The sequence below is a fragment of the Chrysemys picta genome, chromosome 16 (genome assembly GCF_011386835.1).
Source record: "Chrysemys picta bellii isolate R12L10 chromosome 16, ASM1138683v2, whole genome shotgun sequence".
Taxonomy (NCBI): domain Eukaryota; kingdom Metazoa; phylum Chordata; order Testudines; family Emydidae; genus Chrysemys; species Chrysemys picta.
In genome coordinates, this window is record NC_088806.1 from 30,008,789 (window position 1) to 30,960,465 (window position 951,677).

General features: G+C 49.0%; 16 protein-coding genes and 4 long non-coding RNA genes across 80 annotated transcripts; 9 read left to right on the forward strand and 11 right to left on the reverse strand.

The window, feature by feature from the left end:
* Window positions 1-22,386: 22,386 nt before the first annotated feature.
* LOC122173890 (uncharacterized) lies at window positions 22,387-54,280 on the forward strand. The gene is made up of 4 exons (XR_006174890.2): window positions 22,387-22,507; window positions 44,433-44,519; window positions 49,326-49,396; window positions 49,496-54,280. It is a non-coding gene; the product is annotated as an uncharacterized LOC122173890 (long non-coding RNA).
* A 5,085-nt stretch (window positions 54,281-59,365) lies between these two features.
* LOC101932444 (uncharacterized) lies at window positions 59,366-110,697 on the forward strand. 3 transcript variants are annotated; one of them, XR_010592992.1, is made up of 7 exons: window positions 59,479-66,625; window positions 67,566-69,522; window positions 90,916-91,048; window positions 107,002-107,217; window positions 108,275-108,488; window positions 108,590-108,674; window positions 110,036-110,697. It is a non-coding gene; the product is annotated as an uncharacterized LOC101932444 (long non-coding RNA). The 3 variants fall into 3 exon arrangements; XR_010592994.1 differs by lacking the exons at window positions 59,479-66,625; window positions 107,002-107,217; window positions 108,275-108,488; window positions 108,590-108,674 and adding an exon at window positions 59,366-59,461 and having other exon boundaries at window positions 69,381-69,522; XR_010592993.1 differs by lacking the exons at window positions 107,002-107,217; window positions 108,275-108,488; window positions 108,590-108,674.
* Window positions 74,387-76,571, reverse strand: LOC135975900 (uncharacterized). Of its 2 annotated transcripts, XR_010592997.1 has the most exons (3): window positions 76,436-76,571; window positions 74,912-75,023; window positions 74,387-74,562 (listed from the first exon to the last, which is right to left on the reverse strand). It is a non-coding gene; the product is annotated as an uncharacterized LOC135975900 (long non-coding RNA). The 2 variants fall into 2 exon arrangements; XR_010592998.1 differs by lacking the exon at window positions 74,912-75,023 and having other exon boundaries at window positions 76,436-76,563.
* A 12,802-nt stretch (window positions 110,698-123,499) lies between the features above and the next one.
* LOC103305908 (uncharacterized) lies at window positions 123,500-459,259 on the reverse strand. Of its 2 annotated transcripts, XR_010592996.1 has the most exons (7): window positions 458,877-459,259; window positions 435,814-435,939; window positions 375,713-375,860; window positions 300,518-300,660; window positions 258,374-258,656; window positions 153,964-154,043; window positions 123,500-125,278 (listed from the first exon to the last, which is right to left on the reverse strand). It is a non-coding gene; the product is annotated as an uncharacterized LOC103305908 (long non-coding RNA). The 2 variants fall into 2 exon arrangements; XR_010592995.1 differs by lacking the exon at window positions 375,713-375,860 and having other exon boundaries at window positions 123,502-125,278.
* LOC101932618 (stabilizer of axonemal microtubules 1-like) lies at window positions 456,034-465,884 on the forward strand. 2 transcript variants are annotated; one of them, XM_042851845.2, is made up of 10 exons: window positions 456,034-456,228; window positions 457,018-457,124; window positions 457,219-457,355; window positions 457,744-457,960; window positions 458,254-458,376; window positions 460,736-460,961; window positions 461,499-461,646; window positions 462,596-462,781; window positions 463,970-464,112; window positions 464,244-465,884. In XM_042851845.2, exons 1-10 carry the CDS (start codon window positions 456,182-456,184, stop codon window positions 464,341-464,343), a joined length of 1,434 nt encoding a protein of 477 aa, XP_042707779.2. In that variant the 5' UTR covers window positions 456,034-456,181; the 3' UTR covers window positions 464,344-465,884. The 2 variants fall into 2 exon arrangements, with proteins under 2 accessions (XP_042707779.2, XP_008163769.2); XM_008165547.4 differs by lacking the exon at window positions 456,034-456,228 and having other exon boundaries at window positions 456,271-457,124.
* A 642-nt stretch (window positions 465,885-466,526) lies between these two features.
* Window positions 466,527-480,044, reverse strand: BUD13 (BUD13 homolog). 6 transcript variants are annotated; one of them, XM_065569068.1, is made up of 11 exons: window positions 479,810-480,043; window positions 478,101-478,194; window positions 476,227-476,311; window positions 474,784-474,841; window positions 473,306-474,147; window positions 472,169-472,524; window positions 471,767-471,875; window positions 470,166-470,304; window positions 469,577-469,761; window positions 469,081-469,162; window positions 466,527-468,120 (listed from the first exon to the last, which is right to left on the reverse strand). In XM_065569068.1, exons 1-11 carry the CDS (start codon window positions 479,935-479,937, stop codon window positions 468,027-468,029), a joined length of 2,172 nt encoding a protein of 723 aa, XP_065425140.1. In that variant the 5' UTR covers window positions 479,938-480,043; the 3' UTR covers window positions 466,527-468,026. The 6 variants fall into 6 exon arrangements, with proteins under 6 accessions (XP_065425140.1, XP_065425139.1, XP_065425142.1 ...); XM_065569067.1 differs by having other exon boundaries at window positions 476,227-476,307; window positions 478,097-478,194; window positions 479,810-480,042; XM_065569070.1 differs by lacking the exon at window positions 479,810-480,043 and adding an exon at window positions 479,354-479,642.
* Window positions 480,045-481,885: 1,841 nt separating this feature from the next.
* ZPR1 (ZPR1 zinc finger) lies at window positions 481,886-491,443 on the reverse strand. Of its 2 annotated transcripts, XM_005299742.5 has the most exons (14): window positions 491,057-491,443; window positions 489,860-490,021; window positions 488,558-488,648; window positions 487,811-487,881; window positions 487,514-487,600; window positions 487,289-487,411; window positions 486,932-486,985; window positions 486,575-486,641; window positions 486,041-486,111; window positions 485,473-485,562; window positions 485,117-485,227; window positions 484,117-484,203; window positions 482,799-482,864; window positions 481,886-482,263 (listed from the first exon to the last, which is right to left on the reverse strand). In XM_005299742.5, the coding sequence occupies exons 1-14, from the start codon at window positions 491,177-491,179 to the stop codon at window positions 482,129-482,131; spliced, it is 1,338 nt and encodes a 445-aa protein (XP_005299799.1). In that variant the 5' UTR covers window positions 491,180-491,443; the 3' UTR covers window positions 481,886-482,128. The 2 variants fall into 2 exon arrangements, with proteins under 2 accessions (XP_005299799.1, XP_008163773.1); XM_008165551.4 differs by lacking the exon at window positions 485,473-485,562.
* Window positions 491,444-492,630: 1,187 nt separating this feature from the next.
* On the reverse strand, window positions 492,631-499,879 carry APOA5 (apolipoprotein A5). 2 transcript variants are annotated; one of them, XM_005299824.4, is made up of 6 exons: window positions 499,625-499,879; window positions 498,327-498,544; window positions 497,914-498,029; window positions 496,610-496,685; window positions 495,787-495,898; window positions 492,631-494,897 (listed from the first exon to the last, which is right to left on the reverse strand). In XM_005299824.4, the coding sequence occupies exons 4-6, from the start codon at window positions 496,656-496,658 to the stop codon at window positions 493,961-493,963; spliced, it is 1,098 nt and encodes a 365-aa protein (XP_005299881.2). In that variant the 5' UTR covers window positions 496,659-496,685; window positions 497,914-498,029; window positions 498,327-498,544; window positions 499,625-499,879; the 3' UTR covers window positions 492,631-493,960. The 2 variants fall into 2 exon arrangements, with proteins under 2 accessions (XP_005299881.2, XP_065425147.1); XM_065569075.1 differs by lacking the exon at window positions 499,625-499,879 and having other exon boundaries at window positions 496,610-496,878; window positions 498,327-498,467.
* Window positions 499,880-503,718: 3,839 nt separating this feature from the next.
* Window positions 503,719-508,201, reverse strand: APOA4 (apolipoprotein A4). Of its 2 annotated transcripts, none has more exons than XM_065569076.1 (4): window positions 508,017-508,201; window positions 505,977-506,071; window positions 505,541-505,667; window positions 503,719-504,963 (listed from the first exon to the last, which is right to left on the reverse strand). In XM_065569076.1, exons 2-4 carry the CDS (start codon window positions 506,023-506,025, stop codon window positions 504,036-504,038), a joined length of 1,104 nt encoding a protein of 367 aa, XP_065425148.1. In that variant the 5' UTR covers window positions 506,026-506,071; window positions 508,017-508,201; the 3' UTR covers window positions 503,719-504,035. The 2 variants fall into 2 exon arrangements, with proteins under 2 accessions (XP_065425148.1, XP_005299800.2); XM_005299743.5 differs by lacking the exon at window positions 508,017-508,201 and adding an exon at window positions 506,528-506,722.
* Window positions 508,202-511,079: 2,878 nt separating this feature from the next.
* Window positions 511,080-515,054, forward strand: APOC3 (apolipoprotein C3). Its single transcript, XM_008165552.4, has 4 exons — window positions 511,080-511,413; window positions 512,508-512,573; window positions 513,409-513,535; window positions 514,626-515,054. Exons 2-4 carry the CDS (start codon window positions 512,516-512,518, stop codon window positions 514,723-514,725), a joined length of 285 nt encoding a protein of 94 aa, XP_008163774.1. The 5' UTR covers window positions 511,080-511,413; window positions 512,508-512,515; the 3' UTR covers window positions 514,726-515,054.
* Window positions 515,055-516,870: 1,816 nt separating this feature from the next.
* On the reverse strand, window positions 516,871-520,436 carry APOA1 (apolipoprotein A1). The gene is made up of 4 exons (XM_005299744.4): window positions 519,988-520,436; window positions 519,334-519,393; window positions 518,553-518,706; window positions 516,871-517,863 (listed from the first exon to the last, which is right to left on the reverse strand). Exons 2-4 carry the CDS (start codon window positions 519,371-519,373, stop codon window positions 517,269-517,271), a joined length of 789 nt encoding a protein of 262 aa, XP_005299801.1. The 5' UTR covers window positions 519,374-519,393; window positions 519,988-520,436; the 3' UTR covers window positions 516,871-517,268.
* A 1,511-nt stretch (window positions 520,437-521,947) lies between these two features.
* On the reverse strand, window positions 521,948-669,960 carry SIK3 (SIK family kinase 3). 17 transcript variants are annotated; one of them, XM_024103067.3, is made up of 25 exons: window positions 669,715-669,960; window positions 590,157-590,273; window positions 585,796-585,859; window positions 571,146-571,307; window positions 561,152-561,276; window positions 560,032-560,155; window positions 550,450-550,568; window positions 549,781-549,891; window positions 549,453-549,596; window positions 548,454-548,531; window positions 548,240-548,349; window positions 547,215-547,368; window positions 546,493-546,648; window positions 545,146-545,216; window positions 541,489-541,632; window positions 537,416-537,566; window positions 536,262-536,387; window positions 535,875-535,960; window positions 535,053-535,162; window positions 534,183-534,540; window positions 532,094-532,974; window positions 526,778-526,941; window positions 525,907-526,078; window positions 524,901-525,070; window positions 521,948-524,107 (listed from the first exon to the last, which is right to left on the reverse strand). In XM_024103067.3, the coding sequence occupies exons 1-24, from the start codon at window positions 669,907-669,909 to the stop codon at window positions 524,913-524,915; spliced, it is 4,080 nt and encodes a 1,359-aa protein (XP_023958835.3). In that variant the 5' UTR covers window positions 669,910-669,960; the 3' UTR covers window positions 521,948-524,107; window positions 524,901-524,912. The 17 variants fall into 17 exon arrangements, 16 of the variants coding, with proteins under 16 accessions (XP_023958835.3, XP_023958836.3, XP_065425155.1 ...); XM_024103068.3 differs by having other exon boundaries at window positions 525,946-526,078; window positions 669,715-669,959; XM_065569083.1 differs by lacking the exon at window positions 669,715-669,960 and adding an exon at window positions 667,615-667,638.
* Window positions 669,961-681,591: 11,631 nt separating this feature from the next.
* Window positions 681,592-694,422, forward strand: PAFAH1B2 (platelet activating factor acetylhydrolase 1b catalytic subunit 2). 11 transcript variants are annotated; one of them, XM_065569098.1, is made up of 10 exons: window positions 681,655-681,761; window positions 684,865-684,919; window positions 686,394-686,503; window positions 686,715-686,802; window positions 687,588-687,677; window positions 688,855-688,971; window positions 690,049-690,171; window positions 690,843-690,896; window positions 692,690-692,729; window positions 694,112-694,422. In XM_065569098.1, the coding sequence occupies exons 4-10, from the start codon at window positions 686,722-686,724 to the stop codon at window positions 694,273-694,275; spliced, it is 669 nt and encodes a 222-aa protein (XP_065425170.1). In that variant the 5' UTR covers window positions 681,655-681,761; window positions 684,865-684,919; window positions 686,394-686,503; window positions 686,715-686,721; the 3' UTR covers window positions 694,276-694,422. The 11 variants fall into 11 exon arrangements, with proteins under 11 accessions (XP_065425163.1, XP_065425161.1, XP_065425160.1 ...); XM_065569097.1 differs by lacking the exon at window positions 686,394-686,503 and adding an exon at window positions 684,532-684,728 and having other exon boundaries at window positions 681,673-681,761; XM_065569091.1 differs by having other exon boundaries at window positions 681,592-681,761; window positions 690,843-692,729.
* Window positions 694,423-702,630: 8,208 nt separating this feature from the next.
* SIDT2 (SID1 transmembrane family member 2) lies at window positions 702,631-728,717 on the forward strand. 4 transcript variants are annotated; one of them, XM_008165556.4, is made up of 27 exons: window positions 702,652-703,366; window positions 705,211-705,332; window positions 705,959-706,123; window positions 706,510-706,555; window positions 706,991-707,092; window positions 707,220-707,303; window positions 707,762-707,861; window positions 708,307-708,372; window positions 708,995-709,088; window positions 709,865-709,923; window positions 711,088-711,159; window positions 711,491-711,565; window positions 712,086-712,148; window positions 715,007-715,125; window positions 716,472-716,545; window positions 716,866-716,932; window positions 717,547-717,620; window positions 717,920-718,043; window positions 718,309-718,426; window positions 718,984-719,120; window positions 719,501-719,609; window positions 720,245-720,321; window positions 721,284-721,330; window positions 721,913-722,018; window positions 724,962-725,072; window positions 725,557-725,670; window positions 726,520-728,717. In XM_008165556.4, the coding sequence occupies exons 1-27, from the start codon at window positions 703,178-703,180 to the stop codon at window positions 726,580-726,582; spliced, it is 2,577 nt and encodes an 858-aa protein (XP_008163778.2). In that variant the 5' UTR covers window positions 702,652-703,177; the 3' UTR covers window positions 726,583-728,717. The 4 variants fall into 4 exon arrangements, with proteins under 4 accessions (XP_042707753.2, XP_008163780.2, XP_042707755.2 ...); XM_042851819.2 differs by lacking the exon at window positions 711,088-711,159 and having other exon boundaries at window positions 702,631-703,366; XM_008165558.4 differs by lacking the exon at window positions 712,086-712,148 and having other exon boundaries at window positions 702,641-703,366.
* Window positions 728,130-733,036, reverse strand: LOC135975904 (palmitoyl-protein thioesterase ABHD10, mitochondrial-like). 3 transcript variants are annotated; one of them, XM_065569120.1, is made up of 5 exons: window positions 732,906-733,036; window positions 732,203-732,397; window positions 731,493-731,604; window positions 731,085-731,222; window positions 730,043-730,516 (listed from the first exon to the last, which is right to left on the reverse strand). In XM_065569120.1, exons 2-5 carry the CDS (start codon window positions 732,373-732,375, stop codon window positions 730,187-730,189), a joined length of 753 nt encoding a protein of 250 aa, XP_065425192.1. In that variant the 5' UTR covers window positions 732,376-732,397; window positions 732,906-733,036; the 3' UTR covers window positions 730,043-730,186. The 3 variants fall into 3 exon arrangements, with proteins under 3 accessions (XP_065425193.1, XP_065425192.1, XP_065425191.1); XM_065569119.1 differs by having other exon boundaries at window positions 732,867-733,007; XM_065569121.1 differs by lacking the exon at window positions 731,085-731,222 and having other exon boundaries at window positions 728,130-730,516; window positions 732,867-733,007.
* A 6,989-nt stretch (window positions 733,037-740,025) lies between these two features.
* On the forward strand, window positions 740,026-752,162 carry TAGLN (transgelin). 3 transcript variants are annotated; one of them, XM_005299751.4, is made up of 5 exons: window positions 740,026-740,205; window positions 749,495-749,694; window positions 749,799-749,976; window positions 750,688-750,790; window positions 751,414-752,162. In XM_005299751.4, exons 2-5 carry the CDS (start codon window positions 749,515-749,517, stop codon window positions 751,556-751,558), a joined length of 606 nt encoding a protein of 201 aa, XP_005299808.1. In that variant the 5' UTR covers window positions 740,026-740,205; window positions 749,495-749,514; the 3' UTR covers window positions 751,559-752,162. The 3 variants fall into 3 exon arrangements, with proteins under 3 accessions (XP_005299808.1, XP_065425196.1, XP_065425195.1); XM_065569124.1 differs by lacking the exon at window positions 740,026-740,205 and adding an exon at window positions 740,911-741,012; XM_065569123.1 differs by lacking the exon at window positions 740,026-740,205 and adding an exon at window positions 741,680-741,817.
* Window positions 752,163-753,435: 1,273 nt separating this feature from the next.
* PCSK7 (proprotein convertase subtilisin/kexin type 7) lies at window positions 753,436-805,949 on the reverse strand. The gene is made up of 16 exons (XM_065569114.1): window positions 805,820-805,949; window positions 800,152-800,664; window positions 799,173-799,307; window positions 797,834-797,999; window positions 794,380-794,470; window positions 792,552-792,606; window positions 789,399-789,537; window positions 785,912-786,012; window positions 774,085-774,252; window positions 772,495-772,602; window positions 768,190-768,292; window positions 761,593-761,749; window positions 760,529-760,623; window positions 759,490-759,583; window positions 757,997-758,114; window positions 753,436-756,815 (listed from the first exon to the last, which is right to left on the reverse strand). The coding sequence occupies exons 2-16, from the start codon at window positions 800,650-800,652 to the stop codon at window positions 756,396-756,398; spliced, it is 2,451 nt and encodes an 816-aa protein (XP_065425186.1). The 5' UTR covers window positions 800,653-800,664; window positions 805,820-805,949; the 3' UTR covers window positions 753,436-756,395.
* Window positions 805,950-806,975: 1,026 nt separating this feature from the next.
* On the forward strand, window positions 806,976-824,200 carry RNF214 (ring finger protein 214). 3 transcript variants are annotated; one of them, XM_065569116.1, is made up of 17 exons: window positions 807,051-807,110; window positions 808,653-808,775; window positions 809,387-809,787; window positions 810,841-810,900; window positions 812,373-812,513; window positions 813,357-813,496; window positions 814,590-814,658; window positions 816,394-816,490; window positions 817,019-817,107; window positions 817,637-817,727; window positions 819,839-819,895; window positions 819,951-819,992; window positions 820,469-820,845; window positions 821,877-822,009; window positions 822,384-822,491; window positions 823,100-823,195; window positions 823,948-824,200. In XM_065569116.1, exons 3-17 carry the CDS (start codon window positions 809,632-809,634, stop codon window positions 824,011-824,013), a joined length of 1,722 nt encoding a protein of 573 aa, XP_065425188.1. In that variant the 5' UTR covers window positions 807,051-807,110; window positions 808,653-808,775; window positions 809,387-809,631; the 3' UTR covers window positions 824,014-824,200. The 3 variants fall into 3 exon arrangements, with proteins under 3 accessions (XP_065425189.1, XP_065425188.1, XP_065425187.1); XM_065569115.1 differs by lacking the exon at window positions 807,051-807,110 and adding an exon at window positions 807,751-807,871 and having other exon boundaries at window positions 809,387-809,963; XM_065569117.1 differs by lacking the exons at window positions 814,590-814,658; window positions 819,951-819,992 and having other exon boundaries at window positions 806,976-807,110; window positions 809,387-809,963; window positions 819,839-819,931.
* Window positions 824,201-825,952: 1,752 nt separating this feature from the next.
* On the reverse strand, window positions 825,953-850,481 carry BACE1 (beta-secretase 1). Its single transcript, XM_065569118.1, is given in 13 exon segments — window positions 825,953-828,048; window positions 828,835-831,570; window positions 832,132-832,164; window positions 832,167-832,302; window positions 832,834-832,983; window positions 833,503-833,604; window positions 834,442-834,576; window positions 834,991-835,029; window positions 835,032-835,127; window positions 836,761-836,807; window positions 836,810-836,976; window positions 839,323-839,411; window positions 850,078-850,481. Coding segments are annotated over 12 exon segments (1,497 nt in total). The 5' UTR covers window positions 850,339-850,481; the 3' UTR covers window positions 825,953-828,048; window positions 828,835-831,328.
* CEP164 (centrosomal protein 164) lies at window positions 844,868-927,746 on the forward strand. Of its 13 annotated transcripts, none has more exons than XM_065569100.1 (32): window positions 844,868-845,004; window positions 858,471-858,583; window positions 859,406-859,517; window positions 860,108-860,321; window positions 861,594-863,345; window positions 867,213-867,371; window positions 868,924-869,052; window positions 870,131-870,208; window positions 877,991-878,431; window positions 881,026-881,100; window positions 882,690-882,773; window positions 887,099-887,184; window positions 888,973-889,131; window positions 895,515-895,739; window positions 900,839-900,970; window positions 902,066-902,282; window positions 904,407-904,484; window positions 904,709-904,840; window positions 905,192-905,314; window positions 906,013-906,156; window positions 906,359-906,442; window positions 907,438-907,506; window positions 909,121-909,299; window positions 910,100-910,226; window positions 911,407-911,474; window positions 911,940-912,147; window positions 913,353-913,460; window positions 914,643-914,757; window positions 916,086-916,451; window positions 920,965-921,031; window positions 922,566-922,688; window positions 923,761-926,725. In XM_065569100.1, exons 2-32 carry the CDS (start codon window positions 858,496-858,498, stop codon window positions 923,858-923,860), a joined length of 6,042 nt encoding a protein of 2,013 aa, XP_065425172.1. In that variant the 5' UTR covers window positions 844,868-845,004; window positions 858,471-858,495; the 3' UTR covers window positions 923,861-926,725. The 13 variants fall into 13 exon arrangements, with proteins under 13 accessions (XP_065425172.1, XP_065425175.1, XP_065425176.1 ...); XM_065569103.1 differs by having other exon boundaries at window positions 877,994-878,431; XM_065569104.1 differs by having other exon boundaries at window positions 861,603-863,345.
* The last annotated feature ends 23,931 nt before the right edge of the window (window positions 927,747-951,677 follow it).

Sequence of the window (951,677 nt, forward strand, 5' to 3'; positions counted from 1 at the left end):
CCTCGTTGCCTCGGGGAGCTGCCTGCTTTGTCACTTGCTGGCCTTTGGTTCTTGTGTGCTAGGGTTTTGGATTTTAAGAAATAAGTTAATGTTACGTTCCAGCCTTCTAGCAAGAGTATTTGATGTTTTTATTGAACTTCTCTGTGTGTGTTGTGAACATAAGAGAGGGTAAGGCAGTTTTTGGCTACAAGTGAGCTGAAGGAAAAATCTGTGTGAATTGAACAAAGATATGAAAGGAAATGGGAAGCAGGGTTAGTCAAGAGAGTAGTTTGTTTAGCCACCAGCTGCCAGAGATTATTGTGATAGTGCCCAAGGGCCCCCTTTGGGATCAGGTCCCCATTGTGTTAAGTGCTGTACATCTACATAGGAAGAGGTAGTTACTGCACTGAAGAGCTTAGGTCCAAATGTGAGAAGTGAAGTAGGGTGAAGGTACCAGTGATGGACGCACACGGCTGCATAGGTGAACTATATGCATGAGCTGCAAGTCAACTCTTTCCCCCACCCCCAGTATAAATAACACAGCAATATCCAGAATCCCTGCCTGCCCCTTGCCTAGCCATTGTCTGCAACGGATTGAAGCTTCCAGGTTCTGATCGGTAGCATGCCACCAACATCCCTCCAGCACTTCCAGACTCTCTAGCAGATGCCATTGACTCCACGGAAAGGTCCAGCACAAGGCCTGGGTGCCACTTACATCCTCAAAAAGGGCTTAGTTGGGAGCGAAATGGTACGAGGCTTTGTGGCTGCTTTCCACCCAGGCTGACCGTCACCTTAGAGAGTAGTTCTGCTGTTCCTTCTCCCCACTTCTTATTTAAGCCTCTCTCTCTATTCATCTTAGTTATTTCTAAGGAGCCTATCACTTGAGGTCTAAGGTCCAGCATCGGAGCCCTGGTCTGTGGTACATGCATGGGTTTAACTAAAGGGGCATTTTATTTCAATCTGGCCAAACCAGTGTAAATCTTAAAGATTTAAGACTGTCCACACAGGGTCTGCACTGGTTTAGCTAATCCAATTAAACTGGTGCAACTAGCTAGTTAAACTGGCGCAACTTTCAATATAGGCAAGGCCAAGGTGCTCTTGTCTAAGTGGTGGTGTCTAAGGTTATGTCTACATAGCATACTACACCTGGGCTTTGTCGCAGGTTTAACCCCAACCTCTCCTTCCTTCCACACACAAATCAGTTTGACTTGGGTCAGCAAACACTCAGGACCTGAGTCCTAGGAGTCTTCTGAGAGTTGGGCCTAAGCCCTGTCATTTTGCAGTGTGGATGCAGGTCAGGCAGCAGTCCCGAGTCAGAAGGCCTGTGTAGTCCAGTACAGATGTGTGAGCACGGCTTGCGACCCAGGGCCAGCAATTGTAAACCCAGGCTTACAATGCAGTGTGGCCGCTCAAGCACAGTGCTGTAAAAACCAAGTCCACAAGCCTGTTCCCACAGACCTGGGCTTACTGTGCCATATAGACATACCTAAGGATGCATCCACTCCTTGCTTTTAAAGGGGCCTCTCCCTCTAGTGGCTGGAAACCTGCACAAAAGCTTTAAAGCCCCAGTAATTTTGCTGGCTTTTGCAGTCTCCTTTCCCACAGCTGTAGGGATGCCGCTGCTTTGAGCACTGATTGTTCCCATGTCTAAGTGCCTGCAGGGAGAGGTTCCTCTCTAGACTTGATGAGGAAAATGTCTTTTTGACCTCTCCAGAGGCAGTTTCCCTTTCACCTTGGACAAAACCAGCTGCACAACTGCCTGGGTAGGAGAATGGGCTTTTGTCAAGTACTTTGCAGCTCTGATGAAGAGCTGGGTTTTTTTCTCCTTGAAGAAGACTTCAGTCTCTGAGAGCAAGGACTAAGTAATATTTAACATCACTAGAGGGACACCCCCCTTTCTCCCTGGAAGAGACCTTTCCAAAAATTTGGAGGCAGCAGCTGATCTGCCTCCAAAAGGAGGATAACAAAGTTAAATCCCCTTTAAACATCATAGCAGGCATCTCAAGGCAATGGGCTTTTTCCAAGTGGAACATTTTTTCCCTCGCCCTTGTAAACCCGGTGGTTGTAGTTCTGCCAGCTAGTGTATTAAGCATATCAGAACAAGAGTCATTGACTTCCACAATTTCCTCCCTCCTTTCACACCCAACAGCTCTGATCAACTTAGTGATGGTCTGTAGTGCTGAGCTAGCCTGCAAAGGTCAGGCTGAGATGAAATTCATTTTTACATCCTCTGTTTTGGAAGGGAAAAAAATGACCTGGTGCCAGGGGAGAGCTGTTGCTTAGATTTAAACCATGCATTCCAAGAGCCCCCGTCTAAACAACCAGCATGTAATACAGAGTAGTTCATATCAGTTGTTTAACCTCTTCCTTGTCAAGGGGATTTACAACTCCCTGTGCTCCAGGAACTGCATGGCTAAAATACTGTTAAAGCAGGAATAAGTGCACATGATCTTTTAGATTCTTTCAATGCTTCTGGCTTCCAAGATGCCTGTTGTATGACACTCACCACAGCCCTGAAAACAAAATCTGGCCTCATGATCACACAACCAGTTCAGTAGAGAGTGTAAAAGCCTATTGCTATTGTGCTGGCCTAATTACCAGAGTGAGTGGTCCAAGGCCCCGACCAAGCCAGCTCCTCTGTGGGGGTGCAGAGCCTGGCACCTGAGGGCAGCCCCCATGTCCTCAAATGCAGAACATTTTGCAGGATCGGGGCCTAAAAGTAGAATCAAAATTGCTCAGCCACTAATGCCAATACAAGGGCCCACCTTACCGCCTGTGACTGGGTGACATGCAAACACCCTGAATTTCCAGTCCATATCTGCAAACATTCCTGGGATGGGGATGAATTCCAGAGACCTGGACTAGCCCAGGTGTAGCATTGACAGAGAGATGCTATTCTGGGAATTCTTCCTGAGCATTTGTTTTCTTGCCTGCAGCAGCAATAGCCAGCTATGCATTATTTTAAAGAGACAGAATATTATTCTATCGGTTCCAGGAGCTATAGGTTGAAACCACAGAGAGAATCAGTCTCAACTTCCATATGATCAATCCTGTCAAAACATGATAATTTAATCCCTTATAAAAGCAAGGAAGGCATGTTTAAAATGTCATCCTTTGGGTTTATGAGCAGGATTCCTATAAATCAATCATCTCAGGTAAACTGTATTATTTAGGAGCTTTCTGACAGCAGACAATCTGAAAACATTTTAAAACTATGCACACAACATTCACAGTATCTCAGACATGTAAATGATGCTGATATTGTGTTGTGTTTCAGGTTTACCCTACAGATTAATCACAATGGAGTGATTGTACCCAGAGACACATAAAAGAGGAAGGTGGCTCTGCAGAGGTTAACAAGGGCACACATGACCCATGCCTGAGATAATGTGCCACTGAAACTGCACACTAGTAATCTATGAAATTGACAAGGAAATCTGAGTGGGTAAAAAATTGCAGTCAATGATTCAATGGAACTCTTGTCTCCTAAAGACTTGGGTGATTTAAAAATGGGACTTTGGCGCCGAAGTCACTTAGGGTATGTCTACATCGCAATGAAATACTTTTGGCTGGCCCATGTCAGTTGACTTGGGCTTGCAGGCCTTGGGCTGCAGGACTATCCAATTGCAATGTAGACATGTGGGCTGGAGCCCGGGTTCTGGGACCCTCCTACCTCTTGAATGCAGAAAACATAATCTTGCAAACTGATACATAAGAGACATGCAGATGCACTCATTTAGTGTAAGAGATCAGCGATACGGATATATATATCTATATATATAGATATATATATATTTAAATGAAAATATAAACTATGCCATGTGGCTTCACTCACTCTGATACCTGACTACAAAGGTGGAGTCGTGGAGCAGGTGACTAGAAGTCAGGACCTCTTGGTTCTGTTCATGAATCTGCCATCAACTTTCTGTGAGGCCTTGGGTGAACTACCTCAACTCTCTGAGACTTGGTTAACACACGGATCTAGTCATGTTCACCTCCATCGCAGAGATGCTGGGAGGCTTAGAATGATTTGAGATGTTTGCCTTAAACAAGTACAAAGTAGTATGGTTAAAGCACCAGCATGGGACAAGGTAGCAACCTTAACTCTGACTTTCCCATCTTGATAATGCTGTGTGCTAAGCTTAATGCTAGCTGACCCCCTGGGTATGAGCTAAAGCCAGTTGAAGACAATTATGATATCCTCATTGAGTTTAATGGGCTTCGATTCAGAGTCTCAGATAGCAAAATCAGATACCCAGGGACACTCATGATATCGCCAGTGACAAAGATTCTCAGAATAGATGTCCTGAGAATGTCAGACCTCAGAAGGACGTCCTTCTAGGAGAAAAGCCTGGTGCAAAGAGGGGATTTTTTTTTAAATACCCACACCCCCATTTAAAAGAAAAGACATTTGACAGATATGACAATAGGCATGGATCAGTTGGGTTCTTTATTGGTTCTGAAGGTGCTTATATTTAAAACAATTTGTTACGGTCTCTGTGATTTACTGCTGCACTGGAAAATGGGGCTGAGTATTGATTCTTTGCCTTTTCTATTGCAAATGGGTGTCATGTTTTATGGTATGTCAGAATAATAGCAGCGGGCACTTTATCAATGTCAAATGTTAAAAATGATCAGCTATTGTGATGTAGGAGATTAAATATGAAAGCTTGATGGGTATATAAAAGCGAAATGGCAATAATAAAGGGATTTTTATGTTCAACTCGTTGCTCTCTTGAATCTACCTGGGGAGCTATTAGAACCAATTGTGCTGATCAGTGACATATCGCCATGGGTTAAAGGACTGGAAAGTGCTGGGTTTTATTCCCCAGGTGGTTTTATTTGTTGCTGAGCTGATGTGGGGGCTGAGAGTTCCAACTTGCCCTTCTCAGGGAAGACTGGATGATGGTGCTTTTGATGGCTGAGAATGAGCCACACAGTGCTGACGTCTGGTGCTTCTGCAAAATGCAAGTCCACCAGGGCATTGAGCGCACAGGATGCAAGGCTCGTGAATCTGCCAACAGGTGGGCCAGGCACTGGAGCGGACTTTCCCAATGGGAATATTCACCCATCCAGCAAATAGTTTCACCCTATGCACTTGTACATTATTACAGCCAAGGAGTTTCCTGGTGCACTGCTCTCACTGCTGAGTAGAGAAAGCCAGTAGGAGCCATGCTGAGCTAACTGCATGTGCAACTCACTTATTTCATACTAGGGCATCTGGCTGAATGGAAACAGACCCAGACAATCCCAAGGGGAGAGGTGTTTGAAATCCAAACCAGCTTCTGAATTTTGCTGATGGATGCTATTTTCATAACAGGTTGAACCAGAACCCCAGATCCAAACCAAACCAAGCCTAAAATGGGAGTGTTTGAAATCTGGATCTGCATGTTACAGCATGAGCACCTCTCTCTTTAAGATAAACAAATATGTTCTTGAAGCAGTTAATAAGTTGATTAGAAAGTCTGTGCTTTAATAGTCAGTAGGGAACCCAGCATATCACGGAAAAATGGAAAACAGCAGTAGCAGCACCAAAGATGCTGTCTGCCCAGCCACTTGGAAATGAAGCTGAGATTTCACGTTTCAGCCACTGAGCTGGTTGAAATTTTTTCATTGAAAAACTTTTTGAGAAAATGTGGCATTGTGCTGAAGACAAACATTTTTGTAGAAAATGTTCATTTTAGTCAAAATTTTCTTGTTTCTCAGCAAAAAATCTGAAAACAAGGTGGGTTTTTTTCCAATTAAAACCAATTAGTTTTTAATTAAAATTTTGAAATTCAGGTTTTTTGTTAAAAGAGGTGGGGTTTTTTAAATAAAAATGGTTTTCAAAGATGAGAGTTTTATTTATGGTTGAAAAGCTAAACAAATTTCATGGGAAATTTAAAAACTACAAATATTTTTCATGGGAAATTAAAAAAAAATTTAAAAAAAATTCATGGGAAATTTAAAAAGTACAAACCAAATAGTTTTCAAATTTCCTCTGAGATGTAATTAACTTTTTTCAGTCACATGTGATCACCAACCCCTAAGGAACCTCTTACAAACTGAACTGCTTCTGACGAGCTGCTTGGAGCTGGAAAAGTAGCTAACCTCCACATAAGGGAGTAAACGCTTTTATGGGAAAGCTTTATCTTTAAGTGTAAAGAATGTGCCGCTGCCCCTTTAAAGACAAAATACAAATACAGCAGAGCTTCCTGCAATCAACATGCAAAGCAGAGGCCTGGAGCATGGCTCATTGCAGCCAAGCTCCCAGGAAGAACATTCACAACCATGTTGTCCACTCTGTTCACGCTGCCTGTGTGTTATATTCCTTTCCCCTAGCTTGTGTCTGTCTTGTCTATTTTAGATGGTCCACTCTTCAGGGCACGGGCAACCTGAGACTCTCTGTTTGCACAGGATCTAGCACAATGGGGGCCCACTCTTGGGTCTTAACTATTACCATAATATACCTGTTTAATAATAATGTTTTCATAGAATCATAGAATCATAGAATATCAGGGTTGGAAGGGACCTCAGGAGGTATCTAGTCCAACCCCCTGCTCAAAGCAGGACCAGTTCCCAACTAAATCATCCCAGCCAGGGCTTTGTCAAGCCAGGCCTTAAAAACCTCCAAGGAAGGAGACTCCACCACCTCCCTAGGTAACGCATTCCAGGGCTTCACCACCCTCCTAGTGAAATAGTGTTTCCTAATATCCAACCTAGACCTCCCCCACTGCAACTTGAGACCATTGCTCCTTGTTCTGTCATCTGCCATCACTGACAACAGCCGAGCTCCATCCTCTTTGGAACCCCCCCTCAGGTAGTTGAAGGCTGCTATCAAATCCCCCCTCATTCTTCTCTTCTGGAGACTAAACAATCCCAGTTCCCTCAGCCTCTCCTCATAAGTCATGTGCTCCAGACCCCTAATCATTTTTGTTGCCCTCCGCTGGACTCTTTCCAATTTTTCCACATCCTTCTTGTAGTGTGGGGCCCAAAACTGGACACAGTACTCCAGATGAGGCCTCACCAATGTCGAATAAAGGGGAACGATCACGTCCCTCGATCTGCTGGCAATGCCCCTACTTATACAGCCCAAAATGCCATTAGCCTTCTTGGCAACAAGAGCACACTGTTGACTCATATCCAGCTTCTCGTCCACTGTGACCCCTAGGTCCTTTTCTGCAGAACTGCTACCTAGCCATTCGGTCCCTAGTCTGTAGCAGTGCATGGGATTCTTCCGTCCTAAGTGCAGGACTCTGCACTTGTCCTTGTTGAACCTCATCAGATTTTTTTTGGCCCAATCCTCTAATTTGTCTAGGTCCCTCTGTATCCGATCCCTACCCTCTAGTGTATCTACCACGCCTCCTAGTTTAGTGTCATCTGCAAACTTGCTGAGAGTGCAGTCCACACCATCTTCCAGATCATTAATAAAGATATTAAACAAAACCGGCCCCAAGACCGACCCTTGGGGCTCTCCGCTTGAAACGGGCTACCAACTAGACATGGAGCCATTGATCACTACCCGTTGAGCCTGACGATCTAGCCAGCTTTCTATCCACCTTACAATCTGTGGAAGCAGAGAGTTATTCTCCGACAAGTCCATTCATCCAGCCCATACTTCTTTAACTTGCTGGCAAGAATACAGTGGGAGACCGTATCAAAAGCTTTGCTAAAGTCAAGGAATAACACATCCACTGCTTTCCCCTCATCCACAGAAGGCAATTAGGTTAGTCAGGCACAACTTCCCCTTGGTGAATCCATGCTGACTGTTCCTGATCACTTTCGTCTCCTCTAAGTGTTTCATAATTGATTCCTTGAAGACCTGCTCCATGATTTTTCCAGGGACTGAGGTGAGGCTGACTGGCCTGTAGTTTCCCGGATCCTCCTTCTTCCCTTTTTTAAAGATGGGCACTACATTAGCTTTTTTCCAGTCATCCAGGACCTCCTCTGATCAACATGAGTTTTCAAAAATAATGGCCAATGGCTCTGCAATCTCATCTGCCAACTCCTTTAGCACCCTCGGATGCAGCACATCTGGCCCCATGGACTTGTGGACATCCAGTTTTTCTAAATAGTCCCGAACCACTTCTTTCTCCACAGAGGGCTGGTCACCTTCTCCCCATATTGTGCTGCCCAGTGCAGCATTCTGGGAGCTGACCTTGTTCGTGAAGACAGAGGCAAAAAAATCATTGAGTACGTTAGCTTTTTCCACATCCTCGGTCACTAGGTTGCCTCCCTCATTCAGTAAGGGGCCCACACTTTCCTTGACTTTCTTCTTGTTGCTAACATACCTGAAGAAACCCTTCTTGTTACTCTTAACATCTCTTGCTAGCTGCAACTCCAAGTGTGATTTGGCCTTCCTGATTTCACTCCTGCATGCCTGAGCAATATTTTTATACTCCTCCCTGGTCATTTGTCCAATCTTCCACTTCTTGTAAGCTTCTTTTTTGCGTTTAAGATCAGCAAGGATTTCACTGTTTAGCCAAGCTGGTCGCCTGCCATATTTACTATTCTTTCTACACATCGGGATGGTTTGTTCCTGCAACCGCAATAAGGATTCTTTAAAATACAGCCAGCTCTCCTGGACCCCTTTGCCCTTCATGTTATTCTCCCAGGGGATCCTGCCCATCTGTTCCCTGAGGGAGTCAAAGTCTGCTTTTATGAAGTCCAGGGTCCGTATTCTGCTGCTCTCCTTTCTTCCTTGTGTCAGGATCCTGAACTCGACCATCTCATGGTCACTGCCTCCCAGGTTCCCGTCCACTTTTGCTTCCCCTACTAATTCTTCCCTGTTTGTGAGCAGCAGGTCAAGAAAAGCTCTGCCCCTAGTTGGTTCCTCCAGCACTTGCAACAGGAAATTGTCCCCTACACTTTCCAAAAACTTCCTGGATTGTCTGTGCACCGCTGTATTGCTCTCCCAGCAGATATCAGGGTGATTAAAGTCTCCCATGAGAACCAGGGCCTGCGATCTAGCAACTTCTGCTAGTTGCCAGAAGAATGCCTCGTCCACCTCATCCCCCTGGTCTGGTGGTCTATAGCAGACTCCAACCACGACATCACCCTTGTTGCTCACACTTCTCAACTTTATCCAGAGACTCTCAGGTTTTTCTGCAGTTTCATACTGGAGCTCTGAGCAGTCATACTCCTCTCTTACATACAACACAACTCCCCCACCTTTTCTGCCCTGCCTGTCCTTCCTGAACAGTTTATATCCATCCATGACAGTACTCCAGTCATGTGAGTTATCCCACCAAGTCTGTTATTCCAATCGCGTCATAGTTCCCTGACTGTGCCAGGACAGGAATTTCCTCTCAATTCCATCCCTCTTCCTAAAGAACTTCTCACTGCTCAGTTCAGCCCCCAGCCCTACCCAGCACCATGCCACCTACAATGAGATGGAGGACTTAATTCCCAACAGGCGGTCTTGCAAATCCTTGCATTCAGGGCAATCAGGGCTGCTTCCTCTAGCCAAAGGCATGGCTAACCCTGTCCCAGCCAACCATTGGGCAGGATTTGTCTCTATAACCCCTCCCAGTACTAGTGGTCCTCTAACTCCATCCCTCCCTTTAGAATGTCTTCCAGTTCACCTGATTAACTTGGATACAATGAAACAGCCGCTGAATTAGAAGAGGTGGGGAATTGGGTGTTTGGGAGTTATTACTCCCTGGACTGGGGAAAGTGCAGAATTTCACCCAATGGAGAAATCAGACTCTGAAACTGATTGGTTTGGGGTCTGGCACTGGTTTATGGACATAGGCATCCATCTAAACCTAACCTAAGAACAAGTGCAGTGTGGATACTGCAGTATATACCACAGATCAGCAACCACGCACATCAGCTGTCAAAGGGAATGTTGGGGGGTAGATTTTAAACGCCGATTTCTGGCTGAGTGACAGGTCTCTGAGCTGGAAGTGAAGTGTGACTCTTGCCTTCTCAGCCCTGGAGTAGGATAAGAAAGGAACGTCATTGGCACCAGCATGTCTGCTGTAGACAGGAGATGCTCCCAAAGGGCATCACTCACAGCACCCAAGAGGGAATAAACTGCTTCTGCTGCTATTTGATCTACCCCTGGAGACTGAGGAACTCAACCTGCCACCAGTTCTCCCTGTGCTGAAAAGAAAAAAGAAACTTTTTAACCTGATCAGTAAAATGTTATTTCAGTTAGTAATTATTAATAATTACACAAGTACTTTATTACGGAGTAACTAAAAAAAGCATAATAGTTCTTGAAGTCTAGACTCTAAGTATTTTTTTAAATTGTTGTAAACAAGAAAAAAATATGCAGGCGGGACAAATGTTCTCTTAATTACCCAAGGACTTCATTAGCTGGCTCTAATTAAAGCATTTTTTGGAGTCTGACGAATGTTTAGAAATACGCCGTTTAGAAGTCAGCTTCGACTCTGGTAATTTATTTTAAAACTAGAACATACTAGAAAAAAACAAACCCTCAACTAATTTTATTTATTAAAGTTGATTATAATAATTAGTTATTTGTTACTAAGAGGAAGGCTCTGTTGAGGGTAATTTGTAAGAGAGGGATGGATTGGCTTAGGTCCAATACTAACTGGTTTGAACTTTGCTAACCCATTCCAGAACGATTGCCCCAAACTCAGTCCCACTCAATGTGAATCTTTTGTTGATCTTCAGAAAAGTCTGTCAGACCCTTCTGTTCATTATTAATTCAGTTGCATCCTAACTCTTCTCTTCCATACTCCAGCCAGGAACAGAAGGATATGCACTATGAGACAGGCTGTGCCGTGTCATTACAGCTGGGAGCGATATCTTCCTTTTTTCTCATGGAACTTTGCAGCCTCTGGAAATTTTTCTTTTTTTAAAAGAAACAAACTACCATCTTTTGGGTGCTGCTGGGACTTAAACTTCTGAAACCCTCAAGATTTGTCCATCACCAAAAGAGGAAACCTTGTAAAAATACTACGGTACAATAATGGTGAAAATGCAGTGGGCCAGTCTCAGCCCTGTGCCATCACATAAACAGGGTTAGAGTGGAGAATTTGCATCTCTCCTAATCAGGGACTGTGTGGGTCATCCCAGCCATGGCCCTTCCTAGCCCATCCACCTCACCTCATCTCTGCTCCAGTGCAGGCCACCGACAGTCCCCTTTGCATCTGGGTAGTGCAGAACTGGCAGAACCAGTCCTGTGCCTGAATGTAACAGATCCCTTCTCCGGGTGTATTACACTTGCCTCATGGCCTTGTGTAAAGGGCAATGAAGGATAGGGTCCAATAGCATCACGGCAGTTTTGGTCCATGCTTACTGGCATTGCAGGATTTTTTTGATAGGTGAACAGGTGTATTTGATTTCAGTAAAATTAACATCTCACTTTAAAAAAATCTAATTGTCGAAGCAAACAGTACAGTCATAACGGGAGTGACTCAGTTTCTTAGTAAATGAGGTTGAAATTCAGTAATTATAGATGTGGATGTCCTTATAGCTCTTACATTGCTAAAAGTGTTTTGTGCTCCACAGTCCCACGCAGCAAAGTCATTGCCCAATTAGTAACAAGTTACTCACTCAGAGGAGAAATATTTTGCACAGAAAAACAACACATTTATTTTGTTCCAGAGAATGGTTGTTCCCTTAAAGGGACACTGTCAAGAATTTTAGGCCTGACATTAAGGCTTTCCTGCACACAAGGAAACATGTGGGAGGGAATCAGCCATTGTTGCCACCTCTCGTGAGTTTATCAGAAGTCTTGAAATATTTGTGTTCTGTAAAGCCCCAGCTGTGGGAATCAACTGATTGCATGAGGACCTCAGCTTTCATTCAAAAAAGAAATAAGTTTATAACCAGTGTAGCTGCAGAGAAAAGCTTGAGAACATGAAGCAAGTACTCCCTTCTGAAATCAGAAGGCAAAGAAAAGAATCCACAATATATTCTTTTAAAAAGCTCATGACTTTTAAGCCCATCTCCTGATTTTTGGGGCCTGATTCATGATTGTTGGATGCCGGAGGTTAGTGATGCCAGTTTGTATTTCATTTCTCCTGTACGCTCACCCTTAGAAAATGTTGCAGAGACAAATGTGATCCAGGGACAGAATAAAAGAATAATACAGACAAGAGAGAAATTCAGAGGTGGGAAAGAGACAAGCTGAGATGAAGAGTCGGGGAAATGGCAAATGCAATTTGTTAGTGTTAAAAGGATGGAGATGAGGTTGATATTTACGGGGCAGACAGAGAGGGTTAAAGGAGTCTATGCCAGAGCCAGAAATTGAACCCGCAGCTTCCAACTCCCAAAGCGCAGCCTTAACCACAAAATCATCCTTCCTCTCTAGCTCCTGAGCCCAGAGAGGGCTTAAAAGACTAATAAAAGAAAGCAATTTTGCCCTGGGTGTTGAAAGATCATGAGCCAGATTCAGCTTTGTTACGCCAGTGCAATCCCACTGTGTTAAAAGGTTACAGAAGTGTAAACCAGATCAGAATTTGACCCGGTAAAATATTCTGAGCTTTTTGTGGAGATATCTCTTTTCTCTCTTTATCTCTCTCTTTAAAAAAAAAAAAATAGAGGAATGTGCTGTGGGCTGAGAAAGGCACTTTAAACCTCACTTGCTACAGAGTTAACTGGAAAGCCTTGACAGCTATGCTAATACTCTGCTATTTAGTCTGTTGAAAATGACATTGAAGGGTCTTGGTTAAAGATATGGCTCATTGTTTGAGCAATTTAATGAGATGTTACACATATACCGACCCTGTAGGAAGTATCATGGCTTTCTGAATGTTGCTGGTTGTGTTGGCCATTTGGTCTGACATCTGGGCTTAACACTCAGTAATGTCTTTGAGGGGCCAGTCACATCTCAAGCAAGCATAAGAACATAAGAAAGGCCTTACTGGGTCAGACCAAAGGTCCATCTAGCCCATTATCCTGTCTTCCGACAGTGGCCAATGCCAGGTTTCCCAGAGGGAATGAACAGAACAGGTAATCATCAAGTGATCCACCCACTGATGGACCTATCCTCCATGAACTTTATCTAGTTCTTTTTTGAACCCTGTTATAGTCTTGGCCTTCACAACATTCTCTGGCAAGGTGTTCCACAGGTTGATTGTGCATTGTTTTAAACCTGCTGCCTATTAATTTAATTTGGTGACCCCTAGTTCTTGTGTTATGAGAAGGAGTAAATAACACTTCCTTATTTACTTTCTCCAAAACAGTCATGATTTCATAGACCTCTTTCATATCACCACCCCCTTAGTTGTCTGTTGTCTGAGCTGAAAAGTCCAGTCTTATTAATCTCTCCTTTTATGGAAGCCGTTCCATACCCCTAATCATTTTTGTTGCCCTTTTCTGAACCTTTTCCAAGTCCAATATATCTTTTTTGAGATGGGGTGACCACATCTGCACGCCATATTCAAGATCTGGGCGTACCATGGATTTATGTAGAGGCAATATGATATTTTCTGTCTTATTATCTATCCCTTTCTTAATGATTCCCAACATTCTGTTTGCTTTTTTGACTGCCACTGCACATTGAATGGATGTTTTCAGAGAACTATCCGCAATTACTCCAAGATCTCTTTCTTGAGTGGTAACAGCTAATTTAGACCAAATCATTTTATATATATAGTTGGGATTATGTTTTAGAATGTACATTACTTTGCATTTATCAACCTTGAATTTCATCTGCCATTTTGTTGCCCAGTCACCCAGTTTTGTAAGGTCCTTTTGTGGCTCTTTGCAATCTGCTTGGGACTTAACTATCTTGAGTAGTTTTGTACCATTTGCAAATTTTGCTACCTCACTGTTTACCTGTTTTTCCAGATCATGTATGAATATGTTGAATAGGACTGGTCTCAGAACAGATCCCTGGGGGACACCACTATTTACCTCTCTCCATAGGTGCTGCTGTGATTAAAATGTGCATGGTCACAAGGGAGGCATGGGAAAAAATGGCACCTTTTTACACTCAGTAGAATTGGCAGGGATGTGTTTTTCTCATTCCACAAGAATTTTTGAGATTTAAAAAAAAATTCCCATCCCAAATTGGGACAAAAAGTGGAAATCTTGAAAAAACAAAAATCTGGAAAAAAAAATCAGATTGGGTCCATCAAAACATTTTGTTTTGATCATTTCAGAAGGTTTCAATATCTACCTTTTATTTATTTATTTTTTTGAGTAAAAAAATCTTACATTTCAAAACAAAAGACATTTCAACCCAAACAATGATTTTTTTTTAATTTCAGAAAAGTCAAAATGGGACATTTCAACAATTTCAAAACTTTTCCCCCCATTTTCATTGTAACAGAAGATTTGTTCAAACCAAGCCTTTCTCACCAACAGTTTTGGTTTCAACAAATTGGCATTTTCTGACAAGAAAAGGGTTGTTGAAGAATTCCTAATCAGCTCTACGACTTGACACGTCTGCTCCCTGGGCGTCTTTGAGTCATAGCTCCTCGCTTTGCTGACAGATAATACGGTACTCCTGCTGATCTAGCACCGCCATGGAAGAGTGAGCTGGATTCTGCTCCGGCTTGCTCCAATGGCTGTGAAACTGCCAGTTAAGTTCTGATGGCAAAATCTTGATTGTTTGAGAGGCAGAAAGAACCCTGCTTAACTTTTACATTCCAGGTGGAATTTGCAAGACAGGTAGGAAAACCATCTTTGGATTGTAAATTAGGCACAAATTTGGATCTGGAATCTCAGAGAGAGAATAATTATGCAGTTCTACATCGTCATTTTTACAATCACTTATGACTAGCAGCCTGACTCCCTGCCCTAGACCTTGTGCCTTCATTCACACCTCTGCAAAGCAATTGTAAAGCACGACCAAATCAGAACTCCCCACTTCCCCCTGTGATAGTGTTTCACGCTTTCTTTGCACTGGTCTCAATGATAACAAAGTGAAAGGCAGTGAGGAGGTAGGGCTGTCACTGCACTGTGATATGCTATATTAGATTGTGGAAAGCATTTTAGTGGTTTGCCCCAGTGGGATGTCTAAACTGGGCTGCTAGTGTTTATTGGGTGGTGCCAGGGAGTATGACTTATTGTCTTAAAGGGAAGGGAGACAGGATAATTTTTCCTGAAGGAAAGTCCCGCAGTGCCACTCCCAGCCTGTGCAGGAGATGCTGAGCTCACACACTGTCCTGAGGCGGTCTCCCCTGTCATGAAGGACTCTGGAATGGATGATAGAGGGAAGGCAGTAAAAGAGGTCTAAAAAGGGTCAGGTGCTGAGAACCAAAGGAAAATGTGGCCCCAGAACAAATCACGCTTGGGAGATGCCGCATCCATATTAAGGAAAGTAAGTTTGACCATCTCTAGTGTAAGGTCAGATATTTCAGAAGTGCTGAACTCTGTCATTGAAGCTAATGGGAGCTGAGAATGCTGATAAAAATAGTGCGGACTGAGCAGAGAGAGATTTCACTTCCTCCATATCTTTGGTCCATGCACTCCTCAGAAAGGAGCTCACACAATGTCTGATTGCCAGTCATTCTTCTTCCTCCTTTTATTCCCATTCCAGTGGAAACAGATTCGAGTGCCAGACTTTAGTGACAGGCACTTGAGACTCAAATTGCTTTGGACAAACAGATGTACTACCAGCTCCGCATTTAATATTTTAAAGTCAGAGGGAATGGCACAGCATGTAGCATTTTGTTCAACTCGAACAACCTGTAATTTACAGGTTGCCGGGTTCTCAGCCTTGGAGCCTGTATTTCTCTCTCCCTGTCTCGAGGCTACTTGAGGGAGGCACTCCGGCCTTGGTGGCAATGAGTAACGGAGCACAGGGAGGATTTTGACAGCTGAGAGCAAAAGTCCTGGTCAGAAATAAGGGCAAGGTTATTTTCTGAGCTGTCTCTGGGGTATTGGGATCCACTTCCCATCTCCCAGGGGTGCTGAGAACTCCATCCCTAACTCCAGTGTAGTGCAAGGAATGGTCAATCAAGTTTTAAGTCAGGATTGGATTTTTTTTTTTTAAAGATCTGCTCTAGTTCAAACACACATTATTTTGAAGACGTTCTCTGGCCTGCATTACACAGGAAGTCGCCTAGATAATCGCAATGGTCCCTTCTGGGTTGGGAATCTATGAATCTGTGACTCTCTGGAGAGCTAAAGATAAGGCTAGGATTTTTGAAGAGTGCTTAGAGAATTAGGCACCCAAACTAAAGGATTTAGGCCCTTTGAAAATCGTAGCCTTTGAAAACCTCTGGGGCCAGATTTTGACTTACCATGCATAACCCTATTAAATTCTATGGGATTGGTCTAGGTATGCATAGGGCCGAAATGGGCCCTTCGCACCCCACAAACAACAGATTTGACTCTCTGCCTTTTACAGGAAGATAACAAAGGATGGGAGAATTTCAAAGGAGTTCTTCAAATCCTTCCTGTCCGTGCACCGGGCAGTTTGTAATCAGGCAGCAGGACAGCAGTCTAGGAGGACTATAAGCTACCCATGTAAGGGGGCTCCTGGGCTGGGGCAGAACTGCAGGAGTGAATGGCTCAGTGGCAGCCTCCTCCCAGCCACTAGTGTAGGGACGTGGCTGGAGGTGTGAGGAGGGAGGAATGGCAGAACTACACAAAACCCCTCTGTGTAAATTAGAGGAGCTTTGCTCTAATTGATGTCAGATGCTTCAGGGGCCCTCAGATGACCTGAAAAGACAGGTTTTAAACCACCTTTACCCCCTGTGATGCTGCACCCCATATTCTTCCTAGTGATATTATAATATGATTATAGCATAATTATGATGCATTTTGTGCAAGACGGGTCATGTGAGGTGTCAGTGGAAAAGTTATGATTTGCTGAATATAATTATCCTATTTGTGTGCATGTATCATTTTTGTATCTAAAGTTATGAATATTGATTATATATCTGTATTTCAAATGTAGTTACACCTGGGTGACGTGCACTAGGCAAGATGCTTTCAGTCTAGATAGCTGGTGGGGAAAGGCCTGTTTAGGGCAATGAGCCATTAGGGAAAACAATAGACCTTAGGAGAAGCTTTCCCCCCACCTGGTGACCCTTCCTGAGAACGCTCCAGACAGCCTGTAAGTCAGTGGTCCCCAACCTTTTTCGTCTGGCAGGCGCCAGACGACAAGCCACGGAGGACCGTAGCGGCGGACGAGCATCCGCCGAAATGCCGCCAACAAGCGACAACGTTAATAGGCGTCGCTGCCGAAATGCCGCCGACAAGCGGCATCATCCAGAAAATTGGTGGCATTTCGGCAGTGACGCCTCTGGATGATGCTGCTTGTCGGCAGCATTTTGGCGATGCTCGTCCGCCGGCCAGTATGCGGGCGCACTTAGACGCCCCGGCAGGCGCCATGGCGCCCGTGGGCACTGCGTTGGGGACCCTTGCTATAAGTAATGCCTGCTATGACTCTACAAGGGCATGTGACCAGGCCACATGACTCTGGACTCCATATTGGGGCATCTGTATTTTTCCACAAACTGGTCTGGGAACTGGTTTTGGAACAAAGGGTTCCCACCATATGCTAAATCTATATAAGGCAGGGAGTGACCTCATCTCTTGTTCTTCACTCCCCACACAAGAAAACTCCTGGAAACACCTGAAGAACAAAGACTGAACTGGGGGAAGTGCTGGACCCAGGCTAAAGGGATTTCTAGCCTGTGTATTAAAAATCTGGGGATTACAAGCTGCAAAGCAAGTGCAGCATAGGCCCTGAGAATCTGCCAGCCTGCTTGTATGATCAGCCAGGGTAAGAATTTGCTGATTCATATCCAATCTATCTAGTATTTTAGGCTTAGTTTGCATTTTTGTTTATTTACTAGGTAATCTGCTTTGATCTGTTTGCTATCCCTTATATCACTTAATATCTATCTTTTTGTAATTAATAAACTTATTTTATGTTTTAATTTAAACCAGTAGGTTTGGAGTGAAGTTCTTGGAAATGTTAGCTCAAGGGGCAGGGGTGTTGCATTTCCTCTCCACATTGAGGGGGAGGCAAACTGGATAATAAATTCATACTAGTCAGGGTTTGGACCAGGGCAGGATGGTACAGCTCTGGGGTCCTAGGCTGGGAAGCTGACAGTTATTTTGGCTGTAGCCTCCCCACTGTTGGTTCATGTAGTGGCTGGTGAGAGCCTGCATGTAACTGCAGCTGGGTGTGTCCCTACCTGTGTGAATGCTGGTGGAAGTGTAGGACTGGGAGCGGGTCTGCAGCTTCTCACAGCAGCACAATGTGAGAGGGAGCCCAGGCCGGTGGGTCAGAGGGCTCAGTGGTACGCCAATTCCAGGTGGCATCCCGGGGGGACTCGTCACATACCCATTCCCTTTCTTTACTCAACCTGCTGCTGGACCCGAGCTGCAGGGCTGATATATCGACAAGAACTCACACAGCTGTTATTTCTCTCATTAGTCCTGGGATCCTTAGACGCTATGGACCAAACTCTCTGGACGAAACTCCACTTAAGGCAATAGAGCTACAGTCATTTACATCAGCTGGTATTTTGGCTCTATCACAGTTATCATTGATGAGGTTGAAGTGCAGAGAGGGGGAAGTAAACAAATGGCTAGCAACCCTAGCAAAACACAGGAGATGCACACTGCCTGGTGGAACATGGTTAAATGGAAGAACAGAAAATCAGAAGGGGAAAAAACATTTTATCTTGAAGCTTCTAAGGGCGCATTGAAAAGAATGGAGAGGGGGTTTTGCTTTTTATTATTATTATTAAAAAGCTTTTAAATAAATAGCTGACAATGTCTCTTATTTGAGTAATTCTTTGCTAGCAATAAATGTGTCACTCTAAAGTGCTTTATTTAGAAGTAAAAAATGTATATTTTTGTAGAATTCTCTGCTTTACATCAAGTCACCGGCTGGAAGCAAAACTCCTTCCTCTCTTCTCACCGCTCCCTGCTTGAGACAGTCATATATTCTTCTATAACCTGATCTTAGTTATAAAAATATATATATAAAAGAATAGAGAGACAGCTGGCTCTCCCACACATTTGACATTTCTCTTTCTGCCTGGTTTAACTTTTTTATGACTGCCTGGGTTCGCTTCATTGGAGAATTTCTCCCTTTAAATGAGTTTCATGTTTTATGTTAGAAATTTTCCTTTGGACAAACCTGGTAATTTTTCAAGTTAAAATGTGTACATTTTAAGCACTTAGGAAGTTTAAGGATCCCACTGATGGGCCCATAAATCTGAGTTTTTATTCATGCTGGAGTCTCTGCGTCTAACTACTTCCTTTAAATAAAAAAAAAGGAGAGAGAGAAAGAGACAGAACGAGAGCAAAGAAAGAGGCTGGCATATTTTTAATTTGTTTTAAAGTAGGAAAAAAACCCACCTGTCAATTCTCTAAGTAATTTATTAGTATCTGCTCATTCTTCCAGTTCTTTATGTACTAATGTCAGTGTAACACTATACTTGCGGTTCTTCAACCATGTACTCGTTTAATAGAAAATGAAGCTGAGGCTGATTTGGTTTCATTGTTATTTACTACATAAAATCAGGCTCTGCTAAGGGAGTGAAATAAATGTTGCATGCCTGCACTCGGTTATGCATCCAAAACCCTCCCATTCGAAGTAGGTGGTTCTTCTGGAAATGACATCATCCCAGCACCAGCCAATGGGGGCTTTCAGATACGGTTACATCCTTTCCTGGAGGGATGTTTCTGTGTAGACGTAGACTTGGGCTTGAGCCATCAAGTTTGGCACTGGATATGAATTCAAGTATTCTCCAAGCTCATGGGGTTTCCTCAGATTCTGCATCATGGTTTGGGCTTCACCCTGGAGATGGACATTTTAGAATTAAATGCTGATCGGAATCCAAAGGTTCCTAAAGTTTAGAAGAGGTCGGATATACGTTTTTGTGGAACCGCAAAGCTGGGATTTTTCAGCATCTTCCACCTTTACAGCTTGCCTATTTTCTAGCCCATGAAGCAGTAGCATCTCCAGCCCCATACCTCTTTCTGCTTCCCACCCCCACCATGGTCTTCTCTGTCTGTTGAATGGGTTATAACTCAAGATCACATAATGAATCAAAGCAGGACAGGTCCTATTGTTTGGAAAGAAGAAGAAAAAATAAAAAAGCCCAGGACTTAAAAGACCAGAATTATTTTTCAAATAGAATGGAAAAAAATCTAACATGGCTTATCACAAGGAGAACAAGCACTGTGCAAATGTGTGGGTCTCTGAGTGGCGTGCGGGTTGTTTTGAATAGACATATGACATTGTCAAAGAACCTGCCATTGTGTTCCTGAAAGGCACTCGCAACATTGCATAGAAATCAGTCGTTCATGTCACCCTGAGACTAGGAAAAGATGGCATAGATTATTTATTTATTTTAAAAGGAAATGTCCCCAGAATAAGACCTTCAAAGCCAGATAAAGCTTATTTCTGAAAGGCATCAGAAACAAAGCAAAACTTTCGGGCAAAGAAACATTTCTTATGTCTTTATTTTTATATATATATACACATGACAGAGAGAGAACAATTTCATCTTGCCCTTGTATTTGTTTGAATGGTCTTTGGTCTCCAATCGCGGGAGTTAGCCCAGGTTCATTGATTGGCATGCTTTGGGAATCCGAGCCAAACACCGCTCTCAGTGAGTGCTGCTGCTCTAGCTGAAAAGAAGAGCAGATGCTCAGTTAGGGAGTTAGAAAGAGGACCCTACTCCTCCCAAAGGTGGGTGAAATCCAATGCATTCTCAGGGTTTAAACCATGGAAACCCGGAGCAGAGCCCTTTGCAGGAGTTGGCAGCAGGTGGTTAGGATAGGGCCAACACTCAGTGGGGGCAGTGCATGGATTTTGGATCTGGCTTTGATGCAGGACAATCTCTTTCACTGCCACTGCAAGGTTTTAGAAAGAGAACATCTAAAGAAGAATTCAATTACAGCAGCGTGTAATTTTCTGTTTGCAATGCCCTTATTGTACGTGTAATTGAATCAGAGTAAAAAGATCCAGCCAATTGCTGCAGGGCAGGGATAAAGCTGTGGAGACAAACTGATGGAGCCTGACTTGAAAAGGCAGAGGAGGTGAGGCCAGGAGTTAGTGTAAAACCAATATCTGTCTCTGTCAAAGCCTAATGGTTAGAGCAGGGCTCTGGGAGCAAAAGTTCTAGATTTTCCACCTGGCTCTAGGAGGTATTCTGTGATTAGAGCAAGTGCCGGGGATTCTGGACTCTTGAGTTCCAGCCCTAGCTTGGGGAGCAAGTTTGTGTTGTGGTTAGAGCAGCAGCTTAGGCGCTAAGTGTCAGCCTGGGTTCTATTCCCAGGCTTTCCCACTGGATTCAAGTGACCTTTGGCAGGTCCCTTCTGTAATACAGCTGTGACAATGCTTGTCTATCTCACAGGGGTGCTACAAGCAGAAGAGAGACTGGTAAGGTGCTTTGACATCCTCTGTAAGTGCACTTTTTGTTTGGCTCCTTGCTTGGCTTACTGTAGGTAAGTGCATTGGCTTTCGACTCAGGAATTCAAATGAATCACTGAGCCATGTAGCCAGGGGCAGCCAAGAGTTAGAAGATTCACCATGTGCCTCTACTCAAATCTCTCCTACTATTTAAAGCAGTGAGGGGGGATCCCAGGACTCCTGGGTTCTATTCCTAGCTCTGTCAATGCCTCGATGGGTGATCTTGTGCTGGTCAGTTCACCCCTCTATGCCTCACTTTGTCCATTTGTAAATGAGGTCTAAGCAGTGCCTACCATATAGTGATCTTAAAGCTTAATTAACCCAGGAAGCTCATCAAGTTTTTTGGGAGCCTTGGCTAGTGGTGGCGGAGAGGAGAGAAAAGCATTGTTATCAACTTACATGACTTTGCCATTAGGGACACAGGAGGAGAGAGAGAAGGTTGACTGGGGCTCAGATCAGCCATATCAGAAGCCTTGTATCCACTTGGAAAATATCATCGGTCTCTGCCTTCATACAACCAGGGCTGGTTAGTTCCCCAAAGTGTCTGCTAGTGACTAGGTCTTGTTGGGTATCCCTAGACCCAGATACTGCTGGCCAATGGTACAATGACCTCGGTGTCCCCTGGCTCACTGTAGAAGATGTGTCCATATGCACCCAGATCTGCCTTCCTATCCCATCCCACTGCACCTTATTCCAAGCCCTGTTCCGACTAAGTCTCCACCCAGATTATTTCAAGGCTTTGGTGGGCAATTCATCCCTGCACTGGCACAGAGCCTGGCACAGCGACTAGGTTTTGCACCTCCCCTCTGCTAGGGATCATGGGGGCTGGATCAACCACTGGACAAAGTTATAGCAACCTGAAAGCTGCCCTAACCAAATCCTACTCATATAGCCTGTAATAGGGTAGACTAGGCCCAGAGGCCCTCTGCTGTAAGACTCAGGGTCCTGCCACACCCATCCTAGGAAAGAAGCAATGGAGCTAAGTCCTCCAAACAGCCTAGAGAGACTGTGCAGGAAAGCGGCTAATCAGGGGGAGGCTGCAAAGGGCTAGCCAATCAGTGGGTTCAGGCTAGTATAAAAGGAGCTGCAGTGCTGGTGCTAGAAGAGTACAACTGGTGTGCCTGACTGGCCAAGGGAACTGTAGCCCCATAGGCAGTTTAGTGCTAGCAGGGGGTAGGGGGGGAATGAGAGCTCCTGGCTGGCTGCTGGGCCTGAACACAGAAGAGCCCTGAGGTAAGGGTGAAATATTGGTGAAGTCTGAGGCTGCAGCACATGGCTGCTAGTCTTAGGGTCCCTGGGCTGGGCCTGGAGTAGTGGGTGGGCCTGGGTCTCTCCTCCGCCCCCCCCCCCCCATAGGCTGCTGCAGAAGTAGCCTACAATTGGACCGTTATAAACCACCAGGAGGGGATCTGGTCTGTTAAGAGGCTCAGCTGGGGCCAGAACAGACCAGAATGGGTGGAGAGTCTCTGGGGAGAAAGCCCTGGGGGCACAACCCAGGGCCAGAGGTACTTAAAGACTTTGTTGGATTAATTCCCAAGAAGGGGTCTGTTTGAGTTGTGTTTTGCACAGGCTGTATCTGACTTGGCCAGAGGGCTGGGTCACTAGATGCTACCAGGGAAACTGCCAGAAGAGTTGCGATAAACTGAGAAGTGCTGACACACCTGACTAGAAGAGGGCAGTTGTGGGAAGTGGGTCCTGTTGGGATCCAGGTAGTTACATGGCCCTGTGCAAATTTGTGCAGCAGGAAATCATTGGGGTGAAGAGATACCTTTACTCTTGGCCCCCACCCAGAACACCCCCAACATGGCTGCATGGCGGGGGCACCAATGGGTGCTGTGGGCATCCTTTACCCCCTTGCCATGGTGTAGGAACAGCAGAATATACTGTCTTGGAAGGAGAAGGGCCGCTCTGGGAGACTGAATTCCAGCAACGGGCTCAGTTTTGGTTACATTCCAAGTGTCTAATGAAATTTTTGGAGAGTAAACTGCATAGGGTCCAATGTAAATAGCTGAAGAAGCATGCCCCCCCCCCAAAAGAGAGCAAATAAACAGAGTGGGGGGCAGGACAAAACAAGGATGCAGCAGCCTTGGACTCCCAAGCCCTCGTTAATAGCTGGAGAGCAGGGGAAAGGAAGTGTCTCATTGTCTCAGACTGTCATCCTTCACTCTGATGAGCACTTAGAATGTCAGGACCCCTTTCAGCAGCTCCATACAAGCAATCAGCCCCTCATGTCAGTCACTGCTGTTTGCTTGCCACCTCTCCAGCTCATTATAGGGATGCATTTAAAGAAGGCTATTCTATAACATGGAAACAGCAGGGTGGGTGGAATGCTTCTGTCCAGGCCATTTAGGGAGTGTCAGCGTTGTCCTAACACTGCTTTTCTGAGAAGCCCACCACACGGGCCCGCAGGATCTGAGCCATGGTGTTTGCGGGGGCTGAGCTCGCACTAGCTCTTGCTAAGGTTGGCACAGGAGGGAGTATGGTCTAGGGGACGGGGCACCGGATTAGTATCCTGGGGTCTATTCCTGACTCTGCCGCTGACTGGCAGTGCGAGTCCCTTCTCTTCACACTGACTAAGCTTCAGCCTCTTTATATGGGGCCTTATCTATTCCTTGCTCCTAGAGTGATTGTCTTGGAAGCCAAAACCCTGCTGGGGCTGCTCTGGGATTTGCCTTCTTAGCTCTGGGCTCTAGTATTTCCCACCCCCACCCCGATCTGTGGGTGGATCTCTCCCTGCTCATGGGGCCTGGGGTGTATTTTGAGATCTGCAGGGTTTGAGGGACAGATGGACGACTGTAGCGGGGTGGTCACCTGCTCCTGTCCTGAGGGGTTTAAAAGTGCCCAGGAGAGGGCTGTGGCTGGGAGCAAGCAGTTCCCAGGCTGAGTGGGGAAGTCGGCTCAGCTGTGGCCATGCCCCAATCAGGGCTCAGCTGGCCCTTATAAAAGCTCTGTGAGCCAGAGGCAAAGGGAGAGTCCCTCTCTCTCTGCCTGTAGAGAGGGAAGAGCCTGGTTGCTTAGGAGCTCACAGGGTACCTAGAGTGGAGCAGGGCTGGGGGAAGGCCAGAGGAGCTGGGGAGCTCTGTCCTGGAAACCTCCCCAGGTTGCAGGTTTTGTTAAAGGCCCAGAAGGGTACTGGGGGTTGCAGAGGGCATCCCAGGGGTAGGCCAAGGCAGCAGGTCCAAACCCTGCTTGCCTGTGGTGAGTGGTTTGTACACTGCAGTATGCCCCAGGGAATGGGGGCTAGATGGTGACTGGCAGTAGCTTGATACTGAGGCAAGGTGGGGATAGTGGGTGGGGGTTCCCCTGGGAGGGGAGACCCAGAAGCTGTGGGGTACTGCCAGGTAAAGGGGCATGGGGGCTAGCGGCAGGTGAGACACTGGCAGGCAGAGGGTGCTCCAGAGGCTGGCAAGCTAATTCCCAGGATGGTCAGCAGGCACCACTGCAGCGGTGAGTCATGCCCCATTACAATGGCTTTCTAAAGGGGTGCAGGGCCTGCTCCTGGCAGCATCAAGAAAACTCTCCAAAGGGGAGCCATGCTAAGGTTTTTCTCCCATAGCTCCCTCCTGTGGGATTCCTTGAATGAGGGAGTGTTCCGGGCCTCTGTGTGTTCACTGGCAAGCCACCTACAGCAGTAGATGCTTAGTGGGGGAAAAAGTTTTGGAAGATGTGGAGAGAGGCTGAGGCAATTTGGTTTCCTGTGCAATAGGCATATTAGGGACTTCAGAAATTGTCAGAGCCTTCTAACTTCCCGCTGTGTCTCTGGATTGTGTTTCTGGAGGGGTTACATACAGTGCATTTCTATGAGAGTCTGAATGAAATCAGAACATCAATGCGGTTACATTTCTTCTCACCCTTGTAGCTCCCCAGTTTCCAAGATCCAAGTTTTGGGGTGTAGAGTAGTGAAGGTGAGGATGGGGAGAGTTGCTAATTCTAGCCCCTTGATCAGGTGAATACAAATCACCTTTTTAAATTTAAATACACTTTTCTTTTAAAATAAACCCATTTAAAACCAATTTTGAAATTGTAACTAATAAGGCCTAAATTTACTATAATCTATTACCCTCTTTTAAATTAAATTAAAAAAGGTAAGCAACACATGTTTTGCTGCTGAAGTTCTAAACAGAACCAGACCACTGAATTGGTGGAAGTCCTTGTCTAAGCACCTGGAATCAATTTGTTGAACTACTAAACCAGCTTTTGATAGTAGTAGCTGCTTCTGCAGGCTGAGAGAATATTTTTCATTTCAGTTTATTCAGCTAGTTCAATGTAATTAGTTAAGCAGCCAATTGGGAGTTGAAGCAGGAAAGCTTGCTTTCCTCTTCCCATCTATGAATAAAAATGAAGTATGGAAGGATGAGCTCTACTAATTCTAAAATTTTGAAGCACATGGAGACCAGTAAAAATCAGTTCAATCTACTAACTACAGATAATACAGTTGTTTAACTCAGTTTTAAATGTAAAATGGTCTCTAAAACATTGTTCTTATTTACCCAGCACACTTAAGGTAGTTCTATTTAACTCATTAAAATAATACAAATGCTGAGTTATGCATCTTTCATTGAATTTCAGTTTTCATTTAGAAAGGGATATAAATCACAAATAAAAATTGTCTAGTAAATAAGCAATTCATCATTCACCATTTTCTAGCATGATACAAATATAAAAAAATGAATAAATGCATAGTAAGCTATATAATTGCTTACATTAATGTATAGAGACATTGTAATCTCTTGATTAGCAAAAAGTCCCAAATTTAATAGGCTATATTTAGTTGCAAATTTACATATTTTAATGAGAATCCACTTTTCTTTTAGGAAAAGAACTAGAAAATACAATGCAAAACAAGATTAAAATAGATTATTTAAATCAAGCTTTCCTGCTTGTTTTAAATCATGGTTAAAATTGGAGATAAGAACTTTGGTTTAAACCAATCTTGCTCTTCATTCAATACCCCAAAGACTCTGGGCTATCCCCAAGCCTGGCTTACTTTTTGGAGGGAGCGGAGGCAGAGCATGGGGCTAAGAGTTTTTTTTTACACATGCTGATGTGGTGCACTCAGCTGTCTCTGGGACTCATAGCTGTCAGCAAATGTGAGACAATTATTTGAATTTGATTTAGTGGAAAAAAATATTGTCGTCTGATCAGAAAGAGCCTGGGAGCAGGCAGAATGGAGTTTAAGAGGCCAACAGATGGAGGACCGTGGAAATGACTGAGATGGGGGGGGGGGGGAATGAATGAGCAGTAAAACATGAGAATTTGCAAACTTATGTGGTTTTGGAGTTTCGTGGACTGAAGACTTCAGCTGAGCCTGCTTCCCAGCATCACAGCTTCATTAGCTCTGCTTATGCTTTATCATCATTTAAGGCATGTTAAGTACTAGTGAAAGATCCTGGATTGACAGCCCCAGAGAGTGAGGCTTTCAACATGCTGCCTTACCAGCACTGTTGTTACTGTGTATTATTGATTAAAGCCACAACCCCTGAGATACAGGGATAGCATCGAAGAGAAGGGGGTTTGGTCTTCATGACATGTCCTATCCAAGCTGGGTGACTAAAGTGCTTTCAAAAAAAAAATGAAGATACTTTTGTGGTGACATTTTAAGATCACAAAAATCATTCAAAAGACTTATTTGTTTTGTCTTTTTGAGTCAACAGTGAACATATTTCTTCGAGTGGAGAATATTTTTCAGTTGCTTAAATTTGTCTACATGAGACAGTTGCAGTTGAATCAGTTTTGTACTGGTTTAACTAGATCAGTTTTAAAAGTGTGGCAGGAGGCTCTGGCTTGCATACGAGTGGTTTATATTTTGGTTTAGTTAATTGTGTTCCTAATCAAAGTAAGCTAAAATAATCCACTTTGTGGCCTTTTGCACCAATGTAACTATTAGTTTACATTCCCACCTTAAGTTATACCAGTGCCATGTTCTTATGTAGACAAGGCCCAGGTGCGTAAATGAGCTCATCGCAGAACACTAATCAAGTGTTGCCATTGTTCACTCTGAGCAAAGTAACTGCTCTGATAGTGTTGACTCTCTTTTTTTTCGCTCCAAACACTGTTCATTACAGTGGACTCTCATTCCACTGGTCTGTTTGCTCCTGATAAACAAAGCAAATTCTGCTCAGTGCCACTAAGCATCTTGAAGTAACATTTTGTAGTTTAAATAACACACATACCTTAGTGAAATGGGACAGTCAGATGTCCTGAAAGAAGATCCCAGGGCAGCAAGACTGTCCTGGTAAAGCTACCTTGTGTATGGCCAACAATGGGGCCAACTGTGCTAATGGTGTTTGATTGTTCAGTGGCCTGGCTTTTGGTCACTACTGAGTCTGACTAGCCCTGCATTTGAACGGCTGCCAGGCAGGTAGACAGCTCTGGGTTGTCAATTTGCCCCATGATGGTTGATGATGATTCAAACTCCCCAATAGCAACATACATGGGCTGGCTGGAGGTGGTTTGAAATGATTGTGTTAGTGGCTATGAAATAAAGGGGGCAGGGGAAGAGTAAAGACAAACAAATGAGAATCCCACACTGCCTTAAATTCCTTTTCCTTCTGTTACTTGGAGCCTTTCCAGATGTGGCAGTGAGCTGCTAGGCTCTGAATCCGTTACCCTGCTGGTGAGGTGGGTACACAACTGTCCTTCCAGGTCCTGAGAAAAAGGACAAATACCAGAGGACTGTGGGGCTGTACTTACCATGCAGGGCCCTTGGGATTATGTGGCTGAGAAGATAATCAGATCGCTTCAGTGAAACGATTAACATTCAGCAATATCTGGCTGGACTTCCATGGGCCTGACTTCTGCTGTTCTTTAAGGGTGTGTGAATGTGGGAGAAGGTACAGAGACGGCAAGAATCCTGACCTTAGATTGGCAGGTAGAAGGGTGGGATGGTGGAGGTGAAGGGGGATTGCTGGCATGGGTGGGAACATGGATGCATCGTAGCTGGAAGTCCAAGGCTAACCCTGGGGGAACATGTGCAGTACTTCCAACAGGTAGCTGAAGATGCTGCTTCACACCCCTGTGGAAGGCCTACCTAGATCAGCAACTTGCAAGCAGAATGTCTCTGGAGACTGCGGCTCAGATGCCAGGCCTCGTGTGCTGCACCCTCCACTCTAGATCTGGTTCAAGTTCTTTGGGCCCCCTTTGATCCACGGAGAGGCAGGAGAGCTTGTCACCCAGGGATCCTGGGGCTGCATCCGCTGGATGCACATGTGCGGGAGCCATCTTTCACCACATCCCATGTAGCTGAGCCAAAAGGCCACAGGGTTGGTGTGAACCAACAGGCAGTTTGTGAATATGGGAAGCTCTTAACTGGACCCGATGGCTCAAAGGAGAGGGAGACCGTGTTATCGGTCCCCTTCCTGTAGCCCCAGACCCTCTGGGCAGGGCAGTGCCTGCTCCTTCAGGCACAGTCCCACCAATTTAACAAGGGGGGGGACAAACATTTGAATTGTATGTGCCTCCACTCGACAGCTTCTTATTGGAAAGCCCTGGGATGACATGGTGCTGGAACTTCCCTCTCCTGCCTAAGGTTTGACCTGCTCTTTCTAGTCTCTCCTCCGTAATGACGAACAGCTCTTCTTTCCTGTACAGCCTCTGCCTTTCCTCCTCCTCCTCCTCTTCCGCCTCACTGCCTTTCAGCGGCTCATGAGTTGTCATTCTGTGCTGCACAGCCTGCCACCCACTTGCCTCACTGAGCTTAAAAAAGCAATTCTGAGTACACGCTGCTGAGCAGCCCGGGGATCACAGGCTGGGGAATCCAGCTCTAAGAGCCTCCCCTGGGACAAGAAATTCCTAGCCCTGGATTAAAGCCCAAAGAACTAAAGCAGAGAGAGGTAGCATGGTCTAGTGGAGCTTCCACTAGATTGGGACTCGGGATACTTGGATTCTATTCCTGCCTCTGCTCTGACCTCCAGCAAGTCACTTTGCCTCTTTATCCTCCTACCACTTGTCTCTGTAGACTCTAAAGTTCTTCAGAGCAGGGACTGCCTCTCGCTGTGTGTCCATGTAGCACCCAGCACAGTGGGGTCCTGATTTCTAGGCACTATCATAATGTTACTAATTTTCAAAAGGGCCCCCTGATTGCAGGTGTCTCTGTTTTTAGGGGCCCAGCTGGAGACCCCTTGGACCTGTTTTTTCCAGGGATTCTGCAGCCCTGGTGACTTCATTTGGAATGGGGGGGTCCAGAGTCTGTTCTCTACATCCCCAGTCTGTTCATTAGGGCAATGTGGAGTGATGTCCCAGGAATCTCAGGCATGTGCCAGGTTTATTATTGTGATTGCTGAGAGCTGAGTGTGCTGCCCTTGTCTCCCTTGCTGAAAGAAGCTACTGCATTCTCCTTAAATGGCACTGAAATTGTTTCATTTAATTCATGAGGAATCTGTTGCTATGGGTTGGGTTTTTTTTTAACTTAGCAGATATTGAATCTTTGTTCCCCCTTTTCTGTCTGTAAAGGGATACAAGTTACACTTTAAGTTCAATTTATTCGTTGCTATGTATTCATTAGATCCTGGTTAGTTACTGCATTATTTAATGGGATTGATGATGTAATTAAGCCATAGGCAGACATTAAACAACCAGAACAGTCAGGGAGGTTTAGGATCTTTTACTACTATGTTCCTAGCATTATACAGCTTCTAATTTTATAACAATTACTCTAACGGGTTGGTTAAATCCACACACTTCAAGCATACTGAAAACACAAACCGTAATGCTAGAGAAGTGCAGGGATAGGGATGCAGCTGAGGAGGGCATCATCACCCATGACTTCCACTCCTTCGCTCTACTATAAAATAGTCTATGACCTCTTGCTATAGACTAGGACTCTCTCTTTTCTTTTGCTTTGCTTCATGTTCTAGGTCGGCCTTGTTCAGATTCTAAACTCTCAGGGGCTCACTTTTTAATACTAATTTTAAAAAAATCCTTGAAATACTGTGCAGCAGTCACATCACTCTCTGCATTTTATTAATAATGGCCGAGCCCCACAAAGCGTTGGAGTGAGATGTCCTTGGGAGCCTTGGGTGAAAAATAATGTACCTAACACATTCATAATTGTTAATGAATGGGGCATCACTGTTTCCCCTTCAATAGACAGGGAAACTGAGGCAGAGACTTGCCTTAAGGCAACACAGCAAGTCCCTGTCAAAGCCAGGAATAGAACTCAGGAATCCTGAGTGCTAGCAGTCCACTGCACTAACCACTAGTCATCACTCACAGTCCAGGGTTAAAGCCAGTCCTACCTCTCTAGTGAAGTCAATGGCATCCTTCCCACAGCCATCCATGGATGTCAGATCAGGGCCTTGATTAAGTTGCTTTGTACCCAGTTTCCTGGGTGAGTGATTCCACACAGGAAGTGGTCCCAACCTCCCTAAGGCCCTATCCTCCCTTTGGGCACTCTGGCAGCTTACAGGGGCCTGGGAATGGGAATAATGCCTATGCAGAAGGTCCCCCTATCAGGTTTAGGCTGCCACAAGGGCTCTGGACTCCCTGCTCCAAGCCCCACAAAGGCGACAACAATAAAAGTTAGAGCATATATGGGAACTGCCAAGGTGGCTTAAAGCAACCGCAGTCCCCCACTGTCCTGCGCCTCACCTAGCACACTTACAGTGTGGAGTAGGGGCTGTGTGACACGCTGCAGGGAGAGTCAGGCTGCGTCCATGTACACATGCAGCAGAGGGGAGACAGCAGGATGCTACCCTGCTAAAAGCAGTGGAGAGCTGTGTAGGATACGTACCCTGGGGTTCTGGCGTGGCTATACGCTACTTGCCTAAGCAGCACCTCACTGTCTAGGTGGTTATTTACACCCATGCTGGCGGGGCATGCAGTGTCAGTAGGCTTCACACTGCCATAATGTCTACACTAGAGCTTACAGCTGTGCCACTGTAAGGTGTCTTGCTCTAGGCCTATTGGGGGGAGAGCACTCCTGTAGACACCCTTCATCCACCCCAATGAGCAGTGGTAGCTATGTCAGTGGGAGAAGCTCTTATGATGTTCAGGGGGTGGAATATTCACACCCTTGAGCAAAGTACATTTTGCCAACATAAGTGGTAGTGTATACATAAGCCATTGCTAGAGTTAGATATAATACGAATCATCCTGATTCACTTTTAAATTCCCAAAGATCATGGCACGTACCCAAGCAGACCAGCAAACAAGCCCGCTCAGACCTGCTCATCGCTGATCAGGACACTGCAGAGGATAAGCCAGGCATGAGTTGGAAGCTCCAGATTTCATGGGCCCATGCAGTGGTCTGCAGTGAAGGATGGGAATGGAGCTATCCAATGCAGGACAATCATTGGTGTGCCCAAGGATCTTGCATTGTCTGGAAGTAGGCAGCCAGGGCACAACTGGGGTTCTTTCATCCAGTTTGCCTAGTTACTATGGGCACTGTGCTGGAGGCTTAGGGAATGTGGTGAAGCTCTAATGACCTCAGTGGGAAGTTGTGTTGAGAGAGCGCTTCCTGGTGCCTTATCTGCCCAGGGATATCAGCAGCAAGGATTGTATCAAATTGTAATTACCAGGCCTATATTTGCACTAATTGGCTCTCTGGAGTAAAGTTACTTCCAATTTGTATATTATGGGTGCACAGCAGGAAGTGATTTGGAGCTGAGCAGGTTGTGTGAGATGATCTGTCAAGGATCAGCTGTAACTACAAAGCAGGGGATGGGGTGAGTGGGTGAAACAAATGTCAGAGTAGCAGCCGTGTTAGTCTGTATCCGCAAAAAGAACAGGAGTACTTGTGGCACCTTAGACTAACAAATTTGTAAGGTGCCACAAGTACTATTCTTCTTGAAACAAATGTGTGCAATATGCCCCCTGGACAGAGCTAGAGGGTGAATTCTCTGACCCTACCCCTTGCCTAAGGGCATCTGCCATGGACTCCTTGCACCTGATGGAAATACTTCAGTCAGCTGCAAATGTAGTAACATGGCCTGTATTTCTGCTTTTGGGACTGTAGTAGATTGGGACACCAGGAGCAGTAGCATTACTGTGCACTCAGGAAGGGCCATGGCTTAGGAAAGCAAAACGGGCAATAATTTTGACATATGTCTGCAGGTCTGTGCTCAGAATTCACCCCAGCTCAGCACAGACATCCAGCTGTATTCTCCTCCACCCAGAGTGTGCAGCCTGGGTCCCTTGTTCATGGGCACCAAACTGTAATTCAACTTCTGCCTTCAGTGGAGGAACAGACTGAGCTGTTCCTCCCAGGCCATGAATCTTATGCGTCTATACAAAAGCATGCCCATTTTATTGGCTTATGCTCTTCACCTCTAAAAGCCCCCTGTGCATTGTAGGCAGGATTGTTTTATATCCCATCATGATAAAAAGTGCACAGCAATTAGGAAAAGTCCAGAGGAAAATACTGTCTCTGAATACTTACTAAGGTTTCACAACTGAGATGCCATGCTCTGATGCTGGAATGTACATTTGGACTACACTTTACTCTGTAATTAGCTCATATTTGTCTCTGACTTCAACTAATATTTAGCAGTTTGAAGCTTGGGACCTGCATTACTTCAGCAAAGCAATAAAAAAAAAATAGGTATGTAATTGAAATGCTGCTGGGCTCCTGTGGGACCCTAGTATGTTGCTTCATTCTGCTGAATGATAAAGATATGTTGCCCTGATCAGAGGCAGATAAGTAGGCTGGCTGAGGCTGAATCCCACAGGCAAGCCCTAATCGAGCAGTCTGTTTGTTAACTATCCGTCTTTTTGTGATATTTGGTTTGCATAATGTGATAATAGAATAATGTGATCATTCTTTAAGGGGGAAATGAATCCAAATTAGGGGTAGTGGGGCAGAGGGTGGAGAAGCAATGCAGTCTAATCTTTCTCCATGGCAGACTTTTATCATACGCTAAATGAGCCAATTCTCAAGGCTTCGTTTTGGACCAATTTACTGCCCGTTTTGGAATCCACTTAACTACCGCAGTGTGAAGCAATAATCAGCTTGTGGTAAAACTCTGTGCCATACACAAACGTGTGTGTGTGTATCCTTCATTGTTAGTTAATGCTGATATTACAATGGAAGCCCAAAGAGTCTCACTGGGATTGTGTTAGGTGCTGCACATAGAACAGAAACAGCCCATGTCTCAGAGACTCTACAAGACACAGACAGACAAAGGGTAGAAGATGTCTATGTATGTGGACAGGTACATACAGTAGCAGTCGGATCCCCAACAGGTACAAATGGTGCAGCTCTGTAGAAGTTAATGGAGTTACACTGCCAATGCAGTATATGAACTTAAGCCTTAGCCCCCATGTATGGAACAGAAACATACTTTCCCTGAATTCAGAACACCACAACAGAACTTCATCAATGAAATTCTATCTGGGGTCATTATGTGCTTCCCACCTCAATGACCCCTGCAGTTTCAAATAGCGATGGCATAATAAATGATATGACAATATAATGCAATGTTGTGAGCTTCTAACAAGTTGCCACCCTCACCCAAGAGTGGGTGAGATCATTTCTGTGTATTTTGATTGGAAAGCACTTTGGGGCACTTTAGCATGGAAAGCACTGCATAAATACAGGCTATTGCTATTCTATTCTAGTCACATCAATAAGTAACACATTATCCTGGGGGGGACAAAACTGAAAATAATGCAAAGAAGGTAGGTAAGAAATAGGGTGTGGTTTTTTAAATCTAGTCTCTGTACTGATATCAGAGCTCTGAAAAAAATCAGACAATCCTAGTCCAGATTCTCACTAATCTCCTATCCCTGGGACATCCTCATCAAATTTTGGCTTGATGGGTTCTTCACTCTGGTCAGTGGGGGCATGTTGCATTAATTGGCTAGTTGTTACCTTTGCAAAGGGGCTTTAGTTTTCTTTTCACATTTCTTACTCAGGCAAAACTCCCTTTTGAAATCAATGGGTGAGAGTTTAGTCTGAGAGTGTTAAGGAACCAATCATGCCAACACTTCGTTGGCTACTGTGTATGATCTCACTGACATCGGTGGGACAGATTGGCAATAGTAGGTAGGGGGCTATGCCTTGTATGCATTACTTTTTTACTTTAGCGAAGGACTTCACAATTTGATCTATTGTTACTTACTTGGAACACTTAATTTCAAGGGTTGAGTAGAGATGAGCCCTGAAATGAAATCCAGCATCCAGACAAGTCCTTAAACTTCAGCAAAGTTTAAATTTACATCCACATCTTGAGCACCATCTCAGGCCAGTCTCTGGTCTGCTAAGCCATCTAGTTCTTATTCTTCTGAAAGTAACTCCAGATGCTACTCTTATTATGCACAGTCCTTTCTTGATTCTTACTAAACTAATTTCCAGAATACTATCCTGCACCAGTGAGTTTCACAGGTTAATTATTTATTATAATAAAAGTGTTTCCTTTTATTCATTTTAAATGTATTGCCTTCTAATTCTATCCAGTGCTCACTTGTCCTTGCATTATGGAAAAGGTTAAATATTATTGCTGTTAATGGGAACAAATTGAATTAAGCAGAGAAAATATGCCTGGAGGGAGAAATTCAGAAATTGGTCTGGAGTCCTTTGGCAGAAGGAACAGCTAAGTGGTAGCTTTCCCCACACACTGTATCCTGCCCACGTGACTCAACCCTGACTTAGAAGGGTGACAGGGGAGGTTGGCCTCCATTAAAACCAAATTCTTCATCTCTGCTAAGATTAGTGGCAAGGAGGACAATCAGTGCCACTTGGGATACTAGCTTTTATGACATATGCCTGTGCATTAGGCCAGTGTGTATTGAAGTCTGGGCTGTCCCCGCTCTCTCTGGGAGGGGTGCTGGACAACTACCTCGGAGTCACAGAATGGCTTCAAATGATAGCCAGAGTTTTGTTGGTCATTTTTTAAAAAAAGTGTCTACCTGTTATTGGTGTTTTTAAAAAAAAAACAAAAAAAAACCCTTCATAATATAAAGCAAATGTAACTGATGCAGCAGTGTCTGCCTGGGTTTGCAGAAAGCCTGAAACAGTATCTGAGATGTGAATTGTCCCATTCATTTCAGATGCTAATGATACTTTAAATGTCAACATTGTTAACTGCACCACTGTTCACCAACGCATGTAAGAAAGGAGGATCATATTCTGAAGCTCTACACCAGTGGTGAGATGTATGAGCCAATAACAATACATGGTGAGGTTGTAGGAGTGCGATGGAAGGGAAAAATGTGTTTTTCCTGAAGTGTGGGCTCAGCTTTTGAAAGCTAGGGAAATTTTGCATTATGCCGTGGACTAAAACTCACTAACTCATCTCAGGCAAGCCACTGGACAGCCGTTAGAGGAATGACTTTTGAATGTTATCAGCCTAGGTTGGCTGGGCTAGATTTGAAAGTAGGAAAAAGGACAGAGCCCAAGCACCAGTCTCCTGAGCCACTCAATCCCTTGGTCTACTAAGCAGTCAATAGGCCCGCTCCTCAGCTGGTGTAAAATTGCACAGCTGTACAGCCTTCAGGGGAGTGATGCCATTTTACTCCAGTTGAGACTCTGGCCCAATACATCTCATTCCACTACAGTATGTTTCAAGTGGGATATTAATGCTTCCTGGTAAGTTTGGCTCAGAACAACAGTGCTAGTTTAAAAGCAATCCTTAATTTCAACTCGTCTGGATGGTCTATTGGGGATCCCCTCCCTCATTCTGACACGTTTTCTATCCCACACGTGATGGCTCAATATTTCTCTTTTGCCCACCTCCTTCTCCTCCCCCCCCCTCCCCTTCCCAGACTCCAGCAGCCCTTGGAAACTGACCTCTCTGTAACTGAACTAAAGCATGAGGTCACTGGGGGAAGGTTCCATGGTGCCAAAGGGCCAGCCCTCTTCCAGACTCCTCACCAGCCTCACACCAGCAGGGAACGGAGACCGAACGTGCCTTCCCCACTTGTGGGAAACTCTGCATCCTTTTTGTGTGGCTGAGCGTGGAGGGGTTTCTTCTGATGGGCTCTCATCTCACTCGAGCAGAGCTCTCCAGAATGACTGACGGTTGTGGGGGGAACTTACCCCATCGTGTGAATCTTGGACAAAGCAGCAGTAACGCATTCCTGATCTGCTTTGGAGAGGGCTTCATTACACGGTTCCCTGCCCAGAGCACCTTTCCCTATCAGCCTCGCTCAGGGTTTTTCATAGCTATCTCTCTCTATCTTGTACCTCTGGGTGAATGTGGGACTCTTTGATCATCTGGGATTACATTGGGCATTATGAGCTTTCAAACAGTGCATGCTTCTGATTCAAAAGTGGGTCATGTACAGTAGTGTGCTGGAGACGCTTTGATGTGTAAAGAAAGGGAAGGAGGGCTGGGGGAAGGAGGATTGCGGAACTCTCCGCTTGCTGGTACTAGTCAAATGACAGTGAGCACCCGTCCAAATGAACTGCTTTTACTAGTGCAGTGCTGGGAGTTTGACCTGGCGCAGTAGCTGCTCTGTACTGATTCCCTGACTTCTTTCCCTGTTACAGCAATTACTGGTGGCTGCACCACTGCACAACTCGTGACAGAGGAATGACAGGCACAGCTGTGGAGAACAGGAAAAGGGCCCAGAGTCAATGCAGAGTGGCTGTAGCAGAACCGTGTAGTCCAATGTGGTGTTCCCAGCTCAGTCACTCTCTTTTCTCTGGGCCCTTCTTTCCCTGTATCACCCAAGCTGTGCCTGCCTTTCCTGTTTAGGATACTTAAATAATAGGCGCTTCACACACATGCAAGCTGTAGCAGTGTAGATAATGGCAAAAAGAGAAGCTGCCACAGGAGAACTGACCCCAGGCCTGCTTCTCCATTGCCCTGCATCTTGTGTTGTCATTGACACCTGTACAAAATAGGTGTCTCATTACCATTTGGGTAGTAATGTTTTGTGCCATGAATTACATCAAAAGCTGCAAGGCTGTGGAGAATCAGATCCAGTATTTTCCCCTTCACATAGTCTATTAGACAGTCTGCTCTGTGCATCAGATGAAATAACGCAACAGCTGTTCTACAAGTCCGCTCTAATGACCCCAAAATGCAGGATTCTACCCGCATTCCCCACCTTACTGGTGAGTGTAACAAACTCATCGAGGAAAAAAAGCCTATTAATAATTACCCCCCCAAAAAACTTTCATTTTTAATGAGCTTTAGAAAAAATAAGTTCCTTAATTAAAAAGCTTTTTACTTCGGAGATGGCAACAACACTTCAGAGAACTCCAGACGGTTCCGGCCATGAGTGAAGATGAAATGAACTAACTTGTCGGAGAGCTCCTTATAAGGGCATGAAAGAAAAACCTGAAGGTCAGAGGTCAAATGAAAGATCACTTAGATTTGAGGAACTATCAACAAGGCACTAATTGGACTGAAAGGAGGAGACAGATGTAAAGAAACAAAGCAGGAAAACCGCTTTGGAAGAAGCATCATTAAAAACACAAGTTTGGGGAAGAAAAAGGACCGAGCATTGGTGCAGGAGATAAACAGATGATGACCCCATTCATAACTTGCAGGGTGGAAGGTTTTGGAATTTATGGGTGGACCAAGTCACACATCAGCCCCTCTCTGCACATCTGATTCCTTGTGGAAATTGGTTCTGGGGATGGGTTCTCCATAGAAACTACTGAATAGGAGAAGGCCAGAGAGCAACACGCATTCATATACACCTGTGCAAAGCAGGTATAAAGTTCTACCAAACCACAATGGTTGTATTCCACACTCCCTTCACATGAGGGCAGTTAACACCACAGTGGTGAATCTGGCCCAGGACATTCAGGACTCATTGTGACAAATACAACAATTTCCTGCAACATCCTTGAAAAACAGTGTGAATTAAGTTTCTTTGGAATCCATTAAATGCAAAGGTTATGTATTATTGTGGGTCGCGATGTGACTACTCTAGGAGGCAGAGGGGATGTGAATCCTGAACTTCAAAGGACTGTACTGAATGATATGCCAGACAAGAATAGACTTTTGGGACAGTGTCAGGTGGCTTGCCTCTGGAGGTAAAAGCAAATTTCTGACCTAGGCTTATGCAAAAACCCAGCCTTTTGCAGCTAAGCCCGGGGGAGAGTACCATTGTTTGCTATTTCCCAGATAGTGCTACTCTCCATAAACTTGCACCGGACTCTGTGGGGTTTCCGGAGTCTCAAGATCAAAGGCTCCAAGCTGTATAAAGGAAAGACTGAGCTAATCATGGCTCTTCTGGTTCTGAATCTGACAGTTATGAACCTGTAACCAAGGGGAAAACTTAGAGCCCGAGATTTGGAGTTGGGAGTGACCTCTGGCAAGCTTTGTAGCATGCATGTAGGTTCTAATATTGCTTTTAATGTGTTTTCTCTAATGCTTTTACCTTAAGAATAAATGTACTTGCTTATACAGAGCTCTGTGGTAACCTACAACTGCAGGCAATTACAGATGTTCATAGACTTCAGAGAAAGCAAAGCACAGATGCTGGCTTGTTTGGGCAGTCAGGCGTGCTGGGCATATCAGTGTAGGCAAGGAATTCTGATGGCTGAGGAGCCTAGAGTGTGGGCCCTTGGTGAACCACAGAGGGGGGAAATACAGGTAAAGTTGCCCTGAACTGTGACAATTATTCTGGCTGGTTTTGCTACTGGAGAGACCTCCACTTCTTGGACAAGGATGTTTAACAAGTAATCAGCCCTAGGACCATACCAGGCCTGAGGCAAGTCTCCTTTCAAGGAGAACCTCAGAGGCTCATGTGAGGTCAGACTAAATAAAAAATGGGGGGGACTGTCCTCAAATGTGTAAAGCACCCCTTCGTGGTTGGTTGGTGGCAGGATTTGCCTATGGAGAAAGAGCTGAGGCTTGCATGGCTTCATTTCCATACCCTCTTCTTGCAGGGTCTTAATGCAGAGGCTGCTGCACTACAATGCAAAGCAAATCATATTTGGTTTTTTTTCTCTCCTATGGCAGTGACTTGAGCCAACATGGCTGGTTGCAAAGTGCCTTTGTGATAAATGACCTGTAAAGTTTAGCTCACTCACAGTAACTGTAAAGACCGGCATGGCATGGCCGAGACTGCAGCCCGGGGGGAAGAGAAGGTGTAAGACCAACCCAGCCCTAGGAAGGGATCGAAGAGGGAGCTAACGAGCTATGGAGAGGGGAGACAGGTGCCCTGTGGCTGCCCTCTGCTTTGTGCAGCCCATGGGGATTATTGGTGCCAGAGCTGGTCTCCCTTTTGTGCAGCCCGCCACTGAGCCCCATGTTATTACTCGGGGCAGCCCTTGCAGTGAGGCAGGTGCAGACAGCCACCAGGGACAGCTGAAGGCATGGCTGAGTGAGGCACAATCCAAGGGGCTAAGCCCCAGCCAGCCAAGTGCATTGAAGCCACTTTTAACTTGCCAGCAGGAAGACATGAGTTGATCCATTAGGGGCTGGTCGAATATTTCCATTGACTTCAATGGGCCATGGAGCGGGCTCATAGCTAGGGGTGTGTTTGGGGGAGTTAAGTTAGACCCTTGCTCTAAAACAAGGCTTTTAAAAATAAGCTATGAGCATGGAGCGTATTGCACTAGAGCGTTTCCTATTTCCAGTCCATAACCATTAACTTAAAGCTTTATCAGCAAGTAAGACAGAGCTTATGGTTTGAGAATCTATCACTCCTATTGCTTTTCTGAATGGGCCATTGGAAATTATAGGCTGCAGCAGCAGGCAAAATAACCTTTGTAAGTTATGATGATTGGTTCTCTCCCCCCCACTCATCCCTGTACAGGGGTGGGTTTTCTTTGTGCTTTTGCTACCATCTGGCAAAAGCCCAGCCCAAAACAGAAATCGTTTACATTGAGGCCAGTCAACCTAGCTTCACATTTGGCTACTCATCTGCTAGATTAATGAAATCCAGACTGTGACAATGCTCTGTTGGGTATATTTACACCCTCCCTCCCTCCACATCTTCTCACCTTTCCCTCTGGGGAAGCCAAGAGCAAGGCTGCATTCAAGTGGTGGTCAATAGTTAGCCTTCTCCCAGCGCTATTTCTCTTATTTATAATCCCTGCCCTCCTTTCCCACCTCCAGGAACACTTTTTATTATGAGCCATGGAGAAGTGCAAAGCACTCCTTGAACTCCTTAGGTCAGTGCTCGTCTTCCTGAGATGAACAATGTGAACAACAGAGTGACAAGTAGCCAGTGGCTGTTGCACACCATGGCCTGAGCTCCATCTGGTCTGTGGGTACTTCATTGTAAATCACAGGGCCATGCAGGGAACTAGTTTAGCCAGGCCTCTTATTTATTATTTTATTGCATGGTGCCATAAATTGGCATCCTCTTTCATCAGGTGTTGGGTTTGAAACACACCTCTTCCAGACAGGGCCGGCTCCAGGTTTTTTGCCGCCCCAAGCAAAAAAAATGTTGGCTGCCCCAGCCCTGGGCTCTCAACCCCCCACCAGTGCCTGCTCCCACCTGCACCCCCTGTCACCCCAGCCCTGGGCTCCCCCCACCAGTGCTGACTCCGCCCACTCCCCCCTCACCTGTCCAGCTCTGGCAGGGTCAGGGTAAGCAGCAGGGCTCCCCAGCCACGCCTCAGCCCAGGGTCCCTCCAGCCAGGGCTCCCGCCTCCAGGACCTGCTGGGACCCGGGAGGGCAGAGACTGGGGACTGCCCCGGCAGGGAGCTGAGGAGCTGGGGCAGGGTAGCTCCAGAGGGAGCAGAGCTACAGAGAGTGGGCCGCAGGCCCCGCATGGCAGCATCCCGCCCTCTATGGCCCTGCTGCTTCTGGCTGCCCTGACGCAACCCCTGGAGGCTTGGGCCGCTTTGCCCAACCCTGGTTGCGGTGCTGGGGGGCAGCCGCCCCTGCGGCACCTGCAGGCAGCTCCGTGCAGAAAGGAAGATGGATGGTGGGAATGCCACCCCTGAAAATGTGCCGCCCCAAGCACGTGCTTGGTTTGCTGGTGCCTAGAGCCGGCCCTGCTTCCAGATCAGTAGAAAATCTAATTCCCAGCCTTGTTTCATGTACACTCTGGGAATCAAGGAAAGAAGGCATAAGATGGTCTGGCCCTTTAATGCAGGAAGGAACTTTCTACTTTCAGAGAAGTCCCCCAGACAGAATGTAGAAAAGAGCCAGACACAGACTAACAAAGCTCACCCTTTGCGTAACTCCCAGGGGAGTCAGTGGAGGGATGAGCTAGCCCCAGGATATGACATGTTGAAAATCCCTGTGTTTTAATGTGTGCATTTTCTCCCCTCTGATAGGAGCTTGCCAGACAGCTGAGACCCAAAGTCACATTTGTGACTAGGACTATTTGCTTAGCTAGTCATAGCATATCAGAGCAGGGCACGTGCCAGATGATTGGGTGGTGGAAGCTGCTAATAACTGGAGTTGGCCAGAAAATGCTAGAGTGTTTCAAAATTTTGAAGGAAAAAAATACAAAAAAAAAGGTGGAAAATATTCCCCACAAAATCATTGCATTTTTTTTTCCAACTAGGCCTGATAACCCATGTTTAGAAGCCAGATCAACTGGTAAAATTTGGCATATCTGAGTCAACAGACCTATTTCAGCTGAGAATCTGGCCTGAAAACTTGACCTCTGTATTCATTTAATAAGCTAAAAGTAATAACTAGGGTTGGAGACCATAGATTCTGGCCAAGAAGTGGACTCCCCCAGGGCACAGAAGGAGCTAATCTTCCTCATGAGAGCCATGGGTCCTCCATGATCATGGGTAGTGAAGACAGGCTAGCAGGTGTGAGCATACATGGAATCTGCATCAGCACCCCATCTGTTTCTGCTCAGGTGCAGACTTGGTTCCTTCAACAAGTACTTGTGTCGGGCCAACTGCTGCAGCCCACGCTCCCAGGTGGCCAAGCAAGAAATAGACGCCCATGTATAGAAGATGATTTTGACGAAGGACTACAGAAGACAAGGAAGAGGATATGGATGAGATGACAGTTCCAAAGACAACAGCAAGCTCCATGGATGAGTTTTGTTCACTCTCAACCTTGCACCATCCCAGTCAGGTACTCCCTGCCAGGAAACACCTTTAGCCTCTGGGGCCGTGGCTTCTTTAATCCCCACGCATGGCAGGGACCCCTCAGTGACAACCCCAAGCAGAATTGGGCTACTACAATCCTGCCCATAAACCTTGCCTACTTTAAGGAGCCCTGGCGCAGTGGATTAAAGGACATGTGGTGGCTTTGGTTGCTCCCCAGAAAGATCAAGGACTGGTACAGGTCTTGGCACATGTATAAGCATGTTAAGACTAAGTTCTACGTCTGGCCTAACACCTTTGAGGTTGCATCATCGGGATGTCTTGCCTTCTGGGAAATAGATGACCCCCTGATCTCACTTGTTATGAGGAATACTTTGGGGCTGTCCTAGCACTTTCCTGTCTTCCTGACTAGCAGTGGGGAAGACTTATGAGGCGCCAAGCTTGGCATAGCACAAACATCCAGTGGCTACAGCAGTATAGCCTGCTTGTAGGGAGTGAGGAGGAGTATATGTGGCTGCTGGAGACTTCCCATCCCCATCAAGTCCTCTCTGAATTCTGCCCCAGTCCTAGCCAATTTGAGACAAACCACAAACACAATGACTTGATGTTTTCCTTCACCCCTCCCCCCCGACTCCTCCTGTTTCTCAAATGAACTCCTTCAAGAAATCGTCCCTTTGTGTGACAGCAAACACATACATTTCACAGGCACTCCCATGGGACGGTGCTCGGCAACATGCACATGCACCGCTTTCATGTTTCCAAGTGTATGTAATGTGCGGGGCCCTTTGCCGCTCAAGGACGACATTTCAAGTTCTTCAAAAAGACTGAAGCAAAGTTTTGATTGCTGAAAGAAACAGATTCTTAAGACTTGATTGATAAAACATCACACTTGGGCCGATTAAAGCAGGCAGCTCAGAAGTTTTTGCGAAGAAAGGAACAATTGATTTTTTTTTTTTGGTGCCGTACTTCCATTAGATCCCCAGAATAAGACGGCTGAAGCTTTAAATATTTATGAAGGTGAAAACTGGTTGGGAGCTCCAGAGGCGTCAGTGCAAAGTCTTGGGACCTGCAGACAGGGGTGGTGTTGGCTGCTGGTTAGAAATGAGGTCCGGGGTGCTGCTTTACTGGGCAGAGAAAGAAACGGAGCACGTCTTTAGCACAGAGTTGTGTGATGTTTGGTTAACAAGGGCATGGTAGGGGTAAATAGGGTGTTCATTTCCCCATCTCCTTGTAAGTTATCTTGGATGCAGTTAGTTTGCCGAGGAATATTATGCTGGGAATTTGTGGGACAGTTGGCTATTTACCAGATAGTGATACTCTCCATAAATCCGCACTGGCATCTGGGAGTTTTATGCCACAGGCCCAGCATGGAGAAGTCCACATCTTCCTCCTTGGCACATCATGGAGGTCCCTGTAGAGAAGCAACCTGCACCTGCTGACAGAATCTGTAATACAAACACCTACATCTGCCCTTGATCCTTAATTAAGCCTCACCATGTCCCTATAAGGGCTTGATCCTCTGAGCTCCCACTGGGAATGGCCATTGGGAGTTGCTAGGTCCTTGTGGCACTCCTCTACAGTCCTTCCTCAGCATGGGGAACTCCTTGCCATAGGATGTCATTTCAGTTCCTTCCAAGAGCACCTCAGTGGATCAATTTGCTAGACAGATGTAATGAGGCTTAATTAACTATGGCCAAATTGCAAACTCCTTACTCAAATTACTGAACAGTTATTCCAATGTGTTGGCTATTTGCAGAGTAAAGTACTATTCAGTGTGAGTAAGAGCATCAGATTTTGGCATTCTATACAAGTGTTAAGTATTTCCTGGGACTAATAAAAGGCAGGTTGAAAGTCCCTGTTTCATTGGTGGGGGTGTGTGTGTGTGTGTGTGTGCTCAAATATGTTCTTGTCAGGCACTACAGCTTAGCGCACACACATTGTACAATACCTTAAAGCAGCTATGCAAATTGGATCGTAATAGCATTCAGATAAATGGTTTAAGGAAGAAAAGGGATACAATAGTGTCAGAGTTAATGTTATAGGCTCTACCTCCCAAATTGGCTCACAGAAATTAGCAAGAAGGAAGGATCAGATGAAATAATAAACCTGCTTACCTGCTCATTAATTTAATCTTTTCTTTCTCTCTCCCTTTCTCATAGCGTTTGTGGTTTCTATAACTGGAATAACTACAGAATTGCAAAGTCCTAGATGAAAGGGAGACTAGGTCTGGAAGCACAAAGATTAAAGAAGAGTTTTTAGGATTTGTCTTGGATTATTTTTTTTTCTTTCAGGTCTGAGATGGCTATTCCCTGCTCGTCTCACAGCTATTCGTCGGGGTATACTTATAGAGCACAGAAGCGGAGCATAGAGGCTCTTGGGTAGGTTCCCTACATTTTTCTGAGGACACTATTGAAAATACTGATTCTCAATGGAGCAGGCTGCAGGAACCTTCTATACCTCCAAAAATGAACTTTCTTCTAGCTGTATTTGTAACAGAGATGGGTCCAGACATGCCCCCTCCCCCAGATCCAAACACTCAAACCTTGAAATAGTTCAGATTCAAATCCAAACTTTGTCGTTTGGGCTTCTCTCCTTTCTATACAGCTGAAAGGAGGATTACATAACCACAGCTGGGTAGTTTCTTTGAATAGGATGTTTTTCTGTGGTCTGCTGCTTGTTGAAAAATGGTTACCCTAGTCCTGGACGTGTGACCCAAAGGAGTATTCCAAAGCATATACTCATGTCAAGTTAGTTTTCCCTTGTTGAAGCCAGGGACGGGAGCTGGTGAGGTTGATTCTCCCTGTTTGCTCAGCAGTTTTTGTGGCTATGCACATTTACCCATTATGTGGGCAGAACATTTTCTTTAGACTAGCATGGGCATCTCTGAGCTGTAGTTGGGTACATTTCTGGAAATTGGAGATGTAGTAAATAGGCATTTTGCAGAGTGTCAGACAAGCAGGAGGTGAAAAAGGGAAAAGCATTTTCTAAATCACTCTGGGTCAAATTCTACCACCTCACTCATGTTGCTGTCTACCTTCCTCAGTGATCTACCCACTGAGTTCACTGGGGCTATTGGCAGAGTGAAGGTATGGCTCCATGTAAGAGTGGAAGAAACTGGGGCTAGCTGTGTGGACAAAAATAAAGATAAAAGGAAGCCCTTATCAATGGTGTATTCTTTCCCTGGCAGATCATCTATATCTAGCTGGAACCATAGAGCTATGCTTTCGGTAAGGTGAGGAATAGCTCAAGAACCACTTTCCCATTGGATTTGGCTCTCCCAGTCCTGTCTGGAAGCAAAACCAGAAAGGCTTGGCTCAGATTTGGGGAAGAGGGAAGGAAAGGGAGAATTCCCCTTTGCTCTGCACATCCAGGCACAATCCTACCAAAGTAGAATTGTAGCCTTTAACACCCACATTGCACAGGGTCATGACGACAAGGTGCAGGGCAATGGGGAATCAAACCCAGGAATTGTTTGTGTTGACTTTTCACAAAACCAGCAGGGAGAAGAGTCCCCAGAGAGCTCCTCATGAGATTTGTGCATGTGCAGCCCCCTGATCCCCAGTGAACTGGGGAGGGCACAGACAGCCCATCTGCGATCTAGATCTCCTTGACATGATCATCAGGCACTTCCTTGTTGGCTGGCTGCTCTTTCATGCAGAGGAGACCTGAAGCATCAAATCAATGAAGCTTTCAGATGGAGAGAAAGCTGAGCCGGGCTCGGAATATGATTTATGATTTCAGAGCATCTGAAGCGTTGTGGTTGGGTTTCGTATTGTAATTGCCTTTCAGCAAGTAGTATCCAATTAGGTGACCTCCTGGGTCCTTCTATTGATTTTTCTTTTTTTGAGGGGAAGGGGGTGTAGATTTTTCCATTACTTTCAGTAGCAGTGCTGTCTAGGCTGGGATGAGGGACCCCTTGTGAGAGCAGTGACCTCACAAGGTGTCACGGGGACCACTTAGGAGGCTTCAGGATCTGGGGGGGTGCGGGGGAATAATTTGTCTGGTAGAGGCAGCTGCAGTAAGTGAAGCCAGAAGGAAAAACGTCAGATACTACAGCACACAGCTGTTACATTCCCAGTGGCCGGGTTTGCAGCCTACTTCTCCAGTCCATGACCAGCAAGGCAGCTCGATTCAATGGGGATAGGAGAGAGAGAAATCAGACCCAGCAGGAACTACAGCCATGCTCCTTTGAACCAGAAAACACATAGGAACATATTAGGTGAGCCATGAGATGCCAGCAGGGAAGGGGTTAATATAACTACTATTCCAATATTACAGTAACGCTTGGTGCCCCAACTGAGCCCCATTGCACTAAGGGCTGGACACACACCTAGTGAGAGCTAGTCCCCGCCCCAAAGAACTTGCACTCCACCTCAGCCTTGTCTTACTCCAAGATACTTGCCCAAGGTCCCCCCCAGGTGGCTCTGTAATGCCAGCAACAGGTCAAACTTGCTGCTGTGTGCTCCTGCCCTCCAGGTAAGGATGCAATGAAATGGGCAGTGAGCCTTGCCAAACAGCACCCTGCAGAGATGACTGGGAAGCACCATGGCTAGAAGCAACCAGGAGCATGTAGTATCTTGTATAAGGTGAAGTCTCAGCTATCTGGCATGCCCCAGCTGTTGGGCCAGAAGACCGGTCTTCCTTCAAGTGTACCTACTCTTCCCCTCCTCTTCTTCCCCCCCCCCCCCCACACACAATATACTGTCTGCATAAAACCAATGGATGGTCTAAGTTAGTAAACTTTATTGAGCACTTGGGATAATTTTTCTCTCTAAGTTTCAGCACAACTTCCCCACTCTTACAGTGCACCATGAACTGTATATTTCACTCATTGGCCATAATGGTGTAGAATGGTTAACTGACCAAAACTGCAGGCTTCACTCACCCCTCCTGCCAGGTTCCCCCATAATTGGCCTGTGAAATTCCACAGCTGGTCTGTGACTGGAGCAATGCTGCAGTTTCATCTCTTCCTTGCATGACCCCTCTTTTGAAATGAGCCCACTAGTAAAAGGTTCATTTCTCAAGTGCTGCTACCTCCCGTTAAACAAAGCAGGTGGGGGGGACCCAAGATGATAGACCACTGTGCTGATTAATTGAAGAACTCTAACTAATGCCCTTTGTTTTGCATAATATAAAGCTTTATTCAGAGACAACAGCCTCCTACATCAAAGATTCCCACCTCATTCTCAACTTTTGAGCCCTTCTCCATACAATTAATACAGAAAGATCTAAATAAAGTTACACCGAGCAGCCTGCCGATAATATCTTGAACTGTGAAGCAGGGCTCGCTCTGCTCTGCAGGCAGAATCACAAAAGCTGCTTTGCTTGATATTCCTTGCCTGCAGGGTCCCATTCCACAATTGTTAGATTGTGTGTATGTGTAAAAGGAGAAATTGCTCGAGCTGCCACAGTGACTGGAGGTTGCAATGCTCTTTATCCCACAGAGCTGGCGTAGCTGGCATAGAAGGGAGTTCTGAAGGAAGTAATGTAATTGATTCTGGAATATCAAAGCCATGCCGGGAAAGCTTGCATCAGGCACTGCACAAATACTTTGGGACAGACTCTGATGCCCTTCCTCACGCCAAGCAGCATCTTGCTCAGTGAACCCTCCTGTGGAAACCCGTGGGACTAATTGCAGAGTAGTGTGCACTGCCATGTGATTAAGGGCAGTTGAATGTAAACCTTTGTTATGAGTTAACTGGCTTTGCCATGAGCCCAATCTATGGGGCAGTGAGTTGCTCTGCTGCCCCAGGAGCAGAGCAGGGAGCAAATCTCCTGCTTCAAGAGTGATGTGCCCTGTGTCCTTCCTACGCTTGGCACAGAATACATCCCCTGTGCGCCAGCGCCCTGGTGTGTTGGAGAGGAGCCACGGTTCCACCCACTCCTGGGTCCTGCGTGCCCACTCTTCTCCACCTGCAGGGGATGGGGAGTCTTTCCACTCCCTTCTAGGGGCTCAGGTCAGGTCCCGTATCCCAGGCCCCATCCAAGCCCCCTTGTGTTCTCCATCAGAGCTGGTCTTTTTGCAGAAGCCTGAAAATATTTTTTCCTCTAGTTTCCACTTGGCAACTAGATGATGATTTGCCTCCACCCCTTGTTTTCCAATGGAGCACAAACCAGCATGAGCTAGTTAAAGAGGGGAGCCCATCTGGGATGGCACTCTCTAGGAGAGACAATGGGGTGTAAGAGGGTGCTGTCAACAAGTCAGGGAACTTGCAGGCTTAGTGATTGCAGCCTATGCTAGCCCCAGCTGCGACCTGTGCGTCCTGGTATAGTAGAGAGCAGCTGTAAGCCGAAAAGCAGGAGAAATGGTCTGATGTTCTGAGGACTGATTCTACTGCAATGCAGAGGGGGTCTGAACCAGAACACCGGGTCTGAGCATTGCTAAATGCTTGGCAAGGCCAAACACGGTTGGGGTGCGTTTGGATTTGGATACAAAGCTTTGTCGTGGAGAGATCGTGCTCTCTTTCTTTTCTCCCCCCTCCCCCCCCCCCCCGGAGATGTTAAATCTGGCTTCTAAAACCAGGACTCTGCCACCCACTCACTGTTTGAGCCTGGGAAAGCCACCTCCGCTAACCCACCTGAGGACATGAGAAAGAGGAGCAGCTGCTGCATCAAAGCAGAACTATGCTGAGGAAGCTAGCTCTGATTAAGAACGCCCTCCTTCTCCTTTTCTCCTTTATAGTCCATACATGTCTTAGTTTCAGAGAGGCCAGTTAGCCTTCGCTGCACGTCAGATTGTGGCTTTGATGAATAAGGAAGCAGTAAAATTCAGTCTGCTGTACAGGTCTTTGCACCCCATGTATGGTATGTACTACCTAGCGCCTGAGGGGTTCCATTCCCTCCTACTGTACAGAGCTTGTATTCCATACCTTACTGCAGGATAAGCTGTACCATTTCTGTTCTTAGATCTCTGCAAAATGCTAATTGTGTGCCTGACCCCCCACAAGATGACAAGGGAAAACCTCTCCTCATTAGCTCTGCATCTGTGGGTGAAGGAAATCAAATGTTTGTTGTAGAATGAATGCACCTACTGTAAATTCCAACATGTGCTGTGGGAAAATGCCAGCTAAATAAGACTTCGTAAGCACGGGATGTTTAAATAATAATGAATACCCACTGCTGTTTATTAGAGTAGCAAGGTAATGAAAGACAAAGCTGCAGTTGCCTTTCATCTTTCCTTACAGGACACATTGCATCAGGCCTGCAGTTAAGAAGCTGAAAGAAAAGATCTGAGTGACATGGGAACATGATAGCAGTAAGTTTGAGAATTTTATAGAACACTTCATGAATGTTAATTCATTCAGCTTCCCAGCATCCCTGTGAGTTGGATAACTATTTTCCTCATTTCACTAAGGAGGAAACTGAGGCACAGAGACAGGAGGAGACTTTTCCAAGGTCACCCATCAGGTCAGTGGGAGATCGTGCATTGGAGCGCAGGAGTTCAGGAGTCTGTATTACACCATGACTACAGTCAAGCTCTGAGAGGATCCCAGGAGGAGACAAGCCAAGGCATTTGCAGGTTAAGCTCCCAGTCCATGGGCAGAGTTGTGTGAGGCAACACACTGAAAAAAGGAGGACTTGCTGTGGGTTAAATTTGAGGCACATTTGCAGAGCTGTGTCAGATTGCAGGACTGGAATAGCAGGGATGTGGAATAGCTGGGATGGCTGTCAGAAAATTATTCCGCAAGTCAGAAGTAGGATTCACTGTCAGCATTTGCATGAGTATTCTCCACTCGCAGCTCTCTGCACTTTGCCAGCTTTAGATAGAAGCATATGGACCAAACTGATGCCTCATGTAATGCCCTTCACTTCAGTGGAATGCAATAGAAATGAATTTGGCTTTAACTGTGTTCCTGACATGGAGGCTAAAATTTCCCTGATTTTTGTACCTCTCTTGAGGCAAATATCCATCCACTCACATGTAGCATGCAATATAATCATTGGACTTTGATCAGGTTGTTGAAGGTAGCAGAACCCTTTAAAGAAACGGGGATGATTTAGTTGGGCATTAGTCCTGCTTTGAGCAGGGGGTTGGACTAGATGACCTCCTGAGGTCCCTTCCAACCCTGAGATTCTATTCAAGGAGTTGCATTTTGGGGAGACTTATCTGCTTCAGCAGGTTTCTACAGCCTTTTCCTCCCCATATAATTCAAGATACTTTTCTCCTCGGACTGAATGCTGCATGGACCATGCTAGTGTAACCCCCACACCACCTCCGGTGTGGTGTTCTGTCCCATCTAGTGGAACCAAGACCACTTAGAGAGGAAAAGGAGTCTGATCTGCAGTCTTGGCTGACAGCCTGTTGGCTTTTAGCTCCTGCACTAGAGGCTCATGAGCTAAACTCAAGAGGTTCCCGGTTCAATCCCTCCCACCGATGAGCGGAGTCAGTTGGCGTTACACTAGCCCGTGTACCTTCCTAGGGACGCAGTTCTTTGCAGGTGTAAATACCGGACTGTGGTGCACATTGAGTATGAATTTTAATTTGATTTTTCTTGTAATGTGTTGTGGAAGCTGAAGCCGCTGCCTGCCTCTCTCCAGCAGCTGGAGTATGGCACAGTGGCAACCTCGTCCAAGATTTACAGCCAGCTAGGAGAGGTGCTCCAAGACTTCTGGGTCTCCAATGGTCACCTGTGGTAGTCCCAATGATCTGAAATATTTATTCGGTCCTAATTAGGACTAATTACCACTTAACCCAGAGAAGGGACATACCCAGAATGCCCAGCAGTTCAATATCTTTACTAGTGAATAGCCTCCACTAGAGCTAATTAAAAGGCAAGAGCTATGGGCTGTGCCGGCCTCTCTGCAAACCTGCGCTGAGTTTGTGTTAGAAGGAAGGACCTTGTGTAATGGAGCAAGCAAAGTGCTGACACTCACAGCCTGAGGTCCATGCCATTCCACTCAAAGCCTCCCTCACGGATGCCGTCCTAAAGGAAAGTCTGCTTCGCGTGTAATTTTATTTTGATTATTTTTTCCTCCCTTCTGGTTCAGCTTCATCTCCAAATGTCATTCTCGCGCTTTCATTTTTCACCTTTGAAGAGACCTTTTCCTTTCCCTCCGCTCCCTTGAGCGGTCTCTTTCCGCCAATGTTTTTTCTGCATATAACACTGACCTTTCCCTCATCTCCATAGGACAAAGGCAGCTTGGCACTTTCCTAATGGGAATTGGCTCAAAAAGTTCCAGTAATTGCTCTATCCTGAGTGTTTAACTGCAGAGTCTCATTCAGCTTCCACGGGTGCCGATGCCCTTTCCCCTCTCTTTGCCATTCTCCTACGACTTAGACAGGCTGAAAACAGATTGTGAATAAGAGCCCCAATTAACCGTCCTTTGATCAGAACCTCTTTCTTACTGGGCCCGTTCAGTTTAGTATTGTTTCCACCCTATTGCTTGGGAATCCTTCAGCCTGAAAAACCCTCTGGTGCAGCAACCTTGCCTTGCTATGCCTGTTCCTATGCTGAGATGCCCACTGCATGCTAAAAATGATGTGGGGTTGAGACACTCCCCACACCATCTTCTTTACTCTCCCCATGGTGCTTTGCATTCACCCTGTCTACTTCCCACCCTGATCCAACTTTGGGGCAGGAATTGTATAGTGTGCTTGAATGCCCCACATGCCTACAACCTTGGCACTTATGTGGCCCCTTCGCTGTAGTATTTAAGCACTTCACAATTATGAATGGGTTCATCCTCCCCCTAGCCCTGTGAAGGGGATCTGATTAGCAATCCCCTTTTACAAATGGGGAACTGAAGCACCCCAAGGTTAAGTGAGGTGCTAACAGTCATGGGAGAAGTCCATGGCAATAGTGGGATTTGAACCTGCACCTCCTATGCCAGTGCCTTAGCCACACACTTTTTGTGTGTGTGTGTCTTCCTGGGTGTTCCACTGATGCCCTGCCAATGCAGGAGAATGGAGAAATTCACCAGAACTGACCCTTTCTCACAAATAGTTTTGGTTTTGACTAATTGGCATTTTGCAATTGGAAAAATACTGCATCAAAAATGCTGAAAACAGTCTCTTCCCCCAGCCCCAGACACACAAAACTAGGGACAGTCAACTCAAATTGCTCATTGGCGCTCATCTGCCAGGCTAGAATGTAAGGAGAGGTGTATTCTGAAATGAGTAGCACCCCGCAGGCCCTTACAGATCCCAGACATGACCTAGGAGCTAGTGACACACAAAGCTTACAAGGGCTCTGAGAGATGCCCCATTAATTATGTGGGGAGCTGCAATCTGCGTCTACCAGTTTCTGGGTGGTCTTTGATTGTCACTCACATCTTGCAATAATCTGAGCTAGAGGGATAAATACACCAAGGTGCCATAGCCAGGAAGAATGGCTGCAAATTCTTGGCCAAGCTTAGATAGCTTCTCTACCTCCTTCCCTCTCCTTCCCTCATCTCTCCCCCACTCAAGCAGCATTACCCACATTATCTGTACTGAGCTTCACCCTTGTGCTAGACTGACTGTAGCAGTCCCAGCGGAGTGTCCCTATTTATTTTCTCTCGACGAGAGAAAGAAAGTGTTGGGCGCCTAACCAGGTTTAAAGGATTTAAACATGTTTGGACAGAGCTGTGTGAATAATATTCATTTGGACTGGCATGTGCACACACTGACTCAGGGAAAATAACATTTTCTCACTGCTACAATGAGGTTAAAGCAGCCTGTGGAGACACAGGCTGCCTAGCTTTGAGAAACAAATATTGTTTCTTTGCACATGGAGCTTACTGTGGGGGCAGCCGCATCCTTTGCCTCCTATGACTGCTTGTACAGCGAACGGTCAATGCCCATCGCTTCTCCCCTCTCCAGAGCTGTGGGGCCCAGTTGCTCTGTATCTAGCATTTGACAGAGCTGTGCAAGAGGTCTGGGTTGCTTTCTTGCTCTCTGGGTAGATGAACATACACAAACCATGCACAACTCCGGCTCCCAAGACCCTAGCAGAAACTCAAGCCCTGTCTATACTGGGGTTTTTTTTGCACTGAGTTAACTACAGCAATGCAAACTCCCACTGTAGATATGGTGCACAGTGTTAGATGGCACTTGGATGGGTGTGACTTACTCCTGTACATTAGGGTGAGTTGCACCACTTCAAACCCATTTTGCCCTGGTGCCGCATGTCTACATGCGAAGTTTGCACAGGTGTAGTGACATTCATGTGGACACACCAATGCAAATGCACCATGTCTAGACAAGCCCTTGCATCCACTTATTCAAGAATCGGCAGCTGCTGCTAACCTGCAAATATGTTTATAACATAGCTGGACCTAACCAACAGCTGTTCTTTCCAGCTCCAGGCCATCAATCACTGCCGACTGTCTGACCTCCTTGGTCTGTAATATGGGCTTCACCTTAATTTCTGAGAAGGGCTTTCTTGCCTGTTGGAAGCTGAAAAATACCACTCTGCAAGCACGGGTTGGGCTAATGATAGATGGCAGCCTTGCAAATATGCCAGAGACTTTGACCTAATTGTCACTGAGATACTTCCTGATTAACTAACGGAGAAAACCCAATTAAAAGTTCTGCTCTTTTTAAAGTCTCCTCTGTCTTTACTTTTTCCTCCCCCTCCTGCCTGTTTTAAATTGGCTCCAAATTAAACACACCTGGTTAGGTGATGCAGTTTTCCTTTGGACCCACCAATCCCCTTGGAAATCAAGTGAGTCCTCTAAAGAACAAAGGTCCATGTTACTCCCATTGCTGAGTCCAGCTCTGGATTTCTGAGCCTAGCTGGAATGGCTCTCAGATCAGGTCCTGGGAGAAGAACTGAAATTAGATTTCTCTGTCCACCTGGAATGGACCCTCAGGCATTTCCAAGGGGGCCAGTGGAATCTGAACTGGATTTCTCAGCCCATCTGGAATGGATTCTAGGTAAAGCCAATGGAAGGAAGAAATCTGAACTGGAGTTCTGCAGCAGCCTGGAATGAACACTTAGTTCCCCAGACTTTTTATTTCTTTGCTAAACCTGAATAAAACGACAGCCCAGCAGAAGTCTCCTTCGCACATTTACTTTGATGTGCAATAACGTAATTACCATAATAGGTTCATCCCTTTACTCCCCTCTCCCAGTGTTGAATCACGTAGACCATTCATACAAATTGATATAGAGCCTCTACGATTAATTCAATTTACCTTTTAACAGACCTAGGAATAGTAGTATTGCTTCAGGTTCAGAAAGAGGCTTTTCTAGCCCCATTTAACAGGTTTATTCACTTTTTTCAGATATTCATTTCAACTCTGATGACATGGCAGGGCCTGAAAGAGGCGTCTGTGGAAAGTAGCTTCTTTAAGCCTTGGCCCTGCAATCCCTTGCAGGTGCACAGTAGGGAGTTCCAGCTTGTTGCACTTCAGTGCAACGGTGAGTGAAGGCTACACACGGGTGAAATCAGGGTAAGTGCTAGGCATGACTGCACTGAATGCTGCGGTCTCAGGAAGGGTTAGTCTGATCTTGCATGCACCAGTTTCAATCTGGACTAGGCCTACAGACATCATTAGCCTTATCTAGTAGGTCTGAATCTGGACTAGCATTAAATCAGGCTGCCCTGTGCTCCTTTTCCTGCTCATCTCTGTTTGTGTTAAGCTTTTATGCTCAGCCCTCCAGACTAACGCTATGCAGGATCAGATCCTTAACGCACAGAAACACATTATGTGAAAAGAAAGTTCCTGGATGCCACCATCGTGCTCTGAAACCCCCCGCAGTAAGCAGCATTCCTCTTCAACTACCAATCACTGAATACATCTGCAGCAATTGGTGTCTCTTGAAGGTGCAGGCTTCCATCTCCCTGAGAAGGGGAACTCCTAGCTACGAACCTGGCACATTTCACATGCAAACGCCTTTAGAGCTTACCCAGGAATGACCCTTTTATTGGATGTTTTTCTGTGAGAAGTATTAGACTGACATCTTTGGAAACTGGACTCGTATTTAGCTACAGAGCAGGCTCAGCATAGGGAATGGCAGAGAAAACATCCCCCTCCCTCCTAATCAGCCCCATTCCTGACCTTGTGAGATCACCTTTAGTGACAAGGGAGGACTCGCTACCCAAGACCTATAAGATCTTCACCCTTCTGCTTGGACTGCCATTAAGGGCACAGCTTTCTCGGGGGGGGGGGGGGTCGTACAGTCTCATCTCACTGGTCTGAAAGCCAATCCCCATTTTCAGCAGAATGGCCATTACTGGCAGTGGGCAGCTAGGAACCATAGCGATTGCCCAATAAGGGGTTAATCCAAAATGCATCGGAGCCAATGGGAGGCTTCCCGTTCTCTTCAGAGGACTTTGCGTTAGGCTCTAACAGCGCTTTCTCAAATCTTTCCCCATTCAGGGCGGGAGAGACTCATTGCCATGCTGAGAAGGTTGTGCTGAGCAAAATGGGGGCAGTCCACTGCCCTCGAGTGCTAATCTGCTCTCTCCCAGCCAGCTGGTGAGCTGCTTATATTTGTAACCATACATGTGAGTGCGATGGGAGCTTGGGGAATCACCGATGTTTGACAAGGTGACACACGTGCCCAGAAAATCTTTACACGTGCTCTCTTGCCCCCCACCCCGCTTCTCTTTTCTTAAAGTAATCTCTAGCTAATGAAGTCAGTCCCGCTGGGCCAATTTACACAGCTCCAGGAGCTTTTCCGTTGACTTGGTCCTGCTGAGACCCAGTCTCTTAGCATGGATTAACTCTGTAGCTCTGACGGCGCAGCTATGGGAATTGGTGAAGATTTGAGCAATGCATGCTACCGTCCAGGGTGGTTTCAGCTGGGGCTCCAGGAGACAGTAACAAGGAAGGTAGGTGGAGGATGTTTAGCATTGGACCCCTCTGAAAATGAGCAAGCTGAGGATTGAATGAGTAGTGAAGAAACAAGCTAAACACTTCTGGTGCAAAATGTGCAGGGTTATCTGAGGTTGCCTGAACTTCTCTCTTCTTCCAGTTCCTAGTACAAAGAGCCCACATTACCAGAATTACCACCATAGTAAGGGGCACTGATACTAGCAGGACGATAGGAAATTGGAAGGAAGATGTAGGGTAGGCAAGGCCTGTATCTCGTCTGTGGCAGCTGCATTTCAGCTCTGTTCAAACTGATGCCCCTGCCCCAATGACCTGTCTTGATAGTGGTACAGGTGTGGAGAGTTAGTGCCTCCCCCATTTGTACTCTCCTAGCACTTGCTGAAAAGAGCTAATGTGAGGCTGCTCCTTCTCCCTTCACTGGCTGGGAGAGGGTTTGCTGCACCTGCCCTGTTTAGGGACTCTGTTCAGGACCAGCTCTGCAGAAGGGGCCATCCAGTCTGTTTGCTGCTTTACCCAGGCTATCGTAATGCTGTGTCTCAGCAGGGGACTGTAAATGACTTTATAGTTATTGTTCCTGAAATTGGACACCCCGTTGGAGCTTAGATAATAGGAGATGAAACAGCCTGCAGGAGGTTGCACTCAAGTGGAACTATGATGGAGGTTTTTTTCCCCCCTTCCCCAGAAGAAACACTCCATATATTTACTCCTCCTCTACATGTCCCCTTCTCTCAGTTTCTAGCAGAGCCATACCTGGCCATGCCAAGGGTGAATTTAGGCATAATCACCAAGCAAATTGAGCTGCCTGAACCCTGTACGGATGAATGAATTTTGCATGCTAGAATTTGGAAATACAGATTTGACAGCAAGCCCTAAAGAGGAATGGGAAAGGAGTGTGTGTGTTTCGGTTTCTCTCTCTATTTCCTACTCAAGCAGGGTTTACAAGGAAATGTCATTACCAGCAAAGTAGAAATATCATTTCATGTCATTTGGCTTCACGGAGCTCATATAACCATGAGTGCTGAGAGGGAGAAGTGTCTGGAAGAGGGCGTGGGTGTGGCTTGTGATTGGAGATGCTGAAAGTACAGGAAAGAAAGCAAAATAGCCAGGAGTGGGGGGAAGGAAAAAGATGGTTTCAGGGCTTGAGGTTCTAAGCTGGAAGCCTAGACAGGGAGGAGGGAGCTCAGAAGTGGAGGACTGGAGGAAAGACAGCATTCTAGAGAGGAGACGCCTTCCGCAAAGAGTTGTACGTGTGTGGCGGGGAGGTGAGGCTGGAGTAGAGAAAGGGAAATGAAGTAGAGAGACTGCTTTAGAGCTTGGAGGATAGTGATCCAGAGGTGGTATAAGCCAGTTGGAGAGGAGAAATAGTTGAGAAATGGAGTTTCTAAGGAGTCAGGAAGCCAAGTGTCTGTGAAAGCCCTGGTGTATTGGAGCATTCTGAGCTATTTAGAGCCACCGACTGACTCATTGATTGACTTTTTAGTTTACCCAAAATCTCCAAGTCGTTTAAGGAAAAAAAAAATCTCTTTAGAGTTTAAAAGTTTTACCTGGGTTAGAGAAAACCTCTGACTTTGCAGAGACCTTCCTAAAACCTCCAGTGACTGCACTGAGGAAGCAAATGCACAGGAGGCAAAAGATCGTGCCCACAACCCCGGTCCCCAATCACTAAGCGCACACCTTAAAAACAGTGGTGAAGAAAAATTATAGTAATTACTGGCCTAGTAATAGTAGTGCACCTTCTTTGTGAAAGCTAGTGCCAAAGCCTCTTCCTGGGATGTGTTTCAGGACCTTGGATAGCAGGAAGTCCAGGAATGGTGCAAGAGGAAGCCGAATAATTGCTACAAAGCCTTATCTGCAGGAAGTTTGGGACAGTTTGTGAGCTCTTTGGGACAGGGACGGTCTTTGTTCTGTTTTGTATAGTACCTACACCTAGCACCATGGGGTGCTGGTCCAGGGCTTAGGGGCCTGGGTACTATTACCACAACACACACACACACACACATAATAAAAATAAAGGGTGAAATTTTGGCTCCATTGAGGTCAATGACAAAACTCCTATTGATGTCAATGGGCCAGGATTTCAGTCTGCATGTGGTGTGTATATTTGCTGACACACTAATCTGTGCACACATACAGGAGGGGCAGCTTTTATTCTATTTCTTCCAACCCATCAGAAAGGCGCATATTAACTGTAACACAGCTAAGACATTTCACAGCATCGTTTCCAATTCCAGACAACTCACAGGAAGCTGAGCAGAGGGAAAGCTGAATTGCATGTGATCACAGTCATTCTGTTTGCCTTTTTCCATAGCAGATCTGATGATTTAAATTAGGTCTCTATTCGTGTTTAAATTATAGTTTACTGTTCTGCGCCCCGCTCAGAAGTGAATTACCTTAAGCAGAAGTATTAATAACACGGTTATAATTAAGCTTCATTACTGTAGGCAGTTTGCTGAAACAAATTGCTTCTTCATTATTATTATGGCACCTTTGGTAAAAAGACATTTCCCCAGAATGCGACCTTGATGCTTTATATAGCAAAAGCCAGGATATGATAGAGATGTAAGGATGAATTAGCATCTTTTGCCTTCTATATCAAGCTCATTAAAAGGAAAGCAACTCAAGTCAAAACCAAGCAGCTCTGATGGAAATTTTAATCTGTGCAAAATGGATAATGAATAGGTTTGAACTTTCCCTGCCATTTTTATAATGGTGCTTTATTTATATTATGTTCTTAAGAATACAAATAAATAAATAACAGAAGTGGGGAGGGGGATGGAATATTTACAAGAATCCAGCTGGCTCAAGATCCCAAATTGGTTTCAGGGTTGCATTGTAGCTGGGGTTGGGTATGATGAGCTGTTGCTCAGAGCTCTAGACTATCAGGGATGGGGAAGTGGGAGAAGTGGGGCAGAGGAAAGGGGCATTTTCTGACTACAAAGTATCTTACAGTTGATTAAATAAATCACTTGGCTTGAGTTTGCGTGAGAGTCCTACATGAAGCTGGGAGACAGGGTCCCCCGAACCAGGCTTCAAACAGCCCGGTTTGTTTTAGGGTTGGAAAAGGACCATGAGTTTCCCAATCCAAAACCCTTACAGAAGTGCTGGGGTTCTTCCTCCCAGCTTCTCTGTGCATTAAATACAGCCTTCTCAGGAAATATCTCTAGGGATGGGGCCTCCTTGACTTCCAGCAGGAGGCTGCCCCTTGCCTGACTGGCATCGTTGCCAGGAATTGTTTCCTGTTTAGTTTAGCATAGTTATACTATTATGCATCCCTTTCATCAAAGGCTCACAACCATTAGGCTTCATAACCCAGATATCCTTTCTCCCTACCCAGTTTCATAGAGTTTAAGGCCAGGTCATCTAGTCTGACCACCTGACCTATAGCACAGGTCATTCAGTTCCACCCAGATACCCCTTTGTGATGCCCAGTGACTTTAGTAAGACCAAAGCATTTCATTTTTCAGGATGCTAAATCGCTGTGTGCTACAGGCAGAGAACAGGAGAGACTGAGATGCTACCACTGCACAAGACCCCCTTCAGCTGCACAGGACTGATTAGGTAAGATCCCAGCAGGTGATCCATGCCCCATGCTGTGGAGGAAGGTTAAAAAAATAAATAAACCCAACGTCCCTGCCAATCCAACTTGGGGGAAATTCCTTTCCATCTCCAGATCTGGCCATCAGCTTGACCCTGAGCGTGTGGGCAAGACACGCCAACCAGGCATCTAAGAAAGAGGAATGTCTGTACTACCTCAGAGCACTGGTCCACCCCATCCCGTGTCCCATCACAAGTTGTGGCCAATCTCTGATGCTTCAAAGGAAGGCAAATCTGGCCAATTATGCAAAAGGGGGGGGGAAATCCTTCCCGACCCCTACAGGCAACTGGCTAATGCCTGGAACCATGAGATTTTTAGTCATTGTCTTCTCTAATCATTAGACCACACTCCCTCTTCCCGGCTGCGTTCCCAAACACAGCTGAACCAGTTCTTCCTTTCCTTATTTTGAGGCCTCTCTGCTGAATGTGCTAGCTTAGATGGCCGGCCTGAGCAGTAGGACTGAGCCTGTGCCCAGGAAAGGATAGTCATGACATCGATCATAAGTTCTCTGAAGACCGAATACTTCTGTCATTTCATGCGTGGGCAGCCCTAGCACCATGAAGTCCCAAATCCCCGATGGAGGCCCCTAGGTGCTACTGCTATAGAAATAATAACATGACATATCTGCTCACACACTCTTTTAAATTAAGCCATTAAAATCAGCGAGTGTTTAATTTCTGCTCTGTAAATACTCAGCAACTGAAAGGAAAAAGCTGAAAATAAATAGCTATGTAGAGGCCAGGAGGATAAAACCAGACGAGTTTTAAAATAAGCCAAATTAAAGGGGCGGGGAAAGAGGACTGGGAGTGGAAGACTATTGGTTGGTGGGAATGTAACAGGCCTCAGAAGCTGATGCTTTGTAGAACCCACTTACTAGCATGGTGGTCGCAAACCTGGAGGGTTTCCCTCAGCTCAGTCCCCTTGAGGAAAAAGCCCCGAGAGAACCGAACTGAAAGTGGTTTTCCACAAACAGTTCACAGTCCTCATTTACTTGACTCACCCTGGCCTTCCCCAAGAGGTCACATCACTAAATAAGGGGGGGAAAGAACCTTTCAAGAAAACAGTCTCTCTACAGTAAGTACAGAGCTTCACACACACCCCCTTTAGGAGGAACAACCCTTCTTGCTACTCTAACCTCTCCTTCTGTATGGCTTACGGTAGCTGGTGGTCTATTGCCAGCGAGATGTAATTAGCCTTCAGTTATCACCACTAACATTTTCACCTGTGCCCCTTGCTAATCCCTTGTCCACTTCACATGCTCTCAACTCAGCCCATCACAGGGCAGTGTTTAACCTTTCACCTGCCAGCCTTTACAACTGGTGTCCCATCCTGATGCTAGGCTGCCCTATGGCAGCAGGTGCTATGCCGAGCCGTTAGAGCATGCACAGAGTGGGAGTCGGGATTCTTGAGTTATGCATGGGCATCTTCCAGTAACCCTCAGGGTGGCCTTGCCCACGTCACTTCCTCCCTCTGTACTGCAGCTTCCCGTACCCCACGCCCCATAAAATGGAGATAACAGCCACCCATCTCCCAGGGTGGCTCTGAGGATTCCAAAGGGCTTAGAGACCCTGGGGTGGAAGATGCTCTGGCAACACCAACCCTTAGCATTAGTGTAAAGTCTTTAGCATAATTAAATCCCCGGAGAGATTGTCTGAATGCAACACTGTTATTTAATTATCTAAGGCAGCGGGCTTCCGGCATGGGCTATTGGGATCAATGAAGCAATGGCTACACGTTCTTTCCTGCCTTTGAACATCTCTCCCCAACTCATAAATAATGCATCTGAATGATAGCTGTACCACTGGAAGAATTGGTTATGACCATTACATTCACGCCCTGGGTTAAAGTAGGGATGATGGCAGGTGTGAGGAGAGTGAAGGTGACCCCTTTCATACAGTTATGGCAGTATTTCTTGTTTGGACCAGACCTTTGGGGTATTCTTACTCCACCCTTACCCCTATTGTGACTCTCCCAGCTGGGGCAGGTGATGAAATCTAGGTAGATGGACCAGGTATTGAGGACAGCTGCAGCCAATCATTATCTTTTTATACAATACCTGGTGGATGTTTGGCTTCTGGTTGGTGAGGTCTCTGGTTGAGAGCTTTGATCTTATTTTTCTTTCTCATAGCTTGGTTCTGCAACCAGTCACACAAACACACATCATATATGTGACATGCATATGATACACCCCTTCTGCATTCTACAGAGTCTCACACATTATGTCGAACGACTGCAACACTGAAAAGAAAAGCTCCCTTGTCTCTGGGCTTGTAGAATTCTTCTAAGCAAGCGTCTTCTCCCCTCACAACCCATCCCACAATTGTTAAAGGTCTGCTGCTGCCACATTAACCCCCTGTTAAGATGCACACACGTGTATCTGTTTTAACCCAGGACTGTAGCCATTAGCCATAGATACTACAGCCTGGCACATACCGGAGCACCATACAATCATACCTGCATGAGCAGATTTTCAACCCTACAGCTGCTGAGTACATGCCGGCTTCAGGCACCCAGGCAATGCTCCAGGTAAAACCCCACAAAGCCAAGGTTCAAATTTTAACAACCCTTCAAATGCTTGTCATTTCCCTTCCGTGTGACTCCTAGCAGCTCTTTGTGAATGTCTGTTAGCATGCAATTAAACTAGCTTCTCAGAAGGTTACTGATAAAAATGTTTCTCTGTTAAAGTGGGCATTTATCGGGTCTCTTGCTAACCTTTAGCATGGCGGAGCTTAACACTTTGTGCCCAAAGCGGCTGAGCATATTTTTGTATGTGCGCGCATGCCAAAAACGAGGCAACTTTATATGACAAACTATAAAAAATGGCCCATTGTGCTGTCCACATAGCAGGAGCATGAACATTGTCTGTGCCACACAGATCACCGGTGTTCTGTGCCACATAGTACTTCCATGTAAAATATCCAATTGCAAGTAGCTACATATAGAATACTTTTCGGTTGAAGATGGGATTCCCTCCTGACCCTTGTTGGGCTGCATTTCATGCTGCAGCATGACAATTGATGTGCCTGGTAACATTGTTACTCCAGTTCCCAGCAGGTGTAGCTGTGAGATTCATTGATGCAAATAGCCAATCCTTCTTAGGAATTGAATTGCACTTTTAGCCCTACTGATTTCCTGGGGCATTAAGTTCCACAAGTTGACAGTATGCTGTTATATAAGTATTTGCCCTTCTACATACACATTATAAATCATGTGCGTGTTCGTGTGCTCTCTCTCTCTCTCACATTGAAAAATCCTAGATGTAAATTCATTGAGAGCTTATTCTGATAACTATATTTATCATTTAGCATATCTGGATCCAGCTCAAGTTTAAAATCTATTTAGGTAAAAACTATGATCTTTGATAACTGTGTTTTACTTGTAATGTAATAAATAAAGGTAAGCTGAAAAATAATTTTTCCTTTAAGTATCTCTGCCCCTGTCACACTGATCTTGGATAAGTCACTCCCCTTCTCTTTGCCTGAGTTTCCCCATATCTACAATGGGAACAATAATACTAAGTATCTCCCACAGATGTGAGGAGTCGTCGTCTTTGTCTTCTGCTTTATGGTGAAGCAGACTCGCCATATAACCACCAGCTACCATATTACTTATACATTCAAGCTGTTACACTCTTATCCTACTCTATAGCCTTTAAAAAATGTAGGAAAGCTTTTTTAGCATTACCCCCCTGTTCCCAGCACTCTCACTAAATCCCTCATAGTACAGTCTGTCACCGTAAAGTGTCTAAGTTCATCAGAAAGAGCCTGTCTTTCCTGGATCGCTCCCTGTATTCCCATAGGTTTCAGAGTCGCAGCTGTGTTAGTCTGTATCCGCAAAAAGAACAGGAGTACTTGTGGCACCTTAGAGACTAACAAATTTATTTGAGCATAAGCTTTCCTGGGCTACAGCCTACTTCAGCTGATTGGCTGTTTCTTTAACCTGATGTGTTACATAACCCAGCTCTGTCTGTTCAATACATACCAATTATTATTTAAACCACAGTACCCAGTTAACAGTTTAAATATGAGCACTTCACTGATCTTTTCAGAACTTTGCAATGGCCCATTACCCTCTATTTTGGGGCACACTTTATAGAATCTCTTTTCTCCTTGGTCCACAATTCTTGCCATTCCTTTATTAACAAAACTTCATAATTCCTGTTTACTCAAAAGAATCTTTATAACAATTTCTCCATTTTTAGACCATTTTTCACTTCTTTCTCTGCCATTTCATTGCCTGCGATCTCAGCAGGTGCTGGAATCCATGCTAGTACTATATTTAACCCAGGCGCACTAACTCTGTCAAAAACAATATTTCATTTTTTAGATCATCCATGCTTTCTGAGGTATTCTTTTGAATTGCCAGTATACCTGATAATGAATCCGAAAAGAGAACAGCTGCGGTAGGCTGTACGTGCCTTATCCTGTTTAATGCTAACATTATTCCCACCAATTCAGCTGTCATAATGACTACAAAATTAAATATTCTCTTAAATTTCTTGACTCTAATCTCAGGGATGCAAAAACCTTCTCCAACTCTACTATTGTTTTTATCTTTAGATCCATCACTATACATTCGGCAATGGCAACCCCATTTACCATCTATAACTCAAACTTAATCTGTCATACACAATGATTCTTTCCCCCTTTATTTTATTACATTTTGAAATCCAAATCTGGAGAGATGATTTTCCAGGTATAATTTACAACCCCATAACTATGGATCTTACTTTCTTCTTGTCCTTCCTTTTTGCTTACCTCTTTTACCCACACTTTAACCCCAAGAGCATGAGCGAGATTGTGTTGGGCTTTGTATCATCTGCTTAATTCCCAACATGACTCATATTTGTCCACTATTCTTCTCTGCTCTGCTCTGTTTCCCTTGACTTTAGTCCAAAACGTCAGATCTAACATTTTCGTTCTTAAACTGATAGGCATTAATCCAGTAGCGACCTGCATTACACACACTGGTGTTGTAGGGAATGCACCACAAGCAATTCGTAGTGCTTGAGTTTGAACTGACTAAATTTTTAAGCTCTGATCTGGATGGAGCACTTAAGACTTGATTCTCATCATCTATGACTGATCTTATTAATGCTCTACGTGGCATCTTGAGCACTTTCTTATCTGCTCCCCAATTCATTCCAACAATACTTACAAGTAGTTCAATTCTACCCTTACATTTGTTTGTACTATTGTCTATATGGCTCTTCCAAGCACATTTATTATCAGAGTATACCTAGAAATGTAAAACTATGTGCACCTGTTCTCCATAGAGATAAATTACATTCAGCTTCTAGTGAAGAAAGATTTATTCCTTTGTTTTAACAATAGAATGGGAAGCTGCTTATAGGATGACCAGATGTCCCAATTTTATAGGGACAGTCCCGATATTTGGGGCTTTATCTTATATAGGCTCCAATTACCCTCCCCCCCCCCATCTCCTGTCCTGATTTTTCAGACTTGCTAGTTGGTCACCCTAGCTGCTTATAGATTTAAATTTCAGAGACCTCCCTGAGTGCTTCAGTGAGTGTCTCTCTAGTCACTTTCATTCTCCTGGGTTTAACCCATACAACCCTTATGTGAGGAGTATTCATAGAATCATAGGACTGGAAGGGACCTCGAGAGGTTGTCTAGTCCAGTCCCCTGCACTCATGGCAGGACTAAGTATTATCTAGACCATCCCTGACAGGTGTTTGTCCAACCTGCTCTTAAAAACCTCCAATGATGGAGATTCTACCACCTCCCTAGGCAATTTATTCCAGTGCTTAACCACCCTGACAGTTACAAAGTGTTTTTCCTAATGTCCAACCTAAACCTCCCTTGCTGCAATTTAAGCCCATTGCTTCTTGTCCTATCCTCGGAAGTTAAAAATAATTTTTCTCTGTCCTCCTTGTAACAACCTTTTATGTACTTGAAAACTGTTTTCATGTCCCCTGTCTACTCTTCTCCAGACTAAGCAAACCCAATTTTTCAATATTCCCTCATCATAGGTCATGTTTTCTAAAAGTTTAAATCATTTTTGTTGCTCTTCTCTGGATTTTCTCCAGTTTGTCTACATCTTTTCTGAAATGTGGCGCCCAGTACTGGACACAATATTCCAGTTGAGGCCTAAAGAGCGTAGAGTAGAGCCAAAGAATTACTTCTTAATTTCAGATCCCTGGATGGAAGGTGCTAACTTTCATTATGCATTAATTATTTTAGCTAATCAGTCGTACTTGGACTTTTGCAATGCCATAAATAACATAACATAAAATAAAAGAGATGCATTGCTAGCAATAGAAGGAGTTGCTCCCAAACGTTTGCAGGTAATGGTCTCACTGTAAAGTGCAGACAGAGTGCTCTCAGTGCCTGCTCCCCGATTTGCATAAGTAATTGACAGCTCATTAACTGCTCATTAGAAACATAGGGATCCTTATGACAAAAACAAACCCTAGTGACTGAGAAGGGGGCAAAGATCCTGCTTGGGAATTACTGAGGAAACTCTCAAACAGATTCATGACAGGCCAGAAAGCAGCCTGCCTGCCCAGGAAATAGACACCCTGAGCTCTCCAGAAGTCCCTGAAGGCTGTAAATACCTGCGATGGAGAAAGGAATTGTTCTGTATGTTTGGAGAGAGGCTAACACAGAACCTGTCCATTCTCCACTTGCCTGGCCCATGTTTGCTGGCCACAGGGGCGTCGCATAGGAGCTGCTAGCTGTGGTGGCTCTGTGCAACTTCCAGAGTCCCCTACACAGGTGAAATCCTCCCTCCAGGCTTCAGCCAGTGCTCTCGGGGGATGACGGTGTGTAGTGAGGCTGAGTGGTCTCCCTCTGGACACAAAAGCGAGGGACTGTTACCCTCCCCCTGGTGGGCGGAGCCAAACCTGCTCAGCCTCCTTTGCCCGAAGTAGTGGGGCAGGACAGGAAGTATAAAAGGAGGACCCTGTAGCTCAGTTGGGGCTGGACCAGGGAAGGAAGCAGACATCTCTTCTAGGAAGCCGGGATCCTGGGCTAGTGGCCAAGCAGACTAGCGTCCTGCTGCCTGAGGAGGCTGAAGGCTCTGAGAAGTTACTGGAGAGGATGCCACCCGACTGCCAAGCGGCAAGATGGATCCTGGTGTTGACAGAGCAACGACGGCAGAATTGGGTAGGAAGTAGCCACGGGGAACCAGACTTTAGAGTGGTTACACTGCTGGCAAGTGAGATAGCATGTATGTTTCCCTGCTAACCGAGGGACGGGACCACCTGCCACTAACTGGGACCGGTGGAGTACGGTGGGCCTGGGCCCCCCTACCCTCTGCTGCCACCCCACTGCAGGGATATGGAGGTGGAACTGGCAGTAACCCTGCTACTACATGTAGTAAAAGAGGGGATGTGGAGGAGGGCATGAAGATGATGGTGAGAGAGGCCAAGGGGAAGATTTTTAGCTAGCCCCCCTCACCTTTTTCCTAGAACAGTCAGAATGGCCGGGCTGAGTTTAAGGGAACCCCTTCCCCCAGTCAGATATGGGGAATGAATTCTTGAGTCATAACACATTCTAGAAGCTGGATACAAAATAAGTACAGACCAGAAACTGGTTGTTTGGGAAAATAAGACTTACCTCTCACACAGCAATGTATGCCTTTGAAGCCCTAGACAAATATTCATATTCTCAGAACACTGCACAAGGCAGTTATTATTTATCAGCCTTGCAGAGGGGGGAACTGATGCGCAGAGAGGTTCTGGCCCAAACTGTTTGGAGAAGGGTGCCTACAATTAGGCACCTAAATGCATAATTAAGCATTTACTTAGTGGCCTGATTTTCAGAGGTGCTGCGCACCTGCAGCTCCCAGTGATTTCAAGATCTAGAGGATGGAACGCTGGCCCGACTGAACTCTGTGGTGAAATTCCTGTTGACTTCCATGGATTTAGGATTTCACAGGGCCGGGAGGGCTATCTTTATGGCTTGCAGTTTTGCACATTTTAGTTGATGTGACTAGCGCTCTTGGATGCCCTCCCCTTACGAGCGCTCTAAAAACCATGAGGATGGCCACTGCTCATCCTGAGGGACAATTCAGTTCCATTTCTTGTCCCTTTCCCCATCACAGGTGACCAGGAGTGTCTTCTTGCCTGATTACATGAGTGAAGAAATTGGTGGTGACGTTCACAGAGGGAATCCCAGACTGAGATCCTGCAGCCTACCCATGGATTCCACTCCTAGGGTCAAGGGCTTCTAGCCCCAGTCCTGAGAACAAGGAATGTTTTGCCCACCCCTGCTCTGGTTGTCCAAGCTCAGGCTGATAGGCAGTCAGCACCACGGCCCTGTCATGAAGTCCAAGAGACAGAAATAGAGGGAGACGGGGAGGAGGAAAGGACTAGAATGGCCTTTTTCTGCCTAGCTGCCAGCCCCATCTCTGCCCGCACCACTGAATAGCAAAGAACAATTTCAGTTTCTTTGACTCCCTTATCAGTGTGAGCAGCCAATGTGCCATGGTAACTACAATCTTGAAAGTCAGGTGTGACAGGAGGGGGCTATCCAGCTGTGGGGAATGAATTGCTGGCGTACTCAATGAGCCAGTCCAAGTAGGTCCGCCTGCTACAACAAGATAAGGTGGCTGGTCGCTCAGGCCTCCGTGCAAAGCTGGTGTCACTGTGGCATCTTGCTGGGTGGGAGAACAATCTCCAACCACGATAAAAGGATTGTGATGGCAGAAGTAGACCATGCCAAATGTTACCCCTCTAATTCAGTGCTGGGGCTGAATCTTAGTGCTCATGAAAACAAAGGTGCAAAAGCCTTTGGGTTGTGCCAGGGTAGGGTTCTTGTGCTCCCATCAATCTCAAGAGGAAAGTAATACTTTCTGTGCCATCCAGCCCTGCCACTCGAATTCAGTCCTGATGGGCAAACCCCTTCTTCAATGGTCTAGTCCTAGATCCCCCTATAGCTCTGCTGCAGCACTTCAGTCCTAAGTACAAACACGTCTCCAACTAAGTGACATTTTGTGGTCAGTAAAGTCAAGCTGAAGTGCAAAGCCAGCGCTCCCAGAGTGACCAGTATTACCCTCCTCCATCCTAAATTCCCTCAGCGGAGAATTCCCCCGGTCATTCTATCTTCACAACTTCCCCCATGGCTCCAAATCCAGTGGTGACAGCAAGTGCTTGGCAACCTCAAATACCTGCCAGTGCTCTCATGTGAGACCTGGGGAGTGTCTGGCCAAGTTCCCCATTCCGATGGGAATGAGCAGGATAAACCGAGACTTTCACCTAACAGTGGATTGTCCTAAACACCTGTGTGGTGTTGCTGTTTGTGTATTTGATGGTGAGGATCTTAGTTATACAGCACCTTTCATCCCAAATCATTCAACAGACTTAAACTAACCAGAGGGGTCACTTCACCCGCCACTGAAATGCAGCCATCTCTGGGATGAAACATAGCCGCTGTTTACCAGCACCAAGCAGCACTGCACAACAGTCGAAGGAAGGAAGGGAAGGGGACTACTTAACATAAAACATTGGCTCCATAGTTAATAATAAAAGTATTTCTTCGTGCCATTACAGAGCATGGTCTTGGCCTCAAAGGCGATAGCAGTGTCGTTCTCCTCACGGTGCAGACTGAGGTACAGAGAAGTGAATGCCTCAGATCGCAGTCAGTTAGCGGTAGAACCCAGGCATCCTGCCGCTAAAGTCCCATCCTCTGCCCCTGCTTTATCCCTTCCTGCATGAGTCCAGTGGCCAAGTCCTGCAGACTTCAATGGGAGTTAGGTGGCTCAGTACCTTGGATGATCTGTGCCTCTGGGCCTGTTTCCCCATTGGCCCATGGGGAGAATAATCCTTCCTTTCTCTCCTGTGCCCCCATTTTCTCTTTTGTTTATGTAGCCTGTAAACTCTTAAGGGCAGAGTCATTCTCTCACTATGTGTTTGTGCAGCTCCTAGCACCACAAGGCCCTGGTCTCAGCTAACGCCACTGGACACTACTATAATGCAAATCAATAATGCCATTTCAGCAGTGGATGCACCGATTTCTATCTGCCGTTCGTGAAAAGCACTAGGACCCCCTTAGGATGAAAGGTAAGCTATTCTTGTTGTTTTGTTTAAGGCTCCTATTTGCTGCCCTTAAACTCCATCTTGTAGTGGTGTCCACACTTGCTCTTCACGTAGTGGACAAATAATTTGCATAACTTAATTAAATTTAAGTAATCTTCCCTGAAGCCTGCCTGTAAATGATGCTGTGTACATGGTCTTAAAGCAAATCTGTGCAAAATGATGAAAGAGCCTATTTCAGTTAAGCAAATTATGAGGAGGCGGGTGACGTCCTCAGTATAATAATTCCCTGTGAATTATTTATATGGAATCTGCAATTACATTGAGCAAAACAGTGTTGTGTGCATAATGCACACTTAATTAGCCAACCACCTGTTATGAATTCAGGCACAGCCAATGGTGGGATCCCTTATAAATTATCCTGCTGCTGTAGTAGTTGCTTATTGACATGCTGAGGGAAAGGGGGAGATGGGGCAGGAATAACTGAGGGACACACCACGTGGGTAAAACGGAGCACTGGAAAGGAATTGCCCAACCTCCGTGGCCACTCAGCTGAAACCAGCAATTTCAGAGGCAAGTTTGGCCAAGCTCCGTGCTAGCTCCACTGACAACATGCTCTCATCTTTCTTCACCCTACCCCTTTATCCCCCTCACTCCATCCATACGAGGCTTCAAGCCAACCCCTGTGTCTGTCTCTTGCACTCTGATTTCTGGGCCCTTTTCTATGTAGCTGCAGCCACGAAGAATCTGTCCGTTTATCATCCCTCTGAATTCTTATGTTGACACCCATCATGGTAGCATCCAAATCCCATCTCTGACTTAGTCTATCATGCCTCAGCAGTCTTCTCCTTCCAGTCCCACTTGATGTGCACCTTTTCTAAAAGGCCTGTTGATCCCAGTCCCTCCCTACAGAGAAGTGATAAAGCTAGAGAGTGGAAATCCAACCACATACCCAGCATAGTTCCAAACAGCACTAACAGACTTAACAAGAAGTGAGCAAGCCTGTGCCAGCCATTACACTGTTAGTTACGTCCCTGGCCTTCATGCTTCCATTCATACATCATGTACCTGGGCTGCAAGCACCTCAAGTTGGGATTCCTGTTGTCCTACCTATCCATAGGTTAACACCGCTGTGGGAGATGTCCATGAGAAATCAGCCCCAAGGCATGGAGATAGCTGCCATTTCAGCTCATCTTCCTCCTGTGCTACAATGAAGTTTAGACCCTACACTAAAAACAGCCTAGATGGAGCTGTGTTATGAGGCTGCAGGAAAGGAAAGGGGATTGGGTCATGAGGGGCTTGTAGGGCCAGACCTGCCTGCTAACACGTTTCTCTGCCATGCAAACAATAGTGGGACCAGAGCTCCCCTTGCAGAGCAGCTCTGCAACCCCCACTCCTACACCGCTCCTGGGCTCCTCCTATCTTACCCAACTGTGTCACACCATGTAGGGCTTTTATATGTTGCAGAAATATCCGGTTTGACCTCAGTGGAGAACTTTCACTCATTTTACCCGTGCCCTAATGTTGGATTCCAGCCCCCTCTTCAGGAAAGGGAAAATCCCTCCCCTTCAAGTTCATTAGCCCAAAGTGGGGCTAAAAGCAAAAGTTAGTTGTTGAGTGAGTGGCCGACAGGAGCATGTGCTCTTTCCCCATCAGATATTGGACTATTCTTGAATGGTTAATAGGAACGAAATGAGGGTTTTTCTCCTTTAAAGATTTACCATGTACAAATGTATGAGAATATTAAAGGCAACAATTAACTTTATTGGAAACCTTATATTCTCCAGCCTCATTAGAACTGCCAACAAGATCTATTATTAGTATTACTATGCAGATAATGTAATAAAAAGGGTATTTAAAGTAGATAGTTTTGCATTGAAATAAAATAGTTTTTCTTTCCCTTTCTCTCACTCACTCTCTTTTTAAAAAGAAAGTTATAGCACACCCCAGGCATTAAGCAAGTGTCTGATTGCCCCAACGTGCAGAGGGGAGAGGGTCTGCACCCTTTCCTTTGAAAATGTTTTCTGCCAGGAATAGACCTTAATCAGCATCAGGATAACAAATACACACTGCACTCATGGAGCATCTCATCTGCCTCAGAGAAGCTCAGAGCACTCTGCAGCCATTAACGAATGAATCCTCCCAGCCCCCGGTGTCCCTATTAACCTCGACTTCACCAAATGGGGGGGAAACTGAAGTCAGAGATGTGAGTGCCACAAGGCCACATGGTGCATCAGTGGCAGAGCAAGGGAGAGAACCCAGGAGTCCTGATTCCTATAACGTCTCCCATTTTAAAACAGGGACCTGCTGGGGCATGCTTCTATCTGCAGCGCTCCCTGTACCAGCTCTCAGCTCTACCAGCCATCCCACACGTGCACTGATTGCACGCACCACTAACCCGAGCAAGGGGGCTAACCGGCACGTTGTGTCTGTGCTCTCCACACAGCTCTAAGGGTGTGAGAAAACCACAGTTGGGTTCCAAATGAGTGTTTTCCCCTAGCAATACACCAGCTCACAAGGTCATCTCCATCTGTGCACTGCTGTTCTCAGGTTCTGGTGTCTTGTGCACTAGAAGGCAGTCAGGCGAGGCCCTTAGGGCTCCCAAACTATTTAAAGGAATAATACCCAATTCATTTACAGTGCACAGTGATTTTACATTGCGGGGTTTACACGCCACTCCTGGTAGATGGAGAACTGAGCTGTGAGGATAAGCCCAGGGGATTGGGTAGGAGCTGGGTCCATCAATCAATCCCTCTCTTTTTTCGGTGATCCACACCATGAAGCTGTTGGATTCCCATCTTAAAACTTCAGTTCAGTTTCCCTTTCCCTCACTGGGACGCCTGAGGGCACAGCATTTCTGTGAGGGAGAGGGGACATGGAGGGGGGGAGGGGGCTATGCTGGGAAAAGCTGCTGAAAATGCACAGACAAAAAGGAAAAAAGATTGGGGTGCAGTTTTTTGAAAACCCTCACAAGAAGCTGAGCATGGCAGGTTCTCACACTTCAGCTGGCTCTCAGAATCGTTGGTCCAGCTGTGACTAGGTACCATCCAGGGTCCTCCTCTGTGATGATTGGCTAACACAATAGAGAAATTCCTCACAATGGGAAGCCCAGGGCATGAGTCTCCAGTACCATGCGTTACCACGGTTATCGGAACACAGACAGCAGGGTGACCCACTCCACCCTGCATGCACACCCAGCAGCTCTTCCTGCAGGGTCAGAGAAATCAAGAGTTGCACACCCAGTGCTCAGATCCCTTGGTATGGGCACCTGGGAAATACCTGAGACAGCTGGTCCGATAGACAGTAACAGGTGCTCACCCACACGGACACACTCTGCCCGTAAACACATGCCACATAGACACACCATTCAGAATGCCATGGCAAGGGCTGTTTCTGTAATTCACCACTGCTCCTGTTCATGGGTCATTTTGCTCACGCTGCGATTGTTGCCCAATGCCAAACCCTGCAGCCCTGAGAGGTTTGGGAGCAGGCCATGCCAGGCTGGTAACCTGCTCTGCCATATCTGTTTGGTGCATTTGCTCGGGCCCCACAGAGATGGCTGCCCCTGCCTGACTCATGGGAACTGGGTCTTCCTGCTCAGTCATTCCTAGGCCCCCTTCCTCCCCCCCAATGGAGGGTGCTGCTCGGAGGGTCGGCACCAACTCGCCACTGCCGTACAGAGCTAGGGCAAGTGGATGGAGAGGGCTGGCAGCAGGAGGGTGAGAGCATAAGCCACACGAAGATGACGCAGCCTCATGCGATGGCACCAGGACCCACAGGTAGTTGAGGACAGCAGGAGGGGCAATGGCATTATCAAAGCAGAAAGCATCAAGAGTGTGTTATGTCCTGGAGATAGTACACACTAGCTGACTCCCCTCATCGCAGTGACTCTGACTGGAGCATATGTGTGTTGCGTGTGTATGTTTGCACGCGGATGTAAACACAGACTGCTGCCAGCCATCTTCTTATAGCACATAAGTGGGGAAACAATTTGCATAACTTAATTAAAATTTTACAGTAATCTTCAACTAGTCAGGTTCTAACAAACAAACATAAAATCCTCTGCCTTAAACCCCGAAGGTTAATTAGCCTCTCATAGGTGTCTGCCACCTCAAGGAAAGCAAATTGCAGAAGAGCAACAGTTGATTTGCCTTGTTTTTTGACTGGCTGATTAAATAGGGCCCTGAAAACCAAACTAGGCCTAGGAATCTAGCTTGGAATCGACACTATCTCCAGCCCCCAATTGCCAGGCCAGAGATTTGCTCCTGCTCTTTGTACTAATCACTGTTCCCTCATGTTGAATATGCCACCAGCCATACTGCAAAACGTGCCAAGTGTAGACAGGCTAGAGAGCATCATAGGAATTGCCATCCTGTATAAGACCATTGTCTATAATCCAGTGTCCTGTCACCAACAGCACCAGCACCAGCTGCTTCAGAGAAAGGTGCAACAAACCCTGCAGTTATGGGATAACCTGCCTTGAGGGAAAACTTCTTCCTGGACCTCAAAAGCGAATGCCTGGATGAATCCCTGAAGCCTAAAAATAGATACTAGAACTGGTCAGAAAATGGATTTCCCTCTGGCCCCCCACTGAAAATTTTGACTCTTCATCAAAAAAACCAAAACCAGAACATTCTTGGCCAAAAATGCTGAAAATTTTTGCCAAGAAGGTTTTTGGGTGTTTGGCTTTCTGGAGCAAAATGAAAAGCTTTTGAGGAAAGCAGACACATTCCTCCAAAATAGTTGTTTAATCAATCGTATTTTCCATAGAAAAAAAATTCCAATGAAATTTTCCCACCATCCCCAGTAAATGACCTCGCACTAACAGTGCAACTCTGCTTTGTATTGGGAAAGACAAATCTTTCTTTGCATCATCAAATTGTACACTGTCTGATACCTATTTTTTTCTGTTTTATTTTATGTGAGACACTTCCATTTCTTGTTCTAGTCATTTACTCTTGTCCATAGTTAGACGCATGGGTGAGAATCTCTATCCTTTCATGCTCCAGCTTCCATTTAACCACATTACATCCCTGCAGTAGGTGGGCGTGGGAGAGGAACAAGCACCTAAGGAGTAAGTAAAAAAAAAAAAAAATAGGTTACATTTGGTGATACAAAAAATCCTGTGTAAAAATATCAGGGCTCGTTTTCCTCCCACCTCCTCTCCTGAGTTTTGCTGTGAATCACAGCTTTAAATATGAATCTACAAACACAAAGTGGAACTCGACTGCAACATTAAGTCAGTGGAGTTACCCCCTTGTAAAACTGGCATAAATGAGAAGAGAGTCAGGCCCTCTCCCTCCTCCAAGGCCATGCAGAACACTGTCCAGTGGGAGTAGCGAGTGCCACGGCCTAGCAACTTGGGCACAGAAAGGGGATTTGAGAGGCTATGTGGGCTGGTTGGGAATGAACAGACCTGCTCTTGAAATCCATAAGCCGTTTGTGAACAGTGGTTTTTCAGCCAGCGTTGGGCTTCTCGGCATAGCTGCGCAGAGCGAAGGGGTGTTCAGGGACTCGGAACATGGACTCTTATCATCATAAAAAAGAATTGTTTAATTTGTGGGTTTAAATTTTAAATAACTCTGCCAGAGGAGAGCAGCTCCTGGGCCGCTCTCAGCTCTCGACCTTGCACTCAGCCGCTCCATTCAAATTCCATTTCGGTAAGAGCCCCCAGTGGGGATTCAAATACCATTTAAATGAGCTCGTTTCTCTCATTCCTCTGAATGTCTCTCTGCTGCAGAACACAGGGCAGGACAGCTCAGCCAAGATCCCTGTCTTTCCATACGGGCCGTGTGTGACGCCCTCTGTTCTGTTCTAGTCTCTAGAGGTTTTTATACCACGCTCATCACTGTAATATCTCAGCACCTGTTGGGCATAGGACTCCGCATAGAATCACAGAAATGGGCTAGAAGGGACCTCGAGAGGTCATCTAGTCCATCCCCCTGTGCTGAGACAGGCCCAAGAAAACCGAGACCATTCCTGGCATGTGTTTGTCTAGCCCAGGGGTCGGCAACCTTTCAGAAGTGGTGTGTCGAGTCTTCATTTATTCACTCTAATGTAAGGTTTCGCGTGCCAGTCATACATTTTAACGTTTTTAGAAGGTCTCTTTCTATAAGTCTATAATGTATAACTAAATTATTGTTGTATGTAAAGTAAATAAGGTTTTTAAAATGTTTAAGCAGCTTCATATAAAATTCAATTAAAATGCAGAGCCCCCCTGACTGGGGGCCAGGACCTGGGCAGTGTGAGTGCCACTGAAAATCAGCTTGCGTGCTGCCTTCAGCATGCATGCCATAGGTTGCCTACCCCTGGTCTAGCCTGTTTTATAAGGAGCAATGTAAAAACCTCCCCATCCCTGGAAGTTGTAGAGATGTGAATATTGGCACAAAAGTATCACTTTGTACATTTGGGCTGACATTTTCAAAGCCTCTTACCAGATTTCAAGATAACCAACCCCCAAGCGTTCAAAATCACATCAGACCCCCAAAACTTTGAGATTTTTTAGAAATAAGGAGATTTTCAGAATTTATCATTTTTTTTTAATTTCCTGCCTGGTTTTGAGTGTCCAGTGTGCACATTTTCCAAAATTTCTCCACCATCTTAAGGCTGGAAACTTTTAAATGACAATTGTGTGGGTGAGATATGTGAATGCAGTGGACTCAACTTTCTCAGCAACTGACCCACAATTGCTGAACTCTCTTCCACCAGGGATTCAAGTGGCCATGAACCTTACTACCTCATCTCTTTTTTTTAATATGATGTCTGATTTGTAAAACACTCAGATACCAAGGAGAAGAACAAGGTAGAACTACACAAAGAGATGCATTCTATTTTCCCATTTCCTGAGTGATGCTAAAGCAGCTGTATTGCAGAGCAGATTTGGATAAATCTTGGTGGGCTAAATGGCAACTTAGGGCCCAATTCTTCCAGCCTTTCTTACCTTTCATCTTAATTTGTGGAGTAAAAGGGTGTCAGTACCAGAAACTCAGAAAATGGAATACTTCCAGTTGACTAGTTCAGGTCAGATCTCCAGTTGGACTCTAAGGCACCAGCGAATAGAATTTTGTCTCCATTGTTATTTCTTTTCTTCCCCTTGAGTTTGTTTAAGGGGAACTGCTCCACACACTGGCCCTGCAAGAGCTGAACTGGGCCAGGTGGGCCCAATCAACTAATTAGGCTGCAAACAGGGGAGCTTTAGGCTGGAGGCAGCTAATTAGAGAGAGGCTCACCTGTGCAGGAATAGGTAGCAGGCTACAGACAAGCTGCTGGGAAAGGCTGCCGGATTGCATGTAGCAGTTACTTCCTGGGAAGAGGGAGGAGTGTTTGCAGTGACTCCTTGGGGGGGAGGATTTTTGCAACTGGCACACCCAGAGAGAGAAGGGGAATCACAGCCTAGGAAGCAGTCCAGGGAAGGAGCAGAGAGAGGAAGCCCAGAACTGTGGCACTGAAGGTCCCTGGACTGGAGACTGGAGAAGAGGGCAGGCCTGGGTTCCCCTACCAGCCACCATGGAATGGAGGCAGCGAATGGGAGGATTGCCTAGGACTGCTAATGGACTGTACTGCCTGGAGTGGAGTACCTCGGAGGGTTAAGTCACAAAGGAGATGCCGAGGGTCCTGGAGTGAGCAAGGAGGTGCAGACCAGAGAGAGAGTAACGGTGTGCAAACTGCGGAAGGGGTATCTACCTCAAGAGCTCATCCCCAGAGCGACCAAGAGGAGGCGCCAGACAAGCGGTGAGTGGAGCACCCTGTGAGAGTTTGCCACTAGAGCCCCTTGTACAAAGGGCTGTTCCACCATATTTGTTACACCTTGCAGGCTAAGGCTATGTCTGCACTACAGCCTATGTCAGCGAAACTCATGTCACTCAGGGGTGTGAATATTCCACACCCCCAGCGCCATAAATTACACCGACGTACACGTTCGTGTGCACAGCGCTCTGTCGACGGGAGCACTTCTCCTGCACACGTAGCTTACACCGCTCTCTCCCATCACCATAGAGCGTCTTCACCACATGCTCTGCAGCGGCACAGCTGTACTGGTACCAATGTGCTGCTTCGGGGCTGGCCTAAGAGAGATGTGTCCAAGGACCTGAAAGCAATGCTAGTAATGAATACCCACTCGGCTCCCATTGGGTGACAGTGATCAGAGAGTTAATATTCCACCAGGAGTAATGGGGTAATGGCCCAGGCTGGGTGAAAGGGAAGAAGGGGTGTTTTTCAGTATGATCCATTGAGGGCTGTCTGGAGAACCGGTAGTCATAGCTGGGGTCTGCCTGCCCCTCCTCTTATTCTTACGTTCCTGCTCTTAAAACTTGAGGGGTTTCTGTGCAGGGCCAGCTCCAGGTTTTCTGCCACCCCAAACAGCCAAAAAAAAAAAAAAAAATCGGCGGCACTTCGGCAGCCGCTTAATCACGCCGCTCCATTCTTCGGCAGTAGTTCGGCGGTGGGGGTCCATCACTCCCTCTCTTCCTCTTTGGTGGCAGCTCAAAGAAAAAGAGAGGGACTGAGGGACTCACTGCCGAATTCCCGCCGCAGACAGGACGCCCCAATAGCGGATGGAGCCGCCCCTTTGTACTGGCCTCCCCAAGCACCCGCTTCCTTAGCTGGTGCCTGGAGCCAGCCCTGCCTCTGTGCAATTTGAAGAGCCCCTTGTTCTCTGTTTGGCCTGGCGAGGCTCTGAAGAGGGGGTGTTTCAATGCCAGGACTTCATTTCCAAGGCAGTGGCAGAAATGCTGTGACAATCAATAGCCCTTGTATAGAAAGTGTGGCTACTCGAGATGAATTCTGATGGCTCAGGCTATACTAGATTGTAAAGTCTTTGAGTCAGGGACGGTCTTTCCACTATATCTGTGCGTGTTGCATTGTGCCATGGGGTCCTGATTCCATTTAGGGCAGGGGTTCTCAAACTGGAGGTTGGGACCCCTCAGGGGGTCACTAGGTTATTACATGGGGGGGCACAAGCTGTCAGCCTCCACCCCAAACCCCGCTTTGCCTCCAGCACTTATAATGGTGTTAAATATATAAAAAAGTGTTTTTAATTTATAAGGGGGGGGGTCACACTCAGAGGCTTGCTGTGTGAAAGGGGTCACCAGTACAAAATTTTGAGAGCCACTGATTTAGCGCTCCTAGATGCTACTATATTACAAATGAAAAAAGAAAAACGTAGGCACAGAAGGATTGCCTTGCTGGAAAGTCCAGTGGTCCATCCAGTCTTGCCTCTTGTTACATAGTGAGTGAAGCTGTGAGATCAGAGACCCTGAACCCACTGGGCGTCTGTAAGGCTCAGAGGGTCTGATCGGACACTGAGCTCAGATCTTTGCAATTATCTGTGGCGAGCTTGGCTTTGCTGATAACTTGTTAGCTCCGCACATATCCTTACTAATTATAAATCTCAACCCAGATTTGCATTTTTATGAAATGCTTGTGCTGGAAATCTTTATTAAAAGAAACATCCGTACATATTAATTCAATCTAATCTTGGTCATTTCAGGTTCCATAAGAAAGTGCTTTTTGCAAAGCTACAAACCTAACATCTATAACTCCCCAGTTACACAGCAATCCTCTGCATTAAGGTTTGCGTTCATCTGTGAAGATGGTATATCATCCCTTTTATAATAGAATCTAATGAAGTTAGAGTCCTCCACTATCCCAGCATCTTCAGCCTGGATGCTTACCTAGTCTGAATGCCGTGGGTCAAATTCATCCTTGAAGTAACTTCATTGCAGGAGGATGGACTTGATCTACAGCTTTGCAGGGAGACAAATCGATGGAGTTACACTGGAGGTGAATTTGATCCAATGATTATTAGTTATTTAGATTGTATAGCTGGGTGTTTTCCAAAGGCGGAGAGTATCACAATCCCTGCCCCAAACAGCTGGCAGTGTACAGATGCTTTTCCACCATGTTGCACTAGATTTATGCAGGTGCAGTTCCACTGACTCCAAATGGGTTGCAGTGACACACAGCAGAGAAGAATCAGGCCCTAGAGAGCCTATTATTTTCTTTTCTTTTTCTTTGAAACATTTTTTTGAGTCTATTAATGATGCACTGGAGGTGATCAGGAGCAGAGCCAGGCAAGGGACAGGGATTTTATGCAAACCTATGGGGAAAAATCAATTCAGATCCCAGTTAGGGGCTTGTGCAAACATCTGGCGATCAAACTTTGGGGGGGTTCAGTTCAAACCTTTGTGCATCTGTCCATAGGGATGTCAGTTAGCAGGGGTTTCCCTCAGACCTTTGGGGGGTGGGCCCTGTGGGCATACGTTGGCAGCAGGCTCTTTTGACCCACGGGGTCAGTGTGTGGGGATACGAGGTGTCGGGGCATTCACACAAACCATGTTTCCAGTGTTGGTTTGCAGCCCCGGAGATTTACTGTGCATCACTGGTTTAATATTAATTTAAAAAACCCAAATGGAAACCCAGCTGAAACCAAGGACAAGCTTGGGATCGACACCACTGAGCAGAACCATCAATCTGCCCAGGTTTACATGAGGCAGATTCATGGAAAGATGCACGAACTGCTACACAGTCAGCCTGAGAACTGGGTTTATGAAGAAACGCGGGAGCTGTCATAGCATTTACACTATGCAACTAATCCAAGATCACTGCAGTTCCCCCTTATGCTTCCCTTGTATTGGCCGTGGAAGCTCCCGAAGGAAAGCTGAATGTGCAGAACGGATTGGGCTACTTGAAACCTTCTGTTCCAGTGGCTGAATGGCTCTCCTGGTTTGAACAGGGTTAATGCGTGACAGTAGCACCTAGAGGCCCCAAACAAGATCAGGGCCTTATTGTGCTGGGTCCTGTACAAACACGTACTAAGACAGGCCCTGCCCCATAAAAAAACCAAGCAGGTCTATTGTCCACATTGTACCAATGGGGAATTGAGGCACTGAGAGCTAAAATGACTTACCCCCATATCACTCAGGGAATCCGAGAAAAAGGCGCAGTGTGGTCTAGTGGATAGGACACTCAATCAGATTCAGAAGACCTAGATACCACTTCTGGGTCAGCGACTGGCCTGCTGTGTAGGGTGACCAGACAGCAAATGTGAAAAATCGGGATGGGGGTGTGGGGTAATAGAAACCTATATAAGAAAGACCCAAAAATCGGGACTGTCCCTATAAAATCGGGACATCTTGTCACCCTACTGCTGTGTAATGATGCACAATTCCCCTCCTGTCACTGTGCGCCCCCCCCCCTTGCACACTGTCTGTCTAGATTGCAAGCTTTTTGGGGTGGAGACTGTCTCCAACTATGTGTTCATACAGCACCTAGCCCAATGGGTCACCAATCTCTGTTATTACTGTAATGAAAATAAATAGATTAATAATAAATGAGCAGAGCAGGGAACTGAACCCAGATATCCAGAGTCCCAGTTCAGGGTCTTCACCCTACTCCCCAAAAACATTCTCTTTTAGCCTTGTGTTGAGGATGAGAATCAGACAAGTTAGATGGGACAGACTGGGGACCACCAGGCCCGTTTCTTAGCTTAAGACAAATATAGTCCCCTCGCAAAGGGGGGAGAGTTTCTTTCTCGACAGCGCTCAGTAAGAGTCACAAAAAATGTCTTTCTTCCCTTTAACAGGGACTCTTCTTTAATTGGGCTCTTCCTAGATGAGGCTCAAAGCCAATAATTTAATCAGCAATTTGTATCTCATTTGAAATGCCTTTGTCTGGAGTCAGGGGGAAAAAAGATTAGCGTTTCCTCCCTGAAATATGGCTGCCGGATGCAAGGGAATAGAGAACGCAAATAAGCAAAGCAAAGTTAAGCTTTCTGTATAGAGCTGGAGGCTTAGCGGTGCAGATTACAACAGCAGGTGATGAGCAACTTTAGCCTCCACTGTGTAGGCTGTGAAAAATCCTGTTACACTCCAAAAGCATTTTAGCTGCAGCTCCGAGTTTCAGAAATGATTGATCTGAAATCTAAAGGCCTGTCGACAACTGGAGACCAAAAGTTATTTAGCTCTAGGCCAGGAGGAGACTCGGTAGGGCCAAAGAGCTGTCTGATTCCAGGAGCGAGCTGGAGTTTGGAGCCTGCCTTCTTTCTCTCCGTCACCTGGGGGAACTTCTGATCTGCCTTGGATCTTGGCAGATAAGTTGTTTGCAGCTGTATTGCAGATCCCACATAGCTCAGCATTAGGTTGATCACCAGTGTTGACCATAGATGCCTGTGAAGTTTCTGTTCATTAGCAACTAATAACTAATTAGCTAATATTAAATTTTAGGCCAGATCCTGTTGACTTAAATGGAGCTGTGCTGATTTTAACTTTCTGAAGACCTTGGATGAAATCCTGGCCTGATTGAAGTAAAGGGCAAAAGTCCCATTGAATTCAATGGAGCCAGAATGTCGCTCCTTGGTTTTAAGAGCTGGTCTGCATGCAAAACCAGCACCAGGTTAACTGAAATCAGGTATTGGACCAATTTAGTGAAGCGAATGCAAGCCTATATGTAGGAACACTTAATCATTTTGCAAGAGGATTATGTGGATTTCGCTTCATTTGGTGAATTACCAGTGTAGACGTTAGGAAAAAATACCCAAAAAGGGTTACTGAATCAAAAAAAGTGTTGTGTTGTAAAACAGCTGTAGATGAGGAAGGACACCACTGTCCAACCTTGAGAACTTCAGCACCCACCTCGGTCTGTAATTTTGACAGACACCTGGGCCAACCAGGAAAGAGTGACCAGAAAGGCCAGAATCTGGTAGCTGCTGAGCTCAGCACTGGATTAATCCCACACTCTCTTACTATGTGTTTGGACAGCACCTACCACCATCAGGCCCTGATCCCTATGGGAGCTCTGCACGCTATCATAACATTACGTAATATTCTACTGGGAAAGAATCTCTGGAGTCTGTGTCCACTTAGTTCCTGGCTAGGAGTGAAATAACTCACTCCAAGGCTCCAAACTTTTTTATCTGCTCAGGAGCTGGGAAAGTATCCTGTAGTTGTATGGGCAGCTTGTCATTTAGGGAAAAGTACCACAATTGTTCTACTTTAATATCCTCTCGGGAGGCATGTAGCGGCCTTAAACACCTGATGCTAGTTCACCAGGGGGGAACAGTTATTCCTTCATGGAATTCCAAGTCTCTTGATACAACATGAAAGGAGAAGTGTTCTCAGGCTGTCTCACATCCCTAGAGCTTGTCCCAGTCAGCAGTTAAACCTGCAGGCCCCATTTGTGCAGACATGATGGGAATTTACTCTTTCTTGAAGAAAAACCAAACAGAAATGGCGAATCCCCTGGTTTGCTTTCTTAGCAGTCTCCACTAAACTCAGACCTAGCAATGTTGTCAAACTCCGAGGCAGGCATCCTGTCTCTGAAGCTTGGCCACATCGGTTCTGCAGGGTCAGTGGGGTGTTTTCACTGCAAGAGGCATCCTAGAGAGCAGTGTCCCGAAGAGGCTGTGAGAGACTTCAAGGATATCTGGCAGGAGCTGGCCCAGGTTTGGAGCATCACGAGTGCTGGCTCCTTACTTCAAAGCTTCATTAACAACAAATCAGCCATCGGAGTTCTGAAGCTGCTGGCTAATGAAGCCCAGCTGTGTCAGTTCCGAACCCTGCAAAACTCTGAGGCACAAAGGACAGGTTAGAAACTTTCCGGCTCTGGGAAGTGCCCTTTCTGCTGTAGTATCCTGTGGGGGGGAGAGTGCACGGGAATATACTTCGGTTCTAGAGATCTGCAGCATAATGCCCAGGGAGAGCCTATTGCCATGCAGGTGTCACTAACATAACGTGGTGCAACCTGCTGCAAGTGCACGCTGCACTCTGATGGAGATAAAACGGAAATGCACCGGCATAGTGCAAGGAGATGCAGCTAATACTAATGTGCAGTAGCACAGTGCAGGGAGACGGAGCATCAGGATTCAGGTCAATATTGATGTGCAGCAGTGCAACGCAATGGGGCAAGGCAAGCTAGGTTAATGCAGAGGGTTCAGGTATTGGTTTTAGGATGTTCAGGGCAGTCCGTAAGTGTGAAATAAATGCTTAGACAGATGAAAGAGCCAAGGATACCTGGTACTGTACTTTTGGCAATTCAGCAGCAATACAGACCTACCTGAAATATTCAGAGGCACACGTAGGTGCAGTCTACCTGGACGGACAGTACCTGGGATGGGCGGGCAGGAGCGTCTCTTTAAAGACCCAAGTGGTGTCTCCAGTGGAAAGCTGCGTCTAATCCCGCAAGAGAGGCCTATCTGTTCCTACCGCACTCTAATAGCGTTTCTCTTTCTATGTTAAAACCCTTTCCGAATGCTTAAAATGCTAATCCTGCCCCCTCCCTCCCCCCACCGCACCCCCCCCCCCATCTGAAGGAGACAGGAGGGAATGAGAGTTGTTAAGGAGAAGGGCTCTGGATCCATTCTCTTTTACTCCCCTGGCATCACATTTAATTTTGGGTTTATTATCATTATTGCGGGCTTATTTTTATTAACTTTATGGTAATGATGCTGGCGCTGTGTGGTCCCAGAGCCTTTGGCTTTGGCTGAAGGAGGAGTTGACATTTCCAGGCACCAGACGGCGCAGAGACTAGATGCAAGCGGACGAGCACGGTGGGAGCAGCTGCTCCCTCTAGCTCAGCTGAGGCAGGAGCCCAGTGTACATCCACTTGCAGGGAGGAATAAGCTGCTTCATTAAATGTAGGGACATTTCTAATAAAAAGGAATCGACAGTGCAGAAAAAGGCCTTCTCGTAGGAGACAAGAAAACGGAGATGGATATAATACACTGCTGGGGCTATATAAATATGTAGTGTGTCCAAAAACCTTCCCCCATCTTAAAAGAGCATTCCGATCTCAAAGTCAAGCACTCAAAAGTCAGGAAATGCCAGAATTAAGGTTGCCAGGGCCTAATTTGCCCCCATTGTGTGTATGCATCACGATACAATCTTTAAATACCTGATCACACGTGCCAGAGACCGAGAGGGAAGCCTTACACAGGTAACTGTTGGCTCCGGGGCTATACCTGCAGCTCAAAGGGGTCTGAAGACACCATAGCAATTCTTTGCATTGCCCCCAACGCCCCCTCCAGCGGATGCTTTGCAGCAGAAGCCCATAGCACGTTACGTAGCAGGATTGGCAGCGGCAGTCACACCTAGTGTCTCTCTTGAGTGAATTTTGGTTGAATTTGTCGCACTACAGACCCCCTGTTTCAGATTTTCATGTGTAATTCATGATTAGGGTTACCCCAAAAGGGGGGGGTCAATTCTCCACTTCCCAGGTACAGCCAGGGAGCTATTCCCATCTCTGAGGACATGCATTGGAGCCTTGCTAATTCACACATCACTGATCCACAAGCCCAGTAATGCTTTCACTAGGAGGGTGGTGAAACACTGGAATGCGTTACCTAGGGAGGTGGTGGAGTCTCCTTCCTTGGAGGTTTTTAAGGCCCGGCTTGACAAAGCCGTGGCTGGGATGATTTAGCTGGGAATTGGTCCTGCTTTGAGCAGAGGGTTGGATTAGATGACCTCTTGAGGTCCCTTCCAACTCTGATATTCTATGATTCCCCAAAGACACCTGTCCCTGCTCTCCGCCCTCTTCTCAGCTCTGATTTCATAGTCGGGACTGTGCTGAGCTTTCAATTACATACAAGCTCTTCCATAGAACGCTCACTAGTGTATAATATAAAGTATCATTATCACTTACAAGTCAACTGCTCTTGCCTAAATTAATGAAAAATATTAGAGGAAGCAGCAATGTTGAGTTTTATCATTACACTTGCTCGCCAATTCACAAATGACTTGAGCCAGAAACCCATTAAAGACAATGGAAAGTGTCCCACTGACTTTGGTGGGCTTTGAATCAGGCCCCAATTTGCAATGGCTCTCCTAGCAGGTAGTGTAAATTCATGGTGGTTCTATGCTTATTTATATTATATACTAGGAAGGGGCCAAAACGTCTACCTTACCCTTTTGTATCTCAGCACATGTGACGGGAGATGGATCTGAATTCCCAGAGCAAAATCCACCCGAACAGAGTTTATTCCATGGTGGATTAAAAATCAGAAAAGGCCTAACTGGGAATTTGTTCTCACAGAATTTCAGGCCAAAGTGGTGGAAGTCTCATGAGAAGAGCTCGCCTTTTGAGAGTTCCACAATTCAGGATGGTGGAGACGTGTGTTTGGCTGTGAGAGATTGCTGCAGTTTGGTGTTGACAAACGCAAGAGAGAAATTGAGTTCAGATTTTCACTTTGAACCTGAATCCTAAACTGGATCTGAGCATTGGAGCCCAGAGATGCTAATTAGAGCTGGTTGGGAGTGTTTTGCCAAAACCTTTTATTGTAAAATATCGATACCTCGAAATGAGAACTTTTTGTAGGAAAGGGTCGGTTTTGACAAATATTTGACAAAAAATGTTCAATTTTTTTTAAATTGTTAAAACATTTTGTTTCAACATAATCAAAACAAAATTCTGATTTTTCCAGTTCAATTTGTTTTCTAAAATTAAGCTATGATTGCCAACAAAACTGTTAAAGAATAAAGAACAGTTGAAATGAAATGCATTGACTGACCCAAACAGATTTTTTTTTTCAGATTTTTGAAAATTTGAAATTTTGACTTTTTGTCCCGATCAAAAATTTCTCATTTTTAATATCTCAAATATTTTCATGGGAGGGGAAACCATTTCCCACCCAGCTCTGAAGCTAATGCCTACTGTTGAGTCATGCCCTGGGAGAGTGTGAAAAGGATTCTCTTGTATAGAAGATGCTTAGTGTCTGACGGCTGGTCCTCACTAGAAAGTGAGCTCGACCTAGCCACATCACCATGGGGTGTGAAAAATTCACACCCCCGAGAGACTAAGCCCATTGAAGACAGGGCTAGGTTGGTGGAAAAGTTATTCTGTCGACCTAGGTACAGCCTCTCAAAGAAGTGGATTTACTACAGCGGTGGAAGAACGTGCGAACACATGCACCAAGTCCCCACGCAGCTGAAGGGCTGAGGACGAAGAGGATTTATTCTGAAACAAAGCGTAGAAGATTCTGACAAAAACATCTCTCTCCTCCTCTTGAGCTGCCCTTTGAAATGGATTTCCCTCGTGGTGGCATTTCTCATTTTGACTGTTTGTCTCCCAGGAGCGTCCGGAATTAATATTCTGTGTTCCTGGTGCCTGCTGCTGTCTGGCTACCTTTTAATTGAGGGGCGCGTCTGACGAAGCCTTGAATCACTGCTGATAGAGTGAACAATGGAACTTGAAACATCCGTATCTCATCCTGGGAGCTGGCGGCTTGTTTCATTGCAGGTGTCTAGGGCAGAGGGGGGAGGAAACGGGTGAGCTATGCATTCAGCTACTGGCATCCAGATTCAATTTGAGCCCCCCCAGCAGAGCGACCTGTTCCTTCCATCTTGTGCCAGGCTTGGCAGTGGTTCCCTTGTAGATCACAGAGGATGCTGAACATGTCGGATGAGACACCTGTTATTTTAAGTGAATTTTATGCTGGTAAAAGGTGCCAGGATAACAACCCAGAGGATTGGTGTCTTGTATCCATAGAACAGGTACCACATGGGAGGACGAACCGTGTCGGCTTCCCACACACCCTGCTGCCTGCTGGTGGGTCCAGCTGCTCTCTTGGAAGCATCTCCTCTACTAATTCATTCTCAGTGGTCCACTGAATTCTTGGCCTCCCTGCTGAGAACAGCCAACAAGACTGCCAACAGTGTGGACACTTGGAATGAGGCTTGCCAAACTCGTGTCACTTGGGCCACCAAATATCCGTCCCTGTGTTGTACTGGAAAGAAAGAGTTCAAGCACTAATATTTTCCCATTGTCCCTCAGTCTGGAGGAGGCCGAACAGGCCTAGAAGGGAGAAGCAGGGTCAGGGCTGGTTGTTTTGGGAGGAGGGATAAAGGCGGAAGAGAATGAAAAGAAGCCCAGCCAAGGTGTAAAGGTCCTTGGCAGCAGAGCAGCGCCAGGACTCGGTTGCAATCAATACAACGAGGATTCCTCTGCGAGGCTGTTGGACAGAGACAGACCCTGCAGTTCTGTCTGGCTCTGGAGCGCCCAGGCTGAGTAATGCAGCCTGCGCTGCCCAGTGTCACCACACAGGGTCTCTAAGTGCTGGCGTACGACGAGCAGCCAGGAACCAGACTGCTGCCTACCTCGCCTAAGCATTCAGATAAGCTTTTTTGGGGCGGGGGGGAAGCTAAACTTCTGCGGGCTTAGCCATAGTGAAGTTTGTCCCTGTGAGGTTTGTCCTTCACTAGAAATTAGTGACAACGTTCCAAAGCTTTTCCTCCATCTTCCCTGGCTTTAGTTGAAATGCAGCACTTTGCTCCAGCAATCAGCTGGTAATCTGGTCGGTATTACGTAGCGGAGCTGCGCTGTCCTGCCCATCTGATGCACTCTGCAACAGAGGCAGAATTGTGATTTCCCCTTGGAAGGGGAGGAGGAGGGAACTGAGGTTGACTTGGAGATGACTGAGCCACAGGAGTTTAAAATAAGCATCAGCTAATTCCAGCAAAAACAAACCTGCACTGAGATCAGATATTTTCCCGGACCACATGCCCGCTTTAAAGGGCCTTGGAATTCTAAATGTGCCTCTGAGAACATAGACTCCTTTCAGTCTCTCTCACTTGCTTTGCTGTTTCCTAGCAAGCAAATGAGGTCTGAAGTTTGAAACAATGTTTTCTTATCAATACTCAAGCCAATACTAATAAAGGCTCTGCATACTGATCAGACTCCTGGCACCCAGAGCACTGTCCTCCTTGTCGTGGGGCTGCGGGGACCTTGGTAGCTCAGAAGGGGCAAGGTTAGGCATATCAGGGTAGGCTTTGACTGATGCCCCAGGTGTTTTTTCTGCAGCCAGGTGCGGGGGTGTGTGTGAAGTACGGAGGTGAGGGGATTTTCTGTGGGTACAAAAAGGGGTGATTTTTCTTCCCTGAAACATCCTGACGCAAAGGAGACCAGCCTGGCTGTCCCTGATGTGATCCAAGATTTGTACCCCAGCAATCAGAGCTGCCCCTTTGTCCTCCGAACTGGTATTGTTAAGTATTGGAAATCCATCGTCCAGTGCCAGTATTGCCAATCCCACACATATAAAAGTCATGAGATTGGCTTAAAAAACATGAGATTTATTTTTTTAAATAATACAATGTGGGGTTTCTGATTTGTCTTTTGGTTCCTGAGCTTTTTGTTTAAGAGCTTTTTCCCCACAACCAGAAGGGTTAGAACAGGGGTCACCAACACAGTGCCCACGGGTGCCATGGCACCCGCTGGGGCATCTAAGTGCGCCCGCATACTGGCTGGCGGACGAGCATCCACCAAAATGCTGCCGAGAAGCAGCAGCATCCAGAGGCGTCGCCGCTGAAATACCGCCGATTTTCGGCGACATTTCAGTGGTGACACCTCTGGATGCTGCTGCTTCTCGGCGGCATTTCAGCGGCGACGCCTATTGACGTTGCCGCTTGTTGGCGGCATTTCAGGGGATGCTCATCGGCCACCACGGTCCTCCGTGGTTCGTTGTCTGGCGCCCACCAGACGAAAAAGGTTGGGGACCACTGGGCTAGAAACACTTTTTACTTGAAAAGACAGCTGAAATTCTGACATGACTGCATGATGCCTGGAGCTGGACTTTAATAAAAGCCACAGATTCTGTGAGACTTGTGAAAATCACAAGAGTCGGCAATGCTGACTAATTATTTCATGCCACCTACAGCCTTTCCCCACCAGATCTTGCCACTCTACCGGCTGTGAGTCCAGGACTGTGGGTTCTAGGCTCAGCTGTGCCACTGACCTGGTGTGTGACCTTGAGCAAATCACTTCCCGTCTTTGGGCTCCAATTAGGGTTGACCAAGGTGCCCATCTTAGTAAAGTGCTTTGAGATTTACCGCTGAGAAAGCCGTGCCAAAGCAGAGTCTGCTCTTAGGCCTTGTTTATACTTTGCAGTTAGTCCACAGCTGTTGGCACAAGCTGTGATGGTGCAAACCTCGCCTTTCTTTCACTGTGTACGGCACAATGAACATGGCGGCTCTTGGTCCCTCTGCAGTGGCTGGCACCTGTAATGAGGCTCATGAATTTGGAGCTGCCTCTGCGCTAAGGTCCCAGTCCATTGGGTTAAGAGGCGTCGGGTTTGTTCTCTGTACAAGTGTCATTACATTTGCCTGCACTCGTGGCTGAAAATCGGGGGCTTTGGGCCATTGGCCTCCTTTGGTTAGGATCACAGTGTATTCTCTCAGGCCAACTGACCCATCTTCCCTTTTCTCCCAGGTCGGGGGACCTGACAGATTCTGCTAATTAAAAGGAGAGAGAACCCTCTCCTCACCCCCCCCTCACCCCCGCCACCACAGCCAGCTCCCAGTAACATAAGCAGTCTGCTACAGCATGGGAATCCCCTTCAGACAGATCTCCTTCGCCCACAACACCCTCCCTCTCTCTCCTTCCTTTGCATGCCACACAGAGGTAGACATTGATAATTGATAAATCTTGCAGAGGGGAATAGAATAGCTTGTCAAATGTTAAGGCATCAGCGGCACTGGTCAAATTGATCACGGTGGGAGCTGAACAGCCAGTGCTAATTAATGTATTGTTCTCCAGACACTGCTCTCCTGCAGCATGGGGGACAAGGCTCACGAACCTGAGTGTTCAGGTTCTGATCTATAACTTTGTAAGCCCGCCCCAGGGGCCAAGCTACCTTGGCCTCTGGGCCGTGACAGGAGAGAGACCCTTGGGCGGTGCTGTCTCAGAGTTCAGCTGGAGGGCAGCACTTTCCCATGCTAGATGCAATTTGAGGGAGAAAGTAAATGAAGTTTTGATGGGCTTGAAATGGTCTCAGGAAATGGCCAGGCCCATCCTTGCCCCAGGAAAGAACTTCATATACTCAGACAACTTGTGCCACTCCAGTCACACAGCTATTGCTTCCTATGGGGGAGTGAGGGATCAGGGTGTGAAGCCTGACTGAATATAGAGCTGAAATGCCCTGAATTTACTGTAGGGCCATCTCGGCCTACTGAGAGATTGGCCTTGGATGGCCAACAGGGAAACAAATACTGGCCTTGCTCAGCTCAGCCCCCAAATGGCTAACTCAGAGCACCTGCCCATAGAAACCCAGGAGATTTATTCCTGCCCCAAAACGGAGAAGAACCCCATCTCCATCCCCAACGCCTTAGTGTATTACAGCACCATTGCTAGCAAACTCCTGGCTTTAAAAGAGAAGGGCATTCCCAGGGAAATACCCTGCCAGTCAGCTTAACCAATACAGGGTTTACAGTTTCCCAGTCCTACTCAGTGATGTCACATCACCTCAGTTGTGATACGTTTGGTGCCATGACCTCCAGCCAAGGATCTCAGAACACTTCATCATGCATTCTATTATTCTCATTCTTTGCATTACCATAGTGCCTAGATGTCCTAGTCATGGGCCAGGCGCACACTGAGTTAAATAATTAAAACCCACACAGTCCTTTGCCATGTAGGTGAGTGTCATTTTCTCTATTTTAGAAAAGATACAGCTGAGACACCATATGTGGAAGCAACTTGCCCAAAGCAACGCAGCTGAGTGAGGAAAGAACCAAGAATTGAACCCAGGAGTCCTGCTCTGACTAAGACAACCCTGACACCGAAGGTGCTGCAGGTAATTTCACAAAAATGTGCGTTCTCTTGTTTCCGCATTTCACAGAATACTCGAGCTGGTTGACACGTTTCCATTGAAAACATTTCCACCCCAAAAATGGAGTTTTATCAAAAACTTTTTTTCCCCAGGGAAACCATTGGGGGAGCATTACAATATTAGATATGTATATGTATTTTATCTTTCAACAGGAAATTCCAAAATGAAATGGAAAATTTCAGTTTTTGAATCAAATCAAAACAAAACCAACATTTCCTGTTTTGAATGGACACGAAACAAAAAAGTTTGTTTCACTTAACTTAGAAATCTCTCACAAAAAATCCAGACATTTAAATAAGAAGCTTCAAATGAACAAAATGTTCCAAATTCTGTGCGGGGGAGGAAAAATAGGGTGTTTTTTATCAGCTTTACAAAATACACCTCTACCCCGATATAACGCTGTCCTCGGGAGCCAAAAAAATCGTACTGCGTTATAGGTGAAACCGCGATTATATCAAACTTGCTTTGATCTGCCGGAGTGTGCAGCCCCCCCTGCTTTACTGCGTTATATCTGAATTCGTGTTATATCGGGGTAGAGGTGTACAGCTCGCTCTTCCCAGCTCTGTCTCCTATGTATAGAGCAGGTTAATGTGTATTTGCAGTAGAGAACCTCTGAGCCTCATAAAACAACTGTATTCCTAGGCTCAGATGAGCTGCAGAGTCAGGCCAAGCGTCCATCCAGGCAGTTTATCAACTCACACAGCTAATAAGCAGCAGGGAGGCAGAACCCAGGATCTTTGGTTCTAATATTCCGGCTGCCAAACAGCTGCCCAAGGTCTGTCCCCTGCAGAGCGGAGATGCCGTTGATGTTACCATGCAGATGTGTAAAATAATTGAGTCATCTGGAAGCAATTTAAAGCTGGGAGTAGGAGTGAAATATGCCCCTACCCCAATGGGGAGGGGAATCTCCAGATGGATTTTGGATGCATTTAAACATCAGAGGAAAGCAAGAGCAGAGGCCTCTTTTTGGAACTCTCTTTTGTGCCTAGATAGTACAATCAATGACCGGGGCTTTATAAATAGCACAGACACAAAGACAGGCATGGGAACCTTCCTCTTGTTGCAGTCGAGTTGTTGTTGTTTTCTTTTGCTCCAGATTATGAATTGTTTGATATGGAATTTCAAATGATCACTTAAGGATCTAATTAGCCCATAACTGCTCCAACTAAGCAACCTGGGTGTAGTGTGGGTTTAAGTGGTTAGTGCCTTTTTCTCTCTCTCCCTTTTAAATTGGCGTTTAATTAAGAGAATAAATAAAAAGAAAAGCCGCTTTGTCTGGGCCAAAATATTAAACAGCATGGTTCTTCTTGGGACAGGAGTGGCCTAGGTTTGGGGTCCTCTAGGGAGAAACTAAAAAGTCTCCCTGATCACTCTTACCCATATAGAAATGTTTCCTCCCCCTGCAGCAGTACTAGGGGTGTGTGTAGGGGGAGAACTGAGTGTGCACATGTGAGTGAATAGATGCGTGCGTGTGTGTACGATCTGCCAGCAATGGGCTTTTCTGCTCTTCATACTGTGCACTGCAGAAACTCCGCCTTGCACCTAGCGGCACATCCTTCGCCTGTCTTGAAGCTCAGTGAGGCGCAGATGTTGTTTGAACCAGGGAAAATGTCAGCTCCCAGGAGGAGCACAGGGTTAACTTACAGTGAGCCCATTGCGTCTGGCATGTATTTACATATGCTCTTTCAGACAGCCTTCAACAGTCTCCCACCTGCTTCCCTTTCCCTCTCCTCCACTTCGAGTCCAGTTCCCCCTCTTCTTCATGACCCTGTCCCTCTCCCCTTTTACCCTGGATATGTTTTGCGCACACACCCCGTGTGCAGAGAGCAGACACTTGCTCAGTGGCTTTTGATTTACATGAAGTAAAACAATACAAAGAGAACAAGAGTAATAGCTCACTGGGCTCAATGCTGGGTGGAATTCTCTGGCCTTAAACCCCTCTGATGATTAACCTGGGCGGCACGGGTCTGCCTCCCGAAATGGCAGCTGCCCTGCGCATAGGGAGAGACCTTGCAAAATGCAATGGCGCCGAAACTAAACCTGTTGGATTACAATCAACACCCAAACCCCACTGCTTTGTACTCTGGTCCCTTCTCCCCCAGTCTCTGTACCAGCCCTGCAAGGAAATCTATGACAGCAGCTGCATCTCTGTGGGATGCCCATTATTGCCAGAACAAATCTTCAAAAATACTGAGGTTTAAAAAAAACAAAACAAAACTTTAAACTCTGGATTATTTTTCTTTGCCTTCTGGTTTCTGAGCTTCAGGGTCACAATTTCAGGCTTTTCTCTGCAAGCATGAGGACTAGTATTCTTATTCCTTGTATTTCTATAGTGCATAGGTGCCTGAGTCATGGATCAGGACCCCATTGAGCTAGGTGCTGTATAAACATAGACCACAGAGCTGAGGAACGTCCTGTTTTGTTAAACTACAGCTGGGCTTCTTATGTAATCCCTTGTGGGCGCAAGCTGGGGTGTTGTGGAAATCACCACATGTGGTGAGAGCTGGCAATGCTGGCTGTCTCCAGAAACACTGAAAGAAAAGTGGCCTTGTCTTTGGAGTAGATCTATGTTTGCAGTTTATTTATCTTCCGTGGCTGGGGCAATCAGCCTGAGGTACACACAATGCAGCTCATCTGCCTGTCTCCTAATTATGGGTATGTATCTCCAAACTTCATGAGTATCATCCAGTACCATAAGCATTGGGACATCCTGCAGCAAACAGCTAGCTAGGTTGACTAGCCTTGCTCCCCTTCAGATGGTGACAGGCGCTCTTGCTCACTTTGCACCATCCTTCAATGGGTATGTTTTCCAGTGGAGACCATAATGTGGCAAAGCTCTCCTTTGTTTTTCCCCTTCATAGAATCTCAGGGTTGGAAGGGACCTCAGGAGGTATCTAGTCCAACCCCCTGCTCAAAGCAGGACTAATACCAACTAAATCATCCCAACTAGGGCTTTGTCAAGCCTGACCTTAAAACCTCTAAGGAAGGGGATTCCACCACCTCCCTAGGGAACCCATTCCAGTGCTTGAGGGGGCAGTCTTTGTGCCTGCAACGTGGCCTGAGCGGGGATGCAGTGAGTGGGAAGGGGGACTCCATTAGCAAAGTATTTGATCATTCCTGCGCTCCGATTTATTATACTCACTGATGTCTGAAAATTGTCTAGTGTTCTTGCTTCCTTGGTCTCTTGGCAAAGGGTGGCAGGGCTGCCAGACTATTACAGCCGTGCCCCTGCTCAGGCATCCAACCGTAACTGCAGACCAGGCAGTCCTGAGCAGCTTTTGAACCAGCGGTGGTTTTCAAAGTCATTTTCTCCACAAGTGTAATTACAATAGAGGAAGGAGGAGGAATGTCTTCTCTTCCTACCTTTCTAATACCCCCATTTGAGGTCATCCCATTTGGAGATTGTTTGAGGGCTATTCTCACGCCCTCAGCATCTCCCTTATGACTTGGGAAAAATATAGCCCTGATTGTCCTGGAAAAAACAGACTGCACCTCCTGGAAGCACCTGAGCACAAGGGGGGCGGGGGGAGAAAAACTCCCTTTGTAGGCTACAGCATATTGCAAATAATTGAACTCTACCAGAGCGGTCTCAGTGAGGGATTCCATCTATATTCCTCGCTCTTAGTTCTGTGGAAATGAACATGACAAACATTCCGGAACAACTCCTGTAGCTAGAAATCTTAAGTAGTAATTCAACATTTCTGCACCATGCCACAGTTCCCATCAGGGGAGGAGGTAGGATATTTAAATCCAGAGCACTAGCGATGGTGGTTCTGAGCGTGGGTCTCTGCACCCTCCCCTTTTCCAACCCGGTGGTGGTTAAATATAAATAAATGAATACACCCGGAAAAGTTAATGGCCACAAGTTTAACTTTCCCCTGCCTCATTAGAATTTGGGGAGACTTGACGCACAACATACAAAATGTGCATGCCTATGAATACCAAGCATGTTACTAGGTTAAAGTAAATCTAAAATAACATTTGAAAGCTGAAAGATGAAAGCAGATCACAGGCCAAAGATCAAACACTCTAGAACCACTTCTAAGCCTTTTACTGCTGGAGATTATTAGCATTTGAAAGTGAAGAGCATTAGTGAGGGGGGTGGGGAGAAGGAAAAGTTGGAAGGAATTTCTGTTGCAGAGATAAAAATCTGAAAGGAATGACAGTGGACAAGGAGGAATAAAAAGCATCTGGCTTATTAAGCAACACACAAAAAGGGGTGTGTGTTCAGCACTGGGGGGGCCACCAATTTATTTTTAGATCCCAGATCAATATTTTAGTGGATTGAACTCCTGGGTTTATTTTGTGTTCTCAACAAAATTGTTAAGGTGGTTTAGTCCAGCAGGTGGTTTGTGGTCTGTTTCCTGAAGCATCAGGGTAAAGACTCAGTCTCACTCCGGTTTCTCCCTGCTGCTCTAATAAGTGTGCAGGAGGGATGGTGCCTCCCATAGGACCCAACCGCCCCAGGCACTTCCTTCTCCCTTCCCCCCCCCCCCCCCCCCCATCTTGCTGAAGGACAGGCTGGTTGGCACTTCTGTCCCAAGGGGTGAATGTGAGATGAAGTGATGGGAGAGAAGGGCGTTGGATAAGGTGACCCCCTGCTGCCCTGTCAATTCAAACACCCCCCGCTGGTCTCTGTATCCTGTCTCTCTAGAAGTGGTGGGCTGGACTTGTCAGGATGGAAAGGAGACCAGCAAAATGTCCGGGGTGTGGGCAGGATACCATCAAGGATCTCAAGCAGCAGGGAAATCATTTGAACTGACTAAACAAGAGAAGGACGTTAGTGGGGGAGCACTCTCAACGCGGTGTGCTGTGAACTGTCGTGCTTTTGTGTTCTGTCTGTTTCCTGCTGCCTCCTCCTCGGTCTGAACTGTTTTCCTTCAGTGTGGCAAATCTTAACAGACCAGTTTGTAAACCCGCGGTGTTAGTGTGGTTGGTACATAATCACAACAAGCAGCATAGCTGCAAAGCTCACGTGTGGAACAGAAAAAAACCTGAGTTGGGGCAGACATGGTCTCCCTGGATTCTGGGCTACTGATCTTTCTGTGAGACCTGGCCCTCAGGGGAGTCTGCTGCAGGCAGACTGGAGCGTCTCTGCCTTTGTTTGCAGGAGTATGGTTTGCAGACACACTTGTGTGCCCTCAGAATTAGCTGCAGGGGCAAATCTATGAATGTGTGCCACGGGTGATTTGATTTACACCTACAGTCCAGTAGCAGGAAGAGATACAGAGGCTCAGCTCTGCTCTCACAAATCACAAACGTTCAGTATCCTGAGTGCAATGAGCAGTTCCTCAGAAACGAATGCTTACATCACATCTAGAAAAGCACTATCACAATTTGCAGCTTTGGCAGGCTCAGAAGAGGCACCAAGGATTAAATGGACCATAGAACCCAAATTCTCCTTTTTTTGTATAAGGTGGGTCCCTCTGGATTAATGGTGATGTATTTTGGGGAAGTTTGTCCAAAAGAGGCAGTGTGGCCTAGTGCCTAGACTCTGGACTGGGATTCAGAAAACCTAGAGACTAGTGGTGGTTCTGCTCTGTATACAGTGTACTGCTATGTATACTTGCACTAGCTGGGTGAGCGCTAACGTGGGGATGTGCACCCATGTTGGAATCACACCCCAGCTCAGTGGGTAGAGGTAGTTTAAGATCACACATTTGTTAAGTGTGTCCAAGTCATCCCTGCTGATGCGTGCATTTGTGCACAGTCATTGGCTAGTTACCGTTCCTTCATAAGAATCCCCTTTGCGTTCTGTAGCTGCAGAGATTGAATCTGAGCTGTGTGGTTCAGGCCTAACAACCTCAATTTTTGGGCATCTGTTTGGGCACCTATCTGTGTTACACCTTACACCCCCCCCCCCCCCCCCCCCGTTTATTCCATCCATCTGTAGGATGGAAGATAGCCCTGCACAGCACTGACCTTCCTCCAGGCTGAGGGTGTGACTGGCCAGCTGCCATATGAGCGCACTAATACACATGCCCTACCTCTTTTCTCCCCATAAGCTGTGTCTGCCAAGCTCCCAGCACTTGGGCTCACAGAGATGAAGTTATTTTAAACCTCTTAGGAGGAATCTTCCCCTTCTGTTTGCATGCAGAGCTATTTTGTTGCTATAAAGAGGAGGGTGATAAACAGTTTTCCTTATTTACTAGGGCCAGGACAAGGACTCAGGGGCTGGAATTGCACTAAGGGAGGTGTTAGGGAGTTTTTCCTAATGTCCAACCTAACTCTCAGAGCAGTTTAAGCACAGCAACAAATCACCTAGGGCAGTTGGGGAATCTCCATCACTGGAGGTTTTTGGAACAGGTTTGATAAACACCTGTTGGGGATGGTCTAGACAATACTTAATTCTGCCCTAGCAGAGGGTGGGCAGACTGGACTAGATGACCCATCGAGGTCCCTTCCAGTCCTATATTTCTATGGTTCTACTTTCATTTAGTACATAAATGAAAAAGTGGCAGAAAAAAGCCCTTCCGTGTAGCTTCACATGACTTTTGCCTTGACTGAGGGAGAGGGGAATGCACACAGTGGAGCCAGGAGGAAAACAAATGGCCAGAAGGCAGCAGTCGTGCCAATAAAACATTGATGTTTTCTAATAAAGATGTTTGATATCAAAATACTTATTTATAGCCTTTCCTCTGTAGCTGGAACATCTTCAGCTGGCCACTTAATGTCCTTGGGGTTCTAGCCAGTATGCAAATATGACGTGCATGAGGATGAACGGAGAGAGACAGACTGAGAGATGCAATTTGGTCCATGGTTTCAAGAGTGGCTGCTGACAGAGACAGACCAAGTGGTTCAAAAGTAACCAGTCATTTTGGGTGACTGTTTTAGGGTGCAACCTACGTTACATTGGTCTGACTTTCAGAGGTGCTATGCTCCAACCACTTCTGCTCAAGTCCAGGGGAGCTGCAAGTGCTTGGCAAATTTTAAAATGGGGTCCAGATAATGTCACAAGAAGTTGTGCAAATAAAAACAGACTCCAAATCACTGGGCCTTTTTGGAAACCTCTCTCCCACTCTATTCCCATCTGTGTATGTGCTCTGGCCACGTGGCCCCTGTGGGTGAAGAGGAAAGGCTCTCTGTACTTGGTTTACAGAGGATTCAGTCAGCGTTGAGCCTCCCATAAAATACATACTCTCCTAATAGTCTCACAGGGACAGTTTGTCCTCTGCTTGCTGTAGCTTCATTCTGTCCCTCCCTCCCACTGTGTCTGACACCTTGTTTGAGTCTGATTTCATCCCACCCTTAAATCTGCTCTGCAAGCTGCCATCCTGGCATGATGGGTTTGAGCTTCAATTTTTTTTTTTATGAGGCTGTGAATTACTGCCCAGGCACACGAGGAGTGGATCATGGTACAGCCCCCTCCTAAATCAGCACCAAGCAGCCTGTCACTGCACCACCAGCAGAGCCTGGGGCCGGCAGAGCGGGGCTGCTCCATCCCAGAACCTCTGACCTTCCCAGGCTTTCCCCTGCCGAGCAGTGATGGTGACATTTACATTAGCTCTCCCTGAACTGCCCATTCATCCTCAAACACACATGCTCCCTCCCTCCCTTCCTCTCTGTCCCATGATATTTCAGCAGCAAACCCCTCCACTTCCCTCAGCTCGATCCCAGCTCTGTTTTTAACCTGGGAGCTTGCTTCACTTCAAGCCAGCCTGTTTGGCATGCTGGTTGCTAAATCTCTCTCCCCTTTCTATCGCTTCCAACCCAACACCAGACCACTACATTACTGTCATTCACTGCTTGGGAGGTTGAGGGAGGGAACAACACACAAGGTGACTTGGTCTAGTTCCTGGCAGGATTTATAAGTTGAGTTGCTTGCTGTGACTTCTGAGAGGTAACTTGTATATTGGCCTCAGCTAGGGGGAGGTGGAACCAGCTCAGTACTAGGTTCTGACTGCCTCTTAATTGAGTTGTCATCTGTTTCCACTGCGCATGGAGTCTCAGGCTACCTGGCCCATGGATACAGACCCTAGGGTAATTTTCCCATCTAGAGGGGGCAGGACTCCCACGTTCTGATTCTGGCTGGCCTCATGACTTTCTATAGTCCTGGTTGAAGCATAGTTATGGTCCAGAGACATGAGTGTGAAAACTTAACCTTGTTACTTAACAGTGCTGCTTCCTGTGGTCTTGAAATCAGAGCTGCTGACTTCATTCTTATTTAACTCTGATACTGTGCTAGTGTCTAGAGGTTTCAACCAGGTTGGCATCCCACCATGGCAGGTGCTGTACAAACGTCAAGTAAATAAGTCTCTACACACAGGTTGTTACTACTTTCATTATTTTTATTATCATAATGGCCAGAGGCCTTGGTCACAATTGGGAGCCCATTATGCTAGATGTTGGGCAAATGTAATCAAGACACTGTCCCTCATCTGAAGAGAATTGCTATCTAAAAATAAAAGCAATATACAAAGGCTGGTGGGATACAGTCTGTATTTCATTGTAGTAGGCAGAGACATTTGCAACTTTTCTCAAAATTATTATAAGTAAAACAAGTGCCAACATGCTCATATGCCCCTCTTCCTAATCTTCCTTCCACTGGTAAGTGAGCTAGATTCTATTCCGGCTCACACAGCAGTGTCAGACTGGTGCACTGATTTTCAGTACAGGGTCTTTATTACTAGTGATGATGCCCAAAAGAGCCTAGTCCAACTCTCCTTTTCCAGGGCACTGGCTATTAGAAGAGAAAATGTCTTTATTTGCAAACTGAGCACACGATCCATAATCAGTAAAAAGGCATTATTTCAGGCTTGCTTTTCACAGCACAATTACCTTTTAATCTTTAATCTTCTAAATGTGGTCAGTCTAAGGAGTCTAATAAGCCTAGAGGGAGTCTAAATTTGTTTGGCTTACACCATATCCCACCACTTTAGACTGTGTGGTGACTCTCACTCACCTACCACCATGCAGCTTATACCCCATAGTGTGGTTCTCACCTGCTCTGTGAGAAGTGCATGAAAATGGGTGTAAAATGCTACAGAATCAGGATTCTCCACTCACCTGCACTAGTGCAGCCCGTGTGCTGTTTATTAAATAAGAAGAATGCAGAAATGCAAGAGACCTATAGGCCTAGACCTGTAAGAAGTAGCTTAAGCAGTTAGCCTAAGAATGAGGCCTAACAGCCTGAGAAGGACTAAGTTGCTGAACTGGGTTGGCACAAGTAAGTAAACTAAAAAAATAAGATGGTTTTGCTTGTTTTGTAATGATCACAAGTGTTGAAATTGAGCATCAAGTGCTGACAGGTAACCACAAGGGAGTTTGTATCAGGTTTAGGGTGTTTTTGGAGGACAACATCAGCAGATGTTTAACTGCAGGTAGTTATAACTAATTGACATATGCTAATGAGTTAATATACCAAACAATAGGCTAAGGACACCCAGTTGAGCAGTAATTTGGGTAACACTGGGGCCTGATTAGGGACAAGAACCTACCAAATTTGAGTGTTAATTGGGAATGCTAAATAATCAAAGTAATTAATACTTAACCAATAGATCAGACAACACGAATCTCTCATATCCACACTGCTCAGCTGCAAAGGACATGGGGAGTCAGACCAGCTCTTATGCATCCCTTAGGAAACAGACCTACAGAGGTTAAGTGAAGGAAGTGAATCCAGACATTGTGTCAGAAGAGAAGAGTATAGCAAGAAAAGCAAGTACAGGAGGGTTCAGAATGTGCATGCTAACGTAAGCTGCACCCTATTTTAACTTACACCTTGGTGGCATGTAACCTACATCATCTTAGTCTCCTTTCCACTGACAGCAGTAAGTGAATGTAATCAGGTCTAACTGGGTGAATGGGGGGGTCTAACCTACATTACCTCTGAACTTGGCCCTCTCTCTATTAACATATCTGTATAAGTGTTGTGGGACTTTGTTTAATGTATGTGGTAAAAGCTCAGATCCCCAGATGCAAAATGTTTCCTCTACATGTATTTGTTACCTGGATACCAGGATGAGAGCTATCAAGGTGAAGATAAGAGATGACCCCAAAATAAAAAGTAGGCTCCAAGGTTTCGTTTGCACCAAGAGAAAAAAGGAAACACGACAACCTGCCCTTTTGGAAATTGCATCTCTAAGCAGAAACATCAGAAGCGGGGAACCTTGGTACACAAGAGAGGGCTCACGACTAGTATCAAGAGGATTAACAAACACAACTGTTTGTGTCTGTGCAGCCATGTGGAAGGCAGCAGTCTAACCCAGGGATGCTGTGTGGCAGGGGGAACAAGACTTTGAAAAGCAGAAACTATTTTCCTTTCAACCAGCAATTGAAAAAGCCCTTGGTGCCTATTGGAGCTGGATGCAGTGCATTTCTAGAGCAGGGGAAAAACCTCACAAAACCAAAATGTAAGAAAAACAAGCAAAGAAACCCCAGTGAAATGTCTGGTGAGAAGTCTGGGAAGTTGCCTATTGCTGCCTGTCACTGCACATGAGTATGGGCAACATCACAATGATTCCAGGCACTCCAGTCAACAGAAAACAGGCACTTTGTGCCTAGTGGGCATAGTAAAGCTGGCTGATGATTTAGCCCATACATTATATCTGCCCAGACCTGGGATAATCCACTTGCCAGATTCATTGCTGGTGGCGCTGGTTTGAGGACTGGGATAGCAGGAAGAGCTGCAGGTCAGGAGTCAGGTACATTGGCAGAGCTGTGCATGGCGAGCTCCAAGACTGGAGTAACAGGGAAGCTGATTGAAGTGCATTGGATGAGCAGTTTATGGGATCACAACTCGATGCTGCAAGACAGGAGAGAAGAGTATTGCCAGGGATATGTAACAGCCCTGGCTGGAATAGCAGGAAGTGTGGAGGGTCAGGGCTGAGGTAAAATAGAGCAAATCCCACACTTCATCCAGTACATGAAGTCCTGCACTAAGCAAACAACCCTGCAAACAAGTCATGCTTTATTCCCTTCACCCCCAACTTGCATGGTCTGCCATCACCACTAGCAGCGCTAGCTCAGCTGACAGTCTATGGGGCTGCAATTTCAAGCAGCAGATTAAAAAAGAAAAGGAGAAGAAAGTGAATGCCATATCTGTTAAATGCAGCCTTGGCTGTAATAAACACTGAAGTTGACTATTCCCGGAGGGACTTGCTAATGTAGGAGATTGATTCACTGCAGTGTAACCCCCCAAGGCCTTTACACAGAGCTCTGACTAAACTTCCTATAAAATCAATCCAGCCTTTTCACCACTTTTGACAGGGCCTTCTAATATTAATCCACTCTCCTTGTCAGTCAGCTCCACTAACAAAGGCTTTAATGAGCTTTAACCAGGCATAATAAACATTGGGTGGAGGATTCCTGGACCCTTTGGAAAATCCCATCCTGGCCACAGGTAAAAGGCAGGCATCGCTGATTTAGTAAAAGACATGCCAACAGCTGCCAAGGCTGGAGGAGGTGGGGTGGGGGGGCTGAGCGGCAAATTGAGTTCCCTCTGAGAAATGTGTCTGTAAAGGAGGTAGGTTCTTTCCCTGGCTAAAAATGACTCAGATTTAATGGCCCAGGGGGCTGCTGCTTGCTGGAGCCACTGAAGTGAAAGGCAAAGGCTAGCAGGCGTCAGCCTGAGGAGCACAGGTACCATGATCCAGGCTTCAGGCAGCCTCGGCCTCTGAGGAAAGGGTGTTTTGCAGTGTGAAAAATGTCAGGCAGGTGAACCCTGCGATTAGGCCAGGCACAAAATATTACACTGCACGCCCTTTCTCCTGCCTCGTTTCTGCAGCTTGGCCTCTGACTCACTGCTCACTCTGCCCCACTGCAGCTGGAAAAGGAACTGTCCACCTGGGTTTGTTCACGCTGTAATTAGAAAAGCCCTGAGCTCCCTGCATGCAGGTCAGGCAGGCTCAGAACACAGCTCTACAATTCCTTTCCAGAGCCACAGGGCCCTTGAGTTCCTGTCAGGGAATCTGAAAAACAAAGGGAGAAAGGGAAGAGATGAAGGGAGCTGGACTCAGTCAGTTTCAGGCAGTAAGGTGAGCTGGCAGAGCTGTGGAAGTGGGGGCCTCAGATCTGTAATAGCAGTGGGTGCTGGAGGTCAGAACTGATTTGCATTGTGTAGGGGACAGAGGCCCAGGATGATAACAAGGGGTGTCTTCAGACAGGCTGAGGAACACTGACACAGCTGGGGGAGGGAAGTTTGCTCACCTTCCACCTGACTTGAGCCAAGTGCATTTACATAGAGCTGCTCTCCAGCCCATTTTCATGCATCCCAGGTAGCCTGGGTTCCCTATGGCATTCATACAGGCACCAAGCTACTGAAGGAGGCTTTTGTTTTATTTGAGAGCAAGGATCGCACTGGTCTGCCCCATCACAAACATCCCTGCCCCTTCCCCAGATGTTCTCACTGCAATCTCTGGTGACCAGGGCCTTGCTCCTTGCCCAGTTCTTCCTCTGAGAAGCAGGGGCGGCTCTAGGCACCAGCACTCCAAGTGCATGCCTGGGGTGGCCTGCTGGTCACTAAGGGCGGCAGTCAGGCTGCCTTCAGCGGCACGCCTGCAAGAGGTCTGCTGGTCCTGCGGCTTTGGTGGCAATTTGGCAGCAGGTACACTGAAGGCACGGGACCGGCAGACCTCCTGCAGGCATGCTGCCGAAGGCTGCCTGACTGCTGTGCTTGGGGCAGCAAAATACATAGAGCTGCCCCTGCTGAGAAGGGTGCAAACAGACCACAGCAGCTAGTGGGGCAGAGACTTTGCTCTTGATTCACTTAAGAAACAGGCCATGCCAAGACTGGGTGGGTTAGAGGCTGCTGGTGGGAGAGAAGGGGTGCTAAGACCAGGCAAAATCAGCCCTATTTTCCTGTGTTTGCATCCGGGGCTCATGTGGGGAACATATCTAGGCCTGTGTGCACACCAGAACAGAGACTGTGGCACTGCCTTGGCAGAGTCCAGTCAGCTGGCACCACACTAACAACTGGGGTGTTACTGCCCTCCTCACATTGGTGCTCAGATTACTGCTGCAGAAGGAGCTAATTAAACCTTATCTTCCTGCTCAGCCCAGGAGAGAAGTCTGGCTAGATGGCAGCTAGGGTCAGCCACCATGCCTGACTATTTGACAGAGGGGAGGGAAGGACAATGGTCCTACTGCACCTCCCCAGTTTCATTACCTACACCACTCAGAGCCCCTCTGCTGCCTCACACTTGGTTGTGTTAATTGCACTGAGCTCACCCACCCACAGCCAGCACAAGTCTCACTACCCTCCCTGCTGGTCACACTACTCAGGATTGCCCTCCTGACATGTGCTCCACCCTGTTTGCTGTATCCACTGATAGCTTCTCAGTGTACTGCTATTGTAAGCAGTGTGGGGTCTGGACTGTGTTAAGTGTGTGTATAAACACACACAGCACCTAGCACCCGGGGGTGTTACTGCTAAAAATACATCATAATTTAAGATCCAACTGTTGAAGTCCTTACCTCAGGCATTACTTAGATCAATGGGAATTTTGCTGAGTAGAAACCCGAGAGGCCCCTCTGTATCTAGCCTTGATGGTGCATCTCCAAATTTACCTACATTTACTTCTGCACAAGCTTCACACACGATGTTCCAATAACCATCACTTTCTAAACTGAAAACCATTGTCCCACCCACTCCTCCCATAACCCAGCACAGGTGCTATCCCTCATTGGGTAATTTCCCTGAGCCTAATTTCAAGGTGTTGGAATGCAGCTGTTTGTTGCCGGATGTGTCTCAAAAAGACTAAATTGTGGTTGGACTCTTTCAATGCCAGGAGAGGCTATTTTGATTTCCTCTCATGCTACAAACTCAAGAAATAGCTGGCAGGACTTTGTTCACATTTCACACACACTCTCACACACTCCTCTAACAGCAACAATTTCCCTCCCTCCTGTCCCCCCTCAAAAAACATCTCTGGGCCAAGAGCAAAGCCTGGATCGTTTCATTCCAAGAGGTAATTTTTTATTTTTAAAGAAGCCTGTGAAAATAGGGGGTTGCAGTGGAAATGCCTTTACGATGTTAACCACAGCAGGGCCACGCTAGCAGCATGCACATATACATATGTTATAGACATAGTATAATTTTGATGCTGCACATATAATCTATCAGTAAAATGTGGCTGTAGCAGGTCCGTTCCCTATATTTTCCCTTGAATACCCTTTCAAAGGTTGTCATTTCTCCTGACAGGCTGGTAAGTGGCTTTCTTTGAGAGACGCTCCATGTCCCCCAGTAGCTTAAGTGCCACGTGCAGCCGTGACATGTTGAAGCTGCAGTAACTATGCATTTTTTATTGAGTAAGCGAGTTAATGGGCATGTAAAACACACACAACTTGTCAGCACCGTTAGCTGCCACTGCTGCTGCCTGGGGCTGAAGTAAATTACACAGCCTCTTGTGCACTCATTCTGGGTATTCCCCCCCCCCCCCCCCAGCTTTCCTAGTTTATTATTTTCAGAAATGGGTTGTGGAGGAGACTTCAGCTGCAGGGTGTCTGGCTCTGCTGAATCAGCCGTTTTCCTTGGTGCACTTACACTTGTTGCATTAGCAGGGAATGGGGAGATGAGGAATCACCATATGGAGTGCTGCAGCTCCTTATAGCTAAGACGCTCATTAGCCTCCCCTGGCTTGCAGAATGGCATTACCCTGTATCCCTCTCCCGTGCGTCAAACTTTGCAGTGCTCGCTCTACCCTCTGGGAATGGAATCCCAGAGAGCACCCTCTGTGGTAAAGAGGAACAATCCATCCTCACAGCTGTACTGAGGTTTTTTTTTAAATGGGGAAGTTGGTCTCTTCCGTTTGGGCTAGGTGCATTATACAGTAGTACCACCCAGGAGTGCTCCGTCCAGACCAGGACTTAGGGAGACCCTGTGTGGTGACAGTAAACAGCATGGGCTGTGGTTAGTTAATGCAGAAGCTAGAGGGACAAAGAATCAAAGGGCCTGCGTGACAAGCAGCCTGAGTCTTGCAGCTATGCTCATTGTAACTAGAGCAAGTAAAAAAATTACCTTCTTTTGCAGAAAAAAGAAGAATTTCCCAAGTAACTAATTAAAATCAAGTCCTGACTCATCCCCCTTCTCCCAGGAACATGACAGCCTGTTAGCCCCACTGCTTCCCTCCCAGTTAGGTTAGCCCTGCAGTAGAGATGCCCATCATCTTCTACAATGGAGGGTGCAGATGAATGGAAACCCAGGGAGATCTAGGGTGCAGCCTGCAGTTTGCATCCTCTATTACAGAGTTGGGACATGCCAAGTGTACAGGCCCCAGGGTATGATGTTCCATCTTGAGCCAGGCAACCAAGAAACAGAATCTAGGTATGTCTGCAAAGCACAACGTATGTGTATCATGGGTGAGATTTTGCAATGCCCACAGATGGAAAGGAAGATCAAAATGTATATTAATTAATTGCCCCATCTTTCTCTGCAAACTTAAAGCAGGGATTTTCTGAAACATTCAGCACATTCTACCATTGAGTTCAACAGGGGTTTTATCATTCACTTGCCACATTAACAGGAGCAGACTATGGCCAATGCTGAGTGCTTTGGAAAACCCCACTCTCCCCCGCCAGGCTGCACCTCTATTTTGAAGACAAGCATGGAAGCAGTCAGGATTTATGGAGCTGTAGTGAGGCCCCGATGAGATTGACCTGACTGGATTGGCACTAGAAGAGGTGCAAAATTGGCTAGAAAGAGAAGGCTGGACGCAGAGGAGTTAGTTCTAAAAATCTCATGAAAAGACAGACGATGGGGACATGTAAGTTTGTTGAGAAGGCCGTTCCAGCCCAAATCGGAGGCAGCACTGGAGTGTGTTGAGCATTTCAGATACCGGGTAGCATGACTACAAGAGATGTTCCACACCAGTTAGATAGACCTGGACTTGTGACTGCTGGTCTAGCAACACTAGCCACATTTGGAGGAGTAAAGGTATAACTGAATGTAAAATTCAATTCCTGCAATCTCTTGTCTTCAGCATCTTGCTACATGCACGAGAGACATGGACATTAAGGAAACAGGATATTCAGCGGCTTCTGCCTTTGAAGTGAAATGTTACAGGTGGTTGCAACACATGAGCTATATCTACCACACAACTAACGAGGACGTGATCAGCCTGATTTACCACCTAACCAGAGTGATACCCGATAGCGTCAAGATGATCAGACTAAGAAAACTTGAGTTTGTGCAAAATGTGAGTCAATGAGCAGAATGAAGATTGCTGAGGCAAGTCTTGCAGGGACTGATGCCAGGTACCAGGGGTAGAGGGCACCTGCAGCACAAGTGGTTCAGGTGGCAGTGTGATGCACTTCTTAAGGTGGTGTAAAGACAGAAATGGGGAAGATAGCAGGCCAAGGACTCCTGTGTGCTGTGTTTACAGTTCATTGTGATGAAGCTTGCCTTGCACTAGGAGAATAATAAATAAAATAGTAAGGGCGCTTGGGTTCCTGGTAATTTGCTTGCCCAGCCCGTAGTTGGGCAAAGTTGGAGTATCACCCTGCCTTTATGTAGTGAATATTCAGTGTTCAACAGATGTTTGTTTACCCATGAAAAACAGGTGAACACATTCTAGTGAGAAGAGAAACACTACCTCCTTTGTTCTTGAGTTGGCATGTCCCTAACCCTGGAAGAAGGTGAAGTCACCTCACGATGCCAGTCTGTCAGTCAAAGAAACCCTCTTCCGAAGTTTTCCTTCCTCATCTTTTTGTGAGGGGGATACTACTCCAGTCAAAATGGGACTTCTGCGAGCAGGCTCCTTCCCTCAGTTACGCTGATAAAGCACTGGACTTGCTCCGCATACATATCAGGGTAACTGACTACAGAATTTGGCTCTGCACCTTGAAGTCCTATGATTCATGTTATTACCTGGACAGATTCGGGTCCAGATTCTCAGCTAGTGGAGATTGGCAAAGCACCTTTAAATTATGCAGAGCTGAGGAGATGGCCCTTTTTTAGTATACAGCAGAACAGAATTTTAAAAAGTAGACTGGAAATCAGAGGAGGGGACACAGGGATCATCATCTGAATTGGTCTAAACCTGCAGGATCCATTCTTTGTGCTGAATTATATGGGAACTGGCACTGCAAATATTTACTCAAAATTAATATCATGTAGTCATCAACAGGAAGTCCCTGGGCCATTTCTTAAGGATCACCTTAATATTGTCTGCCTGAAAGAAGGTCCTGAGTGGGCATTACAGTAGCTGTAATGTTGTAAACAAATCTAATGGTTTGCTTTACTTCTCCTCTCAGCAGAACTCTTAATTATGCATCTTGCAAATGTGCTTTGAAAATGGATTAGATGCACCAGCTGTTTACTACCATGGCAGAGCCTTTTCCGAAGCATTTGTAGCGGCTCCCAAGTATTCTCCACGTTCCCTGCTCTGGCAGTGCAAGCATGTGATCGGGAAGGACCAGCTTTGGGTCAATGTGAAAATTAGCTTGGGTTTTGTAGACCAGACTAAAGGTATTTTGCTTGAATCAGTCACAGCTGTCTCTGCTCATAAGTAAGGAATTGGGACAATTTATGCAAGGTTGGTTTACTTTGTTGGGTATGTTGTTTTGCAGGAGGATGGTGGGAGAGAATACAGGAGAATTTAACAAACCAACCAACCAACACATTTAGAGAAATTTATCTCAAGCAATAGCGGACGTGAGTTGTGGCAGGGCAAGGGAGAGCAACCAGGCTGGGGATTTTGCAACGTGCATAGACGGGAAGGAAGAAGAGTCAAAAATCAAAGCATTGGCGTAACAGCAGAACACAGCATGCTTCCCCTCTTTCCCAATGCACAGAGGGCACTATAATAATTATAACTATAACTAATGCACCTTTCCTCCTTACTGTAACTGTGATTGTTGGATCACAGAAACCCCCTTGGGAGGTGCCAACCAATGTGACAAGACTACCCTTGTTCCTATTTTCCCTGCCAGCTCAGGACTCCAGCACCCTGTCTTGCTGAGCCAGACACTCCTGTCTGCTCCAGCAAAGACCCAGGGTCAGAATTACTTGCCCCAAAGCTGCAGGTTTACCTGAAAGCAGCTACCGAAGTGTTCCTGTTTAACACTCAGGTGCCCAACTCCCAATGGGGTCTAAACCCAAATAAATCCATTTTACCCTGGATAAAGCTTATGCAGGGTAAACTCAAATTGTTCCCTCTTTATAACAGATATGCACAGTTGTTTGCTCCCCCAGTATTAACATACTCTGAGTTAATTAATAAGTAAAAAGTGATTTTATTAAGTACAGAAAGTAGGATTTAAGTGATTCCAAGTAGTAACAAACAGAACAAAGTAAGTCACCAGGCAAAATAAAATAAAATGCACAAATCTATGTCTAATCAAACTAAATATAGATAATCTCACCCTTAGAGATGCTTCAGTACATTTTTTCCTCAGACTGGACACCTTCCAGGCCTAGGCACAATTCTTTCCCCTGGTACAGCTCTTGTTCCAGCTTAGGTGGTAGCTAGGGGATTCTTCATGATGGCTCCTCTCTCCCCCTTTGTTCTGTTTCCACCCCTTTATATATCTTTTGCATAAGGCAGGAACCCTTTGTCCTTCTGGGTTTCCACCCCCCCCCCCCCCCCACTGGAAAAGCACCAGGTTAAAGATGGATTCCAGTTCAGGTGACATGATCACATGTCACTGCAAGACTTCATTACCCACTTGCCAGCACACACACCTACAGGAAGACTCACGGGTAAATACAGCCATCTGCAGACAATGGTCCTGGTTAATGGGAGTCATCAAGATTCCAAACCACTATTAATGGCCCACACTTTACACAATTACAATAGGCCCTCAGAGTTATATTTAATATTTCTAGTTTTGGATACAAGAGTGGTACATTTATCCAAATGGATGATCCCACTCAGTAGATAAGCTTTGTAATGATACCTTACAAGAGACCTTTTGCATGAAGCATATCCCAGTTATAAAAATATAAGTGAATATAATGTAAAACCATAGACTGCACAATGTCACTAACCTAGTCTGGTTTCCCACCCCCCACAGTTACAAGACCCTGCAGAAGACTGGAGCACCTTCAGTATCCAAATGGGAGAGAGCCTGCTCATCTGAACCTCATGCAGCTACAATTGACTGTACAAGGGATGGTTTTCTTTATTCAACTAAAGTTTCCTGGGAAGTGGCAATAATCCAAGCTCCTACTGTAGATCAGGGTGGGGTGGATTTTCAAAGGCACAAACTGGAGTAGGATGCCTAATTGCCCTTTGTGCCTCAGGAAAACATGTAGCTGTTATGGGCTGCTCCAGGAGCACTAGCTTTTATTTTTTGTAATTTCAAAACATTTACCTTGGTCTGTGTGGTGGTGTGTGCACACCCCATCTCCTGGCAGGGGGGATAGTGGGTGTGCATACACCACAGTTACAGTCTACCAGGCTGTCTTGGGCATCACCACAATGAGGGCCAATGGCTAGAGTCCCTACCACAGCCCTCAGGTGCAGAGCAGCATGGCCTAGCAGCTAGATCCAGGGGCCAATACCAGATGAGGTGGCAGCCAGGGTAGGGGGACCCAGGCCCACCTGACTCCACTGGGTCCCAACCCAGTGCCCTAACAATGGCCATGTGTCCACCACTGGGTCAGTAGGGAATCCAACCTCAACCTGCTAATCTTAGATGGGTGGGAGACACCCTCCCTGGGTCACCTCCTACCAGGCTCCTGAAGCTGCAGTCCATAGATCTCCAGACCAGATTGCAGAATCTCCACTACAGCCTCCACCACATGTCCTTCCTCCTTGGCAGCCGGACCAGATTGAGCTGAGCTGCTCTCCTTTTATACTAGCACAGCATTTGGAGCATGCCCAGCACGGTCTGAGGGGCGGGGCTTCCTCGGCCTATAGTGGGGGATTAACCCTTTCCTGCCTAGTGCAGGGTATGCACACCCCGTCACAGCCTGTAACCTGCAAAGATCAAAATCCAGCCAACAATCAGAGGCCTGGGATGCAGTGAGATGGGACAGCAATATTTCACTTTCATAATCCAGACAGTACAAATAGCTGTTGAAATCAGAGCGAGTATTAAAGATATGATTCCTCCATTACAGCAGCTGGTGCTTTAAATGCACCTAGCTTTAGGTAACTATTAGTATGGAGACAGATGGGAAGACTTTGAGGTGGGGGGGCTATGGTGCAATTCTCTAATCAAAAGCTCTGAGGGAGGGCTGAAGTGCTTGGTACTAATGGATAACTGAGTATTGAGGAATTGGGTGGATGCTGTATTTTATGGGAATTGAACAGACATGAGCTAACTGGAGGGTCTGGATGGTGGTCTGCAAAGGGAGACTGGTGAGGTGATATTCCTCTTTTTGAGTGATGTGTAAAGGCAGTCTGATAGGCTTTTCTAAAAAAATTGTGTATGGTGTTTTCTAATCTGCTATACAGATCTCCTATCCTGTAAGAATCTCTACATTGAGCAGAGGGCTCAAGTAACCCAGCCCAAGTGAAATTGACTGGAAACAGACAGGCACAATGGGATAATGGCATCATAAGCAGCAAGGAAGTGAAATCCAAAGAACAGACAAATGAAGGGATTTTTGTAATAGGTACTGAATAGAAATGCTACTTGAACAGTGGGGGGAAAAGGTCTCTAAATAGTCCCCCAGGCTGCAGTTTGCTGCTCCTCCAAGGAGAGTGCCACCAAAACCAGACTTTATTTTTAAGTTGAAACACTGAAAAGGGGTTTTCTGAGGGCACGAGGGGAACTTTCAGGCCCTCCAGCTCTGTCATCAAGAAGCAAAAGAATCTCTTTTCTTGCAAGTCACTTTGGAAAAGGAGGTGAGAGGGAAAGAAGGGGGGTGGAACTGCTAAATCGATAACATTTTGCTTCAAGGAAAACCCCCCTTTCAACTGATTGCCTCCTTGTTTTGGTCAAAACATGAGGTGGGGGTAGAGGTTAGATATAAAGAATAGCATGTTAAACAAGCAGATCTGTAGCCTGCACAGCTGGACCAATGACAGGGATCTGGGCCTTCTTACTTATTGTCATTCCCAGCTACCCAGAAGCACACACTGTTTTAAGGAGGGATGAGTAAATGCACTAAATAGAACTACACTCAACAAGGGGCCGTAAGCTGTGATTTATCTAACATTGTGCCACTGTCCTTCCTGACGGGCCTCAGAAAGCCTGGCTTGGCATCTGATGAGCTGAGTTACACTGCGTTACAAGCAACCTGTAAAGACATGCCAGCTCCAACCTTGCCCTACCGCTGCCCCCATTTTGGCTGGGTACTGAAGACAGGTTCTAAAAACCCCTGCCCATTAGTCTAAGGTAACACATCAGCTAGAAAAAATTCATCGCTAAACACATGTTAAGCACCTATCTGGTGGTCATCACTAGGGTGTTTGCAGATGTAGGAAGTGGGGCAGTTAGTCTGTATCATGTAATGTTCAAATGTTAGCGGGCATCCAATCTGGAAAAATCATAAAATCACTAAAAGGGCCATAACTCGAAGAAACAGTCTAATTTTCACCACAATCAGCAGAAATTTTCTAAATACAATTGATAATGCAACTATGTAATCAAAATAGTGCTGTTCTGGAAAGTGTGGGAAATATTTAGCTTCGGGTGATATGTTTTGTGCATTTTCCCGTCCTTGTTTGTCTTCAGCTAAAACAGAAGTCTGTAGTCACAGGACAGTATAAGTTTGTTTGAACCATGTAATGCATCAAAATATCTGTCATTATTTGTAGAATGGACTTATTGGAGAAGTTTTTCTGTCTGCAATTTTATATTTTATGAATATTGGCTGGTGCGCAATGATTCCTGCACCGGCAACTGATGTTAATACAGCATACACCAGGATGAAATATTTTCAAGATATGTTCCACGCTCTGGGCCACGACTGAACTTATGTCATGTATGATGAAACAATTTATTGCAAAGCACAGTATGTGGGAGGTGGATGGTTCCCATCCCACTTCTTCTTGCTGAGAAGAGAGTTTAGCACTCAGCTCTCAACTAAATGGCCTAAGTGCCTGGCTAGGAAGTAGTGCGATGTGAGGTCTCCCTCAGTCCTTTCTGTTGAAGATAGGACACATTCAGTAAGTATTACATGAGAATTGGGCCAAGGGCTGTGTGTGAGTCCTGCTGTAGTCCTGTGGCCTGGCTACTTACCCAAGAAACAAAGAGGTGCTGGTTCAAATCCCTTCCCTGACACAGCATGGGTGTCTCAATTTCTTACCGCTCAAGCGTTCCACTTTAACTATATATTAACCGGAGCAAGGTAAGCTCTCAAGTCCCTCTATGGTACGGGGGTTAGGGTACTTGCTTGGATTGTGAGTGACCCTGGTTCAACTCCCTGCTCTGGGGGACAGGAGGGCCTCTGGGGTGTGAGAGGAGACCCCTCCTAGCTGAGCAAGAGGCCTGTCACAGGGCCTCTTGCTCTTTTAATTAAAGGGGCTTTGCTGCTGAGCAGTAAAACCCCCTCTCTCTCTTGTCCACCATGATCAGGATACACGCCCAGGTTGTGGCAGACCCCAGGGCACTCCCCTGCTCTTTTGAGGGGTGTGAACTGGGGGCCGCCACCTCCTGGGGAGAGTCACTGGTGAGCGATCCCTGTCCGAATCCCCTCTCCGGCCCAAGAAGACAATGGCCTCTTGAGAAAGAGAGGGGGTTCGGACAAGGATGGCCCACCCTAAAGGACGGTCGCCGAGGAGGCAGGAAATCCCTGTGCAAATCCCTGCCGAACAAGCAGCTGGGGGATTTGAACCAGGATCTCCCACAACCCAGGCGAGTATCCTAACCACTGGACAAGAGAGTGAGGGTTGCCACAAGGCCGGCCCAGAGCACATTTAACTAAAGTGGAACAGCTTCAACAGGCAAGAAGGAAGCAGACAAGCCCTTCACTATCACAGAAAAGTCAGGAACACACACCGTGTGAGATTCAAACCCACATCTCCCACACTCCAGGCACATAGCATGACCATCAGCCCACAGAGGGCACAGTGTAAGAGTGAGACCCAAATACCATTTAATTAAAGCAGAGCAGGTTTGAAAGGCAAGAAGGAAGGCACCCCCAACACTAGCACAGAAAGATAGGAGCACATGCACTAGAGGAGATTTGAACTCACATCTCCCCTACCTCAAGGGTCCAGTCTAACCATCAGGCCACAGAGGGAATCTCGTCAATCAGAGGCCCAACAACCATTTAATGAAAGTGGAACAGTTTCCAGAGGCAAGAGAGAGACTGCGCCCACAGTGCAGAACTCGAAAAGTAGGGAAGGTGCACCAGGTTTGATCTCAAGTCTTTCTTAGCATCAGCAGAGGGAGGGCAGGGGAATTGAACCCACAGCACCCACATCCCACACCTAGGCACAACCACTGGACCACGGAAGGAGTGATAGCTTTGGCTTTGCTCAAACAATAGTTAATTCATGTGGAACACCTTTTATGGGCAAAAAGCAAGGGACCTGCCCACCACAGAACTGCTGGGGATATCTTTTCAGAAGCCCTTGCAACAGACAAAGAGAAGATTTGAACCCACATTAGCCACAAGCCAGCCCGTTAGCCCAATCACTGGCCTACACAGGAAGAACCTGGGTTGTTTGACCCAAATAATACTTCATTAAAGTTGAACAGCTTCACAGGCAAGAGGACGGGCTCGCGAGACCCCCATCGCTAGAGTCGCGGAACCACAGAGCATAGACAGGCTGCAGGAGAGCCCCCTTCAAACCTCCCCCAACCTGCCCACCAGGCAGAAGGGGGCTTTGAACATGACAGCCCCAAAGTCCCTCTGTGAAGCCTAACCAGGGGATCAAAGAGGGAGCCACGGCCTTTAACTGGGCCCAGTCACCTTCAATTAAAGTGTAACAGCTTCAACTGAGGGTACTCCCATCACCCAATGATTAGGGCACTCACCCGGGCAGTAGGTGAGCCCTTTGCAAATCCCTTGCGCTCATCAGGCGGAGGGGAGAGTTAAAAATGGGAATGGGCAGATTGCATCAGACAAATGGCCCAGCTAGCCCACCGTCCTGTCTTCCCACAGCGGCCAACGTCTGCTGCTTCAAAGGCAATGAACAGAAGACGCCAATTAGCAAGCGATCCGTCCATTGTAGCCGGCAGTCAGCGGGCTAAAGACGCCCGGAGCACGGGGCAGGGTCCCTGACCCTCTTGGCTAACGGCCACTGATGGACCCATTCACCACACACTTTCCCATGCTTTTTTTGAACCCACTGTCAGTTTTGCCCCCCCCCATCAATTGGCAACGAGTTCCACAGGCTGACGGTGCCTTGCGGGGCGAAGTACTGCCTTTGATTTGGGTTAAACCTGCCGCCTACGAATTCCAGCGGGTGACCCCCGGTTCTTGCGTTGCATGAAGGGGTAAATAACACGTCCTGAGTCATGTTCTCCACCCCAGGCGTGATTGTCTAGCTCAGTGGGCTCCAAACTTTTTTAATCGCGCACCCCTAGGTGTAAAAAATTTTTAAGTGCGCAACCCCTGCCACGCCGAAGCAAAAAAAAAAAAAGGCGCTCGGACTCCCACCTGATGAAACAAAACAAAAAAAAGCGCTCGAAGCAGCCGCCTCCCAATCTGCCATTCACCTAAACACTAGGTGAAAAGTTATCTGGGAGGCCTCTGCCTCTTTCCTGCTGGGTTGTTTTGCGAGGCGTTCGGCAGGTCCCTAGCCACCTCACACGAAATGGATTAGGCCCCAAAGTCACCTGAGGGGTTCCTGGCCACGGCTGGCAAGCAGAGGTGGGGCGGGGAAGACGCTGGGTCAATTTCCTTCTCCCTGCCTGATGAGCAGGGAGTTGAAGAGGGCTCTGCAATCTCTCAAGCATGAGCCTGATATTGAAGTAAAGGACGGCCTGAGGAGGCTCGCTCGTTGTAGCGTGTCGAGCCTGTGCCACGTTCATTCAGTAGTAACTGGCCAGGTGTGCTCTATGAATCCCTCTGTAGTCCAGTGGCTTGGGTACTTTCCCAGCATGTGGATGATGCAGGTTCAACTCCTTCCTCAGGTTGCTGAGAAGGGACTTGAAGAGCCATCTCCTGCCTCCAAGGTGAATGAACATGCAGTTGCTGGACTAAGAGGGATTCTCGTTGGGGCCTGACAGTGGTAGCATCCAATTTTTCTGCTGCACTTGTTTCACTTTCATTACATATTCATTGGATGGCAAACCTAACAAGCAGCCCAGTATGGTCTAGTGGTTTGTGGTTGTGGCTGGCCTGAGGGAAGCTAGGGTTCAAATCCCCTTTATGCTGGCTGAGATGGGATTTGAACCTTCATCTCTTACCTGGCAAGTGAATGCTCTAAGTGCTGGGCTAGGCAATATTCTGCCCCTGGGGCTCCCTTGCTCTTGTCTGCTGAAGCTGCTGCACTTTCATTACATATTCTGTGGGCCAAGCCACAAACAAGCAGCCCAGTGTGGCCTAGTGGTTGGGGTGTGTGCCCAGCCTGGAGGAGGTTGGGTTTCAAATCCCCTTTATGCTGTCTGAGACGGTATTTGAACCTTCATCCCTTACCTGGCAAGTGAATGCTCTAAGTGCTGGGCTAGGAGGTATTCCAATGTGCTGGCTCCCTCAGTGTTTCCTATTGAAGGTGGGCCAATGTCATTAGGTAATTAAACAGTCACTGGGCCTCCCTTACATTGTGAGTCCATCTGTGGTACAGTGGTTTGGATGCTTTCCCCTAGAAGGGTACAGGTGCCGGTTCAAATCCCCTTTATGCTCCCTGAGAAGGGATTTGCAGGTTGATGGCCTACCTCTCAACCGAATGGCCTAAGTGCCTGCCTAGGAGGTAGTGGGCTGTGGGGTCTCGCTCAGTCCTTTCTGTTGAAGGTAGGACACCTTCAGTAAGTATTACATGAGAATTGGGCCAGCTGCTATGCATGATTCCCACTGTAGTGCTGTGGTCTGGCTATTTACCCAAGAAACAAAGAGGTGCCGGTTCAAATCCCTTCCCTGAGATGGGCTGGGCTTCTCAATCTCTTACCGCTCAAGCGTTCCACTTTAACTATATATTAACCGGAGCAAGGTAAGCTCTCAAGTCCCTCTATGGTACAGGGGTTAGGGTACTCGCTTGGATTGTGAGTGACCCTGGTTCAACTCCCCGCTCTGGGGGACAGGAGGGCCTCTGAGGTGTGAGAGGAGACCCCTCCTAGCTGAGCAAGAGGCCTGTCACAGGGCCTCTTGCTCTTTTAATTAAAGGGGCTTTGCTGCTGAGCAGTAAAACCCCCTCTCTCTCTTGTCCACCATGATCAGGATACACGCCCAGGTTGTGGCAGACCCCAGGGCACTCCCCTGCTCTTTTGAGGGGTGTGAACTGGGGGCCGCCACCTCCTGGGGAGAGTCACTGGTGAGCGATCCCTGTCCGAATCCCCTCTCCGGCCCAAGAAGACAATGGCCTCTTGAGAAAGAGAGGGGGTTCGGACAAGGATGGCCCACCCTAAAGGACGGTCGCCGAGGAGGCAGGAAATCCCTGTGCAAATCCCTGCCGAACAAGCAGCTGGGGGATTTGAACCAGGATCTCCCACAACCCAGGCGAGTATCCTAACCACTGGACAAGAGAGTGAGGGTTGCTGTGAGGCTGGCCCAGAGCACATTTAACTAAAGTGGAACAGCTTCAACAGGCAAGAAGGAAGCCGACAAGCCCTTCGCTATTACAGAAAGGTCAGGAACACACACCGTGTGAGATTCAAACCCACATCTCCCACACTCCAGGCACGTAGCGTGACCATCAGCCCACAGAGGGTACTGTGTAAGAGTGAGACCCAAATACCATTTAATTAAAGCAGAGCAGGTTTGAAAGGCAAGAAGGAAGGCACCCCCAACACTAGCACAGAAAGATAGGAGAACATGCACTAGAGGAGATTTGAACTCACATCTCCCCTACCTCAAGGGTAGGGTCTAACCATCAGGCCATAGAGGGAATCCTGACAACATGAGGCCCAACAACCATTTAATGAAAGTGGAACAGTTTCCAGAGGCAAGAGAGAGACTGCGCCCACAGTGCAGAACTCGAAAAGTAGGGAAGGTGCACCAGGCTTGATCTCAAGTCTTTCTTAGCATCAGCAGAGGGAGGGCAGGGGAATTGAACCCACAGCACCCACATCCCACACCTAGGCACAACCACTGGACCACGGAAGGAGTGATAGCTTTGGTTTTGCTCAAACAATAGTTAATTCATGTGGAACACCTTTTATGGGCAAAAAGCAAGGGACCTGCCCACCACAGAACTGCTGGGGATATCTTTTCAGAAGCCCTTGCAATAGACAAAGAGAAGATTTGAACCCACATTAGCCACAAGCCAGCCCGTTAGCCCAATCACTGGCCTACACAGGAAGAACCTGGGTTGTTTGACCCAAATAATACTTCATTAAAGTTGAACAGCTTCACAGGCAAGAGGACGGGCTCGCGAGACCCCCATCGCTAGAGTCGCGGAACCACAGAGCATAGACAGGCTGCAGGAGAGCCCTCTTCAAACCTCCCCCAACCTGCCCACCAGGCAGAAGGGGGTTTTGAACATGACAGCCCCAAAGTCCCTCTGTGAAGCCTAACCAGGGGATCAAAGAGGGAGCCACGGCCTTTAACTGGGCCCAGTCACCTTCAATTAAAGTGTAACAGCTTCAACTGAGGGTACTCCCATCACCCAATGATTAGGGCACTCACCCGGGCAGTAGGTGAGCCCTTTGCAAATCCCTTGCGCTCATCAGGCGGAGGGGAGAGTTAAGAATGGGAATGGGCAGATTGCATCAGACAAATGGCCCAGCTAGCCCACCGTCCTGTCTTCCCACAGCGGCCAATGTCTGCTGCTTCAAAGGCAATGAACAGAAGACGCCAATTAGCAAGCGATCCGTCCATTGTAGCCGGCAGTCAGCGGGCTAAAGACGCCTGGAGCATGGGGCAGGGTCCCTGACCCTCTTGGCTAACGGCCACTGATGGACCCATTCACCACACACTTTCTCATGCTTTTTTTGAACCCACTGTCAGTTTTGCTCCCCCGCCATCAATTGGCAACGAGTTCCACAGGCTGACGGTGCCTTGCGAGGCGAAGTACTGCCTTTGATTTGGGTTAAACCTGCCGCCTACGAATTCCAGCGGGTGACCCCCGGTTCTTGCGTTGCATGAAGGGGTAAATAACACGTCCTGAGTCATGTTCTCCACCCCAGGCGTGATTGTCTAGCTCAGTGGACTCCAAACTTTTTTAATCGCGCACCCCTAGGTGTAAAAAATTTTTAAGCGCGCAACCCCTGCTACGCCGAAGCGGGAAAAAAAAAAAAAAAGGCGCTCGGACTCCCACCTGATGAAACAAAACAAAAAAAAGCGCTCGAAGCAGCCGCCTCCCAATCTGCCATTCACCTAAACACTAGGTGAAAAGTTATCTGGGAGGCCTCTGCCTCTTTCCTGCTGGGTTGTTTTGCGAGGCGTTCGGCAGGTCCCTAGCCACCTCACACGAAATGGGTTAGGCCCCAAAGTCACCTGAGTGGTTCCTGGCCACGGCTGGCAAGCAGAGGTGGGGAGGGGAAGACGCTGGGTCAATTTCCTTCTCCCTGCCTGATGAGCAGGGAGTTGAAGAGGGCTCTGCAATCTCTCAAGCATGAGCCTGATATTGAAGTAAAGGACGGCCTGAGGAGGCTTGCTCATTGTAGCGTGTCGAGCCTGTGCCACGTTCATTCAGTAGTAACTGGCCAGGTTTGCTCCACGAATCCCTCTGTAGTCCAGTCGCTTGGGTACTTTCCCAGCATGTGGATGATGCAGGTTCAACTCCTTCCTCAGGATGCTGAGAAGGGACTTGAAGAGCCATTTCCTGCCTCCAAGGTGAATGAACATGCAGCTGCTGGACTAAGAGGGGTGCTAGTTGGGATCTGGTGGTGATGGCGTCTAATTTTTCTGCTGCAGTTGTTCCACTTTCATTACATATTCATTGGGAAGCAGGTCTAGCAACTAGCCCTGTGTGGCCTAGTGGTTTGGGGCTGTGGTCAGTTTGTGGGAGCTTAGGGTTCAAATCCCCTTTATGCTGGCTGAGACGGGATTTGAACTTCGATCTCTTACCTGGCAAGTGAATGCTCTAAGTGCTGGACTAGGCAATATTCTGCCCCTGGGGCTCCCTTGCTCTTGTCTGCTGAAGCTGCTGCACTTTCATTACATATTCTGTGGGCCAAGCCACAAGTAAGCAGCCCAGTGTGGCCTAGTGGTTGGGGTGTGTGTCTGGGGTGTGTGCCCAGCCTGGGGGAGGTTGGGTTTCAAATCCCCTTTATGCTGTCTGAGATGGGATTTGAACCTTCATCCCTTACCTGGCAAGTGAATGCTCTAAGTGCTGGGCTAGGAGGTATTCCAATGGGCTGGCTCCCTCAGTGTTTCCTATTGAAGGTGGGCCAATGTCATTAGGTAATTAAACAGTCACTGGGCCACAGACCCACTGTGAGTCCCTCTGTGGTCCAGTGCGTTAGATGCCTTCCCCTAGAAGAGTACAGGTGCTGGTTCAAATCCCCTTTATGCTCCCTGAGAAGGGATTTGCAGGTTGATGGCCTACCTCTCAACTGAATGGCCTAAGTGCCTGGCTAGGAGGTAGTGGGCTGAGGAGTCTCGCTCAGTCTTTTCTGTTGAAGGTAGGACACCTTCAGTAAGTATTACATGAGAATTGGGCCATGCCCTCTGCGTGATTCCCACTGTAGTCCTGTGGTCTGGTTACTCCTCTAAGAACCAAAGAGGTGCTGGTTCAAATCCCTTCCCTGACACAGTATGGGTGTCTCAATTTCTTACCGCTCAAGCCTTCCACTTTGACTATATATTAACCGGAGCAAGGTAAGTTTTCATGTCCCTCTATGGTATGGGGGTTAGGGTACTTGCTTGGATTGTGAGTGACCCTGGTTCAACTCCCCACTCTGGGAGACAGGAGGGCCTGTGGGGTGTAAGAGGAGACCCCTCCTAGCTGAGCAAGAGGCCTGTCACAGGGCCTCTTGCTCTTTTAATTAAAGGGGCTTTGCTGCTGAGCAGTAAAACCCCCTCTCTCTCTTGTCCACCATGATCAGGATACACGCCCAGGTTGTGGCAGACCCCAGGGCACTCCCCTGCTCTTTTGAGGGGTGTGAACTGGGGGCCGCCACCTCCTGGGGAGAGTCACTGGTGAGCGATCCCTGTCCGAATCCCCTCTCCGGCCCAAGAAGACAATGGCCTCTTGAGAAAGAGAGGGGGTTCGGACAAGGATGGCCCACCCTAAAGGACGGTCGCCGAGGAGGCAGGAAATCCCTGTGCAAATCCCTGCCGAACAAGCAGCTGGGGGATTTGAACCAGGATCTCCCACAACCCAGGTGAGTATCCTAACCACTGGACAAGAGAGTGAGGGTTGCTGTGAGGCTGGCCCAGAGCACATTTAACTAAAGTGGAACAGCTTCAACAGGCAAGAAGGAAGCAGACAAGTCCTTTGCTATTACAGAAAGGGACACACACCCTGTGAGATTTGAACCCACATCTTCTGCACCCTAGGCATATAGCATGACCATCAGCCTACAGAGGGTACTGTGTAAAAGTGAGGCCCAAATACCATTTAATTAAAGCGGAGCAGGTTTGAAAGGCAAGAAGGAAGGCACCTCCAACACTAACCCAGAACACTGGGAGGACATGCACCAGGGGAGATTTGAACTCACATCTCTCACACTCAAAGGGCACAGTTTAACCATTAGGCCACAGAGGTAACCTTATTAATTTGTGGCCCAACAACCATTTAATGAAAGTGGAACAGCTTCCACAGGCAAGAAAGAGGCTACACCCACAGTGGAGAACCCAAAGAGCAGGGAACACGCACCAGGCCTGCATTAGAACCTGATCTCAAGTCTTAGCATCAGCAGAGGGAGGACAGGGGAATTGAACCCACAGCACCCACATCCCACACCTACAGCTTAACCACTGGACTAGGGAAGGAGTGACAGCAGCCCCATTGCCCAAACACTAATTAATTAATGTAGAACACCTTCTACGGGCAAAAAGCAAGGGACCTGCCCATGATTAGGGCACTCACCCGGGCGGTTGATGAGCCCTTTGCAAATTCCTTGTGCTGGGCACGCACTCCAGCCACTGGACCATCCAATTTTGCACAGTCAAAGTCATTGCTCCTTGAGCTAAAAGTTCCATTATAGCTTAAGCAGCAATGACTTTGACTGTGCAAAACTGCACTCTGTTCTAGCCAAATTCACGGGTAATGCTTGCATTAGTGTAAAATCCTCCATCAACCCAGGGAGGCTGTCATTAAAAACACTCAAGGCCAAAAAACACAGGGGGTGAGGAAGGAAGAACCCTGCACAGTTAACAGTCGGAGACGATGATGTTCCAATGACTTGCTCCTCGCATCATCCTTTGCACCTGGGCAAAGTGCGTGCAACCCACTGCCCACTTTGCCCAGGAGTAAAAGACAACACCCGAGGGGGAAGGCAGTGGGGAATCTGGCCCAAATGCATCAAGCTGGAGAACTGAATGTCAGATCCCTGTTACTATAGCCCCTGCACAGGGCTCCACATTGCTCTGGAAATTCCTCAGCTCCCGGCAGACCTCTGGAATTCCCACTGGCCTTTGTTTAACACCGGGCAGCACAGAGTCCAGCACGACCTCTTTCTCTCCGGTCACACAGCCGTGCTCAGCTCTCTTGCAGACTTCCCCTCTTCTTGCTGTGTAGGCAGGAGGCGAGCAAGCTGCATACATTAACATTTCTTTAATTCTCTCAGTGCTTCTGAAATACACTGAGTCACAACTCAATGGGTTTCAAACCAGGTGAACGGTCAGGCTTATTCAGAAATGCCATTTCTACTTGTTTCCTTAACAGGACGAGTGTCTGGGCCATTCTGGGTGTCAGCAGTGGCTGCGGCTCACTCCATTTTCTGGAACCACTGCAGATCTGCTCCATGCACTTTTTCTGTGCCCAGCACTCACACCGACTAATGAGAATTTCTCTGGACATGCAAATAGGCTTCATCATAATAGACTGGCAGACTAGCCTTTCTAGCTAATATTAACTCTACCTGGTCCCCAGCTAATTGGTGCAGCATTCAAACTATCTGCTACCTCCAGGGTGCATTTTCAGTGGCCACTGCCCTACAGGGCGAATGGACATTGGCTAAAGACCAGGGCTGGGAGTCAGGAGTTCTGGCATTGCCACAGACTCATGGCGAGAAGTTGGATAAAGTTATATGATCCCTCTGTGGTGGAGGGTAGCTTTTTTCCTAAGCTGTTCACTGTGCTAAGCTCCGTGGTATCTCCATGCTCATCTTCCCCATCTGCAGAATAGATACGATACCTAAGAGGGCTATATGAGGCTGCAATAATGGTTGTTAGAGCACTAGAGGATCTCCAAATGGATGAGAAGAACAAAGTGCCATCGAGACAGTCCTGGAGTCTTCACTTTCCAGCTGCCCTGCAGGGAAGAATTTGATCCAATGGATGCTAAGGCTCCAGGATTGCTTTATTAACAAAGCAAAACAGAAACGTTACTGGGTCGCAATCCAAAATAAACATCACTCATTGGGCAAACAGCACCCCACCACCTCCCCAAGATAGCACTGTGATGTTTTCATGGCACCTAAGGTCATTTGGAAGGATGATGTTACAAACAGATGTTAGTAGCATGGGCCCAGTGCCTATTGCAGCTAGTGGAAAGACTCCTATTGATTTCAATGGGCTCTGGATGTGGGCTTGAGTAGGATGTCTAGAGTTGGTGTGGTGTCAACTGCTCACTGGAGGCTGTATTACCCTGCTCTGGGAGCTCATTCAAGACCAGCCACTGAACCGTGCCCCGCAGGCTAAGCAGTTATTATGATTTATCTGTTATAGTCTTGTAACACCTAGGAGCCCCAGTCCTGGAGCAGGACCCCCTGGTGCTAGGCACTGGACAAACACAGAAGAAAAAGCTGGTCCTTGCCCAAAAGTCTATCTTGGGGCATGGGGAGGGAGGCAGGGTTGTCAGCCTGTACCCTCATGAGAAGATCCTAACTGGCTCTTTCCACAGCAACTGAGCAAGGAACACCAGCTGCAGAAACCTAATTGTGAAATTAAAATAGGAAAATCAGGGGATGGGTATTTTTTGTGCCTGGGTGTTAATGATCACATTTTGTTATGCCAGCTCTTTCATGGCTAAAAGCTTCTCTCTTTCTCTTCCACAGGGGGAATTGAGATCCTGGTTGCATTTTCCCTAACACACAAATTCTGTCGGTGCTGGAATGCTGTCTTAGTTACAGGGCTTTTTGGTTTTTTATTTTAATTCAGGCAGATCAGTATGGGGGAGTTGTCTATTAATAGGTGTTCCAGGAAGCTTAAGCAACTGAAGCAGAAGAAAAACTAGAAGAAACTAAAGAGGTTCTGATGGAAGAATGTGCTGAAATCAAATGGGGCTTAATTAGGAGAACATGACTTTCCTATTAATGCTCCCCATCCATGTGACACAGGGAAAGAGAGAGGAAAAAAACTGCCAAAGAGCTTATTTGTTTTGCAATTACGGATGAAATAAAAAATTACTTGGTCTAATTAGACCTCTTTTAGTAAGAGAACCATGCAAAATAAACTCCATTTCATTATCAATTCGAACACAATTCTCTCTTGCGCTTTATATGTTTAAGTGAAAATGTGGAGGGTCAATTTGCTATGTAAATTTCCACAAATTTGGCTAAACTAAAACAATTAACCTAATGTGTATGCAAATTATCTTAATTGATGACTTCTCTTGGTAACTTTAAAGAGAGGGAGGGGGTTGTGGAAATTATTCCAATTGTGACAATTCTCTAAAGCATTTCTTTGTGCAATAAAGAAATTATATCTTGACAAATTAAAGAGAATATAATGAAATCAGATTAATTAATGCCAAGACCAATTAGCACATGCAAAGAGAGAGAGATTTAGGGAATCAAGATTTGCTATTAGATGATTCCAAGAACTCATCAGCCTTCACAAAGTTAGCTATATATATATATATTTCCATTATGCAAACAATTAGCAAACTCCATGCTTACGTTTCATTTGCTTTGGGAATGCACAAAAAGGCCAAATGCTGGAACATGGAGCAAATCTGGAATGAAAAGTAATTTTCCCCATGGAAATGTGGATGGAATCCTCATCCTTCAATTGCTGAGACAGCTGCCTGTCTGAGGCACCGCTATTGCGAGGGAATCCGAGGGTGAGAGTAGTAGACGCCGTCTGCTGCTTCCCTGCATATGTGCATGTTCGGTCCAGTGGATCCAGAAGATAGATGGATTCATTAGCCCGCCTACATTTGCCGATAGCCCATGGTGAACCGTAGCTCTGCTGCCTTTGCCCCCCTGTATAGATTACACAAATTTGAAAACTATTGTTGTGCTTTATAAGCCCCCACAAAATGTGGTCCACAAACAATTGCTCTGCCACTGATCCATCCAGCCCAGCTTCCCATCTGTGGCAATACTCACTACCTGATGTGGAGGAAGATGAAAAGAAAAACACATTGAGTCTGCCCAGCTATTTGATATTATACTATGGTGCGGTGGAGATGTCTTCCTGCCCCCTAACAGTTTATATTTTTAAGCATGCGGATCTATGACCCTTGCCATTTTTATCACAGCTCAGGTCATTATTCTTATGCATATGGGTTTCTAGCCCTTTATGGGAACTTGCTAAGATATTTGCCTAATAACATCCTGCTGCAGCTAGTTCCACAAGTTAATTATTCAAAGCATACACAAACATTTATCCCAATAAACTTTCCTAAGAAATGCAATTGAAAGTTGTATTTCTATCACCTGTTTCTGGTGATAACAGAAGCATTACAACACAATGAGAGACTGAATTGGAGGGGAGCTGTTAGTTTAAACATAGATATACTAGTAAAGGAACCAAAGGACCCAAGTCTTTGTTGCCTTGCACCTTGTGAAATTATATACACCAGTGCAAAGTGCCCTGCTCAGGTACATGGCAATGGTGAATGAGGTGCAAGGCTTGATTCTGTATAAATCAGGAGAAAATGCACTGAAGCCAGTAGATTTGCATTGCTGTAAAACCGGGGTGAGTGAGATTATAATCAGATGCCAGAAGTAAGCATCAGGAATGTATATCCAGCACGATCCCCATTCCTTCCTGGCCCCCTTAATGCACTTCTCTTTGTCTGAATTGATCTCCATTAGTTCTTCCTCTGTTCTTCTGATAGCACGTTAAATGAGGGGCCCCGTATGGGCATGTTTTGCTGCAGCCTCAGAAGCGGAGATTCGTTTTCAATATGGTAGAGTTCCAAGCTGAGCTTTATCTCCATAGCCATGGATTGAATTGTTACAGCCTGCAATGTGCTCTTACATTTCATGACATGTCAATCCCGGGCTCGCGCTCTCCCGGGGGGACGTGGTACTGTGCAGCCTCCCGGCGGCTGATTGAAGAGCAGCTTTGATGGACTCTGAAGTGAGTTGTGTTTGGTCTGCTCCACATGGAAGAAGGGCGGTAGCAGTTGCAGGGTCTAGCTGGGGGTGGAGCGGCTGGTGTGGCGAAAAAACTGGGGCAAGATGCAAAGGCCTTTGCCCAACAAGGGGGGGGGCAACAAAAAGATCAAATAAACATCCCTTCTCTAACTTGCAACACAGCCGCCCTTGAAATAGCATCAGCCAGAGGGTGGGGAAGACAAAAATCTGTCCCCGAGCAACAGTGTTACTGTGTGCGGTGTTGGGAGCACTTTGTGTTGGCAGACAAGACGACATACTGACTGATGTCCGTGGCAAGGTACAGAGGGGTAAAGCATGGCTGAATTTATGGAGAAAAAGCATTTTCACACAGTAGAAATAAAGGCCCTGGTCCAGCAAAGCATTACGCATGTATTTAAGTATGTGAATGATTCCATTACAGTCCTCAGGACTGCTCCTGTGTCTAAAGATGAACACGAGCTTCAGAGCTTTGCTGGACTGGGGCCAAACTGGACAAACCGCCTTGACCCTGTGCTCCGGGGGTCTGACTTTCACGGTCTCTCTGCAACTACTGCGTACCCCAGGTCTCTCTTGGAGAACATTAATTACTTTCACACTGACAGCGATGACTAAAATTTCTCTCGACCACCACTATAAAATGCACATGATGCAATGAAAATACGGTAATTACCAGCAACACTGCATGTAATATCCTTCTTGTGTCGTTTCTCTCTTGTTGGTAATAAAGCTACATAACGAATTAACTGTAAGGGAGGGCCCGTTTATTTACCTTGTAATTAGACTGTGCTGGGAAATGCTTAATATAAAATGTCACAGGGAAGGGCATAAATTACTAATTGTCGAATATAACACGGTCTCAGCACAGCACGCCGGCTCCTTCCAGCAATACGTTCTGATTCTTTTGGAGGTGGGCTATAGCATTCAGCTTTCCAGGGGGGAATGGGAGTTTGGTGACTCCCCTTTAACAGCCAGCAGGGTCATGATGCCTGGTCTATCCATGTTCGTTTCTTATCGGGTCTCCATTATGGTAGTGCCTGAGCCCCTCATAATCTAGACTGTATTTAGCCTCACAGCCCCCTGGGGAGGCAGGGAGCGGCTATTATTCCCATTGCACAGACTGCAAACTGAGGCTCAGAGATACAAAGTGACTTGATCTAGGTCTTGCTGGGAGTCTGTGACAGAGCAGCAAATTGAAACCAGGCCTCCTGAGTCCCAAGCTATTACGCTAACCCCTGGGCCTTCCTTCCTCTCTACTTCTGTTGGACAGGAAGGAAGAGGCCTCCAGCAGACAGTCACACAATATGAGGCTTAGCCTCCAGTCACCCAGTGGCTCATAGTTGCTCCTTCACAGCTCCCCGCCCCTTCCTGTGTGAGTAAGGGATGGTGACAACAACCAGCTACCGCCATCTCCTTCCACACCCTCAACAGGCTGGTCTGCTGTTGCAAGGTATAACGCTGTTGCATCAGCTGCAGGCCTGAGGTGTGTTGCAGCCCTGGGCAGAATGCCAGGAAGCAGGAGGGGTGTGAGGTCCCAATGGAAGACACATTAGACTTGAATGAATTGCCAACACAGTAGCTTTTACAACTGTACTTGAGCAAAAACATAAGATGCATGAGTATTGTTCTTGGGTTTAATCTGTGGAACTGGCAGCCACTGGATATTGTTGAAGCAAATAGCCTGGAAGGATTCTAAAGGACCAGAAGCTTTTATACCTATGAGAGCAGCATTAGGTGACGTTAAAAACACAACCCTTCGATCCCCTCTTTACACTCTTTGCACCTGTAACACAACATCACATGAGTGGGTCTCAGTCCTGCAACATCTTGCGGGGGGTGGTTTTGGGGGGTTCTGTTTTGGTTTGTTTACTCTCAGAGCTGTGTGACAGTCCTCGCTTGGCATTTGCTTGGGAAGTGTGGCCTAGTGGTGGGTTTTTGGTAGGGGAGCCTGGGTCCTCTCACTCCACCGGGCTCTGGTCCAGGGCCCTTTCAGCTACCAGTGGTCTGGCAACCGAGGCTAAGGCTGCCCGTCCTGGGACACTTCCTCTCATCCCTCCCCACGCTGGGATCAGTCTTTCCCCTACTGGGGGAGTCCAAATCAAGACAATAAGAGGGGATTACCAATGTCCAGGGTCCACAGGCAGGGGAGGGGGGATACTTCCCTCTCTGATTGTTTCTGGGGTGGGTCCTCCTTCCCTCAGGAAGGGCCCTTTGGGGCAGTTGTGTCAGAGACTTCACCCTTCCCTCTGTGCTGCACTGCTGGATCTGTGGGTTGCAGGTCTGTTCTCTTCCAGATCTGTCCCCAAATGAGCTGTCTCCCCTGTCTGTTAATTCCTCCACCAGATGGAGCATTTGCTGCAGGTGTGGTGGCGCGGGGCTGGCTCGGCTCAAAATAATCCCTTAACCCCCTTGTTGCCCAGTGTACACCCCCCCACAAGCTGCTATACTGTGTCAAAGCATGGTCCATGTTGCCCAGTATCTGGTCTTCAGCAGTGGGCCATACCAGAGCTTCTGGGGGAGTGTACACAATAGGGCAATTATGGAATGACCCACCCATCTTCCACAGATCCTAGTACGGATCCTTGGAGGACCCTGCTATTTACTTTTCTCCACTGTGAAAACTGACATTTATTTCTATGCTTTGTTTCCTGTCTTTCAACCACTTACTGATCTGCACTGTAGATGGTGCAGTTTCTTAGTATATTCCTCAGTGGGATCTGAGGAAAGTGGCTTATAGAATTTGGTATTGGAGAGTTGTCTGGCAGCCTCCTTCTGGTAGTCAGACCTGTTCCTGATGACAACAGCACCTCCTTTATCAGCCTCTTTGATTATAAAGTCAGGGTTGTTTCTGAGGCTGTGGATGGCATTGCGTTCTGCATGGCTTAGGTTATAAGGCAAGCGATGTTGTTTTTCTACAATTTCTGCCTGTGCATGTCGGCGGAAGCATTCTATGTACAGGTCCAGACTGTCATTTCGACCCTCAGGAGGAGTCCATGTGGAGTTCTTCTTGTGTTGTTGGTGGGAGGGTATCTGTGTATCAGTGCACATGCGTCTGACGAAATGGACATTCACCCATGAAAGCTTATGCTCCAACACATCTATTAGTCTTTAAGGTGCCACAGGACTCTTCGTTGCTTTTTACAGATCCAGACTAACATGGCTACCCCTCTGATATATTGACTGGATCACCCTTGTGCACATGCTTGTTGACTCCCTCAAAGAATTCTAACAGATCGGTGAGGCATGATTTCCCTTCATAAATTCCATGTTGACACTTCCCCAACAACTCATGTTTGTGTGTCTTATAGCTCTGTCCTTTACTATAGTTTCTATGAATTTGCCTAGTACTGAAGTTAGGCTCACTGGCTGATAATTGCCAGGATCTCCTCTGGAGCCCTTTTTAAAAATCAGTGTTACATTTAGCTACCTTCCAGTCCTCTGGTACAGAGTTGCCTCTTCTCTTAGGAACCTGCAAGTTTGGTCAGGTAAATTCCAGACACCATTAGCTGCTCGTTACTGTGGGCAACAAAGAAGGGAGAAGAGAAGACAGGTTTTATGGTGACCTTTATTGTGCATGGTGACCAGATACCACAGTAATGGGTGCAAGATCAGCTTAAATTCAATTGCATGGAAAAGGCATTCCTTTGAGGCATGAGGTTGCAGGCTTCAGGATACCAGACTGGCTGAACTTATGGTCTGCTCAAGCCTGAAAAGTCCAAACTTCCAAATAATTGAGTCTCTTTAGAGGACTGACAAGTAGGTCAGTACTGTATGATGAAGTGCACTCAGAGACGGGAATTTTCTGAAGGCATTATCTGAGCTGTTAAGATATTTGAACCATTGAATGAGCGTTATTGTAGGCATTATGTTACCATTCTGCTAAAGTTCACGTCTCCGATGCATTACCTCACTCTCGCCATTCAGAGGGGGGAGAAAAAAAGGTCACTTATAAAAAAAGAAAGAACGAAAGAAAGAAAAAGAAAAAAAAAGACTGTGGGTCCAGACAGCACTATAACCTGCCTGCTGCCGGATGGGAAATGCTCTTTCTGAAGTGGCAAGTAACCTTCAATCAGAGGGTGCAGGCAGGCCGATCCCTCTGCACCCAGCTGCAGAGAATTCAGACTCTGAGCAGGAAATAAAGCAGGGAGCTTTATAAAGGTTTACGGCTTTGGAGCAGAAGATGGAGAGCAGGAGTCCGAATGAGCCAGGCAGCATTCTCCCTGCTGACTCTGGGGTCTTGCTTTTCTCGTTCTCTGGTTGCCGCAAGTACCGATAAACAATTGGAAAAGGCTTCCTGATACTGGACTCACAGAGACTGACGGGTCCTTCTCCCCTTCTCTTAGCATCTCTGAATGGAGTTGGAGAATTGGTTGTTTGTGAAACTAAGAAGCTGAGCTCCGTCAATGGTGCAAAGCAGCACATTGCCTGCCTCCTACCTCCAGCTCTCCCAGTGTCCCTCAAGTACTGCTATACCAGTCCGATCTCTCTGCACCCAGAGTTTGGGTCCTGGGTTTGCCCTGCCCAGCTCTGCCAACTGGGAGCAGGTATTGGGTATCTGATGCTTCTGGAAAGGGTACACGCCAGGCCCTGACATTGCCTCATCAGACTATGCTCACAGGCTGATGCAGCAAAGTCACGCCCAAGAAGAACCAGTTTCAAAGTGGTGCCTCCAGAAGCCAGACAGGGACAATGGAGGCCTCGAGTGGCGGATGTGACTGATGGCAACAGAACAGCACCTTCTGGTGATTCCCTGACTCCTGCCCTCATGTGCCTTCCAAAGGGGCGTTCGCTCGCCCATGGCCACAGCCCAGTCCCATGCAGACCCTGCTCCTCACTTCCCTGCCAATATGTGGCTGGATAGTTCCTGGCCTGAGTGGCCCAGAGCACATCTCATGCCTTATGGAGAAGGAGTGGAATGATTCATAAAGAAGCTCCAGGAAGGATGTAGAAAGCAGAGGACATGTGAGGAGTCAAGCACCGCACACACGCACACACACACACATGTACACACACACATATGTATATGGACTTGCCTGGCTCTGGTGGCTTTCAAGGAGAGGTTTGCCTTCCTCCCTCTCTTCCCCCAAAACATAGCAGAGCCTGCAGGGTTGCAAAATGAAACCTTTTGCTCCATTTATTTCACTGTGATTGACTCCATACTGTGTATCCCAGTTTACTGGTACCTTGATAGCAAAGCAGGTTCTTTCCATCTCATTGGCATTATGCATGAGCTAAGATACAAAATGAGCAAACATGCTGGTTGGATAAACACCCTGAAGAGGTTCTTTCTTTCTTTCTATCTTTCTTTCTTTCTTTCTTTCATTTTTCTCCTCTTCATTTTTTGGCACAGTTCATCATCCACCTAAACAGCAGCATCAAAGAAGTGCTTTGTCTTCCAATCACCAGGATAATTCATTCTCTCTCTCCTCCCCCGGTTTGCAGCACTATTTGTTAAACTGTAAAACATTAAAGAAGGGGGGGAAATGATGTGCTTTTTCAACTTTGCCTCTCTAATGCCTTCGTTAATTGAACTCATCAGCTAAAATCATTTGTGGAGGGGATGTTGGGGAGGGGGAGAAAAAAATAGAAGGAACCGATCATATGCAGGGGAAATAACTCAGATGTGAAAATACTTCAGACTAGGAGATTGCACTATTTATTCACACAACTGTCCTGCTGTGCTTCTGAAATACAGTGATTTAATGAGATGCTGCAAAGGTATTTGTTATTAAGAAATTCTGTCTCTGGTTATTCTCTTCTATATGATTACGACGGAGCCCAGCAGAAGTTCTGACTCGGCGCATTATTAAAGATTTAGAGGTTTGCTTCCCCCCTTTCTTGTTCCTGTCTCAGAAGATTTTTTTTTGAAACTTTTTGAAACAAAAATGAAATATTGTACAAGCTGAAGGGGGGCTTGTTTAACGCAGATGCTGAGCAAGCATTAAGAAGAAATGAGAAAGGCATTCGTGTTAACAGATGTTCCTCTTCTCTGCCTTCGATCTGTGATGAGCGGGGTTGGGTAGCTCCAGTCCGCCTAGAGCCAAGAAGGAGGAGACAAACATTCAGTTCTTGCCACCACCAAAGCACTAACCTCTGGTCATCCACTGGGCGGTGGCAACAGCAAAGCCATCCACCTGAGCTGTCCTGGCTAAGCCCCTCTCCCCGGTCTGTGCCACTGTGCAGTCACTTGGCAAGCCACTGGGGATTTCAGAGCTCTAAATCCCAGCTCTCTTCTTCCCCTAATTCCATCTGTGTGACCACCTTACAAGTGCTGTGTCATTATTATTATAATACAGCAGCATCCAGAGACCCCAACCAGGGCCTCATGTGCCAGTCGCCGCACAAACACACAGTGAGAGACAGCCCCCTTGCACTCTAGATGGACAAGCGAGACAAAAGGTAGGAGGCAAAACAGAGGTGCAGAGCGGGGAAGTGATTTGCACAAGGTCATATAACAGGTCCATGGAAGAGCTGGTTCCTACACCTATGCTCTATCCATTGGACCAGACTCCAGTTTGTTTACATTTGCATGGCCGCCCACAGCTCCCAGTGGCCGTGGTTCGCCGTTCCCAGCCAATGGGAGCTGCAGGAAGCGGGGCGGGCCGCAGGTTGCCCACCACTGCATTAAATACTACAACCCCTGGCAGGCAGGGAGCTATGAACCTCTTTGTATAGATAGGTGAGCGAGGACACACAATGGGTAAATAACTTGACCAAGGTCACAGAAGAAGTCAGTGGCAGAGTCAGGGTTGGTGCGCAAGGGTTTCTGGCTCTGAATCCCATGCACAGACCTGTAACATGATGCTCCTATGCAAATACTTTTAGCTCGCGGTTACCTTGAATTTGCCCACCCTGCATAAACCAAAGAGCCAGCCAGAAGAGGGAGTTCTCGTCCGCTAAGACACACTGCCCTGTTCCCAAAATCACTCTGAGATTGCCAAATGCGAGAGTGTAAAGAACGGCACAAACATCCCCAGTGAAAGCAAAGTCATTATCGGTACCACATCGAAAACATTGTTCTCTTCCTCCTTCATCTGGCTGAGATATGATCAATTAGCTCCCAGTAATTGAGTGTCAAGTCTGCCCTCAGGCCTGATCTCCCACGCGAGTCATTCAGACCTGGCACCAGCTCACATTGTCTTGTAGCCGCTGGGAGAAACTCGTGGGCGACTTGGAATTTCAGCAGCAGTGTGAGTCTCCCGCCATCTGGCAGGGACTCTGCAAACCTGGCCCCATCTCCGGTGTGCCAGATGCACTACAGAGAAGGAGAATGGGCAGGCTAGTCCATTCATACTATGGGAGGGGACAAGGCAATGTGGGAGGTATTTTTACTATTGGCTCAGACACATGCACATACATGTACACACACGTTCACTACATACATGCACACCCTTCTTGGTTCCCATTGCTCTCCCCAGGCCTCAGCCCTGGCTTTCAGGGGGCAAGTCAGACTCTCACTGATACGTGAACATAGGTAAATCAGCAGAATTTGGTTCTCACCTTGACTGCAAAGAGGCTGTCAGCACAAAGTCATCATTTGGATCCAGCGGGATCTGTGTTGCTGCAGAAATCGCCTTGTGTAAGAAGACAGAGAGGGACTGCACTATCCCAGACTTCAGAGTGACAGGTATTGTTAAACACGGACCTTTCCATAGTGATTACTGGCGTTTATTAAGATCTTATGATATAAGTAGAATTTTCCAAGCCCTGAGCTCATCCTGGTGGGGTGCCCTGTGGGGGTTTTATCACAGCAGACTCCCCACGTCTGAAAGTCATGACAGATCCCCATTGGACTGTTAATCCGCAAGGCCATCTCTGATTCTCCCATTCAGTTCCTCATCGTGGACTAGAGATGGTCAGAAAAGTTGTGTAGAAAAAAAAATTTCCACCAGAAAACGCTGTTTTGGCTAAACCAATTTATTTTGCAAAATTGTATCAATGTTCACAATATTTAGTTTTAAAAAACTGGAAAAAATGCATTTAAAAATATCAAAATGTCCTGATTTGACACTGTTGAAATGAAAGGCTTTGATTCTGACATTTCAAAGCAACTTTTCATTTTGAAATTTACTTTATTTTCTTTAAAAAAAATTAAATTAAAAAGGGTCAAAATCACCACAAAGCATATCAAAATTATTGAAACTAAATGTTTTGATTGACCCGAAACAAATGTTGTTGTTGTTGTTGTTTTTCATCATTTTCTTTCACAAAATGTTTTGAAATTTTGGCTATTTTTCCAATTTACAATGGAAAAAAATTCAAAATCTTAAAATGTTGAACAGGATGGAAAATCCATGTATTGACCAATGAGATCGTGGAATCCTCTCAGTATCATGCCACTGGGTGAAGGCAGCTCCTGGGATGCGCTGTGTCATGAAGCATTGAAGGACTGGGTTGTCTGGGTTTAGGATTTTATTCTCAGAGCCAGGACTCACCTCAGATGTACTGGTGAGAGGTGCCAATAACTAGAAGAGTAAGCTTGGGGAAGCCAGCCAGGAACACCTGAGTTCTCTGCCAGTGACTCACGCCATGACCTTGGATGCAAATATATTTTAATGATCTAAGGCCGTGATTCCAGCTCTGCAACATGTACCCTGCAACTCACTCCATACCAAATGGAAGGAATGAGTCCAATACCTTCCTTCCTAGATAAGCAATGGAGGCGTCCCTCCAAAATATGATGGCTGCCCTCTAACAATCGGACCTCCCCAGCCTGCTGTACCATGGAAACTACAAGCGGCTGCCTCTGCATCTGCCCCACAATGGAAGGGAAGGATAGCCTTGTCATTGGGACTTGAGATGGAGCTACAGGAGATCTGCATTCTGTTTCCAGCTCGGCCACTGACTTCTCGTGCAACCTTGGGCAAGTCACTTAATCTCTCTGTGTCTCAGTTCCCCCATCTGCACAAAGAGAAGAATACTTATTTTCTCCCACCCTTTTTCTATCTTGCCTAGTTAGATTAGGGCAGACACTGTCTCTTCCCATGTGTATGCCCAGTGCCTAGCACAACAAAGCCCTGATCTCAGGGGTATCCTCTGGGTGCTGCTGCAAAACAAATAAATCACAATAATGAAGAGCTTCTGCTGAGCACCGTCTCCCTGACAAATTCAAAGACACTCCATGCAGCAGGTCTGCTCTGGTTTCTCGGCCGGAGCAGAGTGTTTCCCCTTTCAAGTTGCTTGAGCACTGCCGTTTCTCCGAGGCTAAGCAGTGCTAATGGAGAAAGCATTCCAAGTTTCATTTTCCTCTGTAATGGAAAATGCAAGAGCGAGATTTCAGTCTGTGAGCACTTGTATGAAAAAAACAAATATCTTTATTGGTACTGGACAGCCTGCCAATCAGCTACGAAATTGCTGGCTTCTCTCTCTCCCCTGAAGGAATGCCTCTGCATACAAAGCCATGGAAAAACTTCAGGGCCTGGAGGATAAAAGGCCCCTTCTCTGCCTGTCGTTGACTGATTTGCAATGCATTGCTTCAGCATAATTTCCCATCTCTACTGCTCACAAAGGAAGCTCTGTTGCTATCTGTGAGTTTAATAATTTCTATTCCCTACACCTTGCATTCATAATGCATCTTTCGTCACTCCAGCTCATGCTATCCACCTGCTCTGTGACTCTGCCTGAGCTCTACCTTTTAGTTAGGGCTAAAAGAGGAACAAAAATAGAGTCTTAACATTCAAAAGACGTCTCGCAGCAGGGAGTAGGGGATGATGCTCATTCTGGAACAAGAGAGAAGGTGCAGCCACTCAGCGATGTGTCCCTTCCTCCCTAGCCCCTGAAGTGTGGGGCCCCACATTTTGCCCAGAAGATAGTGTCATCTGAGAGCCACACCTAATTTCCATACAATTGAGCAGACTGCAGCACCGCCCTCTTTAACGCACCAATGTTAATACAGTTCCCAGTGGGAACATGCGCCATCTTGATCCAGGCAGAGGCTGGAGAATCATATGCTGGTCTCCGTGGAGTGCAGACCGTTCTATTTAAAATGAGGATGGGCAAGGTGTTGTATTATAGTGCACTGTGGGTTTCCTGTTTGCCAGCCTTGCTCAAACAATCAGTAGCAGGTAGGAACCAGAAAGGAGGGAAGAGGAAGTAGTGGTTCAAGCTAGTTAATTAATTAAGATCAAGAGGTAATTTGATTAGTGTGTAAGTACCTTCACAGGGAGAAAATACCAGGTACTAACGGGCTCTTTAATGTAGCAGAGAAAGGCATAACAAGAACCAATGGCAGGAAGTTAAAGCCAGATAAATTCAAATTAGAAATAAGGGACAATTTTTTAACAGTGAGGGTGACTAACCACTGGAACAAACTAACAAGGGAAGTGGTGGATTCTCCATCTTGTGATGTCTTCAGATCAAGAGTGCAGCCTTTCTAGGAGAGACTCTTTAGTCAAATACAAGTGACCGAGCTCAGGACAGGGATAACGGGGTGAAATTCTCCAGCCTGTGCTATACAGGAAGTCAGACTAGTCTAGTAGTTCCTCCTGGCCTTAGCATCTATGAATTGTCTACGGTGTCCGTTCACCTTTGGTGTCTTGTGTCTCACGGGTTAGGATTTGCTTGGACCAGTCTTTGTTCTGATTTTTATAGATTGATATTTCTTGCACTTCTATCTCTCGTCATGATTTTTCAAAGTGCTTTCTTCTGTCCATGTTGTATAAATTTGTGTTTCTATTAAACATCCGCCATATTTTCCTCCCAAGTCCTTTGGAATTCCATTCAGGTTCTTGTCCCTCTCTCGTCACCCCAGGATCTGAGCACCTCCTGTTTGTGCACAAGCCAGGTGACTAACATCTGTCACGTGTGATTCTCTCTTTCTCCCCTTTCCTCTCCAAGGAGAAAATGATGTGATTTTCTTTTCATTTAAGATAGCATTTATTTATTGAATGTCCACGGTCCTGTGTGGGTGTGTTATTGAAGGCAAGTTCAAACACGTGCACATGGACTAGACAGTGATTTGAAGCAGTTCTTAATTTCTCCAGAAGTCAGTCCCATAGCTTTGTACCAGTCCCAGAGAAAGCTGTCTCCTAAACAAACAAGCTGTAACTTTGCTGGGGACAGTTCCATGGCACCCGGGGAGTGGATTTCTCAACCATGGCCTTCATCCTGCAGCTTAAGGCAATACTGGGCCTGGAATTTAACTTGCTCTTCTATGGGAAGACAGCTGAAAGGTGCTATATATGTATACGATTCATTAAATATTAGCTATTAAATTGGCATGTCTCAGATCGAGTAGTTGGTTTCTGCACAAAATTAATGGTGGCATTTAGAATCTCTGAATAATCTCTGTTGAGCAGAGGAAAACATATTGTCTAAAGACTGTTTAGTTCCAAACATAGCCTGAGTCGATGTAACTGGACTCAACCCTTTCCAACGTGTTACAGTGAAACAAACACACACACAATTAAAGTGAAAGAAGCCCTTGTTAGAGGGTACAGTCACTTGGCAGCAAAGGTTTTTAATTGGACACATCACTTTACATCTGAGCCCTTCCCTGTCTGTTCTGCCCACTCATTACAAATGGAAACTAGCAAAACAGAAACACAGAGACTTAAGTGATTTAAATAAATGGGAATATTTGCCTGTGTTCCATGCATTATGCATCTGCATGGTGTCAGTTTCCCCCTCCTCTCTTGTTCTTTCATACACACAAATCCTGGAGAGAGATTGGGAATAAAAACCTTCTTTGCCAACATCCCTGGCTCTGAGACAGTGACATTTCATTCATGGCAAAGAGAAATTTGCCATCCAAGAGGTTTGGCTGTGAACCACTCAGTCAAAGAAGAGAATTGCAGAAATGGCCGCTTAAGTGATATCCAGCTCCCTCAGCCAGTGCAGAATTATTCCTTAAAGTGTATTTGATAGTGGTATCTATCTAACATACATACCCATCTAGCTATCTGTCTGTCTAATCTAGCTTGGGTTTTTCTCAGGAATGGTTTGGAGAGAGAGTAGCCCAGCCGGTTCCCACTTTGATTATTTCTTCATCATCAGAAGGCTTAAAAGGAGATCACCACATCTTTTTCCAGCCTGAAGAATAGAATTCCGCACAGTTGTTTGATTTCTAAATGGCTTTCAGGATCTTCCTCCAACAGAACAGAATACTCATACAAAATGAAAATAAAATAGAGCCGTCCTAGAGTCCGGCAAAGGTGAACTAAGGAGACATTCATTCAAACTTAAAAACAATTGCTCTTCAGCAAGTGTAACCGGAGAGACCATTGTGTTTGCTGCATTAAATAAACCTCTCTTGGCTTAGTGCTCTCTGACATCTGACCCTGTTCTCAAAAACGTGTCAGAAGGCTTCTCCTCCATCAGACAGAAGCTCTTTTATAAATGAGAGAAAAAGAAATTTATTTCAGTATTTATTAGGATAAATCCACAAGAAGTATTGTCAGACCTAGAGTCTGGGTTGAATCAGTCATAAAGGAGCAGGGGTGTCGCTGAGAACTTGCCTTGAGGCCTGGAAGATGGATGGTGATTTTCTTGCAGTGTCTGTAAAGAGAACTAGAGCAAACCCTTTCTATTTTCATGAAACATACAAGTTTGCCATGCAGCAGCCTCACAGGGAAACAGCACATGGATTCAGATTAACTGGGAGATTTTAGCAAGGTGAATGGCTGACTAATGGAGGGGATTTTGTGAACACCTACAAATATCTGGCAGGGCAGAAGCAGAAAAGAGGGAGATGGATTGTTTGGGGGCATCCTAAGGATTTGATTAGGAGTACATGGAGTTTCCAATGTCAGATCTGACTTATGGTCTGTTGAGTCCATTGTCCTCCCCACCCTGGCAGCGGCCAAGAGAGGATGGCTCAATGGAAGGTGAAACCCCCTAGGTAATAAGCTCATCCATCTATGCAGTGCTGTATAAGGGGAAGGGGAGCAGATCAACGTGGATGATGTTATCTGAGGCAGGGACTGCCTTTGTGTTCTGTTTGTACAGCTCCTAGCGCAATGATTAAGGCTTTGAGGGGCTATGCTAATACAAATAAATGGGCATGTACCAGAAAATACTATGCAGCGTAAAATGCCTACCTCTCAGAGGGTTTGAAATCTACCTGCTGTCTGTATAAGAGCTGGTACCAGGCTTCACAACTTGGCATCTGAATGCTAGGATACTCCGAGATCTGTCGGTGGTGCTGAGTATTTAATTCATTACATTGCATCAGTAATGTGCTCGCTGTCTCGTTGAGGAGAGGCCTTTGCTGCCGGAGAGCGCATACTGGCATCACTCTGCTGCCTGTTTTGTAATTCTCGCACTAGCAAGTGGGAATCACAGAATTCCCTGGGCAGAGTTCATGGCTTCGGTTCCATGTCAGAAGCTGGAGAGAAGCTGCAGTGTTTTTTCACTCCCAGGTATGCTCCAGGCCTGTGTAAATCTTTCATCACTGAGAGCTTCTCACCAGCCAAACGAGCAAGATCATGCAGACTGCTCCTCCTGCCCCATCAACTGGGGACTTTGGTTTATTCTCCTCAGACTGGGGTCAGTGGCTGCAGATCCCCTGAGGTTTCTGCACTTTCAGAGTGATGTGCTTTTCACAGTGGAGTTAGATGCAACTGTGAAAAGCACATCATTGCTTCTTCCTCAGCTTTGAGTGACAGGCTGGAGGGCTCCCAGACCCTGAATGCTAAGGCATAACCTGGATACCAGTTTGCTAAGCCTACTTTGGGTCCCAAGGCCTAGCTGGTAACTCCATTAATGAGAGGCATGTGTTTATTTCATCTGCTGTCTTTGTCCAGCTCCATTGCTTGTGAGTACATTGTATATACCAGCACAGAACTGGGTTTCATATAGCACTGCTTACATTCAAAAGGCACCTCTAAAGCACATTACAAAGCAATTGAGTTAGATCCTGGCAGTGCAGTGACTGTGCAGATAAATACAGCAGCTACAAGGCACCCAGAGAGAGCTCTCACATGGTCTTTGAAAGGTGCATATAACCAGCACAGCTGTCTGGAAGAGCACGGTTCTCTGCCAGTGCTCCTGGTGTTACACCAAGCTCTATCCTCACTCAGCTTGACTGAGATTCAGAGACTGTGCATATTACCCTCTAAGTCCTTCTCTGTACAGGCCTGCCTATTCCTATGGACAAATAGAATTTTGCAATACTTAGCCTTTATACAGGGCCTGATCCAAAGCCTGCTGGAGTCATTGGGAGTCTTTCCATTAACTTCAAATGTGTTTTGCAACAGATCCATAGAGAAAAAATGCTGTACGGTGTTAACTCATTAGTCTTCAGCTTAATCCACTCCTCTCTGCACTCCATGTGAGCAAGCATTGGTATCCCCATTTTACAGATGGGGAAGCTGAGGTACAGAGAGAGCGAAGTGACTTGCCTGTGGGTACAGGAGGAGGCAGGATTATAAATCAGGAATTCTTGATTCCCAATTCCCTCTTCTAATCAGCAGACAGCATTCCCTCCCCATCTCAAACCTAGACTGAGAGACCCAGCTACACGCATGTGTGACCCAGAGCCAAAATTTAAAACTCGTTCCTTATCTGAAGCCAACTGCAATGGTCTTGTGTTGGTGTAGTTTGGTGTGTAGCACAACCTCACACAAATAAATAATTCAGGCCACCAAAGATTGCTGCACAGGCGACTTTCCTGGGGATTTAATGCTCGCATCCTTCACAGTTCTGCCACAGCAAAAAAGAAAAATTACAAATTGATCCATAGAACCGGATTCCCCTCTCCGACTCCTTTGCTCCTTCTTTATAAATAACGGCTAAGCCTTTGACAGGTTGGATTTATTTGGGGGGGGGTTGTGGGGAGAGGAAAAGCAGAGTTGAGGTTCAGTTCTTTGAAAACTTTGGTGCTGGGATGAATAATGCATGAGGCTGCGGAATCGATATAGATGCATCAGAGATGTAAGCCAGTCAACAGGTATGGGGCTCGAGTGAGTGAATACAGCAAAGACTGATTTGCTTCAGCGGCGTAAGCAACTCACTTGGCCTTTGTCAGTGCCCCTTTGCCTTTCTTTCTGCTAGTATTCCGGTGAGTGGGTTTCCCAGGAGGCACATTAGCACCTGCAATCAGAGGATCTCAATGCACTTTAGAATCACCAGTGAGCAGAGCTATTGGAAATATTTTTTCCACCAGAAAATGGCCCTTCCCCCCCAAAAAAAAATTATAATTGTTGTTTCATTCCAAAAGCTGGATTTAGCTAAAAGCCAATGGGGCCAAATTTGCTGCTGGAGTAAATTGATGCCGCTCCATCGGCATCCACAGGCCAATTTACACCAGCAGAGAGTTTGGCCCTACATCTGAAAAGATGCTACTTAATCAGGCCAGAAAAAGATGAGCTTCTAGTGCCGTTTACAGACCCAGAAAAATCCCATTCTGTGGCTTTTGTGTCTCCTCCATTGCCCCTCTTCTCAGGACCACCCCCTCTGCTGTCCATGGCACAGACGGGGTTATCAGACAGCAGCAAAGCCTGTTACACTTGGCATTCTCCCTCACCCCATTGGTCCATCTTCTGCAGTCCTTGAAATTTTCCATCTCGAGGGTCAAGTCCCTGGTGCAGCCTCACAGAGTAATTGTGAAATGATTATGGTTGGTGATTTTAATTTAAATTGGATGGAGAAATGTTGTACTGCGGCTGACTCATTTGCTATGGATTTTCACTTAACCAAATTGATTAGTCAACCAACTAGACTTAACTTGAAAGTTGTAATCATTCATTATTAGATCTAATTTTCATGTCGCTCCCAGACTACGTTCAGAAATTACACTGCAAAGAAGACTTTAACAACATTAGGTCCGGGGTCCTGACAGAAATTCAGGCCTGAGGCTGAAATCTCCATCCTGAACCCACCCTTCAGCACCCAGGAAGAGACAATCACCCGAGATGTTGCTGGGTTCCTTTTTCTGGAGCTCCACAGAAGAGTGAAGGAGTGAGAAAATGGTATGTCAAGTTTCTGTGGAATTTTTTTTTCTGGGGGTGGAAGAAACAGGTCTCCCTAGGTCTATGATGGGGAACATTCCTTAACAGCTTGGCTTCTGCACGTCCCTCCCCACGAGGACATACCAGGCTGTCCTGAGCCCCATTAGTGACTAGGTATTCTCCTTCTCATCACTGACAAAGGGGTACCACTGCTTCTTATCTGTCACTAGTCCACTGCCCAAATCCAAGGTTCCTATGCAGCCTGAAAACCTTTAGTTTATAAATAGTGTGTTCTTGGGATTAGTGCAGGTTGAATAGAAGTCAGGACTCCAGATTCTAGGATAGTGTGGCTGGCAGTCATGGATTCTAATCCTAAACCTGCCACAGGCTCTCTGGGTTTCCTCTGGGAACCCACTTCAGGTCTCCTCTGCCTCCATTTGACTCTCTACACCACAGAGGCTAACACCACCTACTTCTCAGGGAAGTGACAGCGCTTAGCTAATGCTGGTAAAGCTCTTTGTGATCCTTGGATAAAGTCACTGAATAGTTATTTGACCCTTTGGAGGCGGTGAAGTATGAAAGCCTGGTTTTCATTAACACCGAGCTCCCACAACTCCAGATGGAGTCAGTGGGAGATGTGGGCTGTCAACCCTACTGGAAATCAAACCTATGCATTCCTACTTGCCCCGGGCTGGAGCTCCGGATCTTAGGGGCCACATGTGCAGGTGTTTGCTGGGGAGGGGGACGGGCTATGAAAGAGATTGGTGCCTCAAACATTATGGGACATCACAGGGCTCTCAAGTATGGAGCACAAATAAAACTAACCATACGGCTAAGGCTCAGAGTCGGCTCCCAGCACAGAGATGTCCTGGGCCAATGATCAGTGATCTCCTTTTTCTCTGACTACGCCAGTGATTTCAGAAAAACCTCACTGCCTCTCTAATTGCTACCATGCACTTCAGAGGCCAGCGCATCAGCTCCTTCTTTAGAAGTAAGCAGGCTGCGTGCCAATTAATACCTTTAATTAACAGTGAGGACTCACTGGAGGGACTAGAACTTGTTCTCCCAGATGGTCTCCCTGTCTGTTGATCTAAACGGAGCAGCTCTGTCCTACTGAGTTACCTGCCATTCTCTGCCAATTAAAATAACCGCAAGGGAAAAGATCCCACCTGTGGGACAGGCGGGTGGGCAGTGGGAGAGCTGGAGGAATCCAGCAACCTGCACAGCACGTCTTTGGTGGAACGTTCTTAGGGCGTCTTGTAAAGGCCTTTCCAAGGGAAATGGCTGTAAACGGACATGGCTCATTGTCTAGCTGAGCAGGCCAGTCTTACGGCATGTGAGTGCATAAATGAGGAGAGCTGGGACAGGGTCTTCTGCGGCGGGATGGTGAGAAAGGGTCATTTTGTCTCTGTCATTTTCTCTCACTTCCAAGCCCTCCCACTACTGCATTAGAGAGGAGGAGGATGCTGAATAAGAATAACAACAACATGAACCTTCGTGCTTCAAGACATGAGCTAACCACCAGCAGGCAGGTTACTTCGTATTGATGGGCTCCTTACATCAACATACAAGACCAAACTAGATTAGCTCTTGCATTGATCTGGGATGCCAGTTCCTCTGCTCCCCTCCACAGCGAGGTGCCTAGTCTCTAACCAGCTTGGCCACCATTTTAAGGTTGGCCACAGCCAATCACACACTTTGTCCTTCCGGTGCAGAGAATCCAAAGTGATGCACCTTTTGGGCATTCATGTACACACCACATGTATCGAGTGTCCGCAGGAAGAGGCAGCCTCAGGCCATTGTGTACGGCTGCAAGCATGCTGGAGTGACTTTGGGAGAGCTCAATACTCAAGGAAAAGACTTCCCATCGCCCTACGCTGAAAGGCTACTGGGAACCACAGCAGGAGGGCTGCTAACAAAACCCCTTTATCAACAGCTTATTGCCACTAGCTACATGAGAGAAAACTCCCCCTCACTTCTATGGACAGAGGGATCAGTCTTGACAGGCTGTAGTAGTTTTCAATACATCACTCAGAGAGCCAAATCCATAGGCCCCTCACAGAGCAGAGCGCAGATAGACACTAACCTTCTCCGGACATGTAGCCCTCAAATAGCTGATCGGTGCGTTACTACTGCTCTGGAAAAATTAAAAGAAATGCAACCAATGTTATTTAAATAAAGTAACTCTATCAAGAATAACTGGGTGAAACCCTATGGCCTGTGTTATAAAAGAGGTCAGACGAGATGATCTAACGGTCCCTTCTAGGCTTAAAAATCTATATATCTATGAATCTATATCCATTTAATCTATGCCAGTGGTTCTCAAACCTTTTTTTTAGGACCCCTTGAAAATTGCTGAGGGTGTCGGTGGACCACTAAATGATCTTTCCAAATGTTGTTTGTACCATTAGCTAACTTTTGTAAAGCACTTTGGATAAAAGTGCTATATATAAAACAACAATAATAATTAATGTTTTTTGTTATACAAATGAAAGCACACAACTCATATTTTCATAGCAGTAGTTTTGCCTTACTAATGCGATGGATGTGCCCTCTCTCCCCCGCTGTGGCAGCCCCCGAGCTGGGGCTGGGAAGGAGAGGGGGGTCTCTCCCCCACCACAGAGCTGAGGCTGGAAAGGAGGGGGGTGTCTCCCCCACCACAGAGCTGAGGCTGGGAAGGAGGGGGGGTGTCTCCCCCACCACAGAGCTGGGGCTGGGAAGGAGGGGGGGGTGTCTCCCCCACCACAGAGCTGGGGCTGGGAAGGAGGGGGGGTGTCTCCCCCACCACAGATCTGGGGCTGGGAAGGAGGGGGGGTGTCTCCCCCACCACAGAGCTGAGGCTGGGAAGGAGGGCCATCTCTCCCCAGCAACCGCAGCCCTGAAGCTGGAAAAAGTTGCCTCTTTCTCTGGCTGCCGCAGCCCTGCATATCCCAAATCCCCCCCACCCCTTCTCTTCTCACCCCACTGCCCCCTCCCACCTACTCCCTATTCCCCCCAAGACCACCACCTCATCTTACATGTGCATCTTCTTCAGGGTCCAGGCACCTAATTAATGGAGCCATGCCTGCACGGCTCCACTAATTAGGTGGGTGGCCCTTCATTCTTTCATGTGCGGCCGCCCAGGCGTGCACCTTAGAGGGAACTATCCGTGGATCACCTGAATGGAGCTCGCAGACCACTGGTGGTCCACAGACCACAGTTTGAGAACATCTGAGCTATGCTATTTCTGAAACATCTGTCTCTGTGGCATTTAAACAGCATGACACAACATTGATGCCTGTGCAGAAAATGTTTTGCATTTTAGCCCCAAACCTCCCTATTCAAACAATTTCAGTTGTAGTAGGTGTGGGAGGAGAGGGCCGGAGAGAGATCCTTATTCAAAGCAATGTATGTTAACGGCTCCAAAAGCTTTTAACGGAGGCCATTATTCCCATTCTGAGAATCAATGCATTTTATTTTCCTCTGAGGTATTTGTTTGGCTTTGCTTTGTATTTCAAACACACAAGGCATGTTTAACAAAACAAGGCAGCCCTGCGATGGAGACAGCGCATTGTATTTTCCCTGAAATTACTGGAAGTTCATTTTCAAAGTAGAGTAGTTTTCTTGGAATCAATACATATCAACTAAAATCAATAGCTACTCTACGCAGATGGGCCGAGACACCTAACTGATAGCACTCTATTGCATTTGTATCCAAATCTGTACATTTTCAACAAGTCGATGCATTTAAGCATCTGCCACTGTCTTTTCACTTAAAAATAATCTGTTTGCAGATAACACTGTACCTTTCCATGGAGTCCAGTAATATATTCTGTGTATTGACTGCAGCCAATGTATATTTACCCATATCAAAACATTTCCACTTAATATCCAATCTAGTTCATTCCAGCTTCAGCTAGCCACTTATACACCATTCTGAACCAACTGATTTCAGACATAACCCTGCATTTCCCCTCACAACCGCTAGACTTACAGCTTTCCCAGAACAGGGCCTTCTGGACATAAGAATGCAATTGTACACAAGCCCCTTGAAAATATATATATGTGTATATATATCACATCGCAGACACCTATTTACCTTCCGTAGATCTTTCAGAGAATACGTCACCATAGTATCTAGGTACTCTGGCAAGAAAGACAATATATAAATGTCATTTTTACAGGACAGAGGGACACAGCTTGGTTGAAAGACTCTTTTGAGAGCGGTTCCTTTAAGAAGAGAAGAATTGCAAGTCCCACTTGTCCCAGATACTATTAGAAAACTCTAAGCAGGGAAGTTGGCCAGGGTGAGTTTTTTCAATCAAATGCTTCTCTGATGTTCAGAGGGAGGCATTTTTCTTGGGTTCGCTCTGTTCCTTGTGCTGTATGCAAATCACAGCTCTCTGTAAGTTATTAGATAACAAAGGACTGTTTTCTCTGCAGAGACTTGCTTGCGTCTGAACCTGGTGAGAAGGATAATTAAGGAATGCCGTAGGAAACTGCACTGATGATCATTTGCATCCCTTCCCCAACATAATCTCTAGATGGAAAGCACAACAGGGTCCCTCCCACCTGAAATGAGATATCAGCGTGGCTTGGAAGGGAGAGAGAAGGTGGGAACCTAACATAGTGGATATGAGCATCTTTAGGCCAACTAAGAATGCTCACACATACACGCGTCTGCGCACACACACTCCCCATTTCATCATATGAATGGCCCCCTGCTTGGTTTCCATGGTGGACATAGTCCTGCAATGCAGGTTTGTGCTGCGCTGGCACCTAGGAGTCCCTGCCATGGCCCAGGACCCCACTGCACAAGGTGCTGTACATACACAGAACAGAAAGACGGTCCTTAATCCAAAGAGCTCACAATATGTTGAGGCAGAAATCCCCCTTGGCGTAGGCCTGGAACTTGTGGGGCCAGGGAGTCAGAACATTCCAAAAGCAGAATCTTAGACTTAGACCCTAAGTTGGGGAATGCTGATGCAAACCCAGACCCCAAGCCTTCCCTCACTAGGTGCTGTCCCTGCCAGCCCCCGTACTCTGCCCAGGAATTGCAGGCAGCGCGCGACCCGGCTGGAGCAGGAATTCAAACCCTCCCTTTAAGGGTAATTTTTTCCCTTGTGCTGGGAAAAAAATAAACAAACCCAAGCGCCCGGGTATTCAGCAGCTCCGAGGATATTTGGTAAGCTGGTCCCCTCACAATGTACTGCAGGCATCAACTCACTCCCTACCTCTCCAGGCCTCTGCAGATGCCTCACCCACAGCCCAAAGAAAATGTGACGAGATAAATAAACACCATTTAAGAATTCCCATTAAAGAATTCCTTCAAGGTGCATTTTAGATTCCTTCCCCTAGCTCTGTGCCAGCCCCATCTCCTCCTGCCCGTGGATTTTTCCCTTCCTGTAGGAATCTTGGCAGGCCCTTGCCAGGCTTGGTGCCTGTGAACCATACTGTGTTGCCATGGTGAAGATTATTATGACACCAGTAACACAAAAGAAATTTCACGATCCCGAGCTCGCCTGGGATGCAGAGTTAATGAGGAGGAGGAGGAGGAGGAGAATGGGAAAGGGGATTTTTCCCCCTTTCTTTCAGAAATGACAAAACAAAACAAAAACAATTAAAAAAAATCAAATCTGGGTTGGCGGGACCCAGCCTCCCGGCTCGGCAAACGGAGGAAACATTTGCAATGAAAGAGCGTTTGTTCTTGTCTATTAGAGCGATCAGCAGGCAAAGCCCCCAAAGGACATGTCACCAGCTGCCAACATCAGACCAACAGGTGAGAAGAGAAACAGTGGCCCCGGGTCCCTGCTTTTACACTGAAAGCTCTGCCCAGCCCCTTTGCACAGAGCACGCCACAGGCGCCGTGCGGATGGGCAGAGGGGGGGACCAGAACTTAGCTGCTAAACCTGCAAGTTGGGGCAAGTGGATGCATACCTAGGGCAGGAACCTGTGCCCACTGAAGCCAGTGTGTGTGTTTTGCAGGCCTGCGTCCTACAGACGTTTAGCTGGCAGAACCCAGCGGTTTCACCCCTCAGCTCCCATGCCACGTGTCCCACTGCTGAGTCGCTCAGGTGGTTCCCCATAGTCAGTGAAGGGCACACGTCAGCCCATTGCAGAGGGGCCTACGCCATAAGTAATGCCTCAAAATACAGCTTCAGTGATGCCCAGGCCTTTGTGCTGGGCCTCTGCACAGAAGCCTCTGCTTCCTGGGTCCTGGCAGAGGCCCCGTGAGATCAACGCTCAGCGGCTGGGGGGCAGGCCCGAGGGAGATGCAAGTGGTGAGTGCCAAATCATTGCCCAGCCAATGCATCCATCATGGTGGCTGGGCTCCAGAGATGTCAGGTAGGAGGATGTCCACAGCGAACTCAGCAGCTACATCCAGAGTAAACCAATGGGGCAACAACGTGAGCAACTGGGCTAATGAGAGAGGGGATTGGATGATAATGCACAGACTAAGCAAAGGCTGTATTTAAAGGGCCCTGGCTGGAGGTGGGGGGCGGTTGTTATTATTAGATGTCACTTTAACTTCTGGAGGCTGAAAAGACACCTTCCCTTGCCACTAGTTTGGTCTAGTCTGTAATATGCCCAACCCAAGGCCTCACTCCAGTTCCTGCTGAGCAGAAATCTGCATCATCTCTCCACCCTGAGTATCCCACCTCCTGCCTTGTGAGTGGGGTGCCAGCTGGCGGGATGGGGGTAGGCACCTTGCACTGCTGCCATCCTTATGCTAACAGTTCAGGGATAAGGTGTCCGCCTGCAGTGTTGTTAACCAGGCACCTGCTGCCAGCCCTACATAGAATGTGGAAACACAAAAATGGGCTTATTTCCACCACCTTCCTTTGTAGGCATCTGCCTTGCTGAAATGCTTTAGGACGGACTATGGAGCTGACTGGGTTTTGGTGAAGACGGAGCAATTATCTTTGACCCACCCCACTGTCCTGAGCGTCAGCGCAACTCTGAGCTCTCAAGCTTCTCCCCAGCGGCAGGGTGGGGCTAGCTCAGTGGCTGGGGCATTCTAAGCGCAGGAAAATAGAAGATATGATTCTGAATTCAAAGGTAGGGTGGGGAGAACCATCCTCCCAGAAGAAGGCAAGACTATTCACACATCTATTGTATTCTGCTCCTGTGGAGGGGAAGAATGTGAGGGACGGAGAAAGGAAAGGGGACAGCTTTTGAGAGGTGAGAAGACAAACAGCTCCAGACCTGTTCGGCAACACAAGCTTCTCTGTCAGGTACCGTCGACTATCATGAACGTAGGGGGAGAGACAAAGCCAGGAGTCTGTAATGTAGGCTAAGTAACCTAAGGCATCCTGAGCTGTGTGTGTAGGGAGAACGTGACCTCAACCCCTGCCCTGCCCCACACAGGAGGGACATGGCTATCTGACTCTAATGCACTCCTAAAGTACGTTATTACTCAACAGATGTTTTTTCTGATGCCTGCAAAGAATGACTGATGAATTACAAGTGCAAACCCTGGGACTCATTTTGGGATGCCCAGGGTGGAAGTGGGAGGAATTCCAGTGCATCTCAAAATTGGCTTGTCTGGTGGTTAGAGCAGGGCACTGAAAGTTGATATGCCTGGGTTCCATTCTTGACTCTTCTCCATGGCCCCAGGCAATGGAATCCATCCCACACCTACACATGGCAGATACTGGTCCTGATCTGCAGCTGAATGGTGCAGCCAAGGACAGGGAGTGCACCAGGTCAGCCTGGGGCCACTTTTTGCACTTCCCTGATTCTGGGGCTGTTTTGTGCAGGGCTGGTCCCCAGCTGGGGATTTCCAAGGCGCAGGGACATTCAGACCTCAGCCCCATTCCCTGCATCACACTGGCGAGGGAGAGGGGAATAGTGAGGCATTGGCATACACGGAGGCAATCACCCCTTCGGTGGGCATGCTGGATTTATGGATACTTTGCTCCGGCAGTGCAGTGCAGTGCAGCCCCATTGCAGTTGAGGATAGCACCAGCCTGATTTGGTTTATTAGGCAGTACCACAGCCTTAGTGATCGGAATGGGTGTACAACCGTATCGTTAACAATTAGCATAATTAGAGCTGCATTGTGGTCTAGTGGATAAGTCAGGAGACCTGGATTCTATTCCTGGTTCTGCCACTGACCTGTTGGGTCACATTGGGCCAGTCACTTCCTCTCCCTCCCTTTCTCTGACTTGGCTATTTAGAACATGAGCTCTCTGGGGCAGGGGCTGTCTCTTAATATGTGTTTGTACAGCACCTAGCACAGTGGGGCCCTGATCTCAGCTGGGGCCTACTGCCATGTAGCTCGTAATAATGATATGTGGGTAACTTGTATACCTCCCTGCTGAGCCAGCCAGCCCAGGGCCATAAATTCCCATTTACGCTATAAAGTTTGATTTTTTTAGCATCTCCCAGACATTCCCTCGCTTTTCTAGAATTGATGGGATCATGTGTAATTTGTAAATGATATTAAGCACAGTAATAACACTCTGGAAACCAAGTGAAAATCATAAATTATTAAAAATGACTGAGCTGAAATGTGGCTTCTTTGCTTTGATGCTGACTGATGGGTCACACGCTGCCTTCTATACCCTCAAGGCTCTCAGATCAGCTCCCCTCCATATGTTACAGATGCATGGAAACCCATGGGTGCACAAGGGAAGAGCTATAGCAATGGCTTAGACCAGGGGTTTTCAACCTTTTTCTTTCTGAGCTCCTTTCCCCCGCCCCCCACCATGCTATAAAAACTCCACAGCCCACTTGTGCCACAACATCTGGTTTTCTGCATATAAAAGCCAGGGCCGGCGTTAGGGGGTAGAAAACAGGGCAATTGCCTGGGGCCCCATGAAACTACTTTGCTCAGGCTTCAGCTTCAGCCCTGGAGGTGGGGCTCAGGGCCCCGGGCTTCAGCCCCATGCTGTGGGGCTTCGTCTTCCTGCCTTGGATCCTAGTGAGTCTAACACTGGCCCTCCTTGGCGGACCCCCTGAAACCTGCTCATGGCCCCAGGCCCCTGGTTGAGAACCACTGGCTTAGACAGCAATTTTCAGACGCCTTGGTTTGAATTGTGAGCAAAGGCAATTGGAGACTGTCCGCTCCCTTTTGAAAATGCTCACAGGAGATACTGCAGCAATGCTACCTCTGTCACATCTATGCAGACCTGCATTCAGGAGATACCACCATTTTAAACATCCCACTTTCAGGGGAAGCCCTGACCTACTGTGGTAATGGAAGATACTATGGCACTTGAAAGTGCATGATGATAGCTAAAGCTGTCACATCCTTCTCTATTGACTGAGCAGTATAGAAGATAACAGCCTGCTACTGCTGCCATGTGATGATTTTACTCCTTTAGCTCAAGTGGGAGATGCCTGGGTATTGGCACTGAAGATTCCAGGTTTTGTTCCCCATGACGGGGATCCGTATACAAGGACAGGAGCCAATTAGCCAAATTATACGTAATTATATTGTCTTCCCAAAGCTACTCCTAGTATTCTTCTTCCTCTTCTTGTTCCAAGATGTTAGCTAGCATTGTTCTTCAAAGCTTCCATGTTCCAGCCCAGAGTCAGCTGCATTCTTGTGATCAGGGCCGGCTCTAACTTTTTTGCTGCCCCAAGCAGCAAAAAAAAAGCGCCACCCCGCCGAGCCCCCCCCCACCGAGCGCCGCGCTGCGCCACCGGAACCCCCCGCTGAGCGCCGCGCCCCGCCCCACGCCGCCCCCCCCCACGCGCCGTGGGGCCGAGCGCTGCACCCCGCCCCGCCCCCCCCGCGCCGCCGGAGCCCAACCCCCCCGCCAAGCGCCGCGCCACTGGACCCCCCCTGCCGAGCGCTGCGCCACGCTGCCGGAGCGCCCCTCCCACCCCCCGCTGAGCGCCACACCGCCGGAACCCCCCCCGAGCGCCGCCCCCCGCACCGCCCCCCCGCCGAGCGCCGTGCCGCCAGAGCGGCCCCCCCCATGGAATGCCATGCCGCGCTGCGCTGCCCCCCCACCACCCCAAGATTGGCTGCCCCTTACCAGGTGCTGCCCCAAGCATGTGCTTGGTTGCCTGGTGCCTGGAGCCGGCCCTGCTTGTGATGAGAGAAATAGCTTAGGGTGCCTTGGGGAGAAAGTTGCTCTCTAAAATTGAAGCTATGTGTTATTAACCGGGCTCAGAATTCCTGAAATGAAGGGTCTGATATGCTTTTTTTCTTGATAAAATTATGAAATTAAAACAGAAAAACAATGTTGGTATCATACAATTATCTATATAGCAGCACAGTACGATACTAGTGATCTATCTATCATCATACATAACCCAATGTCTATCTATCACCATAAAAACCACAGTATCAAAATATCTATCTAGCATCACATAAGCTTTTTCTCTCTTTCTCTCCTTATCTACTGCCATATATTCTTTCCCTGTCTATTACAATATGAGCTCTCTATACTATGCTCATCAGCACGGTCTGATTGCCTGTGCACCTGACCTCCTAATAAGAGCTTGTTTACATCCCCATCAAAGGAGATCTCGTCTCTTTGCAGTCCCTAGGTTGTTCCCAGAGACCTCTTTGCACCCTGGATATAATGTAATTGTGTTCTGTTGAGCTAGCTGCTCCCCACCCTGCCCCCCAAGTCAGGGATATCACGGCTACCCAGACTGCAGTCATTGCTCAGTTCCGGCTCCGTTTTGTTGAAACCGCTGCTTCAGACGCTGCTTGACAAGGGCGCAAACTCATGCATTTTTCAAGCCGATCAATGCGGCCAGGCACCCTGTAGTCATAATGACTGCATTGGCCTGGCTGCGAGACAGACTGGGTGAGTCTCTCCAAGTCTGGCGTAATAGGCAGAGCCCTACAAAGCTGGGCATTATTTATAATTTAACTTATAATTTGCTGTTCAAACCCAGTGGTTTAAAGTCGTTGGATGTCAGTGTGCTTTTGGAGAAAGGAGTGGGGCGGGGGGGAAGGAAGAGGAGACAGAAGGATCATAGCACTTCACAGCTTCAAAAAGCAGAGTATATGAAAAGCTCTCCACTAAGGTTCTGACCTACTTTGCATGGCAATAAGCAATCTCCATCATAAAAAAATATTAAAAATAGCAAAATACAACCCAGCAGGTTATAAAAATGCAGCCCCAGCAGCTCCAGCGTGGCAATCAGAGGCAATTTGGGAACAATGCCTGGGACAATTATCAAAGATTTCAGCTGCAATTCCCCCCCCCCCAAATGGAAATGGAATGCCAGTGTCAGAGGGCAATGGGGGGGAAATGACAGCTTCTCACTTCATGTGCATGTTCTGGGAGGTGCTACCATGTACTCACCCGTCTGCCTGTCTGCAAAACCATCCTTGCAAAAATTTTATAATCAAAATCAGATGGTGTGATGGACATTTTGGCTGGAGATGAGCAAAACACACTGATGAAAGGAGAACGGGGGCATTTCATCAATGGCCACAGCAGTGGGGTTGCTCAAACATTTCAGCTGAAACTTTTTTTTGATGGAAAATTGCATTTTCAAGGAAAGAAAAATGTTGTTGGGAAGGGTCTGCTTGCCTTGAAATATTTGCAGACTTTTTTTATATATAAATATTCAGCCAATTTTGTTATTTTATTGGTACTTTAGGGCCAACATTTTCCATATTTTGATAGATTTTAGCTGAATTGTTTTGGGGATCAACAAAAAAAAATCATAAGTTTAAATGAAATATAAAGCATGTTCTGACCAATTCTAGAAAGAGGGACATACCTAAGAATGGCCATACCGGATCAGACCAATGGTCCATCTAGCCCAGAATCCTGTCTTCTGACAATGGCCACTGCCACACGCTTCAGAGAGAAAGAACAAAACAGGGCAATTATAATGTGAACCAGCCCCTTTTCTCCAGTCACAACTTTTATCAGTCAGAAGTTTAGGGACACTCGGGGCACGGGAGCAGCGACAGCCAGGAAAGTAGCATTTATAGGTAGAGCCAGACAATTGTTTGTAGTGAATAGTGAATAATCTATATAACGACTCTAACCCTTTCTTGCTTTCAATAGTCAAACCTGGTTTCTACAGATTCACCCCCTGAACTCAATGGGCCCCCTGAACTCAATGGGCAACGTTCACGGGTGTTCGGCCAGTTTATGCAAACAAGTTTCAGCCTATTCACTACTTATTATTCCTGATATGTCATTGGTCGTTTAAGTCACATGGCCTTATATCTGCATCTTGATTGAAAGACTGCGGCTCCTTTCACCCCCCCAGATGAGAATTAAGAACAAGGAAAGCTGAAGAGCAGATTACGAATAGCAAATGCTGCCCTGTTAATTCACAAGTTGCCTTGTTGGGGTGCAAATAAGAGTCATGCCATGAAGAACAGCCAGTCCCCAAACATCTGGGCAGTACAAGACCTGGGCCACACTTAAGCCCTATGTTTAGGGTTTCAGCAGGCCTTGAGGGGTATGTAAACCTGTTCTGGCTCTTGTGCATAGGACTGAATTTCACCCTTAGTGCATCGTAAGTGTTGTGTGGATGGGTGTTTTATGTGTGTGAGACTGAGAAAAAGGAGTAACAATTGCACAGCATGGTGCCCTCAATGCCCTGAGAAAGTTCCAGTGCTGGGAAGACAATGGCTTGTCTGCAGAATACACTCCACAGGCTGCAGCTATCCAGCAGGTGAGAGGTCAGGCAGGCTGCCCAGGAGACAGGTAGGTAGGATTTGCATGTCCATACCAAGAAGAGAGGTCACAGCCGGGAAAATGAAAGGATCATCCCCCTCAGGTCAGCTAAAAACTGCAGCCAGCAGAGAAGATAATGGTCAAGGAGTGAAACTGAGGGAAGGGACTGCAGCTAAAGGAAACAACACGGGAAGGGATAAAAATAGACTTTTCATACAAACACACTGAGCTTCCTTTTCAATAAGGAAAAAATAGAAGTTGTGCTTTTCTCTGGTGTTTGTGGGAAACAGATTCCCATGCTGCAGAGAGGCAAAGCAAGGAACATCCCCAGAGTGATTCAGGAACATCCTTGTGCCTTTCTGCAGAGAAGCCAGGGCAACACAGGTGTGATCAGTGCTGGCATGAGTGTGCGTTCACTTTCCTCAGGGCTCCCTCCAGATTCCCAGCCACCCCACACCTGGAAGTGCTTCAGGGCAAGGATATTTGTTTATTGTGCAGCACCTAGCACTTTGGGACCTGATCTGGCCTCCAGATGCTCCACTAAGATAAATAATAGTAATCATAACAATGTGTGCTTGATGCAGTGGAAAACAGTGAGCCTGTGGGGTTTGGGAGATCTTGAGTGGATCAAAATATGCTAGACATTTTCCACAAAACATGTAAAACAAAATGCACAATTTTTTTTCATTTTTATGCAATTGTTCAGTTTTCTGATTGAATAAAAATTGGGAAAAATTCCTTTTCACCTTTCTCTACCTTTATTCCTTTCCCCTTCCCCTTCCCCTTCCTTGCTCCTTTCCCCTGGAATAGGGAGGGAGAGAGGAGAAAAATTTGACATATTTTGGTTTTTATAGTAAAAAGACTGAAAAATTTGGACCAAAATAAACGTCTGTTTTGGTCCAAAAGCCATTTTTGTTCCCCTACCTCCCCAAAAAAGTTTCAATGACAAAATGTTAACCAGCTCTCGAGGGATCCAAAGAAAAAAAAAGGTGTGGCATATTTAGAGATCAAATTGTTTCTGTAACTCAGAAGTAGTGGTGTACCCTGTATGAAAAAAAATACAAAGATCCCTGCGGGCAACAGGCATTGTTAGCAGCTTCTGCGTAGGACGGTTTGCATTGGCCTGAGTGTCTCTGATAGGACAGCAAGAGAGCCTGGCACACGCTGGCTGATGCTCAGAGCCTTGTTTACCCAGAATGTTTGAACAGGCAGATATGCACTACCAGACTGTGAGAAACCTGAACGGACCTAAACAAGCAACAAGGCCAGAGAGCCAGGATGCTTCTTGGGGATTAATTATCTTCACAATCAGCTGGCCTGGGGAGGGGCCTGAGGCTAATTATTGTTCTTGGGATTAATAGAGGAAATGAATTAAAATAAATGTGATGGCTCCCCCCTTTCTCACTCCACTCCCTGCCCAGGGAGCACCAAGGACCCAAAGACAGCTGTGGAGCCCAATATGGCTAAGGGATTCAGGCCCAGCCTCTCAACCCATCGAAGCATTGGGTTTATTCTAAAAGTCAGTGGCACCATCAGCAGCTTGAACACTGCAAACAGGCCCCCGGCTATCAGAGCCACTGCTCTGCCCTCCCCTCCCCCCCCCCGCCCCCAACAACAAACTGCTGCTCCAGTTAAAACCCAGGCGAGGGCCCTCAGTCACGGTTCACAGGCAGCTGCTCTCACGGGCTAAGCTAGCAGGAGCCAAACTAATCTCAACTCCACTGGAAATCACCCTGTGCCGATCGTATATTGTATTATATTGATTTCCTCTGCACCTCATGCGGAGTTGGAATGTGTGTGTGTGTGTCTGGGTTCTGGTTTGACTAGAGAGTGTGTGCACATGCATGCATGTACACACACACACACACACACAACTGGTGCTAGGGTTAGTTTTCACTGCATGCCTAAAAGACACTGCAAAACTCAGTTCCTGCACCCGGACCCCTATAGATTCGTTAGTGCCTGCTATTTCTGCTGTATCTCCAGGGCTTTCCAAGTGTGCTGTTTGCATGGAGGGGAAGGTGCTGGGCCTGTCCTCTCCATTTCTTTGACATGTGCAGATCCTGCCCAGCACTGAACTAGCGCAGCTGTCCTTCAGGAGGTCCCTGTGCTGGACAGCTCCCCAGGGACGAACAGCATCAGCACAAGCACTAGGAACCTACAGCCCTTGTCACTCAGTGGCGCCCTTTGCAGAGCTGGATCCAGTTCCTGCTTTTGAATGTTTCCCTTTTTTCTTTTTTTACTCTGAGATGGAAGCATTTGGGGCTGGAGGGGGAGGAAGAGGGAGAGAAGATGAAGTCTCTCTCTCTCTCAGACACAAACACACATGAAAGAACAAAGGTGTGAAAAACGGAGGTGATGAGATTGTTCTGGTCGCCTGAGATGTTGTGAAATGAAATCCTTACATGTCCAAGCAGCACGAGGTGTTCCGGGACACCAGCGCTGACATGACTGCTCTCACTGTGGGGGAAATCAACAACAACAAACATCCTATAGCACCGGGCCCTGCTTTCCCTGGGAGGAAAAGCTCACACATCACCTACATGCAGCATAACAGAGCCCTGGACCATCTGATGGTGGTGGGTGAGTGAGGAGTGGGTAGTAACTATCTGTATTCCTGGCCCATGGATTTTGGACATCTTTATATTGGGACCTACTGTCTCCGTAAGGCCTAACTCTTTGCTGTCAGTTGCCAGCCAGGAGGAAGAGGAGGGTTTTAGGTTAACCCAATGTTTTGATGCATAGGTATTCCTCCCACCATCCTACGGGATCTTTCTCCTCCATCCATGGTGGATGGAATTCACTCCAGTGCAGAGAGCCAGCACAAGGGCTATGTCACAATTCCATCCCCACAACGAGGTTTAAGGGGGGAACTGACCTTATGCTGGTCTTCTGAACAGGGCTGTATTTCAGCCCATCTGTCTACTATAAAAGACGGGAGTGATTTTCAAAGGGGCCCCAGCCTGGACTCTTTTTGCATGTGCCAGTGCCTGGGTGTGGCGTTTGGAAGCATTAGCACCTGTGCACACAGGTGTTTCGTTTGAATATGTGGCTTTGATCACCTCTTATTATTAATTATTTGCATCACAGCTGTGCCTGGATGATCCAGTGGAGATCAATGCCTGGTTGTCTTCAGGGCTGCACAGACACATGGGTCGAGCTGCCCCAGAGAGCTCATAATCTAAGCAGATAAAACATGGTGGGAGGGGAAGAAGCAAGGAAGTGACTTGCCCCAGGGCACAAAGGCTAAACCTTCACTGCATTCCACTGATAGCTATCCCTGTGTAAAACCTTTGTCAAGACAAGACATTGTCATTTTTATTCCAATGTACAGAGCTGAGCTCAACCCTATGCTCCTCCTCCAACCTGGGGCTTAAACTAGCTGCACTGAGGTTAAAAACAACCTGTGTCTTGTCTCCACTAAGACTGTACATCAAGTTTGCTTGTCCTTTTTTGCAGGGAAGACAAAGCCATGGCAAATTAGTAACACCGCTGGGACTCATGTCTCCTAAGCCCCAGGCCAGTTCTCTATCCATGAGGCTACTGCCTTTCTCTCTCTCACCTATACAGGCAGGTGTTAATGCATGAAAGGAGAAACTGCACATTTTCAAAAACAAAGGCTGGTCTCTTCTGTCTACACCTCACTCATTACCCCAGAATCTGCGTCTTTCTCAAAGTCAGGCCTTTGCTTCCTTCCACTTAGCATCTTCTTCCTCCCCCCAGGCTGAAATCAAGTACAATGAGCGTGTGTCATGGTCTTTTGTTTACCAGTCCTGGCATCTCATTAAAATTAGCTGATACTCTTCTGGGTGGGTTTGCATCCTGCCTATTTTAAGCCCTTGCTGTTGGATCAGTGAGGCAGCTCGTAAGCCGTCAAATCAAATTTTCAAAAGCAAATTGCTTTTATAATTAATTTAATTATTATTACTGTGCCAAGTTGGTGTGTTGCTTAATGAACACAATCAGGTTTCACCCTCTGTTCCCCTGCCCCCCCTTCCCAGGCCCCACCTCCAGTTTGGCAAAGGAGGGGGCGCCAGACTCAAGCTGAGTAATTAAAGTTTCGATTGTTGTCACTTGTTAAATGGTACATGTTTTAATTATCCTTTGAGTCTGCCCATGCATTCGAGCCACCTAGGCTCATTGAGGAGGAAAACAGCCACCACAGCCCGCCACTAGCTTGCGCAGAAACAGAGACTCCTGAACACAAGGCCTTTTTTCCCCCCAAACAAAGCGAGTAATTTTGAGTTGCCATGGCGACTGCAATAGATGTGACAGTTTAAGATTTTGTTGTTGTTGTCAAAAATGCTTGAAACTTAATTATCTTGGCAGCTCCCTCCCCCACCCCATCGCGCACACACCTTGGTCCTGCGAGGCCCCATTAGCAAGGGTTGCAGCATTAAATTAGCGCCCGCAACTGAGATCAGGGCTGCGCTGTGCTAGGCACTGTACAGACACCCAGTAATAAACAGCCCCTGCACCCAAAGAGCTTCCAATCTAAGCAGGAAAAGGAGGAGAGAAAAATAACATCATCCCTTTTGCACAGCCTGGGAACAGAGGCACCGAAGGAATGAATGATTTGCCCAGAATCTGCAGCAGATCTAGGATTTTAACCCTGAGCCCTGCTCCAAGCGCCTTAATCACAAGACCATCTTTCCAGCTCTGCAAGGCTTTTCGCTGCGTCCCGCTCCCGTGCAGTTCTGAGCAGAGGCAATTCCGGGATGCCAATCAGACTGGGTGCCCAGTGCCGCCCTTTGCATCCAAACGAACACTGGGATGAGCCAGCTAATGAGTCACGAACTGAAGAAGGGCTTGACCTGCGGCAGCACTGAGCCGCAGTGCTCACTCTAGAAGAATATCCTCAGGAAGCTAAGGAGGTGCTCAGAGATGTTGGTAAACAAGAAGGTGAGGAGAGATTCTAGGCAGCAGGGACTTTCAGGATAGCATCCCTCTGCCAGTCTGTGGTCTGCTGGCTTTTTTCCCCTTCGCCTCTGCTCTCCTTTTGTAGATAGATTTCAGTGTATTGATTTCCTACCTCCCCAGACTTTAGTCTTTTATGGATCAGAGGTGAAGAGAAAATGAAAGCCAAGGTTTAAGGCCCCTGAATTAGATGGTTTGGGAGATTATTTTGATGAAATACCTCTAAACATGCTCTCATCCTGGAGGAGGGGCAGACAGCAGGCCACTGAGGCTTGAAAGATCCAATTAAAATTAACCCTGCACCCACCACTCTGCAATAAAAAAATAATCCAGCTACTAACATTGGCTCTGTAGCGGCATCGCAGCAGTTCTGGAGAAAAGCTGGCTATTCAGAGGTTACTGCTAAAACTCTCAGCACCTCCTTGGCATCGCTGGCCTGGCCTGTTCTTCGCAGTAAAAGACAGGGATTGGGGGGATTGACATCGTTTTCTTGCTGCTTTTTCTGCTTCTCCTACAAAGGGAACGGTCTCCGAGCCTGTGCTGCTTTTCTAGAAATATTGGCCTACGTCCCCTCAGCACCAAGATGTGCTTGGCACAAGAGACGTCTGAGGGATGTCAGGGAGCCCGTGAGTCTCTGGGCTGATCTGCTCCAGCATTGGCATAGGCTAGAGCAGCCTATGGGCTGCTCTAATTTATACCTACTGGCAACAGTTCCCAAGGAACTGGCAGTCAGTTGGGGATTGTGGGAGAGCAGTGGGCTCTGACCACACAACCTCCCCACTCTCTATGCTGAGACAGATTGGAGTTGGCATCTTGGCTGTCTATAACCAGCCATGCATCAGCTGAGAACTCCCCCATGCGGAAAGAGTTCTCAGGTGACCAGGTCCAGCTGTCTTCTAGCCTCTTTTTGCTGCCACAGTGGAACAGTGGAGCTAGACTCCAGGAGAGAATCTGGCTCTTAATTTATAGACATTTTACATTAATGGTCAAAGATATCCTGGGAAAGAGCTGGAATTGACATTAGAAGTGAGTGAGAAAAGGAATAAACAGCAGCAAGCAGAAGGGAGTGACCAGGAGCTCCTGTGTGTGTAGGAAGGAGGAGGCAGGGTACACCAGGGCAGAGGGCCTCCAACAGACACCAAATGTCTAACGTACCCATCACAATCACATTAGCACTTCTAGCCACAGCATCACACTGGGAGCTCATGTTCAGGCCACTCCCCCATTCTTTTTCAGAGTCACTGCTTCCCAGGATAGAGTTCCCCATCCTATAAGTATGGCCTGCAGTCTTGGTTCCTAGATGTTTAACATTTGGCCCTATTAAAACGCGTATTGTTTGCTTGTTCCCAGCTTAACAAGCGATCCAGATGGGTCTATATCAGTGACTGTCCTCTTCATTATTTACCACTCTCCCACAATCTTTGTGTCATCTCTAATTGTTAGCAGGGATGATTTTATATTTTCTTCCAAGTCATTGATAAAAATGTTAAAAGGTGTAGGACTAAGAACCGATCCCTGAGGGACCTCTCTAGAAAAACACACACTAGATGATGATTCCTCATTTACAATTATATTTTGAGACCCATCCGTTAGCTAGTTTTTAATCTATTTAAGGGGTGACACGGTGAATTTGTATTGCCGTAGGTTTTTTGACCAAAATGTTGAGTGGTATCAAGTCAATTGCCTTACAAAAGTATATTATGTCAACACCGTTACCTTTATCAACCAAACCCATAATCTCATCCAAAAGAAATCACATTCGTTTGACAGAATCTATATTCCATAAAGCCAGGTTGATTGGCATTAATTTTACTACCATCCTTTAATAATTTCTGAATCGAAGCCCATATCGGCCATTCCATTATTTTTGCCCAGGATCACCATCCGGGTGACAGGCTTACACCCTACTGGGTTGTCCTGTTCACTCTTTTTAAATGTTGGCAGAAGATGAGCAGGCTCCCACTCTTCTGAAACCTCCCAGGCGTACCAAGACTTAGGGCACGTCTGCACTGCACTCACAGGGTGTGATCACAGCTCAGACACACAAACCTGAGCTGGAAGCTCGCTCCTGTCCCGGAGCAGTGAAGCCACAGCACAAAGGATTAACCAGAGCGCTGGGTGGGTTTGTACACACGCTGCTGCAGCTTCACTGCTCCGCTGCACAATTTAGCTAGATTAAAGCAAGCTATGTATGTCTGAAAGCGGCAACCAGACCTGTGGTTGCAGTATAGATATCTTTAGACATTGCAGTAGGGAATAGGCTCATCCCCGCATCGCTGCTCTCTTGGCACCTGCGTTAGCCCCAATGGGAAGTGTTAAGGCAGAAAGACTAGTATGTCCCTGCTCCCCATCTCCCCCATCTCCCTCACCCAAATGCAGCTTGCAGGGCTCTATGGCCCGCTGTCTTATTAATTCCTAATTTCCAATTTGCAGGAGGAGAGAACCTTCGCCCTCCATCATGCCAGCCCAGCAATCACAGCAATGAGCCAAGTATCTCTAGACAGTCTTTAATTTATTTCCCGGCGCACATGGGCACTGCTGAGAGACTCGATGGCACCAGCTTAAACATAATAAATTACTCAAGTACCAGAGATTAGTTAATAAAGTGTCAAGCGCCCGTAAAGTGCTGCTTTGTCAAAGATACAAAATATTCTTCTGTTTTTCCAAAGATAAATAGTTCCTGCGAAAGGCTGGAACGCCCTGTCTTGTGCAGCACTGCAATCAGGTACCTCTGTGCACAAAATACTTCGAGATGCTGCCAAACTGCAGGATCAGGCTGGCCAGAAATTCTGAACATAAAGCTAATGCTTTATAAGTCAATGGCCCTTGGATCATTCCAAGTTGCCTCTCTGACTGACTGCAAAAAATATAATGAAACCAAACTTTCTTTGGTAGTATTTTACCAGGTAGCTTTCTGTAGGGAGAAATGCAATATTGTGCAGAAAAGGAAATCTGCATCAGGCTTTTCCCCGGGGAAATCTGCATCAGGCTTTTGTTGCTTTACTCCTACACAGAAGGGACTAGATCAGTGGGACATTACTGACTGGCCATTGGGTGACCCAGCTGAGACCAAGGCTGAAAGGGTTGGCTTGTTTGTTTTATTTAAAAGTAAACTAAAATTCAGAGCACAAAGGGCTCACTCGGGGAACTAATTGGCAGGTCAATCTAGAACAAATCTAGAATACCCCTAAATACTTTGCTGCAGGATTTGCAATGGGCCTGTGGAATTTTGCCTCTGCAGGAGGTCAGAAAATGAAATGCCTCTGGATTTAAAGAGGGCAGCATACCGTCATGACCAATAGCATAGAACATTCCTAGTTAAGAGTTACACACCCTGCACACTAAGATGGGACAATCCGGTCACAAGCTTCTACGCATAAGGGGGCATTCGACACATTACATCGTTGGCCAAGTGCATTGTGGGAGCATCCATCCAATATTAATAACTGCTAGAGGCAGGCTGCCAGACTTGCAGAAGGAGGGTCTTGTGGTTAAAGCACCGGGCGAGGATTCAGGAGATTGCAGTTAAGTTCACAGCTGCGTCATGGACTTCCTGTGTGACCCTGGGCGACTCATGTAAGCTGCCCGTGCCTTGGCTCCCCCATGGCAAAATGGCAGTACTAGCACTGCGCTGCAGCCCAGGGGGGTTGCCAGGACAAATCAAATTGTGTTTGTGGGGCTCTGTCTAATGAAGTTCAGCAATCGCTGGCCTCTGGGGAAAGTCCAGATTACAGCTAAGCAATAAGAATAGACCCTGCCGCCCTTGATCAACCAACCAAGTGCTTCAGCAGAATCAAAGAGTAAGTCCTCACCCCACTGCTGAAAAGCTGTGAAGTCGGCTCTTACTGATAAACCAGCTACCTAATGGCACGGACCTGCTGACTAACAGGGCTGGGTATGTCTGTCCCGAGGGTAACCGTGTCCCTGCCTCAGAGCTCGCTATGCAAGGAACGGGGTTGCAGCAGAATTTGTTGAGTCAAAGAAAAAGCAACAAGGAAACGGGGAGGTTTTGACATAAAACTTTTGACCAGCTCTAAATAAATATCAAATAAAACGATAACTACTTCACCCACTGGCCGTTGTGAGTGACAGATGGCAACTGTCTGCTGCTGGGAACCAGGCTAAGATTCCCTCAAAACCACCCTGCAATGTTATCTGCAGATTTACAGCAAGGAAAGCAAGCTGATTGCTTAAACACTTTGGAACCAAAAGGAGGGCTGCAGTGAAGGGGGTGGGGAGGAAGAATCAAGATATGAAAAGCTGGGCGGGAATACCAGGGCAGAGGACGGAGAAGGGAAGGCTTCCCAGTTGAACAGATCGTGACTCAATCCAATCAATGCAAGCAGGCTGCTAACGAGGTACAATCACGATGTGGGTGATTACAGATCTCCTTCAGGAAGGGCAGTTGGACAGTTGCTTGGAAGTCGCTGAGACACTTGCATCTCCAGCAGAGAGGAAAGAGGACCATGAGGGTAGGAGGTGCAGAGCTCAGGGGAGAACCAGTCACATTACCACCCAAACTCCCGCATTGCAATTCAGGGAAAGATTCATTCCCACTTTTGACCCTCGTGTCTTTGGAGAGGAGTCAGTGAATCTGACAAATGGACAGGGCCGGCGCAACCCATTAGGCGACCTAGGCGGTTGCCTAGGGTGCTACAATTTGGGGGGCGGCGACCGCGGCAGTATTTTGGCGGCGGGACCTTCTGCCGCCTCTGTGGGGGGCGGCATTTCGGGGCGGGACCTTCCGCCGCCTAGGGCGGCAGAAAAGCTGGCGGCGCTCCTGTAAATGGATGGGAACCACACGGAATACAGGGCACTTTCACTCTAGTTAGCATGGCAGAGCCAGACCAGCTCTGAAAGAAGGAGCTGGGTTCTCTCCTACCTTGTGCATCGTTAAAGGAATTGTTAAATAAAACACCAATGACAGCATCTCCATTACAGAGGAACCCAGCTTGACTTTCAGATCACAGGGAGAGCCAATGGCTCTGGCAGTTAGAAACTCCATTGCCTTAATTGGAAACTGAGCACATTTGCTCTGGAAGCCACCCAGAGACCGGGTGTCTTTCTAGAAGATCTCCTTTCTTTAGTTCAGCTGTCTTCTGGACTCTCGATGATGTTCTCTTTTGTAGCACACAAGGCAGATTAATGTCCAGAATGGTGGGAATTGCTGAGTGAAACTCTATGGCTTGTGCACTGCTGGAGGCCATAAAGTGGCCTCTTATGACTTTAAATCTATGAGTCTGTGACAATATGAGATAATAAACACACAACTACTCTCTCAAAGGAGAACTGCACATTATTAATAAAGAACCATGTGTACCCAAAACAGCAGCTTCAGTGCCAGACTCAGCAATTCCTGCATTCCACTCCTGTGCTCAGACCACTAGTCCCTCCTGCCATATACAGACAGCATGGAGGCATTTCATCAACTTGACGGCCTTCTCCTATACAGACATCTGGGAGTCCCCTGGCAGGAGCTGAAATGACTGAGGCATGAAGGGACTTCAGGGCTCTGTATGGCTTCTGCTGCATTCCCTGCATGGATGGAAGTGTTAATACCTTGGAGCATTTCACTCACTGATTTGGGCCTTGTGTACACCAGGGATTTCATCCACCATTAGCACCACTGGTGCAAACCCCAACGTATAAAGGCAAAGTGGCTATTTGCACTGGTGTAGATCAGCCTTGCTTGAAACTGTGGCAAGCCATGCTGCTGAAATGATGCTCCACAGAGGTTTCCCTGCCTGCACTTGGAGGTTGCACTGGTGGCTTTACCCTGGGTTAATTTACAATGAGCGTGAGCACGTCTCCCACTAGTGACTGGGCCTCATTGAAGAGAACACCCTACTATGTATTCCCTCCCAGCAGGGTGATAGCACTCTGTCTGGCAGGATTGGGGTTTATGGTTTTGGTGCTTCGCACCCCATTGCTGGCTGTGGTGTGCGTCTGTCTCCAGTCCTGGACTGTTGCATTTACTCTAGCAGGGGAGCAGACGCTCTCTCGACTTGTGACACAATCACTTTCCAAATTGCTCAAGTCCCGGGCTTTGCAGGGAGCCTTCTGGTACTGCGAGAATGGAGCCAAATCACCACTCAGGCTGAAAATTCTCTCTGACTTGATGGAAGTTTGGAGGACATCCCAGGCAAACGCAGCGTAACCTTTGCCAGTGGGCCAAACAGCTTCGAGAGAATCCCGCTAAGAGCTGCCAGGTTCTGCACAGTCACCTGCCAAGCTCCTAAGCAGAGGTAGCTATTGCAGGTTCTTTCTCCCACACAATACAATGCATTAGGCTACTTGGTGCTGCAAACCTAGAGGAGTTGCACAGACCCATTGCTATTGTCCCTTGTCCATCACTGGCAGTGATTAATGGTGAGATCAACAGAGAACGTGCACACAGACACACTGCATCTCGCCTGAGTTTTGGTTTCATATTTGGATGCTCTCGTTAACAGCAGAGCCAGTGCAAGGTGGGATAGTCAACAGGAAGCAGCAGTTGGGCAGAGTGGCTGCTGGATGGATCATTCAATTCACCACTTCTTGTGCATGTGGGCATTGACCCATCCAAATATTGTTTCCTCACCTGGACTTGTTCGCCTCTGCATGGGCATATTCTGAAAGGACCTGCAGCACCTGCAGTGGCTCCTGGTCAGCTAGTAATGATAAGTTCTACAGGCTTGGAAGTTAGGTTTGGACGAGCACTCAAAAGCACAGGAGTTTCTCCAAACTATCTAAACCTTCTGAGTTAGCAAGACTGGGTTGGAAATTTCAGCCAAGAAGGCCCTCCCATTTAGTCTGAAGTTCTACAAGAGTTGCTGTCACTGTATCACTCATCTCCCTATCTTTTATACTTCAGTCATCACAATGATCCTTAAGCTTTGACAACAGCCGTCCCTGAGATATTTCAGCATTTGCACTCTTAGTCCCATTTGGACCTGCGCAAATTGAAAAAAGTTATCAAAGCTTCTTTGAAGTCCCAAAGAGTCCTGGTTTTGTCTGAGATTTTGAAGATGGGTCAGGAAGAATTGAGTTTTCATTTTTCATCCAAATTGGTTCCTTGATCCTATTTTAGAGGCAAATCCTCAGCTAGTATAAACTCACATAGCTTTGTTAAAGTCAACAGAGCTGCACCAATTTGCACTAGATGAGTTGTTCCCAACTGTCTACATTCTACCCAGTGATCAGACTTCACTTACACCTTCCCAGAGGATAAAACTCCATTCTGAATTACATACTTTGTGACAGACATCTGGCGCAACTGGGAGACAGAAAAACAGGGGAGGGGGGACCGAGGGTGGGAAGGAATGTGAGATCAGAAACCAGAGCGATTAAACAAACTGCTTGCAATAAATTCAGAACCATGTTTGAAATTGTGCACTTTGTTTTCATGCAAAGTGATTGGCAGCTCCTGGGTGTTGATAGAATTCCAGATCGGATCTCACTAGGTGTTCTTGCCCTTATGCTGCTTGATTTAATTACCAAACCATGGATAGTGCATGTAGAGACAAGTAATTACAGAGAGAGGTAGGATTATTTTGGGGTGCGTATTTAAAATATGCTGCAGGGAGCGACAGGAAGCCAATTCTGCTGCTGGTTATTACATGCAGCCCCTTTTGAGGCATGTTGTTTATCGAGGCTCAGGCATGCTCCCTGATGGTGAGTCTGTATTATATCCCTCCAGGTGCATAGAAGGCTTTCAGTGCACAGCTCAGGTGTTAAGCAGAGCTACTCCTCTCGCTCTTTGCTCCTTTTAACAGGTATGCTCCTTGTCGCAAGGACATTTGCTTCTCCGATACCTGCACGGAGGCTACATTAACTGGTGTAATGCGGCCGAGCATGCTGTTAAATAGACAGATTTATTCAACATGAGCGGTAATGATGGCTGTGTATGTCACAGGTTAGTGCAGTGTGTGTTAATTAGCAGACCTGCCCTTTTCCCAGCAAAGTGTTCTAAAGAGGGTTAGTCCATCATATTAAGTTGATTGACACAAACACACCAGCTAACTATGGGGATGGGTGCTGCAGAAATGCATGTAACAATGAAAACAATCCTCGCCAGCACATATCTACCGACCATTGATGGAGGCAGCTTGTGTGTGCATGGGTGGAAAAGAGCACATCCTCTAGGGTTATTTCCTTGCAGGGATGCCATTCCCACACACAGCCAGAGCTGGGCTGGAGGTGGGCTATGAGAACAGCTGCTTAGCAGACATTACTTGGCCATTTCCCTTTGGTCTTGTCCTCCCTCCTTTCCCCTGACATCCTTTCTTTGTTCCATCCCCTGGCTTTATCTTGTCCCAGACCAAGACTAGACCCTTTGGGGCAGGGACTTTCTTTGCATGATCATTGCTCAGTTGCATGCTGGTAGCATCTAGAAGTCCTAACCAATACCAAGGCCCCGTAGTGGTAGCTGCTGTATGTGCACGTGGTATAAGATAGCCGCGGCCCCAAAGAGATTGCAATCCAAATAGAGAAACCAAAGGCAGGATCATTATCCCCAGTGTACAGATGGGGAACTGAGATGCAGATTAAGTGAGTGGCTCAAGGTCACACAGGCAGTCTGTGGCAGTGCTGGGAAGTGAACCCGTCTCATAAACCCCATTCCACTCCGTAAGACGTAACCTGTCTTGATGTTAAGGCACTAGGGCTTTCTCTGTTCCTTTCCCACTAACGAGCCTGAGCTGATCCTAGAGCACAGTTTATTGCTCATCCGCCATTCTTTTGGATTGTCGCTGGGGTTTTTTTGGTTGGTTGGTTGGTTGCGTCCCCCCTCACCCACCAATCCTTCAGAAAATCCTGCAAACTGGGCTCTTTCATGCAGATTTCCTTCCCTAACCTTAGAAGTTCTAATGCTCTTGCTTGTTTTTCTCCACAGTGCTGGCGGTACAAGGAGGAGATAATGTATTCAAAGAGGCTTTCAGATCTCCTGTGCTATTGACCAAGTGACTGCAGGTTATAGTTTGACTTTTTTTTTTTTACAGAGGAGCCATGTATTTAATCAGAATATAAGAGTGATTTCTTACTGTGTGAAATGTGAATCTGCATCCATCCATCCCGCTTCTCTCTCTCTCATTCATTCATAGGCACACAAATCACACACTCTTTCTGTCCATGATACACACACAGAGACATTTCTCTCAGATCTTTTTTTTGAAAGCGACAATACTGAATTTCTCTTGTCAAAGCAGTTGTATTTATCCCATTGGTACATATCTGAATCTTGTTGTCTGACTCACATGCCAAGAGATTCATTCTATTCCTATAAAGTAACAAATAAAACGTATGGCTCTAGGAAAGTTTCCTTGCTGGCCTAGGCTGGACTTTTGAAATTATATTTATGCAGTGCTCATACTTATTCTTCTTGTTTATTATTGGTATTGGGGGAGTGTCTAGAAGCTGCCATCATGGACCGGACCCCCATCGTGCTAGGGGCTGTACAAACCCAGAACTCAGAGACAGCCTTTGCTCCAAAGATCTTATGGTACATTCTAAGTAAAAGGGTTTTTTTGTTTGTTTCTGGTTTGAAAGAGAGACCAGTATCCCCCACTTAAAATCTAGATTAAGAACTGGGAGTCTCTCTCAAACTAGGAGAGACATTTTAAGTGTGAAAACTGTATTTGAAGATGTATACACATATAAACAAGGGAGGAGGGAGGAAATCTAGGCACTCTTGCTCTTTCTACGCCCTCTTTTCCCATAGCAGCTGAACCACAGTCCAGGTCTTCAGTCTCCTGGTCTCATTACAGGTACCCAAAGGTAAACATTGAATGTTGTGCCAGGGGACCAGCCCTGGAGAATGGAGTCCTTCATTAACCCGCATGTGGCAAGGGCAGGGACTACACAAGCTTCCCCTGCACTGCCCTTCCACCAGTGTGCCCCATCAACCTTGACCTCTTGGGACGAGAGGAGTGTCCAAGGCTCTACGGGCTGTTCAAATCTCCTGATTTCTGACTGCAAAAGAAAGGCCAGTCCATGTCCCTGGCAGCATGTTGTGCATGTGTGGGGAAGGCGTCCAGACAGAGGAAACAATTGGAAGGATGGACAGACAAACAGACAGAGCAAGCATATCTTGTCCAAGCAGATAAAGTCTGAAGATGACTACACGTGGGGCAGTTGGTTTGTCTGTATCTGGCTGCTTACCCTTCAGTGTCACTAAGTAATCAGAACACACCTTGTATGCAGTTCGGATGCATGTAAATCCCATTCAGATGCAGCATGTCTAATAGTCCCAGCCTGTATTTTGCATGCTGTCCCTCCTCATCTTGCCTCATGCCCACCCCCTTTCGCAGGAGCAAACGTGCTGCACCACAGCGAGGGATGCCACCTCTTGTTGCAGGCAAATCACTCAGCTTTGCTTACAACAAGCCAGTTTAAATATCGTCTGGTTCTTCAATCCAGGTTAGCTCCCGCTGTATGAAAGCTTTTGCTTCTGCGCGTCAAGACTGATTGCCTTCTGAGTTTTAAACTCTCTCAGTGTGGATCAATTAAAATATTGATACGGACATGCTGTAGATCAAAACCGTCAGCCCTGTTTACACGGTGTATGGCTCCCAGTCAATAATCCCTGTTTGAAAGGTCTGGTGTATTTGCTCAATACAATCTTTTGGGGCTGGGAAAACAACCGGGGTTTCAGAAATACTGTTTAACTAGTATTTCCTTATTTCAGTCTTTACACAATGGAGGAGCCATTACTGCTGGTATTTCTGCTCTTGTACTGGAGGGTGGAGAGCTCTCCTGCCCACAAAAAAACTATTCCTAGACATTGTAGCTACCACTCTGATGAAGCAGCATTTTACTCCCATTATGCACAAGCTGCCAAGAAACAGAGAATCAGGCCCAGAGAGTCTGGCAAGGAGACAGAAATCCCGAGTTCTAATCCTAGCTCCCTCACTTCTTGTTTTTGTTAGCCTTGGGCAAGTCACTTGTCCTCCACACCTCAGTTTCCCCCTCTGCATAATAGACATAAGATGTGCTACCTCAGACTTTCTGCTGCATTGCAGAGTCATTGCCGGGCAAATACTAGCAACAGAAGCAAGCAGAGAGAATTAAGATTTGGTTGCATTTTGGCGCAGGCGTAAATGAATGTGCAAGATGCAAGGCACTGGAAGTTCAGGGCTCTCGGCTGATTTAACAAGGGTTCTAAGAGGAGTAGCTTGCTGGGCACTGGAAAGACAAGCGCTGCTGAGAATCGTTACAGCTGTTAATCCTAGAACAGTTCTGACAAGCCCTGGCAATGCCAAACCCCACCCTGAATGTAGCCCTCGCTGTGGAGGTAACAACGGAGGGCGAAGAACAGGGGAGAGCTGGTATAACCCTTAGGCTTTAGCTTCTAGTGAGAACCACAGCATGAATTCAGGCGAAAGGCACTTTGGTGTAGGGTAATCAGATCTGGTGTCATGCAGAATCATTGGTGAGGGAATGAACACCCTGCACTAAGCTAACACCCAGGTTTACCAGGAGGCAGGAAACAGCAGGGCTGGGAGGAATAGTTAGTTGTTTGTTTGTTTTTCTTTTCCTCCCCTAATTTCCTTTTCAAATCCAGGGAGAGAGGCACTCTGGAAAAGACCTCAGCCCCTGCACTTACCAACCCTTTTCACCTTTCTGTCTCTTGTGCCCCCTTCACCTATCTAAATTAAAATCTCTGTCTCTTCCCTGCTTCTCTCTCTCTCTCTCCCCTTCAATCTCCTCCTTCTGAAGAGCTTGGAGTTACACCCTTTATCTTGCAGTGAGCTCTGTGGTATTCATAGGGGGGCTCAGGGTAGAACTGAAGCCTTGAGGAGGAATTCTATGTATCCCTAGATGCTGAAGGCATCTCCACTGCCGCTAGCTCTATGTTGAGCTGAAAGAATTCAAAATGGAGGGTGAGTTTTTATAGAGTAACACCCCCTCCCAATAAACAGGGAGGGTTATGCTAAGTAAGGGGCAGGGCTGGGCTCCTGCCACCAATGAGGGTGGGAGCTATAGGAAGAATGGAGAGATGGATTCATCAGAGTAAAACATAGGACAACTTTGTGGATTGACACTGTGGGCTAGACTTTCAGAAGTGCTCGGGGTCAGATTTTTCAAGTGTTCGGTACTCACAGTGGCAGCCAGATTATCCTAAAATCTCAACACCCAAAATGCATGCAGTAATGCTGTGCTGTTTGGAAAATCTGCCCACTTATTTATTCTGTCCAAAGGGAGGTGAGCAGTTTGGAAAATCTGCCCCTTCATGTGCAGCAAAAAACATTGTCTTGACCAAAGCTGGGTGAATGCAGCAGAAAAAGGTTCCCTAATTATTTTGTTTGATTTTTTTAAATTAATTTGCTGTAGCCACTTTCATGGCCCTTGGGAGTTTGCTTTCTATGAATATCTGAGTCTCTGGGCTTTACCAGCACAAGTATATACATAAAGCAAATCTCAAAGTTACACATCTGTGACTATTACCACTCACAAGTACGCCAGAGAGGGATTTTTTTCACAAGCGTCCAAATGACTTGGGAACACAAAATTGTACCGTGTGCTCATCCAATCAGAGAACAGAAATGAAGCCATGTGACTTATGTATCCAGTGCCAACCAAGGAATCTAGCTTGTGTGTTGGATGCACCCAGATAATTGTTTGGGATCAATCCATATGTTTAAAAATAAATGAGAATTATAGTAGAAAAATTTTGAACAAATAAATTTGAAGATTTCAGGATCCATCTGCAGATATCCTGTGAGCAGGATAAATTCATCTAAGAAATGATCAGTTACAAATTCTTAGCAATGTAACAATCCGTATCTTGTCCTGACTAGGTTACAAAAACTCCAAAGCCAACACATAGACTAATACGAAACCCCTAGAATTTCAATCAGATTTCTGAATAAGCTCCAAAACAGTTGTGCAAGCAGCTGTTACTTCCTCGTATACATCTTTGCATGCTTCAGTAGAGTTTGTGGAGTCTATTTACCACATCTAAGACCAATTTCCTTCCCTTCAGTTGCTTTGAAGATAATTGAAGATACTTGCATTGTCTGCCTTCAAATGTAAAAAGCTGGCTAATGCTGAAATCAATGCTTCCTAGTTAATGCTGCTTCTCCACTGGCATTGAACATTGTGTAACAAAGCCTTGAATGACTGGATCAGCAAATCTTCACTGGCCGGCTACTTTGTTAATCAGAAAAGGCTGTGAGCAAGCCCTGGCCCCTGTGATAATGCCAGATGGATTGAGCTGTTAAGACTGAATTAAATATTTAATACCAAACTTTGCAAAATCGTACTGCGGTGGCAATTTCCCCCAATTAAGCAGGCGAGGCAGCAGAATGAATGGCAGGGATTTTGCAGGCCCTAGCTTGTTTATGTCAGTGGTAGGCCGGTTCCCAGGTTACAGACAGGAACAGATGAGATTCAGCATGAGGTGTGAGATTGCATGTCCAGGAACAAGGCACTCTCTGGGTTTTCAACAATGAAAAGGAGACGGGATGCAGCTTTCCAGATCCAGCTGTGGGTGCCTCTCTCTCTCTCTCTAGAAGTTTTTGTTGCTCTGTCAGGCTGCATCGGCTATTACGGCCCAGTACATCAGGGCATGCTAAGCCTGAACAGCATGAGGAAGAAGCTGGAGAACAGGATTCCTCCGTGGGATAGTACAGAGAATAGAATGTGGAAGAGAAAAAAGGGGCGGAAACAACAATGCAGAGGATGAAGACAGCTCTTTTGCTAATTCTGAGGGCCTCTCATGATAGTTGTATTTCAGCTACTGCTTATTTTCTTCTTTACCTTATAATTCTCCTTCTTTCCTCTAGCTCAGATTCCCTCACTGGGATGATCAATGGACAGTACTTCTCTTGCATTTTCATAACTAACATCACCATATGCAGCCATCTATTCTGTCTCTTTCCCTCTCATCTACTGTTTCCATCCAGAACTCATCTGAAAACATCTCTTTTCTCTCGTGCCTCTTTCTAACCCTCCTACTCCCTCAGCCATTCTTTATTATTTAACTGCAAGCACGTTGTTTATTTAACACTGTGAAATATTTGGTGAGACGCTTTGTATGAAATATGCTCTACAAAACGGATCAGTGTTGTGCTACATTGTAAGTGGTTTGTCCACTGAAAAATGGAGAGATCCTAAGAAATAAGATGTTATAGATTTTTTCCAAGTCCGAGCAGAATTTTAGTTGAAATATTCTTTTTTAAAATCAAAGTCACAGACTTTCCAGGTTCCCAGATGATGGAAATGTGTGACAAACTTGTTTATTGTTGTTGTTATTATTATTATTATTATCAATGTCTAAGGGCACCAACAAAATCAGTACAGGGCATTGTACAGAGATCTAGTTGGAAACCATGCATGCCCTGAAGAGTTCACAATCTAAATGACAATTTACACAAAAAGAGTTATGGGGAAACTGAGGCACGGAGTTTGTTGGGGTTTCTTAATCACACAGGAAGATTATGGTAAAGACAGCATTTGAATCCAGTGTGTCTGGGTCCCAGTCTAGTTCTTTACCCACATGATCATTGTTCTGGGTTCAGAGAGTCACCACATGTATCAATGGTACCTCTGTGGCTCGCATTACAGTCACATCCAAGCATATCACACACTTTGTGGAGAGAAAGTATTTCCCTATTATATGGGGAGGGAGGGCAAAAGAGGGGGACTACAGAGAGGCTAAGGGCTAGTCTACACATAGAGTTATTCCAGACCAGTTGCTGTGTTTTATATTCACACCCTACCCTTAATCTGAATTAACTGTCGAGTGTAGACAAGCCCTAAGTGACTTGCAAGCAGTCACACAGGTAGTCGGTGGCAGAGCAGGGATTTGAACAGACCGCTCGCAAGTCCCAGGCTAGAGCCCAGCCACTGGCCCATCCTTTCTCTCTCTAGAGACCTGCCTAATTCAAATGATGACAAGAAAACTACATTCACATTTAAAATACATTGTTTCCCAGTTTGCCCCTCATTCCAGCTGGTGGCCTTTGAAATCTTCCAGCTTCTTCCTTTGGTGACAATACCCCGGTTTCTATGGAATTCTGCAGCGGTGGAGAAAATCACCCCAGGGTGCCGGGCAGCCTTCCTACTCGTCTGACTTCCCTGCCTGAGGCCTATAGGCCTGCTCTAGTTCTGGTAGCTGGGGTTGTCTTTCCCCTGCACTGATCAGTGCTTAGGCACAATGTGGTCCACAGTCAGGGAGTGGAGAAGGGTCCTAGAGGTCACCAGACACATACGCTTTTAGTACAAAGCAGTCCAAAGAATCACCTCATTCCCCCTTCACCAACCAACCAGGGGCACAGGGAGGCAATCACTGGGCACTGTACTGTTACTTTGTGGGTGATGCCCATAGATACTGATATTTGGTTTGATTTGGTGTGGGGGGGGGGAGGGGGGGCGTGGACAGGATGTTCAGATATAGGGCCAGAGGAGATTGTTTGTGCCTAGCAAAAGGAAACAGCCTTGCACCGCTAGCCAATGGAGTGCCATCTCCAGCACCCAGCTCGGCCTTGTGGCAAGGAATTACATTTGAACCCAGTCCCTTAAGTGTACAGTTCCCGAGGTGTTCCCTGCGGGAGGCAGGCCAACCCCTGCAGCTGGCAGAAGGGAGGTGGGCTGAGGTGGAGCATTGTCTGGAGAGTGAGTCTGGCCCTGGAAGATAGTATGAGTGCCAGAGAAGCAGCCCACGTGTGAGACAGGGAAGAGCTTAGATCTAGAGAGAACATAAATTCTCTTGAGGCTTTGAATTGGAGCAGAGAAACCTCTGGGGACCTGAGCTGCTTATAAAGAAAAGCTTTGAGGGAAGGAAGGACCAGAAATGTCAGTCTGGAAATGGACTGGATTGTGACACAATGAATAAAACAAGTGACCCTTGTGAGAGGCTATAATGGGGCTGGTGCTTTTGGTATTTAATTCATAGACTATCTATTTAGCTATCCATTTCCATTCAAACCCTTCTATCCATGCATCCATCTCTCTATCACCATATACACCCCTCTTACGCTGCACCCATCATTTCCCTTATTCAATACAAAGTTACTCAAGAACTATTGTCCCTGTGGTTATTATTTATTTGCTAAGTGCTGATAATGGCTCCCTCCTCCTCTTTTGTTACACTGCTCTCAGTGCCGGATCATTTCTATGTGTAGTTTCATTTTTTATAACTTCCATAAACTTCAGTGCATGGCAATAAAAACTCATTCTTTCACCTGAGCATAGAGGATCATAATCATGCACAGACCATGTTTACGAGGCTCCTCAGATTGCTGGTCAGATCTTTAATGAGTGACCCTGGTAGCTTTATGGAGAATGGCTCCTTTTTATGGAGTTACAGACAATAAGGATACAGAGGTAGCCTCTGCAAGGGGCATCGGTGCTTTAACAAATTGCTGGCATCTTCTTTTCAAATCAGCTGACCTCTTTCCCATCTCTTCACAAATCAAGAAATAGGGTCTAAAAGGCCAGGAATTATTCCTCATTTTAAAAATATTGATGAAAATAACCTCTCAGGGTGTGTCTACACAGCAAAGAAAAACCTGCGGCTGGCCTGTGCCAGCCAACTCGGGCTGCAGGGCTGTTTCGCGGCTGTGTAGATGTTGGGGTTCGGATGGAGCCTGAGCTCTGGGACCCTCCTACCCTACAGGATCCTAGAACCCAGACACCAGCCCGAGTCCAGAAGTCTACACAGCCATGAAACAGCCCCATAGTCTGAGCCCCGCGCTGTGTAGACATACCCTCAGAATCTTGAGACCAACATCTGTTTCCTTATTGCAGCTTTCCCTCGTGCAAGTGGATCCAGGTTTGTTATGGTAGGGTTGCGCATGAGAGCGGGGCATATAGGTAAAGCAAGCTGAAATTTTTCCATTAAAATATTTTTGACCAAAAAAGGTTTTTTCATGAAAAAAATTCAAATTTTTGTCATTTTTTTCAGGTTTTTGTCCAGAAATCAAACCCCCCCAAAATTTCAAAGACCATTTTCAATGAAAATTATTTTGTTTTCATCCTACATGTTTGTAGTGGGGGCAGGGGACTGTTTCCCAAACCACTCTACATATTGGTTTGTTATTGCTGGGAGGCGCCTGCCAACGGGGCTGGGTACATCACTTTGTTATATTTGGGCTGGCGAAGGATGTGGGGTTAGGTAGTGTGCTGTGCAGGGTTCCTAGCAGTGATCTGGAAGGTAGTGTAGTCTCTATCGGTTAGTCTACACTAGACTGGTTTACCTCTAATTCATTAATTGCCAATTAACTCAAGTACTTAACACCTTCATATAGGCTAGTGCCGATACCTTTGTGCTCTACCCTAGGCTAAAGCATGAAAGTCTATAGCCCAGAACAATCACATAAACCGCTCCCCTCCTCCCCCCACGCTTGGAGGCTGCATTTCCAATTAAACAAAGAAAAATGGGGGGACCAGGCAGTGCAGGGAAGTGAACGGAAAGGAGCTGTTCTGCATGAGTTATGAAGAAAAGCCCTCAGCACACAGGACATACAAGTTTAATTACAATGGAGTCTGACCTAAATCCTTTTGAATTTGTACATACCTGTTCCTGACAGTTACATACTTGTCCTTGTATGACTAAATTAAAAGGTTTAGAAAGTACAAAAGCAGCGTGGAAGCTAATTGTATTCCTAAAAGACAGCGAGAATAAGACGAGGAGTTCAGCACTGATTTTAATTATGCAGAGAAACCCATTGGAGCTGTTGAAAAATCTCTAGAAGCCTTTAATGTTTTAACAGTGACCATGTGTGAGGGTAGACGGTGGAGAACAGAACAGGAATTCCTGTCCAGCCCTCTCAGAAAGGCGGGAGGAAGGCAATCGGTCCTTGCTCTGTTGTATGTCAATGAATTAGGTGCCAGTGAGTGATGCCAGTTTGATGGTTCTCTGTTCACCCCAGTCCAGATGCAGTAAAGGCAGTGGCAGGGTGAGTTTCCACATACATTATCCCACCAATCCTGCATAAACACTGAGATGGGAGTTTAAAATCCACTGACCATTCTCTCTTTGGCCTGCCTGCAACAAGACCCACAACAAGGCTCAGTGGCTTTTGTGCAACCCTGTGTGGGCTGAGATTTCACATGGGTCATCGAACAGCCCTCTGAATGGACGCTTTGTCCCCGGACTGGAGGCCATGTTCTTTTCACTAAAAGCCTCCTCCTGCCCTCACTGAAGTCAATGGGAGCATTGGCATGGACCTCACGGAGCACAGGGCCGGGTCCTAAATGAGCCTCCGCTGTTACTCCTGCCCATTCAGCTTGAACATAACGCAGCCTCCCTGGGCCATCTCGAGTCTCTTTCTGTAAATGCGTCTCTCTCGGTGCTTCGGGCTTCCATTAAACGCATCAGTGCATCCTACAGAACAGCAGCCTCTCCCCAGGCCCTCAGCCTGTTCCGTCTGGGAGGACTGTGCTTTTCTGGACATTTCAATCCTTTTGGTTTGCTAAACGCATTCTTTAAAAAACAAAGATCAGCAGGGGAGCGTGCCCCCAATCCCCAGCACAAACACGGCTCAGGGCAAAACAGGCCCATGATACCCTGTCAGCCAGGCATGCAGTTGATCACAGAACATGGTCTAGTCTGATGTACATTTCAGAAATGTTCCTTGTCCAAATGTTCCGGGTGCCAGCTGTAAATGCCTTTGCATGCAGGATACAGCTTTTTACACCTGGACCGCTCACTATCAGAACTGGGTCTGAATCAGAGCACTGGAGTCCTCATTCGGAAACCAGCCTTGGTGGTTCAGGCACATATAACGGGTCAAACCAAAACACTTTAGGAAAGTCCAGATTCAGAGTCAGAAAATTGTGCCTCAGGCCCAGCTCTACTCTTAACCAGTTGTCCTCTTTTGATTCCCCCGAGAAACACTGCCACAGTTTGCCCAGTGCTTTATACAAGGTGCCAAAGGAACGGGGGCCATGCTCAGTGTGGCCTTCCTGGCTTCTGAGTAGGAGTCAGATACAACTCACTGAATAAATACAGTTCAGCAGAAGTGTGGGGTTAGGTGATGGAGTGGAGAAATGACCTTCTCTCCCACACGAGCTGCTTGGGAGTCCACAAGCACTATTGGGGATAATTTGTGTTTCTCTAGAGCCTTCCCCTGGAGAATCTCAACGCGATTTACAAATATTCACGAGTGAAGCCTGAGGACTCCTTGGCAAGGTAGGTGAGCATACTTGTGTCCATTTCACACACTGGGACACTGAGGGATGGAGAGGGGAAGTGACTTGCCCAAGGTCCCATGGGAAGCCTGTAACATTAAGGGCCAAGCCCAAGCATTCATACAGATGTGCAGCAGTTTTCCAAAAAGGTCCATTGTTTTGGAGTTTAATGTACCCATCCTACACACACCCACATCATATATCATTTCAGAGCATATTTTATGCACATGTAAAGCAAGGGCAGGTCTTCACTACGGGGGGGTGGGGTTGATTTAAGATACGCAAATTCGCGTAGCTGAATTCGACCTATCGGAGCCGACTTACCCCGCTGTGAGGACGGCGGCAAAATCGACCTCCGCGGCTCCCCGTCAATGGCGCTTACTCCCACCTCCGCTGGTGGAGTAAGAGCGTTGATTCGGGGCTCGATTGTCGCGTCCCGACGAGACGTGATAATTCAATCCCCGAGAGATCGATTTCTACCCGCCGATTCAGGCGGGTAGTGTAGACCTAGCCTAAGTCTGATGTGGAGCTGTCAATTGGTGCCATAAGCCTGAAGAGGAGGTGAAACAATGGTACCCAAAATGAGAATGTTCCATTTCTGGCACCGTTCCAAAAACATTGCAACATGACTATTCCGACAGTTTGTACTGTTTCAGCTAACTTCAACTCCTTAATGTGGGGTTTATTGGTCAAAGCTACCAAACAACAATGTATTAAAACAACTGTATTGGTTCTGCATGAGCATGTATGTTTTTCTCACAAATAATGAAGCTGTTTAGCATGTGGTAAAAATGGCGAATATCAATATTTTGTATTGAAGAAACACAATGTTTTCATATCTCATAGTCTTAATTGTCAAAGTATCTCACAAGTAACTATAATTGTTTTCTATATTTACAATTAATGTAGATTGCATGCCCATATAGTTTGTACTACATAATGGGTGGATATAAATGTACATGAATTCCTACTGTAATGCTTCTCCATTTGTACATACAATGTAGCATCTAGTCTGCTGGGTAAAAGGTTTTGATTTTTAATTGCCAGCCATGCAGTACTAGCCTTTGAAATATTCTAGAAACTAGCCTTTTAATTCAGTGACGCTTATGCATAGGTCATTCTTAGTGTTAGAGATGACAATAAACAGCTTCATACTGGGTTGCAATCAAAGTGCTCACTAAACAAAAATGGCCGTTTGATACTAACATATAGCTCCAATTTATATCTAATTTAGCACAAGTCTGTATATGTCTACAAAATGAAAAATGGTGGTACTGGTGGTAGTAATGCTAACAACATACATTGGAAATTTTACCTCTACAGGGAACCGCATAGGTTCTGGAACTAAGGGTGCTGGGGGTGCGGCAGCATCCTCTGGCTTGAAGTGGTTTCCATCATATGCAGGGTTTACAGTTTGGCTCAATGGCTCTCAGCACCCCCACTATACACATTGTTCCAGCCCCCCTGCAGGGAAGTTGCAGTACATGAAGACATGGAGGATGCAAGCCCCTTGAGGCTTACATCAAAGAGAAAAGGATTCTCCACAAACTTTGAAAAATGCTTTATTTGTCAAGAAAAATCAAAAGAATGCCAAACTGTCAAAAGCCACCAGTGCTGGACAGAAGTCTGTAATGCTGGCAGCAGAAGCTCGGAGAGATGAATTGTATTGGTAGCTACTGAGTGAGTTTTCTCAGGGGTTGCTTTCAGAAATACACAAGTAAGTCGAATTTGGCACATGTCAGAGTTGTATTGAACCCGGGAAAAAAAGAGATGGAATCTGATCAGAGCATCACGTCCATCTGCCTCTCTAGCCACCAGAGCAAGGCTGTCCTCCAGCGACTGGCTCTGTTGCATTGTTGGATTAAGAAAAACATGCAAGAAAGACAAGAAATTCATAAAAGAGAAACATTTGAGAGTTCAACCAATCTAAGGGAGGCAGCCCATCAAAGAGGAGATGATGACATGTTGCATAGAGTATCTGTGGAAAACGTGATTGCTAAGGATGCAGTTTATCGCTCAACATGCCTTTCTTCCTACTTGGTCAAATGAATCTTAAAGCAAAACCATCTCGTTATACTGCAGCAACAACAGTCATCTTATGACATTGCATTTTATCAGCTGATTGAAGAGACAGACACTGATCCTATACATACAACAAGCAGGCTCTTCTCCTGTCCAAGCCGCTACAAAGACATAAAGCCCTACGTCCCTCAGATGGAGAAACGGCAAGCTAGTCCAGTAGCAAATTACAGGCAACATTAGAAAAACACTACGGTTCTACCATTTCATTCCATGCACAGCATGGACAAGGCAAGTCTACCATTGTCCTATGCAGCTCAATAACATTAGCTGATGCTATCCAAGCTGCTAGTCAGCTGAAGCTGGAACTTAAGTCATCCAAATGTTTTGTGGATGGTCTTCTGGTGAGTGAGCCCGATGAACAGTTTTCAAACGAACAAGTAGTTTGGTATAAGGCCACTTCAATCCTTCAGTCTGAAATAGCCAACACGAAAGCCTCACAATATTCTCCAAAGCAAGGCGATTGTAGTTTATAGAGGCTGGCTATTTTTGTGCCCCAATTGGTGCAGGAATTTGTCCTTTGGTTGACAGATAAAGAGGCACATCATTTAGTCAGCAGTGAGTATCGTCCTTCCGAAGACATTCAAAGAAGGTGCCCCTCAATTGTGGAGATCCTAGTATTTAACACTTCCAAAATGATCATACCACTGCACACAAGCCTTGCTCTACAACTATACCATGAATCTGGGTCTCGCAAATTAATTGGCATACTACACCTTCATGGCTTCTGCATCAATTATGATGAACTGAGACAGTTCATCACTAGTTCTGTCAAAACGGAAGTAGAAAGACTCCAGGGGTGTGTGTTCATTCCAAATGGAATTGTACCACTTGATGCTTGTAGAATTCTCCTCCACGAAGGAGATCATAATATAGACATCAACGCAGAGACCACGGATGGAAAGAATACCTTCCATTCAATGACCAGAGTGGTATTTTAAGAACAGTCTGAAGATATTTCTTGTGATGCTGGACAACCACTGAAGCATGGGGGGGGGGGGGAGTCATTTACTCTCCCCAGGTCAATCAGAGTCACTGATGCAGCGTGCAGTATTTGAAAAACCTAGAACACATCCAGAACTGACTCACCCCCATGAAAAAGGACTTGAGAAAAATCAACTGTGTCTGTAGTCAGACTAATCTTTGTGGCACTGAACTATGTGCCTGCCAAGGCAATGAAGCCTGTGGTAACCCATGCACTCTCAGAGACCATAATGATGAACACGCTGATGATAATGATGTTGACTCGAAATGTCACCAGCACTATTATATTTCAATGATGCCTGTACAAAGTTATTATTAGCTTTTATTTCACCCTGTAGATTGTTGTTGTGATGCTTTGAGGTCACGATGAAATCCAGGGTTATGTCTTGAAATAATACAGAGAGTAATTAAACTAACAGAAACAAATGCAAATATTTCAGAGTGGTCATTTTAATGTGTTGCTGCTATCATTGTTTATCCCCCTTTCTTTGGTAATGGCACTATTTGACAGCTCCACATCATACCTCCTCTTAAAGTAGACATAATAAGCTTTCAAATGATGTATGATGTGAGTGTATGTAGCAAGGGTACATTAAGTCGACAAATCGGTGGTGTCTGCTACTCGCCTAATGTAGCATAGTAAGTGTAGCAGACAGACAGACAGACAAATGGATAAATGACTGAAGGCTTTCAGCTACTTCGTGGGGAAAATATTCTTCATTGTCTGCTGGTAAAACGGTGTTGCTGTCTGTGTTTCCCTCGTGACATCACTAATTCCTGGAGTGCATTGTCTGTAAATCGGCTGCTTCCCTGTGCCATGTCAGCACAAGAGCGTCTTTTCGTTCACAACAAGAACTCATTAATGCAGCAGGAACCCGCAGCAGACTGTGGCGTAGCAGCGTGTGTTCTCTGTTGTGCCTGCTCTTCACAAGGGTGAGCATGGGGAGACCCAGCACAGAGCTTTGATGCTCTGGGTTGATGCCTCAATTCCTGGCTGTGAACATAACTCTGCCAGGTTCCTCAGAAGCACCTGGTGGGGTTTTGTAACATGTGTTTCACTTTGTTTTAACACCTAAACTCTGCTCTCTACCTTGCTCCACCTTTTGCCTGTAAGCAGCTGGGAGCAGTGACTAACTCCTCCCTCACAGAAATGTTTGTTTGTTTATTTTTCCACCATCCCCAGTGAATCTCCATGACCACGTGACAGGGAGAAGCATATGCCATGCGGTTCTCCCCAGGAGTGGGCTGGAGGTACCAGAAGAATCGCAGCTCTGCTCTAATCTTGGAGATGGCTTCCCGTTCCCCTCTGTAGGAAATTAGTTAAAAAGGCAACATCCCATCAGGGATTTGGATTTCATTGCCCTTTCCTCATGCAGCGGATAAACATTTCAGGCAGGGTTCGGGAAAGATCTCTCCGAAGAGAGGTGATTAAAGCATAACCTTTTCCAGGGCACCCGTTAACTCCTCGCATCCTAGAGGCTGGCTTTTTAAAGTGCAGAGGGTAGGTTTAGAGGCGTGGGAAGGGATCGACAGGACAGGCTCTTTTCACTCTCACTGCCTTGGGCCAAATCCAGCAAAGCGGAAGGAACTCTGGGGAGCATTGCTCATCTTTGCTATTTATAAAACCAGGACACACAGTGTGTCAATATTTCATCATCCAATATTTATGAAGTACTGGCTTGCGCCTGCCATGAAATGTGACAGTGAGTGTCCTAAGTGCACCACGGCAAAGGAATACACACCTCTGCTCATGATATTCCTCCGCAGCTGCATGGCATGGCCCCTCCCAGTCCAGAAAGCACTTTTGCAAAGCTCTCAGAGCACTTGACATTCATTCTCACAGCACCCCGGGGAGGCAGGTTGGTGTCATTATCCATATTCTGCAAATGGAGAATCTCAGGACAGGTAAGGGAAAGGACTTGCCTGAGGCCACAGAGCAAGTCAGAGACAGAGCCTAGGAATCCTGGCTCCCAGTCCACTGATCTAACCTCTAGACTATGCTCCCCTCCCAAAAATCAATGGTAATCAGCAGAGTACTAGGGATTATCAGACTCTGGATGGTTTGTAGCACAGACTCAGCTCCCTGAACTTTGCAGGAATGCAGACAATGGCTGTCCCACCAACCTACCCTTGGTACTAACAGGGTTATGTGCAAGCTCACACAACCGTGAGGTGGTTGGGGGAACACGTCTGAGCTTTAAAAACACATCAGACACTCATTGGTCACGAGGCAATGAGAGATATTCTAAGGACACACACACCAGGCAAATTGCACACTACTCTGAGCCCTGGGATCACACCGCAGAGGCAGAGAGAACTAAAGAGCTAATCCATCGCATTAACTCTAAATGTTATTACTGCAATTTTCCCTGTGCATTTCAAACACCTCTCTGCCCGTGTCTCTCCCCAGAGTGGGCATAGCTTGCTGTGCACCAGGAAGCAGCAAACGGAAAAGTTCACATGGAGGAAAACAAAATGGTAATGACAACAACAACAAAGCAAAACACAAAGAAGATGCCCCTTTGCTGCTCTGTCCTCTTCAGAGCTAATTGCAGTGGTGCTTTGATGTATGCTGGTCGCTCGGGGAGCCTCAAGAGGTGGCTCAGCGTGTGACAAAGGAGGAAGGCGGGTGTGGAAGTGAAGGAAGAAGGAAAAGAGGAGCCTTCAGGAGGTTGATGGCTGATGGGGAGGTGCAGGCTAGGAGTTTAATTCGAGCTACCAGGGAAAAACTTGGGTGTGTCCCGTACACTGGAGACAACCAGTTAACTACAGTCCTTGCCCAGCTGCCTCTCCGCAGTGTCGCATGCGCCGCTTGTTCTGCTGGCAGCATGCTCCTTTCCACTGCATTGCAGCCATGCGTGGCTCCCTCATGCTGGGCAGAGTGCTATGAAGCAGCCAGTGGCAGTGGGAAGAATTACACAGAGGAGGCAGCGTCTGCTCCCCAACAGCTACTATGAATTCAAATGGCCGCTGCCGGCACCTACCCACACTTCCTTGCTCTAGTGAGAAGTTGTGGGTGACTCTCACCAGGGCCACCTGGAGTCACAGAAGACAACATGATCTATAACTAGAGCGACCAGCCGTCCCTCCACCTCCTGCCGTCACTCCTGCAGCCGGCCTCACACTGAGATGGCAAATGTAATCTGAATTAAGACTAAATTCTGTCCTTGGACACTTGCGGATTTGACTTTGAACTGCAAACCTAACACTGAACTTGTTAATTACCCTGGCGCTTAGTCCGGCTCAGGTGCGGATGACTGGTCACCTCTCCCGCTTGCCTCTCCCTTGTCCTGTCTTGTCTGTAGTGGCCCATGAGAACCACAGCCTCATGACCCTAAATCTAGGGGTCTGGAGCATGTCCCCTCTAGGACATGGGTTCAAATCCAGTGCAGGGTGGAAGCGGCCCAAAGCAGTTATCACCAGATGGCTATTCGCTGATCCTTACTTGATGTGTGCTTGGGAAGTGTCAGCTCCAGTCCCACAAGACGTGGTTTCTGAGTGGACTCAGCAGGGAGGCGACAGCATGAAGAGGCCAGAGACTGACCTCCCCTCTCAGCTCTAGGCCTTCTCCTGACAAGGGACATCCACACCAGTGCAGATCTCTAGTGTAGACATGTAGCACCAATCCAAGCCCCGTCTAAACTCCACGCAGTGCGTCTACACTGGAGATGTTCAGTGGTGTAGCTACACTGCAAAACACCCCCCCCCAGCATATCTGCGTAGTCCCTCTAGGGTGGCTTTGGGGCACACCGGCAGGAGATGGCGTTTGTGGGGAGCCTGCATACCCCAACGCAGGCAGATATAGTCGCCATTCAGTGTGACGGAAGGGAGATGCTTGTACTGCAGCAGCTGAAATTCCAGCCTAGTCTCTCCCAGGCACCATATTGTGTGCTCCGTGGCCCTGATATGATACCTCTGCTGGAGGTGCATGCAACTGGTGCCCCTCTGCTGACCATGAGTATTGTTTACTTTCCACTTGGCACAGGGACAATGCCACCAGCATTCATGTGCAACAAAGAGGAGTTTAAAGCAAAATGGGTAACACTTCAACAGGGCTTATTACCCCAACCTTATTTCACAGTGAGATAAGTAGGGCTCCCCAATGGGAGGAGATAATGTGTGTGTGTGGGGGGGGGGGGGGCTATTAAGGATTTTTAACCGACATCTCCCCTTCTTCGGCCTTTGAACAGCTGCTAAACAAAATGGATCTGCACAGAGCAATCATTTCACTGCCTTACGTAATACAGCTCCTGGCTAAAGATATAATTGACTCCGTTAACTAATCCATCTTCCCATAAGCATGCGGGGCAGTTGGTTTTGTTTTTTGGTTGGTTGGGTTTTTGGGACCAATTTACAAATGAACAAATAAAAATGGCAAGCGACATAGCTGTGGTGCTGGGGGAGGAATGGACCCGAGCCAGGTCAGAGAGAGATGAGTCATTGCTGTCTACAGTGCAGGGGAAGGAGAGGACTGCCAGACTGGCAATGTGGGGTTTGTGCCCTGTTTCCTCACAGACTGCCCCGAGGTTGGTACCCAGGCACTTGAGACACTGCAGGACAGAGCGACAGCTGAAATGCAAGGATCCAAGACGGGATGGAGATCGTCCTTTCAGAGAGCCCAGCCAATATCCTGGCTCCCACAGCCCTGAGCCCCAGATCCAGGCATGAAGTTTTCCTCTCTGCCCAGTTAGAATCTAAGACCAGGCACCCCAGCCCCAGCTTAGACACCACTGCCCTGGCATGAAACCCTGGCAGCTTCTCGGTGACTCAAAACCCTTGCTGATACGACCCTGCTGAAGAGCAGCGAGTGGGGCGAGAGGAGGTGGCAAGGCAGAGGGCTGACCCTTCTTCCCAGCATGCCGCAGAGCAGCTCCCTCCGGTCACAGGAGCCAGCACCGCTCCTTCCCAGCAAGGTGCCAGGCTTCAAATGGCAAAGCGGGCGGCTCACAATACCTGTGTCTCCGCAAAGGTCACCCTTCCCAGAGCACCTTCCTCAGAAGCCCACGCCCCAGTGCTGCTAGGGTCTCCCTGAGGCCAGGCTGACGCTGAGTCACTCCGGCTCCAGTGTCCTTCCTGGGAATCCAGCCTCCTGGAAGAATGACTTCAGAGAAGGTTCTAGAACGGCATGAGGCGCAGCAGCTTGCTTCTGTGGCCTTCGTTCACTGGGCACCCTTTGGAGCGGCGCATCGACGGCTGCTAACCAGTGAAAACACATTCCCTGGCTGGAAAAAATAAAAGCTGCCTGATGGGGAGTATGAAGCAAGCCGCTATCACTGGTGGCCAGTCAGCACAGCAAACATGGCCACGTGGGGGCCCCCCAGCCAGGAAACGCTGCAGATTCCCATCGCCAAGGCTCAAACCACAGGTAATAAGGGGCAGCTAAAAGGTGATTTTTCCTGGCGAGACTGAAAATGGCAGCGGGGGCTGGGCTGATGTGGTATTACCTGGATAACCGCTTCTTCCTCTTATGGCCTGGTCTTACCTGAGAGTCTTCTCTCTCCCCCTGGCTAAGTAGGTGGGACACAGCTCCCAGCTCAAGCCACTTCCCCCAGCTATGCTGCTCTGACTTGCACTGAGATGGTCTCATGTGCCGGTCACCACACTATACTGAGCCACACAGCAGTCATCTCCTCTCCCAGCGCCCCCCCAGGAAGCAGCCAAGGTCTCTAGGAGCTGAACCTGCAATTGGACAAGCTACTAGTCTGCAGCCAGCCTGTTCCTCTCTGTGTATTCGGCTTCCAATGTTACATTTTTATCCCCTTCTCCTGCTGCTCAGACAAAGAGCAAAGGACACCAAGGAGAGGCAGTGTTGGCTCTGACCTCCTAGATGGCCTAAAATTAGAGCCCATTTTCTGGGTACTGCTGAGTGAGCCTGTCAAATAAACAGACCAAATGCATTTGTTAGCAAAAGCCTGGCTAGAGCTGTCGTTAAAAGGTTTCAAAAATACCCCCCCCCCCCCAAGCAGCTCTGACTCAAGCGGTCTAATTCAGGCTGAGAATTGATCCTCCTCCGACTGTTGTTTCATGGCGTTAAAAGCAAGATTGATTGTAAATTTATGTTGTAAAAGTGCATCATTATTTGGGCACATTAATGCAGCGCTTTTCTGTGCAAATTGATGTTATTTTTATGATGTTGTTTATGGGTCTGAATAATCAGATTGATTCTTAATTTCTAAGGCTTTGTAGCTGAGCATGGGAGGAGACTCACAAGCTAGGCTGAGTTTCAATATCTCCAAGCACCCTGCAGAGCTTAGGGGGGTGCGTGGAGATAGTGGAGGGCAATGGGCCTGACCAAGAATCCCCCGATCCAAGCTCCACAGGCCAAACCAACTCTCCACATCCAAACACGACTGAATTCAGGGCCACAGAAATCCATGTCAGGTAACGAACTTTCCCACATACTGGGGTGTTTGGATTTCATCCATTATAGAACTAGGGAAGATCTAAACATGGATCCAGCGGTCATGCTTGAGGGCATGAGCAAACTTCTAACTAATGGGGAATGGGAAGTAATTTCCCTGGGGCTGGAATATTCCGTGACTGCCTACTACAGGGTTCCTTGCACCTTCATTCAATGCAGCGGATAGTGATCAACAAGGACAAGTGCGGAGTCCTGCACTTAGGACGGAAGAATCCCATGCACTGCTACAGACTAGGGACCGAGTGACTAGGCAGGAGTTCTGCAGAAAAGGACCTAGGGGTTACAGTGGACGAGGAGCTGGATACGAGTCAATAGTGTGCCCTTGTTGCCAAGAAGGCTGATGGCATTTTGGGCTGTATAAGTAGGGGCATTGCCAGCAGATCGAGGGACGTGATCATTCCCCTCTGTTCGACATTGGTGAGGCCTCATCTGGAGTACTGTGTCCAGTTTTGGGCCCCACACTGCAAAAAGGATGTGGACAAATTGAAAAGAGTCCAGCGGAGGGCAACAAAAATGATTAGGGGGCTGGAGCACATGACTTATGAGGAGAGGCTGAGGGAACTGGGATTGTTTAGTCTGCAGAAGAGAAGAATGAGGGGGGATTTGATAGCTGCTTTCATACCCGAAAGGGGGTTCCAAAAAGGATGGATCTAGACTGTTCTCTGTGGTAGCAGATGACAGAACAAGGAGAAATGGTCTCAAGTTGCAATGGGGGAGGTTTAGGTTGGATATTAGGAAACACTATTTCACTAGGAGGGGGTGAAGCACTGGAATGGGTTACCTAGGGAGGTGGTGGAATCTCCTTCCTTAGAGGTTTTTAAGGTCAGGCTTGACAAAGCCCTGGCTGGGATGATTTAGTTGGGATTGGTCCTGCTTTGAGCAGGGGGTTGGACTAGATGACCTCCTGAGGTCCCTTCCAACCCTGATATTCTATGATTCTATGACCATTGTCATTGGGGACAGACTGCTGGACCAGATGGGCCCTGCCGCCCCTCTGGCAATTCCTCTTTTCTTATTAGATTTGGATGTGAGGTTTGATTTAAGCCCATTTCTGGGGCAGGGCTAAGTAAATGCGCCTTGAATAATGGACCAGACCTGGACTTTACCCCCAAATTAAACCCAAATTCTGAATCTTTAACAAAATCAGGTCTGGGCAATGTTTGTATTTGCTTGTAACATGTTAGTGCTGTCTAGGGATTGAGACACAGTGGCCCTAGGTGTGAATCACCCCTGGTGTAAGTTTTGCCAAGTAAAACCCCAGCAGACTGGGCTGTGAATCCCAGTCCAACATCCCTGTGCTATCTGGGGTTGCTTCAGGGCGAACGGGCGTGCAGGGCAGGATGAGCGACATGGCAATAGCCTAGCAGAGCTCTTTGCAGAACAGCTTCAGCTCCTTTTGTGCGCATGTTGCGAAATGCAGCTGTCCGAGGCCTGCGTTTAACGATGCACCAGCACGGCCTGTCAGAGTGAGTCAGAGCAATGGCAGGGAGTGGACTGCCTCAGCTATCGGGATAACAGAAGCGGTTGCCATGGCAAACCTGTTCCTCAGGGCCAAAATACAGATGTTCAGAGCGCGCTAGTTGCCAAGTGAGCGGTTGGCAAGTGCTGTTTGCAAGGATGATTGTCTCCTCCTCCCCCTGCTGGTGCAGGGTTTCGGGCTGCATCTGCAAGGAGCTCAGGAATCAATCAGGAGTCCAGTTCTGAGCACTTCCCTAAACGAAGTAGAGGAAGAGAGAACCCAGCACGAGGAGGAGAATCGCCCTCCTCCCCAGGAGGTGCCTGGAGTCTGGAGTTATTCAGGGCCAGATTCTGATTTCAGTGGGGCTGCTCACAGGGCAAGCCAGCTCTCAGCATGCGGACTGGTATCAGAATCTAGCCCTTGAAGTCGGGGGCGGGGAGAGCATCTGCTTCTCCTCTTCCTCTTCCTCCCTTCTGCTGCTCAGTGTCTATTACTGCCATGAGCAGGCCAAGCTAAGGAAGTGGAATCGGCCTGGGTCAGGAAGGCAGTGAGGCCTCTCCCTGCTGGAGGTTCCACAGTTCTGGCTCCAGAGAAATCTCCATCCCCTGCTTTCACAAGCTGTCACAAGCATGGCCCTCGAGGATGCCCAATCCACGAGTACAGCAAGGATGGTGCAGGGCTTAGGAACTTGGAAGGCCTGGAGTCAAATCCCTGCTCTGCCACCGCCCTCCTGTGTGACCGTGGGCAAATCACTGAGCCTCTCTGTGCCTCGGCTCCCCGTGCAGTGGGGATAACAGCGCTGCCACCACTCACAAGGGTGCGAGGATGATAAAGACATTACAGCTTGTGAGGCGCTCAGTTAATAAGGGGATGGGGCCCATGTAGGTAGCTCGTAATGATACCAAAGGCCTTAACGATGATTTTGAAATTAACCTCTGGTTCCACAAGGAGCCAATGGAGGGAGCAGGGCACTGGAGTGATGGGCTCTTGGTGGACAGGATCACTCAGCCATTGGACCAGCTGAATCCTTGTCTGTACCCTCATTCCCACCTTGCGTGCTGTGAGCAGCAGTAATCCAGCCTGCAAGGCCTGGATCACTGACTGGTTACCCTTCAGTTGCACCCTGCAGTTGGTATGTGAGACTTAGCCACAGGCGTGCGTGAGCAGGGACAGCGGGGGAAGATGCTGGGTCTAGAGCGGTGAATGAAAGTTCATGGAAACAAGGTGTTTATCCGTATTGTAATGATCTTGCATTTACAGAACACAGTCCATCCTAGTTGTGTATGTGCACGCTAGGGTGACCAGACAGCAAATGTGAAAAATCAGAGTGGGGGGGTAATAGGAGTCTATATAAGAAAAAGACCCAAAAATCGGGACTGTCCCTATAAAATCGGTCATCCTAGCGCACGCACATGTGTGTTAGAGATCAAAAAGACGACTATCCCAACTGGTACATTCTGCTAGAGACACATAGTGGACTAAAACCTCCACTGATTAAAACAGGCCTCACTCCCGTGAAGTGACTGGAGTTACACTGATTGACACCAGCTGCGGATCTGGCCCACTGCTTCCAAAGTCACAACCTGTAAATATTCTCCATTGTTCACATCGGCCCCAGCATTTCTATGAATGTTCTTGCCAGTGGACTCCTTAGAACAGTGGCAAGAAGTGAACTCAAAAGGGGAAGGGACGCAGGCCAAGCAAATTTTGTTGTTTGAATGAATATTCCAGGAAAACATTTGCCTGCAGTTGCCCTGTTTTACTTGACCCTGCTCTGAGACCTTGAGATGAAAGGTCAGAGAGGTGCACTAACAGCAGAATATTGCCACACACATGCTTTACTTTAATTGATTGTTAGTCGTAGAACCAGAGAATCCTGCAGAATTGACTGCCATGAATAATTAATTGCCATCCAATCTGATCCCAGATCTCCTCACTGAGGGTCTGTTCCCCTTCAGTTCCCATTTCTTTCTTTCCCCACTCATCCTTCTTGCAAAGTTATGACGGAGGCTGAGAAGTGCTTCCTTATCTAAAGAACTTTTACCAGGCCATTTAAATCATTCTAATTACTCAAGAAACACACCATTAACTTTTCCAATGAGGTCTGCAGAGGGGAAAGGGAAATCTATGTATTATATATATCTACTGTATTTTATGCGGCCTACAGGAATAATATGGAGGAATAAGACAAGGGCAGAGAGAAAATAAACAGGCAACGTAATGTCCTGACATTAGGAATTCAGAATTCATTAGAAAAGCATTGATTGCCGTGGACTGATTTAGCACACAGTTTGATTGTCAGGCATACAGCAGAGCCAGCAAAAATGCACTGCAATTCAGAATTATTTTAAAATTGTGGTCGAAGTACTACAAGGACATATTCCAAATGTTTGACTCACCAGCGCAGGTGCAGGACATTGCATGCTCTCACAGCAGCGAGCAAGAGTTTATTACCGAGGACCAGCCAGTTTCTAGGCTTCATCCAGGCCTTCCTTTTTTGTTTTGTTTTAAACCTTCTGCTAGATCTCTTTAATTGCACCTGGGGCCTGCGTTTCAGCGGTGCTGAGCGCTTGCAACTCACATTGACTTCAGCTGAGGCCAATGGAAAGCCCCCCCAATGAGCCTACTGGGCCCACGCTGGAGGTGCAGACTTGAGGCAGCTGGAAATTTCCCAATGGAACATTTTTCCATCCAAAAACACTGATTCATCGAAAGCGAAATGTTTCACGGGAAATGTGACGATTTCAACAAAGTTTCCTTTTGAAAGAAAAATTGAAAGAAGTATTTCAGTGTCTGAATGGAATGTTGCAAAACAACTTTTCCTTTCAGTTTTTGTTATATAATATCACAGAATAGTAGAAGAGTTGCCCGACCCCTTTTCACGCCGGGTTTTCTCTGTCCTGGCTCCCCCTCTTGGACCTGCTCTGTAGCTTTCCCTGCCTTCTTTTATGAAGAAGCCCCAACACCAAACCTGACCCACCCTCCAGATGCAGCTAGGCGAGCTACCTGGGCTCTCAAATGCCTGTTAACGCTTTGTTCACCCGTGTGAGGTAGACACCCCCTTGCTAGAACATAATTAGAATTAATAATTAATGTAACATCGGCAAAATCAGAACAAAACTTTGAGATTAAGCAGAAACTTTTTTTTCTTGCATTTCGTTTCATGGAAAATTTTGAATTTTTTTGTTCTCATTCTGTTTCAGAATGATTTTTTTTTTTTAAATCACAGATTTTCCTGTGAAACGGAAAACCGGGTTTTTAGTCTTTCCTCAGCAAAACCTCCCATTGACTCCAGTAGGAACTGTGACGAAGTGAACCATTCACAACTGGGCCGTGGGACTTCTACTTTGGGAGATCAACGGATCACCTAGCACGTCAGCTTCTGTTCACCCCATCTCAGAAACCAGAACGAGGGGCCAGTCAATGAAACTGAAAGACAGCTCTCTGGAAGCTGGGAAAAGAAAAGAAGAGTTACTTCTGCACGGCAGCTCAGTTAGCTCAGGGAACTCAGCATTGGGACCGAGAGGTTAGCAGCATTCAGAAAAAGAAACCGTTTTAGGGGGATGAAGAGAGGATCCAGCATTACAAGAGAAAGAGTTAAAAACTATCCAGGAAGGGTTGTACCCCCTCCTGCAGCAGGGAAACGTCTTACTAACGGGGGTTAGGAAAAGACTGTCCTTGAGGCACTTTATTCTATAACTGCCCAGCATTGAAGTATCTGGTGCTGGCCACTGTCAGACGCAGAGTACTGGGCTAGATGGTACTTTGGTCTGATCCGGCCTGGCAGTATTATTATTATTATTATGTGTTACCGTAGCGTATATCCGTGAGCTGCAGTCCTGGATCAGGGCCCCATTGTGCTAGGTGTTGTATAAACAGAACAAAAAGCTGGTCCCTGCCCTGAAGCGCCAACAATTTGGATCCAGGGTGGGGAAAGGGGGAGGGCGCGCAAGCAGAGTGAGCAATGTGATGGCCACAAACATCATGCTAGGCCATGTCTACACTACCACTTATGTTGACAAAACTTACAGTAGGACCTCAGAGTTACGAACGCCTCAGGAATGGGGTTGTTCGTAACTCTGAAATGTTTGTAACCCTGAACAAAACGGTATGGTGGCTCTTTCAAAAGTTTACAACTGAACATGGACTTAATACAGCTTCAAAACTTTACTATACAGAAGAAAAATGCTTCTTTGTTATTTTTTAGTGGTTTACATTTAACACAGCATTGTACTGTATTCGCTTTTTTTGCGAGGGCGTGTCAGCTGCTGCCTGATTGCGTACTTCCGTTCCAAACGAGGTGCATGGTTGACTGATCAGTTCACAACTCTGGTGTTCGTAACTCTGAGGTTCTACTGTATGTTGCTCAGGGCTCTGTGTGTGTGCAAGTGGAACAATATTTAAAGAGCAGAGCATTGCAATTCACTAGATTTCATCTAGCAACTGCCGCGTATCTGCCACAGGAAATGTAAAGCCCCTGGAGAGATGGCTAAGAAGCAAACTGCCCCTCTGTGGATTATGATGTCTCTTGAATGTCCCCCTAACTCCTGGAGGAGCCTTCAGGCTGCCTCCATAGCACGGTGGACCAGGACAATAGCAGGAGGAGACTATCAGCACTGAGAACATTCTGGGGGGGGGGGGGGGGGGGAACACACACGCTTTGAAAATTGTTCTTACAAACATAATTTATTCAATTATGAAATGATAATCTGCAGCTCTTTATGGGCTTTTCCAAAGGTTTAGGCTTAAGTCACCCAATTAGCCTATCAAAATCTCTGCCAGAGCATCAGTTGGCAAAGCTTGCTGTGGGGATGACAGGAACCCTTTGGAGAGTGGGGGGGTGGGCTTTTGAACACACTGTGCTAACTTTAATAGTGGTGCACAAGACGATCCCTCTCTACTCCTTCTCTCCTTGGTTCAGCTCCTTGGGATGGGGGCGCAAAAGTGTTCAGGGCCAGATTTGCAAGTGCTCAGCACCCAATATGCACCCAAGACATCGAGCTCCTTTGAAAACCTGGCCCCCGTTTTGGTTGCTGAGCAGTTTTGAAAAATCTGGCCTACTGCTTCTCTGAAGCTAGCTCCAGGGCCAGTGCAGGCAGACTCCCCACACACCCTCGCCAATGCACCCGCCCAGCCCTAAATATCATGATTCTCTATTCCTTCTAGTGTGGTACCCCCGATCAGAGATCCAGACCCCACTGTGCTGGGCGCTGTACAAGCAAATGCTAAGAAAGTCCTCGCCCCAGGGCACTCAGGATGCTGCATCTAGAGACAACAGGTGAATAAACTGACATGGAAGAGGGGGAGTGAAGACACAAGTAGAGACAGTGACGTTCGCATACATTCGCCATCACAGTGAGGTCACTCGTCACAGCTGCTTGCCTAACCTGCACCATCCCTTGCTATTCCAGCTCGGAAACACCACCTTAGTTCTGGCCAAAGCACCCTGGCCGTTGTTTCCTTCCCAAGTATCCGCCTGCCTCACAAACATCTGTCCTGTGCAATGCCCGTCCTGCATCGCCTCGGATCTGTGCTGTTTCTCGCCGCCTCAGTCCTGATCTGCCAAACACACGCAATGCACCTCCCGCTCCTTATAGAAACCGCATTGTTATGGCAGGACACAAAGCTTCTTCTCATCTGCCCTAGAGGGACTGGAAATTGCAGTGAGTCTCGTGGACTGAGCTCTCCTTTAAACTCTCCTTAAAGCTTCAGCGTTAGCCTATGAGATATGGAAGGCAGCAATACTTACACTGTGTGTACTGTCAATGCTGCCAATATCTTTAGTTAACGGTAAAAAGTTGACGGTGTGAGCTACCCAATGCATCAATTCACGATGCGCAGAGAGGCCTGAGACTGCTCATTCTATCCAATTTCACTGGCACGCCAGTTCAGAGCTCATTTATCCACGCTTGCAGAGGCTCTGGCCAACCTCACTGTCCCCTTGCTCTTCTAGCTAAAGATCTCAGGCTACGTCCCTAGCTCATGTAGACTGACCTGGCTCCACTGTCTCTGAGGAAGTTATACTGATTTACACCAGCTGTGGATCTGGCCTCTCATTTCCCAGCTCCGAGTTGGGTTTCCTCTAGGCTCTGTGTGAGACTATCTCTCCAGCTCTGTGGGGAGCTGACAGCTCTGTGAAAGTGTGATGGTTCCTCACTCCTATGGAGCATTCTCATTAAAATCTCATTTCCAAATCAGATTGTATGAGGGTTGTATGATCTCTTCCTCTCCATAGGGGTGCGAAGGCATCTGCGGCTGGATTTACCTCCTCTCTTCCTCCTCTAGTGCATTCTTGCTTTAATTTCCTCTGAACGAGGGACTGAACTCAGATACAGGCCACTGGCAGATGGGAAGAACCATTTCTACCATCTGATCTGGATTTGAACCAGCGGCCCAAATGCTGACTATGTCTCTCGATGACCAACACTGCTCAGGAATTTTGACACCCACTTACTAAGTTAACTGCCCTTCAGGAGTCAATATTTTCCCCTTGGTCACATATGATTCCATCTCCCGGGGTGATATTGCTTTGTGGGTAAAGCTGGTGGACGGCAAAACTTTCCTCCCTTCTTCGCATCCAATGTTAATATGAGCAGGCTGGGATATGCTAACAAGCATATTTTTTTACATACATCCCAATCAGCTAATTACTCCTCTCCTGCGCTCTGCCTCCCATTGTTAATTAACACGCTTTTTATATTAGTGCATCGCCACAGCTTCAAAAGTGTTTTTCAATCCTCAACTGCAAACCTAAGAGGCATGTCCTGCCTTTTTTCACTTCTGGAACGGAGGCTCAGTCAGCGCAGATAATGAATCTGCGCCAGCCATCACAGTCGAGAGAATTTTAGAGGGGGCTGTCATGTGACCCAGCCAGTGGAAATGTGAAATAAACCTTTACGGAATAATTAAAGGATTTTTTTTTTAAAGTTTAAAATGCGCAAACATGAACAGAATGTTAGCAAGGGGCCCAAAACAAAGCCACTGAGCTATCTGGAGGCCACCCCCAACCTTGGTGGTTCAGGCCCAATTCTAGTCTAAGGCTCGCGGGGTAGATTCTGGTCTGAGTTACCCTGGTGTGAATCTGGAGTGACTCTGCATATGGCAGTGGCGTTATCCTGGTGCAATTCTTGAGTGTGACCCGAGTCAGGCCCAGAGTTGGAACAAAACTCAGAACCATTTATACAAATCCCTTTTGATGCGAGGTATTCTAGATAAACTGAGGCTTGGATCAGAAACACCACTATTTGGGTTTTAAAAACACAAAACTTCTCCGTCCCTAGTAGAAATATTCACATTACATTAGCATCTAGTGGACCCAACCAAGATCAGAGCCCCAGTGTACTGGGTGCTGTACAGACACATGGAGACGGTCAAGAGAATCACAGGGTTAGAAGGGACCGCACGGGTAGGGTTTGTTGTGTCTAAACCATCGAAGGCAGATGGGTCCAGCTTCCTTTTGAAAACCACCCAGTGAAGGAGCTTCCACGACCCCCCGAGGCATCTGTTCCATTGTCCTTCTGTTCTTACAGGTAGGAAGTTTTTCCTGAGATTTAATCTAAATCTACTGTGCTGTAGTTTGAACCCTCAGTGGCAAAAGAGAACAACTTTTCTCCATTTTTTTTAGTCCTTGCTCTGAAGAGTTTACAACCTAAATAGACAAGTGAAATGGTGGGAGAAAGGAAGTGTCACCTCCATTTTACAGCTGAGGAACTCAGGCGCAGACTGTTTAAATGACAGGTTTCAGAGTAACAGCCGTGTTAGTCTGTATCCGCAAAAAGAAGAACAGGAGTACTTGTGGCACCTTAGAGACTAACAAATTTATTAGAGCATAAGCCTGTCTTGTAGGAGGTGACTTCTGAGTACCCAGAAGTCACCTCCTACAAGACAGGCCCAACAAAGAAAATAACAGAACACCACTAGCTGTCACCTTCAGCCCCCAACTAAAACCTCTCCAGCGCATCATCAGAGATCTACAACCTATCCTGAAAGATGATCCTTTACTCTCACAGATCTTGGGAGACAGACCTGTCCTCGCTTACAGACAACCCCCCAACCTAAAGCAAATACTCACCAGCAACCACACATCACTGAACAAAACCACTAACCCAGGAACCTATCCTTGTAACAAACCCCGATGCCAACTCTGCCCACGTATCTATTCAAGTGACATCATCATAGGACCTAATCACATCAGCCATACCATCAGGGGCTCGTTCACCTGCACATCTACCAATGTGATATATGCCATCATGTGCCAGCAATGCCCCTCTGCCATGTACATTGGCCAAACCGGACAGTCTCTACGCAAAAGAATTAATGGACACAAATCTGACATCAGGAATCAAAATACTCAAAAACCAGTGGGAGAACACTTTAACCTGTCTGGTCATTCAGTGACAGACCTGCGGGTGGCTATATTACAACAGAAAAACTTCAAAAACAGACTCCAAAGAGAGACTGGTGAGCTAGAATTGATATGCAAACTAGACACAATCAACTCCGGTTTGAATAAGGACTGGGAATGGCTGAGCCATTACAAACATTGACTCTATCTCCCCTTGTAAGTACTCTCACACTTATTATCAAACTGTCTGTACTCGGCTAGCTTGATTATCACTTCAAAAGTTTTTTTTCTCTTAATTAATTGGCCTCTCAGAGTTGGTAAGACAACTCCCACCTGTTTATGCTCTCTGTATGTGTGTATATATATCTCCTCAATATATGTTCCATTCTATATGCATCCGAAGAAGTGGGCTGTAGTCCACGAAAGCTTATGCTCTAATAAATTTGTTAGTCTCTAAGGTGCCACAAGTACTACTGTTTAAATGATTTTCCCCAGGTCATGTGGGAGGTCTGTGGTGGAGCTGAGAACTGAGCCCAGCTGCCTAGGGTCCCATCCTATTGCCCCACGAACAACTTTGTTCTCTGAAACACTTCTGATTCAATAAATTCAAATCCTGAATTCAGAATTCTGTTTCCCTGTTTTCACTAGTAGTCAAAAGGCTAAATGTGATCCTCAGAAACAACATCAGAGGACCCCAGAGTATATCTGTTGGTGTTGGGAGAGCTTGACTTGCTAATGAACATAGCAAAATTACAGATAATAAATTATAATGAGAGCAAGTCTAATGACTAAAAAGTTAATACTCTGGGAGTAGAAAAGCACGAAAGATCTCAGATTCTAAGATGGCCTGTTGGTTTGCTTGACCTCCGTAATCAGGAAAAAGAAAGATCCTTCCAAATGAAGAAAGAAGGTTTTAGTTCTTTATGGCCAGAGGTTTTGGAAATAAATAATGATGGTGTTTAGTGATATAATGCAAGTAGCTAGGCAGTTTATGAGTGCTCAATTTAGAACACTGATGGAGAGGTTTGTGTGTGTTTAGCATGCCTATTATTATGTGGTATTATGGGTTCTTCTCGATATATAATCATTGTTTGAAGTGGGGATTACTGGAGTAGTCTATTTTTATAATTGTATTTTTAAATGCATCAAGAAATACCTCGTGCAAAAAATAGATAGTCCTTGTTATTGAATTAGAGTGAAAATCCACATAAATCAATGAAATATATATATACACTCACATGTGCATTTAGACATACACTTACCCAGTAAAAAGGAGCCCCCATCCCTTGCATTAAGAGATCATCATCCACCATAAAAGAGACCACTCCAATTAGTCCCCATTCCTTTTGACCATTAGTAAACAGGTTTATTCATTTATGTCATTTTTTCTACTTCGTAATGACAAGTGCCCATCACATGCTCTGGACAACCTTTTAAAAAATATATCAGGAAACAGACCCCCTCAGCTATCCCAAGATCAAGTCAAATAACCCTACAGAGGCAAATCTGTAAGACCAGATAACTTGCATCCAAGAGTATTAAAAGAACTGGCCAAAGAACTCTCTGAACCAGAAATGTTGCTTTTTAACAAATCTTACACAAGAACATAAGAACGGCCAGACTGGGTCAGCCCAATGGTTCATCTAGCCCAGGATCCTGTCTTCCAACAGTGGCCCATGCCAGATGCTCCAGAGGGAATGAACAGTACAGGGCAGTTATCAAGTGATCCATCTCCTGTCATCCAGTCCCAGCTTCTTGGAACAATGGGGACTGGAAAAAAGCTAGTGTTATGTCAATATTTTAAAAGGACAAATCTGATGACCTGGGAAACGACAGGCCAGTTAACCTGAGTAAATGTATGACTCTATGAGGCAAATTAATTAGCCTCCCACAAAATCCTCCCCCAGGCTTCCCCCACCCAGCCACACTCACCATCCATGTTCTTGCAGGTGAAGAAGAAGAGATGGTTGTTGCAACTAAAGAGGGTGCTAGGATGGCCTGCGGAGGGACGGAGTTCCAAAGTCTCCAGGCCCCCTTGGAGAATGCCCTGCCAGTTGCCTTCTCTTTTTCTTCTACCAAAATCCACAACCACCAGCAAGAGCTTATCAATAAGAAACACATTTAACATCTTCAAGATCTCTCACCAAAGGCCATCCCTACCCTTCACAGCTCTGGAAAATGCACCAAGTCCTTGAGGCTAATAAACCAGGGCCATTGTGAATCCAAATGGGAGCTGAGTTTACAGAGACACCCTGCCAGCTGCCCCCTCTCTTTATCTGAAGGACGTCCAGCTTGGGCACTGTTACTGATCACAGCTGGGGCAGTGTGGCCACGGGAGAGAGAGAGGGCCTTTCAGCTAAATATGGCCCACGTCAGTTAGGGCTTTATAGGTCATAGACAACACCTTTAAGATACATACATGAATATGTGTGTATAGATTGACAGACAGACTCCTTAAAGGTGTTGTTTTTGACCTATAAAGCTCTAAGTGGTCTAGGAGCGATATAGATATAGTAGTTTGTGTGCGTATGTATTTCTCCTACCCTGAAAAAAAGAAACCAAAAAGCAAGACTGAAAGACAATACATTTCACTTCTTCCTCTTGGTTTCTCTCCACCCCACTCACGCCATGAAGGAGTCAGAGCCTTTTCCAGGTCAAAACGTCAACTTCCCAGTTGGAGAAACCCTACCGGCAAGCAATTATGTAATTAGTATGTGTCACTTCTACAATTAATTATTTCACTTTAATTTTGTAAAATAAACTAGATTTTTAGAGTGGCATAAAAATGTACTTAGAATATTTTTTTCAATTCCATTTAATTGTTTAAAAAAACAAGTGGGAGAAATGACTGTTCTACGCAGTGTGGGGCTGGTGGCACCGGCTGCTGCAAGATACACGCTGTAGCTTCACTGAGCAGAACTCTGTCAATGCTTCTCAGTCCTGATTGACAGGCCACCACAGAACTTGCACTGGGACTCCTTCACCCCACAGGTCTGCCCATGGACCCTGCTGTCCCAGACCTAGCCTTCCTAACCAGCTCTGCCAATGCACCACAGTCTTGACCTGCAGCACCCACTGCCACTCCAGTCCTGTCTCTTCACAGCACCACACTGACATACTGTCTTTCTGCAGTGCCTTCTGCTAGTCCAGCGCTGGGCCTTTCTTGTGCAGAGTTGATCACCTGAACCAGGCTGTACCTTAGTTCTTGGGAGATTTTATGATGTGGGCAAATATCCATTAAGCGACGAGAGTCACAACAATATCCTTTTGCTCCAAGGGGCAAAGCAAGTTTAATATTCTATTGTGTCAGCTACCTGGGTTTCAAACCTTCACTCCCAGGTATTATACTGCATTTCACTTGAACCCCGTGTGTTTGCCTTGATCTAATAATGCCAGGAGTCACTGGTAATATTGACTCTGAGATTCAATATATAAGGCCATTGTAAATCATTTATTTCATTTCCTTGGAAAGGTCTTCATCTATGGTGTCTAAGAGAGGAAGTGGGTGACATTCAAAAGCAATAATGATGGCCAGAGCAATTATTACAAAGGGTGAAATGACCTTTGCGACATGTTCTCTTTGTGGGTTAATACAAGACTGGTAGTGGCCTCCTTCCAACAATCCTTCGCACACAGAGTCATGAATAACCACCCATTCCCTGCTCTTCCACCTTTTACACATTGTCTGTAACTTTAAAACACTCTAATGAACTGGATAATACCTGAGACGTGACTGCCCTCTACAGGATAGAATCAGAGCTGCTCAACTGTGGGCCAAAGGCCCCCTATTGCTAACAGAGGTTCCTCTTTGGCTCAAGTGATAAGGACCAGTGGTTTCGGGAGCAGAAGGCTCCGAGTTCTGGCCCTGTGAAGTTCCGAGACCGCACTAAGCAGCATAATATAACTGTCAAATCCTAGAGGCAACCATGGATTAGTTTAAATTCTTATAGTGATTTAAAGGATTAGTAGCAATGGATAAACTGACCAAAGATTTTGAGTTTGGCTTTGGTTCAGCTCATCATACAAGTTTGGACAAGAAGTGCTAGCCAAAGACAGAGCTACTCTCAGCAACCCACAACCTCTGGCTTGGCAAAACAGGGTTGGACATCTTACAAGGAGAGGAATTTTGTGGGATTCCTGGTTTAAATTGTTTTCTAGCTGGCGTTTTTTTGCAATGGCCAGGAGCCAAATAAATGCCTAGGGTTTTTAAAGAAAAAAAACAAAAAATGGAACCAGTCACCATGTTTCACATGTAAAGTGGCCTTTTTTCAAAAACAAAACTTTTCACTAAAATTGACATCGGATTTTTCTGTTTTCACTAAATTTCTCACTGTGTTTTACCAACATGTTTATCAGAATTATGACACACATTTTTTTGTTTCCCAAAACTACATCTTACTAAAAACTAGGTTTTCGTCAAATAAAAAAAATTGAAAACACTTGGAAAGATTTTGGTAAAAGAAAAAAACACCAAAGGCAATTTCACACAAGTTGGAAAATGGCTCCATGTCAAATCCCACAACTTTGACATTTCTAACTGTCTCATTACATTGCTTTCCTGATTTTTGACCCACTGGAACAGAAAATTTTGACTTCGCTTTTCCAAAACTCAAGAAAAGGTTTTTTCAGCCTGAACTGAGTTTTGGACAAAACTTAAGCTCATTCAAACCAGTTTACCCGAGTCACCCCCACCTAAACTAGCGCAGCGGATTCCCTTGCCCTCTCTGCTCTGTGTCTTAGGGCCTGTCAGCACTACCAAAGCAACTGAGTCAAGGGACCCATTAAAACATGGTTAAAATCTGTAATGTGGATTGAACCTGCCTGTGCTGTAAAGGATTGGATAATGTGGCCAAATCCAAAAGGTGTAGGCCAACAATTTCAAACTCAGTTGTCTAAAGTTAGGCACATGAGGCTATGACTACAGTCACAGTGGCAAGCAGAGTATATACACTGCATGCCCCTCCCACTCCAGCATAGTATAATAACACTATAGGTGAGGCACTGCTTAGACAAGGAGGGTAAAGACACACCAGAACCTAGGGTATGTACCCTACATGGCTCTCCACTCGCCGAATCAGTGCCTCCCCAGCTACACTGCTAGAAATAGCAGTGTAGTGTCCCGTTGTCTCCCTGCTGCTGAAGCCTTTCCCCACCACAGGGAAGGATTCCAGCAGGGAAAGGCTCTGGCCATGGGGAGCTTCCAGGGCCTTTCACTGGTGCATGTAGTTACACTGCAGTGCGGACGCAGCCTACTTTTCACTGCAGCTACATGTACCTGGCATGCGGCCATCAGTGTAGACAAGACCTAAATAACTGGCCTGATTTTCAGAGATGCTGAACTCCCCCCACCGCGCCCCCAGCTCCTATTGACTTTTACTTGGGTGCCCAACTTTAGGCACCCACGTCTGAAAATGTTGGCCCTAAGTGGCTTTGCTCCCGGTCACGCAGCAAGCGGCTGGTGGAGCTGGGTACAGAAGGCACATCTCTGAGCTCCCCAGGAGTTTGCCTTTCTCCTTGGGGACAGGCAGAGTGATGAGAACGTGAATGAACAGGGGAAGCAAAATCGCCAGCGCTCCCCGGGTATGAATGTGCAATTAAAGCACCGAGGCGGTGACCCTGTCAGGCAGAGCGGGGGATTTACGGTGCCAGGAGAGACAGAGTAGGTCCAAAGACATGCAATGAGTCTCACCCGAGTCCAGGTCATCCTTCCCACATGAATTAGAGTGCCCAGAGATCAGATTCATCATGGCGAGCCAGGCTGGAGATAGGAAATGTGGCCACGCTCTAACAAGGGGAGGAGGTGAGCGGTACGTGGTAAATCAGAGGGAGGGAAAGGCCCGGGGATGCTGAAACTCTGAAGCCCAGGACTTCAAATGAGGTGAGCAAAGACGTCTTCCATGAGCACAGAGGATCTGGTGAATCATCGAGGGGAGCAGCTAGGTCGCCACCCCTGTCAAGTTAAACACGGCTTGAGAATGAATGAGCTGTGGGGGGAGAGGAACAGACATGGGGTGGTGCTGAGCGACCCCTCTTAAGGATATTAGCATCAGCGAGGAAGACAGATTCAGGCAGTGCTCTGGGAAGTGTGGTCCAGTGGGGAGAGCAGAGGCCAGCAGTCAGGACTCGTGGAGTTCTAACTTGTCACTAACTCTGGGCAAACTGCATATGGGCAGGTTTTCCGAGCTGCTGGGTGCCCACTGAAAGCAATCAGGGCAGCAAGGCTCAACACCTGTGACAAATATGCCCTTAAACCTCTCTATGCCTCAGCTTCCCCAGCTGCAAAATGGAGATGTGATCGCCTTGGGAAGGGCAGGAGGAGGGGACGTGAAGCTCAATTAATTACTGTACATAGGTGATAGCTATATTGCAGATCTATTTATATCATCTGTGGGAAGGGAAAGAGAGAGAGAGAGCAGCACGTCTTGGAAACTCACAGCTACAGCTGACTTCATTCCCAGTACTGGAGCTCACAGAAGGGCCTGTATCACGCTTGCCCTGAGCTGCTATTGCCAGAGAAAGAACCGCCCAAGGTGCCGCGGCGGACAGTAAATGAATCCAGGCCAACAACTGCCAGCAGAAACCGCCAGACTAAATCTGCCCATAACGGATAAAGAGTTTTGTGATGCCAGTGGCAGCAGAGTCCTTACCTGGGTGACAACCCCACGAGGCTAGCCTTCAAAATCCAACTCTTTGAGCAAGCACAGAGGGCTTCAGTCCCAGGGCCGTCTCTGATGGGGGAGCGGAGTGTGGTGCAGAGCACAAATTGAGGACTAGCACTAGCACTGGCAGCAGGATCAATAGCTGTCTCTGACCTCAGAGGTCTCAGCTAGCGCCGCAACCATAAAGCAAAGAGCTGTTCACCTTGGGTGATTATAAAATGTGTCTTCTGTAACTTGTCAGCCCATTCACCCAGTACTCGACTGCAGGCACTCCCTGTCCCCTCTGATGTGCCTTGAATTTAGCTAGACACAGACTGGGTTAGTGGACGTTGGAGTGGGAGTAGCCAGCCTCCTGCAGCAGTTCCCATTGCAATCAATCATGTTTCTCTCTGTGTGTCTCTCTCTCAGATTGCTGCTCACTCTCTCCGCACACGGTAACAGTTATTCTAATACTTTGCACTTCTCCCATGCCTTGCACACAGCCCCCACCAAGGACTTTGCAAATCTTTAGCACCTTTTGGCCTTGTCTACCCTAAAGAAAATTATGCCAAAATTCCCCCCCGGTTGCTAACATGGATTGAGCTCCATCAGAGGTACCAGCACTAGCCGGGAGCCCTAGGGGTGACAGGCTGCCAGTCAGGTTGCCAGACCACTGCGGGTCTAAGCACCAATTCATCTAACACTGCTCAGAACAAATCTTAACAACATGGTGCTTAAAACACCAGCAGCAACCAGCAACCTATGTACACTCAGGCTCCTAACTTGACTCCCACCACAGGAGCTGAACAAGGGTGAGGAACATAGATATAGACACTAAGGGTACGTCTACACTGCAAAAAAAAACCACCCTGCAGCAGTGGGTCTCAGAGTCTGGGTCACGTGACTTGCTTTGCAGCTCTCACACTATGGGGCTAAAGAGGGCAGCACAGATGTTCCCACTTGGGCAGGGCCCGAGCTCTGAAACCCGGCCAGGGGGTGGGTCTCGAAGCCCAAGCGCCAGCCTGAATGGGAATGTTTACACTGCTACTGACCCGGGCTCGGAGACTTGCAGCTTTGGAGGGAGGTTTGCAGTGTAGATGTATGCAAAGACTCACCCTCCTGGGGGTCAGTAAGTATCAGCAGATGAAGCAGCTGACACATTTTGAGGCAAAATGCCTTGCCTAGCAGCACCCAATGACTCCATAGTAGAGCTGTGAGTAACAGCGCTGGCCTCCTGACCTGTTCTCTAACCACTGGTCACAGTCTTCCCCACAGCTGGAACTAGAACCCAGCTCCAACTTTCAAAACATGCATTGGACCAACTCTGCCCTGATGCCGCTGCCTTGGCTTTGGTGGAGCGACCCCAGGGACAGGTCTGGCCCTGGGTCTGCTTCAGATTCCAATTGGGTGGGGTCCTGATGATACTGTTCTCAAGGCAGCACAGCACTGCACGTTTGCTGAGGAAGCAATCTCCAGGGACAGAGAAGGAGACCCCAATTAGAGCCATGGAACTCTCACAACGAGCAGCGTTGAGTAATAAGCCCCTGAGAACCTGCTTGCCCAGTGCCAAGCTTTTGTTACATTTTTAATGTCCTTAAAGGCTCTTTGATGGTCTCCATGCTGTGCACAGAGGAAAAGACGGCCCTAGACTGAGGGTTTAGCCACATTCCCTTCAGAGAAAAGCTTCCACGCTGGTGGAAATACTGAGTATGGGAAGGATGGAATTAAGGGGGGGGGCTCTGGACTCAATTAGCCTAATTACTGCTTGAGTTCTGTGGCCTGGAAAGTTCAGCTCAGACACAGGCATAAGAAACAGTGAAGAAAGTGATAGAGAAGAAATCAAACTAGGAGATAAAGATAGTTTGTGTTGGACAAAGGCTCCATCTTCACTGGTGCCAGCCTTTCTCCTGAGCACTCGGCATACGCTCCCCCTCTTGCCAGAGAATCAGGGTGTAGAAGGACTCCTGCTTTCGAATGTGAGGTTTACATGGCAGGAAGAAGTGAGGCCAGGCTGGACTCTTCCAAAGTGATGTGTGATTTTGGGTGCCCGGTTTCAGACACCTTAAGGAGGCCGGCTTTTCCAGCAGCACTAAGCACCTACCTAAATCACCCCCATTTATGACACCTCAAGCAGCTGACTGGAATAACGGCTCACTTTGGAAAGGAGTTTACTAGCCGTTTGGGAGCGTCTCCTGAACCCACACTCTGTCAGGTTTGCTGTCCCCATAGAGAGCCCGTAGACAAAAAGCTGCTTCTCACAGTTCCCCTTTTCTCCTGAACCTCATCTCACCCTTCCCTTTCTGGAGCATGGAACTTCTAAATCAGCAAGACAGAGTCTTGGGGACACACATTGGGTCTGATTCTCCTCTCTCTCATGCTGGCTTTACACTGATGTAACTCCATTGAAGCCAATGGAGTTACTTCTGGTTTACTCCGGTGTGCATGAGAGAAGCAGCAGACCCATAGTTGGCTCCTCAGGCTGAGAAACACTTGGTGCAGCTGAGGAGATGGCGAGGCAAAGGTAGCTCCAAACCACCTTCATTTCTCCCCACCCCAAGGGAATGCGATCATGCTGTCTGTTCTCGCTCAGGCGCTTCCTCTAGCTGGGAAATAAACTCACCTGCTCCCACAGTTCCAATTACAGTTGCCCATCTAAGGCAAAAACATCTCAGTGTTTTGCAGGTATAGAGCCATCCCTGTGGGGTAAGTAAGGAGTTCTACAGGTGGGGAAACAGACACAGCAGTCTCTGCCCACCCATGATTACATAGCAAGCAAGAGCAGAACTAGGAAGAGAACGCAGTAGTCCTGTCTCCTGCCCGAAGAATTACATCAAAGTCCCCTACGAACTCCCCAGAGTCCTTACTTCATTACCAAGTCCTACTCCCTTGGTACAAAACCCACAGGATGCTCTCACCAGAACATTTTCTTCTCCCTGCTCCACAACCTCCCACTCACCTGTCTGCTTTACGAGATCTGATCAGCAGGTTTTTAATCAGTCTTTTACTAACTGGAGAACGGGCGATCTTGGATGTGAAGAGACACTTATTTATCCCTTACCAGACGGTCTAATGAATAATTTCATGTTTGCAAAAGCTCATTTTGAAATTTGAAGACAAGAGATATATTGCCGAGACGGCTGGAAGACTACGACATTAATTTTGTGCTGAAAGATTTACTTAAAAATTAGATTTTACAATTTTAATGCCTCCATTCTTTTCTTTAAATAAGCTGTGAAATACAGTTAATTAGACTTAAAACCTAGAAGCTTAGACATTTGGGCTTCAGTGTAAGCTACAAAAGAAAGCAATCTTTTTCACTTGCAAATTAAATCTAAATTCATTTTATGACTAACCCCGCATTTAAACATATACAAGCCCAAAAATTGCTATATTATATGTGGTGGGTGTTGTGGGGACATGGTAAAAATGGACAGGGTATTTCTCTCCTTCAGCCATGTTAAGACTGAGTAACATTTTCAAAAGCACTAAATGACTTAGGAGCCTGATTCCCATTTTCAAAAGTATATCGAAAATAGGACAAACTCCTACAATCCTTAGGTGCTTTTGAAAATTGTCCACCTTGTCTCAGTGTTCTGGTAACAAAATGAGATATTGGAACCTAGAGAGACTGGGATTGGGGGAAATGAGTCTTCCCGGCCAGCACTGTTGTGTAGTGGTCCTGACTGCTATTACGCTGCTGCTGTGTTCCACCCCAAAGCTGGCTGCATTTTGGTGGGGAACGAAGATAGCCTTTCCCTAACTCACAGAGGTGTTATGAAGCCTGGCTGGTTAATGTTGGTGAAATGCTTTGGATCTTTGCCTCGGTCTATGCCAGCCCACGCTACTCTAAAATTCCTCACCATTGCTAATTCCAATGCAACTCTACGAGTGAGCGCAACAGCTGAAGCACAAGCGTAGGCAAGTTGCCAGAATTGTGCTGTCTAACCCTGATCAGGGCAAGGGCATGCAAAATGATGCTTTAACAGCAGCCGCTGCAGGCCCCATGTCCGCACGAGCACTCCTATCATTGGTGGGTAAAAATCTGTCTGGGGATTGGTCCTGCTTTGAGCAGGGGGTTGGACTAGATGACCTCCTGAGGTCCCTTCCAACCCTGAGATTCTATGATTCTATCCCAAGTTCTGGGTCTCCTTCCACCAACCAGTTATTGTGACAGTCTCTGTATGAGGGCTCCCGTTACCAGCCACAGACCATCCTGCATGAGTTGCACTGAGTGCATTTAATTACCCCACACCTGCAGAATCAGATGTGTGCAGGGAAGGGGGGAAAAATGGAGAGAGAAAGAGAAGGCCTTTGACTCATTAGCTGCATATTAAATTCTGGCGTTCGAAGCTGATGGGATTTATAATAATGAATTAATCCCACAGAAGGAGACAGGTTTTTAGCTACTTGGTTATTAGCTGCCTGGGGAGGAAAGGAGATCCTGCTGTGCAGATGTGTGGCATTAAACTATTCCTCTTACACCTGGTGCATGCTGTGTGTTCCTTGTTTAGACAAAGAGCAGTGTTGTAAGAAATATCCCCATGCGTTCCCCCTGACAGGACTCCATTCCTCGGGACACCGTCCTGGCACAACTGTTGGTCTGCAGTTTAAAGTAATGTTCTAAGTCTGGGGGTTCCTGGTTGTGTGACCACGAATTCTATAGTAGGGTGAGACAAAAGGAGAGTTGAGGTGTGGTATCACGGGGCCTCCATTCTTATCTCTTCCTTGTTCTAACTTTCTTGGATCTCTTATTCCATTGTCTCTTGAAAGCAACCCTACTGATTATGAAAATGGCATCTCTACTAGGAATGGGTGAACCTCCTAAGTTTCAGATAAATGTCTAGAAGTTTGGATGCTTCGCTGAACATTCTGAACCATTTGAGTCTGCAAAACTCAGCTGGAAATCTTGTGAAAAGAGATTTTCTGGTGCTTCCAGCTTCAGGTCAGACTGGGAAAACCGCCAGAGCAGTTTACGCCTGTGGTTCCTATCATTGCAAGAATGGTCTATGGGTGTATATATTTAAATAGTTGATAGATTCTGGGATAATAGCTAATAGATGGTGCTAAAGATAGGTAGCAGAGTTCTTGGGTTTTGTAAGACCAATCAAACTTGTTACTGAGTGCACTGCAAATGGTTTCCTCTGTGCAACTCTTGACACGTACCACTATAGGAAATCTGCGTTAGAGCCAGGAACTGAACCTAGATTGCGAGTACCAGACTAATGCTTTAACCACAATCCTTCATCAGCCCACCATTTAAATGCTCCTTCAACCAGACCATCCCTTTTTCATTGTTGCTGTGTCATGTCTGCCTACTTTCATCTGCCTTTTTCTTTTAGTCAATAAGGCTAGACTTACAGTTACCTCTGATCCATTCCTCTTGGCTTATGCTGAATGAACTCAGATGATCTTGTGTAGGATCAATATTTAAAGTGCCTTGCTCTGGTTCTCTGTAAAAAAAAGTGTGAGAGAAGCATTGCTTGCACTATAATGGATTTCAGAACTGGGCACAGATTGATGGATGGGCCAGCCTGAATTAATTAATGAATTAATTCAGCCAGTGCAGAGTCTGATGAAAAGGCAATTCCAGTTTGCAGGGCTTAATTTAAAAGATTTCCCACCCTTCTCTCTATGACTACCTGCTGGAAGAAGGGGAGAATGCAAAAGGGAGATAGATTTTCTGAACGCAAAGCTGCAGAATATAGGAACAGATATTGGGGGAGAACTTTAAATCAGAGATGGGCCCAAGGCAGACTGGTCAGATCCAGTCAGATCTCAATTTTCTCACACATCAGCGCTTGTGAGGTCAAGGGTTCTGATTGAGTCATTACAGAGACAAGGGCTGGACACAAAGCTAGGTGTCCTGATCTGAACTTTCCCAAATTTCTGAGGTGTTTGGACATGGCATTTTGGTGTGGGGCTGTTTCCACGTTAAATTGAAATAATTAATTAAAAGCACAACCAGTGGGCCAGATCCCTTTATGCTACCCCAGTGACACAGGGGCTGGAAAGCTAACCCTAAACTGGCAGCTGTGGATTCCCCTGACACTGGGGACAGGGATGGCATAGATTTAGCCAAAGAATTGGGGAGCCCAGAGATGCTGTTTGTGGCCACGCCCAGAATTCAACCAAGTAACGCTTCCCCAAATAATGTATAATCCCAAATATTAAAACTACTTTCACTGAGCTGCTAACTAGACCAGCCATTTAGAGCCTGATCACCCCCATGAGCCACATAAGTTACATCGACATACGCGCCGGTGTGGACAGCGCTATATTGGTGGGAGAACTTCTGCCGCTCGGGGCTGGAGTAGTTAAGCCGACAGAAGAGCTCTCTCCCATCGGCTCAGAGTGGCTACATTAGAGAGCTTACAACGGCGCAGCTGCATCGGCACCGCTGCAAATGCTCCAGTGTAGGTGTGCCCCTCCAAGTAGACGATTCACATTTTGGAAATAGCAGGAGTATTTATGATGACCATGCTTGGAGCTCCATTGTGTTTGGCTCTGCACAGCCACAGAGTAAAACACAGCTCCAGCCTCCAAAAAAGTTCATAGTCTAAGTAGACACTGCAAAGAAGTCTCCTTCTCCCTATTGTAAAGATGGAGAAGGGAGATGCAGCGATTACGTGATTTGCCCAAGGGCTGGGTCCTATGTTCCATTCTATGCATCTGAAGAAGTGGGCTGTAGCCCACGAAAGCTTATGCTCAAATAAATTTGTTAGTCTCTAAGGTGCCACAAGTACTCCTGTTCTTATCACCATAACCGTCCTGCTTCTCAGCCATCTTTCCTCCTTTCCTCACACACCTGCAGCTCATGCATTAGCTATACCTTGCTCCAGGGAGTACATGGCAGGAACCCACAGGCTGGCTATTCTGTATGTATGGACATATCCCCACTGCCCATCATCCACACCCTCATTGAGATGCCTCCTCAAGTGACAGCGAAAGCCATGCTCAGAGCTAGCTCACCTGATTGCGGAGCCCATGAAGTTTGGGAATCAAAGCAGCTCCCCCAGTAAGGGAGCCCTTCACAACTGACGGATTAATTGACTGAAAACTTCTAATGCCAGCTGTGTGGCGTAGGCATTTTAATAATTCCTGAGGTGAAATTAATCACTGGCTCCTGCTCTTTCATGCTGTCTCTGAGGCACTTTTAAATTCCACAGAGAGTTCCTGGGTGGTCTATTTTCCATGGGTAACTTTACCTTTCGACCCCAATTAAATCTGATTCCCACCTATTTTGTGGGAGGCACCTGTTGAAATATCATCTCTGCTTGGCCATACCTCAAAACAAAAGTCAGTCCTCCAGAAGCTGGGTTACCTAGACACAGTACAGGTCTGTGATTACATATGGCTCTGGGATGTTATAGCACACCTTGGGGTGAAGAGGGGAGATGCTAAAGGCAGAGTGACTGAAAGATGTAGTAATCTCCTGAAATATAATGCCTGGGGTGGTGTCTTATGGCTTCATTAATGTACTCACCTGAGATATGTCAAATAATTAAAAGAGAAGGGGGAAAACAAGCCTATGGATCTAGTCTAGTGCTTTTATCTTCTCTAGCATCTTCTACCCAGGAAGCCGAATGTATTTTATTGGCACTGATTAATTAATCCTCACTAATCCCCTTGTGAGGTAGGCAAGTGGTATTATCCCCATTATGCAGAGAGGGAAACTGAGGCCCAGAGCAATGTAACACAACAAGTCTGGGTCAGACCCCAGCACACACTCAGACACACAAAGAGCATACATGCACTACATCTCTGGCATTAAGATCATTATTATTAGATGACGTGAACACACTGGAACAAACTCTCCTGGAACGTCTCGCCTCATTCTTCCAAGCCCAGGGGCTATGCTCCTTCCCTGGGTGTGGATGGGAGCGAAGCTCCACGGATATTATTTTTTCCATAAACAGCCCCCATCAATGAGGAATCAATATGGTCTCCTTGCTTTACGGAATGTTTCAGTAATCCTAATTGGTCACTATGGCAACCCCAGCAGTCTGAGCGTCCCATGGTCTCAATGAAGAGACAGTGAGAGGAGAGTGAGCAAGATAGAGGTTAAGCCTATTTATTGTATAATGCTCTGCCTTTGATATCACCTAGATCCACATGCTAAGTACCTGGAAGGAAACAAAATCCTGTGTAAATTAGAATGATACCGTCCAATCCTCTCCTCATTCCCTGACGAGCTGGAGATGATAAGACTATTGTCTGGAGGCTCGGGGTCTCAGCAGCTGCCTGACCTCTCTTCGTCTTCACGGCTAATAGAGTTTCCTCAACTCCCTAACTTTGCTGGGATTTGAAAAGTGAAAGTCCTAGTGACTCGCACGGACACTGGCATTTGTCATGCTGGGACTTCGGGACTGCGTCTTGGCTTCTGTCTTGTACAGGGTTGAGTGCATCGTTGGAGCTTTAAAAAGGCAAATAAATAATCACCTATCTCTGCCTCCAATCCCTCCTGCCTGGGATTAGCAAGACATGTGGCCAGTTGAGGCTTCGCTTTTTCAGCTAAACTCCATTTGTTTCATTATTACTGTATCCTCCCCCCCATCCTCCTCTGTCTCATCCACCCGCTGCATTTCCCCCACTCCTTGGGCTTCGTTCTCACTTACGCCGGGCCTGAGTCTGCTGCCCTGAGCCTTGGTTCTGAGTTCACACCAGAGCAACGCTACCCAGTCGGAAGGCAGCGTTTTGAAGGCACTTTGCACTGACATTGAACTAGTGGAAATGGCTGCACAAGGTGCAGGGAAACGGAGTACCTGGCTGTAAGGATGAGGCCTTCGTCTGCAGCCATATTGTAAGGCCTAAAGCCGAAGGCCTTCGCCTGCAGCCAGATTAAAAGAGCAGCCAAGCAGCAGTCATGAGCGGAGAAGCAGGAAGTCACATCCTCACATTCCATCTACATTACATTAAAACACTGTCAGATCGGCTGTGAAGAAGGAGACCCCGTCCTAATGGCCCCACTATCACCAGATAAAGAAACAGATCTTAAGAGGGTTAAAGAAAACTTAGTTCGACAGCATTCTGCCTGGCAAGAAATCACTTCTCAATAGTTGTGATTGTGAAATCCTCATTTCTTGATTGTTTTGTCATTATCGTCCTCGCTTGCCTATTGTTGGTCTGTATGATCTCTGTCTGGTTCGTTGATTGTTTCTGTCGGTTACATAATTAGTTTTGCTAGGTGTCAATTAATTAAGGTGGTGGGGTAGGACTGGTTAGAGAATTTTGTTACACTATGTTAGGATTGGTGAGTAAAATTTTAGTATAATGATTGGTTAAGGTTCACCCCAGGACTCAAGTTTCATTATATAAACTGGGGTCCAAAAGGAAGTTCTTTGGGAACCAACTCCAGGACACAGAGATGCCAAGATCAGAGATACCAGAGCTGCCTCAACACTCTGCTAATGACACTGCGGGAAAACTGGAGTCCCCCAGATGGACCTGATCCTGATCCTGACTGGCCATCAAGAAAAGTTCATCCAGAGGCGTAGCAAGCGCCCGCCGTACCCTCCAACCGGAGGGGGCCCCGCAAGGAAGGGGGCCCCTAAAAGTGGCAAAATAAATACCGCATTCCAGTTTCTGCATTGTAAGGGGCCCCGCACGGACATATGTTCGGAGGGGACCACGTTCGGAGGGGGCCACGTTCTTTGTTGCTACGGCCCTGAGTTCATCTGTCTTATTGGGAGCGGTGAGCACTGTCTGTGTAGCGTGTGCCGTCTGCTTTGGGTGATTTTTATTAAATAGAGGATAAGGCTATTACTGGGTAAGGCTCTTTCACTGGTAAAAGCTCCTGCAAACCCACAGGGATACACCTTGAGCCCTAGGAATTGGGTAAAGGTGGGTGCCCTAGAGTGTGGGAGTAACAGGGAATTTTGTGTGGGTAACATGGCGTCTACACTGGGTTGTCAGTACAGGGACTGTCTTCTTCGCTACTTGCCTGAACACGGCTAGCACACTGTGGCCCTCGTCTTTGGCTGGAGTTCTTAAGCATAATTAATACATTAAGTGGGGAGGAAGGTCTGACCCCAAAGTGGCAGAGACTACAGAAGGCAGGCGAGAAGGAAGGTTACATTAAGGGGCAAGACAAAGCATGCAGACCATTCCTCCTATGTGAGGGCTGATACAGAGCAGGCTGTTTCTGTCTAGGTAACCTGGCAGCCCCCAGGGGAAACTACCTACTCAGGTGCTTTGACATCCAGCGCTCAGCTGGGTCCCTTCTGAAGAAAGCAACTCACCAGCTGTTCTGTGCATGCAAATAGATTCCTTTCTTCTGTTAGTAAATAAGGCAACAAACTTTCATTTTCCAAAGAAGAGAGCGAGGGACCATTAGGGACCTGGAGTCACCAGAAGTTTATTTGAGTTGAAAGAGAAGAGAGAAGCATTGGCATTTATTTAAAAAAATACCCACCTTCCCCAGAGAAGAACTGGGAAGATAAGCTGGGGTATGTGGATTGAGAAAGCTCAGAAGGAAAAGGGGAATCCAAGGGGGAATTTGAATACAAGAAGAGAAAGAAAATTCTTCATATTTAAATCCAAAAGGACACTGAGGGATTCAGCAGCCAGAGACAAAGAGGCACTTTGCGAAGTTCCTCAAAAGAGAAGAAAGGCTATGTAGCCACTGCCTTGTGATAAATTATACATCATGCAGGATGGTCTCTTTGCAGAGGGCCCAGATGGGAGGCACAAGTGAATTCGCACCAGCTCTGGAATTTTTTGTCACAAACAAGTTAGTCTTGCATGTGTTTTACCAGGAGCCAGTTCTTAAAAGGCACAGCGGGTAACTGGGACTAGCCTAAACTAAAAAGGCGAATCAGAGTCCTAAGGGGAAATCTCTTAAAACACATAATTATGAATGGTGTTAAACTGTGGAAGACAAAATGATGTCTCTGTTTAGATGCTGGATTTACAGTAAATACCAAGTTCTCCCTGTGGCTGCTGTTGTATTTATTAACATTATTTGAGCACATCAGAGGGCCTGCATTCAAACAGCTTCAAACAACAGCAACAAATCGTTGCTAGATGCCTCTGAGACTATCCTGAGGCCTGTCCGCTGCCCCAGGGACAGACATTAACACCAGTCCAAAGTGCGCACACTTCAGATGTGATGGCGTATTACCCGCACTGTGCGCTTGCATTGCCCCGGTGTCAAAGACAACAAAGTGCAGAGACGCTATGAAATGGGCCTGCCGTCTAGTGGGATTTGGCAGTGATTGGGACGGCGCTTTGCTCAGTCCTCTCCCTGCGAGCACCTCGCTCTTCCGTTGCCTCGTCCCCTGACAGACGTCTATCCCAGGGGCTTTTCTTCCATCGCAGCAAAGCGCAGATGAAGCCATGTTATCTGATGGATGGTCCCCCCGCGGAGGAGTGAGTGGCTTAGAGAATGCACGGTAATCTTGGCAATAAACCGAGCTGGGATGGGAGGCATCCAGTTCCATGGATAATCAGGTTCATTCAATGGACATGAGACCATTACATGAACTTATTGTGCTAAGCCAAAGAGACATAACAGTGGCTATTTATAGACTAGCTGGTGGTTCCTTGGGCCAGGATCAGGGACCTCCTGTAAGAGCCAAGGGCAGCCATTGGTCTGGATCCTTACCCAAGCCCCCTGACCTCCCCTCCACACATGCCAGCTGCCAAGTGGAGCCTGCCTTGCCTGTTCCGGCTTGGTTTTTTATAGCAGTGGTTGGAGGTCATATGACCTCCAGTCATCCAATGGGCCAGGCCATCTGACACTGCAAAAGTGTGCACTCTGCTTCATAAATGTGCTGCACTCACAGCCACCACATCACCCACAAACATCCCAAATACATGTATCTCTCAAAAGGATGATGAAGAAATGCAACCAAACTCTGAACCCCTTCCTGTGCCAGATCCTCAGATCCAATGCACAGAAAGAAGGAACCACCACCACCAAACCCCATCCCTGGCTGAAATGGGAGAACCCAAAACTCCTTTAGCCTGTCTGAGCTACCCATTCTACAACCATGAACACAGCGGGCAGGGGAGGAGAATTTGGCTTGCAAGCGCACGAAGGAGATATAATTCCTCTGAGCAATTGAACAGAGGAACACGTAAACTGCAGCGCATTTAAACAACCAACCCATAGTAGTGAGACCTATTCAACTCTGCAACAGTCCCCAAAGTAAAGTAAAACTGGCCTGGACAGAGCCCTGCAGAATAGACTGTAGGAAGTGTCTCACGCTGGCTCTAGGGATGGGGCAAACGCACTATCCCATCCCGAGGTCTTGCACTCTTTGAAATATGATATGTTTGCCACCTTTCAGTTTCACTGAATGTCCCTTGCTTTTCTGTCCGAGATAGCTGAGGAGCTCCTTTCCGCCTCTCTCACGCACCGCTTCTGACTTTCCTCAGAATTTCCTCTCCTCTTGCATTCTCCAGCCCCAGGAGGCTTTGTTTTCCTAAAAAGAAAGCCTCATTGTATTTCCCCTCCTGAGAAACTGATCTATCAGCTTCCTTTGCTTTCTGACCTCTCTTGATGGCATTCAGCAATGTGAAGATGCCCGGCGCTCGAACCCTTTTAGCAAAACCCTCTGGCCTCAGAAGGGAGGGCAGGCAGCCAAGACATCCAAATGAAGATCTGATCTCTCGCACTCCTGAGCCGCATGAGGGAAAGGAGCAGTTCTCTCCAATGGGGGCTGTTAGTCATCTTCCATTCCCAGGACAGACGGAGAGCTGCATCTCAGGCCCCGTCTGGGACCCTCGTTGGTAAGGTCTAGTATTCCTTAGGGTGGTATCTCTCCTGCACTCTCTGTCAGGGCACCGGCCTGTTAATCTTGTCATATTATCCCCACGTAATAATCGTTTCTTCCCCCCTGTTTCATTGTGTTGCCAGAGATGACAAAATACATATTTTAATAAGCACGTTGCTCTGAGGGCCCGGGCCATGTGTCAGCATCAGTTTGCAATATCGCTGGCAGAGGGATCTCAAGATAATAGGAGCCTCTTCATCTACAATGGAGCTGGATTGGAGCAATTGAATGTCTGAGGAAGATTACAAGCAGTTATGGATATTGCTTGTCATGCTGCCATCAGCAGACGCCTTTTTCAATTGACTAGTCGCATGTATTTCCGGAATAGGTAATGCCAGATATATTTACTGTAGCGAAATTAGGCTGTGATGGTCCTTGGGAATGATTTGCAGATGTCATTTGTCAATAGAGCCTACAAAGCTTTAACCCTTCATTGCTTGTTTAGTGGTAATCACTGAAGAATCACCCTTGGGATAATTAAGCAACTCTTACCAAGCAAGTCAGGTTTTTTTCCTATGAAACAGCTATAGGCCAATGAAACTGTTCTGGAAAAGCTCTGTAGTATGCAACAGGGATGAGACCAACAGAGTCATCGAGAAATGCAAATTGGCCAGCGCTTCAGCCAGCACTAAGCAGCACAGCTCCACTGACTTCGTTGGAGATGCACCGATTAATACCTGATCAGCTGAGGCGCTGACCCATAGAATTGAATAGAATGGTTCCATGCATGCCCTGCTCCCACTGATTGCCATGGGATCAGTGTTAGGTCCAGTTGCCTGCAATGAGAGTTCAGGTAGCGCAACACCTCGCTATACCAAGGGCTTATTTTGGACTGAAATGTAAACATCTCTAAGCAGGTCCTGGGGCAAAGAACACTGGGTATGTGGCATGTAGGGCACAGGTAATGACATGAAGATGGAAGGTTTAGGGCACTCTATTACAGTTCTGATTTGCCTCTGGGACGCTGGGTTCCTTACAGGTAAGAAGCCCATGAATTAGGAATGTGTGTGGTACATCTGATAGGCCTGGACAGATATCAGAGGCTGCTCCTGAATGGGAAATGATGGCAAGTCAAGGGAATAAGTTCTTCTAATGGATTTACATGCCCTGAAGTTGACTTTGCCAGACCCAGAGCTATCACCTGCCAAGCCGCCGTGCTGATGACTGGCTCCACCTACTGCAGGCGGCGAAATCCTGCCATATCATCTGTGAAATTGTTACTGTCATCCCCTTCCCATCTCCCAGCACAGCCACTTGGCCATCACTGTTCAGACCAACATGGAACAGGGCGTGGTGATGTGACAGCTGTACAGTGTCCCCTGTTGCTACGGCATGAATCTCTCAGCAGCCCTGTTCTTATGCCTCTCTCTCAATTCTCTCTCGCATGCAGGGGTGGGTAGAAATTCCATCCACACTGGGCCTTTTAGCTCAAACTTTATACCCCATCTTAGACAGAACCAGGCCTGGACTGGAAATCACCTGCCACATCCTCCAGAGACAAGTGAAACCTCACCCTCTGCTATGCACAGGCCTTAGGAGAAAATCCCATCCCAATGCAAAATGTTCTCATCAAATCACAGCAGGATGAGAGGGAAGCGGACGGGGCAGACCTCTATCCTTCCAACCTCAGCAATTGCAGGATTATTCCAGAGCGGTCCATTGCCATTGGCCAGCAGAACAGGGCTCGCTCACGCCTGCTACCTGGAACTGCGGGAGATGCCATCACTGGGGTCAAGGGCACAGGCAGAGGCAGCGGCTGCACAAACGTCCTCTTTTCCCTTATGAGGATTTTGATTTTTGCTCTCTCTTCCTGGAGTCGGTTTTAGATATAGATATAGATATATTAGCCAGCTAAATACTGACATGCCAGAGGGGCCCTCCACCGAGAGCCGCACCATACTTAAGCATGATAGATGGCAACAGCAGCAGTCATGTGGTCAGGAGGCAAATCCAGAACACCCCGAGGAACCGGAGATTTGTGATCAGATCCTACATGGGCAACAATCTCATTCATCACTCAGGAACAAGGGAGAGGGAGGGGTAAGGTAGCCTGGGCCCCAAGGGCAGCACTTTTCAGGCAGCTTGTTTAACACTTTTGAAGGCTCAGGCAGAGTGTTTTTCATTCCACGGACTGAGGCCCTTTGAGCACCACCCTGGCTAAGAGGAGTCTGTGGGCTCTTTTCCTGCTGTTGGAGCTGAGCGTTGCCTAGCCTGGGAGCTCTCTCCATCCACCCCATTCATTTCCCTCTCTCTTTCCTTCTCGCACTCGCTGTCGAATCCAGCCACCTTGAAAACGCACACTGCCCTTTCTAAAAGCATGGTCAGCCGTGTCCCGGCAGCCTCTTTAGCAGAAGCTCTCACTTGCTGCCCACTGATCACAGCAGACATGCCAATGCCCAAATCCTCATGTGAGTCAGGAGATGCCCTGTTATTTGTCCCAGCTGCCAAGGTACCTTCTCCGCTCCAATTTTCCTCCCAGCGACACTCAGAGATATTAAAACACACATTCCCTGCCTCACCCCCACCATCAGAAATGTTCTGTTCTCTCACAGCTAAGCCCGGAGTTGTCATAAACAGACCATAGCCACCTGCCTTGATCAGACTTTGATTTCTCATTTGACAGCGTTTTTCATATGAAAGCGCAGACCTTGGCTTGAAAATGCTCGGTGTGGGTTGCCTCCCCACGCTGCACAGGGAGTGGGGAATCAGCAGGGCGATTTGCATGTTTGCTCTCCTGCAAGGCAGCACTTGAAAATCTCCAAGCCTGACTCCACTGCTAAAAGAACTGGCAGCAGCAGTGGCAGAGTTAAGGGTGAAGGGCTTGTTTATGAGGCTCCATGCTGTGAGCTGCAAAGGTCAGTGCTCATCTACCGCCTAGCGTGTGCCAGAACGCTGGCAGCCCATGTGGCTCACAATTCAGAGAGGCTCTGCTGAGACAGATGGATTATTGATGGCAAGGAACGTCCGCCACGCTGAGGATAAAAGTAGATGCACAATGGTATAAGGGGCATGGCAGAGAGGAAGGAATCGGAGAGAAGGGAGTGCAGTGTGACAGACACCTAGACATCGAGCTGTGGCGTCTGCATACAAGAGAAATCATGACAGGCACTCCCCCGGAAGGAAAACTTTACGGTATTTGCAGTATGTGCTGAAGAGGAGGGGAAGGAAGGAAAAACAGATAAATACACTGGGCCTACCATGAAACCTGAACGTGAAACCACCCCTATTAACTGCTCGAAAGAGCCCCCAAATGTCCAGAGATGAGTTCTGTTCCACTTTCACTCAGTCACCTGCATTGGGCAGCTGAGCTCCGACACCCCCTAGATGTGTCGTTTCAGATCGGTCTGGCTGTATGTGCATGGGAAAGAACTAGTGATGGAGGAATGCAGGAGCCCTTCTCGCTGCGAACCTCAGGGTGGAACAAGATGAGAAGAAACTAGGGTCTTCTGTCAGGTCTGAGGTGATGAATCCAGTGTAAAGAAGCTACAATCAAACCTTCTGCAACCTCTGACACACACAGCTTCACTGAAGAACTCTAGGCAGATGTGCATAGGCCGGGTCTTCAGGAGTGTCAGTGGGTATAACTGAGGGTCTGCCTGCACTGCTCAGAGAAGTAGGTGCTGCTGTGTGATAAACCTCACAGCCTCCACACAACCTGAGCACCCATCTGGGGGAATCCATCAGTAACAGGGGCGAGGGTAATGAGTCCCAGTGCACCTCGTACTGCCATGGGCCCTTGAAAACTGGGAGCAGCAGTGGCCAGGAGCCAGCAGGTGACCTACAAGAAGTCTTCATGCCTCTTAGGTAAGGGCAGCAGATAGGAGAGACACGGGGTCAGGGTAACCCTAGGGTTGGTCTCCCCAGGGTAGGTGGGAAGGGAGCGTCTCCCTCCATCCCAGCTGGCAGGAGCTGGGAGAGCCTCAGGAATTAGTCCCCAGTAGTTTGTTTATTCACTGGAGTTTGAAAATATAGCCGCCCAGGGAAGAGGGGCTTGGACTGAGCAGTTGTTGGGAGCTTTGCTACAACTGCCCTGGCTGGGGAGTTTGCCCACCAGCTTACACCGTCTCTTGCAGGCTGCAGCGTGGTAGTGCAGCCTCCTCCACGGGAAAATAGCCCGTAAACCTATGTAGTCACTGGTTCACCGGTCACACCCTCATCACCCCACTTTGCTCTTGGGTGCCGGGAGTCCAGACGCAGCTCTACTCCAAGGCATACAGACACCACGGCAGGATCCCCAAAGTTGCCTCTCCATATGTCCTCCCCCAGCATGGCAGAACCACGCAGGCACTGCTGCGTCTCTGGGGTGCCCTGTACCTGGGACGAGGGTGGAGGGAGAACAGAGGTAAGATCTGTCCCTAGTTCTGTTTTTCAGTGTCTTTCCAGCTCCAGCAGCCCTGTATGGGTGTAACGAGGGACAGGACGATCCTGCCTCTTCTAGCAGTTACTCTGAGAGGCAGCATGGTCTAATGAGAGCTGAGTTCTAGTCCTGGTGCTGTGCCTGGCCAGCTGTGAGACTCTGGCAAGTCACTGTCCCGCTCTGTGACTCCATTTCCAGTCCGACCCTGGGTCCGTCCTCTCAACTTCGGCTGAAAGCTCTTGGAGGAAGGGGCTGGTTCTTTCTATGTGTTTGTGCAGCGCCCTGCACAGTGGGGCCCCACAACCTCAGCTGGAGCATCTCTGTTCTACTGTAACACAAATAATAAAAATAGATAACACTATTCCTTGAGCCCATCTGAAAAACTGATTCAGCCACCAAGTGATACATTTGTCAAAATAGGATCATTCAATTCCTGAGTAAAAGCAAAAGGCCGACGTGATTTAAAATGTCATCCTCTGGGTGTATGTTCAGGAGCCCTATAAATCATTCAGCACTACTGAGCAACTGCCATGTTACTTAACTGCAGACCAGCTGGACGAATGTTTATTTCAATAATGGGGGGCAGGGAGGGACAAACTATTTTGAATAGACATGTTGCTTTCTGTTCCTTACTGTCTTTATCATGTTTGCAGCAGCCCCCAGTTGCAACAGCAACTCTCCAAAAGTACGAGAAGGAATGGGCCTTGTCCCAAGGATGGACGGGCAGACACACAGACTGAAGTGAGATTTTAAGGCTGTAGACTGGGATGGGGAGGTGCTTTGCAGAGGAGTTCAGGGAGGCTGAGCTAGGTGGAGGGGGCACTTGGAAGAAGGAACAGAAGTAGAGTGGACCAAAGTAGAGTCATGATTTTTTCTAAATGAAAAATGGCTTTTTGGACAAAACAGAAAAATGTCCTGAACAAACAACATCTGTTTTCGTAGACAATGTTCACCTTGGCATCGGACAAAGCCTTCTGACAAAAAAGAAAACAATGGTGGGGTTTATCAAAATTTTTAGCAGTGAGAAAAAACATGTCCAGAGAAGCTTTACCCAGACATGAAAGAGGGCATGCAGGGCCTGAGAAGAGGCGGGATCTACTGATTAGGGCAGGAGGCCGAGACCCAAGACTCCAGGGTTCTATTTCCACTTCTGGTACCGACCTACCATGTGACCTTGAGCAAATCCCATCATCACCCCCCTACCTCACTCTCTCCGTGAGTGAAATGGGGCTATGGGTGCTCAGAAAGGTCCCAGGAGGGCTGAATGAAATCCTGCCTGTGAAGCGCTGAGAGATCCTTAGATGGAGGGCTACCCTTGGTGTTCAGCACTAACTAGGCAGGGTCCCTCGGACGCCCATATGATGCACAGCGAGTGCTGTGACGATTAACATGCATGGGCTGAGCTTCGAGCCAGAGATGTTCCAATCTGCCTGCAAGGTTAGTCTGAATGCTCTGCTTCCATCTGCCAGGCCACGTCTGAATCATATGCTCCCTCTCCAAACTGACACTGGGTAGCAGACCTGACATAATTTCTTTCCTGGAGGTCCTCATGATGTACACTGGGTCACAGCCACAGAGACTGGTATTGCAGAGACTGTGCTGGGTGAGGAGCAGAAGAGAAGGAAAATCCCAGCGCATCCAGTTTGTCAGCAGCCGAGAGCTGGCCGGGGATTTGACGAGAAGAGGAACAGAAGGGTGAAGGGAGTGAGAAGTTCACTGTTCAATATTTGACCCATTCAACCCCTGGCCTCTCTGTGAGATGGACAGCAAGGGGGCAGTGTTAGCCAGCTGCGGGGGGGGACTTGGTGATGAAGACTCAGGCCTACAGGAACTGGCCTCAGACAGGCAATTACATCACCGGGTCTGGATTCTGATGCTCTGACCCAGGCTGAACAGCACTTTACTGTGCAAGCGACGCTGCTGAGATCATTGAGGCCCTTCTAGATGAAAATGAATCCAGGTAGCAGAATCTGGCCCTACAATTAGCTTCAGTGGAACAACTCCTGGAATACGGTGTTATCAGTGTGGGAAAGGACTTCAGCATTCGAGCTCTTGTATCCTGCAGAAGTACATTATGGAGTTTTCAATATCCCTGAAAAAGTTGTCTTCTTAAATAGTTTCCATTGGCCTTACAGAGGTTAGGTATGGCTTAAGAGTGGGTATTGTCGCTTAAATTCTCATGGTGATTCAAATCTTTGTTTTTTCCTGAACCCGAAAGTAGGGAGGTGGTGTAGAAAAAGAGTGTGAGAGAGAGAGAGAGAGAGAGAGAGAGAGAGAGAGAGTGTGTGTGTGTGTGTGTGTGTGTGTGTGTGTGTGTGTGTGTGTGTGTGTGTGTGTACACACCTGCACACTGGTTATGAGGTTATCAAGCAGGAAATTCCTCTCTGGGGAACAGAAAGGATTTCCCAAGACTGAGTAAACAGCAGGAATTTGTCCTGAAATAAATAAGACAAGCACTTTTTATAATGTGGGGAATTCTATTTACATTTCCCGAGAGCATTAGCACATCCAGGATTGTGTCATGTTTCTCATTAATGAGCCTTTCCATCAAATTCATCTTATAGTAAAAGGGACCTCTGTTCCATGGTCAGTGTTGAATGAAAATCAGGTCTCTGGAGAGAGGCCAGCCACTGCATGAGTCCACTCCAGCAAATCTTCAAGACATTGGGGAGAAAAAAAAATCAGAATCAATATGTTGCCCTGGTGTGAACATAAATGTGTCTGTGAGAGCCTGTACTTTCTGTGGCTGTCCGTCCCCATGTGCTCAATCACTGAGTGTAGCTTAATCATTCTGCGTACATGTCTTCTCTGCCTGTTGCCATGTGTATCTTTATCAGTTTGCCTCTATTTCTATGTGTGTGACTCTCTTAGTCTTTGTACACAAGTATCTCTGTCTGTATTTATGTCAGTCTGAGCATGCTTCCTTTTTACCCATATCTCTCCGTACATCATACGTCTGTGTGCGCATGCATCTCCACATGGCACCCGGCTCCCAGGGACCGGCTCCACGCTGTGCTGGGAGAAGATCGACTTTTCCATATTTTTACGTTAATGAACAGGTGTGTGTCTCTCCGGCAGTCTGACCTTCACTGGCCAAGACAGCTCTCAGCAACTGCTGAAGCTCTTGTCAGCACAGATGCGAGGTGTTTAATAAGGTGTCTAAGTGCTTATAACAGGAACTTCTAAGGTCTGTAGCTTCTTTTCTTTTAAACAATGTAGGACCAGATTATCGCTGATGAGCATTCTCCCTCCACTCGCAGACAGCTCAATTCCCGGCTGACAGAGCCGACGGTGGTGGGTTTACCCTCCTCTGATGACTTACCGAGGAATAAAGCTCCTCGGCCATTCACTTAGAAGCAGGAGCCAGGCTGCTGCACTGACTTTTTTTGGAACCATCTTTTATTAAGCGTCTCTGGATCGAGATCAACTTTCTCCTCACTCTGCATTCATCGCGGGTACACCTGCCTTGGAAAGGAACTGCCCGCAGGAGTGAAAGCTTTGTTTAATTGCTACTGCCAGCAGTTCCTCTGCTGAAATACCTGAACCCACACACTTCACTGACCCTCTGCACATCCCCCCGCTCCCCGATGCCCCCTGCCACAGTTCTGGAGAGCCCTGAGCCATACAACAGGAAAGGCTTGGTCAAGGCAGGGCAGAACCATCGTCCCCATTTGCAGAGCAGGTTAAGGTGACACATGGAGCGTGGAGGTGATTGCCCAGACACAGTGTCAATCTGTGACAGAGCTCGGAAGAGAACCCCGGGGTCCCAGTTCACCCGCTCCTGCCGTATTCATTTCACTCGACCTGAGCACCCTCAGAAAGGCCATGGTCCACCTGAGATTAGCCCCTTCTACTCTGGTTACTCAGACAGGCGTCCTCACACAGCCGCTGTGTCATCTGCCCTTTGGAGATGGAAGGTGATTTGGCTCTTGCTATATCCAGGGCTGGCTCTAACTTTTTTGCCGCCCCAAGCAGCAAAAAAAAGCGCTGCCCCGCCGTAATACACACACACCCCCACGCCGCCCCGCCCCACCGAAACACCCTCCTTCAAGTGCCGCGCCGCCAAACCCCCCACTGAGCGCTGCACTGCTGAACCCCCCGCGTGGAGCGCCGCCGAACACCCCCGCCCCCTGCGGAGTGCCACGCCGCTAAAACCCTCGCCGAGCGCCGTGCTGCCGAACACCCCCGCCCCCCGCAGAGTGCCGCTGAAATCCCCCCCACGCGGAACGCCGCCGAACACCCCCTGCCAAGCGCTACGCTGCCGAATCCCTCCCCGCGGAGCACCACGCCGCCAAACACCCCCCGCCAAGCGCCGCGCTGCCTCCCGTCACCCCAAGATTGGCCGCCCCTTACCAGGTGCTGCCCCAAGCACGTGCTTGGTTGGCTGGTGCCTGGAGCCGGCCCTGGCTATATCAGAAGGAGCTCTTTTCTGGGCAAGGGATGTCCAGCTCAGAACAAACGGCCCTTCCCCCAATTACTGTGACTCGTACCAATTCTCACTCCTCTCAAGGGGAGAACTTTCCCATTGGCTGCAGAGGAGTGAGGCTTCCTCCTGTGCTCTGCGGTAGCCCTTCTCGGTCACAGTCACACTGATCAGGCTTCAGGCTCACCCTACCCCACCTGTCCCAGGCCAAGCAGTCCTCCTTCCCCACCCTCCAGGTTTAGATCCTCACCAGGATAACAACCCAGCCCACCCCGGGACATGGCTCCCAACATGTCCCTTATCCCTGGGCTCCTTCCACAGCCTTCTGATGCAGATAGAGCCACAAATAACTCCCGATCCACCTCCTAGGTGCAGACTTTCAAGCCCAGTCACTGCCTGGGGACATGTCTCTTCCCAAGCCCTTTAACCCTCTATGCATCCGACCCACCACTTCTGCTCCCACTAGTCTGGGTGGCAAGAAATCCTTTTATCATCCTGCTGTCAGATAACCCTCAGTCACCTGACCCCTGTAGGGCCTACAACTCCCCGCTCCTCTCTTTAAAGGGCCAGACTCACAACAGCGATGGGCTCCGGTGCAGGGCAACCCACCCTGTGACAGATACCAAGGGGTCAGGCAGACTGAACATTACTGGGGCTTTATGGTGCAGGGACTGAGGAGCACAAATATTCTGTAGGACCACTTGCCACATGCATGGTGACTGTTAACTAATTAATGACTTGGTTAATTAGTGCACTGTTGCTATTGTAATGGTACGAGGTAAACACAAGGTTATGGCATCTGTCTTCAAAACCCAAATGGTTAACAGGAAATATTCATTTTGTTCCTATTAAGTGTAATTACCCACGAATCTGTGGGAGCCTGCTATTCCCATCCAATTACAGGGTATTTAACAAATAAAGCAGCGGGAGGGTGGAATCCACAGGGGGGTCGGAGTAAGTCCTGTGCTGCTTAGGTTGATACTGCTGTGAGAGCCTCAAAAGGGGGCAGGTGGTCCCAGATCACATCAGGGCCAGGAGAGTCCTGCCCTCAGTCTGCGGGGCGGTCTCAGGGTGAGTGTGGCTGAGAGAAGCAGAGAAAGTTCAGTTGTGCAACTTGTAGAACAGCACTTGCTTTTCAAGAGCAGGCGTCCCCAGCCTGCCCCTCCCCACACCCAGCTCCTCTCCCATCCCCATAACAAGGGAGAGCGAAAAGCGATTTCAATCCTAGTTTTCTATTCATTAATTGCATTTATTTCTATCTACGGTGCTGGCTTCGAAAGGCTCCCGTTAGCAATCCGGATGTGCTGTAAGCACTGTGCACACTCTTGTTTTTTAAAACGAGGTAGTCCTTGCCCACCGAGAGCTTATACTCCCAGTAACAACTGAGCACTGAAGGTGGATGAAACACACAAGCAGGCGGAGCTGGAGAAAGGAGTAACAGTAAGACTTGTGTATCTTAGCAGCACAAGGTCATTCTAAATAAAGTCTCGGAGGACTCTAGAGAAAGCAATTGTAACAGGCTTTGGAAAAATACCTTTTGTGTTGGGCAATCACCCTGGAAGAGTGACCCACTCTGAGATCATCAATTACAAGCGAAGTGGTATTACAATAACACTATGAATAAGGTACCAGATACCACGGTGATGGGTGCAGTATGAGAATCTGAATAGAATATAGTAGAACAAATTCCTGATGGTCCTCTAGTGTCTATCTTACAAACGGGGATGCTGAGTTTGATTTGCCTTACACCAAGACCTGGTATAAGGGAGCGCAGTCCAGTGACTTCCCTGGAATAACACAGCTCCCTGGAATAACACCAGCTCTGAATCTGACCCATAATTTCCAAGCTAGCAGATACTGGCTGCTTTCTTTGCAGCACACGCATGCTTTGCACGACTCAGCAAAACAAAAACCCTCCTGAAGCACAGGTCCACTGGCAAGTGGTTATCTGCAATTCCTCCCACTCGGCCTGCCCATGTGATCACTAGTAGTTGAGCAGAGACACTCAAAACCTATACTCCTTTCACTTGCGACATGGCAAGACCCCAGATCCTAATGATCTCAGACACAGGACTTTAGATTGGATAGAACACCGAGTCCCAGCGATTGCACATTTATCCTCCAAACCACCCAGTCAACCCTGACGGGACCTCATTTCATTCATGCCAGCACATTGCTTGGAGCACTCAGCATGCCAATCCACGCCAGCGGAACAGGGCATAAATCAGAGCGAGCACATTCTATAACCTGATTGTTTGATTGTGTCAGGTTTGATCAAGTTGGGCCTGAGCGCTTGATTGTTTAGAGGGTTGATTTAGAGAATCCAGCAAGAAGAACAGAGGCAGTTTGCGGCTGTGTGGGAGGGAGCTCAAAGGAGAAGGCAGCAATCACGTACCAGGATGATGGGCACCGTATTAAACCATAGATGGGTAGGTATGGGGATGGATAAATACATAAGAGGATGAATAGAGAGATAGACCCGTAAGGGGATTGATTGACAGACAGATAGTAGTGCATACAGATAATACAATAACAATTTAGAATCTTGACTTTATTTTTTATCAAAGAGATGTAATAAAGAGGGGAAGGAGATGAGAGCGTGTCTGTGCATGAAAGGTCCAGGAGCACTTGACAGACTCTAAAGCTGGGATATGCCTGTGGGCTTATCAATATCACGCCTCTCTGCCATGGTCTCTGGGGTGGGAACGACGCCAAAGGTAAACAAACCTGAACAGCGCCGTAGGCATGGCTCCCGCACTCTCACGAGCCAAAGTTCAATGTCCTGGAGCTTTATGAAGCTACCACAGTCAACCCACTGCCAACTAGATGGAGACGTTACCCTGTGTGCCATGTCCTCAAGGCCAGACGAGGCCTCTGGCAGACCACAAGAGGGGGTGAATCCCAGAGCTGAGAGCACTCCTCCCTCAGGGAAGTCCTAGTTTCTAACCCAGGTGGTCATCCTTGATGACAGCCAAAGCAGCGTACCGGCTGAGCACGCTGACAGGCCGAGGCATGGGTGTGAGGCAGTCACTGAGCAAACTGGGCCCCAAGCATTTACCATTATTATTATTTACCTTAGGCCAGTGATTACTGTCCCCAGCTGAGGTCAGGGACCTGTTTTGCTAAGTGCTGTGAGAGACAGTCCCTGCCCAAATGAGCTTACAATCGAAGAAGACAGAGACGGACACAGAGTGGGAGAAAGGATGTGTCATTATGTCCATCGTACAGGCAGCTGTGAGTAGGACATGGTTGGTGCCCAGGCCCCCCGTGCATGAGTGAATTACACCCATATTAAGCTGTGAGCTAATCTTTGTTTGAGAGCAATTTCCTTCCTGTTGGAATGGGTCTTAAACTATTCTCCCTGTCCCTACCCCCCCTCACCCCTTGATCCAGAGCAAACCACACAGGCCTCCAAACGAGCCTACTCTGCAAAGCCATTTGCTTCCCCTAAGACGCGCCTGTGAATATTCATGAAGCTGTGTTTCTGGGATCACACGTTCATCTTTGCCTGATTTACAGCCCCCATTTCCCCCTCGAGGAGCTGGGATATTTATTTATCGTCTCTCTCTTGCATTATCTCCCAGCCGCTGTTCTTCCAATAGGGTCCGCCTCCCTGTAATTCTTCACTTGTTATGGAGATCGGTTCTGAAGGAGTCAGGCTAGGAATCCTGGCAGGACGGGGGTCGGGGGGTGAGATGCCAGCCCTTCCTTCCTATCCTGTGTAAACAGCCTGCGGCCACAGCAGTGCTTCAGCCACCTGTAGTTTGGGGTGACCACGCGTTTTAACATGATTGAGGGGAAGGAAATCAATATCTCTCTGTTTTGCCCAGTTGTTACCAGTTCTTAATGTCAGGCGTTTCTCGTCAATGTGCTGTGGTCCCAGGTCTCACAGCTGGTTCTGATTAATGGTCTGAACACTGCTACCCAGGATCATCTCTGGGTCACAGCCACTCCAAAACAGTGCATTCAAATGGCAGTGTTGTTATCTATAGGGCAACTGTGGTTTTTATTGTGGGCTTCTTCTCCCCTCAACATGCTATAGCATTTCCGAATTTGGACAAACAGATCAGTACTTGGGTCCCCAAATGCCTGTATGTTAGCAGCATTCCTGGCACCTTCCTTCAGCCATACCCTTCCTAGGACAGTCTGTAGCTTTTTATTTTAAAAAAATGTTACATTTCTCCATGCACAAAGAGCAGCAGCGATCTGCAGTGTGAATGAGCTTTCTTTTAAACTGAGAACACCACACGAAGAAGGACTCATAAAATATCCAGGAAAGAGCACTTTGTGTGTGTCTCCATCTATCTGCTATGGATCAAACACAAAATGGCTGCCTCTCTGCAGACAGCAGAATCCTAAGAGATTTAAAGACTCAATACAGGAAAAATAAAGGCATAACAGTTCCTAAACATGCCACAAATTTTCGCAACGAAAACGCAGCCTGTGTCGCATGTCGCTGTATTTCCATGAGAGCCAGCCTGTGCATCCTTCAGGAAAGCCCATGTTAGGTGCATTTCTCTGTACTGCAGCAGCAGTTCAGTCCAAATTAGCAGCCAGGTTATCAGGGGTTACTCTCCTATTGCGGCTAATGAGTTGTTCAGACTTTTCAGTGTTTACCTGGGTTGTTGTTGCTGACTCACAGCTCCGAGGTTGTGGTTTGTCACAAAGGCTAGCCTGACCTAACTTGACCTGCTTCAACCATCCATCCATACACAGTACTCATGTCCATGGGTTGCGTTTCCATGCTCTCTCCCTTTTAGCAGAGGGATTCTAGCACCAGAGTCTACATGAGTTTCACGCCCCTGGTGGCCCTTTGCATTTCTTCCGATGGTGCTGTCACCATCAAGTGATCTGTAGGCATCAAGACAGAGGTGAGTTTTAAGGAGATATTTGCTCTCTCACAAGCAACTAGTTCAATGGACTCCAGTGGTTTCATGTACTATTTTATTCATCCTATAGGTTAAGACTGATTTAGGAAACTAAGTTTTACAGGTCTCTTATTTGGTGGCATATGGCATCATTTTCTGCACCCAACCACATTCCTCATAGGACTGGATAAGGGTCATGTCCTTATCCAAATTATTGCGTGATCATTTTCAGATCCCCTGCTCAGATGCATACCTAGCTCACTGGGCGTTTGACTGGCTTTCTCATCCAATCACCCTGAGGGATTCCCATCTTTCACTCAAAGTAGGGTGACCAGATGTCCTGATTTCATAGGGACAGTCCCGATTTTGGGGTCTTTTTCTTATATACGCTCCTATTACCCCCCACCCCCGTCCTGATTTTTCACACTTGCTATCTGGTCATCCTATTTCACTGTGTCCCACGTGTCATGTAGCCGCTGGAACTCTTGCTACACATCACGTTCTAGAGACAGCCTTGCAGAATGCACAATCAAAAAATCTTTGATTCGCTTTACTGAAAGAAAGGGGACACAGTTCTTGCTACTAATAATCTCATACTAGATCAAAACCCTGCTCTCAATTAAACCAGTGTCATTTTGGAGTAACCCTGATTACTCCAGTAATTACACCAGTTTAATTTAGAGCAGCATCTGTCCCATTTCTTTTATCATGTCACATGGTGATTATTTAAAGATAAAAGTAACTGAAGCACCATTAGCAAATGTGTGTTTTAAGGGGGAAATATCAAAGGAATAATTGCTTGATTTAAAGTGATCTATTCCATTAAGTAACTCTTTGCCATCGGCTCTTTTTAGACTTTCAAGTGTATTTTTCATTCGTTCTTCATAATAAAATAATTGTAGATTTGGTAAGGAATGCATTGTCTGTTATATGAAATGATATTTAAGAAAGGCAGAAATATTTACCACCTTTTGTATTTGCTATGTTGTAATAAACTGAAGGCCAAACACGGGGGCTGAAGAACCCACAAGTAAGACTAGATGTTGATGCCTTCATTTACACTGAGTAGTACTTTACTCCCCTAGTCACCCCCTCGATTTAAACTGGGGAAATAAGGTTTCTCTCAGTGAGAGTAATGCTGGGAGAATCTGTCCCTTAATGACCAGCTCTCCCGCCATCTTCATTTCAGGCTGCCAGGATTTTTGTCATGCTCCATCATAGCTCAGTTTAAAACGAGGAGAGAATCTCTGCCTCCTTCATGTACTAGGTACCCAACGTTTATTTGTTTTTATTAAGTGCTGGTGAAAGTTGCCAGACTGATTACCTTTCCCTATGGACATGTCCTATGGAATTTAACAGGCATGAAATCAATCGTGTTCCATAGTTATTTAATGGGGCTCTACTGAAGTTACTCTATAACCCTACAGAATAGAGAATGATGCCCTTTCTGTAGGTTTCTTTGCTAAGCATCCTAGGTCAGAAACAGAATTCTCCATTAACTAAAAGGTGTTTCCACCAAGCAGGCTCAGGTGTGCAAGCTTCTGTTTAACCATTCTTCCACGGTGCCCGACTCCTGACCTGGAGGGACCATGCTCCAGGGATGAGAAGGGTGTCCAGGATCGATCACCAGGTTCATCACTAGCCTCCCTTCTGAGACTGGCACGACTGTTTCATCTCAGGAATGATCTGTTTCCACCACTACTATGTAAGAGGTGGTTAGATCACTATGACAAGAGCGGGCTAATTCATGAGGGCTCGTTGTGGTGGTGCCTGACTCCGCTTTGATGTCAGGAGTGATGTACCAAGGAACAGCCTAGAAACAAACAATTCAGTTTGCAACGGAAATGTCAATATATTCAGAGAGCACCAAGACAAGAAATTATCCAGTTAGGATAGAAGAACTTCACCCTGCCAAAGAATGAGGGAGGTGAAAGGAGGAAGGGAAGATATGGGGGGGAGGGGGCAAGAACCAGACATACATGCATACATGCAGTGAGACACATGCACAGAATGACAGACACCCATCCAGAGAGACACAGAAATGAGACATATGTACATACAGCTACATATACCAGGCATACACACTCCGGTATGCACACATGAAATAAGATACACAACACACACACATTCAGAGAGTTAGAAAAGGTAGACAAGACAGTACATGTGCCCAACCCGTGATATGCACACAAAGAGATGTTTAGGCAAATAGGGAGCGAAGCCAGCAGGCACACACGCACAAAGAGACAAATAGAGATATACACACTCATACAAATACACTCAGAGAGGGAGAATAAGGGGCATGCAGCCAGATCCACGTGAGCAGGCATGAGCACCCACGCACCCAGCACCAAATTCCTTTACCAGTAGCAGGGGTTTAGGAGCAGAATTTGAACTGTCTCACTGTCATTCTCATATGGTGGGGAGAAGTCTCCCAGAGTCAACATGTCTAGGATTTTCTTGGTTTGTCTCAGTTCTACATCTACCTCTTTCATCACCAGTAGACTAAAAAAACAAAACTCCAGCGACTGGTTTTGCAGACCCTACAAAAATGCAATGGTTTGAGCTCCCTCTAATGGCTCTATCGCAGCAGTACCTAGGGGGGAAAAAACCCAACAACAAACCCCTTGGAAGATTTTGATGCACAAAAGGCCTGATCAGCTGCAGTGGAGCGATGCCGATTTGCACCAGCTGAAGATCTGATCCAAAGCTGATAGAATTCCACAATGCTTCTGTCAGACAGGAAAGAACCTTGACAAACTCAGGGCTGGGAAGTGACAGTTTGCCATGTGGACAAGGCCTAAGGCAGCAGGGGAACAAAATCAAGTTCATCAACGCACGTTCAGACTGGAAATAAAGCAAAGAAATTTAACGGTGAGGGCAATTAACAACTGGAACAATTTCCCAAGGACTGTGGTGGATCTCCATCACTGAAGCGGACGGGGCATGGGAGTTTTGTTGTGAAGGGGGAGGTTGCTCGCAGAATGTGTTGGGGGGGGATTTAATCCCCTGTGATCCTGAGAGAGAGCATCCCACATTCATTACCAATGTCCTCCACGAAGGGGATGGGTGCCATCTTCCCAAACCGCTCACACCATGGGCTGCCATCAGAACATCACAAGTGTCCTCAGCAGATTGAGAGGGGTCCAGGGAAGGGCACTTCCTGGGCCGGCTCTGCGGTGCTCGGCCATAGAGTGGGAACGTGCGATAGAAAAATATCCTGGTGAAGGAGACAGCCCCATCATCTCTAAGGCCATGTCTTCAGTGCAAAGAAGGGGTTTGTTTGGGAGTAAGTGTGTCGGGTGGGGGGCAGGAGGGGTTACAGACAGATAACTAATGTGCATTAGCCATCCCACTCCAAAATCCTAGCAGAGACAAGATAGCTCTAGATTTTACCACGACGGAGCTAGCCGAGGTCAGCGCTATAGCCTGCCAGGGGCTGACCTTGCCTCTTCAACCTATACTCAGACTCCAGGGCCCGGGCCCCACTGGGCTTCCCAGGAAGAGAGCGAACGCGCTAGGGTTATCCCTTGGTAAAACACACTTGGCTTTTTCTTTTTTTGCAGTGATGACAAAGCCTCAGAGCAGATAGGTGGAGGCAGCCTCTCCAGAGCTGTTCACGCATGCATTGAATTTAATAGAGCTGTTTGTTTTCCAAGTACAGCCTGCGCCAGAGTCAGACAGCATTTGAGGGACTGGTATTGAGTTTGACCCAACAAATCTATTCTTTATTGTCAGCTCTGTATTTGTTTCCATGAACTAATTAGGAGAAACGAGAGATTCCATCAGAAGGGCAGACAGGGAGGCGGGGAGTGACGGGGAATAGAATCCTGCAAAAGCTGAGGAAGTAGCAACCCGACATGATTGGCGTCTGCTCCAGCAAACAGACCAGAGAAAGGCAACCCTTAGATTATCATGGCTGCTGGGTGCAGAGCAAATGAAGAGCATTGCAATGAGGGGAAATCGTGACCCCACTCAATACATTATCCCCAGCATAACGGGTACTATGGGTAAGCAGTATTTACATTCTGGTAGTATCCAAAAGCTCCAATTGCAATCAGGGCCCCATTGTGCAGGGCGCTGTACAAACCCAGAGTAAGAGAAGTCTCTGCCCTGATGGATTTACAGTCTCCTACAGGATCATTTTCAAAAAGAAACCACATTAGATTGATTGACCAGGTTCAGGGGGATCCATGAGACAAAGGGAAAACTCTATACACAAGCAACTTCTTAGAGATTGGTATGGGGATTATAGGCTTTCAGCTTCCAGGCACAGCTTCAAATTTAGCGCAGGGCAGGGCAGTGAATAGGTTCAGGGAATCAGGGGATGGGATGCAGAATGGGTCACTCATTCAAACCTGCCCCAAAGGGTTTGCGATGGGATTAGAAATGGGCAACATTTTTCAACTGAAACTTTTTTCAGAGAACAATGCCGATGTGGGCCCACTGAAACCTTTCACAAATGTGCCGCGAACACACCAAATTGTTTTGGATGAAAAAAACAAAAGTTGGGGGAGGAGGGAGAATCTAAATGTTCAGTGTCCGTGTTGTTTAAATGAACTAGTTTATTTTTCAATTCAAAATGACTTTTTGTTTGAAAACTTCCTTCGAGTTCATTTGTAAAAGTTCCAAAACATTTTTAAAAGCTTCAAATCAAAAGGAAACATTTTGTTTCAGGTTAAACAAAACATTTAGTTGGCCCCAAAACCAATGTTTATTTTTCGGAACAGTCAGTGAGCTGAAAAATCAGTTATTCCCACAGCTCCAAATGGGAAATGAGCCCTTCGCCTCTGCACCACTGGTGCCTTGCATGCCCAGAGCAGACGGCATTGGGATACAGAGACTGACATTAGGTCATTTCTTCATATCCAGCTAAAACTAGCGCCTGGAAGTGGCTGTCTCGTGGCTGTTCGTGGCTTGTGTGAAATGAGCTGATGGTGGCAACCCAGATCGCCAACATCACTAACCCTCCATCTCTATTGACACAAAGACCCTGTTTTTCTCAACTCTTTGCCACCTTTGTGTGCATTGGCTGACCAGCTTTGCATATGCAATATTACCCCGGCTGCATGCACAACGTTGCACAAGGACCCTGAGTTTCTCTCTGTACCTGGCTCTCTCAACAAGCTGGTCCAGGTGGAGATGTGCCAGATGGGAGAGATGTGAGAGCTGCTGATAATAGCTGGAGTGAAGACCGGGGATTATTTCTCCAAGGAGACAGTGAGTCACAGCAGGCCAGGGAGGGAGCTGAAAACATTTGGTTAGTTGCTAATCTCCCTGGATAATAGGGATTGAAGAGCTAGGAGGAAAGAAAAAGCAAATCTCTGGCAGCATCCCTGGGTGCCTAGGAAATGGCTTCATCTCTATGTTAGCTACGCTGTTGGCTCTCCCACTCTCAGGCTTGGCCTGCGTGGCCATGGCTCACCTTAACACGGCTAGAAAGCCTCAGTGAATGCACTGTGAGCACCAGCTTCGTGACCCATCTCTGTCCCTATGCTGCCCAGACCCATGGTTCAGAGGGCAGGATGCCTTTGTGGGCTGCCATCTGTCTTCCCTGCCCCCTGGCGCTGCCTTGGGGGGCCCTAGAGGAGCCCTTCCATGAGTCACGGCTCAGTAGTGCTTTGCTGTTTTGAGACCGTGAGTTAGAAGACAGGAGTGAGTGACTATAGAAACAAAGCCAGTCTGTCCCTTGGGGCCTTCCCAAGACACCTGTGCAAAGTGGTTGGACGATGCTAATCCAGGTGTCAGCAAGTAGAAAAGTCTAGCCTGGTGGCTTTTCACCCGATTTTGCATTATGCAAGGCAAAGGAGATCCCAGCCTGAGAAGTTAAGTGACTTGACAAAAGTGACAATGCTTAATATGGAAGCCCTGGGTTCTACTACCAGCCCTACGCTCTAGTGATTAAAATGGGGGGCTGGGAGACAGGACCCCTGTCCTGACTCACTGAGTCTCAAGACAGCAAAGCAATACCGAGCAGTGACGCTTGCATAGGCTGTTCCAGAGTCTGGGGGTCCCGACTCTCTAACCAAGAGAGTGCAGGGCTGGGCGGGGAACGCCGGTCCCTTGCACTAACCACATGCCGTTTTGTTGGCTGACCTGTACTGACCAGTACGAGATGTAGCAAGAGCCCTGCTCTTCTCCCTGGTTCTGCCCTTCCCACTGCCAACAGGAGACACATCACACTCGCCACTGTGTGTCCAGTGCCCCAGCTGATCTCCTCTCTGGGCATCAGCTGCCTCTTCCGCGGGAAGCCAGGCACACGGAAAATAAAGTTTTCCTCAGTGCTATTAAGAGTGAAGCCAAGATTTTTGTTGGAGTCTCAAGAAAGGAGCAACCTCTCTGCATCCTCCTCACCTCCCTCATTCATCACTGTCACATCTGGAGAGGTTTTTTATTTAACAACCAATTTATTTCCAATTTAACTAATCTCAGGCTGGAGCATCTCGCACAAACACACCAAAGACACCGGAGCTGTAAATAGACTTACAAACTACACCAGTTAATATAAACTCCCATCAAAGCACATCAGGCAAAAGAGATACTAGAGGGAGATTGCAGGACACTAAAATATGCAAGCGGCCGCAGTAAACAATCCCTTCCCATCCTCCCCACTGTTTCTTCTGGTGACTTTAAACTGCTGAGATTTATATATTTGCCTTCCGGACTGCCCTGTCTCACCTTGAAAAGGCAACAAAAGCTTTCATCAACAATTTATGGGGAGATAATATAGAAAGACTTGGTGGGGAGGGTGTGGGGAGATGGAGGCAAACAATCAGAAAAAGGAAAATGTATTTCTCTGGGACCCGCCACACTGTATAACTCTCAGCACCCTATTATTCTACCCTTGCCTGTAAGGTCATGTTGCAGCCGTAGATGTACTTTGGAACAACAATTGCTGTAGATAAGGAAAATCTAACTGGATAAAAAGGACAGCTAATCAGACTACAAGTCCCCGAATTGCTCAAGGAATCCATATTGATCTGAACAAGATATCAAATATAAAATAAAGGATTTGCTAACTCCACAGACTCCATTTCAGTTTCTGCACCTGGCACTGTTTTTCCAAGAACAGGAGCCGGCCTGCTTCCTTTTTCTGTTTCTCCTCCTATAAGATAAAGTCTCTGCTGCCCATTCAAAGGCAGCAGCTGCTTTTAAAACATTTATTTATTAAAAGCACCCTCCTGATTCCAATCTTTCCACAAGCCCAGGAATGCTAGAGATAAACAATCCCTTGAAAAGGCAACTTATCCACTCCGGGTTCTCTTTTTCTAAAGCGAACTCAGCCCAGGAGTGGTCTAGGTGTCGCTTGGGCAGGTCGCCACCGATGCAATGACCCAGGGCTGTCGTTCCTCAGCATTACTCCAACTTAAGCGCTGCCGGAGTCTCTCAACACCACCCGCTGATTGCTTCAAACTAGTGCGGTGTCAGCCTTTTCTCTGGCACCCTTTCATCGCTTCAGAACGGGCCGTACCTAGAACAGACCAAGGGCCCATCTGACCCAGCCGTCTGTCTCCAACAGTGGTCAGGGGCCACAGCTTCACAGGGAGGTATAACCCCTCTATAATGGTCTTTGTGCAATACCATCCCCTGGCATACGTTTCTGTCTAGGACCCATGCTAGCAATTAGCTTATGTCCTGGAATGGGAGGACTGATGGACGCTTGTCATAGGTGGGGGGAACAATCTAAGAAATTATCCACTCCCTCTCTCTGAAAGTTCAGGATCATAGAATCCTAGAATATTAGGGTTGGAAGACACCTCAGGAGGTCATCTAGTCCAACCCCCTGCTCAAAGCAGGACCAATCCCCAACTAAATCAAGGATGGTACCAGGAGCAGGAGAGCCTCTACAGCAGCCCTCCTAACTACCGGGGATCACTTTATTTATGCATTTCTAACAGCTGGTCAAAAACAATTGACTGAACATTTTTGCCATTGGAAAACGTGGCTTTGTCAAAATTTTCCATGGGAAAATGTTGATTTGGTGAAAACATGTGGATTTTCCAAGTGGGAGAACCAGAACAAAAGATGGGTTTAGTTTTGTAATGTCAATGTGAAACGAAACATTCCTTTTTGACACATCAGATCATTTCATTTTGATCCAAAATGTTGACAATTTCCATTCTGACATTTCCAATTCAAAACATTGCAGAATTTTTTGTCCTGCAAAAATTTTCAATATTTCAACTTTTTGTTCCAGTTCACAATGGAAAATACTTTCAAAATAGTTGACATGTCCCACAAAAGAAAAAATCGCTCTGAAATCAAATCATTTTTAAACCTGTCCGAGCGATGTCATTCCAAGCCTAAAGCAGCTAGTTCCGCAGGTGAACAGTATGCTGTGCTGAAATACGCTGCCAGTCCTCCCCTTCCCTCCCCTCCCCTCTCCTCCTCTCCCACTGCTGAACAACACTGATGTTTTTCCCCAGAACTCCTTATTTATTTAAAACATTTTGGCTGCTGATCAGCTGTGTGCTCATTTAATGCTCTCTGCCTCGAACTGGGAGCTGCAAGCACTTTGATAAATGGATTGAAAGGTTTGTCTGGTATCAACGAATCTACACAGCAGCCACTGCTGAAATGAGGTGATGTAATTTCTTGCAGCAGCCTTCATCCGCAAGTCACAACAGATACCCTTCTTCTAGCACCAGCATGTGTCCCAGCAAGCTGGAAGCCTGGAATACATATAGATGCAAAAGCCTGATTCGCCTCTCACTCACACCTGGGTAACTCCATTGACAGCAATGAAGTAATACCAACATCAGCGAGAGGAGACTCAGAGCCTAATAGGCAGCATTAATGTATTGTCAGAAACTATCAGCTTCTTTTGAGCACAGCCAGCCTGGCCGGACACCTATAGTGCAGCATGGACTGAGGGCTCAATCCTGGCTGGTTCAGAGGATCTCCTGCAAGGAGTTGCAACCACTGGAGTCAATGGGGATGACAAGTACTCGGTGCCTTGCAGGATTAAGCCCCAAAGTTCTCTCCCAGGATGGAGGCGGGACCTAAGCATAACTTTAAAATTAAATACTCCCAAGACCCACAGGTTGAAATTCCCACCCAGGTTAACCCACCCTATTCTTTTTTGGAGGGTGGAGCCTTCCCTTCATTTCTTAACAGCTGGTGTTCATGCTCTGCTTGGGTATTGAAGACCCCACAGAACTGTATGCGACACAAGGTGTTTGCTCTGAAAATCCCAGCCAAACTTCCCACTCTTCCCCCCTGTTGTGCTGTGGGCTGGCTGCCACACTCTCCCCCAGAGGTGGCTGCATTTCAGCAGGGTGTGTTTCAAGTTCTTTCAGGATTCGTTGGGATAAAAGATTCCTTGGACTCAGTTGTCCCTGATAGGCACAGCGGTGCATAAGGGGCCTGGTGGGAACTCCAGGAGGCGTAATCCATCTTGGATCTCCCCAGCATGCACAGAGAGCCTCCTGCTAATGCATTACTTGTGCCGGGTGCATTCCCTCCATGACCAGTACAAAGAGGACAGGGACCCACCTCCCATGTGGATCCCAGGCCCAACCCAGCCCTGTATCAGTTACTACGTAATGCTGCGTCAGGGCAGTTGCCATTTCACCTGAACCTAAAACCCGCAGCCCAGGCAGCTGAGGCCAGCATCGCCTTGGAGGGCAGAAACATAAAGAGATTTTGCAGATGCTGGGGGAGATTCACGTCTTCTCCAGCCCTGGTGAGAAATGTTGCCAGCCAGCCTTTAAATGATGCCTTTGAACTGTGCTTAACCCTATTTCCACTTTGATTTAGTTGGGGAGTTGGTTTATGCTAAACAAACATTGCTTGATTATTAAAAACATATTTAGCAGCTTCAGTAATAGCGACTTGGCTGAGTCCAGCGTGCTCCTTACAGACAGCGCGACACGCGCCAGTCCGATGGCTTGGCTGGGCAAACATTCCAAAACCTGGCTTTGGAAAAGAGACGTCAACTGCCGTGAGAGGAGCCACAGTCATTACTGGCAGCTACGGGGCGTCCCCTTGTTTTCAAAACATAATTAAAACATTTAGTTAATAAAACCGATCTGATCATAGAAGCGTGGGTGTTTGCAAATTATCATGAAGTGACAGCTCATCGCACCGCAGGATGCTGGGCTCATCACACCGACGTAGCTGGTACTAAGGCTTATGCATGCGGGCGAGCCTTGTGCTCTCACAGACCCTGCTAACCTCAATGGGGCTTGAAGTCAACAGGCATCTTTCCATTGGCTCTGGTAGTCTTCGGAGCATACCCAATGGGACGGATGTCTTGGGACCAGGACATGTGGAAAGAGCAGAGTGCAATGTAATCCAAGCCTAAAAGAGTGGTGAGTGTTCTTAGGTGGGAAGGCACAGGTATGGAGCAGACAAAAGGGAAGTGATGAAGGCTGCATGTGACAATGCAGCTGTCATGTTATGGAGAAGCAGGAGCATCCACGGGGCACTATAGAGCAGGCGTTCTCAAACTGCGGGTCGGGACCCCTTAGGGGGTCGTGAGGTTGTTACATGGGGGGTCGTGAGCTGTCAACCTCCACCCCAAAGCCCGCTTTGCCTCCAGCATTTATAATGGTGTTAAATACATAAAAAGTGTTTTTAATTTATAAGGGGGTCACACTCGAGACTTGTTATGTGAAAGGGGTCACCAGTATAAAAGTTTGAGAGCCACTGCTGTAGAGTTATGCCATGGACTCTGCACCCAGGCCTTATTTCTCCTCGTAAGCTCCTACAGAAACCACTGCCACATTCTGCCTGAAATTCTGCCTCATTTATTAAGCCAACCAAATAATAAAAAAGTCCTGACTCGTCATTTGACGCAGAGGCATTTATTCTCTGGAAAGGGAACAAAGAAAGGCTACAAGTTGGACTGTTGGCAGGTTTGGGTTTTTTGTTCTTCAGACACTAAAGCTGGTAGCTCAGCCCATGGGCTGATGATCTGAAATTTTCAAAGGCTCGGAACCTTGACACACAAAAAAGAGGAGAACTTTGTACATGATTTCGGAAACAGTACTTTTTCCAGAAAGTTGTGAGGTGTTGAGCAATTCCCAGTGCAGCCCAAGCCCCGCCAGCCCAAGTCAGCTGACATGGGCCAGCCGCAATGTTTTATTGCAACTCAGACATACCCTTACACACCACTGGCAAATGATAATTGCTGCGTGAAGCACGTGGCTATGACACTGCGAGACCGTTGCCTACAGCCAGGGCTTAGGTGAGAGCAGCTCCTCCTGTTCCCGCATTTACTCCACCCAGTGACAAGGGAGTTTCTTGGTGGTAGCAGGACAAGTCCACTCGGAAGGCAGCACTAGAATGCAGGAGTGGAATAATCAATTGCACAAATGCAGAATGGGAAATCACTGCCCAGGAAGGAGAACTGCAGAAAAGGATCTGGGGGTTATAGTGGATCACAAACTAAATATGAGTCAACAGTGTAACATTGTTGCAAAAAAAAAAAAAAAAAAAAAAGCAGCAGCAGAAACATCATTCTGGGATGTATTAGCAGGAGTGTTGTAAGCAAGACACGAGAAGTAATTGTTCCACTCTACTCAGCACTGATAAGGCCTCAACTGGAGTATTGTGTCCAGTTCCAGACACTACGCTTCAGGATAGATGTGAATAAACTGAAAAAAGCTCAGAGGAGAGCAACAAAAATGACTAAGGGTCTAGAAAACATGAGCTATGAGGAAAGACTGAAAAAAACTGGGCTTGTTTTGTCTGAAAAAGAGAAGACTGAGGTGGGACATGGTAACAGTCTCTAGGAAATACTTAGTCCTGCCTCAGTGCAGGGGACTGGACTAGATGACCCATCAAGGTCCCTTCCAGTTCTACATTTCTCTGGTTAATGAGAAATGCAACATGGGAGCAGCCTTCCTCCTGAATCGTCATGCTGTGAAGCGTGGTGACCCAAAGCGGCAGCTGGTACAATTCAGCAGAATTCCACTGAAGTCCTGGACTTGTCCTGAACTGTCCTGTGGCAGATGTGGTTGCAGAACTATTCGTATTTTATTTTGGTTTGTACTGAAAGATGAGCCCAGAGAGCTGGGAAAGCAGGGTCAGGGACGAGGAGCTGCTGCAACATGCCTGGCCAGTGGGGACTCAATGTCCCCGCCAGAGCAAGAAATATTTTATCTTTTACTTGTTTTGATCCCTGTCCCTGGTAACAAGGAGATGTTACCATGGCGATTGCTGAGTGATAAATCTACATTATTATTGCCCAGCGCATTAGGCTGGGAGCAGAAACGACCCTTTTAGAACCGCAGCACTGCCTGCTTTGTTTCTCCTCTTTCTTCCTTTCTTTTTTAAGGCATAACCTTCCCTTGGTGTAGCACACAGCAAAACCCCACTGGAAAGGAACACATCCATAGATACACCAGCAGCCTCCGGGAACAGAAACTCCAGCAAGTCAAACCTGCAAGACGTCATTCACCCAAAGCCCTGTCCGATGGCAAAATACAAATATTTTTTTCTAAGCACGCCTTCACCCAACCCTTTGGGAACATGCATTGGACCATATTATTATTGCTGTTTGTTTCTCAGTAGCACATAGAGACCTCAGGCTGAGATCAGGACCCTGTCGTGCTGGGCACTGCAGAGACACAAGGGAAGAAACAGTCCCTGCTCCAAAGAGCTTACAATTGAACTAGACACAACACACAAGGGGAGGGAGAAAGGAAGTATCTCCTCCCCTTTTTAGAGATGGAGAATTGTGATACAGAAAGCTCAGGTGTGTGAGTGCCAGCATTCTAACCCAGCTCTCCTGAATCTTAGAACCTTCACCATAAGACGTGGAACTACTTCTTCCTGGGGGAGTATCTCTGAAATACTCTAGACAGAAGTTGTCAAAGGCATTTGGGATAATATAGATAAGTACCTGAGTCCAGCTCCCATTTTGTTGTCCGGATGAACAGAGATGAGCAGGGCTGGATTAAGGTACAGGCATACAGACCCATGTCTATGACCCTAGCTTTGTGGAGTCTCATGATGAGCCCAGAATCTCAGCTGTCATTTATTTTTAATTATGTCTCCAGATCTCACGGATGCAAAGAAAAACGTGAAAACATGAACGGAGCCTGAATGTGCAGATAGCTCTCCGAGGGGTGAATGACCCCATTCATCTTAACTCCGGAACCTGCTGCCACTCCAGGCAGAGGGGGAGTCGTGGCTTGAGGTATGGCCCACCATGGCATGATGGTGGGGGCCATGCAGGGTATGCCTAGGATCTTAGGTAGCTTAAATTCAGCCTTGGAGATATGCAAATAATCAGGACCCTATTTATTTCACAAACACTGCACCTATGATGTCTCTACCAGCTCTAGCTCTGAGCATGGGCAAATCCCACATCACTTTCAGAGTCAAATGAATATTCCCAAATAACTTGCTGTGCTCTTTGTCCACTTCTAACTGGCAGCTTCTTGAATAAAAGCACTGAGTGGACCTCAGGGGTGTGGGGGAATTTGTCTGGTACCACAGGGAACCTATAGGTGCATGTAGCCCATCGCATTTAGGAATTCACACCTCCATCCGGGAAAGTGACATCAAAAATCAACCCTCAGGGAGACACAGACAAAACACCTTCCTTATTTCTGAGCAGGTTCTCATTGCCCCTCCTGGACAGATGTCATTTGCAATGCATAGTCCGGGCTGGGCTTTCATCTCAATCCCTTTTGCATTTTGCCAGAATATTTCTGTGTGTAATTTCCCCCAGGGGGAAATACACATTTGAAATTCTGCTTTTAAAATTCCCTTTCCTTTGCCTCCCCAGCTCTCTCCCATGCTGGCTTTCCCCTCTCTGCAGGCACAGCCCCAACTGGCTGTAAATCTATAAACCAGCTCCTTTCTCCTTTGAAGTACAACCAGTGTTGTTTGGAATCCCTGACTTTTTGCTCCTTTTATCATTCCCCATATTTCACTTATTCAGATCCACAGATTACATTTGTCTTTCAAAATTGCTCTCTCAGTCTCTACCTCCTTCCCCAGCCTGTTCTTCTGGTGTGTTTGTTCAGCCGGTTCCCACTCCGATAGATTAGCACATATTATTTGTATTTTAGTAGCACCAACATGCCTCAGCTGCAACTGGGCCCCATTGTATAATATAGTGAGAGAGTCCCAGCTCCAAAGATCTTAGGAACGCTACCATTGCCAGACAGGATCAGACCCAAGGTCCTAGCCCAGCATTTTGTCCACCTCTGTCTCTGGCAGTGACCAGCTTCACAGGAAGGGGGAAGAACCCTGCAGTAGCAGATGTGGGATAATCTGCTTTCCACTTGCCGGCAAGTTAAAGAAGTATGGTCTGGATGAATGGACTATAAGGTGGATAGAAAGCTGGCTAGATCGTCAGGATCAACGGGTAGTGATCAATGGCTCCATGTCTAGTTGGCAGCCGGTTTCAAGTGGAGTGACCCAAGCGTCGGTCCTGGGGCCGGTTTTGTTCAATATCTTCATTAACGATCCGGAGGATGGCGTGGACTGCACACTTAGCAAGTTTGCAGATGACACTAAACTGGGAGGAATGGTAAATATGCTGGAGGGTGGGGATAGGATACAGAGGGACCTAGACAAATTAGAGTATTGGGCCAAAAGAAATTTGATGAGGTTCAACAAGGACAAGTGCAGAGTCCTGCACTTAGGACGGAAGAATCCCATGCACCGCTACAGACTAAGGACCGAATGGCCAGGCAGCAGTTCTGCAGAAAAGGACCTAGAGGTTACAGTGGACAAGAAGCTGGATATGAGTCAACAGTGTGCCCTTGTTGCCAAGAAGGCTAATGGCATTTTGGGCCGTATAAGTAGGGGCATTGCCAGCAGATCGAGGGACGTGATCATTCCCCTCTATTCAGCATTGGTGAGGCCTCATCTGGAGTACTGTGTCCAGTTTTGGACCCCACACTACAAGAAGGATGTGGAAAAATTGAAGAGTCCAGCAAAGGGCAACAAAAATGGTTAGGGGGCTGGAGCACATGACTTACGAGGAGAGGCTGAGGGAACTGGGCTTTAGTCTGCAGAAGAGAAGAATGAGGCGGGATTTGATAGCTGCTTTCAACTACCTGAAAGAGGGTTCCAAAGAGGATGGATCTTAACTGTTCTCTGTGGTGCCAGATGACAGAACAAGAAGTAATGGTCTCAAGTTGCAGTGGGGGACATTTAGTTTGGATTATGTGGCAAACCCGGGACAAACAGCTACAAAGGGAGGGGGGGGTAGTAATCAGTCCCAGGGGGGTAAAAAGGCCTCTCCCAAGCCACTGAAGAGAGAGAACCCTGGGGAAATAACGTTCAACTGGGCAAGGGGTTACTAGGGAACTAATTAGGTTCAGCTGGCTCCAACTGCTTGGGACCTTTTTAAACCCTCCCCGGCGTGGAAGGGGGGGGAGAGAAAGTGAGGGAACCAGGAAAGCTGCCAGTAAGTTAGGAGCAGCAAGGCTCTGAGCCCTTCCAGCAAGGAAGGCCGCACTCTGTCCCCAGAAGGGAAGACAAACAAGCACAAGGGACTGACTGAGGGAAGGAATAGCCAGCCCCTGTGCTACCTACAGGGTTTTGCTTTGCCTAAGCCTGGGTCTCCAAGGCTAAAAAGGACGGAGCCTGCTGAAGAGAAGGCGGTACTTTGCCACAATACTAGGAAATACGATTTCACTAGGAGGGTGGTGAAGCACTGGAATGGGTTCCCTACGGAGGTGGTGGAATCTCCTTCCTTAGAGGTTTTTAAGGTCCAGCTTGACAAAGCCCTGGCTGGGATGATTTAGTTGGGAACTGGTCCTCTTTTGAGCAGGGGGTTGGACTAGATGACCTCCTGAGGTCCCTTCCAGCCCTGATATTCTATGATTCTATGATTAGGTCTCATCCTAATCTCTGACAGAGATCGATTTACGCCCTGAAGCAGGAGATTTAACATCCTTTCCTCAATGCTTGTTGTCATTCATTAGGAGAACGCTGGATACACTTGATATCTATAGAACGATCCCACTCTAACCAGACAAGGCAGAATTATCACCCATTTTACTGATGGGGAGCAATGGCATGACTTGGCCAAGGCCCCACAAGGAGTTTGTGGCGGAGCTCAGAAGTGACCCCCCACACACACACATCTCGTGAGTCCCAGTCCGGAGCCGTGACCACAAGACCATTTTTCCTCTGGGATCATGCAACCAGCTCATCCGCCGAGTATCCCTGCTACAGAGCGCTGCTTTCCCTTTCTACAGGATTTCACTGGCCAACTCGTGCAGGAGCCATCAGGGGTCTCTCAGCATCTCCATTACTGGTTTGGGGGAAATGACAAAGAAGGTTTTTGGGCAAAGAGTGAAGGATTCCCTGCCACCACCCAGCCCACCGTCAGCGATTCGTGGAAAGGTTGATGAGCCATTGCACCAGGTCTGAGCTGGGAAGGGACACAACTGGGTTGATTATAAACTCTCCTACTATGATTTCACAGATCATGCATCTCTAGTTCTTAGACACAGGGACAGAGCATGCTCCAGTAGTTCAGGCAGGACTCTAGAGCCCAGGACTCCTGGGTTCTATTAACGGCTACATCCTCAGTGCTGTCCTCTCAGACACCATCAGGATAAGGCTGAGAGAGCCACTCACAGGGACCGATCTGAACCTCCCAGCCTTTGATACCCTTTTCCCCATCAGCAGAGCAACACCGCGCTCCGCGGGATGGGGAGTCAGGGGAGACAGATTGGTCTCTGTGCCACTCGCCGTCCCCTTGTCTTTCATCGGGAGTCTGTCAGAACGGCCTGGGCGCTAACCAGGAGATCAAGCTGATGAAACCTGGATGGATCCAGCCTTGGCCACCAACATCAAAGGGAGATAATCAGAGCTCTGTGATGCTTCCAGGGAAGCAGATGCTGCTGCGGATGCTTTCTGCGACTGGCGCTGGCTCCATTCCCCTCCCCACCACTAACTCCTTTTATCTGCAAAATCATTAATTGAATTAACTCAAGTGGAGGAGCTGTAACAGACTCAGGGAGGCCCATCCACCCTGAGCCTCCTTCCCCTGGAACGGAAGAGTTTGACAGTATCCGATGGACACAGCACCAGGGCAGCCCGTAGGGCTCTGGATGGGGAGTAGGAGACCAAAAATAAGAAAGAAAGAAAGAAAGAAAGAAAGAAAGAAAGCTCTCAGCTTTCTGGTGGTTTTCTATCACTCATCAGGGGCCAACATGCTGCCACCATGAGAGAGGCAGGGTCCTGCTGAATATCCGCATCAGGCATAGACACCAAACTTCGCAGTGTCTCTAGACTCATAAGTACCAGTCAGACCCTGGAGAGGCCGAAGCGCATGGCGATACGGACGATGGTAGAGCGATGTTCATGGTGATAGATGGGCTGCTCTTCCCTGCTGGAGACTTGAATTCGGCTGCTTCCAGTGATGGCCAGAAAAGCAGTCAGCAGGGGGGAAGGGCGGGACTGAGACTTGTGAAGCACTAATACTGGTTGGTGGCTGTTTCATGTTATGTGTCTGTGCAGGTCCCAACCCCTTCCCCTGCGAGAATTACTAGCCAGACGCTGCTTTTCCACTTCCCCAGCCATGGACCTAAGCCTGGAAATGTTTCACCTGTCCACAGCTCCCATATCAGTGTGATTTTGGAGGTGGGTGTGGGGCTGGTGAGAGGGACTGAACTGACGCCCCTGCCGACTGAGGCCCTCTGCTTATATCACTCGGTGGTGGCAGAACGAGCTTCCCACACCAGCAACACGCCCGCAGGCAGGGAGATTGGCTGGAGTTCAGCCTGCATAGAGCGTCGATGCCTTGGGGAGAGGGACAGCAACACAGACAATACTCCAGGAAGGGCTGGACTCAGACCAGCAGCTTATTCCCATGTAGGCCACAGAACAGCTCTCCTGAGCCAAAGACCATCCATCCAAGTGCACATCCCCTGCCCCGTCTCTGCAGTATTTCTCAATCATCCCTTCCCGCTGCCCTAGGGGTGGCCTCTTGGGTCAGAGCTGGTCTGATCAGCCATAGGCCAAGGGGATACTGCCAGGGTGCTGCCTGGAGCTCACATGAAACAGACCTCAGGAACATCCAGATCCACCTTCCCAGGATGTGCTCGGAGCCAGGGGGATCTGAACAGCAAAGCGGCCTTGCCGCCGCGGCTGATACAGACAGAGACGGCTCCCCTGTGTTGGTTTGCTGGAAAGAGGGATGTGTCATTGGGAGAGAGAACAGATACGCCATGTCATCCAGCCTGCGCTGCACCATCATTATGAGCTCGCAAGGCAGGCTGTCGGGGCCATGCCTCTGCACAGGGATAGGGCACAGTCTCGACCCCCAGGTATGTACCTCAGAGTACTTTGCAGCTTTAGCCACAGACTAAGGCAGCACGGTCCAGTGCTTAGAACCAGATCTGGGACCTGTTTCCACCTCTGAGGCTGCCCTTGGACAAGTCAATTCTGCTCCCTTCTCACATCCTCAGTTCTGTCTATTCAGACTGAGTTCTTTGGGGCAGGGACTTCTCTCATTATGTGCCTCACACAAGGTGACTCTGGTTAATTATCCGCATTTTACAGATGAGGAAAGCGAAGCACAGGGAAGCAAAGAGACTTGCCCATGGCCACCCAGTGAGACAGTGACAGAGTCAGGAATGTATTTCTGTCTCCCAGTATCTGTGTTACATAGTGGAAACTGAGCACTGTGTAATGCCCCCCAAATAGCTCTGTTTTGTCTATATATTATTAAACATGCCTGGGGCGGGGGTGTCGAACCATGACAAACCTGGCAGTTTATTTCTTTGCTGGATTCCAGCTCCCAAGGTCACTGTCAGGTTTAGAATTCCTTCTACCGGATGATCTCACTCTGCTTCCAAACAATATTCTCCCAGCAGACCTCCCCGGGTCTCTGTCACTTTAGAAATAAAACAAAACTATCAATTCCTTAATTGTTTCCCTTCCTCTCTAGGGCATCATAAACCACAGATGTCATTCAACAGCTAATATACTGCTCCTTCCCTCGCTCTAGCCATCCGGGGTCTTTCTCTCAGCTAGAGTGATAGCGAACTACCTGCAGGCTGCTTTTGTTGGCGGCCAGCACAGAAGGCTAGAACGGGAACCAGGGGACACGGGGAGGCAGAGCAGCTCCTTTCTGGAGGACTTCCAAACACAAGGCAGGAGTCTGTCTCGTTTGCTTTTCTCTGCTTTCCATTCATTGGTGGTATAGGTTTGTTTCCAAGAAAGTGAGGAATTAAGATCATTAGCACTAAAGTACTGTTGCCGGGTACTAAGTTTTTCAACCACAGCTCTGCTCACTCCTGACCTGCAGCCTCCCTCCCCCTAGTTCCCCTGCTGTTCCAGTCCTGAGCTCCGATACAGCTCTACTGATGCACCTCAGCCCTGTCCTGCAGCATCTCCACACACACCCCGCCGCCACTATTCCAGTCTTAGGCTTGCAACACAGTTCTGACAATGCCCTTCAACCTTGTCTTACAGCATCCCTGCTGTTCCAGCCCTTGGCTCCCCGTGCAGTTCTGCCAACGAACCCCAGCCCTGCCTGATGCATCCCCCTACTAGCCCATTCTTGGGCTCCTCACTCAGTGAAGCCAGCACCCCTGTGTCTTGTCCGGCAGCACCTCTTGCTGTTTCAGTCCTGGGCTCCCCGCACAGTACTGCCCTGCTAGCCAATTCTTGCCACCCCCGCACCTCTCTTCCCTCGAATCTGGTCCCGAGGCTCCCCTTACGTCAGGAACTGCTCGCTGCACAGGTCTCTGTAAGCAGTTACACGATACAGTCTCAGGAGAGAACAAGGAAGCTACAAGGAAACTAGCCAAACCTTTCGATCCATTTATCAAAGCGCCTGCAGTTCCCATTTCAGGGCGAGTGAAACAATAAAACACATTGAGCATAGAAAGCTGCATCCAGAGCATTTTATTAAATGTAGGGAAAAAAATAAATAAGTGCAGACCTGTTGGCTCATGCCAACGCTTGTTCTACATCAAACGCCTCTGGTCCCAGACTAATGGTGTTATGTAGGCTGCTATATTGGTTCCCTGCTTTATGATACTGCCCCTTATGCTTGCGATTTATTCTCTCGAGTTCAGCAATTATTTGCCATATTCCCCTCAAATGTGACTTATTGAATCATTGCTATAATGTCTGTAACAAGCCCCATTACATGTTGTCTGCAGGCTGTGAACTACAGATCTTCAGCACAGACATTGAGCAAAAGGGGATAATTCCATTAGCTGGCCTCGGTAATAGACTGTTGGCCAATAGTTATGGAGAGAGGCAGCGCTGCCTAGTAAACAGAGCCCTGGAGAGGGACCCAGAAGACTTGAGTTCTGTTTCCAGATCCTCCACTGATTGCTGAGTGAATATGGGCAAGTCACTTTGCCTCCCTCTGTGCCTCAGTTTCCCCATGTGAAAAGCCAGGATAATATTATTCCTTTGTAACGTTCTTTGAGATCTATGAATGAAAACACTATGCAGGAGCTAGGTCTTGTCTCTTATTACGTGCACCAGCCACGATAGCAAGCAGAACAAACATCTCACATGCTCACCTTACTTGTGAGCTTGCTAGCCCTGGCCTGTGGTACAGAAAGGCAGGGCAATAATGGTAAAGCCATGGAGGGTCGGGTCACCATAGTTTAGGCCAACCCATGCTGGCTTTAGAGCAGGCTCTAAGCCACATTAAGTGTGCCTGAGTACAAAAAGTGAAGATGTTGTATTTAAAATTGGGTGGAAAAAGAATTTGGGGCTAAGACCCCACTGAAAATCTAGCCCCAAAGTCTTGGGGTTTAGCTTCTGAGAGGTGGACAAAGATCTGGGACAGTTATTACAATCAAATCCCATTTATCTCCTCCTGACTGCTTGGGATACACTAGAGCACGGAGAGAGGCTCACTTTGAAAGTTGGGTTTTATCATCTGCAGGATTATTAGCAGGTGTGACGGGGATTTTTTTTCTGCAGAAGAATAAATCAGTTCCTTCTTCTTCCGACTTGTCTGAACACCTCATTTAAACATTTATCATAGGGCACGGCATGCGATCTTCTTTACAAATTGAGGTGTTACACAGCCTTGAATGAGCTGACACGCTGCAGATAGCATTGTGAGTATTTTGTCACCCTGATATTTTGCAGTGTAGTTGTGTATCACTTTTGACTGCTGCTTGTTCACGAGATGTAATGATCCTTTTTAAACAGTGCCACTATAATTAAAGTTTTATACAAATCTTCAAAAGAGGAGTGGGGGGAGGAAGAGCCTTCTTCAAAACAGACTTACAAAGAGATGTCACAGAGGGAGAAAGCGAAACTCTGACATGTGTAGCAATCACTTTGCGACTCCAAATCCCTCAGAAATGTTTAACCGACGCTCAGGATTCAAGTACTAATATATATAAAACCAGCAGCACCTACATAGCATTTCTGGATTCTACTGATTGATTAAGGACTGCCTGCCGCTGGAAGACTAGACTCAGAAGACTTGATTCACCACATTACTTCAGTCTGATGCTGGTGTAACTCCAACAGTTCTGGTGTCACACTGGAGTAATGCCTGCAGAGAATCAGGCCCTGAGAAGCAAAGAGGCTTGTAGAACTAATTGGCTCTCAGTTTCTCTATTTCAATGCACAGAAAATAGTATACTACTACCTAGGGTTCTAGCTATCTACCAACACTTCCTGGACAAGATTACTTGGGTTTATTATCAAATAACATTCAATCAGTGCACACCAAGCGTAATTAGTTATGTTTATGATGCTGATTTTTCTGAACATCCTCAAAAAATTGTTCTTAAAATGCTCATTTTACTAAATCTGGAAATATCGGTGGTGAGGAGATGAAACTGCAAACAGGCAGCCCAATTCTGGCTGGTGCCTGGGGCAAAATGTCTGGATGAGTCACTGAATTATCTGAAGCTCTTGAAACTGTAGATCTTGATCTGAAAGCCACATCTCTCTTTCTCCCTCCATGTTTCAGTGCTTTTCACTTCTTCAGAGGAGAACAGGACTCCAAGAGGAAGCATGTGCTGCACTAGGAGTCAGGAGACCTGCAGTCTAAGTTCTCCACTGGCCTTCTCTGTGACCAGGGGCAAGCCTCTTCACCCCTGTTTTCCATCTGCTTTGTCTGTTTAGGTTGTGATCTCTTCAGGGTAAACAGTTTCTCTTTCTGTGTTCATACAGCAGCTAGAGCAACGGGGCCCTGATTGCAATATAAGCTAGCAAACAAAACCTATGTTCAGGGGCAGCTAAAACTGTTTGAAGGCACCCCGTCCATCCCCATGGAAATAAGAAGTGAAGAGGAAACACTAGTGCACTCCTTTCCATCTTTGTATTGCCTGCAACACTGTCCATAACAAACGTCTATCCAAAAGCTATACATACTCCAGCTCCATCCAGCTGGGGGTCAAAATGCAAAACCTTAATAGGGACCTCATGTGTTATATCAGCAGATTTAGCACTGTCCCAAATTCTGTGCACTGGGGATGTTTTTGTACCTTAACACTGCTGAGGTCACTGCTAAAGGTCTCAGTGCGGAGGTAAGCAGTGATAACAGGCCAGGCCAAAGACTGAGCCATTGCTCTGAGGGCTGGGCATGGATAAATTTCTGTGGGTGCTTTGGGGAGCAGATATGGGTCAGGGAGATAGATTACCCAAGGCTCTGGATAACGTAGCATGGTGCTGGGGTTGTCATGACGACCCCATGTCATTCACGACAAACACCCTACCACAAATGAGACAAGAGCTGCAGATGGAAGACCCTGCAGCCAGCCCCGTCTGCGAAGGTGATCCAAATTCAGTGTACGAGCAGCATCAGCACTTGGCGTGTCACCAGACGGGCTGCTGCCACCTCCAGGGTTGTTTCCCGGGACCTGCTGTCTGCCACATGTTTACACAACTCTGCTGCAGGGGAGGCAGTCTCTCTCTCACCATCCTGCTGAGCATCCCGAGGGGAAGTCTTTATTCCTGTGAGTGCTCCAGGACTGCACAGTAGGCGTGGACAGTTTGTTTTACAGTGTGTTCCCGGCCAGGAGAGCATTACTAAAGACCCCTCCAAAGCCAAACGCTGTGATGTAAAGAGCCCCCTGTTTTTTCAACACTCGAAATGCAGTTGAGCAGTTGTGGGGGGACTTGAGCTGATTGTTCCAGTCATGGCTTTGGTGTCATAATGAGCCATCTCAAAGGAGAATGATGATAATACTTTGGAGTTACACCATGGTTTCATCTGAGCATCCCAAAGCACTTTAACAAACATCCCCTAACTCAAAATCTAGTCGGTTTAAGAATGAAAAAAAATTAGACGTAGTTTAAGGTGCCACCTCTGCACCTGAATCCCCTTCTGGTTCAATCACACTCTCCTCTTTGATAAAAATATCTTTTCCCCTTCTCTGCTGCTGCAGGAAAGACCCACACAACCAGGAAGTAACTAGAGAGTGGAAGCTCTTAAACAGACTCTACGTGCAATGCTGGTAAAGTGCACAAAGCAAGCAGACTGAAAAGAAGAGAGAAACCTTTGCCACTCCTGCAATCTCTTGCTGTCACAATGCCTCAGCAGGAGTGGAATCGGCATGGTGCTATGAACACTGATGGAGCAATGCCGATTTCTACCTGCTGGGGATCTGGCCACAGGGATATGGTGACAAAGACAAGTAACACATTTTCAGACGTGTGATCTCTAAGTTGGACACATGCCTTGAAGCTCCTCCAGCCATTCTTGGGAATTATTAGTATTATTATTTGTATTACTGTAATGCTTCAGAGCCCGTCATGGACAGGACCCCATTGTGCTAGGCACTGTACGTGGCAGATGTTATTATCCGCCTTTAACCTATGGGGAAATAGCGAAGGGAAGTGATTTTCCCTCGGCTGTACAGTGAGTCAGTGGCATAGCTGGAGATAGAACCAGGTGAGTTCTGACTCCCAGCCCCAGATCTAATCACTGGACAACAATATTTCACCTCTTTCATCAGCTCCTTCCCTCTCAATTCCCCTCCCTTCTCTTCTCCCAGGGGTTCGTATTGACTATTGACAAACAGCACCATTATGATGTGCACTAAAGCTTGTGGTGGAACAAAAATTACAGGCTTTTAAACTGCGAAGCAGCAATTTCTGATGCAATGCTATCAGTGCTTGGCACAACTATCCCAAAGCACATCACTTGGGCGGCAAAGCTTGAGAGGTTTATGGGAGCTGGGAGGGTGAAGGATATAATCCCTAATGGTATTGCACTAACTCTTCTCAGCTAGGAAGGGCTGCATCAGTGTGATGGACTCCCGGATAAGCAGATTATCTCATCCACCCTCACAAAAGAAGCCTGACCCCTAATTTGTTAAGTCCAAAGATTAATGCTGAGTTAACCTCTAACAAACAGTTTAGAGACAGAGGTGGCAATGGGGCTCAGCACAGAGGAATTTCTCAGTGTCCTGTGGCACCAAATAGGAATCACACCAGGGTGATTCAGGTCCTCGGGCACAGGCTATTGTCTCTCTCGGTGGATTGTTTTGGGGAGGGTTATAATTTTTCACCACCGGACAGAGGTACTGTGGATTGGAAGTCAGTTGATTAGTTTTCTCTCCAGTGGGCAGCGTGCATTTAGGGGAGCTGTGCAGAAACACCGGCTGGGTCTTCCTTTCTCTGGCATCAGGGGCTTTCAATACAAGCGTTAGTTCTTTTTACTTTCTAGGTAGGGATACCGACCCGAGGGACTGGTAGGTTACAAACGTTACACTGTTGGGCCTCTGAGGCTGTAGAGCCAAATCTGAGTCTCAAATGCAAACCCAGGAGAAACTTTTCAACTCCTTTGGGCCCAAGTCACCATTTCCCTGCAATGAGGGTGCATTCCCTCATTCATGCATTCCCCAGTGCAAAGAGGGTGAAAATCATCGTCCCCGTGAGTCAGCAGCATTGTGCACTAATGGTCACACTCCACCACTCCAGATACAATGATTTTTTGCCCCAGGACTTCAGGGCATTAGAACCTATAATCTGTATAAGGCACAAAAGCAAAACCCATTGACTTCCTGAGCTGTCCATCTCCCACCAGCAGCTCCTATCTGTCTCCTAAGATATCTGGCTCACCACAGGATTCTCTTTGCTTTAATGGTTACACTTCTATGTCTGCAAAAGAAAACTTGAGAAAAGCCCCATGAACTGTTGGAGGGTGACTTTGGTTTATATATATATATATTTTAAGTGTGTGACAATCTCATTCGGTCTTATCTGACCAAACCTTGGAAAGACATCCCAGAGAGCAGGGGCATCTCAGCACTGCATCTGGAAATGCTCGCAGAGCTGATGCTGCGCTCAGAGACAAGAAATCACCTTGGAGTCCAAAGACTTGGAAAGGAGATAGTCACCTTGGAAACGAGGAGTGATGGCCGTGCACGGAACTCTGGCCTCCACTTCCTCAGCCCATTGGGAAAGGGAACCACAGCCCGGTTGGGGAGGGAAGGATGTGAAGGATGACCCAGTGAATGAGGACTGGGTCAGAGGTAGCTGGTGCACACATGGAAAAAAGCTGAGTTCCAGCCTTACTTAACAGAAGTCCCGAATGCTTCACTTGAACAAGACAAACACTTCTAATTGTGTGTGTGTGTGTTTAATATTAAAGTGCGGTTCCACTCCAAAATGTGGCTATGAAGCCCAGTTTTCTGACTACACTTTGATTTTTATTAATTGAATCATTATTCACAATTGTTGGGTGACGAGTTTATCCAGTTTGCAGCCTATGGGGTGGGCCTCACACTCTTCATTCATGGCATGTCACTGGTCTCTTAAGTCACCTAGTATTGTTTCCGTTCCTGATTGGGTGACTGAAACTTTTTAAACTGGGTAACACGCAGCAAGCATTGAATATGTTTGTTCACACACAAGCCCCACATGGACCGAAGATTCCCCATACCTCTGTATGAACACACCTCATTCATGCAGTGACTAAATACAGTAATAATATAGATACTACTTTGTCTTTGTACAGGGGGCAAACGTGCCTCTTGTGACCAGTTGTTTGGGAGGCCAAGGAGTGTTTGCAAGCATCATTTAGCAGCCTTCATCTAGCTATTGTAATGGGGCTATTGGCATTCAACTCAGAGGGCCAAGTTCATCCCTGACATGACTCCACTGCAGCTAATTGTAATTACAGAGGCATTAATTGGAGAGGCCCTCAGTTGATGTCAATCAGCAAAGCTCCATTGAAGTCGTTGGAGCTATACCAATTTACATGATCTGTCCAATGGATTTACACCAAGGATAACTTTGACCCATCACATTAAAGTTCACTTGCTGTCCTGCAGGGAACACACAATTGGAACCACTGACCGGACCAGCAAACCTAGCCTTTGGTGTATTGGTAAGCCATCGGTGGTTGGAACGTAATAATATGTCCCTTTAAACCTGATAACCCTGGCAGTCCTCAACCTGTTACATACAATAAAACCTGTTCCTGGATCAGTAAAACACTCTCGCATGGGGCGAGTTTGCACCACAAGCCAATACAATACTTCGTGAGCTCTTTCCCAAGGAAATCTGGAGTGCACTGGCAACAGTACCAAATGTCTGGAGCTGTCAGAGAGATTTCATCACCCAGGAACTTGACATTTCCGTAACAGGAGATCCAGAGATAAAAGTTGTCACTTCAAGTTTGTTGCCCCCCCCCCCCCCCCCGCAACCCCCAGTGATACGATTGGGATCATCTGGTAGTACAGAGGCTGAATTCTCTTACTGCTGCTGCTTTTTTATAACAAAAAAATGACTTAGAATTGATGATTCCTGGTATGAAGCAGTTTGTCACCTGTGCTTTTATGATTACAGCAACTAAGGGGAAAAAGATGTCCTTTCAGATAAGCATTTGAAAGGGGGAAAAATAGAAGCTTTCAAAGGGTCTTTGTTCTCTTGAAGTGCTCTCGCTCCAGAAGCCTGGCAGATTTCTCTGGAGGAGGGGAAGGAGGTGGAATTTAAAAACAAAATGCGTTCTCGTTTTCAAACTGTTTCATATTAGCAGTCATCAATTATGGAATTTGCCTTGACTAATGTTTCAGGCCATTATATCACCCTCGATGTTTATAATTGGATCCTAAATTAGGATTAATTCTCAAGGAAAAGGTTCCATGCTAAACAGGTTGTTTCGCTCTCTGTGGAACTCCCGGTGACATTCTCGTTACTAAAATAATCATTTGCTTTTTAACATTTATATGGAGAGATAAAAAAACGGCTAACCTTTTTCAAACGCTCTACAATCCCGGCTTAGGTCACTGTGGGGAATGAGGCTGGTGGCTCATGTCATCTTAGTTGTTCGTAGTGACAGGTGCCAACTGCAGCATCACAGCACTTGGGTTTGGAGTTGGTTCTGTTTTAGAAGGAGGTGCAGGCTACAAGTTTGGGTCAGGAAGAAAAGATTGATACCAATCATCCCAAGACAGAATAGTCCATGGAGATGGGGTCACACTCCACGTGGATCCTAGTGAAATGTGCTGGCTGGGGTTGCCCAGAATGCCGCTGCCTGGAAGACAAATCACACGGATCAGGGCTGTCAATGTGGCCTTTCTCACAGGCATCATGTTCACTTTTCAGTTACATTTTTTGCAGCTGCTAAACATGAAACAGGGAGGTGACAAAGGGCAGGAAGAAAAGTCATCCTTGTGGCCTTAATGAATGTGAGTGTCACTATCATTGGAGCTCAGAAGGAGCGCCTTCCCCGAATACTTATCCTTCCTCGTTGATATGCATCCCACCAGCCAGGGCCAGTCCCTCTGCCAGGGTTGATGGCTTGTGTTTGCAGAGTTGGGGCACATCTAAATAAAAGCCTAGGCCCTACAGTCTGATCTGTTTGTCTCACGGAGATAACAGATGAGCCTTTGCCACTCTGACAGCGCGAGGCCGCACACAAAGGGTGACCTTTAGTGTGCCATTAATTTACAGACCAACCCAATTTCCAGTCTCACTCGAGGGCATAATCACATCAATTAAAGCCTTTCATTTTGAAATTCTCCCTATGAGCCTGATATAAGAGGCAAACCGCAGTGAGTGTGTGTGTGTGTGTGTGAGAGAGAGAGAGAGAGAGAGAGAGAATGGGGGGACCAGAGAGACAGTTAGAAGCTGCTTCGTTGCTATTTGACAGGGTTTAGGCAGATAAGCGTAACATCGGGAGGAAATGGGGGAAACCCCAGCGTGGATTAAATGAGAACCAACTCAGTGAACCCAAACGCAACCTTTGGTGACAAGAGTGGTGCTTTGGCGAATTGCAGGAGGCTGTGAAAGAAACCGGTAACACAAGAGTCCCAGGACACGTGCCTAGAGCTTAGAGAACTGGCTCATGGTTAGAGGGGACAGGAGTTGTGAGACAAGTGTTGGAACCAGGATTGTCCTTGGCTGAGCTGAATGTTATAATAATTGATGGGGGGATGACAAACAATTGACTAGTTGTTACTAGATGAAAGTTCAGAGGAAGGAGAAGGTGCTGGTGACCATGTAAGAAAAGTGTTTTCCTTTCCAAAGGCCTTTCATAGAACCCTTGACAATGCTAACTCGGAAACCGAAAGAGAGAGTGCTCCTTTGGAAACACACTGCCTGATTCACCCCTCCATTGCGAGCCTGAAACTGTAGCATTCAGCGATGCTTCCCTGGAGAGGCCTGTCCTGATTTACCACAATAGAGATTGGAATTTCCCAACCTGCTGGGAAAAGTTTTGCCTCCTACCAGAGGTCTGCTCTGAGATGAGATGGGGTGTTGGTCCTTCAAAGTGTTCTAATGCTGGGACAGATGTGCCCTATTGTTTCCCTGTAGCAGCAATTAAGAGTGAATGAGTACTAGTCATGTGACTAAGATCCCTAGTTTCCCATGCTACTGGCCTACTTCTCTATATCAGAGACACGGGTACCCAAAGTTGGCCTCTGAGCTGCCGTGATGTCACCATGCTGCTCTTCAGATATAAACCGGGGCTGGGAAGCCAAGGCAGGGAGAGGCCATGTTCAGAGACCCAAAACCTCCCTACTGAGGCTGGGAAGGCAGAGCTGGAGCGAGCCCTGCTCTAAGCTCTACAACATGTGCCTAAGGAACAGACATAGGCCCCAGGAGATCTGGGCTCTACGCCTGGCTTTGGCAGTGACTGACTGTCTGAATTGGGCAGTCTCTTACCCTTTCAGTGTCCCAGTTTTACCATCTTTAAAATGGAAACAATGAGATGTCACTACCTCACAGAGAGGTTGTGAGGCCAAAATTAGTCCAGGTGAATTTCTGATTCCTTTTCCGACACTGGGTAGCACCTTGCTTGGTGAATTGTCCCATTGATTTCATCTGGTCTGATAGAAGAGTCCTCAATAAGCCAGAGTCTCCTCTTTCTCATCCCTATTTTACATCAGTATCACTCCACCCACTCCAACGGCGTTACCCCTGATTTACAACAGTATAAGGGAGAGAAGAACCAGGCCCATTGTGGGTCGGGGTAGAACAATCAGTCCCTGATCATCAAACAGCTTGTACTAGCATAAAAGCCGTGACCGATTTTTACATCTAGTTAGTTAAACCAGTGGAGTTATACGTCTGGACATGCACGTCTCGGTTAAGTCTAGCTCCACTGCAAGTTAAACCAATATAACCCAGATTTAAAATGATAAAAGAAAATCTACATGGGGTTTTCATCAGTTTAACCAAAGAATCTTTAAAACTGATTTGGGAACATAGGACTTCAGACTGGACAGCATCTCCTGGGTCAACAAGTCCGTTCCCTGCTATTGCAGGGAAACCCTGTTTGTCTGTATGTAGACAAGGCCTGGGTGCAAGTCACTAGAGGGGGCAAAGTGGTGTTAGCAATGTTGACTCCATCTTCCACCCAGTGCTATCACCATGATAGCGTTTGTAATGCAGTTTACAGCCCTTCCGAATGACTTTACAGTGAGGCATTGTTATTATTTACTAAACAGGTTGTGTATTCCTTAACAGAAATTTCATTAGGAGCATTAGGTAGAGATAGTCACCAGCCCAGAACCTACACGTAATTATGTGTAATTATTATGCCTGTATGTTTGGAATAATGATCGCTCCTGAGCTCTGAGGCCAAGAAGCAGAGTCAATTGGAACGGGAGCTATTTATTTTTTCTTTAACCGTTTTCTTCCACTCTTAATTTGTTTTCACATCTCTTAACGAGCGGTAAGTGATTGCAAGTGATGCCTAGCAGCGTCTGACCCCCCATTTCTCCTTTATTTGTAAAGCCGGAGAATTACTAAAACCGTGGGTGAGAGAAAGGGGAGGGGCTTTGCCTGAACACATCTCAAACCCGCAGGGGCTGCACAGTGACAACAGAATAAGTGGGAGGAGAGCGTGTGGCTATGTGCCTCCATGACTGTCTGCTCCTGCTGTTACAGCGAATATGAAGAAGAAAACACATCAGGAAGTGGAATGGCCCCAGGAGGTGGAATGGCCTACTGGATCGGTATATTTATTTAAAAAAAAAAAAAACTACCAAAACAAGATGCTCCACTGCACACACTTCTGGACAAATTTGTGACAGATGTGCAGTCATGTTGCTTAATGCACTATTGGAAGGTGCTCAGATACCATGGTGATGGGCATGGTAAGAAAAACTATCTAGACTAGACTGGAACAGGCAGGGCCTTGGAATCTGAGTCAGGAAACCTAGGTTTGTTCCCAACTCTGCTGTGTCCCAGGCAAATCATTTCCTCTCTTTGTGCCTCTGTTTCCACTCCCATCCTTTGTCTGTCTACTCTGATTGGCAGCTCTTTGGGGTGGGAGGGTCCCTGGGGGTGGGGTGTACAGCGCAAGCAGAGCTGGGGTTTTAGGTGGTACTGTAATAATATTCATAACAACATGGTTCTTGTATAGATGATAAGCTGCACGGTGACCAGCGGGAGTTTTCAGAGGGGAGACTTCACTGAGTAAATATATTTGTTTTGCTCTTAGCCAAGGAAGCTCCTGCACACCCATTCCTTGGAGAAATGATCTGTCTGCATTGATTCTATTCGCTCGGTGCTGTCTAGTGGGTAGAGCAGAAGACCGGCAGTCAGGACTTCTAGCTTCTAGTTACAGACTTGAACTGACTTGTTGGATCACCTCAAACAGGTCACTTACCTGGAACCAGTCTGTGCCTCAGCTGATCCAGCAATAAAATAATTATAATATTAACATACCTCACGGTGAGGAGATTGCAAAACTGACAAAAAGCTATCCCTGCCTTCTCACTGAGACCTAACTGGTAAGACTATTGTGAACTCTTTCCTCTTGGGAAACCCAATAACAATTATTAGAGAATTATACAAGCCAACTATAGAATTCACTAGGTTAGGTTAAAAAAAATTGCAGACACAATATTATTTAGATTAATCAAGACTAGAGATGACTGAGGGACCTAACCCAACAAAGGGAATGGCCAACCAAGTCGCAAATAATTCCCATTGCTGACAAGGTATTGCATACTGGAAGGAATAGTTTGATCCGCTCACACACTTTGCTGGGTTCTGAACCAGCTCTAACCACTCAAGTAAAAGACTTGGGCATCAGTGTGGACAGTTCAGTGGAAACAACTGCCAGTGCAGCATTGGTCGATCAAATCCACCAGAATGTTAGAATACATCACGAACAGGATGGAAAACAATAATGGAAATATTACTGGGCCATGATGTCAATAAATCAATGGCTTGCCCGCCCCTGGAACGCTGCATTCAGTACTGTTCGCCCTATCTCTACAGAGAGCTAGCAGAAGTAGAAAGGTTCAGACACAGGTGAGGGAAATGATTAAAGGCATGGAGAGGCTTGTGTAGGAAAAGGGGTTGAAAAGTTTGGAACTGTTTGGTTCAGAGAGGAAACATATAAGAGAGGACATCACATAACAATAAGGCCGGGAGGCTCTAACTCAGAGCTTTGATCAGCTCCACCGTTTGAAGTCTCTGAGTGGTTAATTGCTCCCCGGTGATGAGGGGCGGAGCTAAGCTGAGCTAAGCAGGGATACTTGGTATAAAAAGTATGATTTCAATAATTTCCATCCCACCATCAACCTCAGCCTAGATCAATCCACACAAGCGGTCCATTTCCTGGACACTACTGTGCTAATAAGCGATGGTCACATAAATACCACCCTATACCGGAAACCTACTGACCGCTACACTTACCTACATGCCTCCAGCTTCCATCCAGGACACACCACACGATCCATTGTCTACAGCCAAGCTCTAAGATATAACCGCATTTGCTCCAATCCCTCGGATAGAGACAAGCACCTACAAGATCTCTATCAAGCATTCTTAAAACTACAATACCCACCTGCTGAAGTGAAAAAACAGATTGACAGAGCCAGACGAGTACCCAGAAGTCACCTCCTACAAGACAGGCCCAACAAAGAAAATAACAGAACACCACTAGCTGTCACCTTCAGCCCCCAACTAAAACCTCTCCAGCGCATCATCAGAGATCTACAACCTATCCTGAAAGATGATCCTTTACTCTCACAGATCTTGGGAGACAGACCTGTCCTCGCTTACAGACAACCCCCCAACCTAAAGCAAATACTCACCAGCAACCACACATCACTGAACAAAACCACTAACCCAGGAACCTATCCTTGTAACAAACCCCGATGTCAACTCTGCCCACATATCTATTCCAGTGACATCATCATAGGACCTAATCACATCAGCCATACCATCAGGGGCTCGTTCACCTGCACATCTACCAATGTGATATATGCCATCATGTGCCAGCAATGCCCCTCTGCCATGTACATTGGCCAAACCGGACAGTCTCTACGCAAAAGAATTAATGGACACAAATCTGACATCAGGAATCAAAATACTCAAAAACCAGTGGGAGAACACTTTAACCTGTCTGGTCATTCAGTGACAGACCTGCGGGTGGCTATATTACAACAGAAAAACTTCAAAAACAGACTCCAAGGAGAAACTGCTGAGCTAGAATTGATATGCAAACTAGACACAATCAACTCCGGTTTGAATAAGGACTGGGAATGGCCGAGCCATTACAAACATTGAATCTATCTCCCCTTGTAAGTATTCTCACACTTGTTATCTAACTGTCTGTCTGTACTGGGCTAGCTTGATTATCACTTCAAAAGTTTTTTTTTCTCTTAATTAATTGGCCTCTCAGAGGTGGTAAGACAACTCCCACCTGTTTATGCTCTCTGTATGTGTGTATATATATCTCCTCAATATATGTTCCATTCTATATGCATCCGAAGAAGTGGGCTGTAGTCCACGAAAGCTTATGCTCTAATAAATTTGTTAGTCTCTAAGGTGCCACAAGTCCTCCTGTTCTTCTTTTTGCGGATACAGACTAACACGGCTGCTACTCTGAAACCTTGGTATAAAAAGTCACTTACTAACAGGAGATGCAAACACAGAAAGCTACCAGGAGAGTTCTGGAGGGAGCGGCTTTCCTTCCAGGTTCAGCGCTATGTGTGATATCCAGAGGGCCAGAGATGGAACAGTGGTGGTGACCTGCAATGAATGGGCCACGTTTTCTTTCCTGCCTGAACCCAGAAGGGACAAAGTGCCAGTTGGTGGCTGTGCTGCGGAGAAGATTCCGGGATTCGAGGGGCAAGTAAAAAGAACAGGAGTACTTGTGGCACCTTAGAGACTAACAGATTTATTTGGGCATAAGCTTTCATGGGCTAAAACCCACTTCATCGGATGCATGCAGTGGATAATACAGTAGGAAGATATATGTACACAGAGAACATGAAAAAATGGGTGTTGCCATACCAACTCTAACAAGACTAGTCAATTAAGGTGGGCTATTATCAGCAGGAGAAAAAAAACGTTTGTAGTGGTAATCAGGATGGCCCATTTCAAACAGTGGACAAGAAGGTGTGAGTAACAGCAGGGGAAAATTAGCATGGGGAAATAGTTTTTACTTTGTGTAATGACCCATCCACTCCCAGTCTTTATTCAAGCCTAATTTAATGGTGTCCAGTTTGCCAATGGTGTTGCTAGAGAGCGAGGCTTGGAAAACACCAGTCCCCCAGGTCTAAGGAAGAAAGCAGCTGGCCACCATGGAGTCAGAGAAAGAGGAAGTCAGAGAGGAGGCTGGGTAGTTCATAACAGCTAGAGGCCGTATGTCATAGCGGCATTCTGCACAGCTGGAGATAGGCTCTGGCCATCAGATAGAAGAGGATGGGGAGGGATTCCACACAGCTGGAAGTTTCCAGTTGATTCCAGATCCTCAATGTGGAAACTGTGGAAGAGACCTCTCAAAAGCCAACTGGTCCAAAGGAATGGAGAGATGTACGGGACACACCTGTGGATGGCAGGTCTGCCCAACCTGTAAGAAAATCATGCTTGTCCACAAGAAGTTCTCCAACCATCCAAGAAAGACAGACAAGCCTTGTTGGGAATTCAATACTCAGGAGAATTAAAAGAACATTCTGCAAGGGATAGGCAGGCAACAGGACAGTGTGCTGTCTTCCCAGAGCCAAGACACAAGACATTACTGTATCATTGGATAAGCTTTGAAAGTCGACAGAAAAAGAATCCATTGTTGATGGCTCCTAACGGCACTAATGGCGCTGTGTGGTGAGATGTCATGCAGATAGCAGATGACATCAGGGAACTTGGAAGCAAACTGAAGAAGAAGAATGTCCAACCAATCTTCTCAGAGAGACTTCCTGTCCCAAGAGCAAGGGAAGGCAGAAGAATTAAAGGAGTGTAATGTAATTACTGCCAATCAACACGGGTTTATGGAAAACAGATCCTGTCAAACTAACTTGGCCCTACACTAGTTAACATTTTTATTAATGACCTGGAAGAAAAACATAACTCCTCACTTATAACATTTGCAGGTGACACACAAAATGGGGAGAGGTAAATAAGGAAGGGGACAGGTCATGGATATAAAGTGATCTAGATGCTTGGTGTGCTAGGCATAAGCAAACAACCTGCATTTTAAATGATGCAGTGAAGGTAAACCAGACTTTCCTACTTACCATTTCTCACATTACAAGAACAAGGATGAGTCAATGACATTGAAAGCCAACATACTTAAAACGGAAACAAAATTTTGAAATATTTTTGCACAATACATAATTAGCCCACAAGATTGCAATTAGGCCAAGAGCCTCGGCAGACTCAAAAAAAGCATTAAGCATTTGTCTGGGTGGTGAGAACACCCACAATTACATCCCATAGGATTAACTTGTATTTTTTTCTTTTAGGAGGAACCTAAACCCTCATGCTTCAGGGCATAAATCAACGTCCAAGTGACAGGGGTTAGGAAGAAACTTCCCCTCTGGGTAGGCTGTGCCACAACGGTCCATTAAGCAGCTTCTTCCATCTTCCTCTGAAGCAGCTGGTACTGGCCACCTTTGCAGATAGGATACTGGATTAGATGGCACCCTGGTGGGATCTGTTATGGGTCCTAGGCTCCTCTGATAGAAACGGTTTGGAGAGGAAGTGGCTGGAGCTGCAGGCACGGGGAGTCCATTCAGTGAGAGCCAGGGAGAACGCAGAGAAGAGATGTGCACTCTTCCTACATGTTCCGCTCATCCCAAATTACTCCACCCTGCCCCATAACCCCCTCTGCAATGCCTTCTGCCACCTGTCAGCAGAGGCTGCCAACACACCACGCAGACAGTGGCCATCCTCTGCTTATTCATTATGAATGAAGGCATCCATCATTAATGACAGGCCCTTTTATCTAATTAAGGGAGCTGCTAGGTGGGACTCATCATGCCGGGTACCTGACTGGGACTGTGTGGAACTTACTAAGTGCGGAGTTGCTCTCCGTGCCTGGGAGTCTTCAGCTGGCATGTGCCAATCATGCCTGACTCCCCTCATCGTGTTCTCTCCTGGGTATTCCTAAATTGCAGCAGCCAGAAGCCTGGAGGAATCAAAGTGTTTGCGAAGGAAAACAGAGCTACACAGAGACAATGTTGAATGTAAATACCAGTTAAATATGCATTACCATATGCCCGCGCCGTCACTGTCTGTTAGGAGGCAACACAAGCCAGTCAGAAGATGTAGAAGCGAAGAGCTGGAAGCTCAGAAGGACGCATGCCAGCCTGGCACCCCACCAGCCCACGCTGGAACCATTGCTCATGTAAATAAACATCTGTGGATCTGCTCTGGGTCTCCTCCCAAATGAGCATAGCCTGCTGCAGGCCTGTCTCTGTGGGCTCTGGACCTCTGCCAATGGCACCTCTTCCACCCACGGATCTTGTGACTACTCGGGCAGATACAGAGAGGAGGCTGGAGTCTGCCTCCTTCCATATTAATCCCATGGGGAAAAGCGGCTATGAACTGGCTCCCAAGTAAAACACAAATACTGATGAACCGCCTCTGAGGGCCAAATCCATGCTAGTCATGCCCAAATGACAGGGAGGCAGGACGGTCAGTTAAGGTGCTGGTCAGGGACTCAGCAGACCTGAGTTCAAATCCTGCCACTGGTACAGATTCCCTGTGCGACGTTGGGCAAACAACAGAATCTCTCAGTTCCATGTTTGTACAATGGTGATAATTGATCCTTCCTTTATCTGGCCAAAATATCACACAAACACAGGCACCCACCGCAGCAGCCTGCCCTCTGCAAATCATTCTTTCAGGAAACCGCTTTCGGGAGGAAGATCAGTCAGGTTTTCTCATCCACACTCTGCAGACGGCCGTGATGCAGATCTGACATTTGCAAGGCAGGCTGCCCCAGCCAGCCCTTCTCCTTTCAATGCCCCTGACTGGGCCTGCAATTTTAATGGACATGCTGAGCCCAGATGGTAACTGTGGCTAATTATGCGGGCCTATGATATTAGCCCCAAATGTTTGATTCTCTCTGGAGTTTCCGAGGAGATCATAGCAAGTCTACTCGGGGTAGAAGGATTACACGAAGGACATTAATTGTTACCAGGTGGTACTGCGCATTTCAGTCATTTGCTTTGCATCAGTCCTGCTGCATAGGCACATGCCCCTGCTCCTCACACCTCCTTGCATTCACTCCCAGCCCCCATGGGACAGATTGACTCTGCTTTGTATCTTGCCACGGGGATTTCTTTCCTGGGAGGAAGGAAGGGTTTTGGTTGTTCATTTGGGGAGAAGGGGGTTGACTCTTAGGTGGGAAGATCATCCTGTCCCTTCAAAATTAGGAAGCCTGATGGAAATCAATGCTGTCTATCATCTACATACTCATCTCATCTCTGTGGTACCCCGGGGCCTCTTTAGGGGACCCCAGTTCCAAGGGAGTCGTGTGTGGGATTCTTACAGTTTGCATTCCCACCCCTTTCCTTTTCAGTGACAAAAAGGAAAAAGGAGAAGGGGGGGGGGAACTGAAAAACGAAACAATGGACATTTTTCTAACCTCAAGATTTCTGAACCTCCACATTCCTGTGAAAAATTGAAATAAATGGAAAATCATTCCTTTCCCAAATCCAAGGAGCAAAATCATCTGAAATTTTTCATGCAAACGTTACCATTCTTCAACCAGTTCAGGTCCTGACACTGAGCAATAACACCACTATTCCTGCCAAGGTTTTTGCAATTGAAGGCCCCTCTCCATTAAGCCTGCCTAGCGATGATTCATAGCAAGGTGATGAACAAGCTGCTCTGTTGGAATCATCCAGCGTCACCAGATCTGTACTTGAAACTGACTACGCCACTAGTTCAGCAAAGCACTTCAGCACATGCTCAAATGTCAGCACATGCTTAAATGCTTTGCTGAGGAGGGATGGAATTAAGCATGTGCTTAAAGTTCAGCAAGTATGTATTTGTGTATTTTGCTGAATCAAGGCCTAAAACTCAGTCCTCCATCATGTTCTTGTATAAAACGTGGGCTGAGTCTTTAAGTAGCTGCCTTGACTTCAAGTTTTCCAAAGGCCGAGTCAGAAACATGTTTCCCAAGTGGCTGAAGAAGCTGCAAAGAAACCTCATTCATTCTCACCGTGGTCATGACTGTCCCTCCGAGTCAACTGACGTGCACCCCAGCTGCTGGGTACCGTTGGAATACAGAGGATTGTTTTCATACAAGCCTGGCCAAATTTCAGACAAACCTGGCTCTTCCTAATAGATTTTGTAATGTCTGATTTTTCGCCCAAGTGCCACGCAGTCAGAGACGTGGTGAAGTGCTGCTCTCTGTACAATGCACATGCTCTGGTACAGATTAGCCTCTCTCTGCTCTGCCCTCCGCTGACCCAGACAGATCCAGATCGGCTGCTTAGTTCCTTCCACCTCTCTCTAAGGGAATTGTGTAAACAGGTGTCGCTCAGACACACACATCATGTGCCACATATGGCCTCTCTGTCTTGGTAGGAATTTAGCATCAGCTGTTCAGCCGGCACCAGCCCCATTATAGGTCTGTGGCTGGAGCACAGATCAGCTGTTTGCAAGCCCTAAAAAATGCAAACCCAGCTGCATTCCCTACATGAGGCATTACAGGGGTCAGTGGAGATTAGGGAGCTCAGGCAGAGCAGAAAACTAAAGATCAGAGATGGCGCTGCTCAAACTGAAGGGCCTTTTCTTCTAGACAAGCATCATGTCCATCAATCTCGGGTAATGACTCTTGGCTGACATCCGATGGCTGGCTCAGGTGTTCACAGGTGTCATTTCCTGAGCAGTAAGATTCTATGGTTGGTTTATTACCCCATCAGCGAGGCCATGTGAGCAAAGGAATAATGAACAGTAATTTTGACTTTATTTTGCTATCACCGCACTGTCATTATATTTAATGGATGTTTTACAGGTGTCTTGATGCACCAAACCAGCAGACTTCACTGGAGTAGCATTCCGCAGGGTACAGGAGGTCACCTCCATTACATTTACTCGCACCAGCCACGTCGGTAATGAAGTTGCTCGTACCATGTTTTTGTAATTATTTGCATGTTTTCTTTAGAGTTTTTCCCCCCATGCTTATTCTGTTTAAATCTGCTGCTTGACAAGTGAGAGCAAAAGAACAGCCAGTAAACAGGGAGACATATATGTCTTAATAGTTACATCATCGCCTTGTGCTGCAAACGATGTCAGAATTTAAACTCCCTCGGCTAGTTCTGTTCTTCGATGGAACGTGTACCCGCTGCAGGGAGTGTTGTTGGAGACTGAATCAGTCTTGACCTGATCCCAGGGGCGGTGCTGAGAACGCTGCAGTATTGCCACACCCAAGGGTTCAACAGCCATAGAAGTTTTGCTGAAAAAAACGCAGGACATTGGCCCAAAAATCATGAGGGGTTTTTTTAAACCGTACTTTTGGGGTTCTTTTTCACTTGCCTTTAGCTCACACTCAGGTCACATTTTCAAACTTTTCTCTGTAACCGTGAGGGCTAGAAACTGACTTTTTGAAAAAACGAAAATGGAGATTCTCTCCAGTCACCTGAGTCCAGGTGCTGGGGCTTTAGAAACCCACTAAATATTGTGAGACTCACAATAAAATTGAGAGATGTGGCAACACTGGTGCTGTGCTGCTGGAAGTGGCATCTTTCAGATGAGACACAAAATTAAGGTTCAAAAAAGAACTAAATTCATGGAGGATAGGTCCATCAATGGCTATTAGCCAGGATAGACAGGGATGGTGTCCCTAGCCTCTGTTTGCCAGAAGCTAGGAATGGGCGACAGAAGATGGATCACTTGATAATTACCTGTTAGTTCGTTCCCTCTGGGGCACCTGGCATTCGCCAGTGTTAGAAGACAGGATATTGGGCTAGATGGACCTTTGGTCTGACCCAGTATGGATGTTCTTATGTTCTTAAGGTCCTCGCTACAGATAGGCAAAGTCTTCAAAACATTTTCTGCAAACTTTCATTCAAATCATTAAACAAATCCATTTCTTCTGAGTTTGGCGCCTGCGCAGAAATATTCCAGCAAACAAGATCACTGGCAGGGATGTTCGTCAAAGCAGGGAAATGTAATGAATGTTCACAAGCAGCAAATTTCAATTCAGAATCATGAGTGTTCACACTGAAAAAGGAAGCTAAGAGTTACCTTGAACAGGGACAATCTGGATGTGGCCGGCATGTCCAGTCAAAACTACTGCTATGTTGAATATTGAACACTTGCAAAGAATTGCTCGCAAACAAGCTACAGACGACGAATCTCTAGCAGGACTATTCAGCAAATGATTTCAAATAACAAATGAATGTGGCACAATCGCAATCACTTCATGGACAGCGAGAGCATTGATGAAACATGGCAAAGAAAAGACTCATTATGAATAATTCACTCGGTTCTAATCCTGGGCACTTAGGGTCTTTCATACCCTACTGTGCTTTTTCTAAGAGTAGTAATATTAACCCCAGCGTCCTGGTCAAATCCCACCTTGGGTGATGAGAACATTCTAATTGGATCCATATTGTCCCTAACATTCCTTCCGCAGTTAACAAATGGATAAGGAATTCTTCTTCATTTCCTTTTTTATAACATTGCATTGGTTGTTGTATGCAGCATTTCCCCTTGAAGTGACTGTATTTCAGAGGTGGATCCCCTTTACATGACATTTTATCACTCCTCTCCAAAGAGTCAATACAGTTTTTTCCCCATGTATGTTATTAAATGTCTCTCTATTATTTGGTAGTCTACACAGTATCCTTTTGTCAACCTGCTGCATAGAAGCAGATACGCTCTAGGCAGGAGAGGAAAAATTCTTCCAGTTGTGCAGTATCATTTCTTTTGCCTTTATCCAAGTTACACATAAACTCATTAAACATAGCAGATTGTCTCACAGGAAGAGATGTTTGATATGGCTAATATGTCGTTCAGGATGCATAAGAGCAAAGTAACTTGTGTTTTGAGGCCTCGGTGTTGTGTCCCAGGTTACAAAGAGATTCTTGAACCAATGACACTCAATACTGAGATACATAACTTATCATCTGCTTTATTGATCGCATCTGCACGGCAGGAATACCACACAACGCTAGCGACGCTCCCAAAGTTCTGGCCCTGACTGCACCGGGATCATTGCAAAACTTTTAAAGTCCTTCTTCTCTTATGCATTGTTCCTCCTGTGATAAACAAACACTTTGGCTTGAAGAAAGCTGTCTGGTCTCTCTATGCACCACTGGTCACACACTCCTGACATGAAGGACCACAGGTGCCGAACCCAGTTGGACCTTCTGGGTAAGTACGGTGGATGCCCAGGGTTCTGTAGCTGAGAGCTTGGTCTCAGAGTGGGAGAACTGTGGAATTCTACCCCAAGAGAGGTAAAGGCCCAAGGCTGGACACCTGAAGAAATGCACCCAGGAGACCAGGAAGGGGACAGGTGCAACTAGCCCTGTAACCGTGACAGCAGGTATCCCTTACTTTGGGCTTCTATGATTTCTTATAGTTTGCTTCCTGAATGGTCCGAAACAGTCTAATTTCAGGGTTTCTAGGTCTGAGATGGCTCACGATGGCCTGGAACATGAAATCCCTGTTCCTAACCCAGATGGAGCCTGACAGCCCTTTCCCTTATCATAGTGACAGCCCAATTCCCACTCAGCCATTGACAGGACTTGACAAATTTCTTTGATCAATATGTTTTTCGAGAGGAGCGGTGAAGCTCTATCTACCAGTCAGGCGGAATCATTTGTTTTCTCTTGAACTATGAGAGATGTGTTTTCAAGGCCCTGTTGAGATCAATGTGGAGGCTACTGAACTGTGGCAAAGGCTAGTTCCAAGTTGCAGGGAGGGGAGGGGGGAAAAGAAAGACAATTTATACAAGATCGGATTGGCGGATGCACAGGTTCAGAGGGAATTACCCAGCTTGTTTGGCCATTAAATACAGGGGCAGCAGGGAACAGCTGAACTGCTATTGTCCAAATTCCTTTTGGTGCTTTTTCCCCCTCCAGACGGCAATGGGCTTAGGGAAGCTGAGAATACATGCAGGTTTAACAGTCGCTGCAGGAAACGTGATGCAAACCAGACCCCTTATAATTACTTTGGAGTTGTGTAACTGGGAGGCCAAAGGCCCCCACTGTGCTAGTCAGGCAGAGTCCCTGGCCTGGAGGGCTTAGAGTCTAATTCTGGGAACAGGCAGGTTCACACCAGGGGAAGAATTGCAGAATTGCTGATCTGGAGAAAGTGTATGTGGTGCTAAGCGATAGACCAGAGATAACACTGCCATGATCTGGATAGAGATGAAGTATCTGACCTTTCTTTCCTCTGTTATCTGTTTGCAAAATCCAGGCAATGTTCAGCATGTGTCCAGTTTCACAATTTGTTTTTTGATGCTCTTAAAAAACTTAGAATGAGAAAAGCCCATCATAGGAGCAACTCTCTAATACCGAACCAGCAGGCCCATCTCCAAGTGATCAGGAGCAACCCTACAATAACAAACCAATGTACACACCCCAGGCTGCTCAGGGTTGTTACTGTAGGGTTTTTCCTGGGAACCCTGGGGTAGACATGCTGCTTTGTTACTGTAGGGTTGCTCATGAGTCTACAATAACAAATCAGGGTGCTCATTCCAGGACTCATGAGAAACGTTACGATAACAGATCTGAGCATCTGGGGATGGGCACATTGGTTTGTTATTGTGAGGATGCTCATATGTTGGGTCGTTCTCATTCTATTATTTTTTTTTTATTTATTTCTCATTCTGCTCCGGGTGCAGCCCCTTCTCATGAGAAATCCTTCTGCATCCGCCCCAAGGTGCCAAATAGGCCTGTACAGAAATAGTCTCTTCCAGCCACAAACACCTACCCATTCAACTCTGTTTTAACAACTTCCTGCAGTGGGAAAAGCGAAGAGAAGCCAGCCCGCCATGGCAGCCTGCCCAAATTGAGAGAGGCGCCTGCCCCACCCTAACTCATTCTCCTCTAAAATCTTTTGGCAGGGACACAGTCAACTCTAATTGCAATTTCCATTCTGGTGACTGTGCTCTGCAGGCAAAATAGGTCCCTTCTCGATAATGAGTCACTCCAGAATATCAATCTCTCCAGGATAAAGTGGAGACAATAGCTGCTTACATGCATAGTGAGTTAATTATGAGCATCTGCTATTAATCTTGCTATCAGACTGCTAATTGCTCCTTCTCCTCCTGTTGGAGGTGAAACAGCTCAGCCGCCCTTCCCAAGCCTGACAGGAAGGTCTCAGCTCCTCGGAACGGAGTGACAGGGACAATCCGAGTAGGAGGATGAGAAAACTGAGATGGAGGCATTTCCAGGCTGTTTTTGCTGAGGAGGGTGGGTCCGTGTGTGCGCTCTAGAGCGTGCTCGGATGAGCCCACAGTCTGTCTTGGCTAATAGAGGAGACGTGGGCCTTGTAGGGCAAAAGGGCAGAGTGCCTGTCACCTTTGGAGACCTGGGATCAAACGCTGGCTAGTCTCGCCAGCTGAAAAGGAGCTTGGGTCTCAGTCTAGTGTCTGTGTGTGAGCACATCAGGAGATCACTGCTTGGCAGGCCTGCCAGGGTGAGTGCACAGGAGAAGAACACAGAACTGGGCTATCAGGAAGGCTACGGGCATATCTATGGGGCACCGGCAGAGCTGAGTGTGGAATGCTCAGGTCTGGAACATTGTAGGGCTACAGATGGGCATTGGCTAAGTAACAGGACCAGGACCAGAATACTGGAGAGCTGCAGGTCAGGATAGAGGGGTACTGGCAGAGCTGGGGGTGGGGGTAATCCAGAACTGGAATATCAGCGGAGGCTACCGGTCAGGATTGAGAGGCACTTGCAAAGGTGGAGAGCTGAGGAGTTTGTGTGGCACCCAGCCAGTACTACCTGCCTGATCACTTTCATGAGAGCTAAACTAACTCCCACCTTTAAACAATGTTACAAACCAAGAGATGAAAGGTTAGCCCGGGCCCTTGAGCACTGAGCAAGCCAACCTGCATGGGGTTAGGAAAGGAGATGAAACTCAGGTTCAGTTGTGGGTGAGTGTGGCTGGGCCGCAGAGCTGCTGCAGTTTATCCCAGGCTGGTAATGCTGAGATAGGACACTGTCAGTAGGGCAGGAAGCCGGAGGTAGACCCAGGAATCTGTGCAAGGCCAGGAGTAAAGCATCTCCGCACCAGATGCGTGCTGTATGCACGATGCCATGGCCCTGTCGCTAGGCTGCTTGTGTTGGGAGACTGAATTCCTGGGGAGGGGGGTTGCATTCAGATATGGAGCTGGACTCTCACAGGTGAGAAGTTGACATATCGCATGTAACAAGGAAAGAAAGTGCATCAGGAGCATTTGAGGAAATGACAACAGGATCAGAAATGCCTCCTTCTTCCACAGACTGATTCTGCCAACCAGTTTTGTCAACCACTCACTCAGAAAAGCAGGAGAAGAAAAAAAGCTTTGGAGCGTTCAACTGCAAATCCTTTGGCATTCCAGAAAGGCTGGGGCCCTTCGATGCAGGGTGTGCTCAGTGCTCATTACGTAACAGAAGACACGTACACACAGCTCTGCCAATACACTTCCATCCTGACCTACAGCACCCCATTCACATCCCTAGCCCCCTAGTCAAGTGCTGAACTCCCCATTCACATCCCTCCCAATGCCCCTCAGTCCCGACCTGCAGCACACGCTGCTGCTGTTCCATTCCTGGTTCCCTCATAACAAGGAGATGGGTGGAATGATCCCAGACAGGGCCCGGGTGGCAGCATGAGGGACACCCAGGCAGACGAGGACAGGAGCCATTTTTCCTTAACATTTTTAATTTAAGGGGGAGAAGGAAGTTTGCTTAAAGGTTTCACATAAGAGAACCAAAAGACCCCACCTGGATGTGAAGGAAGAGAGACTAAATGTAAGCCGTGGATGTTCAGGGACTGATCTAGAAAACATTTGCTGCTGTCCACTGAAAAGAAAATAAAGAGAAGTTTTCTTGTCTTCTTTTTTTCATTAATTTTCTTGGTTTGTCGTTGCTTTTTACCTCCCTCTTGCATTTCCCCTTCCAGAGTAGAGTGGTCTGTCATATGCACAAAATGAGGGAACGTGAAACCATAGTACTATATACTACACTGCACTGTATTATTTTACTACACGTGTTCTTATCCTACCTTCATCTTAGTATCTGAACACCTGCCGGGGGCACATTAAGCGATGTGACTAACATCTGCCACATGTAGAGTTGGGCAAAGAACAGACCTTTCAGTTTGCTGGTAATTCCAAAAAATCATTCACAAAAATCATTTCTGGCAGAGCCAAAAATGAAAGGTTTTGACATTTCTGACAAATTGAAAAGTAGAAAAAAATCATTTCAGGTCAAGCTAAAATGTTTCTTTTTGATTTTGAACATTTTTAATACATTTTAAACATTTTTTAAAATACAATTAAAGGAAATGTTGAGACAAAAAGTTGTTTTGAATAAAAAAATTGAAACATTTCATTTGATAATCTCAAAATGAAATGTTTGGGGAGGTTTTCTGAATCTTTAAGGTTTATTTCAACTGAAACAATACAAGGAAATCAATCTGAATTCACAGAATGTTTTGGTGTCACCGACTCCGCATTTTTTGCCAGAAAAAGCTTGATCAATAAATTTTGTCCTGCTCTAGGCACATGTGGCTTGGTCTCTCTCTGGTCCTCTTCCCCTTAAGAGAATTGTGTGTGCAGCACCGTGTTTTACTTTGGTAGGGTTGTGTTTTTAATGTCTGCTCTGCTTTGTGTCCATGTTAGAAAAGGCAGGTCAGAGCAGTGCACCTAACACTTGGAATAGAAAGTGGTGAGGTTTGTGCTGGGGAACTGTTACTATTCAGGTCCTGGGAGCACTGAACATTCACATGACTGATACCATTTGCACAGTGGTCATGCCCACTGGGATGTGGATAATCGGATTTCATGCTTCAGACTGCGAAATAATCCCCATAAAGATCAGGAAGAAATTGCCCACCCTCCATCCCCATATGCAACAACCATCCAGGTGCATTTTCAAGAGGCTCATTTTCCTCTGAAGCATCACATACTAGCCACTGCTGGAGACAGGATAATGGACTCTAGGCTGAGCCAGTCTAAGCCTGTCCTCCTCAATATGAAACTCTAGTGCCAATTTCCATTTTTAAAGCCAAACCCCTTTATCTGCAGCTGTCAAAATTCATGTAAAAGGTACATACAACCTACAACATGGTCATACTCGTTTATTTCTCTTTTACTCGGCTCCTTTGCGTCCATCTGCCTAAGGTCTAAGCTTTACAGTAGTGTTTATGGTAGCCTGCTGAAAGGCCCGGGGTCTTTCCCTCAATGCACAGGTGTGTGCCAGTTGGGGATTTCCTGTCACCGTTCCAGTATCTCCAGGTTCCCTTTTATTATGTATTTGTAAAGCAGCGACAGCATGAGTTGAGCGGTGCAAGCTTCCACAGAAGTCCCTGCCCTGAGGCACGTACAGCTCCAACAACCGATACAGACAGACAAAGCCTAACTGAAAGAACTAGAGGAACCTGAGGCGGAGAGTTTCAGAGGTGACCAGTGATCCTTGGGGCCTTAATTTTTGGGTGCCTGACAAAGGAGCCGATTTTTAACGCATGGGCCCTCACTCTCAGAAGTCTGTCACATCCACGAATGGATTGCTGTCCACATCGTGAGACCTGCCGTTTTATCAATTGTTCCCAGTAAGAGCTTCAGTGTGGTGAGGGGTCTTGAGACACAGCTGCTGAACGCCTGGGGTCTCAAAGCACTACAGTGAGGCCTATTGTTATTTAAATGAGTTAACTTAACAGTGAAACAAAACAGAACTTACAACAGCTTCGGAACTCTCCTGCCTTTCTCGTGCATGCAAATATCGATTGGCACGTCCAGTGTCTCAATCTCATCAGACTCCCAAGATGGCCATTTCCTCTTCCTGCCTGGTAGTTATGTTTTGCTTTACACAGATAGGGCCAAATCCTTCTCTCACTTATTCCAATGAAACTCCACTGAAGCTAAGAGGCTGTGCCAGCCAAAGGGAGAGGAGAATTTGTAATATTTAAGACACTCTTAAAATCTTTTGTATTGATTTGCCCTTCTCTGTAATTAGATGTAGTGATTAGAATCTCCTTTCTATTACACTGCAGCATTGGTTTAAGCACAGGCTGCACGGGGAGATTAGACTGCACTTTACAATGGAGACGCTAACATAGCCTAATCCACATGCAGAGCAAACAGCCCAGCTGTATGACCAGAAAAAATTTCCTGTGAATCTGGCATCAGGATATGATATACATAATATATAACGAGCATGTTTATCAAATGATAACACATCGCAACTGCTGTTAAACTAGCACATGAGCCTTGAACTGCACAGAAACGTCATGTATTATTTAAAATACTTTCCCATGAATACTGTCAAATCAAAAGCAGCTACTGCACCCCAGAGGATAGTGGTCCAGGTACTGCAGTAATGTCTCTCAATGATAATGTCTACCGTGCTCCTGCTGGAGAACAATACACCGTGTGCAATACACCGAACCCTATCATCTGTTTCTATTTCAATGGACGCTGGACAGCTCTGTAATAGTTATTATGCATTCCATGTCTCTCACACCACTATACCGATTTTAAATACAAGTGCAAGGCATTTTATGGAAGACAAATGCAGTCTGTAGAATACTCCCCCATTGAAAGGAATGTAATACCAGCCTAAAACCCTGAAGATCCAGGAACATGAGACGCTGCAGGAGGGAAATGCATTTCTTACAGTAAAGTTGACTTGTTTCATTTCTTTTAAGATTTTTTTTTTAATCAACATCCTTTCAAGGAAGAGCGTTCACCAGGGATAACACCCCACTTTATTTCCCACTGAAGTCATTGCGTAAGTCCATCCCTTTTCAGCAAAGACTTAAGCACATGCTTAATAGGGGTTATGGAAGGGTACCCATTCCAAGCCCATTGAAGTTAATAGAAATCTTTCCATGGAACTGAATGGGGTTTGGTTTACACGTGGTGATAGCAGCAGTTAACTTGCCACGAGCTATTTTAATTATCCTGGCAATTGTCTAATTTCAAAGTATATTAAACACTGCTTTAAATTGCTAATAATATGATGTTTCAAATGTGTGCAATACATTGTATCTAGTATTCTATAGAGCTAAGCTCTTGAAAACTGTAACTTTGTTCCATCTTTTGTTTGTGTCAGGCATGGGGAACAGGGAAAATAACACTTCCCATTTTGATGCTGAATTTTGAATTTTCCAGCTGAGGTCACCAAGAGTTCACCAGTGTTTCTTATCAGACTTCAGCTCTTCAAATCTCCTTGTAAACTAGCCTGCTGAAATTTGGCTCACATCACTCATTCATTATGAACTGCTAATTACAAGGTGTTGGGGCAAGGGGGATGAAATCTGACATTTTTGCCACAGGTCACCAAAAAGCCATCAGTCAAACCATTTACAACAACAGAATTCCTTCCGTCTAGAATAGTGGCTCTCAAACTTTTGTACTGCTGACCCCTTTCACATAGCAAGTCTCTGAGTGCGACCCCCCTCCCTTATAAATTAAAAACACTTTTTTATATATTTAACTCCATTATAAATGCTGGAGGCAAAGCAGGGTTTGAGGTGGAGGCTGACAGCTTGTAACCCCCTATGTAATAACCTTGCAACCCCCTAAAGGGTCCCGACCCGCAGTTTGAGAACCTCTGGTCTAGAAGTTGGATTTGTTGGTGTCCAGTCCAGTGGAATAAAAGGAATCTCAGGCAGATTCGGTCAAAAAAAGGCGGAACATTTGTCACAAAACAATTCTTGACATTTTTCATGAAAATTTTTCAAGTTCGAAGTTTTGAAAATTGCTGACCACATACAGCTCACGGGGCTGGTAAAAACAGCAAATACTTTGGCAGCAAAAAATTGCTGTCAAATGTTTTCAACCTGCTTCAGTCTCAAATCAACAATGCCACATGTTAGATTTGAACCCAATGAGAGCCCCACAAATACTGATGATGCTGGCTGCAAAACACACTGGAAGGGTGGACTTCTGCCAACTACACTGCCCCAATTACCCAGTACAGCCTCACTGACTTCATCTCAATTGTAATTAGCCCAGCTATGATGAGCTCACAGGACTGCCCTGGCCATGGGGCTCTGTATCCCATCCCCTCTGCTGTTTGGCTCCCCAGTGGGCATAGTCATTCCCATTGTCAAAGTCTGCATGCAGAGTTGATGAGGAGAGACAGAGTGGGCAGCGACATGAGGCCCTGATGAGCATCAGCCTCTAACTTTCATCTCACCCGTGCTCAGAGGGGGTGTGGCAGTGGTGGGATGGACTCCGTGCTCCTTGGAGCAGGGACTGTGTGTCCGTACAGCACCCACTACGCCGAGGCCACGATCCTGAGTTGGTGCCCCAGGTACTAGGGCAACACAAATAAAGAACAATGGCCAGAAATGGGCACAAATGGGCAGGGCGTGTGTGTTATAAACTCAGAGAAGGGGTTGGTTCAGAGGCTGGGCCCATTGTACCCTTGGGTGCAGGGACTGGTGTCTCCTAGTGACTAGGCACCAGGCTGAGATTCAGGAGAGCCGGCGTCTAGTCCTGGCTCTGCCACTGCCCAGCGGGGTGATCTTGGGGAAGGCACAGCATGTCTCTGTGCCTCAGTTTCCCCATCTGTAAGATGAGTATAATGAGACTGGCCTCCTTTATAAAGTGCTTTGAGATCTGCAGATGGAAAGCACTAGATAAGAACCAGCTGTAATGACATTAACGCAGAGCTTTCATCCTGCAGCAGCCAAAGGGCTTTACAAACACTGTACATACCAGGCCAGACCCTGATTCCAGCTACCGATGGTGTAAATTCATCCTTAGGCCTCCTTGTTGCTTCTCCTTGCCTTACCCTGCCAAACTAACACCTAACTCCCAACCCCGGGCAGATTGCATGGTGGCAGGATTGGTCAAGCAATTGAGGATTTTGCATTGGTTTCTCCAAAGTAGCTGCAGCAGGCACGGTGCGATATTGATTCATTCTAATGCGAGCAGCCAGTGTAACCTTGTTTGCTCAGAGACGGTATAATTTGGAGATTATGCTTTAATGAACAGATGATGTATGTTTCAATATACAGAACAAGAAAAGTAATGGAAATTTCAGACAGGTAAATAGAAAGCATAATTCTTGACTGATGTTAACTAATCCCAACTCCCCCAGCAGAACGCCGGGCGGCCGTGGTAATAAAACTCTTGCGTTAGAAATCATCCTCTAAGAAGGAAGAAAGGCAAGGCGCCCCCATCAGCCGCATGGTTCTTGCGTGATGGACTTTCAAACGCCTCTGGTCCCTCTGGGCTGCCCGTTTTAGGTCTCTCAAGCTGTCCGTTGCTGTACGGGGAAGGTATACTACAGTGATGCTCCGCTAGCAGGGCAAAGTGGGCGTGGGGGTCAGGAAGATAGATGACATGTTTCATCTCTTAGCACCCTCTAGCGGTGTAAGGGCTGGGATGTAAGCCAGGAGAGTGGCAGTGGGGGGGGTTGTATGCCTTCAAAAGCAACAGAAAGGGTCTGTAGCAAAGAGAACTGCAGGACCCTGACACGGATTAGCTATGGAAGCCGGCTTGTGCTGGCTGTTGCCTTGACGCTGGAAATCTGGAGAGATTCTGCGGCTCTGGGCTTGCTCCTCTACAACAGCTGGTCCTGGCTTTTCATTAATAAAGGAAAATGGCACAGGGATGGGAGTACACAGTGACGGCTTCCCTGCCCCTCGCAGGCAGCTGATGCTATCCGAGACCCCGTCACTATGGATACTGTAAGTGCCTGCCTGTCCCTGGCCAGAAGAACTGCTCAAGTGTCAGCGCTTGGTGGGACTGCCCAGGGCTGAGCCATGGGCCAGCTTCAGAAACACCCCAGCTTCTGCAAGCGCTATGGGATTAGAGACACCCGCGTAGCAAGGGTCCCCTATGGTTCCAGGTTGGCTGCCTGCCGAGATGGGCCAGAACCTCCTCCTAACATCCTTCACCCTCTAGAGCCTTTGGGGAAATGGGACCCACATTCCCTCACCCAGCTTCAGACCCAAATGGTGTCAGCTCTGCAGACCCTCACATTCCCTACTCAGCTCTCGGGTAGCCCCACCCCTTCCTTTTAAGGCCCCCCCATTACTCTCAGCTGCACCCAATTACCTCAGCTCAGTGAGGCCTTTCAACTGGGACTCCGCCCTGACCTCCCCAAACCCAATGGCACAGTCTGGCTCACTGGGGCCTCTCTATATATGGCGGGGGGTCTTGCTGGCAGGATTCCTCTGGGGGCAGGTGGGCACCAAAAGACCTGTGTATCCCATCCCAGCAGCAAAGCACAGGTGCCTGTACTGGGACACTACAATACAGCCACCTCTAGGGTGGGATGCAGCAGCCCTGCTTCATTCCAGTTGAACTGCAGAGGGGGATGTATATAAACAGAATGGGACAGATTCTTCTCTCAGGTAACTCCCACAATCTGTGGCATGACACCAGGCATGAATTGGCCAGGCTTGGACTGGAATCTGGCCATGCCACTATGACTAATACGATCCTACTGACTCGCCCACACGGCTCCCTGCAGCACACCACCCTGGGGTACTGGGGCAGGACGAAGAGAGAGGTGAAAACACCCTTTAAAGGGTTCCCCTCCCTGCAGGCGGGCATTAATTCTGTGCTGATTCAGCAGGGAGGGCAGCCCTACAGAATAACCAGCACCATTTCCTGCAGCACCTTTTTCTCTGAATGAGGCGCTGGGAGATGGGTCAAGGGAAAGTGCTTCTCCAGTCCCATGCTACTGAGCAGCCCTTTCCCCTAGGACATGCCCTCCCAGTGCTGTGTTTCTTTCGAGGTTTTGGGCTGATGCAGCCACGTATGCGTGAGCTCAGCAGGGGAGCAAAAGATAAATGGTTTAATATGTGCAAAATCCAGACTCCAGCTTCAACACTTATTTTTTCCTCTCTTTCTTCTTAATATTTCATATGGCTCCAGATAAGAACTAATGCAAGCACTGTTATTAAAATCTCCCTATATATTATACATACAGGTCGGTGTGAGGTGCCCTGTCATCTGCATTTTTAAAAGTATTTCAGAAACTGGTTTTCTTTTCACAGTGAAAAATTAAATAAACCTGAAAGCTGAGTAGGAATAAAAATGGCTCCTGTATTAGAAAAAAAGGTTAGGGAAAGGGACTGAGGAGAAGGAATTCCATTGCCTGCTTGCCAGAGACGCCCTGGGTGACATTGGACAAATCTCTTTCTCTGTGCCTCAGTTTCTGCATCTGTAAAATGGGGATAATGAAACATACACACTTTCCCGGGGAACTCTAAGGCTTAATTCATTAATGTTTGTGAATTATTGTTATTTGTATTACAATAGAATCAAGAGGTCCCAATTTGATTTGAGATCCTATTTTGCAAGGCTCTGTACATACACTCAGGACATGTCTACACTATAGTGGCACAGCTGTGGTGCTGAAGCACCCTAGTACAGATGCTTCCTACATCAAGAGAAGGAGTTTTTCCATCAATGTAGTTAATCCAGCTCTCTGAGAGGCAGCAGTTAAGTCGATAGAAAATTTCTTCCATCAACGTACCCATGTTTACCCCGGGAGTTAGTTCGACCTAACTACGTCGATCGAGGAGCAGAAATTGTACACAGCCCTGAGCCACACAGCTAGATCAATCTAATTTTTAAGTGTAGACCAGGCCCTAGTAAGAGGCCGTCCCTGCCCTGGAAAGCTTACACTCCAAGTGGACAAGACAGACTATGGAAGAGTTGTTTACTTCATTTTACAGGTAGGGATGAGAGGCATAAAGAGACGGAGAGGCATGATCTACACTTAAAATCCACATCCCAACTGCTGCAGCTATGCCAACCTCAGCCCCAGCGTAGACGCAGCTAAGTCAAAGGAAAAACGTTTCCATCAACCTAATTACTGCCACGCGGGGAAGTGGTGTTGCAACAGTGACAGAAAAGCTCCTTCTGTTGCTGCAGGCTGGGATTACCGTGGCCGGGCTACAGCACCATTGCTATGTCAGGAACCGTATCCCAATCTCAGGTCTAGTGTATTACCCACACGCCCATACTTCCCTCCCAGAGCACTAGGAATCGAAGCCATAAGGGAAGCACTAAATGTCATCTTCTATCTTCCTCCCCAGGACTGTGCCTCTCCCCCGACTCCAAGCACGGGCCAGACACAAGGAAGTGGCTTTGCACTTCCATGCAGAAGTCCTGCTGGCTGACTGCACCCAACCTGATCCAAACCTCTCCGGTCCCAAATCGGCCTGGACATGTCTCGAGAAATATCAAGCTGAGTTCTGCTTCCAGCGTCTCTCTTTATTTATTTATTTCCCATTAAATCTGCCTCAGAAAGCCTGGGAGAAGCTGCTGAGGGACTTTTCTGTTTGGGAAAAGAAAAACTGCCATAAATTTATTTACTTAAAAGATTTCTCACCAGAAAGCAGCCCCTTGAGACTCCTCTTCTCCAAGAGTGAATTTCTCACCTAATCACAAAGTGCTGTTTTTTACTGTATCTGCTATCAAAGCAGGCAGTCTCTGTCCCGCCTTTCCTAAAGTCTATTTACCAAAGCCATTTGCAAGTCTAAAATTTAATCAGCTAGGTTTCATCTTACAGGCATTAACATTCAAACGGGACTCACTCCCAGAGATGGAGCCAGAGTAAACTAACGATTCAAGGGGTGTTTGTGCATTAATAATGGGTGTTTGCGAGCCGGGCTTGTCTCTCACTGCTGATTTAGATATTCATTGAGTTATTCACAGGTTAAATATAAAATCAAATGAGGTAGAGGAGGCTGGTGTTGTGAGGAGCTTCTGTGCTAGGCCCTGGCACTCCCGGCATTCAGAGGAAGACCGTAGCTATTCAAGAGGTTTCTTGTAGTCTTGAGGAGAAGGACACAACACCCTGAAGGACAATTGCTGGTGACCTGAGCACAGAACTGGGGGCAAAGGACCTCAGAATCCCCATCTGGCTCTGACCCTGACCCTGGCACCAGAGATCTGTAGCTTCCCTCTCTAGGCCTCAGTGGACCTACGCATAAAATGGTGCTAATACAGTACCTTAGGGCTGGTCGCAAATTCTCTATCAAAATGTTTCTTCTGTGGCAAATGCCTTTTTTACTGACATGGAAATTTCCCTGGGAAATGCCAATTTTCAGGGGGAAAAAATCTGTGTTTTCATTGACCGCCCCCCTCCCCTCCCCCAAAGTGTGGTTTTCAATGAAAACCCCTCAAAACATTGAAGAATATTTTTTTCATGAGGGAAAAAAGTTCCCCACCAGCTCTGTTTATAACATTTGTCTCATGAGAGGGATTAACAAGCTCATGCTCATACAGCATTGTTTATAGCCTGCTCCTTCTCTCATTGAAGCCAATGGGAGTCTTGCAATCAACTTCAATAGGAGCAGGGGAGTTCCCTAGTGATGGGAGCCCAAGGATAGATCAGAATTAACAATCCCTTAGGCTACCAGATTTTCCATAGGATAGTCAGGAGCCCATTTATTCTGAGCAAAATATGGTTACGAAAAAGCAGAAATCAGCCCTGCATCATCATGCCTCTAAAATCACGGCCGGTGGAATTCAGTAAAACACAGCTGACAGACAGGCCTCACTTATGGCCTGCACACAGCCTCCACTGCGCCAGTGCTGGCTCCACACACCGCTCTGCGCAGCAGCCCACCCAGCTACGCCAGCCCTCAGCTCCCCGTCAGATCTGTCGAGCCGCCCTCCTACCCCGCCATGCCCGGCCACTCCAGTTTGGAACTCCCCTACGGTCCTGCTAATGCCACTTAGTCCTGCCTCACTGTTCCAGATCTGGGACTCTCTTTGATTGCCAGTCACGCCAAACTGCATGGTAGTTTTATGATACAGGAATTGCTTTTTCATGGTTACAGGGACAAACAACTGGCTCTCATACAGGCTAAAGCTTTTCCTTTGTTTAACCAGAAATGTCCCTATCAGTTCAGCAATCCCCACTCTTTCCAAGTCAGGCTGGCTTTAGCCCTGTTATTCTTATATGACACAGGAAAACAGAGCTCAGTTAACATGTCCCCTTATACTCCCATGGACTAGGGATTACACCATTTTAATGAAGTGCCTGTATTGGCCTGACAGAGCTAAGGTGACAGGTATTCTCTGGTCTGCTTTCATTGCTTTCACCTTTCACGCTCTGTGACATTGACAGATCTATGTTATTTGCACCATCCTCCTGTGTATTTAATTACACCTGCTTTCAATCATTTAATAATAATTTCAGTAGAAGTAACCAATGCTCAGAACCTTTCAGGATTAGGCCAAGTGAGAGAATCAAGCCTTCAGTCTGGGGTCCTTGTGAGCATTAACTTGGTGTTACTGATAGAGAGTCGGAGTTCTCGGACATATACATGAGTGTGGGTTGGACACTTGCTAAGAAGGGAGCGTGATATGGAGGTTTGAGAAACAGGCAGCCCTGCCTCTGCCACGAAGGTTTTGTGCGGCCATTGGCAAGTCACTTCACTTTTCTGACACCAGTAAAATGAGGCTAAAAATATTTACCCACCTATTTTCCCCAGATGTTGTGAGGATTAATTAGTTAATGCCTGCCTGTAGGGTGCTTTGCACGAGGGAATACAAAAAATGCTCATTATTAATATATCCGATGCCCTGCTGAGGTCTGAACTCCCGTGGATGCAGGAGTCATGATGGAACCCCTCAGAGGATGGCTTGGAATTTCAGTGTAGCTTTGCTCAAAACAGACAGTGAAAACTGGGGAGAAAAAAGTTATCCAAAGTTTTAAAGATCTTAAAAATGTGAGGGTTTGGGGCATAAGCAAGGTTCCGGTGAGCTGCTTCTGATTTCTTGCCAGCCCCAACCTCCCATGCCTTGATGGAACCAGTTAATTACAAGCAAATTGCCAAAAGGAGACAACTCTGTTTTAAATAAATGCATAAGCACCAACCAGAGAGAGAGACAGACTGAGTGTGTGTCCAGATCTTTAAAGCAGAAACTCTTAATCCTGCACTGCTGGGTACAGCCCCGATAACAGTATCTCTCCTTGTGAAAATAACCTTTGCTGTGATTTATTATAAGCCAGAGAGAGAGAGAGACATTGAGTGTCTCAGTGATAGCATGCGACGTCTTCAACTCCAATAAATAAATAAAGGAAGAAATATTCCCCCGAGTCCCTCTGACATATCTAATTGATATCACTAGGGATCTTCCATGAACCAAATAGGAATCTAATCTATTGCCTCATACAGCCAAATGGAAACAGTGGGGTGTCTGCCACCGAGCCTCCAGCTTCTGACGGAGACACATATAATGAAAATGGAAACAGATTACAGCCAGTCTGATATCCAAATAACAAATACGGCTCCTGGAGAGAAATTTGTCTTATTGATGTGGGAAAGAAGTTCCACTGATTTTCCCCATCCACTTCCCCTTACCTTTTTAATTGAGCAAGGTGCTAGTTCAAACCCTCCCTCAGGTAGAAAAGCACTTGGCAGTTCATAGACATGCACAGAAATCACACACAGATGTGCGCTCAAGCACACAAGGGAATTCACTCTATAGGCCTGATTCTCCTTTCACTTGCACTGGTGGAAATCTGGAATAACTCCACTGAACTCAGTGTAGACAAGAAGAAAATGGATACCGGTTATGGCTCTACTGCTCTGTCCTGGGACAGGACATGTTGAATATCTTTGGCTGCCTTGATCCTTATTATTATTTGTGTTTGTGATGGGTTGTACCCCCCTTTCTGAGATGCCACCTGATGTACTGGGATTTCACTGAGCCTCCCCTGCTCAAACAGCATGGGTTCCCTCTCCCTGCTTTGCTGAATTAGGTTCTCCGGCCTCTTGCAGCGCACACACACAGGTATGGCCACACCCCGCTACAGACACAGACTGAAGTCAGCTCTGTGTGAAAGGACTCCCCCAGCACTCACGTGCGCACCCCTTTTTGGGAGATAAACCCAGACTAATACTGTCTTGCACTGTATAGAAAAATCTGTCCAGCACAAGCTCATAAAAATCCATCCTCTTCCTCGATGTGAAGAGAGATGTGCATGACTTCTTGCTCCCCCCCCAGTTAGAAATTAGATAAACTGGGTTTAATAATAAACAAAAAATAAGTTTATTAACTACAAAAGGTAGATTTTAAGTGGTTAAAGGGATAGCAAACAGAACAAAGCAGATTACTTTAGTAAATAAACAAAAGTCTCAAACTGAGCTTAACACACTAGATAGGTAGGATACAAATTAGCAAATTTTCAGCCTTAGCGATAAACTGACTGGCAGATTCTTAAGACACAAATTGCCTTGGCTTTCCCAGGTTTTCTTACACAGGCTAAAAATCCTTCCAGGCTGGGACCATCACTTCCCACAGTTCAGTCTTTATTCCTCAGGTGATTTCTGGTGTTTTGTTGTAGGGAGAGTGAGGTCCCCTCCTGTTGTCATTGTCCCTCTTTTATATCTTCCCCTCACTTGCTGGAAAGCTTTTTTGCTGTGACCCGTGTCAAACAGTTCCCATTGTGTCGAGCTATCTGACCTGGGTCAAACAGTTCCCATTGTGTCGCGCTATCTCTAAGAGGTTTCTATTGCACACAGTTCCTGGGGTGATCCTTGTGCTTGTGTGCATTTCTTCAATAAGCCACTAACATTGTTTGGCATCATCCAACATAGCCCATTTGAAATATGGAGACCTGGTCAATATTCCCAGCTTCAGAGAAAGAAATGACACAAGCATTTCTTGGGGGGAGGGATAGCTCAGTGATTTGAGCATTGGCCTGCTAAACCCAGGGTTGTGAGTTCAATCCTTGAGGGGGCCACTTAGGGATCTGGGGCAAAAACAGTACTTGATCCTGCTAGTGAAGGCAGGTGGCTGGACTCAATGACCTTTCAAGGTCCCTTCCAGTTCTAGGAGATAGGATATCTCAATTTAAAAAAAAAAAAAAAAAAAGCATACAAATTGGATAAACACATTTAGTAAATCAGAACCTTACCAATGATACCTCACATGAGCCATCTGGCATAAAGTATATCTTAGTTATACCATATTCATATCAGACCCATATTTCCATGAAGAATGTGGGGTGTAACGTCAGAGTGTTATCATAGTGCCTAGGACCCATTGTCATGGACCAGGTCCCCATTGTGCTTGGCGGTTCCAGTCCGGAGCCCACACACAGCATTGCCAATGCACCTCATTCATGACCCAGAAAACCCCCTGCTGTGCCAGTCTTGAGCTCCTTCTGAGCTGGGATTGTGTAGTTATGCGGCAATTTGTGTGTTGCGGTCTAATGTCTGCTGTAGATGAGTCTGAGACCTACCAAAACTCCTTTCTTCTTCTGCCATACTGATATGGCCCCCAACACTGCAGAACCTGAACGCCCCACAATTATTTAATGAATCTATCCTCATAACACACTCTTGAGAGAGGGCAGGGCTATTCTCCCCATGTTACAGATGGGGAACTAAGGCACAGAGAGGCTAAGTGACTTGCCTGAGGTCCCAGAGGAAGTCTGTGGCAGGGCAGGGAACTGAAATGGGATCCCCAAGTGCTTGACTAGTGCTCTAACCACTGGGCCATGCTTCCTCACTTATGATTTCCTGTCCTCTAAACGTTTTGAAACTCAAATGTAACCCCCGATCCTTTTCCTTACTAAACTGGGTTAACGTCCCCCCCATAACCTCCCTCCACCCTCATCCGAACCCCTTTTTGCCCTGCCTCTGCACTTGGTAGTTTGTGCTGGGGTGTAAGTGTGGATAGACTGTCCTTCCTAGTATTCTGGCCTGAGCCAAAGCAGGAAATGCTAGAAACCGTATGAGAAATCCTTCTGGAGAAACTACAGAGATGCATTCAAATGTCTGAGCCCCTCCGGACATCTCTAGCGATAACATGACTAGTCAAGGTTTGCCGATGCCTCCCTTTGCTGTGCCCAAAGAGCAAATCCTGAACTGGAACTTGACTTCATGAGTGAGCTCAGTCTCTGCAGAAATGCCTGAGACCCCATCAGCTGCCACCTCCCACCTTTCTTGTTTAATTAACTCTCTCCTGATCTCAGTAATGGAGCTTTGGAGTTTTTAAACAAAGATTTAATTAACCTGATCTCTGCACTTGCAGCAACCATCCCCTTTGTTGGATTGGTGTGAAATCCCAGGCATATTGAGCCCATGACAACACTGTTAATAGCTCCTAACATCCTGATGTCCCTGGATGGTCCAGCACGGAGTCTTTAGACTCTCTTCTGCTAGCATCAAAGAGTCGCCTGGGTCATTGATTTTTTAGCATCATGCAAATTGAGTCAGCAGGGAACTAGCAGCTCTAGTGCATTATTATTGAGGATGGATAAACTCTTACCCCTGGTTCTCAGCCTCTCACCGAGACCAGGGGAGAGCATTTGACTTATGATTGTTTTTAATCCTGCGGTGGAACGACAGTACCAAGTGAAGGGCAGCAGGAGAGGGAAAAATCACTTCCTCGTCGGAGATACCTGCCAGAGAAGGACACCACACAGCAGGGCACAGAGGGGCAGGGCCATCACCTCTCTCCTCTCCAACCCTGCAACCTATGCTAGTTCTCTGAAGTGCTACTGAAACCTTACCAAGACTAAACTCAGCCTTTCCCACGCTGCCCCTTTGGCGAGAAAGGCTGGTCTTAGTGTTAAGATCTAGGAATGGGACTCAGGAGATTTGGCTTGTGTTCCTGGTTCTGCCACAAACTTACTGATGTGACCTTACCCCAGTCACTTCCCCTCTCTGTGTCTCAGTTTTCCCACCTGTAAAATAGGAGACAAAGTCTTTGGCTTACTTCCCAAAGGTAATTCATTCGTCTTTGTGGGAGCTCAATTTCAACAGTGCTGAATACCTTGGGAATGCCCCAGAAAGCGCTGTAGCACCAAACCAAAGCAGTGAGCATCCTGAGGCATCTTCCCCAGCTTGCCCTCTGCTTCCGTATCGAACCGAGCTGTTCGAAAGCTCAGTGCTGCTAAGGCATGTTGGGTAGATGCCAGTGGGCGAGGCTGAGTCTGGAGATGGAAGACAGGAGAAGGGGATTCTGTGATACCATAAACTTTTGTTGCTGTTGGGCTTGGATTTGGGGGGTTTATTTTGTTTTTAAGCTCCCTAATAAACAATTTACCAGTGCACTAAATGACCAACGGAATTGCTACAACAGCATCACAGAACATTCCTCACCCGCCGTTTATGGGGATATCGATCCAGACACAGGAACACTGGTCTCTCTAGTATTGCTTGTAATGGGTAATTTGACTAATTTCCCTGCGTTCCACTTGCACAGCTAGGAAACCTGGCACAGGTGGGTGCGGTTATACCCAATCCTAAACTCCTCTACAAGGGAACAGGGCCAAGCCCCCAGCATTTCTGGCAAGTTGCTGCTGTAACCTAGGCTGGCTGTGTTCTCAGTCTTTGCAACTGCCTCAGGTCTCTGCATCAGCGTCTGTGAACCAGCAAGTCCTGTGGCTGTACACATACTAACTCTATATAGCCCAGATAGCGTCTGGCACAGTGGCCCAATACATTATAACCATGCATGGACTATCCAAAGTCCACCAGGAACCCTTAATGGATTTCCTTTGGTGACAGGGACGCAATGAATGAGCCAATGATCTATTGACAGAACACTGACATCAAAAGAAAACTCCAGCTTTCTCAGCACCCCCTGCCTCCTTCTCCCCCCAGCAGCGACTCCTTCCCTACCAGAAGCCAATTGCAAATAGACTGACTCCTGGTAAACTGCAGTAACTTTGCAGAATGCCATTTTAATAAGTGCATCTCCCAGGCAGGGGTGAGAAGCAGCAGCTGCGGTGCTGGCGTGGATGTCAAACCACAAATGAGACATCCAACTGCTTCATTTATTAGAGCGAATCAATTCTACTTTTCATATTCACACGGAGTTTCATGCAGGAAGAGCCCTGTCAACAACATGCACTAAACCCACCGTGCACCAGCAGCAATACAACAACAGGGGAGGACAAATCTCCCTCACCTCGGAGCATCAGACACCGGAGCTGTTTTCCAAACCCAGGAAGTAACAGGCTCAGAACAGCATATTGGACACACAGTGCCGGAGCCTCTCATTTTCACCAGTTTTACCCCTGTGTAACTCCACTGATTTCACTAGCATTACTCCTGATTTACACCGGTATAGGTGAGAGGGTAGCTGGCTCAGCACCTCCAGACAGTGGGTGCAGAGTCGGGGGGGTCAGGGCATGGAAGTTCTTAGTGAAAAGGCCTCCATGCCACAGGCACCTGGTTCCCTTGGCAGAAGAAGATGGGAAATGAACTCTGGCCCCAGGAGCGGCGCCAGGGTTTTTGGGGCCCTAAGCGGGGGTCCTTCTGCGCTCCCGGTCTTCAGGGCACTTCAGCGGCGGGTCCCGGAGCGAGTGAAGGACCCGCTGCAGAATTGCCGCCAAAGACCCGGAGCGCGGAAGGACCCCCCACCACTGAATTGCCGCAAAGGGCGGCAAAATGCCGCCCCCCCCAAATCCTGGCACCCTAGGCGACTGCCTAGGTCACCTAAATGGAAGCACTGGCCCTGTCTGACCCATCCCCGGTGATGGTGTCGTGAGGATACAGCTGCAGCACACTGGCCCAAGAAGGGAGCACCTTCGCCAATGAAGGAGTCCATGCTAGCCTCATGCTGCGCTTGCAGAGGGGATTGCTTGTCCCAGGGCAACGCCTTTTGCCAGCGGAACACTAAACTCATGTGAACAGAACGACCGGAGTCTTTTTAAACGAATTCTGCAATAATCTGCTGAGAACAAAATCGAATCTGCCCAGGAAGGGCTGAGCAAGGGGCTTTCGCACAGCACAGCACAAGAGTGAGACTCCCGGGTCAGGCTCGGCAGCCCTGGAACACCATGAAGAGCTACAGATTGAAGGGACCGTGGAGATTGGATGAAGTGGTTCTGTGTTTAAAAAAAATAAATAAATAAAGAGGGATCTTGATGTTTTTCATGTAAAAAATAGGCCCAAATATTTAAAGTCATAGAAATGTGCATTGTTACACACGTTCTGAATGCCTTCAACAGCAACCTCTTCAGAGCATTTCACGGCAGCCCAAGAATTCATCACATGCAACTGAAACTCACATTCTAAAGAGTCTGACCTCGGGAGTTAGCTATCATTTACATGATGTACCGGTATGTGTGTGAGCCAGGCCAGTAAGCATATGTACAAACAGAATTGTATATATTCACCTGTGCCCTTCTCCCCAACCTGCATATGTCACATGTCTGCTTAGCCCCATGCTGCAATTAGCTCAATGCAGAGTACATTTTCAAATAAATAAAATAAAGGGGATTGGTGTTTGGATGAAGGTCTGCAGGACCCTGGGTCTTTGAGCAGTTAGAGGCAGGGACTGTGTTTTCCTAATTGTTTGTACATCTCCTAGCACAAAGGAACCCCTGTCCTGGTTGGAGTATCTGGGTACTATTGCAATAACAATATTAAACAATAAAAAAAAATACGATTATAATAAAATAATAAGAAAAAGTATGCCTGATAGCTGATGGGCCAACTAGCGAGCGGAGAATTGTATATGGAATCTGATTGGATAGCAAAGTTCTGACTTGTCACATGACTGCTTTCAACCAGTCATGAACCAGAATTGTTTCATTTGTTTATCTATCTTTGCAAGTATGTATCTTTTGTATAATCAGCTCCTCTTTAAACTCGTCCCAGTGCTCCAGGGAATGGTAGGTACTGGATTCATGGGCCCAGCAAGATTAGTTAGGAAGAGTTGAATTAGTTTCCTTTGCATTAGGGAGCATCAGTCATGCCCTTAAGGATAAAATTAACAGGTGTTTCTGTGTGTGGTGCGGTAGGGAGGGCTTAACACCTCCAAGGTTTGCAATTGTTACTGTACAAAAATATTACAGGTCACTAGAAGCAATTTAATGATAATAAAAATAACAAAACCCACAGAAAATGAAGAGGCTGCTGTACTTAATTTTCAGGCTTCTTTATCGTGTAAAAACCTTCTGCTCATTTTCCAGCAGACGATTAATGTATCTGCAATTGCAACGGAAAATTCTCCTCTTCTTCTTTCCTGACCCTTCCCCCCTCCCCGCCCCCCCATGTGTCTACTCAGGCTCATGAAGAAAATGAATTCTTCTTCACCACAATGAATAGGCACACCCCTGTCAAACAGCTCCGAGCCCTGACCCCTTCTCCAACGAGCATGGCACCGCAGCAAGACTTTAGGTCCACTCTGGTTAAGTGAGGATCTGAAGCCAGCCAAACAACAGAGAAAAGGATTCCCACCACCGCCACTTTTCATGTCTCTAAAATTTCTGATGTGTTTTCCATTATTAGTATTCTTTGTATTGCACTAGAGCCCAGGAACCCCAGTTACAGACCAGGACCCCATGGGGCTAGGCCAGGACAGTTGCCTGGAGATGACCCCTGCAGATTCGAGTGCTGTTCATGTAAAAGCTAAAACAACCACCACCACCACAAATCCCTGCTGGTTTGAAATATTTAGTTATCAGCCCCTAAAAAGCGACAACCTGGCTAGGTCCCCCCCACCGCCCCGCTGAAAGCGGTACAAATAAATAATAAATGACAGCCACTGCCCCAAATTGCTTACAGTCTAAAAGACAAGATGTAACAGGTGGAAGAGACAAAGAATCAGCCTGGCCAGGAGACAGGATAACAAATCAATAGAATAGGAGGTGCACAATTCTGAGCTAGTCAGCAGCTGGTCTACCTGCCTAGGCATTATTTGGTTCCAGTCTGTGAAAGCAAGAGGTTCACGGCATTCATTACAAAAGCCAAACACTGCCTCAGCTCGGAATCAGAATCCCAGCTCCGCAGAGAGGCTAGGGCTGGGTGCTTCCTTGGAGATACACTTTTGACACAACATCCTGGAAATATACTTTCCAGGCCAGGCCAGGCCAGGAGTCAGTGAGAACCAAGGAAGATGGAGTGCCTTAAAAAAATCTCTAGCAGATTTTACAAGTAGGCTAGGGATATCAGATCTCATGCTTCAGGGCATAATCTGATTCTCCCAAAGGGTTAGGAACGTTCCGTTCCCCCCCCCCCCGCCCCAACACATTTGCACAATTGGCCAGAGGCATTGTGCCCAAAAGTGAATTGCCCTGAATTGACCAGGAATAGGAGGATGTTTGCCTTGCTCTGAAGCACCTTGCTGGAGAAGGATATTAGATATAATGAACCCATAATCTCATCTGGGCAGAGAATCCACTTTTATTTGTTCTGAAAAACACCAGGCACATGAACAGCACAATATATCTAATAGATATAATACCGAGGGCAGGCTCTGATTGGTGCATTCCAGCCCCTCAGTTCTGCACCATCTGGAACGTTGCTATGGTTGCCACTTACCCCAGGGCAACCCAGCAGAATTTAGGTCTGTCTCCGCCTGGGTGTCTCAGGACCTGCAAATCAGAGAGGGCAGGAAGGGAGCAGCACTGCCCAGACAGTGGCGTGGCACCAAGGGCTCCTCTGTGATTGTGTTCCAGGGAGCTTTGTGAAAAGGTCATGCTATTACCGCACATCATTGTACTTCACAGAACACGTTCGCCATTAGAATTCTGTCAGATCCTTTTTGAGACACTTGTAATGAGAAAGGGGAAGAGAGAGAGGGGAGGGGGGGGGGAACACACAGCACTAAATTAATTCTGATGACAAAGATAATAACAAGATCAGGAAATGGTGCAAAATGAATCCATTATAATTAGAGTGTCAGCACTGTCAGACCCAAGGTCCTCTCCTCGGAGGTGTCTTGTAGATAAGCAGAAGAATGGGGCCTCTTAAGGAGTTAGCGGAAGGCCACTGGATACAGAGGTAGCGTGGTAGAAGGTCCCCTCCTCAGCCGTGCAGGGACAGTGATTGTTAGGAATCGCGAACGCTTTGCACTTCCCTGGCTACTTGCATCTGCAGATCTCAAAACAATTTATACTTTGCTATTTCATTTATATCATGGCTACTGCCATGATACCTGGCCTCGTTACAAAGCATGGGGTAGGAACAGCACAGGTTGGGAATCAGGAGACCCGGGTTCTACTCCTGATTCTGCCACCTGACCTGCTGCGTGACCTTAACTTCAAGAACCTCGGTTTCCCTGCCTAGGAAAGGATGGTAGGGTTCTTGTGGGGCTTAATTTGTTCAGATATCAGGATAAAAAATTGATGACAGCTAAATAAGTGGATAGAGATCCTCAGCCAAAGGGTGCTTGATAAAGGTGTTTTTACAACTTTCTCATACGAGCTTGATTCTTATATCCTTTTTACAGACTGAAAAAGTGCAGTTCAGGGAGGTGAAGAGATTTGTCTAATGGTCACAGAGAGTAAGGTGGCAGAGCAGGATATCACCTAGGAATCCTGCCTCCCGGTCTCTGTGCTCAGCAAAGGGTTAGCCCCACAGTTCCCTGATTCCAGATATTCCTGGCTGATGAATATTCCATGACCCTCCGTAACACCTCCAGCTGTCTGAGTCCCTTTGTCATAGGTGCTCTCTAACGAATGTGACACTTATGCTCTGAAAAGTTTCAGAGTAGCATTTGATATGCATCCGAAGAAGTGGGCTGTAGCCCACGAAAGCTTATGCTCTAATAAATTTGTTAGTCTCTAAGGTGCCACAAGTACTCCTGTTCTTCTTTTTGCTCTGAAAAGTGGCATCTGGACTGTCCCGGGCCAAGCATTTCCAGGTCCGAATTGTTCAGTCAAAGTCAGATTTTCTCTGAACTGGCCCAGTGGCACTACTTCCAGCTATTGTCTGAATGGCAAGCTGTGCTTTTTCTGTTCAATCCCATACAACATCAGTAGCAACAAGGTGCCTGGGGGGAGGATTCGGTGGGGGGTGTTTCTTATGCGGTACAGAGCACGCAACGCAGAACACACTGCAGTCTCATGGCAGATTTTTTTTCTTGAAAATGAAAGGTGGTTTCTGCAACTGCACATATAACAACGTGCTTAACTTTAAGCCTATGTTTAAGTCCCGTTGAATTAAATGGAATTTAAGTGCATGCTTAAGTGCTTTTGCTACAATGTAGCCACAATGTACAAATCCTTCCTGCAAGTATTACTTCTCAAACGACTCTAATTGATAACAACATTTGGCAATCTTTCAACTCTTTTCATCTCTGCAAACATTAACTAATTAATCCTCACAACCAGAGCTGGCTGACTCTTTGTCACAAATGATTTAGCTGATGAATTTAGCCCTTTATTCTGTTTAGCTCGCTGCAAACACATGGATTTTAGTGAACTTGCTTTTCAAAATTGTTCAATGAACCTTCTGTGTGAACTTATTTCAGCCTATGGCTTGTTGTAAACGGTTTGCTTCACTTGTGTCTTTGACTGTTTGCTATGCCTTATTTATGGTATTTGTATTATATGGGTCCTTAAGTCACACGCTGTCATTTCTGCTTGCTGATTGGATGAGTGAAACTTGGCCAATGCTCAAAGCAATTTAAAGATGATTGGTTGAGTAGTCCCAGCACAAAACTTCATGTGAACACATATTTGCACCAGTATAAAAAAAAGACTTTAGCTTTCCACTAACACCCTTGAGAATAGCAAAAATAAAAAATAATAAAAATTCTAGATATGAACACAAAGAGCTGCAAGCACCATTAGTGAGCCACGTGCTCCCTGTTCGAGCTGACATTGGCAAGCACTGTAAATATCTGCCTAGCTGTATTTCCAGCATACCTGCCAGGCAGGGAAGGAGTGTTATCCCCATTTTACTGATGGAGTGACTGTGGCAGAATAAGTGGCCGTGCCCAAGGCCACAAGGAGGGTCGTTACCAGAGTTATGAGTTCCTGCAGGCCGATCACACTGCACTCCCTGGACGCCTGTGATAAGCGAAAAGGGAATGGTGGCAGGCGGTAGGGAAAGCAAACATCCCAGTAAAAGCCAGCAGCACTATTGTCTTGTGGATGTCTCAGCTCACTCTGGTTTGGTCCAGTAGTTAGGGAAAGGCACTGGCAATCGGGACTCCTGCGTCCCACTCCCAGCTTTGCCACTGATTCGCAGAGCAACTTTCAGCAAGAGTGTCTATGTGCCTCAGTTTCCCCTCTGTAAAATGGAAACACTAACTTCACTGGGATGTTGTTGGTGCTTAGTTCATTCAGTACATTTGGGAGGCCTTTGGAAATCCTCAGATGAAAGGTGACTATTTATGCAAAGGGCGAGTATTTATCATCATTTTGTTGGCATATAGAGCTCATTGTCCCTTCTGCTCATGAGCAGCCCAGGCAATTTTTTATCATGGTCCATTAAGGCGGGGGGGCGGAGCGGGGCTACAAGTCTCCCCTGCTCCAAAGCTCCATGTCTCAGGGTGCCTGGCAGGAATGGTTCATGCCTATCTCAGTCACCAGTTTCCATTTACCAGGCTGCTCACTTAGCTTCTTGGCAGCTCGCTGCTTCCCTTTGATTTTCCCATCCAGAACCACAAAGGAGAGCGGGGTCTCAGCGAGCCCTTTCTCCTCTTGCTACGCAGGCACTTGTCAGGGCTGGGCAATGGCGACAGAGTTATTATACATGGCCTCAAAGCCCATTCAAGGCACTGGAAGATGAATTATGTTTCATTTATATCAAAGAAGCAATCTCAGAGCCCATTTGTGATCAAATTTGCTGTCAGAGAAACTTTGCTTTATCTCATTACATCTGATATCTCTTGGCTTCTTGTCCTTGAGACTATTAAAGTTTAATGTCAAATTCAAGATGAAATGGAATCTTTGCTGTATCATCTCATCAGGGCCCGAGTGCGCCCCCTTCCATCCACAAAATTTTGACAACTAATTACGATGGGGAGGTGGCAGGGAGAAAGGAGACAAAGAGAAAGAGTTGCCCCTCCCCACCCTGCTCACTGAAAATATTATTGTACAGAGCAGCTGTAAATTAACATTAGCGTCACTCTCTGGAAGAGGGGATCGTAATTTGCTCATTGTCGGATCAACTTTCTTTGTCTTCCCAAGAGATTGATTCTTCCACGTCTCATTGGAGACATGGACATAAACCGGGGATGCCCAATATTTCTTACAGCAAGGCTCATACCGGTGTCTTGCATAAAGGGTTTTTTTTTGGAGGTGGTTGTTTTTTTACTCTGAAATAAGTAAACATAGAATCGTTGAGAGCTCAATCACAACTGCCTGCTAGCTGGTGTTCCCCAGCAGTGAATTGCCTTTGCTCTTAGGGCACCCACAGTCTGCCTTTTCGGATGCTGTGGGCTGCACAGTGGGGTAACCCTGTTATAAACCAAGTCTGAGAGTGTGGGGGAGACAGAACCAAGCAGGATTGGAGGCAGGAAAGGTGGGTTAATGAGACTGATCTATTTTTCACAACATATAGTTCATCCATCTCTAGTTTACACTATCCCACTCCCAACATATTGTTTATTAGTTCTATTCTATTCAGGTTCTTATGCAGAAGTGGTGTCATACTTTAAGATACATGACTAACATATGCCAGATGTGGTTCATTCTCTCTCTCATCCAGGGAGGAAACTGTGTGTGCAGTGGAGGGTTTTGTTTTGGTAGGGTTGTACACACTGCTCTGTATTTATGCTAGAGAAGCACACCTTGCAATCAGAGTGGAAAGTGGTGAGGTGTGTGATGGTTGCACAACAGTTAACCAGTGAATGAATTTCCTAACCTTATGAGCTACATTGCAGCAAAAGAATAAAAAACCTTCTGTAAAGAGCAGCATAAAACATACAGCTGTAGCCCATAAAGTGTAGCTAATACTGAAAACTTGCAGCCTTTGGGTTCTCAGAGATGCCCGCAGTGGTCACTATTGGGATTATTTCTCCATTATTTTTATTCTAGTAGCACCCAAAACGTGGGATGTGCTGACCACATGCTAAGTCCCTGTGTGTTTGTCCCTCGTTTCCCACAGCAGGCAGGTGGTTTGCAATATGTGCTATATTTGTGATCTTGTTCTGATTTGTAAGAGACCCTGGTGCAGATCGATAGATAGGCAGATACTTTGTATTGGTCGTGATTTTTTCCCCCGATGATAAATTGCAAGAATTTTGGGGCGGGGCAATATTTTCTTTTAAATTCCTCTGGGTTTGGGTTGGTTAGTTGTTTTGGGGGCTTGGTTTTGTTTTTTTAGCAATTGAAAATTCATTTGGTTTTCAGGCTTTTCAATGAAAACTTGACATTTCAATGAAAATAGCCATTTTCTATCCTATGCGCCCACAAAAAATCAACAGAAAGTCTCCAACCAGCTCTAGAGCAGAGGCTGGCTGTAGTGCCCAAAGCCTGCTGCAAAGATACATTTTAGGAAACTGAGACACAAAGACATAAAGGATCGAATTTTCAAAGCATTCTGTAGTTTTTAGGTACCTAACTTCAGACAGCTCGGCTCAAATTTTCAGGGTAATCTAAGAGATTTAGATACACAATTCATGCTTTATAGGGAAAGACACAAGTAGCTCAATCCGTTTAGATTAACTAAGGAGTGATTTGTTCAGTCTATAACTACATGCATGGGGAACAGAAAGGTAATAGACAGCTCTTCAATCTAGCAGAAAAAGATAGAGCAAGATGCAGTGGCAGCAAATTGACAAATCCAGACTAGAAATAAGATGCACATTTTTAACAGTCAGGGTAATTAACCATTGAAACAACTTACCAAGGGATGTGGTGGATTCTCTGTCATTGGCAAATAAGATTGGATGTTTTTCTAAAATATCTGGTCTTGTTCAAACAGGAAGTCATTCTGGGAAGTTCTGTGGCCGATCCCCGTGGTCTCTTACAGCTTGAATATCTGTGACCCTATGGTGGGGGGAAAAAACAGTTGAGATTAACCTTAGCTGTCTATCTAAATCTCATAGGCAAATCTGAAACTCCCAATCCTTGCTGCCTCAATTTGGACACTGAAAACTTGCAACACCTAAAACTAGAGGTTACTTTTGAAAACATGGGCCTGACTGACTTGGCTAAAGCCAAAAAAGCAAATTAATAGTCAAGTCAGGAGTCCCAGGCCCTGCTCTAGCTATCAGACCAATCTGCTTCTAGCAATGGATTGGCTGTTACATTCCAATATCTGTACGCAATGTGCAACTGAAATGACCCAATTCTCCTTGGCATGATGGGAATCCTGAGGTTAACAGCTGCACCATGGTGTAATGGCTGCCTCTCGTCTCCTTTAGCAGCTCATGGCCTTCTTTGAGTGCTCTGGGGAGATACAGACTTTGTGAAAGAAGCTACATAAAGTTGCATTATGTTGTCTTGCTTTACTAAGTCTTCGCCAGGAGCCTGTATGTATCCAGACCACTGCGCAATTAACCACCTGTAAGTAAATGAATACATACAAAGTACATCTGCCTTCTGGAGTGAAGTGTCACCATCTGAAAGTCCAAGGCAGTTTGCAGGCTTAGCCAGTATATTCTGGTCTGACTATACTTGTATTAGGAATTCACAGAAAACCAATAATTGTCTTAATCATTCTGGGGATGCAGAAAATGCATCTATCGTAGTAACAAGGTGTTACATGTAGAGCTGGGATTTTTCAGCTTGGAAAAGAGACAACTAAGGGGGGATATGATGGAGGTCTATAAAATCACGAAAGGTTATGGAGAAAGTGAATAGGGAAAGTGTTAGTTTCCCCTTCACATAACCCAAGAACCAGGGGTCACCAAACTCAATTAAAAGGCAGCAGGTTTAAAAGAAGCAAAAGGAAGTACTTCTTCACACAATGCACAGTAAACCTGTGGAACTCATTGCCAGGGGATGTTGTGAAGACCTAAATTATAACTGCATTCAAAAAAGAACTAGGTAAGTTCATGGAGGACAGGTCCATCAATGGCTACTAGCCAAGATGGTCAGCGATGCAACCGCTGTTCTGAGTGTCCCTAAACCTCTGACTGCCAGAACATGGGACAGTATCATAGGGGATGGATCACTCAATAATTACCCTGTTCTTTTCCCTCCCTCTGAAGCATCTAGCACTGGCGACTTTCAGAAAACAGGATACTGGGCTAGATGAACCATTGGTCTGACCCGGCTTCCTTATGTTCTAAACATTTTGCAGCAAAAAATACAGATTCAGGTTTGATTGAAATACTTTGTGAATATGGGTTAATCTCGGCAAATTGTTTCAGTTGAAAAAAAATTAAGAAAAAACAAAATATTTTGTTTTGACATTTTCTAAACCAAACATTTCAATTTTTCTATTCGAAATGACTTTTCATTTCCAAACCTCTTTTTGTTTCATTTTATTTTAAAAACATTTTTAAATGCTCAAATTCATTTGAACTGAAATGGTTTTTTCTACTTTTCAATTCACCAAAAATGTCATATTCAATTAGGCCCCAAATGAAATATTGTTTAGGTTTTTCGGAACTGCCACTGAACCCCAAATTCTTTGCACAGGTCTTGTTGCAGACCATGACACCACAGTGTTACTTATCATCGGGACACAACTCTGCAAGGACCCAGTCTTACAAGGGTTGAGTGCCTCACGCTGAGTATCTTCAATTCCCGTTAACTTCAGTGGTGACCCAGCAAGTCACAGATTCCAGCCCGAGCCCCAGCCGCACTGACCCCTGGCTCCTACCCCCCCTCTCATGCTCCCAAAGCTGTCTTTAGCATGACTAATCATGCTGAAGCAGCTTGGACATATTCTTCCCACGCTCAGCACTGCGATGCCAAACGTACCCCTTGAATGCAGTTTGCGTTCATGGACAAAGTGGGCTGGGATTCCTGAACTCCCAATGCCAGGTAGGTTTCTCTGCTGATCCCCAATGGGTGAGAACTTGAGACAAGCGCTCAGCAGGGGCACGGCAGGCCCCTCTTCTCTCCCTGTGCTGATCAGGAGCACAGCGTTGAGGATACATCGTGCACATGCGCCTTGCTCCTATGCTCTTCTGCCTTTCCAGTTGCTTTGACTTGTGTGTGAATTTGACACTGTTGAAAGGTGGCCCTGGCAGCCCTGGGGGCACAAGTCCCCTGTTAATCCTCCAAAAAGGGTCACCCGGATTTGATGTAAGCTACCTCCACCCTGCCCCAGCCATGTGCTGCAGCCCCGTCCTGGAGGAAACAAGGCGAGAGGAGTGTTCAGTCTCCGTGGCCCGTCCCCTCTTGGCCCTTTCTGCTGAGACAGTCCACAGTCTGGTGAGAGGGGGCATGCAGAGAGACACCAAAGACGCAAACTCCAGGAGGATACACACCAAGCAACAAGCGGCTTTTCCAGCCAAGGCCAAACCTCTGGCATCAACAGCTGCTAAACACATCATCACCCCCACTTAAAGAATAAACAGCAGTTTTCATTAGGGGACCAAGGCTGGGCCTTTTTTTTAAATAGGTTAGTTATGGCACTTCCAAAATGAATGAACTCAGAGCCTGAAAACCCCAGTTCAATTGTCAGTTATTGCTGGCAGTTTATCAGCATTAACTGATTAGACTCAGAATGATGGATTTCCCTGCCTGGCACTTGTGCTAAGGAGAGGAAAAACCTGCTTTCCCTCAGTCTTCCCTGTCACTGGATAGTAATTGCTGTCTCTAATTCTTGTCCTTCTCTCCCCCCCCCCACCCCTCGCTCCCGCCACAGCCACATCAGACAATAGCATTTGTTTTCGCGCCTGCTGCAATCACAGAAAAAATAATAATAATAAAATTAAATTAAATTCAAATGAGAAGAGAGCTCAGACCCGGCAGAATGTAAGTGATGATCATTACGCTTTGGAATCTAAACTCTTTCAATTTCATTGTGGTTCAGGGAGATGAATTATGAAATTACACTTGCCCAATTATAAGTCATGCCTTTGCCTCAAAGGTCTTTCAAGCCCTGTCTTTTCTCTAAATATCTCTGACTCCTTCCTTTGGGTTGGGCTGGGTTGTGTTGTGTTGCAAAAAGCCTGAAAATATTGTCTGCTTTTTATAATATTCATGACATCTTTTTCTGTTTAAAAGCAGCACAAAGCCAGGTGGAGCTGTGAGTTTCAGAGTTCAAAGCCCCTGCTCCTCTTGTCTTTTGGTTTCTTTTCAAGATGATTCTAGGGTTAATGATTTTGGATTTGAATTTTTTTTTCTTGAGGAGGGGGACGAAAGATGATTTTAAGGACAAAGTCACGGTTTGCTACCTAATTTGCTACCTAATTCAACCAACAGAGGTTCACGGTTGAAGAGCAACCCCAGATTAAACCTCCCCCAAAGGGGGCATCTAGATGACAGCATCTCCCACAGAGAATGGAAACCAGTGTTGGGTGGATAGTTAATCTGTGCATTTGTAACCCACACCTCCTGGGTGTGGTGCTCCGTCACCTTCTAGTGGCACCAAGACTACTGAGAGATTAATGAGTCTGCTACAGCCTTAGCGAAGAGCCACGTGGCTTTTAGCTCATGCAGTAGAGACCCATGCATTTAGCTCCAAAGGTCTACCCTGAGCTACCCTGAGTTCCTGCCCCTTTGTGCATGGCATATAAAACCCGTTGACTCCGAGTGGCATAGAAAATCTTGTGCCACGTTACAGTAGCTGGGGCAAGTATGTCAGCCCTATGATCTCACTCATTGAAGGGATTATGCTGCTCCTGAGTTCTGAGGACAGTTTCATGGACTGAATTCCCCCTCTTTTCACTTCATTTGCCATGAAGATTTTGAGGTAAATGTGGGGAACTTTGCCACTCAGGACAGTGAGAGATTGAGAGAGGTCCCAGTGCTATGCACAGGACTTGAAAGCCTCTCTCACACCACTCAGTCAATGCACCTTCATCTTGACATACTGAATCCCTATTCCAGACCTGCTTCCAGCTCCAGCTGCTTTGCCAATGCCCTTCATCTCTGACCCACAGCACCCGCTGGCCGCCTCCACAGAACTCTGCCGATGCACCACTGTTCCGGTCCTGAGCCATCTAAGCAGTTCTTCCAATTATTGTACATGACTCAGTCTTGCTCCGCAGCATCCTTTGTGTTCCAGCCCTCATTCTCTTGCGAGCAGAGATTGCCAGTCATGCTTTATTGTGCATCGCTTTGCAGTATGGACAGGCATCCACTAGGTAGCAGAGTGAGCCAGACAAACTCACTCCATACAATAGTCAAAGATATGAGCTCAGTTATCCAAAGATGAAAGATTAATGCATTAACAGCCTCCCCACCCCACACAACCAAATCCCCATGTTGCATTGCCTGTGCATAACGCTCCGAATTTATCCAGCCCAAGTCTCTGTGCTATAATTTACAATAGCTGCATTTCAAAAAGGCACGATGCAACTATAACAGCTAATTGCAAAAAAAAAAAGCAGCTAACAAACGCTGCACTGTGTCTACCACTTGAGGAGTTCAGCAGTAAATGCACCGTTAGAACAAATACAAAGTTATCACCTTTCCCCTCATGATAGATTTTATTATTGAGTTGCCTTTGGGGATTTTTGTTTGTTTGTTCGGTTTGGTTTTTTTAAAAGGCAACAATTTTTTTAAGGCTGAAAGGAAAAATAAAGCCTTTTGCAAAATGTCACTTCTGAAAATACACACACACACACACACACACACACACACCAGCAAAGCCTTGCAAAGAAACAAACAAAAAAAAAGATAAATTCTGGCTGTCTTAGGAAGACAGACCAGTATTGCTTATAAACCATGATTTGAGCAGATAGCGATTTCACAAAACAGACACTGGTCTTTTTATAATAAATGAAAGCAATAAAGCCAAAGTGCCTGCCCAGAACTATAATTAAGACTCACACAGGCTGAAAGTGAGGGAGGCTGGAGAGAGAGCTATTTCCAAGCGAGACAGGCGGTTAGCGTAGAGCTGCTCGGGGCACTCTGGGAAGGGGGTGCATTTCAGAGAAGGGGTTACTCTAAAGCCATTGATTCACCCCTGGAAAGGCAGGCCTACAGTGCAGTTATCATGCCTCTCTACAGAGAGATGAAGCTGCTCTGACACTGACCACTACGCTAGCCCCATCACCAAAAGCTGATCACATTGCTGTTTGAATTATTGCCCAAGAAAAGAAAAACCCGCTGCTCTATGCCTCCCTTAAAAACATCCCTGGATCTGCCTGTTCCTAAAGAGGTGTCTATTTAACACAATTTCCATCTCAAGAGGCTGCTTTGCATTTCCTTTTGGCTTTATTAAAACTGATTTTCTATTGGCACTATACAAACTGATCTGATTACATTTCCATTTTTCCCTGAAGAAATGGTCGCGCTCTTCTCTCTCAGGGAAGATGGATTTCAGTTGGGTTTTTTGTTTTGGTTCTTCCCCCCCCCCCTTTCCTCTCTTAATAGCTCTTCTATAGGGGTACCAGGGATCAGGAGTCTCTCACTCACAGGTTAAAGCTACAAGTTGTTCTATTCTATGGCATCCCATCATCTGTTTCCACGGGGACCAGGACAGAGAGTCAGCAGGCCTCAGGAGACACTGTATGGAGGCAGAGGCATTACATGTGGGGCGGGACGAACAGGTGAAACTGAGAGCAGAACGAAGCCATGTCCTGTAGCAAGGTCCATGTGTCACTCGCCCCACCCTGCAGCCTGCGGAGGTTCTGCTGCAGCTGCTGTAAGACTTTGCAGACGTAACTTTTTACAGCTCATTGGGTTTGACTCACAAACACTCGAAAGTCCCCACGCAGCCCGCTCATGCTAGCGGCAGGGGCGTCTCTGCAGCTTGCCTTCTCGCTGGGCTCAGAGGGGTCTGGTTACTTTTCCATGCAAACACAGCAGGCCCACGGGGTACGTAGGACCTCTGCCATCTTCCACCAGTGGGCAAAGTGCACTGCTGCATGCTCAGTTCCCCTGGCAATGCCACAGAGACTGCCTGAGTCAGTGACATCAAAGAGGGACGAGATGCCAGAAATATCCAGGGGCCCCGAGTAGGGTCCTCAGTCAAGTGTACCAGTCCCCAGAGCCAGATCACGTCTGCTTCTCTCTCGCAAGCCAGCTTTGTGCCGGAGTCTTAGAGCTCGTTACCACAATATACCACAGAATATGCCCACGCTTGGAGCTCGGGTGCGAGTCCCACCAACACAGCCCAATCCTTGCACCTCTCGCCTGACTTGCTGCGCCCTCTGTCCTCACAGTGGAGGGTTCCAGACAGCTCTGCTAATTTCCAGCCAAACCACTCCCGCAAATCTGTCGTGCGCCTGACCTTGGCTACTCCACCTTAAATACAAGTTTTGTACTCTCTCCTTTCTGGGCCCAGGATTTCACACTAATAAACAGAGAGACAAACAGCAGGTTGGCACTGGCCACAGGTAAATGTGGGTCCAGCTTCTAAAGGACGGAGGCAGAAAGAGTTGTATTCCATTCTGACAAGAGGTGACTAACCAGGCTGCATTTAAATGGTCTTCAGCACAAAAGGGAAACACACTATGGAGTAAACTGAGACCATAAAACTCATTTCACTTGTGACCTAATCCACAAGAAGCCAGATCGCAAGAGGGGAGTGGCTAATGGCCTCTGCTGCTCTTCCAACCCATCCATCAGCCAGCTAGCCTCTCTCGCATCCCAAAGCTGCCCCTTTCCTCATTGGCATTTTAAGTCTGTTTTGCTCATTCTTCAAGCTAATGGCAAGTGCTATTTAAATGCTTTTGTAAACTGTCTTCCCATTAGCAACTCAGGCTGTCACTGCAACTACAATGGGGAATGAGATTTGGCATGAAAGGGCACAAATGCCAGTAAAATATGTTTTAATTTATATGTCAGCAATTCATCAATCAGCACAGGATGCGGAGGTTCCGGAACATAGTCAAGCAGCGCTATAAATCACATGGTAGATGGAAGTAGAGGGCCAGATCCTCTGGTCCATCCAGGCTGTGCTGCACTCTGCATGAGATCCCCGGAGTGGACAGGAAAGAGAGTCCGGTGGGTAGGGCATTAGCCTTGGACTTGGAGACCCAGGTTTAATCCCCTGCTGCTCCCTGGCCCTGCTGTGTGACCTCAGCCAAGTCAGTGTCTCAGTTCCCCACCTGCAGAATGCAGGTAACAGCACTGCCCTCCCTCACACGGATAAGCACATCAGAGATTGTGAGGTGCTCAGATAAAGTGAGAATGAGGGCCAGATAAGTACCTTGGAGAGAGAGAGATGGTGGCTCTGATCCCGAAACAGCCCTCAAACAACAGAGGCAATCCAGCTCTGGCCATGCACCCTGCCCCAGGATGACCCCTTCACGGTAAGGATGGGGGAAAATTCAAAGTACTAATTTTATTAAACTTCACTATAAAAAGGCATCTTCCTAATACAACTTTTGAGAAGCCTGTGAAGACTTTGTTAGCTTGGTTTCTGCCAGCGTATGGCACTTGGGTATTCCAGTGGTGAACACAACAACGAGAGAGGAGATTCAGGAGCGTGGATCCAGACAGAGTTATGGAATAGCCGTTAGGAAAGGAGGCACCTGGCTTTTTGATGGAGGATGGGACGCTGTGGGAAACTGATAAATGCACACAGGCCAGGAGAAAACTCCTTAGCCAGCTTTTGCTGAAAGACAATACGGCAGCATTTAACACAAGCAATAACATGCTTCAGGAGGGTTAGTTGGTAAATTCAATGCCAGTCTCGGTGGTCTCCATACACAACAGGCTCATGCAAACCCTTTTCACTGTCATTATTTATATTACAGAAGTGCCCTGGGTCCTAACTGAGACCGGGACTCCCCTGTGCTGCATATTCACAGAGTGAGAGACAACCTCTACCCCAAAGACCCCGTCATCTGAACAGACAAGACAGACAAAGGGCTGGAGAGGAAACACATGTTGTCTGTCTTGCCCTATTTAGTTTGTAAGCTCTTTAGGGTATGGACTGTCTCTGACAGTGCCTGGCACAACAATGGGGCCCTGATTGCATCTGGGATCTCTAGGCACTATTGTAACATAAATAAAAATAACAATAGCCACTTTCCCTTCAGTATATCATAGCACTCTGAGATGGAAAAGGCCTATTAAACGATCCAGTCCATCTCCCTGCCAGAGCAGGATTGCTCCCAGTGGTACATTATTGTGTGCTTTACCCAGCTTAGTTTTAAACGTCTCAAGTGATTGGGCTCCCTTCACTTCCCTTGGGAGGTGATTGCTTGGCATGATAGATCTCACCATCAAGGACTTTTTTTCTCTGATCATATTCAGCCTAAATGTTCCTTTGCTCAATTTCACCCCATTACTCCATATCAAGTGTTACTAAAGCAACTCTCCCTCTTTCCTCAGAGCCCAGGAGACTGACTAGCATGCTCTTGGTGATAATCCATACAGCACAGCAAGACTGATGATGACACAGGAGCATCGCATCGTAAGGGATTGCTGGTAACTCGACTTCAAAGGGACTTTTGCTCAGTTAAGGACCACACGATTTGGCCCCTTGTTAAGGACACTGCTGGTGACTATTTAATGACACCGGTAGCCATCTTGCTGTAGTGGGGTAATTGTATGGTAAATGCTGACCAAGTAACGATAGATTAAACATGTGAGAGTTGGAAATCAACGAAAGATACAGACAGACATCTGAATGCTTCTGAAAGCAAATACCCTGGGGAAATATCAGGTGTTAAATGGAATGGATTTATAACCTGTGCTGAGACTCGTCAGAGAGTTCAAGTGCCCCTTACCATTCTACGGAAAATAAGACGGAAATATCTGGGACGTGTGTGCAGAATGAAGCCAGAGCATCTGCATGGCAGGCAGGCCATAGGGCAGGTGGATGAATGCGCAAAAGGGGCTGACCAACAGAACCACACCATAGACCCGCACTTAGCAAGGGAAACCATGGGACTTAACAACAGAGGTTATGCAAAGAGTAGCCCAGAATATACAGGGATGGCAGCGCTTAATTCATACCTGGAGCAATGTTTGATGGCCTGGGATTCAGATATTTCTGGTCTCTTATCCCAAATACATTTTACAAAGCAAATACCAACAGCCTGGTGCAGGAAAAAAAATCCTCCCATACCCAGTGCAGATATGTCCTTATTGGGAACAAAGGTTCAGACCTCTAGTGTAATTAACAAGTAATCTGTAGGGATGTTTAATTACTGTGTAGTTACCTTCTATTTACAAAAAACCGCTGTGGCTCCTACGTAAGTAAACAGAGCTCACAGGATATTTGTCCCTGTCATTTTCAATGTTGCCCTGTAGGAGTCTCAGATTAAAAAGCAATGAGAAGTTTTCATTTTGGATAAATACTTTTTAAAAAAAAAATGAGGAAACATCCATTAGTGACCCTTCACTCTACAAGGTTTCGTAATTTCTCCTCTTCCTTCCCTATCGCTCCATCCCTGACCTTGTGGGAAACCATTACTGGGAAGAAGCTTTGAAGTACCAACTTTATTAAGATTGATTCCGCCTGCGTGTAGTTTTGACAGGTCCAAAGCAAACACATGGGGCCAGGGGGAGATTTGGTAATAATTACCATCTTTAATTACTGCTAAAACATCAATTGCTCTTGTTCAATTAGTATCACAGATTCAGGCATGGCAAATTTTGCAGCACAAAATAAGCTGAAAATTGATTTCTGAACACTTAATGTAGATCTGAAATTGCTAACCTGATAAGGGGCCAGAGGAGAACAAGCGCACCGTCAGTGAGGAATTTTGTGCTGATGTAATTGCTTTAGTGCAAGATTAATAACTTGTATACTTACATCTTGTACATCAAGTAGGAGTCGCTCATTAGGGGGAGTGCAAAGAAGGGGAGAACATGTTAACAAGGACAGCGGCAATTAGGCAGCAAATCACAGCAGAAATGCTCACAGCCCATTTATTCTTGAACCTGAGCATGATTTCAGGGCCATGATCATGAGCCCACCCGGCTATTCCTTGTGTAGCTGTTGGCCATCGCCAGTGACCAAAGAACCTCAAAATCCTCCAGGAGGAAAAGTATCTATATTCTGGGTGGGAGCTGGCATTCTGAGCTAGACCAGATGCCTCTCTGTACAGTAGCAACCAAAGGCTTCCACTGGTGTATCAGAGTCCCACCATGCTAGACACAGTACAAACACACAGTAAGAGACAGTCCTCTCCTGAAGAGCTTACAATCCAAGCAGAACAGACAGATAAAGGAAGGGAGGGGAACCAGAGGCAAAGAGACTTGCCTGAGTTCACACAACAGCTCACAGGCAGACTCAGGAATAAAATTCATGCGTCCTTAGCCCCACACCGGTGCCCTGTCCACTTGGCCACGTTACTTCTAGTGTCTGACAGTGGTCTGCAACAGATGCTTCAGAGGAAGAAGCATCAAACCCTACTGAGGATATTTATGGACTGACCTGCCCAAAGGAGAAGCATCCTTGACTGCAAAATTCTGTTGGGAAACGGCCAAGAACAGAGAGTCCCCATCCTTGCTGCTTTGAACAGCGTCTCACCCAGCATTTCAGCCACTTCCTCCTCCAGTCCCCGCCAGGCCGAGGCAGTGCAGGGGTGGCACAGAAATGTATCGTGGCCTATTGCTTTCGAAACAGTTAATCCGAATCTGTTTTTAAACTCAGAAAAATGTTGAGGTTCAGTGGATGGCAAATTGCTTCCTTCCAGGGTCCCTGGTGATATCGTACTCACGTGATGTTACAATACGTCGCCCAGCAATCCAGTTGTGTTAAACAACGGCACTAATGTGTGACCTAGAATTTTGTTTTTCATTTGCACCTTTCCTACTCTAGGCATCTGAGAGAACCTGGCAAAGCAATCAGTTGGCAGCTCACTGGGACTGGGGCCCTGACACATCTGCCATCTAAAACTATAGAACTTTTACCACTGACTTCCGCGGGCCTTGTGCAAAGGCGTGGGAGAGGGGACACTGCCTCTTCCCAGAATGGACGTCTGCCCAGCCCCAAAGCCTCTCGGATCCTAGAGTTTAACCTTACACTGGAAGCACAGCTCTTCTAACTGTGCGGCACCCTCCCTGCCGCTCCCCTGCCATGACAGCGCTGGGGATCCGGAGAGATGGGGCCATGCTGCTAAGCTTGGGTTTGCTTACAGACTTCCCCGGAGTTTGCAGTTGCTTGAATTTAGGGCTCCAGTCTGCATTATGAAAAGAAGCTCAACGATGTCCAAACCTGCATCTGTATCCAGATTTGGACTCCCCCAATCTTCTGTGTGGCCAGAGGTCCAACCCAGTGTTCCCGCTGAGACGCATCTCCAGCACTAGTCCCAAGCTTTTGTGAAGGACTAGACCCCCAGCGGTGACGGCACTGACCACTCAGCCCATGCACATCATCAGTTTATCTATGGAGCTCGGCACCATATCCAAGACCTTCCACATTTGTTAAGTCCTAGGTTTAACTTCTCAGGTTGGTTTTTTAATCAACACAACCTTCTTTGATTGTGGCTTTTGGGATATCTAGTAATGTGTTATTAAATAATTCCCAATCACCATTCACATTTTTCTGATTATGTTCTTCTTCCCAGCAGATTTGGCTCAGTTGGTTTCTGCTTTGTGAAACTGGCCTTTTTAAAGCACTAAGTAGATATGTCTGGGTTGCATTTTTCTCTGTGTGCACATTATAAATGTGAACAAGTCATGATCACAGGATAAGCCAGTATAACACGGCAGAAGCAGCCAAAGGCAGTGCTAGAGGTGCAGGTCAATGCAAAGCCAACGCTGGACAAAAAGACTGAGTAGAAGCGGTTACCCCAGGGGTAGACAACCTATGGCAGGCGTGCCGAAGGCGGCACACGAGCTGATTTTCAGTGGCACTCAGACTGCCCGGGTCCTGGCCACCGGTCTGGGGGGCTCTGCATTTTAATTTAATTTTAAATGAAGCTTATTAAACATTTTTAAAACCTTATTTACTTTACATACAACAATAGTTTAGTTATATATTATAGAGTTATAGAAAGAGACCTTCTAAAAACGTTAAAAATGTATTGCTGGCACGCGAAACCTTAAATCAGAGTGAATAAATGAAGACTCGGTACAGCACTTCTGAAAGGTTGCCGACCCCTGGGTTACACTCTCCCATTGAGTTCAGTGCGATTATTTGTATGCTTAAAGTTAAACATGAAGTATCTGAGCACCTCACAGTCTGCAATGTATTTCTCCTCACCACACTCCCTGCAGCAGAGCAGTACTACTATCCTATTGACTAAAAGGTGTGGCCAACTGTGTGAGTAAACTCACGGTTCGTTCTTTAAAACGTTCAAGAGGCCAAATAACCAGTCTTAGCCAAATGTATTGTCTAAAAGACAGAGCAGTACAGTATCAGAAGGAAACACACATACCCTCCTTCTGGAAAGCAAACTCTCACAGAGTGCTCTCCGTACACAGAACGTGTACTTCAAAGATACGCATTTCAGCTAGTAGTATTTATAATACAATTTACAAGTGGCATAACTCTTAATATGTCACTTACGTTTACATTTAGCCCACTAGTTTGTGCCAGCTTTATCCTTGGTCCCTCCCCTTACGTCCCCATATCTTGTTTTGAAAACTACATTCCAAGCCGAGAAAGTACTCGGTCACATTCAGGCATCTTTGCTTTGACAAGTTTCCTATTTTCTAATGTCAAAGCTGACTTCAGCTTTGCAAAGTGTTGAGAGATGCTTGACATGAGTGAACAGAATTGTAGGAAGAACATAATACTTCCAGTTAACATAACTTCCCAGCACCTATGCATATAATATATTAATACCATGCACATAACACTTATTAATGTGGTGTATAGGTGTATACTACACCTAACGTAAGTACTAGGTAGCAACCCCCATTTTACAGATGAGAAACTGAGGAACGGAGAGGCCCAAGGTCACATGGAAAATCTGTAGCAGAGTGGAGACTTGAATAGAGGTCTCCCAAGTTCCACGTTGGCATCCTAACCACTGGATCACCCTCCTTCTCTATCAAACTCACACTACCTGGACCATAGCATGTCACCTTGAGACACACAGCTACACTGCTTTTGTTAGCTAATCTCCCCTGACATCAACAGCTTCCTTCAGCAGCCTGGAAGGAACGTTGGAGCCTGATTTTGACTTTTTTCTTTGTTTTGTTTCCCTTTTTCCCGCCCAGAAAGAGAGAGAGAGTTGGGGAATTGTTTGTGGATTGGGTTCCCCCTTGTCCCCCACCCTCCTCCACTGTTTCCAGCTGTCTAGCTAAAAACACAACGCTGTTCCCAGAGAAACAACCAAACAAACTTCTAAAGAGAGCTAATTTGTGCAGCAATGGACAGCTGCATTTACATAATGAAATGTAGAAAGGCTGTTTAGCTCATGTATTTTTTAGAAGGCTTATCTTTCATTGTATTTTGCTTAAGAAGGGCATGTCACTCAAACTCCACTGGTCATTTATACAAATATTTCAATTGGGTGTCAGCGAAGCTGTCTTTAGGCCTAAGAGGCTCCTGTGCTGGCTCCGAATACTAATGGCAGCGCCACTGACATTCGTGAGAGGAAGCCCAATGTTAAATTGCAGGCTGGAAAGTTTTCATTTCGCTATTTTGGCCCATAATTTTCTTCACAAAATCTCTACTTTTTTTGTATTGCAAGTAGTGATTTCCTTTTTTTAGATCTCAAGATGATATTTTTGTTCGTGAGGGATCAAGATTACATCACTGACTGTCAACAAGAGTCCATGAGTAGTTAGTTACTGAAAAAGAGTTTTATTTCAGGGCTGGTTTTTGCCACTCCAAGTGATCTAATCAAAGGTATGCATCTTTATTTCTAACCCATAAAAAAAAGAAGAGTAACTTACTGCAAAATACACAATAATACACTGACACAGAAGCATGTGCTCACTTCCTGCCCTCCTCCTGCAGTTAGAGATTTGTGGCGTGTCTGCACAGCCAGTGGCAGCCTGCGGCAGGGAATATCTGAGCCCAGGTCGACAGACTCAGGTTCGTGGGGCTCACGCCGCCACACTAAAAATAGCTACGTAGACTGCACTTGGAAGCTGCGGCTCAGACTGTGAAGCCCGTTTTAAGATTTCCCCATCAAGCAGCCAGCCCCCGTTGGGGCGACCCATCCCTGGGAGAGAGATGGTACAACCTTCCTCTTCAGAAAAGTACAAACTAGGGGCGTAGTCACGGGTGGGCCTGGGTGGACTGCGGCCCACCCACTTAGCATCCAGGCCCACCCAAATCAGGGCTGGAGCCCCCCGACTCCACAAGCTGGGACTCCCGACCTTGGCTCCGAGTCATGCCACGCATTGCTGCCCCTGTCTCCGGCCCCAGCGCTAGCCCCGCAAGGGGGGTGCCTCGTGGGGGCGGGTCTGGGCAGGGCTAGTGCTGGGGCCAGAGACTGGGGTAGCAGCACACAGCGCCGGCAGGAGGGGGACCCAGCCTGGCAGATGGACACTGAGCCGGGGTCGGGTGGAGCTCAAGCCCAGGTGTGGCCCGCCTCCCCCCAGGGGCGCACTCCGAAGCCTGTGTGCCCTGGGTATCCTCATCTTTGGGCACCTGCTGAGTAGTAAGGGGAAGTGGGGGGAGTGGGCCCCCATCCCTCCTGTCCCCCTCCCCAAGGCACCGGATCCCTCCTGCCTGCCCCTTCATTGCCCGCCCACCCGAAAGCTGGGGCCCACCCAGTTTTTTTGTTTTTATGAAGTTGCCCCTCACCATGGTGTCTGAGCACTTTTCTAAACACAGCCCAAGTCCAAAGCTCTTAGTCCTCCTATGCAGATCCTGTTAAGTAATACAATAGCTACAAAGGACTTACGAGGTAAACGTTCTGTAACTAGAGGGCAATAATTACACATTCATTTTGATTACCAGGGAATTGCCCTTAGCTCATAGTATCTAAGCTCTGTAGCATCTTTGCTATTCCTTTTTATAGTCTCAGGCACAATCTGAGTTTTACTAGCCGGTCTATAGGTGCTGAGCACACTTCCGAGTCCCTGGACGTCCCTGTTTAGGGGAAAGATGGCCCGTGCCCAGGAGCAAGACTCTTCTCTAGTGAGGAGTTTATTCCCCCACCTCAGAGGTGGTTCTGTAACAAAAATCTGGACTCCCCAAGCTACATGAAGGAGTTTGCTTTGAGGGCCTAGTAGGTTTCTGAAGCTGGAGTGTATCCACTTTTGTTTTCAGTGGTGGTGTGAATGGATTTCACACCGCTTTGGAAACCTCACAGACACATTTTATGACAGCCCATGTTCCCAAGCGCTTGGTTGGCATAATTATCCCTCCAGCTCTTAGAGTGGCCATCTGTCGTTAACGAAGAGAACTCTCCTCAGGTGGACATAGGCTCTCGCTCTCACCTGAGAGCCCTCACACTGCTGCTGAATTCACGAGCTAGCTTATTAGAGCTACACACACACGGCTGTTGGAGAGAGAGCTCCAAACTAATTAGCACAGGCACAGCCACTCATTACTGATATTACTATGACATTATTAAATTTCCCCACCTCTCACTGGCAGTTTTTCTATTGCTTTCTTTCAATCTGCTTTAGCATCAGGAGATGAAAATTAAACCCAGGCATTTATCCCAGAGCAACACAGCCTCCTTTTTCACTCCTTCATCCTGTCTCTTTGATTATTAGAGCCGAGACCTAACCTCATTTATGGGCCTGTTCCAAAGCGCATTGATGCCAATAGAAAGACTCCCATTGATTTCAGTAGGGTTTGAATCAGGCCCTATCTAGCACTAGCCAACCTCTGACTAATGGAGATTAGGAAGAAACTTTCCCTGTGGAGATCTTATACGTGCCTTTTGTAGGATTTCTTGCTGCTGCTGCTTCTGAAGCAGCCAGTGCAGGCCACTGTGGGAGACAGGACACGGGGTTGGATGGACTGCTGATCTGATCCTATGCTCCCATCTCAAACTGAAGCACTGGTCAGGATCACTGAGGTCTGACAAGCATATGCCAAGTTTCAGGCACAGCTGGGAGATGTTTTGAGCACACACAGGCAGAGTTCAACATCAGCGCGTTGCTAACGTTATACAGCAGGAGGCTGTTCGATATCTAACAGCAAAGTGAAATCCACACAGATACCCAGGACGGGGGAATCCTGGTGTTCTCTTTCTATTACACCATCACCTATCTCAAATGCTATGGCTAATGTAGCAGACCTGCAACCGTGGTGGGCAAGACCTTTCCCCGGTACAGATCACTTTCCCTCCGCTAATTCCCTCTGTCCCTGATCGAGTCCAGTCAAATCACAAGTTATTTATTTGGCTCCTATACATTAAGGCCTTTGTTGATTTCAAACGTAATGCCAATGTATTAACAATTACTGAATTCTAATCCGACGCAGAAGGGAAGCCGGTAACACCCATGCGTGTGCACACGCACGTCAGCAGCCAAGCAGGAGAAAGGATATTATGATTGAAACAGATTTGTTGGGAGTTATTAGATACTATCTGCAATCAATCCATTACCATAAACGTAAGCTTCCACATTCTTTCATTTTAAATGAATTTTCATATCACATTTCCAAATGAGCGCTGCCTCCAGTCAGCTCCCATTTATCTCATAACCCAATGCAAATATTTTGTTATATTTCAATGAAACGTGTCGAAAACTATTACCTAATGCAATATCTCCACGCCAGCACGAAGGGACTGGTTTCTGCCATTGGCACTCTGTCACTCACCCTGCTCGGGCCTAAGCAGGATTGACACTACCTCCCCCAGTGCCAGCTCCCCCCATCAGACCTAGGTCATCTTTGGAAGGTCATCCTGAAACAGAAATGATGGGTTTGCCACCTACTCTACCAGCCTCTTCTTCGTAAGGAAGAATGTGAGGTGAAGGCAAGGCCAGGGGTCAAAATACCTACACTGCTGATAGATCTGAACTAACCCTCTCCTGTTCAAACAGTGTCCAGTCTAGGGAATTCCATCACCCTACTCGCTCTGGTCCCCACGAGACGGTGGATCCAGTGATAACTCTCAGGTCTATGTGTTCATGGGATAGTATTGGTAACAATCCCTACACGTGTTTGAAGGGTGTTAGCACTAAGGAGGGGAAAGCACTCATTTCTGAGAGTGATCTGTCAGGTCATAAATAGAGCCAGTCAGAAAATAAGTGGTGGGCACAGGCGCAGAAGGCAAAAAAACCCTCTTTATTGGGGGGGAGGTCTAAATTTTCAGTGGATGGTTTCAAGTTTCCATTACAGAAAAAAACGGTTGACAACCAAAATATTTTTAATTTTCAGGTTTCCAGTGAAAAATGTAAAATATTTGAAGAAAGCAGATACTTCCCCCCCAAAATGTTCATTTAGTCAAAAACCCAATTTTCCGTTAAAAAAATTCAGCTAGATGTAGTTATGATTAGCTGTCAGTGTGTGTAATTTAACAAAGAACTGGATGGAAGCTGTATTAGCCATTGGAATTGTGTCTCAATTTAGGAGTAGAGGTCCCATCGCTACTGTAATTTAAAACCAGACTTGACAGAGCCCAAGAGAATAGATTCTAGGCCAGGGGTCGGCAACCTTTGAGAAGCAGTGTGCCAAGTCTTCATTAATTTAAGGTTTCCCGTGCCAGTAATATATTTTACATTTACAGGGGCCCGCAGACGGAACCCCAGACTGGCAGCGGGCTGAGTGGGGCCGGCGGCTGGGACCCCGGCTGGCAGGGGCCAGAAGACAGAACCCCAGACCGGCAACAGGCTGAGCGGGGCCAGCAGCCAGGACCCCGGCTGGCAGGGGCCGGCAGACGGAACCCCAGACTGGCAACAGGCTGAGTGGGTCTGGTGGCTGGGACCACAGCTGGCAGGGGCCGGTGGACGGAACCCCAGACCGGCAGCGGGCTGAGACGCTCAGCCCACTGCCGGTCTGGGGTTCCGTCCACCGGCCCCTGCCAGGCGGGGTCCCAGCTGCCAGCCCCACTCAGCCCGCTGCCAGCCCAGGGTTCTGTCCATCCAGACCGGCAGCGGGCTGAGTGGGGCCAGCAGCCGGGACCTCAGCTGGCAGCAGAGTGCCACTAAAAATCAGCTTGCGTGCCGCAGGTTGCCGACCCCTGTTCTAGGCAATAATACTGTGCTGGGCCTATGGGGATGGAGAAGATGAACTAGTAAGACAGAATTTCTTCATCTCTGTTTCCTACCATTTGTCTTACTCCACTCTCCCTCCTCGGGCAAGAGCTATGGAAATTAACAAATCATGGTCAATGGAACAGAACACGTCAAAGGATTAACCTCACTGACTTGTTGGCCAAGCCCCTTGCCATTTGGGTAGCAGCAGGAGACTTCTATCCTGTGACATATTGTTCTGTCCCAATTCCTTTCTGTCTTTTGTACATTACAATCTAGATTTAACCCTCTTGCCAAATGGGTGTAGATGCAGAGGAATAGCTCTTTCTCACTGAACCCTTATAGGTGTATATGTAACCACTTGTTACTTTCTGATGGTACCTCGTCCAACGGGAGCATTGCCCTGGGAAGTGAGAGATGCTACGTGTATGCAGGCTGGCATGAAGAGGCAGGCTGGCATTATCTCTGTCCTGTATTGTGCAGGATGTCAGACAATCATAACTGGGTTAAAAAAAGAGTTAGATATTGATGGACTGATCCTCTGTGAACTTGGCTATTAGCCAAGGTGACCAAGGATGCAACCCCATGCTCTGGGTCTCCTAAGCCTCTAACTGCCAGAAGTGTAGGACATGGGATCACTCAATAATTGCTCTATTCTATTCATTCCCTCTGGGGCACCTGGCATTGGCCACTGTCAGAAAACAGGATACTGGGCTAGATGGACCTTTGGTCTGACCCAGTGTGGCCATTCTTATTACCATTAACACAAAAATTGTAAGCTTACTTATAAGTTAGTTGTTCACGGGCTGGAGTTCCCCTGAACCCAGCACATGGTGCCAGGCTCAATAGTGCATGCGATCATGCCACATGAGCAGAAATGCTGTCCAACATATTAGCTCCACTGTGGAGGCTAGCTAGTGCCTCCCAGCCTCTCCATCATCCCATAGGAGATCTCTTAGCAGGGCATGACTTCAAGTACTGCCATGAAACCAGTGGTCAATGTTACCCCTACGGCATCTTTACCCTGGGAACTGGTGCCTGAACAAGTGCTGAGCAAACAAATACAGTGAAAGGTAATCTCTCAGATAACTCCTGCCTACCTCTACAAATAAAGCAGCTTCCAGATGTCGCCAAAACTTCCTCAAAGTAGAATGTCTACATCTGGACTCTGATTCAGGGAAGCATCTAAGCACATGCCTAAGTCCTACTGCCATGCAAGTTAAAGTGAAGTATGTGCTTAACTACTGTCCCAAATCAGGGAAAGAGGCCAAATGCAGATATCACTTCGGCAATACCACGTGGAAATGAAATCACCAAGAAAGTGGCCCATCGCGTAACACACCAGCACCCAGGGTTGCTACAGAGAGAAAGCAGTCCTTTTAGTCAATAACTCCAGCCGAGCTGCTGGCTTGATTTTTGTCTGTAAACTCAAACACCACAATTGCAAAGGACACCATCCCTTTTGACACCTGCTTATCCGAGCATGGCTAGCACTGCTGTACCCAAAACATCAAACACATGGTTTCCTTGGGTCGTCACCTCAAAGCCCTCTGTGGAAAACTGCACCCTGGGGTTAATGATGCAGCCCTAGGAGAGAGGGAACATTCCCTCGCCCTTCTGCTGCACCTTTGCTACAGGGATCTCAAAGTGTTTTCAAGTGTTAGCTAAGCCACCTGCCTTATGTGCAGGCCACGATTGTTACCCTCATGCAGAAACTGAGGCATAGCATCGGGATGGGAAATTATTTGTCCGAGGTCACACAGCAAGTCAGCCATGGAGCCAAAAATGGAACCCAGGAGTCCTGGCAGTCCCCTGTTGCAAAACCACCTGGATCAGCACAACGGAGAGAAGATCCGGACATGTCCAGTAGACCGTAATAAGTAAGTCAGAAGGGTTATTCAATAGGAAGTAACTTTAAAAGCCTATAGAACTTAATAGAGAATTTTAGTTTGTTCTGTTCTATTTTAAACATATGAAAAATGTCCTATTGGCTTCTCCAGAGGGGAAAGAATGCTCCATTAAATCCGTTCTATATAGGAAGTTTAACAAAAAAAGAGGGCTGGGAATTGGTGTGGCCAGACCGTCTACTTCATACAGAACCTAGCAGAGCAATGTACTAGCCAGTGGCAGGCTTGTGGTGGGGCAGTGGATTAAAGATGTGCGCACACCATGTACAGTAAAATCCAGCCTCATCCCTGGCTACAAAAGAATCACAGCAGCATCAGTGCCGTTTATCACCGGATTAGCACAAGAGATAACCGCAGCCTTGTGGACTCATTACAAAGGCAAACTAAATATTCTTGTGCAAAGAAGGACTGGCCTGTGAATTTCACACACACCGTGGTTTCGCACATTCCCTTTGGGGATGGGAGAGGACTGCCAAGGGGAGATCGCTGGGGAATTAAGGCAAAATGCACCGCACATCAGAAAAAGAAATGCATACAGACATGCATACGCTCCCTTCTAGTTAACTTGGGAAGTATTTCTCACTTAAAGAAATTATGAGCATTCCGCGTCGGCCATTCCTCACCGTGGAGCCAGGCCTAAGAATGCGATAAGAATATCAACACTAAATCAACTCGGACTCCTGCTGCTTATTTGCAACATCACTGGTGCTGTGGGCATAATTTGCAGCTCCTGTAGGAAATGAAGCTCAGATGGGCGAGGCAGCTTTTCACTTCCACCTTCAAAATCACTGCATGAAAAAGGTGCTGGTCCCCCCTCACACACAGTCACCACCACTACTGTGTGCCTCCCTGCAACACGTTACTGCCAAAGGACAAAGTGCTGTTTCCCCCCTTCTACCCCCCAAGTCACCTCCTGCTTCTCCAGTCTCAGAACTTTGCTTTGTAGATATTTGGAAGCACTTTTATATTTGTAATTGGTATTCTGCAAACTCAGGGCCTCCCCTAAGGAGCTGGGATGTTTGTCTTCAAAAAGCCTTTATTTTTATTTTTTTTAATTAAGTACACATTTTCCTGGGCATGCACGAACGAGCTGCACTGTGCTCCGGTGCAACCAGCCCACAGATGAGGCTGCTGATTTTAAAGCAAAAGTTTTAGCAAGAAAGAGGAAGTGCCTGGATTTGTAACTTTGGTACAAAGGACCCTGTGAAACTCCCTGCATCTCCCACGTAGTGGGCAGCCTCAGAGACATGTGCCCCTTTCTGACACCCGTGTGAATTGTGCTGGACTGACAGCCTGGGATCTATCCAGGCACAGATATAGCTCACCATCTCCACTGAGCGCGTTAGTAAGTGGTGCCAATTAGCATCAGTTGTGGGTGTGGGGACACTTGGGGGTTTCAGGGTTACATGGATCCCTATCCTCTAAGAACTGGATTGGAAACCCCAACTCACCGCACTTCAAGGAGAGGAGGCTGCTACCGGGTGCTGCTCTGGGAATGTGCTACACAAACTCCTGGGTGCAGCTGTGGGGTATGAGGAGCTCAGCAAAGTCCCACATATTGCATCAGGATATGTGTTTAATTTCGTGCAGCAGCCCTGACGGAGCAAGCGCCTTCCGTGAGATTGCTGGGACCTACAGGAGAACGTGTCCAAGGGGGTAACTCCACTGACCATGCTTGGCATGCCCAGGGGCACAGGACACCCCCACCCACTGTGTGTGCCTGGTACTCTCCAGTAATCACAGTAAGTGTCCACCTGTCATACGTCCTCAGCCCATTCACAGCACAGGAGGTGCCTGCTTACTACTCATATGGCATGTGCCGCTGAATTAAAGGGACTAATTAAAATGATCTCCCTGCCCCTTGTGCCAAGAGAATGGCTGATAACATGCTCCAGTGTGAGAGGTAAGGAAGTCCCCCCAGCTCAGCTTAGCTTGGTTACGTCATTATTAAGCGCCAGTTCCCACCACCATCTGGGGAGGAGATAGCAGAGGCTCCCTTTCCCCTGCCCAGACTCTCGTGCACTGGTGCCAAATTAAATAACGGAAACTCCCCTTTTATTTCCCATTTGACAGTAACGTATTGCAAATGCGTCTGGTTTTGACATCCTAATATTCAGAGTCGTATCCCCTGGGATAAACATGTCGGCTGTTATCTGAGCAGATGATTTGTACCAGGAAGAATGGAGCAGAAAAATGGAGCAGACAGGAGGCTGCCTAGCTGCAGTAGAGAGAGATACAGGCAGGCACAGCAGCCCCCTTATGCAAACAGGAATGGAAGCTTTGCCACCTCAGAGCAGAGCATCACTCCATGCAGCCCAACATCCTGCCTCCACGTGTGGCCAGGCAAAAGAAGGCAAAAGATCCTATAATGCACCAAGCATGCTGTGCAATGCTGCATCTTGTGGGCAGGAGTCCCTTCCTGGCCCCGAAAGGTGGTGATGCTCTACACCCTGCCGCATCCCGTTAGTTTGCTCTTATTCCTGCGTTGCTGAAAAAGTTCTTATGGATCCAGCTTCATTTTCCCCTGCTACGGTCCTTCTCACCGGGGCGCTTCTAGCGGTAAATGCAGAAACTGACAAACATCAAGATGTGCATCTACCAAACCTGAGTAACCATGTGATCTTATTACTGTGCCCTTTGCCCTTCGTTATCCTGGTGTCTGTTAGTCTCACTCACTGCAAGGACAGTGTGGTGCCTTTTTATTTGCTGGGTGAAGCACATTTTGGGGCCCTGTGCAAATACTGCAGCGAAAGGGTGACCTCATGCTGTGCAAAGAAGTATTTCCGGTCATTGGCTCTAAATGGACAGCTTTTTAAATTCACTGAGTTCCCCCCTTGATCCCCAGCTGCAAGACAGGGTATGCAGAAAGGACTGATAGCTTCTTGTTCAGCCCTTTGAAAGTCTGGCTAGTTCAATCATGTGCCCTCTAACGCTCCTCGCCCGCAAAAAGAGTCCTAATCTTTGCAATCTCTCCTCACAAACCTTTATTGCAAGCCCAGCCATTCTGGCCGCCTGATGGCAAGTCTTAATGAAGAAAAAGTCGGGGCTGAATGGAGATCAGAGTCTGTTGTTAGGAGCACGGTTTTGGAAGAAGCTGACAGCATCAGCAAAGCAGCTACAAGGAAGTCTAATGAGTTGTATATGCTTCCTGGCGGTACATGGCTCACTAGCCCTGCACTGACCCCCTAACAAAACCCAAGACACTTTCCTTTCCTCCTCTCACTCCTTTTGAAGCATTTGTTTCTCTTGGTGGCCTGGTGATTACGGGTGCAAGGAAATGAGCGTCTAAGCCGTGAGAGCCACAGGCAGGGCAGGAAGGGTTACCCGGGTGGTATTGGGGTTTAGTCACAGGATGCAACTGCTTGAAGATGATTGCCCCTTCTAGCTCCTGCCAGGCTCCAAGGACACATGCGCTCAAAAGCAGGCAATGAATGGCTTAGGTGTAAACGCAAATGGATAGTGCACCAGGCTGGTTGGGGGAGGGCATTAGTGTCACAGTGCATTGGGCTTTCACCACTTCCAGTCTGGCTCCAGATGTGCTTCCCAGCCATAAAGTGAGAGCAAAGCGCTTAGCCTAACACAGGGATATTCAACCTGTGGCACTTGGCCCTACTGGCGCTCCTCTCTGTGCCACACACAGAGTGGGGAGAAATCACACCAGCACCTGGGAGCCATGATCCACTCCCCGCCTGGAGGGAGGAAAGGAGCCATGGGGACCCCTCCTTCCTAGCCTGCAGGAAAGGCTGGGAAGATAGGAGAGAAACAAGACTGATTAGCATTCTGCAGCACCTTACAGCTAAGGATCCGCTCTCGGTCCTCATGGCTTTCTCCCGGACACTCTCGAGCTGGTACAGCTCAGCCTACTAGCAACACCAAGTCCCTAGCCCAGAACATCATGTTGTTAGGCAGTCCGTCTAGTCCGCTAGCTCCCCTCCATGGTGAGTGGCAGCCCATGTGGAATGAGCTGCTGATCTAACACTGGGACAGGAGGTCCTACTGCAAAAGCCTTCACCATATTTAGCATGATTGGCCCATTCACAGGCAGTCTCAACAGAGACCGAGGACTGAATGGACACCAGAGACCGAACTCTCCTCTCATGCACAGAGGTCAGGGCTGGGGTGCATTGGCAGGGGACAGAGCACATGGGAAGCTTGTGCTGCCATCATCTGTGCCCCCTCCCTGCCCTGCGGCTAAACAACAGAGGTCAGTCTCCAGAGCTGTTCATCCAGCACCTTCCACCCACACCAAATGCGAATGACACCTTGTTTCAGCCTTTACTGGTCTCGGATTTTAATTAAGCCTAATATGATTATTGTGGCCCAATGCCATCCAGCCTCTCTCCTTAATTTGTCTGGGGGATGGGGGAGAAGGCCCTAAAAGAAATAAGTCAGGGGAAGATTGAAGCAGTGGGAATATTTCTGAAGGGTTGTTGACGGCTGGTGCTGACTTTAAAACGCAGAAAGCATGGTAATCTAATAAACACGGCAACAAAGCGTTTGTCACCAAGCTAATTTTATCAGCAGAAATCTCAAATGGCTAATTTCCGTTTACTAACGACTAAATTAGTTGAATCTCTGATCTGTTTTTAAGGCACTTATACTAATAAAACACGAGCGACGTCTGAATTCATTGTGAAGTGTTGTGACACACGCTAAGGCTGAAGGAAAACCAGGGGCATCAGATGCACCGCCTATTGAGTGCCAGCACCTGTGTCAATACAGTCTGGATTCTGGACCAATGGGCTTTCCCTCCCCAGGGCAGTAATGCTGCAGCGAAGCCATGAAATCTGGGAGGAGGAGAAGGAAGTGATGAGGAGAAGGAGATAAGGAATTAGTGTTGTCATAAGAACCATTGGGCCTGCAGCAGAGAACAGAGAGGCTGGAACAGGTTCAGTGGTAAGACTATCAGTCCAGAAGGCAAGGACTTTCATCTAAGAGGCCCACTTTAGAGTTTTCACTAAACCAAGGTTCTCCTAAAGGTGATCCTTCTGATCAGTCCCCCTTGGGCTATCAGCATGTTTTGAAGCTGGAACCTACAGAGCTAAACACGTGAGCTTCACCACTTGAATTAAAGGTCTGTCTGCACTGCAGAGTTGATTCGAGTTGTCTACGCGGGAAGCAGCCTAGCTCAAATGAGCGCAGCCACATGGTGAAATAACACTCACGCTTCACTCACTTGTGCATGGCACGACGACTCCTGGGGGCACATCCCTTGGCTCTTTGCCCTGCAGTGGGCTGGGATGCTGTGAATTCTTTCCCAGGGAATTGTGGGAGAACCTGTCTGTCCTTTCTGGGGAAGTGTGGGGCAAGCGTGGGAGGACTAGCAGCACTCAGGTCGAGCTTGCCTGAAGCCACACTGCAAAGTGGAACAGGAGTACTTGTGGCACCTTAGAGACTAACAAATTTATTAGAGCATAAGCTTTCGTGCAAAGTGGGTGTGTTAGCAGCTGACTAGCCGTGCTAACTTGAGCTTTAGTCTATATTCCCTGTCATGTCAGCCAACTTGAGTTAAAAGCACCTCTGCACTCAAGTTAAGGGGTTTTGTGTGTGGACAGGACTCAAGTTGGGAGCAACGCTCAAGTTATAACTTGAGTTAACTTTGCAGTGAAGATGAGCCCTAAAATCTCTTGGCTGAGAGCTGCAACTGACTGTACTAGGACAGGACAAAGACATATAGTTTTGTACTATGGGTTATGCTTATACTAAAGAGATCATCTATAGCAAGAACTAACTTGAATCTTTGTTTCAAAGCTTGAACAGAACTTGAACTTTTTCCTGCGGGATGAAAGTGTTCGGTGAACTCTAAAAAGGACGGTTTACTTGTGCAATCAGAAGGGAAATGCCAAAGCCAACCGAGAAAGTCCTAGTTCAAACCAGCCAGATTCATACTAAGAATCTTGCAAGAAATCCTGCTCTCAGGAGATTTCCTAACAGGTGTCTAGACCAAAGGGGTTGAGATAAACTTTGAATGAATATTTCCATTTAATCTCTCAACATCTTTGAACTTCCTGCTTTGCTACTTATAATGTGAGAAAGGAAACATCCCACTGGTTCAGATGCTAGGGTGTGCGGGATGTATCTGTATGTATTGTGTGTGTGTCGATCTGCCGGCTGGACAGCATGTTCCGTGTTGCGTGGGTGAGCTCCACCTATTCATGCATTAATACGTTGAGTGCGTTGAAGCGGTGTCCGCATGATAATTAGCATGTGTGCGCGCCGTGCGTTTGTGTGCATGGCTGCGGGCGTTGATGTTGCACAGGTAACACATTGAATGGCATGCGTGGGGCAACGTGGGAATCATGGTGGGCTGTGCTGCGGTCCGTGTGTGCATGTTCATGTGTTGTGCATCGATCCTCGGTGAGAGCAACAGCCAGAAAACCTCAACGCTAGAAAGGCAGGAAACTAGGCCTCCTGTCCCACCCGATTGTTTCCTGGATCAGCTGGTGCTCAAACGTTTCAATAAATCATGAGGAAGGGGAGATGATCTTGCTCCCTTCCAAACACATCCCTGGCCATGGTGTCCTCTCCGCCCTATTTCCACTGTCTCTCGGCACAAAATTTGCTCCCTCGGGGACATGAGGCGTCTGGATGGCCTTTGAACTGCTGCAATATAAATTCGGGAGGGTCAGATACCACAGACAGGACAATTGCTCATCTAAATGAGCCTTCAGCAGAAAGGAAACCCGACCAGGAGCCAGAGGCAGCTGCCTTGGGCCAGAACACCAAACTGGTCTGTGCCAGCTCACTTCCCTTAGGGGAGTGTGGTGCACAACGGGTGCCTCGGGGCATCTCTCATTGTCTGCACAGCGGGGACCAAGTCTCACTCCATGCTTGCGAAGGGCCTGGCAGGTGCTGGGCACTACAGCAATCTAAATAACCATACCAGGACACAAGGTCCTGCTCCTATCCCTGTGTCAGTGCCTGGAGGGGAGTTAATGGCCGCTGTCCCAAAGTGCATGGCCAAAACTATTCCCTTTCCGATAAGCACTGGAGGAATGAGGACCAGCAGCCAGGCCTGCAGCAGGCAGCAAGTAACATTGCCAGCAACAATTGGCAGGGACAAGCAGAGAGGACCAATGAGGAGGAGAGGCTGGGCTGTACACAGCTCTCCGACATGGCTCCAACACCTCACACATTAATTAAAGGGGTGGAAACTGGAGAGACGCATATGCCAAGCCTCCCTGGCACATGCCAAGCCACAAGAGCGGAACACTGCACACACCAAGGAGAGCCCAGGGCACAGCATTGCAAAGGCGGAAGGAGAATTCTAATGCGTGGAGCTGAGAAATAGCTTTCAGTCAACCGTAACACTCCCCTCGGAGGTCCTTCATACTTTCCAAGTGCATATAGATTCTCTGCTAATTGGCAACGCCCTTTGCAGTAAGTAATAGAGCTGGTCCTTTCATACCATGGCTAGGGCCACTGAATAACATCAATGCCACACATACATACGTACAAGGGCTGAGCATACATATCCCACAGAATATTAATGCTCAGCATTTCTTGTCCTCCGAGTACTTCACACACACTAACAGGCTAACCCGCACACCACCTGTTTTCCAGATGGGAAAACTGAAGCACCGAAAGAGGAAATGACTCGTTCTAAGTCACATAAATTTGATGACTTGCCTCTGAAGAAGTGAGGTTCTTACCCACGAAAGCTTATGCTCCCAATACTTCTGTTAGTCTTAAAGGTGCCACAGGACCCTCTGTTGCTTTTTATAAATTTGATGGCGGAGACAGGAGCAGAAGCCAGAGGCTCCAACTCCCAGCCCCTTGCTTTACCCTCCAGAACCTCGGCCCGTGGGGGAGTCATGACAGGGCTAGGAATGGTCCCTGCCTTGTAGGCCAGATTCAGGAGTGCATTCACAGCAACATTAGCTAGGCTTAAAATAAAATAGCAGGAGCGACATAAACCCTCCTGCTGCAGGGCATAAACTAAGAATTAGCTGATGGGCTAGGGAAGGAACGTCCCCCTCTGGGCAGACCATTCCAGAATTACCCACTGCAGAGTTTCATGCACCTTCCTTTGAAGCAGCTGGTGCTGGCCACTGGCAGAGACAGGGGACTGGACTGGATGGACCTCAGGTCTGATCCTGTCTGGCTCGCACCTCTCCTACAATGCGCATGCTGTATTCTACACCACAGCTGTAAATGCATATGCTCACACAGCTGGATGTGCTGCCGGGGGGAGGGAGTCTTGTGCACTCCAAGTTGTGCTGTACACACAAACGTGGGCATTGTGCCTACATGCAGGAGGGCAGCCTGGCTAGCTACCCCTGTGATGTACAGGTGTGCTGTCTGGTGCCCTGCGTGTGTATTTCCATAAGGAATTGTCGGCGGCGTCCATTCTTGCCCCCAGGACAGCCTCCCAGCGGCACAGGCTCTGAAGAAGTCATTTCTCAGCCTCATCCATTATTCAGTCATTCCAGCCTGATCAAGGCCTAAAGGCCGGAATGCTCATGTTTATTTTCTCACTTTCATCTTAAAAGACGTGGAAGGAATAGAGAAATCCTCTCCCAGCCCAGGTGGGGAAGCCAGGAAAGCAACTGCCCTGCTCAGCAACAGTGTTGAGCTGTCAGTGGGGGAATCCTATGGGGAGGACAATGAGATATCATGCGTGATTTACATATGCTCATCATTCACAATAGAACAAGGGGGGCAGAGCTTTGTACTTTGTAACTTTCTGAGCACTTCCTGCCCCCCATAGTATCCCTTTAAGGACAATCTTTGCCGCCTATTTCCCTTTGCCAGCCTTCGGCATTCAGCTCTGGTCATTTCATTTCCTATCTGACTCTTTGACTGTCACCAGCTACCCCTGATGATCGGTGACTGTGTGTTGGAGCAGCAAATGATTATTTCTGTTTGGAGCTGGCTGAAGCTTTTCGTTTGAAAAAGCCATTTTTCATTGGAAAAATATGTTTCATCAAAACAAATATCTACATTTCGGTTTTTCGTAAAAAAAAAAAAAATGGAAACTGAGAAATTTCAGACAAAAGCCAAATCCTTTAAGGCTTTTAGCATCTCAAAATTAAAAAATAATCTGTCGAAAATCAATTAAATCACTTTGCAGCCAATTCTTTGGTTCTGTGTTTTGTTTTCAGTTGCTGAAATCTTTTTTGCCATCAAAAAATCTGAAAACTTTTGAAGACAAATCTTGATGAATTTCCCTCCCCCCCCCCCCATTTTCATCACAGTAACAAAAAATAACGTGCTGACCAACTCTATTTGTGTTAGTACATCGAGGCCCCAGCCGAGATGAGCCCTATGGGGCTCACTGCTGTATGGTCCTAAAGGAAGTGACAGCTCTTATCCCAAAGGATTTACTACCAAAATAGACAAGACATAGAAAGTGTGGGAGAGAGTGATTATCATCATCCCCACTCTACACATGGAGAACACAAGCCCAGAGAATTGGTGATCTGTCTGGTAGGTAGTCTGTGGCAGCGCTAGGAAATAAAAGTAGATCTCTAGATTCCCCATCCCATGCCTTGCCCACAAGATCATCCTTCCTATTGCAAGGAATAGTTGCTGGACCCACGGGGTAAAGCCAGGATCCTAAGACCTTCTGGTAATTACAGATTCCCTGGCAGCCCACCTCTCTCGGTGTCTCTAACAGGGAATTACACTGCAGCTCTCAGTTGGGGATGAATGATAACTGATCCTAAATCACCAGTTCTTACTGGACAGCAGAGTTTGGTCCACAGCCCCTGAGCAACAGACAGGGAGCTGCACCCTCTCCACTTTTGTCTGAAAGCTGGATCCGTTAAACCAAAAAAAGAGAGAGAGATGTAAGTGAGAATGGAGGTGCCATGTGAAATCCCAGCTGCCCAACGGGAGAACAGCTGGATACTTTAGGCTAAGTGAGCCACAGGTCGCCTTCTGATGTCACTTTCTCTCCCAGCCACACATGGCACTTTTCCCTGGAAAGTCCCAGGAACCACTGTCCCCAGGAAAAGCGGGGGATTAAATACTGAAGGCAGGAGCAGGTCACGGCAGCGGCTCCAAGAACGTGCAAGGCACCTCCTGAGGCTGTTCTTGTTCCAAAGTGGTGAGGCTGCTTGTTTTAAATTTCTGGAGGCCCTTTTGGGAATGACTCCGGAGGAAAGCTCCGCATGATTTATTTTCAGCGAAAGTCCCCCACTGGCACTGCGAGGAGGAGGAGGGACGCCGGTCACAAATTGCAGCTTGAACATGCTGTTGGTGTGAATTATTTACTAGCCAGCTCCATATGTGGTGTTATCGGACCGGCAGCCGTTAGGCTCCAAGAAACACCAGTGCAAAGCAGCCCTGAGGGCGATGTCAGAACCGGGAACGTCCGTGCAATGGAACGACATGGGCAGAGTGCAGTGGTGGTTGCTGAATATCAGCTGGGTACTCGGTTCTCAGTCCCTTCCCCTGGCAGGCAAACAGGCAGCAGAACAGCGATCGGCCCAGAAAGATTGCAGTGCCGTGCCCCCCTCTAGGGCAGAGATCACTGTGAAATAACAATAGTACAAAATACTAACACAAACCCCTGCTCCAGGGTCACTCGGCCCTGCCTCAGCAGCAGGGAGAAGGAGCCTTTCTGCTCTATCCACCCCAAGAGCTGGCTCTGTTCCATGCAGCACAGCTGTCAGCAGTAAGGTGCCACTCAGCCTCCTCCCCATGGGGGGGGGGGGGGGGTGAGGAATAATCTGCCGAACAACCCTCCAGCTCCACCTCAAGTGCTCCCCGGATAAGAGTGGCTACAGCACCTCCTATGGAAGGCTGCGTCTAAACTAGGTGCTTCCCAAACAGCAGGTCTACGCAGCAGCATTGGAATAATTTGTGTAGTGGGGGTGCTGAGAGCCATTGTATATGATGGAAACCACTTCAAGCCAGAGGGTGCTGCCGCACCCCCAGCACCCCTAGTTCCAGCACCCTTGGGTGTAGGTGCACACTCGGGGCAGCGGAGCCATCAGACACGGGAGGCTGGGAGCTTCACACCATTTTACCTTTTCCGTTTGCTTCAAGCTGCACCACGCTATGCTCAGCTGGCCCTTTGCTCCTATCTCTGAGGTAGGAGCAGAGAATGGGACAGGCAGGGGAAGAAGTGCAAACACACACACACACACACACACACACACACACACACACGCTTCCTCTTCCCTCGCCAGGCAGTGGGTTCTCCCACTGTCCCATAGCTAGTCATTTTAGCTAGACATCTGCTCTTTCTGGGCTTAGAAATGAGTGTGAGCATTAAGAAACTGTCCGTCTAGTTTTAGCCTAGGGACTGTCCAGAAACCAACAGAAATAGAACAGATCTCCCCCCATGATTTCTAAACAGATTGACTAAAGGACACCGCAGCACCAAGCCAGGGCACAGAGGGAGACCCAGGAAGTGAAACCTGACTGTAAACAAAATCTACTGCTGCCTGCCCAGACTGCCCCAGCACCCAGGCGAGAGAATTGTATCCCAGAACTGAACAAACAGCATCAGGGGTGTCAAGAACATTCCAGTCACCGTTCTTTCGCTCTCCTAACCTGGGGGGGTAGGAAATCTGGGAAGGGGCTTTTGTTTCAAAGCTTGTTTGATCGCATCCCGGTTTAAAAGCGGTTTTTCAGATTCATGCCAGGAGCTCTTTCTGAAGCAAGGCGCAAGGATGAAGTTTGCTGCAGCCTCTAAAAGTCCTTATGTTTGTTCCTATTGGCTCAGAAGAGAGACTATCACACCCTTTGCACGCTGCTCCTAGAGTGAGGTGATTCCCAGCGTGGCTGATTCCTTCTGATGCCTGATCCTGGACCTGGGATCTTTCCCTCCAAGTCAGAACTAAACGAAGGGTGACCAGCTGGGTGTGGATGACTCACTGGTGCACTATGGATAGCATTCATCTCTCCCAGGGGGTTTCACTCGATACTAGGGGAGAAAGGCATTTCTCTACTTTTCAATATTGCTGAGAAAAAATGGCCCCCATTTTGTTTTAATGAAGGTCTGGATGGTTTCCTATTGGCTTTTCATTTAGCCTCTTACTCTATGGTCAGACTTCTGCCCATCCAGAGTACAGTAAGCCGGGTCTTTCTCCTACACACACCCACGCCTCTTGTTCCACTGGAATGTATGTACAGAAGTCTACTTATTACAGCCCCTCCAATATTTAGGTTTATTTCTCAAAAGTACAGCCCTGCAGATGGCAAATTGCATCCTACACCCGTTCCCACCCAAGCATCGATATGGGAAGCATATACCGTACATGGAAAAGGGAACCAGGCTAGAAAGTTGGGATCTGAGATGACGGGGAGGACGCATGGCCACAGGGGAGAAGTATTCCAGTCCCCTGCCTTCTGGCTGGAGTTGGTTAATAGCTTTGCGCATTAGGCTGTGTAATGTTACACAGCCCTCAAGCGCTGATTGATCATTTCTCTCACAAATGCTTTAAGCTGCCCATTAAGTCTCTGATCAGTGGGATTTTTAGTTGTGGGAGGAGGGGTTATCCTTAATGCCAATTCTATCCGCTCACCATTGCTTCCTATAAAAGGTTCACACGGCTTAGACTGTATTGGAAAATCCATTGATTAGTTTACTATATGTTTAAGGAATAAAAGTGGAGCTTAAGAAAATCATTTGAGCAAGTAAGACAAAACCATGGCTCAGGGCAGAGCACGGGGAAAACGCAGGCTTTTTATTTTTTCCACCCAAGCGCTGGTCTCCAGGCCCTGCTCTGTAGAGATACTTGATTGTGGTGCCTTGCTTAATCAAATGCAGAATCCACCTCCACTTGCTGGCTTATCTTAGATACTTATCGGGCCACCATTACCATCATATCTGAGTGCCTCACAATCCTTAATGTGTTTATCCACCCAACACCCCTTTGCCACCCAGCACTGCTGCACATCGCATTTATTAAGCATCCCCGGTTGCTTTACGTTTTACATACTAATCCTGCTTCCAAACTTTAAACACCCAGCGCTTTCCCCAGCTGCAACAACAGTGGAACGATCCATTTCTGGCGGTATCATCCTTTTAAAAAAAAAAAACGCATTGGAGTGTTCCATTTACTGAGCAATCTGATAGGCTGAACCTCTTGTAAGCACTTTGCATAATACAGCCTCTGTTTCCTAATTAGAAAAACGACCTTATGAAAGTAGCCCCTTCTCACATGAGAAATCTGCTCACTGTGGCTTGTCAGGGTTGTGCCTATGAGTTATCTAACGTGATAAAAACACCTCATTGTCCTAGTGGGGGCTCACCCGGCATGTTTCCAGGTCACTCCTGTGCACTTCACTTCGCTGGAAAGAGATTTTTACTCCAGTTAGAAGCCACAAAGCCAATATCAATTCCACGACAGCAAAGCGAGCTGGATTCTAGCCTGGCTCCTGCACCTCTGACAAAGCCACCAGCCTATTGCCCCGAGCGGAATCCTTCTCAGCAACAGTGCTGATAGAAGTGGAAAGGACACAAGAAGATTTTCACATCCCAGGCTGACTGAGGAGGGGTACAAGAGGGGGGGCATCATTTATTGACTGGTACGCTGAGCCCACCTGACCTGGAACAACTGAAGAGGAATTGGAGTAGAGTCCCACATTGTTATTCTTAGCCACTTTTCTACCTATAAGCACATTTCAAGGGACTACAGCATTGGACCCTCAAACAAGTAAGCACGGAGGAATGAATCCCCCAGAGGCCCTACCAGCTGGAGACTGGGGAGGAAGAGCCCTCACCAGGTAGGACTGTCTCCCCTAGAAAAGGGGAATGCATGTCTAAGGTGTAGCCAAGAACTAGGGTCACCAGCCCCAACCTTATGTTCGACTTCCCCTTCACAATGCCATATGAGCATCACTTCCTGACCGGCGCTTAGGCAGACCGTGGTACACAGCACCCTGTAGATGCAAGAGTTGTTGACCCCTTGTTTACACTGCTCGGGTGCCCACTTCTCTGCACCCTCTGCCCTCTCAAATCACTTTGCCACCTCTTTGGGGTACACAGGGACCACAGGAGCTGTGCATGGTCGGTGCATTGGAAACGATCTCCTCTTGCCATGCAAACCAAGGGCCAGGAGTGGCTTTCCCATGCTCTCCTGCAAAGAGTCTCGCTCTGACAACATCCTCTCCTTTGGTGCATCACCTGGCCTTGCAAGTTCATATATATTTCCACTCCAATTCAACACTCCTTGAGCTTAGAAATTGCTAGGAGATATTGGGAACAATGAGGCCTGACCGTGTTAGCTCAGAACAAAATGGCTTTTTATAAAGGGGGCACTGTGCTCTGGCTGATGTACTCCCTAGGCAGTGATAGCAGGAGAGAGAGAAAGTCAGAGTCCTTCCAACGAGCCTGCAGGTCAATTTTAGTAACATCAGTTAATCCCCTGGTGCTTTCGCTCACAGCAAGGATTCCATGAGGTTCGTCAATGGCTCTATCATCTACCACAAGGCCCGGCATTCGCTGCCAGGAAGCAGAAACTAGCAACAGCTCTGGTAGGATATCACCCACTCCGTCCACCTTTGAGAACCAAACATGCTGAGTGTTGCCCAGGGGCGTGGGTGAAAGAGGAGGAATTACAATGGGGTCTGGTGTAGGCAGCTGGCTCAGAAAACCCAGACTTAAAGGACAGGGCTGAAAGCACATCACCCATTCTGTCCTTCATGGTAGAGAAGAGCTAGAGCTCTGCTGTAATGGATGTAAAGAGGATTTTTTATGGAGGCTGCTGGATGCAGATAGACCATGTGGCTCTTTCTGGCTTTCCAGCTCCCAGGCTGAATAAACACAGCCCATGCAGCCTAGGGCCGTCAGCCTATATTCTGGCCTGAACCAACCAGGCATCGAAAGGGCTGCTGACTGCAGGACACAACTTTCCCCTCTCTCTCTCAACATGAAGCCTGGGGTATTTTACTGAATTTCTTCTCATTCTTCCTTTTGCTCAGCTGTGCAGAGGGGACGGGGATGATTAATCATCTCAGATGTTCCTAAGTAACAGCTTCCTGCCAAGTGACGCTGAGCCAGTCAGCCGCGGTTCCATGCCAACACTGCTGCATTGGATGGGATATCTTGCTGGAGCTTAGCATGGGTGTGATTTGGGGAAAACCCGTCCGAACTAGTTCTTTCCAGCTCTCCTGCTCGTGCAGTTGAATTTAACTCCAATAGTGCAGGTGTTACTTTTCTAATCTGCAGGAGGTCTCTTCTAACGCAGCCACCTCCAGTCCCTACTGGAGCCCTTCCAAACCCCTAGATCTCGCCCTCTCTCAGCCGCTGTTGACAAGGTGAGCCACACCAAGATCAGGGTGTGGTAGGTGCTGCACAGACACATGGTGTGAGACAATCCCTGCCCTAGCCTTCAACAGACAAGACAGACAAAGGGTGGAAGGTGAAATAGAAGCACGGACGGGAAAAGTGACTTGGCCATGGTCACCCAGAAGGTCTGTGGCAGAACCAGGTCTCCTGATTCCCAGCCCACTGCCCTATTAGATGTCCCAAGAATCCCTGTGGGGGGTTTTGTCGAGAATGCACCTTATTTGGCAAAGCCCTCCCAGCCCAGGGAGCAGGCAGCCAATCCACTCTCAGTATCCAGGCTGGTATTGCCAGGCCATTGCATTCCTGATGCCCTTTGCTTCTGAATAGGTTGTTGGGAGAATCAAAGTAACATCCAGTTTTACATACGTGCTTCTACAGTGAACCCGTTTGAATGCATTGTGAGACAGAGCTTTTTGTCAGGGACCTCAAGGTTGAAATTATAACCTTGACGTGTAATCCAAATTGCAGATACTTCTATCTCCGATATGCCCCTGCTTTTTCTCCCCCATTATTTGCTAATTTTAGACAGGGAAGGTTGCAAGCTGTTTAGAGGTTTGTTATTAAAATCTGCGAGGTAGGAAGAAAGAGGATTGGTGCCCATGAATATTCTGTAGGAGGAGATGGATTAGCGTCTGAGAGATATCTGAAGGGATTTGCAAGGGAATTATTTATGGTGGGAACAAGTAAGTACTCATTTAGCTTATATTATACATTATACAAACAAGGCGTTGAGCGCTGGAAGTTAAGGCAGTAATGCCACTCTAAATTAAATTCATCAGTGCTTTAATTAAGATCTATATTTAGTTCTTAATTAAAGGGAGGAGAGGGGAAAAAAAGATGTTTCACGGGGAGTGATTTTGTGCCGAGATAAATATGTGAAGAAGAAATCGGTGTAGAGGGGGCCTGGAATGCTGAGCTGCCGTCACCCTGCTGGCTGGCTGCCACCAAAGAGATCTAAGGTAACATTCTTCTGCTGCTGTTCTATCCCGGAGAGAACTTGGTTTGCTTTGTCATCAAGGGGTATGAAACATCCCCGTTCCTTGTTGCCCACAGGGCATCTGCTGATTCAAGCCACGTGTTTGGCGCCACTAGATAGGACAGGGGTTTGTTTGGTTTTCAGTAGCCAGCCTTTGAAACGCTTCCCCAGAATTCAAATTACAACATCAAAATAGCCATGGAGAAGCAACGTCTTTTACCCCCCTTCTGCGCTTTGGAAGATAATTTAAAGACAAGCAGGGAAGGAAATGCAAGTGAATTACAGAGCTGCGCTGGGAATGCAGAGGAGCCTCACTTTAACTCTCTCCTGCACATCAAGATAATTTAAGCACAAAAACGAAAATCCAGTCAATGAGCCATGTTAAAGAAACCATGGCGTGCTGCATACCCATCCCTGCCAGTGTCCTAGGCTCTGGGGTAGGATCCAGGCTGGAAAGAAGCTGGCAGACTGTAAGAGGCAGAGTTGATCCTTCAGACAAACTCCTCTGTTTGAGCAGGTTATTAGAGGTTATTGACAATAATGTGAGATACAGATCCAGGGCCCAATCCTGCAGGCTATTCTGTGGAGGCAAACGCTCTGTTAGCGAATCATCTGTGAACCGGCCCTGATGTTCCACCAACTGTATTTGTTATTCTACCAATTCACAGAACTGTTTGTAGAAATGATTTTCAACCAGCTGCTCACACTGTCTGCTCCCTCTTTGGGGTTGGTCATCTGAGGCTTTGTCTTGACTGCATGCTAACCTTGTGCTCAACCCTGCTTTTTCCCTTAATGCAGGATGCATTCAAACACCATCCCATGGAGTGTTTCTGTTCCCTAACTAGAGGAGTTAAACACTGTTTGTAAATCGTGAATGCAAAGTGCGTACAGTACCTATATTGTGACAGTTATTGGTGCTGATATTACATTTCCTGGACTCAAAACCATTTTCACAACCAGCTCAGGTTTCTCCAAATCCTTGTGAGTAATGAACGCCACCATCCCATGAATCGCCGCAAATAGGACATGACACTTTTTTACTAGCAAAAATATTTACTAAGTGAGCTTTTACCCTTTGATCAGCTCTCTGAATTCTTACCATGTATATAGCACAGCTGGGAAACAGGCAACATACCCTGGGGCAGAGGCCAGGGGACTATGATCCTCATCAGCCAGACAACAGTTTTTCATTTCCTGCATTGGTGATTGGATGCAATGGTGTGATGGGTGCTTTAGAAAAGCACAGACTAGCCAGCTGGGTTGGAGTAGGCACTGACTTTAGTGTCTAAGATTCTGTACGAATTGTGTACCAGGGAGAGAGATATGGGGAGCTGTGTAGTGGGCTGTGGGGTTAAACTACAGCAGGGCATGTCCTATCTCAGAAGAAAGCAGGGAAGTGGATCTCAAATCATTGTTTTTTAGTGTCTATTCACTTTGCCCTTTGCAAGCCTGTGTCCTTCATTCTCTGCTAACTGTTCTGGGATCTGGTCACAGTTTCTTTTCATTGCTGAAAGTTTTAAGATTCCCTGGTTTTAAACTCCACCTGAGTAAACAATAAATAAGAGCAAATGTGTGCATGAGATAAAACATTTTGGGGCAAAGCTGTGTGGAAAGAGGTAGCAGAGCAAATCAAACTCCTCTCCAGACCCCTCCTCTTGGACAAAACATCCCCACCGGGAACCAGCCGGATTATCCCCTCCTGTAGCCAAGGTGGGGAGAAGAGGTAAGAAACTATCTATGTCCTCTGGGATTCTTGCTAGGGAGATTCAGTTTAAGTCATAAACACTCTATGGTGATAGGGGCTATAGAAACCTCAGAGCCAGATTTGAGAGACAGGAGACAGGGTGTGAAGGTGGAAAGGGACGTTCCAAAGAAGAAAGTTAACTTAGCAACAACTGGAATATCAAAGCGATGCAGCACACTGCTTTCTTCTTTTGCCTCCCTTGCACCCGATTAATCAGCGACTACAGCACGCGGCTTTGATCCCAGGAATCAAACCCCCAGTCTGATGGGTGACTTGATGTTATGCTAATCCGAGTTGATTGAGCTGAGATAATTACACTTCATCCAGGTTTCCTGGGAGTTTCGAATAAATATTGATGCACATCTGTCCCCTGCTCAGGTGAAGGGGGTTGCTCTTTGCTGGCAACAGTTTCGATGTGGTCTCCGGGAGCCTCGACTTGCTGATGGCTGGGAACAGCTTGCCTGGGGGCTCATCGTCCTTGCAGCGTGGTCTGAGCACTGAGAGGGTTAGCTGGAACCTGCCTCTCAGGGCTTGGCCAAGGTGGGACCCATCAGCTGAGCCTCCCTCCATGCTGATGGTGAGACCTGCGCCCAGGTGCCGCTTGCTGAAGGCATCGCTCAGGCATGTGGCCATTAGTCACCGGCGGTCGTGTCCATCACAGACTGTGTGTGTGGGCTGAGCACTCAGCTCTGGGGAGGGCAATGGACCAACTCCTCCATTTTCCTTTGGAGGGGAGTGTCCAAGTCAAAGACACCCCCGCACGTCCCAAAACTCACACCCTATCGCAGCCACCTTCCTTCCCAAAGCTTTCCTCCTGGTTTCCCAGGAGGGGAAAGATGTGCTGTGAGGTGTTTCCTGCCTCCAGCCTCTCTGAGTATGGGCCCCTCTGATACAGACCCCATCAGACCCAGACAGAGCCGAAGCATGCGAATTTGCTCACACATATTTAGTATCAGATTCCCCCCTACCTGATCAGGCCAGCTGCTCCCCATCAGAGAGGGATCTCTGTGTTTTTCTCTATCTACAGAACTTCTCTAGCCACCAGAGAACCTCACAAACGTTAAAGCATTTATCTTCACTGCACCTTGTAAGTGTAGGGCAGTGTTGTTTTCTCTGTTGGGAACAGAGACACAGAGATTGAGGGACATGCCCAAGGTCATACAGAGACTCCGTGGCTGAACAGGAAATTAAACTTGTGTCTCTTGCATCCTCAACTCAGGCCCTCGCTATGGGCCCATCCTTCCTGCCCCAAGGAATATTAGTGCTGTTGCGTGTTCTGCATTTAGCAGCTCCACTGCCCCTGGCACTACAGAGCACATGGGCTGAGAACACGGCTGACACGCGCTGGAGCCTGAGTCAGGGTGCAAGCTCCAGGGAGGCCAAGGGAGATCGGGACTGAAAGGTTTTGTGGAAGAAGCGTCTCTTGGGAAGGATCTGAAGGAGGAGAATCATCACCTTGGTTCCCAAGGCAAGTGAGCCAGCCCCAAACCTAAGGGGCAGCATGGAAGAAGGTGCAAACACCGCGTGGGAGAAGGGTGGAACATGGGCACTTAGGGGAAGACAGCTGAGTTTCCATGAGACTTTCTGCACTTCAGCAGAGGGGGACTTGGAGACATGAATCCAGACAAACCTACTCCACGGTTGCCTCTGCAACACCCCTCACAACAGACTCTGAACTGCAGCAGTCAAAATCTATCGTCTCCAAGCAAAGCTCGGTGCAGAGTCTATTCCCCAAGTGCCAGCGTCTTCCCTGCTTTCTAGCCATGGCACAATTCACCCCCGCAGCCACAGGGCTGAGGCCCTGCACCACAAAACACTACAACGCAGCCTCCTAAACTCCCTGAGTACTCGGGAACCTTAAACGTGTCACCGCATTGACAAATCAGTCCGTGTACTCACATCATGTACAAGGCTCTCTTCTCCAATAACACCTGCATTCAAACAGCTTCCCGCCACGGCTGCTGTTACTCTGAGCTCCAGCAAAGCAGCAGCAAATCGCCTAGCATTAAGAGCATTTCCTAGCAGGAGCTGAAGGGATGCTCTCAAGGAACTGGAGTCTAAAATGTAGGTATCTGTGACGAGAACAGGGGGGGAGGCCGCTGGGGAGTGGGAGGTGCAGGAGATTTCACAAATCAAACTGGGAATGAATATCGAAGCTTCAGTCATTGTTTATTGAAGTCACGGAGCCAGATTCTCAGCTGGTAGCTTGGTGATTTACACCTGCTGAGGACGTGGCTCGCTTGTTATTTAAATATTCCCTGCCAAGTTTGCAGTTTGGCTCCTACCACATTGTACTGGGGTGACAGCCTGAGAACCAAACAGCGCAAGTACCCATCCCAGATGAAACAGAGTGGGAAAGGAACCCTGAACAATCTGAATCAGGAATGAGAAGCCAGTTCAGTGTTCAGTCTGTCCAGCGTTAACAGTCTGCAGGGGGCTGTTACCAGGGGGAACAAGGGAACAGTTTCAATAACATTTAGAGCTTGACCGTGTCCTCTGACAGCCCGTTAACAGGGTATGGAAGGACAGGTCAGACTGAGGTGCATGCAACCATCCTTCCCTGCACTCCTAGGCCAAGGCAGCTCTTTAAAAGGACAAAGGACCATCCTGAGCTAATGATCCAACCAGTGGACCAAATGCGGAGATGAAGCCTGGTCACGTGCCCCCTAAGGCCGGTGTTGCGTACGCTATGAAGGGCTGCAGCAGCCCTCGCTGTTCACAGGCGGATCCCTTTGGAGATTCTTGTCCCATGGCAAGGCTGGTGACACCACAGCAAACGCGGAACAAGGAGGGTCGGGCTTAGCTGGATCGAGACTGGTTTTGGGTATAAAACGAAAAGCCATCCCAGCCCTGCCCATGCTGCTCCAGCCCCTGCACCGGGCCCCTGGTTGCTGTCTGAGTGAACGTATTCCATCTCCAGAGCCCAGCTGGAGCATAGCCCCCTTCCCCTCCACGCTGCCTGCCCTGGCGTGTGAATCCCGATGAAAATGAGGAAGATCCATCAATGTGACGCGCTCTCCTCAGGTGGGACGGGAATGCGTGGCAGGCCTATAAATCAAACCCTCTCTCCTCCCTAGCCCTGGGGGACTCCAGCAAATGGAATGCCCCCCTCCCCCCAGCTCTACACGCACCTTAAATATGACCCGACACGAGGGTTAGGACAAGGGCCAGCCAGGCCACGCCACATCACGGGGAGGTACTGGCAACTCAGACTGCTCTCCCTGAAGAGCTGCATGGACCCGTAGCTGGCTGAGACGGGCTGAGGGTTAGAGACGGGGAGAGGCACCAGCTCCTTAGGTTGCATATTCCTGGGGGCAGGGACTGTCTTTTTGTTCTGGGTCTGTTCTGCGCCTAGCGCCATGGGGTCCTGGGCCATGACGGGGCCTCTAGGCTCTCCCACAATACAAGGAGTAACACAGTCACATGGCCTGGGAACACCCTGCTTTGAGGCTCAGCAGCCTTGGCACATAGGGCTGGCCAGCAGGTGCATGGGGACTGCCCCAGGGACTTCAGCGTAGCAGCCAAATGGCAAAAACCACGCTGCCCTGGTGTGTTCCTTGCCCCCATATAAACTCCAAGCAACATGCTACACTCATGGCCATTGCCTGCCCCCCGTGGGAAGCACAGGACATACATCCGCCGTGGGCATACGGATTGGGTTAAAAGCACTGGAGTCAGCAGATCTCACCCTTCCTTCTCTGCCTTTCCAAACCACTCTGGCTCTACTATGGATGTTTTCCCAGGCCACCCGTGGGGCACGGTGGAAGCGCCACCCAAAGGCAGCAGGCGCTGTGAGGTCCTATTGGGCCCAGTTGGCCTACAGCCTGAGGAACATCCCAAGTACTAATGGCCCCGTGAGAACCCGCTGGGGCCTGTAGGTCGCCCCTCACAGATCCGCCCTGCCTCTGCCAACAAAGCAGCAGCTCGGTCGCTTTTCAGTGAGCGGGACATGGGAATTCATGGGAACCCACACCTAGGAACTGCACACACCTGCGCGGGCAAGATCTCATGCCTCTCTGCTGGAAGCCTGGTTTCCATTTCCAGCTTGCCACCTGCAACTGCACCTCAGAAACTCAGCCTAGGGCTGGCACAGCCCTCCCTCATTTAAACATCCTGTGAGCTGGCGCATAGCTCCCCCCCGCCCACTTCCTGCCTCCCCATTTGGATCAAATTGTACATGGAGATTCTTCCCAGGCCAGGCGCTCGCTCTGTAGCATGGTTTGCTCTGCCTAGGGCGGCTGTGCAAGTTGGGGAAGGACAGTGGGCAGCCAAACAGCTCATTTGACTCGCCTTGTTTCATGGTAGATTCCTTAACGAAAGAAGGGAGCATGGGAATCAATTCCAGACTCCGTCTGAACTACCAGCGGGGAGCTGCCTTCGCCGCTGCCTCCCTCGAGCTAGCAGGAAGGGTGTGACCTCCCTTCCGCACCCACACTCAGCCTTCAGGTGCCTCCCGCTACCCAGGACAGTCCTCCCGCAACCTGAGCAACTGCTGCAGGTCCCTGAAGAACCACCCAGCACAGGACCACGCACAATTCTCTCTGCCCCACCTGAGGCCTAGCCGGCTTGCTCGGAGCAGTGTGGCCTGGTGGGGAGAGCACAGAAGCATGAACCCCAGGTCTCTAATCCCAGCCCTTACATGGACACCCTCCGTGGCCATCCTCTGAGCCTCAGTTACTCCCTCTGTAAAACAGCGCTATTGCTTTCCCCACACCATGCAGAGAGCTCTTGGAAGATGGACAGGGCTAGCTGCTGTTAGGACATTAGCATAGGGCACAAGCACTATGGACCGGTGTCATTACCAGGGTAAACAATTCCTGGGCTGACTGGCAGGCTCTTTGTTTCTTATCAGAGTTTTATTAACAGTGTTTTGTAGCGCTGTCGGTGGAGCGAAAGTTTTTGCTTTCGAGCGTGAGGCTGTGCAATACACCATTAGCGCTGTGCTCAAATGGCCCAGCTGGGACCACACACAGAGCTCACGTTTTGAGCTTTGGTATCTCTGGCTAGACATCTGCTTTTTATTTTTGGACTGTGCATCATGATTTGAACACTAGCCCGGTGACAGGCACCAGTTTGTGTTCACAATGAGTCCTTGTGAACTCCTCGCAAGCACTGAGTACCTGGGTGAACATCACAGGCGATGGAGCACAGGTAAGCAGATGCCCTGGCTGGGTTCACATTTTAAAGGCTTTACTACCTGGGTACTGACAGGTAGTGTTCAGTGGATCCAAAACCACCTGAACCAAAACTGATTAATAGATCAGATGAGCCCCTGGCACCAAAACCAGCTTTACACATACCGAGCCTCAGAGCCCAGGGCAGCTGACTCGAGCTGATGGGGTTCGGGCTATAAAACTGCAGTGCAGACTTTAGGCATGGGGGGAGCCCAGGCTCCGAGACCCTGCAGAGGGGCAGGCCCTCAGAACCCGACTGCGGGACCTTGCAGAGGGGCAGGCCCTCGGAACCCGGCTCCGGGACCCTGCAGAGGGGCAGGCCCTCGGAACCCGGCTCCGGGACCCTGCAGAGGGGCAGGCCCCCACAACCCAGCTCCGGGACCCTGCAGAGGGGCAGGCCCTCAGAACCCGGCTCCGGGACCCTGCAGAGGGGCAGGCCCTCAGAACCCGGCTCCGGGACCCTGCAGAGGGGCAGGCCCTCGGAACCCGGCTCCGGGACCCTGCAGAGGGGCAGGCCCTCGGAACCCGGCTCCGGGACCCTGCAGAGGGGCAGGCCCTCGGAACCCGGCTCCGGGACCCTGCAGAGGGGCAGGCCCTCGGAACCCGGCTCCGGGACCCTGCAGAGGGGCAGGCCCTCGGAACCCGGCTCCGGGACCCTGCAGAGGGGCAGGCCCCCACAACCCAGCTCCGGGACCCTGCAGAGGGGCAGGCCCTCGGAACCCGGCTCCGATACCCTGCAGAGGGGCAGGCTCTCAGAACCCGGCTCCGGGATCCTGCAGAGGGGCAGGCCCTCGGAACCCGGCTCCAGCCCGAGCCTGAATATCTACACTGCAGTTTTATAGTCACAGTCATGCCATGGGTCTTTTATTTTTGGAGGTGCAGAGATAGCGATTTTTACATATGAGGGTATGTCTGTGAACTGGCTCCAGGTGCTAACAATACTTGTACATGCTTTGGGGCAGAGCCCATCTTTTGTTCGGTTTGTGCAGCTCCTAGCTCGCTGGGATCCTGGTCACTGACTAGAGCTCCTCAGGGCTACCACAATACAGATAATAAATCAATCATCATCAAGGGCTTTTCACCTGCAGAGCCCATGAACTTTACAGCAGAGGGGAAGCTCGGCTATCACGCTTTAGACAGGAGGAAACTGAAGCACAGAGCGAGTCACCCACCCCATGTCACACGGCAAGGCAGTGAGAGAGCTGGGACCACAGATCTCCCAACTAGCCCTGGGACCCTGCTGCCCCCTGAGATCTCAGAGAGCTGTGGGCCCTTCCTGTGCACGCTGACGAGGCTGTACAGAACGGGGGAGAGGCAGCAGTTAGGAGCCCTGCTATAAGAGGCCATCTTAACTAATCCAGAAATTAAAGTACCATGAGAAAACAGGCTAATCAAATTATACATTCCTAAGAACCATTTATAAGCCGTGTGCATTCTTTAATCTTAATTAGAAATCTTAGCAGCTCCTGCCGACTCTGTAATCAACATTTAAACGCGGCTGACCCCCACCGCGCTAACCTTGAGAGTCTGGCGCAGGTATTTGATGAGGGAGTTAGGGAAAGTGTCTGCTTTGCGGAGTTCATTGTAGCCAAGGAAGCCTGGGGGTATAGAGCCTTAGATCAGAGAACCAGCTACAGGGTAATGATGAGTATTATGTCTGCGCTCTAATTAAACAGCATTTGCTGACAATTCCACAAGCCCATAATAATCTCTCTCATTTGGCTCAATAACATTTGTATTTGTAAATAAACATTATTTCCTTACACTTCCCCGGAGGGGAGGTGCTGGGAAAAAGGAGGCGAGATACAGATGCTCAGATATCGCTCTGCTCTGGAGAGGGGCTGGGGGCCCATGCACAGCAGTCTGGAGGGCGCCTGAATGGTAGAGGGTCGGGAGAGGCGACCCGCTCTCTCACCCACCTGCAAATAACAAAATCTCCTGCCCTTGAAACCCCCAGGGACCTCCAGCAAGGCTACTGGGCATGTAGGCAGGTATGTTCAGCAAACAAGAGTTACCCCATCACTGCAGGGTTTCTTGCACCTTCTTCTCAAGCAGCTGGCACTGGACAAGGTACTGGATTCACTGGACCTCTGGTCTGAGCCAGTGTTGATCCATGTGCCCTCCAGAAGTTGAGTGTGCTAAAATCAGATTGTAAGTGTCTTGGAGCAGAGAGGGACTTGGCAGTCACCGTGAATAACCAGTTGAACATGGACTGCCCGGACGATGCTGTAGCAAAGAGGGTTAACGTGATCCTTGGATGGAGAACCAGGGAATTAGCACATAGAGGCAGGAGGTGGTGTTACCTGTCTATAGGCACTGGTAAGCCCAGTCCTGGATCCTGTGTCCAGTTCTGGTGTCTGCACTTCAACCAGGGTGTTAAAAAATTGGAAAGGGTTCAGAAAACCGCCACAAGTCTAGAGAGCCTGCCCTCTAGTGAGAGGCCTGAGAATCTCAACCTGGTCAGTTTATCCAAGAGAAGGTAAAGTGGTGATGTGATCACGGGCTGCAAATAGATACATGGGGCAGAGATTTTTGATAGCAGACAGCTCTTTAATCTAGTGGAAAAAGGCAAAAAGCAATCCAATGGCTGGAAGCTTAAACTAAACAAATTAAGACTAGCACTAAGGTGCAGAGTAATCAGCCCTGGGAAACTGCCCAAAGTCTTTGGTGGCTTCTCCATCTCTTGACGCTTGTAAATCTCGCTGGTATGTCCTTCTAACAGCTCCAAGCTGGCTCCGACGGAAGCTACGGTTTGCTGCAGTAACTGGCGGGTGGGGTTCTGCGTGCTGTGGCAAGCAGGTCAGACTCGCTGAGTCTGGGGGTCCTTTCTGACCTTAAATCAATCCAAGTCTGAAAGTACCCAGCGGTCTCTCAGCCTGATGGGATTTTATCCCCAGTGCCTTTCTTCCTTCTTTGCACTTAAAGGACTCCAACACAAGTGCTAAATGGACGTGTCCTGTTTTGATGTGTTAAATACGTAACAGATGCTATCGTTGCACACCAGTTTAGAACAGTAAATCAAGAACAGCTCTGGATTACATTAAAACTGTGTGTGGAGGGGGAATTTAGGCAATAGACCAATAGTTTAGGCTTCTTGGTCACCTTCCCTCGAGCACATGCCACGTGGAGTAAACGACACCTCACACTGCAGAGATGAAGCAGACTCAGGCCCATTTCCCAGACGGGTAAATCGAGGCTCAGAGAGGGACTTAGAAAGTACCGTTTCCAAGGTTGCAGAATGGGTCCGTGGCATAGACTCCAGTCTGCCCTGCTCTAACCCCTGGATATACACCCCTGCCCACTCCACTCGCCGTTGGATTACCAGGTGCAAGAGCTCCACCCAGGAAGCCAATTGCCACACAACTTTATTGAACTGACAGAACTATGAACAACACAACAAATGTGTTATTCTTATGTGCCATATGATCTTTTTATATATTAAGTAATATATAATTACCCATCCACCATATAGAGATACCGGTGTTGGTATACAGCTCTGGTATCAACTAGGAATATTGTGAAAAATTCCACTGGGCTTTTTAATACCTATGAGTGATCAGGACCTCAGAGTTATGTTTCACTTGAAAGGCAAAGCCAATAGTCTATGGTAGGGCAGAAGCAGGGCAGTGAAGGCTGGGATGTACTCTTTAAAGTATAGCCATGGACTGAGAGTTGTAGGTCCAGAAGCTTCTGTCTCTCCCCCTCTCATGCACAGAAATTAAATCACCTCCCGGATTTCTATGGTAGCTCATACTAGGCTCCTCAGCATCCAAAGAAATGTGCCCGAGAAGCAGCTACAGAAGGCTGACAAGTGCCACACAATTGTTCAAAGCTAGCAAACACAACCAAAAATATATACATATTAAAATACTCAGCTTTGCAAGAGAAAGCATTGCCCTCTGCCCCTCCCCACACCAAGGCCTGAAGACTCTTAGTGACTAGACAGAACGTAACCAGACAGTGGACATGAATTCTAAAGCAGAGAACGGTTCCATGGAGCTCAAGGTGGTCAGGAGGAAAGGTCAGATGCTCTCTTCCCCAAGCTCTGCTTGGAAAGTGAAACCAAGCAGACAAGTGGCGGCTCATTGAAAGAACTATACCCTGGTTCCCATTCTAAACTTTGAAAAGCCAGTGAACATGGGATCCGTGCAGGGCCGGCTCCAGGGATTTGGCCGCCCCAAGCAGCCACACTCACAAAAAATTTAAAAAAAAGCCGCGATTGCGATCTGCGGCGGCAATTCGGCGGAAGGTCCTTTGCTCCTAGCGGGAATGAGGGACCGTCCGCCGAATTGCCGCCGAATACCTGGACCTGCCGCCCCTGTCCGGAGTGGCCGCCCCAAGCACCAACTTGCCAAGCTGGTGCCTGGAGCCGGCCCTGGATCCATGGTATGTTGGCGTAGTTCAATACCCAACATAAGTTGTGTTCCTAGGTAGGCAGGGAACATGGAAATATTCCAGGCAAGAAGTCAGCAAACTTCAAGTCCTTTCAAAGTCATTCCAGTGTCTTGGCCACTCTAACAATTTTCCTATAACAGCATCTCTAGTGCCTGGAACCAACAGATTGCTGGCCGGCAGAGTTGTGATGGTTCTTCTGTGGGCAAGGAAGGGTGATTCTGGAGAGGAAAATCAAGAGATCAGGAAGCAAAAACTACCATGCTCTGGTTTTGGCTTGGCCATTGAACCCCAGTGGGATCTCAGTGGGGAAGGAGGAGGGCAGTTACCAGCACTCACAGCCTTGGGGTACTGGGGACAATGCCAGCTAGCACCTGGGGGAAGGGAAGGCTCCATTAAAGGACAATGGTAAGCCACTCAGAGGCCCTTGGATTGAAAGCATTGTAGAAATGCAAAATGTTCTTAGTCTATTGCATTTTTGGTTTGGTTTGGTTTGCGGGTGACAAGAGTCTGGCCCAGTGGTTCTATTCATATTATTGTTGCCTGGAGTGACCTTAACTTCTCTGTCTCTGTAAAGCGCATCTCTCATTTCTGTGGAAAGCCATGACATAAACTCTCTTTAGAGACACCCGAACCACAAGCTGGCACCTTGGTCCCTGCAACTGTGTGCTGGGAATGGCACTGCTAGGAGAGTCCTGCCCATGGGTGTATCAGGGGATCCCTAGAAAGGCAGCGGGCCGGGTCAATAGTGCAGTGAGTTGGTTCTTTAGTCAGAGTGGTGACATCTCTTGACTCCAGACACTAGAGAAAGTTCGTCCTTTGGACAGATTATTTCCTTATTGGGAGAAAACAAATGCAGACACAACAAAAAAGAGGCTGTGCTTATTGGGAAATCAATAGCAAGTCATGAGCTCCCAGGTAAGTATGACATGCTGTATACAGGCCTTCTGTAAACACAATCATCTTCTAAGTTATTAATGGGCAATGTTCACTGGCTCTTCATTAGTGCTGAATATAAACAGAAAATCGTTTACTTACTGCAGATTCCAGCTTGAGCTAAGCAAATTTAGACAGGGATAGTCAAACATGGAGTTTGTTGTTTGGTTAATTGCAATCACAGTGTAAAGTTTAGACACAGCAAACTTGACTGCAGTCAGCGGATGCGTAGGCATGGCTGGAGTCAGGCACAGGCCCATGGAATCCTGCAGTGGTGCTTGCAATGCAAACTACACAACGCTGCAAAGATGGGTTGTGAGGTCTCAATAGTCCAATGGTGCGTTTGGCCCCTTTGGGGCACTCATCTGGTGGGCAGGGATGTTTAAGCCTTTTACTGAGCCCATCAAAAAATGGGAAAATTATCTCAATAAATAACAGCAACAGCATTGTGACGGTCCCTTAGAATGCTAGTCATGGACCAGGAGCCCATTGTGTTAGGTGCTGTACAAACACAGAACAAAACCACAGTCCCTGCTCCAAGGAGGAAAAAAAAACATTTTGAAGCTGTTTCCATTTCCCAGGGTTTCAAACTGACCCATTTTCCACTTTTCATAAATGTGCCCACTTTGTCTTATACCGAAAACCCAGCTTTGGGGAAACGAAAACATTTAATAATTTGAAAAATGATCTGGGTCTAAACCATGGTATAAAACGGAGTGGAAAGTGTTTGCAAAAGATTTTAAATGTCAACGTTGACAAGTTTTTGCAAACAGTTTTTTATTTTTGAAAAACACTTCTCAGATGAAAAAACTTCAGCAACTAATATTTGTACCTTTCCTTTGGGGGCAAAAACCCCTCCAAAAGGAAAAGCTAACTAAGGAACTGAAGGCGGGGGCCAGTCACATGGGAGCCCCGAGGGAGGCAGTGTGGCCTTTTGGCCAGAGCACCGTCCATAGCACCAATTCTATTTCAGGCTCTACCCCTGGCCAGCTGTCTGACCTTGGGCAAGTCCCTTCCCATGTCTGTGCCTCAGTTTCTCCGGCCGTACAATGGGGAGGATACGGAGCTCCTTTTGCAAAGGGCATTGCGGTCTAGGGATGACAAGTACTAGGTGAGAGCAAAGTATAACTATGCTAAATAGCGTGGATGACCAGTCCAGGTGCTTCACAGCAGCTTCTAGGGCTGTATCCAATGCCTGCGGGAGTCAATTGTGTGCATCAAGAAAACTCGCCAGCCCAGGCATGATAGCTGCTATCATTGACAAGGATGAAGAAACCGAATGCTACTTAAATGTACCCACGCCACTCTGCCATACCCTGTATACTCATTCTGGGTAACTGGAAATTTTGCAAGGCTCATCTATATGCCAACGCTGGGAAGGTCCCCCACATCCCCTTCTTGTGCATGTTAAATATTCCTGGCCAGGATGGGTGCATTGTATGCACCAGGGCCAAGCACAAACCAACGGAGTCTAGGTCCTGTCATCTACAATAGGTTTATGCCTTCCCCTTCCTAATTCATCACCTGTTTTAGGGGCTGGCCCACTCACCAGCCCCAGGGCAACTCAATGAACATGCAAGCTGGGGCCAGAACAAGGAAACAGGAGGGGGGCCAAGGGTCCAGAGAGATTTCAGGGCTCTGCAAAGTCACAACACCACGTCCGTTATTAACATAGCCAATCAATATTTAAATATGTTGAATATTTATACAGTGCTCTCCATTAGACAATAAAACAATGCCTTAGTTTTGGTCATTGGCCACCATTTCACCCCAAGAGGCAATATTTTCCTAATATATCTAATTTCCTGTCAATATACTTACAGTCTCTGGTGTAGAAAGGCCTTGAAGTAAGGATTTTCACTGGATACTCAGGTACCTTCAGTGCTGCAAACAATGCCTTGTATATTGCAGGAATTTTTTTATTCCCTCCAGGATTTTACTCTGCCAGTCCCTCCCTGCTGAGAGCTCTAGATTTTACAGTCTGCCCTGCATGCGTTATGTATATGTAATAGGCATAGTTTATTATAAATGTCAATAAATACAGACATCTACTGTATATCGTGTACACATGGAGACAGCAATTTTCTGTTTTTCTGCTTTAACAACAGATGGGGAAGGAATGTTAATATGGGGAATATTTGAACTGGAGGCAGGATAAGGTCCATTGCCCATAAGGAACCAAGAAATGTCACTGCCTGATAGGAATAATTTTAATGTGAAATGCCACCTTCTAATGATTGGGCCTTTAAACCTCCGCCACAAAAGACAATAAGATTTTTCCCAGAAGGCAATTTCTGTTCAAACAGCTTCAATGAGCCGGTCCTTGAAGTATCCCCTCCTTATTTCACAGACTCTTTAATTCAATTGATCAGAGGGGGGGAGGGGGAGTTGTTTTAGTTAATGCCAGAGGCCGAATCTGACCTCTGATCGAGCATTTTGCAAATGCATTTAACTGATTCTGGGGTAAGGATTTGAAGAATCCTTGTTGTACACGAGATGTCCCTCCACCGTCAATGCAACAGAGAAGAGAGAGCAGGTGTGGGGGAACTAGCCCCAATGCTAGTTGTCCTCTTGGGCCACACAAAGCCAACAAAACTCCAAAATACTGGCGGGCTCCATCGTAAGTCCTGAGGTACTTAGCTCACATACAGCAGAGCTGCACAGACAGCACACACGTTAGGAAAGTCTACAGCTCAGCAGCGGAATTATATGCTCTCTCTACCACATGAATGCTGAAGCCTTGATTGGTTTCTGAATTTTTAAAATTTCTTTGAAGGCTGGGAGTAAACAAAGCAGTTGTAATAAACAAGAGACCCACCGTACCAGGCATTATTGATGTAATCTGCAGTTATTTAATAACCTCTTAGTGGTTTTAAGCACTACAGTTAACAAACCTTCCCTCTCAGGAAAAAACTACAGGGCCTTGCATCCTGGGTACTGCAATGCATAATTGCTACTAAGCAATAAAGACAGAATTTTACAATAATTAAAGTTACCAGCTGAGGACTCCTACATGCCTGGCTTTAATGATTTTAGCTGTTCTGCACAGTGCATTAAAAATTAAAGGGGTGAGGACTGCATGTGCTGAGGCCCAAACTGCAACCCCAGTCTGTCGTTACGTGGTTAGCCGCAGGACTGGTCCCTTGAACAATGAGCATTTCCCTTTGGCAAACCATATTTACGGTAACCCCAAGTGAGAGGTACCCCATCTCTTTAACCCATGGAATCCCATAAACAGCTAGGTAGACCATCCCAGTTTAGTACGCTCCTCCATTACCCGACTCTGGATATTTTCCATATCCATCGTCATCGGTTTTCAAGATACAGGTGTTAAAAGATCCTCCCATAAATCCTGCATCCCCCCTCTGCTCTTTGCTTGGTGGTAGGTGATTGTGTCACTCCCTAGTTGCCTTTTTATTTGTAGCATCTATTTCCCTTGTATTAGGTGCCTTGTAGACAACAGCACCCCACTCTTCTAGACAGCTGTAAGCTGTTCTATTGATTAGAATCTTGGTGACTAATTTAGCCACGTACTTCCACAAAACACCCCGCCCCCAATAACTAGGAAAGGGGCATCCCCCACTGGGGAAATGCAGTCATCTTTGGGACAGGACATAGACATTGTTTTCCACAGCACAGCAACTCTACACATCACTTTAGGACAGGAAGTGAAGAAGAATTCTGTAAGCGGTCAAAACTGCAGGGGAATTTAGGGTGTTACAGGATATATTTATCTGAATTGTAACTCAGTCTGGATGTTAGGAATGGTGACATGGGGTCTTTGGACAAAAGGGTCCTCTCCAAAAAAACCTCAGTACTCCCAACCTCTATGCTGAGGTACCGTGCTTTATTGATCCTTATTCATTCAGTGATGTCACAGTCCTAAATGAGTGACATCACAATGCACTTCCTGTCCCACTACTGCGGCTAAATAAGCCAGTTGGTCTTGTTTCATTTTCCATGTCACAGTTTTTCCATCTATCTCAAGCATTTGCCTGATCCAACATCATCTCTATGCAGCAAAGGCTCCACTGCTGCCCAATCACCATCTTGAGTTGATCGTCCAGAGCAGAACTGAGCTACAAACAAGTGGGCACCTTTAAAGTTCTCTCTGGTTTCAGAGATTTAACCTATACTTAAACCAGGGATCACAACCACAACACGCAGTAACTTCTTAGCTGTGCTCACTGTATGTATATTTTTTAACCAGGGAGGGAGGGGGGAGCCATTCTTCAAACCAAGAAGGCAAAAGGAGGAGCAATTTGTTAGCATCTTTGCTTCTAGTCATGCTAAAAATAAATAAATAAGAGAGAGAGAGAAATCCCTGTGAACATGAGTAATGGGCCAGGAATGAGCAGCCTGAGATAAAACTGAATAATAACATGTCAAAAACTACACGATGTGGGTTTTTATTCCCTGGCGGAGTTTCCATCGCGCTAATCCATCACTGTAGAAGATGCAAGATTACGGCTTTCAGAAAAAACTCCGGGAGATAAATGTGAGTAAATTAGGGTTTATTATATTATTTGGGATGATATAATTTCAAACATCCCCTTATTAAATTACTTACACTCTCTGGCAGCACAGCTCCGGGTGCCAGTCCCTCTCCGTTATAATCCCCACCCCCCTTAGATATTTATGTAGGTTTGTGGTTATTTAGCTGGGGGGGGGGGTTGTCCGTTATCTCTGCAGTCTCAGCCCAGCCCTGCTGCCTCAGCTGGTATCCAGTGCTGCATTGGAGGTGGGTGGTCCATTAAAATGGAGCAAGGTCTGACCTGCCGGGCTGACCACGGAGATGTCGCAGCCTGTCGAGGACGAGAGAGCCAGAGAGCCTCCCATCTGGGGAGGGTGGGTGCTGAGAGCCCCCAAACAGCGCGCTGAGAGCAGGGAGCTGGGGCTGGCAACCGGCACAGGGAGAGACCTGCAAATGAAACCCCTTTTAGACGGACACACACACGTCCATTAGCACTACCCAACACAGGAACACCAGATGTAGCTCGAGACCATCCACAGCCTTCCAGCAAGCCGGTGTCCGAGCGGTAGCATCCTTCTGCCCCGGCGCTGTGCTGGCATGGCTGCGCGGGAGCTTGTTAAAGGATGTCAGGGTTTGAAGGGCTCTTTCTCTTCCATCCCGTGAAGTCTGTGAGGTGCCAGATACAAGCCCGTGCCAAAAATACAGACAGGCTGCCCAAGGAGCAAGCGGAGCAGCTTCTGCAGGGAACGCCTCGTGGCCAGCGTGAGCCACAGACAGAGGTGCCTGCTTGGTGCTGCTAAGGCCAGCAAAGAACCCAAGTCAGGCAGGAGCAAACTGCCAGGTTTAATGGTCACCCAGGCTGCAAATGCTCCACGGAAACAAACTGCCATTTCCATCCCCCAGACAAACACCAGCTACCTCCCAATGGGGCGGGGAGGGACTAGTCCCCACTCCTGGGAGCTCTCACCCACCCATTAATTTCACACAGGGACAACCAAACCAGCATCAGGAAGTTGTAACTCAGGTGCAGGCAATGAATGTGGGTCGGTCTGGTTATTGGGATGTGCAGGGTATGAATATATTGGTTTAGCTCAACTGCGAGGCTGGGAGCAGCCACCTCTCCACCAACGGGGCAATGCCAGACCTAAGAGCTCTGATGGTTTTGCCTTTCTCCAGCCAACCTACAAAACTGGCTATGACCATTATTTGACTGTCCTTGCAATGCAAAAGCTTCCATACCAAGCATGTACACAAGAGACGTGCCCAAAAGAGCATAGGTATGTAGAAACTGTGTCACCCTTATTAGCGTATTTACAGGAGGGGGGGTCCCCAGCCAGTAAGCCAGAATGTTTGGACAGGTTCTTTGAATATTAATCTGATCCTGAAAAACGTGATAGGTAATGTACGATAGTATGCTAATGGCTTATTGTAACTTTGTCTTAATAACAATTTTCCAGAATAAAAAAAAACTGGTTTGACCAGGGAAGGGAAAGGAGCTGAACACACAAGAACAAAGGAACTCTACAAAGTTCTACAAAGGGTAGAAATGGAATCAAGAGAGGAACAAGTTGTTTGAGGAAACCAGACAGACACAGACAGGACCCAGGGCGTCTGTAAGAAACTGTGCCTGTCTAGTTACCGTCAGGGAGGGGAAGGCTTTCGGGAAGACAGACATGCACGTGGTTTGAAAATCTTTGTTTCATTAAGGCATTGTTCCTACTGCAGAATAAACTATGATTTGGTTTAAGGCCACTCCCGGGTGACTATTCACTGCTGGTCACAGCCTCCTGAAGGCAAAACCCCAGGTGCCAAACCCAGCCAGGCCTGCTGGGTAAGCTCAGTGGATACTCAAGTTCTGTAGCCCAGGGACTGGTCTCAGAGCGGGAGATGTGTGGAATTCCACCTCAGGAGAGGTGGAGGCCTGCCACCTGAGCAGTGCACCCAGAGAGACCAGGAAGGGAACAGAGGTGCAGCTACTCTGCTCTCTCCCCACCAGAGGGTTGCTCGATCGGTCATGCTCTCTCTCTAGCCCCTCTTGTCCTGTGGACAGTGCCGCTACAACCATCACAGAAAGGCCGATGTTGGATTGCAAGACCCTAGGAGTAACGTGTGACCCTAGGTACATGGTGCGCCGGGGTTAGGAGAGCAGCCCAAGTTACTTTGACCCATTCCCGAGGAGAACATCGGCTGAGCCCAGGGCATCACTGATGGTCCATGCTGCTGAAGGGAGCTGCATATTGGACACTGGTCAAGAGCCGCTCAACGGTTGGTGGTTATTCTGCTTAGTCCTTCCCCTATTCCCCCTGCTGCTGCAGTGCATGCGCCTCCCACCTCTGCGTGCCCTCCTCCGGGTGCCAGGCAATCCCAGGTCTGCAGCAGCAGCCGCCGCCTTTTCTCCTGCATGGACAAGTGTGGTGCCTCTGGCTTCCTGCAGTGCACAGGCCTGTTTATGGGGGAGCCATGGGGGATAAGGCTAAAGGCCTCCTCTACGGGGCTCAGCATGAACCTTCCCGTTTCCTGAGAGGTGTTTAATGCCCTCTTCTCCCAGTGGCTTCCGAGGGGCTGATCCCACAGAGAATGGCTTTATACCTCTCCCTCCGCCTCCCTCTCTTTTCTGAAATTCTGGCCTTGCCCATAAGGCAGAAATCAAATTATCTCTGTGGATCTGAAAGGACAGACGTGCATGGAGCCAAATGTCATGATTTTTCCCCATCTTCGATAAATTCTTTTCCTGATTTGCCGTCATTCAATTAGATGGATTAGATTGTAGCTGAAGTGCTTTACGAGGGGAAAGGAGGAGGCAGGTCCTGAGAACAGAGCCCTGACCAGCTGAGTTACAAAAAGCCTCTCTCTTTGAGTGCGTCATAATCCCACAGCATTTACATTTCTTGCATGAAAAAACGTGCTGTCCCCCTCGTTCTAGGTCTTTGCCACACACTAGGTCCCACATTTTGGGCCTTGGCAGACTAAGAGGTGGCGGGCACGGGGACATCTTGCATAGCCATCCTCTGTGCAGACAGACCTCGCTTAAATGGTGCCACCTGCAATCAGAACTGGGGTCTCTGTCCTCTGGGCCGATGATCCATCCTCTTGCCGAATCAGACAGGCCTGACACAGGAGGAGGAGCAGCATCTGAGTATCCTGCCAGCATCTCAGGGGGTTAGATTGTCCATGGGGTGACAGCAAAGGAACCAGCCAACCTCACCACCCTGGCTTCATGCACTGTGCAAACGAGCCCGTGTCCTTCTGCCTTCCCTGCCTTAGTTTATACAAGGTGTCGGGCACTTTCCTGTAAATTGCACCAAAATTACAGTCCCATCAATAATGAAAGGCTTGTCCTGAGGGGATGCTGGCAGGAAGCAGCCATCCTGCTGAAAGACAAATGTACCCTGTATTTAAATCAAGCGGCACAGATGCTCACTGGTGTATGGCCTTTCTATTAGCGAGAAAGCAAAGCTGTGTGGATAGGTCAGCGCTGTCAGAAAAAATGAAAAGAGACTAAGGCCAAGACAAGCAAAGCAGGTAGGGAAAGGTGAACTTTGTCGTGGTGGGGAACAGAGGCTGCTGACAGAAATTTACCGCGCTTAATGAGCAGTCAGGCTCCTCCGTGTCAGGCCTGACATCTCTGTTTTCAAAAGCAAGCAGCACCTGTCTGTCTGCGCTGCCTGTGCATCTCTGCATCCCCACCACAAGAGAAACGAGCCAGGGAGGTGGCTGGTGTGGCTGTCGAATGAACCTCGGCCAATAGGTTAGCCAGGTGGCATGGCCCAAGGGGACAGCATTACTCTGTTCCACCAGACACCCCCGTGGCAATCTTGGCAAGTCACTTATTGTCTCTGAAGCCACTCCCCACCTGCCCTGTGGGGATAACAGCACTTCCCAACCTGAGGAGAAACGCATTAGATTGCGAGATGATGATGCGGACAGATAAGTACCTAACCGAGAGACATGGGGACTACTCATTAGACCTTATTGCCAGCTCCATATGCAGGTTTCCCTGCCCGTCTGCTTCTTCCTCTGCGTTTTCTTCCATGCTGTCCCCTCTCTGTGGGGGGAAGCTCCTGGCCATCCTGCACATCTCTCCTTAGCGCTTACCTGCAAGATGCTGCCTTCATGGCTCAGATGACGGTGAATGCCTCCTCCTCCATCTTGTCAGATGCTTAGACCTGAAACTCGCCAAAAACCACGCCGGAGGTGTCTCCAGCAAGGGCCACTTCCAAAAATGCAGCCCCTAACTTCTCTGCTCATTCAGCTCCCGCTCTGAGAGGCAGGGACCGCGAAACCTCCCTGTGGCTGAAGGGAGCTCGCACTGCACTAAGAATTACATTATTAATTGGGCAAGAGACCCTGCTAGGAGGGTCAATATTTCTGAGAATACATGAAAGGCCAGACTGATCCTGCAATGCCTTCCTCACATACTGACATGCACAGTGGAGATGGGGGAGCAGACTGTGTGTGTCTGGGGCTGGCATGAATCGCAGAGACCTTAGGGGTTGGACACCTAGCAGATCAGCAGGCTGCGTGTATGTTGGCTACCAAGTTCTCCCGACCCCAAACACCACTTTTTTTCTATTAACAAAATAAAGTTGGATTTTTCCTTTGCCTTTGGTTTCTGAGCCTTTAGGCCACACCAGGGTCCCATCTTCCAGCTTTTCTCCACAACCAAGTGGGCAAGAACCCTTTTATTTTTAAAACAAAGGCTGAGGTTCCCACAAAAACACAGTTCCTGGAGCGGAGGCTTTAGGAAAAGGATGAGTTAGCGCGAGACTTGCAATCAAGTCACAAGAGGTGGCACCGGTGAAATCTGACCCTAACCTAGGCTAGAACACAGCCTCAAACGGGTTAGGACGACACGGTCTGTCACTAGTGTTAAGCTAACTTGACAGCGGTAGAGCACTTGACCGTGACTTGCCCAAGGTCATTGTGACACAGGGACTCCCTGGCAAAGGGTCCCCTGTTCTTTGTAAACAGCTCTCACCTCAGGCCTGATGCACGCATGACACCAAACGCGTCTTGCAGGGTATTTATCCATCAGAGATCTCAAGTGAGGGGTCTACAGAAAGCTCACAACGTGTCAAGACTCAGCATCATTGTCAGCTGTAGGTATGGGTAATATTTAAGGAACAAAGGAAGAATAGCGAAAGTTTGCTTTATGGATTTGGAGTAGAAATTAATCACCAAGTGGCAATGGGCCTCGGGGCTGTCCAGTTGAGCAAGAGGGAGCGGTCACGCCGCCCTAACCAGAAGGTAAGATAATGCAAGGCTCAGCTGACCAGCCTTGCTCCCTCCCAGAATTAACAATGGGAAACCATCAGGGGCACCTGCAAACAATCGAAACCTCCTGGAGGTGAAAAAGGAACATTCCACCTGACAGAGCTTCGCCCTGGCTGTGAACAGACACCAAAGGCTGGTTTCAGTGTCAGAAAAGACCCTCTGCGTCCATTCACTGAGGACGGGCCCGGGAAGCACAAGGGTTTGGATCCTGGTTCTTGAGAAACCAGCCAGCTCTGCTATAGACTGAACTTGGGGAGGGTGGGGGGAAATCTGCTATATTAGATGGGACAGGTAACTGCTGAGAAATGTAGACCCGATTTGTTTGTTCCAATTTTGTTTAGTGTTGTAACCAGTTGTTTCCACCACTCTCCCTTGTTTCTAGTTAAATCTCTATTGTTTCTTAAATAAACCTTCTATTTTACTGCAAGTGCACACAAGTATGCTGTGGTTTACAGGAGTGGTAATTCTAGGCAAAACTGGTAAACCGAGTTGCACTGCACCTTTGGGGGCAGAGGATCTGGGATTTCTGTGAGTAGCCAGTGTCAGGGGCTGGACATCACAGGGGAATGATTCAAAGGGACTCGAGGATTGGGGTGCACCTGTTGTTAACCAGCAAGGTGAAGGAAGGGCCTGCATAGCCAAAGGAGAGTGCTTGGGTGGTTATCAGGCTGGTGGTGTCTGGGAGCTGACCCCCAGTTAACCACAAGCACATTTTTCTCTCTCTGGAGGCAGGGGAACAAGGTGATTCACCATCCTGACCACCGTGAGAACCTCACCCTGGGAATACGTGGTGCAGCTTGGAGTCTCAGCACGGTGCCTTAAGCTCATGATCAGGCTTCCTCTCTAACCCCGTTTCCCCCCTACTTAGCACTGGACGTTACTGTAGCTGCTCATCTACTTGGCTGGCAAACACTGGCTGTGTAGAGGAGGCCGATGCCTTTATGCCGCGTGAGGGCTTTAAAAGTAAGGAGCAAATTGCATACTGCTCTCATTACACCATTACCGTTGGTTCCCCAGAAATGCTGCAGGAGTGCCTCAGTGAGCAAGGCTTTCCCTTGACCCCTCCGTCTCTTTCTGCAGAGTTAATGATGACCGAGCGTGCCCAGTCGGTGCATTCAACCAAACTAATTATAAGACGTTTATTAGTAGATCAGAAGAGAGACTCTAAAAACGGCCCCTTGCTTAGCCCTCTTTGTCCCTGCTCCCTGAGAGTCTTCTGAGTCAGAGAGGCTGAGAGAACGACGCACACACTCTTATTGTTCACAGTAAAGCTAAGCCAAGAAGGCCTGGGGCAGGGAGAGATCTGGATTCTATTTTGCCCAGCTACATTCCAACTGTGAGAACCTTTATTGCTTGTGATAAGGCACGAAGCTGGAAGAGTCCAGTCTGATTCTCGGGCACCAGGCTGGGCTGAGCGAAGCCAGCAGTCAGAGGAAAGAAAAACTCTCACCTTAGCTAGTTAATGGAGTCAATGTGATCTGCAAGTCACACCAAGACTTTAAATAAAAAAGTCCTTTTCCTCCTTGTAATCGCAGTTTTAAAATGTCAAATAGAGACATGGGGAGTGGAGAGTGGAAACGGAGACTCAAGCCAGCAAGGTGAAAACACACCTGTGGATTGGCTGGAATGGGAGTTGAGCCCACACTGAGACAGGATGGAGTAAAAGGCTCTCTCCTGGAGGAACGCCATCAGTCCAGCAGCATCAGCGATCCTGAGTGAAGCACTCAGACACATCCCTGGTCGAACATGCAATTGGCACTTAAACAACAGTAAACCCTGCAACATCTCGTGGGCCACCCTGCGCCTGGGCCATCCAGCAGCCATCAGAGCAGCCACACACGTCACTTCCCCTCCCCGTTTCTGCTCCCACCCTCTCTCTGTCTTGTCTATTTAGATCAGAAGCTCTTTGGGGCAAAGACTCTCTCTCACTGTGTGTGCACCGCACCTGACCCCCGGAGGCACCAGTCTTGGTGGGAGCGGGTGTGCACTGCTGTAACACACCTGCTGAACACCAGCCTGAGGTGCACAAACAGGAGCAGTGTGAGAGGCTGAGGAATCACACCAGATTCATTCCTTTAGCAAAGTCACCTTGTCCCATAACCTCACTCTCAGGATTTCTGATGGCAATAATTTTACAACAAGAGGCACGTGGTTCAGCACATCTGATCAGACCACTGAATCCCCACGTGCAGTATCCTGTCTTTAGCATCAGCCAGTAACTGATGCTTCCGAGGAAGGTGGGGGAACCCCAGCAATACATCTGTCCATCTGTGCATTGCCTCTGGGGAGGGAGGGCACATTCTGTCCTGACCCCGGTGGGAATCAGCTGATACCTGAAGCATAGGATTGGTTCACGGTCTATTTAGACAGCAAAACTGCAGATAATCCTACTGAGTGTAATATTAGCCAACTGTCTTTAAAATCCAGCTCCAGCATTTGACACAAGGTGTTATGTGTGGCATGGCCACTGGGCGGCATGGCTTGGAGATACATTTGCACCCATAATGAGGACAGTTGAAATGCATAACCACCAAATCTGTTAGTAACAGTCCTCTCTTAGCTCCCTTCTGACCCCACCTTTCCCACCTATATTCACCACCCTGGGTAGCAATCTAAGCAGGTAGTCGGGTTTGTATCTCAAGTCAGTTCCATCCGAGCTGTTATTGTCCACTAATAACTGCTGAAATAACATTCTGCACTTTCATTAGCACCTTTGGACCTAAGGTTCTCAAAGCTCTTTGTAAGCATTAATGAACCGAGCCTCATAAATACCTATTTTACAAAAGGGGAAACCGAGGCACAGAAATGCGATGACTTGCTCAAAGTAACACAAAAAGCCTGCGGCAGAGCCAGGGAGAGGAGTCAGATCTCCTATATTCCTGTGCTCTAAGCGCAGACCACCCAGCTCTTCCATGCAGATGGGGAAACTAAGGTGCAGAGAGGTGATGCACAGGTAACAAGATTACAAAGCATGTCAGTAGCAGAGTGGGAAATAAAACCTAGGAGTCCTGACTCACAGTCCCTACCCCAGCTGCTAGCCACACTCCCTCCTAGAGCCAGGAAAAGAACCCAGGAGTCCTGACTCCCAAGTCCCTGCTCTGCCTACTAGACCACATTCCTCCTCCTTTCCTCCCAGTTGGCTCTGCCAGCAGGACCAGGGTCCCCAGGCTACCACAGAATCATCATCTTTGCTTGTCAGCATCCTTAGCGAAGGCACAGGGACGTCACTGCAGTACCCAAGACAGCCTCCCCTCTTGTTAGCTCTCCAGAGCACTTCCATTGCCAGCTAACTAGAACAGAGCTGACAGAGGAGGATTACCGGCTCCCAGGAAGCCGGAGTGATTGTGTTTACTCTGAAACCTGGGCCTATTTAGTTGTCGGTGTGCATCATTAATCTTCTTCTACAATCCCTTCCCCATCTGCTCCCACTTTTTAATGAACTGCCACTTGCCACACTCAATAAAATCAACGCTTTGCAAGGATCGCAACAACAGGGGGAAACGCGCGAGAGAGGGAAGGAGCGGAGGAAGGGAGGAGACGATGATAAAGATATGCTCTTTGGTTTAGGAAGACGCTGTCTTATCTACACAGGCAAATGAATTACAACATCCCTCTGTGAGACACTTTGGACTGTCTTGCCCCCAAGCAAGTTACTAATAACCACATCAGGCCGAGGCGTACGCAAATCTTACAATGCAAAATGTCAGCCGAAGTTTGATCCAAGCTATACTGTTTTACACAATTATTTTCAGTGCATGAATACTGCAGGCGGCACCAAGAATGTAGTTTTCCAGCTTGCTGGAAGCTCTGGGGATGCAGCCGATATCAGGCTATTACCTTCTGATTACTTTACTTGGCAGTCAACCCATTTGGAGCTGGCAAATAAACAATAGAGAAAAGAGTGTGATGGGGAGCTTAGCTTTCAAATTACACATTTCAATCATTTGTCACACCAAAGGGTTTAATACAAAACTCAAGACTGAAGAGGTGAGGGGTGGGGGAGGGTAGGAAGTTGTTTTATTTAAGTGGAGAATGCTTAGTTTAAGGAAAGTGACGTTTTGAAAAGTTATAGAGCCCTTCATTTATTCATCTTGTGATTTACGATGGGGGGTTTCTATCACTGGTCACAACTGGCACACAGGCAGCCCTGTCGCACTCAGGCTCTCCGGTGCTTTATGAATATCATTTACTTCAGTTTCTGAAAATGGGTACACTGAGGCACGGAGAGGTTGACTTGCCTAAGTTGGCACAACAAATCAGTGGCAGAGTCGGGAATAGAACCCAAGAGACCGACGCCCAGTCACTTGAGCGAAGCATCAGAAAGCATGCCTCTCTCTGTTCTCGAAGAAAAGGACCGACCCTTTCCTCATGCACTCTTAAGGAAAACTGCCCTACAATCCTGCCATGGAAGTTACCCTCGGAAAGTTGATTTTATCCACCTGCTAAAGCCAAAGGAGTCCCCGGTGAAGCACGAATCTGTCTGAGGTTGGACAGTAACCAGCATCATTTTGACTCCCACCCATTCATTTTTCTAGCCACCAACACTTCAGTATACTGGCTCAAATCTGAAACACCTGTAACACCTGCTGGAAGGAGCTGGATTTCCCAGTCTGGAGCAGGAGAGGACTACGCCAAACACATCACCTTTGCATGCGGCGGGGCCTAAGCAAAACCGGGGTGGTCTGAATTTAAACCCCAGGATAAATGTAAACACAGAGGATGTGTGTCATTCAACACTTGAGAACGGGGTCATCCCCCATTAGCTCAGGCTGGCTCTTTGTCCCTATCTAGTGGCTGCGGCACATGGCAAGGTTTAGGAGTCTGTTACTGCCTCCAAACCAACAGGCCTGGTTATTCATTTCAAGCTCTAACAGCTCCTGCTTTTAGATACAAAGGTCCCGGCCTGGGGCGTGATACCGTTCAAACAATGCCACGCAGCATGCGACCCCCTAAGGTTGCTGTTGTGAGCAGCAGCTCTATTGGAGCACGTCTGTCTGCACGCTTTCACATGTGAGCACCTCCAGGGGAATTCTGACAAAACTCCACGTGCCCGTGATGGAGAGACGACGACTCTGGCATTCCAAAAAGGCCTACTGCCAGGATTTACCTTAACTAGGAACCTCTCCAACTCCCAAACAAGGAACATACCCCACATCCAGATCCTCCTTTCTTCACACATTTCTATTTATTTCCTCGTAAACATTTGTGAAAATTGCCTGCCCTACGGCCTGCGTCACGAGCATATGCTATCGGGACAGCATGCAGGGGTGGGAAGGGTGGTCTACAAATTAGAGCAGTAGGCTGGGACTCTGGAGATTTGAGTTGAATCCCCCGCTCCGCCACAGACTTTGAGTGACGTTGGACAAGTCACCATCTACCCTGTCAAATTCACAATTTATCTTGGTTTATCAAAGCTGCATTTCTCATCGCTTGAGCTATTCATTTAAAAAAAATTCACCCAGCCCTACCCAGGAACACTGGGTTTTGACTAATGCGCATTTTCTGACAACAAAACTTTTCATCAGAAAATTCCAAACCAGCTCTTCTTAAGATAGATGGAATGCAGCTGCTGAAGATATTTGTAGGTCATACATAAACCATGGTTATTGTTTTTAGTTTTATGTTTTAGTTTCTGTGTCCAGTTCCAGCAGTTCCCTGGCAGACAACTGTTCCTCACTCCTCGGATTCTCCAAGTATGTGTCTCCTTGTGCTCCCGTTTTCTTTATCTGACTTGGGCTGAGATGATCCCTTGTGTCCTGTGCTCAGACCCATTCTGGAGATAATTCTTTGTGGGTTTAGGTTTTTTCCTTTTTACTTGTCAATTCTCTAGTTTGATCAAAGATTTCCTGTCTCCTCCTCTCCGGAGCAGTGTGTTGCTCTACAACACAAACCTCTCTTCCTCCTGCTATCTGTAGGATTTTGACTTGAGTGATTGGCAGCCCGACAGCCTTCAAATACGTCTCACATCTCCTCAAAGGGAAGGTTTTAAACCATGGTGCATGACCTACCTGACTCTTACAAGCCGGTTTTATTAATGCACCTTAAAACAATGTCTTTCTTCACATAAAGATATCATGCACAGGAACTCGACTGAAAGGCGCCCAAGGAGGAAGAATGAGGATATTGACAAGCACCTTGGAATGTCTTAGTTCTTTTAATTTTTAATAATTTTTTTCAATTTAGTTTGTAACTTTTGTGCTCAGTGGTAGAGCCAGATTACATACAGGCAAGTTCTGGGCAAGCTTCCCACATACAGCTCTGCTAATGCAGCTAAGTCTAACTTTCCAGAGCAAAAGCTGGTCCTGTTGTCACCCTCACAGCTTCATAGAATTTCATGACAAAGGGGATCATGAGATCATCTCGTCTGACCTCCTGTATGGGCTTAAATTGCAGCAAGGGCGGGTTAAGTTGGACATTAGGAAAAACTTTCTAATTGTCAGGGTGGTTAAGCAATGGAATAAATTGCCTAGAGAGGTGTGGAATCTCCATCACTGGAGAATTTTAAGAGCAGGTTGGACAAACACCTGTCAGGGATGGTCTAGATAATACTTAGTCCTGCCTTGAGTGCAGGCAACTAGACTAGATGACCTCTCGAGGTCCCTTCCACTCCTACAATTCTATGATATTGCAGGCCATTCAGTTTCACCCAGTTAGTTGCCTGCATTGAGCCCAGTAATATGTTTGACTGAAACGTATCTTCCAGGAACGCATCCAGTCTTGACCTGAAGACATCATGAACTGGAGACTCCACTGCTTCTCTTGGGAATTTGTTCCAATGGTTAATTTCCTCACTTAATTTCTAAGGTCTGCTAATGTACTTCAGCTCTGACCTGCAGCCCCCTTGCTGTCCTGGTTCTGGGCATACACGGCTCTGTCAAACCTCCTCAATCCTGGCTTGCAGCCCTCCACCCCAGCTATCCTGGTCCTGGGCTCCCCACACAGCCTTGTTAATGCTCACATTCTCCCACATCCAGGCACATACACACAGTTGTGCAGCTACAGGACACACACAGGCTACTGGCACATATGAACACACATCTATATTATTCTTAGCGTGGCCACAACTCTCTGTAGCTTTCCATGTGCTCTCCCCTGCAGGGGGCCCTGCTCTCTCTCTCTCTCTGCCAAGCCAGCACTCCACCTGCAATGATATTATCTATGCAAAGGAAGATTTTATGTGCTTCAATTTGTTTTCCCTCTGAACTCTATTGTTTTCTAGGCTGGAGGAGACAGATGGAGGGTTTCTTTTATTGTATTCTTAACTTCTTATCTGGAGATCTTCTCTGCCTCCTCTCCCAGCACCTTTCTGTGGGCTGTGTGCAGTAAAGACAGCTCAACAAGGAATTGCAGGGAGACTCGTTAGCACTCAGTGTCCTACTCTGCCACTGCTGCTTGTCCGGAGTCTGCTCTTCCACACAGCTCTGTAGATCAATGTCACTTAGTCCTACCTTGTACCAACGTATTACACCCATTATTGGTCCAACTCTATTGCAAAAGCACAAGCAAAGTCTCCGCCACTTGGAAACTTTAAATCAAGGCTGGACGTCTTCCTAATGAACCTGCTATAGACCACAAGTTCTTGAACTCAATGCAGGAATTGTGGGTGAGGTTCTAGGGACTGTGCTAGGCAGGAGGTCACACCAGATCATAACAATCTGCTTTAAAATCTATTACATTGGTCCTATTTCATGTCATAGGTTAAAAAAATATACTGAACAGATGACTGAAAACTCCCTTTAAACCCCTCTGCATTCATTCATCCTGAACGGGTTGTTTATTTCATTTAATATCTTTGGCATTAGGAAACCTGGACAGGTCTGTGCAGCAAGAGCTATTAAAAGAAGCGGGATGAGCTAGTTCAGCAGAATTTAACACCTGTGTATTGTGTTCAGCTCATCACGGTGACTGGGGAGGGCGAGACAGAGAATTTAATGGTGGGGTGGTGCAGTGCGCACATGCACCTCCTTCCCCCCCCCAAGAAAAGTGGGAGAGGGTTGACAATTTAAGAACATAGGCACTGGTTATGTTTGTTTGAGTTTTGGGTCAAAGGAAATAAAATATGGCTGGGATGCAATTTTATAGAAAGAGAAGCCATGAAATTAGCAAAGACTAGAGAGAACTCTGACTTGCCCAGGCAGATCAAGTGCAGAGCAGCTGTGACGGGCCCCCTGCTACTCTGACGTATATGCCTGGGTATACAACTCCTGTTGCTGCTCTCATGGCGGCTGCTAAGGGCTGTGCCCGTTTGGGTACATGCAGAGGAGGAGTGGGCCACCTGTCTGATCATCACGCAGAGAAGTGCTGCGCCTTTAAGGTCAGTTGGTGATTCTCAAGCAGTCACTGTTCTTACATTATTCATGATCAAACTATTTGACGTTAGAGTGGATCTAATGTCTAAATCTATATGAGCCCCAGAGTTATTTAGTATTAATTAAATACAGCCATTCTAGAACAGATTGCTTTGTGTTTTTTACTCTGCAATTAGCAGATGAAACCTGTCTTTTACAGCTGCAGTTTCATTCTCAAGCAAAAAGTGTTCCATTGGCATGGGGCTGGAGGGAAGGGAAGACAGCTTGGACTGACAGGCGACAAGCAGCTACAGAGTTAGGAACGTTCTGGTTTTGGTTGTCTGGAGGCTGACCTGGTTTGACAGAGCCTCTAGGATGGCCTGGCTTGAGATGCCCAGAATAGGCCCAGTTCAGGAGTGGCCCTGGGAGCAAACAGTGCCCAGGGACAGTAGGCGGATCTCATTCTAAAGGAAGGTACTTGCTCACTGCAGAGTAACTGATCCTTTGCAATAGCTTGGCAAGCATTTACCATAAGCAAAAAAGGGAACTTTCACCACCAGAAACTCATTCCTGGGGAACAGGAATTGCCAAATTTCACCAAAACATTGGCAGAGTTTGGAAAGCAAGAGTAGGCCTCGCAAAACCTCATGAAAGCTAGCTAAGTCTGGCCCTGCAAACACGTCCTTCCCCAGTGACTCTAGGCCAAAAAATATTTGGGTTTCTCCAAAACTCCAAATCCCCAAGTCTTGTACTGGGTGGTGGACCATTGAGTTGGTAAGGCTGGAGCAGCTCTGGTATCCTGCCTTCCTCACAGCCTGAGCCTGGCACTTCAGTGGAAGGAGAACGCACCTCTCTGAGATACCTGGCCGCTTTGCAATGGATTTATTTGGCTTTCTAGGCATTAACATATGATGCTCCTACCCCAGGTTGTAGGAATCTTTAGCAAATAATTAAAAGTGCAACCCAACAAAGACACGAACACAAAGAGCGAACCGGCTCTCCCCACTCTCCTTAATGATGCCAAATACATGGGCTTTGCTTGCACACACCCTAAAGGCCAACAGACTGGTACTACTACAGACCAGAGAATTTCAAAGCGAAGGAGACTGCCCTGCCAGCAGCTCCCTGTCTTAGAACAGCAGACACCAGCTTCAGCACCCCTGTTGAGTTCAAGCCCAGCAATATGGCCTGGGGAAAGGTAGCCCCGCCGGACTATGGCTACCAGTCAAACACCATTTTTAAACCATAGCAGCATGTGGCTAACGTAGATCCCAGCGCGAGGCTGAATATGGAGCTGTGGGGGGAGCCCTGCACACAGCACAGGCTAGAACTTCGATGTGTCCCACTGCAAGATGGGGGAGAGTCAGTTACCACGCAGAGTAGGTGTTTGGGGTGGGGGGAACCAGACCCTGCTCCCAGCACATGCTGCCTTCATCACCCACTTAGAAACCACACGGAATGCCTGAGCCTCTGGACTCGGCCACCACTCCCCCGTCACATCCCTCTATCGGAGAGCATGAAAGGAAAGCCTCTGTTTCAACAGCGACAGAGCAATCGCTCAGAGGAGGCTACCTGAGGATCAAAGCCCCACCAGGACTGCTGTAGCAGGCACCTCCCTCGTGTGGCTAAGCCAAGCCATGGGAAACAAAAGCCCAGGGGATGGGAGGGTAAGTGGCAGTCACACGCTGGTCTGCTACGGTAGTTCAGAGAGGGACCTCTGATCAGCGGAGAGGTTAGCCAGGCACGGGGCAGTCTCAGGCCAGAGAACAGCACGTTCCTTCTTCCACAGGCTGGAATTCCCCTGAGCAGCGTGCGGGTGTGCCTGCCGGCTGGAGACATCCAGCCGGATTCTGAACATAGCCCTGGTAGAGTGAAGCCTGGCGCAGCCTGGACAACGGCCTGCCCTGCTGCTCCACCATCCCTGAATGCCAGCTCAGGGTTGGCAGGTGAATTGTGAGGCTTGATTGATTTATAATCAGTCAGGCATCCTTGTGCTAGCAGCCCTGCACTTGTCAGCCACATGCCAGTCGCACAGCTTGGCAGTGCCAAACAACAGACCGGCGTGAGAAAAACAGGTCCCGGTCAGGGCGGGAATGAAGAGAAAGTGATGTGACAAACACGCCGGATGCACATAGTTAGGGGAGGAGGAAGGGAGCACAGGGGTCATTTGGAGATACAGGATTGGGAGCAGCCCTCCGGCGGACAGTCTGCTCAGGATGCGGAGCAAAGACCGTGATTCAGGCCAGATGTAACATGAAACAGCCCCAACTGTGAACCCTGGGGCTCGACTTCTGCTCGGGGCTCTGCTGACGTCAGCCGCGCTCTCGTGCTGTGATCCCGGCCATGGGAACATAGCCGTGCCAGTGCCGGATGGTCAGGGTTCCGTCATGCTATGCACTCTACAGACGCATGTGGCAATATACATGGCCCCAGAGATCTGCTGCACTTTGGTGCTAGTCCTCGTTTAGTACTTGTCGGTGTTGTCCAATCATTAGCCTCGTCAGTTTAAATGGAATGCTCATTCCCAGCCCTGAGACCCCCTCTCCAGGTGGCTTGTCTCTTGCATTGATCACCACTTATTACTGTAAACTTAAAGGAAAGTATTTTGCAGCTGGATCTTGAAGGGGGCTCAGCTTTCTCCCTAAGTGTGTTAAGCTCGCTCTGTTTGGTTATTCAGGTTCCCGGCCCTGCTGTCCACATGTCGGAGGAGAGAGAAAAACAGAAATCACTCCTTAAAGTTCACAGCCCACCAGTCTGACTTTCACAAATACAAGCAAAAATGGCAAAGCAGTAGGGGGAAAATCCATTTCTTTCGTGATGATCTTTCCCAGGAATGCATCCTGTTGATTTGCAGCCAGGGAAAGGAAAGTGTGTTCTTCTGAGATAGGGAGAATCAGATCTGTATAAACTCTTCTTTACTCCAAATTATCTCCTTCAAAAGAGCGCGAGAGAGAGAGAGAGAGAGAGAAATCTTTCCTTTAAATCCCTGTGGTCTCTGGATGCGCCCCATTGGGAAGTAGCAATTTCTTCTCTCTCTCGTGCTGATGGGAGGGGGAACTAGCCAAGAGGACACCTCATGGCCCCTCCTCATTCTCTGCTTTAAAAACACAGACCCTCCCTTGCTGTGGGTCTGGAAATAAGCCATCCATCAATGGCTGACGTGAACTTTAGTGCTGGTGAATGGTCCCATCCCACAGCACAGGTGCAACTCAGCAAGATCCCCCCACGCTGCCTCCTGCCAATGTGCCCCAGCCTCGACTGTCGGGGGGAGAAAGCTGATCAGTCTCTGTAATATTTGCCCTGCAAGCCGAGACTGCCCATCAGGAAGTAAAATGTAGCATGGGCTGCTAGAAACTGAATCGAGCACGTCAGTCCTCTCACGCAGGCCCACTGACCAACTGTGATCAGTCAGTTCTGTCAGCCAAGGTGAGAGATTTCATATCCCTCCACCAGTCACAGCCCCACCCCACAAGCCATCCACTTCCCCTAGTATCACTTTGGAGATGTAGCACATTTACGTGTTACCTGGAAAGCCCACGATTGACCCTCCTGCCCTTTGACAGCGTAGCCAGTCTCTGAAGAGCAGGAGGGATGTTGGACACAGGTAATCAAAGCGACATTTGGTCAATGACATTCAGGACACGCTGACTGGGGGGGGGGACATTGGAGCAAGAGGTCCTGGAAGAGAGCTATCCCAGGGAAGCAGCACTTCTTGGTGCGAGGTTAGGACTCTCAAAGATAGGGAGGAGCACTGGGAATTAAGCTGAGTGACGGGGACCTTGCTAATCACATCAGATCAGTTCCTTGAACTTTGCTTTATGGACTTTCCAAAAATCATCTTTCTTCCCCTCCTCCATCCCCAGCTGTCCAAGTCTCTGGCTGGGCGCTTTGGGCTCGGTCTGCTAGAAAGTTGGCTAAAGAAACCAGTCTGTGAAAGCCCCAGCAATCAGCCGCTTAAATGCAGCCTGGCCTGATGGCTTGAGTCAGGCACCTGTCACTTAGGCACTTACACACAGAACTGTTAAAACCAACAACTGTTATTATACTTAATAACCAGTTTCCAGCTCATCAACTCATTGGATTCTGACAGCGCAGCTAGTGTCAGCTCGCATGGCCTAACAAGTTTGAGAAAAGGGAGCAGCGAATGGAAGGAGGCGAGATGCCAGCGTGTTATTCCAAGCACACGCCCGTCCATCCACTGGGAAGACTCACAAGGGCAGCCTGACTCTGCCAACTTCTGCGGCACGAGCACTAATCACCATGGTAACCTAATATCCCTGCATACCTGGGCGCTGGGTGAGGAGAATGAGATATTGGAGCTGGACCAAAACCACTGAGCAAATCAATCCCCGCGGAGCATCCCAACACACCCCAGGCCACCCTGGCCAAAGGAGGTGCTATCTGGCTCCTCAGCCGGCACCAAGGATGCATCTGGCCAAGCCATTCTCACCTGGAGACCTGGGATCAAATCCTGACTCAGGTGGCAAGTGAGGAGGAACTGGGTGAGTCTTTTGCTCATATATTGCTACCTCACAGTCCGGAATAGCTGGACTGATTGGCAGCATCTTCTTGGGTGACCCAGCTGCAGAATACGGTGCATTGGCCGAGCTGGAAATGCTGCACGTTGGGATTAAGCGGCATTGGCCGAGCTGTGCATGAAAGGGGCCCAGGACTGGGCTGAGGGGCATTGGCAGAGCTGTGTATCTGGCAGGGCAGGACTGGGAATATAAACCGGTGCTCTAGTGCAGGACTGAGGCATGTTGCATTGGGGTTGGAGGAGCTTGAATGGCACCTGCCTATGTTATACCTGGTTCTAGTCCGTACCAGGCTCCAAGTATAAAGGAAACTCCTATTACCATTTGCCCTGAAGCCACCAGCGCCGTCTGGCTCTCGCGTGCATGAGTGAAGCCACATCAATATTTTCATTTATGAAATAAAGAAAGGTGAAAAGCTCAGTGGCCGGGCAGCAATGGCTGGAAGCCAGCCCCTCTCCAGCCTGGAGATGCCCTTGAAGGAGTGGAAGAGGAGTCATTTATTTCCCAAGGGACAATCGGAGTTTGTGGGGTTGATCTTTGACTCCATCTGTTCCTGTACCTCCCACAGAGCTGACCCATGCTTGCTCGGGGTATGGGGCCCCCACGGGGCGCACAGAACCCAAACCTGTCAAACATCTGGCCATATCTACTTGTTTCCTTGTAATATCCTGGTTTTAGAGAGAGGCGTGGCCTGAGCACAGGCCTGGGAGCCAGGAATCCCTGAGTGATAAACCCTGCTCTGATGACAACTTCTCCTGCCCTTGAATAACTTCACATCTCTGACGAACAGGGAGGATACTACTTTATCTTCCTTGCAGGGGCTGCGGGTTGACAATTAGCTTGCACAAAGCTATACAGGAAGGAATATACAGGCAAAGGAGACATTTTCCAAAAGCCACTAAGCCCCATTTTTTAAAAGTGACCTAGACACTCAGGAGCCTGAATCCCACTGACTTTAAATGGAATACAGGCTAAAGTCACTCGCATGCTTTTGAAGATATGACCCCATCCCTCCCATCTGTCCAATCTAGGTAGGGCACCCATCACATCTAAGGGCCGGCTGCTGCCACGGGGAATAAAGGATTCCAGGGGTGGGTGGTTCTTTTAATCATTCTATGACTTTTCAATCCGTTCAGTGCAAACACATGAAAAACAGAAGCAAAAGGAAACAACATTTCTTCAAGTGCAAGAGATTAATAGTTGATGACTGCACCATGCTCCAGTCACGGTCCAGGCCCCTGAGAAACATGCCATCCACGCAGATGAGGCCAGCACCTAGACAATAGCCCCTAAAGCAGGCTGCATTGTGAACTACTGGAGTGCAGAAGGAAGATACTGTTCTTCCCAGCCCTGCCTCAGCCCTGGCCTGCGATCATGGCTCACTGCTTTGAAAGCTGCCTTTCAAACCCACCTTGCAGCACGCTGAGTCAGTGCAGTACTGCCATCTTTTGACCACACAATAAATTTGAGAGGCTGAGAAGACAATTGTCACAGACCCAGCCCCTCTTAGTTGGGCCTGCAACCTTAATGACTGGGTCCAAATTCCCTGCTGCAAATGCTTCTCAGCCCCGTTGATGGGTTTGGGGTTTGAAACCAGAAGACACTTAAACTCCAAGGTGCTGGTTGCCTTGGATTTGCCACCTGAATGCCTGTTTAACTCCAGGAAGGCCTGTGGAGTGATAAACTGCAGCCACAGCCTCCCACTCTGTAGCCATACAGCATCCGAGCTGGTCAGCCTTCCAGCCAGCTGCACAGAGGAATAGCAATGGAGGGTGAGCGCAGGTGAGAGGCTATTTGGGGATTAGCGGCAGAGGTGTTTGGGTGAAGGGCTGCGAGTCCATCGGAGAGAATCCTTGCTAGGACCCTGGAGCAGCGGTGAGCTCTGCGCAGACAGACCCCTGCACGCCAGGGACCCCATCAAACTGCAGGGTGCTTGGTTAGGAGGCAGGCCTAGTGCAAGACGACGGCTGTGCAAGAAGGGGAAAGTTGCTAGGTGATGTCACCCAGCATCATGAACGGGACAGCACAATTAAGTTCTCACTTTAAACAAACAGGAGGACAATAAACTCTATCCAAAAATGAACAGTGTGACCTACAAACATCCGCCCGTGGTCCCTACTCAGCGCCTTTTACAGAGAGAAGCCAGGCTCCTCAATACAGGTTGTTTTATAGTCACTTTTCAGGCTGTAATCACAACTGAAAGGCCCCAGGGAAGAGACTGAAGCATTTATCTCTACACCCTCCTGGGGTCTCAGAGCCTGGGCTCCAGCCCAAGCCCAAACATCGACACTGTAATTTTATAGCCCTGCTGTCCAAGCCCCGTCAGCCTGTCAGCCAGCACAGGCCAGCCGCAAGGGTTTCATTGCACCATGGACATAGACCTTCATAGATTCTAGGACTGGAAGGGACCTCGAGAGGTCATCGAGTCCAGTCTCCTGCCCGCATGGCAGGACCAAATATCATCTAGACCATCCCTGATAGACATTTATCTAACCTACTCTTAAATATCTCCAGAGATGGAGATTCCACAACCTCCCTCGGCAATTTATTCCAGTGTTTAACCACCCTGACAGTTAGGAACTTTTTCCTAATGTCCAACCTAAACCTCCCTTGCTGCAGTTTAAGCCTCCTTTCCCCATCTGTCACATCAGGATAACAGCACTGCCCTAGCGCACAGGGGGCTGTGAAGATGCTACACAGTACAGAGAAATAGACCACAAAAGATTGATACCACCTGTAAGCAGAGAGGCCAAGGAGTGAATGGGCCACACAGAGAGAACTCGTCTCATGCCTAGACATTTTAGACAGTACCTTGAAAATATAAAGTGTCACCTAAGTGCCAAATACTACTACTTAGTGCAAAAGGAAATGAAATTGGCCAGCTGGGAACAGACAGATGAAGTCAGGTGGACCAGTGCTGGATGTTAAAAAGGCGTTGGTTAAATGCCACTATTGCACAGGGTAGCAGAGAGGGACATAGGCAGGAGAATGGACAGGGAGACTTGTGCTGCTTCTGCTTTACAGATAAACAGACACCTTCGATCTCATTCAGAAGATGTGCAGTGCTGCCAGATCTCACAATTGTATCCGCGCCTTGCAAGATTGGAGGGTTTTAGTCAAGCCCCTGCTCCTTGGAGTCATGTGATTATGTAAGAATCTCAGCTTTCATTGGAGAAAAAGTGATTTTGTTCTAGTCCTCATGGTTGTGGGGAGAAGTTTGAAAATGGGACCTGAGTGCACCCCAGAGATTCAGAAATCAAAAGTCAAATGAGAACCTCACCTTTATAATTTAATCTCATGATTTGTAAGCCACTCTCAAGACTTTGGAGAGCCTGACTCGATTTTTGAACATCTGGGGTTGGTGATACTGAATCTGATGCCGCTTCCCAGCACTAAACTTCACTCTAAAGACAAAAGACCAAAAGGCTTTTCATGGAGTGGGCTCTGGGCACAGCCTCACTCAGTAGCAGGACCAGAACTGGATCCCTGTACCCACCAGGAATGGCATCTGGGGTCTGTCATGTTTTAGGGATTCCCAGGGCTAGCACCAGTCTGTCTTGGGTTGTCCTGCCTGCATTCACCACCTTGCCCAGTAAAATTTAACTCTGAGATGGGAGCCAGAGTTCATGTAATAAAGAAAAGTCCTTCTCACCCCTCTACCCACTCTTCTTACCTGGGTCCCGGTTGCTCCACCGATGTTCCCACAGGGGCGTTGGTGCGACATACCTGGATCCCAGGAACAGACAGATTTCTCATTTCCACTTCACTCGCACACATGCTTTGGCATCAGTAGGTTGATAATTAATATGTATTATCTGTATGACAAGAGCATGCAGGGGCTGCAGTCAGGACCCACCCACCTGGCTCGGTGCTGTGTGGACAGTGTTCTGTACTACCCATAGCGGAGACAAGATCTGCTGTGCGTGATGGGCGGCACGAGCCAGACGGCTCTCTAGAGAGTCTCTTGCCACATACCTAAGAACAGGTATCCCGGTCACACAGGTGATACCAGACTGGCCGGCTAGGGACACACACACACACACACACACACACACACCCCTACCTCGCTTCACATATCCTTCCCCTCGTTTGCTGCCCCACAGTCCTAGGTGAGGTCAATCCCAGGTGGGCGTTGTCTCTGCATGGAGGAAAATCGTCGATAAGGTGAAAATCTCCCAGTTCTCACAGCTGTCTCCTGCAGAGGCCACGTCCTGCAAATGGCAAAAGCTGCACTCAACACTGGACCGTGCATCCCAGTCTGACCCACCCGTAGGCATGTTAGGAAGTTCTAACTCTCTAGGTATGGGAGTGTCTCAAACACACCCTGACAACACACACACCAACACTGGGGGATGGCATCACCATTGTACAAATGGGGAACTGCGGCCCAGGGAAATTAAGTGACTTGCCCAAGAACACAGTCTTTGGTGGAGCCAGGAATTAAAGCTGGGTCTCTGGAGACCCAGACCAGTGCCTTAGTCATGAAGGCTCCTCTAGCTATTAGATGTTCCTAGTTGAGGATTGTCTTTGGATGTCCAGAGGCTTTCTGGGCCATTCCATCATGCCCCAGACGGGCATCCGTTTTTGTAAATCACAGAAGGTAAAGACGGAAGAGACTGATTAAGTCATCCCTTCCCTTCAGCCAGCTGGAATAGACGGTCTCCAAATAGAGGATGCATCAGGTTTTAAAACAGATACTAGCGTGGGTTTTAGCCAGAAAGGCCATGAAAGAACAGCATCAGAAATAAACAAGAATCCAAATGCAGAATAAGAGGTGGTTAGGGGGAATGTGAGCTGGGAACTCAGGAATGGCTAGGAAACTAGTTTGTGTAACCTTGGAGACAGTGAGAAAATGAGCCCAAAGTGGAAGGAGGGGGGCATGCCGCAGAAGGAACAGACATGGCAGCGAGGAACAGCACCGGAGACAATGAGGAAAATTAATTGCGGCACAGCATAGAACAGAACCCCCTTTTCTGAAAGGAGAGCTGAACCAAGGGCTCTGAAATGGGACCTAAAGAGGTTTTAAAGGGCCAAAAAATGATTCTGCAGAGCACCAATTTAGTCAAGAGAGAAGAGAAGGGTTAGGGAGATGAGATAGGGGAAGAAAAAAGAGCCAGTGAGGAGAATAAAGAGAGAGAACAAGAGAAGAGACATTGATGCAGGAGAGAAGAAAAAAAGATCAGATATGAAATACAAGAGAGCGAGGATAAAAGCAGTAAAGAGGCTGTATTGGCAACTCCAGCTGCCATGACACAGGGAAAATTGTCTGTCTTGTTAAGCACTATATCTATATTGATAAATCTTAAATATTATCTCAGACAATTTCTCCAGAACAAGCAATTTCTACTATTGCTTCAGAAGTTGGGGTTATTTTTCCTCTTTATAGCTTCACATCTATCCCATCCCGCTCACTTTTTTATTCCTTCTGCTTTGCACAAATCTCTTTGTATTTCCTTTCAGCCTTTTCTACCTGCCGTTTGTCTTTTGGATTCCTGTAAGATTTGGACTCACGTTGGGTTTTTATTGTATCTGAACCTGCTCATTCTGGCATGTAGACACCACATTGACGCCTGCGAAAGAAAGATTCCAACCCCTGATAGAAAGTGCTTCCATTCAAATCCACTTCCCATCCACACGTTCCTTTCACATCCACCCAGCAAAGAAGGGGGAGAGGCTTTGATCTCACTTGGAAGTAAGGAGGAGGGTTTAGAGCTCTGAAGCCATTGATAAGTATCACCTTAAAGTTCGTGTTTCCCCACAATTGGTCACATGGGTTGTTTGAACCTCGGAGAGCTTTCAATGCAACAGCAGCTGGACAAGTATTTCACCTGCTGGAGATCTAGGGTGACCAGATGTCCCGATATTTGGGGGTTTGTCTTATATAGGCACCTGTTACCCCCACCCCTTGTCCCGATTTTTCACACTTACTGGTCACCCTATGGAGATCCTCACAGCAGAAATATTCTAGATAGCCCCCGTTTTTTGGATCTTGCAACACAAGGGCCAAGCACTGAGTGTGCACTGGAAAATGAACTTACCCGCTGACTCTAGAACATTTGTCACAGAGGCGAGACCAGGAAGTGAGGGATATGAAGGGAGGGTCTTGTGGTTAAAGCACTGCCCTGGAAACTCATCTATTTATAGGGCGAGAAGGGCCCATTGTGATCATCTAGTCTGACTCCTGCACAACACAGGCTTCAGAACCTCACCCAGTAATTTCTGCATCAAGCCCAGAACTTATGTTTGAGCTACAGTATACCTGTTAAAAATACCTCCAGTCTTGATTTAGATGCCAAGGGATGGAGGCTCGGCCAGGTCCCTAAGTAAACTGTTTCAATGGATAATTTAGCATCACTGTTAAATGTGCACCTTATTTCTCATATGAATTTTCTAGCTTCAGCTTCCAGGCACTGGACCCTGTTCTGCCTTTTCCGGCTACATTGAACAGCCCTCTACTATCAGAAATCACACCCCCACCTACATATTTGGAGACCTTGAAAATCACCGCTTTACTTTCTCTTGGATGAATTCATCCAGTCTCTCACTAGGACTGTGTCATCGTTAGGGAAAAAAATGTGTGTTCTTAACTCAAGTTAACGAACTCAAGGTAAAATCCTAGAGAAGATAAAGGAGTTTGTAGCTAGCAGGTCGAGTTAAAAGACTACATGGGAGCCATGCTATAGTATTGCCCTGTCACTGTCCAGACATCCTATTGTGGAGGTGCAGGAAATGTTCATAGTAAACGTGCAAAATAAATTGAAATTCAATTTTTTTCACATTTTGTTACAAACTCAACAACAGACCCATTTGTGTGGAGATTCAGCTGAGCTCCCTCCAGTTTTCAAACAAAACTACACCAGGTTCTGAATGAGGACAGAGCTAGCTCTTTGGAGTGGTGATTGCTTTCAAAACAGAGGGCAAGTCAGCGACTGCAAGTTTGAGTTTTAAAAAATAACCAATTTTCTTTTTCAGAAAAAGCAAATAAAGCAAAACGGGGGTTGAAGGAGGTTGAAAAATGGCAGAAACATTCTGCGAACACCCACAAACCAAACCTTGCTAGTTTCACACAGCTAGTGTGAATAGAGACTTCTGTTTCATCTGGCACTTTCCACTGGCATCTTGGTCACTTGGGGAAAAGATACTAAGAAATAAGATAAAAAAACACCCATGATTGGGGTGTAGAAAAGCCTGGGATAAGAGCTGTGGTTTGGATTTGCCACTGTGTGAAAATCTGCCAACCCTGCCTGTTCCAACTAGCCTTTCCAACCCAGCTGGTTCCCTGCACTCAAGGAAAAGTGGGTAAAAAAAACGGACAGCTCCTCGAAGGACATCAGCACCAAGACATCAATTTAAGGCATTTATAGCGTGGTTTAGAAGGAAAGAGCAGATGTGGGTCCAACGACCTCTGACAAACAGGCCTCTTTCATCCCTGTAAAACATCTCCTCCATCTTTCTGTAGCTGCTCCAAGGAAAGGGCTTTTCCCTTGCTCAGGAGTCGGAGTAAAAGGTCTCACTCTGCAGGCCCAGCTATTCAATGCTGAGAGTACATTATCCTCACGGGGGCCTGCAAGAGGAGAGGTTTCCCAGGATCTGTCCCCCCCGGTAATGTCACAGTAGTGAGCACTTTGCCTCCCTCTAGCGCTTTGCATTTCAAGATCTCAACGCGCTTTGCAAACACTTGTTAATGAAGCCTCATGCAGAGCATAGATGTTCTTACGGCATTTTATACAGAATGAAATTGAGTCAGAGGGGAAGCAACTTCCTACAGTCACATGCTGAGTCATGGGAAGCACCAGGAAATAGAACCCAGGTGTCCCGATTCCCAGTCACTTGTCCTCTTTGCTACGCCATGGTTCCATGCAGCCTTCATCATGCTTTGTTAGAAAGATGGCTGGACAGCTCCCTTGGATCGCCACACGAAGCCCTGATGCCTCCCATTCATCCCCACCACGCCATGCTTTGCCAGGGACAACTGGGTTAATGTAAGGCACCAAACAGCCCACAATTAGCTCCTGATCTTAATTACACACATTACTGATGAGCTCATCAACTTAATCTAATTAGTCTGCAAAGCTCAATTGCCTGTCCCTTTTTCTTAAATAATGTGCTGTGTAAGCCTGTTATCCCTTTCGATAAAACCTGTTCCCTTGCAGCCATTTGTCAGGAAGGCTAACAAATGGACACCTGGCGCCGGACAGCCACTGCAGAGCCACACACACCCAGGGCCATGATCGCCCCGCCAACCCCCACCACACAAGCTCCCGGGGATGACTGTGTGGGGGGTAGGGCACACACTCATTCCCAGCCCCCGGGGAACAGCCACCATGCTTGTTTCTCTAGTGTCTGTCATTCTGCAGAATCTCGATGTGCATTCCAGAGTTGACCTGCCTATTAAAGGTATGTCCCTACTGGCCATCACTGTGGTCCTTGGGCGCTTCACGGGAGCATAGAGTCCCCTGCCAATTCCAGACAAAAGTGGCTCATTCATGGGTGCCAGAATGACAGGGGCTGTGTTTATGAAGGAAAAGGCAACTCCAGAGTAACACTACAGGAGCGGCAGCAGATGAACTGCAAGGGGGCGCTGGTCCACGGCCAGTTCTCCTAGGCACTATGGAAACACAAATAGTGCCAAAGGCTTCTCCCTGCATTTTGCTGCACCTAGGGTTCCTTCCCCAGCAGGCCCTAGCACTGCCCCAGGGTGCTCCCCTCTTCCCTGCCCTACATTCCTTAGTATTGGTTGTAATCATGGTAGCACTTACAGGTTTCAGCTGAGGCCAAGGTGCCCCACTGTGCTAGGTACTGTACAGACACACAAAGATGGCCTCTGCCCTGAACAGTATCCCATGTAAATAGATAAGACTGGCACAGGTGAGAGGAGAAACTGAGACAGAGAGGGAGGGTGAAGTGACTGAACCAAGGTCACTCAGCAGGTCAGTGGCAGAGCTGGGAATTGAATCCACATCCCCGGACTCCCAGTTCAGTGCCCTATGCACTAGACCATGCCCTAGCACTGAAGGATTCAAGGTGGGATCTAATGAAGCGTGCACACACACCCACAGTCAGCAGGAACTAACCAGTCTCTCCCTGAAGGGCACTAACAGGGTGGAATTCTGCCCCTCCGGCGTATTAACCAGAGAAAACATCAAAATGTCCATCTTTGGACTGAGATGTTAGTGCAAGGTGCTGCACGATGCGCCTAACAGAGGGTTCCCAAGGGCTGTCCCTCACTTGCCCCATGTCATACAATGTAACGCCAGATACACTATATAAACAGTGCAAGTGTGGCCAGACAAGTGACCAGAATGCTTCGTGCAGAACGCTCTCCTGAGAGCCGTTCGCCATCCTTGCCCCATGTCTCTTCCTCTCTACACTCACTTACATGGTCTGTCTAAATTATGTCCTGAGCCTGCCAACCTCACTCATGTGAGAAATCCCACTACCAAGCAAAGGGACTCCTCACAGGTCAAAGACTGGGCCAGCAAAGAGGCAGCGCCTCCATTGCTGTGAACTGTTGTTGCTCCGCTGCTATCAATGGAGCTCTGCCAATTTACACCAGCTGAAGATCGCTGGGGCAGGGACCCCATGTCATACACGTCTGCCAAGCTGCCCCTCTGGCACTATATAAATAGCAGGACTGTGTAATGCTGGGATCAATTACTTTTTTCCTTCTGTATTGACATGTGACAAATTTGTTTCTAACGAGAGCACTGATGTCCATTAGTGATTTACCGTCTTTGTTTTAGGCTTGACTGCATTCTGCTGCTTTTCCTTCGATCAAAGCAATAATCCCAAATGAAAACTCTTGTGGCTGTTGAAAATGAAAGCCCCAGATAGCGCAGGTAGCTCTGTGATCTTTGTTCTGGTTGATCAGTCAGGAACCGCTTGGCACGCCAAGGGGGAAAAAAATCAGGCCCTGTTTAAACCAGTTCCCTTTCTTTCCTGGCATGGTTAAGTTTGAATGCATTCACTATCAAAGCTAAGTCCACAGATTGAAAACCTCTGGAGAGGTCTTTTGAGCCATACAATAGCAGAGTGGATCCTTTGAAAAGGGGGCAGTGCTATCCAGCTGTGCCTGTTCCAGATGTGTGTTGTGGTGCGATTGCATGTGTGCTGAGGGAGACAAGTCTTTCTTCTCCGCCGAAGAACACTCTTCAGCTCAGCTAGTCTCTGCATACAAAGCCTCCTATTCCACTGGAGAGAGTCATACACACAACTCCCACTTATGGAATGGGGGATTGGAACTGGGCCTTTTCTATTTTCCCCTTGCAGTTCCGCGTATTGTTCAGATAACAGCCAGCAGCCTGAATGAGAAGAACAAACTTATAAAAGAGAAATTGGTCCTTGTTATTTCTGCAGCGATTCCATTCTGCTTTTGAAAGTCGCTCGTCCTAACAATCACATGTGCGTAGCACAAGGAATACTAATGAAGTGAAAGTGTCTCTCACACACAGCTTTCAACAGACCAAAGGTTGCTCTATTAGGTAATGAGGCCTCTTTGCAGAGCAGGGCTGGGCTCCACATTGTGACCTGCCTTAGAAAAAGTAGCTTTTTCTTTAAAGTGATCTTTCAAGCCAGTAGACATCATACACATATCAAAACTGGCTCTGTTATTGTAGGTCCTACTATAAACAAAGCTATGTACATGACTATAAGAGTGCCCTTCAGGCTACCACACACCAGTTGCACCTTGACTGACAGGCAGTGATTTTGAATAACTTTAAAAAAACTAAACCTCTAAAAATTCCAGTTTCCCCTCTACCACCATCCTGCAGCCTGGCTCTTGTCCCCTAAATCAGGTGAAACGTATTCAGCTGGGTCAGGCCCATGGCCATGCCCCTATAAAATGTGGGATATAAAGAGGGTCCAAAAAAAATTTATTTAGCCCCATGAGCCACTGACCTGCTGCAGATGAAGACTCCTGGCTGAAAACGCTGCCCCTTCCCACTGGCTTTGCCTTCTGCTTCTGTCTCTATTAATTTTCAGAAATAAAGAGAAGCAGGCACCTGTGGATCCAGCTGTGTTACCCTGCAGCAGGGTCACGGGGTTAAGAAGCTCCCTGAAAAGCAGATGTTGCATGGGTCATTGATTTCCTAGGGGTGAGCGTGTGCCTTAATGCAAGCTGAACCAGCGCCTCTGAGTATGAGAGAACTGATCTCCCCCCAGTCTCGTGAGACAGAAAATAATTCCGCCATATCTTGTGGGCTCCATTTCGCCGGCACCAATTCAGAACCTGTCTGCTCGCCGCAACAGCGTCCCCACAGCGACGAGCATGAAGGGGACCTCAGCAGAGGTGGTGCATCCCCGGGAGCATTCTCCTGGGATGTGTTAAAGCTTTCACAAGCCCTTATACCATTACCAGCACCCTGGCCTCCTCATCCCATGGGACTAGTACCTCTTGAGCATCGCTGTCTGACCCTTTACAACCTGGTACTTGGCACAGCAACAGAACTGTGCTGCGAGACATTGCATTAACCACGAGAGCTCTACGATCAGACACCACAGCCTCACCTCTGACCCCGTCCCTGGCACAGAACTTCCTGCGCCAGCTAGTTCAGCGTGATCGGATGCATCTTCTCAAAGTTGAGCTCCTGGGTTGTGGCATTGGGTTGGCAGAGGAGGAATCCAGTATTCATTTACTCCTCTTGTTTTTTTTCTAAGGCACCCATCACTCCAGGATCTAGGAGGGAGTTTTGGCCATGATATGTATCTGACTAGCGTGCTACCGCAAATCAACGCTCTGTGCACTCATGCTACTCCCCTAAGGGATCCAGCTGTGGAGAGCCTCAGGAGGCAGCCATGGCTTGTTATAGGTGCAATAGTGCCCCCAAAGTGTCCTCAAATACTGCTGCTGCTGCCACTGCCACCTCTTGACCCAGCCTTCAACCTCAGGCACAGCATCTGCATTTCCAGGAACCCGGCCGCTCTCTGTGTGCCGGAATCAATGCAATCCCCTAAAAGCTCCTAAGTCGGAGGTAATTATAAGAAGCATCAATTACCTAGCCATGTGGATTTCATGAATTCAATTAATTTGCATAGTGATCGATTCAGGCGGGTCCTCTCCAGGTCTCTGGAGAAAGTTAGGACATTGTTCTGCACGTTATTGATTTAACAATGTAAAACCAAACCTCTCTCTCCTTGTATTCAGAGCTGTTCATTCAGCCATATTAACTTTCAGATCATTTATTTTTGTACATCTTTCAACTCTGTTTGTTGCTATCACACAAATGCAGAGTATTACATTGTAGAGAATAATTGAATCAATACAATCATGGTATTTTGGGCCTCCCAGGCTCTCAGGAGCGAGAGCTGGCAAGAGCCAGCACAGAGACTGGGAGGTGGGGTTTTCTTCACCTTTCCAGTTATTAAAATGCTTGTCTAGCTCCATATTAACTTTCTGCGCTGTGAGTTTGCTATTGTTTCCTCTGCCTCGGAGTGGGAGATGCAGGCAGTTGGATGAATTACATGCAGAGGTTCCCTAAGTGGCTTTATATCCTCCATTGAGATGCTATTGTGTAACATCCTACACCGGGCTCTTCAGGGGATTACAAGTCTATCCCTACGCATCCAGCCCCGGGGGACAGGGGAGCTCTATGGCAGGATCTCATTCAGCCAACCGGCTTGGGCCACCCCAGAATTGTTTGGATAAATGGAAGTCAATAGAGGGGTATGGGGCAAGCAGTTTGTTAGGAAGATGCAGGTACTGGGGGTTTGGATAGCCAAGTTCATGGTGTATTTTCCTCTTCCAAACCCTGCCCCAACATACAAGGCTGTGTAACCCCAGCGCACTGCCCCTTTCCCAGTGCAGTAATAATGCCGTACAGTACCCATGACATGCCCCGCCCTTTCTAGCCAGCTCCCAGCCACACCCCGAACCCTGCAAACACACTTTGTGTCATCCAAGTTGTGCTGACTATCAAAGCGCTGCTGCCCTCTGCGGGTCTCTCACCCACGAAGCTCTTTGCAGATGTTAATTAAAGAAGGCAGGGAAGGCTGAGCAGATGCTGACGAGTTTGACTCTGCTGGGCCAACAGCCACATCCGTTTCGCAGGTGGAGAAAGTGAGGCCCAGGGAGGGTAAGGGACTTGCTCAAGGCCACCCAGAGTGACTCAGTGGCAAAGGCAGGAGTAGAGTCCTGACTCCCACCCCAGACAGTCCGACCCCAGAGGACCCGCCTGCTAATGCCTGTGACTTAGTGCAGTTGTAAGACCGACAGAAGGGATGAGGGGGAGCCTGGAACCACCTTGGAGCTAGACCAGACTGTGGGCCTGGGAAAAACGAACATGTAACTTTCTCCCCCCGATGGCCCAGAGCTTACCTGTGCTACCTCCTGGCCTGCCCAACAACTAGACAGGGGAGGACCCAGGACTCAGCACCCCGTCTGTGCAAGGCAGAGTGGCTATTTCTTGTCCTTTTGGAGAAGACCAATTGCAGTGTTATACTCCGTGGTACGTCCTCAGCCGGAGTGGGTAGGAGCAGGACCCTGGCCTGCCCGGGGGACAGACTCAATTCTCTACATGCTTGTCTATACGGGGAAAGTGCCATCAGCAATGGGTAACATGAACGTGGCCTGTGGATAGCGAGGCTCACGGCTATGCCAGTCCAGCAACCTTTGCTGACCAAGCCCTCAGAGGTCTCTTCAATCCCGAACTGCCGATGTCCATTTCCCACCCTCCATCCCTGGCCACACAGCAGATCCCTGGCACAGCATGGGAGGGAAAGAGTCCAGCCCTTCCTGTAGTTCATCACTGCTCAATAGCTCCCATTCCAGGGCCCCAATGGCGGGCGACACAAGGGAATAGAGCCTGGAGCTAATGTTAAGGTTTCCCATGTCCCAGCCAAGCCCACCTTTTGTGCTCAGTGCTACTGAGCTGCAAATGGCCACACACAAATGTGAGGAGGAAAAACCTTCGACTGAAAAGCCACCCAGTAACAAAGACTCCTCCTGCAGATTCCAAAGGGGGTGAAAGGAGAGGCAGTTTTTAAACTTTGTGGCCCCTCCCATCAGGATATTAGGCAGCTAAATAGCAGCGTGGCTGCTGGCTTCAGATAACCGGTTCCCAGTGAGCACCCTAATTGTCCCCGGAATCGCTCTGCCACTGTAGAGAGTAGGTCATTTACTGAGCGGTACACGCAACTAAATCAAAATCCATTTTCCAAGGGAAAATTCTATTCTTATCAGAGTTCTGCAAGAGGGCTGCAAGCGGCCCGTGTTAATTGAAGCTTTGATGTTTGTTGGAGGAGGCCTCTAATCAGCTCAACAAAGGAGCCGATACATGGTACCTTGCTCGCCCCTAGCAGCATAAGAGAGTTCAGGGCTGAGCAGGCATTGCGGGTCCTTGGTTTGCAGGCGAGTGTGTCAAAGGAAAATACAGCAGACTGGCCTTCAAGACGAGGGGCTGAAGGGTGAGAGGGCTGAGACACAGTCACCAGATAGCAACAAGCACTGACCCCTCCCACATAAGCGGACTTCTCCAGCAATGGGAGCCGTCCTCTCTCCAGTCCATCAGACGCCTGGGTACTACAGAACACCTGAAACGGCTAGCTTCAGAGCTGCACAAAGCCGTACAGCGCCAATGAAAGGCAAGTGCTGCAGGGCCAGAAGGAGAAACCTGGTTAAAAAAAAAATCAGCATCTTTCCTGGAGCCAAACAGGAGCTTCAGTCTGAAATGAGCATGTCTGCTCCAGGGGCTGGCAGAGTCCACGATGGGGCAGGGAGGAGATGGCAGGTGGGGTGGGACAAAAAGCACAAGTGGTCCCAGGCACTAGTTGTTGCAGCCCAAACCCTGCTACACAAACCACCAGTGTGTTAACTTTTGTATGCTGCATCTTCACCTTAAATATCCTGCAGTCTAGAACATGCCTGCTGTCTAAGAACAAGAATGAAGAGACCTCTGTACATCTCAGTTCCCTCATCTGTATAACTGGGATAACGGTGCATATAGTGACCAACCTCCTGGTGGGTTGGAAAGATCAAGTAATGTTCCTACAGTGGTTTGATCATCTGACGCTAATGTAACCTCCTAAGCATTAGCACTGGTTTTCGTTACAAGCAAATAATCCATTTTAGTGCATCATAGTCCCAAACCATGTACAGACATTCCAGCACTACACAGACTCGCACGCAGCACAAGATGTGCAAGGAGAGCATTACACGCTGCATCATCGTCAGTCACAATGTTTATATGTCACAGCACACACAGACACTCACAGCACAGCACACATAGGGTCACCCAGAGAATTAGATGCAACAGTGTTCACATACACCCAGCAATGCACACTAATTCAAAGGAGAAAGCGTTTTTAACCACTTTGGCATGTCTTCTGCAATATCCTCCAGCAAATCAACCATCCTCTTCTTGGGATGTTTTCAATCTGGTTTATGTTGATTTTAATTAAAGAAGTTGAAACTGAACAAACAGTTCGTAGCAGGTGGCCATACAAGTGTGAAATAAGCAAACTGTTTTATCTGCCACAACGCTGCTAGTAAATTTCTTCAAATTAATCCCAGCCTTAGAAAGTCTGTTGATTCCAACTGAAATGCTGAGCAATTTGACTTCTTTATTCTCTAAATATTTGCCGTCATAACAATGTTAAGAGCAGGTCTAGGTGTATATATTTTTTTGATATCGTCGTACTACCGGGTCTGCTTTTCAACTTCCATTGGTTTGAGCCATCTCCCCACTCTTTGGCGATACAAGAAGGTTAATGACCCACAACAACAGAAAATGGATTTTGAGAATTTTTTAAAATGCCAAAATTTATGAATGATTCTAATGCTCAGACACTGAATGGTCCATAGCACTCATTCTGCCATACAGCTCTGCCAGCACACTTCAAATCTAACCTGCCGCACTCCCCATCCAAAGAGACGACCCAGCTGCAAAGCTCTGACATTCCTAGGAGCACCTTTGGGTTTCTACCAGTGAGGATTTTCAACTCATTGATTTTCCTCAGTGCTAATTCACTGCTCTCAGTGATCAATATTATAAGCACAGTGAGACAGAGCCAACCTATTGTGGGTCTGATTCACTTCACTAAGAGCCCATCCTCATCAGCACAAATGATGGGTAATTAGTGAGGGGCAAATCTCTGAAGGGACAAAATTCAATGCTGAATAAAAACCCCAAAAGTTGAGTGTTTTTAGGTACACGCTGAACCGAGCCTGCAGAACTGTGCTGGTGGGAAGCTTACGACAGTCTTTCCATGTGCTACTTAGGTGCTCCCCATTTTCAGTCACAGCCCGGATCCAAAGCAAAGCAGTGGGGGGAAAAGGACTAGCCTAACTTAGGGCTTGTCCACACATGTGGGGCATTCTGGAGTAAGGTAAGGTGTGACCTTAAAGCAGAATAGCTATTTTGGAAAAGCTCCATGTGTACTATTAATTATTATTACCCATAGGGAAGGTGGCCGTGACTCCGCCATCCCTGGAACCAACAGCCAACTGCGACCAGATATCATCATCACCAATGAGGACCAGAAGAAGATCATGATGGTGGATGTCACAGTGTCCTTCGAGAACAGGACCCCAGCCTTCTACAACGCCCGAGCTCAAACTGTGGAGAAATACGCCCCTCTGGCTGACACCTTAAGAGCTAGGGGTTACCAGGTTCAGACAGACACATGCAATGATCGTTGGTGTCCATGGAGCACTTGGGACCCCAGTAACGAGCGAGTGTTGTGGGAAAGCAGAATCGGTCAACGCTATGCTCTGCTGATGCGGCAACTCATCGATCACCATCAGGTGGTCGAGGGACATCTACCTAGAACACATCACCAGACATCAGCAATACCAGGAGAGATGAGCTGGAGTGCCAATGAGAAGCCAAGTCGGAAAGTAACTGAAATACTTCTCTGGTGGATTATATCTACTCAGGGACAATCCATCCTAAATGCTCAATTACTGAGGGACAATCTACACTCATTTCTATATTTGCTTTTTACAACCAACTCTCTGTATAACTTTTCATGAGTGATGTACCCGAGTATTCGGATTCTTATATCTAAACTGTATCATTAAATGTATCTAAATTTGGGTTATTGCAGATTGTGCATGATATTGTATGAGTTTTTAAACAAACTTTGTATTTGTGGATAATCTGAGCAGTATACCCAGATGTACAGACACTCTTTTCTCAACCTATGTATTATATAATTTTAACATTAGCTTTAATAAAATATTTTAATTAATTATTCTTATTATTATTTCTTAGCGGCACTGCAGTAGCATGCAGCATCCCCAGTCGTGGGCCAGAATCCCCTGGTGTTAGGAGCCATTGCAGAACAAAGAGATGGACCCTGCCCCCCGGAGCTGACAATCTAAGTAGACAAGCCCTGATTCAAACCTCAAGCAATGACCACTGCAGGGCTAGCCTGAACTTGGGAGATGCTCTGTGGAGGTTTGTTTTATCCAGACCAGTTCAGCTGGCACTGAACGGCAACTGAGAGCAAATATCTGGGTATTGCTTCAGAAAAGCTCTAAAAAGGCCAGGCAGCCGAGGGCCCGGACATGGGCAGTGGGATATGGAACTTTTCCCCAGTTCCTATGCTCTGTATGGTTTGGGATGCCATTGTACCAGAAGCTGCACAGACGCATAGTAAGAGACGTTCCCTGCTCCAGAGAGCTGACAGTTTAACTAGAGAATACAGGAAAGCGAGAGGGAAGATGATGCATTATCCCCACCAGTGCAACAGGGAACTGAGCCACAGAGACACGACTCGAGCATGGATGCGCAACAGGGGACAGGCCCCCCAAGGTCCCGTTTTGGAACCACTGCAATGCCCAAAACTCCCGCTGAACCCTGCGGGGGCCTCAACTCACTCGGCACCTATCGTTTTTGCAATCGAGGTTCCCTCAGCACCTGCGTTTCTGTCTCTGAGCCTGGAGGCCCTAAGCCAGAGTGATGCAGGACCTGGGGGGAAGAGAGGCATACCCTCCCCCTAAGTCGTGGGGGGACCCAATTCTGTAGGTTTGCTCAGAGGGTGCCCACTGAACAGTCACACAGAGGAGGAAGACTTCCTTCAGAACTATTTGCCCACCACCACCACCACCACACAGAGGAGGGGGAGATGGAGGTGATCAGGGATCTGCCAACTCTCAGGTGAGTGCTCGGACCGCTGGGCTAGGGGATATTCTGTGGTGCCCTCAATTTCTCCTGTCGAAGCAGCTCCATACATGTTTTAGGGGAAGAGTCATGGGGAGCAGGGGGACTGGACCCTGGGTCTCCTATTGCCCAGGTGAGTGCTCTAACCACCAGGCTACAGAGCCACTCGCTCTCTCACTCGCTCTGACTCAAAGGGAGAGAGAGAGGGAGAACAAAGCCTTCTAAAGCATATAAAAAAAAAACAAATAAAGTGAAAGCGCCAGGCAACCAATCCCCTGGAGCTTCTATGGAGCTCATCCAGATTCTTCAGCTGAGATTTGCATTTAAGGTGCCACCTGATGAGACGTGGGTAGCTTGCAAGAGGAAAACCTGGCTGAGCTTCCCCTTGGCTTGGCCACAGACAAGCGGCTGCACCTTAACAATGTGGCTTTTCTTTGCAAAATGGAACTTTTGTGGTAACCTTGAAGACACAAAGACATTAAAGACCCTTTATCGAGGCAACAGGCACCGCATATTGATAAGCCCCTGGGGAAGGGGAATATAAAGCACAGATGCCCACAAGCTTTTCTTCTTGCAAGGCTGTGCTGGAGATAGCTGCCAGAAAACACACACACACACACACACACCTCGCATGTTCCTCTTCATTTCTCATGCCTTTCTCTTTCAAAAATCTTATCAGCATCTTTAAAAGATCAAGTTTTCCTATCCAGAAATATTATTTTACTGATAGAATCTGAAGGCAGAGCTGGCAAAATGAAGCCTCTAGAGTAGTGAATAGCCTCTGATTTCCAGGGTACAGAAAACAGGGACAACCCTCCCTGTCCCAAACTCCATCCCGCCAATGCCCTTCGTCTGACCAACCAACAGAACAATGGAATCATGTTTGTCTTGGAGATGGACTGATTTCCCACAATGTTCTGTAATGTTAGCTTAGCAAAGAATGGCTGGTTGTTGTTATCCAGTGCTTTGAGCACAGATGCCTGCATTATACCTCACATACACACAGAAATGCATACGCACACTCCTACCATCTGTATTTGCAATGTGTGCACACAGATGTACACAGAGATATGTGCACGGAAACACCACACCTGTGCAGACACAAAAACAAGAAAGGAAAGACCCCATGCCCATGGCGGAAGAATGAACTGATCATAGCGCCGAGAGTCGCCATCTGAGGTCAGAGAGAGAGGACTGGCTGAAAAAGAAGACTTCCATGTAATGAAAAAACTTCAAGATTTTGAAATTTGTTGTTGTTGTTCTGTATCAACATGAAAAATGGAACTTTTGAAAATGTCTTTTTTTTTTTTTTGGCAAAAAACGAAAGGGAAACCAGCCCCAGAATTGCCAATAATCACCAGTCTGTTCCTGGTGTAGGTGGGGGTCTCTCTCTTTGCTCAGCGTGTTACATAAAGAGAAATTCCCAATGAAAATTTCACCAAAACCAATGCATTTCTACGCAGTTTGTTTTGGCAAATTGGTATTTCCTCACAAAATTCCCACCTGGCTCTAACGAGCGGCTCGTTGAGCTAGCCCGTGTGAACACACCATAATAGATAATCCTGGATCCAACACTCTCACCAGAGGAAGTAGCGGGGAGAGAAGGTTTATCTTTTTTACAGATGGGGAACGGAGGCACAGAGACTAAGTGACTTGCCCAAGTTCACACAGGAAGTCAGTGGCACAGCCAGGAACTGAATCCAGGGCTCGTGAGTCCCAGCCCAGAGTCTTATCAACAAGGCCATTGATGGAGATACATACAGGCACGTTCCACACCAGCACAATTCTTGCCCATCAGAACTTGCAGGCCTAAGACTGAATGAGCAGCAGGGCAGTATTTTCCAGCTGTGGCACAGTCAGGAAAAGAGCCCTTCTGCTACAGGTATTTCTGCCTCCTCCATTAGTTCCTCCACTCCATATCTGATGGAAATATGCTAATATCTGCAAGCATCACCAGCTGGCTGGCAAACCCAACAAAAGAAAACAAACATTTGCCAAGATCGTGTCTCTCTCCCCCATGCTCCAATCTCAGTTTTGTTTTTGTTAATTATTCCATTTATCCAAGAGAAGGTCCCATCCTAGGCTTCCTTTGCCCAGTTGATCTTTGCTGGGATGGGTCCCAAGGGAGGAGTTTGGGATGGTAGCTGGTCTAACTGGGGCACTCAAAGGTATTTCACCTCTTGCTCTCCCTATGATCACTGGTCCCATGGCTGCTGCACAAAGGCAGCATGTTGGGGCAGCTGGGGAAGACTGCACAAAGCAGGCACTAAGCAGCACTAGTGAGCAGGGCAGGAAGCAGGTCATGTGATTAAAGCACCAGAGTGGGATTCAGGAAACCTTAGCTCATTTCCGAGCTCTGCCGCCGACTCACTGTGTGACCTTGGACACATCATTTAATCTCGGTCTCCATTCCCCTCTCTGTAAAATGGGACTAATAAGGGTTAGAGGCCACATGAGGAGGGACGTGGGGACAGAAGAGAAGAGGAGCATTTCCCCCTGAAATGATTACAGACTCATTCTCCTTCCCCTCACGCTCTTTACACATCCATAGACTTAAGTCTGCTTCCAAAGCTGGTGGGTTTTCTCATCCTTGCTTACATCACGCACTAGGCTGTGATCAAACACACGGAGCAGCTGTGAAATCCAGCATCTGGACTCAGAATTGACTCTGTTCCCAGGCACGCTTGCCAATGGAGATTCACAAAGGGCTGTTTCCGACGGGTCCTGTACGACGGAGGATCTGAACAAACGCTGAGCATGCCAGATGGTTGGCAGGGATTGGAATGTGCCCACATGTGTTGCATGTCTGTGCCAGGGCAGATGCTTTTGTTCACACCACACTTTGAATTGGGGAGCGACATTTTAAGTAGGAACAGAAAGCGGGTGGAGGGAGACCCATCCCTTATGGAAGTTGCTAGCTCCTTTCTAAGCTAGTTCTTTCTGTTTGTCTTGCAGATTTGCCAAAAGCATTTCCTATGCACCAGGGAAAATCTACACGTGAAAGAGAACAAGCCACTGGAAGGGGTCAAATATTAAAGATTTGGGAGTCAAGTCTTTGCCCGATAGGCCCCTTTCTCCAGCTTTGGTGATATAAAGAGAGGCTCTCCAGCACTGGAGAACGCCCCGAGTGCAGGGGTTTTCCCAGGTGGCCTAGCACTGGCTGTGCCAGACCAACCCCACCCCACTGGGACTGTGCCTCCGGAGGGTGGTTCATAGCGCCTTTAGAGCATCTTACCAAGGGATGTGGTAAATTCTCCATCACTTGAAGTCTTTACATCAAGACTGGGTGTCTTCCTAAACAACACACTTTAATTCAGACACAGGTTTATTGCTCTTCATGAAGGAATCACTGAGTGAAATTCTCTGGCCTGTACTATGCAGGACTTCAGACCAGGGGACAGTAATGTTCCCCTCTGGCCTTTAAAAATCTATGAAATGTCCTAATATTTTATATACATATATATTAACCTTCCAATCACTACATTAATCTCCATCTCACTAAAAGCACATTCAGAGTCGTTTAGTAAATCATGTCATAGCTGCTTGGCCACTTTTGTTGCAGAAGTCCTTTTAGAACATGTTTCAAGCTATTGTAGATAGATCAGCTATTATCTTAATAAGTTAAACATTTAAGCAAATATAGCTCAGAGACAGAGAAAGATCGCTGCTGTAATGAATCACACACACACACACACACACACACACACACACACACACACCCAGAAGGCTCTGCCTGTCCTTATGGTTGTTATTCCTAGTTCAATTTTCCTAATTTCTTGTCTTGCAATTAGGTAGCATAGTCTAGTGGACAGAGCATCAGATGGGGACCCTGGAGATCTGGTTTAAATTTTGGCTCTGCCACAGCCTTCCAGTGTAACCTTGGGCAAGTCCCTTTATCTGCCATGTGCCTAGATTCCCTCTCTGTAACATGGGGCTCAGAACACCTCCCAACCTGACGGAGTTGTTGAGGATGAGTCAGAGTTGCTCAGGTTATAAACAATGAGGATATCAGTGCTTAAAGCCATTAACAAGATCTTTATCATCCTCTGGGTTAGCTTCAGGGGTACATTTTGCTTGGCAAAAATGTTGTGACCATGATGCATACGGAACAAGTATTAATGGAAACTGTGTGAAAACTCGGGCTAATCCCAACCAACAACCCTAACCCTGTGTGGACAGAACCATTTCTTCCTGGGCTGAGGAACAGTTCAACGCTGTTAGTGCAGTTGTGTGAAATGCAGCAGTTTGGGTCCTGAGAACCTTGTGTGACTTTGTGCATTCCCTGAGCTAGGCTTTGGCTGGAACCCAGAAATCTCAAAGTGAAACTCAACCAACAATGACAACTGTTGCCCAGTTTGGGATCAAAGCTACCTACTTTCTCTTGGTTTCCACCTAGAACAGACTTGACGAAAGTTTTGTGACCTTCAGCACACCTAGCCTGAGGTTCTGGTTGGTAGCAAAACCTGAAGCCAGGGCAGGTGTTTTTCCCCTCAACCCATTCTGCCCTGGTCTCCTCCTGAGCAGAACCTGCCAATTAATCCACAAAAACTGTGGGCAGGGCTTAGTGACAACCAACTCCTGTCCACTGGCTTGGACTTGCCTGGGATCCTAATCTGGACGTGGATCTTGATCCAAGAGGTAAAATAATGTCACAGCATGAATGCTGCAGAACGCTTTCATCCCAGGATCTCACAGCACTTTACAAGTATTAATGAGTAGTCTTCATAACGCACGCATGCACACACACAGGTGAATACCCACACATTACAGATGGGGACACTAAAGCACAGAGAAAGTCGGCTGACTTTCCCAAGGTTTCATACAGCAAGTCAGTGGCCGACCCAGAGCTAAAGTCCAGGAGTCTTGCTGGCCAGTTCTCTGCTTTGACCACTGGGCAACGCTCCCTCTGTATGGGCTAAACCAAAGAAATAAAATAAAGCTTCCTGGGAATAAAGCTAACCCCAAGTCAAAGAGCCATGACTAGAACGGCTTCATGAAGTGCTCAGAAAGGGGTGTGTCTGTCTATCCCAGTCATTCCTGGTCAGGGATCTTCCACAAACGAATTTACAGCTGCAACAGAAAGGTTAAATATGTATTCTACGGACTGCTATTTTTCTCCTTTCTGGGGGAAATAAATGCTAATGTCCCTGAGTCATTAGCCAGCTCCGAGCATCCCACGGGGCAGCAGGGGTGTAAATAGGTCTGCACGCTCTAAAATCCCTGGGCCGAGCAGTCTATCAGAGACACTGCCAGCTGATCCGACCCGCTCCGCCACAGCCTGTCTTGGTAATTGTTATCATGATTACCCTTGACGTGTACGAGTAGCAGCGCCTTTGTCTTCTTGGCTGACATTTCTCAGCAACGCGCCCCTGATGCCTCCTCTTCGTTCAGTGGCAGGAGGCGCCAGACAATTCAGTCTTCTGGAGGTAGCCGATGTTCGAATGACAAATGAGTGATTTCCCAGCAGCAGGGAAGACAGCTCCTGGATTGCCCTGGGGCGCTGAGCCAAGCCAGCCTCCAGAATCGTGAATAATGGAGCTCTCCCAGAGAGGGAACTGAAATACCCCTGGAGATGTCCCTTACAGATTTCCCTTTAGGGCCCCCGTGGGGAGCTGCAGCACTGTATTGGACGCCTGCTCCAATCTCCTGAAAACACAGGCCAGCCTGAGAAAATGGCTGCTGGGCCTTCACCACCTGTCTGCTTCCAAACAAACTGGCTTCCCCGCCGGCAGGCAGCCCCTCCGTGCGCACTGCATGCCTGTCAGGCCATAGTACCTTTGCAAAGTCCACCGGGGAGGAGGAGACAGTAATCAGAAGCCAGGATTCAGACCCTTGCATAGAGAAGCTCCAGTTTAGCACCAGATCTCAATTTCATAAGCAATCTTTGCAATGGACCCATAGCGGAATATCCAATACAAGGCACCTGGGACTCCGACCCCAGCTTCCTGGCTCAGACTCGGTCTCCGTCAAATGCCCAGCAACAGAGAATGGGAAGCTTTAAAGCAACATTTCCCCTCTTGACTGGCGGTTCCAGAAGTTTCTGTGGTATCGTCAGGGCAAAGAGAAGAGGCTGGGGAGTGAAGCTTCCAGCTGGAGCCACCCGAGCAGATTTCCTCGCTGCAATTACCAACTCCACTCCTTCCCAAAGAGCTTCCCGGGATAAATATGGAGGCACATCTGTCCTGCTAGGGTACAACAAACAAGCAGGGCACGCACAGCCTCCTTTCCCCACCACACTGCTCATCACAGCTCAGTCATCGGAGCAGGAAAAGCATTACCTCCTGTCAGTTACACTTAGCATGGACCAATGAGCAATGTTAATGGGAGAATTGGGTGACTATTTCAAGAGGGTAGCTTTGGGCTTGCCTCCCACAGCCCAGACCTTCGTGATGCCTTTCAAAGAGCCTGCCTGGTGCATTTTTTTATTTGGTTGCTTTATTATTTTAATTTCCATTTGTTCTGCTCAACCCCATGGCTCAGGGGCTCTCTTGCAGCAGCTGTTGGCAGAACTGCTCGGAACCATTCCTCAGAGAGAGGGGCAGGGTGGCGGTCTGCTGCTCGGGACCGACTGGACAAGGGGTGGGGGGGCACTGATCAAACCAAATGGCGGGGGTAGCTTTTAAACAAAGAGCATCACGGTCCTCAGTATAACCGATAACTTTTTCTGCCTCCACTGTGCTGTGTTCCCTTATCCTAACTGACCAAATCTTGGCACACAATGCCCCAGGGTGTCTCAGCGGCACAGGGTGGGCTACGTGACGCTGATCTCTGAAAGTTGCTCCCCTTTGCTGGGAACTAACGAAATGAAAGTTAAGGGTCTGTTTTAAAACTTTCCAAGACCAGAAACTGAATTAAGGCGGCCAGCCTGCCCTGAGGACATAGAAATAACATGGCCTGGAAAGAGACGAGCAAGCAGCTCCCACCCACCTACTTACACGTGGGTAGAATACTGACAGCATACTGACTCTACTCACCCGCCGCATCTCAATAGCACATGAGCGCTCCAAACTCCGGGAGCCCCTCCATGCCTCCTGCACTGCAACAGGCTTGTCCTTGGTACCGGGATAGCGATGCTGATGTTGGTCGGAAGACGCCTTTGACAAGTGGAAGCAGCATGCGCTAGCACTGAGCGTCAGGACTTTCCGTTCTATCCCTGGCTCTGCTGTTTTAACCCCGTACCCAAACTGTGCCTCAGTTTACCCAGAGAGCTAACACCAAGACTCTGAAGTAGGCATTAAGATCTAGAATGTTCTCCAAGATGCTCAGACACAACATGCTACAGAATGGGGACCGCTTAGGTTCTTAAAGAAATAGCCGCCTAGCCCAAGAGAAAGTGCAGGGCATCCTTCCCCCCACAAAACAAACAGCACCACAGCCGTGCCTCTTTCACTCAGATTCTGTTTTCAAAAGAGCCAATATTCAGTGTCCCAGGGAAAAGTCACCCAGCTGCGGGTGCCCACACTGCCCGGGCTTACACGGGCATCGGAGCCTGCCCGGCATTCCTGCTCTGCAGGCAAATGGAGGATTTGGGCTTCTGGCCTGCAGGAGCAGACCATCCCTGACTCACCCTTGGACAGCAGAAAGCTACGCATGGGATCCAGGGGAGAAACATGAACAGCTGCATGAACCTGTGCAGCGTCTCTGCCTGCTAAGGGAGAGGAGCCCCCTTATTGTGTGAGAGAGTTAATGTGCATAGAGATCAGCTCTTCCTATCCCGACTCAGGGTCTCTCTAAGCGGGCCTCCAAATCTGGCACAGCTGGCTGGCTGGGCTTGCGGGTGGCCCTGGGCTGGACCAGTGGCCAGGAGGGAGAAGCACTGGCAGAGCTGGAGGTGGTGCGGGGCTGTGACAGAACCGTGCACATGGGGAAGCCAGGACTGGAACAACAGAGGGGCTGAAAGTCTAGGATTGAGAGACATCAGCCAAGTTCAGCGGGGAGCCCAGGAGGGGCTGCACGTCAGGACAAAGGCATGTTAGCAGAGCTGGGTGTGCAGAGGGGAAGCTTACACAGAGCCTGCCCGCACTCTCCCTGAATTCCTAACTGCAACGCTAGGCAGAGCCACGCCATCTCTTCTGAAGTCCAGGCAGAATCGCCCTCCTGCTGGGCTTCATTTCAGAATCCAGGGTTATCATTACAGGGGTAAAAAATAGCTGTTTGCTCACTCATCTGTGTGCCAATTTTCCTCAAAACCTCCCAATCCTTTTCTCCGGGTGCTGCCCCTGAGGCCTATTAGACTCCACAGACCTTTGTCTCCCTGCATAGATAGGCCCTGCGTGCGTCTGTTTGATACAGAAACGTACAAGCCCTTATTATGGCCGTCCCTCTGAGTGGCTCAAGGACACTCTGGAAGCATGCAAGATCTTATCCTTACAGATACTCCATCTCGGGCAAGGAGTGCTACCCGGGATGCCCTTTGGCCCCCGTCCCTCCTGTTCCTAGCTCAGACCTGAGAACACTCCCTGGAACAACACTGCACAGTGCTTGAATGCGCTATCGACACAGCGCCATCCTCCCGGGTGTCTGACACGGCGGCACCGAGCGATGATGCGTGTGCCAGCACAGCCCCGGCAGGTAGGGCACATTCTTCTGACTCGGGTACCTTGGATGGTGCTTTTCCTGGGGGATCCAGGACTCTGGGTTGCAGGCAGAGCTGTGGATAGCATTGAGGTGCATCGGCAGAGCTTGGAGGGTCCCAGGACTGGAACACAAAGGGGTCTGACAGGCCAGGAGTGAGCTAGATCTGTGCAGGCTTGGAGGGGAGGAAAGCCCATACACAGCTTGCCCTAGGCCAGTTCCGCCCTTCAGAGGCTCAGAGATGGGACTGAGATGCTGCAGGTTGCCAATGACACCGTGCACCTGCCCATCTCCTGCCTGCAGAAATACCACCTCTCTGCCTCAGCATGACCACCGGAGCACAGCGCCATCCGCTGGTGGGGCAGGAAGGGGGCATGTGCCACAGCCACCCCACTGGCACCTCTTGGGTCACAGGCCTGAAGAGAAGAGGAAGCCGTATTGCTACAGATGGGGCGCAGCTGTTGCAGACTCTGACCTTTCCTGTCACCAGTCCTCCAGGGAACAGGCAGCCTTCCCCGTGCCGCCGTCTGTCTCACATCACTTACACACCACGAGCTAATTGGCCTCGAACTGCTACTAATGGAAGCGGAACCTGGAGCTGTGTCAGGCACTGAGTGTTTCTGCTGTCACCGCCTGCATGTGTCCTTAACTCCTTCGGCGTCACGCCTGACCCAGGCAACGGGGAAGCCACAGTTCCATGCACATGCTACATAGGCAGAAGAGCCCCGGTACAGTCAGGGAGCCCCTGCCCCCCACAGAGCGGATGGCATGGGGAGAGCGATTTACAAAGTAGCCCTTACGAAGGGCAGGGCACATGCACCATCATCCTGGTTGGAGCGGCCCAGCATGAGAGCGAGGGAGGGGCAGGCCTGTCCTCTCCCTGCCCCCTGAGCAGAAAAAACAACATGAGCAGGATCCCCTAGGAGGCCAGTGATGGGTGAGGTTCCGGGGATACAAGCTAATCCAGGCCTTGGGTACTGCAAAGCCAGGGGCGGTAGGAACAGCCTGGCTGGATGAGTTCTAGAGAGGCCCGATAGAATATCAGCTGCAGGGAAATTGAGTGTGCAGCTGCTAGGAGCTGTGCGCGCAAACCGTACTGGAGCAATAGTACGGCTCTCTGCCACGGGAGCATTTCCACCAGCCAGCATCCTTCCCCCACAGCCATCTCAGGCACTGATGCCTCCGGCTCAGGGCATGAAATTTGATAGGTGAGGATCAGCTGGAGGCGAGGCAGGCTCAGAATTAACTTGACGTGTTAATTTCATGTCCTTCCGGGTCTTTGCCCTGCAGAAGGGATTTCCTGGGGGAGGGATATTAGCAGGGGAACACCATTTTGAAGCCTGGCCCCTGGGGAAAACACAGCAACACCACTGGAAACACGGCAAACCGGGATCCTTCTGGCCAGACGCAGAGCGCTAACATTAACTCACCTCTCATTTATCATCTGCCTTTGTAAGGGAGACAGGGAGCAGCATCAGACAGGGAGGGAGGGCTACCCGAGGCATCTCCCTTTCCCCCGGCACAGCCTTGCTTCCGATGTTTGGCTGTCTTGGTGAACCACCTGCCACGGCAGCAGTGACTGAGGCCCCAGTTGCCTTCATAACGGATACATCCTACACATCATGAGAAAAGTTGACTCCTCAGGCGGCCCCTGTGAAGCCAGAGAAACTGCCCAAATGGACCACTCCAGGCATCCATCTAGTCCAGTGTCCTGTCTCAGTCAGTGCCCAGAGGAAGGTGAGGTCATCTCCTTCCCATAACTAGGGCTCATGCTGATCTTAATGGTTATTAATTGGCTTAAGCCCTGAAGCATGAATCCAAAATCTGTGTTAGCGTTACATCAAAGCAAGGGTTAACCTCAACATTCACCCCCCAATCTGTTCTGCACTTCCTTCCCCTTTTGGGTCCGAGAGCTCTGGCTGCGGTTCTTCTTCCGCACCCTACCCAGCATTCCAGTTACTCCTCAGTTACTCTGGAATATGCCAGCGCTGGCAGACAGAATCCTGATTTCCTTGAAGTTATTTCAGGACTTGTCAGACCTGTGCCTGGGGAAGCAGGAGTTTTAAGAATCTGCCGCGTTTCCCTTGTCTTGTTACAAAAGCTAGGCAAAGGGTGAGTTATGGCGGGGCTGGATGTGCACATATTCTGATAAGGGAGAATAATAACTTGTCAAAGATATATATGTTATGTGTTTTCTTTCCAGACAGAATATATATTGGGATAATTCATCAACTTGCCTGGCACTGGCCAGGAGAGGGGGGGGGAAATAGAATCATAATCAAAAGAAGCCAATGTAGAAAAACCCTTTTGCATTTAGTGCTGTTTTGCCCCATATAGTTCTGCTCTGAATTGTGTTTATTAGGGTCTCTTCAGACTGTTCCCGTGGAGTTAGCAGGAAAGTAGCCAGATTGGCAGCCCCATTGACTGAAGTCTGTTAGCTATCGGCAGAAGAGGGACAGCTGGGAAGAGCCCGTAAAAACCTCCCCCACAGCTCTGCTGATGTGCCTGACTCCTAACCAATCTGCGTGCCCCTCGTTATTCCACGCTACACTGCTCTGCCAATGCGCCCCACTCCTGACCTGCAGGCCTCCTGCTATTCCAGTCCCCTGCTTGTGAGAGGCCGAGATTGCCATTGGGATGGTCCATACTGAGATGTGGTCAAATGTTCATTAAGGGACATGCCCGAGGCCCCCAAACACATTTTGTATCCAGTTCCAAGCCTGGCCTCCAGAAGAGAAGCGTCAGAAAATGCAGCCTGTGAAATAAAAGAACTCCCTCTGAATTAAATAAATAAAAAAGGCAGCTTTCTGGTCCCGCTGCCAGCTTCACCCAAAGCATGCACCAGCACAGCAATGATCTGGTCTTTCACAATGAAAGGCTCCACTTTTCACTGATGCCAGAAATCAAACTCGTTTCAATTTTCTTCCTACTGATTTTTGTTGTTTTGCAAAAGAAAAAGCCAATCCTGGAGAGCAGGGACTGGGCATTTCCCATCAACACTCCAGTCACAGCATTGCTGGTAGTGAGTTATGACAGGGCTGGGTAATAGCGACTCTGACCATGATCAAATGACCCACACTCGGGATGACAATGGACTAAGGGCCCTGACCCTAGCGATCTCAGTACCTTTTAACATTATTGGGTGGCACTAGAGGGTTCTATTTCAGACACTCTTACAAGTTCTGTTTAACGGAATGTAAAAACAGGTCACAGAGAAATGCTCATTGTTAGCTGTGGTACAGCCATCTCTTTGTAAGTTCAGCCAAATAGAAGTGTGTGCACTCATTGTCTCTCTGACTTGGTTCATTCCTTGGGTACAGAGGTGCTGCCTAAAGGATATACACACATAAGCAAACAAAAGCATTTCACACACACACTTCCTTCATTCCCAACTCATTTTGCAACATCATGAGGACAACCCTGGGAATTTCACTTCCCTACATAACTACTCTTCATTTTTTCCAATGTCTATCTTGGTTTTTACTTTATTTGTTGCATTTCTGCCACACAGAAAGCAGAATTATCCGCATAAGGAGTTTTTGTATTTTTTAAGAGTTACACTAGTCTACTAGTAAAACATCAGATTTCAACACTGAGCTAAATGAAAACTGATGACACAGTGTGTGTTCAAATATCTTTGTTCCAGAAACTCTACTGGGGCTCACTCCATCCAAGATAGAAAGGCAGCCACCTCTGGTGCATAATATGGCAGCTGTTTAATAGAACAGGAGCGCATTATACGCTGGGTTAGGCGAACTATCCCATATCTAATGGAACACGGTCTGGGGGGCAGGGTTAGGTTCACAACCTACAATTAGCCAAGTTAGAATTTGGCCAGGATTCCAGAGCTATAAACCCTCACTCCTGTGAAAAACGTAAGGTACTCTACAGTGACCTCTCTTTTGTGTCATCTGATGGACAATAACTGCTGCTGAGCAGTTTCCTTCGTACCAGACTCAAAAGGAAGAGCACCCCGACTGAACCACCCCCACTACTTACTCCAGCACTTAAGTGTTCCTTGACTGTCTACCCTCCAACCACTGGCCGGGCCCAACACACCTTAATTCTTGGCAGAAACCTGCCCCTGGGCATAATACCCTGATGGAGATGTAACCAGAAGGAATGGGGCTTGCCAGAGCAATTAATTTTGCTTTAAAAAGAGAGAGACACAAGGCTGCGTCAGCATTGTGGAGGAAAGCGAAAACGATGTTTCCTATTAAACAGCCTGCTACAAACCCCAAATAAGAATAAGGTCAGAAGGAGACAAGCTGCAGGGGCTGCTTCGGCCCTTTCAGATGAATGATTACATGTAGCTGGGGTGGTGAGGCGTTCTTTGGTTTTTTTTGTTTACCCCCATTAGTTTCTTGTGTCTCCAAATGCTTCCTCATCCATCTCCTTCCACTATAATTAAAGAAGGAAAACAGTAATGAAGAATCAAGGGCAGAGCAGTCCGTCAGTTTGAGAATCTCTGCTTTGGCGCATACTAATGCCATCTGCCTCTCCCTTGTCCCATCCACAGCCATGGAGAAGACACCAGTCCACGCTTCGGAAGCTTGGCTATCATAGTACTATGGGCTAATTGGTCCAGCATGGTACAGATATGATCCTTGCTCCAGGAAGACTCAACTTCTCCCATGCACTGAAAGGTGGTTCAGGCTCGGAGTGCTGCAGGCGTCTGGGAGTCTGTGAAAGGGCGTTAAGAAGGAAGGGTGGGAAGGTCTCTGACACATGAGAACAGGAACTCCGGAGCCAAGCATCTGGCCCCAATTCAGCAAAGCACTTTAAGCACATTCTTAAGTTCCATCCATTAAGAAGCTGGATAGTGCCAGGTTCATTTAGGGTCCCACAGGTACTGTGTGAGGTGAACAGCAGGGTCCCCCAGGGATCTGTCCTGGGACCTGTGCTGTTCAAGATATTCATTAATGATCTGGAGAAGGGGGTGAACAGTGAAGTGGCAAAGCTTGCAGATAATATAAAAATATTAAATCAAGGCAGATTGTGAGGCGTTACAAGGGGATCTCACAAAACTGGGTGACTCGGCAACAAAATGGCAGATGAAATTTAACATTGGTAAGTGTGAAGTAATGCACATTGGAAAACATAATCCCAGCTACACACATATGATGGGATCTAAATTAGCTGTTACGATTCAAAAAAGATCTTGGAATCACTGTGGATAAGTTCTCTGAAAACGTCAGGTCAACAAACAGCAAGAGTCATAAAGTTCCTAAGATTCTGGTAGCCTATAAGGAAAGGGGTAGAAAATAAGACAGAAAATATCATCCTGCCACTATATAAATCCATGGTGCGCCCGCACCTTGAATACTGCATCCAGTTCTGCATGGTGCGCTCACACCTCATCTCAGAAAAGGATATAATGGAACTGGAAAAGGTTCAGAGAAAGATGATCAAGGGTACAGAACAACTTCCTTACAAGGAGAGACTAAAAAGATTAGGGCTGTTCAGACTAATGGGGGATATGATAGAGGTCTATAAAAGCATGTTTGGTGTGGAAAAAGTGAAGAGAGAAGTGTTATTTACCCTTTCCCACAATACAAAAACCAGGGATCACCCAATGGAATTAACAGGCAGCAGGTTTAACACAAACAAGAGGAAGCACTTTTACACACCACGCATAATTAACCTGTGGAACTCATTGCAATGGATGTTGTGAAGGCCAAAAGCCTAATTGGGTTCAAAAAAGAACTGGATACATTCCTGGGGGATAGGCCCAACAATGGCTACTAGCCAAGACAGTCAGGGATGGAACTTCATGCTCAGGGCGATCCTAAACCTCAGACTGCCAGAAGGGGAAGATGGGGATGGCTGTCTCCAGACATGCCCTGTTCTGTCCACTCCCCCTGAAGCTCTATCAGCGGCCCCTGTCAGGATACTTGGCTCAATAGATCATTGATCTGTTCCAGTATGGCCGTTCTTAATGTTCTTAAAGATGCTGAGGGGGAGGCTTTGGAGAAGGGGAGTTTCACTGCGGGTAGCTATAGTTCAGTGAGGAAGAAAGAGGAGACTCCTCCAAACAGAAGCTTTTGGAAGGCGAGTTCAGAGTGGGACATCCCAAGCAAATGCTGAGGTTAGTTATTGTTAAAGAACGGTGGCTCTTGGCAGTGCGGAGGTGAAAGTCACGGATATACAGGAGACTCTCAGATGCCATGGTGCTGGGCACCATATCAGGACCTAGATGTAACCACACGATCCAAGCATCTCATTGACCACTGTAGACACTCATTAACTCCGCCTTACAACCTCCCAGCATATATTCCATGCCTATCCCACAGGCTGGGCTTTCACCCAACATTGCCACCTCTGGTGCAGAACGCAGCTGTCTACCCAAGAATATGCATCCTTTTGATTAACACTAGGGGCAGGGACAGTGATTTGGGCGAGACCCTTCCCTCTCAGCCTCTCTTTCGCTTCCCACCCATTGTATGTCGTGTCTATTTAGACTGTATTCTCCACAGGACAGGGGCTGTCTCGTGCTCAGTCTCTGTACAGCTCCCAACACACTGGGGCCCTGATCTTGGGTATGGCATCTAGGTGCTACCGTGATATAATTAAGAATAACTGATGCAGGACAAGAACATAGGCACCATTTAAAAGACAAGCAGGTGACATTTTAGAGTGACCCCGGAATACCAAAGAGCATGAATTAGCTTCACTGTGATAGTCTTTCCCCATTTACTGTGGCCTGCGTTCCTTCCTGGCAGGCGGCCTACAGCTCAGCATTTGATACCCCTCTCCCCCATTCAAACAGGCCCATCGTGTCTACCTTACACCAGGAACGCAGACCCCACCGGGAGGTTGGCTGACCACTCTCTGGAGCATCCAGGGGCCCAGAAAATGAGGGAAAGGCCATAGACTGTTCTCCCACCGCCAGTGCAACACGCTTCACCAACAGGTAAAGCCCAAAGCCACTTCTCTGACAAAGGAGCCCAGCTGCAGAGCTGCCATCCCGGCTTTGTTTCCCTAGCAACTGAAGGCTGCGGGATACACACTTAGTAGCGGAAGAGGTTGATGTAAATAAAATCCCTGGTAGTCTAGTTTCATTCTGAACAGACTGAAGGCAAAAGGGCCTGCCCTCCAGAGACACGCTCGGTTTAAAAAGGAATCAAACCGCTGACCTGTGAAACAGACGGAGTAATATTTTTCCAGCGGTGTGTGCGTGTCTTTGCTTCCTGAATTTAAATCTTCCCCTGCCAAATGGAGAACTCAAATCCCCACAGCACAAACATCTGGGAATCACATTGCTGCTGGCGGATTGGTCTCTGCGTGATGGGATTCGCTCCGATGAACACGTCTGGGCGTTGGCTCAGCACCCATCCGGGTCATGTAACCAAAGGCATCTGTCCTGCAGCCATTCCAGCACAGCAGCGATTCTTCCTTCTCTGCCCAGCTAGATTGGTGCTTTACCCTTTGAGCCTTGAGCCAATGCCCCAGCCAGAGGAGAGGGGCCGCGCACACGGAGCTGCCTCCCACATGGATTGTGAGGGCTGGGGGAGAGGGTGCAGCTTTCCCCCACCCCCTAAAAGCAGAGGTCAGATCCCCCTCCTCTGCTTGGCCCCCCACAGCTCCCCTTCCTGTTACAAGCTGCTTTAGCCCGTGGTGATGCGGGTTAGCTAGAGCAAGCCAAGGCACGGCCCAGGGAGGAGTTTACCCTCGGCCCAGGGGTCTTGTTCTTGCACCCAAAGTTCTCAGGCACCGCTGGGTCCTCAGCTCCCATCAGGGGGCTACGCTCAGCTTGCAACAGTTTCTTTCAGCTGCAGAGCTTGCAACCGTCACCTTGAAATGGAATCACCGCCGTGTGCTCTACATGGTGCGACATCTCAGATCACTATCTTGCTGTGAGCACATGGCCCCCATGCTCTGGGGCCTGCACTGACTGTACAGGTGGGGCTTTGACCTTCAAAGCCCTAAACGGCCTTGGAACAAGTCTGCCTTAGACCTGTCTGCTCCCCACACTGCTATGATGCTGCCACGACCAGCAGACACCCTCAGCAGGAGCCCCAGACCTTCCCGTGTTCTCTAGCAAACAGCTTCAGGGGGAGGCAGCTGAACTTTTCAGGTCTCCTCTGGACCTTTGCATCTCATCCCTTGCTCCCTGAGCCAGTCCTGAGCAATACCTTCTGTCCCTCAACAGCCTGTGTTGCAGACACCACTTGTTACATGGGGTGCACGACCGGGACCGTAAACACAAATGCAACCATACGCAGCTAACACCCCCTCCACAGAGAAAAAGGGACAAGACAGCCCAGTCCCCTTCCTTCCAATGGACACGGCTGTCTGTTTAATTCAGAATCTTTCTGCTGTGCCAATAGTCATCTATCCATCCCCTCCAACTCCCTCCCTGTCCCCCCACAAAGGAGACTGCGGCCTTAATCTGGACAGCTGGAAAATATGCCCAAAGTTGAAAGAAGACAGACTATTTTTCTGGCCCTATGTCAGATCAGGAGAGCTGGCAATGCAGAGACAGCAACAAGGGGGTGTGAAGTGGAGAAGTGTGGGGGACGTGGGGAATTGTCAGATTCTGCTTGTATGAACAATTATCTCTGTGGGGAACTCCCTTCCCATCCCTTCGAGACCCTTCCCAAAAAATCTGATCCTAGAAGGCCCAAATACAGCCGAGGAGTGCACCTTCCTCACTCCCGGGCTGGCTTATGTTTCCTAACAGATGCATTCTTTACCAGCACCAGCAGCTGGACATGCTGTCCTGGTCCCCGTCTCCCAACCCTGACACGCTATCCTAACGATATCGTACAAGCCACCCTGGGAGGAGGCGGCCGCGGGATGCTCTTGGCTGGCTCAGCCCTGGCTCACCACAGCGTATTGTGTAACCCTTGTGTGCCTGAGACACTGTGCTGGGATGGAGCATCACGTCCAGGAGATAGGAGACGGTCAGTCTTTAGAGGCACAGCCATGGGCCGGAGAAAGTGGGAGGGGAGAGGAAAGGCAGGCCAAGCAGTGGGAGGGACGGGTTAGTCTGGTCGTCTGTAGGAAAATGAGATGAATGGGGAGGAGCAGCAGACACTAGGGTGTCCTTACTCCCCCCTCAGGCCACTCAGCTCACGCCCCAGGTGTTAATCACCAGCTTCGTGTCTAAGGCCTGCTTCACACACCCCCCATCCCCACCTAGTCTCCGCCCCATCCCATCCCCTGCTCTCCTCGCAGGGTGGGCATGCCCTGGTGAGTGGTCCCCATAGCACGATGGGCTGTCTCCCCAGAGGTGCTCGTTCCTCCCCAGCACAGATGGCCATGCCAGGGCTGCTCTCGGGCCCAGTCCTGAACCATCCTGGAAGAGCTGGGGTGGCTCCATGTGGAAGACACCCAGCAGCTCAAATGCAAACCCGGCTGCTGTGCTCATAGCACTGAGACCTGGTATTCCCAGCCTGTCGCTGAAGCTGGGAGCGGAAAGGGCAAGGTAGCCATGTGCATGAAGAACAATGGAGGAAAAGGTCCTAGCTAAGACATCTTACAGAATAGAACCCTTTACTTCCTGGACATGCAAGGGAGACCATTGCAAACCACACACTGAACACACAGACAGGCAGAGCAACACGCAGGGTGTGTGTTAAATGAAAATCAAACCACCCCCCTGGGGTGTCTTATGCCCTATGACACCCCACTCCTGCCAGAGACAGGAACTGACAGGGTAGGGCAGTTTTCTTCCCACCTCGGTGACTGGGAGTCAGATAGTAACTTGCCCTCCAGAAGGATTTCCCCAGCCCTCTTGCACTCAGAGCCACAGAGGGCAGCATCCATCTAGCCCTGCCAGGACCCCTCCTCTGCCTCTCTCTAGGCGAGAGCTGCCTCTGTCCATTGCACAGCTGCCTCACAGGGAGGCAGGGAGCTGTTTAAAGTGAAGCCTTGGAAACATTAGAGCCAGCAGAGAAGCCACCCCACCCCCATTACCTCACAGAGCATTTGCTACAAAGGCAATGCTGTTGAATAGGCAGATGTATTAGCAGAAAGTATCCCCGTTTATCCAAACTGGGCCTCCTGAGAGCGCTCTGGCTTTACCGTACCAAGCCATAAATCCAACTCAAATGTTACCCCTCCAGCAAGAGACTAAAAGGAAGCCTCTACTTAGACATTAGCACTCCCTGCTGAGATTCCCACACCAGCCTCCTCTAAAGCTCTCTCCCCTTCACACTCACCCAGCGGGGTTAACCTTTACTCTGTGAATATTTGCGGATTATTTCCTGATTGTGAACAATGCACCTCCTTCCATCGTCTGCTCGGAGGGTCTGTTCGTTCCAGGAACATATGCAGAAATATATAGATCTGTACATTGGCAATTACCTGCTCCCAAAACTGGACACCTGCTAATTATTTTCAAACTGCCAGATGGTGCAGTCATAAAACTCTAGCCCCATACACACACACACACACACACACACACACACACACACGAAAAATGGCCAGATTTGCCTCATATGTGCGAAGGGATTAGAAATCAAGCTCCTCGCCAATTAATTAGCAATTACTTTGAAAAATAAACATTCTGGTAAATAAAAGTTGCTGCATTCTGCAGCGATGTGTAACTGACATGGGGAGGAAAGCTAATGCTGTATCTCCATCTGAACAACAGCGCACAGAGAAGGTGCAGAATGCCCTGCCCGCCAGGGAAGCTATGCAAAGTGTTGGAGGTAGTGTCACCTCATGGATCTGCCACTGACCTATGTGACCTTGAGCAAGTCACCTCCCCTGTGTGTCTGTATTCCCCTCCCATGCTTTGTCTGTCTTTTCTATTTCGATTGTCATCTCTTCAAAGCAAGAACAGTCTCTTTCTATGTGCTTGTACAGTATTTAGTGCAACAGCCCTTAGCTCTCACATATATAGGTGCTACCACAAAACAATAATTATTATTATAATCATGCACAGAATTAGCCCACTGGCCACAGCACATGCTGGAGCAGGCTCTTCTGACCCTTCCACCCGAGTTGCTCCTGAAGATTTGAACTTTGGAGAAAGGTTCCAGAGAGAATACAACAGGACTTTTGGAGCCTCATAATATAAAATGGGATGTTTTTCCTCTACACATATAGAGGAGTTGCATTTACTTAGTCAGTGCAACTATTCCATCCTAGTATCGGAGGGGTAGCCGTGTTCGTCTGAATCTGTAAAAAGCAACAGAGGGTCCTGTGGCACCTTTAAGACTAACAGAAGTATTGGGAGCATAAGCTTTCGTGGGTAAGAACCTCACTTCTTCAGATGCAAGAAGAAGAAGTGAGGTTCTTACCCACGAAAGCTTACGCTCCCAATACTTCTGTTAGTCTTAAAGGTGCCACAGGACCCTCTATTCCATCCTATTTTCCCACAGCTCAGCTGAGGGTGGTGTCTGGTTGTGACTGTACCCCAGCCTAAATGGAATAATATACTGTGGACGACTGAAAACTGAACAGGCCCCAAGTTATATCTGGAAGGGCTATTATTGGGGCTTCATTACAGAGAAGACTAAAATGCGAGAGATTCAAAGAAACAGCCATTTGAGCAAAATAATAAACACAAATATCAAATAACTTGGTGCCCTGCTGTATAACGCTTCTTAGACTCTACACAAAATAAGTAGAGCTGGTGCAATTGAGAAAATTACATTTACAATGTATCTCTCTGCTGTGTTTTCCCCACTTGAGGATGTGAGTGGAATAAGCTGCAGGAAGACTGCAGGTTAGAAGTTGGCAAATTCCTTACCCTTATAAGGACCACATAAAGCTGTAGAGTAGATTTATAAAATGATTTGTCAACTGACAAGCAAAAATATATTACCAATTTAGGACTGTGATTTGCCTGCAACTTTTTAATCCTTGAGTTGTTGTTGAATAGATTAAAGTGTCTGCTTTGATCCATGCATGTAGATGGAAACATAAATATAGCCGTCACTTATTCTTTCAGCACCACGGACAGCAATGTCATTGCCCATCACAGAGGCTTCCCAACTGCAGAAGAGTAATGCATGTGAATGACCTTCTTGCCATTCAAATCCCACTGCATTTCAGCGAGGCTTTTTTTTTTTGTTTTTTTGTTTTTTTTTTTATTTGGCTGCCTCTTTCAGATGGCTCTTTGTCCACCTAATTTGACTGCTGCACACATGGAAACAGTAGCTCAGGGGCGGGAGAAAAGCTTTTCCCAGGGTTGAAAAGCATTGCCATTGAGAAACTGACAGGGCTGCTTGTTTGAATGTGGGCACTCGCCGTTGGTTGTTAAAGTCACTTATTGTGAAAATTTACAGTAAAATAAGAACAGAATCTCCATCATTCACAACAGTGCCTGCCCATCACAAAGTCCCTGGGATACTGTATTAAAGTTTCAGCAACTGAAAAGAACTTGTGCTCAGTGGCCCAGATGCAAAATGGACACTTTACAGAACAGAAGAAAAATGGGCTAAAGGAAACTAAATACAGAAGAGAAAGGATGGTGAAACCAAAGCTGATCTTACCAGAAAGGTGTGTGCCAAGCCGTGGATTCTCACCCTAAGATACCCTGCTAACTCTGAGAATGTTCCCCAAACAACTGTACAAGGATCCTGTAACTTGACAATCACACAAGTCTTCCAACACAGAGTAATAATACTTTGTACTTTGGTAACATCTTTAATCTTGGGGCGCATTTCAAAATAATTCATTAATTAAGGCTCACACAACACTTTAAGATAGGGGTAATGCTATTTCCTCATAGTGAGGAACAGATATGTTAAGTGACATGGCCAAGGTCACATAATGAGTCAGTAGTGGAGTCAAGAATAGAACCCAGGAGTCCTGACACCCAACTGCCTATTCTAACTAATAGACAGCACTTGTCTCTTGTGGTTTTGTCTCTATATGTTCCAGAATGCTTGGCTCTCCCAAGCTCAGTGTTTCAAAGGGATTAGAGAGGCAGTCACCCTCTCTAGCTGTCTCCCAGGACTCTTACTCATCTGATCAAAGCCTGATGACCCGCTACGAGGATTAAATGCTTCACCAGAAGCCAGTCGAGTTGGTGATCAGTAATGCTATGTTCCAGAGTGCAGGGGGAAGGCGCAATTCTAGGAGGCTGGAAGCAATGAGAATGAGAGGGGGGATTTGGACGGTAATCCTGTCTATTCTCAGTACATGCTTGGTTGATTATGTCATCCTTCGTCAACTGGCAGGCATCTAGGAGTGGACTTTATGCTTTTCAGCCTTCCTGTCAGAGCAAATCCTTCTCACATTAAGCCATCAAGCAGGGTTATGCCAGTGAAACTTCCCTTCACACTGATGTATTGGGTTTCATTGCCGCTCTCTCAGGATCCTTAAACTACCCACCTCAAACTACTCGCCTTCCACTGCTGCAATGAGGCCATCTTTGGTATCACCTTCTGCAGGCTCAACTGCCCCTGCCAAGGCAGCACACGACAACTCGATACAAGGTTACATCAGATGGGGGCATGTCTGCTTTGGACAGGGCAAGAGACCAGCCCACCTAATAGGCCTTTCCTTTCCACTTTCCGGATTGCGTAGGACAGCCCCAAGTCAAACACATTCAACCCCTTTCAAATATGTTCTAGGTGGAGCACAGCCATTGCAGCGGTAGAGCAGGAAGGGCTGCTTCGCCAGCCGGAGTATTTGCTCAACTGAGAAGTCATCCATTGAGAACACGGAGGGAATAAGAGTGGTTCCAATATTGAAAAGGCCCATGTCCAACAGGGGTGGCTAATCCTGATTCCCCCTCTTCCCCCCGGACACATGAACTTAAACAGGCCCAATGATCTGCGACTATTTGATCATGGGGCTTCAGTTTGCCCCACTGTAGAGAGAAAGTCCAGAACCAGCTCCCCATTCGAATGTGTCTGGGCTTTGGAGAGGTTCCCACCCAGGTCAGACCTTCCCACCCTGTCCCGCAGGCAACATGAGAACGGTTCCAGTACCTGGGCAGTTGAATACGCAGGGAAGGGCCTAATGTATTTTATTTGTCCCCCAGCAGGGGGGACATGACCCTCCTTCCTGAGAGGCGTATGTTGTAGCTAATCCAGGCCGAGTTACGGAAGGCTGGACTGCCATTTAATTTTTTTCCCCTTGACCCTTTAATTCCTACAAGCAAATAGCTTCTTTGATCACAAGGCTTTCAGCTTTCCTGTACCAACACAACCATTCTTGAGGCCAAGCCAGCGCACAATATCCCTGGATTGTGCTGCTCCTCCAGCCTCTCTTCCATCCGTATGGATACTACTCAACCCAACCCCCGTCAGCATTCTATCAGGTCCCACTCCCCTCTCACTCCCCCTGATTCCTGGGCTTACAAAAGCCACTGTGACTGCAGGGGTTCCTGGAGGAGATCAGTACTTCCCACCTACAAAGTGGCCTTTACAGTACGAGGTCTTCCCCACACCTCTGTCCTCTACAATTCACAGGGTGGCACCTCCACCTGGATACAGAGCAGCAGGCTAGTAACCCTGATCTCAGACAAAAGGCAGGCTCCAGGCCCTACTGTTATGTATGTCTTCAGCAACCAGGACCAAACAGCTGTGAACAGTGGGATAAAGGTCTGAACAGCTCCAAAGTAATAGCAAAGGCAGATAAGATTTGTAGAAAATAGCTTAGAGCAGCATGATTTGTCATGCAATTAGCACTCAAACAATAGCCACAGAAATGTCAAGGTAACAGGGTGATACATGGAATTACCCTGACATTTCATTTAGTGGAGATTTGTATGGACTTGCCAATGTTTTAATTATACCATAAAAGCCACTGGCTCTCAGCTGGAAGGCACCTGTCTTGTAGGGGGCGCTTCTGCTTGTGTCTTTTTAAAAGAAACTCTCGGCAAATTTGAGCACCTGCCCCACAGGGCTCCATGCACAAGACTTCATGTCCCAACTTATGCTGATCCCCCTACTGCTAGTCAGCAGTGAGCAGCCTTAAAATGACACAGTCACCTGGGACCATAGTAGAAGTCTTGGGGCATCTTTCACTCTGCCCACTTCATGGCCATTGCAATCCTTAATTCTCACCCTCAGCTGTCCCCGTGCCACTGGACTGTCCTACTCCACCACCCAGCCAGTCCTGAGCTGCCCACACACAGCTCCACGGATGCACTATACCGTCCTCACATGCATCTCCCCCCTGGGGGGGGAGGGTATATATTTCAAGGCTGAGTTTAGGGATAATGACATCTTCCCTATCCTGCTACCAATAGATGATGCTCATTTATTAATTGGCTGGGGGCCAGCTGTGGGCATGGCCCTTCCCAGACTAGCATGAAGATGAGGTCCCTGTCCTGAAGCACATACGATCTAGATGGTGGATGTCTCCCTAGATGTCCCTCCCCAGCCGAGTGATTATTATCCTGCAATGACAAAAATCCCAGAGTCTCCTCCCACACCAGTCAGCAGAGATCAGTGTTCAGGGTAATTTTATGCTGCAGAAATATGAAGCACAATTCCATTTGGAATGGCAACAAATGAATCTCTGCTTGCTCCCCTCACCTTCTTTTCCTCTCTCCAGCCCTCATTTGATACCACTCCATGTGGCAACATCAAATACTCTCTGAATATTTTAGCTCCTGTAAAATATTTATTTGATAAACGCAAGGAAGGAAGTTAGTGGCTTCCGGTTCATGTGAACATATGCCTTTTAACAGTGGGATTCCCAGTGCCAGTCGCAAGGCTAGGAAGGGATTGTGCCATTGTTCTACCCTTAGGTTTTCTAAACCAAACAAGTGCTCTGCGGCAGCCTACTTGTCCAGTAGAGAACAGTCCCTCAGCAAATGATGGTGGTAGGCGCAGTCTGAGAATCTGCTTCACTGACAGCTACCCAAGAGATGGAGACATTGTTCCCCAAAGCCCACAAAGAGGGGGGGGGCCCACAATTAAAAAAAAATACTTCCTTTCAATTTCACTTGAAGAACAAAACTGCTGCTTCAGTATGTAAATAAAAGCAATCAATCTTGGAGGCAGAAAGAACTGGTGCTTTGGAGTCTGATCCGGCTTGTTCTGCAGCATTTGCTCCTGTTGTCCTATTTCTCCAAGGACCCAGAGCCCTGATGCAGCAGTGTGAAAATAGCCTTCCCTGCTCTCTGGCTCAGCCCTGCCCTGCAGCATCACCAGATGGCCTCTGCTCTCCTCCCCTATCACCCACCCCCACCCCTCTCCAACTGTGCTCAGGAGTTATTGCTTCCAGGTGATTTACCTACAGCTCTTCAGCAATATGAAACCTCATCTGAGCTGGAAGGATGCTGATGTGTTAACCTCCGAGGAGTGGTATGTCAGATTGGTGCTCACTGGTAAGTGATGCTATAAGGCGAAGGTGTTTAACAGAGTCATTGGGTGCTGCATTTCAGTCCCAGCAGTTCCCCGGAGGGCAGGGTGAGTGGTTAAAGCAGGCTGGAACACCTTGGATGACATACACCGTTCCATCGAGCCCAAACCGTTTTACCAGAGACACATCGACTTCAAGGAAGTTTTCAGGGACGGGTTGTGAGGTCCAGGGAGGGCTCTGCTCCATCCCAGAGAAATGAATCCAGAGCCTGACCTTTCTGATCTGCAAACAGATGCCTCGGTCCCGTTCTGTTTCATGAAAGGTTTGGGAGAAGGGTTTGAGGGACAAATGTTCCTGCCCCTCCCCCAGGCCAGGAGTCTCCCTGGGACCCACGGTGGCTGGAAGCTGAGAGAGCACAGCTGTTCCTTCGTGCTCCCCAGCAGCCAGCCTGATCTCATGCACTGTGCTGGCCACTCCAGCCCCCCCCTCGGGGTCCCACTCTCGCCTTCACCACCCCCCATGCATGCAGAAACATACCCAAGCCCCCTCGTCTCCCTGCTTCACAAGATATTGGGTGGGCAAAAACACTGAGGGTGGAAACACACATCTTCCCCCCAATATTTCCATTGCAAGGCCCCCCTGGTTCCACCAGTCACTGCGGTACGCCAGCATCCCAGGCAAGAGGGTTCAACCTGCTCCAGAAAGGCAGGCGACTATTTGCTCAGTGCCAGAGGTGCTCCATGCCGGATATCATTCACCCCAGGGAAGGTCCAACGCGGTGATCAGGTGTGGCAGGGGTGTAGGACAGATGGCAAGAACAGACCACTGGCTCACAATTCATAGGGACAATTCGTCGGCTCCAATACAAGCAGGCGATAGGCTACTGTGCCATTCATATTGCACCAGGTGCACCACTGCTCTGATCTCGTACAACAACTTCCATTAAACTGAGCCGAACCAAATCACTGGCAGCCTGGAACTGCTGCCGTTTCCCGTCGCTTGTTGCAAAATGTATTAAGTCCATGCTGTTGCAATAGCTGCCCTCTGGGTGCCTTGCAAGAGAGGCTCCAGCGGGTCTTTATGAAATATGCTAATAATCAGCCATTTACTTTTCGACCCCACTAAACACACAGAAGTATTTCTGTGGCATATCTCCCTCCTGCAGGTATGGGAGGTGGGAAAACCCCTCAGTGACCTCCACGTTTTCCTACGTGAAGCTGGGAGATAAACTTGCCAAAACAATCCAGCTCTGTTTATCCTATTCTCTTTAATCCTTTAATCAGCGCTGCTAATTAATTATTAATCTGCTCACCACGCTAAGATCCTTCTCAAACGCTCATGTTCCTGCCTCACCAAGCTATCAGCCAGTTTCATCCTCGTGGTTTCTAGGTAGCTCTTCGGGAATTACAGCAACACTTACAGCCTTTGGCCCTCGCACCTGGCACCACTTCGCACGGGCGTCATCAGGGACTAGAAAGTTCAAACGACAGCGGGAATCTGTGAGCACTTCAAAAACTCGGGTCTGTGCCAAGCCCTTGGAGGCTTTTCAAAGAGTAGCGAGTAACAAATGCATCCTCTGGGAGGCCCAGGTCATGAGCAGCAGAGCCATTCTGTCAGAAGGTGCCAGTCCCTTGGAAGGAAACTATTGTGAGAGACGGAGAAGGCAAGTAATAGATATTAGACGTAGAGGGTGACCCCTACTCTGCCACTTTTACATGGGACATGCACGCTGTGAGGAGATGGATTAACTCTAACCCTTTCTTGGGTAGAAGGCATGGACTCCATTTCTGGGCTGCCTCTCCCCATCTTTCCTTGCCTTCTCTTAGGCCTCACACCACCTAGCCACCTGGGCAGGATGTTGTCGGCTTTAGCCAAAGCAAACTGTTTGGAGTGCCCGAACTGGCCATTGGGTGTCAGTCTTGCTCCATAGGAAAAAACATCTGCAGGGGAACTGGAAGAATCTGGGGATGGGATCATAGAGGCTTTAACCTCTAGGTCACTGGCTTGAATCCAGCCCTGGCTGGCAGAGGCTATAAGCCATTAACTGTCTAATGGCTGAAAGGAGTGTCCCCATCCCACCTCCCAGCTGGATCAATTTGGTAATAACGAATGCAGCAGCGGCTCAGGTGAAACAGACGCAGCCAGGCAGGGACTAGAGCTGGGTGAAACGTTGTACAGGAAGAAACTGTTCATCTAAAATTGGCTCCTCCCCGCCATGAGAAGATTTGTGTGGAATTTTCCCCCTGCTTTTTTGGCAAAGCTAGAAAATGAAAAATGGGTGTGTGTTTTCAGTCCATCGTTTTCCTTTCCCGCCCCGCCCCTGTTCAGTGGTCAAATGGGACAAAGGAGAGAGGGAGGGGGGGAAAGCAAAAGAGCATTGCAAGGTGGAGGAAAGCTTTGGAATAAAAGCAAGATAGTCCTGTTCTGAAGCCTGCAGCATGGCAAAGACAGAGGGTTATCTAGAGTTCTAGGTGGGATTGAGCTCTGGCCCTGAGGACTCCATGGGGGCCACAAGCCATGCACGTGGCAAGAACGTCTATGCTCGCTGCTATGTGCAGGCCTGGCCTCTGCCTCTTGGAATAGATCCCTCTGGATGTCAGCCTATAAAACATGCCTGTTCTGCATCTCTTTCCCTGGAGCCGTCTCAGCTGATGAGAACCCTGCATTCCGGTCCTGTGCCCCTACCGAGGATAGTTCACATTTCACCTCCCAAAGCCCCCAGTGCAATCTACACCCTCCTGGAAGCACTGAGCTGCAGCCATCTCTGGGGTGATGCAGGGCAAATGGCCAAGGGTACGGAGGCAAACCCCAGTGCCCACAAAGAGAGAGCCATGGGCTGCTGAACGTCCTGGCACAGCAGACATCTCATTGCTGTGAAGTGGCCCCTTTTGGGGAAGTCACTTCGCCTGTCCCTCCCCCGAGCAGAGCAGCGAGTCACCATTCGTGCATGTGTGTGAAGTGCCTAGAGATCTCTGGCCCTGCAGAAATACCAAGAGTTGTTCTAGCTGCTTAGAAACAGATTGATCTCATCACATTTACATAGTGCGGAGCCACTGGTTTGTGTCTAATGCCTGGATCCTATAAAACCAGTGATCATGTCTCAAGGCTTAGATAAACCCATTAGCAAAGCCTAGATAGAGAGGGGCCTATTCCCACCTAACCAGGTATCACCTACAGCTCCAGGACGAAAACTCTGGGCCATAACTCCACTCCTCTGGCACAAGGAGACAGAGCGTTCTCTAGGACCAGCCGGAGACTCTCGCACGTCTGCCCACTTCCATGCCAAGTGCATTTCTCCGACCTGGTCATCTCTAGCATAGATACATAGCAATGAGAATATTTCAAAAACAAAAAACCCTAAAACAAAACTCTCCACTGCACGCAGACAGAACACATGTGTGACAGGTGTGTAATCGCATTGTCTAATCCATGGCTGGAAGACACTTAGATACTACAGTGATGAGCATGACATAAGAACCTATATGGAATAGAACTCCAATTATTAGAGGGGCTGTGTGTCTCCCACAACTTAAATCATTAGGCCCTGAGCCTCCTGTTCCATAGGGATCAGTCCTCGGATGAGGACAACCCAGTACTAATTCCTAGTAGGCGATACAGCACAGCTCTACTTCACAATTAAAGCTTAATTTAGTCCTCACCTTTCCCCTCTGAGATAAGTAGGTGATGGTCAATACAGGCAGTCCTCGACTTTATGACGTTCGACTTACGATGAACGGCACTTACGACGTTTCTGAATCGACACCCTGATTCCACTTACAATTGGTTTCAACTGTACAACACTTGGTCCCGCAATGAGTGGATTGCAGTTCCGAGTGGAGACGTTTCAAGTTACGATGCCATTTTCAGGTACCAATTGTGTTGTAAGTCCGAGGACTGCCTGTATCCCCATTGTATAGAAGGGGAAGCTGGGTCAATCCCTAAGAGACTCAACGTTAGAGCCGAGATTAGAGCTCAGAAGCTCCCAGTCCTACGCTCCGGCTGCGAGGGCCTTGTCTCTTGCATGGGCCCCGAGGAAGACGCTAGCCAATCTAGTTGCATCCCATCCAGGCTGCTGTATCAGCACTCCGTTCCTGGGGAAACATGCCTGGCCTCCCGACCTTGAGTCAGTCTCCAGCCAACAGGAGATGAATTGAAGCCCGCCATTAAAATGTCACGGAGAAAATAAAGGTAAGGTAAACCACCTCACTGCATCAAAAGCAAAGGCAATCAGTCCCAGGCATGTCCCCCTAGGAAATTATGTAGAGTAATTAATCAAAAAGCTAATGAGAAATGTGTTTTCTTTCCCAGCCTAACACCACATCATATTCTTATTAGCCAAGGTTATTACAATAGTAATCATGCATGCTCTGAGTTCAAATTGGGTTTTTTGCTCCACTGCCACCAATTTAGAAACCTATTAATGGAAAAGATAAACCCTGATACACAAATCAGCCCTTTGTGTTTATTCACCTGTTATGTGATAATCGCTGCCTGTGACCTACAATCAGCTAACATATTTTGGCTGTTATCTAATTACAGGCTAACCTTCTGTCCTGGCCACTAACCTCACCCTGGAGCCACCTTCCCTTTTAAAAAACAAACTCTCCCAAGTGTAGGGCAGCTGGTGCTAGGGGAATCAGAATCATAGAACTGGAAGGGACCTTGAGAGGTCGTCTAGTCCAGTCCCCTGCACTCATGGCAGGACTAAATATTATCTAGACCACCCCTGACTGGTGTTTGTCCAACCTGCTCTTAAAAACCTCCAGTGATGGAGATTCCACCACCTCCCTAGGCAATTTATTCCAGTGCTTAACCACCCTGACAGTAGGAAGTTTTTCCTAATGTCCAACCTAAACCTCCATTGCTGCAATTTAAGCCCATTGCTTCTTGTCCCATCCTCAGAGTTTAAGAACAATTTTTCTCCCTCCTCCTTGTAACAACCTTTTACATACTTGAAAACTGTTATCATGTCCCCTCTCAGTCTTCTCTTTTCCAGACTCAACAAACCCAATTTTTTCAATCTTCCCTCCTAGGTCATGTTTTCTAGACTGTTGATCATTTTTGTTGCTCTTCTCTGGACTCTCTCCAATTTGTCCAGGTGGCAGCTTAGCAGCCCTGCAGACGAGAATGAGCCGTTCGGCCTCAGAACGGGCACAGCGTGGTTCCTTCAGGCTGCTCTGCTAACAGGCCTCAGCCCTGCCGGGAAGGGTTCGGCCTCCATTGCTCGCTCAGCCCTGGGGCTTTCTGCCTGTAAGGGAGCCAGTTGTGAGGTACACACTTGATCTCAGTGCACACGTGGTTGGGAGGGGCACCTGGGGCTCTCCCTGTGGCGCACGGTTTACTCTCCTGAGAGAGGTGCTTTGGTCTAACTAGCGCCTTTGGCTGAGTGTGGCGGTATCGGAGGAAGGCTGGTGGCTTGTAACATACGAGGGGTGGAGGGATCTGACTAGATCATCTAATGGTCCCTTATGGCCTTAAACTCGATGGGACGTCTTTGTTCAGAGAAGCACCAAGTTCACGTCACACCAGCCACTGAGGAGCTAACAGTCAGTCACTACTGGCCTGGATGTGAACCCGTTAGCTGGAGGTACAAGGGCTCCCTGGCCCCTCTCATCAGTCCCCTGAGCTGTGCAGGTGACTGAACTTTTCCCTAGCAACGTTGGCTCATGTCACGGTTAATTCCGAGAGCTTTGCAGAATGCTTGCTATTATCTCCATAGGTGCACCTGTCCTTGCAGTAAGAAGGATGCGCACGGACCATGCCACACCCGCAATGCTCCCCCCCAGCCACACCCTAGCTTTCTCTGTACACGTGCATGTGCTGAAGACAGCTTCTTGACGGGACACAGCATCCTCAGTCAGGAGATGGCGAACGAACTGCATGCAGCTAGTTTCTGGAGAGTTTTCCCCTCCCATCCAGGTTGGGTTGTTTGTGTTAGTTTGCTCTCTCCCCAGAAATCCCTTCCCAAGGGGTGGAGAAGACCTGCCACTCCTCCCTCACAACCTGCTCTGACCAACCTAGGGCTCACATAGTTCCGCTAGCAAAGCTGACTCAGTATCTCCCCCAGCTCCAGCCCCGGGGCTGTGTCGGCGAAGATGGCCTGTCACCAAGACGCTAGGACGCCTGTTGCACCCAAGAGCAGCATCTGGAACCTTTCCCTTCTAATTCTGGTTTCCTCCTTTGGCCTTTTGAAGAATTCCCGGCAGCAGCTGGGCCAATGGACCAATGCTACTAAAATACCCACTCAGCCACTCTGCCTCCAGAGAAGGGGGGACGGCCTTGGGGGAGCTCTGCTTTCACCCAGCTCCTTGTTGGCCCCATAGACAAAGCCCTTGTGTCATGTGCGATCCTTGGGACCCGGGGAAACATTTGAATGAGTCAGGCAGGCCGGTACTGTGCTCCAGTCACCCACTGCCCGAGGCACAGTGTGCACTTCCTCTCCACAGCAATACAACTGGACCACTGACCGGCCTGCATTCTGCTTCTGCTGCCCGCAACTCCCCCCGGTTAGACATTCCCAGCATTAGCCAAACAGCCAACAGCCAAGGGTTGGCATCCACCCATCATGGTCACACCTCTTACGCACTCAGGGCTGTCAGGTCTCAGCTGATTGCTCTCATGACTACTTCATTCATTCAGAGCAGTGACACAAAGAGCGGTCGTGCCCATTTCTTATAGTCCATTACATCAGCTCCCCCTCCATCCTGCAGCCTCAACCCTTCGATGGTTCATGGACTTGCTGCTTTCTGCAAAGCTGACATGATGCAAGAGAAGCAGAGGGACACACACGCTGATTAAAAGAATTCAGCCTCCTCAGGTACTTGCATTTCAGCTCTGATGTCCTGAGTTCAGCCACAAGTGAAATGAGTGTGATGGGTCTCAACCCTGTCCACAGTTCCAAGAGGCAGGCTCGGTCCTAGACTACTGGGCACAACTGAGTCGCACCAGGAGAGCTGGGTTGGAAGCCCAGTGCTAGAATTGGATGGCTGTGGGTCAGCACCGAGGTGTTCATTGGCAGAGCTATTGAGAGAGGGGAGCTCAGGCTATTGGTCAGCACTGAGGGGCACGGTCAGAGCCTCGGGGCCCCGTTCCCGCTGCAGGGGCCACTAAGGATTTTCACAAATCTCCCCTTCACTCACAAACCAGCAACAATCCCCCACAGCCAGGAGCTGGGGCTCCGTGCATGTGCGACCGGTCAGTGGCGCCGGGGTGCGGGGGCCAAATGGAGCTTGACATTAATTAGGCTGGACATCCAGAAAAATAACCCGGCTCAGTGAAAGTTGCCAGAACTCTGTGCTTCCCAAGGCCTGCGAAGGTGCCGGGACTGTGATAGCTCCTTCTGCAGGAGACTTCTCTCAATTTACAGCTGCCTGGCACTGGCTTCTCCACTCACAGCCAGTGATCTGCTCCTCAGCTCCGGCTCACCTGAGTATCGCTGCTCCGAGAGGAGCAGCCCGGCTCCCCGTGACGGGGTGCCACAACCCTGCGTGCTGCCGAAGGAGGCAGAGCCAGGGAGAGACTGTTCACCAGAGATAAGGGCTGAACCGATCAGCCTTGCGAGCGGCTATCCAAACTGCCTGCGAGTGATGCTGCAAGCATGGCTTTTGCTTCTAACCGACAGATAAAAGTTCCTTTTGCTGCATTTTCATAGGGAAGCAGCAGCCGCCGCCAGTTCCTAGCAGTCGGCTTTGCTGCTTGTGAGTGGACAAGGGGCACAGAGCCAGAGTTTGGAGCAAGCAGAGGAGGGGAGCAATGTGAAAATAGAGAACAGTGCCTGATTCGTGCCCTGAATGGGACTGAGATGTTCTGACTGGTCTGGGACAGGATTCACCTGCCCAGCCAGAACGGTCACTGTAGAAACCACACAAAATGCAATAACTACCCCCTTCACCTCGCACATGGGCACACACACACACACACACACCCCTACTTCTGCGGTTGCTGCCTGTGAATCCACTTAGGAAGCCTGTAAAATCTCTCCAGTGTTTGCAGCTGTGGCTTTGATGTGTACATTAACGAGAACTGACACTGCTTGGGAAACGCCACGAGAAGCCCAAAGGCAGGGCCCAGAGCGAGGCCTGTAGGGGCGGCACTCTCTGTGCTCTCCCTCTGATTGCACAGCGCTCAGTCTGGCCTCCCAACAGCAGGGTGGGGCTGCTAAGCCAGGGCCAGGAGCATTTGCTGTCAGAGGCGCACAGCAGGAGAGAGGGCGAGGATTAGAGGCCGTGAGTCTGCCCTGAGGCGAGGTGCTGCCAACAGAGCTGGCTTCGTAAAGCCAGCAAAGGGAAGTGGGCTCTCCTCTGGGCTGCCGGGTTGTTTAGGTGCCCGTTTGAAGGCTGGCACTTAGCCTGTCCATCCCTGCTCCAGGGGCCTCAGGCAGCCCAGCAATCACAGACCCACCATTCACAGATGAGCATCGGTGGGCCTGAGGCCCCATGCATCCTAGCTTGCAGCAAGACTGGCGGGGGAGCTCAGGAGGGCAGCTCAAATTCATGAAGGCTGGTTGGAATATTTCCCTGTTTTCCCAATGGACATTTTCACAAATTTTTTTCCTCCCTGTTTTTCGACCAGCTCTAAAATAATGCTCTGGCAGCCTGGTCTTGTGGTTAAAGGACAGGCCTGGACATCAGGGCTCCTGGGTTCTAATTCCAGTTCCGCCACTGACTTGCAGCATGACCTTGGGCAAGTCACTTTGGCTCCCCACATCTTTTCACAAGGCTTTGAGCCAAAACTGTGGGGAGAAGGAAGGAACCTTCCAGGTTTTGATCTGACCTGCAACCAAAACCACGAGAAGAGACTCATGTGCCTTAAATCGTGTTTCCTCTGGGTGTAGTCAAGGATTTATGGAAGGGATGCCTTCCAAATGAGTCCAATATCAAAAGCACATGCTCTTTACATGGCACTTACAGGGATCGGACACTGATTCAGGCACAGGAAAAGGGGTTGGATTGTTGTTAAACAAACAAACCCTTGAACATTCAAAGTGGGTTCGGCCTTTGAGGTCCCAGCCCATCTCAAGTGAGAAGAGGCTCCTACTTAGATGGCCCACATCTCATTTTCAGATGGACATCCCGCAGTGTTCAGGAGATCGGGCCTGCAGAAGCAGCCCCTGGTAGATGACAAAAACAATGAGGAGCCCGGTAGCACCTTAAAGACTAACAGATTTATTTAGGCATAAACTTTCATGGGTTAAAAAACCCACTTCTTCAGATGCATCTTAAGCTTCAGAAAGCTTATGTCCAAATAAATCTGTTAGTCTTTAAAAGGTGCCACCAGACTCCTCATTGTTTTTGTGGATACAGACTAACACGGCCACCCCTCCGACCTCTGGTAGATGATTCTTCCAATTCCCCATTGCACCGAGGCGGCTGGGGTTCCCATGTCCATGGGAACATTTTGGAGAGCAAACCTATTTCACTGGAGGAGCTGGTAGGCAAATCCTGGGCTGCCTCATAATGCCTATTTGCAAAGGATTCTGGGAAGGAGCCCTGCCTCAGGTGCACCCAGAGATAAAAACATCACCGTCAAAAGCCTCCAAAGAGAAGCTGACGGAATATAGCGATCTCCCTCCTAATCTGCCGAGTAACCTCGGGGTGCAGATTCCCCGGCAAGGACCCCTGCCAGAGGATCGTCTTTACTCATGCTGATGAGCAGACCCAGGAAGGCTGAGGCCTGAGATGCAGCAGAGTGACTCCAATCCCCCTCCCTGAAACAGGCTGACGTATGCTAAAGCTCGCTCCCCAGAGTCTCTTTGCTGCTGCTAGGAAACGTCTTCATTACAGAGCGGGATGCACACAGAGAGCAGCAACGAGGCTACCGGGCCCTCAGCCGAGCACTGGCTTGAACTGCAGGAGATCTCTCTCTCTCTGGTAGCCAGTCCAGATCTCGGCGCTCACTGGAAGCTGATTCACAGCTACTGTCCACAAGGAGGAAGAGGAAGCCCAGCTCCCCCTACATTCAAGCCCATGGGGCATGTGCTTGTTTGCTCCTTATAGAGGACAGTCGTGCATGTGCCATGCTGCTGTTAGCAATTAGGTGAAGGCAGCCTAATCCACTCCCCTCAGCCTCCATTCATCTGCCTTAACTCATGCAACAACAGAAGAGTTCCCACAGTTATCATGGCTCATCTGTGCACCTTAAGTAGCTAGCTAGGCTGAAAGCAGCATGGCACCTCTGCTGAAATGAGCCTGTGTGTTGGCATCACCCCCACGCTGGCAGGGCATTCGGTTTGAAGAACTTTAGCGCTGCTGCTTCTGCACCTTTGTTCCCAACCACCGCGTTAGCACCTTCTGCTCGCTCCCGCATGCTCTTTTCTAATTGACGACAAAGTAAAAAGGAGAATGTGTTACTTTGATAGGGGAATGAAACGGCCGGTTTGATAATAAGGCCCTGGGAATTCCAACAGGCGTGAACAGCTGCGAGTTGGCATGAGACCCTAACAGCCCGGCTTGCTGGGATGCTCTGATAAATATGGATGTGCAGCTGTCTCAGCTCCAGCACACCCATCAAGTGGTATGTTCAGGTGCAGGGCTATGAGAACCATAGCTTAGCCAGCTGATTGCAGGCACTTGACAGAGCACTGGCCAGATGTGGTGACAGGCTGCACGAGGCACTCTCCTGGAGGCTGCATTCTTCTGCACCTTTCTGGCTGCGCCCACGCAGCAGATGGGGAAGAAAGGGAGCAATCTTATGGGAGAGATACCTGCACTGGCTCGTCGGCCTGCCACGTTTAGGCACGGGGCAGGCTGAGCCGTGGTGTTTCAGAAAAACAAAGGAGCTTTTCATGTTGCTATAAAGAGAAGCAATTCAATGAGCCGAGTCCCTGGACAGTGGAAATCTTTGTACGCGCACACACAAACACAAACACATACACACTCCCCCCATCTCTTTTTCTGCAGTCCCTGCCATGCTTGCTCACTGGTACTGTATGTGGTGCCCTGAACAGGATCTAAGCTTCTGTACACGAGAGTTCCTGGGATAACTATAAATGTCCTACCTGGTGCTGCACGCCAGCGCCCCTGCACGCCAACACGCTGTCTCCCACAGGATGCCGCAGCACGCTTGGTATCACCATGGAGCAGAATCCCGTTCATACGGACGGACTCTGCTGCGGCAGCGACGTGGCTGATTAAACAGCTGCCCTCACTGAGTAAGTCTGGAAAGAGTGAGAAGGAAACCTAATCCCTAATAAACGGGATCTCCCAGCATCGCCTCTCTGGTTCTTCATCACTCGGCAACTTCCACCTTGGAGGTGCAGCGCTTCGAATCGCACCTGGTGAAACCCTGCATCGCCCACTGAATGGAACATCAGCTAGCACAGTCCTGGGTAAGCAGCAGTGATTGCTGGTCACTGCCTTTAAGTTAAATATTTCCCTTAGAGCCATCCCAGCAGCCGCTTGCTGCCTAGCACTGTACCGGCCTGTGCGTCTGCGCGCTGAGGCCAGGGGAACACAGACACCCGTGCTGCTTTGTCCTCCAGTCGTAGCTTCTTATTAAGCAGAATAAACTCTATTTAATGCAGAGTCCTCCAGACTCAGGACAGTCCCTCAGCCCCCCTTTAAGGCTGTCTACACTACAGGTGCAGGCACATCCAGGAACTTGGCTGGCCTAAGTCTGGTTAACAACATGGTTCCAGTTTGCCAGGGAGACTGGATGCTAACCAGATTTTGTACGTAAGCGAAGGCGCCACTCCCCGCTCACTGTGTGGCACTCAGTCCCAGCTACCTGTGGTTTGTGTAAACGCCTGGTTGGTTTGATGTTTTTAGGTTCTCCCGCGAGGTTCTACTTTCACAAGAACCCCAAATCCCAGAATTCAAACAGGCTGGGCTTTGCTTGGTTTCCACCCAAGTCACCTGGAAATCTGGCCTGTCGAGTCCTTGGCCTGTTGGCAGGTGGGCCAATTGGTGGTGATTGTGCTGGGGATTTGTGTGAGCTGGAGGTCAAGTCTAGCTCCCACTGGACACAGCCATCGAACTGTTTCACACAGCAGCCACAAACAGGTAACACCCCCCCATCACTGGCCCAGCGCAGGACGCTAGAGCCCAGTGGCCTGGAAGCATTGTCCCATGACAGCCCCAGCGTAAGGGCCTAGATACAGTGATGTCCTGATAGGCCCCCTACCCCATCACCAATGGCCGAGGAGAGCCAGGCCCCTGCAACAAAAACGTGCCTCCGTTTGTGTCCGCAGCCATGGCTAGCTCACCCGTTCTCTCAGTCCAGAAGCACCATTGCCCGTAGAAGCAGGGTGTAGAAGAAGGCCCAGGTGCCTATACTGGCCGCCAGCAATAAACCAAGATGGCTAAGGCTCTACATCAAGCACCTCTGACAAGAAATCTATTAGGCCGTAATTACATGCTGGCTAGAACATTACATTGGTGTTCTTGCTATAAGCCATGCCACAATTATAATGTGTCATTTCTGTTGTCTGGTGTTTACCGTTACAACAACACCTGATTTATGCCACTGCCTAAGGCGGGCCCCAGGAGCCAGGGCTGCTGAGCGGCCAAGACCCAAGCAGAGAGACTCAGACCTAGGGCAGGAGGTTTCTTTAATGCTCTCAGTCACTGCAATTCAGATCCCAACTTCTGCCAAAGCCACATTTAAATACAACAAGAGCAACCGAGTAAAACAGGCATGTGGGCAGGGGAAGGCAGGCAGGCTCCTGCTTTTAAGCGGTCTGTGGTTTATGGTAAGAAAAAAAACCCAGCGAATTGCAGAGCTGGAATACACACGTGTGCATGCGTGCCCCTGCACCGTCGGGAGAGAGGCCTGGTTGGCTGTCTATGTCCTTTTGGAATGAAATCCGGATGTAGACCCTGGGAAGAGGCCTGGGACTCAATTCCTGCTCCTGCCTGGGATGGTCTTTAGGCAAAGCTATCAAAGGAGGAAAGTTGTTTTCTGTACAGAAAACATTTCTGTAACCTCCTGGAATGCATTTCTGATCCCAGCTGTCAGGGATTCTGGATGCAGTGGTGTCCCTCTTGTAACCCAAATTTCTCAGGAAGAGAAGGATCATGCACCATCTGTCTTTGCAGAGCCTAGAACGAGAGAGAAAGCTGCCCTCCAGTGGGAAGAGACGAGTCCTGCTAATTTCCACTCCATCCTACCTGCTAGTCCTTGAATTGGAGCCCAGGATACTGGGCTGCTGAACAGGCTTGGCTTGGCTGATAAAGTTATTATTTCTAAAGTTATCCAAAATGAATATGGATGCACATCTGTCTCCACTTAGATGTAACAAATTGATAGAGATTGTGTTAAATTATCCTGAAACTGTGTCCACCGAGATCCCAAGCACCCTGGGCTCCTTTCAGCCCTGCCAGAATTTGCCAAGATACACGGCATGCCCCAAAGAGAAAACAAAAGCAACACAAAAAACCACCACACACATTGCATTTTTCCTCATTGTTGTGCAGGACAAGTTGTCCAACCGCCTCTTTCTGCTACTGACAGATGATTGGTCTTTGTAGCTCCCTTACAGTGTATGCACATGAACCCCCACAGGAGGAAAGACTCCTTCTGTGTGCAGATTTGAAACAAAGCCGAATGCTTGGCATTGTCCAAGGCCCTCTTTGTATCCAAGCTGGTGTTTTAGGAACAAAAGCGTTGCCAATCCTGTTCGCTTGACTGGTCTGTTTGCCCGAGACATGCCTCCAAGCAGTGGCCTATACTAGATACTTCAGAGCATAGCCACACATACACCTGGCTAATTGGACAATTAAAGTCCTTCCTGTCCCTGGCAGCAATCAGCTTGTCCCTGAACCACAGGTGAGATTTCATTACCCTGATCTACCAGTGTCACTACAGGTCAGAACTCACTGGACTATCCAAAAGCAAGTGAACGAAGCTGGTTCATAACAGCTGGCTGGAGCTGCAATGTGTTCTTTTAATTAGAGGGGAACATTGTGCCCACTGCAATGAGGCACAAGGACAGTTGATCCCATTACTGATGTGCCCAGTCCACGTGCCACAAGGCTAACGCTACACAGTGCTTGCTTCCTCTCCTGTATTGGGAAAGCCAAGGTGAGAGGCAGGAGGGGTAAGTTACATGAGGTTTCTAAGGGGTGCCTTTCTGAAGATTATACACAGCTGGACCCCTGAGTTAAGGTGAACTAGATCTAGGATGACCAGATGTGCTGATTTTATAAGGACAGTCCTGATATTTGGAGCTTTGTCTTGTATAGGTGCCAATTACACACACACACCCATCCCGATTTTTCACCATTGCCGGTGCATCGCTCAGGAGTGCACCAGCCCTTGGGTCATGCTATCATCACCTGTTGAGGTCCCAGGGTGAGCAGCAAGGCTCGACGCGCTGCAGATCTGAGAACACGCTCTCTCCTGGTGCTCACGTTCGATGGAGCCTGGCTGTGTAGCAGGATGTCCGTCCTGCATTTATTGAGCAAACGCCTTGCTCTTACTTGTATTGCCAGGATCACCACCCTTTGATATGGTCACTCAGCTCTTGGGAATGGGAGCAAAGGGCCCTCCATGCTGAATAGGATTCCCTGCTGAGGTTATGGATACAGGCTCCAGCCCGTTTCCCCCAGCAGCTAGGCCTCTCTCCTCAGTCCTCACTGCATGAGTTACAACATTCCTTTGTTGCATCGTTCATAACTAATATCTCTGGGGCTTCACGGTGTCATTGCTTTCGTTTGAGCTCTCAGCCCCCAGTAGAGTTTGTCCCACTGCAATATCACAGCCACTCCAGTCCCCAGCGTGCCTGACAGATATTTGAGAACCGGGGGATCCCAGGCTCTCTCAACCGCCAGGAGAAAAATCTAGTCTTAACCACAGCTGAAAGAGCCCATTGCAATAGGCTACCATGGAGCTATGCAGCTTGCAAGGGACTCACGCTCTGCAGCGTCTAAAGCTGGGGAGCAGAGGGGAACAGGTCTCTTTACACTTCATTTTTCAGTCACCAATTTCCCTTGTTTAAGATGCTCAGTTTTGAACTCCCCCCTCCCCACCCCCAAATGAGGGGCCAACTAAGAACCATCCCTCTTTGCATTGACCCACGTGCTCTGTGCGCCGTGCCCAGGAGCCAGAGGATTTTCAGCTCCATTTGACATCCAGACCCGTGGCCACCCTAGGCTGTGGTGGGTCCATTCACCTTGATGAGCTCTTCTCAGGGAAAGGCACGGGTGGTTTTCTGTCCTTTCCTTTGTCTGCAGCGTCCAGGCCCTATCAGCCCCCTCCATTGTGATGCATTGTGTCACAGGCTTTGAAGCAATTATCTGGCTGCTGGCAGAGCGAGAGGAGGCATTGTGCGTCTCAGACAGCAGCATCTCAGCCTTTCATCTTATCAGCCCGGTGTTAGGTTAATGAGTTTTATTGAATTTCATTCTGTGTGCATATGAATAGACTTTCCATTAAGAGGGAGCTGGTGGCAGGCAGGCTGAAGCAAAGGTCACGACTATGGCTGGGGGAGGGGGGGAAGAGGGCATTCGCTAGGCCCTACAATGCACAGGGGAGGGTGTTGGCATTTGAGGGCACAGCTAGAGATGGGCTTCAGCTGCAAACCTCAGCTTGAAACTTTTCTAAAGTACAGGCTGGTCAGCTCTGGGCCTGTCTGGCAGGAGAAACTGCCTTCTCTGCTGGCCGAGCAGCAGCATTCATAGCCACACATGTCAAATGCCCTAGCCAGTAGCCACCTAGCTTGCACCCTATGTCCAGCCAAGACGAAGACAGCTTCACTATACAAGCTGTCCCTCCATAAGCAACTCCGAAAGCAGAGGTGACATCCGGATGGGTCTTACACATGCTAAGGGAGGCAGGCACCGGGTCCCAGGCTGTTATCTCAGGGTCCCAAAGCAGTTAGCTGGCTCAGGGATTGCAGATTCACAGATGGTGGGCTAGTCTCCTGATTGACCCACTGTTACCTCTTCACTTCTGTAGCTACTGTGTAGTTCTCCCTCCTTCCCACTGTGTGTAAGACACTAATGGAAGCAGCGGATCGGATGCTTTCCGCCTCTGACCCCTTAACGCACAGCAGGAGTAGGTTGGTTGTATACCTGTATCCTGCGTGGTGTAGCTTCATCGCATGATCTTCTGTGTGCACAATTTTGTGCTCATAAGCAATTGTGCAAATGATAGCATGTGCCTTAAAATATGGCATTTTACCTTAAACTGGCATGTAGTGAATTGCATGCACAAGTGATTTGGCTTGCAACACTGCTTGCAGAATTATCTCCTCCCTTAGGTCTTTCTAATTAACCATTGGAACAATTTACCAAGGGCTGTGGTGGATTCTCCATCACTGAATGTTTACATCAAGATGGGATATTTTTCTAAAATCTGATCAAGGAATTATTGTGGGGCAGGTCTCTGGTCTGTGCCCTACAGGAGGACAGACTAGATGATCACAGGGGTCCCTTCAGAACTTGGACTCTATACAGCACCCAGGACTGTTTGAGTGTCTAGGCAACACTGTAGATACATGAACATTTCCAGCACAGCTACAAACCCCAAGTCTCAGCTGCTTCACACTTCGAAATCTGTCTGCAGCTTTACCCCTGCTCCTCTTTGCTGCATGCGCCCCTCCCCTTAACTTAATTTGAAAGGGGGGGGGGGGGGGGGAACATACTAAACCAAACAGTTACCACTGCAACAGCATCAGGGATTCCAGCAGCACCAGGCGCCCCAGAGGGAAGGCTGGGTTCCAGACAGCATCGACCTGACATGCGCTTGGAGCTCAAATGAGGCTCTGGTTTATCAAGTGAGAAATCCAAGGAGCTAAGGGAATAACAGCTCAACCTCCATGGCCTGAAGGAAACCAAGGTGCCCTTGGAATGCAGGAGCCTGTCACGGCTGGGCCTATGGGGCAGCTGCCGAGTTGCCAACATTCCCCAGTTCTGCTGCACCCAGGGAAGCACTAAGGGGGACCAGCACCTCCTTATTACCTGGCATGTAGCTGGGACATTCAGCAGCACTGCAGGTACATGAACATGTCTGACGTGGCCAAGCAACACTGCATGTGCATCCTCCCGGGTGTAACCCGGAATATTATAGCAGGGGGAGCTACCAGTCAGTTCAGAGGTACACTGGCACCACGGCAAGACTGGAGCAGCCATTAGGATGCTTCAGGCTAGGACCAAAGTGCATCACAACTCTGTAGGGTCGCAGGTCTAACCTGAGCAAGGTTGCCGCATCTCTCGGAACAGAGGTTTACGGGCTAGGCTGTGCCCAAGACTCCACTAGCTGTAGTGCTGCGAGGAAGACTGGAGATAGATGCATTTGGCAAGTTTTCCAGCAAGCACCTTCATGCTTCTCCCCCCATCCCATGTTGCCTCTTATGCTTGGGAAGAGCTCCCTGTAAACATCCCCAAGGCATGGGGTGCTGAACTAGGGGTCCTGCGGCACCCCCTGGCTTGAAGCAGTAATAAACACCATCAGCAGCACCCCCCACTATACAAATTGTTCCAGCACCCCTGCCCCAAGGCCACCTCGTTGTCCTCCTTCAAAGCTAAGCGTGGCATGAAGCCTGCCAAAACACACACAATGCCGAGGATGCTGAGCAGTATTGTCGCATTGTTACCTTGTTCTCCCCCATCTGTCTTTTTGCTCTGTGTTTATACAGCACCTAGCACAATAGGGTTCTGGTCCAGGCCTGGGGCCCCTACATGCTACAGCAACAAACTACAGTAAACTAAGCATCTTCTGCGGTTCCTTCTTCTGTTCAGGTCTGCCATCCTAAGGAGATTTTGTTGATGATCTATTCCCTATGTGCATGCATATATAGCCTCATAAAATACGTTTCACATCCACAGGGCAGGTTCCATACTGGCACAAATTGGACGGCTCCAGTGCAGCTGCACTGATTTGTACCAGCAGAGAATATGGCCTGCAAGGAACGTGATCATACTGCCAATTCCAATGCATTTTAAAGATTACAGAGGCACACAAAATCCATGGAAACGGACACCAGTATGATATAAATACTCTATCTTCCCCAGACACGTGTCTATGGTAACAGTACTTTGCTAGGACCTTTCATCTCAAACATTCCCAAGCTTAGCTATCATCATCCTCATTTTAGAGAGGGGGAAACTGAGGCACGGAGCAGGGAAGTGGCTCACACAGGCTCACACAGGAAATCAGAAGTAGAGCAGGAAGCAAGACCCATAAGTCGAGTTTCCCAGTGCCTTGCACTAACCACTGGATGACACAGCCTAAGGGTGTTTATTTCCATCCAGACTGCTTTTTAATTTGATTATTTATATCCCATTTAGCCTTTGACAGATCAAAGGCTCAGTGCAGGAGAAGCAAAGCCAAGCTGTGCATGAAAATGAGCCAGATACATAATTAATTAACATAAAACAGTTTCATTAGGAGATGGTGTTACACGGCTGTTTGTCTTAAAAATTTAAACTGTGTAAAGAGAACAAGGAAAAACACGTCTTTGCTTTCAGCCTGTTTGCAGAGTGCTTCCGTGATGGCTGCAGCCCGGGAGCCGTGGGGCGGGCGCACCTGCAGCACCTCTGGCTGGCGGCATTGCCGTCAGCAGCAGGTGCCCTCTGGGGGCACAGAGAAGCTGCCTCTGTGTGCCTCACTCTTAAAAGCGGCGGAAGGCCAAAGGGTAATAAATTTGCCTTCGTTCCAACTGCTGCTGCTAGGGTGGTAGAATGGCTCTCCCAAGGCAAGAGCCATGCAGCAGTGGGGGCTCTGCCCCCCCCCCCCACCCCGTATAGAGCACGTTCCAGTCTAGTCCCCCAAGGGGTAGCCTCAAAAGAACCCTTCGTAAGGCACAGACAAAGGACAAGCCTGAAGAGACCTGGGTTCCAGCCCAAGCTCTGCTGCTGACTCCATGGGTGACTTTACATAAGCCATTTTGGGTACGTCTAGACGGCATGCTAAGCCTGGGCTCTGACTCAGGTTTGAGCCCAAGCCCCACTTCCGTCCACACACAAGCCAGTTTGACTCGAGTCAGCAAGCGCTCAGGATCCCAGTCCTGGGATCCTGCTGGAGGTGGGTCCGAGCCCATCGGGGACTCGGGTCTAAGCCCTGTCACGTTGCCGTGTGGACGCTGCTCAAAGCCTCAGGCCCGAGTCAGACGGTCTGTGTCATGCAGCATGGACCTGGGAGTATGGCTGGGAGAGCCGGGTGCAGCAGCTGTCAGCCAGCATGGTTGCTCCAGCACAGGCTTGGAAACCCCAAGTGCACAGCGCAGCTCCCCCAGACTCGGGCCTAGTGTGCAGCGTAGACACACCCCTCAGTCCCATCTGTACAACAATCATCCTTCCATAGTTCACCTGGTCTGTTGAGACTGGAAGTTCCTTGGAGTGGGGCCCATCTCAGCTGGGGCCTCTAGCGGAATATAAAGAACTAGGATACCAGAGCTAAGGCAAGTGCCTGCTCTGAGTGGTGGGCCTCGAGCCACTCTCCAGACCAGACCTGAAAACGACCAAAGTCACAATACTTGGCATGAGGCCCTTGCTGTCGGGAGCTTGCTGAGACAGGCTATCTTGGGGCTGGACTAATTCCAGTGGCGCGCACAGCCTCCCCTCCACAGCCACATTCAAAACCAGAATGACAAACTGGAGTTGGCTCTTTCGTGAGAGAAGAGGAATAAAAAACTAGCAGCCATACGTTTGAGATGCTGCATCCCTGCCCCATCACCCACTCCCGCATCTATAATTGCATACAATGGCTCCGATAGTTGATTATTAATCTGTTTTTAATTCTATTAAGAGAGGTTTAGGAGAAAGAGTATCCATTTTAGATTAACAAGGTTATTAGCACTTAATTATGTGAGGTGTCTTTGTAATTGAAAAGAGGAAGCACCATAAATATCCTCAGACTCAGCTCCTGGGGGTTTGAGGTGGCTGCTTTTTTATTTTTAATTCACAAGGCTATGGAGCCATAAATATTAAGTATCTTGTAAGAAAAAATTACAAGGAAGAGAGAGGCTGCCCTGTGGATATTCCGATGCTGAATGCTCTTGAATTTACAAATATTCATTAACTGGGATCTCCTAAGTTATTTCCACCAAGACAGAAAGTGTGAGAAAGAGAGAGAGGTTATTTAAAAAAAAAAAAAAAAGAGAGAGTCTAGAGTAAATATTATCAGTAATTTTTATCTCTGCATGTCCCTAATTATTCCATAATTAGGAAAAGTGCATATCTGCATATGTAATTACTAACCTGTCAGTCTTATTGATTTTCATTCCTACCCCAGCCACCAGCTGAGAGACAGAGCTGGATTTAGACGCTTTTATTCCCCCTAATATGAATGTGCTGCAGGATATGGAAACAACTGGTGCGGAGGGATGGTATTAGCTCTGCTTTGTGAGCCAATACCCTAGTGTGTTGCTCTGGGCTCTGCCGTGCTGCTGAAGGTGCCAGTTCTCAGCTGAGATGTACAATGCGAGTGCTGACCACTTGTGGTCATGCAAGATCTCCACAGGGCTTTGCATAAGCATCCAGGTGTGAACTCCTGTATCGTAGCCAAATTCCAACGGGGGGATGCAACCTGCCTCCCAAAACTCCTAAGTACATTGCATCAGAATTGGGTTTCTCTTCACCATCTTGCCTAACCTTCTGCACAGTGTTAACAGACTTTGCTCCAAGGATAAATGCCAAAAGTGACCTGCAGACATACCTGCCAATAGATGAACAAGCTCCTACCTGCAAGGGAAGGATATTTTGTCCCTGTTGCCTCATCAAGCCCTCCAGCTTCCAAAGAAGGGTAGGGGAATGTAAGAGGAAAGGCCTTGGGAACCTATGGGGGAGAAGTGACCCCAGCAGCAGTGATGCTGGAAGTCCCAGGCCTGCCCCTTTCAGTGTGGGGGAGGTCTGCAGTGGGAAACCACATGAGTTCATGGGCGCTCAGAGTCTCACAGAAGAAAATTTGGGACCTAGCCCTGCCAGACTGATGCGGACGTGGGATCACGGCTACTGCCTTCCGAGAGGTCTGTGTTCTCAGTGACGGGCACCTCCCTGGGAAAGGCAAGAGCTGGAGGGAAGACCACACACGGAGCAGGATGGAGCATAAAGGGCAAAGGCGATAGTGCCATTTTCTGGGGCTCTTCTGTCAAGTGTCCTTTGCTGGGAGCTATCCCCACAAGAGGCAGAGAGCAAGCCCAGGTTCCCCATGTTGCTCTCCGTGCCTGGGAAGTAATGCGGTCAGATAGTGGGTAGATAAAGGCAGGGCCGGATTTAGGGGCAGGCGAGCACTTTGGGTGCCATTTTTGTTGTTAGTGACAAAAGGGAAAATAGACTGTTAGAAGGAACATGTTTCAGGTATTCCATATGTGGAGTCATCTTTCACTCACCTCTTAGAATGTTCTGGACCTTTGCAGAATCTTGGTGAACCTTCCAGACATTCTGAGAATTACATTTTCCTCAAACCTCCTACAATGTGGTCAGCCAGGCTCTTGCGGGTGTATCGGGGTGGGCGCCTGTCAGAGAGATACAAGAACGAAGTTAGAGCCCAGGTGCGATATTGTGAACCTTGTTTTAGTGAGTAATTGTGAAAGTGGACTTGTATTTTAAGACTTGAAGAGTGTAAGTAGCAACTAATAAAGGACATATTTAATGAGACACCAGAGGTCTATCGAACCCGGATATAAAAGAAACACTTACTTCTTTTGCCATGCTGAACATGTAATGTTGGATGACTTGCTACGACTATGGAACAGAGACTTTTCCCCTCCCTAATACTATCCGTTTCCCCCCACAGAAACGGGCTACAAATGCCATAAAAATGAGGTATTTAACAAACAGGGGGGGGGGGGAGGCCGAAGATGCGTCTCACTTGGGTGCCATTTGGTCTCAGGCCAGCCCTGGGTAAAGCACAGCACCACTGAAGAGCTCTTTAAGAAAGGGTGGTTGCTCTCCGAATCGTCGGAGAAGCAGCACCCTGAGCAGACCACCCGGTTGAGGATCTAACACTGCCAGCAGCTGCCACTTCCCTCTGTCTGCAGAAGAAACGCTGCCCTGCAGCCTGTGAAAATGTTATTCCAATAGCCTCACCAGGTGAGCCCACCTGGGTTGAGATCTACTGCCATCTGCTGGCTGCCGGGGGGCATCGCTCAGGACGCTGAAACCAGGGAGGAGTTGCCCTGTTGAGAGGAACAGATGGATGGCAGGATTTTGGGAGAGGTATATTCTGACCAGTGAAAAACATAGAAAGGAAAAGCCATTTCCCTTGATAAACTGCTGAGTGCGCAATAGCAACTTTCCCTCCCTTGTTTGCGCCAAAGCAGCCACCTCCTGCTCTGAGAAGACGAGAACACCCATGGCCATCTACACTAGTGTTCCCCCCCTTCCGACACGCATGGGAAATGCCACAGACACTCCCAGAGTCAGGCCCCCGTCCCAGACAGCTCAGAACTGCTGCAATCCCTGCCTCCCTTCAAAACCACCAGAGTTTGATCAGAGAGAGAATTGTGCAGGAAAACAGTCTCCAGCTGGGAGAGGAGAGAGGAACAGTATCTGAAGTCGCTGGAAGGTCCCGATCTAAGAACCATCTCTAAAACGTCTTCAGGCAGGATAAAAGGGTGGCCATGTGGTTAGTGCATGGTCCTAGACCCAGGAGGGCTGGATTCCTTTCCCAGCTCCTCGTGTCACCTGGGAAGGTCACTTACTCTGGCTAACGATGCACACTTTGGCTGTTTAGAGTGCCAGGTCTTTGGAGCAAGGGACTCTTACTATGTGCATTTACTGTGAATAGCCCAATAGGGCCTTGAGCTCATGAAACTCCCCCTTTATTGCTAACAAAAGCAACCCCACAAGCCTGTAAGCAAACCCCTAATCCTTGCTGCAGCGAGGCCTGGACGCTCTGTGTCCTTGTGTCACAGCCTCCAGGGCGGGAGCGCTGCACACACTCATTGAAGTAACTGCACAGCCTCGCATGGCTTATCACCAGCTTGGCCTAGCCAGAGCCTTTGGCACTGAAAGCTCAGGACAATTTATGGAGCCATCAGGATTTGCCAAGCACTTGTGACTTGGACCTGCTGCCCGTTCAAGAGAAGTTAAAGTGACGAAGCTCTGGTTCTTCTTAATTAAAAAGTAATAGGAGACCTCAGCAGGAAAGAGCCACTGGAATGTGTCGCTCACCCAAACACACCGTACTGGAGAGCTAGTTGTTTTGTTTTGAAAGGCTCAGGTAGCCTGGAGAGGCCACATTTACCTCCAACGACCCCTGTGGATCGATGTGTGTCTCTGGCACCCCTGAGCAGACATGCCCAGCGCTGGCTCCTTGGCACCCTTCGAGGAGGGGGAACGGTCTATTCTCTAGCTCTGTCCCTGTGCGTCAAACAGCCAGATGTGCGGGAGCCATCCTAGGGCTCGCGCGCGGCAGCAGAAGCATCTTTCAGCTGCGAACAGTCCCTGAGTGAAACGCTGCATGGGGCCAGGTGCCTGGTACAGGACCCAGGAGACTTGGGCAGACCCCAGTAAGTGAAAGCTGCCACTGGAGGATTGTTCTGCAGCCCATGAGGAACAAGCAGGAAGCAGTGGGGGGGGGGCCCCCTCACTCATTCCAATGGGATGGGCAACGACATAACAAAACCACCACCAGAGTTGGCCCCGGCTCCCCACCACGCCTGTGGGCAGCCTCAGCAGACGAGCCAAAGCCAAAGTTAACCCCAGAGGTTTCTCTGGGTAGGTCTGCACTGCAATCAGACACCTGCGCCCGCTGACTCGGGCTCACCAGCTGTTTAATTGCAGCCCAGATGTTCAGACTGGGACCACCCACACCTCACAGGGTCCTAGAGCCCATGCGGCAGCCCAAGCAGGAAGGACTATACCACAATTAAACAGCCTCTTAGCCTGAGCCCGCGTCAGGCCAGCAACAGGTTTTTAATTGCCCTTGCTGACAGAGGGTCAGTGGGTTCCCGATGGAACAAAGGTTTCCATGGGAGCGGAACCGCCTGTATCCTGAAAGCTGCCTCAAGCCCTGACCCCTCCAAACTCACTCCCTCCTGCCCTCCCCCCCCCCCCCCGCAAACAGCTGCCCCATGGGAACTACCACCCTGACCTAGATGAGATGGGAGGGATAGCTCAGTGCTTTGAGCATTGGCCTGCTAAACCCAGGGTTGCGAGCTCAATCCTTGAGGGGGCCACTTAGGGATCTGGGACAAAATCAGTACTTGGTCCTGCTAGTGAAGGCAGGGGGCTGGACTCGATGACCTATCAGGGTCCCTTCCAGTTCTAGGAGATAGGTATATCTCCATATATTATTTATTATCTCCACCCAGAGGTGACCAGTGAGGAGACATGGTGGAGTGCAGCATATGGTCGGGATAGGAGCCCCCTTCTCAGTGCTGCATGTGAATCCTACTCTACACTGGACAAAGGCCCCAACCTTATTGCTGGGGAAGGGAAGCTTTTCCCTCATGTTCCTTACAGACCGTGCTGGCTCTTTCCTGGAGAATTAGGCTGGTTATCCTTGGTATTCCCTTGGAGCTTCCAACAAATTCTAAAACTACTGAGTTCTGTTAAACAGCTGCTGAGCTCCACCTCAGAGGTGGTTGCATTGTGGTGCCGAGTCAACCCCGCACCCAGGCAGGACAATGACTGTGTTACCTCCAGACCGGCGGCCCCGTTCACATTTCTCACCAGCCTTTTTGGAGTCATGGTTTCCCTTCTTTCTGTTTAGAAGCAAACCCAGGCAGCAGGAGGAGCGGCAGTTCTCAGCCACATAAAGCCAACCTGGAAAGGAAGTGACAGACCCTGGCATGCATAATGTGCAGCCGCAACAGCCTCCAAGCCGCCACTCTGCTCCGGTGCCCTGGACTCCACACAGGTGCCAGAGGAGCCAGCCATGGGGTGACAGGCGGCTCACTCCTCCGAGAGCCCGGTTAGTGTTTAGGGGATGGTAAATTGGCCCAGAACTGGCAGCACTGCCTGACCTGCTTTCCAGGCCATCAGATAAATCCCCCAGTCACGGTGGGCGGGAGGTGCGGGGGCAGTTGGGCTTTCTGGCTCCTGCCTCTCTGCAGAGCATTGCTCTTTCCAACTGCTGACAACGTTCGTTATTAAAGTTTATAAAGGCCCTTCACTGCAGCTGTTCCTGGCCTTTGATGAGCGATGGCATTTGGTGCCATTAAATCCTCTCTCTGCAGGAGACCGAAGCCAGCCAGAAGCTTCTTACCCGGCTGAAAGCTTCCCTCACTCCTCCTGCCCTCCAGTGGTGCCCATCCGGTACGAAGTTCAGCTAAGCACACAGCAGCGCTGGCCAGGCTGGAGAGCGAGTGAGCCCTACACGCCGAGCCAGGCCAGTGGCAGGAGGGGAGCTCTCGGGGGAGCCGGGCGCAGGGGTTGCACTGTGGCATGGTGCGATGAAGCGGGACAGCGTGAGGGGGAGAGAGAGTTCTTGGCTGTGGAGTAGCAGGGCTGGATATACAGGCCGTGCTCTGTGCCGCTGGCCTAGCTCTTGGAGGAGCCTGTTAGTGCTACAGCGAGGGGCTGCCAGCTGAGAAGGTCTGACCCCAGCTCCCCACAGATGTGCCAGCTGGGGACACTCCCTTTCGAGCAGCTGGTAAAGCAGTGGTCTTCAGCCCAGGAAAGTCTTTGCGAGATTCTGCTTGCGAATGCCCAGCCCTGGGTAAGATCCGGTGCCTGGGCGGCAGGGTCAGAGGCAGCCCTTGGCGTGAGTCTGCATTTCACGTGGCAGAGGAGGGGCCTCTGCACGGTGACTGGATTGACAGAGGAGACGGGCTCCCACATGTGATGCAAAGCACTCCTGTATGAAGGAGAACAGTAAGGTGGAGTGCAGATTGCAGCGGACAGACTTCTCCAAAAGGGGACTTGGGGGGCAGGTCCTCTAGAGGATGGGAGCGATCCACCGAACATGCAGCCCTCCTCTGCCACCAGCACCCACAACAGCAGGTACAAGCAATTAAAACAATAGGGGAGGCCTTTCCTGTCTCAAGGACAAAGGACTCCTCAGTTCCATCCCTCAGCCTGGCACAATGCCCCACTGGGCTGCCCTGCCCCCCAGAATCCAAAGCAGGAGAGGCTGCACGTGAACGTGGGGCTGCTGTTGAGGGAGGGAGGGGCAGGGCACACACCGAGCGCTTGTGCGTTCCCTTCCCCATCATCCAAGCAGTTTATTTCTTCTCGGGTTGTTCATTTGATATTTTGACGACAATCCGGAGCATTTGGCAACCAATTCGACTTCCCCACTCCTCACAGCTGAGTCTAATTGCTGAGCATCTGCTCAAAGGATTCAGACAAGGAAATGACTGATAACCAAACAGCTGAAAAGCAAGCATGGACTATTGGAAAGGACGTTGATCGATACAAAAAGGACCCCAGCAGGCACAGACAGGCAGAGGGAGAATACACTGTAGCCAGGGAAATGCTTTGCCAGCCTTTATGTATACTGAGGATTTCTATTAAATCTCAATGCTCCGGAGATAAAAAAAATACAGCCTTAGAATATTACAGGGTTTGGAGGTATTTATAATTGTCAGGAACTGAGCAAACACAGCTATTCCTAAGTAAATGATAGCATTTGTAGGGAACAATTTCATCCATTTCTCAACATGAAATATTTATAGCATGTATTTGTCTTCTACAAGTGTCTCCCTATTCATCTGCGAAAACAGAAAGTCGTGAGCACTTTACTAGCTTCCTTTTAATTCGTAAAGCTGTTTGGACAATTTGTTTTCCACTGTAACACATTTGGTCTGTCTAACAGTACATTTATAGAGTTCCTTCTCCCCACCCCACAAAGGATCCCAATGCAACATGCAAACTGTACCAAGGGCTGCTTCTTCCACCACTGAAATGCAGCCACCTCTGGGGTACAACACAGTAGGTAACAGCATGCAGGAACACGGTGCTACATTTTAAGCAGGGAGTAAAGAACACTACCCAGCTGAAATTACCCAAGAGGGAATAGAACCAGAAAAGAGCTATTGTCAAGTTGTGGAGAAACTCTTTCTGGGTACTATTGCACTAAGAAAATCCCACACTGACATATCCAGTAAAAACGGAGAAGGAGAGTCCAGTGGTTAGGGAGCTAGCATGGGGCTTGGAAGAACTGGGTTTAAACTCCCCGTCCTGCCTCAGACTTGCTAACCTTGGCAAGTCACTTTCCTCTCTGTGAAATGAGGATCACTGGGGCCCAGGGCGACTAATAGCACTTCCCTACCTCCCAGGGCTGAGGGTAAATGCAGTAGACTGAGGAGCTCATGGAATACCATGCTGAGGACCCTACAAGTTCTAGGATAAATGGAGCATGAAGTTCCTGTGATTGTAACTCTGCTTTTGTTTACTTCCTTCTTTGTGCAGCAGCATTGACCTCCACCCCACCCTGGGAGCAAGGTCTGGAAAGAACCCAACCTGCCTGGCTGGCAGCTCTAGACACCCAAGTCCTCCACCTAACCGGACACCAAAGCTGCAGCTGGGCCCCCCATGTCTAGAGCCAAGTGGAGGGGTCAGTGCCCATAGCTCATTCTGCCCTGGGCCTCTCCATCACAAGGTGTTCTGAGAGAGGCATCTCCGATCGCAAGGGGCCAGCCAGCCCTCAGAGTACCAATATTTCACCATTATGCCCCTGGAGAAAATTCAAATGCTCTAGAAATAAAAGGCTCCTCCTCCTAGTCCATCCCCAGCCCCCTGAGCCCATCCAAAATACTTGCACAATACACTCGTGCCTCCCTGGCATGGCTATGACCCCGGGGTGGATGAAGGCCAGCTAAGCACCTCATGGGAGGGGGGAGGTTAATACATCACCCCACTAGGACAGAAGTCCCCTCCAAGCCAGCAAGAAACCCAATGGTAGTGGAACCGGACAAAACTTTGGCAAGCAGATTGGCGGGTGGGGTGGAGGGGGAAAGGTCACACCACGAATTAAGCTCTTAATCTCAACTAAACACATTACAGATCTGCTCATCAACAAAAATCTAATTATTATGTGTGAGGCCAATCTTAATTGCTTGTCCTTGACATGAATAATGCACCACATAAGCCTATTACCCAGTGTAAGCCTATTATTGTTATTATCGCACTCACTGTCAAAAGTATAAAAGTAAAACAGTCAAACAGGGGGCGCGGGGGGGGGGGGAAATAATGTTACGCAATTAGCAGCAAAATGCGAGACAAACAAGCTCATTAATTCTTAGAGCAAGTGAGCACCGCCAGTGACTGTTAGATGTACATTTGGGGGCTGGGCAGGGGGTGAATCCTCTTCACGAACGTCGGGATCCAATTCTCATCCACTCCCGGCATGGTTCTACAACACATTCACGCTGCTGAAGCCCGGAGCTGCTTGGGGCTGGTCTCTGACTGGCCAGCCCACGCTGTGAGCTGCCTTACTGGAGCAGAGTGGAGAAGGATGTTGTGGCTTTCCTGGCTGGGGGTGATTCAGATGCAAACCTCCCCAGCCACTAACAGGGCATGAGGGTGCTTTCTAACATTATCATTGCAGGAGGCGCAAGGGAGGAACACAGACTATCAGAGTGTAAGAAGAAGCCATTTCGCTTTCTGATGTCAGGGCAGCAGAAGGGGTGTCCCTGGTTGCATTTGTCACCTGCCTTAAAACATTCCCCCTTACGAGCCCAGTCAAGGGAGATGTTTGTAAAGTACTCACCCCTAGAACACCCCCTCAAGGCTGGGCACGGCATAGCAGGCTCTCCTTGTCTAGCACCCCAGCCAACAGTCACTGCGGTCCCGTAGTGGTCTGCCTCTTCTTGTAATTCAGCCCTCCGGAGAGGTCATGCTTTATCCCCCCTGCCAGCATGACAACGGTCAGCAAGAGAGTCCATTCCCTCTAGCCAGGCTCACACCCTCCATTCTGGGACCAATGGTCCATGCACTTTTTCCTCAGGTCTCCCAGTTGTCCCCTTCTCGGGTGCTCCTTGCCACCTACCAGCAGCTGGCAGGGAACCCAGGCCCACCTGCTACACAGGTTTCCACTCCAGAGACCCTAGGACAGGTTGTCAACGTTCAGGCCACCAGAATCCTTCCTACCAAGCCTTTTCCCCTGAGCTGTCTCCTCGCCCCACCAGAGACTTCCTGCACAGCTTCACTCCTTGCTATCAGGAGAGTAATTGCACAATTCCCCCCTGGAGCTTCTTCTGCTCCAAACGACCTCTATTTATAGCAGCCCCAGCCCCTCCCCAGCTGGACTGCATCATTAATTAGGCTTGGCTCACCCTCCAGATGCAGCCAGGTGGGTTAATTGGCCTCTCTGGCCTGCATTATCCTTTCAGCCCCTGTGTGAAAGTAAAGTGAGGCTCAGCAGGAAAGGGCTGTGGAACAGCTGGTGGGACCAGGATTTTAGGGGCACGGTCCCTGCGGCACGGTGCTTTTCCCCATCCCAGAGAGAGGTACCACAGCCATTGCATAAACCAGCCTCTTAGTCCTAAACTTCGGACAAAGGCAGGCGTTAACTAGCCCCACTGATCTCCAGGAAGTGATGCCAAAGCTGAGGATCTGGCCAGTTGCACTGGATTGGACCCATGACCTTGATGGCATAATGTGCCGTCCCCAGTGTGTGGTGGTCAGGAGAAGGCATGGACTGGCCTGGGTTTGGTTACCTCCCCGAGATAACCTGTTCTCTAACTACCTAACTTCTACAGTGTCCCATCCTCTCAGTGATTGCATTAGTCCCTTGGCTGGGGGTAGGGGCCTCCCATCAGCCCGCCCCCGTGCATTGCCTAGGGGCTCGTACACTCACTCACTCTGACTGACAGCATGGGGGAGAGAGAGAGAACTGGATAATTGCCCCATCCCTTCCCCAGGCTGATGCTGCAGTCGCCCTGGTGCGCATCGTGTGTCACTATCAATTTGAGCCTCCCGCTGACTTTGGGGAAATGAGCAAAGCCCCAAAGTGGGTAGCTCGTATCTGAGCCAGCCGGCTCCAACTCCCCCTTGTAAGGATAGTCTGTAGAGCACCAATAATGAGCAGGTGTTTCAGGATGCCGCAACTCCCTTTGACACAGGAGCTGTCAACAGCAGAAGGGCAGAATGAGACTGGCTAACCCTGGGGGGAAGCAGGGATAACGTGGAACAAAGCCACTGTCCCACCCCCGCCCCTCCTCCTCACACACTGTCAGGCTGCTGCAGTGCGAAGGCGGCTTTTCATCGGCATGACAGCAGACAAACAGCCCGGGTGCCTGAGTCTGTCACTGCTGGAGAATGCCCACGCCAAGGGATTGGACACAGCCGCTAACAAGCACATGGGCCCCAGCTCAGCTAGCCTGGCCACTAGAGTGCAGTTAAAGGCGTGGAGAAAACACTGCTAACTTTCCATCCTCCTGAAAGCAAGGGACTGGTGCTGCTTGCTAGCTCAGCGCCTGGGCACCCATAGCTCTGCCCGGGCACCCCCGCCCGGCCCAGCAGCCCCCCGTTAATCCAGTCCTGGGCACTGGTGCCTCTGCCAGGGCCGCTCAGTGTTGAGCTCTTTTGCCAGTCCAGACGTATGGCCCCTGCACAATCCTACATGCACCGCCTTGGGCGAGTCAAGTCACGGGACCCTCTTCACGGCAGCACCCCAGCGTCCCTCACCTCACACACCTCTGCTGCTGCCCTTCAGTCCTGACTACACAAGCTCTGGTAGCACAGATCTGGGCCCTGTCTCATCTCTCTGTCAGTGCCCCTCAATCCGGACCCACAGCCCCCACGGCTAGTGCAGCCTGGGGCACAGCACCTGCAGCAAGGCCAGTGCTAACACCAGTCTGTCTCCTAGCGTGGGGGCTTGGTAGGCTAAACAGCTGGGCGAGAAAGGAGACCCTGGCAGTTTGGGGCTATTGATTGCATGAGCGCCGGGCAAGCGAGTTACATGCCTCCCTTCGACACTGTCGGAGGTTGGGTTTCGGGTGTATCCCGCAAAGACCCGAGTGGTCCCTTGGGCTCACCCAGTTCCTCATGCTGCCAGAGCTGCCCCCAACTCACATACAGCATCTGCTCTGCCAGCCCCTCTCGGCAGCATTCCCCTTCCCCCTGCCACCTCCCTCTCAGCAGGACGGGGAGGAAAGAGCTGGTGCGGACACGCAGGCGAGGGCTCTGCCAGATGAGAAGCAGCCACCCGGGCTGATGCAGCAGTGGGCCAGGTAGGGGTGGTCCAATAGCTATTCGCGTCTGCTCTGCACACCAAGATCAAGGGAATCGATCACCATGACAGAGGGTAATTAGCCATCCCGCAGCTGCTGTGCAACCCAGGCAGGCCTGGCTCTGCAAGTCAAAGTCATCTTGTTAGCATCTCCCTGCTCCTGGGGAAAGCCAGCGCAAGGAAGCAGCGCCCTGAGTACAGGGGCTGCCTGGACAGTGCCAAGCCAGCCCGCTCCTCCTCCTCACCTGAGAGTTGGCCCTCTCCTCCCAGGTCGAGCCCCGGGGGCTATCGCTGGAGGGGGATCTGTGCAGTCAGTGTGCCCCGTGGTGGCCTCCTGCCCCACCTTAAAACAGCCTTGCCCTGTCCATACACAATCCCAAATGCTCCAAGGGGCTCAGGACCCTCCCCTTCAGCCCCATCGCTGGGAGGTTCCCCATAACCCACTGGTGGAGAAGAGCCAGAGAGCCCCAGGCTCCAGCTCTGTCCCTAGCACCGGGGACAAGCTTCCCTACAGCCGCCCTCCTAGTCCTGACAGGGCTGAGGTGTGTGGGGGGAAAGACCAGGGCAATCCAGGCTCCGTGGGCCTTTCTCTGCCGAGGTGGCCAATGGGGGGCCCATGTAACCTGGGACACATTCACTGGTGCATTTATCTTCTGGGCTGAACCTAGTGTCTCCCAGATCTTCCCACCTCCACCATTGGCATAAAAAAATCTCTGCATCCCATTTCCTCTGCTCCCAGCCCCTCGCCAGCGGGACAGCATCAACAAGGAACATCCGTGCCCGTAGCAGAGCATGCTGTTGCCCGGAGGGACACCTTCAATGGTTCCTCTCACTGCCCAGACACGGGGCGGCTTGTTCCAGGTCCTGTCTTTTGCAGCCTACAAAAGGCACTTCCGCAGTAGAGGGTTCTGTGCACACCACCTGGCCTGTCTCTCTGTCCATCCATCATCCATCTGCCCTCCCCTAATCTCAGCTTCTTCTGCAGGAACATAGGCAACAGAAGATCCTCTGGCCCAAATAGGCACCATGGCTGGCCATGTTGGCAGAAAGACCAGAGCCAACTTGCCTCTCTGAGCACTCCCCTTGGCACGGGGTTGAGGTGCATCAGCAAGGGGGTGGGTGGGACCCTTGCCTTGTTCATCCTCAGTCCATGCTGGCCTGGGCAATTGGTTTGTTACTGCAGAGTTACGTGGGAGCACTGGGCTTGCGGGTGGGGTATGGCAGGGCAGCTGGTGATTCCTTCTCTTCTAAAGGCACAACCCCGGCTGTGCAAGTCGTTGAAGGGGAATTCCTATCAGAGTCTCAGGGACTTTGCAAAGAGACAGGACGCAGTGAAGGCAGGGACATTTTGGGGCCAATCAACCCTGACTGAGCCCTTGAGCAGCAAAGTTACCTGAAGAGCGTTTGACTGAACGGAGGTCTCAGCTTTGAAATTCACGCTTCACGCTGGCAGCGGCAGCGTCCAGGCTGACACATCTCCCCCATCATCTGAAACCCAAACGCTGGCCCGGCCTGATCCCGGAACCGCACAACTGCTGCTTGGCTCCTACGCGTCATTTGCTAATTAAGTCCCCTAATGAGAAAATCGGGATTCAGGAGCTGGCTAAGCAACGCTCCTTCCTACACACGCGCTACATGCGGACTTATCACTAGTCACAGGATGTTTACAATAATTTTTAATTTGTGCAATTATTAATCATTTTTCTATCTGCCTAATTTGCATAATAATTAGTCTGCTCAGCGTTTGCCATGACTGTGAATGACAGTGTTTTAAATTAAATTAAGATTTTAATTTTTTTTAAGCTAATCAAAGTCGCCTTGTGACGCCAAGACCGAGGCCGCTGCCCTTCTAGAAGCAATAATAAAAGGGATCCAGTCCTGGGCGCTCTTTGCTTTATCCCAGAGGCTCCCAAGGCATTTTACAGCCTCACGGCAGCCAACAGTGCTGAAATGCAGCTACTCTGGAGTGGACGCTGGCAGCCAAGCAGTACACAAACCAAGGACCCTCTTACAAGACACCCTACAGGGATTCAATGGCCTTTTAGAGGCCTCCTGGGCATGACGCAGACATAGAAAACTTCATGGAACGTGGCAGGATTAAGGGCCAACCCCAGCCTGATGGGAACCTCTGGATGTGTTGAACATGAGGGGCTAGACGCTTAGCCAGGGTCATTGGAATGCTCTGCGGCTCTGGATTCCCAGGGCTCTAATCTTTGCCACCAGTCCAGCCTGCGCACATTCACATGTACCCACACGCCATTGGGGCACAAGCCCTATTGTCTGGGCTGGGGAGAGCCAGTGGTGAGCCAGCACCTGATGTACCATATGTTAGTATCTAGGCTTGTTTGTCGACCTGAGATAAAAGTATCCAAAAGTCAACCCCAAAATTCTCTCTCTTATATGAATATGTGTGAACAAAGGACAGAGACGTGTGTTGCTTCTGCCTGGCCAGATGGGTTTGCTAGTATAATGGGAAGTGATAAGGGATAGAACTAAAGTGTTACAGGGAATGGTGGGAGTGTAATATGAGCATACAATGACAGGCTGCCTGGCTCCTTTCTCAAGCCAAGGTCAAGCAACCAGTCAGGAGGGGTGAGGGGATATTGGCGGGGAGGCATAAGAAACACTAAAAGCTAAAGAAAAGCCTGACCTTGGCCAGACACGACCTCATTCCTTACCCTTCCCTTAGGATACAAAAGAGGAGTGGGACGAAGACCCCAGACTCACAACCCTCCAAAACGGAACAGAACCATAAGTTATAAGGGGCGTGACTAGGGGCAGGCACTGGAGGTATATTTGTGCCTGCTAAGGAGGAGGAAGTGGGAATGGGGACACAGGCAAGGCTCTGCAGCATCAGAGCTGGGAAGGGAACACTGGGAAACCAACTCTGCCAGTGTGTAGAGCTCTGGACATGGTTGCTTGGAACTAACCCCAATAAACATCGCATTGCCTGCGCTTCAGACTTTCTGTCTGTGTGACAAGAACCAGGGGAGGGGGTGAAGGGACAGTCCTCTAACACCGTACAGCTCCCAGCTCCTTGTTCTGCTTTAGGGATTTGACCCAATGCCCACTGCAGTCAATGGGAAAAACCCCATTGCCATGTGATGCACTCACACCACCACAGACCTCCTCCTCCATTGCAAACCCCTCCCAAGGAAATAGCTTACCATCCCCATCAGGGAGTAGCTTACCATCCCCATCGCCAGGATAGCTCACCCACCTCCTGTGCCTCCGGAGCGTGGAGATGGTGGACATCTGCTTGCCTGGCTGGCGGAGCAAAATGTGCACGTCCTGTCCAAGTGGGAATCCTAAATGTTACCAAGCCAGCCATTCGTTAGCACAGCGTCTCTCTTTAAGGCTCATTAGAGCCAGGTTTTTCCACAGAGCGTCCCGGCAGTCTACCTGAGTCCATCCATTTACATTCCAGCGTGAGCATGTCTCTGGCCTGCATCCGGATATCCTCCGGCAACTGCCATTCAAGGTGGTCATCCCATAAACATTTACCAGGCAACCACTTTGCAACAGCTGGTGTCGTTCATCCTACGGCTAGACGGAGCTAGGAATGCACACCGTGAAGCGTGGATATACACAGCCCCTGGGAACAACGGATGCTAGGGTGACCAGATGTCCCGATTTTATAGGGACAGTCCTGATATTTGGGGCTGTCTCTTATACAGGCATCTATTACCCCACCACCACCCATCCCAATATTTCACACTTTCTATCTGGTCACCCTAATGGATGCAGACACAGTGAAGCACACAACAGGGACACACAGGGCCGGCTTCAGGCCAATTCAACCAATTCCCCTGAATCGGGCCCCGCGCCTAAGAGGGCCCCGCGCCCAAGCCCCGGTACGGTGTACTGGCAAGAGCAGTGCGCCGTACCGGGATGGCCCAGCTTCCCCAGGGGGCAATTTATAGGGCCCAGGCCCTTTAAATTGCCACCAGACCCCCACTGCTGGAGCCCTGGGGTAGGGCTGCGGGGCTCTGGGGGCTATTTAAAAAGTCCGGGGCTCCCACTGCCTCTACTGCCTCGGTCCTTTAAATAGCCGCCGGAGCCCTGCCGCTTCCCCTGGGCTCCTGCGGCTATTTAAAGGGCTGGGGCGGTAGAAGCAGGGGAGCCCCGGGCCCTTTAAATAGCCCCCAGAGCCCTGGGAGAGCGGGGGGCTCGGGGGCGATTTAAAGGGCTGGGGCTCCAGCTGCCTCTGCTGCACCCCCTGCCCGCACCAGCCCTGAACCCCCTGCCCTGCTCGCAGCCAGTCCCTGTCTCCAGCCAGCCCTGCACCCCCTACCCGCCTCTAGCCCCGCCCCCCCTGCCCGCACCAGCCCCGCCCTCCCTGTCCTGCCCGCACCAGCCCCGCCCTCCCTGCCCTGCGTGCAGCCAGCCCTGCATCCCCTGCCCACAGCCAACCCCTGCATCCCCTGCCCACAGCCAACCCCTGCTGCACCCTCTGCCCTGTCTCCAGACAACCCCTGCCGCACCCCCCTGCAGCCCTGCCCAAAGCCAGCCAGCCCCATACAACCTCTGCCCACACCAGCCCTGCACCCCCTTTCCTGCCTGCAGCCAGTCCTGCCGCACCCCCTGCCCTGTCTCCAGCGAACGACTGCCGCACCCCCCTGCCTGAAGCCAGCCAGTCCTGCACTTCTCTGTCTCCAGCCCTGCCAACCCATGCCGCACCCCCCTGCAGCCCTGCTTGAAGCCAGCCCGCTCCACACATCCCTGTCTCCAGCCAGCCCCCCACCCCTTGCCCTGCCTGCAGCCAGACCCTACCTCCAGCCAGCCCCTGCCCTGCCTCCAGCCAGCCCCATGTCCAGTGGTGCCCTGCAGTTCCCAGGGCAGTAACCCTGCACACCTGCTTCAATGACGGGGACAGGGAGCAGCTGGGACCCACACATGTGCACAACAGGGTGACCAGACAGCAAGTGTGAAAAATTGGGACAGGGGGTGGGGGGTAATAGGATCCTATATAAGAAAAAGACCCAAAAATTGGGACTGTCCCTATAAAATCGGAACATCTGGTCACCCTAGCACACCCCCAGAGAGTGGCAGGGACCCACACATGTGAAACGGAGCTCATTAATAACCGATCAATAGCATATATGATGCAATGTACATAATATATAATTTTATTATTTATATAGTTATGGAAAGTAAATAATACATGGAAGAAATGAAAGTTTTGTTGTTTTTTTAAGTCATCCCTGCCAGGGTCCTGCCGAAAATGTTCGAATTGGGCCCCGCACTTCCTAAAGCCGGCCCTGGGGACACACACAGGCTATGCATGCCTAAAACTACTATAGCACACAGGCACTATGCACGCAGCAACACAGCTGTTTGAAGCAGGGACCCATTAGTGATCGGTTTCTGCACAATCTGATCCGACTTCCATTCTGCTCTGTAGCCCAGCACCTCTCTCTCAGATCAGGGGCTTCGGACAGCAAAATCTAGATCCAAAGCATGTGGGTAATGTAAAAACAGAACTCTGCATCTGCAAATAAAGAAACAGCAGGCCGCTCTGATTTGCATAGACCAACCCATAATGCTTTGTGGCTTTTCTGGGGGTGGGGGGGACATCACACACCTGAGGGGGAAATGTGGGGAGCAGGATTCACAAAGGATACAGCGGGTGTGCATGATGATAACACAACTGCCTCAATTCTGGATCCAAATGTCCCTGAAATCCAGAGGTGATTGGATCTAGGGGCTGGTTTGGGACCCAGCCCTGCCCTGATTCCAGCCTGACATGCAAGATCTGGACACTTTCCTAAGGACACCACATTTAAGGTACCAAAGGGCCAGCTGCTGCAAGCTCCAGTGAGGAAGATGGCAGGGTGTGCGTGTGAAATCTTCCCTCAAATGATCCCCAGGCCCCCGGCTGTATTAGCACTAATTAAGCACAAACATTAGCAGATCTGTTCGGTGCCACCTGATTAATGACACTGTCAGGCGGGAGTTTTTCACTCTCTGAAGGCAAATGACCTGTGATGTCAGCTACCTGGTAATGTGTTAGGGGAGCGAAAGTCTCCTGGGAGGGCCGTGAACCTCCACCACTCCTGCCTGGCAGCTCTCGGGCAACAGCTTCTTGCTCATGCAGGAAGGGGTCACAAGGAGAAGCCAGAGAGCTGGAAGCCCATCGCTGCCCCTCCCAGCACAGCAGGTGTATGGATACTTACAGCGATCATGCACGACTGGTCTGAGGGCTGGTGGGAAGCCTTGAGTCAGGACTCCTGAGTTCTAGCCCTGGCTTCACCACTGATTTTCTGGGTGACAAGTCACTTCCCCTCTCTGTGCTAGAACCCTGTGACCTGACCTGAACCCAGCCACAAGTGTTGAGTTGGGCGAGAAACAACCAGACCCTCTTAGGGTAGCTTTCCTCCTCCTGACCATGGGAGGATAATGGGAAGCGATAAGGGATAGAACTAAAGTGTTACAGGGATTGGTGGGAGTGTAATATGAGCATACAATGACAGGCTGCCTGGCTCCTTTCTCAAGCCAAAGTCAAGCAACCGGTCAGGAGGGGCAAGGGGAGGTTGGCGGGGAGGCATAAGAAACACTAAAAGCTAAAGCTAAACACTAAAAACCGGAAGGGCAGCACCTCTCGCTCTGGAGGGAGCAGGGTACACAGCTGCACCGATCCCAGGGGCAACTCATGACCCCCTCAGGCTCAGGTGGGCTTAGGTCCAGGTCAGGCCCAAGCAGACCACTACTCTGTGCCTCAGTTTCCCCATCTCTAAATTGGAGATAATGCCCAGGAAGTGAAAGCCTATAAAGCCCCCTCAGTCCTTCCCAGGATGGCCAAATGCTGGACACCAGGGCCCTGGAAGTCGTATTTTTAAATAACGTCATGCCAGTTGTTTGGGGAAAGGTCCATGGTGCTGTGGGGCCTGGCCGCCCTGCACAGAGGAGCTGTGTCCCCCACCCCCAAGCTGTGGCTCTGGGGCTGGTGAGACGCTCCAGGCCAGTGGGGCCAAGGGGCCAGGGCTGCAATGACAGACTCTCAGTCACCCTCCATTCCCAGCCCCTTGCAGGCCCGGGGCACGGATAGCTGGTGTCACAGTGCCCTCTGGCGGCTGCCCGCAGCACTTCGCTATTGAGGCTTTATAGCTCTGCACCACTAGCTAATGAGCGGGGAGCCCGCTCGGGCGACCCGCCTCCAGCATGGGGAGCCAAGGTCATCTGTGAGGGAAACCGCCCAATGCAATAACTGGGGCCTGGGGTACTTGGCAAGAGCTACATGGGGCCCGCGGAGACCGAGCACTGATAGGGGTCCCAGAGGGAACCGGGCTTCAAGGAGCCGCATCCCGGCTCAGAGGGAGCAGAGGCCTCAGGCGCCCCCCACACACACACACACACACACACACAGAGGAGAGAGGCATCTCCCTGCAGCAGCCGTTGTTACTACTTCTCTGGGGCAAGGAAACCAATGGGGGGGGGGCGGAAAGCAGGGTTCCTCATCCCCCAAAAGCAGCCAGGAGAGCGCTTGGCCCAGAGGAGCAATGCACGCTCCACCTGTCTTGCAGCCCCCGCCCCCCCAAGCACAGTGCACTGGGTTCGGAGGATGCGCCTGAAGTGTTTGAATGGGGATCCCTGTCCCGACGGAGGCTTTCGGAACAAGCAGGGCCCCTTGCTGTCAGCATTTTCCGCCCCCACAAAGGGATAATGCCCCCTCCTGAGCTCCTGTCTGGGGTAGGAGTTGCATGGGGCCTCCTGTGCCTTCCTTCACCCTGGGGTCAAACCCCTCTCCCCCCCCTCTCCCCCCCCCCCCATAACAGCCTGAGAAAGGTGATGGGACAGGCCTATGCACATGTTGGAAACCCCTCAGGCAGCAACTGTCCACTTCTCAGTGCAAGTTCCCTCCCTCCCCTCCCCAGCTCAGCCTGGCCTGCGGGCGGAGTGGTCCCCCTCCGGGCCCCTGATCTGCCATGAGATACAGTCACTGAGCCCTGCAGCAACCCCAGCCTTTAGCTTCAGCACCGGAATTAACAGCTAGTGAGGCCAATTCCTCAGTGCCGGGGAGAGAGCGCCATGAGGGAACTAGTCCTTGGTCACAAAGCCAGCTGGAGTCCAGAGAGATTTCAGGGGCTTCCCTGGTTTTTCTGGCTGCATCATTTAATACTTGAGTCATCTCCTGAAATGTGTCCCGTCCCTCTCGCATCACACGCTGGTTGGCTGCTGACAGGCCATGCACACCGCACAGCCACTTGTGAGGGCTGGGCTGCATGTGTGTGTGGTGGGGGTATTATTGTGGGGCTATTATGGTTATACAGCAACCCCCGTTGGTTAGTGTAGGATCCTGCCTGGCTACTGGGCAGCCAGGACTGGTTTCAGAAATGCTTAGAAAGCCAAACAAATCAGACAGAAGCTGGGAGGTGAGACTGACATTCTCCCTCAGCCCTGAGAGGGCCTGAAATTAAAGCTTCAGAGTAACAGCCGTGTTAGTCTGTATCCGCAAAAAGAAGAACAGGAGTACTTGTGGCACCTTAGAGACTAACAAATTTATTAGAGCATAAGCTTTCGGATGCATCCGAAGAAGTGGGCTGTAGTCCACGAAAGCTTATGCTCTAATAAATTTGTTAGTCTCTAAGGTGCCACAAGTACTCCTGTTCTTTTTTTGTTGAAATTAAAGCAGAGATGTGTCTCTTTGTGCAGCTGGAATTGGGTATTTCCTGCAGCAGGGAGTGGGTGGTGGTGGGGGGACTGACCCCATTACACTTTGGGCAGGATCAAGTCACAACAGCAAGTAAATTATATAGACACAGGCTCACCAAACATCATTACAGGAGAGGAGTGGGCAGCTCTGGGCGGGTCAGCAGGACTCAACTGCTCCTTCACCTTCACAGGACTCGTAAGAGACCAACTCCCAAGGCAACTTGGGGTTTTTTAATGAATTTTGCTGGGAGTTTGGTAAACTCCCAAGGGACTGGGCTCAAAAGGGTGGGGAGAAGGAGAGAGACGACCTAGTCTCCAGGGCTGGAAGGGAATGGTTTTCTGTTCTGTTTGTTCTAGGATCCAGTCCAGTTAAGTAGAACAGCAAATATTGTAAGACTCATGATAAAAATCTGAGAGTTGGCAACACTGTAAATGTATTAGTAAAAGTCCCAAGCCTGGGAGTCAGGTTATTAGCCAAGGATCTCAGTTTAAGAAAGAAAGAAAGCTAAATTCCTATTGCTCATGGGATAACCTTTGTTACCTGTAATCCAATCTCATGGGTTTTTGGACCCTGACTCATGATTTGTGAACCCTTTGGGCTGGTGATGCTGCTAATACCTGTATTTTAAAAGGGCTTTTTAGGTTTAAAAAGATGCATGTCTCTTTAATAGTAACAGTCTGTTCGGGTTTATACCATGCCCCTCACCAGGGTATCGGAGAGCCTCCCACAGCACCAGAGCTCTCTCTACAAGCAGAACTGGCTTGGTGAGATGGCTCTCTCTCACACACACAGGCAGTGGCCAGTTAATTGTCTCCTTATTAACCAGCAAGAAGCAAATTCTTCTGCATTGTTCCATTAACATCTGCCAGGACCGTTCAACTTGTTAATGAAACAGTGCTTCGAACAATTAAATGACTGATGACACTCAATTAACATGTATCAGAGGGGTAGCCGTGTTAGTCAGGATCTGTAAAAAGCAACAGAGAGTCCTGTGGCACCTTTAAGACTAACAGATGTATCGGAGCATAAGCTTTCATGGGTGAATTGCATCCGACAAAGTGGGTATTCACCCATGAAAGCTTATGCTCCAATACATCTGTTAGTCTTAAAGGTGCCACAGGACTCTCAATTAACATGCTGATTGGCCTCTCAGCTAATTGGCGCTGGCTTGGCCTGCTCCTTGTTGGTGGCGACTTCAGCCTTGAACGGTTCCTCAGCAGCTCCGGCCCCAGGGTAGCGGTTGGCCGGATCAGGCAGCTTCCTGCAGCCATGCCCAAGAGCTGGCTCTAGAGATGCCAGGCACTGTGCAGACTGCCTTGAACGGTACTGGCCAGGGGCGATCCAGAGTCCCCCAAGCCTGTGGGACGTTCTAACTAGCATTAGAGAGGCAGTGTGGAAGGTACTGGACTGGGAGTCAGCAGCCCTGGGTCTAACCCCAGCTCTGCTGGTCAAGTCACTTCTCTTTGGGCCTGTTTTCCCCTCCCACCCTTTCACTATGCAGACAGTCCCTTCCGCAGAGCTCACCGGGTGTGCACAGCACCCAGGACCTTGGGGCCCCAGCCTGCGAGTGACTGTCCCCTGCCAGAGGGCTGTGTACTTTCCCTTGGTTGTTAGCGGCCCTGCGGACAGCCTCTGCTGCTCCTAATCCTCTGTCAGTTACAAACCTAGCCTGGGAAACGCAGCACCCTCCCCTCCTCTAAGCTCCTGGTAACCTGGCATTCGTGGGGTTGCTAGAGCGCCATTCACATTCAAATCACCCCTGGGTGAAAGGCAGGAGACCAGGAACCATAGCAACCTGCAACACACACTAAACCCCTGAGCTCAGCCCAAACGGAGACTCCTTGGAGCCCAGAAGTAGCTGCTCGGAGCGCTCCTGGGTCCGTACTGCCAGCCCCGTAGCCCGTCGTCTCCCGAACCAGACACTGCCTCTCACGGGGGCGGAGGGAATCCCTCCGCCTGCCTGACCCACAAAGCCTGGGAGATGGAATCCCTGCGGTTTGCTTGTCTCTGTGAACTGTGCGACTGTGGGTAAGTGAGCGCTCGAACAGGCACAGAGACATACGCCCTTATTTATTTTTGCTGAAGGCTTCTAGAGCAAGACTGGATTCGTTTCGCCTTTCCCCCCCCTGCACACACCAGACCTGATCTTAAGCAAAAGCTGCTGGCACTGAGTTGGGCAGGCGGGCTAAAAGCCATGGGCAGCGGAGAAGGACAGCCGGCTGCTTTATTTCTCTCGCTCTAGGTCTCTTTCTCTCTGCGTTAGTATGGAGCCGTTTTAGAAAGAGCTATCATCACTTGTACTGCTGTGGAAACCTAGAGGCATGAAAAAGTCTCTGCCCCACAGATCCTCCACATGCGTGTGCATGGATATATTCTGTAGTGTTTACCCACGGCCCTGGGGACTTACAGGTTTTAACCACCTCTTTACAGAACATGACAGGGGCCTGCAGCCGTGCCCTGAGCCATGTTGCTAGCGGGAGTTGGGTAATAACAGGCGGGGGGGGGGTCATTTCACAGTATTTGGTAGCTTCCCGCTCCTAGCTCCACCACAGGAGAGATCTCTTCCTCCTACCAATTGCATCCGTCTCCCCAGAAGCTCTGAGAGACGCCGAGTAGAGGGCAGCAATTCTCAGGGGCCCATCATCCGACTGCCCAGCACCCAGCTCCAGGCGAGCAGACCCGGCCGCCTTGGCGGTCACCTCCCCTGGCTCTGATGGCTCCCCTGAGGCACGCGGGCTGGATGTGGAGAAAGTTCCCAGAGGGGAGGGGGGCCCGGTTTCGGTTTCTCTCTCTCAGCTGCTTCTCTGTCACGCTCAGTCGACACAAGCGCCACAAGAACTGCAAGAAGCGGAGCAGGCCAGCGCCTCAGGACTGCAGGAGGCCCCAGCTGTCCCATTACAAGGCAACTTACACCCAGCCACCAAGTAAGCGAGGGGAACCAAAGCAGCCTCCCTTGGGAGCGTTTTACACATGCCCCGTGCGCCTCCCGGTCACCTCCTCACTCTTCCTGCCCTCCAGACGTGCATCCTCGAAGCAGCAAGAGGCCGCTCCGCACCCCTCCACACCCCAACCCCCCGGCCATGGCCTTCAGCACCACGCAGCGGGCAGAGTTCATTCCCTGGGAGCTGGGCCAGAAGACCAAGCCGCCTGTCCAGGTAATGCCAGCACCGCAGCCGATCCAGGCTAGGCTCCTGCCATCCCCCTCTCCCGAGGGAGAAAGGAGAACCCCTCTCTCCCCACCTGCCCCCTTGGAGAAGGCCAGGGGTCTACCCCACCCACACACCTGCCATGGCAAGGCCTGCAGGCCACGGGGGCTCTGTGAATTAACCCACCCGTCCCCCCTCATGTGGGGAGGTGCCCTCTGCGTCTGGGCACTCGAACCCAGTCAGCGCCAACGGAGGCTGCGCTGCGCTGCCTGCTCTCCACTGGGGCAGGGTTAGCGCCATGGGTCGCTCCCTGGGAGCGGCGTGGGCCCAGCAGCCCCACGGGGAGGAGACAGGCTGACCTCTCTAGCCCCGGGCACGGGGCGGTCATGTTTTGCAGGAGGCGTATCAGTGCCCACAGGAGCCCTTCCAAAGCCAGAGTCTGTACCGCCTCCACTTCCCGCCCAGGGAGCCGGTCGTGACCACCCTCCGGCGGCCCCCGACTCCCAGGCAGCCTGACGGCTCCGGCTTCCCCCACGCCACCACCACCAAGGAGAGCTACAAAGGATGGCGAGCGGAACGCCCAGCCTGCTATGGAGAGCCACCAGCCCTGGCAGGTACAGCTGGGACCCGCCCCCAGGCTGAGATCAGCCAAAGGGGCTTCATTAACTTGGGGTGCCCCCATTCCACGTGCCCCATCCCTGAGTCCTGGATCCTGATAGTGCCCTGAGGGCTCACCGGCACTACGGGAGCCAGGAGGGGCTCGCCAATGCCAGACACCGGGCCCACAGTGCCTGAAGCGGGGCTGGGTTGTGCTGGGCTCTGTGCCCGGGAACATGCCCGAAGCCCGGGCTTCAGCCTGGCACGCTGGGAACACTGAGCGGCACCAGCCCCGTTCTCTCCACCCTAGGCGCTCTCCTGTCCCCTGACCGGGCAGCCGAGATGGAAAGCACCACGCAGCGAGAGTTCACTGAGAAACGCATCCCCAAACCGGAGCTGGTCAAAGGCCTCCAGGCTCAGCTCACCATTGAAGGTAACAGAGAGGATGAAAGCTTCCAACCCCACCCCGGCAGCACGCAGCCGCCCACGCTGGGTTCCATTCGCTATTGGCGTCTTAGCAATCCCCTCTCCCACCCGCGCGAGCGTTTCAAGCACCGCCCTCCTGGTTTTATTGCTTCATTCCGCTCACCCTCCCTCTGCAGCCCTCTCACCCAGTAGTTCTCAAACTTTTGTACTGGTGACCCCTTTCAAATAGCAACTCCCCCCCCCCTTAAAAAGTGTTTTTAAATTTATAACACTATTATAAATGCTGGAGGCAAAGCAGGGTTTGGGGTGGAGACTAACAGCTTGTAACCCCCCATGTAATAACCTCGCAACGCCCTGAGGGGTCCTGACCCCCAGTTTGAGAACCCCTGCACAGGCCTGTCCCCCCCTCATCAGTGCATAACAACATCCTCCTGGTCTGGGTTAGAACCCCGTCCCCAGGCCCACTAGCCCCTCCTGGGCCCACCGCTGGTTAGCGCTCGTGCCTACCTTCTTCCTGAAGGGCTGCAGGCAGCTTCACCCCAGCTACCGCCTTTCTCCAGGCCCTTCTCGCAGCGGCCTCGCCAAGCCTGTCCCAGCTCCTCTCTCCTGGGTTCCTCCCAACTGCGTTCTCCGCTCTCTGTGCAGCCAGCTCCAGTCCCCCCCACAGCTGGGACCAGTCACTGGCCTCGCCTCCACATCACCTTCAGCTGCCAGGTCACAGCCAGGCTCACCCCGCTCCCTTAAAGGGCCAGCCTGTGACCGGGCCCTTTTCCTCTAGCCCAAGCGGCTCCCAAGGTGAGACGGTCTAGGGCAGTGATGCTCAACCTGTGGCCCAATCAGCACCGAGCTGCGGCCCATGTGACAGCCTCAGGGCCATACAGGTAGTATTGGATGCGGACCACAGTGATGCTCAGCCTGTGGCCCAATCAGCACTGAGCTGCGGCCCATGTGACATCCTCAGGGCCATACAGGTAGTATTGGATGCGGCCCACAGAGATAAATAGGTTGAGAACCACTGGTCTAGAGCAGAGGTTTTCAAGGGAGGAGGGGGTGTGCTGAAGTCTTCCGGGGGTCCATCAGCTTATCTAGAGATTTGCCTGGTTTTACAACAGGCTATGTAAACAGCACTAGTGGAGTCAGTACAAACTAAAATGTCAGCCAGACAATGACTTGTTTATGCTGCTCTGTGTATATGCTGAAATGTAAGTACAATATTTATATTCCAAGTGATTTATTTTATAATTAGTGGTAAAAACAAGAAAGTTGGCCCCTGTTCAGTACTAGTGGGCTGTGACACAGGTGTATTTTGTCTGATTTTGTAAGCAAGTAGTTTTTAAGTGAGGAGAAACTTGGGGGTAGGTAAGACAAATCAGACTCTGGAAAGGGGTACTGTAGCCTGGAAAGGTTGAGAGCCACTGGTCTAGGAGTACATCTACACTGCAAGCACAGGGATGATGGGGGGGTGTGGGGGGAAAGCTGGTACAAATTACTGGGGCCTGGCGGTCTAGAAGGGGCCCTGGGGCCTGGCTTCCCCTCCTCCCCCTGTTGCCTTACCAGGGCCTGGTGGTCTGGAAGGGGGCCTGGCTTCCCTAGCTTCCCCCTCTCTGCCCCCTGTTGGCCCTGTTTAGCCAGTCCACCCTTGCTGGGGGGGCCTGAAAAAAAATTTTCACTAGGACCCAAACCCACTCTGAGTGGCCCTGTGCAAGCGGCAGCAAGTCTATGGCCTGGGGCTCGTGTTGGGTGCTAAAAACAGCTGTGGGGAATTTGCAGCTCGACCTCTGCCACTCACCCCATTCCCTGGGGTTCTGAGCCCAAGTCTGAACAGCTCCACATTATTCTTAGCACAAGCCCTGAGGACCCAGGCTCTGAGACTCCCTGCCCCTTGCAGTGTAGACCCCCCCCCCAGGAGGCTGGTCACGGCTAGGCGTTCTGATACGACGCCGGAAGTACAGGATGGGGCTGTGCCGTATGCAGGAAGCAGCACAAAGTTTCAGAGACTTGTGAGCATGGCAGAGCTGAGCACACTGGGTGGGTGGGCTCGTTTCCATGTCATCCCTCAGCTGCCAGCCCGGGGGCTGTCTGAGCGCTGAGACGACATGGAAAGCCTGGGCTGAGCTCTCCCTGGGCTACTTTCCAAACCAGAGCTGGGAAAAGCTTCCCTATTCTCTAGCCTGAGTTTGAGACCCGCTGGAAGATGTATCATTTATTAATCTGGCCTAAGACAGGGGACGCTCTTGATTTCTACAGCCCCTCTCAGTAGGGCTGGCAAACCAGCCAACCCCTGCTCCTATAGATGGGGTAGCCCCTCCAAAGACTAACCCCCACCCCCTCGGCATGGGGCAGTACATTGCTTTCTGTTCTGCTAGGTGATCGTGACATGACGACAACCCACCAGAGCACCTACCAGTCTGTGCCCTTGGAGAAGCGGGTAGCCCAGTCACGTGGTAAAGGAGTAGTGCCAGCAGGGAAACGAGCCCAGGTGGAATACATGACCAAGTACCAGAGCGATTTCCCAGCATGCAGCTTGTTACCTGCACGGATTCAGCCTGCTCAGCCTCCTCTGGACAACCTGGCAATCAACCAGGGCTTCAGGTGAGTGCAGCCATCAAGTAACCCCCTGGGCAGGGCTTGGAATGGGGGAACTCCAGGCAGGATGAGGGGGTTGTCTCAGCATTGCAACAAGGGGGCTGTGGATCCCTGGGACAGCAGAGCAGGTGAGCGGAGCCTTTAATAGAGAGTTAGCACAAGGGCCTTCCCCTCCTCACAGTCTGAGGAAGGCTGCCTCCAACCCCAGCAACAAGTTTTGGGAAGAGGAAGGAAACATGCTTTTGTTCCTATAAACAACATTGCCAAGGACTTTGAGATCCTCAGGTGAATGGTGCCTGGCAGGCAGACCTTCACTGATATTAACGCACACGCTTACCAAACGCAGTAGCTCAGTGTTGACCCCATTTTACAGATGGGGAAACTAAGGCATGGAGCAATGAAGTGACTTGCCTGAGGATGTACAGAGAGTCCTCGGCAGGGCCATGAATAAACTCCAGGAGATGCTGCAGTGATGGCTGGGGATGCAAAGCTCTAAAACACCTGATTCACCTCACCGCTGAAGTGTGTCCCTCTTCCACCCAGCACAGATTTTCAGACGGTGCAGAGGGAAAGCTACCATGGCTGGGACACCCGCAGATACCCTCGTGCCTGCCCCATCAAGCTGAAAGAGGAGCTGGCAGACTTGGGGAAAGAGAGGGATGGAAAATTCAGTGGAGACACTGTGACCAAGGTAATGGGAAGGGAAGGAGAGGAGGGTTAAATGGAGATAAAGGGACTCTGAGCACAGTTAATTTCAGTGAATGAATAAAGATTCTCACTCACACAGTGGGAATAAATCTAGTGAGTAGAGCACAAGGCCTAGGAGTCAGGGTGCCTAGGTTAATTCCCAGCTCTGCCACTGCCTTGTTTTGTGACCTTGGGCAAGTTTCTTCCCCTCCTGTCTGTAAAATGAGAACAGTAACACTCCTTTGCCCCATAGGCTGGGAGGCTTTGAAAATTAGCCAGTGTTTGTAAAGGGATAAAAGGGTGTGGGCCACGCAGTTCCCATTGATGAATTGCTTGGAGATTCTTGGACAAGCCATGGCAGAAGTTCAGGATATTATATTCTGCATTCATTCAATAAGTCAGTAATTCTAAACCAGGGTGAGGTGGGGCCAGTATCTGGGCACCTCTTGGCTTTCGTGGTGGGGGTGCAGTGGCTGCTTTGTGTAGCGTGGACAGAGAATCCCCTATTGCAGTGATCCTGACGGGGGGGGGAAGGAAGCTAAAGAAAAAATGAGACTGAGGGAACCCTGCCTGAACCCCTGCCCCTAGGTATCAGTGTCACTGTCCACGGTTTTGTCCTGTCCCTGCATGGCAGAAATGGGCTGGCTCCCTCTTCACCGGTGTCCTTGTGACCCAGTAATAAACCATTGGTGTAAAACTTGCACTTGGCCATTCCACTCCCAGCTCCACACCTGGAACAGCAAGCAGCATTTCCCACCGCCACGTTCTCTACGTACCAAGGGACAGACTTTTTTTTTTTTTTTTTAAAAGGAAGAGAACTCTGCAGTGTTCTCGATGGGAGCTACAAGGTGCAAAACTCTTTTGAAAATCTGGCCATGCCTCTCTGCAGTCTAGAGGTGAAAAGTGCTATAAAGAGCTTGTGGTTGTTCTGACCCTCTCGTGTCTCTTTCCAGCTCTCTTACCCTCCTCTGCCCTTGGACAGGCCTCCGGGGACTATCCAGTGGCCCCCCACAGTGCTGAGATCCCTCCCTGCAAAGTTTGACAATTCCACAGCCCATAAGTTCTTCTTCAGAGAGTGGAGAGTCCAGCCCCGAATCCGGCAAGGTGACCCCCATGATGGAGTCTACATCCGACCTCTGGTAATACGATGGGGGCAGGAGACCACTCCTGCTAACTGTCTGGCACCCTCACACAACACAGACGGTCCTGTGAAAGCGGAATACATCCAAGAGCCTCAGCACAGCCTTGTACACCAGACAAATTCCACAGGGTACCACAAAGACAGAGGCCACTGTCCCATGAATGATGTGCTTGAGAGAACAGCAGCCAACTCCTATTTCAGTCAGGGTCGTAGCATGACAGGTGCTGCATGGACTCCCCAGGCATGTAGTCCCTGCCCTGCAGAGTTTATTATCTGAATAGACGCATGGGGAGAGGGGGATTTGAGAGACAGGCAGCATAATGGATGCAGGTATCCCCTTTTAAAGAAGACGTGTGGCACTAACATGATGGGAGGTGAGGGAGTTGTTACCCAGGGCAGATGTGTAGGGAGAGGAAGCTGGTGGGCAGGGAGTGAGGGAGGGGAACAGGAGCTTGGAGCAAACATCCAGTGAGGAAACAATGACCAGAACAAAGACAGCCCTCTTGCTGCAATGTGTAGTGGGGTGAGGGGGGGGGGGAGAGAGAGGAGGCTGGAGCTGGGCACCCTGCTGCTGCTGCTACCAGCCAGTGTAGGGTCCTCTACTGCTCCCCCCAGGAGGGGCACAGCTGAGACAGCAACAGGTGGAGGAAAGCAGCCCTTAGACTAACGTTCACCAAGTTAAACCTGGGTATTTTGAATACTCCCCTGGCAGCACACATATGCTACCTTATGTCCCAGACCCCCTAGCAAACAGCATTCAGGGACATCCAGAAACAGACGGCAGAGTCCAAACCGGCCATGTCTGTCTGCCCCCTGTACAGCCCTATTGTATATTTACAAGTGCCTTATCTCCTCTGTTCTTTTACATTGGCAGTGACAGAGAATCTACAACTGACCGCGGCAACAACAGGGGAAAAACCCCACTTCCTTGCTCACACACTTTAATATTTCCTAAAAGCAATTTCCTATTTTTCTCCAGTTCTTTCTTTTTCAAATGTAATTACCTCTGGTCCATATGCAGAATGGAAAGGAAGCTGACAGATTGCTGCGATCTCTAGTTAGCAGTTGGCTCATGTTTAATGTAGGCATGGCTGGGGCAGGGGGCGCTTTGATAGCGTCTCCTAACACCTTGCAGTGTAAAATACCAAAAAAAGGGACTGAACTCTGTGACTGTTTGGATTTCTAGGCCAAGTTTGAAAGCCAAACTACCACACACAGCACATTCCTGCCCCAGAGAGCGGAGAAGGTGAAGAACTGCAAACCAGAGCAGAAACCCATCCGAGCACAGGGAAAGCAGGATTTCTCCACCATCCACAGGGAGTCTTACAGGTACAGCTTCTATCTCTTTCGGTGATCAAGTCCAGGCAGGCCATGGCAACATTCTGATTCCTGCAATGCAACTACGGCTCCGGTTGCACCAGTCAGACACATAACTGGGTTCTCAACACTTTCTTTTTCAGGCCTATCCCACTCCCAGTCTGTCGTTTGCAAATGTACTTGATCCAGCAACAGCAGCAGGGAAGAGAAACAATGAATTCTCTTGTGCCCGTTAAAGCCTGATATGCAGTGTGGATCCAGGTCCCTCAGCCAAATCAACTCTGTCCCCAGAATGCTAATGGGCAAACCATTACTAACTAGACAATTTGATAAACTGTTTTTTGTGCATCTTAGCAACATTAAAATGGCATCTAAAATCTCTGAAACTTGAGTGCCTACACTGCAGAGGTGTGATTGCAGCTCGCACAGAAGTACTCACACTAACTTTAATCTAGCTACCATGGCTAAAAACAAAGATGCAGCAGCACAGAATAGGAACCCAAGTACATAGCAAGGGTTCTCGGCAGGCTTGTACAGCCTGCATGTCTTCACTGCCTTTTAGCCAGGTTAGCGAGATTCAAGCTAGCGTGGGTAAGCAATCACAGTGCAGACACATCCTAGAATAGCTGCTGTTAATTTGGGTGTTGTGCATGGATGTGGTGGTTGTTTAAGTTACAGCAATACAAAATGTAATAGCTATTGAAATTATTCAATAATTTGTACCTAATTTCATTGTATTTCCTGTTTGTTTAAGGATTCTGTAGGAATGCTACCATTAATATTTTAACACTAGCTTTCAGAGTGCATTAGTCTATTATTTTGCATTTTATTTTAAAGATAATAAAAATTGCTTGTGCTTAGTGTTAGCACTTAAATGGTCCTGATTAGACGGATGTGCATTCCTCAGCAAAAGGAGTGTTCCCAACTTTCTCTCTATCTGAAGAATCCCAGACAGTAGTTTTCTGCAAGTCTGGAGTAACAGAGGAGCACTAGCAGCACGTGACTTATCAGAAAAATCAGATGACAAAAAAAAATTTACATAATGTACCTCCCATAAGGCTTTATAGAAATATGCTTAGAATGTGTTTTATGCTACATATGCCATGTAACACATTCAGTAGATCATAACCTTTATGAAGATATATTAATCCTCTTTGCATGCATGTATCATTTGAATGTTGGCTGTGCACTGGCTTGATGTCTAAATAACCTTAGTAGAGCATTTGGTCAGTTCCTGGAGAAAGGAATGTTGAAATTAAGTACTTAATGAAGAAACACTTAGACAATGGATCTTGGAATGCTCCAATCCACATAAGATGTCTACTCGAGGACATTCAGGGTAGCATATAAACAATGGATGCTACCTGTAAAAACTGAGTCATGCAGGGACATGTGACTTGCCCAGGTGGTTCCTAAACTCCATCTTGGAGCTGGACTTTGCAGAGGAGTGAGGAGGGGGGTCTCCACCCACAAGAGTCTATTTAAACCCCTGGGAGACCTCTCCATTTTTGTCTTCGGCTGGCTAAAGAAAGAGCCTCTCCACCCTTCAGGACACTTGAAAGAAACTGGAACAAAGGACAGTGTGCAAGGGGTGTGAGTGATTGCTGGACCCAGGCTAAAAGGAGTTTAGCCTGTAAAAGGGAGCATTCTGTATTCAGTTTGATTAAACATAGATTTGTGCATTTTACTTTATTTTGCTTGGTGACTGACTTTGTTCTGTCTGTTACTACTTGGAACCACTTAAATCCTACTTTCTGTATTTAATAAAATCACTTTTTACTTAACTCCGAGTATGTATTAATACCTGGGGGAGCAAACAACTGTGCATATCTCTGTTATAGAGGGCAAACAACTTGAGTTTACCCTGCATAAGCTTTATCCAGGGCAAAATGGATTTATTTGGGTTTAGACCCCATTGGGAGTTGGGCAGCTGAGTGTTAAACAGGAACACTTCTGTGAGCTGCTTTCAGGTAAACCTGCAGCTTTGGGGCAAGCAATTCAGACCCTGGGTCTGTGTCTGGAGCCAGACGGGAGTGTCTGGAGCCAGACGGGAGTGTCTGGAGCCAGACGGGAGTAGTCTTTGCACATCAGGTGGCAGCTCCCAAGGGGGGGTTCTGTGATCCAACCTGTGACACATACATCTATCTCAAGAGGGTAAAGGCCTACAACTTACATTGACTTAAAAAATCCAAGGGTTAATGTTTTTATCATCAATTCAAACAGCAGTAACCATAGTGAAAGATTGATATCTGCCCCATGCATAAGTTTATCTTACACATGTGTTTGGAGCTGGTCTTCACCAGGAACTTAAATCAGTAGAGCTACTTGTTTCAGTGCTGTGAAAAATCCACACCCCTGAGACACACTTATGCCCACTTCAACCCCACTGTATGTTTAAAGTTTAAAAAAACCACACCACACACAGAGCCAGCTAAAAAATATTATTTACAATTTTTCATCCAGGTTACAGGACTGTTAGAAATTTAACCTGTTAAATAAAAAAGGAGCATCGCCTTTTGACAGGGAGAAACCACTCCACAAATCACATTTCCTAAGAAAGCCTTTACCCTATCCCAAGACCCAGACTGCTACTAAGGCAAGGACCTTCCATGGAAACAGCTGGGGCATTCAACACTTTCTCTCTGCAAAGTAAAGAAAGAGAAAACTCCAACTGCCTGTGAGATCAGAGGTGCTTTCTCAACACATTGTCTCTACCTTAGCTGTGGCTCAGAGTCTTGGCAGAGCGGTCGTCTTTTCTGAAAGTCAGATTTCAGGTTTAAACTAACATGCAGACAGCAATGCTGTGACTATGCAACTGCCAAGCTAGCTTGGCCCTGTCAGCCCTCGTGATCGAGACCAACCCCTTGCCATCAGATGCTCAAAATAAAAATCACATTCAGGGCAGTACATTTAAACCCACTATTAACTGCATCTTTCCATGAGCAGTTAACCTAGACCAGCTGCCAGAGTTTCTAGCCAGGATGGGTTTGTTGTCAAATACAACAAAAGAGTTTCTCCTCCACACCCCTCTCTCCAAAAACCCCGTTTAGGAAGGGACCAGACAGTGATGTTCCACCATATGGAGCAAGGCATTGTAGAAAATATTCGTCTACTTAGCATAGCTCAGAACTAGGAACAGGAGGGGCTTTCACGGCCAGTCGGGGAATCCACATTGCAGGACAAAAGAGCCACTTAGCAATGACATCAGGCAGACTTGCTGGGGCACAACAGCGACAAGCCAGCTGATGGTATTAAACCTATGCTGCCACCACTGCCTACAAACCCCTGTTGAGCTCCCCACAGCTGAAATCTCAACTTCCAGTTTACAATCTTGACACACAAAAGCATAATTCTCAGAATGAGTTTTCTTTAATCCTCTCCGCACCCCAGAGAAGCACCTGAGATTTGGGACACAACTGAAAATCAGCAGATCCCAAAAACACCTCCAGGGAACCAAGAGTTTGGCTGAAAATAGGATTACAAATGTATTTACATATAATTTGTTAAAAAAATATTAATGCCAGAAACTGGTGTCTCTTCTGCATCTCACAGCAAGTCCAAGAGAGCAGAACTGCTCCTGCAGGTAGCTGGATACTGCACTTTCCGGCTGCTCGCAGTAAAGCTGTAGGAGTTCTTCTCCGTGCTCAAGGGACCCGAAGTTTTCCCGCCTTCTCCTCTCTGCCTGACTGGAGAGTGTGACCTGTTTTCATCCTCTTCCAGGAGCATCTTGAACTTTCCTTTAGAGGCAGCCTTCTCACCCCCAGGTAGTCCATTTTAACACTGAATGCTAAGTGTTAAAGAAGAGGTGTTCAAGGAAGAATGAGCCATTCCGTACAGCTCTTGCAATGTCATTAGGTTGTGCTGGGGTCTCACTTCCTCCCCAAAGGGGAGCCAGGAGCAGTCTTCCATATGGTTTTCTCTTTTGTTTACATGTCCTCAACACTCCACTTATATGCAAGCTCCTGAACTGCCTTCTTGCTGGCTAGCCTGGCAAAGCGCTTCTGTTCAAACCCATTGGACCTACAAAATAATATCAACAAGAGTGTGGGTTGGTGCACAATATACTTTACCAAGCCATTTCTGAGAAATGAAACCTTGTGGAATGACCAGATGGCTCAAGCTCCCTTCCATTTCTAGATTGCTGGCTCAGTTTCAGCCCCATCTGTAGTTAACAACAGCTGGTGCCATCTGGTGGCAGTTCAGTGGCCACTGTACAGCAAATTAGGTGGGTCTCCTTCCAGTTTTTCATGATAAATGTCCCGACTGCAAAGGCCACGTATCCCCACATTGGCAAGACAGGCAAACTATGGAGATAGGTCTCCCAGCCCATCATAGCAAGGGTCTGCAAATGTCAGCACTGAGGCATATTAGCAAGGGGGAGAGCAGGGTGTGGGAAGCACAGATGATGAGAAAAGGGCAAGTATTTTCTGTGAAAAATTAAAAACATTTCATGGAAAATTTTGATTTTTCATCAAACAAATTAAAAAACTGTTTATATTCAATACAAAAAAGAGCAGTTGGGGCCCTCCTCCCACCTCACTGGAAAAAAAGAGGGGGGGAGGCACCTGAAAAAAAACTGAAACCCAATAATTTGACATTTCAATTTGACCAACTATTTGTAAAATTGCAAACACAAACATTTCAATACCACTGAAAAGCCATGTTCACCCCCCCAAAATGCAAGCAGCTCTAACGAGAAGCCTGCAGTGCTGCTTGTCAACAGAGGACTCTGGTCTTCTGGGGTGTTGAGCCAGCACCTCACTCTGGCATGAAATTCACATCATTTAAAAAAAAGGTTTGGAAGCTCAGTAAGCCAAGAGACTGTGTGAAAACGCCTTTGTGTGCAGGCAGTACAGCATACTTCCCCCATGCCTTTGTCTGCGTTACCCTGGAGCTAAGGGTAAGCTCTTCAGGGCAGAAGACCATCTGTTACCTCTACCACCATGCTAGGTGCAATACAAACCGATGAGGAATGCCTACCTGTCCACTCCATCCCAGCGATACCCAGGCCATAAGTTAAACCTGTTCAGGGGAGGTGCTGGTCCATTGTACCTGGGCTTCTCTAGAGACACAGAAAAGCAGCAATATAATCCATTACTATTTCAGCTCAACCATGCGGTTACGTTATCATCAATCTAAAACAGCATACACACACATGCACTGACTGCTGAGCCAGCCAGCCAGATCGCTGAGCGCTGACCATTATTCATGGAGAACTTCCAAATACCACCTTTCATCTAGATGAACTCCGTTGGTTCACAAGAGCACAGCACTGTTGTTCACCTGGTCTCTAAGCCAATCAGAACACAGCTGGCCAACAACAGTACAGTGAGTCATTACCACTATTGCACTAACAGCCACCAAAAACAGACTGATCCGTTACGGTGAGTCTCGTGCTGTGCGTTTATTAACAGCCGCCTTGCTCATCAGTGCCTCACCTGAGCCCTGAACTGCCATAACCTAAGTACAAACCAACCTTTCTTATCCTTGCTCTCTTTGGCTTTCTTCTTTCTGATGAAGTTAGCCATGGGGTCCCCTTCTCTCTCCTTCTCGCGGAGCATCTGATCCAAGTCTTGGTCATCAATGTAACGAGCCAATGGCTTCTGCATCTCCTTTACGGCATCCTCCACATTCTGCTGCTGCTGCCTACCCTGGGCCAGGCTTGGAAAGAAACATACAAAGACTTATGGTAGAGCACGTCAGACCCAGGGCACATCCTACTGTTTGCTCAGTGCGCGTGGCTGATTGCAACCCTCTGCTACCAACAAGTGTACAGCACTCACAATCCACACACCAGTGCAGGACAGGAAGAGTCAAGAGATCTCTAAGATGATCGAGAACATTTGGTGTACAGGTCCAGAATCTCAGTGCCTGGTCACTGCTCCCTGGGAAAGGAGTCCAGTGGTCTCAGTCCAGTCACAAGTGGGCCTGCATCCATATCACTAAAACCACCTTCACAACGGCCATCTTTGTTGGCAACAGAGGTGTTACATCATTAGGGGGAGGGGATGTTATGCCATGGAAGAGGACTGAGCAGTTTGCTATTGAACTCCGGGGCTTCTTACCCCTTGCCCCACTTGGCATAGAGCTCATCTCTCTCAGATTTCGCCTCCGCCTTCTTCTGCTGCTCAAGTCGTTCCTGCATAAGGTCCCTCTTGCGGCCTGACTTGTCTCGAAAGACTGTTTCAGCATTTTGGGATTCATCTGAAGACATGAGAAGTTGCAGGTTAGTCATTTTAGAACATTTCCAACATCTCAAGTCAATTCAGTCCATCACTTCTACGCACTTCAACAGCCCTGTGTTTTGGTTGGCTGATGTATATTTTTTGTTTTTAAAGTATTCCAACCTCAGAAAAAGGTCACCAACCAGTAACGATAGAACCACAACCACCAGTTTCTAGCCACTGACCACAACTGTCCTTGTAGGTAGGCTTACTCAAATCTCAGTCTGACCCGGTTCTTTTAAGAATTGCTCACTGATCCTGCCTAGCACCCTGATGCAAGTCCCAAAAGCTTCAGCCCTCTCTATTATTATTTCATGGGGAGCAGTGCTCGGGGGTGGGAGGGTTCCACCATTTACATTTCATTTACTTTACAGGCCTAGGGCCCTTCATTTTCAGTTTTTATTTAATTTAATTTTTCCCAGGAATTTATCAGTGTTTATTACCGCAACAACAAAAACAGATGAAAAACAGTGCAAAAAACTATTAATAATGTGTCTGGGTAAGTATCAGGGTTTATTCTGGTGAACAGAAAGACGGGAAAAAAGTATTCAGTAGATTGATTAATGCTTTGAATTCCATTCAATGTGGTTTTCTACAAAACTAAAACAGATCTCAAAACACAATGCCACTTCTGAGTTTAAGAAAACAATATATCTCTAATCCCCAAATAAAACTTTTCATTTGAACAAGCAGTTTATTGTTGTAGGCTTAGAACTATGAGTCTATAAATATTTACATTTAATAATTGGGCCACACCGTTTGCAGTGCATAAACTCAACTTCATCCTTTTCTCCTGTTTTGGGGGTTTTCTTTAAACTTTTGAATACTTCTTTGTGTTCTGAAATGTATTCTGACAGATTTTAATTTTCTTCCCATTTTAGTGTGTCAAATCTTTAAACCGTTATCTGCTAACAGCTTGAAATGTGTACATGGCGGGCATGAGATGTATCAGTATGTTCGGATGCACACGCACTTCAGAACTTGCGGGCATGCCTGTTTCTTTATTGTGTGTATCTTCTAGACTAATACATAGCCTTACTTCAACAGGCAGTGTTGCATACACACACACAGTATTGTATTATCGGAATACATATCTCTCATGCAATGTGTTGTATTTTCCTAATAAAACAAGTTATTTTTTATATATTTGAATGATACAAAAGTAGGGTGAAAATGAGAAAAAAAATTAATACTTTTTGTAAAACTTGGGACTTTTTTGGTAAAAAAAACAATTTAAACTGAACACGAAGGGGCTTATACAGGCCCCATGACACCACCCTTGAAGGCCTTTCGGAGTGCCTAGATGCTACCCCACAGAGAAGCACTTCAGCCAGGGCCCACCACACCCCAAATCCCTACAACTAGCACAGAAAAAAGCAGTAGGAACCAGGCTGTAGGTTGAAAGCAGGTTGATGCCCATTACAGTCTCATTAACTCTTTACCTTCCAAGTGTTTGTTATTTCTATCATGTCTCCTGAGCTCCTGCTGTTCTCTCCGCAGCAGGTCGGCTGACACCAAGCCAGCTTTACCCCCAGAGAGCATCTGGCTGGCCTGCAAATCCAAAAGGGATACCACACATTACCACTAGCTGAAGGCTGTGGAGGCTCATCCATGTAAAGAGCTGGTGATCTCAGTCCAGTTCTTAGGAGAAATGTCCACATCACCAAGCCACCTCTCTCCCCGGGGCAATAACTGGCTCCCTTGTGGGCACTCTCAGCAGACACACAATGACTGAGTGGGGCAAGAGGGCAAAGCTATTCACTCATCCTTAGCAATGCTCACTGCAGGACGGGGTGAGACAAGTAGGGAGGGCAGCATAGGAAACTTATACCTTACAAGCTTACCCTCTGGTCCTCTCCTCTCTCCCCCTGGAAAGATCTTTTAGAATCTGGGCCTCGACGAGGAGGCAAGAGGCCAGGAGAGCTCTTTGAACCGTGGAGTTTCTTTCCAGCTGCCTGACTCCTTCTGGGAGGAGATAAATCAGAATCTGAAGACGTGTTCTGATTCCTCGTGGGAGGAGAGAGTTTGGAGGGGGAGTCACGGTGTAGCAGGCCTGGTCTATGACTGTTCCGCAGGGGGGAAAGGTCAGAATCAGACGAGTCCTGGGAACTCTTCCGTGCCAGTGAAGAATCAGAGTCATGTCTCTTGCGCCTTTTAGGCGACAGAGCCTGTTTAGGCTTTTTATTGGCTGGAGAAAAGCCTGCAATAATATGGAGATATGAAATTATAATCACAGAAGACATACAGTTTGGAGCCCTGTAAAAGCCTGGACATGCTAGCGTCTGAGGTGCGTCTCTGCAGAGCTAAACTAGTCAGTTTGGAAACCAGAAGAGATGTTAAACATGCCATGTGATAATAGACAGCTAAGCCCTGGGCACTCCTTTTAGACCTCTATATCAAGCACTGAGAACAGCCCCGACTGGTCCTGGAAGTTATTTTGAAAATCCCTCTTCTACACCTATAAAAATACTGGTACGTACACTTAGGTATAATCAGCATTGCTCCAATAGTTTCATTCCTGAATGAGGCTTTTTCCCATCAGCATGGGCTAGGTCAGCGGTCCCTAAGGCCACCTCTTCACGTGCGGGGAAAAAGGATATTGTTAACATTCGCTAACACGTGTTTGAAATAGTCTTCTCTTTGCGTGGGGTTCCTTTTACTCGCAATTTGCCTTTGATATAGGCACTCTGGGTTGATTTTTAACCCCTTGCTAAGTCTGTGCAGAACAGGACTGAGAGACTTAGCTTTACCATTACAAAACGTTCGTTACTGGGGATTTTTGTACTTCTTGTAAGGTAAGTCTAAGTCTTTCCATCTTTAACTTACCAAGAAACACTGATTCCAAATCCCACGGCTGGCAGCAGCGTGCAAACATGGTCACAGACGGGGGCCTGACAAATGTTTAGAAATAACACGAACTTGAGTGACTTGCTGTTCCCAAGAGCACCCGGCTAGCACTGAATGATCTCATACATACTCACCTCTTGTGCTGCTCTGTTTTTTCAGCCCACTAGGTGATCCAGTTCTCTTTCTCCAAGATGGTGATGTGGCTAGGTCAGAACTGTCTCTGTTCTTCCTGAGGGGTGAAAGATCTGGAGTTATCTGCCGCTTATGATGTGATGAGGACTTGTGTGGGAAGCCGGATCTCAGATTAGATCGCTCTCCTTGGATTCCTCCCGGTAGCGATTTGTCCATAGTTTTCTTGTTTTTTTTTCCTGACACTGAGTCGTGGTGGTCCGGCGAGTCGCGGCGCCCACGGCGGGGCGGCGACAGGTCCGGCGAGTCGCGGCGCCCACGGCGGGGCGGCGAGAGGCCCGGCGAGTCGCGGCGGCCCCGGCGGGGCGGCGACAGGTCCGGCGAGTCGCGGCGCCCACGACGGGGCGGCGACAGGTCCGGCGAGTCGCGGCGCCCCCGGCGGGGCGGCGACAGGTCCGGCGAGTCGCGGCGCCCACGGCGGGGCGGCGACAGGTCCGGCGAGTCGCGGCGCCCACGGCGGGGCGGCGACAGGTCCGGCGAGTCGCGGCGCCCACGGCGGGGCGGCGACAGGTCCGGCGAGTCGCGGCGCCCACGGCGGGGCGGCGACAGGTCCGGCGAGTCGCGGCGCCCACGGCGGGGCGGCGACAGGTCCGGCGAGTCGCGGCGCCCACGGCGGGGCGGCGACAGGTCCGGCGAGTCGCGGCGCTGATTCCTGGATAGAGACTCATCTGAAGAATCATGACGCTGCCTCCTGGGTGGAGAAATCTCAGGCGAATCATGACGACCTCTCCTGGGAGGTGATGGTTCAGATAAGTGTTTAATTTTCTTTTGTTTTGTGGTTTCTGAACTGGAAATAAAAACAAAACAAGAGGTTTGTAAAGCAGCCAGCAGGGTTTAAAGCCCTGCTGAATGAAGCGCTGGTTACCAATTCACATTTGGTTCTCAGTTTCACAGACAGACGTTCACACAGATTAATGCCTGAACTTGTCACCTCTGATCTGTCACTACCACGCCAAAAACCCCAAAAGGGTTCCTATACCTGGGCCCTCTGAGCTCCAGCCGGGTTGGCACTTAAATTCTACCGGAATCAATTTATGACCAATCCACTTAATAGTGGAAGGGGCTGAAACAGATGTTATGGGCAGTCGGAATATTTTCAGGAGTCATGTGAGAATTTAAAGATCCCAAGGCGGTTATGAAAAGGAGGGAACTCTACTGTCCTCATCACATTCCGGCTTTGCTTGCCAGCATGCAGCCACCTATATTTTCCCTACGTATTTAAATGACTATGGAATAAATCTGCTTCCTGTGTTAAAGTTCTGTGTATTATTTCTGTACACTGTATTAGACAGTTACTGCGTTCTCCCCCAGAGGTGAATGCATTTTAGCGCTGAATAAAGCAATCCTCATATATCCCTTACCTACATCATAAGGCTTAACTGTAAAGTACTGAGAGACCACAACCCCAGGCAAAGCCCCATACCTTGCTGTAGACTTGGCAGCTAGAGAAAGGTCTGAGCTTTGTGAATCTTCATTCTGATCTAAAAAAAAGAAAAGAATCATCACTTAGATTCTTATCATAGTGGACCACAAACTAAATATGAGTCAACAGTGTAACAGTGTTGCAAAAAAAGCAAACATCATTCTGGGATGTATTAGCAGGAGTGTTGTAAGCAAGACACGAAAAGTAATTCTTCTGCTCTACTCCGCACTGATTAGGCCTCAACTGGAGTATTGTGTCCAGTTCTGGGCGCCACATTTCAGGAAAGATGTGGACAAATTGGAGATAGTCCAGAGAAGAGCAACAAAAATGATTAATGGTCTAGAAAACATGGCCTGTGAGGGAAGACTGGGGCAGGACGATATGATAACAGTTTTCAAGTACATAAAAGGTTGTTACAAGGAGGAGGGAGAAAAATCGTTCTTAACCTCTGAGGACAGGACAAGAAGCAATGGGCTTAAATTGCAGCAAGGGAGGTTTAGGTTGGACATTAGGAAAAACTTCCTAACTGTCAGGGTGGTTAAGCACTGGAATAAATTGCCTAGGGAGGTCGTGGATCATTGGAGGTTTTTAAGAGCAGGTTGGACAAACACCTGTCAGGGATGGTCTAGATAATAATTAGTCCTGCCATGAGTGCAGGGGACTGAACTAGATGACCTCTCGAGGTCCCTTCCAGTCCTATGATTCCTCCATACAATGAGAGCACATCTCAGGATTTATGGGGTACATGCTTCTTCTGTTGGTGTTTCATTTTTCAGCTTGCAGAAGCAAAACACTCAGGGGAAGGGGATGGAAAGTTAGCCCAGACATGCTCCCTAGATGAAGTCAGACAGGGCTCCCTTCAAACAACTAAGAAGGCCCCTGCCCTCACATCTTCTGCAGATGATGACTACGCTCACTTTCACCCTCAGTTCCATTGATGACAACCTGACAACTGCAGGGCACCACCTTGCTGAAGTCAAGTTGAAGCTCTTGCCTTTATCTTCAAACCCATTCACAAGTCCCCCCATCCTCATCTCATCCTGTGTCCTACTGTATCCCATCAGCCCCTCTGTTCTCTGTACAATGCCAGTCCTGAATCTCTGTTCATTTCCTTCTATCACTCTCCATGTGTAATTTTCCATGCTGCCCTTTCCTGTGGAACACCCCTTCTAAGCCAAACCATCTCTCTTCGGTCAAGTCCCTCTTGAAAGCCCTTTTCTTCTGTAAGGCTCATAAGAAGATATATGTATTGAAATGTGGAATGAAAACCCTATAAAACCTAAGCCTCCTCCATCTCTGGGTTACCCAATGTTTCCTATCTTCTACATACCTATCTTTAAGCGTAAATTATTTGGAACAAGGACTTACTACATTTGTGGGGATTGAACCAAGCTGAATACTTTGCTGGGGATAAAACAACCACAGCCACCACTCCAAGCTTACCTCCTAAAAGCTTCCATTTACTATTTGTCCGGAATTCTTCCATCCGTTTCACTTCTTCTGGACGCTCATCAATAAACTCTGCTACCTGAATGCAACGTAGCAGAGTTACAACCCAGGAGATTTTCTACTCTCAAAAATAAACACACTCAGGCAACTAATGTGGTTGCCTGTAATCCTCGATTATTATGCTGCACAGACTTCGTGTACATTGATATCAAAACACACAATACTGCTAACGCCTCTGACTATGTATTAGTCTCTGGATTGTTCTCTGTAGCTCTAGAATGGAACACATCCCTTCCTACTTAAGTAGCAAAGTTTAGCTCACATCATCAATTGCACGGGCTTATTTGATTTCATTACAAGCGATTGTTTTAAAACATTTCAAAATATTTCTCTCATCTGTTGCTTTTGTTTTGCAACAGCTCTCCACTGCTTCTTTTTCATTTAAAAATCAATCTCTAAAGACCCACCATGTCAAGCAGTCTCAGCTCAAAATTTAGATTTGGCTCAAAAACAGGAATTAGCAAAAAAATTTCTATCAATTCCAATGGGAACTTTATTTGTCTGAAGGGAAGTTTTAGATCTAAACAGTATCTGTTCACCAGACACTGAAGTTGGGCTACTGCAAAAGAAGCAATAAGTGAAACTGATCAGTCTAATTAAAAAATGTTCCATATCTCAGGTGCTGTTAGTAACTCAAATAAAGGCTTTTAAAAATATGATTGTTAACTCAATAACAGCCCATTAAAAGTTGCTAGTGACAGTCTATCTACGCACAGTATGTCATTGGAACCTGAACTAGACAAAGCACAGGAGAATACGCTCTAGCACAGTAGTCCTCAACCAGGGGTCCAGGCCCCCCTTGGGGGCTGCGAGCAGGTTTCAGGGGGGCCTCCAAGCAGGGCCAGCATTAGACTCACTGGGGCCCAGGACAGAAATCCAAAGCCCCACTGCATGGGTCTGAAGCCCAGGTCCCTGAGCCCTGCCACCCGGGGCTGAAGCTGAAGCCTGGGCAATGTAGCTTTGCAGGGGCCCCTGTGGCATGGGGCCCCAGGCAATTGCCCTGCTTGCCACCCCTAACGCTAGCCCTTGGTTTTATATGCAGAAAAGCAGTTATTGCAGCACAGGGGGGCCGTGGAGTTTTTATAGCGTGTTGGGGGGGCTCAAAAAGAAAAAGGTTGAGAACCTCCTCTGCTCTAGGAAGCAATTACCCCCAGAAGAGGGACATGAGTCATAAAGCATAATAGTAACTGAAAAGCACTTAGAGACCTTCAGACACTGGGCATCCTGGATTCTCTATGGGACGTGTAGTGTAAAACAGCCCTTGTGCAGCCACATTTTTCACATATGCTCTGGAACAAATCTGACACTGATTAAGGCCAACAGAGTTGTACCCACTTATGCTACTGGTCAATTTTACGTTTGATTTCTGAACCCCCTTCACAGAACAGCAGCTCTGCAGGGTCAGCTGCTCTCTCCTTTTGCTATAATGTTGTTTTGTTAATTTTTTTAATGCAAGATAGAGACGTAGTATCAGTCCCTACCCGCAGTAGCTTACACACCAAATGCTCCCTTTGCTGATGGTTGTACAAGGCCTAGCCGAATGAGGCTCCAATCTGCTTTAAGCCTTTAGATCTACGGCAATGCATATATAAAACATTTGAATGCAAAATATCATTCTTTCTAGGATACTAATGAGATCTCTCTACTGTTAAACCAGACAAGTTATTCACTTTGTCCACTTACACAGGCAGCCATTCCCCCGGCAAGTGTTTCCCCCCATGATGACAGCAGGAAGTTTGTAGGGGTGCTGAATACAATTAGTAATTTGGTTTTTGATAGCACAAGCCTCCCGACCCTAGAGTACCCACCACAGGCAGGTCCCCTTCATCCTCTGCCTCCTCCTCTTTCTCTTGTGCAGCAGAAATGCTATTCCAGCTCACATCATCATCCACTATTCGCATCCTGAGAGGAGGGGGAGAAAGGTAGTGGCATTAGGAAATGACCATGGCTCAGGGGAGTACAAAGCAGATGAATGAAGCAATAAGAGGCATTTGTGTCCAATGTATGCAACTCAGGTGGCAGGCAAAAGAAGGACCCTCAGAGACACAGCAGTTGCTTTTTGCATCCCCATAGTCCACTGTGGTAAGAGCAACTGCCCCCAATCAGCTACCTGGGGGGGGGGGGGTGCTCTAGATCTACCTCTCCCCTGACCCAGTGAACAGTGCAGGGGGAGCAAGAAAAGAAGCTACACAAGCCCCAAATCCCCTAACACACACTGGAGATAGGGATAGGTACAGGGGTTCCGGTCTCAGAGGCAGGGGAGATACTTGGTGGGGCCCCATGGTTAAGGGGTTACTTGGGGATCCTTCAGAAGTGAAAGTGGGGGAGATCTCACAGATTCCAAGGGCAGACGGGACCATTGCGATCATCTAGGTTTTCAACCTGCGGGCAGCTTGTGGTCCAATCAGCACAGAGCAGCAGCCCATGTGACATCCTCAGAGCCATACAGATAGTATTGGATGCAGCCCACAGTGGTAAACAGGTTGAGAACCTGACCTCCTATATAGCATAGGCCAGGGAACTTTACCACAATAATTCCTAATCTTCTATAAAAACATCCAGTCTTAATTTTAAAAACGTTTGAGATAGAAAACCTTGGTAAGTTATTCTGATGGTAAATTAGCCTCACTCTTAAAAATGTACGCCTTATTTCCAGTCTGAATTTGTCTAGTTTCAACTTCCAGCCACTGGATCGAGTTCTACCTTTCTCTGCTAGATTGAAGAGCCCGTTATCACATATTTATTCCTCATTTAGGTTCTTACAAACTGTAACCAGGTCACCCCTTAACCTTCTGTTAAGCCAAGTAGTCAGAGATCCTTGAGTCTGTCACTATAAGGCAGTGGCTCTCAACCTTTCCAGACCACTCTACCACTTTCCAGAGTCTGATTGGTCTTGCGTAGGTACCCTCAAGTTTCACCTCCTGTTCTTCTCACTTAAAAAAGACTTGCTTACAAAATGAGACATAAAAATACAGACGTGGCACCGCCCACTAGTACTGAACAGCGGCTGACTTTCTTGTTTTTAGGAGATAATCAACTGAAATATAACTATTGCACTTACCTGTATTTCAGTGTATAGGAGAGAGAGCAGCACAAACAAGTCATTGTCTGACATTTTAGTTCGTACTGGCTCCACTAGTGCTATTTACGTGGCCTGTTGTAAAACTAGGCAAATCTCTAGAGGAGCTGATGGACCCCCCGGCAGACCTCAGCGCATCCCTGAGGGAGAACCGCTGCTACAGGGCACATTTTACAACCCATTCATCATTCTCATTTCCCTAAGCGCGGTGGGGGAAACCCGGGGGGGGGCGTTGCCAGGGGAACCCTTAGGGCAGCGTGGGGGGGTCCTGGGAGCAAGGGGGGGCTAAGGGCTGGGGGAGCGCAGGGGGCCGAGGAGGCCCTGGAACGGGAGGGGACCAGGGCACCCCAGAGGCAGGGGGACCCCGAGGAATCCGGGGGGGCGGGGGGAACCCGGAAGCGGGGGGAGGGGCGATCCCCCCCCGGCCCGGCCGCTCACCCCCTGCCGCTGCTCCCCGGCGGTTTCTTCCTCCGCTTGCGCCTGCCGCCCTCCGGCTCGGCCGCGGCCGCGGCCCCGCCCAGGTAGCGCCGCAGGTACTCGGCCTTGGACAGGCCCGGGGCCGCCATTGCGGAGCGGCGCAGACGGGTCGGCGGCGGGGACAAAACAGCGCGAGGCGCGCCCCGGAAACCGACTGGCCCCCGGCCGCTGCACGTGGGGCGGGGCGGGCGGGCGCGCGCTGCCGGCTGTTCACGCGCTGCGCGGGCGTGTGACGTACAGGGAGCGCTGGGAGGGGGCGGGGCGGGGCACGCGGCTCCTGCAGCGGGGAGTTCCCTTGGTCTGCCCCGCCTGAGCCGGGGGAGGGGGGAGAGGGTCAGTGACTGGGGGCGGGGGGGCGGGTAAGGGAGCTCCATAGGCTGCAGCAGGGTAAATTATTAAAACTGCCTCTCCAGCCATTAAAAACTCAGGTAAGGCAAAGGGCCCTGCTGTCTGCAGCCTTGTGGGGGCGACCCCCCAGGCTAGGTTATAAGGAAGGTTAAGATTTTGTCATGGAGAGTTTTCGTAATGGCACAGATAAGTCCCAGGCCACAAAGACAATTCACAGAAGGCCAGGACCTGGCTGACTTTTACTACTTAAAAAAAAAGTCCATGACAAACTGAAGAGCTCAGCTATGGGGTCTCCCCACTGGGCACAGGGAGTTTTGGAGGGTCCTGCTGGCTGCCATCCACAGCTCCCAAGCTGCCATAGGCTGAAATCATAGATTCCATGGCTTGCACAACCTCCATGTAACAAAAAACACACCATAGCTGTCATGAGAAGAAGCCAGCATCCTCTTTGCTCCTACAAGTGGTGCAGAAGAGGGCAGTACAGCTGCCCCATTTTATCTCAGAGGGAACATTAAACAAACCCTGGTAGTTATTGTCACATTACTCCTTTTTTATTTTGAGCAAAGCTGAGTACATTGAACTGCATCTACACTGCCAAACCCCTTCTGTGGGGGAAGCATTAGCCATAATCAGATTGTGTTGATCCCCTATTAATCATTGTTAGCTTTCCTTCCCACCCTTCAAACCCAAGCTTCTCTGTGCTTGAAGTCTTCTCAGATGTGAGCTCGAGGACATGCACAAAAAAACAAAATGACACATGAACTATGCAAAAGCAATACTTGGTTTAATACTTTACATGGGAACAGATTACAGAGACAGTGAGTAGGGTTACCATTCGTCCGGATTTACCCGGACATGTCCTCCTTTTGTGTGCTAAAAATAACGTCCGGGGGGAATTTGTAAAGCACTCACAATGTCCGGGATTTCCCCCCTCCTCCGGCAGAGCGAGCGGCTGGGAGGGCTGCAGGAAAGTCCCGGGCTGGACTCCGGAGCAGCTTCCTCCTCCCACCCCCCACCCCCCCCGCATTCTGAGCCGGCCGGCAGCTCCTCCTCCTGCAGCCCGCTCCGGCAGCCCTGTGCAGGGCCAGGGACCGGGTTTTGTGTTGTGCAGGGGAGCTCAGCCATGTGTCCGGCTGGCACAGAGCCCAACACCCTGTTCTGAGCAGCAGGGTAAGGGGGCCAGGGAGGTTCTGGAGGGGGCAGTCAAGAAATGGGGGGGGGCTTTTGGAGGGGAGTGGAGAAAGTTTTGGGCAGTCAGGGTACAGGTAGGGGGTAGGGTCCTGGGGGGCAGTTGGGGGGGGTCTTAGGAGGGGGCAGTTAGGGGACAAGGAACAGGGAGTCTTAGGTAGGGGGTGGGGTTCTGGAGGCCAGTTAGGAGCAGGGGTCCCAGGAGGGGGCAGTCAGGGGACAAGGAACGGGGGGAGGGTTGGGGGTTCTGGGGGGGCGGGAAGTGGGAGGGGCAGGGGCGGGGCTAGGGCAGGGCTCCTCCCGTCCTCTTTTTTGCTTGTTGAAATATGGTAACCCTAACAGTGAGGGTGGTTTTCATTTCAAATTAGAAGTGTACCATCAGTCTGGAGCCACTAGCTGCAGAGCCAACAGCTGCTCAAGGAGGGGCTCGACTGATCCCAGTTGATGCATTTACAGGTGTGCAGTGAGACAAAGAACACAACTGAAACCCAGGCAAACAGGTTGTTTACATTTTTCTTTATACAAGTATAAACCTCCAAAACAATTAACAGACTCAGAACTTTTGACCTTAAAGGCTGCCCACCTGCAAACTTCCAAAAAGTAAATTAAGCAGGTGTACCCTCCAGCTGTCCAACAAAAGGAAAAAGCTTGCTTCCAGTGCAAGACAGGGCAGCTCCTTAGCCCTATTGTAATTAGTAATAACTTAGTGAAAAGAGTTTGGCTTTTCTGTCCCTCCGTGTGCTGCTACCGCTCAGAGGTCAGCCCAGTTTCATAGCCCTCAGTTCGCATGTCATTGAGGCCCAGATCCTCATTCTGTGCAAACGTCCGCTCATAGTGCTCCACTTTTAGCTCTGGATCTTCTTCTGGAGCATAGACGTTCTTCGGTTCAAAGAGAAAGAGAGAACATTAGTTGTGGTTTGGTATGGGTCAGAGCCTAGCATAGCTGCATGTGCTGCACTCCTCTGGCAAGTCTCAGCCAGGGATCACTAAGCATTTTACAGATAATAGTTGAGCCTTACTCTCCCTTTTAGGAAGGCAAGGATCAGCCCCTTTAGAAGTGAGTTATGTGAGGCAGAGAGATCAAGTGACTTGCCCAAGCTCCAAAAGTCAATAGCAGACAGAAGCAGAGTGTTAGGATCCTAGCTCTCAGCCCCCTGAAGAACCATGCATCTCATTTTTTCCTACCACCAGCAATGGGATCACCTCCTGGAATGGAGGCAACCAGTTAAGGCACAGGGGCATGGAGGTGAAATTCTCTTCCCACCTCAGTCCACCTCCAAAGTGATTCCTTGGTTGTTTTCAATAGCATGGGGGGGGAGGAGAGAAGAGAAGAGAAAGAAGGTGTGCATCTGTGGATTTCTGCATTCAGAAGACCCTAAAAAGGAAGTCTCATTACAAGTGCTCAATACTCTACCTGAAGGTAGCTGTTCCCTGCAGGATCATCCAGAATGAAGTGAGCCTCCATGTGACCCTCCATAATCTGAGGAAACAAAAAGGCAGATTAACAGCTTCAGCACCTTTGCTAAAGAGTTGTCAGGACCCCACATGCTCCATTTTAGCAGTGATCAATCCTAAAATCCAAGTCTCTGCTGCATCTTGCAGGTTGTCATCACCACACTCACCTATGCAGAGGAGCTACAGAAGCCTTATACACCACTCGAAGAATGCACAGTGCTTTCTAGACAGAACATTTCCTGTGCATAACAGCATTCACTCAAGACAGGACATGCTTCAGGTGAGGAGGCTTAGAGCAGGACAGAGTTCCAGGCATAGGAAGCCGCATGATAGCAGTGCTTTGCTATCTAGTGCCTGTTCAGATCATGAACAGTTGCAACATTTGAAGGTTTGAGTAGTCTGGTGTAACGAATTAAGAGAGTGTGTGTCTCCCAGCCCCATTATCCAAGATGTTCAGGAAACATACTGCAAGCCAATGACGATCTGTAAATAGAAGTGCAGCTTCTCACAGCTGTCCACACTGGACAAGGAAGCAGTAATCTAATAGGGCTGTGCCTCCATCTCCCAGCATGCAGTGCTCCATCTTGACACACACACCCCCCGCCGCCCATCAATTGGATCGCTGCATGCTGGCAGACACAGCCAAAGCGTATTATATTACTCTTCTGAATACTGGCTACTAGAATACTAATACAGCCAGTGATTTGATCCAAGTCCATGATGCATATAGTTCTAGGTACTAGATTTGGAGATCCTATGGCATGGAGGTGCCCCAGAGCATTAGCTCAATGTACATGGGAAGTTAGCCCCCTTTGGCTTGGACTGTATTGCAGCATGGCTGGTTTGCCTCATTTCAGTGAAAGGAAGGCTCTGCCCAATCTTTAGGTGGCCCAGAGGAGGGATGCTGATCTTTAGTCAAGTTTATGTGATGGTCTGAGGTCAGGGCAAGCTTCAGGATTACTGCCTTCATTGGGTGCAAGCATGTTGTGTTAGGAGGTACTCCCTGCTTAATGATATATGGAGCAACATCAGTGGTTCTGAAGCAGGAGCCCCAAGCCCCCTCCCTGCAGAAGGCTTATAGCATGGCTACACAGGACACTGATGGAAGGTGGGAACTGCGAACAGGATGGCAGGGTAAGGAGGGGTAACCTTTACATGCCTGCAGAGATTCCCCAAAGTTACACACTTCAGACTTGCAGCAATGCTGCCAAAGAACACATCTGAGCAGGTCAGTCATTTGCCAGGTTCGGTGTGAATAGGACACCAAAGTTACTAACCTGATATACCTTTCTGCCAAACTCTTGGAGCTTCTCCACTCTGCTTGGAGTAGAGCTGTCCCCCAGAGTGAAGGGGTTTTTCACAATCTGCAACAGAAAACAGGCTCTTTCACACTGTGCCACACTGAGTTACTATTGTTGAATACTTCGTGATACCTGCACATGAACCATACCCAGCCTGGCTCAGTGCATTCAGGGGAGCCCTGGGAAGTCCCTAGTTAACAGGAATTGGCAGCCTTCTACAATAGCATGCTGCTCTAGGTAACCCATAATAGGCCTTTGAAAGCGCGTTCCTGTCTTTAGATCAGTCAAGGGAAGTCCTGCAGCTCAGCTCAGAGTGGAGAGGGGTGTCTTAAGAATCAAGATCTACAGGGCAGAGGCCCTGTACAGAGTGATCTCAGTCACACTGTGCACTGGTTACAGATCTCTTTGTTTTCAGAACCTGATGTAGGAGCTAGAGGGACACTGTCTGTTCCATCTACTATGACCTCAGCCACCCACTTCTACAGCCTGCCTTCCTGTGGGCATCAGTGTGCCAGAACAGAGTAGGCATTAAGCTATGCCACATATCAGAGCTGCCCTCAGTTGTTCAGAAGGAGGGAGCCAGGGCTGGCAGCACATCCAGAGCCTAGGGAGGGAGTGATTGATGCCGCTCTCAAGTAACCCTCTGATTCATGCACTGATTTGCTCTAGGGAGCAAGGTGTACAAGAACAGTTGGAGTGAAAAATGGAGAAGGGGAGGGAAGAATTCTGGAAGGACAACCCACCTCTCTCCAGAAGAGGATGCAAGCCACTGAGTGGCTGATGTGCTCCCCCCTCTCCAGGCAGGGTGAGTGAAGGCTGCAGCATAACATGAACAACTGCGTTCAGTGGTGCTACGCACTTGCGCAGCATATCCAAGTCTACAGGAAGCTACAGGTACTCAGCACTCATGGGGTCTATGCATCCCAAATACAGGTACAGACCTCAGCTAAACAGGAGCTTAATATAGGCCACTTACCAGATTTCGGATATCTTTCAGCAGCCCCTCCAGAGTAGTGAATTTCCCTCCCAGCGCTCCCATGCCAAGCTCGAACTCCAGCTCTGGAATTTCCACACTACACGTCTCTGACTGTAGAGAACAGAGACAGACACATGGTATGCTTAGTTCCAGGTCATCCAAAATGGTGATGTGCTAGAGAGCAGCTTCCATCTGAGAGCCAAGACCACAGAAAGTCTATGGTGAGCTGGGAATAAATCCCAGAAGCTCTAACTAGGCCCCACTCCCTTCATCAGCAGGGCCAAATTGAGAGAAGAGGTCCCAAGAAGCAGCCACACACATTTAGAGATTATCAGATATCTGAAGGAAGAGACTACCTTTAGTAGATCTCTTGTCATGTCTGAAGGGTCTGTAACACGAAGGGTGATCCTGGTACCCAGCGGTTCTATTGCTCCTCCAGATTTAACCTAGAGACAATCTGTTAGAGTTAGTTTACAAGTGACAAAAGAATTCAGAATACTTTAATCCTCTTGCCACTACAGTGTGCTTTAATAGTTGGTGTATGTCTTGCATCTAAGACCCTGCAGTGGGCCAGCCAGATCTGGGGTCAGTGCCTCAGCCTTAGGTTTAGGACAGATTTTTGGGGATAGAAGGGTTAGTCTCCAAGTCAGCCACTTAGCTGATTAACATATTGTGACAGAGCTGCAGGTATTTGTTCCCATGCTAGCCACTCAGCTGCTGTGGTCTTACCCACCTGAGTTTGCTACAAAAGACATTTAACAAACTCCATCTCTCCCAGTCTCCTCTGTCCGACATGTGATCCAGGAAGCCAGATTATGATAAGGAGTGGGGTGCAGGCAGGGGACAGACAGAAAATTCAACCCCTTTGGAGAGCACAGAAGGGTGGCATGTTCCGAAGACGACATGGTCAGGTTTGCAGCTCACCTCATTTGTCCTGTGCCCGCAGGCCTCGCAGTTTGTAGCCATGATGATCACTTCCTTGAAGTGTGGAATTTCTGGGACAGACCGTTAGGAAGTTTGCCTGAAATACCTCCAAGACAAAGAACTTCTGGCTTCCTTACAGAGAACTAAGCTACTTCCCAGCCCTGTCAGCCTTGCCACGCAAGGATGCAACTGCCTTCAAAAGAGCATTCAAAGGAGATTAGCATATCAGTGCCAATGCAGGTACTGAGCACCAATGCAGAGAGTCATGTTGACAGGCACTAGTAGATTTCCAGCCTTTTGCTCCTATTTAATGGGATCATCCATCAGGATTAAAACATGAGTTTGTTTCCAAGCTATAAGTAGCACTTAGCTGTGTCTCCGGAGTCACAGACTTTCCTATCCTGGGTCAGACCTTTAAGCCTCTCTCTGGCAGAATACAAAGCACCAGGCCTGTGCACAATACTGAACCCCACCCCCTCTGCACAGGAGGAAGAGGCCAATTTGTACGGTCACATAGTCCCATCAGAAGGATACGCACTAGCTTCATGTTAGTGTTGGCTGGGGCGTTACACTCAGGACAGTTTGTGTTGAATTGTAACACCTGCAATAGAAGAACACAATGAAGAGTCTGATCTGTTGCACTATGAGCACTTACTTGCCTAAAGACAGATACCAAAGAATATTGCAACCAGGAGCAACGCATGAATTTAGCTTCCATCTGGATACTTATGGCCCTGATCACTGTAGCTTAGAAAGAGAATTAGCCCAGCAAATGGGGCAGTTTAGGTATCCCTATCTATGTGCCCAATACCACATGCTCCTCAGAGCAATCAGGACAGAGCTACAATCCAGTTAGCCAGCTCCAAGTGGCCAACAAGGAACATTACTCACTTCATTCCTCAGATCTTCCACAGAGTCAGCTGGGTTCTCATCAGTCTCCTCCACCTGAAACAGCATAGAGGCCAGTATCAGTATGCCAACTCAGACAGTTATACGTCATACATCTTCCCATTCATGGATCTCTGAACAGACTTTGGGGCAGGGTGGAAGAGAAGAATGCCTCTGCTACTCAGCAGCATCCCCTCTAGCATATAAAGGAGGGCACAGACTAGGATTTGAAGGGCATTTTGCCCTTCTGTTATGGAAGACAGGGACTGCAAAGCAGGAATGAGGGAAGAGCTAACATACACCTGCCAGGCCTCCCCTCGCTTCTGACTTTAAGACACCTTCCCCACCCAGACGCAATACCTCAAGTCCAAGCATAGCATCCTGTTGGGCAGTCCTCCTGTAATGAGTAACCACAAGAGCGTCATCTTTCTGCGGCGCACGAGGATTCTCCACAAAGCTGTTACCTGAGGGGTCGTCTATGATCTGACAGAAGGAAGTATAAGGAAAGTCTTCAGGAATTCTCCCTGTTTTGCCCCCAAAGAGAGAGGGGCAGATGCATTCCCTCACCCTCCTGCTAATACTTACAAAGGTGAAAGAAGAATCCACTTCCTTCAGCTGCTTGAGTTTGCCAATAAACTCATCTATTTTTCCTGCCACATCTTTGTCTGCTGCCTGTGAAAGGAGAGACACTTAAGATCGGATTGGATCTTTGGTACCAGCCTAGACCTTCAGATAGGCCTGTCACAGGCACAATGGTGAGCCAAGAAGTGTTCTCAGCTCATCTAGTAGGGGATGTGTAACCGTGATAGGTGCAGAATTTGTAGTTAAGTGTAAACCATAAGCAGACATCTGTTTTGAGATTCCCTTCTTACAGCACCTTACCCTGCGGACTGGCTGATCCTGTTCCAGGCCAGCGACAGCTCTGTCAATTATTCCCTCGATAGTGGTAAGAGCTTGATAGAGGAAGAAAACAGACCTAATTAAAGCATTAAGTACACCAGAGCAATGTTGTTAATCTTCTAAATTTATCATCCCCAGCCCACCAGTCCTTCCTAGAACTATTCATTCCCCCAGATGGGAAAACAAGAACTCTTAAGAGCGCCTGTTTTTTTGCCCTGGAATGTCTAGTCTCTTCCCTACTCGGACAGCACCATCCAGCTGCAGATTCACCATGCACACGTCAGTGGACAGAAGCCCACACCTCCGATAGAAGAAGCTGCTGCTGCCCACATGAGAAGCATCCATGAAGGAAGAGACGCCTCAGGGCTAGGCTGTGACACTGTCTCCAAGACACTGCAGGATTTGGGGGAAGTGAGCTTTCAATGCTAGGCACTGACGAGCAGCAGGATAAATTGGGATCCAGAGTACAAGAACGGGAGCTATTTAAGACAGTAATACCACAGAGCCTAGCTCTACCCACCTCCATCCATTATCCATACAGCCATCTCAGTAAAGCTGGGCATAAACTGATTCACACCAGTACAAAGATCCAAACCCTTGTCTAGACTAGGTCATACTCAGATACAGAGTAGCCATCCATTCCAGTAGCCAAAAGTTGTTGTTATACCAACACCTCTGCTAAGCTACCAGCCACCCCAAGCCACATGCGAGCTCAGATTACATACCTACCTCCTTTCTGAGAAAACGCAGGAATTTCAAAGTCTAGCTCTGGGATTCTAGCCGTGGCACAATCTGTCTTCACCACTTCCCTATTCATATCCTGGACAGAACAATTTATAGGAAAGATTAAAAATAAAGCTACAACAGGCCAGGAACCCTACACACGCTGAGCAAATAAGAATGAATTCAACCCTGAGAAGCACATGAGAGGATGCTTACAACTGTGTTCCCAAATAGAAGATCATTCACACACACAGTGAAACCAGTGTTTCCATTCACTGTCTCCCTGGGCTGCTTCTCCCACCTATTATTTTCCCATACACCTAAGTTCATAAGTAGAAAGTTACACTTGGATGGTTGCCACCCCCCATCTGCTCTGCCCACCTTGTAAGTGCAGATACATTAAAGCATCAATGAACCCGACAAAAACAACAAACAACAACCTTTTCTGATCATAGCTGCCACGCATCAGGGCAAACACTGATCCACTGACTGGCTCTCCCTTCCTCAAATGCTCACAATGTCTCCACAAAATAGCCTGTTCTAGCATGTTGTGTGGACATCTTACACCAAAGTACTTCCCAGAGAGTCAGCATCCCATTAATGAGCAGCTGATAGTGTCTCATTAAATATTAGTTACTTTACAATAGTCAGAGAAGCAGATTTGCTGCTGTATTGTACTCTGAGGGCAGCTGTGACTTATACGCAAGTATTCACAGTCCTAGGGTCTTGGCTGGAGCCTGCTTACCTAAATTCCACCCCTTTCAACCCACGCTATACTTTCAGTCAGGATGCACAGGCACCAAACATGCTCTTCAGAGATGCAGACAGCCCAGGATCAGCCACTACATTTCAACAGGCATCAGAAGTGTAACCTGTGCTTATTCAGTGGGGCACTCCTTCCCCCTTCAGTGACTGGGCAATAGGTAGGTTCATGAGCCTGCTACAACATTGACTAGAAGAATTGGGTCTACTAGGTCAGGCAGTAGGTACTCAGGCTTTTATAGCACAAGGCCCCAGATTCAGTCTGCACGATCAACAATATACTCAGGGGCTTCCTATTATCTCACAAGTGCTGAACGCTTAAAGTCAGGCTATTTGTATCCCCCAAGCTGAGGCTTTTGAGAGCTTGGCTGTTTTTCCACAATTATGTTTTTATTGATCCAGACAAGGCCAGTGGCAACTAGGATACCTCAGAATTGCCAGGACATCTTCCACCCTGCGCTAAGACGCTACCTGCCATCAGGTCTGGACCTGGACCTGCCCCCGGCTCCCTCCCAGAGCAGCCGAAGCGAAGGGGCCCTGGCTCACCTGCCGCGCAGTAGCCGCGAGGGTGTAGCGCACCCCCTGCTCCTGGATCCGCCCCACCGACTGGATCTCGGTGTTGGACCACGCGCAGCTGCCGCAGGTAAAGGAGCTGACGATGATCTCTTTGAAGAAGGGGATCTTGGTGAGCAGCAGCCGAGTCACCCCCTGGAAGAACAAAGCCAAGGGAACATGGAGCAGCTGCCCCCCCCCGCGCGCGCCCCGGGCCAGGGGGAGCAGCTGCCCCCCCCCCCCCCGCGCGCCCCGGGCCAGGGGGAGCAGCTGCCACCCACCCCCCCCCGCGCGCCCGGGGCCAGGGGGAGCAGCTGCCACCCACCCCCCCCGCGCGCCCGGGGCCAGGGGGAGCAGCTGCCACCCACCCCCCCCCCGCGCCCGGGGCCAGGGGGAGCAGCTGCCACCCACCCACCCCCCCCCGCGCCCGGGGCCAGGGGGAGCAGCTGCCACCCACCCCCCCCCCCCGCGCGCGCCCGGGGCCAGGGGGAGCAGCTGCCACCCACCCCCCCCCCCCGCGCGCGCCCGGGGCCAGGGGGAGCAGCTGCCACCCACCCCCCCCCCCCCGCGCGCGCCCGGGGCCAGGGGGAGCAGCTGCCACCCACCCCCCCCCCCCCGCGCGCGCCCGGGGCCAGGGGGAGCAGCTGCCACCCACCCCCCCCCCCCGCGCGCGCCCGGGGCCAGGGGGAGCAGCTGCCACACCCCCCCCCCCGCGCGCGCCCCGGGCCAGGGGGAGCAGCTGCCACACCCCCCCCCCCCGCGCGCGCCCCGGGCCAGGGGGAGCAGCTCCCGCCCCCCCCCCCGCGCGCGCCCCGGGCCAGGGGGAGCAGCTCCCGCCCCCCCCCCCCGCGCGCGCCCCGGGCCAGGGGGAGCAGCTCCCGCCCCCCCCCCGCGCGCGCGCCCCGGGCCAGGGGGAGCAGCTCCCGCCCCCCCCCCCCGCGCGCGCCCCGGGCCAGGGGGAGCAGCTCCCGCCCCCCCCCCCCGCGCGCGCCCCGGGCCAGGGGGAGCAGCTGCCCCCCCCGTACTCCCGTACCCCCCCGCGCGCGCCCCGGTCAGGGCGAGCAGCTGCCCCCCCCGTACTCCCGTAACCCCCCGCGCGCGCCCCGGGCAGGGCGAGCAGCTGCCCCCCCCCCCGTACTCCCGTAACCCCCGCGCAGGGCGAGCCCCGGGGCGGCCCCTCCCCGGCCTCACGTTGCGGTAGCAGCTCATGCAGAGGGACTCGATCTCATCCGGCTGCTGCTCCTCGTCCTCGGCGCTGAGGGGCCGGAACAAGGGGCCGCCCCGCACGGGCTCCAGCTCCCCGATCGCCGACATGCTGCTCGCTGCTTCCGCTTCCGCCTCCCGGCCACCCTCTGACCCGGAACTTCCTTAGCGGGCCACGCCCCCTGTGTAAAGCGATTGGGCGGGGCGGAGGGGGAGCCGGAGCGCTCCGCGGGCCTCGTGGGGCGGGAGGAACGCCTCCGCTACGTCACGTGACGCAGGGCTACTCCCACACAGGCTTCAGGGTTGGGCGTAGGCCTCAGCCTGGCACAGGGGATGGCAGGAGGCTGAGGGCGCGCACACCTCACCAGCCTATTCCTAGCAATGATTTGGGAAGAGGGGTGGACAGTCAGGGGGCAAAGTTTGCAGACGCTACAAAATTATTCAAGATCGTTAAGTCCAAAGCTGACTGCAGAGAGTTACCAAGGGATCTCACCAAACTGGATGACAGGGCAACAAGATGGCAGCTGAAAATCAATGTTGCTAAATGCAAAGCAATGCACGTTGGAAAACATAATCCCAACCATACATAGAAAATTGATGGGGGTCTAAATTAGGACAACATCAGTTCAGTGTGGACCAGCCGTCAAAAAAGTTAACAGAATACTAGCAACCATTAGGAAAGGGATAGCTAGTAAGACGGAAAATATCACACTAGAACTGTATAAATAACTATATATATAACTATATAAATCCCCAGAATATCCACATTTTGAATACCGCACACACACCCCATCTCAAAAAAGTTATATTTGAATCAGAAAAAGTACAACAATAGCCAACAAAAATGTTTAGGCGTATGGAATAGCTTCCCTATAAGGAGAGATTAAAAAGACTAGGTCTGTTCATTTTACAGATGAGACAACTAAGGGAGGATATGATAGAGGTCTATAAAATCATGAATGGTGTGGAGAAAGTGAATAAGGAAGTGTTACTTTCTCATAACACTGGAACCAGGAATCACCCAATGAAATTAATAGGCAGCAGGTTTAAAACAAAGATGGGGAATTGCTTCACACAACTCACAGTAAACCTACAGAACTCATTGCCGGGAGACATTGTAAAGACCAAATGTGTAACTGGATTAAAAAAAGAATGAGATAAATTCATGGAGAATAGGTCCATCAATGGCCCATCAGGGACACAACCCCATGCTCCAGGTGTCCGTAAATCTTTGACTGCCAGAAGCCGGGACTGGACACCTGGAGATGGCTCATCAGTAAATTGCCCTGTTCTGTTCATTCCATCTGAACCATCTGGTACTGGCTACTGTCAGAATACAGGAGACTGGGCTAGATGGACCAATATGGCCATTCTTATGTTCTTGTGTTATACTGAACGCCCAGATGCTGAGCTGGGTTTTGAAACCCAGCTATATGAGCACAAAGTTGTGGAGCGAGACAAAGCAATGTGGCTCCTACATAGACTTTAAAAGTCGACACATTGTGATAATGTATTTATTGTGCAATTTCAACAGAAAAAAAAAGGAAAAACCAACTCCAAAGAAATCTAACAACATGTAACTTTATTGAAGCAGATTTGACAGTTAAATTGCAGGGGAAGAAACCATAAAACTGGTATAGCAAATGGCATATCAATACAGTTGTGGCTGTGGCTTACAACATCCAAACACCTGAATTCCCATCGACTGTTCCATAAAAAATGCTGTGATTATAGAGAGGGATATTTTATATATACACAGAATGTGCAAGGAAAGTGTTAACCCTGCAGAGTAACCTAAGTAGGGTGCAGTACACTAGCAGCATGTACTATTCACTCTAGTAACACAGAGAAGATTGTTAAAGTCCAGAAGTCCAGCTTCAAGAGTTTAAAAATAATTCAACATTTCAACTCTGTATTAATCCAAAGACATACAGTATGGACCAGATGCTGGACCTTTTACTCCCATTGACTAGTACTTACTCACCTGAGTAGTCTCACTGAAGTCAATGTGAGTAAGGTTTATAAAACTGGGCCATATATATATAGTGTATGCTATAGGTCAGAGGTTCTCAAACGGTGGGTCGGGGCCAAAGCTGGTGTTAGATTTGCTGGGGACTAGGGCCAAGCCAAAGCCAAAGCCCAAGCCCCACCACCCAGGGCTGAAGCCCAAACCCAAGCCCCAAGGGGAAGGGGGACTAAGGTTACATGCCTCCTGCCCAGGGCAGAAGTCCTTGGGCTTCAGCTTTGCTCCCCACACCCCCAGCCCGGGGTGGTGCGCTCAGGCTTCCGTCCCCCCCTCCTGGGGTTGTGTAGTAATTTTTGTTGTCAGAAGGCGGGGGGGGGGGTCATGGTGCACTGAAGTTTGAGAATCACTGCTATAGGTAATTACAGGTATGGTACTTATTCCCTCTTTCCTGCTGCTGAGATAAGCACTCTGCCCATTTGGCTTTCAAAAGACCACAGCAATGCTAGTTTGTGGAATTATTTTAGTAAAATGACATGATTCAATACGGAGTCACAAAATTGTATCCTTCTGACAGAAGGTGACTTTGTGGCTTTATCTTTCTAAGAGAGAGCAGGTTGCCGTGTTTTTTCAGCCGCAGGGGCCTGCCGGGCAGTGAGGGAGGGGCTGGCTGAACGACCGTCAGATTTGAGAACTCTGGACTAGCACTGCAGCTAGACAAAAGAGCTGTACTTATGTGGCACGAGAAGCCATGTTGATGGCATGTTATAGTTGTCCAAGTCATGGCCACAAGTGTCCTTAGCCAACAGTGCAGTAGAGTAGGACATGACCTCTTGACAGTTTTTCTTTTCCACTGGCATGGTTTAAGCATGCGCACGAGCACACACACACACTCACGCACACCCCTCTCTATACACAGGTACAGGATTTCATTGTAAATCGCTGCTTTTCTCATTTAAACTCTGGGAAATATCCTTCCACAGAGAGTCAAGCCGGACATGCAAATCCTCCAGAGGTGCTGAGCTGTCCTGAAACTCCTCTGAGTATGAGGACAGTGGAGACAGTTTGAACTTAATTTCTTCTGTCTCCCGGTCAATGGTTCTGGTGAAGTCGTCTATCTGGAGGAACGTGTCCCTTCTGAACTCCTCAATTCTCTGCTGCACTTCCTGAGCCAGCCCCTCCATGTAGGGGTCCACAGCCCAGGGAGGGTCTACAGTAGGGCCAGCAATGGGCTCCCGGAGGCCACTGGGGTAAAGGCGCAGCTGCTCCTTGAGGTGGTTCAGATTCCTCTGGATCTTCTGGTGGAGATCCCTGGCATTCTGGGTCAGCTTCTCAGAGAGCTCCTGGATGTACTGGTTGAGTTTTTCCGGGCTGACTTTGGTGTGTGGGATGACGTTTCTATGGAGCTCTTCCACGTTGCGGTGGATCTCCGTCACCAGTCTGGCAGCGTACGGATGGAAGACCTCCTTCACTTGGTCAGTATGAAAGGCTATTTTATTGGCATACTGAGACACAAACCTCTGAACCTCATCTACGCCTTCCAGAAACTGGGCCTTCACGTCTCGAGTGGGGGTGAGGTGCTGCTGGAGCTCCCTAGCTTTCAGCATGACCTGATCCAGGAGCTCTTGGGTGAATGGGGTCAGCTGGAAGCGAAGCACTTCCAGGTTCTTGCTGATTTTTTGGTGCACCTCATCCACATAAGGAGACAGTTTCACCCTCAGGCCTTCCAGCTCCTTCCTGATGAGCCTTCGCAGGCTGTCGGAGTCTTGGTAGAACCGGGGCTGAAGTCCTCTGTTGAGTGGGGCCAGTTTCTCAAGAAGATTTCCCATGTAGTTAACTCCTTCTTGGATACTTTCTTTCACTTTTCTGTAAGAAACAACAGACACATACTTCTAACTGCCTGAGCTCTGATTCCTCGTCCTAGCCCTTTTGTTACTTTACTAGCAATAGTGACTGTACAGTTGGGCGCTGCATTAAGAAAGGGGGCTCTCAAAGATGTATAAAGTACTAACTTTTCACCCCTTGACACCTGGGCCTTGGGTCTCATCTTAGAGTAGTCCCTTGTGGACGTTGCCCATAGAACAAAAACTACATGGCAGAATTCGTCATGAGTCTAAGCTCAGGAGAGGCAAGCAGGTAGTGGGATAGATTAGGAAAGAGGTGCATTGGCAGAGCTGGAATGAGGGTCATGAATGGAATAGCAGGGAGGGGATGCAGGTCAGGAATGAGGGGCATTGGCAGAGCTGAGTTGGGGTATCACAACTGCAATAGAGCCCTCAGAGAGCTGGTTGCATAGCACTTGCCTATGTTGTTGCTGGTCTAACCAATATTACCAGTTACGCCAGTCTCACTGTCCTGTCTCAGCAGAGAGCCCTGGCCTGCGGTCCTTGCTCCCAGTCTTGGCTGCTGGGCCAGAGCTCATGTTCGCCAAGCTGCAGGAATCATTTTTGGGTTTCCACTGGGCTTTTCTTTGTTGTATTTCAGTTATTATTGAGTAGGGCCAGCTGGGGGATCTCCAGCCACATAGGGGATGGATAGTATTGACTCAACAGATTTTGGAAATGCCAAGATGCCTATATATATATGAAGGTTTTAGGGGCACTATGCCTCTCTAAAAATCAATCAATAAACCAATCAGCCTGGAAGCAGTTGGAAGGCAAAGTGCAAGAACCAGATGTTCTTTGGCCTCTGACAGGGCAATGGGCTTCAGGGTACTGCCTACAAATTCTTTAACCCCAGAGAACGAGGTACTCACTTGATCTCTTGGTCCAGCTTCATGCTTTGGGTATGTGCCATACTGTCCTTGTCATGAGTGAGCTGGCTGAGGTAATCCCAGAACCCATTCCTCGCCCGTTCAGCCTGAGCAGCTGCATGGGTGGAACAAGAGCATTTAACAGAGTGACCCTGGGAGAGCCTTGGTGGCAAAGCATGAGGTTGGTAGCAGGGAGGTGGCATGGGGGAGCTCTGTGAAGGGAAGACCTGGTGTTGGGAGCTGCTCTTAAACTGATGGAGTTCACAGTCTGTAAATCCTTGAGACAGCATTTTATCCCTGGGATGCTCAGGAGGCTTCTCTACACTGACAAGTCCCAGGGGCGCCCCCTCCCCAAAGTAATAAAGGCCCTGATTTCCAGAGCTGCAGATCCCATTAACTTCAGTGGGCGTTCTGGGTGCCAGGCCCAGCATAACCCGAAGGATTCGTCAGGGGGGCTGCCTCACATGACACAACGGAAGTGGAGGCCAGTGACACATGTTGGGTCCAGATGCCTGAGACTCCCGTGACAGGGTCAGAGCTACCCGGCCTTGGGGTACAGCGATAGCATCAAAGGAGCAATACATGGGGGACCTGTCACTGGGTCATCTTACTGTGACACCTTTCTTGTCTGGGGCGAGATGGGTCAACGGACTTGTCATCTCCTGTTCCAAAATACTATCTCACTAAGCTGCATCCTCTTGTAAGCAGCCAGTGCCCCCTGCCACGCAGCTGAATCCCCAGCACTGCCCCGACCAAGGACTTTCAACTGTCATGTCTAGAGCCGGGAAATGAGTCCCTGCATGTTGTTATAGAGAAGATCACCAACCTGAGACGGTGGCCAGGAGCAAAGCCAGAAGTGCAGCTTTGTGAGACATGGTCAGTCTGGTCACTGGGCTGGGACTCTGCGGAGAGAAACCAACCAGAAAGCAGTTCGTGGAGTTCCTGCCATGACCCAGGCTTTGCCTTCACTTTATCGGCTCATGGGGTGGGGGCCAGGTTCATTTTCCAATGACTGGATCTTCTTTCTGGGTTGTTGCTTTTTGCAATGACTCTCTTTCGATTCAAACACATTTCAGGTGGGGATTTAAATTGAAGCTGGATGGCACAAAGTCCAGATGGTGAATGTAAAATACAGCCAGAGGCCAGATTCTGATAGCCTCCCATTGAGTAGCACCTTACCGCTTCATTGATTTCATTTCAGTGGGGCCACTCAAGGTGTAAGGTATTCTCAATGTGAGTAAGGGTATCAAGAACTGGCCCCCTTGGTCAGCAAGATAAACTGCCTCTGAGTGGGAGCAAACCATGGACACAACCTATGGTTCCTGGTCCATGACTAGGGCTTCCTAGGCACTATCATAATACAAATAAATAAATCATAATACAAGTTCAGTGGTCCTTGTAAGGAGAGCAGAGGTGACCTCAATTTGCACACATGCATGGTAATCACCCCTTTGTGTCAATATCACCGTTGGTTTGAAATTAGTTATTCCAAATGATCAGAGAGCTCAGCTCTGCACTGGGCACTGTTTTCAAGAAGATAACTCAGAACAACCTCAGGGGAAACCATTTTAACAGATCCGTCCACTGACGTCAAGGAAAACTCTATAGCCCTGATACAGGTTCATTTCCAAACTTCTCACGGTGCTCTAAGGTGAGACCGCCCCCACACCTCACAGCTTTATGCCCTTGTGGAAATCCATACAAGAGCACTATACCCTACTAAAGCATCTTTCATCCAAGGCTTTCAAAGAGCTTTGCAGTCTAAGTAATCCAGCATCACAGGCCACTGCAGCACACAGTAGATCAGCATTGTTATCCCATTTTATAGCTGGTGAAACTAGGGCTGATAGAGATGTGACCTAGAGTGTGTCAGTGAAAGAGTTGGGTCTAGAATTCAGGAGTCCTTCCAGTTCCCTGCTCTAACCACTAAACCATATTCCCCCCGATGCAGAAATGGAACCCAGGAAACATGACTCCCCGTGTCCCTATGCACTAGGTAACATTTCAAGAGGTGAGAATAGAACCCAGGAGTCCTGACTCACAGCTTTCTGCTCTAACTTCTACACAACATTCCCTGGAAAATGCCTTGAGCTGCTGCAGAAGTAACGAATTGTATCACCTGCACCTTACCTAGCTGCTGTTCACCTGCTGTCCTCTGTGAGTTGGACCCTGGATCACGCTGCTCACTTTATATATGGAGCAGTATTAGGCAGAAGTGCTCAGGTGACAAGAGGTCCCATACGCATCTGCATGTAAATACAACGTGGAGGTTCAAAGACATTCTCAGAGCATGACGTGAGTACCAGTCATCTGACTGGCTCTCACAGATCACTCACCACCCTCGCCCCACCCATCTACCAGTTCAGTTCCAGCTACCCCAGCCAACCACCTCTCTCCCCAGTGGCTTACAAACAAAGTTAACCCTTTGCATGCTGCAGAAATGTATGTGCCAGACATCCTCCTAAGCATCCACTGGGCTAGCAAGTTAGAAAATACCAGAGCTCCAGGGTATCCAGGAACAATAGCCAATCACAGGTCCTCACCTTTCTCTTCTTGATGGATAAGATGGTATATTACCAGTGATAAGAGAGGCCTTGCTGGTCGCGCTGCCCAGGTCTCTGGATTCGGGTGAAGCTGGATTCGGGGCTGACCTTTGTATCCCAGTCTCATACACCAAGACAAACAGCACTATCTGTTTGCCTGGCTTGATAGTTCTGCCACTGGGTTCCACAGCTGCGCAACCAAGTGTGAGCTGCCAATCCTGTGGAAAAGGCAAGAGGTTATTTGCCCTGAAGGGGGTAGAATCCAAGAGGGAAAAGCAGGGGCTGTTAACCCTTTGGAAACTGGCAACCTACAGCTGCACATCCTCTTAAGGGAGTTTGGATTACTAGTGTTTTATTATCATGGTAGCGTCTGGAGGCCCCAATTAAGATCAGTCCCTATTGTGCCGGGTGCTGTACAAACACATAGTGAGAGTCTGTCACTGCCCTGAAGAACTTACAGACGGACAAAGGGTGGGGGAAAGGAAGGGCTATTGTCCCTACTTTACAGCTGGGGAGTCTCTGACAGAAAGGAACTGAACCTAGATCTCCTGAGTCCCAGTCCAGGGCTGTAGCCACAGTACCCATCTTTCCACCGGAAGCTTTTCTTTGCAGGAACCATCTCTCTGTATCTGTCTGCACACTGCCCAGCACAAGGGACCCTGATCCCAGCTGGAGCCTGGTGAATAGAACTATGAAATATAATAATTAATAGCAAAAGGGGGAAAAGATTTGGGAAAATGGTGCCTTTTTGTCCTGAGCCATTTCATAACCCAGACAGCTCATCTTTTGCCCAGTTTCAGCAAAATGGCTATTTGTCCATCCAGAACACCCAACATGTAACTTTTTGGCATGTTTTATTCATGTATTTTAACCGGTGAAACAATTTCAAATTTTGTAAACAACATTTTAAAAAGCATATTTGTCACTGAAAAACCAGCCATGCTGAGTGAAAGTGGGGCCAGTTTAAAGTGAAAAGCCGCGTTTGAGAGCGTTTTCCAAAACCGAGCCATTTTCAAACATTCGGAACAAATTGTGGGCTCCAGGCGCCTTTGACTGGCATTTCAGATTCTCCACCCAGAGCTTCTCCTGAGGACGGCAGGCGAGGAAATGGCCAGCACCCGGAAGGGTCAGTTCATACCCGTCACACTGTTTGACAGCCCCCTGTGTCTGTGCTGATGCAGAAGCAGTGACCAGCAGCACACTGAACACAGCAGGCGAGGCAGGTAGGAGACAACACGAGACATCTCCAAGACATCTCCAGCACACAGGTGATCCATGGAGGTGTACGAGGATCCTACCTGAGCTTCGCTCATACAACCAGATGCAGAGCCCTGGGGCTCTGTGCAGCCTAGACTTTGCAGGTGCTTCGATCTCCAAGCTGACTTCTAGACCGTGCACTGCTACTAAGATCTATACGTTATCTATACGCTTCCACTGGGCTCAGGTTGCTACAGCAAACCAAAGCAACGGAACAGCTGGTGAACTCTGGTCTGGGCACACTGGTGTGTTAGTGCAGGGCTGCTCACAAGCACTGGGCTGCTGGCACTGCATTTGAAATAGGAAAACAAAGCTTGGAAATATTTGTTTTGAGGGAAATGAATCAAACTCTGTAAACAGTGACGGGAGTAAACTCCTCAGACCCTGTCTCTCCACCTCCGATTTGCTTATTCCGAGAACTGATCTGCAAACCTTTACCTCATTTAGCTTTTGTATCACATTAATACCTAAGGCCTTTCTGGGAAACAGGCAGACAGGGTACTTCATGTTTTCAGCCTCTTTCCCAGTGAGGATGTGTTATCTGCATGCAGATTAGAGGAGGTGACAATCCACGTATTTGGCAAAGTCCAGCCTGAGGCAAGGGTGAAGTTCCAGGCAGTCACTGACCCTCCTCTGACACCAAAGTTCACCTCTCTCCCCTGAGCCATGCAAACAGGAGCGGCTCACAGGGCGCAGGGCTCTGCTGCACCCCCATTTTCCTCTCCACCTGATCCCGAAGTCACTCTCCAGCCTGGACAGGTAGCTGGGGGGCTGCTCCTGCGTGATGCCTATTATAATTCCCTCTAATTGGGCACCTTCCAGCCCCTGGAGGAACTTGGCCCTAGTCCATCAATTTCTGCCATTATTATTATTCCATTTAAAACATTTTTCATGTGAATGTAGCACTGGGGCGAGGTGGCCTGGGGATCTAGGTCCTCTCCGCATCTCCGGGACAGGAGCAGCCCTGGTAAAGCTCCCCAGCGGTAACAGAGTGCCTCACACTGACCTCCTTAGGGCTGTGAGAGGCGTTCAGTCTCCAGGACCCGTTCAGCCCCTCGCCTCACTCCTGAGACTGCCCACAAGGGGGCCAATTAGTGCCGAGAATGAGGCTGGTGTTTTGGGGGACATGCAGAACCGGCCACTGGGAACTGGAACGAGGCCACCAAAGAGCCATGAGCTGGGGACAACTTTCTGCCTCTCCCTGCCGGAGCCGAAAAGCTGCTAAGAGAGGAAAGATGTGTATTGTGTATTGATGCAGGACTGAAGAACCCAGAGATCCCACCTGAGACCAGGGCCCCACAGTGCTGGGCATTGCACAGAGCTCACAGCCCAGGTCTCATGAGCCATTCCCACAGGCCTTTCCCAGCTTCTTCAGTCATGTGAGTGGGCTCGTCTCTCTCTGCCCTCGTTCCCCAGCCCTGCTGCCCTGCTCCACCCCCTCTCCGACGGCTCCACATGCACCCTGCTCCTCAGGAAATCGATTCTGATGCTGAGTTAACTTGGGTTTCTGACGGGTGAAGGTGGCTGGTGTGGGCACTAATGATCAGGGCAGCCCAGCCAGGAGCAGGACATGGAAAGTAGCAGGTATCTAAACCACATAACTGGTCTGTAGTGTTACAGTAGTGACCGAGACCCCATTCTGCCAGGCGCTGTACAAACACAGAGCAGGAGCTTGCTGGGGCCCCTGCATCACTCTTTCCCTCTGCAGCGAGGTGTCTCTTGGGGTCTCCCATGCAAATACAGAGCCAGCCTAACACTGCTTAGTTTGTGAGAGCAGCCTGGCGGCAGGTCACAACAGCAGATTCGGTGTCACTTTGGGGAGTGAGTTGTGCACGCAGCAGAAATCCAACCATTATTTCCGAGGGGACGTGGGTTACAGTGACTCGTCTTCACAACTGCCTGAGCTAGCTTGCTGCTGCCAATGCAAGCCCTCTCCTTGCCACCTTAATCCCAGTTAATCCCCTTAATCCCAGTTTGACCCTCCTCATGGAATGCTAATAGGTAGGCCCAGCTTCCTAGGGGCCGTTGGGCAATGGGAATGCCTAGTGGGAGCTAGATAACCCACTATCGCTCTAGATGCTCTTTGCCTAGCATAGCACTCGCCTGGACTTTAGCAGGGCTGTCCTTAGAGAGACGAGGGGCAGTCTGGGCTAAAGCCAGTGCAATGCCGGAAAGCTTCCCCTTGCAGGAATGTGGATGATGAAGATGATGATCAAGGCCCAAGGAAGCCCTCCACCCACAGGTGTCAGATTAGCACCCCAGACAAAATCAGTGCAGCTGTAAAATAAAACGGACCCGCTTCAGCAGCTTCCTTCCTGGGGTGTCTGAAAGAGACAAAGCCCTGCTCCTCATTCGTTGCGGACAGTGCAGCGTAAGAAGTTCAGTGCACACTCACACACGCATACGCATTCACACACACACAGAGAACAACAAAACAACAGCACTGGGCTGACCTACCCAGCGTTATGAAGGCATCTCCTCATTTGGGGACTGTTCAGAGGCTGGGAATGTGGCTATATGGTTTGGATTCAGAGCACCGCATTGAAGGGCTTCCGTTGCTACATCACCAACACACTGGAGTGTCGGCAATCCACCCCTCTAGATTACAGCTTCACAGCGAGCACGGGGTGGTAGGCACCCAAAATGGTTTTCATGCATTGGCCATTGAGAGGCCTCGTTGAAACAAAGAGGTGGGTGGGTCTCCAGCCCCTTGCTGCAGGACAGGCATCCCCATCACTCACAGCACTAACTAGCTCCTCGTTAGCAGCCTCAGCCAAGGGGATGAATGCACCGTGGAGCCTGCAGTCCCTTCTCCCCCCGGGAGAGGGAGCCCTTGGGCCAGGGCTGTGACAGTGTGGGGAAAAGCTGTCCCTGTTCCGTGGGTAGAGACCCTTGGGTGGTCAATCCAGCGTGATGTTCACTTTGAACCAGACACTAATAATTCCAGCCCTGGGGTTTTGCTCCCAGGCCAGGCTGAGCTACTGCCGGCCCCATGAAGAGCAGGGCCAAGGTGGAGTGATTGCTGTCAGAGCACACAGCTGGCAGACAGTCACAGCTGCATATCAATATGGCTCAGATGTTAACAAACACCACCGCTGTCTGTAGCTAGCAGCCCTTCATGTGTCCCCAAACCACACTCCCTCAGCTGGGGGTGTTCCATGGTCCCTCAGACCAGGTCCTCAGGTGATGCAAAGCACCATACCTGCATTGACCTCAAAGGAGCTGCACCGATTTACCCCAGTGCAGGGTTTGGCTCCTTGTCTGTAGATGAATGACACACTATTAGAATAGGAAGTGGAGCCCGGGAAAACCAGAGTGCCCTGTTCCCAGGGCAGCAAGTGTCTTAGCCTGGCAGAAGAGGACCCCTGGGAAACCCCGTCCAATCCTGGGACACAGGATCTGCTGCTCAGAGAAGTGGAGTGGGGCAGAGTGGGGGGTGCACGAGAGCTCACAGCTGGCTGGTGGCTGCCAGGGCTCAGGAGGCGATTGTAAGGGGGTCATTCTCAGGCGGGCAAGCCAGGGAATGTTAATTCCCAGGGTTGGTCTGTTTATCAATCCAAATTAAAAGTGTTTCCCCTTGGATTTAAACCTCCCTCTGCAGTGTCTGTACCCCAGACACTGCAACAAGTGTTCTCCAACTAGCTCAATGCGTGGACCACAACCTAACAGAGACACTGTCTTGTGGACACCTCCCCTCCCTGCTTCCATCACCCAGCCCCATGCCCCACACTATTCATGACCATGCAGACCACCTTGCTTGGAGCAGGTCCCTTTCCATCCCCCACTGCCCAGACCCTGCTTCCCTCCCATTGGCAATCACCCGAGTGTATCCACAGGACATCCCAGCACAGGGCTTTCAACTGGTGAGAAGAAAGAAAGAAAGAAAAACCAGACAATCTTTTTCCCTCTCCCCTCATCCAGCCTAGTTTATCCCCTGGTTTCCTGTTCAGACTCACTGGAGTGTACTGGGCTCATTAATTTAACAAATTAGGCACTTTCTCACGCCACTAGAACTGGGAAGGGACAGCACCCCCCACCCCATGCACCCAAGGAAGAACCTAGGGCCTCTGCAGAACCAGTAATAGCAGACTGCGTCTCGTATGGGTCAGGCTAAGAGAGAGACAGAGTCGCCATGTGCATTGCTGTGTTGCGGTTTTATTTCAGCAGATACAGTAGGTGCAATTTTGGAGTGAGAGCAAGTGCAGGAAAGTCGGTAGCAGCACAGACAGTCGTCCCGCATGTGCAGGTCTCCTGGCAGTCACAGCTCCGGGTCCCTTTCCCGTGCTGTGGCATGAGCTGCGGAAGACCAGCGAGCCCTTGAGCCTGTCCTGGGGCTGGTTCCAGTGCTCTTCGCCCCGAGCTCTGAGGTAGACAGCGGCTTGCCTTGTGCAGTGGAGGGGAGGGTGAGCAGGTGGTGATAGGAAGCGAAGCCGAGCCCTCTTAGGAATCCCCTTAGTTTTCGATCTGCTTGATGGTGCTGAAGAAGGAGGCGACCTTGTCCCGCACGTCCTTCTCCAGGAAGCTGAGATGATCCTCCACTTCCCCAGCGTAGGGGCCCAACTTCTGCCTCATCTCCTCCACCTTCTGCACCAGCTGCTTGTTGAAGGCCTCCCCGTAGGGGCCCACGGTTTGGCGGAACTCCTCAATCTTCTGTTCCATCTGCCCGCTCAGGCCCTCCACGTAGGGGCCCAGGGACTGGCGCAGGCCCTCGGCATCCGTGCGCAGCTTCTCCTTCAGCTCCTCGGCATAAGGGTTCAGCTTCAGGCGCAGCTCGTCCGCGCTCTCCGAAAGCTTGGCCCGCAGGTCCTCTGCACCCTTCTTCATCTGGAAGGACAGGCCCTCGAGCTGGCGATTGAGCTTGTCCTGCACGTCCTGGGCGTAGGGGGCCAGTTGCTTGCGCAGCTCCTCCACGTTCTGGTCTATCTTGACTTGGAGCGCGTCGGCCAAGGGCGCCAGCTTCTCTTTCATGTCCGCCACGTTTTTGTCAATCTGTTGCTGGAGCTGCTCAGCATAGGGGGCCAGGGATGCCTGGAGGCCGTCCACGTTCTCCTGCAGCTTGTCCCGCAGCTCTTGGGCGTAGGGGGCCAGCTGCCGGCGCAGCAAATCCGCATTCTGGTTGACCTGGCCACGCAGCTCCTCGGCATACGGGCTCAGCTTCAGCTGCAGCTCCTGGACGTTCTTGCTGATCTGCTGGTGCACTTCGTCGGCGTAAGGGGACAGCTTGACGCGCAGGTCCTCCAGCTCCTGCCGGATCTGCTCCTTCAGCTTCTCCGAGTCCTGGCTCAGCTTGGCGTGCAGCTCGGTGGCGAAGGGGATCAGCTTCTTCTGCAGGTCCCCCGCATAGGAGTTGACATTCTGGAGGTTGTCCTGGAAGAGGGTGCTGGGGGAGAAGGGGAAGGGAAGCTCAGGACCTGGAGTGTCTTTCATTGATTCACTGCCCACTCAAGCACCGTCCCCTACCCTGTACCCTTGCAACTACATCTAGCGGCATTTCCGGGTACCCATCTCTGTGCGCTCACCCTTGTCGGAGCAGCCCTTGGCTGCAGACCTGCCTGTCGGTGCCTCTAGGGAACCCCACCTCTCCCAGCTCCCCTGCTCCTGACCTGGGGGGGGGCACGTTTCCCTGCAAGCCTGTTGTCCCCACTGTTTTGCATGAGAGTGGGTCCCTCCCGCTTAGTGGGGCAGTGGGTCTGGCAGGCCATACGCCCTTGTTACATCAGGCAACCGGCTTCTCTTTCATTGCTGCTTTTGCTCTGGTGTGACTGTTTATTCTGGTTGGATCTCCTAAAACCAGTGCAGAGAAGCAGGTACCAGCGCTTTATTCTCTCCACCCGTGCCAGCCCCCGGAACCTGCTCAGGTCTCATCCCTCCCACGGGCTCCAACACACCCCTCCCTACGGATCGCGGCCTCACCCGCCCACCCATGGAGCCAGGGGCCTGCTCTCAGGTGCACTCACTTGAGCTGCTTGCTGATTTCAGATTGCTGGATCTGCTCCATCGTCTCCTTGGCATTGCCGGTCAGCTGGGTGAAGTAATTCCAGACCACATCGGCCACCTGCCGGGCACTGACATCTGCATGGGCCCCTATGGAGAAACGAGCACCAGCGCTCAGCGCCATGTGCAGCCAGCCCTATGCCTGCCCCACCCCTCTCCTATTCCCAGGGGTTTTCTTTCCATCCAGCCTCGCAGAGCATCCTACATAGCCCTGAGGCCACATCTCCAGGTGAGGCCCTCCTCACTCCCTGGAGCCGACCCCGGCAAGACAGGAGCAAAGAGTCCAGTTGGCCACGGCTCTGCGGAGCAGGATGCTGGGACGGGGACAGGAGGCAGCCCGAGAGGGCCCCCAGCCCCGAGGGCTGCACCCGCCCAGCAGGAGAGGCTGCTCTCCCTTACCTGTGATGGCGAGAAGTGCCAGAGCGAGGGTGACAGCCTTCAGAGACATCCTGCGCTGTTTGGGTTCAGGGACCAGCCAGGCAAAATGAGCCACTCTGCAGAGAGAACAAAATGCGTCAGTCTCCCCGTGCGCACTGACCCTGCTCTTCCCGCAGCGCCCCCCCCCCCATGCTGAGCCCCTCGCTGTCACAGGGCAGGCTGGGACAAACGAGGTCAGCTTGGGATTCCTCCCCCTCCTCTGTCCCCCCCGTCAAAGCACCCCATCTTCCTGCCAGGCTGAGCTCCCCGCAGGGACCCCGCAGCTCAGCCATTGACCTGGAAACGGCTGCGGTTCCCAGTGCCCATCTCACCCACCCACTGACTCCTCGGGACAGACCCGTAGCCCCTGCCCGTCTCCTGGCTGCACCCCTTGTAGGATGCCCCTGCAGCCGTTCCCCAGCGAGACACTGTGCAGTGACCACTGCCCAGCAGGGCCTGCGGTCTCAGGCTCCTGCCACAGCTCCCTGCCCCAGGGGTTAGCTGTCTGCTGCTCCCCCTTCCAGCCAGCTGACCTATGCTGCTGCCTCTCCGCGGCTGCCTGCCGGTTGTGCCCTGCTGGCCTGTATTTATACCGCAGCCAGCAGCCCCCGCCGGCTTCCACGCAGGCTGGTGACACAGTCCCCAGGGCTTGGACTTTAGTAAGGACCCAACGTGGAAGCTCCTGACGTGTGCACGGGTGTGTCGTTATCTGCTGGGACGCGATGCTGGAGATGGGGGGGGGGAGCACTGCAGGGAACCAGGTGTAACTCACGGCAGCCAACAGGCGTGGACATGGGAGAGGGAGAGCAGAGCTGGACTCAGCCCAGGCCATTTGCTGGGCTCGTGTCTGGGACTTTCCACTGAGGCGGCCCAAGGGGGATCCCGTTTCCCTCCCCCTGCTCAGCAGCTAGGGAGAGGTGTTGTTAGTCAGCCCAGCACAGCAGGTGGCTCTGCAGAGCGGGGAGGGGGCTGCCCGGGGAGGGGGCTCTGGGATAGCGATTTTTATTTCGCAGGGTCAGGCCCAAGAATGAAGCACATTTTGCCCAGCCAGGCACAGAGGCCAGGCCGAGTCCCGGGCTGCATGTCTTCCCAGCCGATACAGGAGGGGAACTCTCCGCTAGCAGGACAATCACTGGCAGCCTCTGCTGAGAATATGCTCCCAGAAAGAGCCCGCCTGCCCCCTGACCCCCCGGCCATCAGTCTCCAGCACTGCTTGCAGATGCGCCTGCAACAAATCGCTGTGAAGCTGAGACATCTGTAATCCTGCTTGCAGGGGTGGATGTGAAGCTGCTGTGGTGGTAAGAACCGGGGTGGAGGCATGCAGAACACTCAGGCTCTACCGCCACTGGCTCTGGAGCAAGGCTCATCACCCGGCTCAGTGCCTCAGTTTCCCCTTCTTGTATCATGGGCAAAGTACATTTAACGTCAGTTCCACCCTTTGGTCCTCACTGCCCCCTCCCCAGCCAGCTTCGCTGCCCGCATGGAGCCCAGCTCCCAGGTGCACCGGAGTCCCTGTCCGTACTGATGCCCTGACGGACCCACCCCACACAGGCTCCGGACGGCTTAGCAAAGGGCCCAGTTCTTATACATCCGTCCCGTGATTTTGAGAAGAAAAGTCTCTGCGCTGAGCCGCCCCCCGGCCGTCTGGGGCATCAGAGCCCAGGGGCCACGGGGCCAGAGCCGCAGCTGATGTGAAGCAGTGCAGTGACTCTACTGGATTTGCCCTGATCGCCACCCGCTGGGGATCCAACCCATTGTTTGTCATTCCAAGTCACCCCCACACACACGGTGTGTGTGTGTGTGTGGGGGGTGCGTGTGTGTGTGTGTGGGGGGGTGCATGTGTGTGAAGGGACATGCATGACGACATGTCATGCAAAAAGATGTCACTGTGACCAAGCCCCTAAACTCAGTGTGGGTCCTTCTCCCCCCACCCCATGGGCCATTTCTTCAGGCACTGCCTAGCAGGCCTGGCCGCTCCCCATGCTGCAGGTGGCCAGGTGATGGGCTGCTGCCCCAGCTCACCTGGATCAAGGGTCCCAGCTGAGGAGGGAGGAACCAGTTCCAAGAAGGCTAAAGAAACGTCAGCAGCCCAGGCCTGATTCTCCAGCTGCGCAGCAGGGCGGACGCTCGGGTCAGGTACGGGGAGCTAGGGACAGCGCGTGCGCCCAGCCAGCCCTCAAGCGCGGAACGCCTCTGCCCCTAGAGCTGCAGACAAGCACGCGGTGTGTGTACAGGGGAAGGGGCGTGTAATGGCTTTGGGAACACTGGGGCCAATGCGACTTGCTGTATATCCTGTGGGAGGAGGGAGCAAGCCCAGGGTTTCCGTATGAGGCGCTGGCATTGGACAGGCCTTGGCAGACGCAGGCCCAGCCCCACTCAAACCCCACAGCATGCTTAGTGCCAGTGTGTGAGAAGGCTGGGGGCAGGGGGCGGATCAGGGGCACAACAGGAGCCCAGCACAAAAATAAACTGATTTTGGAACCCTCCCACCCCCAGGCCCAGGCAGCCCAGGCCCCAGCTCGCACGGTGTCCAGCTGGCAGGGGCCGAGGGGCACATGGCAGAGGAAGCCGTCAGCGCCCAGTAAAGACTAATTGCCCAGGAGTCTCCCACAGGAGGGGGAAATGTGTCCCAGTCCCAGCGGACGCTGGGCTGCGTGAGGTCGGGGAGCCCTAGGAAGCGTTAGCACAGTGGCCAGCAGTGCAGGTGCTGCTTGTCGAGCATTTCCTTTAGCTTTGCCTCAGCAAGGGCCTGGCCACGAGCTGTGTCCCCAGTGCTCACTGACCTACCCGGCAGGAGCCGTGCTCAGCACACTGCAGGATGAGGCCCAAGATGCTTTGCCCCAGGCAGCAGGCACAGTGCCCTGCTCGCCACGGGTCAGTGACAGGTGCAGAGCAAATCTAGCCTGGCCCAACCCTGCAGCTGTGTCCAGGGCAGGGCGGGTTTGGTTACGGGCAAAGTGGCTATTTGGTTTTCCTGCCCAGCGCAGGGTCAGTCTCCCAGCAGGGATGGAGGGAGGCGACTGCTCCGCATGGCCATGCTCCACTGCTCTGCTGGCTTTGGGCAGGGCTGGATTGAGCAACATGGTCTGTGGGTGTTTGCTAACCAGACGCTGGTGTCAAAGTCCTGGCTTCCAGCGTGGTACTGCCAAGGCTGGACAGGAGGCAAAGTCTGAGTGCACATTGGATGCACCAAAGCTCGGCTCCGCTCCACTCCCGCCTCTCGGACTCAGTGACTTAATGAGGGCAGAGGGCCTAGGTGTGTGCTGTGTGACGGAGCCGGAGCAAGGCACAGCAGAGGTGACCTGCGCACACTGCTACCGCGTGGCCCTGCTCAGACACCAGTCCTGATTTGCAGAAAGCACCGTCTGGCCAATCGCATGGGTCCCAGACAGCTCTGCCAATGCATCTCACCCTTCACCCACAGCATTCCCAGCTCCGCCAGCCTTCCCTGGCTCGGAGCTGCTCAGCGCTGAGACATGGCTTGGAACGGGCCCTTGCCCCCACGAGGCATATCCCCCACCTGACATCATAGTCCTCGCTTGGTGACATCACAGTCGGTTCCATGGCGGCCGCTTATGATGTCACAGGGCGCGGTTCAGCCCTGAGGAGGGGAACGAGCGACAGTGGGAGGAGATGCAGCCTGAGCGTAGGACAAGCCACCTAAGCGCTGAGGGAGAAGTGGAGAGCGCCGGATGGGCACAGCTGCAGGCGTCCGCGCAAGCCTCCCCCCGAGTTTTCCTAGTTCACATTTAAATGTCTCCCCACAGCTCGTCCCCCAGCCGGAGGCAACCCAGAGCTTCCCCAGAGCTGCAGCACACTGGCTCCCGGGCCCAGGCTGCAGCTCACCTGACATGTGTTCTCACCGGTTCACAGTACAAGGTGACTGGGGCGCCGGGCTAGTGGCAGGGCTCCGCGAGGATGACGCCACCAGAGTCCAAAGAGCCCTGGCTGCTGCCCTGCCCTGGCCGCAGAAGGACCGTGTGCAGGACACCAGCTAGCTGGAGACCTCGGGGAGGAAGATGCCAGCAGCAGCAGGATGTCCCGGCTCATGCTGAGAGCAAAGCAATGCAGGGCTGGTCTGTGCGCTCATACCATCCCTCCCCTACCAAACCCAGCAAGCCTGGAGCCACAGAAAGGCTGAACTGCTTGTTACCATGCTGGTGTCCGCTACAATGCCCAGAGCTACCAATTATTCCCCTGGTGAGCAAGTCTCTCTGGGCCTCTGCTCCCCACTTGTGAAAAGGGGGAACTTCCTGGGCCAGTCTGTCTCTCTGCTGCCAGCTCCTTGGGCAGGGACTGTCTGTGCAGGGCTGGGACCTCTGTTTGCTGCTGTAATATCTCCTCTCCAAACCTCCACGCAGCTCAGCTGTGCTGGAGCCTGGCCTCCTTTCCGCTCACTGCCGCAGGGGAGCGGGACGTGCTCCAGAACTGGAAGCTAGCAGGGCTGCAGCTGGTGCTTATGGGGGTCAATGTGACTGGGGCATGACATGGCCTGGAGCCCTGGGGGCTGTCACCTGGGCCAGAGCCAAAGGGTCACCCTGCTCCTCCTCTCCCTCCCTGGGGGGAAGCAGGTTGGACCTGGGTCTCCACTCTCCATGGGGGAGTAGCTGGACAGGGCCCAGAAAACTCCTCAGTAACCAGGCAATCCAGCTTCCCACGTGGGCCCTGCTGCCCTCTCTCCGCTGCTGCGGTGCTGGCACTGCCCCTTCTGCCAGCCAGGACAACGGGGGAGCAGCCAGGCCTCACACGGCTCTTGGTGCCTTCAGGAGCCGCTGCGCTGAGCGCAGGACCAGCGTGCCCCCCGGCAGTGCAGTCCCGCCCCAGGCCCTCGAGGCAGCTAACCCAGACCCTGCCTGCCCCCAAAGCCAGAGCAAACCAGAGCTGCATCCAGTGCCCTGCCCACCGATGCAAGCTGGATGCAGGCCACTGGAGGTCACTCTTGTGCCATAGACAGAGTTGCAGCCTCCCCTGGGCCCAGCGGGTCAGGGAGCTCGGGACAGGCTGGGGTGTGGAGCATCTCTCCTGGCAGCACTCACCTGGGGCCCACCCCCGAGAAGGGGAGAGCCAGATAAGGAGGCGACTGCAGGGAGTTAGAGTCTCTGCAAAGCAGGGAAGAGATCCCTGTCACTGCTCTGCACTGACCACCGCAGGGGGGGGGTGCGTGTGTGTTACACACACAGCCTTGGCCCCGGTTTGCTGAGGGATTTCTCAACTCCCCGATGGCGCCCTGCAGCCTGACCCTGAGTATGTCTGGCAGCAAGAAAGTGAGCCATAAATGCAACCCCCCGCCTCGGTCCGGCCAAGCCACCCCGCTGACCTTTGCCCAAACGGCCCCTGGAGGCCGCTTGCTGGGGCGGGTATAAAAGCATGAAGCCGGGGCTCTAGCTGGTTAGCAAAGCCCAGGAAGCAACGCAGCCAGGTAAGCCTGGAGTTTGACATGTTAGCTCCTGGGGCAGGGGCTGGGGGGGCACGGCTGGCGCTCGCGCCCCCCTGGAGGTGAGTCAGCTGCATGTCAAGCCGCAGAGCATCACTGCAAAGGCAAAGCAGTCCTGGCTGCAACGGGGAGGAGATAACAGGGAAAAGCCAGTCCTGCCCCCGGTGACCCAGCCTCCAGGGTCCCCGTAGGACGCCCGGGGAATGCCACTGGGCAGGGGCACTCTCCACCCCCGGGAGGGGTGTGCAGCTTCATGGCACGACCCCCCCATGCAGACAGGACCATCAAACCGTCCTGCATGTGTTCTGAGCCAGCCGCAAGGCGCTGCTCTGGGGCCTGCACTCGCAGGCCAGGCTGAGGCTGGCAGCAGGGCAGGGGCGGTGGGAACAGCCCACAGCACTGGCTCCGAGGCTGGGGAGAGCAGGACAGGACCCAATCTGCCTGAAGGGACTCTGTGTTCTGCCTGCTGGGGCCGTCAGTCCTCTCTGCCTCTGCTGGGGAAGCTGCCAGACACACACACGCGGCAGCCTGTGGAGCCAGAGAGCAGGGAGCTGCTGCAGGCGGAGACCCCAGGCTGTGCGCTAGCCCCAGCCCGGCTTAGCAGAGCCGGGGTGCATGGGGGGAGGCAGTGTCCTTCCCCCAGCTTGGAGCTGGGGCATGAGTGGGGGGACAGACGGGGATGCCTGTTTATTCTGAGCCCCCTTGTTTCCAAGCCGTGGAGCTGAACCCTGCCGCCTGCTCTGCCCCCATAGCTCCACTCGCGGGGGCCGCTCGCGTCCTGGCTCCCCACATGCCAGGCTGGAGCGGGGCTGGGGCGTGAGCACTGGCCCTGACACTGTACAGCCCGCTGGGTTTGCAGCCGCTGGCTCCAGGGCCAGGCTGTGCCTACGTGTCCAGAGGGGCACAGCGAGAGGCCGGGGGGCTCGGTGCACCACACCCAGCGGGGAGCTGGCTGGCTTTGGATCCAGAGGGCGGCTGGGGTGGGGGACATGGGAGGGCGGGTGCCATTACGCCGGGTGAGGGTGCTGTCACTGGGACGGCCCCTGCAGCCCTTCACCGCTCTGCTGCTCTCTCCTCAGCCCGCACCATGAAGGCCCTGCTCCTCCTCGCGCTCCTCGGCCTGGCACTGCTCGCTGCCGTGGCACGTAAGAGCCGCCACCCCTCTGGGGGCGAGGGAAAGGGGGGCAGATTTGGGGGGGGAATGGGGGAGGAAGGAATCGGGTATAAGCAAGAGATGAGAAGGGTGGGGGGGAGCAGGTTGGGGGGTGAGGTGGGGAAGAGGGAAGGGGAATCACGCAGCCATGAAAGTGCTGTTAGTTACGATGCAGCAGGAGGCAGAGAGGGATTCACAGAAAGGTGGGGCTGGAAGGGACCTCGAGAGGCCACCCAGCCCATGCCCCTGCACTGAGGCAGGACCAGAGAACCTGGACTGTCCCTGACAGGTGTTTCTCCAACGTGTTCTTAAAAACCTCCAGTGCCGGGGACTCCACAGCCTCCCTTGGGAGCCTGGTCCAGACCTTAACTAGCCTTAGAGTTAGACATTTTTACCTATTCTCTACCCTAAATCTCTCCTGGCTGCAGATTAATCCCATTACTTCTTGTCCTGCCTTCAGTGAACATGGAGAACAACTGATCCCCGGCCTCTTTATAACAGCCCTTAACATATTTGAGGACTGGTGTCAGGTCCCTCCTCCGTCTTCTTTTCTCAAGACTAAACGTTCTGGTTGCTAACCTTGCCTCGTAGGTCAGGTTTTCTAAACCTTTGATCATTTTTGTTGCTCTTCTCTGCACTCTCTCCAGTTTGTCCACATCTCTCCTGAAGTGGGGCAGCCAGAACTGGACACAGGACTCCAGCTGAGCTCTCCCCAGTGCCGAGTAGAGCAGGACAGTTATCGCCCATGGCTTACATACAACAGTCCTGTTAATACCCCCCAGAACCTCCCACCCCCCTTCCCCACACGGCTTGGTTTGTGCTTGCAGAGGCGGAGGCCCCCGGGGAGGAGGAAACCATCGTGAAGAAGGTGCACGATTATGTCCAGCACGTGGCTCAGACGGCCAAGGACACCTTAACCAAGGTCCAGAAATCCGAGGTGGCTCAGCAGGCCAGGTGCGCCCCCCCATCCCTTCTGGCCCAGGGGTCTCCCCCACCTCTCACCACAAGCCCTTCCCCTTCCCATGCCTGCCCATGCACAGCCAGCATCCGGAGAACCCTGGCGACCAGGCTAGGGGCAGATACAGGGCTGGGCAGTGCCCAGCAGTCCGCGGGAGCTGCAGAGATCCGCCCCCGGGAGCAGCGAGCAGGAGCCCTCAGCCCCCTGCTCACCAGTGTGGAACAAGCTGGGGTACAACCCTGGGCCCAGGAAGCCGGTGACAAAGCTCCTGTGACCTTGAGCGTCCCACAGCTGCTGGTGAGGGCCATGGGCGCTGCAGGGTCAGCACCCGAGTTGCACCCGTTCTGGCTGAGGCCCCCGAGCAGGTGGTCTGCTCCCAGTGCCTCTCCCGAGAGGCAAACACCTGGCTGGCTCGTACCCAGCCGCCTTTGCCAGGAGCTGGGAGAGGGAGAGGGAGCCGGAGCCGTCACACCTAGGCAATGGGGTGCAGCAAACCCCGAGCGCTCTGACTGCCCCAGAATGCAAACTGGTTCATCCAGGGGCGTAGGCATGAGACAGAGCAGGGGGCTCAGTCCAGTCCCTCCGAGGACACAAAATACCCCATGAATCGGTCTTCTAATTGGCAGCTCAGTGAAAGGGCAGGGACTGAATGGGCCATGGACAGATGGTCCCTCTGTGACCCCAGGACAGGATGGGGGAAGCTGGCATTGCTACTACCCCTGCTGCACTTGTTCTGTGGCGAAGTGCACCAGTCCCATCAGTCCAGCCCAATCCCCAGCCCACAGGGGGATGCCCTGTGGCCCAGGGGTTTCAAAGAGTTCCAGGCTAGGCAGCGTGATTATAAAAGCCATGCCCGACCCTGCACTGCTTATTAAAGCAGCATTTTATAGCACAGGGACAGCCCCAGACCCGCAACACCCCGTATACGGTCCTTCCCTCTCTGCCCCTGCATGCGTGTAACTCACAGCTTGATTGCACTGAGTCATATTATTAAAGTGGCTATCTTAGACCTTTGCAGATAGGGTCCCCCTTTTAATATAACCTCCTCCTCTGCTCCCCCCCCGCAATGTGTGTTGAATCCTTCAGGGACTGGGTCAATCTGCGTGCTGAGGACGTACACCAGTTTTGGGATGTGCTAAAGGACAAGTTCTCTGCGCTCTGGGAGCAACAGCCGCCTGGGCAGTGAGCCCCACATCAGCAGCTCTGGTCGGGTTCTCAGCTGAGTGAGTGCAGGTGCAGGATGTGCAATGCAAATTGTAACCAAATTGACTCCCTGCTCTGGGCAGAGAGCGCAGCATCCTTCCAGCTAAGCACTGTCCCACCTGCCTGCCTGCCTGTCTGTCCAGTAATTCAATCTCCACTCAGCGTGGCGGGTTCATACGCTACTTCCACTGGGGCCCAGGAGTTTTGGTACCAGCTGGTGTGTTGGTTTGGAGGGGCTGGGTTTTTTTTCCTTATAAAACATCATAACTCAAAGTTTGTCATGTATCTTGCAATAAAATGAAGTCAACTTGAGATGCATTTGGTGGCCTTTACTGGAGCGTTGCAGGGAGAGAGTGCACACAGCTTGTATGCAGTGACCAGTGTGCCCAGGAGAAGCAGGACAGGGTTTGAGAAGCTGTTTGCATTCTCTGGGCAATACCCATCATTAGGTAAAGGCCGTGCTGGATTTTGGCAGTTCATAGCCCAGGCACCTCTGGGCTTGCTGCATCAATTATGAATGTAAACAAAATTGCTTGAGCCCCGGCACCTCTTTCATTACCACTTAGACTCATCGGAACCAACTAGGATTCCGGAACAATTGCCCAGAATGGGATTTACTGGCCAATGAATCACCATCCCCCAGGCTAGGACTCAGGTGCGTGCCCTGGCTCCCAGGCCAGCCCCAATCCTCCAGCTACGCAGGCGGACGCCCATGCTTGGCACATCCCAGCTCGCTGCATGGCAACGAATGAAGTCAGCATTAGGCCTTTCGTGCATCTCTCCCCCCACCCCTTGTGCCACCTGCTTCTTGGGTACCTAGGAACCGCAGCTGCGTTTCTAGTGGAAGGAGGACAGGGGAATGGGGTGCTGGTTACCTAGAGGAAGATGCTGCTTTAACAATGGCAGCCTAGAATATGCTTTGAAGTAGAGAACAAGGCCACTGCTGTGGTTGGGGGCTCCCCGCCCGAGACACCGGAGAGGGGGTTGGATTTTCAGAAATTGCTCAAGATCAGGCCCCTTCAAGGTGTCTGAAAATCTTGGGCCAGACCGCAGGATGGCTGTTCTCCCGGCTAGCGTCGAGATGTGGATTTGGCAAAACCTACAGCCAGCATGGCCGGGTGGGTGGTTATTGTACGCAAGCCCCAGAGCTGTGCAACATAGCTGCCCCCCCCACACACACACACACTTTGTAGACACACACTGCTGTGCGGCAGACCCCCACAGTGGGCTCATGGCCTGGCGCTGGCCCTGGCCCCAGCAGGTTGAAAGCAGGGCCCGGCCGGACGCCCCCTCTCGGTGTGATGCTGGGATGTGGGCTGGGTGTCGCACACACACTAACCACCAAGATGGCTGCAGGAGCATGAGCAGCTGAGTTTGCAGGACCCAGCTCACGCCAAGCTAACCGTCCCATCCTGCTCGGCTCTGGTGAGGCCTCACCCACTCTGTCTTAGCCAGCTCCACGAACAGCCCTCAGCTCTGACCGCTCTGCCCCACCCCTGCCACCAGCCAGGACCAGATCCTGCCCCCGAGCTGCCAGCCCCAGCCGGCTGCTGCTCCCCTCAGAAGCAGGTTTATAACAGCCCAGCTGAGCCGCTCCATGCACAAGGGACACAGCTGAACCTGAGGGGCTCATTCCCCTGGGGAGCTACAATGGCCTCACCCCATGTCTGCTGCCCAGCGCCCCCCAGCCCCACATTCGCCTCTCCCTCGGAGCTCCCAGAGCTCTCAGATTGGGCTGGGCGTTGTGCACGGCCCTCTCAGCGGCTGGGCCTGCGGGAAGGTGATTCCGATCAATGCCCCTTGGAAAGAGCCACCCTGGGGCAACCTCCCGCTCAGCTCAGGGTGCTCTGCAGGCCTGCACTGGGATTGCTAGAGCGTGGGAAAGGGGGGACCTGGGAGGGCTCCCCACAGGGTCCCCTCGCCCCGTCGCCTGCAGACCATTCCTCTTCCTGCCCCCCAACCTCCCTCCTGGTCTGCACAGCCCCTCCCTTCCCTTCAGTAACCTGCAGCCCATGGACCCCCGTGAGCCCCCATGGAGCTGTGTCTTCCCTGCCCCACAGTGCCCTCAGCCTCCCATTTGGTGCTCCCCCCCCCCCCCGGGAAATCCCCTGCAAACACAAGCTGCCAGTAACTTAAATCACTTTTATTTGACAAAACAAACAAGAACGAAAAGTTCTGTGGGGGGGCAGGGAGGAGGAGATGGGAGCCCCGAGCCTGGAACAGGCAGGAGAGCTCTGGGCAGGATGTTCCCAGCAGACTGGCCTTCGCCGTGTGCTGGTTTCCACCCCAGCCCCCGCCCCCCAGCAGAGGGACCCTCGTTCTACAGCGATCGATCAGTAAGTGACAGCCACAAAAGGCCGAGACGCTTGGCCCAGCGCTGAGGGCGCCGGGAGGAGGAGGGAGTTGAGCACACCTGGTGTCTTCACCCAGACGCGCATTAGCAGCAGTGGAACGCAGGGCAGTGGCTGATCAATTGGGGGCTCATTGTGGCTAGGGGAGGGGGTGTCAGTCCCTGGCCCGGTGCCACTAGTTGGCCTGGGCCATGTTCTTTTGGAGGTTGTCCAGCAGGGTCAGGAAGCGGGTCTTGAGGCCCTCAGCATAGGGGGTCAGGCGCTCCTTGAAATCCTGCACGAGGGGCGTGACCTTCTCTCGGAAGGCGGTGAGGTGCTGGATCACCTTGGCCTGGTACTCGGCAGCCTGGGGGATGCCCTTCTGCCGAATCTCCTGCAGCTTCTGGGTCAGCTTCTGACGCAGCTCGTCGCTGTAGGGGGTCAGGTTCTTGCGCAGCTCATCCACGTGCCCGCGCAGCCGGTCCCGGGCCTCCTCAGCCACGGGGGTCAGCTTCTGCTGCAGGGCCTCCACCTTCTGCTTGGTCATCTCCTTCAGCTCCTCGCCGATGGGGGCCAGTTTCTGGCGATAGGTCTCCAGCTCCTCTGTCCACTTCTTGTAGAACTGCTCCAGGAAGGGCTGGATCTTCTGTTTCACCTCCTCCATCTCCTTGGTCAGCTCCTGCTTCAGGGCCTCTGTGTCCTTCACCCACAGCCCCCAGGTCTCCTTGTAGTCCTCCTGCAGTTTCTGCGCCGCCACCGTCAGGGAGTCCAGGTTGTCAGACAGCTTCAGGCTGCAGGAGAAGACAAGGGGGCCGGGGTTACACACTGCTGCATGGCCTCTCTCCTGGCAAAGCCCAGGGAGGCCCTGGAGATGCAGCCTTGTTCCCAGAAGGGATGGGATGGTACAGCCGGCAGATGGGGACTAACTCCCACGCTCTAATCCCAGCTCTAACACCGCCTCCTTCTGGCCAATCACCCCACCCCCGCAGTTTCAGAAGGGTTCAAACATTTTGGGTGCCCAGGGCCTCAGAGTGGCTGACACCCCAGCTCTGGGTCAAGTCAATGGTAGATTTAACCTCTTCCAAGCCTCAGTTTCCCCAGACAACCTGGGGACGACAAGGCTCACTCAGTTTTCTGGTGGTGGAAGGAGGGAGAGTGCTAGATCCACCGCAAAGGTGAGGGGTGTCACAGCTGTCAGCTGCTGTGCAGTGTGGGCCACTGGGCACCCCACCGTGACAGCAGGGACAAAGCCCTCCTTAGCTCCAGGGGAAGGGCTTTGTGGTCACCATTAGCTCCTGGGTCCTAGGGCCTGACACACAGTTGAGCAGTTCCCATTCCAACCAGCAGAGGGCAGTGGCGCCATGTGGGGGGGTGGCTTCAGAACCGGGGGCCTCCCAGACTGCACATGTAGGGCCCAAGGCTATAGGGCCTGGTGCTTGACCTCCTAACAGCCCGCTCCTCCCCAGAGTCAGCTACTTACTCAAGCTGTTTGCCAACTGCAGAGGTCTCAAACTGGGCAATGGCTTCCTTGCCACTGGCCTTGACGGTCTCCAGGTAGACCTGGACCATGTCCTTGAGGCGATCCAAGGGGGTCTGCGGGTCGTCATGCTGCCAGAAGTAGCGGGCCTGAGTCCCTGCAAGGAAAGCACAAGAGGGCTCAGGACCATCTCCCCAAGCCCCACTCCGGAGACACTCACCACCTCCTGCCCAGATCCGCCCCTGGGCCGGAGCTGGCCGCTGCTTGTGTTACCAGCCGCAGGCTGGGTGGACGGTGCCCGGCTGTCCCAGCCCCCTAGGCAGGAAGGGTTTCCTGGGGGAGCCTGGCTGGTTTTACACAGCTCTGGTTTGGAGAGGTTACAGGCTGGGTCCTGCAACAGGGGGCAGTGGGCTTACCTGGCCCAGCCAAGATTATAGCTCCGGAGCGCCTGGCTCCCAAACCTCTGCCCGCTGGCCCACCCTGCCCCCCTCTCTGACCCAAGCGTGCCCCATGCTCTCCCTGCTGCACATAGCTCGTCTCTGCTCCCTGGCCCAGACAGGTGCTGTTTTACAGCAGGGTAGTCTCCAAACCGCTTTTAGAGTCACTCTAGGCTGGATGCCTTCTGCAGAGGTTGCTTGGGCCTGGCCCCTTGCACAGCAAGACACACGGGCCTATCCAGGGCTCTGACTTCTGGGGCATCACATGCCCTGGGCTGAACACAGCTCCTGCGCCCTCCCTGCTCAGGGGTGTCTGGTTCGAGACTCGTGCTGGTTTCTGGCCCTACCTGTGAGGAACAACAGGGCGAGGATCACAGCGGATCTCATCTTCGGCTGCGTCTCTCAACCTGGAGAAGGCAAAAGAGTTTGGGGCTCAAGTGAACAAATAGAAACTGCTTAACAGAGCGAGGAGATGCCAGTCGATGATTAATCACTGGAGGATGGTGACAATCTGGGACAAGCCTGGCTCCTTCTGCCATTATCCCCTCCCCCCCACTGTCCCCAGGGGAGAGCCACTTACCCACCTGGCATTGCCCCATTCTGCCCCTGCCCATTTAAAGCATCTCAGGGCTCTGCACCAGCCTGACTGGTGAGACCATGTAACAAAGGCCATTGGGTGCCTTTACAATGGGGCGAGCAAGCGCCCAGAGGGAGGCAATGGGCAGATTAATGGGTCTAGGAGTCATGATCTTTTTGCTTCCCAGCCATGCTGCTGCGGATTTAGTTCTCCCAGGGTGGGGTGAGGATATCGCCTCCCCTCCATTACCTCTCACAGCAGTTACACTCGAGGGCAGGTTTAACCTCCCAGGACAGAGGGAGGCTCCCAGCGCAGCAGGGCCGCACAGAGCAGCACCAATGCCCCAAAACAGGGCAGGACTCCCCAGCTCTCACCAGGAACGGTTCCCAGCAAATCACACTCCTAGAAGGACTGAGGCGCTTACCAGTTTCACTGCTTGCTGCTGCTGCTCCTCCTCGAGTGTGGCTTGTGCGTCCCCAATGCTGCTATTTATACCGGAGAGGGGATTTATCACGGAGATAAGCTCGGGAAAGCACTCCCAAGTTCTGATTATGTGGCGCTTAGAGTTCAAGGATCGAACACATCCCCGCTGCGGACGGGCGCGATCAAGGAGCAACTGCCTGGGAGGAGAGGCCAGAACAAACAGGCTCCTGCAGCGGGAGCCTCCAGACCAGCTAGGCTGTTTACACTTTGGCTGACCCAGATTTTCCACCAGCCACATTGGGACCCCTCCCTACCCCCAGTCCTTCAGAAGCCCCTGAGATTCGATGGGAGCCAGTGGGCAAGGTTTGCATCCTCAGGACACCTCAGGCCCCCGCCTGTTTCTTTTGAAACAATTAAACGTGCACTAGCCACCACTTACACCCTCCCCCCCCCCCAGCCCTAAAGTAACCACTCGCAGGTTGCCTCGTGTGCCCAGCGCAGGCCAGGCCAGCGCTCAGGCAAATGGGAACCTGCCAGGCAGATAGCGCTGAGTCCTGTGGTGCTGTGTGCCATGGGGGGCATAGGATCACTGCAATGGAGGTGGGGCTCAAAGTCTGCAATACCAAACGCTCTGGCCTCCCAGTACCCTGCCACGGCCTCTGACAAACTCCCTCAATTCCCAGGCTCAGCCCTGAGGACGACCTCCAAGGCCGAGACTATCCTAAGCCAAGCCACCTACCTAAGCAATGCCCTGAGGAACAGGGGGCTCGCCCCATAGCACTTCCCCTCTGGCCTGTATGGGGCCAGGGGAAGAGAGCTCAGGCCAGGGAATCAACTTCTTTTTCTGGCCATTTAAATGGACAGGACTCTTCACAGCCATCGCAGGAGGCAGCCCTTCGCTGCCGCCCACCCTGTGGAGTGTCTCATGGGTGGCACAACCCAGCGTTCAACTGGCTGCAGGCCGTGTGGTGTGAAGGGGGGATTAGATTGGCCCTGGGCAGCGACCTGGCAATTGGTGCAATCTGGTCCATTGCACGGGAAACGATTTGCTCTTTGCAGACATGGGCGTGAGCTGCTGGGATAATTCAGCAGCAGAGAATTCACCCCAACTGCACCCAGGGGATCCGATCATGGGGCCAGCCAGGGCTCCTGCTGAAAGACGCCACATGCTCTGGATTTACTGCACCAGTTGCTTCATTATCACACGTGGCTGGTCCAGCCGGCTCCCGTCTTTCTGGCCTGGCTCAAAGAGAGAAACGGCACCGGGATGGGGCGGATCTGGGGCACTCAGGGCAGGAGCTGCCCCAGACAGAGAATGAACAGGCACTACCAGAAGCCAGGGAGCTTCTTAAGTGAGGTCTGTGCTACCTTTAAAAACAATTGGCTGCATGTGGATGCACAATGAAGTCGATCCATTGATAGTCAGTGTATTAAAGGTCATCTAGCCTAGGGAAGTGCTTGTCCATTTGGAAAGAACGGGCAAAGACCTCAAAGACCTTCCCACCCCCTGCCACTTCCCTACACCCAGCCCCTGACCACGCACCTTCCAGCCATGTGTTAGTACAGTGGTTTCCAACCTTTTTTCATTTGCAGACCCCTAACAAATGTTGAATGGAGGTGAGGAGCCCTTTGGAAATCTCAGGCATAGTCTGTGGACCAAAGGCTGAAAACCGCTGTGTTAGTAAGTTTCATCCTGAGGCGTTCAGCTCAGGTGGCGCTCAGCAGGTCGAGGGAGTCTGTTTCCACATGTTATGCAGGAGCCCCCATTCTGTCTATTTCAGCTTTGGAAAGTCAGGAGATCACCACAAGGGAGATTTCATATGGCAGGTTGGATAACAGACAAACATGCAGCAACTGGCGAGCAGCCAACCCTGGCACACTGCAGGGACGCTATTCAGAGAATCCAAGTTGGGCTGGCTTCTCCTTTGCATCAGATATTGAGCAACACCACAAACAAGAGATCACAAGATCATAATCATGATTTTATTTGTCATGATCCCACTGTCCAACTAAGTTACTAGTTGCAAGTGACCCACAAAAAATGGACTAAAGATTTACTGAAAGTTGTTTGTTTTTAGTCCAGCATAAACGAGGAAGAAAAAAAATACTTCGGACATTTCCAAAAAACAGAAATAATAGCAAAGTATATTAATATACATTCAACATATACTGCGCGTATTGATTACTACAATACAAAGCAATGATAAAAAAGTGTGATACTGCGAAATGGCACGGTTAAGCAAGTCCCTGCTTTTCTTTTGGATGGCGACTGTCGGGCGACTGTCAACTCTCCCAGAAATACAATGTCATGTAAACAAAAGGAAAACAAATCAAAGATACAGAACAATGTCAAAAAGCCTTTCAGTGTTTCTTGGTACCTTCTCACTGAAGTCCGGCAAGCCCTGTCTGGGTCCCCCACCCCCACCCCAACACACACTGTCTATTTTACATGTTAAAGAAAATGTAACTTGACAACTACACACCAATAAAACCAGAGTGACATTAGGCTTTCTAGAAACATTGAGCTGGGAGGTATGTTTGTCAGTTGCAGATTTCTTCTCTCCCCTCCCCTCTCCTTTTCTTCTCATTGCAGGTCCATTGATGACAATTGCCAGGGGGGGCTTTGGGGAAGAGATGGTGATAGCAAATTAACCTTTGCCATGCTGGTCTCACACTTCCTTCTGTGCAAATTCAGAGGGTTGGATTGATTTTTCCTTTATTTAAAAAAAAAAATTCCAAAAAAGTGTCAATAATAGGAATTTTCAGTTGTAGCTTTTAAAGTTCCAAAGGCAATGATGACACAAAATCCTCCCTTAGCCCCAACCACTGGAGGGGGCATTGGTTTCTATCAGTCAAGGAAAGAAATTAAAACGAATGAGAAAGAAGAGATCTATGCACATCTGAATTTGTATAAAGGAGAACACCACTTCTGCCACTGGCACAAGAGAAAAAACCAGTCACAATTACAATGTCATTAAAAAGAAATAAAATACTTTGAACAAAAGGTGCAAGTCACAATTCAAATAGAACAGAATCTAGTTAAAAATTTCTCTCAAACAGAAATTCCTTTTGTCTTTTATTAATAATAATAATAATTATAATAATAATAAAAACAACAACAACATTTACCATAAAACAATTCCTACATGATCAGGAGGAAAAGCTAGAAAAACAAAGAGAAACAACCTGTCTTCTTTACTTTAAACTGAGAGGTGGGGAACAAAAAACAAAAAACAGATCGGTCGTACATGGGTTTGAAAGGAAAAGGTATTAAAAAAGGGGGGAGGGGGGAGGAAATGATCCTTTTAGCACAATGACCAAAAAAAAAAAAAAGAAAGGCAGACAAAGATGAGAGAGACAAAGTGCATTGCACCACTGCTGGGTGTTGGAAGAACCAGTGGGGTGGGGGACGTAATCGGACAGGGGTGGGTTGGACAGGCTAGCATTGTGGTAAGGGAGACTGAGTTGCTCTTGCCCCAGAGTAGCTCTGGGCCCTACCATCAGTTCAGATGCAAAGGATATGGAAATAAAACTACAGCGTGGCCTTCTTCTGCCCTTGGGGCTGGGCTTGTGGGGCGTGGTGTGCGCTGGAACCCTGGAAAAACGACTCTGGTTTTGGACTTGGTTTTCAGGAGCTCTGCTTATTGCTTGCCAAAGGACAGAGCTTCAAATTCCCTCCCTGCCCCTTGCTTCCCCTATTCAGGCAGGCTCCAGGAAGGCATGGGTCCCATGCTCTCCTACTTGTCCCCAGAAAAAGAGGATGTTGGACAGGCCTTAAGAGCGGCGTTGGATGAAGGGGAGAACACCTGAGTCTGCACCATCCGTGATTGCCTGGCCCTTCGCATTTAAAACCCCCTCCAAACCAAATGCAAAACTCAAGTTCCATCAATCCTTTCACACAGGGTGTAGGACTCAGGTTTTCTGGTTAGCTCTAGGATAGCTGAAGTTACAGGCAAATATGGCAGAAACGAAAGAAACCAAAGGAACGACACACTGAGGAACTGATTATGAGGAAAGGAGCCACGATATTTCAGTGAGAAATACTATGGCGATTTGGCGCAATGCTGCTAGATACTGTTGGTTTAAAATGGACCTTTTCATTTCAAAGCTGTACACAAAACCTGGAAGAGAGAGAGGAGATGGAGGGGTGTTAAAGGCCAGGACAAGAGACAGACATTTCTCCTTAAACATCCCTCTGCCCACCCCTTGCTCCAGCCTGACCCGGCCAGCTACATGCCCCGAGCGCTCATGCTGCCAATGCCACGAGAGGCTTGAAAGAAAAGGGAAACGTGCACAAGGAGGGGCTGCGCGCCCCATGGAGGTGTGCCCACTGCTCCATGCAGCTAACAGGATCACGGCAGATCGACACACGACCATCTGGACGTGCCGTGTCCTTCCACCAACAGCAGCAGCGGCTCCTGAAAGCTGCCCCTCCACAGAAAGGGGACGAGCTGAACAGACAGGCCTGAGTCACTGTCCAGCTGTTCAGAGCTGCCTCCTGGCAACCCCAGTGCAGAGCCCACTCTCCCCACACATCCCAGTACAGACGGAAGATATTGCTGCATGTGCTTGTTCTTGCACAAATGACCGAGGCCTTCCCTCACCAATGCCAGTGCTCCCACCCAGAGACTACACAAAGCAGAAGTGCCGAGTGGCCACTGAAGGTCACCAACAGCAAGTCTGTGAGGGTGGCACTGTCAGCAGTGCAAACGACTGACCTCTGGAAGCTCGGCAATGACATCCTCTATCTTAAACTTCATTCTCAGACCCACAGCCTGGGGGGGGGGGGGGGGGCGGAGTAGGGCAAGGAGTTGTCTAGGGATATCTAGCCCCTGGGCTGCTGGTACTGGATATCTACCCTAGAGGCAGAAAAGGGAAGATCTTAACTTACAGAAACAACAGAAAAATACTCACTCCCTCCTCCTGCTACACCCCAGCCTGCTCCATCCCAAAGGGCACCTCCGGGTGCTTGTAGCTCAGGAGGACGTCTGTAATACACGTAGATGGATAACAAGAGGTGTTTAAATGCTGGCTGACATCAGCTAGATTTGGGTGCTCTTGACCTTCCAAACTTTCCCCACAGTCTGCAAGACCAAAGAGTAACATCAGAGTTTGTAGGCGAAAGGGAGAACACTCTCACTGCTACTTGGGACGGCTACCAAGGGCCAAGGAGAGCAAAGTTGATTGGAGCTTCAGGCAGGGCCTGAGGTGTTGAGTGTGGGTCAGGGCTGGCATGCAGGGTTGTCCCTCGTTTTAACGGAAAGTCGTTGCAGTGAGCATGACACGAAGCCCTTTGCCGATGTCACATCTACCTAAGAAGCACACCGTGCTCTATGTGCTACAGCCCAGCTGTCTCCCTGCTGCTCAGGGCATATGGGAGAGGAGATGGGGACAGACCTTGAGAAGCATGTGTGGAAATTTACCTGGAAAGGACTCCAGCCAGTAGTGTGAGCTTCACAGGAATCCAAGACAAATGTCACTATACAGGGAAGCCACTATGTGCTTAAAACTGCAGCACAACCCAGAATGACAAGCGTCTGTAAGGGCTGCACCAGAAATAAGCACCAGCACACGCTCTGTGGGGAGTTTGGTAACAGTGCTTAGAGTCAATCAGTGCAAGCTTTCAACACACAAAAGGCCAATACACCTCAACTCTGACCTGCAACAACTCCTGATCTTTCAGCCTCCACAGCTTTGCCAATGCAGATCTATTATTCCAGCTCTTGGCCACGCTTAAACAGGGAATGCCAATTGTACCATACTCTAACAGTATTACAACATGCCTAGTACACTGCTGGCTCTATGCACAGGAATACCACCAAGGGAAGGGACTCTGGCGTGGACCTATATCTGATAGACGAGGATGGCACAAATCAGCGTCACTTCTGACCCAAACCAGATTGCAGCAGAATTCAGTCACCTCTGCAAGATGCCTTTTCAGCCCCAGGGAAATCCTTACCCTCGCTCTCCCTGGTATGTAGCTGCTGGCTGGCCATAAGCGATGACTGGCTGAGTACTGCATCAGACATCCGAGCAGAGCTTAGTGCTTTTCCAGCCATTAAACTCATTCCAGGCAAGTTATCCAACTGGACCTGAGGAGACGGCAGAAGGAGACAGAGTCACACCCCAGTGCTCCCCCAGGACCAAAGGAGACATTCACAAGCGCACATTTTCTTCCAGCCACTAGTAAGTTATAAGGAAAGTTACACCAGGCCTGGACTATGACAGAACTGCTTCCTAACCCCAAAGGGCTGATGTAGATGGTACTCAGCGCAGCTGTCCTTGCTCCTCTCTCTCAATGGCTGAGACCGCACTGCTAGGTTGTTCACCAATATTGCCTGGCTGGAAGTTTGGTTCTTTTGCAGATTATGAGACACTCTGGGCTGTATTCATCCCTGCTGCAACTCAAATGTTTTCAGCAGAGGCACACTAGGGTGCACTTGACCCTGCAGGAAAATCTCATATGGACTTGGGTATAGGTGGGTAAACTAGGCAATACTTGGTTAGCCACAGGTGGGAGATTTCACTTTTGGGTTGGTCTTTGCTAAAAGCACTTGAAATCCTGCCTGGTACACAACGGACATGCCGTTGAGACATTCCAAAGGCAGAGGGGGAAGCATGTTATCGCATTGCTCTGCATAGCGCTGGATTCCAAGTTAGCCCCACAGGTTTATAAGCCGGTCTGTATTTGGCTAGTGAATGGCCTATTTGCTCAGCCCTAGAATGAACACTTCATAGAAAGTTTTACACGGTCTAGAACGCCTGGCAGCCATGAACCTTCTCAAACCTACATAGGCATCATCGCTGTTCTGTATGGTGTGATGTCTCTGCAAAGTCCTGGGTCTGTGGTGTTCAATGGAAGCTGGTCTTGCAGAATAACCCAATCCATTATGATTGGGCATCTCCATAGCTTGTCCTGGAGAACTTCTGTCCATACAGTTCCCTACAATGGATTCTTGGAAGTTAGACAAAAGAGAAAGGGGGTTAGTATAAAGAAGCCAGCGGTTTCCTGAGTGGTACATAACATGGAGTAACTGCCTTAATGAAGAACTCTGGTAGGATCACAGAAGTCAGGGGGGATGAATTAACAATCCATTAGCCTGTGATGACTGTGCAAAAAGGATCAACTGGACATGTACTTCTTGTTCCTGACTGAGGAGCGCAGATTTGTTTTTCCTTGACTCCAAAGACCATGGCCGGGCTGCTCTATTGAAGAGGATCTCACGACCGGCTTGACGACCGATCCCAGTCACAGCTAGCAGTCGACCGGAATCACACGAGAACTCAGAGGGAAGAATGCACAACTTCTGTCTCAATCAGATACACAATATTTGAGGAGAAAGAAATGTTATCACAATGCCTGGAGACACCCACACAACCTCGCTCCTGTCCAGTACTAAGACGGCCTTTTGCTCCCACTTGTTTGAAGGGGTCAGACGTGCCAAAAAAGAGATGTTTATGATTTCCATATAATGAAGGTCCCAGAAGGGCCGTTCTGCATAACCTTGGAAAAGGGAGTTACCAAGACACTAAATCTGTATCAGACCACTGCTCCTTGCCCTTTGCAAACATGTTTGTAGGAAACTGAATATCTGTGCAAGTATCCTGCCTGGCAAAGTCCATCCATAACCTGCTGCAGGAGCTGCTGTGTCTGAGGGCAAGGGTTACGTTTCTATCAAGCAAAATCTAATGTTACTAAAGGTCGCATCGGACTCCGAATGAACGAGGAAACCTCTCCTCGTTCACTTCTGTCACACACTGAGCAGACTGTTCCACTAACCAGCCCTCTCTTTTTTTCCAGGCAGGCAGAACAAACCAGCAGCTCTTTACACAAGCTTTACAGCTCTAGGGGCCTGATACTTGGGAAATCATGGGATCAGTGACGTTGAAAGGGGAGCTTCCACCTGTTAGATCATCAAGAGAATCTGCTGCAAAGGCAGGATACACAATCTCTGCTGGGGACCTACCAGGCATTCAGCTGAATGCGGATCACAGCACCATGACGAGGCCCTGGTTCCGTTTTCCTGCTCTCCAGGCCACCAGATGTCGGGAATACTCAGGGACAATGTGACCGCTCACGGGTCAGAGGAAAGGACCAAGCACAACTCTGGAGCTGCACTGAATAGCTCCTCCATTTCTCCTTGGGCACAAGGACAGCTGCCTCAGGGCTTCAGAGGTCCTACCTCCTTGACTGGGAAAAAAGGAGCTGCCTGGTGCAGTGAATGCAGAGGTGCTGCACTGCTTTGGAGAGGCCCTTTCCAAAGTCAATATCAGACATTCAGGGACAAATCCAACCTGGGTGTCACTCTACTGGTGCCTATGGAGTTATTCCAGGGATAGCTGTGGTCTCTTTGCTTTGGCAAGATTTCATGCCTGGCATTTATCGTAAATGATCTATTCACTGTTTCAAGAATGACCCTGTTCCCAGTGAAACTTTTAGCAGAACATCCATTCGTTTCAGTGCCATCTGGACTGGGCCCCAAACTGTGCTGCCCCAGGAAACTAACACAATTCAGGCATGTGGGGGGGACCTGCCCCTGTCCTAAGGAAGATACCACATTTTAGCAAAAGCAACAACATGGCCGCCCCATTCCCAGTAGAGAACATCCGTCTCTCACTCTGCAGCCAAACAGCACTTCAGAGTCTGGGATTCCTGCTCAGCAAATGGGTCTAGACTCCAGGTTGCTCTGCATTAACATATCCTGGCTCGCACGGACGGGGTGTAGGTACAGAATCTGGGTTCAAATCTCCCTCTGCATGAAGAATGGGGTTTGGCAGCCTCTTGTGCCAGCACTCCCTTTGCCCACTGTCCAATCCGATCTAAGTGGCGTTATCTGTGATCAAACCAGCTTGCGACTCTACTGGCAGAGACAAGTGTTACATGTGGCTCAACTTGACCGTCTATCCGTACTATTCCTCCGCCATGCCAGTGTCCCTAGCCCCTCCAGCGTATGGCCTCCCAGCTCCCTTGCCAGCCCCAGTGTTTTGGGGGGAAAGGAGGGAGTTGAAATGCACTGATCATGCTGCTTTATAATCACAATTACATGGTACTTCACCATGCTGCGGTGTTATGGGAGCAGATTTTGCAATAATACAAGACTGGGTCTTGGCTTTGCCTCCCTCTGCACGGCCACAAGGTTAAGTTCAGTTAAGAGTCTCACTTTCCTGGAAAAACAAAAGAAAACTTGAGTTACCCTGGAAAACCAACTGTTGGAAAGAGGCTGTGAGAAAGAACTGCCACCCACCCACGCTCCAGCTGCTGTTCAAACTGGGGGAGCGGTTGTCTGAGTGGGCAGCTCACAAGAGCCTGCAGCTATCAGCAACCAGCCTCCAAGTGCTGCACAAAGAACGTCAGTACAAATCTTGAGTGAGAGAGGCGCACAGTTAGCAGCCCATGAAGCGCAGTAGCCTGCCTCCACTAGGGCAGCTCATACACCTGAGGCTCCAGGGAAGGGAGGAGTTCCCTCCTGAACCTCTTGCGCTACACAAACAGCGCACGGAGCAAGAAAACCATTAGCACTTGCAGCTGCCACTGCTGTCAGCACTTCTCATGGTCAGGCCCAGGTTACACAGAGGCTGGAAGGCTCACATTTGTATCCATGTTTCATTGCAAACCCCAATCTAAATTCTTTCCTTCCCCCACCTGCTGCCTGAGCAGGGTAACGCTCCAGGGCGGGAGTCAGTTATCCACATCTGCGTAAGACAGACAGTTTGGTTCCCACTTCCCTGCATGGCTTCAACACAACAGATGTGACACAGCAGTGATCTGACCCTCCCCCACATTAGTGAGTAACCTCCAGAGCTACTTATGGTGTTTGGGGGCTGGAAACCTGGGCTGGGCAGCGTTTTCGAAGCTGTACGGCATCTGGAGCACAACGATGCCCCGAAGCGAGTCACTGAAATCCAACCACAGCTGGTGGGAGCCTTCATCAGGATTTAGGTGACAGGCAGCAGTAAGTGGTGGCATGCCCCCCAAACTCTACGTAACGTCCCAACACACAATCACACTTCTATGGGGCAAGTACGTGGACCAAAGCACTCACCAGGCATGCCAGAGAACTGTAACCAGGACCAGCATACTCCTCAGTGTATAGACCGAAGTGCAAGTGACCGGGAAGTGGCTCCTAATCTCTCAAGCATAAATATCTGCTCTATTGTTTCCACAATACATTTTCCTCTTAAGGGAAATTATAATTTAAAAACCATTCAAACAACATTGTCAATGTAACTAGGGGAGCTCAAAGACAAGGCTGACAGTCTAACCTTTGGGGGAGAGGGGGCTGGGAGGGCAGAGAAATCATTCAAGAGAAACCATCACAGAGTGACACTTGTTTGGGTTAAATATCCCACAGCAGTACTCCCCCAGTCGCTCTTCAGTGGACATGCACAGAGCTGCTGTTAACATTTGGATTGTTTTGTATGCAACAGAGTGGAAGTGAACTCTTTAGTGCTATTTACATGGAGGTTTTATTTCACTTAATTGTACACAAGTGTTCCTGGGTCGCTTAAATGTTAGCCCAATTGGAGCGGGAAGAGTGTAGGCTAGATTCCAACTGGGTTATTAAACACAAGGAGGAAAATAAAGGTCAGGGGAGCTCCACCTTTGAGTATAATGTACTATATTAACACTCCCAACAGCCACATGCGCACTCCCGCCTCTTTCAGAACGGCTTGCACAATTCCTGGTAAATGTTGACTTCTCTTTACTCATTTACAAAGTCTTGCAGTCTAAAGTCCTGCTCTCCTGTGTATCGTGATAGTAGCAGAGCAATTAGTGGGGCACGAGCATGGCTTTTGGCTTGTTTAGTCATTCGCACCATTTTACATGCAGTTTATTTAGCTGTGTCAATAATAAAAATGACCCAGGTCAGTAAAAAACAGGAACTCAGAAAAGAGGAGTTTCCAGAGCCTGCTTGCACTAGGACAGCGCTCTCCTTGCCCAGGGCCAGGCCTGGAAATTGAAGCCCAGCAGAAAAACTGGGGTCTGACAGGGCCAGCGCGCTAGTGATCTAAATCACCCAAGGCACAGCGAACGAAGGCCACTCCTCGCCCTAGTCCTCACTCTGAAGGATCCCGTTCGCCTCACACGCACACCTGCTTGAACACACAACCTGACAAAATACCTGTGGTTATTGTCTCAACGTTAAGCAGTGGGCAAAGCACCAGTACAGCCAGGGGGTCAAGTGAAAGGTGGTGGCTTCAAATAAGATGCATCTCATTCCTACAGCAGATACAGATCTACCCTGCTCAGGCCTGCCAAGTGGTACTGCTCAGTGCCTTCGCCCCTCTTGAATGGGTGGGCAGGAGATTAATTCTAAACACACGGGATGCACAGAACTACAATGCAGGGAGAACAGTCATTTAAAGAGACCGCATGTCATGCTGCTCTGTCTCCACAGTCACAGCGGGTGGGGAGACCAGGAAAGGGGAAAGTAGTTTCCACAGGACCAAAAACAGGCCCGAGCCACTCACTAGGAGCAAGTTTAACAACCAGTTTTCCTAAATCAGATCATTCAAGCTCGTTCTGGGACTCCCAGTCAGTGCTCTCTGGTACGGTAGTGGAGGGCGCTGGCCCAGGAAAGGACACCGTGCACTACAGGGTACATTTCATTGACCCATGTAGCACTGCCTGGACTTGGGGGCTGCTGATTAGCGAAGGAGGAACCAGTCACAGTTTTGGGCTGTCGGGATAATTTAACACACACGTACTCCCTTAATTTGGGACACTAGATTTTTTTTTTAATAAAAAAAAAAAACAGATAAACCACCCAACACTTTGCAGCTCATCTCTAAAGGCAAAGCAGGAATCCAGGGTCTTTTTTCATTACCTGCAGGTTATAATCATCAAATTCCAAGTCCTAGGAGTCTGGCAGTGTCCCTTCATTATTTAACAATTCTCCTCCTCGTTGTTTGGTACAAAGTTTGTACGAGTTCACAATTTACTTACAGCCTTAATAGCCAAAAGATTCTAGAAAATTCTGCCCTAAGTTGACTGTCACCGAAACTCCTAGTTCTGTCTGATATACAGAGTCATCTCTGCTTGCACGTGGTGTGTATCTGACATTGGAAGAGGCTGTTTCATGTACACAAGTAGCACTAAGTCTTACCTCTGCTGGGCACCTTATTCCTACTGAATCCGGTAGCTGGCTGATGTCTGTAATGATGCGTCCCCAATTCCTGCCCCTGATTAACCGTTCCTAGCAGAGATTCTGGGTCCCCATGCCCTCCTGCATTTAAAAGCAGTGGGTTCTCATGGCCACCTTTGGTCAATGTATTTGAACTCTTAGTGTCCGGAAAGCTGTCCCTGGCACCCTCACATGCACAGTCCTCCTCCATGCTCTCCGAATGGATCAGAGCTGGCTGGTGTACATACCCATGTGGTGCCACTGCTGCAGATACCTGCTGGATACATTCGTGTGCCCTGATTTTTAAGAGATGTTGGGGGCTGTTGTGATGGTACGTGTCAGCATTCTGATAAGGCACGGACAACGACGGACGCTCTGAGAGGTTCTGTCCCATGCTGGTGTTCATATTCCCAGCATCTCCTTGGCTCATATGCCTGAACAACTCTTGAAATTCTTGCTGCTGCTGCTGTTGCTGCTGCTGCCGCCGCTTGATGAGCTGTGCAAATTCTGCTGGGGGCAGTCGCATGTCCGTGTGCCCCGTGAGCGAGTGCCGGGGGGAAAGCAGTCCCTGGAGGATATGCGGTACCTGCTGGTGTCGGCTGTAATCTGGCGGAGTTGGGGACAGCAGTGCCTGCTGTAGTGCCGATGCCGTGTAGTGCTGCGGCTGCTGCTGATGTGCACTTTGAGGGAAGCTAGGGAACTGGTCAAGTTGAGGGACCTTCAGGGCTTGTTGCGTTGTGGGGAATCCCACCCCTGCTGATGGGCTGTAGTTGCTGGGGGATGCACGGGCCTGATCGGAGAACAGGTGGGGATGTAAGTGCACCTGGTCATAGTTAGCAGGGGGGTACCTGTTCATGTTCAAGCTGCAAGGAAGAAACGACAGTCATTGTGTTGCAGCAACCAAGAGTAAACCCATGAATGCAGAGGAGGCCGCCACCACTCAGGCACTCTGCACAACCTCCCAATCAACTCCAACAGGCTGTACATGTTCAGGGTGGTGGCTTGAGCGCCTAGCTGGAGTGGAACAGAGGGGACCCAGGTTTGCCACTCAGCACCTCTTTCTGGGAGAGCTGAAGAGACCACACACTCCACTCAGACCCTGTAGAAGAGCACATGCCCCAGGTCATCGATGACTCTGCAGGGCCAGGTAAGAAGGAATGTTTCAAGTCTCTGGAGATAGCTGGGGGAGCGTAGATGGAGAAAAGGTGCTGTTAGAGGCAGAGCCCGCCTGTCGGAGCCAGGGCCGGCTCTAGGCACCAGCAAAACAAGCTGGTGCTTGGGGCGGCACATATTTAGGGGCGGCATGGCTGGCGCCAGAATGCCACCCCTAAAAATGTGCACCGGCCGCCCTAGCTCACCTCCGCTGCTGCCGCTTGCACGCCGCTGCTCCCCCTCCCTCCCAGGCTTGAGAGCCTGGGAGGGAGGGGGAGATCCCGAGCGGCCGCAGCACGTGAAACAGCTGATTCATGCGCCGCTGCTCGCCCTCCCTCCCAGGCTTGAGAGCCTGGGGGGAGGAGGCAGGGCTGGGGATTTGGGGAAGGGGCGGAGCTGAGGCGGGGCCGGGGGTGGGGTAAGAAAAAAACGGGTGTGTGTGTGGGGGGGTGGGGGCGGCCAAAATTGTTTCTGCTTGGGACGGCAAAAATCCTAGAGCTGGCCCTGGTCGGAGCTCTTGAAGCTAGTGTAGGCTCCAGCCAAACCAGGCACGAAAGGGAATTAGTAACGGTCTCTGTACTTCTTTATTTCTCCCCTCTTATTAAAGCACAAGACTCTACTTAAGCAGCGACCTGCATTCCTAGAGAGAAAGCTGGCTTCCTACCCCGCCTGGCTAAGGAGTTGTGCTGACTTCACACAATCCTCACCCCTTGGCTGTCTGACACCCATGCCACTAACAAAGCCCTGAAGTCGAACGCCATAACGTGACCAGCGCATGGCTGCTGCTGGCAGCGAGAGCTGTGCTCAGGAGACGGGCAGCCAGCCTTGGCACCCGGAGCCGTGGTGGCAGAACTCTGACCGGCCCTGGTTCTTTTCTCCCCCCTCCCCGGGTTAGCAGAACAGTTAGAGAACGGCTTACCTGTGCGACTCTGCACTATCAGCACTGAGCTGCTTGGACAGTGGCCTGTGCCCGTACGTGAGAGAGGCCATCAGGTTAGCGCGATGCTGCATTTGGATCTGATTAGCACTCGGGTTGATAGACGTGCCTCGCGGGTGCGGGGACATGCCCTGCCCTGCCACAGCTGCCCCTTGCAGAAGGTTGTTGCTGAGCATATCTCCGGGCTCTTGCACTTGGATGGTGACCGGCTGTGGCTGCGGTTGCTGCGCCATGCCCATGCATGTCAGTGCCACGTTCGGGGGAGGGGAACAGTTACCAGACTGCTGGAAGATCGCACTGTGGGAAGGCATCCCTTGGAACTGGGACTGAGAAGCCGCACCTACGAAGAACAATCCCTTTGAGTAACTGCACTGAGCTGCTGCAAGGCTTGAGAGCACCTTCTGTTTAACAGATACAGCGTCTGATGCTATCAGGGCCAGAGGTAAGATTTTCAGAACCAAGCTGCCTTTCAGTGGGTGATGAGGCGTGCACCTTTCCTGACTATTCAGAGCTAAAGTTTCATCCTACTACAGCCACAGCTAGAAATACTTGTAAGGTAAAAGAAACAATACCAGTATAAAGTTATTTGCATAATCAAAGAATAATATCCCTCCTCCCCGCCCCCAGAAATGATAAGCAAAGACCTCATGACAGGTAACAACATATTCCAGCTGGCAAGTACCGCGATAATACCAGCCCCTTATGCCAGATGGAGACATCGGCTATCTGCGCCAGGCACTAGAATTTGGAGAAGACATGAACTGTTTTCCCAAGCGCTCTATAAAGCTGTAAGGTTCTGACAAGCGGCCTGCACAATAGGAGGACAGATGGCTTGGTCCACTCAGTGCTTACCATGAGTCTGCAGCATGCTGCTATTCCCAGGAGGGGGGCTGCTATTTGGCTGCCTGAAGAGATGATTATTAGGGTGGTTTGGGGGTGGACTAGATGGCTGAATCCGTAACCTACACAAGAAAATAAGCATCTTCGTAAATTGCTCTTCCTGATAAAGACGCTTGTTCATGTTTTAGAACTGAACCCTAAGTGCTTTTTCAAAAAAAACAAACAATATAAAAAACTCCTTTAGAATCTTAAAGGCTTTGCAACATAATTTCTATTTTATCTTCATTAGCTAGCTGGATAAGGTAGTATGGCCCAGTGGTTAGAGCACAAGTCAGGAATCCTGAGTTCTATTCCTGACTCACCATGACCTATGGCAAGGCTCTCCCACTCTGCCTCAGCCTTCCTCATCTGTAAAATGGGATGATATTTGCTAGCCAACAGAGGGACTGGGTGGGAGGGGGAAGGGTCTAAAGAGTGTTTGTAAATGGCTTGGCATTCAAAGTGCTCATTCAAAGAGAAAGTGTTCATACTATTATTGAAGCTCATTTGTTTTCAAGTTGGCCAACAAGCAGCAGTTCCATGTCAATTTAAAACAATGTTATGCCATCAGGTTACTTTCAAGGTTCTCTTGGACAGAAATGTTAAGAGCCTGATTGCCAGAGACTTGCTCCTACAGCTCCAGCTGCAGCCTGCACGTGCTTCTAGGAATGAGGCCCAGTTCTCTAAGTTTATAAGCTCCCAGCTGGCTCTGGGACAGGCCTGAGTACATCACTGAGTGACAGCCAGTCCCCCCCACCCCCCCCGCACTTTACCAAAGCAAACCCCTTTCTTTACCTCTGCAGCTGGTGGGTGAGCAAAGCTGGCTGGTTTTCACATGGAGCTTGCAAGGGTGGAGATGGCTGAGGTGGGCGAATACAATCCTGAGCCAGGCACCAGAAAGAAGGGGAACAAAAAGTATTTGCAATTAGTCAGTTCCATCTCGACTGAGACAGTTTGGACCAATAAATTAATCAATCTGAGACAGAAGTTCTCGCTATTCTACCAGCTGTGCATGCATTGCTTTTGAAAAGCCTTCCCCCTTGTTCTTCATTACAGCAGGTCGGGCACTCTAACTTGCCACATACACAGAAGTTTTCGTCCCTAGTCCCATGTGGCCATTCAACACCTCTACTGCAGGAAAACCTGGCTAGGATTCAGGGAGCATGGTCCCGGTTCCAGTACCTGAATCTGCTGATGGAGAATTTGATGATGCTGCTCCTGCTGGTACAACATGTGCTGCTGCTGTGTCTTCTCCAGAGTTCTCTCGTCCATATGCCCACCGTACATCTTCTGTAGTTGCTCACACTCCTGTAATGAATTCAATACACCCACAACATGATCTCTTCCTGCACAGCAACCCTGCTGCGCTAAAAAGGCTTTCACTCTGCAGTCTCCAGAGCCAGGGAAAAAGAAGAAACTGCAGGACAGAAATCCTAATCCATGTAGTTAGCAGCATGTGTGCGCATAATACCAGGGTCATCGCAGCTCTCTCATACAGTGGGAAAGAAATAGATGCTCATGGAACTAAACTCATGGGCTATTTAGTCTCTTTACACTGCAATTGCAGGGAGTGCAAGTGAAAAGCATCAGACATGAAAACCCCAAGATTAAATTAGCATCTCGTGCTCCTGCTGTGCTGCACAGGGAAATTCCTCTCTTGGGGCCCAATCCAATTCCAACTGAAATCAACGACAAGACTCCCCCGGAGGTCAAAGAGAGGACTATGCAATTTATGCCACAGCAGAGCAAAATGGCCTTTCAATGACCGCTATGGCATGCGATGGGACTTCACTGCCATTAAACACTGGTGAAGGCACCAGTGGCTTTTAGCAGCCGTGGCTAAGAGGATTTTCAAGAGTGTTCTTCAGTCTGGTTACTCTGTGCAACACCATGGATTGTTATTCAAACCAATCAAACAAGCAGGCCAGGCCCAAGAACCAACCATTTCAACTTTGAAATGGGATTCTGGGGACTGGTTTCATTGCGTGCGAGTCTTGGGAAGAAACTCAATGACAGTTTCTAGGGAGCACAGGTATCAGGGCCCACGTTCCTCACTTGAGCCTGACTTCTCGGACCTTACATGTGTTTCTACAGTGATATGTCAAGTCCCCAGAAAAGGGGAAGCCCCCAAGGTCCCCAGGCTGCAGCTGAGATGAAGAGGAGGATGGCAATTCTACAAAGCACACTCAAATACCCAGAAGGAAGGAGAGGATATGCTCCCCAGCTGCAGCTCTGAAGAATGTTTAGATCCAGGAGACAAAGCAGTAGGAAAGGTTTCCTCTACCAGTAAGTCAGTGACCTAAGCTAATTCATTGCATCCCTCTTCCTTCCTTTACCTGCTGAAGCTGTTTGATGCTGCTGTTATTGCCCATTTTCTCCAGGTGGGCTTTGAACGCCTGGATGCTGGCAGCACCGTCAGAAAAGCGGCGAACCGGGGAGAAGCGCTCAGTGGGGAGGTGCAGGGTGTTTGAGTCCTTGTAAACAGAGCTGAACACATGGGGAAGTGGGTTAGTGAGGCCAGCTGAAAAACAAACTCAGCTACAGAGACATTTTATTTACATCAGCTCTGCCAAGGTCTGCCTGCCCAGAAGTTCTGTTTCTGGGTGAGAAGTAAAGTGCCATTAGTTTATTCATCACCCACATGGTACAGGGTTAGCAAGTCCATTTTATGCTAGGGTAGGTACATTTTCTCTAAGATTTTGCCAGTCTGATTTATATCCTAACTAGATTATAACAGGGGCCCCAGTCTGTAACTGGCCATACGACTCGGCCTGGCACTTGGTTCCCCCGACCTGCAGAAACCATTCAACTGCTAAGAACTGAAAGGCTTTTCTCCATCTGAGAGCCTTTTTCATTCACTATACTTTGGAGTTTACACAGTGACATTTTTGCTAAGCTGGAGCATCCCTATATTCCAGTGGGATGGGAACACTTTGTGCTATGAAAAATGGTTTCCTGTTCATCTATCTGAATTGGGGAAGTAGGAGCCAGTCAGGAGTGCTGCTGTCTTCGATGAGGTGATTCTGCTGCTGAGAACAGTTGTCTCTCTATGGCAAGGCCTGTTTGCTAAGAGGAGACCCTAACAAGCACAACCGGAGCTTGCCTGCTCAGTCTAATTCTAAAATACAGTCGGCCAGCACCGTAGGAATTCTCATTTAAACAAGCCCAGGAGCAGGACCAGCATAACAACCTCCCCCCCAGTCCTAGCCCAGATGCTTTACTTGCAGGTACACCTAGAGAGACACGTCACTGAGAGAAGAGCAATCCATGGGATTTCCAGGAAAGGAAGAAAACTGGAAAATGCTCATTTGTGCATCAAAAGGGGCACCAGGAACCCTGACTTCTGTGGGGAATGGAGGCTTCCCATTCGAATGCCAATAAAGCTTAGACCATCACCTAGCAGTACGACCTGCCCTCTCTCAGCACACACACAGGCTTCCAGGATCTTCCATTTCCTAGATGACACATGCGGGTGAACCCATCAGACTGGTTTATTCCAAGCACTAACACATATCAGGCCTTGAAGATGAGGGAGTTTTAATCTGAACACGTTCTGCCAAATGTTGCATCTCATGTGACCACAGAGGGATGGACCTGGAGCGGGGGGGGGAGGGGGGTGTCAAACAAGGAAGCTGCACTTGTAGGGGGCCCTCAAGACAAAACCAATAATGGCAAAACAAAAGTTTTAGAAACATTTCTAAGTCTCCAGTACGTGCAGATAAAAACAGCCGTGTCACAGCACCAGTGGATCGGGGTGGATAAGATTCACACCCCAAGGGTAGGAAAGACACTGCTGACTACAGAGCTATCAGGTCTATCCTGCAGCCACTCTGAGCCAGAGGAGAGGCCGGCATCCACGTTCAGAGAGGCACTAATCCCATTGTGGGGGGATGATGACGACTTTGTTTCCAGGAACAAACTTCCCTTTCAATCTGGGTTCCCACATATGAGTCAAACCCAAGCACACTCCTCCTCAAGACTACATCTTTAAGAGTATTACAAAGCACTGCTCTCTCTCCACCCACAGAGCAAACACTAACACATGAGGACCCAGTTAGTTTTCTGCCCAGATGGGTTTAGCTTTGTACCAATTCAATCCATACAGAAAACGAGTGGACAACAGTTTGGCTGCAGCAATGGTCTTTGTCTGTGAAAGGCCCTTAGGGAACAAGTCTTTAGAGCATCCCTGCGGATGGTTTGGTTGTAAAACAAACAGAAGATAATCGAGCTCCATATAGTAGTGCTTCAAACTGAATTACGTTAGACAGACAAATTGATACTTCAAATATTTGATGTATGCACAGAGTTCTCTGCTGAAGCCTGCTCTGAAAGACCAAACGGAATCTCTGCGGGAGAAGCTACCCCTAGCAGGAGGACAATTCTCATTCATGTTGCAACATTTCCAGGATGTCAGTTCCAGTTAGTTTCACATATTCAGCCCTGCTTGGTAAAATGTATTTCACTTCATTACGATTTTAGATATGTTCCAGCTAAGGTTAGAGTTGGCTGGCTGTCACGTTCCCTTTCTGCCAGTCAGCAAGCCAAATCTGTCCATCTGACCCTCCAACTCGGTAACGGGCAGCAGCAGCAAGTGAGGAACATGAGCATTGTGCATCAGGTTCCCAAGCATGCTAGGGTGATGCACGGTAACCCTAACCCCTGGCTCTCCAGACTGGCTTTCTAGACTAACAATTGTTGAGACCTTTTTAAGTACAAACCAGTTTCAAACAGACTACATTAAACACCAGAATAAAAGCGGACAGCTGTTCAATAGGCAGTACTCTGAAAAAAGAAGAACAGGAGTACTTGTGGCACATTAGAGACTAACACATTTATTAGAGCATAAGCTTTCGTGGACTACAGCCCACTTCTTCGGATGCATATAGAACCTGTATCTTGCGGATACAGACTAACACGGCTGCTACTCTGAAACCAGGCAGTACTTTGTGGCTTACTGCAGGTTTTGCCACACTACACGACACAGCCTTCCACTAGCTCTGTCTGAGGTGTACAGAGACTTCCAGGTGCTTGGTCTGGGGCCAGATGTGATTTTCAAGCTCCTCTCTTTTGATCTCTGCAGGTCTGTAGTGCCACAGGCTTACAGGCCTCTGCTGTGACATGTAAAATGCTCATCATTGTGAATCTGGAATGAGCCAATGCTCTCCTGTGCATGTGCAAACAGAGGAGCAGACACATGATGAGAGATGAGAGCCAGTGGGGGCAGGGTAGGCTCATTCTAAAGAGCCTTACAACAATCTCTCAATGGCTTCGTTTAAACCTCCATTCTGAAGTGACCCTGGAAGCAGGACATACAGTATTTTCTGTTTATTTACTTTGCAACTGTTTTTCTTCTCTTCCTATAAAGCACTCGGTGACCCAAGAAATCTTCCTCCTCCTCTCCTGCCTCCCTACAAGTGTTTCTACCCAGGAGTAACTCAGGGTTTATCTTTTGTCTTCTAGAGTTCCAGCGTGGCACCAATGCCGACTCAGTCTGCTCAGAGTTCACCTGATTACACCAGCGCCCAGCTCAGCAGGTATCTGGCTACAATAAAGAGTGCTTTCACAAGCTTGCCAGTGTGAGCTGGTTAGAGGATTTAACATGAGCACAAATCTGGTCTTCTCGGTAACTACTTTCTCAATTGTTCAGCAACTAAAATCAAAGAAATGAGCATGACAGTTTACACTTATGTTACACCCTCTGCTTTGGGGTGGGGGGGCAGTTTTTAAGCTGTGTCTGTGGCAGTAGGGTCTCCAATTTGCTGCAGCATCAAAGGACTCTGTAGAAATAATAATTCTCCAAGTCAGGAGGGCCCTTCCTCCAGAATTTTAGCTCACTTGGATCCAGTTTTGCAGCAGTTCCCTCAGTCACAAAAGTTATAATTGTTCTCCCCCAGATTAGAAACAAAAAGACAAACGGGGAGCTTTGCGCGGAGACTCTGCAGTGGAAACACACAACTCTGGTGCAGTGAGGTATCAACCTACGTATAGTTTACTCCTGGTGCAGCCTTTCATACAGCATTCCACTACTGAATATTCCATAGCAGATTTACTACTCACTACAGGGTTGAGCCTTCCAATACATTAACAAAGCTTTCCACTAAACTGGATCGTTTAATCTTAATCCCAGCCCCAGGGCAAAGGCAGCCATCCTGGCCAATCATCTCCAGCCACAGAAGTGGGACTGGAGGGGAAGAGCCAACTGATCCCTGCCCGTGAGTGCACCACGCATTTAGCAGCTGAGGAGCCAATATCTATCCAACAGGGCCAGCCAGCGTCTGCTTTGGGGGTCTGCTGCTTTCTTCTTTTAACCCCTTTATGCCAAGCTGGATTTTTCCTGCACTCCATTCAGACGACATCTGAGCGGGTTCCCTGGCACAGAGCTGCCCGAACGGCCGGTGCCATTACTCACCGGTGCTGATCGGGTACCAGGTGTGGAGCCCAAGCCCGGGATCGAAAAGACTGCTGTCCTAGCTGCCTCTGCAAGTCTGGAGGGATTTCAGCTGTAGGGTTGGTCATTGCCAGAGTGTGCCTTTTTGACCTATTTGCCAAGTATCTGCAACAAGCAGGAGCATATTTTATAAATGGAAGAGACTGACGGGAATACTCCAAAAGAAGGGAGCAGAAGCAGATAATCCAGAGTAATTAGGAAAGGAAAATGCTCGCTGCAGCGCTCAGAGCCTGCTGTGAGTTGTAGAACACCCATGAAAGAGCAAACCGTACTGCCAATGTCTGTCCGATTAAAGGGATGTTAACTGCTTAGTGGAGGACTGAAGTCATAGCCAGCTTTATTCCAATGCCAACCTTGGTAAGAAACAGAACGACCATTCACCATCTCAGGAGAAAAGCCCTACTTCATCTCATGGGGAATTCTCAAGCACATTCATTTAGATCTAGTTTCAGTGACTAGTTAGTTTCTGTAGGGATTCTTTCTCCTAAAGTGGTGCTAGTCTGAAGGGTAATAGCACTGTCTGCTTTACATCATATGCACTATGCCCATGGGACTGTTTGCGTGAGTAATGCTTACAGCTCGGCACCGTGCAGACAGACGCTGTGCACGTTCCCCTGCGTGGCTCAGCCTGTGCACTTCAGTCCTCACCTGCAAACGTGCTCAGTCTGGAGTCTGAGCAGAGATCAGCACGCTGAATGGTCCCACATCAGATGATGGCATTTACGACATCGCTACCACCGCTGGAGATTAGGCTGCCCTTTGCACTGTGTGTGTGATCTAACCTGGATCTGAACGTAGGTTCAGAGAGAGGAACAGCGTGTGTGTAAAGTGCGCCATCTAGTCCCCACTCTTGGACACTTCGAGCAGAGCCTGGGAATCAGTGTATGGAGGCTGCACCAATGATGCCTAAAGCAGAAATGGCAAGGGACAGTGAGGAGCTAATTCAGCCCATTCCCTTCCTGGAGCAGCAGCCCTCTGAGAGCTTCCACCTTCAGCTGTAGACAGGTTCAGGGCTGGTTTGGGGATTTTTAGCCCTATTGTTCCCTTTGTGTTTTTGTTGGATGCTAAGGCAGGAAGGGCCTGATTCAGTGAGATGGCAAAGGGTGCAGCTATCCTCGGATATTCTTCAATCTTGGGCAAGCACCAGGACAGCTCTCTCAGGTGCTAGCAATGGTGGAAACACTGACAAGGTTTGAGGACAGAGTGGAATCAATACCTGTACCTGGACTAACCCTCCCACTGTTGCTAACTCAGGTAAAGCTGCATTGGTGAGGAGTTATGGCTACAAAGATTCCCGGCCTCCACAAAGCCAGAGGGTAAAATGGGGGTTACAAATACTTCGATTTGATTTCTTTTTAATGTCTGTAACTAAAACCTGTACAGTAGGGGAAACAGCGGCACTTAAAACTATGGCTCTGCAAAAAGCATTATCCATGGACACAAAAAGCAGCCAGTTAACAGAATGCTGAGTACTTAGTGGTGTGGTGACTTGCCAAAATCTGAGCCATTAAATGTTTGAGATCCATTAGATGGAGACAGGGCGAGTTTCCCAAAGAGCTTCACAATTGTGGTTTGCTACAATCACTTTATTTCATGGCTCCAGGGAACAATCCAATCATGAACTGCAAGTGTTTGGCTGAAAAAAAAAAAAAAAAGTTTTGCAAGCTCCGAAGAGATGTGATTGTGCCCTGGGCACGGGGAATGGAATGCACACTATTTCAAGGTCAGGCAACCTAAAGCAAACAAGGGCAAAAGTTGCTCTACGGTCATTGCAGAGGGCATTCAAACCAGTGTTCTGAAAAGATAAATATTAGCTCCTGTCCCTGGTGTTAATCCTGTTTACTCTTCTGCTGGTGATTAGTGGCATGTCACAGCGTAAGAGGGTGGGGAGATGGAGGGTTAATGTGCACCCATTAAGCACAGTTGAAGCCTGGTCCCGTCCAGCGGCTATGGAGAATGTGGCATAAGCGCACACAAGAAGGATTTGGGGGCAATAGTTTCAAAAGTAGCTAAGCCCCATTTTCAAAGGTGACTTAGGTACCTCAGAAACTGCATCCCATGGACTTACAGTGAGACTTGGGTTCCTAAGTCCTGCACACGTTTTTGGAAGTTTTACCCTTGGTCTCAAAACCCTACCTGCCAAGCCTGACTCTTGGAACCTCGAAGGATTTGGCTGAAAGCAGAGATTTTAAAACATGGGCACTCTAAGCTTGGGCAGATGAGGACACATTGGCAATTTGCCAAGAGCCGCAGGGCTGCATCTTATTTGCCCCAAACGGAAAAGGCTGCAGCTATGTTCAGCTTTACAGTCTGGAGTGGTGGCCCATGGAGACTGCAGGTCCCAGCTTGCAACTTCTGCTCAGATCTGAGCAGCGCCGTCACTGGAGAGTTCTGACGCCAAGAGACAACGGTCAGCATCGACTGAGGGCAAGGCTTTTGTCACGACAGAGCATGGCATGCTGGGGCCTGCAGTGTCTGCGGGCCATGCCTCCATAATAAAGATGAGAATGACCATGGGTGGCACTGTATAGCTTCTTAGGCCACACTTTGGCTACCCAGAATGTGTAGACTCCTAGCCACTGGAAGCAGAAGGCATTTTTTAACGTGTACCATGTTTGGCTGTTTTCTAAGGTCAAGTAGCCAAGGGAATCTTGGCACATGGCCTGGACAAGCCACTGTTGTACCCAAGTGTCCATCGCCATTAGAACCCTTCTGTTTTACAGCACTGAGACCAGTGGAGTTTACAAGGGATCTAGGAAATTATAGGGAATTAAATGGCATTAGCAGCAACTCCCTCACTTCTATACCTGCCTGCTGCCCACCCGGCAGCTATCGGCATCGTTCTTGGAAGGACAATATCCATAAAAGTTGAAAAAGAGCCTGTTCTCGCCAAGTTCCTGCCCACCAAAACTGGGGAGAATCCATGGAACTTAATAAGGAGGATCATCTGCACCAGTTGCTTAGCAGAAAAACTAGCTAAACAAAAGCTACACTGGAGGTATTAGCAAGGACAGTGTTAGTGTTTTCAGTACATACTTTGGCTGGGGAGAGAAGTGAAGTTTCAGAGTCGATATTGGACCACCTCTCACACGTCGGAGCAGACTGTTTCAGGACCTACTGCTATGGCTAGAAGTCTAAATGACTACAGATACCCAAGTTTTTATCAAACTCACTTCAAGGCATCAGAGTTGGATGTTTACTGCAGGTCTTGGTCCAAAAGCTGCACAGATAAAAGGAGACCACTTCCCCAGTCACTCAGCAGGGATGGGGGAGGGTGCGGTGTCTTAGCACTAACTAGGCAGGTTAGTTTGCTTTGCATGCTGACGCACCCTCAGCAAAGGAGTTTAGTGCTCAGAGAGATTCTGGATACCCTATTGTTCAAATAGCCTGCAGAATTTCAGGTTGTTTTACCGAGTTATTCATTTGCCTGTTAGCGTCAGGGTAACTGCCTGGTGTAAACAGGCACCCATAAAGGAAAAGTTGAAACCTTCACCATAATCAACACCTGCAGCTTGGGATGAGGTTGATTAGTTGGGTTTTTTATAAATCAGCTTTAGGGCACCACAGGGCGAGCCTCTCCAGCAGCACAAGGGGAAAGGCCAACGGATGGGATGTTACCTCTGCACAGCTTCCTGATCCGGCTCCCCATCGGAGCTCTCCTCATCCACAGGGGTAACTGCTGGCACGGCCTGAGGAGAGAGGAAAGGGGAACCATGGGCTCCAGAAGGTGGCTTATTTAACACTATCTTGGGCTGCAGAAACCTGACTTTCTGGAAGAACATTTAAGTACCAGACATTTGGGGGCACTCAGAAACCTCCAAAACACCCTCACCATCGCACCCTTACATAGTGCAACCTATATAGGGGCAGCTTCTTGTGGTGCTAGCAGGAAATTCAGTAATACACATACCTCCAGGGGGAAGCACTGCCGACATTAACACCGGCAGATTTTCCTTTCTCTCAGCAAATAAAGCAAGAGAGTTGCAAAGCAACCTTAGCAAGAGAGAGTTACAAACATCATGCTCTTCTCAGCACTTCTGAAGAGGAGAAATATTTCAATTACTACTACTAAATGAGAAATAAAAGGCCCATTCAGCATCAGTACGTGACATTTCTCACAGCAGCAAGATGCCTGGCCTCTAGTGCTAGCAATTTTGTGCAGGTCATTAATGGAAGGAGGAAGATACTCAACTGGACAGTGAAAATAACATTCATCTTTGAAAACATACAGCTATGCCCCAGACACAGACACTTCCAATGGGAAGGAGACAATCAAATAGGGGGCTGGCTTGAGGAACACGTGTGCCCGCAACGGTCAGCACTACTCAGATAGGGGCTATAGCCAGACAGCCAGGCATGCCAATTCCAAACGCGGGGCTCTCTGGCAGCGGTGTCACGAAGGAGGAGACCAAAAGCCAGACGCTAAGCAAGCAGCAATGTCGAAGGATCTTGTGAGACAGGGAAGGGCTGCCGGGAAAGGAGAGGCGCTTGTGATGCACATGGTAACTGAAGGACCAAAGCAGTTTAAGTGCCAGGAGCACAGGCATCGTGGGAGACGGAGGCTACCAGCCCTTCTATACACTGCACCGAGGAGACAAGACCAGTCAGAGCGCGGCCAGGAACTTGCTGATACTGGCAGTGAAGCCACCGTCTGTTTTAAAAGGTTCCTTTGAATGCCGCTTCAGCTTTGCCTCTGGAGAGCAGGTAGGTAGAGAGGGCCAAGGGAAAGAGTGAGGAAACCCTCCCAAAAGGGAACATCATAGTAGGATGAATGTCCCTGAGGAAGGAAAGCAAAAGCAAATGGCAGGTGGCGAGTCCCTGCCAACGTTGGGAATCTGGCATTTCATTCCCTGTCCGCCCCCGCAGTTCTTTCGCACACGCCACTCCTCCCCCGCTGCTTTCACTGCCAGCAAGAGGACGGGTTTGTAAACACGCCACCAACTCTGTTCTTCCTTTGCTACTTACTGGCGTCATAGTGACGAGTGGGGAAGGACCTCGAGGACGCTTCAGCAGTTGTTGTGCGTGCAGCTGGATGTTGGCTCCACCGTCTGAAGCCCGCCGCCCCAGAGGGCCCATTCCATTCAACAACTGCAGAGTGGGGGGCTGCAGCAAGGACTGCTCCTAGGAAGAACACAGGGGAGTTATCACGGAATACTCCTCCTCTAGTGCCTCCCGATGGAGGATCTTAGAGCTCTGTATAAATACCAAGGAAACAGCATCACTGGCCTTGGGTGAGGGGAAGGATCTTCCACACCTTACTCCTGGGGAAACTGAGGCTCAGAGTGGTGGAATGACCTGCCTGAACTTGGTCAGTGGCAGAGCTGGGAGTAGAACCCAGATCTTCCAACTTCCAGCCCTGAGTTTCAGCCACAAGGCAGGCTGGGCCTCTGGGTTTCACACACTTGGAAGCCAAGGACCACGGCGTGATCTGTTACTAAAACCACTGATCTCCCGTCCCCATCAAACGAGTTTCTGAATTTCAAATTGTGGGGTGTTTGTTTGCACTCAGAACGACACGAGGGACAATCCCAGCAGTAAGCGACAGCCAATAGAACTAAGGTCCAGGCTCAGCGATCAAATCGATCATTAAACCTATGGAGCAGACTCGGGGTGTCTCCAAGAGCACCAGCCCGTATCTCTGCAAGGCACTGGCTGCAGTTGTGGGGAACATACATAGCAGTTGGTACCTTGTACTCCAGCTGGCCAGTCGGCTGCAGGTTCTGCATAGGCAGCATATTGTGCATGAAGTTCATGTTTGGAGTCACCTGCAGGAACGGTGCCTGGGGAGTGACACGAGGGAAGCCTGGCAGGAGCTTCTGGAGATCTTCCATCACTTCCGTGCTGTGCAATCACATTCAGAAACATGGGACTTAGAAATAACCCAAGCAAACCAACCTATATGCTTGCTACCGTCAGCTCTACTTCTCACTGGCTTTCCCGGTGGATTTCTCCAGCTCAGGAGTGGGGCCTGCACCTTAAATGTAGCAAGTTCTTCCCTTAGGTTCTCAGAATTGGGATTTTCCAGCGCTAACCATTGATGTAAAATACAATTGCACTTGGCATCATGACAGTCTCTAGACACTAAGACATTAAAAATAAAGTGGCTCATAGCTTTCCGACCTCCTTTGCCTCTCTGGCCAACACGGCCCCCATTAAAAGCTAGCCAGAAATAGCAACTGATTCATTGGGGTAAGGAGGAAATTGTGTTCCTGCCTGAGAGGCCTGCCAAACAGGTCACTGGGAAAATGGATTTTTCAAGTGAAAAGACATGGATTTCTGCTATTCAAGTGGCACCCGACTCCCTTCCCCACCCAGCCAAGATTATGCTTTCAAGCAAGAATCCCACCCTGCCATTCCATTCACCACAGAGCTAGATATGCCGGGAGCAAGAAAGCAAAGGGATTTCGCTCCTAGATATTGAAGGGTGGGGTTTTTGACGTGTGTTTTTCCCATTAAGATATGAATCCATCATTTTAGTAGATTATATAAAACCTCTGACCTTTCAACAGGAGCAACCCAAAGGTGTAAGAGCGTCTTACAACCTCCAAATCAAAGCATTGTACCATACCCAGGTGCCTCCAAGAGGCCATTAAAAGCCAGAGAAACATCATCCATGAATTCATAGAGAATGCCACGGGGGTGGAGAGGGACCCTTAAAAAGGCAGGAGTGGGTTCCTTTGCTCCCACTCAGGAGAAAGAGCCCAATACTAACCGTGGGTCTGCGACTCCAACAGTGTGCCTTCTCATTGAGAGATAGCGGACCAGGGCTTCAGGGGATGGCTCTTCCCCTTCGTCACTGTCCAAGTTCATTGTTCCATCAGTCTAGGGTGGGGAAAAATACAAGAGGTTTTGAAAGCAGGTGCCAGAAGCCCAGAGTGTCACTAAGAAAGGGTGCTCACAGGAGTCAGCAATGGAAAGCAACTTGCCTCTATGATCTGGTTCTCAGGGTTGATGAGCTGGACTTGTGGCACATTGATACTCACGGGGTTGCCTGCCTGTTCCGCCTGCAAAGCAGAAGGAATCAAAACCATGAACTGGGGGGGGGGGGGTTCTTTTCCATTTTAAAACCTGCAGCAAAGTCCTTCAGGTTGTGACTCTTCCTACTGGTCAGCCACTAACAGCCCAGGTAGCCCAGTGCTCTTGGTGGGGGGTGGGGTGGGAATCGCCTTCTTCCAAACACATTAGCCACTTGCAGACGGGATCCCAACTCCACCTTCCTCCACCTCTCCCACCCATGCTCCCTTCTCAGACTCCTGCCATTGAACCTCAGCTGCATTCCCAGATGCTGCACAGCAGAAATTGGAGCATTTTCATGAAAAGCAGAACAGGGTTAGGCTCCAGCAGCACACTGGTACAGTCGCTTGGGGCTGAAGGGGGGAGATCCAGGAGCCAGTTCTTAACTGTTCTTTTCAGCCCACCCCCAGGAGCTCCTCTTTCTACTCCCTGCATCTCGTGCGCCCCTTCTCACAGCCTGACCTCTGTTAAAGTAAGTGTCTGCTCCTCAGCAGCTCCTGCTGCCAATGGCAACAGCTTCCTCACACCAACCCCAGGTCACGGACTCTCCGCTTCTTAACCCAGAACATCCCCCCCTCCGCCCTTCGGCCATACGGACGTCTGCCACGGCATTACAAGGTAACTAGGTGCAGTGGGTTTGCATGAAAGACACTAGACCGAATAAAGTTGCCGTCTCATGGCCAGAAAGTTGCAAACCAAGAGTACAGTAACATTGACACACATGAAAACCTCCCACGCAGGCAAAGACTCTTATCTCTCCTTACCAGGGTGAGGACGTTCATGAAGGAACTCAGGTTATTTTACTTACCCAGCTAAACAAACAAGCTCTGACCAAGTTGAGCTTTGCAAAGCTGGGGGAAGTAATGACTAACCCTGCAGCGATGAAACGACCCCATCTATGTGGAACCCACCTGGATGTTAGCTGGTGTGGGGAAGGCCATGGTCCGTGGCACACTGGGAGGTGCTGTAATGCGCAGATTCTTGTGTCTCTTTAATCGGTCGCACAGCAGGCTATAGATTGCACTGTAGTGATCATAGGCATCTGTCCTTAGTGACTAGCAAGGGAAGGATAAGAAGAGATTTTTTTTTTCTAGTAATGAAAATAAATCCCCTCCCCCCCCAGACCCACTCTGCAGAAGAAAGTGTTAATTGGCAGGTGTGATCAGCCACCAACATGACATTTACCAGCTGCGGGCGACAGCCCAGTAACAGAGGCACTTGCAAGCTGGTTGGAGTTACCTGTAGCGTGCGCTCTTTGTCCAGCCCCATCTCCACCATTGCTAAGAGCACGTCTTCATTCAGTGGTTCCATCTGCCTTTCAATCTTCAGGTGCTGACATTCTGCTATTAACTACCAGGGCACAGAAAGACAGTCAGTGCTCAGCACCCCAAGGGCGGCCAATGTTCACTAGTGGAGCACGCCATAAACCACCAGTGCCACAAGCCTACAGCTGGAGCGCCCGCGACCCATGCTGCAGCTCGGCACAGTATCTAAACACTGAGGGTACAGTGGCCTGCCTGGGCAAAGCAGGAGCAGAAACAGCACCTCACTTCACACTAGCATGTGATCTTGGAGGCCAGCTATGTCCCATAGCCAATGTGACTGGAACCAGGATCCCAGTGGCCTGGAGATACCGAGACTAAGAGAAAGATGTAAGATGATGAACGATCTAGAGCCCAAGAGAGGAGAGGGCACTAAGACAAGGACGACAGCGAGTAAGCTGCATGGCCCAGTGGGGAGAAAGAAATACCAGCATACTTGCACTTGGGAATTGTGAACTCTTAACACAGGACATTCATTTGGTTTTGAGCCGCTCTAATGGTCTCCAATGTGCACACAGGGCCAGTACTCAGCCCTCCTCCCTAAAGCCCGCCTACTGGACTCCCCACACCCTTTCTGCTTGCTCACCCTGTCAAACTCTGCATCAGCTTCCCCAAGCTTCATCCACTTGTGTTTGCAGATCTGTTCCATTGACAGTCGCTTACTTGGGTCCAGCACCAGCATGTGGCGGATCAAGTGCTCACATTCTGCAAGAGAGCAACAAGAAAATGAGTAATTCAGTAGCAAAGGGCAACACCTCCCCAGGGACACAGCTTTACACTGTGTCGGGAACAAGGGTAGATTTTCAAAGTAACAGACACACACACTACTCCGTCTACAGGGTCATTGACAAACATGCCTTGGGTCAGGCCTGATTCAGTCATGGACACAAGTGTGGGATTAAATTCCAGACATTTGTTGTCGGAGTTTAGCATCTACAAGGACTAGGCACACGCTCCGCCCAAAGCAAAATTAAAACAAGATCTCCAGCTCAGCATAGTTAAAGGGACCCCATGCCGCACTGTGCAACAATAGCCCTCAGTCCTCAGCTGACCAGAAGTTAGTGACTGCAAGAGGTTTTGCAAGGCACAAGGGCAGAAAGACCCCAACGCCCAAGGGTCATCAATGGCTTCTGCCACTCAAGAGCATTGATTTTCTTTTCATTATGGTGATGTGCAAGACAATGTTGGTGCAGACCCTGGGTTAGTACAGCAAAAATCAACTTTCGAAGTCTGTGGTAACATTTTCATTGGATTTCGGTTTTGCAGAAGCTTGCTTTGAAAGCATTGATATTTGGGGCCAAATCTGTCTGTCTGTCTGTAGATCTTTAGACCTGAAGAGCTCTGTGTAAGCGCAAAAGCTTGTGTCTCTCACTAACAAATAGTTGGTCCAATTATCTCACCACCTTGTCTCTCAAATATCCTGAGACCACCCGGCTACACCACCACTGCATATATACCTTTAATTCAGTATACTTCCCCCCTATAAACCACCCAATACCAAAGTCCAGTTTTTGAATGAAAGATGAACTCACTCTCATCCAACAAGCAACCATCAGAATCAACCCTGTGATGTTTGTTACAGCCTGTAGGTGGCACACGTCTACTCTCCACCTACTTGTTTACTCTGGCAATGCAATACGGCCCATATTTCAGGGTTGAAGGGCAAACCACAATCACCATCTAACAGGCTGCCAAGGCAGGATTACCAAATGCAGGCTTAATGCAGGAAAACACATTTCCCCAACTTCCTTACAATAACAAGCACCACCACACCTGACCTAAGCTTACACCACGTAAACTGATGACAAGTTCAACCTGAAGCCAGAGAAAGTGTCTTATTTTCAAATTAAGTTTTCCATTAAAGCATGCTATAAAGTATGAGCTGGAGTCTCCCCCAGTAAAGATGGAGGCTTGTCTGTAGTTAACAACAAATTATACATTTTCATGAACATTATTTTTCCTATTTACAACACAAGGATCTCTTAAAAAAAACCGAACGAACACAGTATAAAATTAAGATGCAAATTCACAGTGCAGATGTTTTAAAAAAAAACATCAAACTGGTTCAATAAATTAAGTGGCAATTTAGATGTGAAGGAATAAAACACAAGTTGTTCCTTTCACATCAGGCCTAGCCATAAGCTGCTTAGTTTTTAAATACTGACTCTTTCTTATCTCAGCCATTAAAAATGCCCAAGCACCACACTGAATTCCCCTTGTGCAGCCACTGCCAACTGCAGCAGCTACCGCTCACACCACTTATCTAGCTCGCACATTTGCCAACTGAGCCTTCAGAGCAAGAAAAACCTCAACGTATTTCAGTGAAAGAAGATACACAGGGATCATTTTCCATGGAGACTGCAAGGCACCAGCCCTTCGACAGCAGAAGTATGAAGTTATGAATGAATCCAGGGGTGGAAGGGCGTGGTGTTACTGTGTCTCATCTCTAAGTGAGGAGCATTGTGGCTGTCCCAGAGGTTGGACAGATCTAGGAGTGCTTTAGATGCTCTACACATTTTAGTACAACATTTCTGCCTCAGTGGAAGTATTCAATTTCTTTCACTGAAGTCTCAAGGACTCAGGATGGAAGCATAGCAGTTAACAGCTAAGCCAAGTGACTGCACATCACAGGGCACATACAGGGCAAGGAGTGATCAGCACATCAGGAGATAAGGTGGGTTTTCATGTGGTTGATGCATGCCAGTTGTCCCATGGTACCCAAACCAGTTTGCCTAGGGGTCTGTTCCCAAGTCTGCTACTGACTCTGCCCGGGCAAGTCACCACAGCTGTCTGGGCCGGTCTCCTCGTGTGTAAAATGGAGAGGACATCCCCTCCTTTGTAAAGCACTTTGTGAGGAAGACTGCTATTGAAATGCTAGGAATTACTGCTATATTACCATTGTTCTAAGAATCCCTAAGGCACACAGAGCTTCTACAGCTTGTGAGCACAACGGAGGGGGACAGAAAAGGACAGGAGGAGCCTTACTTCTGCCTTTGGACAACATACAAGTGCAAGAGGACATTCAATGAAGATGAAAAACAAGCCATTTAAAACTGATAAAATAATGTTTTACAGAATCCATAATTAACCTGTGGCATTCTCTGCCTCGAGGTATCAAAGCTGAGGATCTTGGGATGATTTACAATAAAGGATTAGGCATTTATAAGGACAATGGGAACACCTGGGATAAGAGAGAACATATTTTTAAAGGGAAAGAAACCCTCATTCCTTAGGGCCTGAGCCACTGTGTAACGAAGGTTAGGAAAAAGCTGCCTCTGTGAGCAAGTTATTCCATCACTGCCCCCTTGGGAGTTTCTTGCACCATCTTTAAAATCAGCTGGTGCTAGTCACTGTTCGATACAGGATGCTAGAAGGGATGGACCTTGTCTGATCTAGTCTTGCAAGTCTAGACCCAAGTATCTTCCCATGATACACTTTTTACAGCTTTGGTGGGTTTAAAGAGAATTTGTATCTGAATGGGGCTTTGTTGGAGTTTAATAGAGACACAAACGGGCATTCCACAGACACGAAACGAATGAAACTGAAAAAGCAGCCAAGGGCAGCGCAGTCACCACTGCCATCCGCATTACAAGACCTTGCAAATACAGCCATCATGGGACTGTTCCCAGGAGAACTCCTAGGACTCCTAAAGCAAGGCACCGAGAAGAGGCAGAGGGTGAAATTAACTCTCTTTAAACCCTTCATTGTCAAACCTAATAGGAGACAGCTGGTGTGGCTGAACTGTCGCTTCAAGTGTTGCAGGCTGAGGGCAGAGAATGCCATGAATTCTTCATGGTCACATGAAGTTGCACAGTGCTTAGCAAAAGCACAAGGCACTTGTTAACCAGGAGGCTCAGAAGGGATCTGCTGGAGAGAGAGAAACCAGGGCAGTTTAAGCACCTGTAAAGCAATCCTAGCTACACACAGCTCTTCAGCCACTTCTGTTCTCCTACTCCTGGAGCTGCTCAACATGCCTTTTCAAATGGCTCAGCCCACCCCTCCAGGCATTCCCGCCCTCCCCCTTCCTGCAATGTGTCACTCATGAGCTAAGACTTCAAAGACGGCCTCAGTCTGGAGAAAGCCCAGAAGGAAGAGGAAATAAAGCCTCTATTAAATCTCTAGAACATCTGCTTCTGGCAAAGGGGTTTATTTTTCATGAAACGAAAACACTGAAACAACATTAAGGCTCTAACTTAAATCAACCAGAGCAAGGACATGTAGTTAAGGGTGCCACTCTGTCCCTTCCTCGCCCAGCTGTGCACTGCAAAGATCTCAGACCATCAGATGCTCCTACATCTGACATAAAAGTGGCTTTGCACTTTCCTTTATGTCACTCCCTATGCAAGAGCCAGGTTTCTTTCCCAAATCCACATCTTTGGTGAACCCTCCCTACAGAGGTCCCTTGACTGACTAGCTCTCCATGGCATCTTGCCTTGGCAGTGATATCCCATGCATCATTCCTGGATTAGACTAATTTCTCTGCCTTCCCTTGTTTTTGTGACATACCATGTAAGTGGGCCACAAGGAATAACTGAAGAAGTCATTGATTAGTACATACCAATGAATCAAGAGCTTGTGTGGGGTGGGGTGGGGGATATAAACGACAGTGACCTTTAGAATTCACTGGTTTATCTTTGGTTTGGTGGCAGTTAAGCTCTGGAAACTCAAAGCTTCAGGCTGGGAAGCCTCAGCTTTAGTAGGCAAGCTAAGCTGTATGGGACACAGAGACCAGACAGGCTTCTTGTGACTCTCCATCCTGCAGAGATATTGCACCAGAACAGGGAGAAGGGTCTTTTGTTTAAGAGAATTAATGAGAAAGCCATTCACATAGAGCTAAGATCAACGGCTTCCCTGCCTCCAGCCACAGGCTCTTCAGAGCACAACTCCAGTGTATTATGGCTTAAGAACCTAGCAGAAAACTTCTTTAGGAAACCAACCTAAACAAAGGAAGGTACCATAATCATCTGTGGCTGTTGGATTAACCCAGGGACTCTGACTTCCCAAAGGGGTTGCTGTGCTCCTGTTCTCTGCCACAATTACTTTGGATGTGACAGCTGCTATCTTGACATTGGAAAGTTGCAAGCCACACCACTTTGCAAAACTGGCTTGGGAGATCACAATATACTAGGAGACAGATATTAAATGCTATGCCAATTAATCCCCCTCATCATCTAGCCTGAAGCCCTGAAAGGAATTGAACTAGGCCCAGCACATCGAAGATGGGCCTTTTGACTGGCTTCTGTTTCAGTCTCTAACACACAGCTCTGTTCTTGATTAACTGAACTCAGGGCTGAGTGGTATCTCCACACATAGAATCATAGAATATCAGGGTTGGAAGGGACCTCAGGAGGTATCTAGTCCAACCCCCTGCTCAAAGCAGGACCAATTCCCAACTAAATCATCCCAGCCAGGGCTTTGTCAAGCCAGGCCTTAGCAGTTTTAGCATGCAGCTTTAGCAGTAGCCGTGCATGCTGCATTCGCCAAACACATTACAAATGAAGCTACTTGCAGCCCCAGTGATAAAATGTTTATGTTGTGTTGCTTGTAGTTCAGTCACAATGAAGTCTAATCAATAATGATTCAGCCATACTGTCCACTGGAGATCTCTATTCTCTCTGGCAGCGCAATTTTTCACTGAAAATTAATTTTCCTTTAGTTAAACATGTGCCCTTTAATGTTGCAACTACAAGGTGGGTGATCTGCTCTTAGAGGCTGAGTACAGTACCATGCTGTGCATTCGCAATCAGAGGATTTGTGTGCACACACAAGTATATCAAGACGGCTGGTCTGAGGCAGGCACAGTGCCGGCAGGAACTGGGAAAGCTTCCCCCTCCACAACTCTGCCAATCCATTTTGATCCTGCACTAAAGCAGCCCCTGCTGGGCTGATTCCTACCCACACACAGACCTGCAGTCCAGCCCAGGCTGTCCCTCCTCCGGTGCACCTTCCACCTCTCCCAGCCCTGACCTGCAGCTGCTCTGCGGTTCCTGAGGTTCTCTCCTAAATTCCGACAGTGCTCCTGAGTCTGGGTTTGCAGCACCCGCTGCTATTCCAGGCTGAAACCTCCGATATGCAGTCACTGTGCATTATGCCGAGCAAGGAGAGGTTTCGGAAAAATGGGGAACTCTGCTGAGCTCAGCAAACCTCCCTCAATTGGAATCTAAGTCAGGGTTTGGACCCAGGTCTCCAGAAGTGACAGACTACATCGTTCAGGGATTGCGTTGCTAAAATCAGCCCGACCAAAAAGCAGAAATTAAATTCCACTTTTCCTCCTGGAGAACAAAGCAATCTGAAACCACCTGCCCTAGGCCCCCTTTTTAGGCAGATCTGTTGATGGGACCTGCCTAGCACAAGTGACTATGAAAGAGCCCTTAGCCTGAGAGCAGCTAAACTCCCCAAAGTCTAAAGCGAAGGGAAACATTTGCACTGATGTGAAGGGGCTTTGGTAACATGCCTTCCCACAGCACACAGGTAAAAACGGATGCTGCTTTCCTGGAAACTGAAGCAGTTATGTAAAGCTAGTGACCTGTATAAAACCCTCCCCCATGTTCCCGAATGACAGAGGCTAGGGAATTGCATCATCATCATCATCATCATCTGAAGAGCCAGGACCACAGCGAAATTATCTATCCACCTATGCTACAATGGCAAAGAATCATGAAGCAACAGACTAGAAAAAGCAACATGCTTCTCCACCTCAGTTGTACTCCCTACAGCACCATTTCAGCATGGTCGCACAAGGACACTGAGAGCCTCACCAGCACCCGAGCATTACCTAAGGCACATGTAAGTTACAGGAGATGCTGAACACTTCACTTTACATCCCCTCCTTAAGTCAAACAGTTTTCTATGCTGCTCTTATGCCCCTAAGGCAACTGTCCTGACCTCTGCCGTGTCTAGCGCATTCTAGTGGAACTAAACGGAGAACAATTAGTGGGGTTTTTTAAGAATGTCCTCCCCCGTTCTGGCTAGCTGTGTGAGTCTAGCATTCCCTTTCCCTGCCCCTTACACTAAACCCAGGTGGCCCAAGAACTGCCCAAGATTTAACTAACTGTGATTAAGGCTGCAGCCTTCTGAAAGGGTAAGCCTGCTTCATTTCCAACCAATTTGTCAGCTCTCTCTTGTTCACAGATAGGGCTGAATGGATGTTTGTCTCTCAATGCCCATAACACAGCTCAGAACTGCAGGATTAATGTCCAAGGTAAGGTGACTCGCTTTACCTGCTTCTCTGGAGGTATGTGTCTATGGGGGGTTCATTTAGTGTTATTTTGAAGTCTCTCTCCACATTAGGGGCCAGATTCTGGCCCCGTAGTTGTGATGAGCAGCCCATGAAGTTATCACTCAAGAGCCTGTCTAGACAGGGAGGCTGCTGTGCAATAAACCAGGGTGTGAATAAGTGTCCACACAGGGAGCTTATTCCACACCAACTCCCCGTGTAGACACTCTTATACCACACTAAGAGTGCCTTTGTGTGGGTCAGCTTAATCCAGTTCCTAAATGGACTAACCTAACCTGCTCAAAGGCAGGCAGTGCAGAGTAAGGGTGGCCACATGGGAGCAGATGTAGAAAAGCTACCGAGCTTTAAATTCACACCTTCGTTTATTCAAAAATAGCTTCCCCGTGTAGACAAATCCTCAATGTAGGAGGGCAAAACGTGGCTCCCAGTGGCACAGCTACCATGCCAAGAAGGGATTACTCCTTCTTTGTTATAGGAAGGTTTGTGAGTGAAGATCACTTTGCTAGTGATACAAAAGTTTGGGAGAGTTTCCCAGCTGCAACATGGATCTGATCATTAGTTCCAAACTTCTGCTATCGATTAGTTGGGGACTCTGGTGGAAATAAAATTCAGTATCAGCCAATCTAAAATACAAGGTACAAGAAAGGAAGCATGCGCATGTGCACACGCAGTTAAGTGTCAAATTAAAAACTGGGGTCAACTTGTGAAAGGCAGAGAGATTAGAGCTGAGTATACTGTAGACAAGCATGGTACAAGCTGCCTACAATTTAGCACAAACATATCTGGCCTAATCTCCTCCACAACTCTGACTGTGCAGTCCAGGCTTCCGCGTAAGCAGCAACTGCCAATGGTGTCAAACTATACAGGGAAGATTGAGATAAGCAAATATGTACACAGGAGTAGGACAAGGCCTCTCAACTCATCTTTTGACCCCAGATTCCCCAAGATGAGAGCCTGGTGAAGTAACTCACCCACTTGGCTTTCAAAGTATTTTGTGCATACAGATAAGAGAAGGATTCAGGGTGTGCAGGAAGTATGCATGTCTTTCCCTTTGTCTCTCCCCAATGTGTATCCAAATGACTTCTCTGGTACTTGAAAAGCAACCAGTGTATTTGAGATAATTAGTCATGAATGTGAACTAGCATGCCCTGCCAAGGTGAAAACACTGATGGAAACAGCATAGCACTTCAGTATTTTTATGTCCTGTCTAGTACCGTGGGAAGATCAGGAGTGACCTCAAGATGACATGCATTAAAAACAAAATACTTAAAATGCACTCAGAGCAACTAACATTAAGAATTTACGGCAGACAGAACTGTGGTAATCTGCAAACCAGTCTCCTGAGGGCGTCTTTGAGAAGGAACATTCAACCCTAAATTAACACACTAAACGCCACAGCTTTATTAAGGAAGCACTGCTTATTAATAATGAAAGCTCATGTCTAAGTCATCTGTGTACTGTACAAGTGTCATTTACAGGACGCATGTATGCGAAAGGCTCACTTAGACACTATCTTGCAGACTTGCTAAGACAACAAGCCGCTCTGGACATATTCCAGCAGACGCACGACACTCCCCCAGCTTTCACGATGCCAGGGATATTTCAGCTCTTGAGAACCAGGTCACTAGTGGTCACTGAAATGCAGTGAGAAAGAGAACCAGATGAGGCCAGTCCTGAGACAGATGGGAGTTATGCACAAGAATGTGCTGCCCTAGCAGCAGTCCTTGAAGAAGGCTGCACAGAGCACTGTCCCTAGCTGCAAGCAGGATACTGTAGTTTCACACAGCTAATGTGTATGTGTGGAGAGAAAGGTGGGGGGGGGGGGGGGGAGGAGGAGAAGGAAAGAAAACACTTATCTGCAAACTCCTGCTCAGCGCTTCAGTCCCATCTACCTAGTGAAGAAATGGATTTTTCAAAAATCCCTGCAGCCTCCCACCGCTTGGCAAAGGAAGTGGAGATCAATTTACAGATATCTCCCGGTTCCCAATAGCTATATTGGCATGTACATAAAGTCAGCAACATATTTAAGTAGATCTAACTGACTTTTAAAGGTAAAATGTTTGAGCACAGAGAGACTGGAGCCCTTTTACACATTCACAGGTGAGGCTCTTCGAGGAATGCAATGCAGCTCAGCTTTATGGCAATGTGGCTCTGGGCTAGCCCTATACTACGTTTAACTACTAACCTACCCTAAAGGAACGAGAATAGAAAAAAATCAAGCTGATCAGTAACTAGCCATCGGGAAAGCAGGTGTGTGTCTACTCACAGAGCTGCAGACAAGGAGATCCAACGCACAGCCATTTTCAGAGAGAACTTGGTTTTATTTTAAATGGAATCAGAAATTCTCCGGAAAGATTAGCTTTTCTGTTGAGCCTAGAACACGCTCCAGTCCAGCAGCCCATGTATCGATGTCCAGTAAGAGGACATGTACCCAAGGGGGTTCTCACAGACAACGAAGACAAATTCAGGATTATTAATAGTACTTACCAGAGGACCCGCAAAATTCTCTTGCCTTAAGGAGAAATGGTAAAAGGTTCCAGATTCCTAGGGCCTGGTGTGTTTTCAGACTTTCCACCTTACAAGAGTTACTAAAAACCTGCCCTCACTAATATTTTAGTCATGTATTGACAGCAGTCTATGATATGCAAGGTTAGATATATGGGAGCTGAAATTCTCCAAAAGAAAATTGATTTAGAAGTTCTCAGGAATTCAGAAGTCAATACAGCTTACATGTTAGATATTAGTGCTCAACCCATACAGCTACTTGATGGGTAGAAATGTCCTTTATCTGAAGATAGAAACAAAATAAATGAATTCAGCCAGCTGGTATTGACGCTCAACTGTTCCAAAGACACTCAGAGCAGGAAGCCTCGGACAGTGCCTGCGAACGAACAGTTTTAGAAACCTCAGTGCAAACAAATCTGGCCTTACCTGTGGTCATAAAAAATGGAATGCGAAATTTCCCACTAAGCACCCTTGCCCGCAGATTCTGCAGAGTACTCCCATCGAAGGGCAGAGCACCACAGACCAGCACATACAGGACCACACCAAGACTCTGTGTTCAAAACAAAGATTTGACACACATTAGCAATGTCAAAGGGGACATGAGAGGCTCGGCAGCCTGGGGGGAACAGCAGCAAGTGTAGCTTTTGGAAGAATGCAAACACAATTAGGATACTGTCATCGTTTAGCAGCCCCAAACTGATCCTAGCTCAACCTCCCAAAGACATCTGTTCAAATGATAAGCCTGACACAGGCCTGCTCTTAGGCCTCAAAAACAAAGGCTGCAACAACCCTAAAATCCCAGCCCTTCATCACCACAATGGGAGACTCTGGGTAACTATCATCCCCAGTGTAAATCCACTTGGTTCAATAGAGTTACACAGTTTGTTAAATTCAGTTGTGGCTCTGTGGCAACTGTACAACCACCTAGAACACGCAGAGCTTAACTCATGCCGTGCTGCTCGTCCACCCTCTGGGCCCCTTCTTAAAGCGCACAGATGATCCGGCCAGGAAAACGGAGGGATGGCAGGAACTGCACAGCCACCCCCTGGCAACAAACCTCCTGCCCAGTTTCGAGCCAGGCCTGTAAGGCTGCAGAGCTGTTACCAAACAGCTGACGCCTGTAAGGGCGACGGTTTCCAACTACTAATTGCTGTGGGATGGGAAGGCAGCTGCTAGCATTCTTCATTGCGCCCCTTTAAATGCTCTGTTCTGAGGGATAGGATCTTTATTTGCTACAAATAACTACACCAGGTCAAACCAGGAACCAGTGAGACGTTGGCTATTCTGCTTAAGGGATTCTAACTCTTAAGAGCAAATCGAAATGTAGATATATTTCTAGACAACTCCTACAATATTAAGTCCAGTGCCTTATAACAAGAAGTATGCAATTTAATAGCTGGAATAAAAAGTTACATTTCTTTGAACAACATTATTCCCACAAATGGGGCCTTCCTACAAGAAGTGAATTCAGTGCTTTGGAAGCAAAGCCACATGTAAAGAGCAGGGATATGAGATCAAAGCAAATACAGATATGTTCACTGCATACCCAAATGTCAACCTTCGGCCCATCATATTCCTTCCCTTCAAAGAGCTCGGGGGCCGCGTAGGGGGGACTCCCACACCAGGTTTTAAGCAGCTGGCCAGGTGTGAAGATGTTACTGAACCCAAAATCTGAAAGAACAATGAGAGAATTGATTAAACGAGGAGTACATGACCCATTCCAACCACTGTAAGCATCAGATGGTGTTTGTGTAAGCAAACTGCTGAGAGATACAGTCCAGTGAAGTCATGTGCAATCCCACAATGGCTGATTGCCACTTGGACCCAAGACAGGGAAAAAGAGCTGCAGATGATCTGTGCTGAACCCAACCAGCAAATTTGCAGCTTCTAATAGGGGGTATAGGGCACAAACTAACAATAGAGGCAGAATGCTGACAATAGCATATATTTGCCACATAAAATATACACACCATCTACTTAACCTCCTTAAAAATGCCAGGAACCTAGCACCATTAGGACTGTGTCAGAATCTGCAAATACAGCCATCTCGCTTATTATATACACAGTTCTTACAAGAGGTGTTTTTCTTCCATTTATCAGACACGTATCTGCTCTTGCAGAAGAGACATGTTCTAGCAATTAGACTTAGCATTAGGATTTCAATTTACATTCAAAAGACTCTACATGAAGATTTTACATCAGTTTCTGGCCTCCATCCTTCCAGCTGTCAGTTTCAAAAATCTCACTCTCATGATCAGAGCAGGTGTTACAGCTAGAGCTGTTGAAACCACGATAAGCTGAAGATATAAAGCAAAGAAAATGGGAAAACTGGGTTTTTCATTTGCCAGAAAGTGCTTTATTCTTTTCTGGCAACCTCCATGAGGGGAATAGCTCCCAGTGCTGGTGCACTGTCTACACTGGCACTTTACAGCGCTGAAACTTGCAGCACTCGGGGGGTGGGGTTCACACCCCTGAGTGAGAAAGATGCAGCGCTGTATAGTGTCAGTGTAGACAAGACCATAGAGGACAGCTCTGCAAACTGATCCAGCCATTCAGAAACAGCGAACAGTAAACCCTGAGACTGAAGTTAAGAGAAAAGTCTTGGTAACCCAACAGCAAGATGTGGCCAGCCAGCCAATCATTCAAACAGCATTTGTGCTCTGGGGGTGATGACAGCATTCCACACGGATTGCTTTGCCACCTCCAGTGTACCGGCCAAATCCCAAAGGTGGTTTTTGCCTGTGTCTGCACATGTGTGGAGAAAGGGGTGGAATTTGGGATACAAAGGTCTGCATCTCTTACATACAACACTGTTTCAGCTCAATGGATATTAAGGGTTCCCCTCCCGCATTGCATCAGCAAAAAGAGCTTTGCCCAGAACATGGTATCATTCCCTTTTTCTCTCTCCAGTCAAGGAAAAGAAAACAAAATAGCATGATGCTGTTTACATGCCACATAAACAGCAACACCTTACAAGCGGAATTCTATCAAAGATTATTTGCAAATTGCTTTGCCTTTGGATGTTTATGCTGATAATGCCCCCGTATGAGCAAGAATGACGTTAATGCACACCGACCAGGGCCCACGTCAGTAACACACTGTTTTCATAGTATTTGCATGAGAAGCAAATCTTCATATAGGGCTTCTGAGAGAGATGGTGTAAAAGCAGGGAAGCCAGTGAGGAAATAACCTGTCTCACAAATTCGATGTGAATAAAAAAAGCAGGGCACCAAGGTGCAAGAGAGAGTACAGCTGGTAAAAATAAAAATGTCTTATGATAAATTTAGTAAGATTAACTTTGACCCCCTAACTGCAATGCATGGGGGATAACATTCACTTCTTTGGCCAAAGCACCAATGAAACACAGGCTCCAAGCTTTGTACTTCAAGCAGAATTAGTCTCAACCTTGCACTTTGCTAGGTTAAAATCTGCTCTCCAACAGTCCTGTAGAAATATGGAGAAATGAAAAAGAAACTGGCCTTTAGTATTTATGGAGGTGGCAAGGTGTATTCAAGATGCAGAGATACCAAGAGATGAGCTCAGTCCTTTACACTGTGAAGATTTTTTTCCCCTACTTTCATTTTGCAAAACTGTCACGAACATTTCCCCACCCCAGCACATAATCTACTTACCCATGCTTAAAAATCGTGATTGATAATGGAAAAAAAAAAAAAAGTTTTATTTTACTTGTTCATCAAAAAAGTTACTCCCCGGGGGCAAGCAGAATTATGCAGGTCTGGCTTGTAACACTGAAAGCGCTGGCATCTGGATAGACACACACAACTGCCGAGCGTATCAGACAAGACCTCCATATTTCAAAGAGGGAACTATGAGAAGAACCAACAATGGCAAGCAGCCATCTTAGGGATTCCCATAGCTCCTATCGCCAGAGTATCTCAACACTGCACAAGACGCCTATTTAACTTTGATGGTAACATGTTATTCCATACCCTCCAACCCAGTGCCAACCTTCCTCTCCATCCCCATCCCAATCCACATGTTTCCGCTTCTCCAGCGATCTTTGCCTTTTTCCGTGCTGACCCTTATTTGGAAAGCTCTCTCCAGGATGTGCTCCATGAGACTACCACCCTCTTCTCTTTCAAATACCTACAATGACATCTACAAAAATATTAGCCAGCTAACTGATGGGGGCTGGTCATGGTAGGGGATAGTTGACGATAGTTTAAACAAACTTAAAAAGAAAGAATACGTTCGCTTTATCCTCATCCCACCCTTCAGTAAACTGCTCGTCATCTTACAGAGAATAAAAACACCATGGCTGTATTTCCATTAACGGAGGGGGCCCGGCACATTGTGGTTGCTACTGTAGTACATCACACCACATGAACAGGACAGTTCAAGACCAAAAACTACTTCAAAAATCAGCCAACAGATTAATATAATAAACTCAAATTAATTTCAAACCCACCACTTGCCAACTCCTTGGGTTTTGCACAATGTTGGGAACCAAATAAATTACTCTGGCTTGGCAAATACAACAACATTCAGCCTAAGGGGGCTGATTCACAGAAACAGCACACAGCTTGGAGTTTCTCTAGTCCACCTCTGCAAACCTTTGAAATGTGCTCTCATGCTTACAGTGGGACGCTTGGCAAGTCACTGAATTCCAACTGCCAGGCAAGCACTAAAGCCTACAAAAGTAGGCTGCACCTTTAACAACAAACCATGTGCAATCAAGCTTAAACGCAAGTTTTTCCTCAAATGAACTGGCATGTGCTGCAACTTCGGTAGCTAGTTGACATGGTTTGGTTTTTTATCCCTAACATTCTGCAGGAAGGCAATGTGTTCCAAAGAGCTTTAGAGCATTCTTGGGAACTATTACCATTATTAATAGTGAGCTCTTTGCAGCTTGAGAATCAGGGGGAGGAGGGCAGAGAGGAGAAAGGATGATACACAGAGGAAATGAAAGAACAAGACAGGCAACAAAACCACAGCTCCTGTCTCAAAGTGTTAAAGGCAGAACTTAAACAAGCTCCTCCCACCCAATTGTTAACACGAGCAAGTCTATAATCTTCACCACAAGCTGCAGCAAACCTCAATGGCAAGTAACCAGAACTACAACCAAGTCCAAGCTGAGATTTTTTTGGGAAACCATCCTGGCTGGGATTGTCCAAATGGCCTTGGGAACTCAGCTCTGACCCCTGTGGGTCCTCTGACAATCTGAGCCTAGATGCATAACATGCACATTGCTATGTGGCACATACAGGCTATTGGCAAGTCTAAAAGACTCAGGCCATCTATGCGAGTGACAGGTGGGTGCAGAACTCAATGACGTGGAAAAGCTCAGACACAAACAATAGGTATGAACATCTCAGAGTATCAGCTGTTTCAGTACTCCACCCAGTACTGATAGCAGATTTTAAATGCCTGCACCTCTCTGCTCACAGTCCATTTTTAATACATTTTCCCCCAAAGACATCTTAAATCCGAGCATCTCATTTGACAGATGAAGCACTTGTTGAATAACTTAAGTCTGGTAGGACGTTTAGGTGGCTTTAAATAGCTTTGGTCCTAGCTGAACACCGAACCAGTTATTGTAGAAACAATGATCCTAACTGTCACTTCTACCAAGGATATAGTCCCAGGCATATATGTAACTGGGGCTAAAACAACACAAATGCCTCCTTGTTTCAACAGCATGATCAGAAAGCTCATGGTTGCTAGCCTTCGCTGCTACTCTTGAACCAAAATTATCCGTACAGCAAACAGAAGAAATGTCTCAGGACTCTGGAATCAGACATGTAGGTAAGGCAGCCAGCAGATCCTAAGAGCACTGGTGTTCATTTTGCATTGTGGCTGGGCTTCGGTGGGGAAAATAACTCACTTTGAAGAACTTCCTCTTTGCACAGCATTTCAGACTTCACAGTGATTCATGCCTTTCAGCTCTACAGGGAGCTAGAATCAGATGGCTCTCTTTGATATGAAGTCCTGCTGAACGGCTGGAAATAGTTTTCCAGAACCCACCTGTGCTTAATGAACTGAGGTCAAATGTGGGGAGGAAACAGACTTCTTAAAGCTGTGTGGCGCAAGGAGGGTATATCTGTGTGTGAGAGGATTTTAAAAGCAAAACTCTGCTTTTTAAACAAACATACTTACAGTTAGGTTGACCAGACAGCAAATGTGAAAAATCGGGATGGGGGTGGGGGGTAATAGGAGTCTATATAAGAAAAAGACCCAAAAATCGGGACTGTCCCTGTAAAATCAGGACATCTGGTCACCCTACTTACAGTCTATGAGCACTGTCACAGACTGAGGGAAAATACCGGTTTGCCTACAGATCCACCTACCAGAGCGCAACCAGGATGTTGTCCACAAACAGAAGAAATGGGAAAACCCCTACAGAGCACTCTTACCACTGGTCAGGACTGAATGTAGCCACAGCAGCTGGGAGAAGGGGTCTTAGGAAAGCCATTTTTATTATCTGAATCAGCTAGAAGTTGTTAACTAACCAAATGGATGGCACTGCAGTGGAAGCCCTGCCATAGGCTAGGAGGGGGAACTCCGAGATGGACTAGCTGTGGTATATTCTAGCTCTGTTTCCATAGAGCACTAGAACCAGAAGGGGACAGAACATCTGTACAGTAACTGGCTTTTGCCTTCAGAAGGTGGAAGAGGTTGAGGAGCATTCTTGTTAAGCGATGGTCTTACAGATGAGATCCTCTTCTGAAAGTGGCTTCCAGGATGGCCCTGGTGTTTACCGAGTGTCGCAACCCCTGGGTGAACTTTCTGACTGTAAGCAAAGAGAAGCACATTGCCAAAAACTTCTGACTCTCACCCTTTGAGCAGATACACTGGAGAAAAACCCTCCACGGGAAGAAGCAAGCTAGGCAGCAAGGCAGAAACATTTGCAGGCGTAAGAAAGTGCTTTCTGTTCACCTGCAAGTGAGAATAGCAGCACTGCCAACTTCCAGTCATTGTTACTGCATTTTACTTAAAGGCAGTTACTTAACAGTATTGCACTTACCAATATTCAACCATAAAAAGAACACAAAGCCACATACAAAAGCCCACTACAGAATCAAAGTACTGGAAGCTACCTCGAGAGGTCATCTAGTCCAGTCCCCTGCATTCATGGCAGGACTAAGTATTATCAGACTATCCCTGTCAGGTGTTTGTCTAACCTGTTCTTAAAAATCACCAAGGATGGAGATTCCACAACCTCCCTAGGCAATTTATTCCAGTGCTTAACCACCCTGACAGTTAGGAAGTTTTTCCTAATGTCCAACCTCAACCTCCCTTGCTGCAATTTAAGCCCATTGCTTCTTGTCCTATCTTCAGAAGTTAAGAACAATAATTTTTCCTCCCTCCTCCTTGTAACAACCTTTTATGTACTTGAAAACTGTTATCCTGTCCCCTCTCAGTCTTCTCTTTTCCAGACTAAACAAACCCACTTTTTTCCATCTTCCCTCATTAATCATTTTTGTTGCTCTTCTCTGGACTTTCTCCAATTTGTCCACATCTTTCCTCAAATGTGGCACCCAGAACTGGACACAATACCCCAGTTGAGCTCTAATCAGCGCTGAGTAGAGCGGAAGAATTACTTGTATTGTCTTGCTTACAACACTCCTGCTAATACATCCCAGAATGATGTTCGTTTTTTTGCAACAGTATTACACTGTTGACTCGTATTAACTTGTGGTCCACTACGATCCCCAGATCCCTTTCCGCAGTACTCCTTCCTAGGCAGTCATTTCCCATTTTGTATGCGTGCAACTGATTGTTCCTTCCTAAGTGGAGTAATTTGCATTTGTCCTTATTGAATTTCATCCTATTTACTTCAGACCATTTCTCCAGTTTGTCCAGCTCATTTTGAATTATAATCCTTATCCTCCAAAGCACTTGCAACCTCTCCCAGCTTGGTAGCGTCCATAAACTTTATAAGTGTACTCTCTATGCCATTATCTAAATCCTTGATGAAGATATTGAACAGAACTGGACCCAGAACTGATCCCCGCGGGACCCCACTCATTATGCCCTTCCAGCTTGACTGTGAACGACTGATAACTACTCTCTGGGAACGGTTTTCCAACCGGTTATGCACCCACCTTATAGTAGCTCCATTTAAGTTGCATTTCCCTAGTTTGTTTATGAGAAGGTCATGCGAGACAGTATCAAAAGCTTTACTAAAGCCAAGATATACCACATCTACCACTTCCCCCATCCACAAGGTTTGTTACCTTGTCAAAGAAAGCGATCTGGTTGGTTTGACAAGATTTGTTCTTGACAAATCCATGCTGACGGTTACTTATCACCTTATTATCTTCTAGATGTTTGCAAATTGATTGCTTAATTATTTGCTCCATTATCTTTCTGGGTATATTCTGCTTATACAGCAATAGGAGCTCACTGGGAAGTTCACACTGGCAGGAATTGGGGAGTTTCCCATTACCCTCCAATGGGTGATTTGCAAGTTCCTGTAAAACTGCAGAAGCTGGAGAGCGCTTTGCACATAATGCCAAAGATCAGACATAATGCACTTCGACAATACTAACCATCTCACAGCATGCTACTTCCCACAGAGCTACACATGCAGTGCAAAACGGAACTACACAAAACATCACCCCTTTGCTTCCTTTTTATCTTGTATACTTCGAGAGGCAGTGTAGCCTGGTACTCAGAACAGGGGACTGGGAAACAGGATTTCTAGATTCTATTTCCAGCTCTGCCAGTGATGCTGTGTCCCTGGATAGGTCACTTCACCTTTCTGTGCCTCGGTCCCACTCTGTGAAATGAATGAAGAATACCACATGGGGGCTTGTGAAGCCCTTTGAAACACTCAGTTGAGGGGAGCTATAGAAGTAATATCACCTGCCTCACAGGGAAGAGGTTTTTAATTTAGAGATTGTTAAAGGGCTTGGAAGTAAGGTTCTGCTTATCTTTCATCCTGTCTGTACAGTTCTATGTATTTCTCAAGTATTCATTCTGGGGGGTCCTGCAAGAAAAAAAAACATCAGCTGCTACCACTTTTTGTTCTTGACATAACAGAATCACCGGTGTCAAATTATAATTGATGGGATCTAGGGACAAAACTAAATACTTGGAAAATCCTGTACTGTAAATCAACTTTTCCAGGCTGTTCTTCAATCACTACCAAGTCTCCCTGCCAAGTAAAACAACACTACCACATGGGTGGGAACTATCTTCTAGAGACCATTCTGGGAGCAGAGATTGGGAAGGAGAATAGTTTCCAGCTTCCTTAGGTTTAAAAAAAAAAAAAAAAAAGTTTCCACAATTTTCAAACATTCACATAACTTGTCAGCATGTTCATATGGACATTTCTTCAGGGAATCCAGCCGCATTTCAGATTCTGCCAAAGTTATTTCTGAAGAGTTTTTGTTGTTTTTTTTTATTGTACATGCAGGAATTTTTCCCACTCATCATAAAAGAGAAAGCCTAAAATTATTTGTAAGTGTATTTGCATACGGCAGACATAAGAATATACATTAATCATAAATAAGGCTATGATTTTGTCACGCATTTTTAGTTAATTTCGTGGCAGAGGTGCAGGGGGACCCTCTAGTCATGGGAATGCCGCCACCCAGAGGAGTGTTGGAACATGAGCCCAGCCCTGCAGCAGCACCTCTGGCTCCCTGCTCCAAGCATTGTGACCTATGCAGGTTTGGGCTGTTCACCTTTCCATCTCCATCAACCTGCCACTCGCATGCCACTGTCTGCTCTAAGAATATCTTAATTCTAAATAGTGATAAGCAAAAAGACTAGGAACAACATATTTGTAAAGAAAGTTAAATTCCTCTGCCAGACTTGTGACCAAAATACTGCGATTTAAACCTAGAAAATGTACATCTCGAGATGATGGCTCACTAAAAAAGTTCCTAAACTTGGTAAATCAGGTCAGTATTAAAATTGCTCCCAGACTGAGTAGTTCTGTGCCAAGTCACAGCCCGAAGCAAGTTTCAGTCAAGTTATAAATCCTTCTAAAAGGGGTTCTATAATTAAAATGCTGACAAACCTTTCACTATTTCAGCTCTGCCAGGTACTACAATATGGATATTCACCTAACCATTGAAAAGGAAAATGCACACACACATTATAGAGGGGAAAAATAAATACACAGGGAGGCAGAGAAAGGAATCATTCACATCGGACATCAATCATATGTGCCACCACCGGAGCAGCTGTTAGCATTACACTCCAGCCACTGGGCTAGGAGAGAAAGATGAATCTGAGGCGCTCTCCATGGATGCCTATTTATCAGGACAGCATGGAGCTCTTTCCACAGCTTTGGCATTTGCTGAGATCCATGCATCAATGGAATTAAATGGATTGCTATTTGCCATCCCAAAGGGAAAACCTGTATGGTGAGGTGGCCAAATGGATACAAGACCTGCCTTTGTTTTGAGCAGACATTCACCATTCATATGTATCTAAGTGACATTAAGGACTAGCTGGTGTATTCTGATCTAAGCCCAGAGAGTTTAGATGGTAGACTGACGACAGCCTCTCTGGCAGCATAAAAAAAAAAAAAAAAAAGCAGCGATCGTGATTTGCGGCGGCAATTCAGCGGAAGGTCCTTCGATCCGAGCGGGAGGGAGGGACCATCCGCCGAATTGCCACCGAATAGCTGGACCTGCCGCCCCTCTCCGGAGTGGCCGCCTCAAACACCTGCTTGCCAGGCTGGTGCCTGGAGCCGGCCCTGTGTGGAGCTGGACAGATCAGACACATTTTCATACTGGGAAGCAACACAGACACGAAGGTCTGTGCGACAACAGTTTAGAGAGTGCCTGTAACATGGGCTTGACTAGAAGGCACGCTAGCTGAAAAATATCCAGCCATTCCACCAGGACTTACTGACGCATGCCAGAACAACAGAGGCTCCTATCATTGTGCAAAGAGCCCGTTGCTGAAAACGTGTACGTGGCCTTGTTGGATCGTCTTCAGCTTTCCGCTCCGTTCTTGATATACTGCTAAGTGAGACGCTACTGTGGTGATTTTCTCTCTTCAACACGAAGAGAACGGAATTGATCAAAATCTCTTTACTTTCTCTCAGCCTCTCTACCACTAAACTTTGTCGTCTTTATTTTTCCACACTCCCTACCTCTTGTTCACCCTGCCCCACTTCTAAGAAACCCTAAACCGAGAACAGGACTCAGCCTCGAGGTCAGCCTCTAGTTGGTGTCTCGCACATTGGAAAGCGATTGGAACACCATAGCTTTTGTAACACCAATACTGCCTGCAGAGTAAAAGCCCAGTCTTTAGCACCATGAAGGGGGATATAAATCAACACTCTATAATTTATCAGAGCAGTAGCCGTGTTTGTCTGTATGCATAAAAACAACGAGGAGTCTGGTGGAGATTAATCTGTTAGTCTTTAAGGTGCCACCGGACTCCTCATTACTCTATAATTTGTCATTTGCTGGCTTTGGGCCACACAGAAATTTTAAGTTTCCTTTAACTGAACTGTGCTTCCTTCTTTCTGAATAGCATAAACAGCGAGTGCCTCCATTTATCAACTTCTAACAGCGGTTGCCTTCCTCCCCCTCCGCTAGCTCCCAGCTCACCTGCTATTTTGATGTTAAGGTTAGCATCCAGCAGCAGATTCTCTGCCTTCAAGTCTCTGTGAACTATGTGACAACAGTGACAAAAGTGGACAGCAGCTACAATCTGCTTGAACTTTCTCCGAGCTTCTTTCTCAGCCATCCGTCCATGGGCTACCAGGTGATCTGTAGGGGACCAAGAATAGAACAAATGGTTATTGGCACAGGAAAGACAGGCAGGAAATGGGCATCTGGGGTACTGCTAACAGGAAATGTAGAGGGATAAAAAAATAAAACAAGCAGTATTTCACCATGACATAATCTCCCTCCATTAAGAAGTACAAGCTTCAGTCCAATTAATGCTTAGGTTACTGGAGAGTGCTAAAAACTCACTGAGAATAGAAGGGCATTTTTCAGTTACAAGGGGCACGTTTTCATGGGGACAGACGATACTCAGAACTAAAGACTAACTCCTGCACTTTCACACACACATTCATCAGAGGAGGAAAGGAAGAAACTACCCAGCAAGGGGTTGGGCCTACTCCGGGATCCTCCTGACTCAACGGGTGCAAAATTGGGAGTTATGTTAGGGCTAATAAATGGTGTCACTATGACAATTACTCGTGCTGTCTACAAGCCAAGAGAAGTGTCATAAGGCTGGAGGCTGGTCTGCATTTAGAGAATAACTACACTCAGCTGTACAAGTAAAGATACATTTTGGAAGTATTAAACCTTCTGTGCAAGGCTCAATCCAATCTCTATTAGAAACCAAGATACCATCTCACGTGTGTGTGGGGTAGACTGGCAAACTATCCCACATCTCCCTACAGAACCACCTGGTGCTGGCCAGCATCAGAAACAGGATCCTAAACTGCATGGCCCTTAGGAACTGCCAGAGTGGATCAGACCCATGTTCCCAGGGCTTTGGAGTGGAGCCTGGAGCTGGAGCGTGGAGCAGCTCCGGGGCAGTGGAGCTGCAGGTTTTTGCCTGGAGCTGGATCGGAGCCGGACCACAGCTCCAAAGCCCTGCATGTTCCTACAATATAAATGCTACTATTTTATCAACAGGATTCTAGTAACTAAACCCTATAACACAGAGGAAGACTAGGAGTACAACTCCCTAATGTATGCCCAGATGTATTTCATTTTTGCAACACTTCCTGAAGCGAGGAACATTTTAAAATGTACATCCAGGAATTTGCCATCCTGTGCCTTTATGCTTGCTCAAATTTCTAGGTGTTTGCTGTTTTAATAAGTGACATTCATGTTTTTATATATCTGCACAAGTGTCATGAAGTGAGACTTTCTGCATAACTAATTCATCATTGCAAAAGTCAGGTAAATACTGCTCCTGGAGAAAGTCTGGGTACTTAGATATTTTTTTGGAATATTACCTTAATTTTTAAAAAAAAGCATTTCATTTCAATGTAACATCTGCTGAAGCTGGGCTTGTTGTTAGAAATATCCTGTCCAAGTACTGACCCAATTTGACCCTACTTTGCTGATAAGATCAGAATGGGAGGTGGCATGACTGCAAACCAAGATAAATTAATACACTTTACATTTAAACACCTTTACAAGGATAAAGCTTTAAAAAGACAGGATTCATCCCAAGAGGAATTGCGTCAAACTACTTGGCTTTCAGTTTTGGAGAGAGAATTTCAACCGGCAGAAATACAAACCCAAATCCACAGGCCTAGCCAAGTACCCTGATGCGTCTCTGCAAGTGTGCACAAGGGCAGGAAAGGTGGACAACGAGATAGGGAAAGCTAGATTATTGTAGGCAACTGAGACTGTCAAGGGGAAGCATCTCTCAAGAGCCTAAGAGAGATTTCCTTGAGGCTGTGCCAAGCAAAGTAGCATTCAAAAATCTACCTCTCCTATTTTATTACAGCAGAGGTTCTCAGTCTGTGACCCATGGATCATTCAATGTCCACAGAGCATTTGGGGACAGTCTGAACAACTGACAGGTTCAACTATAGTGGCTCCACCTCCTTGCTTCTATCTTCTACTACAGGCATTCCACGCTCATCTAGATAATTGAGGAGACAGAGAGGAAACAAGAGCCAGAGACTCCATCAGAATTATTAGAAAAAACAATGCAGTTTCCTAATATTTCTTTGCTTTGTAAGGAACCACCCTAGGTGTTGCATGATTTGCAAATGGGGTAGGAGGTGTTTCCCACAAGGGGACCACACTGAAAAAGCATGAGGAATCCTGGTTGAAGGCACACTAGAGCGCACACTAACCAAATATCCCAATATTTACAAATTGTCTTGTTTCCCTTACAAATGGGAAGAGCAACTTCATACACAACCCTATCCCATTATCCTCACTTGGGCCCATTCTCTATCTACAATAGCATGCATCAGGAACAACTACACAATAGTGCATTTGTTTCATGTGTTTCAGAGAGCCTCATCCGATTTAAAAAGCTGGAAGATCGCTACTGCTTGAGATCTGAAAAAGCTACTGTAAATACAGTTCATGGCACCTACTGACTTTCTTGTTCAAAGCAATAAGAAAAAAAGTTAAGGACACACCCTTATTACCCTTCATATCCTCCAGGTTAGCTACACAGCACTTTGTGCCATAGCGGGGCTAAAAATCAAGCTATGGAACAGATTAACCAAGCACCAAACAAAACGCATAGGTACTTTTTCTTCTTACTCCTGTCTCTATATACTTCAGAGAACATATAACTGTTAACACCTAGACTCCTTGAGAAGGAGTTCAGAAAGAAAGTGTGATAGGCTACTGGAATGCTCTCCAACCCCCCACACCCATGAAGGATGCCAGAATCACACAATCTTTGAAAGCAGACAGAAATCAATGACCCCTTGTAATGATGCTTTATGAATGTACACTGCAAAGAAATGTAACAAATGAAGACTTGACGTCACATCCTCCCACGTTTTGAGAGGCCATTTATTTTAAGTGAACTGTTGATCTGACCTCAAAAGACCCCCAAATCCAAGGCCTGATTGCTTCAATATATTTTACCTCATAAACTGCATTAATTAGAGAGCTTGAAAGAGAAGTCCGTTCTGGAGAATAAATACAAACCACTTCTGAAGGTTTCCCATCAGGTGGCTGCTTTGCCAAACCACCCATTAATTAAAGTACCAGAGACATAATTGTCTTGCAATAAATACTAATTACAAAGATACATCAAAGCACTTCTACTTGCTTCTGATGAAGAGTAATTCATTTCTTTGGGGGCTGATTTCTAATGCAGTTGGATAGAGTCTGATTAATTTCCCCCCCAAAATTTGCCATTTAAGTTTAATTTATTCCTACAGCCTTGTACATAGTAAGCACATCTGCAGCGAGTCTTGGAAGGGGATATATCCCCTATTATGATGTGACCCTTCAAACATTTCCTGCCAAGTGCAATGCCTATTACCACAAGTAGTCCCAACAGAGCCCATTAAGCACTATGCTTTACCATAGGTTCTTTACTCAGGTGAGTTGTCGCATTGACAAATGGAGCATGGTTCAGTGTAAACACTCCCATAGATTTCAACAGGCTATGGAGCATGTCCCAAGCAAATCAAATCACTCTGGTGCTTCAGTCTTTGCAGGATTGGGAACATCATTTGCAAATGTAGTAAACACACCTGATAATGCAAAATTCCAGATTCTGGTCGCTCAACACTGAAAATCCACATGTGCATTTTAAAAGGATTCTTAAGTGTCAGTACTGAAGGCAAGAAATCAAACTAATTATTCAATAAGGAATATTTCTGGAAGGTTCCCATGAGCATATTATGCTCTATCCAGATTCAAATACCAATGAGGATGAAAACATGCAAGAATAGAAACTGTACTTTGGTCATTGTTAAAACCACATTTCACAACCTAGAAAGCAATTGCCATTTCAGGACTTCCGTTTGTACAGATTTCAGCTCTTCTAATCAGGTTCTAAGAAATTTAATCAATCTTAACTATGTCAACCAGATATCACCACTTACAAACAGACTGGAGGGATGACATGACTTGTAATTTAAGACCATAGTTTGTTTAACACAAACAGATTTTGGGACGGAGTTTGGGATTGCATAAGAGAATCTCCTGTCACCCCACACTCAGGTCAGCTTCTGCTATGACAACTGCCACTTTTACAATTTGTTTTTCAGCTTCCTTAGGCATCATTTCTCAGAACTCTACCCTAACATTCAGATTTACACAAACATTTTGGTTTAATAAACACTTCAGAGTTTGATTCTTAAATGAAATTCTCCCAGACCTGTCTGCACACATAGCACTGTCTCCTCTTTCAGCACGTACAGCTTCATTAGACTGCAAAAATTCCTTGAAACTTAGATGTGAAATTTCACTTCCATGAAGAAAGCCAGAGTGGAGGCCCGTCCCTGAGCTTTGCACGTAGGCACCACACTTGCAAAATGCTGACATTTCTGTACAGGCTCTAGAAGGATAAAAACAATGAAGCTACAGAATACTTCACATACCACTGAAGGCAACTGTATTCTGAAATTAACCATTACCAGCTTAGTCTGCAGAACATCTCTTGTGCAAGGCAAGTCACACTTGGCCTAAATGTTGAACTGGGGGCCTAGCCACCTTAGTCCCACATGCATCAAATCCAGAAGCACAGGCTCTTGCAGCTGAATCCTAGGCATTCAGTGTTATCCTCAAGTGTTGTCTTCTGACCAGAAAGCCGTGTGTGACTCCACTTCAGTTTCTTTTCTAAAAGGATCAGTCACTGCTCTCCATAGAGCTAATATCAAGAGACCAATCCTGCTCCTGCTGACTTAAACAGAAACAGGATCAGGCCCAAAGGGAAAAGGCATAAGGCACAGGCTGGGAATTCAGCAGATTCCATTCCTGGTTCAACAATACACTCCTTGTGCATGACCTAGGCAAGTAGCTTCCCTATCTGTAAAATGAGGATAATACTGATCTATCACACGGAAGACATGTGACACTTTAATAAAGTCTGCAGGGTACTTCGAGACCCTGTGATAAAAAGGTCTTAGAGCCTGACATTCTAGCCAACCCCCTTTCAGTGACTGGCACATCAGGAGTGTCATCTTACATTTCTATAATGGTAGCACCTAAAACTCAGGGTTCACTTGTGCTGGATGATGTACATTTAGAGAGAGAGAGAGAGAGAGAGAGAGAGAGAGTGTCTCTGCCCCAATCAATAGGCAATCTCAACAGACCAGACAGACACAGGGCAGGAGCAGAGACAGAGGCACAGAGATCAAGTGACTCACACAAGGTCACACAGCAGTTCGGTGCCAGGGCCACAAACAGAACCCAAGCCTCCTCACTCCCTGCCCAGTATCCTGCCCATTGATCATACTGCCTCAGAGTTTTCCCTTAAAAGTACAAAACACCACTACACGGACTCATCAGTGTGTCACTTTTATTTGTGGCACGTATTACTGTTACATCAGCTAAAATGCCTTTCAATTAAGATTAGGGGTGGAAATACTCTCCCTCTCCACTCCCCCCCACCACCCCTGTTTGCTTACTCTATGCATTGACAGCAATTTGCGTAGTCCGTTTCATCCTTTCTCCTGCATAGCCAGTCCATTTCCTGTTTTGTGGTTGGTCTGAGAGAGAACCTTTCTGAAGTGTGATTGCAAACATCCCAGCCCCTGGCAGGGAGACTCAGGAACAGGTGGGATCTGAGATTAACTCACCCATTCAAACCAAATTGATTCCAAGTGGATAGTATGCATTTAAACACCTGAACATCTTTATTATTATTTTGAAACATGAATGCCCTGCCCTTCCAACTTGCTCTGGCTCTCACGGACCTCTTGTTGCATTTCTAGAGCAAAAGGCTGGGAATGATTTTAACTGAGCCAGTTTAGATAGTTTTCGGAGTCTCAGCTGTGTTAGTCTGTATCTGCAAAAAGAACAGGAGTACTTATGGCACCTTAGAGACTAACACATTTATTTATTTATAGTAAGGAGATATAGATACATATAGAACATGAAAAGGTGGAAGTAGCCATATCAACTCTAAGAGGCTAATTAATTAAGAGCCACAAGTACTCTGTTCTTTTTAGTTTAGATAGTAGGTGTGTGAGACTTCATGCAACACAGGAATCCGGTAGTTCTGACCACCACGTTCTCTTACAAGAACTGCAGGTCTAGCAGCACTAAAGCACAGATTTCAGAGTAGCAGCCGTGTTAGTCTGTATCCACAAAAAGAACAGGAGTACTTGTGGCACCTTAGAGACGAACAAATTTATTAGAGCATAAGCTTTCGTGGACTACAGCCCACTTCTTCGGATGCATATAGAGTGAAACATATATTGAGGAGATATATATACACACATACAGAGAGCATGATCAGGTGGGAGTTGTCTTACCAACTCTAAGAGGCCAATTAAGTAAGAGAAAAAAACTTTTGAAGTGATAATCAAGATAGCCCAGTACAGACAGTTTGATAAGAGGTGTGAGAATACTTGCAAGGGGAGGTAGATTCAATGTTTGTAATGGCTCAGCCATTCCCAGTCCTTATTCAATCCTGAGTTGATTGTATCTAGTTTGCATATCAATTCCAGCTCCGCAGTCTCTCGTTGGAGTCTGTTTTTGAAGTTTTTCTGTTGTAAGATAGCCACCCGCAGGTCTGTCATTGAATGGCCAGACAGGTTAAAGTGTTCTCCCACTGGTTTTTGAGTATTATGATTCCTGATGTCAGATTTGTGTCCATTAATTCTTTTGCGGAGAGACTGTCCGGTTTGGCCAATGTACATGGCAGAGGGGCATTGCTGGCACATGATGGCATACATCACATTGGTAGATGTGCAGGTGAACGAGCCCCTGATGTGATTAGGTCCTATGATGATGTCACTTGAATAGATATGTGGACAGAGTTGGCATCGGGCTTTGTTACAAGGAGAGGTTCCTGGGTCAGTGTTTTTGTTCAGTGATGTGTGGTTGCTGGTGAGTATTTGCTTTACGTTGGGGGATTGTCTGTAAGCGAGGACAGGTCTGTCTCCCAAGATCTGTGAGAGTAAAGGATCATCTTTCAGGATAGGTTGTAGATCTCTGATGATGCGCTGGAGAGGTTTTAGTTGGGGGCTGAAGGTGACAGCTAGTGGTGTGCTGTTATCAAGCACAGAGATTCCCTCAGAATGGAGAGCCTTTGGCAATGTGCCACACACAGCTACGTACCACGCCTCAATAGCTCCCTTCTTCCGGACGCTCCTTCTGCACCTCGGTTCCCTTGAGTAAAAGACAGGTTCCCTTTCCTGCCCTTTTGCTTTTGAGGGCATTTCACAATCTGGCAGGAAGGGGACTGGGTTTTCTGCATTTTTACAGCCAGCACACTCACTCTAAGACCTTCTGCCTTTGTGACCGATACAAGAGACACCCTCTTGATTGTGCTACGAGAGCTGCTAACTCAGGTGTATGCAAGTTCCTTCCATTTCCCAGGACATTCCACTGACTTTCAATCAATAGGCAAGAAAATGCTGTGTTAATATTTTTAGCTTAACTGCAGCAGTGAGTATCTTGGATTATCGGCACTAAAGAGGTGAACCACGTTAGGATGATTTTCTGTACAGCAGAACACGTGCTAAGTGAATTATATTAATGTGTAAAATTATATTGTCAAGCAGTGCTTGTTAGAGTAACTGTCATCGGTTACGGTGCCCCCCAATGGGATTTTACAAGGCAGACTGAATAATTCTATATGAGTGTAATGAGTCCGATGGAGGGGCATTCTGAATCAGAGCAAAAAAGAGAAGCAGAGGCAATCTAGATGCCAAATTATGTTTTATCTGAAATCCACTGGGGTACAGTACAAATCAACGAAGTGGGGAATAGTCACCAGTAAATCAGAGTTAATTGGTTTAGCAGGAACTACTATTTAGTGGATCATAAACTACTGTAAATTATTGCTGTTATCTCCTATATACTAACTACTATCATCTTAATCCAACTCACTTTGTAGGTACAAATTTGTATTTATGAAATAACAGATTTTTGAATGAGAAGATACAATGCATTAGAATATAACCCCCCGAGTTATATGCTCCCTATTCAATTTCTCAGTTTTCAGCCTCTGTAAGCCCAGAGTTTGGAGGACAAACTCTTAGGCTGTTTAGTTATAGCTTGGGCAATCATCTGGTGCAATTTTTATTTACTGTTGAGAGTTCCAGCTTAAATAAAGACATGTATGCTTTGATACAATGTGTTCGCTTCTTGACTCCACATTTATACTTCGCTCTTTTCTGTCTTATAGTCCCCTCTCTGACAAATTTCTCTGTTCCTGTCACTTCACCTTGTATGCCTTACGACACCATCTGGGCGTTTTGTTTTACAGTCCTTACAGTTTTCTTACTTCTGCTACAGCTCACTTCCTCCTTATTTCTTCTCCGTTTCTCTTTCATTACAGTTTATCTTTTATTATAGCTTATTTCCTTCACATTTCATTCTTGCTTTATCTTTCTCACTGTTTTCGTTTTTTCTAATAATTTCTTAGATAACTGAAGAGTCTCCAAGTATTTGTTCTTCTTGTTTAACTGCACTGTTCTTCCTTTAAGTTTTCCCCTTTTCCCCTTATAGCACGGTCTTCTCTCCTTCTAGGTACTGTCCCTACTATTCCTACTATCTGTCTTTCCTGTCCCTCCTGAACTGGACTTTCTCCCTTTCAGCTCTGTTCCTGGCATTCCAGGGACACAATTCGGCCCCGCTGTCCCTATCCTCTGGCTCCCCACTTCCTGCATCCCTTCTTTTCCGATGCCAGTTGCTGCCTCACTGGCTACTGGCCTCTCCCCCCCAACTCTAGGCAGCCTTCCTCCGGACTCCACCAGCTGTTTCCACTACTGTGCTGCCTGTCTGCAGCTGCGTTGGGCTGGGGGGCAGGAAGGCACTCTCCCCCCTACTCTCTGCCATGTATTTTTTCTTTTCCCCCAAAAAACAGCCCCGGGCTCAAGCTCATCCCACTTCACTGCCCAGAAATCCTTGGAGTTGTCTAGGCCGACCTTGATCCCACCCAGAGCAGCTGTTTTGGGCTCCCTTTTTAAAAAAAAGAAAAACCAATTTGAGGCTGTTTCTGAGCAGTCAACTTGTGCTGCTCCCATTGTGTGTTTGGCCCAACAGCCTCCAGTACAGGTGGGGCACTCACTAGCACTTGTGAGCTTTTGGAAGATGCTCGGAATCCTTCTGGGACAGCCTGGGTCGCAGTTGTGTGTGCCAACGGCAGGCTCATTCCATGGAGGGAGCAGCTTGCATCACTCAACAGCTACCTCTGGATGGGTTGACAGGCACAGACAGGCTCTCACAGAATCCTAGAATATCAGGGTGGGAAGGGACCTCACGAGGTCATCTAGTCCAACCCCCTGCTCAAAGCAGGACCAATCCCCAGGCAGATTTTTTCCCCAGTTCCCTAAATGGCCCTACTCACAACCCTGGGTTTAGCAGGCCAATGCTCAAACCACTGAGCTATCCCTCCCCCCTCCCGAACAGTCAGTGGTTCACCCAGGAGAACTGTAGCATACACGTTACTGCCCTCCCCATATACAGCAGCTCTCTCCCCCAGGCTAAACGAGCGTCCTTCCCCTGGCCAGGGTATCTCTGCATTCCAGTGCTTATTAGACAATAACCCATGCTCCTTCAATTACTGCCCTAGAGTTTCCATTTTTTCACTAATTCTATATTTTTTTCCAATCTCATTCATTTCCTACATGATTTATCAACGCACAGTATCCAACTTGTCATAATGACCAATTAGAAACAAAATGTCCTCAGATAGATGTAGCTAATTCTAGCCATGTGATCACTCTGAAGGAGTGTAACAATCTGGATAAAAAAAAAAAAACCCTTTCAGGAAAACAAATCAGTTGCAAAAATGTTTTTCATAGAAAAACGTAGAAGAATAAATCAGTCACTGAGATAAATCCGCAAGCTAATAACTGGAAAATCAGATAGTCCCTAGGTATTCCGCCATATTATCCACCTATCTTACGTCAACGAATAAGATGACAATGGACAAGGGCACTGGACCCAGAGCGCTTGGGTTTTAGCCCTGGTTCTGCCAATGACATGCTGAGACACCTGGGAAAGTCACTTCTGTGTGCCTCAGTTTCTCTATTTGTAGAGTAGGGATAATGATACTTCCCCAGCTATAGAAAGTGCTGTGGAGATCTACGGATGACAACCCCTATATAAGAGCTAGGTATTAATAATAAATATTTGAAGAAAAATAATCTTGTGAGTTATTTTAAATTAATCTCTTAATTTAATTTTTGTAATTGAGGGTTGAAGAGTATTTGTTGTTGTTGTTAATATTAATGAGTAAATAACAAACAGAAACATGTGTTTAGCCTATTTTCTGTTTGACCTCTCAGATAAAGGAATGCTGTCAAGACAGGTGGAACAAAAACGTGACCTACCATTAAGAGGTACATGTATTTGTTCACACTGTCAAACTGCCAGCTTGTGTGCATACGGAACATGTACGGGGCACAGAATACAATGATGTGCTCTGCAGTGCTTTGACCCTACAGCACACCACAAGCAGCTCTCCATCATTCCCGCTCACTGTTGTGCCTGATGAACGATCACATCAATCGCAGCTGAGTCAAAGACCTCGTTTACATGTGGGCCATTTGGAGGGCTTCTGAGCACACACTGAGCCTGTCTAATGAAAGCTCAAGTAGACAAGTACAGCAGCTCTGGCTGGAGCTAGCCAGGACTACAGTTCAGAAGAGCTAACAAGGGACAAAAACAGCTAAGCTTTGAATTTTAACATTCTTGAATACTGATGCCCTTCACAGCCACACCCCTTTACAGACATTATCATCCCTTTTCCAGTTCAAGAATTGAATCCTACGCTCACTTTGTGTAAAATGTTACATTTTAAAAAACTTCTGAAAATTTATTTAAACACTTCAAAAATCACTTCAAGTCACATTACATACAGAAAAGCCTACAGACAGTATGCAGAAATGTATAATGCAATACCTCACACATGATACAACGGAAATGATCCTTATACATGAGCAATGTTTCTCTTTCTTGACATTTTCTGAACACAGAACATTATGGTTGCACTTTCCCCCCCTTATTTGGGGGTTCAGTGCAGTGGTTTCACTTTAAAACTTAGCTTGTACGGCCACACATACTCAGAGAGCATTAAACAAGCAGCCAAAACTCTCACAACACAGACATGTAGCACAGAGGGGATCTCCCTGGTGTTCCATAACAGTAGATAATGGGATTCTTGATGAGGCTGTTCCACCAATGCACCCTGTACCAAGCTGTGATTTTTGCCACGTTATGTGCACGGAAAAATATTCTACCCATACAGCTGTAGGAAGGGAAGCATAGCTCTTGAGATGATGATAGGTGCAAGCATGCAGCCTATTCCAAGCCTGCTTACCCACATATTTTGGCTGGATTACCAATGGAAATTAAAAGTCACTTTAAATACTGAATATGTTAAACGTTTCCCCTTCTCCAAAAACACCTTAGTCTTTTTACAGTAGCTGCACTGTAAACGAATAGCAGGGAGTTATCACTACAGCTGTTGTGAGAAGGAAGATTCCTCCAAAGACGTTCACAATAAATCCAGTGACTCCAAAAATGGTAGATACTTGAATGAAGGGAAACCTGGTAAGCAAATTTTACCTACAAAAAGATCTGTCGTACACCTTCTGATTTCCAACCTTAGAAGGCAGCCTGCAGTACACTTAGACTATTTCTCTTGACAAAATGAAGATGCGAGATTCTCTTCAGTGTTGTACATGCTAATGATTGCAAGGAAAGATTATTTTCCAAATGGGCTTCTGTTTGGTTCCCTCCCCACCTCCAATAAACTGCTTCCCACGTTAGAACAAAATGTCTCACTGGCTACTCAGGAAACTGTGCTGGGATTCTGGCTTCACTCTCTTAGATATAAAGTTGGGAGTTAATGGACCTTGTGTGAAGTTTGAAAACTGTCAGAACCTACTAGAGAGAGGTAGACATTGTCATTTACCTTCTAGTACATAACTGATAACTAGATGTATCTGCTCACAGCCACAACTGAAGCTATAGTATGGGGCAATGTACTGTAAATTAGCAATTCTAATTATCTGAATTTACTACAGCATAAAATATCTTAGAAAACAATTTGATTTTTGCTTTCTATTAATGTACAGGGCTATTTTTGTAGCCAACAAAACTCTTCCAAGTCTGCATATGAGCTTGCTAGTACATACACAGTTCTGATAAGAGGGAAATGCTTGGATCATATCTGCCAAATTCAACAGGAGGAAGGGGGTAAAGAGATAGTTTGCCTCTTTGCAGTGACCCACAGAAAAGCAAAGCCTCCCACTGTGTGTGCGTGAAGAACCATACAATACTGCTACTTCGTAGGAGGTGAGAATTACACCAAAGAGTAAGCTGAACTTCACAAGTCTGCAGAATTAGGGGGCATCTGACAGTACAGAATTAATGGGAACTTATGTTTCGAGCAGGGGTTCTCAACCTTTTTTTGAATCCGGTCCCACCTTTGCATTTTTTGTTTGCCACCCACCCTAATAATAGTGAGAAGGATACTGCCACCTAGCGTTGCTAATGTGTTTGTATAGCAGAGACCAGGCAGATTGCCTAAATCAAAATGTAAGTCAAGTGGTACTATAAAAGCACACCTAATCTGTCACTCCGAGTCTCAATGCCACTCGCTCAAGTTTGGCCCGGCAACCTGTCCATCATGAATTAAAAGTTGTGCTACCCCCCCCCCCCCCCCCAGTTTGAAAACTGCTGCTTTGGAGAGATAGCAGAAGGCTCAGCTGGGCAAAGTTAAGTGTAGATTATCTGAAAACCTGTTGATTATCAGTTATAACTTGTTTCCTACTTAAGTTGCCCCTTCCTTAGAGAAGCAGGAATCAAAGGAGCAGTGGAGGATAATGGGAGAAGTAATGGATGTAGTTTCTTCCATTAATAATTACTGAGTCATTAGCTATTAATTACAAAGGCATTGAGAAATGTCAGTACGTTAGACATTTTATTTTATTTATTTTGAAAGGTGCTTTTTAGGCTACTAGAACTGTTACCAGCAATTTATCTTTCAAGTCTCTGGTTATTTACCCACAGATTTTTGGTTTGCTTTCTCTAAAGGAGGTAGTATTGTCTAGACTAGCAGAGCAGGGGACCACGCACAGACCAGAGTACTGTCTCAGTCAACAGCCCATGGTCACATAGTGATTTATTCAATATCTCTGTGCCTCAGCTTCCTCATCTGTAGGCAGCAAGTAACACTTGCCTACATCCCAGGAGTCCTACAAGAGACAGAGATCCTTGAATAGCAAGTACTATAGAGGTGACAAGTATTGCTTTACTTGCGCTGAGAACTGAAACATCTGCCTTCCCTCTCCAACATGTACAAGAATAGCCAGGAAGCTGCTCAGACACCGCAGATATTGCTTACCACACATTATAACCCTTCCCCATAAGACATGAATTCCAATAGGAGCATTTTCCCGGGATCCAGGTAAAAGGAACAACATTCAGGATAAAATGTGAAGAATTTTATAGCACTTAGCAGATTTCAGCTCCCAGGAGGTGCTTTTGTGTTGGCATAACTTGGACTTAACTTTTCAGATGAAGTTTGTAATTTTGCCACAATGACTTTGCTGTGAATTGGTAAATCCCTGCTTCATTAAGAGCTTTGTCCTTTGTTACACCCTAACGTCTCCTCCAGCAAAGTCAGAGCCTTTTCTTATTTTCATGGCAAACATAAATGTTGACGTTAAAGGAGATATAATAATCTCAGAATTGACTGAACAGGAATAAGTCAGAGAAGACTAAATAAAGAGAGAACTCTTTGGCTTTAGCAGATGTGTCTCTAGATTTCGCTCCACACCGAGATCAGAACAATATTACCTAGAACTGGCTTTAAACAAAGTTATTAGTGTGATTTTCAGACCTGTTTTCCTGACCAAACTGAACAAGGATTTTTTCCCGAGACTCATGCTAGATAAACTGATACAGATCAACCTTGCAAAATACTGACTCAGTTACCTGGGGCAAAGAACTTTGACATGTGAGTAAAATAGCCTCAGATTTTTCATTAGTCATCATTGTAAAAGCAATTTTGTGATTCTAAGGCAGTTACCATAATATGCTTTTCAGACAAACAATGGTCAAGAAAACCCAACTAGAACCGTGTTAGCAAAAAATGGAGTTTTAAAATGATGCTTCTAGGCTTTAGAATGCAGGGCTAACAGGTCATAAAAAAAATATCAGAAATCTCAGAGAAATCATATGATTTGAAGTATAAAAGACTGCAGAGCTGCAAGACGGCCCGTCAGCTTAGAGGTCACTAATATCAAACACCATCGCAGCTGCAGCCAATAATCTCACATTACAGCTTGCCAGGAAGTGAAGTTTTTAGCACCTCTTTAAAAGGCAGTTCTGAAACCACTATGCAATACATTTAATCCCAAGTGTCAGCATGCGGATGAAGAAAAATGGAACTGCCTCTAAGAATGAACCTCTTCATCCCCCTGACAAAACACAGACGATGCATTTTTAAATGGAATGGTTTATTTTTCCTTTAAGTTAAATGATTTTATTCTTTATTCCTTTGTCAATGGAAGTTTCCAGGGCTGAAGGACAGGAGATATGAGGCAGCTATTTTCAGCTTACTGTAGTTGACCAAGTATAATATCTGATTAAAGAATGCAATAAGCGTACTTACCAAATATTTCCCCTCCGCTAGCATACTCTGTCACCAGATAAATCATCCTCTCCGTCTCCATAACCTGAACACACAAGGATACAAAGTGACAGCTAAAGAGACTGCCCAGTGTAAAAGGAAATGAAGCTAATTGGAATTTTCTTTTGTTACTTGTAACTTTGACACAAACCGCTTTCAGCAAATTAAAAAGAAGTGGATTGCAATGCTTTAGAGAGCAATGGTGGGGCGGGGAGGGGAAAAGAAGAATGATCATTAAAGGGGCTATTTTAAACACTACTTAAATCCTTCTGCATCCCACCCACAAAATATTCAGTTGCTAGTCTCCACTTGTTTCAAGAACCTCAGAGACTTCTCTGGGCTGCCAAGACTGAAAAGTTCACCTTCGGATTAATCATTCATCCCTCTGAAACACTCAAATAACTAGGGACACTTTTTTCTAAAGGAGGGACTACCTGCCGAATTAGTAAGTGACTTTCAAATGACTCAAGATCTATCAATCATAAAAGCGATTGACTCAAGAGCTTTGCTCTAGGGAACCTTCACATTTAAGCGAGAAAACAATGCCAATCTTTATAAAAACCTTCCAGGGCTCTCGGTGGGCCTGGAGCTCTCCAACAAATGAAGGCCAGTTACAGTATCAAGACTAGTTCTCCCGTTTTCAGCAAGCCAATTAAATGCCAAAATTAGTCTCTGGGAAAGGTCAGATAGTTCCACTACAAAGCTGACTTGCTCTAGTAGCCATAGAATAGATGACCAGGCCACAGTAAGTTTCTCTATGGACCCATCACGGTAACATCACCCCGGACGATGGGAGCTGCAGAGGTAGTTGCCCTGGTGATACCAGATTATGCCAGAACAAGCCGAGGGTGCGGAAAAGGATTCCAGTTTAATTAAAAGGCACAGCCCCAAAATAACATGTTTTAACAGGCCAATTCCTTGACCTCTTACTATCGACACTAAGAGCATTAACACTAAGAGAAGATTCCAAATCTAAACATTCTTTTAGCTTTTCATGCTCAGGGCTCAAAACACTCACCCACCTGAACGTGGAGTAGACAGAGCAGAGTGGCTGAAGCTCCATGCTCCTTCCCACGAGGGACGGGGCAAGTCTGGGAGCAGATGGGTGTGGGGGCATCGATCCTTTCAGAGGAGGGACGTGTAGAAGAAGAGAACAAAGCAGCCTGGAGCCTCTGCTGCTATTTTAGGCCAGGGGAAGGGGAAGGAAAGCCAGGGAGAAAAGTGGCTGGAGCAGTTGCGTTTTTGCTCAGGATGGAGGATGAAAGGCAGCCCAGGTGCCACTACTGGTTTAACTGGAGGGAATGGATCTTCTAGCAGCAAGCTTCAAAGCGTGCCCACGAGTGTGTATGTGTGGGTGAGTCCACATGGGTAAGCTGGTGGATGTAGGTAAAAGAGTTTGAGGGGACACATTAAAAAATTAGAGAGTAATTCTCTGTTCGGATTTCCCTCTCCTTCCTTCCACTTCCCCAAAAATCCGAGAGAATTTTAGTATTAATGCATTTGCACAAAATAGAGGGGGAAATCTCTGGGGAAGTGGAAGGAAGGAGAGGGAAATAAGGATGTGAAAGGAAAAAGGGAGCACTGCACTCAAAGCATTGTGACAAGATCCAAGGGTGGGATTTTCAAAAGCATTTGACTGATTTAGGAGTACAAATCCCATTGACATGAAACCTGTACTCCTAAGTCACGGTTGTACTTGTGAACCTCCTTCCCCCAGGACTGATAAGAAAGCATGCAGAGATGCCCAGCTGGAACACTTGGCCTAAGAAAGGTCAGGGACAGAAAGCTACCTTTCAAATGTTTATTAAATAGGAAGTTGGCTGACAATGCACAATTACACGCAATACATTGATCTTTTACTATTTTAAATTGCATAGCAGTGGCTTTGGCAACAGTAGCTTTTATGGGCACGGCAGCACAGTTTTTCCACCATGGCTTCAAGGACTAGTCCTTGGGCAAGCTGATCTCTGGGAAATTTTCCAAGCCTCAATTAGGCTATTAATTTTACGCATTGCTTGAAACTTGGACAACAAAAATTAAGGAAGTCAGTTTCATTTTCCAGTTCTCAATGCTGAAACAGTTGGACTGCAAACCCTTCAGGTGAGCTTGGTTTAACATCCATGTTTCTGCAGGATTTTTAAAATCCTGAAAACACTTTGATTACATTTAACTTTTCCAGAAAGTCTAAATAGTCAGCTACATTTGAGATGACAGTTCCTCTCATGCTGAGAGAGACACTAAGCACGTTGGCTCTTGGTAAGAGTTTGGGCTTGAAACGTGCAACCTTTAGATTAAAAAAAGGATGTCCAATCTGGACAATTGCAGTTCTTTAACCAGCAGGTTTTGTTTCTTTTCCCAGAAAAGCTAATAAATGAGTGTAGCAGAGACAAGCCCTTAGATTCAGAATGTGCTATCCAGCTTTACTCAATTGTCATGTGATGTGGTTAACAGTTGCCACTTAACAGTTACTCCACATATGTGCAAACAAAACATCTGGGTGTTTTTTACATCTTCCTGTTTCCAGGCAAACCTGGTCTCTTACATTTTTTCAGGTACTGGAGACACCTTCTCCTCTTGCATTTATTGGTTTTGAGTGTTACAAACCTAAAGAAATGTGCCATTCAGATCTTTAATGAATGGCTGGGGAAGAAAGGCTTTAATGACAAAAGGGCTTTGATTTCAGGTTTAGCAGGTGTTTTATAACAACCATGTACTATTTCAAAAATCAGAATAAAACTTCTGTGGAAAGCACCCCCTAGAACAGCCAGCTGAAAAACACCACACAGAGGATGCTGTGTTCTAACCCTGGCGGAGCGGAGACATGGCTGCCATCTCTTGGCGTATTCTCTCTGGGGCTTTATATTGTATAAAATAGGTTGACAAGAGCTTTTGGCTCAAAAAAGCGTTACAGGCACCAGCTCTTCCAGAGAGGATATTGCCTGTGCATTGTCACCCTGTACAACTCTTCAAATGGCTGTCACAGGCATCTCACACATGGCTCTTTGGCCAAGGTATCAAGTCATTAACCTTTTCCACCCGAGATTCTCAGTTTTAGTTCCTCTGAGTCTAAACAGCCACTGACGGCAGTGAGACAATAACTAGACGCAGCTTTGCCTCAAGCAGACAGCAGCTGTTTCTAGGGGAGGGCAGTCTCTACCAGTGCTCATGGTGTCCTCTCTTCTTGCCAAACATACAGAGCCCCCCATTAAATCACAGGGAAAATAAGCCCCTAAATATTGCAACCGATACACCAAATGTTCAAACTGTGTTGCCAGCCAGCAGAGACAAGTAGCTACAGACACCACAGCAGACTTTTGGTTCTAATGCATCTCTGGCAAGCCAGTCCCTTCTCAGGCTAAACTTAAGGCACGCCGAGCCTGAGAAGACAACAGCATTTTCCCTACTTCATGATCCAGCCCTCAGGAATGGCAGACAGACGAATGTGACAGTACACTCCATTGGCTCACACAGAAGCTGTCTCTGCTTTCCAATTTAATCCATTGTTTTTAAAGCAGGAAATAAAGGGATCCTACTTGTGAATTCTATTTCTGCATCTTCAGCTCAGCAGATTGTAGCTGAAAGGCAGTTCCGCTTTAGCCTGTCACCCAACAAGCAATATTGACAGGATCCAGGAAAGGGAGTCCTTTTCCAGATGGCCTGGTCAAGGAGGTCCAGGACCAGGACCTTTTACAAGACATTTAAAGTTTCACCAAGGGTTTAGTCCCCATTTAGTTCTCCATTCACTTCACTCAGGTGCCACATCACTTCTGGATCCCCTCTGTTGTCCTACTTGACCCTTTAGTGAGAGTGGCACCTCCAGAGCAGTATGTACAAACCCACACCTCTGCACAGAGCCGAGGGGCTCATCCCACACTGCATGCAGCGGGGACCTTTCCCTGGTGCTTTTTGCCAAGTAAGGAAAGCCAGAAAAGCTGGAGAAAAAACTGCAACAAAATACTGGAGTGATGCTACCACCGTTACTGTCTATGATCACCTTCCACTGAGGACAACACAGCTAGTCTAAACTGGGAAACTGAAAGGCGCACAATAGCCATAAACAAACGGAAAGAGGCTGCCCTCAAAGGACATTTGATCTTCCAGGAAAACAGAGGACTAGCGACTGAAACACTTCTTTTTTTTTTTTTGGGGGGGGGGGGGGGGGAGAGGAGGAAGAGTTGTTTTTTTAAATCAAGGTATTTTGTAACCGTGAAAATAGATTTTCCCCCCCATATTTTACTCTATTGAAAGTACAGAAACAGCCCTATATGTGATGCTACTGCACAGGGTAAGCCTGTGGCATAGCCCGCACCAGGAGGGAAAAGCCCATTACACAATGCTCATACCTGATATAATCGGATGATATGCGGGTGGCAGAGCATCTTCATAATCTGAACTTCTCTAAAAATCTTCTTGAGGTTCTCTTCATCCAACTGTGTCTTGTCAATGATCTTTATAGCAACCTGGCAAAGAAAGAAGGAAAGAAATGGGTCACTCACTTAGTGACTATTCAGAATTAAGTATTTGTATCACCATAGCGTCTAGGAGTTTCATCAAGGACCAGGGCCCCTTGGTTCTAGGCGCACACACAGAACAAACACATGGTCCCTGTCCCAAAGAGCTGACCATTGAAGAATTGTCTAGCTGATTCAGGAAAATTCTCCCACTTTAGTATAGACTACGCTCCAGCAACATGCAGGAGATGTATTTAATTTTCTGATCGTTAATGAGAAAAAAGAACGTATGCCACTGAAGTGTGCAATGCTGATCTTGGGGTTTCATGTTTTCCCCTCTTCCTATAGTATCTGAATGGTCACCCTAGCATCAGTGACTAGTTAGAAAAGAAGCTTCCTGGAATCCTGGATTGAGTCCCCAGAAATTCCCAGCTGACATTTGTTCAGTTTACAAGTCAAAAGATGATTTGCAGCTTGTCACCACCGCATCTTAATAAATATACAAGCGGCAAGACTGTCAGGTTAAGTGCTGATGAAAGATGCCCAACTCAGCCTGAACACTGAAATCCTGTTTGTCAACAGAACAGGAACCGCACAGGCAGCGACACTGCAAGACACACACTTCATCCACCAACAACTTTCAGTCACCGCAGATCTGGACTGGACTTGAACAAGGGGTGCGCATCATTACCAAATCCCTAAGCCATAATGGGGGGGAGGAAGGGGAGGAGGAAGAGAGAGAGAGAAGAAAATTTAAGGCACCTATAAAAATTGGTTTAATCTTATCTGGGACCACAAACACCTACCGTGTCTTAATCACACAGTTATGACCGGGTATCACTACAAGACAAAGTTAAGTTTGTTGGGGTACCTTAATTGTGCATTTCCATATCTTAGCATGTTTGATTTCTTTGATGTTGACCCTTAACAGTGAATTTCCTATGTTTATAATGTTTGGTGTTGGGATAATTACATCATCCCTGCAATATGTTTTACCCTAAATTACGGATATTTACTCTCATCCTTAACTCTACTTTCACATAAAATTTTGCCTGGGAATGATAATTCAGATAGGAAGGCTCAAACTACAATCTTTACACTCCCAAGAAGTAGGATTATTTTAATTCATTTTATGAATGACACCTCAGTATAGAAATTGGAGAGGCTTCAAAGGGATAGGAAGTCAGTGAGAAAACTGAGGAATCAGCAAACTTTGTCAGCTTTGATCAAAGCAAGGTTGAGAACAGATGACTGGCAGGGTCAAGCCAGCAAAACCTTTCCACCTACAGTAAAACACAGCCAAGAAGTTCAACGTGCCAGAGAAAAATCACTGGTACCTTCCAATGCCTATCATCAGAAACCATGGGAATGGGATGTAAAGTGAGGGTGGGGGAGAGAAGGCTTATTTAATTTAAAAAAGCCTCAGCAGACAATAACAAAAAAGCCTTCCTTAATCTCAGTGTTTTCCCAAAAAGATTATTAATTCATGATCAACTGAAGCATCCGTCAGAAACCCACACAGAAGGAAACTGACAGCAGTGAAATTTACTTTGTGCTCTATTTTTGCATAACAAAATGTTACCCTCTACGTGTGGACTGGTGAACATCAGCACCGACAGGATGGTTTGTAAAAATCCCACTGTAGGCAGGTGGCCAGTTAGTTATGTGTTTGGACATTTAATTGTTCAGGTAAGATATTTTTTTCATGAAGCGCAACCTACAGTTTTTGAGGTTTCTTATTTAGCAAACCTTACTACCTCCACCCAGCTGATCTTTAAAAATTCCACATCACAAAGAATTCCTTTGCTTCCACCCCAGACAGCCTCCTTCCCTCTGCTTTCCCATCACTTCTTTGCAGTGGCATTAAACTGCTCCTCTGCAGCAAGCCTCACCACCTATATGTGCCTGTATTTAAGGTATCAGTGCATCACATTCCAGAAGATGGAACTCCACATATATCACCACCTGCATAATCCAAAGCATATAGGATGGAGATGGACACATAAGCTGCCCTCTACCCTAGCCTCATTCAAACTAGTCTGAATCCCCATCTTGTTACATAAGCCGGAGTTTCATTCTCTGCATCTGTTTTCCTCCACAGCTATCTAAGCTCACATGCCAGCTCCAGACCTAAAAAAAGCGACAGTGTCCCCTGTGGCACCTTATAGACTAACAGACGTATTGGAGACGTAACCAGACCTAGACACTGTGTTATGTTTGATCGTGCTGCCCAACCGCATAGAAACTGGGTCCTCATTGTTATGAAACTGGCATCAAAGGCAATGTGAATGATCCATCAGCTTCTAAAAGATGGAGATGATTTCTGCTTAGATGGAGAACATTTAGTTTATGATGAAAATCGGTTTAATCTCATGTCTGACTTTTTAATAGGTGCTCATTAAAAAGTTAGAAGCTATTTTTAAACAATGAAAAAAAATGATTAGGTGAAAAACAAAGTCAATTTTTTGAATACCAGGGTAAAGTGTCTTCTAAAAAGTCCCATGCTTGTCTATGCATACAGAAGAAGTGTTTCTTCTCTTGAACTCCTTTCTACTTATCTGATCCAGTAGTAATATGTAGGCAGAGCACACAAGACTCAAGGTTCAGATCAGAGACAAGAGTCAGGTCTACGGTCTGAAGCCAAAGAACATACCCATCACGAAACATTTCCCCTCTAGTGCTCATGGGATTTGCCTGTGGAAACCCTACAAGGGTATAGTGCTGGCTACACAAATATGCCAGGAAACTGAAATAGGCAGGCACTTCCTGAAAAGTAACACTGCATTTTCCCAATTTTGAACTACGCTTTTAAAATATTGAGCTACACTGGAAAAATTAAAAAGCTCTGTTAAAGTGTGCCAGTAAAGAGGCTGGGCTTTGATCAGATGACAGCAACGTGTGTCCATAATACATGGAAACAGATTGTTTAAGTGAAAGCACCTGGATAAAGGACAGACGTCTGTTCTACAAACTGTTTGAGCAGCTGCACGCTGCTATAGTCTGAAGGGAGAAAAGCTAGCTCTCACCGCATCGCTATCCACAAACCATGCCAGAGTAAAAGGATAAGCAAAATGGAGTCTGCTCTCAAAGACAGAAAGGAATACACCGACACATGCTGCGGGCATCTGTAGCAATGCTGCAAAGTCAAAACCCTCTGCAGCACACATCCACACACAAAATATGCATGGTCCACTCTAACCAAAACCCCACCCTACTAAAAAATAACCAGGACACTTGGCAATGCAAGAGTGACCGCTACAGCGTGCCAACAGGTGATGAACAAAAATGAGTCCATGATTTGGGGATCCACCAGCAAATTTTCTGTTTAGAGTTGGCATTTCACACTAGAAAAGAACCACAATACAACATTCTGTGGTGGTATTTCTTTGATTTTCTATAGTGTTATTTACAAAGACAGCCAATTGCAAGGAAGGGTAGATACCATAAGCCACCAAGTCAGAGTGGCATGGACACACACATAGCAACACCCTTGTAATGATGTTCCCGAAATTTGATTAAAAACCAGACCACAGCCATACAGCAGACCAAATGCCACATTTTTTGCAATACTGAAAATTCTCTGCAGATTCCTCATTTTGGCCAGAAACTCATTCCTGGGATGATAGGGCTTCAGAAAGCCCAATGGATTCCCCCTGTCCCTTTGCTGGGAGGCTGTCAGAACAGGGAGTAGCAAGATACCAAGAGGCCCCACTTTGGATTTCATTTCAATATTTTATAAAAAATGTTAAAACCACACAGAAGTGCTTGTTCGTGGAGATGTGATTTACCTAACTACATTAAAAACAATCAAACACTGAACTGGAGAAACTGGAAATCCCAACTATAGAACAGCTTGTCTGTAGAAGACTACAACATTCGCTTAGAGGGCAAGCATTTCACATACTGGGACATGCCATGTCAACGGACAAAGAAACCGCACTGGCACGAGATCTGAAACACACATTCACTATTTGGAAGTAATCTGGGAAGCCAGAGAACAAGATCCCCATCACATTATGAGTTGCATATTCCTACCAAATGCTGCTCTCAGTTGTGGAGAGAGGGGGAGAGAGGAACGGGTTGCAGGCTCTTTCAAAATCTGCATTCCAACAGTAAGATTGTCCTGAGTCCCATGAGCACAGCTACATGAGATAGAACAACTTTATTTGTGGTTAGAGAAAGCTCACCCAGGTCCCTTCCCAAAACAGCTACAGCCCTACAAGAGATAGACCTTTTAAGTCTTAGCATTACACAACAGTTCTATAGCTGCATCCACAATACTAGTTAGCAACCAGTGGTATCACCCCTAATAGCTCTGTTTTAAATGCAAAAAGGTCCTGGGGGCAGTGGCTGCTTTTGAAAGGGGGAAAACAGAGGTAAAATGTAAAAACACAGAGAATATGTTTCATAGTTACTTAGGATCCTTGAATCAGGATAAATAACTGCTAGCTGAATAGCTACGGGATTAGTGTGCATGAAATTTCACATCCGTGTAGCACTACAGACTACATGAGTTAAGGGCTTTACTCTGGCATTCGCACCTTGAATGCAACAGACTCATATTGCATGTGGAACTGAACGTTACCATAGCAAACTGTAAACAGGCATGTAAACATAAGGCTTAAAACACTAAAGAACATGCCTAACAGAGGACATTTGCTACCTTGGAATTGAACACTTGCTCTATCATGGGAAAAGCACTTTTCAAAAGAGAAAGAACAGCCAGATGAAGAGGAGAATCCAAAATACCCCAGAGAACAGGGGTCGGACTGTAAGCTCCACTAGGCAGGAACATGTCTGTGTGTCCTGTACAGCAGCAAGCACATTGTCACTGCTCCGCTAATGAGCTATAATTAATAGTAAACAATCATAAGAACGGCCACACTGGGTCAGACCAAAGGTCCGTCTAGCCCAGTATCCTGTCTTTCGACAGTGGCCAATGCCAGGTGCCCCAAAGGGAATGAACAGAACAGGTTAACATCAAGTGATCCATCTTCTGTCGCCCATTCCCAGCTTCTGGCAAACAGAGGCTAGGGACACCATTCCTGCCCATCCTGGCTAATAGCCATTGATGGACCTATCCTCCATGAATTTATCTAGCTCCCTTTTGAACCCTGTTATAGTACTGGCCTTCACAACATCCTCTGGCAAAGAGTTCCAGAGGTTGACAGTGCGTTGCATGAAAAAAATACTTTGTGTTTGTTTTAAACCTGCTACCTATTAATTTCATTGGGTGGCCCCTTGTTCTTGTATTATGAGAAGGAGTAAATAACACTTCCTTATTTACTTTCTCTATACCACTCATGATTTTATAGACCTCTATCATATCCCCCCTTAGTCGCCTCTTTTCCAAGCTGAAAAGTCCCAGTCTTATTAATCTCTCCTCATACAAAAGCCGTTCTATACCCCTAAATCATTTTTGTTGCCCTTTTCTCAACCTTTTCCAATTCCAATACATCTTTTTTGAGATGGGGCGACCACATCCACACACAGTATTCAAGGTGTGGGTGTATCATGGATTTATATAGAGGCAATGTGATATTTTCTGTCTTATTATCTATCACTTTCTTGATGATTCCTAACATTCTGTTTGCTTTTTTGACTGCCACTGCACATTGAGTGGATGATTTCAGAGAATTATCCACAATGACTCCAAGATCTTTCTTGACTGACAAGGAGAGCGGTGGCACCTTAAAGACTAACAGATTTATTTGGGCATAAGCTTTCGTGGGTAAAAACCCACTTCTTCAGATGCATGGAATGAAAATTACAGATGCAGGCATTATATAATGACACATGAAGAGAAGGGAGTTAGCTCAGAAGTGGACAGCCAGTGTTGACCGGGCCAATTCGATCAGGGTGAATGTAGTCCACTCCCAATAATAGATGAGGAGGTGTCAATTCCAGAAGAGGAAAAGCTGCTTCTGTAACGAGCCAGCCACTCCCAGTCCCTATTCAAGCCCAAATTAATGGTGTTAAATTTGCAAATGAATTTTAGTTCTGCAGTAATTTTCACTCCATTCATCTGAAGAACTGGGTTTTTACCCACGAAAGCTTATACCCAAATACATGTGTTAGTCTTTAAGGTGCCACCACTCTCCTTGTTGTTTTTGTGGATACAGACTAACATGACTACCCCGTTTCTTGAGTGGTAACAGCTAATTTAGACCCCATCATTGTATATGTATAGTTGGGATTATGTTTCCCAATGTGCATTACTTTGCATTTATCAACATTACATTTCGTCTGCCATTTTGTTAATAATAATAAACAATAATAATTAGCAAAACATTAACTCAGCCAATCACCTGGATGTTCCTTAAGCCTTTTCTTATGAAAACTTACCCTCCACCAAAACTACTTTATGGTTCCATATACAGTAGAACCTCAGAGTTATGAACACCTTGGGAATAGAGGTTGTCTGTAACTGAAATGTTTGTAACTCTGAACAAAACATTATGGTGGTTCTTTCAAAAATTTACAACTGAAGATTGACTTAATACAGCTTTTAAACTTTACTGTGCAGAAGAAAAATGCTGCTTTCCCTTATTTTTTTTAGTAGTTTACATTTAACACAGCACTGTACTGTATTTGCTTTTGGGGGGAGGGGCAAGGGGGGAGGAGGGGGGGGGATCTCTACTGCTGCCTGATTGCGTACTTCTGGTTCCACTGAGGTGTGGGTTGACTGGTCAGTTTTCTACTGTATTTGTGGAATAGAAATTTCAAGTGTACATTTTTAAAGTTCCTCAAATAAAATATACAGATTACAGTTTTCTGCTTAAAAATATTATTGGTTAAAGCCAGTCAGTTTTGTAGTAATTGCACCCACCACACCTCCATATCCTCAAAGTCTGAACTTCCACCACACCTTCCGAAAGATCTCATCCAGTGCTGTAGTTGCAGAGTTCAGGAGTATGGGGTAGACAGTACCCGGTAGACAGCACAATGCCCTCTGCCCATCCCCTAGAATTCTACCTTCATGCTGACAAGCCCAGGAGGAGATCATCTCCCCTCAGTCTCTATGGGGACTGTTGTGGGGAGAAAGTTACCGTAGTGAGAAGTGACCAAGACTGAACAAACCTGTCCAGTTCACCAAAAGGTTCATACACCTCAAACAAGGTTTGCTTTTGTTATGAAGTTCTGTAAAGCTCCCCTCCTGACTCAAAGCACAGCCCGGAGATCTGAACTGCAGCTTGGCACTCAGGACATAGTTCTATTAAGGGTCGCTCCTGACAATCTGATAGACTCCGAAGTTTTGAAGTTACGGATTTCAAAGAATAAAAGAGTAAGTGCTTTATCTATAAGCATCACAGCACTGGGGGTGGCTCTTGACTAGGTACCAGGGTCTTTACTTCAGATTTTAAAATAGTGCGGTTGTGTACAGTAATGCCCTAGAGTCACTGAGGGTGTCTACTACAGTAAAAATGGCAGACAACCCAGGGCAAGCTGTTGGCAGATTCTGAGGTCTCAGGCTCACATGGGAATGGCAAGACTGTCACATGCAAACGAAAAATTCCAGCTCTGGTTTCAAAAGTCACTCCTGCTTGAAATGACAATATCCAGCAAACCAATCTGGTCACTGGGATTAGAAGCGGCTGCCTGAAACGGAGTTAGAGCTGAGGGACAGGGTGAAATGGCAAAAAATTAGGCCCCTTTCTCCACTTCCTAAAATTGCAGGGCACTAACAAGCTGTGATTAATGAGGTGACAAATTGCTGCTGTCATGTTCTAGGCTTGCAGCATTCTTCAGAAGAGTAACCTCCGTTGTGCAGCAAATATGTGAGCAGTGCAGATTTTCATTAGTTACACTTTTGATAAGCCTACAATATGTGGTTAAGAGGACAGCGCTGAATGGCAGACTGGAAAACTAAAGGAGTCACATGGGACTCAAAGATCTCACAATCACATTCTTTTCGCTGAGAGGATTTTCCCAGTAAGAACAAGCTTTTGTAAAGCTTAAAAAAAGGGGGAGGGGGAGAGGGACTTTCTTCAGATGGTGGCAGCGAAGATGGCCCTGAGAGCTATGAGAAGTTTAAAAGGACAGCACTGTACATGGGAATAGGTAGAGTATTCCTAAGCAGCTTTATGTTTTTTAAAGTCACATTTCCGAAGCTATAGATCTGCTTTAGGGAAATCGGACAAAGCCATATAGCACAGCCGTGTTAAGCTGGGGGACATTTCATGGCCCAATGCAGACAGATACAGATAGTATATTTTGGTCAGTGTCTCAAACCAGAATAACTGAATTATTACGCTCTCCTCTCTGACATCTGACTGATTACATTAGGATTTGGTTGGCTATGTTACACGACAGTACGTGTGAGATATGAACTCATTATCCAGCTGCACTGCTGTGGACTTAATACACTATCTTTAATAAAAATATATCAACCACAAAAACTAATTGCGGTCACAAAGGGGACATAGAAAAATACCAGCTAGAAGAGCTATGCAGTGCTGTTGTAGCCGCGTGTTCCAGGATACTAGCAAGAGAAGGGGGTGAGGTAATCTCTCTTGTCACACTTTCAAGCCAGAAGACCTATCCTTTAAATAAATGTTTGTACTCAAAGTTTAATCCAATGGAAATGCCCTTGAACAGACCAACACAGTCACTTAAACAAGAGACTTGGCACTTTCTAAATAAAGGTTCTGCACAGACAAACGCTTTGGGTACCAGAGGTACATAATATAAGAAGATCATTGTCTCTTGGGAAAAGTCTGGGGGAAGTTACCTGTGCTACAGACCCAGAAAACACAGAGCTTCCCTAGGAGCTTGCAAGAGGCAATGAGGGTTAAGTTGGTACAGGTCAATTTCCACGTTATCTCTCAGCATGGAAGCAAGAAGGGCAGAGGGGAAGTTGGGGGCTTAAACAACGACGAGTCCAGTGGCATCTTAAAGACGAACAGATTTATTTGGGCATAAGCTTTTGTGGGTTAAAAACCCACTTCTTCAGATGCATGGAGTAAAATTACAGATGCAGGCATTATATATGACACATGAAGAGAAGGGAGTTACCTCACAAGTCATCTGTCAGTATATAATGCCTGCATCTGTAATTTTCACTCCATGCATCTGAAGAAGTGGGTTTTTAACCCATGAAAGCTTATGCCCAAATAAATCTGTTCGTCTTTAAGATGCCACCGGACTCCTTGTTGTTTTTGTGGATACAGACTAACACGGATACCCCCTGATACTTGGGGGCTTAAGAGCATTTTCAAAGAGACAAATAAAGTTGTTTTCTCCATGCTGGCATTTCCCGGCAGCCTAGTCTCCTTCCTCATTATAGATGATTCAGGTTTTCACCACAGTAAAACTGGCTCTGACCACATCAGCCAAGCTAACTTCCTCCAAGGCCTAGTCACAGGGAAACAACTGAAACCAATGCTACCCTCCCTCAGAATGACAAGTCTCATCAAAAACTACCCCCCCCCTCCCAGAAAGGGGTGGGGAAGATTCTTTTCACAATGGTTGGCCAGTGAGCCCGAGCACTGACAAAAAGCACCACACCATCTCGCATGGCACCTTGAGCACACCAGAAGGTGGAAGGTAGCAACGTAGGAGGGAATTAGCTCTCCTTAGTTCAGCCACTGAAAACTCACACAGGGAGGAAGTGCTTCTCACCTCATGGAACCAGAATTATGTCTCTATTCTCAGACATTGACATGGATACTGATCCCTGCCACAAGGCAAGTTAGAAGAGGCTTGTCAGTTAATCTGAAACCTTGGCCTGAAATACAATAATGTATTGTTCCTATACCATGAGATGGTTCACATGGTAGGGACTCTCTCTACTGATCATACGAGGTGCAGCCTTCTGTTAACCTCTGGCTATGTCTACACTGAGTGGCACAGCTACAGCACTGTAGCTATGTTGCTGTAGCTCTGTAGTGTAGACACTTCCTACAGCAACACAAGGGGTTTTTCTATCGCTTAAGGACCTCCAGCTCCTTAAAGCCATGGTAGCTAGGTTGAGAGCATTCTGCCATCAACCTAGCTGCATCTATACCGGAGGTTAGGAACTTAAATTTTATTTCCCTAACGAGTGCCTGTTCATTTCATGAGCTGCATAATGAAATGTTCAAGTGGGTGATTAACTGACTTCTCCAGGATGTCTAATGGCAATTCCTCCTTACAGATTTTTGGATCATTAGCTCCCTTAGAAGGGTTGCAAGAAAAATGTCCATCAATTGCACTGTTTTACATAAGAAACCATTTCAATCCTCATTAACCTACTTTCTCCAGCTGTCCCAATATTGTTCTAATACCCTGGCGTGGCACTGAACTACATTCGTACTCTGCCTGGAGAAGAGGTAGTGGGCAAGATTTCCAAAAAGTGCTTAAGTGACCTAGCAGCCTAACAGGACTTAGGCTAAGTCACTTAAGCACTTTTTGGAAATCTTATCTGGCTGTCCTGACAGTACTCACAGGTTCAGCCTTCCTACAGATTACATAATAAGGCGGGAGGGGGAGGGGGGGGTTGTGATTCAGCCAGAGAGAGAAACGAGAGAGATTTTAAAAGTTCACAACAATAAAATAACACTCACTGATCAAATCAAGAGTCTTTGTTCTGCCTCGTTTCCTTTCACCTTCCCACAACTACTTCAACACCATAGATTTTACTCTCGGCTTTTAGTGAGCTATATTGCAAGAGCATATTAATGTTTCCATGGGATGCCTCCGGTGATTTGTAGTGGGACATGGAGGCATTACTTACGTGTATGATATTTGCACAAAGAGGTCTTAATCAGGATCAGGGCCTCATCATACAAACATGTAGTAAAGAGAAACTCCCTGTCCTAAAGCATATACTATCTTGGTTCATTAACAGATGCTACAGCTGGGAAAGGTGAAGATGGAAGATAGGATAATTCAAGCATATTTTCATATAGACTAGCTGTGTGCAAAACATAACCCACTGCCTACCGAGCCACCCATCGCTGACAAAAATGTAGTTTAAGTTCTGTAGTGACCTTCATTAGTTACTATTTCACAGCAGTTTGGAGGCTTCTGAAAGGAGTTGGCACTATCAGCCTAGTTCTCAATAAACAAGTATTCACATCTCTCTCAAACACACACACACACACACACACACACCCCCACCTCAATCAATGTTCTGTGGGCAGTCTCAGGAAACAAGGCACGGGTTGGATCCATACGAATGATAAACTACATCTCTATTCTCAGAGGACCACCTTCCAGGGCAAAGTTGAGGTGCACGGGCTAAGCAATGTGAGGAAGCTTACACTGCTGCTGCTTATGCTGTAAAGTACCGACTCTGTGGAGACAGCACATCAGTTTCCATTGCTGATAACCCAGCTTCTTCACCTGCATTGAATTCCTATTTTAGCTTCAAAGACAAAAGTCGCCCCACACTGATAATGAGCATCAGAAGAAGTGTGGGCAACTCAGGTTTCACACTGCAAAAGAAAGGAACATTCATGGTGAAGGAGCCAGAAGTAATAAGACTTCCACAATATTCCTTTACCTATCTGAAAAGAGAACTCCTCAGGAGCCCTATACAGCGTGCTGAAAGCTGGCGAGCACCCACCCTCAGACCTTCTGTTACCATGTAAAGTATGTGGGGAGTACATTAAATGAAGTGTAAATCAGACTACAATTAGAAGTGGAACAAAACCATAATCCAATTTCTTAAAAAGTGAAACACTAAAACAAAATACATCTGAACAATTAACAATTCCATTATCAAAAGCTAATGAAGCTTACAGATTATAAAAAACCATGCCAGCTCACAGCATACACGCTGCTACCAATTAATAAAGTGTTCCTTCAATTTCTAAAACATTTAAGTGTTTTCTCACTCCCTTGGATCAGACTAAAATTTAACCTAGTAATTTGAGAAACCAATTATTATATAGGAGAAAGGTTATTTAAGCTCTAGACAGTAATTTAGGTGAAGAAGATACCTCTTCAAACTGAGAATTGCACTTTGGGGTCTTGCTCTCAACAGCCAAAAACTGGGGGGTTCAGGGTGGTTTTCACTTGAGTGGTGCTCTCTATTTTTTGGATTCTAGCGCCATATCAAGAATGTGTGAATTTGCCAGGCAAAAACCATTGGAAATTTCAACTGCAAAACATTATAAAGGAAAAATAGACTGGAGGCTACCAAGGGAGAGGCACTGAAATGCTACATGGAGAAGCCCAGAAAAAATGTTCCCTTATTACGGATATTGACAATCACTCACTGCACTGAACATGAAATCATAACGGAGAAAAACTACATTTAGGACAAAAACAGCCACTCAACATTTTCAGTGCAAGTCTCATGGCAGGACAAGCAACCATGGAATGTTAACAAAGATATTAACTCTTGGGGCCACCAACCTAATGCAGCAGCAGGATTGTATTCAGAAGAGCTTCAGCTCTTGCAGTCCTCTCAGTTTGTAAGACCTAATGCAATCCAGTATGAGGAACCCTTTTACTATGGTTAAAACCAACCTCCTGGGGCCTCCCAAAGCCTTTGGGTCTTATAACTGCCTGCCTTGCATCCAAGGAATCTGTCTCTGCAGTGTTATCGCTATGGCACAATGAAGGCAAAAGCAAAATACGCTTCCAACTTCTAAAGCTCAGAATCAGCCTTGGGTTTAAAAACCAAAGACTGATCCAGCAGGACTCATTTTTAAGAGCACAGGTGACAGTCTTGGACTGCTCAATACTAAGTGCTCTGCCATTGTGCTCCCAAATAGGACAGTGCTGAGATAGTTCTCATAGCTGCTCAGACGGCTCCCAAAATATAAAGACTTAGCTACAGGCAGGAAGGCTTTAAAGCAGCCACACTCCTCAGAATAAAACAACTCTGAAAGGCTTGGCACTTAAAAAAAAAAAAAAAGGCACAGAATTTCCATTACGCATGTTTTAAGGCCTGAACACTACTCTGGTCAGACTTCATTATGGTACAAGAACAGGTACTAAGTGATCCAAGGACTGGAAATGTGGCAGCAGTGACACAAGTAGAAATACAAAACCCGCTTTCTTTAAGCGAACAGAGGCAGTAGCAGGGAGCAGAGGAGACAGCCTGATGAACCTGCATATAGAAGAAGCGACAGCTGCAAAATCAGGTGGGACAGCAGCCAGAAGGAACATGGAAAGGGGAGCACAGCACGCCAGGATAAGTAATAAGGAAGAGCAGTACCTGAATATAGCCAGAGGAAAGCAGGGGGACACTCAATAGATAACGCAGGAGAGAAACAGCTCCTCCTAGTGAAAGCTTAGACTGATTTTGAAATCGACAAAGTCACTATCTACATAGCGCTAAAGGAACAGACAACAGTGAAATAAAAAGAGATGGCGCCATTTCAAGTATTCCTGACAGACTTCAGAAGACCATAATTACGCCAGTCACTATGCAGTCAAGCATTGAAAAGTCTCTTCTTGGTATCTGTCATCCTGCCAGGAGATGGGCTCAGGGTCTGCAAATTAACTGCTAAAACACCTGATCCCATTGACTTTAATGGGACAAGGATGTGACCTTATGTGCATATTAGTGGCTGTGTAATGAAGATGAAATGGAAATATTGAGCAGAAAGTTAAATTGCATCCCAAACATTTTCCTTTTTAAAGAGCAGTCCTTGAGACTTCCGGCTTTGGCTAACTCCAGCTTTCTCCTTTCCAAGCTTCCAAAAACCACCGTCATCATTACCAAGTCAACAGCCAGAAACATTTAAATTGCTCTTTTTTGACCCATAATTTCCCAAAGTAGGTCAGGGCTGAATGTCATTATTGGGTTTTTCATTCTTTCCAACCTATTGCAGTGCAATAAGTCGGCAGGGATGTAGTAACGGAGGCAAAATGCTGCAATAAATGTCAGAAGCACATACAACTTCTACTTTTGAACTGTTGTGTTACTAAGAATGTTTGTGCTCCTACAGTGTTCAAAGGACATCTCAGAAGGCAAACAGACCAAAGATCTTACTGAGTGATTGTTTAATCATCAAAAACATAGCTGCCTGGAGAACAGAACCAATTCACTATTCCACACATACGCGCAGTCTGCTAATGCAGCTACGCTCTAATGTCAGCTCTCACTTTATACGCATGCATTAAAGACCTGTGGGATCTCTCCACTGGAAGACAAGGTTTACAACAAATTAAAACCCTCTTCCATTGTCATTCAGACACAAAACATCGAACAATATAGAGGAACAACAACAAAAGGGGTGGGGGAGGGCATTTGCTTTAAAAGCTAGTCCATATCAGATATAGGGTAGGAGAAAGGCAGGCCAGAATATGAGAGTAATGAAAATAACCCACTATGATTGCAAAGAGATGAGTTCATGAACCAGCTAATAGCAAATGCTGAGTTAGTGCTAAAACCTCTTCCAGTAAAGGAAAGCAAAGAAATGGGAAGTCAGAGGATTACATGCAACCCTATATCAGCAACTAACAGTGCAGGGCTGGGGACCTGAAAGGACATGCTGTGCTTTTTCCAACATTTATTGGAAAAGTTCCTGGGGAGGATTTTAAAATAGCAAATGTTAATTCACTACCAGTTAAAGAAATCACACATCTTCATTACTAGACTCTTGCTTTCTAGTGACAATTACAGTGATGTTCATCAAAACATGTGTACTTGCTATTTAGAAATGTGATGCCTACTTGGATGGCTGCACAGGTGCATATTTGTGCTAAGTATAGAAGTCTCATATTATGGTCATAATTATCCCACGTAAATGTGCATAATGGGCACAATACTACTTCCAAACAGAAGTGCTATTGGTGTAACTTCACCCATAGCAGGTGTGATACTACACCCCATATTCTTCATAGTGATATTATGTTATGATTATAGCATAATTATAATGCATTTTCTAGAAAACGGGTCATGTGAGAGGTCATTGGAAAAGTTATGGTTTGCTGAATACGATTATCCTATTTGCATGCATGTATCATTTTTGTATCTGAAGTTATGAATATTGACTATATCTGTATTTCAAATGTAGTTACAGTCTAGATAGCTGGTTGGGAAGGACCTATTCAGGGCAATGAGCCATTGGGGAAAACAACAGGCCTCAGGAGAAGCTTCCCCCTCCCCGCCCCAACCTGGTGAGCCTTCCTGAGAATGCTCCAGACAGCCTGTAAGTAATGCCTGCTATGACTCTACAAGGGCATGTGACCAGGCCACATGACTCTGGACTCCATATTGGGGTGTCTGTATTTTTCCACACACTGGTCTGGGAACTGGTTTTGGAACAAAGGGTTCCCATCATATGCTAAAGCTATATAAGGCAGGGAGTGACCTCATCTCTTGTTCTTCACTCCCCACACAAGAAAACTCCTGGAAACACCTAAGGAACAGAAGACTGAACCGGGGGAAGTGCTGGACCCAGGCTAAAGGGATTTCTAGCCTGTGTATTTAAAACCTGAGGATTCCAAGCTGCAAAACAAGTGCAGCTTGGGCCCTGAGAATCTGCTTGTACCATCACTCAGGGTGAGAAACTACTAATTCATATCCAATCTATCTAGTATGTTAAGCTTAGTTTGAGTTTTTTGTCTATTTGCTGGGTAATCTGCTTTGATCTGTTTCTTATCCCTTATAATCACTTAACATCTATCTTTTGTAGTTAATAAAACTTGTTTTATGTTTTAATTTAAACCCAGTGTGCCTTTAAATGAAGTTTCTGGAGGGATGGAGGGAGGAAATCTCAGCTTGGTTTAACACAGGCTTGTTGCATTTCCTCTCCACATTGAGGGAGAGGCGAACTGGCTAATCAATTCATAACTGGTTGGGGTTTGGACCAGGGCAGGACAGTACACCTCTAGGGTCCTAGGCCTGGAAGCTGGTGGTTATTTTGCTGTAGCCTCTCTATTGTTAGTTTATGAGGTGGCTGGTCAGATAGCCTGCATGTAATTGCTGCTGGGGGTGTTCCTGCCTGTGTGAATGCTGGTGGAAGTGTAGGACCAGGAGCAGATCTGCAGCGTGTCACAGCAGCACAGTGTGAGAGGGAGCCCAGGCTGGTGGGTCAGAGGGCTCAGCGGTACCCCATTTCCAGGTGGCACCCTGGGGGGAACCTGTCACAAGGTACACACACACACACACACACACACACACACAGCGCCACAGTCCCTACCCAAAGAGTTTACAATCTCAAAGGGCAAAGACAAAGTGGTACAATGTTACCAGTTGCACATTTAGTTACTATTATTCTATTTCAATTATTGTAATATCTGCTACTATGATTGTCAGGATTATTCTCATTTCAGTTGAGCTGGGTTACACAGAGCACTGGAGGCCTCACAGGACTTGACTAGATACCCAAGAGGGAAACTGAAATTCTGAGCAATATTCAATTGTGTTAAATTGATGTGTATGTTAAAGAATGTGAGGGGAACAGATGAGAAAAATCTTAGAATGAATAACTATTGGTTACCATAAAGTACACAGTACTGAACAAAGAGGAACTGTCTCTGAATTTAGGTATTTGGAGAGGAAGATTAAAATAATTTAGAGAGATTTTTCAGCCACAGAGACCTGCATCCTCCATTTAGAGTTCTCATATGCAGTTATTAGTTGGTGGTTAAAAAAAACTACTTCCCGGTAAGACACTGGAAGTTGGTGGAAAAACCACTTGAAAAAAAATCTTTGCATTTGAGCCTGAGACTACAAAAAGGAGAAGTTAGCATTCTGTCCCCTTAGGATAGACTGCCCTGTCTGTCTTCAGTGACTGAAGCTCAAATAATAATTCATTTGACACCTGAAAAGTTTAACAGTCAGGGTGGGATGCTGTTAAATACTCCCTGGGTCAGTACCATTTCTACACTCTCAGTTTGCATAGCAGCAAGCTCAAAGAAGGGAAATTTGTAACCTGAACTATCTGAGAGTTTCTCCACTTGTTGGCCTCTCTACTTTTCATCTAACATCATGCTCAATTCTACATAGTCAAACCCAGAGATTTGTGAGGCCAGAAGATTTTATTTTTTCAACTCTCTCTAGCAAAGTTCCTGATTAGCAATTGTGCACCTTCCTCAACCATATGATGGCCAACCACACAGGTGTTTGGAATTTAGCAGGATGATCGATTTAAATCAATGTAATTTATATCACCAGTGTTAATCATGATTGAAATAAGCAAACAGGAAATCTTGATTTAAATCATACATTTTTGCAGTCATCTTTTTAGTTATTTTCCTAAAGAAAGGTTGATATAATTAAAACACACTGATTTGCAACTAAATATAGCCTTGCCACTAAATTTGGTAGTTTTTGCTCACCAGCAGACTACACTATATCTATGCACATTTAAGCAACTATATAGCTCAATACACATTTGTTCAGAATTTAATTTCTTTACGTTTTATGTTAGAAAATATTGCATGATGGAATTCTTATTTGATTATTAATTTTTTAAACTAGTAATTTGTAGCAAACTACATTTGGATATAACTAGGACTTCAATTAAAAATGCACAAAAACAGTATTTTAAAATTATTTTATTAGTTAAGTTTAATCACTTTTAAATGCAAAACATGTTTTGATAAACAAAAGGAAGCATCTGTAGTTAGTGAATGTAATTGACTGTTTCTGATCACCATGTCTTTCAAGATTTTAGAACTAGTAGAGCTCATCCTCGTACATTTCATTTTTATTGATAAATTGAAAACCGAAAATGGGCCTTCTTGCTCTTTCGACTCCCAGCTGCTTTCTTAACTTTGAATGAACTTAGTCATTTAATTGAGCTAGTTGAATAAACTGAAAGAAAATATTCTCTCTGCACCTGCAGAAGAAATTACTAGTGTCATAAGTTGATTTAGCACTTCAACAATCTGATTCCAGATGTTTAGCCAGTAACTTCCATCAGTTCAGTGGCTTGACTTTAAAACTTTGGCTGCCAACATGTGCTGCTTGAATATTAGTTTTTTGTTTAATTGAAATGTTCATAGATTATAGTAAGTTCAGGGCCTAAGTCATTATTTCAAATTTAATTTTTAAAAAGAAAATTGTATTTAAATTAAAAAAAAAATCAAGATTTAAATAAAATCTATTTGATTTTTTTAAATCACTTTTTATTCAGAAAAGATAGTAGTTGGAAAGTAGCAATGTCTTTAGACAGGTGTTCAGCAGACTGCTACATGGGCCGTCTCTCCTAAGAGGATAGGGAGGGTTCCCAGGGCAAAATACCAGATCCAGAAAAAAGTTATGATATTAGAAGCAGCGCACACACGCCACAGTCAAAACGGTCTAGCTCAGATCTCAGTGAGCACAGAGCCAAAGAATTTCTGCACAAGGCTCCGCACAATTTCTTTGCAGTAACAACTACAGTATTTTGAGCTATGAATTCAGGAAGCCATTACTACTGGAAGCTCTGAACAGTAAATACTGGTTAGAGCAAGAAACTAAAGGGCATGGGTACACGGGAGTCTTTACCTCTAGGGCAAACTCAAGGCACTTAACACATTTCTGAATGTCTGAAGACTGTCCAAAGGAGCCTTTGTTCCATTTGTAGTTCATGTAGGGATCAGCGGAGGTAAACCATAAACATTTGTATCCAGGATCCAACGTCTGGGGAGCATCCAGCCTAGCCTGCTACAAGCATGTTAATCGCTATGAGTTAACTAGCAATAAGCGTTAGGTAAAAAAAAATTAAAAGCCCTAAAAGACTAATTGGTTTGTCACTATTATTAATTGTGAAGCAGACTAATTATACCTCCATTCTCCGAGGACAGCACAGTACCAACAGACCTGCTACACCTGTGATGCGATCATAAAGAGGTGGCCTGATTGTTCTATTGGTCACACAAGACTATAAGAGATAAGAGTCGGGCACTCAAGAACCATTATACCTGGAAGGTCTCCAAACAGGCTATTTCACATTTGTGGGAGAGAAGGGGGAGAGGGGGAGGTTTATGACACTGGAGGAGAGGTGTCCCAGGTAGACAGCTCTCAGGTCATTTAGGGCTTTGTAGGCCATAACCAACTACCCAAATTCCACCCAACAATCACGAGGCAGCCAGTGCAGATCTTGGAGCACTGGTGTCATGTTCCCAGCACCATGTTGGGCTTGATAAACAATTAGTTGCTGTGCTCTGCACTAGCTTCAGTCTCCGAATAGTTTTAAGGTACAGTCCCACATAGAGCACATTGCAATAGTTAATTTTTACATAACAAAGGGGTGGATAGCAACTGCAAGCCCCACATCCAAAAGGGAAGGATAACCTCTTGACCAGACGTAGATGATAGAAAACTGACTGGCGGTCAGGAGCCAGTCAGTTACAAGAATTTGGATTTTGCAATGTGCTGTTTGGGGGGTGAGTGGAAATGTCCTATAACCAAAAAGCAACTTTCACTAAGATTCTTAAAGGAGTCTGATTAGAAATTCCAAGAACTATGTGCAAAAGGGTCACTAAAGAGTTGCATATTCAAGTAATGTTTCACTTAGCCGACACCATGAGAAACTGGTCACCACCTTCCCGCTCGCTGATTTAAATCATGATTAAGATTGGCAATTTAAACCACTTTGATTTAAATCAATCCACCCTTGGTCCCAGCCACACCATATATTTGAAACAGATCAAGGACTACTGTGTTAAGTGGGTTCCCTGGTGCAACCATTTTCAGAGTGTTATGTGCCCTGTTCTCAGAAAAGTCTCAGTAAACATAGAATCTGTGTTCCCATCTAACAACCTGGAGGAAACTAACTTCATCAGAAAGGTCTCCATTTGTTGTTGCTATAGTCTCTTTTGTTGAAGGAAATCTTCGCTGATGGTACTGCAGAATTTCCTGCCATTTGCTACCTTGACAAATTCAAGTGCCAAATCATGGGCCAAGACAATCCATCACCTCAGTAGTGTGTCTGTTTGTAAATGGAAGTGAAGAAAAAGGGAGTGAACAGATCACATCATGGATTAAGCAGTTGGAGGAAGCAGTGGCCTTGTTACAGGAGATAATGCCCTCTTGGTGAGATTAGAAATTAATACAAACATCCTGTTTATCGATTTAAATTGTGGTTAATATTCATACATGCTTGCTTGAAACAAATACTGTCCCATATGCATCAAAGAAAATAAATTCATGCTAGCTCTTCAAGTCCAGACAAAGGAAGCAAGGAGAGAGGCTTAGACACCTGACCAAAAAAGCACTGGATCATACACTGCCTATATATTACTCATTCAAATAGGGAGACTACAGCCATCACATTTTTCACTAAGCAAAGCACAACTAGCAATGATCAACCCACGCATGCTGGCTGCTTAATGGAAAGATGCTGAACAGAAAGTGTTTTGTTTGACTTCTTGTGTAACGTGACCTTTCCAGCGCAGGCAACTAAAGATCACAGTGGGACTTGAAGAGGAAGCCCATGTGAAAACAGGTTTGAAAGTGTAACTATTTCGTTAGTAGCATTCATTACAGATACTCCTCTACAGTCCATCTAACCAAGCTACCAATATGCAAGCTCTCCACTATAATTAGACCCCCCCCCCAAACAAAAACCCCCCCCCACACTTGCTCAAATTGAGAAGGATGGCAGATGATGTTGCACTATTCACTACAGAGGATATTTTTGCAAAAAGCACTTGAAGATTTAAAAACCAAGCAAGTCTGCATAATTAAATCCCACATGGAGTATTTATTTCCATATACGGATCACAGCATTCTCTGCCTATTTACACAGGGAAATGACAAGAGCGTTCTAAAAAGTATTATTCATATAATATTACCTATTTCTGACATCCCTGAAGAGACAGAGTTGGAGGATATGCCAACATGGGTATATTGGTACCGCCCTCTCAGAACACAGAGGAACACTCATTTAATTTCCTGATCAATGAGAAAATGCAAGTATTATACCGATCATTCATAGTCAGGAGAGCTGAAAGTAACTTTCTTTTTAAGTTGAGGACTCACATGTGGATGCTACTGAATTAAACTGGAGCTGCTTTAAAGTGTGATCCTTTTACATTGATCTTTTTGATAGCAAGTGGATGTACTTGTACTTCTCCTCACAGCCACATCTAGTTGCCAGTAACAATTAGTAAGAAAGCTAGAATGCCTAGAGATATTTTGTGCCAGATTTAAAGTTACCAATATCACAAATTCAGACATAAGGGAGGTATTCTTAAAAGCACTCATTAGTGGCCTATTTCCATGGAAATTAATGGTAAAACTCCTATGATTTCAATGGGAGCAGAGTTAGGCCAATGTCCAGTGCTTTTGAAAATGCCACTTTAAAAGCTTTGCCAGAATTAAATACTTTATGGGACAGATTTTAACAGTTACGCATATGATCACATGCAAAAATAACTGGGGCAACCTTGCGCTCAACTTGAATGCACGACAGCTGCGCACACTAAGGAATCTGCAGGTGCAAATGGCTAATGGAGATGCCTAAGAGAATATTAAAGATGCATTTTGTAATTAATATTTCAAAAATCACATTATACACATGCATTCTATGTAAATTCAGTGCAGCAAGGAGCTCCCAACATTGGAGGAGCAAGTATACTCAGTGCGAATAAGTTACATTTAATAAATTAATGAGTTACTGTTTATCCTTCTAGGTTACTGTTTAGCCTTCTAAATTAAGACACTAGAAAAAAAAAAACTAGAAAAAAAATATTCTGGTTTACCCAAGTGTTACCTGGCTGAAACTTAACATCAACTGACACAGTCAGTTTTCATCCAAGTCTAGTCAAGTTTCAGTTTGTGAATGGGGTTCTGTAACAGAGGTTGCCTGCAATAGCAGGGGACTGGACTCAATGACCCAGAAGGTCCCTTCCAGTCCTATGTTGCCTCTCAGATGACAGTGAACCACTTTTGTCATCTTTGGAGAGGCAGCAGTGTTAATACTGACCATTCAAATTATAGATGTGATGCTAACACTGTCGTCCTTCTTTCAAAGGCCAGCACCAAGAAGTGATAAACTGTCAGAGACAGCATCAGAGTAACAGCTGATCTCAAAAAAATATTTTGGCTATGGACTGCAAGTGCATCTTCAAACAAACAGCTTTTTTGTTACCAGTAGTGAGGAAAGCTTCAAGTTAAAGCTACCCCCTGTTGTATTAATTTAGATGGAATACAGAGGCCCAAAGACATCAACATAACCCAGTCACTGTCCAACATTAAACAGTGTTGGACAAGGTCCAGGGTTTGTTATAGGGAGACCTCAGCCTGCTTAGTCCCATAGCGAACACATCATTAAACATCCTTTATTAAAGATAAAGAAAAGAAGGAAAACCAGTTAAAACATTTGAAAGTATTAAATAAGGCTTTCATTTTAACAACATTCCCTTGTTCCCTTTTCCTTTAGCTGGGGAATTTTTAGAAGACCCCCCCCCCCTTGTTTGACAGTCTCTTAGAATGTATCAAAAGTGGTAATAACTGTCCTTTGGGGGAAACAAAAAGAAATTAGTTGTGATGGGCTAGAGCTTCTTGTTGTTGCTGTTTAAGCCCAACCCCATTTCATCCAAGGTGATGTTTGGGATTCAGCTGGAGCTGACAGAAGTGGCAATGTCATCTGGGTCTCACTCTCAGGCCAGAACATCACTCAGGATCAGGATGATAAAGGCCGGGGTCCCAATGAAGTCGCTCACTCCATTAGCCTCTGTCTGTTCTTCTGCTTTTTCCCCCTAAAGAAATATTTCTTTAAGGACCCCAAAAAAGGAATGATGGGTGGCCTAGCCCATTACCTTACTATTTTGTCCACCAGCTAGGCCTAGTATACAACACACCAATTTTGGTTTGTTAATTTCCAGTTCTACATCTTCTGTTTTTCCCAAGTATGATTTTAAAGTAGTCCATGAATCATATCAGGAGGCCCTTTGTTTAGACTAATTCAGTCTCTCCCCTTTTCGTACCTTTTCCCATCATCATTTGTTGTTATAGGTGACTGACATCTCACAAACTTTCACATTTCTACAGGTGAGCTTACAATTAGAGTAACCGATAGGCCTAATTATCACAACACCGCCAAAGCTGAAAGCTCGTATTTTGTATTGCACTTGCAGGTATTTTGTATTATAGTGTTTGTTACAAGGGAAGTTTACCAGCATAACTATACTGGCCTAATCATGCCTCTAAATTTCACTGTACAGACAAGCCCCTAGGAACATCAGCTCTTTCCATTATATCAGCAACTCACCTTATTCACAACAGCAGCCACAACAGGTGGCACTAGCTAATGATCCGACTGTGTAAGAATACAATGTGTTTATTTAGGAAAAACAGAACTGTCAGAAGTATGAGTCTTCCTTTCCGCCTCAAATTCCTTATGGCAAACCTGTCAAATATGAACCAGAAGTGCTCTTGGTACAGAACATCAAGTCCACAAACATTCCTTTCTCTAAAAATCAACTAAGAGGGCATATGCCTAGTACAACAGTGTTATAACCTGTCACCACTGTAGACCTGGGGCCTAGTTACTGAATGGAGTTCAGAGAGAGAGAGAGAGGTGTCAGTATCACAAAACCACCACACACTGGGCAGTCTGAACAGAAGTAACAAGGATTGGTTAGAGCACAGTGCGCACAGCAGATGAGGACAGAGATTCGCTGGCAGAGCTGTGTGGGAAGCCAAGGACTGGAACACCAGATCATGCTGCACGTCAAGCCTGAGGTGCACTAAGCTATGTGGGGAGTCATAGCTGATGTCTTCCTGAATATCATTCAGTTAAATGGTGCAGAACCAGCAGACAGATCCTTTTAGCTGCAGCCTAATAAAGGCTACATCCAAATGCCAGCATTAAATTAGGTTACCCAGCAGTGCCATTGGCTTCAGCCACTGATGCACTCAGCCAGATCTCCCTGAGAGAACAGATATTTCTAATCAACTCCAAGACCTGAGCTTTTTCTATATTGAGATGTGCACATTATGTCTGATATGATTCCTCTCTGGTTTCCATTCCAGTAGTTCACCTAGCCAGAAGGGATCAACAATATAAGCCCTGGAGAGATAGAGGGGAGCCAGTTAACTGTATCCTTCTAGTTACTCTGACACCATGCTTCTACGTGACAGAAACCTTTGAAGAGCTCAGGAACACAGCTCATTTGGAAAAGATAACTCCCAGGGGAGTGAGGGGATCACTTCAATCAGACGATACAAGGGCTTCACTGAGTCCTCACTGGATTCCAACAGCACAAAAAACCAAATGGAAACTTAAGGAAATCAGAGAGACAGAAAATGTCTGTGACATTAACGGTGGGAGCGAGCCTGGAAGTGCTGGAGAGCTACAACATAGTTCTGATGCATGCGTTTGATGATGCTGTGCAATATTTGCACACAGTGCATTATTATGGAGACTCAGTAACAAACAGTAACTATACCTCGATGTCCCTTAACACTGACTCAGGGCTTACTCTCTCTCTATCAACCCATTCCTGCCAGAGGAATGGAGCACATCTGCTCCAACATGCCCTATCTGGCATATGTGAAGCAGGACCCATGTGATTAGCACTCTGGTCAGTTCAGATCCATGGACTCCAGAGGAGATACAGCTATCTGGTACCATATTACCCATTGCTCAGTCCTAATGACATAGCCAATGTCACCATTTATGCCCCAACACCGCAAATATGAGGGGGGTGCAGCAGTCCCGTTGCATTCTTCACTGACAGCCAACACTGATCAAGTCATTGCACAAGCAAAAGCAACAGCCTCTCCTGTTTCAGGAATTTAAGTGGGCAGTTGGGCCTGCAGGAGTGAGCTTCCACAGCAGCACAGGAGGTAGAAAAACACCTGGGGTTCGTCCACACATGGCAAGGTTTAGGTTCAACCCTTTGCGTTCGTTTTCACAGAGTTCTTCAGACATTCATAAAACAAATCTACTAGCAAAGTTTCTTCTCTTATTTGCTCTATAGTCTTAAACAAAGTCCAGATAAACAAGCAAGACAGTCATTCAAATGGCAATGCACATATTACTCACATCTGGAGCCACTTTTCATTGGCATATGCACATTAATCAATGCTGGAGACAAAGAGCTGAACTTTAGGCTTTTGTTGGTGACCTTACATAACAAATGCTGGCTTTGCAGTGTGCTGTTGTATTGCAACTCCTTGTCTTTGAGTGGTCAGTCTGATGGCACAGGTGCACATTTTTCAAGTGAGCTGTCACCATAAATCTGCCTGTGTCGATGAGGCTGCTAATAGGGTAACCTATCCACAAGTAATAGTTGTGTAATTTCAAACAAGAGAAAAGGTCCCACAAAGGGGGTATTTGCTCTTCAGTTTGACATTCTAACAAGGTAGAGAGCAGGGCACCTTTTACTGAACCAATGTAACCTCTTTTGACAGGCTTAAAGACTAAAATGGAGGAGTCTCCTCTCTAACAGGAACTGACTGGCTGGCCAGCCCTCTGTAGTCTTCTTTCCAGCAGTTCATATCGATACTGAGAATCATTTTTAATCTCATGAGAAGAATAAAATTGCCAAAGGGAAAAATCTCCATTGCATGTATGAAAATGATTGAACAGATCAGCCCAGGCCATTTTATAGCAAACTGGTGGCTTGAAAATAAATATTGCCAACACCTGAAAGATGGAAATTTGAGGACCAAACTGTTTGGTGCATTAAGAAACTGCATTTGCTCAACAATGAAGTTCTCACCTTCTCCACATCCTCTCCACGACCAACACCACCTCATGTATTTTGCAGAACACGAAGAAAATGCTGAGGGCATTTTGAGAAAGTCAGTAGCGCCAATTCCTCTAGGTCTGTTGGGACTTTCATACTCTACTTGTCTAAGTACTGTTCTCTGCTGTGACCATTCCTGGCCCACAGAGGGACCAAGCAGTTTTATCCAAATGACAAAAGCGTAACATTCAGACCTACAGTTCAATATGCCAGCTAAACACTGGAAGGAGATTGTTTTCAGATGCCTGAGCAGTAGTAGCCTATAAGCAGCCCTGGGATCTCTGCATCCCAGGTGGAGTGGCTGGTGTCTCAGAAAGTAAATACAACCAGGATAATACTTGCTCTTTATTTTCAAGTTTAATATTAAAACTATACTGCCGTTGCAGTCTTTCCTTTGCAAAAAAACAAAACAAAACAAACAAACAAACAAACCCACACGAGCAAGTCTACACACAATATTCCTGTCTGTCTTTCCATTTGTGCCGGGATCTCAGAAATCACAAGCTAAATGGAGTCCTACTTGGTCAGTATTTAGAAGTGAGATCTTGAAGGAAAAGACCTGTGCTGTGAGAAATCCATTTGGTGGCACACTTTCCTCTGAGTACTGAATATAATGCTCTCGCATTGTGCTAAAGAGATCTGTGCTGCTAGACATGGCATCCTCTGATTAAGACATCTCTTGTCCCCCCGCTCCTTCTTGCAGTCATCAGAGAACCCACAGCACTGTTTGTACGAGCCATGGGGAGATCTCAATATTACTTTTCCTCTCAAAATCCCCCTTCTGGCTTTAATTAGATGCAGGATTCTTCTTCACTTCCTGTCCTAAACTACTTAATACTGCTGTGTGCTGTTAACTACCAAGTTCCACCCCAGAACAGGGTAGGGTGCACTTCAGAGTTGGACAGAGAGGATGTAACAATTCCTGGAGGGGCTTTATGAGACATCTGAATAGAAAGAGCATGCGGACTGTAGAGGAATTATTTCCTGCTCCTTATCCCAACCCAAGTGGTCAGAGACTCCCTATAGCAATGTCATTTCTAGGCACAATGGAATGCATCAAAAGGGCCATGGCGGGCTCAGTAGAAATCCTTTGGTTTATGCATAACTATTTAAACATTAACTTCAAAATTCAAAACCAAATCCTCTCAGAGTTCTTTAGCAATGCAGTTCAGTCAGCATCCACAGTGAAGGGAGTTCAGAAACAGGTTTGACAGTCGGATGGCAATGAACTAATTTAGTCCTTTGTCTTCCTCCTACTCTATACGCCTATTCACTTTTGCAGAAACTCCAGAATTTGGGATGGTGTCCTTTGGTTGTTCAGCTACAGGGGGGATGATGCAGCAGCACTGAATGTTGCCTGCCACAGGGGGGATGTTACTGTATCAGGAATCACTGTCAGGTAGATCACAAGCTCACCAGCACAACTGGAGAGAGAGCGCAGAAGCAGCATGGGTTAAAATAATTCTGATCACCATTTGTGTGATGCACTGTTGCAGGGATGGGGAATTCTATTTTCCTTCTCCCTCAATGGAATTTATTTTATATGCATCTGAAGTCTGGAGTAAGACAGCTACCAACTTAAGGGCCTGATCCTACAAACCCTTGCTAACACCAGCAATCCTTCCTCCTGAAGTCAAGAGTAACTACTAATCTCACTACAGGTTAAGATTCTTTGTATCTGATGTGCGGCAGGCCACTTGAATCCACTTGATTATAATGAGGACTGATAGCAGTCCACTCAAGTAATGAAATGCATGTGAAAGGCTGGAAGACTTCAATCCAGATGTGTAAGTGAAAAACTGCAACTTGTGTAAGTCCAGTGTTGTAAACTCTTGCGATTTTATCATGTCACGATATTTGGTATTTTTCTTAAGGCCCCAACTCTTCAACTCTTGTTATTTTGTGAGAATCTCAACTTTAGAAAAAAAGTTAATTTCTAGCCTTGTGGTTGCAGAGAAAAGTTTGAAAACGTGTCCCAGATGTGCCCTCAAGGTTTAACGAACAAAAAGCAAATAAAAAGAACCCAATATATATATATATATTTTTAAATCTCATGATCTTTCAACACTTCGGTGGAGATAGCAATACTGGAAACCATTGATATCCTAGATGTCCAATTTCTACGTACTTGTCTAGATGGGGAAATTCAGCAGCATAATTATATCTGTATAATTATATTACTATAGCTGCATTGGTACAACTCCCGAAGCGAACAACTTTATTCCCACATAGACTTATACTAGCATAACTACTGCAGTATAATTATACTGGTAAGTTTCCCCAAGCCCTAAGAATGTGCATGTTTGTGAAAATGGAACTGAAGCTACTGAATTCCAAAGCTGAGTTTTGAAACTTTTGGCAGCAGTCAGCTTCTTAATGGAAGCAATAGACTGTCGGCAAACGGAAACATGACATTCCATGTTCTGGTAGCAATGGGGCATGAGAAAGGATGGCAGTTGAGCACAGCAAGTAGGACATCTTGGCCGTGATGTAGCACTTCCAGACCACCAGTCTCTGTGCTGAGTTCATCTAGCGAATTACCAGAAAATTTGCACTCTGTTGTACAGTAAGAGGTGAAAGTTTTCCCGAATAAAGTTGCTCTTGCAGAGTGAGTGCGAGGCGTTTCATGCAGAATGCTTCTACTGTTCTGGAGGTTGGGGGGCTGGGGAATGACAGTAACATCCTGCAGGCTTGGGTACTCAACCAACAGGTTGAAGATTTTAGGAAGTAAGAAATTAGCAGTCAAGAATATCCTACAAACAGTGAGTAAGATAAAGCCTTCTCTCCCCCAAACTGTGCCTTCATTTCAGTGGAGCTATTGTAGTCTGTATTCAATATGACCCTATTCTCTTATGCTCGCCACAATCACCCCACAGTCAGTCACCAGCACTGCTTTTCTACACAGTCCATTTCCCCAGGTCATTTAATTTCTTTAAAGAAAAATAAACGTATCTGGAGAGTTTAACGTTACCTCCAGCGGCTGCTGAAAATGCTAACGTAACACACCTATCATCACAGGTTTTGTTCACTGGGAACAGAATGATGACTGGTAAGTTCCCCAAAAGACGCAAGGGAGGTATTGCAAGAGACACACTGAAGAGGAATAAACGAGCCATTTAATCATACTGCAAATAATGCTCACTCACTTTTGTAAAGCTGATCAGAGATGATACAAGTGCCAAGTGCCATTTCAGTCTACAACAAGGACATACCGAAATGGCAATTTTCAGCTGTAAACCAAGAAGCAGGTCTACCTGCAGAGCAGGGGAGGCAGCCTAAGCAGTTTGCACAGGAGCATGACAGTCACCCTCAGGTTTGTTGACTTGATGTGTCAGGAATGCCTCCATTACACAGTATTAGCATGATTAAACATGACTGGTCAAAAGACTTAGACAGGATACTGACTAGGACGTAGCTGTCCATGTAGACTGGGTCAAATCATGTCAGCTAAGCACAATTTGACCCAGAGCTGACAACATTTACAGGCTCAAGTGAGAAAAACCAGCCCTGCCACTGCCTCAGACAGTTTTGGAAGTGTGTATAAGATTTCTTATACAGTAGAATCTCAGAGTTACACCTCAGGAATGGAGGTTGTTTGTAACTCAGAAATGTTCCTAACTCTGAACAAAACATGGTGGGGTTCTTTTAAAAGTTTACAACTGAACATTGACTTAATACAGCTTTCAAACTTCATTATGAAGAAGAAAAATGCTGCTTTCCCTTTTTTTTTTTAATAGTTTACATTTACCACAGTACTGTACTGTATTCACTTTTCTTTGTCTCTGCTGCTGCCTGATTGTGTACTTCTGGTTCAAAATGAGGTGTGTGGTTGACTGGTCAGTTTGTCACTATGAGGTTCTACTGTACCACATTCTTCACTCAGGGTGGTGTGTGAAGTCTCCTGGTCCCAACTGCTGCTACCCTTTCTTCTTTGGCATAGCAAAGGCTGCAATTTTCTGACACTAAAAGTCAATGCAAATACATAGCAAGATTTAGCGATCCAAATTCTAGATGTTCAGAACCAAAGGATTCAAGTGAAAGGTGTATCCAGCATTTCATTGCACTTTTTGCCACAAATCAACCCATTCTGTTTTCCATTTAACAAATCTGCATTGTACGTACTCTACCCCATTGCCCTTCTATTTAGTGCTCTCTGTTAGAGGGAAAGAAACAGTCAAACTCGGAGGCTGGTCAAACTTTCAGGAGTATCCTCTAATGGTTAAGAGTAGGCCTGTGCAAACGAGGACTCCCGACTCATTATAAGACTTCGGCTATCCCTTATAAAAAGATGATGATACTTCACAGGAGTTTAACTAACATCTGTGAATGCTTTTAAGGTATGTCTACACTGCAGTTAAAAACTTGCAGCAGGCCTGTGCTAGTGACTTGAGACCACAGGGCTCAGACTAAGGGGCTGTTTAATGGTGGCAAACACATTCAGGCTCAGGCTGGAGCCAGGGCTCCCTTCGACATAGACTGGCTACATAGGAGGCCTTACAGCGGTGCAGCTGCAGCAGTACCGCTTTAAGGTCTGTCGTGTAGACAGCCTTAGGCTATAGCTACACTTGCAGCGTTTTTGCGGTCAGTTTCCAGCGGTGATAGTGACAGGTTGGTGTACTCACTCACTTCACAGGCATCAGAGTGTTTACATTTGAGCATTTCCATTGCCGATGAGAGCAGCGATCCCACAGTGCAGCTCTCTCCATTTTGACGATAGGTCTTGTGGAAAGGGGGCAGGGGGGATCACGGGGCATCCTGGGTCCCTGAACAGCCTCCTCTCCCCAAACACTGATCAGCTCCAGAAGCTCAGTATTTGCTCCGTGGAACAGGCATTGTCACCTGGCCAGATAAGTGAGCACTTGCCGTGAAAACAGGAAAGAGTTTCAAAGTTCCCAGGACTTTACAGGGGGAGGGGTGGGTGTCTGTTTACCTGGCGTCAGAGCAGCAGAGCTGCTGGCCAGAGTGATCACCTAGACACTGTGGGACATCCTGTGGAGGCTAAAAGCTCTGTAAACAGGAAGAACGTGTCTTCACTTGCACATCACCGCAAAAGCGTCACTGGTAAGAGCTGTACACCTCTCATGGAGGTGGTTTTCTTTTTGCAGTCAAACTTCTGAGTTTCACCGCAAAAAGTCATTGGCAAGTGTAGACGCTCCCACAGTTATTGCACAAAAAAGGGACTTTTTCCACTTTAAATTGCAAATGTAGACATGCCCTTATTGAAAGTTACATTCAGAAATGGATAATACTGGTAAGAGTGAGTCAGTCAGTCAGTCTCTCTCATACACACACACTAACATGCTGAACACTTCGAAGTTTATTGCCACTAGTTCTATTCAAATTAAAGTCAAGAGTTATCGACTTTGCCTACACACAAGTTGCACTAGGTTGATTCACAAACTGGTTTAGGTTAATTTAGTTAAACTGGTGCAAACCCCTATGTGGACAGACACAACCTGGTTTATATAAATGTATAGTAACCAGCCTACATAAGTCAATTTTAGTTAAATTGGCATAACTCACGGGCAGACAAGGCTTAAATCCACTCTTCATTCAAAAGCAGGTTTAAGCACAGTGCCTCAGCCTAGTCCCAACCGGACATTTTCCCACCATACAATCTGGCTTGCTGGCAGTCTGATTGAGATGCAGAGACGTAAAACAAATCAAAAATGAGGTGAGGGTACGAGGGAAATCATGTTGAGGAAGTTACCCAGTACTGGCCCACATTCCATGGAGCACGGGCCAAGTGCTCTGATTACCCCCTTATTTTCATGACACTGGCTATGAAGACAATGGGACACGTCTGGAAAGGCCTAATAAATCAGACGATACAATGCAGGTTGCTCAAGTCTATCTGCTGTCTTTCCCACACATGTACAGAAGTGCACATCACACTGCATGTGGGAGTAGAGATGAAAAGCAGCTTGCATGTGTTCAGCCCTGCACCTCATCATCAGAGGAGAAAAGCGGAGCATCTGAGGGGGAGAGAAAAGAGAAGGGAGGAGAGGTGCAAGGACGTCATCAGGGGGCACAGATCCTGCGGGAGGCCAGGTTGCCTGGAAACAGAACAAGGAAGAAGAGGAGGAAAAGCCATTAGTTGGAAGAAAGCTGAAATGCTTTTTATAACGCGAGTTCAACCCGGGCCTCAGCAGGGCCATTGTGGGGAGACTAATCAGCCTGGCTCAAGATATTCAAGTGTGTGCAACTGCTGCAGAGACTGATTTTTTTAAAAGTACATTTCAAACTGTACATTAAGTACAGTGACCAATTCTATTATCACGTGAAATACGTTAGTGAACTAAAACGTGTGAGATATAAATTTGTTTGCTTCGTTTCACACCAGTTAATAGAAAGATCGGTATAAACTCTATTGTTATAGCTCATGACATCACAGTCTAGAACAAAAGGTTACAGAGTCCTGTGACAACAGCTATCTATACCTCCAAGTTCATACAAGCCAGTCTAGAGATCTATTCTGATCCCATTTAAACAACTGATATGCAGTTAATACATGGATTTTACTGTACTGATTTAAAAAAAAAAAAAAACACCCTGTGGAAGAGCAGACTATCAAGAGTTCATCTACTCTGTCAGTTGGGCCTGTTTGTGCTAACATTAGTGATACCTAGGTGTAATATTCCAGTTCATGAATGCTGAAATCTGGACATATCTGAGAAAGTTGGGAGAAGATGCTGTAATCACAAGACACTGTCTCCATCCACTGACTGGGAGGAAATCACACTCAAGCATTTGTACTGGTATAGCTGATTGAGGAGAGTTAGCCACTATCAGAATGAGAAAGGCACAGTCTGTTCCATCACTGGGGGGCTTCCAGCTGAATATTATTATGGTTAATTCCATAACAAACCAACAGCACTGTTCAACTCCTCTGTATACCACTGACCTGGACACCCCAATGAACAGGTAGGGGTGGGAGTACACAGAGGAACTCATTCATTTGTTCATTTATAAATAACAATCATCTCTTTACTTTGGGGCTTTTCTACAGCAGAATATTTTTCATTTGTACTGTTTCTACGGATTAGACTGTTAAGGTAAATACATACAGAGGAACATCTGAAAAAGGTCTCTGGAACAGGGGCTGTCTAATGGAGTGCCTCACACTCCAACAAAAGATTAATATTATACTTCACACCTGACTACCTATTTATGTGAGGTTTTTAAACTCTTTGAGATGCACTTTAGATTTAAGACACTTTCTTTAGATGCACTTCTAAAATCCTAAGTGCATTTTATTGCAAAACTGTCAAACAGCCAATACTAATAAAACTAAAAACCAACTGTCTCTAACAAGGTCAGATCAGTGAAACAACTGTGATAAAATATCATATTAAAGTGATAGGATAGCTTGTAAAAGTAAGAGTGCATCCTATTAAACTGCAACTGATTTACTGTTACTGTGACCAGAACCAATTGACAGTGGGAGCAGGACTCAGGCCAAACATTTCAGCTAACATGTCCAATTCATTCTGCCTGCCAGTGTCAAGACCAGCTTGTAAGATCACCTGTCTCTTAATGAACATGTTTCTTAGCTTACTAATGTTCTCGCTGCTGTCAGCAGAGTTGGAGGGAATAATGTCAGCCCAGCAAGCCTGTTACTCACTGACACTATATTAGAGCACTAGAACATTAGACAGAGTTGCTTAGCAGCAGTTTTGGAAACGTAGTCACATGCAAGAACAAAGTTGTCACAGCAGGCTGTGTACCAAGAATGCTGAACAGCAGCCGCCACCAGTCTCTCTGCTGAGAAACTGAACTGTAGAGAATAGCTTCCCTGCAGTGTGTATGAGGAAAGATGGAGGAAGAACCATGCTCAATCTTTTTAAAAGTATGCTTTGGGAAAGACCAACCCCCCCAATACCAGCACAGAGTCCTTACAAAGCTGTTGGGATACTGGGAATACAACAGATTCAAAAAAATGGAATACTACTGTAGCAAAGCCCGCTAAATATACAGTTCGCTCAAATTAAGACACAAACAATGAATACTTTTTGATGACAAGGAAAGAGTTTGGGGTCAGCATTAATAAAGCTGTTAAGCAAGCAATCAGATAATTATGAAGCTGGAGAGAGAAAGCTATTCTGTTCATGCTTCCTCTGATGGCCAACCTGATTGCTACTGAGCAGCATACACATAATCTGCAGAAGTTAAAGAAATGCTTTTTCAGGCCCTGTAAGATGTTCAAAGATAAAGCAACAGCCTACTCCAGATTTAGAAAATGTAATACCTGAGACAGTGTTCTGACCAAATGATTAATGTGAGAGGCACATGTGACATAAGTGCAGAATATTAAGCACGGATGGCTTTGAAAGGAGAATTTTGTCCTAAACCTGGGAGATCACAGCTCAGAATTTATTGACATGGTCATGCACTAGTAAAAACGATGACAAGTTTTTCAATACAACATTAGGGCATGACTGGAAAAAAAAAAATTTAAGAACCAGATGCTTTCATCACTGACAATTACCCAAGTGTACGTGGGGATTTTTCCATTATCCAGTGATGAAGTTCACAACTGGAAAATGACTGCAATGACACTACTAGACATTGAATAAACCTGGCAGAAAGGAGGAGGGGGAAGTGGTTTCTTTTCAGTCCAGTATTTCAACAACCAAATTGTGGGAAAAGAAAAAGCAAATGACAGCTTAAAAAAAAAAAAAATCCATAGATTCCAAAGCCAGAAGGTACCATCATGATTATCTAGTTTGACCTCCTGGCCATAGAACTTCCCCAAAGTAATTCCTGGAGTATATCTTTTAGAAAAGCATCTAAACTTGATTTTTAAATGGCCAATAATGTGGACTCTACCACCACCCTTGGTAAATTGTTCCAATGGTTAATTACTCTCACTGTTAAAAATTTGTGTCTTATTTCTAGTCTGAATTTGTCTAGCTTCAACTTCCAGCCATTAGATCATGTTCTACCTTGTCTCTCCTAGACTGACGAGCCCATTATCAAATATTTGATCCCCTTGTAGATACTTATAGACTGATCAAGTCACTCCTTAACCTTAAGAGAAACAGATGGAGTCAAGGAGGTCGATACACTATAAGGCACGATTTCTAATCCTTCAAACATTCTCGTGGCTCCTCTCTGAACCCTCTGCAATTCATCAATATCCTTCTTGAGCTGTGGACACGAGAATCAGACTCTGTATTCAGGTAACAGTGCACCAGGGCCAAACACAGAAATAAAATAAAGTCGCTACTAGAGATTCCCCTGTTTACGCATCCAAGGATTGCATTAGCCCTTCTGACCACCGCGTCACACTGGGAGCTCAAGTTCAGCTGATTTTCCAACAAGATCCCCAAATCTTTTCCAGGATAGAGTTCCCCATCCTGTAAGCATGGGCTACATTCTTTGATCCTATATGTATACATTAAGGCATAATACAACTAATTGTTTATTTGCACCCAGTTTACCAAGCATTCCAGATCCCTCTTAATCAGTCACCTGTTCTCTTCATTGTTCATAAATCCCGACTGGATTAAAAAACACACACACACACACACACACACACACACACACCCACCCCACTCAGGGAAGTTTTTAAGAAACATTCAAACAAGTTTCCAACAAGCGCCTTCTGCAGATTGCCATGATCAGACAGCAGTTTCTATGGAAACACAAGTAAGCATCAGAGCCAGTAAACCTCTTGTTAATTTCCTACAGTTGTGAGTGCCCAGGATCATGCAGGTACTGTAGTCAGCAGTGTTTTATATCTCAGGGATGAATTATCTTCATTTCCCAGACCTGGTGATTTCAGAAAAGGAGATTCAGCAAACCAGGGCCAGCCACATTCTCACAGTGATGACCAACCCATCCAACACCGCCTTTAATCACTTTTACCTATTTTATACATATACTATACATTATGGCACCGTGGGATTACACTCCTATTTTTGGAAAGGGAAAAAGACAATGCTTTGGTGTGTTCCAATCACCATAGCATCACTTTGCTTTCATTCCAAGCGAACTGTTCATGCTGGTTCTTCTTGAGTGCGTTAGGCCCCAACAAGGAATCTACACCATCTACAGCAAGATGGGTTTATGCCCGGCCAATCAGCCACAGAGCAGATTTTTACCGTTAGACAAATTACTGAATAAGCCCGAAAGTTTTGGCACAGGAAGAACGAGATGTATACAGCTTTTATTGAGGTAAAGCGGCCTCTGACTTGGTTGATCATCGCTCCCTTTCTGCCTGCAGGCTAGTGGTGCATCTGGCAAGCTCCTCAACCTTCTCATAGAAATGCACTGCCAAAAAGTGAGCTGTGTGTGCTTACATACTAGGACATCCGCTTAGTGAGAGTACAACAGCAGCGCCCATCCAGGTTGTGTGGCTGTCCCTAATCTGTTCAACACCATTATTGATCAAATGATGGAAACTGTCACTAGCCACATATTGAGAATGGTACCGCTTGACTTTTTCATAACAGAGCTGGAACGTGGATGACGCTGCTATCTTCGCATCCTCACAAACTAATCTCAGCAATTCCCTGATATATTTATGGAAGAAGCAAGTAAGCTTGGTCTTCAAGTCAACTGGAAGAAAACCAAACTGATGAAAGTGGCTGATAGACCTCTACCCCGCTACGTAATCAATGGACAAGGTGTTGAATTTGTCAACTCATTTTAGTATCTTGCTCTGTTGTCACTATGACGAGGAAAGTTGCCTTGCGGACGTACAACACTGAATCAGGAAGTGTCATGCAGGCTCTTTGGAACTGTCTGTTGCATCAAGGCCACATATCAATTCAGACTAAGATGCGTATCTTTGAAGCAGCAGTGGCTTCTGCCCTTTTGTATAGCTCTGAAACCTGGGTGTCACACATACAAATGTGCCAGTTGGACTCTTTCAACATGAAACAGCAACACCTATTGAAGGCATAGAGTATTTTCATCATTACAAACGCGGATGTCAGGCATCAAACCAACTAGCCTAAAAGGTCTTCCCAGGTGACAACGCCAACTTAGGTGGCTTGGCCCTCTGCTCCATATGCTGGCGTCCATACCAGCCCACTAGCTTTATGCATTCAATTCAACAATAGCTGGATGGGGAAGATCTCACAGACAGCGTTGTGCATGCTGGAGGGATGTCATGACTTCCAGCCTCGCCTGCCTCAGCCTTAATACAAAGCAGGCAGCAACACTGGCAGGAGACAAGGCTCTCCGGAATCAGGTGATCTGAAGTATACACTTCACGTTCCACGAGCAGAATTAATGAATGAATAATGAATATACTTTACACAAGCATACGAAAAAGGACAAATTTGTAGAGTGGCCCTGTTACAGAGCTGGGGACTCCTGAGTTCTAATTGCTGCTGCTGACCGGCTGTGTAACCTTAGAGAAATCCCCTCACTTCTGTGCCTAAAGTTTTCCCATCTGTAAGTGGGATCTACACCTCCCCCCTACACACATTGATAAGTCTTCATTAGAGACAAAAGGAGATACCATCAATGGCTAGAGAAATGGTTTTTAAATAAAAATAGTACCAACAATGCATGACCACACTGCTTGTATGTTATCTCTCTGTCCCGTCCCCCCCGTCCCCCCCGCCCCAGCACTGTTCTTCAGGGCCGGGCTGTTCTTCCCTACATCCCTGTCTACGGCTTAGCACATTTGGGGCATTGTTGTAATAAACAGTAATAGATGTCTATATAGCATTTTGAAGATGAAAAGCATTGTGAATGCTAAGCATTTCTTCAAGTATATGACAGGTCTCAGATCTCAGTAATTTGTCCTGTTTGCCCAGAAAGACATCTGAAACCTGTATTCCTAGAGCAGACAGAGCATCTGAACCAAATAAAGCAGGAAAATATGAAAAGTCAAATCTCATACACCAAATTTTAGCCCAGAGCAGATCCTCAGGATCAAGTTATCGGCTCCTAAGCAGAATCACAGTGAACATGGCAAGAGGCCTTAACTACAAGGCCAATATTGCCACTGTGATTGGTAGAGTATAGAACTCACGCATGTATACTGTTTACCAGAGCTAACATAGGCCCCAATCCTTCGGAGTACACCCCTCGTGCAGCCCTTCTGCCAACAGGGCTGGGGCCCCAAGTAATTGCAGGGGTCCACTCAGACAGAGCAGTGTGCAGAATCAGGCCTTTGTAGCTAGGAACATATATTTACAAACACACACACACTTGTTCAAGCTACTGACTCAGTCAGCCTCAAAATATTGACTATTTGAGATACTTTTTTAAAACAGCTACTGTTTACATCTCAGAGATGCATGCATTTAATTCAGTGTTTTTATGTTTCTGCCAAACCTAGTAACTTTAGTCTGCATTTGACCCTAAGAGAGAACTGAAATGGTCGAATCACTCACGTACAAAGCTGTTTAAAAGACTACAATATTACTTACAATTCCAAGAATGCGACAGAATCAAAAATATTTCCCTGCCAAACCCAAGGCCTTCAGCATGCCATCTCCACCCCCTGATTCAATTATAACTCTCCTAATTAGCTGATTTAATGACTGGTAAAAATTATTGGCAAACAAGATCCATTGCAAAATCTTGTGGTCAATCCCACCACTTTGCTTACATACATTTCGGATTCAGCAGGTAGAGGTCCCAGAGTTTAACAACGAAGTGGACAATTTCAGAAAGGGCAGCAACACTTAAATTGTAAGAGCTAAAGACTTCAAACATATTAACCCTCAAAGAAAAAAGAAAAAAAAAACAAGAGCACCAGAAAGCTGCAGCCCTGCCCAGCCGATATCACATGTGCTTCAAATCAGAAGTGCCATACTGAATTGCTCAAGTGTTTCCTGAAATCTCTATGATGCAAAGTGACTTCTCCCCACACAGATATCTATTGTTGTTACTTGCACTGGCCCAGAAGGATATTAGCTAGTCATATTAAAATAAGTTGCACTGAAACCTCCCAAGGTTACAGCAGTGTCTCTGCTGCAAAGCCAGCAGGCAACAAGGTGGTAACGAAACTCCATAACTAAGGGCAGGTCTTCACTACGGGGGGGGTTCGATTTAAGATACACAAATTCAGCTACGCGAATAGCGTAGCTGAATTCGACGTATCGCAGCCGACTTACCCCGCTGTAGGGACGGCGGCAAAATCGACCTCTGCGGCTTCCCGTCGATGGCGCTTACTCCCACCTCCGCTGGTGGAGTAAGAGCGTCAATTCGGGGATCGGTTGTCGCGTCCCAACGGGACGTGATAAATCGATCCCCGAGAGGTCGATTTCTGGCGGGTAGTGTAGACTTAGCCTAAGTATCAGGATTACAAAAAAGAAAATGAGTTCAGAACTTTTTAAACTGACAAAAGAGGCAAAAGACCATCACAACAAGTCAGGAAACTCATCAGAATCATCCAAACCATGCCTCAGTGGAATGGGTTTGACACCTGTAATCCATAGCCATGTTCATTTAACTTCCAGGTTTGGGGTTCTTCCTCATTATTTTACACCACAGTCAGTCATTGTTCCCTGCAATACCTTCTCCCCGCCTCCAAACGTTTCTGAACGTCTCTGGAGTAGGGAGGGGGCCATAAGGACAAGGTGGTAGTAGTAGTAGTAATAATGGCCAAGTCAAAGCTCACTACAGCCCATTAACCTTTTTAGGGCTGCTCTACACCCATCTTTTGGCTTAGAGAATTACAGGCTGCTTTTGCCTCCGAACTTTGACAAATGCAAGTTCAGTAAGATTTAAAGGAAAGTACCAGAATGGCAGTCACCCATTTTTCACTGCAGCTTATGTTTCATTACAAAGCTTGGTTCAAACAAAGCCAAAGAAACACACATACACTCTCTTTCTCTCTCTGTCTCTAAGAAGCAGAAATCTGGGGGGTAAAGGTACCTAACCAGAAACACATGCTCATTCAGTCCTTCCTCCACAAACCTCTCAATAAGCCACTAACAGCCGCCTGAGGCTAGAGGAGATTCTAACACTTATTTCAATTAATAGTTTGCTTGTGTTGTCAGTGCCAAGTGTCTGCTTCACTCTTTACCCTTTGCTGCTTCATTTTACTCCCCATGACAGCTTCAATTAGGGTAAATGCACATTTCTGGGGACCCATGTCAAAAATTAGTTTAAAAATTCATCTGTCTTATGACAAAGCCAGCTATGAGGGAGGCCGGGTTTAAGAGACAGCCTTCTGCTGCAATAGTTCCACATACTATCTTTTTAAAGAATTGGCTTTCATTTTGATCTACAACTAATTCATAGGAGCTGACAGTCCATTTCTGGCACAAATACCTGGATTCAGTTCAAGGAATCAGAAGTGGTTTAAGCACTCAACTAGTAGGCTACTCATCTAGAGGTGAAAAAACATGCCTAGAAAGCTAAAACTCCATAAAGGAGCAGCCTCTGGGAGAAGCATAGTTAATTTGAGTGTTACACAACACCCACAGCATTAATACTAGTTTTAGGACTATCTCACATAATAATAGGATGACCAGACAGCAAGTGTGAAAAATCAGGACAAGGGATGGAGGCTAAAAGGAGCCTATATAAGAAAGACCCAAAAATCAGGACTGTCCCTATGAAATCGGGACATCTGGTCACCATACATAATAACAGATGTTCCTCTTCATTTGTGAGCCATAAGAAAAGACGAATGAAATCCTACAGAGTCTCAATGGCAGAGTCTTTTACATTAACGGGATTGCTACAAACCTCTCACCTTTCTGAGGGATCCCGCTCAGAAAGCTGGCACTTGGTCTCACAATACACAGTACCTTCCCCCCCACAAACACATGTGTATAGAGTTTGCAAGTTCCAGAAAGGCATTCCCCTCCCCCCCCCTTTTTTTTTAAATCAAGATGGCAAGGAATCCCCCTCTCTCCTTATTTTCAATGATTGTAACCAAGTGGAGGAAAAGAGACATTCTGTAAAGAAAGGGTTGTTGATCTACTGGTCAGAGTAAGGTACTGGGAGGACATCTAAGTTTTATCATGAGTTCTGGCTGATGTTAAGCAAGTCATTTTCCCCTCTGCCTCAGTTTCATGACCCTGTACAATGGAGTTACTATATACCTACCTCATGGGGTGCAGTAAAGCTTAATTCTGGTTTAGAATGTTTGATCCTCGAATGAAAGGGACTATAGGAGAGGCAACATATTATTTGTACCCAGATACTACACAGAGCGCTACCAGATAGACAGGAGGGAGGTTAGATTATGTCAGGGATCAGCAACCTTTCAGAAGTGGCGTGCCGAGTCTTTATTTATTCACTCTAATTTAAGGTTTCGTGTGCCAGTCATACATTTTAACGTTTTTAGAAGGTCTCTTTCTATAAGTCTATAATATATAACTAAACTATTGTTGTATGTAAAGTAAATAAGGTTTTTAAAATGTTTAAGAAGCTTCATTCAAAATTAAATTAAAATGCAGAGCCCCCGGACTGGTGGCCAGGATTTGGGCAGTGAGAGTGCCACTGAAAATTAGCTCACGTGCCGCCTTCGGCACACGTGCCATAGGTTGTCTACCCCTGGACTATGTGTTTATGACTCACCATTGCAACCTGTTGGATCACAATTATGCTATATAGGAATCCTTTAAAGCATTATACTCAACACCCTACCATTTTCAAACACTTATGTAGGACCACTATGACCACAGGAAGGAATGGGCTTGGTGGGTTAACAGCCTTTGCATAACTCGCTGGGCTTGGGGTCCCCAAGGTATACAGCAGAATGGGTCCAGGTTGGAGTGTAAGAAATAAGAGGTTCTGTTCCTTGTCAATACTGAAGTACATTGTCAAAACAAGAGCGTCTCAGACTCTGAACCAAAGTGTCTCATGCCTGGTTAAAGAATAATATATGGAGATATACCTATCTCATAGAACTGGAAGGGACCCTGAAAGGTCCTCGAGTCCAGCCCCCTGCCTTCACTAGCAGGACCAAGTACTGATTTTGCCCCAGATCCCTAAGTGGCCCCCTCAAGGGTTGAACTCACAACCCTGGGTTTAGCAGGCCAATGCTCAAACCACTGAGCTATCCCTCCCAGCAGCCCCTCCATGTTCCAAATGCCTGTGCAAAATACAAAGCATGTGTTGTGTGTGTCCTGGCTTAAGGTCAGGAATGGAAGTGAATTTCGTGGCCTCATGCTTGTAGCCTCCATTCATGCACACTCTAAAGTTAAAATAATGATATATGCTATTTCTGAAGAGTTGGCTCTCGGCTGCAGCCCAGGACTCAGGTGCCTTTGGAGAGTTTCAAGGGGAAATCTGAACAGTGCCAGAGCTCTCGATGCCTGGCTCACATCAGTGCTATTATAGTTCCCAACTTGCATGAGCAATTGATACACCCACCAATTTCGTAAGATAAAAAGTGAGGGGTGTGTGCGTGCTTTCCGAGCTGGGAGACATTGCTATTTTGGAGGTGGATTTCAGAATTGTGATTTGAAAAATCTAATTTTAGCTTTTACATTTTGGTCTGCTACTGTAAATCAAACTCTGAAGAACTAGGACACCAGCCAACACATGAACATGGGCAGAATAAGACTGGGCTTCTATAGGCATTTGGTGTGAAGAATAATGTTCTTAAAAGATTTAATTTCTTGGGAATGTTTAAATACTGAAAGACAAACACTGAATCTGAGCCATGCACTAAATACAGGTAAATGCAGCAAGGGCACGTGGGCGTAAAGCCACAGTCTGGAACTCACTCAATGCCTCTCCTTGTAAACGCTACACTCAGGAGCCTGCAGAGAACAAAGCCTCTTTATCCTCACACAAACCACAGGAAAACAAAAAACAAACAAATAAATCCCACCTAAGGAAGCATTCTGGGGTCTTAAACAAAACAAATCTGCAGCACTAAACTTTATACATTTGAATTTTTGGATTGTGAATTTTTCCTATTACACGCACATGCTGCTACAGATCAGTTAACTACTAAAAACTCAGGGAATTACTAAGCAATAGCTTTATATTTGGCCTGTACATTGATGAAGCAAGCAAGCTGGTTTAATAGTTAGAGTAAAGGTCAAGAAATCAGGATTTGATTTGCTGCATGTCCTTCCTGAGGCGACCTGAGTACCTCAATTTCTCCATGTGTATAATGGTGAGAGTATTGCAGAGCTTGGCTCTATAAATGCAGTGTACTATTCCTGTCTTGTCTTCTGGGGTTTTTATCCATCGTGGGGAAAACCAGATAAACAAGTACTGATACTATGCACTTAGTGATGTTTTGTTTTAATTAGACTTGGTAAGCTGGTCAATTGAGCATTTATTATTTGACCATGGTCAAATACTGTCAAGTATTCCAGCCAGAATGCCCTGAGGTAGGCAGCAGCCTACCTGTCTGGTTGCATCATGCTGCTTCTGTCTGGTTTAGAACTTTATTTCTTTGTGCTTCACATATTTCTAAGTTAAAATAACTTAAGTAACTTGTTTTTTATAATAAAACAAATATCCAAGGCTAAACCTACTACAAACCATGAACTCTTACGCTTTTGTTACTGACCTAATGACTTAAAATATTTGACAATATTTAACTAATATTTGACCAGTCAAATGACCAATTTTTGGACTGATCAAATGTCCAACTCTAGCTTTAATAGGCTGAAGATAGTAACTTTCTCAGAAAAACCAGATACAGATACTAAATTAGTCTATCATAATAAGGAAAAAGAGTATAAACAGAAAACAAAGTAAGAACCGTGTAACCAAATTAGCCCCAGCTAATAAACAGAGAAGGTACAATGAACAACGGCTCAATAAATCCTGTAAACAAGATATATAGAATGCAAAACTGCAGATGCATGTGGCTGCTGAGTGAACTTTGTATTTCAAAAACTCCAGCCATTCACAACTGCATGTGAACAGGGCAAAAAAAAAAATTCAAACAGCACAAAAGAATCATTTCTAGATCCTACTTTGTGGCGTGTGTTCTTCTTCCACACCCGTCAAACTGTTAAGTTCTGCTGTGTCCACTCTCAGAGGATTCTACTCACCACTTTTCCCAGGAAAAGCAAGCGTGTCACCCATTAATACTAGCAGGGCCAGCTCCAGCCTTTTTGCCACCTCAAGCGGCACGAAAAAATAGAAAATTAAAAAAAAAAAAAAAAAAGCCGCGATCGGCGGCACTTCGGCGGCAGCTCTACCACCGCCACTTCATTCTTCGGCGGCAGGTCCTTCCCTCTGAGAGGGACTGAGGGACCCACCGCCGAAGAGCCGGACGTGCCGCCCCTTTCCGTTGGCCGCCCCAAGCACCTGCTTGTTGCGCTAGTGCCTGGAGCCAGCCCTGAATACTAGTGGGAGTGAAAACTTGTACAAGCCTTATCTCTATCCCCTTCAATTTAGCAATGGGAAAATGGACCTAAAATCCTCTGCTGGCTAAATACATTAAATTTAAGTTCTTGTTCACATGCTAAGTACTAATGCAGGCAAGTTTATCATATAGTTCATAGTTTTTATAGGAGCTCTGGTGTATAAATTCATTTTAACATTCCTCATCCCGTACAGCCATCGGTATTTTCTTCATGTAGCACAAGTGGGAATGACTGCAGATTATGCCAAGCACTCATTTACCAGTTTTTGCTAAACTATCCTTGCAGAAGTGCATCCAGTAAGAAGAGAGTGAGGCGTTTGACAGTAACTGAGCATCCAACGCTAACCAGAAACACTCAGGAAACTCAACCATGCAGAACAAAACCTAGAATTTAGTCATCTAATTTTGTTAGCTGGCTGCATGGGAATTTTGTAACCAAAGTCAATTTAAGATGCCTCCAATACAGAGACAACATGTTAGCACAGAATTGGGAGACCCAGAGACACAAATTGAGAAAGTTAGACAAACTCTAACTTCATATACCATATGATCAAACTTGTTAGTTCAGTCTGACGGGGCTGGCCATTTAGCTCAAGACTTCAGCCACAGTTCTGATTCCCTGCCTCTTATCACCCTTTATATAGAAATACCTCCAAATGCTGCTGCTACAGAGTAACTCTGCACAGCCAGAGTGAGAAGGGCACCTCCCCCGCTTTGCAAACTTGGCAGGTTATGTGAGAATTGGTACAACTAGGGTGGGCAAGCTGGAATCATGAGAACAGTTTGGGCTCCTAGATTAGAAGCCTGTAAAATTGGAAGCGGCACGCCATTTGTTTAAATTACCTTCTGAAGCCATGCTCCATATGTCAGAGTATACAGTTGCACTAGTACCACTGAATGCTACCAGGAGTAAATTGTTCCAAGATGCACATCTGCATTTACCAAAGATCAGACAGACAGGCTGCCAAGTCAGAATTTGACTCTCCCTATTCACTGGATTTTCTAAGGCACTTCTAACTGAAAATTTCCAAAATGGCAACCTGGAAAGGTAACAGCATTGGAGATATTTTTAGCATTTTTATTGCCTTCGTCTGTCCAATTCAAGGCAAAGGCCTCCCTAAGGTGTCATTGGGTATTAGCTTTAGGCCAACCAAGACCATAAGACTTAAAACTCCCTCTTTACCTAGATACTTGTATGACCTACATGGTTGTAGTGCCAGAGATCTTGTTATTAAATACATGGCAAGATCTCTCTTCTCTCTCCCACCACCTCCAGCCTACATGAGAAAGAGCTCAATTAATTTAAGAGGGAGCTTTCATGTCTCATGCAAAACTTTTCACAAACCAATATGGAAAATGTATTGAGGGAAAGCCAAGTCAAATAAATTGGTTTTGCATTAAGTTCTCAAAGCCGTGAAGTCCATGGTCACTTCTCTCTTAAAGGAGAGAGTTTTCCAGTTTAGGTCCAGCTCCTGCAAAAAAACCTGTCTCGTGAATTCAGCTCATCCCTGTTGCATTCAAGTCCATGGGAACCGAGCTGCCAGAGAGGCCCCAGGCACTGACATAAGACGGGTGATCTCTCAGGTAGCAGGACCAATCCCAGAGAGGCCTTTCACTGTCAGGACATAGACCTCAACCTGGACTCAGTTTAATAGGGAGCTTGTGCAGACATCGAACCATCAAAGATGGGCTCACAGTGACCCACGTTCCAAAACGCAGCAGACTGTCTGCCTCGCATCAGCTGGAGATTTCTCAGGCTGCATGGCTTTGCTCCTACGTATAAAAAGTTGCTATAAATTAGGCCTGAAAGTCACAAACATGCATCACTGGACAGTGCCACACTGGATAGGATCAGGCAAAAATCTTCTCACCAGTTGCAGATGAATATGGGTTATTTCCACCATGGCTGTTCAGATAGCTAAACTCCTACAAGTCCAAAATGAACATCAGGGTTGTCAACCAACTTAATCTCAGGGCAGACATCCTCTGCAGCCAGAAGCATTACAAAGGAGACAAATTCTTTGAAGCTCTTCCTTCTTCCTATCAGCGTTGCCTCAGTCTCGTCTCTCTGTCACTGGGAGTCCACAGTGAACATAGTGCACTCTTGTGAAAACCTATGCAGTGCCCACCCGCAGTGTCTATACTTCAGTCTCTAGCCTTTGAGCTTTGCTTCAACTTTGATTTCTGCTCCATTTTTACTGTACATATGGGTAAAAATGTTTTGTTTTGTTTTTAGTGGAGAAGGGCTCAGACTGAACAGCTATATTGGATAACATGTTGCAGTAAAACTATCTACTCGCCTTCTGAACCAGGAACATCACAAGACTGCTATGTAAATGTCAAAACCCATGTAGTTCACTGGATTGCAGTTAATCTGTTTGTTGCTTGCTGGTTAACACTGTGACAAGCAATCATGAAAGATGCATTTGTATCAGATTCCTCAATAGTGTGTCAGTACTGTATGCACTGGGACACCGACAAATCTAGAAATTCTCACCCAGCGGCTCACACAACCCAAGCCTATATGTGCTGTAAGTGTCACAAACAGCCAAAACCCATTTTTAAGGTCAGGTTTTGATATCATTTCACATAGTTCTGAGTACTCTGTTCCCAAGACACTGTTCTTTGTTTAGGTTCTGAATGGAAACCAAGAGCTAACAACAGGATACTTAATTCTTAATCACTAACTTACATCATTCTCACCAACTCAGAAAGCATTACCTCAACCACAAAAAGCATGACCCTGGTTTTAAGAAAGTGTTCTGAATTCCCAAGATTTCTATATTGGATCAACTTTTATTTACAAGCCAGTCTCTCCAAAAGCTGAGCACTGTGCCTCAACAGAGTCTCCAGTTTTTAGGATTCAGTTTATTCCACAACCTATACATTGGTCAACCCATTTCCAAAAGGAATATAATGGGTTCTGAGTGGAAGCCTGGAGCAAGAAGATTTATGACAGCCTTGCAAGATAGTCCAGGAAAAGCCACCAACCCAAGCCCAATACCTTGCTTATTCATAGTTGACACTGATATTTTATTCAGATACTAAACTCCATTACTAGGCCTTTGCTAGCTAACGCAATGTGGCAAGTCGGATTTATAGCGAGTTCAATTGTGTTCTTTTGCTTAAACTGATGGGCACTGAAAGTCCAAGAAGCTGGAAAAAAACTAACAGAATCAAGGTTTAATTTTTAAGAATTCAAGAGCTACACAGACTCCATAATCCAAGATCTTTCTATGCAGCTGCAAAGTTGTACATAAATGCTACATAGCTCTCCACTGGGCACATACTGAACCAATTATACAGGAGCCTTGTAAGACCCACACAGCCTCAGGAGCTACCACATTATAGATCAATGTCCTTATGTAAGACACAGTGACGTAAATACACTCTCCCTTAACACATGGAGAGAGCAGGATGAGTGAGCCTGAAGGAATCTCAGATCACATTTCCATCTTTCTCTACTCATTGTATCATTTGCAATGACCTTGCTCTCCAGGGACATATATTACCAGAAGTAGCTATACAGGATTTCTATTAACTTAACGTGTACCAGTAAGAGAAGAAAGCTAATATCTTGCAAGGGTGATAAGTAATCTTTCCTTCTTGTAATGGAGACTGCAAAATGCTAGTATATTTACTGGTTGTGAGGTTAGAAATGCTAGAGAACTGGAAACTAGAGAAGCAAAAAAATGTCAATATTTCAGCTACAATATGATCTCATTGGAAAGAGACAGAACCAAAATTACTTGCATTTCATTTTACTTTCTTCAGGGTACAATAGTGTGGGGAAAAACACTGACTAGGTGGGCACTACTGCCTCCCCCCCTTCTTTTGGGGAAAGGGCATGTGCAAGGGAGGGAGAAAGAATTCAGAGTGGGGGGGGGGTCCCACAATGAAGTCACATAGTCACACCAATTAGGCACTATTTAAAAAACCCATATGCTTTGAGTATTCTTTGTAATGTGCTAGATGATACTCTGTATGTAGGGTTTCATTCAAGGATCAACTTGTCTATAGGATTTTTTAAAAATTAACTCTTGAACAATATATATTCTGTATAGCATCCCTCCCAAAACTACCCTGAGTCACCCAGTCTTGTTTGAGCAAAAAAGTATTCAGCATGAAAGTGAGTGTCCTGAGCCCATTAGACTAGAGCTGGGTGAAGAAGTTTTTTCCACCAACTCCACACACACACAAAAAAAGAAGCAGCAGATTCGGGTCAGTCGAAACATTTTGCACATTTGTGTTGATTTTGCCAAATTGTTTTGGGTGGTAAAAAAAAACAGAACCTTTTGATTCAAAACAAAGTCATTTCCTGCAATTTCATTTTCACAATGTTACAAGAAGGTTCAGAATCTAAACAAAGTTTTGTTTGACTTGAAATGATTCTCTCCCTCACCCTCCGGACACACAATTTTTCAGATATGACAGTGAACCGAAAGAAGACTCTGTGTAAGCTCAAGTGCTTGCCTCTCTCACCAACAGAAGTTGGTAAAATAGTTATTACCTCACCCATGTTGTGTCTCTAATATCCTGGAACCAATACAGCTACAACACTGCATATAGTGAACCAAAAAAAGTCAGTTATTTATACGGCTCTACATTAGAGACACATCAAGTAAAATAAATGTGCCTGAGATAGCACCAAAAAACAGCCAGACAGCCAAAAACCATCCCAACTTCCTGGTAGGGCTGAAGGGAACCTTATAGGGTCATCAAGTTCAACCCCTCAGGGCAGGTGAGCCCCCACAGTAGAATGAAAGCCAGAAAGCACAGATCAAGGAGTGCTGGGAGGTGGGTGGTAGTGACAGCTAACCTGCTTTATACTGCCTCACTCCTGTGCTTGCTTCAGAGATGCAGAATCTGGTTTCTGAACCCTATGAGCACAGCGGGTGCATTGCTACCATGACCACACCATGTGCTGCAATCTTTCCAGGAAAATCTCTTTCAGAACAGGCATGTATCCTGAGTGCCTGCCTTCTGGGCAACGTTTATTTGAAACGCTGAACTGTAATGCATATGTTTGTCTGTTGGCTTTAGTATCCAGAGTACCTTCCAGTTTGACAATAAGTCAGTTCTATACATTTATTTGAGAAAAGCGCTGGGGACAGCAGCCTGATGAGGCATGTCACTTTCAGGAGCTACACACTGCAGAAAGGGTCAAGAATATGAAAACTGGCATCTACTTTCCTTACCCGAATTCCCCCATTACATTCCCCAAAGCCAGCCAAGCTCAGCAGCTGCGAGTAATTCCCAAGGAATCTTTTCCCAAGCAAAGTTAGCCAAACCCTACAGCTTCATCCAAGTAAGAAGAGTAGAGCCAGTCGCAGGGCAACCTGGCCACTCACTTCATGGAAGCTTCTGTTTCCGAGCATATAAACCGGATCTGTCAGTGTAAGCTAAACCCTCTCCATTAGTTAGCAGAAACCCCTCTGTTACTATCACTGCAGGAAAGCCACCTTCCTATAGTTCCTGCAGGCAAAAAGACAGCCTCAGATTCACACACGCAATTTACAAGTACACCGTGCCAGATTCCAATGGAATTATCCCTTAATTAATGAACCCACCTCCATTCGAACTTTGACAGGTTTGGGTGGGAGGGAGGAGAGAGAAGAGGCAAATGAAGCTAGTATGTCTAGAAAGTATTTATGTTAAGGAAGACAACTGCCCCTTGTCTGTCCCAAAGTAAGAATTTTTTCAGCCTTGTAAGGTTTGGTTTCTATTATTCAGGTATAAAATGGAAAAAGGGCTTCTATTCCAGAGGGTAATAAGCAGCTTTCAAACACAGTATCTTCCACTGGGTAAACAAGAACTTTTCATTGGTAATGGAATGCTGGGTTTAACCACTGGCAGATTTTTAGAAAATAAATAAAAGTGACATCTGAGATAACTATAATAGGCTAGAGTACAGTATGTTCATCTTTTAAAATAACCACAGCACTGCTAAAGAGTAAGTCATTCTCACCAACAAGTCTTAATAAAAATGTGTTTCTTCCACTCATTACAGGCTACAGTTTCCCATAATTATGCGTCTCATTCTGCCCATCACCCTAAAGACAAGACAGCCAGTCTCTGTAGAGAGCAAAGTATAAATCAGATTTTAAAGAGACTAACCGGGCTATCATTATATACAAATGACCTACAGAGACCTAGGGTTACAAGAAAAGAGAAGGAAAGCAGTGACTGTAGGAGGAAAAAAAATAAATCAATTTAGTACTTAATATTTACACTATACTTAACTGTTAAAACTTTGAGAATGTATTGAAAAAAGTAAGGTATCAGAAGGAATATGTATAAACAAGATGCGGTTGTTGATCATTAGTGTCTGTAACAAAAGGTATTAATGCTTGCCCTAATTGTTAATCTAACAGAGACTTGCCTGGGATGGGGGGAACCCCTGTCCCGATGTACTCTCCCCTTGCCAAGTGTCAGGAAAATAAACTCTCTCTGACTTGTTGCAACCAACCTGAGAGTGAAGACTGTTTTCTTCCACAATAGATTCACAGCATAAAAAGGAAGATAGCCCGATGACTGACTGGCAGAGTAGGAATGGTGTAGCTAAAGCACCATTCAGCTTTGATAGTTACTCCACAGGACATAGAAAGTGAAGAACATCCTGCTTAATGACCTCAAAATGGTGAAAAATCAAGCTATTCTGTCATTTTAAATACAAATATTTCCAGCCTCTCAATCTGTACCATGGAGGATAACTTATGTATATAAAATATTTTAGTATAGTATCTGTAAATCAATTTATTTGCTTGATCAGCAGTTCCTAAACTATGCTCCATGGACCACTGCTCATCCATGATCTAGTCTGAAACAGCAGATAGAAGTAAGGAGCTTCCCTTGCAAAGAAGAGTAGAAAACTAGGAGGAGCATTGGCCCACAAAGAGGAACATAAGCCTTTGCTGTAGCTACCAGAGGACGCTGCATGGTTGTGGATGGGATCCTGATTGGGAGGGGATAAGAGCTGTGCAATTGCAAATGATAGAGAAGGCAGGCCAAGAGATTCTCCCTGTAGTAAGATGTGGTCCACACTATGGGAGTTTAACAATACCTCTCCTAAAAAGTATTGCCAGTACTTAGAGAATGTGTTGGGATACCCTCATGCAGCCTCTCAGAGATACAGTAACCAGCATTATTAAATGCACTGCTACACAGGCTTCAAGAGGGATAGCTTTAACACTGAACTGTGTCTGTTACTAAAGAACATACCCCGTTTCAGGGTGGCATTTAAACAGCGGTAGCAGTGGAGCGTTCAGACAACATATGCTGAGATGCTGTCCATATAAGCAACTCGCAGGGAACAAAAAGGTCCAGCTGTCAATGCTACTTGGTCTCAAGTTTTCACAAGCAGAGTTCCCCAACACAGAGACAAACTGAGCCCCTGGGTCAAATGCAAGAACAGTCCATGTGTGTAATCCAGCCTATGAAAATGCTGCTCTTAAAACTTCTCCCAAATAAATGGATTGAATGACTGTATCTCTAGCATAACACCTTTGAGACACGACAATGAAGGAGAGTGAGCGAGATGCTGGCATAGCACCTCATTAGAACATAGTGAAATGCACTGGTTACTATAGTGACTCTCCTCTAGTGATGCTCTGATATCTCCCTCCATTCATCTTACTGTAAAATGAGAACTCTTGGTTTTGTCTGTCTAAGGGGAAGCTGGCTCTGACTGAAGGTAAACAGTGCTGCTCAGGCCCTCTAGGGGGAAATTAAGAAAAAGAAAAGACACGCAATGTCATGAAAATGGAATGTGAGAGAAAACTAAATGTATGAGGACTTTTTTTTTGGGGGGGGGGGGGGGGGGAAATGGAGGAAGAATGTAGAGGCAGGACAACATTACAAACCCAAGCCTGCACTCAAGTCACTGAAAACACAAACAGTGCCTTTAGCAATATCATCAGCTTCATGCTTAAGTTCACTTTCATTGAGGGTCTTGAGAGATACTTTGGTTTACAAGAAAAGCTATGCATGTTAATAAAGTGATTCATTTGATAGGAATGTTCAGTTATCCAGATGCAATGGAAAAATCGAGAGATTAAAATGCTCCATCTCCCATCCAGGTTTAAAGGTTATAGTAGCATATCTCAAACATATTACTAATCCTTGCTTCAGATGTATTCCGCTGCAGAGGAGATGTGAAAAAATAAAGCTGAATAGTATTAATGGTTTTCATTGATTATAGGTACCAAAACAACAAGGATATGAAGATCCGAAGAACCTGAAACAAGATCTGAAAGCACTGAAATTAGGCCCCATTTGCTCAACACCAGGAAAGAGTCACTTCCTGTTTGAACCTTGTAGGTAGCAGATACTCTAGATAGTTTTCTATTCTAATCCTCTCCTATTGTAGTATTAGAAGACACCTTCAAGTACACAGCGCTCTAAACAAAGAATTTCATTCGCCAGTCAGAAGAACATACAAAAAGTGTCTGTCTGCACTGAAATATAGTAACCATTCATTCCATGCACCATGCTAGGGCTCAAAAGATTAAGGAATAGCAACAAAGCCCCAATTTTCCCCTCACAGAACTTATCACACACGATGGGGAGAGAGCCAGGTAAAATGGCCCAAAATAATTTGTTAGAAAGTAAAGAGAAACCCTACATACTGAATCTCTTACATACTGGATATGCTTGATACAAGATTTAAGACTTCTTAATATCTATTTTTGATCTTGTTTGCCAGCCTCTGGGTTCCTCAGGTTGGGACAATCTCCAGTCTTCTTCCTGAATCCCACACAGAAAATGGTCTTAATGGTCTACTTGCAGACACATTTAAAAAGCCATTCTCAAATCCACAAGCATTCTGTACCTTTGTGAGGAGCCAAGAGGGAGATAGCTACACATCTTGCTTAGTTGTAGCACACTCACTCTGTTTTCTTACTTGTCTTTAAAGGAAAGGTCAGAAAATGTAGATCTCCAAATTGGAGTTCTTCTAACCCTTCCCTACAAAGGTTTGTAAAAGAATTTGAGTTGGCCAAGATTAAGTGGGGTATCAGTTCTGTGTCTGACACATCCTTTATCAAGGCTACCAATGATACTTGCAGGGAGATGACCTCCAAGTCTTTTCTAACTAATTTTATGATCCTGTGACTTTATGGATTCAAAATACAAATGTACAACAACCTCGCACTTCTCCACCAAGGCCAGCATGCTGCACCTTAACTTCCTGCAGGAAGTATGGGGGTGGGGGGTAGACACATGTAATGAGTTTATTTAACTACAGTAGGGCCTTCTTCAGAAGCAATAAAGATGGCCTAGTTGTCCTGTGGTCTGTTGAAAGAAAAATGTTAGAGAGACAGAGTTCAGAGATTTTTTTGGTTCACTACAGAAGTAACATTACTTCCCTTCTCAATGAAGGCTGGTATCCATGTGTTACTGTGACTAGCCTCTATCTCTAAAGGAATTCTTTTTTGCAACTAGTCTGTCAATAAAAGGATTTTCGTTACTTAAAGCTCAGCCCTTCCCTCTTTAATATGAAGTCGTTTTATGGGGGAATTGGGATATGGAGCTCGCTGCTAGGACACTGGTCTGGATGCAGCTCAAGTTGCACCTAACTGAAAGGTGGTATCATCCAATGGCCTTTCAGTGATGTAGGCAAACCTGGTGTGTTCTCAGTCTAGTTGCCAACTGGAAAGAGTCTACAATACAGCACTGGTCTCAGCCAAAAGGTCAGGAACTGAATGGGCATGGAAGTTAGCATCCCTCTCCCTCTTGATGTACTTCCAGCAGCTCAGCATTGAGTCATTATGTGGGAAAGCTTGCCTTAGCATCACACCCCTGGGAGCCTAAATGTCCACATGAGCTGTCACTGGCATTTCAGAAACATCAATTCATTTACTTTAACCCACACACAACCCCTTTCTCCCACAGCAAGTCCGGACATTGGGCCAGTACACCATTTTTCCATAATATAATCTCATGCTTTTTGGAGGATGTGTCATTCACTGTCTTTAGCATAATTTACTTCACCAATTTTAACTGACAGGTGAACAGAAAAGGTTCATTAGTTACCAAGTACTTTTAAATAACCTTAGGTTACTGACGGCTGCTCTCTCCTATGTCAAATGTTACAGGACCAGGCTTGTTTTCTGTAACAATGACCTAGTAGCCTTTTACTGTGATAGCACGCCCTGTTTGCTTGATTACAGTGGCTTAGAATGCTTAGCACACTAGTGCCTGAGAAAGTGAAAGGGGTCTGTATGCTCCAGTGTTTATTTCTTCTTTGGGGCTTCTTTGCTGGCAGGTATTTAACAGATTGTCTTTTTGATAGGAACTGTAGAAATAAATAGTTCTTTTGCCCTCAACCATGGTTTAGAGTTTTAGTCAAATGTATTTTCCCTTCCATTGTGCATGTCTTTCATAATGTATATTTTCTCTTTCACTAAAGAGGTTAGTTAACCTCAGGAAAGAGAGATGAAGTTTCTTAAGTTTCATAACGGATTTAACTAATGCTTTTCCAACCCACAAGGAGTCTCTGTTAGTTTCCCTGTCAACTGGTAAAAGTATACGAGCAGATAGCAGACCACTATATACTTAATACTCACACCAAAAGGGTGGGCCCACGATGGTAGAGACTGGATTGCCCTTGGGTACACCATACATTCTCAAAGCCCATCCTGACATGGACCTTTACGATGAGGTCTATTAAACCATTTTATTGTAGAAGCACCCAGAAGCCCCAATCAGTGTTAGGCCTCCACAGGACTAAGCACTCTAGTAACAAGGTCCTCAACTCCAAAGAATTTACAAGCTAAGAAGGCATGCGACACACAAAGGATGGTACAAACACAAACATAAGCAGTTTTTGTGTACATTTACTGTAAGTTATAAATAGTCCATTATCCCATCTGATCCTCAAACTAAACCATCACTAATTGTCCAATTTCTTATTGGCATTGGAGGCCTAAGGATAACAACTTTGCATGTACACATACCCTTCAGCTCAGGATCTCAAAGCCACTTAAAGGCGGATGAGCATTACCCCTCTCAGAAAAATGAGGCACGGGGAGGTGAAGTGACTTGCTTAACAGTCACTAATGCAGTGGCAGAGTCAGATTCCAGAGAAATTTTGGCTGGTTAGGGGAAGGAAGGGATGAGGCATAGGCCCTAGCTAGTCACCTAGACCTAGAGTCCCTTCTCCTATGGTGGAGTTGCTGAGAGTCTCCTCAGGACAGAGAGAACGAACAGGAGCCTTAGCAAGTAGCCCTTTTGGGGGGATAGAAATGTTGATCCCCAATGGGTTGGATTGGGAGGGAACCCCAGAGACGAATGATGACACCCAGAGGGGAGCGGTTAAGCCACTAGTCTTAGACTCAGGAGACCCAGGTTCAACTCCCTGCTCCTCCACAAACTCTCTGTACAACTTTGGGTAAGTCATTTAGTCTTTCTGTGCCTCAGTTACCCATCTGTAAAACAGGAACATGTCCCTACCTCACATGGGTAATGGGAGGTGCTCATAGTATGGTAATAGGGGTGATGTCAGTGCCTAAAATAGGTAGGGAAAAGATTTTGATTGGTGCTGCCCTAACTGGCTTTGAAAGTGCGGATGCTACCAGATAAAGGCAGGAGTATTGAACCACCTCTTTGGATGCACTACCAGAGGCAGACAATCTGGATATGGGTAGAAGGGGTGTAGCCAAGCCCTGGAGCCACGTGGACAAGTCGGGGCAGCCTTCCGCATCTGCAGGAAGAAAGGAACAATCACGTCTCAGGCTAGAGGAGTGGATTGGGATCCAGAATTATTATTATTTCAGTCTCAGTAAAGCTGAAGTTGAAGACACTTGGTAAAATGCCATTTAAGAAATCCTAGGGCTTAGCAGGATTCAGCAGGTTTAATCAAACTTAGGACCATGAGAGTAAACAATTCTCAACCAAAGTGTTACATTCCACGCCGCTAAAGAGGAGGCCCCAGTTCTGTTTAGGTGCTGAAAGGATAGAAGACGATAAGTAGAAGTTTTTGCTGATTATAGCAAATAAAAACCATACAGCAACCTTTGCTTGAATGGACCTGGAAAGGAAAGGGGATGGGGAAGAGAAAAGAAGGATGCAAAGAGGAAGGCAGGAAGTCCTTTAAGACAAGTTTTATCCCTCCTTCCCTCATTCACTGAGCAGGGAAGGAAAGGCTGCTTACCAATCCAGAAATAAGCAGTAGTCACAAAATATTCCTTTAACAGTGTCCTAGACCTGTCTAGTTTTAAAGACTCAAATCAAGAAGTCAGCAGCCAGGATGAAACTCCACTTTACGTTCCTTCAGGGAAACAGCTACACAATCTAACCAATTTAAAACCCGTCAGTGATCTGCATAAAATGAGTTTGTCGTGTCATTGAAATTCCTGTTGATAGATATCCACAACAACAAAATCAACCCCTATTTCTTAGGGAGCAGAGCGGCCTGGGAATGAACAAGCTATAGCATGAACTTTCCTTTCACCCAAAAAATGGTCCCTGAAAAATCAGGGTTTAGACACACTGGCAGAAGATTAGACGCCCCACCCCCAGCTTGTATTCTCTCTTCTGTCAATAGCAGAGACCTCTTGTGCAAAGGGCTGGATTTGCCATCACTCATGAAGTTATTCACATGCATCATTTCAGCCTTAAATCTATCTTGCTTATGCACATTAAGCAAACTATATTATTCTAAGGTATATACATGTAAGATTTGTTTATATAGTTATGGTCACAAACCTTGGCCTCTTCATATCCGGGAGGGACTATTATTTTTCTTTATATATTAGTTTGAGGGGACCCTGGTGAAGGTCAGATGTGCAAGAATCATCTTATTTTTATTTACTTAGTTTCTGGCCCTCTTGATTGCAGAGTAAAGTTTGAATACATGACTTAAGTACACACCTAAAAATTCAGAAGCCAGAAAGAAAAAAGGGTGCTTTTTACTTGAAGCCTCATGATTTTTAAACCAGTCTTATGGTTTTTGAGCTCTTGAGATTAGATGTATTGCTTTTGTTACCTCCAATTTTAATCCAATTTGGGGACACTGGTGAGCTCTTTCCAAAGCACAATAACCTTACTGTTCATCTTGACAGTAGAGGGGTCAGACTGTTACAACAGCAAATTTTTAAGTTCAAGTCAATTGAATCCAGAGGTGCTGCATCACCAGCAAGAGCCTCAACATCCGCTAGTCCAGATAACTTGAGTTTTCAGAAACTCTTAACAATTACTGCCTAGGGAAATGAACTAATGAAGCTGCAGCTTGACTGGCTACAGGAGATTATTTCAGTGACTGACAAAATTTGGAGCCGCTTGGGTCTCAATTAAGTGATGAGAAAGTCACTAATCTTGGAGTTAACTGTGCAATGTGTTGCCATCATATCAGCAATCAAAACTGCTTTTAGGCAAGGTCCCCAGGGCTGGTGCTTCAAGGAAATTACCTGTACAGACAGATACCTGAATCAATCATATCAGCATAAGAGGCCGGGGAGACATTTGGAGGGAGGAGAACAAAAAGACTTCAAGAGAAAGGCTTTAGAAAGTTGGGAGATGACTTGTAAACTGGGGACATTTACATCCTTCTATATTCCTCCAGCAAACATCCCTCACTCCAGTTTATTTTGGAGGGAACTGAGAAGATGGGGGAAGGCACAAGACGATAGATTACAAGGGTGGGGATTTGGGAGTTCACCACAGTGGTAGGTAATTTTCCCCACTCCAAAATGTTGAGGCTCAACTATCTAGAGAAAAATTAAGACCAAATGAATGTTTGGAGAAAAGAGTTTCTAAACTGAGACTGTAGGATGACAAGTTTCAACCTAGAGCACTTTAAAAAAAAAAAAAAAAAAGTCAACACCAGTTTATGAGACAACAGAGCCAACCTTACACAGCATTACTAGTAACAGAAAGCATAGCCATAATGTTCATATGGCACAAGAGTGGATCAACTCCTCTTGATAAATCCTGTTCTTTTATCAATGACCTAGGAAGTATTAAAACAGGCTTATGACACACAAAGTGGAGCAGTAAATTATGTCAACGTTTACTACAGAGTGAATAATATAGAGTAAGTCCCCCATCTCCAACTGAACACTCCATAATCCAGTGTTCCTCACAGGTACCATGGATCACCAATGGTTTTGAGAGTAATACAGTCCACACAAAGGTTTATCAATTCTAGTTTTAAAACATTTCCTGGTAAATTACTCCTGCTTTTTGTTCATGTTTGCATTGTCCTCTAGAAGAGAATCTTGTCTCTAAAGATTCCACCGCTGGATGGCTGGTATGAAAGGTGGGTTTCTCGTGTGAACTTGAGGCAAAAGGATTCTCAATGCAAATTCTAGTGGACACATGTCCCGTCACAGAAACTGAAAACTCCATTTTGCAGTAATTGGTTCCTTGATTGACAATTTCAACAGACACCGCAAAAACAAAATGTATCATGAAGACATGAACTAGCCGTTCTTAACGGAAGCCTTCGTAGTGCTGGTCCTTCCAGAACAGACTTGAAGCATGCTGTGGAAACTTACACAGCCATTGAGTGGGCCATACTTGGTCTCTAAGTAAACAGAAGACTGCTCCACAGCTGTTGATCCACCACCTTTTGTAACAGTAAACATTCAGTGAAGACATCGCTGTACTCAAATCGTAAGTGCAATGAGCAGCCATAGGCATAAACAGAGGCTCCCACTGTACATTTATCCAGACAGGATGAGCCAGGCACTACTAGTAAAAAGTAGCTGGTAAATATCAGCTTGACAGACACTAAATGGGCCTCCACGGCCTTCATCCATTGAAAACATTACTACGCAACATCCTCATCTAATATATAGGAAGAAATTCAGACTTCAGTCCAAACACATAAGCCTATACAGACATCCCATTATTTTACTTTTTAAAAATGTGCACACACCACGATGCAATCAAGGACCTATTAAGACAATCTCTACCTCATCTATCGCTTGCATTCTTGCTTTGGTTGTTCCCTTACTGCCTAAACTTCTTGTCTAAATAGACTGTAAGCACCTCACAGAACCTGTCTTCCCGTCTCAAGTGCCATCAGCCCTTTAGATTTGTGATGGTCCCATAAGAGCTCAGCTAAAGATGTTCCCTACTCTTGTTGATTCATCTTTTGTCATCCTTGTGCCATCACTTCTTCCTCACCCCCTTAGTCCATAAGGGAACCATCCAAGTGCGAAATTCACAAGAGAGTAGCACCAGATGTCATTGTAGGAGAGCGTAAACTAAAAATAGTTATGTTTGAGGACTAGGAATCCCTGCAACTATGAAAGAGAGCTCCCTTATGAAGCTAGAGCCTGTGACAGAATGAGCACAAGAGTAAAGCTAGCAAGATTACATCACTTTGAAACCCAAAGATGGCCTGTGAGCTGTAACTAGTGCCCGTTTTTAGGTGGGCCACAACTAAAGCTCAGCATCACCCCAGTCTGCAGCAGCACAGACACTCAACTAGACAGACTGCTAATTAGATGAAATTCCCACATTCCTATTTTACTTTCCCAAAGGCAGTTTCTATACTTCACTGACAGTCTCCGCATTCAGCTTGTTGCCAGCTATGGCAATCTTGTTGTTGTTTAGAGTCTGCCCATTTTGTTTCTTAAAGCTCCAGCTCTAGGAGTCATGTAAATACATCAGAATTTTAGCTTTCATTAAAAACAAAACAAACAAAAAACCTTTCAAGCTTTTTTCCCACTGACCAGGAGGGCTAGAAAGTGTGACCCAACTGCACCCTAACTGTTCAGAAACCAAAGAAAATGTACCCAAAATGGTTTAAAGTCTCATGATTTTCAAATAAATCTCAGTATCGGGGGGGCCTGACTCATGATTTTTTTAATATTTGGAGTTGATAATACTGACAGCCCAACACGCCCCAACACGTGGACTCAGGCTACTGTGCCTACAGAGCAAGGACCGTATCAACATTTATGCAGATCTGTCCCTAATGAGGTGCCACCCTTTCTTTTTGCCTCTTGCCAACTGAACATTCTTTCATGGAAGTTTACACAAGGTTTAGGTTTATCACCAGAGAACCTTTGATATTAGCGATCAGACCGGTTAGATCTAGTCCTGTCCTCTCTACTCCCCTGTTGGAAGAGAGGCTAAGATTTCCCAGATCTAGACACACACACACACACAAAAGAGGTCATCTATTTCCTAATCTCTAGGCATCCTCAAAGTAACTGAAATACCCATGTTCAAATAACACTGGCATAATGAACAATAATCCTGCTGCACTCTAGTTATTTCATATTTGAATCCAAGGTGAGTGGAGGTCGCAGTAGCCTTGGATTGATGCTAGCATCTTACAAGAAGCCCAACACGGTGGCTAGATTCATGCTTAGACCAGCACATGCCCTAGTGATATGCATGCACTAGGATCTCCAGGATAAACATTGTTATGCCTTGCCTTTGTTGGCTATCACACCCAAGAGCACCTGGAGGAACCCACTAAAATAAACCATCCAAAACCAGAAGTATATGGGCCCTTACATTGTACTCTACTGCTATATGATGTATTAACAAGCCTACTAATTCACATGGGCACAAAAAGCAAGAGAGGTGAAAGATTTTTATTTTAACAGCAGCCATTGTCATCTGCTAGTCAGTTCTGCTTCAACCTCGACTCAAGGTGGTGTGTTTGGGAGGGGGTATAAGAGAAGTCAGGGCGATATAATAATACTGCAAGACATTCACACAAAGAGATTATGGATGAACAGAAGCATGAGTTTCACTTAGAGTTGTAACAATCTTGTACTTCATGAGACAATATTGCCTAACTAGTCTAAATTAATTTTGCCACATGTGGATCATTGAGGGTAGTCCTACTTGTGCAACTTTAAAATCTAAAACAATGAACTTTAAGTGCCACCCAACTTACTTTGGTTTAGTGACATTAACGTGCATTTCATAATGTTTTGAGAAACTGAGTTTTACTAATCTGTTTAAATAGATATGGTTGACAGCAGCTTTTGAATTACAGGCAGTAGCTGTCCTACACTGGATGGTTTCTGAAGGTACATCATAAACTCTAGGGGCATGTCTACACTACAGCCCTAAGTTGACCTATGTTAGGTTGACTTACAGCCACTGCAGTAATTATTGCAGTGGATGATGTCCACACTATCCTCCTTCTGTCGATTGTGTGCGTCCTTAACAGGAGCGCTTCCACCAACTGAAGAGGGGCAGTCTCACCCTAACTACACCGACACAATTCCACCTCCACAAGACGTGGAGTGCTTATGTCGATGTAGTAGGGCGCTTATATCAGCAGGACAAAGCTGTAGTGTGTACACTGACATAATTAGGTCAACATAAGCTGCCTTACAATCAACTTAACTGTGTAGTGTAGACCACGCCTGAGTCTCAACCGAGGTAAGAAAATTCTGAAATATATTTTTCAAATTGATGTAATTTATGAATTACCACTCAGTTATGTCTAATTTTAATCAGCATCTCCTACTAACACAGCTTCATGAGAACATGAATAGGTCACACATGAAATCAAATGAATCCCCATTTCCCTCCCCGTCCACTTTCGTGCCTATCGTTGCTCTGCATTTTATGCACCCACAGAAAGCAATGGGAGTTTGAGGTCCCTAAGGAATACTAGATTGGAACCCTGGGTCTGTAGTTCAGGATTTTTTTCTAGTTAAATTAATCCCTAAGGCAAAAATCTCACCCACACCAACTCAGTGTTTAAATCAGCTAGCAACATCTCTGCCTTCCTACTTACTAATGGTTCTATTAATATTGGGCGTATAACTAGACCCCCAGCATTGAAATTACCCATTCTTCAATCATTCTAAAACAAAACGAAGTTTTCCTTCCTTCCAATACAAGGAGGAATGATACCATGAACAGCATGCACGTTAAGATATTCAGTATTTTTCTTTACAAGGCTCCAAAACACAGTTAGTCCAAGTAACTTCTCCCTCTGCCCCTGACACCCTTTAAATTAATCAGACAAAAAAGTTAGTTCAATTTAAAGCAAATGATCCAGCATTAACATTAGCACCAATACTTAAGCTTCTGAAATTTCAAAATCCACCCTTAGTAAAATAGAAAGCATTTTACTATATACCTTATTTCTAAGTTTTTGGGTTTTTTTCAATCAAAGTTAAGCTTTTATACATGCCAGGGTGCCTATGCACCATCTCCTGTTTAGACAAGAGTACTTGCTCCCATGACTTTTTTAATAATGACTCATTCAAACAAGCCAGGGCACCCTGCTAGACCACACCCCAAGCTGCTGACTTAGAGTTTGTGATGCAAGTCTGTTAGGAAACAGTGTTTCCCTCTTGAATGCCAAGAGGCACAGACCTGGTCATTAAAGCACGTCGAAACAGGATGCATCATTGTACCTAGACTGTTCTGGCCACAAGAAGAGTCATGCTATTTTATGTAACTCAAAATAGTTTTAAGAGAATTTTTCATGCAAGTAGATGTTTAATACAAACCATTATACACTAGTAATTTAAGTCTAGCCAGGACAATATCTGCACAGAAACATCGATGTAAGCTTTAAATGAACTACACTTAACAAGAAGCTAAAAGTTTTGAGTTTTGTTTGTTTGTTTACAAACTAAACTGGTAGCACAGAGGTCTAACAGGAAAATTCCAGTTCATTTGTCAATAGCTGCAATAGCGGCATGGAGGGTAAACTTAGAAAGAAAACAGATAGGCTAAGTTGATTATAAAATATTCCAGTTTTTATTCAATATTGCTCAAGCTGTTTTGATCTTTAATATTTGTGTTTCACAAAAGTCAAACCCTGGTTGAAATGTCTTTGTTCATCCTCCAAGGGACTTGCGATATGCCATGTGCAGCTCCATCATGCCTCTTAATTCCACCCGTTTGTAGTTATTCCTGAAACTACAACAGTATCTGTTTCAGAACGTAAGCCTGCATAAGCCTCCAGAAAGCCTTTCCAGTGGAACCATTCCAATGAATTCCACTTTTGTTCCATGAAGCATATGAGAGAGTCAAGACTCCATGACAAGTGCTAGCAATAATTGCTGTATCAGTTTCCACCTCTGCCTGGAAAGAGCAACGCCTGTAACTATCTGCAAACTATAATCCATGTAATACCCTGCTTAAATATGAAGAAAACAAGCTCTTGACTAAAAGCATCATACTAACACCAATTAGGAACCTCCTGCTCCAAGCGCTGCGGAGTATGTACGTGAGCCTGAGTGTGAGCCTCACAAATGGCAGGTGGAATTTCCTGAACGATTGAAGAATTGCTAATGAACACTTCACATTGCAAGCGCATTGACTGAGCATCCAATTACGTCTGAAGGTAACAATAGGTAGTACACGACGAGATTCTTTCACCTACTACAGTGTGATACAGGGCCGGCTCCAAGCACCAGCGAAGGAAGCAGGTGCTTAGGGCGGCCAATGGAAAGGGGCGGCACGTCCTGGTCTTCAGCGGCAATTCGGCGCAGGTCCCTCAGTCCTTCTCGGAAGGAAGGACACGCCACCGAATTGCCGCCGAAGAATGAAGTGGTGCGGTAGAGCTGCTGCCGAAAGTGCCGCCGATCACGGCTTTATCGTGTGTGTGTGTCTCTCTCTCTTCGCCGCTTGGGGCGGCAAATAAGTTGGAGCCGGTCTGGTGCGATATCAGTGTCACCATGTTCTCCTTGTAGTCAGTTGCTGATTGCAAGACCAGTAAATACTGCAATAGATTAAAGATCCAATAATCGCATTAGTACCTTAGCTCAAAGTAAAAGTTATTCACAATTTTTCAGTGAGAGTAATTTAATTATGCCCATCATTACAGAGGACTAGACAATCAAGCACCTGGCACTCTGCTGCATGAAATGTAGAACTAGTTAGGCAATATTGTCTCTCATGTGGTACAAGACTGTGTAAACAAGAGTTGATTGGCTTGTGGCATATGAAGATTGCTAAACAGTTACAACTCTAAGCAAAAACCCATGATGCTGCTCATCCATGATCTCTTTGTATGAATGTCTTGCAGTATATTTTACCAGCCTGGAAGTCGGAATGCTTAAAATTTATCTACTAGATGGAGCTAAATCACTAAGAGTGTTACTGTTGCTCATAGTCTGTTATTTAGAAACAATCAAGATGACCAGGTAGGTACTTCAAACAGGGATTTGGAGATTTTAATATTTAAATCCATTGCACCTTTAAAAAAGAATAACCCAGATATTTTACCAAGGTCAGAATTCACTTTTAATCTCCACTTGCGAAAGTGCACTGCTGTCTTATTAATCCTTTAATAGCAAGGCAGCTTTACTCGTCCAGGAAGCATTAAAGCGTTCTTGTTTGCAAGTGGGATGTTTGCAACTCATGCAAGAGTTTCAGAGGCAGACTATGTCTGCACATCTTCAAAAGGTCTCCATCCTGCCATGCACATATTTGACCTGCTTTCCTCTCATCCTGCTGTCAGGGTGTACACTTGGCTCGGAGACTCTGTTGCCATGGTGAAAGCTCTGACACATGTACTTAGTTTTCTCACAGATTTCCTGCAGTATTGTGAGCTACTGAAGTACAGCACCTCATTGTAGATCACTAGGGCATAGAGGCAGAAGAATTCTCAAGGTCAGATGTGACTTAGCCAAATGCTCTTTTCCAGCACCTTCCATTTCCACACTGCGGGAGCTGTAGTCCCAACTACACCAATTAATATCACAACTTGTCCTGTCTACATTAGGATTTTACATGCATCATCTCTCTCATTGTAAAAACACCCATTTTTCCTAGCACTGATATGACCGTGGGCTTTTGAAAATGTTACCCTACATCCTTAAGTTAAAGGCAGCTGGTTTGCAAAATAATGTATTCATTTAGGCAGTCACTGGAAGTTTGACCACCCTACAGAGCTGCTGCAAGGCCACCTTCTTCAAGCATTTGGGGGAAGGTGGGAGGCAGGCTCCAATCGTGATTAGTGTATTGAATAAAATACCTAAGAAGAGGAGAGAAGTCCATTATCGGAGTCTAATCTTTTAACGGTTTACTTTTCATGAAGTGTCCAGAGCACATGAAAGGTGCTTGAAATAAATCTCGGGTCTACGACCAATTGGCAGAGTCCCTCAAAAGGATTTACTTTCATGGTTGTGTATAAGTCAAGAAAAACCTATGCATCACTTTGCTATATGTATATTTTTGAAAAGAAAATATCTTCATTGTGCTTTTTAGCAGGAAATGAAACAAAGTTTTCCCTGCTTTGGAATGAAAATAATTTATGTCCGACCTCCTGATTTTGGGTGCAACACTAATAATTCAATTCTTGCTGCTGACCTCTCAAACCTCAGAAGCTGAGAGTCCCCTACTGTCATGCACGTTTTCATATCATTGTCCCTTCACTCAAGCGGACACAGTATGGAGACATGGATGATTCCTGACCACTGAAACAGAGCAGGATTTTTGTGAATTTTGATCCTTTGTTCACAAGTAGAGGACAGCATGTTGCCGCAGATCCACAAGTGAGCAGTAACTTTAGGCCTACCATCCTTCAGTACACTTTTAACAAAGGCACTAGCAGCTGTCTCCTATTCCTTCTTATGGAGACCCTCCCCAGTTCAGTGGGAAACTTTAGTAAATCCCTTAGTCTAACTTGGTCTATTTCAAGAGAAAGGGCTCAGCATGTTTTGACCAGCCAACTCTGTCCTGAGGAAAACCAGACAGTATTTGCAGAGGACCTTTGATTTTTTTGCCTACCCACCTTCGTCTCAAACAGTTGTGAAGACTAAGCTGGAGTTTTCCGATATCGGCAGGATAATTTATAAAATTCGTGTAGTGCATGCTCTGATTTATCCTTCACATTTTTCTGGGTGGTTTTGGTTGTTTAGAGTTGAGCATGTCGGTGGGGAGAGTGGTGTACACGTACGAGCCTTTACTGCAACCACAATAAAGTTAGGATGAACAATCAGCGTACTTCCCTGGGAAAGTTGCCATTTTGAGTACATTTCATTTGTTTTCCCAGGTCTCCTCTAAAAGCTATTTAAAGAGAGTGAGTAATTTGTTATTCATTTAATTCATTCCACACTATCACGTGGGCATCCAGAGCAGGTCTGAAAGGTTAGTGGCTATAATCTTCAGTCTTATAATATCTCCCCGAAACAGTGATGTTTTCCATTCAGCTAAACTAGGACACTTCCCAATCTCCACCTATACGGGTCACTCCACTTTAAACTCCATTGGCCCAATAAGTGAAAATGACAACCAGTTTTATCCCCTGAACCAAACTGGAATAAGCAGCACATTTACAACTAACACATTTGAAAAAGTGAGGTTACATGCAGGCCCACATGTCTGGCAAATGACTAACTGCAGAAGCAGCTGAGTGGGAAAATACCTACATTCAGACTTCACTATGCTTTTAACTATGAATTGGTATTCTTAGCTAAACTGAAAAAAATTAATATTCTGTTCTGACTGAACAAAAGTTTCCCCATACAAGTCAGCCAGTGTGGGAGAAGGTACACCCCCTGCTTCTCTGCAAGGGCCAGGATTTCTCCAGAGGACATAAAACACCCAAACAGCAAGGAATGTTATGTAGGTAACTATTACTTTAATTCCCCCCATCAATTTGGTATGATTGGAAGTAAATTACTAGCAGCTGAATTAACTGGCAGAGAATGGAAAGTCAAAGATTTATCTGAAACACCCAAAGGAGCTTTTGTGAAAACCCTTGAAGTCAAAGATTAAATCTGCACTGAGAATCAGCAATGAACTTGACTTTTCAAACCATGATCTCACTGGCAACCAATAAATCGCTGTATATTAGTGACAACTGGCTAGTTCAGACAGAATGCTTGAGATGCAACAGGCAGGCGCTGTGCACTGCTATTAATGGATTTCACTATAACCAGCGGTCATAACAGACTTGCATTTGTATGAAATTTGTTTATTAGTGCAGAGTAAAATGGCACTGTGTGTACCAACTAAACTTACAGGAAAAGATCTACCACCTCAAAGTAGCTACAGGCGGTTGTTACCAGCCTCAGGAAGCAAGAAACCAAGGTCCTATTTGAAATGTACCCCAGAAGAACACTATTCTGTTCGTGTCACCTTGTTATGACAAGATAACCCAATATAACTCAAGTGCTATTTTATCCATTCAGTTTTGATCTGGGAAAGGCCAATATGATTCTCTATCGCAGCCCTATGAGTGTCAACATGCTATTTGGCAAGTGTGAAAAAGCTTATTTGTATTCACTAATGTCTCTAGCTACTCAAGTCCAAGAGATTCCATGCATACCACCAAGGCCAATATTTATCAATAACACTCCAGTGTAGATGATAACCACTTGCAAGAGTCTAGTGCAAGGATTTCCTTCAAGTGTAATATCTTGAGAGGAAAAATGAAGTGCTGAGACCAAGACTTTTCATCTTTAGTTAGTTAACACTACTGCTTTGGACTTAATGTTGCACTAATCTAAAATGTAAGTGCACACAGAATTATGCAGTTAAAGTAACTGGCCAAAAGTAGATATTTTTCTAGAGCAAAGGCACTTAAGGACCCAAATTAAAGTTCAGTGCCTCACTATACAAAGCACCGAAATAGAGACAGTCCCTGCCCCAGAGAGCTTAACTGATCAGTCTCACGCTACATACCTGCAAGCCTTTACTTAAAGCAAAAATCTGTTCAGATACGGTGCATCCAACAGCCACAAATAAGAATCCACTGCAATTTAGCATATTATCTTATCAAACTTTTATACTTAGCCTTAATTACACATCGCTAACAAGATCTTCACTTGTAAGCTAAGTCTTCAACAGGCTTTGAAGGAATAAACTAATGTACTTAGGTTCAGGTGAAATTTGAGTTTTGGTGGTTTCAATTCAGCTGCTTTTGGCAGTCTATAGAGAAGTTTAAGACTTAAATATATTGCTATCTCGAGAGGTACCACAAACACATGGAAAACAGCTGATGAGCCAGAACAGGATTCCAGTGACCCTAGTTCCTCAAAAGCTGGTGGGAGGGAGGAGGGGGGGGGGGAGGGAAATTTGGAAGCATTTCCGTCCAGAAGACTGCCATGTTTTTTACACATCACTGAACTCTATTGACAATCCTTTGCCAGTCACACACACAATGAAAACGTTACTGTTCCGTAAATGCTGCTCGCTGTTATACCAATTGCCAACACTACATCACACAGGGTTCTCAGGGAATATGAATGAAAGACAAAACCAGACGGTTCAGTATGTAAACACCCTAACAGGACAGAATGAAGAGAAACTGTACTAAGCAATGGGGAACCTTAATGCAGGAAACCGGTTTTTACAGGAGATTTCCTACATAACTGCATAACATTTAGAAATGTTATAACGCTACTGACATGTTTAAATCGGACTCAAACGGGGGCTAAGCATGCTAGGAAAAACAGATCTCTGAAGGGGACATGAAGCGCTCAATAGTCTAGGGCTGTGTGTAAGTGTAACTATATATGTAGAAGGTAATGCTCAAGTTTCAAAACCCATATTTTAATGGAGGCACCTTGGTACCATTTTTCAACCCTACAGTCTTATTCCCATTAATATCAAGCCATGTGTTTCCCCTAATTGAGCATGGACAATTGTTGGGGCCCGGCTTTGCCAAATCACTTAAGCCCTAGCTTCAGTCTCTCAGTTGCATACTGGCATCCTATGCAAATTCTCCCACCCACCCTCACCCACATCTCCAAAATCTGATAAATACACAATAATGTACTAGAATTACATCAGGTGCTTTAAGAAACTGAAGGCAAAGCTTCCAAGTGGTAAACCATATACAAAGACAGCACAAATTGAGAGATTCAAATGTTTTGTGAAGAGACCGATTATATCAACTGTTATAGCCAAGATACTTTTGGTTGTATAATATCGAAATAAGAGACTGTCTAGAATGGCTCGAGCAGTAAGCTCAGTCATCTACAAATCAGTTGAATCATCCCCAGATTGGTTCCCATGAACTTCTTCCACTGTTTTTAAACAGTTCTACAAAAGCTAACTCTGAGATCTTGAAGCTGCCAAGATAATGCGTCACTGAAATGTTATTTCTCACCGTGTGCACGCACATGTTTATTAAATTAGGGATTCTTAGGAATTCTTGGCTCCCAGCTTTTTTGTGGGGTGGCTTTAAATCAGTGAAGCATTTGGTGCTGAAGATAAATTGCACAGATTTTTGAACCCAAAGCAGGTAAGTCACTCTGAGCCAACCACACTTAATAGTGCTTTTTATGCACTATGGTGGTGTGATACTGGTGAACAACTATATCTAGGATTTTGGTTCCAAATCTTGTTGATCAAAAATATAAAGCGAGTCACCGTATTTGCATACCTAAGATTGCCAATTAGTTACCATGGCTACCAGGAGCTTGGTTTTGAACTATCATTACACAGAAGCAGGCAGCAGCGCTACCTAACCCTGGTTTGAGTTCAGACTAGCCATTGCCTGTTTCCCCTCCTTGGGCACGCCTATGTCTTTGACATGCTTGACACATAAGCCCTTCTTGGGATCTGGGTTTATTAACAAAGTTCAAAAGGAAACAAACACTAACCCCAGACTTCCTAGCTGGCTCACAACTTTTGATGCAAGGTTCTTGTCCTGTTCCTACTGAGACTTTCCTTTCCACACTCCATTCTTACTAGTCAACTCCTAATCCCTACCAGCTGGCACCCACAGGTCCTCTGCCTGAGAGCTAAAGCAAAGACAGCACTGGCCCATCCTACTTGGTCAGAAGAATGGGGATCTTAAGGTGACGGGCATATTATCAGCATAGAAAGAGTATCTCCAGTCCTTAGTGCATGCCCTCTTCTGTGACAATAAAATGATTTTAGAGAAAAATTAGTGCCACAGTATTCACCTCAGAACTGCAAAGCCGAACACTATATCCAGAATTGCTGGATTAGGAAAAAGTTAACAGCTTTCCAATTAAATTTTAAATCAGATATTACCACAGTACCATATACTGGATTACAGCTGGCTGAGCAAGTACGTAGCTGATCTAATAATAATTCCCAGCATGAATTTTCATTACAGAATACATAAAGCTGCTGGAGGAAGTTCCAATAGTAAAAGTGAAATATGCACGCTGTATGTTAGTGTTAAAAGTTCTTCAATTCAACAGTATTTGGCTACTCTAACCTAGCACAGTTATGTCTTAATAGAGAGCCCATAGGCATATATTGGTTCTTTGGCTCATTTCAGTCAATCCAGACTGTCCCGGGATATCATGTCCATCCTCGCTGTTTGATTAGTACTGACCAGTGAAATGAAGCCATTTCTTCCCCCACTTCACCAAGATGCAGCCAACTTTGTGCTATATTTGAGCACAAACTGTGTCAATTCCATTGGGTGTGGGAGTTTGCGTGTTTGTATGATTTGATTTAGCTGAGGCCACATAATTCCCTTTGATGACCGTTCGACAGAATGAGAGGTTTCGCCTCAGCTACAGAGACATAGGAGTAAATTACCAGAAATATCCCAATGACTAACAATGAATCATAGTCCTTCAGGGGTTTCTTCACTTGAGTGCTAATGCATCATATTAATCCCCTGGACTGGCATCGAGGCCTAGTCTGTAATCCATTGCACTCGTCGTAACTAGATCATTTTAAAACTCTCTCCTGTTAAACTAGTGCATACTTCTAATGTGGATACTCAAAATCAGTTTAACCCTTGCTTATGTCAATGCATATGAAGTTGGTGCTGCTGAATTGACATAAGCAAGGGTTAAACTGATTTTGAGTATCCACATTAGAAGTTCGCACTAGTTCAGGGGTCGGCAACGTTTGGCACGCGGCTCGCCAGGGTAAGCACCCTGGTGGGCCGGGCCAGTTTATTTACCTGCTGACGCGGCAGGTTCGGCCGATCGCGGCCCCCACTGGCCGCGGTTCGCCGTCCCAGGCCCACGGGGGCGGCGAGCAGCGGCGCAGGCGAGGGATGTGCTGGCCGCAGCTTCCCGCCGCCCCCATGGGCCTGGGATGGCGAACCACCGCCAGTGGGGGCCGCTATCGGCCGAACCTGCCGCGTCAGCAGGTAAATAAACTGGCCCGGCCCACCAGGGTGCTTACCCTGGCGAGCCGCATGCCAAATGTTGCCGACCCCTGCACTAGTTTAACAGGAGAGTTTTAAAAATCATCTATTTAAACCACTGCACGTTTTCATAAAAGACAAGGCCTAAGCACATCAGTGGCAATTTTTATCTCTGATATTTATCACAAATAACTTGTGATTTTAATATCAATGATTTTGGGAGCAATGAAGTCACACCAAGCTCCACACACAGTGTTCGTTCTGAATAAACAAGCAGGCATTCTGTAAGAGCAATTAGGAAGAGAATGCTGTTTAAAATGATATCCCCACCAACATGTCAACTTGCTACAGTTCCTACAATCAAGTCAAGACACTAGTGAACAGACTTGCACTGCCTTCTGTGATTTATCTGCCCAGTGAGAATTCTAATCAAAGTTCTGACATGCTAACGTTTGAGTGGGGTGATGTGGCTTAACAAATATACTTAAGCAGTCTTGCAAAAAAATTTTTTGCTGCAGATAGTAAATTCAGTTTTTTTATGATTTTGGCAAGGATAAGAGAAGAGGGGAGTGTTTGGGCTAGCAACTTTACAGGACAGTTGTACAGGGTTGCAGTACTGTATGTGTTTTCTTGCGGTTAAAGATTTTTCCACAGATTCTCACAGTAGTCTGATCTTCCCTTAAAAAGTTGGTATTTACACAGGTACTTCCTATTGGTGCTATTTTCCTAAAGACCCAATGCCATATATCTGTGCCACTCGGGAGAGAACAAAAAACAGTGGCTTACACAGATGATATTGTCACTTAGCCCAGTACAAAGAAGGAAGACACTAGCCCATCAGGACACCAGTCATCACAGTACCTGCTTTTTTCCTTCAGGGAGGCTGTTTTTGTGCCTAGCCTACGAAATAGAACTTTGACCATCAGTTATTCTCTTTACACACACAACCTTCCTGCCTCTTGGCACACAGCTCCAAAGCCTCAACAGAATAAGCAATGAAATGCTGGGTTACTTTAGGGCAAAAAAGTTATAGGGAAATGCCTTCAATGAAAACATGATACTCTAAGAGAACCGCTCACCCCAAATCTTCTGTTCCTTTTCAACAAAGCTCATCTAACCATTAGCACCATCTTACCTCACACAGCTAGGACACAGGTGTATTATAGCTGGGAAGGGAATGCCTTAAGGGTAACAAGTAAACAAGACATAACCTTGCCTAACAAGCTGCCAGTGACAAGCTGGGAGAGCAGACTGCCTGAAAGCCATGCTTGATTAGACTATTATCCCCTCCAAAAAATGCTAAGCAAGCACTAGGTTCTTTAGACCAGGAAGGCCAATTCATCAAATTCAAAATTAGACTGTTAGAGCTCTATCAGCTGGTAGTGATACACAAATCCTGTTCTCAAGGTCTTCAGTGTAAGCTGTCACTAGGACAGAGCCTGCTACACAGGGTCTCATGCTCAGCAGTGTATATGCATTCATCTGTTGGCTACTTGTAAATTCCTTCGTACAGCTCAGAAATGTCTAGTGAAATGCTAGATGCCATTAGTCCAGCATGCAATCAGTAGGTAGGAAGTGAAGACAGTAAATATGCTGGACCAGAAGAGCCTTTCCTTCTCTTAGGAATTCACTAAGCCTGGATATTCAATGGCCGAAATATGTGGCTCTTTTGGAACATATAAGCAGCAAGATCAGCACCATGTGAGCAACATTATACTGCATGCCAGAGGAATTATTTGTGATTCACAATTAATCAGGGTTTCTTGTGTTTGAGAGAAAAAAGAAGCAGAAAAAATGTGCACTAATGGGTACTGATGAAAGGGAAAGTGACTAACAAGGTTACCATATTAGCTCCTCACATAGTTCAGTATGAAGCTAACGGCAAGAGTATGAACCTGTTTCTGTTTGACACAATACAGAGAGGTTGGTGAATCACAGCATATTGAACCCAGTATAACACCCCTCCACAATCATAACACGGAGTGCTCTTAGCAGAGGCTTTGGGGTTACCCCATGCCCACACTTCTCACAGGCTTGCTCAAGATGGGGAACAACTGGGTTGAGCAAGGAGCAGCCCTCACTCCCCACACCAGTAGCCCCTCTGAGAGCAGCTTTACTTTCCACCTTTTACGGAAAACAAGAATCCAGGCAAGAATCACTGTGTCTCCCTGAGCCGCTCATATTCAGGAGCTACAGTGCCATAGTCATAGAAACAGGCCCTTTCCATGGCAGCCCACTCCCACTACCAGCTGAGTCAGCCAGCCAGATCTCATACTGCGTTTTAAGTGCTGTGGACCCACTTCTGTCTGAATTCAATGCCAGATTCATTTCTTTGCCTCAAAGTTACTCATGTATAGGTCTAAGTCTAGAATCTAATTAAGCTATGTCTTTGATAGACTACAAAGGAAGAAAAGTGTTATTTCTATTGCAAATATTTGGGAGGCATTCCAGTTTGACAACGAGGGGCATCACAGAAGTAAATAGAAGAATGCACACATCAGTTCACCACTAGCATTTCCACTACTCTCCCAGCTTCTGTACCTGAAATAGCAGGTCTATGTCATGCCAAGGCGTTAAATTTACCCTGAAACCACCATATTTGTATCTCAGATCGAATTTTTTTTTATGGACAGCATAAAACTTCTGTACTCTAAGTAAACAATGCTTGAATGAGTGATACTTTTACCTAAAAAGAGTCAGACCTGCTCTGGGCTCTGCACGTTATCTAGTTCTATAAACCCAAGAATATACATATGTAGCTGGAAGGAACAGAGTATGGTCTAGTAGATCAAGCACTTGACTGGAAGCCAGGAACTCCTGACACTGAGTCCTTCGGTGGCCTTGGACAAGCCACTTATCCCAAGTCGGGGGGGAAACGGAGACAAAGTTTAACACCTAACTCTCATTGGTGTTTGAAAAACCCAGTAAGTGCATCACAATGGGTTGTGAACTCACGGTAACATCTCAGTTTACAGAGAGGGCTTGACATACATACTGATGTGTTCCTTGTTAAAAACAAAGAGTCAGAAACTGCTCAATAGCCTGTAGTTACATGTCCTCATAGCAGAGTTGGAGTAGATCACTGCATGCTGCAGCTGACAAAAAGGAGAAAAACAGGTGCAAAATGCTTTCAGGACTATAACATCTCTGCTGTTGTGAAGACAGATTTTAAAATAATACACTACGCTTTACTACACTATCCTGAATATGAGGGAAGGTGAAGGTAGATGAGCCACAGTATATGCAGTCAGCTCTATCAGCAAACACCATTCAACTCTTATGAAAGAACATGGCATTAAAAACAACTCCAGTGTCTGACCAGAGTTAGAATACTAATAAAGTCACTTGGATGATTTATAAATGGAAATTGTGCAGCGAACAATCCATCCAATAGGTCACTTGGAGGATTTTTAAAACAAAAAACAAAGACTGATTTTTGTGAAACACCAGAACACTGACAGAGGAAGGGAGGACAGGAGGCAGGAAACAGAAATGGAGAGATGTAGCAAGATATCCTGCAGGTGCCCAATTAATCCTAGTCAGAGAAACAACTCCAGTTCCTGTCCAGCCATCAGAATAGCTCTGTTTTACAGCATACTAGATTCCAAGTTTGCATAACAGGGCCTGAAAGTAAGTTGCTGGCTTAGTTAATACATAAGCTGTCCAGCTATGCCTTTTTATTTAGTTAATTCCTGTAGGGATAATTATGACCCCAAGCATCCTGCCCTTTAGAATGATTAATGTTTCCTTTCACAAGTGTCCCCAACATTACTGACCCATGTTTAAATTGTGAAATTCAGTTGTGTAAACTACAGTCTTGTGTCAGCAAGACATACCAGACTATTGTTGTGAAGTATATAGAATGTGGGAACATACTAGCTATGTAAATAAAAATATGTCCTAGACAGTTTCAAAATGGCTACAAATTATAATACTCAACCTAAGTCAGTGGTTCTCAACCATAGGTACGTGTACTCTGGGGCATACCGCAGATGTCTTCCAGGGGGGTACATCAACTCATCTAGCTATTTGCCTAGTTTTACAACAGGCTACATAAAAGCACTAGTGGAGTCAGTACAAACTGTCATGCAATGGCTTGTTTTTACTGATATATATACTATACACTCAAATGTAAGTACAATATTAATATTCCAATTGATTCTATAATTATATCGTACAAATGAGAAAGTAAGCCACTGTTCAGTAACAGTGTGCTGTGTCACTTTTGTGTTTTAATGTCTGATTTTATAAGCAAGTAGTTTGTAAGCGAGGTGAAATTTGTGGGTACGCAAGACAAATCGGATTCCTGAAAGGGGTACAGTAGTTTGGAAAGGTTGAGCGCCACTGATCTAAGCAATGTGTTATGAGTTTTTTGTTTATTTCTTTTTTCAGGTAGGAATGGAAGGGGGATCTACAGTATTTAAATCAAGACATACCCAGGTGTCACATCAAAGTCATCTGAACTTGCAATCAAACATCTCAGATCAACAGGTAATCTCTAAGTTCACACAATGGTAAAAAACTTTAAACTGTACCAAGCAGGTTAATCATCATCATTTAAAAGTTATCAACATTTGCTGTGATTACTTTCGGAAGGGCACAGTTCCAGTTTGAGTGTCACTGAAGAATAAACTAAGGTTCTTCCAATGAGAAGTCAGAGCATCAAATCTGTTAAGCAATTTGATTCGGCTGCTAAATTTTAACATTGCACTATCCTTCTGTGCAACTGCTAAGGGAAGATTATTGCTGGAAGGGGCTGCTGGCGGCATTGACTAACTTTACTATGCTTGAGTTTCATGATCAACAATGTTTTTAGTTACTTTACTAAACAGGATGATTTCACAAATATTCCGTTTAAGTAATTTTCCTTGAGTCAAACAATTTGTTACTATGAAGAAAACAAACCCTTCATGGGTTTCATTTTGGTGCTTTCACTGCCCTCTTAAACAACAGACTTTCCATATCCCGTTAGCCCTTTCCGATTTACTGAACACAGATTCCTCCCAACAACCCCCATCTTTCTGATGGAGCTTGAAATAGAGCTTTTTGATTCCCCCCTTGTTTGTACATCACAGTCAGCAGTGTCCAAACTACTGACCGCTCCTGAGGAGAGCAAGAACAGCATAAGAACAATATTGGGGGAGGACATAGGTCCTACATATGAAGTGATTTTCTTTCGTTTTCCCTCTCTGTTTCTCAGACAGAGGTGAGTTTTGAAGTAAACTAGACTAGAGTTTCCTGGTGCTGAAGATTTTCAGTTTCCAGTTAGAGAAGGGAAACCTGCTCCACATCTATTGGAAGAGAACTTGAAAATACATAAGCTGCCACTATAATTTCTCTCTTTGGGTTTAAGGATTGAAAGCATCCAACATCTATCACCATACCATGCAATATATACATCTCCTATATGGAAGAAGACAATTAAGTTTACCGACTTCAAAATTATAGATGCAAGTGGCACAGGCCTTAACTTAGTGCAATGGCTTTTCATTAGCGGAGATTAAGTTCAACCCATTCTTAGATCATTTGGTAGTCTCAATCCACGCACTACTAGCCACCTGGTCATAAATAGGCCCATCAACGGTTAAGTTTGTGTTCATCTTTTCACTATCTTGCAAGATCTTTAGCCATTCACCTGCAATAAACCAACTCAGTGCTTCAATATTTCACAACCTTCAGAATTAATAATGCTCCATACAAAGCCTGACTCAGCTAGGAATGCTGAAAACAGGAGCTCAGCTAATAATCGAAGGGCTGATTTCTCATCAAGAGGCTCAGTTTTCAGCATTTAAAGCAACTAAAGTGGGAGCATTCCTGCTTCTATCAGCAATGTTCAGGAAGCATAGTTTTTAATCACTGGGCAAGTAATGATCAAGCCATAAGAAACAAAAGCTGAAATACAGGCTAGACTGTAGCATTTTGCAATTAAAGGCAGAGGCATCTCTGAATGTTGTAAATACTACATATACAAATGCAGCTAATCCAGTACTAAAAGATACTGTAGGTATTAAACTACTTTAGATTAAACTTTATCAGCCCCTGGGACAAGTTCTACTCAGACAGATGGGTGTAAATCCAGAATTTAAGAAAATGGAAGAATTACTTTGTGGTTATACTAGTGTCACAGCAGGATTTGGCTCCTAAAATTGACATGGCAATTAAAAAGTGCAAAAACTCTTGATAGGCTGACTTTCCCTTGCTGTCAAATTGCTGATATAACGGACAGAAGCATAGAAGAGATGGTCTGTGGTAGTAAGGACCCACCGCCCTGCTGGACCAGCATGGCCCCTGATTAAGTTTCCATTAGGGCTTTTAGGACACTATTGCTTCTACAGAGGATCCTACAGAGGATCCCACAGAGCACTGCGCTGTTGCCACTCCCAGCATGTACTGGCATATTCAGCACTAAAATCTGGAAGACAGAGGATGGGGGTACTAAAAATGACAATATGATACTTTTATTAGTTGCTGGAATGTGACTTCTGATATGAAAATAAGTGATATACTCATCAGCTAATCTGTACCTCAAAATGACCTACCTGTATATGGCAAATGTTTGGTCAACAAGTCTTTTCTTCCTCTGTTTTATTCTTTACAGTTTATAGTATAGTCCTGGAAGAATAAAACTCTTTAAAAAAAAAAATCTGGGGAAAGATAGGTCTTTAAACTGAAACATAAGTATTGCCCTTTATTAAGTTAGCTAATAACCCCTCCTTTCCAAAAGAGTCAGCTCTTTTTTCAGGTTTATCCATGTGAAATTAATTAAATAAGAGTCAGGATCAAAGCAGTCGCATGACATTCAATAAGAAAAACTCTTCAGGACGCTATTTTCACTCGTGAGAACTGACGAAAGGTCTGTGGTGAAGAGGATGGCACCAATATCACAGAGACAAGGTGGGTGAGGTAATATCTTTTATTGGACCAACTTCTATTAGTGAGAGACACAAACTTTCAAGCTTACACAGAGCTCTTCCTCAGTTAACAGTCATTCTGACTAAACCCAACGCTATGACAATGGCAACAGAGTTCAGAATCCACCATCCAATTGAGAAAGAGCATTTTCTGCAGCTTCTTTTGTTACCTGTGGCTGTACCAACAATTCATATGCTAGACCAGGGGTTCTCAAACTGGGGACCGTGACCGCTCAGGGGGTTGCAAGGGGGTTACTTGGGGGTCGCAAGCTATCTGCTCTGTGGGGTGACAGCCCCAAGACCCCATTAAATTGAATGACTACCCCCCCATTTTTAATGTATAAGGGGGGGGTCACATTCAGAGGCTTGCTGTGTCAAAGGGGTCATCAATACAAACATTTGTATCATCAAGGCCTGGGAATGTTATATCAACAGGTGCTAGCCCTAGCCAAGTTGTTTAGAGCAACAACTTCTTCTAAAGTGGACACAGGCAGGAATGAGGAGCCAAAAATATATATGACAATCACACAAAACAGGACATTTCACTGATTGGTGTCAGTGATATAGAGGATCAGGGTCTCACAAAATCTAATACTGAGAAATGGTTTCACTGTTTGGTGTTTATTGTTTAGTTTTAAATCAACAGTTTTTGTTTTGGATCTAAACTTCCCCCTGAAAAGTTTGTAATTCAAACAGTGCAGCAAAAGAACCAGAAAGTGAAAGTGACCAATACATTTTCACTGTCCAAGATGAACAGCGCAATTAAGAAATGCAGATTGTGAACAAAGGATAGCTGGTGAATGATAGAATTTTAGAACCTTTCAGTTCAAGAATTTTGATTCTCCATCTACCTGCACAATCTGATTTTAACCCTTTAGCAAGCCTTTAAAACATAGCCAGAGACATTGTCCATCACTATGTTCTAAGCCACACTGCACAGAGAAACCTCAACACAAGTAACCAGTTGCACATGCTAATGTAGTGCAGGGCTCCTGACATATCCATGTGCAGCCGCAGTTGCATAATAATAGTGCAGCAACACCACTGACCAGGGATATTGAAACCCAGCAACTAGCAGGGTATGGCAGAGTCCTGAAGGCCCTGACCCACACTGAGACCCAGCGGGGAGGGTCACTCAATGCAGCCTTCTCACTGTGTGGGGGCAAGGGGTGGCAGTGAGGCACTAGGGCGAGGGGCTGATGTTCCAGCGGCTGGAGATGAACTTGGAGCCTGCAGAACTGAGAATTCCAGCCCAGGCACAGCCCCCTCTGGGCACAGGGGATGCCCAGCAGACCACGGGGCACGTCACAGCACCCACCCTCCCTGTGGGGCTGGGGGGGGGGGGACCAGCCCCCGGGGTACCCCATGTATAAGGCTGTGCCTGCTGCTCCCCATGGCATGCTGGGGTGACACCAGCCCTCTGCTGCGGGGTGACGGCAGGGGGAGCCCTGCTCTGACATCAGCAAGACTCCAACAAGACTGGGCCCCCTCCACCCCCGCGGTTACCCAGGTGACCAGCCCCATGCACGGCGCCCCCCAGCCCGACCTTACTCACATCACCCAGGTCACCGGCCCCCCAGCGCCGGGCCCAGCCCCCCTTTACCCAGGTCACCAGTCCAGCCCCCACCGTCCCACTACTCACGTCACCGGGCCAGGCCCCCCGCCCCTACCCAGCCCCGCTCCCGATAGCCCAGCCCCCGGGTCCAGCTCACCGGCCGCCCCCCTCACCTTGGCCCGGGTCACCAGGTGGGTCGCCAGCTTCACCACGGCGAAGTTGCCCTTGCCGATGGTTCGCTCGATCTCGTAGTATCCGATGCGGGCGGGGCCCGGGGCCCGGGGTGGCGGCGGGGCCGGGGGCAGCCGGGACCCGGGGGCTGGAGAGGGGGCCCCCGCTCCGCCGCTCGCTGCAGCCACCGCCGCCATCTTGTTGCGAGGAGCAGAAACTCCCCCCCCCTCCCGGGGCTGCGGCACCGCGTGAGCTCATCGGCACGGGGGCGGGGCCACCGCTGCCATGGCAACCACCGGGGGCGGGGCCCACTGACGCCAACAAAACGGCTACCGCTTCAACGCGTCACGCCGAGCCGAACACGGCATTGGCTAGGCCGGGGTGGGGCCCACCACGGAGACGCGACCGGGCGCGGGAGGGGGCAATCCCTGGGGGAAGCCCCCCGTCTCCGCGGCTAAGCGGGCCCTGGCGCAACGGGGCGCAGCCTCCGCTCCCCCCTCAGGAGCCCTGGGGAACGGAGACTCCCTCAGTCCCGCTCCCCTTACTCCTCCCCTCCCTTACCCCCGCACGGGGATCCCCTCAGCCCCTCCCCCAATGGGGACATTCCCCTCAGCCCCCCCCCCCCGCACGGGGACATCCCCTCCCTTACCCCCCGCACGGGGACATCCCCCTCAGCCCCCCCCGCACTGGGATCCCCTCAGCCCCCCCAAACGGGGACAGCTCCCTCAGCTCCCCCCCCCCCCCCCCGCATTGGGACTTTCCACCTCAGCGCCCCCCCCCCCCCCGCACTGGGACATCCCCCTCCCTTACCCCCCGCACTGGGACATCCCCCTCAGCCCCCCCCCCCCCTGCACTGGGACATCTGGTCCCTTACCCCCCCCCCCGCACTGGGACTCTTCACCTCAGCCCCCCCGCCCCCAACGGGGACATCCCCTCCCCTCACTGGGACATTCCCCTCACCACCACCCCACCACCCTCACTGGGACTCTCCAGCTCAGGCCCCCCCCCCCCCAAATGGGGACATACCTCTACCCCCTGCACTGGGACCACCTCAGCCCCATTGAACTAGGACACTCCCTTTCTGAACTCGGACACACCGTGACCCCTGCACCACCACCCCTAGGATTGGCATCTCCCATCTCTGTGACAAATGCTGCCACTCGGGAATCCTGGTAGGTGTGAAAGGGGTGACTGGAGGAGGATGACCCTACTGTCCAACAGCAGGACAAGGAATTAAGGGACACCTCAATCTGCAGAGCCCAGGGTGTGTAAGGGGACAGGCATTGCAGATGCAACAGGATCAGAGAAGGAGACAGCAGCTTTAGGTAACTGGGACCAGAACTGGGGAATTGCTGTAGTCCTACAGACTGTTTCTCTTTTTACCAGCAATGCATATTATTAAGGAATTCTATTCTAGTCAGATTGTACCCATCATTGTGGTATCGAGATGCCTTACTAGACATATATGTACAGTCAGGAGTGTGCATGTGCACAAGTTTCATGGTACCATTTGGTATGCAACAAGTTACTCCATAGCCAATATGAATCATTGGGTGTGACACTCAAAGTGACGGACTTCAAAATTTTATTAAACACCTCTCGGCCACAGGTAACTAACTACTAGAGACGGGACTCAACGGTGAGGTCCAGGAGCAGCACCCTTGTAAGAAATTCACGCTCTCCCCATCCCAACTGCTGGAAATAGGGAGGATGTTGAGATTCCTACAATTCATGGACCCTGCTTGGGGCTCCATTTTTCAGTCTTTATCTAGCCTCTGTATGAGAAATTAGAAAATACCAATCATCCGCCACCTGTTTGAAAGGACGTTCTCTACTACTCTACCACTTCGCCTCTATGTTTTTGAGTCTTTTCCCATAAATAGCTGTATCTTCTGCCTCTGGCATTGTCCATAGCTGATCCAACCAACAGCAGGATGAAGCTGATATCATACTTGACAGTTTCTGTGAACAGTACCTACGAAATTGACCAGCCTAGTTAGTTTCTCTGTAATTGCTATACAATCATAAGGGCTAGCTGGAAACTTACATTTCTGCTGAAGTTGTTGTCTTAGACTCTCATGCTCACCAGTTCCCACTGGTAAGCTCCCCTCTCACAAGAGAAGCCAGCATGTACTGGCATATCTCTGGAAACATCTGCTAAATGCAGCTATAGTGCCAGCAAACGGATTCAATTCCTAGGATTTAGTGTCTTTGTTTAAAATGTAAACTTTGGTACCAAGTTAAAAATATTCCAAAATTAGAGGATTTTCCCCATCAGATTATAATATGGGGACAAACCAGAACCCTGGATCCAAACACACCTGAAATTTGAGAAGTTCTCAAAAAAATCCCTAAAAATATTTTTTTTAAAAGAGGATTCAAGGCACCAAATGTGACCCAAGAGCCTCAATCAAAGTAATACTTTAACATAATTTCTGGGTGTAGGCAAAACATTCAGAGCTAAAATTGAGAACAGAACTTATACCAAGAATACTTATAATACATTTGTGGTGTGCACCCCAACACCAAAGATGTTTTACTTTTAGTTGTTTACCAGAACACAGGCACCAGAAAATGCAAGCTACCAGGAAGTCTAATTTTCCAGAGAGAGGCAAGTACACAGTGTGTTTGATACACCCTCTCCTCTTGATTAAATATGCTCTGTCAGTAAAAGTTACTGCCAGTACCACCAAATGTGCTTCCTAGCCAGCCGCTGTAGTCAGACTATTCACATACATCAGCCTATTGTTCTATGTAGCTACAGTTGTGGTTTTATTTTTGCCCTCTTAAGTTTTAAAGAAAAATTTCCCTATCTTCTAAAAAGCTTCCTGAACAAGAACTTTTGACTGTAGTGACCCCAGCTGGTAAAGCACAGCCAATTGCAACTACAGAATGCTCTGGCCAACAGGCTGTTCATTATAACATGAATATCATTTACAAGATCACATGCAATCTAGCATCCAAAGCTAATCCCTCCCCTTCACTAGTCCCCCCACCCACATGCCGGTACTGACCACAGAGGTCCAGAAAATTCTTATCTAAGCTGCAATACTAGGATTTAAGCCAGACTTTCACTCTATTCCAGAAGATTGAGACCATCAAGAAGGAAGGAAGTGGGTTTTGGTGGGATAGTTGCTCCTGCCTATCATGAAAATGCCAATCACTGAAATTGTCTCCTGTCCATGTCGGTACCGATGCACATTGGTGCTGTTTGGCAGAAGCCATCACTGAGTGATCAGTGCACTACTTCAGCATTAATACTTCAGGCTTCTCACAGCAGCTCTATTAAGATATACTAGATTATTCAGACTCTGTAGTAGCCATTAGCTTCAGATTTTTGTCCCCAAGCTTCATCCCACCACCAAGAATTCTACAAAACAAGTTTTTTAATGGACTAGGTAACTTTTTAGAGCTCTGACAATGGGAACCCTACTACAGAATCCCCACCATCTGCAATTATAACAACTGACTTTCATGGTGGGATTCTGAGTGCTGAGGGGGCAATGCTGTTTGTTTTCAGGAGTGCCCAACACCTGCAGATTCTATGGAAATCAGTGGAAAGCACAGCTGCTCAACACTGCTGAAAGCCAGGTCCATTGTGTTTATATTTATGGACTATTTGCAATGTTTTGTGTTCCACTGTTCTACTTAATTGTACAGGACTCTTCACTATGCCAAAGTCACTGCCTAGGTTGTGGGAGTTTTAATGCTTATGAAGCAGTGACTACAAGAAGTACAACTCTGCCCGTTACTCTGGACTCACAGCACTCCTGGTTATTTCTGTCCTCAGCTCCTCATGCAACTCTCACTGCATCTAATTCCCAAACTGCTCCATCTCCTTCTGTTGCACTTATCGTCCTCTTCTGGTCAGAAACTAAACTGCTCCAATTAATATCATGGCTTTATGATGTGGAAAAGCCTCACTCCACATTACTCTGTCACTAATTCTTGCAGAACAGTGTTTTGTATTGCAGGATGTTCTAATAGGTTTGATACAATATAGTGTGGGTATTTGTCTAGTATCTTTCACTAAAGGCTATGCAGCCTATTCCATTCAGTATATAGACTGAGACAAGGATGCTACTTACACTGTACTCTAGAAGCAGTTGTGCTAGAGGAAGGAAGGCCAGTTTCTTGAGGGGCTGGAGGAAGACAATAACAGATGAGACAGGGCACTAAGGCTCCAGAAGTAAGGTTGTATTAACAAGACTAGGTTTAATTGTTCAATGAATTTAGATAATACAGAGGGGAATCTGTACAGTGTGTCAAACTGAGCATGGACATAAAATCATTAGGCATTCACGTTGCATCAAGGCTGAATTCTAACACATTCTTATTGGTCTAAAAGTACAAAAAATAAGGAAAGTTGGGGATATTGAGGGTATAAAAGAAGACTCGAAGGGCAGCAACAGGACAATGAGAATCTAGGACAGAGGAAGCTACCTGGAAGATTACAAGAAACAGGGATTCAGTTAGACAGTTCGGCTCCTACTTATCTATGCCCAAGGTAAAAATACAAAGAAAAGGGCTAAAGGGAGGTTTCCAACAGAGGCTATTTATAGCCCAGCCTTAAACAACAAAGACACATAAACTCTCCAAAAAAACCCATTTAAAGATCTTTGGAGACTAGACAAGGAAGTATCAACTTCTCATTCTTCAAGGTTAGAGTAGCTATCACCGAACTAACCTTGGCCTACCCCAAGGGCAACAAAAATTATCAGTTATCAGAGGGGTACCCGTGTTAGTCTGGATCTGTAAAAAGCAGCAGAGAGTCCTGTGGTCTGACCCAGTATGGCCATTCTTATGTTCTGTCCTCCACACCTCCTGTTTTTTTTGGAGGCTCATATTATAACACTGCCAATTTGCTCTGCTGGGGGCTTTTATAAAGAAATTAATTCCCATCATGCCTAGCAGCACGGCTTAGGCCACCTTAGATGTTCCCTTTGATGGACAGGCACTCCAGCCAATCCATTGGATAGCAGAACTTACATCATTTTCTGTTAGTCCAATCTCTCTCTTCCTCTTTCTCTCTTCATTCATCCATCATTAATTCACTGCATAACAAGCTCCACTGGAACAAATTACCTGTCAGGCTTGGCCATTGGCCATAGCACTGTAGTCACTGCTGTGAAAAGGAAAAGGAAGCTGGGGCCCCAAACCAGAATCTCTCTTCCTTTACCCTCGGTCGTGAAGCCTGTACGCTGCTATGTTCGAGTCTCAGCATTCCTGGCAAGTGAGGCCAAAGTTTTACTTTTCCGGATTTTGAATGGACCAGAATGGCCCTCAGAGTCCAATAAGGCAGTGTGTGGCTGCCCTCTCCCTTTCAGCACTGACCAAGGGGAAAAGCTGAGCATTGCAGTTTATTATTGATGGCAAATTCAACCTGATGGGCCATTTCTGTTCTGCTCGCAAGGAGGAAATATTCGCGCTCCCTGCATTTTGCTTTTACTTTAAAACATTTCATTGCAAATCACTTTTTGCCCGCAGTGCTCAGAGCGTTAGTACCTTGTAAATGAAACCTATAGGTTAGGGATACAAGGAAGAGTTGATCTGTTACAGTGAAACATTAGTCTGCCTTATTCGTTATTAAAATGGGGTAACTATATCTATTTCTTTTATACACATGCATATCTATATCTGCTTATCTAGCAGGAGACTGATATCTTTGACTATAGGGAGCACAGCTCTGCCAGTGCACTACACTCAGCACTGCAACATCCCCTGTTATTCCCGTCCTGAGTTCACCCATCCAAACTTTGCCAAGGCCCCTCAGTCTTAATCTGCAGCACCTCCATCCTTTCCAGCTCTGTGAGCCTCCCCTAACCCCAAACCAACCATTGTGCAATGGGTGTGCATGCACAGGTACACAGGAGCTAGGGAAAGAGCAAGTTAAAACCACTTCATAGTAATCAGTTACCTATAAGGACTTCATTGATTTAGACACAGTCAGTGCCAAGCAAACATGTACATTGCAATTTACACTTCAAGGGCAATGAGTAATAATTACAGCCATTGTTATCTCTTCTTGTTTCCTTTTCTTAAATTTCATTTAAGTCTACAATGGTTCTCTTCCCTAGCATTAAGCTGGGCTTGTACTTATTCATCTGTAAAGATGCTTTGTTCCTTTTGCAATGCAGGCAAAATAATGCATTTTTGAGCTTTTAGAAAGGTCTACAGTTCTCCTGAGATGCTTGAAAGCTTGGGGATGGTGCAGGTGTCAGAACTGAGGTGCATTAGCAGTGCTGTTTGGGGAAGCATACACACCACTTACTGCAGCCCCGAGCACTGCAAAGCAGCACACACCCAAATGTTCATGTGTGGACACTGAACAGCACTCAGGCCAAAATGTAGCAGCCCAGTGTTGCAGTTTGCCTCTCTTTAGTCTTGTCATTGCTGCCGGTTAATTGGGTCAGACAGAGGCAGGAGAATGAAATCCAGCATAAAACAGAAACAGCCCTCCAAAAGGGTGGATGGTGGAAACTAAAATGGACACCAGGTGACCAAAGAGTAAGCAGCCTGAGGCATACTATTTATCTGCCAGAGAAAGAGGGGTAGCTCAGGACCTCCGCCCTCCGTTGTTGTATAGGCTGGGGTTCAAAGAGCTTTGTGTGCTTCCACTCTAGATGTTAACGGAATCCAGCTTTTAACTCTAGCAACTGACATCAAATTCACAGGAGATGAGAATGTGGGGCCTGATTCTCAACTACCTGGCACCTTGCATAGCCGTTTACATAGAGGCAAGATTTGGTGGCATTTTACATCCTTTTCACAGCTTGAAATGACAAGGTAATGAAGAAACAGGCCTTGAATTTTTTCAGTTTTCTACCCCAGGCTCCTCCCTGCCCCTCTCCCTGCTCACACTCACACTTCCCCCCACCTCCCCACCCAACACACCCATACACTCAGTAAAAGACTTTGGGGGGGGGGGGAAATTGTCAATAAGTGATTCACCCAGACAGTAGAATGACCATGGAAATTGCTCTTATTGTACCTAGAATTCAAGGGCTAGCTGCATCCCTGGGGACTCTGCCACTCCATTCACTTCAGGGTAAATATCCCTGAGATGAATTTGACCCTGGTATTTAGGTGGGGAGGGGAGCATCTATGGATCCCTGGCCCTATATAAATTTTGTTGAGGAGGGAGGAATTATCATATCATATTTCAGAAAGGTGGCAGGCCTGCAAAGAAAGAGGAGTGGGATTTGAAGGGAGTAAATTCAGGCACGAGATGTAGATAATGCACAATGATGCCGTTTTCAGATGAAATCTACAATAAAACCCAAGCCTTTTACTCAGAGATTATTGTCCTCACCCTCTCCTAGGTCAATAAACATAGAGCTGAGGGCTCTGACCTCATCATTAATTTTTTTCACCAATAAATCTTCATTTATCTGCATCTGTCGTTCATTAAGGACGTTCCACAGAACTTTGTTGTCAAGGTTGCCCAGGGAAACTGCTGAATTAACCTCAAGTGGTCTAGCTGTTGCCAATGGCAACACTCTAGCTGCATCTCCCCATCAAACAAGAGACAGGTGTGCTAGTTATGTATTTAAAAAAATAAATAAAAAGCAGCCAATTGCTTGTGGCCCTGACTTTATGTAATAAATATTAATCTTCAACCAGCCTGCACTGTGTGTACATGGGAAAAGCCTGTCAGATATGGTGAGAATTCATTGCTGTTGTAAATATCAAGGGAACCTCTAGCACAGAGACCGTCACCAAGGAACATTTATGCAGTGCTTTCTTTAGATTTCCTCCTGGTGGCTGCATCCTTCATATCCATCCCAGGTCCAGACAGCATAACCAAAGAATACATGAATTCTCCTTCCCCATCCTATCAAAATTGGCCAGTGTGGGAGACACCCAGATTAATGACAAGCAATGAAAAGTGCCTCGTCAGTGTCTCCTAAATACACGGGAAATTATACAATTTACTCTGATTTTCTGGAAAAAGCAAGAAATAATACATTAATTAAATAAACAGGTGATTTCTAGGAACTTCCACTGTAGGATATGCACCCCGCTCTGCTGTCACTTTTGTATCGGCAGATTGGGCACAGGGTGCAAAGTCTGACTTTGGGCACAGACCTATTTTCTGGTCTCAGGTTCCCAAGTCACTTAGGTGTGTTTAAAAAAGGAACCCAAGGTGACTTGAATCATTAAAGGAAGCCTAAGATCACCCTCGTGGCTTTCAAATATTTGTCAAATACTTCCAAATGAGGGATATTACATATGTAACAGAGGAGGCCAGGGTTTCAAATGGTATGGAGTTCATTTATTTTAAACATGTATAAAGTTTTCTCTAACCTCACTTTTAAGATTCTAGGTTTCTATTATTAAGTATCACTTACATGGCACTGCTTGAGTTTTCTCTGTATGATTTTCACCAAGTGATGGTTTGCAGATGTGGAAAATCACACTTAGCTTTGATTCCTTTAATCCCGCCCAGATTCAGCTTCAACTTTTAGATTTAGGTATCTCAGGAAATTCTCATTCTTGAGTGGTCCTCTATGCAAATTATATTTGGAGGGGTCTTCTGAGCTACCTCTATATGCATCCGAAGAAGTGGGCTGTAGTCCACGAAAGCTTATGCTCTAATAAATTTGTTAGTCTCTAAGGTGCCACAAGTCCTCCTGTTCTTCTTTCAGCTACCTCTGATGCCTAAATGCCATTTCATCCATCCAGCACAGTCAGAAATCTGGAAATTCAGCATATAGTACATGCCATTCTCGTGGCATTGTCCTGAGCATTGCATATATCTGAGACAGTAATCTCAGACCCGTTCCTAGTGGGCAGGTGTCCACATCACAAATCCACCAGGAATATAGAACCATGTGCAGTCGCTACCAGACACAGCTGGACTGAAAACAGTGGCATCAGGTGAAAGTGTCTGGATCCTCTTGATCACCAGAACCACTCTGTCTCTTGCTGACATTTTGCTAGTATGTAATTGACATTTCTCATGACTGAAATTTAATCCATTGCTCCTTGATCAGCTGTCTCAGCCCCTGTAAAAGCCTTCGCATGGTTTATTCTCTCTATTATTGGTAGACGATTCTTCTGCCTCCCCTTACATTCCTTTTCCCTTACACTGGTATCATGTTTAGTTCCCGCGTAGATTCTCTCTTCTCACCTGCAGCTGATGGGCCAAATGTAATCCGTAGCATTATAAAACACGTCCTCTCTGTAACCACAGGGAAGGACACAGATGATGAACTGGAGGACTTTATTGTTGGTGAACTCAATAACAATTAATTGTCCTTTTCATACTGGGTAGAATTTTTTAAAGCACCAAAGTGATTTAGGATTAATCTGACTGGGGCTCCTAGGTATTTTAGGTGCTTTTGAAAATGCTACTCAATATACATAATATTTGAATGGCTGTCCTGAAGCTGTACTGGGGTTCATTCTCTGCAAGAGAAGGGTAGGAGCAGTTACACTGCTCTCAGCACCTTCCTCTTGCTGATTTAAAAATGGCATCGATCGTCTCCCAAACCACTTGGTCAGAATCTTCCAATCACAACTACGACACAAGGATGGTATTTAGAAAGTGGGAATCCTCTTTAAAAGCTAACCCATGAGTTGTCAGAGTAACAAAATAAACCTCTTTAAATGGTTACAATATTCATGCAATGTGTGATTCAGCCACTGAAAAATCAGGACTTGAATCAGGACAACCTTTGTGCCACAAGTAAGCTGAGAGTCAGACTGTGCTCCTCCTTTAGGGCTGTCCGAGTGGATATTTTAGGAGAATGGTGATAGGATAGTGAGGTTTCCATCTCTCTGTACCTCATTCAAATCCAGATTAGGTAAACAGTCGTTTCCATTTGATGACTATATGGCAGCCTGCATGGAGTGAATTTGGTAGGTCTCAGTTCAGTTCCCAGTGGATAGCTGTCCGCATCACACAGCCAGAAATAGGTATAAACTGGCTCCTTTGTTATCACTGAGTCCAAGAACCGAATGACATTCTCTCTCTCCTGTGCCTAGTCTTCAGTCTCCAAAAAAACTATATTCAATTTTTTCAAATATCTTTGCCTAAAGTTAAGCATTTAAATAAGTAACTTGATTTTTCAGAGATGCTGAACACTTACAGTTCCTATGGTCTTCAATGGAAAATCATTGGATCAGTTATCTGATACCTAGATATGGATTTAGTGGTCTGATTTTCAAAAGTGCTGGGCACCCAACAGCTCCCATTGAAGTCAATAAGAGCTGTTGGGAGACTTAGCACTTTGAACAAATGGCCATTAGGTACCTGATTTTAGGCACCCAAGTTTGGAAAGTTTGGCCTATTGTTATAAACTGATGTGTGAGCACCCCCTATTGGCCAAGCAGCAGTTGAACTAGTATATCCTTTTTTATAGAACAGTGTCGATATAACCAAAGCTGCATGCGTCCAGAAAATGATGCAGATAAAATGAGCTTCTTAATTTCAGCATTGTTAGAAATACAGGGGGAAAGACCTGTGTCTGCCAAACTGACAAAACTGGCAACTAAGGAAATGTCATTATAATTCTAAGAGAGTGTTACAAAAAATGGAGATAAAAATGTACAATTTATTTTTTAAAATATGTAATAGTTTTTTATAGTTCCAGTTTTAATAAACCTTTTTCTTACATTTGTAATGTGTATATAGTTCTTTTGACAAATATTTTCTCCAAAGCAAATGACTCTGTGTTTAAAAAAAGTAAATCACTGCCAGTAGCCCAAGGCTCATGAGAAACCATACAGCAACAAGGTACTCAGCTACTACAATGTTGTGCACCAGAGAGAGAGAGCTCAAACCTTAGTGCAGAACCCAGTGTTCATGATCACACCTGAAATAACAAACCAGTGCTGATTAAAATCTCAGCTGTAACAAATCTTAAATAAAATCTTGTATTTAGATTGAAAGCTCTAAGTGCTTGTGAGCTCTTTGGGGAAGGGACTGTTTTTTGTTTGTACACTGCCTAGCACAATGGGGTCCTGGGCCATGACTAAGGTCCTAGATGCTATGATAATACACATAACAACAAATTCCAGTCCAGTGAAGCCCAGCACTGCTACATTGAATGATAACATCATCTCACTGCAATGCTATGCATTATCATAAGAATGGCCATAGTGGGTCAGAACAGTGATCCATCTAGCCCAGTATCCTGTCTTCCGCCAGTGGCCAGTGCCAGATCCCTCAGAGGGAGTGAACAGAATATGGCAATTTATCGAGTGACCCATTTCCTGTTGTCCAGGCCCAGCTTCTGGCAGTCAGAAGTTCAGAGACACCCAGAACATGGTGGTTGAAGAATCCACCCACCCCCATCCGTTGCATCTAAAGAACTCACTCAAACAACAGGTTGTCAAATTATATCAGACTATCATCGCATTGCACCACAACACTGACACACCATGGCACCAAGAAGTTGTACTGGAAAAAAGAAGTCCCCACACTGTGACAATGGATCAGCGTGATAATCAAAGTGCCATCGTTCTGTGTCACCAGCCTGGGCAAAAATGTCATCTCACAACAGCAACATGACCTCAGGCAGGGTCCAGCCGGGACCCCACACGTGCCATCATGATGCCCAGTTCGGTGACGTCATCAGGCTGAGCCACTGCCTCATCGTGGATGAGGTCATCACGTCAGCACACGCATCGTTGACATTTGGTTTGCTCATCATGATGAGCGGTGACGTCATCACACCGAGCCACTGCCGCGTCGCCAATGAAGTCACACGTCACCGGGAGGATCATCGTTCTGTGATGACACGTTGCGCGGTGACCTCATCAGGCTGTGCCATGTCCCATCACAGCACCAAGGGCCCCCCCCTCGCTGTCCCCGCCAATGGGGAGCGAGGCAGGCGCACGGGCCCCTGGGCGCCCCCTAGGGAAAGCCCGGAGACGGGCTGGGCGGGATTTCCGGCACAGCCGGCACGTGATTGGCAGGCGTGGGGGAACGGAAGCGGAAGCAGCGTAGCGCGCAGGCGCAGCGGCAGTCTGGACTCCGCGGGGGAGGGACGCGCCGCCCGCCCGAGAGAGAGATGGAGACGCGGGGGGAGCCGCAGCCGGCGTGAGTGAGAGAGACCCGGGGCCGCGCCCGCGCCGCCTCAGGCAGCCTGGGGCGCGCGGGGCCGGGCCTGCTCGCGCCCCCTCCCCACCCCCTGGCGGCGGCGGCTGCCCTTTGCCGCAGGCCCGGGGGCGGGTTCGCGTGGGCCGGGGGGCAGCGGCCTGTCCGCCCGCCCGCCCCGGAGCGGCCGTTTGTTCTCCCGCTCGGGGCCCCATCCCCGCAACGGGGCCCGTGTCCCCCGGGAGCCAGGCCTCCGCCCCCGGGGCTGCCTCTCGCCAGCAGGGACAGGGGTGGGCGAGGGGCCGGGCGGGCTCGTGCGACCGAACTCCGCTGTGTTTTGAACCTGCCCTGTTCTGGGCGAGAGCGTGTTTTAGTCTGTGTGTCTGCTTGGCCCTTGGCTAACAAATCATCATAGAGTTTATCAGAGACTAGCAGGGCTGGAAGGGACCTCAGGAGGTATCTAGTCCGGCCCCCTGCTCAAAGCAGGACCAATCCCCAACTAAATCCCCAAATCCTTAAATGGCCCCCTCAAGGATTGAATTCACAACCCTGGGCTGGTAGGCCAATGCTATGTGCTGGGAGGCAGTCACTGTAGTAACGGGGGTGGGGCATTGGGAAAGGGGACTGCTCCTGCATGAATTCACCATGAACTGCTCCACCCTGCTTCTGGGGTCTTTCCCAAAAGCACACTTGAGAAATTAAGTGTAAGCATAGTTATCACTTTGCCTGTTACCATGGAAGGTGATTAAATACAAGACACTTGAATTTAAAACCTTTCCTCTAGACACAAGAGATTTTGAAGGCAATAGTTATGCTGAGATAACTTCTGGGTTTTTATTTATTTATTTATTTATTTCAACCAACCAACTAACCAACCATGAGTTTTGCTTGTGGCCAATCTGACCAACAGCCTCTTCACCTCAAAAACACGTTAAATCTACTCTGTGCCAGACTCTACCATCAGACACAGCCATAATAATAGGATACGATTCCGGAATCTGTTCACGTCACGGGTGGAATGAGATTCTCAATCCTAATGGATTTGGGTAGCAAGGGGGAGGAATACTGTAACAGACAAGTTCTAACTTACTGGGGCAATGTTTCTTTTCTTCCTTTGGAGTCTCTTTAAAAACTATGTGAATCTTCTAGTGAAAGGTGTTGAGTTGACAACCAGGGGACTGGAGTCCTCTGTTTGTCCCCAGAACAGCCAGCTTCCTCCAAACTGCACCCGCCAATGTGTTTCAATGTAGCCTTGAAAGGAACCCTTTCAAACGATGAGCGTAGCTGAGTCTCTCATTTACTATATGGTCTTTTGGAAATAGACTGTCAGGCTACCAACAGTCTAGCTAAGGCCTCATTATTTGCTCTGCCCCCGTTGCCGTCTGGTGGTGCACATGACTTTATAAAATTATTTCTAAGGGGATGGGAGTGGGGAGAGTTATTTGAGGCAAGAGGAGAAATGTAGAATTTGTATATACTGTCTCCTGATTTCTCTTAATGGTATATAAATGTCCATGATTGAGTCTTGCTGATCCACTGAGTGTAAACATTTTGTATAACCTTAGATTTTTTTGCATAATCTTTTTATTAGTCATTTTCCCTTTTTGAACCAAGATAAAACCAAACATCAGGGATGTGCTATTAGCAAAATTATCATCATCTGACTTTACAAGGGTAAAATGGAAATGATGGATATCTGTAGCTTTGAATATGGAACTTCCAACCTTCCCAGGTTATGATGCCATATGTCTTTAAAGAGGGACTTTCACACTGGGACATTGTCTGATGCAAACAGTTTTGCCACTTTTCTCCTGCTGTAACTATCAAATATTTGTTTAAAGAGACGCTTCTTTTCCTCACAACTTGGCTGCTTCATTCCTACTTCATTGTGGTATCAAGTTCAAGAGGAGGAAGCTGAGTGGAAACTGTTGTTCTTTGTAATCATAATGGGAGGTGTACGAGTAAAGAGAAGACATTTCTGTTAAAGGATAGAGGAGAATTCTTAGACCTCATTCCACCTTGTTCCAAATTGACCTATATTACTGAAATGGAGCTCTAACTTCTTGCTCACACATCTGGAGGTGTAAAAATCCTTTGTCTAGTACAGGATCAATCCCATATGCTTGTGTACGAGAGACTATCATCTGTACTATGATCCACCCATTTTCATGTCTGTTTCCCATTACCTTGTATTTCTCAGCATTGCATAAAGTCACGTTTGGGTCTCTGATGCTGTGTGTTCTAGGCACATTAATATTATGCTAGAAGAGGGACTGGCCATTGTTGGGTGGGTGGAAACTAATAATACATGCATGGAAAAATACCTGAATGTATCAATACTGTAATGCTCTTTGCCACTGCAAGTGAAAGTCACTGGTCAGTTGATTAGGTGAGACTTTATTCCCTACATACACCTGCATACTTTGATACCACAAAACAGTTATCTCTGCCAACCAAAAGGGTTTCAACCAGAGTTCTTGCCAAAGATGTGTTGGTGGAGATACTGTGGGACTTGTAAGTGATAAGTGTATTTAGGGTTATTTAGGTTATTGAATCAAATCATGTGACTGAATTTTTAAAGGGCTGGTTAATTTCATGTCCATTAGTAATAGCTGTAGCTCAGATCTCATCTTCAAGACTCATTCCCCTCTTCCCGTACTGTGCTGTATTTAAAGATGAATTGGATGTTTATATGGATAACAAGAATATTGGCTCTAATAGACTATGCTGCCCCAAAAAAGTGTTGGAATGAATATAAAATCTCACGTTTCAGGTCTTAAGACAATCTCTGACTGTTAGGGGTTGGGATGAGACTTTCATGGAGTCTGATTATCCCACGTATGTCTGCTATGGAGTTCTTGACCTTCCTCTGAAGCATTTGGTGCTGGCCACTGCCAAGGACAGGATATTGGACTAGATGGGCTGACCACAGGTCTGAACCAGTATGGAAATTCAGATGTTCTGTGATCGGTGAATTGAGTTTTCTCCTTTCTCTGAAGCATAAGCTATTGGCAACTGCAGGCCACAAGGCCAGATGGAGCTATGTCTGATCTGGTGTGGCAAACTTTTCTTGTGTGCAGTAGACCTTTTACTTCATTCACTCTAGGGCAACATTGACCCAGAAGGCTTCAGGAAACTTGAAACTGTTTTCACCAAAATGAGTAAGTGCTGTTGTGCATCAAACCCTTTGTCTCCATAACAATACTTTTATCTATGGTTGTCAGCCATTAACATTAGCATTTCCTGTTGTGAAGAGGGCATATGTTGTGTAAGCATAGTTTTGGCAAATTCGCCTTCCAGTGCAAAGCTGTGTGTTCTGCTATTAAATGCAGGGATAAATGTTTATGTAATGCTATGTGACTTATTCCTTAGCAAGAGTCACTTGAGGCGAAAAATGTTAGAATAAATATTGGTGTCAGTCGCCTCTTGTGTCAGAAAAGGCTTGCTTTGTGGGAGCGCTGGGTTCTCCCTCCTGTTACTCGCCTTGGAGTTCTTTGGGTACCTATGTAGCGGTGAGAGTAATGCACAGAGTGTACTTGGCACCTGAACTTTATAGGCCAGCTTGTAAATGTTGTGATAGATTCAGTTTTTGTGGATAAAGCAGTTATGCGGGTTGGATTGTTACATATAAAAGAACACTCCAAAATTGTTTTCCTCTTTATGATAATACAGTAGAGCCCACTTCTATAGTCAACTTGGCTCACTAGATCACTCTGTTTCTAATGGTATAGTATGAATGCCCTATGTTTCACTGCATCGTACTGAGCAAATTGTAATTCTGCAAACAGTGAAACCTCTTTTCGACAAGAGAAAAATTACTTACTTCTAAGAATATTTCACAGTATGTGTGTGTGTGCATGTATAGAGCACAAATTGAGAGAGAATGCAAGCTTACAGAGCAAGATAACATTAACTATCAATCACTAATGATATTTTGTCTGCAAAGACTTCAAAAGAAATTACTCTCCCCTCAGCTTGTATTATTCTATATATGTTACTCAAAGGGAAGCACTAGTCTGTAGGGTTAAATATGAAAATACTTTAGAGCAAATATTTTTAAATGTAATTTTATGATTTATGATCTCTGGCACTTGGATATGGGCATTCCCTTGCCCTATTTGCATGTGCCAGAAGGGACCACCTGCTCTCTCTACATTTTGCATCTAACATAAAACTAGCTATACCAAAGTGAGGGTTCTTAAGCTTTCACCCAACTTTTTTCATGGCTGCATATTTCAGTCACATTCCTTTCTTTCCCAAGTTATATTACTCTCTATCTCCTGTGTGTTGGCTAATGGTATTCTCCACTAGACTACCACACTGGCTTCAGAATAAAGTTTTTTGGTTTATTACATAGAGCTGCAGCTAAAGATACTTCGGAGGTGCCAGCCCCGTGTGGAATGCTAATGTTTTCTGCTTAGACCCTCTTGGGCCAATGGAGCTAGTACATTGTCTTTTGAAACCAGTTAATCCATCTGAAATGGATATATGCAGTTGCAGTCTGGTATTGTACAAGTAATGGCAAATCCTCTGATAATTAGAATCTATACTGTGTTATAGTGAATAATAAACATGCGTGAGATAGGTGCTCCTGCAAAGATTGCCCTAAAATGAACTTGCTATTATTATTAAAAGGTTGTTTTCACCTGTCTGGATGTCACTGATCAGAAGTTGGTAGAGTGGTTTCAACAAGATCATGCTGCAGGGACAATTCGGGGTTCCTGCATGGAATAAAACTTGCTTAAGTGAGTCTTCCAGGCATATTCGCTTTCAGCAGAACAGATGCAAATTGTTATTAGTTACAAATGTCTGTAAATGCAGTTCTTTCAAGCTAAGCTACTGCTGGTCTTGACTCCTTGTACGAGTGTATGGCAACAGCTCTGGCCTCTTGAGAGTCAGAGCTTGATTTTGATCCTTGGTATATAGCGTAACATATATTAAATGTTCTTTCAACAGGAATAGAATGAGCCAGGGAGACTCAAACCCAGCAGCAGTTCCACATGCAGCTGAAGACATTCAAGGAGATGACAGGTGGATGTCACAGGTAAAACTGAAAACACAGCTGACGGATAGGATCCTCTTTACTAGCAGATTGTGAGGTAATCAGGTGCATGATGAGCAAAATACAGATGCTTACATTTCTGATTCTGTTCGCAGATGTTAGCAGCGTTATTGATGGCTTCCAGTAACCTGCCACAATAAAAGCGGCAAAAAGCAGCTTTGTGCCATGACCTGCAAACCACATTTTGAAATAGAGTTCCAGAAAGATATTGCAACTGGCTCATTAATTGGGAAGAATTGCCAACCAGTTTATTAAAAACTGGATAGCACTGAAGTGTGTAATATATCCTGGCAGTTACAAAGCTGAGAATAGCTGAACCCAAGTGTCTGGACTCGGAGTCTCCTGTTCGTACAACTAGATTGTTAAAGCTACTTCTAGACAGGGTGAAAATAGTCTGAGGAGACTCGTATTGTGACTAGCCAACAACCTGAATGACTATAGATTTAGAATTGCTGAACACAGTATCTGGAGCAAGCACCCCCTTTGTGTGTGGTGCATAGTGTAGCCTGAGGGGCTCTGAGTTGTAAAGGAGTGGCCATTTAAAATGTCAGAACTTGTCTATGCCAGGGAGAGAGCAGGCAGGGAGGAAGTTCCAGCAGTTAAGGAGTTAAACTAAAGATACATGCCTGAGGGGCAGACAGGATGAAAAGTCACAAAGTTTGGCAGCAGAGGAACTGGTTGGGCAACTATCACTTTCTGTGCATGGGCTACAGATACCAAAGGGGAACTGTCAGCTGGAGCTTATGTTGCTGCTTTCTTTTAAACAGCACAACAGATTTGTCTTGGACTGCAAGGACAAGGAGCCCGATGTGCTGTTTGTGGGTGATTCCATGGTGCAGTTGCTACAGCAGTATGAGGTATGGCTGGAGGGGATGAAGCTGTGGGGTTAAATGAGTGAGATGGTGCCTCCCTATCACTTCTAGTCCAATAACTGGTGAACCTATGCAATACTGACAGTGCCTCCCTGTCCTCGGGTCCTTTCTAACCTTACCTCCACTTCTACAGCTGCTTTCCAAACCTTGATCCCTTCCATTTCCCTGTGCTTGCCCTAGGCTTCTCCAGTCCAATCCCGTCAGCCGCTTTGAACCTTCACCCCACCCCTCCTTTCCCTGAGGTCATTTGCAGCCTTCTTAGTTTCACCATACACATCCCGTTTCTGTCCCTCTATCTCACTCTTGCCACTCTTTCTTACTCTCCAGTTGCTGTGTGAGCCCATGTGTAGATTTAAAATGAATTCTATCCTCTCTTCTCCCCACACCTTCTGTATTCTAGATTGTGCCCATCCAACTTCCAATGTGACTGTTTTTCACTTCGTTCTCAATAATGATGTTTCCTTATCTCGCAATGGTACAAATATTAAATTTAGTGCGTGTATCACCTTAGCCAGAGAATTTCAATTTAACCCTCTTGCATGCAGTGTCCTAGCATGCTTGTCCCTCTGCTGGCATAGAGACTGTGCTATTGACTATCCCAGTGTCCAGAGATTAGGAAAGGCAGCAACTAGGATATTCTTAAAAAAATGTGTAAAATGTTTTGAAAGCTGTCCCTTCATCCACTATTTCATCAGTAATGGCTACCAAACCGCTTTGCTCTGAAAGTGTTCCTTTCCAATGTGACTCATTTGGTTCTAGACTTCTAACTTCTTAGGCAGTAAAAGGAGTTCCTTCAAGATTTCCTTTCTCTCCTCAAAAGTCCCATGTTTAGCTGAGCTCTGGTTCTGGCCTTGATGGACTGGAGATGCCTCCCTTTCTAGGCCATCGACATCCCTCCTGGATGGTCTGAAGGGAGATTGCTCGGTATTAGCTCCCTCTTATCTCTGTGCCAGGACGGAGTTAATTAACTGCTGTGATTCCACCTCTTCTGGCCCAAAGAATGTGTAATGCTTCCACTGGCAGCACCTCTTCTCCCCTGGAGAAGATCTTCACTCACTTCGAATGTACCATTACCTGAGTTACCTCTTTATGTAAAGTGTTTTATTTTTGATGCTGAAGAATAACACTTGATCTAAAATAGTAAATTGGTTTCTGGTTACAGATATGGCGAGAGCTTTTTTCACCCCTTCATGCATTGAATTTTGGGATCGGTGGGGACACAACAGCTCATGTTCTATGGAGATTGAAGAATGGTGAATTGGAGAACATTAAACCCAAGGTATAAACACAAACAGCTGCTTTTATGTTTTTTTATTTTAGAAAAAACATTGAATATTGTCTAGTACAGAGCTGAGGGCACCAAAAGTCAGAAGAATAGTCATTCTCTAACCAATGAGCTCTTAGCTTCTTCTTTAGAACTTCTCTATAAAAGGTGTTTATTTACAAGGAATGTACAAAGTCCTGTGTCTCTGAAGACCGAAGGAATCAAATAGCAAGAAACAGCTTCTTTTGCTCATAGCACCAAAAACACTCTCTTCATCCTGCACCCCGACCCAAAAACCTCTCCCTAGGTTTTTTCAGGATTAGACACTGCATTTAGGTGTTCCTTCAGGTTGTCTAATTTTAGTTCTATTAATTGAAGGGTGCATTCGTACCTGTCCATCTCAATGAGGTTGTAAGTCAGGCCACAACAAGGTTTCACGCAACTAATAACACATTCTAAATGACATACAGTGTACCGGGGTGTTGTAGGCATTTGCGAAGCACCCTGCACCACAATACATAATGTACAACACAGGTTCAAGTTTGGTCACCATTGTCAAGCACATTCATGACCCCAACATAAGAGTTAAGGCTTAAAAGTAGAGAAATGCTATAAAAGGGTTTCATTTGAGAGCCAAGACTGTGGTTGGTGCTTTACAAACAAATAAGCTTCTTCACCTGTGATGCTTCTAGTCTGCTTCATACACATTAGTATGTTGTAAGACAGGCAAGGTGCAAGGTACTCTAGGAGTCTGAATTGGTCACTAAACACAGTGCAGAAGAAGTGTCAGATATCTGTTCCTGTGCTGATCAGGGTAGCTTCTTTTAACACTGTGACTCTGGTTCTGTACTGGGTGAGAGGGAGGAGTCTTAAGTTGACAAGAAATGATTCAAGAGTCGTCAAAGCTGACAGTCCGGGACTTTTAATATTTAAGCCTAACTCTTAATTGTTTTGTCTGATTGGTTGCAGACAGCCTAGGCCCTAGCTATTGCCCTTTCCCCAAGAGCCAGTATGGCTGCTACAGCCTCTCCTGTTTGTGTACCTTGAGTGGAGTGCTAAACTTGCTGCACAGTTCCTGTTTCCTCTTCACAGGTCATTGTCGTCTGGGTTGGAACAAATAACCATGAAAATACAGCGGAGGAAGTAGCAGGTGGAATCGAGGCCATCGTGCGGCTGATAAATACCCAACAGCCACAGGCCAAAGTTATTGTATTGGTATGCACATCAGAGGGTTGTGATAACATAGCACCATTGGAACAACCCATGTCATGTTGTTTGCACCCCTGTCCCAATGGTATTGGGTGTTACCTGTGCATTTTGGGGGGTGGGTCATAACTTATTTACAATAATAAACACTGTAGGATGGTTTCTCCTGTTCAGGGGGCTTTGCCAACATTATCTAACTTTCTCAGCCCCTTCAGAAGAGTATTATCTTCTCATTAGAGGCGTCTTTGTCCCAGACAGAGAAACAGAAGCAGTGAAATCACATGAGAGACAAGGATGATGGAGACAGAGCTGAGACTAGAACTTGAGCAATACCAGTTCTGATCCTGTGCTCAAACAGCTTAGAATGTCTCTTCTTCTGCTGTGGGAGTTGCATAACCAACCATTAAAACTGCATTGAAAGAGGGCATAAGTAGCTAATAAGAATGCTAATAAGAATTGGTGAAAAGAGAAGATTTGCCCATGGGTCAGCAGTGTTCTTCAGACTGTTTTCAGTCATGTTTCAAAGTGGGGCTGGAGGGGGTGAGGAGGATGTGCAGGGGGAGGAGTGGGATAGACCCTTTAAAGCTCAGAATGAGGGGCCAAGTCTAGAAAGAGACTATAAGTTACTATATTGTCTGAGTCACTTCAAAGCTCTCTTCTTTGCCTGCTTCCCTTATCAGAGCTTGCTACCTCGAGGTGAGAAACCAAACCCTCTGCGGCAGAAGAATGCCAAGGTGAACCAGCTGCTAAAAGCCTCGCTCCCAAAACTCGCCAGCGTCCAGCTTCTGGACGTCAGTGGGGGCTTCGTGCACTCGGATGGCGCCATCTCGTGCCATGACATGTTTGATTTTCTGCACCTGACGGGAGGGGGCTATGCAAAGATCTGCAAACCCCTCCATGAACTGATCATGCAGCTACTGGAGGAGACCCCTGAGGAGAAGCAAGCTGCTCTGGCCTGATCAGCTAATATCAGTGTTCAACATCATCCCAGCCCCATCAGATCAGTTCTGTCACTGGCACTACAGAATCCTTCTTGCTTAAAGCACTTTCCATTGTAGAATGTTACTGGATGTTCGTATCGAGTGTTTTGAAGGGGAGGGCTAACGTCAAACTGGTCTTGTACATAGAAGGGCAGGGCTAACTGGTTTTACTGCAGGAAGAAATTAGCTAAAGAAGATTTTTACTTTAAACCATTCCTCATTTAAAATGAGAACAAGACTGTCACCTCTGTGCCCCTCACATGCATTATTGCTCTATGGTGCCCCTAGATCCCTGTCAGCCTGACTCTAATAACCCATGCGCAGCTCTCGGTTTAGCTATTCCCTTCCCTAGGCACTATACTCTGTATTCGCTTGGGAACCAGAATTGCATTCGACTCACTAGAAACAAAACAGCTGCATTTTTGTCAAAAACCGTTCCCACCTTTAGAAGTTTTATTTACTAAGGTATTTTTAAAAGACACTTGTTGCTTTCTGGCTCTTTGTTTTTGAAGCAGCATGAGACTAAATGTAACTGGAATTCAGAAATGTAAAAAAACAAAGTGTTAGTTGAGCTGAACTCATTTAACACTCCCAAAACATTGTTTTGATTTACAAAGTCTGTTAGCTGTGACAAACTTCATTCCACTGTTGCTTGGACTGTGGGCAGTCTCATGTGGGTGCTGTTGAATATCATGTCTCCTATAGAACCTGTTCTTTGTTTTGGTTTGTGTACAGTATTGGCAGCTTTTAACAGTTCTTTGGTTTAGGAGCTTAGTTTTCCAGCAAACATCAAACACAAGCCAGTCAGAAACGTAGAACTGACATTTCATCCCACTATGAGGGCTGTGCTACAGGGTTCTGTGCAGTGCTGTTCATGTTCATAGTTCCAATTTTTTTAAAGTACGACTGTTACGCCTTTTTTTTAATCCATACTCAGCCCCTCTTTGCAAGGCCTGAACCAATCTAATGCTTTACGAGTTCTAAGGTGTATATTTCTTTATTGCTTCTGTTTTACTTGTACAAACATTTTATTCAAGCAAATAAGGCCTTTGACAGTAAAGAATTGAGTCAGTTTGTAGCCTTTTCCTCTCCTGGACACTGCCCCTTTCCCCTCCAGCAAAGGGAGTTAGTGTGGAGAGTGGACTGTTCACAGGGACTCTCTGTCTCGCTAGAGCTTTTTATATGAGAGCTAATTATAATCTGTGTAATGACTATATAAAATTGTCATTCGTTTAAAGGTGAACAGGAAAAAAAAAATTCTTATCAATAAGAAACTGTTTGAGACCCAATGCAGAGCCTTGCTACTTAAAAATAAAAATACTTTAACAAAGTTTATTCTTCCTTGACTTACCTACCACAATTGGAGTTCAGCGGTGGTGGTATCCCTCATAATGGTTCACACCACCGCGCGCTAAAATACAACAGCCAATGCAGGCCTCTGCACTGGTTGAAGTGTTCGTGAAGGCTGCAACCTTCAACTGTCATGCTGCTTTTTGGCAGGCAAATGAAAAAGGAACTGATTTTTCTTTTACATTTTTGTTAAACAGGAGATCTACCTAGATTGCTTTTTCCACCCCACTACAAAAAGTACGTATGTAGTGTATATAGCCTGTTTGCCCTTTTATTCTAGTAAAAGGTTCTGTTTAAGGCAGGCTTTAATCTAGCATTAAGGAATATGTTTATGTCCCCATCACGCTTTTGCTGCTGCTGTAGAATTTGTCATAGCAGGATTTCTGCCTGGATTGCATGCATAGCGTGTGTGTGTGTGTCTCCAGTATATGTGATCCACACAGAGATGTGGAGGAAAGCCGAAGAATCCCACTTCCCAGAAATAAAGGTTCAAGTCTGATAGTGCTCAGTGGGAGAGGAGTAGTCCTGGTCTTACCTCCCCAGGCCAGCGTGGGTTGGGGGAGTGCTCCCTTCCCCTCCAACAGCTTGGAACATTAACTGCAGAAACATCATTCAGCTCTGCTGAAAGAATGGAAGCCTCAGCACAGGAACTTGGGGGTGTGGAGGAGAGAGAGCAAGCAGATTTTAAAACCAAGGTTGGGAGAAGATTTGGCAGGGTGGTATGGGTCCACCTGTAGCAAGAGTGAGGGGATGAAACAGGACTTGGGTCTCTGCTAGTTTTTGAGGGTTGTAGGCTTTTGTTGAAAGGTACCATGTTTGACCCATGCACTAAATGTCTCTCCATGGTGTCACCACACTGGTAAGACAGCTACTTGCTGGCAATCTAGTTTTTTTTATATAAAGCACTAAGTCTTTGTAACAGTGCAGTGTGTTTACAGCTGAGGCTGTCTTCAGCTGTGAGCCAGAGCCCCTTGGTTAGGTGCTGATTGCAGTGGGGTGGGTCTGGCCTGTTGAATACACATCCGTTGGGCCGAGGTGGAGTAGTCAGGTGGCTCTCCATGCTCAAGGTTGTCTTGCTGAGGTGCCATGTTGCTTATGCATGGGTCAGCGTTCGCCGCCCTTCATCTCCAGCCCGCATTGTTTCTTTCCCAGCTGCATTAACCACCTCTGTGTGTAGCCATGGCAGCGGCTGCTGTGGACAGGAAGGGCGGCTTTCTTCTATCTGGGACATTGAAGCTACTGTCCTGTTGCCACCATCTAAGCAGTGACCAGGCCATATCCCAGTGTAACCACATATCCCTTGGAGAGGGCAAGGAGGGAATTTTTTTCTCATTGTACCAAAATTAGAGCCTGGTCCTGAGAAGTACTGAGCATTTGCAATTTCAACAGTAGGGTGCTTGCCACCTCTGGGGATCAGGCCCAGCAAACCCCAGTCTGGGTGCCCCTGCGTAGCCTTTATGACTTATTCCATTGTAACTGGCTGATTGTGAAAGAACTGACCCTTTCTGAACTTTTAATTTTTTAAACTAATCTAGTTACCGTTTACAGTTGTATGCTGAAGCCTGGAATCTTGTTTGTGCTGTAGTGTATGAGCATTGCCAATTTTATATTTATTGCAGTGAAGAAAATGCAAAGGAAAAGGTGTGAAAGGAAGGAGAGAATCCTTGTCTCTGAACTCGTATGTGGGTGCAAGCAAGGGGACTCCAGGTGCAGGCTGGGGGACCTCAAAGGCTGGAAGCTTGCACAGTATGTAAAATCCAATTACAGCCCTGCTTCATGGTGACCTTCCTTGGGGTGCTGCCCACTGCTGGGAGCTGACTGAACCTTCCCCAGGAAAAGCTGTGATTCTGCTTTGGCAAAATTGCATTGACTGGTAGAACTCACTATGTTTAGTGCATATTTCAATATAAATGTAAATGTTTCACCCCAATGAGGTCTGGTGTGCGTCTCTCTCTGGTTTCCCTGTGTGTGCGTCGGGGATGGGGAGGTGTCCAATGGGTTCATCAGAATGTGTTGGGTGATGCGCAGTGGCTAATGGTTGCAACCTGTCATCACCCAGGGGTGATGCAGCGGGAAGGGTGACATCTGATGGGGTGAAAACCTTTATCAGGTAAAAGTTGGCTGTATTCATCCTTGTGGTATTCAAAAGGACACTCATCTGAACCTTCACTTTTAATTTAGCCTCCTGTGTGGTGAGATGCACTCTGATTCTCTGTTGTTCTCCTCTGACTTAACAAGGACCTATTTTTTTTAAAACTAAATTTAGGTTTTGCACCCAAAACTCTGCTCTTTTGTTTTCAGATTGGGGGGCCTACACTGAACACTAATCAGTGTTCAATGATTATTCGGCGGGGGAGGGGTCAATATCTCTGAGACGGAATAGGAAATGAACTTTTGTACTGATGTAGCTTTAAAATCCGTCTAAAGGAGGCAGTGTTCTGAGTCTGAGAGTCAAACTGGGGAGAGTGGTAAATAATGAAGAGGACAAGTCGCTGATACACAGTGATCTGGATCACTTGGTAAACTGGGCACAAGCAAACAATGTGCATTTTAACAGGCCCAATGTAAAGTGATACATGTAGGACCAAAAGAAGTCATCCATCCTTACACAGTGCGGGGACTCTCATCGTGGGATGCAGTCACTGAAAAGGACATGGTGGATAATCAGCTGAACTTGAGCTCCCAGGGTGACCCTGGGGGATATAAAGGAAATATCTAGTAGAGGAGAGAGGTTATTTTACCTCTGCTGCTGGAATCCTGTGTCCAGTGCTGGTGCCCACGGTTCAAGAAGGCTGTGGATAAACAGGCGATGGTTCAGAGAGGAACTGCAAGAATAACCGAAGGATTGGAAAACATACCTGGTAGTGATAAACTCAAGAGAGCTCAATCCGGTTGGTTTAAAAGAAGGTTAAGGGGTGACTTGATCACAATCTAGAAGTACCTCCATGGGGAACAGAAATTTGACAATGGGCTCTTCAATCTAGCAGAGAGAGGTAGAACGCAATCCAAAGGCGGAAGTTGAAGCTGAACAAATTCAGACTGGAGATAAGGTGCAAATTTTTAACAATGAGACTAATTAACCATTGGTACAATTAACCAAGGGTCATGGTTATGAAAGCTTATGCTCTAATAAATTTGTTAGTCTCTAAGGTGCCACAAGTACTCCTGTTCTTTTTTTTAAGGGTCATGGAGAGTTACATGGATGGTTCTCCATCACTGGCAATCATTTAATCAAGATTGGGTGTTTTTCTAAAAGGTATTCTCTAGTTCAAACGGGACTTAATTAGGAGAAGTTCTATGGTCTGGGTTATGCAGGAGATCAGACTAGGTCATGGCGTTTAAGGTCAGAAGGGACCACCAGATCGTAACTCTCACCACCTGTATATCACAGGGCACCAACAACACTCCCACAACAAGCCCAGTAATCAGAGTTAAACCAAAGTATTACAGCCCTCAGGAGACTAGACTTGTGTGCCCCTGGCAGAGGCCAGTGGTCCCTTCTGGCCTTCGAACCAAGAAGTTTTTCATAGATTATATTGCTGTGAATCCTGTGTGACCTTGGGCAAATCACTCAGCCTCTCTGCGTTTCATCGTAAACTGCAGTAATAATACACACGGTTGTCGTGAGACTTATCAGTCAAGTGCTTTCAGATCTTCAGATGAAAGGTTGTCTAGAAATAAAATTCCCAATAGCACTGGCACCTTGTCTGCCAGGCTTCTCACATTTGTCCAGCAGCGAGTAAACAGAGGTTAATAACAGACACTGACACTTCAGATTTGGTCTAGTTGGCATCAGGCCTTGCATATGGGACTGCAGGTGCTCAATTGGGTGACTTGAGAGTAGCGCCCCACAGTACTATCTATTGGTCATAAAGCCCTTTTTACAAAAAAAGACTGTTGACAAACTCCCTGTTGGCTTCCACATGTGGCAAGCTTCCCCAACCCATCTGGCTCTGTGCAATGCTGCATGTTGTGGGGAGCTGTAGCAGGAGGCTTGCTTTTAAATAGCATGTGGCAATCTCTCCTAAACGAAGCAAAATGACAACTTTGAGTTCCTGCTGTGTGATCCATAGAGATCATTTATTTTCTCCTCCCCTTATCCTGTAGCTGTCTCTCCTGAGCAAATGTTGACTCTTCCCCCGCCCCCCAGAAATTTGCTATCCTTTGGGGGGTGGGGGGCGGTCAAGATGCCCTTTTAACGTAAACAAGGAATGTGACTGGGAATACCATGACCTCATCGGTATAAAGGGAGTTGGTATTGCCTCTGAGGCATTTCCTAATAATTCCATGTCAGAGAGGGCTGCCAAACAGTGGTGGATAAATCAATGATTTGTAGTTTTTCTGGCGCCTTGATGACTAAGGAGACTCTGTAAATATAAATTAATGGAGATTGTAGAGGTCTCCACACAGAGACCCTGAAAGACAAAGCTGAAAGGGGGCAAGGCACCTCCTATGCAGTTACTTGCTTGGGTATCCCCTCCGCTCCATGTGTGTCATTGCACTTCTATTCGGTCTGGAGAAAGGAGGGAAGAAAGGGCTTTGAAAGAGGCCAGTAGTGCCCTCTAGTGTTACTCCTTGTCACTTTCCTCTCTGTAAACCTTGCCATTTGCTCCCACGCCACCAGCCCTGTGCAGGAGTGACTGGGCGTGAGGATGGTAGGGGAGGAGGAGTTGTCATCCGTGTTCCAGTTCATGTGGGAGCTGGACGGTAAACACAGAATGTCATTCAGGAACATGGGGCAGATTTATTGCTTCTCTTTGGAAGTTGTCCCCACTAACCATCAACGTCTAACTGTGACTCTCACAGCGCCAGTTACAGTCTAGTTATTGCTTAGCCTGGCTGGGAACAGAGCTGCTGCCTCCCTTGGTAAGAGCGATTACCTTTGGCACTGCACTGTATATTATGGGCGAGACCAGAGGGGGAAGCCTGTGTCTTCCACAGGGAATGGAGCCTGTCTGAATGCCAGAAGTAAGCCAAGCATAGAATCAGAGAAGTGTAGGACTGGAAGCAACCGCAGTAGCTAGCATGTTTGATTTGAGTTTCAGGAGACTTCATTTCTTCATCAAACAGAAAAACCCCACATCTAGTGTACGTGTTGTGGAGAACGTGGGACTGGAAGCCATGAACAATCTGAATCAGTAGATTCTCTCTCCCTGCAGAGGATACAGAGGTATCTTATAGCAGGGGTTCTCAACCTCTTTCTTTCTGAACACCCGCCCCCATGCTATAAAATCTCCATGGCCCACCTGTGCCACAAAGCCAGAGCTGGTGTTAGGGGGTAGTAAGCAGCACAATTGACCAGGGCCCCACACCACAGGGGGTCCTGCGAAGCTAAGTTGCTCAGCCCCAAGTGGTGGGGCCTGGGATCCCGGTCTTCAGCCCTGCATGGGGGGGCTTTGGCTTTCTATCCTGGGCCCCAGTGAGTCTAATGCCAGCCCTGCTTGGTGGAACCCATAAAACCTACTCAAGGCCCACCAGTTGCCCCCAGGTCCCTGAGAACTGCTGTCTTACAGGGAACCAAGGAGCATCTGGTTATAAGAACTGTTTTAATAACATGAAAGTTGTAACACAAATTGCCATCAACTACAAACAGGCAGATCAGAATGGCCATACTGGGTCAGACCAAAGGTCCATCTAGCCCAGTATCCTGTCTTCCAACAGGGTCGAGTGCCAGGGGCCCCAGAGGGAATGAATAGAACAGGGCAATTCTCAAGTGATGCATCCCCTGTTGTGGAGTCACAGCTTCTGCAGGTCAGCTGGTCTGTCTGCAGCAACTGGCCATGAGGCATGATAACACGAGGCCTCCTTTAACACTGCCTGATTCCACTATTATTTTAAACTGTCTGAATTAGGTATTGGTGAGAGGGGACTGATAACCGTGCGTGTGGTGGATAATTAGCTGGACTGGGTATAGAGAGCATCCAAAGAGGTAGGTGACGGCTGCACGGGAACCATCACCCTGACTGCTTTGTTGGCTGGCACCGACCTTCCCACCCCCCAGCGTCTGGCTCCATGCAGTGAGAAGCACCCAGCAAGTCCTGGAGCGTGACAGGTGCAGTAGAAAAGCAATGACTGCTCTAGCCCAACAAAGCCTTTATCTGATTTACTTTATTGCCTTTGTTTTTCTCTTTGGTTTTCTGGATGGACTTTACCTCACTCTTGTGAGGTGGCAAAATTGTATTTACTTAGGATGGCTAATTGCCCAAGGCCCTGGAGCAGAGATGTAGTTTCACAGATCAGACACAGAGCTCACAAACTGCCTCAGGCAGTGCTTGCTACCATTACAATTTCTGCGAAGTTCCTGGTGCCCAGCGCTTCTTTGCAGCAACATTTAGTATTTGTATCTTTGGTGCTGTACGATGTGTCCCCCCAAACCCCAGCTGTTCCCTGATAAGTCAGAGAGTGCAAAAGAAAGGGCATCCTAAAATAGCCATGATCCTCGACCAGCAAGGTTGGGAACATAAGATTATAGGATAGATATTTGTGAAGTACGTGTGGATTCATGGATGTTTGCTCCTTATTTACCCAGCTCTACGAAGTGGGTGAAAAATGAACAAATATTCATTGAATAATTAATTGCAAAGTAAATATTATGTGAAGAGCAATAATATCGATCTAGCTTGGGGTTCATACTGCTGCCCACCGTAGTGTCTGAGCCCCTGCCACTTAAATCAATAGCAACTGCCCAGCCTTTAGTGGACTCCATGAAGTCCCTGGCACCTCTCCCTTTTCCAAGTACAAACTGCTTGGGACATGGATGATTTTTGGTTGGTTGATTGGGGTTTGTAGGGTGGGTATTGGGTTCGTGAGGGGGTCAGTGTTGTGATGTCATTCTTGCAATGGTGGAAAAGCTTGAAGGATGAGGGAGGCCTTGTAGCATTGCCCAGGAATGGTCAGGCTTTGGGTCTGTCCAGTCCCCTTTAGAGTTAGACAGTTTTTCCTAATATCTCACTTATAGCTCTCTTGTGTGTCTCCTATGTGGATTGTAAGGCCTGGTCTACACTCAAAACTTAGGCCTACCTAGCTACCTCATGCTAACCCAACGCCTGGTGCACATGGAGCCATTGCTCAGGAAGGTGGAACTCCTACAAGGAGTAAAAGCCCTTCTTGTCACTGTAGCTATGTCTACATTACAGGGTGACTCTGGTGCCATAGCTATGTCGTTCTAGTGCCTGCAGTGCAGACATGGCCTGACTTTACAGTAGTTCGTGTCACGGGGCCTAGAGCTTGTGCCTAGGTGGGGTGTGTGCATTTAAAGCAGAAGAAATAAAATAAATACAGTGAGAATTCCCCTAATGTTCCGTTTCCATGCTAGCAATTGCTGCAGTTGCTGGCGGGATGTTGTGTCAAGATCACAAATGGGAAGAGAGAGTCTGTCCACCAGACAGTCTGCTTCAGTGAGGTCCATGTGACGAAAATGTTTCAGAAGCCTAGATCTAAACTCTCCCATGCTGGAACCTCAAGCACAAAGCCGTGGGCTGGGGCCCCTTTGAAACTGACTAGGCTAGTTCCACGTTCCAAAAGACCAAGGGTATAACTAGTGAAAAGTCCGTGAGATTTTAAACATTTGTCCCTTGTGATTTCCAGCTCTTCTCTATTTACTTCCAAGCAGCTGCACTTTATTGATTGCTGCCTTCTCTATAGGTGCTGGGGCGAAGGCTGCAATGTCAGAACTGGCAGATATAATGATTGGATCTCCATTCTGCTTGCTGACCCCCTTTCGTTAGCATGGAGGGCAGGTAGTGATCTGGGGTTAGGAATACTCTCTTTAAAAAAAAATCAGAACAAAGCACCGCTGTTCTTTAGCAATATATGGTGCTTCGTCCCAAGCCCTCCCTCTTTTAACTCTTACCAATGTATCGCACAAGTGTACAATGTTTAGCTGTGCTCATGTAGTTACAACAGTCGAGATGGGCTGTAAAGGCATGGTAAGCATTGAGGGGGAGTTCTCTCGGAGGCCAGAGTGTTCTTTGGTGTTTCTCCTGCTCTGGGAGCAATTTGCAGCACAAGCTCTGGTCCCAGTTCAGTTCCATCCATTGTTTTCTAATGTAGGGTCCCCTGAATTGAAATATGCAAAGTGAAACAGAAACTAACGATAGCCCTTTAAGGCAAGATCTTCAAAGGACGGTACAAAGATTCATTAGCCCTGACAAGCCCATTGGGAGCAGGTCTAGTACCTATGGTGGGGAGGGAGTAAAACCAAAGCCAGAGCCCTGTTTCCCAGTACCAGACTCCAAACAGAGATGAAAACGTGACCAGAAACCCCACACGATGCTGGAATGGTCCGACTCCCGCAGCTCGCTCTGGGGCCCTGTGTGGTTCACCGATAAAACCAAACTGAGACCATAGAGATAAGACTTGGTTTCCATGTTGTTTAGCTTTGGATAAATTTCCTCATCAGGTTCTGATCCTGAAAGGGGCTGAGAACCCCCAATCCCAATGCAGAGAACCTGCCAGGCTTAGGCCCTTGTTCCTCTAAGCCTGTACTGAGAACACACTAGCTTATGAGAGTGAGTGTGGATTATGATTTACATGATCGATAGGAAGTTTATTGAAGCAGCTCTCTGCCATGTGTCAGACTGTTCTGCAAACACACTGATTGAGGGTGCGGCCGAGTTGCTGTTAGAATCTGTATTCACGTAGGTGTCTAATATTCCATGCTCCAGAGAGATGATGTGCTGTGAGGTTGGACATCCACAGCGTTACCACACTGACTAAACACTCCTGCCTCTCTCCTCTAATAGCAAACTTGCCAGGGAGGTTCACTGTGGAGAATGCAGCAACCAGAGGAGGTTTTGCTGCCTATCCCAATGTAAACCATAATGATTAGACCCTCCATGACTCCCTGCATCTGCTCAGACCAACTGCCACAGCCAACAGCCATGGAATCTTTCCATCCCTTCCTCTTATTAAAGGGACACCGCCAGCACCGAATGTTCCTGCTGTTTGAAGCCGTGTGATGGGGGCTGGGGGGTGAGCCAGTGGGGTGGCAGGAGAGGTACCCTGTAGGTGAGTGGGGAAAGGAAAGAGGCGGTGCCCTACAGGGGCTGCGGATCGAGGCGTCTACCGCCTACATCCTGGTAACAATAAAGACTTGTCAGAGTTGGCTGCAGTGTGTTCCTTGTGCAGCGTCTGGATCAGTGCATGGTTCCAGCTGGTCCGGTGGTGTCCCCAGTGGCTCATTTCCCAAACCACCGCAGGCCCAGATTGCTGCACAGCAGAATGAGAGGAGTTCTGCAGTGGCTCCCTGGGACTCACTCTATTTATTCAAACCAAACCAATTAGGGAGTGAATTTTTCACCGTTGAACAGCATCCAACTCACAGCCCTCTTCAGAGTCCTCCGTTTATCCCCAGCGCACGGACCGTGGGCTGCCATGGTGTGAGCTTACCCCACCGCTACGCAGGCTTCTTCTGGAGGGACCGTCTCCAGCGGTAAGAACCCCATGGCCTATTCATCTTGTCTCACAGATCCCTGAACACCCAGAAGGACAGGAACTGCAGGTGGTTCTAGCCAGTGTAACAGGCTGAGGCAAGACCAGAACCCAGTGCTCTGGGAAGGTGGGAAGCAGGATCTGGGCTTGATAGCCGCAAGGAAGCAGCAACACCCCCTCAGAGGAGGCTGGCTAAGGGCACAAGAAGGCAATGCAAACATGCAAAGGGCCTTTTTCACTGTATCATAGAATTGTAGACATGTCGGGTTGGAAGGGACCTCGAGAGGTCGTCCAGTCCAGTCCTCTGCACCGAGGCAGGACTCTGTATTATCCAGACCATCCCTGACAGGTGCTTGTCTAACGTGTTCTTAAAAACCTCTAGTGCTGGGGATTCCACAACCCGCCGTGGGAGCCTATTCCAGAGTTTAACTAGCCTTAGCGTTGGATGATTTTCCCTAATATCTCACCTATAGCTCCCTGGCTGCAGATTAAGCCCACGACTCCTTGTCCTGCCTTCAGCTGTCATGGAGAACAGGGCTCTAGAACAGCCCGTAATGTACTGGAAGACCTTACAGTCTTTCATCTTGTCCCCAAGCAACTCCCGGTGCTGAGTTTGGGGCCGCAGGAGGATGGAGCCGTCTGGGTCAGTTCCCCTTTAAGGATTTTCTGCAGCCTGTCCCTTTAAGAGTGTGTCAGTTCCCTGCCTGACGTCACCTGCTGCTTCAGTGTTTACAGCCTGGGCTTGTTGCATTCAGGACCGACACAAAGTCTCCAGCTGCCCGCAGCCCCTCACCTGCGAGGTGCAGTGGCCAGGCAGAGGCCTGTCTGCAGTGGGCTGGCGGAGAGGACCCAGCCCCTGGACAGACAGGGCAGGAAAGAAGCTGCTAGCCTGGCTGCTCACTGGCTCCCATTCAGGAAGCTGGGCGTGTGTGGGGCAGCTTCCACCGCCGCAGTGGGGCTGGCGGTGCCATGGGGCAGAGCGGCCCGGAGGTACCCTTGCTCTGGGAGGCCCTGTAGACGCTTCTCCTGGATGTGAGCAGCCTGCAGGCTCGCCCGGCAGAGCTGTTGATTCCCAGGTGCTCCCGCCCGCACCCTTTGGCCAGGTGCGGCGTGGAAGAGGCGGGGGGCCATGTTACCTGGGATTGCCCAACGTAGGGTCTAAAGGGTGCTGACCCCGGTGATGCTGGAAGCTCCTGCTGCTGCCGCCTTAGCCCAGCCCCGGGAGACGCGCTGCCTGCCTGTGGGATCAAGTCATGTGGGCCCTGGAGCTGCCCCTCGTCCTGCTGCTGCTGGCTCCGCCGGGGGCTGGTGCTTTCCCCGAGGCCCTGGCCGCCAAGAACATCTCCCAGAAGGAGGCCGAGTTTGACAAAAACTACATGGACTTTGTGAACAGCGAGCTACTGAACATCTACACCTTCAACCACACCGTGATGAGGAACAGGGTGAGTGAGTGTCCCCCAGGTCAGGCCCAGCACCAGCCAAGGGGGCACGGTCCCTCTGCCAGAGCCCTCGGCCTGTGAACTGCTCTGCCCACTGTTGGGCCATGCCCCAGACAACTGATGAAGTGCTGGGGGGATAATCCTTGCCTAGCCCACAAAGGGGGCCCTGCCTCGTGCTCTGCTGGAGGGTGCTACGAAGTGTATCTCTGAACAGTCCCTCGGCCTGACTCTCCATTGCCCTGCCCCCGAGCCAAGCACGTGCAGGATGCTCTGTTTGGATCAGGTTCTGTTTCGCACGGCCTGCGGAGTGCACTGTGGGCAGGGCAGTGGAGAATCCGGCCCCCTGGGCCCTAGACTGCAGGTGGAAAAACCCAAACTTCTCCCCCTGGTTGTGCTATTAGTTCTCTGTTCCCACGGGGCTTGGGCCAGTGAAGCAAGACTGCTCGCTTCCTGGCCCAGTTTCACTTCCTTCTTCCCTGTGCGTTCACCATGCTGCTCCCCTCCCCGGCTGACAACTGGGGAGTGTCCCCATCGCTTCCAGCTGAGATCACAGTTGCTTTGGCCAGTGCTTGCTGTTGGCCTTTCATCTAGCTAGTGGCTGCGATGTGTTTGGCGTGTGTGTTCATTTTGCCCTGGTAGGGTGTGTGTGTCTTGAGGGCGTCTCTGCGTTCTACTGTGCAAGCCACAAATCAGCATTTTTAAAAAGGAAGTTGCTTCGGCTGACTCTTTACTTTTTCTTTCCACAAACTCGGCTGTGCTGTTTGTTTAGAAGGGTGGGAGGCGACTGCCCGCTTTTGGGTCTGTTGTTAAGCCAGGTTCCACATTGAAGATTCACCTTTATCTCCATCCCTGAGCATTGAGTCAGGCTGCGACTGGGAAGGCTGCTCTGGCCTGGTAGTTGGAAGGGCACTGCCAGCTCACAGCTGATAAGTCCCTGTTTCTGATGCAAAGGGAAGGGATGCAAAGGCTGTTTTCCCATTCCAGGGCCACATAGCCCAGGAAATACATGCTCGGCTTCCCCAGCTGCAGAGTGGGCATTTTGCCCTGACTGGGAAGCTTTGCACCCAGATGTCTCAGAGTTCGGCGTGGCTGGATCTGGGGGTTTGGTTCAGGGCTGTCTCTAGGACTAGACCGGATCTGCGGGAGAGACATCCTGTGGGAGAGTAATCCCTTCGCAGGGTGCATGGAGTGAGCTGCTGCCCTGCCAATACCCCAGACACACACACACACCCACCCTGCTTTGGCATCTCCTGTTCTCTGAGCTGCTCATCCTCCCGTTCCCTCCGTCACTGCCCAACCCTCTGTCCTAACTGCCCCCAGAGCTGACTCCTTGCTCCCTTCTCCTGCCTCTGGAACAGCCCCTCCCCACAGTCCCCGCTTCCCAACCTCCCGCGTGAGGTCCCAGTATCCAAGCGCTGACCCATCCTGTCCCAGCACATGCAGTGTCTTGACCTTTCCTCTCTGCTGGGGGGAGTACATGCAGGAGCTGTTTGCGGACGTGGTCCAAGCTGAACTTCCTGTTCGGTCAGCAGGGTCCAGCGGTCACGAGTTCCATTCCCCATTGCACGCGGTGTCTGGCTGTAAAAGGCAGGATGGTTCTCTGCCCCAGGCAGGTCACGCTGCTCCCGCATCTCGAGAGTCACAGGGAACAAAGGGCCGAGTGTGAGCCCGCGCTGTCCTTGTGGGAGGGCTCTGTGCCCTGTGCACCAATGGCCACCACTTCCCCTGCAGTGGAGCTGAAAGAAATTCAAGTCTGGGGCTCAAACCAGAGTCCCCCAGCTGAGACCCGTGGGGGAGGGCTTGTGTCTCTTTGGCCAAGGCCAGCATGTCCCTTCTTTCCTCCCCAGACGGAGGGCGTCCGGGTGACGGTGAACGTGCTGTCTGAGCAGAAGGAGATGCCGGTTCTCTTCGTGATGAGGCAGAAGGAGGCGGTGGTGTCGTTTCAGGTGCCGCTGATCCTCAGGGGCCTGTAAGTACCACCCTTGTCAGAAACGACCTCTGAAGTGGGGCTAAAGACCCATGCCCCCCCCCTAGTTCTGGGGTCCCCCTGCTGGTGAAGGCGTGGGCACCTAGGCCAGCTCTCTGACCATGGCATGAAAATGGCCTTAACACCCGAATGTGTAGCCTCGTCTGCCCCAGAACGTCCTGCTCTGCCAGCTGGCTGGGTGCAGAGCGGCTCTGGGACAGTTGCTAGTTCATCCTCTGAGCCTTCTCCACAGTGACCTAGTCCAGCTACCAAGCGCCGCCGAGGGGGAGAGCAGCACCCTTAGCTCGGCCTGTGCACCGGCAGGAGGGGCTGCGTCCCCAAGCTCTTGGGGAAGGGAGATGTTGCATTGCCGACCCCCCATGGCACCCTCAGTGCCGCTAGGAGAGCCTGCCTAGCTCAGGTAGGGACAGCGACCCGGCCAGCCGAGGGAGCGAACCCCAGGAAGGCCACGGGCTGAGGGTCCTGGAGCTGTGCCTGATGCTTATGAGCAGTGCACCATGCCGTAGGCTGTGGGTGTGCCCCATGCTGGTGGGGGACTGGCTCCGTGCTACATGCCACCGCTGCCAGGCCCCTCTCTCATCCGGCCTGGGGGTCTCTGCCTTCGCCAGGTTCCAGAGGAAGTACCTGTACCAGAACGTGAGCCGCACGCTGTGCCAGCCCCAGACCAAGAACGAGTCAGAGACACAGTTCTTCTATGTGGATGTGTCGACGCTGTCCGTGACGAACGCCTCCTACCAGCTGCGGGTCACCCGCGTCGAGAACTTCGTGCTGAGGTGAGGGATAGAGATAGGAACCACCCCCCCAGATACACACACTGCCCTACACCTTGGGCCTCCTTCCCCCCGCCCCCCAGCACCCTCCCATGAGCCAGCTGTGCAGGACGCCTGAGGCGCTCGCGTTGCCTGAGACCCACGCAGGCCAGCCAGGTCCCGGGCTGGGGCAGGCATCGCTTGCCGGGCTCCCCCTCAGGCGTTCAGGGCTGGTTGGGGACCCATTGAACGGCTGCTCACGGCCCTGCGAGCTGCGGATTTGCGGCTCCAGCCCATAGCTGGCTCCAGCCGGGTGGGGTTTTCCTTGCCCCGGCGGGCAGGGGCAATGGGGGGTCCCTGTTTGCTCCCTCTTTGAGTCATGCTGCTGTTCTAACGCTCTCTCTGCACAGGACGAACGAGCGGTTCAGCTTCAATGCCACAGCAGCCCAGCCGCAGGTAATGCCCCTCTCTGCTTGGGGGGCTGCTATGGGGGGGGGGAGGGGGGCGTTAAAACAGCTTGACCAGACTCCCCATAATGTAAAGGCACCTTTCTGGTTGCCAGAGGGAGGGGCCCTCTCTGATCTTGCACTTCCTGATAGTGGGGGGCGAGCTAGGACTCCTGGGTTCTATTCCTGGCTCTCTCTCCTCCCCCCCCCCCCCACCCTGGTGCAATGGGACAATGGCCCTGCCCTGCCTCCCAGCGCAGGGGTTCTGGGTTGGGGTCCTCAGAGGAGAGGTGCAGGGGAGGGGCAGCCTTCTATTGGAATAACATGGCTGGTGCCGCTTCGGGGGTGGGGGCATGGGAAGGGGTGTAGGGCACTGCATGGGGAGGGGAGGGCAGTGTTACCATGGCGATAATGTGCCCTGTTTCCTCCCCCCCCCCCCCGGTAGTATTTTAAGTACGTGTTCCCGGAGGGTGTGGACTCGGTGATCGTAAAGGTGACCTCGCGCATGGCCTTCCCCTGCTCCGTCATGTCCATCCAGGACATCCTGGTACGTGGGGCATGGGGCTGGGTTCCTCTTCCCGGTGCTCCCCTCGCCCAGCATCCCTTAGGGTGACCTCTGGGCAGGTCCAGGCTCTGTGCGCCTGAGTCTTTGCTCCCCCCTCTCCTCCCCGCAGTGCCCCGTCTATGACCTGGACAACAACGTGGCCTTCATCGGGATGTACCAGACCATGACCAAGAAGGCAGCCATCACGGTGCAGGTAGGGAGCGCTGCCAGGCCAGCCCAGCCCAGCCAAACAGCAGCAGGTGCCAGGCCTCGCTGTTCTCTCTGGTGTGGCCCTAGTGACAGGCAGTGCTGGCTGGAGATGTTCTTGCCGGCATGTGCTGAGCCAGACGACACGCAGCCTTGTTCCTCGCGGCCAGATGGTGCTAGCCGGACGGCTCCGTCCAGGCAAGTCGTGGCCTCTCTGCTCGTCCCGGTGTCTCCGGTGCTGCCTCCACGCTAATAACACCCTGCGTGTAAGCAGTGCAGGCGAGCAGCTTCCTCCGCAGCCAGCTCCGGCATCTCTCTGGGTCGCTCGCGATGTGCCCGTCTCGCCAGACTCTCATCTGGGGGAGCCTGGGCATCCAGGCCTCTCCGCTCCACTGGGGCCGGGTGGGGAGAGCCGCCACTCACCCCTCCCACTGACTCTCCTCTCATTCCCGGCGGCCGTGCCAGAAGAAGGATTTCCCCAGCAACAGCTTCTACGTCGTGGTGGTGGTGAAAACGGAAGACGAGGCCTGTGGAGGGCCCCTGCCTTACTACCCCCTCGCCCAAGGTATGGGGGTAGGGTGGGGCGGTCTGGGGAGGCACAGGGCTTAGCCACTCACCAGTCCCTCTCCTCCACCCGCCCTATGGCCTTCTCCCCTCTGACATCTAGGCTCCCCTGCCCCAAGGCACCGGCGACGGGATCCAGACCATGCAAGGGGCCCTGGGGACCATAATACCCAGGTGGAAGCTGGTTCCCAGCCTGACCCGGGTGTGGTGACCCCTCTCCCTGCCTCAGTTGCTGCCACTTCTCAGCAACAAGGCGCTGTGGGTGGAAAGGGTCCAACAGCCCCAGCTGGGCATACGCTGCTCTGGGCCGGGCGACGCGCTGGACGAGACCCAGGGCGTGGGAGTTCCAGAGGGCTGGGCTCCTCCATCTGCTTTGAGCAATTTTCCTGGAGACAGGAGGCAACTGATCTAGGCTGGGCTAATCTCCAGCCTTCTGTTCCTTCCAGATGAACCAGTAGATCAAGGCAGTCGGCAGAAGGCGCTGGACGTGATGGTGTCGCCTGCTATTACCTGTGAGCTCCTCCCACAGGCAGGGCCGGCAGGTCACTCTGCGGCAGCTACGTTTGCAGCTGGGGGCGTTTCCTGCTGAACGCTGGTCATAATGCTCGTGTTCATGGGGCACCGTCCTTGCAGGGCTGTCCCAGTGCCCCCGGGACAGCCCTGGCATGGCTCGGGCACATGGGAATGGCTGGCTGGCTCTGACAAACGGCTCCACCCTGCTGGTGGTGCAGGCCCCGAGCATACGTGGCCTGGGGCAGCACCTGGGCTCTGCATCTGGAGTGGGCCTTGCTGGGCCCATGCACGGACAGACACTGCTCCTGGGTCTCCCTCGCTGTCTGGGCGTTACATGCTGGGCATGAGCCCGGAGCAGGCCCGGCTCCAACAGAGCAGCTAAGATGAGCAGTGGCCACCTCCCCCTGTACAGCCGGGGTCTATGCCCCCCAGGGAGGGGTACATAGCGTGGGCTGTGTGTCTCATGGTGGGCACGAGGGAGTCGTGGGGTCAGGGAAGGCTGTGTGCCCAGCTGACTCCCCGTGCCTGCAAGGCTGTGCCATCCGGCGAGCTGCTCTCTGGGTGGGGCACCACGGGCTGCTGCTGTCACGTAATCCCCCTTCCCGCTGCCTCTCTCCGCAGCCGAGGTCTACGTCAGCGCCATGCTCTTCTGCCTGGGGATCTTCCTCTCCTTCTACCTGCTGACGCTGCTCATCGCCTGCTGTGAGACCTGGAGGTGAGTCCCTGCGCCTCGCTTCCCACGGTGCTCCGGGACCGGACTGCCGGCTTGGCTCAGCTCACCCACCTCGTCCCTCCCCTCCCTCTCACTCACCCGCCACCGCCGGGCTTGGCTCTGCAAAACTAGAGTGGGTTTCAGCTCCCCCTCCTAGTTGGTGTAGCCACGGGGCCTGGCACAGTGACACGGAGCAGCTGGTGCAGGGTAGGAATTGAGAGCCAGGGCCTTGACGGCAGAAAAAGCAGCCAGGAATGAGACATCCCCTCCCCTCCACCCCAGGATAGGAGGTCTGTTTCCCTGTATACCAAGGGCTGGGCATCCCCACTATCTCCAGGGTCCAGCCCGGAGACGCCTCCCACCGACACGGGGAAGGTCGGAACGTGGCGCGGCCGTGTCTCCATAGAGCCATGGGGAAGGTCACCATTATTGGAGCCTCACGCAGCCTTCCTCGCCCCCCAGCCTGCATGTGCCTCTGCCATAGCCGTGGCTGCTGCGGTTCTCGGGCAGGGCTAGGTGAGCCCTTCATTTGGCTCCGGCCCTCTGTGTGAGCAGCTCCCAGGAGACGTGGTGGCCGGGGGTGGTGTGGGGCTGGTACGCCCCAGCCAGGGACAGCGCCAGGGCTGGATTTCCCTGGGCAACCCCTGACGAGAGTTAACACAAGGTCGGGAGGTGCCTGAGCTCTGCAGCCCTCGGCTGCCCAATGGGACCTGGGTCTGCGGCAGGAGGGAGCTGCCTCCCGACCCTTCTGTTTCAGGTTTTCTCTTGCGTTTTTGCAGACAACAGAAGAAGAGAAAAGGGCTCCTGGCTGCCATGGACACGCCCACCACGGACACCGGTACGGACCCGCCAGGGCCCGTAGAGTGCACTGACGCAGGAGTCTGGGGGTGGGGGGACTCTGGGAGCTGGCCCCATCACGTAGAGTCCGGGGGGCAGCGGAGATGCATATTTGCTGGTTAATGTGCTGGAGGCGGGGGGCTGACTGTGGGTGGGCCCAGTTCCCTTAGGGGGTGGAGTATGTACCAGAGCCGGCTGGGGTTTTTTTCTTTATTTTTTTCCCTGTGAAATAATGTTTTCATGGACACTTTGCTGCCGGGTTCTCTTCACAAAACAAAGGTTTGGGGTTTGGCAACCAACGGTTGGTGGAAATAGAACATTTCCCTTGAATGGAAACCCACTCTCCTTTGCCTCTGGCCAGCTCTGCGGCTTACAGCCCAAACCCCTGGTTCCCTGGTCGCTGCCCATCCACGCAGCCAGGACTCTCCTGGGGTGAAAGGAGGGTCCGGGAGAGCTGGCTCCAGCCTTGGACTCGGGCTCTGCTCGACGGCCTGGCTCAGCCCCACAGCTTCAGAGCCAGGCCCTTTCTCTGTGCACAGATCTCCCTGCGTTATGGGGAGACGGGTGGACGGGTCCTTAGTGTGTCGGGTCTAAGCTCCACGTCATCTGTGATCTGCTGCTGTCAGTGACTCTGTCTGTCTGTCCATCTGTCTCTCTCTCTCTCTGCCTGCGCATCGCTCCTGGGGAACTTCCCCTCCCAGCATCTTTACTGGGTAAGCGTCAGCCTCCGTTATTTCACAGGCTGTGAACAGATCCCTTTGGTGCCCCTGACACGCTGGCCCTAAGCCGCCCTCCAGCTGGAGGTGGGCAGGGCAGGGCAGGGTCCTGCACTGGGGTCTTGCTCCGTAGGAAGCGTCAGCCACTAAAGCGAGGGATGCAGGGTGCTGTGCAAACTCCTCTCACCCAGCTCTGCTGATGTCCCACAATCCTGGTGTGTCGCCCCCTCCCTCCCCCCAGTTCCTCCCATCCTTGGTCTCCCCTGAGCAGAAACCGTCTACAGCCCAAAGAGCTACGCTGCACTGCAGCTGTCTGGGCACAGCCTGAGCCTGCCACACTCACCCCACTGAGACACGTGCCCCCTGCTCTCCTGAGCCGCCTGCGCTCTGGGGGTGACGTGTGTGAAGGCTGCTGCCTGCCTGACGCAGGCTCCTGTGGTGTCTTGCAGGGCATCCGCGCACCACCCCGGACTCCCTCCTGGGTCACCCTCCCTACCACGGCTACGGCTACGGCTCTTTGGGTAAGCACCAGCCAGGAGCACCGCACCCGCACGCTCGCATGGGGCTCCGGGACCAGTTGGAGATGGGAGTGGGCCCTGGGGGCGGGGGAGGTCGCCAGTCCTTGGCAATGGCTGGACCCTATTCCTGAGCCTGCGACCAGAATCTCGTTTGTCTCCTCTCCCCCAGACAGTGACTTGGGATAAGCCAGGGTCTCCAGATACAATAGTGTTTTATCTCTCTCTCACACACCACCACCCCGCCCCCCGCTGTGTGAGCTCCTTGCCCTCTGCTCGTTCCTGGCTGGGCGTCTGACTGCGTCGACTCACCCCCTTGTTCTAACTCTCCTTCCAGAGAACAGTTCCACCCTGAGCACCGAGGGCATCACCGAGAGCATGGGCTCCACGGACATCTCTTCTGGGTACACAGGTGAGCCGCAAGAAACCAGCAATGACTGGCCGGCGAGATGAAACCAGCGAGCCGGAGCTGGGTCTTACACGGCAGAGTCCACATCCGAGCAATCCCAGAGCCTGGGAGCCCATCCCTGCTGCAAACGCTCCATGCACCGAGACCCTGTCTGAGGCCCGCTGTCTGGGCTCATCCCGTGTGATGCCAAGCCGGGGAGGTGCACATCTGCCCCCGCGTCCGGGGGCCTGAGTGCGAAAGGCTCTCCGGGGAGGGCTTGGTTCTGGGGAGAGGACTTTGCCCCAGGAGCTGTGGCTTCCCCAGGCTCTCGTCCTCATTCAGAACTCCGCCCCACCCTCACCAACTCTGCTCCACTTTGGAAGACCAGTGTCCTGGGCAGGCCTTTAACTGGGTTGTCCCTGTCTGGCTCGGGCAGCAGATGAGGAGTGAAACTGCCTGGCTGGCTACTTGGGACCCCCCTCGGCTCTCAGAAGAAGGCTCTGTCCCCATCCGCCCTCCCAATAACTCTCCCTTTCCTTTCAAGGGCTGGACCGCTTCAAGCGACGCGTCCCCTCCAGCCAGATGAGGCACCTGTGCATTGCTATGGGTAGATGTGGATGTTAAGCAGAAAAGGCGCTAGGAGAACTCGAATCAATCCAATGTATTGCGGTGCCCTCGGCTTCACGTTACCTGGGGACAGACCCTGCATTCGACTAGCACCTTCACTCCCATCTGTCGTCCCTTGATCCAGGGACAGCCACTGAACAGTCCCTCCAGCCACCAGCCGTCCCATAACGCTCCCGTCTTCCAACGCGTGGGCGCACTGGGAGCAGCTATCCCCCTGGGACCCTCCACTGTGCCTGTTTGTCAGCCTCTGCTCAGGGGAGCCAGGAATGGAGTGGCAGGGGTCAGGACTGAGGAGGGGCACTGGCGGTGCTGTGAGGGGGCGTCGGGGGGCCCAGGGCTGGGGTAACGGGGGCTGCAGGTCAGGACTGAGGGGCGCTGGCGGTGCTGTGAGGGGGCATCGGGGGGCCCAGGGCTGGGGTAACTGGGGCTGCAGGTCAGGACTGAGGGGCGCTGGCGGTGCTGTGAGGGGGCATCGGGGGGCCCAGGGCTGGGGTAACTGGGGCTGCAGGTCAGGACTGAGGGGCGCTGGCGGTGCTGTGTGTGAGACAGTGCCCCCCCCCCCTTTCCCAACACGCCTGGGCTCCTAGCTGGACTGTAAGGTTTGCGGAGGAGGGTGTGGGAGGGGAGACCCAGGGCCAGCACAGGGGTCAGTTGGGAGCCCTGGCTTGTCCTGCTGTCTTTTCAGAGGCAGGGGTGGAAAGTCCAGGGGAAGCGCCATCGTCCTCCTCTCCTGGTCCCTCGTCCAGGGCGGGGGGGATGGGCTGCACATGCTCAGCAGAGATGGTCGATTTCTCTCCGCCAGTTGTGGTGCAGGAGGGGAGGCGGCCAGGTGCCCTGACCAGACAGAGGTAAATCAGTCCCGTTTCAGCTGATTCAGAGCGCTGGGAGTGGCTGCCGATCCCTATGCCCCGGTGTAACCCGTCTGAGCCGAGAACGTGGCCCTGGCCCTGGCTCTGTGGGCCCCATTCAGTGGCCTGGAAAGGGAGGGATGATTTCTGGACTGTTCACTGGCTGACAACACCACCCCCCCCCCGCCCCGCAAAACATCTGCCTGGGTCTGAGATGGTAACGTGAAGCCCTGGAGGACCCCTGCCCAGGCTTGCCATGGCTGGGGGCTGCACTTTCTGAGGGGTGCTGCGGTTCTGGGTGGATTTAGAGGGGGCAGCCATGGGCCCTGTTGCAGTGGGGCAGAGGCAGCATCGCCTGCAGAATGGCCCAATTCAGGCTGTGTGGGCAGCACCGTGCCCCTGCCTGCCAAGGCCACGATAGCCAGGCCTGGAGCCCCCGGCTACGCACCGAAAGAAGCAGACGCCTTCCCCGAGTGGCCACCGCTCCCTGGCCTCATGGAGGGCTTGGCGTCCCCGTCCTCTGTCGGCTCCTCAGCGGGTGAGCTTCCCTGGCCTGCGTCACGCCGGGGGGCAGACAGGAGGGTCACAATGGCCCCGTTGGCCCTTGGCTCTCGTCAGGCCCCCAAGGCTGGCAGCTTTTGGCTAGCGGCAGGGCACTCAGCTGCTAGCAGAGTGAGCCAGGGAGCGGCAGACATGTGACTGACCAAGACAGAGCAACAACCGAACAGCCCCAGGAGCGCAGTGTCTGGTGCCAGCGAGCTGTGCGTGACTGCCTGCCCTCCCCAGACCCACATGCAGCATGGGGCTGCCCTGGAGCATTGGCCAGACCAACGACTGTGTGCTGAGATGTGCGTTAGGCAAGGGACAGACTTGTTGTACTCTGGTCTCTGCACATGGCACCCAGGCCCTACGTGGCACTGGGCAGCGTGGGACGAGTGCCAGCAGGTCTCTGTGCCAAAGGGGCCGTGCTCTGCATGTGACGTCTCACAGGATCCGGCAGAGCTTCCTGGCCAGGCCTGACCCAAACCCTGTGACTCAGGTCGCTCAGCAGCGGGTGTCGGCCCTGCATGCCGCCCCGAAACCAGCTCGGTGGCCGTGCCATGGCTGGGAGAGAAGGCTAGTTAGCAGCCCTGGAGGAGCCGGGCGGCTGCACTTCTCAGCAGGCTGAGCTGGACTAGGTCACCGCCCCTGGCTAACTCCAGAACGCCCCTGAATTCCTAGCGAAGGCCCAGCCGGAGGCTGGTCAGAGCCGCCTCCTGCTCGCTGAGGCGAGCTCACCCCCCAGCACGAGTCCTGCTCCAGGTCCTCCGGGCACTGATGCCCCAGTGGGCCCCGCTGTAGGGTGCGGGCCCTGTGTGCCAGGGTGACTCGCTGTGTGGGCCATGTGGACCTGCCTGCCCCGGCTCTGTTCTGCCGGGAGCTGCCTTTGTCCCCTCAGTCCTTTCTAATGGTGCATTTGGGGCCCCGTCTCCCTCGCCAGCCCCGACAGACACAGCCTGTCCCCTCAGAAAGAGCACCGGGGGCATCAGCATGACGAACCAATCGCACACGTCCCTGTATCATCAATACCCAGATCAGCCCAATCAGAACGGAATGACCCCGGGGTGTAATTGCCCCGACGGGCGTAGGTAGCTCAGTGCACAGGGATCTCTGTCCCAGGGGCCCGGCGGCTTGAACCCCAGCCCTGAAGAGCTGGGAACGTCTGCTAGATGCCACGGAGCCTCCTGCAGCGGTGGGGTGGGTCTCTGTTGTGGGGTTTGTGCTGCCCCGTCGATCCCTTTTCACTGAGCTGTGGACGATGAACGGGGGGGATGATCTCAGGGTGTGATTGAATGGCTCTGATTGACTCCGTGATACGAATGATTGGGGCCCGCGTCGCCCCGTGGTCTGATCCCGTCGCCAGGGCTGTGGGGAGGGGGCAGGCTAGGCCTTGCCCAGGGTGTGTGGCCTCAGCCCGGACTGACGCTGGTGCTCCCCTGTGCCCTTGCAGAGCGCTCCCTGGAGAACGTGGCCAGCCGGCCCCGCCTGGACTCCCTCAGCTCTGTGGAGGAGGACGACTACGACACGCTGGCGGACATAGACTCCGACAAGAACGTCATCCGGACCAAGGTCTGTGTCGCCTGCCCAGCCCAGGCGTCGCTCTGATGGGTGGGGGGAGCGTGACATGCAGGCCCCTGTGTCTCCTGCCCAGCCCAGGCATCGCTCTGATGGGTGGGGGGAGCGTGACATGCAGGCCCCTGTGTCTCCTGCCCAGCCCAGGCATCGCTCTGATGGGTGGGGGGAGCGTGACATGCAGGCCCCTGCATCACCTGCCCAGCCCGGGCATCGCTCTGATGGGTGGGGGGGAGCGTGACATGCAGGCCCCAGTGTCGCCTGCCCAGCCCAGGCATCGCTCTGATGGGTGGGGGGGAGCGTGACATGCAGGCCCCTGCATCACCTGCCCAGCCCAGGCATCGCTCTGATGGGTGGGGGGGAGCGTGACATGCAGGCCCCTGTGTCTCCTGCCCAGCCCAGGCATCGCTCTGATGGGTGGGGGGAGCGTGACATGCAGGCCCCTGCATCACCTGCCCAGCCCGGGCATCGCTCTGATGGGTGGGGGGAGTGTGACATGCAGGCCCCAGTGTCGCCTGCCCAGCCCAGGCATCGCTCTGATGGGTGGGGGGAGCGTGACATGCAGGCCCCTGCATCACCTGCCCAGCCCGGGCATCGCTCTGATGGGTGGGGGGAGTGTGACATGCAGGCCCCAGTGTCGCCTGCCCAGCCCAGGCATCGCTCTGATGGGTGGGGGGGAGCGTGACATGCAGGCCCCTGTGTCTCCTGCCCAGCCCAGGCGTCGCTCTGATGGGTGGGGGGGAGCGTGACATGCAGGCCCCAGTGTCGCCTGCCCAGCCCGGGCATCGCTCTGATGGGGGGCGGGGGGGGGGGGGGGGGTGGAGCGTGACATGCAGGCCTCTGCATCACCTGCCCATCCCGGGTATCGCTCTGATGGGTGGGGGGGAGCGTGACATGCAGGCCCCTGCATCTCCTGCCCGTCCCGGGTATCGCTTTGGCGGCGGGAACACACTGCACAGCCTGTATGGCTGCCCTGGCTCAGGCTTGAGCGATGCCCCGCGGGGAGATGCTGGAGCAGGGTATATGTGGGGCGGAGGGTGATGGAGCAGCGGGGAGGCCTGTGTAGCCAGGCACTGCCCCAGAACCATGTGCCAATGGGCTCGTTAACCCTGTGCTGGCCGGTCTGGTGCGTGCCCATCACTCAGCGCCAGCCTCCGTCCAGTGCTGTGACCGAGCCCGTATTCCCCCCGGAAATGCTGCCGGCTGGCAGCTAGCCAGTGCTCTGGGCAGGGGTAGCTCTGCGGCTGCAGGTGGCGCAGGCTGGGCTGGTTGCCAGGGTGCCCTCGCCCCTGTCTGCCGCATGCCCCGCCTGGCCTGTGATGGGATCCCGCCTCTGTTCCCAGCAATACCTGTACGTGGCAGACCTGGCCCGGAAGGACAAGCGTGTCCTGCGGAAGAAATACCAGATCTACTTCTGGTGAGTGAGGGCAGGCCTGGGGAGGGAGGAGAGGTGAGGGGGTAGGGAGATGGGCTGCGGGACTCTTCTGTCCGCCCCTGAGCTAAGGAGGTGCCTGGAGCCCTGCCCTGCTGCAGAGCAGTGGATAGATCGGCGTCCCGGCCCTCCATGGCGTTGGCATCACACTCGCCGTCCCGCCGAGCCCAGTGGGTGCTGCAGAGCGCGTGGAGGAGATGGGTGAGCACGGGTGCCGCTGGAGCAGTGGGGAGAGCCCCAGGGAGGGGGCGGAGCTGGAGTCCCTGGCCAGCGCCCGCCTGGCTCAGTTCCGTCCTCTCTTGCAGGAATATTGCCACCATCGCTGTGTTCTACGCCCTCCCTGTCATACAGCTGGTCATCACCTACCAGACGGTAAGGACGGCCCCTGCCTGCGTCCCCCTCCTGCCCCAGTATCCGAGCTCTCTCCCCTGGGGGCTGCTGGCTGCCCTGCTCCACCATCTCCTGAATTCGGGGAGTTCCCAGGGCTGGGCTCTGGGCTTCAAAGCAGCCACGGGCTGAGGGGCAGTTCCCTCCTGTGCCAAAGAAACCAGCGGCGTCTCCTCCCAGGCGCTCCCCCAGCCGAGCGGCCCCTTCACTCGGTCGCCCACGCGAGATGCAGGCTGAGATCCAGCCCTGCCCAGCCCGGCTGCAGCAAAGTGCCGCATTGTCTCCCTCTGCACTTAGCAGCCTCTCCAAGGGGCAGGCTTGGCCAAATGCCCTCTGTAAATGTGCACATCCCTGCCCTGGTTGTAATCAGCCCTGGGGTGGAAGCTGGAAGAACACATGAACTCTGAGTCACCCCTCGCCGTCTGCACTTGCCCAGTGCTGCTGGGTCCTCTGCCTGCCCCCTCCTCGGTGAGTGCACGTTTCTACTGGGGACACCTCCCCTCGGGCCCCCCAGTCCTGGCTGTGAGCTGTGCCAGGCCCGTTCCAGCTGGTGTCCCCTGCCCTTCCTCTTCAGGGTCTCGCTTGCTTCCCCGCTGCAGGTGGTGAACGTGACAGGGAATCAGGACATTTGCTACTATAACTTCCTGTGCGCCCACCCCCTGGGAAACCTCAGGTAAGAGCTGGCGCGGGGCTCGCAGTGACGCTCCCTGGCCTGCCCACCTGCCCCTCTGCGGTCTGGCGGGTGGGGTGGGGAGGGGAGCTGGGCCCCTGGTAGCACCCAGGAGGGGAGAACAAAGAACCGGGGAGGGGAGCCCATGTGAACCGTGGCGCTCTGGCTGGGATGCGGGTGGGGACAGAGGGTGCAGCTGCCCGGGGCGGGGGCAGTGCCCTGTTCCGTGGCACCGATCTCTGGGGAACAGGCCACACAGCCGGCCCTGTGACGGTGACCTGGACTGACCTGCTTCCTGCCAGCGCCTTCAACAACATCCTCAGCAACCTGGGCTACGTGCTGCTGGGCCTCCTCTTCCTGCTCATCATCCTGCAGCGAGAGATCAACTACAACCGGGCGCTGATGCGCAACGACACGCAGGCCCTGGTGAGCACCGCCCCTCGCGCCCGGCCCTGTGCCTGCAGCCTGGCTGATCGCCGTCCCCCGTGATGCTGGCTGGGATGGGCAGGGCTGCGCCCTTGGGGTGGGGGCGGGCAGGGCCTGGGTGCTGACGGGGAGAGTTCCTCTGGGGGGCATCCAGGGGGGGCTGCCCCTGGCCTGAGCTGGGAGCCGGGCTCGCTCAGCCCAGGTGCCTTTTGGCCAGATCTGTCTGTCTGAGGCGGGCGTGTCAATCCTCCCTTTCCCCCCCCAGGAGTGTGGCATCCCCAAGCACTTCGGCCTGTTCTACGCCATGGGCACGGCGCTCATGATGGAGGGGCTGCTCAGCGCCTGCTACCACGTCTGCCCCAACTACACCAACTTCCAGTTCGGTGAGTGCTCGGGGCTCCCTGACCCTGCAGTGACACCCGCCCTTTGCCCGGCTCCAGCGCGGAGCTGGACTAGGGGTGACTGCCAGGGGCTCTCCTCTCCGCCCAGCGCAGCCCGTTTGCTGGCTGCTTCATCCCGCTGAGCTCACCCCCTTTCCCGTCTCAGACTCCCTCTCTCCCGGCCCTACCCAGCTGCCACAGTGCTGTGGTGCTGGCAGAGATTGGGCACTGGCTCCGGTGGAGCTCTGGGAGGGTTTGCGCTGCAGCCTGCGGCATCAGACAGCCCCCAGCCACCTCCCGGTGAGCTCAGGGAGCCGCTGTGCTCCGAGCAGAGGGATGTGCAGCACCGCTCCGGCCCCACGGCTCGGCAGTCCAGCTCTGTCTCTGAGCCGTGTCTCAGACGTGGCGGTTCCTCCCACCGTGCCTGTCTGAGATGTCCCTGCCCTACTCTCCCTGCCACGGCAGCCAGGACCCAGGCTCCTGCAGCCGTGCAATGCTGAGGGGCTGCCAGCCTGCCCCTCCCCGGCCCCTCGCTCAGTCTGGCCACCGTCCCTTTGCAGACACTTCCTTCATGTACATGATCGCGGGACTCTGCATGCTGAAGCTGTATCAGAAACGGCACCCGGACATCAACGCCAGCGCGTACAGCGCCTACGCCTGCCTGGCCATCGTCATCTTCTTCTCCGTCGTCGGCGTGGTGAGTGCCAGCCCCGGAGCCGTGTCTATGGGGGAGGAGCCACTGGCTCCGAGCTCGCTGGTGCCCCCTGTGCAGACGGCTCAGTCCAGGTGGGCGCGTTACTGGCTGTCTGCAGAGGGACTAAGGACTGAGCTGTCTGAGAGCCTGTGGGTCCTTGGCCAGCAAACCCCACACCCGGAGAAGGCAGCAGTTGCCTCAGTAAAACTCAGGCTGCCTTGCCCCAGGCCGGACTCAGGCATGAATCCTGGCTTTGTGGCTCTCTCAGCTCCCTGGTGCTGACGGCTCCTTCTGTAACCACAGCTCTGATGCCTGCGTCGTGGGCCCCTGGGGACCAGCCCCAGCCCCGTCTCCCACCCGCTCACCCCGTCTTCTCCCCACAGGTCTTTGGCAAAGGGAACATGATGTTCTGGATTTTCTTCTCCATCATCCACATCATCGCCACCCTGCTGCTGAGTACGCAGCTCTACTACATGGGCCGCTGGAAACTCGGTGAGGCCCCGCCCCTGGGACAGGGATGGGGGGCAGAGCCAGACTCCCCATGGGCACCACAGGCAGCCCAGCCCAGCGCGGGTCCTTGGCTCTGCGTCGCGGCCTGAGTGGTCCATGGCGCTAGAACGCCTGCACCCAAGTGACTGCTCAGCCCTCCTCCCTGCTTAGTATAACCCACGTCCAGGGCTCTCTGTGCACCGGCAGAGCAAGTCTGGCTCCCTCCCGCCTTGGGCATTGTCGGCTCAACTCGCACAGGAGACGCCTGCGCTTACGTGGGGGCCTGTGGGGCCGAGCGTGGCCGGCCCTGCTCAGATGAGCCCGCAGCGCTGGGGACTTGGTCTGAAAGCCAAGCCAGCTTGGCAGTGGGACTCACTGCAGGGGCATGAACGGGGCATTGTTCCGCCCACCCTCCCGGCTGTGTGATGGGCTGGGGGAGCCCCCACTGCTCTGTGCGGGCAGCCTCTGCTCACGCTGGCCTCCCTCCAGCCGGACTGCTGCTCTGGGAGCGCAGGGTTCAGGCCTCTTCCCTTTCGGATGGGACTGGCTGCAATCCATGCCCCGCTGGGCTAGGATGGGCCTGGGAAGGGCCTGCTGCCCCCTCCCCCGGCTCTAGCGCTGCCTCTCTCTCTCTGCAGACTCCGGGATACCGCGCAGAATCGTGCACGTGCTGTACACAGATTGCATCCGCCAGTGCAGTGGGCCCATGTACGTGGTGAGTGAGCGGCTCACTTCAGCCCTGAGGCGCCCAAGGCCCCTGACTCTCGGTACAAGCCCGTGACTGGCTAACACTGCGCGAGGAGGACTAGCTGCAACAGCAGTGCCCCGGGGCCGGCCCAGAGCTCTCTGCTGGACGGTGGATGTTCCGGCAAGGCCTCATGCTGCAGGCACAGGGACGCATCCAGCCAGCACGGGGGCAGGATGCTTTGATGGACCACTGGCCCAAATCTGCCCTTTTGCTTCTGCATCCCAGTGCAACCGTGCAGTCCCTGGGCATGACAGCCCTGAGCCCCTGCCAGCCCCCTCTGACAGCGCATCCCCAGCGTACTCCGCTCTGGGCCTGGCTCTGTGATGGAGACAAATGGAGCTAAACCAAGAGCCTGCCCCAGAGGTGACCAGCCAGTGGCCATGTTGTCCACCCCTCGCGGGGGGCTCGGGGGCCTGCTCCTGCCTGGTCTATCTGAGCTGGGGCATCAGCTCGGGCAGTAGGGCACCACGCTTTCCGAAGCCGAGGTCCTAGATTCAATACCCACTACGGACAACTCCCCCAGGGTCCTTTCCGTGAGGCCTCCCTCCCCCTCCTCACCCAGCACGGCCCCTCTCAGCCCCCCGTCCTCAGTTAGCCCAGACCCGCGGCCCCACTGCCCCCCAGCGGGATGCAGGGAGGCTGTTTGCTTGGCTGTGGTGGAATGTGATGCTGGGCCCAGCTGAGGTGATCTGAGCTCCGCCACAGGCACAGAGCTCACGCTGTGGTCAGAGCTTCCCGATCCCTCCCTGCCCCCTCCCTGGGACCAGCATCCTCCCAGCCAGAGAAGGCTGAGCCACCATGCCCTGGGGCAGAGAGTGGGTCTGGGAGATGGCAGCTCTAACGGCTCTGAGCCATGAAAACAGGGTCCCCCCCGAACCACTAGCCCAGCATACGCCCCCTCCCCTGACCCTCCTTGTCTGTGTTTGCAGGATCGAATGGTTCTGCTGGTCATGGGCAACATCATCAACTGGTCGCTGTAAGTCTGGGGGTGTGTGTAGGGGGGACAAGTCCCAGGTTGCCCGGAGGGAGAGTGCTCTGTACAAGGAAAGGGGGTATCAGGAGAGCTCCCCTCCCACCACTGCCAACACACCTCGATCCAGGCCCTCCCCTGCTGCTATGCCAGCCCCGGCCCTGACCTGCTGGTCTCAGTTGTTCCAGGCCTATCCCTCTGCAGTGCTACCATGCAGCCGGGCAGGGAGCTGGGCTGAGAACACACAGCTCGCGTCAGCTGTGAACACCGTGGGGCAAAGCAGGGTGTAGCGCCCTGGAGAGGGAGCGCACTGTGGCTCACTAGCGGCAGCCGTGGAGAGCTGCCCCGGACAGCAGTCGGGCGAACGCCTCTCCCCTGCCTACTCTCCCACTGGGCAAGCCCCGGGATGCAGCAGGCGCCCCAGGTTATGTTCCAGGAGACCCTGCTCGTCTTGCCGGTGGTGCAGGCTGCAGCAGGGACCATAGAGAATTGCTGCCGATATCCGGCATGGGGCTGCCCCAGTCTCTGCCATGCTGCAGCTGGGGGCCCCCCTCTGCTGCCTTCCTAACCCACCTCTCCCTCCCCCAGCGCTGCCTACGGACTCATCGTCCGACCCAACGACTTCGCCTCCTACCTTCTGGCCATCGGCATCTGCAACCTGCTGCTCTACTTCGCTTTCTACATCATCATGAAGGTGCGGGGACAGGCTGGGGGCTCGGCTGGACAGACTCCCTGGCTGCACAGAGCGGGGCCTTGTCACGGAGTCCCCGGGCGATGCTCTGGAACTGCTCCCCACAAAGCCAGTCAGGACTTTGGGGAGCCTCCTCTCCCTCGGAGCAGACTGTCTTCAGGGCAAGAAGCTCACACGTCTTCACCTCCTGGGTCTCTCCTGGGAGCATTCAGCATATGCCCCTCCCTGCGCTTCCCACAGCAAGTCCGCCCAGCGGGGGTCCTGGGGAAGCCAGAGGGTCCTGCACCCCCACTTTGCAGTCAGACGTGACTCTCAGCCAGCCAGTAACACAGAGATTTATTAGATGACAGGAACATGGTCTAAAACAGAGCTTGTAGGTACGGCGGTGAACGGGACCCCTCGGCCGGGTCCATTATGGGGTTCAGAGAGCCAGACACCCATGTCCGCCCTCACTCCTCGTCCCCAGCCAGCTCCAACTCTGAAACTCCCTCCAGCCCCTCCTTCTCTGGGCTTTGTCTCTTTCCCGGGCCAGGAGGTCACCTGATCTCTTTGTTCACCTTTAGCTATTTCCTCACAGGGGGGGAAGGGGCCCTGGCCTTTTGTTGCCAGGGAGACAGTGTGTCAGTGATTTATGCGCATTGGCCTTTCCCCACCACCTAGAGACTTAAGAAATGCATAGGGGAAACTGAGGCACCCACACAGTATTCAGAGGAAACATTAAGAACAGTCCCACTTCATCACAGGCCTGTACCCCAGGAGAGCTCTGGGGCAAACGGGGAGTGACTGAGCTCTGGGGTTACCCCAGAGTCAGGCCCCAGCGGAGGAGCAGGGCCTGTAAGTCCTTTCACCAACATCCCCAGAGCCCTGGTACCTGCACCACCACCCCCAGCACCGCTGAGTCCTTCCAGCCATTATCTGTCCAGGTAGTGGGGAGAGAAGCCTCCGTCACTGGGGAACACATGGGCATGGCCTCCTGGGAGCCTGTCCCAGGCCCCACATGTGCCAAGGAAGGTGCCTAGCCCTCTGCGTGTGCCGGGCTTCACCGTTCACCTGCGCTCTGTGTGTGCCCCCTGCCCTCTGCATATGCTGGGTGTCTCCGTTCCTCTGCTTGTGCCCCCTGCCCTGTGCGTGTGTCGGGCGTCCCCCTGTTCCTCTGCGCGTGCCCCCTGCCCTCTGTGTGTGCCGGGCGTCCCTCTGTTCCTCTGCCCTCTGCGTATGCCGGGCGTCACCCTGTTCTCCTGCCCTCTGCGTGTGCCCCCTGCCCTCTGCATGCGCCCGGCATCCCCCTGTTCCTCTGCCCTCTGCATGTGCCGGGCGTCACCCTGTTCTCCTGCCCTCTGCGTGTGCCCTCTGCATGCGCCCGGCATCACCCTGTCCCTCTGCGTCTGCCGGGCGTCACCCTGTTTCCCTGCCCTCTGCGTGTGCGGGGCATCACCCTGTTCCTCTCCCTCCGCGTGTGCCCTCTGCACTCTGCGTGTGCCGGGCGTCACCCTGTTCCTCTGCCCTCTGTGTGTGCCCCCTGCCCTCTGCGTGTGCAAGACGTAACCGTTCCTTGCCCTCTGTGTGTGCTGGGCATCGCCGTTCCCCTGCCCTCTGTGTGTGCTGGGCGTCACCTCTCCCCTGCCCTCTGTGCGTGTTGGGCATCACCCTGTTCCTCTGCATGTGCTGGGTGTCGCCGTTCCCCTGCCCTCTGCGTCTGCCGGGCTTCACCCTGTTCCTCTGTTCTCTGCGTGTGCCGGGCATCGCTGTTCCCCTGCCCTCTGCTTGTGCCACCTGCCCTCTGCTTGTGCCACCTGCACTCTGCATATGCTGGGCGTCTCCGTTCCTCTGCGTGTGCCCCCTGCCCTCTGTGTGTGCTGGTTGTCCCCCTGTTCCTCTGCGTGTGCCCCCTGCCCTCTGTGTGTGCCGGGTGTCCCCCTGTTCCTCTGCGTGTGCCCTCTGCATATGCTGGGCATCTCCGTTCCTCTGCTTGTGCCCCCTGCCCTGTGCGTGTCAGGCATCCCCCTGTTCCTCTGCGTGTGCCCCCTGCCCTCTGCATGTGCCGAGTGTCGCCATTGTCTGCCCTCTGCGTGTGTCAGGTGTCGCCATTCCCCTGCCCCATGTGTGTGCCCCCTGTCCTCTGCGTGAGCCGGGCGTCGCAGTTCCCTGCCCTCTGCGTGTGCCCCCTGCCCTCTGTGTGTGCCGGGTGTCCCCCCGTTCCTCTGCGTGTGCCCCCTGCCCTCTGTGTGTGCCGGGTGTCCCCCTGTTCCTCTGCGTGTGCCCCCTGCCCTCTGTGTGTGCCGGGCGTCCCTCTGTTCCTCTGCCCTCTGCGTGTGCCGGGCGTCCCCCTGTTCCTCTGCGTGTGCCCCCTGCCCTCTGCATATGCTGGGCGTCTCCATTCCTCTGCTTGTGCCCCCTGCCCTGTGCGTGTGTCAGGCATCCCCCTGTTCCTCTGCGTGTGCCCCCTGCCCTCTGCATGCGCCCGGCATCACCCTGTTCCTCTGCCCTCTGCATCTGCCGGGCATCACCCTATTCCTCTGCCCTCTGCATGTGCCGAGCGTCGCCATTGTCTGCCCTCTGCGTGTGTCAGGTGTCGCCATTCCCCTGCCCCATGTGTGTGCCCCCTGCCCTGTGCATGAGCCGGGCGTCACCATTCCCCTGCCCCCTGCGTGTGCCCTCTACGTGTGTCTGGTGTCGCCGTTCCCTGCCCTCTGCATGTGCCCCCGTCCTCTGTGTGAGCCGGGCGTCGCTGTTCTCCTGCCCCCTGCGTGTGCCCCCTGCCCTGTGCGTGAGCCGGGCGTCGCTGTTCTCCTGCCCCCTGCGTGTGCCCCCTGCCCTGTGCGTGAGCCAGGCGTCGCTGTTCTCCTGCCCTCTGCGTGTGCCCCCTGCCCTGTGCGTGAGCCAGGCGTCGCTGTTCTCCTGCCCTCTGCGTGTCACCGTTCACCTGCTCTCTCTCCTTCTCCCCAGCTCCGAAGCGGCGAGCGCATCAAGCTCATCCCCCTGCTCTGCATCATTTTCACCTCCGTGGTGTGGGGCTTCGCCCTCTTCTTCTTCTTCCAGGGTCTGAGCACCTGGCAGGTGAGTGGTGGCCCATGCCAGCCCGGGCCTTGACTATTCAGGGTTGACGTGTCTGGTGCACACTTGGGGGGGTCTCCTGCTTGGAGGGTCCCTGTACGGGGCAGGCAGTGAGGACTGCGTTGTGCATGGCCCGAGCGCCCGGTCTGCTCGACTTGCAGCTCTTCTAGGCTGCAGCTCGGCCCTGTGCAGGAGCTGCGCGGGGAGGAGACGGGCAGCGTGCTTGGCAGGGCCGGCTCCAGGCACCAGCTCGGCAAGCAGGTGCTTGGGGCGGCCAAGGGGAAGGGGCGGCACGTCGGGCTCTTCGGCGGCGGGTCCCTCGGAGGGAAGGACCTGCTACCAAATTGCCGCCAAAGAAGAAAGCGGCACGGCAGAGCTGCCGCCGCTCGCGGCTCTTTTTTTTCCCCGCCACTTGGGGCGGCAAAAACCCCGGAGCCGGCCCTGGTGCTTGGCCGGAGATAACGCACCGGCTCTGTCCCCTCTGCAGAAAACGCCGGCCGAGTCCCGGCAGCACAACAGAGACTGCATCCTGCTCAGCTTCTTTGATGACCACGACATCTGGCACTTCCTCTCCTCCATCGCCCTGTTCGGCTCCTTCCTGGTAGGTCCTGCCAGCCCCAGCACGGCTGGGCCAGCTCACCCAGCGGGAAAGGCTCTTTCTGCCCCATCGCCCTGGTCCCCACACTACCAGCTGCTGTCGCCACCGGCCCCTAGGCTGGGAGCACATAGGAGGGTCCCCAGAAGCACTTGTCGCTCCCCGGAGACCTGTCAGCCTTGGCCGGCAGGGGCAGCCCCCACAGAGCCTGAGGCGAGAGCGCACGTCCTGCACGGCCCTCTGCCCCCTGCCCGTAGAGCCCCAGCGAGGCCAGGGCCGGCCGGCAGTGCCTCGCTCTGTCCACCTAACGCTGCAGCGTCCTCATGGCCCCCTCTGCTGGCTGGAACACAGGCTCCCGTCCGGCCCAGGCCCTGTGCTGAAAGGGGGATGGGGCTGAACAAATCATAAATTCCACCCCCACCCGCACCAGCTCTACTTATCCAAAAACACCAACGTGGGGTCAGAGAGGTTCCCAACACCCTGCCCTTCTCCTCTTCCCTGACCGCCCCCTCCCCAGCACCCTGCCCTCCCTCCCTCCCTCCCCCCGTCTCCCCCAGCACCCTGCCCTTCTCCTCTTCCCTCCCCCATCCCCCCCAGCACCTGACCCTGCCCTTCTCCTCTTCCCTACCCCCCCAGCACCCTGCCCTTCCTTCCTTCTTCTCCCCATCTCCCCCAGTACCCTAGCCTTCCTCTTCCCTCCCCACCCAGCCCCCTGCCCTGTCTCCCCCAGCACCCTGCCTTCCCTCCCCCTCCCCCCACTCAGGGGCTGTGGGGGGAACACTGTCTACTAGCAGTGGGGAAGGGTTTTGTCCTCGAGCTGAGCCCTGGCCTAACCATGGCCCTGTCCCCTTGCAGGTGTTGCTGACGCTGGATGATGACCTGGACTGCGTCCAACGGGACAAAATCTATGTCTTCTAGGCCCTTTCCCGTAACACCACCTGGCCTGTGGTTTGTTAGTTGGGGCCTCCTGCCTAGGTGCTGCCTCCAGCCCTGGTCTCCGGTGTAGCGGACGCTCGTGGTGGGGAGCTCATGAGGACATAGCAAAGCATCCCAGGCGTGGGGGCTTCTTCGGAGGTCGGACTCGTGTTCATGCCCCCCCCGCCCGCCCGCCTCCTGTGTGCCAGGGTGTCGTCCAACCCTCAGACGACGCCTTGCCAACCTGAGCGCATCACCTCCTTGTTGAGCTGCTGAAGGGGCTGCAGGGCAGGCCCGACGCACCCACCCACCCACCCACCGCCGCGCGGCTTGCAGAGAGGGGTGGGGATGGGGCCAGGCCCAGTCAGACCTGCCTTGCTGGGGTTACTGGTCCTGCAGCGTCATGGGGGGTGGCTCCAGGTTCTCACCGCACTGCCATTCTCCCATCTCTGTCCCCACCATAGTGCCATGCCGAGACGGACTGCTACGGCGACCTCTGCCTAACAGGCCTGGCTCCTCCTTGGCTGGCCACTATCCAGCTTTCCCCGGCGCTCTGGGGCCAGTGGGAGGCAGGGAACCTCTCAGAACAAACGTCAGGCAAGTTAGAAAACACTCCCTTCACCTGCAATTAGCATTGACCGAGTACTGGTCAGGGCACGGGGGGAGCAATGTTGCATCCCCTGCAAAGGGGATATTCAGCCCTCTCCCATCCCCCCAGTACCGGCACACCACCTAGTGAAATCTGCCTGGTGCATGGCCCAGGGACCAGCCCGCTCAGCTGTGGAGTTCAGTCGGGCTCCCCTCAGGCTGCTATCGAGCTGGGCAGCTCCTCTCCGGCCTGGTTGTTTAGCGAGAGCGCCGGTCCTTGGCATAAGTGTCCCTGTCTAGGCTGAGAACAGGCCCTTCCTCTCTGCAGGCTCACTGGGTCCCCCACACCTCCCATCACCCCCACCCCCACCCTGGTCCAGGGGAGGGAGCCACTGCCCCCACCAGTCTGTACGGCCTCCCCGCGGATGGAGCAGGGGACAGCTAAAGCCCTCTATGGCCCTACAGCAGGGTCTGAGCATGGCAACAGCGCAAAGGTGATTCTGAAACATTGGGCTCTCGCTATTGTTCCAGCGCTGTTCTCCCCGGCCTCACGAGCTGTGAGGTAGGCCCAGAAGGGAGTTCCCAGCCCTAGCACCCTGGGGCTGTCGCTACCATCCCTGCTGTCTTCACTGGTGTTTGCTGTTTCCTCCCCTCCGCCCGGGCTCTAACCAGTGTTACAGACCATAGGCACGTCTGCCCCACAGCCGGAAGATGGGCTGTCTGGTCTCCAAGGAACGTGACTCTTGTAAAGGTGCTGCTGCTATCATTCTTACAACTGTGGCCTTTCCCGAGGAGGAAGGGCGCCATTCACACCACTTGCCAATGTGACGCCATCCCCATGGGTGCAGCACGTCCAAACCGTCCCCCAGGCACAGGCTCCTCCGAGAGGCGGGAGAGCAGCCGGGGGCACCTGCATCTCGGTTCTAGAAGCACATGGGCGCATGACTCTCTTCAGTGCCTAATTTTTATTATTTTATTTAAATTTTTGCAGGGGGATGTAGGTCCAGTCTAACTGTGTCTAGTTCCTCCCACTGCTAAGGACTTGTGGGATCTTGGACTCCCGCTGGCTAATGTGTACTGAACGTGGGGTGTCAAAACACACATCTGTGTCAAGGTTGTCATTAAGCAACTTTCTCTGGTAGCCCACTGGCTGTTTACATTGCAAGTTTGAGCTTGTATTCTAATCTTAGAATTGTTTGGATTTAGGCTCAAATTTGGACTCCACTCTGGGACTTTGTCCTCTGTCGTTCTAGCTACATAACATATCAGAGATGGTTCTGTGGTGCACGGCCCAGGGGTGCCTTGGTTACACAACAAAAGGCTAAGAATGGTGCTTTCTCAGTCATTGCAGGGGAAGACGCCCTCTTCCCACTCCAGAAGAAGGGTCGTGTCACTTGAATGTCCATAGTTTTCCGGTTTCTTGAATGCATTGACAATATTTTGACTTTCCAGGTACACTGTTACTAAGCCAAGTTGCACCATGTTTTCTAAGAACGGTTCAGCCATCAAATGAAGAGAATGAAACAATAAAAAAGTTGATCTGCACTTTACTCACGAGTCTCCTGCCTCCTTGCTCCGTGAAGGCAGGGGCCCAGGTACCCCCGTGTTAGCCACTCAACCGCAGGTCTAGCATTGTCAGACCTGCCGCTAAGCCCTTCCCCTTCCACCTGCAATGGACCAACTTCCACGTGTGCTGATGGCTGGCCTCCATTAACACCCCTGCTAAAACCCTCACCCTGACCAGGGACACGAGACAGTAAGGCCCAGAGAGACCCAGGTCCAGCCCCCTCTCCTGACAGTGAGCCGTCACCTAGGAGTGGCTGCAGGGTATTTGAATGAAGGGGGAGTAGGGAGAGTTCTGCCCCTTGCTTGGGGGGGGGGGCCCTTTCTCCCTGCCCCACTGAAGGGAACAGGCTGGTGTGTGTGTGTGTGGGGGGGGGGTGTAGTTCAGGGGAAGGGAAGCGCCTGTATCAGCTCTCCCCAGGAGTCACAGCTAAGCTGCTGCCGCTTGTGCACGTACTAACCCCACAGGCTGTCCCGCCAGAACATGGAGCAGCGACTGGCTGCAGTCCTCGCCCATGGGCCTGGCTACACCAAAGCTGGACCAGTCTAGTTCCAGCCCCGGGTCTGGCCCCAGTTCTCGCAGGGGGTGGCTGCCGCCAACTGGCATAGCTGTTGCTGTGGGGGAGTACAGCACCATGGGAGAGGTTGTACCGGTTAAAAAAACTCCCCCAACTGTATAGCAACAGCACTACAACCGCTGTGTGTGGAAACGCCCAACCCAGGGGCGTGAAGCCGGCCTGACCCAACCCGGCGGGCTCAGAGCAAAGCCAATCCTGCCCAGAATGGCCTGTTTTGTTCCCTTTCATCCAGCCTTGATGGAGCCCAAAGTGTGGGCGCCTCCCAGGCCCCTCCTAGCCTGGCCCCCTCAGCGAGAGCGCTTCTGGCAACAGCCTGCAGTCCCCCCCCCACCCATGGGCATTGGGCCGTGGAACAGCGCTGGGAACTCCGCGGGGGACCGTTGAATGTTCAACCCTCTTCCCGGAGCCTGTTCTCCCCCAACAATGCAGCATCACTGAATTTTTTCAGGAAAGGTTAATGGTTTTTCCTCAAAAACCTGAGCCCTTTTTGGGTTTTCTCAGGTGTTTTGGTGAGGGGGGAGGGCGGGGTGTTGAGCCATTTTTCTAGTCTAGACCCAGAGACCCCACATTCAATCCCTGTAGCTGCCAATCCCCCCAGCAGCCGCTTTCCAGATTCATTGGCCGTTCGCAGACTCACAGCGCTACAAGCCAGGTGCAGTCACCTCACCCCCTGCAAAGAGCTCATTAGCAAGCCAACGCTCTGAGCACCTGCTGGTGCTAATGGGGTCAGCTTGGGCCTTCGGCGTGCCCTGGGCCCTGGGGACCCCGCACTACGCAATCTCTTCATTAATGGATTAGACGGGGCTAGGTTCAGCGTGGCCGTGATCCTGGCTTCTTGTCTGGTCACTGTCCCCACAGCTGCTTCCAGTCTCTTGCTCTCAGGCCTGGCTCTCAGCCAGGTCCCTGACCGTCCCCACGAGCACCCTCACCTCCTCCGCTCCCTTCAGGTCGTGCTGCCCGTCCTTGAACAGCGTGAGGCGGACATCCTGGCTCTCCAGCTGCTCCGCCACCTGCACGGCCGTGCCCCACGGTACGAGCTGGTCCTGCATGCCGTGCAGCAGCCGGACGGGGCAGGTGATGGGGATGGACGGGCGCCCCAGCACACTGTGCTTCTCCGCCTCCGTAAAGAACTCCCGCTTAAGTAGCGCAGACCTGGCCCCAGCCATCACGTAGTTAAAGACTCCCGTCTGCTCCACTTCGCCCTTCACCTACCCCCCAAGGGCAGAAAATGCACAGGCCAGTCGGTACCAGCTTTGGGATCAGGGAGATGCGATTGGCCCGACAAGCTACACAAAACCCTGGGCTGTCAGGGGACCCCACCCCCCTAATTCCACGAGCCCCTTTCTGGTTCTGACCAGGGTGGGAGGGGAGAGACTCCAGACAGATCAGCAGCAGCCTGGATCTTCCCCTCCCTTCCCCTGTCTGGACGGGCAATCGCTTGATCCCCCCCATGCCTGGGGGCTCACTGGGAGCAGGGGCACCAGGAGAGATTTCTTGGGCTCAGTGAGAAATACGTCCCTAGGGAGAGCACAGTCACTGGGAGGACCCACAGTCTGGGCCTGGCGTCTGTTTCCCTGCTCAGCAGGGACAGAGCTGAGACCAGGTGCATTTGCTTCCCAGCCGGTTTCTGGCAGTGCTCACATCCCAGGGGGCGACTCTAGGCATTTATTCCCAGTGGCGGGTTAATGAATACAACCCCTTCCCCCGTTTCCCCCAGCACACGGGGCCCAGGGCCTTTCCCATGCTGAACACATCATGCGCTGGACTCAGTCTTACCTCCAGAGGAATCTCTCTGTACTTGGTTATGAAGATATCAGCCCCGATTGCTGTAGCCACCAGCCCAGCCACCCTCCCTGGCCGCTCCAGGGCTGCTAAGAGCATGAGCCAGCCTCCCATGCTGACACCAACAAGGATCTAGAGCGATGGAGACAGGGAACGGTCAGAGAGAGGGGCACTGCCCAGCGGGCGGCCTTTGCCTCATCCATCCCTCTGCCCTGGGTGTGCTCTCCTACAGCCCAGCCGAGCGCTACTGTGAATCTGCTGCTCAGGGGGCACCAAGGGGTTTGAAGAGCCCTGTTGGGCAAAGCTTCCCCGCCCACGAGAACCCCTGGGGCCTGCACCCCAGCAGGCAAAGCCCTTTGCACCGACCCAGAGGCAGGAGGGGCTGCTGGCTTTGCCTCTTACCTGTGGCCCGCTGGTGAGTTCATCCAGCACCGTTAGGACATCGTTTTTCCAGTGGCCGATCAAACACTCCTCAAAACACCCGTCCGAGCTGCCGCAGCCCGTGTAGTCAAAGCTGAGAGGGCAAAGGTGCAGAGCCGTTGTTCAGGCGGGACAGTCCCCCACCTCCCCCTTGCGTGGAGATCCCTTTGCCCCCAGCAGCTCACTAGCTCTACTCCCAGGCCCTGCTTTGCCTGCCCAGAGCCCACGGCTCTGGCTGCAGGAGGGAATTCCTGCTCTACGCACCATCAGGGCAGCGTTCCCTTTGCTGGCCCTCGCTCCGCAGGTAGACACAGGCCTTGCTTTGAACACGGGGGGACGCAGAGAGAGGAATGGGCAGGGAAGCAGCGCAGGAGACAACCCGGGCTAGTGCGGGGAGGGATGTCAGAGGGGTGTTGAGCCCCGCTGGGGAAGGGAGCATGCCTGGGTGGGGCCATGCTGGAGACAAGAATGAGTGGAGGGGGAGGCCCCGCGTCCAGCTCCTGTGCAAGCAGGACACGTGCCGAGAGCCCATTCCTGGCAGGGCCGGAGGCTGCACTGACTGATGCTCAAGGACGCAAAGTCCTGTGATCTCTGGCCCAAGGGCTGGAGCTCCTAGCTGGCGGCTGCTGTTCTGAATGACTCTGGCCATTCCCCATGGGCTGCCCCATTGGCATCAACGGGCCATCACCTACCTCAGGAAAGCCCGTCCCGACTCCTGGCAGAACTGCTCCAGGGCCAGGCACTTGGGGTTCGCCCTGGTGTCCTGGAATCCCGAGAGGAAGACGATGCCGGGGCTGCTACCAGCCAGCCTGTGGTAAGCCAAGCGGGGCAGGGCTCCCCGTGACAAGAACAAAGGTGATGCCATGGTGGGGCTGGGGAGTGCGGCCCTGCCGGGGGGACAGAGACGGAGGTGTTACCCATGTGTCTAGCAGCTGCCAGCAGCAGCAGAGCCATCCCACATTGGGGGGGCACAGTCTGGCCACCCCAATGCAGAGGGTGTGGGGGTCCCGGCATGGACCTGTGGGCACCCTCCCCCACTCACAGCACTTCCATCCTGCTCATGAACCACCATGTGGGGGGTCCCAGTGCCGGCTTGGCCGGAGGCCACCAGGAGAGGGGATGGCTGGAGGCCAGGCCAGGTTTGGGTCGGGCCCTAGTAAGCGGCTGGAAAGCAGCCATCTGGCCCAGTGGGTTTTGGCAAGGGCTGCCTGCTGCTGTCACCCCCTGGGCCGGACCCCCAGCCAGAGGGACCTTTCTCAGAGCAGGGGCCAGCAGTGGGAGATAGCAGCGGTCATGCAGGGGAGGGGGAGCCTTGCTGAGACCAGCTCCTGGCCAGCACGGCAGCCCGAGACTCACGGTGGTTTTGTTCCAGTGGGGGCAGAGGCCGTGTCTCACCGCCGGCCCTACAGCCAGAACATGCAGCTTTTGCGGAGCTCGGTGAGTTCTTTTCCTCCTGTTCCTGGGCGGCTCAGTGTCTTGGCACGGCTGGAAGCACTGAGGTGCCCTGGAAGAGAGATGCACCCAGCCTGCCTGTGCGCATGCATGGCTCCAGGCCATGGCTGGCTTTCACCATGGTGGACCTTGCCCTCCAGGACTTGGGGTGGGGTGTGCAGCGGACGGTGTTGACACAGCCCCAAGCCTGCAGCAGACATTGCCTCCACATCATCGCTGCTAAAGAGGTGGGTTTCTACACCCACCTACAGCTGGGCAGGGGGCTCCAGGGTTACAGTGCACTAACAGCTACCTGGCCGTGTCCCCACGAGGCCTTTGCAGTGAGATACCGCACGGTCGTTATCCTGCTGTAATCCCCTCTCCCCCTACCCCCCAGACAGCAAAGACACGGCCTCCCTGTGGCGAAAAGGAAGGTACATTGTGCAGCCATGGCCTTGTACCCCTTGCTGGTTATTTTGGGGGTAGCTGTGTGGGGTGAATGGGATGCTAACGAGCTTAGCTACATTTGTGCATCCCACGGGTTACAGAGCAGGGGCTCCAGCCATTTCACTCCACAGGGCACTTGCTGCAAGAGCCCCTCCCCTCCCAACACTGCAGGGTTGTCAGCTTCCTTGTGCAGCCCCCTGAGGGAGAGACTGTGAGGAACCGGCCCCCAGGGGCACAGACGTGTCCCACACGTGCACGCTCTCCCTGAGAGCCTGGGCACAAGTACTGCATGGCCTGCAGAGCAGGTGCATTCCCTGCACTTAGCTCAGTGCTCCTGAGGGGATGGAGGGGACCTCCCAGCTGAAAATGGCCCAGCTCAGATGTGGGGGATCCCTATTCGCCCACCTGGCAACCATTGGCTTGAGACCAGCCGGGCCCCAGCGTGATCCAGGGCTGGCCGGCCAGTCAGCTAACCACACGGCAGCCCAGCACCTCTCTCTGTGAGCAGCCCTGAGCGAGCGACCTCAAAGGGGAGCTTTATCTCAGCAGCTGCCAGGCGCTGACCTGCCCCCCACCCCAGCCTGGTCCCCCCTCCAGGGGAACCACATTGAAGAGGTTGCTTGACCTAGGCTAGGACCTGGGGGAGTAGGAAGCAGACGAGCAGCAAATGAAGCAGACAGGGTTGGAGGCACCGCAGGCAGAAGTACCCAGGAACCGGGCTCCCCTGCTGCAGAGGGAGGGACAGCCCCGTGCTTGGTAACCCAGCCCCCACTCCTGCCTTGCAGGGCAGCGGGGCTAGCAGTGGGGGGGGTTTATACCAGATATGCTCAAGGCGGACAGCTGAGAGCAGCAGGGACTCAGGTGGCCAAAGCACCTCTGTCTCCCGCTGAGCACTGCCCAGCTCTGCACACGCACGCACTCACCCCAGGCTTTGGCTGCAAAGCCTTCAGGCAGAGAGCCTGGCAGCTCTACTTCACCCCCTTCTAACTCCAGGGCAGGCCAGCTCGCTTGTCCTGCCCAAGATGCATGGCACCAGGACAACCGGAGATGGGGCACCAGCCCCTAGGGCTCTCTGGGGAGAAAGGCTTGCAGGAGAACAAGGCTGGCCGTTCCGATGCCACGAGCAAGCCCTGATCCCAGACATGGCACTGGGCAGGTCCCAGGGCTGAGGCTTCTCCAAGGCTGCTCAAGGAAGAAAAGCTCCATGTTACTGAGAAAGACCAATTGGCAGCTCTGCTACAGCGTCATTGTCTGAGGTTAGGAATCACTTCCCCTCTCTGGGCCCCGGCTGTGAAATGGGACTGCTGGTAACGGCCCCGCTGCATAGAGTGCTTGGAGAGCTACAAGAGGTGGTTATTGATTATTACCCATGTCTATACTCAACCCAGACTCCTACTCCCCATCTTCCTTCACTAACTCTCCACACACCCCATCCATACCCAGCCCCGATCCACACACAGTCTGTGTCTACCTCCAGCCATTCCTCCACCAACCCTCTTACCCATTGGCTCCACACCTGTTCCTACTTACACACCTGCTCCCAACCACTGCATTCTATACACCACTTTCCTCTGCTCACTCACCTGCTCTCAATAAACTTCCCACCTCCACATCCCCGCCCCTTCCTCATCAGCCAACCACCATGGAGCAGTCCTTATAAAACAACTCTCCAATGCTCCTTTCTTCTATTTAAGTGGTCTTAGTGAGTGTTGTCTAGCAGTCTAGTGAAGAGTAGGCTATATACATTAATAGTATGGGAAGAAGGGATAGTCTAAGAGTTAGGGTTTGGTAAAGGAGAAACTAGAGTTAACTTTAGTTCCAGGTATAGAGCAAGGCCACATAACTATAAATAGCATCTTGTGTGTATGTGCAGCACCTGGTAGCCCAGAGCAGTTGGTGAGCTTTGCATAGCAGGGAAATGCAGTCATCTCGGGGCTGTAAAGACCTAGTAATCTAATGACACACAGCAATGCTACAGCAGTTTCAGATAGAAAGGGAGAATGTGACCATGAATCTGAAGCTTGTAGGGGGACGTAGAGAGGCAGAATGTCATTTAGCCAGGAGGCTGGGGTTAGCGTCCCCACTCGTGAAAAGTGCTAGGGGATCTCTAATGAGCACAAGATGTCACGCTTCAGTTTTGTGTGGCAGGAGAGTCTGGTGGCTCAGGAGATCTAAGGTCACTTCCCTGCTCTGCCCCAGAGCCTGGGCATGACTTGGGCAAGACACGGAGTCTCTCGGGGAGTCAGATCAACCAGAGGTGTAATCTTCCTCTGTGGGTCTTGTCTGGCTGGACTGTAAACCACACAACGCTTGTGATGAGACTAGAAAAGGTTTATTTCAGAAAAAATCAAGATCCCACTAGAAACGGGAGAGTGGTAAACGTAGTTACACTACAAAACAAAACCCTAAAATACAGACCAGGGCCGACACTGATCTCTAGCTACCTTCCCTAGCTAGTAAAGGCGGTTACCCCCAAAGGGCAGGCTGGGGCAGAGCTGACCTGCTGCCAGGAAGAGAATCCAACCCTCCATAAAACACCCCCACTCCATGAGCTGCCACACATCATCATACTGACTGCACTGGTGAGGACTTGGCTCGGCCTTTCACCCCAGGGCTTTGCTGTACGCCTGGGACGCACAGCCTGGGCTCTGTGATCCGTAGCTTTTACACTGTGCTGATTTTGCTGAACTGAGACACAAGTTGTGTTTGAAACCCCGCCCCACAGTTCTGAGCCCTACACTGTCCCTGTGACGGGTTGTGCCCCTTAGGACGCCACCTGATGTGCTGAGATACCACTGAGTCCACCTGTTCTGCCAGGTGGGCCCCCTTTAACCTGTCTTGCTGAGTCAGGCTATTAAAGTCTCCTCTACCAAACACAGGCAGGGCCACCCCCAGCTGCAGATCAGCTCTGGGAAGACCGCTGAAGGGGCTTGCTCCAGCACTCTGGTGCTCACTCCGTTTAAGGGGGGACAAACCCAAAGATTTTATGAAATTCACCCCCTCCCTCAATGTGGAGAAAGGTGTGCACACTTCTTGCCATGCCTCCCCCCATTAGAAGTTACAGACACTGGGTTTAATAATAAACAAAACCCATTTTATTAACTATAAAAGGCCGATTTTAAGTGGTAGAAGGGGTAACACAGAGAACAAAGCAGATTACTAAGCACATGAAATCAATTAATTGCCAAAATTAGGCTATCCCATCATACCATTCCCTCCATAAACGTATCAAGCTTAGTCTTGAAGCCAGGTATGTCTTTTGAACAGCCTTCCACGGGGAGTAGTGGGGGCAAAAGACATATGAAATCAAACACGCAAACTAAGCTAGTTTCACTAAAGAAATTGGTTACAAATAGTATTTCTCACCCTAGCTATTGTTGCAGGCAGGTTGCAGAATTTCGGTGGTTCAGAGTTCCAGTTCTATTCCTTTTCAGACTGGACCCGTCTCAGTCTGGACTCTCCCCTTGTCTTCCCTTCAGGTGGCTTTTGCAGTCTTTCTCCTTGGGCAGACAGGCCATGGCGAGGAGGAGTCCTGTTTGCCTTCCTCTCCACCCGTAAATAGGATTGACATGAGGCGGGAATCCTTTGTTTCCAAACTTGACCCCCACCCCCTTCCCTTACAGTGGAAAGTTCCAAGAAGTCCCAGGTAATGTTTAGGATCAGGTGACAAGACCACCTGACTCTGTAGGATCACAGCGGGTGTATGGAGCGTCCACAGGAAGGCCAAGCTTCACAGCTCATTGTCCTCGCTGATGGGCCATCCGCCCTGTCTGGCTTTTCCATTGTTCTACCTCAAGGGTTAGCAGTGGGCGTCACCCAAAGTAGCATAGCCTGAAATACAGATACATAGTCAATATTCTTAACTTCAGATACAGAAATGACACAGGCATACAAATTGGATAATCACATTCAGTAAATCACAACCTTTCCAGTGATCTCTCACATGAGCCATCTTGCATGAAGTACATCTCAGTTATGTCAGTCATATCATAAGCATGTTTTCATAAAGAACATGGGGTGACACGTCACAAGCCCCACCAGATTCATTTCATGTTTGACTGTGACCCAGCCACATTTGCCCCGGAGGGGAAGGCAAGCGCATGAGCCCAGCGTGCCCAGTTCCTAGCAGTTGATTTAAAATTGTCACCACGTCACTCCAGCTCAGAGGAGACGCCAGACGCTCTGGGACCCCTCTAGCCACAGGCTTCTGTATGCATCATGTAAAAGCAGCAGAGAGTCCTGTGGCACCTTATAGACTAACAGACTTATAGGAGCATAAGAAGCCAATACGTCTGACCAAGTGGGTATTCACCCACGAAAGCTCATGCTCCAATACGTCTGTTAGTCTAGAAGGTGCCACAGGACTCTTTGCTGCTTTTCCAGATCCAGACTAACGCGGCTACCCCTCTGATGTATGCATCATGGAGCCCCGGTGTGGGACTGGCCCAGGGTCCACCCTGCCCTGGGCTCTCCACCGTGGGAGCTCAGCTGTGAGTCTGCTGGAGCTGCGCCGGCCCCGAGGACCCAGCTGACCAGGCGATGTCACTCTCGCTCCACTACAACGCTTTGCCGCTGAAATTCTTGCTTCAAAGCTGAGCTAGAGAGCCAGCCGGGCAAAGGCTGTCCCTGCAGCCCCCACAGAGCAGCCCCCAGGCTGCAGAGGGGGTGGCTTAGACCCCAAATTCTGCATAGCCACGTGCCTTGTCCCATTAACCCCTGAGCATCCCGGCAGTGGAACCTGGTGTGTGTGTGTGTGGGGGGGGGGGGGGGGGGGTTGCATGGCTCCCCCATGTCGCGTGAACGAGACTCACAGCCTCATCTCAGAGCCCACATCAGCAATCCACAGGGCAGCAAAGGGGTTCGCAGCCTGACAACCGGTGCCCACCTGAGTCCTCCCTTCACTGGCCCAGGGACATTGTCTTCGGTCTGTGTGGGGTTTGTTCAAATCCATCGCTGGGCAGCCCATGGGCCACCCTGGGGCCTTGGCTTGGGGTGCCGCGGAGCAGGGGTGTTTCCAGGCACTTTGCTCCGGGAGACTCGGGCCCAGCTTCACTCCCCAGGGGGCTGGGCCGGGCGCCTGGTGGGAGAATGACGAGACATGCATCCCACTCCAGACAAGCCCAGCCAGAATCAGGGCACTAAAAGCCTCGGGCACCTACGGGCTCTGAGGAGAGGTCCTGGGCAGGCAGTGGGAGCTGCTGGGGTTATGTTGCTAACATCCAAGTGTAGCGTTAAAGCCAGCCCCACCCCTGGGACGGGATAAGACCCACTTCCTCTCTCCTTCCCTCAGAGTGCGGCGGGCGACGTGCCCCCAGCCTAGCTAAGTCTGTGGTGGAAACCCCGGCTTCTTTGCTGCAGCTGAGGGGACAGAGAGGCGGCTTAGCTCTGCCACCTCACGTTGGGGGGCTGTGACCGGGCTCAGGGTACGATTTCGCTCTCGTAACTGACACCAGCCATTTGCCCAAATCACATTTTTTCCCAACTTAAAATGCCCTGTTTCTCCTTGCGCTCCGAGCGGGTCAGGCCTTAGCGCCCGAGCAGGGTTGGGCTGGGTCAGTACCGGAAGGAGCCCCTTCCACTGCTTGGGTGCTGGGGAGGCAGTAGGTGGCCCCCCGTTTCTGTGAGCCAGCATTGGGCCCTGGTGCCGTGAGAGCCAATGCTGGAGGTGCCGCCCTTTGGATGATGGAACCCCAAACTCCTGACCAATTGTGGTCGTTTACCCCCGGCACATTCTGTAAGCCTGAGGTGCTGGCCTTGGCCACCCAGCCAAATGCCCCAGGTGACTTCCCTCCATGTCCCGTGGCACCCTGCATGTGCACCTGGTGATGCGGTCCTTCCCAAGCTGCTGTGGGCGCTGTCAGGCAGCGGGTCACTCCCCGCTCAGAGGGGCTGGCGTTTGCTCCCTCTGTGACACCCGGGGCTGGCGAGCGCGTGTAGCACTTGGGAAGCCTTGGCAAAGGCCGACCTTCTCAAAAGTGGCCCTGTGGCTTCTGGCACCTCTATTTTTGCATGTGCAACTTGAGACCCAGGGCTGTGCCTGGTGTGGGGGTGCTCGGCGGTTCTGAAAACAGGCCCTACGGTGTCTCATAGCAGGCACCCAGCAATGAAGGCCCCCAAAATCAGAGTCTTGGCCTCCGGAGCTCTCAGCCTGTGGAACAGCCTTGGTGTGTAGGGAAATGACCGAGGTTATTTAGGTGACCCTGCTGGTAGGAGCAGGGAAGGTTTCTCTATAAAAACCAATAATGTGATTTGCTGAAAAGCCAGCCACGCTCTCTCTCAGCCCACTGCCATCCCCAGGGCTGCTCGTCCCCTGGCCGCCCGGCAGCAGCCTGCCTCCCGCTCAGGGCCTCTGGGAAGCATTGCTCGCAAGTCTCTAGCCCTGCCGATGATGGGGAATGTGAGCACACGGGAAAACCAGCTATGAAGTCAGGGACAAAAACCTCTCTGTACATTCACCAGGAGCCCTGGTGAGCTTCTGTCTATAAAAGGACTTACTCCATCAGACCCCAGGACCCTGCTTTGTCCCGGCCCTGAAAATCATTCGCTCCCAGGCATGTGGAGAATGCTTCCCACAGACGCTTTAGTCACTGTCTTTCTGAGTCTTTCCCCAAATATGGTGCCTGGGCACAGAGTCATTGCTGTGATGAGGGGCCTGGCTTCTCAAACAGAGGGGCGGGGTGGGGCTGCTGGGGTGGGGCCCGGAGGGGGTGCTGGTGACATCATTGTCCTCCGAACTGGCCTTTTAGCACAAGGGCCAGCCTCCAGCATCTGCAGATTCCAGACTCCCAGGCAGAGCGTCCTCCGTGAGCATCTTCTTGTAAGTGCATCCTCGAACCTCCAGCTGTGAGCCTGGAGTGGGGCAGCCGGAGGGGGGGGGAGCAGGGCGAAGGAGACCGCAGGCAGAGCAGATGCTTGCTTTCCAGGCTAAACAGAGAGCCAGAAGGGTGGGAGTCTGGGGACAGTAGCCCCGCTCTGAGCTCTCTCCTTGCCAGGGGCTCGAACAGGTGACAAAATGCATGGCAGGGTTCTCAAGCTCTCGTTTGGAAAGCCTGGCAGAAGGGCCTTTGATTTCTCCGTGGGTTCCTGGGGTTTGCCGATGGGAGGCTGCTCCCTGTGAATTCTTTCCCCCTCTCCCCCATCTGCTAAAACTGGCAGATTGTTCCAGGGTCTGTTCCCTCTCTGTGCTGAGCAGGGTCCCAGCCCGAGACTGAAAGGTGGCCGAACTGTGAGGAGGGAGGGGGGATGCCTGAGGGTACGTGGCCTCTGTGCAGGACCGTCCGATGCCCACCCACCCAGCTGCTCTGCTCGATGCTTTCCAAGAGCCATGGAGCAGGCTGTGCAGGAGCGCACCGCTCTCTCTAGGAGCTCAGGCTTGCAAGAGGAAGGAAGAAGGTTTCCCGCCCCCCCCCCCTTCCTGTTTAAAAGCTAAACTTATTTCTGCATCTCCCACTGCATTCCACAGGCAGGCTGGGGATGGGGCTGCATGTGGGGAAGTTGCCATCCTAGCTGGGCGGGCCGGTCCCACGGTGTGCTAGCGGTGTGTCTGTGTTAGCCAGCGGGGAGCGGGGCAGTAGGCAGTTCCTGGGGAGTTTGCAGAAGTAATGAACTCGGACAAAGGAAACAGGTGACATGGATTTTCTGAAGCTGACTGGAAATGGTGCATGGGGCGGTGGTCAGAGATGCTCAGGGCTTATGGGGCTTGCAGGAGCTCGGCTGCATGCTGTGTCCTGTTCCCATGGCCTGGGCATAACCAGAGCATCACAGCGTCTTGCCCAGGCGCTGTGGGGTGGGGAGCTCAGCCCTGAGGTACAGACCCCAGCACCACATACGGTCTCTGAGGGGCTTTTAAAGAACAGAACATGATGCGCAAATGGCACGGGCCATGTGTAAGAGCGACCTCAGGACACGGGCCGGAGTTAGTGCTGTGTCTGCTGACCCATGCGTTAGCAAAGGGGACCCTCAGCCCCACATGGCAATGGGGTTAGCCCCTTGCCCCATTGCAGGAGTGCATGTCTGGGGGAGTATGATGGCGCCCTCTTGTGGTGAAGCCTGGTCTGTGATGAGACTGGCATCGGCTGGGACTCTCCCTGCTGGGGGCCAACAGGAAACGCCTGCCCCCGGGGCAAATACCTGGGACCCAACGAGCAGCTGGCGCCTGTAGACCTGCAGCCAGTAAATGCTTTGGAATCCTATCTGCTTAGGTAATTGGAAAGGGCTTAAAGTCCAGGGCTGGCTGTTCCACACCCACCTGGCAGCATCTCACACGGGCCAGGCCTCTGGTTCTCTGGGGCCTGTTTTACCACGAGGCCAGGATGGATCCTAGTGGTCTCTCCTGGCCTGAGGTCTGTGAATCTGTCACTCCCAGCATGACGAGATGCTGCTCACCCTGTGGGATGCATGGGGAACCAGGCGGAGGACTAGATGTTCAGGTAAACTCCTAGATGCAGAAGTGGCTGCCCACCGGAGCAGGGGCGAGTTTCCTAGGCTGGCGCCCAGACAGGATGGGCCGATGATTTGTTAATGCACCGGGCTTCTCCTTAGCAGGTGATAATTAGCTTCCTGAAGCATTGAGTGCTGGCCTTGATGGACAGGTTCTCCACTGCTTATCTAGAGGCACGCACCCCAGGCAGCGAGAGCGAGGGACTGCTGTCCCTTCGCCAGGCAGAGCTAGTGGGATCTCTGCACACTGACAGCTCAGGTGTGGGTATTTCTTAACTCTGAAGGGTTACCCCGTCTCCTCCTGGCGTGTTAGCAGATTTCTCCATTTCCCCTGGGAGCTGGAGCCCCAGCGATCACAGCGGGGCAGGGAGAGAACTGGAAAAGTTCCAAGTGCCAGTGCATGCACCCCTCCCTCTTTGCCCCACACAAATTGGGACCAGGCCAATCCAGAGGGGCACCCTCCAGGCCTGGGCAGCTGTGAAATGCGAATAGACTGCTCTGAGCGGCTGCAGTGTGGAGACGTAGGGGGCTGCGTGGCCGGGGCCTGAGCTGGTTTATTCACTGACCGTGTCAAGCTGCGGGTTGCTTGTGCCTTTTGCGGCAGGAATTCCCCGGGGAAGACAGAACCTGGCCATAATCGCGTTGCGTGAGAGCAGCAGAGGGAAGAGCAAGAAGCTGTGGGTGGGTTTTCGCGAGTGCTCAGCGCTGGCCGAACTCAGCTGCATTGCCGCCAACGGGAGTTTGACCCGTGACGTGCACGGGAGCCGAGAGAAGCCTGAGCACTTCGGAAAGTCCCGCTCTCCTGCTGCTGTACCCCTGACAGTGCCAGAGTCGGCGGGTAACCGGGGCCTGCCTGCGCTCAGCGGGGCCAGGGCAGCGGCGCTGACGCCAGGGGGGGTGCGTGGGTGGGCCCATTACTACTAGCCTCTGACTGGCCACTGATGGCAGCATCTCAGAAAAATTCCTCCTTCTCAGCTGTACCAACCTCTCCTGCTCCCCAGCCAAACCAGCCTCCAGCGCTGCGTGCTGCAGGGCCCTGTGCTGAGGCAGCCTGCGGCCTGTGACAGGCCCCAGATCCAGCCAAGTGGCGGCGGAGCAGCGTTCACAGCCGCCAGCTCTCGCCATAGCTGGTGTTTTCCCTGAGGCCCCAGCTCCTTGAGTCCTGGAGCCAGGAGAACCCAAGTCGCGCAGCATCATGGTTGCAAAGAAGGGCTTGAGCCTGTGACCTGGGAGTATCCGAATGGCTCAGAAACCAGAGAGGCAGGCCCGGCGTTTACCATTTCAACCCTCTCCTGAGGTGTAGGCCAGTCTTGTGATTCTGAGCCCTGTCTCCGGGGTTTGGAGCGTTTGGGGCTGGCCAGGGGGAGCACACACAAGCTGTGGCTAGGAACCATGCCCTAGCCATGCCCGTCAGGCTGGGACCAGCCAACTCCTAGGGGATCCGTGGCGCTGACACAGTGGGGTAGCTGGGAGGCCACAGGATGCGGCTTTTGCCTAACACCAGGCTCTAACCAGCACTCTTCCAAAGGAGCCAGCTATTGCCCCTGCGTGTGAGATCAGGGACGCTGTCTGAGCCCATTAGCCTTCTGGGCCCGTGGAAGCCCCAGTGCTTGGCCTGCTTAGACCTGGGCTGGGCAGTGCACTGTCTGGAGCAATGCTGCCTTGGCGAACGGGAGTGGACGGGGCAGGACCCACTAGGGCTTCTCATCTCTGTGTGGGAGCCAGGCACTGAGCATCCTCTGGGTGGCCGGTTCACTTCAGCCACCTCCCCGGCCGGCAGAGCTGTAGCCCTTCCCTCACACGCCCACGGGCTGCTATCTGCCATCCTGTCCTGGGGGATGCCCTTACATGGTAATCGGCACGGATCCCACTGGCGGGTTCGTGTGGCCCGACGTGAGGCATCTTGGGTTTGCAAAGCTCATGCCAGGAACTGCCCAGCCCCAGGGATCTCAGCAGGAGCTGGGGCTGCTCCCCTCCTGGGAATGGGGGCCTGGCCTGCAGAACTGCTCTGCCTTCACGGCTTCTGTTTGAGTCTTTCCAATAAAACGCAGTCAGAGCAGGGGGACCCCGCCCTTCCCGATCGCCTGCTGGGAGCAGGACACGCCTGAGCGCTGCATGTCTCTGGGTAGCTGTGCAGTCACAGAGCGCTGCCCCAGCCCCAGGGCAAAGCCGCCCCCGCTAGCTCTGGGCTGACTCTGCTAGGCCAGGGGGCTCCTAACTCAGAGTGGTGTCGCCCCGTCTGCGGCCTGGGAGCGAGTGCCTGCTGACCTGCGCAGGAGCAGTGGCTTGTGTCGCAGCCTGTCTGGGGCACAGGGACAAACATGCAGGGCTGAAGGGCAGCTCTGGAATCCAGCCAATGGCCCTCAGGACGAGGCAGCTGCATTTTCACCTGACCTCCCAGCCCCCCAGGGCTGGTAGTTAAGGGTTGTTCTTGTGGGGCCTGGGACAGCTCCAGGAAGAGCTGCTCCAGCTGGCACAGTGGTGGGAGGCACACGGACAGGTGCAATGCCGGGGGCTGCTGCAGAGCCAGGAGGGGAGGATGGAGATCCCAGCGGCTAGCGAAGCAGCCACAGCATGAGGAGACGCCTGGGTGAGAAGGGCGGGGGCCCACGGGGACGTCCTGCTGGGGTTTGGGGGCAGGCTGTGGGGTATAGGACCAGGTGCACGTTGGCAGTGAAGACCCCGGGCTGCACCAAGCAAAGTGTGCCTGGCTAGTGTTACCTGCTTGTCCCCGACCGATCGGGGGTGGTGTGGAGGCAGAGGCATGGGGAATTCATCCCCAAGCAGTGAACTGTAACTGGGTTCAAACAAGGGTGCCAACCCCCCCACCGCCTCCCCCAGGCGGAGCTCGGCATTCGTGTGCAGTGTGAGTTCTCCCAGCCTGTGTCCCTGGGAGTCAGTGTTTGGTTTACAAACAGAGGCAAGGTGATTAAGATAAGAAAAGGCTGGTAATTTAGTTAAGGAGCTGGAAGTCCGTTAGATGAACCTGTAAAACAGAAATCCCTCTGGGAGTGGGGTGCTGAAGAGTGAACACGGAACGCAGAAGAAATACAGCCAAGCCCTCGGAGCTAAGGTTGTATTCAGGAAAGAGGAAGGTGTGAGGGGCATAAGTGAAAAGAAAGGGCCAAAACCCAGGGAAGGGCTAGCAGTGACATAGACAAGTTCCCACTCTACCTGTGGTACTTACGTGGCCCCATCACTGTAGTATCTGAGCGCCGCACCTCAGAGCCCCTCGGTGTGGTCAAGCAATGCTGTTATCCCCATTGTACAGATGGGGCACTGAGGCACAAACAGCCTAAAGGCCAGGTTTTCAATGGTATTTAGGTACCTCACAGGATTTTCAAAAGAGCCTAGAAGGTTCAGTGCTTTGTAAACCCCACTACATGCCCAGCTGCATCTTTGGGTGCCCCCAAACCTTTGAAACTCTGTCCCTAAGGCACTGCCCTGAGGTCATACAGGCAGTCCATGGGTTGTGCAGCAATGCCGGCTCTGCCATTTTAGATTTTAACTGAAAACCATTTTGTTTTGTCATTTTTTGTTCTGAGTTTGAGAAAAGGAAGGAATGAGAAAGTGCCGTCTGAGTATCAAATGTGTTTGTCTCAAATTCTTAGGATTTCAGCTGTATTGAGACCAGTTCCAGAACAAAGAACAGAAACTGCATCCATGGAGTCCATAACGTCAACCATTATTGTCATGATTTGTGTTATTCACTGGGCACCATCTGTGCACTCCGCACTGTTCAGAACATGCCAGAAAATGTAGTCCCTGAGCTTATGCATATCAGATGTGTAACTCTGGCTAAGACGGCTCAGATATTTATGTCTGACGTGTTTAGTTATTGACCACACGTTATCCCAGGTTCACGGTGATGTTTCTATCTAGAGTCCCTGATGGCAGTAGACGTTTTTAAGAACTAGAAGCTTTGTCCCTCCCACTTTCTTTCAAAAGGAAGAGTTGCCCAGAGCTCCTGTGCCTGTTTATTTTCCTTTCCTGCCTGCCGTGGCCCTGAGATACCTCAGAAGTCTCCATTTCCCCCCCAAATTTAAAACATTGAATTTTCTTGGTGTTTGATTTAAAATATTCTCCTGTGAAAACGGCAACTCAGTCACTGTAGTGTTGTGTTTAAGAGCCTTCTGGGAAGTAACTAGCCTTTAAACAGAAGTGTAAGCAGTGTTCCCAACTCTCATGGTTTTGTCGTGAGTCTCATGGTAATTATTGTGTTCCTTAAAGCCCCAGCTCCTGGAGTCAAGTGTTATGTGATGATTTCATAGACTCATAGACTTTAAGGTCAGAAGGGACCAGTATGATCATCTAGTCTGACCTACCGCATGATGCAGACCACAAAAGCTGACCCACCCCCTTTCCCTTGACTCAGCTGTTGAAGTCCCCAAATCCTGTGATTTAAGGACTTCAAGTCGCAGAGAATCCTCCAGCTAGCGACCCCTGCCCCATGTTGCGAAGGAAGGCAAAAAACCTCCAGGGCCTCTGCCAATCTACCCTGGAGGAAAATTCCTTCCCGACCCCAAATATGGCGATCAGTAGAACCCCGAGCATGCAGGCAAGATTCTCCAGCCAGACCCTCATTGACCATTGATACTATTTACCCGCGATGGCACACTGTTGATTGATTGACTAAAATCACGTTATCCCATCAAACCATTCCCTCCATAAACTTATCAAGCTTAATCTTAAAGCCAGAGAGGTCTTTTGCCCCCACTGTTTCCCTCAGAAGGCTGTTCCAAAATTTCACCCCTCTGATGGTTAGAAACCTTCGTCTAATTTCAAGCCTAAACTTCCCCACCGCCACTCATTAGTGCCATTATCCCTGTATCTTACATAATTTTACTTCCCAAACATTGAACATTATTATCCTGTCCTTAGTCCTTGTGTTCCCAGTGATAGTCAAAAACAGGACAAGATTCCTTAAATTTAACTGAGCAGCAGCTCAGTCTGCACAAAGGAGTTTTAACCAGCTTTCTCCAGGAACAGGACTGCAAAGCAGCAGTGACTTAAAAACAATATATAAAGAAATACTAATTTCGATCTCGAACTATAGAGTGATTGACAATTGATACTGCACTGAAAATGAATTGAAAAAGGACCATTTCAAGTACTGTAGTAATCATCCCAGCAAGAATCACCCTGATGTAGTCAAATTGAAATTTTTTTTAACAACTTAATGATATTCTTCCAGGAAAGATGAGCCTGCAGTGATCCATTTACCCGAGTGTGGATAAAAAGAAAACTTCAGCTTTCCAGGCAGTCAAATCCAGCACCTTTGAATAGCACTAAAATTCACATTAAAGTCTGCCACAATATGACAGCCTTCCTTCTTTCAGAAAAATGAAGTTTCTAACCCTTGTGGCTGTGGAGAAAGCTTCAAAATGTGACACACACTCCCCCAATGCACCTTAAAGGCTCAAAAAGCAGAATGTAAATAAAAAAACCCCCACCAAATCTATTATTTTTTACATAATCTCGTGATTTTAAAGCCAATCTCATGATTTTTGGTGAGCCTGGTTCTTGATTTTTGAAAATTTGGGGTTGGCAATACTATGAAAGTGACTTGAATGTGTCAGTTTCACTCCTTTTTAAAGTCAATTTCTAGTCTGTTATTTGTAGTGGGGTAACACCCCGAGAGCCCCAGGCAGGTGCAGTATAAACGCACGGGGCCTGGCCCTAATAGAACGTTTCCAAAAGTTAAATGATCTAGTTCAAGCTTGATGAACTTCAAAAAAGTGATAGAAAGTCCTCTAGGTTTTTCTACATTTGTTTCCATTGTTGTATTCAAGAGTTAGTAACAAAGTAAGAACATACATTAATTTTTAAAATCTAACCAGTGTCCCTTAAGTGAATTGACACAAGATGTCAGAACAAGTATTAGAGCTGAGTGGGTCTAATATTTATTTAATTTTCTTTCTTTATATAGGAATTAGAAATTATTATCTGACAGGAGCACTGTATCTAAGTTATTAGCTGCAAAAAAAAAGAAAGTTTTCAGGTGCCCAAGTAGCCTTTAGAATCACTGTTAAAGTCCCTCCGCCCCCAAATCTAAAATGTCACCCCTGGGTTCAAAAAAGAATGAGATGAGTTCCTGGAGGACAGGTCCTGCAGGGCAGGCACTTCAGGGTGAATGCAGGGTGGGCTTCCTTTCCAACTCGTCGTCTTCCCCGTCCCGGGACAGGAGCCAGTCTGCTTTCGCCACTGGAGGCATGCAGCGGTGGAGGGAGCCTGTCACGAGCCAATAGAGAGGAGAGCGTGAAATTCTCCTCCAAGGGAGGAGGATGCTAAGGTAGAACGCCCCATTTCTGGATAAATCTAGTCCAGAAATGTGTAAGTGGCTGCACCGTGCAGCTCCTAGGCTGTTCTCGCTGTGTTTGGCTCGACAGGGGATTGAGCCCAGTAGCAAACAGAGCTGGGTCCACGTCTGGCTGGGCAACGTTGCTGTGCATGTTAAACAGCTACTGCACTCTGTGTGGGGGGAGGAGGGGTGCTGCAGCCAAGGGGGGGGTGCAGTGGTCCCTCTCTAGCGTTTGTCAGTTTGTCTGCACGGGGCCTTGGGCCCCTGGGTGTGGGAGGTTTGGTAGGAAGGTGGGATGGATTGTTTTCACACCGCCCAGCTCAGCCGTGTGGAATGGAGTCAGAGAACCTGGCTTGGTTCTGGGCCGGCAGTTACGTACAGCAGCATCACGGACTGGGAGCGGAAGTCAGGGCCCTCCTCACTGGAGCAGGCCCATGAGTTCAGCGCCTGGGGGACCTCTCCTCTGCAAAGAGTTTGGTTTTATTTGAGCACAGGGCCGTGACACACCCCAGCCCAGCCCAGCGCCTTGCTGTGTAACATTACACCACGTGGAGCTCTGCTGCTGATCACCCACGAGACCACTGGCCAAAGCAGGGGGGACGTCCATGTCAGGAGTCTGGCATCGCAACAGAGAGTGGAGCCCCTTGGTGCTGTGCGTAGCAGATCTCTTCTTGGCCTGGACCCCCCTCAGCCTCGCTAACTCGCTCCAGAGGCTGCATTCAGCACTGATGAGTGCAAATGCCACGTCTTCTCTGGCTCCCTTCCCACTCCAAAGCGCAGTGCCCAGCCGCAGCTTGTGCTAGTCGAGCGCCCCAGGAGGGTGCCGGTGGGGATCGCCCATGCGCACAGGTTCCCAAACTGAGCTCCATGGAGCCCACGCTGGCTCTGCGGAGAGCGGTCTGGTGATAGTCTGCCTCCTCCTGTGGCTAAAACCACCTCCCGGGGCTTCCCAGGGCTGCTTCCCTGCAGCAGCATTTCCCACAGCCACGTTAGACACTTGCAGCTGGTGGAGGGGAACGTTCCTGCAATGGGGCATGGGACAGCAGGTGCCCATGAGAGCCGGAGCCCCCCATGATTGCATGGTGTGCAAAGGGCAGACTCTGGCGGTGTCCCTGAGAAGCAGCTCGGGAGGTGCTGGGGAGGGCAAAGAAAACTCGGGGTCCATTGTATCTCCCAGATCCAGCTGCAGGGCCTGAAATGGGAATTGGCTAGTAAGTGTGGGCAGCAAGTGGCCTCATGACGTGTGACCCACCCCCTTGTCTCTGCTGCCGGTGAGGGTGCTCAGTGGGCAGAAGAGCGCCAAAAGGGCAGCCCAGCTCCTGTTTACCATAGCCAGGGTTCACACAACTTGTTCCCCATCCTCCAGGGCTCATTCCATCAGTGAACATGGCAAACAAGGGCCCCTCCTACGGGATGAGCAGGGATGTGCAGTCCAAGATCGAGAAGAAGTATGACGATGAACTGGAAGAGCGCCTGGTGGAGTGGATTGTGGCCCAGTGCGGGGCTGGCGTGGGACGCCCTGAACGTGGCAGACTGGGGTTCCAGGTCTGGCTGAAGAATGGCGTAGTAAGTGCGGCTTTTCTCTAGGGCCAGGTAGGGGCCAGGCCATCTCCTGGATCCCTTTGCACTGGGCCATTCAGTGTTGAGTCTGCCCTTTCCTTCGCTTGCAGGTGCTGAGCGAGCTGGTGAACAGCCTGTACCCAGAAGGCTCAAAGCCTGTGAAAATCCCCAAACCTCCTCCCACCATGGTCTTCAAACAGATGGAGCAGGTGGCCCAGTTCCTGAAGGCAGCTGAGGACTATGGTGTGGTGAAAACAGACATCTTCCAGACAGTCGACCTGTTTGAAGGTGCGGGTAGGGGGCTGGGCGCATCAGTTGGTCCTGCCCGTGTGACAGGCAGAACCAGGCAGGCATTACTATTTAATCATCTGTATTATTGTAGCCCCCAGTCACCGAGCAGGGCCCCATGGCGCTAGGCGCTGTACACATGCACAGAACAAATTGCTGGTCCCTGTGCCTGGCGTTCACAAGCCGAGTATAAACCAAGCGACATGAGATGGAGACAGACAGGGATGGGGGCGTCCAAAGAAAGAGTAAGTTGAAGTGTGGTGAACTGGGCTTCCTCCCTGAGCCCATTCTTGGGGGGTAAACCCCCCTCCCCCCAGGAACTGGGAGTGTAAATGGGGCAGGCCCTGCTGCCCCTGGTGTGTACTTACTGCACAGGACTGACAAGCCCTTGCTGAGTGGTGGCTCCCATTCGAAGGTGCCAGCAGATAACACGTTTGCCGCTTCGCAGCCGTGCTCTACAGCCTAGTCCCAAAGAACAAACACACATGCTGCAGAAGCTGATGTAAGGACATGTCAGGGGGTGCCGCCGTGGGGCGGCGGTGAGAGCAGGTTCCTGGGGGCCAGGCGCACCCCGGCACTGCGCTGCGCCTCTCTGTGCCCCTCACTGAGCTTCGTGGATGGAGGAAAGCGCGCCATGCAGGTGCTGAGTTACACGTCACATGCACACAGAGGTTTCTGGCAGTCACGTATGACGCACCCTTCCTTCCGCAGGCAAGGATATAGCGGCTGTGCAGAGAACAGTCATGGCCTTGGGCAGCCTGGCGGTCACGAAGAACGATGGACATTACCGCGGGGACCCCGCCTGGTTTATGAAGTAAGCAGCAAAGCATCCCTCCCCCCAGCCCGGCCTCAGTGCCTCCTGCCGCCGGGGGCAGGCCCTCGGGAGCAGAGGTGTAGGGGGTGGGGTCAACGCTAGCCCCTCCAAATGGGTGCCATGCCTCCTGGCTGGTAGCACAGGGTCTCTTGCCTTTCCCCTGCGTTCCAGCCAGGGGCTGCGTGCAGAGCTGGTCAAACCGTCAGTTATCCGGAGCAGGAAACTTCAGTGGCTCTCTCCTTGATTAAACTTCCCACAGCCAAAAAATCTGTTTTGTCACAAAAAAGCACCACGAAGCCGGGAAGTTGTCAGGTTTTGAACATCCATTTTCCGTACAAAGTGTCAGGCCTTTCCCCCGCTCCCGCAAATGGAATGGAAGCAGGGACCTTTCCGTGAACACGCGGATGAAAAGCCGGTTGTTTTGGCCAGCTCTAGTTTCAGGGAAGGTCTCTGCACAAGCACAGAGGTGTGCAGAGCCCCGCTGGGCTGTGGGGTGGGGGGAGGAAGGGCGCAACACCCCTCTCCCATCCCTGCTCTATCCCCTCCCGTCCATCAGCTGCGTCCCTTCGGGATGGGATGCTCAGGAGAGCAGGGGCCTGGAATGATTGTCTCTCCCTCTGCAGGAAAGCCCAGGAGTACAAACGGGATTTCTCCGACAGCCAGCTGAAGGAAGGGAAGAATGTGATTGGCTTACAGATGGGCAGCAACAAGGGGGCCTCGCAGGCTGGCATGACAGGCTACGGGCGGCCCCGGCAGATCATCAGTTAGACAGTGGCGGAGAAGAGAAAACAAACCCCACCACAGGAACTGGGTCTTTAGCTCCCTCCTGACCAGAGCCCAACTGCAGCCAATGTGAATAGAGCCAGCAGAGCGCCAAAGGCCGCCAGTTGGACCGAACACAAATCCATTGGTATTAATATAGTAACTTTTAAACAACCCCTAACCCCAGCCCACGAGGCGATGCAGGGAGTGAGGTGGGGAGACTCCCCCCAAAGTATTTCTCTGTAGGAGCAGCTTTATTTCAGCCACAAATGTTGACCGCTTGCTCCATTTCCCAGTGTCGCCTTTCCTCTCAGACCTTTGCATGTTCTCTGCTTCACTCCCCATGACTTAATCGTATTGTGAGCTAGGTTTTCTACTGTTTTATAGAAAAAGTTGTTACAAACATCCTACAATGTTACACCCGCCCCCAAGAAGGCTAAATGGGAAAGCACGTACCTGTAGCATACTTGGAATTACCCAGCCTTTCAATAAATCTCGCACAAGCAAAACCAAGTGCTTTTGTAAAGATCCTTGCAAACAGGAAGGACGTCAACTTAGCCTCTGTTTTGTACTTTTTTTTTTGGTCAAAATTAAAAGAATTCTGACTCTATTGCAGTTTGCTGAGGGTTTTTTTATTTTAAATTCTGACTAGCTCCTCCTGGATTTTCAGTCTCAAGCACTCACAAAAACTCAAGACGAAAAGCAGCAAATGGTTTGAGTGAAAGCTACAGAAAAGAGGGTAATGGCAAGTTGAATGTTTTTCTAACAGAGCTGCTTTATTTCAAACAGGAATTAACGCAGGGAAGTCCTACGGCCTGTGTGATACACAGGATTACAGTGGTCCCTGCTGGCTTTAAAATCCATGATTCAATGAAAAGCCAAGTCCTCACCCCTGCTGGGCAAACAGACGAGACTGATTTTGCAGCCATGTGATTGTCCAGCAAAAGCAAGGGCATTGATATCTTTAAAAGATACTTCAGACATTTAAAACATAGTTACCCCTCATTGTTCAAGCACTCAGAAACTGGAAACATAGAGCTTTAGGGGAATTTTGATTTTTCACCCTCTGGTTTGAATGAAGCAGCCTCGGCCAATGGCCCTTTTTGGCCTGAGTTGCTGATTTTTCTTTGTTTGGGTGATGAAGAAGCTTGGCTTGCTTACTCATCCCAACCCTTTATTTCCCAGCATCCTCTGGCATGGCTGCAGAGCCCTGGGCATGCCTAACATGCTCAAAGAGCCAGCGCAGGGAACACAAGGCTGACTTTTCATCAGTCCTACAAAACCATGGCGTAGGTCAGTCAGCAGCAGTGGAAATGCACATAAAAAACCCCAACCCCCTCCCGCCATCAGATTACAGTTCTGAAGTTAGGCCAGCGTTCGGCACTGAAAACGCTTGGGGCTATGCTTGTCAGTTGTCTGAAGGACAGCAGTTCCCCAGGGCTGTAGCAAACTGCCAGCTGTGGTAACTAGCCAGTTGTTTGCCAGCTGTTTGGTGTATGGTTCTAAATGGGAAATAGCCATGCCAATGGCAATGTTCTCTGCACGGTGAGCGATGAAAGCCTCCTGACATGGCTCTGCTAGCTCCTTGGGGTGCACTGCCTGCCATCTGCTAACCGTCAGAAAGCTGAGGGAGCCACCCATGCAGGCTAGGTTTGAGCGCCAGAGGTCCTGAACACAGTCCCAGGGACGTCCCCTGGCTCTGCGGGTGCTCAGCACCCCTGAAAATCAGGCCCTGCCACCCTGAGAAGACTAAGTCGTCAAAACTATGCTCCCCACCACCCTGCCTGCTGGCGAGTGCCTGGTTATCTTTCTCTTCTGCTGGAGCACTCAGAGCAGTTTAACGACAAGCCAACTGGCACACAGAGAGATTTCGGCTACCAGTCTGGTTTTTAAAGACTTTATTTTGGAAAGCTGCACAAAAAGGCCTTTGCTGTTTCAAAAATAAAACCCCAAATCTTTAGAAAAAGAAAAGCTCCCGATGTCTGTGATGGATTGTTGCAAAAACAACGAAAACCCCCAACCCGTCAACCCCAATGTAACGTTTAAAATGCTCACATGGAAAACCCATGCAGGATTTAAAATCTGCTCCCTCAATGTCGCTGACGGGACTACTGTGCTAAGCAGCAGAGCGGGCCATGGCTGGAGACACACGGTCACCGGCACACACTCATCCAGCCATGCAATGTATTGCTGGAGTCGGGGTCCTGTCACTCTTGGAACACTCCAATGGCTTCCCCACAAGCAGCTGGAGGGGCACAGACCTTCCTCTGGGCCCTGTCCTGGGAATCTGACACAGACACGCTATAGCAACTAGACCAGGGGAAAGGCACCTGCTCTCTGCACTTGGTGGGCCGACCAGTTGTGTTTGCTGTGAGTGCCCTGCGCCAGGCCTCAATGTGCACACCAGGCCCAAGAAAAACCAGGCCCTTTACTTTCCTCTAGCCAGACAATGGCTAGTTTGTGAGAGGATGGGGTGAGCGTGGTGGCCGGAGGGAACAGCAGGGAGAAAAAGGTGCAGTTCCAATGGTTGGAAATGGGCAAACAGATTTTTTTCGTCAACGTTTGGTCTACCTGGCTAACATGAGCCAAGTACTAAGCCATCCGGAGGTGAAACGTGCGCAGTGCGCGGAGACCACAGCTACCAGCAGGCAGAGCCCAGAAAACGGGGATAGCCGGGTAAGGCAGCTGGCTGAGGAAGGGGGAATGAAGACTCCAGTCAGCCAAGCACAGGCCACTACATTTCATGTTGGCTACCACAGTCAATCAAGTGGCTACACACTATGTAAAGGGCCTTCTTGCGATGCAGGACACCTTCACCCAGGATACCTTAATGACCAGTTAGAGTCAAAGGGGCTCCTTCCAGGGAGAACCACTGCTTTAAGCAGCAGGCTTAAACACACCCCAGGTCCCCCTGCGTGTCCCAAGCAGAGACTTTTCCAGCAGAAGCTGCGATGCTTCAGGCAGGCGAGAGGGAGGACAGCATCTTTGGAACTTAAATGACAAACACTACAAGCCAAACTGTGGCTGTTGCTGGCTGAGCAGGGCCCTGGGGGTCGGTGTGAGAGCTTCCCCCGCCCCTGCCCCATGAAAACAGGAACAAAGCCAACGGGACATGATGCAAAGACAGACAGATGGCTGGCCAGTACACCCTGGGCTCACATGGCCCCTGCTGCCGTCCCGCTAACCCAGCCACGTGCAGGGCAGGGGAAGTCACATCTGGTGCACGACACTTCTCCGGGGCAGGTGACTGCATGAAGCCTCACTCTGCGCCCCCGCTAACAGTCCAAGGGCTCCCAGGAATTTCAGAGATTGCTCAGCACACTCCAGTGCAAGTCCATGGCTGCACGGGGGGAGGAGCCCATGCACCTACCTGACTCTGCCAGTGCCCTAGCTCCCAGAGGCTCTGGAAAGGGACAGCCCAGCTCTTGCCTTCCCAGACTGCTGGTCACAGGCGGGCACAGCTGATCCGCTCCCCACGCCCTGACTCGCCCCGTGGTTTCTCAAGGCCCCCAATAGCTCAGGAGCATTGGCAGAGCCTGGGTGTCGACCCTCGGTTCGCGCTCTGGGAGGTGTGAAGTGCACTGGGTACCAAACCCACCCCGAGCGAGCTGCCCAAGCCAGCTGGCACAGCGCCCGTGCTGAGCACAAGAGACAGACGAGGCAGGCAGAGGGACAGCTCTGTGGCTGGACTCCCCTCTGGGGGAGGCATCTCAGAAAATCCAGCCCCAGACTCCGTGAAGTAACTATCCCTACAAGACCGAAGACGTCAATCTGGGGGGCAGCTAGATAGGGCAGCCTGGCAGTGCCACCCTTGTGTCCAATACAGCGTGTGGCCAGGCCATGATCCAGCTGGCTGAAGGGCTGGGCCCTTAGTCCCTGCAGGTCTGTAACGAAGGGGGTGACAGTCTCCTCCACTAATGCAGGGTGGGGCAGCCCCAGGGCTCCTGGCAAGGGGCCTGGGCAAAGTCTGGGGGCGCCTGCAGTACACGTAACCACTCCTGGGCGTAACCCCAGAACATGAGCCAGTCACCAGGTCCAGAACCCGGGCTTTCCCCGCTGCAGAATCACCCTGCATGAGCCACCCCTGGCGTCCGAGTGCCGCGGCCGCGGGGTTTGGCTGCAGCTAATCCACAGTAAGGGCCTGTCCACTCGCCCAGGGCTGTCAGCCAGGAGTGCCCCACTGAAGGCAATGGAGATGCACTGGGGAGGAGTCAGGCTGGGGCCTTCCACCATCTCCGCCTTTCCCCCAGGGCTGCGCCCTGCCTGCAGAACGCACCACAGGGAGGGCCCCAGCCACAGGGTCTGGGGGCTGCCCACATGGAAACCTTCCGGCTTCCCTCTCCAACACCTGAGAGCGCCACTCCAAAGCCAGCCCCAGGAGAGCGCCCGGACTCGCTGAGTGCCACCAGGCTGCCCTAGCAGGTGAGCCCGGGCTCCTCCACCAGCAGCCAGGCCGGCCCTGGGCGGGCATGCCGGGAGCAGAAAGGAAGCACAGTTCAGCGGATGCCGGGTGCTCACAGGCGGGGAGCAGGAGCACAGGGCCTAGGGCTGAGGAAGGAGGGAAGCCGTGAGTTTCGCCCCTGGACAGACTCCGTTATAAAATGAGTTAAGGCTTGTTTTGTTTATAAATGGCAGGGAAAGGGGCCTTTGTGATGGGGAATGTCGAGAGCAAGACGTTGGTCCCTCCTCTCAGCCGTGGGCCTGTGTCATCCGAGCCACATCCACCACCAGCACCCCCCAAGTCAGCGGTGGCTCTGTGGGGGGGTTGGAACGTCTCCCCCACCCTGCAGCCAGGGAAGGACAGTACCCAATATCAGCCAGCATCCCAAGCTCCCAGCGCCCGCTAGCATGTCTGCTGCTCCCTGTCTGCTGAGAGGAGGTTGGAGGCCAGGTCCCGGCCAAGATACCCTGAGCCCGAATGGATTGCTTCGTGAAAGCCTGCGGCTCGGCCATTGCTGTGAGGTTTGGGATCCTGGGGACTCCAGCTTCCCTCTTCCCCTACGTTTTCTGGGGCTTCCGGGCTGGGCAGTGGCTGCTCCGACTCCATCTCCACGTCTTCCATGTCCTTCCCCGCATTGAGTGGGATGGACTCCATATCCAGCCCATTCTCCATGTTCTTCTGCCGCCCAGCCCTGGGGTACCACCTGCAGGCGGGGAAGCTGCTGCACGTCAGGTTGAAGACTACATTATTTCTGGACAGGTAAACCTCCAGCATGTAGTAGATCGTCCAGAAGACAGCAAAGCATCCCAGCAACACGAGCATCTGGGGAGGGGGAGGGGAAAGGGGAAGGAGAAAACCCCATTAGAAACCAAAGCCTCCTATCGAAACCCAAGAGCTAGTCTCTTCTACCCGCTCCACCCCAGTGGAAGCTGTGTGCCAGGCTGGTGGCCATGCCATGAGAGTCCAAGGATGGGCCTCAAACATGCCCACACATGCTTCAAGGCCTTGTGTTTGCTGCGGGAGGAGTGCAGATAGCTTTGTAACCTGCATGGGGCCAGCTGGCTCCCGTCTCTCAGGGGCGCCTGCATTAGCCGATGAGCAGCCATAGCTCAGAGGAGTGGCTGGGCCCCAGGACGGGACCTGGGGAAGACGCCTCGTCTCTCTGGACACCTCAAGCCAGCGAAGGAACAGCAGGCGTGAGCTCACCAGAGAGTCGCGTTCCAAACTTGCCCAGTCGGGCGGGGGCTGCAAAGTGGGGCTCGTGTGAGTGTTAATGTCGGGGGGGAGAGAAACCTCAGACATGCAGGAAAACCCTCTCCCTGCTGCGTGGCGCCTGAAAGCAGAACTGGGCAGAGCTAGCCCTTTGGGAGGACGGTGAATGGACAGGGATTGTGGGCACGGCGAAAGCAGCTGCTGTGTGGGATCTGCTCACTAGGCCCTGGGAGGAGGCGGATGCCCAAAGGGCCGGACCAGGGCAGCGTTCACAGTGACCGTCACAGTGCGGACAGTCCCTGGCCTGCCAGCCTGGCTTTGCACCCAGCCGCTGCTGGCCAGCCAGTTCAGCACCAACAAGCAGGGTCGATGGGAACGTTCAGCGCGTTTAGTCCTGCCCCACAGGCCTTCGCGCCGTCCCCACTTAGATCGCAACATAGCGAGCACCAGCCCCAGGGACCCTCCCTCTGGGGAGAGAGGAGTTCGGGCGCCAAGGCCTAGTCAGCCCTCGGCCTTCTGCCAAGGGTGTGTTCATGGCTCTTGCCGTGTGGGTCCGTGTACGGTGGGGACTGGGCTGAGACGTGCCCTGCCCCCAACTCATTCCAGCAACCAGCAGTCAAGTATTAAGTACTCTGGCTCGCTGCTGACGTGGACGGGACAGGAACTGGCGCCCCAGAGGACACGCTCCGGATCCCACCGCTGCCCCCTCGAGCCATCCAGCCCCCCAATCCACTCCCCAGAGCGAAGATGGGCCCCTGGTGTACTCCCTGCGCAGGCCCTGCAGGCTTTACCTTGAGGGTGTTGGCTGTGATGGTGTACGGCTCCTCCTCGGAGATCTCCAGCCCTGGAGGGCAAGGCAGGGACTCGCCACTGCTCAAGTACTGACCACTCATGGCGTCCTCCAGCAGCCTGAAGCCAAGACACACATTCAATAAACTGCCGCAGACAGGCCCCCGGAGGTGAAGCAGCTGGGAAGAGGGCCGAGGAACGCAGCACTAGAGAAGGAATGGCCCCCGCAGGCCGGCTCCCCTGGGCCTGCCTGGGGAGGGGCGGTCAGAGTGGGGACAGCCCGGGCAGGGCAGGGGGTTTGTGGCTGAGGCTGAGAAGAGTTTTGATTGTATCCCCCTTGTTTCGGCTAGCGCAGGGAATGGCTGCGGGCTGCCGGCTCCAGCACTGCCATGTGCTGGCTGGAGCAGGCCCCGAGGAGCAGGACGGGATGGGGTGTCTCTCTCTCAGATCCCCTGCTCCTGTTTGCCCCATCTGGCCATGGGGCCAGTAACACATACACAACCAAGAGACAGGCAGGACTGAGGCGAGGAGAGAGGATGTATGGACACACTGGCTTTTACCAGCAAGCAGGAGACCATCCCGGAGGCCCTGACCTGTGGGTTAGGAAAGCAGGTTTCCTCTCCTCCTGGGGTTGAATTTTGCTCAGGTCTAAGCTCCTAGAAGAGACACCAGCCCTACAGGGAGGTGCGTTTGCTGGCTTCGATCTCCCAACCCTCAGGATTAAGTACAGGCCAAGGAGGGGGGAGTGGCAGGTCCCAGGGACTATCTGTGTCCCCTTCGGCAGCCAGAATGCACCGTTTGGTAACGAGTCTGACAGGCGGCATGAGAGTTAAAGGAAAAGGTGCTTTGAATTGATCAAAATACGTGATTTGTCACCTATCCACCAACCTAAAGCCCTCCACGCTGCTCCTCCACGCTGCCCCTGGCGGCCAGGCTGTCTGTGAGGGCCTTGTGCACCCCAGGACTTGCCAGGCAGAATCGGACCACATGCTGGCTCCATTCAGCAGCCACAGAGTTCCCTTGTGCAGCCAGCCACATCCCCCAGTAGATCATTCAAGGGGGCCAACTGCAGGCCCTGGCCCAGTGAGTCCTGACTCCATCTCCAGGCTGCTACAAACCCCACCAGGAATCGGTCCCAGGTCCAATTGTACGTTTCTTTACGTTCAGCCGCCCAGGCCAGCCTCCGCGGCGCTTACAGACACTGCTGCCAGCCAAAGAGCAGCAGCTCGGATTTGTGAGGTGATAAAGAAATCAGACTCCCCCTCTCTTGAGACCCGAATTTCCCTTCATCTCACAGGGCCCTGGAGCTCTCTCCCTGGGAGCTAGGCGACAGCAATCCTCCTTGGAAATGCCAAGCAGCACGCTCCCTCTGCCTCATTGGATGCTTCCTGGGCCGTGGCCATTTGACCCGTTCAAAAATCTGTTCACATACGAAAACCCGCTGCCCGGCCTCAGCCCGGCCTCAGGGCTCCTTTGTGAAAGGCGGCTCCCGTACCTTTGCCGTTCCCTCATCTCCGCCGGAGTCCATGAAGAGCCGTAAAGCGTCAGCTGCCACTGCTTCAACGTCCCTGTCTTCAGCGTCTCATCCCCTGGAAAAGCAAACGGAGACTTTCCCACTGGGGTCCAGGGGGCCCCTGCAGCGTACCAGAGAAAGCCGCATTCCTGCCTGCGGACCCAGCAATGGCGACCCTGCCTGCAGGATGGGGACGGGAACCCTTTGTGCCTCCTAGCCTGGGAAAGAATCGATGTCTTGGCATTGTTCTGGAATCCTACGGGCCGCAGCATGTGGTGGGCACGTGGCCTCAGCAGCAGCTGGGTGGCACATAAACGACTGCTCCCCTCACGACTCACGGGAAGGCCCACAGCACAGTACCCCGATGACGCATGGCTGCGCCCACATCAGACTGAAAAGTTCTGTGTGTGCCAGGCTCTAGACCCAGCGGGGAGAGACCTTGGGGGCCAACCCAGCCATCCTGCTCTGGGGGCCTGGGCTCCGGTCAGACTCAAGCCCCCACTAGTCTCAGCCTAGCCCAGATTGAGCACAGGCCCTCCCCACAGTTAGCCGCCTCTGTCTGCACTGGAGAGGCCCCGGCCTGGAGGAGCAGGAGGTGCTGCAGGGCCGGAATGAGCTGTATTGGCGGAGCTGACGGGGTGCACAGGGCTGGGACAGCAGGGAGGGTTGAGGATGAGGCTTGGGATTGAGGTGCGTCAGCAGGCTGCAGAGGGCTGAATAACGGGTGCTGTGTGGAAGCACAGAGGAGCGGGGGCAGAGCTGTAGAAGACTAGCTAATATAGCACCTGCCTGGATTACTTCCAGCCCTGGGGCCTGCACTCCCCATCTGTCCTGCAGGAAGGGAATGGGCCTTTCCCCCCAGGAACTCAGCAGCCGTCAATGGATTCCCCCTGCAGGGCAGGAGGAGACTGGAGGCTCTGGGGCTGGGCGAGGACCCGACACACACAGGAGTCAGAAATGAAAGTCGACAACAGGCCGGTGGGCCCAGGACCATTAGTTTCCTAGAGAGGGAGGGACTCACCGACATCCCTGATAATGAGTCTGTACATGCCCTGGGCTTCCTCCCCCCAGCACCTCACTGTGGAGAAGGTCCAGTCAGCAAAGCCGTTGGGATCTCTGCAAGAGGGAGGAGAAAAATACCCCATGAGGCGCGAACAAGCCACTGGGCGCTTTGTGTCTGGGCGTCAGGGCTGCAAACAGATTCTGTCCCAACGAGATGGGCAGGAGAGCAGGACCTGGCGGCCAAGGCAGCAGGGGCTGGGTGTCCTGGCCCCAGAGCAGAGCCTATCGCGTGAGCCAACAGGCACGAGCCTGGAGATTAAAAAGCAGAGGTGACGGCGACAGCAATGCTTCTATCCACAGGCCAGGGGCGGTCTGGGCGCTGCCATACGAGCTTCCCCACTCTACCCTGGATGGTGAGAGAGGGACATTGGCCTCGTCCCGGCTGAGCAGGGCCAGCCGGTGCTGCCTGTCTACGTGTGCTGCTTTCTGAGAGGCCAGCCCCGTTCACTGGGGACACAGAGCCCAGGGACAGCTCATACCGAGGGCGGCGCTGAGAACTGGCCAGGAACCCGGGAGCTGCAGCTAATTAACACCCTCCCCCTCCCCGCATTGCCCCCGAGAGATGGACAGAAACGGCTCTGTCTGGATTCACCTGCAGCGGACTTGCTGGGCTCAGGGGGGCATGGAGTGGAGCTCTCCATGGCCAGCGTTAATACAGGGCAGGAGTGGGCTAGGAGTCAGTTAGGGAGATCCTGGGAAATTCTCCTTCCCCTCCCATGGAGCAAAAGCAGCACGTAGCGGGCTTCTAAATGCTGGGGCTGGACAGGGCAGTGGGCTCACATAGGGACAGAAGCGCCTGAGCTAATACGGTGCTATCCTTGTATTACGTGTGTGGCTTTCAACTACCCCCTTTCACTCCAACAACCCACCTGGAAACGCCCTTGCTGCACGTGGTCCACCCAGCCCCCTCTTCACCTCCAGACCCCCAGACTTTATAGCACCTGGGAAGTCACCCATCACTGCCCCCCAAGCCCATCCCACCCCTTCCTGCAGCCCCTGCCGGCAGAGTTCTGCACTGCTTACGAGTCCAGGCTCCTGGTGGTCCCAATCCTGGACACCATGCCACTGGGGCAGAGGAGTTTGATTTCCAGGTTGCCACGGCGAGGGTGGGTTATGGTGACGGTCACTGCCACGTGCTCCAAGGTCCTCATGCCAGACAAGGCAAGGTCGGCCGCTGTGACTGGTAAGGAGTAAAGGTGTGCAGGTGTCAGTGGGCTGGTTAATAGGACACACACACACACAATGAGCGCTCCCCACTCCCCCCAGACCTCCCCGCGCTGCATGGGAACAACGGAGCGACACGTAGGCAGGACACATGCTAGACACCTCTCACACGGACTCTCCGCCCACTGCCCACACATGCAGCAAGGCTGCTCTCGTTTCCAATTCCGGGCGCTCTGGCACCCAGCTCCGCAATCAGCGTCTCAACTTCCCACGAACGGATCCGTTTTCATTGTTAACAGCCCCTTGCCACCCATGTCAGCCGCGGGAAAACAGCCAGGCCTGGAAAAGGGTTCTCTTGTACACCCAGCTCCGTGGCTTGCAGTCCCTCAGCGGCGACTATGCTGCCTTGCTTTTCACGCCTGGCTTGTATGGCTTGGGCTCTGGGCGCTCCACTGGGAATTTCTCATGCAGCCTGAATGCAGTGCTTGTCTTCCCACCAATGCAGGAAGTTTGTCCTAAACAGATACACAGGTGATACCTGGTCAGAGCTTCCCTCCAGCGTTAGGAGTTTTTACAAATGTGCTTTGTTCCCAAAGACACATCCTTCCTCTGCACAATTCCTCTGCAAAGCAGCATAACTGGATTTAGCAGGGTGACTCCCGCTGAACTCTGGCTATTAACAGCAAAGACAGGAAATTGAGGATTTGAAGAAAGAAGCGGGATCGGGGTTTCGCGGTGTCGGATAACTGCTGAGGAAAGTAGTGGCAGCAAGTAGTAGAAATGTTGTATAAAACAGAATGGCTGCGTCTCTGATATCCCATAACATGTCACCTGCACCTGCAAAGCCCAGGAGGTGGGAAAGCCTTAGTTGGATCTATGTTCTTCTCTCTCCGAAATAGTCTATGTGCCTGTGCTGTGAAGTTAGTAGGGCTGCGTGTGCCACTGTGATGCTAATGCCACGACAAGAAGCTTCCCTTGCAGTCAGATGGGCTGAGAGCTTGCAGTCAAAGCGAGCTCCCAGCCCTGCCCCACAGGGATTCGAATGCCCCGGCCCTAGGTACACCGTGACGCACTCTGCTCTTTGGAACAGATGGGCTGAGTTCAAGGTGACAGACAGGCCAGTTTACCACAAAAATTCCACGCCGTCCTGACTCAGGGACTGCGAATTCCAGAGCAGGAGAGGAGGGTGCTGATGTGAAGGTTCAGGGCTGCAATGAGAACCCTTCAACTTTCAGCAACTGCAATAATAATCCTTTGCCCCTCGCCAGTGCTTTTCGCCCGAGGATCTCCAAGCCCTTTGCAAATATCAGTGAACTATGCCTCACAACCTCCCTGAGAGCTAGAGGCATCTTTATTCCCGTTTAAAGCTTGGGAACCAGAAGCATTGGGAGGGTAAGTGACTTGCCTAAAGTGGCAAGGGAGTGAGCACCGAAGCTGAGAGTAGAACCCAGGAGACCGGACTCCCAGTTAGGGTGAGCAGATGTCCCGATTTTATAGGGACAGTCCAGATTTTTGGGTCTTTTTCTTATATAGGCTCCTATTAACTCAACCCCCTGTCCTGATTTTTCACACTTGCTGTCAGGTCACCCTACTCCCAGTCCACAGTTCCAACTAGGGTGACCTGACAGCAAGTGTGAAAAATCAGGACAGGAGGTGAATCATAGAATATCAGGGTTGGAAGGGACCTCAGGAGGTCATCTAGTCCAACCCCCTGCTCAAAGCAGGACCAATTCCTAACTAAATCATCCCAGCCAGGGCTTTGTCAAGCCGGACCTTAAAAACCTCCAAGGAAGGAGATTCCACCACCTCCCTAGGGAACCCATTCCAGTGCTTCACCACCCTCCTAGTGACATAGTGTTTCCTAATATCCAACCTAGACCTCCCCCACTGCAACTTGAGACCATTGCTCCTTGTTCTGTCATCTGCCACCACTGAGAACAGCCGAGCTCCATCCTCTTTGGAACCCCCCTTCAGGTAGTTGAAAGCAGCTATCAAATCCCCCCTCATTCTTCTCTTCTGGAGACTAAACAATCCCAGTTCCCTCAGCCTCTCCTCATAAGTCATGTGCTCCAGACCCCTAATCATTTTTGTTGTCCTCTGCTGGACTCTTTCCAATTTTTCCACATCCTTCTTGTAGTGTGGGGCCCAAAACTGGACACAGTATTCCAGATGAGGCCTCACCAATGTCGAATAAAGGGGAACGATCACGTTCCTTGATCTGCTGGTGGGGGGTAATAGGCACCCATATAAGACAAACCCCCAATATTGGGACTGTCCCTATAAAATCGGGTAATCTGGTCACCCTAGTTCCAACCACTAATCAATACTGCCTCCCCAAAGGTGCTACCAACGAGAAACTGTAATCAGCTAGAGAGTCTGAGAGCAGCAGATTTCAACCAGAGTTAAGGGGGCTAACAGAGCCAAACGAATAAGTGATTGATTGTTCAGTTTGGGGGCCAAACCGAAAAAATCCAAACCCAATACTGGTTCCTTTTGAAGCAAAACTGAATGTTTTGCTTTTCTCACTGAAAGGAAAACAACAACATTTCATTTTGCAACCAAAAACACCTCAGATGAAACGAAAACAAAACACCACCAAACCCTGAGAAGAAATGAATTATTTTCAGGTTTTCATTGTGTTTCCTTTTCAGGTGCTTTTCATCCTTTTTCGTTGTTTATTTTTAAATAAATATAGTTAAATTTCAAAACAAAACATCCCAATGTTTCATTTTGAAAGAGTGGAAATGAACCAGTTTGACTTTTTCGAGAGAAAGAATCCATTTTTTTCCAGCCACAACTCGACCTGAATTGATGAATTATTTCAGTGCAAATCCTCCCCCCCAATGCATTTTTTGACAAATTTACTATTTGCCAAACAATGTGGCCAGCTCTAGCTTCAACAACCCACCCAGCCAGGAAGCAGACGGGCAGCCTAGCCCATTCCCAAGCTACAGGACCAGGGGGTGCATTAAGGACTCTCCTTGGCTGCTTTCACACATGGCCTTCCTTAGCAACGGAGACGCAGGCCTCTCACGTGTGTGGTGACTAAGAGGCCAGTTCCAGTCTCCCTTCGTGCCTGCGCTGAAGGGTTAAGTCTCTGGGTGAGTCCCCAGGGCACCTGGGCGGAAAGCAGAGCAGCGTGCATTCCTTCGGACATACTTCCCCCACATCTCTCTTTTCTGGCATTTCCTAACATCTTGTTTGCTGCAGCACTTTCAACTCAGAATTCCTTTTAGGGCAACGCTCTCAGAGCTGCCAGAGCTCCCTTGTTTTTCTCTCCTAGCCATGATCTTTAAGGCTCCTACAGGCTGACAACAAACCTGACTCCATTAACAAAAAACAACCCTGTCTCCTGTTTGCCGGGATCAGGGTTAGTGTCTCTCGTGCGGTTTTACAAGGTCTCTCTAGAGGCTGCCCCGACACTCACGTTTCCCTGGACTGGGCAGCCAGGTCTCTGCACTTTACATCGGTGTGTGAATTCAGTGCTCAGAAAGGATGTGGGGCGGACACGCTCCCGTCCTCCCATCCTCTCTCCCCCTCTGCAGAGCCGGCACAAAATTCACTAGGCAAGCTCCCGCCAAGGTGCCTCAGGCCTGCCCTGGAGAGACCCCCGAGGGCTAGGGCTGGGGGCGGAGTGGGAGTTGCGACGGGGACACCTGTCTACCGGGAAATCCACTGACGCTTCAAAGTCATTTCAGGGAGCCCTCCGAATAGCCGATCACGGCCAACCCAGGCTTTCATGCTGGGCTCTGTCGAACACTGAGCAGCTGTGAAAGCCATCAGATGAGCTGTTCTGCCCTTTGCCCCGCAACCTATCCTGTGCCAAGCGGTTAGCACCCAGGACGTGGATAGGGAGATTGGAGGCCTCGGGGGTTTAATCCTTTGTGTGACCATGGGGGAAATCATTCAGTCAGCTTGTGCCTCGCCCGGGCCTGATACAGTGGGTTCAAAGCAGGGGGCTCCCTGCCCAGCAGAGGGTGCGAGTGGAAGCCAAAGGCAGCACCGGGATTCAAAGCTGTCTAGCAGGTCAGTCGCGCGGCACTGCCTGTAAGAGGGACTCCCCAGGTCCCTAATTCAGAGCGGGTGGGGAAGGTTCATTCACTGGCAACCGCGAGGTGCTTTGGGCCCCTCTGATGGCGGGCACTGGAAATGGATAAGGAGGGCTGCTCCTCTGTGCCCTGCCGCTCCCACCAGGCTTGTGAATGGGATGAATTCCCGGGACCAGTGGGTCAGTGAGCAAGCCAAGGGTTTAATCCCACGTTGCCCCCCGCTGGAGAGTCTTGTCTGGGGAGCCGCGGTGAATGCCAGTCATTTCAGGGGGTGCAGAAGGAATTTCCCATCATGCACGAGGACAAAACACAATGAAAAGGGAGAGTGGCTGGTGAGCAGGAAAGGAAGGCCAGACTAAAACACACAAGCACATCTGGCCAGTGAGCCCATGGCGAGGGGGGCTCCTGGTATGGGAAGGAAAACAAGCCCCACAACCACGGGCTGCACCACATCAGCTCAACTTTACTCCTGGGCCTCTCCTTCCCACTAGTAGCAGCTCCGGAGAAGGGCCTTGTTTATGTTGACAGAGGCCAGCCAAGTCAGGAGCTGCAACATTACCTAAAATGGTCAAAGGCAACTGAACAGGTCTGGCCGCAGCCCAGCCCCTGCCGTGCTGGGCCCTGCCGTAAGAGCTCGCTAATGCCTGTCTGCCTTTCCAAAGACATCAATTTATTAAACTACTCGCGCGTGGGGGGAAGCAGCTCAACGAACAAAAGCAGCCGCGGTCTCAAAAAGAAAAGAAAAAAAATCCGGCTTCTCGGGACGCTTAACTCTTTCATAGTCTGTCTAAAATTCCTGGGCTTGTGCGAGGCCAATCTGTCCCTGCTGCCCCCCGCATCCTGTCCCACTGGGGTCATCCCTATAGCCACGGCTGTTCCTCCTGCCCCAGACCCCCCTCCTCAGCCTTAGCTGTCTCTCCCACCACAGCGTTTCTGCTCCTGCTTGGCTGACGTCTGATCTCTGGCTGGGAGGGCACCTGGAGCTGCCGCACACAATCTGCCTTCAGCACCGTACACCGTAAGCATGCCCAAGGCGAAGCCGCTAAGGCATCATCGCCAGCCTCTCAGCACTGCATCCACGTCCCTGCACCCCTCCCACGGTGCAGCGCCCAGCCGGGGAGAACTCGGTCTGCTTTGGTTTCAATCCCACAGATGTTGCATGAGCGAACACCCAGAAGGAGATCCTGCCTCCCCCATTTCTCCAGGGTTCCCTGTTTCATCCTGCTCTTGTCTCCAATGGATGGGCAAGAAGGAGCACCCTTCAGAAACAAACAGCAGAGCCGACAATGAGGGGATCCCGGATCCTCGGTGACGTGCCACCACCGCCAGCAGATCCCAGCACTGGCTGCCTGCACAGAAGCGCCCGCTGGGACTGGCAGTTCCTAGATTGGCAGCTGCTGCCTAGGGCAGGGGCAGATCTGGCTGGAGTTCTCCGAGGGCCACGTTCTGGCCAGCGTGATGCAGACACGTTTACCTGTGCCCTCGCTTCCTTTCTTCCCGGCTCGGCTCCCCCTGCCCTGGCAACATCCCTGCAGAATTCTGCCCATTCTTACCCCGCTGGGACCCGAGATACTGGAAATGGCTGGCTGCAGCCTGGGTTTGTCCCAAGCTCCCCTGAAAGCTCCCCCTGATCAGTTCTTCCCTGGCCATGCCGGAGCCCTCGAGCGACGTGGGGCACTCTCATCCTGCCGGTGTGTATCGCTCCAGCCCCCGGGCACCCACACAGACCTTCCCTGGATGCTCGTCACGACCCCTTAACAAGGCAGCTCCCAACACCAGCCATTTCACTGTGAGAAATGCCCTGCCAAGCTATCACCGCCTGTGGGGTGAGAGGCTTATCCTGGAACAGCCTTCCTGTCTTCCCCACGGCATCATTCCCAGTGCCGCTGAAAACCGATCCCTGCTGCTCCCTCCATTTCCCCGCCATGGGCCTTCGCCCCCGAGTGCTCCGATTTCTTCACAGACGATGTTCTCTCACCACAGCTTCTCCCTGCACCTTCCTGCCCCTGGCTGCCCTTGTTACACCCTAGGAGCCCTTTGCCCAGGCAGATGCTTTGGGCGGGTTATTAGGTGAAATCAGCGCTGGTGAAAGGCAGACTGACAGTCCTGGAGACACGGCGAGCCCTGCATGGGCAGTGGCAGCGCATGCCTCCCACGCACTGCCCCACCCCTGGGCCCCACCCCTGCCATGCTGCAGTGCACCCCTGGGGGGAGCTGGGTCTCTGGGGCCCGTTCTAAGCTCACACCGGCCAGCAGGCGAGAGCGACTTTTGGTTGCCATCACCCAGCTGTTGATTTGAGCTGGTGACCTGGAGGTCTACAAGGCCTTGTACTCTTCTCCTGTAGACGCAGGCTGCCTGAGACTGAGACAAGGACGGAGCCCCACAACGGGGGTGTGCTGTGCTTACCATTCCAGGTGACTTCCAATGCCTGAGGGACCTGCGGGACGGTCCTGCCCTCCTTTAGAACAGGGCTGATGTACGACGCTAAGTATGGGACAGATTCCCAGATCTGTAGAAGGAGAGACGGGGGAAGAGTTAGCAGCCTGCAGCATCCGAACCCTCCCCAGACCCTGGCTCTCCCCAGCCATTAACACATAAACCTTTAAGTACGAGTCTCTCCACCGCTGGGCTCATCAATAATGTATCGATTGCAGGCGGTCATGGACGTGGTGTTAATTCTTTAGAGACAGCTCAGTGAGTCATTACAGCACATTAGTGTGGGAACTTAAGTCTGGGGCCTGAGATTCAGAAGCCTTTCCCGGGGATGCTGGGAGAAGCGGGGGGCGTTATGACGCTATCGAGGCATGTGATGCTAGAAAAACAGGCCTGGCTGAATGTACTAAAGAGCAGAGGGAACACTGGTTCATTTGTTAGAGCAGGGGACTGGGAGTCAGGACTCCTGGGTCCATTTTCAGCTCAGCCACCAACACGGTGAGTGACCTGGGGCATGTCACTTGACTTCTTATGTCTCAGCCAGGGTGGCTGAGAAGAGGGGAATCAGCAGGAACGGCAGAGAAAAGTAGGTGCTTTGTCTGCGACAGTGTTTCCAGGGGCAATGAAATTTGCTCTTGCTCACTCACTGAAGCAGTCTGGCCATTAACAAAGGTCCTGGATTCCCAGGGCTCCGCTCGGGCAGCAGAACAAGATTCTTAGCACCTACCCAGGGACACACACACCTCCCTGAGTGCTACAGGGACAGAGACAAGCCTGCGAATACGAACACGAGAAAACCTACTTAGTAAGGTACTCTGGGGGAGGTGTGATTCTGGCAAACCAGAGACACCTGGTGCCCCCACTAGTGAGCTCTCGTGTTTTTGTACTTGCTACTGTGCAGGTTACTGACGAGGAAACAGAGGTAAAGGGATTTGCCCAAGATCTCACAGCGAGTTAGTGCCAGAGCAGGGACTAGAACCCGGCCCCTGCTCTAAGCACTCCCCTTCCACTGCAACACACAAAACCAATCCAGGACTGCAGCACTTGGAGATCTGCAGTTGCCTTCAGAGAATGTCGGGTTCCCCTGCCATTTGGGGATGACCTGCCATGTCACAAAGCTTGGTGCCCAAAGAGCAGGTGTGACAGTCTCCCCACGCTGAGCACTGCCAACAACCCCCCGCCCCCAGAGCCATGAATCAGACCCGACGGCTTCCATAAACAAGCCTCTTGCCTGTGGCTATATATAGAGCTCTGAAAGAGGGGCAGGTTTGCACTACTTGCCTAAGGACTCATGACTTCATCCCCAAAGCAGCCGTATAGTGAGGAGGTGCAGCGGGAATCCTTGTAGTTTGACCCCCAAGTCAACGTATCACTTACCCTACAAGGAAGGCCGGAGTCTTGTCCTCTTTAAGCAACTAATCTTTGGAGTCACTGTGAGAGGCAGATTTGGCTAAGGCTCAGCAGAGCAGGCGTTTAAAGTGCAGCCCTGCTCTGATCAGCATGTCTGTGTGCAAGGGGGTCTGTGTTTACTGGTCTCCATGATCCCTACTCAAATTTCTCTGCCAATGTTTCTTTTTTTATTATTTTATTGTCTTAAACCACCAGTGCTGTTGTCTCCCCCGGGATCTGACTGTCAAGCTGGGCACTTTTCTTCTCAGGCATCACAGACGCTGCGCTGGAACTGAGTGAATAATTCCGTTGCTGAAACACGAGTCAGACTAGAATCCATCTCCCTCTCCCTGGGCTGGGCTAGTTCTGCAGGGCCAATGGGAGTAAAATACATGGAAACTCATTCCACACACCGAAATCATAGAAACGTAGGACTGGGAGGGGACCTCGATAGGTCATCTAGTCCAGCCCTCTGCACTGAGGCAGGACTAAGTATTGTCTAGACCATTCCTGACAGGTGTTTGTCAAACCTGTTCCGAAAAGCCTCCAATGACAGAGATTCCACAATCTCCCCAGGGAATTTGTTCCAGTGTTTAACTATCCTGACAGTTAGGAAGTTTTTCCTTTGCTGCAGTTTAACCCCATTACGTCTCCTGTCCTCAGTGGATGAGCACAATTTATCACCCTCCTCTTTATAACAACCTTTCACATACCTGAAGGCAGTTATTTTGTCCCCCACCTCCATCATATCTTCTCCAGACGAAACAAACCCAATTTTTTAATTTATCCTCATAGGTCATGTTTTCTAGATCATTAATCATTTTTGTTGCTCTTCTCTGGACTTTCTCCAATTTGTTCACATCTTGCCTGAGGTGTGGGGCCCAGAATAGGATACAGTCCTTCAGCTGAGGCCTAATCAATGCTGAGTAGAGCGGAAGAATTACTGCTCATGTCTTGCTTACAGCACTCCTGATAATACATCTGTGACAGGGTCTTCAGTGGCCGGGCAGCTTAGCGGCTAGATCGTTGGTTAGGGGCTGGAGGGGGGGACCTGCCCTCCTTTCCTTCAGGTCTTGGCTCAGAGTCCTGGACCGCTCACACCCCTAGCCAGGGGAGATGGAGCTTGCTCCCTATATAAGTCCTTTAGTTTGGGGCATGGCCCTGCTAGTCCAGTTTCCCCACAGTTGGGGCTTGGCGGTAGATTCCCCTTGGCAGGGGAAGACTGACTTGCTTTCAGTGGCTGCGCTGGCAGGCAGGTTGCATCTGTGCCTTCAGGCAGAGACACAGAGCTCCTGCCTCTTCGCCAGTCAGCCCCTGGCTGAGGGGGGCTCCCTTCTTTTCTCCCCCTTCCAGGCCTGACATTGCTGCAGGCATAACGGGGTGGGGTGGGCTGATCCCACAGGTGTTCTTTAACCCCTGCTGTGCCAGGCAGACGCCTCTTGGCTCCTTCACAACATCCCAGAATGATGTTTGCTTTTTTTGAAACAATATTACACTGTTGACTCATATTTCATTTGTGAGCCACTATGACCCCCAGATCCTGTCCCACAGTGCTCCTTCCTAGACAGTCATTTCCCATTTTGTGTGTGTGCAACTGAGTGTCCCTTCCTAAGAGTAGAACTTGCATTTCTTGTTACTGAATTTCATCCCATTTATTTCAGACCATTTCTCCAGTTTGCTAAGATCATTTTGAATTCTAATCCCTTCCTATAAGACACTTGCAACCCCTCCCAGCTTGGTATCGTCCACAAACTTTACAAGTATGCTCTCTATGCCATTATCCAAATCATTTAGGAAGATATTGAATAGAAACAGACCGAGGACAGATCCCTGCGGGACCCCACTCGATATGCCCTTTCAGCTTGACTGAACCACTGATATCGACTCTGGGTAGGGTTTTCCAGTCAGTTGTGCACCCACCATACAGTAGGTTTGTCTAGGCTATATTTCCCTTGTTTGTTTATGAGACCGTCATGCGAGACGGTATTAAAGGCCAAACCTGTCCATATCAAAATGGCCAGCTCTAACCCAGACTGTGCACAGGGAGCTCACCTGCTGAGGAAGCAGGGACCACTTCTACACAGGCATTTTTCGCCCCATTACTACAACTATAGGGTTTTCCATCCACAGACGGCACAAAATGGGACAGCAGGCAAAACTGAGGCACAGAGAGGGCAAGTGACTTGCCCAAGGTCAGTAGCAGAGCCAGAACTAGAACCCAGGTCTCCTGACTGCCAGTCCTGAGCCCTGTTGCACTGGACCACACCAGAGTGGCTACACAAGTCTCTGTTAAAACAACGAGGAGTCCGGTGGCACCTTAAAGACTACCAGATTTATTTGGGCATAAGCTTTCTTGGGTAAAAAGCCCACTTCTTCAGATGCCTTTGTTAGAGTCTCTATCCGAGAAGCTTTGCCCTGCAGAGGGAAACACTTCATATACACCCTCAGCAAAGGGCTTCACGGCTCCCCCCAACTGACAGGACCTTCCCGTCTCAAGAGAGCCCTGAGGTCACCCAAGCTCGCTCAGAGGGGAAGGCCGAGGAGAGCGAGATGTGGCCTGTGATGAGGTTTGGGAGGTGGGAGTCGACGTCAGGCTGTCCTCAGGCTGAGGAGCGCTGGCCCAGGCCCATGGCTGTCTCTTGTAGCCCCTGCCCTTGTCTCTTGTACACAGGATGACCTGGCCACAGCCCTGCCCAAATAAGCTTTCTGCCCGTGGGTAGCTCCCATAGTAACGGGTACTACGGAAACACCTTGGCCAGGCCACCAGGAGCCGGAGACAGGGAAGAAGCTGTTGCTACGCTGGATTTGTCCCTGCGTGCAGTGTATGTCTGGGGGGGAGCCCGTGGGGTTGCCGGTCGGATGGGCCTGACGCCAGCAGGCCTGAGTTACCTTGGCAGCGTTGACAAGCCTCCAAGCATTTAGCAAGCCGAAGCCGTGCTCGTGGCTGTGGCTGAAGCCCGCCCGGTTAGTGTCCCAGTTGGTGCGACGATCTTCATACTGCAAAGGAACCAGAGGGAACCACATCAGCTGGCGTGACTCAGCTGGGAGGGGGATACACCTGCCTCTTGCAGGGCGAGCGAACATCCAGCTACGCAAAGACAAGGGTCACGAGGACTGGGGGGAACTGGGCAAGCACCCTCCTAGCCTCGCTGCACACAGACCTATGGGCCCTACCTTGCAAACGCAGACCTAAGCCACCCTCCGGAAACTGGGGGAACCTGGCTACGTCTGCCTAACCAGCAGACTTCGCAGAAGAGACTCAGAAGTGAATTGTAACAGCAGCAAAGCCAACTCCGGCTCTGCCATGGGGCCTGATTAGAAAGGACAGTTCGCCCTCTGTTTAAACTGAGTCCCAACTGAGCCAGGATTCCTCGCTCTTCAAAAGAAAAACAAACAGCGCAAAGGACAAAAATGCCTCTGCTCTGAAATATCCCAGCTGGTCCCTTCCTCCCTCCCTGCCCAGATCGCAGCCCCTGGAAAGTCTAAAGGCCAGTTTCAAAGGAATAAATACAATCATTTAAATCAGCGCGAGTTGGGGCAGATCAGATCTGGGTCCCATTACTTACTGGGGTTTAGCGCTTTGGCAGCCGTTGTCTCCAACTGTGGAAAAAGTTACCCTGCGCCAAAGCAAGTTTTATCTCACTGTATCACGTAAACTGCAGGGGACACACACACCAAGTACAACAAAACCCTGCCTGCTGGCCAACCCCAGATGCCTCTTTCAGATTCACTATCTACTCCTTCCTTCTGCAGTCAAACTCGCCCTGAAGTCAGTGGGAGCTGTACCTGAATAAGAACCCAGCAAACAGTAACATTTACAAAAGGAGCTCTTCCCCCTCTCTGTCTCCAAGACTCAGAATTCCTTTCAGAGTAGCAGCCGTGTTAGTCTGTATCCACAAAAAGAACAGGAGGACTTGTGGCACCTTAGAGACTAACACATGCTCAAATAAATTTGTTAGTCTCTAAGGTGCCACAAGTACTCCTGTTCTTTTTACAGAATTCCTTGACTGCATCAGACAAATCAGGCCTTTCTGCTTTCACGCTGTGAAGCGCTTTAGGGGCCGTTGCAAAAACTCCAGCGGGTGTATCATCTCGACTCCGCCAACCAAGCCCTACTCCACCCCGGCTGCTGCACTATCCACACGCAGGCTCATCCTGGATACCTTTTGAAGACTTGCATCCTGGCAGATTCAGGAATGCACGGAACAAATACCCCATATATCATGGTGACAGCAGAGAATACCGTTTGCCTCAGGCACATTCCTGGTGAGAACAAGGGGCGAGGGGAAGAGCCATCCATCCTCTGGGGTCAAGGGAAAGGTGAGATTGATGGGGGTGAGCTCACTGTTCAAGCCCATCCAGACCCACCGAGCATGCACTGGAGCCTTCGCCAAGAGGGGTCAAGGAGGAAAGCCGAGGGGCTGGAGGTTCTGTGCAGCTGGAACTAGGGGACACATCGCCAAGGAGCTCTTTTCTCACCTTGGTGGCTGTGAAGACAATGATGTGCTGGACATCTCGCCAGGTGAGACACGGTCGCACTTGGAGCATCAAGGCAATCATGCCGGCTGCGAGGGGGGCAGCAGCTGAAGTCCCTGTGTGGCCCTCGGTGCATCCTGTGCCTTTCTCCAAATTCCAGTCTGTCGTCACCTTGAACAAAGAGCCAAAGAGACGTCTCTGGTCAGATGCAGCCTTCAGAGTGCTAGAGCTTTTAGGACGAGTGAGCCACCGTGCACACCGGTCTGTGCACGCAGGGGTCACCCACATGTCCCTGACTCGCTCTCCAGGTTACAGCCGCAGCCGATGGAGGCTACACCTTGCTTGTAACACATCTAGTAACAAAACCCTGGGCCCAGCGAATGCTCCTGACCGTTTGCCTAACACTCAAGCTGAACCTCAGCCAAGCAATGGGGACGACAAACCATCACTGGGGGGTTTTTCAGATGATGTTTCGTCTTAACACCCCCCTAGTCCCAGCAAGGGACTTGGCCTAACCCTGCGAGAAGGCAGATTTCCAGCCCAGGGTTTCAAAGGAGCAGACAGAGGTTTGGGTGCCTACCTGAAAGTCTACCCACTGCTCTCACAGACAAGGGCTCCCAGGGCACTTCCTGGACAGGCCTGCAGCATTGTGCTCTCCTGACTGCTTTCGCCACAGCCAAGATGGCTCCTTGCCTCCCACGGGCAAGAGGAGATAAAAGGGACCATGAGGTGCAGCTGGAAATGGGGAGGAACGGCTCAGAGGCTGGGGGAACCAACTTCAACACCACAGGGGCCTGGTCTGACAAGGAACCGTGTCACTGAGAAGCAGGGGGCACAGCCTTTCTGAGGGCTGTTCTTCCACTGGGCCTGTCTACCCACTTATGGCACTTGTCTGGCTCCCATCACCACCATATGCAAACACCTCAGTCTTTAATGTATTTATCCTCCAAGCACCCCTGGGCAGCATGGCTGGGCGACCACCCCCATGTAACAGCTGGGGTGCCAAGGGGCTAAGGGATTTGCCCAAGGTCATAGAATATCAGGGTTGGTATCAGGAGGTATCTAGTCCAACCCCCTGCTCAAAGCACAGGAAGACTGTGGCAAAGCAGAGAATGGAACCCAGAGCCCCCAAATCCTAGGTTAGTGCCTGAATCGCTGGACCAGCCTTCCTCTCTATATGGTCTGTCCGTCCACTACAGCCCCCCAAATAACTCCCCCATCCCCATGGCTGCTCGTGGGGAACTGGGTTGTCATTTGTTTGTCATAGTGCTCGTAGACTGGGATTTTCAAAGGGGCCCAAATCCCACTGACTTTCAATGGGAATGGGACTCCTAACTCCCCAAGGACTCCGAGCAACCCAGCCATGTAGTGCACGGTGCTGTACACCCAGAAAGCAAGGCCGGAGCTTGCATTTAATAGATTCTTAGATCCCAAGGCCAGAAGGTACCATTGTGATCGTCTCGTCCGACCCCCGGTATCACACAGCCCTGAGATCAGCCTCACTAGAATGCCTAGAAATTGAAAAAACCCAACCCTGATTTAAAAATGGCCAGTGATGGAGAATCCATCACCACTCTTGGGCAATTGTTCCAGTGGTAATTACTCTCAATGGTATCAATTTACGCTTTATTTCCAGTCTGAATTGTCTAGCTTCGACTTCCAGCCGTTGGATCGTGTTCTACCTTCCTCTGCTAGACTGAAGTGCCCATTATTCAGTATTTGTTCCCCACGTAGTTACTTATAGACTGTGCTCAAGTCACCCATTAACTCCTCTGGTTTGCACACTAAGGACTGCAAACTCCCATGCACCCTACAAGTCCTTCGACTGGGGCGAGACGTCTGCCCTAAAAAGGAAGGGATGAGTTAATGATTCCTGCTGATTAAACGCTACAGCGATTACCAAGCATGTTTCACGCTGCCAGTAGCATATTTCCCCCTGCCCTCTCAGGTAACCAGCCCAGCCATGCATTCCAGCCTAAACGCTCCGTTTCTTCCCCCCAGAGCGATCAGAAGCAAGAAACCGCCTGGAAAGCATGTGTGTGGGGAGAAGTGTGGAGCGGTTGTGCAAAGGAACGTCAGAGTGGGAATCAGAGCATGAAACCCCGGCCAGGATGTAACATTGGCACATGTGCCACTAACCCAACCAGCTGGGTATCTCCTCGCAGGAGCCTCGCACAGTGTCTGAACAACGCAGCGGCCCTCCTGCAGGAAGGGGGCTATTTAAAGGGAGACGGACACACACACACACACCCCTACCTTATGGCTTTTGGCAATAGAATTAATGATGATGCTTTGCACTTGTACAGCGGTTGCTTGGGAATCTCCAAGCACTTCGCCAAGAGGGGGAAATTCTGCCCTCGTTTTAAGCATGTGGAAAACGGTACAGGGAGGTGACAGGACTTAGCTATGCTGCTAGAAGCCAGGATCCCTGACTCCTGCCCCCATGCAAACACGGGTAATGACGAGAGTTAAAAAATGGCCAAAGGGCTCCATGGGCTCCCCTTCCCCTAACCAGGGCCAGCTCCAGGCACCAGCGCAGCAAGCAGGTGCTTGGGGCAGCCAATGGAAAGGGGCGGCACGTCCGGGTCTTCGGCGGCGGGTCCCTTGGTCCCTCTCAGAGGGAAGGGCCTGCCGCCGAAGAACGAAGCGGTGGCGGTAAAGCTCCCGCTGAAGTGCCATCAATCGCGGCTTTTCTTTTCCCCCCTGCCGCTTGAGGTGGGAAAAATGCTGGAGCCAGCTCTGCCCCTAACATTCCCCTCACTGCAGCTTGTGTCTCCCTCCCCAGTGCACTTGGGCCAGAATTCTCCAGTGTGTCCAGGCACTGGGGGCCCCACCTGGGACAAGTGGGTGCCCAACTGAAACGCTTAGTGACTCAGACCTTCCAATGTCTGGCCTCAAGTTTCTCAGATTGGGCACCCAAAGGAAGTGGCTACTTTTGCAAATGCAGTCCCCAGTCCCCAGGGCTGTTTGGCTCACTATTAACTCCAGGCAGGCTGGGGTGTGATCCGTTCACCACCCTGCCGTCTCCCCTGGAACGGCCACAGGAAGGCACCAGCGACCTCCTCTCCGGACGCCTGTGGAATTTGCAGCACACACGGGCTTTTTTTGTTCTTTGTGGTTGCTGAGCCCACGCCAAGCTGCAGCCAGGCAGGCCAAGCGGCCGGAAGGTTTGTCATTCTCACTCGCAGCCAGAAATGGAACAACAACAAAGGGGCAGGATTTAGTAACGGGAAAGTCTGGAAACATTTCCCTGGGAGTTCAAGCCACTGGATTAAGCAGAAAAGCAGCCACGGGCGGTCTGGACACGGCCACACTAGGTTGTTGTGCCGCACACAATGTCTCTGGGGGGTGGGGAGACGGAAGGGGCGACTGGCTCAGGAAAGGTCTGACCAGGACAGAGTATGGTCGCTGTAGGGATTAACCTTCAAGAGATCCGCTGCCAATTAGACAAGAAAACTTTGACTAGTGGGACCAGGAGCCCTTTACAAAGGTCACGGACTTAACTCGACCCTTGAGAAGCGAATGAATGGCCCAAAATGTCACAGAAGTTGTGAGCAATAGAGCTGGGAGTGGGACCCTGGCATCCTGGCTCAGGTCCAGGCCCTCTTTGCTTCGTTCCCCATGGGGCTAGGAGTCAGCGCTCCCGGGGGAAGGACTCGTGGCGTCTGAGGTAGAGCACTTATGGGGTTCAGATTAGTGAGCTTAGTGGAGGTTTCTGGCTGGGTGGCACTGGGCCTTCCCCATGTGCAGAGTGTCACACCCATACCCGGACCTGCAGGCCCCGGCAGCGGCCAGGTAGGGGCTGAAGAGCTTCTGTATTTGTGATGAATCAATTCCAAGACGGCAAGACTCCAGCGTAGCATATTCTGGGGAGACCACAGCACGGGTCTGGCACTTACCCTAGCCAAGCTTCAGCCTTGTAATTCGATGCATAGCCTGGTGCACATGCTCCGAAACACAGGCCCTTGTTGTTATTGGTGGGATTGCTTTCCACCCCATGCTGAGCTCCCTGGGGCTCTCCAGCCAGGGGAAGGCAGCTCTCACTTCTCTCTAAGTGGCCAAGGCAGGGGCTGAGCTGTAGTGACAGAGCCCTCGAGCACTTGCCCAGGAAGGTACGTAGCGCGTAGTACAGGACAGACGCAGGAGGACACCGTGCTCCTCCGATGACACCACAGGCAGCTTTGCCATGGGCGCCCGAAGCACAGTTGTTTCTGCAGCTCTAGACTGAGGGCTGGGGCGCAAGGATTGCAGGGGACCAAGTGAAGAGCGACCCCAGTGCTAAATATGAACAGGAGAGTGCAGCATTACAGCTGCTGGCCTGGCTTATGGCAGGGATGGATTCACACTGGTGGCACAAGTTCTGCTCTGGTTTTACAGCTGCCCAGCACCAGATCGCTCCATTGCTCCAAGCCACCTTCCAGCTCTCAACCCTACTTGCTGCTGCATAAGCAACACCATATTCCCCCTCCTCTCTCTGCCCTGCTCCTGCAGCTCCTCTTCCTGCTGGGGCCCACGCCGAACACCCCTCACGCCCCCAGTGAGGAGCTGCGAACGGTTTTGACTTAGCAGCTCCGTTCTCCAAACCCAGGAAGCGGAGTCTCCCCCTGGGTGCACCAGGACGGTATTTCCCCTCCCCCCGCCCCCCGGCTGCCGTATGGGATTTCCCACGGCTCCGTTGCCCCGATTGAGGAGGGCTGGCTTTTCATAGGCTTGCCAGCAGTACGAAAAACAGCTAAGCCCCCTTTGCCGCCTTCTGCTTCCTGTGAGCTCCGCAAAGCCGTGGGCTACGGCTCAGCAACACTCGTGCCATTACCATGCGGTCACCACCCAGCCAGCCTGGCGCCCTCCTGCCCGGAGTCTTCACTTGAGACACAGGGAGCTTCACCCTGTTCTTCCCGGGAAGCACTCAGTGGCCAGGTTGGCTCAGCTTCTCGGCCACCATATCCTGCAGCCACAGAACTTAAAACTGGCCGGAGTTACCTCCCTCTCCTGGAGGCTGAGTGCACACACCAGCCATCTCCTGCCCGTCTCTTGGTAAGACTATCAGACATGGATTCCTGCCAGCTGAAGCAAGGGGGATGTTCTAGCACTGCTCCACGGAGGCCCTGCACAGAAGCTTGGATAGAGTTAATGCTGCCCCTGTTAAAATTAAACGGACGCTATTTCTTTTTAAAACACAAAGTAAGAGACAGGCCCAAGCTGCAGAGATTGATGCACTGAGGGCCATTATTCCATTTGGAAGTGAATTAAGATCAACTGAATTAAGGCCACTTTAATTCTGAATAAGAACATCCACACAGGGGTTCAATGCAGTTTAACTAATCTACTTTAAATTCACACCTTTAGTTAATTTGGATTAACTTTCCTGAGTGTCCAGTGTGGACAAAACCCTAGTTACCTAACGGCAGCTATCAGTCAGGAGAGAGGTAAAGCAGTCATAGCTTGGTAGAAAATAAAACTACCAGGCCAAGTTCTGCTTTTTTGGATACAGCCGTGTAATTCTAGACTAGCTCCACTAAAGGCAACAGATTTATTCTGGCTTTACGCTGCTGAGTAACCAAGCAAAATTTGGCCTTTGTAAGAGGTATCTTAGATAAGATGCAAGTAAACAAGTGAGCCTTAGAAAAGTCACTTGAGAAGGCTCCAAATGGTGCATCATTCTGTCCTTCATCGTGCCATAAAATCAGCTAATTAAAATTGGTTATGGTCAAAGCACAGGACAAGCTGGGATAAACATTTGTCCCTCTCCACTCAGTGGGATATAACTGCATCCTCCATTGCCAAGAACTGTACTTTCTTTGTTGACTTTTATATTCAACTCCAAAGCATTTTGTCAGCTTCTAACAGCTGCAATTTGCACTGAGATACTGTATGTTCTACCAAAAAAAAAAAAAAAAAAATACAGCGAGCACCACACATGTCAGTCAGAGATGCAGTTCATGCCAGAGACCATATTAAATTCTTCCCATTAACGGAAACGGCAGAACATTTATAGTCTGAAAAATAGACAGCTGTCAAAAACATTAACTGCAATACTATTAAAGGACAACTAAAAGGCACAAAGAGGAGAGAATATTCTCTGCAGACGGCGGTGTATTTAATATGCCCTACATAACAGACACACAGGTTTATTGGAGTAGTGATCATGTTACTGTAAAAAGAGAGGAAAGATCTACATCATGTGTAATTCCTGGGCTGTGCAAGGCATCCGATTCAGACTCTTTGATGGAAGAGTAGCGCCTCTTTTATCATCATCTGAGGCCATTCTTTAAGGAGAAAGGGCATGTCAGACTTTTTAAAATTAGCTCACAGACCTCAGGTTTGGAGGACGCTGGACATAAAAATGAAAACTACAACACGCTCCAAGATGAAAAGTATAGCGGAGTCCCTAATTGACTAGCATTTCTTTTTCTCTGGCACCAGTGGTTTTCAAGCCAGCGTGAATTAATTCAAGCTATTTTTAAAAGGAAAACTTAAGCTCCATTATAGATTTTATTTCTTTTGTAGCACCCTGAGCCTAACCATTTTCTTAGATGGGGATGTGGTCTTTTCTAAGGAAACACTGATTCTTAGCACTAGCCCCTGGGGTTTTCAGAGATGAAATGAACCAAGCTTTCTGGGGCTCATTTACTGTTCAGCATACAAACTGAGTAGCTAGTTAACATCCGAAGAAGTGGGCTGTAGTCCACGAAAGCTTATGCTCTAATAAATTTGTTAGTCTCTAAGGTGCCACAAGTCCTCCTGTTCTTCTTTTAGTTAACTTGCACTCTCATCACCGTCTCTTTCATTGTTACATTCTCCTGGACCTGCCCCCCAAGTTCCCCATTTCCATTTGGAGACCCTGTCATTCCCCCAAATTGCTCCAATTAGTTATCAAAGTCTGGTTTGCAAAGCAGAGATCCGGTTACACACCCAGAGCTACAGATCTGGCCCTTTCGGCGAGTCCTCATTTGTAGAACTACTGCCAAACCTGAGCAATGGGAAATTGACAGATGTATTTAGAACTTGGTGGTTTCTTCTAAGGAGCCAAGGACAGCACATAGGCATCATGAACAGAAGCCATCTAGAGCTCTGGGGCAGAGAGAAAGGGTAACTGACATGCCCCTCTTCCACGTATGCTATCTTGGAAACACCCTGAGATTTCCCAAGGCTGCGTCTCCAAGGTAATCTCTCCCCTCCCACCTTCTTGTATTTACAAATAGCGGCAGCCCATAAAAACAAACTACCATGGCTACTGAATGTTAGTGACTTTGGAAATAACACTGCTAAGCAGGCCCAAAGGAAGTGCCAGTTGCGTTAGGAGAAGCCTGTTCTCACTGGAAGCCCAGCAAACTGTCAGCCTCCTGCCTCCATAGCCGGGTCTGTGAACTCCATCTATTTGATTCTGTTCTATAGAAAGGCGATTGCAATCCCTAGCATTGTCCAAATCGGGCCCAGCAGTGTGTGTTCCCACTAGACAAACCACTGTTTGGTTCTCTTTCTCCCTGCGGTGGAAAGGTGGCTCAGGGATAGCCCATGAAGCACAGAAGACCAACCGCAGTTAGGTTTGCACTGCCTGGTTTTTCCACACAAACAGAGAATGGGGATTTTGTTTTGCTCTGCAGCACACAGGGCTGGGCCACAACAGCATCAGGAATGCTTCAGGGGTTTTTAGAGAGCTAGCACTGTCTAGGCCAGGGGTCGGCAACCTTTCAGAAGGGCTGTGCCGAGTCTTCTTTTATTCACTCTGATTTAAGGTTCCGCGTGCCAGTCATACATTTTAACCTTTTTAGAAGGTCTCTTTCTATAAGTCTATAATATATAACTAGACTATTGTTCTATGTAAAGTAAATAAGGTTTTTAAAATATTTAAGAAGCTTCATTTAAAATTAAATTAAAATGCAGAGCCCCCGGACTGGTGGCCAGGACCCGGGCAGAGTGAGTGCCACTGAAAATCAGCTCATGTGTCGCCTTCGGCACGCGTGCCATAGGTTGCCTACCTCTGTCTAGAGGTTTAATCTTTGGCTGCACTGAAAAGTTTGGGAGGGAGTGTGGAGGACAAGCTGGGGTGAGGGACTGCCTGTGATACCCAGGCACATGGCTAGAATCTGCCACTTACACAGAAGTGCATGAGGAAGAGCCGTTACCTGCACTGCTTGACTTAACGGTGGCATCATGTCTCAGCAGACTCAGCCCTGCCACAGGAAATGTACTGAGCTGCCCTTTGTTTCCCAGGGGATGCCATGCTGGTGCCTGGGAAGCTGTACCTCCAACAGCTCACACGGCACAAAACACAGAGGGTGCGGTTTCCATGGCCCTGACGTAGCGCTGCTGGGATAGACGCGGCCGTGTGCAATGCCTGGGTGCACTTTGGGACCTGACTGCTAAGACAAAATTGTCGGGAGATACAAAACGTTCTCCATGTGCCACATTACAGCGCGATCACCCGGCCGCCCGCTAGCGGGCATAGCTAAAGCTGGTTAAAGAAGAGGGCCTCTCGCTGCCAGGATGTCCCACGCTCAGCCTCCTGGGACGAGAGGCAAGCACCGATCCCAGTGCAGTTTGACTACTGAGCACTGACACAAAATGCTGCAAGAGCTCTAGCTCTCACTGCCGCTACTGCAGTGGCTATCGCCTAGCTGAACGGGAGAGAGAAAGTAGCATTCCTGCCAGTGTGGTCAAAAGCCAGGCTTCCCCAGCTCAGAACACCAGTGACTCTGCCCGGATCTGCAAGCATGGAGGCAGATGCTTGCCTTCCTTAGGGATGCACACCGAGGACGTGCACTTGTTGCCTGGAGCTGGTTAACTTTGCACACACCTCTTTCTGCCCTGAGCTGGTAAGGGCAACAGTCTGAGACTGCAGCAGGCTGGCAAGACTAGGAACATATCGGGGCAGATCCTGAGCTGGTGGAAACTGGCACAGCTGCACTGGCACTATGCTGGGAATCTGGTGTCCCGGCTTTTGCACTGCACCGAAAGCCGGCACACCTGTTTGGCCCAGGGAAGCAGGTTCGTGTGGTGACGAGTCATTTCTGACCAAAAAGGAAAAGTCGATAAAATATTCCCCAAACCGCCAGGGGTTAAGCATGCCCAACCAGGGACGGAGAGGCAGCCAATTAGCTTAACGACCCAACCCGAGTCACAGCCGTCACCTGTTCATTCCCTGATTGGTGCAGCACAGCCATGGGGACTGGGCAGCCTGAGCCCAGCTGAGATCAACCTGTGATGTGACAGTGTCTTGCAGTGTGTTCTCCTTTGGAAGCACAGTCAGAACACAGTTTTCTAATCTAGGGTCACAGCCCATTAATGATGGTGACAGAAGCGGGTTAGAAGGTAGGATAAAGAAGCTGCTTTGGAGTGTAGCCAGAGTCCCGTTAAAGCCAACACCCAGTTGATGCTTTAGGACAAAAATTTGTGTTTAGGTTTCCCAATAAGAATCTGTTTAGATACAAAATTTGACATGGGCAAGAATGTGGAGGGGCAATGCCCACCGGACGCAATGATCCACATGAGACAGACGTGCTGGTGAGAGAGCGGTGCGTGACAGAAATAAACAGATCACCCGCTGGGCAATATTTCTGTAGGAGCTAGACCGAAACAAGAGCCCCCCTGCCCCCAGTGCTTCTCCTAATTGCTTTCTATGATGTAGCGCCACCAGTCCCAATGCCCGCTGAGATGACCCCGTGGGTGAGTGGACTCAGGCAGGGTGACTAGTCAGGTTAATGATGGTGAACCGTATTTCCTCCAGCTCTGAAGCTCTCAGTTAGTTAAGCCGTGCTGCAAGCCGGGAGGAGGAGGAACTGGGTCCAAAACTCCTGCATCCAGACTGGCTGCCCACAACAGGTGGGGAGGACTCGCCCATTTGTCTCTAGTGATGGCAGCCACCCAAGGACAACAGCCTCCTGCCCTGCTGCTGCAAGGGGAACGCGGGCTCCAACACGCCATGGTCCCGGGCAGCACCGGTACCGCACAGGCTGGTGCTCATGGGGAGTCAGCCCCACTCCGGCAGAAGCAAAGAAAGAACAAACCCCAGACAGACACGTGTTGTCATGTGAGGCTCCCTGCTCCAGGGTCCTGGAGCAAACAGCTGAGTGGGTTAAACAGAGGCTCACAGCTACCTCTGAGGCAGAACAGCATGTCGCAGTGATGCTAGCACTAGGCAGATGGAAAATTAGAAGGGCTTTCATTACTCATGCTTCACCCCCAGCTGGCGAAGCCCCCCCCCCACCCCCCAACGGTCTAGCATTGCACAACTCAATCGGGATTTTATGCCTTTCTCTGAAATATCCAGCAATGGTCAGTCTCCCAGACAGCACACCAAAGGACGTGGACCATTGCTTTGTCCTGGGATGGGAATGGTGAATTCCTGCTCTGGGCTACAGCCACAGGTCTGCTGAGCTGGCTTCAGCCCCATACCTTGGAGGAGTGGGGGGCAGGGAAAAGATGGCAAAAGGCGGCTGTACCCCTTTAACCTCCCCTGATCCCTGGGGGAGCTGGGGGCATCAGCACATCTCTGTGTTGTGCTCCCACGTGCCGGCTCTAACAGCATTCAACTGGGCAGTGATACGCATCAGGGACAGGTGGAGCGCAGCAGCACTGGTGACACCCCCCAACACCACGGCCAGGGCGTGGGATGGCCTGTGACTCCAGCTTTATGCCATCTGGGGGTTCCTGCCAGCTGGAGGGATCCCAGCAGCTAGAGCAACTTTACAGGCGTTGCTGCAGCGCCACAGAGGGACGGTAGCAGGGGCCAGAATCTGGTCTATTTATTCTGGGTGCTCACCTTGGCAGGAAACAACCAGATGGGAGATGTGCTCGTGCCCCTGTGTGACGAAGTGGGACTGTTCTTAATGTTTCCTCTGAATACTGTGTGGGTGCCTCAGTTTCCCCTATGCATTTCTTAAGTCTCTAGGGGGTGAGACTGTTGCAGAGCAAAGGGCCAGTGCGCATAAATGGCCGGCACTCTGTCTTCTGGCAACTAACGGCCCTTCCCCCCTGCAAGGTGATAGCTAAAGGTGTTGGAGAACAAAGAGATCAGGTGACCTCCTGACCCGGGGAAAGGAACAAAGCCCAGAGGAGGAGGGGCTGGAGGGAGAGTCAGTTTGGAGCTGGCTGGGGATGGAAAGTGAGGGCAGACGGGGGTGTCTGGCTCGCGGCCCCCCAGGATGGACCCAGCTGAGGGGTCTTGTTCTTTGTACTTACAAGCTCTGTTTTAGACCATGTTTCTGTCATCTAATAAACCTCTGTTTTACTGGCTGGCTGAGAGTCACGTCTGACTGCAAAGTGGGGGTGCAGGACCCCACCAGGGCAGACTCGCTGTGGGAAGCGCACGTAGGGGCAGAGGATGCTTCTTGCCCTGAAGACAGTCTGCTCACAGAGAGGAGACTTCCCCAGAGTCCTGACGGGCTTTGTAGGGAGCAGTTCCAGAGCATCGTCCGGAGACTCCGTGACACCCTGCCCACCCAGCTCCTCCAGGCTCAGCTCACTAGTGCTGAGAGCAGACCTGGGATCAGACCGCTCGGCAGCCGCTCAAAGCCAGGCTAGGACAGGGCCGCCCGGGGGGGCAAGTGGGGCAATTTGCCCCAGGCCCCGGGCCCCACAGGGGCCCCCACGAGAGTTTTTCGGGGCCCCTGGAGCGGGGTCCTTCACTCGCTCCGGGGGCCCCGGAAAACTCTTGTGTGGCCCGGGCCCCCGGAGTTTCTTCCGCTCCAGGTCTTTGGCGGCAACTCGGCGGCGGGGGGTCCTTCTGCTCCAGGACCCGCCGCCGAAGTGCCCTGAAGACCCCAGGCCCCCTGAATCCTCTGGGCAGCCCTGGGCTAGGAGGGAAGAAATTGCCTTATGCATTACTCACAATGCTCCTCCTCGTCTTATCCCCGCCGCTGAAGGTCACTGCCAGCATGGAGGCACACTCCTCGGCGTAGAACGGCCTGTTCCCCTCGTCGTCCACCGCACCTGGGGAAAAGCGACGGAGAACACATCAAGGTCCAGGGGCTGCTGCCTCTCTCACTACACAGCTCAGCTGCTCAGTCCCTAGGCAACTTCTCAGCCTTCACTCCAAAGAAGTGACAGGCTGTGGAGCGCCGCACTTCCAGTCACATATCAAACCACTAACGCTCCTGGCGTTTCAATGCACACCGGCCTGTACGGGAAAGTTTCACAGGTGAGCAGAAGGCCTGCTACAAAATGGCCGAGACTTAACTTCCACACAGAGTTATGCCCAAACAAGTCTTATCCCCTTTGTGACCCTGACAAGGAAATTGAGACAAGCTTGGTCGTTCTGCCCTTCGCCCTAGCCCTGATCAGTGGGGAGGTCCTCCTCTGTGTAACGCTCCCTCTAGGGAGGTGGCTATCAGAGTCCAAACAGCTCACAGGCACCCATTGTTCAGGCCAATTACTCCATGGCCACATCACCCCTCCGGTTTCTCCCTTCCCTCCGGGGCAGGTTGGGGACCAGGAGGATATTGGGAGTTTGCAGCTGAGCAACTGAACTCAAGGGTTAGTAGTACGCTGGCTCTCACAGTGCCCGGACCATGGATCACCAGCAATCCCCGGAAGGAAACCTGCTGGAAGCCAAGCGGGGGAACAGGACGTTGGGAAGGAGGTGGGGCCAGGAGGGATCCCTTACGATGCCGTTTGTAAGATGGACAATCCAGAGGACTTTTGAATTTTGAGCAGCACTCAGCAGTCTGAAGACAGGCTTAGCCAAAGCAAGCCTCCAATCCTTCTGGGTTTCACCAGTCACTCACTGGCATGCACCTGCACGCACGACAGTCTAGTGTGAACAACGAGCAAATTCCATCTCGGAAAGCACAGAGAAAATGTCAATTAAAGCAATTTGCTTATGAAACCAGAAATATCCCAAGATGGTCTTCGCTCAACACATCAGTCTCCATGAAAGACAGCGTGATTACAGGATCTACGGAGGGGCAGCCCGGTCTAGCTGTGACATCACAGAACCAGCACCCGGAGAACAGGATTCTAATCCCAGTTCTGCAAGGGACTTCCTGTGATTTTAGACAAGTTCCTTCCCCTCTCTGTGCCCGAGTTTCTCCAGCTGTATCGTGGGGAGAACAATACCCATAGTAACTTACTGTTCGTACGGAGCTAAGTACCGGTATGTTAGACTATACCACAGCTATCTTCTGTGCACGCTGCCCGTAGTGTCTGGTTCTGGAACACAGGCTCTGGTGCATGCTGTAATTCTGCTGCCCGGACACGTAACTACAGGCAGCGGCCTACAGGGCTGGGGCTGCCGTACATACCCTCCCACAAAGCCTTCCTGTTCCAGTGTCAGCACAGGGGCCCTGCAGCAAACACGTGCCCTGCTTGGCCTCTAGGAAGAAGTTTCCAGAGACATTTACCATATTAAGCCTCATTTTAATCAGTGAAATACCAGCAGATGACACGAAGCAGAGCTCTCCGCCTGCTATGTTTCTCAGCAAGTTTTCTATCCATAGCCACATTGGTATAGAGTCTCATAAAGAAGCATCTCCTCCCAATCCCCATCACACCCGTTCCCTCCCCAGGATACAGAAATATCTTGGATATTAAACTGAATGGAAAAACCCCTCTCATACACTGGGAGCATGGGAGGGGAAGACTTGCTGCATTTCTCTGCATTATCATCATCATCAACACAGGCAGCTACTTGGATGTCTTAATAATTAGCCCTTCACAACCATTCATCAGCCCCGACATCTATGAGAGGTAGGCAAGTTACTCCCACTTTATAGCTGGGGAAACAGCTGCAGCGAAGTGACTTGCCAGGGGCTGTACAGCAAGAAAGGGCAGGTGTTCCTAGTACCTAGCCCCACGTGCCATGCCTTCCTCCTCACTAATTCTCATGCAGGGCAAAGCTGAACTATTGCCTGAAGGGGAAAGTTTCAGTAATTCAGCAAAACTGAAAGCAGCAAAATTCTGCAATGCACGTGAGGAAGGCAAGTGGGGAAGATACTGGTGACGTCTCATTAACTGCGCATTCTGCAGCGAGAGCACAGATTTTAATATGCATTTTCTCCCTGCTGGTCCTACATTAGCCACAGTAAATGGAAGCCATCAATCACAGAGTTACATTTCATTTGCGGAGCCCACATCACCTGCATTCCACCTGGGCCCCAGAGCTTACAGAGCCATCTGTTGTCACAGGCGGCGTCTCGGGGGGGTTAGGAACTAAAACCCCACACAGCAGGGATACTGCAGCAGCGAAGGCTCATTGCAAGGGATAAAGCTACTTGTTCAAAATGAACGTGCTCTAAACTGTTTATGGTGTCCCAGGAAGCCCATAATCTTATAGCTTCTGTCATTCCCCCGTCCCCACCATCCTGGTCCCCCTCCCCCAAGCGAATGGGTATTTAAATCTGGGAAAGAAGCACTGCGGAAGAGCTGCAATCAGACAGGTGGGGATGTAATGGCTCTGGCAGATTCTCACACCCTTGAAGAAGCACTTCTCTTTCATCCAAGGATCTCAAAGTGCTTTTCCCAGCTAGCCGGGCCTCACACCTTCCCCTGCCACTCTCACTTACAGGCGTGCCCTGTCGGATGTGGAATTTCTAAGCAGCTTGGAGGGAGACCCTCGCCGGATCAGAACTTGGGAATCTGGGAATTTCCAAATGGGATGCTTAGGGCAGGAGTTACCACCTTCCTTAGGCAGTGGTACCAGTTTAGCAGGCTATGCGGCCAGTGCCCATTGTCTACTGTTCAGCTCCTCACATGCTCGTCTGTCACAGGGGCTGGGTTGCTGTTGTAGTCATGAACTTGGGCTTTGGGGCAAACCCCTGAATCAGTCATTCTGGGGTCATGGCTCAGCGATTTCTATTAGAACAGCTGCCGTTTGGTAGGTTTTTGATTGGTGCATGATGGCTTTCAGTGCAAACAACTCTGACAGAGACAGGGACATTACGTGGGTGATCCCTGGAAGGCGTGAAGGAGAAACTAGACCAAAACATATTTTGTCATGGCTGGCAGCTCTACAGGGAAGAGCTTCATTCTGCTCACTATTTCACAGATTTTACCACCTCACACTCAGCTTCTGCCCTAGAGAGGCCGGATTAGATGTTGCCTTAAAAAATAGAGTCTTAATTCTCGTTTTTAAAATCATTCTCTAGGGCATGGCACGAGGATTCCCTCCAAGCAGCAGCGAGAGCCTTTCACGCACACCTCTGTTCCAAGGCCCTAAAGTCGGTGCCTGCAGCCACGCGGACTGTGGAGAGGACTCTGATCTCAGCTCCTTGCTGGGGTCATACGGGAGAGCAGACCTGGCAACTCGCGGTGCTACTCAACAATCGTGAGTGCTCAGAAGAGTGGGGCCGGGTTACAGGCCCATGCACACGGCAGGTTACCTATAGTGATGGTGTAGATGGAGTTGGCGTAACCATCGTAGTTGCAATTGTCATTGTGCTGCCCTCCATTGCCGCTGGCCACAACGAAAATGCTTCCAAAGCCCCTGCGACCAGCCATCACCCCATGTTGCAAGGCAGCCTGGGGAAGAGAAACGCCATGTTACTGCTCAAGAGTGAGTTCCCACTGTTCCCTTATCCTGGCTTACCGGCACAATTCCAGCCAGAAACCATAAAACGCCCAGCTCTGCACCCTGCCCTGCTGAAACGAGGCGCTTTTATAAAGCATTTCCACCAGCAAAGGCTGGGTCAATTTCAGACTTGGCGTAAGAGGGTGACGCTCCATTGAAGCCAATTGAGTTGAACCTGCTTACACCAGGTCTGGACTCAGCTACCCAAGTTTACATGAAAGAGCTTTCAGACCCTGATGCCCATATTTCTCTGCTTTGACTATGTTGATCTGAATCACGTTCTGCTTTCTTACAATCTCCCTGTAGTTTTAGCTGGAGAAGGTAACCTGTCTTAAACCCGTTATTGTGTAACATTGCTGGATTCCATTAGCAGCACCCATGTTCCAACCCAGAGGTGGCAGCACTTTCAAAAGTACAGGCAATGATCCTAGTATCTAGTAAAGAGCTCATTGCATGGACCCCTCTGATGAGCACGTTATGTGCTAAGAAACTGTGTCTTGGCACTCAGAGCTGGAAACTGGGAGTCAATACCCTCTGGCTACAATTCCCAGCTCACTGTGTGACCAGAAGTCAGTCATAACCACTCTGTGCCTCAGTTTACCCAACTAGGAAGCAAAGATCATTCCTCCTGCCTCCCAGCAGTGGTATGAGGCTGCATCTGTTATACACATTCTGAGATAATTGGATGAACCGTGCTACAGAGGTGCTAAGTAGTTACTAGAGACCCAGATGCTGGTCTCAGCATTCTGGAAGGCCTATGAATGCTGGGAAAGAATAAATGAACAGACACAACTGGAATCCATTTGTAACCACAGCGTGACAGAGATATATGCTTTAACGCATCCGTATCCATGCCACCGAGCTGCAGCCCAGCTGTTGTTCTGTGGTTGCAGAGATGCAGCCACAGCGTGGCAGAACGAACTCTACAGAGAGCGAAACCCCATCCTGTGTTAGTGGAGAGCTAAACACGAGCCGTGCACTTGAATTTCTAGGCGCTCGCTCCGAAGGAGGCATCATCTAGCTAAGCCCATTACTGTAGACTCTAGGCATCAAATACAACGTACAAGGTAGTGAAGGGTGAAGGCTGTTAGGGAATTGGGACAATGTTCTTCTGTCCATCTCTGGTGAGCGTGCATTTCTATGGGCTGTTCTGCAGAAAGGGCTCTGGAAGGAACATGTTCACTGGCCACTGGGCAGCCTCCCTGTTTTCAAGGGAACGCCGGGGCAAAGAGATGAGCTATGTGTCCATCCCGGTCTCCAGAGGCAGGGAGTTCCACAGCTCCACTCACAGCCTCGGCCTCCCAAGACCTTCCCCGAGGGGTGCTGCACACCTTCCCCAGAACAGCCACAGGGCACTCTCGGGAGTTTGCAACGGGCTCTGATCCCAAAACCTCTGAAACCAATGGGAATATTTTCCCTGACTTTAACGTGCTTTGGATCAGGACCTGGGTCAGCCAGGCTCTCGCCCATCAAGTACTCTATGGATAAAAACGAGGGGGTTGATGGCTCTTACTCACATGAGTAAGTCACTGGGTGGCGGGCACAAGGATGGGGAGCTAGTGCACAGTATGGCTGTGATAAATGCTCACATTAGCAAAAGCCAAGAGCATCAGTGTCTTAATGATGCGTTAGGGCCGGAAATGGGCCAGGCCTTGATCTGCATCAGAGTCAGCAGCCTGGATTCTGCCTGCATTTTGGGGGGGCGGGGGGTGTTTCATTTGCTGCTCAGTAACAGTGCAGGCTCTCCTGCTGCAGTGCCGAGCAGTGACTAAATATAGAGAAACCCTCAGCCCACAGCCACAATAACTTACAGTTGTTTGCAAGAAGTGAAGGGGCTGTTCATAGACCTGATAGAATGTTTTAACAAGCACTGGAGCTAAATTAGAGTCTGCCAGGGGCCAGATTATCTCCACACTCCAGCAGCTGCCAGACCAGCCATTCTAGGGAGAGGGAAGGAAAGCCCAGCCAGCCCCCAGGTGGGTCAATCCAGAAATCACTCCTTCCTTCCTTCTTCTCCTTTCCAGCCACCTCTTTCTCCCAGGCAGGGGCATCTTAAACGCCTTTACATGCCCCTTCCAGACTGACTCCCCCTGCCATTTATCTCACTCATCAGGGTCTGGATACTTTGCCCGAATCCCTTATTCATTCCCAGGCCTTCCGGGGTTGCACTCCTTGGATTCTGAGCCGCTCACTGATACAAAAGCTGTTAAGTATCAAAGGGGCTGAGAGTCTATTCGGCCCCCTTGGAGCCTCTTCCTTTCCCAGTGAGATGAACTTTTCCTTAGAACTTCAAGTCACCATCCCCTACAACCCCGGCTGTCACCTTTCTGAGGCAACGACAGCTCTCCCTGGGGCACGGTGACCTGGGGCGGTGTGCGCTGCACGATGGGGTTGCACAAGAGCTTTCTGCACCACAGGGCAGTGTGACGGAGCAGGGAGCAGGGCAGATTTGACCTGGGAATGTTGCAGGGGGGTTGCAGTGGGGATGTGGGACTTCCCTTGAAGGAAGCTACCTGAGCTGTAACCTGAGCCAGGAACGGGGGTGGGGAGAATTAACACCTTCTGCCCGGGAGACTGAACAAAGGAGAGGAGGAGCTGGGGGGAGGGGGAAGAGAGGAGCTGCAGGAGGAGTTTTGGTTTGGTTTCAGTTTGGGCTGGGTGGTGCAACGCAGGGAACCCCAAGCTGGGGTCTAAGCTCCCTGAACCTCCCAGAGGGACCTAATTGAGGGGGTCTGGTCGTACCTACACGCTCTGCTTGAGACTGTGTTCCTGTCCTTAAATAAACCTTCTGCTTTACTGGCTGGTTGAGAGTCACAGTGAATCTCAGGAAAAGGGGTGCAGGGCCCTGACTCCCCCACACTCCGCGACAGGCAGTCCCTGCTGCTCTGGGCTTTAGGCAAACTGAGAATTACAAGGCATTTCCCGGCGAGGTGGTCGCCCTGGGGCTGGCTCCGTGTTTTTATACCTTTCCTAGCTGGTGAGGACCATCCACAGTTTTGCCATCATCATCCGGCCCCCAGCTGTGAAGAGAGACACCATGAAAAGACACAGTCACCTTGGGATGCTGCTTTGAATTCAAGTTTTCATGCGTGACTGTAGTGCTGGGAAAAGGGGGCCGACTGGCAGCCCTTTATCAGTCCACAGGACACATGCAGCACCGACAGGTCAAGGAGCAGCTTCCCACATGCAGCCCGACCCTGCCCAGCAAGGCCCACCTCTAGGGCAGGAAAGGAGCTCAGTCGCCATGGCCATCACCTATCCAATCTGCCAACCAGGCTAGTGCCAGTTAAGTGCAAACCTGGGCAGAGGCCCCCAAGCGCTCGTCAGACAGGACCAGCTCTCAGCCATCTGGGAGCTGAGCACACGGCACTTTCCCATCCATCCGAGGGGGCCCCGGGCTCCTGCCCTCGTGTTCAGACCATGCTCCGGCTTGGATTCCAATGCTTTGATTTGGGGGAAGGTTATTCTCCCCAGACACTCCAGCTCACAATGCACCTCCCACTCAGGGTGCCTCGGGGCTCCAGTTTCCTCTGTAAGCCTCACCTTCACACAAGGCTGGGTGCCACCGGGGGCCGTCTACACCCGTCTGGAAGCTGGCTGATTAAGGATCGGTCAAGCCGCCTTAACTGGGTTTACCCCCCAGCTCTACCTGGTTTTACAGTCAGTTTAGTTGGAGCAGTTTTAAAAGGCGCTAGAGAATCTCCCAAGGGACAGGCCCACAGACAGACTCCCATCCAGGGGCACCGAGTCCAGTGTACTTCAGCCTTCAACAGCACCGACGTGTCTCTTAGTAACAATACAATCACAGCCCCAGCCCTGAAATATGACAGGCTGCAAACCTCCACCCGGCTTAGCTGTGCAGGACTCCTGGCAAGGCAGGCTGGGGCAAGAGACGCTTGGAAAGCTTGATTCCAAAAGATATGCAGCCCAAGCCTGTGTCCCCATGGCCAGCTCCTGCCTTCCTTCCAGACAGGGCCTTGCTGAGAACGCACAGACCCCCGCACACAGCGGCTGTGTGTGTGGTGTGGATTCTTCTGCCGCCAGGAGGAAACATACCACATGGCTTAATAAAAGCTCAGCCCCTGGGACACCAGGGCCAAGGCTCCCAATGCAGCGCTAAGAGCCCCCTGGTGCTTCCCGCGGGATCCCAGGTCCGAAGCCCAAACCAGGGCTGGGAGGACAGAAGTGTGGGCTAATGCTCCGAGCAATGCACTGGAAGCCAGGGCACCAGGATTCTGCCTCTGACCTCTGCACTTCAGTTCCCATCCTCCCAGCAGGGACGGCAATGCCAACCCATCTCATGGGCCTTCACTGGGGCCTTCAAAGCCTTTTAATGAAAGCTAGAGATCTGCAAAGTCCTAGTGCATCTCTCTGGGTATCCCCATCTCCTGGACCAGACACCAGGAGAATTCCTCCCCCTGGCCCCAAACAGCTGGTGTGTCCCCAGACCGGCCGTTCCTTCCAGCAGACATTATCCCACCGAGGAAAGGGGGCAACCTCCCTTGAGCGTTTTAATCTCGTTTAAACGTGAGCACACAAAGGGGAAAGGTACTATGGGTTTTGGTGCTCACGGCCGAGCTGCTCCTTGAAGCGGAAGGGAAGGACGGGAGCTGGTGTGGAGGGAGCGGGGCAGCAGCCCCGTAACAATCAGACAACCATGGCTCTGATTTTGCCAGTACATCCCGGGAAAGGAGCCCAGCACCGGGCTCGGCACCACTCACGCTAAGGGCAGTTGTGCCATGTGTTTTGGCAGGACCTGCCCCATGCCCCTTAGCACGGTGCTCTGGGCTCACCTGCAGCTGTAGATGTCATTGATCTGATAGTGCTTGTTGAAAGCGATAGCCTCCATGCTATCTGTGAGGGGCCCATCCAGGACTCGGATGCCTGCACAACAAAGGACAATTAGCATGACTGTAATGGATCATGTTAGTTGTAAAAACAGTGTGAACCAACTCCTCGGCAGGTTCCCAGCAGGGACATCTACGGTCCCAGCATCAGGCTAAACCGGTTCGCTTGCGCCGGGAACAAGGCAGTAACCGGAGATGGATTCCCTGGACTCAGGCGAGGGCTTGTCAAGCCACCCAGAGGCTCGTTCTGGGCTAGTGAAAGGAAAGCCCAAGCCTCCCATTTACAAACTGCCAGAGCCCCTCACCCCACGGCAAGGAGAGGCAGATAAGGAGTCTGCCAGTGAAACACGAGGGGCTGCTGCCTGGAAGCAGCGTCCGGTCACTGGGTGATTTGCACGTCTCTGCTCTGAACTTGGGAGCTGGAGTAGGAGGATGGGGAAGGGTGGCAAAGGAATGAGTGAAGGGGAAAGGGTGGGTCAGAGGAGACAAAAGGCCAAAGTCTTGACCTCCTGGGGTACGTCCACACGGGCTGGGAGCATGCTGGGGAGACACTCACACAAGTGGGGCTCTAGCTGGCTAGAAATAGCAATGTGGACATTGCCGCACCAGCTCGTCACACAAGCTCAATCCCGCCCCCACCCCCCCATCAGGTGGCTAGCCCGAGCCTCCACCAGGACTGTAACAGCCACGTGGCTCTCTCTCTCGCTTGCTAGAGTGAATCCCACTGCCACGAGTCTGTCTACACGGGCTGGGAGGCTCAATCCCAGCTGCAGCACAGATGTGCCCTTGGGGTCCCCAAGATCCCCTGGTGCTTTTCACTAGGACTGAGGCATCTTGGCCATACTCCAATTCAGACAATTCTATTCTGCCTCCCCAGCCCCCCTATAGTCTCAGCTTGAGACAGTATTTTTTAAGCCACCCTGTCCTAAATTGCTGTGCTGTGCACTGTTACACAGCTGATGTGTTCCACCCCAGACACAGCTGTAATGCAGCAGTGGGCGAAACGATCCCATTATCTATAGGTTGCTAAGTATTTAGGGATCCTTTAGGCAGAAGCGGATATATGTCTGCTCAATATATTATTAATCAGAAAGGCTTCTAAGCTGCAGGACCACCAGATTTCTGTGATCAAGACACTGAGTATTTCACAGTAGAGTAACCCCGACTCCAGAGGCTAGATTAAAAACAAATGAAATCTTAAACTGGACACATGCTTTCAGGGAACCAAAGAGTCGATAGTCAAATGGTATTGCATCACAGTTTAGGTTAGCAAATAACGTTAGAAATGGAAACTATGCATACGCCCGAGTTAAAATCTGTGTCACCGAGGAAACACCCACCAGTTTCCGCTCCAGGCCGGTGCAGCACAAGTGCCTTATTTGCTGTCCCAGTGACTGGAATAGTCCCCGCCCCAGCGGCGAAGAAGTCGAATGAAAGCAGCACTGGCACTGCACCACTCCCAGCTCTCTGAAATCCAGCCCTTGCACCAAGCCATGTGTGGTCTCAGGACTGCAAGTGAATGCTTGGCAGAGGGAGACGTCCCCTGTCCCACCCCTTAGCCAGAGGCTGCTCCGCCTGGTTCCCGCCTTGCTTGAGCTGTACCCAATTCACAGACTCAGGGGCAGGTTCAGATTATGGTTTGATCACTCTTAGCAAGCACAGATTCCTGAGGAATAAACTGAGAGTGCAGCTGGCTTTCCTCGCCTCCTCTCCCTCCAACCCATGGGGTCATTTTATGGCAACACTTCATATTGTTTAATTTACTATGCCCTAGAGAACAAAATCTGGCTGCTGGCACCCGATTTAATTACTATAGTGACACTCTGCACATCTATAGCACCTTCCATCCACAGAGCTACTGCAACGCATGGGAGAGACATTCATTTACGCTCTCACCTCCTCTGCAAGGGACACAGCTTCATTTCTCCAATGGGGAAACTGAGGCATGGAGAAAAGACGTGTCTTGCCTGAGGTCACCCTGGCAGAGCTGGGATTAGATCCTCCCTACGCCCAGCCCCATGGTTTAAACCACAGTCCCATCCTTCCTGTTGCACTCTGCTAAATAAGCTCTACTTTCCAATGGCAATGACCAAAACCTCCAAGCCTGGGTGGAGCCAGGCAGGTGCACATTACAGAGGGGCCCTACAGCAGTGCACACTTACTGAGGGGCTGTGCAGAAAGAGCCATGGGCAGGGGGAACTGCTCCAAGAAACAGAACAGATTAACCGTGTAGGACTTTAGTCTCCTCTTTCGGTTCCATTTTACTTCCACAGCATATGGTCTCCCTGGTTTTACCCTGCACCTCAAGAGTGCTGGCTGGTGCTAAACTACTGGTGTTCATGGGACATTTGGATTCATTCTAAGGAGAGCAGCACCATCTGCTGGACAGAGTGAAAACACAGGACTATTAAATTCATAGGCATCCAGTGGGTATGTCTGTACTGCAATTAAACACCCGTGGCTGTCCCATAGCAGCTGACTTGGGCTCACGGCTTGGACTGCCGGGCTATAAAACTTCAGCAGAGCGTCTGAGCTCTGGGACCCTCCCCCCTTGCGGGGCTAAATTCTCTCACTGAAATCAATGGGCATCAAGGTGGTTTCAGTACCTACTAAAACCAAAGGGTAAAGTCAAGGGGAACCGTTTCCCTGGTTTTGCACAGAACAGATGTGCAGCCACGTCTGTGCACATCATGTCTGCGGAGACGAAGGGCTAGGTGACCAGCAAGGTCTGTAGGGGATGGTACACCACTTCACTTCACTGGAATCACAAGGTGTGGAAGGATTCTGGGAACCAAACTGCTTGGCACCAGCGTGCACGTTTATCCAAGACTCGTTTCAGTCGGAGCAGGAAGCTTTTGGCTCCGTTTGTGAGTGGAAAGCACCAATGGCCAGTGCAAGATTCACCAGCCAGCTTCTCGCACGTGGAGTGGGGCGTCTCGCACCGTGGAGACACTGGGGCACAACCACTTTCAGAGCTGAAAAGAAACCAGACTTTCTCCAAACCACCAGGTGTGTCAGTGGCCCTGTCTGATCATACTGGCTTCCTGGACATCTGCACGAGGCTATAAGTCCACAAGGCCATAGCGTAGTTGTTGTAGGCAGCCAGGGAACTTCCCAAACATCAACCGAATTTACACGTGTAGGGAACAGCCGCTCGAGCAACACAGAAATGGGTCCAAGCCAACCCACAACATCCAAACACCCCAAAACACTGGGGCAAATGAGAGATCACTGATATTTCCCTTGCAAAAATGCTGACTAACTCACCAACCTGACTCAAACCGCTTGGCACGGGAGCAAAGCCAACACACGCCAATCAAACCACCCCTCTAGACAAGGGGCAATACACAGCAGAGAGGATTGAAAAAGGCACCGAACTCAGCATGCAAAGGTGGCATACCTGCAATGCGGCTGCCGTAGGCAACTCCCACGGCACAGATGCCGTTGTTTGGGACAGCTGCGATTTCACCAGCGCACCGGGTCCCGTGGTGGTTCCCATTTTCGGCGTCAGGGCGGGGCATAGGGTCGGGGTCATTGGAGTTCAAGTCATAGCTGCCTTCAGGGCTCTGAAACAGACCAACAACCGTAGCTTAGAGGTCTCCTTTCTTTGGAGAAAGCAGGATTTAATACCACGTTAGCAGGCCTGGAAAGCATAGGCTGAAGGCTTAAAGAACGCAGAGGCAGGGTCCATGTGGGTTAGTGACCAAACCCCATTATGTATCACTGTGGAAGAGTATTAGCAGAACCAGCGCTGGTTTCCTGATGGGCAGTGGAATGGCAGTCACATTTAAAGACATTTTAGCACTTAGAAATTATGTCCTTCTCCCCATCCCAGCCAGTTCACAGCATGCCCAGGATTCCCGGATAGTGTCCTCTCTGGTTCTGCTTTTAAGTGAGTCTACTTCTCTCTGTGATTGCCAGCTTCTTATCTACACCGGTCAATGACCAGGTGTGCTTGAGGAACATGGTTTCCATTTCTTTCTTTGTCTGGAAGCTGGGCAACAGAGGGCAACACACAGCCGGCTGGCCTCTGCCATGGGATTTAATAGGCATCTTCCTAGCCACTGCTGGGACATTCACCCCTCCCCACGTAGCTGCTCTCTGCCCAGCCTGCCAGTAGAGACAGGGAATGTCTGCAGCACCCAAAGCCAGAGCCCCTCAGCCAACAGAAACGATTGCAAACAAAGGCAAAATGCCCTCATTTCACCCTGGAGCAGGGAGCAAACATGACCCCCACTTCTCCCTCCACAGACAAGGGAAAGCTCCTTCCCGGTGAGCAGCCCTGGCTTTGCCTCGCTGCTTACGGGAGCAGCTTGTAAGATCTCCAGGTGGGCACCTCCGATACTCATGCCCTATGGTGAGCAGCTGGCTCACCTGGCACGGCAGGCCCCAGACATCTGATACTCACTAGCCGTCTGTGCAGTGTTCACGTAGCCGCCTGCACACCAGAGACACGCCAGGCCAGTCAGCTACTACAACCAGAGTGCAGGAGCCTCCGGTGCCAACTCCCGTCTCACCCATTCCCAGTGACCGGCAGGGACTGCGGGAGAGGACTAGCATCAGTGGCACAAGAGACACCTCCAGGTGGATTAAGAAGTGCTGCTGCTAATGGGCTGTGAGTCCTGTGAACAGCCACGCGGCTGCCAGCTACAGTGGAGCTACAAGGGGAAGAGTTTCATGTCTGGGCTGTTCCTAGGCCACCACTTGCTGTGTATACCCCAGGCTGTGGGGGTACTCACGTAATTTGGCTGTATATCTTGGCTGGTGTGCTCCACGCCATCATCCACGACCACGACGGTCACGCCGCGGCCTGTCACATTCCGCTCCCACACGCCCGTCACATTGATGTCCTTTCCCGGGGTCCTCCGATTGTTCTAAGCGCCGGCAGAAAGAAGGAGGGATGAGCAACAGCAGAGCCGGGGCAGCGGCTGAGGAAGGAGGGTCAGAGCGCACCGGGATCCTGGCTCCCAGACGACAGGAGCATTTGCTCTTAGCCATTGCTTAGGGAAAGGCATGAAGCTGATGGCTGGGAGTGCAAGAAGCCTCGTGACCGAGTCCCTATGGGCCTGACTTTCAGAGACGATGAGCACCTAAAGCTCCCAATGGCCAGCTGGAGCTGTGGGAGCCCAGCACTCCCAAATCAATTAATCAATCAATCAAATCAGGCCTTAAACTGGTACCTATCCCCTGCAGCAGCAGGAGGGCTTGGGAACTTCCATACCAGTGTGAAACGCAGGCCATTTCCCCAGCACAAAGCTTTGTCTGGCCTCTGCCACCTCCCTATTCCAGTAAGAACCAGAACAGGTCTCCCAGGGCAGCTGATTTCAAGTGAGCACGCCACTGGTGAGAGGCGCTGGATCACCAGCCCTAGGAGATGGGAGTACAACCCAGAGTGAGGCAGGGCATTCCCCCGACCTGGGGGAAGCACCTCCAAGGATGGGACAGGAGCTCATTGCCCTATTTGCCAAGCGTGCCAGCCAGGGGCCCAGCCAGGGCAGTGGTCGTTGGCGACGTGATCACTTGTGTGCTGGGAACTGGGCCAAACAGTTCCTTTGTTTCTTGGAGTTTGTTAACGAAAGAAAATCCCTTCAGATCTCCAAGAGGCCGTTCCCCCCACCCCCATTTCCAGGCAAATCCCAGGGCTCACCCTGCCAGCGCTGCAGCCTGCCCAGAGCAGCAGCGAGATCCCACAACCGCTAGCACAGGAAGGACACTCACCAGATGCCACTGGTTGGGGTATTCGGGGTCATTAAAGTGCAGGCTGCGTTTGGAGCGCTTCAGAAGCTTCTGCTCAGAGTGCCACCGCACGCTGTCATGCTGTGCAAATAAAGCCTCTACCGATCTCCGTATTGCTTCAGGTCCTCGTTCTGTCTGGCCATTTGGTTGGTGGGCAAAGAGGTAATGGCCCTTTAACTCCCCAATCCGGCCCAGGTTCACCAGGCCTCCTGTCCTGGCCAGTTCATCTGCCTGTCGCTCCAGCTCCTCCTCACGGGAGGACAACCCCGCTGGCACATTTAAGTGCACGGCCCAGGTTAACTCTCCGGAGCCTTGAGCCATCTCCTGGGTTTTAGCCCCAGGCTCGAGTTCTGAACCATGTGCAAGTCCATTTGGCATGAGCAAGGGAATCCAGGCTGGACTCAGCCAAAGGCACGTGTGGATACACAGTGTAGCCTCCATGACAGCACTCCATAATGGCACCTTCCTCCTCCAAGGCGGCATCAGACAAGCAGGCTGCAGAGGGCAAAGACCAAGAGTGAGAGTCCTTCACACAACTGACTTAGAATGCGCACTGGGTTTGGGTGCTTCATCCCCGATCACATAACTGAACATCCCCTGGACCAAAAAGCCCCACATCCCTCCTAGAAGCTTGCCCTTAAAACGAAGCCATGACTGCACAACCCTTTGGTACAGCAAGGGCAGCACCAGGCTCCTAGAGAAGTGTTTGTGTGCTGACTGTCACGGAGTTAGTTGCCTTTCCAATGTTAGATTTGGAATTGAATATGCCACACCCAGCCTAGGAGAAAATATCCTGTCATCTGGCAGCCATGAACCCATTGTGGGCGAGTGAAATTACTGCCTGCCAGACAAACTGCTGATTTGTATCTTGGGATCATTGACCGATGGGCAGATTCAACCCGAGGCGCAACATGGAAAAAAGTCTCCAGCCTTGGGTTTCCTTTTGAATGCTGCTGAATGGCAGAACAAAAGGACAGTTTGCCTGATCGTCTCCTCTTCTGGCTCTGCTCAGACAGCTGTGCCCCAGACTGCACTGCAGGGAAGAGGCATGAGGCTAACAACATAAAGCTACACAGAAACAAAACATGACAACACCTCTGTAGTTACGTCAGATGGACACATTGGAGATCCAGATCCTTCTTGGAAAGTCTCCTTAAACATGCTCCTAGCCTGTCCCCAGCAGAAGGAACCTCTCTGTGATCCGACTCTCTCACCTGCTCGTAACTTGAGGCAGCATTTCAAACTCCACAACCAAGGATCTGAGTTTGGGTTTCAGTGAAATGTCACACCGAAAGCCAGTCCCACTTCACGCAGGAGTGAGAATATTCATATCACCCCCCGCCCCCGACCTCTGCATGCGCCTGGGCCAGTGCATTAATAGTCACTAGAGCTCTGTGATACATCCCCCCACCAGCAGTTTAGTTGTTAACAATTACACAAGAGCTTCCCCCCTACTCAGTTTACAAGCATGTGAAATAAGTCAGTGGGGTGCATTCCTGTCAGACACCATCAGCAATTAATGCTCATGCTGGCTAAAGGATCAGGGAACAGGGCTGGAGGGGCAATTAAAAAAATAAATCACAACTTATTGTGAAAAGGGAACATGAATGACTGTAACAGGCTTTTTGCTTTTAGCTCATTAAAAAGTGTAATGGAGATAAGAGATCTCACACAAACGAGTCGTGAAAGCTTAGTTTCAGGGGTGAACAAATCAGACAGATGAGCTGCTACATGGCAACATTTCATTGTCCACTGCATTCCCGTATCTCCATTATGAAGTGATGCACCACAAGCCAGGGTCCAGAAGCCTGTCTGCAGATTGCAGAGGAAAGGGGGGTTTCCGTAGTGGCATGTTGTTGCTGGAGGCCAAAGCCGAGCTGCTCACTGAAATATTACACTAAGCAGCTGAGTCAGAAAAGGTCACACAAGTTCACGGTTCATCTGCCTTTCCCAAGTGCTCCTTTTAAGCTCCAGGAGGCAGACTCTGCACAAGCAGACTACGGTCAAAAACAAGCAAAAAACAGCTATACTATCTAGCCCAGTATCCTGTCTTCCAGCAGCAGCCAATGCCCGGTGCTCCAGAGAGAATGAACAGAACCGGGCAATCAGGTGATTCATCCCCTGTCGTCCCTGCCCACCCTGGCTAACAGTCATTGAAGGACCCATTCTCCATGAACTTTTGGAACCCCATTATAGCTTTGGCCTTCACAACATCCCCTGGAAATGAGTTCCTGTGGTTGACGCCGTTGTGTGAAATACTACTTCCTTATATTTGTTTTAAAGCTGCTGCCTATTCATTTTATTGGGTGACCCCTGGTTCTTGTGTTACGTGTCCTGCCCTCGGTTTCCCTTTCTGTCTCTTTCGGATCAATTTCCAGTATTTCCCATTAGCACACCGAGTGACAAAAACACAATCAGGCTGCGGACACAACACCAAACCAATCAACAGTGTTAGATCGGGGGCTAGGGAAAAGAACTCCTGGGCTTCTTTCCCTGCTCTGCCATGGACACTGTTCCAACAAGGGGTTTAGTAAGGTTTGAATTTGTTCAGTAATTAAAGAGCCCTCAGAAATCAACTTGACTGGACATATCAAATAATTAGTTAATTAGACAGCACATCACAGAAAAGGTGTAGATACCACAGTCTGTGAGAACCAGTCCTACAACCGGCCACAGGCAGCCTGTGCTCTTTGCCTGTGCCAATTACCTGCATACAGCCTCGCACAGATATACCCAAGGCTGTTTAGAAGTTTTGGTTCCTATTGGTTCCTCTTTTCTTATACAAATATAGATTACTTTTAGTCCATTTCCAGACTTTTGTCATATTGCATAAATTTTCAACTGCATAATCAATAGCTGCTGCTTACTCATTTTTGAATTCTTATCTACTGCAGTTAGGACATTGCTTGCTCATTTAAACAGTACAGCTCTGTGTCAAAGGTTATTTTTCTGAACAGTTTTAGCAAATCAGGACTTCCCACTTTTTTAACGTTTCTGCAAGGCACTCTGATAGCTAGCTGTCTTGTGAGCCAAAATATCAGGCCTATGAAAAACTGGCCTATCAGTTACACTCAACCGTCCCGTCTCCTCAGTTTACCCAACTATAAAATGGGGATGATAATTATCCACCCTACAAAGATTTTTGAGGCTTAATTAACGTCTATGAAATGCTCCTTGAACGCACTTAGAAAATACAGAACATTCTTAGTAAATGGTTAACTGAGGCAATACCTATTAGCCAAACTACTGCTACATTAATTAACAGCTTCTCTTTGAAACTCACTCACTGACATCCACGTGGACAGGACATGCACAGAACTAATAACATGAATGATCCTCTAAGTTGACAGGCCTCAAGTTTTACTTATTATTTACCCTCTATTAAATGATTTGTTTGAAGTAAAGCTATAGTTATTCCAGGACAGCACTTGCATGATCTACCCTTGAGTTGTTCATACAGTATGTTTGAAAAGTCCATGCATGTAGTTCTTTATGCATACCCACCTGCAAGAATGAGTGTTAATGTTCTCTAGTGCCTTGCGTATAACTGACAATCAGAAGTACCCCCAAAAAGTCTGTATTGGCATATAAGAGGACTTCACACCATCTGGCAGCCCTAAAGACTTTACTATTAGAACTGACCATATCCACATACAGAAGTTGTACTCATTTAACTGCAGTGGTTGAATATCAGCCTTTAGTTCAATTAGTGCAACTTCCATGTGTAGGCACACCCTTAAAGTCATCATGCCGAAGGCCTAGGAAGTATCATTGCATTTCTCTCATGCTCAGGGTTAGTCATGGGCCCCGTTTACCTTGTTTCACTGTTTGTTCTGTTCTAAACTGTAAGATTTTGAGGTGCAGTTAGAAAAGAAAAAGAACTCAGGAAGACCTGGGGGTGATTAAACCGGCAACATCTGCTTGCTCAGCACCTCAAATGCCTAAACTCTGACTCCATGACACTTGAGAAAATCAAACAGGCCTAGATGTTGGGAGAGGGAAACATGCCAAGAGCTGGAGAGCGTGAGAACAAAGTGTGAACAGCTCAGAAAGTGGTAGATAGTAGTTGGAGGAAATGTATTGCAGATTGAAACTGCTAACTCAGCACACGGGATGCCTTCAGCCAGGTTTCTATCCTACTTCGCCCTGAGATCTACGTTACCTTCCTCATTCCCTACCCCAAACAGGGTATTTTTATATTACCCGGCTTGACAAAGCCCTGGCTGGGATGATTTAGCTGGGAATTGGTCCTGCTTTGAGCAGGGGGTTGGACTAGATGACCTCTTGAGGTCCCTTCCAACTCTGATATTCTATGATTCTATGATTCTATGACTGATCTCCTCTAAGGAGGAAACTGATGGCTGTAAATTTCTGAACACACCAGCTGCTAAAACCTTCAAAGTTTCCCCACTTCCGGAAGAGAGAGGGTGCTGCTGAAATAGAGAAAACAAGCAGCCAAAGAGACCACCTGACAAAACTACACAGAGGCCACTGAATAATCATAATTATGATAGATGATATTTTGATTTTTTATAAGACCTTATTCTCGGACGATCCCAAAGTATTTTACACACAGTAATCATTGGTCGCAAGTATCATCCCTGACTCATGGGGGGAAAAGGAGGCACAGGGAAGTTAAGTCACACAGCACATCAGTGGCAGGAGCAGGATAGGAACCCAGAAACTGTGACTCCCAACTGAGTGTCTAGCTATTGGACAGCTATTCTCCTGGCTCCTTCCATGCCCAAGATAGGCAGGGATCCATGACAGTGCTGCAGACGTGTCTTGGTCCAGCCCCCAGCAAATGGGACAGGATTAGCCCCTTCAGAAGAGGGTACACTTTGCGCTGTCCCAGCACCTCCTCCTAAACACAGCGGAAGAGAGAGCTATTTGGGGACTGGAGGAGGAGGGGAGTTGGATAAATCACTCCTTTAAGGGAAGAATTAAATGCTGTTGTGTGTTCTCCCAAGGGACCCCTAACTCCCAGCTCTCCCATCTGCCTAAGCCCCCTCCCTCGCTCCCCTTTCCCCTGGCTTCCGCTTGGCCCCCTGCCAGACTCTGTCCCCACACCAAGCTCTCTCTGCCCAGTTCTTTCCTTTGCTCTCCTCAGCTTATGTCCGTCCCATGCTGCCCCCTTGGCCCGGCTCCCTGAACCCTGGCCCTAGCCTCCCGCGTCACCTCATTCCTGCTTCCGACTTGGTTCCTAGTCCCTTTCCTGTGCCCCGAAACTGCCCCTGCACCCCCCTGCTCTGCCCCCAGCTGCCCCTGCACCCCACTACTCTGCCCTCCAGCTGCCCCTGCACCCCACTGCTCTGCCCCTGCACCCCACTGCTCTGCCCTCCAGCTGCCCCTGCACCCCACTGCTCTGCCCCCCAGCTGCCCCTGCACCCCACTACTCTGCCCTCCAGCTGTCCCTGCACCCCACTGCTCTGCCCCTGCACCCCACTGCTCTGCCCTCCAGCTGCCCCTGCACCCCACTGCTCTGCCCCCCAGCTGCCCCTGCACCCCACTACTCTGCCCTCCAGCTGTCCCTGCACTCCACTGCTCTGCCCCCCAGCTGCCCCTGTAGCGCACCACACACACACACACCAGCTGCCCCCCAGCTCCCCGGTGCCCCCTGCTCTGCCCCCCAGCTCCCCGCAGCCCTCACCGTGCAGGGAGCCTCATAGATCGGGGCGGCCCGGGGCCCTCTCGCTCCCTCCCGGCTCCGGCGGCTCCTCGCCCGGTGGAGCCCGCACCGGCCCCAGGATACAGTGTAGCCGATGACAGGTGCGTCACGTCCGCCCGTCCCAGGATCCCGCCCCTAGCTCCGCAGCGGGAGGCGCGGGGTGCTCGGCCGGCCGCCCCACGCCGCAGGGCCGGGAGGGGGCCAGGGGGGTCCCGCTCCCCTGCAGCGCGCCCGGGCGCCCCGGCTCTAGGGCCCACGTGGTCAGCGTTCGGGGCCCCGTATCGCCCACGGGCTTCGTTCTCGGGCAGCTGTGCGGGGCTCAGGCTGGCGGCTCTCTGGGGTCTGCGGCCACCGCACGGTCGGGGGGCCCAGCTCTGGGGAGCCTGGGGGCACGCCTGGGGCGCCCCGGTCCCCTTGCTCGCCCTCCACCCAGGCGCTCGCCACCCAGGGGTGGCGGTTTTGTCCGGCTGTATTCCTGGAGGTTGCATCACCTGACATCAGCTCTAATTAAAGTTTCATCTTGAATTCCTGGAGACTCCAGGGCAATCCCAGGGGGTTGCCCCCCTCCCTCCATCCCTGCACCCAGGTCACGGCCACTCCCAGCGCCTCCCTGGGGCACTGGCCGCTCTCCCCACAGGCCTGGCCCTAGAGCCGCCAGCCCACGGCGAGGGGGGACACCCAAGGCCCACAGGTCACCGCGGGGGAAGGGTCACTCTGGGGATGGGGTTGGGGTTGTCCCAGTGTCTTTGGACAAGACCTAATTCCCTGGTCAGACTTGAGCTGCCACTGCCCTGTGCCACCTTCCCGGGATCAGCTCCGGGTGTGCCCGCCTGAGCTCGCTGGAAATCCCATGCTTGCAACGGCGGGTCTTCTATCGGTTCCCGCCCCGGGGCGAGCTCGCTAGGCTGCCTGTAGGGTTCCCGCCCCGGGGCGAGCTCGCTAGGCTGCCTGTAGGGTTCCCGCCCCGGGGCGAGCTCGCTAGGCTGCCTGTAGGGTTCCCGCCCCGGGGCGAGCTCGCTAGGCTGCCTGTAGGGTTCCCGCCCCGGGGCGAGCTCGCTAGGGTGCCTGTAGGGTCGCTGTCAATAGCGCCCTGTGACAGGTCCCGGGCCTGCCGGAGCCGGACCCCCGGCCGCAGGGGGCGCTCTCGGGAGCGGAGCCAGCTCCGGCCGGCGGTGGCGCCGCCTCTTTGTCCCGCTCGCTCCGCCGGCTCCTCGGCGAGCGGCCCAGGAAGTGTCCGGCGAGGGCGCGCTGCTAGGCCTGGCTCCGGCCGCAGGTGGGTGCGCGGCCCCGGCCCGGCCTCCGTCCCCCCCTCCCCTCCCCCCCGCCCCGCTGTGGGGTCTCCCTCCCTTCTCCCCCCCGCCCCTCCTCCGCTTCCTCCTCCCCTCCCCGCCGCAGTGGGGGGTTCCCTCCCCTTCCCCCCGCCCCGGGGGAGCTCCCTCTCCGCCCCTCCGTGGGGGCTCCGCCCCCTTCCCTTCCCCTCCAGCCCCTTCCCTCCGGCGCTCCCCTCCCCCTTCTCCCCGCCCCGCGGGGCTCCCTTCCGGGCCCTCGCTCCTCCCACTCCCCCCCGTCGTGGGGGCTTCCCCCCCCCCCCGGCCTCCAATGGGGGGTGTCTGAGCAGGCTCCCCATCTTCTGCCCCAAGAGCCCCCTTCTCCCCCGCCCCCGACAGTGGCTGCTCCCGCCTGCCCCCCCTCCACCTCTGGGGCCCCCCCGGCCCCATCCAAGGAGCGGCTGCTCTGCACCATTCCCTGGGGGGCTGCCTGCCCCTTCTCCATGGTAGCTACGCGGGCCCAGCCATGCCCCAGCTCCCCGGGTTCCAGCCGGGGGGAGCCTGGTTCTGGTTTGGGTTTCGATGGCCCGGATCTCAGGGGCAGTGGCAGCTTCCAGCCTTGTCGAAATGGGTGGCGGGAGGGGTCGGTCAAGGTGCCTTAACTCATCTCTGCCTAATCACACCTTTTGTTCCGGATGTGGATGCATTGCAACACCTTTTACCTCTCTTGACCAGCCTCGGGTGGTACTCAACCTGCCCCGCTGAGGTAAAAGGCTTTGCTGTGCATCTACACCAAGAAGGAGGTTGTGGTTAGTTAATGCTCCCTGACCCATTTTTCTAGTGTAGACAAGCTCTTAAAGGTGTGGAACTCTGTGTCTGAATTCCATGGATTCCTCCCCATACAAATATATAAACTTGCTTGTCAAATATCCACTGAAGAATTTCAGCTGTGATTGAGTCACATTGGACAGTCCTGTATTGTGTATATTGCATGTTCGCAAGGGTGCCATGGATCAACCCCATGGGTCTGAATATTTGGTGAAAAGGATACTGGCATCCTGCTTCATCAGCAGTTGCTTGTTTCCTCTTTCATACTTTGTGTGTGCTTGTCACTGACACCCTATTGATCTCTTTAGAAGATGATACAGTTGTAATTTTAGTGATTTTATCTTTACTCATCTGTTAACTAATGTCTGGTAATAATGACCCGCAATGTCTGAAGATGCCGTATATAGATGTATTCACTTTAATGGATCCCAGGGATTCTGTTTTAAACAGGTTTGCCTTTGTTGTAATGTCCTATACTTTTAAAGTTATAAATAAATAGGAAATAGGAAATAAATCTCTTTAATGCTTCATGTTTGCATCTGTAAAATGGTGATAGCGATACGTTCTTTTTCCGACCCTTTGTCTTGTCTGTAGACTGTAAACTCTTTGCAGTGGGGATTCTTATGACGTGTTTGTGAAGCCCTTAGCACAAGGGGGCCCTCATATTGGCAGGGACCTCCATGTGCTTCTGTAATACTAATGATAATTTTTAACTGCAGTGAAAGGACTATGGCATCAGAGCAAACCAAGGATGAGGGGCCTGTTCCTGAGAAATCCACTGCAGGCCAGCTGGCCCCACGAGACTCAGACCCATACAAAGAACTCGACAATTTGCCTGTGAGGTAGGGTGTAGGGGTGTGTGTGTGTGTGGTTGCTCGCTGATGGTTTGTGTAAAGAGATGCACAAAATCAATCAAATGGTTCCTTTTAATGGCCTCTTACTTCTGCAAAAGCAGCACTGCCCTTAGTGGTAGAAGTCCAATGTGGTGTTAACTCATTGAACTAGCTTATTTTGAGACAGCATGTGAAGGGCATCGAGAGTGGGGAAAATTGAAGACCATTTCTCTATTAGTCCTCTTCTCCCTGCAGACCAGTGATGGGGATGGTGTTCTAGCTGTAGATTCTGAGTGGAAGTTTCTAAAATCCCTACCAGCAAAGAGAATGGAACTGATTAAAGAGTGTGCGATAAATAGAGCAAAGTATATCAGGGAGGGAGTGTGGCCTAATAGTAACTTGGGTCTCCTTGGTCTGAGATTTTGGCTCTGCCATTGACTTGCTGTGTGGGCTTGGACAAGTTGCTTCTCCTCTATCTGTTTCCCCAGCTGTAATATGAGAACACTGAACTACCTCACAGGGTGATTGTGGGATATACTTTTTAAAGCACTTTGAGAGACGTGGATGAAAGATGCAATCAGAATGCAAAGTATGGATTAGTATCTGTTTCTTTTGAATAGCATAAGTGACCTTTCTATACAAGAAAATGAGAGTGATCCCCTATCATTGGAAGCTGCCGATCATAGCCAACCAATAACAAGTGAGAGTACAGGAGATGCTCATTCAGGAGGAGCAGAAAGAGATCCTGGGATATTGCCGACTGATGCATCACTGCTGGCTGCAGAAAACAAAGGAGAAGAACCTATGCCCAGAGCAGTAGGACACTCTGGTGCTGTTTCCAGAGAGGCGCAGGCGTGTTCCTCAAATGAAGAGCTGTATCAATCTGATTCAGAGGGTTCAGACAGTGCGGTGGAAGAAGAGAGAGCCTTGCTGCCTGGGGAAAATCTGCCAACAGTTTCTCTGCACTTCCAGGTTGATGTCCATGCAGAACAGCAACATGCTACCAATAATTGCTCTGAAGGTGAACTGGAAGCGTCACACTTGCATCAGGCTAGAGGGGATGGGGATCTGGATCTGGATAGTAAACCCTTGGAGGTGCCACCAAATGGGGAGAATGGGATTGAAAACAGCAGAGTTGCGCAGGACTCAGATCAGGAAGCTTCATCCCAGAAGCCCTCTCAGAACATTGCAGTGCAGGTCAGGTACCAATTTCTTTATGTCCATGAAGCTTGAGTTTTCCCCAGCTTGGTTTTTTTTGATGGAGGGGATGGGGGGTGAAGAGGGGGCAGTGTTGGGGGGTGGAAGACAGAAGCACTGATTCCCAACTGAGAGCCTGCTGTGTGCACCAGGCAAGCTCTTCTGGTTTTCTGCTCGTTTTGTTTGTTTCAGGCAAGTAAATGCTTAACAGCTCCATAGGGCCTTTTAATCCACCAGTTCACAGTATGTGATGTGGCACAGAGAATCCTGCGGGAACTCTTCCTAGAGATGGGATCCCTTTTAAAGTCCAGTAATTTTCTTAGGTTTGGAACAGTCCTTGTTGTCCTTTGCCAAAATGTTCATGCAATATGTGCCTCTTGTGGCAGGAAGAACTAAAGCTTCTGTGTCTATTCTGGATGGTTTCTGGTTTCCCTGGTTTGTAGAGGTCATTTTCTAGGCTCCCTGGAAGGGCTCTTTCCTTGGTAGGATGTTACAGATGTCACCTATTTTGTAGGAGGGAAGGATGTGAGGATGGCAGATAGCATAGAAATGAGTGAGCTGGACTGCAGGCATTCCCGATACAAAGCAATACGTGCCTCTGTACCTTGTAAAATCTGTTAGTGTGTGCGTATTGTCTTTTGTAAACAAAAAAGAGGGTGGGGGAATTATGACCACCAGCTGACCTGAGCACTGAGTCTGGTCCCAGTCATGTTGCCCAATTGTCTAATGTTGCTTCAAGGCTGATGAATGAAACGGTGTCAGGGCTGGCTCAGGAGACAACTAAAAGTTCCTCTCAGAGTGGGAAGTGACTGTGCATGAAACTGTTGTTTGCACTTCCAAAGAGCTCTAACCCAAGTAACCGTTTCTACCTTTGCAGACTGACTTCAAGACTGCTGATCTGGAGGTGAACACAGATCAAGATATTGAAAAGAACTTGGTGAGTACTAAAGAACAGCCAGTCTTGTGATTAGAATAGGGGACTACGTCTCAAATTCCTGGGTTCCGATCAGAGATCTTTTACTGATTCTGTCACTGGGCAAGTTACTCAGGCCTGAGGAGCCTCCATTCTCTATTATCAGGGTTTGCGACTCAGTGAAGTCAGTGGGAACTCTGGATCCCAACAGGACCACTGAAAATGAGGCCCTAAATCTTCTCTGTTTACTTGCGGGTAAAATGACATTGGGCGTGTCTATACTGCAGTGTAGCTCAGGATTGAGGCTCAAGCCTAGCCCCCTTCTGTCTATGCCAAATCATACTAACCCAGGGTCCTGGGATCCCATGAGGTGGTGGGTCTAAGCCAGGACCCAGGGTTCAAGCCCTATTGCTTTTCAGTGTAGACACAGCCCCGCTGGACTCATCCTCTGAAAATCTGCCAAAAGTATTCCACAATCCCATGGGCTGACTTTCTTTGTCCCTCTGGACAGTCACGTTTTCCCACAATGCACCATGAACAAAGGGCTAGAACGCTAGGAAATCTGGGATATGCAGGTGATTGAAGTTGGCCCTGCATAATGCGGTATAAACACTGGAGCCTCAATTTGGGACCCAGGGTTCAACAGTTCCTCATCTGAGGTTACAAATGAGTGTCGACACTCAAGCCCTAGGTTAACAAACCCAGAGTCTGCCACTGCAGACCCATGCTATACCCATTGAGACTTCACTGACGTTGGTAAAGTGCTTTGAGACCCTGTCCAAAGCGCACACCATGAGGATGTGATCGTATTTGTATAACTGGGCAGTTTTCTGTGCCACTCGTTCTACATGTGACATACCCAACGTGTGAGGCAAGGAGGATCCTGGCAGTTTTTCTTACTGTATGATACCTTGGACCTACCTTGATTTCACTTTGGCCGCAAGGCAATTGAAATACCACTGACTTATTTCTTTCCAATCTCCCTGACCCTTGCTCCTTTTGAGCTCCTTTGCTTCCAGAGAGTTTGACAAAACCTTCGTGAATTGTCATAGCACTCGTGTTAGGTTGGGAAACATTAATATCCTATCTACAGCTGAAAAAATTGCACCCCGGAGACATTAAGTGAATTTCCAAAAGGTAGTATCTAGAACCCGTGAATCTGATTCTTAGTCCCCCTCTGCTCTAACCACTAGACTACTGCCTCATTTAAATGGCAGCTTTACCGTCCTGTAATTAGTTGATGCCTGCTCCAATGATACGGGGGTGTCTGCCTCTTCTGGTCCAAGAGGGCCTGCGCTTTTTGACTGGGAATCATACGAACCATGACTCTTCACAGCCTGCATCTTGCCTTTTCCTGAGCTGTTATACCCTACTGGGATGACTTGCTCTCCTCTGATTGCATCAGCACTTGGTACTGCCTGACAGGTCTGTCTGCATCATTCTCTTTGATGCAGTAGGAGAGAGGAAACAATTACCTACCCTTTTGTCCATTACAGGGCAAAATGATGTCTGAAAGGGCCTTGTTGAAGGAACGTTACCAGGAAGTGCTAGACAAACAGAGGCAGGTGGAGAATCAACTCCAGGTGCAGCTCAAGCAGCTCCAGCAACGAAGGGAAGAAGAGATGAAGAATCACCAGGTATCAAACGAAGCACTTTTTCTCTCCACATCCAGCCTGCCCAACACCGTTCACAATTGTACTGCTAAACTGGGGTAATCCAGTGCCATGCTGCAGGGCACAAGATGATGCTTGGAGAGGTCAGGAAGGGATTTCTCTTATGGGGAACATAGCACAACTTGCCAAGTGTGTTACGTGGGGATTCTTCTAAGCATCAAATATTGGTCACGGCAAGAGTCAGGGCAAAGGACTTGTTTAGATGTCGATTTTTTCCGAATCTTTAATCATATGGACTACATCTAAATAGCATCTCATGGACCGGTCTCTTCCTGTTCATGATCTCCTAACATCCCCATGACAATGACAACAGTAGCACTAGGGAAGTATTTCATGTATGAATCGTAGGAGCTGGGAACAAGGAGAGTTAGCACTGTGTGACCAGTCAGCTCTGGCCTGCAGCTTGAGAGCCATTGGATTAGACCAGTGGTTCTCAGACTCTTCTTCCATACTGTGACCCCTTGTCAGAACAGAAAAAAGCTTCAGCACATTCTCTTATCTAGATTTAAAGAAAGGGAGGAAGGTTATTAACCCCTGACACCTGTTTTGGACCTCCCACTCCTCCCCACATGAGAACCTGCAGCGTAGACCACTCCTCTGTCTTGTGCAGCAGCTTCTAGTTTCTTGTTCATAATCCTCAGCCCATTGCCTTGCATGACTGATGATCTAACATTTATCTTTTAAAACCCTTTTGTGGCACATGTAATTATCCACCCAATTAATTGCATCAAGTTTAAATTAAAAAAAAACAAACAATCTTGTGGTGAGCTTACGTTCTTTATTTGCTTGGTGCTGGCTATGCTCTAGGAGATCCTGAAGGCCATTCAGGATGTGACAATCAAACGAGAAGAGACCAAGAAGAAGATGGAGAAAGAGAAGAAAGAATTCTTGCAAAAGGAGCAGGATCTGAAAGCCGAAATTGAGAAGCTCTGCCAGAAAGGCAGAAGGTATTCCTGTGGGAGAGCAAGTGTTTGTTGAAGTAAAACCGTGTATGATTGAACCCTAGGGCACCTGTGGTTGGTTTGATGCACTAGGTGGAGAGTGCATCACCATGTGACCTTTTTGGACTGTCAAAAGTATCTCTAGCAGTGTGTGTGTTAATATATTAGGGGAGGTCTGTTCAGGTTTTAAGCAACTCGGTCTGTAGCTGATCTAAGTATACGGAGGCTCCCCAAAATGAATGTATTTTCAAAGAGACAATGTTGAGGTTGTTGGCTGTAAATGCTGACTGATCTTGATGCAGGAGACCTACAGCTGAAGCCCTGAGTACTTGGGGTCACTCAGTCCTTTGGTGCTTTGCCATCTTGGTGTTGTGGCCCAGTTTCAGTTTGACTGATGACTCCCTGTCTACCCAGAATTACCCCTGTGCATGGTTTGCTCAGATGCTGCATGGATGGTGCCCTATAGATAGCGAACAGTTTTGGGTGGCCGAGTTGTTCCTTGCTGCTCACCCTGAGCTGCTGTGGAGGGTTGAGTTGGGATGCACTGTAAAACAGCTGCTGTTCTTCTCTAGGGCCAGATGCTGCTTGCCTTTCTCATGCAAACTGCCTCACTGGTTCCAATGGGACTGTTACATGGATAAAGTGAGCAGAATTTGGCTCATACTTTGGGTTCCTTTTGGGAGAAGGGAGGGGATGATCTTACACTTTGGGAGAGAGTTTATCATCTACTGTCCCATGCTGTAGGTCTTATTTTGAAGAGCACAGTAATTGCATTTTTCTAAACCGTCCTTCTAAAACTACCTTAATAATAATAATAATCCAAGTACCAAATCCACTTACTGTGTGTCCCTCTGCAAATAAACTGGTGCTTGGACAATGGCTTTCTTTGCACAATTTCATGATATAGCAAAGATTATGCTCCCCTGAAAGCATCACTGGCATCCTTACAAAAATACATATGTGATTGATTTCTCAAAGTAGATCACTGTATAGAGCTCCTGACTTTGATGTGCTTTTAGTTCTGAGCCCTCTCCAGCGATAAGTGAAAGGCTCCACTCTTGCAGTAAGTGACTCGGTCTGTCCTTTCTCCCTTTTGCAGGTTACTGAAAGAACAGGAGGAGAAGGAAAATAAAATTGTTTCTCTAATCGCAGAGCAGTCTGATGAAAAGTAGGACTCTGTTTTTATAAAATGAGTTCTGTGGAATGCTCTCCTTCCATTCCCTTCCCCTTAATTCATTGGAAACATTAAATCACACACAATAGCTCCAAAGTGAGACTTGCGTCACCTCTTTCCCAGTGGTGAATGGTGATGCTCCAAGTGAGAGGCTGATAATGCGGACTAGAGGCACGTGGGATAGGGTGCATGCTTTTTGTCTCCTCCCCAGCTCTGCCAATGCCCATCAGTCCCTACCTGTGTTATGCGCAGGCATGTCATGAGCAGAGACTGCCAAGTGCTTCATTGGTGTGGATGAGAATTGGGCCACACAGAATGACTTTGTCATCTCTACCTGTAACTGAACTTGTGCTTGCAGAGGTCTGACTAGTCCATTTATCCCATTGTGCTATCATCTACTTTTGCCCTAATGCTGTTTTTAACTTTGAAGCTTGAACCTGTCTCTACTCAGAACATAAATACTCCAAAGTTCTGTTCCAGAGCCAAACTTGAGTGCTCAGATAATAGTGATGGGCAGTAATATAAGACCCTAAAAATAGAACTTCTTCAGAGTTCGGGCTGTTTGGATCAGGGGTTTTGATTCATCTGGAAGGGACCTCAAGAGGCCGTTAGTCTAGCTTCCTGCACTGAGGCAGGACCAGTAAACCTAGACCTCCCCGACAGGTGTTTGACCAGCCTGTTCTTAAAAACCTCCAATGACGGGAATTCCACAACCTCCATTGAAAGCCCCTTCCAGAGCTTAACTATCCTTATAGTTAGAAAGTTTTTCCTAATCTAACGTAAATCTCCCTTGCTGCAGATTAAGCCCATTACTACTTGTTTTACCTTCAGTGGTCATGGAGAACTGATTACAGTCCTCTTTATAACAGCCCTTAATGTGTTTGAAGACTGTTCCCAGGTCCCCCTTCAGTCGTCTTTTCTCATGGCTAAACATGCCCAGTTTTTTTTAACCTTTCCTCATTGGTCAAGTTTTCTAAGACTTTTATAATTATTGTTGCTCTCCTCTGGACTTTCTCCAGCTTATCCACTTCTTTCTTGAAGTGTGGCCCCCAGGACTGGAGACAGTTCTGCAGCTGAGGCCTCACCAGTGCTGAGTAGAGCAGGACAGTTACCGCCTATGTTTTTCATACGACAGTCCTGTTAATATCCCACGGTGATATTAGCCTTTTTCACAACTGCAGCTCGTTGCTGACTTGCATTCAATGTGTGATCCACTAGACCTCCACGTCACTTCCAGGTCTTTCTAGTTCAGACATGTCGTCTTTTCTGCCAAACTTGGACACAATCTTGGCAAGGGGTAACCTTCAGCATAGTTAGGCGCCGCGCCCCGCCCCGCCCCCCCCCCACACAGACAAAGAGAAGGAGAGCAGACCGTTCATTACTACCATCTTTGAACCCCGTCTTAGAAGGTGTAACTTTGAGGAACGAAAGTTTACAGGGATCTCCATGGCTGATTCAGTGGTGCCCATGTCGGAGTAAGATGTTCATTGTCCTGCTGTGAAATGACTGGTCACTTGTATGCACCGACCCAGTTTGGTCTTGAGCTCTACGGCCTCTATGTGTCTGATGAAGGTCATGGCTGCCATAGTCTGCAAACTGGGTGCAATCCTTGGGCTTCAGGCAACCAAGGAATGCACTGGCAGCTTACCAAATGTTTTGGCAGCTCCCAGATGGCCAGTCAACATGTCTGTTTAGGCACTAGTGTGATGTGTTCTGCTTTTGCTTCTAGGGAGGTTTGGGAGATGGAACTAGATAAGCTGAAGAACCAGCACAATGAGATCAATAGGAACATCCTGGAGGAAACAGAAAGGGCTTGGAAAGCAGAGGTTGGTATAAGCCGCCTTACTGCAGGGCATGGTTGCAAGTCACGGATTGATGCAGAACAGTGCATAGACCAGAAGTTCTCAACTAATTTACCATTGTGGGCCACATATGCAGCTCTGTGTGTGTTATGTGGGCCACATCCACACAATAGATAAACTACCTGTGTGGCCCTGAGAAGTCACATGGGCCGCAGCTGTGTGCTGACTGGGCCGCAAGTGGGCTGTGGATTGAGAACCCCTGGCCTAGAGTTAATAATCATGGCAGGCTGAGAATGGCACCGTGCATGTGTCTTCCCTGCAAAATGGGTGAAAGGAACAGTGGAGTGGCGGCTCTTTGGATGGGTCTTGCTCTTCGCAGGGAGCAAGAGAAATGACTGAACTGTGATCTGCTGATGGATGTTGGTCAGAATTGGGGCCCTGTTGTGCTAAGCACTGTGCAAAGTGACGAGCTCAACCTGGGAGGATGAACAACATGGCCTGCGGGAGATAATCAAGTACATGCGCTCGATGTCTGTGGTCTCTCTCCATTAGATATTGTCCTTGGAGAGCCGGAAGGAGCTGCTGGTTCTGAAACTAGAAGAAGCCGAAAAAGAGGCGGAGCTACACCTCACCTACCTCAAGTGAGTTCTGTGTAGGCCAATAGGGAGCGAAGTAACCCCGTTTACTCCTGTTCACCCCCTCCTAAAACCCCAACTAGTCTGTGCTTGAATGTCAGAGACTGTTACAGCCAAGTGAGGGTTTCCTGGCCTGACGTCCTCAAAGCACTGGATGGTAGAGTTCCAGTTTTCCATGTGTTTTCCTTAATCTTTAGCTACTGCATATTCTTTCCTCTCGTCTGCTGAGCATCTGTCATGCACCAAATCTATTGAGGTTTGTGTGCTGTAATTTTCTTCACCAGCATCCAGGAGATGCACATCTTGTGTCCTAACTCCCAAGCTGCACCACCTGAAGGTCTGCTCTCTTTGAGCAGAAAGTGGGTTATAGTTGCAATGGAGGGACAAGGGAAGAGGGGCAGGGTTGAGAGAAAAACGATGGGGAGTAACGTGTAAACAGGTGTCTCTGTTCTGCTTATAGCTGTTCCCATTTTGCTACCAAAAAACACGGGCTCAAACCCTCTTTTCCCTTTTAATTCTCCTTGTCTCTGAGTAGGTCAGCGCCACCCACGCTGGAGACCATACGACCCAAGCAGGAGTGGGAAATGAGGCTGAACAGGATACGAATGACCAAAGAAAGTGTCCGGGTAGGGTCTCTGCTGGGCATCAAGCAACCCCTAAAAATACTTAGGAGGGAGGAATGGGAACATGGAAACAAATTTAAGTACTTGATTGGGTTTATTTCTCCCCCCCCCCCCCCCCCCCAAGCCCCTTCACTGATTCTTCAAGTCTTATCATGTGTTCTCAAGCAAGCCCTTAAATGATCCTTTGATTAAACTGTTCGGGATTCCCACTGTCCCTGTTCTGTGTCTCCTACAGCTCCAACCACATTGCCAACACTTACTGCTTAAACAGGTGATAGGAATAACTGCGGAACTTTGTCAGTGAGCATGAAAACGGACACTCCCAAATGGCCGGGTGCTAATGACCTTGACAAGGCCGTGCCTCAGCTGTGGTCTCACACCATAGAATCATGGGGTAGAAGGGACCCCCAGGGTCATCTAGTCTAATATGCAGGATTTGTTGTGTCTAAACCATTGAAGGCAGATGGCTCCAGCCTCCTTTTGAAAACCTCCAGTCAAGGAGCTTCCAAAACCGCCCTAGGCAGTTTGTTCCGTTGTCCTACAGTTCTTACAGTTGGGAAGTTTTTCCTGAGATTCAGTCTAAATCTGTTATGCTGTAGTTCGAACGCACTGAATTAGGGGACAGCTAAACACCGAGGAAAACTTTCAGATAAATTCAGAATGCTGCTCTGACCAATAGAAACTGTGGCCTAGAGTGTATAGTCAGTTTTGGGGGTTCTTGTGGCCTTCATGGCTGGCTGTATACCCAGATCCCATCTCTGTGTTTGTCTGTGGCGTTCGGTTGCTCTATTGTAAATACATGCTTTCATGTAAATATTCTAACCAAATACAAGGAGGCTGTTCTAATACACACTTATGATCTTATTTGCAATGAAATCTCTTCCTAACATAGTATCAGAGGGGTAGCTGTGTTAGTCTGAATCTGTAAAAAGCAACAGAGGGTCCTGTGGCACCTTTGAGACTAACAGAAGTATTGGGAGCATAAGCTTTCATGGGTAAGAACCTCACTTCTTCAGGTTCTTACCCACGAAAGCTTATGCTCCCAATACTTCTGTTAGTCTCAAAGGTGCCACAGGACCCTCTGTTGCTTTTTCCTAACATAGGGCTTTTGAAGATGTTTGGTCAGCCAGGGGCTTTGTTTATGTGGGGCTGAAGGTCATTGCCTTGTGACGTTCTGAAGAAGCTTAGCTTCTCTTTGTAATGAAGTCTCAGATTTGGTCTGTGATGTTATTGTGGCAATAACTTGGCCGTTTGTTAGACTATCTGTTCCTCACATAAATAGCTGCACTACTTTCTATAGCAATGCAGTTGTACAATGATCTGGGCCCTGCCCGGCCATTCTATGGTGGACATGCAATCACTCAGTGAAATAAATGAGCATTGTAAAAGATGAACTTGATTAGATAGGAAACACTAATTATGGGCATGTCCAGATGGGTCAGGGCTTAGGAATTAAAAACAAAATGTAAGCAAGACAACTCAGGCAGACCTGAGGATCTGGCTGATATCTAACCTCAATAAAACGCCCTCTAGTACCTCATCGGCTTCTCCCCAGGAGGTTTTTAGGCTTGTTTCTCTTTTCTTCCTAAATAACGTTCTATAGTAAAGCTATTTGGTCCTGGACTTGACTCCTCTTGTGTCGTGTGTATGGGATTCACTTGAATGGATGTCTGAGATTGCATTTGAAAGTTTGTACATCACTCTTTCCTTTGGTTTGTGAGCTGTACTCCAGGGGCACGGTCCTCTACAGAAATGCAGTGACCCCAGGTTACCCCTCAGCACGGACTATGGATAGCTACGCCTCAGCTTGCCCTGTGCCAGTATCTGGAGTGCCAGTATGTGCACAGGCCCCGTATGGCAGCGGGGGATGGGGCTAGGCCTGTACGTAAGCAATAATTCCTTTGCCTCCCCCGTACGGTCCAGTCCAGCAAAACTGTAGCTCTGGTAGGGTGCGGAATCAGCCAGCTGGTGCTTGATGTTCGGGCCCTTCACCAAGGCAGCTATGGCACGCCGCATGCTGGGGGTGAGGGAGACTCTCGGACCAGTGGGGTTGATAATATCCCCCTTCCCCCCCCTTAGGTTTTTTTTTTTTTTTCCTTCATTCTTTCTCTTAGGACCAGTTCAATGGTCACATCCAGCTGGTGAGGAATGGAGCAAAGCTGAGCAGCCTGCCCCAGATCCCAACCCCCACCCTGCCCCCCACCCCCGTCCGAGGTGAGTGTCGCTCCCCAGATCCCAACCCCCACCCTGCCCCCACCCCCGTCCGAGGTGAGTGTCGCTCCCCAGATCCCAACCCCCACCCTGCCCCCACCCCTGTCAGAGGTGAGTGTCGCTCCCCAGATCCCAACCCCCACCCTGCCCCCACCCCCGTCAGAGGTGAGTGTCGCTCCCCAGATCCTGGCCCAGACGCTCCGTGTGAAGCGTTCCTGGTCACTCGTGCACGGGGCTTTTCTAAGGCTAGCAGACCCCAGCAGACAGCTGCCTCTGGGGGCAGGCTGGTCACAGACCCTGGCTTGGGTAGTGCTGTGGCATGTGCATGTGTTCATGGTATTCACCAGCTGCCTGCTCAGAAGTGACAGTGCACCCCTGGTGATAGCTTGGCAGCTGCACTCATGTGACTGGGGATCTGTGAGGTGTGGGTTCCTTCCCACCCCCACGTTTTCATGTCTGTAGTCTGGGTGGAAGGAGTTCCTGGCTGGCTTCCAACAGGCCTGTTCTAACCGGTATTCTCTTCTCTCTCTCAGACAGAGTTCATGATGCCGGCATTTCAGCCCAATCCATCCCTTACCCCCAGGCTCCCGTTCCCCATTGGGCCGGTCCCAGTTCCCATGCTCATGCCCAGTGCTGATCCTCGGGCGCTCTCCTTCCCGCTCCTGAACCCTGTCATCTCCAGGCCTAATCAGCCCTCACCCCCTCTGCCTGCTTCCCAAGGGAGGAACAGCCCTGTATTGGCATCTCTTGTCAGCACCCACGGCCCTCACATGACATCTGCTGCCTCTATCCCGCCTCCGCCAGGGCTCGGAGGAGTCAAGGGTGCTCATGAGTTTCACAGGCCACAGCCGGTCGATAAGCTGGAAAAGATCCTGGAGAAGCTCTTGGCTCGATTTCCCCAGTGTAACAAGTGAGTGTCCCTGCCTGGGGTGGGGCCCTACATGTGGGGAAGCGGCTGGACTTGAGTCTCTGAAAAGGTGTAGCCAGCAGTGGCATCGGAGAAGCCCCAGGGTGTGTCTGGAGAGTGGAGCAAGCCCTGAGTATGTGGTTCCAGGAGTAGGGCCAAGCAGTGCCCGGAGCGTTCCCAGCAAATAGCCTTGGGTCCTTTAGTAGCATCGTCAGCTCGGCAGCCGTAGCAGTACCTCACGCTCTGTGCTTCAGCTTTCCGTCTGCATAACGGAGAAGGCTCTGCCTCAGTCAGGGCTTGGGACTGACTGTGGTACCCGTTGGGAAGTGCACTGAAGCCAGTGAATGACGCGTGCTACAGGGCTTCGCGGCGTTGGCCAAGGCCCTTCTGGAAGGGGCTCAGAGACTGTGGTGGGAGGTGCCGTCTGGGCCTGGAATACAAGCGCGCAGTAGTGTTGCATTGCTGTGTTCTAACAGCAAGGCTGGCTGCTGCTGCTTGCCCTACTGCAGGGCTCTTGGGGTGGACATGGATTTTCTGGGTTCACTGGCGGCACTAGACTCGCCTCACCCTAAGGGAGCCCAGTATTTCCAGTGCAATGAGAGCATGGTCCCAAGGGAGGGCGCTCCCTGGGTGACCTTGGGCAAATCACTCTATCTCTGTGCCTCAGCTCCCCACCTGTAACATGGGGTGATAGCACTGCCCTGCCTCCCAGGCGTTCCCCAGGGATCCGTGCATGAGAGGTGGGGCAGTGCCTGGATACCACAGTACTGGAGCCATACGTAGGCCGATGGTGCCCTATTGTCCAAGTGCTGCAGCCGTCCTTTGGAGGAGAGGATGGCAGTTAACGGTACCTGTGACTGACCTCAGCGTGCGGTTGGGGAAAGGCCACGGCTGACTCCAACCTGTGGCAGCATGTCGGGTCTCTTGCTAGAAGGGGTTCTGGTTGCCGTGGTGAAACAGACCTTCCCGCTGACTGGCACCTGGGACCAGAACTTGTGCCCCAGGTGCTCCTGACCTGCTCGCTGTCTCCTCAGGGCCCAGCTGACGAACATACTGCAGCAGATCAAGACAGCGAGGAGAACCATGGCAGGGCTGACCATGGAAGAGCTCAATCAGCTAGTAGCAGCGAAGCTGGCCGAGCATCAGGGCGCAGCTGTGAGCGCTCAGGTGGGTCAGCTGCATGAGGAGTGTCGGGGTCCAAGCAGTGGGGGGAGGGGTCGTATTGAAGGAGGCAGCATTCGGCTCTTGGACAAAGCAGCCCCGCGGCAGTTGGTTGGAGTTCGTCAAAGGAGGGCTGGGCAGGAGTGAACTAGAACATGGTTCTGGTCTGTGCTACTGTACAGGGCCGTTCCCTAGGAAACAAATGGCATCCACAGAGGCAAAACCGGAGCTCCCAGCTTTCCATCCTGGGCAAGGAGGCGATAGTCAGAGTCCAACAGGTCCCCTCCCTGCTGGTCTCCATCACCCCTGTAAATACCCTGGGGTGACTTCAGCGCTCCCTCTAAAACATGCCTAATACCTTTTATCATCTTTGCTAACAGCCACTTGGCCGAATCAGGGCCCCCATGTTTCCTGCTCCTCTGCCCCAGATCAGCGCCCCTATGTTCCTGCCACCGGCTCAGGTGTCTTACCCAGGGACACCGTCACATGTAAGATGTTCTTAGTTACCTGGGAGTTCCTGCATGTTCCCCAGCACGGCCTGCAGGGGGCTGGGTGCACCTCGGCAACCTGTCCCACAGGCTGGGAAGCACCCACAGTGCAGGCTCTGGGCTCTCACCTTAGACTGAGGCGGGAGGGAAGGGCTAGGGGCACAGGCACCTCACCATCTGCTGGCCATGAGCACTCGGCAAAAAGGGAAGGAGTGAAACAGCCACCACAGCAGGGACAGGTGAGGGCCTGAGGGAACGTACTGGAGTGGGGGCTGCTGGCGTACCAGAGTGCCTGGGATAGGCAAGCATGCGACACTGACGTGGGGCGGGAGAGAGCCCAATCGCGGTATGAACAAGCTGCGCCCTGAGGGAGAAGGTCTGATCAGCGCCACATAGCGGGTACGCTTCCCTGTCCCCAGGGTTTCCCCATGTAAATATTCAGCGCTGGCAGTGCCCCCCTCCGCACCTTCTTAGTGGGGGTGGGGGCAGGAGGCACTAGTGTCTAGCGGGATGTGGACCCTGGGGGACGCAGGACGCTTAGAGCTGGGTCTGGTGACCGGGCTTCTGTGACTCTCATTTCTGTGTGCACGCTTGCTGCTGTGACCCAGGCCCCCGCTACCTGTAAGCTGTGTCTAATGTGCCAGAAACTCGTGCAGCCCAGCGAGCTCCACCCGATGGCCTGTTCTCACGTGCTCCACAAGGAGGTAAGTGTGGCCTGGGACACCGTCCTCCCGCCACGCAGCAGGGGCCAGCTGCTTGGCCAGGAAACGCTCTTACGTGGCTTGTGTGGTTCCGGGTGCTAAGCCTCTCCCTGGGCCGGGGAGCCAGAGCAAGGCACAGGAGTCCCTGGGAAATGAGGCTCCTAAAGGAAAGAACAGTTCTTCCTGGGGCAGGTGAAGTTAGTGAGCCAACCTTTCCGTGTCCTTTGCCCCGGGCCATTTAGTTGCGGTTTCTAAGAATGCACAGTCCTCTGATTCCTGCTCTAAATGCTGCTCTCTGGCCCTCTCCGTGTTCTGCTCTGGTGTAGGTCAGGGCCAATGGCTGAGCTGGCCCCCATGGAGTGTACATCGCTGTGGGAGCTGTGACTTGTTAACTGGGGGGAGGAGAGGCTGATCTTAGTGCTGGTACAGGAGTCATCTCAGCCCTGGTTCACTAGGGTGAAATGCAGGGGGACAAAGCCCAGTTGTCTGCCCTGTGTGGCTAAGGAGGAAACAGGAAGGCATATAGAGAGAGAATGGTTGCTTTTTGTGTTAGGAGAACCTAGTGATCCTGCCATGTTAAAAAGCTCCTTGCTGTGGACTTGGTCCCCCAGATGCAGAAATCTTAATGGTGCACTCTGGAGCAGACCATCCCTTGGGGATAGCGCCCCAAGCCAGCAAGATACTGGTAGAATCTCTGTATAGCACACCACCTTTGAGTTGGGCTGGTGGCTCCTTATTGACTCTCTCTTTTTCAGTGCATCAAATTCTGGGCCCAAACCAACACAAATGACACTTGCCCCTTTTGTCCAAGTCCTAAATGACAGCCACTCAAACAACGCATCTGTGTTGGAGACGTCGCTGTGAATAGGCAGGATCGGTTCTGAGATTTCTACAGTTCTATATTTATACAACCATGTATACACATGTACATTTTTATTATATAGGTAATGTGTGTATAGAAAGTCTGTATACATACGAATTCATAAATAAAAGTATGTATATTATGCATAGATTTGATATCGTTCCTCCTTTTCAGGTCATGTTTTATAGCCTAGCTGTCTTCATTGCTTTTGTGTCTGTCTGTCACAAGATGCTAGGCGGGCCGAGCCGCTCTGCAGTTGTTGGAACCTGGAAGGAGCAGTGGGAAATGCGGTTCTTTGGTACCACATTGGGCTGTCTGGGCCCATACCTTGCAGTGGAAGAGCTCTGCAAGCCAAGGCTCTTGAGATGAACAGCCCAATATTCAGTGCTGGCCTCTTGGGGGAAGGGGAAGCTTAGTCTAGTCATTGGAGTGCAGGGCTAGCACGTGGGCGACCTGGGCGCTCTACGCTGCCCTGCTGGGTGGTTTGGGACACGTTACTTCTCTGCCTGTTTCTCCACAGGGATCACACTGCCCTATGCACAGGGAGAGACTCTGTTCCTCGCGTGCTTAGCTCCTTGGATGAAAGCACTATCCTGATAGGGGCTGGGCCCCGTGAGCTCCAGACGTGATCCCATTTCTCTCCCACACCTGTCTAGGCCACAGCACTTCCTGCTCCAGTGGGAGAAGGCCTGGGCAGCTCACGAAATGGGTTTCCTACAGTCGTGTCACTCCGTAGTACCTCCTCCCTTAGGTTAAAACAGGTAAACTATCTGTAGCCCAAGGGACCACGGCCGAACAGAGGGTGAACGTTGCACACGGCGTCAAAGGGTGAATGCAGTCTGGGTGGGGGGACACGGACACAGCAGCATCCTACACAAACAGTCGCAGCCCAGCACGTGGAACTGGCCTCACTTAGTATGCTGTAGAATGGTGCTGAAGCTACCATTAAATTGGCAATTCTCAAGCCTCCCGTGAAGTGGACAGCAGCAATGCAAGCTTCCCTCCTCCATCCTGCCAGTATCTCAACCCTGCCTTTATGGTTTGTTCAGTCTTTGGCCACCGCTGAGCCCCCCACCGCTGGTCTGTTTGTACTGTAGACACCTTTCCCTGTGCTGAAACAGGTGTGTCTCTCGCAGGAGCCCCAGCCTGACTCACAGGTATTGCTGGCCTGGGCCGGATTTGAGATGAGGAGCCAGGCTTCCTATCTCGCTAGAGGAGCTGTTTGCAAAGCACGTCCTGCCAATATTCAAACCTTGGAACAAACCCACCCTAGCTGAGTCGCTCGTCTTTGCTTTCTGCAGTTATGCTACTCGGGGGATTGCTGGCAACAGCAACTTCAAATATTAGTCCCAAAATCTGAGTTAATGATCATCCAGGTGTGCATGGAAATGAACTACATTATTCTGCCTAATGCTGCTGCACTGTTAAATACCTGGCCTGAGCAGCAGCCCAGGGGTTGTTGGAGAAATTAAGCAAATAATTTCAACCTCCCACTACATCTGAGAAAAGCATGAGCTGTTAGTGGCATTTGTGTTGCAGTGTAATGGGTCAGAGGTTCTCCCTCGCCCTACCCCATTCCTGGCCCGTGAGCCATCCCCACCTGTTGAGAACGTACAAAGAGGGAAATGCTGAACTGATAACTAGAACTCCGCACCCTTGTTACCCAATGCGCTTGCTTCCACCATGACCGTTGTGTCTTCCCAGGGTACCCGGGACATCTGGGCTCACTAACAACTTCAGTGCATCTCACGGAGTTCTCCACTCAAGTCAGGCACTTCTCTTACCTGCCCTAACCCTAAAGAGCCCTCAGCAGCTCAAAGCCTTCCACAACCTTCCCCCCTGTCCTTCCTTGCACTCGGAGTTGCCCCCAGACAATGAACAGGCGGTGAACACAAGGCTTTTCTGTTTAATGTAATAATTTACTGTGTAACATTCATTATTCTTACATCGACATTAGGGTTACAGAGTATGGGCGTCTATAGTAGCCGCTAAGAGTAACTATCCCCACTCCTCGTCCCGCTCCCCAAATGGTGGGGCAGAGAGCGGGACGCACGGTGTGGTCGTCGCAGGCGCTGTTACTCTAACCCAGGGCCCATGGGACGGGAGTTCTTCAGGAGATAACGCTGGCTGCGCTGCAGCTCAGAATAACAAAGCTTTCTAGACCCAATTTGCCCCCTCTGAGCTCTTCTTCCTCCATCGGGCTGGTGTAACCAGTGATCTCTACTGATTTCAATGGGAGTTAATGGTGCCCAGCACCTCTCAGGATCTGGCCCCTGCTTTGTAGATTCTGCACAGTCCCTGCGACAAATTCAGCACTGGTGTAAGCAGCTGCAACTCCACCGAAGTCAATGGAAGTGTCACTCGCATGCAGCACGGCTGCGTTTGGCCCCCGTCAGTGAATTTCTGCACCCACACGGTCGTTTGAAAGGAGTGGTCCAAGCGGAGTGGGGTCCCGGAGGTGTTCTGGGCAGGCACTGGGGCGTGGAGGTTTCAGTTGCATAACTTCCCCCTGGGCTGGAGTCAGGCTGCTGCCTGAGTGCAGGACCAGAGCAAGTTCTGGGAACCAGATGGCACTGGTAAAAGCAAAGCCTCTGTCTCTAGTGAAGTGGGGAGACACTGGGCTGGGGAACATCTGCTACTGAACCAACTTCTGCTGCTGAGAGGACACGCGTTGGAGCCACACAGAGCTCTTCTGCAGGGCTGACCTGTCTGTAAGCTCGAAAGTGTGTCTGTCTCACCCACAGATGTTGGTGCAATAAAAGACATTACCTCACCCCCCTGTGTCTCTCTAATCCCTGGGACCAACACTGCAAACAACAGTGAAGTAGGTTGATGGTGGGGGTGGGGTGCTGCAGCTGGGCCCACAGTCAGAGTTCACTTGGCCCAGCCAGTTTGTAAGGTTTCTGGCTATGCAGTGCAGGCTTCTTAGCGAGTGATTCACTGCAGGGACTCCTTGCTGCTTTCTTTGCGGGATATTTAAGTAGAAGGGCCACCGGACTGTCCCTGCCCGTTGCTTGTCACTCTTTATGCTGTTAATTCTCTCACGCTGGCCCGGCCAGCCTGTGCTGCTGGGGAACGTTACCCAACAAGGTGATTCTTGTACCTGCCTATGTTTGCTTTTCTCCTCCACCAAGGCTCAAAGGTTGGGCCTACACTCCTTGCTCCTGCCCCTTGGAATTCCCCAGAGCTCTGTTTAGCCTTCCCTCGGGGGTCATGGCAGCAGCTCCTCTCCAATCAGCCCAGGAAAAGTAAAGTGGGGTCAGAGATTTGCTGTTGTCTGAGCCACTGACATATTGGAATCAGCTGGGGCTAGAGCTCAGGGTCAGTTACTTGTCTTCAGGGCAGAGGAGAGCCCTGCAGTCTGCCCTCCATCTTGCGCTGTCTTGCTGCCCTTGGAACTGTTCTTGCACCGTGCACGGGAAGTTTCCAGTAACACTGCTCCCACCAGCACAGCCTCTCTGGATCCCAGCTAGCAGGTGAGACGTCTCCACTGAAGAGAGGTTTTTTTCTCTACCCTCTTTAGGAGTCATGGTTCCTTCACAGTTGCAGCTGCCCCTGCACTTCCCTCGGACAATGAAGCTAGTGCAGAAGGGCAGGGTGTGGTGCTACTATTCGTGTGTGAGGTACAGCTGGGATCTGAACCCCCGCCTCCCAAGCCCCTCTGCAAAGTGACACGTTCTGCATTGCTCCCAAATGGCCCAGCTTTATCTTGTTGGGCCATTTAGTGGCACATTAAACCCCAGGTCCCCTGTAGGAACTGCATCAACAAAGCTCTGTAACAAGCACTTCCCAGGCTGGGCAAATGTTCCTACAAACAGCTAGTTTCCTCGGTTGTCTCCTTCACTGGGCTAAAAGCTCAGGTGTTTGCGGTTGGCTGAGTGCCTTCCCCTGCCCAGGCTGCTCTGTACTTTTCAATCTCGCCATGAAGGCCTACCCATCAACCTTGTGCTGTGGCTAGGAACAGCAGTGTTACCAGTTCCCCAGGAGGAGTCGCCTGCAGGATTAAGTAGGAAGAAAAACCCACGTTGAGAAGGAACAAAGTTGCTTTTTAAAGCAACAATTAGTACCAGAACTGAAGCACAATGTGCAGGGCCTTGATCACTGGGATTCGGGGGGGGGGGGGGTCTTCTGTAGTAGGAAAACCTCCCTGAACAGAAAGGGGGACCAGAAGCAAAACCAGCCTTGAGCGATACATTTTTTTGGGTTGCGAACCGCTGCTGTGTCCATGATCTAATTTCACCCCCACAACCCAGTGCCCCCATCCCCTTCACCAGATATATTAACCAGCAATACATCCATCACCACAAATGCCAGATCAACCAACGATCCATAAAGTACTTCCATCAGACAAACCACTGCTAAGCACCCCTGACTTGCAGCCTGGCTCCTTTGCCCACAACCAAAGCAGGGTGCTTAAAAACCCACAAACCCCCTCAGGCTGGGTTTGCAATGAACCAGGGGCTTTCAGCACTAGCATTAAAAATATAAAAATATGTATATATTGTACAGGCAAAGAAGCATTCAGTATTGGTACACTCACACACAGCACAGCCCTGCTACGTACACCACGCTGCCCTCTGCTCGAGCACAACATCCCCGGCCCCTTTGCCATTATAAACAAGGAACATTAAGTACAACCATGTGTTTCAAACACACTAATGATGATGATGAGGTGGCTGCTGCCCACCCCCCAAAATAACAAGCTATTTAGTGTGGTGGGCTGGGGCACTGCCTTCCCCCACTGCAGCCAGAGGCAGATATTCCAGGAGGAGCTAATCACCTTGGATGGTTAAGTCCAGCACAGGGAAGGGGTTTTCCCCTCCGGACCAGATGCAGTATGAGGCGATCCTGTCTTGTGCAGCACACCTTCCATGCAGGGGCTCCTGGAGGAGGCAACCCGCAGAGGCAGCTCTGGCTTCCCTGGGGCTTTCCCAAGCAGGCCGGGTAACAGTCTGGTTTCGTGGCTTACACACCTTCCTTGGCTGCTGGTCCTGTCCCAGGGCTGGGTGCCATCCCGCCGCAGCAGAGGCTGCTGGTTCTCCCCCTGGTGCTGCAGAGCGAGGCCCGTTGAAAGCTGCTGTGTGCAGCGCTTGGCAGGAGAGTTGGGAGCCAGAGCAGGTTAGGCTCTTTCCCATGATTTGCAGCCCAGGCAGAGACAAGGGGAATGGATGGTTTGCCCTGCCCCCACTTTTCCCCAATTCACTTCCCAGGGCCAAAGAGATTGAAAAGTGGAGGAACATTGTACCCCTCCCCCATTCCTTCCCTGACCCCAGCAGGGGCTGCCAGAGCTGCCCCCCTTAGCGGCACTTCTCTTGGGGAGCGCAGGGAAGTAGCCGTTCCCTAGGAGCTGCAGGACGGGCTGGTGACTTATCCCTAGGTCAACTGGTCTAAGCTGCAACCCCTGGAGCAGAAAACCCCCTTGTAGCCTGAGGCGCCCAGACATCACTCCACCAGCCTGCAGCGAGCGACCCGTCTCCAGCCCAGGCATGGACAGCTCCCCTGGAGAGAATGCTCCTCGGCCCACCTAGGCAGACCCCGGCACTCATACCTGGGACGGCTGTCCTGCTCCCGTACGACACCATGGGATTGTGGTGGCCGCACACAGTGCTTAATCTGTGCCGGACTTGCCGGGGGCTCGGCAGTTCAGAGCCCCGGCACCTCTGGGTTTGTCGTGTCAGTTCTGAAGGTTAAAAAAATTGCTTGAGCCTCGGCACCTCTTTCATTACCAATTAAGTACTGGCTGCACACGACAGCCTTCAACCCCCCTGTGAGGAGGGGGCTGGCCCGAGGGGGGCCCCCAGAGCCGGGTCAGTGAGGAGCAGAAGAGATGCAGGAGCCAGTTGGGGGAAGATCCGTTCTCTCTGCTCCCACTTCACCACAGCCAAGGGCCCTTGAGATGCAAGCGGGTCGAGTCCAGCTCATGCAGGCAGCCCACGGGGATGGGATGAGGGCGGGTGGGGTGGGGAGAAGGGGGCTGCAGCAAACAGGACAGCGACATGCGCGCACACAGCACTGGATGGCATGGACCCTCCTGAATGCCATTGTGTGTCTGTCGCAGCGATGCCTGGCAGGGGAAAGGGGAGCTGGGTGGTTAGGCTGACTCGCTGCTAGAGGCCAGGCTCACCGCAGGCTCCTGCGCTCTAGCTGAGAGGCCCAGTCCCTCCCGATGCCGGAGTGAAGGTGCTATTGGGTAGGTCCTTTCCAGTTCAGAGGTCTGAAAGGGGCACCTCCCAGGAGAGGAGGCCCCAAAGCTTGACCCGCCGGCATTGTACATTAGTGGCTGCCTGGGGAGGAATATCCCCTGGATTCTAAATGGCTATTTTAGAATCTACCACTGTTCACAATGTTTGAAAACCCAAACTATTGAAAATGTAATGACCATGGTTTATGTAGGCCCTACACAAAAACAATGTTTTGGGCTCCCTCTGCAGCAGCAGCGGCTAACAAGCAATGCTCAGGACCTGGGCTGATTCCTCCACGGACCTCTGGGGATGTGTCTACACTTGGTTGTAAACTCGGGTCTGGGGACCTGGGCTGTGCACTTGGTGTTTCCACACTGCGCTGTAAACCTGGGTTGACAGCTGCTGCACCCGCCTCTCCCAGCCGTGCTCCCGGGTCCTTGCCGCACGACACAGACCGTCTGGCTCGGGCCTGAGGCTCTGAGCCGTGTCCACACCGCAATGTAACGGGGCTTGGACCCGAGCCTCCGTAGGACGCGGACCCACCCCAGCAGGGTCCTGAGTGCTGGCTGACCTGAGTCAGACGGGGTTTGTGTGTGGACGGAAGTGGGACTTGGGCTCAAACGTGAGTCAGAGCCCGGGCTTAGAGTGTGGCATAGGCGTACCCTGGAGCACAAGGGCTGCGGTTTGGGCGAGGCCGTATCCCGAACAGGAGAGACCAAAGGGGTTTGATTCCCAGGCTCTCCGGGGCTGCTGCACGCAGAGGGGAGTTAAACAGCGAGCAAGCTTCAATGTACTCCATGGTGACCTTATAAACCTGCCGACAGGCCCAGCGTCCTGGCCTGCTGCTGAGTCTCACCCGTTGCTCCGGCGCCCACTCCCAGGGCAGAGCCAACGGCTCCAGGCAGTGTTGGCTGAGCCACTGGAGGGGGCAGGGGAAGAACAGACCCGGCTCTGGCCTGGGGCAATGGCTGGTGCTGTTTCCAGCCCCAGCCAAACTCTGTGGGCAGAGGAGCCTGTGCGGATGAGCTCAGCTCACGCTCTCCCTCCCTGCCTCCCCCGGCCAGCTGCTCCCTCGCGCCAGCAGAGCGGGTGTCACTTGAGCAAGGATATGTCATCGGCGAAGTCGTTGTGGTCCCGCCGCAGGCAGCGGAAGCAGCGCCACTGGAAGACCATGAGGCACAGCGGCAGCATGAAGAGGGCACAGATGGCCGCCATGACGTAGGCGATGGTCATCAGGGTGGACTCGTCCGTCTGCGGGATGTTGTAACCGCAGTCCTCCATGTTGGGGTGCACGTAGGGCCCCTCCACTGCCGCCGTCCGGAACTCGTCATGCACTGCGGACAGGACCCCAGCTCAGTGCACCAGTGATGGGTGGCTGGCGCGGGGGCCGTGGCTACGCTTTGCTCAGCAGAGGGCAGCGCTGGCGCCAGGAGGGAGACCAGGGCTACCCCGTATGCACGGCCTGACGGTTCAGAGACAGCGTCGGAGAGGCACGAGTGGGCCCCGCGAGCTCCCCAGCTCAGCCCTGGCCTGGTGGGGCCCCAGAGCTGCCGTATGAAGGATGAGGGCAGCTGCAGAGCTCCATGGGCTGCACCAACTGGGAGCAACTATCATTCTTGTCCCCTGCCCCCTCTAACCACATGGACCCACTGCTCAGCTGGGCGGGATGCGTCTGCCCCACTGGGACCAGCACTGCCCCCTTCCTTCCTGCAACCAGGAGAGGGGAAGCTGGGTGCCTAGGGGGGGCTGCCGTGTCCCCCTCTCCTGCAGCCATCCCCCTGCTTGCATGACACCAGAATGAGCCAGGACCTCAGCCCTGTGGAGACGTTACCACCCGCCCCGAATGCCCTGCCAGTCCCTGGCTCTCCCCCTGCGCCACACGCCCCGCCCCTCACCGTGGCAGGTGCTGACGGCAAAGCCGATCCGCTGCGGGCGCGGTCGAAGACCACGTAGAAGCCTTCCATGATGACGGCGCCCATGACGGTGCCTGTGGAGGACTGGGAGATGGCGAACTTGTAGCAGTCGTCCTGGGACGTGGCCACGTCCTCGACGGGGCGCAGGTATTGCTGGAAGGAGACCAGGGGATGGGTGTTATCAGAGCCCCTGGGGAGCAGGGCGCAGAGAGCTCCAACCTACAGCTGCGTTCTGAGGAGCAGTCACCTCCCTGGAACCCCAGCTCACTGGCCCGGGACTCGTGGCTTTACCACTCTGAGTCCAGGGCAGCCCCCTTCCCTCAGCAACACCCAGGCCAGCCTGGGAAGGGGCAGGAGAAGCGTGCACATGCAGGGCTGGTGTTGGAGAGGGGCCCACATGAGCTGGATTTCAAATTGCCCCCCCAAAAAATGTTTGCGGTGCTGGGCTCCCAAGTTCTGGCTCAGCCCGTTATGGAGAGAGGGGCCAGCTCTGAGTTGGGAGCCCCCCGGCCTCCCAAATAAAATCCATGGCGTTTGGTGCTGGCCCATGTCCAAGGGTGCTGCTCCTGTGGACCCCCAGGGACTGAGCTCTGTGGCTTCTTCCCGGTCACACGCTCCCCGAGTGCTGCCTGTGAGCGCCCAGCCCTGGCCTCGCTCGCCCGCCCTGCCCCGCCGGGGACCCACCTGGGGTAAGATGGTGATCCGGAAGGACTGGTTCGTCGCCTCGCCCATCAGGTAGAGCGATATGACTGGGAAGATATGCCAGGGGGTGGTGCCGACTTGCCAGCAAACCAGCTGTTCCCCCAGCCAAAAGCCATCCGGGAACTTCTCCGTCTGCCCCGGGGGGAAGGAGAGAGACCGTGAGACTGTGCTGGTGCTCAGTGACTCGGGCTAGACGGTGTATGTGCAGGGTGTCCGTGGGGGGACTCTTCCCTCCAGGGCGGAGCTGATGATGGGGTGGGGTGTTGTCATGCTAGTGACTCTTTTAGCTGAGGCACGAAAGGAAGGCCCTGCCGGTCTGTGCTCTGTGTCATGGCGCTCTCCCCAAGGCAGGGCTGCGTGCCCACAGCCTCCGAGCCGCAGGTCAGCTCACATTGTAAGTGTCCCACTTCCCAAGTTTCCTTGCAGTTTCAAACGGAAACAGCATTCTTCACTTCCTGTCCTAGCCAGCTGCCACTTTTTACCCCAGAGGGGGCTGCTTTTCAGTGGTGAGCGAAGTGACCCCTGAATATAGTCTGCTAAGCATTCTGTGAGAGCCGGGTCACAGTGGCTTGGTCTCTGGGGCCCTCAGCATTCACCAGGGACCCGGCTGGGAACGGGAGGGGCTAGGGTTTGCCAGAGAGCGATACTGACCGAAGACACCGTTTTGATGGATTTCACTGCAGCCTCAAACACCTTCTTTGGCAGCCGGAGGTTGGTGGTCCCGCTGTCCACGATGCTCTTGTCGTAATTATACTGTGGGGGCGAGACGGCGAATGAGGCACCAGCCCCTGCTTCTCTCCTTCTCCGTGGGCCCCCCGAGGCAGCACCCGCCCAGCTCCTCACTTAGCTGCGCCAGACAGGAGGCTGCCAACAGACTTAAACAACTGTTCCTGAGGGAGGCGGGGTCAAAGCCCCGGGCTTGGGCTGATGCCAGCTGAGCAGGTCGCCTCCCGCTGCCAAGGCGCCTGCTCTCCCCCAGCATCACTGACAGTCCCAGCAGAACGTCGCTGGCTGCGTGGAGCCTGCCAAAGGCAGCCGGGGAGGCAAAGTACAGAGCGTGTCTGGCTCAGCGGGCAGCTCCCCGGCAGTCCCTGGGCACAGGGGATTTGTCACATGTACTAATCCAGGGCCAGGCTTGTGTGCTGGCTGTGGGACCGGGACTGGCGCATGCACCTGGAGAAGCATTGATCTCCCTGCTCCGGACGAGGAATGGGCCTGCACACAAACAACTCGCCCCGTTCACTGTCTGCGTCGTGCTGCTCTGGGCGAGGGGCCCCTGCGCCGCCTCCAACCTCCCCCCCTCTCCTGGGCACAACGGGCCTCAGTGTGTAGGGCCAGGGGATGCCCCCATGCGCCCCACAGGTCTGCAGGGAGCCAGACCCACGTGGGTGTGCGAGCTCTAAGCCCAGCCACCCTGGCCTCCATCCCTGCTGTGCTGATACGTTGGCCCCGTCAGTGCCACGGAAGGGCTGAGAATCAGGGTGTGCCAGGGGCTGGGGGAACAGTCCCCACTATTTCTCTCTGCGCCTCCCACAGGCATGTGGCCCTTGCTCGTGCAGCCACGGACGCGTGGCCTCCCACCCCCGTCACCTCCTTGCAGTCCATCTTCAGGTCCTGCCCATTGATCTCCATCTTAACGATGATGACCTCGTAGTACCACTCCTTGCGGATGGGCGTGTACCAGATGCTGCCAACGTGGAGGGAGTGGTCCACGCCCCCGATGATCTGCAGCAGGGAGAGGGGTGTGAGCTGCCATCAGCCCCGGGAGCAGGGCACAACCGCAGGGGCTTGTGGACGGGAGCGCTGCCAGCTTTTCTGCCGTCCTAGGCGGCAGAAGGTCCCGCCCTGAAATGCCGCCCCCCACAGAGGCAGTGGAAGGTCCCGCCGCTGAAATACCGCCGCGGTCACCGCCCCCCCAAATTGTAGCGCCCTAGGCAACCGCCTAGGTCGCCTAATGGGTTGCGCCGGCCCTGCTTGTGGAAAAGGAATGGGGAACCAGCAAGAACGCTGACTCTGGAACCAGTCCCCGAGGGTGGGTGGGGCGCTCTCTGCCTCGCGACCCCCTGGCATTGCTGCAGCCAGCGCCTGGCACCGCCCCGAGCCCAGGGTCCCAGCACTGAGCTGAGCCCGCGCACTCACCATGCTGCCCCGACCGACGCCAGGGCCTCGGACTCGTTGGGAAAGAAGCCGGCCCCGCAGAGCTGCAGGGAGAAGATGTTGGGCACCCGGGTCTGCTTCACCAGCGAGTTGAAGAAGGGCTCCAGGGTGTCGTCAGGCTGATGGGGGAGACAGAACCACAGAGCTATGAGCAGCGGGAGAGACGGGGCAGCTGAGAGTGCTCCTCGGGGACCCCGCGGAGGCCTGGCTCCATTCCCCTGCACTTGCTACAGAGAGACCTGGTGTTGGGCTCCAGGTGGCCGACACGTTTCTGAAAGCCAGAGCCAGCTCCCCCAGGGACTGTGTGTGGGTGACAGCAGAGCTAAGAGGAGAGGGGATTTGCCCGCTCCAGCAAGGCATGCCACCAGCAGGGCAAGGAGCAGCCGGGAATTTAGGTCTGGCTGATGGCAGACTGGAAATATCAACCGGCTGAGATAGCCTCATCCCCAGTGTCTAGAGCAGCGTGTCCTGGGTCACTGATACAGCCAGGCCTGGGGGGCAGGACACGGGTTCTGGTCCCAGTGCTGCTACAGCCTCGGGCAAACTGCAGTCTCCCTCTGTGCCTCAGTTTCCCCTTATATAAGATGGGGGCAGCACTAGGTGGCTGCCTTGTGGGAGGGCTGGAGAAAGGCAGGGTGTTATTGCTCTCCTCTTTGCAGGGCTGGGTTTGGGGTGCATTGATAAAGCCAATAGCTGAGTGGCATGGGGCTGGGTTTGGGGGGCAGTGACGGAGCCGGTGGCCAAGGGGCTAGGTTTGGGGTGCAGTGACAGAGCTGGTAGCCGAGGGACTGGGTTTGAAGAGCATTGACAGAGCTGGTGGCCGACGGGCTGGGTTTGGGGCGTAGTGACGTAGCCGGTGGCCGAGGGGCCAGGTATGGGGACCAATGATAGAGCCGGTGGCTGAGGGGCTGGGTTTGGGGGGCAGTGACGGAGCCGGTGGCCGAGGGGCTGGGTTTGGGGGGCAGTGACGGAGCCGGCGGCCGAGGGGCTGGGTTTGGGGGGCAGTGACGGAGCCGGCGGCTGAGGGGCTGGGTTTGGGGGCCAGTGACGGAGCCGGTGGCCGAGGGGCTAGGTTTGGGGGGCAGTGACAGAGCTGGTAGCCGAGGGACTGGGTTTGAAGAGCATTGACAGAGCTGGTGGCCGAGGGGCTGGGTTTGGGGCGTAGTGACGGAGACGGTGGCTGAGGGGCCAAGGGGCTGGGTTTGGGGAGACAGAGCCGGTGGCCGAGGGGCTGAGTTTGGGGCGTAGTGACGTAGCCGGTGGCCAAGGGGCCAGGTATGGGGACCAATGATAGAGCCGGTGGCCGAGGGGCTGGGTTTGGGGTGCAGTGACCGAGCTGGTGGCCGAGGGGCTGGATATGGGTTTGGGGAGCATTAACAGAGCCGGTGGCCGAGGGGCTGGGTTTGGGGGGGCAGTGACAGAGCTGGTGGCCAAGGGGCTGGGTTTGGGGGGCAGTGACGGAGCCGGTGGCCGAGGAGCTGGGTTTGGGGGGCAGTGCCAGAGCTGGTGGCCGAGGGGCTGGATATGGGTTTGGGGAGCATTAACAGAGTCGGTGGCTGAGGGGCCGGGTTTGGGGTGCAGTGCCGGAGCTGGTGGCTGAAGGGCTGCGTATGGTTTCGGGAGCATTAACAGAGCCAGTGGCTGTGGGGCAGAGTTTGAGGTACTGGATGTGCTCCCAAACACAGCAGCTGCCTGGCCCCTCTTAGGCCTTGTGATGCTGAACCCCATCCAGGCTGGCGGTGCCGCGCTCACCCGGGCGATTTCGGCATAGGCCAGCCCCAGAATCCCTTCCCAGTTTGACCGTTGATGAAGAATTTGTCGGACTCTGTGATGGCAGCGATGTTGGCGCGGACGGTGACGTTTGGGCCGTGGGGGATGGTGACCAGGTCCGTCCCCAGTTCACCTTCCCATTTGCCCTGGGTGTATGGCACGTAGACCCCTTTCCGCAAGTCCCGGTAGGTGCTGGACCTGCAACGAACGCCAAAGACAGGAGCAAGCCGTCAGGCTAGTTCTACTGGAGCATGGGAGGAGCTGGGGAAAGGGTGGGAGTGTGGGGGGTGGGCAGGGGCCTGGGGGAGGGATGGCCATCTGGGCGGGGCCAGTGAACCCCTGGGATTGTGGAGCTGAGAATCGGTGACGGTGCAAATCTCCATGTTTATCTGCCAGTGGAGGGATTGTGAACTCACATGTATGAATGTGTGTGCGAGCAGACATACGTCTGGGCTACGCGCTGGTGAAACTGGCCGCGTGTCCGTGTGTCCCCAGCCCACCTGCACCTCCACAGTTGGACTATGACCCCCTCCCCGGGACACCAGAGGTGCCCAGGCTAGACTGAACTGCAGCATCCCCATAGGCCCCCTCTGCTACTGGCCCCACCCCAAAGGGAGCCCCCCAGCAGCTCCAAATGCTCCTTCCTGTGGTCCCCGCACCGGGACCAGATTGCAGCTGTCAGTGTGCACAGGGCACTCTGAACCCTGGGGCTGATTCTAGGGCATGGGGGGTGGGGCTCCCCCTCCTCAGACCCTTGGGCCAGGGTCATGGGAGCACAATGGGCCCAGCCAAGGGGAGGGCGACGAACAAGCCCAGACATTGTGCCCAGTGGCTCAGAGGCCGGGCAGTGTTGTAATGTGCTGGGGGGGGGCTCCTTTGCCCCCCTCAGCAGAGAAAGGGGCCATTGAGTCCCGCCCCAGCGCAGACGCTGCCATCATGGAGGCCGACCAGCATCTGGCCGTGTCGGCCCTGAGCCCGGGCCGGCGCCGTGCCTGGCACTGCCAGTCTTAGGATTCGAGGGCCAGAGCAGGGGCCCCGGCACGTACAGTGTGCAGGAAGGGGCCGCTCTGTGCCCGGCTGCCAGGGAGAGGCCTGCACAGGCCCCCTCCGGTTCCCCACCAGGCCGGCAGCTGCCTGGGGTATCCCAGCGATGGAGCACGCAGGAGCCAGCCATGCGGCCGGCCTGGGGAGCGATTCCTGGGCCCGGCAGAGGCCCCCAGACACTCTCCCAGAAGCAGTCTCAAGGGTGGCTCCCCGCGTCCAGGGCCTCTACGTCGCTCCAGACTCCCCGTCTGCAAGGTGAGGACAGACACGTCCCTTGGGCCGCCCTCTGCCTGGTCTACCTAGAGAGCTGGCTGGCTGAGCCGGGACACTCTCCCGAGGAGCCTATGCGGTGCCCAGTGCCGGGGCCCTGCTGCCAGCTGGGACCCTGAGGTTCTGCAAATAATGACACCAACGGGCTGCGGTGACGGGTGGCGCGGGAGGAGCAGCGGCAGACGAAGAAGGGGGTCTGATGACAGAGAACAGCAATAAACACTGTTCCAGGCAGGAGGCCAGATTCCGGTCAGTCAGCCGGCTGTAAATCCGGAGTGGCTCTGCTGCAGTGGATGGGCTTACTGCACGTTTATACTGGCGTCCCTGGGCATTGATGCATGCAGGCCAGTGACCCCTCAGACCGGCCTCGGAGCTGGAGCTCGCTCTGTCCGTGCTGTGTGGAGCGATGGTTCATCTCATTACTCCATGGGTGCACGCTGGGGGCCCCGGAGCGGGCCCAGTGACTAAACCTGGCCATTGCTGCCAGCACTGGCCCCAGCCTCGTGCACCGGCTCCTTTCCTGCCCGTAATTCCTCTCCCCGGAGGGGAACCGCCAGGGCTCTGCGAGTGCTCGCGGGGGGCCACGGGGCAGCCTCGCCTCATGCAGCTCTTGGGGCTGAGCACAGAACCGCCGCCCTGCCCGAGGGGGGAGCCCAGCGAACCCCCAGTGGGTTCCACGCCAGAGAGAGCCGGCCCCTCGGGAGCCTCCTGGGCCTGCCCTCTCCAAAGTGGGATAACCAGCCGACCTGAGCAGCGGGTGCAGGGAGGGAGCATTCCTGGGGGCTGTGGTCTGAGGGCGATGGCTGCTGTCAGCTCAGAGCGTGATTCTGTGAGAAGCGGCTTCCGCAGGCTACCAGGCCAGGGGCCCGGAGCGGCAGATGGGGCGCGGGGAGGGGGCACAGGTTGGGGGTGGAGAGGGGCACCGCGATCTCTGCTTGGGCTGCTGTGGCCAGGACCTCCCTTCACAGCAGCCCCCTCAGCATCTAGCTATGTCGGGGGCCCTGGGCCCAGCAGGGAGCCCCCTGGCACTGCCACAGCTGGGGATGCTGGCTCAGAGCAGGGCCCCCTCCCCAAGAGGGGAAAGAGCAAAGTGGGGGTCCCATGGGACTCGCTTTTTGGGGCCAAGGCGGTGGGTGCCCCATGGCTGAGCCACCAGGCGCGGTGACTGGGCTTCCCCAGTGCAGCACCGCGCTCTGCCCCGCCAGCCTCTAGCACTCCGGCCATACTCACAGCTGTCGCTGGTAGTACCTCCGCAGGAAGGCGTGCGGCGCTGCCCCCACGGCAAAGTTACTGCTCCCCGTGTCCACCAGAATGTTCAGCTGGGGAAGGAGAGGGGGGAGCCACGTTACTTAGGAGCAGGAAACGTCAGTGCTAGTACCACCCCACCCCTGCCTGGCTCCGTGGGGTAGCCAGCCCCTGCCATGGCCTGGCCTCTGGTGCGCTCTGGGCTGTTAATGCCTTAGCTTTGAACGTTTGCATTTATCCACAGGGTGGGGAGAGTGGCAGTGCCCAGATTTCCTCTGCCCACACCCTGTGCCCCAGGGGCCTCCCCGGTGCCCAGTCCTGAGTCCCCCAGCTCCAAAGCCAGCTGGGAACGGCCCTTGCTGTCACTATTCCCAGGGAAGCCTCAGACTTCAGCTCTCCAGCCCCACTCCCTCCGCGGCTGTCTGCGATCAGCCTCTGCAAGCGGGGGGAGGAGGGGGGTTGCTGCGGCAGGACACCCGACTCCTGCCACCTTGCAGGAACCAGCCCACTCAGCAGCATGGCTGGGCACTGCGGAGGTATCCACTTCCCTGCGGGGCAGGGCGGGAGAGCCAGGACTGCACCAAGGGCTCCGCATTACTCCGGCGGGACACCCTGGGGGGCGCCAGGCATGGTGCAGCCAAGCTCCGGGGGCTTAAACCGGAGCCCAGGGAATGGCTGGCTGCATCAGACCAGGGGTCATCCAGCTCAGGGCCTGCTCTGCCAGTGGCCGGCCCCGCAGCTGCACAAGGAATTCCCCCTCTAGGACACTTCTGGGACTCCAGGCCCCCTGGGAAGGGTCCCTCCCTGGGAATCGCCCCCAGCCACCCTCACCCTGTAACTCCTGCCCGGGCCCCCTTCGGGGCATTGGGTCCCGCGCTGATGTGGAAGGAAGAGTCCAGTCCAGTGAACCAGTGTCCCCACCTATGCCCGGCAGTGCCAAGTACGGGCTCAGCTTGACCCCCAAGGTGCCGGGCAGGGGGATAGATGGGCATTCAGAGGCACGAGGGCAAAGGTCGAGCAAATCCCTTCAGTCACCCGAGTGAGGAGGGTGTTCCCTGAATGCCCACCAGTCCCACACTCCCAGGGGAGCAATGGCAGAGCAGGGCGAGCGGAACAGAGGGAAGGAGACCAGCTCCAGGCCCTGGTGACATACCCTGCTCAGAATCCTTCCCATCAATTTGCACAAAGGGATCTGGCTACTGCCCCTAAACTCCAGGCGGACCCTTGCCCCTTTGCAGGCTCAGCCCTTGCAATGGGGCAGGGGGAGATGCTCAGTTCCACTGGGTATCGTTCTACTCCAGAGCCTCTGCCTGCTGATTTGCCAAGACTGCCTTGTCTCACAGCCCCCAGAGGGGCTTCTGCTCTTCCTCTGCAGAGCCAGAGGGCACTTGCGCTAATCAGAAATTCACGCCGGCTGCAGCGGGGAGAGTTGTCCCAATGAAGCTCTGACACCAGGGTCTCAGCACTGCACCTCCTAGAGCAGGCTTTTCCTATTGCCACTGCCTCAGCGCGCTGCTAGCTCAATGCCGTGCGACGCACCACTGCCTCAGCGCGCTGCTAGCTCAATGGCGTGCGATGCACCACTGCCTCAGCGCGCTGCTAGCTCAATGCCGTGCGACGCACCACTGCCTCAGCGCGCTGCTAGCTCAATGCCGTGCGACGCACCACCGCCTCAGCGCGCTGCTAGCTCAATACCGCGCGACGCACCACTGCCTCAGCGCGCTGCTAGCCCAATGGTGTGCGACGCACCACTGCCTCAGCGCGCTGCTAGCTCAATACCGTGCGACGCACCACTGCCTCAGCGCGCTGCTAGCTCAATGGCGTGCGATGCACCACTGCCTCAGCGCGCTGCTAGCCCAATGGTGTGCGACGCACCACTGCCTCAGCGCGCTGCTAGCTCAATGCCGTGCAACGCACCACTGCCTCAGCGCGCTGCTAGCCCAATGGTGTGCGACGCACCACTGCCTCAGCGCGCTGCTAGCCCAATGGTGTGCGACGCACCACTGCCTCAGCGCGCTGCTAGCCCAATGGTGTGCGACGCACCACTGCCTCAGCGCGCTGCTAGCTCAATACCGTGCGATGCACCACTGCCTCAGCGCGCTGCTAGCCCAATGGTGTGCGACGCACCACTGCCTCAGCGCGCTGCTAGCCCAATGCCGTGCGACGCACCACTGCCTCAGCGCGCTGCTAGCCCAATGGTGTGCGACGCACCACTGCCTCAGCGCGCTGCTAGTTCAATGCCGTGCGATGCACCACTGCCTCAGCGCGCTGCTAGCTCAATGCCGTGCGACGCACCACTGCCTCAGCGTGCTGCTAACTCAATGTTGTGCAACAAACCATTGCCTCAGCGCGCTGCTAGCTCAATGCCGTGCGACGCGCCACTGCCTCAGCGCGCTGCTAGCTCAATGCCGTGCGACGCACCACTGCCTCAGCGCGCTGCTAGCCCAATGCCGTGCGACACACCACTGCCTCAGTGCAGCACCGTGTACTGCTGTTGCAGTGCCAGGCTGTCTCAGTGCAGTGCTGTTTCACAGTTAGGTTCATTGCTTGCTTGGCTCATGGATGAATTCTTTGTGAGCTATTTGGGTGAGGAAGGGCCTCTGCTTGGAACAGTCACCGAGCAGCGAGATGTTTCTCCTTTGCCTTATGTTCCTGCATCGACCCCTCCTCCTTGCAGAAACAAATCCATTTCCATGTCAGTGGCCTCTGACACAAGCCTGCGCTCTGCTCCCTGAGGGGTCTCTGGTCACATGCTCTGTGATACCATGACAGCAGCCTCCTCGCAGCTCCCAAAACACGTCCTCAGCCTAACCTGGGAAAACACATCCGGCTCCAGCATCAGCTTTCCCCAGCCATCAGAGGCACAAAAGAACCCCCCCTCGCCCGCCCTTCTGCCCCTGAAGCCCTGGGGGACGGGGGCAGAGAGCAGCCCCCTCTGCTCAGGTGGGACCCACGGCAAGTGCCAGCCACCTACTGGGTCTTCCTGTGAGCAGCGAGGCCCACCCAGAGGGAGTCAACACCTCACTCATTTTCACTCCCTGCAAAGTACTGGGGCTTTAACATGTCATTAGCGGGAGGGGGCATCGCATGGCCTTCTTACACCAGGACTCCTCTGCCCCTCCGTCTGGCCCTTTAGACCCCTGCTAGCCAGGCCGTACGCCTCACACAGCTCTGCCCATGTCCCGCAATCCTGCTCCACCCGTCATTATCTCCTTTAGAAACTGCCCTTGTGCCACAACTGTGTCCTAGATCGGTGTTGCTCTGCGGGGTGGCTAAAAGCGGGGCGGGGGGCACTGCTCACACCACCCAGCGACGTGTTTCACAGGGTGGAGCGGTACAGCAGCCTAATGCACCCTCCGGACGAGCCCCCTTGGCTGTGTGTAAGTCAAAGGTTTAAGAGGGGAGGGATAGCTCAGTGGTTTGAGCACTGGCCTGCTAAACCCAGGGTTGTGAGTTCAATCCTTGAGGGGGCCACTTGGGGATCTGGGGCAAAATCAGTACTTGGTCCTGCTAGTGAAGGCAGGGGGCTGGACTCGATGACCTTTCAAGGTCCCTTCCAGTTCTAGGAGATGGGATATCTCCATAAGAGCACCCAGAGACACCGTCAGCAGCTGGATTGCAATTGATACAGCAACACCTGCGCTAAGAACCCCATCTTCACTAGGCAACCCAGCGTCTGCAGCCCCCGCCTCTAAGCCCCTCTGCACGGCTTCCAGTGCCTTTCTGTTTCATCCTTAATTAAAGGCCATCTGTGCTAGGCAACTGATCCCTTTTTCTGGTCCCTTGGGTGGCCACTTAAGAGAGGTCTCGCTGGACCAATACCCAGCTAAACAGGCAACATATGGCAGCAGGGAGAGAGGATCAGCCCAGCAAGGCGAACGGTTCACATCCTGGGACCTTACCCCATCCGCACAAGAGCAGTGACCGAGGGGGGGCCTGGGGAGCACACAGGTAAAAGCTGCAGGGTATCTGGGACCTGTGTCCTGGTAACAGGGTAAAGGCTTTGGACGGCCCAGGCGCTGTCAGACAGGCTGGGACCGGGCTGACACCGTCATTCACATCTGGGCCCAGTGCGCACGAAATGGCATTTCATGTGGCATAAACGACAGCACGAGGTGCAGGGCAGGAGGATCAGGCCCTGTGAACTCGGGTTTGGGGGTTTCACAGGGATAGCACCTCTCTCCCAGAGACTCCACCCAGGCATTGCTCTGGACTGGGACGTGGGAGCCAGCAGCGCCTAGCCGGGTGTGTCGGAGAGGCCTCTCCACTCCGGAATTCACCCCGGCGCCCTTGGTCCGACGGAGCCCCCGTCTACGGAACTCCCGGGTTCCCTGCAGACACATCTCTGCTCCGGAGGGCGAGAGGTTGGGGAGGGGCCCATGGGTGGCTGGGAGTGGTCACATGCTGACATTGCCACAATATGCAATGGGCTCTAAAGTCTGACTTGTTGCTGAGCCTACAGCCGGGCGGGTCCGAATGGCGGAAACGGGGACTCCCAATGGAATGAAATACATTATTGAGAGTGACTCCCTGGGGAGGTGCTGCACAGACCCATAATTACAGCACAATTGACATGGCATAAAAATCTAGTGTCCAGAGACATGAAATCTAACGAGGGAGACCGGGCCAACCAGGAAGGGATGGGGGAGGGCGGGAGGTGATGTGAAGGCAGCAGGACTTGGACATGGAAATGCCTCCAGGCTGATTCTTGGGGAGCAAGTTCCACCCCCTGGGGGCTGCCAGGGACCCCGTCAAGGCACGTGATGCCCAAGCACAATCAGATGCCAGGCTGGGCTCTAGGAGGCATTCTGGATGCAGCCAAGGCCTGAGGACAAAGCTCACCACAGGCAGCATTAGTGAGGGATATCAGTGCTTAATGGCTCTGAAAAAGCCAGGGGTCTATCATAAGCTGGGAGCAGCAGCTTTGGTAAGAAAGTGCTTAGAGCGCACCCATCGGTAACCCGGCTTGCTTATAAAATATAGTGTGCTGGTCTGCAACCCCTGGCAAACCCCCAGCATTGCTCGACGGGCTCAGCCAGTGAGTGCGTCCTGCACTCTTTGAGGTCAAGAAACGGGCTGACATGTCCCACGATGTGAGCGGGCCAAGGGGCTTGAGGCTAGCCACTAGCCAGCCCCTGTTTGGAGCTGGAGCCCCTTTAAGAACAGGAGTTGGGCCTGAGAGGGGATGATCAGACCCAGCTGGGAAGGGGGACAGGTGATCTCTATAGAGTCTGAAAGAGCCCAGCTCAAGGGGGAGGGCTACAGGAAGTTGGGAGGTAGTTGAGGAAGTTGATGTTGAACTGATTTAGTGTGTTTGGAGAAGAAGCTGGGTCTGAAGGAAGGGCCTGAGCAGACCTTGGGCTTGGTGCTCGTCCTTCCTGGGCTGGGGAAAGTCTCCAGCAGCCCTACACGGGGTGTGTGCATTCATGTGCAAAGTGGGGGCAGCCCCAGCTGCTGGTGAGTGGCCAGTGGGACCCCTAGGGTGGGCGAAGGTCAGAACCCCGGGCTCCCCTGGCTGTGCAGCAGCACTGCGCTCTGCAGGCCTTTCCGGTGGCCAGGCAGGAGCCCCACCTACGGCGGCTAGGAAGAGCGGGGCAGCAGGGAGCTGACGAGCCAGTCTGCCTGGACAGGGCTGTGCACACAAATGGGCCTGGCTACTGAGTGAAGGTGAGTTACAGATTGGTGCCGGACACAGTCCGTGTATCCCATGCCTGGAGCTGTGGCACACGGAGCCCTGGGTGGCTGGGCCCGTTAACCGGCAGATTCTTAGCCGGGCTGTACTTGGCAGTGCTGTTTGGGCTTCTGAAATTCACCAGGGCAGAAGCTGATTTGACCTTGATCCTATGTGGGGCTTAGCTCCCACTGTGGGTGTTGAGTGCTCTGAGTCTGCAGGATTGGGCCCTTCCTCTTTAAGCAGGATTTTCCTCTTTGGTTTTTTAATTTGACTTAAATTGCGCTGCTTCATTCTCCACTCACATCTGCGTGAGCAAGACCTAGTATTACTCTTAGACTAAGGAGCCCATAAGGCAGCGGTTCTCCATCAGGGATGCGCTGAGGTCTGCCAGGGGGTCCATCAGCTCCTCTAGAGATTTGCCTAGTTTTACAACAGGCCTCGTAAATAGCACTAGTGGAGTCAGTACGAACTAAAATGTCAGACAGTGACTTGTTTATGCTGCTCTATATACTAGGCCAGCGGTTCTCAAACTCTTGTACTGGTGACCCCTTTCACACAGCAAGCCTCTGAGTGTGACACCCCCCCCCCCAATACAGTAAAAACACACTTTATATACTTAACACCATTATAAGTGCTGGAGGCAAAGCGGGCTTTGGGGTGGAGGCTGACAGCTTGTGACCCCCCCCCCATGTAATAACCTAGTGACCCCCTGAGGGGTCCTGACCCCCGGTTTGAGAACCCCTGTGCTATACACTGATGTAAGCGCAATGTTTATATTCCAGTTGATTTATGTTATAATTGTAGAGTAAAAATGAGTCTGCCATTGTTCAGCACTAGTGTGGCTGTGACACTTATATTTTTATGTCTGATTTTGTAAGTGAGGTGAACCTTGGGGGTAGGCAAGACCAATCAGACTCTGGAAAGGGGTACCGTAGCCTGGAAAGGCTGAGAGCTACTGCCCTAAGGGTCTTAGGTGCACAAGACACAAGTGTATTTTACACGCTTAGGCTGTGCAGTGCTGGGGGAAAGGCGCTTGCTACTGTGCAGTGATCCATGCCAGGCTCTGCCCCACGGCCCCTTGGAAGGTGAAAATCATGAGACTGGAGTCAGGGGACGTGCCGTGGATCCATGTAAAGGATCTAGAGCGCAGTGGCTTTGCTGGTGGTAGAGCGGCAGTGCTGGGTGTGCAGGGCTCCCTTCGTGGAGCAGCAAGGGAGGCAGGGGCTGGGGGAAAATTCCAAAGCTGTCTGGAGGGACAGAGTGGTGGGGGATGGGACACATGGAGGAGGGCATGACATTTGGTAACCCTGGATTTGTAATAAATATCACTGCTGCCCTGCACCCTTCACGTGTAGTTCTGGAAGCACGTTGCACACGTTAATGCACAGCCTTACCCTCCGCCTGGGAGGCAGGGCAGTGTAATTACCCCCATTTCCTAGGTCGGGAAACTGAGGAGCAGAGAGAGTGAGGGGGAGATTTTCCAAGGGCAGTGAGTTGCTCAACTCTGGCTGAGAGTCAATGGGAACTGGGTGTCTGATTGCCTTGGAAAACCAGCCCATGAGGAACTGACTGAGGTCTCTGTCAGTCGGCGGTGGAGCCAGGAGTAGAAGCCAGATCATGTGGAGACACGTGCGTGTGGAGACACACACTTTAGTGGGTGTAAAGTCTATATAAAAATGCCTGCTGAAGGGATTTTGCTTAAACTAAAAAACATAAAATTCCAATGTGGACAGGGGCCAAACGTGAAAGGCGCTGCCCAAAGAGTGAACGTTTCAGAAATGTGTGTGTGGAAAGGGGAGGTTCTCACTGAAAATGCCTGGCAGTCTGGATATGTGGCAGATTCCAGGCAATTGCTCCAATCAGACCTGGACAACGAAATCATTTTTTAAAATTAGATTTTGAGAAATAATTTTCTCCCTCTCCTTCTTCCACTGTAGGAAGTAGTTTCCTAGAGTATGGGGGAAACTGAGGAAAGACGTGGTGTTTCCTCTGTAACTCTTTTCACCACAGTCACTCCTTCCATTTTCTCCCCTGGACATTCCCCTCCTTGCGTCCGTCCTTCCTGCCCAGAAACAGGAAGGCTTGGCAGAGCTGAGTCTGTGTCCCCCCCCCCCCCCCCCCAGTCCGTGTGTGATAGGCTGGAACAACTTGGATCCTGGTGGATCGGCACCGGGGAGGGAGGGGGGGAAGCAGTGACATGCCCTCCTCAGTGGGTTACGTTTGCTTTCTGCGTATGCCTGTGTGAGGCTCCCAAGTACGTGCTCAGATGTTTGCGCTGGTTGGGTGCTGAGCATTTCTGCCATCTGGCCCCTCTAGGCGCCTAAATGGGCGCTGAGCGCTTTGGCGAATCCGCCTCCTGCGTGGGGGGAGCGCTGGGGCAGCTGGCCCTGAGCTCTCCCTGCACTCAGGGCTGGCCATGCTGAGGAGTCTTCCAGTGAGAAGGCTACTGAGATCCGAGCATGGGGGCCTCAGCCATCACAAGAGAGGCTCACTCGGAACCTGGGCTGGGCCAGTCAGTGCCTAAAGCGGTGCTGTATTACAAGGGCTGATCCTGCATTGCGCCATGTGGCTGCAAGGTGGCGTGCACAAGGCTGTATTGTGTTTTCAGAGGGCTCCTAGGCACTATGGCAAGGCAAATAATAATATTACAGGGGTAGGAAAGGCATGCCAGATGCAGGGGTGTGGCATGCGTTTGGAGGGTGTCGCAGGGAGGGGAGCTCTTTACAGTTATAACTGGCTCCTAGCTGCTCTGTATGGGGTGGCTGGAGCTGCACAGCGAGGCCACCAGCAGGGAATTGGATGGGTGGGTAGGGCAGCCACTGGCTTGGGGAAACTTTCATTTTCCACATGTGCATCTATCCCAGGCCCAGCTCTGCCCAGCACCAGACTGCTCTACAGTATTATTGGTACAGCCCCCTCCATTGTTTGTACCCACAATGCATGTATGTGCACTATCACGTGCCACATGGGATACTGGTTTGCAGCTCCCAGTGGGCAAGTGACCACATCTTATAGCCATTCATGGCTGAGCCATTACAAACATTGAATCCATCTCCCCTTGTAAGTATTCTCACACTTCTTATCTAACTGTCTGTACTGAGCTAGCTTGATTATCACTTCAAAAGTTTGTTTTCTCTTAATTAATTGGCCTCTCAGAGGTGGTAAGACAACTCCCACCTGTTTATGCTCTCTGTATGTGTGTATATATATATCCTCAATATATGTTCCATTCTATATGCATCCGAAGAAGTGGGCTGTAGTCCACGAAAGCTTATGCTCTAATAAATTTGTTAGTCTCTAAGGTGCCACAAGTCCTCCTGTTCTTCTTTTTGCGGATACAGACTAACACGGCTGCTACTCTGAAACTTTTCAATATGAGTGTGAGCTACTCAGGAGCTCAAACCAAAACAAACCCTGGAAGGTTTGCCCAGTCAGGAATTGCATCCCCAATCCAAGCCGATAATAAACATGCTTAATGTGCTGGCATGCACACGCTGCTTGCTGTGTGCTTCCGTGGAGATATCCTCTGGAAGCTCAGACTCCAGACACCCACTCTCACATCTGTAACCACATGCATGCTATGCACACATGCATACATACTACTCTCACATGCATACAGATTACACAGTCACCTCCTCCCCATGCACTTCATTAGCACCTGATTCTGCATGACTGCAGTCAATAGGAGCTTTACTGTTGATTTCAGCGGGTGCAGAAGCAGGCTCGTATTGTGTACACAAAAGATACAATCCCACACGTATCTACATGCACACACACCTGTGCGCGCGCACACACACACACAGCCTCCCTCTATTTTTTAATCATCCTGTAGGGTGAAACTCAAGTTCCCTGAACTGCACCCCACTTTCATTTATAAATGGCTGAAAACAATGAAGAAAACGCTGGTGAAGTGCCAGGCTGGTCACTCGCACAAGGCTCTGTGTTTTCAGTAGAACAATGCTGCCATTTCTGAATCTTCCTTCTGATGGGTGTGCAGCTGTGGTGACATTTTCAAAAGAAATACTTGTCGTTTTAAAATAGATCTGTATTTCTCCAGGGGAGATTGTATCCCCATGCCCTTCCCCTTCCCTATTTCCCCCTCTTTCTCATGCATTTCTGCATTCCATAGGAATCCACAATGAAGTTGCTAAGGCATCAGAAAACAATTGCAACCCCTGAATATTGCTGTTGTGCACAAGTAATGCAAGTTCCTTACTTGCAGGCTGGGTCAACCTAAGCACAACAGTGTCAGCTAAGGACAGAGGCTGGCTCGGAGCTTTGCATTTCAGTGCTGTAGGGTTATCACTACGATACTCTAGGGCTGAAGGATCCATTTGGGGCCAAGTCTTGCAACCCTGGGCTCTGATATCCTGGGAGTCTGCCCTAAAGAGAGGCTCAATTTGTCTTTGTGCTGCACTTCCTTGGGTTTGAATATTAGTAAAACACGTACAACAACCATCATCCAGATGCCCAAAATAGCCAGCCATGAAACACAGGAATCAACAGAACTGAAGGCCTATTCTGTGACTATATAGGGAGAGTATTTACCAAAAGACACCTCATTTGTACATCACAGAACGTAATTGCCACACACAGTCCTACATTCTGGAGTGTTTCGTTTGCAAACACCTATGGAGAGCAGTTTATAAAATGCTATTTCTACACCCAGCCCTTTCCTTTTGTGTCTGAAATGGGTATCTGTAATGCCTCGTGCAGGCACACGGATAATGGCTCTGTACTCTGGCCACAAAATTCCCTTGAGTGAAGTTGTATTTCTCACTCTCCAGCAGTCGTCGCTTTCTAAAATTGCTATTTTTCCCTGCTCAAAGACTGTTTAGATTCTCTCTTGACCAGTGTGTGGTCTCTCTGGAGCACAGTCACACAGTACCTGGGAGAGAGAGAGAGAGAGAGAGAGAGACACACACACACACACACACACAAACAAAATATAGCGGTACACATACCAAAGCGCCCATGCCTCAACTTCTGTGAAGTTGGGGCTTGGTCTCAGCTTCGCAAACCTGCCCAATAACCCGCGGCCAGGGAATGTGGATAGCACGCCTTACCTTTTGTGGGGGGCTCCCTAGAGTCATCTCCACATAGTAGCCCTGTCCAGATTTTCCTCTCAAGTTATCTATCATGTTCATAAAACTGCTTCTTTGTCTGGAATCCTCCTGCTCCTCCTCAGCTGAGCGCTGCATCCTGTGGGCCTGTTGCAAGGTCCCCATCCCATTCCTCAGGGGCACCCGGATCCCCAGATGTGGCTGGCTGGCTCGCACCATGCCAGACCCCAGCCACAACAGCAACCAGGGCAACATGTGAGCCATTTGGGTGAAAGCCCTGCCCAGCTCTCCCCTGAATTTGCTGTTCCTGAAGTGATGGTGCTGTTGCTGTCGTTCTTCAAGGAAATCCGTCCCTTTGCACAGACAAAAGGTAAAAGTTTTACTCAGATAACTAAATGCTCCTTCCTAGCAAGCCAGCAGTCACCAGTAGCATCTTTGGGGCAGAGAGAATTCCAGGTTGAAAATCTATCTAGACTGGTAAATCTAAAGTAATAACCATCAAGCATCTAGGAGAGGAGAGAGGAGATTCAGTGCATATAAGAGCCTGGAAGCAGCAGTCATGCTGGGATGATTTTTTTTCCTCCTCCTTTTGGTTAGCTGAAGCATGGGAAAATCAGACAGTCTGGTCAATTTCCAGGCTCTAGAGACAGCATTTGTCAGTCCACCATAATCTCTTCACTCTGCAATCAAGATTTGGAGGCGGAAAGACTTGTGGCTGCCGCTGTCAAAGCCAAAGGTTTTTTTCCACCAAAGATCTCTGGGAAGTGTAGTTTTCCACTTTTGCTTCCTGTTCAGGTAACGGCTAAGGCCGGTTTTGATGCCCTTTGGTGAAAAGAAAAGTCTCTCTACTATCTGGACTGGATGGTCACAATTCTGGCTTTGTAGCCTATGAATTCCAAATGAAAGAGAAGAAAAACCTTCAGGAACTCTTTCCCATATAGATTTCACTTAACAGGGGCAGCTGAAGAAAGCTGCATAAGAAAATTAAGTTGCTGTTTGCTTGTTTAAAGTGTAAAGTTTATTTGTAACATGAATGTGTGTGCACCTTCAAGAGGGTTATGAGTATGCATGCTGAGGGATAGAGGAAGGTTCATAAGAGGGATAGAGGAAGGTGTCATAAGAAGCAAGGCTGATTTCAGGATCTGTAGTTTTTAGAGAGTCATCTGTCTATCTTATAGCAATATTACTAAACCCAACCATTCAAAGAGAGCACAAAACATGACCCAACAAATCATGAGAGACCTAAAAATTAATTTTTTTTTAAATACATTTGGGGTTCTTTTTATTTACTTTCTGGTTTCTGAGCCTTTGGAGAGTCGCTTTTTCTCTGCAACTACAAGAGCTAGAATTTTTTTTTAAGTGAAAACTGAGATTCTTGCATAACTCCATGTGCAGGGGCTACAGGGCAGCAAAGTGAAATGCACCAAGTCTAAACATATGGGTCCTAATTCAGAAAACATGTAGGGCTTCTCTACTCTGGAAAGTTATGTCAGTATAATTATACCAGTATAGTTGTACTTGTACAGACATAACTGCCTGTGTGGACACTTTCTTCCATAATAAAAGTGGATATTTTCAGTTAATTTTAAACCCCTTTCCAAGCAACATAACCTAACTCGAAAAGGTCCTAAACTATAAGTGTGCGTGTCTGTGTCTCTATATGTTTACACTGTTATAACTAAAGCAGTTTAAATTCACAATGTAATTTATACGGGTAAAATTTACCTGTGTAGACAAGTCCGCACTCAAGGACTTAACTATACTTGCACTAGTAGTAGCTTTTATTGATTTCAATCTGGCTACTCAGATACATAAATAACTCATGTAGGATTGGTTCTCCCCCTCCCCGCCCCCCTTTTTTTAACTTTAAAGCAAAGTTACAAAAAAAGTTAACGTATATTGTACATTACTTCTTACTTATTTGGGATCAGGTTAATATTCAAAGAACCTGGCTAAAGATTCTGGCTGGGGAGCCCTCCTCTGCTGAGTATGTTAAAAGGGGTGACCAAATTTCTAAATAAGGCTCTTAATGTTAATGGGGCTAACGTAAATACCAGGAGTTATCCAAATGGTTCCCTCTGCAGGATCAGGCCCTAAAATTAATTCCATTTTAATAATGTCAGGTAGAGGTTCTTTAACGCTCTCTTAGTGTGGATTACAACAGTGGGCTCCAAAGTGGGTGCACGGCAGGAGGCGTGCTTTTTTGGCTTCATCAGTTTGGGTGGGAGTCCGAACGGTGTGGCAGGGGGTGCGTGCTCAAAAATTTTTTTCTGATAGGGGTGTGCGATCAAAAAAGTTAGGATATAATCCAGTGATCTCCAAACAGAGAGAAGGCCTCTGAGACATCTCCACTCCCATTAGTCACAGTTACACAAGATCTTGAAATTACATCAATTGCATACATGGAAATGTAACATTAGGAAACATATCTGTATTTTTAATGGTCTCTTTATGTGATTTAGCTGGAGAAAGTGAGGAGGAGAGCTAGGAGAATATAGCAAGCCTTCTACAGACCACAGTTTGGTGCCTACTCATCTAAAATTGTACTAACCAAGAAAGGCATCCGAAGAAGTGGGCTGTAGTCCACGAAAGCTTATGCTCTAATAAATTTGTTAGTCTCTAAGGTGCCACAACTACTCCTGTTCTTTTTACCAACCAAGAAAGGATTTTTAATATGTTGTTTTACAGCTTTGTTTAAAAAAGTGACCCCTGGAATTCTCATGAAGTAACAATTCTGGGGGGACTGTGTCTCCTAGGGGCTTGGGGGGGGGGGGTCGGGCCCCTGTCTGTGTGTGTCATTACACTAGGTTTTGGGGGGCATCCCCTGAGTGGTGTCATGACGCTAGTTTTGGGGGGTGACCCCTGGGGTCATGATGCCCAGTTTTGGGGGGCATGTCCCCTGTGGGCCCCGTAGTGTCACTGGCCCCGGTTTGGGGAGGGGTTCGTTATACCCAAGGAGGCTCATTGCGGACCACAACTCCCACAAAGCCCTGGGCCAGCTAAAGGACCCACGTGACCTTGTCCGACGCCTGCACCAATCCAGTGCCGCCGGGCCTCCCCGGCGCCCAATCAGGCGGAGGCTGGGGCGGGCCCTGCCGTTGCTAGGCTTAGATCAAGCCCGGAAGTAGTTGCTGGCCGGTCCAGGGCAACCCCCAGGCGTCCATGGAAGCGGAGGGTGGGGAGCCCAGGCTGGGGGCCGTCTCCCCCCGCTGGCGCTGCCCGTAGGGACCGGGGGGGTGGCCCAGGCTGGGGAGGTGCGGGGGCCCGTGGAAGGTAAGGCCGCCCTGTCATGGGCGTCTGCTGTAGGGGGCGCGGGTGTGCAAGGGGTGGGTAAGTAAGAGGTGGGTAAGTGTGCAAGGGGGATGGCGGTGAGTAAGCGTGCAAGGGGTGGGCAAGTGTGCAAGGGGGAGTGAGGGTGGGTAAGTGTGCAAGGGACGGGTAAGTGTGCAAGGGGGAGTGGCGGTGGGGGTGAGTGTGGGCGTTGAATGTGCAAGTGGAGGGGGAAAGCTGGTGCAGGACTCGGTGTGAGTGGGTGTGCACAAGCTGTACCGTGGGAATGGGGAATGCCGTGGGGGTAAGAGTTGGGAGAGTTCCTGCTGAGAGCATGTGGGGGTGCCAGGGGAGTGTGCATACGGAAAGGATGAGAGGGAGCAAGTCTGTGTGCTGCAGGCGTGAAGCCCATCCCTCATTCTGCTTTTGGCAAGGAGATCATGAAAATCCGTTTCTATGCCAGCACTCTGCCTTGTTGTTTTTAATTTCCTCATATGTGGTGGTTAATGAAGGCATTAGCCACTAATACCAAGCTGGGAACAGCATACTCATTTCATGAGTGTGGTAGGTAGCTCATGGCTTCACAATATATGTTTGTGTGGTGATATATACTGTACACACAAGCACTTTGGTACATGTACAAATTGGGATTCAATTAACTGGAATAAGTCAGCATAGACCGGTTTCAGAGTAGCAGCAGTGTTAGTCTGTATCAGCAAAAAGAACAGGAGTACTTGTGGCACCTTAGAGATTAACACATTTATTTGAGCATAAGCTTTCTTGGGCTACAGCCCACTTCTTGCATCTGATGAAGTGGGCTGTAGCCCACAAAAGCTTATGCTCAAATAAATTTGTTACTCTAAGGTGCCACAAGTACTCCTGTTCTTTCTTCTGCTGCTAAAGACTGTGTGTGAGCGAGATGACTATAAACACTAGTAAAGAAATAAGAATGGAAGCACCTTAAGCTTAAATTGTCCATATTCAGATGTTTTAGGTCACGTATGTTCAGGAGAGAATGTGGAGTAGGATTTGTGGTGCTGCTTTGATCCTGTCGTCTTGAAAATACTGCAGTCTGGGACCTAGTAGGATTAATTGCTGGTTACGTGGCTCATTTTACATAAGAGAGTTAAAAATACAGAGCTGTCTGAGGTCATTGGAAAGGGAAAGGACAGGGAGAGCTCAATGATGGGAGCAGTGTGGTGCTAGTATTTAGAGCTGTCATTGTTAGCGTGTTGACAACATTGCCTGGTACGCTGCCTGCTCTTGATAGTGATGATTGACCGGTACAAAGGCACACAGGAAGTGAAAGACCCACTGAACATCACAGAGAAAAAGTGGATGGTGGTTTTCCGGGGCACTAATGGTTCTTTTGTCTGGCCTTTATGTGGGGTAAAACTATGAAATAATAATCACAAATAAGTGACTGTTCATGTTTAATATTGGGGATAGTCTTCTAATAACTTTATAATTGGGACACGTTATCATCGTCATGGCAAATCCAAAGGGACATAGTCTCCTTGCAGATCAAGTGCCACCTGGATCGATCTCTCCCTAGATCTTTATGGTGGTCTGGCTGGATATTCAGTTTATATCTATCTTTTGGCAATCTTACCACACCACTGAAGCTTTTGGTAACCATGGTAATTGCTAGCTGTGTAGCAGCATTACTTGGTTCACATGCTTCATAATACATTGGTCTTCCATTCTAGTAACGTGTCTGTACCAAGAAAGCCACTGAAACCGAACCAGGGCTGATGGAGGCAGTTGCTGGGTTCAACTTCTAATATTCTCATTTCTGATGCTGTCTTGCCACTTAATGTGGAGCAGCTCACAAAGACCTTGAGAATTAAAAACCTCAGTCTGGTGTTCTTCAGCACCCCCATCTCACTGCCGTACAACAGAGCTGGTATAACCATGGTTCTATGGATCTGTGGCTTTGTGGCATGTTTGATGCCACAAGGTCCCCACAGAGGCTGCTGAAGGGCCTGCAACATGACAGCAGTTGCCGCTATACCAATGTCCACATCGTTTGAGCACCCTCCAGCACTGTCTGTGATGCTTCACAAGGATATGACGGTTGCCACCTGCTTGATGTCCCATCTAGACAGATTAATACTAAACGGATTGTAATTTGGAACTGGAGGTCGCTTGATGGTGATGGCCAGGGATTAACCAGACCGCTGCTTCTTGCCCAGCTAGATCAGTGATTCACCAATCTGAGCCAACAAGGCAGTGTCATTGGCATGTCTGAAATCTCAAAACAGAAGGGTGTTTAGCTCACTGTCACCGACAGCTGGCTCCTCAAGCTTATCCATAAATGAATTGGTGCTGATATTGAGTAACGATAGCGACAGCACACAGCCTAGCCGAACTCCTGTGGAAATAGGAAACCAGGTTGTGTATCTGCCACTGACTTGAACACCGCTTTCTGTTCCTTTTATAGCGCTCTTCTATCATTGACATTATCTTCCCAGGGATTCCAAGTCATCTCATCAGATCCTGCAAACTTGCTCAATGCACTGAATCAAAGGCCTGATGGAAGTCCATAAAAAGTGCTGCACGCAGCTTATTAAATTCATCCATCTTCTCAAAAAGCCGTCTCAAGGTGAATGACCAGGTCTGAAGCCACACTGAGTATCCTGGCCTTTGCCATGAAGTGCATTGTTGATTAAAGACATTAATATGGAAGCGAAGACTCTCCCTGGGATTGACAAAAGTGTAATATCTCTGAGTTGCTACATATGGCCTTATCACCCTTTTTGAACAGAGTAAAAATAATGCCGCCTTCCAATTGTTGGCGGTTATGTTAGTGCTCCAGAGGGTCTGGAAGAGTCTATGCAGCCTTGGTATAACAATACTCTCACCTGTCTTCAGTGATGATAGTAGTGGTGTTACAAACTCCTGGTGCCTTCCCAGGCTTCAGCTTACAGACTGGAATCCGGATCTCTTCTTCGCTGAAAGAAGGTGGTTCTACCGGAACTCCTTCGCTCTCTTCAGGCAGTGTATAATTGAGGAACATCATGATGTGGTCTTGCAGACTCTGGCTGATGCTGCTATCCCGTTTCTTTACTGTACCACCCTCCACTGCAGACACTGCACAGTTGCATAGAGACTGTAGAGATTGTGCCTGGTGGCAGCCAGTCCAAAACTGGCTGCCTGAGTTGACCACCAGGATTCCTGATCTTTCTTACACAATGACTGGATGCTGTTCCAAAGTTTAACCCGTTCAGCCTCTGCTTTTGCTCATGACCAATGTACCTTTTTTCTTAGATCCAGCTGCAGTGAGCATCTCCTCACCGATCAGTGCTTGATGTTTTGAAGGGCTGTGGCCACAGCCCTGAGCTGGCAGTCATCATTCTTGGTGACTTGAAACTACTCCATTCCTTCAGTCTGTAATGTTTCAACAGCCTTGAGCAGCCCAGAACAAAAAGCCATCTGATACCTCAATTCTAAGAATAGCTTTTGGTTGAATTGGACTAATTTCAGCCCCATTAACTGGCTGTTGTAGAAGTTGGAGGTGCACATTTGTCAGCAGAAGCTGATGGTCATGTCAAGTTTAGCGCCATCGTGAACTTGTAAAAAGCAACAGACTTGCATCTGAAGAAGTGAGGTTCTTACCCACGAAAGCTTATGCTCCCAATACTTCTGTTAGTCTCAAAGGTGCCACAGGACCCTCTGTTGCTTTTTACAGATTCAGACTAACACGGCTACCCCTCTGATCGTGAACTTGTACATCCATGACCAATGACTACCAATGATTTTTAACAAAGACATGATCAATAACAATTCTAGAGAAACCATCTGGCCTATACCAGGGCTGCTTGCGATTCTTTGTGTGTCGGAGGAGCGAGTCAGCAATCACCATATCATTGGCAGCTGTCCTGGTCTGTAGAACCCACTGCGCTTCCCGCTCAGGGCCCCTGTGACCCTACGAGTGCCTCAGTGCCTACTGGCAAACTCCAGTCAGGCCTGACAAAGGCACTACACCTAACACATAGTTGTCATGGCATTTATCGATAAAGAATGTCATATAAGGTATCTAATGAAAACGTATAGTGTACTGGCCATTAATATCATTGTGCAGTGTGTGTAAGAACAATACAGGAGGAATTATGGATACTTACTAATATTATGCTTTAAGTCTGTAATCAAACACAGAGGAAAAACCGGTTTTCTTCCAGACAGGAGAGGATGTAGTTATCTCCCTGTCTCTAATGTTAATTAATCAGGATTAGCTAAAAACAATGGGGATAACATTCACATATTGAGGCAACAAAAAAAGCAAATGAACGTAAGGACAACATTGACAGCTTGGCACCTACACCTCAAAGAGCAACCAGCGGGGCAAGGAACGTTGTCTCAGGATACACTTCACAGGGTGCATTTCAAAGGTGTCCTGGCCTATAAGAAGAGGGGAAAAAGACCCGAGGTTTATCGATTTACTGAGGAAACCCTTTGTAGTGCTTAGGGGAATCATGAAAGTCTGGATCCTGGTATGTCTGAATTCCAGCAAGCACTACAGGAGAAGTTTTAGATGAGAGCCTGTTTTAGAAAAGATTAAATTGCTAGAGTTAAGTTCTAGTCTTGCAGAAACTTTTTGTTTTAACCAGATCTTTCTATTATCTTTGCTTAGTATCATCACTTGAATTTCTGTTCTTTAGTAATAAACTTATTCTTGGTTTTACTATATGTTCTCCTCAGTGTCGTAATACGAAAGTGAGGATCCTCAGTTCACCTAGCGGGCTGGTGTGCGCACTGTCTCTTTGGAGACAGAGGATTTGGTAATTTCTGTGGGTGTCCAGTGGCGGCTGGATGCGGAAGAGGCACATTCTTCCAGGGAGTTTCTGGAACTAGGGTTCGTCAAGTGTTACCTGCAAGGCACATTCAAAGCTGGCAGAGCTTTGGAGGAGGTTGTTTGGCTGGCTAACAGGCTGGGCTGACAGGGAGCTGTCACCCAGTTTAGCTCCAGCAAGTCTCTCTCTTGGTAAGAGGGTAATGAGGTCACCTATAATTCTGGGCTCCCCAAGAAAGTGTCACAGCCCCACATGCATACCTGCTAATTAATCTGTAATGAGTGAAATTCATTGATCTCTAGCTAAGGACATTGGTTGTGTTTTCACTACTAGGTGCAGTCAGTGTGTCCCCTTATGAATGGACATGGCAGGACCCGCTATACGCATTGGGGATCAGCTCATCCTAGAAGAAGATTATGATGAAACATACATACCCAGTGAGCAAGGTAACTGGCACCTGCCTTCCTCAGAGCAGAAAAATTGGGCGTTCAGATATTGCAGGAGAATGGCAAAGCAGGCAGAATGAGTGATGTTCAGTGTGTTGGAGAGTTGAAAAGGTAGCTCGTGTTAGTGACACTCCATCCTGCTGTCGGTAGTGCATCAGTAACAGCCCGTCTCTCAAAGAAATTCTGATCTGCCAGCAAATTCAAGCCGGAGGGGTTGCAAGGCAAATTTAGAGGTTCGTCCAGTCAGACTGGCAGTGCCCTCACTAAGAAGCGGTGCCGAGTTGGCTCTTGGTTCCATTCCCTTGCAGCCGTTGGGACTGTCACAGAGGAAACCAGCCACCTGGGGCTGAGCAAGAGAGCCGAGCTCCTTTAGGAAAACGAGGGAGGAGATGGTGTCGGCTAGTGGCTAGAGCGGGACACTGGGATTCAGGGTTCTTGGGACCTGATTGTCCTCTTCCTTACACTGGTTTTCACTGCAGTAACTCCTTTGACTTCCAGACAGTTAATTCCGATGTATGGCAGTGAAATAGTAGAATAAGGCTCCTGGTTTCCATTCCCATGGATATACCTCCGTTTGTGGCTGCCTCTGTCTCCCACCCCTGCAGAGTTCAGCCTTGCCTCGCCCATTGTAAGATGCTCCCTGGCACATAGGCTGCACAGAGCTATAGAAAACATCCCAATTCTAGTGTCTTCAATGAGAGGGTTTCCCAGCACCCCTGGGCTGTACTGAGCACAGGTTTGCACAGGAATGCACAACCTTGCTTGTCTGCCCCGCACTGTCTTCTACTGACTTTTGTTTCCTCTACTTCTGTTCTACTACAGAAATTCAGGAGTTTGCCAGGGAGATAGGAATTGACCCTGAGAATGAGCCGGAGTTGATGTGGCTGGCCAGAGAAGGCATTGTGGCTCCTTTACCTCCAGAGTGGAAACCATGGTGAGAACTTTAAATCAGCACTATTTCAGTAGATTGCCAATCTCTCCTTGCTAATCCCTCTCTAGGTGCTTGTCAAATAAGTAGGGGAAAGTAGCCTAGTGGTTGGAGCAGGGGACTGGATATCAGGGCTCCTGGGTTTTATTCCTATCTCTGTAACAAAACCAGTTTGTGATCCTGGGTAAGTCACTTCCCCTCCATGCCTGTACATGCCCCTGTAAAATGGGGATAATACAATACCGTACTTCACTGGGGTGTGGTGATGCTTAAAGAATGGTGGCAATGCTGCCCTTGCCCTAGGGAGAGGGAAGAAGTAGTTTGGGAAATGAGCGTGATGGAAGCAGGACTGTACTGTGGGGCAGCTGCTCCCCCATCCTGTGTATTTGGGGCTTTTCTGGGGCAGCATGCTCCGTTTCTGCTATGCACCAAAGGGAGCCTATGGCCAGCGCTTGTAAAGCCCTATATGTTCCTGAGATGACAGGTTCTGTGGCCACACACAGCAGCATTGCTGCCAGCTGTGTGTGCTGATTCGCGGGCACAGAGCTGATGCCCTGACTCTCTCCTGTCTTTGTGTTCTGTTTTCCCCACGTCAGTCAAGATATCACTGGCGACATCTATTACTTTAACTTTTCTAATGGCCAGTCCACATGGGACCACCCTTGTGATGAACATTACAGAGAACTTGTGATCCAGGAGCGGGAGAAGCTTTCGGCTCATGGCAGCATTAAAAAGAAAGACAAGAAGAAGAAAAAAGACAAGAAGGAGAAGAAAGACAAGAAGGAGAGAGAGCCAATGAAACCTGCTGCGGTGAGTACACCTGAGGTGCTTGTTAGGGAGGGCCAGGAGAGCCAGCCTGAGCGTAAGTGACCAGCTGCGAGTTGGTAATGGCTGCTACTTATTGTGGTATTAGAGGCTAGAATGAATGACTGGCATGAAGTGGCTGTGGGGGGGCTGTGCAGAGGAGCAGATGGAGGCAGGCATAGCATCACTTTTCAATTATTGTTCTTTAACTTCATTTTTTAACAACTGGGCCAAATCCCTTAGTAACCTGAGGCCAGAGGAGAAATTGGCTTGTTCAGGGAAGCAGCTACTGTCAGTTTCACCCTCAAGGTCACTAAACTCAGCACTTGGTTTTCTGTGATGCTCCCAATGACTTTATGGTCTGAGGGGCCGTGAGGTGGAAGGAAGACAGGGCTCAGTGAATGCTCCCTCCCTCCAGTCTTCCTCTGGGACTGTGGAGTTGCTATGGTTCCAGAGGGGCCCTGTGGTGGCATGAGTAGTTCAGAGCCTCCTTCCTAAATCAAGTCAAGGCTACTGCAGGGCCCAAAGTGTTTCTTGTTTTGTTTGTGCTGGCCAAGGTTTTCTAGTACATAGTTCTTCCCAATTGACTGGGCCAAGGTATCAAGATGCTCAGGTGACTTTGAGTTAGACGGGTCAGTGGCACACCCAGAATGTCTCTAGGATCCTCCTGTTTCCTAATGCTTTGCCATACCCACGTTTGATCACAGGCCCTTGCAGAACATGGGCTCAGAGCCCTGAACTCAAGCCATTCCTCTTACTTCCTGCCTTTCCAGGATGGAGTGATTGCTGTGCTTAGATGGTGGGTGGGTGGGTTGTAGAATTTTTGGAGCAGTTTTTCTCATTGGAAGGAACAACCAATGTTATTTATGAAGTAACTGTGCACCTGTTGCTATGGTATCTAGGCACCAGGCACAGCCTTAAAAGCAATAGATTCATCTGTTTTGCAGTTGGTTGGCAACAAGAGTAGTCATCCCAATGGCAAACCATTCCTCCCTTTTCAAATAGAGAGAACTTTCCCAGTTCAACCAGTAATTGGGTAAATGTCAGGCTGATAAGATGTGCCTTGCACCAGACCTTGAAAGCCAACAAACTCTCGGGGGTAGAATCTTCCAGGCAGGGACCTCCATGGAAAAGGCCCAAGCCTTCAATTTGAGGGACTTCTGATAGTGTTTCTTATTTCAAATGCTCCAAGTACATCCTGTTCCATTTCGTGCTGTAGATGAGTGTATGTATCGGATGTTGTGTATTTTAGTTATCTGCTAATATTTATTTATTTAGGAAATGCAGCCAGAGCCAGGGATTCTTCCTTCAACATCCTTTTATCGAATGTCCTCTCCCATCCTGTCCTCTGAGTGTGCAAGTCCTGATCTAGATCAGGTTAGCCAGATTAGAAACGAGGGCTTTCTTAAGAAAGGTAAAGGAAAGACCTCTGAGAGACCACCAGAAACAAGTGACTCAAACAGACAGTTTGCAGGGACTTCACCAAATAAACTGCAGCCACTTCTCACAGCAAAGTCCAGCAGAACTCACCAGATCTTAGCTGATGTGGAGAAAATTTTAGGAAGAACACCATCTTTTAGCAAATCAGATGTAGACAACCAGCAGGGCCAAGACAAGTCTCCAAAAATTGGAGACCAGCCTTGTCTTAGTTTTTCTGACTCGGAGTCTGAAGGTTTAGATGTTGTTAGGACAAAGTCCATTTCTTATGTGTCAAAGAAATCGTGTTCACAAGACATTGAGAATGGGAGAAGTGTCCTTGATTCCCCCGAGGTTCTGGAGGACACAGGTATGCTCTTTGTTGAGGAAAAGCTGTCTGACAACCGGAAGAAGGAGGAAATGACAGGAGAGAGTGTCTGTCAGCCTGATGACGGCTTATCAGTCAGAGAAAGATCAACAGGACCTGGTGGTGATAAAGAAAGAGTCCCAGGTTTATCACAAGCCGATGAAAATGAAGCTTTCTTGACCCCCAGTGCCCCTGACCATATTTTTTACAGCAGGAAATGTGAAATGATTCTCTTTGATGCCAGTCCCACAGAAGACCTGAGTTTGATGGAGGAGGTTGATGTTCACTGTCCCCAACGAGAGCTGAGGGCACACAGCAGAGCAGCTGAGAGCAGAAGGAAGAGAAAACTTCAGGATCAGGCATTGAGTCAAGCCACCAAACATTGTAAGAGCAGTGAGGCTGTTGGCAAGTGTGAGAGAGAGAGCTCAAAGCAGGCAGAGTTTGTTGAGTCTGAAGGAGCAGGCCTAGAAGCAGCCCCGAGAAAAGACCTATTCGACAGCCCCCCGGCAGTTCCTGAAGTGACTGCAGATACATTACCCTACACCAGACGGGTAGACGTTTATGCTCCAGCAGGAGCTGATATTTCTGCATCAGAGCCTGTTTCTCTCTCTGCTGTACAGCACAAAGACAAGGAGAAGGCTAACGGTTTGGGGCCTGATCCTGACAGCAGTGTTACAAGCAATTCAGCTGATCATTTTGCATCACAGATTTTGGGAGAGGTTGATAACTTCTCCTGGGATCTCCAGAGCTCTCGTGAGTCTGACAGACAGACAGACCTGGTTGCTGCTGTTGCTAAAGGGCCTCTACCCACTCACCCTTTCACAGGAACTCTCCCAACTCCCCCACAAAGCTCAGCCAATGGGAAGTCGCAGAGTGACTGTAACTCTGAGGATGAGAAGTTCTATCCGCATGTGCAGGAAAACGATCAAGTACCTAGTCAGGAACATAGCTGTGTCAGTTTTAACATGAAACTGAGTAGGTCACGTGATGCCCCTGAGAAGAACAATGAGGGCAGACAAGAAGAAACAGGAGAAGGAGAGCAAAGGACAGAGCCAGTTCCTAGAGGGCTAGAGGCAGATTTGTTCACAGAGGGTTTACAGGTTTCTCCTGGTTGGCTTTATCGGACAGCTGAGTGCCAGGAAAGCAGCAGGCTCTGTCGACAGGTGGAAGGAGAGTTGACCCAGAGTGGAAAAGTGACTGAGGATTACAGCAAACTGGAGCTTTGTGAAGGAGCAGGCAGTAATGAGGTAGGCAGCTTAGACTTAAAAATCCCTCTGTAACAGGTCTGCTGTTCCATTATAAATGAATCTGAGGAGTTGAGAATGGGCATTTTCTCTCTGCTGAGCTAAGTTTCAGGAGAAAGGGAAATTATCTTCCTGGTGGTAGTCACATGAGCTGATGTGACAGGTATATTTGGGGGTTTATTAAAGCTTTGAGGTGCAGGATGAAAAATACCCTCCTGCTGACCTTCCTGGCATGGTAAGCTCTACATAACTTACATCCTGGATGAATTCTACAATAATACAATATTATTTCTGTCTTCTGAACTATCGAACAGGTCACACAGAGCAGTCCATGGATTGGGATTATTACATTTAATTACAAAGTCATCTCTAGGAGCATCTCCCTTATTTGTTTTCCACTTACTTTGAGGCTTCAGCTGAGATCAGGGCTCATTGTGCTAGCCACTGTCCAAACACAGAACCAGACCCTGCCCTGAAGAGTGAGCAGTCTAAATAGATAAGATAGACCAATGGTGGGAGGAAGAATGTGTCTTCATTTTACGGACAGAAGCTGAGGCACCAAGAGTGATTTGGCAAAGGTTATGTAGGGGGTATGAGCGAGCCAGGAATTAAGTTCAATGCCTTAACCACAGGGCCACCCTTTCTGTTAAATTCAGAAAAACAAAGGTTGCATGAACTTGTTTTCTCATGGAAGTTGAGCGTTAGCACAGTGCCCCTCCTCCCCAGCCTTTTGCAGGTAGGTGCTGCACAAACTTCTTTGAGCAAACCTCAGTCCTGACCTGAACACCACTGCTGTTGTCTTATGACACATCTTGATAAACTCAAACCAGGTAAATTCATGGGAGAGCAGCAAAGGTGGGATAGACTGGTGCCATCTCGGAAAGCAGTCTTCTCCCTCTTTCCCCTTCGGCCCCGCTCTTGGGAAACCAAAAGACTCCAAAGTACCCATTAAAAGTGATGCCTCCCTGCAAAGCTGACCGTGAATCCCGGGGACATGGGAGTACGCAGCAGATGCAAGCAATGCTCTCTGACTGTGTTTTGCTTTGACTATCACGGGACAAACTCTCTCTGCCCTTCATATCTTGATAAAACAATTCAATCCAAAGTATTCTTGTTTCTTTTTAGAGCTCCCACCTCTTCATTATTAGGACAATTATCCTGGGCTACAATTGCCTTGTTAATTAAACAAAAATCCAGGTAGTATTTAATGTTGGATGACAGGCGCTCAAGCTGTTTTGCTCTGGCCTGCAACTGCATGTGCTTGAAGCTTGCTCTTCCTCCCCAAGAGGCAGCACAGTTGAGCATCCCCCACTGCTATAAGATGCACTAGTTTTGGGCCATGGTGCTGTCCTCCACTGCATACAGCGGGAGGTTCCTCGTCGGTGTGAAGTGTGTCCTGGGCTGGCTTGTTCTTTGTTTCATAAGTAATTGCTTCAGTTTAATAAGGACTTGCCAAATCGTGTGTTCCGAAGAAATAAAATAAAAGGTCATTGTGTGTAATGTTAATGAAGTGCTTTGCTCCCGTATTGCTGGTATCCAGCTGTGACTCCACTGAATTGCTAGCTTCGATTTCCAATTACCAGCATGTGGTAGCACCCCCTTAGCTGATAATAACTATGACTATAAATATCAGATAAACTGCAGATTATCCTGAAAGTTTTAATTAGCTGAATGGAAGTGAGTTTTTCTTGCTGACGGACAACTAACACCCCCAGCTTCACACACACAGTTAATAGCCATCGGTAGAAAATCACTAGTTAAGCCGAGAATGTGTAATTTTCACTATAACCATTGATTTGGCAACGGCTTGGTGGAGGAGAGAGCAGTGTGCGTTTATCTTCCTTGCCCGTCCCCCAGTGCGCTAGTGAATTAACTGTGTTTTCAGTCTCTAATTTTGTATAAACACCGTGTACAGGAGACTGATCTCCTGACGCCCACGTGCTCTGCTGAAGAAATGCTACAGAGTGGTGCTGGGAAACCATAGGCGTGTTTGTAGCATGCATTAGTTTCACGTTTACCTTGGGCAGCGTATTGCAAGGTATGTCTTGCTGGATAAAAATTCCACTATGTAAAATAGAGGTTTGAGATGCTCTGTGGTGGTAACTCAGGTCCTTGGTGGGGGGCCTGTTTGTGTCACTGCTATATGAGAGGATTATTTTCGAGCTAGCCTAGAGTTTCTCTGCCCACCTTTACAAGTGCAATTAAACTTCGGCTCTTCTGATCAGGTCAGTTGAGTTTGGCATTTTCTCAGCTTGTCCTGTTTGATCTCAGCCCTTTATGGGACTTACATTTTGTTTAGAGATTCATAGATTCCAAGGCCAGAAGGGACCACTGTGACCATCTAGTCTGACCTCCTGCATGGCACAGGCCACAGGACTTCCCCGAGTTAATTCCTGTTCGAGCTAGCGCAGACATTGTAGAAAATCATCTAGTTTTGCTTTAAAAATTCTCAATGACAGAGAATCCACCACAGCCTTTGTAAGCTGTTCCAGTGGTAATTACCCTCACTGTTAAAACTGTGTATCTGATTTCCAGTCTGAATTTGTCTAGCTTCAGCTTCCAGCCCTTGGCTCTTGTTCTGCGTTTGCTGCTAGGCTGAAGAGTGCATTATCAAATATCTGTTCCTCTCGCAGGTACTTACCGACTGTATCACCCTTTAACCTTCTTTTTATTAAGCTAAATAGATCGAGCTCCTTGAATTTCTCATGCTAAAATGTTTTCCTGTCCTTTAATAGTTTCCGTGGCTCTTCTCTGACCCCTCTAACTGGGATGTAGGAATTATTCTCAGGGTTTTCGCTGTGCAGTAGATGGGAGACACCTCAGTAGAAATTATTAAGAGCCCCTTGGTGAAGTTCTGCAGCAGAATTGCCTGCCACAATTTTACTTCTCACCCACAGTTGTTGCTGTAGTCCCACCTGCTTATTGCAGCCTCTGTAGGGCAGGAGACTCCTTGCCATCCCAGTGAGACTGTCCTGCCTTATTCTGCTTAGAATAACAACCAGAAAATGATGAGAACCCCACCCCCTACCCCCAGCCTCCCATGGGTAATTGGAGGGTGAAGCTGCAGTTACCCAGGTCCTACGCAATTAGTTAGTTGGGCTGCCGAGCTGTTATCACTTCACATGGGCATCCCTACTCCCCCTCTTCCTGGCCAACGGCTCGAAACTCAACAGTGGGGCAATGCTGTCATGGGAGGAACCAGCACAGGGAAGGGTTGTTTCAAGTAACAGCAAGAGTATATTAACCCTTTTAGTTCGTTCTTATTTGAAAAGTCACGTATTGACATCTGGACAATAATTCATAATAAATGTCACTTCTTTTTCTTTGCTGAGGAAACTGAATTTGTCAGCCATGGTTTCTACTTCAGTTATTCAGTGCTGTGCAAAGCAGCAGAGGGGTACAAGAGCGGAAATGCTGTCTGGCCTGATTTTATTAGAATAGTACGGAGGTTCTGACCACCTTCCCAGGCATTCATATAATGTTCTTTGTGAATGTGCATCTATTACATTTCTGTATGCCAATATGGGTGTATTATATTTTATCTTCTCCCTGATGTTTTGGTGTTTCTGTGAATTTTGTGAATCAGGACAAACTCCTGGATGTTGTAAACTAAATAACTCTGTGTTCATATGGGTCATTGGATGGGCTATATGCACGAGTGAATCCACCTCTTATTCCTCACACATTTGAGTGTTGGGGTCTCGTTAGCAGCTTTCGAGCAGAGGTGGTTTAAGTGGTAGCAGGAAATGTTCAGATAGAAGTGGCTCGTTATTTTTGTACCTACTTGCCGACTGTAAATGGCGCCTGCTCTCCTTCTCTTGATCCATCAAAGTTGTGGTCAGATACTTACCTTGTTCTTGCATGTCCTAGTCTCCAGGTTCCCTGCTAGCACCTGTCCAAGTTCCCCCGGGGAGTCTTGCTCCTTTACGTGGTGTCGTGGATGGTCCAGCCGGTGCCCTCCGTGGCTCGCTAAGCACCAGTGTGGAGATCTCCAGGGTACCCAGTCCGCTGCTCAGAGAAGGAACTCTGGTAACTCTCCCTCTTCACTGAAAGTTCAGTGTGGGATGTGTTTGTTGCAATGCGCCATGTTTTCAGGAACCTCCCCAGACAGACACATGCGTCCGACGAAGTGGGTATTCACCCTCGAAAGCTTATGCTCCAATACACCTTTTAGTCTCTAAGGTGACACAGGACTCTTTGTTGCTTTTCACAGATCCAGACTAACACGGCTACCCCTCTGATACTAGACACTAGACTGGTGTTTCAAAGGCAGTATCCCTGTCCCTCGTACATGGTTTTTACCCTGTCTTTGTCTGTGAAGCCATGCTTAGAAATGTGAAATACGTTTCCTGTCTCTACATTTCCCTCTCCCCCCCCCCCCTACCCCCCATGTTTGTATGAAACCTAGTCCAAAGTGGCAGTGATGCTCTCCAGCCCCCCTGCACTCAGAATGACAATGCTGGTGCATAAGAGTTGCTCCTCTCTTCCCCACCTTCTAGCTATGGAAGCTCTACATTGGTGCCCATCATTCTAGTATTTGAGCCCCCGTGTGTTAATTCTGCCAGGGAGGATCGCGCACTCATTCACTGTGATACTAGGACAGCACAGGTGCCGTCACACTAGTGGCTGAGCAGCTGTTCCCATCTGAGGCTGAAATGAGCTGTTGGGCCTCAGTCGTGAGGGGAAACATTCACTTTGTAAAATGGCCACTGGCCCCTCATTGGTCACCACAGAGAGGGGAAAGACTAAATGGGCTACAGAGACTGAACTTCCTTTTGTTTCCCGAGAAGAGGTCCCTCCAGCAGAAAGCTGAGACGCAGGGCTCGTTTACAAGCCGTTACTGTGTGGTGGACCAGGGTGTGAATCTACAGTGCGCCAACTTGCTGTGCAGTCCTGTCCCAGGTGGACACTGCTACAGCGCACACAAATCCCGGGGGGCCACTTTCAGTGCAGTGTAGCAATGTCCATCAGGGAGGTTACTGAGTGGCAACTGGTAGGCTGTAGATGCACATGCTGGCTTGTCTCTCAATAACTTGCCATGTAGAGAAGCCCACAGTAGTGGGGGTGGGGGTGAGAAGCTTTCGTTGCCATCGGTTGTATACCTGTTGGATGGGTATAGAGATCTTGTATCCCCAGAGCTATCAATCTTACACCTTCTACCAGCATCAAATTCATCTTAAAAAAGAAAAGAGGGAGGGGGAAGTCGGTTGCAAATCCAGCTTGATTAATTTGTATTTTCTTGGGTGGGGAGATTTTGCATATGTTTCTTTACAGTGAGAACACCTTTGATATAATGGAAACTTTTGCCTAAAGCAGAGTTCACCCCCTTGGTAGTCAAGATATATTTGCAATGACTCTCTGCAAAATAACCGTGTTTTAGACAGTCAAGTTAGCCTGCATAGTCCTTGACGTTCTGGGTGTTATGCTGACTGTGTGCTACTAAGCTGGTGAGAGAGTCCCTCTACAAGGGATGGAATTGGGCTGCCATGCTTTGATATGCCTGAGTGGATGCCTGTATCCTCTTTCCTGTTTGGCTTCGTCTCGTCTAACAACCCTCATCCCCCTTTTTTTGACTTTGCAGCCTCCACAGACCCTTAAATCCACCGACTGCACTAAGAGCTTGCTGGGATCCGTGCATGAGGAAAAACCCTCCTTAAATCTCCTAGCTCTAGATGAAGGGGAAAATGAAGAGGAAGAGAGTGAGAATCAGGTAGGAAAAGAGCTGAGAAACCTGTTAGATTCCTATGAGTGCCGTGTGTTGTTTTTGTGGGCTGTGCGTAGATCCCCTAAGGGAATCTGGGGAATAGACTCTGATAGTCCTTGCCTCATGAGGGTTTTCAGCCCAGAATGTCCTGTGGTTCAAATGCTTCTCGGTTTAACTTAGGCTAAGTTTCTTGTCTTTTCCCCCAGGTATCTAACCCTGTTCTCGCTCTGATTTGATCTGTTAGGTTTTTGAAGAGGGTGAGTGCTACTGTCTGTAGGGGTCTTGGCCATGGATGTGTCAGCTAGGGAAGTATCAGAGGGGTAGCCGTGTTAGTCTGAACATGTAAAAAGCAACAGAGGGTCCTGTGGCACCTTTAAGGCTAACAGAAGTATTGGAGCATAAGCTTTCGTGGGTGAATGCCCACTTCATCAGACGTAAGCCCCAAAAAAGCCCCACGAAAGCTTATGCTCCACTACTTCTGTTAGTCTTAAACGTGCCACAGGACTCAGCTAGGGAAGTTTACCTCCCAAGTGCATAGCTGTGCCCTCTTCTACTCCTAGATTTATAGAGGGTTTCAGTGTTTATTATGGACACATTCACAATCTCTGTGGGCCAGATCCTGCCCCTTTGACCTCATTGGCAGCTTTGCCATTAAATTCAATGGGCACAAGATCCCAGACATAATGGACTAGACTGAAATCTGTATGAGCACACTCATTTGTGAACTCATTGTGCTATTGGGAAAAGGCAGTTCAAGATAGCATTACAGAAGAATCCTGCAAACCCAGCAGAGAGATCCCTTACCCAGGTGACTGCCTGTGTGGAGCACCTGCTTGCCATGTGTAGCTGGCCATCACTCGCATTTGTAAAGAAGAATAATTCAGGAAGCGATACACTGCTAAGGAGTGTTTCTGAAATGAATCGGATGGTAGCATCATGTTGCTTTAACACATTGTCTTGCAGTTCCCCTGCCCCGTTTCCACCAATTACTAAATCCCAGAATGTCCTCAAGCATGGCCTGAAATATGGCCAGTTGCAAAGATACAAACTCATCTGCAGTTGTTCTCCTTTTTTGAATATATAGAGTCCCCGTGGGACAGCCAGACTGCTCAAAAATCTGCACATGGATATTAGCGCCCTAGGAGGTGGCTTCGAGTATGAGGTAAGAAAGAGCGTGTCCTTGGAATCGTCACGGGCATTTAGAAAAGAAATGGGTCACTTGAGATAGTAATGAGTGGCTGGATATTCCCAGGTGCACTAGGGGAATTTGGGGCTGAGTTGCTCTGCTGTTTGTTATTGTTCATATCATTTGCAGGATGGTGACTATGTTTGAAACTGGGCTTTGTAAGGGCGGTCCTAGGATTGTGTTTTTAAAATAAGGCTGATGAATTTACATTAGTTTGCATAAAAATAACTTTGTAGCATTATAAAATAATTCGGTCGAACTCGCTGTTATTCAGGCTGTGTGTCAGTTTAACTTGTGAGCCCTTTGTTTACACATTATCATTTTCTAAAAAATTCATTTTTGGGGATGAAATTTTCCTTGGTTGGTCTCTGTCCAAAGGTGAGTCTTTTTTTAAGTTTAAACAAAATCCAGTCAGACTTTCTTTGAGTTCTCTGCTTCTGGGGTAGGTAGATAAAATTCCTGTTTAAAAACCACAGTAAAAATTACCACACTCTCTGTGTCATGTAGGTAAATTTAAAAAATGGCTGAACTTTGAAACTGGGCATGTAAATAGTGCTAACTGATGTGCTTTTGTATAAGATTGAGTGAGTGAAAAAGACATACTGCGCATGCCCGGAAGAGGTTTTTTGGGTATGTGTCTGCTGAGGTATTTAGAAGAGCATAATGGTATTTGACCCCCTCTGGAGCATTGCAGTCCATGTTTTCCCTGCCTGGCTTGATCAGGGTTTTGTAAGATCCTGGGTTTACTTCTCTCAAGTCAAGTGTGTGTGTTGGGGGATGCTATTTATCTGAGAGAATTAGTAAATGTCAATTGAAGTACACATGGCAGAATCTTCTAAAAGCTGTCAGTGCTTTAACATGAGAAACAGGAGAAGATGGCAGATTGTACCGTTTTATGGGTCAAAGGTTTTTGCTGTATTCTGCAAATTCTGGGTTTTCTTTTGGAAAAATAAGTCTGATCTCCTGTTGGTGAAAAATTAGGTTATAATTCACTTAGTCAGTGGAGTTGCACCTCTATAAACTGACCATCTCTATGCTAGGTTTTTCTTCCAAAAATGTCCCACTATTGCTTACAATGGTGCAGCTGCACCAGAGTTACCAATGTGGGGAGTTCATGTGCAGACAGAGCTCCTCCATTTGCTGATATTCTTAACGCAGCATTGTCTAGATCTCATCATTATACCCAGGCATTTCCCTCCATGTTAATGGAACTTCAAGTGTGCACAGTTAAAACTAAGTCAATGAAGGGTCCCAAAGCAATGATAGCTCTGCCCAGTTGTGCATCATGTATATTTCATGATGTACATTTATGGCATAAACGGATCCTAACCTACTCATTTCACCAGAAAAACTGGAATAGAAATACTACCTACGTGCAATGTGGCATAGTTATTATTCAGTTAAGACATTTGTGCTTTCCAAGGCACAAATGAAAATGCAGTGCCCGCCTCAGGAAGCTTAAGACAGCTATGGATAATATGAGATACCCCAAGAGCATATGGGGCTGGAAGTCAGAATGGTTGTGATTTTGTTCTTTGGTTTTATTTTTGAACTTTACCTCTTTGTCCTTCTTTTATAATGTCAGGGTCAGGTCGGACATTGACTGTCCTGGATTAGCGTCTGTGGGTCTTCAGGAGAAGAGGATCTTTAGGAGGGATTGGAATGAGGAAAGTGAGGAAAGCAGCAAAACTTAGTGACCATCTGGATGTGAAGGGAGGAGGGGAGGCTAGAGGCCAAGATGACCCCAGGGTCGCAAGTCTGAGTGATGGGGGAGTTGTTGGGTAAAGGGGAAAAGGTGAGGGTTTGCAAGGAAAAAACAGAGCTTGGTTTTGGCCACGGTCGGGTCCAACTGAACTCTTGGGGGCACAGTTGGGTAGGCAGTGGAATTCATGCAGGTGGATATGGTCACCCCAGAGGTATCGTGTAGTGGGAGAAGATCTGAGGGCCAAGGACAGAACCATAGCCCCTTCTTGAGAGTTAAGGTTACAGCAGGAGTGACAGTATTTGCATTGGGCAGGATTTAATTTCATCTTTGCCTTTTCCATGAGTGAATAGAAGTAACATTCGCAAGTAAAATAACTAAATATGGAAATACGGAAACTATATTTCAGTGAGGTCCTCAGTTTTTTTTCCTCTTTTAAAAATACCGCTCCATCTTCATCATTCCTTTTGGCGAGTGTGTTCTGGTTCTATTGTTATGTGGAAACTGAGAGGAATATTGGCACATGGCCACTTTCTATAGTGTAAGCGTAGAACCTTGGTCACTGCTCCCTTTTCTGGTGCACTGTTGATAAATTCTTGCCCTCAGATGTTGAGCATCGACAATGATTTAAAAACGTGTATGGCCTTGAACATCTGTTTTTATTTTTCTTGGGGCTGGGGTGCTCCTTGTCCGTACATAATTAACAGGACTTGGGGTTAGGATGACAAGGAAACAATGGTTTGTGTGTTGAAAGCAATTTGTAGTGATTTTAGCCATGCTGTTCCTGTGGGCATTAATCCCTTCTCACTGCTTTAAAAATTCTGCTCCAGCATCTGAGAGGCAAATTAATTGATTTTTAAAATGCTATGCAGTATTTTCATTATCCTTTTTCATGGCACATGAAAAGTAAGCTTTTGAATGCTTGCTGCGCTGGGCATAGTGTGCAAGGCAGCTTGTGTTAAATTGGATGTGAATAGGAAGGACCCAAGCTGTCTTCATCTCCAGAACAACAAGAGGTCTGTTGGGACCCAGTTCGCCACTGAAATGTTAATGTAGCTAGGAACAAAGAGAGCGCTTAGCATTCCACTGCCATGGCAGGGCTTTGGGATCTGTTATGAAATGGCAGTTGCCCCCCGACAGCCAGACTGTCTCTTAAGAACTAGTAACCTAGATGGATGTTACCTTGAGGCCTGATGGGTTATTAATGTACCACTGGAAATTACCATTCACGTTTAATGCCATAAGATGGCAGTAGGAAAACACTCCTGTTAGCCAGCTCTCTCTCTGCATCCCAAGTCCTTCTCTAGTTTTATTACAAAATCAAAAGGAAGCGAAGGTCCATAAAACAGGTCCCACAAAGGAGAGTGTGAGAAGTGACGGGATGAAGTGATAAGCCAGCTTGCCTACAGAGCTGGTAAAAATCCAGTCAGTGGATCCAAGACTGAGAATCCATATTTGGAGACATTACGTGATAGTTCTAGTGACATGCAGTGGTGCGGTGATGCTTGCTGGGAAAGGAGACTGCAAAGAATTGAATGAACTGGTCCAAAGAGGAGGAGAACTGGAAATAATTCATAGAAGTCCTAGGGTGTTTTAAGGGGTGGAGCTGGAAGCTGAGTAACTAAATCTGGGGAAGAGGAGTGGGAAAGCAAGCCAGTCAGATGTTGGAGAACTTGATTTGCTTTTCTTACATTTGTGCTCATGGAAACTCTTTTCTGGGGGTTGGGAGGTAAGGAGGGTGAAGATGATGGGGTTTGAATTGTCATTGTTAAATATTCTCTGAACCGATCTTTGAGGGATTTCTGGGGTAATTGGAGTAAAGATTGTATTAACATGACTGGGAATACAAGAGTCCTTCAAGCTATAATGGGAGAGGCCTGAAGGCTTCTGACTGCGGGTGACTGGAGAGAGAAAATTGTGCATGACATAGTAGCAAATCATTCTGTACCTCTAGCAGTTCAGGGAGCTTTGGTGCTCTGCATTCCAAAAAGGTCTGTCTGCAGGTAAACATTTGGAGTCACATGGCCTATCTCTACGATGGAACATTAAAATGGAGCGATTTTTTTAGCAGATGGAAATGTGTGAAAGGCGAGCAGTCTCCATAAATAAATGCAGCACAGTACAGTGTGCTAGTTTTGCATTAATGCAGAGACGTGTGTGCAGGAGGGAGTGTTGTGTGTTCCAAGGAAGTCACGTGACATCCATAAATCATCGGCACAGTGTTGACTACCTTAAGGGTAAGAATAGATAAACTGTTCATTGCATTATTCTCTCCATTGTAGTGAAGAGCACGGTTAGCAACTTCTGTAACCACTAGCCTTCTCTTCGGGCCAGTGGAGCAAGCCCCTGATGTAGCAAGCTCTTGGTAGAACAGTGAATTAATGGAGCTGACCAGCTGTTTGAAAAGCAGAAGCAGTAAAACATGCAGAGCATGTACAGCGTGACGTTTGGGAATCCGCGGTGGAGGGTCGTCTTAGTGTGTCTTACAAATTGGATCAGCTTTGCCCTTTCGGCCAAAGGTGAAGCTTACAGTAGCTGCTAACTATGGCAATGAATTCCTTTCAGATGAACGACCATGTATCCCCGTTTGGGATTGTCTCCATCATTACCCTTTCGCTACCAGTGTAGCATCACATCCAGGATCTCTCTCAGTAGAAGATATTAAGTTAGACAGTCTCTCCTGGCAGTCACCTTGGTAATCATAGAATATCAGGGTTGGAAGGGACCTCAGGAGGTATCTAGTTTAATCCCCTGCTCAAAGCATGACCAATCCCCAATTAAATCTTTTTTTTTTTTTTTTTTTTAATTTTTAAAAAACCCCATACACTTCTCATGCTAGCTGAACCCTCTTCCACAACTAAGAATGGCAGCAGAATGCTAATTTCATTCTATACAGAAAGACAACTTTAAGCTAAATGGACATCCACCATGGTAGTGTAAATAGATCTACCCTCACAGTGCATGCTTTGGGCCACGGCATCCCTCCCTCAAGGCATCACAACTCCTAAGCATGTACCACAAGAATTTGTCTAGTTTTTACAAACTATCGATATGTACAGTTTATAACTCAGGATTTTCTAGCCGATAACCATATAGTAACACCTTACAAATTAAAAAAAATGCTTGAAACATAATCTGTTGCTGTCACTCAGAACTTGGTGAAAGTCTCAGGTGGAGTGTGTGATTTAAACGCAGCCGACACTCCGGACTCTCTTCTTGGCTTACATGTACGTTATCTGTTTGTTCTAAAGTATCAAAATCAGTCCAGCTAGTTTTTAGGAGAGAGGGGACATATCTCCAGGGTTTGAATACTACTAGGCCTCTGTTTTTCTTCCGGAAATGTAATTTCTCTTGTATTTAAATGGTATCAGTAAGAGAAATGTAAGCTGTGAAACTCCTTTTTGGGGAATGTTAATTGGTACTGTGTGGTGTGCAGGAGAAAGTAAACGAAATGCCTCTTACACCCCCAGTTCAGAGGGGTGGCAGCATCTGTGTGGTGTTCTGCTCTGCAGGGCAGAGGAAGACAATTGTGGTACCCGGTTAGCCAGTGTTACAGAATCTGGGCTCCAGCACCTAAGGAATTCTGAAGATGAAGCTGGAAGTCTGAGAGAGATGACCAGTGGATTTCTGCTATCACTGGCTTGCATGATGTCTCTGAAGCTTTTCATGGTATAGAAAACAGTCATCTGCTAGTGCTGCGATAAAGCATCAGATTGTTGTTTTTCTGGTGGTTAAAATGTTGCATGGAAAAGATTTATCAACCTGAACAGCAAATGGGAAAGCTTTTCAGGCTAACATTGCAGATCCTACACTGCTTTGTGTGCTTGTCTTCCCAGGAACAACCCAAATGTGAGAGTCTGGCTTCAAACAACAAAAGCCAAAGAGCTCACATTTTAGAAGATTTTTGTCTATCGAATGTTTGTTTTTGTTAAAGCTAAATTATGCCCTTTTGTGTTAAACTTGTTTAAATGCAAACAACGAGCAGCATTGCTGCGTTGTTTTTCATGGTGAGTAGCAATTCAGCTTTAGTGATTGTTGCTTATAGTGATCAGTCATCTCTGTGTATCATGGATTACTCTATGAAATCCAATTCCGTTGGTATTCGTTTGTTTGCTCCAGATTTATGCTGATCAGTGGGGCATTCAATTATATGATAGGGAGGAATTTCACACCATTCAGAGTGTCAGTCAGCTGTAGGTAAATTATCTTGCAGCTTGTGGGAGGACCAGCTGGAGCCAGTTACTACCTGACTGACTTGCGATAGCACCGAAATGCCTGGTAAAATTTGCCCTGCCCTGGCAGAATGGAAGATTTTGCATCTCTGCTTGCGTCTAATTTGCATGTTCACTATTTTATAGAACTGTATGTAGTAATCATTCAGATATAACATTAAAAGAACAGCCTTGCATACGTCTGTTCTTACAACCCTTCTGAGCCACTCCAGTGCATCATGTAAACTTGCTTAAAGAGAAGTCTCTTCTGCACATGACCTGTAGACACTCCAGTGAATGCAGAGGGGAGTTGTTTGTGTTCATCAAAGGGAAGAACATACCTGTTTTTAGCTTGGTTTTGTTCTAGGAGTGGAGAAGGGTCATGTTGGGTGTGTGTACACTACTGCACAGTAAAATACCCTATGAAATTAGAATGGAAAGGGGCGACCATCACTAGACAACAGCCATTCTGAAAAGCTAAGTATCTTGGCTGTTTAGTGGTGAAACTAATGAATTCCAAAATGGACTCACTTATGTGATGCATCAATCAGTGACCAATCTCTGCTGACGCAGTAACATCCAGGAACGAGAGAAACTTATTCAGGACTGGGAGTCCGATGTCAGGGAAACATGAAAATATAAATCTCTTCTTGCATGTCAAATGCATTCTTGAGCCCTCACGTCCGTTTGAAAAGCCCTGTAGAGGTGACCAATGCTAGTGGTGCATTTGTAAGACTGTGTTAACGGAGCCCTGAACTGAAGTAGGTTCAAGCTTTCATTTTTGTCACTTGGCAAATTGATGGTGACCCCCTGAAATGCGGTTCTGATGCAGTGTTTGGGGGAGACTATCCAGTGATTTGATTTTGCTCTCCCCAATTGAGCTAATAAATCTCCTGAGTCCTGCAGAATTCCCTCATCTGAATGGCAGCCTGCTAGGTACCCTTTCAGTATCTTGGCATTCTGGGCTTCAGAGCGACACCTTGGTAAAAATACCCAGAGAAAATGTGCCGTTTGCGTACAGCACTAACTGTACCAAGGCTTTAGCTAAAGCCTTCGACAAGTCACCACAGCATTAATAAAACCGTGAGAAACTAAGACCTGTCAGAGACGCGGTTTGCATGCTGAGGAGGGAACCTTTCCCAGCTTTCTCCTGGGGGTTGTGCTTTTTGTTGTGAGTTTCCCGAGCTGCCTGGCTGCCATGAGATGCTGCTGAAGCTTTGGGTGACTCAGCTTGTTCAGATCACGTTTTCCAAGTCTAATATGTCCTGTTCAGTGGGCCTTAGGCTAGACTAGCTCCTTTGCTCTTACCGGTATACCTTTGTCAGTTTTAGTCTCATTCTGGGCCTGAAGATTGTGGGTTCGAATCCTACGTCTGTTCTTGGCCCGGCGCCGAAGGTGGACAATGCAGTGGGCATCTCCTGTTTACCTGGCCTAGGTGATCACTCCAGGCAGAAGTTTAAAAAAAACAATAACAATCTCTATTTTTCAAACTGCCTTCTCTTATTAAACCGATTGCAATGTCCAGGGCTGTGTGCGAGTGCTAGTGAGGGGCATGTAACGACTACAGCATCAGTCACTAACTCGCACACCTTGGGATCCCTAGGGTATGAAAGCAGAATTCCAAGCCTAAGAGACGAGGACACTCATCACAATGAGGTTCCTTTTCTCAAAGAATGGGATAAATTAAACAAATTCAACCTGGCCTTGCTGAAGTCACCCAAAGCTTTGTGATTCCTTGTCCTCCTGTAGGAGAATGTAGACCCGCTTTGGTACAAAGGATCCTCCCAGAGAAGGGGCAAAGCGGGAGTGCTAGGTAGCTCTAATTGTGTTTAATTTGCTGCCTAGAAGGAGTCCTTGAAAGTGAGTCACGCTGAAGAAAGTCAAGCGTTTCCCTTGGATTCTGATGGTGTGCGCCCTCCAACTCCGGACAAACTGCTTAACAGTGATGCTGACAGCAGCCTGTGTGCTCTGAACAAAGAGGAGCCCAATGGGAAACCCATGGGGAATGAACTGTTAGAAAAGGAAGATACCGATGTAGAAGATGCAGTTTCTGTAGCTTATGAACAGTCAGGAACTCCGGGGGAAAGGACAGCGGAGGGGACAAATGTGGTCAGCAGTCAAGGGCATTCCGTAGCTGCGTCTCCAGATCTTAGAGCTGCTGAGACAGATCAGATGGAAAGTGCGGCTGTCACCATTGACACCATGTCTGTCAATGAAAAGATTGTAAATGGAATGAGGGAAGAAGCAGCTGATCTGAAAACCGACAGAAAGCTGGATGCTGGCAAAGTAAGCAGTCTGCCTGCCTGCAGCCTCCACTGCTTTGTAAGGCCCTCCGTCAGGAGAGTACTTTAAGCATGTGCTTAAATCCCATTGACTGCAATAGGACTTGGCATGGACTTAAAGTAAAGCATGTGTGTAAGTGCTTTCCTAGTAGTAACGCATTCCTGAATTGTGGTGCAAGTGCTCTACAAATTCCTAGTTTGGTCTCTAGAAAACCCCTCTTTAATGCACATAAGAAGTGCTGTCCAGAGCATCCAACAGGCAAAGACCTTCAACTGAGATTCACATTTCAAATCTTAGAAGAGAAATAAGACTCAGGTTTCAGTGCTGCCATCTGTAGTAAGTAAGCTGGTTTTTACAGCACCAGGTCGCTTTCTTTGACAGGGTAACAAGCCTTGTGGATAGCGGGGAAGTGCTAGATGTGGTTTATCAATAAGGCTTTTGAGACTGCCTTGCATAACCTTCTCATAAACTAGGGGAAATACAACCTAGACGGAACTACTATGAGGTGGGTGCATAACTGATTGGAAAACTGTTCCCAGAGTAGTTATCAGTGGTTCACAGTCATGCTGGAAGGGCATATCAATGGGGTCCCAGAGGGATCAGTTCTGGGTCTGGTTCTGTTCAATATCTTTATAAGTGATTTAGATAAAGGCATAGAGAGTACACTTATAAAGTTTGTGGATGATACCAAGCTGGGAGGGGTTGCAAGTACTTGGGAGGATAAGGATTAAAATTTAAAATGATCTGGACAAACTGGAGAAATGGTCTGAAGTAAATAGGATGAAATTCAACAAGGACAAATGCAAAGTACTCTACTTAAGAAGGAACAATCAGTTGCACGCATACAAAATGGGAAATGACTGCCTAGGAAGGAGAACTGTGGAAAGGGATCTGGGGGTCATAGTGGATCACAAGCTAAACATGGGTCCACAATGTAACACTGTTGCGCAAAAAAAAAAAAAAAAAAAAAAAAGCAAACAGTCTGGTTGTATTAGCAGGAGTGTTGTAGGCAAGACCCAAGAAATAATTCTTCCGCTCTACTCTGCACTGATTAGGCCTCAACTGCAGTATTGTGTCCGGTTCTGGGCACCACATTTCAGGCAAGATGTGGACAAATTGGAGAAAGTTCAGAGAAGAGCAACAAAAATGATTAAAGGTCTAGAAAACATGACCTGTGAGGGAAGATTTGGGGGGTGGGGGGAAATGGGTTTGTTTAGTCTGGAGAAGAGTAGACTGAGGGGAGGACATAAAAGGTTACAAGGAGAAGAGAGAAAAATTGTTCACTGAAAACAGGAGAAGAAGCAATGGGCTTAACTTGCAGCAAGGGAGGCCTAGGTTGGACATTAGGAAAAACTTCCTAACTGTCAGGGTGGTTAAGCACTGGAATAAATTGCCTAGGGAGGTGGTGGAATCTCCATCATTGGAGGTTTTTAAGAGCAGGTTAGACAAACACCTGACAGGGATGGTCTAGATAATACTTAGTCCTGCCCTGAGTGCAGGGGACTGGACTAGATGACCTCTCGAGGTCCTTCCCAGTCCTATGATTCTATCCTATGTTCGCACCATGCCCAGCTGTCAGAGGTTTCTCTTGGCTTGTTGAGAGAGGGGGGGGGAATGTATAAAATAAGTTACCAGTTCCGATATTTACAGCTCCAAGGAAGGATGCTGAAGGGAGGGTGTGAGGCTAGAGGGGACCAAGCCTCTGGGGGTTGGTGCCAGATGTGGATTGACTCTGCAGAATGTGATACCTTGTGGTACACACATCACATTTCCCAGCATTCTTCCATTGAGACCCCAGAAAGCAGCCAAGCCAATAAGCAAGGTGTTTTACAGTGCCGTCTCTGGTGAGAGTCAGAGCCTGAAATGCTCCCATTCCAGCAGGGTGTGTTAACTCTCTGCCCCCTGGAACTGGGTCCAAACAGATGCAGTGTCCAGTCCATAGACAGCATATCCCAAAAGGCTAATTCCTCCCCGGTCTGGCTCAGGTTCATAAAGTTAAGCATGTGTGTAAGTTTTGCAGCACTGGGGCCTAGGGCTCATTCCTGTACACTCTTACCCCCAGGAGTTGTACTTGCTGCTGAGCAAAGCCCTTTAAAGACCAGGTGCTGCTCACAGTGGTAGATGCTCTGGTTGTGGTGTGTTCCAGGCATTCAGGGTAATGGGGGTCTCGAGTCGGAGAAATAGAGAAGCTAGGTGCGAGGACTTGGGGAGGGAATAATGGTCAGAATTGGCAGTGGTTGGAGTTGTGAAGAGCTTAGCAGGAGAAGTGGAGGAGCTTAAGCTCTGTACGGACGCCATTCATCAGGGGATGTCCAAATGTTGTGGAGACAATCTGAAGAGCACTTCTTTACCCTCTCCAACCCCTCCTTCCAAAAGCCCTTTCTCTCTGCAAAGTGGTGTCTTGTGCTTGTCTGTGGGTGTTACCTTTAGAAATGCCTTTTGTGTAGTGTCTAAGAAACCTGGGGGTGTCTCTGTGGTATGTACAGATTGGATTTGTTTGCCTAGTACCGGTAGGTCTGCTTTGTGCTGGAAATGGCCATGTAAACATGCGAACACACAGACTGTAATGTAACCATATTGATTTTGGGTTTTTAAAGGAGTCCGAGGCCAGTGAGCACGTGAAAGAATTGCAGGTTTCTGACCGTTCGGATCATGAGCTGCTTCGTCTGACGGTGAGTCCTCGGGCATCGACCTTGTGCTCCTCTATGAGCACTCAGCAAATGAGCCCCTCGGGCCTCCTGCAGTGCCTATCCCTATCTCCCCACAGCTGGGAAAGCACTTCACAGGGTGGCCCAAACCAACACGATATTTTGCACTTGCCGAGCCTTGCTTCCAGGGGTCCCCAAACACGTTTTAAAGGCTTGGCTCAGTAGAACTCCATTCCACTGCTGGGGAAACCCAGACCCCAAGGACTGAGGTCCCGCTATGAGTCAGTGGTCGAGTTGAGAATGGAACCCAGCTCTGACTCTGGGGATATCCAGAACTGTGAGCCAATATGTTACCCCTCTGCCTCTGCACGTGTGACCTTTGCTGGAGATTGGACTGTGTATCAGCTCCCTGCCTCACCAGCAAACTCCTCTAGGCTCTCCCAGCCCAAACCTCGCCTGGCAGGTAGCAGTCAGCGAACTCCAGTCCCCGAGCTCCTCCGAGACTGTTCTCTTCAACACACAGACTCTGTCGCCATTCATTCACAGAGGATATTACGTTTTCTGCTCTGTTAAAGTGTTGTCATATTGCATCTTATTAACGTAACTGGGGTATACGCACCCCTTCCTTCAAACACAGCACCGAGTTGGTTTATAGCAAAAATAAAGCAAGTTCATGAACGAAAGGACGCAGGTTAAGTGATATCAGTTAGTTGGGATAAAGGTAGAAATGGTTACATGCAATTAAAAGTGAAAACAAAAAGGCTAAAACTTAATCTACCAAGATTACAGTCTTTGTTCAAGATGTTCTCTCACCTACAGTCTGTTTTCCAGATTTTACTGGCCAGGGTCCATCACAGAGCTCAGACTGCTTAAAATCAGAATGGCCAAACTGGGTCAGACCAATGGTCCATCTAGTTCAGTATCCTGTCATCCAACAGTGGCCAGTGCCAGGTGCTTCAAAGGAAATGAACAGAACAGGGCAATTATCAAGTGATCCATCCCCCATTGTCCAGACCCAGCATCTGGCAGTCAGAGGTTTAGAGACACTGAGAGCATAGGGTTGCATCCCTGACCATCTTAGCTAATAGCCATTGCTGGACCTGTCTTCCTTTAATATGTCTAGTTTTTTTTTTTTAATCCAGTTCTAGTTTTGGCCTTCACAACATCCCCTGGCAACGAGTTCCACAGGTTGACTGTGCATTGTTTAAAGAAGTACTTCCTTTTGTTTATTTTAAACCTGCTGCCCATTCATTTCATTGGGTGACCCCTAGTTCTTGTGTTATGTGAAGGGGAAATAACACTTCCCTAGTCACTTTCTTCACACCAGTCATGATTTTATAGACCTCTATTATATCCCCCTTAGTCAGCTCTTTTCCAAGCTAAAAGTCCCAGTCTTTTTAATCTCTTCTCATGTGGAAGCTGTTCCATACCCCTAGTCATTTTGGTTGCCCTTGTCTGAACCTTTTCTATTTCTAATGTATCTTTTCTGAGATGATTTGACCAGAACTGCATTTCCCTGGCTGTGGTAGGTCTGTGCCCTGACTCCCGGGGATCTCTGTTAGAACCTATGTACTCATCTGAAACCAGCCCCTTCTCCTTATTTTTTCTTTTAGGACTTTGGTTTCCAAAGTCGGCTCTCTGAGCAGGTCCTGGATATGGGTATTCTTTCTGCTGCTCTGGACAGCCCCAAGGTTGAGGTGAGTGGTGGCTGTGCGGCCAGCGATAGAGCTGTGGACGGGGGATAATGTGCTCTGCAGAGGAGGATGACACTGGCACTTGTTTTGAGCTTCTCACATGAGGCTGTACGAAGGGAAACAGAAGTGCAGTGTGGAGGCCACGCAGTGAGTAGTGGCAGAGCTGGGCTTAGAATCACAGTCTGCTTGAGCCCTAGTGCAGTGCCCTGTCCATGCTGAATGCAAACCACAGCTAAATGCAGAGGTAGCTGCAATATGTTCCTTGGCTGGAAGGCTAGTTCCCGTTTAGAGCCAGCGTACACATACCTTGTAGTGTCTCTGTATGGGCGTGTTGCCTTTCCTTGGGCCCTCTTTCTCTGGTGATTGTTGGTGGGACGGTGAGTGTATTTTATATTTTCCTGCTCTGTGTGTGTGTGTGTATGCGCGTGTGTGTGTGTTTCTCTTTTTTTCTCCTAAGCGGATGGGTGGGATTTGGATAATGGAAAACGATGGCAGGGGAAAAATAAACAAGTGTTCCAAGAAAACAAGAGGCTGACTTGCTCGGACAGATGTCAGTACGAAGAGGCTCAGGCGTCTTACATATTTTAGGGGTGTTGCCTAATTTGTTGGGAAAATGAGACCCTCTCTTTGGGTCAATGTGGCATGTGAACAGAGGTGTGGGTTTGTGGTGTGGCGAGTGTGTGCAGTTGCCCCATCCAGGAAGTGACTGAATGAGGGCAGTTCTGGTTGAAGGAGGTTTCTGTGCATCTGGAGGTTTTATCTGTGTCTCTCCAGTTTGTTACCAAGCCAATTTTTCAGCCCCCACAAGCCAATTTTACCTCCCCCACCGTACAAGGTAAGCCTGGCAGTGCGTCAGCTGAAGGAGTGCGCTGCACTGTGTGTCAGTAAGCATTGGGTCAGGGCTCCAGCTGGGTTTACTCAGCCTTGATCTGATTGTAAGTGAGTCGATCAGCCGAGAGGAAGACACCCCAAGTGACAAACTCACCACCTGTCTGGCAGAGAGTAGATCCAGTTTGCTTAGGTGGCGTTTGGAGAATACACCTGTCCTCTTGTGCTTAATAATGAAGATAATCAGGTGTGAAAGGAAAACAAAATATGTGCCTGCTGTATATTTTCCCCCTCCTTTTTGCTACGGCATAAGTATCATGCATACAAATTCCTCGTTGGATCAGACACATTATGAGTTTATTACAGCCTTGTCTCGAGGAAAGAGAGGTGGGTTTGAAATGGTGCCCCCTGCAGAACTGCAGCTGCTGCTTTGTGTTGAGAGAGGATGTTTTCAAATGACACTTCTGGTTGGGTAGAATGTGTTTATTTCTACATAAGGGGCTTGCTTTTGCTTTGGCAAAATATCCTGTTTCTTGAAATAAAATTGCTTATGTGACAGCTGAGTGACCAGTGTTCGGGTTTGTTTCCCAGTGAATATCAGTGTTGGGATCTGCAGTAGATGAACTCAGTGGCTCAGCAGAGGCCGCGTTGTCTGTTGTCTAGAGCGAGGGACTGGGCTCCCGCACTCACGATGAAAAAGGCACTGCACTCTCCCCACCTTGCCCCCAAATCCTCCTTTTATAGATGGGGCTAACTCCTGCCTGGAAGGAGGGTAGAACGCTCTGGTGTTTGCCAAGGGCTTGGAGATCTCCGATGAACAGGGCCGGCTCCAGGCACCAGCTTGGCAAGCAGGTGCTTGGGGCGGCCACTCCGGAGAGGGGCGGTAGATCCAGCTATTCAGCTGCAATTCAGCGGACGGTCCCTCCCTCCCGCTCGGAGCGAAGGACCTTCTGCCGAATTGCCACCGCAGATCGCGATCGCGGCTTTTTTTTCTTTTTCTTTTTCTTTTTCTTTCTTTCTTTTTTTTTTTTTTTTTTTTTTTTTTTTTTTTTTTTTTGGCTGCTTGGGGTGGCGAAAACCCTGGAGCCGGCCCTGCCGATAAAGTTTTGATATAGACTGGAAATATTTTTCCTGGCCTCTCTTTAGGGCTGGAAGGGAGGGGAGGTCTCCTCTGTAGGATGATGATGATGATGTTTTTCATTTGACTCTGAGAACAGCCGTATTCATATCGGTCTGATCTATACTAGCCTTTTCCCTCCTGATTTTCCCATTATTGCTACGCCTGGCTCCGCTCCAGCAGTGCAGCTAGAGTGGACCAGGGGCCCCGGCCCCGGCCCCAGCCATGTTAACCCTTTGCTGTCTAGACTGGCTCTTGAGCAGGCTTCGAGGACACAGGGTTTAAGCTGCTGACATTCGGCTCCACCAGTGAAGCTGCATCAACGGTAGCAATAGCGGTAAAAGGCTAATCTAGAAACAGCCACAGGGCCTGACCGAATTCCCTTTGAAGTCAATGGGAATCTTTATCTTGCCTTCTTTGGGCTTTGATGGTGCCCTTAGAAAGGAATTGGGCTAGATTTACCTCTTGAAGAACAGCTTGTCAATTCTTCTCCCCTTCTGTCTCACCCTCAATGTTGTGTTTCATCCTGAGTGTGAGCGGTTTCACAGCTCTGCGTCCCAGAACAGGAGACTAGACTAATAACACCACTTCACTCTTATCCAGGATCCCCACAGGACAGTACTGAGGTAGGGGGAGAGGAAGGGGAAGGGACTTGCCAAGGGTCACACAGTGAGTCAGTGGCAGAATCAGAATTTAAACCCTAGACCTCCTGACTCCCAGCCCCCTGCTCAATCCACTAGCCCAAAGCCGGCCCCAGGGCTAGAACTCTGATGCCCTGCGGAAGACACAGGCTAACCCCAGCTTTTAAAAATGAACCTGAAGCAGTTCCTTTAATCGCAGTGTCAAGGGGTCCAGGTTGCTCCAGTTAGAGAGAAAGAGACCGAGTGAGAGCCAGGTGGCAGCCATCAGTGTAGGCTCCCCCCCAATGACTCTAGTAGGGGAACAAGATCTTCCTAGGAATAAAAATAGCCATTTGTGCTTTCAAAGGTGACCGTAATGGATCCCATCTGGAGCCAGGGGATGTTTGCTGAGCTGCCCGGTTCTTGGGACCTGAAGCCACTAATTGCTTGGGGCAGGAGAGAGGGAGCTGCCTAGGAGAGGTCTGACTGGGTTGAAGTGATGAGATGTGACAGCACTAGCAGGGAATCCTTCTGCTCATTGCTTTACTAGAAATTTGCATAAATCATTGCTATTTATAATTTCATTTTTTTTAAATGTTGGCCCTGCCCCTTGGTGCACTTCCATATGGCAAAGTCACCGCCTCAACTCCTGAGCGCTCAGCCACCAATGAGTGTGCGGGGAGCCTCCGATCGAAAGATAGGCTGTTAACGCTTTCCCTCCCTCCTTGCCTTCCCTGGGTGGAGGGGGAGGCTGTTTCTGATGCCCTAGCCTTGTTCTCATCTGTTGGCCTCATTGGATTGGTTCTTTATCTGAGACTGAGTTGTCTGCTTCTCACCCCCCTCTTATGTTCCTAGGCAGCTTTTAAACTTGCAGGCTCCCTGGTTTCCTCTCTGCCGTGCCAGAAGATCCCCATTGTCCTTTGGCAATTGTGCAAGGCTGGCAGCAGCAGTCACTCCTAGTGGATGCTAGCGAGGGAGCCTTCCTGCCCCAGAGTCATAGAAACATAGAATATCAGAGTTGGAAGGGACCTCAAGAGGTCATCTAGTCCAACCCCCTGCTCAAAGCAGGACCAATTCCCAGCTAAATCATCCCAGCCAGGGCTTTGTCAAGCCGGGCCTTAAAAACCTCCAAGGAAGGAGACTCCAAGTCCCAAGGGCATTCCCTGTGAGAGGGCTATTTGTCTCCATGCGGTGGGGTCTGACTCCGCCTGTACACACCTGAGCCTGGCCCCTCATGATCTGATGCTGTCCTGGAGAGAAGCCATGGCGTAGGACTGAGTCAGGAGTGGGAGTCTGTTCCCAGCTCAGCCACTCACTCCTGCTGTGAATTTGGCCCGTCATTTCACTTCTGCCTCTCTGTTTCCCTTCCTGTAAAATTGGGCTAGAACTCAGGCCAACATTTTCAAAAGTGACAAGTGGTTTTGGTGCCCGACCTGACTTTCCAAGGCTGAGCCCCCGCTCTCTGAAAATCTTTTCAGATGTGTCAACTTGGACCCCAAAATCACTAGAGAGTTCAAAGCAGCGTGCAAGGGTGCTGTTAGGTTTATCAGTGTTTGTAAAGCTCTTTGAGGTCTTTTGTGCACCAGAGAAGGACAGAGCGTTTTGATTTTAGCAATTGCTTGGACGGTTTTCTGAGGGCCAGTTTGTTTGCTGCTTCGGTGTGGTGCTCAGCTACAGGGACAAAGCAGCACAGGCTTCCCTCCTCTCTTCTGCAGAACGACTGTAAATTCTGCAAACCCCACACCGTTTGCTTTTACCTGCAGGCCCAGGGGCTGGGAGAAGAGGAAAAGGACCAAAGCAAAGCCAGCTTAGAAGAAGAGCAAAGCAAAAGAACCAAAGCTGCTGAGAGGTATGGTATAAACAGGCCAGGGCTACAAACGATGGCTGTAGAGGTCTAGCTCCCCACTGCTCTCCTATCCAGCCTACACCTGAGGCTATTGTAGTGTGATCATTGCAACCCCTGCAGGAATCCCCCTGTTAAGCTGTAGAAACCCTGGGGTGTTTATCTTAAAAGGTCCTTTCCTTCGTCTTTCACTTTCTTCTCTTCTCTTCTCCCTCTCCCCTGCTGTCTCAGCGGGTTCAGTGCTGCTTCAGGCCTCTGGCTGGGTAGGCAAGCAAACGATGTAGCTTTCATCTCCCTGAAAACTCCACCAGAGAGAGAGTCAACGTCTTGTTTCCCTTAAGGCTATTTGGCTTTTCTCTAAGGCTAGGAAACTTTTCTTTTCTTCTATGTTGCTGACCTGGGTGAATATAGCTAACATTTTGGCAGTCCTATCAGGATGCTCTGGACTAGTTCAAATCTTCTGTTGTGGCTCATGGCATTTAACTATGGGAGGCTCAGTCACTACATATCACTTTTCAGATTATTCAGGGTCTGAAGCAGCCCCTCCCAGTCCACTTTATACTGGGCCTGCTGGAATATCGGTACTGCGCAGCTAACTTATCAGTGGCTAAATGCTCTCCGGTGACAGGCCAGCTCCCTGTTAATGACAATGAATCCAGCCCTGACCTAAGTGGGACCAATTCCGTTTATTTCCGTGAGCGTACATTCCTACAGCAGGCAGAATGGACCCAGTGTCCATACTAGACTATCTTGTGTCATGGTCTACTGAAGCTTTAATTCTGGAGAGCAACATTTACTATCCCAGGAACAATCTGGGCATCCTAACACTTAGTTACTGCAGGGACTGGAAGACTTGTTTGTTTGTTTTTCTATTTGTGGTGACAAGTTTAAATATACAGAAATGTTCTGACCAAAACAGCTCAGGCTGCCCGCAAGTCTCTCCTGGGAGCTGTAGAATGTTTTGTTTGCAGAGGAAATGTGTGTTAGACACCTAATCTCCATGTGTAGTTTCATAGTGTTCTGGTGTGTTGGGCAATTGGGAACCACGGTCCTGTGCCCTAATGCTGAAGATGGCGCTGTTCCAAAAAGGATGTTGGAGAGACTGATCTGCAGTAGTCCTTACGACCTGCCGTAGACACTGGTGAACCCTGTGCACTTGTGCTCGGAGATGCTGCTCATATGAAGGCTCCCTGAAAAAACATCTTCTGTGCAGCAAACATCTTATCACTCTATACCTGCTTCCCAGAGCTGTGTGTTCACTCTCTTCATTCTTCATTTCTCCTCTCCGCTGGTAACGCTGCTTTGTACTTGTCTAGTGTCTCTTGTCTTTCTGCCTCTAAGATGCTGTAGGGCTGCAGATATGGGCATGCCTGCCAGTATTTCCAGCTGTAGTTCAGATACAGTGTAGATGTTGTTAATGGGGTTGGTTTGTCTTCAAATATGCTTTGGGAAATTCTCCAAGGACTTGGAAAAGAAGGGAAATTTTCCTTGGAAGGGATTCAGCATTTAGAGATTGACAGACACTTACTTATACCCCAGTCACCTATTAGTCTTTCAATGCTTGCAACTCCTACGCTGGTTTGGATGATGGAAGGGAGCTGTTGTTTTGCCCTTAGGCAACAACAGAGTTGGACTAACTGGTACCCTTGGCAGGTATGCAGTGGTGTTGCAGATGTGTGCACCCCTCACTTTAGCTTTGCATCCTGGTCTCCCTCCATCCTGTTTAAATGGAGCAAGCAGTGGAGTCCACTTTTCACTAATCTGTTATTCTGTTACCTTTTTACTGCTGCAAAGTGAGAGGGACCAGCGCCCCTTCAGTGCTTGCGAAATGGCCGAAGAGAAGTGTTTAAGTTTAGAGAACGCCAGCCAGGAAGAGACTGCTGCCCTGGAGCAAAAGGAGGGATCGCTGGATAGTCTGACCAATCCGGAGGAGCCTGCAGCCACTCATCAGGCGTAAGGGCTCATATTAAATTCCTCTGGTGCTCTGAGGAGGAGAGTTCTTGCCTTCTTGTATGCTGTTCTCGTATGTGACCCCTGCTGAATGTGAAGATGTGGCTTGGTGCTTTCAGTTGAGGTTCTCAGTAGGCACTGTGGGAGAATGAGTTTAAAAACAAGAGCACTTCTGTGTGCAGCTCCTAAGTGCACATGCTCCTGAGGCGCTGTTTTGCTGCCAGTCCTGCAACCAATAGCCCAGTGTGTCAATTGTCTGTATTAGAGAAAATGAAGTAGCTGCTGTTCTTGCCCAGCCATTGGGCCTTATAGAGTCAGGCTTCATGATCTAATTCCTGAGAAAATTCAGGTTAGGAGTTAGATGATCAGGTTCATTCCTAGGCAGTGCAGAAATGATTGAAGCAAGATTTGCTCACGTCCTGCTTGGAAGAGAGCACTTCAGCCTCTCTGTGCGGTTAGAAAGGCCAACCATGCCCATCTAGGTTTATGCCAGAGAGCGGATTTCTCCAAGTATAACTGCTGAGCACTACCGAGACCAGAGCCACCAGTATCAAATGCATTTAACTGCCATCAATGAACGGTGGACTGCATCTTGGCTTGTGTTATCTGGTGAGATCACCGCCCGAGCTGGTAGAACTAGAGTCCCCAATAAAGGCCAGTGGTTCATTGCTTACTAAACTGGTGGCCTTTGCAGTCAGGTGCCTGCAGTCCTACCACAGCAACAGATCTTGGTGGAAACAGTCTTGCAGATTTTTGTGTCTGTACTGAAAAAAACACCAGGTGTAACTGGGCAGAACGGATGGTGCCCTCACAGGGTACATGCAACTTCAAGACAGTCTGTGGTCACTGGTAGGGAAGTGTGAGGGTGTCTCAGTGCCATGTCCAGGAACATACCTGCCTTGAAAAACGGAATAGTTTGTATAAATGCTTTTAAAAAAAGAAAATTGAGGTAGGAGGGGTGGAAAATGACACCAAGGAGCTTGGAGTGTTGTCCAGCTCAGGATGATAAGCTCCACCTGTTTGCTTTGGGCATTGTTACATGTAGCATTGGCATGGGCAATGTATTGGGAGGTCCCACGGCGGTATTAGGAGTGCATGATTTATCTATAGCCCCAAGGACCCCCCACCCCATGCTGCTCGCTTTCTCTGTAGTGGCTGCACCCTTTTTCTGGTGTTACTGACATTGTTGAATTCCCTGTTCCCCGGCAGCGTCGCGGAACCTCTGCCTCAGTTCAGCGGTGTCAGAGCATGCCAAGGCCTGCAGCTTTCGATCTCGCCACCCGGGAAGCAGAATTTCATTTTGTACCTACACCAGTGCAGGTTTTTTCCCCTTGAGCCTCTTTCAGGCCTCATAACTTTGCTGCCCTTTGAAAAAGCTTAATTAGAAACAGATTGGTTTTCTATTGAATTTTTGGAGATCCTATTGCTTTCTATTACCGGAGGCTGGCAAGCTTCCAGCACATTTATATAACTGATTCAGAAAAATACCTCATCCATAAGTAGTGTGTTTGTTTGAGCCAGACACTGGTTGGTTTGCTTTAGCTGGGGAGGAGGTGAAGCTGCCTAAGTAAAATAACCAGTCCCCAATCCCGCAGTCCCGGTATAAACAACGCTCCCATTGCAGGCAATGGGAATGCATGCAGACTGCAGAATCAGGTGACTAGACAAATGAAGAGAAGGCAGAGCTCTCTCTGAAAATACAGGGGCAGTGGAAAGAGTGCCATTTTTGTGTATGGTACTTGTGTATTTAAAGAGCCCTGGCTTTGACCTGGTAAGCTCAAGCGGGGTTATTACTGAATTACATTTTCTTTTTAAATTCTTGACTTTTTCTGTTTTCCTTTTTCTCCCCCCATCCCCATGATTGCTATTCACCAGAATATTTGTGGGGAAGCCTCAGTTTTTCCCTCTTACAAGCAGACTTCCTGCTGACTCATGCCACAACTCCTCTTCCTTTAACTATAAACATGAGCCCACTGCATAGGCGGTGAGCTCATTTGTGGAAAAGAGAGAGAGCCAGACTTTCCAAAGACATTGGCTGCTGGGCTCTTTCAAACATGTGGCCTTACAAGCATGTGTTGTCCTAACACGTGACCTTTCTGCATTAGCACAGTGGGAAGGTGCTGCTGCCGGAACTGGTGGAAGCTCACCTCATCCACAGGGCCGGCTCCAGCATTTGTGCCACCCCAAGCAAAAAAAAACAAAACAAAACAAAAACGCAATCGCGACCGGCGGTGGCAATTGGGGGGGAGGGGGGGGCGGGAAAAGCTGCGATCGGTGGCGGCAGTTCGGCGGCAGGTCCTTCGCTCCTAGAGGGAGTGAGGGACCTTCTGCTCCCGAATTGCTACACATGCCGCCCCTCTCCCTTGGCCGCCCCAAGCACCTGCTTGTTAAGCTGGTGCCTGGAGCCGACCCTGCTCATCCAGACACCACTGCTCCTCCGGCTTGAAGAGGCAAAAGAGAAACTCTTCTCCCTTGCCCTCTTTTGCACAAGCTTGAGGACCAGGAGGTCCTTGTGAAGATCAGCAAATTCAGGTGGTGGCTGGATGAGAAGGGGAGAACCCCTGGCTTCCATTCCCCCAGTGTTTCAATGTAGGTAGTCCCATCAGAAGCCCTGCAGCTGTGGGAGGGTGGGGCAGGGAGGAAAGCAGTCACTTAGGTAGCCTCAGTATCCGGAGGCTGATCTTTACCCTTTCCACCAAGGAGGCTGTGCTGTGTGTCCGTTCGAGAAGCCGAGGCAGGAAGAGCGGAAGCTGCTTTCCTAGGTCACTCAGCATGGCAGCAGCAAACCCAGGACTAGAATCCAGCTCTCCCGAGTCCCTGTCGTGTTTGGTTTAATGGTTTTTAGAGGCATTGCTGTGGTGCTGTGCCCAGTGGTAGCTGAGCGGTGTGTCCTTGCTGCTTCCCAAGCAAGAAAGCTGCCTTTGGTCACAATCCAGCCAAGCTGAGAAAGGGTATGCAGAAGCTTTTTCATCCCTCTCTCTGCGTAACGTTTGTCTGAATGCATTCTCATTCCGCTTGAGTGAAGAAGCCTGAGTTTCAGAGCCCCGAGCTTCCTCTGAGGTCCTCACCTCGAGTGTCCTTCCAGGGTTATAGATAAATCACTGACTAGTTAATTACCTGTACCAGGGACTTTGCTGCCCAAGCAAACCAGATTAGATCTCGGGGCATGGCAGAGATCAGGAAGAACATTGAGATGTTTCCCCTACCCTTGTCTGAATTAGTCTGGCACTTCAGTTAATCGCCTTCTGCCTGTCCTGTGTAGCACTGGTGCAGTCCTGTCAAACCTCCTGCTTGTTTTCTAATGTCCCCTGTGACCTGAGGCCTCCTCCCACAGTGTGACCTGGCCAGTGAGAGGGCTGGCATTGCATCGTGAGCTGGCAAGAAGCCCTCTGTGTGCTTTGTGGTTGGGGGATCTGCGGTCCCTTGGCAGAACACTAATGGCTGGAGCAGCTCACTGGCTGGCGCTAACTTTGCCAACCTCATGTGTAGGTTACTGAACTGGAGGGGCAAGGTTTGCGTTCACGGGCTTTTCTCTTTGCTCTTGTTTTCTTGTGGCCCCTTTAGATGAAGGTCCAGCGGCCTTGTGCCAGCTCAGGTGCTCTGAGTTTGGCCAATTAAGCGGGCATGGCACCACTTGGGGCTATAAAGGATCAGGGTGAATCAGAATGGGAGGAGGTCCTCGAAGAGAGTTGTAGGAGGTTCCTGGGGGAAAGCTGAAGGCAGGAGAGGGGTTTGCCAGTTGACCTCCCCAAGGCTGAGACAAGGGCTGGAGTGCTGGTGCTGAAGGCAGCAAAAAAGCAGAGGGCCTGCTCATTTCTAAGCCAAAGAGCTGCAGCTGAGGGCCGGAGAGGGCTGACGGCCAGCAAGCAATGGAGGGGCTTACCCACTGACCTCTCCACACCAGAGAGCTGGACCCAGGGGACCAGTGAGGGGGCCCAGGGGCGCGTTGGGTGCTCCCCGGTGCGGATGATCTCCCAGCAGAGAGGCTGAGGGGTTCCCATTGGGAAGAGTGCATTGCAGTCCAGCTGTCCTGGCAGAAGGATAGGAGAGGACCGAAGAAGAAGCTGGGTGTGGTGGAAGATGGCACTTACTGCACTCTGCCAAGTCAATGGACTAGCTATTGTGGGACTTTAAGGACCCTGTGCACTGGAGGTGGCAAACGGTCTGTCTTTTGGGGCTTTTGTTCCGGACCGTTTGTGTGATGTTTTAGTAATAAACTGGCCCCTAGGAGGGGTATTTCTGAGGCAAGAGAGTTTGTGTGACGTTACGGGGACTACAAAAACAACAAGGAGTCTGGTGGCACCTTAAAGACTAACAGATTTATTTGGGCATAAGCTTTCGTGGGTAAAAACCTCACTTCTTCGGATGCATAGAGTGAAAGTTACAGATGCAGGCATTATATACTGACACATGGAGAGCAGGGAGTTACTTCGCTAGTGAAGAACCAGTGTTGACAGGAACCAGTAATGAGCCAGCCACTCCCAGTCCCTAGTCAAGCCCAGATTAATGGTGTTAAATGGTGTTATGGGGACTGTGAAGGAGGGAAGCTGAGGCAGGCTGCCTGTTTGGCTGTAGCTTGCCACAGGAGGGCGCCTGGGGCTGCCTTATGAAGCCATGTGTTCCACCTGGAGTTCTGCTTACCCTTCCTCCCTGCTGCCTGAGCCGACTGTGAGGCTTAGCCACTGCCCTGTTTCCTGCGTATGCCAGAGGTATTCTGTGGGTCTGTTTTTCAAGACCGAATAATTGTTCCCCAGAGAAGAACAGGAGTACTTGTGGCACCTTAGAGACTAGTCGGAGACGGCAAAAGTAGGATTCTAGGTCACTGCAGAACTGTATCATGTTCGTGGGTCTGGAAGGGCAAAAGGAAAGGCCCCGAGATAGGACAGATTCTTCTGCTGGGCTAAGAGAATAGCTGGAAAGATTAACAACATTGTTGGGTGGGGTAAGGGAGCTACTGTTGTGGCTCCTTGTGACATGTAGCAGTTTAGACAGTTTAGTGTCCTTTTTCTTTTGTAGAGAAGCAAAGTTTGTGTTGTAAATGGCTTGTCTAGTTTTTGTCAAGTCTATCCATGAGGAAGTTTGTGTGGAAGGTTGGTGTTTCATGAGAGTATCCAGTTTTGAGAGTTCAGTCTTGATCTTTCCCTGTTTGCTGTATAGGATGTTGATCAGGTGGTTTCGCAGTTTCTTTGAGAGTGTGTGGCACAGTCTCTCAGCATAGTCTATGTGATATGTTGATTGCAATGGATTTTTTTACCTTTTAGTCCTTTTGGTATGATGTCCATCTGCTTGCATTTGGAAAGGAAGATGATGTCTGTCTGTATCTGTACGAGTTTTTTCATGAAGTTGATGGATTTCCACTCCATACGGCTAAATGCAGTGCCTTGCATAATGTTCCCCAGAGGTTAGTCTGTTTTCCTGCCCATTCAGCCGAGACCTTTCTGGCCTATATGGAAACAAAAGGCAGCTGCCAAATCCTGCTGCTCTACATGGACCGTTCACCGAGCCCTGGCCCAACGGGCCCGTAGAACATATGCTGTCATACTATAGTCACTGCATGGAACTGCTGCTTAGCGCCTTTGGCCTTTCTGAGTGAACCCATTGTTCTCCAGGCCGTGCTACTTGTTACTACTTGCTGTCTGTGTTCCAGTAGTAGCCGGAAGCTCCAATTGTGGCTCCATTGTCACCAAGCATTTTTCCCCCAGCCTGACCCTCGTGCACTGAGGTTCTGGCACATCTTGCAAGCGAAGTGGTGATGGGCCAGTACAGAACAGGAGTGGGCGACATCCAAGGAATACCTAGATGCTACAGGAGGAGGGGTCCTTCCCTGCCTCAGTATTGGATTCAAGCAGTGGTGCTTGGGGACTCTTGCTGGAGGTGCTGTCTTTGGAAGGAAATATAAAACTCATGCCCTGGCCGCATGTCATTTATACTTGTCGAGAGCTCTCTTTGTAAGAGTTGTGGTATTCACCCTGCTGCGCTGCTGGTTAAATTCCAGCTTGGTAATGACATACTGCCTCCCTGAATTCCCCCTGCAGTCCCAACTGGATACAAAGCAAGTGGTGTAATCGCATACAGAGGGTTGGGGTGGGAGAATGGCTCAGTTCTCCAGTCATGCTGAGAGGAATATCAAGAGGATAAGTTGTGTGGCGAAGTACATTCCATTTCTCCCCCGCCCCAGTGCTTGCACCCATCTACACCCCCCTTCTTCATCCCTTGTCCTGCAGAGCTGGTCAGCAGCTGCTGTGCTCCAGTCGAGAGGTGGCTACATACCAGTGGTAGTGGCAGTGATTTCTGTGTATCCGCTCCCGACCTCATCAAGGTGTATTGAGGGGTGCCTGTTATCCTGTTTTAAAGACAGCTTTTTTTTTTTTCTTTTTTCCTGGCAGACAACTTGGGGAGGAAATCAAACAAGTGGTGTCCTTGAACTGGCCTTCTGCAGAATCCCTGGAGGAAATAGCCAGGGAGCAGGAGCAGGAGCAGGAGCTGGAGGAAGAAAAAATGCGTTTACTGCAAGCAAAGGAGAAGAAGGTTCAGCGATTCCAGGAGGAGTTGAGGCAAGAGGAGGAGGAAGAAGCTCAAGTGCTTCATCAGCAGAAAGAAAAGTCCCTCCGGTAATTTCCTTTCAGACTCTAACTCCTCCCGCAGCCCCCAAACCTTCCCCTGCTGTGACTCCTTGCTGGAGGCCCCATGCTTGTGCTGTACCACAGTCTGCCATCCCTGTGATCTTAGGTGTCTGCAAGCCACTGCGTCTCCTGTGGAAAAGAGACTGGTGCCACTTTGCCAATGCCTTGGATGCAGGAGACTGGGCTGGGATTTTTGGGTGGAGACGAATGAGGGACTCGTTTTGCCTCCCCAGGCTCTGTGCTGTGCATGACAGGCTGTGCGTCTCACGGACAATAACGTTCTGCCATAAACACGGCTTATGGACACGATGTAAATCCTCGGAGTGTATGTGTAGTGTGCGCGCGTGTGTGTGGGCAAAGCTCTCGGTCTTCCCAGTGTAGAGCAGGGAGCCTTTTCCTCCTAGGCCAGCGGGAAGAGCTGTGATCTGATACAAATGTAACTTTCAGCATATGCACCTGTCTCTCAGGTTGTAAACCTGGGTAAAGTATCCTTCTCTGTGCTCAGTGGTTTACAGCGTGGCAGATGTTCAAGCCTAGGCTAAGTGGCGGTGATAGATTTGGAAATTGGAGCATCAGGGCACATGGGGTTACTCTAGGAGTGCCACATGCTGAATTCCCAGGTACTTCAGAACAAGGCTTTTAGGAGCAGGGAATGTGGCCAGTTATACGTCAAAGCCCGGTCAGGCTGCATGGGGTTGAAGGTTATGCAGGGAGCTGAACCGTGTCAGAAGCTTCAGGTTCTCTATTTAAAACTTTCAGTGGTGCTTCTACACTCAGCCTCTGGGTCCTGTTTGTGCTGGTTCTGTTAAACATGCTCCTTGCAGTGTGCTGCGCAGGCCACGTGGCATCTTCCTGGGCAGTGCTGTGGGGAATCGGAGAAATGTCAGGCTGGAAGGCACCACAGGAGACCATTGAGTGCAGTCCCCTGCTCTGAGGCAGGACCAAGTGAACCCAGACCATCCCTGACCGGTGTTTGTCCAGCCGGTTCTTAAAAACCTCCAGTGACGGGGATTCCACAGCCTCCCTTGGAGCCTGTTCCAGAGCTGAACTCCCCTTCGTTAGACGGCTTTTCCCAATATCTAACCTGTATCTCCCTTGCCGCAGATTAACCCGATTACTTCTTGTCCTGCCTTCAGTGGACATGGAGAACTGCCCTCTTTATAGAAGCCCTTAATGTATTTGAAGACTGTTCTCAGGTCCCCCTCAGTCATCTGTGCTCAAGACTAAACATGCCCAGTTTTTTTTTTAACTTTTCCTCATAGGTCAGATTTTTTTAAAACCTTTTATCATTTTTGTTGCTCTCCTCGGACTCTCTCCATATTATCCACTTTTTTTTCGGCGGCAGGGGGCCCTTCAGTCGCTCCGCGTCTTCGGCAGCACTGAAGGACCCACCGCCGCCTAAGACCCGGACTGCCAGGGTTAGCGGGGGCCCTGCGGGGCCCGGGGCAAATTGCCCCACTTGTTCTCTCTCTGGGGTACAAAGACAATGAACTTTGGAGGTATAAGAGGAAGACATTTTGTTATCCTTCACTGAGGATAACAGGACAGCACTTTCTGCATTCATGAAAGTTATGGATCCTGGCCATGATGGCTAGTGATACTGGGAGGTTGCATTAGGTGAGAAATCGCTTTAGACGAGGATTTTAGCCTAATGAAAGTTATGTGTAGATACTAAGAAATGTATTGTACCTTTTGTTTTAAAAGGAACTTGCTGTTCTTATTATCTTTGCTCATTATCTCTTAAATCTTAATCTTTGTTAATAACCCTATTTGTTTTCACTAGAAGTAGAGTACAGTGCTGTGTTAGATTGAAGCAGACACTCAGCTGATTCAGTTGTGTGTGTGTATAGATCCCTTAGCAAGAGCGAACGTGGTAATTACTAGGAGGGGGCTGGACACAAGGGGAACGATTCTGAGGAGTTTGGAGACTGGAGCGCACTAAGGGCTGCCAGAGCCCAGAGGAGAGTGCTTGAGTGACTGAAGGACTATCAGCGTCAGGGAGCTGCTACAAGACAGCCTGCCTCTCACTGAGCTGGGGGGGTAACAAGGTAACTCGCAGTCCCAGGCACCCTGAGAAAGTGTCACAAGTTACCAAACAGGCTAATATTCTCAGGTGTGTTAATAGGGAACGTCACACATGAGACACGGGAGGTGACTGCCCCTTGACTAGGCACTGGCGAGGCCTCAGATGGAGTGCTGTGTCCAGTTCTCGGCACCACACTTTAAGAAAAAAGTGACCGCTGCTGGGTGAGTACAAGCGCCGCAGCTCCCGCGCTTTGTCCCAGGCCCCCTGAATCCTCTGGGTGGCCCTGGTTCTCTATGCCATTATCCAAATCATTTACGAAGATATTGAATAGAACTGGACCCAGGACAGATCCCTGTGGCACTCCATTCAATATGCCTTTCCAGCTTGACTGCGAACCATTGATGGCTAGTCTCTGAGTACAATTTTCCAGGCAGTTGTGCACCCACCTTACAGTAGGTTTGTCTAGGGCAATAGTTCTCAACCAGGGGCCTGGGGCCCCTCAGGAGACCACGAGCAGGTTTCAGGGGGTCTCCAAGCAGGGCCAGCATTAGACTCGCTGGGGCCCAGGGCAGAACGCTGAAGCCCCACCACATGGGGCTGAAGCCCAGGTGCCTGAGCCCCGCCACCCGGGGCTGAAGCCTGGGCAATATAGCTTCATGGGGGGCTCAGGCAATTGCTCTGCTTGCTACCCCCTAACGCCGGCCCTGGCCTTTATATGCAGGAGACCAGTTCTTGTTGCACAGGGGGGCCATGGAGTTTTTATAGCATGTTGGGGGGGGCCTCAGAAAGAGGTTGAGAACCTCTGGTCTGGGCGATATTTCTCTAGTTTGTTTATGAGCAGGTCATGTGAGAGGGTATCAAAAACTTTACTGAAGTCAAGATATATGACATGTACTGCTTCTCCCCTATCCACAGGCTTGTTACCATGTCAAAGAAGGTTATTCTTGACAAATCCATGCTGACTTACTTATCACCTCATTTTCTTCTACGTGCTGACAAATAGAAAGTTTGATTATTTGCTCCATTAGCTTTCTGGATATCGAAGTGAAGCTGACTGGCCTATGATTCCCCGGTTTGTCCTTATTCCCCTTTGTATAGATGGATGCTATAGTTGTCCAGTCCTCCACGAGTTCTCAGAGATCATCACTAATGGCTCAGAGATCTCTTTGCCAATTCCTGAAGTATTCTAGGATGTGTTTCATCCAGCCCAGCTGATCTGAAGACATCTAATTAGTCTTAAGTAATTCTTAATTTGTTCCTTTCCTATTTTAGTCTCAGGTTCTACCCTTTTTACTCTGATGTTCACTGTGTAGCTGACTGGTAACTTTTTGGGTGAAAGCTGAAACAAAAAAATAATTAAAACTTTGGCCATTGCTGCGTTTTCTGTTATTGTCTTTCCTCCTCATTTAGTGATGGGCCTACCCTGTTCCTGGTCTTCCTTTGCTTCCCAGCATTGTAAAATGCTTTCTTGTTACCCTTTATATTCCTAGCTGTTTTACTCTCATTTTGTGCCTTGGCCTTTCTTATCTTGTCCCTAAATGCTTGTGGTGTTTTGTTTTATATTCAGCATTTGCAATTTGACCTATTTTCCACTTTGTGTATGACTCCTTTTTTGAATTGCAAGTCATTGAAGATCTCCTGGTTTAGTCTGAGTGGTTTCTTACCATACTTCCTATTTTTTCCTTTGCATTGGTATAGTTTGCTCTTGTGCCCTTAATAATGTCTCTTTAAAAAACTGCCAACTCTCCTGAACTCCTTTAAGGGAAAAAACTTGCTTCCAATGGGATCTTGCCTTCCAATTCTCTGCACTTCAAGAAGGCAGACTTTATCTAATTCATTGTGTTTATTCTGCTGTTTTCCTTCCTACCATTCCTTAGAATCATGAACTGCATTATTTTGTGATCACTTTCACTCAATCTGCCTTCCACCATCACATTCACAACTAGTTCCTCCCTGTTTGTCAGAATCAAGTCCAGAACAGCCTCTCCTCCAATCACTTCCTCCACCTCTTGTTGAGTTCAGACCAAGTCTCCAATTTGTTAGCGTCGTTTTGGAATTCTACTCCTGCCCTCGAAAGTGCTTGAAACCCCTCCCAGCTTGGTGTCATCTGTAAATTGTATAAGCGTACTCTCCCCTCCATTATCCAAGTCATTAGTGAAAGTAGTGATTAGTGGATCCAGGACTGACTCCTGTGGAACACCACTAGATGCACCCTCCCAGTTTGACAGTGAACCAGAGGTAACTACTCTTGAAGTACAGTCTTTCAACCAGTCTTGCACCCACCTTAGACCACATTTCCCTAGTTTGCATATGAGAATATCACATGGGACTGTGTCAAAAGCCTTACCAAAAATCAAGATATCACGTCTACTGCTCCGCCTCCCCCCTCTCTCCCCCCCCCCCCCCCCACACACACTAAGCAACTAACTCTGTCAAAGAAAGAAAGTAGGTTGGTCTGGCACTATTCGTTCTTGACAAATCCATGCTGGCTATTCCTTGTAACCCTATTATCCTCTAGGTGCTCACAAATTGATTGTTTAATAATTTGTTGTTGGAGGAGTGGAAGATGGAGCACCCAGAGGAAATGGGGAGAGAAGCCAAGAACAAGACAAGGGATTTGCAATAGAAAGGGTGCCTGGAAGCAGCATAAAAAGAGTTTGTTGTGAGAACACAAAGCCCAAATTGCTGCTAATGGATCCAGCCAGCCATCTGGGGACATCTTTTCATTTTCAGCTTTCACAGCACTACGTGACTTATTGAAAAAAGAACTCTGTCGCTGTAATTTCCTGTCAGAATCCAGGGACACACTACCCCACCCCTTGGCCTTGGCTTCTTTAGACTGTTTCGAAAGAGTGCTGCAGAACTTTGAACCCTCCGAGAGTCTCTTGTGCTCAGGAGCCAACTTTTAATGCATAAGGACAATAAATGGGACCCGAATTCTTGGGAAAGCTTCAGACAGACTGATAACGCCTACAGGAACCAGCGTCTGATCTGTGGGTCTCAGAGGGAAGCTGGTTAAGGTTGTTAAAACCTCTGAATCTCTTTTCTTCTGGTCACGCAGGTCTCTTAAAGAGGAGCTGGCGAAGGCTTCTGAGGAGGAAGAGCTGCAGATGAGAGAGGAAGAGGTCGAAAAGCTCTCAAAGCTGCGAGCCCAGATCAGCTCAGAGACTGAGACAGAAAAGGGGAAAATAAGGTGCAAATTTCAGTGCCAGCTGTGTAAAGCTGTGGGTGTGTGTGAGCCTTCTCTTTGCTCCCTGTAAATAGAAACCCTGCCCGCTCTCAAGCAACAGAGTGGCCACGCTTACAAACGTGACGTTACTGTGGATGATGCCCTGGCTAACTAGATGGTTTAATCTCAGTATTGACAGGGGTCCCTTATAGTAAGTATTGGGGAATACTCCTAACACTGCAGACTCTGAGGTAAATGTACCTGTTTCTGTTTGGCAAAACTGGCCAGCTTTCTTGGTGCCTCTTGTACTTTCTAAAGCAGAAGAGGTCAGTGGGCATGGAAATGAGCTATAGCAACGTCCTATAGGAGGATGTCTTTGTAATGTATATCTTCTGATTCCTTTTGGGCTGCTCAGCCTCTCTCTGGGTGTCTACATAGCCAAAAAAAAAAAGTCCTCTGTCCGAGGGTCTCAGAGCCCCGGGCTGCAGCCCGACCTTGAATGTCTACACTGCTCTTTTCAGCCTCGCAGCACGGCCCGACTCAGTTGATCCAGACTCTGAGATTCACTGCTGCTGCTTTCCTCCCACCCTTCCCCCCACATATAGACATCTCTTTTGATGACCTGGTGGCTGTGAATGAACCCCCCCCCCTCCCCCCATAAGTGAGTTGCACTGTCCCTTGTGATTAGGATGCCTGAGGAGATGGTTGGATTGAGTAGACCTCTTCTGGCTCTTCAAGGGTCATCAAGACGAATGAGAGTTGGAGGAGACAGGCAAGGGCAGGAACTGAAAAAACATGAGCATCATTTTCATCTCTACTTTTTATATATATACATAGAGAGAGAGAGAAACACACACACAAAATGTAGACTTCTAATAGCTGCCTTTGTTGTTTGCCAGGCTGCCTAATTACCCATTCCCAAGGCATACATTCTAGGTAATACTTTACTTGACTCATGTTTGAAAACCCGAGTTTGCTTTTGTTCACGTCTTTAGGCTTGCAATTTTCATTTGTACCACGTATTCCTATTGCAAGCTTGGTTGCTAAACGAAATGCAATATTGCAATATGACTGTCCTACTTACCTGTGTCGTCTTATCCCTTATCACAAATCTACCAGGGCTGAGCACGAGGCTGCATTGCAAAGGCTGAGAGAGGAGTGGGAGTCCTTGCAGAAGGTGGAGAGGGAGAGCTTGGAGGAGAGGAAGAAACGTGTTTTGGAGATGCTGAAGGTGGAAGTTGAGGAAGCACAGCAGAGAGAAGCGACAGAGCTGGAACAGGAGAAGGAGCGAGTCCTGAATGAGTTAAAGGAGAGATTAGAAAGAGAAAGAAAAGAGGTGAAATTCGCATTTTTACCGGGCAGAGTCAAAACTGAGAAGGCTTGTATTGTACTGCCAACCCCATGAAATCAAATAGCACCTGTGTGAGCATTGGGCAAAATGCTGGGGAACATAATGGAGATGATTCTAATCGTTTCCTACCAAATGCGTGGTCCTTGGGGCAGATACACCACGTTACAATCTCAAAGACTCCCTGGGTTCAAGACACATTGTTCTTTGTGTTTGGTAAGAGGTGCATGCTGGCTTGGGCAGATCTCGTGTAACCCTTGCCTGCAGCTGGGCCAGGTGAAGACTAACTGTGCCCGTGAGAGCTGTGTGAGTAGCCGCAGGGTGTAGGCTGGGGGAGAGTAATTGGTTAGGAGTGTCAGGAATCTCGTGTGCATTCTGTGATGCACTAAGCATGCTTGTGGGCTCGAAGTAGTATAACTGGAAGTAGTGGGATAACGCGTAGCCTGCACAGCCACACAAGCTGAGTAATGGTGAGACGTCTGACTGGAACAGTCTTGAAAGAAGTGGATGGAAACCCCCTGGATGTTGAAAAATCAGCATGGAGAATATGTTGTGGTATCGGAAGGACTAGGCCTGACCTAGTAAGTCTCTTCCCATCTCTGATAGCTTCGATTCTAAATAACAGATCTCCACTTACACTTGTATCTTTTTAGTGAGGCTTTTGACACAGTCCTGTATGATATCCTCATAAACAAGCGAGGGAAATGTGGTCTGTGTGAAATTGCTGGAAGGTGGGTGCACAACTAGTTGAAAGACTGTACTCAGAGTAGTTACCAATGGTTTGCTGTCAAACTGGGGATACGTATCCAGCCAGGTCCTGTAAGGCTCTGTCCTGGGTCTGCTACTCGTCAATATTTTCATGAATGACTTGGATAATGGAGTGGAGAAAATGCTTATAAAATCGGAGGCTGATATGAAGCTGGGAGGGGTTGCTAGCACTTTGGAGGACAGAATTAGAATGCAAAACAACCGTGACAAATTGGGAAATTGCTCTGAATTCTAGAAGATGAAATTCAGTAGACAAATGCAGTATTACACCTAGGAAGGAAAAATCAAATGCCCATCTACAAAATGGCCAGGTGGCAGTACCGCTGAAAAGGATTTGGGGGCTACGGTGGATCACACAATGGGATGCAGTAGTGAAAAAGGCTAATTTTCTTCTAGGGTGTAGTAACAGGAGTGTTGAAGGTAAGACATGGGAGTTGCGAGTCCTAGTCATGAGTTCTGTTTACGTGAGCGAACGGATTCAGACGAAATAAGCTCTCACTTGGCCAAAGCAAGCCGTTTCCCCCAGTTCTGGATACTGCCTTCCCTCTATCTGTCCCCCAGAAGGCTCAGGCAGCCCTTGAAATTAAGGGTGCTACTGTGATAGGCTCTTTATTAAGGAACTGGTCCAGTCCACCTGTGCTCATTTACAGCCTTGATGGGGCCTGATAGAGGGCAGCTCTAGAGGGAGCCAAAGGAGAGCAGGAAATGGCTAGTGGAAGCGGTGGCAGAGAGCTAGGAGGCCAGGCAGGGCAGAAGACTGGGAAGCTGTAGCTAGCTGGAGGAAGCATCTGCCGGGAGCAGCACTGGCTCCTGCACATACTGTTTGAATGATAACTCAGCTCTGGGAAGGAAGGCCAGGAATTTCTGTCTCAAGGAGAGAGAACTGTTTGAATTCTGAAACCAGTAGCCAGCCGGGTGAAGCTGGTGTGCAGTATTAATGTGTGTAAGGCCTAAATAAATTGGATCCCAGAAAGGGAGTGTTTTAATTACTACTGGAGTGTTATGGTGAGTTATTGAGGAATGCCGTGTGAGAAGGGAAACTGAGGCGGAGTGCCTCAGGCCACCAGAGGGATGGTGGAAACTCTGTTACCGTCCCCATAGGGTGTTTTTGTTTTTTAAAGAACTAGTCCCATGTAGCCAATGCGCTATTCCAGTAGTGTCTCATTGGTGGCAGTAAATTCAGGACACTCCAGAGACCTTGAGTGCAGCTCAGATTGGAAAAGGTATGAGCCTTGTGCTTTCTCCAAGGTTATGTATAAATGGCTGATTGAAACGGGGCGTTTGTACTTGACCGTCCCGTGAAATGGGGGTTTCAGTCCGCACTTTGTGTTGACTCTCCTGCAGGCCGCAGAAGTGCTGGAGAAGCAGTTTGCAGCTGAGCTCCAGGAGCTAAAATCGGCAGCAGAAGAGAAACACCGAAAGGTAAAAGCCAACGTTCCCAAAACTTGTGATGAATCTGTACGGATTCTGCGCCAAATAGCTTCCTTGAATGTCATTGGTGCAATTTACCTGAGTTTCTTCCACCTCCTAAAGGTGATTCTTCTCTCGATCAGCACTTGGGCCTGCTCCAGTCAGAGAGAGGCGAGCCTGAGTACGTTGATTTTTGCCATGCTGCGTACATGAGTCTGTGGTTCCTTTCGTGGCAGGTTGTGTCCAGCCTCCGGAAGCATCTAGCAGAGGCCCAGAGGAGTGAGGAGGCCCAGCTACATGAGGAATTGGAGAGAGCAGAGCAAAAAGTGCAACAAAAAATGTATCGAGTAGCAGAGTTCGAGCGAGAGGTGATTATTTTTGTGCAACAGCCTTGGAGGTAGATTGCCCCCTTGTGCCCCTCCCCCCCATGCATGCTTAGCCGCGGTTGTGAGAGCTTGGTTTCAAGCCTCCCTATCTCGTGGTGGAGAGGGATGCCATAGATCAGGTAAGTTCCATACCACCTGCAGACTGAGTTTCTTACCTCTCTGCTTACCCCTGCTCCACCAGCCGGACAATGAGTGTACCAGGGCTGCCCTAATCTCAGCACTGAGATGCTTCAGCATTGCTGGAGCAACAGTGCATGTTGGGAGTTGCTGCTTTGGGGGGAATCGTTGTGCCTTACCGTGGTGTAATGCAGTCTGCCTCTATGACCACTGCAGCTCAGTGAGCTCATGAAAGAGAAACGCCAGGAAGTGGAGAGAGACCATGACCGGAAAATGGAGAGGATGAAAGAGGAGCATAAGGAAGTCCTGGCGAGGATTCAGGATCAGTACGAGGAGGAGGTAATGCTGCTGAGAGCCAAAATCCGCCTCTAGGTGTCCTTAGCGATTGGCTCATTGTCCCAGAAATAGTTACTAGGAGCCCCATAGTGACAGTCCAGATCTGCCCCTCGTACAGCAAGTCTAAGGGCTGGAACCCTGCCAGGTGGTAGATGGCCACGCCATCCACTGAGCAGCAGTATCACAACCTGGAATGAGTCTAGGGCCAAGGCTCTGACGGAATGTGTCCCGGATGACCTGCCAGCATGGGTGTGCCTCCTTTGTGGGTACAACTGACTTGTGCATGCACACGCAGATTTTTGCACAAGAAACAAGTGCTCAGTTCTTTGCAGATGCATCTGTTGTGCCTACATCAGAAAACTTGGCCTTGAATATCTGTATGCCTCCAGTTTCTGATTACAGAATCACTAATGGGCATGTGTAGAACAGTGTGCTCCCTAGGCACCCGGCAACGAAAAGGTGATTTCCTCTTTCTCTGGCCTATTTCTCTCGGTGTTGCCTTGCCTGTAAGAGATTCTGGTCCCATCCAATTAAACTGTCTGCTTCCCAGACTGTTTGTTTGGTGGTGGGTTGCCTGCCCACACGGGGAGAGACAGTGTGCCCATGTCTGTGGGGATGGTGGCGGGGAGAGAACATTTGTATGTGATGTTGCTATAGACCTCTACAACTTTGCTCTTCTTTCTTGGTTTTGCATCTGGGAGGAGAGAAAGCAAAGAGCCAAGAAGCTCGAGGAGCTGACAGGGGAGCTGGAGCGCCTGAGACAGCTCCATGATGGGGAGCTGAGGGCTTTGCAGAAGCAGCTGGATGAGCAGCTTAGTGACTTGCGGCAGAGCCACAAGGCGAAGGTGAGTGGGAACTTCCGTTTCTAGCATAGCTACTGTCAGCTCTGCCTGGACTAGCCCCTGGTCTCTGGCTCCACAAGTGTGCGCACTGCTCTCAGGAGACCAGCGTGTCACAAGGTGCAGTTTTCAGAGATCGTTGCTGTTCTATCTTGTGGTGAAGTTTGGCTCAGCAAACCCCTCATGTCAGGCTCCTCATTCTGCACAGGAACGAAAACTCCAGGAGTTGGAAATGGAACTCGAAATACGAGCAAAAGATGCCAGGGCCAGATGTGCTCAGCTGAATCACCAGGTGAGTCAGTCCTACACGGCATTTTGAAAGTTTCCTAACTGGCACTCCTCATCTCCCCCTATTCCTTGTGGGGGAGACTGGTCAGTGGGCCTAACTGCACCCCTTAAAGTCACAGGGGGAACTTGGGAGCAGAACTGGGCCAGTGCTGAATGCCCCTGGAAATCCCAGCCTACATGTATCGCGCCCCTCGTTATCCGAGCCAGTGCCCTGGGCTTTCTGCTTTGCTTTGGGGGAATACTCGTGTAGCCTGGTGTCGTGGAAGTACGTCATTCTGAGGGTTACTTTTTTGATTTCAGACCATGTCCTCCTATTAATTGCCCACCTGTACTGCAGGGCAAAGCTAGTAAGCGATTTAGTTGGGGATTGGTCCTGCTTTGAGCAGGGGGTGGGACTAGATGACCTCCTGAGGTTCCTTTCAACCATGATATTCTATGACTCTGATCTCTGGCTTTTGGAAAGTGAGTGAGATATTCCCGTTGAGCTAGCAGAAATCTCTGGCTCTGTGTATATCTCTTGCTTTGATACACAGCATTTGAGAGAGGCTGCTTGGGAAGGGAAGGGAACTGAGCAGCGCTGGAGGCTGAAAACTGCTGTGGCTGCAGGACAGTAAGATGCACTGGGGGAATTCTTGCATGTCCGTGTAGCCCTAGGAAAATGGAGCATTGAGACATTCTGAAGGGCTTGCATTGATTAGCCAGCCCTGCTCTCCATGCCATGCAGCACAGTTGGTGTCATGGGGCCAAGCACACAAAGGAGGGAGCTACCCAAACAGCCCTGTTAATTTCACATTCAAAATACTGGGGAAGATGAATGGGGAGAGATCAGTGAAAAAGGGAAAACATTGCTGAAGGATTTCCCAGTGGCATTGAAAGCTGGGGCTGTGTCAAGCCTAGACTTGACCCCAAGACCAACAGTGTGTTAGAGTCGACTTTCTTCTGTGCCTTGTGTCATGATGCTCCAAGGTTCACTGGTTTGCTCTTCACTCCTCTATGCAGGAAGAGGCCATGAGAAAGAAAAGGCAGCAGCTTCTGGACGAAGAGAAACAAAGTGAGCTGCAGAGAAATGTATGTATGCTCCAGCTCTCGGGAGGCGCTGCTGCCCATCATTCCTTGTATTCCTGACGCACTAGAGCAGATCAGCACAGTGGCTTTAAAAACATAAGCTCAGGAATAACTCTTGAGTCCTAGATGTGAACATCCCCCTTGCCAGTCTGCTTCAGAGAGGAGCGCTGCCTTGTTGGCAGACTGATTAGCTGGGAGTGCATTTCATCATGGTGTAAAGGGAGAGGTTACTGCACACGGCTCTGCTTTATGGAGAACGGGGTTTGCTCATCTGGGTCCATGTGCTCCTTGCCAGGAACCGGGAGGCTAACTACTGCGTCTGTTGCTTTTTAATCTCACTGGGTTGTGACAACCCTAGCATCTAACCACTCTGTTCATTTTAGAACTTCCCGTGGGTGGGTGGGACGAGGCCGAGAGGCTGGCTGACGGCACCATGCAGTGTGAGGGGCTATCTTGAATTGGGACTAGAAGTCTCCAAAGCCAAGCTGAGGAACTGCCTGTGGAATAGCTTGGACACTCCCGTGAAACACGTTGACTCCCTTTGTCTGCACATTCCCAGAAAGGGCTAGGCATGTCCTACTGTCTGCCTGGCTTTGCCTGCTGGTGATGGGCATTCCAAACGTTACGCAGGGGCGGTGGTGCTGCAACTCCAGTGTGGGCTTTGAGGTTATTGCAGGCTTATGGGCAGGAGTTAAGCAAAATCAAGTGGTTGTGCACCATGGAAATGGCTCCTGGAGTTCTACCGTAACCTAACTGTCTGCTGTGCTGTGAAGGGCATGCGCAGCAGGGAGGGAGACGGGCGCTTAGAGTGGGCAGAGGAACATAGGAGTAATGGGGTCGATCTGAACAGAAGTAAATGCACCAGGTATCGAGGAAAGCTTCCTAACATTGAGATTTAGCAGACTGCTGCTCCCTCCTGGGAGGGATGGGAGCACTGCACTGCAGGGGGCAATTCTCTGCTGACCCCCGAGTAGGAGGAGGACTAGCTGGGACATGGTTGAGCTCTTCCATCTCTAGTGCTATAGTTCACCCATGGGGGAGCAGTCACCAGTCAGGCCATCTCTTGGGAGGATGCATTAAGCAGATGGCACAAGATGGGACAGGCATCACAGGCAGATGAGGAAAATGCCTCCAATGGAAGGAAACCAACAGGTCGGTGTCAGTGTGAGCTGTTCAAGCTGCTCCCTATCCCATGGTCCAAAACGGAGAACAGAGTCCGTGCTTGGGTCAGTTACTTGGGCATTGCCTTTCCTCTCCTCCTGCAACGCCAGGAGATGGCTGCAGCGCACTGGGAGCGAGGGAGAAGGCTGAGTATGGGCATGACAGCTGTCAGGTTTGTCGTTTCCCCCTGAATCCTCCATCTTGTATGTACTAGACCTAACCAGACTTCCCAGCAAGCTCGTGGCTGTTCAGATCCGGGGATTCTGGGTCAGGACCATTTCTGGGTGTGTAAAAGCAGAGACAAATACCACACAAAAACACAGGTTTGAAGAATGTGTTGTGCACGCTTAACTTCCCTTGTCTTGCAAGCACTGCGTGCAGCACTCGCGTGTCTTGCATGTTGTGTGCTGTATGTCAGTGCTGGGGAAATGAGGGGGATTTTCATTTCATTTCCAGGAAGCTGCCTTGGCCGCGCAGCTCCGCCTAGAGGAGTCTAGGAAAGCGCATGCTGACCTTGTGGAATCCATCCGCCAGTTGCGCAGGACGCTGGAGGAGCTTCAAGACCAGAAAGCTGAGCTGGAGTCCCAGGTGGATCTGTTGCAGACCCGAAGCCAGAGGCTGCAGAAACGGATCAGGTGAGTGTCCTAGAGACGGTCTCTGATGCGCGTATGTACACACCCACCCCACCCTGTGCCGCTGACCTTCTTAAATGTTGGTGCTTCAGATCATGCCAGATTTATGAGGGGCAGCGTCGCTTGATGTTAGCTGGGTGCTGGGGGATTTCCCAGGGCTGCCATGACTCGCTGTGCAAGTCTAGCTTAAGTCACTTAACCTCTGTGAGCCTCAGGTTCACCCTCTGAAGCATGTATTTAGCATTTGTCTTCCTCACAGCTGGCTTACGAGGAAACGTTTGTAAATGCTTTGAGAACCTTGGGTGACTGACAGACTCTAGGGAAGATCTTCCTGAGACCTTTGGGGGGCATACTTCCTTGTTCCTGTTTTAAGGGTGTACGTTGGCATAAACCAACATTGTCCCAAGTAGTCAGTGGACTTTGTTACATTAAAACATTAGTGTAGACCTGATATTTACTTTTTGGACACCAATTCAGTAGCTTATCCAGCGACACTTCTCAGCCTGTAGCTGTAGGACCCTGTGTTTAAACAGGAGGAGGCCGAGTCCTGGCTACCCTCAGCCCTATATCCAGACACACTTCCTAATGGCCTGGCTCTGCAGAGCATGAAGTCCCTGGTATTGTCCCTTTGGGAGATTGTGGGCAGGAGCCAGTTTGAGGAGTTCAGGGAGATCTGACTTCTGCAGAGTGTTGTGAATTCTTGTGAGTAGCATGGCTCTGTGTCCCTGTCTGTTCTGTGTCTTGACGGCATGTCTTCCCCCTCCCCCCCCTCCACCGCACATTGTGGACATCTTCTGTGGCAGTGAACTAGAGGCTGCAGTCAAGAGCAAACAGGAGACCCTGAAGGAGCTGGTAGCTGAAGATAACATGGCATCTCCCAGAAGGGAAGCTGAGCTCCACATTGAGGACCTGAGAGAGACGCTTCAAGCTGTGAGTAAAAGCCTGCGCATTTGAGCTCCCCATTGAGACTGGTGTGTGTTTGTGCCTTTGAAAGGCTCCCAAATTAGAGGGACTGTGCACATAACTCCCTTAGGTCCCTTTGAAAATCCCGCCTAGTTTCTTTGCTGCCTGCTCCGGCTTATAGATGCAGAGATGGGTGGTTATCATTGCAGGTGGGAGGGGTTATTTGTTGATTAAATAAAGGGAAGCAAAGTCTAGTGACCGAAGACACAGGACAGGCAGCCAGGAACCTGGGATCCTATTTCTGGCTCTGCCGAAGATCTGTTCCATCCCGGCAGGCAGCTCACTTCTCCGTCATTTTAATGATTGTTTGTACAGCGCTTTGGGTTCCTGAATGGGAGAAGCCACCACCGTGCAGGACATTGTTAGTCTGTGTGTTCATTTCTCTGGCGCGTTCGTCATCCCTTTTATATACCCCAGGGAATGTAATCCTAGAGCGTCTCCCGAAGGCCACTTGGCGCACTAGATCCTTGGCATTTCCAAGGCGATTACTGCTGGTCCTAGGCTCCCCCGAGGTCTTGGGTGCTATAGGCGTCTGCTATAAGGTGCTCACCTTGAGAACCCAGTAACGATAGCTGCTTCTATGAGTCTCCTAGCTCCCTGAGCCTTTCCAGTAGGGCAGTGAGATACCTGGGACTGGATTTGTTGTTTCTCACGTTGATGTGGACAAGGGCTTTACTGTATCAATTGTGTCACTCTAAAGCAGTAAAGTGCTGCATAGAAACACCCCTTTCCAGAGCCTTACGGTTTCCCATTCCCTCTCCCAGCCCCCAAAGGAGCAGGTCTGAACCCCTAATTTACTCCTCTGTGCTGACATTATTTGCAGGGGTTTTGTCCTTCAAAATAAAAAAGAAATGTGTTGGTCTGGTTTTGTTACCTTCATTGCACATTGGTTGGGGGAGGTTTGGGGTGCTCTTGTACGAAACTTGTCTGGGGAACTTGGGGAAGAAAGCAGCTCTTGGGCAGGGAAGGAGATCTTTGTTTTTTAAAGTGTTCCCATAGAGAAACACTCCTCTGCACTGGGCAGTTTCCATGCCTAGGGCAGTTTCCATGCCGCTGTCATTCACGCTCTATACTCTCGTTCTCCTGGGCTTATGAGGTTCTTCCTTCATTCGCATATTAATTGATTTTGAAATGTTTAAACCTCTAGCACTCCTCCAGAGAGCCTGCTTCCTTAACCTCGCACAGCAATGAGGATAGTGACCTCCAACTTGACAAGTAAGCATCAACACACCGGCCACTTTGAAAAATGCTGTCCGCGCGGTTGTGTGTAAATGTATTCGTCAGAGGTGCAGTGTGGAATGCACAGCCCAAGAGAACGAGGCTGAGTGCAGTGCTGCCCTCTGCCACAGAGCGTCACAGCTGGATGGGTTATAGCACCTGGAATAGCGTAGCCGTTAGTAGTTGAGTCAGTGAATTGCGGCTCGTGGCTGGTATGCAAGGCTGTTGCAGCTACAGAAAGGGGCTGGCATGCTTCCTGACGGCCTCTCCGAGGCCTACGTTGTACAGGAGAAGCAACCCTATTTGCACTGAGGGGTTTTATCATACTTGCCCGGTTTATGCAAGTGAGGTAGAAAACCAGCCTCCAAAACCATTGGGAAATTCCTGACGTCAGAGAGCAGCGCTGACCTATTTCCAGGGTAATGGCGTTTAAAAGCTCTCTCCCGCGATTCCTTCCTGCAGTGTCAGACGCTACATTTCGGCAGAAGGCGTCTCCATAAAGAACGCCAAGGAGTTCCTGGTGCGTCAGACTCGCTCCATGAGGAAAAGGCACACTGCACTGAAAGCTGCAAAGCAACAGTGGCACCACAACCTGCAGCGGGCCCAGGACGCAGTGCAGGACCCGGACAGCTCTCAGCTCCTGGAGGACGTGCGGCGGAACTTGGAGGAGGTGAGGTGGCGCCCCTGTGTCCTGAGACCCAAGTGGCGTTGTGGTTCCGGCCTCGGAGTGGGAGTCCAGGGACAAAGTGTGTTCTTGTCTCTGCTACAGACTTCCTGTGTGCCTTTGGCCAAGCCACTAAGCCTCAGGTTTTTGAGAGTGGCCCCTGAGTTTGGGAACCCAACTTGAGACAGGCAGGACCTGACTTTTCTCAGGGAGGTCGAGCACCCACAAGTGCACTTGACGCTGGAGGTGCTCGTCCTCCTGGAAATCAGCCCCTGTGTGTCTCCAAATGGGCACCAGAGTTACTGTTAAACTATGCACATCATCTTCCTCATCTGTGAGACAGGGATTAAAATTCTCCCCTACCTCCCAGGGTGGCCGTAGAGATTAATTCCTTAACATTTGTAAAGCCCTTTGAGCCTCTGCTAGAATATGCAATGTGGTACTTTTATCACCTGAGAAACTAGCTTGATAAAAACCTAACTCCATTTATTCCTAAACGGATGAAATACCTGAATTTGGACATTCTGTAAAATGACACTTCCTCTGGAGTGTTGCCACATCACAGAATCTTCTGCAAATTACAAAGGAAGGGATGAGCAACTCATGGTAATTCTATTGCCCGCAGTTCTGTAGCTGTGGTTTTTGCAATTATTTTACACTTCTTTGCGGATGGATGCCAAAGCATTTGCTAAATGAGCTCATACACAGACTGTATACAGGGATCACGCCACGGCCTCTGGTGTGATGGTCGCAGGCTGCTTCGCAGAGCTCAGCATCCCTCCACAACGTTTGGAACAGGAAGTCGAGAAGAATCCTCTATCCAGTGGGACAGGAAGTTAGGGAATGTAGGATGTAATGACTCAGACTGTAATTTGGTCGGGATACCAGGGTGGTTAGCACCTCAACCGTTATCCACACGCTGCCATGGGATTTCCAGTGAGAACACGTGGCTGGCTGAAAATGCAGCACCAAAGCAGTTGGCTTTGTGGAAAGGGCAGGTGGGAGCTGTAACTTCCTTTTGTCGAGAAGCTTAAGAGTTTCCCGCACCTTTCCCTCCTGTGCTGCCAGGGGTTTGGGCTGTGTTGTGACTCCAGAATCACCATCTTCTGCTTTGGGTTAAAATGATTAAACAATCCAAATCAGAAAAAACGATTATTTCCCATCACTCTGATTTAATTTTCCTCCCTGACTGGGCGGTTGCTCCACGGCAGGAATCCGAGCAGCTGGACAAGATGAAGTCGGCCATGCGGAAAGGACAGGTGCTGCTGAAGAAGAAGGAAGAGAAGCTGAGCCAACTGGAGTCTTCGCTGCTGGAAGAGGTAACTGCCAGCGTCTCAATCACTTGGCATTAACCAGCCACAGTGTCCAGAGAGAGCCAGATTCACTCCCTGATGCGGGGACTTCATAGGGATTTCAGTTCCAGTGAGGGCCGGTTAGATGATGGCTGAGGGTTGGTGGCTGGAGCTGGATTGCTTTGGGAGCTGGCTGGCATCTGTTTGCCTGTGTGTGAGCACAGTGGGGAGAGGAGGCTGGTCACAGGTCTGCAAGGAACTACAAACCAAACTGGAATGAATCCACATGAGTCACGAGCTGTGTAGCCAAGAGGGGCTGGGGGATGGAGAGCTTCTCTGGCGTGAGCAGCTTGCCAGGCAGGTTTCTGAGTGGAAAAAGCACGGTTGTTAGAGCAGAATGAGCGATTCTTCCTTCAGAATTAGCCCATGAGGCTAGAAGTGAGTCAGTGCTGTCTCTGATGCACTAAAAAATACAAAAATCCAATTTCCGTGCTGGTTAAACGGAGGTTATATTAACTGTCTACATGGGTGAGATTAGATACTGTACAATCCCTTGGCTTGCATGGTACCTGCTCACCATTTAATTGTGTGATCGCAGGGTTTCTATGGTAAGTAAGCAGGAAAAATCCTTGGTTATTGGGGTCTTCAGAAGCTGAGGACACATTGGCTAGTGAGTACTGTTAGCCAGTAGGCTGTCCTAGATGCTAAGGGAGGTGTCTGAGAGCCAGCGCTCCTGGAAATGTTCCCAGCTCGGTCAGTGACTTGGGTGAGTTCCATAGGCCCAGGATCAGCGGGCGATCGAAGAGCATAGCATCTTTGAAAGTCAAGCTCTTAATGGAGAGACACCTCCCTGCCTATTCACCTTGTGCTGGGCCTTATGATTTCTGACTCCAGGGAGTCACTGCAGAAATTGTAATGTGCGGTCCCCAACCTAGCCTGCCCCCTCCATAGACTGAGCCGTCTTCCTTTGCAACACTCCCAGCCTTCGCTGACCCAAGAGCAGGGAACCACGTTTGTACTGCTATCTTCACCTGGTTCAGAACACTCCAATGCGAGAGCACCAAGTGCGGCCTGTGTAGAGCAGTTATGGGGTATCTAGCGTGGAGTTGCAGGAGCTTTAGACCTGATTTGGTTTCCCAAGGGACAGAAGTGTGTAGAAGATCATTGTTTTATTTTCCCCCACTGTAAATATTTCCTTCTCTTGACCAGCTTTCTGATGAAGATACACTGAAGGGTGCTGCGTGTAAAAAGGTGGTAACCTTTGACCTTAGTGATTCCGAAGACACACACAGCCTGAGCAGCACAGATGTACCTCAGCACAAATGTAAGGGTTCAGTGTGTCTTGCCATGGCCGCATTTCAGAGCTTTGTGCATTGTACCCAGTGTTTGACATTCTGCATCACCACACCCCTCCCGCTGTGTGTTCCTGGTCTCTGCCTTGTCTTGTTTTCGCTTGTGCCTGTTAAACTCTAAACTCTATGCCAGCGCTCAAGGCACAATATTTCGTACCAAGAATTATTCCCTGCCTGTAGCACTGTGTGTATGTGGCTCGGAGAGCGAAGGCTCCCCTTTGAATGTGGCTTAAAATACGTGGTTTTCACTCTGGTGCCAGAGACCTTGAGCCCTCCCCAGCGATGCTAGAGCCAGGCCCTATTGCCCTACTTCTTGGTGTCCATCAGTCTAGTTCGGTGGACTGGGCTTCTTTCCTCTCCCTGTCTCCTTGGCAACAGAGGCTGTTGCAATTCCTTGTGCCTTGCTCCTGTTGGGATTGTTCTTTACTGTCCCGTGATTAGAGCAGTGTGTGTGAATAGCAGTGCGCTCAGTAAATGGGTAACCATGCAGAAGGATTGTGCTTTTTCCAGAGATGCTGACCAGGCTGATGGCTACAGCTTCACCTTCATTTAAAAGGTCCTCTAACCTTCCTATGGCACCAAGTTTCTTTGTGATGTGCATGAGCCTGTGGAGTGCAATCCGTCCACTCTGCCTCCCTGCTCAGTTTGTGTACAGTTCAATTATATCAGGCTCCTGGTGTTCCAGTATTTGAGTTGTTGTACATGTTAGTGTTGCGAGCAGGCTTTGTGCTGTTCTGCAAAGAGCTAGCCGTTTGCAAGGGAAATCCGCGCTCTACAGATGGGTGGCTGTTGCGGAGCCCAGCGGAAGCTCACTCGCTGCACCGGCCCCGCTCATGAACTTGTAATGGGCAGGAAGGACAGAAGCGCACTTATACTGCAAATCAGGGCTTGTGCTGCAAGCAGTATTTCAGCTCTGCCATCCCAGTGCCTGGTGTCCCTTTGTATCCTCCTTTCCCCATCAGAGTTTAATCCTTGGAATCTCCGGGATCCTGTCCCTTTTCATCTCATTTCCCCAACTTCCTCTCCTCCACACCACACCTGACCAGAGCCTTCTAGCCAAAGTTCCCTGCTCATCGACATGGAACTGAACTGCCCCGTGGTCTCTGCGGCCAGACTGCCTCACTCGCTTAGCTGAATGTACGAAGTTCAGCGTCTGTGAAGCATGGAGACAGAGTGCATGGGAGGATAAGTTGCTCTTGGTGGGGAGATGTTGGAGAATGGTGCTGCCTGTGGGGATAGACTCAAGGTCTCCTTTAAATCGTATCCCTCTGGTGATCTGGGTATTTCTTTCTTTGACTAGTTGACTTGAAACCAGACGTCCAGTTCCCCCAGCTCGACAAGATCCAGCACTTGACCAACACTCTGCAGCACATCACCGCTGAGCTGAACGGGGTCCTTGGCACCTTGGGCTCTTTGAACCATCAGCAGCCTCCGCTCTTCACTGCTGTGCGGGTGCCGATGGCTGCTCTGCCCAGCGATGGGGTTCCTCTGTCCGCGTACACCTCTTTGGCAAGAGCCCAGGCTGCTGGCCCCATTGTGCCTCCTGCTGCGATTCCTTTGGTTAACCAGTGGGCATGGAGCACCGGTTTGAACTCCGGCCTCTCTTCCTCGGCCGGTCAGTCAGTGGACAACATACTGGCAGAGAAATGGCGCAAGTATTTCCCAGGTAAGGGTCTGCTGCAGTTCCGCCTCCTTCCCGGTTTGCTTATCATGTCTACGGCCAGTGATTTTGTGCTATCACTCCTATGCCAGGGTGCAGCAAAGTACCTCTTGCGTGCTGTCCTGTGGGACTGCTCAGTAAGGGCACACGCCCTGTTTGACCAAGCTGAGTGAGCTGTCTCCGCTCACTCCCTGGCTCTGGACGATCTCCTCGGCTCACCCTTCATCCTCCCCCAGTAGATGAACTGAGTCCCATGAAACATCCTACGTGGGCATGCTATGAATGAGCTCATTTAAAAATAAAACAAGGCCCCATCTGTATTGCATGGACGTTAACGATGCAGTGGTCCATCCCGTAATGTCAGCAGGAATCTTGGCATCTCCGCTTCCCGCAGGTATTTAAGATAGAAACAAGGTTCCCCCTGCCCAGTCTGTAGGAGAAATGGCTCAAGTCATTACGATGGGTTTTGTGTGTGTGCGCATGGCACCTCGTGGGACAGGTAAGTCAAAGATGTGAGTGTCGTTTCAGTTCTGAGTACCGTGAAGTCCCTGGTCTCTTATCTCTACCGGGAGCGAGTTTTATAACCTTGGTCCAGCTGCCGTGACAGTCTGTCCTGCATCCCGAGCCTGCCCCTGGGGCTGACCGTTCCTTTGCTCTGTGGGACTGTAGCTTGCGGGGAGGCGGTGGTTGTAGAGGGAGAGCTGTGCCTCAGGTAGCCAGAGCCAATCCCGCGGAGAACTTGGAAGGTCAGGACCGAGGCCTTGAACTGGACTCTGTTCCGCTGGGGACCAGGGCAACGTGTTCACAGTGGTCTGTGACTTGAGCAGACGGGCTGCTGTGCCTTGTACCAGTTGTCAGGGCCTGCGGCTTCACTCCTAGATACAAGTTGCAAAGGCCAAGCCTGGTGCTCGTGAGCACATGGGTCAGCATGGCCGGGGCTGCCTCTGACCAGACAGAGTGCAATCTGCGGCCAGTCGCAGGTGGAAGGGGCCTATTTAGAGCAGCCAGTAACAGCGAAGGGTCCAGGGCTGCTGACTGACCTAGCGATTTGCAGGTAAATGCTGATGGCAGTAAGAGATGTTACAGACAAGTCAAGTTCTTTAAAGCTCTCAGTCGTCTACCAGCATCACCTGAGTCTTGTCTGGGTTCAGCTGTAGCCAGGTGCTGAGTTCAGCTCGCTGTTGATAGAACTGTTGACGGTCTACATGAAGGAGACACAGAGTCTCCTTGGGGGGGAGGGATAACTCAGTGGTTTGAGCATTGGCCTGCTAAACCCAGCATTGGGAGCTCAATCCTTGAGGGGGCCATTTAGGGATCTGGGGCAAAATCAGTACTTGGTCCTGCTAGTGAAGGCAGGGGGCTGGACTCGATGGCCTTTCAAGGTCCCTTCCAGTTCTAGGAGATGAAATATCTCCATTAATTTAAATTTAAAGAGTTGTGTGCTGTCTGCACTCTGCTGGTGCTTTGGCCTGGGGGATCTTGCCAGCTCTCTGAGGCTCTCTGTTGAATAGTATGGGGGCGGGTGTGGATCCTGTGGGACTCTGCTGGTGGCAGTTTTGGAGGTGCAGGAGTAGTTGCCCACGATCACTCCCTGTTGTACAGCATGCTGGCTTCTGTCTCCCCCTTCCAGATGTAGCTGGATCTGATTGCTCAGAGAAGAGAGTCCAGTATAGTTTGTGGAGCACTTTGGGACAGACAGCCCAGTGTGGGCTATTCTGGGATGAATATAATTTCTCTCTGCAGTTTACATGGCCCAGGGGCACTGGGTATAAAAATACCCGCAGGGAATCTCTGCTGAAGGGAAGTGAAGCTAGAATTCAATTCCCTGTAGCAGGCTGGGCTAATACAATGGGCATAATACAAGGTCTGCAGCTTGATTCAGGGAGGGCCAGAACCAAACCTGGGACTAAGCAAGTGTGATAGACCCAGACTGGCCTCATGGAGGGTTGAAAGGCAAGGGTGTAATAGAGAGCTGTACTCTTGTTTCTTCCCCCACTCACGGCTCTGCATCAGCTCTGAAGGGGAATGACTCCTCCTGAAGTGCCTGCAATGTGATGCAAGCTCTTTAAAGAGAACCAGTGGAGCTTCTGTGCAAGTCTGAGCTCAGGGCTAGTGACTGATGACTAGTCTGTGCTAGCGGCAGCTGTTCACCTCAGCAGGTGAGCGTGAAAATCACAGATGAAATGAATGTGACTTTGTGTCCCTAATGGACAATGGGCTTTGGTGGCAGACAGTCCGAGGAGCTGGTGTGTGTAGCTCCCTGGACTTGGGCACGTGGCAGATTTGAAAAGAAGAGGAGATAACAGCAGCTCATTCCGGGAAGTGAAGTGCAAAGCTGATCTCATTATACCATTTCCAGAGCACTTCAGCGTCTGACATTTGCACAAGAATAGCAGTCATTAAAGGAGTGAGCAAAAGAAGAGGAGGAACTTTCTATTAGATTGCCCTGCCTGGCTGGAAACACACTGACGGGGGTGGAGGGGGTTGAGACAGACGACACACGTGGCTCCCAATTTACAATTTCCTTAGGAGAGCCAATTTTCCTTTTCTATTTGTATCCCGTTTGAACCTTTTAACCAAAGACAAAATCCCCAGCCCCTAGTCCTGCTAATCCTTAGCCAGCCAAACCAGGGCTGCCCCAAGATTAATGTCAGGTTTGTTTTCACTCTGAAAATTCTTGCTAGTCGTTCTATTTTATACGCCCTCTTCGGCTGTGGTCTGCTTTGATGTGGGCCAGCCGCTGCCAGCAGTGTCTATGAAGTGCTGTGTGCATGCGCTAAGGGAACAATATTCCCCTGGCCTAGACAGTTGGGTACAGATTCAACAGAGCACTTAAGTGCGTGCCTAAGTCTCATTGGCTTCATTAGGCCTTAAATAGACGATTAAAGTTAAACATGGGTAAGTGCCGAAAGGGGCCTTAAGACAAACATTTTTATGGGGCCTATTGACTTGTGTTTTTTGTGCCCTGTTGCCTCATTTTGCGGGTGGGAATTGCCTCCCTAGCCTGGCCCTGAGTTTGCAGGTTGTGACACTGGCAAGGCCCTCTGCTCATGTGTCATTTAAATGGTGTTGGAGAACATGGAAGATTCCAGGTGGGTGAGACCCTCTTCTCTGGCTTTTGGGGGCAAGGAAACCCTCGGGCTCTTTTGGGAGAGTGGTGCTTATTTTTATTAGAGCTGAAACTCTAAACACAGCACAGACAGGGCATCCCTGGCACAATCTCTGCGGATGGAGGGGTTGCATCTCGGGTTCTGTGGTGTCGTCTGTGGCGTATACCCATCATCCATTCTGACTTGTATCCTCTCTGGAGTGGCTCCTGTGTTCCATGCCAATCTCCTTCTTGTCAATGAGGATGCTCTTCCCTAGAAGAGTCTGTAGTGAGTTCTGCCCTTGAGCTTTGAAGTCTACTGGCGAGGCATGTGACTCTGAGAGCAGAATTTAGTCCTTCTGCTTTTAATTTGTTCTCTTCATGCTATAGGTAAACTCCCATTACCCACAATTCAGAACTGTCCTCTGAAACTGTACTTGTGTTTTTCTGAAATTCTGATTATTCTCCCCCAAAAATTCTGATTTCCCAGCCCTGAGCTATTGAAATAACCCAGGTTTACCACAACTGTCTCATGCATTTGTTATCTCTTGACTGTGGATACTACCCTGATAGTGTTAAAATTAATGGGAACCGCAGTGCTCGGTTCCTTTGGAAAATTAGGCCATTATGCCAGATGCCTGAGCATGGATTGAGGTGTCTAACTTTGGGCAATGTGTTGGAACATTTTGGCCTTGGACGGTGTTAACAATGAAATGCCAGTCCTTACAACACGAAAGTAACGCACTTTCAGAACATGGCGACAACCAGGAGCATAGAGTATCACAATTCAGGCATCAAGGCTTATCAAGAATCATGCAGTTCCTATTCAATCTTTCCCCTTAGGGTAGGTCTACACTACCCGCCGGATCGCCGATTGATTTATCGCGTCTACACTAGACGCGATAAATCGATCGCCGATCGCTCTGCCATCGACTCCTGTACTCCACTGCGGCGAGAGGTGGAGCGGCGGCAGTCGACCCCGCGCCGGGAGGACGCGAGGTAAGTCGACCTAAGATACGTCGACTTCAGCTACGCTATTCTCGTAGCTGAAGTTGTGTATTTTAGGTCGATTTCCCCCCACTCTCCCAGTGTAGACCAGGCCTTAGTAGAAATAAGGGATGTCCCATTCTTGAGGGGGGGGGATCCCAATAGAAGTTAGAGATGAGGAGGATGTAAGGTTAGAATAAATAACAGGAATTGGAGGGGGAATCTGCACGTTTCTTGTTCCCTGCCTCCCATTGGAAACCGAGTGGGACGCACCAGAAGATCCTGCTGTAAGCTTTCCCACAAGCACAGTCCCAAAGCGCCTCCGCATGTGACTGCACCATGCAGGGATAATGTGCATGTACTGCAAGCAATGGCCAGGGAGATGGAAGCCTTTCCTGTCGTGTATGTTTCTGGATCTGTATTGAATGTTTCTCTCTCTTCCAGGTGGGTTCCCGTCCCTCAGTGGAAGTCCTGCCCCTTTGGACAGCAATCTAGGTTATTTACCTGCAGGGTAAGACTCCTGGTCTTTTGAGTGTGGCTGTTTTTTGTTTTGTTTTTTTCTTTGGTGTGGTTTGTAGGTCAGATATGATTTTGTTCTGACCTACTTGTTACATCAAATAGGTTAGATTCGGAGTTAAGTTATTAGCCGGGTCCCTTTTTAAATACTCAGTTGCAGCTTTTACAGTCGTGTTCCCAGTAAGGCTCAGCCAATAGCACTCTTGTTTCAAGACCGGAATATTATAGGTTCCAGTCCCACATCAGGTGTGATTTCACACCTAGGATCAATGCTGCAGTGCAGGCCTGGTTAGGAGGGGTTGCTGCGCTCAGGGCGACAGTGTCTTTTTAGCTGAGTTGTTGAGATCCTGGTGACCAGGTGGAAATAAAAGATCCTTTGATACCTTTTAAAAAGAGCAGGGGATGAACCTGTTTTCCCAGGCAACACGTCCCTCTATTGATCAGAGGCTCTTGTCTGCAGCGCTGCAGCTGAGTTCTTGCTGGGTGTGCAGTGCCCACTGTGATGCCGTGGTGATAGGCATGACCACAAAGCACTCCCTGTTCAAGGAGCAGTTCCTCTGGTGACTCCCTGGGCTCTTGTAATGATCCTCCCATGTAGGCAGAATCTCCCTCGCCCAGGAACTGTTCCCAGAATGCCTTTCTGCGACTAGTCCAATAGGGCTGCAGCTGCTTGGCTCTGCTCGATTTTAAGTCCCCACTTTGCAAGTGGACGCTTGTGTGATCACTGCGTTTCATTTTAACTCATTGCTCTGTAAAGTGTGGTGAGATTCTAGTCCATTGCAAAAGTCTTGCTATTTTGCAGTTCCAGACTGGCAAAGGACCACCCCAGTAGCACAGCTCTCTGCTGCCTGGGTTACACCAGGCTCAGAGTTGGTGTTTCACCTGTGCTGAACAGCTGCTCTTCCAAACCTTGAAGGCAGTCCAGTCCTTTTAAGAATCTTTTCCCATGCCCATAGAACTCGTGCTTGGCGAAGCAGCACCTGGAGTGAGGGGAACACCTCTGGGGAGAGAGGAGCTTAATTTCCTAAGCTTTCTCTTCCCACTTCTCTCCAACTCCCTTGTATCTTAATCCAGTTAAAGAAGGTGGAAGTTCAGCCTAGCCTGTCTGTCTGTCTGTGTCTCTCTGCTGGGTTTTTGCTACCCAGCAGCACTGCATTTTTCTCAAGGGGCAGGGACTAGTGTGGAGCTGCCTACCCCCTTTCTTCCTGAAGAAGAGTGTACTGGTGCTGCCTGTCAGCAGTGGATAATGGGGTAAATGGAGACTCCTATGGAGTTAGCTGGGGATGCAGGGGTCCTGCCAACAACGGAGGCTTTGTGATGCTAGAGAGACCAGGAGAATGGCAGCAGCTAAGTAACGTGGCTGCTGAAACTTCTTCCCAGTCTGGTAGGGGAGTGGAGGGCAGGACACTGGGCCAAGAAGAGGTTGCTTTCTGTTGCATCAACCTGTGCCTATTTCCGCAGCCACCCATCAGTTTCTAATCCGTTGGCTCATTTCTTGCCATACTTTCTTTCTCTCTCTGTCGTGACAGTGAGCAAATCCGCCTATTCCAGCGTTCCCAGCTTCGAGGCCCTGAGACAGACAGGACTAGTGTCCAGGGAATGATTGATGCCAACAAGAAATGGCTAGAAAATTTCAAGAAAGATTCAAAAGTGTATCCTTTGCTTTGGTGTTGTCTTTATTTGCACTCCTGGTGGTGCTGTCGGTAGACGCAGAAAGCAGGCGGTGAGTGACTATGGAGCAACAAAGCATTGAGCAGCGGCTGTGAAACCTCAGAGCCTCCTGGTTTTGGTCCCTGCAAAGGACAGTGTATCTAGTGGTTAGAGCAGAAAGTGAACTCAGGCTCTGGACTCCTGGATTCTGTTCCCAGCTGTGTCTTGGCTCACTGTTACCTTAGACAAATCCCTTCTCTTTGTGCCTCGCTATTCTGCAGTGATGGCCCCAACCGCTGCCACTTCTAGTTGAGATACTGCACTGCTCTGGGTGGTCATGGGAACAATGGCAGAGGAGGAGCTGGGAAATGAAGGATTTAGTTTCTTGGGGTCAGTCTGATCCCTGTATGCAGTGTAGTTGTAGCCGTGTGGGTCCCAGGATAGTCGAGACACAAGGTGGTGAGGTAAGATCTTTTATTGGAGCAACTTCTGTTGGGGAGAGAAATGTGTTACCTACTTACGCTAAACAATCTGTTCCACCTCGTATTTAGCTGGGGGACACTGAGTAAGTTTCCGTGTAGCTCAAAAGTTTATCTCTCAATCTCTCCCCAACAGAAGTTGGTCCAATAAAAGATATTCCCTCCCCCACCTGGTCCCCATCAGACATCTAACAGCACTGATGTTTGTGCTGTGGGCCGTTTCTGATGAGAAGCAATGGTTACTAATGCTGTGCAATTGAGTCAAAGGGAAAAGAGCCACTAGAAAGAAATCTCCCCGTGCTGTTAAATGGGGTAACAGGTCCCTCGTGCTCTCGACAGCGTTATGCTGCAGCTGTAACTCTCTGCCGCGCACGTTGATATGGGCAACAAATCTCTGGGTCCCTGTGATTGAGTGATCTGTCTTGAGTCCCATAATCCTGCTTTAAGTCTATTTGACCTGTGTGCAGAGGTCTGAATACAACATGTGAGCATGAGGCTTGATTCCTGCTCCTGGTGACTTGTCCTTCTCCCATGTCTACGTTCATGCAGGCTGAATTCACATGTAAGCGATGCTTTTCCTTCACTCAACTTCCAGTCCTCTCTTTCCAAGCACACAGAAGCCCTCTGCCAGCAGCCCTGGCTTGGTGCAGCTCGGACTGGATGAAAACAACCAAATTAAAGTGTATCACTACTAAAAGGTGACGGATTCCCAGCAGAGAGGGGCTGAGCCTTCCCAGCCCTGTGCCCCAGGAGACAGCCTGGCAAAAGAGCAACATAGCCGTGCTCTGTTCCCTCTTACAATACAGTGCGTTGCAGTGGTACCCAGCAGTCTCTCATCTGTCTGTCTTTTTGCTCTGCCCTTGAAATCAAGTTCCTTTCCAGGAGGCGGGAGGAAGTGGACTTCCCAAGTGAATTCTTCTAATCCTGTAATGTGTTCAAATATACTTTATAGACTGCTTAATCCAGTGGTGAAATATCAGGGCTTCAATAGATCAACAGTTCCCTCATTAGTATTCCAGCAATCACCTGATGGAAATGTGACTCACCGAGGACTTGGAATAACTTGTTGCGGGGGAGGAGGTGAATTCCAACAGAAACCTGTTGCTAGAGGACAAGAATGCACCGTGGATTGGCAACAAAGAGGGGTTGCAGGTGACCTCAGACCAGGCCTCTGTGGCACAAACTTGAGCTTGGGAGACTGAAAAGCACATGTCTATCATTTTTTACATGGAAGAGCACAATCGAAAGCAATATAGTCAGAGCTTCTGGCCAGCACATCCTGACTGAGCAGTTGGTTTTCTTTTCCTGTTATAGTCGGGATTCTTTTTAATATCCAACGTTGAGTTTGTTTCTAGTTGAAAATGTTTTGTATTCAGGGGACAGTGGAGGCTACGCCTCTGGGAAGGGTTTTAACAAACCCACTTTCTCTTTGACAGAGCAGAAGCCATAGGGCCAGCAGGGCCCGGTGGGGATGGCTTACAGGGCTGATGCGATGGAGGAGACCTCCGCACTCCCCCAAACTGTGCGGCTGTGGTGGGAGTCTGTCTGGATTCTCTCCAGTCTGGATTTGCTGAGAGCCAGGCTGGAGGACATGGTGGGCAGAGGCTGTCATGCGAGAGTCTATGGCTGGTCTCCAGTGATGCACCCATTGTTACTGGTGTCAATGGAACTATGTGAATAGGTGTGGCCTTGAATAACCACCAATAATAGAGCCCCCGCCAAGCCAAGTGCTCGCACTCCCTGGGGGAGCCCAGCTCCAGACTTGGGCTGGCTTGGGGCCATTTCCGATAAGGGCTGAGCTTGACGATACGTGAGGCAGACTAGGCGCTGGCTCGCTGTTGGCTCTGTATCTGCTCTGCAGGACTTGTCGGGGAGAGCTGGTTTGGTCAGAGAAATGGCTCTGACTGGGCCGGAGTGGAGGCTGACATGTTGGATAAAGTCGTTTCTGCTTTGCACGGTCGCTTTTCTGACTGCAGCCGCCCGGGAAGCCGCACACCTAGCTTTAAGTTCCTCCGTTTGCTGGGCCCCTCCAGTTGGTTTCAGTAGTGTGGTGAGAGGCTGCTTTTCTGGGGTGGGAAAGGCCCGTCTGTGTCCGAGCACTCGCTCATGCTGTAGTGCCTGACCTTGAGGAGGCAGCCCTCCGAGACAGTGCAGCTCTAAAAAGCGCGGAGCAGATGAGCAATGGGATTGTACGGCTGGGAGGGTGCCAAGTATCGGTCAGCTCCCCAGTTGGGGGCCAATCCCAAAGCCACTGAAGTCCATTGTGAGACGCTTTCCTCAGCGTTGGACCAGTCCCTGTGAGTGGCTGCAGCTTGAGTCGTTGCCTTGTGGAAATAAAAAACCCATTTGGCATTTGCCTGAAGAGAGTCTTTAAAAAATATCCTATCCTGGCCTCGGTTCTGGGTCAGGGCAGCGAGGAGGAAATGCAGCGGTGTGGGTAGAGGCTGCATTTCCAGCTGCTGCGTGGTGCTGTCATTAGCCATCAGTCTTCCAAGCTGGCTTGGCTTATTTATGCTTTTTCAACAACATTTTTCTTTCTGGCCATTATTGTTTGACTAAAAATCTGCATTAAAGGGACGAGAAATCATCCTTCAAACAGTTCCTACCAGAGATACTAAAACAGAAAGGACTGGAAGTTGTCGCTTTCCACCCTTTCACACTGTTTGCATTTCTATGCTCGGATAATGAGGATAGGCTAAAACCGAAAGTGACATTGTCTGGTTCGTTTTGCTTTCTGGTTCTCATGCGCTAGCACCTGGTTGCAATAGTTTGGGTTGCAAATGCTTCAGGGATGTGTTTACACGCAAACAGAACATTGTTTACTCCAATTTTTAAGCAAGAGAAAATGTCTGTTTTTACATTTTATAACTTTTTAAATAATACCAAACTTTTTCAATGTGAGCTACCTGACTTTGTTCTCCTTACACAAGGGCTTGGACTGGTTCTGCAGACAGATCCAGGGGGGTGGATTTGTGTTCACAGGGTCTGGCACTAGCATCTCTTATGCCTTTCCTTGCTGATAAGCTGAGGGCCGGTAGCTCCCAGAGGCACTGCTGATACAACACAGCATGCTGGTGTCCTTGCCTGAGGACAGAAACCCTAGGGCACTTAGCAGTACTGACTGACTGAGAGGCCTTGAGTGACCACTGAGAACCGGCAGGAAAGAATGGATCATTATGTAGGTTTCCTGCCCGCTGTACCAGATTACACAAATCCTTGCCTGCGGGGATTTTGCTTTTAGTCTCTCTCAGCTATTGAGAAAACCACGTGGCAACTCTCAGCTATTTTTGTTAACAGCCCCACTTGTCCTGGCTTTCTCCAGCACTGAACCCCTCTGCAGTCATTCGGACATTATACCCAAAGCACATGCAGCAGAAGACATGGAATCATACCTGTACATTCTAGAGAGCATATATTCTTCGTGTGGGTAAAAGACTATTTTAGTAACCATATTACTGTGTTTTTGTCGCAGGTCTCTTTTTCCCCTTGCCCCTTGTGACGCTTTAAGCTGTATCCTGTTTTGTATGCAAATTAAATTGACACAGATCTATTTTTTACAATGGTGGTGTTCGCAGCTTTGTTTTTTCTTTTTCCAGCTGAGATTTTTTTCCCTCCCTCGAACCCAGCCCTGGTACCCACCTTGCTCTTCACTTTCAGACACTCCCTTCACTCCTCTCCAAGTTGTATTGCTGTTATCCTGTCAAAGTAGCCTCTGCCAAGTTCAAAGACTGCTGCACAAGCAAGCCTATTTGTTATCTGGTCAGGGTGCTAAATGGGGTACTAGGGAGCTAGAAAACCGAGCTACGAGAGAGAGTGTCCATGCAGCTTTCAGCCAGCAGGAAACTCATCGTGGGCAGCCCTGAGCCAGGTTTTCTCACGGGCGTCTCTCCCACCCCTTTCCATGCACCTCTGCAGTGGCTCTCTCCTCCCAAGCTTGTGCCAAAGTGGTCGGGCAGGTGTTGTGCTGGAAGAGACCAGGGCAATACCGGCTGGAGGGCTGAGGGAGAGGTGTCTCTGGCTGGAATAGACCAGGGCTGGCGTGGAGTTAATTACAACCACGCTTTTTAAAGGTGTGGTGGGGTCTCTACAGCGCTGTGCCTGTGCTGTGTGGTACTTGGTGGGGACCACCTCTCCCTGTGTTACTTGGCGGCTCCCCAGGCAGCTGGCTGGCACCTGGGGATGTGCTAAAGTTGGGTAACTCTGCGGATTGGCCATCACTATCGACTTTTACATTTATTTTATAACAGCAGTGTCTTCCCAAGTGCTATTTCAGCACCCTGCTCTCACCGAAGTCTGCTGATTGGATCGCCCAGAAAGCCATTTCACTGTAAATCAGGCAGGATCGGTGCCCCCTTTTTGCTCGTGGTTTCTCTTTTACCCTCTCATTTCCTACCACTGTCTTTTCTTCCCCTTCCAGCCCTTCTGCCAGCCAGATGACTATCCTCTGAGCTCTTCCTAGCTGGTTCTGTGCTGCCCCTGCATGGCTTTCCGTGTAGGAGACTTAGCTTGCCGACCACCCCCTCAAAGCCCCAGGGCTTATCGAGAGACCGCCTGCATCAGAATCGCTCGTTCCGGGTCTGAGGGCTGCATGGTGCTGTCGTCCTGAGTGGTCATGGATGTGCGTCATGGACTACTGTGATACGGCTGGCTGTGCGATAGCTCCCGAATGGCCGGTCTGTGGCTCCCTGGCTCTCGTTCATCCACCTGCATTCAGCCGCCACTGGCACCAGGAGCCTTCTCTTCTGCCTCCAACTGCCCCAAGGCTGCTCCCAAGGGTCTGGTAAAGTGCCTCCCGGCAGCACCAGGGGAAAGGGCAAACTCATGACAAAAGCCCACGTCCCAGGATGGTGAGGTATAAAACCGGCCGTGTCCTGTGAGGCATAGAACAGGTGAAGCCTGATTGTCTGCCTAGAAACCAGTGTTCTTGCAAAGCCCCTGGTGACTCTCACAGCGGTTGGTTTAATGTGGGGTGTTTGTGCTCTTCTCCGAGGGCCTGCTTCTCTCTGTGCTCCCACCACTGCCAGTCGGGAAGCCGTGGTCCTGTGTGGAGCTGGCAGAAGAGAACCAGGCCCACTGGTGCTCCCAACGAGGTGAGAAGACTATTTGCCTGTGCTGTTGAAACTCCTCTGTTTCTTCCTGGGCTGCTCTCCCGTGGACATTGACCGCCAGGGAGAAATCCCAAGGGGAGCGTTGGCTCCTCATCTTCCATTGCCCCGATTAGGGCCACATGGAGCTCTGCCGACTACTGAAAAGCAGCTCTTCTTGGGCAGTAAAGCTTGTTAAAGTGCTGGATTTTGCACAAGAGGAGAGTGATTCATAGTGGATGAGATGCTGCAATAGAAGGGCCAAGGAAAGTAAGCTGGGGGGAAAAGGAGTCTACTCCAAGGGTTTGATGGTCTCTCTTCTTCCATCTAGTTCCAGCTTTGCCATCCTCTCTCCTGTGCTCAGCCCACTCCGTCAAGTGCCCTGCGAAGGCCTGCTGGGCTGGGAGGTTGAACAGCGGGTTTGAGCAGTCGAGACACCTGAAAAAGTGTTTAAGCGTAAGCTTTCGTGGGCCGAGTGGGCTTTAGCCCATGAAAGCTTATGCTCAAATACATTTGTTAGTCTCTAAGGTGCCACAAGTACTCCTGTTCTTTTTGCTGATACAGACTAACACGGCTGCGACTCTGAAATCTGTTAAAAAGTGTGTGTGTGTGTGTGAGAGAGAGAGAGAGAGGGTCACAGCATGTAGAGCAGAAGTCCAGTGGAGCGTTACCCTAGGCTGTCCTTTCCTGGGGCCTCTTTCCTCGAGGTAAGTCAAATAATTGTGGGGATAGCTGCCTGCCTGCCTCTCCCTGGACAGCTTTGGTCTCCCAAGGGGCTGTGTCCAGCACCCATCACTCTAGTATCGGTGCTTTGGAAGTATGTTTTCCTGGCTGGGTTTTCTCTGACTTCATGTTAAGAAGGAGGGTGATGCCGAGTTCCACGTGGGGAAGTAAATGGTTCCTTTATTTCCGTGACCGCTTGTGGCCTGCTGGTTGTAGGGGCCCCTTGTCTGGGTTGCTTTCAGCTCCGGTGCTTACTGCTGGCTCAGTAAGAGGCTCCATGCCCTGCTTTGGCAGAGGACTCCCTCACCCCAGCCATTGCTAATTACATTTGGAAAATCAATTAAAAGCCTAATTAAATGCCAGTGTCTTGCACTGTACCTTGGAGTTTGCCCCCCTCCAGCTCAGGTGGGGTCTCGGGGAACTGGGCAGAGAGCACCCTGCCAGCTATCCAGGTGCATCTTGGTCTGATACACATCAATTTGTCATGGCAATAATCGAAGCAGTCAGGTCCCTCCTCCCCCCAGCCCTCTCAGCAGCTTTGGCCGTGCAGGGAGCATTGCAAAGCCCTGAAAAATCCCCGTCCCTAATTGAAAAGCAGATGTTGACTGGGTGCTAGAGGCATTGCTGTGCTATTGTAATCCCACAAGCCACAGACCAGTGCCTGCCTTTGCCACATCCCTGTTTCTTTAAATCCTCACTCGGTGGGCCCATTCATTTCTCGAAAGCGGTGGGTGAAGAGGATGCACTGGTGCCGTATATGCTGGACAAGCCCCGGCAATTAGAAGAGCGAAAGGACAGCAAACGATTACTCTGGCGGGAGGAGAACAAGCGCTAAGCTCATTAAAGGGTTGGGAGTTGTCTGCCCTGTTGCAGCCGGAGAAGGGGCCATTTCAGTTGCTGGTGACATTGAGACAATCGGGTCTCTCTCACGGACGATTTTTCTGTTACCTGTAGGTGGGGGGGGAGCCCATTGTAGAGTCCGACCATGCTGGCCACACTGATGACTGCGCTGTTCTTCATGGTGAGAGCGTTCGGACAGGTGAGTCCAGGCCTGGCTTTTGGGCTTGCTTGGTGTACTGACGGGTTTTATTTCTAGGGAACTTGTTACTCAGTTAATTCAGAGTGTGTGAGGTGTTGCTATGTTGTGGACAGTAGGCACTCTGGTTCTTGTTGGCTCGGCACTCCCCCAGCCTCTGGCCTCCCTTCTCCTTCGCGCGTTGGCGACCAAGCCGGGCAAAGCCTCCTGCGGCCACGGCTGACCCCGGAAAGGAGGGGTTCATGGCCAGGGGTTCCAAAGCAGATGGCGCTGTCTGTGCTGCACAGAGCTGGCGGTGTCTGGGGCACGCCGCAAGCTCGGGGATGCCTGCTATTCCTTGGGCTCCATTAATCTCACACAATGGGTGTTTCCCTTTTTTTCAAATTCCAGTGGTGTGGCTGGAGAGAACATGACGTAGGTGAAGGTCGTAGAAAGCAGCTGCGGGATCCTCTCCAGCACAGTGGCTTTAGTAACCAAAGCGAGTCTTCCACGGTGTTGGCTTTGGGTGTATTTGGGTGTTTATCATCCTTAGTGACGGCTCTGCCAAGCAGTGCGGTCCTTTTTCACGTGGGCACACGCTGGAGCCAGCGTTAGCCCTGGGCTCTGCCCTGGAGATGGCGGCTGCTGCTTCTGCAAATCTGACTAATGGGGACAGAGCTCATGGGGCTGGGGGATTCCCAGACTGCCGATTCCCACCCTTCCCTTGTCTGGGGCTAAGGCTCTGCCTTGTGTGGGGTCCCCCAGCTCAAATCGGAGTGATCTACTTTGCAGTCAAGCCTCTTAGCTGCTCTCTGTAGAGGGGAACCGGGGAAGCTGAAAATACACTAATTTCTCTTCTCTCAAACTGTGTCAATTTCCAAGCCTGTTATGTAATTATTCGACCTACTGACTGTTTAAGGAAACACCCCTACTGGGGGAGGAGGAAATCTGTCTGCATTGACCCTACGTCCCTCTTCTTAGACCCTGCTCTGGCGCCAGCCAGTCATGGATCTCAAAGCACTTTACGAACGTTAATGAATTCAGCCTTGTGATGCCCGAGGAGGCAGTGTTGTGGGGCAAAGGGAAGGGCTTTCCCAAGGCCATGCACTGAGCTGCCGGCAGACTTGCTCCCTCTCCATGCAGTGGGAGCTGTCCAGGAGTGACCCCGGGGGAGATACAGGGGGCAGGAGCGTTTCCTGTGAGCAGAACACGCCTGGCAATAAGCTCCAGCCACTTGTGCCATCCCCACCGCTGGGCCTTGCGGAACGTCCCGATGCCACATGGCAAACCTCAGCGGTAACTGCGCCTGCCCGTGGCACTGGGCCCATCTTCTCCTCGTAATCTGCTGCCTGTGACCTCGGAACCATCTCCCTGGCAGCCGATTGTGATGTCACCAGTGGAAGATTATGTCCAAAAGGGGCTTTGGGCATAAGCAGCAGGCACAAGGATTTGCAAATGTTCCAGCCTCTCAAATAGGTTTGGGGGTCTTAACCTAATCCCAAAGGGGCCACAAGACTGCCCCCGGCCCTGGGCTGGCAGCTGAGTGACACCTGGCACCCGGACTGGTGCGTTACCTCAGGTTACGAATTGTATTGTAAATGTCACTATCATCCTACTTCCCCAGGTCCGCTTGGCGAGTCGCTGAGCCTGCGTCACTGCAGTATCTAACCACCTGGAGAAAGGACGGCCCAGTGGTTAAAGTGCTAGCCTGGGGCTCGGGGTCAGTTCCCTGCCTGCCCCAGACCTCTTGTGTGAGCATGGAAAAGTCCCTTAGTCTCACTGGGCCTCAGTTCCCATGTGTACAGTGGGGTACTGGCCCTGCTCTGCCCCCAGGCATGTGGCGAGGATGTCACAGGACCTAAGGGAGAGGAAGGAGTTGTGCGCACAGGAGAGCACGGTGCAAACATGCGCCTGGCTCTTGATAGTCTCCCTGGAAGTGGGCAGCGGGTCCGTGTACAGACGAGTCTCGGTATCTCTCTCTAACCGGCATTGCCTTTCTCCACAACCCAGCTCGGAACCAGCCTGTTCCATGAGGAGCCGCTGCCCTATCTCGTGTACCAGCCCCTGCCTTGGCAGGTCCAGTACGTGACCCAGAGCCGCCGAGCCAGCCGGGACTGTGGGGTACGTGTCGCTCTCCTTGTCTCCGTTTGTAGAGTGGGTGCTTTAGACTGGGAGGGGCCGACTGCCCACAGCGTGATGCTGTATGGCCACAAGCCAAGCAGCCCAGCACCCAGGGGTGGGCTCGTGCAGTGTCTCGTGAGAGGGGTGTGGCAGGGTGGCCCAGTGGGTAGGGCACTGAAGTAGGTGTTGAAAGACTCCTGCCATTGACCTGCTGGGTGCCTTTGGGCCAGTCGCTCCCCGTCCTGCGCCTCCGTTTCCCCTCTCACCCTGTCTCTGTCTTGTCTATGTCAATTGTCAGCTCTAGAGGGCAGGGTCTGTCTCTCACGATGTCCCTGCAGAGCCCACCGGGACGGGCTCCTGATCTGGAGTGCTGTGTCCAGTTCTGGAGCCCACCGTCTGAGAAGGATGCTGATAAACCGAAGAGGGTTCGGGAAGAGCCACAGGAAGGATTAGAAAACCTGCCTGATAGCGATGGACTCAAGGAGCTCAATCGAATTAGCTTCACAAAGAGAGGTGAAAGGGTGATTAGAGGCAGCCTGTCCGTACCTCCATGGGGAACATATATTTGATAATGGGCCCTTCAGTCTAGCAGAGGAAGGTGGGACACGATCCAAAGGCTGGAAGTTGAAGCCAGGCAGATTCAGACTGGAAATACAGGGTGCATTTTTAACAGTGAGAGTAATTAACCATTGGACAATTGCCCAAGGGCAGTGGTGTATTCTCTGTCTCTGACCATTTTAAAATCACGACTGGATGTTTTACTAAAAGATCTGCTCTGGGAATTACTTGGGGGAAGTTCCCTGGCCTGTGCTAAACAGGAGGTCAGCCTAGATGGTCACAATGGGCCCTTCTGGGCTTTGGAGCCTGTGGGTTGATGAATCTTGGAGGGCCATCCATGCATTGCCACAGCACACAACGATATGAAGTCCAGGCATGCAGGCTAGCTGGGCCCAGGGTTGCAAATCCAGCGGTTGCTCTGTGTCTCCTTGTGGGTGCTGCAGACCCAGAACAATGACTAATGCTGTCCTGTTTGGTATGTGAGGAAACGCCCGGCACTTCTAACCTGCTCAGACATTTCCTGGAGCACAGCTGGGGAGTCGCCTCCATGCCCTGTCGCCAGTCGTCTGAGTGTTTCTGGGTAGTGAGCCACGGGATAGGGCGAGCCGTGGACGTTCAGCACCCAAAGAACAGAATTGCATCTTGTCAGCTTGACGGTGCTGGCCAATCCCCCTTGCGGCATCCCTGCTAGCGCGGGCGCAGGAAGGGAAATGTGGGTCTCGGGAGGCAAACGCCGGGCTCTGAATTGTTAGTGAACATGCCCCTTAACACGCAGCTGTGACTCTGGAGAACCGGCCCCGGTCGCTCCCCCGATCTCCCGGCTCTACTGACACAAGCAGGTGCCTGTTCCTCTGGGCCCGGCAGAGCCAGCACTGCTGCAGGGTAGTAGCTGGAATTCGTTAAACCTTGCTCCATTTCCCGCCAAACGGTTCAGAGTTCCACCTGCAGAATCTGCACTGCTGGTGATAACATAATGATTCGTATAATTTATTATTGAATTGTGGTGGCGCCTAGGGACCCCAACCAGACCACGGTTCCATTGTGCGAGGCGCTATACGAGCATAGAACCAAATACACTCTCTTCCCTGAAGAGTTTATGGTCTAAATAGACCTGGCAGACAAGGCAGTGGAAAATTAAAGGCCAAGGGAACCAAATGAGGGTTTGCAAACCCCATCTTAATGCTACAATTTATTTTTTGGGTAGGGTTTTGTTGAGAAGGGTTTAGCTAGACAAAGGCAAGGAAGGCAGAGGGGACACACAAGGGAGGGTATTTGAGGACAGAGGAGAAGGCGGCAAACCTGTGTGGGACAGAAAGTATCCAACTGGTGGTCTGGTCCCAGGGGAATTTGCGGAGGTGAAATCATCTGTGAATTTTCAGACTGAACAATGTGGGTCTGGACTCGGAGAGAATAAAAGTGGAATTCCGCAAAAGAGCCATTTGAGGGAAGTGTGATAGGAAATAATTCAGGGGACGACGTGACCATAATTCTCTGCCTCTGCCTGGAGAAGGGAAAAAATGCAAGAGCAGAATAACACAACAGTGAATCAAGCTAGCACATCCTCATCAGCAAACGTGTCCAGGGTGCTAAGCACCGTTGTGCCGGCCAGAATGACCATGGTTGATGGTGTCGCACCGGGCGTTGTGTAGTGAAGTTTCCAGATCTGGCTCAATCCAGCAGATCCACAGTGTCTGGGCTGGCCCTGCGGGATGTCGACGGAGAGCTTGAGAGCGCCATGTGCTGGCGTGTTTTTTCCATCCTGGTGACGTGGCTGAAGAGCTTCCAATGCCGCTTTTGAGTAAACTGAGCAACTGAAGGAAGGCCAGATCTTTGTGACTTTTTGCACAAAGTCAAACAACTTTATGCTCAGGATTTGGTGGTGCAGCACCTACGCAGTGCCTCTAGCTGCTCCAAGTCTGCCTATAAGAGGGTCCAGGTTTCTGGCCTGTATAGCAATACAGGCAGTACACAGGTTTGATAGATCTGAAATTCATCTCAGCACAGACATTTTTGCACCCATAAGCAAGACATGGACTTCATGCAGGAGGCAGTGAGACCTATTAGTCAAAGTACCTCTGGTTTGCTGTGATCGTTTGAACTCTATTTGCAGCCTAGATGGACGAACTTGTCAACGCTCTCCATGGTACTCGACCGCACCTGCACAGGGTGTTCTGGTGGCCCAGCTCCAAGGGTCTGGATCTTGGACGTCTGTTCAACCCCATAGTGCAGGTGGCATCTTGAAGACCTTGGAGGGCAAGGCTGAAATTCTGTGACCTCACTGCAAGCACGGCAGCGTTGTTGGCATAGTCTGGGCCGGTAAACACAACCTTGAATCCAACGTGTGGAGCAGCAAATCCTCTTACTACATCCTAGAATGATCTTCGCCTTTTTTGCAATTACATCCCATGGTTGACTCATATTCCATTTGTGACCCACTATAACCCCCAGATGCTTTTCAGCAGTATCACCCCCTAGCCAGTCATTCCACATTTTGTAGTTGTGCATTTGATTTTTCCTTCCTATGTGTTGTACTTTGCATTTGTCTCTATTGAATTTCATCTTGTTGATTTCAGACCAATTCTTGACTTTCTCAAGTTCATTTCTAATTCTACTCCTGTCCCCCAAAGTGCTTGCAACCCCTCCCATCTTGGTGTCATCTGCACATTTTATAAGCAGACTCTCCACTCCATTCTCCTAATCATTAATGAAAATATTGAATAGTACCAGACCCAGAATTGACCCCTGCTGGACACCACGAGAGGTACCCTCCCACTTTGAGAGCAAACCAGCTAGTTCCTTCGGGACCCCGGGGTGAATTTCACCAGCTGACTAAAATGAAGAAAGACTCGAAGGCTCCATGGTCAATCTGGGAACAAGTCGGCGAAGGCTTGAGTCCAAGCACATGCCCATCCCTCCCCCCAGGGGAGATATTCGTGTTCAAGAGCCTTGTGTTGATAGCTGTGCTGCCGGTAGCATGCCATCTGGGCTTGAGGTCTCGCTGGAGTCTCTGTGCCTAGGGAGACAAGAAGCTGAGTTGGTGAAAACTGGAACTAGGACTGACCTTCCTGGAAGAGAGTCGCCTTTCTCTCCTCCAGCCTCCACTGCCTTTGGGCCTACCACCAATCCCCCTCCCCTTAAACTCTTCCTTGCCACTCCTGGGAAGAAATTCTAGGGTAGGGTATGGAGCGGCTCTCAGACCCTGTAGCTAAAGAAGCCGATCTCCAGTTCCGCTCCATGGTCGCACATGCCACAGTTCCCCAATGGCAGCAGCACCGCACGCGAGGCTGCCTCTCTTCTCTCGCGGCGTGTGCAGCCAGCGGCTGCTGTGAGCACAGAGCACTTCCCTCACGGCTCTGGCTGGCTAAGGAAATTACGCGTAGCTGAGCAGCTGTGCCGTGGCTGAATTTGCCAGCCCTTGTGGAAGTCCAGGGCCCTTTCTGTATGCCAAGGGACGGCAATAAACCATTAACCTCCGTATTCCAGATGCCTTGGAGAGTTCCCGCAGCAGCATCCTATTTGTTACTATTTTATTTATTAGAACGAAGGGTCTTCCATGCCAGAAACGTGAAAAATAACTAGTAGTGGGGGACTGCTTGGCCGGGTTTCCCAGGCTCTAGGTTAGACAGCTATGGAACTTCTGATTCTTGCATGTGGGATCAGGTGACCATGTTGGTAATGATACAAATGGGCATATTTTTATTTGCAATGAAAAAGCAGGGTGTGCTTGTTAATTAAACAATCTGCTCAAAACCAAGTCTGTGGGGGAGAGAATCTTTTTCTCCAAAGGGCAAAAAAGAGCATCGCTAAAGGGCCAGGGCCAGGTAGAAAGGTTTGGGGTTTTTGAAGTACATTAAAACGGCTTTTCCTTTGGATGGAAGCATCCCCTGCAGAGCTTGCACCCCAGGCATTGCAGCATCCTGCGAGGGCGTGAGCGGTAGACAGTGAAACTGACCAGGCTAGTTTCATGGTCTACGTTCTTCTGAACTGCACGTTCAGGCGTTAATGAGGCTAGATAGTGCAAATGTAATCTCCTGAGATGTCAGGGAAACAAATTAAAGAAATCTTGTTTTCACAAACTGGATTTTTTTTTTTAAACAGGAGCCTTTTCTATAACTCTGCCTTCCAAGTGCTTTCACAACTATTAATTAACGGAAGCGTTACTCCATGGTGCCCCTCTACAGGGGCCGCTACGATATAGTCAGGGTCTCAGAGTTACTATGAGCAGTGGAGAGTTAAAAGCACATTGAAACCAGCCCTGCCTCCTTTCAGTGCCTTGGCAGGGACCATCCTCACGGGCTCTTGTTGGGGACAGAACTAACTCTCTTCCTATTTCCGTTTTGTTTATTTCCAGAAAGGTGGGAGCTCTCGGCACGACAGCATCTACTCGCGGAAAGGTGAGTGTGCAGCGTGCTGCTGAGATGTTAACTCACTGGAACGAGACTGGGTTTGTGGGAGGGATTCGCACCCCCGAGTGGCGCTGTGCCGACTCGGCAGAGCCGGCACACTCCATTTAATTAATTTTTAATCATTGCTGTGCTGATGAGAACGTGCCCCCAGCCGGAGCGGCTGGGAGTGTGTGCAGGATCCCAGGCAGGCTGTGTTAATTATAGCTGGCAGCATCAATAGCCAGACGCCCAACCTGGGGTATCCTTGTGGAGGGAGCCTCGCTGCTCCGACCCATTGTCCAGCTGGGGAGAGCTCTGTGCTGCGCAGTCTGAACTTCCAGCAGGTCTGTAATGTGCTTGTATCAGCAAGCCAATCCCTCTCCTCCTCCAAACCCGCCCAGCTGAACTCGCAATGGAAAGAGATGGGTGTCAGAAGGTCCCTCTTTCCTCGGGCCTCAGCCTCTTCCCTCCTTGCCTGGCTGGAGCCACTTTGAAATGTCCTCAAATTCTGCTGCCTCTAATGAAGTCAAGTGCTCAGCAAATAGGATTTGTCCACTTCTATTCTCAGTGCGGCTCAGGCGGTAATCGGATGACGGCCGGCGCACGGATGCTGTCTGCAGCGCAGGACTGGAACGTGCCGCCGAGCTGGGCGCCGAGTCAAGGGGCATTGGAGGCTGCTGCGGTGGAGGGTGGAGTGTCCTGTTCTGGACAGGAACTTTGGCAGGGAATCCAGTGTGGCGACTCCTCTCCGGAGTCCCGGTACGGGGCTGAATTCCCGCTGCTCATGGGCATCCTTCAGGAAAGCCATATTCAGCAGAGCAGATGACGCTTCTTGCTATGGTCTTGGTTGCCCTTTCCATCCCCCTTCCACAGTGCCCTGCCGGGGGTTCTGCAGCAGAGCCGTGTGGCTTCGTGCTCCTGACCAGATGGTCAGTGCTCCAGCGTGGAGCTGGAACAGAAGTGTTAGATGTGCTGCTGTGACTTGCAAGTGTTTTGGAGCCAGTGTCTCTTGCTGCTTTCTGGCAGGGGCCTCGGCAAGCCATTGGGAGCTTACGGGCGTCGTCGTTCAGCTCTTGTCTGACCAGCTCCTGTTTTTCCAGTGGCCAGCCCTTTGAAATCGAGGTAGACTGTTAACATTTCCCTGTTGCTAACCTCTCAAGTGTGCCTTGTGGATGTCTGATTTTTCCAAGGGTCTTTGGCAGCTGCACATCCTTGTCTGCACCAGAAAGATGCACTGACTTAACTCAATCTGTTTAGAAACGTAGTTGGTTAAATCAGGGTAACGCCTGTCGGGTTAGCTCGTACGGAATCGACTGGGCCGCACCGACGTGAATCTCTCTTAACCCCATTTCAGTGTCGGTACAAAGAACGTGCACTCCTTAATTCAGTTAGTTTCTAAACTGGTTTTAGTTACGTGGGTGCAAACATTCTAGTTCAAATGAGGTCTAAGTAGCTAGCCCCTGGGGATCCCGTTGTCCCTCCTCTCCAGGCTGGTATCGGATAGAATAGGACTAGCGGGGCCGAAAAAGGGCTCCAGTGTAATGACGTGGACTGATGTAAGCACCTGAGCATTCTCACCTGTGTGAGCGGCCGGTCATCTCTGTCCCCAGTGCCCAGCATAGTTACACAGCTCAGGTCCCTGTGTGACTGCCATGACATTAACGTGTAACAATCCGGGATGCCAGGAACTACTGAATCCTATTCCTGGCTCTCCACTGACTCCTCCTGTGGCCTTGGGGAAGTCCCTTCCCCTCTCTGGGTCTCAGTTTCCCCCTCTGAAATGGAGCTGGTAATCCCGACCTACCTCCCAGGGCGTTATGCAGGGCAATTGATTCTTTGCAGGTGGAAAGTGTTAAACGTTCTCCAGAGTTCTGTATGGGAGAGGGGCAGTGTAGCCTCGGGGTCGGACATGCCAAGTGCAGGGATCCACGCTCATCAACCAGGTGGTTTTTGCTGCACCTGTTTGTTGTTCTGTAGCCTGGACAGTGAAAACCACAGAGGCCTAAGTGACTTTCACCCTAACAGGGATATTTTGATTGCTTCCCAGCTGAGAACTGGACTTGTGGGGTTACAGCAGTGCAGCATTATCAATGGGTTCAGCGTCTGCTCAGCCCGCAGAGATCCTTGGCTGGTGTTTTTCTTTAAGAGCCGTCAACAATCCACACAGATGGGGCTTATTCCTGGTTTGCTGCTGCATGTTCTCCCCCCGCCCCCTTCCCACTGCCTCCCTGGCCTCTGGCGTTTGCTAGTGCCGAGAACAGGATTTATGGCCGATGAGGCCTGTTGTGAGCAGGCAGGAGCTGATTCCCAATGCGGGCTGTTTTATGTGTCTTTTACTTTGCAGTTTCTTTTAGGATGTGAATAAAAATGGGTTCAGGTGACACTGCTGAGTTTATACAGCAGCATCTGGCACCGGGATGTCTGATCACTGCTAGGGGGGTGCTTAGCTGTGACACATTCGCTTAAAAGAACACTGCCGTGCTGCTTTGATTCAGTTTCTGTTGAATTTCACAATACCTCCCTAATGCAACATTAAGCATCGGGCAGGGAGCGCTCCCATTTATCAGCATGAGAGCTTTATTCCTGTACAGTGCCACGCTTCTTTGTGTGCGCCAGCGAGTGAGCATCGCGCTCAGTGATTAAAGGCAGGGAGGGCTTTGGGGAGCACAGCTGTCTAAACAGTGGGATTAGTGCTGGCAGAGAGCGAGGGTGGGTTTTCCCTTCTGTATCACTTGCCCGCTCCACTGCTTCCCTGACCTGGATGTTGTCCATACAGACCCTCGCGGAGTGGTTATGTGCCATTTCTGGGGCCCTTGGGGGACTTGGAACAAGTCTGGTGTAGATTCCTGGAAAAATAGGCTGAGAACAGCAAACTCATTGAACTTCTGGCCTGCGCTGAGAGCCTGGATGTTGTCCTTGGTAGCACCTGGCTGTTTATTTTTAGTCAGTAATGGAAAAAGGGTTTCCCCTGCACTGGAACAGGGACTCGGTGCCTTAGATGATGGCCTCTCTGTAGAATATATGGCAGACAGAGGCTGATTTGACCAAAGGACTTGAAGGCAGATCCTGAAATAATTCTCCTCCGCTTAACCCAGTACCTGGGTGATGGCTGACAAGTCCTGCAGGCACCGCTCCAACCCCCAGCTGTGATGGGTTCAAATGACCCCTCTCCATTGCTGGGCACAGCTAGCTTTGTGGCTTTATTTCATTTCTGCCTACAGGGTGCAGAAAAAACAGGTCTCTTGCCAAAACGGGGCAAACCTCTGGGAGCTTTCTACCCCAGAGAGGGCAGGGTGCTCCCTGAGAGTGGCAGTGAGATCTTCATCCAGACTGCAGGCTCTGTTTAGTGTGAGTAACAGGGTCTGCGCTCCCTCTGTGCTCTGGAGGGATGTGAAACATGCAGGACCGTGACTCTGTCTCGGGCAGCTTGTCTCCTTCATGGCAACAGTGGTCGCTTGGCCTCGTGTTCTGGGTTATCCCCCCAGCCCTGGAAGTGGGGAGTACTTGGGGTGACGGCCAGTCTGGGATCTCTGAGGCTGTCACCCAGCATTTTGCTGTATGTTCTCAGGAAGTGAACAGAACTTGTGCAGTGTGTCAAGAGCTTCCCTGGTTTCCACAGTCACGGCGCGAGCAACCTTCCTGGAATAGCTGCATTTTTCATTCATGTGAAACAGACTCTAGGCCTGCTCAGTCCCTCGCCCTGGAAGTGCCCTGTACGACTCCGTAGAGCCCAGGTGATTAATTACCAGATGCTGCATGGACTTGTGAAGCAGCTGTGTGCAATATAGCAAACCGGGCCTGTAGGGTTAGAATAGCACAGGGTACCCAGAACCCCGCCTAGTCTCTCTGTGTTTAACTGCCCCTGGGAGTAACCTTCCCATCTCCTCTAGCTGCTGGAGGCGTGGGCGAGCTCTGTTGAGCCTGCTGGGTGTGGTACGCCTTGGAAATCTAATGGCTTAGCATCATTCCAGCAAAAGGATTCCCCTCCTTCCTCTGGCTGCCTCCGAGATGCAGGAGCGGCACAAAGCTGCTTGCAATGTAAACGATGATGTGGCCGCAGATGAGCGAGAGGGCTCTGAAGCCAAGCTCAGCCATCGGGGTACAAATACAGCAAGCAAGCCGGCGTTGCGTAGCAGACGAGGTATCTGGAATGCCAGCTGTTAATTCACCCCCTTGGCGGAGGGGCTGTGTGGCTCAGGGGACTGTCAATAGGCTAGTCACAGCCCGGCATCTGTGTCCTAGTTCAAATCCAGACTAGGTTGGTGGTGACCAGACGCTGTTACCAGGTGATGGCTGTTCCATGACCTGCATGTAAGGAGATTTGTAGTTCTTGGTTCAGTCCAGTGAACAGTTCCTGGTGCTGCAGTAGGTGTAAGTGACCCCCTTGTGCTGGTCTCAGTGGAGATAAGAATGCCCATACTGGGTCAGACCAATGGTCCATCTAGTCCAGTATCCTGTCTTCTGACCATGTCTGGTGTCAGATGATTCAGAGGAAGCGAACAGACCTGGACAATTATCAAGTGATCCGTCCCCTGTTATGCAGTCCCAGCTTCTAACGGTTGGAGATTTAGGGTTGCTCAGACAATGGAGTTGCTTGCCTGACCATCTTGGCTAATAGCTATTGATGGACTTATTCTCCATGAATGTATCTAGTTCTTTTTTGAACCCAGTTATACCTTTTGGCCTTCACAGAATCCCCTGGCATGAGTTCCACAGGTTGACTGTGTGTTGTGAGAAGAAGTGCTTCCTTCTGTTTGCTTTAAACCTGCTGCCTATTAATTTCATTGGGTGACCCCGGTTCTTGTGTTATGTGAATAGGTAAATAACACTTCCCTAGTCGCTTTTCTCCACCCCATTCATGATTTTATAGACCTCTGTCATTTCACCCTTTAGTCATCTTTTTTTCTAAGCTGAACAGTCCCAGTCTTTTTAATCTCTCCTCATATGGAAGCTGGTCCACACCCTTAGTCATTTTTGTTGTCCTTCTCTGTACTTTTCCCAATTTTAATATCTCTTTTATGAGATGGGGCGACCAGAACTGCATGCAGTATTTAAGGTGTGGGCATACCATGGATTTACGTAGTGGCATTATGATATTTTCTGTTTTATCTATCCCTTTCCTAATGCTACCTAACAGTCTCTTTGCTTTTTTGACTGCCTCTGCACAGCGAGTGGATGATTTCAGAGAACTATTCACAATGACTCCACGATCTCTTTCTTGAGTAGCAACCGCTAATTTAGACCCCATCATTTTGTGTATATATTTGGGATTGTTTTCCATTACTTTTCACTTATCTGCCATTTTGTTGCCCAGTTTAGTGAGATCCCTTTGTAACTCTTCACAGTCCGCTTTGAACGTAACTGTCTTGAGTAATTTTGTATTGGCTGCAAATTTTACCACCTCGCTGTTTACCCCTTTTTCCAGATCATTCATGAATACGTTGAACAACACACGTCCCGGTACAGATCCTTTGGACACCCCGCTTTTGCCACTTGTCACTGTGAAAACTGATAATTCATTCCTACCCTTTGCATCCTGTCTTTGAACCAGTTACGGATCCAGGAGACCCCTTCCCTCTTTTCCCATGATAGCTTACTTTGCTTAGGAGCCTTTGGAGTGGGACCTTGTCAGAGGCTTCCTGATGCTAAGAGAAGTGCTGGGGATTCAGTGGGCCATGGTGGCCTTTGCTGTCTGATCTGTGGTTAAATAAGGCGCATGAGTCTCTCCAGAGTCATCGACCCAGCTACTCTCCCCAGCGCTAAATTCACAGTTAAAAAGAGAGAACTGGCGTCTCCTTCCAGTTGTGTTCAGTGTTAAGATCCCTGAATGCTGTCCTCTGTGAGGAACTCCCACCAGGAGCAATTCCCATCCTTGTCGGCCATTCGGGACTCCCCAGCACGCTCGAACGAGACCACCTGTGCGGGGGGATAGGTGTGGTTAAGAACCCTGGGTCAGCCCCGGTTGGCTGGCTGGGCTGGTTTTGTTCTGCAGAAATGTGGCTGCCTGTTGTTGTTGGCCTGGAGAGATGAGCAGCAGATCAAGGATGTCGTATGGACGGGTGGCAGATAAGAGCCCCGCATCCATTACTGTGCGGGAGCAGAGGCCTGCGAGTTGTCAGCATGGAATTAGAGGTGTCGATCGCCGGCCCTGCCCCTCCCAGACACGCAGGGGCTTGTGTGAGAGTGCAGCAGAATTCCCAGCTCCGAGGTCTGCCCATCACTCGGGGGCAGAAGGCTGGACCCAGTCTTGGCAATGGGGCACTAAGGGCTTTGGCCTCGAGGCCGATCAGTTACGGTCAGTCTTGTTTGGTAGCAACTGACCGTTGCCTCCTGATGTCTGACTTGTAGCCCCGGTGAAAAGGGTTGTTCCCAGTGGACAAGCACCCACGTGCCAGAAGACCCACTGACTGATGGCACGACCTGGGTCCCTTGGTGGTGGTGTTGGCAAAGCAGAGGCTGGCCTGGGCCACGTACACTGAATGCCCTCTCGTCCCTAGGAGTGGTCAGCGGGGACACGCTGGCAGGGCTCTGCTGTCCCTGCCGTGTGGCTCTAGAACTCAGCCTGCAGGACTGTCGCCGGTGCCTTTCACCAGCACGTGCCCAGGCTGTTGGATTCATCGTGTTCTTTGCCTGTCTCCCTAGGTAACGTGGTTCCTGATTCGAGCAGCAAGAGCGAGTGCTTGTGTGACCCGACCGAGCGGGCTGCCGTCACCATCCAGACCCACTACAGGAAATACCAGCAGCACAAGCAGGAGAAGAAATAGCCGTGGCCGGGATCCCTTTCTTACGTGTTGTTGTGTTGGTTTTCCTTGTGAATGAGAAGTTTTTCGGTCACTGTTGTGGTGGCTCCCTGGATCCACACTAGCCTGCTGTCTGCTTCCTTCTCAATAGCGCTGCCTGTGTGCAGAGGTTTAGAGACGTGTCCGTGTTTGTCAGGGTGTCTACGCTGGCCCTCAATTGCAAGCCTCGTGACAAGCCCATCCCCACGTATCACAGCCCCAGCCGGGGGTCTGAGCAGGGCGCAGGGAGAGCAAGTGTTTGACTGGATGGGAATTGGAGTCTAGAGACTGACACGGAGCCCAGCTTTGAGACCTGCGGGCCCAAATCTCAGATTTGTGGGTGCTAATTGGGGCTCCAGAACCCTAACGCCGTCTTCGGTGCTGGAGTGTCCGAGTGCCCATTGGTGGGATGTAGGTGCTCGTTTTTGCACGCTACTCTTTCCCCATCTTTCTGGCCTCTCGCACCCAAGGAGGTGGGTGGGAGGGAGTAGGGGGGCCACATCTAGCATCTCTAAGCATCTGGGCCTGTCTGAAATTGGCGTAGGGCAGGACTCCCCTCCCTGAGTGGTGTGCCGTGCCGAGCTAGGTTCACTGTGGCCTCTCGTGGGACAGGTGCTGGTGCCACCATGAGCTGCTAGATCTGGAATTAATCCCTCCATGGTGAACCGGAGCTCTTGGGCCAGCTCCACCGTCTGGCCATGTGGCAGCAGTTGACTGGGCAGGAGGTAGAAATCCCATGTCCATGTAATAACTAACGTGGCGTGCCAGGGCATGTCCTGCCTGCTCTGGAGCCCTTGTGGGAGCAGGTCTGTCTCCTGGAGCTGCAGCAGGGGCCAGTGCTAACTCGTGGAGAGCTGGGTACTTTTAGTAGGACAGAAGCTAGAGAGAGGGGCCCAGGTTACTTGGGGGAAGGGGGAACTGGCAGCAGGGGCGGTAGGGGTTTGTGGTAAGAGGAGCTGGGAGGGGTCGTGGGGGTCACGGGGGTGGGTTGAGCAGCTGGGAGAGGCATAGAAAGGAGGTGCTTGCAAATGCCTTGAGCAAGGGAGGGGGGAATTGGGGTGGCTGGGGTTGGGTCACATGGGAAATGGGGAGAGGGACGGGGTGCTTGCTGGGGAGTTCACGGGGGAGGGGGTCAGGTCTTCTGGCAGGGAGGGAATTTCCAGGCTCATGCTTGTCTGCAGCATCCAAAGGGTTAGTTGCTCCTAACGCCCCTTTGAACTGGTTCTCCTTTCCATCTCTGCCAGGCCTGGGGGAGGGGGCTAGGCCCTGACCTGGGCAGGCGGCTGCAGCAGGCTAGTGCAGCTGGGTCTAATGGGCTGAGCGCTTGTCGCTGAGCGAGGGCTGGGAAGGCTCATTTGGGCGGGGTCCTTAGCAGGCTGGTTACGCTGCTCTCGCAGCTCTGAGCTTGTTGCTTTTAAATCTCTGCTCGTGAGCAGCCTTCCTTTAGGCCTCGGCCTGGGTCTCTCCCTTGGAGCTCGGCTGAAACGCTTTCAGAGCTGCCCCGGTGCGTCTGGGATCCCCGAACCAGCTTGTGCACTGGACTTGCCACCCCAGGAGCCAGCCAGTCTTCGTGAGCCGCAGCGGGCAGGGAAACGGGACCTGCAGATGCAGACTGTGAGCTAATGACTTTCCTGGGGAGCACTGTCACGGGGTGTAGGTTGGGGGGGTGTCTGTCTGTCTTCACTGCCCCCCGTGTGGATGCTGACCACCGCCCCTGCAATTAACTCGATACACGGTTGATGGATCTTCCCTGTCTCCTTTGTCCTGTGACGTCACCCTAACCTACAGTCCTTCCCCCGGCTAATCGCTCCCGCCCAACATGGGGCTAGTCCCACCGCTGGTCTCTAGCTAGGCCAAGTGAGAGACCCACGGCTCGCCTGGAGGAGTTTACAGTGCCTCGGCACTGGGCCAGAGCCGTGCACGCAATAGAGACCATGTGTGGGGTCCCTGTCTCTCTGAGAGTTGTGTAAGAGGACAATATTTTTGAGGAGTGGCGGTGGGGGAATCTGCGGGGAGCAGGGTAAAGGTGTGAAGCCCGGGGATGTGTATCTGCATTGGGTAACCCAGGAAGTGCAGTGAGAACTTTGAGCGAGGGGTCAGGATGGGTTGGCCGGTTACATTAGAACAAACGTCAGGGAATTCTAAACGCTGGTGCATTGCACCGCTCCAACAGCTGGAAGTGGGAGATACTCTGCCCTGGGGGCAGGGGCAGCTACAGGCACCAGCACACCAAGTGCGTGCCTGGGGTGGTGTGCCAGTTGCCGTGAGGGCGGCAGTCAGGCTGCCTTCGGCGGTGGAGCCTGCAGGAGGTCCACCGGTCCCACAGTTTCGGTGGTAATTCGGCGGCGGGTATGCCGAAGGCATGGGACCGGCAGACCTCCCGCAGGCATGCCGCCGAAAGCCGCCTGACTGCCGTGCTTGGGGCGGCAAAAGACAGAGAGCCGCCCCTGCCTGGGGGCAGGGGACAGGCAAGGTGACCTATGAGGCTTCTTGTGCACAAGATCTTGCTACTGTTGAACTGTGTTGCTCTGGCCCCTTGAGAAGGGTCTCAGCTGCCTCCTTGCTGTGGCTGAGTGATTCTGTGCAATGCCCACAATGGACTCTGGCCCTTAACCCTCCTTGAGTGCTCCTGGTCCCCCATCTCTAGCTCCCACCTCCCCCCCGATGCCCCCAGCTGCAGGCTGACCTAGCTCTCTCCCACGTAGCCACGAATGCTGCTGCACCCCCAGCTGCGTGCTGTGTTAGTCAAAGCTTGTAAAATGCTGTAAATACGTAAAGCCCAATGTCACTGCTCCGTGAGGGTGTTACTGTCTCTGGATTCTCTCCTCGCCACAGTAGTTCTGCACCTTCTTTTTCCTGCCTGTCTCTGCCTCTTGAACTCTGATCTCCTACATACTCGTTCCAAGCCAGGGGCTAGTGACCACTTGTTCTCTCTCTATTATTGCACGGCCGGTTGCTAAACAAGAGCTAGTGAAAGTCTAATAGAGTCTTCGTTACTTGTATTGGGGAGGCACTCGGCCAGGATCAGGGCCTCTTGTTCTGGGTGCGGCACAAACACCAGGTAACGGGGACACTAGATTCGTGACCTGTCAAACTTGGATTTTTTTCACTCCATATTTTCTTGCATCTCCCATGTTTTAAGGCAGGTGAAACAATAGGGAATTAAAGATTGGCCAGTTTGACTTGACGTCCTTTAGACAACTCTCTCCTCCCCTGAAATGCTGGTTTGTAATTTCCTACAACGATATGCCTGTTATAGCAACAGTAAATGAGGCTGCACTGGGGCTGAGCTATTTCCCCATCTTTCTCTAGTGGTGGACACCAATCCAGATTGGATAAAGCGGTGCAATGCCAAGGCCTGTAGGTACATGGGAAAGTACCATGGAGAATCCTTGTTAGAATGTAGGATGGAGATTTGTACCAGCTACATGATAATAAAGACGTGACAATCTAGTCTCCTGCCTTTCTTGATTTTTGCCAACCCACTTGGTCAAACAGCAGAGAGTATTCTTGTCGTTTCATTTGCAGTTCTGGGTTGAAATTTCAGACCTCAAAGGAACACCTGGTCTCAGACTATAGCACTGTGCTGATGCCAGGGGTGGTTACGGGGCCCTCCACTTCGGACTTGTGCCTCTACATTGTTTCTGACCTGTTCAATAATAGTAGAAATGGTTTTCAAGATTGTGGAACCATGTTAGTTTGCTTGTAAACATTCCTGCCTTGGTCTAATGGGGAGAACCAGAAGGTGACTAGAAGCATGCAGGTGACTGGTCTCGGTGTAAAATCTAACCAGCATCCAGGCTGAAACGTATGTGATTTGAAGAGTGATGATCTATTCTGATAACAGTGGGGTTTCTCCGTAAGGATTGGGCACAGCCTTTATTTTAAATCTAACCTGACTGTCTTGCTTTAGCATGTTTGCTAGGGGCTGCGGGTTGTTCTTATAGCACTTGCTGCTTGGAAAACATTGCCGTGGTGGTGGTCTACCAGGATGCGAAAACGTAACGTGTCCCAGTGGTTAGAGCACGGCACTGGTAGGCAGCAGACCTGTAGTCCGTGTCTTGCCACGTGCACCTGTTTAAATTTGTCCCTCTCTGCCTCAGTTTCCCTACTTCTGTACAGTGCTTTGAGCTCAGTGAATAAAGCATAGACAAAGTGCTAGTCCTAAGAACTTGACGCTCAGCAAAGTGACGAGTATATGAAGAGCCTGTGGCTGCCTTCTTTGTAACTCAGGGTGAAGACGAACCTGCGCAAACTCCTGGTGTTTGCTGCTGATGTTAAAGGCAGAGGAGCAGGCAACGGCTGTGGGCATCTGTTTTTGAAACCAGTATTGATCTGTGCCAGTTGGATGCAGCCCTCTGCCTCTCGCCAGATGCACAGTCCGAGCACCCCTCCTATGGTACAGCAGAACTCAAACCCTTCACTGAGTACATAGGCTGGGAAGGTGGCAGGCAGTGGGTTTGCAGGTGGAGAATGCTGCCCTTAGTGTCTCTGCAGACCAGCAAAGTCAAACCCAACCCCTGCCTGGGTGGAGACAAGCGAGACATCCCTCCAGCCCCACAACGTAAAGGGAAACAGCAACCACCACCTCTACAAACCCGCCTGCTCTTGGGCATGCTGCTAGAACTCTGCATTCAGCCACTGGAGAATTGCTGTTCCCATTCCCAGCAGGGTACAGAGGAGGAACTGGCATTTGCCCCCCCTGCATCAGCCCGTCTCTTCACAGGCCTGAGGGTATTCCCAACTGAGTTGCTTGTTCTGGCATTCTGACGAAGCCTGGCCTGGCCGCCCCTCCCCCCACTCCTTGCTGGCACGAACAGAGTTCCTGGGGGGAGCTTTGTGTCATGTTAGTACAGCCTTAGCTAGGACCCCCTTTTCTAATGGGGATCAGCTTCCTCCTGGTCAGTGCTCTCCCTTCTTTATGGAGGGCAGTGGTCCCCCTCACAGCCTGTGGAGTTTCCTTAGTCTGACTTCCTGTGGACCATCTCCCATTCTCCATCCACAGAATGAACGTTCCTTGGGTGGGCGTCTACCCTGAGACTCTTTCGACCCACAGGGGCATCCCACAGACTTTTGCCCTGTGTCTGTCCCATCCTTTGTAGCGCGCACACTGGCGTTTTCCCAACCAGCATCTCGCAGTCTGATGGTCTTTGCTCCGTTAGGTAGTAAGTCCTCCGGGATCCACCTCCTCTCAGCCTCCAACTGGGGGTTTGTCCCGTCTCTTCCTTTGGTTTGTCCTTGCACAGGTCCCCCATTCTCCAGCATTTCCCATCTGGGCCCTGTGTGCTTGGTTCATTGGTATTTGTCTAGGTTTTTACTCCTATCCCCCTGCTTGTGGGCGTGGGTCCTATGCTGACCCCTTTTTCTCCTACCATCTATTGAGGTGCCCTCCAGCGTGCCTCTCTTCACATCCTTAAAGGGAATGGGTTCCAATCAGTCCCCACAACCACGGGATGGGGGGACTGACCATCCTGCACACCTTTACTGGGATGATGCCGCTGGAGAAGGCTTTTTCCTCCCCGTGTAAACGCTCCATTCCTAGAGCATGTACCCCTCCCAAAACCACCGCGATGTAACCAGCCTGCTCTGCAAGCGTGAGTAACTGGCCTCCGAAGAAATAACCCCATCTCCGGTTACCAGGCCACCCTTACCGGAATAGTTCTCACGCCCTTCTGAGAGCTTCCCATCACCCCAGTCCAGCCACAAAGTTCCCCCAGACCCCATTCCGTATCTGAGCTGTCCCACTCCATATGGCCTTTTCCCCCTGCGCTGCTAGCAGGTTCTACCCCGTCTGGCCAAGTGGCCTTCCTGTCCCACGCTTGCAGCTCATACTGCTTGAGGCCTCTCACCTGCCTCCTTCCCCTGCTGGTGTCGGACAAGCAGCTTTTCTTGGAAAATCTTGGAACGCTCCTCGGCCAATTTTGCCACTGTCTCCATCGTCTCTGGTTGGTGTCTCCTGACCCAGACCCTAGTGGAAGGCTCTGCGGAATATCACAGCATCCAGGACCGCTTCCACATCTTGCCTCAGCCAGTCTTTGGCCCAATCTGTGCAAATGCTCTGGGCTTTACCCCCTACGTCCACCTGGCTGCCCTATATTTTTGCCAGTATCCTTTGGCTGACACAAACCTACATGGTTAAATATAGCCGCATGTAACACCTCATAGTTCTTGGCCTGCTCTTTGCTCAATGCCAGGTAAGCACTTGGGCTTCTCCCGACAGGCAAGGACTAACCATATGCCCACAATTCTCTACCCCAGCCCACACCCGCAGCAGTTCTTTTGAAAGTCAGTACAAAGGCAATGGGATCCTCCCTGGGCCCAGCCCCCCTCGACTTCCCTTCCCCAGGGTGGGACTTATCAGAGTCTGTAATAACTGCTGTTGTACTGGGGTGTGCTCCTCCAGGAACTCTCCAAATGCCTGCCATCCCCGTGGGGCTTGATGCTCCGCTTGCTGGGTCTGTTGGAGCACCTGCAGCAGCCTCCATTTTCCCCCCCAGGTTCAGCCTGTTCTCACACAGGCGGCCTCTCAACCTATCCTGGCCAAGCCCTGACCTGTGAAGGAAGTCTCCCTTCAGCTCCTGCCAACCCACTCCTCCTCTAGCCAAACCCAGTACCTTGCGTGCTGGAAGTGATCAGTGGGCAGCCCCAAAGGGATCTCTTGACAGCTGCTAGCAGCATCCATCCCAAAGCAGAATCTAAAATACTGTTGGAATGTTCTAGATAGGAACCAAGCTCCATTGTCCTGTGTATGGAATTTCAATAGTTAGACTCTAATCTGTGTTTCAGAGCAAAACTGCCCTTGGAAAATTAGATTCTACAGTAAGACTAAAAATCTATTGACGGTGTAAGGAAATGTAGAAAATGTCATCCCCCAAATAACTTTAGCCAGGATTTTTTTTTTTTTTTTTAAAGCTCTTCTCCTGGACTGTAATAATCCCATGTCACACGTGCATCTTTTCTCTCGGATGAAGAACGTTACACGTTTGGCATTTCATTCGCTTGTGTAGCCAGCGACCTCCCTCGCTCCTGTTGAGAAAGGAAAGGGTTGCAAGAGTCCAAGTCTCTGCTCTGGAAGAGCAGCTCTGTCTGCAGAGAGCCGCGCAAGGCAGCTCTGCTTGGATAGGGCGGCTAGAACAGCACTGGACTTCACACTCTGCACCTCCTTTGGTGTCAAATGAGAACTACAGCAGAACCTCAGAAATGGAACTTGTCCGTAACTCTGAACAATGTGTTATGGACTTCAGCCTCTTGGAGTGTCAGGTGGGCGTCAGGGCTTCTGAGCCTTGGAAGCACCATGGCTCAGGGCTTTAGACCTGGGGGGACACTGGGGCTTGGGGCTTCTGCTCTGTGGGGGGCTTGGGGCTCTGTTGTGCCGGCTGCTTTGCTGGCTCCGTTCCCTGCTGCAGGCTCACAGCTACTACCGAGAAGCAAGACAAAAGGTAGGCAAGAAAGCATATGCCCTCGCAATTTCTGGGCTTGGGGCTCCCCACAGCTCCACTCCTGGTTTCAGCTGGGGGTGGGGAGCACTGGGCTTCGGGGCTTTGGCTATGGAGGGAGCGCTGGGTCTGAAACTGGCACGCCCCATGTCTTGGCAGCCCTGGGGGGGCTGAAGCCTCAAGGCAGTGAAGTATTTGCTTTGTGTGTCTCTCTCTCTGCTGTTGCCTGATTACTTCCAGTCCCAGAGGGTGTCTGGTTGACTGGTAAGTCTGTAACTCTGGTGTTTGTATCTTTGAGGTTTGCCTGTACCCAGTTCAGACCCATTCCTACAGGGAGTCCTCTTGAAGTCATAGGATGCTGCCCTGGCACGTGCCTTTACGGGACTTGGACCATAGCCAGGCTGCCAAGCC

What these genes read in the sequence shown, in the direction of transcription:
- LOC101932618 (XM_008165547.4), top strand. Translation starts at nt 456,914, where the DNA reads ATGGCTCCCCTGAGGCACGCGGGCTGGATGTGGAGAAAGTTCCCAGAG. An exon ending in AGACCAAGCCGCCTGTCCAG is followed by an intron (nt 457,356 to 457,743) that starts GTAATGCCAGCA and finishes CATGTTTTGCAG; the next exon opens with GAGGCGTATCAGTGCCCACA. An exon ending in GTGGAGACACTGTGACCAAG is followed by an intron (nt 461,647 to 462,595) that starts GTAATGGGAAGG and finishes GTCTCTTTCCAG; the next exon opens with CTCTCTTACCCTCCTCTGCC.
- BUD13 (XM_065569068.1), bottom strand. Translation starts at nt 479,937, where the DNA reads ATGGCGGCCCCGGGCCTGTCCAAGGCCGAGTACCTGCGGCGCTACCTG. An exon ending in ATGAAGGGGACCTGCCTGTG is followed by an intron (nt 476,312 to 478,100) that starts GTGGGTACTCTA and finishes CGTTGCATTCAG; the next exon opens with GTAGCAGAGTTTATTGATGA. An exon ending in TAAATGGAAGCTTTTAGGAG is followed by an intron (nt 474,842 to 476,226) that starts GTAAGCTTGGAG and finishes TCTTTTTTTTAG; the next exon opens with ATCAGAATGAAGATTCACAA.
- ZPR1 (XM_005299742.5), bottom strand. Translation starts at nt 491,179, where the DNA reads ATGTCGGCGATCGGGGAGCTGGAGCCCGTGCGGGGCGGCCCCTTGTTC. An exon ending in TGCGTTTTCTCAGAAAGGAG is followed by an intron (nt 487,882 to 488,557) that starts GTAGGTATGTAA and finishes TCCTCTATCAAG; the next exon opens with CTCTTACCACTATCGAGGGA. An exon ending in AGGATCAGCCAGTCCGCAGG is followed by an intron (nt 487,601 to 487,810) that starts GTAAGGTGCTGT and finishes CTCCTTTCACAG; the next exon opens with GCAGCAGACAAAGATGTGGC.
- APOA5 (XM_005299824.4), bottom strand. Translation starts at nt 496,658, where the DNA reads ATGTCTCACAAAGCTGCACTTCTGGCTTTGCTCCTGGCCACCGTCTCA. An exon ending in GCTCCTGGCCACCGTCTCAG is followed by an intron (nt 495,899 to 496,609) that starts GTTGGTGATCTT and finishes CCACCCATGCAG; the next exon opens with CTGCTCAGGCTGAACGGGCG. An exon ending in AAGCTGGACCAAGAGATCAA is followed by an intron (nt 494,898 to 495,786) that starts GTGAGTACCTCG and finishes TGTTTCTTACAG; the next exon opens with AAAAGTGAAAGAAAGTATCC.
- APOA4 (XM_065569076.1), bottom strand. Translation starts at nt 506,025, where the DNA reads ATGTCTCTGAAGGCTGTCACCCTCGCTCTGGCACTTCTCGCCATCACA. An exon ending in GGCACTTCTCGCCATCACAG is followed by an intron (nt 505,668 to 505,976) that starts GTAAGGGAGAGC and finishes GTTTCTCCATAG; the next exon opens with GGGCCCATGCAGATGTCAGT. An exon ending in GAAATCAGCAAGCAGCTCAA is followed by an intron (nt 504,964 to 505,540) that starts GTGAGTGCACCT and finishes CTTCTCCCCCAG; the next exon opens with CACCCTCTTCCAGGACAACC.
- APOC3 (XM_008165552.4), top strand. Translation starts at nt 512,516, where the DNA reads ATGAAGGCCCTGCTCCTCCTCGCGCTCCTCGGCCTGGCACTGCTCGCT. An exon ending in ACTGCTCGCTGCCGTGGCAC is followed by an intron (nt 512,574 to 513,408) that starts GTAAGAGCCGCC and finishes TTGTGCTTGCAG; the next exon opens with AGGCGGAGGCCCCCGGGGAG. An exon ending in GAGGTGGCTCAGCAGGCCAG is followed by an intron (nt 513,536 to 514,625) that starts GTGCGCCCCCCC and finishes TGAATCCTTCAG; the next exon opens with GGACTGGGTCAATCTGCGTG.
- APOA1 (XM_005299744.4), bottom strand. Translation starts at nt 519,373, where the DNA reads ATGAGATCCGCTGTGATCCTCGCCCTGTTGTTCCTCACAG. An exon ending in CGCCCTGTTGTTCCTCACAG is followed by an intron (nt 518,707 to 519,333) that starts GTAGGGCCAGAA and finishes CTTTCCTTGCAG; the next exon opens with GGACTCAGGCCCGCTACTTC. An exon ending in GCAGTTGGCAAACAGCTTGA is followed by an intron (nt 517,864 to 518,552) that starts GTAAGTAGCTGA and finishes CTTCTCCTGCAG; the next exon opens with CCTGAAGCTGTCTGACAACC.
- SIK3 (XM_024103067.3), bottom strand. Translation starts at nt 669,909, where the DNA reads ATGGCGGCGGTGGCTGCAGCGAGCGGCGGAGCGGGGGCCCCCTCTCCA. An exon ending in GATCAGGAAGCTGTGCAGAG is followed by an intron (nt 541,633 to 545,145) that starts GTAACATCCCAT and finishes TGCTTGTTGCAG; the next exon opens with ATACTTGGCAAATAGGTCAA. An exon ending in AGAACAGCGATGATGCCTAT is followed by an intron (nt 526,079 to 526,777) that starts GTAGGTTTGAGA and finishes CCGTCTCCTCAG; the next exon opens with GTCCAGTTGGATAACTTGCC.
- PAFAH1B2 (XM_065569088.1), top strand. Translation starts at nt 681,733, where the DNA reads ATGGAGACGCGGGGGGAGCCGCAGCCGGC. An exon ending in CGGGGGGAGCCGCAGCCGGC is followed by an intron (nt 681,762 to 686,714) that starts GTGAGTGAGAGA and finishes TTCTTTCAACAG; the next exon opens with GAATAGAATGAGCCAGGGAG. An exon ending in ATGACAGGTGGATGTCACAG is followed by an intron (nt 686,803 to 687,587) that starts GTAAAACTGAAA and finishes TCTTTTAAACAG; the next exon opens with CACAACAGATTTGTCTTGGA.
- SIDT2 (XM_008165556.4), top strand. Translation starts at nt 703,178, where the DNA reads ATGTGGGCCCTGGAGCTGCCCCTCGTCCTGCTGCTGCTGGCTCCGCCG. An exon ending in AGAACGTCATCCGGACCAAG is followed by an intron (nt 715,126 to 716,471) that starts GTCTGTGTCGCC and finishes CTCTGTTCCCAG; the next exon opens with CAATACCTGTACGTGGCAGA. An exon ending in CCCTGTTCGGCTCCTTCCTG is followed by an intron (nt 725,671 to 726,519) that starts GTAGGTCCTGCC and finishes GTCCCCTTGCAG; the next exon opens with GTGTTGCTGACGCTGGATGA.
- LOC135975904 (XM_065569120.1), bottom strand. Translation starts at nt 732,375, where the DNA reads ATGGCATCACCTTTGTTCTTGTCACGGGGAGCCCTGCCCCGCTTGGCT. An exon ending in TCGGGACGGGCTTTCCTGAG is followed by an intron (nt 731,605 to 732,202) that starts GTAGGTGATGGC and finishes TTGCCCTCTCAG; the next exon opens with CTTTGACTACACGGGCTGCG. An exon ending in ACAGAGAGATTCCTCTGGAG is followed by an intron (nt 730,517 to 731,084) that starts GTAAGACTGAGT and finishes CTTGGGGGGTAG; the next exon opens with GTGAAGGGCGAAGTGGAGCA.
- TAGLN (XM_065569123.1), top strand. Translation starts at nt 741,763, where the DNA reads ATGCTGCTCACCCTGTGGGATGCATGGGGAACCAGGCGGAGGACTAGA. An exon ending in GCGGAGGACTAGATGTTCAG is followed by an intron (nt 741,818 to 749,494) that starts GTAAACTCCTAG and finishes CCCATCCTCCAG; the next exon opens with GGCTCATTCCATCAGTGAAC. An exon ending in GACCCCGCCTGGTTTATGAA is followed by an intron (nt 750,791 to 751,413) that starts GTAAGCAGCAAA and finishes CTCCCTCTGCAG; the next exon opens with GAAAGCCCAGGAGTACAAAC.
- PCSK7 (XM_065569114.1), bottom strand. Translation starts at nt 800,652, where the DNA reads ATGCCGCCTTGGAGGAGGAAGGTGCCATTATGGAGTGCTGTCATGGAG. An exon ending in AATGACATCTACAGCTGCAG is followed by an intron (nt 792,607 to 794,379) that starts GTGAGCCCAGAG and finishes CTCTCTTCACAG; the next exon opens with CTGGGGGCCGGATGATGATG. An exon ending in ATTGGAAGTCACCTGGAATG is followed by an intron (nt 761,750 to 768,189) that starts GTAAGCACAGCA and finishes ACTCCTTACCAG; the next exon opens with TCACAGCGGCCGACCTTGCC.
- RNF214 (XM_065569115.1), top strand. Translation starts at nt 808,663, where the DNA reads ATGGCATCAGAGCAAACCAAGGATGAGGGGCCTGTTCCTGAGAAATCC. An exon ending in AAGATATTGAAAAGAACTTG is followed by an intron (nt 810,901 to 812,372) that starts GTGAGTACTAAA and finishes TGTCCATTACAG; the next exon opens with GGCAAAATGATGTCTGAAAG. An exon ending in CTACACCTCACCTACCTCAA is followed by an intron (nt 817,108 to 817,636) that starts GTGAGTTCTGTG and finishes GTCTCTGAGTAG; the next exon opens with GTCAGCGCCACCCACGCTGG.
- CEP164 (XM_065569100.1), top strand. Translation starts at nt 858,496, where the DNA reads ATGGACATGGCAGGACCCGCTATACGCATTGGGGATCAGCTCATCCTA. An exon ending in TGCTCAGAGAAGGAACTCTG is followed by an intron (nt 867,372 to 868,923) that starts GTAACTCTCCCT and finishes TTGACTTTGCAG; the next exon opens with CCTCCACAGACCCTTAAATC. An exon ending in TGGACAGCCCCAAGGTTGAG is followed by an intron (nt 882,774 to 887,098) that starts GTGAGTGGTGGC and finishes TTTTACCTGCAG; the next exon opens with GCCCAGGGGCTGGGAGAAGA.